General features: G+C 41.4%; 7 protein-coding genes, 3 long non-coding RNA genes and 1 other non-coding gene across 24 annotated transcripts; 3 read left to right on the top strand and 8 right to left on the bottom strand.

The window, feature by feature from the left end:
* The first annotated feature begins 247191 nt into the window (after positions 1 to 247191).
* Positions 247192 to 247562, top strand: LOC108397152 (testis-expressed protein 12). Its single transcript, XM_017660409.3, is given in 2 exon segments — positions 247192 to 247539; positions 247542 to 247562. Coding segments are annotated over 2 exon segments (369 nt in total).
* A 56682-nt stretch (positions 247563 to 304244) lies between these two features.
* KRTAP8-1 (keratin associated protein 8-1) lies at positions 304245 to 304818 on the bottom strand. The gene has a single exon (XM_073230403.1). It carries the CDS (start codon positions 304776 to 304778, stop codon positions 304587 to 304589), a length of 192 nt encoding a protein of 63 aa, XP_073086504.1. The 5' UTR covers positions 304779 to 304818; the 3' UTR covers positions 304245 to 304586.
* Positions 304819 to 315375: 10557 nt separating this feature from the next.
* Positions 315376 to 316088, bottom strand: KRTAP7-1 (keratin associated protein 7-1). Its single transcript, XM_017660411.2, has one exon. The coding sequence runs from the start codon at positions 316021 to 316023 to the stop codon at positions 315778 to 315780; it is 246 nt and encodes an 81-aa protein (XP_017515900.1). The 5' UTR covers positions 316024 to 316088; the 3' UTR covers positions 315376 to 315777.
* A 48406-nt stretch (positions 316089 to 364494) lies between these two features.
* On the bottom strand, positions 364495 to 365402 carry KRTAP11-1 (keratin associated protein 11-1). The gene has a single exon (XM_017641457.3). It carries the CDS (start codon positions 365340 to 365342, stop codon positions 364881 to 364883), a length of 462 nt encoding a protein of 153 aa, XP_017496946.1. The 5' UTR covers positions 365343 to 365402; the 3' UTR covers positions 364495 to 364880.
* Positions 365403 to 418629: 53227 nt separating this feature from the next.
* LOC108392374 (uncharacterized) lies at positions 418630 to 524226 on the bottom strand. Its single transcript, XR_012129160.1, has 16 exons — positions 523797 to 524226; positions 523312 to 523431; positions 522410 to 522495; positions 520690 to 520725; positions 518625 to 518774; positions 516232 to 518000; positions 515202 to 515316; positions 496588 to 496768; positions 485928 to 485976; positions 455161 to 455376; positions 446471 to 446642; positions 441874 to 442073; positions 441526 to 441683; positions 439226 to 439309; positions 421798 to 422121; positions 418630 to 419399 (listed from the first exon to the last, which is right to left on the bottom strand). It is a non-coding gene; the product is annotated as an uncharacterized lncRNA (long non-coding RNA).
* On the top strand, positions 491190 to 491294 carry LOC118971763 (U6 spliceosomal RNA). Its single transcript, XR_005060418.1, has one exon. It is a non-coding gene; the product is annotated as a U6 spliceosomal RNA (small nuclear RNA).
* A 22156-nt stretch (positions 524227 to 546382) lies between the features above and the next one.
* On the bottom strand, positions 546383 to 939695 carry TIAM1 (TIAM Rac1 associated GEF 1). Of its 13 annotated transcripts, XM_073231434.1 has the most exons (29): positions 939558 to 939695; positions 869204 to 869256; positions 687998 to 688175; positions 678839 to 679809; positions 665128 to 665572; positions 659435 to 659607; positions 644751 to 644975; positions 642746 to 642931; positions 637844 to 637990; positions 635449 to 635523; positions 632786 to 632956; positions 626546 to 626650; positions 620735 to 620816; positions 615327 to 615413; positions 610312 to 610536; positions 598660 to 598763; positions 589902 to 590081; positions 588902 to 588970; positions 588472 to 588597; positions 583500 to 583608; positions 580232 to 580411; positions 580024 to 580142; positions 566242 to 566350; positions 562242 to 562300; positions 561622 to 561724; positions 559317 to 559404; positions 557377 to 557549; positions 550242 to 550340; positions 546383 to 546689 (listed from the first exon to the last, which is right to left on the bottom strand). In XM_073231434.1, the coding sequence occupies exons 4-28, from the start codon at positions 679796 to 679798 to the stop codon at positions 550270 to 550272; spliced, it is 4371 nt and encodes a 1456-aa protein (XP_073087535.1). In that variant the 5' UTR covers positions 679799 to 679809; positions 687998 to 688175; positions 869204 to 869256; positions 939558 to 939695; the 3' UTR covers positions 546383 to 546689; positions 550242 to 550269. The 13 variants fall into 13 exon arrangements, with proteins under 13 accessions (XP_073087535.1, XP_073087534.1, XP_073087533.1 ...); XM_073231433.1 differs by lacking the exon at positions 546383 to 546689 and having other exon boundaries at positions 548484 to 550340; XM_073231432.1 differs by lacking the exons at positions 546383 to 546689; positions 550242 to 550340 and adding an exon at positions 551176 to 553615 and having other exon boundaries at positions 869140 to 869256.
* Positions 903404 to 917856, bottom strand: LOC140848382 (uncharacterized). The gene is made up of 3 exons (XR_012129159.1): positions 910371 to 917856; positions 909928 to 910040; positions 903404 to 908646 (listed from the first exon to the last, which is right to left on the bottom strand). It is a non-coding gene; the product is annotated as an uncharacterized lncRNA (long non-coding RNA).
* A 48881-nt stretch (positions 939696 to 988576) lies between the features above and the next one.
* LOC118971726 (uncharacterized) lies at positions 988577 to 1051146 on the bottom strand. Its single transcript, XR_005060323.2, has 4 exons — positions 1051019 to 1051146; positions 1021368 to 1021461; positions 991899 to 991978; positions 988577 to 988678 (listed from the first exon to the last, which is right to left on the bottom strand). It is a non-coding gene; the product is annotated as an uncharacterized lncRNA (long non-coding RNA).
* Positions 1051147 to 1051265: 119 nt separating this feature from the next.
* On the top strand, positions 1051266 to 1058867 carry SOD1 (superoxide dismutase 1). The gene is made up of 5 exons (XM_017662668.3): positions 1051266 to 1051436; positions 1055053 to 1055146; positions 1056459 to 1056528; positions 1057348 to 1057465; positions 1058443 to 1058867. Exons 1-5 carry the CDS (start codon positions 1051365 to 1051367, stop codon positions 1058548 to 1058550), a joined length of 462 nt encoding a protein of 153 aa, XP_017518157.1. The 5' UTR covers positions 1051266 to 1051364; the 3' UTR covers positions 1058551 to 1058867.
* A 1996-nt stretch (positions 1058868 to 1060863) lies between these two features.
* On the bottom strand, positions 1060864 to 1120206 carry SCAF4 (SR-related CTD associated factor 4). 2 transcript variants are annotated; one of them, XM_017662667.3, is made up of 20 exons: positions 1119788 to 1120206; positions 1101531 to 1101614; positions 1100593 to 1100637; positions 1099115 to 1099276; positions 1097814 to 1097949; positions 1097546 to 1097685; positions 1096184 to 1096360; positions 1091940 to 1092118; positions 1091491 to 1091599; positions 1090052 to 1090216; positions 1089446 to 1089531; positions 1088588 to 1088778; positions 1087701 to 1087801; positions 1087159 to 1087272; positions 1086447 to 1086603; positions 1077754 to 1077911; positions 1075717 to 1075882; positions 1075543 to 1075629; positions 1075198 to 1075323; positions 1060864 to 1062135 (listed from the first exon to the last, which is right to left on the bottom strand). In XM_017662667.3, exons 1-20 carry the CDS (start codon positions 1119815 to 1119817, stop codon positions 1061219 to 1061221), a joined length of 3330 nt encoding a protein of 1109 aa, XP_017518156.1. In that variant the 5' UTR covers positions 1119818 to 1120206; the 3' UTR covers positions 1060864 to 1061218. The 2 variants fall into 2 exon arrangements, with proteins under 2 accessions (XP_017518156.1, XP_017518154.1); XM_017662665.3 differs by having other exon boundaries at positions 1075198 to 1075389; positions 1119788 to 1120205.
* Between the last annotated feature and the right edge of the window lie 33227 nt (positions 1120207 to 1153433).

Raw genomic sequence — 1153433 nt, 5'->3', positions numbered from 1 at the left:
CTAATTAAAATTGGCACTCAATTTCTCCTGTATTGGGGTATGGATAATCTCCTCCTGAATTACTCAGGGAGTTTCTTGTACAACTGGGCTTCTGTTCTGAGCAGGGTACCTGATGGGGCATTGAGTTGTGCGGGTCTTGGTCTTTTGGAGGTTATGACAGTGGCCCCAAGGCTGCAAGAAAAACGAGACAGAAAGATTAATAATAAAAATTACTCATCAGACACACACATACCCACAAGGAACTAAAAGCCAATAATTCCATTCTAAGAGATAAAAGAGTTAACAAATATTCATGTAAAGAGTCAATGAGATTCCTGGTTTTTTCATTCTTAGATACAAGGAAATGGGGAACTGGTTAGAAATCAGGGAAGATACTAGATCCCTAAGGTTTAGATTTTGGCATGATGGGGTGGAAGTGTTGCCCTTGAGTTCCTAAGAAAACCATTCTCATACAACTGTTCTACCTGCAGCAGCTTTCCTCAAACATGCCAACTGCTAGCTCTGCTACTTCTCTGGCTTCTGGTCAGCCACCTCCTTAGGAGCCTTTGCTAATCGTCCTGCTTAAAAATGCAACCTAGCCTATCACCCTGCCCATTTCATCCTCCTCTTCCTCCTCTTCCTCCTCCTCCTTCCTCTCGCCTTACCTCTCTTTGTCTTCCTCTCTCTCCATCTCTAAATGTCTTTCTCTCCACATATTATTCAAAAATAAAGTCATTTCAAGAGCACAGTCTATGGAGTCAGGCTCCCCTTAGATCCCTACTCCACCCTAACTATGTGATCTTGGGCAAGTTATACCCCCTTTTCCTGACTCGGTTTCCTTATCTGTAAACTGGAGCTTTCCTACCTCCTTGGGTCACTTTGAGCACTAAATTAGATAATCCACTGAGAGCACCTTAAATATTTCTGGCACATTGCAAGCATTCAATGAATGGTAGCTTTGATCATCATGGTTACTGCTTATTCTGCTTGTACTGCAACCACTACAGTCAGGAGTAAGAGTTTAGGAATTTATATAATAAGAATAATTTAATGAGGAAATAACTGTATTTTTTTTAAAAAGCCAAATATTTACCCAACAATGTTTTATTTATTGCCTTTTATTCGTTTTGTGTTAACTTTCCAGATTTAAAATCAGAATCCTTTTTCTTGAATCATGTTAATGTAAAATTAACCCAAAATAATATAATGACTGAATTTACAAATCTAGGTTTATGCTTACAGGGTTGACACAGATGAGGATACAGACATTTTCAAGTACTATTAGACTTGCTTGGCTAAACTTTTTCCATATGATAGTGGTATCTTTGTCTAAATTTCTTGATTCAAAAAGTTGGAATTATTTGGGCAGCTAAGTCAAAATCAGCTGTTCTTTTTCTTGAGTTATATACATAATTATAAAAATTTTTAATAAACCCTATTTTATTCAGTTTTCTAATTAACATTTATATGGGGCATGTAACATTAAAGTAAGCTTGACAGAAATGGAAAATTCAGCATACAAATATTTGATTCATTAAACTTTATTTTTACTGACACTGCTTAAATATAACCTCAGTTTTAACTGAAATACTTAAAACCATTCAGGATCTGTCAAGAACTGTAAGAATCCTAACCAACTTTTCTAAGTATTAAAATTTAAAAATATTCTACTATTTATCTAATCACTATAAGCTATTTGGACCAATTTTTAATAATCTTGGGAAAATACACATTTTTTTCTAAATCTGTGGCCAGTTTGACTACTGAGGGCATTTATAGTTATTTGCTTTTATGCCATAAGAAAGAAAGAGAAAGAATTCACCCATCTCAGTGACCAACTGAGACCATGTCTAGAAGACTCTCCGAAGTTAAGCAGGGCACCCAGAGTGAGTGAGAGGCCTTATGATGGACTAGCAGGGCACTTAGACAATCTGGATCAAATTCCTGGGGTAGAAGAACTGCCCTATGAGACTGTTGTGTATGATAAACTGAAACCAGGAGTATTTATGTAGGGTAACAAACAATTCTCCTGCATGGGAAAGGGTACTCCTCTGGGAAAGGGAAGAGGGTAAACAGTCTCTTGTTAAAGAACACAGATTTGGGGACATCCTAGACTGGCATTAGGGTCAATGATCCCATTTACTAGCTATGTATGCATCAGAAGGGTTCTTTTTCCCCCCCTTAACCTCTGTAATCTTATTTCCATTTCCCTTAAAAAAAAGGAGGTTATAAACACTGACCTCAGAGGACTGTTGTCATAGCTAATGAAATATTATTTTAGGGCATAGTACAACACCCAACTTACAGTAGATTGTCAATAAACAACAGCATTTCGTTCATGGCAAAATGATTCCTTGTTAATGTTGTTTTGTATCATATTCAATGTAATCTTTAATCTTTACCACCTTTCGAGGTAACAGCCTCCAATTTAAGTTATCTGATTTCATTGTTTTCATTTCCTTGTTTCATGCTTTCATTGGAATTTATGGAGTGCAGGAAAATCATAGCAACCTGAATGCTAGGCATTTCCTTGACCGTGGTGTTAAATATCCAGATACTTGGAGGCATTGATAGAGTGATGAGATTTTAAATTTTAATTGCTAGAAATTATAGTAGGGTTATTTTATTTTTTTGCACCTAAAATAAAATGTAAAGGAATAATATGTATATACATTTTATTTAATAGCAAAAGTATAACATCATCTCACATTACATACATACTACATCATCTCAACTTATAAGCATTATAAAGTGCTTTAGCCTCTTCTGAATTCCACCTGGAAACTTCATAGCTGAGAAAATAATAACTTCGGAATCTCAACTACAAAGCAGAGTATGACCTCCTGGGGAATGCTATGTTGTTATGTTGCTTGAATGATTTTTTTTCTTGTAATTACCATATTCGTCAGGTATTTTGCCATACTATTTTCAAATTAACATCTAACATAATAGTGAACTATCTCTGGGAAAATGGATTCTATAAAAATTAAACAATTTATTATCAGTTGAGATTATGTAACAATGAAAGATCAGAAATATGGTCCTTTAAACCATGACAGTTGATCTTTACTCCCAACATAAAGTAGACAAGGTTCTTGGATTCAATTATAAGTGGAATCAGTTTATAGGTATCTGTCATGCCTGGTCTTTTGTTATTCATATTAGCTAGCAATTATTAAGACAAAATAAAGTGTTGATCTATAGACATACTATCTGTAGGAACCTTCATCCTTCCTTTGGAAACAAACAGCAATGATTTCTTTTTTAAATATAAGCTATAATATTAAACAGCTTACAAATGGTGACAAATTTGCTAGTTTTTCTTTTATATATACTGTGGTTTCAGTTAAACAGCAGTGAAAACACTAATAAACATTGATTTTTGTTGCTGATAAATCATGGCATTGCTCTCCTCAAGTAGGAAGCAGTATTTTCAAATGGGAGTAGAGGCAGACATCAGATAACATAAGGGGATGTTTATTTAAAGCAAAACTTCTGCATTTCCATTAAAGTTTCACAAACTTATTTGTTCTATTTTTATACCAAGAATCTAACTAAAACAAAAACAATGCAAAATATAAATCATTTAGATCATTTTCTATTAAAAAATTAGATCCCACTCTAACAATTTTCTATGAAAATTCTACAAATTTCTTTCCCTATTATATTCTAAGAAACAACACAAAACATAAGTGGGTTAGGTTATCATATGTAACTTAATTTCATAGTATTCATATATTACTATAAGAGACTCTGATCTCTTGGTTATGAATATTTAATAAGGTAATAGGGAAAACATTCTTGGGACCACAGTAAATAGGAAGAATAATGGTAACCAGGATCAGATACTTCTGTTTGCCATTATCTTCATTTTCTCCTTCTACACTCTGTATATTAAAGAGTGCCTACCTCTCTTGTTCTAGAATTATTGCCTAGTCAGATACTTTATCAGAGAAAACATCGCATAGGCAAGCACAGGGACGTACATTCAGGGCTCTGAATTTTTCTCCCTGATACATATCATTGGGGCCCTCTTTTCTGCTTTCCCCTCCATGTAAGTACTACTTCCTAGTACTTTTGGCACACTTTTGACCCATGTCACTTGTTAGGACAGAGTGTGTTTCACGCTCTCCAGGGTTGGGAAGATAGGAGTTATGGCCCTATCTTTGATGAGGGGCAGTAAAGGTCACTCCAAAGTACAAATAGAAAATGACCCTAAACAGAACCAAACCTCAGCCTTTAAGTACACTAAATGTGAATGAAAATCAAACAACCAAAACAGACAAGTCCAATGGACCTTATATTCTTTCTCAGTCCAGGCTGACTTAGTTGTAGGCCATTTTACCCCCCAGAACATTTGAAGATTTGTCACTAGAGGTACAACTACATGGAGGTGCTAATTCCAAAATCCTCATGCTTTCCTAAGAATTAAGCCAATCCACATCAGAAGTGATTGAACAATCTGATGAGAACTTGGCAGAAAAGTGACTTTAAAGGGGTATGAGAATAGGGTTTGAATTCTAACAAAATTTTATATATATGTTAACAAAAATAAATGAATTTCTTAGAAACCTTAAATGTCCTTAAATGTCCTTCCCCCAGGCCACTTTCTTAATAGTCAATTTAGATAAGGAAACTTGAATGCTCTGCCCAAGGCTCATCAGTTCGTTGGTGACAGAGGCCTGAGGAAAAGCCATATTTCTTCATTGCTGGTCAGGTGAGAAATGTCAGCTTCATAAAATTGCAATTAAATTAAATGCTATAAACATACATGGAATGCTATCCCAAGTACTAGGGAAGCAAATATGTATATGACACAGTGATGGTCATCTAGAAAGTGCAGCTGTCAACCTTGAGGAAGTGCTAATGTGGAAATTGTCCTCATGATTTTACAGATGTCCAAGAGACCAAATATAAGTTTGAGGTCAGAGTCACACATTGTAGTAAACTATGTATATACCTGAAAATTTGTCTCTGAATTCTCCCTAGTCAAACTTGTGTGATTGTGGATTCAAGTACATGGGATTCTGACAGTCTCTAACTTTTGTTGTTCTTATTACTGATCTTTAATAATTCTAGTGATTCTCACCAGCTGTAAAATATATACCCTGACTTATTTTCTGGGCATAATTGCAGGTGAGTTATTACCTTCTGTATTTTCTTCCTTTTGTATCTTGTTATATACCCAAGATACAGTTCATGTAAAGGCTGGCTGAGGCCATGAACTCCAGAGGTTTCTACAAGAACCCAATTGAAAGGATAAAGAGAGAAACTGCTTTCTGAAATTTCTCTCCTGTACTCTAATAGGTTTGAATTAGGCTTCCTAACAAGTAAGGTCTGCAGTAAATAGAATTTTAAATTTTATTTTATACGAAGAAAATGTTGAAAACAAATTCTCACTTAATGAGCTAACAGGAAATTCCATCCACAAATTTATTACTGTTTCTCCTCCAAGGGTAACATCGGATCTGTGAATTTCTGTTGTTGGTGATTATTAACCATTGCGCAAGCCTGAGATAGGGTTCTGATATCCACTAGCTAAATTCTCTACTGCAAGTGTGGAGTGCCGAGATCTTTACTGAAGCTCGGAATTCACCATAATTTTTCTGTCTTCTGAGACCTTGCCAACTTCTTGGATGTTACCCTGGAGTGGCACCCAGGTTCCTGATGCCCAAGGTACCCACAGACATCCCTCCTCTTACCTTTCAAGGGCATTAAATGAGACTGCTTTCTGCTTCCCTTTTAGTCTTTTTCCTCCTACTCTGTTTCCTTCAACAATATTAAAACCCTTTAATTGCTCTCAATTTTTAAGACAGATTTTAACAATTAAACAAAGAGTTCTTATTTTTTGCTCTTTCTAAATTTTCTTCTACAGGTCTATCTGTTCTTAGTGAGAGGAAAAGACAACACAGAAAGAATCAGACAAACAAATTTCCAATACCTCTTCCTGCCCCATACCCTTCCTCTGCCACTGCACAGTGTTCCCCTGCCTGGATGTTGTGAGACCTGGGCATGAAGAGCGCTTCTCAAAGTGAGTACCAGTGGGAAGAGCCAGTGATCTGGGCTGTCCGGCTGGAGGGGATCATTTCATGAGAAACTATCCGCTTCTCTAGGTAGGCTCAGCCAGAGGGCGCCACATGTGATGGACTTGACTGGCAATTTCTCAGGTTCTCTGACCATCTTCGAATGTTTGCCCTCAATACATCATGGATCACACCTGAGCCCATGTCACTGACTGCCCATTCTGTCAATTACCCTCTTAAAAAGTAAATTGAGAAGTCATACTTCTGAATGGCAATATTAACTTTTACAGTTGTTTATTCCTCTCCTTTCTTCACCTGGAGAAATCCCCCTCATCATTTTATTTTGTGGTATAAATGTCCCCTATTTTGCCCCTCTCTGCTTCTGCAGTACCCCGTCCACAGGTCTCTTATATCACCTAACCCTTAGTGTTCTTCTCTCCTCTCTTCTCCCTCCTCTCTCTTGCCCTCTTCTGTCCTCCCTCCCCTTCTCCTTCCTTTTCCTTCTCTTACCTATAGTTCATGTCTATTTCTCTTGCAACATAATTCACTTTTTATAAACATAAGGTCAAGAACATGATAATAAATGTTTGTATTTGTTGAATGGGTGAGTGCATAAATGGATGAATGGGCAAAACCAACAACCTTGGCTATTTTGCTGAACTATACTCTCTTTTGTTTCAAAATTCAGGAAAGGAAATACATTGATAAGATTAATAACTAAATTGTTCCATTTTCCTTATGAAATCAATATACAATGAAAAAGCCCTAACATGTCTACCAAAACCTAAGGATTTTTAAAGGTTGGATGATTGTAAGGAAAATTTGGTTCACATTAAACATTCCTTGTCCCTTTCACTTTTGCAATGAAATATCATAATTGCATGAAAATATTATGATTGATTCCCTTCATGTGAAATTAAGGAGATGGAATCACTAGCAGATGAAGGGAGGGTAGCTCTGTGCCCCATTATCATTATTTTCAAATAATATTAATTAAGCTACTTTCTGTGTGGATGGGTGGAATTTAGTGCTTCACAGTAGAAATGAAACAGATGTTGTCCTTGACCCTGTGAATCACAGGAATGAAACATAGGGCATTGTTTCATATATGTCCACAATAAGAAGCAACTAAAAATGTAAAAGAATTCTTACAAATCTGTGTAATTATTCAGTAGAAAAGTGTTCATAACCAGGTATTTACTATGCAAGCAATGCAACAATATATTTCCTCCTACGTATTAATGACATGTGCCTGTAAGATAGAAATTTCCAGCTTTCCCTCCAAACATTTAATGGTCTTTCAAATTCTCACCATCAATGCATGAAGGCACTGATTCTGGGAAGCCTTCTCAAGCACTGGATATTTTCAATTCATTTTAAGTTTCACCAAAAGAGGTGCAGTGGTAACTGCTGAGGTACATCACTATGTTTTCAATATTATGTCATCATCAAAAATAATGAGTTCTATCTCCTTGTACTGATGTAGAAAAGATGTTTAAGTCACATTAAACAAAAGATCGCCAACTGAATAAAAGCAAGCTAATAGACATATGTATGTCACCTTTATGGGTTCTGAACCCATGCAATACAGTATCTAGACTAGTCCAAGAATCATAGTCAAAACAACTGAAGCATAAAATAAATTTAAAAATCTGAACTTTAACTGTTTCTCCCCCAAGCATTAAAGGGTGCCAAATGCATAGCCCACAGCAATAGTCATTAACAAGGCCAGACGCTCTCTCTGTCTACATCCCCTAAGAAATTTCAGCCCCCTACACTGTTTCTCTTCTCTCATCCTTCCAGCTCTTGTTTAAATGAAGTGACTGATTTTTCTGAGTCTTTCCTCTCCACCTATAGTCTCATGTTTCACTCCATCTCTTCCCATACTCTAATTCAGCTTCATAGACTTTCCCTCGCAAGGGAGGTCAACAAAGTAGAAACTTATCAAAGACAACTTTTCATATTGAAAACATTACACGCAAATAATTTTGAGACTATTGCATAATGCCATTCTTGCTTTTTAAGTACATTAAAGTATATATATGTTTTTGTGAGTTTGTATAAATGTAGAAATGATGTAGAAGTGAACACTGATGTGTCAGTACTGGTTATTAAAATGGAAATGTTACAGGAATGGTCCTGCACTTCCCCAGCTGCACCAGGAGTGGAATTGAGGGATCTTGTAAAGTATGCTCAGATTTAACTTCAAAATAATGCAAAATTGTTTTCCAAAGCAGTAGTTTCACTTTATGTTCCAAACTGCATGAAAACAGCAAAAACAGCTTATTTATTGTGGGTTATTGGGGTTTTGGATAAGGTCAGGTCACGCAGATTGATTCACTGGTATGGTTAGTGTTCTAGCTCATAGATAAGGTGAGTAAAATGTTGGTTATTGATACACATTTCTTACTATGCTTAATAAATAACATGTTACAAATATTATTTTATATGTATGAACACCACATGTTAGCTACTTAAAAAATAAAAAATGTGTATTCTTTATGATCCATGAAGAATTTGGGTACTGTGCATATATATTTGAGATTACAGAACTTTCTTTTAAGGAAAAAGTTCTAGTTCCATTTGGAGGTGTAGTAACTGTTCCTTCAGATTAGAACCTTCATCAGTTTCCTGAAGGTTTTCAATTAGATGCTTCCATACCATCTCTTTGGTTTACCTTAATTAGCAATAGGGAACCCATGGAAACTCATGCCCTTTTTTGCTAGACATCAGGAATCTTGAAGAAAAATTTCAGGATACCTCTAATAACTATGTATATCTTATTGTCTGCATACCCATAGTGAAATATTACAGCTCAACATTACCTTTATATTTGCTCTTTTATCTGGTCCAGATTATTTTTATAAATTTCTCCCTCACAGGATTACCATATTTTTTAAATGGTATGAAATCTATGGAAACAGTCATATTAAGCAATTCATAAAAGGTTTTCATCTTCAGACAGGAAATTGCTACAGGGGAAAACAACCATTGCTCTGCCAGAAGGACAAAGATAAGAAGATCATGTAGGTTTACCCATTCTGTCATTGTTCCTGTCTCCAGACATTTTCATGTATGTCAGAAAGTAATTAGAATATTTTTTTTATTCTGTTAGAGTTATCCCAAAATATCCTCATCAGACTCTGCTCTGCTGGAGATAAATATAATTCTGCTCTCATTGTTCTCTTCAGTACAGATGGGCAATCTATGCTAGAACAAGGGAGTGCTGCTTAACAATGCCTCCATGAAGATGAACTTTCATCAGTGTTCGAATGCATACAGCTGTGTTTGTAAAGCATAGCATCTAGTTTTGATGACACTCAAGCTAGTTGAGAAGTGGAAAATAAATCAAACATCTGGAAAATCAGGACAGAAACATATGCACTTTAAGGAGAAAAAAGCCACTTAGCTCTTTTCCCTTAGAAGTACCTTAAAGAGGCAAATCATAAACTCCACAGCAAATGAGTTATTACCTTCTGCTTAGGCACCATTGGAGAATGCATTAGTGGAATGCCTGCTGGGCTATGCTTCAGAAGAGAGTCTTAAACTTCTTGCAGTTAGGTTTTTGCCCCTAGTACCCTTCCAAAACTGCTCCTATAGTGTTCATCTATGATGCCTTCTTCCTAAATCCAAAGTTCTCCATTGTCAACTTACTTGACCTCTTACCTGCGTTTACTAGTTTATTGCTTCCTCTTTGAACACCTTTCTTCCCTTGATTTCCAAGTCTTTATACTGTCTTGCTTCCTCCTGCTTCCTGATCAAGCTCTGTTTCCTTTCTCAGACCTTTGCTTTTCACTGAAATAATACCAGGATTAGGATGCCCTTGTCTCAGTCCTTGGACCCCTTGGCCTCTCCATTCATGTGCTTCTCTATTATATTGAGAGATTATTTGGTTTCATAACTTTTAGTACCATCTATAAAATCTTGAAGACTTAACAAATTTAAATTTATAGCTTCTCTTTTTCTTGATTCATGTAGCCAACTGCGTCTGAAATATCTGCATTATTTCTACAGTCCATTTGTAATATAAGAGCCAAATAGAACTTTTAAAATATAAGTCTGTACCTGTGTCTGGTCAAAATTCTGAGAGTCTCCTTATTTTACTCAGAGTAAAAGTGGAAGTCCTTACCATAGCCTGTAAGGCCCTACATGCTCTGGGCCTTTGTTACCTGGCTAAGCTCTCTCCCTGCTCTTCCCATCTCTTTGTTGCCTCCAGCAGCACTGACCTTGCTGTTTGTCCTGAGAGCATTACCAGAAGGCTCCTCTTTTAAGACTTGGTTCCAGTTTAGAAGTTCTTTCTGTGTGTATCAACGTGCTTTACTCCCTTCTCTCTTTTCCTTTGCTCAATGAAGCTGATGCAAAGAGACTACATTAAATAACTTCTCCTTCTCTAGTCCAACTCTTGGAACCACTGGTCCCTTTACCATATTTTTTCTCTTTTTCTACTTTTTCTCTTCCCATATTACCTAACAGCATGTAGTCTACTATATCACTTGTTTATCACTTTGTAAATTGTCAGCCTCTACTGCTATGGTAGGCTGAATAATGGTAGGAGGCTAAATAATGGCCTCCAAAGGTCTAAGGTCCCCTGTGAATGTTACCTGGTTTGGAGAAAGGGCTTTGTAGGTGTGACTGAATTAAGCTTCTTGAGAAGGGGAGATAAATCCTGGATTACCTGTGTGGTCTCTAAGTGCAATTATGTGTCCTTGAAAGAGAAAACCTGATGGAGATTTGACAGAAGAGAAGGCAATGTGACCACAGAGGCAGAGATTAGAAGGATAAAGGCACAAGCCAATGAGCACCAATAGCCAACCAGAAGCTGGGAAAAGCAAGGGAAGATTCTCCCCAAGAGCAGCTGGAGGGCATAAGCCCTTGCAGACAGACCCTTGACTTCAGTCTGATGGTACTGATTTCAGACTTCCGGCTTAGAACTGTGAGAAAATACATTTCTCTTCTTCTAAGTCACCAAGTTTGTGGTAGCTATAGGAAACTAATACAACTTTTATCGTATAAGCTCCAGGAAGGCATGGATCTCTATATATGATTCACTAACATACCTCAAATGCCTGAAACAATTCTTGGAACATAGTACATGTCCAACAACCACTTGGTAAAAAGAATAATATTATTTTCCTCTTTATATACTTATAGCAATCTTGTCAACTTTTAAGGAATATTTTAAAACTCTGTGAATCTGTGTACTTACTGTACATGTAGCATTCTTTTACATTTTCTATTCAGCAAATTTTAACAAAATATTTTTCACTTATACTTAAGAATATACTTCATGGTTTTTTGAGTTTGTGATATTTGACACCACCATATATTTGGTCTGTAAATTAAAAAATGTATCTTCTTTTCTCTAAAATTATAATACAGTATTCATCAGAAGGATGGTAATTTCTTGATTATAAATAATTAAAATATAAATTAAAAAATAAATATTAGCTATATTTTTTAAAAATCGCATGCAATTTTGAGCAAGAATAAGAAAAAAACTATATAAAGCCAAAGGCTTTTCCTATTAATTTTAAACCATTACTAATTATTGTTTTGCTTACCTTTGTATTACTTTGTCTTAAACTGAATATTTTTCTTAGTATCAGAGCCAGCATTTGTGTGTAGCTTGGAGACCTCTATGAGCTTTGTACATAAAGTCTTCTCAGAAAGCTGCAGTCACTTTTTATCTGTTTAAGAAACTTCTGTCCGCTTACTACAAAGAAAGTTCCATTTGTCCTTTCAAGTTTTCTACTTACACCTCTATTTCCTCCTGTGGACTTATTTCTCATACCTAAGCAGAAGCAAAAATAAATCTTCAACAGTGTGATCTGGAAGAGCCCCCTGATTATCATTTGTAAACAATAGTTTTCCTGAGAGGTGAATACTCCTGTATTTGAGCCCACTTTTAAGTCGCTTTTCCTTTTATTGTGAGTATACTTTCCCCTAGCAACTCCTGCACTCTGGGATTTAAACACTAAACTAATTGTGTCATATACTGACTCAGATATATAGACTTTATTTTGAGTTGCTTCATGTTACCAAACAAAGCTATAGGCTTTATTATATTTTAAGTGCTAAGGGAAAAAATATGGTTTCAATAAAACAATAAACCAATACTCTGCTCACATTATCACAGCACTTTTAATTTTTGTAGTTTCTCTCTTGGTAATTATATAGATAAATAAATTATGCATGCATCATTTATATAATTGTAATAAAATATATATATAACTTTTAAAAATATTGATGGGCTGGAACAGTCTTGATTATATTCCCCTTTTGAACAGTCCTACTACATTTCTTCTGAATTATGCCCTCAGGCTTGACCCTTCACACTGCTCAGCTATCTTTCCTCTTACCTGGTTTTTCTCCGATCTGTCTTCTACATGGTGCCAGAATGATTTTCTCAAAGAATAAAGATTATATCTATCCACTGTTAACTCCTTCATATCTAAGGATATATGCTCAAATCTTTAACTTATTAATAAAGCCCTTAATCACAGGGGCTTGCTATTGTTCTTCCCCATAAGCCATCCATCATTCAGACTTACACACCCTTCTTGCCATCCAGATAGACATACCTGTGCATGTTCTGGAATGCTCCATGCTGCTGAAGATTCCATGCTTCACTTGGAATGGACATCATTACCTTTCTTATCTAGTTAACTGACCCATAAAAAATCTCATTTCAAGCCTCACCTTCTCTAGTTACTCCAGTGTCTGAAGTTTCTCTTGACTTCCAGAACATGCTAAACACTGACACCCAACAGAGCATTCAGTCAGGCTCACTTGTCTGCCTTTCAGTATATGGGTAATTTACATACTTATATTTTCTTCTATGCTGCTATCTTCTTGTAGGCATAGAGCTATGTTTTGATATATTAACATCAAGTACACTATGTATCACATATATAGTAGGTACACAATAAATAATGAATAAGTAGATACATGATTAAAATGTAATGTTTCTTTATGTATAATAAACATTTCCATGCATTGCTTTTTCTATATAAATTCACAAATATATTTATATAAATTTATAAACATATCATTGTATTATAATATGCCTCTCTCTCTCTTTCTCCCTGTCTACATACACACACTTTTCTCTCTGAATAGTCCAGTTTTTAAAAGTTGAGAAATTCATAACACACTTAATTTAAAAATGAGATTTTAGTATTCTTTCTACCTTGCTTCTTTCTACTTCTGTTTGTTTCCTTATTAATCTGATTGCCTTTCTTTTCATGGTTATTTCTGCAATTTCTTCTTTCGATTCTGAATATCTGAATGTACATTAACAAGAGAATGCTAACATTACAGAAAGATAAAAATTTGCTTTCTTTTAGAAACTCTTTTTGGGCATCACATACGTATGTTGATGAAAAAGAAAAAACAAACATACTTATTCACTAAAGTACCTAGATGATCTTTAAATGGACCCCAGTCAAATAAGCCTCCAGCGAGAGAGATCAAGATCACAGAACTGCCCTCATCACTCACAGAGGCTGAGTTCCAGAAAGTTTCTCAACATCTTCTTTTCCTCTGTGATCTTGAAAAGTAATACATCATTCCAGGACTATCGTAGGTATGGCCATAATTCAAATTCAGCTACATGAAAATCTTCTGGGGAGAGATAACCATGCAGACATTTAGAGGTAAGAGCCAGGTTTGGGGAGGCCTAGTGCTTTTACAATTTAGAAGGCACTTTAGGAAAAACAAAATAAAAAAGATTTCATTGTATTAGCCTGTTACACTAGCTGTGTAAAAAATTACACTAAAACTCAGTGTCTTACTTTTTCACACTTTTATTGTATGGGTCAGGCTTTTTGGAGTTCATTAGCTTAGTGATTCTGGCCCTATGGACCTCTCCACAGGGCTACTTGAGAGTACTTACAACATTACTGCTGCCTTTCTCCAGAACAGGCATCCAAGACAGAGCAACACAGAAACCGTAACATCCTTTATGAGCTAACCTCAAAAGCCACATTCCATCATTTTCTCACTGGTCATACAGGTCGGCTCTATTCAGTGTAGGAGGGGACTATACAGGGACAGGAATGCCAGGAGGTGAGCATCACTGGGGTCCATTTTGGAAACTGGATATCACATTCATATTTGAAAATGTTTAAATGAAAAGTTATGAGAACACTGCTAAAGGCCTCTTCCTGGTCTTCGGGATATGCCCATCCAAACAAAGAATGCTGGAGCTTCCTGTTCTTTTCTTCTTGGTCAATGTGCCTTTGCAAACATCACATCCCTGCCTAGACTTTCTTACCCTTATGAAAAACATGGTGAACTCACCACCGCACAGCCTTTGTGCCATTTTGTTTTGCAGCTCAGGACTCCAACTGCAACAAGCATCAGGATTCAGTAGCTGCTATGGTAGTTTAGTAGCAAATTTATCCATACCTAGAAAATTTATCCATACACAAATACTGAGTAGCTAACGTGTGATGTTATCACATTGGTTTGCATTTAAGCAAAATGCAAAGAACTCCATGTGTCTTAAATATTAGAGTTATCTGGCTGTGACTCCTATTATCTCTGAGTATTCAGAGTAGTTTCTTTTGTCTGATTGCCTGGGCAAATATACCACCCATCTATTGTCATAATGATGTTGTGTGACAAGGAACCACAAATAGTGAACAATCCATTCGTATGGCTCACTGTCTGGGGCCATCTGTGTATGGGTCATGGGACTCCACTGACCTGGACTGAGTTTGACCACATGTCTAGGAGTTGGAAGTCTGTTGGCTTACCTAAACTGGCCTTATCTGGAAATGGCTGGATGGCTCGTCCCTGCTCTACATGTCTCTTGACCTCTAATAGAGGAGCATAGATTTGTTCTCTCTGAAATGGTAGAAGCACAAGAAAGCAAGCAGAAAAACACATGAACTCTTGAAGATATGCCTCAGAATTTTCACACTATCCCTCCCATTTTATTGGCTCAAGCAAATAACATGGTTGAGTCCTTAGAATTGGAAGGTGCCAAAAAATTATATGGAGAAAAGTGTAGATACAGGGATGAGAGATCATTCTGCAATCTACTACAGCAACTTCCTCCTTCCTCAGGACTCCAAAAATATACTCTTCAAGCTATGTATTCTATCAAATAATAAACCTCCCATACAAAGATAGACATTTCTTAAGTCAAAGTTATGTGAGTCTTATGTGGGTAGCTACCAATTACACTGGAGCTTGTTCCCCTTGAGTTTTTCCAAAACATGTAGTTTAGTTTTTCTATTCATAGATTAGAAAGTAAGTATATGTAGAAACTTATATGTACAACAAGGATGCTGAGAAGCAGAATTCATGGCAATATGAAAATATAACTTCATTTTTGCCTCTTGTTTCTTCAAGATAAATTTAGAACAGGTAAATTTCTTACGCCCCTAGATGAGAATTCTCAGATAAAATTCCTCACCTGGAAAAATGTAATAGAGTATTGCACAATGTCTTAAATAAATGATTAAATGTTAAACAAGGTATTAATTAAAAGTGGGTCTGAAGTATTAAGAGTGATAAGGCATAGGAAAGAGCATGCTTGAATTCAACTCTCTTCAAACCTCTTCCTACTCATGGACTTGATTTTTCCCAAGAGTAAATTCATGGGCTCAAAGATGGCCCATTCCCCTATTATGGGGAATGTTCTCTTGAAATTCCTTGACCCAGGCAAAACCATTTCCATCATGGTGATTACTAGTGATTCCTCCACAGCCTTCAGAAATCTAAAATTCATCTACAGCTTCTTGTGTGCATTTCCATGTATGACCCAGTTAGATGGATGACCCAATGAAGTCTCTTTCCCATGTGTTCTTTGTCTGGTTTATGTAAAATATATATTCTTTTCCTTCTAACTTTTAAGAAACCATGCGGATACCATAACATCCACCTCCAATCTGCTGCCCCAGATGTTTTAGCTTTCTCGTGTCTGTCAAGTCCGGCTCGCTCTGTCTCCCATTTGCAGCAAACGGTCCTCAGACTTTCCCAGGCATCCTGCTGAGCATCACTCATCAAGTAAGGGAGGAAGAAACCCCCATCCCTTAGTGATTTAGGGGTGATAACTCAGCATGTGAACAGAAATCTCTGGGAAATTTCCCTATAAACGTCTCTTCCTCTCCCTTCTCAACTCATATTCTCAAAGTTTGGGATGGAATCTATGAATTTAGGCCTTAGGTTTCATTGATGATCTTTGAAAAATGTAAATTCTGACATAACGTCTTAATGTCTTTTAGGTCTATTTCATTTTTGTGAATTATTTGGAAAATTCAATTTTTGCATCTTTTTTATATGGAAAAAGGCATAGTTGCAGGGATGAAAGGTGAATTGGAATCATTCTGCAGTCTACTACAGCAACTTGCTTTCCCCTTCCTCAGGACTCCACTTAGGCCTTGAGTGTCTCTCAGATCTTGTTGCCACTTAGACCTAGCCTGTTTCTAGGCAAGGTTGATTGAAATATGGTTCATCTTTCTTCTTCCCACTTCAAGGAGAGAGATATCTGGGGAAGGGATGTACTACTGTGGTTCACCCCAGTAGGAACTCCCAAATAATCATGAATGGGATCTCAAGAAAACAGAGAGGAGAATCAGCAGTTGTGGCTTACTATGTTTCCTATTTTTTTCCTCCAGCATCTTCTCCTTGTCTTATAAACATGAATTTGCCTCTGTATTCCTAGTTCTAGGAAGATAATACACTATTTAAACCTCTGTATAAGATAGAGTCCTGGAAGGATTTGAGAACATTAGCAAATGGAAACTCTTAAATTCCTTTCAATCCCTAAGAAGTAAAAACATGCTCCTGGTGTTAATAACATAATGACCTACCATCCAAGTCCTTTAAAAAAGATGAAAAGTGGGTAATCAAAGTTTTGTCACTGGTAAACAGAAAATATCGGAATTTCAAGCTTATCTCACATAGTATACAGACTTTGCCCTTTCAAACGAGAAATTTTGCATTGAAGAGCAAAGAGGGAATAATCATAGTGTATTCTTTAAAGTGCTTGTTATACCATACTTGAGAGATGACTGCACAATACTGGCCTCTGGGAAGTTCTTTTCTTTTTTTTTTTTAATTGGTTAAGCTGTCCAAAACTGAGCTTCAGTTTCTTATAGGCCCAAGTGGCCTGGAGATGCTGAAGCCATTCTGCAGGAAATCTCTATGCCTCCCATAAAATGAACTGGCTTGCTTCAAACTACATACTTTGTAGTTGAAACCTTTAGCATCCTGCGATTCTAGAACAAATATCCTAGGATACTACAATGGTGGCTCCATTTTATGATCTCACAATTTTGGAGTGAAGTGGCAGAATAGTATTATAAATTGAGGTGAGAGAAAAACTGTCAACCAAACAAATATACTGTCTTTTTAAAAGAAGAATATATTGCAAATGTATTTCTTTTTCATCACTGTATTTATTGTTAGTTGATACTTAACTGGCAACCTTAGTTTTCTTCTGCAGTTATATTTGCTGTGACAAAACTTTATTTTGCATCAGCCACATTTTCCCATGTCAGACATTGTTCCTGTATGAGTCCTCAAGTGAATATGGACATCCAAGACATTGGACTTCTGGAACATTTGTAGGCTCAGATTCTCAGGAAAATTCAGGGTAAGAGGTAAACCTGAATTGAATACTCCAGTAGTTTCCTCTATGGCTCTGTGATCTATCATAATTTAACTACAATAAGAACCTCCCAATTGATCTCATTAGGTTCAATCTTTCGTCTCTTTTATTTCTCCCATGTACACTGTCAAATTAGCATTATTCACAAGTACAATGATCACTGTGTGATTGACCTAATGAATTTTTAGGTCTCCACTGCCCCTTCAGCTTTCATTCTTGCCATCATATATCATCATGTGTTTATATTCCTCTAGTTCTGCACAACAGTTAATCTATTCACAATGTTCTGAATATTTTTTTGACTCAACCTTCTTTCATTTCTTCATATCTTCCTCCAGTATTCCAAATTATCTTTCTTCTTTTGCTAAACAAGAAGTCCAGTTCAGACTCTACTCCTTTGTGAAGTTTTCATCACTCCTTACATTTATTTCTATGGTTGCATATTTATACACTGTAATACAATCTATTGAATAAACTTAGTACTATCCAGTTTGTCATTCAAAGATCCAAATCATGTGAGAAAGCACAAATTCATGCAGTCATTGCTATTTGTACTAACAAAGGGACACAAAACACTTGCAAACACACTTTTAGTAATATTTTATAACTGTAGGTTATCTTTATATAAATGGATATCGATGCCCTTGCTTCCTCTAGACTGATTCCTCTTCCAGGGCATTTTCTACTTACCAAAGTAGATTCTCTCAGATACATCCTCTGTAATTTGTAGAAGACTCTTACAGATGAAGAAAAGTAGGTGTATATGTAATGAACTTGATAGAACTAAGAGAAAAAAATGTGAATTTTGACTAGCCCTAACTAAATAATTCATTTTGGTTTATGACAATTTGGTCTAATTACTTATGCACTCCTTGTTGGCTGCCTGCAGCCCAAAGATGTTTGTTCTCAAGAAGACATGTATTAGCTGTTAAACTAGGCCTCTGCTTCTGCCTGCACAGTTTCCTGAAATACAATTTACTTCTGCCTTCACCACTTGGCATTCACTCATCATTTTAGATTTATACAATAATGTCACTCATAGTTTGATTGCTATTTTACATGCTTCTCAGATGTTATGCTTAGATTGCAAAACCAAACAAGGGAGTGGTAAAAACGCAAGTTGCTGATCACGCTTTCTGTGGCAGGAGTGCTTAGCTCCTTGCAAATGCCATCTGTGAAATGAGGGTGTTAGAATAGAAAGTCTTTAAAGATGCTTATCTAGGTTGGGTATTCAGTGAATCATCACCTCATTCTAATGACTGAAACATAAGCTGGGGAGAACAATATGCTGAGGGCAGACCAAATTTGTTGCCATTCTTATTTGGCGCAAGGTATTTTAGATGGAGTTGTGCAATGGAGAGTTACAGTGTCAGTTTTACTGTGATAAGTGAAATACTGCATGCAGAGCACTTAATTACATGCTTGAAAAATAATTTAGATACTTTTTTTATTGTGATACATCATTTTATTGACTCATTTGGATATGCTGTCAGCAAAAACTTGTAATATTTTTTCTCAAAAACTATATCAATTCCATTTGACATACATTTTTTGTCATTTTTGGGGGACAGTGGAGTGAGGAGGGGGTAAGGATGGGATATGAGTAAAAGTCAGGCATTAATTCTTGCTAGCTTTCTTCTCATTAGATTCAACTTATCTATCCATCCTGTCAAAATATTTTTGAACTTGTGTCATCTAAAATTTTTGCAACCTCTCCAAGTTTGTAAAACCTAAATCTGATGTGCATATTATTCATCTCTGATTGAAATAGCACAGAGTATAAAAAGTAAAGATGCCAGAGTCAGAAATCTCCACATTGACATCCATTTATTAAATAAAATGTTAGGTTTGGAGATAACCATTTGTTGCTAATCAAAATACTCCATCCAGTATCTATCTATCCACAATCTGCTATAAAAATCTCTGTTACATGAGTTATTGAAGTATAGCCACATAATATAAACAACATCCTCTTACCTAGGATTATTTGTTCCTCGTGAAAATATGTTGGATCCAATGATCACATTTTACCTGAGGACTCACAACCCATCACTATACTTAATCTAGGAAAGTCATATACTCATTCTCTCTGCATACACATTTAACTGTAGTCCTGAATATTTATTATTATTGCTTTTTAGGCAAGGGTTATTATTTTAGATGGCATGTACACTTTAAAATTCTTAGACAGGAATTTTGATCCAGAAAATGTACATTGATGGGCACACATTTCATCAGTTTAAGAATACCAATATCATTATACATGGGCAAGCAATTAAGCAGTAAGGTATAGCAATTAAAAGTTAGGGCTCTAAAGTCAGATTTTCTGCATTCCTAATCATATTTGTTTTATAATTGAGAAAAGGTACCTAAGTATTGTGTTCCTTGATTGTGATCATATATCAAGTGGGAATAATAGTATAGACCTTTGATACTTGTGAGCACTGAACACATTAATAAATATGTCTTTTGTAGGATTACTTGCCCTGAAAAAGCACACAATAAATATTATCTATTATTAGTTACTTTAGCATATTCACAATATAGGAAGCTATATATAGCAAAATATATCCATTCTAGTTCTGATGGACATTTGAATAATCACCAATTTAGTACTTTTACAAATCATGCAGCTGTGCGGACGACACCCTGATGCACCTTACACAACTTGCTCTAGGGTATGTATCTGTAAGCACATACATACCCTAGAGGATGTAGGGTTACAGGCTATGAATGTCTTTAATTTTATTAAAAATTATTTTCTAAAGTGGTTGTACTAATATGTGCTCCATCAGCAATATATGAGAGTTTTTACTATTTCACATCCTCTTTTTATTAAGACTTAAATTTTGCCCATCTACTGCACGGATATCTCTTTGGCAGATTTCACCCCTCTGGTTTCTCAGAAAATTTGGCACCTGTTTATAGTGTATTGTCCATTTAGATTTCTTCTTTTGTGAAGTATGTGTTTAAATATTTGCCTGTATTTCTGAGGCTGTTATTTTGTTATTGATTAGTAGGAGTTCTTTAAATATCCTGAATACAGGTCTTTTTGGTTGTATATGTAACAGGTATCTCTCTAGTTTGTCTTACTAGAAGTTGTCTTTTAACGGCAGATTTGCTTATTTTAATCCTTAATAAATTAATTATTTTCCCCTTACTTTTACCATTTTTTATGTCTTGTTAAGGAATCTTTACCTATACTAAGATCAAGAAAATAATTCTTTGATACTGCCCTCAAAACTTTTATTGTTTTGTTTTTCATATTTAGCTTTACCTTATCCAGGAATTGGTGTTTATATATGGTTTAATATAAAGGCCCAGTATATTTTTTCATATAACCAGTTGTTCCAGGATCATTTATTGAAAAGACCAAAGCTAATAAGCTAACTAGAGCTTCATGCAGTAACTTAGATGAGGCTTAAACATGTACTTTCAAGTGAAGCAAACATATATGAGAAACTTTTATAATATAAACTTGTTTGCTTAAACCTTAATTATATACATACATATATTATAAAGTTTTACATTTTTAAATGTGAAGTTGAAAATTTTAAGTTTTAAAGTTTACAAATTATTTTTGTTGGGGAACAAATGATGAGGTATAAACTGGCAATTAAAATCTTTAGTATTTTGAAATTCAAAATATTTTACAAATGAATGTTTTCCAATATGCAGTTTTAAGGAATTTTTTTTCCTGCTCTATTTAAAATTTATTTTAGGTTGCAGGGAAAAATATGTTTGTTTTTATGTACTTTACAGCACCCATGGTTCTAAAAGTTCACATTTCTTGTCTTGGATTTTCTAGGTATATTATTTGCTCATAATGACACTTTTCGTTCCTACTTGTTTAAACCTTGACATTTTTTCATACTTACCTTTAGATTTTCACTGGCCAATTGTCTTTTTTGAGTTCCCATCTTGAAATTATTGTACATATGAAGAATATGAAGAGTAGAAGAATAAGAATTAATTTTTATAAGGCACCTTATATATTTTGATTGACAAATATTGATTAGAAATAATGTATTTTTCAATAAATATTTAAAAAGTTAGCCTAGTCTCATATTCAAATTTTAATTCCTTCATATACTAATATATATTTTATTTAGCTACATTTACACATTTATGGGACATATTTAATACCTATGCTTATATTTTTATGTATGATTGTACAGATCTTTTCACTGAAAATTGTAAAATAATTAAAAGCTAAAAAATACAAATACAAATTATTTATATTTTAGATATAATACAAATATAATCAATTACTATATGGTCTAATTTTCATGAAAGTAAAAATAAATCATATTTTGGCATTTCTGAAATTGAAAATGTTTTACAGATCCTCATATATTTTCAACATTTATTGATAAATGAATAAAATAGTGTGATATTAAGATTACATATGTTTATAAATTAGAAAAATATAATGCTTAAATGAATTTGTTTTGAAATTGCATCTTTATCTTATTTATACATTTGGGATCAAAATTCCTCTTTACAGAGCTACTCTGAGTCATGAGCCTTGAAAATTGTCAGACTTGTCCTCACTGCACTGTCATACGCACTGCTGTAATTGAAAAGTTGCTCCCTGAAATCCTCCCATAACTTGATCCAAGTTTTCCATAAATGCTATCTTTTCAGAAAAGTAATTCTAACAAACATACATAGGATTTTTCTCCACCCTATTTATTATCTTTCAGTTATGCATATATATGTGCGTGTATGTATTTATATGTAAAGTTATTTTTTTTTGAGAGGGCATCTTTCATATTTATTGATCAAATGGTTGTTAACAACAATAAAATTCTGTATAGGGGAATCAATGCACAATCATTAATCAACCCCAAGCCTAATTCTCATCAGTCTACGATCTTCTGAAGCATAACGAACAACTTCTTACATGGTGAACAAATTCTTACATAGTGAATAAGTTCTTACATGGTGAACAGTACAAGGGCATTCATCACAGAAACTTTCGGTTTTGATCACGCATTATGAACTATAAATAATCAGGTCAAATATGAATATTCGTTTGATTTTTATACTTGATTTTTATGTGAATCCCGCATTTCTCCCTTATTATTATTATTTTTTTAAAAAATGCTGAAGTGGTAGGTAGATGCAAGATAAAGGTAGAAAACATAATTTAGTGCTGTAATAAAGCAAATGTAGATGATCAGGTGTGTGCCTGTAGACTAAGTATTAATCCAAGCTAGACAAGGGCAACAAAACATCCACGGATGCAGAAGATTTCTCTCAAAACAGGGGGTGTGAGGTTCTAAGCCTCACCTCTGTTGATCCCCAGTTTCTCACCTGATGGGCCCCCTGCGACTGTGCCTGTCTTAGGTTATTCCTCCCTTGAGGAATCTTACCCGTCTCTGGCTAACCAGTCATCTTCTGGGGCCATACAGGGAAATGTAAAGTTGGTAAGTGAGAGAGAAGCAATATTCTTTGAAAAGGTTAGCTTTTTACTTCTTTGCAGATTTATGCCCTGTGGCTTCTATGCCCAGCATTTGTCTTGAGGTATCTTTACCACTTGGAAGAATTATGATACTCGGTAATTTCAAAATGAGGCACAAATTCTACTAAAGGGTTGTAATTAGGAAGGAAGAAGAGAAGCTATAGAAGTAGCAGACGGAATAAAACATGGGAAGATTGATTATTTCTTTGACATATCTTCTTGTAGAGTAACTTAAGCACGTATAGGTTTTAAAATACAAATTAAATTGCGCACACACATTAACATAATAGGAATACAGTCACATAACCAAAGCAGGCCTACAATTACCAGCAATCTCCAGTGAAACCAAGAAAACCAGTTAGGCACCCTAAGTATTTGTGAAAACTTATCTATGATATGATGGATATTGTCTAACTGAATTTGAATAGATTGAGAAAAATCAGACAAATTAAAACAACACATTCCTGGGAACTGTTCACATCCCGTATGTTCTTTTAACAGTAGATAGTCTGTAGTCTCAAGAGTTTGGAGCGCTGCAACTTGCACTTCTCCTAATTCTTGGTTGAGTTCCAACAGTATAGATACAGTCAAATTTATTGTTTTACTGTATGCACAGGCCAGCCTAGATATCTGCTTAGATATCTCCTTCTTCCAATGGCAATTCCAGGAACCAGTGGGATGAATGCAGCTACAACTGCAACAGCGCCAGGATCTTTGCTGAAGTTTTTTGATGATCATCTTCTGGAATGACTCTTCCAGAGTATGTTGATGTTGTAACTTCTTCTTCATATCGTATCTTAGTTCGTTTTCTGGGTAGCCAAATTAGGCTTTGATCCTCTGTAAAAACACAAACAGACCATTTTCCCACACTTTAATATGCCCTTTATGCCATTGTGAAGAACTTATTGGAGGTCACCTCACAGGAACTGCTTTTTTGTTGTTGTTGTTGTTGTTGTTGTTGTTATCATTAATCTACAATTACATGAAGAATATTATGTTTACTAGGCTCTCCCCTATACCAGATCCCCCCTATAAACCCCTTTACAGTCACTGTCCATCAGCATAGCAAAATGCTGTAGAATCACTACTTGTCTTCTCTGTGTTGTACAGCTCTCCCCTTTCTCTCACCCCCCCATTATGCATGTTGATCTTAATACCCCCTTTCTTCTCCCCACCCCTTATCCCTCCCTACCCACCCATCTTCCCCAGTCCCTTTCCCTTTGGTACCTGTTAGTACATTCTTGGGTTCTGTGATTCTCCTGCTGCTTTGTTCCTTCAGTTTTTCCTTTGTTCTTATACTCCACAGATGAGTGAAATCATTTGATATTTCTCTTTCTCTGCTTGGCTTATTTCACTGAGCATAATACCCTCTAGCTGCATCCATGTTGTTGCAAATGGTAGGATTTGTTTTCTTCTTATGGCTGAGTAATATTACATTGTATATATGTACCACATCTTTATCCAATCATCTACTGATGGACACTTAGGATGCTTCCAATTCTTGGCTACTGTAAATAGTGCTGTGATAAACATAGAGGTGCATCTGTCTTTTTCAAACTGGAGTGCTGCGTTCTTAGGGTAAATTCCTAGGAGTGGAATTCCTGGGTCAAATGGTAAGTCTGTTTTGAGCATTTTGAGGAACCTCCATACTGCTTTCCACAATGGTTGAACTAATTTACATTCCCACCAGCAGTGTAGGAGGGTTCCCCTTTCTCCACAGCCTCGCCAACATTTGTTGTTGTTTGTCTTTTGGATGGTAGCCATCCTTACTGGTGTGAGGTGATACCTCATTGTACTTTTAACTTGCATTTCTCTGATAGTTAGCTATGTGGAGCATCTTTTCATGTGTCTGTTGGCCATCTGAATTTCTTTTTTGGAGAACTGTCTGTTCAGTTCCTCTGCCCATTTTTTAATTGGATTGTTTTTTGTTTGTTGAGGTGGGTGAGCTCTTTATATATTTTAGACATCAAGCCTTTATCAGATCTGTAATTTTCTAATATATTCTCCCATACTGTAGGGTTCCTTTTTGTTCTATTGATGGTATCTTTTGGATGTTGGCCACCCTAACTGGGGTGAGGTGATATCTCATTGTGATTTTAATTTGCATTTCCCTGATGATTAGCAATGTGGAGCATCTTTTCATGTGCCTGTTGCCATCTGAATTTCTTCTTTGGAGAAGTGTCTGTTCAGATCCTTTGCCCATTTTTTAATCAGGTTATTTGCTTTTTGAGTGTCGAGGCATGTGAGTTCTTCATATATTTTGTAAGTTAACCCCTTATCAGATATGTCATTTATGAATATATTCATAATGAAATATTTTTAAATATAACTAGCACTTCCTGAACTATTAATATATACAAGACAGAATGTTAAGTATTTTTCATGTGCCAAGTGGTTGAATTTGAATAATGTGTCATCCTTAGCCACATGGTACAGATGAAGTAAATGAGGGACAAAGAAGTTAGGAATCCAGGAAGGGGTAGTTCTGTGTTTGAACTCAAGTCTTTCTTTAGAAATGGGGCTTATTCCCAATTATTCTAGGGCAATGCAAATTTCACAAACTATTCCAACATAGCCAGATTGAAGTGAAAATTCATATATTAAAATCACTGTTGAAGATAAATATTTGACCAATGCCATGAAAAATATGGCATTTAAACTGAAATAACTTATTCTTTGTTGTCCAACTGAAATTTCTACTCTTGCCATCATGAGTTGTAACTTCCAAGGTATACTATTGCCATGTAACAAATTATCCCCAAGTGTAGCAACCTATAACCACCCAGATTTATGACCTCATTGTGTTTAGGAACATGGCAGGTTGTAGCTGGGTTCTCTGTTTCAAGGCTTCTTATGAGGCTTTATTTACAAGTTGGCTGGGTCTCCAGTCCTGGTGAAGGACCCTCTTCCATCCTCATTCACATGGTTGTAGGAAAAATTCAGTTCCTCAAAGGATGTTGCACTGGAGGCCCAAGTTACTAAATAACTTGTAGCCATAATTCTTTGCCATGTGGCTGTGAAGGTATGCATGGAGAGAGTCAAGGAGGATCAGTCAGAATCAAGAGTCAAAGTCAGCAAGGTGAAAGTCACAGATTTTTGTAACTTAATCTTGGAAGTGATATCACATTCCATTCCATTGCTGTATTCTAGCCATTAGAAGAAAGTCACTAAACTCATCCTGTAATCAAAGGGAGGTGATTTTATATAGGGTGTGGAGGTTATTAGGAGCCATTCTAGAAGACTGCCTGCCACACAAGGACATGCCCAGGGAACAAGGCTATAGCTGTGGCTGTCAACTCTGTTATACCTCTGTTATTGCATGATCGTGGAACCTTTGGTGGCCTGCTTGTGGTAAGGGCTCTAACTATGGTTACTGCAGTATCCAAACTTCTTAACAAAGTAGACAATTATTTTCTGTCTTGTAAATTTTGCAGCCTCTTATACATCTGAACAATGATACACTCTGATATAAAAGCTCCACAATGTAGGTAATATTCCAATATTTCTTATTAGCATCCCCTTCCCTTAGCCTCAGTTTACCCACTCTTAAGGAGCCAGAACCAGAGACATAATCTCACTCCATCATTTAAATGAAACCAACTGACAGAAATATCTATTCTCAAAGAAGTGAGGTTGGTTTTTATAACCTCTGCACCACCCTCCACCCTGCCTGCCACCCACCCTGGTTGTGCTAGTTTGATTATTTGTCTTCTGTTACATTCATGAGGAAGCAAAACTAAATCAGTCTCCTAATAAACTTATCTAACTAAGTGAGTCTGACATTTTTTTTCATTAACACACATCAAGAACTTTATAGTCTATTATGTTTTATTGGGCCCTGTGATTCCCACAGGGATCTGTTTTTGCATGACATAAAGGAACTGCACTGGATGATGAAGTTTTATTGCTCCAGATTACTAACACTTCGTTTATGTAAATATGTGCTCTCAGAATTAGGATAAACCCTGAGTCAGTTGAGTCTTCTTATTCCACCCACAGCCCATGATAGGACCGTTGTCATCATTCAGGTTGTTTTCAGATGAAACCAGGGAAATGAATCATTCATCTTCAATGTCACATGGGATCTGTGTTAGTGTTCATGCCACCCTTTTTGGAAGTGATTTACATTTGGTCAAAATAGTACAAAAGAGCCATCTACATGAAATATCTTGTAAGAAGCTTTAGGTTCTAGTCATTTTATGTTTCTCATTCGCACAGTTGGAAACTTATTCAGGAAAACAGAATGCAGGTATGAGGTGTTCGGCATTGTGCAAGGCACTTTGCAAAAGTTATTTCATGTAAACTTCACAAAAAGTCTATCAGAGAGGTATAACAATGTAATTCATTAATAAATAATATGAGGGAGTAAGTTACAGAGTCAGGATTTCAATCCAAATCTGTTTGACTTTAGGTCCATTGTAATTTTATCAGTACTTAACAGCATACTACTTAAATTCTGACTCCTCCTCCTGGACTCTGTTTCAATTCCAGCTAACTACAGAGAGACTATGGTTAATATCTGACAGTCTTTAACTGTGCTCTGAAAAGGATTATTGAGGTTTTACATTTCTATTTACTTTTATTCAATCTAAGGATTTTAAACTGCTCAACTAACATAAACTAATACCCATCTTTTTCATACTGAAGAAGGATCATGGAAGTATTTTAGTATCACAAAGACACATGCCTTAATGATTGTGTTCGTAAAACTGTCAGTATGAGGACAGATGATGATTCCATGAAGGTTTTCCTTATAAATCTGTTTCTGTCCCTCAAACAACTAAGAATTGCATCATGTATGTGGCTTGTATATCATGATTTTATTTCCTAGCTGCTAACTGCTACTGTAGAAAATCTCAGTACTGCTTGCTGGCATCAGTGACATTTAACATGATCTGCATCTGCAGTGCAGCTGCTGACCTTTGTTATCTCAGTAGAAAGTGTCATGCAGCATGTGTGTTAACAAGAAGCTCATCCCAGATCCCCACTTAGAGGAAAGACCTGTTGCTCTGGCAGAACATCTTAGCTTTCAGCAGCCCCTCCAGGGAAAGTCTCAGCGGCATTCAGCTTTTCTTCAGGTCACACCTTTCAGAGGAGGTCCATATCCCGTGACTGTGGGGCACAAAGGCTCATCCCAACTGGTGATGCCTCTGTGGGCTCCCTGAGCCCCAGGATGGGCTGAGGCTGTGCATCCTACACTGAAGTTTGACCTCTCTCTCTGTCCATCCTGCTTTGTGTTGAGCACAAGGTCATGGCCAATAAACATCCCGAATGCCAAACTATGTCGGAGAGTCTGCTTTCCAGAGAACACAAACCCTGCTGACTCTTTCAAATCTTCACCATACTCTTGAGACTTATATGTCTTCCTGTCTATATCCAACATACCATAGAGTTCATTCTTAGAGTTTGGTCTTCCTTCAAAATTCATAGAAAGGAGGGAAATTTACAGAAGGATAATTAACTCTGCTTCCAAACACTGGGCTTACGGACATAGATGTTCTTTCCTTGCTTCCTCCTTCCTGTCCCCGTGGAGGGATGCTCTTCACCCTTCAGCCAGACTCTGGATCCCAGCTTCTCTTTATTGTAGGAACTTTTATCCCGTAAGAATCCAACACTCCTTCCCTCACCCTTACCCATAGTAATTTTAACAAGCCCAGACTTCAGCCTTACAAAAATAAAAACAAAAATACATGATCCAACTTCCTCTACATTATGTGTTGTCTTTCTCTTTTTAACAACTTCCTTGAATTACTCTTCAACTCAGTAGTCTGCAGAAACTGCTCACTTTATTGTTACCAGTCATGTCTTCATGGCAACATTTAACGGATGCTTATATCACTGACCCTCCCAGCCATTCCGTTAATGGAAATTCCATCCTCCATTCTCTTCCTTAATCCCATTGTCTGACTCTTCTCTTTCTCCTCTTAATCTTTTCAGTAAGCATTACTTTTTCCCATTATTCTGTACTTGGTCCTGTCTGTCACTTTACATTGTCTCTTTGGATAATCTTATCCATGCCCATGGCTTCAAGTAAGACCTGTGTGCTGATGATTCTCAAATCAAAACCTACATCTCAAATGGCTTTCCCTTCTTCCTTTTTCCCTTCCTTCTGTCCTTCCTCCTGCCCCCCAACTCTCTCTCTTTCATCATCAAGTATTACCTCCATATAGATGACTTCAAAATCAATGTGCTCCGAATTGAACACATCTTTTTCTAAAAATGTGACCCTCTTCTTGTGTTTCATATCTCAGTGAAAGGCATTTTCCCCCCTTATGCCTAAATCATAAAATTGCAATAAATCCTTGATTCCTGCCAAGCTCTGTGGTACTTTGCTTAATTAATCCCTTTTAAACCCATCAACTTTTCTCCATCTCCACTTCCACTGTCTGAGTTCATGCCCTAATCTTCTTCAGCATGGATTATTTCCATAGTAACCTTGCTAGTCTCCCAGCCTGTTTCAGGCCCAATGGCTGTTCTCTGTTCTGCAGCTAGAATATCTCAAACAGCTCTCAAAGAAAAGTACAAACTCTTTAGCTTTGTATAACCATTCTGGACCTGGGTTTTAATCTTTCAGTTTCATCTCTCACTTCTCTTTACCATACTCTATTTCATGGTTCCTGGATAAATTATAGTTCCAGGAACACCATGAATTCCCCTACCCCTGGGTCTGTGTACGCCACTTCCTCTGCTGCCATGCTCTTTCTTCCCATTCCCAACTGGCCAGATCCTGCTCATCATTTAAGAGTTAGCTCGTTTGTCATCTTTTTTGGAAAAGCAGCACAGACTCCCACCTCTGGTCTGAATGCCCCTTCTGTGTGCTTTTATGCTGCTGAATACACTGCCAAGATCAGTTTGGATAGACTTGGATCTGCTCTTAGGAACTGTGGTTTTTCCTCTTTAAGCCATTGCAGGTATGAAAGAGGTTTGAAATCATTTGCCATACTCTCCCTGGTGCAGTAGAGAAGATTAAATAGTTCATAAGCTTAGACACATAGGAAGTTGAGTTGTGCACACATATAATGAACATCCATCTGCCCTGTAAAATTTTGTTCCAGTAAATGAGGCATCTTTTTTTTTAATTTTAAGTTATTGGAGTATTTGCTTTTATTCAAGCATAGTGACATACAACAATCTATTCATTTCAGGTATGCAACAATAAGGATTTGACCATTATATACATTACAAAATACTCATAGTTACCATCTATCACCATACAAAGCGGGGCATCTTAATAAGAAACCAGGATACAGATTGTCTGAGGGGATATAGGTCATCTTTGCATGTTATACAAGAGTAATTATTTGAATTTGGGGAAATTTCTATCATCTTTAATAACTTCAATAATCTATTTTCAATTATCGGTGAATATGTCTTCATTATTTTCAGAGATACTTAGTATCCAGTCTATTTCACTGCAATTATACAGACTATAGGTCTTCTTTCTATAATACTGCTGAGGGAAGTTTTACTTTCACATGGGAAAGTACAGCCAGATGAGACAGAAGGTTCTAACATAAAACCTATAAGAAATATTATAATTTGAAAAACACTTAATTTCTGGGTTACTTAAAAACCCCTGTGTGAATTTTGATTAAATAACAATAGAATTTTCCTTGGCTTACCTGTTACTCTGTAGGAATATAAATATAACTTCACTTGATCTTTATTGAGCACTTTTATGTGTCAGCTACTATACTAAGCCCTTTACATACCTACAGTAACCAATTTATTTCTCATGCTATGATGATGCCATACTACCACGATCTTACCAATGCAGAAATGAAAATTTAAAGAAAGCAAGTACTTGCCCCAAATCACATAGATAACTATGTAGCAGAGCTGGGACTTAAGGCCACACCGATCTGATTCCAGGGACTATGCTCTGAAGTAGTTGTCTAAATTCACCTATGCATCCTTCACAGCTTTACAGTCATTTGGTTTTCCTATCAATAGACCGTACCATACTAGCATTTTCACTTTCCCAGACAGGTGTGGTGTGCCGACGTCTTAGTCTGTACTTATTTTTGGCCCATAGAATGAAAGGTCCCTAAACTCTCATAAGGTCAGGTGTAAGAAGAGAGACCTCACTGTTTAGTCCATTGAGGGGTTGAATATTTGAACAAATCCAGAATTTGTTGTGAGTGGAATTATGTCCTCCCAAAAGATATATTAAAGTCCGAGGTTCCAATACCTATAAATGTGACCTTATTTGGAAATAGGGCTTTTGCACATGTAATCAAGTTCAGCTGAGGTCATACTCAGGGTGGACACTAATTCAGTATAACTGGTGTCTTTATAAGAAGAAAGAAACACAGACCCACAGGCAGAGCACATGAGACTGTGGAGGCAGAGAGGGAGTGACGCATCCACACACCAAAGAATGCCAAGGACTGCAGGCAACACCAGGAACTAGGAAAAGGCATGGAAAAAATTCTCCCCTAGAGCCTTTAGAGGCAGCGTATCTCACCAGACACCTTGATTTTGGACTTCTGCTCTCCAGAACTGGTAGAGAAAGATCTGTGTTGTTTAAATCTGCACAGTGTATGGTGCTTTGTTGTGGCAGTTCTAGGAAACTAATACAGGGCTGTCTTTATTAACTCTCTCTGGCTTTTTTAATTCATGTGTCTTCTATGTCTTCTGTGTTTCGAGGTAAGAGTGGGAGGAAAACAGATTTTCTCATGAAAAAGCAAAAGTAAACAAGAAATCTATTTTTGTCCCTCTCCGAGAAGCTACAAGCTGTCAGGTGAATTTTATCACATGTACACTGAGCCATTCCTGGGGCATAAATCACCTGCAGCTGCAGCTAAGAGAAATTAATGTTTGGATTCAAAATGAGGTACCTATACCATAAGGATTCTGCTGAATTGAATAAACTCATATATAGCAAACTATGTTTGCTAGGGTAGATTAAGCAATCTTTATTGAAAAAGTGAAAATGGAAGCATTCTAAGACATAGGATACAGAAGAAATAGTTGATATCAGAGTTAAAAATTAACTTGACAAGGAGCTGCAATTAGTTGTTGACATTTGCAATTCAAGTGCTCGATTGCTTGAACTGCCAGAGGAATCAAATCCATGTGATGGATGGAGGCTGATTCCTGTGTTCCTGGTGGCCAGCAGTGGAGGATTCCCCAGCAGAGAAAAGGGATCACCAGTTCTAAACTGTGGGTGAAAAGAAGATGATTTCTTATCGTTTGAAATGGAGCTGATGAGATTCTAGGTAATCGTTTTAACGTGTCAAGGTTTTCCATAGAAGCTGTAAGACTTGTTTTCTCCCAGCACAGTGGGCAACAGCAGCTATATCAATACACACCCTGACCATATTCACTGACTTGCCAAAGTTCCAACAGTAGCCACACCCTCAGCCTCTGTAGCCACAGCACCCTCCACCATGACCCCCAAAGCGGTTTCCATAATAGCTGCAGCATAGTCTTTGGAGATAAGGATGGGTTAGGAAGCAACTGGTAGGTGTCCAGAATTTGTTACCTTCTGGTAGCTTTCTATACCATTAAGAGCTGCTGAAGAAAATTCCAGAATTCCAATTTCTAATTCCGTAAACTAGTGTCCAAAAAAATAGCTAACGCTGATACATATGAATGAAAAAGTTAAGATGGTGTTTGAAATCTTTGTAGCAAAGTCAGAGTTCCATGGCCAATTAGAAAAGTTAGAGTTTAATAAACCTGTTTAGCCTGTATCAAAGTGAAAAATGCACAGCCTGTACATGAATAGAGATTCATATAAAAACTGAACACATTCCTCCCCAGGGCTGGGGAATGCAGCTAACTACAGGAATATGCCTATTTCCTTTATTTTTGAAGACATATAACCTCTTTACATCAGTAGAAAAATGAGCATTTTCAAATATAGATTTTTTCACACTGCTTCTTAAAACCATCTCATGACATCAAGCTGAAAGCAGTCATCTGGGGATGTATTATAACGTTCTTTAGCTAAGAGTGTTGGATTTCATTTTTGTTGAGATACCATCCCTAAAAATAATGATTTCAGCTTCACACAGTGGAATTCAGGCATTGTACATTTTTGCAATGCACAGAAAAATATGAAGAGAATACAAAATCCATCATTTCTAAGTGGAGATGTAGGGAATACATATTATCTATAAGAAGCTTAAAGCTGAAAGTTTTTTAAAAAAGGGATTTAGCTTAAGATCCATCAGAAATACTCAGGGATAAGGACACATAGAAGCTAGATATGCACACATTTTTTGTGTTTTCTGTAGTCAAAATGCATAGTTGCCAAAAACATTGGTCTGTGAAAAATGATAAGTACCTCTGAGTCTACAAGATGGCAAGATACATCAGAGTTAATGTGTACTTTTCATCATTGCTTACATGGTTCATAGACATGTGGATGCAATACAGTTCTGGATGGAAAATATTTAAGTATGTAGCAAGAAAGTAATATCAAGATTTTATTATTTTTATTTATAAGGAACCAATCAGAAAAATTTAGTGTTAGGGGAAGTATTTTTAAGGATGAATTCCACATGGAAGTAGCCTCTCTCCTGGGGAAAACATCACTGTAAACATCAGAAAGTCTCCATGGCCACTGCAGTGGAGGGAGGGAAGTGTTCGCTTAGGGACCCATAACAGGCAATTTTACAAGGCTTTTCTGAGCAGCGGGATTGCCTTTATATTCTAGCATTGCTCAGAGTCACACATCCAAACTAACAGTAATCAGAGCACAAAGAGCGATGGAAATCTTGTGAATTAATGATGTATGAAAACAAAAAGTGCTTGAGAATGCACATTTCTCCCAGTGTGTCAGAAATGATACAAGGCATTGGCCAATTTAATGAGAAGTGATGTGAATAAGTTTAAAATACAGAACATGGCATTTTGAGGAGGCATGAATAATGATTAAGAGCAGGCAACCAAAGAAGAAATGAGTCCATAAAGAGCCAGTATAGTGACTTGTTACCCTCGCTATAACTAGTCTAGTTGTTCACTGATTTTTCAAAACATAGAGCATGAAATTAACAATAGAGTAACATTGCCATAGATCAAGATACTGTTATATTTATATTATGCTTTTATTTAAATAACTGGTCACTAAGTTGAACATAACTTATTTTATGCTGTGGGTATAAAATGTATATACTGTGTGTTCTTAAATATATATATTTTTTCTTTTTCTGGTATATACTCTTTGTAAAGAGACCCATGTGATAAATGTAATCAGGTGGACTCAGTTGTGGTTAAGATCCCTCTGTCAGGGAGGAGATAAGTCAAAGAACTTTTGAAAAAGGGCTCTTTTGAATGAGACATAGACATTTATGTTGTTACATGCCACACCTCTTACTATGGTGGGCAGGCTGTATCTTCCTAAGAGTACCCCAGAATGTAAGTGACCCCTCACTGTGCTTGCTGAGCTGTGAACTAAGCTTAAGAATACATCAGCCTGGAGGAAGGGCCTTGTAACCTGCACAAAGGTCCAATACTGTGCTCCTTTAGTTTGGTTTTGTTCCACGACACACAGGACCATAGCAGCATAAAGAAAAACAATTCGTCATTTGGATTCATATTTTAACAGCTCATCTTTGCTCCAGGAAGAGTCAGCTGAGGCAGCTCAAAGGCTCCCTGGGAGCTGGAATGCTCTGAGGGAATGATCACTCATAAGTGTGGTGGTTGATGCAAGCTGTCGGCTGAGACTTCTGTGTCAGCAGGAACAGTTACATGGTCTCTCCAAGATACTGCTTAGTCTGCTCCAGCACAGTGGCTGAGCTCCAAAAGAGGAGTATCCCAAGGATCAGGCAAAAGCCACATTGCTTTTTATGACCTATTCTTAGAAGTCCTAAAGTGTCAACTTCTGCCACATTCTGTTAGTTGAGATTGTTGAAAAAGTCGGCCAAGTTTCAAAGGGTAGAGACATAGATTTCAGAGTTGTGTGGTTCTGGAATGTTCTTTGGGTATGGAAGTATTGTTATGGCCATTTTTGAAAAATGCATTCTACCATGGACATGCCATAGGATTATTAATTTTAAAAAACAGTGGAATCATCAAAAATAATTAAAAGCCTTACTATATTACTCAGGAGCCTGGCCAGGAAGACGTGGTGTGCTTTAAAAAGAAATATTTAAAGAAAGTTAGGGGAACTGTTGCCAAAGGTGTGGGTGGAATTAAGGAAACCCACGAGTGGTGATGGGGCATCCAGGACAACAGCAGTGGGAAGCCTTCTGTCCCCTACATCTGCACGAACAAGGGGAGGGGCAGTTTTCCAGAAGCTAGTGAGAACTGTAGATGAAGGAGAGGAGTCACCCCTAAAAAAATTGTCATCTGAGGTAGAGAAATGCTGCTACCAACACAGTGAGCCATTCCACAGAGGGAGCCAGGCAAACAAGAACCCAGACAATCTCTCCTGCTAGTGCTTCAGGAAGCTGAGTATAATGGGAAACAAGAAGGCGAGGGGACTTTGCTGACACAATCTATGGAGGTGACCCTCCAGAAAAACTGAGTAAGGAGAAGAGTAGAGAGTGGATCTGGAGAGATCAAGACACTATATCACCACAATTCCTGTAGAGGGAGAGAAGTGACCCCTTGGTGTTTAATGTATACTCCGATTGCAGACAAAGAATTTAGACCAATTACTCTAAGGAGTATCCCTGTCATTCCCCTCCATGACACTCATTAGTGAATAAATGTTCTAAATTTTGTTTGAAACTGTTGTTTATAATAGAGATTGCCAGGTAAATTCTTTTTCACTAATATGGTTATAGTTTTATCTAGGCTATAGTTTCTCACCCTCAGCACTATTGGTATGGTAAACCAGACAATTCTTTGTTTTGTGAGAGGATATTCTGTGCATTATAGGATATATAACAGCATCTCTAGTCTTTTCTCATCAGATGCCAGTGGCATCCCTCAAGTTGTTAAAACTAAAAACATCTTCAGACACTGTCAAATGTCTCTGAAGGGCAAAATCACCCACTGTTGAATAAGGATATTACCATGAAATGATATGTTATTAACTTTTTATCACCCACTTATTCTTTCAACAATTTTATCTTCTATCCAGATCTTTTCTTGTTTGCCTATCTTGCACATGAAACTGCTATTTAAAATTGATACATATTTTTTACAACATAGAGTTCAACCTTTTACACTGTATAATTCAATAGCCTTTTAATATAGTCTCAGAGCTGTGAAACTATTACTGTTATTTAATTTTTGAATATTTTCATCACCCCATAAAGAAACTTGTACCCATTAGTAGCCACATACCATCCCCCCTTTTCTCTAGCATTAGCAACCAATAATTTATTTTCTATCACTTAGCATTTGCCTATGCTGGACATTTTATATAAATGATATCATAGAAAATGTGACCTTTTATATCTGACTTCGGTAATTTAGTGTAGCATTTTCAACATTCATCCACATTGTAGCATGTATCAGTACTTTATATCTTTTTATAGTCAAGTAATATTCCTTTGTATGGGCACAATGCATTTTTTTTATTCATTGATTGATGGACATTTGGATTGCTTCCATTTTTGGCTATTATTAACAAAGCTGTTATAAACATTCATGTACGAGTTTTGTACGGATGAATGTTTTCAATTTCCTTCTGTATATATCTAAGAATGAATCATGGGTCATACAGAAACTCTACAATTAACTTTTAAGCACCTGACAAATTGCTTTCGAAGTGACTGTACCAATTTACATTTTCACCAACAATGTATGAGGTTTCCAATTTCTCTACCTTCTTGCCAACATTTATCATTGCCTGTCATTTTGATTACAGATGTCCTATTTGATGTGGTCTCTCACTATGGTTTTGATTTGCATTTCTTTGATGTCCAAAAATGTTGAGCATCCTTTCACATGCCTATTAATAATTTGTATTTTTTTGAATACTTGTTTATTGAGATCTTTTGTCCACCTCTTAACTGGGTTATTTTTACTGGTGAGTTGTAAAATTTTCAAAATATTCTGATTACAAGTTGCTTATGGGATATATGAATTCCAAATATATTCTCCCATCTAAGAGTTGGTCTTTTTACACTCTTGATAATTTCTTCAAAGTGAAAAAGCTTTTAATTTTAATGAAATCCAGTTTATTTAGTTTTTATTTTGTGGCTTGTGCTTTTGGTGTCATTATCTAAGGAATGCTCACAAAATCCGGGGTCATGAAGATTTCCACCTGTTTTTTTCTAAGAGATTTATACCTTTTGATCTAACACTTAGCTCTTTGATCCATTTTGAATTAATTATTGATATGGAAGGAGATGTGAAATAGAATCAACTTTCTTTTGTATGTGGATATCTAGCTGTTTAAGTATCACTTGCTGAAAAGCCTATTGCTTCCCATTGAATAGTCTTGACACTCTTGTCCAAAGTCAACTGACCATAAATGTAAGCATCTGCCTTAATGCATCCCAGCACCTATGTCTGAAGCTCAAAATCTTATCTAAATATCATTTAAATCAGATGTGAGTACAATTCATTCTAAGGCAAATTCCAGATGTGAATTTGTGAAACCAATTTATGTGCTTTCAAAATACTATGATGGGGCAGGCATAAGATAGATATTCCCCTTCAAAAGAGAGAAATGGGAAAGAAGAGAAGGGTAATAGGTTCCAAGTCAAAACTTAATAGAGCAACTAACATTAATCCTAAGGTTTGAGAATCATCCTCTTTGGCTCAGCGCTCAGCCATCTGGACTCACTAGGGTAGTGTTCTGTCCTCATGGCTCCATTGGCACAGCCCCTGCTGCTGTTCCCTGTACAGGCCTCTCCTCTGATGCACTGCGTGGGGACGTTCTGGTCCTCCTGAACTGGAGAGGAACTAGTTCTGCCTTCCCACCCCAGGCCCTTGCACTATGGGTCTGTGATAGGACTGCAGCCCTCATCATCACTAAATTGCCTTTGAGTTCATTCTATCACGGTCTTGAAGAACAGTACCAGCTTCTGTTGACATGGGTTAGCCATACTAATCATAAAATGGTTGCTCAGCCACACCCTTAGTATTCTCATTTTTTACAATATGGATAGGCCCAGGACTTTCCAAATCTTTATTTCTGCTTCCTTTTAGTTTAACAGTTCTATCCTTACATCATTTATCTCCTCACATTTACTGTAGCAGTCAGAGGAACCAAGCCACTCCTTCAACATTTTGCTTAGAAATTGCTTCAGTCAAATACCCTATTTTATTGCCCGTGAGTTCTACCTTCCACAAAACCTGAACGTGAGCACAATTCAGATGTTCTTTGATGCTTTATAAGTTCCTCCAGTTTCTACTAATATATTCCTCACTTGTGTCTGAGACCTCATCAGAATGTCCTCTACCGTCCACATCTCTACCATCATTCTCTGTTCATGATTACTTCAGTATTATCTAAGAAGACAGAGCTTTCTCTACAACTCTTCTTTTTACTTTCCAAACTCTCATCAGAATTAGCCATAATGGTGCATTAAGTATGGGCTTTTCTAGCATGCACCTCAAAACCTCTCCAGCCTCTACCCATTACCCAGTTCTAAAGCCACTCCCAACCCACATTTTCAGATATTTGTTACAGCTGCACTTCCATTTTTTATACCAATTTATATCTTAGTTCATTTGGGCTGCTATTCAAAAATGCCATGGACTGGATAGCTTAAACATTTGTTCCTCACAGTTCTGGAGGCTGGAAAGTCCAACATCAAGAACTGGAAAATCTGGTGTCTGGTGACGTCCCACTTCCTTGTTCATAGATAGTCATCTACTTGCCATGTCCTCACATAGTAGAAGGGGTGAGAGCTCTCTGGGGTCTCTTTTACAAGGACATTAACATTCATGAAGGCTCCCTCCTCATAACCTAATCACCTCCCAAAGGCCTCACCATCACTTTATGTATGAATTTAGGGGGAACACAGTCATCCCATAGCATTCTATTTCATACCTTCAGTAGGCTTTTCTCTTTGCCCCAAATGCCTCTTTCTTTTTGCAGATACCTGCATCCACGTGTACTTATCATTTGACTAGTTCCTTGTTCTGGGAAGACATTTCTAACTTCACAGGCTAATTTGAATAACTCTTTCCTATAGATTCCCATGAAGATTTGTGTTTTTCTTTGTCCCCCTAATGTGCTGATAACTCATTTGGCTTATGGGCAGGATGAGTTCACAACACATGTGTCTCAGAACGCTATGCAGTGCATATCCTTCACAGATAGGTTGACACATTTTAATTTATACAAAACATTTATTGTCAACTTAACTGAAAATATCTCTTGATCTAGCCATGTCTATTAGATGAACTATGGTGTTGTCAAAAGTGCTCCAAACACAAAAATAGTGAGTACTAATGGGCTAGAATGTTCTTAATGCCCAGACAGGCCAGGTGACCCTCTGATGATGTTTTAAAAGCCATGTCATGACATCTAAAGCCTAACATGACACCCCAAGAAAGGCTGATCACTTTTTTAATTAGTTCCCACTGTGCATACCACTCTTCTGCCACTAACACACATTTTCAATCATTTGTTTTCTATCTGTACCTAAAGAGTGGAAGGCAGGATCATATTCTATTTGTTTTTCTGACCTATATCCTTGCACTGGGTCAAGCACTGTGTATAGCCAGTAAAAATATATTGAAGCAAGTGAATGAATGAATCAAGTCAATACAATTTTATAATAACCAAAGGAGACAGTAACAGTATATTCACAATACTCTTGAAATCCCAGGAACAGTAAATTATGATTGCCCAAGAAGGGATTTATTATGTTTTTGGCCAATTATATATAAATTAAAATTAATTTTTGTAGTTTATTGTATATTTCTCAATCTTACCTAGATGATATGATGATGGTAGACTATAAAGGAATTGAATTCTACTTGGTGACATAAAGTTTCATTAAATAAAAGTGGAATAAACTGATTCTCAGAGTTTCTGAAACCCAGAGGACTGATATTCCATCTCAGTTCAGCAGGACATTCACATTTCATTGCCTAAAATCAGATTCATTATATATGGCACCAGACCTTGCCATAAACAACTGACCCCATCCCCTTTCCTTCTCATATGTCCAATGGCTTGAATTCTCTCAATTATATATGGCCGTTTTCTATTGGTCATTCCCAAACTCTCCCACATCTGAGTCCTACTAATTTATATTCTCTGTCTTTACATTCTTCATATTCTCACAGCCTCTGTTCCAACAAAACACACTGGGCTCTTTCAGCTACCCTTTAATTATTCTTCAGCTTTGTATTTCTTTATTCCATGATACATTCCACAAACCCATAACCTATATAACTTTCCTAAGGGAATCAAACCAAACCAAACAAAATCAACCAAAAAACGCATTGCTTGTATCATTGTCATCCTAAAAATTTCTATCATGTTTCATCTACCCCCTCTTTACTTTTTTCTCAGTATGATAATCAATAACTAAGGCCTTCAATAATTCCACTGCAGCTTATCTTTCCCAATTTAGCTTATGTGGTCTCTTTCTCAAATCTTCAGCTTCAGTAAAATTTTTATTACTGAGAACAGGCCCTGTACAGTCTCAACCATGAGTTCTTGCTTATTTTGTTTGTCTTATTCATAAAAATTCTCTCTTGCTATGTTTTACCAACTTTTCATTATAAAACATTTAATCATCAAATAGAAGAATATGAACCTTTTCATTCATCACTTGATTTTAGCATTTTGATAGATTTGATCATTTTTGTTGAAATATTTTCAAATAAATCATATATTATGATATTTCATAGTTTAAAATATTTCAATATGGATCTCTAAAAATTAAGGGTATTTTCTTACTTTATCATAATAGCCTTATTACACCTAACAATATTAACAATATATCCTTTATATCAACTAATAAAGTAGGTAAATTTTCCAAATTGTTTAAAAATGGAGTTTTGTTTTCTTTTCTTAAATTAGCAACCAAGTTCCAGACATTGAATTTACTTGTTAGATGTTTCAATTCTCTTTGGATTCAAACGTCCCTTCCTTTTTACAGTATTGACTTGTTGAAAAATCAGATCACTTAACCCATAGAATATCCTAAAATCTGGATTTGTCTATTTCTTTACTCATGATGTTTAACTTTTTTCTCTAAATCATGTATTTTGTAAAATTGTACCATAGATCTTAGATCTTGATTTGATCTAGGTTTAATATTTTGGCAAGAATACTTCATAGGTGATATAGTATATTCAGTGTGCACATATTGCCCAGTTGATCAGAACCTCTTTAATTCTAAATAATTTCATTCCAGTAATTCTGGTCATGGTCCCTCTATGCCTTTGATGAAGCCTCACACTCTGCACTAGAATTCATTGATTTCCCCCACTCATCCAAATACTCATGTGGCATTTATGGTCTATGATATATTACAACATTTCCCACTTAACCTTTATGCTATGCTATATACCATATTGAAGTATATTTTCTATTTTGTGTTTAACTTGTCTGTTCAAATGGGTTGTAGGAGTTAACTCCCACATGTTGTGTTTTCCCCACAGCAATGGAGGTACTATAGGTTTTCACTATATATTTCCATTTTTAATTATCTATGGTTGACACCACAGAGACTTATCCATATCTTTTTCATTTTTTAAAGAAAAATTAAATATATAACTATTCTTTGTTCATACCACCTGCATTATATGGAGGAACCAAAAGTGGCCAGGATGAAGACAACCGACAGCAAAGAGGACGGTACTAAGACTGTACACACAAACCATGCAAGCGCTAAGACTATGCACGTAAACCACACTCGGTGACATTGCCACCACAAATGAAGAAATGCTTGATTTGTTCATACTTGAAAAATAGTGTGTTATCTTATGTCAAGAATGTTTTCTAAACTTAATAAACAAATTACTGCTTATTCAACTAGAAGTTCCTGTAAGTACTTCTCTCTAACATAAAGACATTCTACAAAGAGTTACTTGTCAAGTCCTCTGCAGCTGTGTGCCTAGCGTGTACTTAGATGTACACGCATTTATCAGCAGCTGTTGAGGTGTGCACCTCCTTCCTCTGCCTAGCCAAGGAATACCATGGAAGGATTAAGTTGGCTGAAGATCCCTGGGGGTTTATTTCTCCCACTTGCTTTTCAGAGTGTTTTCCTATATGCATCCTTTTGCTCTATCAGAGTTCATAGGAAAAAAAACAAAGTACATCCTGGTCATTAGGGCTTCAAAATATGGAACTGTTTTAGTCAGTAAATAAAACTGCCATCTCACTGAATAATAATATTGGGCAGCTGCTCGGAGAGCTTCACCAGCATCACTCTGTTTTGGGGTAGCTGAATATAAATTTAAATTACTGTGTTATGTTTCCTAAAATAATTGCAGGCCGCATTACATGCCATTGTGGCATGGTGGAAGTAGGTGCTAATAAAGGCAAGAAATACCTCCTGGGATTAAAAGATAGTATGTTTGTTAGAAATTATGCTTACATTGTCATTACATTTTACATTACTTCATTTTTTTGGATATTATGACCATTATATGTTAAGAGTTATTCCAAGAGCTGGGAACAAATACTGCTTTCTCTTCAAGATATGAAAATGAGGTACACCAAAAATAAATTACTTAAAGGTAGAATACCAACTGCTTATAAACAAACATTAAAATCTTATATAGTAAATACTGACAAATAAATTTCAAGTCAAGTAAAAGTTAAATGAACTCACGCCTTCTAAAATTTCTTTGAATTTTATGGGTCCGTGATTCAGTTTCTATTATCTAAAGCATCCTTTCAGATTTTAGATTTGATAATAACTTTATTCATAAGGTAATATATTGCTTGGAATAATAAGCAATACAAATATGTAATAAAGATAAAAGTTAATTATCTCCCATCCTACTGCCCACACATACTACCCCCTTCAGGTGACCTTCCATTGCTTTCTCCTCCCTCATATGTACATATGCAATGTTGTCTCTACTCATACTTATGTACATATGAGGATTTGGAGTTGGTAGTTTCAAATAAAAAAGAATCATACTGTGTGCATACTGGGGCCCTTGCTTTATACCCTGATATATATTATTGATGTGCTGTAAGTCAATAGATCTAATCTCTATATATATTACATATCACACATGTAAATATAAGTTTATAAATGATATATTCTTCATTCTGGGCTTTTTTTTTTTATATGGTTTCTATCTTTTTTTATTTGCCTTTTGTTTAGCCCTTTACCTTCTCCCATCTCCTCCCACCCACTCAGCATGGCACATCAGTTGCCTACCACCGTCCTAGCCAGATGTCTAGTGCATTTCTCTCTCTTTCTCTTTCAGTATATTCATGTGTATATATATAACTTTCTTCAGTGTTTTACTTAAGTTTTGAGCTATTGTTCTTTTACTGCTACAGATCTGATCTTTTTGTGGTTCCCTTTGGTCCATACAGGAAATTGGAAAAAAAAAAAAAAACTCTGTTCAGGAACCAAATATGATTTAGTTCCACAAATATTTAGGATTTTAAGTGTATTAAAGGGACTGGAGAAAATTCAGTGCTCTAGTTGTCATTACATTGCCTTTCATTCTTGTTAAAGTCTAAATTTTGCCATTGCTTTCAGCCACCAGGCTAGAAATTTTGCTCCACGCAGTCATGTATTATTGTAAATTCCTTCACAGACCTTTTCAACTTGTCATCACTATCACAACTTCAGCAGAAATGTCCACTCTGATACTGGATGGTGCTATATTTTCAAATAGAAAATTTTAAGCTTTCTATCACAATTTCCTCTCATGGCTTATAGATTCTACATGATATCTCAATCATAATGTCATTTTTATCCACTTTCATGCAAAGCAGACCAAGTCAGGATTCAGTAACTTTGAAGAAGAAAATAATGAATTAACATACATAGCATTTGAGGCCAACATGTAGATCTAGAGAGTCATGATGGTTTTTAAGTTCACTTACTTGGCTTTGTTAGGTTGGTGAGTCCATTAGACTTGATGGTGTATCACCTGCTAGGATGGACAGCCTACAAAAGTTAAAGGCGATTTTACATGAACTATTCGTTCCTGTATAGAATATATCAAACTATTCAGCATATTACTTAAGTAGGTGCCTTAGAGTGAACTATAAATTGGCACTCTACAAGGAGTAAAACATACCTGCTCATGGATTCCAAGCATCAGTCCTTACAGCCTCAACAGTAGGAAAAAATTAAATCTGCCATTGTTGGCAAATCCTACAAATTTTTTGGTTCAGCTTGTTTGTGTGGCCAGATCTGGACCCATCAATGTTAAGCAGAGCATGGGAATCATATTTAAGTTGTCTGCTTCTTTGGTAATCTTGTGGTTGGAGTTTGGGGTCCATACCCAGAGCTGGGAGGCTGGAGAGACTCTTCTCTAAGCAATTACCAAAGCCTCTGTTATTTTATTGTAATTGCCTGTTTGGTGTTTTATCACCCCTCCTTGATTGTAATTTCCCTGAAAGCAGAGAACATTCCGATCTCATTAACTGCTTAATTGTCAGCATCTAACTGACTGTCCGTCAGAAGGTATGTCACTTATCTAGAAATACATGGCAAAAGAATGAATGTTTGATGAATGGATGATTGCTGACAATTCCCTCCTCTACAGTGTATGTGTCCTTAATTTCTATGATACTCTTTTCTCCTTCACTTTTTACCTTTTACCTGCTCTTTACTTGCATTGCAATCTCTTTTCCTTATGCTCACTTCTGAATATTGGAATACTGTTATTTCTGAAGTTACTACAACCTTTATACAATTACTTTGAAATCTCAAGCTTGGTTCTCTCAAGTTTTAGGTTTTTATAACAAATTGCCACTAAATAGCTTTCCTTGACCTTCCCACTGATAAGACATTTGTCTGAACACCACTAAACTGTGAGGTCTCCCCACAATTGTCCCCCAAATGCTCCCAGTCACATATCACATCTGCTATTAATTCCACAATCCATCCATTGCTAAAGCTCCAATCTGGAGTTCACTGTGTGCTCTTTGTTATTCCATGTTACCGTTTCCTCCTAGAGCATATAAACAAATCCTTTGTTCTCTCTGATGTATCTGTTTGAGCTCGGCCCTCTTTAGAATCTCCGTTGCTGCTTCCTTACATTAAGACCTCCTGTTAGCTGCTTGAATCACCTCCTGAATGCCTCTTTCGTCTGGGGTTAGAGTCCTCAATCAACTTACGTTCAGTTAGCTGCCATAATGATTTTTATAGAAAAAAACTCTAAGGGAAAATAGCACAACTTTTGAAAACGTTATCTAGAGTGCCCACAGCAAGATAACCATGGCCTTGACGTTCTCGTTTCCCTTAACTGTCCAGGACCTCATTTCTTACGCTTTGCTTTGCTCCCTCACTCTCCAGGGCTAACACTGACAGCTCTGCCATCCAGTACTTCTGTGTCTGTGCACATTCTGTTCCTCCTGCCTGGCAGACACTGTGCCTCTTTAATATGACTCTCCTCCATCAAGAATGGATTCAAATGTAACCTTTACTGAGAACATGTGTGGTCTCTGTCTGTCTTCCAGACTTTGTCTTTCCTGGATGCACACAGGGGCCCTTGCCTCTGTGTTTCCACTTGACTATGACATCACCTGTCACGTTGCAGTAAACATGTTTGTTTACATGCTTGTTTTCCAAGTTAACACATCTTTTCACGTTTGTAGCACTAGACCTAACAGGAAGTCTTATGTTGCAACTACTCAATAAACACTCATTGACCAAGTGAATAAGCATAAAAAAAAAAAAATCAAGCAACAAAAAAAAAAAACTAGTAATCTCTGCCAGGCCAGAGTAAGTTTAATGAAAAAAAAATGAACCGAGTTTCCTACTCATGAAATATGTCCAAATATAATTTACTTGGTATATAAAAAATCATGAAAAAAACACCAAATTGAAAAGGAAAATGTAGTTAGTCTACGATACTGATGTGGGTATATGGTGAATTTAATTATCTGTCCTGGTAGCCCAAGATTGAATTGGATTATTAACAATTCAAATCGAATATAACAGGCGCAAGAAAAAGATGCTATAGAACAAAATCACTAGCTCACGAGGGAATGGGCTAAATAGCAAGTATTTTTCAGTTGATGCCAGGGGATAAATACCCACTATGACAATTTAGTGTCAGCAGCCAAATCCACACCTACCACAGCCACATTTATACCACAGCCCAAGATTCTAAGGGCACCAGAGCCATAGGCATAATCACATCCCAGCCGCCCCTATAGCTCCGGCTTCTGTGGGGACTGCTGCAGTAGTACATGGTGTCAGGATTCAAGCTTTCATCCTAAGAGGAAAGAGCAAGTTTTAGCAAGTAGAAGTGTTAACTCCTAAGAGGCTTTTACGCAGTCTGGGTGTAGGTATCACAAACAGGCACTCCTGACATTTTCACATAGATCAACTTGTCCATAAATTACATTAACTACGTTTCTTAAGGTAAAAAGAGTCCACAAATATATCAAAGTTGAATTGTTTTCTTGGTATGTTAGGATCCTCCCAAACAGTTGATATGCTTTAAATGAAGGGGGGAAAAAAAGCTAAATTCAGTGACCTTGCTCACACTGATGCTGAATTTAACCTTTGTAACCATGCTGCGTGACATCACATGGAGGAGGCAGATGCCTTTTTCCTCTGATGATTTTGCTAATAATACCCTTCATCTTATATGCAGATTTAATCAACACAGCTGTGATGTTATCTATATAAATCTTAGGAGCAAAAAGTATATTTTCTGTGCAAACTACCACCCACTGTAATCACATTTTACTCTGGTTTATGTATATCTGTACTCTCTCAAAAGTAATACCACTTTTTTGCTTAGATAGTTTCTCCCCACTCTTTAAAAAAGTTGTCTAATTGATTATCCCCCATCTGCACCAGGATGTACATTTCTTCACAATAAGAAAAACTTAAAAAATCTTATTTGACTCTAAGGTCATAGGAACATAGAAGAGATCATCTTGAGGCTCAGATTTGACAGAGGGCATGACTGTTAATTTTCCCTTTAGAGATATTGGTCTGTATATATCACATACTTCTACCTAGACTTGAGAGACACATTGATTTGATTATTAATGATTGAAAACAATGGGGAATTTTCCTTCACCACTGTCCTCTAGGGCTGTGTCTGATTTGGGCTATTGTACTGCAGCTTTCCGATTTTATGTGATTCTAGCATATTGGCAGAACCATCCGTAAGCCAGGACTAATTTTTTTTCACCACTGTCCTCTAGGGCTGTAAGCCAGGACTGATTTTTTTCTTCCTTCAGCTGGGAAATCAGCATAACTGCCTGTGTTGAGAAAAAGCATACATTTCAGCAGGGTGGAAGCCATGAAAATCTGATTCACTTGCTACTATAATTTATTTGCCTTCTGGACTTCCTCAAAACACATGCTTTAGTTTTCTGATTGAATTGCAGCCATGTACACTCAAACTTGTGGCCCAGAGAGCTAGACAGTAGTTACTTCATAATGGGCAGTTGAAGTCACATGATAACTCGGTGATCCATGGTCAAAAACTGCATAATGAGACAGAAGCTGTTTCTCCAAGAGATAATACAAGACCACAGAGGACACCATACATTTGCTTCCAAATCCTAAAAGCCTGTGATTCACCTACACAGCTATGTGAAAACCTTCAAACACCATCCTTATCTTCTACAGACACTTCGAGTATCATTGAATCTGCTGCTTTGTACAGGCCAAGTAGGAAAGAAGTCTTATGTATGGTAGCCTGTGGCCATTCTTGAAACATTCTCTTCCTCTTAGTTCACCCAAAGTTGGGAGCCATGTTATTACTTTACCAGTGGATAACAGGGAACACACCCAAAGAATATATTGTCATGAAAATCCACAAAGGTCACTTATTATTGTGTCTCTTGCTTGGTGATAGGAGAGGCCAACATAACAACCTGTCCTTCATTCAGACTCCTAGAAATTTCACTGAGGTGGTAGACCCCTGAATTTTTGTAGGCTGTATTTCCCATCCTCTGTTACTCTGGGTCTTACGAAGATGTTCAGGGTAGTTGCTGGTTCCTGTTCACTGGGCCTGATCCCCATCATATCATCTATGTAGTAGACTAGCATGATGTCCTTTGGAATGTAGAATCAAGGTTTTTCCACATGAATTTGTCTCTGATGGCTGAAGAGCTGCATACTTCTGAAGCAGGGCAGTTAAAGAGCATTACTGGTCCAGCCAGCTGAAGGCAAACTGATTCTGGTATTCTTTTTTAGAGAGAGAAAGTAAAAAAGCTTCTGCCAGATTAAAAGTACATACCAGGTTCCAAAGGATGTGTTTATTTGCTCCAGCAAAGAAACAACATCTGAAACAATAGCTACATTTGAAGTCACCACTAGATTAAGTTCATGATAACCCACTGTCATTCCTCTGAATCCATCTACACTTTGTAGAGGACAAATAGGCGACTTGAATAAAGATGTGAAATCATCACCCCTACAATTTTCAAGACTTTAATGGCAGTAGTATGGTTTGAATTGTGTCTCCCAAAAATATATATTGAAATCCTAGGCCTGAGTATCTGTGAATGTGAACTTATTTGGAAATAGAATCCTTGCAGCTGTACCAAGTTAAAATGAAGTCATACTGAATTAGGGCAGACTCTAAATTCAATCACTGGTTTTCCTATAAAAAAAACATGTGAAGACACCAAGACACAGAGAAGAATATCTTATAACAGCAGAGGCAGAAATTGGAGTGATGTGTCTATAAGACAAGGGAAACCAAGGATTGTCAGCAGCCATCGGACAGTAGGAAGAGGCAAAAAGAATTATCCTCTAGAGCTTTCAGAGAGAGCATGGCCTCACCAAAATTTTGATTTTGAATTTCTGGCCTCCAGAGCTATGAGAGAATAAAATACCTATTGATTTAAGCCCCCAAATGGATGGTGCTTTGTTCCATCAGCCCCAGGAAACTACTATTGGGTAGTATTAATCTCCATAATCTTTTCCAAAATAAACTGTCATTTTTGATTTATTATTTTAAGTAGGGTGAGGTTGGTTGGGAGTCTTTGTTTTTCAGTCTCTCCAGATTTGGAGTCATAGACTGCTTTGCAGTTCTCTAATGGGTCCAAGAAAAGCCACTGGTTTTCAGTTTGTTCAGCTTTTTCTTGTAAGGATGAGAGTGATAATTTCAAAACGCTATATAACTTGAAGGCAAAATGGACAGTTGCACATTCACTTTTCATGTTCTCATATAAGCAGGACAAATTGTTAAAAAGAGCTCAGTCACTTGAAGAATGATATATCATTAAGAATGTATGAAGGATCCTTATATAAAGAAAATGTGTCATGATGAGTAGTTTTATAGGATATGCATACCATGGGTTGTTAAGATTAAAACAAAATTTATTAATATAAGAGGAGAATTTAAACTTATAAAACATTTTTAACTAGAGGTGTTAAAGGTGGAAATAGGTAACTTTGTGGGATCAGTGTCATTGTGTATTAATGTTCCTAGAGGAAGGATGAATGTACTCTATTAATAGATCTAGGAGTTCTGACATACCAGCAATGATGTCACTCTTAGCATGGACCTTTGGAAATCATGTAAGGACATTTGATTGTTCTAGAATGAGGATTTAATGTTCTTATGATCTCAGAAGAATGATTAAGTAGATAATTCAACTTTTCTTATTAAAACGTTGAAGCATGTTTTATGCATAGTCAGGCAAAATATTTCCAGTTTCTTTCTACTGCTGAATTTCTAATTATATATATTTCCAATTCCAAGTGTACTTACTGCCAGCCACATTTGCTGGTCTATGAAAATTAATCAAACAACATATATGTGATTATTGAGGTGTCTTTCAAATACAGCATGTGAAAATTGGCATTTCAAGTTCTTGGTAGTAGATTTGGGGTGAAAGCTAAAATTAGTGGGAAAAATATGTGATTGTCATGTCTTTAAAAGAGAAGTTGGAAATACAAAACTCACCTGCTACTGATAAAGTGTTAGTTAGAATCATACAATATAGAGCCTTTTCAGATTGGCTCATTTCACTTAGTAATATTCATTTAAGTTTCCTCCATGTCTTTCATGGCTTGATAGCTCATTTCTTTTTAATGTTGAATAACATCCCACTGTCCAGAATACCACTTTATCCACTCACCTACAGAGGACATTTTGGTTGCTTCTAAGTTTTGGCAATTATGAATAATGCTTTTATATACATCCTTGTGCAGGTTTTTACATGGACATGTTTTCAACTCCTTTGATAAATATCAAGGAGTATGATTGCTGGATCATACATTAAGAGTATGTTTAATTTTGTAATAAACTACCAAACTGTCTTCCAAGGTGACTGTACCATTTTGCATTCACACCAGCCATGACTGAGAGTTCCTACTGTCCCATATCTTTGCCAGCAAATAATGTCAGTGTTCTGGATTTTGGCCATACTAATAGATGTATTATGGTATCTCATTGTTTGAATTTGCACTTCCATGAGAACATATGATGTTGAACATCTTTTCATGTTTTTTTGCCATCTGTGTATCTTCTTTGGTGTGGTGTCTATTAAGGACTTTGGCCCTTTTTAAAATCAGGTTGTTCATTTTCTTATTGTTCAGTTTTAAAATTCTTTGTGTGTTTGGGATAACAGTCCTTTACCAGAGGTATCTTTTTCAAATATGTTCTCCCAGTCTGTGACTTTCTTCTCATTCTCTTTACATTATCTTTCATAGAGCAGAAGTTTTTCATTTTAATGAAATCCAGCTTATCAACTTTTTTTTCATGGATAATATCTTTAGTATTTTATCTCTAGTCATCCCCAAGTTCATCTAGGTTTTCTCTATGTTATCTTCTAGGAGTTTTATAGTTTCGGATTCTACATTTAACTTTGTGATCCAATTTGACTACATTTTTATGAAGAATGTAGTCTGTGTTTAGATACTTTCTTTTTTTCCATGTGGATGTTCAGTTGTTTCAGCACCACTTGTTAAAAAGACTATCTTTTCTTCACTGTACTGACTTTGCTCTTTTTTTACTACATTTATGTGAATTCTTCTTCTGGGCTCTCTATTCTATTCCATTAATATATTTGTCTATTCTTTCATCAATACTATACTGTCTTAATGACTGCAGCTTCATAGTAAGCTTCCAAATTGGGTAGTGTCAGTCCTCCAGCTTTGTTCTTCTTTAATATTGTGTTGGATATCTGGGACTTTAACCTCTCCAAATAAACTTTACAGTCAGTTTGTCAATATCCACAAAATAACTGAATGTAATTTTGATTGGTATTGCATTGAATCTATAGATGAAGCTCAGAACTGACATCTTGAAAATATTTAGTCTTCCTATCCATGAACATGGAATATCTCTCCATTTTTTTAGTTCTTTTTAATTTTCATTCTCAAAGTTTTATAGCTTTCCTCAAATAGATCCTATACATATTTTATTAGATATATACCTAAGTATCTCATTTATTTTTGGCTGCTAATGTAAATGGTGATATGTTTATAATTTCAAATTTCACTTTTTAATTGCTGATATATAGGAAGGTAACTGATTTTTTTATATTTACCTTGAATCCTGCAACCTTCCTATACTAGCTCTGTAAGTTTTTTTGTCAAAAATATGTCAGATATTTTTGTGTAGATGATCATGGCATCTATGAACACTTTTATTTCTTCCTTCATTATCTGTATAACTTTTATTTGCTTTTCTTGTTTTACTGCATTAACTAGAAGTAGTGGTACAATGTTGAAAAGGAGTGATAAGAGGGGACATTCTTACCTCATACCTAATCTTAGTGGGAAAGCTTTAAGTTTCTCACTGATAAGTAAGATGTTACCTATAGATATTTTGCAGATATGCTTTATTAGTTTTAGGAAATTCTCCTCTATCTCTATCTGACTTACAGTTTTTATCATGAATGGGTGTTGGGTTATGCCAAATACTTTTCTGTAACTATTTATATTATCATGTGATCTTTTTAGCCTATTGATGTAATAGACTATAGTTATTGATTTTTGAATGTTGAACCAGCCTTGCATACCTGAGATAAATCCCACTTTGTTGTGGTTTATAATTCTTTTCATACATTATTGGATTTAAAGGATAATATTTTGTTAAAGAATTACAGATCCTGATCTTGCTAACAGTTTTTATTTAAAAAAATAGAGAATGAGGCTGATCTTTAGCCTGATCAGACAGGACTTGAGGCAAAATCTGCAAATGGGCATAAATACATGGATTTTACAGGTGTTATTAAAAATACCTGGTGGTTAGATCCAGTACTTGCTTGATCCCTAGTCAACAGGGTTTGTGTTTTAAAGAACTCAGGGTCTTGTGTTTTAAAGAACTTCTGACCTTCCCCTGAACATGCTTCTTGCTAGAGAGTGAAGAATACATGGGACCAAAGGAATATCCACAAGGATTTTATGGTCATTACATAAAGAGAGCTCTAGAAGTGCCTCCTCTCAGGTGGACCTGAACTTGCTTGCATGCAAGGTATAGGTATCTTTGCTCATTCTCCCAGGCATGATGTGTTGCTCATTTGTTAACCTGTCTACCCAACTCCTTTTAAACTCAGGTATATCCAGACATGAAAGGAGAATATGGAAGATCATACCCACAGGCCTACACAGACCTAAATTCTGGTGCAGAACTCCAAGTTGTCTTGAGAATTCAAATTAGAAACTTGACGTGTGAATCATTGTGAAGTTAATCAAGGTGAAATAATAGACATATAGATCATATTTAACATGATATTTTGCTGTTTGGAGTGTTTGGTTCATATTGTAGACTGTAAGTTTGACACATTTAGGAATATAATATGTGAGCCACAACTTGTACTCTTGCCCTAATCACTGCAAGTTTTAACACTGAGCCTGGATGGACACTTTTCTTTTTAGGCAAAAACTAAAACTCTTAAGAGTACCAAAGGCAATAGGTTTTTTTTCCTTTTTCTTACCACTATCATCTCTGCCTCTCTTGCTCTCTGCTATTTATTCTCTTCTGTCACACACACACACACACACACATAAAACATACAAACGATAAGAAAACATCGGATGCAATGTGAAATAGAGTTTATCAAAAAATGAACTAAGCTTTTTTTCTTAAACCAGAATTAATGAGAAAGTATGGATAAAATGCAACATCTGAGTGAAAGTATCTTGTTAAAATATAAATTTGGAAGTAGTCCAGGTGATTTTGATCAATAAAGATGCCATGTCAAGTCTGAACTATGTTTTTCCTGAAGCCTAACATGAGCTTTCTCTGCATTAAAGATATAACAAATAGAAATCTGGTGAAAGCAGGATAAGTGCAAAGGACTGAGTAACTCTGGAAGTTTCTTAGTAAAACCCACATGACCAGTATCTACCACAATGTGGGTGGCAGCAGCCATAACCATACCCATCATAGCTACTACCATAGCCACAGTCCAGACAACCGTAATGTTGTCATAGTCTTAGTATTAGTAGTGGAAAGTTCAGTTGAGGAACAGGACATTATTCATTATTGTATGTCATCATCTGCCCAGGGCCTTTTATACACCATCAGAGGTGGGCTTATTTTACTTTTCTGTCACAATTAACTTTGATCAAATTATGTGCTTTAGAGATTCCCCTCCCTCCCTATTTTTATTGCCCCTGCATACTCATATTTATTTACTTGAAATGGTATGTCCCGGTCACTTGTTATAACATAAAGTACATAGTTCTTTCTCCAAGTTTTGGGTTGTTGGCTTGTTTTCTAAAAACAACTACAATTTCTCAAAACACAGTCTAATAATTTAGTTTATATATGTGGATTTGTGAGTGTGTAGAAGGGATAAGATAACTGAGCTGGACAAAAGTTATCATTTCTGGGTTTTAGGGTATATATGTATGTTTAGCATTTTTAGAGGCTGCCATAGGGGTTGTGCCAAATCACATGCCTACCAGTAATATCTGTGAGTTCCCATTGCTGCACATTCTCAAAATAATTTGTATTTTCAGTCTCTTTAATTTTAGCCATGTTGATGGGTATGTGGCCCTATTTAGTTGAGGTTGTAATTTTCATTTTCTTGGTTTAGTGAGGTTAGTCATCTTTTGTATTATCTGGCTATAAAATGTTTATTCAAGTTTTTATTAATATAGGTTGTGTTTTGTATCTGTGTCTAATGATTTGCAAGTATCTTAATTTTTATTCAAATCATTTTTTGCATAAATGAAATGTAATTATCTTTTCCCCATCAGTGTTTTTTTCACTCTTAAAAATAAAAAACTTTAAGTTGGATGAGGTAAAATTTATTAATATTTTCTTTTATAGCCAATGTTCTTTGTAGCCTTTTGAAGAAATCACTGCCTATTTCAAATTAATCAAGATATTCTAACATTTTATTGTGGTACAAGGTATGAATCAGGATTCAATTTCATTTTCTTCTACATTGTTTCAAATTAACATTATTTATGGTGAAGTCAATCCTTTCATCTTCTGCACTGCAGTGGTATTTTAGTAGTATAAATCTGGTTACCCTGTATGTTTGAATCTGTTTATAGAAACTCTTCTTTCCATTGAACCAGTACCACTCTCTTTTCAACATACACAATTATGTCATTTGTTGATAGTGGCAGATCTGTGCTTCCCTTTCAATTCTTTGACACATTTATGTACTTATTTACATGCTGTTACACTGGCTAAGACCTTTGATACAAAGTTGTAGTGAAGTGATATAGGCTTTCATTAAGTGGCTACAGTGGTCATTCTCCTCTTGTTCCTAACCTCAAAAAATTCTTCTATATTTCAGCCTTATGATGTATCAGCTGTTGATTTTACATATATGACATTCATCAAACTGAAGAAATTATTTTTTAATCCTTGTTTACTGAAAGTTTTAAAAATTCATGAATGCACTATTTACAGTAGCCAAGAAATGGAAGCAACCTAAGTGTCCATCAGTAGATGAATGGATAAAGAAGATGTGGTACATATACACAATGGAATATTACTCAACTATAAGAAGAAAACAAATCCTACCATTTGCAACAATATGGATGGAGCTAGAGGGTATTATGCTCAGTGAAATAAGCCAAGCTGAGAAAGACAAATACAAAATGATTTCACTCATATGTGGAGTATAAGAACAAAGAAAAACTGAAGGAACAAAACAGCAGCAGAATCACAGAACCCAAGAATGGACTAACAGTTACCAAAGGGAAAGGGACTAGCAAGAATGGGAGGCAAGGGAGGGATAAGGGTGGGGAAGAAGAAAGGGAGTATTATGATTAGCATGTATAATGTGGTGGGGGGGGAATGGGGAGGGCTGTGCAACACAGAGAAGACAAGTAGTGATTCTACAACATCTTACTATGCTGATGGACAGTGACTGTAATGAGGTTAGTGGGGGGGACTTGGTGAAGGGGGGACCCTAGTAAACATAATATTCTTCATCTAATTGTAGATTAATGATAACAAAATTTTAAAAAATCATAAATGCATACTGAATTTTATATTTTATCTGAATCTATTAAGATATTCGTATACTTTCTTTCTTTGTTAATGTGTTGAAATGTACTGACTGAGTTTTCAATGACTAAGACAATCTAGGATTTTGCCTTCTTGGAATATAGTTCATGGGATTTGATTTTGATAATATATCATTTCAGATTGATGCTGGGGTTCTTATTCATGGAGTCAAAGAATGAACTTCAAGGCAAACACTCAAGGCAGGAGAGCAAGTGAGAAGCTTTTATTTAGAGATAAAGGGAGAGGACAGAGCTTCTGGCTCACACCATGAGGGGATAAGAGAGTCCCAGAGTGGTGCATTGCCTAGCAGTTTTATAGGCAGTTGAGAGACAAAGGTCTAGGAATGCATACCTGCTAAGTGGTCCCAAAATGTTTATTTTGAAGAGACATTAAGTTTCTTATTTGTCTTCCTGGTTATTTACAAGAATTTTACTGCTATGATTTCCTCCTAGAATAGCAGCTTCCTGGTCTGGGAGCATATCACTTAAGACTGCCTGCTTTGCTCCCAAGATGGACTGAGTAATTGTCTGTTTGTTAAAGAGTATGTTAAGAAACTTACTTTTTAACTAATTGGGATTTAAAATGCAATCTTATTTTCAAGATGAAATCCTTACTGTTTTTACTACATTGTTTTGGGCTTGCTTGTTAAATTGCCCAGGTTGCAAATCACTTGATTAGGGCTGGAAGAAGAAAAGCAGCTCCTGGATAAAGTCATAAAAATAAGCTGGGCCCCCCCAGCAGGCCAAAGCATATCCCACAATGGGTTATATCTTGCTTAGATTTTTCCAGAGGCCCTCACCCTACTCTGTCTAAGCCCATGGTCCCTGTCTCAAGATTTTTATAATTATGTTTATAAGAAATCATCCCTTTCTTATAATATTCTTATTGAGTTTTTATTTTGTTAGTGTTGTCCCTTCCTATTCCATAGAAGAGTACTTGTATAACTAATATTTCCCTCTTCTTAAATGGTTTAAATAATTTACCAGTGAAGCCACCTGGGCCTGAACTTTTCTTTACATGAATGTTTTAAAATATAGATTTATTTTCTTTATAGGTGTGAGACTTGGAATTCTCTATTTCTTCTTATCTCTGTTACTTGAATGCTATTTCCTCAGATGAAATTCCTTATGTGAGTTGGGGGTGAAGGAGACTGGAATCAGGAAAAAGCAGGTTGTTGTGACTTCAAAAGAAAAGTTGGAACCATAAATTCAAGAGTGAGTGGCATGAAGGAAAGCTGTGATTCTTGTTGTTGGAGCTGGTGTGTACAGAGTGGGGCAGGGCTTGTTCCTGGAGGACTTTTTGCACAAGATTGTCAGGCAGAGCCACTGAGTCAACAACCATAAGGCCTGGCATATTTTCTGCTCTTTTTCCTTGAACTATAGAGGAGCAATCAGAAGAATGTGATGTGAGAGGAACACATTGCAATCACACAAGAGCACAGTGGCAACAGGAAACTGCCAACAATTATTAGCATTTAAGAAAAGTGCTATTTTTGTAAGCAATGCATCATTTAAAACCTTAATATCTGAGGGTGAGAATTTTACCTGATCAGATGTAGATGACTGGAGTGGTTCAGAGTCCCACTGAGGCATTTTATCTGAGAAGTTTAGACAGAACTGATGATCAGACCTTTGTCTGCGTCTTTTTTTTTATTTTAATGCTTGGTGTAATTAAATGCTGAAACATCTCAAGCAGAAGAGCATAAAGCCAGTAGAAATAATTTTATATCCTTTCACTCAGATTTTTCAATTGTAAACATTCACCATATGTACATCTTTCTCTCTCCCTCTGTTTCACACACACACACACACACACACACACACACACACACACACACACTACTCTCTCTCTATCATCTATCTGTCTGACTTACACTTCCATGTATCACGAGCTTGTAAAATGCCACTGTCCTAGATTGGAGTTCTTCCAAACACAATTTTGCTTCATCCTCTGGGGTCACCTTTTATCTTACAGTTGCCCTGGGCTTGCTGCAGATCTTTTCAGAGAGTAGCAGAGGGCTCATGTAAGGAAGAGAAAAGAATGGCTTATAGAAATGGAGAGAAATGTTTATTAATGGAAAGTCTAAACCAGTATTGAGACAAGACTAGGCTTTAGGACATTTTTAAGGTAGAATGTAACATTTTACATATTTTGTATTGTTCAGCATGAAGTTAGGCAGACGGGACAATAAGTGTTGGTGAGGGAAATGGATGAACTCAATGAACATTGAATTGATGGAATGGAGGGGTATGTAAGGATCATCCTTCAACTAATCTGTTTTATATATGTATATTAGTGAATTATTAGTATTTCTAGTAGGCAGTAAAGAATAATTGTATTCATTAATCTACTTTTAACTGAAGAGGCTGCCAAACAAAGTGATCTATATAAATTACACATGCTTACTCTTTAGAATGATCAAAAGGTTGAATGAGGGACAGAACCTGTGTGAGCCTTATATTTTATACTACTGCTCAACAGCTTGCCTATTCCCTGGCAAGCAAAACTATTTTACATAGCATTATATTTTAATATCCAGACTTCCTAGACATGTGGCTGTATATCTTTAAAGATCCCTGTTTTTCCTATGTGCCCTTACATGAAATATACATCCCCTACACACCCATATACATGGAAAAGAGAATTGCTTATTAATGCAATTTATTCTGTAATGTAATAGAATGTTTATTGAAATATAAACTTAGAAACTTTTTTACATCAAAGCTGTTGAGTTAAAATGACATAAGAAGGAATATAATATCCAATATAACATTTTTATGAATCATGAAGTACCACATGTAACTTTGGTCAATCAACTTGAAGAATGCTGAATTTGTAATATTCAACCTGAAGTTGAAATAATCTTGGATGAAATGTTCACTGTTTGGAAAGAGACATATTCTAGTTGAGCTAGGAGGACATCTTAGAGTGGAGAATAGTGGGGAAGGCTCATCTTGAGGTGTTGCAGTCTAATCTGAGTGTGGAAGGAATTCATTCAGCCCTGCTCAGTGTTAGGAGACTGAACAACATAAGCTGAACATCCGTGTGGACCAGAGACTGCAGTAACTGTTTGGTGTGGGCTGTTGGAGTGCCTATAGGATGAAGAGGGTATCTTCATAGAAGTAGTGCTTGGAGGTTGCCGCAGCAATGGGAATTGGTTACATATTGGACAAATGACCAAATAAATACAAAGGTAATGATAGCCACTATAGTAACTCATTAACAACCTATGGTGGACAGAAAACCAGAACCAACATTGTGATGTTGGACTGGAATGGCAAGTATCAGTCTGATTGCATGGTTTTCAATATATTTATATAGCTGGACATGAAGTAAATACAGATGTGGATGTGTATATGCAAATAAAAATACATACATATATACACTCATATATCTTCCTTAGCTTGGTCCTGAGAGGACCTGGGAATAGTATCCCTCAGTAACAATGAGCATAACGATTGCCCAGATCTTAATTTTTAAGTACTTTTGTCAAACAAAAGAAACCAAAGCTCTTTGGAAAATTGGTTGATACTAGTGTTGAGCCATAAAAGTTAAAAGATGAGATTGTATACCTGAAGCCAATATTGTATATCGATTATACTTCAATAGGAAAAGATGAGATCAAACCATCTTTTTGTGCCAAAAGTTCTCAGAAATGATGAGAACATAAAGGGTATGTCAAAAAAAAACACAGAAGCTATCTCGAAGGATTTCCTATTGGCCAAATCCATAATAGTTTGGACAATAATTAAGTAATAATAGTATTTAATGTAATTATAACCCATTGAATAAATACATTTGTATTTATGGATAAAAATGCAGGCATGTATAAATAAGTGGGGAAGGAGAAAGATTTTCCTTATAGTTAAATGTCAACTGATTAATGTAGATAGGATGGTAGATTTTGAAAAACTGCTATTTAGCAATCATAGTAGTAAACCGTTCAGCCAAAAAACATCAAAAGGTGCTAAAACTAGTGGGCAAAAGCTTGTTGACAAATGGGATAGTTCTAAAAATCATAGCATAAAAATAATTCTGTGCAAAGTATAATTAATCACAACATAGTAAAGAGTGCTTTTACAGTGGATAAATCCAGAAGCCACCTCCAAAATTAAATAATTAAGGTTAACATTTCCAGTAATGGGACAAATCAAAATCATGTACCATCTGATATTATGTAATGGGAAAAATGCAGCAGCACTGTTTCTGGTAATTCCTACCCAAAATGCAAAAACCTAAATCTAGCCATGAGTAAACAGCAGACAAACCCAAATTGAGGGACATTCTTCAAAATAACTGGTCTGCAATTCTCAAAAATGTCCAGGTTAATAGGGACAGCATAAAACATGATAGCCATATTCCAGATGTTTTTTTACTAACAAAAACTTCATTATAAGTTACACATACACTGTGACAACTCAGACTGCATACATAGTGAGTTGGTGGGTACCTGGGAGGAGAAATTATTTGACATCACAAATATGATAAATTCACCTATTCCATCTCCTTAGGGGTAATGTGTTTCCAAGTCCAGGGTTTCTGAGGATTATAATGAACTGACAAAGTACCATTCCACTTTTTAAAGTAAACTTTTATTGAATTTTGAAATACACACAGGAAAGTCCATAAGTCATTATGTATAGATAGATTAATTTTCACAAAACAACCATCAGCATTCAGATCAAGAATTAGAATAATAGCAGGACCCGGATGGGCTCTCACACTTCTTTATCACCCACCGCACCCCAGGCATTGCTCCTCTTATCTTTTGAAATCATGTATCTGTTTTAAGGTCTTTGCATTTTACTTAAGCAGACTCATACAGTATGGTTTCGTTTGCTCAGCATAGTATTTTTGAAATTCACACATTTTGTTTGTGTAGAAATTGTTCATTTTTGTTACTGAATAGTATTCTCTTAGATGATATACCACAAGTTGTTTATTCATTTATTGTTGATAGACAGTTGGATTGTTTGCAGTTTTAACTTTTGCAAATATTGCTTCGTGAATATTCCAGTACATATCTTGTGGTTAGCATATGTATATCTCTGTCCAATTGCCACAATAATATTGTGTAAAAACCAACAGTTTCATGTAATATGAAACATTCACTTCACTTTCACATGTCTACATGTTATCCAAACTAAGCCGGGCTTGGCACAAAGCAGTGAATTAGATCCATGTAACTCTCTTCTAATGTGGAGCATCACCTCATTGATTCATCTCCTCCTCACTGTGCAAAACAGGAGTACAAGTGGTCCAGCCCAGTTGTGGAGGCAGGTTCCAAGCTTCTATTCACATGACATTAATCCCATTGTTGAAAGCAAGTCAAGGAGGGAGAAATATCCTTTATCCCTGTCCACCCTATGAGGTCCCACAAGTTCCATAGCTAACCTAAAAACAGTGGGCAAGGAAACAGAATCCTCTCAGAGAGGTTAGGAAGAAGGGAGTTAATATGTGATGAAAGCAATTTATTCTGCCACAAATACAATTTGTGGGGAGCATAATGAGAATTGGAATTGCAGGGCGTTTTAGGGTATAAAATCATTGTTTTTGTAGATACTCTACCAAATAGTTTTCCAAAGTTGTTGTATCATTTGATAACTCCACAGCTGTTGCTCATTTTCTCATCAACAGGTCTTACTGTCTCTTCTTTCCTGCTGGCTACTTTGGCAAGTGTGGGGTGATGTCACTTTGCATTTCCTTGATAACTAATATAATTGAACACCTTTATATGTATTACTGGCCATATTTAGGCATGCTTTTTTGTGAAATATGGGCTCAACTCTTTGTTTACTGCTGAGCTAAATAAGAAAAATAATGAACAAAACCCTATGCCCTGCTACATCAAAATGTAATCTTATGTTTAACCAACTAGTTTGGCCCTCCTAGTCACCTGATAAGGCTATAAAAGTCAATGATATCACAGCATTGTCCTTAATTATGATGAAAGTTCCCTCTCAGCCCCATTATTAAATTGCATCCATATAGGGAGGAGTTTCATACAATGTGATTTGGACATTTCTGCCCATGACCCAAAGAAAAAAACTGGAACTAGATAGAAGAAACCAGTGACATCAGCCTAGAGATGCAGCCACTTGGTACTGACCAGAAGCAGACAAAAGAGGATGTTCCCAATGGAATCAAGTTGTTAATTGCACTGGGAAAAAAGTAACACAAAACATCAGGCTCAGACTTTGATCTGATAGGATGTGGATGTCATTATATATGATGGCTTCCTGCAGGAGAAAACATGTGCAATGGTTTCTCCTTTTCTTTCTTTCTTCCTTTCTTATTTTCTTCCTTCCTTCCTTTCCCTCTTTCTCTCCTTCTTTCTTTCTTTCCTTCTTTCCTTTCTTTCTCCTTCCTTCATATTCATAACAACATATATGACATACACACATAAGATAAAAAGAAATTAGAATAAATGCAAAACAGCATTATTGACAATAAGATACGGAATTTTTTGAAAAATGACATAAATATAGTAAACAAATGAGTACAATGATAATGTGGTATCAAACATTAAAATTATTATGAATTTGAAATATTCCAAAGGATTTTGGTCAACTAAGTTGAAACATATTGGAGAAAGATTTTGTTTTCCTGTTTTATTTGGTTGTTTTTGTTTGTTTTTGGGTAGCCTAGGATGAGGTTTTCACCTTGGAAGGAGGACTAGAAGATCTCTATTGAAAAAGTCAGAAAACACAGGTGAAGGAGACCAATTGTATGGGTGGCGCTAGGAGTGTTTCAGTAGAATCCATAGGAGTAGAATCTTCTCCAGCAAGGTGGATGCGGCAGCTGTATCTGTACCCGGCAGAGCCGGAGCCAGAGCCTAGGGCACTGGAGTAGTTGCTGTGGTAGTGTATTATGGCAAGAGTGGCAGGTTTCATTGAGAAGCTAAGAACCAGCTTTCTGAGTTCAAAAGTCACCATTTATACATGGACTCTGATATATCTTCAGTAGAAGGTGAGGCAGATCATGGGAAGTTTGAGCATTGTATTTCAGAATAATTTGCATTTAAGATTTCTTGAATCTATTGTTTGTTGGAAAGAGAGCCCTCCTAAATAATAATAGTTTGAGACCATGTCAGGATTCCCACAGTCAAATCAGGTGCCTTTAATAAGCAATTCTGAGTTCGTTTAGAAAGCCCTTATTCATTCTATTTTTGGTGAGAGCCTGTGATTAATTTTCATGGGAAGCTCCTATATCACATTTTAGGGGTATTTATTTTTATTTAACTATGAAAAGTGTAATGTAGAATTAGAAATATCCTCCTGTGTGAGTGTGTATTTGTGGATGGGAAAAATTAATGAAGTCACAAAATGAATAACTATCTTTTCTATTTTTTTAAATTGAATACAAACACTTCTTCTATAACTATACATTTCTAGTGATTATTTATGGTAGATGGACTTTATTCATAAGCCTATTAATACACTGTTCATTCTCATTTAAACTTGTGTCATTTTGTGTTCACATGAGTTCATCCAATTCAACCATGCAATTCACAACTTACTTATGTATTTATATTTTAATAATGTATTGGTTTATTTGCTAGAGGTAGAATTTAAGTTCGTTATGGGAGAAACCTTATAATTTTTTATATTATAATGGGACAAAAGCTTCTGTCTAAAGTCAGCATTCTAAGTAGGACATACATATTGGAACAAGAAATGTTGGTCTAGAAAAAAGAGGAACACATTTCTAATTGAAACCTAGAGTAGTAGATTTTCTGAGAGCAACCCCATATTATTTTCTACTTTTGATATACTTCCATTTATCACAGGCACTGGAAATTAGATTTTTCATAGTCTCTTGCTAGAAGGATTTCAACATAAACTATTCCAATGACAGGCTTTTATCCAAGATTGATCAAGATTGGCTAAAGAAAAGAGAAAACTGCATTAATGGATAACAGCAGTGGGATAATATATGACTTTTGGAATACAGAGGTTTTACATGAATTGCTGACTACTATCCTGAGGACAAACTATGGTTCTTATACATTCTTTAATCATTGAAACTTAGTAAGTCTGAGCAGTAGGGGAGATATTTCTTGACCTTTCTTGTCCAGACATCCTACTTTCTTTGAATTGAATCTGTTCATGCCTTAAATATGCAGGAAGTTTTCTGTTTTTTTTCCAAACCACAGTGGATACATTTAGCAATGTCTTCATATGCACACAATATTATTAATAAGATATAATACATAAAATTAAGTGTAAATTAATGCCTACATTTTTATTGTGCTGCAAAGTAATTTTTTAAGTATTTTAAAAAGAATGACATATTTAGAGTCCCTCATAAAATAACTGCCAGTGAAAATATTTAAAAGAAGAAATAATTATATAGTCAGAGAAACAAGCACTGAGGGAACTTGTCACCAGGAAGCATGTGTTAAGAAAAAAACTACAGGGAGTTCTTTAGGCAGAAAGAAAAGTATTTTAGTTGGAAATGCAAAAATAAGTGAAAGTGAGGAACAAGAAATGAATGAATATTATCTATATAAATCATCATCATCTCTGGGGGGATATAAAATATATAGATGTAAAACCAATATGTTTGAAAACAAAGATGAGAGACAGTATAATTGTAGCTAATTTGTTTTAAGGTTCTAGTAGTGTATAAGTAGAAAAAAATGCTAATTTGTATTAGACTATAATAAGGAAAATGCTTATTTTATTCTATCATGAATCAGTGCAAGAATAATAAGAGTAAATAACATCAAGAAAATAGGGAGAAAATGAAGTATAAAATATTTGATTCATTGAAAGAAGTCAAGAAAACAGGAAACAGAGGTGGAGTCAATGTGGCGGCATGAGTAGGACAGTGGGAATCTCCTCCCAAAAACATATATATTTTTGAAAATACAACAAATACAACTAATCCTAAGAGACCAGAAGACACAGGACAACAGCCTGACTACATCGACACGTGTGAGAGCCCAGCGCGTGGTGAAAGGGGTAAGATACAAGCCCCAGCCAGTGGGACACCAGCACACCTCCCCCCAGCTCCTGGAGGGAGGGAGAGGGAGCCCAGGACTGCTAAACACCCAGCCCCAGCCTCCCGCACCAGAGCGCAGACACAGTGCATGCGTGGAGGGCTGGAAACTAGGGAAATAGGGCAGCAAGACCTCTGAGCGGGTCCTGAAGTGGATGCCCCTGTGACAAACAAAAGCCAGTGCTCTTTGAAAGTCTTAAAGGGACAGGGATATAACAGCTAGATGGAAACAACACAGGTCACAGACCAGTGGCTGGAAATTACAGGGAAAATTGGGCACACTAACCCCCTGGGCAACAGCTCTGAGACCCCTCACAGAGGTAAACAGCCAAACAGTGCCCCCCAGTCCATTACCCCTCCCCGTGCTGTGAAAGTAGAGAAAAACCCTCACAGAAAGGCAGAAAGGAAAATTCCTACACTTCGGCTGGGCAAGACACAAAGACCCAGACTACATGCAATTACCCAACACTAGGGGTCGCAGTTGTCCCAGTAAAAAAAGGCCAGTAGCAAGTGAAAAGTTTGGCCCTCCCAGCTGACAGTCAATAGCACCTGTCAACATGAAAAGGCAAAAAAATATGATCCAGACAAGACTAACCCAGACAGCTTCAGCATCTGCTACATCTTCCCCTGAGAAGGAACCTGGGGAGATAGATTTAGCCAGTCTTCCTGAAAAAGAATTCAAAACAAAAGTCATAACCATGCTGATGGACTTGCAGAGAAATAAGCAAGAACTAAGGAAGGAGAATACAGAAATAAAACAAGCTCTGGAAGGACTTCAAAACAGAATGGATGAAATGCAAGAGACCATTAATGGACTAGAAAACAGAGAACAGGAATGCAGAGAAGCTGATGCAGAGAGAGATGAAAGGATCTCCAGGAATGAAAGAATTCTAAGAGAGCTGAGTGACCAAACAAAAAGGAACAATATACGCATTATAGGAATACCAGAAGAAGAAGAGAGAGAGAAAGGGATAGAAAGTGTATTTGAAGAAAAAAATGCCGAAAACGTCCCCTAACTAGGGGAATAAATGGCCTCTCAGACCACAGAGGTACACAGAACTCCCATGACAAGGGATCCAAGGAGGGCAACACCAAGAAACATAATAATTAAAATGGCAAAGATCAAAGACAAGGACAAAGTATTAAAGGCAGCCAGAGAGAAAAAAAAAAAGGTCACCTACAAAGGAAAACCCATCAGGCTATCATCAGACTTCTCAACAGAAACCCTACAGGCCAGAAGAGAATGGCATGATATACTTAACGCAATGAAACAGAAGGGCTTCGAACCAAGACTACTGTATCCAGCACAAATATCATTTAAATATGAAGAAGGGATTAAACAATTCCCAGACAAGCAAAAGTTGAGGGAATTTGCCTCCCACAAACCACCTCTTCAGGGCATCTTACAGGGACTGCTCTAGATGGGGGCACTCCTAAAAAGAGCACAGAACAAAACACCCAACATATGAAGAAGGGAGGAGGAGGAATAAGAAGGGAGAGAAATAAAGAATCATCAGACCGCGTGTATAATAGCTCAACAAGCGAGTTAAATTAGACAGTAAGATAGTAAAGCGGCAAACTCTGAACCTTACCTGGGTAACCACAAACTTAAAGCCTGCAATGGCAATAAGTTCATACCTCTCAATGATCACCCTAAATGTAAATGGACTGAATGCACCAATCAAAAGACACAGAGTAATAGAATGGATAAAAAAGCAAGATCCATCCATATGCTGCTTACAAGAGACTCACCTCAAACCCAAAGACATGCACAGACTTAAAGTCAAGGGATGGAAAAAAGATATTTCAGGCAAACAACAAAGAAGAAAGCAGGTGTTGCAATTCTGGTATCAGACAAGACAGACTTCAAAATAAAGAAAGTAACAAAAGACAAAGAAGGACATTACATAATGATAAAGGGCTCAGTCCAAAAAGAGGATATACCCATTATAAATATATGTGCACCCAATACAGGAGCACCAACATACCTGAAACAAATATTAACAGAACTAAACGAGGAAATAGAATGCAATGCATTCATTCTAGGAGACTTCAACACACCACTCACTCCAAAGGACAGATCCACCAGACAGAAAATAAGTAAGGACATAGAGGCACTGAACAACACACTAGAACAGATAGACCTAATAGACATCTATAGAACTCTACATCCAAAAGCAACAGGATACACATTCTTCTCAAGTGCACATGGAACATTCTCCAGAATAGACCACATACTAGGCCACAGAAAGAGCCTCAGTAAATTCCAAAAGATTGAAATCCTACCAACCAACTTTTCAGACCACAAAGGCATAAAACTAGAAATAAACTGTACAAAGAAAGCAAAAAGGCTCACAAACACATAGAGGCTTAACAACATGCTCTAAAATAATCAATGGATCAATGACCGAATCAAAATGGAGATCTAGCAATATATGGAAACAAACGACAACAACAACACTAAGCCCCAACTTCTGTGGGACACAGCAAAAGCAGTCTTAAGAGGAAAGTATATAGCAATCCAAGTATATTTTAAAAAGGAAGAACAATCCCAAATGAAAGGTCTAATGTCACAATTATATCGAAATTGGAAAAAGAAGAACAAATGAGGCCTAAGGACAGCACAAGGAGGGACATAATAAAGATCAGAGAAGAAATAAATAAAATTGAGAAGAATAAAACAGTAGCAAAAATCAATGAAACCAAGAGCTGGTTCTTCGAGAAAATAAACAAAATAGACAAGCCTCTAGCCAGACTTATTAAGAGGAAAAGAGAGTCAACACAAATCAGCAGTATCAGAAATGAGAAAGGAAAAATCACGACGGACCCCACAGAAATACAAAGAATTATTAGAGAATACTATGAAAACCTATATGCTAATAAGCTGGGAAACCTAGGAGAAATGGACAACTTTCAAGAAAAATACAACCTTCCAAGACTGACCAAGAAAGAAACAGAAAATCTAAACAGACCAATTACCAGCAACGAAATTGAAGTGGTAATCAAAAAACTACCAAAGAACAAAACCCCAGGGCCAGATGGATTTACGTCAGAATTTTATCAGACATACAGGGAAAACATAATACCCATTCTCCTTAAAGTTTTCCAAAAAATAGAAGAGAAGGGAATACTCCCAAACTCATTCTATGAAGCTAACATCACCCTAATACCAAAACCAGGCAAAGACCCCACCAAAAAAGAAAACTACAGACCAATATCCCTGATAAACGTAGATGCAAAAATACTCAACAAAATATTAGCAAACCGAATTCAAAAATACATCAAAAGGATCATATACCATGACCAAGTGGGATTCATCCCAGGGATGCAAAGATGGCACAACATTCGAAAGTCCATCAACATCATCCACCACATCAACAAAAAGAAAGACAAAAACCACATGATCATCTCCATAGATGCTGAAAAAGTATTTGACAAAGTTCAACATCCATTCATGATAAAAACTCTCAGCAAAATGGGAACAGAGGGCAAGTACCTCAACATAATAAAGGCCATCTATGAAAAACCCACAGCCAACATTATATTGAACAGCAAGAAGCTGAAAGCTTTTCCTCTGAGATCGGGAACTAGACAGGGATGCCCACTCTCCCCACTGTTATTTAACATAGTACTGGAGGTCCTAGCCATGGCAATCAGACAAAACAAAAAAATACAAGGAATCCAGATTGGTAAAGAAGAAGTTAAACTGTCATTATTTGCAGATGACATGATATTGTACATAAAAAACCCTAAAGACTCCACCCCAAAACTACTAGAACTGATATCAGAATACAGCAAAGTTGCAGGATACAAAATTAACACACAGAAATCTGTGCCTTTCCTATACACTAACAATGAACCAACAGAAAGAGAAATCAGGAAAACAACTCCATTCACAATTGCATCAGAAAAAATAAAATACCTAGGAATAAACCTAACCAAAGAAGTGAAAGACCTATACCCTGAAAACTGCAAGTCACTCTTAAGAGAAATTAAAGGGGACACTAACAGATGGAAACGCATCCCATGCTCGTGGCTAGGAAGAATTAATATCGTCAAAATGGCCATCCTGCCCAAAGCAATATACAGATTTGATGCAATCCCTATGATCATTATCAGCAACATTCTTCAATGAACTGGAACAAATAATTCAAAAATTCATATGGAACCACCAAAGACCTCGAATAGCCAAAGCAATCCTGAGAAAGAAGAATAAAGTAGGGGGAATCTCACTCCCCAACTTCAAGCTCTATTATAAAGCCATAGTAATCAAGACAATTTGGTACTAGCACAAGAACAGAGCCACAGACCAATGGAACAGACTAGAGAATCCAGACATTAACCCAAACATATATGGTCAATTAATATTTGATAAAGGAGCCATGGACATACAATGGCAAAATGACAGTCTCTTCAACAGATGGTGCTGGCAAAACTGGACAGCTACATGTAGGAGAATGAAACTGGACCATTGTCTAACCTCATATACAAAAGTAAACTCACAATGGATCAAAGACCTGAATGTAAGTCATGAAACCATTAAACTCTTAGAAAAAAACATAGGCAAAAACCTCTTAGACATAAACATGAGTGATCTCTTCTTGAACATATCTCCCCAGGCAAGGGAAACAACAGCAAAAATGAACAAGTGGGACTATATTAAGCTGAAAAGCTTCTGTACAGCAAAAGACACCATCAATAGAACAAAAAGGAACCCTACAGTATGGGAGAATATATTTGAAAATGACACATCCGATAAAGGCTTGACGTCCAGAATATATAAAGAGCTCACACGCCTCAACAAACAAAAAACAAATAACCCAATTAAAAAATGGGCAGAGGAACTGAACAGACGGTTCTCCAAAAAAGAAATACAGATGGCCAACAGACACATGAAAAGATGCTTCACATCACTAATCATCAGAGAAATGCAAATTAAAACCACAATGAGGTATCACCTCACACCAGTAAGGATGGCTGCCATCCAAAAGACAAACAACAACAAATGTTGGCGAGGCTGTGGAGAAAGGGGAACCATCCTACACTGCTGGTGGGAATGTAAATTAGTTCAACCATTGTGGAAAGCAGTATGGAGGTGCATCAAAATGCTCAAAATAGACTTACCATTTGACCCAGGAATTGCTCTCCTAGGAATTTACCCTAAGAATACAGCAATCAAGTGTGAGAAAAACCAATGCACCCCTATGTTTATCACTGCATTATTTACAATAGCCAAGAATTGGAAGCAACCTAAATGTCCATCGATAGATGAATGGATAAAGATGAGGTACATATACACAATGGAATACTACTCAGCCATAAGAAAAGGGCAAATCCTAAAATTTGCAGCAACATGGATGGAGCTGGAGGGTATTATGCTCAGTGAAACAAGCCAAGTGGAGAAAGAGAAATACCAAATGATTTCACTCATTTGTGGAGTATAAGAACAAAGGAAAAACTGAAGGAACAAAATAGCAGCAGAATCACAGAACTCAAGAATGGACTAACAGGTACCAAAGGGAAAGGGACTGGGGAGGATGGGTGGGTAGGGAGGGATAAGGGAGGGAGAGAAAAAGGGGGGTACTAAGATTAGCATGCATGGGGGGGGAGAAAAGGGAGGGCTGTACAACACAGAGAAGACAAGTAGTGATTCTACAACATTTTGCTGCGCTGATGGACAGTGACTGTAAAGGGGTATATATACGGGGGACCTGGTAAAGGGGAGAGCCTAGTAAACAAAATATTCGTCATGTAAGTGTAGATTAATGATTAAAAAAAAAAGCAGTTCCTGTGTGGTGACCTCCAATGAGTTCTACACAATTATATAAAGGGCATATAAAAGTGTAGGCATAGGGTCTGTTTGTGTTTATACAGAGGATCAAAGCCTAATTTGGCTACCCCGAAAATGAACTAAGATACGATATGAAAAAGAACTTCCAACATCATCACTCTCGGGAAGACTCACGCCAGAAGATGACCATCAAAAAACCCCAACAAAGATCCATGCACTGCTACAGGTGTAGATGCACTCATCCTACCAGTTCCTGGTCTTGCCATGGGAATGAAGAAGGAGATATCTAAGCTGGCCTGTGCATACAGCAAAACAACAAATTTGGCTGGATCTAAACTGTTGGAACTCAACCAAGAATTAGGAGAAGTGCAAATTGTAGCACTCCAAAAATCTTACAACTTCAGACTATTTACTGTTAAAAGAACATATGGGATGTGAACAGTCCCCAGGAATGGGTTATTTTAATTTGTCTGATTTCTCTCAGACTGTTCAAGTTCAGTTGGACAATATTCACCATATTATAGATAAGTTTTCACAAATGCCTAAGGTGCCTAACTGGTTTTCTTGGTTTCACTGGAGATGGCTGGTAATTACAGGTATGCTTTGGTTACGTAAGTGTACTCCTATTATGTTAATGTGTGTGTGCAATTTAATTAGTAGTTTAAAACCTATACATGCTGAAGTTACTCTACAAGAAGGTATGTCAAAGAAATAATCAATCTTCCCATGTTTTCTTCCACCTGCTACTTCTATAGCTTTTCTTCTTCCTTCCTAATTATAACCCTTAAGTAGAATTCGTGCCTCATATCGAATTTACCGAGTATCATAATTCTTTCAAGTGGTAAAGACACCTCAAGACAAATGCTGGGCATAGAAGCCACAGGGCATAAAATATGCAAAGAAGTAAAAAGCTAACCTTTTCAAACAATAAGGCTTCTTTCTCTCTCACCAACTTAACATTTCCCTGTATGGCCCCGGAAGATGACTGGTTAGCCAGAGACGGGTAAGATTCCTCAAGGGATGAACAACCTAAGACAGGCACAGTTGCAGGGGGGCCATCAGGTGAGAAAATGGGGATCAACAGAGGTGAGGCTTAGAACCTCCCCCCCCCCGTTCTGAGAGAAATCTTCTGCATACGTGGATGTTTTATTGCCCTTGTCTAGCTTGGATTAACACATAGCCTACAGGCACACACCTGATCATCTACATTTGCTCTCTTACAAACACTAAACTATGTTTTCTACCTTTATTTTGTATCTACCTACCACTTCAGCATTTTATTAAAAATAATAATAATAAAGAGAGAAATGTGGTATCCACATATAAATCAAGTATAAAAATCAAATGAATATTCATATTTGAACTGTTTATAGTTCATAATGCGTGATCAAAACCAAAAGCCTCTGTGATGACTGCCCTTGTACTGTTCACCATGTAACTTATTCACTATGTAAGAATTTGTTCTCCATGTAAGAACTTGCTCGTTATGCTTCAGAAGATTGGAGACTGATGAAAATTAGGCTTGGGTGGATTAATGATTGTGCATTGAGCATTGACCCCCCTATACAGAATTTTATTGTGATTAACAACCATTTGATCAATAAATATGAGAGATGCCCTCACAAAAAAAGAAAAAAAAGTACACACTTCCAACTGTAAAATAAATAAGTAACCGGGATGTAATATATAGCATAAGGAATATATTCAAAATATTGTAACAACTTGGTATGGTGATAGCTGGTACCTAGAATTATCATGTATATAAATGTTAAATCACTGTGTTGTACACCTGAAACTAATGTAATACTGTGTGTCAACTACCCTTCAATAAAAAAAAAAAGAAAACAGGAAATGAAACATGAATCCAGTAGGAAAAACATAACAAAAAAATTGAAGATGGCAAATTAAAACCCAAATCTATGGGTAATATAAGTAGGGTAAATATTTCAGTGAAAATACAGAGGTTGTAACCCTGGACAAAATATAATACCTAACTACATGCTGCTTAAAATAGATACATCTCTAATATGTTATGGGCTGTTTGAAAATCAAAGGATAGAAAAGACTGTACCTTGCAAACATTAGGGAAAGGAAATCTGGTGTAGCTTTATTAATATCAGACATTAACGCAATAAGAATGTCTAGAAAAAGAGAAGGAAATTTCTTAACTAAGGAGCCAATCCATCAGGAAAACATAGCAACTTTTATTCAATATGACCTAAATAACATAGCTTCAATATTAAGCAAAAACATCTTCCATAATCATAGTGGGATAAAAATAGAACATATGCTTTAATAACTGACAGAACAAGCAAACAAAAATTAAAATACACAAAGATATTGAATACATAAACAACACAATTAGTAACTGTGACCAGTGGATGAAAATAGAGATGAAATACAATATCAGAAAATATAATTCTCAAGTCCACATGGAACATTTATTAAACTGATTACATGCTAAAGCATAAGCAAGCCTCAGAACATGTCAAAAGATTCAAATAGTTTATAGTACATTTTCTGATCACACAAAATTAATTCTAGAAATCAATAACAAAAATGAAACAACAAAAGTCCCAATCATTCACAATTAACTGATGTACTTAACTTCTGGTGGATGAAAGACGAAAGTCCCAGTGAAAATTAGAAAATGCACAAATCTAAATGATACTGAAGATATAGTATATTAAAACTTACGGGATAAAAAGAAAGCAGCAGTTAGAAACAAAGATTTAATAGCATATGTTAGAAAAAAATTTATGGTGCTACTATTTCTCTGTGAGAAAAGGATTGTGTTTACAGTAAATGGTACTGGGTTGATAAGTCATTTGTATGGATAAAATGAATTTGACCTCTATATTGCACCACAAAATGATTTAAAAATAGATTGTGATATGATTATGATGGACAAACTAATAAGATTTCTAGAAAAAATACAAGAGACTATATACATGACCATAGAATAGCCCACAACTTCTTAAACAAGACATGAAAAGCATTTACAATAAAGAGGAAAATGATGAGCTGAACTATATTAAACTAAGAACTTGTCAAATGTCATGACAATAACATGAGAAGATAGCCACAACACATATATGATAATTTTACAGAATTTATAAAGAATTCTATCTAATAAATAAAGATAGACAATCACTTAAAAGTCAGCAAAAGACATGAACAGACATTTCATAAGTGGGAACTCCCAAATAGAGAATAAATACATTAAATGGTATTTATCATCATTATTTTTCAGGGAAATGCAAAGCAAATGCACAGTGAGACAACTCAACCTCAACTAGAATAGTTTAAATGAATAATTTTGAAACTATGTGTTATATAGTATGTGGAAGACCTTAAACTTTCATATGCTACTTTCATTGTTTCTCTTTCTGTCTTACTTTCCTCTGGTTACTCGAACTTTTTTCTTGATTCCATCTTTAATTGTACCATTTCTGAATATATCTGTTTTAATAAATTTCTCAGTGGTTGGTCTAGGCATCATAATATACCTACACAGTTTACTTCAGTCAATTGGTATCAACATCTTACCAGTTCAAGTAAAATGTGGAAATCTTATTTCCATTGAGGTCTGTTTTCCTCACTTGTAAAGTACAGTTGCCTTAAGCATTTCCTCTACTAATCTTGAACACCACAATAGATAGTGTATAAATTTTTGCTTCAGCCATCAAATATGATTTAAAACTAATGACAAGAGGAATCATCTTTTATATTTACCCAAATTTTTACTCACTCTAAAGACTTTCTTTTCTTTCTGTGATCCCCATGTCTATTTAGAGAACTTGGCTTTAGATAATCTTTAAAGGTAGATGTGCTAGCAGCAAATTATCTTAGTTTTCTTTCATCTGTGAATGCCAGAAGTATATTTTGGCCAGACATGAGTTTTACAGTTGATTCTTCTTTTCTTTTAGTACTTGAAAAAATGGTGTGTCACCTCCTCTATCTCTGTGTTTTCAGGTTAGAATTTGCTGTCATTCAAATTGGTTTTCCTCAATAAGTAACAAATTGGGAAATAATGACTTTTTGAACTCTTTTCAGTCCTACTCTCTTTCTCATCTCCTGCTGGGACTCTGATGATACCAGTGTTAGCTTTTCTGTTATTATCCCACAAGGCCAGGAGGCTGGGTTTTGTTTTGTTTTTTGTCTATTTTCTCCCTGTTGTTCAGATTGCATAAATTCTATTGGCCTGCCCTTAAGTTCACTGATTCTATCATCTCTCAGCTCCACTCTCTATTCTTCTTAGTGAGTTTTTAATTTTTATTTTGGTCATTACATTTTTCAGTTCTGTAATTTCCATTTGATTCTTTTTATAAAATCCATTTGCTGTTATTTTCCTACTTTTTCATTTGTTTCAAGATAATTTTTAATTGCTTCTTCAAGCATTTTATGATGGTTGCATTAAAATTCTTCTCAGCTCCATAAAAGAATCCTTATCAGATAATTCCAGTATCTGATTGATCTTGATATTGACATCTGTAGTCTTCTTATCTGAGTTGTGATTTTCTTATTCTTAGTATGATGAGTGACTTTTTTTACTGTGTTCTGAATATTGGGATAGTATGGGACTTGGATCATATTTCATCTCTGCCTATTTTTATAAAAGCAAGCAGTTTTCTTGTGAAGTAGCTAAGGTTTGGTGTGTGTGTGGGTTTCTTTAACTTCCTGTTGGGCCTCCTGAAAACACCCTGGAGAAAGGGAAGTGCTAACACACACTGCCTCCTCACTGTAGATGTGTGGAGTGAGTTTAGTGCCCATGTCTGTCCTGCTCACAGTGGGATGAAAATGTGGTGCTTGATTACATGGCCTCATTTTCCTCCAGCTGGGAATTATAGGTCCTGCTCCCCACAGCGTATCATCAGGCCCTTGAATAACCTGACTTTTGTTTATTACATATGCTCACGGCCATCTCGCTGTTGGTCTGGTGAATCACAGGCTTAGAGGAACATGCAGACCGCTATAAAGAAACCCACAGTCCTCTCAGATACCATATTCTGTAAAAAATGTATAAATTGGCAAAAATACCATAATATAAAAAACCATTGAGATTCTGAATATTGATTAATGGATATAAATAAGCAGATTTAATTTGTGATATGTTTTTAAATGAAAGAGTACAGAAAGAGAATGATAAATTTTCCATAATTGTTAGCCTCATTAATTAATTAATTAAACAATTATTGATAAAGTGACTACATAGTGCTTATTCTTTTCTTTTTTTTGAGAGGGCATCTCTCATATTTATTCATTATATGGTTCTTAACAACAGAAAAATTCTGTATAGGGGACTCAATGCACAATCATTAATCAACCCCAAGCCTAATTCTCAACTGTCTCCGATCATCTGAAGCATAACGAACAAGTTTTTACATGGTGAACAAGTTCTTACATAGCGAATAAGTTCTTACATGGTGAACAGTACAAGGGCGGTCATCACAGAAACTTTCGGTTTTGATCACGCATCATGAACTATAAACAATCAGGTCAATTATGATTATTCATTTGATTTTTATACTTGATTTATATGTGAATCCCACATTTCTCCTTTATTATTATTATTTTTTTTTAATAAGACGCTGAAGTGGTAGGTAGATGCAAGATAAAGGTAGAAAACATAGTTTAGTGCTGTAAGAGGGCAAATGTAGGTCATCAGGTGTGTGACTATAGACTAAGTATTAATCCAAGCTAGACAAGGGCAACAAAACATCCACAGATGCAGAAGATTTCTCTCAATACAGGGGGGGTGAGGTTCTAAGCCTCACCTCTGTTGATCCCCAATTTCTCACCTGATGGCCCCCCTGCGACTGTGCCTGTCTTAGGTTGTTCCTCCCTTGAGGAATCTTACCCGTCTCTGGCTAACCAGTCATCTTCCAGGGCCATACAGGGAAATGTAAAGTTGGTAAGTGAGAGAGAAGCAATATTCTTTGAAAAGGTTAGCTTTTTACTTCTTTGCATATTTATGCCCTGTGGCTTCTATGCCCAGCATTTGTCTTGAGGTATCTTTACCATTTGGAAGAATTATGATACTCAGTAATTTCGATATGAGCCATGAATTCTACTTAGGGGTTGTAATTATGAAGGAAGAAGAGAAGCTATAGAAGTAGCAGAAGGAACAAAACATGGGAAGATTGATTATTTCTTTGACATATCTTCTTGTAGTGTAACATAAGTGTGTATAGGTTTTAAATTACTAATTAAATTGCATGCACACATTAACATAATAGAAATACAGCTACATAACCAAAGGAGACCTACAATTACCAGCCATATTCAGTGAAACCAAGAAAACCAGTTAGGCACCCTAGGCATTTGTGAAAAATTATCAATGATATGATGGATATTGTCTAACTGAATTTGAATATTTTGAGAAAAATCAGACAAATTAAAACAACACATTCCTGGGAACTGTTCACATCCCATATGTTCTTTTAACAGTAGGTACTCTATAGTCGCAAGATTTTGGAGCTCTGCAACTTGCACTTCTCCTAATTCTTGGTTGAGTTTTGACAGTATAGATCCAGTCAAATTTCTTGTTTTACTGTATGCACAGGCCAGCTTAGATATCTCCTTCTTCATTCCAATGGCAAGTCCAGGAACCGGTGGGATGAATGCAGCCACAACTACAACAGGGCCAGGATCTTTGTTGAAGTTTTTAATGATCATCTTCTAGAATGACTCTTCCAGAGGATGTTGATGTTGGAAGTTCTTCTTCATATTGTATCTTAATTCATTTTCTGGGTAGCCAAATTAGACTTTGATCCTCTGTATAAACACAAATAAACACTTTGCCCACACTTTGATATGCCCTTTATACCATTGTGAAGAACTTATTGGAGATCACCACACAGGAACTGCTTTTTTTTTAAGAGAAAGGAATATTATCAGAAAAATGTACTTGCATAGCTGATCATCTGACACACTTTAAATGATCAAAATTAAGGATATTTAAAGCTTGCATTAATCTGTGATTTGCAGTTAGTTTTATCCTATCAGGGAGTAATCCCCCTCTTTCTTTTCTTATTTTGTTATCATTAATCTACAATTACATGAAGAACATTATATTTACTAGGCACTTCCCTATACCAGGTCCCCCCACAAACACCCTTATAGTCACTGTCCATCAGCATAGCAAAATGCTGTAGAATCACTACTTGTCTTCTCTGTGTTGTACAGCTCTCCCCTTTCTCCCAACCCCCCCCATTATGCATGCTAATCTTAATACCCCTTTTCTTCTTCCCCCCCTTATCCCTCCCTACCCACCCATCCTCCCCAGTCCCTTTCCCTTTGGTACCTGTTAGTCCATTCTTGGGTTCTGTGATTCTGCTGCTGCTTTCTTCCTTCAGTTTTTCCTTTGTTCTTATACTCCACAGATGAGTGAAATCATTTGGTATTTCTCTTTCTCCACTTGGCTTATTTCACTGAGCATAATACCCTCTAGCTCCATCCATGTTGTTGCAAATGGCAGGATTTGTTTTTTTCTTATGGCTGAGTAATATTCCATTGTGTATATGTACCACATTTTCTTTATCCATTCATCTACTGATGGACACTTAGGTTGCTTCCACATCTTGGCTATTGTAAATAATGCAGTGATAAACAGAGGGGTGCATCTGTCTTTTTCAAACTGGAGTGCTGTGTTCTTGGGGTAAATTCCTAGCAGTGCAATTCCTGGGTCAAATGGTATTTCCATTTTGAGCATTTTGAGGAATGTCCATACTGCTTTCCACAGTGGTTGAACTAATTTACATTCCCACCAGCAGTGTAGGACGGTTCCCCTTTGTCCACAACCTCACCAACATTTGTTGTTGTTTGTCTTTTGGATGGTAGCCATCCTTACTGGTGTAAGATGATATCTCATTGTGGTTTTAATTTGCATTTCTCTGATGACAAGTGATGTGGAGCATCTTTTTATGTGTCTGTTGGCCATCTGAATTTCTTCTTTAGAGAACCGTCTGTTCAGTTCCTCTGCCCATTTTTTAATTGGATTATTTGCTTTTTGTTTGTTGAGGCATGTGAGCTCTTTGTATACTTTGGATGTCAATCCCTTATTGTATCTGTCATTTATGAATATGTTCTCCCATACTATAGGATACCTTTTTGTTCTATTGATGGTGTCCTTTGCTGTACAGAAGATTTTCAGCTTGATATAGTTCCACCTGTTCATTTTTGCCTTTGTTTCCCTTGCCCGGGGAGATATGTTCATAAAGAAGTCACTCATGTTTATGTCTAAGAGGTTTTGCCTATATTTTTTCTAAGAGTTTTATGGTTTCATGACTAACATTCGGGTCTTTGATCCACTTCGAATTTACTTTTGTGTATGGGGTTAGACAATGGTCCAGTTTCATTCTCCTACATGTAGCTGTCCAGTTTTGCCAGCACAATCTGTTGAAGAGACTGTCATTTTGCCATTGTATGTCCATGGCTCCTTTATCAAATATTAATTGACCATATATGTTTGGGTTAATGTCTAGAGTCTCTAATCTGTTCCACTGGTCTGTGGCTCTGTTCTTGTGCCAGTACCAAATTGTCTTGATTACTATGGCTTTATAATAGAGCTTGAAGTTGGGGAGTGAGATCCCCCTACTTTATTCTTCTTTCTCAGGATTGCTTTGGCTATTCGTGGTCTTTGGTGTTTCCAAATGAATTTTTGAACTATTTGTTCCATTTCGTTGAACAATGTTGCTGGTAATTTGATAGGGATTGCATCAAATCTGTATATTACTTTGGGCAGGATGGCCATTTTGACCATATTAACTCTTCCTAGCCATGAGCATGGGATGAGTTTCCATTTGTTAGTATCCCCTTTAATTTCTCTTAAGAGTGACTTGCAGTTTTCAGGGTATAGGTCTTTCACTTCTTTGGTTAGGTTTATTCCTAGGTATTTTATTCTTTTTGATGCAGTTGTGAATGGAGTTGTTTTCCTGATTTCTCTTTCTATTGGTTCATTGTTAGTGTATAGGAAAGGCACAGATTTCTGTGTGTTAATTTTGTATCCTGCAACTTTGCTCTATTCCAATATCAGTTCTAGTAGTTTTGGGGTGGAGTCTTTAGGGTTTTTTATGTACAATGTCATGTCATCTGCAAATAGTGACAGTTTAACTTCTTCTTTACCAATCTGGATTCCTTGTATTTCTTTGTTTTGTCTGATTGCCGTGGCTTGGACCTCCAGTACTATGTTAAATAACAGTGGGGAGAGTGGGCATCCCTGTCTAGTTCCCGATCTCAGAGGAAAAGCTTTCAGCCTCTTGTTGTTAAGTATGATGTTGGCTGTGGGTTTATCATATATGCCTTTATTATGTTGAGGTACTTGCCCTCTATTCCCATTTTGCTGAGAGTTTTTATCATAAATGGATGTTGAATTTTGTCAAATGCTTTTTCAGCATCTATGGAGATGATCATGTGGTTTTTGTCTTTCTTTTTGTTGATGTGCTGGATGATGTTGATGGATTTTCAAATGTTGTAACATCCTTGCATCCCTGGGATTAATCCCACTTCGTCATGGTGTATGATCCTTTTGATATATTTTTGAATTTGGTTTGCTAACATTTTATTGAGTATTTTTGCATCTGTATTCATCAAGGATATTGGTCTGTAATTTTCTTTTTTGGTGGGGTCTTTGCCTGGTTTTGGTATTAGGTTGATGTTGGCTTCATAGAATGAGTTTGGGAGTATTCCCTCCTCTTCTATTTTTGGAAAAACTTTGAGGAGAATGCGTACTATGTCTTCTCTGTGTGTCTGATAAAATTCCAAGGTAAATCCGTCAGACCCAGGGGCTCTGTTCTTGGGTAGTTTTTTGATTAGCGTTTCAATTTCTTTGCTCGTAATTGGTTTCTTTAACTTTTGTGTTTCATCCTTGGTCAGTCTTGGAAGGTTGTATTTTTCTAGGAAGTTGTCCATTTCTTCTAGGTTTTCCAGCTTGTTGGCATATAGATTTTCATAGTAGTCTTTAATAATTCTTTGTATTTCTGTGGTGTCTGTCATGGTTTTTCCATTCTCATTTCTGATTCTGTTGATTTGTGTTGATTCTCTTTTTCTCTTAATAAGTTTGGCTAGAGGCTTATCTATTTTGTTTATTTTCTCAAAGAAGCAGCTCTTGGTTTCATTGATTTTTGCTATTGTTTTATTCTTCTCAATTTTGTTTATTTCCTCTCTCTTTATTATGTCCCTCCTTCTGCTGACTTTAGGCCTCATTTGTTCTTCAATAATTGTGATGTTAGACTATTCATTTGGGATTGTTCTTCCTTCTCCAAGTGTGCCTGGATCACTATATACTTTCCTCTTAAGACTGCTTTCGCTGCATCCCACAGAAGTTGGGGCTTTTTGTTGTTGTTGTCATTTGTTTCCATATATTCCTTGATCTCTATTTTAATTTGTTCATTGATCCATTGAATATTTAGGAGCATGTTGTTAAGCACCCATGTGTTTGTGACCCTTCTTGTTTTCTTTGTTTATTTCTAGTTTTATACCTTTGTGGTCTGAAAAGTTGGTTGGTAGAATTTCAATATTTTGGAATTTACTGAGGCTCTTTTTGTGAGCTCGTATGTGGTCTATTCTGGAGAATGTTCCATGTGCACTTGAGAAGAATGTATATCCTGTTGCTTTTGGATGTAGAGTTCTATAGATGTCTATTAGGTCCATCTGTTCTAGTGTGTTGTTCAGTGCCTTCGTGTCCTTACTTATTTTCTGCCCAGTGGATCTACCCTTTGGGGTGAGTGGCATGTTGAAGTCTCCTAAAATGAATGCATTGCAGTCTGTTTCCCCCTTTAGTTCTGTTAGTATTCGTTTCACATATGCTGGTGCTCCTGTTTTGGGTGCATATATATTTAGAATGGTTATATCTTCTTGTTGGATGGAGCCCTTTATCATTATGTAATGTCCTTCTTTATCTCTTGTTACTTTCTTTGTTTTGAAGTCTATTTCGTCTGATATTAGTACTGCAACCCCTGCTTTCTTTTCTCTGTTGTTTGCCTGAAATATGTTTTTCCATCCCTTGACTTTTAGTCTATGCATGTCTTTGGGTTTGAGATGAGTTTCTTGTAAGCAGCATATAGATGGTCTTGCTTTTTTATCCATTCTATTACTCTGTGTCGTTTGATTGGTGCATTCAGTCCATTTACATTTAGGGTGGCTATTGAAAGATATGTACTTATTGCCATTGCAGGCTTTAGATTCGTGGTTCCCAAAGGTTCAAGGTTAGCCTCTTTAGTATCTTACTGCCTAACTTAGCTCGCTTACTGAGCTGTTATATACACTGTCTGGAGATTCTTTTCTTCTCTCCCTTCTTATTCCTCCTCCACCATTCTTTATATGTTGGTTCTTTTATTCTGTGCTCTTTTGTGTTTCCTTTAACTCCTTTTAGTGGGTAGTTGATTTTATTTTTTTTTTTTTACCTTTAGTTAGTATTTGCTTGGTCTGCTTTCTTTGCTGTGATTTTATTTTCTCTGGTGACATCTGTTTAGTTTTAGGATTGCTCCCGTCTAGAACAGTCCCTCTAAAATACCCTGTAGAGATGGTTTGTGGAAGGCAAATTCCCTCAACTTTTGCTTGTCTGGGAGTTGTTTAATCCCGCCATCATATTTAAATGATAGTCGTGCTGGATACAGTATCCTTGGTTCAAGGCCCTTCTGTTTCATTGCATTAAATATATCATGCCATTCTCTTCTGGCCTGTAAGGTTTCTGTCGAGAAGTCTGATGATAGCCTGATGGGTTTTCCTTTATAGGTGACCTTTTTCTCTCTAGCTGCCTTTAAAACTCTTTCCTTGTCCTTTATTCTTTACCATTTTAATTATTTGGTGTTTTGGTGTTGTCCTCCTTGGGTCCTTTCTGTTGGGAGTTCTGTGTATTTCTGTGGTCTGTTTGATTATTTCCTCCCTCAGTTTGGGGAATTTTTCAGCAATTATTTCTTCAAAGATGCTTTCTATCCCTTTTTCTCTCTCTTTTTCTTCTGGTACCCCTATAATATGGATATTGTTCCTTTTGGATTGGTCACACAGTTCTCTTAATATTGTTTCATTCCTGGAGATCCTTTTATCTCTCTCTGCATCAGCTTCTATGCGTTCCTGTTCTCTCGTTTCTATTCCATCAATGGCCTCCTGCATCTTATCCATTCTGCTCATAAATCCTTCCAGAGTTTGTTTCACTTCTGTAATCTCTTTCCAGGTGTCTGTAATCTCCCTCCAGACTTCATCCCTTAGCTCTTGTATATTTCTCTACATCTCCATCAGCATGTTTATGATTTTTATTTTGAATTCTTTTTCAGGAAGACTGGTTAGGTCTGTCTCCTTCTCAGGTGTTGACTCTGTGATCTTTGTCTGCATGTAATTTTGCCTTTTCATGGTGATAGAGATAGTTTGCAGAGCTGGTACAAGTGACGGCTGAAGAACTTTCCTTCTTGTTGGTTTGTTGCCTTCCTCTCCTGTGAGAACAGCGACCTCTAGTGGCTTGTGCTGGGCAGCTGTGCACAGACAGGGCTTCTGATTCCTGCCTGGCTGCAATGGAGTTTATCTCAGCTGTTATTGTGGGCTTGGCTTGCCTCAGGCCGCTGCTCTGATATGGTGGAGCTGTGTTGGAGGGGGAGCAGCCAGAACCCTATTTATCTCCGTGAGGGGCCTCCATGCTCCCTGTTGCCCAGGGGGTTAGAGTGCCCAGAGATCCCCAGATTCCCTGCTGCTTTAGACTAAGTGTCCCAGGACACTTCCATCCAGTTCTGGGGTCCCTGTCCCTTTAAGACTTCCAAGAAGCACTCGCAAAAAAAAAAAGAGCTACTCGCTTTTCTTTTCCCGGGGTGCTGGACTCAGGGAACCACTCACAGGTCTTGCTGTCCTGTTTCCCTAGTATCCTGGACCCCATGCATGCACTGTGTCTGTGCTCTGGTGAAGATGGCTGGGGCTGGGTGTTTAGCAGTCTTGGGCTCCCTCTCCCTCCCCGCTCTAACTCCTCTCCTCCCGCCAGGAGCTGCGGTGAGGGGTGCTCGGGTCCCGCTGGGCCGGGGCTTATATCTTACCCCCTTCGCTAGGCGCTGGGTTCTTGCAGGTGTGGATGTGGTCTGGATATTGTCCTGTGTCCTGGATGTTGTCCTGTCCTCTGGTCTCTATTCTAGGAAGAGTTGTCTTTGTTATGTTTTCATAAATATATGTGGTTTTGAGAGGAGATTTCTACTGCTCTACTCTTGCCGCCATCTTGGCTCCACCTCCCCATAGTGCTTATTCTTGGTGACCATTTTTCCAGGTGCTGAACTATATGATTTTCTTTTCTGTATTCTATTGTAATCTTTTTCCATGCTCTTTCCAGAATGATATGACAATTGCAATGGACCATTAGATAAATATACATCTTTGTAAAAGAATAGACTGAAATTATTTTAATATATTCATGGTTTGCATGAAATTTTGAAATATAATTAAAATGAAATGAAAAATAATGAATCCCATTTAGTAAACAAAAAAACAGATGCATTTCACTGAAATCTCATCAAATGCAATTGTTCCTAGTGATTTGATCTTTAGGAAAGAGAGCTGCAGTGGAAAAGTATTGCAATGGTAAAACTAAAATAAGTCCATACCAAAGCACAGCAATAATTGGTACAATCCAAATGTGCAGTATTAGGAAGAGGCTGAAAGCAGAGACACCAGAAAAGAATCATGGAAAATTAGTTTACTGTTGTGGAAATTATTATTAAGTAATTAAGATAATTAGGAGTTACAGTTTTAACTTATGAAGATAAGGTTTCAATGTGATCATGATAGCAGTGGCTGTAGATATAAATAAATGTGCAAATTCACACTGTGTTGCCAGAAAAGAAATGAGTTATATCTTTTTGACACTTCATCACTTTGGAAATGCAAACAGCACAGTATCTTCAATCATAATCACCCAAAACTAATGGAGATGAAAAAAAGGTAAATGAAAATTAAAACAATACTTGAAATGAGGATGTTAGTTTTAAAATAGAGTTAAAATTTTCTGCCCATGAAAGCTGTTGATTAAACTGTACACAGAGGTAAAATAAATTATATCATGTATTTCATCATGTAAATTAAGATACAGTTCTCTTCTATTTAAAGTTTATAAAGATTATATCTGTCACATCTGATTCTCTTACCACAGAGACCAAAATAGTTCTTAATATGGTCAAATACAATTCATTCAACAAATATTTATTGTCTACTGCAATCTAGTAATATTTTAAGGCAGTGGATTCTTGTCTTCTATCATTCATAGGATGACATTGTAGACGTGATGGATTTTTTTTAGCAAGTTCCTACTTAAAGGATTTCAGAGGAAATAGAATATAAATAATGTATACTGAGTTATGATGTATCATAATTTGAAATAGATTTTACTATAGTTATATATGGTATTATACATATTGTGGGCTTCTAAAAATAATTCATAGAATATTGCTTTCAGCTTGGCCACATCTTTGTCTTTTCTAATGCACTTGGAAATGCTGACATTTCAAATATGAATAGACATTTATTTACTTTGTTCAAAGTATTAAAACATTTTTCATATTAAATAAAAAAGAAATCTCCCATTCAAACCAAGACGTGACCAGGTGAATATCTCATCAGAGAAAATGCCATGTCCCATTGCTTATGTTGGGGTGAAGAGAGACTGGTGGAATTTGAAGTGAGTTAGAAATGAATTTTTATGACTTCCAAGGAAAACTTGGATTTAAAAAGTAAAAATTGAATTATATAACAGGATTATAAAATATAAATATATAACTATGTATACAGATTAATAATCCAATGACATAACAGGATTATAAAATATTAATACATATTTAAATATATATATGTAGATATTATAAAATGTGATTTCTTGTGTTAAAGCTTTTTGTGTTGAGATGATATGAATGAACCTCTCCTGGAGGAATGTTCTGTATTAAAGTCTTAGATGTGCTCTTTCAGCTGCCTCTGAATGGTGTCCAGGGGTTAGCTTGTATCAACCCAGGGAGCCTATTCTGCTCATCTCTACACTTAGTGTCATCATTTTGGCAGGTTCATATTAGTCACAGTGGGAGTATTTACACTATATACATCTGAACACCACAAATCCAAGCCTTTTTCCTTCTGAAAGGGTTTAGCAACACACCACACCTAAACATGTTTATTGATAGTTGTGAATGGAATAGTTGGACATTGAGTCAAAGACATTTAAACCTCTAGAGTGTGAAGATAAGAGTCCAGAAATCAGAGGGAGCAGTGACTAAATCACAGGGAACCATAAATTTTGTATGAACTGATGTCATACCTCTGTCTTTTTGGCATCATTGTCACTTCAGGGTGCACCAAAGACAAGCGTTCTCTCTTCATATATTTTTCTTCCCCATCTGTATAAATCCGCATTCACCAGGGAAACAGAACCCAAGGGAAACAGAGATGTATACCTATAGGAATCGGTGCAGGTGACCATGGAGGCTGAAAAGGCCCATGATCTGCCGTCTTCAACTGGGAACCAGGAAAGCCAAGTGTGTAATTCAGTCTGGACCAAAGGCCTGAGAACCAGGAATACTGACGTCCTAGAGAAGATTGATGCCTCAGCCCAAGTGAAGGACAGAATAACTCTTTCTGCACCTATTTGTCCCATTCAGGTCCTCAACAGATTGGGTGATGCTCGCCCACATTATTAAGGGCAATCCTCTATACTTAGGCTGCTGATTCAAATGTAAATCTCTTTTCAGAAACATCCTCACAGACACACCCATAAATAATATTTACCAGCTATCTGGGCATCCCTTAGCCCAGCCAAGTTGACACATGAAATTCACCATCATACCACCCCTTTTGCTAATACACCAAAACACACGCACACACAAGTGATGAAGAAAAATGAATGTAAATGCTATAAATCAATATTTTCACTAAGAAAAATGTTTAGTAAATTAATTTTTTTCTCAATAAAAGTTGTTGACGAAAAATGTAAGGAATTTTAAAGGCAAATACAATATCAAAGGAAAAGCTTTCAAAAAATTGTGAAAAATTCCCAATGATTTCAGTGACTCCAGATGAGGATTGCAGAATGTGGCCTTTTAGTGTATTTTTAGATACTTTAGGATGATGTTGACATTTCAGTTGATAAAATAGAATTATTCATATGAAGAACTATGGAGGCAGATTCAGGAACCTACATGGGAAAGATCAGTGTGGTTGAGTTTCTCTGGAAGTTTCTCAGGAAAACCCATATGACCAGTATCTTCTGTAGCAAGATGGGTGTCAGCAACCATATCCATATCCACCATAGTCACAGCCATAGCCACAACCCAGGTAACCACAGCTATAATCCTGGCCATCACAATAGCTGCCATACTAGCACATGGTTTCAGGAGTGGAGGATTTCTTTGAGAAGCAGGGAATCTCTTTCTCAGTTTAAACATCACCATCTGCACAGGTCCTTTTATATATACCCTCAGTTGTGAGTGGAACACATCATAGGACTTACTGATCCCATATTTCCTCCAGTTTGCACCTCCTGAATCTTTGTTTCATTAGATAATGTGGGGCCTATGTAAGCAAGATGAGTTTGCTGTTGAGTTGACATTCCAACAGTCAAATCATGTGCCTTTCATGTATTTTTTTATTCTTGTTTTAAAACCCTTACTCACCTTTTATTTATTTAGTTTAAACTATTTGACTAGTTTTTATCTAGTTTAATCGTTGACTACAGTCTAAAATGTTGATTTTAAAAATTCTACCATTCCTTCTGCATTTATTATGGGAGGGTCTTCTACACAGTGAAAAATAACTTTCTTAACAATAGAGCTTAAGCTCATTTGGTAGAGTCAGATAACCTTTTCCATGTTTATTATTCACTTCAATAAGTAAATTTCATGCAGGCATAAAATTATAGAGAGTTGTATTCTGAAGCTTCATAAACACATTCTCAGGATTGAATGACTCAGTATTCCACTTTCAGTTCCTTGTCTTCCTATATACATTTTATAGTTATTGTTTTCTCAATATTTTTAAAAAATCCAAGACAAAGTAACATTTTTCTTTTAAGTACTTTAGTGTGTATTTCTATCACACAATAAATTTTTATATATATACGTATCAACAGTACCATTATCATAGGGATGAATGTGTTTTAAAGTTCTTTAACATCCTTTAATACTTAATTCATGTTAAAGTTTCCTGAATTGGTTCACAAATATATTTTTATAGTTAATTTTTTCACATTGAAACTCACATTACACTTAGACATAATGTCTTTCAACTCTTTTTATGGATATGATAGTTTTTTTCCAGTCCTTTTTCCCATGCCTTTTATTTTTAGAAGAAATCTCATTAATGCCCTTCAATTTTGGATGGGCCTTATGTCTTTGATTTTTCTTTTCATATATTCCTCTATCCCTGATAGCATTTGTATCCTGGTAGGTAAATGTAGAAAGTTAATATGATTATTGCCATTCTTATTTTTTGACAGGAAAAATGCTGTATAGGCACTCTGCATACTTTCTTTGGTATAATATTAGGAGGCATATGGTGTTTTCCACAGTAATGTTGGATTGTTAACTAGGCTCATGGTACAATCTCCCCCATTACCTGTTACCTATGCCCATTATTGCTAGAAGTTCTAAAATCTTGATTTTTAAAATTATGTTGTCACATCACAGACCACAATAACTACAATAAACTACAGCCCAGGCCACGACATAGCTGCTGCACACATTGTTAGGAGTGGCAGCTCAGTTGAGGAGAGGGGGATGAGTTTCCTAAGTTTGAATGTCATCATCTGCAAAGGACCTTTTATACAAAGTATTAAGATGCAACAAACCACAGACAATGTTGACCTCATATTTCAGGCTAATTTGCAACAGAGCTCCTCATGAATCTCTATTTCTTTCATTATGTGAAGTGAGTTCCTCAAGCCATCATTATCTATTCATGATACCTGTGTTCTCACAGTCTATTCACTTGCTGTTAGTAGGAGGATTCTACTCTATTCTGAACAGGCTTGTCCATTCTATGTGAGCTACATAAAAACATTTAATATCATGGATCAGGCGCATGTAATTCCATGAGCATACAAGGCCTTAAATTTTTCCTATTTTATTTGAGGAATATTAACTTCCACTACATAATCAGATAGGATGTGGGTGATTGGAAGAGGAAATATAGTTGAAGTCACATGTCTAAAATCTTTATGAATTGTTTTCATTACAACAAAAGATTTTTCATCCCAAGATAATGTTTCTTACTGATTAATGGCATTCAATAATTGAAAAACTACAAGTACATTTCTATCCTATTATAAAGGCATCCCTTCTTTCCTTAAGGTATTTACATTAATTTTTAATGTTTATGTTTGATCGTATTTGTGAAGTTGACCATTTACCCATGTAGTTTGATATTTATTTTAAAATCCTTTCCATTAATGTAGGATGGTCCTACACTCAGAGTTCATTATTTATTTCTTGGTAATAACTGATGGCATTGTGTGCATTCTTCTGTCACAATTATCAAGTCCCATTGACCTAAATGACCTAAATATGGCAACTGAGGAAGGTTTAGTTCAATGGTCCTTGGGGACTGGTGCTTTCTAACATCTTCCTCACCACTGCTGGGTCCACAGGCTTTATTTTGTTCATTGTATTTTTCTGGGGATCTCTGAGAGAAGCACACACAGGTTAACTGCATAGTAAAAGAGGTGACACGTAAGTCATAAGTGTTATTATGTTGGAAATCAACTGGGTGTAGTTATGGCAGAACAATATGTAGTTCATATAGAGAAAAATTCCCTGTTTGTAGAAGACCGTGCTCCAGGTTTTCATTTTCAAATAAACATTTAATTTTCATAACTGAGCTGTTTAAAAATTTTTTTTGACAACATTAGCTAGATCTAAGTATAAGTCTAAGACAGGATATGATATGCATGAAACTGACTGAAATCTACTGAAACAATGGTAGTATGCACAAAGTATCATCACTCAAGAAAGGTATCTGTGAACATAGAGAATTGATGATGTTTTTCCAATTATACATAAAAAATAATTTTGTCTTATTTTATTTGACAATTTTAAGCACACAGTTGTCCAATTATCTCATTAGAATCATAACTTTGATATTATGTATTTGTCTAAGTGATATTCATAGCCATAGTCATGTAAGGTAAAGGACAATGGAGTACAAACCCCTTACTTTCCACTACTACTGAATTCATCCTCCCATCTGAGTTTATTCTGGGAAGGATTTGAACAATACCAATTGGACAAAACAAAATCATTTGACTGAGGCTGTGGAAAGAGATATATGTGTATACATCTAAATAGCCAGGCTTTCTACATGCTATTAATCTTTTTAAAAAGCTCTTGATTTTAAATTATTTTTAAGGTCACATCAAACAGTAAAAGATTTGACAGCCTTATTAATTAATTCATATATTGTCCATCCATTCATTTAAAAAACCCACCACTAATCCTTACTATTGCAAGGTACTGTCCTTGGTGCTGGAAATATGTGCATTCTATCAAGGCATTGTGTTCTTAGTATTATTTGACTTTTCTGTCATAACATAGACTGTGGTATTTTTAGAAGCCATTTGAGAAAATTCCCTCATACTAGAGGGATACTTAGATTAAAATATTTTACTGAGAAAATGAGACACGACTTTTAATACTTTACTGGAAATCACAAACATCCTTCTTTAATCTTATGACCCAGTTTCTAAAATTAATTAATATAACTTTGCAATTCTCAATGAGTTTTCAACAGACTAATATTGTAATTATATTATTCTGATTTTGTTTCTAATAGGGTCTGCAGGAAAATTATATTCAATGTAAAAATGTTTTGAGAGCTTACAAACAGAAATTAGAAATTCAAAACCACTGCTCCACAAAAGCAGTGACCTAATTTCTTATGATTGAAGTGTTGATATGGCAATGGGAGCCACTTCCTAGAAATTCTCAAAGACAAACATGATGTGCTCACCCATTATCAGATATTGGATATGGGGAGTCATTTAAAGAACATGAAGTGGAAAATCCAAGTACAACCATCAAGAAGTACCGTCCAAAATATGCAAATATGGGATATAAGGAAACAGACACAGAGATGCATAGAATATGGTGATGGAAAATAGGAGTATTGTTGGAGATTTTATCCATTAACTAAAAATTTAGCATATGGGTTCATGTTTAAACATGATAGGGACTAGTAATTACAGGTTCACCAAAAGCAAGTTTCATTTTGAAATTACTTATTTTTATACTTCAATATTTTAGCATTCAAGAAAGGCAATGTTTCCATCACAATAATAGTCTCACACATGTGCATGCAATAGATGTAACAAAAGTAATGTAAAAAAAAGCAGTATTATCTATACAAGATATTTTATGGAAAATTGAAATAAATTTTATCTCACATGAAGGATATTGAACTAAATGTATATGCAGAGCAGTAAGTGTGATGCAGTAACAAAAGAAAAAAGTTATCTTATAAAGCAATATATTTCAGATGATTTTATCCAACTGAGATGATGGATGTAGAATTCTAACTATTCTCTCCTTTCAAGCAGCCAAGGATGAAATAATCAGCATTTCATGGAATAACTCAAAAAGTGGAGTCAGGAAACAAGGAAGAGTTGTCCTGGAGTGTCTCTAGAAGTTTCTCAGTAAAATCCATAGGTCCAGTATCTGCCACAGCAAGGTGGGTGACAGCAGCCATAACCATACCTGCCATAGCTATAGCCACAGCTGCAGCCCAAACTGCCATAGCCACAGCCCAGGCCACTGTAGTCATTGCCATAGTAGCACATGTTGTCAGGAGTTAAAGGTTCAGTTGAGAATCAGGAAACCTTTGTTCTCAGTCTGAATGCCACCACCTGCCCAGGGCCTTTTATACACCTTCAGTGGTAGATGGGGCAAATTACATGAAGTACTGAACCATAATTCACACTAATTTACATTAGAGAACTTCCTCAAGCTCATGTTTTTTTAGACAAAGCGATCCTTATAGGGGATTTTTGTTTGTTTCTTTTTACTTTTATTTCAGGATTCTCACAATCAAACCATATGAGTCTAATAATAAATAATTGCTATATTTTCAAATCTTCATTTGAAACTTGCCTTGTTAGTGAATATTCTTTGACTAGGTTTTATGGAATTTCTAAAGAATGCTGACTCCTTGTGGGGTAAATGGAGCTTACTAAACAAGATTCCCATCTGGCCTTAAGAGTGCCCATCATATATGTATATAAGAGCCTATTTGCACATCAGTGTGATGTTTACCTGTGGCAGAGCCTCTGGTGCATCACCAGACTGCCTGTGGGGGTAAGGGGCAGGGAGAAAACAGCCATTCACTCTTCCACTCTGTTCCTGATATGTAACTGGTCAGGTGCCTGCTGTTTACCAGGAACCCACCCACAGAGTTCCTCCAGGAGGAAGGGACAGTGGTAAGTGGAGTGGGCTGTGGGCTGGGGAGAGCAGGCCGCACCAAGGGTTAGAGAGACTGAACTGTGAGAAATAAACCTTTGATCCCCAACCTACCCTTTCCCTTGTCTTCCTTCAGTCTCAGCAGATTCATAGGGAACTTGCCATGGAGGTGGGGGTGGGGGTTGCCGGGAACTCCCTTCCTCCCAGAGCCACACTCCTCCTGTGAGCTTCTAGGATAATGGGCAAATATTTTAATTAAAGTAAGAATTCCATTAAAATGTCTATATATTTTTATATGATTTGTTTCCCCAAGGAAAATATTCTTTCAGTTCTTCATAATTGATAGACTGACACAATGTCTATTCAAATGTCATTATAAACCCATATTTTTATCTATAATTATGTTACTGGTTTATTATCTCTAAATTTTAAAATTCTTTTATAAAATGAAAGATTAACTTAGATATTTGTTTTTCTAATCAGGTTTTAAAAGGGTGTGGAGTAATTGAAATCCTTGTACACTATTGGTGGGAATGCAAAATGGGGTAGCCACTATGGAAAAAAGCAGCAGCAGTTCTTTAAAAACTTAAAAATTGAATGACAATATGATCCAGCAATTTCACTTCTGGGCATGTACCAGGTATATATCCAAAATAACTAAAATCAGGGTTTCAAAGAGATACCTGCACTCCCATGTTCATTGCAGCATTATTCCTAAGAGCCAAGATATGGTACTGAAGGATGAGTAGATTTTTTTTAAAAGTATGGTATATATGTACAATAGAATATTACCAGCCTTGGAAAAAGAAGGAAATTCTGCCATCAGTGACAACATAGGAGAACCTGGAAGATGTTTTGTTAAATGAAAAAAGTCAGTCACTTAAAGACAAATATAGTGCATGCTTTTCTTAAATGAGTCACCTGTAAGAGTCAAACTCATAGAAACAGAGAATAGAATGATGGTAAAGAAGGGCTGGGGAAAGGCTGCAGTTCAAAAATTATGAAGTCTCAGTTGAATAAGAAGAATAAGTTCCAGAGGTCTGCTATAAAACATTATGCCTCTAGTAGACAGTACTCTACCGTGCACTTGAAATTTTGTTAAGAGTGTAGATTACATGTTTAGTGTTCTTCCCTCAATAACAATAAGGGGAAAAAAGGGCAGGAGGAAACTTTTGGAGGTAATGGATATGTTTATTACCTTGACTGTGGAGATGGTTTTCTAGGTGTAATCGTATGTAAAAATTCATCCAAGTGTATACTTTAACTATGTGCAGTTTTTGTGCATCAATTACACCTCAATGAAGCTGTTTAAAAAAAAGATTGATCTTTCTACAGAGTATGGGCAGGCTGGCAGGATATGTTGCTTTTCTGTCATGGTGTGTCAAGTTACTTTGTTGCAACTGGTTCCAAGAGGATTCCTCTTTCATCAGTCCAAGTAAAGATCTGGAGACTTCACCATCCACTCCCTCCACCCCTGAGTTCCTCAGTGTTCATTGATCTTACAGTTGCCCTGGGGGCTGGAACAAGGTATCCTCACTAGGCAGCTGAGTGTCAGTATAGGGAACAGGTAAGTATAAGTTTAAATTCTGTTCTGAAGGCAACTGCGAAAGGGGTACATGTTGCAGACAAGGAAAACTTCTCACTCATGAAAGAGCTCAGATTTGATCTTTGGAGAGGCTGTGAGCCAGGTGAGACTTCAAGATGAACTTTTAAATTCAGTATCTGAAGTGCTTCTTATGACATTGGCTGGAAACTAGATGAAGCAGCAAGAGGTAGGTTTTAAGAAAATTAAAGAATGAAGACAGTGATGTATCTAGTTAACTGAAACCTAGCTACATGATGATATCACATGGAATCTCTTGAAAAATAGCATAGATGAACATAGCTAAATTATTAAATTTGGCCCATTATATATTAAAGTTATTTTATTCTACTTTTAAGAGGTGATTTTAATATACCCAATATATAGTATAGAGTGATCCATAGCTTTCATTTGCCCTCAGCCTCTTCAAACTCATGATATGACTGAGTCAGGAAATGAGAAAGTCCCTTTATCCTCTTGTGATAAAAAGTATGTGCCATTATAAGTACCCAATAGAGAGCACAGAAAGAGATGATCAGTACTCTTTGAGTGAAATAACATTATTTGTACAACAAGACTCTGGAGATAGTTGATTTCCCTACTTTCTCACCTTCTGCTAAAGTTGTATAGGAAATTCCAGGGAGAAATTTTCAACATTCTTTATTGTCATTAGTTTATTGATTTAAAAATGTTTATTAGGCACATACTACATGCCAGCAACTCTTCTAGCTGCAGGTGTATTATCCCTTATCAGTGATATTGTGTGGAATAATGTCTTTTTGATTATTTATTACTTGAGGATGTTTTCTATTACTCAGGGTCTTTGAGAAAAATCCAGCATTCCAGAGGAATAATTGGAGAATTGTTTGAATCATTTGCTGAGAAATTAAATAGGACTCTTGAAAATGTAAACATTGTGACTCTCTTGTGCCCTCCTGCTATAAGTCAGGAGCTCTCTCCTCTCACTTTATCTCTAAATAAAAGCCTCTCACTTGCTCTCCTACCTTGAGTGTTTGCAAAGTTCATTCTTCGACTGTGCAAACAAGAACCCCGGCATCATTTGGGGGGACTCATCCAGAATCACTTCAGAGTTGAGTACTGACATCTGAGCCTGCCTTTTTCTTGCACTCTCCTTATACAAGGAAGCTGTCTATGGCACTCAAAATTGGGTGCTCATCAGCCACTTAAATGGGACTAGCCTGGCTGCTGATCTCAAAGTCTTGAGGCGACAGGTTCCCCTGCATCTCCCTCAGTGGAGCCAGGAAATTCAACTGAGTGGAGGCCAAGATTCTGTTTCAGAGGCATCTCCCTGGATGTGAGGGACTGAGGAAAGCCATGGGCACTTGAGAGAGTCTAGGCTGAGGCCACTCTTCAGGGGCTTCTCAAAGGTCCGCGTGTCTAGAATCAGACCCCGACAGCCTGACTGGGTATCCATGAGGAGTGTGTCTCTCTCTCTCTATCTCTGACTTCCAACCTGCTTCTTCAGGCCACCCTGGCCTCTGCATGAGACCGGGATGCCCTTTACTTTCTTTACATGCTCTGTGTGTGCCTCTAACTTCATCAATTTCATGGAACTTGATGCTCACCACCACAGGGTAGGAGATCTACACTTTGCTCTTTTTGACTAAATGCTATACTTTTTATCTCATAAAATGTGTCTGGGCACCCGTTGGCACTTAAAAGACAATCAGCATCGCTACCAGTCTTAAAGCTTGGGTGAAAGATTTCCTGGTGTCTGCTGCTCCTTAATCCCCTGCCTTCAAGTGGGAATGTTGGGGTGGCTGAGTCAACTTCCTACTTTCCTATCCTAATCTGCAGACTCCAAGGGCACACTGGGCTAGTAGACAGTGGTCCTGGATCTTAGCTCCAGCTGATTGATTTGATGGTGCTGAGTGAACCTCCAGCTAGGCTGTTGCCTATGCAAGAGTCACAGATGACCCCTAGACATCTTGTGTCACAGGTAAGATTTCTTACAGTGGGTGATTAGCAGGACAATTCCCAGGCAGTGACAGAAACTGGTGTTTGAGAGTATAGACACTCCCCCCTTCATAACTGTCCATGGGAGCCTCTGTCTGAATTTTATCTTTGGCCTTGGAAAACATCCCCCTGCTCCTCATTTGAAGCAGTCCTCTTGGGACTGTGCCACTTTCTCCTGTGTAGTGTAAATGAAGTTTGTGAAGTAGTCAAGCTGAAAACTGAGCCGAACATGTAAATGGCTTTATTCTATTGACCTCTTTTCCTTAGAGGCAGTCATCCTGGGGCTATGGCATTTCCCTCCCTGCAGCCCCAGGAAAGTGGAACAAGCTTGTGACTCTTTCACTTGGCCACTACTCTAGCAGTGAGAGGTTGCACAGTCCCTGCACTTATCAGACAGGCAAGGGCCTCTCAAAGAATGATCCCGAGTGTACTATGCTAAAGCCCCTGCAGAAGAAATTAGGGTCTTGATTAGAACTCCCAAAATGCATAAAGTAAGAGCAAACTGGTAAGGCCCTACTACATCCAGAGCTCTGAGGCAGCTCTTGCTCAGTGGGAGGGCAAGAGGGAAATCAAAGCAAGGTACAAGCCATGCTGCTAAGGAGTGGTTAAGTCCAGAAAGCCAGGCAGAGAGGGTGATTGACTGCTGTCACCCAGGTTCCAAGGCGAGGCAATGCCCTCACAGAGAAAAGGCTGGATGGGAGCTTCCTCTTCAGGTTTAAAGCCAGACACCCCTCTGGCATGAAAGGAAGAGCATGCTGGTAAGGTCCCACTAAATCCAGAGCCCTGAGGTGACTCTTAGTGGGAACGCAAGAGGAAAATCAAGGCAAGGTACAGGCCACTCTGGTAAGGAGTGGTTAAGCCCAGTAGGCCTGGCAATGGAGATGATTAACCAATGTCACCCAGGATCCAAGACGAGGGGACACCCTCACAGAGAAAAGGCTGACCGGGTGTCACACACCTGTCTTTCTTTCTTCCAGATGGGAGCATCCTCTTCAAGTTTAAAGCCAGGCATGTCTCTGGCATGCATTCTGAAGAACTGAGAGGAATTTGATCCCCAAACCCTGAAAAAGAAGTATCTTATCTTCTTCTGCACACAAGCCTAGACTCAATATAAATGCTCTGATTAGACTTGGACCCTGAGAGAAGTATAATATAATAAGATTATGCAGCTAAATTTATTTTGCCATAAGGAAGGAAAATGGCCAAAAGTCCTGTGAACTAGCACAATGTAAAACTGGTTTTCTTAATCCTTTTATTGGAAATCTACTGTACTTATTGGTTTCATCATTTCCTCAAAAATTGGGAGGTTTTTAAACTAGACTCCCTGAGACAAGAGAAATTTATCTGTGCAATACAGTTTGGCTTAAGTCTTTCAACAGAAAAAATGCTTAAAGAGAGGCTTGACTTTGTCTTGTTCAGTGAAGGTTTTGTAAATAATCTAGCATGGTTAAGAACGAGTGAACTAAATAACTTTAGTAACTGAACTTCTTAATAATTGTGTGTTACAGAGTATATACCTACATACAGCTTGAAAATCTTTATAGTAACCTAAAACCTTAAAGTTTTGCTAAGTAGACATATTTTGTACTTATTGAAAAAATGTGCTGTAAGGCACATTTCCAGAAATTATAAAACATATTCATAAACTTGTCAACCTAAAGAAGGCTAGTATAACAGTTTACAATAGCTTTTCAGTGTTCACCGAAAGCTAGTTTCTAATGGCTTTAAGTTCTAATTAAAACTACTTAAAATAATAAGAAAAACATCTCTGCATGCTAGAAAAGGTGTGTGCTTTGATAAGAGAAGTTACAAGGAATGGAAATGCATTTTTATTAAGGGTAAAAGAAGGTAACTTTGTTCCAAAGTACAGCTGATTATTTAAAGAGGAAGAATTCTGAATGTAAAAACAGAAAGTTGTAGTGATAAGGAAAATATTCAACACAGCCGTTAAGGTCACCAAACTGCTTTTTTTCCTCTAGTTGGCAAGGTCAGCAGAGCACCCGCAGCTCTCTCCTCCCCTCCTTCTCTGGGTTCCTCTTTTGCCCTGCACATGCCAAAATACCACATATCAAAATAATATAAATTGCTCCCCTTGCTTGTGCTCAGGGACCAGACCTTGGGAAATTACTCCCCTCTGAGCCTACTAGTGTAAAATAAAACCTCAACACTCCAAGACCTGAGTGCCACTTGGTTCTTCCATCAGCAATCCAGTCCAGGGTTTCCAGTTTTTTTCCATAACATTTGGTGCCCTGATCAGAAAACCCAACCACGCTGGCCCTTTGTTGCCACCGGTTTGGGGCAACTGCCGGGCGGGCGGTGCTGGAACGAGTGATCACAAGGGAGAAGACTGACTTTTCGGCAGTCTCCCACCCGGTCGCCCTGGGCTGGCCCCGCTCCACTGTTCCCACCAGACTCAATAGGCTTGGCAGGTGAGGACCTGGTTCCGATGTCGAATCCGGTAAAGCCCTGGGGCCCCTGACCCAGCCAGTCCCACCCATTGGGGTGGAAGGGGAGCCTGATCACCTCCTGGAGACTTCTTAGAAGTCTCACAGGTAGACATTCCCATGTGAAGGACTACCCAATGGGGAGGTTTAAACTCTGGTCTGAGTGTGTGAGTGAGTGTGCAGAGCACCTGAAGCCATTCAGTCTGCACTGAATCTGTGATTCCACAGCCTGTGCTACAGAATCTGAGTGGGTCCTTCACCATATTTGCCATCAGTCACCACAACATAATGGTGACTCAGCTTTGGTTGACCTGGCCTGAGACTTATTGGGGTGCACCTCTGTCATGGCTGACCAAATTCTCCATGAGGAGAGTGAATGGACAAGCAACTGACTGGTCTCCTCTCTAGAGGAGGCACCCCTCCCTTGTCTGTTGTCGTGGCACCATTGCACGGACACATCATGGTGTCAGAGCACAGCAAACCCACAGTTCTTGACACCATGATCAAAAAGTCTCAGGAAGAAATTTTCAGGAAACTACAGAGTAAAATTAGCCTCTGGCAGGTTGAAAACCCTTTGTGAATCCACACAGGCCCCCTTTAGTGTAGGGTGGCCTCCAGAAAGAGCCCTAGATGTCCCAACAATCTGCCAAGTCTGGCAGCTCATCATTAGGGATCCAGGTCATCTTAATCAGTTCCACATTAACTGCTGGTTAGGAGTTGCCCAGACCCTTCCTCTTTGGGTGTAATTCACATGCAATAGGCAGGGACAAGATAGGGTCTTACTCTCCTCAACAAAGCAGCCCACAAAGAATCAACAGAAGCCTGAGCCTCTATAAATTCTTGCTGGTGATTCAGAGGAAGAGCCAATATTGCCCCCACCTTATGCACCCCAAGGCCATCAGCACCCAGCCCCCTGGTCTTGGACACCCTGCCGCTGTCAGCCTCCCCGCCAACTCCAGAACTAGTGTACCTACTCTCCCCCAGACCAGCAGCCAAACTGTGCCCTTGGCTGGGAAGAGGCACCCTTCAGATGCCACTGCAAAAGATGCAGGAGCCTGGAAGGTGTAATAAAGATGGGACCATCCATCCTGGCTGGTCCATGCTTTACTATCAACCCTTCTCCATGACTGACCTCCTCAATTAAAAACACAACATCCTGTCAGAAAAGCCACAGCCCTGATTGATCTCATGAAATCCCTCGTCCAAACCTATTGGCAGATCTAAAAAAACTGCCAACAGCTTCTCCGCACCCTGTTCACAACAGAAGAGAAGAGGTAGCCAGGGTCCTTGATCAGGGTGGATGGGCTGAAATCACTGTCCCTGAGGAGCACCCTGGATGGGATTTCACCACCCCTGAGGGACAGCACCAGATCCACTGATACCAAGGTACCCTCCTCCAGGGGATCAAAGCTGAGTCCAAAAGCCTATGAAAATGACCAATGTATTTTCAGTCACTCAGCAACCAGGAGAGTTTCCTGGGGACTATTATGAAAGACTATGTGAAGCTTATCGCATCTATACCCCCTTCAGTCCTGAGTCACCAGAGACCCAGCAAATAGTCAACACCTCACTCGTAGCTCAAGCCACGCCAGACATCAGACAAAAGTTCCAAGAACTTGAAGGCTTTGCCAGGATAAATATCACTCAACAGATTAAAATTGCCTGCATATCTAAACAAATACCTGCATATCTAAACAGAGAAGTCTCGGCTGACAGAGAAGCTGAAAGAAAAATGAAGAAAAAGCCCAGCCTCCTGGCAGTTGCCCTAAAAAAAGAGATGATCAAAAGGCAGAGAAAAGCCGGCCACCAAGAGGAATACCTAGGATCCCCCCCCTATCCAGGTGTCAGTGCACTTACTGTAAAGAGAAAGGGCATTGGAAGAATGAATGACCCAACTGAGGCAAAGCCCTGAAGCCCAGTTGCTACTGGGAGGAGTCCCACGGGGAAAGGCTCACTGGCCTGGCAGGAACAGACTCAGATTGACAAGGACAGGGCTCTTTCACTCTCGGCCCTGGTCAAAATGAAACTGGGAGGCCAAAACATGACTTTAATGGTTGACACAGTGGCAGGACACTCTGTGATCACCTTCCCTATAGCTCCTTCTGCAACTATTCTCAGAGCCACTGGGGCAAAAGCAGTCCAGCAACACTTTCGCCAAACCCACCAATGTGAACTTGGAGGCCACAAGGTCCAACATGAGTTTCTCTACCTGTTCAAGTGCCCCATTCCCCCCTCAGCCAAGATATACTCTCAAAGCTCAGAGCCCAAATAACTTTTGAACTAACTGAATGGACCAGCCTCAAATTAAACCCAGGCCAAGAAGGGCTAGGGTCCCTCCTACTGGCAATAACCACACCTAAGAAAGAGGAGTGGAGGCTATTCTGTGCCCAGGCCCTCCCAAGTAGCCCACCTAAATTCAAAGCTGCTTTCCCCTCAGTCTGGGCTGTAAACAACCCACTGGACTTCCTCATAGCCAAGCCCCTGTCATTGTAGAATTGACTTCAGAGGCCCAGCCACAAAGAGAGCAGCAGTAACCCCTCTCACAAGAGGCGAGGGCAGGCACCCAGGAACACTTGATCAGACTCAGAGAGGCAGGCATTCTAATCAAGTATCAGTCGCTCTGGAACACCCCTCCTCTATGAGTCAAAAAGCCAGGAGGAGGTTACTGGCCTGTTCAAGACCTGTGAGCCATTAACAAAGTGACTGTTTCTTTACACCCGGTGCTCCCAAATCTGTACACCCTCCTTAGCCAGATCCCGGGGTCTGCCAAATGGTTCACTTGCCTAGACTTAAAAGATGCCTTTTTCTGCTTCCAACTTGCCCCCAAAGCCATTTCTGGTTTGCCTTCAAATGGACTGAGCAGGATATGGGGTGGCAGATGCAGTTAACATGGACACAGATTCCACAAGGGTTTAAGAACTCACCCACTCTCTTTGGAAGGGCATTGGCCACAGAGCTTGCCAACTTTCCAGGGGAAGCCATGCTCTTTGCCCTCCTCCAGTATGTAGATGACCTCATCCTTGCCAACAACACCCAGGTAAATTGTACAAAAGGCACAAAGGCCCTCTTGCAACTCCTGTCAGACTGAAGATACCCAGCCTCATAAGAAAAAAGGGCACAAATCTGCCAGCAACAAGTCCAGTACTTGGGCTTCCTCCTCACCCAGGGACAAAGGACAGTAGGGCCAGAGAGAAAAATGTCATTATCTCCCTACCCCAGCCCCAGATGAGAAAAGGCATATGAAATTCCTGGAGATCACCTGGTTCTGCTGAATCTGGATTCCTAGATTCTTGGCAATGGCAAAACCCCTCTACAGCCTCCTGGGGGGGCCAGACAGAGAGCCTCCTGTCTGGGCAGAAGAGGCAAGAGCCACCTTCCTGACAATAAAGGCTGCTTCAGAACAGGCACCAGCCCTAGTGTGGAAACTCTGCACACCTATAAAGCCCTTTAATCTCTTCGTACATGAAAAAAAAGTAGCCTCCGGAGTTCTCACATAGACTTAGGCCCTGGCAGCGGCCAGTCACATACCTGTCAAAGAGACTGAACCCAATTGTGGCAGGATGGCCACCCTGCCTCAGGATGCTGGCAGCCACAGTTCTATTCACTAAAAAAGCTGATAAACTTACTCTGGGACAAACAAAACTAAATGTCAGGGTCTCCCATGCTGTTGTGTCCCTCATGGACATACAAGGACACTGCTTCCTCTCCAACTCTCAGCTGGCACAATACTAAAACTCCTCAAGGCTGTCTGGCTCCCCCACAAAAAGTAGCAATTCTGTATTTCAAAAATACAAAACACCAAAAGAAAAACAATCCTATAACACATGGGAAACAGCTAGCAGATAAAGCAGTGGCCAATAAAAAAAACAGATAAAGCTCCTTCCCTCACCATGGCCCTAACACCCCCAATGAAGGCCCCTTTACCAAAGTACACTGAAAAAGAGAAGGACTGAGGCATCGCTGAAGGGGCCACCCTAACTGAAAATGGAATGCTGCCTGACAGATGCATCTTTGTTGCAACTGCAACTGGGAGGCATCTAGTCAACAAATACCATCAGCTCACCCACCTAGAGAAAACTACACTGAAAGCCCTCCTCAAAAAACAATACTTCATCAGCCAGTTGCCATCATTTTACCAAGCAATAAGTGAGCAGTGTGTAACTCGCACCAGAAATAATGCTCGATCTGCACTGCGACCCCCTCCAGTGTCCAAAAAAAAAACAGGAGTTGCCCCCTTTAAAGACCTTGAGATAGACTTCACAGATGTCCAGCCAATCAGAGGACTCAGATACCTTCTAGTAATAGAGTGTATATATTCTGGGTGGGTCATAGCCTTCCCAGCCAGGACAAAACAAAGCCAGGAGGTAGCCAAAAGCCTCCTGATAAAAATTGTGCCCCAGTTTGGTCTACCATCTACAATTCACAGTGACAATGGACCTGCCTTTGCAGCAGATGCAGTACAGATTTTAACTAAGTCTCTCAACATTACCTGGAAACTCCACACTGCATACAGGCTGCAAAGTTCAGGGAAGTAGAGCGAACTTTAAATTTCACCCTCAAAGAAACCGTAGCTAAGTTTTACCAAGAAACTGGCCTCCATGGCCAGACCTACTGCCCCTGGCTCTCCTGTGTGCTTGCTGCACATCTGGAACTCAAGGCTTTTCTCTTTTTGAATTAGTATATGAACACCCTCCCATGTCTAAAAAGCCTCCCAGGAAACCTATGCCAAATAAGAAAAAAGGGAGCAAGAGAACAGCTCTAAGCCTTACGAGCCACCCTAAATAAGCTGCAGCAATATACCATAAAAAGAGCCCTGATCTCCTGAAGAACCCTAGTACATTCCTTCCAGGTGGGGGTCTCAGTCTGAGTCAGAGATTGAAAAAGGGACCCCTCAAACCTCAGTGAACTAGCCCCCACATTATTGTTCTAACTACTCCTATTGCCCTTAAAGTTGCAGGCACCACTCCGTGGGTCCATCATTCCAGAGTGAAAAAGGCCCATAATCCAGATAAAGAAATACATCAGTGGAAGGCCCAGCCAGACCTCCAGAATCCTCTGTGCCTCCATATCCAATGGTTACCCTCTGACTAATAAATACCTGCATGCTGTTGATCCTGGCCCTCGCCATAATGGAATTTCTCATCCTGAGCATTAAACCCTCTGCCACTGCCCCCTGTGACTGAACTGTGCCTCAAAAAGTTGTCCTTTCTATTGTCTATTGGGTAATTGTAAATTGTTTTGCTGTGTTTACCTGTCTCTCCTAGCTGAACTCAAATCTCAGCCTGTGCTTCCAAAGTACCTCTCTATAATGTTACCTTTGTCAAATTAACTGTACAAAGTTATAAAGTGCATGGTCATCACCCAAGGGAGCTGCCCTCAGTGGCCTTCCACCCTTAGCACCTGTCCTCTCACCCTCAAATAAGCCAGCCTAAGTATAATGCTCAGCTGCATAAAACTAAATTAGGACTAAAAAAATGGTATTTTTTGTTAAGTGCAGGCTTTTCAAGAGTCTGAAGGATTCATTTCAACTTGTACACACAAGGCTCTTACAGACAAATGCATAAAAATGTAATTGTGTTCTTCACAAAGTACTCAGGACTTGAACAAAAAAAGTCACAAGGAAAAAATGATGCCCCCTAAAATGAAGTGTTTCCCAAAGACCACTGTTCACATATAATAACTTTACAGGCTGAAGATTGGCTTCCCACAGACTGGACAAAACCACCCTGGTATCCATTGGCCAGCCCCAAATGACACTCACTGGCTGTGTGGAACTAATCTCTGGCCATGGCTACCTCCAGGGTGAATAGGGAGGTGCACTCTGGGATTTCCTTGGCTGTAAGGATGTTGGATTAGAAACATCTCACACCCTGCAAATTTCCCAAGCCTCAAACATTGATGGACTAGGAGTATTTTCATTGGTATGATCACCTAACGTCCATTTTTATACTATCTCTTGGTTTAGAAATGTAATTTCACATATCAAATCCTTAACCAATTTTATTCAAAAGGCTTTAAATGATACTATCCAAGGAATAGCTCTCCTAAATACTAAAGTTAAACTAATGCTAAAGTTAAACTAATGCATCAAGCAGTTATACAAAATAGAATGACACTAGACATCTTAACAGCAGCATAGGGTGAGACCTGTGTTATAATTAAAGTTGAGTGTTGTGTGTACGTTCCAAATTATTTACAAAATGTCTCTGATTCACCCCAGGACTTCTGAAAGCAAGTCCAAGCTATGTCAGGCCCAGAAGTCCCTCAGACTTACTACAATATGGAGCTGGTTTTCTAAATCCTTTTGAAGCCATAAAACTGCAAATGGTGATGGAAATGGAACCCAAGATAGAAGTGCCCATCTTCCAAGGCCCTTTCAACTGACCAGTGATGGAGACCTAACTGCATCCCTTACTGCGTCCCCTCTCAGCATGAAGCAGTCAGAGTGGTCATTACCTCCTTTCCCTAGCTGCAGCTAGGCTCTCCATCTATAGGCAGGGACCATAGGCTTAGAGTAGGGTGAAGGCCTACAGAAAAACAAAGTAAGATAATGCATTGTGAAATTTGCTTTGGCCTGCTGTGGAGCCTAGCTTATTTTTCTGACTTTACCCAGGTGCTGCTTTTCTTCCTCCAGCCCTAATCAAGTAATTTGCAACCTGGGCAATTTAACAAGCAAGCCCAAAACAACTAGTAAAAACAAAAGAAGTCCATCTTGAAAATAAGATTGCATTTTAAAACCCAATTAGTTAAAGAGTAAGTTTCTTACCATACCCTTTAACAAACAGACAATAACTCAGCCCACCTTGGGAGCAAAGCAGGCAGTCTTGAGTGATATGCTCCCAGACAGGAAAGCTACTGTCCTAGGAGGAAATCAGAGCAGTAAATTTCTTTTAAATAACCCAGAAGACTAATAAGAAACTTAATGTCTCTTCAAAGATAGACATTTTGGGACCACTTAGCAGGTGTGAATCCCTAGCCCTTTGTCTCTCAACCGCCTATAAATCCCCTAGAAAACGCATCACCTGGGGACTCTCATCCCCTCCTGGAGTGAGCCAAGAGCTATGTCTTCTCACTTTATCTCTAAATAAAAGCCTCTCACTTGCTCTCCTAAAAAAAAAGTAAGCCCATTTCCTACAATATTAATTCCTGCTATCTTCAAATAATAATTAATTTTTGAAATATCTGGAGTGCTTCCCCACATGTGCTCATATCAGAGTATACCGTCTTTATCGTGGATGGGACGTTCAGAGACATCGCTCCTCATTGACATCTTATAAATGGAGATTCTTTTTCCTCACTTATTTGGAGAAGAAGGCTAGAATAATTGAGAAAAGCAGGTTTGTTTTCTTCAAATTAGAAGATAGAAAAACAAGCTTAATATCTCTAATACAAGTGAAAGGTGGTGATCCACTCCAGTTTGCTGAAACCTTGTTTACCAAGAAGGAAGCCAGGTGGCTTTTTCTGGTATACTCATTTCTAAAATTAGACCATACCCATCAAATGTGTAGGTATGTGTTGTATGCTTTTGTTGCTGAACTCAGAGGAATAGCAACAAATATATGAGAAGCAGAATAAAACACTCATGCCTACCCAAAGGCACATAATTGAATGGTGTAATTTAACTATGGGGATGTAGAAAAACAGCTAAAGACAGACACCTCCAGGATATGTTAATAGAAAATGGAGCTATTACTGTGTGAAATGGCATTTAACTTGTTTATGTATGAAGAATAGTGCTGCCTATAGGTATACAGAAAACACAATTTTTATGTAGATGTTTTAAAAGAATCATGGTTATACCCTTCTCGGAAAAAAATCAATTCAGAATAACAACAAAGGCAGTGCCTAAAGGCAGTTCCTCACAGAGACATACAAATTAATGTAAATAAAATAATACTGAATATGAAACAAGTTCACTAAAAGTTAACTTAAATTTTCTCGCATGAAAGATAGTGATCAAAAAAGAAAATAAATATACTTGTGATCCAATATCAAAGATAAATTGACTTTAAAAAGATAATTTTTGACACACTGGGTTATTTTCATCTATTGAGAAGTATATCAGACCTGAATCTTGTGTTTTCCAGTTTACCCCGGGTGAGCTTGTCAAAGTTTGTACAGAGAATAAAATCACTCCTGTAAAAAATCATGGAAGCAGAGTGAGGAAATCACAGGTGAAGGAATCCTGTGGATTGAGCTGCTCTGGGTATTCTTCAGTAGGACTCGCAGGACCTGTATCTGCCACATCAAGCTGGGCAGCAGAAGCCATATCCATACCCAACATAGCTACAGCCAGAGCCTGAGCCCAGCCTGGGTGATTATTGTCATACTGAATGATGTCAGGAGTAGAAGTTTCAGTCATGGAGCAGGGAATTATCTTCTTCAATTTGAATATTACCGTCTGCACAAGGGATTTCCTACACCTTCTGTAGTGAGGCGGTGTGGCCTCATATTTCAGGCAGAGTTGAATAATATGACTCTATGAAGCATTCATTTGATAAGTAAGTAAAGATCCTTATAGGAAACATTATTAGCTATTTTTCTTAGAATCCAGTAATCATATCACATGTCCTTAATTAGATTATTCTTGTAGTTTGGAGTTCTTCATTTTGTGTGTTGTTATTAAAATCTTACTCAAGTTCATTGAAATGTCGATATCCAAGCTCTTCCACACAATTTTTCTTTTTTGTTTCTTTCCAATAATAATTTCCATTGAAGATTCAGATACGCAATCAAGAAACTGAGAGTATATCAATTTGAGTGAGGAAGTGATGAAAGTGAGGAGTTATATCGAGAGTCACAAGCCAAAACTGTTGTTGATTATGATTCTCCAAGGTCTACCCCCAAATACATGTTTTAATGTCAGCTGAAATTAACGTTCTTAGTAGCTCTAACATACCGAATCTGATGTTAAATGCCTCCATTATCATCCTCAAATAAACATCTATTGGTACTCTCATCAGTTTGTTCACATCCTTAAGGTCTTCAAATTGTGAATATCTTCAATTGAAACTTAAATATGTAGGTCTCTTTCAACTTTGATTTGTGTCTCTCTTTTCCTGTAGTGAAAAACTTGTACCTCAACAACATCACAGTATTTACTCTCCCCAACAATGTACACAAAATACTTCCTGAATTACCACACTGAAACATAAAACACAGGTCTGCCTTACTGGCTCATGACATTTGGCAAATTACATAGCCTCTTGGGAATTGGTATTCTGATATAAGAGCTAAGAATAATGATAGAAACAACGTTCCAGGACTGTTACAAGAATGAACTGTGTTAAAATACATAAAACACTTAGAATATGTTTTGTATTTATAAGCATAACTTTGGCTACTACATGCATGATTTATTTTGTGATGCTCTGCATATAAAAGAATAATTTTCTTTCAGATTTGTTCTATACTGCTTATGTAATTCATATGGCAAACTGTGTATTACTCTATATTTAATCTAAATAATAATAGTAAGTAACATTTATTAGCTGTTTACCATGGGCAATCACTTGCCGAGTCCTCCAGGTACATTATCTCACATAAACCCCATAACAACTCTATGATGCATTAAAATTACCCTATTTTACAGCTGAATAGAAGTAAAGAGAAATGAAGTAACTTTCTCACTGGCAGGTTTCATGTGGTAAAGAGATGTCTCATAACCACTTCTTTGTTGCCACTGTGCATATTAGCATAAAATATTGTGGGTTTTTCCTACCCAGGTAATTGTAAAGAGTTTTCTACCCCCTAGTAAATGTAAAAGGTCTCTCTGTATAAGTTTAGTTACTAGTATCATTTATTAGTGACCAATATTAAAATAATACATAATCTGATGATCAAGCTTATTTTTTACACTTCATCTTCCATACGTATTTCCTTCTTTTATTTTCTACCTGTCACTTTATTTTTGAAATTCCAATTTCTTTCCTGTACTACACATCTAGAATCTTTGATGTACATCCCTTATTTTACCTGGCATAATTTTTATCTTTGCATAATTTTGCTCCAAGTTTTAGGAGAGCTTCTTAATCCCTTCCCTCCATCTCACCTTGTACTGAATATTCTATCTCCAATAAAATTCATTACAAATATATTCTTTTCTTTTTAGATTTTTATTTTCTTGTATGCTTGCTTTAGCTTTATCTATGCTATGGCTCTTAAACACTATGAACTTTTGAATTTTTAAAAATGTGTTAAGGAATTCTCTTTTCTTTTGTAGTAACACTATTTTGATAGGTGGCCCCATTCTGAGTCCTTGGATTGATCCTTTGATCTTGATAGCTTGTTCTTTTCATATGGTTTTATCCTTAAAAAGAATGATCTACACACCCAGTAATCAGGCTATAGATTTATTCCAACAGAATCTATGTGCTCACATACAAATATTTCATAGACAGGCAATTGTATAGAAAAAAGTTTAGATTTCTAGTTTTTATTTTGCTCATTTAGCAATATCCATTATTTTCAAGAGAGAACTTAAAGTACAAGCAAGTGGAGGTAGTCATTTCCAACAGTATATAAAACATTTTATGGTTCATGTTTGTTGTGGCTGTCCTGTTTATCTATGCTAGCACGTTAGTGGTGTTCTACTTTGGATTCCTCCTATTTTTTTCCCTAAGCAGGTTTTTCATTCTTATACATAGAATCCTAAGCTATTTATTTTTTCTTTTATCCATTCTTGTCAAAATATCATGAAGAAATACTCTGAAGATTCTTGCAAATGAATGGCAATACTTGCATATATGTGGCATCCTTGATTACTTTTTTACAGTATTACAGATTTTTTAAAACTATTATTATTATCTTCCCTTTTTTTAGACATCTGGACAGTAACTAATGGATTGGCTAGTTGTTCAGGGGTCTGAAGGAATATAATTCAACAAAGAGATCTGGGGAGGAATTCTGTAGATGGACATAAGAGAGTGGGTAATTTGGGTATTTGTATTTGATGTCAATTTCCACCAGACTGCATCCACAACAGAAGAGATACTACACAACCAGGTGAAAAGTGACTCAGCCAGTAAATGTTTACCATCTTCTGTCATCTGCAACCCTAGCTCATGTGCAATGGTTTCAAAGACAAAGTAGACATAGTGACAAAGATGGGTGTCTTTTTATACAGAGCTAATCTAGCTGAATATCCAATCTGAAGGCATCAGAGGACTTCACTGAGTCTTTAATGGGGTACCACATATAGAAGATACTAACCAACTCTTGAGGGTGAATTGATTTTATCAGATGCCTTCCATAAAGTTTGAAGCTGCTGTTTAATGGAAATGATATGTGCTTGGGGTAAGGATTTGCCTTTCTTGGCTGCATTAATATGGCCAGCACCAATATCTGAGATATGTAGTGTCTTATTTATCATCATAAAATCCTGTACAACATTGTTTTGGACTGAGGCTTTCTTTGAGAAGAAGATGAAATAAGGCACCCACTGCCATGGGATCTTTTTGTCTTAGCACATATCACATCAACCAACTGAAATTGTTTCTTAAAATTCAGATAATGAATGAGCTAAGGATTATATTCTATGGGATTTGGATTGTCTTTGGAATGTAGAATATATTTTTAACCAGAGGAACTCTGTCCCTAATGTCTAAAATATATAGATCTGAAAAAAAATGTGTGGAAGCAAAATTGCTCTCCTTCACCAACACTCCCTGAGACCCACTTAGTAAATTGATAATAGTGGACTCCACATGCCAGTAGATCAACAGAAAAAACAATTATTGTATTGGTTATTATGAAGAGATATAAATTCTGCTATATATTGGAAAAACAGATGTATATGTCAGAAGGTCACAGGAGTCTGCTAGGGTATCTTGTTGTTGCTTCCATTCTGAAAGGACTGCAGCCATACAAGGGCACATGAGCTGGTGACTCAGACCTCTCAGGGGTAAAGTTTCAAATTATCCCACCAGGAAGGCTACCTAGACCAGCAGAAGTACTAGCAAAGTATGAGGACAGTGTAGAATGGGTGGAAAAGGACAGCGATGATCAATTACTGCTTAGAAACCTACTTGTAGCTGAAAACGACTTAAGCTTTTCCCACCAATCCTTCTGTTGTTTCTTAATTTTGTTTTGTTTTTGAGCATTAATGACCAGCTCTTGTCTTAAAGAAGCAGTGACAGAGGAAAGTCAACATACATGAGATAAGACTGCATTTAAGTGGTGCAAAGGGTAGATTCTAGGAGATCCTTGTTGCTGTCCTATCAATATACACTCTGCATTCATCATTTCAGTCATGCTGATGGCTTTCTAGTGCAAGCCACTGAGGTTCTCCCAATGAAGTCTTTCTCCCTTCAAGTGCCAATGAATTAATGCCCTGAAACAGACCTTAGCTGATAGAAAAGGAGCCGCTACACAGCTACTCAGCTACATGCGCTTGCACACACACACACACACACACACACACACACACACATGCACACATTCTTACACTCAGAAATGAAGATAAATGACTATTCATTAAAAATTATACAACCTTCTTGCAAATGAACTTACATTTAGTGAAAAATAAGATTAGAATTTTCCCAAAGAAATATTAAGGTTGAATTTATACAAACATTTAAGAATGTAATTTTTCCCTGCAAAATCACCAAATATTCCAGATAATTAATGAACTGTTAATGTTTTGTCATGGGTATCCTGGGATTTAGATACTACTATTAGACTAGAAGACAGTATTACTATAATAAAGACTCCTTATATAGTTATAAGAAATATCCAATGGCTCAGCAATATAGAATATCTCAGTAGAAGCCAGAACACCAGTCTCTTCCAAGCAACATGGGTGGTAGCAGGCATAGCCACCATAGCTATAGCCACAGCCCAGGCCACAATAGCCATAGCCAAGGCCACCATAGTAATTGCCATAGTGACACATGGTATCAGGACTGGGAGTGTTGAGTTGAAGAGCAGAGTCAGTTCCTTGAGTATGAATTTCACAATTTGCACAGGTCCATTTATACAACCTGAGTGGTATGTGGGGAAAACCACAGGCAGGACTGACTCATTTGCAAACTAATTGACATTTTTAAAATTCTCAAGTTCCTTATGCCCAATATATTCAGGAATCTTTGTCTCCTAATTACATAATGTTTCTTACTTGAGAATAATACAGTCTCCATGAGATCTTATGAGCAATGTAAGCTTTACCTCTGACTATTTATTATTATTATTATTTATTTGATGTTTTAAAGATTAGTAATTTCTTTTTTAAAAACTTTATTGAAGAATAATTGATAAATATGATATATATTTAAAGTGTACAACATGGTGATTTGATATACATGTTCATTGTGGAATGATTACCAAGATCAAGGTAAGTAACATTTTTTTTGTAGTAGGAATGCATAAGACCTATTCCTAGCAACTTTGACACAGCCATATTAACTAGCGCCACCATGCTGTACATTAGATCCTCAAAATTCTTCTTCCTATAACTGAAAGTTTATATCCTCTGACTTGCATTATTCCATTTTCCTCTCCTCCCAGCCCCTGACAATCACCACTCTATTCTATTTCTATGAAATTGGCTTTTTTTTTTAGATTTCACATATAAGTGATGTCATAAATCATTTATTTTTCTCTGTCTAGCTTATCTCACATAGTATAATACCCTCCAGGTTGTCTATGTTTTTCAAATGGCAGGATTTCCTGTTTTTTAATGGCTGAGTTTGTGCCATTTATCTTCATGGAATATAGACATGGAAAAGAAATATTTATTCCACTAGAAATAGTTTAGAAAGCTATTCTACTTTGCCGATTTTTTTTCATTTTTTTCATTTATTCTTCATATCTCTATTATGAACCCACTCATGTCAGGAATTCATTTTAAGCATATAAGATGGAAAACTGAAAAGGTAGGAAAGGTTCTTTTTCTCATGGAACTTACATTCTTCGTGGCAGGGGAAGACAATCAGTGAGAGACATACAATAGGCAAGTAAATTCTGCAATACAGTAAATTCTGATAGGAATGAGTACCTGAAAAACAATAGAAACCAATGAGGTGAATAAACTTAATTGTCACTTGGGGGAGTTAACTGTAACTTGGGGGCTCAGAAAGGATATATTTGAGGAGATGGCATTTTAATTGATATCTGAATGAAGGTGAAGGATTCAGCCATTCATGCTGCTATTTTCAGAAAGACAGCTCAGCAGTAGAGAGGCAAAGGCATTCAGGAGGGGGACAATGTGGTCTGTCTGAGATGCTGAAGAGCAACTGTGATTACAGAATGGTAAATGAGAAAAAATGGTAGGAGATGGTGTCAGAGAGATAGGAGAGGTTATTGTAAAATATTCCTTCAAAATGCAATGGGAAGTCGATGTAGTTATGCTCCAGGGGAGGGCTGCAACTTGATTTTTGTTGACCCATCAGCCTGAGATATTGGAAAATAATACATTTAATTTCATGAGGAACCATGGGCTCTGTCTTGTTGACGCTAAATATCTTATGGTTATTAAAGATAAAAGTTGAATTATCAAGTAGACAGTTGAATGTACATCTATAAAAGAGTGAAGTAAAGAATGTAAGGAGGCCAAGAACAGTGCTCTGAGGCTGGGGTCAAATTTGAAGAAGATAGTTTTAGAAATCCTGAGAAGAGGCAAAATGAGAGTACAGTGTATCACATACTGAGAGGGAGAATCAATCAAGAAAGAAGAGCTCCATCGACCTGAATTCATTGTTTCTGAGCTTCAGTAAAATGAAGACAGAGAAATAAATTATATTTGGACTTGGCGATATTTAACAGGAGCACTTCCAGTGGAGTAGTGGGTCCAAATATTTGAGAGAAAAGAAGATGAGACAGTGGAAGCAGTAATCATAGAAATACACTTTTGTCATTTCCTATGAAGAGGAATGTAGAATTAAGGAAGTACCTTGGAAAACTCAAAGGAGTTTTTTGGGAAAATGTTCTATCATGAGAAATAATTAAGCATTAATTATATTTCAGAGCATTAGGGCAGCAACAATTTTTAAAAATGGAGTGCCATGGTATATAAATGGGCAGAGTATGGAGGATTTTTAGCACAATGAAACTATTTTCTGTGATACTAAAATGATGGATACATGTCATAACACATTTGTAAAACCCATAGAATGTCCAGTACCATAAGTGAACCCTAATTTAAATGTAGACTTGGGTGGTCACAAGGTATCAATGTAGATTAATTAGTTGTAATATACATACTACTCTGGTCCCAGAAGTTAATAGTTGGGGAAATAGTATGTGTGTGTAGGGAGAGAGAGTTTATGGGACTTCTCTGTAGTTTTTGCTCAATTTTTCTGTGAACGTACAACTGCTATAAAAATCATGGTATTAGTTAGAAAAGGTAATTCCATGGTATATAAAGCACTTATTGTCTTATTAGAAAAATAAATTTCAGTTCCTTATAGGAGATGAATGATTACTAAAAACAAATTCTAAGAGAATTTGTCTCATAAATTTTACATTGAGGACATTGAGTTACATAACAGATGGTATCTTGCACAATCCTTTTAACTGTTACAAACTATCTGCTGAATTATTATTATGTAATTAATGTAATTTAGTCATACCCCTTTCTGGTCCATGAATTCATACAATGTATAGGAAATAACTCTTAAAATGGCTATCACTGGCATGTGCATACAGTGAGACAACGAATTTGACCGGATCTGTACTGTTGGAACTCAACCAGGAGTTGGGAGGGGTGCAAATTGTAGCACTCCAAAATCTCATAACTATTGACTATCTACGGTTAAAAGAACATATGGGATGTGAACAGATCCCAGAAATGGGCTGCTTTAATTTGTCTGATTTTTCTCAGACTGTTCAAGTACAGTTGGACAATATCCATCATATCATAGATAAATTTTCACAAATGCCTAGGGTGCCTAATGGTTTTCATGGCTTCACTGGAGATGGATGGTAATTATAGATTTGCTTTGTTTATGTCACTGTATTCCTATTATGTTAATATGTGTGTGCAAATTAGTTAGTAGTTTAAAACCTATACATACTTAAGGTACTCTACAAGAAGATATGTCAAAGAAATAATCAATCCTCCCATGTTTCCTTCCATATGCTACATCTATAGCTTTTCTTCTTCCTTCCTAATTACAACCCTTAAATAGAATTCGTGCCTCATATCGAATTTACCGAGTATCATAATTCCTCCAGGTGGTAAAGATACCTCGAGACAAGTGCTGGGCATAGAAGCCACAGGGCATAAATCTGCAAAGAAGTAAAAAGCTAACCTTTGCAAACAATATGGCTTCTCTCTCACTTACCAACTTTACATTTCCCTGTATGACCCCAGAAGATGACTGGTTAGCCAGAGACGGGTAAGATTCCTCAAGGGAGGAACAACCTAAGACAGGCACAGTCACAGGGGGGCCATCAGGTGAGAATTTGGGGATCAACAGAGGTGAGGCTCAGAACCTCACCCCCCCTCCTTTGAGAGAAATCTTCTGCATCCGTGGATGTTTTGCTGCCCTTGTCTAGCCTGGATTAATACTTAGTTCATAGGCACACACCTGATCATCTGATCATCTACATTTGCCCTCTTACAGCACTAAACTATGTTTTCTACCTTTATCTTGCATCTACCTACCACTTCAGCATTTTATTATAAATAAAAATAATAATAATAATAAAGGGAGAAATGTGGGATCCACATATAAATCAAGTACAAAAATCAAACGAATATTCATATTTGACCTGATTGTTTATAGGTCATAATGCGTGATCAAAACCGAAAGTTTCTGTGATGAATCCCCTTGTACTGTTCACCATGTAAGAATTTATTCACTATGTAAGAATTCGTTCACCATGTAAGAACTTGTTCGTTATGCTTCAGAAGATTGGAGACTGACGAGAATTAGGCTTGAGATGGATTAATGATTGTACATTGAGCATTGACCCCCCTATACTGAATTTTATTGTTGTTAACAACCATTTGATCAATAAATATGAGAGATGCCCTCTCAAAAAAAAATGGCTATCACATTATTTCAACTAGTGGTCATCAAAAAAATAATTCTCAGCTGAATGATTGCTGATTAATGGAGTTTAAAGTACAATCACTTAAATTTGAATCCTACCTTTTCTGTAGGAAAAATTTCAAAGTATCTTATATACTTGAGATTTCCTAATGGTTATTATCTCAATGAAGGATGTACTGAAATAATATGTGATCATAATAATGCTCTTAGTTTGCAGAAATACACTTATCTATAAAAATAAGCAGAAAATGCATTTTAAGTGCATAGTAATGGATAAGTAATTGTGGTTGACCTAATTATTAGTAGGAAAATATTGCTCTGTTTTACTAAGAGGCTATTTCTCTTGACTAATTTAAATTACGTAACAAAGCAGATGAATTGACTGAATTACAAAGATGTTGTGTCTTGACTTCCAAAACAGTATTAACTAAAGGGTAGGTGGTGTCCCATCTTGAACCCTTTTCACTCCTTAATGTCCAATCCCACATTCTTTATCTATGCTTGGAGGTTATATGAAGAGAGAAAGAATGAGACAGTCTTTGAACACAGATCACTAGAGTGTCTCCACTCTAGTTATTGATTATGGATATGTGTGAATAATCATCTTCCTTCTTGAATTCTCCCAATCCAGTTGTTTTTGGACAACAAGATTCTATGGGCTTTGCTATACCTCTTAATAGCCTGAATTATCATTGTGAAACAATGAAGCTAAAAAAATTCAATGATTATTTAAGGGAGTTCCATGTGCCTGATTAAAAGTAGATTATTTATTTAACAATGAGTTTCTTTACAAATGAACTTCCCCTTGTCTGATGAGTACAGTTGAAAATGGCAATTGATAGAAATCTCAATAAAATGGAATACATTGCTCTCATTTTTAGTGTAGTAGGTTCTGAACAGAAATTAGAATCTATAGACCAAATGTTTAGTATCCTGAAGATTTAAGCATATAAAAGTGAACCAATAATTTGTTTAAGTAAAAAAACCAGAGATGCAGTTTGCTCAGACTGGTTTGTCAAGAAATTGCAATAACCCAGCTCTTTGTTAATGGTATTAACAGAGATGAATGAGTTTTGGGAATTTCTGCACTGCGTCCCTTCATACGTGGAGAGATAGCTGAAACACTGAAGGAAAATTATTTTGAAACCATGGTAGAGGTAAAACTCACTGGTTAACAGGGAGTGTTATTGGTTTTGGAAAGATAAGGAGAAGAAAATAGATTTTATATTGTGCGAAGAACAAGTCAGAATTGGTTTCCTGCAAGTGCTACTTCTTGAAATGATGCATGTTTATTGAAGTAAAAAGAAGATTTGGCATAATGCAGGGATTTGTATGTATGACTATCTTCTCTCATTCTTGGCACTGAATTGTTTCAGGGGGAATCCTAAATGGCCAAATAAAACAAGCTTCCTTAATACCGATGAGGTTTTTCTTATAGATAGAATAAAACAAACTAATTAGTCGTAAAATTAGCCAAAGGCATGACTTGTGTGGAGGATCCCACACTGAGGTTATATAAAAGGCCTCTGCAGAGGAATTGTCCAGACTGAGGTCATCTACACTCTCTCTCTACCCAAGAACAACACCCCGACACTCAATACCATGTGTGGCTAGAGTGGAAACTCTGATGGCTGCGACTATGGATACTTTAACTACAGAGGCCTGGATTGTGGCTGTAGTTCCTGCTATGGCTGTGGCTCCTGCAGGCTGGACTGAGGCTATGGTTTTGGCTGTGGATCCAGCTCTGGTTTTGGTTACCATTGAGGACACCATGGGAGACTTCCGTCTCTCCCACACATCACGATTCACCAGCCCTGAATCCCATGCCCTGTGTTACTGCCCTTAGTTAGCAAAATTCTGATGTGATACGCTGCTTGCCTGTTGATGATCTTGTCTGTTGGTCCCTGTTTGGATCTAACACTCACAGCTATTTGTTCCCAAACTTTATTTCAATAAAAGTGAGAGAATGCACCCTGTGGATACACTTAGGTCCTTTCACCAGGTTGCAGTCACTGGTCCTACCATGATAGTCTTTATGCACCATTCTGTTTCCCAGTGTTCCCAGTAAACTTGGTTAACCTGAAAGAAAAACCTTAGTTTTCATTTTATTTATTACATATGGTAGAATTTATCTTTTGTGGACTTTCTATTTGCTTGATTCCAATAAAGGTTGCAATTGCCTGTTTTGAATATACATTCTCTTTTTATTTCTGCTTCAATTGCTCTACTAGTGCTAGATTTGTGACCTTTCAAAAGCATTTTAATATTTGTAAATTTCCTCCTTTCCTCTATTGCTGGGAGTTTTCGGACTAAATAAGATATCATTGGTCAATTACTTTATCTTGCTTAGTGCAAGGTTACTATATTCTGCATATTTTTTCCATGCACAAACCATCATCTGCAAAGTTCCATGCCTTCCCACATCTGTTTCTGTTTTATTTTTAAATTATAGACAGAAAAATTCACTCTATTGGTGTATAGTTCTGTGATTTTGAAAAATGCATGGTGTTGTGGTACAACCACCACAATCAAGATTAAAAACAGTGCTATCACTCTCCCCACAAGGCCCCTCAATGCTTTTATTAAATATATCCCTTTGCAGTGAGTCCTTCCCCACATTCACAACCCCTGGCAATAACTGATTTTTCTATATACTTTGGTCTTTTCCAGAAGGTGGTTCCCAAGGCCACCCCCTCTTTTGGAGATTTTCTAGAAGGACTTGGCTCATAATTGTGCTCATGGTTATGATTTATTCTAGCAAAGTTTTCGGGATAGGTAGCTAGATAATAAAGGGGAAAGACTCAGGCAGGTTCTGGAAGTATCCATGTGCAGATACCCTTATGTTCTCTCCCTCCATGAGGGTCACACAGAGCTCACTCCTCCCCCAGCAATAGAAGGAAGCCCATTAGAGACTCAATACCTAATGTTGTAATTAGGGACAGATAAAAAAGGCACTGACAAAATTCCAGGCTCTGAGGAGGAAAACATGTTCAGAAAAAAACACACTGTTTGTACAAACAGTCTAAGGGCAGAGTGAGCCAACATTTTCAGTTAGAGAATTGTGGGAGCACTTCTAAAATCCAATTTCCCAGACTTGATATCAGGGTAATGTTGATTTCATAAAATGAATGAAGAAGTGCTGTCCTCTTTAATTCTTTCTCTTTTCTGGAGAGATACCATTAGAATTGATATTATTGCTTCCTTTCATGTTTGGTGAAACTTACCAGTGAAATTACATGAACTGAGAGTTTTCCTTGTTGGAAGGATTTTAATCACTAAAGAAATATTTTCCTATTAGTTATGTGGCTATTCAGATGATCTATTTCTTCTCAAGCAAGTTTTGGCAATATTCTGCCTTTTAAGGAATAGATCTGTTTATCTAAGTTGTCCAATTAGTGGGCATGATGTTCTTTGTGTTCCCTTACTGTCCTTTTATTGATTGTAGGCTCTGTAGTGATACCCTTCTTTTATTCCTACTATTGATAAAATGTGAATTCTCTCTTTTTTTGTCAGTCTTTCTAAATACTTAATTTAATTGAACTTTTCAAAGAATCAGCTTTTGGTTTCATTTATTTTCCCTATTTTCTGCTTAAACTATATTGATTATAGCCATTAGATATTTTATGTCCTTTTTTTTGTCCTTCTTCACTAATTATTTTGGAGGAAGCTTGAATTACTGATTTCAGATGCACATCCTGCATCTCTCAATTATCTTTTTCCTTGAGAACTGATCGCAATTGCTAGTTCTTTGTATGTCGCAGAACTTTGCATCATATCCTGGACATTCTGAATATTATGCTGTGATTCTTTAGATCTTAAAAATATTGAGAGATTGTTATTTGTTGCTGTTATTATCCTTCAGTGGGAGAAAAGTATGGTAGGATTCATATCATCGCAATTCTTCCTCATATTCATGATTGTATATGCTATGTATATCAAGGCCAAAGAAGAAACCATAAGCCTGAGGTAAGTTTTCATACATTCAGCTATGCTCATATAATATGTTCTCAGGCTGCAATATCTGTTGTCCATAGTGAATCCATAAAAATTAGTGTTCACATAACTCTGAAATAGTGACACTAACCCATATGGGTGGCAGATTCTAAGTCTTTTGAATCAGGCAACTGGGCAATCTATGTTATTTCCCTCTCCACTCCTAAACACAATTTTCTTTCTTTGTCTGAAACGTTGATAGGGACTGCAAGCAACTAGGGCTCTGTTTGGATTTCAGTGGAAAGAATTAATACAGGACTTTCTGCACTGCACATTAAGCAAGCACCTGAAAAAATCAACCCATATATCCTATCTAAGCAGTATAAATGAAAATTCTTGTTAATATCAGCATTTACATATTTCTGGTCACATAGGAGAAAGTCAGCTCAGCCCAACTGTAGATAAAATGAGAGTTCCTGTGGCCAGGATTCTCACCTGGCCCTGGCTAACTAGCTCACTGCACACCTGTGGGCAATACGTGGCTGTTGACTCTATATAAAGAGCTCCACCCACTGCTCTGAGTGCAATGTGGTGCAGAGATGCTACTGTTCAACCTACCGCTGGGAGAACAAGCCTGGTAATAAACCCTCTCACCCCGAAGAATGTTTTGCTATCAATTTCTTTGGTCACACTAAATCCATAGCAAACTTGCCCGGGGCTGAAACCCATTGGCAAGACAACTGGCAAAAGTGGGCAGGGTTCACTGTTGACCAAGGAAAAAGACAAGCTGCCCTGATGGGAGGGTCCTTCAGCAGGCTGCCCCTGTGAATGGGGAGACAGTGGATCGCCCCCAATGGGTATGTGGTCTGAGGTGGCCTATCTCCTAGAGGACTGGGCCCCACCCCAGGGCTGGAGGCAAGTGGAGGTGACACCTGAGGCTGTAGGGGTGGCTCTTGGTATAGTAAGCAGATCCTTTGAGAAGCAGAGTGCACGTGAGGCAGTGGGGACTGTGGGTTGGCTGCTTCTCACAGTGGGAGAGGAGACCCAAGAAATGGCGGCACGAGGATGTGAGCTGCAAACCTCTGTGGATTCCCTGAGGAAGGAGATGTCATTGATGTGAGAGGAGGCAGCAAGAGAGTGCTGGCAGCAAGGTGCCACTGGAGACGAGACGGCAGCGCTGCCAGGTGTTCTGAGGGAAGAAGAGGCCATCAAGGAAAAGACAAACTCCTGAGGGAAGCACAGGTGGAGGTGGCATGAGAACGTTGGCTGTGAAGCATTGAGCTGAAGGTAAGAGACCTTCTGAAGACTGAGCTAGCATTGCTGCGAGGCACATAGAAAAGGTAAAGGTTGTAGCAGAGGAGGCACTCAGGGGAGGGGAGAGAAAGGTGCCATCAGCCCCAGAAATGGAGGAGCTGGGGAAGGATGAAGTGATGGTGCTGGAGGCATCCACACTTCCTGTACTGAAAGCATGCCCAGTGGTTGTAAAAAAAATAAAGATCCAGCAGCTGAAAGTTCCCCAAGGAGAGGAGCAGCCCCCTCCCCAGGTCGTGGAGCACTCTATGGACCGTCCCTATACTCAGGCTGAGCCAGGGGCTGTGGGACTTAGGGGTGGATGGAATTGTTCTGTCGGCATCAGAGATGGGAAAGCTGTCTTCCCTGACAGTGCATCCTGCCCTGAGGCAGCGATTACAGAATGTGAGGTGACATGTACAGTAGCTGAAGCAATGAGAACCCAGAAAGAAATAAAACCTGTTACAGGAGGAATTTGAGGTGCCCCATAGCGTTACCAGGACCCAGATGTGGGTTGATTAGATACGGGAAGGAGTAGATGGAAGGAAATTAGACAAGAAGCCAAATAGGATCTTACTAAAACTTTGGCAACAGCTGAAACCAGAACAGCAGTTCCAGCCATCAAGACCAAAGAGGCAGAGGTCAGAGACAGAGCCAGGAGTCTGGCCTTTGTGTCTTCAAGACTTTTTGCTAGAGAGGCTGGAAAACAGTGTTCAAGCTTCCTTGCACAGGAACCATTGCAGAGGACTAAGGGCACATGAATTGAGAGGAGAGAATCCTAGAGGGGTGGAGTGTGGATAAAATGAGAGTTCCTGTGGCCAGGATTCTCACCTGGCCCTGGTTGACTAGCTCACTGCACACCTGTGGGCAATACATGGCTGTTGACTCTATAAATAAGAGCTCCGCCCAGTGCACTGGGCCCAATGTGGTGGCAGTGATGCTAGTGCTTGACCTACCACTGGGAGAATAAGCCAGATAATAAATCCTTCCACCCCAAAGAATGTTTTGCGGTCAATTTCTTTGGTCACACTGAATCCATAGTGAACTTGCCCAGGGCTAAAACCCATTGGCAAGAGGCCAACATACCGGGTTCCTGTTGAGACTGGAAGCAACCTGAAGCACCAGTAGAAAGACTAAATGTCTATAGAACAAAATATATGAAGAGCAAAAATCATCATAAGAAAAAAATATATTTCCCTCTCTATCAGACAAAAGACTGAGATTTACAAAAACCACAAATTTCTCTAAAGTCACAAGTCTAAGAATTAGTAAAGCAAGAAAGATTTTTTGAAGTCACAAATCTAGGAATTAGTAGAGAAAAAAAAAAGATAAATGCTGAGGAAAATAATTTCCCAAAGAAAAGTTGTTACCCTACTAACGACCAAAAATCAAAGGCAAACTCTCCATAATAAATGAATAGAAATGAAACCAATATTGTTTTCCATACATTTTAGGAAATTCAAAGTTTATAAGGAAAATAAATTTAGCATAGATTTTAGGAAAAGCAAATTGAGCATAAAATTACAAAAATAGAAATTAGGAGCTATGCCAACATTTCCTTGATGAAAAGAGAAACGTGAGTTCACAGGATGAATTTTATATTTTTCCAGATATCAAGTGCCCTTTAGCAAATTATATTGGAAGTTTGTAGTGTGGTGTAGAATAAACATCGCCTGAGGGTGAGGTAGAGAATTTGCAGTGTTCAGAATCAGTCAATCATTAGATGAAGGTTTGGAGGGTGAGAGTCTGTCATGGTGTCCTCAAATAGTAGTAAGTAGGGCAGAGACTTAACCAGGGTCATATCCATAACCACAGACATAGAAAGGGTGGCAGCCATATCCATAACTACAGCCATAGCTGCAGCCCAGCCTGCAGAAGCCACAGCCATAGTAGGTTCCATAATAGCCACATGTGGTGTTGGGTGTTGGGGTTGTTTTAGGTAGATAGGGAGTGCAGGTGACTTCAGTCTGGACAATTTCTCTGCAAGGACCCCTTTATATACCCTCAGTGCAGGTGGAACCCTCCACATTTGTTCATATCATTGGCTCATATGCAGGAGCAATGTGAGTAATTTGTTGACTCCTGGTTTTTGGCACTGCTTCAAAGGCAATGAAGATCAGCTTTGTTTCACCACATCTGAACCAATTTGTGGGCCCTTTAATGAGAATCGATTGTCTCATTCCCAAAGCCTTACTCATCAATTACCCCTTTGTAGTCAATCTTTATGGTAAAAAAAATATAGCTTTTTTATTGACCAGTTCTCTCCTGCTCCAGACAACCCATAATTTTACCTTCATTTTATTGACATTCAACAGATCATAGTATTTACCTTTAACTTGAACTCAAACCCATTATTTTCCTTTAGGGATTCTTTTCATTTTCACATGAGAGTTGGTTTACAACACAAAGCCAAAAAGTTATTGCTTAGCTTCAAGAAGGTTTTGACAAAAAGGCTAATAGTTTGAAATTCTGGAACACAAGCTTGTGAAAACTGGACTTTTCTTTCTGTTTTCTCATTTACACTAATATTTACTATGAAAACTTTCCCTGTTTTCAAATTTATACCCTGAATTCACAGTCAGAAAAAAAGAAAATAATAGGATATCATTTGTTTTATCACATTTTCATGAAATAATTTTTTTAAATTTAGACATCTGTGATTTTCTTTGTGATCTGACTGGAAGTAAGTATGGCATTTCTTTTCTTATTGGAGTATCATTGATAAATAATCTTATATTTGTTTCAAATATATAACACAGTGCTTCACTAGTTACCCATATTATTAAATCCTTATCCCTACTAGGGCAGTTACAGCTGTCAACATAATAAGACATTACAGAATCATTGGCTATATTCTCCATGCTGTACTACTATCTTGTGATCAAACTCACCCCCATAGTAACTGCTAGTCACTTTTCAGTACCTATGAGTCTACTGCTGTTTTTGTTCATTATGTTTTGCTTTGTTTTTATCTTCCACAAATAAGTGAAATCATATGGTATTTCTCTTTCTACAACCAGCTTATTTCACTGAGCATAATACCCTCTAGATTCCTCCATGTTGTAGCAAATGGCATGATTTCTTTTCTTCTTATGATGAATAATATTCCACTATGTATATGTACCACCTCTTCTTTATCCATTCATCTATTTCTGGATGCTTAGGTTGCTCCATACCTTGGCTGTTGTTAATAAGGTCACAATGCACACAGGAGTGCATATCTTTTTAAATCAGGGATTTTTGTTTCCTTTGGGTAAATTCCTAGAGGTGGAATTACTGGGTCAAATGGTATTTCTATTTTTAGTTTTTTGAGGACACTCCATACTACTTTCCACAGTGGTTGTAACAATTTACATGCCCACCAACAATGTAGGAGGGTTACCATTTCCACACATCCTTGCCAACTTATTTTTGGTCTTTTGGATAGGGATCATTCTAACAGGGTAGAGGTGATATCTCATTGTGGTTTTGATTTGCATTTTCCTAATTAGTGTTGTTGGCCATCTGTATTTCTTCTTTGGAGAAATGTCTGTTCAGGTCCTCTGTCCATTTTTTAATCTGATTATTTGTTTTCTTGATGTTGAGTCATATGAGCTCTTTATATATTTTGGATGTTAACATCTTATCAGATAAATTGTTTATGAATATATTCTCCAATACTGTAGGTTGCCTTTTGGTTCTGCTGACAGTATCCTTTGCTGTACAGAAGATTTTTAATTTGATGTAGCCCCACTTGCTTATATTTGTTTGTTTGATTGTTTCCCTTACCGGAGGAGATGTGTCCAGGAAAAAAGTGTTCATACTTGTGTTCAAGAGATTTTTGTGAATTTTTAAAAGAGATTTATGGTTTCATATCTTATATTTAGTTCTTTGATCCATTTCAAGTTTACTTTCGTGTATGGGGTTAGACAGTAATTTAGTTTTATTTTTTTTGCATGTAGCTGTCCAGTTTTCCCAAGACCAGTTATTGAAAGGCTGTCCTTACCCCATTGTATTTCATGGCTCTTTTATCATGTATTAATTGGCCATATATGGGTAGGTTTATATCTGGGCTTTTTATTCTGTTCCATTAGGCTATGGGGTCTGTTCTTATGCTGGTACCATACTGTTTTGATTACTGTAGCTTTGTAGTATAGCTTGAGGCCAGGGAACATAATACCACCAGCTTTGTTCTTTTTTCTCAGGATCGATTTGGCTATTTAGGGTCTCTTGTGGTTCCACATAAATTTTAGAACTATTTCTTCTAGTTCATTGAAAAATGCGATTGGAATTTTTATGTGGATTGCATTGAATCTATAGATCGCTTCAGGCAGGATGGTCCTTTTGGCAATATTAATTCTTTGAACTTTCATTTATCTGGAAACTGTTTAATCCCTGCTTCAAATTTGAATGATAATCTTGCTGGGTAGGGATTCTTGGTTGAAGGTCCTTCTGTTTTAGTACACTGAATATTTCATGCTGTTCCCTTCTGGCTTGTAAAGTTTCTGCTGAGAAGTCTGCTGACACAGCCTGTTGGGGTTTCCTTATAAGTAATCTTTTTTCTCTCTGGCTGCTTTCAGTATTCTCTCCTTATCCTTAATCCTTGTCATTTTAATTATTGTATGTCTTGGTGCTGTCTTCCTGGGGTCCCTTTTGTTAGTGGCTTTCTGTGCTTCCATGACCTTACTGTCTATTTTCATCCCCAGATTGGAGATGTTTTCAACAATTATTTCCTCAAAGAGACTTTCAATCCCTTGTCTCCCTCCTCCTTCTGGTACTCCTATTATGCAAATATTTTTTGTTTGGATTGGTCACACAGCTCTCTTATCCTTCTTTCATTCCTAGAGATCCTTTTTTCTCTCTGTTCCTTAGCTTCATTTTGTTCCTATTCTCTAATTTTCAACTCATTGTCTCCTCTACTTGCAGCAATCTATTATTCATTCCCTCCATTGTATATTTCATTTCAGATACTTTACTCTTCAGCTCTGAGTGGCTCTTTTTCAGGTCTTCTATTTCTTTGTTAAAGTCCTCCCTGAGATCCTTAATACTTTTCTGCAGATCATTCTTCTCTTCTTCCCAAGGTATAGGTAGTCTGTTCTGCAGTCTTCAGGTCATTTTCAGGTTTAGTTGTCTTTGCTGTAGTTGCTTCTTTGGTGGGTTTGTGGGAGGTGATTTTCTGCCTTACTTTCCTACTCTGCCATCCTTTTTTCCATCTTGGCATTTCCTTATTTACAACAATAATGCATATAAAGAGATCTTTGCATGGAACTTACTAGATTTTTTGTAACAAACAAGACCTTGGTAAAATATTCCATACTATGAGAAATATGAGAAACACATTATTATTTTTTTTACTGCAATGAAGCTCTTAGTTGAACTCAATGATTAAGTCAAATAATACTCCAAATTTTTAGGTTCCTAGAAAAATAAACTCCTAAGAGTCAGTAGAGCATAGCAGAGAATAATAAAATATATGTTACTCCATTTGCACATATTCACTTTTGATTTTTCTTTAGGCAAAGTTCTAACTTTAATTTTCATTACATATAAGCTCCTTTGGAAATATATTTTTTTAAAATGTATATTCATTTATCTCTACCATATCTTTCTGTGAAAGTATGCTTATTATGTGTGGGCTATGAGCTTGCATGTATGTGTTTGTGTGTGTACAGCTGCTACTGGTTGATAAACTGGGAAGGAAACCAAATCCTTGCTATTTGCAGGGAGAAAACCCTCTTTCTGAATGCCAGGGCTTTCAATATGAGGCACCAACATGACTGAAATTATTAATGCATAAAAATATGGCTGAGACACCAACAAGTGTATCCTAAAAGAATCTTGAGATTGTTGCCTGCTGACCTATCCAAAAAGGTACAATGAAAGAAAAGTGCAATAGTTTAGGATTCTTTGTATAAGAAAGAAAAAAATGTTCCCTACAGAAAAAAATGGAAGGAATCTTAAGTAGAACATAATAAACATGTACAAAATCTTCTACATGGTATTATGAATGACTACCTCTACCAGTCACACTATTAAGTCTCCCTTGAGAACAATGGATATTCGTATTAGGCAAACTGAAGTTAGAAAATATCTTTAAGTTGCCCGTCTATGAAAGGTTTACATATAAATACACAAAAGTTCTGATAGAATGAATCTCTAATCTCAGTACTGGGTAAATATAGAATAGAACTATATGAAGATAACAAGGTATTCAAAATCAGGAGATCAATCTGAGTGCTATTATAAGAGAAGGGAAACCTCTTTAACACTTTTTTATTTTTAAAGTCTACTAATGTTTAAGAGCTATGTAATTTATAAATATAACAGGCATAAATGAAAATGGCAAAATCTGGAAAAAGGAAATACATATTTGTCATGAAAAAGTTGACTTTCAAATTTCAATATTCATTAAGGGCAGAAAAATATTAACATGAGGTGAGATTTGCAGAGGAATGGATTCAGAAATTCCCCAAAATTTAGAGTAAAAATATAATAAGAAAAATTACATAAAAATGTAAGGGATGTGCAGAACAAAGTCTAGATACCTAACATAGGAGAGTAGGAATTGTATAGATAGAGAATAAAAAAGAAGGGAAATATTTAATGAAAGACATTTTTAGAAGGAAAGGTCCTAAAACAAACTTGATCTTCACATATATTTAGTTTACCTCAGACATTAGTAATGAAAGGATACTAATACTCAAATTACCTGGAAGTTCCTTTGCCTTGTTGGGGTAAAATATTATCTAGGCAGGAAAAAAATACTTTATATTTTTACACACAGAAACAAAAATCATGTACTATGAGAACTGTCCCTTGAGTATATTACTTTCTCTCAACTTTTTACAATTGTAAAATGGGGATAGTTTTGTCATCATAGAGTCATTTTGAGGATTATGTGAGATAATGTATAATTATTTCACATAGTGATTGCCCTATGGTATATAACTAGTAAGTATTATTTAACTATTATTGTTATTAACATAATACTTTTAAATTGTTATACAGAGTTTTGACACAAGAATTCTGTAAACATACCAGACAAGATAAACAGAGAATATTCTTATATATACAAAGAAGCAGAAAAAAAATTATTCATGCAATTTTAAATGAGGACACATACAAAATATTTATTATAGTCCAAGCATGTTCTAAGTGCTTTATGAATTTTAAAGCATATAATTCTCATAAAAACCATAGAATGTTGGTGATAACTTTTTATGAGAATGTAAAGTTCACAGAGGTTACACGATTTGCCCAATGTCATAGGCTGCTAAGTGGCAGAACCTAAATCTTACACTGTGCTGTACTTATATATACTTTGAGGCTCATGAGAGAGACTGGAGGTTGCTACACCTATTATAATGATGATGGGTTATTTATAATAGAAGTCCACTCATTAAGACTCATAGAAATAAGTAAACAATCAAGTTTTTTGGAAAGGAAAGTTCTTTGTAGTAGAATGCCAGTTAATATATTTGAAAAAAAATGATGAAAAACTGAAAAATAAACATGTGAAATCTATCATCATAATAATAATTCAGGCAAGGAAGAAAAATAAACACTAAGAGTAGTGGTAAATGTTGGAATCTAAATGAAATATTTATAAGTCCAAAATATCTCTACCAAAATATGTCGTAATTGCTAAGGAATTAATAAAAGTAACTTTTGAGCAAAGAAATATGGCACTCACCACATTGATCAAGTGATCAAATTTAATATCATCAGTAATGGAACAAGTCAATTGAAGTGCCTACAAACAGAGTACAGTAAAAAGCAAAGTCATCACTTCTTTTATTTGCTCAGCAAAACTCATAACCCATGTTCTAATCATGAGGAAGCATTAGCCAAATTCAAACTAAGGAATATTCTAAGGGGAAAAAATTCCTATATTCTACAAAAATATTCAGGTCATGGAAGAAACTAGAGAGCATGACAACTGGATGCGTTACATGACCCTGGATTAGCATATTTTTCTGTAACTGTATTGCCGGAGCAGGTAATCCTTGGAATTAATGTTGTGAAAAGGAAGAGGAGGAAACAGATTTGGACACAAAAGAAACCTGATTTTGCTGAAGGTTCAATGAGGGACTCAGGAAACTTTATGGGAGATTCTGAAGTTAGGATGCTCCAAAAGAGTTGTTGGGGTTGGGGCAATGAGTTTATTACTGTACCCCATTAAACCCCTGAATTGATCCATCATTGGAGGCTGGATGCAAGACATGGGCACGACTTTGGTCAAAGTGCACTCTGTAGTAGAGGAATTCCTTTAGAGGGCTGACAGCTGAAGGCACTCAAAATGGCTTGAGGCCAGTCAAAATGAATTGGGACATTTCCATTATCTTAACACTGAAACACTACATAATTCATTCATGTCTAAACCAAAAGCTTGAAAACCCAGATCAAGAGAAGATAACTGCCAAATTTAAAGACACATTTATCCCAGAAAGCTAGTGGGAAAGCAAATGATTAAAACTACAACTGTGAAATCACACGAATCACAGGAAATAAAAATCTCAAGTCAAACAAGAGTCTAGAATGCCATCAAATAGCGTTAAACTTAAATATGTAATAAATATTAGAAAAAGTGTCACTTACAAAAAATAAACTATATTTCAAGATATGTAAAAGTTAGGTGGAGATAAATTAGGTTAAAATTTCTCTACCTCTTCTGTTGGGCAACCATGGGAAATAAGAAATGTTTAAATATGCCTAAACAAAGATTAGAATTGGAAAGTTATATGTTAACTTTCATAGTTTCTAAAGGACATCGCACAGATTAAGACTGTGTTATAAAAGCATTTGGACTATAGAGTATTTCCAGGCAATGCTTAGCTAAATGACAAATGTTACTTCCTTTAATCCTAACAAAAAAACAACATATCATCCCTGCTCAACTGGAGTAGAAAAATGAGCTTTATAAAATTGTTACTTCCACAAAGCAAAGATTTGGTAGAGCAACTAAAGTAGAAATATCGAAAACATCCCCCAAATGAGGAAATTATTTCCTTTAATTCAAAGAGGAGAAAAAAAGCCAAGATGACAAATATTTGATTTTAAGTGAAAATGAAACCAATCTTATCATTCCTAATGGAACAGGTTTATTGGGAAAATAAAGAAATGGCTCCTGCATGAAAATTAAAAGGCAGAATCTGGGACAGCACCATTCTAATGAGAGACTGTATAGGAGGACTTAGGATAACTTTCACGCACACCCACTTTTCATGAGTTCAGTGTAGTAAAGGAAAGGCTGTATCAGATCCAGAGCGCATCACAAGGCAAGTTTTCAGCAAGGTTTAGCACAAGTGGAGTTCCGATTTGGTGAATCGCCATGTCCAAGTGTAGAGGGTGAGAGCCTTCAATGGCACCTTCAATAATAGTAACCAAAGGCAGATCCATAATGAGAGGCATATTCACACCACAACCACAGAGAGGGAGGCAGCCATATCCACAGCACAGCCATAGTGAGAGCCAAGCCTGCAAAAGGCAAACCCATAGCAGGAGCCATAGCCATAACATCCATAGCCACAGCCATAATAGTTTCCATAGTACACACATAATGTTTTTGGGTGTTGGGGGTATTTTGGGGATATAGAGGATATGTAGGTGAACTCAGTCTGGACAATGTCAATGCAGAGAGACCCTCCACGTGTCATGTCCTTAGCTTATTTTACAGCTGATTCAGTTCATTTATGGATCCTCAAACATAAGGTACATCATCAGAGGTATTAATGAGTCTTACTATGTTTACACTTGCAGTTTCCAATTAAAGCCTTAAATGACAAAAGAAAGGAACAGACTCATGCACAAACATGAAATGCAATAGAATAACTCTTCATCACCCCTTTACAAAAATAATCCCATGAACCTACAAATAAGGTATGATTCCATATGCATTCTTCATCAGGCAAATCATGACAAGCTTCTAAGACAGACATTTACAGTGAAATACATACTACAACCATCCTAGATGAGAAACATAAATGATGCATATTCAATGATATGGATTAACAGAAGAGCCACAAAAACAAACACATAATTCAGGATGACACAGATTATACTGCATGATCGGGAAATAAGCATTCTCGAAACAGGGGTACAAATTCAAATATTCTCTTTCTTCTCCATTGACACCACCAGTAAACACAGAGGAGAAAAGGACTAGTGGGTTTCTTTCTTCATAGGAGTGGAGGTAATCCTGCTTAGTTGCAATGTACATTTCGGGGTTTAGCAGAAATCACCAATTTAACAATAAATCAGAAAACACATATATATTCCTCTTGATTGGAGCAACCATGAAATGCACATGCACAGTAGGAGAAGCTCAGGAAGATCAGTCCTGCCACTGAAGGTGCAAATTTAACCAGGGGAATGGGAATGGGAATCCCTCATGTGATCACATGACATCAACAAGGAATTTCAAAAAGTGGCACGCTTCAGATGCTCAGAAAGTTCACTCTAAGAAAAACCTCCATTAGCCAAAATTGCTGCGACACAGATTGGCTGATATCGCTAAATTCTCCTATCAGAAAAACCTGCCAGATATCATAACTAAAAAGAACCAGTAAGAAAACAAGTATCTTTTCCAAGTGCTCTTTTCCTAAGCCTTGCATTCTTCTCTGACATCGATGAAGTTCAAACCTCACATTTCTACCTCACCAACAGAGAATTGCTGCGAGAGACACGTCACGCTTCAATACCATTGCCACCGTCCACTTTCTGACACAAGGCTGATGGCTTCTTGAAAACGCCCTCTGCGTTTGCTGCATTATTTGTAGTGCTTTTCCCTTTAGATCTCTGCTCAGGGATCTGTCATGGCAGAAACCATGTCCATTCACTACTTCCCTCAATCACCAGTGCTCATTAGAGTGCCTGGCATATCATTTGCACACCCACAAGGTTGAATCATTAAAGAAGTGGGTGGATTATGTCTGACATTCAAATGTTGCTGTCTGTCTCCTCAGCTAGAAGGTATTCTGGTGTATACCGGCACGGTCTCATTTCACTCCAGCTGAGAAAGGGCCGACTGTTCCTGAGGGGAGTGTTACATCTCAGAAGGAGAAGTTCGCTTAGGCGTTCGCTGGCTAGGATTTCTTGACCGATAAGAAGATGACCTCACTTGCCTTACCCCCAGTGTTCCTGCACAAACACGGACTCCTCCTCTTCTCCCTTGGCAACCCCCACTGGGCTTTCTCGTCGTTCTTTGCAGCTGACAATAGCTCAGCTGTGCCAATGTCATCACGCCTCCTGGGCCTCGCGTCCTGAGCTTGAACACGGACACTCTCGCCCATTTAGCTGCTTTTTTGTTCCCTCGTTGCAATGACTGCCTACCTGTTTGACCTTCTCTCATACCGACTTGTTCTTTGAGCATCAACTACGGCATACAGGCACTTGGAGAGAAGGCAACGCATCCATGGTGCTGTGAGGGGGTCTCCATTCCTGGGCGGTTCTCTTTCCGACATACTGAAAGGCGTTTACCAATTAAATGACTCAAGGCCATTTCCTCAAATGCAATGAAGGCAAACAAATACGTGTGCACTTCCCCCAAATGCACGTGGTATGACGGAAAGTTATCCTTCTTGCTTATCTTGCCGTAGCCTACATTCCTCGTGCTTAACACCCGAGCCTGCCAGCCATTTTCCAGAGACTTGGACACCGTCATTTGCACCCCATTACTCCGCTAAGCCCTCAGGCCGACTCTCCTGAACAGGTGTCCCTCCACATCACCTATCCCCTCATGAGCCACACCGCTAAAGCACACGCCCAAAATACCGTGTGCCTTCTGCTCGCTTGGGCACCAAAGTGCGGTTCTGCACACGACGGGTGTGAGGAACAGGTGACGTACACACTATCTCTTATGCACAGAGAGGGAGAGATGCTTGCACCGCCTCGAGGAATTGACCGATGCTCGAGAGACTTATGTTAAGCCCAATCGTCAAGAGAGTCCGGTACACCTCAGAAACGCCATGATTCACAAGCAAGTACACAGAAGGTGGTTAGAAACTGGGGATGGTTTTTATTGAGAATAAGGCATCCGTTTATTGTCAGGATGACCCACGCAGTCCTGGGGAGAATCACAGGCCGAGGGGTCAAGGCTAACCTTTGGGAAAAGGGTCAGATGATAGCACAGAGCCTCTGGCTACGGAGATGCATTTCTCCCAGTGGGTAAGTGGAGCTGAAAGAGTCTGTCAGCATGGAATTCCTGGGATCATAAAATCGGGGGGCATGGACCTCCAAATCTGCATGGTCTGTCGCAGTGTCATTTCTGAAGCTCCCAGGCCTTGGGCAGGGAAGGTCTACCAGCAAGAAGAATAACAACTCCTAGAGCAAGATGGCCAGCAGCCGTAGCCACTGCCAAAGTAGGGGCTGTATCCGCAGCCATAACGGGAGCCATAGCCCCAGCCACAGGAGGGGCCGTAGCCACATCCCCAGCCAGAGCCGTATCCCCAGCCAGAGCCACAGAGGGTGCCACAGTAGTTGGAGCACATGCTGTCAAGGGATTAGCGTGCGGGTGGGTTGCAGGAGGGTGTCTCTGAAGTGTGTATGTCTTCCCCTTCCCTTGGCCCTTTATATACTGTCAGTAATGGGCACAGCATACCATGCGTTCCCTGACTTATCCAACAAATATGTCAACAACCATTACATGCCAGTCACCATGGACAATCAAAAAACTGCTTTGCTTAATGTGATCTCATCACTCCGGAGACTCTTGTTTTATTCACACAGCACCATGGCTGCATTTTAATTGGCTCTGCTCCACCATCATGTGCCAGCGCGTACACCTGGTACTCACTTCCCGGATGCCTCTCGTTAAATATGTAGCTCTTAACACCAGAATGGGGTGACTGTGGGACCTAGAGGCTCCTCTCTCTCCCTCCTCTTTCCTGAAACACACGCCCTGACCTATGAGCAGGTATGCTCCCATGTCCTTTCCTGATCATGCAACTCTTGCCAAGCTTCTGTGACCCAGAAACCTGCAGCCAGCTACCTACAACGAACATCCTGTGGTGGGATCCAGCATGATGCCCATTCTGTGATTTGGGGAATAGAACAGCCCCAACAGCAAAGAAATGCCGTCCCCAAAACCTCACAGGGCTGAGTTCCGGACAGCGTGGTTTCCGCTCATGCCGATGCAACTGCAAATGAGCTTCCTCTCCACACGGGTCTAAATCTAAACGATCCTTCTCTTCTCACTCTGTAACACCAGCCACCACCCAGGGACGGAGGACCAGTGTGTTTCTCCATGTTCGTCTGAGTGAAGGTGATTCTCTTTAGTCCTCATGTTCTTTCGGGTTTTAACTGAAATCAGCAGCTTCCCAATCAGGCAGAAGGTACACTGAACGTTCTTTTGACTGGAGCAACCACGAAATCCACATGGAGAGCAGTAGGAGCTCGGGAAGGCCAGTCCTGCCACTGAAGGCGCAAATGTCACCACCACAGTGGGAGTGGGGATCCCCTACTTGATCGCATGCCCTCGACTCGCATTTTCACCAAGTGGCCCGCTTCAGTCCCTGAGAACGGTCTCTCTTACACACACGTCCTGCATCCGAAATGGCCGCTACCGGGTATTGGTCGATACTGGTCAACACCCAATCTGAAAACTCTGTCAGGCTTCAGCCCTAACAAGAAGCAGGAGGGAAGCAGGTCTCCCTACTGAGGGCTCTCATCCTTTGGCCTGCATCCCTCTCTGTCATCCCTGAAGTTCAAACCTCACATTTCTACCTCACCAACAGAGAATTGCTGCGAGAGACACGTCACGCTTCAATACCACTGCCACCGTCCACTTTCTGACACAAGGCTGATGGCTTCTTGAAAACGCCCTCTGCGTTTGCTGCATTATTTGTAGTGCTTTTCCCTTTAGGTGTCTGCTCAGGGATCTGTCATGGCAGAAACCATGTCTATTCTCTACTTCCCTCAATCACCAGTGCTCATTAGAGTGCCTGGCATATCATTTGCACACCCACAAGGTTGAATCATTAAAGAAGTGGGTGGATTATGTCTGACATTCAAATGTTGCTGTCTGTCTCCTCAGCTAGAAGGTATTCTGGTGTATACCGGCACGGTCTCATTTCACTCCAGCTGAGAAAGGGCCGACTGTTCCTGAGGGGAGTGTTACATCTCAGTAGGAGAAGTTCGCTTAGGCGTTCGCTGGCTACGATTCCTTGACCGATAAGTAGATGACCTCACTTGCCTTACCCCCAGTGTTCCTGCACAAGCACGGACTCCTCCTCTTCTCCCGTGGCAACCCCCACTGGGCTTTCTCGTCGTTCTTTGCAGCTGGCAATGGCTCAGCTGTGCCAATGTCAACACGCCTTCTGGGCCTCGCGTCCTGAGCTTGAACACGGACTCTCTCGCCCATTTAGCTGCTTTTTTGTTCCCTCGTAGCAATGACTGCCTGCCTGTTTGACCTTCTCTCATACCGACTTGTTCTTTGAGCATCAACTACGGCATGCAGGCACTCGGAGAGAAGGTAACGCATCCATGGTGCTGTGAGGGGCGTCTCCATTCCCGGGGCGCTTCTCTTTCCGACATACTGAGAAGCGTTTACCAATTAAATGACTCAAGGCCATTTCCTCAAATGCAATGAAGGCAAACAAATACGTGTGCACTTCCCCCAAATGCACGTGGTATGACGGAAAGTTATCCTTCTTGCTTATCTTGCCGTAGCCTACATTCCTCGTGCTTAACACCCGAGCCTGCCAGCCATTTTCCAGAGACTTGGACACCGTCATTTGCACCCCATTACTCCGCTAAGCCCTCAGGCCGACTCTCCTGAACAGGTGTCCCTCCACGTCACCTATCCCCTCATGTGCCACACCGCTAGAGCACACGCCCAAAATACCGTGTGCCTTCTGCTCGCTTGGGCACCAAAGTGCGGTTCTGCACACGACGGGTGTGAGGAACAGGTGACGTAGACACTATCTCTTATGCACAGAGAGGGAGAGATGCTTGCACCGCCTCGAGGAGTTGACCGATGCTCGAGAGACTTATGTTAAGCCCAATCGTCAAGAGAGTCCGGTACACCTCAGAAACGCCATGATTCACAAGCAAGTACACAGAAGGTGGTTAGAAACTGGGGGTGGTTTTTATTGAGAATAAGGCATCCGTTTATTGTCAGGATGACCCACGCAGTCCTGGGGAGAATCACAGGCCGAGGGGTCAAGGCTAACCTTTGGGAAAAGGGTCAGATGATAGCACAGAGCCTCTGGCTACGGAGATGCATTTCTCCCAGTGGGTAAGTGGAGCTGAAAGAGTCTGCAGCATGGAATTCCTGGGATCATAAAATCGGGGGGCATGGACCTCCAAATCCGCATGGTCTGTCCTAGTGTCATTTCTGAAGCTCCCAGGCCTTGGGCAGGGAAGGTCTACCAGCAAGAAGAATAACAACTCCTATAGCAAGATGGCCAGCAGCCGTAGCCACTGCCGAAGTAGGGGCTGTATCCGCAGCCATAACGGGAGCCATAGCCCCAGCCACAGGAGGGGCCGTAGCCACATCCCCAGCCAGAGCCGTATCCCCAGCCAGAGCCACAGAGGCTGCCACAGTAGTTGGAGCACATGCTGTCAAGGGATTAGCGTGCGGGTGGGTTGCAGGAGGGTGTCTCTGAAGTGTGTATGTCTTCCCCTTCCCTTGGCCCTTTATATACTGTCAGTAATGGGCACAGCATACCATGCGTTCCCTGACTTATCCAACAAATATGTCAACAACCATTACATGCCAGTCACCGTGGACAATCAAAAAACTGCTTTGCTTAATGTGATCTCATCACTCTGGAGACTCTTGTTTTATTCACACAGCACCATGGCTGCATTTTAATTGGCTCTGCTCCACCATCATGTGCCAGCGCGTACACCTGGTACTCACTTCCCGGATGCCTCTCGTTAAATATGTAGCTCTTAACACCAGAATGGGGTGACTGTGGGACCTAGAGGCTCCTCTCTCTCCCTCCTCTTTCCTGAAACACACGCCCTGACCTATGAGCAGGTATGCTCCCATGTCCTTTCCTGATCATGCAACTCTTGCCAAGCTTCTGTGACCCAGAAACCTGCAGCCAGCTACCTACAACGAACATCCTGTGGTGGGATCCAGCATGATGCCCATTCTGTGATTTGGGGAATAGAACAGCCCCAACAGCAAAGAAATGCCGTCCCCAAAACCTCACAGGGCTGAGTTCCGGACAGCGTGGTTTCCGCTCATGCCGATGCAACTGCAAATGAGCTTCCTCTCCACACGGGTCTAAATCTAAACGATCCTTCTCTTCTCACTCTGTAACACCAGCCACCACCCAGGGACGGAGGACCAGTGTGTTTCTCCATGTTCGTCTGAGTGAAGGTGATTCTCTTTAGTCCTCATGTTCTTTCGGGTTTTAACTGAAATCAGCAGCTTCCCAATCAGGCAGAAGGTACACTGAACGTTCTTTTGACTGGAGCAACCACGAAATCCACATGGAGAGCAGTAGGAGCTCGGGAAGGTCAGTCCTGCCACTGAAGGCGCAAATGTCACCACCACAGTGGGAGTGGGGATCCCCTACTTGATCGCATGCCCTCGACTCGCATTTTCACCAAGTGGCCCGCTTCAGTCCCTGAGAACGGTCTCTCTTACACACACGTCCTGCATCCGAAATGGCCGCTACCGGGTATTGGTCGATACTGGTCAACACCCAATCTGAAAACTCTGTCAGGCTTCAGCCCTAACAAGAAGCAGGAGGGAAGCAGGTCTCCCTACTGAGGGCTCTCATCCTTTGGCCTGCATCCCTCTCTGTCATCCCTGAAGTTCAAACCTCACATTTCTACCTCACCAACAGAGAATTGCTGCGAGAGACACGTCACGCTTCAATACCACTGCCACCGTCCACTTTCTGACACAAGGCTGATGGCTTCTTGAAAACGCCCTCTGCGTTTGCTGCATTATTTGTAGTGCTTTTCCCTTTAGGTGTCTGCTCAGGGATCTGTCATGGCAGAAACCATGTCTATTCTCTACTTCCCTCAATCACCAGTGCTCATTAGAGTGCCTGGCATATCATTTGCACACCCACAAGGTTGAATCATTAAAGAAGTGGGTGGATTATGTCTGACATTCAAATGTTGCTGTCTGTCTCCTCAGCTAGAAGGTATTCTGGTGTATACCGGCACGGTCTCATTTCACTCCAGCTGAGAAAGGGCCGACTGTTCCTGAGGGGAGTGTTACATCTCAGTAGGAGAAGTTCGCTTAGGCGTTCGCTGGCTACGATTCCTTGACCGATAAGTAGATGACCTCACTTGCCTTACCCCCAGTGTTCCTGCACAAGCACGGACTCCTCCTCTTCTCCCGTGGCAACCCCCACTGGGCTTTCTCGTCGTTCTTTGCAGCTGGCAATGGCTCAGCTGTGCCAATGTCAACACGCCTTCTGGGCCTCGCGTCCTGAGCTTGAACACGGACTCTCTCGCCCATTTAGCTGCTTTTTTGTTCCCTCGTAGCAATGACTGCCTGCCTGTTTGACCTTCTCTCATACCGACTTGTTCTTTGAGCATCAACTACGGCATGCAGGCACTCGGAGAGAAGGTAACGCATCCATGGTGCTGGGAGGGGCGTCTCCATTCCCGGGGCGCTTCTCTTTCCGACATACTGAGAAGCGTTTACCAATTAAATGACTCAAGGCCATTTCCTCAAATGCAATGAAGGCAAACAAATACGTGTGCACTTCCCCCAAATGCACGTGGTATGACGGAAAGTTATCCTTCTTGCTTATCTTGCCGTAGCCTACATTCCTCGTGCTTAACACCCGAGCCTGCCAGCCATTTTCCAGAGACTTGGACACCGTCATTTGCACCCCATTACTCCGCTAAGCCCTCAGGCCGACTCTCCTGAACAGGTGTCCCTCCACATCACCTATCCCCTCATGTGCCACACCGCTAGAGCACACGCCCAAAATACCGTGTGCCTTCTGCTCGCTTGGGCACCAAAGTGCGGTTCTGCACACGACGGGTGTGAGGAACAGGTGACGTAGACACTATCTCTTATGCACAGAGAGGGAGAGATGCTTGCACCGCCTCGAGGAGTTGACCGATGCTCGAGAGACTTATGTTAAGCCCAATCGTCAAGAGAGTCCGGTACACCTCAGAAACGCCATGATTCACAAGCAAGTACACAGAAGGTGGTTAGAAACTGGGGGTGGTTTTTATTGAGAATAAGGCATCCGTTTATTGTCAGGATGACCCACGCAGTCCTGGGGAGAATCACAGGCCGAGGGGTCAAGGCTAACCTTTGGGAAAAGGGTCAGATGATAGCACAGAGCCTCTGGCTACGGAGATGCATTTCTCCCAGTGGGTAAGTGGAGCTGAAAGAGTCTGCAGCATGGAATTCCTGGGATCATAAAATCGGGGGGCATGGACCTCCAAATCCGCATGGTCTGTCCTAGTGTCATTTCTGAAGCTCCCAGGCCTTGGGCAGGGAAGGTCTACCAGCAAGAAGAATAACAACTCCTATAGCAAGATGGCCAGCAGCCGTAGCCACTGCCGAAGTAGGGGCTGTATCCGCAGCCATAACGGGAGCCATAGCCCCAGCCACAGGAGGGGCCGTAGCCACATCCCCAGCCAGAGCCGTATCCCCAGCCAGAGCCACAGAGGCTGCCACAGTAGTTGGAGCACATGCTGTCAAGGGATTAGCGTGCGGGTGGGTTGCAGGAGGGTGTCTCTGAAGTGTGTATGTCTTCCCCTTCCCTTGGCCCTTTATATACTGTCAGTAATGGGCACAGCATACCATGCGTTCCCTGACTTATCCAACAAATATGTCAACAACCATTACATGCCAGTCACCGTGGACAATCAAAAAACTGCTTTGCTTAATGTGATCTCATCACTCTGGAGACTCTTGTTTTATTCACACAGCACCATGGCTGCATTTTAATTGGCTCTGCTCCACCATCATGTGCCAGCGCGTACACCTGGTACTCACTTCCCGGATGCCTCTCGTTAAATATGTAGCTCTTAACACCAGAATGGGGTGACTGTGGGACCTAGAGGCTCCTCTCTCTCCCTCCTCTTTCCTGAAACACACGCCCTGACCTATGAGCAGGTATGCTCCCATGTCCTTTCCTGATCATGCAACTCTTGCCAAGCTTCTGTGACCCAGAAACCTGCAGCCAGCTACCTACAACGAACATCCTGTGGTGGGATCCAGCATGATGCCCATTCTGTGATTTGGGGAATAGAACAGCCCCAACAGCAAAGAAATGCCGTCCCCAAAACCTCACAGGGCTGAGTTCCGGACAGCGTGGTTTCCGCTCATGCCGATGCAACTGCAAATGAGCTTCCTCTCCACACGGGTCTAAATCTAAACGATCCTTCTCTTCTCACTCTGTAACACCAGCCACCACCCAGGGACGGAGGACCAGTGTGTTTCTCCATGTTCGTCTGAGTGAAGGTGATTCTCTTTAGTCCTCATGTTCTTTCGGGTTTTAACTGAAATCAGCAGCTTCCCAATCAGGCAGAAGGTACACTGAACGTTCTTTTGACTGGAGCAACCACGAAATCCACATGGAGAGCAGTAGGAGCTCGGGAAGGTCAGTCCTGCCACTGAAGGCGCAAATGTCACCACCACAGTGGGAGTGGGGATCCCCTACTTGATCGCATGCCCTCGACTCGCATTTTCACCAAGTGGCCCGCTTCAGTCCCTGAGAACGGTCTCTCTTACACACACGTCCTGCATCCGAAATGGTCGCTACCGGGTATTGGTCGATACTGGTCAACACCCAATCTGAAAACTCTGTCAGGCTTCAGCCCTAACAAGAAGCAGGAGGGAAGCAGGTCTCCCTACTGAGGGCTCTCATCCTTTGGCCTGCATCCCTCTCTGTCATCCCTGAAGTTCAAACCTCACATTTCTACCTCACCAACAGAGAATTGCTGCGAGAGACACGTCACGCTTCAATACCACTGCCACCGTCCACTTTCTGACACAAGGCTGATGGCTTCTTGAAAACGCCCTCTGCGTTTGCTGCATTATTTGTAGTGCTTTTCCCTTTAGGTGTCTGCTCAGGGATCTGTCATGGCAGAAACCATGTCTATTCTCTACTTCCCTCAATCACCAGTGCTCATTAGAGTGCCTGGCATATCATTTGCACACCCACAAGGTTGAATCATTAAAGAAGTGGGTGGATTATGTCTGACATTCAAATGTTGCTGTCTGTCTCCTCAGCTAGAAGGTATTCTGGTGTATACCGGCACGGTCTCATTTCACTCCAGCTGAGAAAGGGCCGACTGTTCCTGAGGGGAGTGTTACATCTCAGTAGGAGAAGTTCGCTTAGGCGTTCGCTGGCTACGATTCCTTGACCGATAAGTAGATGACCTCACTTGCCTTACCCCCAGTGTTCCTGCACAAGCACGGACTCCTCCTCTTCTCCCGTGGCAACCCCCACTGGGCTTTCTCGTCGTTCTTTGCAGCTGGCAATGGCTCAGCTGTGCCAATGTCAACACGCCTTCTGGGCCTCGCGTCCTGAGCTTGAACACGGACTCTCTCGCCCATTTAGCTGCTTTTTTGTTCCCTCGTAGCAATGACTGCCTGCCTGTTTGACCTTCTCTCATACCGACTTGTTCTTTGAGCATCAACTACGGCATGCAGGCACTCGGAGAGAAGGTAACGCATCCATGGTGCTGTGAGGGGCGTCTCCATTCCCGGGGCGCTTCTCTTTCCGACATACTGAGAAGCGTTTACCAATTAAATGACTCAAGGCCATTTCCTCAAATGCAATGAAGGCAAACAAATACGTGTGCACTTCCCCCAAATGCACGTGGTATGACGGAAAGTTATCCTTCTTGCTTATCTTGCCGTAGCCTACATTCCTCGTGCTTAACACCCGAGCCTGCCAGCCATTTTCCAGAGACTTGGACACCGTCATTTGCACCCCATTACTCCGCTAAGCCCTCAGGCCGACTCTCCTGAACAGGTGTCCCTCCACGTCACCTATCCCCTCATGTGCCACACCGCTAGAGCACACGCCCAAAATACCGTGTGCCTTCTGCTCGCTTGGGCACCAAAGTGCGGTTCTGCACACGACGGGTGTGAGGAACAGGTGACGTAGACACTATCTCTTATGCACAGAGAGGGAGAGATGCTTGCACCGCCTCGAGGAGTTGACCGATGCTCGAGAGACTTATGTTAAGCCCAATCGTCAAGAGAGTCCGGTACACCTCAGAAACGCCATGATTCACAAGCAAGTACACAGAAGGTGGTTAGAAACTGGGGGTGGTTTTTATTGAGAATAAGGCATCCGTTTATTGTCAGGATGACCCACGCAGTCCTGGGGAGAATCACAGGCCGAGGGGTCAAGGCTAACCTTTGGGAAAAGGGTCAGATGATAGCACAGAGCCTCTGGCTACGGAGATGCATTTCTCCCAGTGGGTAAGTGGAGCTGAAAGAGTCTGCAGCATGGAATTCCTGGGATCATAAAATCGGGGGGCATGGACCTCCAAATCCGCATGGTCTGTCCTAGTGTCATTTCTGAAGCTCCCAGGCCTTGGGCAGGGAAGGTCTACCAGCAAGAAGAATAACAACTCCTATAGCAAGATGGCCAGCAGCCGTAGCCACTGCCGAAGTAGGGGCTGTATCCGCAGCCATAACGGGAGCCATAGCCCCAGCCACAGGAGGGGCCGTAGCCACATCCCCAGCCAGAGCCGTATCCCCAGCCAGAGCCACAGAGGCTGCCACAGTAGTTGGAGCACATGCTGTCAAGGGATTAGCGTGCGGGTGGGTTGCAGGAGGGTGTCTCTGAAGTGTGTATGTCTTCCCCTTCCCTTGGCCCTTTATATACTGTCAGTAATGGGCACAGCATACCATGCGTTCCCTGACTTATCCAACAAATATGTCAACAACCATTACATGCCAGTCACCGTGGACAATCAAAAAACTGCTTTGCTTAATGTGATCTCATCACTCTGGAGACTCTTGTTTTATTCACACAGCACCATGGCTGCATTTTAATTGGCTCTGCTCCACCATCATGTGCCAGCGCGTACACCTGGTACTCACTTCCCGGATGCCTCTCGTTAAATATGTAGCTCTTAACACCAGAATGGGGTGACTGTGGGACCTAGAGGCTCCTCTCTCTCCCTCCTCTTTCCTGAAACACACGCCCTGACCTATGAGCAGGTATGCTCCCATGTCCTTTCCTGATCATGCAACTCTTGCCAAGCTTCTGTGACCCAGAAACCTGCAGCCAGCTACCTACAACGAACATCCTGTGGTGGGATCCAGCATGATGCCCATTCTGTGATTTGGGGAATAGAACAGCCCCAACAGCAAAGAAATGCCGTCCCCAAAACCTCACAGGGCTGAGTTCCGGACAGCGTGGTTTCCGCTCATGCCGATGCAACTGCAAATGAGCTTCCTCTCCACACGGGTCTAAATCTAAACGATCCTTCTCTTCTCACTCTGTAACACCAGCCACCACCCAGGGACGGAGGACCAGTGTGTTTCTCCATGTTCGTCTGAGTGAAGGTGATTCTCTTTAGTCCTCATGTTCTTTCGGGTTTTAACTGAAATCAGCAGCTTCCCAATCAGGCAGAAGGTACACTGAACGTTCTTTTGACTGGAGCAACCACGAAATCCACATGGAGAGCAGTAGGAGCTCGGGAAGGTCAGTCCTGCCACTGAAGGCGCAAATGTCACCACCACAGTGGGAGTGGGGATCCCCTACTTGATCGCATGCCCTCGACTCGCATTTTCACCAAGTGGCCCGCTTCAGTCCCTGAGAACGGTCTCTCTTACACACACGTCCTGCATCCGAAATGGTCGCTACCGGGTATTGGTCGATACTGGTCAACACCCAATCTGAAAACTCTGTCAGGCTTCAGCCCTAACAAGAAGCAGGAGGGAAGCAGGTCTCCCTACTGAGGGCTCTCATCCTTTGGCCTGCATCCCTCTCTGTCATCCCTGAAGTTCAAACCTCACATTTCTACCTCACCAACAGAGAATTGCTGCGAGAGACACGTCACGCTTCAATACCACTGCCACCGTCCACTTTCTGACACAAGGCTGATGGCTTCTTGAAAACGCCCTCTGCGTTTGCTGCATTATTTGTAGTGCTTTTCCCTTTAGGTGTCTGCTCAGGGATCTGTCATGGCAGAAACCATGTCTATTCTCTACTTCCCTCAATCACCAGTGCTCATTAGAGTGCCTGGCATATCATTTGCACACCCACAAGGTTGAATCATTAAAGAAGTGGGTGGATTATGTCTGACATTCAAATGTTGCTGTCTGTCTCCTCAGCTAGAAGGTATTCTGGTGTATACCGGCACGGTCTCATTTCACTCCAGCTGAGAAAGGGCCGACTGTTCCTGAGGGGAGTGTTACATCTCAGTAGGAGAAGTTCGCTTAGGCGTTCGCTGGCTACGATTCCTTGACCGATAAGTAGATGACCTCACTTGCCTTACCCCCAGTGTTCCTGCACAAGCACGGACTCCTCCTCTTCTCCCGTGGCAACCCCCACTGGGCTTTCTCGTCGTTCTTTGCAGCTGGCAATGGCTCAGCTGTGCCAATGTCAACACGCCTTCTGGGCCTCGCGTCCTGAGCTTGAACACGGACTCTCTCGCCCATTTAGCTGCTTTTTTGTTCCCTCGTAGCAATGACTGCCTGCCTGTTTGACCTTCTCTCATACCGACTTGTTCTTTGAGCATCAACTACGGCATGCAGGCACTCGGAGAGAAGGTAACGCATCCATGGTGCTGTGAGGGGCGTCTCCATTCCCGGGGCGCTTCTCTTTCCGACATACTGAGAAGCGTTTACCAATTAAATGACTCAAGGCCATTTCCTCAAATGCAATGAAGGCAAACAAATACGTGTGCACTTCCCCCAAATGCACGTGGTATGACGGAAAGTTATCCTTCTTGCTTATCTTGCCGTAGCCTACATTCCTCGTGCTTAACACCCGAGCCTGCCAGCCATTTTCCAGAGACTTGGACACCGTCATTTGCACCCCATTACTCCGCTAAGCCCTCAGGCCGACTCTCCTGAACAGGTGTCCCTCCACGTCACCTATCCCCTCATGTGCCACACCGCTAGAGCACACGCCCAAAATACCGTGTGCCTTCTGCTCGCTTGGGCACCAAAGTGCGGTTCTGCACACGACGGGTGTGAGGAACAGGTGACGTAGACACTATCTCTTATGCACAGAGAGGGAGAGATGCTTGCACCGCCTCGAGGAGTTGACCGATGCTCGAGAGACTTATGTTAAGCCCAATCGTCAAGAGAGTCCGGTACACCTCAGAAACGCCATGATTCACAAGCAAGTACACAGAAGGTGGTTAGAAACTGGGGGTGGTTTTTATTGAGAATAAGGCATCCGTTTATTGTCAGGATGACCCACGCAGTCCTGGGGAGAATCACAGGCCGAGGGGTCAAGGCTAACCTTTGGGAAAAGGGTCAGATGATAGCACAGAGCCTCTGGCTACGGAGATGCATTTCTCCCAGTGGGTAAGTGGAGCTGAAAGAGTCTGCAGCATGGAATTCCTGGGATCATAAAATCGGGGGGCATGGACCTCCAAATCCGCATGGTCTGTCCTAGTGTCATTTCTGAAGCTCCCAGGCCTTGGGCAGGGAAGGTCTACCAGCAAGAAGAATAACAACTCCTATAGCAAGATGGCCAGCAGCCGTAGCCACTGCCGAAGTAGGGGCTGTATCCGCAGCCATAACGGGAGCCATAGCCCCAGCCACAGGAGGGGCCGTAGCCACATCCCCAGCCAGAGCCGTATCCCCAGCCAGAGCCACAGAGGCTGCCACAGTAGTTGGAGCACATGCTGTCAAGGGATTAGCGTGCGGGTGGGTTGCAGGAGGGTGTCTCTGAAGTGTGTATGTCTTCCCCTTCCCTTGGCCCTTTATATACTGTCAGTAATGGGCACAGCATACCATGCGTTCCCTGACTTATCCAACAAATATGTCAACAACCATTACATGCCAGTCACCGTGGACAATCAAAAAACTGCTTTGCTTAATGTGATCTCATCACTCTGGAGACTCTTGTTTTATTCACACAGCACCATGGCTGCATTTTAATTGGCTCTGCTCCACCATCATGTGCCAGCGCGTACACCTGGTACTCACTTCCCGGATGCCTCTCGTTAAATATGTAGCTCTTAACACCAGAATGGGGTGACTGTGGGACCTAGAGGCTCCTCTCTCTCCCTCCTCTTTCCTGAAACACACGCCCTGACCTATGAGCAGGTATGCTCCCATGTCCTTTCCTGATCATGCAACTCTTGCCAAGCTTCTGTGACCCAGAAACCTGCAGCCAGCTACCTACAACGAACATCCTGTGGTGGGATCCAGCATGATGCCCATTCTGTGATTTGGGGAATAGAACAGCCCCAACAGCAAAGAAATGCCGTCCCCAAAACCTCACAGGGCTGAGTTCCGGACAGCGTGGTTTCCGCTCATGCCGATGCAACTGCAAATGAGCTTCCTCTCCACACGGGTCTAAATCTAAACGATCCTTCTCTTCTCACTCTGTAACACCAGCCACCACCCAGGGACGGAGGACCAGTGTGTTTCTCCATGTTCGTCTGAGTGAAGGTGATTCTCTTTAGTCCTCATGTTCTTTCGGGTTTTAACTGAAATCAGCAGCTTCCCAATCAGGCAGAAGGTACACTGAACGTTCTTTTGACTGGAGCAACCACGAAATCCACATGGAGAGCAGTAGGAGCTCGGGAAGGTCAGTCCTGCCACTGAAGGCGCAAATGTCACCACCACAGTGGGAGTGGGGATCCCCTACTTGATCGCATGCCCTCGACTCGCATTTTCACCAAGTGGCCCGCTTCAGTCCCTGAGAACGGTCTCTCTTACACACACGTCCTGCATCCGAAATGGTCGCTACCGGGTATTGGTCGATACTGGTCAACACCCAATCTGAAAACTCTGTCAGGCTTCAGCCCTAACAAGAAGCAGGAGGGAAGCAGGTCTCCCTACTGAGGGCTCTCATCCTTTGGCCTGCATCCCTCTCTGTCATCCCTGAAGTTCAAACCTCACATTTCTACCTCACCAACAGAGAATTGCTGCGAGAGACACGTCACGCTTCAATACCACTGCCACCGTCCACTTTCTGACACAAGGCTGATGGCTTCTTGAAAACGCCCTCTGCGTTTGCTGCATTATTTGTAGTGCTTTTCCCTTTAGGTGTCTGCTCAGGGATCTGTCATGGCAGAAACCATGTCTATTCTCTACTTCCCTCAATCACCAGTGCTCATTAGAGTGCCTGGCATATCATTTGCACACCCACAAGGTTGAATCATTAAAGAAGTGGGTGGATTATGTCTGACATTCAAATGTTGCTGTCTGTCTCCTCAGCTAGAAGGTATTCTGGTGTATACCGGCACGGTCTCATTTCACTCCAGCTGAGAAAGGGCCGACTGTTCCTGAGGGGAGTGTTACATCTCAGTAGGAGAAGTTCGCTTAGGCGTTCGCTGGCTACGATTCCTTGACCGATAAGTAGATGACCTCACTTGCCTTACCCCCAGTGTTCCTGCACAAGCACGGACTCCTCCTCTTCTCCCGTGGCAACCCCCACTGGGCTTTCTCGTCGTTCTTTGCAGCTGGCAATGGCTCAGCTGTGCCAATGTCAACACGCCTTCTGGGCCTCGCGTCCTGAGCTTGAACACGGACTCTCTCGCCCATTTAGCTGCTTTTTTGTTCCCTCGTAGCAATGACTGCCTGCCTGTTTGACCTTCTCTCATACCGACTTGTTCTTTGAGCATCAACTACGGCATGCAGGCACTCGGAGAGAAGGTAACGCATCCATGGTGCTGTGAGGGGCGTCTCCATTCCCGGGGCGCTTCTCTTTCCGACATACTGAGAAGCGTTTACCAATTAAATGACTCAAGGCCATTTCCTCAAATGCAATGAAGGCAAACAAATACGTGTGCACTTCCCCCAAATGCACGTGGTATGACGGAAAGTTATCCTTCTTGCTTATCTTGCCGTAGCCTACATTCCTCGTGCTTAACACCCGAGCCTGCCAGCCATTTTCCAGAGACTTGGACACCGTCATTTGCACCCCATTACTCCGCTAAGCCCTCAGGCCGACTCTCCTGAACAGGTGTCCCTCCACGTCACCTATCCCCTCATGTGCCACACCGCTAGAGCACACGCCCAAAATACCGTGTGCCTTCTGCTCGCTTGGGCACCAAAGTGCGGTTCTGCACACGACGGGTGTGAGGAACAGGTGACGTAGACACTATCTCTTATGCACAGAGAGGGAGAGATGCTTGCACCGCCTCGAGGAGTTGACCGATGCTCGAGAGACTTATGTTAAGCCCAATCGTCAAGAGAGTCCGGTACACCTCAGAAACGCCATGATTCACAAGCAAGTACACAGAAGGTGGTTAGAAACTGGGGGTGGTTTTTATTGAGAATAAGGCATCCGTTTATTGTCAGGATGACCCACGCAGTCCTGGGGAGAATCACAGGCCGAGGGGTCAAGGCTAACCTTTGGGAAAAGGGTCAGATGATAGCACAGAGCCTCTGGCTACGGAGATGCATTTCTCCCAGTGGGTAAGTGGAGCTGAAAGAGTCTGCAGCATGGAATTCCTGGGATCATAAAATCGGGGGGCATGGACCTCCAAATCCGCATGGTCTGTCCTAGTGTCATTTCTGAAGCTCCCAGGCCTTGGGCAGGGAAGGTCTACCAGCAAGAAGAATAACAACTCCTATAGCAAGATGGCCAGCAGCCGTAGCCACTGCCGAAGTAGGGGCTGTATCCGCAGCCATAACGGGAGCCATAGCCCCAGCCACAGGAGGGGCCGTAGCCACATCCCCAGCCAGAGCCGTATCCCCAGCCAGAGCCACAGAGGCTGCCACAGTAGTTGGAGCACATGCTGTCAAGGGATTAGCGTGCGGGTGGGTTGCAGGAGGGTGTCTCTGAAGTGTGTATGTCTTCCCCTTCCCTTGGCCCTTTATATACTGTCAGTAATGGGCACAGCATACCATGCGTTCCCTGACTTATCCAACAAATATGTCAACAACCATTACATGCCAGTCACCGTGGACAATCAAAAAACTGCTTTGCTTAATGTGATCTCATCACTCTGGAGACTCTTGTTTTATTCACACAGCACCATGGCTGCATTTTAATTGGCTCTGCTCCACCATCATGTGCCAGCGCGTACACCTGGTACTCACTTCCCGGATGCCTCTCGTTAAATATGTAGCTCTTAACACCAGAATGGGGTGACTGTGGGACCTAGAGGCTCCTCTCTCTCCCTCCTCTTTCCTGAAACACACGCCCTGACCTATGAGCAGGTATGCTCCCATGTCCTTTCCTGATCATGCAACTCTTGCCAAGCTTCTGTGACCCAGAAACCTGCAGCCAGCTACCTACAACGAACATCCTGTGGTGGGATCCAGCATGATGCCCATTCTGTGATTTGGGGAATAGAACAGCCCCAACAGCAAAGAAATGCCGTCCCCAAAACCTCACAGGGCTGAGTTCCGGACAGCGTGGTTTCCGCTCATGCCGATGCAACTGCAAATGAGCTTCCTCTCCACACGGGTCTAAATCTAAACGATCCTTCTCTTCTCACTCTGTAACACCAGCCACCACCCAGGGACGGAGGACCAGTGTGTTTCTCCATGTTCGTCTGAGTGAAGGTGATTCTCTTTAGTCCTCATGTTCTTTCGGGTTTTAACTGAAATCAGCAGCTTCCCAATCAGGCAGAAGGTACACTGAACGTTCTTTTGACTGGAGCAACCACGAAATCCACATGGAGAGCAGTAGGAGCTCGGGAAGGTCAGTCCTGCCACTGAAGGCGCAAATGTCACCACCACAGTGGGAGTGGGGATCCCCTACTTGATCGCATGCCCTCGACTCGCATTTTCACCAAGTGGCCCGCTTCAGTCCCTGAGAACGGTCTCTCTTACACACACGTCCTGCATCCGAAATGGTCGCTACCGGGTATTGGTCGATACTGGTCAACACCCAATCTGAAAACTCTGTCAGGCTTCAGCCCTAACAAGAAGCAGGAGGGAAGCAGGTCTCCCTACTGAGGGCTCTCATCCTTTGGCCTGCATCCCTCTCTGTCATCCCTGAAGTTCAAACCTCACATTTCTACCTCACCAACAGAGAATTGCTGCGAGAGACACGTCACGCTTCAATACCACTGCCACCGTCCACTTTCTGACACAAGGCTGATGGCTTCTTGAAAACGCCCTCTGCGTTTGCTGCATTATTTGTAGTGCTTTTCCCTTTAGGTGTCTGCTCAGGGATCTGTCATGGCAGAAACCATGTCTATTCTCTACTTCCCTCAATCACCAGTGCTCATTAGAGTGCCTGGCATATCATTTGCACACCCACAAGGTTGAATCATTAAAGAAGTGGGTGGATTATGTCTGACATTCAAATGTTGCTGTCTGTCTCCTCAGCTAGAAGGTATTCTGGTGTATACCGGCACGGTCTCATTTCACTCCAGCTGAGAAAGGGCCGACTGTTCCTGAGGGGAGTGTTACATCTCAGTAGGAGAAGTTCGCTTAGGCGTTCGCTGGCTACGATTCCTTGACCGATAAGTAGATGACCTCACTTGCCTTACCCCCAGTGTTCCTGCACAAGCACGGACTCCTCCTCTTCTCCCGTGGCAACCCCCACTGGGCTTTCTCGTCGTTCTTTGCAGCTGGCAATGGCTCAGCTGTGCCAATGTCAACACGCCTTCTGGGCCTCGCGTCCTGAGCTTGAACACGGACTCTCTCGCCCATTTAGCTGCTTTTTTGTTCCCTCGTAGCAATGACTGCCTGCCTGTTTGACCTTCTCTCATACCGACTTGTTCTTTGAGCATCAACTACGGCATGCAGGCACTCGGAGAGAAGGTAACGCATCCATGGTGCTGTGAGGGGCGTCTCCATTCCCGGGGCGCTTCTCTTTCCGACATACTGAGAAGCGTTTACCAATTAAATGACTCAAGGCCATTTCCTCAAATGCAATGAAGGCAAACAAATACGTGTGCACTTCCCCCAAATGCACGTGGTATGACGGAAAGTTATCCTTCTTGCTTATCTTGCCGTAGCCTACATTCCTCGTGCTTAACACCCGAGCCTGCCAGCCATTTTCCAGAGACTTGGACACCGTCATTTGCACCCCATTACTCCGCTAAGCCCTCAGGCCGACTCTCCTGAACAGGTGTCCCTCCACGTCACCTATCCCCTCATGTGCCACACCGCTAGAGCACACGCCCAAAATACCGTGTGCCTTCTGCTCGCTTGGGCACCAAAGTGCGGTTCTGCACACGACGGGTGTGAGGAACAGGTGACGTAGACACTATCTCTTATGCACAGAGAGGGAGAGATGCTTGCACCGCCTCGAGGAGTTGACCGATGCTCGAGAGACTTATGTTAAGCCCAATCGTCAAGAGAGTCCGGTACACCTCAGAAACGCCATGATTCACAAGCAAGTACACAGAAGGTGGTTAGAAACTGGGGGTGGTTTTTATTGAGAATAAGGCATCCGTTTATTGTCAGGATGACCCACGCAGTCCTGGGGAGAATCACAGGCCGAGGGGTCAAGGCTAACCTTTGGGAAAAGGGTCAGATGATAGCACAGAGCCTCTGGCTACGGAGATGCATTTCTCCCAGTGGGTAAGTGGAGCTGAAAGAGTCTGCAGCATGGAATTCCTGGGATCATAAAATCGGGGGGCATGGACCTCCAAATCCGCATGGTCTGTCCTAGTGTCATTTCTGAAGCTCCCAGGCCTTGGGCAGGGAAGGTCTACCAGCAAGAAGAATAACAACTCCTATAGCAAGATGGCCAGCAGCCGTAGCCACTGCCGAAGTAGGGGCTGTATCCGCAGCCATAACGGGAGCCATAGCCCCAGCCACAGGAGGGGCCGTAGCCACATCCCCAGCCAGAGCCGTATCCCCAGCCAGAGCCACAGAGGCTGCCACAGTAGTTGGAGCACATGCTGTCAAGGGATTAGCGTGCGGGTGGGTTGCAGGAGGGTGTCTCTGAAGTGTGTATGTCTTCCCCTTCCCTTGGCCCTTTATATACTGTCAGTAATGGGCACAGCATACCATGCGTTCCCTGACTTATCCAACAAATATGTCAACAACCATTACATGCCAGTCACCGTGGACAATCAAAAAACTGCTTTGCTTAATGTGATCTCATCACTCTGGAGACTCTTGTTTTATTCACACAGCACCATGGCTGCATTTTAATTGGCTCTGCTCCACCATCATGTGCCAGCGCGTACACCTGGTACTCACTTCCCGGATGCCTCTCGTTAAATATGTAGCTCTTAACACCAGAATGGGGTGACTGTGGGACCTAGAGGCTCCTCTCTCTCCCTCCTCTTTCCTGAAACACACGCCCTGACCTATGAGCAGGTATGCTCCCATGTCCTTTCCTGATCATGCAACTCTTGCCAAGCTTCTGTGACCCAGAAACCTGCAGCCAGCTACCTACAACGAACATCCTGTGGTGGGATCCAGCATGATGCCCATTCTGTGATTTGGGGAATAGAACAGCCCCAACAGCAAAGAAATGCCGTCCCCAAAACCTCACAGGGCTGAGTTCCGGACAGCGTGGTTTCCGCTCATGCCGATGCAACTGCAAATGAGCTTCCTCTCCACACGGGTCTAAATCTAAACGATCCTTCTCTTCTCACTCTGTAACACCAGCCACCACCCAGGGACGGAGGACCAGTGTGTTTCTCCATGTTCGTCTGAGTGAAGGTGATTCTCTTTAGTCCTCATGTTCTTTCGGGTTTTAACTGAAATCAGCAGCTTCCCAATCAGGCAGAAGGTACACTGAACGTTCTTTTGACTGGAGCAACCACGAAATCCACATGGAGAGCAGTAGGAGCTCGGGAAGGTCAGTCCTGCCACTGAAGGCGCAAATGTCACCACCACAGTGGGAGTGGGGATCCCCTACTTGATCGCATGCCCTCGACTCGCATTTTCACCAAGTGGCCCGCTTCAGTCCCTGAGAACGGTCTCTCTTACACACACGTCCTGCATCCGAAATGGTCGCTACCGGGTATTGGTCGATACTGGTCAACACCCAATCTGAAAACTCTGTCAGGCTTCAGCCCTAACAAGAAGCAGGAGGGAAGCAGGTCTCCCTACTGAGGGCTCTCATCCTTTGGCCTGCATCCCTCTCTGTCATCCCTGAAGTTCAAACCTCACATTTCTACCTCACCAACAGAGAATTGCTGCGAGAGACACGTCACGCTTCAATACCACTGCCACCGTCCACTTTCTGACACAAGGCTGATGGCTTCTTGAAAACGCCCTCTGCGTTTGCTGCATTATTTGTAGTGCTTTTCCCTTTAGGTGTCTGCTCAGGGATCTGTCATGGCAGAAACCATGTCTATTCTCTACTTCCCTCAATCACCAGTGCTCATTAGAGTGCCTGGCATATCATTTGCACACCCACAAGGTTGAATCATTAAAGAAGTGGGTGGATTATGTCTGACATTCAAATGTTGCTGTCTGTCTCCTCAGCTAGAAGGTATTCTGGTGTATACCGGCACGGTCTCATTTCACTCCAGCTGAGAAAGGGCCGACTGTTCCTGAGGGGAGTGTTACATCTCAGTAGGAGAAGTTCGCTTAGGCGTTCGCTGGCTACGATTCCTTGACCGATAAGTAGATGACCTCACTTGCCTTACCCCCAGTGTTCCTGCACAAGCACGGACTCCTCCTCTTCTCCCGTGGCAACCCCCACTGGGCTTTCTCGTCGTTCTTTGCAGCTGGCAATGGCTCAGCTGTGCCAATGTCAACACGCCTTCTGGGCCTCGCGTCCTGAGCTTGAACACGGACTCTCTCGCCCATTTAGCTGCTTTTTTGTTCCCTCGTAGCAATGACTGCCTGCCTGTTTGACCTTCTCTCATACCGACTTGTTCTTTGAGCATCAACTACGGCATGCAGGCACTCGGAGAGAAGGTAACGCATCCATGGTGCTGTGAGGGGCGTCTCCATTCCCGGGGCGCTTCTCTTTCCGACATACTGAGAAGCGTTTACCAATTAAATGACTCAAGGCCATTTCCTCAAATGCAATGAAGGCAAACAAATACGTGTGCACTTCCCCCAAATGCACGTGGTATGACGGAAAGTTATCCTTCTTGCTTATCTTGCCGTAGCCTACATTCCTCGTGCTTAACACCCGAGCCTGCCAGCCATTTTCCAGAGACTTGGACACCGTCATTTGCACCCCATTACTCCGCTAAGCCCTCAGGCCGACTCTCCTGAACAGGTGTCCCTCCACATCACCTATCCCCTCATGTGCCACACCGCTAGAGCACACGCCCAAAATACCGTGTGCCTTCTGCTCGCTTGGGCACCAAAGTGCGGTTCTGCACACGACGGGTGTGAGGAACAGGTGACGTAGACACTATCTCTTATGCACAGAGAGGGAGAGATGCTTGCACCGCCTCGAGGAGTTGACCGATGCTCGAGAGACTTATGTTAAGCCCAATCGTCAAGAGAGTCCGGTACACCTCAGAAACGCCATGATTCACAAGCAAGTACACAGAAGGTGGTTAGAAACTGGGGGTGGTTTTTATTGAGAATAAGGCATCCGTTTATTGTCAGGATGACCCACGCAGTCCTGGGGAGAATCACAGGCCGAGGGGTCAAGGCTAACCTTTGGGAAAAGGGTCAGATGATAGCACAGAGCCTCTGGCTACGGAGATGCATTTCTCCCAGTGGGTAAGTGGAGCTGAAAGAGTCTGCAGCATGGAATTCCTGGGATCATAAAATCGGGGGGCATGGACCTCCAAATCCGCATGGTCTGTCCTAGTGTCATTTCTGAAGCTCCCAGGCCTTGGGCAGGGAAGGTCTACCAGCAAGAAGAATAACAACTCCTATAGCAAGATGGCCAGCAGCCGTAGCCACTGCCGAAGTAGGGGCTGTATCCGCAGCCATAACGGGAGCCATAGCCCCAGCCACAGGAGGGGCCGTAGCCACATCCCCAGCCAGAGCCGTATCCCCAGCCAGAGCCACAGAGGCTGCCACAGTAGTTGGAGCACATGCTGTCAAGGGATTAGCGTGCGGGTGGGTTGCAGGAGGGTGTCTCTGAAGTGTGTATGTCTTCCCCTTCCCTTGGCCCTTTATATACTGTCAGTAATGGGCACAGCATACCATGCGTTCCCTGACTTATCCAACAAATATGTCAACAACCATTACATGCCAGTCACCGTGGACAATCAAAAAACTGCTTTGCTTAATGTGATCTCATCACTCTGGAGACTCTTGTTTTATTCACACAGCACCATGGCTGCATTTTAATTGGCTCTGCTCCACCATCATGTGCCAGCGCGTACACCTGGTACTCACTTCCCGGATGCCTCTCGTTAAATATGTAGCTCTTAACACCAGAATGGGGTGACTGTGGGACCTAGAGGCTCCTCTCTCTCCCTCCTCTTTCCTGAAACACACGCCCTGACCTATGAGCAGGTATGCTCCCATGTCCTTTCCTGATCATGCAACTCTTGCCAAGCTTCTGTGACCCAGAAACCTGCAGCCAGCTACCTACAACGAACATCCTGTGGTGGGATCCAGCATGATGCCCATTCTGTGATTTGGGGAATAGAACAGCCCCAACAGCAAAGAAATGCCGTCCCCAAAACCTCACAGGGCTGAGTTCCGGACAGCGTGGTTTCCGCTCATGCCGATGCAACTGCAAATGAGCTTCCTCTCCACACGGGTCTAAATCTAAACGATCCTTCTCTTCTCACTCTGTAACACCAGCCACCACCCAGGGACGGAGGACCAGTGTGTTTCTCCATGTTCGTCTGAGTGAAGGTGATTCTCTTTAGTCCTCATGTTCTTTCGGGTTTTAACTGAAATCAGCAGCTTCCCAATCAGGCAGAAGGTACACTGAACGTTCTTTTGACTGGAGCAACCACGAAATCCACATGGAGAGCAGTAGGAGCTCGGGAAGGTCAGTCCTGCCACTGAAGGCGCAAATGTCACCACCACAGTGGGAGTGGGGATCCCCTACTTGATCGCATGCCCTCGACTCGCATTTTCACCAAGTGGCCCGCTTCAGTCCCTGAGAACGGTCTCTCTTACACACACGTCCTGCATCCGAAATGGTCGCTACCGGGTATTGGTCGATACTGGTCAACACCCAATCTGAAAACTCTGTCAGGCTTCAGCCCTAACAAGAAGCAGGAGGGAAGCAGGTCTCCCTACTGAGGGCTCTCATCCTTTGGCCTGCATCCCTCTCTGTCATCCCTGAAGTTCAAACCTCACATTTCTACCTCACCAACAGAGAATTGCTGCGAGAGACACGTCACGCTTCAATACCACTGCCACCGTCCACTTTCTGACACAAGGCTGATGGCTTCTTGAAAACGCCCTCTGCGTTTGCTGCATTATTTGTAGTGCTTTTCCCTTTAGGTGTCTGCTCAGGGATCTGTCATGGCAGAAACCATGTCTATTCTCTACTTCCCTCAATCACCAGTGCTCATTAGAGTGCCTGGCATATCATTTGCACACCCACAAGGTTGAATCATTAAAGAAGTGGGTGGATTATGTCTGACATTCAAATGTTGCTGTCTGTCTCCTCAGCTAGAAGGTATTCTGGTGTATACCGGCACGGTCTCATTTCACTCCAGCTGAGAAAGGGCCGACTGTTCCTGAGGGGAGTGTTACATCTCAGTAGGAGAAGTTCGCTTAGGCGTTCGCTGGCTACGATTCCTTGACCGATAAGTAGATGACCTCACTTGCCTTACCCCCAGTGTTCCTGCACAAGCACGGACTCCTCCTCTTCTCCCGTGGCAACCCCCACTGGGCTTTCTCGTCGTTCTTTGCAGCTGGCAATGGCTCAGCTGTGCCAATGTCAACACGCCTTCTGGGCCTCGCGTCCTGAGCTTGAACACGGACTCTCTCGCCCATTTAGCTGCTTTTTTGTTCCCTCGTAGCAATGACTGCCTGCCTGTTTGACCTTCTCTCATACCGACTTGTTCTTTGAGCATCAACTACGGCATGCAGGCACTCGGAGAGAAGGTAACGCATCCATGGTGCTGTGAGGGGCGTCTCCATTCCCGGGGCGCTTCTCTTTCCGACATACTGAGAAGCGTTTACCAATTAAATGACTCAAGGCCATTTCCTCAAATGCAATGAAGGCAAACAAATACGTGTGCACTTCCCCCAAATGCACGTGGTATGACGGAAAGTTATCCTTCTTGCTTATCTTGCCGTAGCCTACATTCCTCGTGCTTAACACCCGAGCCTGCCAGCCATTTTCCAGAGACTTGGACACCGTCATTTGCACCCCATTACTCCGCTAAGCCCTCAGGCCGACTCTCCTGAACAGGTGTCCCTCCACATCACCTATCCCCTCATGTGCCACACCGCTAGAGCACACGCCCAAAATACCGTGTGCCTTCTGCTCGCTTGGGCACCAAAGTGCGGTTCTGCACACGACGGGTGTGAGGAACAGGTGACGTAGACACTATCTCTTATGCACAGAGAGGGAGAGATGCTTGCACCGCCTCGAGGAGTTGACCGATGCTCGAGAGACTTATGTTAAGCCCAATCGTCAAGAGAGTCCGGTACACCTCAGAAACGCCATGATTCACAAGCAAGTACACAGAAGGTGGTTAGAAACTGGGGGTGGTTTTTATTGAGAATAAGGCATCCGTTTATTGTCAGGATGACCCACGCAGTCCTGGGGAGAATCACAGGCCGAGGGGTCAAGGCTAACCTTTGGGAAAAGGGTCAGATGATAGCACAGAGCCTCTGGCTACGGAGATGCATTTCTCCCAGTGGGTAAGTGGAGCTGAAAGAGTCTGCAGCATGGAATTCCTGGGATCATAAAATCGGGGGGCATGGACCTCCAAATCCGCATGGTCTGTCCTAGTGTCATTTCTGAAGCTCCCAGGCCTTGGGCAGGGAAGGTCTACCAGCAAGAAGAATAACAACTCCTATAGCAAGATGGCCAGCAGCCGTAGCCACTGCCGAAGTAGGGGCTGTATCCGCAGCCATAACGGGAGCCATAGCCCCAGCCACAGGAGGGGCCGTAGCCACATCCCCAGCCAGAGCCGTATCCCCAGCCAGAGCCACAGAGGCTGCCACAGTAGTTGGAGCACATGCTGTCAAGGGATTAGCGTGCGGGTGGGTTGCAGGAGGGTGTCTCTGAAGTGTGTATGTCTTCCCCTTCCCTTGGCCCTTTATATACTGTCAGTAATGGGCACAGCATACCATGCGTTCCCTGACTTATCCAACAAATATGTCAACAACCATTACATGCCAGTCACCGTGGACAATCAAAAAACTGCTTTGCTTAATGTGATCTCATCACTCTGGAGACTCTTGTTTTATTCACACAGCACCATGGCTGCATTTTAATTGGCTCTGCTCCACCATCATGTGCCAGCGCGTACACCTGGTACTCACTTCCCGGATGCCTCTCGTTAAATATGTAGCTCTTAACACCAGAATGGGGTGACTGTGGGACCTAGAGGCTCCTCTCTCTCCCTCCTCTTTCCTGAAACACACGCCCTGACCTATGAGCAGGTATGCTCCCATGTCCTTTCCTGATCATGCAACTCTTGCCAAGCTTCTGTGACCCAGAAACCTGCAGCCAGCTACCTACAACGAACATCCTGTGGTGGGATCCAGCATGATGCCCATTCTGTGATTTGGGGAATAGAACAGCCCCAACAGCAAAGAAATGCCGTCCCCAAAACCTCACAGGGCTGAGTTCCGGACAGCGTGGTTTCCGCTCATGCCGATGCAACTGCAAATGAGCTTCCTCTCCACACGGGTCTAAATCTAAACGATCCTTCTCTTCTCACTCTGTAACACCAGCCACCACCCAGGGACGGAGGACCAGTGTGTTTCTCCATGTTCGTCTGAGTGAAGGTGATTCTCTTTAGTCCTCATGTTCTTTCGGGTTTTAACTGAAATCAGCAGCTTCCCAATCAGGCAGAAGGTACACTGAACGTTCTTTTGACTGGAGCAACCACGAAATCCACATGGAGAGCAGTAGGAGCTCGGGAAGGTCAGTCCTGCCACTGAAGGCGCAAATGTCACCACCACAGTGGGAGTGGGGATCCCCTACTTGATCGCATGCCCTCGACTCGCATTTTCACCAAGTGGCCCGCTTCAGTCCCTGAGAACGGTCTCTCTTACACACACGTCCTGCATCCGAAATGGTCGCTACCGGGTATTGGTCGATACTGGTCAACACCCAATCTGAAAACTCTGTCAGGCTTCAGCCCTAACAAGAAGCAGGAGGGAAGCAGGTCTCCCTACTGAGGGCTCTCATCCTTTGGCCTGCATCCCTCTCTGTCATCCCTGAAGTTCAAACCTCACATTTCTACCTCACCAACAGAGAATTGCTGCGAGAGACACGTCACGCTTCAATACCACTGCCACCGTCCACTTTCTGACACAAGGCTGATGGCTTCTTGAAAACGCCCTCTGCGTTTGCTGCATTATTTGTAGTGCTTTTCCCTTTAGGTGTCTGCTCAGGGATCTGTCATGGCAGAAACCATGTCTATTCTCTACTTCCCTCAATCACCAGTGCTCATTAGAGTGCCTGGCATATCATTTGCACACCCACAAGGTTGAATCATTAAAGAAGTGGGTGGATTATGTCTGACATTCAAATGTTGCTGTCTGTCTCCTCAGCTAGAAGGTATTCTGGTGTATACCGGCACGGTCTCATTTCACTCCAGCTGAGAAAGGGCCGACTGTTCCTGAGGGGAGTGTTACATCTCAGTAGGAGAAGTTCGCTTAGGCGTTCGCTGGCTACGATTCCTTGACCGATAAGTAGATGACCTCACTTGCCTTACCCCCAGTGTTCCTGCACAAGCACGGACTCCTCCTCTTCTCCCGTGGCAACCCCCACTGGGCTTTCTCGTCGTTCTTTGCAGCTGGCAATGGCTCAGCTGTGCCAATGTCAACACGCCTTCTGGGCCTCGCGTCCTGAGCTTGAACACGGACTCTCTCGCCCATTTAGCTGCTTTTTTGTTCCCTCGTAGCAATGACTGCCTGCCTGTTTGACCTTCTCTCATACCGACTTGTTCTTTGAGCATCAACTACGGCATGCAGGCACTCGGAGAGAAGGTAACGCATCCATGGTGCTGTGAGGGGCGTCTCCATTCCCGGGGCGCTTCTCTTTCCGACATACTGAGAAGCGTTTACCAATTAAATGACTCAAGGCCATTTCCTCAAATGCAATGAAGGCAAACAAATACGTGTGCACTTCCCCCAAATGCACGTGGTATGACGGAAAGTTATCCTTCTTGCTTATCTTGCCGTAGCCTACATTCCTCGTGCTTAACACCCGAGCCTGCCAGCCATTTTCCAGAGACTTGGACACCGTCATTTGCACCCCATTACTCCGCTAAGCCCTCAGGCCGACTCTCCTGAACAGGTGTCCCTCCACATCACCTATCCCCTCATGTGCCACACCGCTAGAGCACACGCCCAAAATACCGTGTGCCTTCTGCTCGCTTGGGCACCAAAGTGCGGTTCTGCACACGACGGGTGTGAGGAACAGGTGACGTAGACACTATCTCTTATGCACAGAGAGGGAGAGATGCTTGCACCGCCTCGAGGAGTTGACCGATGCTCGAGAGACTTCTGTTAAGCCCAATCGTCAAGAGAGTCCGGTACACCTCAGAAACGCCATGATTCACAAGCAAGTACACAGAAGGTGGTTAGAAACTGGGGGTGGTTTTTATTGAGAATAAGGCATCCGTTTATTGTCAGGATGACCCACGCAGTCCTGGGGAGAATCACAGGCCGAGGGGTCAAGGCTAACCTTTGGGAAAAGGGTCAGATGATAGCACAGAGCCTCTGGCTACGGAGATGCATTTCTCCCAGTGGGTAAGTGGAGCTGAAAGAGTCTGCAGCATGGAATTCCTGGGATCATAAAATCGGGGGGCATGGACCTCCAAATCCGCATGGTCTGTCCTAGTGTCATTTCTGAAGCTCCCAGGCCTTGGGCAGGGAAGGTCTACCAGCAAGAAGAATAACAACTCCTATAGCAAGATGGCCAGCAGCCGTAGCCACTGCCGAAGTAGGGGCTGTATCCGCAGCCATAACGGGAGCCATAGCCCCAGCCACAGGAGGGGCCGTAGCCACATCCCCAGCCAGAGCCGTATCCCCAGCCAGAGCCACAGAGGCTGCCACAGTAGTTGGAGCACATGCTGTCAAGGGATTAGCGTGCGGGTGGGTTGCAGGAGGGTGTCTCTGAAGTGTGTATGTCTTCCCCTTCCCTTGGCCCTTTATATACTGTCAGTAATGGGCACAGCATACCATGCGTTCCCTGACTTATCCAACAAATATGTCAACAACCATTACATGCCAGTCACCGTGGACAATCAAAAAACTGCTTTGCTTAATGTGATCTCATCACTCTGGAGACTCTTGTTTCATTCACACAGCACCATGGCTGCATTTTAATTGGCTCTGCTCCACCATCATGTGCCAGCGCGTACACCTGGTACTCACTTCCCGGATGCCTCTCGTTAAATATGTAGCTCTTAACACCAGAATGGGGTGACTGTGGGACCTAGAGGCTCCTCTCTCTCCCTCCTCTTTCCTGAAACACACGCCCTGACCTATGAGCAGGTATGCTCCCATGTCCTTTCCTGATCATGCAACTCTTGCCAAGCTTCTGTGACCCAGAAACCTGCAGCCAGCTACCTACAACGAACATCCTGTGGTGGGATCCAGCATGATGCCCATTCTGTGATTTGGGGAATAGAACAGCCCCAACAGCAAAGAAATGCCGTCCCCAAAACCTCACAGGGCTGAGTTCCGGACAGCGTGGTTTCCGCTCATGCCGATGCAACTGCAAATGAGCTTCCTCTCCACACGGGTCTAAATCTAAACGATCCTTCTCTTCTCACTCTGTAACACCAGCCACCACCCAGGGACGGAGGACCAGTGTGTTTCTCCATGTTCGTCTGAGTGAAGGTGATTCTCTTTAGTCCTCATGTTCTTTCGGGTTTTAACTGAAATCAGCAGCTTCCCAATCAGGCAGAAGGTACACTGAACGTTCTTTTGACTGGAGCAACCACGAAATCCACATGGAGAGCAGTAGGAGCTCGGGAAGGTCAGTCCTGCCACTGAAGGCGCAAATGTCACCACCACAGTGGGAGTGGGGATCCCCTACTTGATCGCATGCCCTCGACTCGCATTTTCACCAAGTGGCCCGCTTCAGTCCCTGAGAACGGTCTCTCTTACACACACGTCCTGCATCCGAAATGGTCGCTACCGGGTATTGGTCGATACTGGTCAACACCCAATCTGAAAACTCTGTCAGGCTTCAGCCCTAACAAGAAGCAGGAGGGAAGCAGGTCTCCCTACTGAGGGCTCTCATCCTTTGGCCTGCATCCCTCTCTGTCATCCCTGAAGTTCAAACCTCACATTTCTACCTCACCAACAGAGAATTGCTGCGAGAGACACGTCACGCTTCAATACCACTGCCACCGTCCACTTTCTGACACAAGGCTGATGGCTTCTTGAAAACGCCCTCTGCGTTTGCTGCATTATTTGTAGTGCTTTTCCCTTTAGGTGTCTGCTCAGGGATCTGTCATGGCAGAAACCATGTCTATTCTCTACTTCCCTCAATCACCAGTGCTCATTAGAGTGCCTGGCATATCATTTGCACACCCACAAGGTTGAATCATTAAAGAAGTGGGTGGATTATGTCTGACATTCAAATGTTGCTGTCTGTCTCCTCAGCTAGAAGGTATTCTGGTGTATACCGGCACGGTCTCATTTCACTCCAGCTGAGAAAGGGCCGACTGTTCCTGAGGGGAGTGTTACATCTCAGTAGGAGAAGTTCGCTTAGGCGTTCGCTGGCTACGATTCCTTGACCGATAAGTAGATGACCTCACTTGCCTTACCCCCAGTGTTCCTGCACAAGCACGGACTCCTCCTCTTCTCCCGTGGCAACCCCCACTGGGCTTTCTCGTCGTTCTTTGCAGCTGGCAATGGCTCAGCTGTGCCAATGTCAACACGCCTTCTGGGCCTCGCGTCCTGAGCTTGAACACGGACTCTCTCGCCCATTTAGCTGCTTTTTTGTTCCCTCGTAGCAATGACTGCCTGCCTGTTTGACCTTCTCTCATACCGACTTGTTCTTTGAGCATCAACTACGGCATGCAGGCACTCGGAGAGAAGGTAACGCATCCATGGTGCTGTGAGGGGCGTCTCCATTCCCGGGGCGCTTCTCTTTCCGACATACTGAGAAGCGTTTACCAATTAAATGACTCAAGGCCATTTCCTCAAATGCAATGAAGGCAAACAAATACGTGTGCACTTCCCCCAAATGCACGTGGTATGACGGAAAGTTATCCTTCTTGCTTATCTTGCCGTAGCCTACATTCCTCGTGCTTAACACCCGAGCCTGCCAGCCATTTTCCAGAGACTTGGACACCGTCATTTGCACCCCATTACTCCGCTAAGCCCTCAGGCCGACTCTCCTGAACAGGTGTCCCTCCACATCACCTATCCCCTCATGTGCCACACCGCTAGAGCACACGCCCAAAATACCGTGTGCCTTCTGCTCGCTTGGGCACCAAAGTGCGGTTCTGCACACGACGGGTGTGAGGAACAGGTGACGTAGACACTATCTCTTATGCACAGAGAGGGAGAGATGCTTGCACCGCCTCGAGGAGTTGACCGATGCTCGAGAGACTTATGTTAAGCCCAATCGTCAAGAGAGTCCGGTACACCTCAGAAACGCCATGATTCACAAGCAAGTACACAGAAGGTGGTTAGAAACTGGGGGTGGTTTTTATTGAGAATAAGGCATCCGTTTATTGTCAGGATGACCCACGCAGTCCTGGGGAGAATCACAGGCCGAGGGGTCAAGGCTAACCTTTGGGAAAAGGGTCAGATGATAGCACAGAGCCTCTGGCTACGGAGATGCATTTCTCCCAGTGGGTAAGTGGAGCTGAAAGAGTCTGCAGCATGGAATTCCTGGGATCATAAAATCGGGGGGCATGGACCTCCAAATCCGCATGGTCTGTCCTAGTGTCATTTCTGAAGCTCCCAGGCCTTGGGCAGGGAAGGTCTACCAGCAAGAAGAATAACAACTCCTATAGCAAGATGGCCAGCAGCCGTAGCCACTGCCGAAGTAGGGGCTGTATCCGCAGCCATAACGGGAGCCATAGCCCCAGCCACAGGAGGGGCCGTAGCCACATCCCCAGCCAGAGCCGTATCCCCAGCCAGAGCCACAGAGGCTGCCACAGTAGTTGGAGCACATGCTGTCAAGGGATTAGCGTGCGGGTGGGTTGCAGGAGGGTGTCTCTGAAGTGTGTATGTCTTCCCCTTCCCTTGGCCCTTTATATACTGTCAGTAATGGGCACAGCATACCATGCGTTCCCTGACTTATCCAACAAATATGTCAACAACCATTACATGCCAGTCACCGTGGACAATCAAAAAACTGCTTTGCTTAATGTGATCTCATCACTCTGGAGACTCTTGTTTCATTCACACAGCACCATGGCTGCATTTTAATTGGCTCTGCTCCACCATCATGTGCCAGCGCGTACACCTGGTACTCACTTCCCGGATGCCTCTCGTTAAATATGTAGCTCTTAACACCAGAATGGGGTGACTGTGGGACCTAGAGGCTCCTCTCTCTCCCTCCTCTTTCCTGAAACACACGCCCTGACCTATGAGCAGGTATGCTCCCATGTCCTTTCCTGATCATGCAACTCTTGCCAAGCTTCTGTGACCCAGAAACCTGCAGCCAGCTACCTACAACGAACATCCTGTGGTGGGATCCAGCATGATGCCCATTCTGTGATTTGGGGAATAGAACAGCCCCAACAGCAAAGAAATGCCGTCCCCAAAACCTCACAGGGCTGAGTTCCGGACAGCGTGGTTTCCGCTCATGCCGATGCAACTGCAAATGAGCTTCCTCTCCACACGGGTCTAAATCTAAACGATCCTTCTCTTCTCACTCTGTAACACCAGCCACCACCCAGGGACGGAGGACCAGTGTGTTTCTCCATGTTCGTCTGAGTGAAGGTGATTCTCTTTAGTCCTCATGTTCTTTCGGGTTTTAACTGAAATCAGCAGCTTCCCAATCAGGCAGAAGGTACACTGAACGTTCTTTTGACTGGAGCAACCACGAAATCCACATGGAGAGCAGTAGGAGCTCGGGAAGGTCAGTCCTGCCACTGAAGGCGCAAATGTCACCACCACAGTGGGAGTGGGGATCCCCTACTTGATCGCATGCCCTCGACTCGCATTTTCACCAAGTGGCCCGCTTCAGTCCCTGAGAACGGTCTCTCTTACACACACGTCCTGCATCCGAAATGGTCGCTACCGGGTATTGGTCGATACTGGTCAACACCCAATCTGAAAACTCTGTCAGGCTTCAGCCCTAACAAGAAGCAGGAGGGAAGCAGGTCTCCCTACTGAGGGCTCTCATCCTTTGGCCTGCATCCCTCTCTGTCATCCCTGAAGTTCAAACCTCACATTTCTACCTCACCAACAGAGAATTGCTGCGAGAGACACGTCACGCTTCAATACCACTGCCACCGTCCACTTTCTGACACAAGGCTGATGGCTTCTTGAAAACGCCCTCTGCGTTTGCTGCATTATTTGTAGTGCTTTTCCCTTTAGGTGTCTGCTCAGGGATCTGTCATGGCAGAAACCATGTCTATTCTCTACTTCCCTCAATCACCAGTGCTCATTAGAGTGCCTGGCATATCATTTGCACACCCACAAGGTTGAATCATTAAAGAAGTGGGTGGATTATGTCTGACATTCAAATGTTGCTGTCTGTCTCCTCAGCTAGAAGGTATTCTGGTGTATACCGGCACGGTCTCATTTCACTCCAGCTGAGAAAGGGCCGACTGTTCCTGAGGGGAGTGTTACATCTCAGTAGGAGAAGTTCGCTTAGGCGTTCGCTGGCTACGATTCCTTGACCGATAAGTAGATGACCTCACTTGCCTTACCCCCAGTGTTCCTGCACAAGCACGGACTCCTCCTCTTCTCCCGTGGCAACCCCCACTGGGCTTTCTCGTCGTTCTTTGCAGCTGGCAATGGCTCAGCTGTGCCAATGTCAACACGCCTTCTGGGCCTCGCGTCCTGAGCTTGAACACGGACTCTCTCGCCCATTTAGCTGCTTTTTTGTTCCCTCGTAGCAATGACTGCCTGCCTGTTTGACCTTCTCTCATACCGACTTGTTCTTTGAGCATCAACTACGGCATGCAGGCACTCGGAGAGAAGGTAACGCATCCATGGTGCTGTGAGGGGCGTCTCCATTCCCGGGGCGCTTCTCTTTCCGACATACTGAGAAGCGTTTACCAATTAAATGACTCAAGGCCATTTCCTCAAATGCAATGAAGGCAAACAAATACGTGTGCACTTCCCCCAAATGCACGTGGTATGACGGAAAGTTATCCTTCTTGCTTATCTTGCCGTAGCCTACATTCCTCGTGCTTAACACCCGAGCCTGCCAGCCATTTTCCAGAGACTTGGACACCGTCATTTGCACCCCATTACTCCGCTAAGCCCTCAGGCCGACTCTCCTGAACAGGTGTCCCTCCACATCACCTATCCCCTCATGTGCCACACCGCTAGAGCACACGCCCAAAATACCGTGTGCCTTCTGCTCGCTTGGGCACCAAAGTGCGGTTCTGCACACGACGGGTGTGAGGAACAGGTGACGTAGACACTATCTCTTATGCACAGAGAGGGAGAGATGCTTGCACCGCCTCGAGGAGTTGACCGATGCTCGAGAGACTTATGTTAAGCCCAATCGTCAAGAGAGTCCGGTACACCTCAGAAACGCCATGATTCACAAGCAAGTACACAGAAGGTGGTTAGAAACTGGGGGTGGTTTTTATTGAGAATAAGGCATCCGTTTATTGTCAGGATGACCCACGCAGTCCTGGGGAGAATCACAGGCCGAGGGGTCAAGGCTAACCTTTGGGAAAAGGGTCAGATGATAGCACAGAGCCTCTGGCTACGGAGATGCATTTCTCCCAGTGGGTAAGTGGAGCTGAAAGAGTCTGCAGCATGGAATTCCTGGGATCATAAAATCGGGGGGCATGGACCTCCAAATCCGCATGGTCTGTCCTAGTGTCATTTCTGAAGCTCCCAGGCCTTGGGCAGGGAAGGTCTACCAGCAAGAAGAATAACAACTCCTATAGCAAGATGGCCAGCAGCCGTAGCCACTGCCGAAGTAGGGGCTGTATCCGCAGCCATAACGGGAGCCATAGCCCCAGCCACAGGAGGGGCCGTAGCCACATCCCCAGCCAGAGCCGTATCCCCAGCCAGAGCCACAGAGGCTGCCACAGTAGTTGGAGCACATGCTGTCAAGGGATTAGCGTGCGGGTGGGTTGCAGGAGGGTGTCTCTGAAGTGTGTATGTCTTCCCCTTCCCTTGGCCCTTTATATACTGTCAGTAATGGGCACAGCATACCATGCGTTCCCTGACTTATCCAACAAATATGTCAACAACCATTACATGCCAGTCACCGTGGACAATCAAAAAACTGCTTTGCTTAATGTGATCTCATCACTCTGGAGACTCTTGTTTCATTCACACAGCACCATGGCTGCATTTTAATTGGCTCTGCTCCACCATCATGTGCCAGCGCGTACACCTGGTACTCACTTCCCGGATGCCTCTCGTTAAATATGTAGCTCTTAACACCAGAATGGGGTGACTGTGGGACCTAGAGGCTCCTCTCTCTCCCTCCTCTTTCCTGAAACACACGCCCTGACCTATGAGCAGGTATGCTCCCATGTCCTTTCCTGATCATGCAACTCTTGCCAAGCTTCTGTGACCCAGAAACCTGCAGCCAGCTACCTACAACGAACATCCTGTGGTGGGATCCAGCATGATGCCCATTCTGTGATTTGGGGAATAGAACAGCCCCAACAGCAAAGAAATGCCGTCCCCAAAACCTCACAGGGCTGAGTTCCGGACAGCGTGGTTTCCGCTCATGCCGATGCAACTGCAAATGAGCTTCCTCTCCACACGGGTCTAAATCTAAACGATCCTTCTCTTCTCACTCTGTAACACCAGCCACCACCCAGGGACGGAGGACCAGTGTGTTTCTCCATGTTCGTCTGAGTGAAGGTGATTCTCTTTAGTCCTCATGTTCTTTCGGGTTTTAACTGAAATCAGCAGCTTCCCAATCAGGCAGAAGGTACACTGAACGTTCTTTTGACTGGAGCAACCACGAAATCCACATGGAGAGCAGTAGGAGCTCGGGAAGGTCAGTCCTGCCACTGAAGGCGCAAATGTCACCACCACAGTGGGAGTGGGGATCCCCTACTTGATCGCATGCCCTCGACTCGCATTTTCACCAAGTGGCCCGCTTCAGTCCCTGAGAACGGTCTCTCTTACACACACGTCCTGCATCCGAAATGGTCGCTACCGGGTATTGGTCGATACTGGTCAACACCCAATCTGAAAACTCTGTCAGGCTTCAGCCCTAACAAGAAGCAGGAGGGAAGCAGGTCTCCCTACTGAGGGCTCTCATCCTTTGGCCTGCATCCCTCTCTGTCATCCCTGAAGTTCAAACCTCACATTTCTACCTCACCAACAGAGAATTGCTGCGAGAGACACGTCACGCTTCAATACCACTGCCACCGTCCACTTTCTGACACAAGGCTGATGGCTTCTTGAAAACGCCCTCTGCGTTTGCTGCATTATTTGTAGTGCTTTTCCCTTTAGGTGTCTGCTCAGGGATCTGTCATGGCAGAAACCATGTCTATTCTCTACTTCCCTCAATCACCAGTGCTCATTAGAGTGCCTGGCATATCATTTGCACACCCACAAGGTTGAATCATTAAAGAAGTGGGTGGATTATGTCTGACATTCAAATGTTGCTGTCTGTCTCCTCAGCTAGAAGGTATTCTGGTGTATACCGGCACGGTCTCATTTCACTCCAGCTGAGAAAGGGCCGACTGTTCCTGAGGGGAGTGTTACATCTCAGTAGGAGAAGTTCGCTTAGGCGTTCGCTGGCTACGATTCCTTGACCGATAAGTAGATGACCTCACTTGCCTTACCCCCAGTGTTCCTGCACAAGCACGGACTCCTCCTCTTCTCCCGTGGCAACCCCCACTGGGCTTTCTCGTCGTTCTTTGCAGCTGGCAATGGCTCAGCTGTGCCAATGTCAACACGCCTTCTGGGCCTCGCGTCCTGAGCTTGAACACGGACTCTCTCGCCCATTTAGCTGCTTTTTTGTTCCCTCGTAGCAATGACTGCCTGCCTGTTTGACCTTCTCTCATACCGACTTGTTCTTTGAGCATCAACTACGGCATGCAGGCACTCGGAGAGAAGGTAACGCATCCATGGTGCTGTGAGGGGCGTCTCCATTCCCGGGGCGCTTCTCTTTCCGACATACTGAGAAGCGTTTACCAATTAAATGACTCAAGGCCATTTCCTCAAATGCAATGAAGGCAAACAAATACGTGTGCACTTCCCCCAAATGCACGTGGTATGACGGAAAGTTATCCTTCTTGCTTATCTTGCCGTAGCCTACATTCCTCGTGCTTAACACCCGAGCCTGCCAGCCATTTTCCAGAGACTTGGACACCGTCATTTGCACCCCATTACTCCGCTAAGCCCTCAGGCCGACTCTCCTGAACAGGTGTCCCTCCACATCACCTATCCCCTCATGTGCCACACCGCTAGAGCACACGCCCAAAATACCGTGTGCCTTCTGCTCGCTTGGGCACCAAAGTGCGGTTCTGCACACGACGGGTGTGAGGAACAGGTGACGTAGACACTATCTCTTATGCACAGAGAGGGAGAGATGCTTGCACCGCCTCGAGGAGTTGACCGATGCTCGAGAGACTTCTGTTAAGCCCAATCGTCAAGAGAGTCCGGTACACCTCAGAAACGCCATGATTCACAAGCAAGTACACAGAAGGTGGTTAGAAACTGGGGGTGGTTTTTATTGAGAATAAGGCATCCGTTTATTGTCAGGATGACCCACGCAGTCCTGGGGAGAATCACAGGCCGAGGGGTCAAGGCTAACCTTTGGGAAAAGGGTCAGATGATAGCACAGAGCCTCTGGCTACGGAGATGCATTTCTCCCAGTGGGTAAGTGGAGCTGAAAGAGTCTGCAGCATGGAATTCCTGGGATCATAAAATCGGGGGGCATGGACCTCCAAATCCGCATGGTCTGTCCTAGTGTCATTTCTGAAGCTCCCAGGCCTTGGGCAGGGAAGGTCTACCAGCAAGAAGAATAACAACTCCTATAGCAAGATGGCCAGCAGCCGTAGCCACTGCCGAAGTAGGGGCTGTATCCGCAGCCATAACGGGAGCCATAGCCCCAGCCACAGGAGGGGCCGTAGCCACATCCCCAGCCAGAGCCGTATCCCCAGCCAGAGCCACAGAGGCTGCCACAGTAGTTGGAGCACATGCTGTCAAGGGATTAGCGTGCGGGTGGGTTGCAGGAGGGTGTCTCTGAAGTGTGTATGTCTTCCCCTTCCCTTGGCCCTTTATATACTGTCAGTAATGGGCACAGCATACCATGCGTTCCCTGACTTATCCAACAAATATGTCAACAACCATTACATGCCAGTCACCGTGGACAATCAAAAAACTGCTTTGCTTAATGTGATCTCATCACTCTGGAGACTCTTGTTTCATTCACACAGCACCATGGCTGCATTTTAATTGGCTCTGCTCCACCATCATGTGCCAGCGCGTACACCTGGTACTCACTTCCCGGATGCCTCTCGTTAAATATGTAGCTCTTAACACCAGAATGGGGTGACTGTGGGACCTAGAGGCTCCTCTCTCTCCCTCCTCTTTCCTGAAACACACGCCCTGACCTATGAGCAGGTATGCTCCCATGTCCTTTCCTGATCATGCAACTCTTGCCAAGCTTCTGTGACCCAGAAACCTGCAGCCAGCTACCTACAACGAACATCCTGTGGTGGGATCCAGCATGATGCCCATTCTGTGATTTGGGGAATAGAACAGCCCCAACAGCAAAGAAATGCCGTCCCCAAAACCTCACAGGGCTGAGTTCCGGACAGCGTGGTTTCCGCTCATGCCGATGCAACTGCAAATGAGCTTCCTCTCCACACGGGTCTAAATCTAAACGATCCTTCTCTTCTCACTCTGTAACACCAGCCACCACCCAGGGACGGAGGACCAGTGTGTTTCTCCATGTTCGTCTGAGTGAAGGTGATTCTCTTTAGTCCTCATGTTCTTTCGGGTTTTAACTGAAATCAGCAGCTTCCCAATCAGGCAGAAGGTACACTGAACGTTCTTTTGACTGGAGCAACCACGAAATCCACATGGAGAGCAGTAGGAGCTCGGGAAGGTCAGTCCTGCCACTGAAGGCGCAAATGTCACCACCACAGTGGGAGTGGGGATCCCCTACTTGATCGCATGCCCTCGACTCGCATTTTCACCAAGTGGCCCGCTTCAGTCCCTGAGAACGGTCTCTCTTACACACACGTCCTGCATCCGAAATGGTCGCTACCGGGTATTGGTCGATACTGGTCAACACCCAATCTGAAAACTCTGTCAGGCTTCAGCCCTAACAAGAAGCAGGAGGGAAGCAGGTCTCCCTACTGAGGGCTCTCATCCTTTGGCCTGCATCCCTCTCGGTCATCCCTGAAGTTCAAACCTCACATTTCTACCTCACCAACAGAGAATTGCTGCGAGAGACACGTCACGCTTCAATACCACTGCCACCGTCCACTTTCTGACACAAGGCTGATGGCTTCTTGAAAACGCCCTCTGCGTTTGCTGCATTATTTGTAGTGCTTTTCCCTTTAGGTGTCTGCTCAGGGATCTGTCATGGCAGAAACCATGTCTATTCTCTACTTCCCTCAATCACCAGTGCTCATTAGAGTGCCTGGCATATCATTTGCACACCCACAAGGTTGAATCATTAAAGAAGTGGGTGGATTATGTCTGACATTCAAATGTTGCTGTCTGTCTCCTCAGCTAGAAGGTATTCTGGTGTATACCGGCACGGTCTCATTTCACTCCAGCTGAGAAAGGGCCGACTGTTCCTGAGGGGAGTGTTACATCTCAGTAGGAGAAGTTCGCTTAGGCGTTCGCTGGCTACGATTCCTTGACCGATAAGTAGATGACCTCACTTGCCTTACCCCCAGTGTTCCTGCACAAGCACGGACTCCTCCTCTTCTCCCGTGGCAACCCCCACTGGGCTTTCTCGTCGTTCTTTGCAGCTGGCAATGGCTCAGCTGTGCCAATGTCAACACGCCTTCTGGGCCTCGCGTCCTGAGCTTGAACACGGACTCTCTCGCCCATTTAGCTGCTTTTTTGTTCCCTCGTAGCAATGACTGCCTGCCTGTTTGACCTTCTCTCATACCGACTTGTTCTTTGAGCATCAACTACGGCATGCAGGCACTCGGAGAGAAGGTAACGCATCCATGGTGCTGTGAGGGGCGTCTCCATTCCCGGGGCGCTTCTCTTTCCGACATACTGAGAAGCGTTTACCAATTAAATGACTCAAGGCCATTTCCTCAAATGCAATGAAGGCAAACAAATACGTGTGCACTTCCCCCAAATGCACGTGGTATGACGGAAAGTTATCCTTCTTGCTTATCTTGCCGTAGCCTACATTCCTCGTGCTTAACACCCGAGCCTGCCAGCCATTTTCCGGAGACTTGGACACCGTCATTTGCACCCCATTACTCCGCTAAGCCCTCAGGCCGACTCTCCTGAACAGGTGTCCCTCCACATCACCTATCCCCTCATGTGCCACACCGCTAGAGCACACGCCCAAAATACCGTGTGCCTTCTGCTCGCTTGGGCACCAAAGTGCGGTTCTGCACACGACGGGTGTGAGGAACAGGTGACGTAGACACTATCTCTTATGCACAGAGAGGGAGAGATGCTTGCACCGCCTCGAGGAGTTGACCGATGCTCGAGAGACTTATGTTAAGCCCAATCGTCAAGAGAGTCCGGTACACCTCAGAAACGCCATGATTCACAAGCAAGTACACAGAAGGTGGTTAGAAACTGGGGGTGGTTTTTATTGAGAATAAGGCATCCGTTTATTGTCAGGATGACCCACGCAGTCCTGGGGAGAATCACAGGCCGAGGGGTCAAGGCTAACCTTTGGGAAAAGGGTCAGATGATAGCACAGAGCCTCTGGCTACGGAGATGCATTTCTCCCAGTGGGTAAGTGGAGCTGAAAGAGTCTGCAGCATGGAATTCCTGGGATCATAAAATCGGGGGGCATGGACCTCCAAATCCGCATGGTCTGTCCTAGTGTCATTTCTGAAGCTCCCAGGCCTTGGGCAGGGAAGGTCTACCAGCAAGAAGAATAACAACTCCTATAGCAAGATGGCCAGCAGCCGTAGCCACTGCCGAAGTAGGGGCTGTATCCGCAGCCATAACGGGAGCCATAGCCCCAGCCACAGGAGGGGCCGTAGCCACATCCCCAGCCAGAGCCGTATCCCCAGCCAGAGCCACAGAGGCTGCCACAGTAGTTGGAGCACATGCTGTCAAGGGATTAGCGTGCGGGTGGGTTGCAGGAGGGTGTCTCTGAAGTGTGTATGTCTTCCCCTTCCCTTGGCCCTTTATATACTGTCAGTAATGGGCACAGCATACCATGCGTTCCCTGACTTATCCAACAAATATGTCAACAACCATTACATGCCAGTCACCGTGGACAATCAAAAAACTGCTTTGCTTAATGTGATCTCATCACTCTGGAGACTCTTGTTTCATTCACACAGCACCATGGCTGCATTTTAATTGGCTCTGCTCCACCATCATGTGCCAGCGCGTACACCTGGTACTCACTTCCCGGATGCCTCTCGTTAAATATGTAGCTCTTAACACCAGAATGGGGTGACTGTGGGACCTAGAGGCTCCTCTCTCTCCCTCCTCTTTCCTGAAACACACGCCCTGACCTATGAGCAGGTATGCTCCCATGTCCTTTCCTGATCATGCAACTCTTGCCAAGCTTCTGTGACCCAGAAACCTGCAGCCAGCTACCTACAACGAACATCCTGTGGTGGGATCCAGCATGATGCCCATTCTGTGATTTGGGGAATAGAACAGCCCCAACAGCAAAGAAATGCCGTCCCCAAAACCTCACAGGGCTGAGTTCCGGACAGCGTGGTTTCCGCTCATGCCGATGCAACTGCAAATGAGCTTCCTCTCCACACGGGTCTAAATCTAAACGATCCTTCTCTTCTCACTCTGTAACACCAGCCACCACCCAGGGACGGAGGACCAGTGTGTTTCTCCATGTTCGTCTGAGTGAAGGTGATTCTCTTTAGTCCTCATGTTCTTTCGGGTTTTAACTGAAATCAGCAGCTTCCCAATCAGGCAGAAGGTACACTGAACGTTCTTTTGACTGGAGCAACCACGAAATCCACATGGAGAGCAGTAGGAGCTCGGGAAGGTCAGTCCTGCCACTGAAGGCGCAAATGTCACCACCACAGTGGGAGTGGGGATCCCCTACTTGATCGCATGCCCTCGACTCGCATTTTCACCAAGTGGCCCGCTTCAGTCCCTGAGAACGGTCTCTCTTACACACACGTCCTGCATCCGAAATGGTCGCTACCGGGTATTGGTCGATACTGGTCAACACCCAATCTGAAAACTCTGTCAGGCTTCAGCCCTAACAAGAAGCAGGAGGGAAGCAGGTCTCCCTACTGAGGGCTCTCATCCTTTGGCCTGCATCCCTCTCTGTCATCCCTGAAGTTCAAACCTCACATTTCTACCTCACCAACAGAGAATTGCTGCGAGAGACACGTCACGCTTCAATACCACTGCCACCGTCCACTTTCTGACACAAGGCTGATGGCTTCTTGAAAACGCCCTCTGCGTTTGCTGCATTATTTGTAGTGCTTTTCCCTTTAGGTGTCTGCTCAGGGATCTGTCATGGCAGAAACCATGTCTATTCTCTACTTCCCTCAATCACCAGTGCTCATTAGAGTGCCTGGCATATCATTTGCACACCCACAAGGTTGAATCATTAAAGAAGTGGGTGGATTATGTCTGACATTCAAATGTTGCTGTCTGTCTCCTCAGCTAGAAGGTATTCTGGTGTATACCGGCACGGTCTCATTTCACTCCAGCTGACAAAGGGCCGACTGTTCCTGAGGGGAGTGTTACATCTCAGTAGGAGAAGTTCGCTTAGGCGTTCGCTGGCTACGATTCCTTGACCGATAAGTAGATGACCTCACTTGCCTTACCCCCAGTGTTCCTGCACAAGCACGGACTCCTCCTCTTCTCCCGTGGCAACCCCCACTGGGCTTTCTCGTCGTTCTTTGCAGCTGGCAATGGCTCAGCTGTGCCAATGTCAACACGCCTTCTGGGCCTCGCGTCCTGAGCTTGAACACGGACTCTCTCGCCCATTTAGCTGCTTTTTTGTTCCCTCGTAGCAATGACTGCCTGCCTGTTTGACCTTCTCTCATACCGACTTGTTCTTTGAGCATCAACTACGGCATGCAGGCACTCGGAGAGAAGGTAACGCATCCATGGTGCTGTGAGGGGCGTCTCCATTCCCGGGGCGCTTCTCTTTCCGACATACTGAGAAGCGTTTACCAATTAAATGACTCAAGGCCATTTCCTCAAATGCAATGAAGGCAAACAAATACGTGTGCACTTCCCCCAAATGCACGTGGTATGACGGAAAGTTATCCTTCTTGCTTATCTTGCCGTAGCCTACATTCCTCGTGCTTAACACCCGAGCCTGCCAGCCATTTTCCGGAGACTTGGACACCGTCATTTGCACCCCATTACTCCGCTAAGCCCTCAGGCCGACTCTCCTGAACAGGTGTCCCTCCACATCACCTATCCCCTCATGTGCCACACCGCTAGAGCACACGCCCAAAATACCGTGTGCCTTCTGCTCGCTTGGGCACCAAAGTGCGGTTCTGCACACGACGGGTGTGAGGAACAGGTGACGTAGACACTATCTCTTATGCACAGAGAGGGAGAGATGCTTGCACCGCCTCGAGGAGTTGACCGATGCTCGAGAGACTTATGTTAAGCCCAATCGTCAAGAGAGTCCGGTACACCTCAGAAACGCCATGATTCACAAGCAAGTACACAGAAGGTGGTTAGAAACTGGGGGTGGTTTTTATTGAGAATAAGGCATCCGTTTATTGTCAGGATGACCCACGCAGTCCTGGGGAGAATCACAGGCCGAGGGGTCAAGGCTAACCTTTGGGAAAAGGGTCAGATGATAGCACAGAGCCTCTGGCTACGGAGATGCATTTCTCCCAGTGGGTAAGTGGAGCTGAAAGAGTCTGCAGCATGGAATTCCTGGGATCATAAAATCGGGGGGCATGGACCTCCAAATCCGCATGGTCTGTCCTAGTGTCATTTCTGAAGCTCCCAGGCCTTGGGCAGGGAAGGTCTACCAGCAAGAAGAATAACAACTCCTATAGCAAGATGGCCAGCAGCCGTAGCCACTGCCGAAGTAGGGGCTGTATCCGCAGCCATAACGGGAGCCATAGCCCCAGCCACAGGAGGGGCCGTAGCCACATCCCCAGCCAGAGCCGTATCCCCAGCCAGAGCCACAGAGGCTGCCACAGTAGTTGGAGCACATGCTGTCAAGGGATTAGCGTGCGGGTGGGTTGCAGGAGGGTGTCTCTGAAGTGTGTATGTCTTCCCCTTCCCTTGGCCCTTTATATACTGTCAGTAATGGGCACAGCATACCATGCGTTCCCTGACTTATCCAACAAATATGTCAACAACCATTACATGCCAGTCACCGTGGACAATCAAAAAACTGCTTTGCTTAATGTGATCTCATCACTCTGGAGACTCTTGTTTTATTCACACAGCACCATGGCTGCATTTTAATTGGCTCTGCTCCACCATCATGTGCCAGCGCGTACACCTGGTACTCACTTCCCGGATGCCTCTCGTTAAATATGTAGCTCTTAACACCAGAATGGGGTGACTGTGGGACCTAGAGGCTCCTCTCTCTCCCTCCTCTTTCCTGAAACACACGCCCTGACCTATGAGCAGGTATGCTCCCATGTCCTTTCCTGATCATGCAACTCTTGCCAAGCTTCTGTGACCCAGAAACCTGCAGCCAGCTACCTACAACGAACATCCTGTGGTGGGATCCAGCATGATGCCCATTCTGTGATTTGGGGAATAGAACAGCCCCAACAGCAAAGAAATGCCGTCCCCAAAACCTCACAGGGCTGAGTTCCGGACAGCGTGGTTTCCGCTCATGCCGATGCAACTGCAAATGAGCTTCCTCTCCACACGGGTCTAAATCTAAACGATCCTTCTCTTCTCACTCTGTAACACCAGCCACCACCCAGGGACGGAGGACCAGTGTGTTTCTCCATGTTCGTCTGAGTGAAGGTGATTCTCTTTAGTCCTCATGTTCTTTCGGGTTTTAACTGAAATCAGCAGCTTCCCAATCAGGCAGAAGGTACACTGAACGTTCTTTTGACTGGAGCAACCACGAAATCCACATGGAGAGCAGTAGGAGCTCGGGAAGGTCAGTCCTGCCACTGAAGGCGCAAATGTCACCACCACAGTGGGAGTGGGGATCCCCTACTTGATCGCATGCCCTCGACTCGCATTTTCACCAAGTGGCCCGCTTCAGTCCCTGAGAACGGTCTCTCTTACACACACGTCCTGCATCCGAAATGGTCGCTACCGGGTATTGGTCGATACTGGTCAACACCCAATCTGAAAACTCTGTCAGGCTTCAGCCCTAACAAGAAGCAGGAGGGAAGCAGGTCTCCCTACTGAGGGCTCTCATCCTTTGGCCTGCATCCCTCTCGGTCATCCCTGAAGTTCAAACCTCACATTTCTACCTCACCAACAGAGAATTGCTGCGAGAGACACGTCACGCTTCAATACCACTGCCACCGTCCACTTTCTGACACAAGGCTGATGGCTTCTTGAAAACGCCCTCTGCGTTTGCTGCATTATTTGTAGTGCTTTTCCCTTTAGGTGTCTGCTCAGGGATCTGTCATGGCAGAAACCATGTCTATTCTCTACTTCCCTCAATCACCAGTGCTCATTAGAGTGCCTGGCATATCATTTGCACACCCACAAGGTTGAATCATTAAAGAAGTGGGTGGATTATGTCTGACATTCAAATGTTGCTGTCTGTCTCCTCAGCTAGAAGGTATTCTGGTGTATACCGGCACGGTCTCATTTCACTCCAGCTGACAAAGGGCCGACTGTTCCTGAGGGGAGTGTTACATCTCAGTAGGAGAAGTTCGCTTAGGCGTTCGCTGGCTACGATTCCTTGACCGATAAGTAGATGACCTCACTTGCCTTACCCCCAGTGTTCCTGCACAAGCACGGACTCCTCCTCTTCTCCCGTGGCAACCCCCACTGGGCTTTCTCGTCGTTCTTTGCAGCTGGCAATGGCTCAGCTGTGCCAATGTCAACACGCCTTCTGGGCCTCGCGTCCTGAGCTTGAACACGGACTCTCTCGCCCATTTAGCTGCTTTTTTGTTCCCTCGTAGCAATGACTGCCTGCCTGTTTGACCTTCTCTCATACCGACTTGTTCTTTGAGCATCAACTACGGCATGCAGGCACTCGGAGAGAAGGTAACGCATCCATGGTGCTGTGAGGGGCGTCTCCATTCCCGGGGCGCTTCTCTTTCCGACATACTGAGAAGCGTTTACCAATTAAATGACTCAAGGCCATTTCCTCAAATGCAATGAAGGCAAACAAATACGTGTGCACTTCCCCCAAATGCACGTGGTATGACGGAAAGTTATCCTTCTTGCTTATCTTGCCGTAGCCTACATTCCTCGTGCTTAACACCCGAGCCTGCCAGCCATTTTCCGGAGACTTGGACACCGTCATTTGCACCCCATTACTCCGCTAAGCCCTCAGGCCGACTCTCCTGAACAGGTGTCCCTCCACATCACCTATCCCCTCATGTGCCACACCGCTAGAGCACACGCCCAAAATACCGTGTGCCTTCTGCTCGCTTGGGCACCAAAGTGCGGTTCTGCACACGACGGGTGTGAGGAACAGGTGACGTAGACACTATCTCTTATGCACAGAGAGGGAGAGATGCTTGCACCGCCTCGAGGAGTTGACCGATGCTCGAGAGACTTATGTTAAGCCCAATCGTCAAGAGAGTCCGGTACACCTCAGAAACGCCATGATTCACAAGCAAGTACACAGAAGGTGGTTAGAAACTGGGGGTGGTTTTTATTGAGAATAAGGCATCCGTTTATTGTCAGGATGACCCACGCAGTCCTGGGGAGAATCACAGGCCGAGGGGTCAAGGCTAACCTTTGGGAAAAGGGTCAGATGATAGCACAGAGCCTCTGGCTACGGAGATGCATTTCTCCCAGTGGGTAAGTGGAGCTGAAAGAGTCTGCAGCATGGAATTCCTGGGATCATAAAATCGGGGGGCATGGACCTCCAAATCCGCATGGTCTGTCCTAGTGTCATTTCTGAAGCTCCCAGGCCTTGGGCAGGGAAGGTCTACCAGCAAGAAGAATAACAACTCCTATAGCAAGATGGCCAGCAGCCGTAGCCACTGCCGAAGTAGGGGCTGTATCCGCAGCCATAACGGGAGCCATAGCCCCAGCCACAGGAGGGGCCGTAGCCACATCCCCAGCCAGAGCCGTATCCCCAGCCAGAGCCACAGAGGCTGCCACAGTAGTTGGAGCACATGCTGTCAAGGGATTAGCGTGCGGGTGGGTTGCAGGAGGGTGTCTCTGAAGTGTGTATGTCTTCCCGTTCCCTTGGCCCTTTATATACTGTCAGTAATGGGCACAGCATACCATGCGTTCCCTGACTTATCCAACAAATATGTCAACAACCATTACATGCCAGTCACCGTGGACAATCAAAAAACTGCTTTGCTTAATGTGATCTCATCACTCTGGAGACTCTTGTTTTATTCACACAGCACCATGGCTGCATTTTAATTGGCTCTGCTCCACCATCATGTGCCAGCGCGTACACCTGGTACTCACTTCCCGGATGCCTCTCGTTAAATATGTAGCTCTTAACACCAGAATGGGGTGACTGTGGGACCTAGAGGCTCCTCTCTCTCCCTCCTCTTTCCTGAAACACACGCCCTGACCTATGAGCAGGTATGCTCCCATGTCCTTTCCTGATCATGCAACTCTTGCCAAGCTTCTGTGACCCAGAAACCTGCAGCCAGCTACCTACAACGAACATCCTGTGGTGGGATCCAGCATGATGCCCATTCTGTGATTTGGGGAATAGAACAGCCCCAACAGCAAAGAAATGCCGTCCCCAAAACCTCACAGGGCTGAGTTCCGGACAGCGTGGTTTCCGCTCATGCCGATGCAACTGCAAATGAGCTTCCTCTCCACACGGGTCTAAATCTAAACGATCCTTCTCTTCTCACTCTGTAACACCAGCCACCACCCAGGGACGGAGGACCAGTGTGTTTCTCCATGTTCGTCTGAGTGAAGGTGATTCTCTTTAGTCCTCATGTTCTTTCGGGTTTTAACTGAAATCAGCAGCTTCCCAATCAGGCAGAAGGTACACTGAACGTTCTTTTGACTGGAGCAACCACGAAATCCACATGGAGAGCAGTAGGAGCTCGGGAAGGTCAGTCCTGCCACTGAAGGCGCAAATGTCACCACCACAGTGGGAGTGGGGATCCCCTACTTGATCGCATGCCCTCGACTCGCATTTTCACCAAGTGGCCCGCTTCAGTCCCTGAGAACGGTCTCTCTTACACACACGTCCTGCATCCGAAATGGTCGCTACCGGGTATTGGTCGATACTGGTCAACACCCAATCTGAAAACTCTGTCAGGCTTCAGCCCTAACAAGAAGCAGGAGGGAAGCAGGTCTCCCTACTGAGGGCTCTCATCCTTTGGCCTGCATCCCTCTCTGTCATCCCTGAAGTTCAAACCTCACATTTCTACCTCACCAACAGAGAATTGCTGCGAGAGACACGTCACGCTTCAATACCACTGCCACCGTCCACTTTCTGACACAAGGCTGATGGCTTCTTGAAAACGCCCTCTGCGTTTGCTGCATTATTTGTAGTGCTTTTCCCTTTAGGTGTCTGCTCAGGGATCTGTCATGGCAGAAACCATGTCTATTCTCTACTTCCCTCAATCACCAGTGCTCATTAGAGTGCCTGGCATATCATTTGCACACCCACAAGGTTGAATCATTAAAGAAGTGGGTGGATTATGTCTGACATTCAAATGTTGCTGTCTGTCTCCTCAGCTAGAAGGTATTCTGGTGTATACCGGCACGGTCTCATTTCACTCCAGCTGACAAAGGGCCGACTGTTCCTGAGGGGAGTGTTACATCTCAGTAGGAGAAGTTCGCTTAGGCGTTCGCTGGCTACGATTCCTTGACCGATAAGTAGATGACCTCACTTGCCTTACCCCCAGTGTTCCTGCACAAGCACGGACTCCTCCTCTTCTCCCGTGGCAACCCCCACTGGGCTTTCTCGTCGTTCTTTGCAGCTGGCAATGGCTCAGCTGTGCCAATGTCAACACGCCTTCTGGGCCTCGCGTCCTGAGCTTGAACACGGACTCTCTCGCCCATTTAGCTGCTTTTTTGTTCCCTCGTAGCAATGACTGCCTGCCTGTTTGACCTTCTCTCATACCGACTTGTTCTTTGAGCATCAACTACGGCATGCAGGCACTCGGAGAGAAGGTAACGCATCCATGGTGCTGTGAGGGGCGTCTCCATTCCCGGGGCGCTTCTCTTTCCGACATACTGAGAAGCGTTTACCAATTAAATGACTCAAGGCCATTTCCTCAAATGCAATGAAGGCAAACAAATACGTGTGCACTTCCCCCAAATGCACGTGGTATGACGGAAAGTTATCCTTCTTGCTTATCTTGCCGTAGCCTACATTCCTCGTGCTTAACACCCGAGCCTGCCAGCCATTTTCCGGAGACTTGGACACCGTCATTTGCACCCCATTACTCCGCTAAGCCCTCAGGCCGACTCTCCTGAACAGGTGTCCCTCCACATCACCTATCCCCTCATGTGCCACACCGCTAGAGCACACGCCCAAAATACCGTGTGCCTTCTGCTCGCTTGGGCACCAAAGTGCGGTTCTGCACACGACGGGTGTGAGGAACAGGTGACGTAGACACTATCTCTTATGCACAGAGAGGGAGAGATGCTTGCACCGCCTCGAGGAGTTGACCGATGCTCGAGAGACTTATGTTAAGCCCAATCGTCAAGAGAGTCCGGTACACCTCAGAAACGCCATGATTCACAAGCAAGTACACAGAAGGTGGTTAGAAACTGGGGGTGGTTTTTATTGAGAATAAGGCATCCGTTTATTGTCAGGATGACCCACGCAGTCCTGGGGAGAATCACAGGCCGAGGGGTCAAGGCTAACCTTTGGGAAAAGGGTCAGATGATAGCACAGAGCCTCTGGCTACGGAGATGCATTTCTCCCAGTGGGTAAGTGGAGCTGAAAGAGTCTGCAGCATGGAATTCCTGGGATCATAAAATCGGGGGGCATGGACCTCCAAATCCGCATGGTCTGTCCTAGTGTCATTTCTGAAGCTCCCAGGCCTTGGGCAGGGAAGGTCTACCAGCAAGAAGAATAACAACTCCTATAGCAAGATGGCCAGCAGCCGTAGCCACTGCCGAAGTAGGGGCTGTATCCGCAGCCATAACGGGAGCCATAGCCCCAGCCACAGGAGGGGCCGTAGCCACATCCCCAGCCAGAGCCGTATCCCCAGCCAGAGCCACAGAGGCTGCCACAGTAGTTGGAGCACATGCTGTCAAGGGATTAGCGTGCGGGTGGGTTGCAGGAGGGTGTCTCTGAAGTGTGTATGTCTTCCCGTTCCCTTGGCCCTTTATATACTGTCAGTAATGGGCACAGCATACCATGCGTTCCCTGACTTATCCAACAAATATGTCAACAACCATTACATGCCAGTCACCGTGGACAATCAAAAAACTGCTTTGCTTAATGTGATCTCATCACTCTGGAGACTCTTGTTTTATTCACACAGCACCATGGCTGCATTTTAATTGGCTCTGCTCCACCATCATGTGCCAGCGCGTACACCTGGTACTCACATCCCGGATGCCTCTCGTTAAATATGTAGCTCTTAACACCAGAATGGGGTGACTGTGGGACCTAGAGGCTCCTCTCTCTCCCTCCTCTTTCCTGAAACACACGCCCTGACCTATGAGCAGGTATGCTCCCATGTCCTTTCCTGATCATGCAACTCTTGCCATGCTTCTGTGACCCAGAAACCTGCAGCCAGCTACCTACAACGAACATCCTGTGGTGGGATCCAGCATGATGTCCATTCTGTGATTTGGGGAATAGAACAGCCCCAACAGCAAAGAAATGCCGTCCCCAAAACCTCACAGGGCTGAGTTCCGGACAGCGTGGTTTCCGCTCATGCCGATGCAACTGCAAATGAGCTTCCTCTCCACACGGGTCTAAATCTAAACGATCCTTCTCTTCTCACTCTGTAACACCAGCCAGCACCCAGGGACGGAGGACCAGTGTGTTTCTCCATGTTCGTCTGAGTGAAGGTGATTCTCTTTAGTCCTCATGTTCTTTCGGGTTTTAACTGAAATCAGCAGCTTCCCAATCAGGCAGAAGGTACACTGAACGTTCTTTTGACTGGAGCAACCACGAAATCCACATGGAGAGCAGTAGGAGCTCGGGAAGGTCAGTCCTGCCACTGAAGGCGCAAATGTCACCACCACAGTGGGAGTGGGGATCACCTACTTGATCGCATGCCCTCGACTCGCATTTTCACCAAGTGGCCCGCTTCAGTCCCTGAGAACGGTCTCTCTTACACACACGTCCTGCATCCGAAATGGTCGCTACCGGGTATTGGTCGATACTGGTCAACACCCAATCTGAAAACTCTGTCAGGCTTCAGCCCTAACAAGAAGCAGGAGGGAAGCAGGTGTCCCTACTGAGGGCTCTCATTCTTTGGCCTGCATCCCTCTCTGTCATCCCTGAAGTTCAAACCTCACATTTCTACCTCACCAACAGAGAATTGCTGCGAGAGACACGTCACGCTTCAATACCACTGCCACCGTCCACTTTCTGACACAAGGCTGATGGCTTCTTGAAAACGCCCTCTGCGTTTGCTGCATTATTTGTAGTGCTTTTCCCTTTAGGTGTCTGCTCAGGGATCTGTCATGGCAGAAACCATGTCTATTCTCTACTTCCCTCAATCACCAGTGCTCATTAGAGTGCCTGGCATATCATTTGCACACCCACAAGGTTGAATCATTAAAGAAGTGGGTGGATTATGTCTGACATTCAAATGTTGCTGTCTGTCTCCTCAGCTAGAAGGTATTCTGGTGTATACCGGCACGGTCTCATTTCACTCCAGCTGACAAAGGGCCGACTGTTCCTGAGGGGAGTGTTACATCTCAGTAGGAGAAGTTCGCTTAGGCGTTCGCTGGCTACGTTTCCTTGACCGATAAGTAGATGACCTCACTTGCCTTACCCCCAGTGTTCCTGCACAAGCACGGACTCCTCCTCTTCTCCCGTGGCAACCCCCACTGGGCTTTCTCGTCGTTCTTTGCAGCTGGCAATGGCTCAGCTGTGCCAATGTCAACACGCCTTCTGGGCCTCGCGTCCTGAGCTTGAACACGGACTCTCTCGCCCATTTAGCTGCTTTTTTGTTCCCTCGTAGCAATGACTGCCTGCCTGTTTGACCTTCTCTCATACCGACTTGTTCTTTGAGCATCAACTACGGCATGCAGGCACTCGGAGAGAAGGTAACGCATCCATGGTGCTGTGAGGGGGGTCTCCATTCCCGGGGCGCTTCTCTTTCCGACATACTGAGAAGCGTTTACCAATTAAATGACTCAAGGCCATTTCCTCAAATGCAATGAAGGCAAACAAATACGTGTGCACTTCCCCCAAATGCACGTGGTATGACGGAAAGTTATCCTTCTTGCTTATCTTGCCGTAGCCTACATTCCTCGTGCTTAACACCCGAGCCTGCCAGCCATTTTCCGGAGACTTGGACACCGTCATTTGCACCCCATTACTCCGCTAAGCCCTCAGGCCGACTCTCCTGAACAGGTGTCCCTCCACATCACCTATCCCCTCATGTGCCACACCGCTAGAGCACACGCCCAAAATACCGTGTGCCTTCTGCTCGCTTGGGCACCAAAGTGCGGTTCTGCACACGACGGGTGTGAGGAACAGGTGACGTAGACACTATCTCTTACGCACAGAGAGGGAGAGATGCTTGCACCGCCTCGAGGAGTTGACCGATGCTCGAGAGACTTATGTTAAGCCCAATCGTCAAGAGAGTCCGGTACACCTCAGAAACGCCATGATTCACAAGCAAGTACACAGAAGGTGGTTAGAAACTGGGGGTGGTTTTTATTGAGAATAAGGCATCCGTTTATTGTCAGGATGACCCACGCAGTCCTGGGGAGAATCACAGGCCGAGGGGTCAAGGCTAACCTTTGGGAAAAGGGTCAGATGATAGCACAGAGCCTCTGGCTACGGAGATGCATTTCTCCCAGTGGGTAAGTGGAGCTGAAAGAGTCTGCAGCATGGAATTCCTGGGATCATAAAATCGGGGGGCATGGACCTCCAAATCCGCATGGTCTGTCCTAGTGTCATTTCTGAAGCTCCCAGGCCTTGGGCAGGGAAGGTCTACCAGCAAGAAGAATAACAACTCCTATAGCAAGATGGCCAGCAGCCGTAGCCACTGCCGAAGTAGGGGCTGTATCCGCAGCCATAACGGGAGCCATAGCCCCAGCCACAGGAGGGGCCGTAGCCACATCCCCAGCCAGAGCCGTATCCCCAGCCAGAGCCACAGAGGCTGCCACAGTAGTTGGAGCACATGCTGTCAAGGGATTAGCGTGCGGGTGGGTTGCAGGAGGGTGTCTCTGAAGTGTGTATGTCTTCCCCTTCCCTTGGCCCTTTATATACTGTCAGTAATGGGCACAGCATACCATGCGTTCCCTGACTTATCCAACAAATATGTCAACAACCATTACATGCCAGTCACCGTGGACAATCAAAAAACTGCTTTGCTTAATGTGATCTCATCACTCTGGAGACTCTTGTTTTATTCACACAGCACCATGGCTGCATTTTAATTGGCTCTGCTCCACCATCATGTGCCAGCGCGTACACCTGGTACTCACTTCCCGGATGCCTCTCGTTAAATATGTAGCTCTTAACACCAGAATGGGGTGACTGTGGGACCTAGAGGCTCCTCTCTCTCCCTCCTCTTTCCTGAAACACACGCCCTGACCTATGAGCAGGTATGCTCCCATGTCCTTTCCTGATCATGCAACTCTTGCCAAGCTTCTGTGACCCAGAAACCTGCAGCCAGCTACCTACAACGAACATCCTGTGGTGGGATCCAGCATGATGCCCATTCTGTGATTTGGGGAATAGAACAGCCCCAACAGCAAAGAAATGCCGTCCCCAAAACCTCACAGGGCTGAGTTCCGGACAGCGTGGTTTCCGCTCATGCCGATGCAACTGCAAATGAGCTTCCTCTCCACACGGGTCTAAATCTAAACGATCCTTCTCTTCTCACTCTGTAACACCAGCCACCACCCAGGGACGGAGGACCAGTGTGTTTCTCCATGTTCGTCTGAGTGAAGGTGATTCTCTTTAGTCCTCATGTTCTTTCGGGTTTTAACTGAAATCAGCAGCTTCCCAATCAGGCAGAAGGTACACTGAACGTTCTTTTGACTGGAGCAACCACGAAATCCACATGGAGAGCAGTAGGAGCTCGGGAAGGTCAGTCCTGCCACTGAAGGCGCAAATGTCACCACCACAGTGGGAGTGGGGATCCCCTACTTGATCGCATGCCCTCGACTCGCATTTTCACCAAGTGGCCCGCTTCAGTCCCTGAGAACGGTCTCTCTTACACACACGTCCTGCATCCGAAATGGTCGCTACCGGGTATTGGTCGATACTGGTCAACACCCAATCTGAAAACTCTGTCAGGCTTCAGCCCTAACAAGAAGCAGGAGGGAAGCAGGTCTCCCTACTGAGGGCTCTCATCCTTTGGCCTGCATCCCTCTCTGTCATCCCTGAAGTTCAAACCTCACATTTCTACCTCACCAACAGAGAATTGCTGCGAGAGACACGTCACGCTTCAATACCACTGCCACCGTCCACTTTCTGACACAAGGCTGATGGCTTCTTGAAAACGCCCTCTGCGTTTGCTGCATTATTTGTAGTGCTTTTCCCTTTAGGTGTCTGCTCAGGGATCTGTCATGGCAGAAACCATGTCTATTCTCTACTTCCCTCAATCACCAGTGCTCATTAGAGTGCCTGGCATATCATTTGCACACCCACAAGGTTGAATCATTAAAGAAGTGGGTGGATTATGTCTGACATTCAAATGTTGCTGTCTGTCTCCTCAGCTAGAAGGTATTCTGGTGTATACCGGCACGGTCTCATTTCACTCCAGCTGAGAAAGGGCCGACTGTTCCTGAGGGGAGTGTTACATCTCAGTAGGAGAAGTTCGCTTAGGCGTTCGCTGGCTACGATTCCTTGACCGATAAGTAGATGACCTCACTTGCCTTACCCCCAGTGTTCCTGCACAAGCACGGACTCCTCCTCTTCTCCCGTGGCAACCCCCACTGGGCTTTCTCGTCGTTCTTTGCAGCTGGCAATGGCTCAGCTGTGCCAATGTCAACACGCCTTCTGGGCCTCGCGTCCTGAGCTTGAACACGGACTCTCTCGCCCATTTAGCTGCTTTTTTGTTCCCTCGTAGCAATGACTGCCTGCCTGTTTGACCTTCTCTCATACCGACTTGTTCTTTGAGCATCAACTACGGCATGCAGGCACTCGGAGAGAAGGTAACGCATCCATGGTGCTGTGAGGGGCGTCTCCATTCCCGGGGCGCTTCTCTTTCCGACATACTGAGAAGCGTTTACCAATTAAATGACTCAAGGCCATTTCCTCAAATGCAATGAAGGCAAACAAATACGTGTGCACTTCCCCCAAATGCACGTGGTATGACGGAAAGTTATCCTTCTTGCTTATCTTGCCGTAGCCTACATTCCTCGTGCTTAACACCCGAGCCTGCCAGCCATTTTCCAGAGACTTGGACACCGTCATTTGCACCCCATTACTCCGCTAAGCCCTCAGGCCGACTCTCCTGAACAGGTGTCCCTCCACGTCACCTATCCCCTCATGTGCCACACCGCTAGAGCACACGCCCAAAATACCGTGTGCCTTCTGCTCGCTTGGGCACCAAAGTGCGGTTCTGCACACGACGGGTGTGAGGAACAGGTGACGTAGACACTATCTCTTATGCACAGAGAGGGAGAGATGCTTGCACCGCCTCGAGGAGTTGACCGATGCTCGAGAGACTTATGTTAAGCCCAATCGTCAAGAGAGTCCGGTACACCTCAGAAACGCCATGATTCACAAGCAAGTACACAGAAGGTGGTTAGAAACTGGGGGTGGTTTTTATTGAGAATAAGGCATCCGTTTATTGTCAGGATGACCCACGCAGTCCTGGGGAGAATCACAGGCCGAGGGGTCAAGGCTAACCTTTGGGAAAAGGGTCAGATGATAGCACAGAGCCTCTGGCTACGGAGATGCATTTCTCCCAGTGGGTAAGTGGAGCTGAAAGAGTCTGCAGCATGGAATTCCTGGGATCATAAAATCGGGGGGCATGGACCTCCAAATCCGCATGGTCTGTCCTAGTGTCATTTCTGAAGCTCCCAGGCCTTGGGCAGGGAAGGTCTACCAGCAAGAAGAATAACAACTCCTATAGCAAGATGGCCAGCAGCCGTAGCCACTGCCGAAGTAGGGGCTGTATCCGCAGCCATAACGGGAGCCATAGCCCCAGCCACAGGAGGGGCCGTAGCCACATCCCCAGCCAGAGCCGTATCCCCAGCCAGAGCCACAGAGGCTGCCACAGTAGTTGGAGCACATGCTGTCAAGGGATTAGCGTGCGGGTGGGTTGCAGGAGGGTGTCTCTGAAGTGTGTATGTCTTCCCCTTCCCTTGGCCCTTTATATACTGTCAGTAATGGGCACAGCATACCATGCGTTCCCTGACTTATCCAACAAATATGTCAACAACCATTACATGCCAGTCACCGTGGACAATCAAAAAACTGCTTTGCTTAATGTGATCTCATCACTCTGGAGACTCTTGTTTTATTCACACAGCACCATGGCTGCATTTTAATTGGCTCTGCTCCACCATCATGTGCCAGCGCGTACACCTGGTACTCACTTCCCGGATGCCTCTCGTTAAATATGTAGCTCTTAACACCAGAATGGGGTGACTGTGGGACCTAGAGGCTCCTCTCTCTCCCTCCTCTTTCCTGAAACACACGCCCTGACCTATGAGCAGGTATGCTCCCATGTCCTTTCCTGATCATGCAACTCTTGCCAAGCTTCTGTGACCCAGAAACCTGCAGCCAGCTACCTACAACGAACATCCTGTGGTGGGATCCAGCATGATGCCCATTCTGTGATTTGGGGAATAGAACAGCCCCAACAGCAAAGAAATGCCGTCCCCAAAACCTCACAGGGCTGAGTTCCGGACAGCGTGGTTTCCGCTCATGCCGATGCAACTGCAAATGAGCTTCCTCTCCACACGGGTCTAAATCTAAACGATCCTTCTCTTCTCACTCTGTAACACCAGCCACCACCCAGGGACGGAGGACCAGTGTGTTTCTCCATGTTCGTCTGAGTGAAGGTGATTCTCTTTAGTCCTCATGTTCTTTCGGGTTTTAACTGAAATCAGCAGCTTCCCAATCAGGCAGAAGGTACACTGAACGTTCTTTTGACTGGAGCAACCACGAAATCCACATGGAGAGCAGTAGGAGCTCGGGAAGGTCAGTCCTGCCACTGAAGGCGCAAATGTCACCACCACAGTGGGAGTGGGGATCCCCTACTTGATCGCATGCCCTCGACTCGCATTTTCACCAAGTGGCCCGCTTCAGTCCCTGAGAACGGTCTCTCTTACACACACGTCCTGCATCCGAAATGGTCGCTACCGGGTATTGGTCGATACTGGTCAACACCCAATCTGAAAACTCTGTCAGGCTTCAGCCCTAACAAGAAGCAGGAGGGAAGCAGGTCTCCCTACTGAGGGCTCTCATCCTTTGGCCTGCATCCCTCTCTGTCATCCCTGAAGTTCAAACCTCACATTTCTACCTCACCAACAGAGAATTGCTGCGAGAGACACGTCACGCTTCAATACCACTGCCACCGTCCACTTTCTGACACAAGGCTGATGGCTTCTTGAAAACGCCCTCTGCGTTTGCTGCATTATTTGTAGTGCTTTTCCCTTTAGGTGTCTGCTCAGGGATCTGTCATGGCAGAAACCATGTCTATTCTCTACTTCCCTCAATCACCAGTGCTCATTAGAGTGCCTGGCATATCATTTGCACACCCACAAGGTTGAATCATTAAAGAAGTGGGTGGATTATGTCTGACATTCAAATGTTGCTGTCTGTCTCCTCAGCTAGAAGGTATTCTGGTGTATACCGGCACGGTCTCATTTCACTCCAGCTGAGAAAGGGCCGACTGTTCCTGAGGGGAGTGTTACATCTCAGTAGGAGAAGTTCGCTTAGGCGTTCGCTGGCTACGATTCCTTGACCGATAAGTAGATGACCTCACTTGCCTTACCCCCAGTGTTCCTGCACAAGCACGGACTCCTCCTCTTCTCCCGTGGCAACCCCCACTGGGCTTTCTCGTCGTTCTTTGCAGCTGGCAATGGCTCAGCTGTGCCAATGTCAACACGCCTTCTGGGCCTCGCGTCCTGAGCTTGAACACGGACTCTCTCGCCCATTTAGCTGCTTTTTTGTTCCCTCGTAGCAATGACTGCCTGCCTGTTTGACCTTCTCTCATACCGACTTGTTCTTTGAGCATCAACTACGGCATGCAGGCACTCGGAGAGAAGGTAACGCATCCATGGTGCTGTGAGGGGCGTCTCCATTCCCGGGGCGCTTCTCTTTCCGACATACTGAGAAGCGTTTACCAATTAAATGACTCAAGGCCATTTCCTCAAATGCAATGAAGGCAAACAAATACGTGTGCACTTCCCCCAAATGCACGTGGTATGACGGAAAGTTATCCTTCTTGCTTATCTTGCCGTAGCCTACATTCCTCGTGCTTAACACCCGAGCCTGCCAGCCATTTTCCAGAGACTTGGACACCGTCATTTGCACCCCATTACTCCGCTAAGCCCTCAGGCCGACTCTCCTGAACAGGTGTCCCTCCACGTCACCTATCCCCTCATGTGCCACACCGCTAGAGCACACGCCCAAAATACCGTGTGCCTTCTGCTCGCTTGGGCACCAAAGTGCGGTTCTGCACACGACGGGTGTGAGGAACAGGTGACGTAGACACTATCTCTTATGCACAGAGAGGGAGAGATGCTTGCACCGCCTCGAGGAGTTGACCGATGCTCGAGAGACTTATGTTAAGCCCAATCGTCAAGAGAGTCCGGTACACCTCAGAAACGCCATGATTCACAAGCAAGTACACAGAAGGTGGTTAGAAACTGGGGGTGGTTTTTATTGAGAATAAGGCATCCGTTTATTGTCAGGATGACCCACGCAGTCCTGGGGAGAATCACAGGCCGAGGGGTCAAGGCTAACCTTTGGGAAAAGGGTCAGATGATAGCACAGAGCCTCTGGCTACGGAGATGCATTTCTCCCAGTGGGTAAGTGGAGCTGAAAGAGTCTGCAGCATGGAATTCCTGGGATCATAAAATCGGGGGGCATGGACCTCCAAATCCGCATGGTCTGTCCTAGTGTCATTTCTGAAGCTCCCAGGCCTTGGGCAGGGAAGGTCTACCAGCAAGAAGAATAACAACTCCTATAGCAAGATGGCCAGCAGCCGTAGCCACTGCCGAAGTAGGGGCTGTATCCGCAGCCATAACGGGAGCCATAGCCCCAGCCACAGGAGGGGCCGTAGCCACATCCCCAGCCAGAGCCGTATCCCCAGCCAGAGCCACAGAGGCTGCCACAGTAGTTGGAGCACATGCTGTCAAGGGATTAGCGTGCGGGTGGGTTGCAGGAGGGTGTCTCTGAAGTGTGTATGTCTTCCCCTTCCCTTGGCCCTTTATATACTGTCAGTAATGGGCACAGCATACCATGCGTTCCCTGACTTATCCAACAAATATGTCAACAACCATTACATGCCAGTCACCGTGGACAATCAAAAAACTGCTTTGCTTAATGTGATCTCATCACTCTGGAGACTCTTGTTTTATTCACACAGCACCATGGCTGCATTTTAATTGGCTCTGCTCCACCATCATGTGCCAGCGCGTACACCTGGTACTCACTTCCCGGATGCCTCTCGTTAAATATGTAGCTCTTAACACCAGAATGGGGTGACTGTGGGACCTAGAGGCTCCTCTCTCTCCCTCCTCTTTCCTGAAACACACGCCCTGACCTATGAGCAGGTATGCTCCCATGTCCTTTCCTGATCATGCAACTCTTGCCAAGCTTCTGTGACCCAGAAACCTGCAGCCAGCTACCTACAACGAACATCCTGTGGTGGGATCCAGCATGATGCCCATTCTGTGATTTGGGGAATAGAACAGCCCCAACAGCAAAGAAATGCCGTCCCCAAAACCTCACAGGGCTGAGTTCCGGACAGCGTGGTTTCCGCTCATGCCGATGCAACTGCAAATGAGCTTCCTCTCCACACGGGTCTAAATCTAAACGATCCTTCTCTTCTCACTCTGTAACACCAGCCACCACCCAGGGACGGAGGACCAGTGTGTTTCTCCATGTTCGTCTGAGTGAAGGTGATTCTCTTTAGTCCTCATGTTCTTTCGGGTTTTAACTGAAATCAGCAGCTTCCCAATCAGGCAGAAGGTACACTGAACGTTCTTTTGACTGGAGCAACCACGAAATCCACATGGAGAGCAGTAGGAGCTCGGGAAGGTCAGTCCTGCCACTGAAGGCGCAAATGTCACCACCACAGTGGGAGTGGGGATCCCCTACTTGATCGCATGCCCTCGACTCGCATTTTCACCAAGTGGCCCGCTTCAGTCCCTGAGAACGGTCTCTCTTACACACACGTCCTGCATCCGAAATGGTCGCTACCGGGTATTGGTCGATACTGGTCAACACCCAATCTGAAAACTCTGTCAGGCTTCAGCCCTAACAAGAAGCAGGAGGGAAGCAGGTCTCCCTACTGAGGGCTCTCATCCTTTGGCCTGCATCCCTCTCTGTCATCCCTGAAGTTCAAACCTCACATTTCTACCTCACCAACAGAGAATTGCTGCGAGAGACACGTCACGCTTCAATACCACTGCCACCGTCCACTTTCTGACACAAGGCTGATGGCTTCTTGAAAACGCCCTCTGCGTTTGCTGCATTATTTGTAGTGCTTTTCCCTTTAGGTGTCTGCTCAGGGATCTGTCATGGCAGAAACCATGTCTATTCTCTACTTCCCTCAATCACCAGTGCTCATTAGAGTGCCTGGCATATCATTTGCACACCCACAAGGTTGAATCATTAAAGAAGTGGGTGGATTATGTCTGACATTCAAATGTTGCTGTCTGTCTCCTCAGCTAGAAGGTATTCTGGTGTATACCGGCACGGTCTCATTTCACTCCAGCTGAGAAAGGGCCGACTGTTCCTGAGGGGAGTGTTACATCTCAGTAGGAGAAGTTCGCTTAGGCGTTCGCTGGCTACGATTCCTTGACCGATAAGTAGATGACCTCACTTGCCTTACCCCCAGTGTTCCTGCACAAGCACGGACTCCTCCTCTTCTCCCGTGGCAACCCCCACTGGGCTTTCTCGTCGTTCTTTGCAGCTGGCAATGGCTCAGCTGTGCCAATGTCAACACGCCTTCTGGGCCTCGCGTCCTGAGCTTGAACACGGACTCTCTCGCCCATTTAGCTGCTTTTTTGTTCCCTCGTAGCAATGACTGCCTGCCTGTTTGACCTTCTCTCATACCGACTTGTTCTTTGAGCATCAACTACGGCATGCAGGCACTCGGAGAGAAGGTAACGCATCCATGGTGCTGTGAGGGGCGTCTCCATTCCCGGGGCGCTTCTCTTTCCGACATACTGAGAAGCGTTTACCAATTAAATGACTCAAGGCCATTTCCTCAAATGCAATGAAGGCAAACAAATACGTGTGCACTTCCCCCAAATGCACGTGGTATGACGGAAAGTTATCCTTCTTGCTTATCTTGCCGTAGCCTACATTCCTCGTGCTTAACACCCGAGCCTGCCAGCCATTTTCCAGAGACTTGGACACCGTCATTTGCACCCCATTACTCCGCTAAGCCCTCAGGCCGACTCTCCTGAACAGGTGTCCCTCCACGTCACCTATCCCCTCATGTGCCACACCGCTAGAGCACACGCCCAAAATACCGTGTGCCTTCTGCTCGCTTGGGCACCAAAGTGCGGTTCTGCACACGACGGGTGTGAGGAACAGGTGACGTAGACACTATCTCTTATGCACAGAGAGGGAGAGATGCTTGCACCGCCTCGAGGAGTTGACCGATGCTCGAGAGACTTATGTTAAGCCCAATCGTCAAGAGAGTCCGGTACACCTCAGAAACGCCATGATTCACAAGCAAGTACACAGAAGGTGGTTAGAAACTGGGGGTGGTTTTTATTGAGAATAAGGCATCCGTTTATTGTCAGGATGACCCACGCAGTCCTGGGGAGAATCACAGGCCGAGGGGTCAAGGCTAACCTTTGGGAAAAGGGTCAGATGATAGCACAGAGCCTCTGGCTACGGAGATGCATTTCTCCCAGTGGGTAAGTGGAGCTGAAAGAGTCTGCAGCATGGAATTCCTGGGATCATAAAATCGGGGGGCATGGACCTCCAAATCCGCATGGTCTGTCCTAGTGTCATTTCTGAAGCTCCCAGGCCTTGGGCAGGGAAGGTCTACCAGCAAGAAGAATAACAACTCCTATAGCAAGATGGCCAGCAGCCGTAGCCACTGCCGAAGTAGGGGCTGTATCCGCAGCCATAACGGGAGCCATAGCCCCAGCCACAGGAGGGGCCGTAGCCACATCCCCAGCCAGAGCCGTATCCCCAGCCAGAGCCACAGAGGCTGCCACAGTAGTTGGAGCACATGCTGTCAAGGGATTAGCGTGCGGGTGGGTTGCAGGAGGGTGTCTCTGAAGTGTGTATGTCTTCCCCTTCCCTTGGCCCTTTATATACTGTCAGTAATGGGCACAGCATACCATGCGTTCCCTGACTTATCCAACAAATATGTCAACAACCATTACATGCCAGTCACCGTGGACAATCAAAAAACTGCTTTGCTTAATGTGATCTCATCACTCTGGAGACTCTTGTTTTATTCACACAGCACCATGGCTGCATTTTAATTGGCTCTGCTCCACCATCATGTGCCAGCGCGTACACCTGGTACTCACTTCCCGGATGCCTCTCGTTAAATATGTAGCTCTTAACACCAGAATGGGGTGACTGTGGGACCTAGAGGCTCCTCTCTCTCCCTCCTCTTTCCTGAAACACACGCCCTGACCTATGAGCAGGTATGCTCCCATGTCCTTTCCTGATCATGCAACTCTTGCCAAGCTTCTGTGACCCAGAAACCTGCAGCCAGCTACCTACAACGAACATCCTGTGGTGGGATCCAGCATGATGCCCATTCTGTGATTTGGGGAATAGAACAGCCCCAACAGCAAAGAAATGCCGTCCCCAAAACCTCACAGGGCTGAGTTCCGGACAGCGTGGTTTCCGCTCATGCCGATGCAACTGCAAATGAGCTTCCTCTCCACACGGGTCTAAATCTAAACGATCCTTCTCTTCTCACTCTGTAACACCAGCCACCACCCAGGGACGGAGGACCAGTGTGTTTCTCCATGTTCGTCTGAGTGAAGGTGATTCTCTTTAGTCCTCATGTTCTTTCGGGTTTTAACTGAAATCAGCAGCTTCCCAATCAGGCAGAAGGTACACTGAACGTTCTTTTGACTGGAGCAACCACGAAATCCACATGGAGAGCAGTAGGAGCTCGGGAAGGTCAGTCCTGCCACTGAAGGCGCAAATGTCACCACCACAGTGGGAGTGGGGATCCCCTACTTGATCGCATGCCCTCGACTCGCATTTTCACCAAGTGGCCCGCTTCAGTCCCTGAGAACGGTCTCTCTTACACACACGTCCTGCATCCGAAATGGTCGCTACCGGGTATTGGTCGATACTGGTCAACACCCAATCTGAAAACTCTGTCAGGCTTCAGCCCTAACAAGAAGCAGGAGGGAAGCAGGTCTCCCTACTGAGGGCTCTCATCCTTTGGCCTGCATCCCTCTCTGTCATCCCTGAAGTTCAAACCTCACATTTCTACCTCACCAACAGAGAATTGCTGCGAGAGACACGTCACGCTTCAATACCACTGCCACCGTCCACTTTCTGACACAAGGCTGATGGCTTCTTGAAAACGCCCTCTGCGTTTGCTGCATTATTTGTAGTGCTTTTCCCTTTAGGTGTCTGCTCAGGGATCTGTCATGGCAGAAACCATGTCTATTCTCTACTTCCCTCAATCACCAGTGCTCATTAGAGTGCCTGGCATATCATTTGCACACCCACAAGGTTGAATCATTAAAGAAGTGGGTGGATTATGTCTGACATTCAAATGTTGCTGTCTGTCTCCTCAGCTAGAAGGTATTCTGGTGTATACCGGCACGGTCTCATTTCACTCCAGCTGAGAAAGGGCCGACTGTTCCTGAGGGGAGTGTTACATCTCAGTAGGAGAAGTTCGCTTAGGCGTTCGCTGGCTACGATTCCTTGACCGATAAGTAGATGACCTCACTTGCCTTACCCCCAGTGTTCCTGCACAAGCACGGACTCCTCCTCTTCTCCCGTGGCAACCCCCACTGGGCTTTCTCGTCGTTCTTTGCAGCTGGCAATGGCTCAGCTGTGCCAATGTCAACACGCCTTCTGGGCCTCGCGTCCTGAGCTTGAACACGGACTCTCTCGCCCATTTAGCTGCTTTTTTGTTCCCTCGTAGCAATGACTGCCTGCCTGTTTGACCTTCTCTCATACCGACTTGTTCTTTGAGCATCAACTACGGCATGCAGGCACTCGGAGAGAAGGTAACGCATCCATGGTGCTGTGAGGGGCGTCTCCATTCCCGGGGCGCTTCTCTTTCCGACATACTGAGAAGCGTTTACCAATTAAATGACTCAAGGCCATTTCCTCAAATGCAATGAAGGCAAACAAATACGTGTGCACTTCCCCCAAATGCACGTGGTATGACGGAAAGTTATCCTTCTTGCTTATCTTGCCGTAGCCTACATTCCTCGTGCTTAACACCCGAGCCTGCCAGCCATTTTCCAGAGACTTGGACACCGTCATTTGCACCCCATTACTCCGCTAAGCCCTCAGGCCGACTCTCCTGAACAGGTGTCCCTCCACATCACCTATCCCCTCATGTGCCACACCGCTAGAGCACACGCCCAAAATACCGTGTGCCTTCTGCTCGCTTGGGCACCAAAGTGCGGTTCTGCACACGACGGGTGTGAGGAACAGGTGACGTAGACACTATCTCTTATGCACAGAGAGGGAGAGATGCTTGCACCGCCTCGAGGAGTTGACCGATGCTCGAGAGACTTATGTTAAGCCCAATCGTCAAGAGAGTCCGGTACACCTCAGAAACGCCATGATTCACAAGCAAGTACACAGAAGGTGGTTAGAAACTGGGGGTGGTTTTTATTGAGAATAAGGCATCCGTTTATTGTCAGGATGACCCACGCAGTCCTGGGGAGAATCACAGGCCGAGGGGTCAAGGCTAACCTTTGGGAAAAGGGTCAGATGATAGCACAGAGCCTCTGGCTACGGAGATGCATTTCTCCCAGTGGGTAAGTGGAGCTGAAAGAGTCTGCAGCATGGAATTCCTGGGATCATAAAATCGGGGGGCATGGACCTCCAAATCCGCATGGTCTGTCCTAGTGTCATTTCTGAAGCTCCCAGGCCTTGGGCAGGGAAGGTCTACCAGCAAGAAGAATAACAACTCCTATAGCAAGATGGCCAGCAGCCGTAGCCACTGCCGAAGTAGGGGCTGTATCCGCAGCCATAACGGGAGCCATAGCCCCAGCCACAGGAGGGGCCGTAGCCACATCCCCAGCCAGAGCCGTATCCCCAGCCAGAGCCACAGAGGCTGCCACAGTAGTTGGAGCACATGCTGTCAAGGGATTAGCGTGCGGGTGGGTTGCAGGAGGGTGTCTCTGAAGTGTGTATGTCTTCCCCTTCCCTTGGCCCTTTATATACTGTCAGTAATGGGCACAGCATACCATGCGTTCCCTGACTTATCCAACAAATATGTCAACAACCATTACATGCCAGTCACCGTGGACAATCAAAAAACTGCTTTGCTTAATGTGATCTCATCACTCTGGAGACTCTTGTTTTATTCACACAGCACCATGGCTGCATTTTAATTGGCTCTGCTCCACCATCATGTGCCAGCGCGTACACCTGGTACTCACTTCCCGGATGCCTCTCGTTAAATATGTAGCTCTTAACACCAGAATGGGGTGACTGTGGGACCTAGAGGCTCCTCTCTCTCCCTCCTCTTTCCTGAAACACACGCCCTGACCTATGAGCAGGTATGCTCCCATGTCCTTTCCTGATCATGCAACTCTTGCCAAGCTTCTGTGACCCAGAAACCTGCAGCCAGCTACCTACAACGAACATCCTGTGGTGGGATCCAGCATGATGCCCATTCTGTGATTTGGGGAATAGAACAGCCCCAACAGCAAAGAAATGCCGTCCCCAAAACCTCACAGGGCTGAGTTCCGGACAGCGTGGTTTCCGCTCATGCCGATGCAACTGCAAATGAGCTTCCTCTCCACACGGGTCTAAATCTAAACGATCCTTCTCTTCTCACTCTGTAACACCAGCCACCACCCAGGGACGGAGGACCAGTGTGTTTCTCCATGTTCGTCTGAGTGAAGGTGATTCTCTTTAGTCCTCATGTTCTTTCGGGTTTTAACTGAAATCAGCAGCTTCCCAATCAGGCAGAAGGTACACTGAACGTTCTTTTGACTGGAGCAACCACGAAATCCACATGGAGAGCAGTAGGAGCTCGGGAAGGTCAGTCCTGCCACTGAAGGCGCAAATGTCACCACCACAGTGGGAGTGGGGATCCCCTACTTGATCGCATGCCCTCGACTCGCATTTTCACCAAGTGGCCCGCTTCAGTCCCTGAGAACGGTCTCTCTTACACACACGTCCTGCATCCGAAATGGTCGCTACCGGGTATTGGTCGATACTGGTCAACACCCAATCTGAAAACTCTGTCAGGCTTCAGCCCTAACAAGAAGCAGGAGGGAAGCAGGTCTCCCTACTGAGGGCTCTCATCCTTTGGCCTGCATCCCTCTCTGTCATCCCTGAAGTTCAAACCTCACATTTCTACCTCACCAACAGAGAATTGCTGCGAGAGACACGTCACGCTTCAATACCACTGCCACCGTCCACTTTCTGACACAAGGCTGATGGCTTCTTGAAAACGCCCTCTGCGTTTGCTGCATTATTTGTAGTGCTTTTCCCTTTAGGTGTCTGCTCAGGGATCTGTCATGGCAGAAACCATGTCTATTCTCTACTTCCCTCAATCACCAGTGCTCATTAGAGTGCCTGGCATATCATTTGCACACCCACAAGGTTGAATCATTAAAGAAGTGGGTGGATTATGTCTGACATTCAAATGTTGCTGTCTGTCTCCTCAGCTAGAAGGTATTCTGGTGTATACCGGCACGGTCTCATTTCACTCCAGCTGAGAAAGGGCCGACTGTTCCTGAGGGGAGTGTTACATCTCAGTAGGAGAAGTTCGCTTAGGCGTTCGCTGGCTACGATTCCTTGACCGATAAGTAGATGACCTCACTTGCCTTACCCCCAGTGTTCCTGCACAAGCACGGACTCCTCCTCTTCTCCCGTGGCAACCCCCACTGGGCTTTCTCGTCGTTCTTTGCAGCTGGCAATGGCTCAGCTGTGCCAATGTCAACACGCCTTCTGGGCCTCGCGTCCTGAGCTTGAACACGGACTCTCTCGCCCATTTAGCTGCTTTTTTGTTCCCTCGTAGCAATGACTGCCTGCCTGTTTGACCTTCTCTCATACCGACTTGTTCTTTGAGCATCAACTACGGCATGCAGGCACTCGGAGAGAAGGTAACGCATCCATGGTGCTGTGAGGGGCGTCTCCATTCCCGGGGCGCTTCTCTTTCCGACATACTGAGAAGCGTTTACCAATTAAATGACTCAAGGCCATTTCCTCAAATGCAATGAAGGCAAACAAATACGTGTGCACTTCCCCCAAATGCACGTGGTATGACGGAAAGTTATCCTTCTTGCTTATCTTGCCGTAGCCTACATTCCTCGTGCTTAACACCCGAGCCTGCCAGCCATTTTCCAGAGACTTGGACACCGTCATTTGCACCCCATTACTCCGCTAAGCCCTCAGGCCGACTCTCCTGAACAGGTGTCCCTCCACGTCACCTATCCCCTCATGTGCCACACCGCTAGAGCACACGCCCAAAATACCGTGTGCCTTCTGCTCGCTTGGGCACCAAAGTGCGGTTCTGCACACGACGGGTGTGAGGAACAGGTGACGTAGACACTATCTCTTATGCACAGAGAGGGAGAGATGCTTGCACCGCCTCGAGGAGTTGACCGATGCTCGAGAGACTTATGTTAAGCCCAATCGTCAAGAGAGTCCGGTACACCTCAGAAACGCCATGATTCACAAGCAAGTACACAGAAGGTGGTTAGAAACTGGGGGTGGTTTTTATTGAGAATAAGGCATCCGTTTATTGTCAGGATGACCCACGCAGTCCTGGGGAGAATCACAGGCCGAGGGGTCAAGGCTAACCTTTGGGAAAAGGGTCAGATGATAGCACAGAGCCTCTGGCTACGGAGATGCATTTCTCCCAGTGGGTAAGTGGAGCTGAAAGAGTCTGCAGCATGGAATTCCTGGGATCATAAAATCGGGGGGCATGGACCTCCAAATCCGCATGGTCTGTCCTAGTGTCATTTCTGAAGCTCCCAGGCCTTGGGCAGGGAAGGTCTACCAGCAAGAAGAATAACAACTCCTATAGCAAGATGGCCAGCAGCCGTAGCCACTGCCGAAGTAGGGGCTGTATCCGCAGCCATAACGGGAGCCATAGCCCCAGCCACAGGAGGGGCCGTAGCCACATCCCCAGCCAGAGCCGTATCCCCAGCCAGAGCCACAGAGGCTGCCACAGTAGTTGGAGCACATGCTGTCAAGGGATTAGCGTGCGGGTGGGTTGCAGGAGGGTGTCTCTGAAGTGTGTATGTCTTCCCCTTCCCTTGGCCCTTTATATACTGTCAGTAATGGGCACAGCATACCATGCGTTCCCTGACTTATCCAACAAATATGTCAACAACCATTACATGCCAGTCACCGTGGACAATCAAAAAACTGCTTTGCTTAATGTGATCTCATCACTCTGGAGACTCTTGTTTTATTCACACAGCACCATGGCTGCATTTTAATTGGCTCTGCTCCACCATCATGTGCCAGCGCGTACACCTGGTACTCACTTCCCGGATGCCTCTCGTTAAATATGTAGCTCTTAACACCAGAATGGGGTGACTGTGGGACCTAGAGGCTCCTCTCTCTCCCTCCTCTTTCCTGAAACACACGCCCTGACCTATGAGCAGGTATGCTCCCATGTCCTTTCCTGATCATGCAACTCTTGCCAAGCTTCTGTGACCCAGAAACCTGCAGCCAGCTACCTACAACGAACATCCTGTGGTGGGATCCAGCATGATGCCCATTCTGTGATTTGGGGAATAGAACAGCCCCAACAGCAAAGAAATGCCGTCCCCAAAACCTCACAGGGCTGAGTTCCGGACAGCGTGGTTTCCGCTCATGCCGATGCAACTGCAAATGAGCTTCCTCTCCACACGGGTCTAAATCTAAACGATCCTTCTCTTCTCACTCTGTAACACCAGCCACCACCCAGGGACGGAGGACCAGTGTGTTTCTCCATGTTCGTCTGAGTGAAGGTGATTCTCTTTAGTCCTCATGTTCTTTCGGGTTTTAACTGAAATCAGCAGCTTCCCAATCAGGCAGAAGGTACACTGAACGTTCTTTTGACTGGAGCAACCACGAAATCCACATGGAGAGCAGTAGGAGCTCGGGAAGGTCAGTCCTGCCACTGAAGGCGCAAATGTCACCACCACAGTGGGAGTGGGGATCCCCTACTTGATCGCATGCCCTCGACTCGCATTTTCACCAAGTGGCCCGCTTCAGTCCCTGAGAACGGTCTCTCTTACACACACGTCCTGCATCCGAAATGGTCGCTACCGGGTATTGGTCGATACTGGTCAACACCCAATCTGAAAACTCTGTCAGGCTTCAGCCCTAACAAGAAGCAGGAGGGAAGCAGGTCTCCCTACTGAGGGCTCTCATCCTTTGGCCTGCATCCCTCTCTGTCATCCCTGAAGTTCAAACCTCACATTTCTACCTCACCAACAGAGAATTGCTGCGAGAGACACGTCACGCTTCAATACCACTGCCACCGTCCACTTTCTGACACAAGGCTGATGGCTTCTTGAAAACGCCCTCTGCGTTTGCTGCATTATTTGTAGTGCTTTTCCCTTTAGGTGTCTGCTCAGGGATCTGTCATGGCAGAAACCATGTCTATTCTCTACTTCCCTCAATCACCAGTGCTCATTAGAGTGCCTGGCATATCATTTGCACACCCACAAGGTTGAATCATTAAAGAAGTGGGTGGATTATGTCTGACATTCAAATGTTGCTGTCTGTCTCCTCAGCTAGAAGGTATTCTGGTGTATACCGGCACGGTCTCATTTCACTCCAGCTGAGAAAGGGCCGACTGTTCCTGAGGGGAGTGTTACATCTCAGTAGGAGAAGTTCGCTTAGGCGTTCGCTGGCTACGATTCCTTGACCGATAAGTAGATGACCTCACTTGCCTTACCCCCAGTGTTCCTGCACAAGCACGGACTCCTCCTCTTCTCCCGTGGCAACCCCCACTGGGCTTTCTCGTCGTTCTTTGCAGCTGGCAATGGCTCAGCTGTGCCAATGTCAACACGCCTTCTGGGCCTCGCGTCCTGAGCTTGAACACGGACTCTCTCGCCCATTTAGCTGCTTTTTTGTTCCCTCGTAGCAATGACTGCCTGCCTGTTTGACCTTCTCTCATACCGACTTGTTCTTTGAGCATCAACTACGGCATGCAGGCACTCGGAGAGAAGGTAACGCATCCATGGTGCTGTGAGGGGCGTCTCCATTCCCGGGGCGCTTCTCTTTCCGACATACTGAGAAGCGTTTACCAATTAAATGACTCAAGGCCATTTCCTCAAATGCAATGAAGGCAAACAAATACGTGTGCACTTCCCCCAAATGCACGTGGTATGACGGAAAGTTATCCTTCTTGCTTATCTTGCCGTAGCCTACATTCCTCGTGCTTAACACCCGAGCCTGCCAGCCATTTTCCAGAGACTTGGACACCGTCATTTGCACCCCATTACTCCGCTAAGCCCTCAGGCCGACTCTCCTGAACAGGTGTCCCTCCACGTCACCTATCCCCTCATGTGCCACACCGCTAGAGCACACGCCCAAAATACCGTGTGCCTTCTGCTCGCTTGGGCACCAAAGTGCGGTTCTGCACACGACGGGTGTGAGGAACAGGTGACGTAGACACTATCTCTTATGCACAGAGAGGGAGAGATGCTTGCACCGCCTCGAGGAGTTGACCGATGCTCGAGAGACTTATGTTAAGCCCAATCGTCAAGAGAGTCCGGTACACCTCAGAAACGCCATGATTCACAAGCAAGTACACAGAAGGTGGTTAGAAACTGGGGGTGGTTTTTATTGAGAATAAGGCATCCGTTTATTGTCAGGATGACCCACGCAGTCCTGGGGAGAATCACAGGCCGAGGGGTCAAGGCTAACCTTTGGGAAAAGGGTCAGATGATAGCACAGAGCCTCTGGCTACGGAGATGCATTTCTCCCAGTGGGTAAGTGGAGCTGAAAGAGTCTGCAGCATGGAATTCCTGGGATCATAAAATCGGGGGGCATGGACCTCCAAATCCGCATGGTCTGTCCTAGTGTCATTTCTGAAGCTCCCAGGCCTTGGGCAGGGAAGGTCTACCAGCAAGAAGAATAACAACTCCTATAGCAAGATGGCCAGCAGCCGTAGCCACTGCCGAAGTAGGGGCTGTATCCGCAGCCATAACGGGAGCCATAGCCCCAGCCACAGGAGGGGCCGTAGCCACATCCCCAGCCAGAGCCGTATCCCCAGCCAGAGCCACAGAGGCTGCCACAGTAGTTGGAGCACATGCTGTCAAGGGATTAGCGTGCGGGTGGGTTGCAGGAGGGTGTCTCTGAAGTGTGTATGTCTTCCCCTTCCCTTGGCCCTTTATATACTGTCAGTAATGGGCACAGCATACCATGCGTTCCCTGACTTATCCAACAAATATGTCAACAACCATTACATGCCAGTCACCGTGGACAATCAAAAAACTGCTTTGCTTAATGTGATCTCATCACTCTGGAGACTCTTGTTTTATTCACACAGCACCATGGCTGCATTTTAATTGGCTCTGCTCCACCATCATGTGCCAGCGCGTACACCTGGTACTCACTTCCCGGATGCCTCTCGTTAAATATGTAGCTCTTAACACCAGAATGGGGTGACTGTGGGACCTAGAGGCTCCTCTCTCTCCCTCCTCTTTCCTGAAACACACGCCCTGACCTATGAGCAGGTATGCTCCCATGTCCTTTCCTGATCATGCAACTCTTGCCAAGCTTCTGTGACCCAGAAACCTGCAGCCAGCTACCTACAACGAACATCCTGTGGTGGGATCCAGCATGATGCCCATTCTGTGATTTGGGGAATAGAACAGCCCCAACAGCAAAGAAATGCCGTCCCCAAAACCTCACAGGGCTGAGTTCCGGACAGCGTGGTTTCCGCTCATGCCGATGCAACTGCAAATGAGCTTCCTCTCCACACGGGTCTAAATCTAAACGATCCTTCTCTTCTCACTCTGTAACACCAGCCACCACCCAGGGACGGAGGACCAGTGTGTTTCTCCATGTTCGTCTGAGTGAAGGTGATTCTCTTTAGTCCTCATGTTCTTTCGGGTTTTAACTGAAATCAGCAGCTTCCCAATCAGGCAGAAGGTACACTGAACGTTCTTTTGACTGGAGCAACCACGAAATCCACATGGAGAGCAGTAGGAGCTCGGGAAGGTCAGTCCTGCCACTGAAGGCGCAAATGTCACCACCACAGTGGGAGTGGGGATCCCCTACTTGATCGCATGCCCTCGACTCGCATTTTCACCAAGTGGCCCGCTTCAGTCCCTGAGAACGGTCTCTCTTACACACACGTCCTGCATCCGAAATGGTCGCTACCGGGTATTGGTCGATACTGGTCAACACCCAATCTGAAAACTCTGTCAGGCTTCAGCCCTAACAAGAAGCAGGAGGGAAGCAGGTCTCCCTACTGAGGGCTCTCATCCTTTGGCCTGCATCCCTCTCTGTCATCCCTGAAGTTCAAACCTCACATTTCTACCTCACCAACAGAGAATTGCTGCGAGAGACACGTCACGCTTCAATACCACTGCCACCGTCCACTTTCTGACACAAGGCTGATGGCTTCTTGAAAACGCCCTCTGCGTTTGCTGCATTATTTGTAGTGCTTTTCCCTTTAGGTGTCTGCTCAGGGATCTGTCATGGCAGAAACCATGTCTATTCTCTACTTCCCTCAATCACCAGTGCTCATTAGAGTGCCTGGCATATCATTTGCACACCCACAAGGTTGAATCATTAAAGAAGTGGGTGGATTATGTCTGACATTCAAATGTTGCTGTCTGTCTCCTCAGCTAGAAGGTATTCTGGTGTATACCGGCACGGTCTCATTTCACTCCAGCTGAGAAAGGGCCGACTGTTCCTGAGGGGAGTGTTACATCTCAGTAGGAGAAGTTCGCTTAGGCGTTCGCTGGCTACGATTCCTTGACCGATAAGTAGATGACCTCACTTGCCTTACCCCCAGTGTTCCTGCACAAGCACGGACTCCTCCTCTTCTCCCGTGGCAACCCCCACTGGGCTTTCTCGTCGTTCTTTGCAGCTGGCAATGGCTCAGCTGTGCCAATGTCAACACGCCTTCTGGGCCTCGCGTCCTGAGCTTGAACACGGACTCTCTCGCCCATTTAGCTGCTTTTTTGTTCCCTCGTAGCAATGACTGCCTGCCTGTTTGACCTTCTCTCATACCGACTTGTTCTTTGAGCATCAACTACGGCATGCAGGCACTCGGAGAGAAGGTAACGCATCCATGGTGCTGTGAGGGGCGTCTCCATTCCCGGGGCGCTTCTCTTTCCGACATACTGAGAAGCGTTTACCAATTAAATGACTCAAGGCCATTTCCTCAAATGCAATGAAGGCAAACAAATACGTGTGCACTTCCCCCAAATGCACGTGGTATGACGGAAAGTTATCCTTCTTGCTTATCTTGCCGTAGCCTACATTCCTCGTGCTTAACACCCGAGCCTGCCAGCCATTTTCCAGAGACTTGGACACCGTCATTTGCACCCCATTACTCCGCTAAGCCCTCAGGCCGACTCTCCTGAACAGGTGTCCCTCCACGTCACCTATCCCCTCATGTGCCACACCGCTAGAGCACACGCCCAAAATACCGTGTGCCTTCTGCTCGCTTGGGCACCAAAGTGCGGTTCTGCACACGACGGGTGTGAGGAACAGGTGACGTAGACACTATCTCTTATGCACAGAGAGGGAGAGATGCTTGCACCGCCTCGAGGAGTTGACCGATGCTCGAGAGACTTATGTTAAGCCCAATCGTCAAGAGAGTCCGGTACACCTCAGAAACGCCATGATTCACAAGCAAGTACACAGAAGGTGGTTAGAAACTGGGGGTGGTTTTTATTGAGAATAAGGCATCCGTTTATTGTCAGGATGACCCACGCAGTCCTGGGGAGAATCACAGGCCGAGGGGTCAAGGCTAACCTTTGGGAAAAGGGTCAGATGATAGCACAGAGCCTCTGGCTACGGAGATGCATTTCTCCCAGTGGGTAAGTGGAGCTGAAAGAGTCTGCAGCATGGAATTCCTGGGATCATAAAATCGGGGGGCATGGACCTCCAAATCCGCATGGTCTGTCCTAGTGTCATTTCTGAAGCTCCCAGGCCTTGGGCAGGGAAGGTCTACCAGCAAGAAGAATAACAACTCCTATAGCAAGATGGCCAGCAGCCGTAGCCACTGCCGAAGTAGGGGCTGTATCCGCAGCCATAACGGGAGCCATAGCCCCAGCCACAGGAGGGGCCGTAGCCACATCCCCAGCCAGAGCCGTATCCCCAGCCAGAGCCACAGAGGCTGCCACAGTAGTTGGAGCACATGCTGTCAAGGGATTAGCGTGCGGGTGGGTTGCAGGAGGGTGTCTCTGAAGTGTGTATGTCTTCCCCTTCCCTTGGCCCTTTATATACTGTCAGTAATGGGCACAGCATACCATGCGTTCCCTGACTTATCCAACAAATATGTCAACAACCATTACATGCCAGTCACCGTGGACAATCAAAAAACTGCTTTGCTTAATGTGATCTCATCACTCTGGAGACTCTTGTTTTATTCACACAGCACCATGGCTGCATTTTAATTGGCTCTGCTCCACCATCATGTGCCAGCGCGTACACCTGGTACTCACTTCCCGGATGCCTCTCGTTAAATATGTAGCTCTTAACACCAGAATGGGGTGACTGTGGGACCTAGAGGCTCCTCTCTCTCCCTCCTCTTTCCTGAAACACACGCCCTGACCTATGAGCAGGTATGCTCCCATGTCCTTTCCTGATCATGCAACTCTTGCCAAGCTTCTGTGACCCAGAAACCTGCAGCCAGCTACCTACAACGAACATCCTGTGGTGGGATCCAGCATGATGCCCATTCTGTGATTTGGGGAATAGAACAGCCCCAACAGCAAAGAAATGCCGTCCCCAAAACCTCACAGGGCTGAGTTCCGGACAGCGTGGTTTCCGCTCATGCCGATGCAACTGCAAATGAGCTTCCTCTCCACACGGGTCTAAATCTAAACGATCCTTCTCTTCTCACTCTGTAACACCAGCCACCACCCAGGGACGGAGGACCAGTGTGTTTCTCCATGTTCGTCTGAGTGAAGGTGATTCTCTTTAGTCCTCATGTTCTTTCGGGTTTTAACTGAAATCAGCAGCTTCCCAATCAGGCAGAAGGTACACTGAACGTTCTTTTGACTGGAGCAACCACGAAATCCACATGGAGAGCAGTAGGAGCTCGGGAAGGTCAGTCCTGCCACTGAAGGCGCAAATGTCACCACCACAGTGGGAGTGGGGATCCCCTACTTGATCGCATGCCCTCGACTCGCATTTTCACCAAGTGGCCCGCTTCAGTCCCTGAGAACGGTCTCTCTTACACACACGTCCTGCATCCGAAATGGTCGCTACCGGGTATTGGTCGATACTGGTCAACACCCAATCTGAAAACTCTGTCAGGCTTCAGCCCTAACAAGAAGCAGGAGGGAAGCAGGTCTCCCTACTGAGGGCTCTCATCCTTTGGCCTGCATCCCTCTCTGTCATCCCTGAAGTTCAAACCTCACATTTCTACCTCACCAACAGAGAATTGCTGCGAGAGACACGTCACGCTTCAATACCACTGCCACCGTCCACTTTCTGACACAAGGCTGATGGCTTCTTGAAAACGCCCTCTGCGTTTGCTGCATTATTTGTAGTGCTTTTCCCTTTAGGTGTCTGCTCAGGGATCTGTCATGGCAGAAACCATGTCTATTCTCTACTTCCCTCAATCACCAGTGCTCATTAGAGTGCCTGGCATATCATTTGCACACCCACAAGGTTGAATCATTAAAGAAGTGGGTGGATTATGTCTGACATTCAAATGTTGCTGTCTGTCTCCTCAGCTAGAAGGTATTCTGGTGTATACCGGCACGGTCTCATTTCACTCCAGCTGAGAAAGGGCCGACTGTTCCTGAGGGGAGTGTTACATCTCAGTAGGAGAAGTTCGCTTAGGCGTTCGCTGGCTACGATTCCTTGACCGATAAGTAGATGACCTCACTTGCCTTACCCCCAGTGTTCCTGCACAAGCACGGACTCCTCCTCTTCTCCCGTGGCAACCCCCACTGGGCTTTCTCGTCGTTCTTTGCAGCTGGCAATGGCTCAGCTGTGCCAATGTCAACACGCCTTCTGGGCCTCGCGTCCTGAGCTTGAACACGGACTCTCTCGCCCATTTAGCTGCTTTTTTGTTCCCTCGTAGCAATGACTGCCTGCCTGTTTGACCTTCTCTCATACCGACTTGTTCTTTGAGCATCAACTACGGCATGCAGGCACTCGGAGAGAAGGTAACGCATCCATGGTGCTGTGAGGGGCGTCTCCATTCCCGGGGCGCTTCTCTTTCCGACATACTGAGAAGCGTTTACCAATTAAATGACTCAAGGCCATTTCCTCAAATGCAATGAAGGCAAACAAATACGTGTGCACTTCCCCCAAATGCACGTGGTATGACGGAAAGTTATCCTTCTTGCTTATCTTGCCGTAGCCTACATTCCTCGTGCTTAACACCCGAGCCTGCCAGCCATTTTCCAGAGACTTGGACACCGTCATTTGCACCCCATTACTCCGCTAAGCCCTCAGGCCGACTCTCCTGAACAGGTGTCCCTCCACATCACCTATCCCCTCATGTGCCACACCGCTAGAGCACACGCCCAAAATACCGTGTGCCTTCTGCTCGCTTGGGCACCAAAGTGCGGTTCTGCACACGACGGGTGTGAGGAACAGGTGACGTAGACACTATCTCTTATGCACAGAGAGGGAGAGATGCTTGCACCGCCTCGAGGAGTTGACCGATGCTCGAGAGACTTATGTTAAGCCCAATCGTCAAGAGAGTCCGGTACACCTCAGAAACGCCATGATTCACAAGCAAGTACACAGAAGGTGGTTAGAAACTGGGGGTGGTTTTTATTGAGAATAAGGCATCCGTTTATTGTCAGGATGACCCACGCAGTCCTGGGGAGAATCACAGGCCGAGGGGTCAAGGCTAACCTTTGGGAAAAGGGTCAGATGATAGCACAGAGCCTCTGGCTACGGAGATGCATTTCTCCCAGTGGGTAAGTGGAGCTGAAAGAGTCTGCAGCATGGAATTCCTGGGATCATAAAATCGGGGGGCATGGACCTCCAAATCCGCATGGTCTGTCCTAGTGTCATTTCTGAAGCTCCCAGGCCTTGGGCAGGGAAGGTCTACCAGCAAGAAGAATAACAACTCCTATAGCAAGATGGCCAGCAGCCGTAGCCACTGCCGAAGTAGGGGCTGTATCCGCAGCCATAACGGGAGCCATAGCCCCAGCCACAGGAGGGGCCGTAGCCACATCCCCAGCCAGAGCCGTATCCCCAGCCAGAGCCACAGAGGCTGCCACAGTAGTTGGAGCACATGCTGTCAAGGGATTAGCGTGCGGGTGGGTTGCAGGAGGGTGTCTCTGAAGTGTGTATGTCTTCCCCTTCCCTTGGCCCTTTATATACTGTCAGTAATGGGCACAGCATACCATGCGTTCCCTGACTTATCCAACAAATATGTCAACAACCATTACATGCCAGTCACCGTGGACAATCAAAAAACTGCTTTGCTTAATGTGATCTCATCACTCTGGAGACTCTTGTTTTATTCACACAGCACCATGGCTGCATTTTAATTGGCTCTGCTCCACCATCATGTGCCAGCGCGTACACCTGGTACTCACTTCCCGGATGCCTCTCGTTAAATATGTAGCTCTTAACACCAGAATGGGGTGACTGTGGGACCTAGAGGCTCCTCTCTCTCCCTCCTCTTTCCTGAAACACACGCCCTGACCTATGAGCAGGTATGCTCCCATGTCCTTTCCTGATCATGCAACTCTTGCCAAGCTTCTGTGACCCAGAAACCTGCAGCCAGCTACCTACAACGAACATCCTGTGGTGGGATCCAGCATGATGCCCATTCTGTGATTTGGGGAATAGAACAGCCCCAACAGCAAAGAAATGCCGTCCCCAAAACCTCACAGGGCTGAGTTCCGGACAGCGTGGTTTCCGCTCATGCCGATGCAACTGCAAATGAGCTTCCTCTCCACACGGGTCTAAATCTAAACGATCCTTCTCTTCTCACTCTGTAACACCAGCCACCACCCAGGGACGGAGGACCAGTGTGTTTCTCCATGTTCGTCTGAGTGAAGGTGATTCTCTTTAGTCCTCATGTTCTTTCGGGTTTTAACTGAAATCAGCAGCTTCCCAATCAGGCAGAAGGTACACTGAACGTTCTTTTGACTGGAGCAACCACGAAATCCACATGGAGAGCAGTAGGAGCTCGGGAAGGTCAGTCCTGCCACTGAAGGCGCAAATGTCACCACCACAGTGGGAGTGGGGATCCCCTACTTGATCGCATGCCCTCGACTCGCATTTTCACCAAGTGGCCCGCTTCAGTCCCTGAGAACGGTCTCTCTTACACACACGTCCTGCATCCGAAATGGTCGCTACCGGGTATTGGTCGATACTGGTCAACACCCAATCTGAAAACTCTGTCAGGCTTCAGCCCTAACAAGAAGCAGGAGGGAAGCAGGTCTCCCTACTGAGGGCTCTCATCCTTTGGCCTGCATCCCTCTCTGTCATCCCTGAAGTTCAAACCTCACATTTCTACCTCACCAACAGAGAATTGCTGCGAGAGACACGTCACGCTTCAATACCACTGCCACCGTCCACTTTCTGACACAAGGCTGATGGCTTCTTGAAAACGCCCTCTGCGTTTGCTGCATTATTTGTAGTGCTTTTCCCTTTAGGTGTCTGCTCAGGGATCTGTCATGGCAGAAACCATGTCTATTCTCTACTTCCCTCAATCACCAGTGCTCATTAGAGTGCCTGGCATATCATTTGCACACCCACAAGGTTGAATCATTAAAGAAGTGGGTGGATTATGTCTGACATTCAAATGTTGCTGTCTGTCTCCTCAGCTAGAAGGTATTCTGGTGTATACCGGCACGGTCTCATTTCACTCCAGCTGAGAAAGGGCCGACTGTTCCTGAGGGGAGTGTTACATCTCAGTAGGAGAAGTTCGCTTAGGCGTTCGCTGGCTACGATTCCTTGACCGATAAGTAGATGACCTCACTTGCCTTACCCCCAGTGTTCCTGCACAAGCACGGACTCCTCCTCTTCTCCCGTGGCAACCCCCACTGGGCTTTCTCGTCGTTCTTTGCAGCTGGCAATGGCTCAGCTGTGCCAATGTCAACACGCCTTCTGGGCCTCGCGTCCTGAGCTTGAACACGGACTCTCTCGCCCATTTAGCTGCTTTTTTGTTCCCTCGTAGCAATGACTGCCTGCCTGTTTGACCTTCTCTCATACCGACTTGTTCTTTGAGCATCAACTACGGCATGCAGGCACTCGGAGAGAAGGTAACGCATCCATGGTGCTGTGAGGGGCGTCTCCATTCCCGGGGCGCTTCTCTTTCCGACATACTGAGAAGCGTTTACCAATTAAATGACTCAAGGCCATTTCCTCAAATGCAATGAAGGCAAACAAATACGTGTGCACTTCCCCCAAATGCACGTGGTATGACGGAAAGTTATCCTTCTTGCTTATCTTGCCGTAGCCTACATTCCTCGTGCTTAACACCCGAGCCTGCCAGCCATTTTCCAGAGACTTGGACACCGTCATTTGCACCCCATTACTCCGCTAAGCCCTCAGGCCGACTCTCCTGAACAGGTGTCCCTCCACGTCACCTATCCCCTCATGTGCCACACCGCTAGAGCACACGCCCAAAATACCGTGTGCCTTCTGCTCGCTTGGGCACCAAAGTGCGGTTCTGCACACGACGGGTGTGAGGAACAGGTGACGTAGACACTATCTCTTATGCACAGAGAGGGAGAGATGCTTGCACCGCCTCGAGGAGTTGACCGATGCTCGAGAGACTTATGTTAAGCCCAATCGTCAAGAGAGTCCGGTACACCTCAGAAACGCCATGATTCACAAGCAAGTACACAGAAGGTGGTTAGAAACTGGGGGTGGTTTTTATTGAGAATAAGGCATCCGTTTATTGTCAGGATGACCCACGCAGTCCTGGGGAGAATCACAGGCCGAGGGGTCAAGGCTAACCTTTGGGAAAAGGGTCAGATGATAGCACAGAGCCTCTGGCTACGGAGATGCATTTCTCCCAGTGGGTAAGTGGAGCTGAAAGAGTCTGCAGCATGGAATTCCTGGGATCATAAAATCGGGGGGCATGGACCTCCAAATCCGCATGGTCTGTCCTAGTGTCATTTCTGAAGCTCCCAGGCCTTGGGCAGGGAAGGTCTACCAGCAAGAAGAATAACAACTCCTATAGCAAGATGGCCAGCAGCCGTAGCCACTGCCGAAGTAGGGGCTGTATCCGCAGCCATAACGGGAGCCATAGCCCCAGCCACAGGAGGGGCCGTAGCCACATCCCCAGCCAGAGCCGTATCCCCAGCCAGAGCCACAGAGGCTGCCACAGTAGTTGGAGCACATGCTGTCAAGGGATTAGCGTGCGGGTGGGTTGCAGGAGGGTGTCTCTGAAGTGTGTATGTCTTCCCCTTCCCTTGGCCCTTTATATACTGTCAGTAATGGGCACAGCATACCATGCGTTCCCTGACTTATCCAACAAATATGTCAACAACCATTACATGCCAGTCACCGTGGACAATCAAAAAACTGCTTTGCTTAATGTGATCTCATCACTCTGGAGACTCTTGTTTTATTCACACAGCACCATGGCTGCATTTTAATTGGCTCTGCTCCACCATCATGTGCCAGCGCGTACACCTGGTACTCACTTCCCGGATGCCTCTCGTTAAATATGTAGCTCTTAACACCAGAATGGGGTGACTGTGGGACCTAGAGGCTCCTCTCTCTCCCTCCTCTTTCCTGAAACACACGCCCTGACCTATGAGCAGGTATGCTCCCATGTCCTTTCCTGATCATGCAACTCTTGCCAAGCTTCTGTGACCCAGAAACCTGCAGCCAGCTACCTACAACGAACATCCTGTGGTGGGATCCAGCATGATGCCCATTCTGTGATTTGGGGAATAGAACAGCCCCAACAGCAAAGAAATGCCGTCCCCAAAACCTCACAGGGCTGAGTTCCGGACAGCGTGGTTTCCGCTCATGCCGATGCAACTGCAAATGAGCTTCCTCTCCACACGGGTCTAAATCTAAACGATCCTTCTCTTCTCACTCTGTAACACCAGCCACCACCCAGGGACGGAGGACCAGTGTGTTTCTCCATGTTCGTCTGAGTGAAGGTGATTCTCTTTAGTCCTCATGTTCTTTCGGGTTTTAACTGAAATCAGCAGCTTCCCAATCAGGCAGAAGGTACACTGAACGTTCTTTTGACTGGAGCAACCACGAAATCCACATGGAGAGCAGTAGGAGCTCGGGAAGGTCAGTCCTGCCACTGAAGGCGCAAATGTCACCACCACAGTGGGAGTGGGGATCCCCTACTTGATCGCATGCCCTCGACTCGCATTTTCACCAAGTGGCCCGCTTCAGTCCCTGAGAACGGTCTCTCTTACACACACGTCCTGCATCCGAAATGGTCGCTACCGGGTATTGGTCGATACTGGTCAACACCCAATCTGAAAACTCTGTCAGGCTTCAGCCCTAACAAGAAGCAGGAGGGAAGCAGGTCTCCCTACTGAGGGCTCTCATCCTTTGGCCTGCATCCCTCTCTGTCATCCCTGAAGTTCAAACCTCACATTTCTACCTCACCAACAGAGAATTGCTGCGAGAGTCACGTCACGCTTCAATCCCACTGCCACCGTCCACTTTCTTACACAAGGCTGATGGCTTCTTGAAAACGTCCTCTGCGTTTGCTGCATTATTTGTAGTGCTTTTCCCTTTAGGTGTCTGCTCAGGGATCTGTCATGGCAGAAACCATGTCTATTCTCTACTTCCCTCAATCACCAGTGCTCATTAGAGTGCCTGGCATATCATTTGCACACCGACAAGGTTGAATCATTAAAGAAGTGGGTGGATTATGTCTGACATTCAAATGTTGCTGTCTGTCTCCTCAGCTAGAAGGTATTCTGGTGTATACCGGCACGGTCTCATTTCACTCCAGCTGAGAAAGGGCCGACTGTTCCTGAGGGGAGTGTTACATCTCAGTAGGAGAAGTTCGCTTAGGGGTTCGCTGGCTACGTTTCCTTGACCGATAAGTAGATGACCTCACTTGCCTTACCCCCAGTGTTCCTGCACAAGCACGGACTCCTCCTCTTCTCCCGTGGCAACCCCCACTGGGCTTTCTCGTCGTTCTTTGCAGCTGGCAATGGCTCAGCTGTGCCAATGTCAACACGCCTTCTGGGCCTCGCGTCCTGAGCTTGAACACGGACTCTCTCGCCCATTTAGCTGCTTTTTTGTTCCCTCGTAGCAATGACTGCCTGCCTGTTTGACCTTCTCTCATACCGACTTGTTCTTTGAGCATCAACTACGGCATGCAGGCACTCGGAGAGAAGGTAACGCATCCATGGTGCTGTGAGGGGCGTCTCCATTCCCGGGGCGATTCTCTTTCCGACATACTGAGAAGCGTTTACCAATTAAATGACTCAAGGCCATTTCCTCAAATGCAATGAAGGCAAACAAATACGTGTGCACTTCCCCCAAATGCACGTGGTATGGCGGAAAGTTATCCTTCTTGCTTATCTTGCCGTAGCCTACATTCCTCGTGCTTAACACCCGAGCCTGCCAGCCATTTTCCAGAGACTTGGACACCGTCATTTGCACCCCATTACTCCGCTAAGCCCTCTGGCCGACTCTCCTGAACAGGTGTCCCTCCACATCACCTATCCCCTCATGTGCCACACCGCTAGAGCACACGCCCAATATACCGTGTGCCTTCTGCTCGCTTGGGCACCAAAGTGCGGTTCTGCACACGACGGGTGTGAGGAACAGGTGACGTAGACACTATCTCTTATGCACAGAGAGGGAGAGATGCTTGCACCGCCTCGAGGAATTGACCGATGCTCGAGAGACTTATGTTAAGCCCAATCGTCAAGAGAGTCCGGTACACCTCAGAAACGCCATGATTCACAAGCAAGTACACAGAAGGTGGTTAGAAACTGGGGGTGGTTTTTATTGAGAATAAGGCATCCGTTTATTGTCAGGATGACCCACGCAGTCCTGGGGAGAATCACAGGCCGAGAGGTCAAGGCTAACCTTTGGGAAAAGGGTCAGATGATAGCACAGAGCCTCTGGCTACGGAGATGCATTTCTCCCAGTGGGTAAGTGGAGCTGAAAGAGTCTGCAGCATGGAATTCCTGGGATCATAAAATCGGGGGGCATGGACCTCCAAATCCGCATGGTCTGTCCTAGTGTCATTTCTGAAGCTCCCAGGCCTTGGGCAGGGAAGGTCTACCAGCAAGAAGAATAACAACTCCTATAGCAAGATGGCCAGCAGCCGTAGCCACTGCCGAAGTAGGGGCTGTATCCGCAGCCATAACGGGAGCCATAGCCCCAGCCACAGGAGGGGCCGTAGCCACATCCCCAGCCAGAGCCGTATCCCCAGCCAGAGCCACAGAGGCTGCCACAGTAGTTGGAGCACATGTTGTCAAGAGAGGAGAATTCGGGTGGGTTGCAGAAGGGTGTTTCTGAAGTGTGTATGTGTTTCCCTTCCTTTGGCTGTTTATATACTGTCAGTAATGGGCACAGCATACCATTCAATCCCTTACAGATACAACAAATGTGTGAACAAGTTAAAAAAAGTAGTTTTTAAACCATGCTGTTCACTTTGGACAATGAAAAAAGTGCTTTTCTTAATGTGAGCTCATCACTCTGGAGACCTGTTTTTTTCATAATGCAACATTTGATTGGCTCTGCTGTGCAATTGTCGCAGTACCATGTTTGCCAGACCAGTATCCTGATATTCATTTATGAAATTCTGATTTTAAAAGTATACCATATAACACAAGATTTGACTAAATGTATGAAAATATTTGCTTTTTTTTCCTCTCCGCCTTCCTAAAATGTACATATCTTCCTCTTAGGGAGGTTCTCTCATGTCATTTCTTTAATCATTGCAACTTTTTGCCATGCTTGTTCCTACCTTCTTGTACTTCCTTTCCTTCCCAGCATCCAACTCTCCTCAATCAGGAGAAACAGATCAGTGTCTGATCATTCAAAAGCATGTTCTTTCATTTTGACACTGACTTTTTATCAGGATGGTGACTGTGTGCTATATATTGTGCTTTTTACATTTTCTCCTCCTACGTACCAGCAAACTGAGTTCCTGATTACAGGCAGCCTCTCTTTTCTCTCCCATTTTCCTTAGCTCTCTTAGTGTTTTCATTAAAAATCTTTTATAGCTTAACAAACTTTATTTCGATGAGTAAGCACAAAGTCTCAGTTAAAACAGAAACAAACTTGTTTTTTTTGCAATGCAGATCTTATCAGAATGTTGCACTATATGATATAAGAGCATTTCTACTATTTAATAAACCATTATTTTCTTCTCTAATCACTGCTATTCCTTGCACATTTAATTTGGAAGCTGATGGAGAATGGATATCTTTAGGCCTCCTATAGCACAAGGAGATTCTTAACTCTGGACACTTTTGTCATATAAAATCGCACTAAAATCAATTTTATCCTGCATTTATATGTATATTTGACTCATTCAGAGTTCTCAACAATACCTATTGAGCAGAAGTTCTTAATCTTATACAAAAATCTTATTCAAAAATATTTGTTGTGATTTTGAAATATAATATGTCTGCTTTTTTCCAAATAATCATATCATTCTAAAGACTTTAACAGAAAATAGGGAAAGTAAGTATCATTTCTTCTGCCATTAATATTTTTCTTGCCACTTTTCCCATTTAAAAACTCTTCTTTATACATCAAAACTTAGATTGGATATGCACAGATATGTCATTGTACTTGTCAAGTATATATATATATGTCAATGTATTATTTGTGTTGCAAAATTCCATGTGCAATGTAATTCAGCACTGCACTAAAAAAATATCCTTCTAATACATTATATGTGAATTGGATAAACAAAAAATCGATAGGAAAAACTTATTTTTCAATGAACTTCGACTTCGCATTTGTATCACTAAAGGATTACAAAATGTATCCACATCCACAACATAGTAAAGACTAATGTTCAACATCATTAATCAGTACTCCTCAGCCTTTTATCATGAATGATATTCCTTGCAATGGTCTAGGTGGGTTAGTTTAGTGGGAAGTGATCATAAAGACACCTGCTCCAAGTTCTTGATATTCTGGAAAAGCCTTAGAACCTAGTAGACAATGAGGTGCTTTTCAGAAATGAGCTTTGCCCTGACTTTTCCCTCTCACCTGGGCTCTTCCTTTGGGTACAACACTGCCAATAACACACTTCATGCAGTAAACTCCTACTGAAATCAAATCAACAGGAAAATTGCTCCCTTTTCACACTTGCATTTATTTCACCATCTTGGAAGGACTTATGCTTAAACTCTATGAACTTTCATTTAAAAGAACATTTATAAACTCTAAAATGACAGGTTATCCAAGCAAAGTTAGAAAGGAAGACCACACACCCTTCCTGTGAGGTGTGGATGGATGCAGAAACAATGTCCCTGGTCTCTGTAATAAATATCCCCTGCCATCTTTCCAGTGTCCCAGGAAGCCTTGTAGCCCTAAAATCTACTCCTGGAATTCTAATACTGCTTTTAATCCAAAGAACAGGATCATAAATCCATTTACCTGCATCCCCTCTTCCATTGAAAATATTTTCAATTTTGTCTCGACTTACCCCAAATTCACCATTTTTCCAACTGAGGTTTTCTCATCTCCACACAGTTTTAAAATGGTAATATGTACATATGCATTTTTGTTGATTGGTTTGCTTTTTTAAGCATTCCTTCAGCAAGTCAGCTGATTCCACAGACACTAAGTACACACCACAGGCAAGGTGCTGTGCTGGGAACTGGAAGTTTGCAAAGACAGATCACATGTGGTTCTCTCCCAGGATAACCATCTGCACTCACAGAGACAATGTTCTTATCAAGGCCACCCTATTTTATAGTCTTTATTTCAGTGCTCAACTTCTTTCCATGCCACAAGAAAATAAAAACAATGAAACTGTTGACATATCTTTATCAGTAGTTCTCCACTGGGAGTGATTCTGCCCTCTTCGTCTCTTGGAGATAGCTGACAGTATCTGGAGACATTGTCAACTATCAAGCTTTGGTGGGTTGGGGTGGGGAGGTTCTCCTGGCATCTAGTGGAAGAAACCAGGATGATGCTCATTCTCCAGGTGCAGAATAGCCCCAAAAAACAAAGAAACATTGGTCCAAATGTCAATAGTGCTGAGATCTGGAAACTCTGGTTTATCACTATGCATCTACAAATAAGCTTCTATCCCTTTAAGTGTATAAATCAAAATATACCCTCGCTTCTCACTCTATGCAAAACATCCAACCTTTCCATCAGCAATTTTCAGTCATGAAAAAGTGGACTTTTCTTCTGTTTGTTTGGGGAAGATTTTTTTTTGTTTACCTTACTTGTCTAGGTTTTACTTAAATCACCATTTTCAGAATCAGGCAAACTTCATAATTAAAATTATTTTTTTGCATGTAACAACTGAAATCCAAGTTGGAAAGGCATACAAAGTCAGGAAGACAATTCCTTCTAGTGAATATGCCAATTTCATTAACAAAGGAAAGAATGGTGATCCACTACTACAATAGGTATTTTCATAAAACTATTGATTGCACTTTCTGAGAACTTTCATTTTTAGACATTTTTTCTTCAGTTGAAAATTCCCCACCTCGTCTTTTTCTGATATTGGTCACTGATTTAATCTGATCTCTCTGTTATGCTTCATCCTTAACAATAAACTTAATGAAAATATATTCCCATTGCTTTCTCCTTTCTTTCAGTTTCTTTCCTTTTTTGTCATCCCTGAAATTCAAAACTAGAAATTCAACTTCACAAATTCCCTGGAACAGACACTTTACTTTTCAGTATCACTGTCAACAACGCTTTTATGCAAAAATACACCTGGATTATGGATAAAGATGTCTATAGATATTGCATTATTTTAAAAACCCATTAAGATCTCTGAATGGCAAAAAAAATCTCTATTCTATGCATCTTTCAATCACCATCTCTGAGTACAGTGTTGCCAGATAATTTGCACTTAATCTCCAATAAAATATTTCTTGAATAAAAAAATTATGGATTAACTCAAGTACTTGTTCAAATGTTGCTGTGCCACTTACAAGCTTTAAAAGATATTTGGGTATATCCTTAAATTCTCTGAAAACCAGATTTTTCTTTCTAAAATCGGGTTTAAGCATTTTACATCATTGTTTTTCATGTTTCATGCCTACTCAGTGCTTTGGGGTGGAAATTATACTCAATAAATATTATACCCTTCATCTCATTTTTCTCACACCATAGTTTTAAATTTTGATCTAATAATAGTTTTTCAAATTTCCATACCTATTGTACTAAAATGCTGAATTTGTCTGTATTTAATATAATAACTTCATGGTATAGTAAGTATATATTGTTCTAATTAAAAACTTTTTATGATGAAAAAGAAGCAAAACCCCTCAGAAAATAAATTACTCCCCTTTTATATCCTGACTTAGCCATTTTGTATACTAATTTGTTATTAAACTACAGTGTCAACATTGTGTCATTAGACATGATGTCATGCATATTTCCAACTTCAACAATTAGAGGATGACTTTAATTTTGAATTTATAAGGCATATGATGGGAACATGTTTAGGTACATATAATTAAAAATTGGTATGTTTTTTTGAAATTCCCAAAGGGTCAAAAGGTCAATTAATAGTAGAAATGTATTTTAGTTTTAGAATTATGCTATTCTGATAGCTGAAGTGTCATCTTATTATAAGAGATTTTATTCAAGATCGAACATTTGTAAAACAATAAATTCTCAATAACCATGTGAAATCAGTTCCAGATACCCATAATTTGAGATATATGTGAATTTTCTCCATATGGTACAGTTTTTTTTCTAGTCTCCAATCCTAAACAATCTTCTCATCTAAACTTTTATTAAACAATGGAAAAATTCCCAGTATACCAATCCATCCACACTGTATCTTGTAAAGTGTCTTTATACACATTATCTCAATTCATTTTCACAACCTTGTGAAATGAATAGAGCAGGTACTTAGCAAACAGATGTTTAGAAAAGAAGCTGAGGCTCAGAGTAATTAAGTCACTAGCTGAAATTACACAGTGGGTGAGTGTCAAAGCCAAGTCTTCTTAGTGTTCTGCTAGTAAGCTCACGGCATACATGCTCTTCCTGGCCCAGCCTTCTCCTGCTCCTGGAAAAAATATACCCTGTTCTCTAGGTCCTCTTAGGACAGGAAGTTCCTCCGGGAAATCCTCTCTAGATCTGGCTAATGATTACAGTTCTCCCAACAGTGATCATAAGTGCACATGAAGAGTCACTCTCCTGCCCTCCTGTCTGACCCCCTGTTTCCTCTTCATGTGTCAACCCAAGGGCCCCCTCTTCTTAGAACTCTTTCCTGACTCGGAACACTAAATAACCCCTCTGTATTTCATAACTCCTATGATATATCACCATAAAAACAATTACCTCATTCTATTTTGAATTTTATTACTTCTATTATGAATTCACTGAGAACTGAGCTCATTTGAATAGATAGGAAGGTAAGTAGGTAGGTAGGTAGGTAGGTAGGTAGGTAGGTAGGTAGGTAGACAGATGGATAGATAGATATAGATAGATGATGATTGATGGATGATAGATAGATAGATAGATAGATAGATAGATAGATAGATAGATAGATAGATAGATAGATAACTGATAGGTAGGTAGATAGATAGATAAAGAGAATCCACAACATCTATCATAATACAACTATTTCATTTTTTTCCTTAGACTCTAAGTTGGATTAACAACTCTTTTCCACACTGCTACGTATCCAGAAGACCTGATTTTATTTGAAGAAAGAATGACTGAAATTCATACCAGCCATAATATTCTTCCTATTTTTCTGCAATACTTTGCAGGTGAAAAGCTGGCTTCTCCCGTTCATCCACACTCTCTACTTCTCCTATAAACACAGGAGACAGCAAATCAGAGGGAGAATGAATACCTCCCTTTACTTTCTTGTCTCTGTGAGTGCTGTCATTTTCTCTGCCAATCAGGCCTGACACTTCCAACTCATTCTGGATGAACAGGTCACAGTATCTCTGGCCAGATGCACATCAGGTCACCACTGATCCAGGAGCTCTCTCTGTGGTGATCTTGATGGCACTGCCTGTGGTCAGACACCTTCTCCACATGAATTACCAAAGAGCAGCCAGTCTGACTTTTTGGCTTTAGCAACTGGAAGAGGTCTTACATGTAGAAGTCATTCTTCCTATAACTATTATCCTTTGGTTTGCATTGTAACCTCTGGGAAGCAAATAAAAGTCTCTTGTCACACAGGACTTTAAATATACACTGATAAACCCTACCACTTCTTTTTCCTAGTCTAGATATTATAAGGATACATTTCCACTAAGTTTCTCTTCCTTGTACATCTCTTCTATCTTGCCCCTCATCAGGTACAGAATTTAGACATTCGACCTCCAAATGGGTTGAGAAGTCTGTCATTTCTTTCCCCTTACTGATGTCAATACTCAATTCGGATCCACATGACATCTTCCCTGAATTCTCCTATTCTCATGTCTCTTCCTCTGCTGATCCACTCTGCAAAATTCACCAGTATCATTTTCAATTAACATAATTCTGATTTCTGCACATATCCATATACAAGTGAGTTTTTTTTTGTTATTTCATATGTGAGTAGTCACTAAACAGCAAATTATTGCAAAAAAGAATGCTTGAGAGATGTTTGGAAAAATGAATGATGTCACAGAGAAACACACACACATACACAAAGACAAGGGGACCATCTGCTGCCACAGCTGGGCTAAGGGCTACTTTTAGCCACTAGGGTGCTTTGTCCAAGCTGGGACCTTAGGCTTGGCCTCCTGCAGGGCACAGCACCCAGTTCCCACATGTCTATGGGAAGGAGTTCTTTGACAAGGCTGACAAACTCCACTTCTTACGCAGCCCTGTTAGGGGTGCCCCATTGCCAAAGGCCCCTGGGCTGGGTTAGTGTTAGCCTCTGGAACCACCTTTTCCTGCACCAGCCTTTACTACTAGGCTCTGACAGGAGACCCGAGCACCCAGACTTTAGCCCCTGTGGAAGGGAGCCTTCTCAGGGTGGCTTGCCTTAGCTTCTTGAGGTTCCTTGTGTCTAATTTCTGGGTATTTTTTTGAGAGATAGAGTCGGGAGAGCATCAAAAGAGAAAGGCCAAAAAAGAGGGGGGAGAGAAGTTGCAAAACTGTGGTCACTGATGATTTAAAGTAAGATTGGTGATACTGACTTGATTCAAAGAAGCATTACATAAGGAAACTGATTTGCCCCAGTGTGGCACACTGGTGCTCATGGCCAAGGCCACAGCATAGAAAAATACCAGGAAATGCAAGAGCAAATTTCAGAAAACAAATTGAAATTTTATCTTCTTTACTCCATTGACATCAAAGCCCATCTATGGCAGAGGAATAAAAGTGGTCAATGATTACTCTTTAAAACAGATTTCCTCTTGTCACTTCAGCAGCAAAGGATGCTCTAGTAGTGGTTTCTAACAGCAAGAGAAATTGCATCTCCTGTGGCAAAATGAATGATAGCCATGCAACTGTAGCCATGGCCAGAGTTTGACTCAAATGTCCACAGCTATAGCCAGATCCATAGCCATACCCAGTTTGGGGAGTTCCTACGTCCAGAGCCAGAGCCACAGCCAGGGCTGTACCCACAGCCACCATAAGAATCTCCATAGAAGTACCAACTCCTGGTGTTTAAGTGACAAATATGTCAGTGAGCTGTAAGATGTGTATGTGTTGTGGTGGGGAGGCTTTGCAAGTCTGAATGTCACCCACAATCTCAGACCTTTCCATGCAGTCAGGGGTTGGGGGGAACGCACTGCGTCTACCTCTTTAGTCACATAACAATTTGCCTCAAGTGAACTCATTTTACCAGGCACTCCAATTCTCTTAGGAAGTCTCTTAAATTAGCTCTGACCCAAAATTTATCTCTAGTTAGTGTTGAGCCTGGAGTGAAATTGCCTTGTTTTTTGTTACCCTAATTCTACGAAAAATATCTCTCTCACATGACTCATGACTTTATACAGGCCAAAATATGTATTTTGTCCTCTAATTAATGTCAGTGGCTTTGAAATTGTGTGTGTGTGTGTGTGTGTGTGTGTGTGTGTGTGTGTGCGTGCGTGCGCGCGTGCACAAGCATGCGCATGTGTGTGTATGTTTATCCTTGTTAGGCAAAACTAGTACTATTATTATTATCATTATTCTCATTTTGTAGAAAACAATACTAAAGAACTGAGATTTAAAACAGTATCGATTTGGCCAGAATCACACAACTGTATAATGATAGAGATATCACTGAGTCATTTGACTCCACATTCTTTATGTTTGGCCTCAAAAGAAAGGCAGAATCCAATAAGTTAGTTTTCATTAAAGACAAAATGCCAATATTTGCAGTTCGTAAATTGTCAACCTTCATGACTTGCTTTGTTATACTAACAGATCATTTCTTACATTTTGTTTTGACGTTCATAGGTTTGTATAAACCAAATGCAAGTTGATAATTTTAACTATGCTTCTGTGAGTCCCAAGTATCTCTTAATGAGTGAAGTACCATTACCACCTGCTCCTTCATTCATATTGCTCCAAGTTTTGTCCCTTGAGTTCAAAATTGCCTACTATTCTTCTTCCTGAAAGAAGAGTTAGATAAAAACAAGTTTAAGAGTGAATCAGTTTGGTTGTTTGCTTTAGTTCTAGATTAAAGCCTGTATAAAAGTATGTTAACTTTAGTCCTGATCAGGCTTAGACTTCCATCATGATTGTGTTCCACTCCTGCCACCTACCCCCTGCAAAAATCCTCAATACACATGCAATTCTTTAAAATTCCATGATTCTACCCACATAGCAAATTCTTACCTGCCCATTCCCCATACAAATTAGAATGATGGTATTTACTTGCACAAGCTTAGTTTGATTCTTCACTAGTCACTAAACAAATCAATTCAATTTATCCATCATGTGCTAAGTGCACACAGTATATAAGGAAAATTTAAGGTCACCTGCACCAGTGTGAAACCAGTTCAGCTGCCCAAGGCCAGTGCTCAGAAGGGGTCCCTCCTTGGTGTTTAATGCCCCACAATCACCATCTTTAAGGTCTTATCCCTCCTTAATATCTTCGAATTTTTAAATGAAGAACAATGGAACACAGGCTGGGGACTCGGAGTGTCATTTCACCACAGTCCCATCTTCCCACCCTCCAAGGAGCGGTCCCCAGTTTGCCTCTGCCCCATGCTTTCCAGCAACTGCTGCCACCTTCTGTCCCTCATGGAAGGAGGGACAGGCATGGGAAGGGTTGAGCTAGCACCTGAGAGGGTCTAAACTCTCTCAACAGGTATCCCGGTGCCCAAGAGCCCAAGATATTAAATAGTAATCAAAAAGCACTATGATATGTCAAAAGAGACAACAGAATAGAGGAACAAGTTTTTGTTCTGCTTTTTAAACAAGGGGGATCACATTTTCAGTTTGTACTGGACACTGCAAATGATGTACCTGGCCCTGGACACAAAGCCAAAGATTAAGAAGATAGAAGTAGGAAAGACACGTGTTCTCAGACCTGCAAGATTCCACCCGTGATGTAGGAATTAGTCCTTGACTCTGCACCTGGTCCAGTGCTCACTAGTTCCATCTACAACTAACTCTTCTCTGAAGGGTAGGCTCTGCCCCCAGTGCAGCCTTCCTCTTACATGTGAATTTCTCAGTTCACTGTAATTTGCATTTCCATCCCCATCATAGCCCTAAACCTACTTTCTGGAAGTCACCAAGGATGGCACTGCCTGGTTGCTAAACAGACCTTAGCATTATTTAACCTTCCTGGAGCATTTAACAACATAAACCTCCATCTCCTTATTGAATTTTAATTCCTTACCTGACAAATTTTCCCTCAAAATACTTAAGTTCCCCCAAAATACAACTGATCTATGTTTGCTGGAAACAACTCTACTGATCTTGCCACAATATAGTCTTATATATTCTTAAGTTGATCTATATGAAAGTCTGGTTATTCTATTATAAATATGTCTGAATTAATATTTTAACAATGAAGCAAATAAGACCACTCAGATAATAAACTAGCCTTAAAAGTTTTACTACACATTGCCTTAAGCATTTTGTACAATAATTTATTACCAAAGATAAACACTAAACAGTATGTTGCTAAGCTTGGCATCGTGGCATCGTTTGGAGCTCATTAACCTTGATACGAATAGGTGTCACCTGCTAAATACTTCCGACCTAGGAACTGAAGGAAAGTACTATACTGATACTAAATATGCTCATTATCCCATAGTAATTCACCAAATATCCTCAATGCTAAGTCAAGAAACTTTGAGTCGTTCTCTTCCACAAAGAATATCATCCAACAGAAATATTTGTATAAACTTAAGTCTTTAAAAATCTTTAAAAAATGTTTTAAATTATTTGATCCCAGAAAAAATGTTATTCAAGAGGTAGCAATTATTTTAATTGCAGTTTTACAGAGAAAATAAAAATGAGTGAAAAAGAAAGGGTTTTCCCAGTCTCCCAGCTCCTAAGTGGCCACACACCGACTTTCAGATCCAGAGCTCCTTCTCCTGATCCACGTCATACAAGGTGACTTCCCAGTCTCTTATTGAAGATGTCATAACAAAGAGATTAACTGGTTCCCAAGAATATCCACTCCATCAAAAATGATTCCAATAAATAGTCCCCAGTGTTTTTAGGGTCCCTGGTGGAAATGTCATTATCTACACTGGGTTCCTCTTGAAGTTACTTTGATGAGTCTTGAGGAATCAACACCCTTGTTCCTAGTTCCCAGGTGACATAGCAGGCCCCACAGACTGCTGCAGCGGAGCTGACAGAACATCTCTGGCCAGCCCTACGAGATTCCTAGACTCTGAAAATGTTTGCAAGAGAAGCCTGAGACTGCCTCTCCTAATCTGGCTCCTCCCATAAAGGCCAGACCTCTGTCAGTTAGAGGATACTTTTCAGTTCTTTCTCCCTTCTTTGACCTATAAATTCATTTCCATAATCATCTGACAGTCTACCTCCCCCATTCATCCTTTAAGAATGGACTTGAGTGTCCTGAGCTTCTCACTCCCCATCATATCTGATTTTGATGCCTCTATTTTGGTTTCTTTCCCAAAACACCACATATGATGATTACTAAAATTACGTGATCTGTACTAGTAAATTGACTCATTGGGGAAAAATTTAAATAAATACTGCCATCTTGGCCAATTTCAAACTACAACATGATATCACTGATGGGGAGTTGGGAGGACACCATTTGGTTCACCCTCACAAGCTGTGCAGACTGGCTCCGGCACACCTTTGCCAGAGTCTCATAATGCGGCGCTTTAGAAACAAGAATCCCAGCTTCCAATTCTGGCTCTGCCACTTACTAGCTCTAGAGCCTTGGGCAAGTCACTTAACTTTTCTGTACTTTAGTTTCCTTGTCTATAAAACAAGTATAATGATAGTATCCAGGTGTTGAAAGAATCTGAGTTATTATATGTAAATCACTTAGAATAACAAGACCAAACACTCAGATAATAATACTAGGCTCTAGTAAGTGCTATTTAAGAATTTTTTTTTACTTTTGATATAAAATGGAATGTGTGATTTTGTTATATCTCCCACACAGCAGAAGGTGAATTCCTTGGAGTCTAGAACTTTATTTTATACCACTAAATCCAGCTCTCCTATGAAAGTCAGCACATCATATTTCACCAGTGTTTGATGAATGTTTATAGTTCAGAATCTAAAAGAGACTGGCCCATAAAAAGAAAATTTTGATCTTTCCTCAAAGGATCTATTCACATACACAGACACACACACTCACATATTATCTGCCCCCTACTTTGTATCTCAGTTTTTTTCAATACTGGAAGAGATCTCTCCACAATGTGATGGCATTTCTAAAACTAATACTATTTTATCTCTCCCTCCATTACAGAAACTCGTACAAAATCATGTTATTTTTTTCTGTTTGTATAACCAGAATCATCATTGTTCCCCAGCCTTTATATTTCAATGCCGCTCTTTGCTTACAGAATCCCAGAGTGTTACATTTAAGAGGACACTTGAAAGGAAAGCTAGTACTGCCTCTCCTAGATGCTAGCATTCCATCCACACAGCCACAATTTGGTGACATGGACAACTTTCATACTTTCAGAGACAGGGGAGCCAGGCAGGCTGCTGATCCACTTTTCAGACAGAACTGATTTTGAGAAATGTCTTATGTCAAGAAGTCTAACCCCATGAATCTTCCATTTATTCATTGATTATGGACTCTTGAGTTGGACAAAGTGAATAAAATACAGTTATTGAATGGTCTTCAAATACACACCACTAAGACAATGTTTCCTGTCCCCTTCCTATCACTTGAAATACTATGAAAACAGGCTTCCTCTTTTTTCTGGTAAGAGCAGTCATCCATGCTTCCATTTTCAAATGTTGATATTCAGAAGGTAAATTATTTCCTTCTATTTTCCATATCTTGTTTTTCTATTAATTTTATCCTTATGGATCTAATCATGGTTTGTTTTGCAAGCAAATCACTGTGACAAGTTCATACACTCACTGTATATCTTTTTTGAGGTGCAGAATAGGGTTACCTCTGCTGTTCTTTTATAATAGCTACTTAAGGTAAAACAGAGAGAGAAAAAGTGAAATCACTCCAGTAGTTTCCTTTCTTCCTCTTGCACTAAAGGGAAGTACAGTACAAAAGATCAAAAATACCCATGCGAAAGACAAAACCTCAAGTTCTCAGCTTTTTGTAGAAATGTTTTATTATTCAATATAATCAGAAATTTTGACAATTTTTATCCATTAAAAAGTGTAGCTGTACTCCCTCCATGCTTCCTGAAACCAAACATCTCTCCGCACTTGTTCCTCACATGTCTTCTCTCTCAAGTAGTTTTATGCCAACATTTTCAATTTTACTTGTTGGCTTAAAAAGCGATAAGCTCTTATGCAACACAGATGGTACCTAAGGTGGCACGTCAGGTCAACCAAACTCCCACGATGACCCTCACGTTTCCTATCCACTGGCATCCATGCTTTTTTGTAATCCCATCACCTTGAATATAGGCAGGACCTGTAATATCCTTGTAACCAGTAGCATATCATAAAAGTGATGGGACATCATTCCAAGCATTATGTTACCTCATACAGCAAAAGGGAGGGATCTTGCTGACATAATTAAGGTGCCCAAACAGTTAGTATTTGTTAATCAAAAGGGAGGTATTTTGCCCCTGGGTGCAAGAACTCAAAGCTGCATTTCCACTCTCTCTGTCTCTGTGTCTCTCTCATTCCATTGCTAGTTTTGAAGAATCAAATGTCACAAATAAATTCTACAGCATGAGGAAATGAAATCCACCCAAACCCTGAGGAAACCTGATATCGATCTTTCTATCTGAGCCTCCAATTGAGAATTTGGCTTGGCCAACAACTTGATGTTAGCCTGTGAGACACTGACCAAAGGTCCAGTTAAGTTGTTTCCAGACTTCTGACCTACTACTGGCAGATAATAAGTATGTACTACTTTAGTTGACTAAATTGGGTAATCTGTTACACAGCAGTAAAAATTAATACACATGCAAAGTTCAGGGGAATTGCAAGGCTGAAGATTATGTATTTTAGTCTTATGTTTCCAATCTGTCTTGAAGTTCTTCCTTTACCCTGTGTCATTAATGACCATTAATCTCCCTTTTTCTTTTGACCATGAAGCTTCTTAAAGCAGTAGCTTATGCTTTTTCTTCATTCACTTCCCAGTTAAGCAAACTTTACTCTCATCACTCTAAAGTATTCAGTATTCTCATTAAGATCTCCATAATCAAACTAAGTGACCTAACCTATGTTATGACATAACTACTATGTTATTTTACAAAGAAGCAGAAAATAAAAAGGGTCAAACCATGGAAAAAATATAATCTCGTTCAGTGGCCTTATTTGCTTGAAATGCTTTATGTAGGAATATATTATTTAAAATATAATGAAAGTAGTCTGGTATTATATGATACCTTGGAGTTTAATAACTAACTAAGGGATGAACAACTTTTATCCTCACAGAAGCCCCTACTTGGAGACATTCCTGTATGTTTGATTGTGAATAGCTGCAATTCTTCCTTGAAATTCTATTACTATCAAATGACTTGGATGACATTTTAATGATAAATTTTTCAAATGTAATAAGCCCTACTCTTAAAGCTAAATATAATCCTCACAATACCTTATGAAACAGGTACTATGTATAAAAGCAAAATTTTTCTGAGGCCCCACATTTCTCCTCCTAGTTACTACCTCAATTATTTTCCCAAAACGGAGAACCAAAAATACAACCAATATCACAACTTTTAATAACATAAGTTAGTTTTATCTGTTTTTAAATTTTAGTTAAACAGAATCATACCCATCCATTACATTGTGCCTGCCTTTTGTTCATCATGTTTGAGCAATTCTTCCCTGTTTTGTATATGTCAAAGTGATGTATTTTTCATTTCTTCACAGTATGTAACTATGAAAAGATCACATTTCACTTAGGCATTTTGCTGTTGATGAACACTGGAGTTGTTTTAGGTTTTGACTATTAAAAATAATGCTGCTAGGAATATGCTTGTGTCCTTTGGTAAACATACGATGCACTTCTTTGCAGAATAGTCTTAAGAGCAGAATTACTTGATCATAGGAGATAATTAAACTCATTCTGAAAGATACTGCCAAGCAATTACCAAAATTATTATTCCCTCTGACAGGAAGTGAAGGGACCATTTATCCATATCTTCAATAACCTTTGATATTGTCTGTATTTTATGCTTTTGCCATTCTGGTTAACATGTAGTAATATCATTTATAGTTTCAATATGCATATCTCTAATAACTGGTGAAAATAAACACCTTTTAAAATGTTTGCTGACTATGTGAATATCACCTTTGGTTAAGTGTCCAAACCTTAAGTCCCTTCCTCTACTGTATTGTCTCTTTTTTCCTGACAAATTAATAATTCTTTATATATTTTGGATACAAGTCCTTCATCAAATATAAATAGATATAGTAAATATGTTATTCCAACCTATGCCTTACCTTTCACTTTCTTAAAGGGTGTTTTTTTATTAAACAAATATTATTAATTTTAATATTGTGCCATATGTTCATTTTTCCTTGATGTTTTACACTTCTTGTATCTTTAAGAAATCTTTGCCTACTCCAGAATTCTGAAGATGATCTCCTATGTTGCCAAAAACCTATGTTATTTCACATTTAGATCTGTGCTTCTGTTCAGCAGACATTTGTGTATGGTTTAAGGTAGGGGGTGATTTTTCTTTAAAATGTGGATATTCAATGACCAGTACTATTTATTGGAAAAAATAGTCTTTAAGCTACTGCATGCAGGAGTCATTTTTGCCATAAAACAGAAATCCATATGTGTAAGGGCCTATTTTTAATTCTATTTTCTTCCATTTGTCTATTTCTTTAGATTTGAGCCAGTTTTGCAGTCAGATATAATATAGTAACTGGAGTTGTTATTCCCTTATGATAGGTTATGTAGTAAGTCTTCATTATCTCTGAGGGTGCCAAGTCCTTAGGTTTTCTTGCTATTCTTGTTCAAAATTGCTCTAGATCCTGAAAGCATTTGCATATCCCCTTGCAATCCTGCTGTACATCCCAATATATCCCTTAAGGTAGGAGAAATTTGTTGTTCTAAGTTCAAACCACATATCCTCTCTCAGATTATTCACCAAACTTCTGGTCTCTCCTTAATGTCCATTCTACACTTCATTTTCAAACTAAGTTTCCCTGTTTGTATACAAGTATGATGGTATAGAATACAAAAAAGAACCAACCACAAATTACTGAGAATAAATATATACAAATAAGTATTTGAATTGAGCAAGTTAGAAACAGAATTCACCCATCTTCTGCTACCCATTATTGCAAGAAGCTCGGAAAGACACAAGATAGTAATGATTCAGACAAAAAGTATGCACAAACTGATTAGGTCCAAAGAAATTTATTTAGGGGGGCAAGTGGTGATTTTTTCCAACAAGAGAGAGTTCATAATACAGAATCAGAAAATACAAAGAGGTTATAGTTTCTTTTGAGAAATAATCCAACTCAAACTTCAGTCATTAGTTGATTATGGAACAACTGGTCACTAGGACTTATGGGAACAACTACTTAAACCTAAATGGTTTCAAGTAGGTGATAAGCACAAAAAAGAGATGAAGACTTTGAAGTAGACTTGACCTTAGAAGAATTGGGGGAAATGTTATGCTTGTTCTAGTAGCAAAAGAAATGACATTTTCTGTAGCAAAATGGACCATAGCCATAGCCAGCACCACAGCCACAGCCGTATCTGGAACCATAGTCAGCGTTCAGTCCTCTGAAGCTCTTGGATCCACAGCCAGCTGTAGCCAAGGCCATACCCACAGATGTCACTGGGTGCACAGCCACAGCCTCCGCAGGAGTTTCCATAGTAGTAGCCCATGGTTTCAGGAGTAGTGAGAAGTTTCTAAAGTCTGAATGTCACCCACACACCTGAGAATCTCTAGACTGTGAGGAATGGGTGGGGCTTACTTCAGTAGGACCCTGCTTCTTGTCATCACAGTAATTTGCATAAAATGAACTCCTTATTTTGGTGGTTCCAAATTTCTCATAAAGTTGCTGTGTAATTTGCTGACTGTTAGTACTGAATCAAGCCAATCACCAAACTTGGAAGAAATTGATATTAAAACATGTTCAGTTGCCTTAGTTTTAAATGGCAACATTCCCTCTTTGCTAACTTCTTTCCATAATATTTTCAGTAATACTCTTTCCCATATGCCTCAAATGCCTAGTATATATTCCCACTAAAGTAATGTGTAGCAAAATCCAGATCATCAACTGAGACGCAACACAGAAATCACCTTCTCCAGGAGGCCCTCCCTTGTTCCCACAATCAGGTTCACATACTCCTTCTCTGAGGTCATTGGTTTGACCATCTGTCATGACCCCAACACACTATCCTATCATTTTCTCTGATTATCTATCTTCTAATTTAATTTATTTGCTTGTATTTTGCTTATTTATCCCTAAGACCTAGCCCAAAGTCTGATTCAGAGAAGACACTGGGCAAATAGTGGTTTAATATATGAAAGAATGAATGAGGGAGAAAATTTATTAATTGACTAATGAAAGACAATGAGTCATTAGATTTGATAATATTTAAGATCCTTCCAATCCCATATCCTATTTTTATTATTTTGATATAAAGATAAAAACACAAACTTCAACAATTATAGTTAAAATAACCACAAATATTGACAATTACATCTGATTATAAAACACTCCTAACACATAGTCACATAAACACATATTCTCAAAAGAGCCCTGTGAGAAATATTTTACAATTTGTTCTTATTTTATAAAAGATTAGAGATTAAGTTACAATCACACAGCTCTTCAGCATCAAAACTTAAGTCAGCCCTTTGGAATGTCCCAGCTATGGCTTTTCCCTTAATGTCCCAAAACAAGAGAAAGATAAATAAAATACTTTACATCTGAGGTGAGTTTTTTTGGTATAATTAATCTACAGTTACATGAAACATTATGTTTACTAGAGTCCCCCCATCACCAAGTCCCCCCAAAAAACCCCATTATAGTCACTGTCCATCAGCATAGTAAGATGCTGTAGAATCACTAATTATCTTCTCTGTGTTGCACAGCCCTACACGTGCCCCCCCTACATTATACAAGCTGATCAAAATGCCCCATTTCTTTCCCACCCCCTTATCCCTCCCTTCCCACCTGTCCTCCCCAGTCCCTTTCCCTTTGGTAACTGTTCATCCATTCTTGGGTTCTGTGATTCTGCTGCTGTTTTGCTCCCTCAGTTTTTTCTTTGTTCTTATACTCCACATATGAGTGAAATCATTTGGTATTTGTCTTTCTCTGCCTGGCTTATTTCACTGAGTATAATACATCCATGTTGTTGCAAATGGTAGGATTTGTTTTCTTCTTATGGCTGAATAATATTCCATTGTGTATATGTACCACATTTTCTTTATCCATCCATCTACTGATGGACACTTAGGTTGTTCCCATTTCTTGGCTATTGTAAATAGTGCTGCGATAAACATAGGGGGACATATATCTTTTTCAAACTGAGCTGCTGCATTTGTAGGGTAAATTCCTAGGAGTGGATTTCCTGGGTCAAATGGTATTTCTATTTTGAGCTTTTTGAGGACCCTCCATACTGTTTTCCACAATGGTTGAACTAGTTTACATTCCCACCAGCAGTGTAGGAGAGTTACTCTTTCTCCACAACCTCACCAACATTTGTTGTTGTCTTTTGGATGGTGGCGATCCTTACGGGTGTGAGGTGTTATCTCATTGTGGTTTTAATTTGCATTTCTCTGATGACTAGCGATGTGGAGCATCTTTTCATGTGTCTGTTGGCCATCTGAATTTCATCTTTGGAGAAGTGCTTGTTCAGCTCCTCTGCCCATTTTTTAATTGGACTTTTTGCTTTTGTTTGTTGAGGTGCATGAGCTCTTTATATATTTTGGATGTCAACCCTTTATCAGATCTATCATTTATGAATATATTCTCCCATACTGTAGGATGCCTTTTGTTCTATTGGTGGTGTCCTTTGCTGTACAGAAGCTTTTCGGCTTGATATAGTCCCACTTGTTCATTTTGCTTTTGTTTTCCTTAGCCAGGGAGATATGTTCATAAGAAGTCACTCATGTTTATGTCCAAGTGATTTTTGTCTATATTTTTCTCTAAAAGTTTTATGGTTTCATGACTTACATGCAGGTCTTTGATCCATTTCTAATTTAGTTTTGTGTATGGGGTTAGACAATGATCCAGTTTCATTCTTTTACATGTAGCTGTCCAGTTTTGCCAACACCAGCTGTTGAAGAGACTGTCATTTCCCCATTGTATGTCCATGGCTCCTTTATCATATATTAATTGGCAGTATATGTTTAATATCTGGATTCTCTATTCTGTTCCACAGGTCTGTGGGTCTGTTCTTGTGCCAGTACCAAATTGTCTTGATTACTGTGGCTTTGTAGTAGAGCTTGAAGTTGGGAAGTGCGATGCCCCCTGCTGCTTTATTCTTCCTTCTCAGGATTACTTTGGCTATTCAGGGTCTTCTTCAGTTTCACATGAATTTTAAAACTATTTGTTCCAGTTCATTGAAGAATGTTGTTGGTATTTTGATAGGCATTGCAATGAATCTGTAGATTGCTTTAGGCAGGATGGCCATTTTAGCAATATTAATTCTTCCTAGTCAAGAGCATAGAATGAGTTTCCATTTGTTAGTGTCCTCTTTAATTTCTCTTAGGAGTGTCTTGTAGTTTTCAGGGTATAGGTCTTTCACTTCCTTGGTTAGGTTTATTCCTAGGTATTTTATTCTTTTTTGATGCAGTTGTGAATGGAATTGTTTTCCTGATTTTTCTTTCTGTTAATTCATCATTAGTGTATAGGAAAGCTACAGATTTCTGTGTCTTAATTTTGTATCCTGCAACTTTGCTGAACTCAGATATTAGTTCTAGTAGTTTTGGAATGGAGTGTTTAGGGTTTTTTATGTACAATATCATGTCATCTGCAAATAGTGACAGTTTGACTTATTCTTTATCAATCTGGATGTCTTGTATTTCTTTGTTTTGTCTGATTCCTGTGGCTAGGACCTCCAGTACTATATTGAATAACAGTGGGGAGAGTGGGGATCCTGTCTTGTTCCCAATCTAAGGGGAAAAGCTTTCAGCTTCTCACTGTTAAGTATGATGTTGGCTGTGGGTTTGTCATATATGGTCTTTATTATGTTGAGGTACTTGCCCTGTATACCTATTTTGTTGAGAGTTTTTATCATGAATGGATGTTGAATTTTATCGAATGCTTTTTCAGCATCTATGGAAATGATCGTGTGGATTCTGTCCTTTTTGTTGATGTGGTGGATGATGTTAATGGATTTTTGAATGTTGTACCATCCTTGCATCACTGAGATGAATCCCACTTGATCATGGTGTATGATCCTCTTGATGTATTTTGGAATTTGGTTTGCTAATATTGTGTTGAGTATTTTTGCATCTATGTTCATCAGGGATCTTGGTCTGAAATTTTCTTTTTTGGTGGGGTCCTTGCCTGGTTTTGGTATTAGAGTGATGCTAGCTTCCTAGAATGAGTTTGGAAGTATTCCCTCCTCTTCTATTTTTTGGAAAACTTTAAGGAGAATGGGTATTATGTCTTCTCTATATGTCTGATAAAATTCAGTGGTGAATCCATCTGGCCCAGGGGTTTTGTTCCTGGATAGCTTTTTGATTATTGATTCAATTTCTTTGCTGGTAATTGGTCTGTTTAGATTTTCTGTTTCTTCCTTGGTCAGTCTTGGAAGGTTGTATTTTTCAAGGAAATTGTCCATTTCTTCTGGGTTTTCCAGGTATTAGCATATAGATTTTCAAAGTACTCTCTAATAATTTTTTGTATTTCTGTGGGGCCCATCATGGTTTTTCCTTTCTCATTTCTGATTCTGTTGATGTGCGTAGATTCTCTTTTTTTCTTAGTAAGTCTGGCTACGGGCTTATCTATTTTGTTTATTTTTTCAAAGAACCAGCTCTTGGTTTCATTGATTTTTTTCTATTATTTTGTTGTTCTCAATTTTATTTATTTCTTCTCTGATCTTTATTATGTCCCTCCTTCTGCTGACTTTGGGCCTCATTTATTCTTCCTTTTTCCAGTTTCAATAATTGTGACTTTAGAATATTCACTTGGGAATGTTCTTCCCTTCCTTCTTTAGATAGGCCTGTATTGCTATATACCTTTCTCTTAGAACTGCCTTCGCTGCATCCCACAGAAGTTGGGGCTTTATGCTGTTGGTATCATTTGTCTCCATATATTGCTTGATCTCTTTTTTAAATTTGGTCATTGATCCATTGATTACTTAGAAACATGTTCTTAAGCCTCCATGTGTTTGTGAGCCTTTTTGTTTTCTTTGTACAATTTATTTCTAGTTTAATGCCTTTGTGGTCTGAGAAGTTTGTTGCTAGAATTTCAATCTTTTTGAATTTACTGTGGCTCTTTTTGTGGCCTAGTATGTGGTCTATTCTGGAGAATGTTCCATGTGCACTTGAGAGGAATGTGTATCCTGCTGCTTTTGGGTGTAGAGTTCTGTAGATGTCTGTTAAGTCCATCTGTCCTAGTGTGTTGTTCAGTGCCTGTGTGTCCTTACTTATTTTCTGTCTGGTGGATCTGTCCTTTGGAGTGAGTGGTATGTTGAAGTCTCCTAGAATGAATGCCTTGCATTCTATTTCCTCCTTTAATTCTGTTAGTATTTGTTTCACATATGTTGGTGCTCCTGTATTGGGTGCATATATATTTATAATAGTTATATCCTCTTGTTGGGCTGACCCCTTTATCATTATATAATGCCCTTCTTTATCTTTTGTTACTTTCTTTGTTTTGAAGTCTGTGTTGTCTGATACCAGTACTGCTACACCTCCTTTTTTCTCCCTATTGTTTTCATGAAATATCTTTTTCCATCCCTTGACTTTTAGTCTGTGTATGTCTTTGAGTTTGAGGAGAGTCTCTTGTAAGCAGCATAGAGATGGGTCTTGCTTTTTTATCCATTCTATTACTCTGTGTCTTTTGATTGGTACATTCAGTCCATTTACATTTAGGGTGATTATTGAGAGATATGTACTTATTGCCATTGCAGGCTTTAGATTTGTGGTTACCAAAGGTTCAAGGTTAACCTCTTTACTGTCTAATTGTCTAACTTAACTCACTTATTAAGCTATTATAAGCACAGTCTGGTGATTCTTTATTTCTCTCCCTTCTTAGTCCTCCTCCTCTATTCTTTATATGTTAGGTGTATTATTCTGTGTTCTTTTGTGTTTCCTTTGACTGCTTTTGTGAGTAGTTGATTTTATTTTTTGCCTTTAGTTAGTATTTGGTTGGTCTGCTTTCTTTGCTATGATTTTATTTTCTCTGGTGACATTTATTTAGCCTTAGGGGTAGTTCCATCTAGAGCAGTCCCTCTAAAATACCCTGTAGAGGTGGTTTGTGGGAGGCAAATTCCCTCATCTTTCGCTTGTCTGGGAATTGTTTAATCTCTCCTTCATATTTAAATGATAGTCGTACTGGATACAGTATTCTTGGTTTAAGGCCCTTCTGTTTCATTGCATTAAATATATCAGGACATTCTCTTATGGCCTGTAAGGTTTCTGTTGAGATGTCTGATGAGAGCCTAATGGGTTTTCCTTTGTATGTGACCTTTTTTCTCTCTCTGGCTGCCTTTAATACTCTGTCCTTGTCTTTGATCCTTGCCATTTTAATTTTTATATGTCTTAGTGTTGTCCTCCTTGGGTCCTTTGTGTTGGGAGTTCTGTTGGCCTCCATCATCTGAGAGACTATTTCCTCCCCCAGTTTGGGGAAGTTGTCAGCAATTATTTCTTCAAAGACACTTTCTATCCCTTTATCTCTCTCTTCTTCTTCTGGTACCCCTGTAATGCAAATATTGCTCCATTTGGATTTGTCACACAGTTCTCTTAATATTCTTTCATTCCTAGAGATCCTTTTATCTCTCTCTGAATCAGCTTCTCTGTATTCCTGTTCTCTGATTTCTATTCCATTAACAGCCTCTTGCACCTCATCCAGTCTGCTCTTAAGTCCTTCCAGAGATTGTTTTATTTCTGTATTCTCCTTCCCAACTTTATCCTTTAACTCTTGCATATTTCTCTCCAGATCCATCAGCATGGTTATGACCTTTATTTTGAATTCTTTTTTTGGGAGATTGGTTAAGTCTATCTCCTCAGGCCCTCTCTCAGGGATTGTCTGGGTAATTCTGGACTGGACCATATTCTTCTGCCTTTTCATGGTGATAGAGGTAGCTGTAGGCAGGTAGCATGTGTGTCAGCTGGGAGAACAAAGTCCTTTCCTGCTTGCTGGTCACCTTGCCCTTCTCCACTGCCTGTGTCAGTTACCCACACTCCTGGAGCAGCCTCTGGATTAATCCCCTAAGCTGCTGTGAATAGGGACTCTGTCAGGGTAGGGCAGAGCCCTGTGAGGAGTGGCAGGTGCACCAGGTATGCTCTCCTGTGAGAGCGGTGCCCCCGCTGGGCAGCTGTGCACTGGCAGCACCCTTTGGGTCTGGCCCAGGTGGCTGTGTGACAGGAGGAGATTCTGGGCAGCTGCTGGGGGCGCAGCTGCTCCTGCGCCACTCCACCACCACTGGCTCATGTGGGCCACTCCCAGGCCCCTCTGGCACCACCACTGCCAATGCACACGGGCCTTTCCCAAGACCCTCTGGTGCCACCACCACTGGTGCATGTGGCCTCTCCCCACTGCAGACATGCACGGCCACTCTACTGCTACTGGGCCAGTGTGTCAGGGTCCCCACCAGCTGGGGGAATGACTGGAAGGCTGCTTATCACCATGAGGGGCTTCAGAGCTGCAGAGCTGTGCTGCCACCCAGGGGGTTAGGTTGCCTAGAGTTCCCCAGGACTCCCAGCTGCTGGGCTGATGTGTGGAGATGATTTCATTCAGCTGTGAGGTCCCTGTCCTTTTAAGACTTCCAAAAGCACTTGCTTTTTTTTGTCCCAGGAGAGCCGGTTGCAGGGACCAGCTCACAGGTTTTGCTTTTCCATTTCTTTAATATCCAGCACACTGTGCACCGTATGTCTGCGCTCCCAGTGTGGATTACTAGAGCTGGTTGTTTAGCAGTTCTGGGCGTTCCCTCCCTCCCTGCTCTGACTCTTTTCCTCCCACTGGGGAACTGGGGTTGGGAGAGCTCTCGGGTCCTGCTGGGCCGTGGCTTGTATCTTACCCCCTTCATGTGATGCTGAGTTCTCACAGATGTAGATGTAGTCTGACTGTTGGTCTCTGTTTTAGGAATAGTTGTATTTGTTGTATTTTGAAAAATATATATGTTTTTGGGAGGAGATTTCTGCTGAACTGCCCACGCCACCATCTTGGCTCTTCCTCTATCTGAGGTTTTTAAATGAAACTTATAGTCAATACATCTTCTAAGTAATGAACAGGTATGACTCTTTTCTTCTATAGCCCAAATCTTTTTTTCATTTTCTTTTTTACCTCCACTAGTGTAATTTAACTATTAACACTTCTTAAGTAAACCACATTAATTAGCTCTTACATTTGCCTTTTCAAACTCAAGGTATTGTGCTGGGGTAGCACAATGTTATTCTCTGGTTTTGGAGAAAGGGGCCCTATTATTCTTATGATAAGGAGTTATAACACAAGGAATTAGGGAGAAAAAACAATAACTTTTCCAGCAGCTTTAATTTTGAATCTCATGAAATAAAGTGTCATAAATCCACAACCTCCACTTACAAGCATGCCTTTTATTCAAACCTTCCTCAGCCTTATTTAATTGTGGGTGCTATGATTACCCTTTCCTCTAATAATCTTCTGAAATATCAGTGCTCCCAGACTCCAGAAATTGTTATAAATGCATTTTTTCACTACCATTGCCAAAAAGTAGATTTTATTGCAATAATCTTTATTTCCATTAATTTTTTTGTTTCTTTTTCTATGGTCATCTGACAACTTGTGAGCATTCTTTAAGCATGTACAATGTAAAAGGCATTAGGAAACAATTTTAAAAATACATGTCCCTTTCTTCTAGCTCTACATTTGTTTTCAGGGGATCCTCTTTGACCCTGCAGGCCAGCTCTTTGTGACCCAAGGGCACTTCTTTTTCATGTTATCAGGCTCCACTTCATCATGACTGCATTCCAACCCCACCAGCCACTGCAACTGCTCTTGGTCAGAGCAGTAACAATGACCCATGTTCCAATGTTCAGGAGCCTGCTTTCTAGCAGAGTAACTATGCATTTTTCTTGAAAATTTGCAATCCTTAGTTTACTGATAACAGGCTGTACTTCCAATCCTACTTCTCTGAGAAATTCTTATTTTTCACTGGCTCCTCTTAATGCACCCTCTGCCTATCCTTTTCATTATTAGGGTTGCCTTAATTCTGTCTTCACCATTTATTTCTCATTCTCTACATGCTTAACCAGTTATCTCTGCCATTCCCATTGTTTGAACTACCTGTGATTCCAAGTACATGAATTCAGATTGGTAAAAAAGACAATTTCTCATGAATGTCACTCAGATGTCACAAATTCCACGTCTTCTTTTACACCATTGTATTTCCTAGGACCTTAAGTAGTGTCCTGGACTTTGTCAGAGCCAATAAGTATTTTTTATATGGATGAATGAGTAAACATATACTATTCATCCTTAAATATTCTCTTCCTCCGATGTTTCTACTCTCAATGATAGGTACCACCCAATCACGCAAGCTACAAACCTGGAAGTCATGCCTCACAATAACACCAATATCCAAGTAGTCATCAGGTCCTGCTTCTACCTGTGATATATACATCAGGAATCTACACCATATCCTGAGGCCATGCTGCATTCATTTATCGTCATCTTTCCTGCATTATTGATACAAATTATTTGATCTTTCTAGCATCAATACATCCTGTAAGCCACCACCATAATTTTTCTAAGCTACAGTCTGATCATGTGTCTTCATTAATTCCATACTTCCTGTCACCATGACAGTGAAATACGAATGCTGAACTTAACATGACATACTATGTATGTTCTTAAGTTTGCCAAACTACTCGCAGTACAGTGATGTGAATCCTAGACTGCACGACATTTTTAAAAAACAGCTTTTGAATGAGGCTGGCAGGAAGACTCCCGGGTTTTTCACACTTTCCTATCTTTTCACATGCTCCTTTGCCTGCCTGAAATGTCTCTATCAGATGGCTGTCCAACAAACCCAGCCATTCACCTTTCTTTTGTGACATTTTTAGGACTTCCTTTTACACTAGGCAGTGTCCAGCACAGTATTTCATTAAGGGCTTTACAGATGAGTAAAGTAAACACATAAGAAGAGGAATTACTTTCATCTTTTGTTTTATTGTTTATTTTGAATCTTATAGATTCAAAGATTCATAGATGAGTCTTAGTTAAAAACAACTGCATAGCATTGATACATAACTTCGTTACAATCTTCATCTTACTGTTTTTTCTTTCTAGGAATCCCTTGGATGCAATGATTTTTTTTCCTAGTTTATCTTTTACTCTCCCATTGCCTATCATATGCAGCAAGTATGTGTTCTCATTATTTGCTACATGGATGGAATGGAATGGAATTGGGTTGGATACCAAAAGTTAATTCTTGCTGTAATGTCTAACATGAATTGGAGAAAAGAAAAACTAAAATCATAGGGAACCTTTATAAGGTCATCACCTAGATAAAAGGCAAGGAATTTCTGGCCTTCCTCAGTTGAAATGACACTCCAAAGAACAAGTTATAAGAAATACAAACAGAATTTGGCAAGGGTCTGGTAGTAAAGGAAAAGGAGAACTGGATGATGATAACTTTCCAAACATTTGATACCTTGGCAATAGTAACATTATTTTAGTATATGTTATTTTACTTCTTTTTACAGTTAAGATGATTTTGACTCTCTATGGGTCAACTTTATAGGATAAAGGAAAGATTCCCACAGAACACAATTAGAAATGGCCCAGTTTATGTTACTTGGCAATAACAGTGATTAAAATGAGTAACAAAAGCTCTGACATTCATCTCTGTTGGGTATTCCACACCCAGAAAATGCTCATAAATGAAATAATCTAGTTATTAATTTTACACCTTTGCCTACTGTTGTAACCACCACAGTCCCTTACTATAAACACAGTTTGAAGTTATTATATCATTTATTTTATCATCCTGGTATAACAGCAAGTGGGGTAACCATAACAAAGTATAATGTTGGCCCAAGTGTTTCTATTAGCAATGACCCTCCCAACTTTACATCAATTTCTTTCTCAGAACCTCTGGATCACCAACAAGCTATAATTGGGTAAATGTCTGGGAGAACATAAATTCCAATGGTAACTCATCATTACTTCTTTAAAATTATAATAGTCCAGGGAAGCCAGTGTTGGGCTGCCCTCCTACATTGCACAGAGCAGAAACCCAAGGGAGGACATTTCTTGTAGCCTGAGTTATGCTGACACTATTAGAAAAGCATGAAATGCTTCTTTCATATGTACTAAGATTGTGTTTGCAACCAACAACTCTACAAAATAGAACTGAAAAGCAAACCATGTGTGAGATTTTATAGCCAGGATTTATCTTGTGCCAACTGAATAATTTTCCTAGCTTTCTGAGAGAAAATCATAGCAATACATTGCATGTAATGTTGAAAGGGAAAAATATTATCTCAAAAGAGATATGACTGTACCCATACAATCCAACCCTATGAAATGTTGCATATGCAGCTGGAAATTGAAATCTGTGAAAAGACCCTTGAAAACCTAGACTTTGAAACAGGAAGTAAGAATGTCCATGATGGTGCTCACCACACTGTGGTGCTTAGTAAGCTAAACCAGCATTTCACTTAACAGAAGGTTATTGCTGTGGATTGAATTGTGTGGTCACCTGCCTATCCTCCCACCTCCCCTTCCTCACCCTGGGCCCCAATCCATAGGTTGAAGCCCTGAACCCTCCAGTGTGATGATATTTGGAGGTGGGACTTTGGGAAGGTAATTAAGTTTGGATTAGGTCATGAGGGTGTGACCCTCATGAAAGAAGGAAGAGAGACAGATTGAGATTACTGCTTAGCTTTTTTGAATTTATTTGGAAGGAAAATAGTAAAAATATTGTCAGAAATGGAAACAAAATGGTTTTCGGGTGGTCGGTTCTCTTTAACAATGGATAACTAGAGGAACCAAAGAGTAGACTCAACGTTGTTCAAAGCATTAGAAAAATATGTAGCTAGCAAATTAAATGAGTATACATGTTAAAGAAAATATGAATTTTATCAGGAAACGAACCTATGGATATAATATCATAGGCAATAATTTTCACTTCTGTTGAGTTCTGTACTCTTAACACTCAATGTGAAATAAGTAGGTAACAATATTCTGGATTTTTTACCTTCTATTTTCATCTGCCTCTGCCTGAAATAGCTCTACTATTAGTAAATTGATACAATTTGGCACATGAATTATTTTTAATACCAGTAAGTATTTGTATTTTTTTCCCTATGCACTAGCAAGATTTTATATTCCTGTCTAGGTTTAAAGTTTTGAACTATTACTTCTGGTAATAATATCACAAAATAGGTGCTTGATTAAATATAAAATAGATTGAAATAAATACAAAAATAGACCCCTTATTGACACCTAATATAATTTAACTTACAGAAAGGTCTTGATTTTTCACCAATTTAACTATAAAAATACTCGACCTTGTCTTCACATGATCAAACATGTTACGTGAAACTTAAAAAAAAGAAAAGAAAATCAGACAGTATTCTACCTATTTCAAATATCTGAATGTTGTGTCTACATTTGCCAGAATTTCTAATTTTCAAATATTTGTCATAGTCAAAAAAATCATCAGAGTATGTGATGGAGCAGCCATAATACTCCATTTATGAGGAGCCCCTCAGGCCACTGGGAATGCAATCAATTGAGTACCAGACCATCACATCTGATTAAGCACTCCCTGATTTTATTAGCAATTTAGGAACTTCAGTTTAATGCTGAGGAAGGAATCAGAAAGTATTAAATCTCATGTATACTTTTCTTTTATAGGAGGGAAAACTTCATTTGGTATTCAGTCCATGGTCAGTAAAGAGGCCATCTAGGGAGAAAAACATACTGAAACACAGGTATGTATACAATGAATAAATAGAGGGAAAATATTCACAAAAACATAGAGTTTTAACAATAGCCATACTTTTGAGTTAACCGTTCTTTCCAGTAAACTTTTTTAGAACTCAAATGGAAATGCCAGCAATAACTAATGAAATGAGGCCCCTGCTCTTTGCAGTCCTCGGAACCACTATATTATTTAATAATCTTTCCAGATTTTTCTCTGTATTTCTTATGGATGAGAAACAACTTCTGTAAGAAATTTCCAGAAACCTAAGCAACACCTGAAAATACACAAAAGAAAAGAGGGAAATACGCAAAAGAAAAGCTGAATGTGGATTCAGCTTGTATTAACATATTTTATAAGGACGCTATAACATTTTACTGTATTTTATAATTGTAATTAATTCATTCTCTCTTATATTTATTCATAAAATCAATGTAGATTTTATGAAGAGGACTAAAGGTAAAATACACAATTTTCTAAGATTAAAATGTGGGGGGGAATCAGCATGAAGAATTATTAATTTAATATTTTTTTAATTAGACAATGTCTTTGAATTCCATCAAAATTAATCATATAGTGAAATGAGAATGGATTTTGAAATCAGAAAGTCACACTGAATCTCCAGCCACATTTATGTGATATCAAATGTCATTTGAACTCACTGAGATGCAGTTTCTTCATTTCTAAAATAAGTGAAGGGAACGGGACCACAGTGTGTGGGGAATTTAAAAAATGAGATGTTAAGGCCATCCTTATCCATTTCATTAGGTTATTATAAGGATACAATGAAATGTTTTTTGCAGAAGTGTTTTGTATTAAAAACTGAAAGCAATACAATTTACATCATTATAAAAGAAAATTCATACATGAACTTATTTCACAAAAATGTGTGAGTCCATATATGCCAGACACTGTTCTGGGCTGGAGATACAGAGGTGAATCAGAAGTAAAACACAATCTCTGCTGGCTTATTTCATTTAGCCTAATATCCGCTAGGCCGCTCCACATTATCACAAATGGCAGGACTTCTTTCCTTTTATGACTAAATAATATTCCATTGTATATATGTACCACCTCTTTATCCATTCATCTATTGACAGAATCTAAAAAACAAAACAGCAATAGACTCAGACACTGAGAAGTGACTGGTGGTTACCATGGAGGAAGAGTTGGGGTGGGAAACAGGTAAAGGGGATAAAGATGCACAAAAACTCAATCATAATATAAATTAGTGACAAGGATGAAAGTACACCATAGAGAATATAGTGAACGGTTCTATAACACCTTTCTATACTGACAGAGAGTAACTGCATTAGTTGGAGTAAGCATTTAATAATGTAGATTGTTGAATTGCTATGTTGTATACTTGAAGCCAATATAATATTGTATATCAACTATAGTTCAAAATAATCTAAATGAATAAACTAAGTTCCATGAAAAATATTTTTTTTATGTATGAATTTTCTATTGTGATGAAGTAAGTTGTACTGCTTTCAGTTTTTTAATACAAAATTTCAATACACAGACTCTGAGATTACAGAACTTCCAGTTAGAAGAGCTTTCAGGTGATTGATGATTACAAATTTAGACCTTGTGCCCTTTTATTTTTCAAATTTATATATAATAATTACCCCAAAATCTGAGGACAGAATAAGACAGTGAACCAAGTGGTAGTTTTTTGAAAATTTTAAAACACCTGCCCCAGTGCTTGGCAACATACATTTAAACTTTTGGTTATTGAGTGAACTTATGCAGTAAAGTTCACTATTTATTGGAACATATTTTTGAATGCCCTAAGGAAACCTCTTACATTTTACTTTTAAAATGACACATTCTTCTTTCATACACAGAATCTCCCATGTTATTTTTCTCCAGGATCTGAACTTACTTGCCCAAAGTTTCCTAACGTCACAGACATATAAACTATATTTCAAGCATGAACATTGTATGTGAGCCACAAAAGAGATAAAAATAGACTAAAATATAAGGAAGGCCTCTACAGTTTATTTTATAAAGGACATACCCACAGCCCAGACTGGTCAATAAACAGTGTTTAAGATAAGTCAGTTGATGGCAATTGATAAACATAGTAATATTTTCATGTGCTACAGGAGTAAAAGAGTCTATGGTTTTCATAAACACTGTGGGAAGAAAAAAATAGTAAGTTCCACATTATAACAAAGACTAAGGAGGTTTCCTAGGTAATATTGTTTTGTAACACTTGAAACTTAGAAATTGGGCATCTCTGACATAAAAGACTGGAAGCAGAGCCCAAAACCATGACAAGCTCATTCATCTAATCCTTATTCACTTCTGTATTCAGCTCTCTGCACAGACCAATTCTTGGGGACTATTACAACTCAAAAGTGGCCTGGTTTGTAAATAGTAAAAAGAATCAGTCTTTGACAAACACAAACGGAAAAATATCCTGTGAGGTGAATCTGAATTCATCTATTTAGCAACTGTGCTCTAATGCATAAACTTAATAGAGAGGTAGGAATGCAATAGTTTGACAGTATAAGAGCAACTGCTTAAATGGGGATTGCATCAAAATGTTGGAAACTGCCCCAGAGGCTGAAGAGTAAACTGCAGTGTCCTGCTGCTGGCCACTGGTCACTGAAAAAAAAAGATAAATGTAAAGAAGATCAACACAGGCTTCTTCAAATTCATCATAGATACTAGTGAGAGGAACACAAATTCTAGAGAGTCAAAAATCAGCAGGAAGGTGACCAGCATCTTTGGGAATATGGTTACTAGGGAGACTAACCACTGCCAGGGCTTTATCCACAGCCACAGCTTGACCCACAGCCACTGCCATATCCAGAACCTCACCTCCAGCCTGGTCCGAGGTCACTCCCACATCCACATCATAGCTCACAGCCACAGCCAAGGCCTCAGCCACAGTCCCCCTCCCCCCACCGCAAAAGTTCCTGTCATAATTGGAAAGCACGATGTCAGTGGTGAAGTTTCAGTTGCTTGTAAAGGAAAATTGATGTCATTCATTGCCAAGACCTATATATTAACTGCTGGGAACAGGTGGAGCATGTCTCATACATACCCTGCCTCCTCACTTCTTGCACCGGTTTTTGTAGCAGCCTCTCATTATTTTGTGGTGTCCTCTTAAAAAAGGTTTGGTCACAGCAGTTCAGGAAGTCTGTGGATCACCTCCTGCTACCCTGGGTTTCCCCCAAATAAGTCCTCAGTTTAAAATAAGAATTATGTTTTTATGAAACATACTTCTCAGATGTTCTCATACTTAACTAGCAGCGCGACACCTGTTAATTAATGAAAAGTTCCCATGGGAGCACCTATCCACATGAGACCTATGACAAACCCTTTTGCCTCTTCCATCATCCTGTTATTTTACCTAAAACTATAAACTCAGCTTGTTCCTCCTTGCAATTTAGCACATCATACTGGCCAGTACTTTCATTAATGCATAAAGCTACAGAGGTAGACTTATGTCTGTGTCAACCTGCTTTCAAAATAACATACAGCGCTGATTATGGTAAATGTGCTATCAAATCTATAGAGCTAATTAATGAGGAAACTTATCAACACATGTATCAAAAATTATGCTGTAAAAGCACACAGGTTTTCACACACGGCCTCTTCATTCCCATGTTTTCATTGATGGGAAGCTCTTGCCTCCAGAGTGTGATGGTAGGTCACCTTGTTAAACCTGATAATAGAAATTGCAAGAGACCAAGAGAGTTGGAGCCTCAAATGCCAGATAGTCCACAACTGTCCTCTCTGGGGAAATCAGATTCCTTATTCTCTGAAAGCTTTGGACTGTTTTATGAAGATGAAGCCCTGGAGAAGGATTTGAATGATATGAGCAAAGAAATTCGTCTAATCTTGTCTATATATGCAAAGATCTTAAATGAAAGAGCAGCAGAAGATGCATCTGACATTGACGAGACAGATGAACTCGTCAAAGAAGCCAATGCTACTGAGCACTTTCTAATACAAAAAAGAGAGCTCCTGAGACAGAGGTTTACAGTGATTTTGCAAACACACTGCACAAGTAAAATTGTATACTGAAAATAAGCTGAGAATTTTAAGTCCATTGTAATGAAATAATGTCATGCTTTGAAATCTCTCTAATTGTTAAAAAATGTGTACCTTAAATATAGAAGAGGGAACTCCTTGAATTTCTAGATTTAAAAGGGACTTTAAACTAGACATTAATGTGATATAACTTTTCTTCTGAGGGTCAAATATTTGGCATATTTTATAAAAGTGCAAATTATTTAAATTATATATGGATTATTTTCTTTCTTTTTTTTCTTAAATTTCCTATCCTTTCTTAAACTTCTAAAAGAGGACTCAGTGATTTAATTTGATAATGTTTAACAATGTCTCACTTTCTCTTTTAGAATATTTTGTTCCAGTAGAAGAGAGATGGCTCTGGAGATAGTTCAAAGATGTTTTCCATGGTCAGCATTATAAAAAAAATTAAAATCTAAAGGTAATTTGTCCAGTTTCTCAATATGTAATAAGATATAACTGCTATTGCTATTTAATATTACCACTGGATTATTTTCATTATGTTTTATTACACATGGTTAGCAAAAATTGTTGGTTTTACAACTATTTCTAAAAAAAAAGAGAGAAAAAGCATACAATTTTTTTCCCTTTGTAATATCACATCTGCCTAACTTGTTGGCTGTTAATAATATTTTGATAACTTATCCAACCTTCATGTAATTGTATATGTTATTATTCAGAATTTATTCCTACAGTCAATCTAGTAAAAAATGCTCCATACTTCAACATGTTCTCCGAATTACTGCTCTTCCTTCTATTTCTCTTTTCTCATGGCCAAACTTCAACATCTTTTGACAACTGACCCAATTATAGTTATACCCAAATGAAGAAATAACATGATCATAAGTATAATGCCCTTTAAGTGTATTGTTTTACTGAGAGACATAGTAATAACAGTGCAGTCACAAAGAAAAGCTAAGGGGACCGTGCACCTAATTAGTTGCTGTAATTTTTTATATTGCCCCCCTTTAATCTCAAGGGTATTCTGGTTTGGATAATAGATTATGTCAATGCCCTCTGGTCACTGGTTTGAGGGCCAGTCTGCCTAGGTTCAAATCCCAGCTTTGTCTTTGGCCATTTGTGTAAATTTGGACAAGTGCAACCTCTCTCTCAGTGGGTTCATCTGTTATTGAGGATAGTAACAGTAAGTGTTAAGGATTAAATGAGTTAACATATGGAGAAGCATGGAGAAGAGCATCTAGAATAGCTAATTATATTTACATTATTAAATGTTAGCTATGATTATTATTTCATATACTAAAATCAACTGTACATTCAGAGAGAGAGAGAAGAGCAACATCCGCTTATGGCGTATAGAGCTTCAGAAGTGAATCAAATATGAGATAGAAAACAAACTAAACAGTATTATTTGATTATACACAGCATTTAGGACAGAGAATGTTAAGAGGGATCTTTGGGATTGCGCAACTTTTAGAAGGAAATTGTTGTCAGCTTTGAGGTATTTTACCTGAGGCAAAATGTATGCTAATATTCCATAGAAATGTTAACAGTTGGGTTTGAATATTAGTTTTAATTTAATCATCACGGAATACAGATAGGACGCTTTGAGAAAATTCTGGAGATGAAAGAGATATACATAAGTTGCTGTTAATATGAATAAGGTAGTTTTTAATTAAATGTGTTAAGTATTATTTTATTTTTTAAAGATAAAAGTAGAATACATAAAAAGACTTTCCCCTAGAATAATAAACACTGTGGAAAATGAGTTTCCCACAGAAGTTTTCACTTAAAGAATGGCTTGGTATGTTACCTATTAATGTTCCTAAAAATCTGGGAATTTAAAACATTTTTTTGGAAGGCATGTGGTATGTTTTGAATAGCCTTATCTAGTTTGATCAGCATTTACATAATTTTTCCTTTTTTTATAAGTATGACAGAAAATATTCATCTGGTAGAACATGTAGTTGATTAACTATTTCTAAAAGCAACAGTGGATTTGAAATGATTAATCCTATTGTTTCTCTTTAGAAATGGCAACATGGAGATCAAAGGTGATTAACCTGGACTGGAAGCCAAGCCATGGTGATAGAATATATAAACACTCAACTCCACCAAATAAGAATCACTCTCATGACCTTCAGATTATCGAGAGATCCACAGACAAGATTCACTAACTGGACTAGATACTCTCTTACTGCCAGTGTCTCTCAAAGTTCTGAGCTTTCCCCAAGAGAATTCAGTTGTGCGAGGAAGCAAAGTCAAAACAGTCACAATCAGTACATTGAAACGTTCAGAAAATTCCAAAGGCTTCAAAGTTGATTTGCATGTAAAGAAAGAACTACAAGAATAAACTTCTACTTCCAGTCAGCATACAGAAGATAAGAAAAATCTTCCCTCCCATAACCAGAAAAGCCCAGACAGAAGAAAATCATACTTCTCCTAACAAAATGGAGCTAACAGAGAGCAATAGATGCAGAGTCCTTGATGAACTGAATTCAAGAGACAAGCGAACCTCACAGAGGAGCAGGAAGCCCTGGGAGCTCCCATTCCTGAAGGCAGGTGCCTGCTCTAGGTGCAGGCAGAGCAGACACAGAGGAAGAATTTTTTAAAAACCCTTATATAGTTCAAATATGAAAGAGAAGCCAGTTCCCTGATTTTACCTCCACACTATGAAGCAGTTCTGATTTCCAGCAGGGGATCGAAGGCGAAAACCAGCTTAACACCTCAAAAAGTGTACCGGTGAGCCACAAGGGAAGAAAACATGTTCTAACTTAAGCGTCCAACTCATGAGTGTCACCATGTCTTTTATTCAAAGCCAGTACTACCTTCTTTTAACCTACATCTGACATCACTCTGATAGCTTGCTCTGGAGGCTGTAAGTGACAACATATAAAATGTAATAGCAGTCAGCTAGTGCATTTAAGTCCCTGAAATGAAAGGAGATTTGCTATTATAGAAACTGAACTCATCAGCTTTAAGTGGCGTGTTGGAACACAGCACACTAAATCTAAACAGACCTTATCTTAACATGCAACAGCTAGGGCAAAAACATTCATAAAGGCTGTCTTTTCAAATAATAACAGCTTAAATTTTATAATGTTTAACAGTTTACAAAATGTTTTTAAAGTTGAGTATGGTGATTAAAAATAATAAATTCCATTTTACAGAAAAGAAAACCAAGGTTTAGAGACATTAAAACTACTTTTAGATGACCAACCAAATAGTGAATAAAAGGGTAATTTGCAGCTAAACTCTCTTTGTTCTAAATATAGGGCTCTTTCTATAGTAACACGAAACCACACTCTTTCAAACAGGTAATATTGAAATAACATGCAGGATCATGTCATCACGTAGATGAAAAGCAAGGGGTTTGCTTGCCTTGGCAATCTGACACAGTGTTATACCAAAGCCATCACACTGTCACTGGCTTAAGCTTCTCTTCCTATCTAATAGAACCTAAGGGAAAGGCCTCTCTTCAACTCTCAACCTGAACATGTGTTGCTGGTATTGATGCATTTTCAATGAAGCAATCTCCCAAACTGAACTTAAGGTGACGCTCTCAGAATATTTTCGGAGATGGACTCATAATTTTCATCATCACTTTTACATTAAATTAATTCCTGATATCCTTGCTGTTTTAAAATATAGGTCTTATTATTTAGGTTCAGTTCAGTGAGGCAAACAAATCAGATGACCAGACTGATCTTGAAAAAATAGTTTGCTATACAGATCCCAAGAAGAGGGGCCGCCGCACCACAGGAGGACGCATGGAGAAGAGTTAGTATCAGTCAGGAGACCAAGGGAGAGGGAGAACGTGGCAAGAGCTTTTATTGTGTTTTCCGTGGGAAGGAATGGTGAGGCAGGGTAAAAAGGTTTAGGATTGGCTAGTTTGAAGAATTGTAGCAGGTTCTAGGGCATAGGATCTAACCCAGTTGTCTGCTACTTGGCTTTGGGGTGATTTGAGCACTTAGATAGTGAGTCTGATGAAGGAGGTGTTTGGGGATCTGGATAGGTTGGTTTGCATTTGAAAGGTAGACTCATGCTGATTTGTTTGCTATCTCAAGAAACTGGGAAACCAGTCCCTCTAGGGTCAGCAGGTCCCCAAATATAAAGGCATCAAAATACAGAAAATAAAAGACACAAGTAATACACGTGCACAATACTTGCTTCTTCATTCAATAACTTGAGAAAAATGTATCCAGCATTGGATGGTAATGGACCAGTGCTATTAATTTTCAAGATAAACTATTTATGAACTATCAGTACCTCAGATATCACTGCATGCACACAAAGCTTAGCATCTCTACTAGAATAGAATGACAGGAAAGAGATATGACAGAAGAACTACATGCATGAGTTTGGTTATGTTACAGGCTGAGTTTGTTCTCGGTTCTTGTCCCCACCACACCAAGGAATTGAAAGGCAGAGAGACATGGTAGTGAAGCAGAGTGAAAGTTTTATTTGAATACACTTCAAGGGAAGAGTGGGCCAGAGTCAAGGTAGACAAAGGCCCCAAACTTTTAGGGGAGGGTCTATTTATCATGACTTAGCCAGTCATGATAGCACTTCTCTGATAGACAGGGTGATGTCATTTGACAGTTCTAGTTATACACTCATTCCTCTTGGTGCTCATGTCTTTTCCCAAAATGCACCCAGAAAAGCCCATGGAGGGGAAATAAAACCACAATTTTATTTTAATGAGACTATGAGGAGGTGTAGTTTGGGTGATTCTTAGTTTTGTTCCCTCGTCTAAGTTGGGACCTGTTTGGGATCAGTTTGGCCAGTCCCAATAGGCAAGAAGTTAATCTCCCTGCAAAGCTGAGATAGGGAAGCAGCAGGAAATTACCCCTGCCCAGTTAGAGCACAGTGTGGGCCCTGGAAAAGTACAAAGTCTTACTGAGGCTTCAGGAATGTAAAGGAAAAACAGGGTACTGAAGATTTTTCAAGAAGGTGGAAACAATGTAATAATGTGCCCCACCACCACCACCACCACCACCAGGACCCAGTGATATGGAACAGCTTCCTGACCATAGCCAGGTAGGCACATTAGTTTACAATAGGGTAACCAGGTAACTTTTAATGAGACAGGTTAAAACATAAGTAGCATTCTGGTTGAACCTACAAGAAACAGCTCCCACTGCAACAGGCATAAAACCCTAGACACCAAGACCCCAAGTGGCAGCCTTGCCCCTTCTGCACCTATGGAATGTTCCATACTTTCTCTTACTCTGAATAAAATTTCTCTGTAAATCTCCTACCTTGCTAGTTCATGAAGTTCACTCTTCAACTTCATGAACAAGAACCCCAGCATCAAAGCCCTTGTCTTCACATGGGACCGCCTACCTGGGCAGAGTTTGGGCAGTTTTTTTTCCTTAAACCTTATCTTCCCCTTCACTAGATGTTCATTTCTATCTTTCTTCCTAACAGTTATTTTGGCAGCAGATTCCAGAAAGCAGATTGTCAATCTACAAGCAATCAGATATCCTGCTATATTGGTATTATCTGTCAAGTGCAATATTAATGTTTTTTTCAAGCACCATTTAATGTGATAAATGCTATTCCATTTGGTTTGGAACATCTCATACAAGCAAATAACAAAGACATTCCAAAATTTTCTTTATGTCATGTAGTTTGGCCTTGACTAAAGAATATGATTTAATTAGCTCACTATCTTAATGATTATGGATAATTTTAGTTCTGTTTCTCTACTGTGTGCTGTAATTATGCCCTGAACATAAAACTGAAGGATGAGAACAAAAATCATAATGTCCATAATTACTAAATCACTCATAGCCTTCACCATGTTTTTACCATTGTCGCTGGCAATTGTAATCACTTTTCTTTACTGATTTTCCTTTGTACAAATACATTTTTCCACCAGATTCACAATATTGTTCACTGTGTGAGTTTGAGATCTCTCAGCAAAAGAGTAAGGTAGAATTATGGTGGGTTTCATCACTAAAGCAACATATTATCAACTTTAAAAGAAAAAAGTTTTTTTCCGTTGTTTCCACATGTCCAAATGTTTAATATATAAGATACAGAACTAGCATATTTAATTATATCATTAATCATTTGGGGAACAGAAGAACATAATTAAGGGGAAAAAATTAAGTTTAATTTAAATATTTTCTAGAAGAAAATTTGTACTTTAGGATCATACCTTGGGAAATTACAAAAATATTTGTTTTACACAAATATTCAATCAGAGAGTCTGGAGCTCTAATTTCAACATGTATTTTTCACAGGCTTTATAAATTATAAAATTTATAAATTTATAAATTTATAAAATTATAAAGCAATGTCTTCCTTAAGTATTTTTCTAAAGTTTGTTGTTTTGAATCTTTTAAAGTGAAAACCAGATGCCTTTGGGGTATCTTCTTTTTCTCTAAATCATTTTTCTGGTACTGAATTTTAGTGTTCTATTTTTAGTTCATTCTTAAAAGATTTATTAAAATCTCATATAGAATATTTCCTGAAATACATATATGTGGGTAAAATTGCAGTATTTCCAGAATCTCTCCCCTGGCTTTTGTGCATCTCCATATTAATAGGTAATTACAGGGAGCAAGGGTTTATCCGGACCAGAAAGGTTGGGTGGAGCTCTCTTCTGCTGAGAAAGAGATGGGACGACTGCTTTTAAGAAATAAATGGGTTTCTTAAATTTTATTTCTCCCTCTGACTGATTTCGGTTTCAAAGGTATTTTGCTCCAGGATTTTCCCCCCAGAGTAAGAGTTGCAGTGTATCTCACTGAAATTAATAATTAAAAGGGGTTCAGTTTAATACTGTATAGGCTACAAAATAAATTCTACAAAGATTAGAATTAGCATATAAACTGTTAAAAAACAAAATTCAATCAAGTAAGTTTGAAGATCTAATTGATTTTATTAAGCAATTCATGAATCAGGCAGCATGCCATCTAGCATGCCGTTTTAGAGAAATGCTCCAGAGTTGTTTTTTTTTAATGGTTCCTATAGACAGGAGGGTGGGGCAAAAAATTATTATCAAAAGAGATCAGGGACTTATTAGAGATGAAGTCATTCTCTCTTGGGCAGGGGCTTTTGTGCAGATTACCTCACTCAGAAGTTCCAAATTGATTATTTTAAAATCCACTCCTGGGAGAGGCTGAAACTGCAATTAAACTGAGCATTAAGCCCTAGTTTGGTGACTTGGACTAAAAGTGACCCTGTGTTGGGCCTGCTTTTTCCTTTTTAACAAAATCAAACTTTCTCCTACCTTATGCCAATATTTAAACTTTTAATAATACTTTTGGCTCAAAAGGCATACTGTGTTCTTGCTAAAGAAATCTAGATTTGTAGCACTGCAGGTGCAAACCTCAGAACAGGAGCATCAGCATCTCCTGGGAGCTAACTAAAGAAGGAATGAGAAGCCCCAACCCAGACCCACTGGAATGGAATCTGATTTCTAACAAAAACTTCAAATGATTTGGGGTTCTGCACCAACTTCAGTATGTGGAGGGTAGCAGGGGCATTCCCCCAACACCACCTACCAATTTTTGGGACACCAGCTGGTATCCCAATTTAACTGAATCTAACATTGTCTACCTGGGCATAGATTCATATCCTACAGGTTAAGGACTCATTCCTACAAGATTCACCCCCCACAGGTCACTTCAGATGTATCCCAAACCTAGGTTTTTTACCTGTACTTCTGACCAACTGGTTATAAATTAGAACCCAATGACTCCTTTATTGGGTTCATTTAATTTACTCAGGTGGCCCACAGAACTCTGAGAAACAAATTACTTACTAAATTACCGGTTTATTATAGAAGGATGTAACCCAGGAAGAGCCAGACAGATGAGATGCAATAAGGCAAAGTGTGGAGCTCCTGTTCCTTTGAGACAGGGACCATGGGCTTAGACAGAGTAAGGTGAGGCCCTCTGAATAAAGCAAGGAAAGATATTTACAAAGCAATGTAACAATGTAAAGTCCCTGTCAAAACTCTGCCTTCAGCATTATGCAAAGTCAAGGTCACACTAATTCTGTAGGGTAAAGATACTAGACTGGGAATATAGACATCTTCAGTGAGATCAGTTAAAGGTCAAAAGGCCAGGAGGAACTTGGCCTGGAACATTTGAGTGTCTGTAACGGTATCTCAGCATAACCCATGACTTCACTGTAAACAGCCCAAGCAAACAGACAACAACCCAGCCCACCTTGAGGGCAGGGCAGGTGGTACAAGCCCACACCCTAAACCCTCAATTCCCAAAAATCCTCAACTGCCTATAAATCCCCTAGACAACGCACGACGCTGGGCTCTCTTGTCCCCTCCTGGCATGAGTCAGGAGCTCTTTCCTCTCACTTTATCTCTAAATAAAAGCCTCTCCTACCTTGAGTGTTTGCTAAGTTCATTCTTCGACTCCGCAAACAAGAACCCCAGCATCATCCTCTTCAGGTGCATCACTCTTCCCTGCATCTCCACACATTCAGGAACCTGGAAGCTCTCGAAATGCCCTGCCTTTTGGGGGTTTTTATGGAGGCTGCCTTACATAAGCAGATTGATTAAATCAGTGGCCATTGGTGACTGATTTGACCTCCAGCCCCTCTTGCCTCCCCAGAATCTTAGAGGGTAGGACTGAAAATTCCCACCTTCTAATCCTGTTCTTGGCTCCCCAGGCAATCAGCCCCATCCTAAAGTGGAGTCCCTAAATCACTTCATCAACATAACAAAAGATACCTTTGTTGCTCTCATCACTTAGGAAATTCCAAGGATTGGGGGAACTCTGTGCCAGAGATGGGGATGAAGACCAAATATGTATTTCTTGTTATAAAACAAAATTTAACTGAGTAAGTTTAAAGATCTAACTGGCTTTCCTAAATGATTCATGAATTGGACACCATCTGTTAGCAAGTAGAAAGGACCTCCTAGGAGCTGTACAAAATGTAAGATTTTTATAGGCAGAAAAGGGGTGGGACAAAATGGTTTTTAGCAAAAGAAAAAGGATTATTTCAAACAAGGCTACCTTCACTTAGGGGAAGGCAGGGGGTCTTGCCAAGCAGATTACCTCACTAGTGCTGACCAGGAAATTCCTGACTGATTTAAAATTCCACTTCTGGAAAAGGTTGAAACTCTAATTAAGACTTGGTTTGCCATCCTGGAAACAAGTGGCTGTTATAGTCAGTAGATAGCCACACGTAGGCAGAGAAGGGGAAGGGGGACTTTGGCCAGTGTTTACATCCAGCTGGGTAAGTTGTTCTCAAGGGATGTGGTCTGAGAATATAAATAAGACAGGTAAAAACTGACTAGTTCCAGCATGGAGAAGTTGACCCTGAATTCACCTCCAAATACATCAACACACTCACCAACAATAAAAATCTTACCTCCCCAGCCATGACAGTTCTGATGGGGACCAAATAGTCAAAAATCCCTCTACCTGAATAAGGTTGGAGCAGATAGGCACTTTCACTCAGATTTCCAGAAACAGAAACCAAGACAAATGTTGAATTTATCCTATATGTACATTTTCTTCCTTATTCTGTTACTTGTTTTCTTGAAACAGAATATCTGCTTATATGTAAGTACAGGACAACATGTTCATAACATACAATGTGGAACATATTGCTTCTTTCAAACAGGAAGAATACCACCCTCTCACCCACTCTCATCTACAAAATAACCCATATCAACATCTTGACAAACTAAATATGATAACATAAAAGATTGTTGTGTGTATTGTGCTTTTCTCAAGAAGACTAATTAGTATCACAATGAATACCATAAATTTATAAATAAATTTCAGGGTTGTCCCCATACCCCCCAAAACTAGCAAGAATGACCAAAAGGTCTTGGTATTGCTATAAAACAAAATTCATTCAAGTAAAGTTAAAGAACTAACTGACTTTATTAAGCAATTCATGAATTGGGCAGCATCCATCTAGCAACTAGAGAGAAGCTCCAAACAGTTTTACAAAACAGAAAGTTTTTATAGACAGGAAGGTGGAGGGAACGTTATTTGGCCGTGGGAAAAATTGTAATATTTCCAGAATCTCTTGCCTGGCTTAGTGCATCTGCATATCAATAGTTATTTCAATGCGTGGAGAGAAGTGGCCCATCTACATATCAATAGGTAATTATAAGGAAGTGCAAGGGCTTATCTGAACCAGAGAGGTTGGGTGGAGCTCTTCTTCTTCTGCAGTCCAGTCAAGAGAGAGTGCTGGGATTGGGAGGGGGGCGAGAGGTGATTGGGCTTCAGGTGGCGCTGGCGGGAACTGAGGACCCCGAAGAGAAGCCGGAAGTTTGTCATCTTACTGGTGGGGGCCCTTCATTCCCCCCTTTCTCCTCTATGGGGTTGTGGACGTTGCTTTCTCTCTGACTGCTTCCTGCTGAATGGGGGTGGAGAAGGGAGTGAGGGCTTGAGGATCGGGAGGAAAGGGTTGATAGGACTCCCCACAGTAAGGACGAGTAGATGTGGACTTCTTCAGGTTGGAAATCAATGAAGGTTCCCTGTAACTATAGGTTGAGGACCTGTTGATTCCAATGGTGCTAAGAGGATATGGGTGTCAGGAGCCAGGCGTCTGCCGCCATTGTTTCCAGAAACAGTTTCCAGCGGGGGAGAGGGGTCCATCTCAGCGTGTGGTGAGGAGGTTATGTGAGGGTGAGGGATCTTCTGTGGCCATAAGCTGGTAGTTCCTGAGTAAAAGTTGGCTGAAAGCTTGATTAGAGATTTTTCCAACTTGGGATTTGATGAACTTTATTATACAGGGTAAGAAGAGACAGGCGAGAAGAATGATTATTATGGGGCCTGCAATGGGCCAGACCCAGGTAAGGAGGGGGTTTGTTAGTATTGAAGAGAATGGGTTGGAATTGGAAGCAGAGTGGAGGCTGGAGGCAAGGTCGGTGAGTTTGGTAATGTCAGTTTCTACAATGCTAGATTCATTGATGTAATAGCAGCACTCTTCCCGGAGGAAGACGCAGGTGCCGCCCTTCTCGGCTGTTAGCAGATCTAAGGCCCGCCGGTTTTGAAGGGTGACCTTAGCTAGCGAAGTGACCTGTCTTTGGAGAGAGGCTAGGGAATCAGCAGTGGATGTCAGGGCTCCCTCAAGCTTGGGGTTGAGATCTCTAACTGCCCATAGAGAGTGACCCAAGGCTCCTCCTGAAAACCCTGCCCCAATGGCTGAGGTGATCAAAGAGATACCGACCATGATGGTAAGGAAAGCAGCCCTTTTTGTGCGTGAGGGCAAGGGAGGTTGGAGCTCAAGAAATTCTGCCATGCTGTAAAGTGTAAACTGTGGGATTAGGGTGATGAGAATGCAGGGTGTATCGGAGTTGAGAGGCAGTGAGTTGAAAAGACTGCCATGACACCAAAAGAAGTGTCCCGGCTGTGTAAAAGTCTTAGAGCCGGAGGTAGGGATGTAGATAGAGAGGCAGTGACGTGTGCTGGAGGGGTGTGGAGTTGGGCCTACACAGTGGTGGATGGTGAGATTATCTGCATATTCTGGTTCCCATAGGGGTATGTCTGCCAGGGGGCGGAGGGGTTGTCCTTCTGCATGGAAGGGGTAGTTGTAAATATTAAGGGGCATGGCGGCCAGCAGTGGGTGCTGTAGTGATGAGCACAAGAAACAATTGGCAGTGTTGAAGGTGTGGTTGAGAAAGATGGTGGTGTCCTGAATGAGCTGTAATGAAGAGTAGGAGGAATAAGAAGATGAAGAGGCGCCGTCAAGAGTTTGGATAATGACTTTTTCGGAATGTCTGATATCTGATGCAACTTGAGAGATCTGGGAGTGAGAGGGAACATACTCTCGAGAGATATGAAGGGTACCGTGGGGGGTCAAGGATCCTCTGTAGTAAACTGAGGCTGTGACTCCGGCAGCCCATCGAGAGTCCCAGGGATCTGGGATTGATGAGGAGAATGAGCTGTTGGGATATTTCATGAAACGGTTGGAGGAGTAATACTGTGGGTACTGGAAGTTACCCATGTAGTGAATGGCGCAAGACCAGTAGGGACATCTCCTGTAGGTATCTGGCCATCGCCTGCAATAGGCTTGTTTTTGGTCATAGAGGAAGCAGAGGTAGGGAGAATAAGGGTAGCTGCTAGTGAACACTTCAGTGGAGGGAGGAAAGTGGAGGTATAAAGGCTCAGAGCAGCTTTTCAGAGGGCAGTCTGATGTGGCAATGAGGGCAGTAACTTTTGTTTGATGCTGTGTGTAAGTCTGTCTGACTTTGAATCGCCATACAAAGGAGGCTGGGGTGGTGGGGAAAACAATAGGAATGAGGAAAAAAGCGAGAGAGCAGTAAAGGAGGAAAAAGTCATGATTCGGGTATGGATGGCAAAGGGGGTGAACGGGATTTTGGAGGAAAGAGGACAGTAAGGTCAGGAGTCTAGAGGGAGGAAAAGTCTGTAAACTTTTGTAGGTTAAGAGATCTTTTAGGTGATGTGGGGACAGAATGGTAAGGGGCGCCCTGAATGTCAGTTTATGAGCTTACTTCTGCAAGAGCTGTCTAGCAGCTAATGCTCGTAGGCAGGGGGTTCATCCCTGAACTGTGGGGTCTAATTGCTTGGAGAGATAAGCTACTGGGGCAAAGGATGGGTCATAATATTGGCCTAGGACTCCTAGAGCTTGACTGGACCTCTCATGAATGTATAATGAGAAGGGCTTCGACAAATCAGGAAGATGGAGAGCTGGGGCTTCCACAAGGGCTTGACGGAGCTTAATGAAGGTGTGTCTGGGTGAGGAGGATAATGGTCCTTCGGGGGGGCCCTTGCTGAGGTCGTATAGGGGTCTTGCTAACAGGGAGAGGTTAGGGATCCACTCTCTAAAATACCCAGCCAGGCCTAGAAAGGAAAGGATTTCTGTCTTGGTTTTGGGAACAGGCAGGTCAGAGAGGAGTCATTTTCTGTCTAAGGTAATGGACTTTTTTTGTTGAGACAGAAGGAATCTGAGGTAAGTGACAGAAGGGGAAGAGATTTGAGCTTTGATGGGGGATACCCGGTAACCTCTGGAAGCTAGAAAGTTAAGTAGGGAGGCAGTGTCAAGTTGAGACTGTTCCCACGAGGGACTGCAGAGTAGAAGATCATCCACATATTGTAATAAGGTGGACTTGGAGTGATCATGATTAAACTGTTTGAGGTCCTGAGCTAGGACCTGTCCAAAAATATGGGGACTATCTCAGAAACCTTGTGGCAAAACTGTCCAAGTGAGTTGTTCAGAATGTCTTGTGTATGGGTCCGTCCAGGTGAAGGTGAAAAAATCTTGGGAGGAGGGGTCCAGAGGGATAGAAAAATGGGCCCTTGAGATCTAGGACTGAGAAGTGGGATGCCGAGGCAGGGATTTGCGATAAAAGGGTGTATGGATTTGGAACTAAGGGATGGATAGGGACAACGGCCATGTTAATGAGGCAAAGGTCTTGGACAAGGCAGAAAGATCCGTTGGTTTTTTTTTTTTAACAGCTAATATGGGGGTATTAAATGGGGAGTGAGTGGGTCTGAGGTAATTTTTGTTTAAGAGATCTTGAATGATGGGTTGGAGGCCTATGAGGGCTGAAGTGGTTAGGGGGTAATGGGCCTGACAGATATACTGAGAGGGGTCACGTAATTTGATAGAGGCAGGAGGACATAGAGCCATGGAGGGGCTTGTAATGTCCCAAACTTTGGGATTTATGGGGTGTATGAGGGCGGAACCGGAGCTTTCATTGGATAGAGGGTGGTCATCAGCTATGAGGGCCATCAGAAAGGGAGTACTGGGGGCTATGGGAATGGATATAGTTATGGAAACATGGAGGAGAGAAAGGATGTCCTGTCCTAGTAAAGGGATGGGACACTGGGGCATAACCAGGAAGGAGTGGGAGAAAGGTATGGGACTGTCTTGGATTGTGCATAAAAGGGGGGAGGGTTTAATGGGAAAATCTGTTTACCTCCTACCCCGACTATAGGAGTAATGGCTGGCGTGGTAGGGCCCCGGTATTCTCGCAAGACTGAGAAGGTGGCTCCTGTATCTAGGAGGAAGGAGATGGGGCGACCATCTACTATTAAAGTAACCCTGGGCTCCTGTTTGGTGATGGAAATTATCGGACGAGAAGTGCCCAGGCCCCATCAATCTTCCTCTGCCAGCCCCACCACGGTGGGCTTAGGATGGGGGTTGTTCATCCAGCCTCCCCTTCAGGTGGTTGGGCAATCAGACCCCCAGTGGCCCTTTTTGTCGCATCTGGGACATGGGGTGGTAGGAGATCTGGGGGAGGGGCACACCCTTGACTAATGTCCCTCTTTTCCGCACTTGAAACAAGCTCCTGGGGGGGCTTGTTTGTAGAGGGGCACCAGGTTATGCTTTTATCAGCTGGGCCAACATTTGGAAATTGGCCTGATCAGCCTTTTGTTTACGGCGCTCTTTCTCCTCCTCCTGGTTATGGAAGACTTTAAAGGCCACTGTTAGGATCTCAGTCTGTGGGGTAGCGGGGCTCTGTTCTAACTTTTTGAGTTTAGCTTTAATGTCGGGGTAGCTTTGAGCTAGGAAGTATGTCATAAGGACATGTCTTCTGTCAGGCGTTTCTGGGTCAAGGCTGGTATACTGTAATAGGGCTTGAGTGAGTCTGTCTAAGCTACGTCCTGGAGGGGGGGGCAATAATTTTGGGAGGCCCTCAGGATCGAGTCTGAGGGGGACTGAAAGGTTCTGGCTCAGTCTGTGGGGGAGTGACACGGTCTAGCCGCGCCTAGTCAAGCAGGTCTTGACGTGCGGAAGGGGGGCAAAGAAAATAAAGAAAGATAGAATCGGACTCACGTGTCGCCAGCCAGCAGCCTAGCTGCTTCCCTCTGCCGCTCTAGTTGGGCTTGAACTCATGACTCTGAGGTTAAGAGTCCCATGCTCTACTAACTGAGCTACAGCAGGGCTCCAGTTAATTGCCTATGGAATGTGTAAACAGAATGTTCTTTGTTCTCCATTCCTGCCATATCGGCAAGTGGGGGAAGGGCATAGCTAGAAGCAGGGGCAGTGTTTCTACACATCTTCAAGGTCTGCCTATTTTCAGAGTGAGGAGTCTTGGCTCATCAAGATATGTTTTTGTGGACAGGTAACTTCTAAGGACTGCACCAGTTGTTCTCTAGCTTGTGCTTTCCCATGCCGCATTCAGACATGGGGGAAGGTGCTTTCCCATTCTCCCTACAAACATGTGAGAAGACAAAGGTGGTCTCTAACAGGGGAGAAACAGGTGATGAGAGCAAAGACGGAGGAGGCCCCCAGGACCTAGTTAAAGGACGGCTGAAAGGCTCAGGCTTAATCCGCGGGGGACGAAGGCACGAAGGCAGAGGAGGTGAGATGGGGGAGGAGATGGTGGGGGAGGAAGGGAGAAGGGCTGTTGTAGGAGAAGAAGGGGAAGGGAGTGAACGGGAGGCTTCTGCGGGGGCTGGAGCTTGCAGGCTAGGAGAACTTGGGGGGGCAGGGGGAGAGGAGGAGGTGGAAAGCTTCCATGTAGGGAATCTCCTTCCATTTTTTCAGGCGCTGGCAGTAGTTAAAAAGATCACAAGTGATGTTAGGATCAAGAGTTCCCCCTGCGGGCCATTGGTTGTTATTGTCTAGGGGGTATGTCGGCCAATCTTGGGAGCAATATTTACGGAGAAGTTTTGGTTTTATATCAGGCATCAGGGAGAGGGTAGCCAGATGCTTAAGCAGGCATTCAAGAGGTGAACTTTCAGGGAGGGAAGAGGAGGCTCCCATGGCTAAAGGACAGAGAAGGAGACAAACAGGGGAAGAGGAACGGAGATCCTCAGACTGGAAGCAGACCGCAAGGAGACAAAGTGCGTCCCCGATGATCCTTGGTGGTCTGCGGAAACTGGTATACGAGTCGGAATTTCTTAGGAAGTGTGGGTCATCACCCAGACTTCCCTAAGAAGGCAGAGTGCCGGAGTCACGAGGTACCTAGCGCTAGGAATTTTCAGCAGACAGAACAGATTTTGGCGGATGGAACAGAAGGAGGGGGGGGGGAGGGAGTGTTCTCATACGCAAAGGAGTCACCTCATTTATGGCTGTTGGAGGGGGGCCTGAGGGTCTGCCGCAGCCATGAAGGCCTGAGGTGGGGATTTATGGCTGTCGGAGGAGGGGCCTGAGGGTCTGCCGCAGCTGTGAAGGCCTGAGGTGGGGATTTATGGCTGTCGGAGGAGGGGCCTGAGGGTCTGCCGCAGCCGTGAAGGCCTGAGGCGGGGAGAATTCCCTCCTCGTCCCCGAGCGTCAGGGCCTTGCTGGACGATCACGGTCAATGGCACTGTGATAGCTCGGGGGAGAGTGGCCCACTCTGGGGGGAAAACTTACCTAAAGGCCAGAGAGGAGTGGTGAGTGTGAGGAGCCAGCGCCGGAAAAAGAGGACAAGGGCAAGCTGCTGCTGGTGTCAGGGGGAAGACCGGGCCCAGTTGGGGTGTCCCGTCTCCCGGGTTTCGGCACCAATGAAAGGAAGGAGCGACACACAGTAGCAATTCACCTGAGAATTCCGCTTTATTAGGGAATGGTGCTGGGTTATATAGGAAGGGGCATGGGTGATTGTGGTGTTACTTCTACGGGGCTGATGGCTGTTGGCTAGGTGCTGGGATTGGGAGGGGGGTGAGAGGTGATTGGGCTTCAGGTGGTGCCGGCAGGAACCGAGGACCCCGAAGAGAAGCGGAAGTTTGTCATCTTACTGATGGGGGCCCTTCAGTAAGTATGAATTATTCATTCATTCTTGTAGGTATTCAATACTTAAGACAAATTTAAAAACCAGGAGGCTAGTAATTAAGGTCTTTAATCTTTTAGCATTGATATTAACCGATAAAGGAATATTCTTGTATAGAGACCAAATACACTCAGTCCTCTGAAGAATTTCATAGGTAACATTTAAGCTATGAATCCAAAGGAAAATATATTATTTCAGAACACAGGAATGCTCCTTTGCAGACATTTTTGGTACCATATAAGTCAAAACACTTTAATGTTTCAACAGTGATCAACTGGAGGGGACCTAGGTCCTAAAAGAAAGTATAAAATTTAGGTAAAGATCTGAAGAGCTTTTCAGAACAGCAAAAATAAATAAATTCCACCCAAACATGAACTTCTAAAAATTCAAAATCATGTCAGACAGAGGACAAATTCAGGAAAGAAGTAAGCAAAACTAACAATTAAACTATTCTGGGATCCAGCACACAGACATAAACCCAGTATCCAAACTGAATGCAGAATGAAAACAATACATAACAACAACAATACAACAAAATAGACCCAAAAAATCAGAGAGGAGTCAGATTTGCTACTCCAGGAAAAGAGTACTTTGAAAAATGAGCATAGAAAAACGACCCTAACTTGAACTAAAGTGAACTATGACTCCTTCACCTGATCATAACATTGCATTAAGAGGAAAATGGACCTTTAAATGGAGAGTACCTGAGAAACTTCAATAAAATTTATTTCAGTCAATCCACTTTGAAGCAAAAGTCAGTTCCATACTTGCATTTGGATTCCCAAGAACAACAAAAACAGGGAAATTAACATTAAAAACTAATGTTAGAACTGGTGCCTAGGTGTGAGGTAAGCAGGCAGATGCAATGACCCCAATGACAGGCAGATGCAAGGTGTGTAAGTCCCCAGTCAAAAGGTGGTAGCGTCCAGATGACCAGTATCTTATGACACAGCAAGTTGGCTTCTATAGCCCAGCCAACAATATCCACAGCTATATCCAAGTCATTAGAAACTAGAGCCAGAGCCTCATGTGTAACCCAGTCTCCAAAGAGAGACTATATTCAGAGTCACAAAGCCAGAAAAGCCTGGGTCAGGAGAGAAACTGGGGGCGGGGAGTTGATAACCAGCCAGAATACTACTTGTTGTAATACATCATACCAGAACTGTTAATCTTAGAAATAACAGTTATTTTACCAGCAAAAACAAGCTTATTTAGGAATAGCAGAGAATTGCAATTTCCAACAAGACAGGTAAGGCAAAACCATAGGCAAGGCCAGAGAACTTGAGGAGACCTTTGTAACTGTTTCTGAGCAAAAAGTCCATTGCAGGAAACTCGGGGGTTGGGGGAGGGGGTCCCATGTATTGTGGCTTCTCATTGGCTGGTTTGTGACAGTCTCTCATTGGCTGAGCTGGGCTTGGCTGAAGGGCCAAAACCTTCCTTCCCCTGCTGGGGAGTAAAGTAGCTAAAAGCAGCAGGGACTTGTAAGGTGTTCTCTTCCAGTGGGGTCTGTGATTTTGAGGAGTTTTGGGCAGGAGCACTCCCCTTGCTGGTCTCCTTATGCCATGTCAATAAGGTTTTCCTTTCTTAATTTTCACAGAACTACAGGCACCCTGCAATATCCAGGAGCAAGTAATTAGTCTACCCCAGGATTTATAGTCCACCATTCCATTTCTGTCTACCTCACAGCGGGTCAGATGCTGCAAGTAAAGTCCCTAAATCATTCTATTAACTGTTTAAAGAAAATAAAAAACATCATTAATCTTTATCCTCTTACATAAGGAGTGACCTTGTACTCCTTAAATGTGATTGGACGTTAAGTTGTAATTCCTCTGTACCTATATCAATCTATAAACTATACTAAGAAGTAAAAGTCTTTAATTGTTCACCCCAGCACTACAGCTCTGAAACTTCACTGTGCTCCATTCTACTCAAGCATACTGAAATTTCTTTATCCTCTAGTAAGATCTCATTCCTCTCAAAAACCTTTGACAGGGTGAACCTTTCCTAGAAACTGGGAGCTTCTGAACAAACCTCACTTGGTGAGGATGTTGCTTTCCCATCACAGGGTTTTGGGTGCTGATACACACCTGCACTCCCACCGGGAAGATGAATGACTGACAGGACGTGTCCAAATGTAGCAACTGCCCACAAATATTACCCCAAGATATTGACAGACTCCAGTCAAAGTAATGGCCAACATTAACTAACGCCATGGACCTGAAGCCACATGTGAGTAAAATTGTAACATTTCCAGAATATATCGCTTGGCTTTGGTGCATATCCTCAGGGGTGGAGAGAAGTCCATCTCAATGTCAATGGGTAACTGGGCAACTGAGGGCATGTCTGAACCTGAGAGGTTAAGGGGAGGGGCTTGCTTGCTTGCTTGCTTTTTCTGGAGCAGTTTGTAAACAATAAACGGGTTTTCAACTTTATTTCTCCCTTTGACTGATTTCAGTTTTTAGAGGTATTTTGCTTCAGAATTTCCTTTCCCTGGACTTACACCACAGCATACTGTTTCTCTTAAAAAGCATCCAGATGACAAACGACTTCACTTGCTTTTTGCAGTGTGAAGTTGCTTTAATATATACCTCTCCTCAATGAGGATCGTATTAAACTTAATAGTTGCTCATCCCTGAATTGAAGGAAAGCTCAAGTAGACATACCAAGGCTCTGCTCAGGAAGCAGATTTGAGAATGAAGAAGTCTATTCTACACTTTGATTTGTCACCATAACAGGAAAGCAACACAAACAAATCTTATCTATTCAACAGATCTCTGGACAGTACTTTGAAATCTACAGAAATTCCATCCTGGCACCAGAGTCCTCCTTTTTTATTTGTTTTAATGGTATGTTGAGAGCCACTGTAACTTGAGGGGGTTGGGATATGTTCCCAGCCTGGGGCAAATTACCTTTGAAACCAAACTCAGTTAAAGGGAGAAATAAAGTGGAAGAAACCCATTTATGGCTTATCAGCAGTCATCCACTTCTGTTCGCCCATGCCTCTCATATGCTGGCTACAAAAGTGGACCTCATCCAACCTCTCCAGTCTATATATGCCCTCACTCCTGCTTATAATCACCTATTGATATGGAGATGAACTACTTCTCTCCACTGATTGGAAACACCTATTAATATGAAGACGCATAAGGCCAGGTGAGAGATTCTGGAAGTGTTGCAATTTTACCCACGCTGTCATTTGACTTTCATTAGCGAACATCATGCAAAGCATTATCCCTGGCTTTAATTTTGTCTTGAAAGTACAATGGCTTTCCTTCTTACTGATGTATGTTTACTAATTTCTATTTACTTTCTATCATTTTACTTGTGATAGCTAGATTACCTTGTTTCCAAAGCAATTCAGAGGACTTTTCTGATTATACCAGCATTTGGACGATTCTCTATGAATATATCAGTATTTTATGGTTGTGGGTAGATGGTAGAGGAGATGTTGTGGGCGGATGAGGGGGTGGGGCTGAGGGCAAAACTGTTGCCGAGGCAACCTCCCGAGGTACCAGCCTCTCCGGTATTAAAGACCTGCTGAGTTGTAATTAAGAAAGTAAAAACACATCAACCGTGGGCTCCTCAAGGGGAAGAATAGCCCCCAGCCCAGGTTGTGGAGCACTCCATGCTCTGTCCCTATACCCAGGATGAGCTTGTAGACATGATCATCTGGTTTCTACAAAAGCCATCAGAACCTCTGCCTACATGGCTTTCAAATCTTTAGAATATGGGGGTGGAAAACATTGTCATGTCAGGTTCTGAAATGGGTAAACTGATGCCTCACCCTCCCCTCTGGCAGCAGTTGCAAAGTGTCCATGACACAGGGAATCAGGCACAGCTTGGCTGACAGGAGCCATCAGGGCAGTTTGGCCTAATCAAGGTGATTTGCCATACTTACCCACTAGCTGGAAAATGTATTTGGAGCTGCAGCAGGTGTTACAGGAGCTGGGCATGAAAAATATCATCTATAATATGGACCCCCAGAGCCCTGATGAACACTTGTTCACCATAGGAATGAGACATCTGGTGCTGCATACAGCTCCCCTATTTCTCTTTGGGTCCCTAGTGACTATTCTTGACCCCCACATAGGGCATCCCATAAGTGAGGTTACTAGTGCTTTAGCCAATTGGGAGAGGTTGAAATAATAAGAGCATGGAAAGATGTATGGGCTATGACTGAAAGAGGTACAAAAGGCCCCGTGAAGGTCTCAAGGACGCAGATGTGGGTTGATTTGATAAAGGCCAGGGTAATGAAAGAAAAACTTGATGGGCAGCCCAATAGGATCTTGTTAGAACTGTGTCACAAATTAAAGCCAGAGCAGCAGTTCCACCCTTTGAGGTCCAAGACACAGAAGCTGGAGGCAAAGCCCCATGTTTGTCAGATAAAACTAAAATTATCTCAGAAGCAGTTATAAACAAGGTCCAGGCTTTTCCTACACCTAACACTGAGGAAGTATTACCAGAGTTTTTGGGTCTTTTGGGCTAATGGAGAGTGTTTATCCCACCCTTGACACAAATTCTGAAGCCCTTATTCTAGTTTGTATGAAAGGACATCAAGTGAGACTGGGATAAAACATGTGCAGCTGCTTTTACTGTCAAGGCCATAGAGCTCTCTAGTATAATGGATTCATCAAGGCCCTGTGAGCTAGATGTGCATGTAACCAAAGAAGATTATGGGTGAGGCTTCTTGCAGCATTTTGAATGGATGCACCAATCTATTGGATTCTGGTCACAACTATGGAATGGAGCAGAGGTCTGGTACACCTGGATAGAGAAGCAACTGACTGCTGTGTACTACACCTTGCTGGCTGTGGAGATCATCATTAGAACAGCTCTGACCAAGGTAATAATCATCTATCCCATTGCTGGGTTAGTGCAAGACTGGACCCAAAGGTCACAGAGTGGCATGGCATAGATGCCTATACTGGCCAAATGTGGTATGTATTTACAGTAATATAACACCCTCTCCAATAGCCCCTTAAGTAGAGAACTCCGACACTTATTAGGGTGAGTGACATACACCATGGAAAGCAGGAAGAACTTGCTTTTGAGTCATTGGTAGGTAAGAGTCCTTATCAGGAAGGAAAAGCCCCTATACCTGAAGATGCTTGGTATACAGACAGTCCCAGTTGTGGGCAGCCCCCGAAGCGGAGGGCTGTGGCTCTCAATCCTAAAACTGAGACAATATGGATGGAGGATGGAGATGGGAAGAGCAGTCAATGGGCTGAGTTGCCAGCAATATGGCTTGTGATCACCCAGGAGCCCTCTCTATAGTTGTGTGCATTGGCAGCTTGGCCGTCTATCAGGGCTTGATCCTTTGGCTACTGACATGATGCCATGCCAACTAGATGGTTGGTCACTGACCCCTTTGGGGCCAAGAGTTGTGGCAACTTTTGATCAGACTAAGACAGTTACCATATATCATGTGACTGACCATTTGCCTCTGTCATCCCCAGGGAATGATGAAACAGACACATTGGCCCAGGTGCATTGGCTAGAAGGAAACCCTGCCTCTGATGTGGCCCAATGGTTACATCAGCATTTGTTGCACACCGGGAAAAAGACAATGTGGGCTGTAGACCATCAGTGGGGCTTGCCATTGACCTTTGAAGAAATCAGCAGAGCCAGAAAGGAGTGCTTTGTGTGCTCCAAGAGGGACTTACACCAAATCCTGCAGCAACATGAAACATAGAATAGGGGCTGATACCCCTTGTCAGGTGGCAGATAGACTGTCTTGGGCCTCTGCCCATATCAGAATGATATCAATATGCCATCACCTGTGTGGACACAGCTGCTGGACTGTTGGTTGCTTTTCTTGCATGTCATGCAGATCAGCAAATGACAGAAAGGGGCCTAAGGTGACTCTCTGCAGCCTATGGCTGGCCTCAGGTGATTGAGGACCATCAAGGCACCCACTTTACTGGGCATAGTTATAAGCATGGGTGTAAAAATTGGAATAAAGTGGAAATTTCATGTGCCATATCATCCTACCAGGGCAGGCATGATAGAAAGGTACAATGGTTTGTTGAAATCTGGCCTGTAGTCAGACACCAATAGTCTACAGGTCTGGTCAGTTTGCTTATGGACAGTGCTATGACATTTGAATGAGAAGCCCTGAAAAGGAGACTTGAACCCTGTGGACATGCTAACACACATTGCTGCCTTTCCTAAATAACCATATGTGCAAACCAAAGAGAAGTTATTGAAGCCTGGATAAAGCCAGAAGAGCAACATCCTGCTGCCTCCCCTACTGCATTAAACCTGAACCTGGACACTCTGTTAAGTGGTCATGGCCCTGGACATTCCAACACATGGAAGAGTGATGTATGGCCCTTCTGGCACCTTGGGAAAAAGGCCTGGAAGCTGGCCTCCTGTGTGTTCCTTGAGTAATACTAGGGTGGCCCCCAAAGATCATGTTAGAGTACCCAAAACATCTGGGGGTAAGAGCATCTTAAGGGGAAGCTTTGTTTTATCTTTATGGCTGGTGAATGTACCTCCTATTGCTCTATATGTTGACCCATCTGTAACTCCCAGAGGTAGGTGGGTGAAAGTTGGTATACTAGGCCAGGACAAGATCCCATTCCTGCCACTGTCCTATGGCAGGACCCTCTCTTGCATGCATCCTACCTGAGAGACAAGATTTGCCTATGCTGGTGTCATTAAAGCATGTATCTTATCACCCTTAAGGTTACTTTCTTTTATAGTCCCTGTGGCCCAGATCCCAACCCCTGCTGCAGCTTCCACTTTATGATTGCTCTGAACTCTCTGCCTAATCAGCTACTGACCATCTGTGTAACAGGCAAGCTATGAGCTTAATCTGCATAGGATTTTGAACCTAGCTGAATTCTCCAGTTTGAGGGTTATCATGATTTTATTGCTGTTGTTGTTGTATGTTATTAGTCTGGTTACAGTGCTCCAGTTTTCTCACACAGGGGCCACTGCGGAAGATGGGGAGTAGATTGGAAGGCAAGATTTCTGGAGGGGTGGGCTGTGGATAAAATTGCAGCATTTCCATAATCTCTCACCTGGCCTTAGTGCATATCCACATCAATAGGTGTTTCCAAGGGGTGGAGAGAAGTAGTCCATCTCCATATCAATAGGTGATTAAAAGTGGGAGCCAGGGCATATCTGGACAGGAGACATTGGGTAGGGTCCCTTTTTGCACCCAGGTCATGAGAGGCACAGGTGAGCAAAAGTGTATGACTGCTTGTAAGCAATAAATGGGTTTCTCCCACTTTATTTCTTCCTTTGACTGATTTCGGTTTCAAAGGTAATTTACCCTGGGCTGGGAACATATTTTCTCCCCAGGGTTACAGATGGAAACTGTGGCACATGACAGGGTAGTGGTTGCCAAAAGAAAAGTTAGAATTACCTTTGAAGGTTGAAGGACAGCTAGGATTAGGTAAACCTTAAAGACAGGATTTATCCAGCATATCTGAATACAAGATTCTGAGAAACAACATTCTGTCAAGAGTCTGAATGTGATCTTCCTTGGCAGTTCTCTAATACTTCTTTGCTTTCTTCCCCAATCCTGCCTCTTGTCAACAGTCAGGAAAAATACTTACAGCTGCTCCCTGCCCACGGCATAGTGTTTAACCTGTATGTCCTGCCTCCCTGAGCGCTGGCCTCACGAGGTCAGTCACTGACAAAGCAATGCTTTACTCGATCAACGAGTCAATTTACAGGTAAGATCACTTGCCGTTTTGTCATCTTCTCTTCTCACGCTGTTGGTAATTATACCATTTTTAACTCCTTTAGCTGAACTGGGGTATGGGTCATGAGTAGTGACAAGAATCTTCTCAGAGAAACAGAACTTTCTTAAAATAGATTATCAAAGTACAGCTTTTAAAAGAGAACGCAAATATATTCATAAATGTTATATTCTAGAAGAAAAAAACACAAGAATCTGTCCTTCATGATCTATCTTAAAAATTCTTTACAAGCCAGTACCTATATGGGAAGAGAATCCTAAAAGCCTTCACAGAGCAAAGGAAAAAAAAAACATGCATACAAAGAACTATAGATCAGAATGGTATTAGGTTTCTCAAAATAAAAATTGAAAGTCAGAAGAAGATGAAGCAACATTTTCAGCAAAATGAAAGAAAATTATTTCTAACCTAGAAAGCAAGACAATCTATAAACTTTCAGGGTAAAATAAACATATTTTCAGACACAACAGGTCTCAGAAAGTTTACCTAAAGAACCACTACCTCAGAAAACTGCTGAAGGATGTTTTTTGCCAGAAACCCAGAAATCCAAATGAAAATCCAAGCAATAAGTGGTGTTAAAGAGGAAGAGATAAGAGCTATGCAGCTCACCTAGAGGGCAACAGTCCAAACTCCAGAGGCAGCAGGGCAGAGAGAGCTCTGAGAGGAATATTTTTAGGGGAAAATGGATGTGCAAACCTATTGTGAGGAATTTTCCAGTCTGCCAAAGGGGTTGGAGAGAGATTCTTTGTGGTAAATTTAGGCAGTTATTAATTCCTAGAAAGGAAATGCCATTCCAACACACTATGGATTTAGGGTAAATATTGTTTAAGTAGTCATGCTAGTGTAAATACTACTGTGATATAACCATATGGGAAGGTTTGGAGTGGGGAAGGGTGTGTCTTGGATGAAGTACATACAAAAATGAACCCAAGGGGAGGGTGGGCTGCACAACACAGAGAGGACAAGTAGTGACTCTACCACATTTTGCTAAGCTGATGGACAGTAACCGTAATGTGGTTGTTAGGGGGGACCTGATATAGGGGAGAGCATAGTAAACATAGTATTCTTCAGGTAAGTGTAGATTAAAAATTTAAAAAAAAAAAAGAAAGAAAGAAAGAAAAGGGGGATTACTCCTTAACAGGATAAAACTATTGGTAAATCAAAGATCAACGCATGCTTTAAATATCCTTAATGTTGATCACTTAAAGGGTGTCAGATGATCAGCTATGGAGGTACTCTTTTCTGATAATATTCCTTTCTCTTAATTAAAAAAAAAAAAAAGCAGTTACTGTGTGCTGACCTCCAATGAGTTCTGCACAGTGGTATAGAGGGCATGTCAAAGTGTGGGCAAAGGGTCTGTTTGTTTCTACGCAGAAGATCAAGGCCTAGCTTGGATACCCAGAAAATGAACTAAGATACGATATGAGGAGGAGCTTCCGGCATCAGCACTCTCTGGAGGACTCGTGCCGGGGGATGATCATCAAAAAGCCTCCACAGGGATCCGGACGATGCTGCGGTTGTGGCTGCATCCAGCCCACCGTCTCCTGGACTTGCCATAAGAAGGAGGAGGGAGATGTCTAGGCTGGCATGTGCATACAGTGAGACAACGAATTTGACTGGATCTGTACTGTTGGAACTCAACCAGGAGTTGGGAGGGGTGCAAGTTGTAGCACCCCAAAATCTCATGACTATAGACTATCTATGGTTAAAAGAACATATGGGATGTGAACAGATCCCAGAAATGGGCTGCTTTAATTTGTCTGATGGTTCAAGTACAGTTGGAAAATATCCATCATATCATAGATAAATTTTCACAAATGCCTAGGGTGCCTAAATGGTTTTCTTGGCTTCACTGGAGATGGCTGGTAATTATAGATTTGATTTGTTTATGTCACCGTATTCCTATTATGTTAATATGTGTGTGCAAATTAGTTAGTAGTTTAAAACCTATACATACTTAAGGTACTATACAAGAAGATATGTCAAAGAAATAATCAATCCTCCCAAGTTTCCTTCATATGCTACATCTATAGCTTTTCTTCTTCCTTCCTAATTACAAACCTTAAACAGAATTCGTGCCTCATATCGAATTTACCGAGTATCATAATTCCTCCAGGTGGTAAAGATACCTCGAGACAAGTGCTGGGCATAGAAGCCACAGGGCATAAATCTGCAAAGAAGTAAAAAGCTAACCTTTGCAAACAATATGGCTTCTCTCTCACTTACCAACTTTACATTTCCCTGTATGGCCCCGGAAGATGACTGGTTAGCCAGAGACGGGTAAGATTCCTCAAGGGAGGAACAACCTAAGACAGGCACAGTCGCAGGGGGGCCATCAGGTGAGAATTTGGGGATCAACAGAGGTGAGGCTCAGAAACTCACCCCCCCTGCTTTGAGAGAAATCTTCTGCATCCGTGGATGTCTTGCTGCCCTTGTCTAGCCTGGATTAATACTTAGTCCATAGGCACACACCTGATCATCTGATCATCTACATTTGCCTTCTTACAGCACTAAACTATGTTTTCTACCTTTATCTTGCATCTACCTACCACTTCAGCATTTTATTAAAAATAAAAATAATAATAATAGGAGAAATGTGGGATCAACATATAAATCAAGTACAAAAATCAAATGAATATTCATATTTGACCTGATGGTTTATAGGTCATATTGCATGATCAAAACCGAAAGTTTCTGTGATGACTGCCCTTGTACTGTTCACCATGTAAGAATTTATTCACTATGTAAGAATTCGTTCACCATGTAAGAACTTGTTCGTTATGCTTCAGAAGATTGGAGACTGACGAGAATTAGGCTTGAGATGGATTAATGATTGTACATTGAGCATTGACCCCCCTATACTGAATTTTATTGTTGTTAACAACCATTTGATCAATAAATATGAGAGATGCCCTCTCAAAAAATAAAAAAAATAAAAATAAAAAAATAAAAAAAAAAATATGCCCTCAAACTGCCATTGTATTCGTGTGTGGCTCATAGGTAGATTTTACTAATAATGCACCTTCACAGTAGCTTCCTATTTTAAAGAGTTATTCTTACTAAATATATAGTCTGCTCTCTTGTTTCCCTGCTGCCAAAGCAGTGTGTATGAACAAATCAATAAACATATGAACATAGTTATGCAATTAAAGAAATCATTTAAAAAAAAAAAAAAAAAAAAAAATGAACCCTCATCTTGTGTAATAAGAAGCCAATAAATCTTATGTAAAATTGAAAAATAAACAATGCAGAATAAAATTATTATGTGGACATGAGTTAGTGTGAAAAAGAAGTCGGAAGTACTTGACAATAGTTGACACTGGGTAGAAGAAATGCAAGATAAGAAGGGATAGGTCATGAGGTTATATTTTTGGCTGCTTTTTTTTTTGTAGAAGTTTCTTTTGAAACATCCATTTAATCCTTGATCATTTTTATAGTTAACCATTAATTATGTAAGATAAATTTAACTACTGGTAAGTGCTATAAACAGAGTAATTGAAGAAGGTGCTTCAGGAAACTTTCTTCCAGGATCCTAGAGGACACAGGAAGAACTAAGAAATAAGCTCAGTTTCTTTCCCTGTTTTGATTCTAGTGCTTTTCTCTAGGATCTTATTCAATTTCCTACATTCTTAATAAACTTCAGATGATTAAACAGAATCAGTATTCTAATAAGGGACTAGACACTGCCATATAGCAGAAGGATCACCTCTGACGTGTCATACTTCTTTTAACTCACACTATAGGTTCTTCTTTAATTACACATTGCAATGGCCTGAAATTGGAGGACAACAGGTGTCCTGAACCCTGAAAATATTTCTAACCTTTGATTTAGTATCTTTGCTCTACTTGGAGTCTAACAGAAGGAAATAATCAAAAAGTATTTAATGATGTATATTGAAACATTTTTTCGAGGGATGAGTGCTTGTAAACACCCTAAATACGAAAAATTGAAATTAAATAAATAAAACATGCTGTATTTATGTAGAGAAATATGATACAGTCATTTGAAAACTATGTTTTCATGGTATTAAGCAACTCAAAAGAAAATTGAAAGCCAGAAGAAAATGAAGCAACATTTTCTATGTTGAAAATTATGTTTCCAAATAATGTTTAAATAAGAGACTCTTCAAAATAAACACACTATAAAAATATTTTAAAATTATTTACTATTAACCACTAAGGAGATAATGTTTGTTAATTTTTGATTAATGGATAATATCTGTTTTTTCTTTCTTTGTTTTCTTTACTATTGGCAACATACAATGTTCATAGAAAAAGTTACGTTTTTTGTTTTTCTACAAAAGTATATCACAACCCATATTCTTCTAATCTTTTCCTATGCGGCTCAATTTCTTTCCCTGTTTTGATTCTAGTGCTTTTCTCGAGGCTTTTATTCAATTTCCTACATTCTTAATAAACTTCAGATAATTAAACAGAATCAGTATTCTAATAAGAGTCTAGACACTGCCATATAGCAGAAGGATCACCTCCGACGTGTCATACTTCTTTTAACTCACACTTGTATAGGTTCTTCTTTAATTACACATTGCATTGTTGAGTCATTCCCAGTGTATGACCTGTTTGGTTTATGCAATAATTTCCTGAGCCAAGATTTCTCTGTCCTTTTCCTGATGCTGCATTGTGCATGTCTCTCCCTCTCCCACTTTGATTTTTATCGGTCACTTTGTTTAGGTTGCCTTTGAAATCTACACCTAACCATCAAGGTTTGGGAATACAGCTCAACTGAGCAATACACTGGAGCAATATGGTGAACATCTCTATTTCTTTATCCAGGTCAGTGTTTCTTAAAAGGTGATTCCAACACCATCTGCTTCATAATCATTTATGTGCTGATTAAAAATACAGATAAATGGCTGTGTCCCAAGGCTACAGAACCAGAATCTATGGAGGCAGAGCCCTGAAGTGTGCATCCTTCAACAGCCTGGCTAGAGTTTTTATGCATGCTCATATTTCAAAATAAGGGAATCTAGGTAATTGTAAAATATATTACACATATTTTATATATCTGACAATGTTGATAAGACACTTTCAGAAACTGCAAGTTTCTCTATCCTCACATTTCTTTTCTTTCAAAGGCTAGATCAATCAACCTGGAAGTTCAGGCCTACCTGAAATTCTGGAAGGAATTCTGCTCTTCACCTAGTCATAGTCCAAGCCCCGTTCAAGAAGCTTAACAGACACCATATAAAACATACCTAAAGAAGTCTGTTTCAAAAGGTTATATGCTATATAATTTCATTTAGTAACCTTGTCAAAAAGATAAAGTACGTGGATGGAGAGCAGGTAGATGGTTGTCAAAACTTAGGGAAAGAGGATGACTAAAATAAGGAAAGCATGAGAGAGTATTTTGGGATGATAGAACTGTTTTATATCCTGATTATTCTGATAAATACATAGATATATTCATATTTTAAAACATATACACAATTTTACTGTATATTGACTTAAAAAAACTTAAAATCTAGCTTGATAGATTTTTAAAGGTATAAAAATCCTCCATTCATTTACATAGCCCAGATTATATCCTTGGAATTACATTTTCCAGAGAGCTTTATATCTACATTGTTTTACTACATATACAGATGCCATGTACTATATTTTGCTTTGATGTTGCCACATAGGCTTACATTGAAGGAGATTATAAGAAATAGACATTAGAAATTGATTATAGGTTAATTCTTGAAGTGCTCTTAAAGTGATAGTTAATAATGATGATGATAATTTTTTTTAAAGATTCCCTAGCATCAACAGCTAATCTAATGCAAGAACATGAGCTCCAAGAAGGATGTGATTACTATTCTGGGGACTGTAGTTTTTGCTGAGTTTTGATCCCTAAAGCAGCTAATTCTTCTGCCGTTTGTCTCCCATGTCCATTTTTAAGATGTCAAGTTTGGTGATTCAGGAATAAACCAGAGTGTGAAATACAAGTAGCTGTAGCAAAATTCACCTATTTTGACCTTTTATATCTAAAGGATTTTAAAATGCATTCCTCATCTTCCTTCATGAAGTCAATTAGATTTTTCAAAAGAATAATCTTAGCCTACTGAGTGAGGTAAATGCCACCCTAACATCATTGGGATGTGTTTTAATTCATAATTTTTTCCTTTGGTAGTAACAGTTTAGCCATTAAATTCATACACCAGATGAAAGACATTAGCCACATAAACAAAAAAAACAAGCTGAAAACAGTATGTGATGGACATAGAAGAATTATTTATACATTTTAAGATAGCTTCTATACACTTACATTGTAAACACTGAGCCAGAATAAAGACAAGAGCAAACTAGAAAGTATTCTTTAAAAGTTAAAACTCTGTATTGAGGTACATAATAAGCTGGAAATTGGATAGGATAAGAACAACTTTGATTCCAAGATTTCTTACACAAGAGTGTAATATGATAAGAAAAATGAAAGATGAGCCCATGCAAACTCACCATGGACTGTTTACTTTTACCTTAAACCAATGTCCCTTTAGGAGAGAGAATGCTTAGAATAACCAAGTATTATCTCCAATGCAAAATGCAGTAGGAAAATACATCCACAAAGAATGAGTCAAGAAAAAAGAACAGGATTGTATAAATCACATTTATTATATAGGCTAAGCATATTTATTAGAATAAAGAAGTCAATGAAAAAACACTGAACCATAATTTAAGGGGAAACATGAAAATCAAATATCCTGGGTGAGTTTAAAATAAGGTACAGCATTCTATCAAGAAAAAATTAAGACTTCAATTAAAGTTCATGATCACTCTACTTTTCAAAGCTCAATGCACAGCGAATCTGAAGTCCACATTTTATTCTCTGGGAAGCTATCAATAAAACATTGCTTTAAGTTTGGTTCCTGAGGACACAGATTATGACACAGTTCACATGGTCCTAAGTTGATTAATAGATGTCAAATGTCCAATATCTTCTGTAGTCAAGTGGCCTAAAGCCACCATATGCATATCTAAAGCCAGAGCCCACTGGGGAGCAGGTGCTGCCATATCCACAGCCAACACTATACCTCAGGGGTTAGCCACAGTTGCCCCAGTAGGATCCTGAGTAGATGCCCTCATTAAAGAAGACAAAGGACATTTTGTTAGGAGTTGACCATTTAGTAGCAAAGACCACATTTCCTGAGAACAACTTGCTCCATCTACCCCAAGTCTTCTATACACCCTCACTAGAGGGTGTGGTGACAAATACCTGCTTTGTTCCTTGGAGTCTTCATTGTTCCTTAGAATTGTTTAACATTGACTGTCTGCCTAGGGTCCCCTTAATGAGTTTAGTCTCTATATTGTGGAAGGTACTGAGGCGTCATCAGTCCTTAGTAAAAGGAAGTTCCCAATTTAACCATCAAGTATCAGACTTCCAAACAACCAGAAATATTCTTAGTATATTATCTAACACTGCTTGTGAGATTACAGATATTTTCTGACCACACAAAAGCAACTACTAATACTGTCTTACCTGTGAGGTTAAAACTATCCAAGATTCTTCTCACAAGAAATTTTTGATACATGATTGAGCTGTTTTAGATGTAGATGCTTTCAAAACTAATATAAATCTTCTGTTAATCATATCTCATGAGACCCAGAGTGCTTACTTCTCATTAAGAATTTATTCCACAATTAAATTGCAATTATTTTGTCTTCAGTGGTTGCTTGATATTTATCAATTATGAGGGAATATATTTTTATATTTATGAGTAATCACTTTTTGAGGATGGCCACTACCTTAACTAACTTTTTCATGAATTTTCACCTTCTTCACTGTTTCTCCTTTGTCATGGAATTATGAACCATGTTTAGGTTCTGAGTTAATTAAATAGCATTAATGCTATCCAAGACCTACCAGGCATGAGAAAATAAGTAATTAGAAGAATGGAGTATCTTACAGGGTCAACCATGGGAGATAAAAGACAGTGTAGTTTCCCTCAAGAATCTACCCTCAAGAAACATGACTTTTTGTATATAATACTGCACTCAGAATGAGAAAAACACATCAAAAATACATTAGTCTTTCAACAGAAACCAAAATAATATTTTGAACAAATATATGTCTACATCTTATATATACTTAAATTATTAAGCCAGCAGGCTTTTACCTGTTTAACTATTTCCTAGGATATGATAAATATTACTAAGAAAAGACCCAGTGAATGACTGAAACAGGAAAAAAACTAGATTATAGCATTAACGTTCAAATGTAATAAAACAAAAATAATTCTTCCAATTTTACTTAATTCCTTAAAATACCCCATTGCTTAGAAAAGTATAAAAGAAGATGCTGTGGAACTTGGTATATATTTTGGAAAGGTAAATGAAAAGAATGTATTCAAATTTCTACTTAGCCCTGGATTGATTAGGTTTAAATCCACTATTCTATATGCATTCAAATCATGTGAAGAATCCTACTGGAGCTTATGATGGGGTAAATGAAAATTTGCACCCAGAATTTCCCATCCTATTTTCATATCAATAGGCGACTGCTGGGTCAAGGGGTAGAGAGAAAACCACCATCCTCCCCTCCCCTCCATTCCTGGTATGTAATTGGTCTGGTGCCTGCCAGTCACCAGGGACCTGCCCATGGAGTTCCTCCCGGAAGAAGTGGGTGGGGGGAGGGAATGTGAGCCATGGCCATAGGGACAGATGGAGCAGGGGCTGGCTGGTGAACCCAAGCAAGCTGTGAGCAATAAAAACCCTTCCTCCCAACCTGCTCTTCCCCTTGTTCTCCTTCAGTTTCATCAGATCCTTAGGGAACTTTCCCTAGGCAGGGAACTCCCTTACTCCTGGAGATACATTGTGAGAGTCAGAAGGGTCCAGTGAATCCAAAATCTGGCTTCGTAGGTGTGATGCTTCTGCAGGCTGCCTCTACAGATGGTGGGGTAATACCCTTGGACCCCCATATGGGTGGTGGGGATTCACCCAGTGATCCCCCCAGTGGGGATTTGGTCTGGTGTGAGGTGCCTCCTAGAGGAGTGGGCCCCTCCCCGGAATTGGGGAAGGTGGGAATGCCAGAGGCAGTGGAGTTGGCCCTCCTCAAAATAGGAGACTCCTTAGAGGAACTGAGTGACCATGAGGTGGAAAGAAAAGTGGGGTGGTTGTTTCTTGTGGCATTAGAAAGGGTTACTAAGAACAGAGATGCCCTTTGGTGACAAGTGACAGAACAGGAAAATGAGTGATGGGATGCTCTGTAAAAGAAACAAAAGCTATTGGGAACTGAGATCACACTGCTGAAAGACATGCTAGTGGCACAACAGGGGGCAGCAGAAAAATGCAGGCTGCAAGAGGCCATAGGGAAGGTGAAGGAAAGAGTGGTGCCTTCAGCTCCAGAACTGGTAGACAAGACATCAGGGGAGGAGGAGCCGGTGACAGATGATGGGGTGGGGTCAAGGACAGAGCTGTTGCTGAGACCACTGCCTGAGGCACCAACTGTATTGAAATCTTGCCTGGTGGTAGTTAAGAAAATAAATACACAACAATCATGGGTTCTTCAGGGAGAGGAGCAGCCTCTTCCCCAGGTTGTGGAGCATCATGCTCCATGCCTATACCCAAACCAAGCTGGTGGATTTGAGCACCCTGCTTCAGCAGAAGCCCTTGGAGCCTCTGCCCATGTGGCTCTGTGTCTTTGGTGTTTAGGAGTAGGTGGCATTGTTCCGTCTGGTCAGAATGGGTAAAGTGACTTCCCTGATGATTCATTCCTCTCTCCAGCAGAGGTTACAAAATGCCCACCAGTCCCCAGGGAATCTTGTGCTTATGGATTGGTTGATTATGGCCCTCCCCATGGTATGGCCTAATCAGAGTGATTTACCATACTTCCCCACTAGTGGGCAGAATATGCAGAACTCCAGCAGGTTTTACAGGAGTTGGGCGCAATAAATATCACCTACAATATGGACTCTCAGGGACTGATGAGTTGTTCACCATGGGGATGAGAAACCTGTTGCTCCATACAGTTCCCCCATCTCTCTTTAGGTCAATACTGACTATCCCTGACCCCCACTTAGGGAAACCCATAAGTGAGGTTATACTATACCAGATCTGGGGGAGGTTGAAACAATAAGAGAATGGAAGGAGAGATGACCTGCTACAGAGGGAAAATATTCGAAGGGTCCGTGAAGGTCTTGAGGACTGAGATGTGAGTTAATTTGATAAAGGCCATGACAGTGAAAGAAAAACTTGATGGATGGCCCAATAGAATCTTGCTAGAACTGTGGCAACAATTAAAGCTGGAGCAGTGGTTCCAGCCACTGAGGTCCAAGACACAAGCTGGAAGCAAAAACCTCATGTCTGGTCCATGTGTCTGCAGAACTTCCTGGGGGAGTACTCAGATCCCACCTGGGGCCCCTGCCCCACAAGAAGGTGATTGGACATTGTGGTTTGACTGAGGAGGGATCAAAGCCCCCACCTTGGAGGACATGGTGGGGACTGGAGGCCACATGTAGAATTAGCAGTTCATTGGTCCCCAGTGAATGTACAATGTGTCCTGGTGCTGGTGGACACAGGAGCTGAGTGCTGTGATTCATGGCAACCCCGAGTAGTTTCCTGGGACCCCTGCTGTGATAGATGGCTATGAAGTTAAGGAAATTCGAGTGAAGAAGCCCAAATCCCATTGGGAATAGGGCATCTACCTCCAAAGAAATATACTGTGTATATTTCTCCCATCCCTGCGTATATTTTGGGAGTGGATATCCTGCTGAGCCTGTGGTTACAGATCACTTCAGGTGATGAGGATATGTGTGGTAAAGGCAGTTCCGAGGGGACATGCTAAGCAACTGCCTGAGCTTTCCCTGTACTTTAGTGGGTGGCATATACTAAGCAATGTAAATTGCCTGAGGGACATAAAGAAATTGGAGAAACTCTACAGGAGCTGGAGAAGGTGGGCATCACAAAGCACACTCATAGTGCTTTTCATTCACCAAATGTGACCATTGAAAAAGCTGGACAGCTCCTGGCATATGACTGTGGATAATAGAGAATTGAAAACATCACAGCCTCTTTGCATCCTGCTGTCTCTTCTTTAGCAGCCCTTATGGACATCCTCAGTCTTGAACTAGGGATATATCATTATGTTGTAGACCTTGCTAATGATTTCTTCTCTATTGATTTAGCACAGGAAACTCAGGAACAGTTTGCTTCACATGGGAAGGCTGGCAGTGGACATTCACTGTCCTTCCACAGATATACTTCCACAGTCCCACCATTTGTCATGGACTTGTAGCCTAGGACTTTGCTGCATGGAAGAAACTGCAAATGGTCTGTCTGTATCACTACATTGATGATATTATGCTCACGTCTGATTCTCTTGCAGATTTAGAAGGGACAGTTCCTAGACATCTACAGGAGAAAGAATGGTCTGTGAAGAGCACCAAACTTCAGGAACCTGGTTTGTCAGTAAAGTTCCTGGGGGTTGCCTGGTTGGGCAAGACTAAAGTTATCCTGGAAGCATTCATAGGTAAAGTCTCAGATTTCCCTACCCTTACCACTGAGGCAGTATTACAAGAGTTTTTTAGTCTATTGGGCTACTGGAGGGTGTTTATCCTGCACGTGGCACAAATTCTCAAGCCCTTATACCAATCGGTATGAAAGGGAATCAGGTGGGATTGGGGTAAAACGTGCAGCAGCTTTTACTGCTGCTAAGTAATCCCTCAAGAACGTATAGACCTTCAGGGCAATGGACCCATAAAGGCCCTGTGAGCTAGATGTTCATGTAACCAAAGATGGTTATGGGTGGGGCATGTGGCCATGGCTTGAAAATACCCACCAACCTATTGGATCCTGGTCACAACTCTGGAAAGGAGCAGAGGTCCAATACACCTTTATAGAGAAGCAACTGGCCTCTGTGTACCACACCTTGCTGGCTATGGAACCCATCACTGGAACAGCTCCAACCAAGGTAATAACCACCTACCTATCACATCACAGGATGGGTGCAAGACTGAACCCAAAGGCCACAGAATAGCATGGCACAGATGCCTACACTGGCCAAATGGGGCACATATTTACAGCAGCATAGCACCCTCCCCACTAGTCCCTTAAGTGGAGAACTCCAGTGCTCTTTGGGCCAGTGGCATATACCAGTGGAAAGCAGGAAGAACTTGCTTTTGATGTTTGGTATACAGACACTTCCAGTAATGGGCAACCCCCAAAGTGGAGGGCTATGGGTTTCCACCCTAAGGCTGAGAAAATATGAATAGAGGATGAGGAGGTGAAGAGCCATCAGTAGGCAGAGTTGTAGGCAGTGTGGCTTATGATCACCCAGGAGGCTTCCCCAATAGCTGTCTGCCCAGACAGCTAGGCTGTCTATCAGGGCTTAACCCTGTGGCTATCAACATGGTACCATGCCAACTGGATGATTGGTCACCAGCCCCCAAAGGGGCTCTGGTCAGACTAAAACAGTTATTTATTATATACCATGTGATTGGCTATTTGCCTTTGGCATCCCCGGGGAGTGATGAAGCAGACACACTGGCCCAGGTGCACTGACTAGAAGGAAAGCCTGCCTCTGACATGGCTCCATGGTTACATCAGCATTTGTTGCACACAGGGCAAAAGACAATGTGGGCTGTAGACCATCAGTGGGGTTTGACGTTGACCTTTAAAGAAATCAGCAGAGCCAGAAAGGGGTGCCTTGTGTGCTCTAAGAGGGACTTACACCAAGTCCTGCAGCAACATGGGGCAATAATTACAGGGCCAATATCCCTTGTCAGGTGGCAGATAGACTATATTAGGCCTCTGCCCATATCAGAAGGAAATCAGTATTCCATGACTTGTGTAGACACATCTACTGGCATGTTGTGCAGATCAACAAATGACCAGAAAGGGCCTAGAGTCTTTATGCAGCCTACGGCTGACCACAGGTGATTGATAGCAATCAAGTCACCCACTTTACAGGACATGCGTTATAGGAATGGGTGCAATAGTTAGGGATAAAGTGGAAGTTTCATGTGCCATATAACCCTATCAAGGCAGGCATGATAGAGAGGTATAATGGTCTGTTAAAATCTGGCCTGATGTTAGACACCAATAGTCAGACACCAATAGTCTACAGGGATGGTCAATCCACTTGTGCAGAGTGCTACAGTGTTTGAATGAGAAGCCCAGGAAGGGGGCATTGAGTCCTACGAACATACTAACACACATGCTCCATCTCCTATACAACTGCACATGCAAACCAAGGAGGAATTATTGAAGCCAGGATTTGTCCAATAGAGCAACATCTTACTGCCTGCACCAACCACGCAAAAACCCTGGAGACTACATTAAATGGATGTGGCCCTGGACATTTTGACACATGGATCAGTGATGGCTGGCCCTTCTGATGCCTTGAGGACAAGGACTGGAAGTTGGCCTTCTGTGTGTTCCTGGAGTAACAGCAGAGTTGCCCGCAAAGATCACAGTAGTGTACCCAATGCAGCTGTAAGGTAAGAGCATCTTACAGGGAGTTTTGTTTTGTCATTATGGCCAGTGCATATGCCTCCTATAGCCCTACTTATTGACCCATCTGTAGCTCTCACAGGATGTTGGGTGAAGATCGGGTTTTCTAGACCAGTATGGGACCCCATTCCTGCCACTATCCTATCACAGGACCACTCTTTTGCATGCATCCTACCTGACGGACAGGATTTGCTCATATTGGTGTTATTAATACATGTATCTTATTGCCCTTGAAGTTATTCTTTTCTGTGGTCTTTGTGGATTGGGCATGCCCACTAGCCACAGATACTGCTTGCTGAGTATGCCCAGAGCCCCCTGGCAGTTCAGCTGCTGACCTTGTGTGGAATGTGCAAGCTATGGATTTAATCTGAGTGGGACTTTGAACTCAGGCCTAAGGATTGTCATGATTTTATTGCTACCTGTGTCATAATTGCTGTTATTGTTGTATGTTATTAGTCTGGTTGCTTCTCTGGCTTTCTCACACAGGGGCCATTGTGGAAGATTGGGGGCACATAGATTGTAGGGTGAGAATTCTGGAGTGGTGGATCCTGGAGTAAATGGAATTTTTCACCCAGAATTTCCTGCCCTATTTTCATATCAATGGGCTATAGCAGGGGTGAAGATAAAGCTGCCATTCTTCCCTCCCCTCCAGTCCTCCTACATAACTGGTCTGGTGCCTTCCAGTCACCAGGAACCTGCCCATGGAGTTCCTCCGGAAAGAGGCTGGAGGGGGAAGGTAGCACATGCCATACCTGTATGGGACAGATGCAGCAGGGGGCTGGCTAGCAAACACAGGCCAGCTGTGAGCAATAACAACCCTTTCTCTCAGGTTGCCTTTCCCCTCATCCTCCTTAGGTTTCATCAGACTCATAGGGAACTTGCCCCAGGTGGGAAACTCCTTTACTACCGGAGCTAATTTAATATTAGGTGGAAGAACAAAGTGTTTGCCTTGAAGTTAAGAATTCACTAATGTATTCTCTATTTCCTTCAATAGAGTGTATAATATGTCCAAGAATATGCTAAACCTTGCATAGGCTTACTTACAGTTCTGCTTTTTTCATTTATTAGAGTGTAACTTGGTCAATAGGTAATATAATGAAAGGACCACAATAGTAGAATTAGAAGATTTGAATTCTGGCCTGAGAGGTACTTATATTTGTGTGAACTTTGATAGCAGCACCACATTCCACACCTCAGTTTCAAAGAAGTAAAGAAGAACTAACTTCCTTTCCTAATTGATGAGGTTTTGTGATGCTCTAATAAGATAATGTAGATGAATATACAGCAAAATCATATGGTACTATGTATATATATGTTAAGATTATTGTTTTCTTTTGTTCATTCTAAATCTAACTCTTAAAAGTGGTTAACTAAAACTATTTTATGTGAATTTGGTGAGCCATTGCATTTAATGTTCTTGAGCAACATTCCACAGATGGAGTGTGCCTCAGGAATCTAATAGATGGCTTGTTAAAACACATATTGCTGACTCTTTGAGGAAGGAAGCAGAAGGCTTGAGAATTTGTCTTTCTAAGATGTTCTAGAAGATGCTGATGCCTCTGGTCCAGAAACCACACATGGAGAAACATGGTTCTGGAGATGATATAAAATTAAAGAGAATAGTAGTATAGAGAAATGTATGTCCGTATCCCCTGTTAATAGCCAATTAATTTTTAGCTGAATTTCAAATCAAGCCATTATGTGATGTATTCTTCGATATAAACAGTTATTCTGTGATATTTGGGATCCAAAATAAATAGGTTTGACTTTATTACTGGACTTTGTATATTTATATGTAAATTAAATTAACCTGGACATCACCAACTCCCCATTTGAGTTGGCCCAGCTATTAGGGCTAACATCTTCTGGTCCCATATAAAGGTCAATCTTCATTTTACTGGATTTAAATTATTGTTTTTGTTGTACAGTGTAACTGAAAATATGACCACCATAAACATATTTAAACAAAAAATAAGATGTTCAAACCACATGTCTTTTGTCAACTCAGGTAAGTTTTTGAGGAGAAAACAGAAGTGCTCTCAAGATGAAAAATCACCAAAAAATGTGTTAGAGCAAAATGTATTTCAGATAAGAATCAGAAGTCTAAATGATGAACTTCTGGAAAAGTTCAAAGACTTACAGGCTGAAGGTGATAAGTCTGGATGTGAACTTGGTCAAGTATATGCAAAAGCTATATTTGGTCAAGCAGCATCATGGGACACAAATAAAGGTAGAATCAGATTGGAAACAAAGGAGTAAAATGTCCCAGAAGTGCCATGGTCTCAGATATGTAAATCAAACAGTAGGCTACCATTGCCCAGTATCTTGTAGAGCCAAGTGAACAACTTCTATGCCATAGACCACAGGTAAGAAGGTGCTACCATACACACAGTCAGTACTGTGACTGAGGGAATACCCATAACTTCCCCAGTAGCCATTTGGGTCAAAGTTGTCAGGGAGGATACATCGTCAAGGAAATGAGGATTTGATCAGGCAGCAAGGTTGATGGCTACTGCATATAATGGGATCCTGATTCCTAGGTGGTTCATATAACCTCAATGGAGGGCTGTGATGAAGAAATGTACCTCCTTCATTCTTTAAATCAAAATAACTGAAATTCTCACTAATATCCTAAATCTCATTGAAAAAAGAAGAGATCCTCAATATCCTTGAAAGATGTTTAAGCTTAATTAACTGCTAAAGTCAAAGGATTCTTCTTTATGGGTTTTGTCCCTATAAAGAAGTTACTGCCATGTCTTCAAAGTCTTGGATTAAACAAGACTCCAAATATAATCCTCCAATTATCAGACTTCTCAACAGAAAAAACTATATGGGTTGCAACACCAAGTCATGTTTTTAGCCCACAGGAATTTGCTGAATATCCTCATGCTTCATGAGGATTTGAGGTATAGTTTATACCAGGATTTGAGGTATAGTTATTAAAGAGCTTGCAGATCTAACAAACCTTTCAAACCAGAAACAAAGGCAAAACAAAGAAGCCTACAATCAACATAAATGTATGTAGCTAATTGCCATAATTACAAAATGTTGAGTAGACACAATGGGGCAGGAATTAAAGTAGGAGTTCATGTAAATGTAAAATGGTACAGATGAATTAAACTTTAAGGTTGGAAGAGCATAGCACTCAGGTGATAAAGGAAAGTTTATCTTGATATCACAAACTACAGAAACAAGTTTGAAAGCAAATATGTGCTTTAAAAAAGTTGATGACACTTGTTAAAGATGGCAAGGCCACTTTTATTCAAGGGGAGTTACTGCAATGTAGTAGGATGGGTTTTTTAATAGTGGATAGAGATTGGGCTCAATTCCTAGTAAAAGGAAAAGTGGGAATTTATAGCCAAGAAAAAGGGTGGGAGTCAGTGGATAGAAAATTAATAAGAGAAAATTTCAAGAGTAAGGGGAATCAGGATTGGTTTAAGGCTACACCAGCCTAACAGGACTCTTGCTGAAGGCAAGCCAGAGTCATCAGCCATCATCATCTGGGAGAGCGCAGAGGATGAGGAGCTTGATCAGATATTGAGGGGAACAGATATTGAGAGTGAGGGGTTCTGGTTTAACTGACTAGGCAGGTTTCTTGCTAAAATTGGACAACTCAGAGGCAGACAAAACCAAAAATCAAAGCCCAGGTTAGAGGAGAGTTCAGTGGAGCCTGCCTGGACTTTGGTCAAGGAGAAAATCTTTGTCTGATGCACAAGGCTCTTTCCCTTCCCTTTACCTCCTTCTTCACTGGCCTCCTATTTCCAGACTGTGTAACTTTGGATAGTTCATTCATCTCATCAGTCTAAAGCAGAACATCAAATAATTCTTGACATTTATGAAGAATTGTGCTGAAAAATGCTCTATATTTTATTTCTCTAAAATTCTAAGGGACACAGTTGAATGACACTGAGAGAGCTGGGGGAAGAGAAATTGCTGCAGGATGTTATTGCTTCAGTCTCTCAGTAGATCTTACCAAATGGCATCTGCAGCCTGCTTGTCCATCTTGGGAGGATGTTGTGGGGCCCAGAGTCCACACATTTATGAAAACTCTCTTGGGTGTCACCAGAAAGAAAGAACAAGGTCCCTTCATGGAACACACAGTTCTATAGGATGCAATCAGAGTTGACTCTGGTTGGTAAGAGGAAGGCAAGAGGGCTTCAGCATCAAACACACCCAGTTAGGAACCCTGCTCTGCCATTTTCCAGCTTTGAGACCAGGAACATATCATTTGAACTTATGAATTTCAACTTCCTCTTACATAAAATGAGGGTAATAGAACTTGGAATAAAACCAACCTCATAGGGCTATGGAAAGGAGTAATGACCAACTACAAGCCCAGGAATATATTCAAAACTAGTTCTTCTTGCCTACTTATTTTTATCATTGAAATGACTGAAAAAATCATACTAGATAACACACTCAAACTAATGGCCTCATGTAAAATCTCAAATGCACTCACTTCAGAAAGTTTTCAGTGTCTAAGAGATCAATGGAATGAAAACGTGGTTACGAACTTTCAGCTCGAAAGTAATTATATATTCTAGAGATGTACACAAGGTTGGATGGTTGATTTTAAGTATGACTCTATTTGCACATTTGCCATCAGAAAGCCATGAGTTCACCATGTCCACTGGCAGCAACTGTCACACTTTAGATGGCTCTGCGGATGCTGCCCTCTGGCTGAAGGAGAACAGGGAAATCAAAAATCACACCCACGGAAGTAGGAAGCACTTCCGGTTTCTGCTTTGCTTTCTATGTCTGAAAATTTGACAAAAGAGCAAACACCTTTTTTGGATGAAAAAAATGTTTTACTTTGTATAAAATTTATCAAGTGCCAGTGTCATTGATTTATTCTTCAGTGTTTTATGTTTATACTCCCATTGTATCTTCAGTAAATGGAGAGAATTCTGACTTGCAGGGTATTTGATAATCTTCCTTAGATACTCATTGTAGCTGAAGACTTTTGGTAGGGGATGGGTCTGGAAGGCAGGGCCAGTGTGAATCTTTGAAAATAGTGGCTTACTGGGGCTAAGATTTCTCTGTCCTGGAAAGGTCTTCTCTTGATCTCTCTTCTTGCTGAGAAACTGCTCATAGATTACTTAGGTATTGACGCTGCCTTAGTAAGATTTATGGGAATAGAAGAGAATCCTGTGGTCTTCTAAAAGGCACGAACTTTGAGGACAAAGAAGAAAAGGCGAAAAAGAAGAAAATACAGGCAAAGGAGAATGGGAGAAAGGGAAAATCATTTGGCAAAAAGAAAAAAAATGATGTAAGATCCTACATATCATAGACTCACTATGAGCCTGTCATCTTCACCTTCTTGTCATAATTTCATGGCCAGGACCTCTATTGATGGTGTAATCAAGCACTCTGGACATATAGGGAATAATATTTGAAAAACATTTCTCCACCAACCTTGCAACAGAGGACAGGTATTAGCTGCCTTTAAAGTAACTTTTAGAGAATATTTGGGATTTTTCACCTTATCTCACTATTTTATTTTATTGAAGTATAGTTGATACATAGTCTTATATTGGTTTCAAGTATACAACATAGTGGTTCCACACTTACCTGCATTATTAAATTCTTACCCCAACTAGTACAGTTAGTCAACATAGGAAGAGTTTACAGAATCATTGACTGTATTCTCCAACCTGTACTATTATCCCCATGACCAACTTATAATGATTGAGAATTTTGGTGCCCCTTTATCACCCCCTCCCCACCCACCTATCCTAATCCCTCCCTCATGGTAATCCAGGTCACTTCTCACTGTTTATGAATCTAGTGTTATTTTGTTCATTTTTTTTTCCGTGAAAAATAGGATTTATTTTGAGTGTACCTGTTTTTTTTTTTAGATTCCACACGTAAGTGAAATCATATGGTATTTGTCTTTCCTCACCTGGCTTATATAACAACCTGGCTTATTAGTATAGTAATCTGTAGGTCCATCTGTATTGCTGCAAATGGCAGGATTTCTTTCTTTTTTGTGGCTGAATAGTATTCCATTGTGTATATTACCACATCTTCATTTTTTTTTTTGACTTTATTTGTTTATCTAGAAAAATAAATCCACAACTCCGGTACTATATTTGCCTTGAAAATTATATCTGCCAAAAAGCAAAATGAAACAAAGAAAGAAGAAAAGAAAGAGAGGTTAAATATACTCATGTGCCCAGTATTGTAAATATAACTTGGAAATTAATTTATGACATTCATATAAAGCTAGTTGATTTAGATGGTTTGGTTTTCTGGCCTTTGTGTACTTTGTCAGTTCCATAACATTACAGATTTATACAACCAAGCTTTTTTCACAGCATTGTATCCCATTCCATCTTGCCTGAGCCTGAGCTTGACTTCTGATACTTTCTGAGAGCTGAGTATTTCTCCTAAGTGATCCTAAAGGGCCTGGTGACAAAAAGGCCTCAAGTTTCAAACCAATTAGCAGAAATCTTGGTACTTGACAGGGTCTGGGTATATCCCTCTAAGGAAAAAAAAAAGCCCACTAGTAATGATTCTGTTTCCAAATTTACATTGTATTTCTCCTTTAAGAAGTCAGCTCATTGGACTTTATCCTAACTATCCCTTGCATAAACATCTTAGATTTAAATAGCGTTTCTCAGAATTGTAAAGCACTTTTACATCCATTCTCTTACTTCACTGCATCTTCAAACAACCCTGTGGGGCAGATATGGCATATGAGGTATAGTTATTTAACAGATTGGTTTCTAACATTAATTTAACAGATGTTCATTGAACAACTACTGTTTGCCAGGCACTGTTTTAGATAATGGCCATTCGGTGGCAAATAAAACACACCAAAACCCTGCTAAAATCACTTCAGTGACTTGCCCAAGAACATAAAAAGTTAATCAAAAATATTTTGACTGGTGTGTGTACCATTATTCCTATCTTAAATCAGACAAATGAAGAATAGAAAACTTACTTTTCTTGACTCTGTCTTCTAGAATATTGATGGCACTTCTTGTATAGACTTGTTCAACCACATCTGCTCACCATCATTTGCACCCATATATTCTGGCTTCAGTCTTTCTTTAGATGAACTATTTTATATTTCTACTTAAATACAGTTCCTTCACATACAAAGCCCTTTTCTCTTACTTAAGGACATGGATCCAGACAACTCTCTCCCACCTACATCAATTCCACTGTATCAGCACTATTGTAAAAAAGTATGTAATTTTTTCCACCTATAAAACAAACTTCTCTAGATCCCATTTTCTCTAGCCACTCACCCATTACCCACTACCATTCCATTTTTCTGTTCTTTTGCAATGAAACTCCTCCCTTTTAAATCTCTAATGTTAAAGTCAATTATTTTTTGAATAAATGCAGAGTAAATGAACTAGGAATTATTTCACATAAAGATAAGTAAGTTCAAATATTCAAAGGACTTGTCACATAAAAATTGAAAAGCCCAAACTGGTTCTATTTTTCTCCAAAAGGCAGAGCTACAACTAGTGGTTAGAAACATCCAAAATGATATTTATACAAATAGTTTCAATTTCTCCAATATAACAGATGCTATACCTTTTCAAAATAAGAAAGGAGATATGTCTTTTCTAGTATATAGTGCTCTTGGACCTCTCAAGGAAGCTGAATTTTCATGTCACATCCTCCAGGGCAGCAATTATATCAGAAATAAATCCCAAGTCAACTAACTGTTCTGTTAAGAAAATGGTCTTTTGTTCCTCACTGTATTTAACTTCTACATTAGGTAGAGCATCTTCTTCATCAATTCACCTATTGATGGACAATTTGGTTGCTTTCAAATATTGGCTATTGTAAATACTGCAGCAATAAACACAGGAATGCTAATATCTTTTCAAATCAAGGATTTTGTTTTCTTCAGGTAAATTCCTAGAAGCAGAATTTCTGGGTCATATGGTGTTTCTACATTCAGTTTTTGAGGAGCCTCCATAACTGCTTTCCACAGTGGCTGCACCAATTTACATTCCCACAAATAATGTAGGAGGGTTCCCTTTATTCCACATCCTCACCAACAATTGTTATTTTCTGTCTTTTGCATAGAGACCATTCTAACTGGTGTGAGGTGATATCTTATTGTGGTTTTGATTTGCATTTCCCTGATGATTAGAGATATGGGGCATCTTCTCCTTCACCTGTCAGCCATTTGTATTTCTTCTTTAAAAAAATGTATGTTTCAGGTTCTCCACCCATTTTTAATCAGATTATTTGTCTTTTTGATGTTGGGTCATATGAGCTCTTTATATATTTTGAATATTAAACCCTTAATGGATAAATCATTTACAAATATATTCTCCCATACTGTAGGCTGCCTTTTTGTTCTATTAATGGTGTCCTTTGCTTTACAGAAGCTTTTTAGTTTGATGTAATTCCACTTGCTCATTTTTTAAATTGAAGTATTGCTGTTATACTATCTTATGTTGGTTTCAAATACACAACACAGTGAGTTGTTCAACAGTTACCCATATTATTAAATCCTCACCCCCTCTAGTGAGGTTACTATCTATCAGTGTAGAAAGATGTCACAAAATCATTGACTATATTCTCCATGCTGTAATACCATCCCTGTGACCAACTTATATTGTGATTGTGAATTACTGTGCCCCTTTATCCCCCTCTCCCTCTGCACCCACCTACTCCAATCCCTCCATCTTGATAACCATAGTAATTTCTGAGTGCCTCTGAGTCTGCTGCTGTTTTGTTCCTTCTGTTTTGCTTTGTTTTAATATTCCACAAATAAGTAAAATCATATGGTATTTGTCTTTCTTCACCTGGCTTACCTCACTAAGCATAATACTCTATAGATCCATCCATGTCACTGCAAATGGCAGAATTTATTTTGTTTTAATAGTTGAATAGTATTCCATGTGTATATGTACCACTTCTTCTTTATCCATTCATCTACTTATGAACACTAAGGTTGCTTCTGCATCTTGGCTATTGCAAATAGTGCAGTTATAAATAGGGGATCATATGTCTTTTTGAACCAGGGATTTTGTTTTCTTTGGGTAAATTTCTAGGAGTGGAATTACTGGATCAAATGGTATTTCTATTTTTAGTTTTTTGAAAACCTCCGTATTGCTTTCCATAGCAGCTGCACCAATTTACATTCCCACCAGCAGTGTAGGAGGGTTCCCATTTCCCCACATCCTCGCCAACACTTGTTATTTCTTGTGTTTTGTATAGTGGCCATCCTAACTGGTGTGAGGTGATATCTCATTATGGTTTTAATTTGCATTTCCCTGAATATCAGTGATGTGGAGTGTCTTTTCATGTGCCTGTTGGCAATTTGTATTTCTTCCTTGGAGAAGTATCTGTTTCAGGTCCTCCACCCATTTTTTAATTGGGTTATTTGTTTTTTGTGTGTTGAGGTGTATGAGTTCTTTATACATTTTGGTTGTTAGCCCCTTTCAGGAGTCATTTATGAATACATCCCCCCATGCCACTGCTGATGGTGTCCTTTGTTGTATCGAAGCTTTTTAGTTTGATGTAGTCTCACTTGTTCATTTTTTATCTTGTTACATTTGCCTGAAGAGATGTGTCCAGGAAAAACTGTTCATGCTTATACTCAGGAAATTTTTGCCTATGTTTTCTTCTAAGAGGTGTATGGTTTCATGTCTTACATTTAGGTCTTTGATCCATCTTGAGTTTACGTTTATGTATGGAGTCAGAGAGTAATCCAGTTTCATTCTCTTGCATGTAGCTGTCCAGTTTTCCCCACACCAGTTATTGAAGAGACTGTCTTCTCCCCCACTGTATATTCGTGGTTCCTTTATCATATTTTAATTGACCATATATGTATTGGTTTATATCTGGGTTCCCTATTCTGTTTCATTGATCTATAAGTCTGTTCTTGTGCCAATACAAATACTGTTTTGATTACTGTAGCTTTGTTTGAATAGCTTGAAAGTCAGGGTGCATAATACCCCCAGTTTTGTTCTTCTTTCTTAAGATTGCTTTGACTCTTTGGGGTCATTTGTGGACCCATATGAATTTTAGAATTATTTGTCCTAGTTTGTTGAAAAATGCCATTGGTACTTTGATAGGAATTGCACTGAATTTGTAAATTGTTTTACACAGGATGGCCATTTTGACAATATTAATTTTTCCTATCCATGATCATGGGATGGATTTCTATTTATTTGTGTCTTCTTTAATTCCTCCCATCAGTGTCTTATAGTTTTCAGAGGGCAGTTCTTTCACCTCCTTGGTTAGGTTTATTTGTAGGTATTTTATTCTTTTTGATGCAATTGTGAATGAAATTATTTTCCTGATTTCTCTTTGCTAGTTCATTTTTAGTATATAGGAACTCAACAGGTTTCTGTGTATTTTGTATCCTGCAACTTTGCTGACTCCAGCTATTAGTTCTAATAGCTTTTTTTGGTGGAGTCTTTAGAGTTTTCTATGTTTACTATCATGTCATCTGAAAATAGCGATGGTTTCACTTCCTCCTTACCGATTTGGATGCCTTTTATCTCTTTTTCTTGTCTGATTGCCATGACTAGAACTTCCACTACCATGTAGAATAAAAGTGGTGACAGTGGACATGCATGTCTTCCTGATCTTAGAGGAAAAGCTTTCAGCATTTCACCATTCAGTATGATATTAACTGTAGGTTTATTGACTATGGCTTTCATTATGTTGATGTATGGCCCTCTATACCCATTTTGTTGAGTTTTTATCATGAATGGATGTTGAAATTTGTCAAATGCTTTTTCAGCATCTTTGGAGATGATCATATAGTTTTTATCTTTCTTTTTGTTAATATGGTATATGATATTGATTGACTTATGAATATTATACTATCCTTGCATCCCTGGAATAAATTTGACATGGTTATTATGATGGATGATCCTTTTGATGTATTTTGGAATTCAGTTTGCTAATATTTTGTTGAGGATTTTTGTATCTATGTTCAGAGAGGATATTAAGCTATAATTTTCTTTTTTGTAGTGTCTGGTTTTGGTATTAGAGTGATAATGGCCCTGTAGAATGGGTTTGGAAGTATTCCCTCCTCTTCTATTTTTTGGAATACTTTAAGAAGAGTAGGTATTATATCTTCTTTAAATGTTTGGTAGAATTATCTATGAGGCCATCTAGTCCTAGATTTTCATTTATTGGGAGTTTTTTGATTACCAGTTCAATTTAATTACTAGTAATCAATCTGTTCAGATTTTCTCTTTCTTGCTGGGTCAGTCTTGGAAGATTGTACATTTCTAGGAATTCATCCATTTCTTCTATGTTGTCTAATCTATTGACATCTAAGTTTTCATAGAATTCTCTTACACTTCTTTGAATTTCTGTGGGGTCAGTTGTAACTTCTTCTTTTTCATTTCTGATTTTGTTTATTTGTGTATCCTCTTTCTTTGCAAGTCTGGCTAGGGGGTTACAATTTTGATAACAAGCTCTTGGTTTCATTGATTTTTTTTCTATTGTTTTCTTAGCCTCTATTTTATTTATTTCCTCTCTGATCTTTATTATGTCCCTCCTTCTACTAATTTTGAGCTTTGTTCTTCTTTTTCTACCTCCTTTGTTTGTAGGGTTAGACTGTTTATTTCAGATTGTTCTTGTTTCTTGAGATAGACCCCTTAGAACTACTACTTTCCTCTTAGAACTGCTTTTGCTGCATCCCACATATTTTGAACCATGTGTTTCTTTTTTCATTTGTCTCCAGTGTTGTTTGATTTCCTTTTTTTATCTGTTTCTTGATCCATTGATTATTTAAAGGCATGTTGTTTAGCCTCCACATGTTTGTGTTTCTTCCAGTTTTTTTTCTTGTAATTGATTTCTAGTTTCATACTGTTGTGGTCTGAAAAGATGGTTGATACAATTTCAATGTTCTGAAATTTTTTGAGACTTGTTTTTGTGTCCTAATATGTGATCTACTTTGGAGAATATTCCATGTCCACTTGGAGAAAAAATGTGTATCCTGTTGCGTTTGGGTAGAATGTTCTGTAAATATCTGTTAGGTTCATCTGGTCTAATGTGTCATACAACACCTCAATTTCCTTTTTTATATTCTTCCTAGATGATCTATACATTGAGGTAAGTGGGGTGTTAAAGTCTCCTACTATTATTGTGCTGCTTTCAATTTCTCTCCTAAGGTCTGTAAGTATTTGGTTTATATATTAGGTACTCTTATGTTGGGTTCATAGATACTTCTTGTTGCTGTGTTCTTTTGTTGGATGGATCCCTTTATCATTATGTAATGTCATTCCTTTTTTGTTGTTGTTACTTGTTTGTTTTGAAGTCTGTTTTGTCTAAGTATTGCAGCTCCAACTTCTTTTTCATCCCTGTTCACAGGGATATGTTTTTCTACCCCTTCAGTTTCAGTTTGTGAGTGTCTTCAGGTCTGATGTGAATTTCTTGTGGGAAAAAAGTAGGTGGGTCTTTTTTTTATTCATTCAGTCACTCTGTGTCTTTTGATTGGAGCATTTAGGCTATTTACATTTAAAGTAACTATTGATATGTAAGTACTTATTGCCATTTTGTTTAATGGCTAGTTGTTGTTCAATGTTCCCTTATTGTTTTTCTTGTTCTTCTCTGAACCTTTCTTCCTCGCTTGCTCTCTTCTCTTGTGTTCTGTGACTCTCTTTAGTGTTATGGTTGGGTTACCTTCTCTTTCATTTTTGTCTATCATAAGTTTTTGATTTGTGGTTACCATAGTACTCTCCTATGACATACTATGAATATAACAATCTGTAATAAGCTGGTGGTCACTTAAGTTCAAGCATATTCCAACAGCTCTACATTTATTAATTCCCCTCCTCCCTGTATTATATATATAATACCTTATTTTACATCTTCGTATTATGTGATTTCCTTAACTAACTTTTAGATGTACTTGCTTTTGTTACTTTTGTCTTTTTGAGCTTCATAGTAGTTTTCAAGTAATTGATCTTACTACCTCTGCTGTATGTTTTGCTTTACCAGTGGAAATTTTTCCCTTTCTTGTATTTCTTGCTCCTGTTTAGGGTTTTTTCTCTTCCTTTTAAAGAAGTCCTAACATTTCTTGTAAGGCTGCTTTAGTAGTGGTGAACTCTTTTAACTTATGTTGATCTGTAAAGCTTTTTATCTCTCCTTCAATTCTGAATGATAACTTTGCTGGGTAGAGCATTCTTGGTTGGAGGGTTTTTTTCCTTTCAGCACTTTGACTATATTATGCCTCTCTCTTCTGGCCTATAGAGTTTCTGAAGAAAAAAATCAGCTGATAACCTTTTGGGGTTTCCCTTATATATAATGCAATGCTTTTCTCTTGTTGCTTTTAAGATTCTCTGTCTTTCATCTTTGACATTTTGATTAGGATGTGTTTTGGTGTGGACCTCCTTAGGTTCATTTTTTTTAATTTTTTTTGGCACTTTCTGTGCTTCCTGGATCTAGTAGACCATTTCCTTCTTCAGATTAAGGAAGTTTCAACTGTTATAGTTTCAAATAAACTTTCTGTTCCCTTCTCTCTCTCTTCTCCTGGTACTCCTAGATGAGGATGTTAGGACATTTGATGCTGTCTCAGAGCTCTCTTATCCTACTCTCATTTCTTTTAATTATTTCTTCCTTCTGCTGTTCAGCTTGAGTGCTTTCCATTACTTAATCTTCCAAGTTGCTGATCCCATCTTCTGCATCCTCTAGTCTGCTATTCGTTCCCTCCTGTGTATTTTTTTATTTCATCTGTTGAATTCTTTATCTCTGATTAGTTCTTTTAGACTTTCTGTCTCTTTGCTAAGGTCTGCCTTGAGTTCTGCTATTATTTTCTCAGTCCAGTGAGTACCTTTATAACCATTGCTTTAAACTCTTTATCAGATAGATTGGTTAACACCATTTCATTTTGGTTTTTTTCTGGAGTTTTTTTCTTGTTCTGTCATTTGAAGCATATTCCTGTCTCCTCATTTTGTATGACTTTCTGTGCTTAGTTTTATGAATTAGTTGAAAGGGCTCACTCTCCTAGTCTTGAGGATTGACCTTGCATAGGAGAGTCCCCTGTGTAGACGGCATGTGCAGCATGGTTTTGGCAAGCTTGAGGTGGAGTGTGAAATGAGATTTTCCTGGTACTGAGGCACCCAGGATGTGGTCCTGGGAACACAGCCTTGGTGGCCCTTGGAGGGGCTTCTGGGTCGATGCCTGTGGATTCTGCAATGGCAGACGGATGGTGGTGGGCCAGCAGAAGGTCAGAGGCACATACCAGGTAACTCCCAGATTGCCACCAGCTGTGTCTCCCTTGCCTCCTCACCCATATGCCCTTGCATGCTACAGGCCACTTGGAACTGCCCCAGGGACCTACTACATTGGACATCCACCAGATCCTGCTGTTGGTTTGGTGCAAGACTCAGTGCACATTCCCCCTTGCCCCTATATTCTCTGAGATGCTCCCAGAAATTCCCAAGTAGGTACCTGCCAGTCCTTCTCATGGCTGGTATCAGGCACTGTGCATGCATGCATTCCCCTGCAGCCCCTGCACACTCTGGGCTGCTTTGGGGAATTCCTTCGCCTGTGCCCACTGGGTCCAACTCATGGCCTGGGGTCAGGCCCACACACAACTTCCCCACTTTGCTCTGGGGAGTTGCCTCAGTGGCACCAGCCCAAAGATTAGTGCATGCTGTCTGTGAGCTGGGGAGATTTCTAGTCCTGCTGATAGGGGCTAGGCTGGTGGATAACAGCAGGCAACAAGGCAGTACTGCTGGATCACCCCCAGATCCTGCTCTCAGCCACACTAAAATGGGAGGAAGGAGGCAAAAAATAGTTCTGGCCAGCTCCCCTATCCCAGATTGCCTCCAGTGGTTTCCTTGCCAAGTGGCAGATGTTTAGTTCTTAAACTTAGGTACTCTTGCTTATGGTCTAATTGCACTTTAAACCACTGACTTCTTTCCTATCCCTCAAGGAAGGAAGTCCATACCTGACTCTCCCAGCAATATGTCTTCCCCTCCCCTCTGTCAGTGACAGTGCTGGGGGTAGGGTTCCTATGTGTCTATCTCTCCTGCTCTTTTGAGGGTTTTTTTATTTACTCTTTCTGTCTCTCATTGTACAGAAGGTGTTCACTTTGGTCTCCATTCTTCTTTAGGGTGAAATACTCTGTGTGTAGTGTAGATGTGGTGTGTAGATGGAAGGTGGATTCAGGCTCTCTCTACTTCACCATCTCCCCTGTGGAATCCTCCATATTTTCTATCAAAGTTAGGTTGGAAAAGTCTTTGGAATTTTAAACCTCTTCTGTGTATCAGATGTTTAGGTATAAATTAGCACTCTTATACTCAGCTACAACTAATGAATCATTCCTTGTAAGCAATCAAGAAATTGGAGAGCCTGGCAACTACAACAGAGGGTTAGGAGAGTGAACAGAAAGCCTGAAACCAGGTTACAGATGTTAGTGAAAGACACAAGAGTATTTTTTATACATAAAACGTGCAAATGTTGAAAACAAATCTTTAAAGTCACTTGTAATGTGCAAAATCCCTCCCTTATGGAGATAAATTGGTTATGGAAACAAGTCATTAAGAAAACAGTAAGCAAAGTAGAAATAACACTGCACTCTAGATTCAAGTGAAGGTTATGCAATGTGATCCTGTCAGTGCAACACTTACTCACAGACTCATAACTCAAGAAAATACTTCATGGCATTCTCTAGCTGTGTCTTCCTTCCAAGAATTACTCTGAACCACTCTATAATGTAGGAAGGAAATTTCTCTCTCTTTCTCAAAGATTCTCCTGTAGATACTATGTCCTTAATACTCAAATCACCTTTCTCAGTCTACAGGCTCTATTCACTACAGGCTCTATTTCTCACAGGCTCAAATACATGTAGCTTAGTTTTTCAGATAATTAAGATAATTAATTATTTAAGTAGGAAAATAGGAAATAAAAACAGTACTTCTCTTCATGTTGTGACCCACTGAAATGAATCCAAGTCATGAAATGCACAGACATCAGGCTTCTAACACACAAATGACTATAAATTATAGTTACAATAAGTTAGCAAATCGTTGTTTAACATCATTTTCATGTTTATTGCAGAAATTTGTCAGGCAATCCAGTCATGTCCATTGAGTCTCTACTATGTGCAAAATACTACAATACGGCTCAGCTCAATACCATACCTGATCTATGATTAGAAATCATTGCCTGACAATTCTCCACAGACCACAGCTGAACCTGAGTGTTGCATCAAATGTTTTCTTCTACTCTTCTTTCACTTTATTCATAAAATGTTATTTATTATGTTTTCATTTTTATGAATCATATATAAATATGGATGAAACATCCTAGCTCCTAGGTTCAAAATACATGGAGGAAGCTGAAAAGGATGTGAAATGAAAATGAAAAAAAAGAGTCCTGTAATTGTTCCAAATTGGTGGCACAAAGGTAAATTATGGAGGTTTTTTTTTTAAAAAAAAATACAGCTTCCCAGACCCCTGTAAAATCTTCCCATCAGAATTTCAAAGGGTGGGATCTGAGAATAGGTATTTTTAAAAAACCGTAGTTAATGGAAGTGAGTTACAGATAAAAATCACTGAATGACACCAAGTAATGTAGAACATTTTCATATTACATAGAAAAATATGAGTTCATAAAGTCATTCAGTAATATGTGTTTTCATTTAAACAGAGCATGGCTTCAGAGCCTTCATCCCCAGTGCTGTAGTTGAAAGGTGCCAGGTACAGATCCTGTACTTCAATGTAATTTTGGGGACATAAAGGACTCCTTCCTCTACCCTTATCTTGTTGAGATGGAATCAGTTTTCCTTTATCAGGACTCAGTTGCCTGGGCACAAATTAATTAACCAATTAATGTGTGTGTGCATCTGTGTGTCTGCGTGTAATGGCCTAAAAGAGTCCTGCTTAAAGTCTGGACCTCAGATCACCTGAACTAGAATACTGGGAGTGCTTCTAAAAACCTTATATTTCTGGCTCATCCATGCTGTTGCTAATGACAGGATTCCCCCCTTTTAGAGGCTGAATAGTATTTCATTGTACATATGCCTTTTTTTTTTTCTATTCATCTCTCCACAGACACTTAGGTTGTTTCATATCTTAGCTACTGTGAATAATGCTGCAGTGAACATGGGGGTGCAGGTATCTCTTCAAGATAATGATTTCATTTCACTTGGGTGCATACCCAAAAGAGAGATTGCTGGATCATAAGGTAATTCTATTTTTTAACTTTTTGAGAAACTCGATGCTGTGTTTCATAGCAGCTGAACCAATTTATACTCCCATCAGGTTCCCATAGGGTTCCTTCTTCACCACATCTTCACCAGCAGTTGTTATCTCTTATCTTCTTGATTACAGCCATTCTAACAGGTGTGAGGTGAAATGTCCTGTGGTTTTGATTTGTATTTCCCTGATGATTAGTGATGTTGAGCACCTTTTCATATACTTGAGAAAAAAGCTAACTATATGAGGTAAATTATATGTTAATAAGCTTGACTATGAGAATCATTTCACAATGTATACACATATCAAAACATCCTGTTGTACTCCTTAAATAAATACGATTTTTATTTGTCAATTACACCTCAATTAAGCTGGGAAAAAATTCAGATTTCTGTACCTTACCTCAGAGTTACCAAGTCAGAATTCCTAGGAGTGAAATATAAGAATTTACACTTTGAGCCAGCCACACAAATGATTCTCCTACATATCAAAATTTCAGAAACAGTGGATTCGATTCTCTGAGGTCTCTTCAAGGCCAAATTGTATATAACACAATCATCATTCTAGAGCAGTGAAATAGACATCTTGTAATTTCAATATGATCATCTAATCTTGAAAAACCCCTCTTTTCTTTCCCTGTTTTGTTATAACCTGCTTGTTTGAGTAAATTAAAATTCTCAGCATGAATTAACATGCAGCCTCCAGAAAGTGTCAAACTGGATATTTTATTGGCTATAACAATAGCCTACTGGAAAAGAATCTACTAAGTAAATACCCTTGAACAAAATGTTTTTAGAATTTTTTAGAAGATATCTCTTGAGTGAAAAATAGTGGAGAAAATACTCTCTTCTAAAATGATCTCTCCAAATAGCCTTTACATTTTTAGCTACAAGGTAAATCATTTGCAATAAAGCAATGTACAGATATCCAATACAACAGCAAGCTTAAGCCAAATCCTGCTGTTACCAAGAAATACATGTACTATACATAAAATGCTTTCAACATGAGGACTGAGACATCTTTGACCTGGCTAGTAAAAGGAATATTGCTTTCTTCTCTAAAGGAACAGAGAAAGGCTGATATATCTTGAGATATACTTCCTCGTCTAGGAAAAATATTTCCTTTTTTCCTCAGGTCTATGAAAAAGTGCTCATATCTTTTAAGAGTAAAACTGACTATCTGGTATTGATTCTACAAAGATTAAGAAGCTTTCTACAGTTTTTTCAAACCTAGTGCTTCTAAGCTGTAAAGTAGACATGTTAGATGGTTTGATGTAGGTGATTTATCCCATTCCCTAAAAGACTTTCAGAATCCCAAATACACCTGTAATTCTATTTTTTTGATACCCCAGAATTTTTAAATAGGGAACATGATATTTTATTCTATGATCATTAGTTCCTGGAAAAGGGAATACAGTGGGTTTCATTTGCACTAATAAGGAAATAACTGATGTCTCCCAATGTTGGGTTTTCTTGAAGAATGACAGGAATGGTGAGATGAGACACCAAGCAATGAATGGTGTGCTCCTGGCCCAAGGTTTGCAGGTGGGTATCATATAGTTAAGGGAAGGTTAAGATAGATTTTTTTCATGACAAGCAGACCCGTCTTGCCTGCTTATCCCCCAAGATTAAGGATTATTTGCTTTCTCACAGCTTCTAACACCCATGTGAGAAAAATTAACCCACTTCCCTCCCCACTCAATGCAACAGAAAACATACGCACACCAAAAAGGGAAACCACTCCAGTGAGAGGATTATGCTGGTTGAGACAAGTTTATTGAGAATTTGACACACACATCCACAACTTTGTCATGAGAAGAGTCTGAGCAGAGTGAAACCTTCAGAAGACATGCATGGTTGGGTGTCAAGCCCCTGAAAATGTCCCAACAAAGGTCATCCAGGGAAGGTGGCTGGAGGCAGCATCTGGTTTTTCATTTTCTTCTCTCGGGACTCTGATGCTAGGTCTGAAAAGCAGCAGTGAGGAGGTTGATGAACAAGTGAAGACTAAAGATGTAAATAATGGAGGGACCTAGAAGGGTGCCTTTCATCCTTGGGAGAGAAGATTCTATGCCTCAGGAATTCCAGCAAATCAGTAGAGAGCAAATGGCCAGTATCTTCTGTAGCCATAAGCCCCACAGCCGTTGTAGCCATAGCCAAGTCCATAGCCCACTGGGGAGTAGGTGCTGCCGTAACCACAGCCAACACTATACCCCAGTGGGTAGCCGTAGCTACCCCAGTAGCATCCTGGGAAGGCAGCACCGGAGAAGTCGTTGCAGTACATGGTGTCAGGAGTGGAGGGCTTCAGTAGCAGGATGATGTGTTTCCTCTGAATGATGGACTCCCTAGTCCCAGGACTTACTTTATATACCCTGGCTGTGGGGTGTGGTGAGAGACACAAGGCCCTCATTTTCATTCCTGACACCAATTTGCATCACAAAAAGCTCATTAATTTGTTTTCCTTTTGCTGAAGATATCTTTACAGTTGCTTAGGAAAGCTCTCATGTGACAGAACATGGGATTCCTTCAAATAAAGTGTGCCCCTTCATAAAAATGTATTGCAGTGACTTCAAAGCACTAGGTCTTAGAGACCTTAAACATAGTTCTCTGCAAATGGGCTTTATAAAACCAAGTAATATTCTTAGGTTGGTACCTGTTAATCAGTCCTCTTTCTTTCTGAATTTCTATAACACATGGTTGGAGTTCAACAAATAAGTGTTCAGCAAGTTAATAAATGAAATAGTAAATGCATAGTGAGTCCATCTAAAAATTGAAATGTTTTTAGTATTTACTTGACTAAAGAATAATCTTCTTGGTAGTATGCAAGACAAATGCCACCAGGCACATGACAATGACCCCTATTTTTCTCCATCTATAGCTACCCTGTTTAGAAGATTGGTTAAAATTTTAAACTTAATTATAATTCCCACCTGGACTATACCTAATATCACATTTCTAGACAACTGCCAGAACTAATAATCTTACAAATGTAAATATATAAATAAATGGAGTTTGTGGATTAGTTCTAGGAATGAATTGTGAACCAAATATGATTTGTTGGTCTGACACATGTTTTAAAATAAATGTTGAAAATAGTAACAAGTTAACAAATACAAAAATCAATGGGAAATTTTATTCTAAAATGTATGATTTTTTTCCACTAGATCTAGTAAAACCAGTTTATCCAACAAATGTGATGATCTCGTGAAGGTGACAATATTATATCAACATTTTACTTCCTATAGCCCAGGATAGGGAAGGAAAGTCATTCCTCTCTAAGTAGAAATTTAGTTCCCAAATACAAATTGATCAAAACTCTATTGGGTCATGCAAAACCTAGTAAATTATTCTCTGAGACCTGCGTTGAGATTCTCCAGAATGGCACTGAGTAGAAAACTCACAGAAAATACAGCAGAGGAGGCCACATGGTGCAGAACTAGAAAGGCACAAAGCTGAAAGGAATCATTCTTAGAAAGCCATAGGATGAATATGTATTACATATTAGCTCCCAAATTTTTACTTTGAATTCCAAAGGAAACTTTTCTCTCTGTTACCAGAAGCTAAGACGTAAATCCCTGGGAGCACATGGAAGTCACAGGTTGAATCCAAGGTCAAGATGACATACTTGGAAATATACAAAACTGTGTCAGTGTTCTAACCACTAATTGATTACTTATGGAAGAGGCTTTTTCTGAACATATGCAGTGCTGTCTCACCAACCTCCTTCATGAATAATGCTCTATGACCACCTAATGATTCAGCATTCAAAACTCAAACACTTCATGTGACTTCTAGCTAAATAAGGCCAGGGAATTAAAATTAGCCTTGCTCCCCAAATATAAAGATAGCAACACAGATCCTTCCCTAAAACTCATAGAATGATTCACATTATAGTTCTACCATCATCACATTGCTCTGCTCCATAAAGAAAAGCTAGTAACATTTGGAAAAATGAAAAGTTAAACAAAAAATAGCATGGTACAATGGGAAAAAAAAAGATTTGAATTAATTCCAAAGTTCAGTTATGATGGTCTCTGTAAACAGTTGCTCTCCCAGTGCCTACCCAATCTGAATGAAATGCTAGTTTTGTACACGAAGACGCAATATCCAACTCTGTATCTGAGTAGTAATGGTGAATAAAAATTAAAATATATCCTCATTTAAAATTAAGCCCTTTGTTCAGAGAACATCCTGAATTTTCTCTAGCAATTCTACTGGAGACCCTAAAACAATAAAAGTTTAGGGAAATACACTGTTTGTTAACAAGCCATTTAAAATCAAAAGGGGTAACTAGTTTAATCCTACATTGGGCCTAGGAAAGCTTTATTCTGACATACGTTTATCTAAGGGGCATCTAGGTTTAATAGAGCCTAAAGTTTATACAATGTTAAGAACTCTCCTTATGAAAAAGAATACAAAATACAAATACTAAATAATACAAAAAAAAGCATTTGTTAAAATGGTAAAGGAACTCACAAAAAATTAAACACTAACAAAAATTATGCAGGCTACAAAATCCTGGAAAAAAAATTTATTACTTAACCACCTGACACACATCCATGATACTTTTTCCACTGATGCTCTGGCTCCATCCTTTCAAAATGTTTTCTCCATCACTACTCATCCCCCATTGGATGCTATGGACAAATTCACACCAAGATGTGAACTCTAGTCCTGCAAACTTCACGTCACCGATTCCAGGTGAACTGGGAGAGTAGGTGGTAGAGAATTCCCGGGAGCCATCACCACTCGAGGATGGCTGGAAATAGCCTAATTAGACCCAGAAGTGACTGCAAACCACATCACTGTATTGTCCATATCCAAATAAAATGTATCTCCTACTCAACTTCTCATTAGCCAGATCCCAGAAAGGTCTGTGGCCTCTCCAGTGTCTCCCAACATGAGGGGACGTGTGCTCACAGGGCCCCCAGGTGGAAATCAGCAGCAGTCGAAACCAATTGCAGTTAAAATGTCTTACTTTTGTGAGTTTCTCAAAAAAAAAAAAAAGTCATGTGAGACGGAGATTAGAAAAAGAGAAAAGTATTACGGTCTCACATACAAACTGACATAATATTGGACTAACCATGGCTGGATATTTATGGGCTTAAGTAAGGTTCATGACTCTTTAATTTTAGTAACAATCTTAAGATGTTATCTAATAGATTTGATTTCTCCTTTAATAATTCCTTGACTTCAAATAAGGTCTGACATGAATAACTATAGGGAAAAAACTTGTTCATTGGTTTGCTACAAAGGAGCAAGAAATGTATTGTGTACAGATCTTAGAAATAGAGTCAATTCCAGCTGCACAATAAAGCCATTCTTATCAGCTTCAAATATGAAATTTTCAGCTTTCAATATATAGGAAATGAAAGAGAAATGATAAGCCCATACTTTAGATGAGTTTTAGAATATATATCAGTCACAACTTTGAAATACAAAAGTTATCTGCCATTCATCTTCTCAAAAATTTTATTCTTACAGACATTTATTGAGCATCTACTATGTTCCAAACATGCTGTTAGGTGCTAGAAATCTAAAGATGAAGGAGAAATGAAAATTAAATGGAAAATGATAAATAAATGAAAATAAAATGTTATACATGCTCTACCCTCAGGATCCACACAGCCCTCTGTAGGCTTTAGGGGTGAAGGAGAGAGTGGACAGTTCTACCAGAAGTAGGGGGGTAGTTTAAAATGAGTGTAAAATGCTGAAGAAAAAGGGGACACCTTATAGCCAGCCTTAATAACCAGAGTTGATGTGATGTGACTTATGATCATGGGCAACTTTGCTTCCCAGGGGACATTTGACATGTCTGTCATGACTGGGGGTATGCTGCTCAGCTTCTAATGGGTAGGAGCACAGGTCCGCACCACACAACCACCACGCCAGCAACCTCTCACCCCAAAGACCCATCCAGCCCAAAGTGTCAATAAGGCCTAGGGCCAGAAACACCACTTTAAATACAAGGTCATGTGCAGTCACGTATGGTTGCCAGACCCCAGAGTGTCACATGTTAGGGCCAGAACTTGCTGACCAAGTCTTGGGGCCAACTTAAAACACAACTTCAATACCTGGTTACTCAGAGCTTTGGGGGCTAAACCACATTTGTGAGGCTCCTTGGTTATTTGTCAGAGCAAGCACCTAATTAACAAAGCTTGCTATTTGATGTAGAACTCATGTGGTTTCCTTAAGAAACAACGTGACACCACAGCAGCGCCTGGGTGTGTAATAGGCCCACTGAATCTTGTCAGAAACACCTCATGTGTGTTTCACAACTGACATGAAAGAGTCCTTCCAAAGAAGGCATGTTTTTGCTGTAAGCTTTTACTCACCAATGGGATAGGAAAGTCATTTTTAACACCTACCCTCTAGTTTTTAGTAATGCTAACAGAGGAGCTGAGGTCTACTTCTTATGTCACAAACAGAGAGTTAGAGCCAGAAGTGGAAATGTGTACAAATTTAAAGCACAGCACCCACCTGCAAGCTGAGTTAGTTGAAGGTTAAAGGATAAAAATCATGGTCTGCTGTGCTACCTCTGTGCTAATACAGACTCACCGATGAGAGGAAGCATGGCACTTCAACTGATTTACTCACTGCTTTGCCCTTTGAAAGGCCTGAAGTCATGTCCTTCTGATGACCTTGAAAATAATGGTTCACAGTACTGCCAAATAACAAATAATGGCAAGCTCAATCTACTGAAAACACCATTTCTTCAAAGACTTTGCTGACCAAAAACTAAGTATAAAAATAAATACATTTAATTTCTAAAGATTAGGACCCATATCCCAAAGACATCATCTTTAAATTTAAGGTTGTTCATTAGGAAAGGTTTGTAAATTCTGAAACTGCAGACGAGTGCATTCAACATGGACATTTCAAAATGGGAATAATGAGGCACATTTGTAAAGCAGATTACCAGCAGGGGAGAATGATCAGAAAGGGAAGAAAAAACAGCAGGACGCTGTAGTGCATACACCACTGTCAGAGACAATGTCATAAGACTCAGAGGCAAGTCCCTGGAAAGGAATTGGTGTCTGAGGAACAGACAACTATATGCAACACATTCAGGAGTCTTACAGAATATCCTAAGAGGCCTCTGCCCAGTAGGCTTTAGAAGCAAGAAATTTTCCGATTTATCTAATAGAAAGCTCTCCCAATACAATTTTAAATGCTTTTCCTCTTTCCTCAATAGAAATGAAAAACATAAACTGGTTTTCCCGTAACAATAAAAATAGAGCAAAAGCAGAGGGAAAATAATTTTTAACAAAACCTGACTTTTTTGCTGGAAATTTCAGCCACCCTTTATAAATCAAAAATAAGGTGGACCTCCCCCTCTACTTCCTTTGGGATAAGGATCAACAGGACTGGACCGGAGTTCAAACTTTATGTGCACACAAATCGCTTGAGAAGCTTGTAAAAGCGCAGATATAATTTGATGAAAGGAGGAGTCTAAGATTCTGTATTTTGAATAAGATCCCAGATGATGTTGGTGTTTCTTGTCTGCTGACCATATGTTAGGCAGCAAGGGGATTAGACTTTTTCTCTAAGGTTTTAAATCATTACATTAACTCCACAAATATTTACCAAGTGCCTAAGATACAATGCTGGTGATATACCATAGAAAAGATACGGTGCTTGTCCTCAAGGAGCTTATCACATACACGCTATTGTGAGGGACTCAGACCTGTCAATCAGTGAGGGCAACAAAGATAAACAGCAGCCCAGACAGCACTAATGGCAAGCCAGAACATTCGCTACATCCATATATAACACCGGAACTTCAAATCGGATGAAATCCATCTGGCAGATTCCTGGGGTGGAGAAGACCTTTTGAAGGATTTGTGCGTTCACTGGATGAAGAAGAGAACAGAAGGAGCAAAGAACTAAGGACGGTCCCCCTGAAGGAGAAGGAAGCATTTTAAGGACAGAACGGAAATGAACTAGAGAAGTCACTAGTCTTGTGAGCTATTAATTGATCTTTTCCTGAAGAAACAAAAAAAAAAATCAAAGAACTTGTGAAAGAAAGTCATTATCAGAGTTGAATTTTGAGAGAATCATATGTCTGCTGTATGGAAGATGGTTTGGAGATTGGCTGGCAGACTGGACAGTAATGCAAGCAAGAAATGATAAAGGTACAAACTGAAGCAGAAATATTAGGAATGAAGACCTGACACTATGTCTTAGAGATAATGAGAAGGGAAAAGCTGAGGACTTTGTATCAAGATAAATAATGGTATCAAGATAAAGAAATTATTTAGCAAGCTTGTGAAAATACTGGAGAGTCTTGATGACATCAATTAGGGTTAAATCAGCAAACACATAGTTAATGTTCCACCTCCTTTATCAGTGGTATGAGAGGAATCAGAAGACCTCAGCTCAATACCTTGGCTCGAGTCTCAGTTTTCCCACTGGGTGAATATTTACCCACTTGGGAAAATTGCTTAATTTTCACCAATTTCCTCATGATACCTATCTCCCAAGATACTTGTTAGAATTAAACAAAATTCAGTGCTGACAAACATGTGGATGAAAGGGAACAACCTGCGCACTGCTGGTGAGAATGTAAATTGGTACGGCCACTATGGAAAACAGTATGGAGGTTCCTCAAAAAATGAAAAATGGAACTATCTTGTGATCTAGCAATTCCACTTCTGGATATATATCTAAAGGAAATAAAGAACACAAACAGGAAAAGATATCAGCACCCCTGTGTTCACTGCAGCATTATTTACAGTAGCAAAGACATAGAGGCAACTTAAGTACCCATGGATGAATAAGGGAAATGTGACACACACACCCTGGAATATTATTCATCCATAAAAAATTAAAAAGTCTTGTCATTTGCAGTAACATGGATGGAACATTATGCTGAGTGAAATAAGTGAAATAAGACAGAAAAAGACAAATACCATATGATCTCACTTACATGTGGAATCTGGAAAAAACAAAACAAAACAAAAAACAAACTGAACTCATAGGTGCAGAGAATAGACTGGTGGTTGCCAGTGGAGGGCTGCAGGGTGAGCAAAATGGGTGGAGGTGGTCAAAAGGTAACAAATTTCCAGTTATAAATAAGTTCTGGGGATGTAATGTACAACATGGTGGCTATAGTTAATAATACTCTATTGTATATTTGAAAGTTGCTAGGAGAGTAAATCTTAAAAGTTCTCATCACAAGAAAAAAATTATAGCTATGTACAGTGATTGACATTCACACTTAACTGTGGTGATTATTTTGCCATATATATAAATGGATCATTTTGTGTGCCTGAAACTAATAATGCTATTTGTCAAATTTATCTCATTGAGAAAAGAATTAAATAGAATTCTATGGAAATATCTTGTAAACTGTAAATGACTATGTATATATAAGGTATAATTATTAATGGCATAAGAGGAATATTGAGCAGGAATGTTTCTGGGAAAGAGTTGTATGACTTTAAAAGTGCTACATAACTAGGTTAGCATAGAGAGATGGACTTAGAGCCAGACCCTCCTAGATGGCTATATCTTGGTATTTTTCTTTACAAATAAATGATATTGCTCAAATTATTGTACTTTTTGATATTGATTTCCTTTTCAGTAATATGGTAGAAAATGAAGCCTGCCTCAAAAAGCTGTTATGCAAATGAATAGTGAAATTTTCTCTTGTGGTATCTGCCCCATAGTTACTGCAAGAGAGAGAAAAGTTATTGTACTTACTGCCTTCTTGCCCCTCTTTAAATTGTTTATATTTTTTAGGTTCAAAATGGCAGACAGACCTATCAGACCTATACAGATTTTCTCTTCCCTTTCCCCACAACCCATTAAACTGTAGTAAATGGTGGAAGCCAAAATGACAGAGAGAATTACAAGGATAATATTGATTGAGGAGAGATTGACTGAATTTCTGGATGGTGGAAAGGAGATTGAGGGAAAATAGAAAAGAGGAAGCCGCCACAGGAACTCTGAGAGCAGGCGGCTCACAAGCCAATCTTCCCTTCAGATTCCCAGAGAGACTTGGGACTCATGACATTAAGGAAAATACCAAGAATCTAGAGCTCCTGGGAAATTACTGATTCTCTGATTGGAACATAAAAGTTCAAGATGAGCCTGGAACATCTTGTTGAGCCAGAAAGTAAGAAATTGATCAAATAGTGATGGGGGTGATTTTTAAAGGACATGGGAGTCTGCATGAAGGCATTTCTACTGTCCAAATCTGGGATAATTTAAGCATCAAAACTAATACTTATATTAATGGATTATAACATATTGAGTAAGAATCCACAAGTCCATGTTGATGTAAATATTAACGCAAATAAATAAGCACACAAAAATAAATGGAGATGTTTCTTTCTTACAGTGGAATGCCAACCAACAAACATAAAAGGATTTATAAAATAAGAAAAATAGTAAATGGATCCTAAAGTTAGTGGGTGAAAGCTTGATAAGGAATAGGATATTTACACGGTGCCAGAGTATCAACACATATTAATTAAGGACAAAAGGGGAAATAGCAACTTTACACTGAAGAAGCCTAAAGGACAAGTAATCAAATTTAATACCAACCAAATTTGCATAAACTGAAAAATATGCCCCTTGATATGATGTGCTGATAATACAGTATCACTTCTATGGCATCTCTACCAAAAATTCTTAATATAAATCTAATCATGAGGATAAAAAGACTAACCCAACTCAAGGGACATTCTATAAAATATTTGGTCTGCATCCTTCAAATTGGTTGAGATCAAGAAGGACAGAGAAAAGCTTAGGAACTGATCCAGATTAAAGAAGACTAAAAAAGACATATGAGATACTGGATAGGGTCCTGGACCAGGGAGAGAAATGACCACCAAGGACATTACTGGGACCACTAATTAAATTTGAATTTGCACTGTGGGTTAGGTAATAGTATTATACCAACACTAAATTTCCTAATTTTCACAGTTATACTGTCCTTGATCTTAGGATAATGTGAATGATGTCTGAAACTTACTCTGAAGTAGATTTGACACTAGGTAAATATTATATATATTACATATATTATATATATATATACACACACACATATGTATACACATACACATATGCACATAGTATTACATGTATATAGTGATAAAGTGGGTCAAAATATAAACATTGAATAAGTCATGGCATGTAGGACTTTGCACTATTATGGCAACTTTTCTGTAAATCTGAAATTATCAAAATTTAAAAATTGTACATTTGGCAAAGCACAACATAATTATGTCTTTAGAATAGAAAGCATACATTAGCCGTGATGATAGAATCTAAACTCTTTCAGTTGGTAGAGATCCTAAGTTACCCTTTCAGTACTTGATGCCCTGGAATGTCCCTGCCAGAGGCCATCCTCTCAGTGTGCTGGAGCTTTGCCAATGACAGCCCACTTCACCCTCTCATAGCCCTATTCTTTTTCCCTTTTGCACAGCCGTATTTGTCTTGATATATAACTCTTACTCACCCCTCTCCTGGTCATGTTTATATACTCAAACTTCACATCTGTGCAAGCCTACAACACTGTTTATAGTATTATGTATAGACTAGGAGGAAAAATAACCACAAGAGACAACTGACAAAATTATTGGGACAACTGACAAAATTTGAGTGTGCACTGCAGTAATAGTATGATAGATAATAGTATACATCAATACTAAATTTCCTCATTTTAATGAGGAAAAATGTGCTTGTTAAGGTAAATGGTTATCGATCTTATCACAGGCTATCTCCTACTTGGAGTCCTTGGAAGGAAATAAGTAATGAGTAAGGAATATCTGTCTATCTTGGATATTCATTTATAGCACACTAAAATAGGAGACTATTAAATGCCCTTTAAATATTACATGAAGTGTATTTAACATACCAGGACATATTTTTGTGTCTTACTTATTTCTGTGTCTCCAAAACTTAGGACAATGGTTGGTATTGTATCTACTTGGTGAGAATCTGTGGAATAACCATCTCTTGAAAATAGCTTCTCAAGCCAGAGTCTCTGTCTTAGGTGTTTTTACAGCCTCAAAATTGTGAACACAGTGGCCAGAGCCCACTAATACTTCATGCACACATGAATGCATTTTACCTTGGGCTATATAATAGTTTGAATGCACAAAACAGATTCAACACGTTGATGAAAAATTATTGAGTATGTTCTCTGAGACAGACAGGGGTACAATAAATATTTGGTATGTGAATGAATGAGCTTTAATTCAAACACAGTATTTTGCTTCAATAAAACAGAGATTTCTCAGTAAGATAAGAATATAAACCACATATCAAGTACTTTTGATGGTGACTATCATTCCAAAGAATAAATGCTTTATTTTTAGTACACCTATATGTATAATCAGAGGTGAAGAAGGTGGAAAAATGAAACCTATAAAAAAGAGAAAAAATTACTATGTGATTTGAACTGTTAGCTTCCCTTTATTGATGAAATCTTAGAAACTTCTAAAAACAGCATTCATAACTAAGTCCATGTCATCGAGATTCTTCCAGTGTTCTGTGGGGTTCAAATACCTCTAGAACTGAGTTTTATAAACTGTAGGAAGAGGGAGAAGAACCAAAATCGAATTGTGTCCTTAATAAAAAAGATGAATTTTTTTTTTTTAGCATTCAAGAGCTGAAAACTGTTCCTGCTTATAATCAGCAAACAGAAACAATAAACCAGTGAGGTATAATTGGATTTAATTTAGGACATTTTTAGGGACTTTTTAAAAATTGAAATCTCAACATGAAGGGAAAAAATGGTAGTCATCATCTTATCCTGGCACACAGTCTGAAATCAGATTATGATTTGTTTAAATCAACCATTATAGGTTGAAACTGGCTGATGAATTCAAAATAAAAACACAGTAAAATAAACAACCAAAACAAAAGTATTTGTGCTGAATGAAATAGATTTATTAAGAGACTAACAGCAAAACCCCTTCCTACCCACGTCCAATTGTAATACGTTGATGTTGATGTAGAATTTAATAATACATGAGCAAAGCAACTACAAGACACAAACTACTTGCTTCATTGCTAAAATTCAGGGATGTCAGAGAAATACATCATGCTTTCTTTGTCTGTAGATGAGCATCAGTTTAGCATTTGACACCTAGATGGTTTGTTCAGCGTCATCAGAGATGAGGACCTTGGGAAGAAAGACATCACCAAGAAGATGGAAGATGTTTCACCTAAGCACATCTGGAGGCAGGAAGACAGTCATTGTTCTTCAAATGGTTCTGTGCACAGAGAATTGATTGAGAGTCTTGCAGTTGCCTGGAGTCATTGATCCATCAGTAAGTGCTGTAGCCGAAGCCAGAGCCGGAGCCCCAAGGCCTCAGAAAGCTGCTGCCATAGCAGCACCCCAGTCCATTGATGTTGCCCAGGGAGCTATAGCCACTGCATCCGTAACCATAGTTCAGGGGAGAGCCCAGGGGCACGACGCAGTTCAAGGGGGTGTCTCTGAAGGTCCCGTGGAAGTTGGTTCCATAGCAAGGATAACCTGGGAAGTAGTTTCCGCAGCAGAAGTAACGAGTCATGGTGGCAGGAGTGGAGAAGGAGTTGAGTAGATTTTGAGGAGCAAGTTACCCAAGTGGCGAATGATGGTCTCCTCCTACACAGGGCTTTTTATACCTCCAGCTGGTGGCCTTGTCCGGATGTCTTCCCACCAATTTGCATAAATAACTCTGTTACTTGCTAATTAAATGCACATAAAGGAAGCCGCAGACTCAGTGCCCATGTTTTTGTTGGCTTTTCTGTTTTCAAAGGAATGTGTCTACCTTCAAAGCCAGAGGTCATCCCTGAAACACAGCTGAATTCTTTACATTAGTGACCATAGTTTAATTACTCTTGGCATGGTGTGAGACTCTTTAAGTCCTCTGATTATAAACTGCTCCCCACTGACATAGCCACCCTAAAAAAGTTTTGGCAACAATGTAAACACTCCTATAGGTTCTTGAAATTCTCTCCATATAGCATTCAAAAACAATGGCATACCAACTGCTTCATAGGTATGGAGTTTCTTTTGGAGTGAAGAAAATTATTTGGAACTAGAGGTGGTGACTGCAAAACACCATGAATGTAGTACATAACACTGAATTGTTGGCTTTAAAATGGTTCATTCATGTTATATGAGTCTCACCTTCTGAATTTTTTTTTAATTTTTAAAGCATTGTTGCACTATCCATTAGAGCATGTCTTTTGACAGAAGCCGCAAGAATATCAAATTAACAGGTAGCTGTGTATAGCCTACCTGTAATTTTCATATATTTCATTACCTACCTGTAATTTTCATGCATTTCATTTATGAGCATCCTCCTTGTTAATACATGTAATTTTTTTTTCCATGGAAAACACACAGTCCTTGTAAATCATTTTGAACATTGCCAAGCTGTCTTCTTGTGGAGTTGCCACACTGGGGCTGAGTGGCACGATGCCTACTTTCAGAGTCATGTTATACCATGCTTGGTTCTTACTGACTCCTAGTAAAACAAGCCTAGGATGTCGTGCTCCATTATGAAATACCAGTTATATTCAAGAACGCAACACTTACTTCTGCTCCTACTCTGCCCTGTATGGCTATTTCCTGTTTGGTGAAGGTAAACCAGAATGAATTTAAGCTCAGCAAAACTAAGTCTATTCTAATTCACATGTTTAGGAAATGATCTTTTTTAATAGGTGAAAAATGTCTTGATCCTCCGAAACTAGAAAAAGAAAACTTCATGGATACCAATTCCTTTTGCTTATTCTCCCCTTAAGGGACAATCATAGACCCCAACAGACAAAAGTAGTTATTTGTCAGAAATCTCTCTCTATTAAGATTCTGCCTCTCTCAGTTCTCTGACAGAAGGACTTCCTACAGATCATTTTACATAAGTGGATATGGTTTCCTTTATTCTACAAACTGATTACATATTGCAAGAGTTTATAGTTGAAATCAAAAGATAAGGTCTATTTTCAAATTCAGTTTTTAACAAAGAAATGAATTAAAATGATAAGCGACTATGTCCTCAAGTGTCCAAATTATGTAAACTCTACCTCAGCGAATCTGGAAAACTCAAAAATATGTCTGTGAAAGAGAACAGAGGTGACTGCTCTCATTTCATCGTAACTGTTGGGTGGTTGGTTAGTTGAAAACTTTTAACCTCTGATTCTACCAGACGTTTGAATCTGTAATTTGTATCTGCTGCCACCTTGTGGCGGTGGTGTTTCAGTTACTCCGTCTGAACCACGGGACTGGAATCCAATGTAAGCAGGCAGAAGACCGCCCTGAAGAACTTGTTGGAAGTGTAGGTATCCCGAGTTCTCCTCTCCCACTACCGCCATAAGATTCTGGAAATCTATATTTTTAATGGGTATCTCAGGTCATTCTCATGAATAAATCATCCAGATAAATTCCAGGCCAGTCTTTCATGAGATTTCAAGGAATTTTTCTACACTTAGCCTTGTTGAAATTGCCCTGAGCGGCTTCTCTCTCATTGACAGGTGTGGTCAGTCACAGGTAGCCTGTACCCTTTTACTCTGGGTGATAGAAATAATTAAAGAAAAAAAAATCTTAAGTTGTCTTTTCTATTCCCCTGTGCTTGCTCTTTCTCACATACACCTAAACAGAAAGGGAAGTAACAGCAGTGTGGCCCGCATCTCCACAGACGTAGAGCCACCTGAGCGCACCTATGAATTTTTCACCTGTCTTTTGCTTGTTCTTTTTCCTATTTCCTATTAGGCTTTCCCAGAGAAAATTCTCAGCCAAATATTTGATTGTTATTCAGTATTTGTTTTTATTTTAAATACCAGTAATAATAAATATTCGTGGAAGGCTTACCCTGTGCTAGCTCTGTTCTAAACACATTATATTTACTATTTATATATGTTACCTATATATATAGTGAAAGGACTTCCTATGCATTTTTCCAAGCACTTAACAAATACTTATGATCATATGATGTGGGTGTTTTGATTATTTAGAAGAAAAACTGAGGCCAGAGAGTTTAAGTGAATTGCTCAATGTCACATGGTCAATAATTAGCAGAAATGAGCTCCAAATCCATGCCATCTACCTTCAAAGCCATGCTCTTAACAACTTTGCTGTAACGCCTTTGATATGTCATTAATGTTTTAAAAGGTTTCAGCTTGCGAAGTGTCATAAATCACTTTGTTATTCTCTTGAAGAACTTATCAATAAAATAAGGCTAATTTGGTTGCTAAAATAAACCCCCCAAAATTTCTATGCTTGGAAGGATGTATTTTATACTCCCACTCTGCATCCCTCTCAGGTTGGTTGGTATCTTGGATGGGCGTCATTCTCATCCAAAGCGTTAGGCTGACAGTTGTCATTATACCTCATTGACACATACTGTGTCACAGCACATGTTTGCTCCCAACGACTTCCACCAAACATCATGCATCACTTCAGAACTCTTCTCATTCTCTAAAGCAAGTTCCACACCCACTCCTAACTTCAGGGCTCAATAAGTGCAATGCTGCTATGTACCTGGAAGCAGGAAATCCACACTGTTGTAGAACAGCATGAATGACTTACAAAGAGTGTTTCTAGTCCTTACACAGACTAAGAGAGCTTGCAAAACATTTTAATTATTTTTTAAACACACTTTCCAATATTTAGATAATACGATGATAACAGAAATAAAAGGGTTTATTTTTATGGCTAACATAATTTTACTTGAGTATAGCTAAAACAGTATGGTTTACTATTTTATTAAAATTATAAGAAAGTATAATTTAAAATAGTTCTGATCCAGGACAATTTTAATATATAGCTTTCTATGTAATTCATTCACTATCAATCTATACGTGATTATAGATTACTTGATAGTTTCATTTTTTTCTTTCTCTTCTTTCCTCCACACCTGCCTAGTCACTATGTAATCTAATTGAGGGAAAGGTTGCCATAAATTTTAATTTTCAAAGAAAGTTCCTCAATGATAATTGATTTAAGAAAAAAGAAATCAGTTCTAACAGCAAATTTTGACTTATTTGTGCATTTTTTTTAAATGAATCAACACTATAGTGTCTATGAGGAATAAATAAGAAAGAGGCCTGCTTGGCATATTCACTTAGAGATTTAATGGGCATCTTATAGACAGGGCTTATGCTCTACTGTGTGGCCTTTCAGCTCCTGCAGGAATCATCTCTATAGGTTCCAAGCCATGTCAAGCCAGTATGAAATAATGGTGCTTCCCTCATTCCCTCAGCAGACATCTCTTACCTCCCTACCAAGGATTTCAACTTTACCACCGGAAAAGACCCTGGAATGCCTATGTGGCGCGCATGCATATATAATCCGGGAGTATAGGGAGTCAATGCCTGTCTTTGACCCAGAGAGAAGGGCGTGGATATATTCTTCCCACCTGCTCTGCAGACAGACTGTCCTGGATACTTAGATACCTGCTTGGGGAAGGGCCCCTGGAGTCAAGCACACACACAAGTACTATTGAGGCTGATTCTACAAGGCATCCTGATTTGAGCTCTGCCCTCTTCCCTGCTTCACTCCCCCTACCCTTTACTCCCACTTCCTAAGAAAGAAGTGATGTATAAGCCCTTCATCTGCAGTTGCAGATGGACGTTCTGTCTGTGTGACTTGCCTGTTCTGGACATTGCCGCTAAATTCAATCATCCATGCGGCCTTTCGCATCTGGCTTCTCTCTCTCAGTGTAAGGTTTTCAAGGTTCCATATTGTAACCTGAATCAGCATATTTCACTCCTTTTTATTTTCAAGAGCATGCCACTGTATGGATATACTACATTTTGTTTATTCATTTATCGGTTGATAGACACTCAGTTTGCTTCCAGTATTTGATTATTACGAATAATGCTGCCTTGAGCAATTCATGTGCAATTTTTAACATGGCAAAACTTGAGCTCCTATTTTTTTCTCACACACCTGTTCTTTCCCTAGCCTTTCTCATCTTACTAAATAACACTGCTATCTAATTGCTGAGAACAAAACCTTAATTCCTTTTGTCATTATAATTCCTTCATCCACTCTGTCACCAAGTCCAGTCAGCCCTGCCTTCAAAATACAGCTCAAATTCATTCGCATTTTCAGTTCCCCCCACTGTCACCTTGTCAAACCATCACCTTTTCTACTCAGGACTACTGCTGGTTTCCCTTCTCCCACTTTTACTCTTCCTCCACAGAATTTTTCCTAACAGCTAATGTGATCTTTTCAAAATAAAGTGGGCTTTACCATAGTTAAAAAGCATTCAGTGACTTCCAATTGCTCTTAGGAAAATGAAAATCCAAATTTCTTACATGGTCTGGCTGTTGCCCAACTTTTCTACCTCGTTTCATATAACTCTTCCTCCCTTCCTATGGTCCAGCCACAGGGGTGTCCTTCCTCACTGTGTCTTCCTGACTGGGATGCCCTGATGCCAGCCACCCATCTCTCTTGTTTGTGCCTGACTAATCCATTGTTGGACTCGGTAAATATATCTTAATCTCTTAAATGAGTGGATGGATGAATGAATGAATGAGTTGGTTGTTGGAGTGTGCCATGAAAGATGAGTATGATTTCAACAGGTGGAGAAAAAAAGGTATTAGGGGGAAGGAATGCCTTCTAGGCAAAGACAGAACAGAAGCGTATGGGTTTATTTCGGGATTGGTGAGCTGATCCATTTAGACAGAGGATTGCACATATGTAAGGGAGTTACGGGGAAATATCTAGCAAATGGGTGTCAGAGTTAGAGAACGGCTGGCCTTACATGCAGGACAGGTATGGGTATAGAAAAAGAGCAGTTACTAAAGGATTTGATTGAGGAAATTATGTGATTGGAACTGACTGTAAGGGAGAGCTGTAGAGGGAGGGGTACCTATTAGTATCCTATTAGAATCCTCAGTTCGAGAAATAATCAAGAATCTGAGTTAGGCTGGTGGTAATAAATTGAGAACAAGAAGATAGATTTGAGTAACATTGTGGAGGAAAGATGTGCAGTACTTACTTAGCAATGAATAAGATGTCAGCTGCAAAGGAAAGAAAGGGATGCAAAGAATTACTCCTGGTACAGGGTAAATGGCTCCTGGCAATGGCAATAGGAAAGCCAGGAGAAGGATTTTTATTTTGAGGCATCACTTGTGACAAGGAGTTTTTAGATCAACATTTGGAAGTGAAGAAAAACAGCCTGGAAGAAAAAAATGCAAAATATAACAGTGGGGCCTTCATCTTCCTTAAGGGAGTACTTCAAACAATGTGGGTGGACAAGATCCACCAGATGAAAGAAAGACTGAGAAAAACACTGGGGATGCCTATTTTGAGAGGAATGAGGAATGAGAGATGTCAGAGATGCCAGTTAACAAGACTTAGAGAGTAGCAGGGAGTCAAGGCAAAGCTAACAGACACTGTAACAAGTGGGAACTTTCAGGGTCAGAGAAGCCAACAGTACCTAATGCTGCAAGAGAGTCAAGGAGGATGAGGATTGAGATTGTTTCACTGAATTTGGCAAAAATAGATGTCCTGATGACCTGTGAGGAAAGCATTCAGTGAATGAGAGAGGAGAATCTGTAGAGTAAGTGATTAAGAATTGTGCCATTGTCTAAGAAAAGAGCTAATAAATGGTATATTATCCTTCACAGATGATTATCAAAGAAGGGGAGAAAATGATGAGAAAAGACAGCTCAAAAGGATCAAGCAGTAGTTTCTGCTATTTGTTATCTTTTTATGTATATAATCTAAGAAATCTGCATGTTAGAGCTAGAGGAAACATTGGCCTTCATTTTATACATGAGGAAAGTGAGATTCTGGAAAAGAAAATGAAATATCCAGTATTGCATTGTCAGTGTTGATGTGATCTTAAAATCAAGAAGTCTTTAGTGCTTGCCCATTACAGACAGACTTAAATCCAACCAATTGCTCAGGAAAAAAAAAAATGAATTCCTTTTCTGCACCTTAGCTCCTGTGGTGAACAGGCCTAAGATGGCTGCATGGCTCCTGCATCTTGCTCTTCAGACCTTTTTCTGCTGCACATGGAGCCTGCAACTTGCTTCTAATGAACGGAATGTGAAGACAGTGACAGGATGCAACTTTGGCAAGTACATGGATAAGACTATAACATCTCTCTTACTAAGACTCCCTCCCTTGCCCATTCTGATGTTATGAAGACCCCCATGGCAGAAGCTACAGGCAGAATCCAGCCAGTAGCCAGCAAAAGAAACTGAGGCCCTCAGTCCAATTGGCCATACAGTACTGAATTCACCAACAAGCATGTGACCTTGGAAAGGGTTCCTTCCCCAGCTGAGCCTTGGGGTGAGAATGCAGCCCCAACAGACAGTCTGGTTGCATCTTTCAAATGAGACCATGAAGCAGAACCAGCAAAGCAATGCCCAGAATCCTCACCCAGAGAAACTGGGATAATCAATGTGTGCTGTTTTAAGCCCAAGTTTTGTGGTGATGTGTTACACAGTGAAAGAAAACTAATACAGTCCCCCTGTATGACACATGTACACACTCTGTCATTGATCTAATAGGATCCAAAATTATCTAAAATCTCCATCTCCACTGTCACCAGCCACCAAGAGATATCATCTCTTTGTTCTCTACTCACTTCAGGTGAATTACTCTTTTGCACATTGTTTGACACAAGGCATGAGAGATATAGGCCAGCCCACCCATTTGCTTAAATAACTGTCCTCCTCACCTTTGCGCCAGACTGTCAAATTGCTTCCACCTGTTTCAGCAGTCCTGCATGTGACCCATTCTCTCTGCTTTCTGTCTTTAAGGACTTCCATATTTCTGCTCTTCTCTGGTGGCAGTCTTTTAATTCTTCCAGGATTATGATCTGTTCTTTTTTTAAAAAGGAAACTGTCTTTTCTATAATTTCTAGGGATCTACAAAAGAAGTAGGAGGTACCTGCATTTAGTCTGTAATTTGATACAATATCTTTTCCAGAGTAATTTTCAGTATATTATGCTGCCTCCCCAAATATCCATTTATAAATGTATTTCCTGGAACTAAATTCTGACAGGGACATTTTATAATGGTTCTTGTAAGTACTATGTATCCACTGCAAATTATGTTTATGAAGAATATTTAATGGTATTGCCAAATGCTCACACTGTAATGATAAGTAATAAGACAGTATAAAACCTATATATTAAGTCTTTGTCCTGCTTGAGACAAAATTGTAAGCCATACTAAAGAATAATATTGACAGGAAAATAGAAAAGGGATATGAGAACAGACCTTAGAAAATCCCCAAGAGCCTGAGAGAGACAGAGAAGTAGAGAGAGGGAAAACTAGAGAGAGAGACAGGCACTAAAGAAGATTGTGGAAATCCTGGCAGTTTTCCTGGAGTAGGACACAAGGGAGCTGATTCTTAAAGAAGTTAAGGGAGCCTGAGTCAAAGGGAGCCAAGAGAAGTAAGCAAAGAGATAACAGACCAAGGAATCTATGGAGGAAAGGGAAGGAGATGAGAAAAGCATGGCAAATTTTATGTTTTAAGACACTGGTATCACAGAACCAGGCACAAAGAGCATTTTAAAAAATACATTAATAAACCAGTGCTAATTGATTAATTGGTAAAGTGAAAAAAAAAGTTCTAGATAAAATCTGTATTGTAACATTTTTATAGCAGCCCAACAGGCAATGTCAACTCTGAACTCTCTCAGGAGCCTTGCCCTCAAGTCTGCTGCCCTTGGCAGAGTGAACATGAACAGGGCAGCCACAGCACTGGGCAGCCTCCCATTAGTATGTCGCACACATGAGTCATCTATCTTTGAGCCAACCCCACTGTCTTTGTCCCAGTTATCTTCAAAGGTATCATTTAGACTAGGGCAACAGAATAGCACCAGGAAGTGTTTGCTCCCAAAAAGCAATCCATAAATCCCTATTAAATACCTATAAATCAGCTATTTATGATTCCCTCTTCTCCTGTCAGAGCACAGATTGCCCTACAACAATTATCCTGGTATTGCCTTTTCTATCCCTTCTTCCTGGATTTCTCCATTCCTCAGTTTTATCAGTTAGATGCATGACATGGGTTTTAAACAGTAACTGAGAGATGCCTGTTGGCTCAGTTAATCCAAGAATATCTGTTTCCTGGTTTTCCAAGCAGAAAAATAAACTAAGATTATCAGAGTTTCTAAATATTGTAAAACAGTGGGTCCTAGACCACCTCCAGTGATTGGTTGAGTTTCTATTATCCTGTTGTATACAAATCAACAGAACACTCTAGTCAGTGCACACAACTATACAAAACATTCTAAAGAGTTTTCCCTCCAGGCTTGATGTGGTCTATAAAACTGAAGTTTGAGTGTCCGAAAAATTTGGACATAACTTCAAAACCAGTAGTGAATAAGTAAAGACCTTCTCTAGAGAATCATTAAAAGATAAAAAGAAGGTTTTGGTCCTATGATTAAGGAGAAAAATTATTAAATGTATTTATTCATGCAGTCAACAAACATTCATTCAGTATCCTTTAAGTATAAAGTTCTCTTCTAGTCACTGCTGAGAATATCAAGATTAAAATATAGAGTCACAATTTTCCATAAAAATGGCATGGCAGAAAGAAGGAAATATAAATTATGGTAAAATCTTAGAACACCTAGTACCATTAGAAAGTAAATTCATTGGACTGGGTTGAGAGTATGGTAGATAGGAGTCAGAGTAGAGACTTGAGATTCATGAGAATAGTTTGGAGAAGCAGTGGTGAAGGATGCCATAATAAAATTTAAAATAAAATAAAATATTACTTCTGTAAGGTAGAGAAGCACAAATTGCAAGTCTAGTCATAAGCACTAAATAACTTTAAGTTTGAATAACACTAGTAGTTGGATTAATGAACCCACAGAGGAGCAAAGTACTAATATTAAGCCTAGAAAACCAAACTGCCTTCCCAGGTCTAACAGAGAACTAAGACATAGCCTCACCAATAAAATCATACTTATTTTTAACCAGTCCCGGGCAAGTTGCCCAAGTGTTTTTCAGATATAGACTATTTTCATTTTTTCTTTTTTCAGCACTCTTTTACAGCATGCATAGAATATATAACTTTGCCTTTACAAAGAGTCTGAGCACTAGATTAATATCTTAAAACCCTTCGAGACATCCTCTAACAACCTATAAAATTCAGATTATTCCCTTAAGCAAGAAAGTGGGGACTCTTAATATCACTATTTCATTGGCTAGAAAAAAAAGTAGATAGAAGTAAGAAAAAAAAAGCTAAAATTGTGACCATCAGTCAAGATTAAGACCTGGGTTTTCTAGCTTCTAGAAATTATACTCTTCCTCTAAACACAAATTATTCCACTGAATTTGGAAAATCAGTAGAGTTCCCATAGACCCAAAAAGGACTATTCTGGCAGTCTGGAAATTACTAATATTATAATTAGGACCAATAGCAATAACAACAGAAATTATTATTGATTGAGTACTTCCTATGCCTGGCACTCCTCTAAGTACACAACATGCACTATTTCTTCTAATCTTCATAAAGTCCCTATGAGCTAATTAGTACTATTATTTCCACATAGTAGTTGAGGACACTGAGAAACAGAGGTGAAGTATTTTGCCCAAGGTCCCATATCTCTTAAGTGTCAGAGCCAGAACCCAGTGGTCTTGGTGAATGATAAGAGTGGATGATGGAATAAATAAGGGCCTAACAAAATAATACTTAAGGACAAAATCAAGGTTAAAGTTTGAGTTATATCACATGAATCTGTATTTTGTAATTATGATTTTATTGTACTTTTTAGTAGTAAATAGGGGCCAAAAAAGAAGAAATGGAAGGTAAGGAATGGTGGGTTCTTAGAGACAAAGAAAAGAGTTAAGGATCACAGGAGATGCTGAGAAATCTGAAAAAGCCAAGTTAAATTGGGTACAAGTGGTATCTAGACAAAGCTGAATTGGCAGGCAAGCATGTAGGGAAGAGGAAAATGGCTTTCTCTTATTGTGCAATTTCCACAGTAAAAATACTTGTTTTATACTGTGAATTACTAATAATGTCACCATCAGGAAAGTAAAATAGCACAACACCCATGAAGGACAATTTGGCACTATTAGGCAAAAGTTCATATGCATTTACTTTCTGACTCAGAGATTTCCTTCTAGCTATCTCAATGATGCGATGACAAAATTAGAAATGACATGTGCAGAAAAGTATTCATTGCATCATAATTTTCAAAAGTAACAATTGGAAACAACCCCTTATATCTACCAGTAGTAGAGTGGTTGAATACTTTGTATGCCACATCCATGCAATGTGGTAGTAGGTAACTCTAAAGTGAATGCATAAGGATCTCTGTGCCTCAGAAGGAGTTATATCCAGAAATTACTAAGCAAAAAAGCACAGCGCAGAGTATTTGCATTATGCTACATTTTGAGTAAGAAAGGGAGATATACAAGTATTTATCCATATTTATAATTTTTAAATGAAGCAGTAGAAGTGTAAACCAAAGAGTCATAAAAATAGTTACTAATAGGGGCACGGAGAGCAGATGGGGAGACAGGATATACCTCATTTTACAGTTTTGCCTTTGGAATCATTAACTATTTTAATAAATTTTAAAGATTAAATGGAAAGGAAAGAAGCATCTGAAAATCGATGTGAAGCAAATGAATCTAACCAAATGTCAGGTTGGGGGCATAACACCTCAAAGAATTATTATTGCAAGTGACTCTAACACACAGAATTTCGGCTGTGCATCCCTAGGGGTGTAATACTCTTAGACAAAAAGAAATATAAAGAAACCTTAAATTACATTCAGTAATTTTGTTAGTAGTAATATTTTGTTTGTTATATTGAAACTATTATAGGTATATTATAAGATAATGTAAATAAAAAACTAAGATTTTTCATCTTAAGAGAGGGAAAAAGAAATTTAAAAATCAAAGTAGTTAACTAAAACCCCTTAAATATGAGTTACAAATATCAGGAAACAATACATCATTTATTTTTCTCTTTAAAAGATTACAGATTTCCTGACTCTGTCTGCTAAAAACGTCTACAATGACAACTCCATAGTAATGAGGACCTATAGCATCAGATTGTGTGCCCTTAGCATCATTTTGTATCAAAAGGGAAACACTCCCTAGAGAAGTTACTGACTCCAGGTCTGGAGCAGGAAATGTACAAAACAAGCCTGAGACATCTGTGCCACAAGGAAGGGGTGGGGAGGATGGAAAGGAAGGGAAAAGAAGAAAAGGAAAAGCCTGAATCTAACCAAGCTTCTAGAACAGGGTTTCTCAGACTGGGCAATGTTGACATTTGGGGTCCATTGTGTGGAGGTTGTCTTGCATTGTAGGGTGTTTATTTAGCAGCATCCCTGGCCCATACCTACTAGATCCCAGTAGCACATCCCTCTTCAAGTTGTGATGATTAAAATTGTCTCCAGACATGGCCTAATGTCCCATTGTGGTCAAAACCATCCCAGTTTAAAACCGTTTAGCTCTAACTACCATTTCACAGTAAATATACAATGCAGAGGAAGAAATCAAATGAAGTGCAAGGGAGCCATCAGCCAAATCCAGAATGGGTTATCACCATACCACAATCATTAGTAAAGCCCTTTTGCCATCTGACTGGTTAGTGACCCCGAATCCCAACTTGAGAATCTGCTTTCTAGGACTATTTCCTGACCCACATGTGTTAGTGTCACTCTAAAAGCAGTAAATGAGATAAAATTTGTAAGTGAGATAAAGTTTGTAAATAAGGCAGTAAATGAGGTAAATAAAACAAGCAGTTTACTTGGGACATGCAGGTAATATTGATAGGGAAGTGGGGAAGGAATACAGAGAAGGGAAGGAAATCAGTACATGGAATACTGTCCAGTCACCTGGGAAACAGTGTTATACACAAACCTAAGCATAAAGTCTCTGGGAACCGAGGAAGCTGGGCCTTCCTTTTCGCACACCAACTTCCTCCTAACACTGATTGTGGACTGTGCCTGCCTTGTTGCTTCGTTGGCACTTCCAGCCTGCTCCGTACAAGAGCTTAACAGCTCCCACAGTTCAAGGGGGAAGCACACAGGCAAAGAGATTATTGACCCTTGCAACATGATGGAGAGATATGGGAATATCTGCTACATAAAGTAAAATGATACTTGAGATTTGTTTCAAAATTCTTAAACAAAGAAACAAGCGAGGGAAGATAAGCCAAATAAAACAGGCAAGTGTTGACCGTTATTGAAGCTGCGATGAGTGCAAGAGTGTTTATTAGTATCTCCAGCTTTCTGTACATTTGATTTTTCATAAAAAATTTAATGAAATTTATAGCACTACCTACCATTATATTATATTGATTATTACAAGAACCTATTAACTTCTGAGAGTTCCATCTCTTCTGTTTCATTTGCCTGGTGTATTGAGGCTTCACAAATATCTATTAGCTTATTCTCCTCACCATCAACAAAATAACAAATGAAAATTACATAATTCTACATTTTTATGCTACACACAGGATTTGAATCTTATTGAATAAGTACTTTTGTTCTGACTCAAACTGAATACTAATTCATATTAAAATATCTAAGCTAAAATAAATAGAAGTGAGAGAGGGTACTCAAAAAAAAAGAAGAGCTAGAGAGAAGTGAATTTATGTTTTAATATAGGAGAGGAAAATAACAAAACATTTCAAAGGAAACTTTGATTATTAGGCACCAAAAGGAGAGCTCTTTAATTCATTAATAATTTTTAATATCCATAGCTTCTCTTTGAAAGATTAAGACAAGATGGTATACTACACTATGAGAGAGAACAGTTAAACCCCTGTGTGAAAGAACAGGCATCCATTCAGTAGGATATCTTGTATGGAGTGTGAGAAATTCAAATCAGTAATTTACTATTAAATGAAATATTATACTCCTTAAAATATATTCACTTCTAACAACGAATAATGACCCCATAGGAAATTTTTAAGAGTTTAACCAGGTATATTTCAAAAAAGCTTTATTTCACAAAAAGGTAATCGAATGAGCAGCCCTCTAGACTAACCATAGCCCCAAGCAGTAGAAACATGCCTTACAAATTAAAATTGTCACTGCTCTTAGTGAAAAGTTCAGCAGGAAGTTACAAAGGCATAATAGTGTGACATGGTAGGTCGTAACATTTAAATAAAGAGAAAGGGTTTTTCATTTACTTTTTTAATATTCCCAGAAACACTCTTCTAGATATTATCTCTTAATAGAAAAGCTGATTAAGCACTTGACAATAAGGCAATAGGTTATACTTTTTATATATTTGGAATGTGCTCTTTAAGTCATTCATTCCCTTTCAAAATACTATTGTAAAGGATCACGGGAAGATGGTGGCGTGAGTAGTTCAGAGGAAATCTCCTCCCCAAAACATATATATTTATGAAAATACAATAAATACAACTATTCCTAAAAGAGACACCAGTGGATGCAGTACAAGAGCCAGGATACAACTACATCTGCGAGAACTCAGCATCACACAAAGGGGGTAAGACAAGCCATGGCCAGGCAGGACCCAAACGCTCCCCCACCCCAAAATGCAGCGGGAAGAAAGGAGTAAGAACGGGGAGGGAGTGAAAGCCCAGGACTGTTAAACAACCAGCTCTAGAAATCTGCACCCAGAACATAGACACAAGGTGCACGGGGTGCTGGATATTAGAGAAACAGAAAAGCAAAACCTGTTGGCAGGTCTCCACAACCGGCACCCCTGAGACAAAAGAAAAGTGAGTGCTTTCTGCAAGTCTTAAAGAGACAGGGACCCCATAGCTGGACGAAGTTGTCCCGGCAGCTGGGAATACCGGGGAAACTTAGGCGCCCTAAACGGAGGTAGTGCAGCTCTGAAGTCCCTCACAGGACTAGGCAGCCTGCCAGTCGTTCCTCCAACTGGCGCAGACCCCGACACACAGGCCCAGTAGCATGAGAGTGGGAGCACACGCTGGGGCAGAAGCGCTAGAAGGAACCAAGAGCAGATCCATGCGCCGCAGGGCTAGCCCGTAGCGGCGTGACTGAACAGCCCGGTGCAGCTCGCATGCACCAGTGGCAGTGAAGCCAGAGCCTGGTAGAAGCCTGCGCAGAAAAGCCCCACGTGCACTGGCAGCAGAGCCAGAGGGAGCTGGCATGCTCCCAGGAGCCAACTGGAATCCCAATCCAATGCACAGCCACCTGGGCCAGACTCAAAGGCCGCTGCTGCCACACAGCTGCCTGGCAGGGGTGCCACTAGCACAGAGGAGCGCACGTGGCATGCCTGCCACTCCCTGGAGGGCTCTGTGCTGCTCTGATGGACACCCCGCCCACAGCAGCTTAGGAGATTAACCCGGTGGCTGCTCCAGGAGTGCAGGTAGCAGTCACAGGCAGCAGAGAAGGGCAAGGCATCCAGCAAGCAGGAAAGGACTTTCTTCTCCCAGATGACACACCCACAACCTGCCTACAGCCACTGCAATCACCATGGAAAGGCAAAAATTTTGGTTCAGACCAAGATAGTTACACCTGAGAAAGGATCTGCAGAGGAAGACCTAACCGGTCTCCCGGAAAAAAATTCAAAATAAAAATCATAAACATGCTGACAGAGCTGCAGAGAAATATGGAAGAGCTAAGGGATGAAGTCTGGAGGGAGATTACAGATGTCCAGACGGAGATCACACATGTCCGGAGGGAGATTACAGAAGTGAAACAAACTCTGGAAGGATTTATAAGCAGAATGGATAAGATGCAAGAGGCCATTGATGGAATAGAAACCAGAGAACAAGAACACATAGAAGCTGATAAAGAGAGAGATAAAAGGATCTCCAGGAATGAAACAATATTAAGAGAACTGTGTGACCAATCCAAAAGGAACAATAGCCACATTATAGGGGTACCAGAGAAAGAAGAGAGATAAAAAGGGATAGAAAGTGTCTTTGAAGAAATAATTGCTAGGAACTTCCCCAAACTGGGGGAGGAAATAGTTGCTCAGACTACAGAGGCACACAGAACTCCCGAGAGACGGGATCCAAAAAGGTCAACACTAAGACACATAATAATTAAAATGGCAAAGATCAAGGTCAGGGACAGAGTATTAAAGGCAGCCAGAGACAGCAAAAAGGTCATCTACAAAGGAAAACCCATCAGGCTATCATCAGATTTCTCAACAGAAACATTACAGACCAGAAAAGAATGGCATGATATATTTAATGCAATGAAACAGAAGGGCCTTGAACCAAGAATACTGTATCCAGCACGATTATCATGTAAATATGAAGGAGGGATTAAACAATTCCCAGACAAGCAAAAGTTGAGGGAATTTGCCTCCCACAAACCACCTCTACAGGGTATTTTAGACGGACTGCTCTAGATGGGAGCACTCCTAAAAAGAGCACAGAACAAAACACCCAACATATGAAGAATGGAGGAGGAGGAAAAATAAGGGAAATAAATAATCATCAGACTGTGTTTATAATAGCTCAATAAGCTAGTGAGGTCAGACAGTAAGGTAGTAAACAAGCTAACCTTGAACCTTTGGTAACCACAAATCTAAAGCCTGCAATGGCAATAAGTACATATCTTTCAATAATCAACCTAAATGTAAATGGACTGAATGCACCAATCAAAAGACACAGAGTAATAGAATGGATAAAAAAGCAAGACCCATCTATATGTTGCTTACAAGAGACTCACATCAAACCCAAAGACATGCACAGATTAAAAGTCAAGGGTTGGAGAAAGATATTTCATGCAAACAACAAAGAGAAAAAAGCAGGTGCTGCAATACTAGTATCAGACAAAATAGACCTCAAAATAAAGAAAGTAACAAGAGATAAAGAAGGACATTACATAATGATAAAGCGCTCAGTCCAACAAGAGGATATAACCATTATAAACATATATGCACCCAATACAGGAGCACCAATATATGTGACACAAATACTAACAGAAATAAAGGAGAAAATAGAAGGCAATGCATTCATTTTGGGAGACTTTAACACACCACTCACCCCAAAGGACAGATCCACCAGACAGAAAATAAGTAAGGACACAGAGGCACTGAACAACACACTAGAACAGATGGACCTAATAGACATCTATAGAGCTCTACATCCAAAAGCAACAGGAAACACATTCTTCTCAAGTGCACATGGAACACTCTCCAGAATAGACCACATACTAGGCCACAAAAAGAGCCTCAGTAAATTCCAAAAGATTGAAATCCTACCAAACAACTTTTCAGACCACAAAGGTATAAAACTAGAAATTTGTACAAAGAAGGCAAAAAGGCTCACAAACACATGGAGGCTTAACAATATGCTCCTAAATAATCAATGGATTAATAACCAAATTAAAATGGAGATCCAGCAATATATGGAAACAAATGAAAACAATAACACAAAGCCCCAACTTCTGTGGGACGCAGCAAAAGCAGTCTTAAGAGGAAAGTATATAGCAATCCAGGCATATTTAAAGAAGGAAGAACAATCCCAAATGAATAGTCTATGTCACAATTATTGAAATTGGAAAAAGAAGAACAAATGAGGCCTAAGGTCACCAGACAGAGGGACATACTAAAGATCAGAGAAGAAATAAATAAAATTGAGAAGAATAAAACAATAGCAAAAATCAATGAAACCAAGAGCTGGTTCTTTGAGAAAATAAACAAAATAGATAAGCCTCTAGCCAGACTTATTAACAGAAAAAGAGAGAAAACACACATCAACAGAATTAGAAATGAGAAAGGAAAAATCACGACGAACCCCACAAAAATACGAAGATTTATTAGAGAATACTATGAAAACCTAAATGCTAACAAGCTGGAAAACCTAGGAGAAATGGACAACTTCTTAGAAAAATACAACCTTTCAAGACTGACACAGAAATTAACAGAAAATCTAAACAGACCAATTACCAGCAACGAAATTGAAGCAGTAATCAAAAAGCTACCAAAGAACATAACCCCCAGGCCAGATGGATTTACCTTGGAATTTTATCAAACATACAGAGAAGACATAACACCCATTCTCCTTAAAGTTTTCCAAAAAATAGAAGAGGAGGGAATACTCCCAAACTCATTCTATGAAGCCAACATCACCCTAATACCAAAACCAGGCAAAGACCCCACCAAAAAGAAAACTACAGACCAATATCCCTGATGAACGTAAATGCAAAAATACTCAACAAAATATTAGCAAACCGAATTCAAAAATACATCAAAAGGATCATACCCCATGACCAAGTGGGATTCATCCCAGGGATGCAAGGATGGTACAACATTCGAAAATCCATCAACATCATTCACCACATCAATGAAAAGGGCAAAAACCACATGATCATCTCCATAGATGCTGAAAAAGCATTCGACAAAATTCAACATCCATTCATGATAAAAACTCTTAACAAAATGGGTATAGAGGGCAAGTACCTCAACATAATAAAGGCCATGTATGACAAACCCACAGCTAACATCATACTGAACAACAGCGAGAGGCTGAAAGCTTTTCCTCTGAGATCGGGAACAAGACAGGGATGCCCACTATCCCCACTGTTATTCAACGTGGTAGTGGAGGTCCTAGCCATGGCAATCAGACAAAACAAAAAAATACAAGGAATCCAGATTGGTAAAGAAGAAGTTAAACTGTCACTATTTGCAGATGACATGATATTGTACATAAAAAAACCCTAAAGACTCCACTGCAAAACTACTAGAACTAATATCAGTATTCAGCAAAGTTGCAGGATACAAAATTAACACACAGAAATCTGTAGCTTTCCTATACACTAACAATGAACTAATAGAAAGAGAAATCAGGAAAATAATTCCATTCACAATAGCATCAAAAATAATAAAATACCTAGGAATAAACCTAATCAAGGAAGTGAAAGACCTATAGCCTGAAAACTACAAGACACTCTGAAGAGAAATTAAAGAGGACACTAATAAATGGAAACTCATCCCATGCTCCTGGCTAGGAAGAATTAATATCATCAAAATGGCCATCCTGCCCAAAGCAATATACAGATTCGATGCAATCCCTATCAAATTACCAACAGCATTCTTCAATGAACTGGAACAAATAGTTCAAAAATTCATATGGGACCGTCTAAGACCCCAAATAGCCAACGCAATCCTGAGAAGGAAGAATAAAGTGGGGGGGATCTTGCTCCCCAACTTCAAACTCTACTACAAAGCCACAGTATTCAAGACAATTTGGTACTGGCACAAGAACAGAGCCACAGACCAGTGAAACAGAATAGAGACTCCAGACATTAACCCAAACATATATGGTCAATTAATATATGATAAAGGAGCCATGGACATACAATGGGGAAATGACAGCCTCTTCAACAGTTGGTGTTGGCAAAACTGGACAGCTACATGTAAGAGAATGAAACTGGATCACTGTCTAACCCCATACACAAAACTAAACTCCAAATGGATCGAAGACCTGAATGTGAGTCATGAAACCATAAAAGTCTTAGAGAAAAACATAGGCAAAAATCTCTTGGACATAAACATGAGAGACTTCTTCATGAACATATCTCCCTGGGCAAGGGAAACAAAAGCAAAAATGAACAAGTGGGACTATATCAAGCTGAAAAGCTTCTGTACAGCAAAGGACACCACCAATAGAACAAAAGGCATCCTACAGTATGGGAGAATATATTCATAAATGACAGATACGATAAAGAGTTGACATCCAAAATATGTAAAGAGCTCAGCAGCTCAACAAACAAAAAGCAAATAATCCAATTAAAAAATGGGCAGAGGAGCTGAACACACAGTTCTCCAAAGAAGAAATTCAGATGGCAAACAGACACATGAAAAGATGTTCCACATTGCTAGTCATCAGAGAAATGCAAATTAAAACTACAATGAGATATCACCTCGCACCAGTAAGGATTGCCACCACCCAAAAGACAAACAATGGCAAATGTTGGTGAGGTTGTGCAGAAATGGGAACCCTCCTACACTGCTGGTGGGAATGTAAACTAGTTCAACCATTGTTGAAAGCAGTAGGAGGTTACTCAAAAAGCTCAAAATAGAAATACCATTTGACCCAGGAATTCAGCTCCTAGGAATTTACCCTAAGAATGCAGCAACCCAGTTTGAAAAGACAGATGCACCCTTATGTTTATTGCAGCACTATTTACAATAGCCAAGAAAAAGAAGTAACCTAAGTGTCCATCAGTAGATGAATGGATAAAGAAGATATGGTACATATACACAATGGAATATTATTCAGCCATAAGAAGAAAACAAATCCTACCATTTGCAACAACATGGATGTATTATGCTCAGTGAAATAAGCCAGGCAGAGAAAGATAAATACCAAATGATTTCATTCATATGTGGAGTATAAGAACAAAGAAATAACTGAGGGAACAAAACAACGGCAGAATCACAGAACCCAAGAATGGACTAACAGTTACCAAAGGGAAAGGGACTGGGGAGGATGGGTGGGAAGGGAGGGATAAGGTGGGGGGAAAGAAATGGGGCATTACGATTATCATGTATAATGTAGGGGGGGCATGGGGAGGGCTGTGCAACACAGAGAAGACAAGTAGTGATTCTACAGCATCTTACTATGCTGATGGACAGTGACTGTGATGGGGTATGTGGGTGGGACTTGGTGATGGGGGGAGTCTAGTAAACATAATGTTCCTCATGTAATTGTAGATTAATGATACCAAAATAAAAATAATAATAATAATGAGTCTTGAAATTTCATATTAAGGATTTTAGAAAATGAGGTAGGGCATAACCTCAAGTGTCATCTGTGATAAATTTTCATCATATTAAATTAGATATAAATTATCCAAGTTCAGAATTCTAAACTTTATAATCATAGAAATCCATTAAAGTTTGATCAATGTGTAAAATGTTAATATAATAATAATTAATAAAATATTTATAATACAAGTGGCAAAAAGTCAAAATAAATGAAGGTTTTTATTTAGTTAGCTAGACTTTAATAAAAAGAGTTTACAATATGAAGAGAGTTCAAATGGAAATGTTCTTTAAAGGTCTTGTTGTTTCTCTCTCTTAGGTTTTGTTAGCAGTATCACAATGCACAAAATTATACTATGTTCTTGCCAGACAATAGCTGTGGCACTATGGTGAGTTCTTGGAATTACACTTTAAAAGGAAAATTAATAAATGTTAATGGGATGCAGATAAACAGAGGGCTTGGAAGCACATCACATGCTTAGTAACTTAAGGGACTTGGGCTACTAAGTTTAGGTTTTAAAAGCAAGGGAGAAATAACAGTTACCTCCAAATATCTGAATAGTCATTGTAATTACTCCCAAACAGTATAATTAGAAATAACTGCAGGCAGCTACAGGCAAATATATATCATCTGTTTTCAAAGTGGTGAATGACATTGAGTAGTGGTTGGACAACGACTGGAATGCAGTTGAACGGATTTAAATATTAAATGAAGTGGGAAGGATGAAGTTATGCTCCATCACATCCAAGGTCCCTCAAGGTTCATATTTTGTGATTCTGTAACTTTAGTTTCTTTTATAGCTCAGTGTAAAACAAATACAATATATTCAGCTGAAATATGGCAACAATTTTACATGGTCCTTGTCTGCTTTTTTTTATTACTGTAGCTCTACAACTTAGAGATGAAATTACACTTTGGAGCTAGGAGGAAAAACATTTGCTCAAAGAAAAAAGAATTTCCTCTCACAAACTTAAAATGTGAAAGGAAATCATTAAGTTCACACACATTCACATGTGCATGCACACACACACACACTCCTTCCATGAGTGATACAAAAAGGATCTTTGCAGGCTTTCCCTGCTACAGAGTGTCATTCAACATCTCCACTGCTAATTAAAAATAAATGATAAGACAAGGGAAGCCAATTAGTCCCTAATATTCCTGTTTCCTTAAAAATAATAATATTTTCACTTCTTGGGAAAGACAGGTATAAGAATAACACTTCTGGCCCCATTCATTCCGTTTGATTATCTTACTGATGAAACTGGGAGAAAAACTGATGTGGGGCTTAATCAATTCCTTCTGAGTCTGTCTTTGAAACATACATACATTCTCCTTTGCCATGTGAACTTCCACATGCCCCAGTGCCGTGACTTGGAGTTGTCCAGCCCTTGCCTACAACCATGCCAGAAGCATTATTTGGGGGTGGCTGGAGAGAAGCATTAGAGTCCAGACGTGGGTAGGCTGCATTTTCTAATTCAGTTTGTAAGTAATAAAGCTGATATGTTTGAATCACAATCTGCTGGCAACTTATGTTTATTTTCTGAAATTGGCTCTATGTAATGTGTTGAGGGAAAGAGATGTGATTAATCATTTGCTTCTAAAACCTGCATAAGTTTTGACCAAATTATAGGAATACATCATGTTATATGCAAACATGGTGTGGCATTATTGGAGTAATCATATTTATTTGGGAAACAAAACCATGCACAAAACTCAGAAAAGAAGGAAAGAGGAAATAGATGGATGCATGGTGCGTGCTAGATTTTAAAAGAAAAAGCAACCTTTATTCAACATACAGTGCATTTGGTTCTTTACATAAATAAAATTTGGATTATAAAAAGCTATATGTGGTAACTGTGCCTAAACTTAGGGCAAAAAGTATATTAAAACTTACTATAAATAGATGGACAAAACACAGATGGTCTTGGAAATTTGCTGAAATCTCACCACAAAATAAAATTATTTTTACTGCCTGTGAAGGAATTCTGCAACAAATGAGAAAAAAATATTGCACTCAAGAAGAGAAAGCAAAACATTTTTCAGTTTATTGTAGAAAAGATAATTTTAAAGAATGCAAATGTGACCTCCATTGGAGTGGTAGAATTTATATCTTTATCATATTGACTAAAGAGCAGAATTAACAGTAAAGCAAGCCTCTGTAATGAAAGATAAGCCTGAGAAGTCTTCTTGAGGTTTAAAAAAAAAAAAAGATGAAAAAAAATAATAATAGTTGGTCTATATTTATGCCTGGAAATGAATGGACCACAGCAGAGCAAAAAAGAATGGAAAGAAAACACACTGAATTCTAAAATTCCACCTTCAATATTTTTAAAAATAAATATGCTTGCTTTTTGTACTAAAATGTCCAAAGCAGTTGTGGTAAACTCAAATGCCCACAAGAGTTATGCAAGAATATAAATAACTGGTTCATGATGGTTGAAAGAAGACAATCAAGGCTTTGGGGACTGTGGCAAATAAGAACACATGTTCTATCTAAATGCTTTCAAAAGTCAAAATATAAAACAAATGTGAAATGAAAAAGTATGCTTATTAGTTGCATTGGGCCCACTGTCTGCCAGTTGTTAACCTCAGGCTAAAAACTTAGTTTCTCTTGTTTTAAATCCCTTTATCTTTCTTTTTGCTTATTTATATATGCATATAATATTGATCTTATATATGACGATTCCTACTTCTAAAATGGTGTGAGTTAATGAATTAATTGTAAAGAAATGTACACATATGTAATAAGGCCCCTATGATAGAGTTTGAAAAGAAGCATCACATAATGCAGTAGGGGGATGGCTGCTGCTTGAAACCCAATTAATTGATAACACTTGGTCACAAAATTGAGCTCCTGGCAGGCTCTGTTTAACTTCACTTTAGATTTGGAATCATAGAGACAAAGTCTGAAAAGATGTGTGTGATTTGATCAGACAGGACTGTACATCTATCGGTTATGATTCATCCAAAAGGAAATATGAAAAGAATTCAGAGCGAGTTTGACTCTAAACAAATTAGCTGTGCCCAATCAAGTGGTATAACAAACAGGTGGAGCTTACACACCAAAACAAACAAACAAACAAACAAACAAAATTTAATAAGTGAATAATACTGAATGTAATGTTGGTTTCAAAACCAGCTCCACCTCCAGTGAACAGACTTGAAATTCCCAATGTCACAAAGACTGTTGAAAGGGTTCGGTGACCCCAGTCCTAAAGGAGTAAGTGGTTAGTTGACCTCTCACACTCAGCCCCACTAACCATAAAATTTGTAATTCAGATTTTGGCAAGAACAGAATAGAAACTTTCTACAGCAAAATCGCTAGTAATCATGACATGTAAGACAATGAAGTTGTTAACTGAAAGGGAAACCATTTATCTGAGGTGTCTTTTTTGGGGAATGTCAACCTCAGCATTTTGATATGAAAACTTAGGTCTTGCTAATAACCTGTCCCATAAGGAAAAATAAGTCAGGGCTTGTGGGAAAAGTGGCCAAGAACATGGTGTCTGTCAGGCTCCCTAACACAGGATATCCGGAGAGGCATGATTCAGAATTACGTTATCTTGCTTGCACTGCACATGACGGTAAGCATGCTCGGCGGCGCTCTGTTGGCGTTGTTCCAGAGCCCCACAGGAAGGGCCATGTTCACAGTCCCTTCTGTGCCTCTGCTGTACTTCAGCCTGTCCAAATCACACTTCAACCTCCCAGGTGCAAATCACCCGTGCTTACAGGGCTCCTTTTGACTTTCCTGAGCCTCCAATAGAACTCAGTTATTTCAACTCCTCACCATGACAGTTTGGGGCTGGACCAGCTCTTCTGCCACCTCACCGCATGCCTAATCAGGCCATGGCAAGAGCCTGGAGCTCACACATCTGCTCTGAAATGTCTGAAATGTCACAGACAGCCTGAGCAAGTGCCATGGTCAGGAAGCCCTCCTCCACGGTGCTAATCAGCAGCTCCTCCAATATGTCAGACTTGTACATGGAAAATACAAAATCTGTTCAATGAAACTAACTACAGGAAGATAGTGATTCTCTTTTTTGAGTATGATGGTCAGTATAATCTTTAAAAAGTAGAGTAGAAATAAATAAGGTGATGTGTTCCAATTTCCTTCTAGAAAAGTGACCTCATCAATCACAACAGAGCTCAGTCATGAATAAATAAAATCTGAAATTTTGATGGCCACAGATGGTAACTATTGCATTAGAGAGACCAAGACAACAATTTGTCGTAAAGTAAGAATGACTAGTGAAGCTTGGAGAACATAAAACAATAGTATAAATCTGTGTATATCTGTAATCCCTGGTATCCGAAGTGTGGGGCTTGGTAGATGTCACTGGTTCAAATTCAATTGAATCTTCAATTTTCAGTAACTGTCAATCTTCAACCACAGCCAAAGCTCCTTGACATAGCCCTGCCATTATTTCGACATTTTTCTGGAACCATAGTTCACTGAGCCAAGTCCACAGACATAGGAGTTAATGCTGCCAAAACCCAAACAATAACCCAAAGAAGAACAGTTAAAAACCTGCAGAGCTGACATGGCCAGGACCATACACATCACCACAGAGAAACACCCAAGATGGAAGAACCAAAGGGTAACAATGGCATCAAAGCTAGAGTAGAATCCCCTGGAATATGAGGTGTCAAGAGCTGGGACTGAAGTTTGCTGAGCCAGGCAGTTGCCAGAGCTCTCCTCTCATGCACTGAAGGGTGTGATTTTCTTCACCTGAGCCCCTTCTTTCTCAATAATCCATGTCTATTTATTTGGAATATTTGTCTGTTTAAAGAGGCAAATATAGATGTACAAAAAGGTACAAAACGAACAAAAATTGTACAATGCATGACATAGAATTTCAGCTATTGACAGAATAAATAAGGAACGTCCCTTCAAAAATTCAAGAAAAGCAATGTGAAGTGCCTGAAAAGGACATAGGGATCGTTTGGTGGCTGGTCATGTGGTTTCTTAACCTAGGCACAGATTACATAAGGGTGTTCACTTTGTGAAAACTGATTATGTTGCTATACTTATGTGCACTTTCTTGCTTTCATGTTATGTTTCAATGAAATTTACATTTAAAAAATCAATGGACAGGTATAAACTCGCAATTCACTCCTCAGTGAAGTAATTTTGGAGGATTAGGCACATCTTAGTCACTAGCCTCTATTAGCAGTTATTCAATGTGTTTGGCATATACCTCCCTATACTTAAATCTTCCCTTATCAGTTTTAAATTAGCAACATGTAGTTAAAATGTTTCTTGATTGCATGTATTTCCCATCTATAAAGGCCAGACTACCAAATAGCATTGAACAAAGAATAAGTACTGTATCAAGGTGACTGAGAGTTCTACCATCCTCATAAGATAGATTCTACATGGGGCTCAAAGGCAGCTCTCCTAGCTTTTGCCACATCTCAGCAAACAAGACACTTTCCAGAGGAACACACAGCCAACTCTTTCAAAAATTAGGGCCAGAGGGCACATCTCTTCTATTGGTCAGTATTTAGTCACAGGGTCACATTTAGTTACAAGGGAGGCTGGAAAATGGAGGCTTTAGCTGGCCACATGTCAGCTCAAACTAATGTTACAGAAAAAGTGGAGAGAGGATATTGATCACCAACTGGAAGTTCCAGCCCAGTGCTGTGCTTTATTCTGTTTACAGAAGATCCAAGATAACAGATGTACCATGTAAATTTATATCCTTCCCCTTCTGAGAGTCCACTAAAACTGCAGTAAAGAATGAAACAGCAATTGATCCACAATAATGGATTGCAATAATGGATCTGCAATAATGCAGAACACATTCTTTGGGGCCATGACAGAACAAAATGTTTCAACAAATTTCTGGAAGATGGTATAACTGATGGCATAGAGTGGAGCAATGTTAAGTTCATGAGAAGAATAAAATCAAGGAGGATGCTATTCTCTGCCTTATAGAACATTAAGAAGGCTGATTTTTAAATTGGAAATATTCTGAATAGCATCCCAAGTGTCAGAAACTTGAGCTGGCAAGCTTTCAGATGATGAATGAAGACCCACACCTAGTGGCTCAATTATCTATTGTGGCAACACAAGCCACACAAATGTCAGTGGCATAAAACCAGAGCCACTTTTTCATGCTCATGGTTTTGTGGGTCAGGAATTCAAATTGAGCACAAGGGAAAAGGCTTGACTCTGCTACACTAGGTATGGAGCCTCAGCTGGGAAGACTTGAATAGCTAGGAGTCCCACACAGCTGAAGGATGGAATCATCTGAAGGCTTCTCCACTCATGTGTCTGGCTCTTGGGCTGGGATGACTTAAAGACTGTTCTCAGCTCAGGCTATCAGAAGATCACCTACATATGACTTCTCCACATGGTCCTGGCTTTTCACACCAAGACAGCTAGGTTCTGAGAAGGAGAATCCCAAGACAGACTTTCTGGGAAGCAAGAATTCCAAGAGAACCAGGATGAAAGGATGGAGTCTTTTATAACTGCGCCTCAGTGGTCACCCGGTGTCACTTCTGCAGGCTGTTTGTCCTGGCAGTCACAAGACTATCTAGACTCAGACTTATTGCATCATGGGACAGGGACCCATGATGCAATAAGAAAAATGTCAAGAATTTGGGAGCCATGTTTTAAACTGGAACTTTTACATACATCACTATGAAATTTCAAAATGCCAAGGCTAAAGGGAAGATCTAAATGCTTCCAGAGAAAACCTTCTTTAAACGACTTTATACTTTGTAAGTACAAAGGAAAGAGAATCATTCTGACAAAAGATATTGCATGAAGAACACAAGCAGCTAAAGACAGTAAAAGAAAAACGTCTATGTTGTAATAGAAAATTATTTTCAACCTAGAATTCAATACCTAATCTATTATTCAAACATGAGATACAATAAAACATTTTCAGATTCATCCAATAGTTCAGAGAAATTGGTCCTCTAAACACCCTTAGAGACTGCCTGGGGAATGAACTCCAGCAAAACAAAGTATTTGACTAAAGAGCAGGAGATTGGGGATTAATTAGTCAGACTGTAGATAAAACTCCATCTATAATAGAAAAGTGGAATCCTATGATGACAGCCAAGCATCAGAAAGGAAAGCCATTTAGTCAGAGAAGAAAGACAGAAAACAAAATAGGGAATTCACTAGAAGGAAAAAACAAAAATCAGGTCTCAACAAAAATTAAATTCAGAAATGAAGCTTCTAAGAAAAAGAAATGCTAAAATAATTGAGATGTTATAAAGGCAAACAGTGCCAGAAAAAAAAAATGAAATTATTAGAAAACACAAGAAAAATAGGAAGTTATTTAAGGAAGGCAACGTAATCATAGTGTGCTACTTGGCTCTGCTACATATCTGCATAGTCTTAATGACATAAAAGTGGCTATTGATTCACCAAATAACAGACAGCAAAATAGGTAGAACATGTTGATAGGGAGTTATCAGGGAGTGGCTTGCGCCAAAGAACTAAATCTTCATCCTTCATTGTCGAAAGTCGATAAGTAATCTTACATTTGAAAAATAAAAACTAGCAGCATAGAGGAGGGAAAAAGGATGGCAGCATGAGAAGTGAGGCAGAAATCTCCTCCCAAAACCACATATAATACGAAAATACAGCAAATACAACTATTCCTAAAAGAGTGACCTGAAGTAAGATTGCACCAGCCAATCTACATCTGGGAAAAGAGAATAGAAAATCTACATCATGGAAAAGGGTAAAGTAACAAAGCTGAGACCTGGTGGGACCTGAGCATTCCCCCCACCCCAGCTCACTGGCAGCAGGAAGAGAAACAGAGTCTGGAGACAAGTAGAAGCCCAGGGCTGCTAAATAACCAGCCCTAGAAATCTACTCTGGGAGCAGAGACTTATACTGCATGGTGCTCTGGAGATCAGAGGAGTTGAAAAGAAAAGTCAGAGACAGATTCCAGCCACTTGTGAAGAACAACTGACCACTATGGGGCAAAATAAAGGTGGGCACTTTGAAAGACATCCCAACAGTGAGAGGGCTGCTAAAGGGGCAAGAATTACATAGACCTTGCTGCTCAGGAGAAGGAAAAGGTGGACAAAATCATCCCGGCACACTCATCCCAGCTGGTTGGGCACTTTCAGGGCTTTAGGCACTCCAACCCCCTGGCTGGCAATGCAGCTCTGAGGACCCCAACCGTGATAAAGAGCCTGCTGCTCCTTCCTCCCCACTGGCACCTGTGGGCAAACCTATAGCCCCCACCATTGTGCCAGGCCAGCCTGAAGGCAGCCCCACCTATGGCAACCACACAGGGTTAATACAAAGGCTGCTCCATGAACATGCACCTAACTGGCCCTGACAGTGGAGGCAGGTCCTGTGGCCTGGAAGCAGGAAAAGGCTCTGTCCTCCCAGCAGGCACCAGCGTGCTCACCACCAACCCTTGCCATTGCTGAGGACCAGCCACAGGGCAGCCCCACCTATGGCAGCTTAGGGCCTTAATGCAGAGGCTTCTCCTTGCACACAGGGCTCACTGGCCCTGACAGTGGAGTCTAGCTCTGCATCCGAGAAGAAGGAAAGAGCTTGCTCTTTAAGGTAGACACCAGCACCGTTCGCAGGCAACCACTACCATCACTCCAGGTGCTGGGCAGCTCTGAAGAGCAGAGCTTCTGGACACTAGAGGGCGCCACCTACACAAACCTAATATTTCTCATTAGCAAATAGGATTATGAAAAGGCAGAAGAACCTTGTTCAATCCAAAATCCCTCAAACACAAGAAAAAAGACCCAGAGAAAGTGAAATCACTGATTTTCCTGAAAAGGAATTCAAAATAAAAGTCATAAGCATGTTAATGGAGCTACAGAAAAATATTTAAGAGCTAAGGAACAAATTCAGGAGGGAGATAGACACCTTGAAAAATACAGTAGCTGAAAAAAAACATACAATGGAGAGATTTAAAAGCAGATTCGATGAGGCAGAGGAGATGGTAAATGGAATAGAAATTAGAGAACAGGAATACAAAGAAGCTGAGGCAGAGAGAAAAAGGATCTCTAGGAATGAAAGAATATTAAGAGAACTGTGTGACCAATCCAAATGGAACAATATTCTCATTATAGGGGTACCAGAAGAAGAAGAGAGAAAAAGGGATAGAAAGTGTCTTTGAATAAATAATTGCTGAAAACTTCCCCAATCTGGGGAAGGAAATAGTCTTGAGACATGAAAGTACACAGATCTCCCAACACAAGGGACACAGGGAGGACAATAATAATTAAAATGGAAAATATCAAGGACAAGAACAGAGTATTAAAAGCAGCCAAAGAGAAAAAAGATCACCTACAAAAGAAAACCCATTAGGCTGTCATCAAACATCTCAGCAGAAATCTTACAGGCCAGAAGGGAATGGCATGATATATTCAGTGCAATGAAACAGAAGGGCCTAGAACCATGAATACTTTATCTGGAAAGATTATCATTTAAATTTGAAGGAGGGATTAAACAATTTCAAGATAAGCAAAAGTTGAGGGAATTTACCTCACACAAACCATCTCTACAGTGTATTTTAAAGGCAGTCCTCTAGATGGAAATGCTCCTAAGGCTAAATAGCTGTCACCAGAGAAAATAAAACCACAGCAAAGGAAGTAGACCAATTAATTAATAACCAAATGCAAAATTAAATGAGCTACTCACAAAGTCAGTCAAGGGATACACAAAAAGTACAGAATATGACACCTCATATGTAAAGAATGCAGGAGGAAGAAAAGAAAAGAGGAAAAAAAAGAATCTTTAGATTATGTTTATAATATCATAATAAGCAAGTTAAATTAGACTGTTAGATAGCAAAGAAGCTCCCCTTGAACCTTTGGTAACCACAAATCCAAAGCCTGCAATGGCAATAAGTACATATCGATAATCATCTTAAATGTAAATGGTCTGAATGCACCAATCAAAAGGCATAGAGATTCAAAATGGATAAAAAAGCAAGACCCATCTATATGCTGCCTACAAGAGACTCACATCAAACCCAAAGACATACACAGACTAAAAGTGAAGGGATGAAAAAAAATATTTTATGAAAAAATAGGGAGAAAATAGCAGGAGTTCCAATATTTGTATCAGATAAAATAGACTTCAAAATGAAGAAAATAACAAGAGACAAAGAAGGGCATTACATAATGATAGAGTGTCTGTCCAACAAAAGGACATAATCCTTATAAATATCTATGCTCCCAACATAGGAGTACCTACATATGTGAAACAAATACTAACAGAATTAAAGGGGGAAATAGAATGCAATGCATTCATTTTAGAAGACTTCAACACTCCACTCACTCCAAAGGACAGATCAATCAAATGGAATAAGTAAGGACACAGAAGCACTGAACAACACATTAGAACAGATGGACTTAACAGACATCTACACAACACTACACCCAAAACAGCAGGATACACATTCTTCTCAAGTGCACATGGAACATTAACCAGAACAGATCATATAATAGGTTACAAAGAGCCTCACTAAATTAAAAAAGATTGAAATTGTACCAACCAACTTCTCAGATCGCAAAGGTATGAGCTATAAATAAATTGTGCAAAGAAAACAAAAAGGCTCACAAACACATGGGGGCTTAAAAATATGCTCCTAAATAATCAATGAGTCAATAACCAAATAAAAACAGAGATCAAGCAATATGTGGAGACAAATGAAAATAATGCCTCAATGCACAATTTCTATGGGACACAGTGAAGGCAGTTCTAAGATAAAACTACGTAGCAATTCAGGCCTATTTAAAGAAAGAAGAACAATCCCAAATGCACAGTCTAAATTCACAATTAATGAAACTGGAAAAAGAAGAACAAATGAGGCCCAAAGTCAGTAGAAAGAAGGACATAATGAAGATCAGAAAATAAATAAAATTGAGAAGAATAAAACAAGAGAAAGAATAAATGAAAACAAGAGCAGGTTCTTTGAGAAAAATAAACAAAATAGATAAACCCCTAGCCAGGTTTATCAAGAAAAAAAAAAGGAAAGTCTATACACATAAACAGAATCAGAAATGAGAAAGGAAAAATCATTACAGGCACCACCAAAATACAAAGAATTATTGGAAAATACTATGAAAAATTATATGCTAACAAATTGGATAATCAAGAAGAAATGAACACCTTTCTAAAAAAATACAACCTTCCAAGACTGATCCACAAAGAAAGAGAAAATCTGACCAGACCAATAACCAGCAAAGAAATTGAATCAGTAATCAAAAAACTACCTAAGAACAAAAGCCCCGGACCAGATGGCTTCACTGCTGAATTTTATCAGACATTTAGAGAATACCTAATACTCATCCTCCTTAAAGTTTTTCAAAAAGTAGAAGAGGAGGGAATACTCCCAAACTCATTCTATGAGGCCAGCATCACTCTAGTACCAAAACCAGCAAAAGACAACACACAAAAAAATTACAGACCAATATCTCTGATAAACATAGATGCAAAAATACTCAACAAAATATTAGCAAACCAAATACAAAAATACATCAGAAAGATCATACATCACAATCAAGTGGGATTTATTCCAGGGATGGAAGAATGGTGCAATATTTGAAAATCCATCAACATAATCCACTAAATCAACAAAAAGAAGGAAAAAAACCACATGATCATCTCCATAAATGCTGAAAAAGCATTCCACAAAATTCAACATCCATTCATGATAAAAACTCTCAACAAAATGGGTATAGCTGGCAAACAGCTCAACATAATAAAGGCCATATGTGACAAACCCACAGCCAACATTATACTTAACAGTGAAAGTCTGAAAGCTTTTCCTCTAAGATAGGGAAAAATACAAGGATGCCCACTCTCCCTGCTTTTATTCAACATAGTACTGGAAGTCCTAGCCATGGCAATCAGACAACACAAAGAAATAAAAGGCATCCAGATCAGCAAGAAACAAATTTAACTGTCAGTGTCTGCACATGACATGATATTGTACATAAAAACCCTAAAGAATCCACTCCAAAACTACTAGAACTAATATCTGAATTCAGCAAAGTTGCAGGATACAAAATTAATACACAGAAATCTGTTGCATTCCTATATACTAATGATGAACTAGCAGAAAGATAAATCAGGAAAACAATTCCATTCACAATTGCATCAAAAAGAATAAAATACCTAGGAATAAACCTAACCAAGGAAGTGAAAGACCAAAAGACCTATACCCTGAAAACTACAAGACGCTCTTAAAAGAAATCAAAGAAGACACCAATAAATGGAAATACATCCCATGCTCATGGGTAGGAAGAATTAATATTGTCAAAATGGCCATCCTGCCTAAAGAAATCTACAGATTCAATGCAATCCCTGTCAAAATACCAACAACATTCTTCAATGAACTAGAACAAATAGTTCTAAAATTCATATGGAACCACAAAAGACCCCAAATAGCAAAAGCAATCCTGATAAGGAAGAATAAAGCTGGAGGGATTACACTCCCCAACTTTAAGCTCTACTACAAAGCCACAATAATCAAGACAATTTGGTAGTGGTGCAAGAACAGACCCATAGATCAATGAAACAGAACAGAGAGCCCAGACATAAACCCAAGCATATATGGTTAATTAATATATGATACATGAGACATGGACATACAATGGAGAAAGGACAGCCTCTTCAACAACTGGTTTTGGCAAAACTGGACAGCTATATGTAAGAGAATGAAACTGGATTACTGTCTAACTCCATACACAAAAGTAAACTTGAAATGGATCAAAGACCTGAATGTAATTCAGGAAACCATAAACTCTTAAAAGAAAACATAGGTAAAACTCTCCTGAACATAAACATGAGCAGCTCTTTCATGAATGTATCTCCTCGGACAAGGGAAACAAAAACAAAAATGAACAAGTGGGACTATGTCAAAAGCTTCTGTACAGCAAAGGACACCATCAGTAGATCAAAAAGGCATCTTACAGTATGGGAGAATATATTCATAAGTGATATATCCAATAAGGGGTTAACTTCCAAAATATATAAAGAACTCACATGCCTCAACACCCAAAAAGCAAATAACCCAATTAAAAAATGGGCAGAGGATCTGAACAAACATTTCTCCAAAGAAGAAATTCAGATGGCCAACAGGCATATCTGAAAAGATGCTCCACATCAATAATCATCAGGGAAATTCAAATTAAAACCACAATGAGATATCACCTCACATTACTTAGGATGGCCAACATCCAAAAGACAAGCAACAATAAATGCTGATGAGGATGCAGAGAAAGGGGAATCCTCCTACACTGTTGGTGGGAATGTAAATTAGTTCAGCCATTGTGGAAAGCAATACGAAAGGTCCTCAAAAAACTAAAAATAGAAATACCTTTTGACCTGGGAATTTTAGGAATTTACCTGAAGAAAACAAGATCACAGATTTAAAAAGACATATGCACCCCAATGTTAGATGCAGCACTATTTACAATAGCCAAGACACAGAAGCAACCTAAGTGTCCATCAGTAGATAAATGGATAAAGAAGATGTGATATACACAATGGAATATTATTCAGCCATAAAAAGAAAACAAATCCTACCATTTGCAACAACATGGATGGAGCTAGAGGGTATTATGCCCAGTGAAATAAGCCAGGTGTAGAAAGACAAGTACCAAATGATTTCACTCATCTGTGGAGTATAACAACAAAGGAAAACTGAAAGAACAGAACAACAGCAGACTCACAGAACCCAAGAATGAACTAGAGGTTACCAAAGGGAAATGGGGTTGGGGAGGGTGGGTGGGAAAGTAGGGATTAAGGAGTATTTTTTTAGCACACATAATATAGGGGGGCCCTGGGAAGACAGTATAGCACAGAGAAGACAAGTAGTGACCCTATAGCAAGTTACTATACCGATGGACAGTGACTGCAGTGGGGTGTGTTGGGGGGACTTGATAATATGGGTGAATGTAGTAAGCACAATGTTGCTCATGAGAAACCTGAGCTTAAGATTATATATCAATTATACCTTAATAATAAAAAAAAATAGCAGCAAACTACACCGATTGAGGACATAGCAACAGCTACTGAAGAAACAATCTAAACTAATGTAAGGTGGCTGCTTCTGGGGAATAAGACTGGGGAGGAGTAGAGAATAGAATTTTTGCTTTAGATTAAAAGTGAACCTCTACTATTTGTTTAATTTGCATGTTTAATTAAATTTAGATTTTTAATGTTTTTAAAAATGCTGATTATCATATTTTAATGCTAGTTAAATATCAAGAAAAGGTAGAAAAGATTAAAACTTTATTGATAATTGTGAGCCTTTAAACACAAAGTTTTAAAATATAAAAAATTTTAATATATGACAAATGTATAATCAGAAATCAATAAGACAAGGAGAATATAACTCAAATAATGGTGCTGAAACTACTAGTTAACATTTGAAATGGGGGGAAACACTTTATGCCATAAACCATATTAAATTATAAATCAATTTGAAGTGTAAAAAAAGTCAAGCTATCAAATAATAAAAAACAATATGGAGAATAACTTTGAAAACACATTTTATATATAAAATCAATTGAAAAATATCAAGAGAAAAGTTGGACTTTATTTTTAAAATTTTAACCTCTACACATGAAAAACAACATGTAAAATGCAAAACACAAAGTAGATTAAATACTTATAATATGTATAAGAAACATTTACTATTTAGATATCATTTTTAAAGTTCTTAAATATCAAAAGAAAAAAATCAAATATTCCATTAGGAAAGCCTGAGCAAGAGGCAGGATATGATACATCAAAAACTAAAACGTTGGCATTATCATTGAACTAATATATAAACTACTTCTTGGGAACCTTGAACAAGATACTGCCCAGAAATGGTGAGGATTCCTTTAACTTCTTGAGGAGATCACAACAGATCTGGCATTGGCCATCATATTATTCGTGAGTATTATTTGTGCAGAAAAGGGACATGCCATTACTTTAGGATTGCCACTTTTGAATACCTAGCAATTATTTTCTTTGAAAATAAATTGTTAGACAGTAAGTAAAGAACTAAATGATGGGTCTGGAAAGAATGTGGCATTTCCAGTGGGCACAGCTTCCCCGCCCCATGCAGCAACCACTACAATGAATGACTGCCCTGCAACTTTGATTCCAAAAGACGTAAACATGTTACCTTTCTTTTATAAAATTAAATTCATAACATATGAAGGAAGAGAGAGTTGTTGTTGTTGTTTTCTTTTCCTCCCCCCCCCTTGCATGCAATACCATACTTTTGTGGAAAGAGGAAGTTTACCAGAAAGAGCTTCCCACGACATTTTGGCCAGATGGATAGTCCCGCTGGTGAAATGGTCAAATGGCAACAGTAGGAAGGATGAAGAGAAGTGTGCCCAGCATCCTCAAAGACATCTGCTTTGGACAATTAGAGATACTGTTTTTATCTTCAGCTTGTCCTATTATTTGTGCCAACAGATTCCACAATTGGCTTTATGAAAAATATCTTCTTCAAAGTCATAAAGTGCTTTTTGAACTTAAACAAACTTTTTAATATTTCAAATGCTTACTCTTATTTCTATTATTTGAGGATTCTATGAAGAAATTGAGATTGTTTCCTGGTCTTTGCTCCTTAAGTGCTTGTAGTCTTTGCTGGTATCTCCTGCTAACCTTCATCTTTCCAAAGAGAAGATCTATAATGCTTTATCTGGCCCTTCCCCAGGAGTTATTTTTTCCAATCCATTGGCTAATTTATATGCACTTTATTTTGCACTCCTGTTACATCTTAAAACACAATATTATATGTAAATAAATGTTCAAAAATTAGAAACTCAAACCAACCTAATGTTTTATTCTTGAGGCATGTGAGTAAGACCTGTATGCTTTACTCCAGTTAGGGATTCAACATAGCTTTATTGTGGCATCACAGAAGATGACACACCTCGGCCATGTCCTGTCCACCCCCTACTTATCTAGTCACTCACTCCCCACTAGGAACACGATAATACTTGAAATATCATTATGAGGGCCATCATCATGAATGACCAGACACCATCCTTCACCTCTCCACCTCTGGTCAATACCTCACTATGTTTCAGCACAGAAAAGAGATGAAATAGAACTATTAGTAATGGACAGAAGGGAAATTTATTTAATTAGAGTGAGTAAAGCAATCTGGCATGTTTAATTAGAGGATTTGTAAAGTAAAAAGTTATATGTGCATGCATACTTGGAAAAGCTCTTGGAAGTATATTGGAAGAAATATGTTAGATGAGTAAATCCAGAAGATTCTCCATCATTTAGTAAGACTTAGGGAAAGACACAAGATGAAGAAGGTGCTGTGTGTTTTCATTCTTGTGAGTGAAGAAAATATTAACTTCTGATGAAGTGCAGTGAAAGCGACATCCCATATTAAGGTTATTTTAATAGGAAAAACTACACAGAGCTCTAAAGCCACGTTGTCTCACTAGCTTTACTTTGGGAAGATGGCTGAAAAAGATGTTGGAGACAGGTTTGTGAAGTAACAACGGGTGAGGTCATGAATCTGGATTGTAAACAAAAAGTATTGCACTGAAGCAGTGAGTTCTAGAATTTTGGAATAGTCCATGTATATAAAATAATCATGAATATGTATTGCCCCTTTTCCACCTGGTATCATCTTTGCTAGAAAAATCCAGACCCACTTTGTAAAATGGCTTGAGCTTTGAATAATTTGGTGGCTTATTGCCATAATTGTACTTTGTGGATTTTAATGTTACCAAGAGAAACAAGCCCACCAGGAGGATGGGGACAGACAGGAGAGGTTCTAACCAGTGTTTGAGCTCACATGGCTATCACATGAATCCTCAGAGGGCTGAGCTAATGCAGTCTTTTGCTACCCCAATCACAGTTCAAGGTCAAGTTTTGGCTTTTCATCTATACCCAGCTGAGAGATAATTTTGAGAGATAATTACAGCATTATTTTTTCTAATAAGTTGCCAAGCCATATGCTCTTAAATATTTTTTTACAATTAAATACGGTTCCATTTTACCAATTACGTGTTAGAAAATGAGAAAAAAAATTTCCCCAGCTTTTAAAGTTGTAAAAAGCAGTTACATAATTCAACTTTTTGGCAGCAAGTGAAATAGTGCTACTTCTCTAATGTGGGATGTAGTTATGACTGAAAAACAATTAAATTAGAAGAACCAAATGCTAAGATCCTTATCAATGGTCTTTGCGATTTGCCCATTTAATTGGTTTATTGTCAGCTTTTTCCTCTCAGCTATTTCAAGATTGCGTATTAGGTATAACCTTAGGTGTATTGCTGGCTGAACAAATCAAATTGGAATGGCCAAGGAGGGTGTAGTGGTTTGAAGAGTGGCCCCAAAATGATATGTCCAAGTCCTGATCCCTGGTACCCACAAATGTGGCCTTATTTGGAAAGAGTCTTTGCAGATGTAATTAAGAATTTTGAGATGAGATCATCCTGGATTTAAGGTGGGCCTACATCCAAAGAGAAATATCTTTATAAGCAGCAGAAAAGGACATACAGAGACTCAGGAGAAGCCCATGTGAAGATGGAGGCAAAGACTGGAGGGATGCAGCCCCTAGCCCAGGAGCACCAGGACCCACCAGAGCTGGAAGGGAGAAGGATGGATTCTTCCCTAGAGCCTTCTGAGGAGGCGTGGTCATGCTGACCCCTTGATGTTAGACTTCTGACCTCCACAACTGTAAGAGAATAAATTTCTGTTGTTTTAAGCCATCCAGTGTGCAGTAATTTGTTACAACAGCTCTAGAAAACTAATACAGATGATATAATATCTCAATGCCACTTGATGCCAAGGACATTCAGCAGGAAAAGGAAAAGAAACTAACAAAAATATTTAGCTTTCAAAGCCCCAGATACTCATAGATAGCTTTCTATTTGGAATGAAGTGTCCTGTTCATACAAGCAAGTGGTCAATAAGACAGGAAAGGTAATCGTGGTCTGGTAGTGTTGACTGCCAGCCTGAAAAAGTCTGTACTTAGAGGAATGAAAATAGCCTTTCACATTTGTGTTTTGTTTTCAAAGTTTACAAAGACTCTTCACATATTTAAATTGCCCAGTGAATTTATGAATAAAGCAACAGGGGTATTATCATACAAATTGTACAGGTGGAAATAGTTTTACCTCTAGATGTTAACTAACCTGTTTAAGGTTCCACAGCTCAGGAAGAGCTCTTAAAAATGTGATTTTTCCACTCCAAATCCAATGCCTGCCCATTACACTGCAATGATGTCAATAAATTACTAGGAACTAATAAAGTTTGATTATGAGATCACAATGGTTCAATAAGAATATTAATTTGAATAAGAGGTTATAATCAGGGGACCTATTTACCAGCTATTATAACAACTAGGTATGAGATAATAAGGGCCTGCATTTAGCGGTTATCAATGCAGATACACAAGAGCACCTGAGGGAAATACTGAGAAACAGCTAACCTATTTTAAACAGTGGGCACCGTGGCTTCCCAAATCTTGTCATATTTTCTGAAATCCTCCCCCATCTAGGATTTTATGTAAATATTAACTGTATCCATGTCTACTGAAATATATTATGCTTCTTTTTTATTAAGGTATCATTGATATACAATCTTCTAAAGGTTTCACATGAGCAACGTTGTTGTTACTACATTCACCCATATTATCAAGTCCCCCCACACACACCCCACTGCAATCACTGTCCACCAGCATAGTAAGATGCTATACAGTCACTACTTGTCTTCTCTGCTATACTGCCTTAAGCATAATTTTCTAGAGAATTTGGTGTACCATTTTTACCCCAAAAGGACTGACAATAACTTCTCACCTTACCTTTGCATCAGGTAGGATTTAATCTATATTAAATCTGACATAAAGATCCTAGGATTAATGTTGTTTGGATACACACATACACACACACACACATTCCTGGATCAATCACCTAAACATATTGTATTTATATGAGAAAAAATATCATGATGACACATACTACATATATTGAAAGAGACTATAAGAAACTGTTATCGGTCCAGTAAAGTGAAAAGGACGGTAGACTAAGACTGAACCCTGAAATTTGAAAAGCCCACTTTTTTATACTGTTAACTATTCAAAATTTTGAGATTGGATACATCTGAAAGCTAAAAATAAAAATTAGGTAGCTCACTTAGAGAGCCATGTTTTAACAGAAGTTGGGAATGTATACCCTAGAGCATAGGTATAGAGGGTGTGCTTAACAGAACTCTAGTCCTTCAAGATATTTTGGGGCAGAAAATGTTTGGATGAATTCAAAGTTATAGTCTACTCTTAGAGATTCATAATGCATGTTAGCATATTAAAAGTTTAGATAAAATCTACAGTAAAGAAACCAGCTTTAACTTTCATTCACCCAGCATTTTTCAAATGTATTTCAGTTTATATTTGTTTCCCTGTTATGGCACATATCTCATATTAGTTGGTTGTTTATATTTCCACTTCCCCACTGTATGTGACTCCTCATAAGAGAGAGAGACTGTCAAATTACTATCATATAGTCAATAAATATTACCCAGATTGAATGACTAACTGAACAATTGGTTTAAATCATAAAGTCATTCTAGTGTCCCTTGAGTTTAAATGTGTCAATGACACTTCAGAGTTACTGGAAACTCCCTGTCTCCTGAGGCCCTCTTATATCTCAGGGATATATGCAAAGTTAGGAGGTAAAATGAGAAAAATAAAGCCATCAAATAAGAACGAAAAGAAGGAAAAGAGTAGGAGGAGAATCTAATCATAATTCTAAGCTATCAGTTTTTCCCCATGACCTTGAAGAGACCAGAAAATTGCTTGACAAATTCTACACAGCAATAAGGTCTCTGAAGAAAAAAAAACCAGAAAACTATTCTAAAATGCCAAAGGTTTGGAGTTGTTTGCATTGGGTTTATTTGGCATTCGAATGTCGCTTCTCACTTTGAAAGGCCCAAACTGCCCATCAAAATTTTACACTGCTCAGTCAGCACTATTTGCTCATAAATATAGTCTGCCTTTTCAATTATCGCTGCACCAGAGATATGGACAGCTTCAAACTATTTCATTGAGAGCCACATATAAAACATGGCCTAGACATGTTAATTTAGCAGTACATATGGAACACTGGAAGTTGGCAGCCTTACCTTTGAATCAGAGAAGAATTGGATCAGCCAGCTTGTCTGACCGTTCATATTACAGAATATAGAAGACGAAACATTTTAATGATCTATCAGAATTATGCTGTACTGGTTCATGTGCAAGTCAGGTGGGTATTTCTGTATCTCCTCTTAAGGTTCATTAAGTGTCTTTGTCTTCTCACCCTTAGCTTACATTAGAGAAAGAGTGAAACCCATTCGCAGGCTGCTTTCCCTGTGCCATCAGCACTGCTCTTAGTCAGGGTTTGCCAGAGTACTCCTCACAGAATGACAGTCCCACTCGATGCTCTGAGAAAAGAAGGATTCATAGTAAAAAAAAAAAAGATAATAGCTAAGATAAATATATGAATACTAAGTCTCTCTAGCAGTGATTCACGGTATATATTAGCAATATTAAAAGTATAAGAAAGGAAACAAACATGTAAAATTAATTGGATCTGAACTTCTCAAACATTTGCCTTAGAGAACTCCTTTTTTTCCATTCCAAAATTAATGTAAGACCAAGACTTCTGCAGAATTTTACAGCTAAAATACAGAATCCCAGTTACATTTGAATTTCAGATAAGCAACAAAGTTTTAGTATAAGTATGTCCCAAATACTTGTCCCAAAGGGGACATACCTATACTAAAAATAATATTTGAAAAGACCAAGGCTAGCAGTAGTGAGAATTAGACACAGCAGATGGTGAGAGTAGTAGAGATGTCCTTAAGTGATAAAGAGAACAAGCAACTGATTATGTAGGAGAAAGCAGAATCCTCTCCTAGCACAGCCTACCGATTTGCAGGTGGTCTGTTTTATACCAGCTTAGCCTACTGCACCACTGTATGCCCTGGAGGGCTGCGGAGGCTCATGTCAACAGGACAGGACAGACATCAGGAGGCAGTCAGACCTCTGTGGTTAGATAGCTGGCTAAGTCCTCTAAAGAGAACCTCCATAAGTACATCCTGCATAGGGTCACCAGATAAGGCAAAAATGACAATAATAATAATACTAAATATATTTTTATTTCTACAAAGATATAAAAGATAGAAAGAGGGAGAAGGAGAGAGGGATTATGTAAGGAATTGGCTCATATAATGACGGAGACTGGCAAATTCCAAATCCGCAGGGTGGCCCATCAAGCTGAAGACCCAGAGAAATGATGATGCTGCGGTTCAAGACTGAAGGCTTTCTGCTGGCAGAGTTCCTCTTGCCTGGGGGAGGTCAGGCTTATGATCTGTGCAGGACTTCAACTGATTATATGAGACCCACCTACTTTAGGGAGAGCAATCTCCTTTATTCAAAGTTCACCAATGTAAGTGTCAATCTCATCCAACACATTCTCACAGAAACATCCAAAATAATGTCAGACCAAATATCTGTAAACTGTGGCCCTGCCAACTTGACGTAATTAGCCATCATATGAACTGTAAAATCTATTATAAAAAATAGATGTGGGTATAAAATCTAAAGAAAGAAAATAGTGTTTTTTAAAAGGTTGTGATTTTCTCATAGAATTGTTGTAACCAAACTCTTCTGGGATTATTGTAAAAGTAGGTAATGAAACATATTACATTTTATGGATTTGGGGAGCTTAAGTAGGTTAATCACAAGTAAAAATCATAACTCTATTTTCCCAGAATCTCTCTGTTGCAGAAAACAGGCTTAGTAAAAAGGTTTAGTCATGGCCTATGGTCCTGTATCTTTTTACTAATAAGATTCATGCAAACTATACATTTATAAAAAGATACAAGGTTGCTGAAAAAAACAGAAAATATGTCCAGAAATAATATATTCAATAATCTGTTCATCCCTCTTTTTCCATGGTAAGTGATGAAATATGGAAATAAAACTCACTTGCAAATGAAGTGACTTTACCATAAAATTTACTCCTGAATGAAAGTTACAATTATAAATCCTGGGATTAAGGGTTACATTCTTTTTCAAATTGGTTTGATGAAATGGAGGAAAGAACTCCACCTCTCTGGTAGCTATTACTAAAATATTTTGTTGAATCTTTTCTTTCTCTGCATATGATTATTCTTGGAAGAGTTGGGAAAATGGTTCTTTTCAAAGGAAAGCCTGCAAATGGTCTGAAAAAAAAAGCATATGTAATGTTCTTCTGGAAATCAGAAATTTTGGAAGAGAAGCAGCATTATTTTGAAAAGATCAAAGGACTTGAAATTAGGTCTGGTGCTGAGCTCAGTTCTACCACACTGACAGTATGTTAAGTTGTTTGAGCCCTCAGAACCTCTGCTCCCTCGTGGGTATTGTAACACTAACTTCGAGTATCAACTAAGGTGATGTTATTGCTGTAAAAGATAAAACTGCCAAGTCGCAAAAACTTAACACAATAGGAGTTTATTTCCTACTCATATCAGGTCTTGAATGGGTGTTCCTGAGTGGTGGGTAGATCTCCAAGAGATAATTTGGAGACATAGGCACTTTCTGTCTTGCATATTTTTTAGCTTCAACATATAACTTCCAATGTGGCTGCAGAAGGGCAACTAGTGTGGGGGATTAACTGTGAAAAGTTTTTATGAGCCAGCTTGGAAGTGGCACACATCACTTCCTTTTGGTTTTGTTCTTCTGCAGAACCATGACTAATAAATAGCCCCAGTTAGACTTTTTTTTTTAGAGGGCATCTCTTATATTTATTGATCAAATGGTTGTTAACAACAATAAAATTCTGTATAGGGGACTCAATGCTCAATGCACAATCATTAATCCATCTCAAGCCTAATTCTCATCAGTCTCCAATCTTCTGAAGCATAACGAACAAGTTCTTACATGGGGAACAAATTCTTACATAGTGAATAAGTTCTTACATGGTGAGCAGTACAAGGGCAGTCATCACAGAAACTTTCGGTTTTGATCACGCATTATGAACTATAAACAATCAGGTCAAATATGAATATTCCTTTGATTTTTATACTTGATTTATATGTGGATCCCACATTTCTCCCTTTATTGTTATTATTATTTTTATTTTTAATAAAATGCTGAAGTGGTACGTAGATGCAAGTAAAGGTAGAAAACATAGTTTAGGGTTGTAAGAGAGCAAATATAGATGATCAGGTGTGTGCCTGTAGACTATGTGTTAATCCAAGCTAGACAAGGGCATTAAAACATCCACGGATGCAGAAGATTTCTCTCAAAACAGGGGGGGTGAGGTTCTAAGCCTCACTACTGTTGGTCCCCAATTTCTCACCTGATGGCCCCCCTGTGACTGTGCCTGTCTTAGGTTGTTCCTCCCTTGAGGAATCTTACCCGTCTCTGGCTAACCAGTCATCTTCTGGGGCCATACAGGGAGATGTAAAGTTGGTAAGAGAGAGAGAAGCCATATTGTTTGAAAAGGTTAGCTTTTTACTTCTTTGCAGATTTATGCCCTTTGGCTTCTATGCCCAGCATTTGTCTTGAGGTATCTTTACCACTTGGAGGAATTATGATACTCAGTAAATTCGATATGAGGCACGAATTCTATTTAAGGGTTGTAATTAGGAAGGAAGAAGAAAAGCTATAGAGGTAGCAGACAGAAGAAAACATGGGAAGATTGATTATTTCTTTGACATATCTTCTTGTAGAGTAACCTAAGCATGTATAGGTTTTAAACTACTAATTAAATTGCGCACACACATTAACCTAATAGGAATACAGTTACATAACCAAAGCAGATCTATAATTACCAGCCATCTCCAGTGAAGCCAAGAAAACCAGTTAGGCACCCTAGGCATTTGTGAAAATTTGTCTATGATATGATGGATATTGTCCAACTGTACTTGAACAGTCTGAGAGAAATCAGACAAATTAAAACAACCCATTCCTGGGAACTGTTCACATCCCATATGTTCTTTTAACAGTAGATAGTCTGTAGTCGTAACATTTTGGAGCACTACAGCTTGCACTTCTCCTAATTCTTGGTTGAGTTCCAATACTATAGATCCAGTCAAATTTGTTGTTTTACTGAAAGCACAGGCCAGCTTAGATATCTCCTTCTTCATTCCAATGGCAAGTCCAGGAACTTGTGGGGTGGATGCAGCTACAACTGCAGCATCGTCTGGATCTTTGTTGAGGTTTTTTGATGATCATCTTCTGGTATGACTCTTCCAGAGAGTGCTGATGTTGGAAGTTCTTCTTCATATCGTATCTTACTTCATTTTCTGGGTAGCCAAATTAGGCTTTGATCCTCTGTATAAACACAAACTGACCCTTTGCCCTCACTTTAATATGGCCTTTACACCATTGTGTAGAACTCATTGGAGGTCACCACACAGGAACTGCTTTTTTTTTTTTTTAAAGAAAGGAATATTATCAGAAAAGTGTACCTCCATAGCCGATCATCTGACACCCTTTAAGTGATCAAAATTAAGGATATTTAAAGCATGCATTAATCATTGATTTACAGTTAGTTTTATCCTATCAAAGAGTAATCCCCCTTTTCTTTCTTTCTTTTTTTTTATCTTTAATCTACACTTACATGAAGAATATTATGTTTACTAGGCTCTCCCCTATATTACCTGGTCCCCCCTATAAACCACTTAACAGTCACTGTCCATCAGCATAGCAAAATGTTGTAGAATCACTCCTTGTCTTCTCTGTGTTGTACAGCCCAGTTAGACTTTTAATTATAGAAATAAATAAGAACCTAAAAGCTCAAAAATTATATTCTTTTGGTTATTGAACATTTATTAATTACCCTGCCGGGAATTATGACTACCAGGCCACCAAACCTGAATAGCATTCATCAGTCAAATGAGCATGTTTTAACATTTTTGAATGGAAAAGTGACACTATCAGAGGTGGGCCTTAAGATCGTGTTATGGGTTGGGTTGTGCCTCCCAGCAATTCATATGTTGAAGTCCTAACCTGCAGCACTTCAAAATGTGACCTTGTTTGGAAATAGGGTCATTACATATATAATTAATTAAGATGACATCAACTAGAGTTAGGTAGGCCCCTGGTTCAATTCGACCATTGATTTATGGGTGCCATCCTTATAAAAGGGCAAATTTAGACACAGACACATACACACAGGGAGAATGCCAGATGAAAAAGAAGGCAGAGATCAGGGTGCTTCAAAAAGCCGAGGGATGCCAAAGATTGCCCGCAAACCACCAGAAGTTTGTGTAGAAGGATGGAACAGATTCTTCCTAACAGTCCTTGGAAGGAATACACCCTGCTGACACCTTGATTTCAGACTTCTAGTTTCCAGAACTGTGAGTCGATCCATTTCTGCTGCTTAAGCCCCCAGCCTGTGGTGCTTTGCATGGCAGTCCCAGCAGAATAGCACCGGCAGATCTGATAGTGCTCCAGAAAGGACACAGAACCACTGAGCCCACTTAGGAGCTTGCTGTGGAACTGTTGTTTCAGGCAACAATAGTCCACAGTAGGTAGAGATACAGGAAATGACTTTTTTAAAGCAAAAGAATTGTTCTTTGCTAAGGAATTAAATGTGCGATATAAGGGGAAAGAGGAGAAAAAAAATGATGACAGAATTTCAACCCTTGGGCCCTTGGAGGATGGTGGCAGCATTAACCAAGGGGCACAAATCAATATGATGAGAAGTTTCAGCCAAAGAATTTTTCATTTTTGTGAAACAGGCTCCCCAGCCATTATGGAATTGATGAGTTTCTAAGAGAACTTGTATTAAAATCTCCAATGGAGGGAAAACTTTAGGGACTTGACTTTCAAGGCCAGAATGATAAAGTCACTTTGTGTGAGGCAATCTCAATAGTACACTGTTTTATGGTAGTTGGTCTAAGTCTATGAGGCCTACACATCTACAAACAAATCCCTGCCCTTGACCACCCAGTTCTTGCCCAGGCATAATCACCCGACTCTCTGGCAGGTCCTAGCACTATCATCAGCACAATTCTCACCCTATCTGTCACATTGATCATGTTTTCATACTGAAACACAGAACGACTTACACAAAGTAACTGTGTTTGCTGAAAATAGCTTTTTGCCTGAGCTCCTGATAGCTGGTTCCTGATTACAATGATTGATACTCTGAAGTGGACAACACAAATCATATCCCTAGCTAAGCAATCACATTTTGATCACTTTGAGTTGTTTAAATGTCTTTGCAGGTCAGTGAGTATATTTATGACTCTTACTTTGAAATCTGTATCAAGAAGATTGGTGATCTCTGTCTCATTTAGCCTTCTTTCTGGAGCCTTATCCTATAGTTTTGTTCAGAACCTCTTCCTCTGCCTCCTCCCTCCCCCAACCTCTCCACTCAGATTCCCCAGAGATGGTCAGAGCAGCCAGGATTTCCACCAAAGAGGGAAAGAAGACGGAGAGAGCCTATTTCATTTTAATATCAAATGACAGGAAGCCTCAGCTGACACTTGAGATGCACACATACTATCTCAGTTTATTCCTGGAAGCAAAGGCCTAAGATACTAGCACTATCTTCATTTCTCAGATGAGCTAAGGTTTAGGAATCTTAACAAACCTGCAACCAAGTGGCAGAACCAGATTTGAACCAAAGGTCCTCAAACTGCTTCTCCACAGCTACAAAATATTACATACCAGACACGTTTCTAGGCCTTAGCCCAAGAAGAGAAAGAAATCATCACTGCCCTGCCTCTTAAAAGACAGTCCTTAGACAAACTTTGAAACTTTACAATTTATTATGAAATAAAAAAAGAATGGGGACAACCTTCAAAGTTCAAGTACAAATAGAACAGCTCTAATAGCAAAATAGATGATTCCCCAAACAGAAATAAAGGCAAGGAAATAGCTTGGCAAGATAGCTACACCATCCTTGAATGTTCACACCATCACAGTAAATAGCCCAAACCAAAGTTTATTCAGATCAGCCCATAAAACCTATGTTATCCTATATTACTAGTACATAGATCTTAAATATTACAGATGACAGAGATGATTAGCCATCTAAATAAAAAGAAAGATAAGGCATCTCTCTCCTTATACTTTTTTATTGAAACCTAGAATTCAAAACAAACAAAAAAACACGAAAAAGAATAATTTGTCAACCTCTAAAACACTTCAGATCTCCAAATCATATGTGAAGTGATCGAAATAAACAGTAAGTGAGAGTCATGTAAACAGCAGCTTTGACAGGGCCATTCCCCTATGAGTTACATTTATATTTTAATATAAAACTTTGATCTATATTTTAGAATAAACCAAACCATTTCTGGAAGCAGGAGCATTAAATTTGAAAGCAAGGGACATAGAACTAACACATAATAAAAGCCATGTCTTGCTCTAATGAGACACTCTCAGGGTCATACATACTAACATCTCTTTGATTAAAGGGATCCTTTAAGAGTAGATTAGAGCAGGCAACAGGGAAAACTGAAAATATTTCATCTATCCAGAAATCCTCTAGACATTTTGTCCCTCTGAAAAACCATTAATGAAGTTAGAAAACAGTTTTGTGTTGAGAACAGAGATCGAAGTCAGATTTCCTCAGTTTTAAGGAAAGCCACCATCGCTCACAGCGCACACACTTCCCATGTCTTCATTTATGTAAAAATCTTCCTCTTCTGTTTCTCCTTTCTGAAATGTATACATACAGAAGTGTTTTTAGGCATAACAGCAGCAAGGAAAAAAGCAAACCAATTGGTGGCCAGTTCTCAGAAGCAAAACAAAAGGCCAAGGGACTTACCATGCGGACCATCAACCCAGACCGTTTGTTTCATCAGTGCGTGTATTTCAGTGGAGAGGAAGCACAGAATGAGACTCTAAGTTTTAAATTAACCAACATGTTTTTGAAGCTCCTATCCTGATTTACTAAAACCTAGGGCTTTAATTAACTCAGATCATGTTTGGGGGTCTACCACTCTGCTGCAGCAAGTGAGGGGAACATAAATCTGGAGTTTCTGATGTCATGAATCTCAGGGTCTGGAAAACAACTGACTTATCTCTCCTCCTCCTCCCTCCATCCTGTCCAGCCACGGAGGGATCTTTTGCAACCATCTCCACTCCAGTCCTCCCTTAAAGTAAGGCTCAATCTCTAACGGACTCGGCTGCCCCCTTCACTGTACAATTCCCCCAAACTACCTGGTTTCCCAGGTAACTTCTTATTCCTATATGGAAATTATTCTGTGAGCGCATAAAACTTGAAGGAAATAAAGAGAACAAGTTAGTCTACTTCACACATCCAAAGACTCTCCAGCCAAGTAAAGTATAAGATAATCCCTCTTGCTTGTCATGAAACACAATGACTGAGCCCATACTCTATGCTCAGAAAAGAAAATCAAACCCGATCTGTAAACGATGATTCATAGACAGTAAACACCCTTGCAAATAAAAAACTCTATTGAGACATATATTTGCAATGCCAAGTAATGCAGGTTTATTCAGAAATACAGAGCAAGACAAGTTCTCCTTTTTCAGAGGCACAAAAGCAGAAGCCAGGAGACACAGCAGCAAGACCAAAACATGTCCAAATCACCAGAGACTGGGGTGTAGGAAGTAAAATTTCTGGAAGCATCTGGAAGCATATACACCACCAGTGATCAACCCTTAAAATAAGCTTTTTTTGGTGCTGGCCAGAAAAATCATAGATTGCCAAAGGCTGCTCATTCAGAGCCAGCAGCCAGCCACCAGGCATTCAAAAGAGGGGCCAGCAATGAAGAGGACAGACAGCATGCTGGAAGATCCTGGAAACAGCTGGCAGGTCACGGAGTCTTGATTCACTCACTGGATCCTACACACTTAGCAAATTCTTCGGCAGCTGGACACACAGGATCGCTGGTATGTTCTGGAAACAGCGCAGGCTGGTTGACACACAGTGGAGACTCCTCCCACTGGCTGGCACACAGCAGAGATGCCTCCCAGGGGCTGACAGCCACCAGAGACAAAGGTGAGTGGCCGGCTGCAGGGAGTTGAACAGGGATTAGAGACACAGGTGGTTTGTCGAGAGCAGGTCACCTGTGCAGGGCTGGAGACACAAGAAGTTTGCTGGTAACAGCTGGGCTTGCAAACAGGGGGCTGGCAGCAGGTCTGCTGACAGTGGTCCAGGAGCCAGGAGCCAGTTTGGAAGGAACTGGGCAAAGAAATGCCACTCAGGCAGTCGACAGCCTGAGTAGCAGCTGCGGCAACCGGGGCCACTGGCACAGCGCAGGGTCCTCCGATCAGCCCAGAGGAGCAGGCCCTTGTGGAGCAGTTGTAGGACATGGTGCTGGAGAGAGAGCTGTGGGTAACTCGCTGGATCTAGCTCCTGAATTGTGACTGCCACTCCAGACTCCTGAGCTTTTATATCTCCTTGCTGGTGGGTGGGGTTCCCACCCAGGTTCCCACCCTGGTCGTCCTGGCTTCTGTGGCTCAGGCCAGTTTGCCTTAGAACATCTTGTGAATCTCCAAGTTAATTGTCTCTTGAGAAGCCTTCTTCCTCATAAAGAAAGTTTAGTAGTTTGGTAACTAAATCATAAGGCTTCTGTACTGTCCTTAGTCCCTGGATTAAGATGTTGGGTTGACAGCTTCAAAGCTATTGGTCATCTCAGCCCACACTTCCTCCCTCATTCATCTTGCTTGGACACAGTGAGTGTCGACCTGACAGAAACACCAGACATATGACTGTTCTACCACAACACGCTCTCTCTTCTGCCTGGGACTAATTACCAGCCCACACGCTGTTTGGTTTGCTGTTGGCAAGTAACATGGTTTAGCATGACTTGATCAGTCCCTCTTCATGGGTAACGGGGCTTCTAATGGACAGCCTCCTTGAATATGCTCATAATGACAATGACAACACCTGTCAGGAAAAAGAACACAGAGACTTACATCCAGAGTACGAGCTGGTTCACAAAACTGACCAGGTGACCAGAGCCAGATGCTCATAAGGTTAGAGGGCGGTGGGACTCACCCTTTATGTTCGAGCAGCAAAGCAAATTAAAAGCTAATTAATTGGGACCACATTTGTAGTCAAATCCTGTTCTAAATAAACTGGATGAGCTTTATTCCCCAAATTTTTAATCTAATAACAATGGGTAGAAGTAACTCCTAAGAGTCATTTATATGCCAGGGGAACAAGCTTAGTGAATTTTTTAAATTATTAAAATGTTAATTTAAAAGAGTGTCTTGCCCCCAAGAGGTTCAATATATTCAAAAGATTATTCTCACACAAATTCTTTGGATGCATTTTTATCATGGACAAACCAAAGGCTCTTCAAGCTCACTTTCTCCATGATGGAGAAGGGGAGGGGAGGATGGGAGAAAGCAGCACTGGACCCACGTTTGGTGATAAGTGAATGTGTGAACAGTGAGCTATAATACTTAGTTACTCTTTTTATTTGGGGGAAAACCATGTAAGGATATCATTCTCCTTCATTTCACTGCACTACAATACAGTCAGCACTAAACACCAAATGGCTGATCTTTTTGGTCCAACTGTACCCAGCTATGTCAGCTCACAAAATAGGTCACTTCAACGTAGCTTACATGGTCAGTGATATTTCTACATCAAAACAGCTGTGAGATCTGACTCATTTCGTAAAGTGGCTTACATGGTGTAAAGCGAGGGACAATAGTGAATTTACATATATTTGAGGGTTAGAGTTTGACTACAATTTTTTAAAAGGAAACAGCTTTACGTTAGAACTCATGGGACGTCCCTCCACAAAGTGCTTCCATTCATCTCTCCTCACTCCACCGAAGCCAGCCTGGGAGCTCCCCGGGTTTCTAATTGAGCCTGATGATGACACATTCAATAAGACAGGGCTGTGCTGTGCAATGCGGGCTGTGTTATAATTTCCAGGGATCAGACCATCTCTCCCTTGGTGACTCGCAGCGAGTTCTCAGTAGAGGGAGAAATTAACGAGATGACTACTTTCCACAGTGTTGTAACTACACTATGTCCACCTTGCGCAATGTCCCATTTGGTGTTTGAAGGACAGAGTCCCTGTCTCAAGGGCTGGCTTGCTCATTTAAAATGGATGAGTAGTTTACAGGCTTCCACCAGCCATGGATTCATAAGCTGCTGTGGAAAAGTACTTACTCATGTAAATTAATCGAGTGACTAAAGCGGAAAAAATGAAGTGGTATTAAAGTTACAAAGGAGAGGAGTTCAGTACCCATTGTCACTCTTCTGGAAAGGCAGAGATTTCTGTAAATCATTACCCCATGTGTGGATTCTTCTTTTCCACTGAAGTTGGAAATTACAGATTAAAAGATGCTAAAAAATATCTTCCATCAGCTTCAGAAAAAAAGGAAATGAACATATTTTTTTTTAGCACATCTTCCAGGTATTGAGTTAAAGTCTTCACATACACCATAGCATTGAGTGCTCCCAGCAGCCCTACGGAGTCGGCATCTTGTCACCTGAAGGAGCTGGAAGTTCAGAGAGGTCAAAGAACTTGCCAAGGTCACACAGTTTATGTTTGACTGAGTTGAGATTTAAACAAAACAGATCCATGAGCTGTCATATTCAAACACAATGAGATGCCATCATTAAAGTTCAAGAAAACTTTATAAAAAAGAATCAACCAATCAGATTCCATTAATGAAACTACACCTAGATATAATCTTCATTTTTCTTTTAGTTTCATCAACAGCAAAATAAATAACATTTGAAAATAAGTTACAATTACTGTTGTTCTTATACTTCATGTTTTCTCTCATTCTATATACCTTTGACAGTTTTTACTTTAATAGGATGAAATGCAAAATCAAGATCAGAGCAAAGCAGGAAGAGAGACAGAGCTGTCAATAGCTTCATGCTACAATTTGAAATTATAATTATTTATAAAGGAAAGCTACTTAATACTCTGGAGCATTCTATTTTTGGATGCAACTATTTAGACTCTTCATTTGGATTCACTGTAAGCTGCAGAAGTGAAGAAACCTCACTGGCAAACACATGAAGCTTGAAGAAACTACACAATTCTAATTCTACAATTTTGTTAAATGAAATCAATAAATCATCCTTTCATTGGAATGTAAAAAAAATATTCATATGGCCAGCAGCTCTCACTACGTAGTTACGTGCAACATAAAACCCCAACTCAATGGAAAGGTTTATGAAGATGATCCTGTGTCTGCAGAGCGTGAAGTGAGGGGTGGGTGTGATGAGGGCACATGAGGAAAGACCTGAGAACTGCCTCCCATTGCCTTTATTACTGATGGAGAATTTGCTCTCGTTTGTATAGAACGATCTAAGTCTTACATGATAATGGTCACAGACCAGAAATGAGCAATTCTTTCCCTCCAAACTGAATCACAGCAATCACTTACATGGCCAAGCACTTAAGAGAGAAATGAATTAGACTTGCATGGGAGGCTGTATGTCAGGAAGGCTGTATTTCATCACAAAGTTGGTAGTAATGTTGACCAATGACAGTTCTAAAAAACCACTTAGTCTCATCAAATGGAGGAATAATGAACTTGCTGAAAAATTAATAAATATAAAATGAGATTCTGTCATTCTGCACTTTTTCAGGATGCTCACACTCTCAAATGGAAGCTATTCATTATCTCTTAGAAATATAAAAAGGAAATTCAGAAGTTTAAGCAAAGAACATAATGGTTGTTTTAAAAAATAAATACTTCTTTGGCTTAATTGTTCTTTTTCTTTCAGCTTCACAGAGAACTCTGAGTTGAAGTTCAATCTCAGGGATTCTTATTAGCCAAGATGTTATAAACCCTCAAAGGCAAAGTGATTTACACCACAAAACTGAACCAAAATTCACTTTCCAAACTTTGTTCAAAAAGCATTAATCTTAGGGTTTGGATCTTGGGGGCTGGAGGGAACTATCGCTAGGGCAGAAAGCAGAAAATGAAAACAGTGAGCAAAGACCCGCAAAACATTTACTGCTGTTAGAACTGGAAAATAGCAATTCCCAACTAGACGACTTGTAAAAATAAGCCCTCAGAGGATAGTACCGAGGTTATGAAATACTAAATCAAACTACTACTTTTTTCTCTTGATTGCTGTTTTCAAATGCATGTAATTTTTCAGGGGTGCCTTCATTGGGGATCAAAATCAGAGTGTTGTCAACAAAGGGGATATAATCCCAAGTCTGGGGGCTGCAATAAACTCTCATATGGGAAAGCCCATGTATAGTCAGCATGTGCTCCAGTCCAGTCCTTCAAGTAACAAGAGGTGAGTCCAGTTGTGACCAGGCGTGGGTGATGCTTATGTATGAGAAAGAGGGATCACTCAAGATGTATTTTACTTCCCTGATGCATAATCATTCCGGGCCTCCAGCAGGGGAAGGGTGTAGAGCTCTCCTGGAGGCAGAGAAAAGTAAGATGCACCTGGGCTTAGCATCACCCAACTGAGCTGTGCCTTCAGCAGTCTTTCTCGGTCTGATCTGCCTGTCCAGGGGATTCAGAGTATAGAATTGAGCCAGAACTCTCTCGGGTTAGCAATTAGACTATCAGAACTGGATTTTAAAATGCTTTTAAAAAGAGAGTCCAATTCTCTCATCTGACTGATGAGAAGCTAAGTCCCAGAGAAGGAGTATCTTTATCAAGTATATCAGACACTGTGTGCGCTAGGTCAAAATTGTTTCATTGTTACCAAAAACCAGTCCTTGTCACCAAAGTCAAATCAAAAAACACAGTGAGAAGGTTTTGAGGAAAGGAAAGGAATCGTTTATTAATTTGCCAGCAAATGAGGTAGTGGCAGGCTCATGCCTTAAAGAACCACTGTCTTTCCCAAGCCCAAGCACTTAGGGCTTTTAAAGGGGAAATTGTAGGGGAAGAGGCTGTGCTGTTTACAGACACATAAAGTAGCAACTTGCAAAGATCTAAGCAGACATTCTTGCATGGGTTTCAGTTTGATTTTGTTTCTGTTATTGTTTCCTCAGGACTCTGGAACAGGATGATATGGGTTCTGCAAAATCAGCTTTCTGTGGTATCTCTGACCCTGAGACTCAGAAAACAGGGAGAACAAAGAAAGTGCCATCTGTTAGTGGTCACAAAGTTTTGGGGGCTACTTGGGTTCCTTTTCAAATTAATGTTAGTGTTAAATTTTAAATCCCAGAGATTGCTTTCAGTTTTCCTCTGTTACATCATTCCATTTCTTACCTCCTCCTCATTGCACAGGCTTGAGCCAGCTTTGGTTGGTACACCAGACACTGCTTCCTTCACACTGGAGCCACTCACCTACTTCTTGCTTCCTGTGTTAAGTCTCCTCTGATGCCATGGCAAAGGAAGTGTGTGCTAGTTTCTCCACGTGCTGCATGTACCACTCTGAAGTGGGGCCAGGTTGAGCAATGGGGAGTGCAAACCAATGGACAGGCGCTTCCACCTTTCATCCTCCAGGGAGACAGTTCTCACATTGTCGCAGAAAGCCCCACAGAATTGTGTGGGAGGTGTGTGTGATCGTGGCCACTTGATGACACTTCGTTGTGGTGGCTCTCTCCCCTCCTCTACTTCACTCCCCCTGTGCTGCAGTCCCTGGAATAAAATTCCCAGCAAACTGTGGCAAACTCTGTTTTTAGGGGAACTTAGATTCAGACACCAGGTTTCAAACACTCTCAATTAAAAGCGTTTAAAAAAAAAGGACTTAATTAGAGTTAATTAGAAGCCAGCCAGTCCTTGTAATGCCTACCTCATAGCCTCTAAAGGTATATATGCGTCTCTGTACGTGCAATCCTAGGAAAAGTCACGCACACAAACTGAGCATCAAACAAGTAACATTTGGGTCTTTAGAGCCATTTCTATGATGACCAAATAAGAAACTGCAAAAGTCCTTAGACACAGCTAGATTGTAGGCAGACTTTTTAAAATTTCTTCCAAGTAATGCCATATGTTATTTCCTTAACATAAGCTAGTCCCTAGGGGTGTCACAAACACCAAAGGGTTGGAAGACTTTATCATTGTCGGTCTGATGTCACAGTTGTTTACCAAATGAAGGACACTTTTTTCCAAAGTGAGATATGCACTAATTGACAAATGAGAGATAATTTGAGGTGATAAATGGACAAATACATTTTAGTTTAAATCATTATATGGTTATTGTAAAATGTATTAATAAAATTTGGCTAGATTACCCAAGCCATAATTCTGTAGATATAATTACATAAGATGAGGCTTAAGCAGAGTTATTTGTTTAAAGAGTGAGCTATTATACATAAAAATAATAGTTGAATAATGATTAGCTTGATGTGAAAATATGGCAAAAAGTGTCAAGACAAAAATCATGGCAGTGGTTTAATAAATATTTATGGTTTAGTGGTTTAGTGAGATGGTTTAATAGATATCTAAATAATAAATAGATTAAATGGTTTAGCAAATATTTTCTAAAATTCAACTCATTTTAATTCTGAGTGTGACCACTTAACACCTACTCATACATATATATATACACTTCGAAAGCCCTGCTCTCTCTTCTACTTATCACTTCGTAACAAATTGCTCCAAAATTTAGTGGGGGGAACAACCATGCATTACGCCCAGGGACTTTGTGGCCCAGGAATTGGGACAGAGCTCAGCAAGGAGGGTGTGTCTGTGCTGCCTAACGCATGGAGGAGCTGGGGAAGCTGAAAGCTCATTGGTTCATGTCTGACAGTCAATGCATGCTGTCAGCTGGGACACCTGTGCACAGCCTCTTCCTGGAGCTGGTACTTCTCCAACATGGCGGCTGGTTCCAACAGCGACAATCCCAAAAGAGAGAGTAGGCAGATGCTGTATCGCTCTCAGACCTGGGCTCCAGATCTCTGCAGCACTTTCTCCACACTCGTGTCTCTGGGTGTCACAAAGGCCCACATCCAAGAAAGTGAAATAGACTCCACTTCTTGGTGGGGGAGTGGCAAAATTCTGGATGAGATAAGGGACTGAAAATGTTGTTTTGATCATGAAATTGAGGTTATTGTATTTGCTAAGTTAGATACCAAACCTGTAAATCACTGTGATGGTCTTAGTTTTCTCTCAGAAAATCTGAATTTCATGCTCTATATTATCAGAATGTTCAAAGTAGACAGGCAGCTCATTACCTCCTGGGAATACCCTCTGGTGCAGATTTTTATGAGAATTAGTACCAATGCAATGATGTCAAGGGCTCCCTCTAACTCTCCAATCTAAGTCTTGACTTGGGATACCAGCCACTTAACCTGCAGGCCTTTGCCCCAAGTGCCATGAATCTAGTTGTAGATAATTCTCAGTACTTTCAAGTACTTTCAGCCAGTCAATAGTAATCTTTTCTTCTGGTTTTATTTCTCATTAAACACTATGAAACTCATAATCTGTGTGTTCAGGCTTCTACAACAGATGAAATAGTGAGACAGAGGGGAGCCCCAGGAGTTACTTGAATCTATGGGAACTTTACCAATCTCGATCAGCTCTTTGGACACAATGCAGCTTTGTATTTCAGATGGAATTGTTGCCCAATGTGTTGTGGACTGAAAATTATGAAGGTGGAATTAATATCAGAAGAATATCCAAAACCGGTAGTAATGCTCATAAGTTAGAATTGTTCCCAACTGCTAGACTGCCTTCTATTTTCTGCCTCAATTTTATATTCCAAGAGTTGACTTCCTTGAGATGTCTCTTACCATTATTGAATTCCCATTATTTAGAGCAAGGTTGAAATTGAACATAAACATCTTTGTGTCTTAAGATAATGTGAGGCGGAGCCAGGATGGCGGCATGAGTAGGACAGTGGGAATCTCCTCCCAAAAACATATATATTTTTGAAAATACAACAAATACAACTAATCCTAAAAGAGAGACCAGAAGACACAGGACAACAGCCAGACTACATCCACACATGCCAGAGCCCAGTGCCTGGTGAAAGGGGTAAGATAAAAGCCCTGGCCTGGCAGGACCCAAGAGCCCCTCCCCCCAGCTCCTGGCGGGAGGAGAGGAGTTGGAGCGGGGAGGGAGAGGGAATCCAGGACTGCTAAACACCCAGCCCTAGCCATCAGCACCAGAGCGCAGACACAGTGCATGCGTGGAGGGCTGAAAACTAGGGAAACAGGGCAGCAAGACCTCTGAGCAGGTCCCAAAGCTGATGCCCCTGTGACAAAGAAAAGTGAGTGCTTTTTGAAAGTCTTAAAGGGACAGGGATGCAACAGCTGGATGGAAACAACCCAGGTCAAAGTCCAGCAGCTGGAAATTCAAAGGAAACCCGGGCACACTAACCCCCTGGGCAACAGCTCTGAGACCCCTCATGGAGGGAAACAGCCAAACAGCCCCCCGTCCATTACCCCTCCAGGGCGCAGCCATAGCAGAGAAGCAGCCTGAGACTGGCCACGCCCTCAGAAAGGGAGTTTCCTCCATACCAGCCGGGCAAGACACAAAGACCCAGTCTACACGCAATTGCCCAACACAAGCCACTAGGGGTCGCAGTTGCCCCAGTAAGACCAGTAGCAAATGGAAAGTTTGGCTCTCTCAGTTGACAGTCAATAGCACATATCAACATGAAAAGGCAAAAAAATTTGATCCAGACAAGACTAACCCAGACAGCTTCGGCATCTGCTACATCTTCCCCTGAGAAGGAATCTGGGGAGATAGATTTAATCAGTCTTTCTGAAAAAGAATTCAAAACAAAAGTCATAACCATGCTGATGGACTTGCAGAGAAATATGCAAGAACTAAGGAAGGAGAATACAGAAATAAAACAAACTCTGGAAGGACTTCAAAACAGAATGGACAAGATGCAAGAGACCATTAATGGACTAGAAAACAGAAAAGAGGGATGCAGAGAAGCTGATGCAGAGAGAGATAAAAGGATCTCCAGGAATGAAAGAATTCTAAGAGAGCTGAGTGACCAACGCAGTGGAACAATATCCACATCATAGGGGTACCAGAAGAAGAAGAGAGAGAAAAAGGGATAGAAAGTGTCTTTGAAGAACCAATTGCTGAAAACTTCCCCAAACTAGGGGAGGATATGGTCTCTCAGACCACAGAGGTACACAGAACTCCCATGACAAGGGATCCAAGGAGGACAACACCAAGACACATAATAATTAAAATGGCAAAGTTCAAAGACAAGGACAAAGTATTAAAGGCAGCCAGAGAGAAAAAAAAGGTCACCTACAAAGGAAAACCCATCAAGCTATCATCAGACTTCTCAACAGAAACCCTACAGGCCAGAAGAGAATGGCATGATATACTTAATGCAATGAAACAGAAGGGCCTCAAACCAAGACTACTGTATCCAGCACGATTATCATTTAAATATGAAGGAGGGATTAAACAATTCCCAGACAAGCAAAAGTTGAGGGAATTTGCCTCCCACAAACCACCTCTACAGGGCATCATACAGGGACTGCTCTAGATGGGAGCACTCATAGAAAGAGCACAGAACAAAACACCAAACATATGAAGAAGGGAGGAGGAGGAATAAGAAGGGAGAGAAATAAAGAATCATCAGACCATGTTTATAATAGCTCAACAAGCGAGTACAGTAAGATAGTAAAGAAGCTAAACCTGGACCTTTGGTGACCACAAACTTAAAGCTTGCAATGGCAATAAGTACATACCATTCGATAATCACCCTAAATGTAAATGGACTGAATGCACCAATCAAAAGACACAGAGTAATAGAATGGATAGAAGGCAAGATCCATCCATATGCTGCTTACAAGAGACTCACCTCAAACCCAAATACATGCACAGACTTAAAGTCAAGGGATGGAAAAAGATATTTCATGCAAACAACAGAGAGAAAAAAGCAGGTGTTGCAATACTAGTATCAGACAAAACAGACTTCAAAATAAAGAAAGTAACAAAAGATAAAGAAGGACATTACATAATGATAAAGGACTCAGTCCAACAAGAGGATATAACCATTATAAATATATATGCACCCAATACAGGAGCACCAACATATCTGAAACAAATACTAACAGAACTAAAGGAGGAAATAGAATGCAATGTATTCATTCTGGGAGATTTCAACACACCACTCACTCCAAAGGACAGATCCATGAGACAGAAAATAAGCAAGGACACAGAGGCACTAAACAACACACTAGAACAGATGGACCTAATAGACATCTACAGAACTCTACATCCAAAAGCAACAGGATATACATTCTTCTCAAGTGCACATGGAACATTCTCCAGAATAGACCGCATACTAGGCCACAAAAAGAGCCTCAGTAAATTCCAAAAGATTGAAATCCTACCAACCAACTTTTCAGACCACAAAGTCATAAAACTAGAAATAAACTGTACAAAGAAAGCAAAAAGGCTCACAAACACATGGAGGCTTAACAACACGCTCCTAAATAATCAATGGATCAATGACCAAATCAAAATGGAGATCCAGCAATCTATAGAAACAAATGACAACAACAACACAAAGCCCCAACTATTGTGGGATACAGCAAAAGCGGTCTTAAGAGGAAAGTATATAGCAATCCAGGCATATTTAAAGAAGGAAGAACAATCTCAAATGAATGGTCTAATGTCACAATTATTGAAATTGGAAAAAGAAGAACAAATGAGGCCTAAGGTCAGCAGACAGAGGGACATAATAAAGATCAGAGAAGAAATAAATAAAATTGAGAAGAATAAAACAATAGCAAAAATCAATGAAATCAAGAGCTGGTTCTTCAAGAAAATAAACAAAGTAGATAAGCCTCTAGCCAGACTTATTAAGAGGAAAAGAGAGTCAACACAAATCAACAGAATCAGAAAGGAGAAAGGAGAAATCACGACGAACACCACAGAAATACAAAGAATTATTAGAGAGTACTATGAAAACCTATATGCTAAGAAGCTGGAAAACCTAGGAGAAATGGACAACTTCCTAGAAAAATACAACCTTACAAGACTGACCCGGAAAGAAACAGAAAATCTAAACAGACCAATTACCAGCAACGAAATTGAAGCAGTAATCAAAAAACTACCCAAGAACAAAACCCCTTGGCCAGATGGATTTACCTCGGAATTTTATCAGACATACAGGGAAGACATAATACCCATTCTCCTTAAAGCTTTCCAAAAAATAGAAGAGGAGAAGATACTCCCAAACTCATTCTATGAAGCCAACATCACCCTAATACCAAAACCAGGCAAAGACCCCACCAAAAAAGAAAACTACAGACCAATATCCCTGATGAATGTAGATGCAAAAATACTCAACAAAATATTAGCAAACCAAATTCAAAAATACATCAAAAGGATTGTACACCATGACCAAGTGGGATTCATCCCAGGGATGCAAGGATGGTACAACATTCGAAAATCCATCATCATCATCTACCACATCAACAAAAAGAAAGACAAAAACCATATGATCATCTCCATAGATGCTGAAAAAGCATTTGACAAAGTTCAACATCCATTCATGATAAAAACTCTCAGCAAAATGGGAATAGAGGGCAAGTACCTCAACATAATAAAGGCCATATATCATAAACCCACAGCCAGCATTATACTGAACAGCGAGAAGCTGAAAGCATTTCCTCTGAGATCGGGAACAAGACAGGGATGCCCACTCTCCCCACTGTTATTTAACATAGTACTGGAGGTTCTAGCCATGGCAATCAGACAAAACACTGAAATACAAGGAATCCAGATTGGTAAAGAAGAAGTTAAACTGTCACTATTTGCAGATGATATGATATTGTACATAAAAAATCCTAAAGACTCCACCCCAAAACTACTAGAACTGATATCGGAATACAGCAAAGTTGCAGGATACAAAATTAACACACAGAAATCTGTAGCTTTCCTATACACTAACAATGAACCAATAGAAAGAGAAATCAGGAAAACAATTCCATTCACAACTGCATCAAAAAGAATAAAATACCTAGGAATAAACCTAACCAAAGAAGTGAAAGACCTATACCCTGAAAACTGCAAGTCACTCTTAAGAGAAATTAAAGGGAACACTAACAAATGGAAACTCATCCCATGCTCGTGGCTAGGAAGAATTAATATCGTCAAAATGGCCATCCTGCCCAAAGCAATATACAGATTTGATGCAATCCCTATCAAATTACCAGCAACATTCTTCAATGAACTGGAACAAATAATTCAAAAATTCATATGGAAACACCAAAGACTCCGAATAGCCAAAGCAATCCTGAAAAAGAAGAATAAAGTAGGGGGGATCTCACTCCCCAACTTCAAGCTCTACTACAAAGCCATAGTAATCAAGACAATTTGGTACTGGCACAAGAACAGAGCCACAGACCAGTGGAACAGATTAGAGACTCCAGAAATTAACCCAAACATATATGGTCAATTAATATTTGATAAAGGAGCCATGTACATACAATGGCAAAATGACAGTCTCTTCAACAGATGGTGCTAGCAAAACTGGACAGCTACATGTAGGAGAATGAAACTGGACCATTGTCTAACCCCATATACAAAAGTAAACTCAAAATGGATCAAAGACCTGAATGTAAGTCATGAAACCATTAAACTCGTGGAAAAAAACATAGGCAAAAACCTCTTAGACATAAACATGAGTGACCTCTTCTTGAACATATCTCCCCGGGCAAGGAAAACAAAAGCAAAAATGAACAAGTGGGACTATATTAAGCTGAAAAGCTTCTGTACAGCAAAAGACACCATCAATAGAACAAAAAGGAACCCTACAGTATGAGAGAATATATTTGTAAATGACAGATCCTATAAAGGCTTGACATCCAAAATATATAAAGAGCTCACATGCCTCAACAAACAAAAAACAAATACTCCAATTAAAAAATGGGCAGAGGAACTGAACAGACAGTTCTCCAAAAAAGAAATACAGATGGCCAACAGACACATGAAAAGATGCTCCACATCGCTAATTATCAGAGAAATGCAAATTAAAACTACAATGAGGTATCACCTCACACCAGTAAGAATGGCTACCATCCAAAAGACAAACAACAACAAATGTTGGCAAGTCTGTGGAGAAAGGGGAACCCTCCTACACTGCTGGTGGGAATGTAAATTAGTTCAACCATTGTGGAAAGCAGTATGGAGGTTCTTCAAAATGCTCAAAATAGACTTACCATTTGACCCAGGAATTCCACTCCTAGGAATTTACCCTAAGAATGCAGCAATCAAGTTTGAAAAAGACAGACGCACCCCTATGTTTATCGCAGCACTATTTACAATAGCCAAGAATTGGAAGCAACCTAAATGTCCATCAGTAGATGAACGGATAAAGAAGATGTGGTACATATACACAATGGAATATTACTCAGCCATAAGAAGAGGGCAAATCCTACCATTTGCAGCAACATGGATGGAGCTGGAGGGTATTATGCTCAGTGAAATAAGCCAAGCAGAGAAAGAGAAATACCAAATGATTTCACTCATCTGTGGAGTATAAGAACAAAGGAATAACTGAAGGAACAAAACAGCAGCAGAATCACAGAACCAAGAATGGACTAATAGGTACCAAAGGGAAAGGGACTGGGGAGGATGGGTGGGTAGGGAGGCATAAGTGGGGGAGAAGAAGGGTGGTATTAAGATTAGCATGCATAATGGGGGATGTGGGAGAAAGGAGAGGGCTGTACAGCACAGAGAGGACAAGTGGTGATTCTGCAGCATTTTGCTATGCTGATGGACGGTGACTGTAGGGGAGTATGTGGGGGGGACCTGGTATAGGGGAAAGCCTAGTAGACATAGTGTTCTTCATGTAAGTGTAGATTAATGTTAAAAAAAAAGAAAGAAAGAAAAGGGGGATTACTCCTTGATAGGATAAAACTAACTGTAAATCAACAATTCATGCTTTAAATATCCTTAATTTTGATCACTTAAAGGGTGTCAGATGATCAGCTATGGAGGTACATTTTTCTGATAATATTCCTTTCTCTTAACAAAAAAGAAAAAGCAGTTTCTGTGAGGTGACCCCCAATGAGTTCTACACAATGGTATAAAGGGCATATCAAAGTGTGGGCAAAGGGTCTGTTTGTGTTTATACAGAGGATCAAAGCCTAATTTGGCTACCCAGAAAATGAACTAAGATATGATATGAAGAAGAACTTCCAACATCAGCACTCTCTGGAAGACTCATACCAGAAGATGATCATCAAAAAACCTCCACAAAGATCCAGGCGATGCTGCAGCTGTAGCTGCATCCATCCCACCGGTTCCTGGACTTGCCATGGGTATGAAGAAGGAGTTATCTAAGCTGGCCTGTGCATACAGTAAAACAACAAATTTGACTGGATCTATACTGTTGGAACTCAATCAAGAACTGGGAGAAGTGCAAGTTGTAGCACTCCAAAATCTTACAACTACAGACTATCTACTGTTAAAAGAACATATGGGACCTGAACAGTTCCCAGGAATGGATTGTTTTAATTTGTCTAATTTCTCTCAGACTGTTCAAGTACAGTTGGGCAATATCCATCATATCATAGATAAATTTTCACAAATGCCTAGGATGCCTAACTGGTTTTCTTGGTTTCACCGGAGATGCCTGGTAATTATAGGTCTGCTTTGGTTATGTAACTGTATTCCTATTAGGTTAATGTGTGTGCACAATTTAATTAGTAGTTTAAAACCTATACATGCTTAAGTTACTCTACAAGAAGATATGTCAAAGAAATAATCAATCTTCCCATGTTTTCTTCTGTCTGCTACCTCTATAGCTTTTCTTCTTCCTTCCTAATTACAACCCTTAAATAGAATTCGTGCCTCATATCGAATTTACTGAGTATCATAATTCCTCCAAGTGTTAAAGATACCTCAAGACAAATGCTGGGCATAGAAGCCAAAGGGCATAAATCTGCAAAGAAGTAAAAAGCTAACCTTTTCAAACAATATTGCTTCTCTCTCACTTACCAACTTTACATCTCCCTGTATGGCCCCAGAAGATGACTGGTTAGCCAGAGAAGGGTAAGATTCCTCAAGGGAGGAACAACCTAAGACAGGCACAGTCACAGGGGGGCCATCAGGTGAGAAATTGGGGATCAACAGAGGTGAGGCTTAGAACCTCACCCCCCCTATTTTGAGAGAAATCTTCTGCATCTGTGGATGTTTTATTGCCCTTGTCTAGCTTGGATTAACACTTAGTCTACAGGCACACACCTGATCATCTACATTTGCTCTGTTACAACACTAAACTATGTTTTCTACCTTTATCTTGTATCTACCTACCACTTCAGCATTTTATTAAAAATAATAATAATAATAATAAGGGAGAAATGTGGGATTCACATATAACTCAAGTATAAAAATCAAACGAATATTCATATTTGACCTGATTGTTGCGTGATCAAAACTGAAAGTTTCTGTGATGACTGCCCTTGTACTGTTCACCATGTAAGAACTTATTCACTACGTAAGAATTTGTTCTCCATGTAAGAACTTGTTCGCTATGCTTCAGAAGATGGGAGACTGACGAGAATTAGGCTTGAGGTGGATTAATGATTATGCATTGAGCACTGAGTCCCCTATACAGAATTTTAGTGTTGTTAACAACCATTTGATCAATAAGTATGAGAGATGCCCTCTCAAAAATAAAAAATAAAAAAGATAATGTGTCTTTCCCTGCATGCAATCTAGCCACAGGTCAAGAAGGTCACAGCCCAAGGTAAAGGGCCAGTCTTTTTAGACAAATCATAGAATGTTGCTCAGCCCTTGATTTTCTGACCACAGCTATCTTTGATATTGAACTATGACATGAACCTAAAGCCAGCCATTTCTTTTGCTAAATAACAAAGAACTATAAGTTGATTAAAAGACCCTGAAGGGAAAGAACCAACTGCACCCGATCCCAGTTATTCTTCACTTCATGCCTTAGCCTCATGTCTCTTTTCCTCCATTGGCATCAACACAACCACCAGGTTTTCTTTCTTTGCCCAGAAACCTACTGTGAATTTCACTGTAAAAATGACTTCATTCTGGAGCTTTCAGATTTGGATATTATTCTAAGATAGGTAAAAAAATAGCTAGTGTGTTGAGGAAAAAAATGGGCACAAGAAAAAAACTAAAAAAATAAGAACTAAAAGGAATGATTAATTCACAATAAGAGGGATTGAATTATGTATTATTACATTCAATTGGAGAATAATGGTGATCCTAAATTTAGTGCTGTCCCAGAGTCTGGACTGTAATTCAGAAGATGAACATAGTAATAGAAGTTACTAAGAATCAATCTAAAATTAAAGAGATAAAATGAACAAAACATGGGAACATCTTCAGAAATAATGTACATCACAAATTCATAGCCACAAAAGATTACCTTAGCAGTAGTACTACCACCTCCCCATTTTTATACAAGCTTAAATGCTAACTTCAAATGTCAGTTTACCAAAAATATTATATGCTGTGAGCTGTCAGGAAAAAATATACTGCAATTTAGATTCATTTAAGCTAAGACACAATTTAAATAATTCATCAGAACAATTATTGCTCACTGCAAAACAGTTCCTCCAATGAATCTCCATTTATCTTGCTCATTTATTCATTCTTCACTGTTCTTAAAGCATCAAATTGAAGGCACCCTGAATTTGACAAATTCATCTTTAAAGGTCCACAGGGTTTTTTTCCCCTGACTTTCCCACCATGACTCATGGCTTCACCTTAGGCTGTTCACTGAAATTCCCTGGGCCTGTTTCATGATCATCTATAAACCAGTGTTAATGGGATCTGCCTCCCCGGGGAGCTACAAGATCTGAGCTATGGTTTACGAAATGCTTCTGATTCATACATAAAAGGCACTACAAGAAAGCAAACTGTCATTGAGCATTACAAACAGTTTTCATCCCCATTATGTTAAAGTAAGGAGAGATCTAAAGTAAAGTTTCCAAAAGATACTGAGTACTACAATATTTCAGAGAATTTTCAGAACTAAGGTGGGCAATTGTTAATTGGAGTTTTTTTTTTCTAGGATTGGAAATGTCATTCACAGATGAGTACAGAGAGAGGCAAAACTAAAGGAGACGTAAAGCAAATTCTTGACTCTCAGATCTGGCAACAAGGGAGTTTGCCATTTCCGAATTACCCACTGGAATCCAACCCAAGAGAATTACAGATGAAAAATCCTTCTCGTCTTGTTCACCGACCCAAATTTGATGTTGACTTTACACTTCCTAAGGTAGGAGAAATGATTTTCACATTTTAGGCATATGTAAATTAAGAGTTAACCCTATTAGGGGTGTCCTTATACTAGAGGACATTAAAACTGAAAAACAAAATCCTAAATTGTACAAAGTGATGGTGAGGCATCTATGCCATACTTTAAGTTTCCTACAAACATCTTAGTAAAGGTTCTGGGAAAAGACATTATTCATAGCTTGTAAAGTTATGATGTTTGACACCAACTAATAATTCCACTTGGCTATACTGTACTTATTTTCACCTTTAAATTATAACTGAACTGGGAAGAGTACATTTTTTCCTATTATCATTTATTATCCTTAAAGAGCCTCCTGGGCACTCTTGGCACTAAAAATATCATAATAATAATTAAAATGATTAACATTCACCCTCTTCCAATTAAGAGTGCCTTAATCGCAGTGATCCAGTGGGAATGTCAACATCTTGGCTATGATAGACATAGTGGGATCTGAATTTAGCAACAAGTAAAGAATGAAAACATGAAGAAAAAAGTTTTCAAAAAAAACCACTAAAATGATTTTTTAAAATGATTTAAAGCAAAAGTAGCCAATAACTCAGGATGACAAAGGGACTTCTGGAGAAATGCTGAAGATTCCAGTTTCTCATCAGCCTTGTTGGGTTTCCACTGCAGAAAACCCTATTATCCAGGTAATTTGTGTAATTTAGATTAAGCAAGCAAAAACCATTGTCTGTCTAGACAAATCCCCCCGGGGTGATGGTATGATGAAAATGTCAAGGAGTATCTGTTTTCCAATTAGAAAATGCCCAAGTTGTTGCTATATACAAAGTCCTCTATGTACTTCTTCTTCCCTCTTGATATCTATCAATGCTTCATATCCTGTCTGTGTTTGGGCAGGGCAAGGGTGTTTGTGTTTGTGTGTTAAAAAGGGCCTGATTCTCACATTTGGTCAGCTCAGTGTTGACAACATTAGCATGTGTCAGATAGGTTCCCAAAACAATTCCTGGAAATAAGAACCCATGGTTAGGAGTGATGTGAGAATATAAACCCTGCAAATACATCAGGAGCTCCTGAACAACTTTGGACTTACACAGGTCAAAGTGAACTGATCATTGCTTGATACCATACACCTGTTTGAATTTCTGATACTTCCATTACTAGAGAAGCTGAGTTGTTTGTTTATTGGTAATGTTCTTTTTTTTGTGAATCATCTGCTTGCACCTATGCCCAATTTTCTGTAAATCTTTTTAAAAATTTAGATGTAATATTCCTTTACATATTAAGCATATGAACCCTTTGACAGAGCTTTGTAATTTTTTTCTCCTTTTTGGCTGACCTATTTTAATTTGGATCATTGTTTTGTTGATAGATATTCAACATATAGTTTCTACCTTTGTTGTTATGTTGAAACAGAACTTCTCCATATCAAAACGTTCATCAATATTTTCAACCAGTTTTGTAATACATTTTTTTAACATGTAACTCTATAATTTTTTGGAATTGGACTTGCTATAAATTTATTTAGAATGTTGAGATTATATTTATAAATGAGAATGATTTTTGGCTTTCTTCAGTGTATTTTCATAATCAAATTTTCTATCATACTAGTTTATAAAATAATGTCAGCTGTTTGTGTGTCATAATAGAGTTCATAGAGGACAACACTCTTCTATGCTCTTACCTGTCCATAACAGAGTAACACTTACCAGTTTAGGGCTCTGGGCCCAAAGCACTTCCAGAAAGTAATTTCTGACAAACATTTTCAATATCTAGCTTGATAATTTTTTCATATGCTCAGACTTTTCATTTTTTTCTTAGTATTGAATCCCTTTTTATAATTCATAATCTCTCCTATTCATTCTATTTTTGAGATTTTAAAATCACTTAGGGTACAGTTATAAATAATACTTGTTTATAATTTTAATCTCTCATCTGACCTTCCCTTTTTTAGTTAGACACCAATTATTTAATTTGTGTGTTCTCTAACTTTACTAATTTTTCCTCCCTGCATAATTTCTCCATACTCTTTTGTAAATTATATTTGTTATTATTTACCTGATTTTTAGTTATATACTAAGCATCTTTTATTTCCATCCACTGCTGCAGAAAAAAATAGCTCAGTGTATATCTAATAAATCATCTGAGTTTATTATATGAATCAGATATGTCAGGCATTTGTTTCCTACTTTATCTGTCAAATACTGAGAAAAGCATATAAAAGTCTTCTATTATATTTTTAAAATGTTCTTGAATTTCTATTTGTTTTTTATATAATTTGGTGGGTTTTTTTGTTGGAAGCAAAGTTTTATTACACTTTTAAAAAATCATGGACCTTCTTTGTCCTAGTTAATGATTTCACAGTGAATCCTCATTATTTAATATTGTTCTTATAACTCTAGTTGTTTTGTTTGCTTTCTGTTTATGTACTTTCCTACTCTTTCACTGTTAACCTTTCTGAATTGTTTCATTTAATGAATACCCATGATTAGAGGCTTTCACTCAGATATGGTTTTGATCCAATCCTTGTCTTTACATATTTGAAAAAGGGAACAACATATTCCCAGTTAATCCATATGTTTGGACTAACTTTTTTCATCCCATTTTATAGCTCCTGTTTCAACCTGGGAATCCACTCTGGGGATCCACTCTGCCAAGGATCCACTTTTGGTCTTTTCTTCTCTTGGTTCATCCATCATGCCAGGTTTGTGGAAAGCCTCACCCAGTCTGCTTTCCCAGCCCTCTGCTCACCACATCACAAAGAAACCATCTAGTGTCTAGAAGAAATCTTGCCTCACTGGAAGCTCTGCTTGACATGAATCTTGTACAAACTGTAAAATCTCCTAACACAGTGCTTTTGTCCACTGTGGGTCCACATCTGTGACGAGGCATCGAGTGGACATACGTGACTCTAAGCTCCACCGTGGCCCATAGGGCTCACCCTCCACATGAGTTATTAGTGGAACATTTCTGAAAGTATCAACCCTGTATCTTCCTTGCTTTGCTTCATTTTGGGAAAGTCTGCATTAAGTACAAAGGAAATTATGGTCTAGTGGTGATGTCTCATTCCTGGTATTTTTATATTTCTTCGGTTATCTCTAAGGAGATTTAAGATACAAGTAGTGTATTGTACAAATGATCACAGTCATCATTACCTGAAAGTCTTAATATAAATATTTCTAAACCAACTAATGAGCTAGAAATTCCAAATCTTTCCAAGTGCGTCTGCCTTGAAAACAGGAAAGCAGTGAGAGAAAGTTCAGGAGAACATTTGGAAGAGTTTCCCTTTCGGGAAGTCTCAAATATCACATCTGTCATTTTGGTGAGCCATTTTATTCAGCCTGCTTTTAGCTCAATTTTCAGGTGAGTCACCTCAAAACTTCAAGTTGCAAATAGCCCGGTTGCATCGTGGAGCAATGAAACTTTGCAGAATCTTGTGAAATACGGTGATTTGTTAGCAGAATCACTCAAACAATTCTTCTCAGGATTACTTTAAGCTTTTGCTTTTCCTTTCTCCTTGATAACTTTAACTCAGATGAGTACATGGAGCCTTATAGGATTTATAAGACTAATCCAGAAAAAAAGAATAATACAAATATTAGCAGTAGTGGTACGTAAGAATCCATTTATAGAAATATATTTGTACTGTGTTCATATTATCCTGTAAAACATCAAAATGGAATTAAGTCTTTCTTAAAGTGTAAAATCTTAACATGTATGTGTTCTGAGGTTCCCCGTAATTCCCTAAACACGTTGAACAATTATACAGCAACTAGAAAGGATGATATACACATTTCAAATGCTTCTTAGGTTGTGAAAGATTTCCTGGTGTTTTCCTCTTCCAGTTAAGTGAGGACATATCTGACTGGTCAATGAGGAGCAGAGTGTGTGGAACACAAAGGAAGAACCATCACATTCCACTTCTACCTGACCCTGGTCTTCAGCAGATAAAGGGAGCCACAGCATTGATGAGCAGTCCCTCTGCACCTATTCTACACTGACTGTCCCCAAACCAGGACTTGGGTGCAGTTGAGAAGGGGACTGTACTTCCAAGTGATTAGGTTCAAATGATTCAAGGTCTCTACTCACCAGCTCTGACCATCAAATAATCAAAATGAATGAGTTAGGGAAGTGCTACTTCCCCAAAGTAGCCAAAAATCTAGTTGACAATACCACCTCCTATCAGTTCTCTATAATAATGGTATGTAACAACCCATTCAAACCCAGTGGCTTAAAAGAATAAGCATTTGTTTTTCTTGGGAGTGTGTGGTCATTCGGGCTGAGCAGTTCTGGCCTCGGCTGGGTTTGCTGTCAAGCCTGGGGGCAACTGGTTGGTGGTGGATCTCAGATGGCCCCATTGGGATGTCTGGAACAACTCAGCTCTGCTCCACATGTCTTATCTTACATCTTATAGCAGGCCAGCCAGGCATCCTCACACAGCAGTCACAGAGGAGCAAGAGAATGAGCAAAACTAGATACAAGCACTTATTCAGACTTCTACTTGAGGTGGTCACATTCACTAATATGCCACTTTCCAAAGCAAGTCACAGGCTGAGCCCAGAGTCAAGGGATGGGTTAGAACAACCAACCCAGAGGGGACTGCAGAGGTACAAAACAAAGGGAATGGGTACAGGGAGGGATGCAGGATGGGGGCCATCAATGCAGTCAGTCTACTGCACACCATGAATGCCAGTTTGTCTGCACTGCTTGAGCCAAGGCAATCCCTTAGGCTAGTCATTTTATGAAGATCCTAATCCCTGATTGAGGGCTCCCAAATCTAGCATGACTCACTCAAATGAGAGTAAGTTATCAATTAACCCTGAAACACTTGAAATAGGAGTCACTGAATAATTATGATTGTAAATAGATGAAATTGAAGTACTAATAAGTAAGCAAAATTTGCTAATGCCCCAGTAATACATGAGACTGGTAAATCCATCTTTGCTCTAATGTGATGCAATGTATTTTTCACTAACAAAACAGCAAGTCCTGGAGGTTACAGTAAAATCATGATTTTGCCTTAAAGCAAACATGTACAAGTAAGATGTAAACAACAAAAAGGTTCCCTGAAATGATAATATAAAATCAGCCCTTCAAAGTCCAGTGCAAAAGTCTCAGTATTCTAAATAACAATATGCAAAAACAAATGGGAAATCAAAGATAGACTTTCTTAAAACAGTGATTAGAATGTATCACCCATTCATTTAAGATACGTGAATTAAAAATTCTCATTGTTAAATCTGTACTGAGTGCTTTTGAAGCAATTCCATCCCTACTTCAGGATGCTTGGTGTTTGAAGCGGAACATTTAGCTATAGGAGCTTAGTTGTGGCCTGGGTTTGTTTGAGATCAGACTTTGGCTCTGCAAAGCTGACTATGCCTCAAATATCTCAGGTTAAATGAATTTTTTGAGTTACAATTTATACTGAATTTCTTACTTCCATCTGCTGAGATATGAACCCTAGGTTGCTCAAAATGCTACCTGTTTCCTTAGTAGAGAATGATGGAATAAACCAAATTCTTAGTGATGTTCTTGTCATAAATTCAGTAACAACTTTTCTTAATCACTGGCACAATTGTTCATCTTAACCACCTGATCTGAATGTTCAGATTAAATCTGGCTGGTAGTGCCACAACTCATACAGATAGTTAAGACAAAATTGATTGGGTTTTACATATCTCCTAACATTTCCTGACTCTTCAAAATGGTAAAAAGTCATGGTAATAATTGTTACTTCCAACCAAAAAGACTTGGAAGAACACAGTTCTTCTATCAGTGCAGAGGAATTACATCCCATTCCTAGCCCAATTGTCTTCTGGCTGGTTATCTGTGAAGTTTCTCTTCTCCTTCTTGACCCACTTTGTTTTTATCTCCAAGCAGGGATAGAAGTTTTCCTTTAAGAAATGGCTGCACTACCAATTTTAACTCTCACTTACTTTTTACTTTTTTGAGACTTGAATGTGGAAACAGACCACACAATATAATGGAATAAGAGTTGAAACAGTAACAGGCACCTTTTTATCCAATTTCCCTTGTTATCAGCACAAGGGTTGTTTTGGACAGCCAGTTCAAGGGCCGTAGGATATAGCAAAGCCTTCTCATCCAGCCTGAGCAATATTGGTCTTTTAACCATCCTCAAAGGGAAAATGAAAAAATTCAACCAAGGGTCTTTCTTTTGTACAGCTGAGACATCCCTTGCCTTCTCTCAATTCCCAGCCCTAGCTGCCATGTAGAATGAGCAAAATTACAAAAGTAGCTCTTTATAAGAGAAAGTCTATTCTTTCAAAATTTAATGTCACTGCAATTTGAATAGACATTCAAATAAATAAAAGGTAGAGAACCAACACCATTAAAGTTTTATGGAAAAGTGTCAGGAAACAAAGGAACAGATTTATTTCTTCCCACTCCTGAACAACAACAAAAAAAGATTTGCCTGATAGCAAACATGTACCATAATAATGAAAATAGCAAATTTTATTTTCTGTCCTTTGCTTCCACTGCCAAACACCAATGAAAAGAGATCTATTGACTGTTGTTTCTTTTATGCCTCCTGCCTAGCCTTGCCCTACATTAACCTGTCTCAATAACATTGCTGAAATTGTTCTCTTGAAAATTACCAATGACTGCTTTATATTTTTTTTTCCTTATTTTATTGTGAAGTGTGACACACAAACAGAAAATTGCATCACACAAAAATAAACATCAATAATTTATCACAAAGAAAACATCTGTGTACCAAGCCAGGAAAGAGAACATTGTCAATATTCTAAAAGCATTCTCTCAGGGTCCTCTCAATCACTAAGCTCTCCCTCTCCTCCCCAAAGGTGACCTCTATCCTTATGCCTAACACTGGAATTTAGTTTTCCTTGCTTTTCAGCTTTTGTGAATGGATTAGTGTGTCTGTCTTATTATGGAATTGTGCCTGGCTTATATCTCTCAACTTTCTGATGGCGAGACTCAGCCATGCCATTGCATACAGCAGTTCAGTAATTCATTTTATTGTTGTACAGAGATTTGCACTGTATGATTGACTAGTCCACAGTTTTATTTACCCATATTGACACTGATGTACATTTAGGTTGTTTCCAGTTTTAACTCTAATAAATAATGCTGCTATGAACATTCTTAGGCAGTCTCTTCATGCACATGTGCACACATGTCTTTGGGGTAACTAGGAGTAAAATTTCAAGACCATTGAGTATACAGATTTTAACACTAATAGGTAATTAGCAATTATACTAATTTCTACTTCCGCTAGCAGTATACTGTTGAAAGTTTGTGTCATTTGAAGGACACTCCAACATTCCACAATGTCAGTCTATGTTATAGCTTTAGCCATTTTAAGATGCACATTGTACCTCAATGTGCCTTAAATTTACAATTTCCTGCTAAATAACAAAACAAAGCACTTTTCTCTATGTTTATTAACTGTCTAATTTTGCAAAACTTCTGTTCAACCCTCTTGAATATTTTTCTATTAATTTATCTTTTCCTTATTGATTTGTGGTATTTCTTTATATCATCTGGATTCAAGCCCTTTGTCAGTTACTTGTCATGCATGTCTTCTGCCACTCTTGTTTTTAATTTCTTAATGAAATATCTTAATTTTGATATCACTGTAGTCTTGCCTTTCTTAGAGTTTCAACTAAATGAAATAACAGATTGAGTAATCAGTTGTGAATGACTTTTCATGTAACATGCTTTTGAGATCTATCCATTGCATGTATTAATATTTTACAACTTTTTACTTCTGAATAGTATTCCATAATATGGAAATAACACATTTTGTTTACTATTTACCCATTCAACATTTGATGGTCTTTTGTGTTGTTTCCACTTTTTGATATCTATGAATAATACCACTGTGTAGATACTTTATCACATTTTTTATTGAAGTATGGTAGATATACAATCTTATATTAGTTTCAAGTATACAGCACAGTGGTTCATCAGTTACCTACATTATTAAATCATCACCCCAACTAGTGTAATTACTCTCTGTCAACATAAGAAGATGTTACATAACCACTGGCTATATTCTCCATGCTACACTACCAACCCCAAGACCAACTTACATTAGGAGTGAGAATTTTTGTGCCCTTTTATCCCCCTCACCCTCCCCACCCACCCAAACCAACCCCTTCCCTATGGTAATCACCAGTCACTTCTCAGTATCTATGTATCTACTGCTATTTTGTTTATTTCGTTTTGTTTTGATTTTGGATTCCACAGGTAAATGAAATCATGTGATATTTGCCTTTCTCTGCCTGGCTTATTTCACTTAGCATAATACCCTCTAGGTCCATCCATGCTGCTGCAAATGGCAGGATTTCTTTTTTTCTATGGCTGAATAATATTCCATCGTGATATATGTACCACTTCTTTATCCATTCATCTATTAATAGACACTTTGGTTCCTTCCATATCTTGGCTATTATAAATAATGTGGCAATAAACATAGGGGTGCATATATCTTTTCAAATCAGGGATGTTTTTGTCTTTGGGTAAATTTCTAGAAGTAGAACTACTAGGTCATATGGTATTTCTACTTTTCGTTTTTTGAGGAACCTCTATACTGCTTTCCACAGTGGCTGCACCAGTTTACATTCCTACCAACAGTGTAGGAGGGTTCCCTTTTCTCCACATCCTTGCCAGCATTTGTTATTTCTTGTCTTTTGAATAGTGGTCATTCTGATAGGGATGAGATGATATCTCAGTGTGGTTTTGATTTGTATTTCCCTGATAATTAGCAGTGTGGAGCATCTTTTCATGCACCTATTGGCCATCTGTATTTCTCCTGTGGAGAAATGTGTGTTCAGGTCCTCCACCCATTTTTTAATCAGGTTTTCTTTCTTTCTTTTTTGGTATTGAGTCATATGAGCTCTTTATATATTTTGGGTGTTAACCTCTTATCAGATAAGTCATTTATGAATACATTCTCCCATACCGTAGGTTGCCTTTTTGTTCTGCTGATGGTGTCCTTTGCTGTACAGAAGTTTGTAGTTTGATGTAGTCCCACTTGTTCATCTTTTATTTTGTTTCCCTTACCCAGGGAGATGTGTTCAGAAAAAATTGGTCATGTTTATGTTCAAGATATTTTTGCCAATGTTTTCTTCTACGAGTTTTATGGTTTCATATCTTACATTTAGGTCTTTAATCTATCTTAAGTTTAGTTTTGTGTATGGAGTTAGATAGTAATCCAGTTTCATTCTCTTGCATGTAGCTGTCCAGTTCTTCCAACACCAGTTATTGAAAAGACTATCTTTTCCCCATTTATATTCATGCATCCTTTATCGTATATTAATTGGCCATATATGCATGGGTTTATATCTGGCCTCTCTAGTCTGTTACATTTATCTACGTATATGAGATCTTTATATATTTTTGTATGTTAACCCTTTATCAGGTAAGTCATTTACGAATCTATTCTCCCATTCTTGTGCCAGTACCATACTGTTTTGATTACTGTAGCTTTGTAGTATAGCTTGAAGTCAGAGAGCACAATACTTCCAGCTTTCTTCTTCTTTCTTAGGATTGCTTTGGCTCTTTGGGGTCTTTTGTTGTTTCATATGAATTTTAGGATTATTTGCTGTAGTTCATTGAATAATGCCCTTGTTGCCTTGATAGGGGTTGCATTGAATCTGTAAATTACTTCTAGCAGGACGGCCATTTTGACAATATTAATTCTTCCTATCCATGAGCATGGGATAGATTTCCATTTATTTGTCTCTTCTTTACTTTCTCTCATCAGTGTCTTATCATCAGAGTATAGGTCTTTCACCTCCTTGGTTATGTTTATTCCTAGATATTTTATTCTTTTTAATGCAATTGTAAATGAAAAGTTGTTTTCTAATTATTGCAGGGTAAGAATTCACTATGCATTATAGATGCAAGCCCTTTGATTAATACATGTTTTGCAAATATTTACCTATGTCACTGACTTTTAGACTTTCTTTTTATCTAATATGTGTATTTAAGGAGGCTCTAAATTATTCTTTAAACACAGCTTTAACTGCATCCCATAAATTTTGAAAAGTAGTATTTTACTTTTTACTATCATTCATTTCTGAAAATTGACTATCTTCCCTTATGACATCTTCTCTGACCCATCGGTCACTTGGAGTGTATTCATTTCCAAAAGTCGATATATTCTAGTTAAGGTTTTATTACTGATTTTCATAGTTTAATTGCTCTGTATTCAGTGAAATTTTCCGTATGATTTCAATCCTTTGAAATTTGTTGAAACTTTCTTTATGGCCTTACATATGATCAATTTATGTAAATATTCCATGCGTGCTTGAAAATAATATATACTGCATAGTTGATTATAGTTTCTACATCTCTAGGTAGTAGATGTACTACCTAGTTTTTCAAATCTATTATTTCTTTACTAGTTATTTGTTTGATGGAACATATTTTGAGAGAGTCATTTAAAATTCTCCATTATTATTTGGAATTTCTACCTTTACTAATTTTTGCTTTATATCTCTATGTTCTCAGGTATACACAAAAATGAATTTTTCTATCTTCTGGATGAACTGAATATTATTTTGAACATTTCACCTCTATTTTGTTTATGTTTTTGTCCCAAAATGTATACTGCCTTGTGTGTAAATATATACATGTTTTCTTTTGCTTAGAGTCTACATGATCTATCTTATCTTTTTTTTACTTGTAATTTTGTACTTTTGATGCATCTCTTGTAAACTATATATAATTACCTTTTTATCACATTTGACAGATTTTGTGATCTAATTGAAGAATTATTTCATTTACAATTAGTGATGTATTTGGGTTTATATTTACTGTTATACTTAGTCCCTTCTATTTGTCCCACCTATTCTTTGTTGCTTTTCTCTCCTTTCTTCTTTTGGATAAAGTATTTTCATGATTCCATTTTTTTCTCACTATTGTCTTAGTAGTAATATCTGCCCTTACAATTCTTTTGGCGGTTTCCCTAAAAATGACAATATTCATCCTTGAGTTACTAAAATCTAATGGTAGTTGGTACTTTTTCTCTCTTCCAGACCAATACAAAGAACCTGGAAAATGTTAATTTTATTCATTTCCCTTCCACTTATGCAATATTGTCGTGTTTTCTCATAAGGCTTTACTATTATTTTCAACATAGTCACTAGTCATTTAAATCCATTCATCTATTCTCATTTTCATTGTACTTTACTACTTCCAGTATCTCAAATTTTGAGACTGAATAATGTTCCTTCTGTCCTTAGATTAAAGTAATAAAGTCTCCCAGTTTTTCCTGATCTGAAAATGCTATTTATTTTTGGAAGGAATTTTCACTGGGTACAGAATTCTCAGCAGCAGTCATTTACTATGAATGCTTTAAAGATAACATTTCATTACCTTAGAGCTTCAGTTGTTTCTATTCTGAAGTCAGCTTGCCATTCTGATAGTTGTTTCCTTGAAAGTAGTTTGGCTTTTTCTAGCCTCTGGATGCTTTTATTGTTTTTTGCTTTGTTTTTTTGTTTTCAGATGTTACATTATAATGAGCCTAGGTTTCTTTGTTTGTTAGTTATTCTTCTCCTTGGGGTCTGCAAAAATGATTGAATATGTGACAATATAAATTTTTTTTAAGTTTAGAAAATTCTCAGATTCAATCCTAGCACATATTGCTTCTGGCGCATTATCTGTCTTCAGTGCTCCAGGCACTCCAACTCACTCGTTCCACAGTGTTGTTTATATTCTCTTCTGTTTCTTAATTTTAACTCTCCATACTCCACTTTGTATTTTTCAGTTGTAGGCTTTCTGTGTGGTTAATTTCCATATGGAATTGTCTTTAATTTAATTTTAGGGATTTACATAGTTCAAAGCGTGACTTCAGTTTTCTTCAAAGGGCTGGTCTGCTTCCTATTGACCTTGACCATCACGGTGTAATCATTTAGGTTCTCAACCCAAAAAGGAAAATTTGACCACATCATACCACAAAATCCTGGAGTTTAATTTTCTTGTCCCTGGCCAAAAATGGTTTTAAAAATTTCTTCCCAAAGTCTCGTCTTCTCAGTTATCTCTTCCAGGCTTAGGAGATACCTCTAAGTAAAAAACAACAGCCCTAAATGTCAGGCTCACCTTTCCGAGTGAATCAACCCAGTTGCTTCTCTAACTGACCTTAAACAGATAAACTTTTTTTTTTTTTTTAGTTAACATTTTGTCCAGATATCCTAGTTGTTCTTAGTGTGAGGCTTAATCCAAATCACCATGTTTATTGTTGTTGTTCTAAAATCCAATATTCTTTCCTGAATCATCACTCTCCTCTAATTCTCTGAAGCCTTAACCCTGTTGCTTTATTTCTTACTGGATATTTTATTTTCACTTGCACCCAACTGTGAATTTCTAATTTATTTTTTCCCTCTCTTATTGTTCCATATCATCTATATTCCTTCCTCATTTATCTTCTAGGACTTTGCCCTTTCTACACATACTTTTGTATAGGTGTCTGTCAGCACCAATATCCCCGCCATACACACCAAATGATTGTTTGCAAGTAAAAATACAAAAATCAAGTGTTTCCTCATAAACCAAAAATAAACCACTAGAAAATATCCATAAAAGGCATATTAACACATTTAACGTGAAATGTAAGGGGCCTGTATAACTTACAAAGCTTGGCTTAGTGTCATTCATTTTATACTTGTGCATAAAAAAATTAGTAAGACAAAAAACAGCAAAGGTATTAATTCTCTCCCAACTGACTAGTGAGTGCAATGCAATCCTAATCAACTTTGAACTTAAAAATAAGAGCAACAAAAACAGTTTGACATAAAAATATGCAATCAGAACAATAGAAGATAAGAGACTCCAGTAACAGATGCCAGGATGTATAAAAATATAGAAAATGATTAAAGGGGCAATTCAAATAGTAGAGAAAGGATGGACTATTCCAAAAAATGATGTTGGCTTAACTGAAAAGCAATTTGAAACAAGAAGGTTGGTATCTCACATTTTCTTAATATCAAAATAAATCCAGATGGCTCAAAATTTAAATGTTTATGAAAAAGAAAACGAATTGCACTTACAATATGAAGCTTAACATTCAATCCTAGAAGTGCCTGGCAATGGAAGCCTCTTAATAAATGATTACTGAATGAACAAAAATGAAACTTAGGGGTTATATTCCATCCCTATAAAAGCCAGAAAATGAGTGCTTAATAAAGAAACAGTGAGTTTATATTCTAGTTTGGAAAAATTGAGTGTAAGGTGCATGTTTTACCCTTTTTCATTTCCCTAATGGCACCTGGTACACAGTGTTAAGATCTACATATTAAATTTCCAGTAAATATAGTATTGATTGATTCATCATAAATATTATGTTTCCTCCTACAAGGAAATTCACTTGTGAGCTTCCATTGAAAAGATTTGTGCTATTCATCAGAATTTTCATCCTGTTGTATGTTCCAACATTGTTTTATTTCAAACTAGGCTTAGTGTAGCAAAGCATATGAATTTTACATTAGAAAGCATAAGAACAATATAAAAGTTTGTTTTCTGTATTCTGTGGAAAATGCCTATTTTGAAGGCCTTTTGTGCATATGAACTGTTAGAATTCATTATCATTTAAACCATTTTCCATGAAGGTGAGGATCAGTATCAGTAAGATTTACAGTATCATTTACATTACAAATGTTCTATACATACTCAGAATAGATTTCTCTCGTTTAAAGAAAAGCTAAAAGTAAGTAAATTACTAGATATTGATTTAGCAATATGTGTCTCAGAAGTCTTGACTCCCAGCTTGCCCTCAGGGTCATTTTAGGTTTACAATCCCAAAATCTAATAAAATGGGTTATTAAATTTAGTAATTCCATTTTTAGATTCTAAAATACCACTTTAAGAGGAGTCTTTTCACCTTCTAAATTTCGGTACCATTATTTTGTCCTATTTGAAGTTGAATAAACAGAGGTTCTAGAAATAGCCAAGGATGTCTGGATGGACTACTCACTTGAAATATCTCCCTTATACATGTTAATAACTAGAGACTCATTTGAGTTGACATTCTTTTCTTATAAAATGCATCTGTGTCATGGGAGGGACAGTCATAACAACATGTCAGATAACAACCTAACAATGGATCTGCAAAGTTTGGAGCATAGAACACTATGAGAGAAGACTGGTCTGCATGGGAGGGGGAGTGGCAGAAGTGGTATTCCAAGGAGAAACCATGGATGGGAGGGCTCTGGGCAGAGAAGTTTCTGGGGAGCAGGAGATGGTAGAAGAACAAGAGCTGAAAAAATTACAGAAGACAAACTATGGCTGTTCAAAGACTCACTGGTTTGTAGCAGCAAAGTTGTTTGAGGGATTGAAATCCGCTTCCAAAGTGGTTCTAAGAATTGCCAACCAGTTGTTCTCAAAATGTGGAGCAATGCCCATAATATTAGCATCACCAGAAAATAATGAGAAATGCAAATTATTATCTGGCCCCTGCCCAGACTTACTGTATCAGAGACTCTAAGAGTGGAGTCAGCAAACTGATCCAGTAAGCCTTGCAGGCAATTCCCATGGTCTCTCAAACGTGAGAAACAATGGTTTACACCAACTGTGGCAATCCAATCCCTTTAGACTGTGAAACAACCTAAACAAACAGCATGAAGCATTCTCCCAGAAATAATTTTGGGCCAGGAGTGAATACCTGGTCTAAGCCGACCTTGCCCAAATGAAGAGATTTCTCCTCATACATTCCACAAAGAAATGAGCAGTTCAGCATTTAGCCCCAACTGGCTCATCAAGAGAGGAAATACAGCTTAGAAAAATTCAGTTCTTCAAATGGCAGTGAGGACAGCCTGAGGGAACCCTGGATTCAGGGACATTGTTGAACACAGGATTATCTAACCTAAGCCTTCCCTACCCATGAACTCCTCATAACCAAGTAAACTTCCTTATTATGTAAGCCCGTGTAAGTCAGATCTTTCTGGAATATTTCCTACCTGATAGTGTAAACTTTTGAACTTCACTACTTTACAAGTATTACTACTTTTGCTAAGGAGTCTGGTGTTGGCAACTTTCTGCCAAATGCTTGGGTGTTCAGGGGAAAAGTCAGTAGAGTCATAGGCAAAACTACAAGTGTGAAAATTAGAGACATTCTGTCTTGCCAGTGGATTTCAGCCCTGGACATGTTCACTACAGAGTCATTGAGACTGAAAAAAATGACAATGGAAAGTTCTTGGGATGAAAGGGTTATACCCAACTTTATTCCCATGGTGGCAGGTAAGTCACTAGAATCCCATCCACTCAGAGCGAGTCTGCATGCAGCAAGCCGGTCTCTGCCTCTGCCTCTCTGCCCTCACAGCTTTTCAGTCTCTGCCCTCAGTGCTGCCACTACTCCAGTCTCAGCTCTCCTGCAGCCTTACAGCCATGTCACCAGGTCGCCCAGAGCATAGGACGGAGCTCTTTGTATAGAGTCAACAGTAACACATTGCCCACACGTGTAGTGAGCTAGCCGACCAGGGCCAGGTGAAAATCCTAGCCATAGGAATCTTCACTTTCTCCACACTCCACCCCTCCAGGATTCTTGCCTCTCAGTCTATGCACCCTCAATCGTCTGCAATGGTTCCTGTGTGAGAAAGCTGGAACACTGTAATCAAATTCCACAATAACAACAGAGGCTACAACAATATACAATTAACAGAAATTATAATGACCCTCAAGCCTGAGGAGATCCATTGCCACCAAGTGGTCATCCTGGCTGTATTCAAACCAGTTCTACTCAAATGAGTTAACCCAAAGGACCATGGGTGGACCTTACAATACCCACCTTCTCCAGCCTCTCCAGCAAAATGTCTTGCAGACACACAGGCCGGTCTTGTTGCTTTGTCTCTGGCTTCTGCTTCGTCCTCAGTGGCCGGAACCGCTGCTCCTGTTTTTATTGTTGCCACAGCTCCAGTAAGAGTCTATATGACTTTCCATCCAATTTCTCTCTGTCAGCTACTGCCTTTATCAAATTAACCCATATCTGGGTTCTCATGACCTTCACAGGGCCCTTTAAATTCTTCCTCTGAGTAGCAGACTATTTCCTTCTGTGCTTTCATTGCTTGAGACTGAGGACAGGAGCAGGGCCTAGAGTGCTCCGCCGCCTGGGGAGGGGGCGGCACCTCTCCTGGAGGAGCCCGCGGTTGCCAAGTCTTTATTTTCTTTCAGGCTTTCCACCAACTTTCAACTGGGTGGGGGTTCAACCAAGGAGGGGCTGATGCCTTCAGCACTGGCAGGGCCTTCCCCTCCACCTAATCATCAGACCTCCACTCCTCCTCCATTTCTGGGGCTGACGGTTCCCCTACATCCTTCACCTGCCCCACGGCACCTGGCAGCCTGTGCTCTCGCGCTGCTGCTTCTCAGGGCACTGCTTCTCGTGCTAATGACATCCTTTACCATCTCCACAGCACCTCGTAGTGACACCTTCAGTCATCAACACATTTTTTGCCTCCTCTACAGCACCTCACAGCTCACGCTCTCATGCTGCCTCTTCTTGTGCTTCCTGCAGGAGAGAACAAAACACCCTACAGTTCCTGCAGCCTCACGGGCACTCTGTTCCTTTAAGGAATTCCCTATTTTGCTGAGGGCCCACCTTTCTGCCTCAGGTGTCACCTACACCTCTTCCCAGTCTTGGAGTGGAGCCCAGTCCTCTAGGAGGCAAGCCACTCCTGACCACACATCCACTGGGGGACATGTGAATGTCTCCCCATCCACAGGCTCAGCCCGCTGAAACACTCCTTCCATGAGGGCAGCCTGTTCCATTCTTCCATCTACAACAAATCCTGCCGATGTGGCCAATTGTCTTGCCCATGGGTTTCAGCCCCGGACAAATTCACTATGGACTCAATGAGACTGAAAAAATGACAACAGAACATTTTGGGGGTGAATGGGTTTATACCCAACTTTATTCCTGTGGTGGCAGGTCAGTCACTAGAATCCCGTCCACTCAGAGCGAGTCTGCAGGCAGCAAGCTGATTTCTGCCTCTGGGCCCCTCTACCCCGACAGCCTCTCAGTCTCCGTCCTCAGCACTGCCACCAGCCTCTGCTCTCCAGCAGCCTTGCAGCCATGCAGCCATGTTGCCTTGTCACCCGGAGCACTGGGAGGAGCTCTTCATAGAGGCAGTAACAACGTTTTGCCCATCGTGTGCAGTGTGCAAGCTGACCAGGGCCAGGTGAGAATCCTGGCCATAGGAACCTTCACTTTCTCCACACATTCCCAACTATCTAAATATATATATATATATATATATATATATATATATATATATATATATATAAACGTATTTCCCTCACAGAGTAGAAAACCCAGAATAAATCTATCCAGGGAACATTGTAAAGGCAGCTTTCTACATTGCCCCCCAATCACTTCTGTAAAATGAAAATAGGCTGACTGGCCTCTCTGGTAAGGGGACCAATCATCCTGGCTCCCTTGGGACTGAGGGGTTTCCCAGATGTGTGACTTCTGCTGGCAGCATAACGGCAGGCACACTAGGAAGGCTGGTACTTTACTCTTGGGATATGTTTTAGTCCAGAATCTAAGTACATTTGAAATTTACTCTTCACTCTGTTGAAGGAAAGCAGGGGACCATTTCCTTTAGGAATCATATCATATCCCTTTGGCAGCCAGTCACATCCTTCTCCATGTTGAGTACTGACACCACTTTCATGGCTGTATCTAAATTAGATTCCTTGGAAGATTCGCCAGGTGTAGCCTCTCAGGTTGCTCTCAGCTGGAAAACGGAGGGTACTTCCCATTTCCTTCAACCCATTTTTTTGTAATAATTTGAAATTCCATTCCCTCCTGGGCCATTAGAGTAAGTACCATTCTTATAAGAACTCTCGGAAAAGGCTTTTATTAAAAGCCTACCCACCCACAGGCTTCCCCCAAAGACCATACAATTGCAAACTGAAACGCACTTCTGAAAGAAAAAGTAAAAAGCGTCCATGAAAAAGACGGCAGACTGGATATATGTCCTATTTCTCTTCCCTGGTGTTCTCCCTCTCAACAGCACATACGATGTATAGAATCACTACACTTTGAATGTTCTCCTTGGGTCATATAATGATGCACAAAATAGCATAAAAACGTATTTATTATATAAGTGTTATCACTTAACCAGAGGCAGTATTGGAAAAGATGGGGAAAATTAAAAAGAATGGTATGTAAAAACAAAATGCAGAAGACTAGATTCATTTTATATGCCTTGAAATTACAGTAAACACCAAAAGCAACATACCACTTAATTTCATCAGCATTAATAGAACAAGTCCGTTTAAAAATGCTAATGTGAGGAAAAGAGGATTTTCGTGTTATTTGTACATAGAGAGCCAAATATTTGTTTTCGTGGTTCTTAGTCTTTTAACCTTCTCACCTGATGGTGGATACATAATGCCCTGAAATTTGCTTCTGGTGTTGCTAGAGAACATCTGTTGTATAGAATTGTAAACAGTGCTGCTGGTTTTGACATTTAAGGAGCAGGTGGTATGATTTGAAATGCTCCAGCTTTCTAAAACCTGGTAGAATGGGTCCCATCCCTGAACAAAGAGGGAAGAGGGCAGGTTAAATTTCTTGACCTCGGAAGTTTTCCAAAGGGCAGACTTAATTAACCGCATCCCCAGTTGGTCCCAGCAGGTGGGAAAAGGGGACTGAGAAGTTCCACAAAGGATCAAGGAGGTAATGCCAAGGTGGTGGCTGCTCACAGGGCAGCATGTTGGCCAAAGCAGGATGAAGAGTAATTGCCCCAGAGAGCTAGGTGCTGCAAGGCTGCTAGAACTGGACTGACAAATAACATTTCAACCGTCTCAGAAGTAAGCTCCTACATTTGCAGACTTTCCTCTTTCAGGAGAATCCAGGTTATAAAAACAAAGCAATGCATTTGATTAATATAACGGGACTCTTTTTTAATGCTTTTTTGCTACTCAGAACAAGAATTTTTAAGTACTCCAAACTAAACATACTTCCTGAAGCACACAGTCACATAATTTAACTTAAAAACTGGAGTTTCAAAACCTGAGGACATTCTTGTACAACAGAGAAAAGACTGTTTATTATGATAGAGCCAATGACCATTCTTCCAGGGACCAGTTGCATGTATGTCATTATCCCTTGTAATTTAATAGTTAATATTCATTTGCTTACTAGGTGCCAAGCACTGCTTTGATTCATTCAACTTTGGAACAACTAAGTGAGGTATGGGTGCTGTAGTTATTATCATTTAACACATACAAAATCAAAAGGTGCACAGATATAAGTAAGTTGTCCAAAGTTAGCTCTCCACAGTGAGCAGCAGAACTGGATTCAGACACGATCAATCCAGTTCTATGCTCCATACTCTTAAACCACCATAACATACTGTTTTCCTGTTGACAGAAATTTCAGTCTTACCCAAAGCTGATCACAAACACACGCAGCTTTCAGAATATGATACAAATTTTTTCTTACTCTTCCCAACTGGTTGCCTTTCAGTCAGAGAAAAGGTAACCCTAGTGGACACTGGGAAGCCCTTGTGCCCAGTCAAGATTTCCTCCTCTTTTTCTACTCCACTGCCCCACTAGTAGCATCCTCCCACTGCCCTTGGAGATCAGGAAAGCTTGTACCTTATTCCAAGTCCAGGAGTACTGAATTCCCCACATGCCCCTAGCATGGAAAGCAACCCACTCATCAGAGTGGAGCATCGCAAGACAAATAAACCTCTATTTTTTCTCCTGTTAATTTCCCCTTATGGCATGATTTTGAGATATTATCATGTGAAGACACACTTCCTACCAGATGCCAAAGAAGAGGAAGGAAATGGAGTTAAAGAACTAAAGAACCTGTATTAATCAGGGTTCTCCAGAGAAACCAAACCAATAGGAGCCATATAGATACATAGAAAAAGATTTATTATGAGGAATTAGCTCATGCAATTGTAAGCTGAGAACCCACCATCTGCCCTTTCTGTCCTATTTAGAGCCTGCATGGATTGAATGAATCCCACCACATTGGTGAGGGTGATCTTTCCTCAGTCTGCAGATTCAAAGGCTGACCTCTTCCAGACACTCCCTCACAGACACAGAAATGTTCTGCCAGCTGTCTGGGCACCCTTTAGCCCAGTGGAGTTGACACATAAATTTAACCTTACGGAGTCCCAACCTGCAAAACACACGGCCCCGTCCATCTGGTTTCAGCACGCTGTGGACTCTTGTCTGCAGCAGGGTATGAACCCCTTGCTCCAGGGCAATGCTGAGGATCTAGTTGCAATGCTCTAGGGAAATTTTTTCATTTTTTTTTTAATGAAAGAATACATTTGCTTATTCTTTAGAAGAAATCAGGGTTTGGTGACAGCTGGGGGGTTGGGATAAGGCAGCACATTAACTTGTTCAACTGTATTTCAAAAGTAGTCTCTATGAGAAGACATGTGGGTCCAGAACCAATGAAGGAGAAATGGAGTATGTCCTTTTGTAAATGTCATACAAAATGTCAAATGGATCCCTTAAGAAACCATCCATCTCTCTGCATGATCTGAATCAGCCTAGTGCAAGAGAGAAAACATTGGCCCAAGTGTCTACGTGTAGTTGCTAGGTCCTGTTTTCCAGTAAGTAGCTCTGGTATCTTGATTGGTCGGTTTCCTTCTGTAAATGTCAGTTTTCTCATTGGTAGAATAAGGGGTTCAGCTCAATGATCCTTCAGGTACCTTAAAACTCTACAACCATTTACTGTTGGATCTGATAGAGAACCAATGAGATGAACTGGGAAGACTCCTAGAGAGGCCTTCCTCATGGTCCCAAGACAGGTGATCCTTATACTAGGTCTCACCCTGCAGGAGAAACAAGCCCCTGACAAACAGGAAATGCCACTATACTATCACCAGCTTTTGTTTGCACTCCCTTAAACGCATCAGGAGAGAAGACAAAGGCACTGTTAGGACAAAGCTTGAAAACGGGGTGAGGGACTGTCCCCACTTGTCCTCAAACCCTTACTTACCCTGACTACAGTCAAAAAGCAAGCTAAGCTTTGTTGGGCTCTGAGAAGAACCAGGAATTAAGCAAATGCCAGGCCCTGGCACAACACTGAAGGTGCTCAGGTCCCAGGGACTTGGCATCCCTGTGACACTTTTAGGCTCACCCAGGAATTGCCTTCCTTGTCTGCAAAAATAAACAAGCAGTGGGCAATATTTTTGGAGGGAAATGGACTAGTTTATATCACATAGTGCCAGGGCCTGGACCAGGATGAGACAAGCAGGTGATTAAGGCCAGAAGTGTAAGGAGGTGCCGTCAGGCTAGTATTCACCCTGCACTTGCAAGAGCCCCAAAAGTGAGAGCCTTCTTCAAACCTATGCCCCTAGCTCTCTGGTTCAGGCCCACGTTGAGTCAGCACTAGCAGGACCTTGCCACCCTAAATGTCATGCCCAGTCAACTGCTTGTCTCATCCTGGCCCTGGTGCTGTGGATGTGACCCAGTCCACTTACTTCTCAGGACACCACCAATTGTTTATTTTTGCTGTAAGGAAGGAAGACAGAACTGAGTGCACCTGGCTGAGTCTAGGATGGTGGCAAGGAAGCCATGTCCCTGGAAGCTGAGCCCTTCAGTGTGGTGCTAAGGCCTGGCATCTGCTCCCTGCCTGGCTCTTCTTGGCACTGAAAGCCAAACAAAACTTACCCAGCCCCGGCCTGCAGTTTGTATTTACTTAGTGGGGATTTGTAGACTTGAACTTCCTCACTCCTCTTCACCGTTTAATCCCTCTTGATCATTTTAATCAGCTGCTCAAGTGGATTTAAAAAACAAATGGAGCTCAACTCAAATTCATTTTTCCAAACTCTAAAATGGTGATTCTTTAATTTTAGTGTGCATAAAAATCATTTGCGTATGATCCTAAAAATGCATGTTCCACCTACAATACTTTGCGAGGGCTGCCATAACACAGTACAGACTAGGTGGCTGAAACAATAGAAATTTACTTCTCACAGTTCTGGAGGCTGGAAGTCCAAGAGCAAGGTGTCTGCAGGGTTAGTTTCCTCAGGGGCCTTGCTGCTCGGCCTGCAGGCGGCCGTCTTCTCACTGTGCCTTCACGTGGTCTTCCTTCTATGCACAGCAAGCACCCTTAGTGTCTCTATGTGATCAAATTTCCACCTTTTATAAGGACACAAGTCAGACTGGATTAGGGCCTACCCTAATGGCTTCATTTTAACTTAATAACCTCTTCAAAGACTCTATCTCCAAATACGATCTGATTGTGAGGTCCTAGGGATCAGGACTTCAACGTTAATTTGGGGAGGATAAAATTCAGTCCATAACACCATCCCCACTTAAACCCCCAGCCAACATTTTGATCCAGTGAATCTGGAACCAAAGACCTTTTGTGGGTTTCTGTTTCTGTTTGTTTGTTTGTTTGAATGAGCACCCCTGTGATTCTAATTCCATGAACACAGTTTGGAAGGGACACTACTTTTCCTCATTCACCCAAACTCCCTTGGAGAACTCTCCCCACTTCCCTCCCTGCTTCCTCTCAGGAATCTCCCGTACTTCGCTTCTCCCCCAATTTGTATGTTACATCCTCTTCCTTATAGTTTCCATCTCTATCCAGTGTCTTTGAATGTTTTTTCAAAGTACACAGGAGCTAATGAAACCAAATTTCACCAAAACAGAAAACATACTTGGCCTTTGAGTCTGCATCTCAGTGGCTGAGAAGAGGAATCAAAGACAAACACCAGCAAGAAACTAGAAGCCAAGTTCCCAACCCATCCTCAGAACCAGCCTCCCCTCTCTCAGTGAGGAGATGCTGTGGGTCCTTTGAAGAAAAGTTGGCAGCAAGGTTCCCGAAAGAACAGAAATCTCCATGGCATTGAGCTCAGTCCCTGGCCTCGGCGGCCTCCAAGCAATGCAGTGCCACCTCCTCAGAGGCCCCACGTGAACCCCTAAGGAGCACGTAAGTCCTTGCTCCGGGATAACTGGGCACTAGCCATCAATGAAACACACACCAGTTCCAGCCAGGTGTGTCTGTCCCTGTCTCAGCTTCAACTGCACACTCACTACTGGGAATTCCGGGACAACACTTCCCTGGGACAACACTCCCCCCAGGACATGCCACAGATCCTGTTCTTCCAGTTTGGCTGCAAACTGCTGGAGCATTTTCTCCAGCTGGCAGTAACCCAAACTAGGAAGCAAAACAGCCAACCCAGACCCCAGCACCCCATTGAAATTTTTGAACAGAAGCCTATGAATTAATCAGAATCTTAAAGACACAGTTCAGTTTGTTTTTAAATAAAGTGTTAGAATCTGGAGACCTAACATTTCCTTCCCTCCCAGGCAGGTTTATCTCCTCAGCCCATCGTATTCTGCCTACAGCACAGTTTACACCAATGAAAGCTTTTTGTCTGAAATTCCAAAAACATAATAACAAGAATCATTTATGATTTCAGACTTAGTCTGTTATGATTAGATTAAAAGAAAAAATGTTGGTATTTTGATCAGGAAAATCAGAGGCAAAACCAAACACAAGCCAAAGACTATATGTGTCTGATTTAAAAACATGAGTTATTAAGATGTGGCATATGATAAAATTTAGTCTATGTATCAAGAGGTTTTCTCAAAGAGGTTTTATTTTTCCAATTCAATCAACGTCTGTTCAAGATAAGGACAGAAGCAGCATTTTAAGGATCTCCTCAAGGCTATATTGAAAAGATCTAAAGACTCCAACTTATGGGAAGCCATGGACAGGGTCAGCTCACTGGGAGAAGTAATTTAGTTCAAGAATATCAATGTTTTATAAATCCAAGACAGATCACATAGTTGATCTATGTGACCATAGATCAACTAATAACCCAGGGTTACCATTTCTGCCAAGGAAAATGTGTCCAACATGTGACAATTTGCCACTTCCAGATGGTTTGTCAGTCATGTCCAATCACACAGGTATACAGGGAACTAGTCAGAAAAATGTTTATGGGCTTTCCTCCCTTCCCTTCCCACCTTTGAAGGCTGTGTGGGGATGTGATGACCGGCACAGCAGCCACTGTGAAACCGCCACAGAAACCGCAGGAAATGAAAAGGTACCACATGAGCCTGATGAATGCAAAGCACAGGAAGGAGCTGGGCCCCTGGTGCGTTGCTGAACTGATAACCGAACTCAGAACTGCTTAGACGAGGAACGTCATGTGGTTTAAGCCAGCGGTTCTGAAAGTCAGGCTCCTGGACCAGCATCAGCAGCATGTTATCAGAGGGCAAATCCCTGAACACCACCCCAGGCCTACTGAATGAGAGACTCTGAGGGTGGGGCTCCCAACCTGTGCTTTAACAAGGCCTCCAGCTAATTCTGAAGCAAGTAAAGCTTGAGCCCCCTGTTTAAGCCATTATTAGTGTTTTCTGTTATTTTTAGCTGAAAGCATTCCTGATTAAGACAAGCAATTGTGTCAAATTTTAATAAGTGTTACTGATCTATTGTTTATTATGTAGAATTTATCTTCTGAAGATCCCTATTGCACTGTTACAGGGTCACAGTTTACTCACACAGCACATAAATCTTCGGAGAAAAATGCATTGTATTTATTTCTTTACTAAAGGCTCTGAATTCCTTACTAGCCAATCAACATTTTGGTCTTTTCTGGCTGGAATAAGTCTCTTTTTAGTGCAGTCTGTTCGAGGTCAAATCCCTCTCAAAGTTGGGTTAAATAGCATCTTTGGATTTATCAGCCTCTTAAGCAGCAGTGCTCAGTCTTGGCATTCCTCTCCTGAAGGTGGGTGGCTCATGTGACTTTTGGCAATGGGGTGAAAGTGTCTCTAGCTCCTATGGTCCCTGGGACAGTGTCCCTGGCCCTCCTGCTGGCATCTGTGGACAGATGGCTGGCATGACCCACACAAGGTCTTGCTCCTCTTGGTCTGGAGCAAGGCATGGGCTTAATGGTCCTTGACTCTCTGAGACCTCAGAGTCTCTGCCACGCTCTCTTCACAGCGTCTGGTCCCAGCCATAGTGTGGCGTTGCCCTGCCCTGCCAGACTGACTGGCTTTTCCTCCCCCGTGGGGGCATACGAGAGATCCTGAGTCCTGTTCATGCCATGAGTGCCTCAGGAAAGCTAAATTCCATATGGAGCTTGGTCTGTGCCATGGAGTCCACTTTGCCCATCTATCCTGAGGTTGGTGAAAGGAAACCTTTAAAGGGATCTCATTTTAGAGTTTTTAGAATCCTTCACTTATCTAATAGGCCAAAGACCCTACATCACTGGCTCCCAACTGAGGGTGACATTGCTGCCCAGAGAATATTTGTCAATGTCTGGAAATATTTTTGGTTGTCATAACTTGGGGGCATGGGGAGGAAGGGCTGCTACTACCATCTAAGAAGCAGAAGCTAGAGATGCTGCTAAGCATTCAATAATGCTGTGGCAGGTCACTCCCCAGATTGCATAATCCCCTCCCCTTGAATATGGGCAAACCTGTGAATATGATGAGACACTGCTCCTATGATTGTTACTTTATATGGCAAAAGAAACTTGGCAGATGTAATTAAGATCCCTAACCAATTGGCCTTGCATTAAACAAAAGGGGGAGTATCCTGTGTGGGCCTCACCTAATCAGGTGAGCCATGAAAACGAGAAGCAGCAACAGACATGCTTCTACTGGTCTGGAAGAAGAAAATAGCTAGGTTAAGAACTGCCTATGGAGGGGCCCATGTGACAGAATCTGTAGGTGGCCTCTAGCTGCTGAGAGAACACCCACCTAACAGAAGGAAATAGAGGCCTCCATCCTACCACCATTAGAAAAAGGACCCTGAGCTTCAGATGGCAGTCGTCCCAAGCAACACCTTGATTCCAGTCTTGTGAGGACCTGAGCACCCAGCTATGTGGACTTATGATTCATGGAAACAGATAATAAATGTGTGTGGTTTTAAGCCACTAGGTTTGTGGTAATTTGTTATGCAGCAATAGAAAAATAACACAAATACACAGGACATCCTCTACAAAAAAGAATTATCCAGTCCAAAATGTCAACAGTGCCACTGTGGGGAAACCGTGCCCTATAGGAAAAGTGCATTCTCCATGCCTCCTTTTCCCTCAAATTCCAAAGGAATGCAATGAGAAAACTTCCAGGTATTTCACTTTCTTGGGTTGTACCCCACATTTATTTTATTCCAGGCCCCTAACCTATATGGCCAATTACGTGGATGTGGGGAAGGGAGCATATAGCAGATTTCCAGGCTTCAGGAAAGACTGGGATCTCCTAAGGAGGGATGTTCAAAGAGAGGGGGCCACTGTGAGATTTTGGAGGTCAGGGACGTCCGGTGAGAGTCAGTGTTATGTTTTGCTGGGTGGGGTGCAATGAAAGCCTGTCTTCTTAACTCCCGTCGGCAAAACCTTTGCTCCTTGCTAACACTGCGGGACTTCCACTTCGCTGTCGGGTGTGCAACAAAGCACGGAAAACAAGAGAGTCCTGTTCTGCTGTGAGAACAAGGGGAGACCAGAGAGTTCCCTGGCCACAGCTCATGGAAATCCCCAAAGACTCTGTTAGAGTTATCATTTTCTGGATGAGGAAACGGAGGCTAACAGCTATTGGGCAATTTCCCAAAGTAAGTCAGCCAATAACCAGCTGAATAAAGATTTAGACTCCAGGATGGTTTAACACTGCCTTCTCTGTGCTGGAGTTCTCCGGATTCTCAATGCTCCATTACCATGTGTCCTTTACTTCCATAAAGATGCCTATATAGGAGGAATGCTCCACCCTGGTTCCAGGGATCTTTTAACACAACCCTGACGCTCCTGCTCTTCATCCTGCTCTCCCATCCCTACACCCCTGACTCCAAAGAATCTAATTTCATTGCACTGGATGTGGCCCCAGGACTGGCATTTTGTACAAGCTCCTAAATGTTCCTAACATGCACCCAAGGTTAAGAACCGTTACTCTAAAAACATAATTCTCTTTATTCCTGCATAATTAGAACTGCCTGAGCCTGTTTGTTCTTTGCAGATATTTTCAAATGGTTTCTCCTTTTAGCTGAGATATCAGTGTTGCATATTCATATCCATCATTCTAAAGGTCAGGTTTGCTTGTCTGTTTTTTTTTCACAGGAAAAACATACAACAGCAAATCAGTTAGCAAAGGCCGAGAGTGAGAGGCACTTTCATTGGCAGGCCGACCCTCTCCAAATATCACCCGTGGCATTTACTATTTAATCTTGGTCACAAGGTGATGTACAAAGAACATTGAAAAACCAGTCTTCAACCCTCCAGCTGTGACTGGAATATATGAAGACTCTGTTTTATCTCGCATCTCTATGTATCCAAATATTAAGAACAATCATAGGAATTTATTCTTAATGTGTATTTGCTATCTTTCTTCTATCAGAAACTTTATCGTATTTTTTCCTTTATTTGAAGGGGACAGGGGAAAGATTGATGGAGATAAAGATGCTCAGGTAAAATTAAAATCAACCAATCCCCTTCATACTTATAAGGCATGTGAGGTATCTGGTTTTTTTTCATTTATCGTAACAATCTCATTTAAACACATGAACAAGTTATAGCATCCTTTGTAATCTCACAGATCAAAAGCAAGGCAAAAACAATGTTTGTCCCAAAAAAATACAAGAGACATCTCTCATGGAAGCATACTTAAAACTGAGCAAACTGGCTTCCCAAAGGTAAGTGCTGGGACCTGGAGCCCACACCGCACTGAGCCAGGAATCTGGACATTGTCTCTTCCTGGGTACTGTGTGTGGGCAGCACAGACCCAGGAAAGAACCTGCCTACCCCCAACCTGGCCCAGAGGGAAGGCACCCAGACCACTGGTATTGAACCTTAAAATACTACCTGTACCTCGTTACATACAACCCAACTCTTACTTGTTACTTGTGGGTGAGGTTGTAGATGGATTATGTGTGTCTGGAATTTTTACGAGACATAAGGAAGCAAGGGAGGTGAGCGTGATCACAGCGATAACAGCTGATGTTCACAAAACCCTAACAACGTGCCAGACTCTGCACTTGGCTCTTCACGCAGCTGTGCCAACAGCCCTGTGAGGTGCATGTTGAGGAAACTGAGGCCAGGAGAGGATGACAACATTCCCACAGTGACAGAGTCTGTGAGTAGCAGTGCTGGAATTTCACTTCAGATTATCTGGTTCCTAGTCCCTTATGTCAGCTTCCTTCTTCTCCCCCTAATCAGGAAGTCAGACAGATGTTCTCCAGAAAATTGCTGGTGGAGCTGAGGACTTAGGGTTAAGCAAACCTCACTTAATCAAAAAGGTTATCTGGGTAGGATGGGCAAGTCATTTGGGTAGAGCCTAGAAACATGGACATAACTGAGAGGCGAGAGGGAGACACAAAGCGTGAGGCCAGGCATGTGAATGCGGGAGAATTTGCGGGACACAGATGGCCACGTAGATGTGACTCCTAATGGGCTAAGCTTTCCAAACTGTGTGCTGAGGTGCCCTGGGGTGTCCTGTGGTGACCTCACACACGGGTGTCAGGGGATGTTAGCAATTTTTGAGGAAAACAGTAACATCTGTTGGACACCATGTGAATTACCACTCTTAAATTATTTGTACCTAATTACTTAATAAATAGTAATTCTATTATTACTTAATACAAAGAACTAGGTATTCTTTTTGGCCTACAGGTACTGGGGAAAATTTCTGAGACACAAAGTCACTGTGAGAGGAGAAATTTAGGAACCTGTCCTAAGTGGGGTGTGAAGCCACAGACATATCCTAAAGATGGTGATGATCTGATGTTCATATGGAAGAGGTGACTCCAGTAACAAGGAGGGAAGAATGGGAGGTGGTGGGCAGAGTAGATGTGGAAGCACAGGAGACAATAGGGAAGGAGAAAGTATGAGGCTAGCATGGAAACCAGGTGGAGGGTACCCACTGCTCCTCTTCAGGGGCCAACGCAAGTCCTCATCATTATTGTCCCACACAGAACATGTGTTTCCACTGATTAGCCTAATTGCCCTTTTTCTGAAATGGAAAACTTTTTCATGAACATTTTTTCCCCCAGATATAATCTAAAGTTAGGTCTAATTGCTTTTTAGAAGCACTGATTGAGCTGACTGAGCTGGTGCACGTTTCTACACCTTAGCCCATTAGGAGTCACATCTATACCAGCAGAAGGTAGTATCATCTCACTTTTACGAAAGAGGAAATATGGGCTCAAAAAAATAAAAAAGATGAACCTGGAAACAGTAGCCATTTGTAGTAAATTGAAGTATTGTTCAAAACTATCTACACTCTCCTTTATTTCCTGTCTTGACTTTAGTTAAAACCTTATGACCTTCTATGCCAAGACAGAACTGATGCTCTTCTGGTTCCAGGCATTGAAGGGCAGTGTATATTCTAGTTGTTCTCTTGCCCCTCTACCATTTCCATGAAAAAAGCATGTCCAGGTCAGTCCACTGGCCAGACTGGAGGACGAAGAATAAGCACTATAGAACCACATTAGCTGGACCCAGTATGCGTGGCCAACCCTGAGCCAGCCCACAGACACACAGGTAAGCCCAGCAGAGATCAACAGTCAACAGGCCAAGCCCAGCTTCACTTAGTCAGTATAGATATATAAGCCAAATAAATTTTTTGTTATGTCCTGAAATGTTTATGGTTGTTTGATATGCAGCAACAACTAAGCAATTATCTGTCTTGAAAGAATGAAAGAGTAAAGGAATGAATCACTTGACTAAGATCAGACAGCTAATAACTCGCACATAGGAGGTTTTTAAATCCCATCTCTCACTTGTTCTACTCCAGCTGGAGAAGAAAAAGAAGATTTCAAGGGAATACGGAAGAATTCAAAAGTGAGAAAATAGAGATGATGGACAAAAAATATAGTAAAGGAAACAAAACCAGTTATCTAGAAAAAAGCAGTAATAAGCCTGGCCAGGCTCCAGTATGCAAATGATGCCTAAATATATGAGTTATTTGAGTCCCTGAGACAAAATGGGTTTAGTATGAGCAGGAAGAACTTGGGTTAGATCTGAAAAAGAACCCCCAAACGGTAGGAGTTTTAATTCTGAAATCATGTCACCAAAGGCATCTGAGAAATTTATTAACACCATTTGCTCCAGATTTTTCAAAAGTAATGTATATACACATCTTTCCAGAAAGTTTTAGGCTAATGGCTGGCAAATATAGACACGCAGATGAGGGCTAGGCCAACTCTCCAGACTCTAAAACAATACAGATGACTGGACCCAACTGCTCAAGATTCAAACTCAGTAAATAGGGGTAAAGTCCAGAAAGCCATATTTTTAAAAGCTCCCCCAGGGTTCTGCTGTGCAGCCAGGTTTGAGAACCGCTGGTGTAGGTGGGAGGAGCGTGACCATGTGACCTTTAGCAGTGTCTTACATGTAGTTTCCTACTTGTCTCAAGGTACCATGTGAAGACTAGTGTCTGTGAAGCGGCCTGTGGTGGATGGAAGGAAGAGTTCAGAGGAAAAAAGCAATGAAACAATTTTGTTCAAATGTTTTATAAATTTAAAATGTAACTTCATTTATGGTTTCCATAGACATCCCAATAACTTCTTAACTGTCCTTACTTTCTCAAAGGTTGCATGCATACTATAAGGACTAGGTTGCCACCTTGCATCAGATTAGATTTAGCTAACAGGATGCGATTTATCTTAGCTATGGAGTTCCTATTCTTGTGTTTTACTTTTGGGTAAATTTTCTTTTTTATTGTTACCATTAGGTTGCATTTTTCTCCCAATTCATGAGCATGAATCATTGACTCAAAGTAGGGTCCTTTAAGTAGGAAAGTAGATATTTTAAAAACATATGAATGGTAGAATTCAAAAATAATGTAAATGTAAATGGAGAATGGGACCTTAATATTGATATGGATTCTACACACATATGTATTAAGATAAGTGAATCTGTGAATATGATTATTTTATGTAAAAGCAAAAAAGAAAAGGATGAATATAATGTCAATAAGGAATATCTGATCATTGGATTTTGTTGGACTGGCAATCTGTTACCTAGTGAATAGTCTACTATGAAATTTTGTTAAATAAAAGTCTAGAGAAATCAAAACTTCTACATAATTTTTAAAGCAAGTCCCATGAAGTATCTTTGTTAAAGTGATTTTACCTACACCCTAATCAATACATAGCTTCTAACCTATTATGAACTAAACTGTTACAGATTATCCCCTCCAATTCACATCATAAATGAAACACAGGAAAGTTAAATGACTTAAGTAAAAAGAATCAATGATTGCTATGGCCAGAACTAAACCTCATATCTCCTTATCTGGGAGGTGGGGGGGTGCATGTGTGCTATGTAAAATATTCCCAAGTCCATCTTTTCATATTACATAACACATTCTCACATCATTTCCACTCATGATGTCATCATATATCTCACATCCCTACCCAAATGAATTAAGAGGCATCTTCTTGTAAAAACAGTGATTGGCAAACACAGGCCTATCGAGGACAAGAGCCAGCCTCCATTGAGAACTCTCTGGCCACCCCAGCCTGCCTTCCACCTCAGCTCTAAAGGATAGGTCCTGGCTTCTCATGGAAAAGCTTTCCTTTTGCCATTAGCCATCTGAGACCCCCTAGCATCTTATCTTCAGGTTTACATTTGGCAGTCTGTGCCCTATATTCAGTCAAGTCTGCTTCAAAAATACCACCCTAGGGTTTTTGCATGCAAGTTCGAAATCATGTATAATGACTTGTATGTTTGTACCTCCCCTTCTGCACTGCTGGTATAATCACCTAGGAACTGGAAGCCAACTCCTAAGACTTGCTATTCAGCAGTTAGCATTAGCAGCCATGCCTGATAATATATTACATTCCAAATAGATAAGATAGAGGCCTATGTGTCAGGGAGCCCTACATGAAATGACTATTCAACAACACGTTAAAGCCGGTGGCAGTTTATACGTCAAGGGAGGGAGCTGTGCCAGAGTGCCGCCAAGCAGATCATTCCTTTTCCTCAAACCCATAAATTCTAGAGCTTCCTTTCTTCCTAACCTCTCCTGAACTCATACCACTTCACCCAGACATAAAAAAGGTATTTCCTCTCACTCAAAAATCTCAATGGACTTTTTTTGTTACCAGGGACACACCACAACTGAAACCCTCTCATTATTTTTAGACTTTTTTAATTTAGTAAAGTAACAAGAACGTCATCCAAGACATCCAAATTTTGTTAAAAACAATAACCTGAAAAAACAAATAAATAAATAACCTGATCTAGATAATTCTATTTAATAAAACTGGCGTAGTTTTCTCCTGCAGGGTACTTACTCCGCACCTACTTTTCCTCAAATGCCAAGTATATCACACTCAGTTACCTGGCTTCCCTTTTACAGCTGATTAGAAGGATGAGAAAAATGGGAGTTGAGGAGATAAAAGTTGAACGAAGCAGGCACACTCGAAGCAATGAACAATCTGACTTTAAGGGAGAATTGAAAAAGGAGATTATGAGAATCAAAAGCATAACTCGTGTACCTTTTAGTGTAATGCCAAGGAACCCAATATTCTTCAGTGGCCCTGAAGGTGCCGGATTTTATATAACTCCAAATAATTTATGTGCTTAATAACAGCTTGTATAAAGCTGCTCACCATGGCAGCACCCATAAAAAGAAAAAAAATAGTCAAAACAGCTTTACCATACAGCAATGGAAAAACTATTAAGTAAATTATAAATTTCCATGCAATTGAATATTATATAATCATTTAAGTGGCATGGACAAAAAAGTGTTTAAAATATAGTCATAAAAGCATTCTGAAAAAAGGTAAAAACCACATCTTATATATTTTAGTCAACAGGGCTGATAAATATAGATTTCAGAAAGATACTGTTCATGAAGGTTAAAATTAAAAGGGACGATACATTTTTTCCAATGCATTTCAGACTTTCTCCCAGGTTCAAGTCCCTAAGTACTGAGAGTAATAAGTGCGGTGGAGGGGGCTGTCAGGGCAGCAGGGGTGAAGTGAATATATCACATTGCTAATATAGGTTTCCCTTAATCCAAAGACTGAGGTCCATCCCCAGGTTTTTGTTAACAATCTCAACATCTCCTAAGACTGCTAAAATGCACTGAAGGGTTTGGACCCCACTAAATCCTTTGGCACTTGGCTCCCTTCTCCATGACTAGCATCAGCACAGGAGTCAGACACCCAGAATTATGAAATGTTGCATATATCTGGGGGAAATAGTGAAACGTTAAGAGACAAAAACAGATAGTTGCTTTACAAGAGTGACCCTGCTTATGAAAGTCTGTTTATTAACTTAAAGCAGAGAGAGGGTCATACTGTGAGCTCAAATTCCGGGGAAGCCAGTTATAGCCATGATACCTACGCACCAATTTGCTGATTCCAATGTAACTTTTTTTACATTGTGTTTAATTATACAGAAGGTTGATCCCAAGATTTTATCGGGCATATGTGATTTATAAACATTCAGATTATTTTCTTTCTATCTGAATATTGGAAATACAATAAAATAAGATCAAAGAAGAAATTGCTTCCACCGAACAACTGCTTCTTTTCATTTTATTTGTAATTCTTTTATTGAAGCATAGACATTAAAATGCACAAATCTCAGTGTACAAGTTGATGACTTTTGATGATTCCAAGATAGTTTTGAGTTTTCCTATCACTCAATTTTTATCTCTAGACTCAAATTTAATTGCATAGTCCAAAACAGGCCTCCCAGACCTGACTGAAGTCCCCCCATGCCCCTAGCCTCAAAAACATCAATAGGGATTAATTTCAGAATATTCTCTCTAAAAAGAATATTAAGCCCATAGAGGAGCCAAAACATGAGGCCTCTATAGACCAAATCCTGCCACATGTGTGTTGTGAGGTATGGGATGGAGGAACAGAGTTTAATTTCCAGTTCCACTCGGCCTTTTACACGCGGCAGGTGCCCTCCAGAGCCCTGCAGGGCCTACTTCTCCAAACTGCCCTACACCGGCCCATCTCATCGGTCACAGTCCTGTCTGCCTCGGAAGACAGTTCATACCATACATTAAAGGAGCATCCCCATGTGCCAACCTGCTGGTGTCCAATGCAGTTTTAAGACTTCCTATCACTAAACTTAGTTTTCTGGATAACAAATTACAGAAACCATAGTAACAATAAAAAAAAACTATGTATTTTCACGAATTTCATGTAAATTTCTCATTGCCTTGTTCTTTGTTTTCTATTGCTCTGAAGTGACTTCTTACATGCCTATATGCCTTTGCACGTAATTTTAACTTTTCCTACAATGACTTTCTCCGACCCTACTCCCATGCAGCCTTCCTGCCATCTTTGACTGATTTTCAAGTCACAGCTCAAAACATTACTTCCCTAGGGAATGTTTCCTGCTGTCCCATAACAGCCTTAAATGCTTCCTTCACTACAAGTCCTACATGCCTCCATGTCAGCCTTTCTCACTGTTTGCATTTAAATTCCTCAAGATTACAGACCTTATCTTTTTACATCTGGTTCTCTTATACCTAACATGGTACACAGCCCATAGTAGGTTCTCAATATTTGTTCAGTGAATTAATGAATAAATGAAGGAAAGTGATTTAGTTGAATCACAGGGCTCCCGAGACTAAAGCTGCAATTCAACATTCATATGGACAAATACATTCAATTTTCCTTAACAGCAGCTTCTGCACCCTTGACCGGTCAAATGCCCTCATAACTTCTATGAGACAAGTCAGATTTCATGTGGAATGACACTCTGTCATTCCTTCACCACTACTCAGAAAAGACATGGCTCCTAGGGATTGATGGACGCATTATCTCTGAGTTTAAATGACAGCATATTTTCTTGGAGTTGAAACATCCATTATCCCAGGTTCGCTGTGGCTGTCTAAACATTTACATTCAATTGCTGGTGTGTGCTCACCCATTTCCTATTGCATTCTATAACAGAAGGAACAGAATGTCACTTTAAAAAAAATCTATTTCCTTTCTGGAACGTCTCTGTCATAGATTACATAATGGCGCGAACTCAAAGTGAGATTTTTCAGATTTTCATTCTATGAGTTCAATAAAATTCACACAGTATTTTATCTTGCAGAACTCAATCTCAAACTTTCTACAAAAAAAGGAGGTTGTTTTCCAGAATAGCAATTGGTTCAAAGTTTGGTGACCTGTCCCAAAAACCAACCTGGTAGAGGGAAATCAAGGTGTATGGAGTGTAGCCTCTAATGGCTGGAACTATGGCCTGCGGACCAGCAGCAGGGATATCTCCTGGGATCACACAAGAAATGCAGAATCTGTGGTCCGTGCCCAGAGCTCTTCAACCAGATCTGTACAAGATCCCCAGGTGATGTGGATACATAGTAAATTTTTGAAAATATTTCTCTGGAATCTCCATTCTAAAGTGCAAGCTTCCTCCTCAAACTTCTAATCAGTGTCCATTAAGCTCACATAGAAGCAGTTGCCATGTTCCTTCCCACCCAGACCATGAGTCAATTGGTTCTTTTTTCGTGGTATGTATCATTAGGAAGTAAACACAAACAAGGACACAGGCATGTACACACACGCGTGCGCGCGCGCACACACACACATACACACACAAGCTCAAAGCGACTTAAGAGGATTTGTTATCTCCTATGACAGGTCCCAAGATGAGGGGATTTTGTAGGCTTAGTCAGTTAGGCAGCCTCATTAGTTTGCCAAGGACCTAGGTTTCTTCTCTTTCCTCTCTGCCACCCTTAGTATGGCCTCCTCAGGTTAATTCCCTTTATTATCCCAAGATGACTGTCACAGTTCCAAGCATCACATGCAGAAACAAAAATGTCAGCAGCAGAAAAGAACTGCTTCCTCTGACCATGTATTTTTTGAGACTGAAGAATCCCCTCTGCGGACTTCCTCTTGTATTGCACTGGTCAGAGTGATATCACATGACCTTGCCTGGACCAATCTTTGGCAAGGAGCACAGATCCTTCTTCATTGGCTTTGACCAATCCTTTTTTCTTCCTTGTGATTGATTCTAAGGCTTGCTCTCCTAAAGCACATAAAAAGCAAAACCTTGTGCAAAGTAGTATTTTGTAGCAGGAGAGAAGGTAGGCAAGAGGTGGGGGGTGATTTGAAGTAGAAGTGGTAGCAGGACTTTTAAAAGAAAAAATGATAATCCCAAGCATAAGTCACATACCCAAAAGGCAATCTCGTTTGCCTAGACAGACACTGCTTACGAGGGGCACACACAGGATTCAGAATTGGATCTCAGTCTCCAAACAACTACCAGAGTCTCCCTGAGACTCCTTCTGCTCTGTGGCTCAGTCATCAAAGTCTGACCCCCGCCTTCTGTGAGGAGCGCATCCAAGGAACAGACTCGGAAGCCAGTGCTCTGAGCTGTGCTGCTCTATAACAAAACCCAGCAAACCCAGCAGGCCTTCAGAACAGTCTGTAATTGCTCCTCCTATCCCTAGTGAACAAAGAGGATGTGGATATGTTCTGGGCTGGACTCTGACAACAAAATAAGTCTGCCATTGATCCTTGCCACAGCAACATTGGTTGGTGTTTCCAAAGGACGTAGTAGATAACAGGGAAATAAAGGGAGAGGGAAGGAATAAATACATCAACCAAAGAGTAAGGCAGTCAAGGACAATGATACTCAAATATTAATATGCTTAATTTTCATTTGCTTTCATTTGTTTACCTGGATGAACACAATTATTTCCATAAAGGATGAAGGAACAAGAGCTGTTTCCATTTCTGCCTTATCTGAATCTTTAGTAAGCATCCCAGTTTGATTCCCATACAAGTGATCTTTTACATCATTCTTGAAGAGTATTAATCTGGAGGAAGAAAGTATCCCTTGTCTGTATCTTTTAATGTAAAGTTGTCCTGATATCTTTCTGGATTAAGAATAAAGATCATTTCCCTGTTACAACATGTTATCTTTACTAGGGCAAGTTGTACATTCCAGTCCAGGCATTTAAACAACAAATGCAAAGGTAAATAGGGGTGTGTGTGTGTGTGTGTGTGTGTGCATGTGTCACATAAGTGCTAAGCCTTTGACACAGACTTGTCAATTGCCACAGTAGCATGGTGTAGTGGAAAAAGCACTGGGTTCTACCTTGTCTCACAGAACCATTTGAGGACTCATAAGAAAATCATATATGTCACTTGTAAACCAGGTAACACAATAAAAATGTATTGTTTTCCAACATTGATTTATAAAATTGTTTTCCCAAATGTTGAAGCATTTTTTTAATTTTATATTTTTGCTGTGTGCGACATCTTGAACTTGGTAATTTTGCAAGGGCTGTCCATTCCATTCCACTGGCCTTCATATACCTGGCATTAAACAGGGCCTTATCTTCACTCACTCACCCATGGCTATCCCACTGAGCATCAGCTGGCAGTGTCTGGTCTGGAGTCTTTGGTTTGCACTTTGACAGACCTGCAAATGCAAAAGCAATGTACTTTTAACTGGTGCAACCAAGGAAATACTGAAAACAAGAACTGTTTCCATTTCTGTCTTATTAACTTCTATGCACACACATACACAAATACTGTTTTAAACAATACTATTTTAAGAATTTGAAAAAGACTTTTTTCAACTGAGAGATGAACATAATTATTTCCATAAAGTGTGAGGATTGAAGCATCAGAAACAATCATAGAAAGAGGCAGCAACTTTTTACTGAATCAAAAATTGATCACAATGAGAAATATATAACTTGCTCCTTCTTATAAATTGTTCTATTCTCTTTGACAAAACTCAACTGCTTTTCATACTAATACATTTTATAAAATTGCTTTTTCTTCTTATTTGTGATTTGCACTACTGATTTCAACTGGGACAGAAATAAATGGAATATGTGTACCAGGATCACTCCCAGAGATTCCACACCAACTGTGTGGTTCTGCTGATCAATACAATTAAAATTCTGAATATATATACTTGATGCTCACTTACAAGGAAACTGAACTCAGAAAAGATTTTTGCCCTTTTTTTTAGATGTGCACACTGCCTGGCTCCCAGTAAGTCTAATACAAGGGTCTCCTACCCTAATAGTACCAGGAGCTATAAAATAAAAACTCTTCCGGTGGCATGAAGTGATTTGAAGGGGTCACAGTGTCCAAGGGCCACATAGTGGTGTTACCCAAAGACACAATGTAGGCACAATAAACCAATAAGAAATCCTTTCTTTCCAGGCTGGATGCAGCAGGATTTAGTTACCAGGTTGTGTTACAATAATGTCCATGAGTCCTTGCATTACCCAAATTTTCATTTTCTAGGCACAAAAACTATAAGAGGACCCACTTTTATGACATGGATTCTGGTAGGCCAAGTAACGGCAACCCAAAGACACTGGGTCCTAATCCCTGGAACCTAGGGATCTTCAGAGGTGTGATTAAAATGATCTTTGCAGGTGTGATTAAATCAAGGATCTTGACATAGGGATATTCTGGATTATCCAGGTGGGGTCTGAATGTAATCCCACATGTCTTTGTAAGGGGGAGGAAGAAGGGTCTTAGACACACAGAGAGGAGAAGGGGATGTGAAGATGGACACAGAGATGGGAGTGATCCAGGTACAAGCCAAAGAGTTCTGGCAGCCACCAAAAGCTGAAAGAGACAAGGAACAGATTCTCTCCTAGAGTCTCCAGAGAGAACACGGCCCTACAACACCTTGATTTTGGCCTGGTGAAACTGAGATTGAGCTTCTGGCTTCTAAGATTATGAAAAAATTAACTTCTATTATTTTGACCCACTCAGGCTATGGTAAATTATTACAGCAGCCACAGGAAACTATACGTGAACCCAAGTACTCGTTCTTTTCGACTCCTCCTCAAGTTCCCTGAATGCAGCTAAAGTGAATTCCCTGTCCCAGTCTCCGCCCCCATATCTGTGTCTCATGCTTTCTTGCTAGAACATTCTGTCCTAGTTCTCTAATATAGCCCTATGCCGTCCTCCAGTAATAATTCAAATGCTACATTCTACACATTTTGGGTCTGAATTTCAATCCAAATGAAGGGTTGTTTTTTTAAATGTTCATCTTAATGGATAAATTTACACAACAGCCAAGAAGAGAGACAGATTCAGTGCTATTTTTTTGTGGAATTAACCTTTAATTACAAGTGTAGTATTTCCACTACTCCCCCAGTTCATAGGGAAATTTCCAGTTGGGACACTCCTGGAGGCCCATCCTCACACAGATTGGCCAAGTCCTTCCCCCTCTATTCCCTGGAGCCTTTCGAGGGTCTGAGCTGTTGGCTAGTGACCCCCAGTGAGGGGTCCACACTCTGGGATGGCTTGGTGCCAAATCACATCCAAGCCTCTTCCTGCTGTTGTGAGTGAAGTTCCTTCTTCCCCATCCACTTTGAGGGCTGTCCACTCTTCCACCCATTCTGAGAAACAATTTCAATGTCTCCTCCCCTCGTTTTCCAGCACTGATCTTAACCTAGAGTCGTGGAGCAGACACACATGTCTCACACAGAGGCCAGGAGCACATTTTTGTTCTGCGTCTTAATTTCTTTATTCTTTTTTTTAAATATTTTATTATATAAGTAACCATCTACATTAAGAAATAATTTTAAACAGAAGAGTATAAAATGAAATGCAAAGTTTTCCATTTCATTTCTCTTCCCTCTGAGTTGACTCTCTCTTAAATATTTCTAAATATTTTCTATATTACCAGGTATGTGGTCTGTATTACAATTGGTTCTTCAGTTATATTTTATCTTTCATTATGAAATATAGCAGGCAAATAACTGTAAGAAAAAATTGGTACAGTGTAAATACTCATTTCTATGAACTCACCAACCAGATCAAGAAAGAGAGCATTAACATACCTCAGAAGCCCTCATATGTCCCTCCCAGATTGCATTTCCCTTCTAGCCTCTCAAAGGTATCCTGATTTTCATGTAAATCATCCCTTTGGTAGTATTTACATTTGTTGATAATTCTTCTGTCTCTCTCCTTCTGGCTGCTTGGTATAGAAATGCACTTGCCCAACAGCTGAAGTTCCATTTGGCATGCCACTTTTTTGGCAGGTGCAATGTGATCGGAAGTGACTGAGCAGAAGTCTTAAAAGTTAGTATATGCTTTGCCACATTCTCTTTTTCTGTCTGCCTCTGGCAATGTTTTGGATGGTGGCTGCTTCATCAGCCTGGATCCTAAAATGAAGACAACATTTATTTTGAGAGAAATAAAACTGTTCCTTCAAACCACTGAAGATGTGGGGCTATTGATGACTGCAGCAGTACATAGGCTGTCCTGAGTGATTCAATCTCCATGTTTCTCATCACAGCTTTATCATCACTAAGTACAACTTCAAATAAAATGTAGTTCTATTCGCCTGTCTGCTGTCTTTGCCTAAAAGCAAGCATGATGAATCTTGAACATAAGCATGAGCAATATTTTGTTCCTGAACATATCTCCTTGGGTAAGGGAAAAGAAAATAAAAAATGAACAAGTGAGACTATATCAAACTAAAAGCTTCTGTACAGCAAATGACACAGTCAACAGAACAAATAGGAATCCTACAGTGTGGGAGAATATACTCATAAATGACTTACCTGATAAGGGGTTAATATTTAAAATACATAGAGAACTCATACATATGCCTCAACACCAAAAATCAAATAAGCCAATTAAAAAATGAGTGGAAGACCTGAACAGAAATGTCTCCACAGAAGAAATACAGATGGCCAACAGGCACATGAAATGATGTGCCACGTCACTAATCATCAAGAACTGCAAATCAAAACAATGAGATATCATCTTACACAAGTCAGAATGGCTTCTATCCAAAAGACAAGAAATAACAAATGTTGTCAAGGATGTGGAGAAAAGGGAATTCTCCTACACTGTTGGTGGGAATGTAAACTGGTGTAACCACTATAGAAAGCAGTACAGAGGTTTTCCAAAAAACTAAAAATAGAAATACCATATGACCCAGTAATTCCACTTCTAGGAATTTACCTGAAGAAAACAAAATTCCTAATTTGAAAAGATATATGCACCTCTATGTTTATCACTGCCTTATTTACAATAGCCAAGATATGGAAGCAACATTAAGTGTCCATCAACAGATGAATGGATAAAGAAGAGGTGGTACATATACACAATGGAATATTATTCAGCCATTAAAAAAAGAAATCTTGCTGTTTTCAACACCATGGAAGGACCTAGAGGGTATTATGCTCAGTGAAATAAGTCAGATGAAGAAAGATAAATACCATACGATTTCACTTATTTGTGGAATATAAAAACAAAGCAAAACAAAATGAACAAAACAGCAGTAGACTCATAGACACTGAGAAGTGACTGGTGGCTACCATGGGGGGAGGGCTGGGGTGGGTGGATAAGGAGGAGAAGGGTGATAAAGGGGTACAAAAATCTTCAATCATAATAAAAGTTGGTCACAGAGATAGTGGTACAGCATGAAGAATATAGTGAATGATTTTGTGTCATCTTCGTATGTTAACAGATAGTAACTGCAGTAATGGGGATAGGGATTTGACAATGTGGGTGACTACTGAACCATTGTGTTGTGTACTTGAAACCAACATAAGATTGTAAATCAACAATACTTCAATTTTTTAAAAAGCAATCATGGTGAATATACTCTACTGTGATTTTTCAAAATTATATTTTGAAAGTCAGCCATGTTGTATGTAACATTTGTAACTATATAGCATTCCACTGCTTGAATATATAGTAATTTATCCATTATGCCATTGATGGACATGTAAGTAGTCCATGGACATTTGGGAACATTCATAGGTGTGCATCTTTTCTACAACCATTTCTCTAGATGCATACTTAGTTATAGAATTTCACCTGAATTCCAAGCTCACTTCATTCGCACCTCTTCTTAGTTATACATATAGGAAGTAATTGAAGGCTGGGATATTTGACCGACGTGTTGTTCTCATTTAAAATTCCCTGTGCTTGGGGCAGTTCTACATCAATCAATGCAGTCAATGACAAATAGCACCATGATTAAGAGGGGACATCTCTGCACCCTTAAACATTTCACAAATAGAGTTTCTCTTAAATCTTAATTTTTCAAAAAGAAAAGCAACTCCCCTTCAAACATTTAATTTTTTAGCCTCCTGTTAATACAATTTGAGGCATTTACTTTTATCTAGACAAGTATATTATATTAGACCTGATTTAATACTGCAACTATTTATTTAGCAACTATTATGAATACAGAATAGGCTCACCATTGTGAAGGATATCAACACAGAAAATAGATTCCTGGATCCCATATAGCAGCCACCTTCCTCACTGAGAAATATTTATGCCCTTCTTCCATTCATATGAAACAACAGGAAATGTTACAATTCCACCTCATGCCTCCAAAATGCAGAAACCTAACCACTTTGACTATTTAGGACTTAGCCAAGAAGCAAGCTCATTGAAAAACAGATGCCACAAAATGCATGTGCAACACACAAGGGAGTCTCTTGGTGCTTACTAATAGCCTAGTAATGCTTTTTATGTGGCCACAATGTTATTACTAGTTAACCATCTGGTTTACAAACCTCCCATAAGTCAAGACTCAGAAGTAAAAAGAAGCAAGCAGGGTAGCAAAGACAAATGGCAATAAACTTGTAACAGCAAGGGAGAAAAACAGAGTATAAAAAGCAGATAAGCACATGGACACCATAAGTGATGTACACAAGGACAAACTGGCCTTCATAAATCAATAGGTCCCAAGGCATTCTGCATTTCATCAGAGCCTAGGAGCAGCTGTGCTTATTAAGAGCCTTTGTGCATTGAGATAGATAAAATAAACTCAGTCTATTCTAGGTAAAGAGGAAAGTGAATATGCAATAAATTTTTAAGGACTCCCATACAAACAGTTACACTTTTAAAAAGCTTTGATGCTTAAATCAACAATATCAGGAACCTCCTGATAATAAATAGGAACCTCCACTAATAAATAGAAATTCATCCCATGATCTTGGATAGGAAGAATTAATATTGCCAAAATGGCCATCCTGCCTAAAGCAAAATACAGATTCAATTCAATTCCTATCAAAATACCAACAGCATTCTCCAACAAACTGGAACAAATATTCAAAAATTCATATGGAAACACCAAAGACCCCCAAAAGCCAAATCAATTCTGAAAAGGAAGAATAAAGCAGGGGGGATCTCACTTCCCAACTTCAAGCTCTACTGCAAAGCCACAGTAATCAAGAGAATTTGGTACTGGCACAAGAACAGACCCATAGACCCGTGGAACAGAATAGAGAGTCCAGATATTAACCCAAGCACATATGGTCAATTAATATATGATAAAGGAGCCATGGATATACAATGGGGAAATGAAAACCTCTTCAATAGCTGGTATTGGCAAAACTGGACAGTTACATGTAAGGGAATGAAACTGGATCACTGTCTAACTCCATACACAAAAGTAAACTCAAAATGGATCAAAGACCTGAATGTAAGTCATGAAACCATAAAACTCTTAGAAGAAAACATAGGCAAAAATCTCTTGAATATAAACATGAACAACTTCTTCATGAACACATCTCCATGGGCAGGAGAAACAAAAGTAAAAATTAACAAGTGGGACTATATCAAACTAAAAAGCTTCTGTACAGCAAAGGACACCATCAATAGAACAAAAAGACATCCTACAGTATGGGAGAATATACTCATAAATGACAGATCCAATAAGGGTTGACATCCAAAATATACAAAGAGCTCATGCACCTCAACAAACAAAAAGCAAATAATCCAATTACAAAATGGGCAGAGGAGCTGAACAGACAGTTCTCCGAAGAAGAAATCCAGATGGCCAACAGGCACATGAAAAGATGCTCCATATCACTAATCATCAGAGAAATGCAAATTAAAACCACAATGAGATATCACCTCACACCAGTTAGGATGGCCACCATCCAAAAGACAAACAACAAATGTTGGCGAAGATGTGGAGAAAGGGGAACCCTCCTACACTGCTGGTGGAAATGTAAATTAGTTCAACCATTGTAGAAAGCAGTATGGAGGTTCCTCAAAAAACTGAAAATACAAATACCATTTGACCCAGGAATTCCACTTCTAGGAATTTACCCTAACAATGTAGGAGCCCAGTTTGAAAAAGACATAAGCACCCCTATGTTTTTCACAGCACTGTTTACAATAGGCAAGAAATGGAAGCAACCTAAGTGTCCATCAGTAGATGAATGGATAAAGAAGATGTGGTACATATACACAATGGAGTATTATTCAGCCATAAGAAGAAAACAAGTTCTACCATTTTCAACAACATGGATGGAGCTAGAAGGTATTATGCACAGTGAAATAAGCCAGACAGAGAAAGACAAGTACCAAATGATTTCCCTAATCTGTGGAGCCTAAGAACAAAGCAAAAACTGAAGGAACAAAACAGCAGCAGACTTACAGAACCCAAGAATAGACTAGCAGCTGCCAAAGGGAAAGGGACTGTGGAGAATGGGTGGGAAGGGAGGGAGAAGGGGAATAAAGGGCACTATGATTAGCACACATAACGTAGGGGGTGTGGCATGGGGAAGGCAGTATATCACAGAGAAGATAAGTAGTGACTTTATTGCATCTTACTACACTGATGGACAGTGACTGTAATACGGTATGTGGTGGGGACTTGATAATGGAGGGAATCTAGTAACCAAAATGTTGCTCATGTGATTGTATATTAATGATACCAAAATAAAAAAAAATTTTTAATCTAAAAAAAACTCAGGAACCTCATAACTATCATTTCTTAAGTCCCATTATATGCCATGAGCTAGGACATATTCCTCTCCCTCAAAGAGAAAGGCCATTATCCTAACTAAATTGAGATTGAGAAAAGTTAAGAAATGTTCTCCAAGTCACACATCTGGTGTCTAATAGATCCAAGATGCAAACTGTTGTCTTCTAACTCCAAAATTCATGTGTGTCACTCTATCACATGACTATAGTTATCCAAGAGTCACCTTTCTAAGGGCTACTAAAATGATCAAGTCTTTCTCTACATACATTTCATAAAATTAATAATAAATGGTATAAGTATGTAACCCAGAGTTATCAGCATGCTTGATTTACATATTTGCCTCTGGGAATAATTAGATATCCAGGTTGCTACTGTGCTTAATTTGTATCTACCCTATGCCCTTGTGCCCTGTGGAGGGATATATGGAAAAGTCTTTCAGATGACTTCTGAGTTCTCCAGATTCCTGAGTTCAGACACCAGAAGATCTGGAGGTGTCAGGCTTGCAGTGAATGAAGGAGGATGCCCTGTTAACCTCAACACAGAAATGGAGGCCACATCACATGGACATATTTACCTGTCATATGAAAAGTCCTCAGAGCTTTATTTTAGAAAATCTGGTTAGAAAAAGAGCTGGGATAGAAAGAAAGGTTTTGGGTACATCCAGGGGCATCCTCTGGAAAACTGAACAAGATCAGATCCCTGGAGGCCACTATATACCCTGACATACATTTATGAAGAGCAGAACCGGAACCAAGGGGAAGCCAAAATCTCAGGAGTCAAAATAAGTAACAGTTAAATGCAAGATTTAAAAAATAAAAATTGACACAGAAAGTTCATGATAAACAAAATATCATAGGGTTACAGAAACACAGGATTAGTGTTACTGCTATTTCCTTTTGCTTTAGGATCCAATATGGCTTTACACAACAGCCAAGAGAGAGTTAACATAAATGTTTAATAAAAAAAATTTAAAAGTGGGAGGTGAATACATGGCTGTAGAAAGATGGTGATTTGGGAGATTATTTTTAAATTACAAGTTTTACTAGATGGAGCAAACAATAATTATCTTCCTGGAGTCTTGTCAAGTCTGGGAGGGAGTTGTAACATGAAATAGTAATTTTCAGTTGTAACTCTGCTCAAAATATCCCCAGCAAGAATCATGGTCAAGGAACGTACCTTAAAAGTATGATCGGATTGCAGAGCCCATTGATGTTGGGTTTGGCCATATGACTTACTCTGGTCGTTAGAACATGGGTAAAAGTGAAAGTGTGACAGTACTGATCATAGGCTTAAGAGACATCACATGTCTCTGAACTAAATTTCCTTGCAATTTTGTTGTTGTCATGCAAAGAATATGCCCTGGGTAGCCTGCTGGTAGCCAAAGAATGAGAGTCCCATGAACCCAAGATAAATTAAACACATGGCCTGAAACCAAGCCAAGTCGACCATGTTCAAATCATCAAAGTCTGTCCCCTCAGCATCAGAATGCATAAGTAGACAATGTTTAATGTTGTGGGATTTTTGGGGTCAGTTGTTACACAGCAGTAGCTGACTGACACATTGTCAATAAGAGAAAACATTCAGTAGCTTTTTAGCCTTTGCATAGATCAGTGATTGTTAACCCTGAATACACAATAAAATTTCCTGGGATAGTTTTTTCAAAATACCAATGCCTAAGCCCCCATGTGCGACCAGTTGTTTCAAAATCTCTAGTGGTGTTTTCTGGGCATTACATATTTTTTTTAAAGTTGCCCAGGTCAATAACATTGATGTAGATAAAGATACAAAAATCTGATGACCCCCAGGAATAAGTATGTACTCCCATTTGCTCTAGCTGGGCCATCCTTCCTCACTATTGGAGAGATTTTATAGAAGGCAGGCATGTTGGGATCTAAATAGTGTCTAAGATGGTCTAAGATGGTTAACCTAAAATTTATGTGCTATGAAAATATTGTGGGGATAGCAAGTCTAAACACATTCATTACTAAAACAAACTAGAGAATGGAAGTTAAAGAAAAGAGCAAACTCTCTAGCAAAACAGAGGGTTGATGAAACAGAAAGCAAGAAGTAGGAATGGAAAAGCAAAAACTAGTAAGAAGTTTGCTCTGGATTTCAACAGCACTGGAAACTTCTACAAAATGTGGAATCCCAGGTCCCAGCCCAGATCTCCTTAATTAGAATCTGAATTTAAATGAAATTTCCAGGTGATCTGTATACAGATGCAGGCTAGAGATGAACTAGCTTAGAGGGATCCAGGAAATGAAGTACATGTACCTTCAGATTATTTTTATATTCTGCTACGTATGATTGTGTGGCCAGCCAAGGTATGCTGAAAGGGAATGAGATGGAAGGTGTACATACATCCTGTAATCCAATAGCTATTCCAATTATTTAAATTTCACATTGTAAAACATAAGGGTTAAGACACCAGAGATTCTGATTTAGTCTGGGGGGAGGCTCAAGCAAACGTAAGTTTTAAAAGTTATCAAGACGATTTTTTTTTCTAATGAGAAGCCAACACTGAGAATCACCACTTTCTGCCCTTTAAAGATAAAATCTGACCTGCTAAAAGACTGTCTCTATTGACTATGATTCTAGAAGTCATATTAATATATATGCTTTTAAAGTTCAGGTACCTGAGTACCAACTGTGGTTCAGCCCCTTACTAGCTGTATAACTTGGGGCAAGCCACTTAATCTGTGTGTCTCAGTGTCCTTAACCATAAAATGGGGGTAATTATGGTGACTTCCTAAAGTTGTCATGGCGAGTATTTGAAAAAAACATCTGGTATAGAGGTAGCATTCTGTAAATACAGGCAAAAATCATGTTGATAAGGCAATTTGGAATCAGAGACACTTCTTTTTTGTGAACCGTTATGGGCTGAATGAATATGTTCTTCTTCCTCCCACCCCCATCCAAAATTCTTACATCAAAGCCCTGACCCCCAGTGTGATAGTATTTTACAAAGGTGGGGCCTTTGGGAAGTAATTAGGTTTATATGAGGTCATGAGGTGAGACCTTCTTAGTGCCCTATCAGTAGAGGAAGAAGGAGAAATCTCTCTTCTCATGCATGCAGAGGACAGGGCATGTGAGCTCACTGAGGTCTGCAAACCAGGGAACAGTTCTCGCCAGACACCACATCTGCCAGCACCTGGATCTTGCACTTCCAGCCTCTAGAATTGCAAGAAACAAATGTCTGGTGTGTAAGCTCCCCAGTCTATGATACTTTGTGATAGCAACCCAAGCTAAGGCATTTAGTGAACTACATTTTTGTATATATAGTCTGAGAGGATAATGTCAGAGGTTTACATATTAGGATAAATTAGTTGGCAAGAATTGAGATCCACCATTCTAGATAGGATCTAACTGAATTCTGTTCATGGCAAGAGATTTTCTCCCAAAGTCCTGTCCAGTTCCCTATGATGGATCTGATATTTTTCAGTGGATGGGAAAACTGCCCCTGCTGAGGAGAAGTCTAAGATCTCTAAAAGGGAAAGAGGTGGGATCTGGTGTTGGAAGGGCTCAGGTCCTTTCCCAGGTCTCCTACTGCTTGCTCAGAGCCCTGCCGGACTTTGCTTAGCTTCTAACCTCACTAAACCATTTGTTCATCTACCCAAAAGAGATCATAGCAAAGCTGAACACAGATACAATTAAACTAGATGGTGTAAAAGAAAAATATCTTGAAAGTATCATGTGAATGTTAATTGGAATCATTAGCAGGAAAAGAAATTTTTAATGATTTTTTTTAAAAGAAGGGACCCCACACATTCATTTTGTGGAGCAGTGCTGAACCTTCTTTAAATTTCAACAAAATTACTAAAAAAAAAAAAATTGGAGCTCTTATCTTCATCTCAGTCTCTCTGTTCCCATAATTTCCAGTTCCTGTTAGATTATTGGTCAGACTTCAAGATAGCAAGTTTGAAGGGGAAATAATCATTTTCAATGACTCTTAGTTAATTACCTAGCACAGAGGTCAGTAAATAATGACTTGTTATTTAAATAATCAGTAAATCTAAACCTTGACCAAAAATGTGCATGCTTTTTCCCCCAGCCATGTCCCACAGTTCTGATCAGCATTTATCTTTACTCAAGGTTGCCACGTATGGTTGCGCAGGCCAGGCGCTGCATACACAGGGGGTGCCGTCACTCACACAGACTGATGCCCTCCAGAGCTATGCAGAGCAGACCCACCCAGCTCTACATGGCAGTCTGCTTTGGACAGATACTTTCCTTTCTCGTGCAGGGAGCTGTCTTCTGAAAAATGGCCCATGGATACACAGTCTTCACCTTCCAGATTACCTATTACTAAACTTTGGAAATGCTAATCCCAGCCTTCAGGTCTCTCCTGTAATCACTGCCGACTAATAAATGCTATGCAGGGCTGGTTTCATGGGCCTGCAACCTAAAAAGTCACACCAGGTACCGTACTTGCTTTCATTTTCTTCTGTCTCCATCTTGAATTTTTAATGATTTTTTTTTAAAGAAGGGACCCCACACATTCATTTTGTAGTGGACCTTGCAAATTATGTAGCCAGTTCTGATACTTAGAGTAAATAAAATTCAGAACTCCCTAAACTGTATCCAGATATTGGAAGGCTTATAAACAGATTGCTAGCAAGGATTCATCTATATTAAGCATGTGACCACCATACACCTCCACAAGTGGCGTACTTCAGCATCATCTGGGCGAGTTTGTAAAATATGCAGATTCCTGGGCCCCACTGACTGGAGATTCTAGTTCAGTAGTTCTGGGTCTCAGGTGCATTCTGTTTTTTTTTTTTTAATGTCACAAGTATGTTTTGATATAAAGCCAGGTCAGGAAGTTATTGCTTTGGGACATGGCAGACTAAAACCTGTAATTAAAAGGTCGGAGACTCTGGTGTTTCTTTTCCCTCTTCCTGTCTCTAGTGGATCTTTAGTCACTGAAGAGTGTGTTCCAAACACCTGGGAGGGTTTGCAGCTTCAGCAGCTTCAGCAGAGAGGATATGTGGAAGGGAAGTGAGGCGCATTGGTGCATGAATGTGACTCTGGAGAGTTGAGTTCCACGCATGGAAGACTGTTCAGGTGGGCATTTCAAACAATCACTGAGAGCAGGGTCAGCGTGCGATTTGTAATAAACTCTCCTTAGCTGAGGTTTCAAATGAAGACCTGACCCTTACATATATGCCAGTCTTTCTGGGTGGTTCCCAGCTCCCCCAGGACGGCGGCTGGCCCTTCTCTGCCGCTCCCAGGACTGAGAGGCTTCCTTCACAGCACGTGCAGCACTGCATGCTCACAGCACATCACATGCGTCTCTTTTCAAGCCTCTCTTTTTCTGTGCTTGTTTCTTTGTTTTGTTTGTGTGTTTGTGACTTTGTTTATGACAGTTTTCTATATGTTGTCTAGATAAATAAACTAATAAGTGAACCACCACTTGATCCTACAGATCCACTTGGAAAGAATCATTGTTGAGGAGGAAAGAGTTCCTCTATGTCAGGAAACATTTTGAAATCTTTCTGAATAGGAATTAGATTCATCCAATCAAGTTTATTCAGTGTCTACTGATATCTGGAGAACTGTGACAGAACATCTACAAGTCCATATAGGGGCTTATTCAGAAGTAGGGGTGGAGGAGCAGGAACAAAATTATCTCCCTGGCAGGTTAAATCCCCTCCCCGTGCAGCTGTCAACTCCCTGCGGAAGTGGTTCAGACCCCCTGTCTAATCTGAGAGTCAAATTTATGAAAGAATGACTTCCTCCCACTTTGCAGTGCATGACATAGGTTAAGAGGAGACTGGCCCAAGGTCAGAACTGATGCACGGTGGACCCCAAAGCTTCCACGGCACAGATTTCCTATACCGAGGCAAATCTCCTTCACCTGGGAATGCTCTGAAGCGACTTGCTGCTAGCTTAAGGGAGCGCTCTGGCTTTCAATGTAACGGTTGCCAAGGGCAGCAGTCTTAGCAGTGTGGTCCTCAGCTCTCCAGGGAGGCTTCTTCAGAGTTCAAAGGGACCCGGAGGAACTCTCCAAAATGCTGAAAGGGACCATACTGGGCTCACAAACCAAAGGGAAAAAAGATATCCAGAATCCCCTCTGGGAACCTGTGATCTAGGCTGTCCCATAAATATCTGTGGTCCATTAAAATAATTCAAAGGTGAACAAATACAATATTAGTAAAAGGAAATAAAATACATATTCCAATAGAGTTTTAAAAGCACTAAGCCCACCGAAGTAGCTAGAGATAGCATCTTAGGAGCCCAAGAGACCACGACCTAGATGCAGAGTGAACAGGAGTGAGAAGTGGGCTGAAAACAAGGGATTCTTGAATAGTCTATACTCAGAACAGCACCCCGTGGCACCCATACTGTGGTCACCCACCCCTGCTCAAGGCAGGAGACATGGGCCCAGAGAGAAAGGAATGTGCTCTAGCCCCTGCGTGGTTCAGGAATAGCACCTGCCCACAGCCCTGACACTCCAGGCAGCAGTGTTCTTCCCACATCCACGTCCAGACAACAGCAGGACATTCAATGATGTTTGCAAAAGCACATTAATGTTAAAGACCCTGGCAATGGTAAAAGAAGGGGAGGAAACAAGTTGGGGGAAGTCAGGGGTATTAAGATATAGAAATAGAGAGGGGAATGGTGATAAAATTTATGGGGAGAAAAATGAGGTACTACATAATTATTTAAAGCTACAGGGATGATCAGTGGAGGTCAAGTAATAATAAACACAGAAAAACAATGAAGAGGAGAAGGAGGGGATCACAATATGTGAATCAGCAAAATCGTATCAGCATGGGAATAAATAAATCAATAAACTGAAATGAATTTTTGTTTTAAATCAAGTAATTATTTTGAGTTGTGGAGTTAGGAAACAGAAATAAAAAAATGATTATAAGGCTTTTCTCTGGGGCATGGAACCCTTGGTTAGAGAGAGGTAGAGGAGAGACTATAGCTTTTTATAAAATCTTTATTTAGTATTATCTGGTTGTTTCCAGGCATATGTAAGAGGTGATGAGGTACAGGAACTGGAGGCCTTACCATCTGTGTGATTTTAAGCAACTTCATCTACCTTCTCCGTGCCTCAGTGTCCTCACTTATAAGGCAGGATTAATAATACTGCTTATCCCATATTGTTGGAAGAATTAACTGGGATGATTAAATTAAAGTAAAGCATTTAGCATGATGCCCAACCAAGAATAACTTCTCAATTGGCTATAATTATTGTTATTATTATCACTTGGTAACTTGCTTTTATTCACTTCATACATCATGAACAGCTCTACAAATTAAGACACATAGTCTAACCCACTTTTAGTAGCTGTGTTATAGTCCACAGTATGGACTACACAATTTTTCAGCCTTTTAACTGCTAAGGTTCAAACATACTCCTTACGGAAACCAAGTTTTCTCATCCTTAGCCCTATTGGCATTTGGGGTCAGGTCATTCTTGTTGTGGGGGACTGTCCTCTGTGCTTTGGGGTGTTGAGCAGCATCCCTGGCCTCTGCTCACTGGATACACCCCAGCCCCACACTGAGGTCTAGCAAACAAAAATGTCACTAGACATTGCCAAACATCCCTTGGTTGCAAGGAAGGAGAGGGACAAAATTGCCCACAATTAATAACCATGGATTAAATCCATCCCAAAGACCAGCCACTGCCCATCTGGAGCCAAGTTTCTCCTCACAGGAAACCTTAGTTACAGGCAGACATAAAACAGTGCAAGTCCCTTTTGGGTCTCACTCATCTGAAATTTAGACTCGAAGAGATGGCCACATTCGGTCTGTGCTCCAAGATGCGCTTTACAAGACCTTGCAAAAGAATAAGGAATATTATTCAAGGGGTAAAGCTACCCCTCTAATCAAGCTGACAATGATGAAATCATGCTCTTGGCTCTTATAAACACAATCATGATTTTGTTAAATGAGGTTAACAATTTCTGTAAAACCAGTAAACAGTTAATTTGGCATAAATAAGCTTGTTCTACCACAAATTGTTTTCGTAAACAGGGCCAACAGCCTTGCCATTTGTGTGCCAAGAAATTCAGAGAAACCAGGCGAAAGCGAGCAATTCCATGGAGCCCAGCCCCGTAACTAGACGAGGACAAAACACGAAATCCTCATCTAAATAACACTGGCTCAGAGTTTACCTTTGTATATTGAGGGTAGCAAATAAATACAAGTAGAATCCCATGATTATACAGCATTTGAATTTAGAGTTCTGTTTAGCAAAACTGTATCCATGTCTTTGGGGATGGCTCATCATAATAGCATTTTACTGATGTGGTTTCAGAAAATCCTATTAAATGAAAAATCGTGTAGAACAGATGTGTTCACAACTCCCTGTCCACATAGCAGCCAATCTGCTTAATGAAAACATTGCTATGGTTACAAATTAGGGCTTCCTACTGTTACGGTATTGTTTTATTAGGGTCTCAGAGGAATAAAGAAGGTTGGAAAGGAATGAGGGTAAAGAAATTGCCAGGACTAGGGGTCAGGGATAGAATATCCACAAGGAAAGTACCTCAATATGGTGCAGAGGAAGGGAGATGAAAAAGAAGGTGCTATTTTAATACAGAGAGAAATAGCAAAAGGAGACATACAATGTCTGCTTTATTTTGATAAACTAAATCAAGGAAATAACACCGCCTCTGCATTGTTTAACAGGTTCCATTGGAATAAAAGTGGAATGTAACAAAACTACTTCCATCTCCCTCAAATTATGAGATTTTACCAGTATTCATGCACTATTCCCTATCCAGATTCATCCTGGTACCAGGGGAGTCCTACTTCCACCACAAAGGCCATGGATGAAACTGTATTTGGTTTCTCTACACCAGTTCAATTTGTAGCTGCTGGCTTTAGAGTACTGAGTTGTTTGCTTTGTCTCCCAAGCAAGCAGGAACAACCCCACTTAAGGATCTGCTGCAGAGAAGCTGCCTGCACAGTGCTAAAGACAAATTATAACCTCCGAAAATTCATATGCTGAGCTCTAATCCGCAAAGTGATGGTATTGGGAGGTGGGGTCTTCGGTAAGTAATTAGGTCATGAGGGTAGAGCTCCCAAAAATCGAATTCCTGCTGTTATAAGAAAAGACCAGAGAGCTTTCTGTCTGCCCCCCTCTCTCCCTGCCTCTGTTTTTCCATCCCTGTCCCCCACCTCTCTATGCCATGTGAGGACACAATGAGAAGGCAGCTATCTACAAGCCTCCAAGAGAGGAAATCAGCCAGCAGCTTGATGTTACACTTTGAAGCCTCCAGAACTGTAACAAATAAATGTCTTTTGTTTAAACCATCCGATCTATGGTATTCTGTTATGGCAGTCTGAGCTGAGACATACAGGGGTGTAACTCATTTCTCTTTCTTCTCCACGTATATTTACATGTAACAGAAATCACCCAGAAATCACCTTGCCCTCAAAGAGCTGCACTTTAATTAATACATGGCCCAAATCCCACATATACCCAATTCATTTTGAAACCACAGGAAGGCAAATTCTATCCTGTTAAAAATAATTTTTTTTAAAGCCAGCAATTTAATTTTGGATGGTGACACAGTGGGCTAGTCAACATAAAGGTTAACCTTGGGAAGAATAATGCTGGCAGTTTTAAAAGACACAAACAGAAGCATAAAACATCAATTTATTCTTGAACATTAACCCTGGCTAAGAGCTACTGAAAGTGTTGCGATTTTTGTCATATAACATGATTCTCCCCAAGAGGCCACCAAACATTTTTAACTTGAACAGTTGAGTTTTCTTTTAAAAAGTAAAAAGTTTAGATTAAAACTAGGAATTGCCTCTCATTAAAAGACATGTACAACAAATATTTTTGTAAACCCTGTCCCCTAAGACATTTCCGAAGTGACACCAACTGTATTTTTACAGATCTCTAAAACCACCTGCAATAGTATTAGTTTCCTTCCAGCTCTTGTCAAAAGAATAAATTAATAACAACTGTCATCTGCATTTGCTGATGCAATAAGTCAGTGAGTTTGGTAATATTATCATCCCCATTTTTCAGAGAAATCAGTGGATGCTAGAGAGGAAAAGAAATTTGCCAAATGTTAATCAACTCAAAAATGGTATGGCTAGCTCACTGGAGATGGCTGGTAATTATAGATCTGCTTTGGTTATGTAACTGTATTCCTATTAGGGTAATGTGTGTGCGCAATTTAATTAGTAGTTTAAAACCTATACATGCTTAAGTTACTCTACAAGAAGATATGTCAAAGAAATAATCAATCCTCCCATGTTTTCTTCCGTCTGCTACCTCTATAGCTTTTCTTCTTCCTTCCTAATTACAACCCTTAAATAGAATTCGTGCCTCATATCGAATTTACTGAGTATCATAATTCCTCCAAGTGGTAAAGATACCTCAAGACAAATGCTGGGCATAGAAGCCACAGGGCATAAATCTGCAAAGAAATAACAAGCTAACCTTTTCAAACAATATGGCTTCTCTCTCACTTACCAACTTTACATTTCCCTGTATGGCCCTGGAAGATGACTGGTTAGCCAGAGACGGGTAAGATTCCTCAAGGGAGAAACAACCTAAGACAGGCACAGTCGCAGGGGGGCCATCAGGTGAGAAATTGGGGAACAACAGAGGTGAGGCTTAGAACCTCACCCCCCTGTTTTGAGAGAAATCTGCATCCGTGGATGTTTTAAGGCCCTTGTCTAGCTTGGATTAACACATAGTCTACAGGCACACACCTGATCATCTACATTTGCTCTCTTACAACACCAAACTATGTTTTCTACCTTTATCTTGCATCTACCTACCACTTCAGCATTTTATTAAAAATAAAAATAATAATAATAATAAAGGGAGAAATGTGGGATCCACATATAAATCAAGTATAAAAATCAAACGAATATTCATATTTGACCTGATTGTTTATAGTTCATAATGCGTGATCAAAACCGAAAGTTTCTGTGATGAATGCCCTTGTACTGTTCACCATGTAAGAACTTATTCACTATGTAAGAATTCGTTCACCATGTAAGAACTTGTTCGTTATGCTTCAGAAGATTGGACACTGATGAGAATTAGGCTTGAGATGGATTAATGATTGTGCATCAAGCATTGACTCCCCTATACAGAATTTTATTGTTGTTAACAACCATTTGATCAATAAATATGAGAGATGCCCTCTCAAAAAAAAAAATGGTACAGCTAGGATTCAGCAGAACCAATAGGCTTTTATAGGGCCCACCTTGTCCTCCCCACATAAATGAATGACGGCCTTTGGCCTTCCCCACCAAACACTCACACACATACAAGACAGCTTGTTTCAGAGACAGATTACAACCCACCATGTATTTAAGAAAACTGTCACAAACCTGGGGTCTTTGACAACCAATTTTCTCCTTATGGTCTCCAGTTCTTGTTTTGATTACTTAACGACTCTTAAGTTAGACTGAAAGTAAAACATTCAGCTGGTTGGGGGCCTGTTGGGTTCCCCAAGGACACCCAGACCCACCAAGTCTCCAGGAGATGCTGCTTCAACAGCACGTACTATTATCAATTCAAATAATCCACATAGAAAGCCATGAAGCCTGTCCTATCTGCCTTAGTAATTAATTAATCAATCAAATAAAGCTTTCCTTCTTTGTTTTCATTTTTGTTTTTTGGAAGCCTTCCTATGATGATTCATTTGCCTGCTAAAACTATGCTATTCTAGAATTGTTTACAAACATGCATTGACTTGAAATAAAGGTTGCTTAGCATTTTCCTATCCCTCTGACTTCAGAGACCACCGTGAACACAGGTTGTAAATGAAAACATTGTGCTAAATTGCCTGGACCTTGCATAGAATACTCAAAGCAGAAAAACACGTGGCAGGCTTCCCGGCTAGTGACTAAAATAAGTGAGAGACTAACATAGTAGTTCAGTGCACCCTTGCTGAGATGAGATCGGCTTGAGTTGCCATTTTGGCCTAACTGTTTTCACTAATACTGAGAATTTGGGCAAATTATTTAAACTTTCTGTGCCTCAGTTTCCTTATCTGTAAAATGGGCCTGATAATAACAGAACTCACCTCTTTGCCTTATTGGGAGAATTAAGTGAGTAAATAGAGGCAAAGTGTTTCAAAAACCACCAAGCACATAGAAAGTGCTATGGATGTATTAACCATTTATTCCTATCATAGCAATGTAAAAAAAAAAAAAACTCCCCCTTGATACTTCAGGGACAGAAAATAATTTTTAAAGTAGTTCCAGGATGAAAACACACCTACATTTTCTCCCCTTCCTGTTTCCAAGTCAGAGCCCCTGGGCCAGATCTAGCCTCCTCCCTGTTTTTGCACAACCAGCAAGCTAAGAATGGCTTTTACATTTTCCAACGGTTGAAAGAAAAAAATCAGAAGAAGAATGCACCTGGAAATTTTGTGAAATGTAAGTTTTAGCACCCATAAAGTGTTAACTGGCGCCCAGCAACACTCCCTCATTTATGCCATGTCTGTGGCTGCTTTTACACTACAGAGGAGAGCTGAACAGTTGTGACAGACCTACCAGCCCACAAAGCCTAAAGCATTTATTACCTGCCTCGCAGAAGATGTTTGCCAGCCCATATTACAGGGGCTTGGGGGATGCAGCCTGATCCTGCAAACTGAAGGAGACAGGGCCTGAAAGGAAAAAATTGTTTTCAGGAAAAATCACATGATAAAACTTCACTGCTTAGTATTATTCCTTCTGAAGAGTCCAAAAAAAGGTATAGCAAAGAAATCCATTGAAACTGTATGCTAAATTTTAATGACAAACTAAATTTTGCATATTCTGTGAGACTGGATTATTCATAATAAAAAGTGGTCTGAGCTCACATTATAGACATTCCATTTTTTATACAAAAATTTTGTACAGCAGCTAAAAGTGTATAGGCCACACTATTTTGATCACCCTGCATCACCTGCTTTAGTGCTTTCTTTTCCTCATTTCAACACATTGCATTTTTTTCCCCCTTTTAAAAGTTAAATGCTGAATCTGAAAAACCAAAGATTAACCATGGGTAGGTTTACCTCACCTCCCACTTTCTCATTTGTCTCTTCTCATCCCCGGGGAAGAATACACACATTGCATTTTTTTCCCCCTTTTAAAAGTTAAATGCTGAATCTGAAAAACCAAAGATTAACCATGGGTAGGTTTACCTCACCTCCCACTTTCTCATTTGTCTCTTCTCATCCCCGGGGAAGAATTTGTTCTTTCTTTTCTCAATAGCCACAACCCTGTCCTTAGTCTTCTATGCTTTTTTTCACTCTATTTCTAAAATATTCATGTTTAGACTGTTCTCATCAAGATGTCCTCACCGGAAGCCATCCTGCTACCTCAACTTCCCTTGTCACCCAGAAAATTTTTACACTTTGGTGAGGCAAAGTTAAAGAAAAATAAAATAGAAAGTCCTGTTCATGTTCATAGTTTTTATTACTTATTTTAAGTATTTTCATTATGGAATCACTTTTTTCCTAAACATTGTTTTCTCACCAGGTCATGCTATGACAGCTTTGGGTGTGATGCAGTTGGGAGAGAGTTCAGATCCTGGAGTTCATTTAAGGTGAAGGGAGAAAGGGCCCCTGCCCTCACCTTCCTGGCCGTGGCTTCTAACTCCTCCATGATGGGTGCAAAGGACAGGAGAGGGAAGGAGACAGGGAAGAAACCACTTGACTGGCACCCATGTCCTCAAGCTTGAGTTCTGGCTGAAAAAAGCCCATTCTGATGTGGGATGCTCTGGGGGGTCTTTGGACAGCATCTGAAGTTGCCTTGAGGAGGGGAAATGAATCTTCTTGCTGAGAGTTTAGGATTCCTCCTCCAGCCCTGGCATCTAGTGGCATATCTTCAACCCCTCTCTGCTGATGTCTCCTTGGTTCTTCCAGGAGGATCTCAAACAGTTCCACACTGGTGCTCTCCTACGTGGCCTTCACCTGGGCCCCAGGTGGCAGGACCGTGTGACCCACCTCCACACAGAGCCAAGTCCCCAGCTGCCAGAGGCAGTGCAGCCAGCCTCACACCTGTGGGAGCTTTTTTGTGGGCATATGCTCAAAACTATAGGGTTCCCTCTCAAGCTTTGCAAACAAGCCCCATAAAGCCCTCTCTTTAAAGAGGAATTTAAGAAGAACCCCATTAATGTTGGAAGGTGAGAGCACAGGCCAGAAAATATGAACCCTGGATGAAAGGTGAAACTCAAAGCCCACCTTTTCCCTAACAAATCCTCGCTCCAAACTCCTGGTTTTTCTCCTGGACTCCAGGGCCCCTTTCATAACCTAGGATAGGGGCCACCTAAGGGTCATAACACAGGATTTAGAAGTCCCAATTAGGAGGCCCAGTTTCTCACTTTGGAATATGGAAGTAGTTGAGACTTATTATCCTGGCATCTCAACTAAAAGGGAGACAGGCAAGAGTCCTAGGAAAGGATAAACTCTTCATCTCACAGATTTAAATTTACCCTTGAATTTCTTTTTTATCTCAGAAGGGATAAAGAAAAAGATACATTTTCTCAAAATGTCTTTTTCAGCTTTCAAAATCCTCAACCTGGGAAATAAAATATGCAACAACCCACTTAAGCATGTTCTTAAAACAAGCCAACAGATCAAACACCTTTGATGCATGGCTAAAATCTGAGGCCATGACAAAAATCTTAATCTCATTTTTCTTTTCAGTCTCTCAGCTTCTGTCTTTTACTTTGATCCACCCTGCATAAAGCTATTGGCAAACATATCCCTGATTTTGATCTTATGTTCTATACCTAAATTCACACACCTTTACATTTGCCTTATAATAGAGACAGCAACCTATAAATGATGACACAGCAGTGACTCAGAAGTTTGAAGCCCTCCAACAACTACCTCACCTCTTTATATGGGGCTTCATCCAAAATTCTCCGCTGGGAAGCTTCCTTGATGATTTAGGGGCCACCAGACAAACAGGCAACTGCCTTCCTCGAGTGCTAGCAGACATCACCCAAGGAGACTCAAATATGAGGACAAAGGAAAATAATCACTTTGTTTTCTGGAAGGCAATAATCAACATTTGCTTTATTATCATTGTGTAAGTATTATTCAGTATGGAAAAGGTGCTACACCAAAATGACATTTTCTTCTTCATGGGTCCACTTTTTTTTTTATATCATTAATCTACACTTACATGAGCAACATTATGTTTACCAGACTCCCCCCCTCATCAAGTCCCCCCCACATACCCCATTACAGTCACTGTCCATCAGCGTGGTTCGGGTCCACGTTTTAACTGTTCAGCCACCTAACAGAGAATGGCCCTTTCCCTGAATTTCATCAGCTGTTCAAAATCAAGCCACATTTTAGTTTGCTTCTTATCTGGACTGTGGCTTTCCTGTGACTTTTTTTTTTCCCGACAAATTCCAATTGGCTTTCTTTTTCTGTACTGAAAAAGAGAAATATGTGCCTTCTAAGAAAACAATCTCTTTGAATGAAGAAATAAACATGCGGCACAGGTTTGGATACCAGAAACCTAGGATAACAGAATGAGGATAGAAGGGAGAGGTTGACAATTGACATAAAGAGGCAGACAAATGACAGGCCACGCTGAGCAGTTTTTTTATTTTCTGGGCCACCATCTGATCATCTCTAAATGTAAGGACGTGAAGAAAGTGATTCCTAAAATTCCAGGATCTTAATGAGCATTGAGACGATTATGTCTCCCTTATGTTGATTTTCTTTGAGCACCAATTTTAACTAGATTCATCAGGATACAAATAAGGAACATTCCATAACAATTCCCTACAACAGGGATAGGCAGATTATGGGCCGCTAGTGACATCCAGACTGCCTCCTGTTTTGTACAACTTGCAAGCCAAGATTTTTTTTTTAATGGTTGAGAAGAACCAAAAGAAAAACATCTTATGATGTGTGAAAATCATATGAAATTTAAGCTTCAGTTTCCTTAAAATAGTTTCATCAGAACGGGGCCAGGCTCATTTGTTTACATGTGGTCCATGGCCACTTTCACACCTAGGTGACCAGGTAGAGGAGGTGCCACAGAGGATGACGAGCAGCACAAAACCTGGAATATTTCTTCTGTCCTTTCACAGGGACTTTGTCAGCATGGCTCTACAATCAATCATTAAAAAGGCCACGAACGAGGAGGCTGCATCTGCAGAAAGAGGCGATCTCTGTTCCAGTTCACTCCCTAAATCCAAGGCAAACATCCTCAAATTAGCATTGGCATCTCCACCTTCTATGCAAAATAAAAACACTCCCAGGGGGTCTTTCTGAGCATCCCAGAAGAATGAAATGGGGTGAGGAGCGGAGATGGAAGGGACTTGCTTTAGCCATTTCTCACAGAAGCGGAGATGGAAGGGACTTGCTTTAGCCATTTCTCACGTACAAATGATCTAAAAATTGACCGTCTTTGCACTACTGGTAAACCAAAGGGATTGAGCCAGATAATCTCTACTTTATTCTAACCAGACTAAACAGCTCCGATTTCCTCTATTTTTATTCTCTTTTAGGTCTCAGCTTTTCAAAACTGTACTGTTGTCCCATTTAGAGTCATTATGAAAATAGATTAGAAGTCATCCTTAGAATATTAGCTTAGAGATACTGGGGACTTTCATACTAGACTCCTGAAACCTATAAAAGGTAGTACCTTACCGTCTCCTAATGCCTCCTTCCCAAGATACGTTGGGAACGTGTAAGCCGACAGGGAGCTCATACTTGCAGGTCGACTAACAATCGATAATTAGCAGTAGAGTATAAGCTCCTCAGTGAAACCGCAAATACCCTCAATTAAATAGATAATCCCTCACAGGTGGAATGCCTATCAGCTTCTGTTCACCGCCAAGAGACGCAGTACCCAGCAAAATGCTATTATAGACTGTAGTTGACTAAATGTTTTATTTTTACTTTTTTCATTTCATATTGCAATTGAGTGTTAATTCATAATTTAATTCTGGATATTTTGATATGTTTTAATACAGTTATATTGATTTAAATAAGCATGCACATCACTGTGCAATATATAAGGAATTCTACACACACACATGAAATACAATACATGCACTGCCTGTCCCTAAAGACCACTGCAGAGATGTGATGTAACACAGACCAAAATAATATCCATTCACTAGGGGAGAATCTATCATGTGAAGTGAGCACTGTGAAAACAGTTTCCCAAAATGACAAGTAAATACAACCCATTTGTAAATATGCATGAAGCCAACAGCAAATTCCTAGGGAAGCAACACCGATAGCTTTTAACTGTTGAATCTGGGTGAACATTTGGGAATAAGACAAACCAACAAACACATCTCCTAAGTAATGGTGAAGATATTCTTTGGACAAACCTCCACTAGAAGTTATTATTTTTCCTACTAAAGCCAAGGATATTTATAGAATTTTTCTCATCACAGCATGAATTCCCAGGCACTTGCAGAGGCTTATCTACAAAAGGCATTAGCAGAGCCAATCACAATGAGAATTTGAAGGAAGTCTGCATCATCAGCATTTGTATGGATTAGGCAGTTCACTACATAGAGCATAAGGTATTAAAATAATAGAAACACAGTGGCTAAAAGTCTCTGTACTTTGGAGATTTAACACAGAATATACATTAACTGACCCAGAGTCTCACTCCTGAGTTCAAAGAAAACTTTCTCTTACTGTTAAAAAAGTACCACACGCACCAACTTCTACTAGCCTTTGTAGTCTATGCCCTGGACCCCCCAAAAAAGGGAACTTGCAGGGTTCTTGTCTCTATGTAATGAAAACTAACTCTGATTACTTGAAGGCAAAAGGCAATTTATCTGAAAGATGTGGGGTAGGTCCCAGGATTAAGGTAAAAGCTAGCCAATCAAGCACAGAAAGGGAGCAAAATAGGGAGACAAGAAACACAGCCAGAATCATGACAATGGAAGAATCTGCACAGGGCCCCATGTGGCCCCATTACACCAGCACCATGGCTGGCCCTGGACAGGGAATGCTGCCTGCCTTGGCATCACTGCCACTAGGTCCTGGAAGACACAGCCATGCCTCTAAGACAAATTCTAGAATGCCCTCTCCTTCTTTGCACCACTGTATCAGAGCCAGAGTGCAAGGGAAGACTAGGCTTCCTGAGAGAAGAGTATCTGGAAACAGACTTCCATAGTGGGAATTGGGGTCCTCCTTCCACTGATCTTAAGCTTTCCCCAAACTAGGGGTGGTTTTCAGATGCAAGACCAACATCCTTTCTGCATGTGCCTTCCCTCCCTCAAGGGATAATAAATGAACACAAGCATCACCATTACACAAGAAAGAAAACAAATTACAATGCATAATGACATGTAATTCTAGGGACTCCCTACACTAACTGCTCCACATCATATAGAGAAATAACAACACCATTATGTTAGGTCAACTCACTGACTTTTGCCTTGGGACATCTTGGGAAGGAGGCATTTGGAGACGTTAAGGTACTACCTTTTATAGGCTTCAGGAGTCTAGTATGAAAGTCCCCAGTATCTCTAAGCTAATATTCTAAGGATGACTATGGAAGTTGAGGTCAGCATCAGCTCCTCTCATCCCTTCCACAGCTCTGGGAATTAGGCTCTCCGGTCACACCGAACATGACCGTTTGGGTAGTTGAGGAAGACAGTGGAGGACAGACGGTGAGAGAGTAGGTCCCAGGGAAAGCAGGAAAAGCCTAAATGTCTGTGTTCACCCCAACAATGAAAAGCATGAATTTCGGCTTTCAGTCCACAGCAACAGGGAAGAGATCAGGACTGGAGCATCCGCAACTAACACGGAGACAATTACAGATGTTCACAGCAGCAAGAGTCTCTGGTCAGCTCCTGGCCAGTCCAGCTATGGAAGGCTAATCAACACCGTTATGTGAGGTCAACTCACTGACTTTTGCCTTGGGCCACAAAGCCCCTGACTCACTCAAGCCCCTCACATAAGGGACCCTCAGTCCTGGGGCGCATCAAAATTGAGAGCCATTGAGTTTCTAATTGTTTCTGTTTCATAATTGAAAAGAAACTCAGACCTCTTTTCTAAACTTCTTTAGACAGGAATGTTCTGTTTACTCAATTGCCCAGCTGGGTTGTAAAGTGCTGACACCTAATGCTGAGAGATAACAAGACAGGCCGAAGGAATGGTTTTTGTTTGGGGAAGAAAAAATGGCCCCATTTTAAAAAGACACACATTTGTTGACCCCATGTACATTGCGATATGGTAAGTACCTCTTCTATACTATTAAAAAATACTCTTCAAACTATCCATATGCCTTTGATAGGAGAATTCTTTCTTACTGACTGTAACCACAAACATTTGTCAGACCCAAGAGAAGAAGGTGGTGCCTGCTGAGAAAAGTAGTAAGTGCCCAATCTTCATGCAGAAGTTGGAACCTGGTGCCAAAGGGCTCGGTACAGCCTAGGATCAAGTCAAGTTTTTCCTGCTTCTCTCTCCAGCCTCCCATCATGAGGCCGCAGATATGTAAGGGTCTGGTGGCATTCTGGGCTGGTGAACTAACACAGGATGAGACCACTTTCATTCAGCCCAGTAGTGGGAAGGGGCTGAGCAGCCGTGCCACAAGCCGGACATATCCACACAACCCTCCTAAGGTTGGGCTAAGGTGTCCTGTAATGAGGCATTAACATCTAATAAATAATAAGTAAATATCATCATAAAGCACTTTGCAAATGGAGACTATATGAGTACCCGTCCTTAATAATAACAGTGCTCTAGGTATCCCCAACATTCAGGAAGCAATTTAGACATAGGCAGCCCCAGCAGGGAAACCACTAATGTACAAACAGCTGACACAAAGTGTTTCTGAATACTTACTCTGGCTGGAAGGCTGCCCAGGAAAGAAGCAAGCCTACTGAGCTCTTGAAGTGTCTCTGAGAGTTCCCCCGAAGATGCAAACATTGCCAGGGAAAATCATTCCACTTCCTTAAGGAGTATTTGGAGCAGCAATCTCCTTTGTAGATATACAAAAGTGGCCCCCTTCCGAGTCCTTGGAAGAAACAGAAATTTAAATGGCACCAAAGGCTCAGCCACGTTCAGAATCACAATTAAGATGAATAAGAAGACTTCAAGGAGAAAGTCAAATAGCAGATGTCCACTAACACAATTTCAAAAGGAACTCCAATTCCCTTATATTCTGATTTTTTGAATGAATTATTTTCCTTGAATTATTCTGCAGATGTATATTTTTTGCAGATGTATATATTCTGCAGATGTAATTTTGTATATATTTCATCATAGTATTTATGAAAACTTGGCAGCCTTCACTCATTTCTCCATTCTCTGAAGGTTTCAGTGCACTAAAAGTGGGTACTCCACAGACAGATTATATTTTGTCTCATAACATTCTTTAATTTTTCTGTGTACTTACACTTTTCTCTGCATCTCCATGTTACACCCCTAGAGCATAAGGACAATGTCTCGGGCACTGCTTTTCGGTAACACTCATCAGTAGATTTGTTGGATGATGAAACAGATGTAATAGGGATCTTCTCACTGGACATTTCCAATCTCAATATTCAGAACACTTCAAGCAATTTTTTAGGTATAATTAAGGTGGCCATTCAGTGAACTGTGCCTTAGCCTGAAGTTCACCTACTTCATAATGCAAGTTAATCATTTCAGCAACATCTCAGGGGAGAACATTCAGGACTTGAGGACAAACCCAATGTGCTCCAAACTTGCTAAGTTCTTGTTTGCTTCACAACTGACAGGCAAACCCGGTTCAATTAAAGAGGAGGGAAAAGCTTAGTAGTTTTTCTAACAAAGCATTTTGGAACACTTTGAGGCCTCTGTCTTTTGAGTGCTTTTTAAAAGCTATACCTTATAGAGTTTTCCATTTATCTACAAAAGGAGGGTAGAGTCAGTGCCCCCCAAGCAAACAGCACAGAGATATTGAAGGAAAAACCAAACTCATTCCCAACTGGTTCCAACATTTGGAAGTATTCTTTCATGCTTTTTTTGATACTCAAATATATCAAGACATGTTTATTCACATGTAGTTTTGCTTTTTGTTTGGAGGGATTTATCTATTTACTTGATTACTTATTTATTTGCAAAACCGAGAACAATACTATGCACATTACTTCATAACTTGCTTCCTTGTTACTTGACAATGTGTAAGGGACACTCTTCCAGGTCACCCCACCCGTCGTTCTCCTTCTTATTAATACTCGTGTTATATTCCCTTATATAGATGCACTATCTTCTTTCTTTTTTCAACTTTTCCTATTGTTGAACATGCAGGTTTTTCCCAACAGCTCATTTCATGTGTCTGGACCTCTGTGTGCACTCCAAGCTTCTGGTCCATCCTAAAATTTGGAATCATCTAAAATAAAATCCAGTCCTTAGGAAAAAAACAACTATTTTCTGGGTCAAATTAATAAATATTTACTTAATTGAATTTCTGAAGTTACTGTGGTTTTGAACTTTAAAACATTTACTAGCCCTGAGGAGTGCCAGAATGTACTAGAGTCACATCCTTTATAACAGGGAATGTTCACATTTCTACAATTCCTTTAAAGTAATTAAAATAAGGGGTTGAGAGTTCTGGCACATGTCTATTACTATATCCCAGGAATTCAGTTGTTGATATATATATTTACACAAACATTTTCTACTAGGTGTTCTGCAGAACACTGTCCGGGGAGATGTTAATAGTGGTCAAATAAGTTTAGGCAAATGCTGTTTTAAGTTAAACAAACAACTTTTTTAGTTCTGATTTTCTTGTGAAAGTGATCGCTTCCCAATCTCTTCTGCTCACTTGGCCTTCAAGCCATGAGAACATCTAGTCTGATCACTGCAATAATGAGAGAACTTAATACCACCAGCCCCCAGTACCATGCAGGCAGAGTCACTGGGCATTAAATATATACAGTACCTCCAACAATCTGCCTGCCCCTCTCCACACTCCCCGTTATCCCATTCACATTGCTCCTTGCTGAAATATTAAGCAATCAGTCAAGACAGAAGTAAAAAATCATCTTCCTCACTTATTCTGTGCCCTCAATCTTTTTTATTCTTGAAACTGAAATGAAAATGACATTTGGATTCGCCTTTTAAAGTTTATCATTCAAAGAAACTACCTGAAAATACAGGACAAAGTGGCTTAGTTTAACTTAGAAATCAGAATGCACCTTAACCACAGGTTTATGGCTATTCAATCCTCACCTCGAGCAGTAGAGGGAAATGAGGCCTGGCCTTCATGCGCTTGCATCCGGGAAAGCGGAGGCACACCCGAGGAATTCAAAATGGCCTGAGTCCTTTTCACAAAGCCCAGCCGGGCCCTGCCACCCACCCCCACTTACAGTTCGACTCTTTTATTTACATCAAAGTCACAGGAATTAATAATTAACAGGAGTTATTTTTTCTAACTGTGAAATACAAAATATTTGACCTGAGCTTCTACTCCTTGGGAATAACTGTGCTAGAGCCTGAGACTAAAAGAAACTCTTTCTGAGAGACTAGCTCTAACTGGAACAATAGGCCAAACGCATGAAGATAAGGACCACAGGATGGGAAGCGGGAAGAGCCAAACAGGATTGCCACTGTTCTTGGAAGAGAGAAGTCCTGCATTTTCCAGAACAAGATTTTTCAGGCAGACATGAGGACCAACTGAATCAAAGTACCCTGGGCTTGCTTTAAAAAAAATCTGAACCAGACCAGAGCCACCCCATCAGACCACAAAGGTGGGTGCCCTGCAATCTATCCTTTTACCTAGTACCTCAGGGGATTCTGATGACACATAAACTTTAAAACCAGAGGACAGTGGTTCTCTACCTGTGGTTCGCAGGCCAGCAGCATCCAAAGTGCCTGGATTTGGAAGAGAGGCAGGTTTTCTTCCCCACCACAGACCTACTGAATCAGAAATTCTGGCAGGGGGCTCAGCCATACCTATTCAACAAGCCAGCCGGGTGACTCCGGTGCGTGCCAGAGTTCGAGAACCACTGCTACAGCATGCTTCTGCAGAGCTCAGTTTGGAAAATATTGCAATGGCCTGTGAGAACACCACAAATTAAAGAAGGGAGCTATCACTTAAAGCCGGGACAACATACAGGCCCTTAAAAGAGGAGCTCATGTTTAGGGCAGGGCATCTAGATTATGGATTACTTGGTGGAAAGAAGACAAGACATTTGAGACAGAGGGAAAAATGTGAGAAAATTACAATGGGCAGAAATATGCATCTTCCCAGGGCCAATATCAGTTCAGTGAGTGTGAACACTTCATGCCATTTTTGAGTTGTGGGAATTCCAGCTGGACAGGCATGCAAAGCTTGGAATGTGGGAGAACATAAAAGTAACAATAGAGAGTGTGGACTTTCTTGTTCAGGTGTTAAGGATGCATTGAAGGATAATGAGCTGAGACGTAACAAGATACAAGATGGAATCTAGGAAATACAATCATGCATTAGTGCACGTAGGGCAACAGAGCAGAGAGTCTAAAAGTGGGTCACTACATTAAAAGTCTTGCAATATTCCAGAAATAAAGCAATAAGGGTCTGAATTCAGGTGACAGCTATAAGAAGCGATCCGGGAGACTTAACCAAGTAAAAAGGAGGCTGTGCTGGGTGTGCGGAGATGCGGGAGCACGAAGGAGGAGTAGAAATAGGAGAGCAAGAGGGAAGGAAAGTGGCCCAGATGACCACCCAGCTTCAGGGTAACAAACCAGGGGCATTTACCAACACAAGACATTCTGAAGCAGGTACAGGTTTGGGGGAACAAGTGGGCCTTTCACATTCTCTCTCACCTCTATCTCCATGCCTTGCATCACTTGCACTTCTCAGAACAAATTGGCCTGTAGTGTAGGAGAAATAGATAATAATTCGATAAGACAGATACAAGCCAGATGCCAAGGGCCCTCCAGTTTATGAAGAGAGTAAGTCTAAAATTAAGAAGAGTTTTTGTTTCTTCATATCACATGTGGAGAGCAACTACCACCATAAGCTAGCTAAAGATACCCCGATTAGCTCGTATGCATGCCTGACCTAAAGCAGCTGACACTTTGAATTCGCCAACAGGAAACTTGTTGTAACCTTTGCCTTCTCGTGCAGACATATCAACTTGGAAACCATCTGAAAGCAAGTTGTTTCTTCTGCCTCCTCTCATTAATGCTATGAAAGTATATTACAAAAGCACATAAAAAATTTTGGGGTGTAGGAAAACCTGCACAGTGCCAGCATTCTTGCACATTCTTTCCACTGCTGGCAAGCCTTCTAGAAAGCAGCACTTCAACTCCTGAGTGCACTGATGGGTGCCAGAAAGATTAAAAAGCAATAAAGCATTAAAGGTCACTTTCTGGTTTTAAGATTTGGAGATGGCCTGGCTCCAGGCACAACTGACTCAGAGGCTCTACCAAGCAGAGTCAGGCCGTGGTCCACAGAGGTGGTACTCAGAGGACAGGCAACACACCCAGGACGGGAGGCAGGAGTGCCTGACGGAAACTACCACTACCAACTGAAAGGGCTCCCAATGGCCAGAGCTAGAACAATTTGAGCAATAAAATAAATGACATAGTACTGCATTAGCTGTATAAGCTGATACATAAAAATAACATAGCATTGGATTATATATAACAAACCCATATATAAAAAATAAATTAATAGCCATAGGCCATCCTGATTGTATTAGTTCCCAGTGGCTGCTATATCAAATGGCCACAAATTGGGTGCCTTACAACAATGGGAATTTCTTATCTCACAGTTTTAAAGGCTAGAATTCTGAAATCATGCTCCATATGAAGATCTATGGGAAAATCTCTTCTTTGCCTCTTTCCATTTCTGGTGACTCCAGATGGTCCCGGACTTGTGTCTGCGTTGCTCTAACCTCTGCCTCCGTCTTCACAATGCCTTCTCCTCTGTGTCTGTGTCTTCAGTTCTTTCTCTTCTAAGAACACTGGTCATTGCATCTAGGGCTCACCCTGCTAACCTGAGATGCTCTCATCTCAAAATCCTTATTTAATTACATTCACAAACACCCTTTTTCCAAATGAAGTCACACTCAGGTTGCAAGGGTAAGGATGTGGACATATCTTTGGGGGTCACCATTCAATCCACTGCACTGATATTAACAAATGATTAAATACATAGGTAGGTAAGTGGGGAAAACAGACAAATCTCCAGTGCTTAAAATTCCAAATAATACATGTGCAGATTCCCCCAATAAGGAGGTGGAGCATAACTCTCCTCTCCTTAAGGGTGGCTACACATATCAGATTCCTTCCAAAGAGGACCACATGGAACTGGGTGGAGAAATAGTGACTTTACTATAGAGAAACGAACAAACACTAGCCCTGCCAGGTGATCAAGGTTAACATCAACCATAAGTCATGTTAATATCATGTTCCTCTGATATGATTTGATGAAAACAACATTTTACGTGTGTGGTCTCCCTTCCAAAAGCCCACAATCCCAGTTTAGCCATAAGAAAAGCACAAGACAAACCTCATTTCTAAGACATTCCACAAGATGTCTGACCAGTACTCTCTAAGCTGTCAAGACCTTCACAACAGAAAAGACTGAAAAACCGACACATGACAACTAAATGTAACATGGGATTCTGGAACAAAAAAGAGGTATTAGTAAAAACTAAGGAAATTGGAATAAAGTATGGGCATTCGTTAATCATAATGAATCCATATATCGGTTCACTAGTTGTGACACATGCACTATACTAATATAAGATACTGATACTGGGTGTAGGGCTTATGAGAACTCTTTATACTGCATTCACAACTTTTCTGTTAATATAAATTAACTGAAAATAAAATATAATAGCCTATTCTAAAATAAAAGGGCTATTTTAAAATATATATAATGCTACATTCCTGTGATAAAGGGATGAGGGCCTACACCAGGGTTGCTCAGCCTGAGCTCCACTGACATTTTGCTGAGGGGACTATCCTGTCCTTGTATGATATCGAACAGCATTGCTGGCCTCAACCCACTAGATCCTAGTAGAAACCTCTCTACTCCACTGGGGACACCCAAATATACCTCCTGACATTGTCAAATATTCATTGCTATTACAATTTATTATAATATTTATTTTATTGTTTTGTAATTCTTTAGTAATGATTTTATGATTCTACTCCTCACTCTTAAGATTAATAATGTCCTACAAGCAAATGTAAGGAGCCCTCAAATTCAAACTCAGCCCCTCAAACCCTTAGCAGCAGATGCATCTCAGAAAAGCAACATGATGCGTGTTGACAGCTTGTTCCGAATGTCTTCACCTGTGACCCAAGCTGAGTAACCAGCTTATTGAACAGCTAAATTTGATGAGATTCAACCAGGAACAGGCTTTGTTTTTCTCCAGTTACTTCCAATGTGCCTCATCTGAGATCTGTTCCCACTTCTTGCTGGCATCTCAGAAAGATAACAGAGCTTTTGAGTCAGTTTCAGAGGTAAGAAGAGCCTTCTTAGAAATGCTTCCAGCAGACCTGACTCACTGATCTAACACAAGCTTCAGTCTCCCACCCATTTCACAGCGCAAGCCTGCCCTCAAGAGGGGCCACGTGGCGTCCACACTGCCCCTCCCCATCCTGCTGCCTGCGCCTCCAGATGTGGGCAGGCAGGAGCAGGATCAGAGAAACAGTTAATATCATGTCTCTCATCCAGGATCCAGGGTGCTAGTGAGCCCCCACTGGGTGGAGGTCTGCATGGGGACCCCCCCTTGGGGCCCAGGGTAGGGTTCTCAGAAGCCCATGGGGAGCTCTGCCCTGGAAAACGATGTTGGCTACACCCACAGGCCCCCTCCTGCCCTGGGCTCATCCACACAACTCCTACTGCTGCCATCCTCTGACCATCAAAATCTCTCGGGCATCATGCCTTTGAGACATTTTCTCCCAGGTTACCACTCGTGATTTCATTTGGACCATAGAAACGCCCTGTACTGCAGGAACCAAAGGGGGGCTGCCCCAAACTGTGCCGCTTGGCATATTGATTCTTCGACTCAGAACAATGGGGAAACAGCAGAAGCACTGCAGATTCTCTCACCTGTCTCTGTCCCCCTTCCTAGAAACTGGAAAGTAAATCTGCACTGGAAGGTACCCTCCCTGCACCAGGAGGTAGAGAGATGGCCTTACCATGAGAGACAGGAAATACAAGCCCAAAGAAGCCTAGACGAGCAAACCCATGACTGTCATTTACTAATTTACTAATTTACTACCCCAGCCCAAAGGCTGGTTAAAACTCCTGACTAAGTGAAGTTCCCAAACCTAAGTGTTCTTTGTCCTGTCAATTCCTCACCCATTTAGGTCTCTGTGTCTAAAGTGTATAAAAGCTGCACATGCTGGTCATTTCTTTGGGTCTCAATTTCATTATTGGGCCTCCATAGGTATGCAATTAAACTTTGAGCTTTGTCTCCTGCTAATCTTCAACACCAGGTGAGAGATTTGATGCTGGTCCCGATTTGATTCCGGTCTCAGAACCTTGAAGGGTGGAGGAAAATTCTTCCTCCCCAGCAGTACCGTATGAGAAGGTGTGAGTGCAGCATCCCCAGCTGCCTTCCCTAGTCTTCCAGACACCGCCGACCATCCCATCAGCCTTCTCCCTCACAGTGACAAAGGCAAGAGGTATCAAGTAGTACATTCATGCGTAGGCCTTAAAGCCCAAACAGACACTGTCCGCCTGTCTCCGAATGCACTCACCACCCTTCACAGCACTAGGACGGACCTCTGGATTCCCTCAGCTAAGTGAGCCTTCAGCTGGTGACACAGCCGTCCTTCTGGGGAGCATCCCATCCTCAGACTCTGGGAGGTTACCTCCGAGTCCTCACTTGGCACATGGGTGGCAACACTGCCTCCCTCCTGAGTCTTTCTACAATAAATATCCTGCTCCTTCTATGAAATCCCCTTCTGTAACTTTCCCCGGAATAAGCTCTCCTTAAATTTCTAGTCTTTACATAGAGTGTGGGAGTTACAGATCAATCCATTATCTTTCAGTCGAGTTCTGGAAGGAGTATTAGCCACTTTCTAGCATTCTCTTTAAAATATGGAAGTACTTACTGCCTTTAGAGGCCTTCAGCTGAAAGCCCTGGCCATAGGAAATGTCCCCTTCACACCCCGTTAATCTGTGTATAGCCATATTATAAATGGTATCATGTAAATCCTTGGAGGTCAATGGTGTTGGCCAGGTAGAGGGCATATCCCACCACATACGATAAGAGCAAGACCTTGCTGCAGGCATAGTTGCCCAGCTGGCCAGGCACTGTGCAAGACAATTCAAAACAAACACGGGAAACAGAGCATGATGGCAGGAAGATAACATAAGGAAGAAATAAGCCCATCACATGCAAACATCAGGAAGACATTACCAGGTCCCCGTGGCCCTCTGGGGTGCTGCAGTCACACAGGGAAGCACAGAACAATCATGCTCACAGCAATGGGGAAAGTAAAGTCACAAAATCCCTCCAAGTAGTTGGGGGGAAACCAAAACTGGTATAGCTCTGAAGTGGGCAACTTGAGCCAGGCTCAGATCAGAAGGAGGAGAAAAAGAGAAACCCTTGTCCCACCTCAGCATCCCCAAACCGTCTCTGATTTAGCCCTCCTCCACCACCACGACAACCAGGAGGAGTCAAGCAGGCCCAGATCTGGAGATGTGTGTGCTGGGGGCCTCCTGTCTTCTCTCTGGGCCTCCAGGGATCCTGTGTGCTTGCCTCTACACCTTGGCATCAGATTCTTCTTGTTCAGCATCGATGGATCAGAAAACATTCCAAATTACATAGATCCTACATATTAAAAGAAGGAAAAGTATTTCAAAATATAAGGAAGAGCAGATTATTGTGATATATTATTTAATAGATAGGAATGAATGGATGATGGAGGGTTGTGACATCACCCAACCAGTAGATAATTCGGAAGAAAATATTCTCAGAGCAGCCTTGACTCCAGATAGTCCCCGTTCCTTGAGCAGAGAGGGTTAAAGGGGATTAGAGCAGCTCCTGAACTTCCCAAATATGATTCCTGGATTTGCTCAACTCTAAGATACCATTTGCTCAATTCTAAGAGACCACTGATCATGAGACATCACCACAATATAGGAGTAGAATAAAGAAACATCAAAATTTTAAACATCTGCATAAATAGCAAGGTGCTTCCTGATTTTAGAAATATTAAAATGTGAGGGGAAGAAAAATAATCACAAAAACAGACTAATTAAATGGCTCCTAGACTAGAAAAATGCCTTGAGAAGTCCTGTTAGCTGACCCCATTCTTGCAGGCAGGCCCCTACCCTCCCACCCAAATCAGAGAAAGTCTGGCTAATTTTAAAGATTAAGAGCTCTTCATCTTCAATGGCATTCCCTCAGCGGCAGTGAATATAATTTGCCACTGGTATAAATAAGAAAAAGAAAAAGTGCATACAATTTGCATACTAAAAGTAGAATACTAATGAAGACAAATCACTCTTTTCAGTAGAATGGTCTGCTACTTAGATCCTTTCACTCTGCTTTTAACTTGACTTAGAGAAAAAAAGTTTTTAAAAACTGGGTGGAGGAGAATTTCATAGGAAGTGCCCTATCCTTGTGCATTTTAGGCATGAATTGAAGTAGATGCATTTTATCTTTTTAAATATATTGTGCAAGCACATACTAAGTTTTTTATGCTTCAAACTAGCTCTTACAAGACATTTTTTTATGTCTGCCCAATTACAGAGAAAAGTCTGATCTGGGATTTAATAAATCACATGCTGAAAACTCTTGTACAAGACAGTGTGGGGTAATGGTGAAGCTATCTTTGGCGTCCACAGAAGTCAGGAATTAGAACTCCCTAACTGAATTGGGTATAGCATCTCTACTCTTGAATTTCAATTTGGTTTATAAAATTGTGCAAATAATTCTCATATATTAAATTCAGGATTAAAAGAGATAATGTGTGTAAAAACACTTTACACAGTATCCTACATCAACTGAGGAGTATGGTTTTAATCTATTCTGTCCTTCCCGCCCCATAAAAAAAACTAGAGTCTCAAGGTGAATGTTAAAGTGAATTAAGCTGGTTTAGATCTCAACAGGAAGAACTGTTTCTATTTAACAAACAAATGGTGCCTACTTTATGCCAGGCACCATATGGGGTATAAGAATGAGTACAGAGAAGACCATGGCCCGGTTCTTGTTCATGAGAGATTTACCACCTAGTGGCAGACAGAGGAGCAGCGCAAAGTGTTGCCATCTAGGGTAGACCTAATAAATATATAGCACAAGGGGCAGCTGAGCATGGCAGGTGCCCTCAGAGCAGTGGCTGACCACCCAGAAGCATTGAAGGAGGCCCCATAGAGATGGAGAGCCCAGAGCAAAGTGGGTGGTTGGCAAGGCATGGCTGGAGCCTGCAAGAGTCGGGTGCCATATTCTTTGGAAGGAAGGGAATCTGCTGTCACCAAGCCCACCAGCTAAGAGACCCTGGGAGCAGAGCACATGTTCTATCTGCATAGCTGCTGGAGAGTCAGACGTTTCTGGGCCCTGTGAAATTTGTTCACCCAGGAATCTCGTGCAAGTCTTCACATCAACGTCTTGCCCTGCTCAGGCTCCTTCCTTCTGTCTCAGCATTCCATGCCCGGGGCCCTCAGCTTTTCCTGTGTTCCATGACTCTCCTTTATATTGAGGTCTGATTCCTGATGCCTCTTCCCAAGACCCACCCTTCCCAGAAAAAGCTTGGAAATTTCTATGGGATCTAAGTTCTAGAAAAGTAATTTTTTTCCTGGAGGATCCCCAGAGGGTCACACTAGACCAGTGACTTATGTTTGGGACTTGATGTTTCTGCAGAGCCACCAATGACTTCCTAATGCCACTGCAAAAGAAAATCTAGGATCAAATTCAGGGTCCAATGCAGAAAGAATGTGGGTATTAAGAGGGAAGGGGCCTGGATGTGCAGTCACCAAATCACCCTGGAAAAAAACATACATCTGGATATGCTGAGGAGATGATGCTGTTGGCCTAGGAAAGAAGGACAGGAGCTCTAGAAGTTAACACACCAGAAAGAACATTTGAAAACGTCCTCAGAATATCTAGGAACCCCTGACCTCCCTCCTAGCTGCCTTGTTCCTGCTCTGACATTTCTCTGCCTACTTTGATTTTTGTTTTCAAGTTATAGATTCATACTTGGCACAGCAATGAGCAGACTCGGTGGCCTGTCACATTTTTCCACCTGAAGCTCACCCCTAATGGAAACTGATTAATGTATAAATTGTTGGAGCAGAACAGGTGACACCTTGTGACTTGGCTGTCCTTCATCGTCAACAGGAGCCCCAAGCATTTCTTTCTAGCCTTCCTGGTGACTCTGCACCTGTGATTCACAGTGCCTGCTTGCTTACCTTGACTTGCTGGCAGAGGCTGAGGCTGCAGATGGTTAGTATTCAGCTCCCCATGGAGGCACCTCACAGAGCTTATCTCCAAGATGCAGAAGGAGGAAGGGAAGACACCAGCACCTCCATCATCACATCTGATGGAAACAGTCACCAGGTGTTGGCTCAGGCAGTGCCCTTGCTGGGGGACTTCTGCTGCAGGACCATGCCCAAGCTGTTACCACCTTTGGATTTCATCTGGCAAATATTCTAAGCTCAAATGACTTTGGAATAAACTCTTGCCCAAGGTTGGGTCAGTAGCTCTGACTGGATGCTCCCAGATGAGATAATTGAGAGAGAGAGAGGAGGAATTTTCAAGTCTCAGACCTCCAGGAAAATAATTTGAGACTAAATAATTGAACTTAAATACAAGGCAAAACACATCTCTTCTGACTGCAAGTATTAGAAAAATTGAATTAAAAAAAAAACAGTCCATCAAGCCCTCATTGGAAAGTGTTTGGCTTTCCTCTTGATTTTTGCAGGAACTATAAATTGTCTGAAACACATTTCAAAGACTTTACCCAATAGCACAAGCCAAAGTGCTAACATATCACAGTCTTGATGTGCCCGGCCGGCCCTCACTGACACATTCATTCTCATGACATGAATAATATGTTATCTCTAGTGCAAATATGATGAAAAGCTTCTCCTCTTAAGAGTCTAAAAATAAGACCGTGAGAGGCTCTTATGAATTGACTCAGTTGCTTTTTTGGTTCTTAAAATACATGAAAAGGAGAGTATGCAAGGTGAAGAGAATATCCCTGTAATCTTCCTATTCTAACCTAATTATTTTATTTCATTCTCTGCAGCCTACCAAATCGCAGGTATCAGATATAAGAGCTAGCACATACCTGATAGTTACAATGTGCAGGTAACTGTTCTAACTCATTTAATTTCCGAAACTATCTTAGGATAGGCATTATGATCATCATCCCTATTTTAAAAATGATGAAACAAGAGCACAGACAGGTTAAGTGGCTTGTCCAAGATCACACAGTATGTTTCATAAAAGGCTTAACCTGGATTCACACCCAGACATTTTAGGTTTAGTGTCTGTGCTCTTATCCATTATACTGGGAAGTCTCTTTTAAAAGGTCACATAGGTGAAAAAGTTAAGCTTTTTCAACATAGTTGGAAAATATTTTTGTTTGTTTTGCTACTTTGGGGCATGTTCAGAGAGTTTTCAAGCAATATTAGAGAATCATTTGATTACTTGTGTTGGAAAGGACTTTAGAGACCATCTAATCCAACCTCTTCCTTTTTTAAAAAAAACAATGGAGACTGAGACTCAGGGTGATAAAGAGATTTCCTTGAGAACTAGGATTTGGGTCTTTTCTTCCCAGTCATTATGATGACAGTACCAGGAAACAGGTGTCTGGATTTAGGTACTGAATACCATTAATTAACCTTGGGTTAATCCTAAGCAATTCTCCTAGTTCTAAAATGAAAGGCTTAAAATATATGTGTTCTAGGGTTTCTTTAGGAACTCTAAATTGAATGACTTGTCCAGGGTTAAAGTTTTATAAACAAAGGGAAAAGGCGGGTGAGGAGTGGGTAAATCAAGCCTAACTTCTAAGAGGAATCTGGAGGAGGGGGGCTGCATGATCCCTTAAGTGGCAGCGCAGTTCTTCATACTTCTTCATACTTCAGAGACTGGTCTGAGACTGTGGTAGGAAGCCAAGTAGATAATTTCTGTTGAGGCTTCAAGAATGTAGAGAAACCACAAGGTGCTTGGGTGTTTGAGACTAAAACAATGTAACAGCTTGTTGATTATAGTCATGGAGGCTGTAAATCCAGGGAGAGGAAATCCTGGGGCAAAATACATCTAAAAACCAAAATCAGTCAAAGGGAGAAATAAAGTTTAAAACCCGTTTATTGCTTACAAACTGCAGTCCAGGGCCGTCTCTCTACTCTGCCCCTGAAGAAGCAAGCCAGCCCCTCTAAACTCTCAGGTTCAGACACACCCTCGGTTGCCCAGGTAATTACCCATTGACATGGAGATGAAGTTCTCTCCACCCCTGAGGATATGCAAATGCACTAAAGCCAGGAGAGATTCTCTAGAAATGTTACAATTTTACCCACAGAGGCCCATTAGTTTGTAATAGGGTATCCGGGTGACCTTTACAGAGAGGTTAAAATATAACTAGCATCCTGAATACACCTATAGTGATCGAATAGCTCCCACTGCAATGGTTCCTGGATGCTGACTCCCCCGTAACCTCGTTGTGAATATGTAAAAGGCATGCCTCCGCTGCACTCGGGGCTCAGCCCTTGGATAGGAATCTGCTGAGCCCCGGCCGGCACTAGTAAGTGCTGCTTCTCGCCAAACATCTCAGTGTCTCAACTCCTTGTTGGTAGTTCCCACAGCTCCGGCAACAAGATCAAGGAGGGAATAAGTCAGAACATCAAAACCTTCATCTAATCTTTCCGTGCGAGTTGAAGCAGGACCTGGAGGAGATGGCCCACTGCAGGGTGGAGCTCAGAAATGAGTCCCAAATCATGCAAGGGGAGGTCTGGAGCCCAAGTGGAACTGAAATACTGAGTCACCGTGCACCATCTAGTACAGGAGGATTGGATTTTGCTGGGGAGCCTAAGGGTTGAGGGCCTGTAGAACTACAGAAGCAAGCTGTGGAGAAGCAGCAAGATGGCCAAGCATCACTGTGGGTAAAACTGTGCAGTATTTCCAGAATCTCTCGCCTGGCCTTGGTGTATCTGCATATCAATAAGTAATTACATGGGCGAGTGAGGGCTTATCTGGACCAGAGAGGTTGGGTGGAGCTCTCTCTTCTTCTGAGGCCGGGTCAAGAGAGATACGGGACGACTGCTTATACGAAATAAACGGGTTTCTCCTACTTTATTTCTCCCTTTGACTGATTTCAGTTTCAAAGGTATTTTGCCCAGCTATTTTTCCCCCCCCAAAATTATAATCACATAAGGATGACTAAAGAAATTTTAATAGACCATTGCCTGTTCTTTTGTAACCATAAAAATTAAATACCCTCCTCCAAGATATATTTCTCCTGCCCCCACCCTCAAGAAAAGACTTGGCAGAGTCTGTTGCACTAATGGCTTACTTAAGAATAGAAGGCAGGGAGGTCGAGTTCCACATCTGGTTTGGAGGGGAGCAGAGGGAATAGCAGGAGGGTGGCAGATGAGATTAGATGAGATTAGAACCTGAGTTTACTAGGAGCAGAAGGCCTTGCCTGAGTGACCTTGAGAACATGGGATCCTAGACATAATCAACACTCTTGAAGAGGACATTGGACCTCCCTCTTAATATTGGCTTGACCCCACTATAGTATTACCTAAACTCTGCAAGCCCAGAGGGAATCTTGGGTGACATCCAGTGTGGGTAAAATTGTAATATTTCAGAATCTCTCACCTGGCTTTAGTGCATCTGCATATCAATAGGTGTTTCAAGGGGTGGAGATAGGTGGTCCATCTACATATCTGTAGGTGATTACAGGTGTGTGTGAGGGTTCATCTGGACCAGAGAGGTTAGGTGGAGCTCTCTTCTGCCGCAGCCTGGTCAAGAAAGAGATGGGATGACTGCTTGTAAGAAAAAAACGGGTTTCTTAACTTTATTTCTCCCTTTGACTGATTTCGGCTTTAGAGGTAAAATTTTCCCCCGGAGTTACATCAGATTACAGTTAGAACAGTTACATAGAAGCATGAGGACTCCCCAGTCTAGAACCATGTGGAAAAATAATGATTTCTCACCCTCAGCATTACTGACCTTTGAGCTGGGTCACACCTTGTGGGCAGCCATCCTGTGCCCTGTAGGAGTAAGTACTCCTGGCATCCATCTACTGGATGCCCATAGCCTTCCCCACCCAAGTAATAACAAACAAAAATGTCTCCAGATATTCCAAATCTCGAGGGACAAAACTACCTCCAGGTGAGAACCACTGGAGAAGACTGAGGCAGTTAGAAAGCCCTCTAAGCTCAAGAGGAGAAGCTCTGAAACTCAAAAAAAAAAAAAAAACAAATAAATAAATATAGATAGTTTTCTCTTAAAATCAATACAATGATTTAAATCAATAAAAATTAATCATTAAAATCAATAAAAATCAAAACCAATACCACATCTATCACTTTATGGCACTTTATTCATGTTAAGCAAGCTAAAAAAAATTTTGGAGGTGATTTGAGATTCAAAGCTTTATCACTAATTATTTTAACAAGTATTTTAACAAGTACCCTCCAGATTCCCATTGTTTTTTTCAAGTTTATTTTTTTAAAATACCCATCATTTCTCCTTCATAGAGCTGTCAGCTTTCTTCTCCAGTTAAATTTAGCAGAAGAGTTATTATTTCCCTTTTTTCCCCCTCTATGCTTGTCAAAGTTTAATCAGCTTGATTACCGGATAGAAAATGAATAGCTGTAAAATACTAGTTTCTAAAAACAGATCATTCAACACAATTGTGCACATCTGATAAAGGGTTCCAGTGGCAGGTTCCTTGTTCCAGAAAACTGCAGCCTTAAAGACAGTTCCACTGCATAATAGATTAACCCTCCTATTACCAGAAAAGTCTGTTACTAATGCCTCCCGCCCTGAGTGCATCATAATAGCTAATTAAGAAGTGCTGTATCACAGATTCTTAACTCTCATTGGTAAGGTGCTAGGAGGTTAGAAGATGTGTATCTGGGAATATCAAGTTAATAGAAGTGTTATAGTTTTCATTATGTACCCTCCCCCAAATTCATATGTTGAAGTCCTGACCCCCAGTAACCTAAACAAGTGACCTGACTTGGGAAAAGGTCATTGCAGATACAATTAGTTGAGATGAAGTCATATACTGGTGTAGGGTGGCCCCTAATCCAACATGACTCATGAATTTATAAAAAAAAAGGTAAGTTTGGCAGAATCCTGGACACAGGGATAACACCATGTGAAGAGGAAGGTAGAGATCAGGGTGATGTATCTATCTAGAAGCCAAAGAACACCAAAGATTGTCAGGAAACCACCAAAGAGGTGGCAAGAGGCTGGAAACAGTTTATCCTCCTCAAAAGGAACCAACCTTGCCAACACCAATCTCAGACTTCTAGCCTCCAGGACTGTGAGATAATTAATTTATGTGGTGCTTTCTTAAAGCAGCCCCAGCAAACACATTAAAGACGCCTCTAAATTACCCCTTTCCTACTGTGTCCAGGACATGTGGCAAAATAATCTTCTATCAGAATGACATGGCAATATTAATATCTCCCACTAGACTCAAGCAAATGGCATCAGCACAAATTGCCTCTAAAGAGTACAGTTCTACTACTCTTTCATCTACACAGTCAGTCACGTCAGAACCCAGAGGCCTTAGGAACTCTAACACTTCCCAGAGGACTTCCAGGTTTCAGCCAAGATTGTGTATGTAGCTAAGCTCCACACCATTGGCCTCACAGCTGTAAAACTGGCCTTCCTTTACTATTACCTGTGTTAGGGTTCCCCAGAGAAACAGACAGGAGGAGATACATCTGTATTTCTATGCCATATAGACATGTCTCCTTCATTGATATCTATATCTCTCCTCTACACATATCCATAAATACATCTATAGGCCCTTGGTCTGCAGGAAGAGTCACTCCTGCCCTTTGACCAGGAGATTCTTGTCCTTCCTTCTAGATGTCTCTGAGCTACAAACCCGGGGAAGGCATGGCTTCTAATTTATACCAACCTGTTTCACTTACAACAGAAAAGTAGCAGGGTCCTTGCACACAGACAGGGCTTACATGGGGGCTAAGGATCATTATTTTAACAGATAACGAAAATGAAGCCAAATCAAATGAAAAAAAAGAACATATATATATATAGTTTAATTATAATTAATAATAATATATATATTATACATATATAAACTACATATATTTAGATATAGATATAGGGGCATATAGATATCCATTATAGATAGAACTTTATATGTTAAAGACAGATAGGTAAATAGAGATTTATTATAAGGAATTGGCCCATGCAATTCTGGGGGTTGAGAAATCTTACAGTCTGCTGTCTGTGAACAGAGACCCAGAAGAGCCTTGGTGTAATTCACTCCAACTCTGAAGGACTGAGAAGCAGGGGAGCCTGTGGTACAAATCCCAGTGGAAGGGCAGGAGAAGATGAGATGAAATGTTCCAATTCAAGCAGTGGGGAAGAAAAAAAGATGAATTCCTCCTTCCTCTGCCTTTTGTTCGGTGCAGGCCCTCATCAGATCATGCCCACCCTCATTAGGGAGGGCCATCTGCTTTACTGAGTCCCCTGATTCAATGTAAGCCACCCAGAAACATCCTCATAGACATACCCAGGTTTAAATTTATTCTGGGCACCTGACAACTCATCAAGTTGACACAGAATTAACCATCATACTATCAGAACATATTTTCTGTTTCTTTGTGTAGGCTTCAGAAGTTTGTATGAAACAGCCTTAACAAATGTAGTTTTCTTGTTATATCACGTATATAGCTGCAACTAAAGGCACAATCCTCTCAAATGCCTTATTTAAGTGGTTATAAGAAAAATTACTTTAGAAAATGCACAATTTTCTCCAAAGTGGCAACATCCCTTTCCCAAATCTTTAATTGTCAGAATTAATAGGTTTAACAAAGGCAATCCACACCTTTCAAGGACTATGTCCTGTAGAATATTTATAAACTGGCTATATTATGAAGCATTTTCCTGTAGTAATAATATTGTGAATGAAAGTCAGAATGCGAGGCAATTAAAAAAAACTATTAAATCCATAATGTCATTGAATTGCCACTCGCAAAAGAGTAGGCTGAGTTTGAGGTCCTGGGAATGAGAGCAAATGTACTTAAAAGGGGAAAACAATAAAAACTATATTTTATGACTCATTTTTTGTTTTTGTGCCAGAAGTACATGTTTTCATATTAACTGCAACAAAATGTTAGAATGGAGCTTTTCCTACCTCGGTATTGTCTTGGGATGCATTGAATAATGCTAGTGTATTTCCACACACACACACAAAAAAAATGACAATGAGAATTGAAGACCTGTTCCAAGACTCTTGAATGCCCTCACCAATTTCAAGAATAGAAAAGGTTCAATACAGGGGCAATTTAGAAGGAAGATTTCTTTGGCAAGAGCTGTTGCCTTGCTTTAGGTAGTATTTCCCAACCAAGAGCACAGGGTTACACCTGGTGACAGGGCTCCTATATATGCTCAGAGCGCTTTAAAATGTGTTTTCTTCAGTTGGTTGAGTCCAAGGACAGGTCCCTACTCACTTCAAAAAAGGCTAAATAAAAGTGTGAAATTCCAACTGCTAGCTAGGATGGCATAGGTCATATTGAACCAATTTCCTCTTGGATTAACTATAAAAGCCAAGTGTTTGTTTAAAGTAGCTGTTTGAGATCATGAGACATGAAGCAAGGCAGTCAAGACTTAAGGGGTCAAGATATAGAGAGAAAGGAAATGCACTAAAGTGATCATAATATTCTCTGCCACATTTCTGCTCCAGGTGTTTGCCAATTTTATATTTGCACAGAAAATACGCTGAAGAGCCAGAGATAAACTGAGAGCTAAGAGTCTAAAAAGCTGCACAGAGCTTTGTTAGTCTCAAGGTGTTAGGAAGACAAAATTTGGAGTTAAAAGCTGCAAGATTCTGGAAAGGCCACATCCTAGGGGTAAAAGCAACTAGAATAAGGCCATCCAAAGACTGATCGAATAAAGATGATATGTTTACAGTGTACCCACCTACTGGAAGAAAGGTAAATTATATCTGGGAAAAGGTAACATTATCCAAATCCTCCATAATTTTTTATATATAACATCTGACATTGAATCAAAAAATTCCAGGGGTGGAGCCAAGAATGCGGCATGAGTAGTTCAGTGGAAATCTCCTCCCAAAAACATATATATTTATGAAAATACAATAAATACAACTATTCCTAAAAGAGACACCAGTGGATGCAGTACAATAGTCAGGCTACATATATCTGTGAGAACTCAACATCACATGAAGGGGGGAAGATACAAGCCACAGCCAGGTGGGACCCGAACACCACCCCCACCCCAGAAACCAATGGGAAGAAAGGAGTCAGAATGGGGAGGGAGTGAAAGCCCAGGACTGCTAAACAACCAGCACTAGAAATCCGCACCCGGAGCACAGACACAAGGTGCATGGGGTGCTGGATATTAGAGAAACAGAAAAGCAAAACCTGCGGGCAGGTTCCTGCAACCAGCACCCCTGACAAAAAACAAAAGCGGGTGCTTTTTGCAAGTCTGAAAGAGACAGGGACTGCACAGCCTGATGAAGTCATCCTGGCACACTTAGCCAGCAGCTGGGAATTCCTGGGAACTTTAGGTGCCCTAACCCCCTGGGTGGCAGAACAGTTCTGAAGCCCCTCATACCACTAAGCAACCTGCCAGTCATTCCCCCAAGGCACGGACCCCGACACACCGGCACAGTAGTGGGAAAGTGGCAGCATGCGTCAGGGGTGGCGGTGCCAGGGGGAGAGGGAGCGGCCCACATGCACCAGCAGCGCCAGAGGGGACCAGGAGCAGCCCGTGCAAACCTGCTGCAGTGGCGACTGAGCAGCCAGGGAGCGGCCCACGTGCACCGGTGGCAGCGGTGCCAGAGGGGCCTAGGAGAGGTCCACGCGAGCCCACGGCAGCAGTGACTGAGCGGCGTGGGAGAGGCCTGTGTGTGCTGGCAACGGCGGCACCAGAGGGAGAGGCCCACACGAGCCTGCAGCAGCAGCGACCAAGTGGCCTGAGAGCAGCCCATGGCAGCGGCAGCACCAGAGGGGCACGGGAGAGGTCAGTGAACACCTGCAGCAGTGCCAGAGGGAGCAGCCACACTCCCATCAACTGACCAGAATCCCAGCCTGACGCACAGCCGCCCAGGCCACACCCAAAGGCCGCTGCTGGCACACAGCTGCTCTGCAGGGGCACCACTATAACAGAGGAGCATACCTGTCATGCCTGCCACTCCCTGCAGGGCTCTGCACTGCTCTGATGGAGACCCCACCCACAGCAGCTTAGGGGATTAACCTGGTGGCTTCCCCAGGAGTGCGGGTAACCAACACAGGCAGCGGAGAAGGGCAAGGCATCCAGCAAGCAGGAAAGGACTTTCTTCTCCCAGCTGACACACCTGCAACCTGCCTACAGCTACTGCTATCACCAAGAAAAGGCAGAAAAATTTAGTTCAGTCCAAAATAGTCCAGACAACCCCTGAGAGAGGATCTGCAGAGACAGACCTAACCAGTCTCCCTGAAAAAGAATTCAAAATAAAAATCATAGGCATGCTGATGGATCTGCAGAGAAATATGCAAGAGCTAAAGGAGCAAGTACAGAGGGAGATAACAGAAATAAAACAATGTCTGGAAGGGCTTAAAAGCAGAACGGATGGGATGCAAGAGGCCATTGATGGACTAGAAACCAGAGAACAGGAATGCATAGAAGCTGATGCAGAGAGAGATAAAAGGATCTCCAGAAATGAAACAATATTAAGAGAAATGTGGAACCAATCCAAAAGGAACATTATCCAGATTATAGGGGTACCAGAAGAAGAAGAGAGAGAAAAAGGGATAGAAAGTGTCTTTGAAGAAATAATTGCTGAGAACTTCCCCAAACTGGGGGAGGAAATAGTTGCTCAGACCACGGAAGCACACAGAACTCCCAACAGAAGGGACCCAAAGAGGACAACACCAAGACACATAATAATTAAAATGGCAAAGATCAAGGACAAGGACAGAGTATTAAAGGCACCCAGAGAGAGATAAAAGGTCACCTACAAAGGAAAACCCATCAGGCTATCATCAGACTTCTCAACAGAAACCCTACAGGCCAGAAGAGAATGGCATGATATACTTAATGCAATGAAACAGAAGGGCCTCAAACCAAGACTACTGTATCCAGCACGATTATCATTTAAATATGAAGGAGGGATTAAACAATTCCCAGACAAGCAAAAGTTGAGAGAATTTGCCTCCCACAAACCACCTCTACAAGGTATTTTAGAGGGACTGCTCTAGATGGGAGCACTCCTAAAAAGAGCACAGAACAAAACACCCAGCATATGAAGAATAAAGGAGGAGGAATAAGAAGGGGGAGGAATAAAGAATCATCCGAATGTGTTTATAATAGCTCAATAAGCAAGTTAAGTTAGACAGTAAGGTAGTAAAGAAGTTAGCCTTGAACGTTTGGTAACCACAAACTTAAACCCTACAATGGCAATAAGTACATATCTTTCAATAATCAACCTAAATGTAAATGAACTGAATGCACCAATCAAAGACACAGAGTAATAGAATGGATAAAAAAGAAAGACCCATCTATATGCTGCTTACAAGAGACTCACCTCAAACCCAAAGACATGCACAGATTAAAAGTTAAGGGATGGAAAAAGATATTTCATGCAAACAACAGGGAAAAAAAAAGCAGGTGATGCAGTACTAGTATCAGACAAAATAGACTTCAAAACAAAGAAAGTAATAAGATATAAAGAAGGACATTACATAATGATAAAGGGCTCAGTCCAACAACCATTATAAACATATATGCACCCAATACAGGAGCACCAACCTATCTGAAACAAATACGAACAGAATTAAAGGAGGAAATAGAATGCAGTGCATTCATTCTGGGAGACTTCAACACACCACTCACTCCAAAGGACAGATCCACCAGGCAGAAAATAAGTAAGGACACAGAGGCACTGAACAACACACTAGAACAGATGAACCTAATAGACATCTATAGAACTCTACACCCAAAAGCCACAGGATACACATTCTTCTCAAGTGCACATGGAACACTCTCCAGAATAGACCACATACTAGGCCACAAAAAGAGACTCAGTAAATTCGAAAAGATTGAAATACTACCAACCAACTTTTCAGACCACAAAGGTACAAAACTAGAAGTAAATTGTACAAAGAAAGCAAAAAGGCTCACAAACACATGGAGGCTTAACAACACGCTCCTAAATAATCAATGGATCAATGACCAAATTAAAATGGAGATCCAGCAATATGGAAACAAATGACAACAACACAAAGCCCCAACTTCTGTGGGACGCAGCAAATGCAGTCTTAAGAGGAAAGTATATAGCAATCCAGGCATATTTAAAGAAGGAAGAACAATCCCAAATGAATAGTCTAATGTCACAATTATCGAAATGGGAAAAAGAAGAACAAATGAGGCCTAAGGTCAGCAGACAGAGGGACATAATAAAGATCAGAGAAGAAATAAATAAAATTGAGGAGAATAAAACAATGGAAAAAAATCAATGAAACCAAGATCTGGTTCTTCAAGAAAATAAACAAAATAGATAAGCCTCTAGCCAGACTTATTAAGAGGAAAAGAGAGTCAACACAAATCAACAGAATCAGAAACAAGAAAGGAGAAATCACGACGAACCCCACAGAAATACAAAGAATTATTAGAGAGTACTATGAAAACCTATATGCTAAGAAGCTGGAAAACCTAGGAGAAATGAACAACTTCCTAGAAAAATACAACCTACCAAGACTGACCCAGAAAGAAACAGAAAATCTAAACAGACCAATTACCAGCAACGAAACTGAAGCAGTAATAAAAAAACTACCAAAGAACAAAACCCCCAGGCCAGATGGATTTACCTCAGAATTTTATCAGACATACAGGGAAGACATGACACCCATTCTCCTTAAATTTTTCCAAAAAATAGAAGAGGAGGGAATACTCCCAAACTCATTTTATGAAGCCAACATCACCCTAATACCAAAACCAGGCAAAGACCCCACCAAAAAAGAAAACTACAGACCAATATCCCTGATGAACGTTGATGCAAAAACACTCAACAAAATATTAGCAAAATGAATTCAAAAATACATCAAAAGGATCATACACCATGACCAAGTGGGATTCATCCCAGGGATGCAAGGATGGTACAACATTCGAAAATCCATCACCATCATCCACCACATCAACAATAAGAAGGACAAAAATGACATGATCATCTCCATAGATGCTGAAAAAGCATTCCACAAAATTCAACATCCATTCATGATAAAAACTCTCAACAAAACGGGCATAGAGGTCAAGTACCTCAACATAATAAAGGCCATATATGATAAAACCACAGCTAACATCACACTGAACAGCGAGAGGCTGAAAGCTTTTCCTCTGATATCAGGAACAAGACAGGGATGCCTACTCTCCCCACTGTTATTCAACATAGTACTGGAGGTCCTAGCCACAGCAATCAGACAAAACAAAGGAATACAAGGAATCCAGATTGGTAAAGAATAAGTCAAACTGTCACTATTTGCAGATGACATGATATTGTACATAAAAAACCCTAAAGACTCCACTCCAAAACTACTAGAACTGATATCAGAATACAGCAAAGCTGCAGGACACAAAATTAACACACAGAAATCTGTGGCTTTCCTATACACTAAGAATGAACTAATAGAAAGAGAAATCAGGAAAACAATTCCATTCACAATAGCATCAAAAAGAATAAAATACCTAGGAATAAACCTAACCAAGGAAGTGAAAGACCTATACCCTGAAAACTATAAGACACTCTTAAGAAAAATTAAAGAAGACACCAACAAATGGAAACTCATCCCATGCTCCTGGCTAGGAAGAATTAATATCATCAAAATGGCCATCCTGCCCAAAGCAATATACAGATTCGATGCAATCCCTATCAAATTACCAACAGCATTCTTCAATGAACTGGAACAAATAGTTCAAAAATTCATATGGAACCACCAAAGACCCTGAACAGCCAAAGCAATCCTGAGAAAGAAGAATAAAGTGGCAGGGATCTCACTCCCCAACTTCAAGCTCTACTACAAAGCCACAGTAATCAAGACAATTTGGTACTGGCACAAGAACAGAGCCACAGACCAGTGGAACAGAATAGAGACTCCAAACATTAACCCAAACATATATGTCAATTAATTTACAATAAAGGAGCCATGGACATACAGTGGGGAAATGACAGTCTCTTCAACAGATGGTGCTGGCTAAACTGGACAGGTACATGTAACTGTACAATGAAACTGGATCACTGTCTAACCCCATACACAAAAGTAAATTCAAAATGGATCAAAGACCTGAATGTAAGTCATGAAACCATAAAACTCCTGGAAAAAAACATAGGCAAAAATCTCTTGGACATAAACATGAGTGACTTCTTCATGAACATATCTCCCCGGGCAAGGGAAACAAAAACAAATATGAACAGGTGGGACTATATCAAGCTGAAAAGCTTCTGTACAGCAAAGGACACCATCAATAGAACAAAAAGGTATCCTACATTATGGGAGAATATATTCATAAATGACAGATCCAATAAAGAGTTGACATCCAAAATATCTAAAGAGCTCACACACTTCAACAAATGAAAAACAAATAATCCAATTAAAAAATGGGCAGAGGAGCTGAATAGACAGTTCTCTAAAGAAGAAATTCAGATGGCCAACAGACACATAAAAGATGCTCCACAATGCTTGTCATCTGGGAAATGCAAATTAAAACCACAATGAGATATCACCTCACACCAGTAAGGACCGCCACCATCCAAAAGACAAACAACAACAAATGTTGGCGAAGTTGTGGAGAAAGGGGAACCCTCCTACACTGTTGTTGAAAATGTAAATTATTTCAACCACAGTGGAAAGCAGTATGGAGGTTCCTCAAAATGCTCAAAGTAGAAATACCATTTGACCCAGGAATTCCACTTCTAGGAATTTACCCTAAGAATGCAGCAGCCCAGTTTGAAAAAGACAGATGCACCCCTATGTTTATCGCAGCACTATTTACAATAGCCAAGAATTGGAAGCAACCTAAATGTCCATCAGTAGATGAATGGATAAAGAAGATGTGGTACATATACACAATGAAATATTATTCAGCCATAAGAAGAAAACAAATCCTACCATTTGCAACAACATGGATGGAGCTAGAGGATATTATGCTCAGTGAAATAAGCCATGTGAAGAAAGACAAGTACCAAATGATTTCACTCATATGTGGTGTATAAGAGCAAAGAAAAACTGAAGGAACAAAACAGCAGCAGAATCACAGAACCCAAGAATGGACTAACAGTTACCAAAGGGAAAGGGACTGGGGAGGATGGGTGGGAAGGGAGGGATAAGGGCAGGAAAAAGAAAGGGGGCATTACGATTAGCATGTATAATGTGGGGGGGGGGATACGGGGCAGGATCTACAACACAGAGAAGACAAGTAGTGATTTTACAGCAACTTACTATGCTGATGGACAGTGACTGTGAAGGGGTATGTGGGGGGGACTTGGTGAAGGGGGGAGCCTAGTAAACATAATGTTCTTCATGTAATTGTAGATTAATGATACCAAAAAAAAAATTCCAGGCGTGCCAACAAATAGAATCAAGTAATTATAAAAGAGAGAGAACAGATAATAGAAATATTGACATAGCTCATTATGTCTTTAAAATAAATGTGATTGCTATATTCAAGAATATAGATGGCAAGATGGAGAATTCCAACAGAAAACTAGAACTTTTTTGGAAAAAATGAAACAAATGAAAATTTTAGAAATAAAAAATGCATTAGTCAAAATTAATAAGTAAAGAAATAGGGTTAACTCCAGATTAGATAAATAGAAGAAAGGAACTAATGAACTGAAAAATATTTCTCAGTAGAGAAACAGCCATGAGAGAAAAAAAGGAAAATGCTGAAGAATGGAGGAGCTCTATGGGACAAAGTAAAAATGCCTAAAACATGCACAAGTGTAGTTCCAGAAGGAAAGAAGAGAGAATAAGCAGCAGACATATTTGAAGAGATAATGAATTTCATCTAACACTGATAAAAAACAATAAGCCATAGGTTCAAGAAACTCCGTACATAAGACAAGCACAACGAAGACTACACTCAAGCACATTCTGGCAAAAACTACTAAAAACCAGAGATGAGGAAGGGGAAAAAACTCCTAGATAGAAGTATGGGATTTCCAAAACACTCTTCCTCTGAAGTTTGGTTTCTATGTAGAGATGTATATTGACTCTCCTGTCTTTTTTTTTTATATACCCAGCCCCAACTCTCCTGTCTTGATCCCCAATCACTCGATCTAATGGACAATAAGGTAGCCAGGTAAGAATTCTTCTCTTTAGCAACTCAGTCATGCTGCTTGCTTCTTGTTTTGGAAGATGCACTCTTAAAGTATTGGCATTCATCTATGGCAGATGCTGGCTGTCTTCTCAGTTACTATTCTCTTCTTTACTAAACAGAACCCAATAAGCCTAGCTAAAAACAAACAAACAAACAAACAAACAAACCCTCCATTTCCCAGCATTTAGTGTAGATAGAAATAGCTGTGCACCAGAATTCCAGCCAATAACAAGTAGAAGTGGAATTTTCAGTAAACACCTAAAATGGGGTAGAATCTGTTGGCAAGCAGGGTCATTCCTCTTTCTTACTACCTGAAAAGCAGCTATGATAGCTGGGACTGCAACAGTTGTATTTCAACTGATAATGAGAGAAAATCCAAAGAATGAGAGAAGTTGATCCTGACATCCTTGAGCTGCTCCACCAATTATGGATTACCTATGAAGACCTCTTGTTATTTGAGAAGGTAATAAAACACCTATCTAATATAAGCCCCTATGATTTGGGTTGTTTTGATATGTTCATCTAATCCCAATCCCTGTTAGTGTCTCCCTCTCCTTGTGGCTTGAAACAATTTTATAAGAAATTCTTCCATTGTGTTCAGCTTGTTACTACTTTGAGATGAAGGGGAGCCTCAAAATATGTAAGCTAAGAGGAAACCAATCAACAGCTTATTCTCACATGGTAGCCTTTCAACATAAGGAAAAGACAATTTACTACAGGATATGTATTCTGTATTCAAATCTGAGCCATCACAGGGGTGGTGAAATAAGTAAGAAGACCAGTTAAGTGGTCACTTGCCGGAGACCAAAAGGGCCCACACCCATAAGATGGCGGATTTCCTGCTTCTTTTCCGGGTTTACTATTCCCGCCAGTACCCACCAAGACCCAATCACCCTTGTACACATTCCTGCTAGCACCACTTGGTGACCAATCATCTTCTGACCCTCCCCTTCCTTGCTGACTTGTATAAATTAAGCCTGCTGCAAATAAACTGCGCCAGCTTGATCAGACACCCTGTCTTGCTGGTCGTTCTTTGTGTCCCTTGCTTGTTCATTTCTGCAGGCGTCTCCGGCTACACTCCACGTTAATCCCGCGGGTCGGGACAACTGGCGCCCAACGTGGGGCCCCCCGGGACTCCTGCTGAAACGTCTGCTCGGAAGCCCTGGCCAGGCATTCATTTGAGTCACCGCACGGGTATTGACCTGATGTCGACTCTGCATGGAGAAGGATCACTGCGGCTCACCCGTCCGTAATACAGATCCTTGAGAGGTGAGTAGACGAATCCCCCAAGCAAGATTCCAAACAACCTCTTGGGTGTTCAGCAGTCCATTTGATCTTATCACTTCCCTCCAGTTTGCTACCGCGATTTATTCCTTGTTTTGTTCACTAGTTGTTCCTCTCTGAAAACCTTGTGTTTACTTTGGGCTAACGGTCGTTCACCTCGAAGGCATACCCAGGGGACTCCGACTCCAGAGTCCCTGCCCTAGAGGGTCCGAGCAGGCGGATTGTACCTGCCGACTGTCCTACGTAAACAAGGGCTCGTCAGAGCTGACGAGAGTGGCTCCAGTGTTTCAGGACATTGATGTAGTTGCGGCTACATTGGAGGAAAAGATTCAAATTTATACAGTGCAAGGGTTGCGGCCACAGTGATGGGCAACTCTCTGAACTCCCATGAGGTTTTCCTTACTGGACTCAAGGAGTCCCTCAGGACACGAGGAATTAGGGTTAAAAGAAAAGACCTTAGGTATTTTTTTACTTTTATCCATGAGACTTGTCCCTGGTTTCCCCTAGAGGGCACTATTGATCACAAACAGTGGAAAAGAGTTGGTGATGCCCTTCAAGATTTTTATCGGACCTTTGGCCCTGAAAAGGTTCCCGTCTCAGCATTTTCATATTGGAACCTTATTCATGACGTCCTTGAAGTTCATTCACAAGATCCCGACATTAAAACTATAATCAAAACAGGAGAAAAAGCTCTCAGAGAGGACTCCCGACCGCCCTCTGCCTGCCCTTCAGTAGCCGTAGATATTCTTGACGAACCCATAATTCCTACTAACAAATCCCCTGAATTTCAACCAGACACAGAATCCCCAAATACCCATGATAAAATTGATACCCAGGACATAGCTGATCCCCCTAAGATTCCAAATATTTATCCCGCACTTACGTCCTTTAAATGGCAAACAACCAGGACATTTTGCTCGCCAGTGCCAGGCAGAGACTCAGCCTCACCCGCCTCGCACTTCCCTGCCTCATACACCCCTGACTCATACTCCCCCCCAAAACCCTATGCCCTCGGTGTCGGCGTGGTTTCCATTGGGCTAATGAATGCCGTTCTAAAACGAATATTGAAGGTACCCCCCTTCCACCACTCCAGGGAAACTCCCAGAGGGGCCAGCCCCTGGCCCCACCACTGAATACGAACCAAGGGGCTATCAGGTTCATTCCCCAAGCTCAACAACAGCAAATCCTCCCTGCGCAAGCATCAGCTCCCTCTCCCGTGCCACCCCAGGAAGCGCAGGCTTGGACCTCTGTTCCGCCACCGACACAATATTAGTACCCGATCAAGGTATTCAGTTGCTCCCCACAGAAACCTATGGACCGTTACCCTCCAGTACCTTTGGTCTAATATTAGGACGGGGGAGCTCTACATTAGCTGGCCTTCATATTGTACCAGGAGTTATTGATAATGATTATACAGGACAAATTACCCTCCTAGCTTCTGCTCCGACAGGCCCAATATCTATTTACAAAGGAAAAAGAATAGCTCAACTCCTATTGCTCCCGTTAGACTTAACAAACAAAAGTTACAATAAAAATTTCAGATTGAATGCTGCCTTTGGTTCCTCTGATGCTTATTGGGTGCAACAAATTACCACTGAACGGCCTTTGTTAACCCTACAATTAGATGGCAAGTCCTTCGAAGGTTTAGTTGATACAGGAGCAGATGCTACAGTAATATCAGCCCAACAGTGGCCTCCCAGTTGGCCCTGCAGTACGTCCATAACCCATCTCAAAGGCATTGGTCAATCTACTAACCCAAAGCAAAGTTCTAAAATCTTAATTTGGAAGGATAAGGAGGGAAATTCAGGACAAGTCCAACCTTACATAGTCGCTGGATTGCCCATTAATCTATGGGGCCGTGACATTCTATCCCAATTGAAGCTCGTCATGGCCAGCCCAAATGACATAATTGCCTGACAAATGCTTAATCAAGGCTATCTGCCTGGCCAAGGTTTAGGAAAATACAGTCAAGGCATAAAAGAACCCCTTACTGTTATACCCAAGAATGACCGTTTCACATATTCTGTTACAACCGATGCAGTTACCAAAGCTAGCCAATATCATGCTCTTCACCATGTGAATGCTCATACTCTTCGGCTTTTATTTAAACTTACTAGAGAACAAGCTAGGCAGATTGTTAAAGACTGTTCAGGGTGTGTTACCTCACTGCCCCTCCCCCATTTAGGAGTCAACCCGAGAGGTTTACTCCCTAATGAGATCTGGCAAATGGATGTTACCCATATTCCTGAATTTGGAGCTCTTAAATATACCCATGTAACTATTGATACTTACAGTGGTTTTATATTTGCCACCCTTCACAGTGGAGAGGCCACTAAGAATGTCATAGCCCATGTTCTTCAATGCATTACTGTTATTGGTAAGCCTCAGACTATTAAGACAGACAATGGACCTGGATACACTTCGCAAGCATTCCAAAATTTTTGTCATCAATTTCAAATTAAGCATATCACCGGTATCCCGTACAACCCCCAAGGACAAGGAATAGTCGAGCGGGCCCATCAGACAATAAAGAGTACAATTAACAAACTTAAAACCAACACAGCGTACCCTATAAAAGGCTCTCCAAAAAACCTCCTTAATCATGCTTTATTTACACTCAATTTCTTACAATTAGATAGCCACAATAAGTCAGCCGCCGACAGGTTGTGGCACCAAGAAACAAAAACCCAATTTGCAGAAGTCCTATGGAAAGATCCTTTAACTTTTAAATGGCATGGTCCGGACCCAGTCCTTATCTGGGGTAGAGGTCACGCCTGTGTATATGATACGCAAGGAAACGGACCTCGATGGTTACCCGAACGCCTTGTTAAGCCCATCAATACTTCTTCAAAACAAAATTGTAATAACTTAATACATTCCAGGGAGGAGAATCCACCCTGAGAACAGTTTTTCCTTGCCTTTCAGGAAGAAGATAAGTGTTCATCATCACTGGACAAGGTAAGCCCACCTGACCTTTGTTAGCACAGTTGTAAGCCCACTACCAGTAATCTTGCCTATTTTCATTAAACCCTAAAACATCATCATGTCCGCTATCCATTCCCTTATCGTTACTGTAATAGTCACTACTGTCTTAGGAGGATTTGGGCCCCCTCCAACTAAAGAAGAACTCTACATTCAGTTGTTTGGAAGCCCTTGTGATTGTAAGGGAGGAGTAATGGATTTAGACCCTAGTCTGGGAGGACATAAACAAATAACATCTCAAGGGGAAAAACTAATAGCTGGACCTCAGCTTACCACCAGAGGACCTATAGACTGCCAAGATAAAATAGCATACCTCACAGCAGATATCTCTGCAGGCGGATTTTCATCCGGAAGAGGTTGGCAGCCCCAGTCCTGGAAATGTGTAAAAAAGCCCAAAATTATACCTACAATTAATGGCAAACCAGGGCCTTGTCCCGACCCCTGCCAAAAAGCCACTGAATTACACTCTACCTGTTATCGCACTGTCCAACTGTGCACTGGTGCCGATGGCAAAAAATATCTAACAGCCATCTTACAAAATGGTTATACTGGTTCCTTTGGAGGCGAGTATGATTATAGCAATCCCCGAGGACATTCTAAATATGCACAAGCCTCCTGCCATGGCCAAATTGGCAAGGCGATTTGCTGGCCACCGTAAGCTCCGATTCACATATCTGATGGCGGTGGACCAACAGACAAAGTAAGAGAAACCCAAGTTCAAAAGAAAATTGAAGAAATTATCAAGGAAATATACCCTCCCCTAGAGTATCACCCTCTAGCCTTGCCCAAGTCTCGTGGCATAGATCTTGACACCCAGACTGCTGATATTCTAAAAGCCACCCATAGCGCACTAAACGCTACTAATCCCAGCCTTGCTGAAAATTGCTGGCTATGCATGACCCTTGGTACACCTATGCCCCTCGCAATTCCCACTAACGCTACCACTACACTGCCAGAACAGAATTGTACTCTTAACTCACCCTTTAGAGTACAGCCTGTAGGATTTAACACATCCCTATGCATACAAAAGCAGCCCCAGAATAATAGTGATGACGTGAATGTAGGATTTGCCGCTTTCACAAATTGCTCCCAAGTTTCCAATTATTCCTCTGCTCTCTGCCCCGCTATTGGACAAGTTTTTGTTTGTGGAGGAAACCTAGCCTTCACTGCCTTACCCTCAAATTGGACTGGGTTATGTGTGCAAGCCAGTATTCTCCCAGATATTGATATTATCCCAGGAGAAAAACCTATCCCCATACCCAGCTTTGAGTATATGGCAGGGCATTCACGCTCTAAAAGAGCCATCCAGCTTATCCCAATCCTAGTAGGCCTCGGGATTACTACCGCAATGGCCACAGGAACAGCAGGGGCAGGAATAGCCATACATTCCTACCATAAGTTATCCCATCAATTAATTAATGATGTTCAAACACTCTCAGGAACAATCAATGATCTCCAGGACCAAATTGACTCACTTGCAGAGGTAGTTTTGCAAAATCGTCAAGGTTTAGATCTCCTCACAGCAGAACAGGGAGGTATCTGTTTAGCTTTGCAGGAAAAATGCTGCTTCTACGCCAACAAGTCAGGCATTGTTCGGGATAAGATAAAGATTCTCCAAGAAGATCTCGAGAGAAGAAGGAAAGAACTCCAGAAGAACCCTCTTTGGACAGGATTGAATGGACTCCTCCCGTACCTCCTTCCTATATTAGGCCCTCTTTTAGGATTACTACTAGTACTTTCTTTCGGCCCCTGGGCTTTTCAAAAACTTACAATGTTAATCAAACAGCAAATTGACTCCCTCGTAGCAAAACCCATACAAGTTCATTATCACCGCCTTGCTTTAGCTGACCAAGGTGTGAATCTTTACATAGAGCCCTAAGCTGGCAATAAAATAAACCAGGAACGAGCTATGTCAAGGTTTCTTGTCCTGTCCCTTGACAACATCTCTGGGCAATTAAGGCGGGTAGTCAATGACGGGTAATTAAGAGGTTGTACCTGTAGAAATACAGGACAGACACAAGACCTCTGATAAAAATAACAGGGGCCGATCTAATACTGGGGCAAGCTCCTATTTATGTAGGCCGATCCAGTATTAGGGCAAGCTCCCCTGAAGACACCAGGCCGACTCCAAAAAGAGGCAAGCTCCTGGAAAACAGAGGCCAGGTACTAAACCTCTAGACCTAAGACAGGCACCGTCTACCCAGTGGATAAATAGCTCCAAGTTCCTGTCCCAACCCCTCCTAAAAGAATAGAAAAGGAGGAGATGCCGGAGACCAAAAGGGCCCACACCCATAAGATGGCGGATTTCCTGCTTCTTTTCCGGGTTTACTATTCCCGCCAGTACCCACCAAGACCCAATCACCCTTGTACACATTCCTGCTAGCACCACTTGGTGACCAATCATCTTCTGACCCTCCCCTTCCTTGCTGACTTGTATAAATTAAGCCTGCTGCAAATAAACTGCGCCAGCTTGATCAGACATCCTGTCTTGCTGGTCGTTCTTTGTGTCCCTTGCTTGTTCATTTCTGCAGGCGTCTCCGGCTACACTCCACGTTAATCCCGCGGGTCGGGACAGTCACTACAATGGTCTAGACTAAATTAGTAACTCATGGCAGTAAGTCTAGCCAAGAGGAGACTGATTTGAGACTCATTTAAGAGGCAGAAACATAGGATTCATTTAGTTAACTAATTGAATGCCTTTCCAGTTCTCTGTTTCTTCATTTAGGAAATGGGGAGACATAATACCTAAGTCATAAGGTTGCTGAGAGCTTTAAGGGGCTCAATGTAAAAGCACCTATCATGGAGCCTTGTACAAAATAGATTTTCTACAAATACTGGTTTTCTTCCCCACTTCTTTTTCTTCTCCTCAGGCCACACTGCAGAAGCATTTTTTTTTTTTTTTTGGATTAAGGAAACTTATAATTGAATTATGAGTGTCTTAGAGACACTCATGCTGGACACTAAAAACAGCTTGAGTTTGAGGCTTTGGGGCCAGCTTGCCTTCCCATAATACATCTCTAGTTTTCTTGATAAAGCTACTTCTAGGCTTGGTGGATGGAGGCTCACATAGCAATTCTTGTGTTCTTAAACTCTCTGAGGAAATAACACAGAGTTTCTGGCAATGGTCTAGAAGCTCCCAGATGAGATCTAACATATGGACCATGTTCTTTGGGCCTCAACTTTCAATTTACATTATCCTCACCCAAAAACAAGCAAACAAACTGGGCCATTGCTCAATGAAAATCTGAGTAGGGAAGATGCAAATCGATCTCCCTTTGATTTCTGGGGCCCACATCAGTTCAGCGATCACAGAATTTAATCATCTGTCTCAGATTCAAAACATGGTGGGCAAGTAAGGAAACTAGTTTCCTTCCAAACCTGAGCCTATGGTGAAGGACCAGGTTGTTTTTCCAACCCATCACAGAGTGAGACTTTTGTAAAATACAGTAAAAATGAATTGGTAGAGAAATGAAATTTTTAAGAAGCATACAGAATACTAATCTCAACAATGTATGATTCAATTCAAGAGATGTAAGGTAAATCTCTCAAACTACTTTTTCTGAAGTTTCTTAAGTCTTACTCTCCATTTCAGTGCTTATCTGACCGTGGTCTGTTAACAAAAGCTTCCTAGACTGACTCTGGTCCACAGACTATTCTTTGGATAGAACAGCTCTGGACCATCTTCGTCTGCTAGATAATTGTATAAAATGCCACAGATTGAGTGGCTCAAACAGAAATTTATTTTCTCACTGTTCTGGAAGCTAGAAATCCAAGATTAAGGTGTCCCCTGAGGACTCTCTCCTTGGTCTTAGATGGCTGTGTCCTCGCTGTGTCCCCCCATGGCCTTTCTTCTCTATCATACACGTCCCTGGTGACTGTCTCTCTTCTGATAAGGACTCCAGTCCTGCTGGATCAGGGCCCCACCCTATGACCTCATCTAACTTGACCTACCTCCCTATCTCCAAACACAGTCACACTTGGGGTTAGGACTTGACATATGAATTTGGGAGAGGAGGAGACATTTAGTCCATAACAAGAGTACAGCTCATTCTAGTTTCTGCAGTTCTTGACCTTAGCTTTGTAATAGTCTGAAGAAAAAGGCCTGTGGACCTTTCTCATCTCTCATCTTGGAAGGGATTAAAAAGTGCCAAAAAAAAAAAGTCACTTAAACAGCATTCTTTTATCCACAGTTGATCTCCAATCAATGAAGATCATTTTAACAACCAAGCTTAAAATTCTCTCCATCTTGATTCTCCTGCTCCACCTGCTCTGTTTATCTTTAAACAGACTTTCAACAAAATTTCCTCACTATAAAATTAGACTCACTATCTTTTCAGTTTTTTTTTTTCTGTTTACATTTACTCAGGTTTCTTGGGAATTAATTTTGATGTGTGAGTTCTAGCATGTGTTTCCTTAGTAGAATGACAGGGATGCAGCTAATAGAGGACAAAATTATAAATTAAATGGTTTTATAGAACATTTATAAAACTGCTGGAATATTTACATGCTAGACTCTGTCTATCCCTTGCCAGCTGTGCCCCATCCTGTGTGTACAGGGGCAGATCAAATATTTTGTCAGAAAGCTCATGAACCGTAACAGTATTGACTTTGTCTTTGAATAGAGATTTTTCTTTCTCCTTTCTCTGCAACAGCATAAATTTATACTGTCAGATTACACAGTTTGTTCCTAAAGATGTGTTCACCTCTTTTTCTGTTTCCATAGCAATCTGCTGATTTAACTCATGTGTCTTTAGGAAATGACTACTCAAGAAACCTGACACATTCAACCTAATATTTGTAATCAGTTCTACTTTGGGTACAATGTCTGGTTCAGGAAGTCTATGCTTGTTTAATAATATTTCTCCCCAAAAAAATGATGATTGTCAGACTACCTAAAATTGTGTTTGTAACCAACAAACAAATGTTTGAAAGCTTAGCTGCACATCATCTACACTTAAAAGTCCTTCAAAGAAAATATAGGCACTCAGAAAGTGCTTTCTTAAGTATTTACAATTCTTTGTTTAAAATAAGAGATGAATTTGAATTTTTAAGTAGAACAAAAAAGTATAGACTGCAAAAATACATCTTAAGTCACTAATATCCTCACTGCCATATTTCATCATGCAAATTTTTGGATTTTATTCAATCCACAGATAAATATTAGAAAACCTTTTTTTGTGGCACCCACACCCACCTATAACCTTTGTGAATAGTCATATGGTAAACACCTGGTTATATTTTATACTGAGTTTTGAATTTTTATGTGAAAGCATTTGCATTATTAAGATTTGCTTATAATAGCAAATATAAAAGCCTTCGTTTCTTGATCTGCAAAAATTTGGAGAGTCAGACTAAAAGTTTGGAGGCACTTTAACTCCTTTTTCCTTTTTTACTGACCTACATACTTCTCATCTTGTGATCTAATTGTTGTTGTTCTTGTTTGAAATTATATTACAACTCTTCAAATGGAATGTAAGTTCCCAGGAGCAGAAGTCACATCATGTCTGCTTTATATCCCCTACAGCCACGCTACTCAAATTACAGGTCCTGAAATTATTTGTTATCAATCCTTGATAAGGTCAGGAACCTCCTTCCACCAAAATGTAATTCAACCACATGGTACATCAACTATGTCACTAAGAACACTGTCTATTTCAATCAACATATTTTCCTAGCAAGACTTTTGGAGTAAAGAAAGCTATTTGTGGACTTATCCCCCGGTACAAACTCTTTATCTCACCACAGCAAATGGTTCCAGGAAGAGTACTAGTCTGGGGGCCATACTTTAAACAGTACTGGTCTACAACAGCTTACAAAAGATTCTAAATAAGTATCTACTGTGTGACGTGTGACAAGTGGCTCATCTAGTCATTTAATAAATATTGGTCGAGCATCCATGATGGAGCAGAGCACTGCGGGTGCTCTGGTGGGGAGCACAGACACCTGCAGGTGCTCACAGTCTACTAAACAAGATGACATCTTTTTAAATAATCAAGTAGAAAACAGAATCATAAATTTACAAGCAAGGCACAAATAAGATACCATGGGAGTTCAAAAGATGGAAAGAATCTGCTTAACAATGCGCTGGGAAAGGGTAACCTGGGACCTCTTTCCCTGAAGGAGGGACAGGATGTTGAATGATGTACTTGGACTTGGGAGCCGATCACCAGCAGCAAAGCAAGCATGCAGGGAAGGTTTAGGCAAGTTCAGGAAGCTGCCTGAGTATGAACATTGCCTTTCTCATTGTTTGACATTGGACAAGCATTTAACCTCTGCACATTTCCTTTTCCCTATCTTTAAAAGGAGACTAATAGGAGAACATACCATCTCATAGGATGAAGAACAAATGGCTTAAGTCAAGGAAAGTGCTTAGAGCAGCGGTAGGTGCTCAGTTGTCAACTCTTACTGTTATTACTATCATTCATTACATTACTATTAACTTTGCAGTAGCTCTTTGAGGCTTTAGTGCTTTTGGTTTGACACTGTGGGTAATAAAAAGCTACTGGAGGCTTCAGACCACCATTGGAGAGAGAGAAGAGAAAAACGATTGAGGCCAGAAATGTGGTAATTGCCTACAGTTAAGGAACAAAAGGAGAAAGGAAAAATCAGCAAAGGACACCAAGACACCATCTTGAAGGGAGGAAGAGAACCAGGTAAGCACGGGCACAAGGATTTGAGCTAGGAAAAAGTGTTTTGGCAGAATGAGGCAGGCCATTAACAGAGTCAGCTACTATAGAAAGCTAAAGAAGGGTGGTAACTAAAAAAAAGAAAAGAAGCAGTTGAAACTGAGAATTATAAGATCATTCACAGTGACCTTTAAGAGAATTTCTTTAAGTGATCCAAGCAGAAGCTAGACTGCAAAAAAAGAGAGAAGAGTAAATGGTGAGGAAGTGGAAGCAGTACAGGTAAAATACTTCTATTCCTTTCTGAGTATTTACTTTCTGTAATTAAATGTGCTGCGTATAGGCCACTTAAATGACAGCCAGTAACTATGAGCAGCCTATCTCTCTTAAAGATGGGTCCTAGCTGTCTATCATTTTGCCTGTCCCACCCCAGCCACCACCCTTTCTATAAATGATTTCTACTCCCCACATCAAACTTTGGAGCTGATATGAGGAATGTATAGACTTTTAGATGTGGTACTGGAGAGAAAGCATGAGTCAGTCTTCTCTCCACATAGAAATTTTCACCTGAAAAACTTGGGCACTGTCAGCAGTCCTATTTCTCCCTTGCTGGAGTGAGCCAATCAAACTGCAAAGAAAGATACTGATTCCAGTTTTCCAAGAGAAGTACACTTAAGCAAATGGAAAGAAAGAATCCTAAAGGCACCTAGACCCCAGTTCCAATTATTCCTGAGACACAGTTACATTGCTGCCCCATTCATGGTTTACCCATTCAGCATTTCCTCAGACTCCATGAGTCGACACAGTCACCTTCCTGTCTTAGGTACCGAGTTAGACATTCGTCCCTTGAGATTTCAAATCACCTAATACAAGAAGGGGTATGTGCATGTTGTAGCAAAGGTTTGGTAGGTGTTGGGAAAACAGTGGTTGAGGAGGACAGTATGGTATTCTTGGAGTGAAAATGGAATAGAAGGCAATAAAACATTTCTTCCTATTAACGTGAAAGTGGTTAAGGACATAGACAAGGTGCTCCGCATCTCAGTCTTTAACTTGAGTGTGTGGTAAATACCAATTGTCTTTTCCTGTAGCTCAACCTAATTTGTAATAAAAGCCCTCATCCCACTGGGATGGTGGAAATTTTATCCAGCTAATCCTGACTCCTCCCTTCCTAGAAGTTCTGTGCAGGTTCCTGGGCACCACAGAGTACTACAACATACGTGGGCAGGCGGAAGAGCACGTCTGGACTTTGAGCTGTGACGGTTTCCACTAAGACATGCCTGTTTCTGCTCATGGTTTCTTGAGGTCTGGTGGCTCTTTCTGCTGTTTCCGTGTTATGCCAGTACAGGGACTCTGGCTGCTGTCTTTGTGCCTCGCTGAGGGTGCGGTAATCCCTGCGACACTAAGAACCACCTGTTTGCACACCATGACTCCATTTTCTCTCTGCAGTTCCGTGGGGCAAGAGGCAGTGGGTTCCCAGGACTGGCCGGGACTCCGAGTCTCTATTCTTACCACAATCCCAGAGGAACCTGCTAGTTCAGAGAAGGATCGGAGTGGAGTGGGAACAAGAAGCCTTCTCCTTTCCTATTTCATGCAAACATTGTGTCAATTCTCTGTTCTCCTCCTTCTCCTAAAAGTTCAGATTCTTTGCACCCAAAGCCAGTAAGGCCTCCCTGTTCTTCCCTGGGCTGAGACCAAGAACATGGAGCACATTCACTGCTTGTATGTATGGGAAGAAAAAAAGAAGAAATGCTGGAAGAAAACAAGTTGACAGGTTAATATCTCAAAAATATCATCCCAGCGCTTAGAAATGAAATAAGGGAAAATGAGAGGGATTCCTGTTAGATAGATTTGATCATCTGAGCAAAATAGCAGTGGAGAGTTTTGTGGGGGAGAGAGCTGAAAATGACAGCTGATTCAGAGGACTGCTGAGCAGAAGGATCTGGGGATCCACATTCTTGAACTTACCTGCAATGCTTCAACACATTTCTCAATTTCCTCTATCAGTTCTTGGCACCTGGGAATGACATGAGAAAGGGTTTCTGTCAAGGCGTGGATGTGAAATGTGGGGACAGCAAGAAGCTAAAAGGGATGAGGGATGCTAAGGGGCTGATGAGGAACTTATGTGATCTGGGCCACGGGGTGTAGCTTGGAGAGAGAAAGAAAGGAGGCAGGATGGAGCAAGAGACTTCAGCAATAGCGAGGAATCTCGGGAGCAGATGTTCCAAGGAGGATGAGGAGCCCATCCATCAGGAGTGAGAGTATGAGGTGTTATGGAAGGAGAAGGTCCAGAATGCCAGGTCTGACAATGTCCTGGGAGATGGTAAAGAATCTCACATGAAGGCTCACGTGCCCTGCCTCTGCTGAGAGCCAGATCTGATATTAAACCTATAGACACCCACTCTGTGCCAACATCCACCCCAGGACCTGAACTCTGTGGGCTTCCATAGACTTTCTACAAATAAATAGGGCCCAGAATCCCCCAAGGGACCCCAAAGTGCCCCTGCCAAATATATGCTTAATTCAGGGTTTCCAAGTCTTATGAAAACCAAGACTAAGACCATTCATAAACATGTAAGGCAAATGCTGAGAAATTAGCCACTTAAAAGAGTTGTATAAAGGACTCCTCATAGCCTAAAATCTACTGCATGGGCACCCGTGAATATTTCCAGAAAGAGGGCATGAGGTTTTTAATCTTCATTTTGCAAATGATTTTTTCTCCTCTTAAGGCAAGGTAAAACTCATGACTGGCTTTCATGTCTTAAGTTTTCCTATTTACTGAGAATAACACATTCCACTGAGAGACATTGTTCCAGAGGATAAAGTCCATAATGTATTTTTAAAGCTTGTGCATTGGCAGTCATAATTATTTTGCTATCTCCAATAAAGAGCTTTATTTTGCATTTCTATAGAAATTTGAAGCTTCTAAGTGTTTCAGTATCATTAGCTAGCTGATGCTTGTGGCCCTCTTATACAATGAGGTGACCCATTCTACTTTTCAAATAAGAAATGGAAACAGCAGGCATTATTTTTAACAGAGCTGGCATTTGAACACAAGAATTTCCAGCTTCCTTTTATTCAGGTAACTCCATTTCTAATCCTGCCTTATAAACTCACACATTTCTCTTTCCTCCCTGTTGATAGTATATTTCAACTGTGTCTGCTTGCTGAGGTCCTCAAAGCACAAATGTAATCATCTTCTCTATGCCTTGTTTATATCTGCTTCTTGAGAACTACAGTAATCTTACAGAAAGCTTCACCACCTTCTATTTAAAAATCTGAGACAGTAGACAGTTACTAACCATTTATGCACCAGGCATGCAAGGAAATAAACAGGTCTTTCAGGCAGGATCCTGGGCCAGTCGAGAAAGCATTTTTTTTTAACTGGATTGGCAAACAGTACAATCAAGATCTCTGTAGGACTTTGTCCCAGACATAAAGAAAAACAGTTTTGTGGAAACTGTTTTGAGGAAACCTGAAATGCTTAAGGGCATAAAGGGAAATTTCCCAAATCTTACTTCAATAGAAATGGACAAGAACCCACAAATTCTGCACTGTGATAATTCAATTATGAACTGCAACAGACTGGACCAGCAACTCAACCGTGAGTTACAGGATTGCAAGATTCTCTGGATCACTTCCATGCAGAGCCAAAGCTCTAAGTTTAGGAATGTCATATGGAGCTCATGCTTACTATGTAAGCTTTAAACTAAAATAAAGAGGACTGAATTTATTTCACTGTTGGTGGTATGTTGTTTCCATTTCAGTTTATGCTTCACTGAGGTCTCTGCTTCTTTTCCCAAGTAGTCATGAATCATTCTTACACATTGTGTTTTAAATCCCTTTTCATGTCTGCTTTCTAACTCATTCTCAATAGATAGATGAGAGTGCTGCAGTCCACATTTCACAGATGAAACACGAGAGGTTAAGGGTATCATAGCAGAATCCACACCCAGGGCTAAGTGTGAGAGGGAGGAAGGTGAACCCTAACCTCTGACCTACATACAGGCAGTTGTGTCAGTTACACAGCCTTTCTCATCTGGGTCATGAGACTGCCTGGGGTCCAGTCACTCTTAGACAATTATGTACAGCCTTGAGAAGTACCCACCGGAAGGGGGACACTTGTTTATCACAGCACTGTATTAACTGTGTGACGCGCTGACATCCCGGGGCCTCCCAGGGCTGGCCAATTCTGCCCCCACACTTCCCCGCCCCCCATACGGTAAAGGACAACCTGCAAGCCTGCCTTTCACATGCAAACCAACCAATCTGATGCCGGTAACCACCTCCTTTACCAGGCTCGTACATTCTAGGGCCACTATTCCCCTGCCCTAATCTCAGCAGGACCAGGTACCAGACAAGGAAGGACAGCTCCTATGCCCCAGAACCCACTGCAGTTATTCACCCTGGCCAATCCTAAATCCACTTACCCTGCCTCACCCATTGCTTCCTGCTGAAACCACAGCAAAGACTCTTGCCCACGTCTTCCTCTTGCCCCTTCTGCCTCCTGAGTGACCCTGGCTGCTTCCCCGTGTGGCCCTGTGTGGCATGGCATGCCTGCCCCCTCCTCTAGGGAACTATGAGTAACAAACTGTCTTTTCAATGACAGTCGTCGCCTAATCTATTGGTGTCATCATACCTAAATAATAATAAAACCTACATTTTAAAATAAGCACATTTGAAAATTTAAAATTTAAAAATTTAAACTGGGGCCAGGCAGATGAAAGATGGAGGAGGGAAAGGCAGAACAATCTCCTTTTAAGGGGAGACGCAGAGCCAGAAGGAAATAAGCCCATTTCCCTCCACCACGCAAGCACTCCAGCAATCTCCGGTGGTGCTAATCTAGCCCTCCTGACCCTCCGTAAAGTCATCCCATTCGCAATCAACGTGATTCCTGAATGGGAAGATTATCTGCTCGCTTTGACTCATCCCTCCAAACTGAAAAAAGCAACAAAAAGCAGAAAAGAAATGCGTGGCTGATGAGAAATGTCTAAATCAAGAACTCAAGCGGTCCTCCTCTAACACATCCCACGCACGCTCCTATCATAAGGCGGTACCACCAGTGCAGGGCTTGCCCCATGAAGGGGTGGGTCGGAAGGTGGCTTAAATTCCAGTGCAACACGTCTGCCTGCAGTGGGTACACAGGGCACCTACCCTCATTCTTTAAGGCATGTATTATGTATTTGAGGATAATTTCTGAACTGGAACAAGGTTTTGAGATTTTTTCTGAGGTTGGGGCTGGGAGACAGGGATTGAGACCAGTCTTTTTTGTTTGTTTGTTTCTCTATTTGTTCTTTTCTCAAGGCACTTATACACAAGACTGCCAGAGAGAAGAAAAGTTACCATACAGTTGAAATGCAATCTGCCTGTTATTGGTTTTAAAGTATTATATTCCTTTTTATTTGAAAGAGCAGATGAAAATGGAAAACTGTTAGCTATTCTAAGAATCATATCATCATAATTATCAATTTGAATTCCTATTGCGAATAGTTGCAACCACAGTAAAGTGATTTATCATCAAACTCATCTCAGGGTTTTAATTGTGTGCACTTGAATGTATTTGCATATTCTCAGCACACTTCATCATTTTCATTCCTGATAAAGCACTTCAAAAGAAGCTATGCTGTGTCAGTTCAAAATGTATTGTTCTTGCATACTCCAAAAATTATGGGTAATTGCCATCAGATTATGAATATGTTCAGGACTAAAAGTACCTGGATTTTATAAAATGGTGCTATGAAGCTACGATTTCAAAAATGCTGGTCTGGGTGTCCAGTGTTTAACATTAATTAAGAACCAGACTCTCTGTAATGTTATGTAATGATTTCTTGGGTGGCGGTTGAATTGGGCCAGCAGTATTTCCCTTGAAAGTAAAACTTTGTAAAAGCCCATCTCTTTCTGTCTCCTCAAGGGGCCAAGAGGCTACAAACAAGGAAAATGCTGAGAGGCCCCTCCAGACTGATAAGAAGTTAACCAACTGGGTTCTTTTTTTTGTCTTCTTTCCTCATCATCCCTCTGTCACTGACTCATGTTCCCCAGCATCAGGTTTTAGCTTTCAGGAGACAAAACAGACTCACAGAGTTATGTACAGGTTAATGCATCCCATACAGGAAGAAATGACATTAAACCTATTTAATGAATCCAACAAACAGAGTAGAAACCCAGCTTCCCCACCACCACCAAAAAAATGAAACTAATAATTGCACAAATCCTGCTGGAATTACACTCCACTTTTCTAATGTTTTCTTTTATTTGTACACCTAAAATGTATATTGATATAAATTCCAAGACAGCGGGAAGATCTTTGGCAGGGCTGAGGAGAGTTCACTGAAAATTAACCCTAATCTAGCCAAAAGTATTAACTCAATTCTCTTAGGCATCAAAAGTCAAAAAAAAAGTGTTAGAATACAATAGGACACTAAGTAACAGCCTCAAATATTTAAAGCAAAATTGGAAATGGACAGAAATACAGGGAAAATATGCAATTCCACCATTATAATGCAACATTTTAACATGCTTTCCCAATAATAGATCAAACACAAAATAAATTCGTAAGGTTATAGATTTCAGCAATACACAAAATGTTATGTAATGGATATATATTGAATACAATGTCCTCAAAAAACACATTCATTTTAAGTACATGAAAAATACTTATTTAAATTACTAAAATTTTTTATTTATAAAAATATTCTACTAGAGTTAACACATCTTTAAAAAGGTCAAAGAATTATGTAATTATTACTTATAATTACAAAAATATAGGTGAAAAATCTCCAAATATTTGGAAATTAAAAGCACAAAGTTAACAAGTCATAGGTCAAAGAAGAAATGACAAGGGAAATTGTAAAATATTTAGAATTGGAAGAATAACAGAATAGTACATTTACCATAAATTATGTGAAAGAAAATATTTATACAAAGTAATATTTATACTGAAATATATAGTGTAATGTCATTGTAATAGAAAAGTTAAAAAGATGGAAATTTAACTAAGTATCCAAATAATGTTAAAGGGTAAAAAATAAAGATAAGGACATAAAATAATAGAAACTAAACTTACAATAGAGAGGAAAGGTAGTGTGAACATTAGGTTATTTGAAAGAATAATAAAACTGACATCTCTGACAAGTCTGCTCAAGAAAAAAAGATAGAATAAATAATATTGCAATAAAAGTGGAACAAAAATTACAGATGCTACAAATATTAAAAAGCTAAAAGCAACATTAGGTGCTTGCTTCGGCAGCACATATACTAAAATTGGAATTATACAGAGAAGATTAGCATGGCCTGAGCAAGGATGACATGCAAATTCATGAAGCATTCCCAAAAAAAAAAAGCAACATTAGGCCAATAAATGTGAAAACTTGGATGACATGAACAGATAGATCCTTGGAAAAAGCAATGTACAAGTTGTCTAAAGAGGAAATAAAAAGCAAAGAATATGCTTATTAACAGTTAAACAATTTAAATCAGTCAAAAACTCTTCCAAAATAAAGAAGAGAGACTTCCCAACTAATTTTATAAAACTAGCATAACTTTGTATCAAAAACTTATAAGGGCACTATAATAATGGAAAATTACAGGTCCATCTTACTAATGAATAGCAATATAAGAGATTTTATATTCATTTAAAATTTGGTTCATCTAGAAATGAAGGAAAATGAAATGGCAAGCCATTAAAGAACAAAGAATTTATAATAAATGTAACTAACAGAAACATATATTCACGATTTAATAAAAAATTTAAGTGTTATTAACCAATAAGAAAAAAGAAAGACTACCCAATTAAAGGAGGTGAAGAAGCAGGAAAAAGAGATCTGATCTAGTCTTCTCAAAAGAGGATATTCAAATAATTTTAATCACAGCCAAATGTGTGCATGTGCATGTATGTGTTCCTAGCAATATATTTAACAAAAAACACGTAAGACCTTTATAGGTGTATCAGTTTTTTAAATACTTCAAAGAAGTTCTAATTAAATGGAGAGATATGCAAAATACACCATGTTCATGGATTGAAAGAGGCAATACCAAAATAAATCAATTTCCACAAGTTGACCTAGAGATTAAATGTATCTTTGATCAAAATTGCAGTCAGTTTGTGTGCATGTGTAGCTTGTCAAAAGAAAATTCCAAAATATATATGGAAAAACCTAGGGCCAAGAATAACCAAGACATTCTAAAAGAACAAAAGTGAGTGAAGTTTGCTTTATCAGATACCAAGAATTCTTATAAAGCTTTGACAACAATGACATTATCATATTACAGAGAAGAAAGACAAATAATAAATAAATGAAACAATTTTAAGTTATTTCAACATAAATGTCAAAATTTCAAACTGAAATTGCATTTCATTGGATAAAAAAACAGGTCAGAATTTCTTTTCAGTAATGTTGACTGTGGTTTGTCCTGAAAAAATATCATAAAACTATAACCATAGAGATATTATTACTATGTTAATGTTAATTTAATCTTTTAAATGGTGGTTAGTTAGAATTTTTAAGTATTATTGGAAAAAATGTACAGTTTTCTCCAAGTTTTCTCTGACAATGTTGTACTTTTTACCAATTATAAGCAACTTCATCAAGCAACATACTTCTTTTACGCTTTAAAAGACATTGACTTATTGTCTGAATAAAGGTTGCACTTAATTTTTGTTTGCTTAGATTCCTCATATAAGTGAAACTGTACCAGTATTTGCCTTTCTCCATCTGACTTATCTCAGTTAGTCCTTCAAGGTGCGTCCATGTTGTTGAAATTGGCAATATTTCATTATTGTCTATGGTTGAATAACATTCCGTTATACACACACACACACACACATACACACACATATACCTTCTTTATCCTTTCATCCATCGTGAACTTTTAGGTTGCTTCCATGCCTTGGCTACTGTAAATAATGTCACAATGAACATGAGAGTGTATATATCTTTTCAAGGTACTGTTTCTATTTTATTTAGATAAATACCAATAAGTGTAATTCCTGGATTATATACTACATCTACTTCTAACTTTTTGAGGAATCTCCATGCCATTTTCCATAGTGGCTGCACCAATTTACATTCTTGCCAACAGCACATGTGAGGTCCCTTTTCTCCACAACTCTGCCAATATTTGTTACTGTTTGTCTTTTTTTAATAGCCATTCTAACAGGTGCAAAGTGATATCTTCTTGTCATTTTGATTTGCATTTCCCTAATAATTAGTAAGAGGCATTTTTGTTTGATGTAAACCCACTTGATTATTTTTGCTTTTGTTGCCTTTGTTTTTGGAGTCAAATCCAAAAAATCAACCCCAAGATCAACATCAAGGAGTTTATCACCTATGTTTTCTTCTAGAGTTTCTATGGTTTCAGGTCTTACATTCAAGCTGTTAATCCATTTTGAGTTAATTTTTGTGAATGGTGTATGATAGTGGTCCAGTTTCATTCTTTTGCAAGTGGCTGTCCAGTTTTTCCAGCACCATTTATTGAAGAGACTGTCTTTTCCCCACTTTATATTCTTGCCTCCTTTGTTGTAAGTTAATTGACCATATATGTATGGATTTACATCTGGGCTCTCTATTCTGTTCCATTCATCTAAGTGTCTCTTTTTAGATTAAAATTATAATATTTTCATTATATAGCTTTCTACCATGGGAGACGTTATGGTGGTTCCTCAGAAAATTAAAAATAGAAATGCCACATGACCCAGTAGTTCCACTTCTATTTACCCAAAGAAAACAAAACACTCATTCAAAAAGATATATGCACCCCTGTGTTTATTGCAGTGTTATTTATAATAGCCAAAATACAGAAGCAACTTAATCCTGTTGAATGGATAAAGAAGGTGTGTGTGTGTGTGTGTGTGTGTGTGTGTGTGTGTGTGTGTGTGTGTGTGTGTATGTATTCTATTGCACGTATATGTGTATATATACATGCAATAGATTACTATTCAGCCATAAAAAATGAAATTTTACCATTTGCTACAACATGGATGAACCTTTAGGACATTATGCTAAGTGAAATAAGTCGGACAGAGAAAGACTAATACTGTGTGATCTCACTTACATGTGGAATCTAAAAACAAACAAACAAACAAAACAAAATAGCAGAGCCAAGCTCATACATACCGAGAACAGATTGGCAGTTGCTGGGTCAAGGGGTGGCAGGTGGGGGAAATGAGTTAGAGTATTTATTAATTTTTTAAAATGCTTATAAAGCTTTGACATTTATAACACTATCATATTATCATAAGGAAGGGCAAATAGATCAATGAAACAGATTAGAAAGTCCAAAACAGACTTGAAGCTTGAGTTATGTCAAAGCAGGCATTACACATAACGGGGGAAAAGATAGACTTTAAGTAAACATGACTGGAACAATTGTTACTGGTGTGGAAAAAATGAAATCAAAGCCTGAAAGGTGTCCCTCATGCACAAAAACCAATCCCACTTGGACTAAAGACTTGAATATGAAAGGCAAAACCATAAAATATTTAGGGCATAACACAGGACAAAGTCTTTGGGACATTAGGGATAAGGAAAAATTCCTTAAACAACATGCAAAAAAATGTAAATCATAAAGGCAGATATGGGTAAATTTACTAAATTAAAAATAAGAACTTTTGGTCACTGAAAGATATCGAAAAGTAAATAAAAATGCAAGCCACAACTTCCCCTTTGGCTGTCTCATCGTCCAGTCCTCTTACATGCTTACATTAGTTATCCTGTTCTTAAATTTTTATGTTCAGACATACGGAAAAAAGCCAGTGAAGAAAGATAAGGAAGAGCCACCTGCGTGGAAAGAAGTTAATGGTTTTTCCAAAGCCCACTTCACTGCAACTAATGGAGTGATAAACAAGAAAGCACAGAAAACATGGAGTAACCGACACGCATAAGTAATAGCCTAAAAGATTACTTGTTTTAAAGCAAAGACTGAATTCAAAGTTACATATGTTTTAGCATAAACTCATTTCTTTTGAGTTTATAAATCATTTGTACCTGAAATGTATCAATACGTTGCTGTTAGGTCACCTGTTAACTGAATGCTTCTGTCAGCACCGCGGGGCACCGGCGCGACCCGCCCGGCCTTCCTGCAGGCAGACTGGACCCCTCACCAGAAACTGTCTTTTTAACGCCTTACACACAAACAAAGCCAGGAAACCTGGAACCTTACTTTTCTCAGCAAGTCTTCAAATAAAACGTTAAGGGTTTTGTTCAGATTAAAATGTTTAAAAAAAAATGCAAGCCACAAACTGGTAGAACATGTTTGCCATGCGTATTATTGACAAAGGAAGAGTATCTAGAGATCATAAAGAATTTTGAATCATTAAAAAAAAAAGCAAGTGACCAATAAAAAAAGTGAAACGAAAGATTTGACTAGGTGTTCAGAGAAGAATAAATTCAAATAGCCAAATGTAAGCAAGGTTCTCATCCTTATTAATCAAGAAAAAATGAAAACTCAAACCACAATGAGATGCCACATTATGGCAAAAGTTTAAGTCTGGCAAAATCTTAAGTTGGCAAGGATCTGGAGTTACTTTTCTGATGGGATTGTAAATTAAGACAAACATCTTTGAAACTTTCACCCAACAAGTACTTCCAGAAGACAAATGCATATTTCATAACAGCACTTTTTGTAATTAAATGAAAATAATAACAACCCAAATGTTCATCAAATGTAGAAGAGATAAACTGCATGATAGTCGTAGGATGAAAACTGTATTCTTGTGAAAATTAATAAATTACAGCTATATGTAAAAACGTGAATGAACCTCAGGAACATAATGGTAAACTAAAAAAGTAAGCAGCATAAAACAGACACTCTAATTTTATTTGTATTAAGTTCAAAAACACAGAATATTGAACAATCTTTGATGCAGAGAAATACCATCTGGGTAAACTGAAGAGAGAGAGAGAATGACAAAAGTAAGTTTCACAGAGTACTTTCCTCTTTGTAGACTGGAAGGGGGTGGGACAAGGACTTCAAAGGTAACTATTTTTGGTGGTCTGGTAACTGGTTGAATACTTCAGTATTTTTATGTTGTTAGTCATTATGTTTTGTGCATATTGTGCAAGAATCTTTTTATCTCAATATTTAATGTAAAAATTTTAAAGAATGATCTTTAAGAGTTAGCACTCAAGTGTTGCATGAACAAAGCTGGAACCTGTATATTGGGGCTAGAACACGACAGGAGAATCAAAAGAGTCAGCTGGAGTCCCTCATTCTTGGAGGTGGTGGTACACCAAACAACCAGACACTCAGATGTATAAAAATATCCTGTTACTAGAAGGAGGTTATAGGAAAGAGGTGGCTCACTAAGAACTAAGCCAGAGCCCAACCAGGGCTCAACATTCCAAGTGAACCAGCAACAAAACTGAGTGATTTGAGTTATTGTCCTAGGCTCCCTGCTCCCAGGAGAAGGCATGGATCACAGAGTGGTACGCAGGGCTGACTGTAAGGGAGAAGCTTAGGAGAAGCCAGCTGCAAGAGGAAGGCTACAAAGATGGGAGGCCAAGCAGGTGTTTACATCATCTTCAATAAAAGAGGGTTTTCTTCTCATTTCACAGGTAGAGACCCTGAAGAAGTTAAAATGACTTCTCTAAAGTCGTTTTATCATCAGTTTGGAACCAAAAATAGAACCCACCAGTCTTAACTCCGTTGCCGGACGCCATCTCTGACCTATGCTCCTTCATTCATAAGTGGCTGGGTGGCTCTTTGCAGGCTCCGGGGGAGACAGGCCCTGATTCCCAGGCCAGGATGTTTCAGGCAAGGTTTCATTTTCTTGTTTTCACAATTCCTATCTTTTTTATGCTCTGAAATAGCAGCTGTGCCAGACAGTAGTCAAGAGAAAAAGAAAAGAACTCATTTAAAAAGCAGAGAACAAAAATAGTTTGCCCAGCATTTATACTGTGCTCTTTGAGGCTCAGAGTCAAAGAGTTCACTTTGAGTTTTCTTTAGTAACTAAGTTTAGTTACTAAAGCTTTTTTTTTCTGCATCAAAATGATTTTCAGTGTCTATTCATATAACAATGGAGGTGAGGTTCTATCAAATGCCAACCAGTTGGATTGCTACTGAAATGGAAACGGCATGATTTTAAAAAAATCAAGAGCATATAATTGAGGTCACTAAAGGACATTTTGCTGGAAAAACTGAGAAATATGAAATATGTCTAAATGATATGCTCTAAAATAATAATGAAATGTGTTTAAAAATGAGAGTATAAAAGCAAAGTATAAAATATTTCCCTATGTAAATGTTTCAACTGCATCAGACATTAGGTCCACCTTCAGAGGTAATTTTGCCTCAAAGAGTAAGATTTAGGAATCTTGCTTCCTAAAGGAAAGAAGATTTTTAAAAATAAATAAAAACATATTTAAACAATCCAGATCTACCATAAATTTTCCACTATGCAAGTCTCATGGCCTCTGAACTTCTGTTTCCTGGGCTCAGGGATACCTGCCATCCTCGGTACCCCAAAGAGAGATATGTATGCAGTTGGGGTCCATGGAGTTTTCTCATGCTAACTTTAGGAAAATGTGAAGAACTTCAGTTAGAAGATAGGACAGCTCTTTTGATTTACAACTGACTGATCGAATTACCCAAAGAAGGTGAACTAGTGGGATTTTTATAATCTGAAAGGATGCATTAATTTTCTATTTCTGTGTAACAAATTACCCCAAACTTAACAGTTTAAACAACACATTTTAATATTGCACAATTCTGTAGGTCAGACATCAGTGAGCCTGATTAGGTTCTCTACTTAAACTTTCACAAGGTTAAATGCAAGGTGTCGTCCAGGCTGGGCTATTACCTACAGGCTCTGAGATTCATCTAATTCCAACTTATTCAGGCTGTGGCTATAGGTCTGAGATGCCCGTCTCCTTGCTGGCTGTTGGCTAGGAGCTGTTCCTGCTCCTAGAGGGCACCCACATTGCCACACATGCAGCCCCCTCCATCTTCAAAGCCAGCAACAGTGTATTCAATCTCCCTCATGCTTTGAATCTCAGACTTCCACTGCCTTTCCAGCTACCAGTTAAGGAAGCTCTCTGCTATTGAGGAGTCATGTCATTAGTAGCCCCACCCAAATAATTAGAAGGTCAACTGTGCCACATAATGCGCCATGATCACTGAAGTGATATTTCATCACACTCACAGCTTCCAGGAATTAGGGAAGGATGTTTCTGTGGAGGCCATTGTAGAAATTCGGCCTACCACAGAGGAAGTAGGGGATAAAAGTATTTTGAGAACATGGGTTTTGGTGAAGACTGACTTGGTTTCAAATGCCAGCTCTATATTTTCACTGTATCTCTGTTTAAATTCAGATAAGTTGCTACCCTTCTCTAAGTTTTACTTTCTTTAGACTGCTATCTACTCAGGAGCAGAGAGTACTAAAAATCACTTCCCTTATGTTTTATCCATTGTCTGGAACACATCAGTGTTTGACAATATTTAAAAGGATGAATGAGTGAATGATAGCTAACATTGGAAGTTATCCCCTAAAATATACCTTAAAGCCACAGTAGGACCTGTTTTGCTAATGTTTTTTTCATTGACTTGAGTCAGTGAATTGGCCCAGATTGATCTGGGTCAATGAATGAGGTCATACAAGGAAAGAACATTAAAAGAAATCAGTGAAACAAAGGCGGGCCAAACATTGAATGATAGAGCCTAAATCAAGAAGAGTTGAAAATGAAAAAACAAACTTAATCAAATCAAGTCAGATGAAAATTAGTGAGTTTCCTTAATGACTTCATCAGCTAGGAAGCTTGGAGCTAGGTTTTTTAACTCAATCACATAGTTTTTTTCAATCTGGGCTAACTTTTATAGTTGCCCCTCTTCATTATAAATGTTTTGTCCTTTGTCTCTAATGCTTCATAGTTTTATGGTGACTGGCTTTTACTGTATGTCACCTAAAAGTTTGTTAAATAGACAAGATAAAACAATGTTTCACAAGATGAAGAAAATTAATTTGCCAAAATTCCAGGGGCCCCAAGAATAAGCAGATTTTCCTTGGGCAGTAAAGAGCAGGGAGGGACTGTTCTCTGTGACACCCACTGGAGTGAGATACAGGCAACTACTTTTTCAGAGATCCACATGATGGAACTGGTCACATATGGAGAATATGAAGTTGGGCAGGGCTAGATTGTGTGGATGATGGAGCTATTTGCCTCACCTCGTTTGATGAGTTCTTCCCGCCTCCCCTCTGCCCTGAAAACTTCAGTTAAGGTCTTTATCTGTCACAATGCTATCATGTACGGGGATTTTTTTGGTGCAGATAATAAAGACCATGTGGAGAAAGATGATTATACAGATCTGGTTGAGTAAACAGAGATGGAAATAAGGAAAAAAGACACTTTGAACTATTGTAATACCAAGAATGTTTTTTTATCAAAATTGCTGAAATGCAAGAAGACCCCAAGCGAGGTCCACACTGAAAAATAAATTAATAATTATTAGACAATCTTAGCTCCTACCTTTAAGTTCCTAAAACCACTTGGCAAAGTTACTGTTGAAGATATCCAATCATTCAATGAGGGGTTGGGTGCTATCTCTCTAAGTTCTCTTTAAAAATATTATAAGATTTTGAAAATATAAATATCTTTTTGTTTATGCTTGTAAGATAAAAAGAAATAAGACATAGATATAATGTCTGTAACATATATCTACCTACAGATAGGTAGGCTACAGATAGGTAGTAGACATAGGTAGACTACAGATAGGTAGTAGACATATTTGAGTCTTGGAATGCCAAGAAGACCATCATTTGTACCATTTTAAAGTTACAAGAAAGTGTGTCAGCATAGAAAAAAATTCTTACATCAAGTGAAGAAAGTTCAGCCCTGATTTTTCCATTTGTCCATCATATTTGCATTTGGGTTAAATTGAAAAACTTGAAAAAAGAAATGAAGCAAAGTGCCCCTAAGATGTGCAAAACAAGCCAGTCCTTGTTGAGAAAAGCAGCATTGCAGAGACCACAGATTTTCTCTTTCTTGGGCACACAGAGACATATGACTGAGTGTCACCAGTGAGAAAACTATCAGAGCGGATGTGTTATCCCCCCAACCAGAGCTGTTAAGAGCTGGTATGATTTCTCCATGTTCCTTCCCCCTGCCTTCATCATGGCTGCAGCAAAGAGACAGAGGACCTGTAAGACAGAAGCAGCTCACTCAGGTCCCTGAACCACAGCTTTCCCCAGGGAGAGCTGACCTGAATAAGACTGACACCAGAGTCATAAACAAACCTTCCTGGGTTAAGTCACAGAGATGTGAGGTCATATTTGTTACTGCGGCATAGTCTAGCTATCCGGACTAACACAGAAACACTAATCCAAGTCATAAATACAAATATTCCTTGATCTGAAGTCAACTGGGATTCCACTGTTTTACCACAAATTAGACATTAGAAAGGACCTAGCAAAAGCTTACTTCTTTATTTATTGGTATTTGTTATTTATAGTCCAATTATAATAGATTAAAAAATAACCAATAAACCAGGGGCATTTACAAAATACATAGAGGACTTTTTGCCTTTTAACTACATCTAAGCATAGGAGTCCCCCAGAGTTTAATGAAAACTTCTAATTCTCAAGCTATGCTGAACAATTATTCCTAACAGATGGTCTGAAACTTACTATATCCCAGCTGATTAATGCTAATTTGGGTTTCAGGCACAAAAGGGCATTTTTAAAGCCTCAGTCTCAGCATCTTGGGTGGTGGCCTGGTATGCTATCCCTTCCTGGGGCATCAGATTGATCCTTGAAGCCTTCCTTTCAAGTATGAAATGAACTTGACATATTATTTAGCTAGTGGGTTGAAAATGAACGTACAGTTTTTCCTAAGCCTTGAAAGTGTAATCCATCTTATGTGAGATAAATCTCACTGAACATTCAGGGAAAGTTGAATTTAGTGAGAAGTTCATATGTAGTATATTATTTCTGTCAAGTAGAAGATACTAGTCAGCAGTATGGTCATTAAAGATACTGCCTGGACAAGTTGTGCCAATCTCTATGTTCAACAGCCCTGATGAGTAGCTTCTGGTCACCATATTATTGTTTTTCCATAAGCATTTTTCAGACATATTCAATAGTATAAGGAATGCTTAGTATCCTCCTTAATTTTCTTAAAGCTCTGATTTGGTTATTTCAAACCTATCAGGCACACTATTGAAATACTGAAGGCTTTGTATGAAAATCATTAATACTGCTACCTAACTGAAATATCTTTTAGTAACACAAAGGACATCAATTTTATATCTTGGCTTTTCCAAACTTCTTTATTAGAGTAAATAAATAAATTCAAGGAATGCCAAACACCATTTTCTTCAACATATTTGAATCCTTCATGTCAGTACAATTTTTCTTGCATATCCCAAAGAATAATTTACCTACTAAGTAATTTTCAAAAATCATTCTAGAACAAATTTTAGGCATTAAAATTTCCATTGAAGTTCTATTAATGTTTAGGAAGATATTTTTCTCTGCTAATAATACCCGTCTCCTACTTATCACCAGCAGAATACTGATACATGCCTTTATATAGCAAATATACTCAATATCCATTGAGCAGGACATACTTGCTATAAAAACTAACAAGAGAAACCAACAGGTAAGCAAATTTCTTAATTCAGGTGCTTTACTTGATTTTCTTTGTGATTACTGTTTAACTCTCTGTGTTACTTTTATTCTATGATTAGTTCTGTGACTGAAGTAAAGATACTAATGATGTGTAGACATCCTAAAGTTGGAGCATGGTGCATTAGGAGAAACTTCTCTAATTCTCTCTTAGATTTTCAAGCAGGAATTCATCACTCCCTTCCCATGCCCTCCACCCCGCCACATATGTCTCTATTATAGATTGCTAGAATTTGAATTTGAGTTTCTTAAACACAAAAAGCAGTGTATTTATTCATTTGAAACCCCCCTACGTCCTATCCTGTAAGGAACACACAGTAGGTACTCAAAATATTGTTTGGTAAATAATTTGAATTGTCTGTCCTTAGCTGACACTTTTTAATTCACAGAGTGTTATCAGATTTTAACTCTTCTAATTGTAATATAACAAATGCAGAAAAACACACAAAAAATAGGTAAGCAACTCAGCGACTTATCACAGAAAGAGCATTTGACCCCCAGTTTAAAAAAATGTAAAATCACCAGCACCTCAGGAGCCCCTCTGCACATTCTCAGGCTTTCTCCCAAGTATTAGTTTCCCAAAGGTAACCACTATCCTGACTTCTAACTCCATAGATTTTTCCTATCTAGGAACTTAAGTAAATAGTTTCATAGTGTATTCCGCTATGGGCGGGTTCTGACACCCACCAGGACTGTGAGCTTTATCCAGGGCATTGCATGTAGCTCCAGTTGGGTCATGATTGTGTCTGTGTAGGGTTCTATTGTAAGAAAAAATTGCAATTCCTCTTTGCATCCTACTATTGATAGTCATTTGGGTTGTTTCTAGTGGTACCAGTGAGCACACAGTTGCCAGTTATACATGTTCCAAGTATCTTCTTCCACCCTGTGGCTTGCCTTGACAGAAAATGATTTGCAACTTATTTTTCTTGACAAATTGCAATAAATCCTGCCTGGCTCTGTAAGGGTGTGCATGTAGAGCACTAGTCAACTATGGGACTGTTGAGGTATTTCTCAAGTCCTGTAACAAACAGCAGTTGTACCCAGAAGGAGAGATGTTCAGCCACAGTGGTGTGTGTGTGTAGGGGAAGCAGGCTGAGTGGAAAAACACCACGAATCCAAAGTTAGGATGAGGTTTCAGATAATTACTCGGTGAATTAAAATAATCGCTCTATATTATAAAAACCATGAACAAGTTTCTTAACCCACAAACATTCTTTGCCTTTTATTTGCCAAGTATTTTCATGAACACAGCATACCGCGATGAATAAGCAATCATACTCCCTGCCCCAGGGTGCCTGGGTCTAGCTCTGTGAATTAAATCAATAGAAGTGAAACTATGTTCGCTCTGCTATTGAAATTAGTTTATTGAAATATGGGAATTGGTAACATAATAGCATATGAAAAGGGAAGAGGGAGGTGAACAGCTTGAAAGACGAGATTCCAAGTTATTTGATGGGAAGGGCTTGTTCTTTCTGCTGTTGCTGGATCTGGTGTTTGCTGCCAGAAGAGTCTTGCTTTTGAATAACTCACAGAGCAGCCCCTTCTGGTTAATTTGGTTTATCAAGAAAGTGGCTATGGAATTGACATAGGCAGATAAAAGGTCCTGAAAGCACAACTAACTCCGGACCATGCGAGGATTCCCACGGTTCAAAGAATGAGTTCACCCTTCAGTAGAAGCAAGACAACCCATCTGCTCAATCACACAATGGGTGGCAGCAGCCATATGTGAAGCTTCCATAGCCACAGCGGTAGCCCAGGCCTCCAGAGTAGCTGCCGTAGTAGCTCATGGTGTCAGGGACTGAAGTCTTAGTTTGCTAATGAAGGTGGGTTTCCTGAGTATGACCATCATCAACTTCCCTGAGACTTTATATCCCATCAGTGATGGGTGGGGCAAGCCATGCGCTTGTACAATTCTTACTGCATACAGTAATTTGCATGAAAAATATCTCTTCCCTTCCTAACATCTCTGGATCTTTATGTAATAATTTATTTATTTCACAGATATTTAGTGCCCACCTAATGCAACACAGGCACTATTCTGGGATTATAAATAAAGATGCAATTGTAAATAAGGGCTGCCCTTTCCCATCCCATGAGTTTATGCCCTTCATCTTTGCTAGTCAAAGAAATGGTCACATTTGCTGTAAAGCCCAGCAAAACATAATTGACAGCACCACAGGGCCAAATTTAATTTTTTTTTAAAGAGAGAAAGACAGAATGCCAAATGGCAGAGATTTATTCCCTAATATTACTTACTACCTTTTGTTCCATGTTTATGAAACTTTTGATGCCTCCAAGCTTTTATGGCAAAATTTTTTTTCCATTGTTAAATCTTTACATAAGAAATGAAACCAGGGCAAAGGGTGGGGGAGTTTTTTTGCAAAGCAATACTGTAATCTTACCATCTTCATCTTCTTTTGCATGAAAAGCTCTACAAAAGGGATTAACACTTAGGCATCAGCTCCACCCAGCTGACTGCACAGCTGCTTGTAAAAGCAGGCAACCCTCTCTGCCTTACTAAATTCCTAATACAATCAGCAGAGATTAAAAAAAAGTTGTTTTCCAATTTCTGGAGTTCCATCAGTTTTCTGATCTCTAAGGAAACTTAGATTACACGTTCTTTATAGAAATATGAAGTTGCAATATAAAAAGTAATTAGATATTGTGGGTAAAATTGTAATATTTCTATAATATCTCACATTGCTTTAGTGCATCTGCATATCAACAGGTGTTCCTCAGGGATGGATAAACGTAGCCATCTCCATATCAATGGGTAATTACCTGAGCAATTGAGGGCTTATCTGAATCTGAGAGGTTAGGAGGAGGCTGGTTTTGCTTCTGCCAGAAAGAGAGATGGCTTCAGATAGAATCTTATTATATTGGAACTGGCTTAACTCTTGTTCTACAGATGATAAAGCAGACTCAGAGAAGATTGGCTCCAAATGCCCAGTAAGTGGCAAAGCCCAGACTAGAGCCAAGTCTTTCTATCTCCATCTCTTTCATTTTTTATTGTGCCACACTCTCTTCATGTTTCACAGGTGTTGTACAAGGTGGGTGAAAGTGAGAGATATTTCATTATCACAATGGAAGACTGACATTGTGAATTGCTTTCTCTGTGGGTGAGCTTCCTAATTTTGATTTTTGATCTATATGCTGATTGGTATTTCCTTTCCTCTTGGCTGGAATTCAAAAGGCTAAAATTAGCAAGTGAAAACTAGAAGCCACATCCACCTATTTTCAATGAGATTACAATCAGGATGCTTGTTGCATTGATTGTTTAAGAGATGTAAGACCCAGAAGGAAGAGCAAACCTAAGTCCAAAAGTTTTAAAGTGGAAAATTGAGGAACTCCAGACCAAGAAGGTGACATAGGGGGCTCCTGAATTTCCCTCCTTTCATGGGTGCACTGAATATATAGCTACTCAAGTTGCAATTTCCTCTGAGAAAAACCCAGAAATTGGCTGACTCATATGGCTGACTCATACACACCAGATGAATGAGAAAATACCCACATTGAAAAGGGTAGGAGAGGCTGAGACACGCTCTCATCATAAACCCAACCCCACGGGACAGTGCCATACAGTCAGGAGGAAACCCCCAACTCCCAGCTTCTCCCTGAGGAATGAACTTTGAATCACATCTAGCACCCCAACTTTTAAGATTCCCATCCCAGGGATGGGCCCCCAAGTCACCTAGCTCTGAAAACCAACAGGGCCTGTGTTCACAAATCCCATGGGACTATCAGCAAACAAAGAAGCAGTTCTTAATGGGAGCAAGAGCACTTGCTGCAGAGATCCACCCCGACTCAGCATAGAGGGAGCAGATGAAACCCCCATCTCCCAGTCTTCCCAGTCTTCCCTTAGAAGGGGTTTGACTGCATGCGTTGTAAGCTGACGGCTGAGAGTCCAGCTTCTAATGAGCACACAGCAGGTTCCGACTGCAATCCTCACAGGGATCCTGAAAGAACTGGAGGCACTTCCCCCACCTTCCCTTCAGGCTCACTCCAAAAATAAAACCAAGCCACTGATATCTCCCTAGAAGGAGCTTATCCACACATCTAGAGCCCCAATTTTTATGGCTGTCACCCAAGGGACGGGCCTACAAGTAACCTAGCACTGATAGCTAATGGGGTTGCATTCACAAGTCCTCCAAGACTATAACAAATGTGAGTAAAATTGCAGTATTTCCAGAATCTCTTGCCTGGCTTTAGTGCATCCCCACACAATAGGTGTTTCCAAGGGGTGGAGAGAAGTAGTCCAACTCCACATCAGTAGGTAATTACACGGTGAGAGCGAGCGCTTAGCTGGACTGGAGAGTTTGGGTGGGGGGGCCTCTTCTTCTGCACCCAGATCATTAGAGAAACGGGAGAGCAGATGCGGACTGCTTCTAAGAAATACTTGTGTTACTCCCACTTTATTTCTTCCTTTGAATGATTTTGGTTTCAAAGGTATTTTGCCCTGGGATTTCCCCCCCACCGGAGATACACCAAGAAAAGAAGTAGGGTTTTTTTAAATTGAGGTGTAATTCCCACAAAGCAGCATATTAGTTTCACATATACAATATAATGATTCAATATTGTATATATTGCAAAATGATCACCACAATAAGTCTAGTTTACATCCATCGCTACACATAGTTACAAATGTTCTTTTTCTTGTGATGAGAATTTATAAGATCTATTCTTTTAGCAACTTTCAAATACATAATAGAGTATTGCTAACTATCATCACCATGCTGTACATTACATCCTTTGGACTTATTTATTTAATAATTGGAAGTTTATACCTTGTGATCCCCTTTATCCATTTCACCCAACCCACACCTCAGCCTGCAGCAACCACCAATCTGTTCTCTGCATCTATGAGTTCAGTTTTATTGTTTTTGGTTTTTTGTTCTTTTTAATACCACATATAAGTGAGATGATAAGGGTGTCTTTTTCTGACTTATTTTACTTAGCATAATACCCTCAAGGTCCATCCATGTTGACTCAAATGACAGAATTTCTTTCTTCACTGAGTGTGTGTGTGTGTGTGTGTGTGTGTGTGTGTGTGTGTGTATACACCATATTTTCTTCATCAATTTACCCATTAATGGACACTTAGGCTGATTTCACGTCTTGGCTACTGTAAAATAATGCTGTAGCGAACATGGGAGTGCAGATATATTTTCCAGTTAGTGTGTTTGTTTTCTTAAGATAAATACCCAGAAGTGGAATTGCTGGATCATAAGGTAGGTCTCTTTTTAATCTCGGGGGGTACCCAAAATTCGCTGCACCAATTTATACTCCCACCAATAGTGTACAAGTGTTCCCTTTTCTCCACACCCCTGCCAACACTTGTTATTTCTTATCTTTTTGATAATAGCCATTCTAACAAATGTGAGGTGACCTCTCATTGCAGGTTTGACTTGCATTTTCCTGATGATTAGGGATGTTGAACACTTTTTCATGTATCTGTTGGCCTATATGTCTTTGGAAAAATGTCTATTCAGAGTCTCTGCCTATTTTTAATCAATTTTGTCTTGGGTTCTGTTTTGTTTGAGGCTTTTTTGTATTGCATTGTATGAGTTCTTTATGCATTTTGGATATTAATCCCTTATTAGGTACATGATTTGCAAATTTTTTATCCCATTCCCTTGGCTGCCATTTCATTTGTTGATGCTTTTCTTTGCTTTTCAGAAAGCTTTTAGTTTGATGTAGTCTCACTTGTTTATTTTTCCTTTAATTGTCTCTGCTTTTGGTGCTAAATCCAAGAATATCATTGGCAAGATCAATGTCAAGAAGCTTACCACGTATGTTTCTTCTAGGAATTTTGTGGTTTTGGGTCTTATGTTCAAATCTCTATTCAATTTGGGTATATGGTGTAAGATAGTGGTCCAGTTTCATTTTTCTGAAAATCCAGCTGTCCAGTTTTCCCAATATCATTTATTGAAGAGTCTGTCCTTTCCCCATTTTATATTCTTGACTCCTTTGTTGAAAATTAATTGACCATACATGCATGTGTTTATCTGTGGGCTCTCCATTTTGTTCCAACCATTTATGTGTCTGTTTTTATTCAATACCAGACTGTTTTAATTACTGTAGCTTTGTAATACAGTTTGAAATCAGGGAGCATCATGTCTCCAGCTTTGTTTCTCTTGCTCAAAATTGCTTTGGTTCTTCAGGGTCTTTTATGGTTCTACACAAATTTTAGGATTGTTTGTTTTATTTCTGTGAAAAATGACATTGGAATTTTCATAGAGATTGTGCTGAATTTTTATCTTTTTTGTGGGGTGTATAGACATTTTAACAATATCAGTTCTTCCTATCCAGGAGGACAGCGTATCTTTCCACTTTTTGTGTCTTCTTCATCTTCTTTCATCAATGTCTTCAAGTTTTCAATGTACAGCTTTTTCACCTCCTTGATTAAATTTATTCCTAAGCATTCTATTCCTTTTGATGTAGTCTCAGGCAAATATTTCTATTAGGCAGCAGCCAACTTTTGGCAGATATTGCCGAGAAATAAGTATTTCTTAGAAATCAGCTGATGAATATTGAGTGGCTAGAACTGTCTTTAAAGACAGAGAAATGAGGTGCCAGAAGCAAGAAAAAGATCCCAGTGTAAGAACTATGTGGGACACAGAGAAGACATCCCAAACTGGAAGGCAATTTTCTCTAGGAAAAAGAGAGATAATCATTTATTTAAAATAACTATTGCCCTTAAAAAGACCCACTACTGTGCTCTGTGGAGAAACCAGGATGTGTAGATCCCCTAAGCAGAGATCATCATCTTAGGCTATCAAGCCAATGTGCTTCCATTCTTGGGAATTGCTGCTTCCACATTAAAGTAGATGGGGTTGCCTGGGAAGCCGACTTGGAAAAGGGGTTCTGAATGCAGTATATTTTTTAAGGAGAGTCCTGGGATCAACCCTGAGGGAAGGGGCAGCAGGAAGCAGAGGTGGTCAGAGAAGCAGAGCCACAAGCTATCACAACACAGCCAGAGCTGACCCCTGGGTCCTCTGCAGCTAGAATGGCCCTTCAGCACTGGGCCACATAGGGCTGAAATGGCCCAGCCTCCATACTCTCATGAATCAGTCATTGGATGTGAGCATGACCTGGGGTGCTATTCCACCACTGAGCCAGTCCTTAAGGGGATGACAGCTGAAGACTATGTGCACACCATACTCCTAGCGGCTGGCATTCAAGACCAGCACTGAAGGGGATCTGGGCTGTGCATCCTGGTGTCCTTCCACATGCTGGCCCAGGTTCCTACTGTAAATGCTGCCGTGCCCTGCCTTTACTGCTCAGACCTCCAACGTGGGAAGTCCTTCCCCAGAGAAAATCGACATCTCTATGCCTGCCAGCTTCTTGCTGAGCCTCCTCAGTATATAAGGAAAGGGTAGAGGAAGAGGTTGGAGCTACAGCCCTTGCCCTCCCTTCTCAAGATGGAAGTCTCTAGTGTGAGGGCACATTCAGGCAGGTACTGTTGGGAAAACATGACTAAAAGCAAAATCTCTCCTTCCCAGAAAACCTCTCCACAAGAGTCAAAGAGAAATAAAACAATTTTATTATTGCATAAGCATTAAGCCAGAGTGTAGTGTGTATCACAGGCAACCCATGAAGAGATTGAAAAATTGGAAAGAAGTCTCACCATTTCAGAGAATCAAGCAGACATGACCCATCACATGCATGTTCTCAAGATGAACACTAAGCACTCCTCTGCAAAAGGCAACTGACAGCACCGTTTGTCACACATAGACCTTTCTGGATTCATGTGATCACTAAGGTAGCCATCTGCACTTGCTAATTAGATTTCTCCAAAGAAACATAAACTCACATCTTTATGACAGGTGGTAGTTTTGGAATGAGGTACCTGTCAAAGATAGGCTGCTCCCTCTCACAAAATTGGGAGATGGGACTTGAGAAAGACATTGCTGGGTCATAAAGCTGACAAGAGACTTATTTCACTTTTAAAAAGATTTACATATACATCAAAGAGACAGAAAATTGCATGTTTTCTAAAGTAAATGCTCTAAGTGAGGTCTCTTCTCTTATTTTCAACAGAGAAACTTAAGCATCTTATTTTTATTTGTATTTGCCCTTACAATACCAGGGAACCTCAACATTTGAGGGGCCTTCCTAGCAGGGCACAGTCATAGGTTTTTCCTGGTGATTCTCTTGGGAACACGGAGGAGAATTGCGGGACGAGAACAGAGAATACCAGGAATTAGATCAAGCTGCCCCTTGTCAACAGTGGTAGGAAGTTGGCTTTTACTGTGAGTGACATGAAAGCTCACTAGAGGGCTTTGATCAGAGGACCGACGTGGCCTGACATATTTCAGAGTTGCTTGTTATAAAATTGATAACTACCTGTTGAGCAGGACTGTATTCTCGGGACTCTTACAGGTGCCAAGAGCACCAGAACAAAGCTTTGTCTTGAGATTGTTTACTCTGCTGATGGGGCAATAACAGGCAAAAACAGTCATTACTAACATGAGGTCATGAGGGTTTATCTGCCCAAATGACAGCAGGTAGTGTACCGGACAGGCTCGAAGGAAATGCAGAGAAACGGGAAGACGGTGAAGACAGGCAGAGTCCCAGAACACACCCGGGAGAAGATGGATTTGAGCTGTGCACTGCAGGATGGCTGGATGCAGCTGGGTGGTGGAGAGGCAAACACTACCAGTTCAGGGTCAGGGGTCATTCTCCAACAGGAATGAAGCCTGTTTGGAGTAGGTGGAGAAAAATTACAAACTAAGGTCTCAGAGGCCTGATGCTGTGGAGGCCCAGGGCCACTGGTCAGGAAGCAGCGTGAACAGACCGGCCCTGGAGGCACTGAAGGGAGGAAGGCGCCCTGCTCTGCCCTGCGACCGCCTGGTGGAACAGACAGCCATGCCTTTGCATAGTGACCACCTTCTTGTCAATTGTTACCAATTGGTTGGGTTTAACACAAAGCAATTACAAGAATAGATTTTAACTACATATGCCATTCCTGCCTTACCCCATCTATCCTTACCCTCTCTTACCCTCTCTTATCCTTACCCTGCCTTACCCTCTCTATCCATTAGATAAAAATTCACCCCCATTGGGGGGTATATAATTTAAATAACTCAGGACATTTGAATAAAATCCCATTTTATTGGCCGAATGAGGGAGGGGACTTTAAAAGAGACAAGAATGGAAATTGTGATGGTTACCTGTGTGAGCTAATTCCTTTTAATACATTTCTTAATATATACATGGTGGGAAGAATATATACACAGACTGTGTATAACATCCTGTTGGTCTGTTTCTCTGGAAATCATTCAGGAAAACAGAAAGGCCACTGAAACTGATCCTCACCCTGCCTTTATGATGTTGATCAACAAGAGAGTTGAGGCAGTGAAAGCAGGGAAGGCAGAAAAGATCTTAAAACACCAGCACTTATGAAGCCTTCTGGGGCTTCCCTCTGGCACAAACTAGGTTGTCACTTATTTGCGTGGGGTGGCAAATGTCAGGGGGTCCATAAAGGCTCCAAGATTCTTCTAGGTAAGAATCTCTGTCACCCTGGAGGCTAAGGGACTGGGGCTGGAGGGGGACACTCTAGACTATAACAGCTGGGAGCCGCTGGAGAAGCCCACAGGCTGTGGCAGAACTTTCTGGGTGGAGGGATGGACGCCCCTGAACGCAAGCTGAGGCAGCTGGCAGAAGCCTTGCACATTTTCCTGTAATAGGCACAAAATGAACACAACTTCCCTTGAATACTTACTCACTATGTTACGCTCAACATGAGACTGTGCCAAGGTCTTTCTGTCTTTGTCTCATATGTTCCTCACAACAACTTTAGAGGTAAAAATCACTGCCCCCATTGTTCAGATAAGAAAACAGAGATTTAATGGGGTTAAGTGGGAAGTTATGAATACAGAGATTAAGGGCCTGAGGCTCTGAGAATGTCTTGTAAGGAATAAATGAATAATTCTAGGAAATGTGTAGAGCTCAGTGCCCAGCACCTAGTAAGAGCTCAATAAATGGAAATGACTGTATTCACATTGTCATTATCACCATTATCACTAGATCCTTCTTTCATCACAAATACTTGAGTATCTGAATTCCTCTGGTTCAAAGGCTAGAATACTAAAGAGATCACTCAGTATATGGCTTCAAATCCAAAGCTCCCTGGGAAGTGTCTTTCTTAAAATGTTCTCTGCCACAGGTCTGAGGGATTTGAGAGCCTTCCTTAGCTCAAAAAGGAAACAAAGATCACTCTCCAGCCAGAACCCTGGTTCAGAACTTCTCGCCGTTTCTCCCCATCCCCCACAGCTCCTGTCTGTTTCCTATTTTCAAAAATCTCCTGATGGCAATAGCTAACTAAGCTCAAGGGCGTCCATTTGCTACCTCAACAGGGTTTTGCCTTCAGCCTCTTTATAGAGGCTAATTTAGAGGCTAGTGAGGGCACGTAGTACCAAATACTTCCTTGCTTAATGCAAATGATTTCCTCTTCCACCTCCTCCCTCCCTGCATTAAAGAGAATAACTTAGAGTTGAACGCGTAGCTCTAAAAGACCACCCTGAAAGACTGCCTACATTGTTTTAATGTGCTTTATCTTTGATACCTAATCAGAAGAAATAGAGAAATGCCCTTTAAATTAATTCTGACCTGTGTGTCATGGGCAACTTGATCTCATGGGAATCATCTTCTCGTCCACTGCCATTGATAATTTTTCCTTTCTTGATGGTCACCACAGTCCTGTAGGGGTTTGTCCTCTCCGGATGGTGGAGTTGTACTGACACATTTAAAGTTGTCACACCTCCATCTTGCAGGTTGCTTATCCCTGTTGCCACTTAGTCCTGATTAAATTCTACATGAACTTCGGCCTTGGATGAAAAGAGGCTAATTTAGCAGTGCTCCTTATTTATGAGGCAGCTACATGATCTGTTGTGACTGGACAACGGGTCTGCCACATAAAGGAAGAAGCCCGTGTGGCCTTTTTCCCTGACACTGGCAATCACAAGGGGACTCACAGCCAGGACTCGGCCTGACTTCCTCTGAAGAGGCCGCATAATGATCCTTGGGACCTGGAGGTCGTGCTAATGTGGCATCCACTCTTGGAGGGCTGATAAGGGAAGAGGAGATTGGTCTACATTGCTTGTCATCTATTCCCAGTCTAGTCTCAATACTAAACACTGAAGAATTGACCTCATTTGATAACAGGAGTCAGAAACATTGAGCAGGTTTTATCAAACCTGTTTTACAGATTAAAGAAGCTGAGGCTCAGGGAAGCTCAATAACATGGCCGAGACCACACAGCTGTGAATAAAGAGGAGGAGTGGGGTTTTGAACCCAGGACTGTGATTCCAAAACGTGGGTCATTTCTCTGCACATAGCCAAGAAGCCGATGGAAGAGAAATGTGTTAAACAATTAAGTAAAATTTGGAAAAAGGAAAGTGGTGCACCTGGCGAAGACATATCAGCAGTGAGGGGATCTCATGGCCAGTCAGCATGGTTACCAGCTTTTCTCACTACGTCTTAGAAACCACAGTCAGGATGGAGCAAACAGAAGACCCAGCTGCCCAGAATGCGAGGTCTGCGTGGTGGGTGTGGCCGAAGTTCCTGAGACAGGAACGAGGGCGTGACATGTGCACAATGAGTCCCGCTGTCTGCAGAGCTAAATCATGGCATAAGGGGTTGGGGATAGACTGGGACAGTGGGGACGGGTCTGCAGTCTGAAGGAAGTTGACTAGGTGGGAGTAGGGAGACAGAGAAAAAAAACAGAAATACTTGAGGAGAAGAAGAGATGATGTCGTTAGAGAGGCACCTACCCTAGTTGGATACAGTGCGAACAGAGCCCGGAGCGTATCTCATCCTCCAGCCGTCCGACTGCTGACAGGTCTAATAAGACCCACTGCTAGGGTTACCTGCATTTAACAGGAGTCTCCTCCTGGGCAAAGCAAAGGTACTTTAAAGGGAAGGGATTCTCGAATGATAGAACAGCAGGTTCTACAAGCAGATGGCAAGGGCGGGGAGGCTGGATTTCTGCGGGAGGATACCCCTCAGTACTTTCTTCACATCTTACTGCACAAGCAAGGTCTAATCCGCCTTAGAAAGTGCCAGCTCTGCCTGAAGCCCGTCTCTCAAATGGGTGTCATACAAGGGGTATAATCCCTAACTTGAGAGCCTCTTGCCACAGCCAATAGTAAGCTTCTCTTACCCAGCCAAGAGTCTGGGCACTCTCTCCTGCTTTTCTCTCCAATCTGGTCGAGCCATCCTGATCTCTTCTTGGTTTCTGGAACATTCTTTTGTGGATGCAAGACTTTGCCCTTGCACAGAGGTTTCCTCTGTCTGGAAAGCTCTTCCATTAACTTTTCATGAGCAGCTCCTTCTTACTGTTCAGGTTTCTGCCTAAATGTTACCACCTTAAGAAGCCATACCCAACTGCCCAACCTCCAAGACATGCTGCATCCGCCCATTTACAGGGCTTTTCCTAGAGTGAATTATTATGTGCACTACCTTCTGCCTTTCTCACAGGAAGGTAAGCTCCATGCAAGCAGGGAGCAAAGCTGGTGTATCCTCAACACCTAGCACAATGCCTCACGCAGAGTAGGGAACCTGAGAAGTGATGTTTGAATGAACAAACAAATGAACCATCAATAAGTAAGCATCTCAGGAAGGCAGTGAAGGGACGGAGGGAAGGAGGAAGTGGTTGCATTAGTTCCTCCTTCATCACTCCTCTCACAATGAACCTTTTAATCCTTCCTCTCAATTTTAAACAAATTTCCAGTGTGAAAAACTTGTATAGAAGAGGACAGAAAGAATTTATGATTTTCTTTGAGCTCCACTGTGCCCTGAGGATGGCCCTGGGTTCTACACAGCCTACAGCCCAACTCTGGCAGTACAAACATGGCTACAGGCTTTACTGTGTCCCCCCAAATCCCTATGTTGAAGTCCCAACTCCTCATACCTCAGAATGTGACTTATTTGGATCTAAAGGAGGTAATCAAATTCAGTAAGTTGTTAAACTGACTAGGGTCCTTATAAGAACAAATTTGGACACACAGAGACATCAGGGATGCACACACAGAAGAAAGACTATGTGAGGCCGCAGCAAGAGCGGCCACCAGAAGCCAAGGGGCCAGGCCCCAGGAGAAACCAGACCTGCCGACACCTTGATCTCGGACTCCCAGCCTCCAGGACTGTGAGAAAACAAATGTCTGCCTTTTTAAGCCTCTAAGTTGTGGTGTTTTGTTACAGCAGCCCAAGAAAACTGATACAAACATTCAAATAATAGTTTTATCACTTCGTGGATAACTCTAATAGGCTACAGCAAGTTGGACTGGCCTGACCTCACCATCCAGGGAAACAGTGTGGAGGGCAGAAAGTGCACGGGCTGTGTGATCACATCCCAGCTCTACTACCTCTCACCTTGCCTAACCTCTCTGTGAATCCATGGAAGGATTACATGAGATGAGTTTATAAAAGTACTTGTCATAGAACTTGAAGGTCATTGCTCAACAAAGATTAATTCCTCTTCCTGACCAACTTGGTCCTAAGGCTTCTGTTCTAAGATAATTACAACACTCAAAACAGATCAGTTAAAATTGTTAAGTGCAATAAATACGTATGTCCGAGTGTGTGTGTGCATGTGTGAGGGAGATTCCCTCGGGAACGGCACCTACCCCCAGCTGGGCACATGGTCATGGCTGTCGCCCATCTGATGATGGGGTTTCTGCTGCAACAGGAGTTCAATAGTCTGAGTAACACTCCAGGCCTCAGGTGACCATGGTGGCAGGACTGTTTGGCAGAGAAAGCCAGAATTTAATTGGAGTGTGTTCACCCGTTTCCCAATTGCTTAATAGAACTAAAATCAGACTACTGACCAGGTGAGGGGTCCACGTGAAGTACTGAGGACAAGGGTGACTGGGAGCTCCCTGGAATTAACCAGGTCCCTAGGAGACCTCTGCCTAAAGATGCTCAGGTTATTCCATGCAGATAACCCCTTAATGGTTACTTCTGAAGAAATGTGAACTTCTGAAGGAAAAGAGATTTCAGGAGTCCCTTGGTTTGTGTCGAATTGCCAGGCGTTGAGATGGTCAGTCAAGACACCGAGCCGAACTCAAAGTGATAACCACGCCTTTGCCCACTCCCTGCGACAGTAAAGGCACGAGGCATGGAGAAGGGAAGGTGCTGGCTTCCCGCTGCTCAGCGTCTCCCTCAGGGGAGGGAGAAGAGAAGGAATAGGAATTGAAAAGTAGTAAGTGAGAGTAGAGAAGTCTTTCAGTCAAGGGCCCCCAGTGAGGAACTTCTTGGTAGGGGGCCTAAAAACTGTCCCAGTCGTGACCCCTGATTAGGAGGCTTCCGAATGCAGATACGCGGGTGAGCTTGGGGGGTAGAGGGGAGAGGCCTGAGCCGTGGCTGCTCTGCTCTCCAGAGACCCCAGCGCAGGGGCTGGGCCCCAAGCCAGGTGCGGGGAGGGCCGCTTCCCCGGGAGACCTGCCAGGAAAAGCTCTGTAACGCCTGTGCTCAGACCAGAAGTACCACACGTAGGACCTAGGCCTGGAGCCAGGCTCCTACGAATTCACAGGGTCTCGCCTGAACAGTGTCTGAAGCCGGGGGTCTTAAGCTTCTGATGTGGCTACAAGGTACGAAAAGATTGTGATAGTCTCAGGATAATACCAGAGGGGAAGAGAGCTGGTGTGCATTGCTTACTGCAGGCCAGGCGATTTCCGCTTCATAATGCTCCCAAACTCCAAAAGGTAAACAAGGACTGTAACAAGGACAATGATGAGAACAATGAAAATCAGAGGCAAAACTGGAATTCCAGTTCTATTCTGTTTAACGATGAAGCCCTGTTATGGGTGTCTGGGTCTGGGTACCCTGAGTCACTCTCCCCCTTGGGCTGGGGCCGGCAGGGGAATTTTGTTTACTATATTCTCCAGGATGACTTTTCCCTCTTACCTGTTCCAAGAATATTTCCATCTTCTCCTCCCTCTCAATGCCTCCCTAAAACAGCCTCTTGTTTATTTCCAATTCCTACTTGCAGCCTCATTAAAAATTAGGAAGACTCACTCCATCGAGTCATTTCAATATGAGGAATAGGTTGAGCAAAGTAAAAGAAATATGTGAGAATACTTAAATTGCAATGAATGACATACTACTATCATTCATTGCAATTAAGGTGTTCTGGGACATTTCCTTAACTTTCCTCAACCAAGCACTCATAACGAGATGAATTTATTTCTCACTGTGATTCAGATCCCCGGAGGATTTCCTTTTGCCTTTAAACTATAGTGGACTACTGCTGTATGAGATGTTTAAGACAAGCAGGTAAATAAATTGCCTCATCTACAATTAAGGAAAAGAGGATTGTGTCTTTGTAATATGGGCCTTAGAAGAGACAGATTTGTGTGCTATTTGTTCTAGTTACTAATATTAGCTCCAAATTAGAAAAATAAAATTGAAGGGAAGAAAATTGGTTTTCAACTCATTACAGAGAAAGAAAAATTACATTCGTACATATGATTCATATAAAAGAGAAATGTGTACACAAACACACAGTAGGAGAGAAGGAAGCTAGTATTTACTAAGGGCTTAATATGCACCATAAGCTTCACATACCTTATAGCAACTCTATGAGATCAATATTATTTCCATATTATACAGGAAAGAATTGGAAGAAAAAAAAGCCTCAACTATAGGGGCCCTTCCAATTCAAAAGTGTAGGCAATTTCTACCATATTACATTCCTACTGTGTACAACATTATGTACGTTTCTTTTAGAAACTCAGAACTAGTTGTATGAGATATCACTCACCTTTTTATGCCTCAGAATGAAAATTAAGTCATGAATCTCAAAGGGAGACTTCAGAGACATTGCAACCTCTACCCATTGTCTCTCTCCTCTAGTGTTTATTACCCAGTTCCCAAACACCCTTATGCTTAAGCCTTGACCAATTTTTATGGAAACCCTGAAATTTATGGTAAAAGTGAACAGAAAAAAACTGTTCCCCATTCTGAAACCACCAGAGCACTTCAAGCTGTCTGGAGGTGACATCTATTGCTGTTGGTCACTCAAAACTCACCTCCTTGGTTTTGAAAACAACTACTTGCGTTTCCTGTGTAGAACCCATCCCGCTCCTGGCTGATGGCTTTGACAGAGCTGTCTGTCCTTCAAAACGCCATCCCCTGCCCTGATCAAGGGGAGGTAAAGCAATCCAGATGCTCCTCACCCCCACCCAAGATTCAGATTTTGTGCAGAGGGATTCAAAGAGAGAAAACAATTGGAATAAATTATTCCCAAAGATGCCCCACGACAATGCCCATTATTTCTCCAGCTCTGCCCAGGTTCTAGTCCTTCTTATTTCAAGTACTCATCTTTTGCTTCAATTCCGTGGGCTATTACCATCCTTCCAATATGTTTCTTGATTTCTTCTCCCCTTTATTAGTCAGAGTCATTTCTGATGCCATCAACCAAGTACCTGAAATGACAAACCATCCATGCCTTGACAGATCATATGACAGTCATACACTCTGACGTCACTGCCCTTGCAGAATTGTCACATTGTGCCCAGGGGTCCTTCTCTCTTAGATGCCAGTCACTCCTTTCACACATGATTGCAGGATGAACCCTTCCCTCATCGATGTGCCATTATCAGCAAATCCCATCTAAAATGGCATGGCTGATAACAGCTCAGATTGTGTCATCTACCAAAAGAGGTTTTAATTCAGCAAGAAACCCAAGACAGCTAGAAAATGTTGCAGACACACAAGAGTGAGACCTTGATAGTGGGGTCACACACACCTTAAGTAAAATAAAGCACAAATAAAATATCTATAGTAGATTGTCCTAGAACAATCTATTCCAGAACACAGTCACAATTACTGTTCCATTGCCTGAACAGATTGCCCCAGAAAATCTCCCTAACATATGGAATTGCACACCTAGGGAATCTCTCTGTATAGATTCTTAATTAACCAGTTATTGAGTGTTGTGCCTAAGACCATGACAATTTAGACTTGGTCACTTCCACGCTCAGCTTGGTTGGGATTTAATTCCAAATTTTTTAAAGAAAAATCTACTAAAATGTCTTTTTAACACCTACCCTTTCACTACTAGAAGCAAGTTTTCCTGCGACTCCTCAGATAGTGAATTCCTGGGACTGAGGGCCGCCTGCATTACCTCATGCTGCTGGCTTTTGTCTTGCACTCCTGCCATCTTGCAGACGTTTCATTATGCTTCTCTCTGAAATAGGCTTTTTAACCAAGGACAAGAGAAATTATCAATTAATATCTGTCCCAATATACAGGTGAGTAAAGGGTTGGAGACAGCTGTTTCCTCAGGGGCTTCCAATTAAAAAGGATTACAAGCATATCCATGACCTAAACTTCCCCAGTCACTTAGTGTAATCACATTTACTCCATCTAAGAATTTCAGCTGCGGCACTCTTCTATAAATACCAGTCATATTTTGGGAAAGACTCAAATCAGATAACCAGAATTGCATTTTCAGTCAGGCCAAAATGGTTTCAGCTCTGTGCCCTAAACACTACGGAGTCCTACTTTTCCGTCTTGTTCACTGCAGGCCCCTGCCTGGAGCACACTCCCTCCTCTCTGCTCAATGAAATCATCCCTGTCCTTTGAGGCACAGATTGTCCTCCACAAAAGGTTCTGTGACCCACTTACCTCCTAATGCATTCCTTTCCTGGGGTCCATTCATCCCCAGAACACAGCTGGCTGTGCACTCTGACCTCTATGGAAAGGCCAGTTCCTCTCCTCCCACTTAGACACTGGCAGGGTGCAAGGATGTATTAAAGGACTGAATCGTGATCTGGCAACAGAGCTGACAGTGCACAGGAGGGGGGTGTTTATCTTGGGGTGAATGGTCTGCTTGTAAAAGGATTTCTTCTCTTCTGGGGAGTGGAGGCCATAAATAAAAATATTAGGTCAACATCTTACTATGCTGATGGACAGTGACTGTAATGGGATTTGTCAGGGGGACTTGGTGATGGGGGAGTCTAGTAAATATAACGTTCCTCATGTAATTATAGATTAATGATACCAAAATAAAAAAACAAACAACAAAAACAAAAACAAAAAAATATATATTAGGTCAAGATTAGCATTTGGTACAACACTGACCTGCTTCTAGTCTAAGTCACAGGGAGCTCGTGAAGCCAGGTATGGTTCACACTAGCAAGCAGGTTGGGCGCTGCAGAGAAACTGGGTCCACGGCTGATAAGGGGTTCCTCTCTGCATGGCACACATGGTATCAATCCAGTACAGAGCTTGGCACACTAGAGGGAGGACCAGGGAGTCCTAAATTCTGCTTGCAATTCAAATCTCATTCTATCAAAAACCATACACCACATTGTATATTTTGGACTCTTTCCAATTTTACAGATAGATTGGAAATCCCTTGAAAAGAATCGTTAACTCCCTAGTGTTCACTTACTGTGCCTTCTACATGGTAAATGTGAAATATTTGATAGTTTAAATTAGAAATCACTTCTTGATGAAAAATAAGAGAAGCATCCCAGCTGACAAACACAACATGCTCTTCCAGGCAACAGTCCTCAGTGGTGGGCCAGCCTCCTCACAGCCTCTTGCACTAGGATTTCAGCTGCACAATGCACTGCCAATTTAAAATGTATTAATTGATTCATTATTTATATGGGATAAAAGCTTATGTGAAACCCTTTTGCAAAGAAAATAATCACTCTCCCAATTATCTTTTGGGTAAACATGAGTTTTCATATAAGGAATTACTTAAAATTGGAGGCCCCCACATTTATTTTCTGAAGCTCAGTGTCCTGAAGGCCACTCAGAAAGCTGACTGCCATGTGATTCCATAGGGTATTAGCTCCCAAGATGAAGAAATGTGGGGAATCCTCTCAAGAAAAACTACTCTCTATGATCGTGCTTGTAACTAAACAGAGGATAGAGGAGAGACCAGGAGAGGCAAGAAGAAATATAGCAGATCACAATTTTCTTGGCAGGATTCCCTTGGAAACGTAAGCAAAGCTTTCATCCCATTTCCTTGGATAGTGCCATGTATCGGAAGCCAGAGTGAGGGACAAAGGATAGCAGAGCAGGAAATACAGCAAAGAGAAGGTGCACGACAAGCCAGCTGGCCAGAACTTCAGCATAAAGTACATTCTGCCTGCTTACCTGGATCATATCCAAATGCTGCATGGAAACTGGAATCTGAGAACCATACAGGGGAGGAAAAGAGTAAGTATGTATCTACAGGCTTGTTCCTGTCTCCTGCCCTCACTGGTCCAGATTCACCCAAGTTGTGTTGCCTGGCCCTCTGGGAAGCCCCAGGGGATCCAGATCTCACAACCTGAGGGTGGCCCTTTATCTCAGTTCTGAGGTGGCAGAAGGAGCAGAGTGCTGTGAGCCTCGGCCAGTTCCAACTCCAAACCCAAATGACCCCCCTCCTGGTGGGGGCTTGGGGCCTCAAACCTTCCTGGCCTAACTCTTTGGTGACTGCATTCAGGACCTCAACAAACTATTTAAGACAACTCATCCCCAGGGAAACTGGGCCATGCTACCATCTTGTCCCTTCTTGGCTACAGGGCCAACACACTGCATTCCTTGAGCACAAGACATGCTGTGGCTCTTGCTTCCATGAGCACAATTGTGGTCACAATAGCCGCACTACATTGCATGGCCCCGTTCCTTGACATGGAGGAGGTGAACCAGGGGCCACTGGGCCAGCGGGCAGGCATCCAGAGAGCCCTCGCCACAGAAGAGGCTGTGGTTCAAGACGTATTAAAAAGAAAAAAAAATGGTTTTCTGGGAATCTGAAGCTTAGCAAATCAGAAAGGCACATAAAATTGGACTTGATACAAAGCGAATGGGATTTCAGTAGAAGGAAAAACCCCCCTTGGCTGAGGACAGGGACAGCATCAGAAAAGAAATGGCTCTCAGGCTACGCCGTGATGGAGAGATCACAGTGATAGCCACTGCCACTCATGATCGCATACATGCTTCAGACCCTCTCCATGAAATAGCTCCGTTTCATCTACTACTATGCCTGGGGGAGGTTAGTGTTCTTAATCCTTCATACAAGCAAGAAGCTGACACCCAGTTTAGAGAAGTTAATTCAAAATAGCAGAAAGAGCCTAAACATGTGGAAGACTTCATTAAGGAGGAAAGAAAGATATTTTTAAGAGGTAGGCCACTCCCAGGCCCAGGAAGATCTTCAGAGCCAGGCTGTTGAGTTGGGCCATTAATTGGTGGCATTGAGGCCAGCAGGGAAGGGTTGTTTGCTGAGGAACAATCTGTGTGCATGTTTTAAGAAGATCATCCCATCAGCTATAAAGAAGGAAGGCAGAGGCCAATAGACATAGACGATCAGACTTGTGGAGCTCACATAGAAGAAACAGAGGCACTGGCAGTTTTGATGACTTTAAAGTGGACAAGATGGCAGGAAGGGTGAATGATGATCTGGAGATTCTTCTGGAAGAACATCCCAGAAAGACCAGTGCACCTGAGGGAAACCTCCTCCTCCACTCACCTTGCTGAGCTGATTGTGCACACACACAACCATGCAACAGTTCTTAGCATGGGACCTCACCCACCCAAATGCTCCAGACAAGCATGACACTTTCAATTCACTGTGACTACGGGGGCCAAGTCCCAAAGATGGAGGGTGCCTGAGGGGTCAAGATCAGCCCTGCCTTATTTTCCACCTCTCCTTTCTGGTCACAGAGTAATACACATGGCACTTCGATTTTCAAGGAGCTCCTAACACTTACCATGTGCTCTTGCTAGTTACTACAGACCCCTGGGGACTATGGAAGCAGCCACAGCGATTACAGCCACAATCAGAGCACCCTTGAGCCCAGTGCGGGCAAGTGACTTAAAATAGAATGCAGGCTACCTGCTCCTCAGCAATGCAGCATTCCATCCCCATGTGAACATCCGTCATCCACTGATGCTGGCAACTCCCAGAAAATGGTGGGCCGCCTGGGATGGGGGAAAATAAAAGTTATTGTAAATGAAACATGCAATTCTACATGCAAATGCTTATAGGACGAGCAGGTTTATGAGCTTTGCATTATTATAGGGAGCTAGGTTTCCCTGGAGGCCCTGATGAGGTTATCACAGATGGTTCCCTACAGTCAGTCAGTCTGTTGGTGAGACAGGGTGATAGGGAGCGGTCTAAGGCAGTACCTAAAGCAATTGTCTGTCTCTTGATGCAATGAGTGACTAGATGAGGCTGCTGGAAGCTGTTCGAAGCCACAGAGGAACATCAGGCTGAGACAAACCAGTGCCAAAAAGAGCAGAGCTGAAACATCCTTGGGGCTCCAGAATCTAGCTTATTCACTCCTGAGCTTTTCAGTTAAATGAGGTAAACATTATCCTTTTTTTCATTAATTTCACTTAATTCACTTTCTTTCCCTGACAACTGACAAATTCTGGATTCAAAATACCACAGGTCCCCAGAACATAAATGATAACTGGGCTTTTCTGTGAGAATAGCTTAAAAGCCAATGTTCATATGAGTAATGATTCCTGTCATTTGTGGTTTTAAAATTACATATACAACTATGTGTGTGTTACATATATGTGTGTGTGTGTATGATATTATTCAGCCATAAAAAAAACAAGGAAATCCTACCATTTGCAACAATGTGTGTGTATCCTAAGGGTATGATACTAAGTAAAATAACTCAGAGAAAGACAGAACAAACAAACCACTGCTTGTTACCCCACTTACATGTGGAATTTAAAAGAAAAACAAACAAAACTCATAGAAAAGGAGATCAGACTTGTGGTCACCTGAGGAGGGTCTCAGGCAAGCGGGGAATCAGAGGAAGGCGGTCAAAGGCACAAACTTGCAGTCGTGAAGTAAGTTAGGTGGTAGGGATGTCGCGTACCCCACGGTGACTGCAGCTGACTCTGCCGTATGACAGATGGGAAAGTAAAGGAGTGAATCCTAAGCGTTCTCATCATGAGGAGAAATTGTTTTTGCTTTATTCGTATTTTCTTTCTTTCCTTTGTATTGTATGTATAAGAGAAGATGGATGTCAGTTGAAATGAACCTAGAGTGGTGATCATTTCACAATGTGTAGGCATTCACACTGCATGCCTTAAGCTTTTACAGTGACGTGTGTCAATTACTTCCAGTAAAACTGGAAAAATAAAAAGTAATAGCTTTGTTGACATGAAAAAGAAGAACAGCATGTACCGAACGTCAGGTTAACTAGGGAAGGACATTGCCCCATGTCCTGCTCGGAACAATGGTCAGTTCACATTCCTCTTACCGGGAGGCAGCATCTGTCCAGGCAGTAGGCAAATTATGAATGATGTTTGAGATTTGCACAGCACTTTCTAGAATGCTTTCTCTTCTCCTTCTTCATGTACTCTTCCCAATAGCAGGCCAGCACAGAGCAATCCCTTGCCTGTGACAGATGAGGAAAGTGAGGCTCAAGAAAGTCAAGTGACCGGTCCTAGACCAACAAGCTAGTGGCTCCAAAGACAGGCCCCGCTCCGTGGCGACACACGGGTGAGGCTGGGAATCGTTTCCTTTGCCTCAGTCGGATAACAGTGAAGCTTGGCATACGCTCAGCTGTCTCCCAAGCCGCTAAAAAGTGGTCTGGGTAGACTTCCTTTCTGGCGCGGTTGCCAACAGGTGTAGATGAAGAGGGAGGGACACGTGGCATGATTCCAGAGCTGGGACAGCCCTCCCGACTGCTCCCCACCCCGGCTCCCATCATGCCAGGGACTGGAGCAAGAGAGCCTTGACTGCATAATTCAAGATGAACTTTATAAAACACTGGAAATGGTAACGTCAATGAGTAACCCGCCGTGGCCGTGAAAGACCCTCCCGCAGCACGGCGCTTCGCTCCCCTATTACCTCTGCCCACCACTCCCAGATCAAAACCTTCCCAGCAGACATGGGTGTGAGGGAGGAAGGCAATGAATACCGCTGGGCTCTGGGAATCCAGAGTGGCTCTGCCCACCGGGGAGGACTGGGGAAAAGGAGAGAGCAAGCCAGGTGCCCCGTACTGCAGGAGCTGCCGCACATCCACTCTCTAATTAATCTGACCGAAGTCCGTAATGGAAGGCATCGCCTCCTTCACTTTGTGACTCAGGAAACCGAAGCTCTGGGAGGTGAAATAAACCACCCAAGGTCACACAACCAAGCTCAAAAATAGGTCTCAGTGTAGCTCCTGTTTGGTCTGCTGGACCACGTCACTCAAACACACACGAACACACACACGGCTGAGAGGTCGGGAGAGCTCCCAGATACACGTCAGTCCCTCAGATTGGCCACCTGCAGTCAGAGACTCTGCAACTGACTTGTATCCATTTCAAATCACCCAAACGTGAGACTCCCTGAATCATAAGAGGTCACGAAATGAGCTCCGGTTGGTCCTTCTGTCTGGTTGGGAGCCCTGCTATGTCTAACGCAATTCAAAGGAAAGGGCAGACAGAGTCAACCACACACTGGAAAGCAAGATGGAAAGGATTATCTCTGGAAGAAATCAGTATTTTCAAGCAACATCTTAGAGCTATCAATGTGCTTCGTCAGATGTAACTACCATTTTAACGGAAGCTTCACACCTTTGAGTGAAGCCATAAATCCTACCTAGGTCAAGTCCACCAGTTGGCGGTCAGTCCATGGGCACTGCAGAGGCTCCTAGGTGAGATGCCAAGGACAAACGCCATTGCTTTCAGGACAGGTTTGCAAGCCTGGCCGAAGAGGAGAGGCTAGCGCTTCTGGCTAATGAAGAATGTTGTGATAACCAACGCTGTGGAGCCATCTATCACGATGTCCCAAGTTCAAACACAGGGCCATCTGATAACTGGTGTCTCTGAGCAGCACGGGGGAGAGAGAGAGACGTGCTTAGGAATTCAAGAGCTGTGAACTGGCATCCCAGCCTCGTCCTCCTGGTGAGCCCAGCAGAAGGAAAGGGGCTGTGACCGGAGGGGCAGGTGGAGCCAGTGGAAGGTGGAGCCTGTTTCCTCAACAGCTCTGGGTGAGGGGCTAAAAACAAGAATGAACTCAGCATTGCAACAGTCAAATGCCCACAGACCAGGGAAAACTGACCCTCAGCTCATACTGTTACACTGACTTTTAATTTTCATTATAAAAATATTCCCATCATTCAGAAATAGAAAGAATGAAGCACTGAACCACCACCAGGTGGATCAAATCCTAACCATCTTCCATGCTTGCTCCCCAACTTTTTAAAGAAGCAAGTGGTTGGGCTGAAGGTCTCTCACCTTTCTCCTCTCTTTTCTCCTTCTCCAGAAATGACCAATATTCTGAATGTTCCTGGTCATTCCCAGGCATGCTTTCCACTATTATTACATGTAAACATAGTATTGTTTTACTTCCCAACTTTAGAGAGCATCTTACCACACATATCCTCTGCTGTTTGCCTCAGTTTTAAGTTTCTAAGATTCATCCACTTGATATATATGGTTCTAGTTCATCCCTTTTCACTGCTGCATATTATTTTATTAGACCAAAATGTATTTATTCACTCTTGTTTCTGGACAACTAGACTGCTTTAAGTTACTACCTTTTTTCTCCCTCTGCATAGCTGATGTATGAAGTTTCTAGGGAATATTCCAGAAGCAGGGCTAATATTCAGCATATTTTCAGCAATTCACATGCACCTATGGGGTACAGGAAGTCCCCATTCTGATTGGAGGTATGAATTCTAATTGGAGGGTGGCTTGCCCTAAAGGATATTAAATATATTGACTATCATCACCCCTGCCAAGAAGTGGAATTACTGGGTTCAAGAGCATGGAGGAGCTTTTACTTTGCCTACCTAGTGACAAATTTTTCTCTAAGGTTACTATACGGACACAATCCTGCCCATGGTGACTGATAATTCCCATTTCTCCAGATCCTTGTCAACACTTGGTGTCTTGCCAGTGGGTTTCAGCCCTGGGCAAGCTCACTATGGATTCAATGAGACTGGAAAATGACCGTGGAATGTGCTTGGGGTAAAAAGGTTTATGCCCAACTTTATCCCCACGGTGGCAGGTCAGTCACTAGAATTCCATCCACTCAGAGCGAGTCTGCATGCAGCAAGCCAGTCTCTGCCTCTGGGCTTCTCTGCCCTCATTGCCATCTCAGTCTCTGTCCTCGGCACTGCCACCACACCAGTCTCTGCTCTCCTGCAGTGGTGCAGCTGTGCCACCATGTCACCCAGAGCACTGGGCGGAGCTCTTTATATAGAGTCAATAACAACGTATTGCCCACACGTGTGTAGTGAGCAAGCCGACCAGGGCCAGGTGAGAATCCTGGCCACAGGAACCTTCACTTTATCCACACTTGATGTTATCAGTCTTTATTTTTTGCTCAGTTGATGGGGTAAAATACCTCACTGTGGCATTAATCTGTTTATCCCTAATTCCTGGCAAGGCTGAATACCCCTTCATATTGATTACACTCTTAACTTTCATCTGTGTGAATTACCCATTTGAAATTTTGACCATTTTTTTGATTTGAGTTTTTCCTCTTATTGATTTATAAAGCACCCATAATAATCCTTTATCAGATATATATAATATGTATTGCCTATTATGATGTGTGCATTATAATTAGATATAACATATATGTGCATGTTATAATTATCTTTTCCTATCTTGTGTGGTTTTCAGCCTTTAATACCAGATATGTTGGTTTTCCCCAGCTCTTCACACCAACACGACTGTTCTGGCTTTCTGAAAGAGTGTCAGCCAAACAGTCATCACCAAGGGGGACCCAAAGAGGTAACCTGTGACCTTTGTGCCACCTTCCTTCAGACTATTCATTTAGATTTTACTAATATGTTGGGCTTACCTTTCAACTTGATGGTAAATATTATAAGAGCAGGAACCTGGGCCCAGAACAGTGTTTTTCACAAAAATCAATGCCTCTCACATTTGTTGAGGGTCGCAAATAAAAAAGGAAAGAAGCCTATCTCCTAAAAGCTTAGTTAAAAATAGGCAGGAATAACAATTACTATGGAGATAGCTGTTGTTTATGAAACACAAACATTTACATTTAAATAATTTATGCTTCTTAACCAACCCACAATGCGGGTGCTATTTTTATCCCACTTTTTGACATGAGACAAATGGCAGCAAAAAGAATTTTAAAGACTTGCCCACTTAGATCCCCAGTGGCAGAATTGGTATTTAAACCCCAGAAGTTGGGCCCCAAAGGCTGTGTTCTTCATTCATTCTATTGATTCACCTTCCTTTTTCCCATTCCTGTCCAAGTCAAGTCTTGGAGTAGTATCAAAAGGTTTCCTGGAACCAGGAGAAAAACAGATGCAAATATATAATTACTGATGATTATCTCACCTTTACTGTAATGTGAGACAGTTGCTTGGTATGATGATTAATTTTATGTGTCAGTTTGACTCAGCTAAGGGAGGCCCAGAAGCAGCTGGTAAAATACTATTTCTGGGTGTGTCTGAAGGTGCTTCTAGAAGAGAATTGGTGAACCGAGTAAAGCAGATGGCCCCCCTCAATGCTGGTGGGCGTCATCCAGCCCTCTGAGCACCTGAATAGAACAAAAAGGCAGAGGAAGGGAAAATTTGCTCTCTGCTGAGCTGGGACATCCCTCTTATCCTGCCCTAGGACATTGGAGCTCCTGGACCTCAGCCCTTTGGAGTCAGACCAGATCACACCACCAGCATTCCTGGATCTGGAGCTTGCAAACAGCAGATCATAGAACTTCTCAGCTTGCATAATCATGTGAGCCACTTCCTTATAATACATCTCTTCAGATATATATTGATAGGTAGCTACAGGTCTGTATCTCCTATTAGTTCTGTTTCTCTGGAAAACCCTAATACAATTGAAATAGTCAAATCAGAATTGGATCATGGTACCTCAAAGAATAAAAGCAGAAAGAATCCTAAAGTGGCATTTGAAAACCTCAGCAGGTAACATAATTCCACATCTTCTTTGGTCACTGGGACAGAGTAAGAAAGAGGCTGGCTCAAGGTCACAAACACAACAGAAAATTCAGTTGAAACCAATTTTGTGGGAGAGTGCCTACTGCCTTCCGCTTGCTTGTTTGAACAGCCTGCATGAGAAGGAGAAACAGGGCTAGTATCATTTAGAACAAGGAAGGCTGTCTCCCTCCTAAACCCCAAGGACAGTTCAAGTCCTTAAAAACTGTGGAGTCTAAAACACACATACCAAGTCCATTGAAGGTCTCACTAAACAATTACGAGCTAAGGCACTTCTGCAGACAGGTAACATTATTTCAGAGTTCCAAACCACCTCACACTTAAAGCAAATAATTAGTTCTGTCTACACCAAGGTAATTTAAAATAGAAAGCATCTGTATTTGCAATACTCCTTTCCCAACTTGCAATACACCACACCCTGGTTCCCTTGTCTCTCAGGCTACAACGTTTTTTTTTGTTTTCTTTTTTAAATACTTGATCAATCTTTTCTAGTTGATTGATAAAATATGATTTTGTTTATTCTCTGAGTTAAAAGCCTTGTGTGGATACTTCTCTTGAATAACACAGGTAGAGATACGGGAAAGAGAAGATAGAAACCTGGGTGAAAACACTAACAATAAATATTTTTTTCTAAAAGGATTAATCAGTGATTGGCTAAAAAAATAATGAAATCTAAATTTCCTGTCAGTTGCTTAATAAAAGAATTTCTGGAAAGCTATAGTGTCTTCGCAGAAAATGAGTTTCAACAATCAAATGTCAAAATCTCAAAGCTTCTCAGATTTGACAGTGGATTTTTCTAAACAATTCCCACATTCACCTCTCTGGGGCCAGGACTAACTCTGGCTAAACGCTGAAAATGAATAGTTGGTGAAAGGAACCCTAAATTCAGCTATGTGTCCGTTCAACTCTTTATCTACACACAAATTGGGAAGGCCATTTCCATCTTTGAAAGCTAGTAGAAGGGGAGGTTACACATCTTTGCCATTTGGTGTGTTTACCTGGAGTGGGGTGGGGGCTTTTCACGGGGAATCCTGATGAGCCCTCAAGAGGTGAATGAATGTTCAGAGAATGTGGTGAGTGAAAACATCACTCTCCTGTTTCCACATCTTATGCTGCCTGAGTGACATCGTAAGGGGAGGTCAATAAAAAAAAAGGTGAGTAGAGAGGCAGATGGAGGAAAAAAAGATGAGTAAGAGGATTTTTAATCAGACACAGTCATGAGTTTGCGGTGCACCCTAAAAACATTCGTAGTGAAAGAGCGACCTCTTCTGGTCATTTGGAGGAAATTCAGGAACTTCTTTTTCTCACCGAAGTCAGTTACCTGCGAAGACGGAAGAACTGCATTCAAAGTTCAATAAATCTGCCACTGTTCACTAAAACGAACCCGGTAAACCAGCAAAGTCAGTTCAAAGTCATAGCCCTGAGGGTAACAAGTTCCAGCCAATCCAGTGAGAAATTACATGTGTGTATGATCTTGTTCACAATCTAGAGGCAGGATGCTTGAGGTCCCCGTGCGTCGCCGTGGTCCCCTTGGGCTCCATCTTTGGAACCAGGTAGACTTTTACATTTCAAAGCTGGGTTTATATAAATGGGTGACTTTGGACCAAGGCTTAACCATCCGCTTTCCCAACTATAAAATGGTCACAGTAACAGCTACTCTCAGGGTTTCCTGAGGACTCCACGAGAGCCAGTGACGCCCAGGCAGGTAGGAAAAACCTGGCACCGCTGGGCTCCTCCTGTGCAGGATGGCTGTCGCTGAGGGAAATACGGCTTACGGGGCATGAAATTGTACATCCAGCATCTGCGTTAGTAGCTCTTCTGCCTCTACACTTACTCTGGAAAACCTGAAGATAATAATTTCTTACACATTTTTAGTTGTGGTGAAATACGTGTAGCATATAAACCATTTTAACCATTTTTAATTGGCATTCATTACACTCCCGATTTTGTGCATCTGTCGCCACTACCTATTCCCAAAACTTTTTCATCACCCAAACAGAAATTGTACCCATTAAACAGTAACCACACACACACACACACACACACCCTTCGCAACTCCTTTGGAATCCACTTTCTGTCTATGGATTTGCCTATTCTAGATGTTTCATATAAGTGGACTCATACAATATTTGTCCTTTTGTCTCTAGTTTTTTTCACTTACCATACTGTTTTCAAGATTCATCCATGTTGTAGCATGTATCAAAACTGTTTCTTTTTATGGCTGAATAATATTTCATTGTATACCCACACATTTTGCTTATCCATTCATCAGTTGATGGACACATGGGTTGTTTCCACCTATTGGTTATTATGAATAATACTGCTATGAATATTGTTGTATAAGTATCTGAGTCCCTGTTTTCAATTCTTTTGGGTGCATACCTAGGAGAGGAATTGCTGAGTCATATGACAATTCTATCTTTGGCTTTATGAGAAACTGCCAAACTATTCTTCATAGCATCTGTACCATTTTACATCCTCCCTTCAACGAACAGATGGTCTGATTTATCTACATGCTTGCCAACAACTGTTATTTTTTGTTTTTTGATTCTCGCCATTTCAGCAGGTGTAAAGTAGTATCTCATTGTTTTTGATTTGCACTTCCCTAGTTATGAACGATGTTGAGGATATTTTCATGTGCTAATTTGCCATTCATATATCTTTTTTGGAAAAATGTTTTTTTCAAGTCCTTTGCCCATTTTTTAATTGGGTTCATCTTTTTGTTAGTTTTTTATATTCTGGATATTAAACACTTATCAAATACATGATTTGCAAATATTTTCTCCCATCTGTAGGTTGTCTTTTCACTTTCTTGATAAGTGAGTCACTTCCTTTGATGCATGAACATTTTTAATTTTGATGAAGTCCAACTTATCTATTTGTCCTTTTGTTGCTTGTGCTTACAGCATTATATTTAATAATCCATTGTTCAAATTGGCAACACCTTGTTTGGGGGTGAAGAAAATAATCATGCTGCCTACTTAGTTACCACTTTCTGCATCAGCTTCATTGTCGCATGTGAGGCCTTCCTTCCAGCTAGAATCTGACCCTCACCAGGCCTTCAGCACCTACACTCCTGAACTCCTTTGCCAGCCTCACCAGCTCAACAGTCCTACTTGGAGTCTTCACTTGTTCTAAGCAAAGCAGCTGTTTGTAAATCAGTGTATGAAAACCTGAGAATGTAATACCATATATTACATCGAGGTCACCCTGGGTCATCGCCCAAAATTTAAGCCCCCACAATCGTCTAACATCTCTCACTTCATGTTCCTTCTGTGGCTCCAGCCCTGGCTTCCTCCCAGATCATCCCATTGTGCCCTCTAGGATATGCAACCCCTGATAAACAGCTCCATCTTCAGCCACCATCACTTGCTTGCTTTCATATCGAAGCTTCCTGGGTTTGCATCAGACAGGTAAGACCGCAGGGCAAGGTGCCATCTCCATTCAAGCAGTGTGTTCAAAGGACGCTGAGCAACCCAGACTGACAGATGTCCACCACCAAGGCTTTTACAGTCATAAGGTAAGAGGAAGTGCTGGCAGTGGAGAAAGATTCAAGAGGACTTGACGATGGATTGGATGTAGATGACAAAGAGAGATGAAGAGCTGTCCAGCTTGATTAACCCAATAGAAGGTGATGCTATTTACTGAGATGAAATGGAAAATCAATAAAGGGAAGCCTCACTAAATTGGAGTCAGAGGCCAGAAGCGGGAGTCACACCACTCAAGGTCAATTACAGGAAGAATTATCAGTTACAGACCCCAACAGAAGAGCAATAGGAAAAAAATCATCAGTTACAAGCCTCAACAAGATATATATTGCATCTCCTACAAGAAACTGACCACCGCTGCAACTCAGACTGCGAGGAGCCATCATCACCTGAAACCCCCTTCCCTCCAATAGACTTTTTTTCAGAATGATCCCTCCCTACTTCCTCCTTCTTTCCATAAAATAACCATTCCTTGAACTTGCCTAGGGTTTTAGTAGGTTTCATGTCCCAAATTGCAATTGTCTGCTATTACCAAATAAACCTTTTTTTTTTTTTTTGTCTAGAAAAATAAGTGACTATTTTATTTTTAAGGTTAACAAAACAATGTAGGAAGATAAAGTGAGGATGGAAAAGACCGAGTTCACTTTTGGAAATGGCGTGAGGTGCTTGTAGGCCTGTATCTCAAAGAAGTTTCTAGAGTCTGCAGCTCAGCTAGCACGATCAACAATTGCCTGGGGACCTTGTGTGTGGCACCAGGCAACTATTCAAACTGCCCACACCAGCTGATTGTCACCTCCAAGCCTTTCTTTGCTCACGCTGAGCAAAGACCAGAGTTGCCATCTTCTACCCCTGAATACTGCTCTCCAGCTAAACCCCACTTAACCTGGTTACTACGTGTATGGGCCTGGGAAATTCACTTCATCGCTCATGGCCTCAGTTCCTTATCTGTAAAACGAGAGATGGTTAGGAAAGATGACCTCCAAGTGTCCTTCATGTCCACTGAGCTCTGATTCTAAATAAGATGCGGCACTTCTTCGATCCACCACTAGAGGACGCCAGAGAGGCGTACTCACCAGAGGCTGCGAGGAACCTACATAGACCCCAATTTTAAGTATCTTTCCGCATCCTCCTTACTCAGGCATATCCTTAGATCTGAAAAAATCATTTCAAAGCACCACCATGAGCCAGCTTCCTATTATCTTTACTCTCTGTCATTTTATTAAGATAACAAGCATTGTCCAGCTCTTCACTACCAGAGATGGAGTCCGTGAGAGGAATGAATTTTCAAGGTAAATTACACCCAATCATTTCCGGTCCAATTTTAAAACAGACAAGGAAAACCGATTATGCTTTTGCCTATGACTGATCGAGACCAGTAGTTCTTGGCTCTGCTGACTCATTAAAATCACCTGGACGCTTTGAAACATACTGATCACAACACAGAGCAAAGAGACATGCCGCAGCTCTCCTTTCAGCTAAAAAAACCAGCGTGGGGCAGATTCCGGCGAATCACAGCCTTTTTTGCTCATTTCAACTCATCTCCTCTTGTCCTGAAATAGAAAATCTTGGGACCATCCCACAGAAGTCCAGCAGGGGACAGTGGTGTACACGTCGTACGTGCAAACTGCTTCGGCAAAAAGCTTTTACTGTGTTAACGCAGAGCCCGTTCTGTTTGTAATCCTTACTGAGAGGATAAATCCATAAAGGACTCACCATCGGAGACTTTTGGAGGCTAGAACATTCCGTTTGTTCTTTATCAAAGAACGAGGGACAGCGTCTTGATCCTTGTAATTCTGACATTCTGTTACTGTAGTCAATGGATGAATTTTCTGGCTGGAAATAGAATTGGCCAGCCTCTCAGTGGGGCATCTGGTCATTAACATAACAAAAAAATCTGCTGCTGTGCAAGTCACAATTCTTTGAGCCTCCCTTTCTGACCTCCAGTATGGAGATAAGGGTATCTGCCGAAATCATCTCACAGGACTTTGTGAGGTCAGACAGAATAATGTAGAAAAAGGTGCTTTGAGACTTATAAAAAGGATGCACATGCAAAGTAAAATTATGTTAGAGGTGAGGGTCACTTAACATGTTTTATTTGCAATTAGCCAAAAACATAAATGGTCCAAATATCTAAAATTATCAAATTATAGTTGAGACCTTCATTTTTTCAGCAAGTGGTTGAGGGCCTGTGGTGTGTCCATTCAAAAGAAATCTCTGCAACACTTAAAAACTATATAAGAAGGATGCCTCATGACACAGGGAACTATTCATGATGGATGGGAAGTGAAATAAAGCAGACTACAGTACAATAAGGTACAATATGACTCCATTTACATATGCATATATATATGCGCATTCGTTAAATATGCAATACATACAAAAATACGGGGAAAATGGAATGCAGTACCCAAAATGGAAGCAACTGTTTATCCCGGCAAACTAGATCCAGTACATGTGGCTGCCTTCCTGTGTCATTTTTCAAACTAAAGAATGAGAGAGAAATAGGCTAATGGAACAACGAGATGGGTTTCTCTTCATTTTAACTTACTATTAATTTATATTCATATCAATAAACTGCATACATTTGAACTTACATTAATTTATAATTTTAAAAATAAAGTCAAGCGAATGCACTTCAATAAGTGCAAAGAATCTTAGATCTTACATCCTTGAATATCCTTAGATTGCATTTTGCTTCCCTATTCCATTTCAAATATTGATCTATTTCTCAGGAAGTGCTTGGGAAAGAGAAAATAGCTTTCGGTGACTAGAAGTGCTGTATGACTTGTATATCAGGGGCATTTCATGCATTCATTTTGCCAGACTGTGAGCTTCCTGCATTGGGAATTATGCTTATCCACATTCTGTCACTAATGTCTTATATATAATAGGTGCTCAATAAATGTCAGTTAGATATACAGATTTTCAAATTACCAAGGTAAATTAGATGCAATAATTTTCAATGCAGTTACAAGACGGAGAGCTAGAAAAGGGTCAAGGTCCTTGCATGCAGTTGATAGTCTTGCAGTTCATGGCTCCACTGGCACCTTAGAGTCACCTGGATACTTGTAAATACAACGAGGTCAGTGCACGTGGCTCTACAATATTCTTTCCAACTGCTGGTGAAATTCTGTAGCATGGATAATTTCTTTGACTTTTCCATTCCTCTCTCAATCTCCCTCTACTCTTTATTTATTGCTATTATAAATCCCACGCACCTCTTTGCTTAACATTTAATTTCTAAACAAAAGTTTATGTAAAAAACAAATGATAAATAGATTCAATATTATTACCTAAAGAATTAGTCTGTAGTAGGATTACAATAGTTAATATTTGGCTCACTTTTTATTTTTCCAACTGGTTGTGGGATTTAAGCTTTAGATAGTAGTGGTTTAGAAAGAGATACTTACAATTCTCCTTGCCTAAAGGCATCCCACCTGGCTTCAACGTCATTCGGTCTGGTGTGGAGGGTCTTCCAGTTCTGTGTGTCTCCTCTGCAATTTGGTTTTTGGGAAATTCTCCCTGTGATTGCAGGTGAGCCATCCTTTGTCTGGTAAACACAGAAACAGAATCACAACAGCCAGATCTTGTGCTCCCCTATTTACTCATCTGTTCCATCACACCATGGAGTTCACATGACGGAACTGCGTGGTTCCAAACTTCTCTGTCACCAATACCCTATGCTTTTTAATGGCTGGTAAATTGTTTTTATATTTTTCCTAACTATGGATAACCTCAGAATTTAAAAGATTTCCTTTGGCCACCCATTAGCATTTATTAATCCATACATTTGATTTTATAAATGTTTATCACAGATACAGGAATATATAATTACCCTGCCCAGTATGACTGCACAAGTGTGGTTTCCCTGAGCTACCATGACCCCAGTTCAAAGTGAGGAAGTGTAATAGTTGAGTCCATTTAGGACCCCTTTGGAAAGTTGATGCATCACTTATTTTATTAGGCTATTCAAAAGATTGAAAAAAACTCTGGGTCTCTCTACTCCTCATATAAAGTGAGGAAAAGCTGGGCCTTCACATAGCCTAGCATCAAAAATACAATATACCAATGCACGGATCCCAACCCTGAGGCTGTGATTCTCTTGGTTTGAGGTGGGTTCTGGCATCAGAACCTATTTTGAAAACTGCTTGGGGTAGAGTACTACTGATGCGTAAGATTTCCTAACTACATTTCTCCTTGATCCCTCCAGAAGATGCCTGTGGGCACATTACACTATCATGTGCTTCCCTCAGAACCACAGGAAGCCTCGAGTGAAAATGTGGCACAGAGCATGCCAGGGTGAGGCCGTCCACTTGCTGGGCACCCGTCACTGTCCGCATCGCCGCTGGCTCCTGCTGCAAGACCCGGGGATTCTCCCCCTGGGTGCTCTTCATGGCTGCCGCAGCCCGGGGGCAGCTAGCAGGTCCTAGAGGGGATTCTGAGTAAATATCTGTGGAGCTACTCCTCACTTTAATATTTTCCCAGAAAATAAGCGCGAATGAGTTTTATTTATTTATATTTATTTAAGTTGAACTTTCTCTAAGGAAACAGGAAATACAAATAACAAATATGGGAGGTTTGAAAAAAAGTCATGAAACCTCAATTTTAAACCCCTTTGTTTTCTTTAGACGTTTTCATAGATCCTAACCTTTCTCTTAGCCCTTCTGCGGTTTCACCTGAAACAAAAAATCCAGGAAATTCTCTCCAGTTCCTGTCCTGGGAAACTAACTTCGTGTGCACTCTGAACAAGCCAGATTTTCAGCCTTTAGCCAACTGCCAGGGCTGACAGAAGCTCCAGCCCCCTTTAGGGAAGGGCCACTACGTTCAGTCTGCACTAGAAAGGATGGTGAGGAAACGTCTTCAGAGTGTGTTCCCCTGGTGGCTGAAGGTTCTCTCTCTTGACCTTGGAAAGGTCACTCTCAACCCGCACAGAAGTCCCCACTGATCCACGAGTATCAGCCTTCCCTGTGAAGAGCTCCCTAGTCTCTATTTTGTCACTTAGACTGGCCTGGCATACATGAGCATACAGGTACATCAGTGTCTGTGCCCATCCCTTCCCAGTATAACGTCAGCTTCATGAGGATGAAGATTCTGTCATGGGTTTCCCTGAGTCCTCCAGCACACAGAACGGTGTTGGGTGCTTCACACACAGTGGGTGCTCAATACTTGCACTGGATAAATGAATAAATGGTCCTAGGCAAGCAGCAGAGTCTGGTCTCATTAGTCACTTTGTAGCCATGATAGTGAGACCCATCCCTTCACTAGGGCAGCCTGTTTTACATCCATAAGAGATTAATACTCAAATATATAAAGAATTCTTGCAAGTCAACATAAAAAATAATAATAATCTAATTTTAAAAATGGGCAGAGGAGTTGAATAGACATTTTTCCAGAGAAGACCTTCAGATGGCCACAGGCACATAAAAAGATGCTCCACATTGCTAACCATCAGGGAAATGCAAATCAAAACCATGAGATGTCACCTCTCACACCAGTCAGAATGGCCACTATCCAAATGACAAATAAGAAGTGCTGGCGAGGATGTGAAGAAAAGGGAACCCTCCTACACTGTTGGTGGGAATGTAAATTGGTGCAGCCACTGTGGAAAGCAGTACAGAGGTTCCTCAAAAAACTAAAAATAAAAATACCATATGACCCAGTAATTCCACTTCTGGGTATTTACCTGGGTATTTGAGTATTTACAATAGTCAAAATATGGAGGCAACTGAAATGTCCATCAATAGATGAATGGATAAAGAAGATGTGATATATACATATATGTACATACACACACACAGTGGAACATTACTCAGCCATAAAAGGAATGAAATCTTGCCATTTGTGACAACATGGATGGACCTAGAGGGTATTATGTTAAGCAAAATAAAACAGATAAAGGCAAATACCATATGACTTCACTTATATGTGGGGTATCTATAAAAACTAAAACAATCAAAGAAAGAAAGCAGAAATAGGCTTACCAATAGAGAACAAACTATTGATTGCCATGGGAAAAATAGGTGAAAGGGATAAAGAGATACAAAGTTCTAACTGCAAAATAAATAAACCACAGGGATGAAAAATACAGCAAAGGGAATATAGTTAGCAATATTGTTATAATTTTACAATACAACTACACTTGGTGACAGATGACAACTACACGTACTGTGGTGAGCATTTCATAATTATGTCATTGTCAAATCACTACGTTGTACACCTGAAACCAATGTAATGATTATATATTAACTATACTTGAATAAAAAATAAAGACCCATCACCCAATGGATAGACCAAGTTGGGGTTATTCATTTTCATGTTTATTGAAAGAAATAATAAAATAAATCCAGCAACAACAAAAAAATGTACTACTAAGACACACAAATGAATCTCACAGATTCAGGATGAGTGAAATAAAGCCACAAAGGAGTCCATGTTATCTGATCCCATTTAGGTGAAGTTCAAAAGCAGGCAGAAATAATGACAATCGTCTTATTCTTTGCTGCTGTAACAAAGTATCAGAGTGGGCAGAAGAACAATACTAAAACTTTGTTTTTACATTTTTTAGTGAATGGAAAAAATTAAGAAGAGAATGATATTTCCTGGCACATTAAAATTTTATCAAATTGTTTTTTTCCCAATTCTATTAAGATATAATTGGAATATAACATTGTGTTAGTTTAAGGTGCTCAACATAACGATTAGCTCTCCACATATATTGACATAACCACAATAAGTTTAATTAACATCCATCCCCTCAGTTACACATTTTTTTTCTTGTGATGGGAACTTTTAAGATCTACTCTCTTACTGTCTTTCAAATATACAATACAGTTTGTTAACTGTAGTCACTATGAAAATGATAGAAATTTGTTTCTCTCAGTTCTGGAGGGTAGGAAGGCCAAGGTGAAGGTGCCAGCAGATTTGGTGTCTGGGGAGGGCTCTTTTCCTGGTTTACAGATGACCACCTTCTTGCTGTGTCTTCACACAGTGGGAGGAAGAAATCATGTCTCTTGGGTCTCATAATCCCAATCATGAGGGCTCCACCCTCATGACCTAATCACATGCCAAAAGCCCCACATCTTAATACCATCACAGTGGGGATTACGGTCAGGGGGACACCAACATTCAGTGCACAGTCATGATGGAAGTTACAATTGGGGTGCCCTGGGGAAGTGGGTGGTACCGACTGGCAGAGACACTTCATGGGGTGCAGGAAATGTCCAATACCCTCCTCTGAGTGACAGCTGCACGTCTGTATGCAAGAAAAAAATCATCAAGGTGTTCACATATGCAATGTACTTTGTGGCATATATGTTTTACCTCAATTTTAAAGTGAATTTTAAAAATTATCTCCTCTCCTCTGAAACTCCCCTAATTCCTTGTCTCTCCTCTAGTTTTCAGTTAATAAAGCAGAACTGTTCTGTCCTTCCAGATCCCTAACAAATGGCTGGTTGGGCTTTTCCAGCCTGACATGCAGCCTTCTTCCCACCTCCCCAAAGGAACTTTATTTTTGTAATGTTAAGACTTCTTGCATGTAATGCCCACCAAGGTACAGTGGGGATGTTCCCTTGAAGAAGGCCAATGCCTTCTTATGAAAACAAGATCCACAGCAGAGAAGGATCCCCCTCATCACGTACCACCCTCTCCCCCAGCACCACCACATGGCGCCGGCGCCTGGCTGACCCCACTCCTAGGATCAGTGATGTTGCTTGAAGGTGTAGATCTGAAACTTGAGAAATTCTCTTGGACCAATTGTCTTGCTCTTCATATATAAAACAGCTCTGCATATATAAAAAGCACACCAATTTTTCAAAGAAAAATGTTCAAAGAAAAATGAGCACAAGAGAATAAGTCAACTGCAATTTTAAAAACTTAAATACCACTTAAAAATAATTTCAAGAACTATCTACTTCTTTAAAAAAAAAAGACAGGGAGAGAGAAGATTAAAGATGGCAGCGTAAGAGAAGAGACAGAGGCTTCCTCCTAAAAATGGATACAATTAGAAAATTTAATTGGCGCAACTAATCCTGAGAGAGCAACAGGAAAGAGGACGGCATCAGACTGCACACACCTGGAGAAAAGAGCAGACCTCAGCGAACGGGGTAACGTACCAGAGCTGTGGCTCTGCGGGACCCGAGCCCCTCCCCCACCCCAGCTCACCAGCAGGAGGAAGAGAAACGGAGCAGGGAGGGAGTGGAGGCCTGGGACTGCTGAATACCTAGCTCAGGAGATCTGCTCTGGGAGCACAAACCTACATTTCATGGTGCTTTCATGACACTCTATGACTACCGGGTTGGAAATTTAATACAGGCAGAGTTCCTGGAGAGACTGGGATTCCGGCTGCTTGTGGAGAGCAGGGATCCATATCTGGCTGCTCTGGGACAAAACTTATACCTGTGTGACCAGCCCACTGCCTCAGGCAGTGGAAAAAGGCACAGGAGCCAGGAGGCAGGGAACAGCTCTTTCCTACCCCCAGTACTGCTCCCCTGCGACCCCTGACATTGCTTCAGGGGCTCAGCAGCTCCAGACACTACAGCTTCTGGACACTAGAGGGTGCCATATACAAACATGAACCACCAAAGGAACCTTGTCCAGAGTAAAATTGTTAATACAACTCCCGAGAAAGATTTAAATGATATGGACCTCGTGACTCTCCCTGAGAGGGAGTTCAAAATAAAAATCACCAACATCCTAATGGAGGTAAGGAAAGACATCCAAGAACTCAGGAATGAATTCAGGTCAGAGATACAATCATTAAAGAACATGATGGAGGGTATTAAAAGCAGGTTGGATATGGTGGAGGAGACAATAAATGAAACAGAAACTAGGGAAGAGGAATACAAAGAAGCTGAGGCACAGAGAGAAAAAAGGATCTCTAAAAATGAAAGAATATTGAGAGAACTGTGTGACCAATTCAAGCAGAACAATATTCACATTATAGGGATACCAGAAGAAGAAGAGAGAGAAAAAGGGATAGAAAGTGTCTTTGAGGAGGTATTTGCTGAAAACTTCCCCAATCTGGGGAAAGAGACAGTCTCTCAGGCCATGGAGATCCACAGATCCCCCTACACAAGGGCCCCAAGGAAGACAACACCAAGACACATAGTAATTAAGATGGAAAAGATAAGGGTAAGGACAGACTGTTAAAAGCAGCCAGAGGCAGAAATAAGATCACATACAAAGGAAAGCCCATCAGACTAACAACAGACTTCTCAGCAGAAACCTTACAGGCCAGAAGGGAGTGGCATGATGTATTTAATGCCATGAAGCAGAAGGGCCTGGAACCAAGACTACTTTTTCTGGTGAGATTATCATTTAAATTTGAAGGAAGGATTAAACAATTTCCAGATAAGCAATAGCTAAGAGAGTTTACCTCCCACAAACCATCTCTGCAGTCTATTTTGGAGGGACTGCTATAGATGGAAGTGTTCCTAGAGTTGGATAGCTGTCACCAGAGGTAGTAAAATCATGGTAAGGAAGGTGGAGCAGCTGATTGCAAGGCAAATGCAAAATTAAATTGACTATCCCAAAGCCAATCAAAGGATAGAGAAAAAGTATAGAATTTGATACCTAATATATAAAGAATGAAGGAGGAAGAAAAAGGAGGAGAAATAGAAAAGAACCTTTGTAACAGCATACTAAGTGAGTTAAGTTAGACTCTTAGATAGTAAGGAAAGTAATCTGGAACCTTTGGTAACCATGAATCCAAAGCCTGAAATGGCAATAAGTACATACCTATCAATAATCACCCTAAATGTAAACGGACTGATGCACCAATCAAAAGACATAGAGTCACGGAATGGATAAAAAAACAAGACCCATCTATATGCTGCTTATGAGAGACTCACCTCAAACCCAAAGACATGCACAGACTAAAAGTCAAGGGATGGAAAAAGATATTTCATGCAAACAATAGGGAGAAAAAAGCAGGAGTTGCAGTACTAGTATCAGACAAAATAGACTTCAAAACAAAGAAAGTAACAAGAGATAAAGAAGGACATTACAAAATGATAAAGGGCTCAGTCTAACAAGAGGATATAACCATTATAAATATATATGCACCCAACACAGGAGCACCAGCATATGTGAAACAGATACTAACAGAACTAAAGGAGGAAATAGACTGCAATGCATTCATTTTAGGAGACTTCAACACACCATTCACTCCAAAGGACAGATCCACCAGACAGAAAATAAGTAGGGACACAAAGGCACTGAACAACTCACTAGAACAGATGGACCTAATAGACAGCTATAGAACTCTTCACCCAAAAGCAATAGGCTACACATTCTGCTCAAGTGCACATGGAACGTTCTCCAGAATAGACCACATACTAGGCCACAAAAAGAGCCTCAGTAAATTCCAAAAGACTGAAATCCTACCAACCAACTTTTCAGACCACAAAGGTATAAAACTAGAAATAAATTGTACCAAGAAAGCAAAAAGGCTCACAAACACATGGAGGCTTAACAACACCCTTCTAAATAGTCAATGGATCAATGACCAAATTAAAACGGAGATCCAGCAATATATGGAAATAAATGACAACAACAACACAAAGCAACAACTTCTGTGGGACGCAGCGAAAGCAGTCTTAAGAGGAAAGTATATAGCAATCCAGGCGTATTTAAAGAAGGAAGAACAAACACAAATGTATAGTCTAACGTCACAGTTATCAAAATTGGAAAAAGAAGAACAAATGAGGCCTAAAGTCAGCAGAAAGAGGGACATAATAAAGATCAGAGAAGAAATAAAATTGAGAAGAATAAAACAAAAGAAAAAATCAATGAAACCAAAACCTGGTTCTTTGAGAAAATAAACAAAATAGATAAGCCTCTAGCCAGACATATTAAGAGAAAAAGAAAATCAATGCACATCAACAGAATCAGAAATGAGAAAGGAAACATCATGACGGACCCAACAGAAATACAAAGAATTCTTAGAGACTACTATGAAAACCTATATGCTAAGAAGCTGGAAAACCTAGAAGAAATGGACAACTTCCTAGAAAAATACAACCTTCCAAGACTGACCAAGGAAGAAACACAAAATTTAAACAAACCAATTACCAGCAAAGAAATTGAAGCAGTAATCAAAAAACTACCCAAGAAAAAAACCCCTGGGCCAGATGTATTTACCTCGGAATTTTATCAGACATACAGAAAAGATATAACGCCCATTCTCCTTAAAGTTTTCCAATAAATAGAAGAGGAGGGAATACTCCCAAACTCATTCTATGAAGCCAACATCACCCTAATACCAAAACCAGGCAAAGACCCCACCAAAAAAGAAAATTACAGACCAATATCCCTGATGAACGTAGATGCAAAAATATGCAATAAAATATTAGCAAACTGAATTCAAAAATATATCAAAAGGATCATACACCATGACCAAGTGGGATTCACCCCAGGGATGCAAGGATGGTACAACATTCGAAAATCCATCAACATCATCCACCACATCAACAAAAAGAAAGACAAAAACCATATGATCACCTCCATAGAGGCTTAAAAAGCATTCGATAAAATTCAACATCCATTCATGATAAAAACTCTCAGCAAAATGGGTATAGAAGGCAAGTACCTCAACATAATAAAGGCCATATATGATAAACCCACAGCCAACATCATACTTAACAGCGAGAAGCTGAAAACTTTTCCTCTGAGATCAGGAATAAGAAAGGGATGCCCACGCACCCCACTGTTATTTAACATAGTACTGGAGGTCCCAGCTATGGCAATTAGACAAAACAAAGAAATATAAGGAATCCAGAGTGGTAAAGAAGAAGTTAAACTGTCACTATTTGCAGATGACATGATATTGTACATAAAAAAACCCTAAAGACTCCACTCCAAAACTACTAGAACTGATATCAGAATACAGCAAAGCTGCAGGACACAAAATTAACACACAAAAATCTGTGGCTTTCCTATACACTAACAATGAACCAATAGAAACAGAAATCAGGAAAACAATTCCATTCACAATTGCATCAAAAGAATAAAATACCTAGGAATAAACCTAACCAAAGAAGTGAAAGACCTATACCCTGAAAACTATAAGACACTCTTAAGAGAAATTAAAGAGGTCATAACAAATGGAAACTCATCCCATGCTCTTGGCTAAGAAGAATTAATATAATCAAAATGGCCATCCTGCCCAAAGCAATATACAGATTTGATGCAATCCCTATCAAATTACCAACAACATTCTTCAACGAACTGGAACAAATAGTTCAAAAATTCATATGGAAACACCAAAGACCCCGAATAGCCAAAGCAATCCTGAGAGAGAAGAATAAAGTGGCAGGGATCTCACTCCCCAACTTCAAGCTCTACTAGAAAGCTACAGTAATCAAGACAATTTGGTACTGGCACAAGAACAGAGCCACAGACCAGTGGAACAGAATAGAGACTCCAGACATTAACCCAAACATATATGGTCAATTAATATTTGATAAAGGTACCATGGACATACAATGGGGAAATGACAGTCTCTTCAACAAACGGTGCTGGCAAAACTGGACAGCTACATGTAAGAGAATGAAACTGGATCACTGTCTAACCCCATACACAAAAGTAAATTCGAAATGGATCAAAGACCTGAATGCAAGTCATGAAACCATAAAACTCTTATAAAAAAACATAGGCAAAAATCTCTTGGACATAAACATTAGCGACTTCTTCATGAGCACATATCCCCAGGCAAGGAAAACAAAAGCAAAAATGAACAAATGGGACTATATCAAGTTGAAAAGCTTCTGTACAGCAAAGGACACCATCAATAGAACAAAAAGGTACCCTATGGTATGGGAGAATATTTTTGTAAATGACAGATCCGATAAAGGCTTGATATCCAAAATATACAAAGAGCTCACGCTCCTCAACAAACAAAAAGCAAATAATCAAATTAAAAAAATGGGCAGAGGAGCTGAATAGACAGTTCTCCAAAGAAGAAATTCAGATGGCCAACAGACACATGAAAAGATGCTCCACATCGCTAGTTATCAGAGAAATGCAAATTAAAACCACAATGAGATATCACCTCACACCAGTAAGGATGGCCACCATCCAAAAGACAAACAACAACAAATGTTGGCAAGGTTGCAGAGAAAGGGGAACCCTCCTACACTGCTGGTGGGAATGTAAATTAGTTCAACCATTGTGGAAAGCAATATGGAGGTTCCTCAAAATGCTCAAAATAGAAATACCATTTGACCCAGGAATTCCACTTCTAGGAATTTACCCTAAGAATGCAGCAGCCCAGTTTGAAAAAGACAGATGCACACCTATATTTATCGCAGCACTATTTACAATAGCCAAGAAATGGAAGCAACCTAAGTGTCCATCAGTAGATGAATGGATAAAGAAGATGTGGTACATATACACAATGGAATATTATTCAGCCATAAGAAGAAAACAAATCCTACCATTTGCAACAACATGGATGGAGCTAGAGGGTATTATGCTCAGTGAAATAAGCCAGGCGGAGAAAAACAAATACCAAATGATTTCACTTATCTGTGGAATATAAGAACAAAAGAAAAACTGAAGGAACAAAACAGCAGCAGAATCATAGAACCCAAGAATGGACTAACAGTTACCAAAGAGAAAGAGACTGGGGAGAATGGGAGGGTAGGGAGGGATAAGTGGGGGGAGAAGAAAGGGGGTATTATGATTAGCATGTATAATGTGGGGGGTGGGGAAAGGGGAGGGCTTTGCAACACAGAGAAGACAAGTAGTGATTTTACAACATCTTACTATGCTGATGGACAGTGACTGTAATGAGGTTTGTTGGGGGGACTTGGGGTGGGGGAAAGCCTAGTAAACATAAATAAAAATAAATAAATTAAAAAAAATCATAATCAACATAAAAAAAAAGACAGAGAAGGGAAGGATTAAATTTATGGAAGAATTCTCAGGTGTGGTCCTTATAAAACTTGAGCCAATAATGTAATTTTAATTAAGAGAAATTGCCTGTGCTTTGGATAAGATTTAATAAGGAAAAGAAGGAAAAAATGAAAAACAGTTGGTGGAATGCTATACATTTTTTGTGTCTGTAGATTTATATGAATAATACACAATTGAAACAGAAAAAAAGATTTAACAAGTTTTTCCTATTTTAGCTAAGACATGGATTATGCAATAGGTTTTAATTCTTTTATAATTCCAAAATTGCGGTGCACCAGACTCAGCCATCTGAACATGAACTATTGTAATATGGTAGGTGACATAGAACATATTTATAAATTGCTTTTTATCAAAGCTTCAATATTTGTTTCAAAAATCAAGCACATAATATTAAATGTACTTTCAAGGTAACTTTTCCATTTTTTAGAAAAATTCTATGTAAAATCTTTTTATCACTGTTAAGCTTAGATTTACTTTCTTTTATATATTTAACAGGATGATAAATAACTACAAGTGAATACAAATCCCTAGTTACTAGAACAAAGCATTTTCCAGTTTCTTCTCTACACAAACCAATTTTCACTTGATTGGTCTAAACCAGAGCCAGAAGTTCCTAACGCAAACTTGGTCCCATGTCATCATCTCAGCACACTGATAAACTGAGATGCCTCTGGAGTTGAGGCCCTGCTGCCTCCCGGTCCTGGGTGGCAGGTGCCAGGGAGCAGGAAGTTACCATTAATTGAGTCATATGTGAAGTAGGTATTATCCCCACTCTGAGATGAGTTGATGCTCAGAAGGATCTGGTGCCTTGCCCAGGATCACACAGCTGGAACACAAAAATGTCAGAGTTCAAGGACATGCAGGTCCCATAACCAAGACCCTGGACTGTCCTTTAAAATAATCCATTCTCAGGCAATATTTTCTAATTTTTTCTCAAATAACCTAAATAATTTTTTCAAAACTATGAGTCCTCACTGACATCAAAATGCATTTTTGTCATAAATTTGTCATTTCAAAGGATGCCATTTTTGGCTCTGGTGGATCGTTGCAGGAATGGTTTGTAGCGAATGGCAGCTCCTGGGATCCATGCCCTTGGGCAGCACCTTCCCAACCTGCTTGTTTGGCCACATGATCTGCTTTAGCCAATCGAACATTAACAAACTTGAGGCGGGCTGTGGCTTGAGAACTGTATGTGCATTGGGGCTTGGCCCCTGATGCTCTTTGCAACCCTGAGGCCATCGTGTATTATGGACTGAATGTCTAACCCCATAAGATTCATATGTTGAAATCCCAACCCCATTGTGATGGTACTAGGAGATGGGGCCTTTGAGAACTAATTAGGTTTAGATTAGTTCTTGAGGGTGGGACCCTCATAACGGGATTAGTGCCTTTTGAAGAGGAAGAGAATCTTCCTCTAGCCACAGGAACCAAGGAGAGGCCATTTGAGGACCCAGTGAGAAGGCAGCTGTTCACAAGCCAGGAAGTGGGCTCTCACCATGAATTCAATCTGTCAGCAACCTGATAGGACTTTCCAGCCTCCAGAACTCCAACAAATGAATGTGTCGTTTTAGCTCCCCAGTCTATGGTGTTTTGTTATAGCTGACCAAACTGACACCATATAAAGAAGCCCATGCTAGTGTACTGGGGGAACGACAGACTGGTGGAAGCAGGAGGCCATCGGATATGAGTGACCATCCAGCCCCAGCTGAGCTCAGCTAACCCCAGAGATTGGCCAGCCCAGCCAAGTCCAGAACTGCCAGCTGACCCACAGAATCACAAGCATCATAAATGTATGAAGCCACTGAGCTTTACAGTGGCTTGTTATATAGCAACTGATATACTCACATATTATAAAATGTTATTTTAAAATAAACATGTTATTTTTAATGTACCTAACATAACCTAATTACCACAGCAATTGGATGCCCACTACCCATTTAAAAAGTATATTTAAAACCTTGAAAATTTCACATATCATTTTGCTTTGAACTCATTTTTTCCATCCCCTATCACCCTAACATATTGCTTTACAATAAAAATATCTATATAAATTTATTTAAGTTTTGGCATTTTCTATGACCATAAAGTTCCAACTCTGAGACCACTTTTGGATTGAGTTATGATTAAAATTATTGTTGGTACACATAGATCAATATGAAAGTATACATAGATTTTAAAAAGTATTAACTGTAAATGGCAAAATTTCACTGGCAATGATCTGTTAATGACATGGGTGGGTCTGGTTTTTTTTTTCCTCAATTAGTTCATGGGTCCATGAATGGATTTTGCTTTAACTAGAGATAGACCTCAGCATTAGTTGTATTTCTACCTTTCATTTTCATAGACTCAGGCACAGAGAAATTTTGTTTGAAGAATATGTGGGAGCTAAAGGACTTTTATTATGGCAATGTCACTCAATTCACTTGTCCCTGTCCCTTTCTCTGTTCTTCCACAAAAACCTTTTTCTCCATAATGGCTTTTAATAAAAGACATCAAGATTTGTTTTCAATGAACAGAATCTTCATTCCCAACTCCCCATCTCTATCTTGATATTCTGATTTTTTTTTTGGCAAAAAAAAAAAAAAATCTGAATGTTTCCCACCCACACCCTCCCCTCAAGGTCATTTTCTTCATTAGGGATAAGAGGATGTTGGGAAAAAGAACAGAGTACCCAAGCATGTCTGGGATATAAAATTGATGTTATCACTACCATAAAAGCTCTGCCTTCATTTAGATCTGGAGGCAAAACAAGCAGCAGCCTGTATGGGGTAGGAAATAGCTAGAATTCCTGGAGCCTTAGAAGGGAGAGTATGCACTGATGTTCAGATTAAATACTCCAAATCCTGTTGACTAATGGCCAAAAAATTGAGTAAACCTGAGTGTGGCCTGGTGGAAGGAGGATAGGACAGGGAGAGTCCCACACACTAAGCATATGCAGCCCAATGACCTAAACACAAACTCAAGTGGAAAAGCCAGTTTCCTATGGCAAAACTGCAGGCATTGCCATGACACAGTGAAGATACTAGACAGGAAACGAGATCTTAACCACTCAGCAAAATCAAACAGAATAGGAGTATGGCACCTACAACTCAGAAATGTTCATCAGAATCTTTAAAGTGCATATTAATGTATCCAAAGCTATTTTCTATGACTGCACTCTAAAGAAGCAATTGGACCTGTGCACAAAGAATAAGCAACATAGATGTTCACAGTATTTTTCTTATAATAATAAAAACTAGAATCCTGAATGTCCATCAGGAAGGAACTGAATATATAAATTATGGTAAATCAGTCCATCCATGAAAATGGATTACTATGTAGCCACGAGGTAGAGTGATGTAGACCTATTATAATGTCATAGGAAAATATCTACCATTTTATCATTAAGTGTAAAAATCAGGTTAATAAAACAGCATAAATCTCCTTTGTTAAGTGTGTGTGTGTGTGTTTGCACACACGAGCATATCCATGCACATATTCAAGGAACCAGTCAGGAAGGATGTGAGCCAAAATTTTAATACCTTGATTGAAAGTGAAAGGATTAGATCAACCAGCCATTCATGTTTGAAGTGCAAGGCAACGGCACCAGTCAGGAGACACAGCACAGAGCTGAACACAATAGACAACAGGATGTTTTGTGTAAGATGGAGACACTGAACTGAGAAAATAAGGAGCTCTTGGAACAGCCCAGGAAGTCCCAAGTGGCTTTCAGGAAAAAGGGCTAAATCCTGAAGCCAAAGAGGACAGAGATGGGGCTCAGAAAGATGACAGCATCTGTTAGGGGCCCACTGGCTGAAAAGGCCAACTTCAGTTTGACCTGGGTGTGCGGCATACTGAAACAATATGGAAAATAAAAACCTTTCCTAATGAATTACATTTTATAGTGGTTTCTGATTTTAAAATATTAAAGACCCTGGACTTCAGCTTTTAATAAAACAGTATTGTGTCTCCCTGACCTGAGAAGAATTGACAGTACAGGCAATGTTAAGTGTTTATGTGGATAATAATCCCATCACCAGACAGCAGCACGGGGTCTGTACCCATATGTTAGAAACCACCTGCCCATACTAGTTCTGCTGTTAAGAGTAGTGACGTGATTCATTATTTTACATGAAGCACGTGGTTGAGGTGGTGGACATGGGTGACGGTGGACAATGCTTTACTGAAACAGGATAACTTAATGGCTAAAAGTGGTCTCTTGTCATGCTGTAGAAGGGATGGAATGGACCAGAATAAACTATTTTAAATGAATGAGGCATTCTGTTGTACTGGGAGGACAGGAAGTTCATGGCAGGGCAGACAATGTTAACAATGTGATCCCAGGGACATTTGGGAGGGTTTCTACCACTGCTTTAGCCAACCAAAGATACTAACTTACCACCAGCATGCATACTGTTTACAGAACGCTACACATTCACGATCTGCGCTTTGAATGGTCCTTGTCCTTTCTTCAGACATTGACATCTTCTAAAGAGGCCTGTGAAGAATGTGATGTTACACGTTTTATAAATAAGTGGCTGACTTTTTGACAATTTGTTATTATTTTTCTCCCTCTATTTCCATTTCTCCCTCTTTCCTACCTGCCCAATACCCCTCTTCTAAGAAGGGACTGTCTCCAGGACTCCCTAATCCAGGATACATTTTTGGCAAGATGAAAAGCAGAAACTGCTTTTAAAACTTCAAACTTCAAACTCTACCAACAGAAAAGGATAAATACCATACAAATTCACTATGTGTGGAATAAAAAAACAGAACAAACAAAAATAACAAAACCAAGCTCATAGATAAGACAGCAGAATGAGGACTGCCTGAGGTGGGTGGCGGGAGGTAGGCGAGAGGTGTAAAGGGGATCAGAAAGGTACAAATCCCCAGTTCTCAAATGAGTAAGTAATGGGGATGTAATGTACAGCATGGTGACTATCGTTAAAAAATACTGTATTGTGTATTTGAAAGTACCCAGGAGAGTGGGTCCTGAAGATTCTCATCACAAGAAAAAAAATATTACATTTATGGTGATGGTTGTTAGCTTGACTATGGTGGTGATCACTTTGCAATATGTGCAAATAATGAGTTACTATGTTGCATACCTGAAACTAATATAATGTGTCATTTACACCTCAACAAAAGAAATAAAAAAAAAAAACAAAGAAGAAAACAAACTGCAAGCTCTACCACACATCAGCTTTCCCTTATGATCACAGTAATTATTTAGAAGGAAAAACCAAAAAAAGAGCACATGGGAGTCTTTTCCCATGTGCTCTTTCCCACCAACAGTTCATACCCATCCTCCCATCCAGAAAGGCACAGGACTGTCCACTTTTCAGTATTTTTATTGTTTGACAGGCATTTACAACATTCCATTCAGAGACCTAAAAACATAAAAATAGACCTTCTTTCAGCTTATAAAAGAAATATATAAGAACTTTTGACATAGACACATCATGACCTTATGTACAAGAGACAATGGCACCCTCTCCAAGCACCAGACTTTCCAGCATTTTCAGACGGACCCGTTGCACTGGGACTAGTAAATCAGACTATCAGAAGCCTCTGCTTCAGTTTTCCATCCATTACACAATCAAACTGGAGATGTATGGAACAATGCAGTGACACAAAGGGTATAGAAACCATTCTAAAGCTTTTTTAAGAAAATCAGAAGATATAGCAAAAATTTAATAGAATAAAACTTTCAAAAGATCAAGCTCAAAGCCCTGGAAACCCGAAAGGTAGGGATACAGGGTGGGCAAGCAAGTAAAGCGAGCAGGGGTCACAGAGCATGATGTTCTGAATTCTCTATTGTCTGGAAATATAAAGTCCTAACTGATTTTTATAAAATATAATTCCTAAAGCTACTATAAAATTCAGGTCTTTAAAGTACCTACTGATGTGTCAAACACCAAATAGATATTTTTCCCAAAAAAAGAAAGTTTTCATATTATTTAAACCCTTCTTAGGAAGTGGACATTGTGAAATGGAGGGGAAAAAAAAAAGCTATAAACCGTTTCTAAACAAAAATTGAAAGTGCTTTATTTTTGTTCTTCCTATTTGGAAATCTGTTTAGAATGCTGGATTATTAGCACGTTTACCCTGTTTCATTGGCATGAAGAAAGTGTTAACACACAGGACATGTTTTTGAAGAGGTTGTTTTGGTAAGAGGTTTGGTTATGGTCTGTCAGGGAAGGGATAGGTCACCTATGGATGAAGATGTGACTTAGATGGGAAACCCAGTGATCACCACAGCAAGCCCATGAGAAGGAGCCTCCTCTCCCCCACCATGTGCAACAGACACACATGCTGCCCATTCGGGTGTCATGTTTAATCCAACAAAGCTCCCACCTCAAATAGATCCAAACGTTAAAAAAAAAAATCTGCTTCTTGGAAAAAACAGTTTCTCTTAAGCATCTTGTTGACCTTTCATATATAAATATAAAATCACCATGCCTCACTCTCTCTGGAAAAGGTAAAATCCTCATTTTTTTTAGACTTGGAGTTAACATGAACACTGTAAAATTCTCATCTGTTTGTGCACCTGCATCTCAGGTAAAATACAAAAAATAGTGTTTTTTTTTCCTTCAAGTGATAAATTTGGATCTCTTTTCAAAGAGTTTGGCATCTTTATAATTCTATGCAAAACTAGAACTTCCAAACACCAACACTGAGGCCCAGCCGTAGACCAAAACAGAAGAGAAAAAACAGAGGCTCATCGAGACATAAATATTCACCCTCTCCTCACACATTCTTAAAATACACAGATATTCTCAGACATTTAAGAGGGAAAGGAGTGAGAACACTGCGAGCTGTACAGTTGCTTTGTTTGTGTTTGAAGGTGGTTTCCCCAACTAGTAGATGGCTCCTGGATTGATTTCGGATAGAGTGATCTTTATTTTTTATTATTTTTTTTTTGCGCTATCCTTTAAACTAATTTGTCATACATACTTAAACTCCTGGGGTAATTTGCTTTCCAGTGCTATAGAAGCTCTTTTATTTTTGTTTTTCTAATTCTTCAGGCCCTGATGAGTTGAGAATAAATAAAAGCCCTTAGCAACAATATACAGATGATAGGACTCGAGCTTATTTGGGATTCTGAACAATTCTTTCTGATGTTAGAAATGATGAAGTTGGGTGGCTACATGGCTTCGTAACAAAGTCAGCTGCCAAAACCGTGTGTGCAAGAGTGCGACCTAAGGGACCCTTCTCCTCCTCAAGGGCACGGGAGGGGGCAGAGTGAGGGCAGGGCCGGGAGAGGAATCTATACACGCTCTCTGCAGGGAAAGGGACACAGTCAGATCTCAGTGTTCAGTTTCCTGGAGGGGGCAAAGTCTTCACGCCTAACCCAAATGACTTCCTCGCTTGTGGTCTCCAGGCCTCCATTGATGCCCGACAAGGCAGCTTGCTTCTTGAGCTGCGTCATGCGGGATGCGTGACTATCCAGGCTATTCCGGCCTCTCTCCCGCTGACTGATGGAGGCAGCCTGAAGCCGCTCCTGCAGGTCTCTGTCCACTGCGGCGCCCTTCACGGACTCACAGAACTCATCATCGTCACTGAGGATGTCTGTCTCCTTGATGTCATCTTGCTCCTCATACTGAGCAAGATCAAATTGTTCCTCCACCCACCGGTCAGTGTCCCCACCACCGGGGGGCTGCTGGGACTCTTTCTCCGGGCTGCTGGCGGAGATGGCATCAGAATCAATGGTAAACCTGTTTCGAGCCAGTCGCCGCCTCCTTCTCCCAAGAGACTTGCTTGGGGCGGACACTGCACACACACACAAAAATATAAAAATAAAACCCCCACACGCTTTACATGAGATGAACATCCGGAAAGCAAAGCAAAGTAAGAAACCCTGAATGGTTCGCATTTACTGCCTCGACGTCATTCAGTGTTCAGAGTCGGGATTCACCAGTCCGTCTGGGAGTCTTTACCTCACACAGATATCTGGATTTAGAGGATGTCATAGCATCTGCCTAAAGGGCAAGGGGGTACACAGGGCCACAGGGGGTTACACAGGGAGTTGCAGGTTATGGGAAAAGGGAACTTGACTCCCTCTGAAATAATCCACTTCTCTATTTTACGTACCCGGGGACAGGCCATGCGGATTTCTGCTGTTCTCATGTAGACCACTTATCTTAGGATTGGTTAGTGCCCTCTCCCTGACAGTGTTTGACACAATGCTCTGAGGGTCCCCCAGAGCTGTGCTAGCATCATTTAGCTGGAATAGGTCTTTAATAAGGGTGGATGATGTCTCTGGAGTTTTGCCGGCTTTGTAGAAATCACTGTGATGTATCAAGGAGATGGAAGCAGTGGTCTAAGTTAGACTGCTTTCTGGGAAATTAAATGTAACATTTTTTGAGGATCTGCAGATAGACCGAGTGCACAGCATCCCTCACAGAACCTCAGGAAGAGCGGCCCTCAGAGATACCAAGTCTCCACTTATTTCCCTCTACTCTTTCCCACAAAGCCCCGTATGAACTGTGAGACTAAGCAAGTGTGAGCCTGAGGCCCTCCTGACTATGCTTTGTTTATCACCAATTTCTCTTCTACAAAGCAATTAAAATATCAGCGCCTGAGAGGAATGAGAAATAAATATGACACCCAAGCAGGTGATCCACAAAGGGCTCTATGAAGGGACTCCCAGTCCAGAAAAACAGGTCTCTGCATTCATTCTTTCCCCTTACTGCCCTCTCTAGGAGCCCTAATCATTGAAACCAAACCAACAGAAGACCTGTCAGGAGGACCAACAATCCCATCACTCACTCACTCACTCACTCACTCACTCACTCACTCACTCACTCACTCACTCACTCACACACACACGCATTGCACGCACGCACGCGCGCACACGCACGGAAGACGGCTCACGTGAAAATGCAGTGCTGCTCCCTCATTGGGGAAGCAGCTGCCGCTAAGAGGGTGAAATGCAGCACGGGCTTCCCAGGGGATATAAAAGCCGAAACACCGATTAGGAGGAGCTTTCCTGCCACCTCGGCCTTAAAAACCACGAAATTGCTTCCGTGCTGCTAGATGTAAGATGACTATTCTCAATTATTGCCAAATGTGGCCTTGACTTCAAACACAGAAGGTACAGGGTCAAGGAAGTGGACAACACGGCCTTCGTCGACTCCCATTCCAGCCATCCTCTGCACCAGACTCCTGTGCTCCCATCATTGTTCCTGAATGTGCTACCATCTTAAAAAATGGAACAAAGGGACATTAGTCTCAGTCAAGATGGGGAATGAAAACCATTTCCAGGAAAAATGGAAAGAAGAGAGCAAAGAACAACTGCTTCTCCACTGTTGGGAAGAAACAAAATTTCCTGTTCGGTTTTATCCCGACACCACCGTAGCGGAGCCTTGCTCTCTCCAATCACTATAGGAGAACTACCTCAATTCAAAATTGAGCTATTGGAAATATTTGTCAATGATCTGCATGTTCTAGTATTTAGGGCTAAAGTGTGTTAATGTCTGTATTTTTGAAATGTGTCAAAAATAGGATGAGTTGATGGATGATAAATGGATAGTTATGATACTGGAAATATAGAAAAATACTAATTCTAGAATACAAATGGTTAAGTATGAATGTGTATAATTCTTTCAGGTCTTCTGTTAGGTCTGAAATTTTTCATAGAAAATGTTGGAACAAAAAAATATTTTAATTGGGTTATTGGCAAACACACAGTACTTTTAGACTAAGTATTGGGGTGGGGTATTTGGCTTTACTGTCCAGTTCAAACAGAAATAAACTATCTGGGTACTCATAGCAATGCACACTGAAGCATGAGTATCTATCCTTTATGAAAAGGATACTTAATAACCCAGCCAGTTCAGGGAGACAATCACTGATTTGAATATTTTCCAGAGTTCATTGTTAAAAATGACCAGCTAGTGGCTGCACTAACCCCCTCAAGCACCATTTTTACATCATCCAACGTGAAGCCCCTGATGCTACTGAGGAGCTCCAAATGCAGAATGACAAAGACTTTCTTCAGCCAAGAATGAGCCATTAGGTGAAAGTCTTCCGATTAGCCAAGGCCAAGAGGCTCTGACATCAAGGCTTTCTCTTGGCATTCATGATGATGGTATAGATTGTGGGTTGGTTTTATTTTCTCTCTAAAGGGATCTCAGCAGGAAAACTTTTGAGTGTCCTACAGACTAAAATTGCTTAGTTTCAAAGTAAATGCAGCTCTGAATTTAGGGTCACTGATGAACAACTGAAATCTGTGGCCAATGAAAAGCAGGGTTTCCTGAAGTTGGGATACATATTCCCAATTCTAATGATGAAACATTCCCTGGCAAAGAAAGGAGCAGGGGAGACAATTCCAAGGTGAAATTTTCTACTGTGAGCTACAAAGAGATCAGTATAGTTTTCTTCCAAGAGAACTTCATGAGAAAGTGTAGATCTGGAGGTATGCAAGACTCGGGATACTTTGGAGAACCCAGTAGGGCTCTGGGTGTTCACTGCCTTAGGTAAGAAACACTTTTCAGTAAATACTTATCAGCTGATTGGAGCACAGATTCAAGATAACTATTAGTTAAATTTAAGATGCATAAAGAATATACTATCCTATATGAAGCTATGTAGGTTATGTCTATGAAAACCCTCATTCACAGTTCTATCCATGCCTCTTCAGCACAATGAGGTGGAAAGGGAATCAGGACAGAGGTCAGAACCCTTTTTGGCAAATGCAAAGGAAGCCTCTTTAGTTAGAATCTTCCCTGCAACATTCTGGGCTGCTTCTTAAGAGAGAGAGATAAAAATGTTAATATCTGATGTCATTAATACCTCAGTGTTATGAAAATATCTTTCTTTCTAGATATATTTTACTGCTATAGATAGGTGGTATTACAAATCTACTCCCTCACTGCTCCAAGAAGATGACATCAGTCCTAAAATAATATGTACTCTGGGACCATTTAAACTCTAGATTCCTTTTTCCATTAGCAGTTCAAGGCTTCCCCAAATTAACACTGAAGCTAAAAATAAAGTTGCAGGCACAAGGCAAGGGTAAAGACCTGACGCGTCATCTGGTCTACCCAACATGGACCCCTTACTGAGGACAGGCAGAGCCATGTTTCCAGATTACAAAGCCAGCACGTTCTCAGAATGGCGGGCTGTGACCTTGCTGAGACACGACACCCTGCTTTTTGCTAGACAAAGCTGGCTGTCATGCAAAGCAGCGACTCTCATTCCACAAGCAGGTGAAGACAGCCCCTCCAGAAAGGGGGTGTGCTCACTTCTTGGCTTGGCGAATGGGAGAGGAACTCACCAGCCAGAGGAGGAGGGCAGCAGAGGGAAAGCCTGAAAGGGCAGGAGGAGTAAACAAAGGGCAGATCCCCAGGGAGCCGCTGGGAAGCCAAGGATAAGGACCTCAGGCCGGAGGTGGGGGGGAAGAACGCACCCCACAGACAGCCCTCAGGAGGCCACGCTTAAGTCTTGCTCAACGTGGACGTCAAGCTCGCTTGAGTTCTACAGTGGAGTGGGGGTGACAGGGATCTTGAAGGTCTGAATTCCCACAGTACCTGCCCTGCTCATGGCTGGCCTGGCCCCTTTCAGCGCACATAATCTTTTTCCTCCAAAAGGGACATACTGCTGGGACGAGGGCAGGCTTTCGGTTTTGAGGAGCTGCCTCCGGTGCTTATCACGCAGGATGGAATGCACAGCCTTCAGGAAATCCTTTCGGCTCTCCGGGGAGCTATGAAAACAAGATTTATATGTGTTAGGGGAAAGTACTTAACACACAAGGAACTTCTACTGCTATCAGGGGCAGCCAAAAAACACCCCTGAGGACGTGGGACTAAGGTTAAAGACTTAGGCTGTGACTCCCACTTCTATGCTGCGCCCCACACTTTCATCACTGGGAGATGAGAGAAGATTCACGCTTGGTGATTCATCTCCTGCAGCCAGTTTCAGGCAGAGCAGCTCATTAATGAACAGACTGATAGACTTTGCACCAAAAGTTCCCAAATTCTGTTCTTGTACTTACGGCAGAACCTCTCATTCTAAAATGTTTTTAAGACAAATGAACCACAAGATTCCTGCAGCTTGGCAGAGCACCCGCAAGCTGACGTCCCAGTGTCCTCTGTCGCCTCTAGAGCTGGCCCTCTGTTACATATCAACTCCTCTCATGACACATTTTAACATGTAAATATCAAAGCTACATTGTTAAGAACTGAAAAATTTTCCCTAGTCTTAATTCCCAATAGAAGTACTTCCTAGGTAACAGTTACTTCTCTTATTAGGGTCTCAGTGTTGTTACCCAGGTAAGTTTCACCTGGCATTCCTTGTTAACAATGAACATGGCAACTCAAGGGGCAGGCTCACCAGACCCCAGGGACTTCACCTACAGAATCACAAATGGATCAGCCTAAACAGATGGTAAGATGACACACAAACCACTTGTGGATTATGGGGGAAAAAATTTCAGTTTTACTATTGACAGGTTCCGGGCATCTGCCCTTTGTGACCCACATCACCCAACACAGGGCGGCAATGCAGAAACACAACACGTGGGCTTGAAGTCAAACCCGTTCAAGTTTGCATGCAGTGTTCCTTTGCCGTAACGCTTTGGGCAAAGCGCCCTCTGTGAGCCCTGGCTCCCCATTTGCAAAGTAGAGTGACCGTGCCTCTGTCTGACTGAATCCAGCAACACAGGTAAGGTGCTTAGCATGGCTTATGCTTGGTGAATATGCCATCTTACTTTACTAGCAGTAACATTATGACATATAACCATAATAATCAGATTCTCTTCCATTTTTATTTTGTGGGCAATACATAGCACACCCCACGGTTGGGGTACTGGCTAAGTGTTGACTAAATTATTAAATACCTAGGATTAGACTCAAGATCATAATTAAAGCCAAATACATTGGCATGCTGGCTTTTGGGACCACCCAGCTTGACATTTTTAGGCAAAAAATGAGAGAATTGAGAAAGGCCTCAGATTCTAATGGAGGAGGGGGAAGAAGAAGAAGTAAGTAGAAGCCCACATGATAAGCTCAGATTCAAGATCAGCAGGTGACCTGCATGACCTGCGGCCACCTCTCTCTGTTGAAGTTTCCTTCCAGGAAGAGGAGCCCCAACCCCCCCACGCACACCTCACTCGTCCCATCCACCCTGCATGTGCTAGAGCATAAACCACATAGCCAACCACGGAAGTAAAATCTTATAGATCGGCTGCCTCCCTCTCATCTATTAAATGTAAATACGAGAAGAACATTTAATATTCATGAGAATTCCTATTGTCTTTTAGAAAGGTATTAACCAGGTTACTGTCTACATTCCAATACAATTAACTTGTCCAATTACTATTATTCAGTAAGTGTTAAATAATTTCTCCAACGTGTAAGAAAGAGCGAGAAGTACATAGGGATGCTCCAGCCTTGTCTGCAGGACCCAGTGTGAGGCGGGGACCACCAAGCTCGGCCACATCCCGTCCTGGGCAGCACAGCTCCAAGCTCACCTACAGCACAGGTGGAAAACCCTCTCCGGCCTCCCTTCAGACTCCGATTTGATGTGGACAATTTCACACATGGCATTTGCTTCTGCATCTAGATAAATTCAAATAAGGATGAACTAGAGTTGTTTCAAAGACAGTTATTCGCATTTTTACAAAAGCATTTCTCCTGCTTCAGTGTAAGATTAAGTAGTGCAGAGCCACATAAGTCCAAAGGGACCAACTGCAGGGGATCTTAGAGACAGAGTAACTGAAAGCTTAATGGGTGCTAAGAAAAAGAACAGTCAGAAAATTTCCAGTTGCTAAAATCTCCTAGAGGCTCTAAAAGGACAGTCAATCATACTGATGAAAGAACTGACCCCTTTGGCTGCACAGTCGGTTTGGCTGAACTATTTCAATCAAGTGATTAGTTGTTTTGGCAAAAGCTGGACTAGACGGAGTCCAAGACCCCAGTGCCAATTTCATCAAGCTGGTGACAGGGAGGCAGGCCCCGCTCTGAGTGAGGGGAACCTTCCCCGGGAGCCACCAGGCCTGGTGCCCTGGACAAGCGGGGCTCCTTGATCTCAGCCCTCCATGGGGCCCAATCTGAGGGAGGCAGAAATGGCACGCCGAAAAGATGAGCAACAGTTATATTTGAAGGTAACTGCTAGACATTTATTTATTATATGAAAGGAACGATGGACTCAGACTGTGCTCATGAACCTTCACTGTGTCCTCATGATTTAACCCCAGTCATTGGTATAAAATTGTGTCACATGTTTTCTCAAAAAAGATAAAAAAACTTAAAAATTCCACATTCTGATTCTCATCTTATAATGAGGGACATTTGGCTAGTCTTCATAACTCTATGAAAATAAGCTTTTATCTTCATGGTTTTAAACTTGATTTGAATGAAAAATAAGAGGGTGAGAATGGAATGCCATATCACAAAGATGGCTTTCCTTTCAAAATTTAAATTTATGCATTTAGTCCTCAATGAAGGCAAAATTCCTGGCAGTTTGCTATAAACATAAGCTTGCCCATTTATAAACCAGGCACAAGGAAACATGTGAACTATATAATTCATAACCTCCAAACTTCAAAAGACAGCACTATAGTATTTAAGTGCCCAACCCTCAAAATGCTGTTTGTAGTCCCACAATTTATAGGTTCGTGCACAAATCAATTCTGCAAATCAAATCGTAAGTAAAAAGGCACAAGGGTAAATCTCTGTGCTGGAAGGTTAGGGAGAAGCCCTCTTTATTAAAACAAATTATCATCCTAAATACATGTGTCCAACGTGCTTTTTCCACTTGAGTTTTTCTACTCCGAGGCCCTAATAACTGTGAAGGAAGCTGCACCTAGTTTAATATGGTGAGTAGCTGGAAGCTTGCCTAATATTGTGAGGTATTTTTCCTCATGACATTGGACTATGGGGAGTTGGTTTAATTAGAATCAGAGACAATTTTTTGCTCATCAAGGTGGCAGTGGAAATAAGGAGAGGATGAGCAACACCAATCTGACACTAAGAACTTCAGGTTCACATCAGACGTGGGAAGCACATACAGAAATACAGATCCACTGTGCATGCACCGAGGTCCACTTCCACTTGACCCCCAAACACACTGCTTCCAGGACGTGCTCAGCGGAGCCACTGCTGATAGCTCCTCCCTAGAAAGACTTCAAATTAAAGCCTGGATAGGGCTTCTGAGTCACAAAAACACTGCTTTTCTTAATCAATACCCTGCTGATATTCACTTCTCTCCTCATGTGCATAATGCATCATCCAATTACACTATCAAGTATATCCCTTTCTTGTCAACAACTTGCTTCAATGCTGTATGGATCACAGCAAAAGAGAACTGACATTTCAAAGGTCTTCACACTAATTGAAAGATAAAGATTTATGATGCGTCAGGAAAGAAGAACAGGTGTGCAGTGGCTTTTTTTGTGCTCTTGGTGATCTTTTGGGTCTCCTGGTTAAAAAGCAACTGAGCTAATTACCTGGGCTTTCACTGCTTATGGTCTGAGGAACTCTTCCCAGAAATACAAGACTCACTGCTATGGGGATGTTAGTCACAGTAATACTACTAGCATATATAACTAGAATTCCTTGGAACAATATGGAAGGCATTATACCCATTCACTCAGTTTGTTCATTCATTCATTCATTCAAATGTCTAATAAATAGCTGGGTAAATGGAGAGATTAAGGGAAAAGAGAGTCAAGCATAGAAGAAAAAAGATGATAGGGTGATCAGACCAAGAGTGTGGATTCAGACAAGTGATTCATATATGGCAGAACAATGCACCCAGCACGTCTTAGCGTTTACCTGCACTTGCCAAAGCTCGAACCTGCAGCGCTTCGGTAGGGATCATGTGCCGAAATCGGAAGGGATCCCAGTCCTCATAAATTGACAGCCTATGAGATCCTACCTGCAGGAAGAGAGGGAGGCAGGTGCATGAGAACAATCTGCTCTATCCAAGACAAGACCCCCACATTTTCTAAACCAGTGATGCTGGAACCCCTGCGCCCGTCAGGACGAACTTCACCCCATGTGTGTTTTTGCTCATCTAGCAGAAAGGGAGAGACCACACAGCAAACACGCTGAGGGTGTAAGGATGAGTCTGCTAACCACACCCAGGTGAAAGAGAGACCCAGGAAAGAGGAGAAAGGAGATCCCGAAACAAGAACAGAGAAAGGGGATAACAGTGTCAGGAAGGCTCAGGCCAGGGCAGACCCAAGGGCTTATTGCTGTCATGCTCTAAATGGGAGCCTGCCTGAAAAATGGCCGGACGGGCAGTGTGCTCAAGTCCTTAGTCACAGTCAGAAAATACAAAAGAAATCATAAATGACTCATGCCTGACAAAGGGGTGGAATTACAATTATGCAGATATAACTGAGAAGCAGAAAGGGGGGTGCTTTCAAACTATGGGGTGAAATAAGTCTTACAAGTTTCTTCTTCTGTTTGGAGCCATCTTTATACACAAGGACCACAGCAGTTTTGAAGACTGGGAAAAAAGAAAATAAAGGCAGTTATGGTACAGAAGGGATGGGGCTTTACCCTCAACTTTGACAATGTGTGGTGATAAACACTGCAGCTATGAAGGACACCCACAGTCAGGCAGGCCCGCTCCACCACGCCCTTGTTCACATCTATGGAACTAAAAAGCCTATGGACACGAAACTTTGCAGGTTCCAAATTAACAGATCCATTAGTTCCAAATCCATTTCTAAATAAATGGAAATAAAGCCTCCTGTCCCCCTGGAAAGTTTTAGGTAAAATATAGTATTTTAACTATGGTACCATTTCTCAGTTGATACATTTTTAACAAAATGTACTAGTTTGACAGCTGGAGGAACAAGGAAACATTTTTAATAATAATGTTGCTTAAGGTGATTTACATTCATGCAAATTAAGCTAATATTACAGACACACACAAAGTGTCCATAATTCAGGAAATATTAATTCATCTTTTTTGACTGGAAGAAATGAAGATTAGTTTATATGGTAGAATGCAACCTCACTTCTTCCAAATAAGCTGAATCCCAGGGAGCTATTTGGAAACAGGGTATGTGTAGTTTTATTATATTCTTTGACAGGTGCAGACACAACAATGGCCCTATGCACAGCCTTGCACAGAATTCCTTAAACGGTGCCAAGCGTGTCTAACACCCAGTGATTTTTACTCTTCCTAAAGGGGATGAAGAATTGGCACTAGGAACAGAAGGGTGACTCCAGCCCTGCCCTGGCTCTCCGTATCAGGGTCTCCATCTCCCTCCTCACTCTGACCCCAGTGCAGAGCCGGGGTGTCATGTAGCAGCTGGAGGGGGCACAAGGGGCATACGAGACACAGAGTTAACAAAGGGGATGAATGTTCAGAGAATTCTCAGGGAGAGGCCCCCAGGGTCCCAGGCCCTCTGGAGACCAAGCAAAGCGTTGGGTTCATTTTCTATCCTACTTAGTTAGGGTGGGTCAGTTTCCCCTTTGTGTGGGATCGCTCTGTTTTCCCCTGCAAGAAAATAGCCTTAAAATGCCAAGAAACCAACTCCAGCCACTGGGTCTGCACCAGCCCTAGCCCTTCACACCTCCCAGCAGCCGACCCCTCCGAATCCCAGGCAACAGACTGGGAAGTTCCCTCACAGGTTCCCACTGACCGCAGAGGGCCTCACCAGCTCTGCCCCAAGGCTGAGCACCAACACCTGAGGGGTCCCTACATCTCCACCATGAACCCTTCACAGGTCACAGTGGCCGGAACAGCAGGGCCCTTTAGGACTGAGAGCTGTCCAACCTAGGTCAGGGTGCCCGGTGACCTGGGGCTACAAGACCCACTGTGCCTTTGTGACTCCAGCTCGGTAGGGAGGTTACCGTGGCTTCAAGAAGGCCACTAGCCTGCCTCAGTCTACCTCAGCCTCCACCTTGGATCCCAGGGCCAGAGTGAGCCTTGGCCTGGGCCTCATCCTCAGGGCTATTCACATTCAACTGACTCCAGGTGATGCCTGTTCCCTTTAGACCTGGCCCTCACTCCAAACTCTCTCTATACTCCAAAAGGTAAGCACCCAATATCCTTCAAACAGAAGCCTGCACACACTGTCCCGTTGTCCTTCAAAGGTGACAGTCACCAACGTTAGCACATATCAGCTGTCCTGTGACTAAACACCGCAGTGCTGGCCTGGTGGCAGGTCCACTTCAGTTTCAGAAGAAAGGGGCACTGCTTCCTGACAGGTTCAAACCAGAACAAAAGAAAACCATGTTTTAGCCCCTAACTGCCCGTTCAGTGGCAATTAACCTGCTTCCCTCGCAGCAAATCTTCCTTACTTCAAAGAGCATTTCTAAGGCTGTTCATTCTGCCTGCTTCTTGAAATCACAGCAGAACTGCCAGACCCATCACCTTTTAAGGCCTGGGAACCCATGGTCAGCTCGTTATGAGACGACAGCCTGCCTTTACTCCGACCCCTGACTTTGCTCCTTCCCCCTCCTCTTCACCACGACTCAGACTCCGGAGATAATTCGGAGTGACACCCAGCCTGCCTCCCACCAGAGAGCCTTGGGCAATTCCCCCCCTGCGACCATGGCCCCTGTGGAGTTTGCAGGAGGTGGGGTCCCAGGGGTGGGGTGTGTAGCTGCCACTCACACCCAGGACATGTGTGGACTCCCCTCCAGTCAACAATCCAGGGGGCAGGGAACAGAGTGAAACACAGCCTGTCCCCCATCCGAGCCTGTGCAGCAAGTGGCACCTACGGCCCAGACCCTCAAGGATGGCATTTTCCTGAACCCTTTACCCCACAGGTTGGCAAACTGAGGCCCACCTCCCGTTAGTTTAGACCCACTAATACGGGTGCTCATTCGTTGACACACTGTCTACGATGTTTCTTGGCCCTTGAAGCCTAAAATACCTACTGTCGGGCTTTTGCACAGAAAAAGCCTGCCAACCTCTACTTTCTCCCACTCAAATTATTTTCTTATTTTAAACCTGTTTATTTCTAACTACAGGAAATCTGTAAAATTCAGGAGGTAAAATCCCAATGTTGAATTTTGGAATAGTTCGTCTGAAGCCCAGCATAGGAAACAGGCAGATAGATATGGTCTGGGTCATTTACTTCAGACTCCTACATCCCCTAAACGACCTACCAAGAGGCATCACAAAGCGCCCAGACCTCATCAAGAAGAAATCATAATCTAAGAACCGCAACTGGTAATGCTGAAAGGAAACATATATTGTCCCCCCTCCACAAAATAACCACCCACCCCTAACAAAAACTCGGCCCATGCCGCCACGCCGTAGGGCTCCTTTGTATGTTACAGTTGACATTCTTCCTGCACACTTCTAGGAGGCTCTGTCATTTTTAATGCCATGGCAGCTCCAGCTACAGTGGCTCTTTGAGAATGTTAGGAAGATCAGGACATTTCCCAAGGAAGGCCAAGTGATCTGAGTATAAAGACCCACCAACCTTTGTACTCAACACTCGGATTTTAATATCACTAGGATGTTCCATTTGGGAACACATGGTTCAAATGACAGAGGGAAAAAAAGAGTTCAGGTAAGGAAGCAGTAAGAACACACTCCCCTCCACAACACCAGGAAGATAAGGTAAGGTAAGAGACTAGAAGTACTCGATTTCCTTTATCTTTATCCCCATGAATCTTCTAGGGAGAAGCTAGGAAAAAACACATGAAAACAAAAGCTTGAACTGTTCGTCATTTTATATTCAGCAACAACACTGAGTGCCATGCAAGCATTCCTCCTGCAACAGCGTGCCGTATTTCCTGAACTGTGAATGATTCCCAGGGTGCTAACTCATAGTTTTCCCTCTCAAAAAGCATACTGCAATATGGCCACATGAGATTTCTAATTGCAGCAATTGCATTCAGCTGAACCAGTTTATTAAAAAATGTATCATTCATCAACAGCTCTACTTTTGCTAGTGTTAGTCATGCTGTGATTTACAAGCACTGAGCGACACACCCAGTGGTCCCACAACAGGTCAGCTGAGAACAGATGTCCTGAATCCTCGCATCAAACACAGCAACACAATCTGAGAGAAGGAAAAGGTCTTGGCTTTGGGGTCTCAGAAACAGTTTTGTCTTGATTTCTCACTTCATTTTTTTCCTTGGTTTATTCTTAACCCATTATTGGGAAAAGATATTCAGAGAAGCAGCAGGAGAAGAAAAATCTTTTCCTGCCTGTATGTTTACACCTGGGGTGGGCTTGGGCACAGCCATTCCCTCGCTCCCACACAGCTGGGTGGTCACATTGGCCATATTCAACAGGAAGGTTTAGTTTAGTGTTTGTGACATGCTGGTGGCCACAGCAGGAAAACCAGTTCAGATAACTGTAAATAACTATTTTAATAAGTTGTGTGTTGGAAAAGAAATATTCTCATTTTGGAAAATAAGCCAGCCTCCTTCTCTGAGCTCCCCCACTCCCACCAATCCTCCTCTGATACATACCAAAGGCTGCCAATTCGGGTTCCTTTTTCCACTTTCCCAGAGAGGCCGGTGGGTTTGGCCATATGACTGTGGTGTGCAAAAGCAGGTCCCCCATGCTCAGATCTGCAACCTGAAAACCAGGGACAGGACAAATCGTACTGAGTGGTGATATAAACACTCAAATGAATTTTATTTTCATAGCATTTTAAACTTTGGCAGACTGGTGTCAATCCTACTTCATGAAAATACTGTCTCTAAAAACATCTGATCATTTTTTTTTGTTTGTCTACCAGAATTTTTAGGATAAGGTGGCAAAAAGGTACAAATGGGGGATTGAAATTCATGTGCAATAAATCCACCAGAACTGATCTACAAAATTGGTGACACTCTGTATTCAAATAGAAAGCTTCTCCAGGTAAGACAAATGGCTGTCCTGGACCAAGATCAATCCCAGGAGACTGCAGGCATTTCCACCTGTGAGTTCAAACCCCCTTGGAGGCAGGGCCTTCTGGGAAGCAGTGGAATCAATTATTTCTTCTTCCAGCCCCAAGATCTCTCTCACTTTGAGAGAGAAGCCAACTGAGGAGTTTCAAAGTGCCCATTAAGCATGTGCAGCATGAACCCCTGGCTCTAGGATCCTCAGAAGCCATGAGACCTCATCATACGCCCCTAAAGGTCAAGCACTAAACCAGGTCAGACAGACGAGTGCCTCTTCCTGTTAGAGAGCCATCCAGACATGATGATCGGAGATTCTGACCACCAGTGTTTGTTTATACCTCACCATAGTCATGTCTGCTTTTCTCTCTGGAGACCTTGGCCCACATTCAAGCCCATCAAATTCCCATCCTCATACCCACTCAGCAGCCTCCTCTGAGGTGGGAGGTCACCTAGTCTCTTGGTCTGCTCTCTATGTGAACATGCCAGAGGATAAGACTTTGCAACAATCAGGGTCTAAGGTCCACCCCAATGATAAACACCACAAACTGTTACTAGGTCCTTCTGCAGATATGCCCTCCCAAGCACCCTCCCATTGGCCTCCTGTTTCTCCTCTATGTCCACAGAAATCAAGCCCGAGTCCATGCTTGGCTTCCTCAGGACAGCACTTTGAATATCTAGAAACTTGATGTTGAGTTTCTCAAGGGCAAACGGCCCTGGCCTATTTTGCTGCTTATGATCTGATGGGGTTTCTAGACACAGCAGATGCAAGCGACCTCTGCCAAACATGGTGCCACTTGGCACTGCCCTTCTCAAGCCACTCAGTCAGGGCAGAGTACTTACAGGACACAGCGGTACTGATGCCACTAGAGAGACTGGATCGTTACAGTAATAATTACTCTAGTTATTACTGAGCTGCATTATTATCACTATAGCCAAGGGTAAAAAAATAAATAAACAAACAATTGCATTATTCTGCTTGTATGAGCAACTAGCCAACAACCTCGTGGGTATCAGCTAAGGGAACTATATAGTCTCACCATCCATGCCCCAAACACCTACCCAGGAGAGGAGTGGTTACACATGAGTCAAATGCCCACGTACCATTCTGGGCGACAGCCTTGGGGATATGGCTTTAAAGGATGATGGGGTAGATCAGCACCCAAACTCTACCTCCTCCCTCTATCAGAATTAAATATCTGCACCTTCCACTCTGATTTTTTTAGCACCTTCTCCTAGCTGAGGCCAAGCCCTGCTTGGACTTGGCCATGTGCCTTCGGCCGTGGACTTGGCATACAAGTTTCTACCAGCCCTGTTGAGCTTCTTCCTTCCAGCATGGAGAGGACACGCCCAAGACAGCCACTGCTTCTCCAGCTGGGATCCCAGAAGGGAGTAACGTGGAGCACACCTGAGCCCTGGGCTCTGAGCTCACCAAGAGAAACCAAAGCGCAGCTGACACACACACCCGTGTGTGAAATAAATGTTTGTTGCAGTGAACGCTAAGATTTTGTAGTCTTTATTACACAGTAAAAGCAGGCTGACAAAAAATAAGGGTGAGAGCTGTTCCCTCTGGCAAACAGCCTCTCCCCTGGCCTTCCATTGGTCCCCTTTGGAGTCTTCCATCCAACCGCCAAGACTGAGTTCCAGGGATAGACTTCTACCCTAACAAGGATGGACTCCTGCTGAGCCAGGTTTTCTGGCCCTTCCTCCAAGAGGAAATGCTCTCTTTGGCCTTTTCTTCCTCCTATGCAAGCCAGCCTAACTCCCTAGAGTTTAACATGGGGGAGGAAGTCAAAGGCCCAGCTCCACCGTAAGATGTTTCTTTGCCAGCTTTGTTCTCTGTGAACATACCTGCCTTCAGCAAGACCTCCTGAGGAAAGTGGGTTGATGACAGGATCAGGTGCCCCATGTCCCTGGAATGTCACCATTTCAATATAGTCCTACCATTCCCAGCAAATACTGAGAAATGTTACTATACCTAACTATTTACAAACTGTTCATAAATCCACTATAGGTTTATACTGGATATTGTCATTAAAAGGGAACTCCGGGGCAGAGCCAGGATGGCGGCGTTGAGTAGAGCAGTGGAAATCTCCTCCCAAAAACACATAGAGCTATGAAAATATAACAAAGAAAACTCTTCCTAGAATAGAGACCAGAGGACACAGGACAACATCCAGACCACATCCACACCTGCAAGAATCCAGAGCCTTGCAAAAGGGGTAAGATACAAGCCCCGGCGGCGGCGGCACCCGAGGGCCCCTCCCCCCCCACCCCCCACCCCCACCCCCCGGCTCCCGGCGGGTGGAAAGAAACCGGAGCGGTTTTTTTTGTTTGTTTGTTTGTTTGTTTTGGCGAGTGCTTTTTGGAAGCCTTAAACAGACAGGGATCCCGTTGCTAGGGAGGCAGGGCGGCGGGACCGGTGAGCGGGTGCCTGGGACCGGCGCCTGAGGACAAACGTTATTGGGCGTTTTTCCCCATGGGACCTGTGGGCGGGTGCCTGAGACGGGCGCCTGAGGACGGAGGAAATCGCGCGATTTCCCCCCTTTTTTTTTCTCTCTTATTGGCGAGTGCTTTTTGGAAGCCTTAAAGGGACAGGGATCCCATTGCTAGGGAGGCAGGGCGGCGGGACCAGTGAGCGGGTGCCTGGGACCGGCACCTGAGGACAAAGATTATTGCGCGTTTTTCCCTACGGGACCTGTGGGCGGGTGCCTGCGACCGGCACCTGAGGACGGAGGAAATCGCGCGTTTTTCCCCTTTTTTTTCCCTCTTTTTGGCGAGTGCTTTGTGGAAGCCTTAAAGGGACAGGGACCCTGGTGCTAGGGAGGCAGAGCAGCAAGACCGGTGAGAGGGTGCCTGGGAGCAGCGCCTGAGGACAAAGAATATCGCGCGTTTTTCTCTGCGGGACCGGTGGGCGGGTGCCTGAGACTGGCACCTGAGGACGGAGGAAATCGCACGTTTTTCCCCCTTTTTTTTTCTCTTTTTGGTGAGTGCTTTTTGGAAGCCTTAAAGGGACAGGGACCCTGGTGCTAGGGAGGGAGAGCAGCAGGACCGGTGAGCGGGTGCCTGGGACCGGCGCCTGAAGACAAGGAATATAACACGTTTTTGCCTGCAGGACTGCTGGGTGGGTGCTTTTTGGAAGCCTTGAAGGGACAGGGAGCCCGGTGCTAGGGAGGCAGGGCAGCAGGACCAGTGAGCGGGTGCCTGGGACTGGCGCTGGAGGAAAGGAAAAAAAAAAAAATCGCGTGTTTTTTCCTTTTTTTTTCTGTTCCCTCTCTCATTGTTGCTGTTGTTGTTTTGGTTTGGAGAGTGCTTTTTGGAAGTCTTAAAGGGACAGGACAGGACACTTAGACCAGAGGCAGGGAATCTGGGGATCTCTGGGCACTCTAACCCCCTGGGCAACAGGGAGCACAGAGGCCCCTTACTGAGATAAATATCGTCCTGGCCGATCCCCCTCCAACAGGGCTCCACCACTTTGGAGGAGCGGCCACAGCCAGGCCACGCCCACAGCTCCAGCGGAGATAAACTCCATAGCAAATGGGCAGGTAGCAGAAGCCCTGTCTGCGCACAGCTGCCCAGCACAAGCCACTAGAGGTCGCTATTCTCCCAGGAGAGGAAGGCCACAAACCAACAAGAAGGGAAGCTCTTCCAGCAGTCACTTGTACCAGCTCTGCAAACTATCTCTATCACCATGAAAAGGCAAAACTACAGGCAGACAAAGATCACAGAGACAACACCTGAGGAGACAGACCTAAACAGTCCTCCTGAAAAAGAATTCAAAACAAAAATCATGAACATGCTGACAGAGATGCAGAGAAAAATGCAAGAGCAATGGGCTGAGATGCAGAGAAAAATGCAAGAGCAATGGGATGAAGTCCGGAGGGAGATCACAGATGTCAGGAAGGAGATCACAGAAGTGAAACAATCCCTGGAAGGATTTATAAGCAGAATGGATAAGATGCAAGAGGCCATTGAAGGAATAGAAGCCAGACAGCAGGAACGTATAGAAGCTGACATAGAGAGAGAAAAAAGGATCTCCAGGAATGAAACAACACTAAGAGAACTATGTGACCAACCCAAAAAGAATAATATTCATATAATAGGGGTACCAGAAGAAGAAGAAAGAGGAAAAGGGATAGAAAGTCTCTTTGAAGAAATAATTGCTGAAAACTTCCCCAAACTGGGGGAGGAAATAATCGAACAGACCATGGAATTACACAGAACCCCCAACAGAAAGGATCCAAGGAGGACAACACCAAGACACATAGTAATTAAAATGGCAAGGATCAAGGACAAGGAAAGAGTTTTAAAGGCAGCTAGAGAGAAAAAGGTCACCTATAAAGAAAAACCCATCAAGCTAACACCAGACTTCTCGACAGAAACCCTACAGGCCAGAAGAGAATGGCATGATATACTTAATGCAATGAAACAGAAGGGCCTTGAACCAAGGATACTGTATCCAGCACGACTATCATTTAAATATGATGGTGGGATTAAACAATTCCCAGACAAGCGAAAGCTGAGGGATTTTGATTCCCACAAACCACCTCTACAGGGCATCTTACAGGGACTGCTCTAGATGGGAGCACCCCTAAAAAGAGCACAGAACAAAACACACAATATATGAAGAAGGGAGGAGGAGGAATAAGAAGGGAGAGAAGAAAAGAATCTCCAGACAGTGTATATAACAGCTCAATAAGCAAGCTAAGTTAGGCAGTAAGATACTAAAGAAGCTAACCTTGAACCTTTGGTAACCACGAATCTAAAGCCTGCAATGGCAATAAGTACATATCTCTCAATAGTCACCCTAAATGTAAATGGACTTAATGCACCAATCAAAAGACACAGAGTAATAGAATGGATAAAAAAGCAAGACCCATCTATATGCTGCTTACAAGACACTCACCTTAAACCCTAAACCCAAAGACAAGCACAGACTAAAAGTCAAGGGATGGAAAAACATTTCAGGCAAACAACAGTGAGAAGAAAGCACGGGTTGCAGTACTAATATCAGACAAAATAGACTTCAAAACAAAGAAAGTAACAAGAGATTAAGAAGGACACTACATAATGATAAAGGGCTCAGTCCAACAAGAGGATATAACCATTCTAAATATATATGCACCCAACACAGGAGCACCAGCATATGTGAAACAAATACTAACAGAACTAAAGAGGGAAATAGACTGCAATGCATTCATTTTAGGAGACTTCAACACACCACTCACCCCAAAGGATAGATCCACCGGGCAGAAAATAAGTAAGGACACACAAGCACTGAACAACACACTACAACAGATGGACCTAATAGACATCTACAGAACTCAACATCTAAAAGCAACAGGATATACATTCTTCTCAAGTGCACATGGAACATTCTCCAGAATAGACCACATACTAGCTCACAAAAAGAGCCTCAGTAAATTCCAAAATATTGAAATTCTACCAACCAATTTTTCAGACCACAAACGTATAAAAGTAGAAATAAATTCTACAAAGAAAACAAAAAGGCTCACAAGCACATGGAGGCTTAACAACATGCTACTAATAATCAATGGATCAATGAACAAATCAAAATAGAGATCAAGAAATATATAGAAACAAATGACAACAACAACACTAAGCCCCAACTTCTGTGGGACGCAGCAAAAGCAGTCTTAAGAGGAAAGTATATAGCAATCCAGGCACACTTGAAGAAGGAAGAACAATCCCAAATGAATAGTCTAACATCAGAATTATCGAAACTGGAAAAAGAAGAACAAATGAGGCCTAAAGTCAGCAGAAGGAGGGACATAATAAAGATCAGAGAAGAAATAAACAAAATTGAGAAGAATAAAACAATAGCAAAAATCAACGAAACCAAGAGCTGGTTCTTTGAGAAAATAAACAAAATAGATAAGCCTCTAGCCAGACTTATTAAGATAAAAAGAGTATCAACACAAATCAACATAATCAGAAATGAGAATGGAAAAATCACGACAGACTCCACAGAAATACAAAGAATTAGTAAAGACTACTATGAAAACCTATATGCCAACAAGCTGGAAAACCTAGAAGAAATGGACAACTTCCTAGAAAAATACAACCTCCCAAGACTGACCAAGGAAGAAACACAAAAGTTAAACCAATTACGAGCAAAGAAATTGAAACAGTAATCAAAAAACTACCCAAGAACAAAACCCCGGGGCCGGACGGATTTACCTCAGAATTTTATCAGACACACAGAGAAGACATAATACCCATTCTCCTTAAAGTGTTCCAAAAAATAGAAGAAGAGGGAATACTCCCAAACTCATTCTATGAAGCCAACATCACCCTAATACCAAAACCAGGCAAAGACCCCACCAAGAAAGAAAATTACAGACCAATATCCCTGATGAATGTAGATGCAAAAATACTCAATAAAATATTAGCAAACAGAATTCAACAGTATATCAAAAGGATCATACACCATGACCAAGTGGGATTCATCCCAGGGATGCAAGGATGGTACAACATTCGAAAATCCATCAACATCATCCACCACATCAACAAAAAGAAAGACAAAAACCACATGATCTTCTCCATAGATGCTGAAAAAGCATTTGACAAAATTCAACATCCATTCATGATAAAAACTCTCAGCAAAATGGGAATAGAGGGCAAGTACCTCAACATAATAAAGCCCATATATGATAAACCCACAGCCAGCATTATACTGAACAGCGAGAAGCTGAAAGCATTTCCTCTGAGATCGGGAACAAGACAGGGATGCCCACTCTCCCCATTGTTATTCAACATAGTACTGGAGGTCCTAGCCACGGCAATCAGACAAAACAAAGAAATACAAGGAATCCAGATTGGTAAAGAAGAAGTTAAACTGTCACTATTTGCAGATGACATGATATTGTACATAAAAAACCCTAAAGACTCCACTCCAAAACTACTAGAACTGATATCGGAATACAGCAAAGTTGCAGGATACAAAATTAACACACAGAAATCTGTAGCTTTCCTATACACTAACAATGAATCAATAGAAAGAGAAATCAGGAAAACAATTCCATTCACCATTGCATCAAAAAGAATAAAATACCTAGGAATAAACCTAACCAAAGAAGTGAAAGACTTATACTCTGAAAACTACAAGTCACTCTTAAGAGAAATTAAAGGGGACGCTAATAAATGGAAACTCATCCCATGCTCATGGCTAGGAAGAATTAATATCGTCAAAATGGCCATCCTGCCCAAAGCAATATACAGATTTGATGCAATCCCTCTCAAATTACCAGCAACATTCTTCAATGAATTGGAACAAATAATTCAAAAATTCATATGGAAACACCAAAGACCCCGAATAGCCAAAGCAATCCTGAAAAAGAAGAATAAAGTAGGGGGGATCTCACTCCCCAACTTCAAGCTCTACTACAAAGCCATAGTAATCAAGACAATTTGGTACTGGCACAAGAACAGAGCCACAGACCAGTGAAACAGATTAGAGACTCCAGAAATTAACCCAAACAAATATGGTCAATTAATATTTGATAAAGGAGCCATGGACATACGATGGGGAAATGACAGTCTCTTCAACAGATGGTGTTGGCAAAACTGGACAGCTATGTGTAGGAGAATGAAACTGGACCATTGTCTAACCCCATATACAAAGGTAAACTCAAAATGGATCAAAGACCTGAATGTAAGTCATGAAACCATTAAACTCTTGGAAAAAAACATAGGCAAAAACCTCTTAGACATAAACATGAGTGACCTCTTCTTGAACATATCTCCCCGGGCAAGGAAAACAACAGCAAAAATGAGCACGTGGGACTGACTACATTAAGCTGAAAAGCTTCTGTACAGCGAGAGACACCATCAATAGAACAAAAAGGAACCCTACAGTATGGGAGAATATATTTGAAAATGACAGATCCGATAAAGGCTTGACGTCCAGAATATATAAAGAGCTCACACACCTCAACAAACAAAAAACAAATAACCCAATTAAAAAATGGGCAGAGGATCTGAACAGACAGTTCTCTAAAAAAGAAATACAGATGGCCAACAGACACATGAAAAGATGCTCCACATCGCTAATTATCAGAGAAATGCAAATTAAAACTACAATGAGGTATCACCTCACACCAGTAAGGATAGCTGCCATCCAAAAGACAAACAACAACAAATGTTGGCGAGGCTGTGGAGAAAGGGGAACCCTCCTACACTGCTGGTGGGAATGTAAATTAGTTCAACCATTGTGGAAAGCAGTATGGAGGTTCATCAAAATGCTCAAAACAGACCTACCATTTGACCCAGGAATTCCACTCCTAGGAATTTACCCTAATAACGCAGCAATCAAGTTTGAGAAAGACAGATGCACCCCTATGTTTATCGCAGCACTATTTATAATAGCCAAGAATTGGAAGCAACCTAAATGTCCATCGGTAGATGAATGGATAAAGAAGATGTGGTACATATACACAATGGAATACTATTCAGCCATAAGAAGTGGAAAAATCCAACCATTTGCAGCAACATGGATGGAGCTGGAGAGTATTATGCTCAGTGAAATAAGCCAAGCAGAGAAAGAGAAATACCAAATGATTTCACTCATCTGAGGAGTGTAAGAACAAAGGAAAAACTGAAGGAACAAAACAGCAGCAGAATTACAGAACCCAAAAATGGACTAACAGGTACCAAAGGGAAAGGAACTGGGGAGGATGGGTGGGCAGGGAGGGATAAGGGTGGGGGAGAAGAAGGGGGTATTAAGATTAGCATGCATGGGGGGGAGGGAGAAAGGGGAGGGTGGGCTGCACACCACAGAGAGGACAACATTTTGCTAAGCTGATGGACAGTAACCGTAATGTGGTTGTTAGGGGGGACCTGATATAGGGGAGAGCATAGTAAACATAGTACTCTTCATGTAAGTGTAGATAAAAGATTAAAAAAAAAAAGGGAAGAAAGAAAGAAAAGGGGGATTATTCCTTGATAGGATAAAACTATTGGTAAACCAAAGATCAACGCATGCTTTAAATATCCTTAATGTTGATCATTTAAAGGGTGTCAGATGATAAGCTATGGAGGTACTCTTTTCTGATAATACTCCTTTCTCTTAATAAAAAGAAAAAACAAAAGGCAGTCCCTGTGTGCTGACCTCCAATGAGTTCTGCACAGTGGTATAGAGGGCATGTCAAAGTGTGGGCAAAGGGTCTGTTTGTTTCTATGCAGAAGATCAAGGCCTAGCTTGGATACCCAGAAAATGAACTAAGATACGATATGAGGAGGAGCTTCCGGCATCAGCACTCTCTGGAGGACTCGTGCCGGGGGATGATCATCAAAAAGCCTCCACAGGGATCCGGGCAATGCTGCGGTTGTGGCTGCGTCCACCCCACCGTTTCCTGGACTTGCCATTGGAATGTCTAGGCTGGCATGTGCATACAGTGAGACAACGAATTTGACCAGATCTGTACTGTTGGATCTCAACCAGGAGTTGGGAGGGGTGCAAGTTGTAGCACTCCAAAATCTTATGACTATAGACTATCTACGGTTAAAAGAACATATGGGATGTTAACAGATCCCAGAAATGGGCTGCTTTAATTTGTCTGATTTTTCTCAGACTGTTCAAGTACAGTAGGACAATATCCATCATATCATAGACAAATTTTCACGAATGCCTAGGGTGCCTAAATGGTTTTGTTGGCTTCTCTGGAGATGGATGGTAATTATAGATTTGCTTTGTTTATGTCACCGTATTCCTATTATGTTAATATGTGTGTGCAAATTAGTTAGTAGTTTAAAACCTATACATACTTAAGGTACTCTACAAGAAGATATGTCAAAGAAATAATCAATCCTCCCATGTTTTCTTCCATATGCTACCTCTATAGCTTTTCTTCTTCCTTCCTAATTACAACCCTTAAATAGAATTCGTACCTCATATCAAATTTACCAAGTATCATAATTTCTCCAGGTGGTAAAGATACCTCGAGACAAGTGCTGGGCATAGAAGCCACAGGGCATAAATCTGCAAAGAAGTAAAAAGCTAACCTTTTCAAACAATATGGCTTCTCTCTCACTTACCAACTTTACATTTCCCTGTATGGCCCCAGAAGATGACTGGTTAGCCAGAGACGGGTAAGATTCCTCAAGGGAGGAACAACCTAAGACAGGCACAGTCGCAGGGGGGCCATCAGGTGAGAAATTGGGGATCAACAGAGGTAAGGCTCAGAACCTCACCCCCCCCTGCTTTGAGAGAAATCTTCTGCATCCATGGATGTTTTGCTGCCCTTGTCTAGCCTGGATTAATACTTAGTCCATAGGCACACACCTGATCATCTGATCATCTACATTTGCCCTCTTACAGCACTAAACTATGTTTTCTACCTTTATCTTGCATCTACCTACCACTTCAGCATTTTATTAAAAATAAAAATAATAATAATAATAAAGGGAGAAATGTGGGATCCACATATAAATCAAGTATAAAAATCAAACAAATATTCATATTTGACCTGATTGTTTATAGTTCATAATGCGTGATCAAAACCGAATGTTTCTGTGATGACTGCCCTTGTACTGTTCACCATGTAAGAACTTGTTCGTTGCTTCAGAAGATTGGAGACTGTCGAGAATTAGGCTTGAGATGGATTAATGATTGTGCATTGAGCATTGACTCCCCTATACAGAATTTTATTGTTGTTAACAACCATTTGATCAATAAATATGAGAGATGCCCTCTCAAAAAAAAGAAAGAAAAAATGTTAACTGAAAAAAAAAACAGGATAAAAGAATACATAATTCCATTAATTAAAATTCAAAAAGAGAAAAAAAATAAAAATACAAAAAATAAAAGGGAACTCCGATGATCAGGAATCACATTTGTGACAATCAGGACAACTTGTATACCCCCAACTGCCTGCCTCTCTAAGTCCCTGCAGTTGTTCCCGTATACGCTGCAGGCAGTGTTATGGATTTGTAACTGGTCTTGGCACAGAGCATACCATTTCCCCAGCACCCACTCTCCCCAGGGTTTTGTGTTTGTGGAATCAAGACCATTCCATCCTTTCCAGTTTGAAGGCCATTCTCCTCAACAGAAGAAAAAGAGATGCAATAGAATGTGACTCCTTTCCCTTGAGTGATCAATTGTCTTTGGCTGTTATACCTCTGGCCCCTTTTCGGGCCTGTTTCTTTCCTATTCTTTTAGTGCTAAAACATAATCTTTTCTGGCTTTCTTTGGCATCTTTTCCAAACCTCTATTATGGGCTTCGGACATCCTAATACTGACATAGGATTTTCCTACTTCTTAATGCTGGTATACAGTCAAATACCCCTCTTATCTTTCATATATATATATATATATATATATATATGTATATATATATATATATATTTTTTTTTTTACAAAGTCTCAGCTCATAAAAGACTACTTTGTATAGCACTGTATCTCTTTATTCCTCGCCGGGAAGATTTCTTACTTGATTGCCAGTTTCATTTTAGAGGACAGGCAGTTTCACCAAAGTCATATTCCCTTCTATAGTCTCTGACTTTTGAATCATATTCATCTTTTTTTCGAAATTCTTTGCAATTCACAGTCCACATCACCTTCTAGTCTTTAGCATAATGGTCCTGTGCTCCCAAGATTATTAAAATCCAAAAATTAATTTAACATACAATGAAAAGTATAATGAAATATAATGAAAATGTTCATTTCCATGACCTGAGAAAACTCACTCCTGTCAAAATGAAATAAACTAAAATACAGGGATGGAGGTAAAGTCTTAAAATCCAAATGTTTGCAGTACTTATTAGCCACAGTACTCAATAAATGAAGCCAAAAGAATTGCCCAATGATAGGAATTAACTAAAAAAAAGTGTCATACTACACAATAATTTAAGTGATTCTTTTGAGTATTTTAAAATAACAGGAAGATGCTTTGCTTAATATTTAAAAAACAAGATATAAAATTAATTCAAAATATAATTTTGAGCATATACATATAATTTTTTAAAAATAAAAATAAACATCCAGACACTAAGAACATTTAAGCTCTGTGTTTTGAGATAGGAGATAGTTTTTCTTCTTGTCTTATTCTGTATTTAATAAGCATGTTTTTCTTATTATAAAAGTTTTATAAGAAAACAAGGACTAAATCCAGAGTTATCTCTTTTCTACATGTGGACTGATTAAATTATCTGCAGAGTAAACTGAAAATATTCTGCTTTGCTGGTAATGTCACGTAGAAAAAGTAAATTGTGTTTCAGTGAGAACTATGCATCCTCTAGAGCATACCCGCCTGGACTATCAGATGCCAACAGCGTGCAGCTCTTTATAAGATCTAGGGAATGGATAAACATGGAAATGCTGGCAGTCTGCTCGTGACCTAACTGTCTTCCTCCCACTATGGAAAACCCAGTTTGTCTCCACTTAGAAATCATCTTCACATTTCTTCCCTTCCTACGTACACCTGTGCTGTTTTGAATTTACCACTGAATTGTTACCACATCTGCCTGGTTCCCTCAGATCATATGAGTAAATTAAGTTCCTTCATATGTGGTCGTTTTTACATCATCAAACTTGTTTCCCTGAGGACATAAAAATGAACCTGTATACCAACCCTTTATACCTGTCAAGATAAGGCTGTTTCCTCTGTCTAGACTAAGCAGCCGGGCTCTGCCCCACCCCAGCCTCTTGCCTTTTTAACCCTCCTTCCAATCTTAATGTTCCCCCTCAGCTTTCTTGGTTTATCTTTTTTGAAGCAGAACGCAAAGCCAAGGACAACATTCCAGGTGGGTATATAGAGGCATCGATGAATATTATTACTAACATACCCTTCTGATCTCAGTATTCTTGGCGCTTTTATTCCCATACACTCTTATTGACTCAGGCATGTACAGTTCAGCCTGTTTTTCTCAGTTCCTGTCACTGGTTTGTCCCAGTAGGCTTTCAGGTAGGATTAGGAAACAGATTCAGAGTCATCTGCAGCTTCCATTCATTCAGCAAGCATTTACTGAGCACCTACCACACCCCAGGATTGTTCTGATCTCTGGGGCTACAGCCTAGGCCTTCAGCGGTGCTTATGGAAACAGTACCAATACGGCAAGTTACTCTCACACTTAGAGACCGAAACCAGAGGTCCTGAGAGTGAAGGGGTGGGAATCAGGAACCACATATTTTTAAGTACTAAAGAAATAATATTAAGAATTAAAGAAATGCATTAAGAAATAATTCAGCTGAGGAAGAAAATTCACATCGTAGCCTTGGATTAAAGAGTAAAAAAGATCCACCAACTAGACCCATATATTTGTAGCGGTTTTACTTACAAATAACACCTTAAAAAAATAATCACACCAACCCAGTTTCACTGACAGGTGTCTTGACGAGAGGGTCCTTACCTCTTTCTTCTCACCAGTCTGTTCAGCGATTAGCTGGTCGAACACGGCCCCAAATTCTTCATGAATTTTCTGCATCTCGTTGATATGACTTGCCACCTTGTTCATGGTCTTGATGGCCACTAGAAGAAAACAGGTGGTGCGATGCAAACCCTAGACGGCTGCGGAGACACGAGCAAGGGGCAGGGTGCTTCAGGGGCCCGGGGCTCACCGTCCAGATGGTAGTGCTCCTCGCTCTCCGCGTCCGTCAGAGCAAACAGCTCCTTCAGCAGAAGCGGGTACTTGAGGATCCTCTGGATGGGCTTGATGAGGTAAGACTCGAGAGTGGACGAGTGCTGCCGTCGCGGGTTCTGGGCGTCCAGGAACGCCTTGAAGGCTGGGTCCGTCCTGGCTGGGAGAGTTTGAACACCGCTGTCAGAGGGGAGGTCCGGGAGACCCCTTCTCACCGCCCCGCCCACTTACTCCAGGGCGCTTTCCCACGGGGCTCAGCGGAGCACGGGGTGCGGGAGGAAGGAGGGCGGGGCAGCACCCAGGGACAACTGAAGGGCCTGTCAGTTAGGCTCGTGTGTCTGTTTATTCGGGGGAGTAACAGGGTTTGAGTTGAGGGACCATGGGGTATAAGTCCTACACACTTGGATTTTCAGGGGCCGCTGCTTGTCCTCCTTGCATGAAGAATGCCTCCTTATTCTGGTATTCTGACATCTGGGGCCTTTCAGACCGTGGGGGGCCTGCCCCCGCCCTGGCAAACCAGTTCCTGCGGAGAGTACTGACCCGAGAGAACGCGTTTCACACGGAAACCAACCCCGCAGGGCCCCTCACACCCCTACCCCCTCTGTGGGGCTCTCACACTCTGGGCCCCAAGTCCCTGGCACTAACAGCCTCAGGGCCAGGACCGGAGAACCCGGGACAGCCCCTACACCCCAGAGCCTGCTCAGATTATTCTCGGCAGCCAGTCCGAGGCCGGCTTACCCTGCGTTGCCCATTCCTTCTCACAGAAACCACAGTAAAGGCTCCTGCCCATGTCTTCCCCTCACTCCCTCTGCCCCTGACCGGCCCTGGTGTGGAGGCGCTTCCTCGTGGGGCCCCTGCCCCATGTGGCGGCCCCTCCTCCTGGGGTCCACGGGTGACAAACTGTGTTTTCCATTGCAGTCATCCCCCGATGTATTGGCCTCACCGTGTCTGAATAACACAAAAGCCTTATATCTTAAACACTCCTTATCCTGGTTTTCCTAATGTTTCAAGCATTTCGTTGCTGGCAGAATCTCTTGAGAAAAGGCAGGAGGAAAACACCAGCAGCACCCTGCAGCTGTCATAAGTGGAGCAGGGCTGGTTCTCCCGCAGTGGAAGCCTTATAAGATCTGTTTTATGTTAATTCAGGCCTACCAGCTATTAGAGTCCCAGGGCAGGCCCTGCTGCCCAGGCCCGTGGCTCCCTCCGAAGGGAACATACATCCGACCTCACATAACCTAGAAGTACTCTCCTCCCCAGCCGGGCTCCCGCCTGCATCCTGGCTGGGCTGAGAAGCACCTCTGGGGAGCTGGGGTCCCCAGACAAGCAGAGTTACCTGCTGCTGGGCAGTTAGAAGACAAGATTAATGTCTTCTAGGTGCAAAGACATAGTGGCCAGGGAGTCTGAACAGAAGGCAGAAAATGTAAAGAAAGGACAACATATCAAGCTAACCTCACTGAGGACACACATTTTTTTTTTTAAACTTCTGGAAACAGTGTACTTCCATCTCTAGCACTTAGGAATGTATGCTAAGACCCAGAAGATGCTTAAGAGGGCATCACGAAATTTTTAAATATTCTTTATCATTATTGGATTCGACCACCATTTCTTTCTTCCAAAGAACAAATCCGAGGAGACCAAGGACACTGGCATGAGTGGCCTGTGTGCAGGGGGAAGCAAGGCCCGCCGAGCGCCAATGCACAAGGAAGCTGTGGCTTCCACGGGACAGCACAAGCCTCAGTTGTGTCTTGAACGGGCCTAGGAATCTCCCCCAAATCCTCAAGTCCAAAAATATGGCCATGGGGATTTCATGTCAGGACAAAAGAGGGCACAGTTCTCGATCTTTGTGATCCACCAGAGTGCCCCTCCCAACCACCCCAGCTGTGAGTCTGTTAAGATTCATCAATGGGCACTTTATGTTCTCCAAGAGTTCTCTTCACCCTCTTGGCACATTTGGCCATCAGGAAAATGTAGGTCATACCTACTGTTTTAGCAGATAGTTTTGAAAGACAGGGTAATATTTTTCAGGTACAAAAATGTTACTGAATTAAGAAAAATCCTCAGTGGCAGAATTTCATCTATTTGAATGAGTAAAAACAAATTGCTCTAAGGACTATAAGGACTACAATGACTAAATAATTTAACAGTAGAGTAAAGCACTCTAGAATTGTTACATTAACAATCTCATAACAATTGGCATTGTTAAAGTTTAAACACACACACACACACACACACACACAGAACTATAGGACCAATACAGCACATATGAAAACACAGTCTAGGTGAGAATATAGCATAGGTCAGATAGCATGACAAAAGAAATTCCCAGGTTCACATTAAATCTTTGTGCTGAGCGAGAACTCTACTGCATTGACTATCTCTACCATTAAGTATGTCATTATCTGGGGCAGGCTCTTTTTTATCTAGAGACCTGCATGCACTAATATTTTACATAATAGGTTTTAAATGAAGTCAAGTCATTCTCTTTTGGCAGCAAAGTATTAACTTGAGTGAATTATTTACATATTCAGGGACCAGATGGGCAGCTGTTTATCTAACTGCTACAGTGAAGGATTAAGGAAAAGCAGCCTGATTTCCAGAGATTCCTTGAAATCAAACTTTCTGTTGGTTACACTGTTTACCAAGAAACTTTTCCTTAATCCTGTTACCTATCACCAACAACCACGTGCTGAACTATGGAAATAAAAATGACTTTCTAGAGACTCTCAGAATGGTCCAGCATCTTCCCAGAACACTTAACAAAAAGGAGCTGGCCATAAAAATTCCACTGTGCTCTGTGCAAAATATAATTGCAACTCGAGCAACTTTCATGAATAATCGAAACATCTTTAGTAATGATGGTGGCTATCATCATACAGCTAGAAACAAAACAGGTAAGAGAAAGATGAAACTCTACAAAACAGGTGTATATGAAATGTGGTAGGTTATAATTAAGTTAATGAAAGAGGAATAAAACAAGGAATCCCTAAACCCCCTGTGTTTTGCATAATTGCAAAATGACCCATCAATTCTGGCCCCAAATAGCTGAGTCAAAACTTTAATTCACCGAACTGTTCACTGAAGCTACTTAATGCATTTTATTACTCAGTACCCATATTTGTGGCTTGTTGGAACATCTGCTTGGCACATCAATGACTCTAGATTTCTGACCAAAGTCCCCAACTACACACACACACATAAATGTGAATCAGTAATTGACATGCCCACCTGCCAGTCCTCATGGGCCTTACCTTTCACCAGGACCTTGGGGACCTTCGTGTGGCTGGCGCAGAAGGCACTGTAGAGCTTGAAGCGGTCAGCATAATACAGAAAGGATCCCCCCAGAGAAAACAGCACTTTCTGGGTTTGATCAGAAAAACACAGTTAGTTCCTTTTCCTCCTCACCTGGAAACATCAGCAAGATGCAGCAGGGAGCACATGGACCATCCTCCCCACAAATCAGCATCAGTCACAGCCTTTCTCTGCTTGTGGTCAGCCAGAAACTGCCCATCAGAAAGTAGACAGGCTTACAGATCTGTGTAACAGATGCTGCATTTGGCCTTCTCCATAACTACAGTGGTGATGTCACTGGTTTTCCAGGCCTGTGTCTTTAAATGACCTATCTGGAATGTTTGAATGTTAACAAGCAAATGTGCATGGCATTCTGGAAAAAGTAGAAATCTCCTGAAATCTGAGTCTCATTAGTACCTGCTGGAAGGCAGAAAATGTATGCATCCCTAAAAATAGAAAACACATTCCCCTGATCACTAACTCCACCCCCTCTATCACCATTCTCTCTACTTGTAGGGAGCAGACAAGAACGTAAGAATTACACTTAGTAGAAAAAAACCAGCTCAACTATGGGAATTAGGTGTCATCTTCCCAGCCCATACCCTCTGCCCCAAGGAGATCAAAACTCGGTAGAAGCCTTCTCTATAAGGCATTTAATACACCTGAAGAGGGAAACTTCTTATCCTACACATTTTATATAACTATACATATACACATATATATGAAACAAGTCTCAGAAAAATATCTCCTAAGTTTCACCTTGATCTAGTCTTGTTCAGAGAGAGAGGTATTCCTTATTCAGCCTTAGAATTAAAAGTTAAGTTCCAAGCAAAAATGAGTTTTGGATTTGAATGATAAATTGAGTTCCCAACGTACAATTTATCTAATAAACAAAACAGAGAATTCAGATAGACTGTCTACTAATGACAAGTTTATTTTGAACCACACCTATTGGTAATTAGAGGCCTAAATGTGTTTCCTACATGTTCTACTTCTCCTCTCTTACTTTTCAAGCCCCAAGCCCCCAAGGCTCACTGTCTTGACTCAGAGGGTACCCAGTACATCTGACTCTATACGTATAGCTATCCTTTGTGCCAGAGTTAATAAATGACCAAGAAAAGTTGTGGAAGAAAAAGATCTAAATTAACCCCTCACTTTCACCCAGTTGTGTCATTCACTTGCTTAACTTAGCATTTATTTAGCACTTAACATATAGCAACCACAGATAGAACAGTAAGGTATTAATTTATTCTTCTGGCCTTAAAAAATGATCTCAGGGCACAAAGTGTGCACAAGTATGAGTGGTTCCTACATTAAGACTGCATTTCCCCCAAGTTTCTCTTCTGTAGGACTTCATAGAGCCTCCTCTTTGGCTAATGGACATTGTAAAATTCCAAGAGGAAATTTTATCAAAAGTTATTTGACCTCAGAACTAATTTTTTTTTCCCTAATATACTGCCTTAAGAATAGTGTTCTATGATACACAGTTTGAATGTCTTAACAAGTTTTCATATTTTTGGCCAAATACACAATCAGGACTTAAACAGAGCAGCAATGGTGGAAACCGAGAGCAATAAGGTTTGGGAGGGAACACTGACTATCCAGGAGCCAACTCAGAGGAACTGAAGAGAAGCCCCAGGGCCATGAATATTCAATGTGCACCTGTTGTCTTGCCTTGTCAGATTTCGTAATAAACCAGTAAAGTGCAAGTCAGGGAAGAGGGTCCCAGTGACTGCTTAGAGTAAACTTGGTAAAAGAATCAAACACCAATCCCTCCCTAGACCAACTGCTCATAGCGCAGCCATGTTCACATCAGTGCTGTGAACCACATTCTCTTTAAGTGGTTAACTGGACTGAAACTCAAGAAGTGGCCCCACAGCAAGAGCCTGGTGAATGAGTATAATTGAGGTGAGATAGTTTAGATTAAAACCAAGTGTTTTCAAGTATGTCCATATTCATTTTCATTATACTCCTGCATTAAGCAACTCTTTTGATTAGCTACAGACTCTTGGCCCTTATCATGGGTTTTGATTGTCCTCCTAAGTAATTCACTAATTTAGAAAAAAATATATATCATTACAAACAGAAACCAATAAACGGAAGTATTTTTCAAATGGAGAACCACCCCAAAGGGGAAGAAAATGAACTAACCCCAGCAATATTTGAACACAAAAAAGTAAACTATCTGCAGTATTTAGGGCTAAAGGGATATTTATGCCTATAATTTACTCTTAAATGGTTGAGGGAAAATAATTATATCCTACACAGACATAGACACATGCATACATACAGGCAGGAGACAGGAAGGGAGGGGCAGGGTAAAGCAATATGCTCAAGTGCTCAGGGTGTCCAGGAATTCTTTCTACTGTTCTTGCAACTTTCTGTAAATTTAAAGTTATATCTAAAAACACACAGTTGATTCTTGAACAACACAGGTTGGAACTGTGCAGATCCACTTATACACCAATTTTCAAAAATAAATATATTGGAACTTTTTTTTGGAAATTTGCGACTATTTGAAAACATTTTCTTTTTTCTAGCTTATTTTATTGTAAGAAAAAGAATACTTTATTATAAGAAAGTAATACAAAAAAGTAAGCTAGAGAACATTACGTGTTACAATGTATACGTGTATAATGTTACAATACACAACAGTAAAATAAGTGTTAATCAACTGTTCATGCAATTGGTAAGGCTTCCAGTCAACAGTTGGCTATTAGTTGATCAGTTCTGGGGGAGTCAAAAGGTATACATGGAGTTTTGACTGTGTAGGACAGCACCCTTAACCCCAATGTTGTTCAAGTATCAATTGTATATAATAACATATAATTATATAATCATGTATTTAACTGGATCTGTATGTGTGTATTTATTCTAAATAGTTTCTCTCGCAGAAGCACTGTAAAGCGATGGTATAAAAAACCCACATTGAGGTAGAAGGGGTAGTCTTCATCTCAATTCTTAAACTTGTATACTAATACTACAGAGCCAGATTTCTGCAAGTATCAGAAATGAGTCAAAGTGTACAGTGGCCCACACATACATGGACAACTGAACCCAAGTTCACCATAACTGCAAAATTAGTTCAGTGGAAAAGGATAAAAGGATAGTTTATTTCGATGAATAGTGCTAGAAAATTTAGACATTTATATGCAAAAAATATACCTCACACCATAACAAATTTAATTCAAAATGACCAGAGACCTAACCATAAATGCAAACTACAAAACTTCTGGGAGAAATCAGGAGAGAATCTTTATGACCCTGGTTTAGGCAAAGCTTTCACAAACATGACACCAAAAGTATAGCTCAAAAAAGGAAAAACTTGAAAAATGACACTTCAGCAAAATTTAAAACTTCAGATCTTTGAGAGACACTGTATGACAAGAAAAAATACTTAACAAATCATAGATCTGGAAAAGGACTCATTCAAAATATATAAAGAACTCTAGACACTCATTAGTAAGAAACACATAACCCAATAAAACTAATGGGCAAATGATTTGAATAGATACTGCACCAAAGAAGATATATTGAAGCCAATTAACACATAAAAATATGCTCAGTGTCATGTCATCAGGGAAATTAAAATTAAAGCCACAAAGAGGTGCTAATACATACCTGTTAGGATGGCTAAATTAAAAAGTGTGACCATGGCCTCCCCATCAGAGTGAGGAAAAACTGCTGGTGGGAATGTCCACTGGCACAACCACTTAGGAAACAGCTTGGCAGTGTCTTAAAAGTTAAACATACATATACTACATGATCCAACCAGGCCACATCCAGGTGTTCACCCAAGAGAAAGGAAAGCATGTGTGCAAACTAGAACTTGGACATAACTGTTCACAGTGGCTTTATTTATAATCGCCCCAACCTGGAAACAACCCAAATGCCCAAGAAAGGTGAGAGGATAACAAATCATGGATGTCCCGTGATGGAATTCTACTCAGCGATAAAAAAGGACGAGTGAGCAATATATGCAGCAACATGGATGGAGCTCAGTGAAATTATACTGAGTCGAGGATGCATAAAAAAGGTTATATGCTTATGAGTCCACTCATATCAAATTTCAGAATGCAAACTATCTACAGTAACAGAAAGCATGGTTGCCTGTAGCTGAGAGGCAGTGAGGGGCACGAGAGAGGAATCACATTAAGAGCAGGAAAAAACATTCAGGGCTGATGATATGTTCACTCTTTCAATTGCAGAGATGGTTTGACAGGTATATACATAGGTCAAAACTCACCAATTGTACACTTTATATATGTGTGGTGTACTGTATGTCAATTACACCTTAAGCTATTTTTTAAAAGTGTATGAGGGTGACATGTAAGCCAACACCACTGTGCATGAATCAATGAGCTTTGTTGACTGGAAGTGCTGCATAAGAAATCTCTGGAATAAAGAAAAGCTAACCAAGGAGGAGGAAATTAGTATAAACATCCTCAGTAAGGTACTAGTCATAAATCTTCATTAGGGCTACAAGGACAGTATGTGCTGGAAGATTGTCTTCCTTCTGGATAATGATAAGCAGTTCCATTAAGCAAAATTTCCCAGAACAGGATGAATTAATGTGTTTACTGGAAAACCAAAGGTGCTAATCTAATTTGTTAATAAGTGTTACAGGCCATCACATAAACAGAACAGAAGGTCACAGTGTGTACATCCTGAATAGTGGAAGCTAGCTGAACCAGTTTGATACAGGTTGATGGTACTGGTTTTACCTTAGCCAGACAAGCACGGCACAGTTCCCCCTCGGACTCTCTGTAGGAACTGACCCCACTGGTGGTCCAAGGAAGACAATACCATGATCACAACAACTTGATCAGAATGCCTCCTACCATGTGTTATCAGGAGAGTCAACTTGACCTACAGCGTAACCCACCCAAGGCATTAGCAGGCAGCCTGACACCACTTGCACATGAGAGTTACCTTAAATTGATCCACTTTCTCAAGCTTTTCCAAATCAGGTATCAGTCTCACTCCATCTTCTAGAGTTTTAAGGAATTCTACTTGAAACTCTACCATTTCCGTTAAATTTCCAAAGAGTACATCGAGCTGGAAAATGAAAAAGAATTAAACCACCTCATATTTCATTAGTGTTCAGAAACTTTATTTAAGTCTGATTTCAGTGTTTTACTATTAATACTTCTTAAGATAATGCTCCCACCACCAGAGGGTGGGGACAGTTCCCTACTTTCCCAAAGCATGCCAAAAGCTTAACAAGCCATAATTTGACCATATTTACTATAATGAAATGGATTCAAAATGCTTCCGGTATTGTGTGTGTCCCCACTCCTTCCTCATCACCAAGTCCAACTGCAGTGTGACCCTCACAGAGTTAAGACAATTTCCACCATACCTCATCCTGAGTGAGAAAAGTTTCTTTTTGAAGAGGTTTTAGGTATCTCTCCATGAGACAGTTTAAGTCCTAAGGATTGAAAGGATACCTTATTAGCACATCTAAAGAGATGTTTATAAAGAATCTAAAAGAAAAAAACAGATTATGTCCCAAATGCTATAGTCACAGTCTTAAGGTCATTAAGGTCCCTTAAAGCAGGAGCGGACCAACCTTTTCTGTAACTACTCCAGCCTTGGCAGGCCATACAGTCTCTGTCACAACTACTAAACTGCTGCTGTAATAGAAAAGCATCATAGACAACACAAAAATGAATGAGTGTGGCTGTGTTCCAATAAAACTTTATTTGTAAAAACAATCAGAGGATCGGATTTGGCCTGAGAGGGTCATAATTTGCTGACTCCTATTTAAAGATGAAAATAGATCATTAAAAATAGATCACACTGTTGTAACATATAACTAAGTATGTATTATAGGAATATATAATTATTATAGTTACAGGAATGTATTATAAATAATAATTCTATATCATACAAATAATTATGAATTATGCAGGAATAAATTACATAGTTATAGGAATGTAACTAAATATCAAAACAAGTGATAATACAATGAAAATGGAGCTGACAGCCTTCTGCCTACACTTAGGATTTGAAGATAATGTCCTTACACTTTTCAAAAACTAAATTCACTTCTAGAATTAGCTCAACAACATATTTAGAAAGGTCAAAACAATCACTTAATATTCACCATCACCTCCTTTCTCAGTCAATTGATCAATGATACATATTAAGGACTTGTGTAAGAATTGGCGTGCTTCCTTAAAGTGCAAAAGATCCAAACATTCAGGATAAAGGCCAAATGCCACAGGAGACCCAGATGTTCCTCATTACCATGATTTGGCTTTGTTGTTAGTGACAAACAGGATAAACACACAGCATCCCTCCCTTTAGCAGGAGGGAGGCAGGCCCTGCAGGAAGGGGGGCAGGAGAACAAGACGTACTTTCACGTAGGTGCGCTCCGTCTCCAGGAGCTCGCAGATCACCTTGCGCAGCTTGTCCGCATCCGTGAGCTGTCTCATGGCGGCCAGCTGAGGCCCGGAGGGGTCCTGAGGAGATGCGCTCGGATCACAGGGGTTCATCTCATGTAGACTGCGGCAAAATGCGGCCACCTGTTCCGTACTCTTCAGAGCACAGTTGAAAAGCCAAGGCAGACAAAGTTATCCTCAGGAAAGAGACCCATCTCACATCTGTTCCACATAAAAGTGTTCTTACCTGGTTAATGAAGTGCCACACATGAATGACATCTCTCTTTCCCCCAAACTGCTCCATACAAAGGCGAGCTCACTGAAAGCTCAAAATAACCAGTACAAGAGACAGCATATACGGGGTACCCACCACAGACCAGGTACTGGTCTGATGTATTTAATCCCCCCACATGGTAAGTAAGGGCTATTATCAATCCTATGTAACTGTTGAGACAACAGAGGTCCAGAGAGGTTAAGTAACTCAGCCAAGATTGCACAGCTCAAAAGTGGCAGAGCTAGGATTTGACCCAGACAGTACAGCTCAAAGCCTGTGTTCCCCACCACTTTGCAAGAAGCTTACAAAGGAAAAGATGGAGATACAGAGAAATTAAGTGCCTTTCACACAAAATACAATGCTAATTAATTATCAGACCCCAGTTAAGTGTACTATATATACACTTTACAATGCTGGAAGATAAATTTATAAGCTCTTCCTGGCTCTGCTAAAAGTCAACACTGAGGCAACTTTCTAGATAATAATAGATACCCATATTAAAAAAAAAAGTTTCAATAAGAGAGTCCAGTCTCCACCTAACCTCTGTCTGGGATGATTCAGGGGGAATGTTAGCATTCTAAGATTCTGAAATAAACCTCCCAATGCCCAGGGCACCAGCCAGAATCTCCAGGACAGGAATGCACAAGTGTTTTGTTTAGAGTTCTCCGTGGAATGAGTTCAGAGCCTATTTTGTTGCACAAAATCTAGTTTATTAGTGTTTGTTCAAATGTACCACACTACAAATGTCTGACGGCTATCTCCTTGAAGGTAGTGGCTGCCTCCTCCTACTTCTCTTCCCAGCTTCAACGGTCAAATTCATCCCCAGGCACAAGATTTCCAACAAAAGATGTGTGCAAACAAAGAATTACTTCTTTCATCACCCACGTACCCACAGGCACGTGAGAATAGCCTACCAAAAAAACACAGCTGGTGCCCAGAGCCAAAAGTCAGTGTTGGCATATTGTGCAGGGCAGAGGAACTAAAATCAAGTGTATTCTATGGGGGCAATCTTATAAACACAGAGGAAGGTAGCTAACATTAGCATGCCATCCCCTCACAAGCACATCCCAAAGAGAAGGAGGCCTGCAATAAAGAGGAGGCCTGCGATAAAGACGGCACAAGGGCATAAGCAATTAGAACCTAACGAGGATGCATGAACAACAATGCCAAGATAAGAAAGAATAGAGTCAGGACCCAAATCCACATAACAATTATTTCAATTCTTTCACAATCCCTGGCTTATTTGCTGCTAGCACTAACCCTAGTCTTAGATGCCGGAAAGGATTAGTCACCTATCAGTGGCACTGGTCAACATTCTCCAAGGAATCAGGGCTGCAGGTGCTGAATATCCCCACAAAGAATTCTCCCCTCAGTGACTGACAAAAAACACACCCAAACGGGCTGAACTGTATGGGAATTGTGTCTCAATAAGGCTGTTAAAAAAAAAAGACTCCTTGTTTTTAATGAAAGCTTGTTGCAGTAGAAATATATTAAACAGTTTTATTTAGTAACGTTAGGGTTTTACTAACTCAAAGTCATCCTTAATATACATTTGAAGACAAATGGGTTTGTTTTAAAAACTAAGGAGGAACAAACAGATCCATTTCAACAAAAATGTTCATACATCTTTTAAATGATCCAATGATAACTATAATACATAATTGCATCGTAACAGAGACATGATGGGAGGAAAAAGAAAATAAAACCTTACTGTGATGAAAATCCCATGGACAGATAGTGCTAACAGTTGCAACCGCCCTGCCCTCCAGCTTCTCCCAAACTCCCCTTAAATGCTTTGAGTTGGCATTCTGCAAAGGAGCGTAACACAACAAATGTATAACTGGCACCTTCCTTATGCAATGTTTTTCTAAATGTCCCTACAATAACCACAGTCCTCTGTCACCAACATGCAGAGGGGTATCCAAACTACTCCTCATGATAAATAAACCCATCACTGCATTCCCATCGGACACATAATACACTTTTCTGAAGTTTTATCATTTACACAAGTTGCCATGTGAAATCCAGTGTCTTCATATATTACACCAAGGATGTCCCACACTGTAAGAAAGGGCAAAAGAAAGCACCCTGGGACTCTGACACATATCAAAGGCAGGAAATTCCAAAAGACTTCCTTTTGTGCTCCCAAGTCACATTACAAAGACTTGTTGCTGTTCTCACCTATGTCTGGATATATTAACGGAAGGTATGGGATGGAGTTTTCAGGTTTTCGTTCCCTGTTTCACCATAAATATTTTGAGATTTCCATCTTGAAGAGTGTGAGTGGGCTTCCTGACTTTAAGGCCTGTGTGAATTTCACCAGCTCTAAGGGCTGACGACCTTAGCTTTAGCAGGCCGATGGGGAAAGCCAGGTGGGCTCAGGTTTTAGTGCTCTAGGCCTACCCATCTCTTCCCCAGCAACCCCAAACAGCCAGGTTTGCCCATCTTCCCTTCTGAGCCAAGTTCTGGATTACTTTAGGAAATACCTTTAGCATCTCAAGGGACATCTAAAAATTCCCTTGCATGCTCTTCTATGACTTTAGAGCCTTAGTTCTCTATTAGACACTTTCTTAAGTTTAGGATGTATTTCACCAGGCCATCTCTGCAGCTGGGGAGGGAGCCAAGCAGCTTCTCCACTGGCAACCCTGTTCTCTGAGTAAAGGTATAAACTCAGGTTTATCACAAGGAACTGAGTCAAAATGAATGTAATCTTCTTACTGCCAATTACATGTTATTCAAATTATACAATTTTTTAAAATGTAGAGTTAATATAATGCCTATGTTGTCACAGGGTATTTCACAAAGCTCTGAATGAAACTTTTTGCTGGGAAACAATTAAAAGGATGTCACCAAGTTTGAAAATTGTGTTTTACTAAAATATTACCCAAAAAATTTCCTTGGAAGGAAGTATGAAATGCAGGTCTTCCCTAGAATAGCTCTAATCTAGAGACCTTATATGTTGCTGTGGCCCAGCTCTTAAAGCTCCCTGTGTCACACTGTGGCCAAAGCTTTTTACATCAAGCTGCATCAGGACCTCTCTGCACAGCTTAGCCATGATGTAGGCTGTTGGAGTTGGGCATAGAGCTTTCCCTGCTCCATCTCTGAGTGTCACATGGCTTCTTGCTTATACTACACCGAGCACTGTAGGCAGAAGTACCCAGGAAGGTAGCTGCGAGGTGGGCAGAGAGGGGCGTTGTTCTCAATACACTCCTGAAAGCTGAATCTTCCAGTACTGGAACAAGTGGCGAAGGATTGCTGAGAAGGTGAAGACAGTCAACATGTCTCCAATGGGAAAAGTACAAGTCTCTCCCCACTTGGGGACAGCAACCAGTCACCCTGGAAACGGGAAAGCACTTATGGGCATTTCAGAGCTATCAGTTTAATACTGGTAAACAGTAGCAGAGCTATTCCAATGTCAGGACTGAGAGTCACCCAAACAATATACAGAGAAGAATAGGACAATTACAGGAAGAAATGGCCCACTTTACTGAGGCCAGCATGAAGCTCAGTGTTTATAATATCGCTTTCTTCCTGCAAAAGATGAAAAGAAGGGATGAAAAGAGGGGGTAGGCTTTTAAGTACATGCTATTGACTCAAGCTACCCAGCTGTTTAAGCTCTTCCTGTTATGCAACCACTAAAGGCAATTGCTATCCCTGGATGAATTCAGAGTTCCCAAAATGTCCTTTGAGGCTGACCGACTTGACACATCCCGCAGATTTAAAAGGGGCCGGAGTGGCCTAAAATCTTAAACCTTTACTTAAGCTTTTTTCTGGAGACAAATACCAAAGTAATTTACTCCATAATTTCAAAGACCATTATATACAAGAGTAATCCCTATAGTTTTCTATCACTGTTTCAGTCTCCTTTTGAAAAGACTTTGAAGAAGAAACATCCAAGAAGATGAAGCCCAACCTGGGTTAACTCTTCAAAGTTCAAGTTTCATTACACAACACACAGTCGAATGGTCAACAGGCCCTGATTTAATACTACGCTATTAAAAGGCTTCCTTTGATTGTGTTAAATTATTCCTTGTCATTAACCCACTAAATTTGCTTATTAGGGAGTGTTTACTATAGGAACTGACACGCACAGTGTTGTATGACATTAAACCATTAACACATCCCCTAAGCCAACACTTCTATATCCATCTTGTTCTCAAGTAAGCAGAAATAAAGTCAAAAACACTTAAAACATAGAGGACAAGCTGAGCATCCTCCTTCCAGAAATGCCTGCTGAGGGCTCAGACTGCCCACTTTGAGGTGGGGGTAGTCAGAGACACCTGCCATACAGAGAACGCAAACCACTCATAATCATCTTAACAACCCAGAGAAAGGGGAAGAAATTCAAAGGACACTTAGTTTAAAAACTACGTAATACATCTTTCTTCCTTTTAAGAATGAAAACAGAATTACATGTAAAGATTCTAGGCAAATTCAATTTCATACCAATTCCTGATGCCCACCCACACATTAAAATATATATTCTTTATCAACAAGGGGATCTAGAGGGCAAAAGGATGCAATGTTGGGAAAATGGGACAAGCATAATCACCATCATTTGGCCTGGGCAATAATTCAGCTGGAAAGTGGTAACATAAGCAAGGCTAGCAAGGAAGAATTCAGACATGCTCACCAGATGAAGTGTCCGATATATAGAATCACTGGACTTGTCATTGCTTTTAATCCTGGGCTTGCGCTTTATTTTCCACATTGCAGACATCATCAGAAATATATTCTCATGGTAATTCTACCACCTGACGTGTTCAGCACAGAAACAGAAGTTTCTTAAAATACTCGGAGAGCGCCAAACGCCTTCCAGTTCCCAAGAGAGCATCCCTGAGCACAACAGCCCATGCCGGCTCTCCTGTGGCAGGCTGCTGCATCTCCACACAGGGGGACCCTCCACAGGGCAACTTCCGGAGCAGCGGGGCCCCTGCGAGGGTGTCAAAGGCTAAACCAGGGGCCAGACTGCAAGCTTTGATTTCACCTGGCTAAATAACAAAAGTTCCAGGACGGGAGAACCAAAAGAGGCCAGAACACAAAGCAGAAAAACGCCTCCTCAGGATGAGAGCGTCTCTACTCTGCAGATCAGCTGATTGGCCAGTGTTGTGAACGGCGCAAGAATATTAAACCCGCCCAGCTCAAACAACTTTGAAGACACCCCTCACTGAGTCGGGAGCAGACACCAAAAACAAAGTGTTTTGTTCTGCTTTGTTTTAACAGTTTATGTTTTCACATTTCCCGCTAATGCTGTTACAAAAGGCAGACGTTTCCGAGACCATCGCAATTTGGATTAAGAAGAAAAAAGAAAGCTTTCAGAAAGGAAATGCTCTGAAAATTATTCTAATACACTTGCTAAATGGAAAACAAAATCACAGCTGCCAGGGAGCCTGGAATGCATGACACCACTGCCCAGAGCTAATTAGCATGCATTCCCAGAGAGGAGAGCTTTCCATTAGACGCAGGGAAACAAGTAGCCAGAGGTAAAGAGGCCCTTTGAGGTTGTCACCCAGTCACAGGAGGAAGGAGGTAGCTAACAAACAGAAAGGCTGCTAGACTGCCCCTGCAGTGTGACAGTCCCACCCGCGACCCTGAGGATGTGCCACTCCCATGCCATCCCTGCTCAGCGAGCTCGCAATTACCCACTTGCTCAACCCCAAAAGGCCATGTGTAGCAAAAACTGTTTAAAAAAATCGAAAAGCACATACCCCAACATGCATTCTCTTGATACTGCCCAATATTTCATAAAACAACTCATTTAGGAAAAACAAAAATATCAAAGCAAACAACAAAAATCAATAGCCCTCACATATTCAAGCAGGAACAAAGAAAATGAGCTTGCTTCATTTCATTTATTGGTTATCTGTTTGTTTGTTTTTACATTCTACACCCAGCCTGGTGTATACAAATCAAAACTAAATCATCCTTCCATGTTTAGGCAGCTTATGCTTAAAAATTAACATTTGGTTTATCCTCAAGAGAAATAACACACTGATATAGGAGATGCATCAATACTTAACCTCAATCAAGAAATGTATATGCTTGCTCTTACTTTTAAATTATGGAAAAGGACATCCAGAAAGCTTTAAGCTTAGGAAAATACTTAAGTGGCTAATGATTGTATATCAAATTGGCTTATAGCACCACTAATTAATTCCACCTATTTTTGAAACCTGATATTTAACACAAGGCCTTAACAATCTGGCCAGAAGGTAGTTTTAGCATAGCTGTAACAATACAAGGCCTAGCTTTGCCCTCTCAGAACTGTGTGAGTCACTTAGCCTCTCTGTTCTAGTATCATCATCTATAAAATAGAGGGAATAATAGTATTTCTCTATTAGACGTATTGCAAGGAAGAAATGAGTCACCACGTAACAGTGTCCAACATACACAAAACACTAAATAAGTATTAACTCTCATTTACTAGTAATAATACACAGGATAACCCAGTCTCCAAGAAAAATTTGCTCAATTTAAGATTTTTGCTTCCCAACATCCAAAATGAGAAATTGAATTCATTAAAGCTATTCTAGTTAAGTGCCTTGCACAATAAAATGGTTCAAATAAAGAAGATAAAACCTGAATCAAACCAAAATTAGGGGATAGTATGGGGTACAGAATCACACAATGCTCCCCAAAAAGAACTATGGTTTCAATGTAGTCTACTGTATGATCTTTAAAAATACTCTTAGCATTCCCAAATTTCAATTTTTTTGAAGAAATTCTCTTGTATGAGAGCCCACCACTCATTACTACAGTGAAATCCAGGAACAGCAATGCCTGTTTCTCCATGTGGCTGTGTCTGTTCCAGGTGAGTTTTAGGGCCTTGTTGTCTGGAGAAAGAACCACGAAGTCAGAGAGGCCCCCAGGGTCAGTCAGCAAAACGCTGGCCCCCTTCCCTCCTCACCATCAGCAGAACATAGCATGGAGGACCCTGTTCAGCACTGCACGGCTCACTGTATTTAATAAGAAAACAGTCTAAACCCACCAGAGGCTATTACAGAGAGGTACAAATAATCCAAGGTTAAAAGTATTCAAGAAATGAATGTTTTAGATGCAGGACAAATAGCTGTGTTCCATTTTAAATTAAATTAAAACACAAGAATGAATATTTTTAGGATCAATAACAGAACAACTTAATAAATACGCTTCCAAATATCTCAGGATGGAAATATCTGATTCTCGTGACGATGACTGACCCTTCCCACCTTCCCCCACAAAAAAGTATGAAAAAGTAAGGTAAGGGCCACAAAAAGAAAAAGTTAACTTTGAGCAAGCTTTTGTTTTTTTGGCTTGAAACACGTATATTGCCTTCATCTGCATTTTAATTAATAGCTACCAAACATCAAGCCTTTTGGCCTATAAGTATTAAGTTTATAAATGTTAATTACTTTGAAATGTTGAATTTTATACTGTGCTCAACTTAAAAAGGACCCTGAGAATGATAGTCTTGTGATGGTAAAAGAGAAATACATTTGGGTAAAAAAACATGCGGAAGATAGTCTAGTCAAACCCAAGCACTCATGGAAGTCCTTACAGAGATACATAAAGAGAGACAGAAATGAAAAGGACATACAAAGAATGTAGCTTTTTAAAATAACGGTTCCTAGTGGAGAAGTACAGTCCCACTGCCAAGACGCTCTCCCACAACTACACTATGTGACCCACCCCATCATCCAATCACCAGGCAGAGGTAAGAATCACGCTGCTATTGCAGAAGGGAAAACAAAGGTGCCCCTTAAAGTATAGGATGTGCTCAGGTTAAGTAACTGCTAAGTGTCAAACAAAGCAATGAGATAGGTAGAAGGATCACCAACGTAAGTAAGTCAACAACATTATTTTTAAAAGATAGATAAATACAGAAACATATTCACACACAATAGCTTTTGCTGGGGAGGAGTCTTTGGATAAACGTAATACAGAACTTTTACACTGTTGTACATTGGGTCTGAAATGAGTAGAGTTACTGGCCCAAAGAACTCTTTATGAAGGGGGATAAAAGCATGAAAACAAATTGAGGGTGTTGCACCCCAGAGTCAGAACAGGAACTTCCTGGCAGTGCTCAAGCGACCCATCCATTTGGGTTAATAAAAACACTGTTGCTTTCCCTTTAATTTAAAAGATGCTCTTTACAGAAACCAGGAATAGCACGAGAGTTCAAGTGACCCACTCACACACACCTTGAATGCTGTTGCCCTCTACACGAGTGGAGATGGAAGGGATAAATGGGATGAAGTTAGACTTCAACCCATTAAGAGGGATTTCTGCCCTGTATTCTCACAGACAGGTTTGTTATCAGGCTGCAATTTGGATTCCATCTCCTATTTAGCAACATCTCAGAAGTAAAAACACTTGGTCCCGTGGAGAGGCTTTCCAACCATATCCAGCTGCAAAGGTGACATGTCAGCTGTGATTCTTGGGTGGTTCAAGACATGGGATGTGAAAATGAAAATCTCTCACCTTGCTGCTGTGGTCAGTCTCATCTGAGGATTCCAGGTCCGGCCCCTCGGTCTCCTCGGGAGCTGCCTCGGCACTACCACCCTGCTCGCTGCAGAGGCTGTGCCCTGTAAGGTGAAATCAGAAGAAAATGTACAGTAATTGCTAAAAGCCACGCCTCTGCAAGGGGGGCACAGGGACAAGTTCAGACACGGACATATACTGCGAAGACTCTCCAAGGATGAGCTCCATGATCCCAGCTCAGTAAGTGTTCGTTTTTGTTATTTTCATTGTTACCACTAATTTTTTATATTATAGTATATTTTTTATTATTTGTATTTTATATATTATTTTATATTATTATAATCTATAACATAAGTAATATATATTTTTATATATAACATATATAATAATATGCATTATTTATTTATAATTGTTTTGGGGTTCCTCCATACGTGTTATGTTGAAGCCATAAATCCCAATGTGATGGTATTTGGAGGTGGACCCAGGGACATAAACATTCAGCCCATAACACCTGTGATGGTGTTCTGCAAGTCAAACTACAAATGTGACGCCATATTTGTGTAATTCCCACCATCCTCCATGCAAAAGGGAAGGATGAGAACATCACAGTCACTTTCCTCTGGAGGGCTTCTTAAATTTAAAGAACATCTGAATCCCTGGGGGACCACTATGCAGATCAGATTCAAGAGATCTGGGGTTGGACCTAGAAGTCTGCACTTCTTACAAGTTCCAAAATGATCAGTCAATACAGCACGTCCACGGACCACACTTGGAGTAGCAAGGCTTTAGGCCACTTAGAAACCTTTAGCTAATCTGATAAGACAGTGGTAACCAACCCAGTCTGGCACTGGACCGAGACTTACGGCACTATCAGAACCAGACAAGAGAGAGAGGAGAGGAGAGCGGAAGGCTGCTTTCTGACTGGACAAAAGCCTGTCTGCAAAGAGGCTGCCTTACTTCAATGACACTATCACAGTCAGAAGCCACTTGGCATCACTTTCTGTTCAAATTCTAAGTTGGCCAGGGAACTAAGCGGAGGAGGCCAACCTCTGAGCAAACACTGCTCAAAGGCTGCATCTGCCATCCCCACCCCTGCTCTGGAAGCACCCGTGGAGTGAGCACACCTTCGGTGGAGGTTGTTTTCCCCCTCCTGCTCTGCTTTAGGATCTTGTTGCATTTCATTACTTGTTTACTCTAAATATGGTGGTAGCAGTCCAAGAAAACAGCTCAGTTAATTCGCTGGGTATCAACTATGTCACATCGTCACCTCCACTGCAAAAACAAGTGATTGAATACTTTATATGCAGGCAATGACCCAGATGCTGGGGCCATAAAGAAAGGGAAGAGCTGATTCCCAGTGGGGAGGAGCTGACAGGCTCATTTAGGGACACTTGGCTAACAAGGCTCATCTCTGAGAGCACGGGAACCATGATGCACGCAGCACTCACCAGAGCAGCCAGGCTGCCCAGCACACAGGGCACCGTGCACACCATCGTCTGCAGAACGGCAACCCCCAGATGGCCCAGCCAAACACTGCGAACCTGTGTATCTCCACTGAGAAACATGATGCCTGGAGTATAATTGCTGCTCAAGACACAGTGGGGAAATGAATGAGAGGATACTATGACTTATTCTAAAAAGCAAGCAAAAAAAGCCTTACCTCCATATAATACTTAGAAATGCTGAATAAAATATAATAAAGTCCTTTTTAAATGTAGAGTTGAGCTCCAAGAAAAGCCCAAAATCCCAAATGAAGAAGATAAAGAACCTCCTCTTGGTTGGGCAAGGACAGAGTTCAGATCTCTTCCTCTTCTTATAAGGACACTTCCCAGTATGGGAGTTCCACCCTCATATCTTCATCTCAACCTAATCACCTCCCAAAGTCCTCCACTCCCAGAAACATAAATTGGTGGTTAGGGTTTCACCATATGAATTTGGCAGGACATAAATACTCAATCCATGACACTCAGGATGAAATATTACCTAACTTGCTCTGGATTTGTATTCCAAGGGCATCTGGCAAAAGGAAAATTAAATACAAATATACTCTGGAAGGATTCACCCTTCACAATGGTATCATATAACGCCCACAGATAAAGCTTGGCCGAACATACATTATTATAAAACAGGAAAAGCCCAGTCCTCCACGAGTGAGAAGCAGAAAACACCATAGCAGCAGAATCAGATTCCCACAGAACAGTACTGCAGTTGCAGGAGGTCAAATAAGTACTTGATCTTTTTTTTTAAAGGAGCACGGAAAAGATACCTTCAAAAAAGACCAGGTAAACTAACAGACTTTCAAAAATGAAAATTGTAACCACTAATTTAAAGCACTCAATAGATAAGAATAGAAGTTGAAGAAAGTAGGAATAATCTATCTGATACAGAATTATATTTCCTCCTAAAATATTATTCAAGAAGAAGAATATAATAAAAAAAACATTTGGGAAACAAAGAGTGAGAAAGATGGCTACAAGGAGAAACTCACTAAAAATTTCTCTACAGGCTGTACTTCAGGTGGGGAAATACACATACACACCCAAATATAACCTGATAACAATGAAATGAAATATTAAAGACTTTTTACACTACAGGCAAGGCTTAGTTTATAGAATAACACCCCACACATTCCCCAGAAAAAGGCACTTGGGTGCTATGAAAATACAAGATGCAACTAAAACAATGGTGGGGCGATTATATTTAAAGCATTTCATGGTCTTTTTATGCCTCAGGAGGAAAGTAGAAAGACTAACTCTGGTCTCAGTTATATTACAAATCATGTTAAATTTTAAGGGCACCCTCAAAAGAAGAGAATTTGATTATACAAGTTGATAGGGGAAAGTGGAATTTAGAGACTCAATCCAAAAGAGAGCAAGAAAGAAAAGGATAAAGAAGACAAAGCCAGGAAAATAAGGTGATAGAAACAGGTCAGAATACATGGATCCTCTAAGTAAATGTAAGATAACACTCACCTTGATACTTAAACTTCATGTTTAGGTAAAAACCAAAACAATGTAAAACAAAGCCCTAACTTAATGCACTATGCAAGAAACAGATCTAAACAAAAAGACACAGAAGATGAAAAGTAAAGGGATGGAAAAATATTTTGAAAAAAAGAAAGAAAGCTCAGCACTGTCAAACAGAAAAGATTTAGTCATGATACCAAAGATGCAATATCAATAATTATTAAACTTGATCCATGAATGTATTTCAAAACCTATTCCAAAGATTTTGTGAATGTACATTTTCCCCAAGAATTAGCAATTTATGCAAACAGGCCACGTATTAGGCCAAAACATAACTCTCAACAAATATCAAAGGTCTGTATTCAGACAGACCACACCAGCAGCATTTTGGGGGGAACTCAATTTTGTTATGGAAGAAAGAGCAAAAGGCCATTAACACCAAAGACAACTTTAGAAAAGAAAAATAAGATTAGGACATCTTCCCTACCAGATGCCAGAATGTACTATAGAGTTGCAGTAAGATAAAGCAGTGCAGAATCAGTGGGGAGCCCGGCTATCCTAACAGCCCAGAAACAGCCCCACCATGTATGGAAGGAAGCATGAAACACAGATGTGCCACTGTGGATACTGGGGAAAGGGATGGCACATCTGATAAATGTTGCTAGGACAGCAGATTATCCAGTGAAAAAAATGGACCTTAACTCACACCATTCACAAAAGTCAGGAGCAAGGAGGTATAAAGCAGAATGTGAACAGCCCAAACTACAAAATCCCTTAGGGCAAAATAAAGAAGACAATGTTTGTTACCACAAGGGAAAGATTTTCTTAAACACAATATAAAAAGCACAAACCGTACGAAATAGAAAATGAGATCTTACTAAAATTAAAAACTTCTCTTCGTCAAAAGACACCCAAATGCAACAAGACACATTATAGGCTGAGAAAAATTATCTTCAACATGTATAACTCGTGAAAATATTAATATTTAGAATATAAAAACTCCTGAGTCAATAACTGAAGGTTATCTGATTCTAGGGTGTATATTCTTTCCCCATCATGCCATGTTTGTGCCCTTAGCTAAAGACAACAATTAACAGAACAGGAGACAAAGGGCAGTGGGCCTGTGGGAGTTGGCACAGCGATGATCCCACCCATCCCTTTCAAGCACAGATCTTTGTATCTATTTCTCCACCCCATGAGTTTGAGCTGGCCTTGTGACTTGCTTCAACCAACAGAATGTGACATAATGTGATAAGTGAATTCCAAGCCAAGGCCTCAGTTGTCCTTGCAGTTTCTGGCTTTGCCCCCCAGGAACTCTGAGGCTACCATGTAAAGAAACCCTAAGCTAGCCTCTTTAGGATGAGACCGTAAAGAGAGGTGGGGTCTGGCCAACCAGTCACCAAACGTGCATGAGGCCATTTTAAACCAGCCCCAGTCAGGTCACCAGATGACACAGCCTCATGATCACTCCAGGCAAGAAAGCAGAACCACCACCCTGCTCAGTGCAGCCCAAATTGCTCAACACAGAAAAATGAGCAGATAACATGGCCATTTGGGGTTGTGGGTTGCACAGCAGTAAATAAGCAATCAATGGTTGGGGGGAATTTAGTAATCAAAGAAAGCCAAAGAGGCACGAATCAACAGTGGTGCACTTCAAGAAAAGGAAGACACCATCCTGGCAGGAACAGGGACTTCAAACAGGAGAAGTCACATTCTTACTCCTGAACACCCCCCAGCTTAAGAGGCTTATGCAGTAACGCTGTCTGTCGAGCTTTCCTGGCAACTCCAATACAACAGTGTTTCAGCTTCCCACTCCAGCTTCCCTGCCTCTCAGGAGGTTTTGCTCTAACAGGACACTGAAGGAACTCTCCGCTTTGTCTTGGGGTAGCTGCCCTCATTTACTTAGCAGCACCCAGAGACGGCTCGCTGACTGTCAGATGCCAAAGCCAAAGACAAGGTGAAGGTGGTGAAGAAGAGGTCAGAGCAAGGAAATGCCACCTCTCCTCCACTCCAGCCCTAGCATTCAGCACACCACCTGTGGACGAGGTGGCTGGCAGCACAGAGTGGGAACAGGGCCCCCAAAAAGAGATAAAGGAGGAACGGGGACCAGGACTTGTAGGTTATCTCAATAGTCACTATAAATTATATTCATTGTTGGGAGCAGGCATGGCCATTCCTTTACTTCTTAAGATCATTTTCACATCATAATAATGTTCTTGTGACTGAGCAAACCTTTGCAGCTAGCGCATCCCACTCACCATCAGCAGGACAGACAGCGAGACTGGACCACCCCAACACACTTGCGCAAGCTGACGTTTGGATTTATCTTTGATTTACTTGGTTGAGACATACTCATTCTGACTCCACTCAAGTGGGACTTAAAGGAAGGACAAAAAAATCCTTGCCTTACGAAGATACATGAACAATGTGTTAAATAAACAAACTCTCTAAACATTTCCAAGGAGGAGCCAATTATAACTTTTAAGTTTTTACAGGTCCTCATTAACACCTGAGGTAAAATTCTTGCAAGAAAATAAAAATCATTGAGGATAAGGGGGCAAGAAAAGTTAGACTCTGCTGATCAGATCATTTAGCAGGAATCCAATCTATAGGCTATGATTTTGTTTTGGTTTTTAATCATTTTACTATCATGTGAGTCTAAGAATTACACAGACACATTCCTAATATGTAAGATCAGCATAAACCCCCCCACCCTCATAACAAAGCTAAATAACAAAATTACAATTATAGAGAAAAAAAAGAAAAGGAAAATAGTAATTGGGGAGAACAAAATACATAGAATAAAAATAAAAGGAAAACCCTCTAACTTTAACTTGAAATAACAATTTCTTTCCAGCCGTTTTTCAAAAAATCTCCTTATAAAGAGAAATTTTTAAATCCACAAAAAACTATCAATCCAGGCATTACTGATTCTGTCGGTTGGCTGTAAAAATCAAATAATGTAAGGTCCATAAATGTTTTTTAAAAATAGAAAACGAAGGCTCTTATTCTCTGAAACATTTTTTTTCCCTAGACATAGGATTTGACAGTGTCATTAATCAAATCCAGCTGGAAATCAACACTAGGCGTTGGTCTCTCGCCAGACCATGTGCTGTGTGACAATAAGCATGGAGCACGGTTTATAAAACGCTCATGGCTCTGAGTTTTATCAACAAACAAATAGAAGAGAATGTGCTGTTGGTGTCTGTCTCCTCTGAGAGTCTGAGGAACTGGACCATATTTGTTTGTAGGAAGATAAATCTGTGTAGTTCCTCTTTCTTGCGGCCCCTCCCGGCTGCCTGATTGTCTTCTGTTTTCAGCCTGCAGCTCCAGGCCATCTGCTTGGAACGGACCCGAAAAAGACCCCCACAGTTCATGGGCACTGCAGGGAGGCGAGCTCCGCCCGCAAAGCAAACCACGCCCCCGCCGGGCACTCGCCGACTCAACGCTCTCACCAACGTGCCTTGACTGTCCTGGCCATTGCAGAAGACAGAAACCTTTCCTGTTATACAAACGCCGCCGCTTAACCGACTTCCTGCTGGAGATAAATTTGCAGTCTTCCCCTGGGCATCAGACAGATGTGCCTGAGGTACATCAAGGGGCTGACTTTCCAGACCGACCATTGGCCCCAACTGGCCTTAACTCCTAAGGGACAAGGTTAGCCACTGGCAGCTCTCCCAGCTCAACTACTGGAATGACTGCTCTTCAAATAAGAAGCAACTTTAGTTTGCTGAGCTCTGGTGGTTTTAATTTAAATGGGGCACCCCCGCTAGTCAGGTGGAATTCTAGGAAGATAAAGCAGTGCCGCGCTCACGACAGAAGGAAAATCAATGTGAGCCTCCAGGGCCCATTTTAAACTAAGACACACACGTTTGGAAACCTTGCAAAGACACCACTGATGCCCCCTGAACTGAGATTCTTACAACCAGCATAAAATGTGGGGGTCTGCATAATTACCGACTGAAATATCTTTGTTTCAAGGGTTAACTTTAGTGATACATACCTCACACCAGAACAGTGTTACTCACTTTGGGGGGTGGGGGGTTGGGGGGAGTGGAGTTAGTGGGGGAAGGAAGCCAACATTCAGAATAACCATTTACTTATTCTTTGCTCTTCCCTTGTCTCAACAAGTAAAAAAAAAAAAAAAAAAAAAAGCCAGAAAAGGATATTTGTTTTGGAATTCTTTTACTAAATATTCTATAAAACTTATTTTTTTAATGTATTTTAGATCTCAATTTGCTCATCTTTATTGATGCTCACTGTAACATGTCCCTAACTAGTAATGTAGGTATACCTTCTAACAGACCAGGCCAGTGGTCCTCCAATGGACATTGCTGCTTGGGGGATATCTGGCAATGCCTAAAGAAACTGTGACTGGCACAACCTGGTGTGGAGACTACTACCAGTTTACAGTGGTTTGCAGAAATACCACTAACCATCCATGCACAGGAGAGCCCCTGCAACCAAGAATTTTTCGGCCCAAAACGTTAGCATCAGATGAGATCAGTAGTCAAAATACATCACTCAGGACAATGAGGTAGGTTCTCAGAACCCTCACACGGTTCTGCAACTTCCTGCTCCCACTTACTCCAAGATTCTTCCTATACCAACAGCCACTGATGGGACTGTCTTCTTGTCTCGACATCCTTTCCCCATTTTCTTACCAATGTACAGGTAAACAAATATTTAAACTACAACAAAAAAACGAAAGTAATATTTCAACAAGGACTCATGGGTGGCAAATGACCAAGAAAGGGAAACTGAGCCCTAGAATACTTAAGAGAGAATCTTCTTATCTAGACCCTAGTATTCTAAAATAACAAGGCAACTCAGACCTATTTATCATACCCTTCTTATCTTCCTATCAAAGGATAAGAGGATGGAGGGCACACTCCAGATCACCTAACAGATATTCATAACAAAAATATCAGACTACAATTTGCTCTCAACAAATACCATGGCAGAATGGTTTGCATGTGACAGTATCATTCCAATCATCTTATTATTCCACAAAGACAAAAAAAAAGATCAACAACCAAGAACAGCTGACCTAAGGTAGTGGATCCCAATGCCAGCTGCCCATTACAATCATCTGGGGTTTTAAGCATCTACCACAAAGGCACACCCAGGCCCCACCCCAGACCAAGTGAATCAGGAGTTCTGGAAAGGGGCCGCCGTGTCTCAGCATGTGGACTACAGAATTCATTTCTTCCCACCTGGGAAAGGAATATACTCCAAGTAAGGTACTCATAAACCTAGTTATCAGACAATTCACCTGCTGCAGGCTGAGGTGGAGTGGAGCCCAGTGATGAAGTCAGCCAGAAAATCTTCATGTCCTTCTGAGAGAGATGGTGCTTTGGGTATGTAACATCACTGAGCACTCCCCGGGACCTCTTCCCTACACTTTTCTTGAAAACTCAAACCTCACAACAATCCAGTGAGATGGTAGTGTGGTATTACCCCCATTTTACACACGAAGACACTGGGACACAGAAATTAAGCATAACCTGTCCACAGTCATGAAGCTAATAAACCTAGAAGTAGGCCTCAGCCCCCAGGAATGTGGCTCCAGAGTCCAATCCCAGCCACTAGGCTGTGGCACTCCCGCACAGCAGAGACAAACCTCTGTATGAGGCAGAGGCTCAGAAATCACCCAGCCCTGAAGGCTAGTCACATATTGCCATCAGGACCATCCGGGTAGGCTCGGGCCAAGCCTGCACAGTTAGACTTGTCAGATAGGGTGAGCAGCTGGACCGGCATCCTGGAGATGGGCACCAGCCAGGGCTCAAGGGGACCCCCAGGTCCCTGAGTCACAGCAAGGCCTTTCATCAAGGCTGCCAGACATCCACTATGACCACTTTAAGATGGTCCCTGGATCAAACCTCAAGCCTATCACTCAAGATGCTTCTTATTTCTAGTTACTTCAAAGGTTACAGGGAGGCTGTAATGGTGCCTGCCCATTGTACAAATTTTCCCTGTTGTTTAACTGCAGCTTTCTGTAGACACTGCTTTATCTCTGCCTCATTATGAAGCAATCTCACAGGTCACTGTATCCTGTTTACTTGCTTCTTTCATTTCTCACTGTTAAATGAGGACTAGGAAGTGGTGGCAACGAGAAAGCAAACAGGCTGAGACCTGGGCACGGAGCTGACGCTTGCTCCCCTCCAGCCAGTCCACTAGGGCTGCTAGTGCCCAGAGCACTTGAATTCATTAATGCTGAATTTATTTATTTTGAAGCCAATTAGAAATTTTACAAGGAAACCAACACTCTGACTTTACTTTCATGCTTTACTCTTGGTCCAGTTTGATAACCAAACCTGACCAAGCAGGCTTTATTCTGGAGGACTTTTTGATCACTGCACAACACTAAAAGGTGAAACAATTAGAACACAAAGAACTACACTAAAACGTATGTGTGAGGACAGAATCATGACACTGTCATCATTATAACTTCGAGCACCCAGCTCCATGCCTGGCATACAGTAAATGCTGAACAAATGTCAGCTCCAACTTATGATCACATAGTTTGGAAAAAAAGGAATATATCTTCTAGGGATGATTCCAAAATGGAAGTTTAATGTGTTTTAAACAATGGTAGGTTCAGTAAATTTGGCACACAGGCTTCTGAGAAGACTAGCCAGAAGGAGATAATACATAGGCATATGTAAAGGTAGTTGTTAAGTTTAATACCCCATCACATGAAAGATGGAACAACGACTGTATACACAGATTATACTCAAGTATTTCTAAAGCAGATATCTATGCACAAATTAATTTAAATTTTTTAAATAATAATTTTCAAAATGTACACACACAGAATTTCTTTTTAAAGAAAGAAATACATCAAAGCAGTGACTTCCTTTAAAGGAACAAATTGTTAGCAATTTCAGTCACACTTTATATCAGGGGTTGGCAAATTTTACCTGTGAAGGGCCAGATTGTAATTTCAGCTTTGCAGACCTTGAATTCCTGCCACAACTACTCAACTCTGCCATTGCAATGGGAGAGTAGACAAAGACGAGACATAAACGAATGGGCATGACTGTGCTCCAATAAAACTTTATTTACAAAAACAAGCCATGGGCTGGATTTGGCCAGTGGGTCATAGCTCGCCAGGCCCTGCTCTGGGAGTATACCCATACTCCATAGGAAGAGCTCAAAAGGGCAAAAAAAACCAAGTTGTGCATATACTGTTGTTCATAGTATGTATATCCAGATCTTATAAAATCCTTTAACTAACCCAATTTAACACAGTATGCCTCACTCAAAGTCACATTACAGAAACAACTGTGTGTATGAAGTGAGTTTTATGGGCTCAAGCCTGCCATCTCATGGTCACACACAGGAAGAGCCTCCATGGTCTCCCGTCCCTATTAAATAACAGTGCACAGCTCCCAGGAATCATCTCCTAAAAACCTGATCGGGGTGCAGTTACTGCAATGACATAATGAGCAGAGGAAGTCACAGTGATAAATGCGATTGCTTTTCTGCAGCCTCAACATGTCCAATTCTTGAAGAGAGCCACAGAACAAAAGGCATTTTGCTGACAGGCTTGTGCTCAGACTCAAGATGAGAAGAGCCCAAGAGAAGCAGGCCAGACGGGAATTCAGAGCATATTTCAACTCCGGCCATCTCTCCTACAAGGCATCAGCTTGTGATCCATTCTTATCAAGCCAAGCTTCACAAGCTCATTTGAGAAACCCAGCAGGCCAAGAACCCCTAATGCACCTAACTCAGATTTTGAAATGGGAGACTTTTTTTAACCCAAGTTTTAAAAAGAAAATGTATCCAAAACCCCAAATGACTACATCAACCCCAAGCCCAGGTCATGGAGAAACAAGTGAGAGCAACGTGCTGTTCACTGGCGTGCTTGCTCACTCACTCACTGCGGCTTACCGAGAATGCGATGCCTGTTACAGATGGGGACATAAGCCCAGGCTGGGAGAAAGCACAGGACAAAGACAGGCGGGTATGAATAGTATAATATGACCAGGGCCCGTGTGAACCATGCCTTGCAGGGTCCTAGAGACCCAGAGCAGGGAGCTAACTCTGTGGGGTCCCAGGAAGGGAGCTGCTTCTTGTAGAGGGAGCACAAGGTTGCCTGAGTGCCAGGGAGGAGAGGTGTAAGCAGGAAGAGCAGCAGATGGGGCAGGGCACAGGCACCGCTGACAGGTTCGTGCTCAGACTCAAGATGGGAAGAGCCCAAGAGAAGCAGAGCAGATGGGAACTTGGAGCATATTTCAACTCCGGCCATCTCAACTCAGGTCCTTCTCTCACACAGAAGAGAGAGCAGGGCTGGGTGGCTTAACAGATGGGGACGTGGAAGGCAGGGAAGACTCACAGCCCCCATGCCTTATGTAATTCCGGGCACCTCTGTTTCTCCATATGCCTGTGCATAGAGATGGCAGCCTCTACCCATGCATCTTTCTCCAAAATGACAAACAGCAGCAACATGGAGAGGCTTCCCATGTGGGACAGGTAAATGTGCAGCAAACCACTCCACAAGAACAAGTTCCCTGCCCCTTTGAAATTTCAACAGGATACACACACTCAGTAAGTAATCAGCTCATCTCACACATTTTACGCTCTCTGCCAGACCCAGTCCACCAGAATGTGCAAGCCAGTCAGCATCTAGGTCCCTGGTGACCTGGGCTCAGACAATGCCCAGCACTGTGCACAGCCATACCTGGGTTGCTGGTGAGAAAGGCCAGAGGGCTCTCGCTGGGGTCCGAGGGGCCGTCCACTCGGTGGGGCGGGCTCTCCAGAAGCTCTGCTCCTCCCTCTAGCTCAGGGTAGGTCCTCACCAGGAGGCCCAGGGAGAGCTGAGTGAGAAAATCTTTGAGCACAGAGGAGTTCAGTGAGCCAGCAGCACGATTATTGATCTCGAGAATCTCATCTCCTGCTTTCAGGCCTGCCAACGCAAGATGGAAAATGTTTAATTTCACACACAAAAAAAAGAAGCCAGCATCAAATCAGATCACAGCACCTTAGAAGTTCTGTTGTAAAGGGCATGCTGAGCTTCCTTGCCATAGATGCCACAGCCCCAAGTGTGGGTGCAAACAGACTGTAGTGGTCAGAAGTGATCAGCAGATGATCACGGGGGCCTCAGTTTTGGAAGGGCACATGCCTGTCCTGTCCTGCACGCACTTTTACTCTTTCTTGAATCTGTGGGCTCTAGGCATCTGCCAATTTCTCCTTGTAAATACTAACTCTATTGTCCTACAGTTTTGGAGGGAAAGAGTAGAAATGCTCTCTGATTAATGCCTGAGATCATTATGTTTTGTACATGCTCAGGCCGCAGTGTACACGCTCATGCTGAGGTGCACCTGCACCCATGTGGCACAGCCAGCTAACATCCCTTGATCATTTCCATGAAACCAAAATGCAATGAGTCACCTCTGGCTGTAACTGGAGAAGGCTGCATCCCAAACACATATAGAGATGACAGTTTGCAGGACCAAATGTAACCATTTTCTGCCACCCTCCAACCCCATCTTAATTACATCAGGACCTTGGGTCTAAATATCTTTTGGAAGGTCCCCAAAAAAGCAGCCGTGAACAAACCCAACCTAGAGGTAGAAAAAGTTGTGACTGACCCCAGGACAGTCCAACTCGGCATTAAAAGAACATTCTAGCAGTTTTAGAGGTTAGGGAAGAACATGAAAGCAAATAAAGTATCCTTTCAACTAGAAGAAGAGAGTCCAATTTTTATTTTATAGACTGATAAGGAAAAACGTCCTTAAAAAAGGAAGTGAGTGACAGGCGAAGGCAAATGATAAATTGTAGAAATGAGAATTTTTTGGCCCCATAGGCAACCATAGATCTCATCCTTGATTCTGCACAAAAAATAACTACAGAGAAGTTCTCAGTTCTCAACTTCACTAAGTCACACCCTTGGCCATCTTTATGTAGGTTTCCAAAATACAACTTTCTATCATAAAATACCCTAAGAAACAAACATTAAGGGTAGAAAGACAATGGGATAGAAATAAGAATACTTTCTCCATATAAGAGGCGAAATTCTGGTAAGCTACCGCTTCCATTTTTAGGTAAAGGATTTTGCCCTCAGGGCATCTGAATTGCAAGTACAAAATTTCTACATGTGAAAAGTAGCTTGGTTTTACTTTTCAAGTCTTCTCTTGGAGACAACCCTTTTGGTTCGCTATTAGATGAACTAATATAAGGAGAAACAGAAAAAAAGACTTAAAAGCTGAAACACCTATGAGGCATTTTTTTTTTTAAAGTTCCGGGTTTACTATGGTGAAACCAGAGTGCACAGCAGGTTGAACGGTGGTTCCCAAGAAGGTACGTCCACGTTCCAGAACCTGAGAATGGGACCTTTTGTGGAAATAGGGTCTTTGCAGCTGGAATAGGCAAAGATCTTGGGATAAGATCATGCCGGATTATCTGATGAGTCCTAAACCCAGTGACACGGGTTCTTGCAAGGGGCAAAGAAGAGAGACACAGAAAGAAGAGGAGAAGGCCATGGGCAGAGACAGGAATTAGGCTACCATAACCCAAATTATAACAGGAGCCAGCAGACGCTGGAAGAGGCAAGAGAGGCTTTCCGAGAGCCTGTGGAGGTAGAATGGCCTCGCCCACACCTGGATTTAAATTTCTTGGCCTCCAGATCTGTGAGAGAATAAACTTCTGTTTTACGCCACTCAGTCTGTGGAACTTTGTTGACAACCCTAGCTAACTAATACAGAGGGCCACCTAAGCGAGCCGTTGTCAGGGTGGTGTGTGCGAGGAGGCAGCCCAGCGCGGTGAGCAGGAAGCGCCTCACTGGGGTCCTTCTGTCACCTCCTCACCACGCGACAGATCTGTGACCATGGGCATGGTATTCACTCTCTCCCAGCCTCAGTTTCCTCATATGTAAGAAGGACGATGGGCTAAATGAGCTTAAATGAAATAGTCCATGTAAAACTCTGAGCACAGCACAAGGCATGCTGAAGATACTCAACAGACACTCACTCTCATTACTGATGTTTGGCACAACGGAAAGGAATGCTTTTCTTTCTAACAGAAAGCCATTACCTGCTCAGAAATGACCCACAGTATTAACCATGTTTAGGTTGGGAAGCTTCCAAGCTGTCTGCAGAAACATGGTACACGTGGCTTTCTCAACTGGACTCTGTCCTGTGTAACTATCAGAAAAGCACTTAGATGACAGCAAAGAAGATGCCAGATCCCAACCTCCCTTGATTCCCAGAGCAGACTGGTGGGCCAAAACAAACATGCCCAAGTTGAACAGAGATAAGTGTAAAATAACACACTTGGTTCATAAAGTTAATTCTACAAGTGCAGCCAATGCGACAGCCAACTGACATCAGAGGCAAGGGGGAGGGGGGAGAACAGGGACATTAGCCATCAGCTCATTACAAGTCAAAGCCCAGGATGGCTAACAAAAATAGATAATTAAAAACCAATCAAAGGCTGAATTAACACACACAGAATATGCAGACCTAATTAGGCTGCCTCCCACCAGACATCCCTGGTCGCACCACATTCTGAGCATAGAAAGAGGAACCTGGGCACCTGGACTGTGTCCACAGGGCAATGAGCAGAGGTGTATGCTGCACTCTAATGTGTGGTAGAAGGATCTGGAAGTGTTGAATATGGAAAAGACTTAGTAGTTACAACATGATGGATATCAAAGGCTGGCTATAAAGAACAGTGGGAGCTGAAGGAGGAGGATGTTTTAAAATCAGAGCTGTTCACAAGGAGGCTGCATGGTCCACAGCAAGCTCTCCCTTATCAGGAGGTCTTCACATACAGGCTAGATTCAAAATAAAATACCCCAAATATCTTCCCTGACACTGCCCTCTACTGGCTGGGTGTTGGGGTAGTAGTGGTGGCCCAGCCGGACACATGGACATCACTCCTGCATCTGTAGAGAACAGGGCTAAACGGGGCAAGCAGGCTGGAGCAGACAACCATTGTTTTTATCTAACACTAACTAGGGTTCTTGGATTCAAAGAACTAAAACAGGATGTGACTGAAAGCAGGGCAGCCTATTTCCCCACCCCATCCCACGCCAGCCGGCACACTCATTTTGCTGAAAGAGATAAAAATCAGTCTCGGGGTTTGAAGGGGAACAAACTCTGTCAGCTGTGTTCTTGCTGAGATACAGCTTAGTGAATGTGCCCAACTCTGGCCTCCAGCTGCCTTCGGCCTAGAACATATGGAAGGAAAATCCTCCAACATGAGCAGTGGATAAATGACTTTGACTTTATTTCCTGTTTGCCACACCTTTGCCTCTTCTGTGCACAGTTAAGTCTATGGGTTGTGCATCTCCAGTGCTTATAGCACAGGGTGAAGGAAACTGCAAGGGCAGCTTAAGAGCCAGGGAACAGCCAGAATGAAGCTGTACCAAATCAGGGAAGGAAGTGGGAGAAGCAGGCATCCCATCGTTTTCCCGGCTGCTCCGTTCAGCAGTCCTCTACCAGAACAGACACAAGGCAATACATCTATGCACAGCTGACCAGACAAGTTTGTCTTTTATATTCACTGAGGATTATTTTGCCACAGCTTACAGGAAGCTAAAATTATCAATAGAAGGAAAAATGAAAGGAAAACCCCCCAACCTGCCCAATTTGTTTCTGGTGAGTACGGTGCGCTGCACAGTGTGCCCCCAAATTCACGTCTACCTAGGGCAACAGAATGTATCCTTATTTGCCAATAGGGTCTTTGCAGATATAGTTGAGATGACATCACACTGGATTAGGGTGCGCCCTAAATCCAATGACTGGTGTTCTTATAAGAAGGGCACTTAAAACACACAAGGAGAGAAACACACAGGAAGGAAGGCCATGTGACAACAGAGGGAGAAACTGGAGAGACACAGCTACAAGCCAAGCACTGCTAAGGACTGCCAAGAGCTGCCGGCTGCCCCTGGAAGCTAGCAAGAAGCATGGCACAGATTCTTCTCTCAGAGGCCCCAGAGGGAAACACCTCTGCCAACACCCTGACTGTGGACTTCTGGCTTCCTGAACTGTACAGGAATAAATTTCTGTTGCTCTTAGTTCCTCAGTTTGTGATGAGTTGTCCTGGTAGCCCTAGGAAACTAACACAGGAAGCAAAAAAATCTAGGTTGAAAAGATTCTCTCCAAATAGGAAGCGGACAGACAGTGGGGGTTTCACAAGAAGTCCAGGCTGCACTCTGAGCCCCTGTGGGGCTGTAGGCAGGAGCGACAGAGAATAGCTCTCTAGGGGGCAGGAAGGCTGGATCCTGAACCCCTGGGTTCTCAACTTCTGCAGACTCCTCCACGAATGGGAGCCACAAAACATCTACTTTTAAGGAGTTTTATAGGCTCAAGTGCAGGCCGATGGCGGTTCTGACCAGCATGGACCAAAGCACAGAGGCGTCTTCCCACATGTTCTGCTCCAGGAAGACCCCTAGGACCTCCGTACCATCCCAGATGGGGGAAAAGACAACCACTCAAGATTAGAATGGAATTTCCCACTAGGCCCATGGAAACGGGCTCAGAATCAAATTTAAAATCCAAGACTGTGACATGTCTTACACACCTGAGCTTACAGAATAGCATCCATGTTCCCTGGAAGGGTTTTTTCAATGAGACAACATTCAGATACTCCTTACAGATGAACTATTTGGGCACATTGTTCTCATCCACCAACTAGAGAAACCCAAAAGGGGAATTTAAGAGACACAGACAGACATGACACTCGGCAACTTACCTTTCTTGGAAGCTAAACCAGTTTCCTTTACACTATTCACGTAGAGCCTTCGAACACCATCTTCCTCCACAGAAGAAAGTGAAAACCCTAGGAAACAGGACAGATGGCAGGGCTCACACCTTCTGAGTGTTTAGCAAACATCAGGAAGTACCTGCTGTGAACTAGGTATATTCAATGTTTTTGGTTAGAGTTTGCAGCAATTGCTTTTCCTTGTTCATATTGTTTGACAAAGCAGAAAAATGTATTTTTAGATTATTTTCTAAAAGAAGTCACTACTTATAAAAATTAGTATTACCATTACATCTCTCTACAGAGTACCTAACCCATTAACTCAAAAGAAAGAAAATTATTTTGTTTTACCTTACTTGCTAATAAATACCATAGTTTTGCCTTTTTTTATAGCATCTACAGCACAAAACAGAAAGATTAGCCTCTCTCATCTGGGTCTCTCTGTTTTTTTCTTTCAGCAAATCCACATCCTAGGATGTTACAACTGAACACCTATATGGTGCATGTCAATCCATAGTGGACACTGTTTAAATTTAATAAAATTCTGCAAACAGGGATAACTAGTAACTCACTTCGTGAACCCCAATTCATACTGAAACTGAATGATTTCACATTTTACTAGTATCTGATCGCAACATTATCTTATACTTGTCTGTCCAGGCTTCTAGAGCTCAAAGATCATTAGCTAATTAATCCTGGACTTTGCTTCATCCTTCAGAAAGAAAGGCACAGCAAGGTTCTAAGTGGTCTGGAGAAATCTGGGTGCTCCCAATCCTATGTCTCCACAAGGCCCAGTCACCTCTGTTTCTAGACAGTCTCGTGTAAAACTCTTCCCTGATAAATCAATGCAGTGTGCACAACCAATACCGACTTTCCCTCAAGATAAAATACTTTGGCAAATACTCCTAAAAGGGCAATGGAAATGAATGTAATTGTAAAGATCTGACATAATCCTATAATACAGATAGATATCTGTCTGAAGGCTGAAGGCAGAGGTAAAAACAGTGGTCTTAAAAAACAAGCAAATAACAGTAAAACAGAATAATTAATTACAAAACTGGGGCTCAGGGAATCAATTGAGGCATTTCAGGCTGTATCATAATGAATGTTTCTTTTTGCTCACAGGATCAGGAAACAGATACCCACATGTGGGAGAAACTGCCAACTGCCATCGCCCACAATGGTACCATAACCCCTCAGGCGGCGAACACAAGGCCACGCCCAGAGGACTTTCCAAAGTCTTTGTTTTACTGTCTTATTTTGAACTCTGTTCTTACAGCAACTTGCAACTTTCAGATTACATTCAGGAAGCCCCACTCAAATAAAAATAATTTTATACATGAGCCACTTAAGTGACATTAGCCTTTACACAGGTCTATCTTCATTTCAGTGGAGAACTTTCTTTCATCTGTTAGAATAGATATGGAATCAAAGGTTGTGTCCAGGGAAAGATGAAAATAATTTTTTTAAATACAGGCATTTTCTTTCTAAAGTGCTACCATTCCATAAAGCTTTGAGACCAAATTTCTTTTTCTATTAACACTAAAATGAGCATACTAAGGCAGAGCCAGGGGGCCAGCCTGAGTGAATAGAGGACACCAGGAAGGGTGGTGCACTGAGAGCCTGCTGCAAATTGCCTTAAGCCAAAGTCAGTGGAGACGGCTGAGCTGTCCCTTTGCTTCCCTCCCTCTTTCCATGGCCTTCCTTTTGAAAAATCCAAAGGTAACAATGATGATGGCAGTTGAGTATGAAATCTGCACAGGGCAACTGGGTACCAAGTACGGGTCTGAGAAACAGATCAAACTTCTCAAGTTGGTAGGAAATCTGTCATGGGAAAGAGGTCTGAAGAAAGAATGGGCAGTAAGCTCCTTTTGAAAGCTCACTCAGAGAGAAGCCAATAGTTCACAAATGTATATAGCATGTTAGCTCTGCACTGGAATTCACACCAGAGGACACCCACTTGGAGCCAGGCTAACCGCGCTCAGAAAAACAGCTCTCCCACACTCAGCTGCACAGCAGACACTACCACAGGGACTCAGAGTCCCGGGGGGAAGCCTCCATTCAAGAGGCTGATAATCTGCACACTAGGGGTGGGGGGAATTAAGCCATCTCCTAAATTAACAAATATACAGAAAATATTAAATATCTTATTTTGAGGTCAATGAAGAACACATGATTTGAACAGTCAATCAGCAAAGTCAGATTTTTTTATTTCTTTTAAATAAGATGGCAATGATCTAATTCCCAGAAAACAAAGGTCATACAGCCCACGATGATCACCAACAGAGGGCACAGGGAGTTTCTCAGTGTAAAGCCTATGTAGCCATCCCGTGAGAAGGTTAACATTGCAAAGACAAGGAGGCACCATCTAGTGGCAACTGGAATAATGCTCTTGAGAATGAAAGAGGTGATCAAAACGAAGAGAAGAAACCAAGAAGACAAACTCATACGATGAACAACTGGAAATTCTCTCATACTGAAAATCATGACCTAAGAAGAATCATGACAACACAGCAAACAACAGAAGTTCTCAAAAACAGATTCCAGGACAGGGTGAAATTCAGAAAATGAGACAAGTGTATTGACCTATGACATTAACAGTACACATGATCACAACTCTAACAGTGTCCTAAGTCCCCGGAGAAAACAGGAATGCTCCGTTGCTGCAATGATGCACCCTTCCACCTCCAGGCTTAGTCTGTCACCTATCTGCACTAACTTCGACAATAAGGTGTGAGAGCCACCTACAGGCTGGGGTGGAGGGAAGGTGCAGGAGAGAGAAAGTAATCAAATGTTGTCTTTCCATTTGTTCAGTCAGTTGGATAATTAAGTCATATTTTCCTCCCTAAAATATTCTAAAATAGAAGGTAGCAGGTCATACGAAATTTGTTTGGGTTGATGTGTGGTAGTAACTCTGGCATGTACTGAACTTGATATACAGCAGGAAGCCACACTTTAGTAGGTGCTGATGTTAGGTATAAATTGGGCAGTATTCAGAATCCTTGGTAGCTTCTGAGGTCAGAGGCTCTGACTTCTCAACCAGCACTCCGTTGGAATAACTTAGGCCAGCTGGGCATGAGAATACGTGGCATAGCTGAGGGATCTGCCATGCATGCACCCAGGATTTCCAAAGGCAAGTCCAGGAACTGGTACCAACAGTTTGCTACTATCAGCCATGCACAGACAGCAACTGAGACTAACCAGTGGGACTAGCTATTTGACACCGCTACATCTCCAAGCATGGGATTTTGTAGAAGCAGTGGTGGCCTACGACATACTGGAAATTAAAACAAAACAAAAAAATCCTGCTGCTTCTTATCAGGTAGTTTGAGAAGCACCACTGACAGCGCTTTCTAGGTTGATGCCTGATGCTCCCTAACACTTTCACTGGGGAAATGTCAGTGGATTTTGTGAGATTCTCAGTCACCCTCAATAAAAAATATAGAAAAGTACAGCAGGTTTATCCCTGGTTTCTATTTCTAAGAACAAAAATCAGTCAGTCCTAGAATTGGATTCCCAGAGCCTTGAAATTCAGCGCTCTCTTGCTTCTTGCTACAGTTCACCCGTACTCAACAGAAATTTAGGGAACTAAAGAGACAAGAGTGACTGTCACGCCACATCTTACTGTGAAGAACCAGACACTTATTTATAGCCCTGCTACCAATTATGGCTTTAATGACCAAGGTCACACCTCTGCTGCATAATAAGCTCTTCGTCAACATTTATCCTTCGCTATCGAAAACATCCTCTGGCCTAATGATGACTTTAGTTTTGAGGCCAAGAAATAAACAGCATGAAGATGTAATCCAAGTGGTCAGATTTCAAAGTTAGGTTCTCTTCATTAGGCTAAACACTCTAATGAGCTGTCTGAGACAGACTGGTTGTAGGAGAAGGTGCAGAAGGCATCTAGTAACCTGCTGCTCAGTAAAGGACTCGAAGATTCTCAAATGCTAAAAAGCTTAGTAATTTAATCCAAGATAAATCATAAAGGAGTGTATACGGCTTCGTGGCTCTTCCTTCCAGCACACAGTAGGACCATGCTTCTCTGCACCCTTGTAGGAAAGTGGGACCGTGGGACTTTCTCAGACAAATGAACTGTGCGTGAGCCAGCACGTAATTCACCCCTTTGCCCCTTCTCCTTCTCTGCCAAGAACCAGATAATGTCCCAGGTGGCAGCTGCTGCAGGCTGGGCCCTGGAGTGAGAACAACATAAAGCAAGAGTCCCAGACAGCCACAAAGGACGCGGGGTGAACATGTGAAATATGTTCCACTGTTGGGAGCCATTAAGCCTTGGTGACTGTCATCATGCCAGCGAAGCTCACGCTTCCACAGTGAAACAGCACAGGATGGATTTCCTCACATAGTTTACTCCAGTACTGACTCTATTACTATTCAAGTCAGGAAGTGTAATGCTAAGAAAATAAAACCAGTCTTAAACATACAAAGGGGTTATATATGGATCTGTGCTGGAGGTAGGCAACTATACAGAAGAGTGTTAACACAGCGGGCCTGACTGCTGTTCTGTGAAAGCTCACAAGTTTGGCCCCTGGCTGGCATCTGGGAACTTGGATTTTGGGAGGGTTCCCAACACCCTCATGGGGCTCACTGTGGCTAAAATTTGTACAATGCAGTTTATGCTGGACACCTGCTTTCCTCCTGGGAGTTTGGGGTTTTGGTATATGCTAGGCAGAGGGTGCCTATATGACCAGCCTCCCAATAAAAAACTCTGGGCACTGAATCCCTAAAAAACTTCCTACCAGACAATAGTTCATATGCATGGGCACTGCTGTGGCTGGGGGAGTTTAGGACATCCTGTGAGGGCGGGGAGGGCTTCTGCCAGCTTGCGCCTGGTTTCCTTGTTCACCGCATGTGCCTTTTCCTGTACTGATGCTCCTTTGTAAAGTTTCCCTGTAATAAATCATCATCATGAACAGGACTATATGCTAAGTCCTGTGGGTCTTCTTAGTGAATGAACAAACCTAAGGATGGTCTTGGGAACCCCCAATCTAACATCAAAGTAAGTTCCTTTAATGCTATTTGTGGGGGAAGGGGAAATAATACACATATTTAGAGCGGAGGGTGTGAAAGGATAATTTTTTCATTCCTAGGTAGGGTATATCAGAATATAAAACAATCTACTCCCAATACATCCATTTCCTTTTTATGAGAGTAGAGTCCCAATGATTAAAGTTAGAACATTTAAAGCCAAAGTCTTCGCCATCCCCAGGTAAACATCTCTTTTTTCCTAGTGTGCCTGCTCTACACAACACAGAGGCCAGATTTGCTATCTGTTTTAAACAGGCCCCAAAGACATTTTATTCAATTGTAAATAAATGCACGTTTACACAGGAATTGCTTTAACTTGAAAAACACCAAAGATCAAAGAAAAATAAACATACCATAATTATCACCGGCTGTATCTGACTTCTCAATCTGGATGTTCTGAGTGACTTTTGGACAAATTTCAATTTCTTTGTAAAGCTGAAAAGTACAAAGAAGAGTTCTAAATAGAATTTCATTATAAATAACTTATTAGGAAAAGTCATCATTTTGTATATCTGTTTTTTCATGATTGATACTTAAAAGCAAATTCTAAGTATATCCTAGTCTGCTTATTGAACTGAGTCCATTAAGAGTCAAAATAGAAACTTGTAATTCATATTCCCAAACTTAACTATAGTTCCAGTTTCTATATAATTCCTCAACATTAATCTGTATATCTTTTCTCACTTTACATCTCCTGGAGACCTGAAAAATAATGCTAAAGTAATAAGAAATCTCCAGGAAAAGAAAATTATTAGAATCAGGAAGAGGTTATAAAGACCTTGACATGGGATTCATGGAAACAGGAGAAATCTCCCCTTCCATTCCCTTCTGTTCACATATCATCCTTGCCCAGAAAGTTCACAGGAGTACAAATAGGTAGAGACAAATTAAGCATTAACACAAACAATAAATTAAAGAGGCTATTTCCTTTTAGCCACTGGATTATACCAAATTAGCTGGAAAAGTCAAGCACATAATTAACCAACTCTCTAGAAACCCATGGTCAGCAGAGATAAGAGAACCTTGTAGCTCACATGGCAAAACTTTATTTCAATTAATTTAATTTCCTTGCTATTTCACTTTCCTATGTCTGGACTGACTGTCATGGATAATAACTTTACCATGTGTCCTTGCTTCTCATATTCACAGAGACAACTGTGATCCTATTTTACAAATGAAAGGAATAAGGACTGAGAGCACCTTCTTAAAGTCATAAGGCCAGAAGAATATGGGAAGCGCAGGAATTTGAACCCAGGCCTCACTGGCTTCAGAGCTGAAGTTCACTCCACTACACTGTGCCTCCCACAGCACCACCTGGTGGAACTTAGGGGTACCAAAGTAAAGGGGTGCCAAAAATCACTTCTTGGGTAAGCCAAAGGCTGTTGTTTCCAAAATTCATGATAAAATTTCCAAAACAAAGGACGTGTCAAAGTTCATATGGAATTTAAAAACTATCATTCAATTTTGCAAGGAAAATCTATTTCAAGCCAAGGCCAGTAACAGAAAGATATTCCTTAGCATTAAAGAGAAGTCTTGGTGGCTATCTAAGCTTGCTCCTGTCTTTGACCACACAGTCCTTCATCCAGAAATAATGTAATTCAGGCAGGTAGAACAGAATTCCAGTTTCCTTCTGTTCACTTTGTTAGGTAGTTGACAGGTGGGAGAGGTGAGTACAAAGCTTAGGATTCAGAAGCCTGGAAAACAGGCTGCTGTAAGAGAAAGCCAAGGGGCCGGGGGGAACTTGGGGACAGCGCCCTTCCTCTAGAACACACTAATTTAATGCAAATGCATTACGTTAAGAGCTTAACTTAATGTGGTTTTCTTTTTATACTCCAGAATGTGTTTCACACAAATTCTGAAATTAGAAATCAGTTATAATACTGACCTTTAGTTCTGAATATAGTCACCAAAGTTATAACAATAAAATTAATGACATATTTTTTAACACCACAGATGCTCAATAAAATGGTATGAAATGTGTTCAACTAATTTTGAGCCTTACTTTTTCAAATTTCCTTGAGAACCAAACTCTTCCCCTAGGTGGCAGTATATCACTGTTTGTTCCAATCATCTCCGGAAAGTTCCAAATGGTTCTCCACAGATCCAGGGGGAATATAGCCTGGTGAATATTTCCCATTTGTTCACAGTATTACCTCCTACTTTTTTTGTACTTGGTGGGAAAGTCTTCATTACTTTACCAGTCTTAGACAATAACTTAAGTCTGATACAGACAAGGGCCTTTGGCCACAGTCCTTTCTTAGGCTGGTTAGACTAAAATGGGGTTTAAAGAAGAGCAGTAATAAAATATATAAAATATCAAAAAGGGTCTGCACTTTCAAATATATTTTCAATGTAACTACAATATCTGAAACTAGAAATTTTGAAATTTCATAGTTTCATACATAAATCTTCAACAATAAAGTGGTACACCTTCCCTTTATGTTATTTAATCAAAGATGTGGCATGTTTTCTGTCCTTAAAAACCAGATGAAAGATTATCAGACTTTATGAAACAATTTGATTGCCAGGCACTTGAGGTATGATGAAATCACAATGATTTCTTACTGTGTCTCTTGGGTGCCCTGGTCTAAGCCACCCCTGCCCATCGACTGCCTTAACTCCAGCTCTCAAGCCCCCTGCCTGCTCTCCCAGAACCTTCCCTCAGGACCCAAGGGCCACTGGCCACATATCAGCCACAGTGTGCCTATTAAAGCAAAAGTCAGATAGCACCCTTCCTCCCCCGGGAGTCCCCCTCTCTCCTGGGCCCTCCACGGCCTGTCCTGCCACCCTGCTCCCTCATTTCCTGCATCTCCCTGGCCCCAAGCCCCCTTGCTTACCCTGCCCCCTAACCCTCCCACTCACAGTAACACCTCCACCACAGCCACCCTTGCCCTGCCAGGCCTTACTCAGCGTTGTCCCTCAGCCTAGAACACTGCCTTCCAAAATACCTCTAGGACTCCTTCATTCACCTCCCTGTTCAAACACGCTATCTAAAGGAGCACACAATCCACTTCTGCACGCCCCGTCTCCAGCTGTTCACCCTTTTTCTTCCAAGCTCTTAACATTCCTGAGATACTGCTCATTTACCTATCTGTCTCCACAAACCTGAATGTAGGTTCCACAAGGAGTAGGGATTTTTCCGTGTGTATCCCAGAGCCTAGAACAGCTACAGTGGTGCCAGGCACACAGTATTTGCTGGGTGAATGAATGAATCAGTTGATCTGTGTTTCTGCAAACTCTTTATGCACACCTGTCATTTTAAGTAAAAGGCACTTAATATGGGTTTTTTCAAACGCCAGTGCCTCCATATTCATTATTATTCCATGGATTGGGCCCAACAACCAACTGACCCTGAACAAGTAGCCAAACAGGAATCAACTATATTAGAACATAACCAGCAAAGCAGATGAGTAGATGTTTGACTACTGGTGGCCATTCACAATCCAGAAAATCCCCTGCCCCACCAAATAAACAAACTAAACCTCCAAAAAAATCTTTAACATCTAGTACACACTTTTCCTAATGACTATCAACCTTACACTAAAGACGGTTTGACAAAACAATGGAGAATGAAATATTTGGGGACAGTCATCTATGAGTCATTTGTAAGGAAACAGCTTTGAACATCTGGGAGTTTCCCTAGTCCCTCAAAAATAAAATCAGAGGTGGGCTCTGGAAACCAGTTAACTGTGGATGGGCTGATGTTTCTCCAGAGACAATAAATTGAAATCTGCAAACTCAGAAAGCATCCAGGAGCACCTTGTGTTCAGAAACTCCCTGCCTTGGATGACATTATATTCAGCTTCATGGCCTAAAGCAGGGATTGGAAACCAGGGACCCATGGATAGAATTCAAGAGGCCTGTAAACTTAGATGCTGGAAAAAGAAAAATCCCCAAAAAATAAAAGCAGACTTCTTTATATTCATTCATCTTTAATTGAAACTTAACATTTTCTGTGATCATAAATAAATGTAGGCAAATAACACAGCAATGTCAGCAGTGCCTATGACCTCGCTACAGATAGAAGTCTGCTATTTTCACATTACAATCTAGTTGGTACCTCTATCTCTAAGTATTATTTATGTTCATCACTACTTTCAAATAGTGGTAGCTATTACATGTACTGCTAGGTTTTGTTATTTAATAAGCCAATAAACAAGCACAAATCTTTTAATTTTTTTAATGTTTTCTTGTCTTTAAGTTATTATTTTAAAAATTTTTTTGATACCTACTTCAACATAATTAGGCCCTACGTAATCCTATATATTTTATTTTATGCAACTAAAAACATTATTCTGAGAAGAGATCTAGAGGTTTCACCAGGTTACCAAAGGTATCTTCAGAATAAAAAAGTTAAGAATCTTGCTAAAAATAGAGATGATAGTGAGTAATACTCATCTGCAATCTGAGCAATAAAATGAGCGAGACTATGTATGGGATTTGCTTCCTTAGGGATCTCTGAGCTGGAGACATTTTGCAGTGGGCAAGAAAGAATATCATGGTCTCTTTGTATGTTAGATTCTTTTTTTTAAAAAGTTGTAATTATAATATGCATACAGCATTGTAGATACAAACAGACTAGGTTTGACACACCTTAGTCTCTTCTACTGGACAAGACCACACAATGGCCAAGACTTAAAGGTAATAACTGAGTTGATGAAATTTCGAAAGATGTGTCTCAAGCACCTACTATGTGTAAGATTTCTGAGGAACATGGAAGTTGGTTAGGTGTGGTCCCTATCATTTAGGATATGAAAAGGTCATTAAACCCAAGATGGAAAATATATGATAAAGGATCTAACAGCTATTAATTACAGCATAATCGGCAATGCACTTTCCTTTTTTAAGTAAAGAAAAGGGTTTTCTTTTCTCTACTCAGACCATCAGGTCAGGGCTTTTCCCCAGCTTAGAGAAAAAAATAAATCAGCCACTCTGTTAAAAGTCCCCTCTTGCATTAAACTTACTGATTTAGGTGGTGGCTGAAAACGGACTCCTCATTCTGATCTTCTATTCCACAGCACGGTAACGGTGCCACAGAAGCACACCCTCTCTTATATTTCATTAAAAACTTTTACAAGAGCATGAGGGAACTTTTCAGAATGACAGAAATGTTCTAAATTATGATTGTTGTTGGGGGGACACAACAGTCTTTGTCTCCATTTGCCAAAACTCAATTGAACTATGTGCTTACGATTGGTGAGTTTTGTTGTATACAATAGCAAAAAAGTTGATTAGAAACAAAATTCCCTATTAAATTTTAAATCACATTTCCTCTTTTTAAAAAGAGACTCCTTGGGCTTAGATTTTCAGTTCTGCTTTCTGTGGTGACACCATCTGAAGTCACACTGTTACATTCACATTATCCATGGTCCCCAGAGGAATGACTAAGTGCAGAGCAAAGAACAAATTCCAAGATAGAGGCGCCTTGCTCCCAAAATATTTATTTCCTGGAACTGAAAGATGCACCACTTGGCTAATGAAAAGGGAACTTGTCACTATTTTATTACCATAGCAACCATTTAGAGAACATATACCATATGAACCTTATCTCTATTCTTTGCAAAACCCTAGAAATTAAGTATTATCACCTCATTTTTTTTTTGCCAATACTGCACAATTAATACACAGTAGAGACATAAAATCCCAGACCTAATTTAGAACCCAAGTCCCATGATGAAACTTAAACATATATGAAAGTCCCCAGAAATCTATATAAACACAATTACAGAAGGCTTGGACATAAAACATAGATGGCAGCTTTTTTCACCCAACAGGATTCAAACCATCGATTTCAACATGCCGGCAGAAGTCGCACAAAACCAGAGTTAGTGCTATTTTTTCTGACAAGAGCCAGCAATTTAAAACAAAAGACTGTCAGAGCCTCAAGGAAGGCTAGGAATAATAACGAAAATGCCATCTGAGAGTCAGCTCTGGATTTCAATTTTTTATGATGGCACAGCGCTGCTCCTTGCATAAGCAAGGTGGCACTTCCACTCTGGACGGACCATGGTAAGTAAGGCCGCCCCACGAACTTGAGAGCCCTGAACGAGGCTCATTTGTTTCAGAACTCGTTCCACTTCACCAACCACAATTAGCACAAGCACACATACAACTGATGAATAATCTCCTACAGAATGTACTTGGACAACAGTCGTGAACATTACCAGCTCGTAAATGTCCTCTTCGGGCTTTGGGATGTAGTGCTGCATTTTGTTCTCTACTAGAAATTTCAGGCGCAGGTAATGAGCAGAATGATCCAGTTGATGTGTCTGTGACAAAACAAAGACAAAGAAAAGAAAACACCTGTTCAATGGTAACAAGGAGTCATGAGCTCTTACTGATATTATCACGTATTCCCAAGAATTAATAGCAATCTGTTTACCAGAGGGGGTGTGTAGGGTTCCTCTACTCCTTAAAAGACTTACATCTAAAAACCCAAACTTGAAAATAATTTTCATTGAAATTGTAATAATGATATTCCATGGCTATCTTATGATTCTTTGGAAACAACTGAATCATATCCTCACTTCTGCTTATCTGATTCATTAGGTTCTTTCACACTGGTTTTGCCACAAAACCCACACGACTGAAGGGGCCCTTGAATGTAATTCCAAACATACGTTAGGTGATGAGAGAAGAAAAGTGACACGAAAAGCCAGGAAATATTCACAGTGATAGAAAAAAACTGTGCCCAGGCAAATATGTTTGTTTAATCGCATGGGACACAGGGACAGTTGTTAACAGTTCATTTGCAAGCGAGTCAGTGTGAAGACAAGGCATCTGGATTTCAGTCTTATTTACATACACCCCAAGGGAGACTCCCTGGGCAGTGCAGACAGGCAAGTGGCCAACTTGGGAAACGCTCTGAATGACTTGCCCAAAGAAAACAAGTCTAAAATCGTTAAGGATTGAAATTTCCAGGCCTTCCCCTTTGGTCCAGAGTGGGTCGACTGTTTTTTGGTTTTGTTTTTGTTTTCTATCTAGAAAGTGATCCTTGAATTCATGTTGAGTTGAACGCCAACAGTGGCAACATGGTTTTATAAATAAACCTCAATAAACATCAAGGAGATGGAGGGGAAGAAGGAAGAAAATTCTCTTCAAAAGTTATGTGGTAACATAAAAATGTATTGCTAGAGAGAAAATGTTTAAGTCAGGTCAGTTTTTTAAAGCATCCTTATCTTTTAGAAATTCATCCTAAAGTACTAATAGATAAAAATACGATTCCTGGATTTGCTTCTAAGATCATCCAGTGAAAGGGATGGGAGTGAGTTAATAAAGGGATGAAACATAATGTGATAATTATAGACTTGGTGATGGGTATACAGGAGTTTATTACATTATTCTCTCTCTTATTTAAGTTGGACATTTTTCATAAAGTACATATAAAAGCTCTTCACATCAAAAACTCTACTGATGAGAATTATTTCAATATAACTGAAATGCATTTTTCACTGGCTTAATACTCTACTTACCCTGTCCCCTGTCGCCCAAGTTTTAAGGCCAAACTAAGAACATTCCAATGACTATTCTAATAATAATCACTCAATTACACCTAACAGACTCTTAAGTATGCCAGACACTGCACTGTATGAAGCATCACAAATATGAAAATTAATACAACTTAAATGTAGTCTTCAGGAGTGTTTGTGGCTATGGGGAAGGGGTGTGCAGAAAATGGGAGGTGGAACAACGGTGGTTTTGCTTTTTAAATAACTATATAAGTAAGTCAGACATCTTGCATTATTACAAAAGCACACTTCCAGAAAGTGAAAATGGGTTTGTCCTGAATACCTGGCAGAAGTTTTCTACCAGTGATGCTTGGGTACCCCCACCCTATATTCTCCCCTAAGTCACCTGAGAGTTTGAAGCCCTGGTGGCCACAGCACCACTGAGCTAACACATTCCTGGGCATCCAGCTTTCTGCTTTCACTGTCTGTACCAGAGACCAATGCTCAGTGTCTGACTGTTGATGTCAAAGGCACTAAGGGTAGATGGGCGAGCCAGAGAAACAAAACAGGGAAGTTTTAATGTATGCTACCTACGGCTTGTCAGAGAGCCTCTGGGACAAACAAGGAAATAATATTTTGGGTGATACAATAAGCAAGATGTTTCCCCCAGAGACAGAAGCCGCAAACGCTTCCCACCTACCTAGGTCCTCAATGAGATCTTTAATTAGAAGCAAAAATTTTTGGTTCACCATCTGTTTCCGACTGAGGTGGGAGGGAAGGAGAAATGAAACTTCCTGGGGTCGCGGTTAACAGGAACGAATCCACTTGGAAACCTATTCATAACCATTAATAAGCACTTTGTGGACACTCCCAGTGAGGCTGCCACTTGAACAGACCCAAACAGCAACCTCACAAGAAGCTTCTGGTTCCTGAAAGCTCAGTGTGAGAGAGACACAGCCCTCCGTTGGGCACCAAAGATCTTAAAGCGGTCCTGATGATGACTGTAGAGATTCTTATCATACCTTAAAAGCTATGTACTGAAAACACATAGATACAAATACAGATGTACAGGGAATGACAGTCAACTCCATTGTCGAGGAACCACATTTAAAGTGTTTAACACAGCAAAGAGGACAAAAGACAATATAACAATGGTTATATGATTCTTGCCACCCCCCGCTTCACCACCAGATTTTTCAGGCTCCTTTAAATTACAGTAATATCTTAATAATTGTGAAAAGCAAAAATGAGCACATGCAACATTAAAATTTTAATGTCTTATAACCTATGAGCCCATAGTTTGATCAGTAAACAGTTACTCTAAAAATGGGACACTGGATCAATAAACCAGAGTGCCCAACATTTTGGCATGTTTCTCAATTCCAAGCCCACATTACTCATGGCTTGTCTAATGTAAAGGCGAAAATCCTAATGAATTAACTGCATCAGATCCTCCAAACCCTCAAGAAGGATTTTATGCTCCTCAAATACCTGCAAGTCAGTATCAAAGCAGGTAGAGCAACTTACCATGCTCACAATTCATCTTTGCGCAAAAAGAATTTCAAATACCAATGAATATTTAATGCAGTAATTCTAAATATTTGGCCCACTTTAGACATGTAAAACCGTCAAGAGAAAACTTCCTAACTCAAGACAGATTCAGTTAGGAAAAGATTTCAGCGGTAAAAACTTGTTTTCCAATGTGCATTTACTTGAGTTGAGAGCATCTGATTCATTTTGAGGCAATGCAGCCGCAATTATGCCATAAGACAAACATTATCATAGAACAATTTTTACTTCAGTTGGCTTATTTTGTCATAATTTTCAGCTACTTCAAAGGATGAAATAGCAAAACACAATATAGATCTTTTCACTATAGTCTGGGCCTATTAAAATAGATCATGACATAATCTTCCAATACGTCATGCTTTGCTCTTCCATTTCTCCTATTTTTCCATTTTAGTCAAACTTTTCAATATAAAAGCATGCATTACTACATAGAGAAATCTACGCGCGCACACACACACACACACACACACACACACACACACACACACAGTGCTACTGTGAAATTTCCAAAGGTATTTAATCCTCCCCTCCAAGATGACCTTTTATTTTTTTAAGTGCCAATGGTGATTAGAATATTCATAACCATAGGTCAACATGGTGAAGGTATGAACTAAAACTGAGCCCATGGTCACACGAGAATAATACCAGTGAGTATGGATGAATGCGTTTTTTTGCAATTATTTTGGTAATTGCAATGAACAGAATATATCCAAAACCCACAGGCCAACATGGTTACCTGTATATTTAGCAACAATAATTTTTGTAACATCCATTACATGAATTGCACATGAAATGTAGATTTTGAAACATTTACTATACCAGAACTTGACTGGTGCTCGGATGGCAGATGACAAACTGATGTGAAATGATGTGGAGCAGAGAGAATAGGAAAGAGAATGAGCTGAATGCAAGAGACAGAAGAGATTGATTATTAGGTATTAGAGGGAGCATCCATCACTAGTGTCGAGAACGACAATAAAGAAATAAAAGACACACTCTGACAATCACCTTTGTTTTCAGCCCCTCCTCCAAAACAGAAAAAAGCATTCACCATTAATTAGATCATTAATAACATGTGGAACTGTTTTCCTCATTATCTCTTTCCCTCTTAAGAATAAAATTGGCTCCACTAATTACAATAAAGTGTTTTCCAAAGAAGAAGCAAGCTTTGAAGGCACCTGGCTCTGAGCACACTATGTAATTTATCCTACAAAGGGTGCTTTTCCAAAGAACATCAATTTCTTAAAGTGCACACAAAAGTTTTCCATTTATAAACTCATGAAACATAAGCTTGTTCCACACCATATTTTTTTTTTGGGAAAAAGAGCTGAGAAGCCAAGGAAAATTGGGCAGGATGACCTTTCATTGTTAGAGAAGGGGATCTGTGCCCTGATAATGACATCAAAAACCCCTCAAGGGATAGAAATAAACACTTCATAGGGGAACAGGCCCAACTCATTACCTAAAGATGGTCTCTAAAAGGCTGAGACAATATTATTCCTCATTCCCTTCGTGTCTATCAAAGCAAAAGCTTGAAAAGTACCTAAAATTGGGTCAATCACTATTTTTCCCACTCACTGTTCAATCTGCCACCAATCAATGGTTACTGGAAAAATCGGACCTACCCTGATTGCTGATTGAGTCACCAGGCCCAGGTAAACAGGAGGCTCTGAAGCTACACTCCACCCTGAGAGGACCCTCTGGAGTTTGCCTGATTTAAAAAAAAAAAAGGCCAGAGTCCTACTTTTGACACCTTCAGCTGCGCTTCTGAGAATAACTCCGAAAGCACTGCAGAATATTAATGGGTCTCTAAAGAATCATGCTAATCTATAAATAAAAAAATGCAGAAATCCTCAATAGACCAATTTTGCTAAGTAATTAAAATGAAAAATGTGAGCAGAAATACCATTATCTTCACAAAGCTGGAACTCACTCACATAAAGGATGCAAAGCATGTAACTGTGTATTGTTTATTTTTAACACCTGTATGGGGGCTGATCTCAGCTTTGTCCTAAAACAAATGGCCTTTCTACTTTTTCTCCACATAAAGACTATCCAAAAGGCTTATTTAAGTCAAAAGTTCCATTCCTCCAACTCATACAAAGAGCCATGTTTTTTTTCTTTAAAAAGGTCCTAATTTTTTTTTTAATACAAAAAGTGCTGGTTGTAGAATTATAGAACTGAGGTACTTGCTGAAGTAGCCAAAGCAAATCGGTATTCATAAACCTTTGCCTTTAATGATAGGCCCATAAAAGGTCATTATATCCATCTGACCTCTTCTAGGATAAAATGATAGAAAAGGTTTCCATTTGCCCTTAAGTTGCCCCAGGGAAGATCATTTCACTCTCCTAAGAATACATGTGAGACTTCTCCCACCGGTTAGGACTACCCTTCCCCATGAGTGGCCTAGGTTCTGACAGTCACTGTGACCCCCCACCTGGCCCTGGGTTTGGAGCAGCCAGGTGGGTGTGGGTTCCGCCCACATAGGCCATGAGTGCTGACGTAAGCTCAGGCAAGTAACTGAGACTCCCTGAGCCTCACCTTCTCCACCTGTACCATGGGCTTTTGTCAGTTCTTCCTCAGACTTAATATGACTACTAAATAAGACTTTTACTGCTATTCAACATGTAAAAGTATAAACAGGGGAAAAAGAAAAGTTTTTCTCTCTCTCTTCTTTCCCTCCCTTCACTCAAGGGAATTCATCTGGCAGCCCTTCAGGGAGGAAAAGAAACCAGGTCTACTGTGAAAAATACCAACAAGTTTCTACAGTGTAAGGTGAAAGCAGAAAAAGTGAGCTCAATTATTATTTGTCACCAAAAAAAAAAGTTTAATTATGTATTCATAGGAGAAATTTCCCATCATGGAAGTCAGACATTTATTTTAGTTTTTCCCTACCCTAAAGATGCCCGTGGTGTATCAGTTACTGCCAAAGCAGGTTACCAACAATATGTAGAAAATGATGCCATTCAATACATGTGTGTGCAGGTAGCAAACAGGCTGGACGGACAACCACCAAAACTTTACAGATGAAGTTATCTTTGGACCTTATGGGTAAGTAAGGGTGGCCTTAATTTTCTGTTTTGTTCTTTGCCTAAATTTTCAAACATTTTTGTAATGACTGTGTAATATACTTATTACAAATCTATCAAATACACTGAAAGAAGCTACTTAAAAGAATGTCTCCCCTCATGAAGCTGAAGAACTCAGTGACATTTATTGTGCATAATTTCACAAAGGAATCCAGGGCTGCTCTTCAGTGGAATGGAGGTGTGCTTTACTGAGAGCACCCCCCTCTCCCACGTGCCTCGGAGTGTCCATGTGTGCCCCAGAGGATTCCTCCACCCAACTCTGCTTCTCTCAGGAAAGCAACCCCAAGGGGTCTCATACCTTGCAGATCAGCTCCAGGGTGTCCCGGGCAGTGTCCCCAGGCCGGACGACTGTCAGGGCTGGCTGGTTGTTCGGCAGACAGAACCAGGATGGAGTGAAATACTCATGGACCCAAATGCCGCAGTCAGGACTGTGCTGGTGGACGCTGGGCAAGACCATTTCCTTCTCCCTCTGCAAAGAGGACATCGAGTGAGCAGAGCAGGGCAACAGCTGTCAGGCTCTCACAATCTGAGATGCCCAGACTGCACACGGGGAGTGTCTCTTCCGATGAAATGGGCCCAGGGCAAAAGTGGTGGCACTGGTGGGGGACAGATAGCAACTAGGAGAAACTACTGAGAGGAGTTTTACTGAGGTTGGGCGAGATTTCTCCGGCAAGGGGCAGACCTCACACCTTGTCCGCGGCATCCACAGGGTGGGTATGGCGTGAGTGAATGGGTACCAACATTTGGAAGAAAGAAAGCAATGGGTCATCCATTCAGCTCAGCTTTATTGGTATTATTTCTCCCACAAATCCATTTCAAATTTAAAGCAGAGAATCCCTTTAACAAGAATAAACTGCCATGTGAGCTCTATGTTTCAAAGGTAACAGCGAGGCTCTGAGGACATCTTTAAAGAGAAGATGATGTTCTAACACTCCATATTTATAAGGAGCATCATTTCTGTGCTCACATTCAACCTTCAGCACAACTGTGGGAGAGAGACAGCTCCATTTCCCAGATGATGTTCAGAGAACTTGAGGAATGAGCTTTATGGCCTTCCTGGGCTGCTGCCATGGCTCCATCCTCAACATTACTCTGCCAGAGCATCAGCAAGTAACACCAAGTTTGTAAGGATGGGGGAACACTTGTCTTATGTGTGCAGTCAGCAGCTGGGTTATATCTAAGAAGCTTAACAGCAAAAGCAGAAGACACTGAATAGACCGATGAAATATTAGAAGCCCAATGTCTTGAAATAAACCAAAGAAAGCATTACATTAGATTTTGGCAATGTAAAAATAATAATGATGCATAATATATGCTAAGTAATAAGCCTTGATTATTGGCTTACAACTAGGACACTAATTGGTAAATACATATCCATAGATCACATAGAACAAGGCTGATATCAGCAAATGACAAGAAACAAACAAGTTTCCAAAGGAAGGCTGACAGGTGGTGATGTAACAACTTCCATACCTAATAAGAATGGATCTCAGAATAGGGCCAGTATTTTTGTAAGGCTACTAAACTAAATTCAATTGAGAAGACAGTTTCAGCTCTGCGTTCGATTGGTATTGCTTCACAGATAAACTGAATCCCAGGGAAGGAATTATCAAAAAAGCAATAAACTTGCCTAGATCCCATTAACTATCATTGGAGTCTTCCCACTCTGTCCCCAAGTGCCATGTTAGATAAGTGCCCCTTAGCGTTGGATCACCCCAAGTTTTGCATCTGAACTGCTCTTTGAGAATAAGGCACTCTAGCCAAGAAGTGGGATAAAGAAATACCTCAGAAAAACACAGAAAGCCAATGGGAAAATGTAGTTTCCAGGATCCGTGCCCTTGGAGAGGCTATCCCAGCAGTAAAAGTATAGAAACAGTGAATGCAAGATGAATAATCCAACTTCAGAAATGGCTGCGTTCATGTCAAAAACCATGCTTGGATGGCACACAGTGCCAGCAATTTAATTTCATCAAATTTCATCTGAGACAGAGATAGCTCAAAGAAAGTGCCCTGCATGGCTCTTCCCAAGGAGAGCTGCCTTTCTGTCTACGATGACATAATCCAGTAGTTTGGGTATGAAAGGGAGAAAAGGTCTCCCACGGGCATTCATCTCGCCTCCCACTTCCAAAAGCCAGAACTCCCCACTGTACCCTGGTGTCAGAGCTTCAGCTCCATCTAGAATGTGGGTCTGAGCCACTGCTGACCACCACTGCTTGGTTGCATGGCAACCATGAGCTGAACTCCATCATATTGATTCTGAGTCTGAGAACCAGAGGATCATACCAAGGTCATGTTATCAGCATCAAACCCCCTGAACAAAGAGGCTACTGGTATCATTATCAAGAGCCTTAATACTTAGGATGTCTATTTATTTACAGGCTGAAAAAAGTGGCCTAGGCAAAAAAAAAAATCAATATTCTTTCCGGGCATTCAATCAGAGCCATTTGACAGTCCCTTTTTAAATCCAAGCACAAGGCTGAACCAAGTCTATGAATCTTTAATTGAAGACTTGGGAGGCAAATGCTTTTTTTCTAAAGAACATACTATCAGAACAGTTCTTTGAAATTAATAGGAACAAACAGCATGTGTGGGCAGAGAGGGAGAGCAATAAGAACTCACCTTTTAGAAATGGAAGTTGTATATAAAAGGAATTGGCAATGGCATAAAATATTCAGCTAACTGGAACCCAAATTTCCTCTTAAATTCTGGATGGAAGTTTATGTATCCAAATGATAAGTACGGAAAATGGTATGTCAGCAGGAGAATGTTCTTACTGTTGCCAAGTTTTAAACATAAAATGGTTTTGTGTTGCTTATAAACCTGTTACTTAACTTTAAAAATGGATTATTTCAGTTTTTAATACTGTGTCCGCTTAATTTTAGGATCTCAAGAAACTACTGCATTGTGTAATGTTGATGCATTCGTAGTACTTTTAGAAAAGGAACATGTGTTTATTTTTACCTTGCCATCTGGAACAGTGTCATCAAATATTCCCTCTAAAGATTTCTTCACTGCATCAGTTCCCTCACCGAACACCTGCATATACAGAAGTAGCATCTTAAAAAGAAATCTGGGCAACAGGACAAATGAATCATGGGAAGAGGAAAATGGGCATGGCTATTAAAAAAAATACAGAAGCTTTCAGATACTCCTACATCAAATCCTAAAGCAGGTAAAAGAACTAACGGTAACAGTCCATGAAAAACATGTTCCTCTCTCTAGATCACTTTCCACATCTTTGAAAATTAAAAAAAAAAAAGTCAGTTTTTATATCTGGGTAATTCCTCTAAAGTTAGAAACTAAGCTTGTGAAAGCAATGAACTAGATTTGCTCACAATGAAGAATTTTTGCCATAGTCTCATGTACCCAATCAGATATTTATCAATAATAGTTTACTTTCAAATACCCGGTTGAGTAGAACTGAGAACCTGCCATTTATAATTATTTTCCATAGTACCACAGGTAAGTTTTTTTACTTAAATAAAAATTAGTCTATTTTTTGAAATTTAATGAATTCTGCTAACTTTATGATCTAACTAAAATCATAACAGGGTACCAATGCCAGGAGGTAGTCAAAATCTAAATGTGTAGATATGAGAAATTTTAAATATTGGCTCTAAACCAAGTATGTACTGTCAGGATAATATACATGATTAAGAAAAAGGCTTTCCCCAAATGCAACTGATAGAAACATACAATTTTTGTCCATTACAAAGTACTGAATTAACAAGTAAATTTCTATTGGTGTTATGCTTATGGGGAAGCAAGAAGATTTTTAAACCCTTAATTTAAGGGAGTTACAAGAATTGCTCATAAGACATGACATTGTCCTTTGATTTAAAATAAAAATGCTAAAACATTCTCTTGGATTCATTCAAATTCAATCATGTATTTCAGCAGCAATGGACTATAACATAACCTGGTGCCAGTAAAGTAGAACCACATGAACTAATAGGCTTTTGGTAGAACAGAAGTTCAAAAACTGAGTTGCCCACTGCGACATCCTGACATATTTACAGCTGTGGTCCGAGTCACTGGCAGTAACGGAGATCCATATAAAAGGACACACCCGAAACAACAGCATAAATGTCACTGCTAATACCCTCCTTTTGTGGGTTTAATCAAGCGCCACTGAGTCTCTTGTGTGATTTTTCTGACAAAATATTGACCTTCCTCCCAACAGTTTCTCCTTCAGGTTTACACAGAAGCAAATCCCATGGTAGCAAACTTGATGTTCAGCTCTCTCCAAAGAGCACAGAATCAACTGCATGACTACTCAGTCCCAGGCTTTTGCCGTTTGCTCATCCGGCCATCAAGGATACACACACCCTGTGTTTAAATGGTGAGCATGGCAGTCAGCTAAGGACTTGGTACATCAGCTTTCAGGCTTAATGTACCTTACATTTCAGTTCTTAAAATTAAACAGTTGGAATTGTCAGAACAAATCATGAAGGATCCTTTTATCAAGTCAGTCAAAGTGAGACTTCTCACTTTGTATCAGGGCAAGGAGGGAACAGGTCAGATGGGCAATCCTGGCCATGACCTCCAACACACTGCATGTGTCACTTTCCAGCCATGGTATCCGTGCACTGGATATTCTCCTTCTCCTGAAAAGACCAATATCCATGTTGAGTCCCCAGAATCTGGAGAAGCAGTGCTGGAGCCACTTGTTTCTCAAAGACAAGGATGACAATGACAATAGGAAGAGCATTTCCCAAAAGTAGCTCCAGCAGGGAAACAGCACTAGCAGTAAAGGGGAAAAGTAACAAGACCACTGCACATGGCTATCAGAGGCCCAACACCGCACCACCCAGGCGGCACCATTCAGGGTGTACTGAGACCCCCTTTCGAGCCCTGGTACCCAGTAAAAGGGAGTCATGGTGGTGAGTGAGCCCTCTCCAATTCCTGGTTCCTCATGCCAGTAAGTGGGGAACTGCCCAAAAAAGTCCAGGGCAAAAAACAATCAGATTTCCCTGGAGGCTGCCTTTGATCCAGGGCCAGAGGCAGCTTAAAAAACTCTGTGCTCAGGTGCCCACTTGGCTTCATCATCAAGCCCTGATTTTTTCTGAAGACTCAGGATGCATTGTGCACTTTCAATAGGTCTATAATTAACCAGCGTTTGGAAAGGATGCAGGTGGGAGCCTGGAGTGTGGTGATAGACTAATAGCAGAGTTCAATGTTATGGGTATACTTTCTCTATTAAAAGGGTCTAGCACAACTAACTTGGTGTCATCTAGCTGATCTGAAACAACACTCGGTGTCAGTAAAGTAGCACACACACATGCACACATATCCCCCAGTGAGGGGGCCATGGAGGCAACCTGGGCTTGCTGTTTTCGTCTATGCTGGAACCTACCTGATTGATGCTTGGGCGTCCCTGCTTCTTCTTGGAGGTGGTGTCCAGACCCCAAAGAGAAGAAAACCTGCTCCTTCGCTTGCTTGCGGATCTGGACATGGCCTGAGTACGTCTTCTCACTCCAGTTTCACCAGTGCGCGCTGCCACCTGAGGGCGGCAAGAAGGAACATCAGCAAGAGAGATGTGTCAGGACCACTAACCTATTCCCCACTACGTCTCACCCTTCAAAAACCACTCGTCCATTCAAAACCACTCACCCTTCAAAAACCAAAAAGCCAGCCAACACTGACTCCACCACCCAAAGCATTTTATCTACGACTCACTCATATTAGGACTTTGGGGGTCCTTTATGGATTCAAAATATAATCGAAAGGTTGGCAAACTCAATCAGTAAAAATAGATAAAACTGTAACAGAATGTGTTATATGACTGGATTCTAGCATTAAGTTAAACTAACCATACTATCTTAAGATTCTCCCCCAATTCTGCATTCTAATGAAAAATTGTGCCTGAGTATCAGCAAAAATAATGAAAACAGCATATTTTGGTTCCTGTGATTGTATGTTAAATGTAAACTTACCAATCTTTTCTATTTAGTTTTCTCAGAATTACATAAAAATCATTTTCCTTATTAGGGAAGTGATAGTTGTCCCCAATACCATCCTCCTGCCTGCCTCAGAGAAGCCCCACATGTAGCTGAATACACGGCTACCCAAAGTGAACTTATTTTCCTTATGGCAGGTCATGCATGGGCTTGTGACTAAGTTCCAGTCAATGGGAAGTAAGTAGAGCTATTTGCAATTTCCAAGTATCATCCTCAAGAGGCAGGGGCTTTCCACTACCTTTCTCTTTGTACCTGATGACAGGAAGGCCCATATGTTAGCTAGCCTAAAACATTTGGACAGAAGCTTTTTCTGGGATGCCAGAAGAAATGGAAGGGACCTGGGTCCATGAATATGCTGAACCCGCCCTACTAGTCTTACTATGTCCTGTGTTTAGGTAAAAGGGGGATAAAAGGTGCATTTTTGTTTTTCTTTAAAAGAAGCTAAACTCTGGTGAGACATTTCCAAGATGCCAGCAACCCAGACAAGTATGTCAGAGGAGAACACCACAAATTTAAATCTGCTACTGTGGTACCACTCAAGGAGAGGCTGAATCTCTGTGAGGACTCTATAAGTCCCAGGCAAGCATTCAGGCTTGAATTTTATCCTACAGGTTGTAAGCAAAGTCCCAAGAACTGAAGGGAACATCTGCCAGCAGGTTTCCACAGGCCACCCACAGGCTCGCCTTTCAGAAAAGGGAGTGCCACAAAGTACAGCAAGTCTGACTTGAAATGAAGCCTCCCCACCCACTATTCACCCGCACTTCAGTGCTGGAGGTGAATGTCCCAGAGCCTACCCATCACAGATTCCCACACGGGCAACTCCCAGTGGGATGGTTTCCAACTGGCAGCAATTTAGGGGGTGACATACTGTTGGGTAACATGAGGGGCCTCCCCGGCAGTCAGCACATTGCTTAGGTGGCACACCTCTCCAGGGCCTTCAGCATTGACAGGGTAAACACCCTGGAAGCCCCATGAGCAGTCGACCAGAGACATTAAAAACAGAAATAAAAACAGCTTCTCTGCAGGGGTGTTAGAGGTAAGGTTTTGGTCCCAAATGAAAACAGGAAGATGAGGGAACTGAGAGGTCTTGTATTTTCTCAGCTTAGCACAGAAGAAAACTCAGATCAGGGCACGTAAAATGTAGTATTTGAGACAATGGAGGGAAAGCTTTCATCTGTTACTATATTCAAGGTGGTATGGGGAAGACAACCACAAAAAGAGAGATATATGTTTATGTTAAGTATATTAACATTTTCTTTTTATAAAAGGAATAAAATATAATCTGCTGACATACATGCATGCTTATACGATTATGTCAATATCAGTTAGGCCTATCATCACAAAATGAGGCGAAGAACCATTAAACAAACATTGTTAAAGTTAAAAATCCTAGAGGAAAACAATTCACATTTGGTCTCATATTTATATAGCTATTCATAAACAGATAAATCTATCCATAGATATATACACATATACAGCTATATATATGTATGTAATATTACCCTGTTTTATATATGCACACATACATATGTATCTCAGTTTGTATTACCTTACTTCCTTCATAGCATAGTCAATATCTGACTTACTGTGTTTATTTAATTGCTTATTTATTATCCATCCTGCTCACAGAACATAAACTCCATTTGGAAAGCAACTCTGGATTATTGGCTGCTCTAACCTAATCACCAGGGTGCCACTGACATATGCCAGGCACTCTTATATATTTGTTGATTGAATGAATAAATAAACAAACATCAAAAAGCAAAAGCAGAGATCCTACAGAACAGGGTTACAACAATGAAACAGTGGCTCTTTAGTTTGCAACTTGAGGAAAACAGAGTCAGGGAGAGAAACTCTTACAACCGTCAGTACTCTCAGTTCCTAGCTGACCAGTTAGTTTAATCTGCTTAACAAATGGGCACTTTATTTAAGATTGTTATAGTAACTATGCTAACTGTTCAGGGCCTTGTAAACTGCAAAAGTAACTACTACTCCAAAACAACAGTGACTCAAAATGAGCAAAGGGTTTTGGAAAAAAAGGCTGGCAAGGAAACTAGTAGACAAGAGCTCAAAGTTTCTCAATGATCTTCGCCTAGACAATGCCTCCCTTTGTGGACGCAACCTGATTACTCTATCATTCTGCTCATCTGTGCAAACAAGAACAATGATAACCTTTTTTCAAAGAGCACAGAAGGGACCCTTCAGTTAATTACCACAAATCACTGAGCATTATGGGAAGCCCTCCCGGAGAATGGCACTCAAATTGTGTCTCAAATGTCTTCCCCCAGCTCCGCTGCCCTCACACCTCCTCCTTCCATGCCCCCCCCACTTAAAAGGAGGGAAAAAAATGTCTGGACAAAGGCTAAATTGAAGAATATTTCAACCCGAAGGGAAAAAAAATTTCTCTGGGGTCAAATGACAAGGCGAGGAGGAAAAAATAAGTCTCCAGTAAATCAGACTGTAAAATGCCCTGCCCGGATCTCTGACAGGAGCCGGAGCAACAGACAGGAACAGAAACCCAACAGGCTTGCCTAACTTGTTCTGTCTGAAATGAAACCCCTCCTGGAAAAGAGAAGTTTGTAAAGACACAGACACCCAGATTCGCAGCTGATGTTGCCAGCAAAAAAAGAACACAGGAGCAGAGAGTTCCACATATGGAATATTCTTCTTTACCATCACTGATTAAACCACCTAAGGAGCTGCCAACCCCCCCCACCCCCATCTTCAGCAGGACATATTGTAATAGCCAGCCCACCAAAAGGAAAGTACACACCAATCACAGATACTGAGATAGAGGATATTAGGGGAGGACTGAAGGGTAATTCATCGGCTTTTACGTCCCCAACTCAGAGAGGGTAGCTCCAGGGTCTTTGAAGAAAATAATTAAGGCACCGAAGTTTTAGGTAGACAGCAAAATTATTTTCTACAAAATCTATCAAGCCCAGTAAAAGGAAAGCCATTTAGATGATGGGGCTTAGTATTTATACTGATGGTGCATCAAGGGCAGCATTAACTCCCTTAATAAAAATGCCTCCTCAACTTATATTATTCTTAGAACGCAGCAAACAAGAATTATTTTAACAATTTTTTTTGCAGACCAGGCAAACGGAGGGAGAAGTGGCTAAGTTACACACAGGCATCCATGTCTCAGAGAAACAGTCCTAGAGCCACAAGCTGAAAACTGCTGGCAAGATTTATTCATCACAGCACTATTACCCATCACTACTGAAAAAATGGGTCTTAATAGCTATATAGAGAGGTGGTAGCCAGGGAGACCAAGAGCCGAGCTGTAATTAGCAGAACAAATCAGGATGCCAGTTTTAATAACTCCAGAAATTGGTTTAAGACTTCTTTAAAAATGTAAATCTACCCCTAATTATCTGAATGATGACGTGAATCTATTTATAAAGAAGACAAATGCCTCTGGCTGAATTACAGCTCTGAATTCAACTGAAGGGTACAGCTGACATGGCAAGCGAGGGCAGTGCAGTGAGTGTTTTCCAAAGCAGTTTCTGGAACCTGAGACTTAACATTTAATTCCACAGCAAATGTGCTAAGGTGCAGTACATTTAAGTGGGTGTCAACTTGGATAGGCTAAAACTGCGTTACTCGCATAGCAATTTTGAGAAGAAAGGAGCCGAAAGTACATAAAGATTTAGCAAGTACATGAAATTACAGATGGCGGACACACAATACAACTGTACAATCTGCTGCTCTGGAGGTCAGATGAAAATTTGCTTTCACAAGCAAATACACATGTTGGGCTGCAGAACCATGGATGATCTTTGTCTTCCTCTAATGCCTCAGCTATTTATGAGTTATAATATTTAAAAATAAAGTGAAAAGGGAGACCTCCAAAGAGATCTGTGTTCGATAGATGGTGTATGTAGTGTGTACAAGTGACAGAAAGAGGAAAAAACCACTGATACATGAGTGAGCTCTCCAGGTACCATTTCCATAGGTTAATATAAAAATATCTTCATGTGAGTTAAATACATCACACAGCCTAAACATGACATGAGTTATCAACAAATGTTATATGCAGAAATCTCTTAAGACACTATCTTTCATATTTTTCTTTGCACAGTAATTTAGATCCCATCAAGAGAGGCTAAAATAATAAATTTTAGAACAGATGCAAATGAAGATTTGCATCCCCTGCAAAAGGAGGACATCTCAGAAATCTAGTTTACATAGCAGTAAACTAGAAAAACACTTCAGATACTCTCACCAAGTCCTACTCAGGAAAAGCAGTCAAGACAAATATTTATTTCAAAAATACATCAGCTTCTACTCACCAGGGCATGAAATGATGACACAGAAAAGATTCCAAGGCGGCCCATGGCCACTTTTGTGGGTCGGCTTGCAAAAGCAAGCAGCCTTTTGGGGTTCGGCAACTCCCCACCTTGGAGGCTGGCTAAATAACAGCGGTAGCGGAATAGGTCCATCTGGAACTGTTCAAGATTTTGCTCCCAAACAAAGATCTACAATGGTGAAAAGACAGGGGAAAAAAACGTGAGAAAAAAGGAAAACAACTGTTAACTTTATCCTCTGTGGAAGTTACACACTGGTATGCTGTAAAGGCACTGATTACAATCCTAAGGAGCAAACAGGTACCCTACATTTCTCAGGTAATAGCAGGTCCAGTATTACTGTTTTCATAGTTTACGCATTTTTCTACAAAGACCTATATCCGTAGATTCAGTATGGTCAATAGAAAGTGTATCATTAGCTGCTCTGTGTCGGCCCATCATAGATTTCATGTCTGTGGGTATTATAGCCCATGGGTCCAAGCTCTGGGCCACAAAGCCTAGGCACAAGACGTAAAATATGTAGGATTTCCACCACTGGAAGATTATGTGACTTACTAGAGGTTGCTTTTCATAGGAAGACAAAGAGAAAAAGAAGAGTGAGGTGAATTGAAAATCAAAGACAAACAGACCAGCAGCTTTTGGGAAGAGGTTAGGTTGTGGAGAATTCAGGGTGGGGAGTGGAAAATACTAGGTGGTAAAAACCCAGACTCTGTAGTTCCAACCACAGGGTAAGTCCAAGATATTTCCTCATTTTTCAAAGTAGCAAAATAATATCTATCGCCTATGGCTGATGCAATATTTCCATAAGATAATGCAAGAATAAGAGTTGGTTACAGGCTCTGACAGTGAAGGCTCAGTGATGTTAACAATGATATGGATAATGATTAATGGTTGATATCTACTTTTTCACCTTGACTTAAAATATAGTGTTAGTGGACATGTATGTCCACTGCACTGTTCACAACTGCCAAAGGGCAGAACCAGCCCAAATGTCCTCGATAAACACACTTCAGTGTACACATATGATGGAGTAACAGTTGTATAAAAGGAATGAAATACTGACACGTGCCACGTGGATCAAGCTCCAAAACATGCTAAGTGAAAACAGTCAAACACAAAAGGTCATATAGTATACAATTCCATTTATAAGAAACAGAACTGAAATCTACAGTCATTCTGGGGAAGAGAAAAGCAACTGCTTAGCAGGTACGGGGTTTCCTTTGGGGTGATGACAATGTTTTGGAATCAGGCAGAGGTTGTGGTTGCTCAACACTGTGAATGTAACAAATGCCACTGAACTGTACACTTCAAAATGGTTAATGTTATGTGAATTTTGCCTCAATTAAAAAAAATACAGTGTCAGGTAACAGAGGGAGAGAATAGGGAGAGAGAAATACGGAAAACCACATACTGGCCCATTCACCAATTGTTCAACTGTTTAAGAGCATTTATTCACGTAATTATTTGCTAAACATTAGGACTAAGTTTCAAAGGATTATTAGATGGCTATCACTGACTTTAACAAAACAGGTAAATATAAGTCAAAAATGTCCTCTGTTATTTCACTAAATCTTCCCTTCTTAGCATGAAATATACTTATGTTCATATACAGCAATTACATACACATGTTTTAAAACAAGTTCTATTTTTTCTCAATTTAGAATTCCAAATTTATTGAGGGGTCAGAACTGAACCATAGCTGAGCCCCATGACAACCTGATAACGTGGGGAATGAAATCGCATCAGCGAGAGCTGGAAGGTGCCTTGATAAAATTTCTGTCTTTCATTCAATGTAATATTGTTCCCTTTTGCTCATAACAATCCACTGTGAACAATGAGAGAGGAGAACTGCCAGTCACAATACAGAATTTACCAGCCTGGATGACAGGCTGACAGCCAGATAACTGATGATGTGCCGTGATTCCAAGGAGCTGAAAAACTTTTAAGACCTAATGATTTTGCCCAAGTGTAAACACAGGAGAACGATTACCTGATCTAATATAGTTTTCTTCTTCTTTGAATCAGTGACTGAAGACAGCTGCATTTCACCCATTTTCTTCATCTTCTCATCCATATCAATCTTTTGTTCCAGTTTTTTTATCTCCGACTTCAGGAGCCGGAGGGTGTCTTCTTTGTGATGGTGTCTTGCGACGGCAGCTGCACAAGCAGAATGGATGGCGGTGATCCAGTTTTCCAGCTCCGTCTGGCTGGTGGTCTGGAAGAGGGGACACAGGGGCCAACCAAGAGCAAAAAGTCACCTCGTAGGTTATCAGCAGTGAACTAGTACCTTTCCAGAGAAGCAATGGCTGGGAGGCCAGGTGGCAGATCAGATACCCCATGGGTAAGACTAACTTTTGACCTCCTCCTCCAGAGAACCCATAAAATAAGTCAGTGTCGGGTCAGACATCACACCTACCCCCAACCCCTGAGGGCTGTCCAGAATAAAGCTGCCATGTCTGCTCTACCCAATATACTTAATGCACTCACTTGTTACAAGGGACTGAATGTTTGTGTTCCCCCCCACCCCACCCTCCAAATTCAAATGTTGAAATCCTAACTCTCAATATGATGGAGGTAGAACCTTGAAAAGTAATTAGGTCATGAGAGGGGGGCCTTTATGAAGGGTATTAGTGCCCTTACAAAAAAGAGGCCAGAGATGAGGACACAGTGAAAAGACACCATCTGTCAATCAAGAAGAAGGGAACCCAGTCACGCTGCCACCCTAATCTTGGACTTCTGGCCTCCAGAATGTGAAAAACAAATTTCTGTCATTTATAACTCACTCAGTCTCTGGCAGTTTGTTATAATAGCCCAACTAAGGTACTTTGTCTATGTGATAATTCTAGGCAGAGAGCTTCATTTCTAGTAGAGGGTTGCTATGAAGCAAAAGTTGGTTTCCAGGGCACTGGTCAGTTCCAAGGTGAGAATGAGGCCAAGGGAAATTACTAGCCAAGGAAGACAAGAGCCCTGCTCGGGGAGAACTGCTGTGACCCAAATCCTAAGTTGTCATGCCAGAGTTAAGCATGGCACATCTAAGGTTGGCAACTGGTTCAAGTCACCCAAAAGCAATACTGTCTTGGGGACACATGGAAGTATCTATGAACAGTGGCCACCCAGCAGTGCTCCAGTCACTAAAATGGCTGGATCAAAGAGAGACTTAAAGAAAAAGTTGGGTGACCCTGCCAATGGCTAGACAACCTCAAAGTGGGCCTGCTGTGACTCATGCAAAAGTCAGAGAATATTTTGGGACAGTTCACATGCAACAACGAGCTATTATTAACAATTTAGGAACTCACTCAGTGAGTTAGGAGGTATAGACTTTTCCAGGTATCCCCTTAAGCTCAGAGAAGTGTAATAAACATCCAGAAGTTAGCTCAGTGAAAGAAGGAAGGTCTGTTCATCCACTTCAGTTACTCAAATAGCTGCTAACACCACTTTTCATGCACCATACATGGACTTTTGCTTTCACGCATCTTCTTAGGTTTCTAACTCATTTGAGTGATGGTTTGCAAACAACATTCTATTAACAGGACCCTGCCCACACATTACACAGGCACTGAAAGTGAAGTCAAGGTACCATATGAGGATCTATGTTTTTTCTGAATCTCATCAGTGTTGTATTCCAGACAACAAATTCGCATCAAATATTACAAATGGAGTTAGACACCAAAAAACCTAGACAATCCAGCAGTTGTTACGTTTATAACAAAATATTTGCCTGTGTCTAAAGACTTCAATAAGTTAGACCTTCTCATAAAGAAACAGCAAAAGGGTCACCTGATAAAGCCAAAGGAATCATTTTGTGAGGGCTGAGAGGAAGGGGAAGAGGAGATAGACACTGGAAGGAGATGAAGACTCTAGAAGTCAAAGGTAAACACTTACAGGTAGAGAAATTTGGGGAAAAATTGCATGTCTATATGTAAGATGCTTCAACTTTTTAACTTTGCTTCAAATTTTAAGTATTTATCACCCCTTAAAAAGGCATTATCTTTACCTATCACTTTAAAGTTACTCAAGAAAAAGAGAGGGCTTAGGAACCTCCCACATATAATAAAACTACCATGTCTGCTCCTGCTTAGAACAATGAACAAGGTTTAATCTTGGAATTTCTCCGTGCCTCAGCGTAAGTGGGTACTTTGCTATGTGGCTATTTATCCCCTTTGTTATTTATTAGGGAAGGAATCAGCTTAGATGGAAAAATAATCTAGGAGAGATTCTTTTCTAATAGAAAGACTTCCAGAAAGAAAAACTTCCAAGTGATGGGAGAAGATCTGGAGCAACCAGAATTCCTATGTGGTCCGGGCTAGAGAAGACAGTGGCATAATTGATTTGGAAAACCGTTCGGCACTACCTACTGAAGTTTAAGATATGTATGCCTTGTGACCCCCCCAAAATGTACTCTTGGGTATATACTCAACATAAATGCTTTCATACACTCACCAAAATGTTCACATGACATAGTTTCTAATGAGCAAAACTGGAAACTCTCCAACACCTCTCAACAGTGGAATGGATGAATAGTGTGCTGTATAATCACACAATGAAATACTATATAGCTATGAGGATGAAAGCCCAGTAACTACATTCTGCAGTCTGGAGAAATCTCACACACAGAACATTAAGGAAAAGAAGCCAGACACACAAGAGTATAGACTGCAGGATTCTATTTCTAGAAAGCCCAAACATAGGCAAAACTAATGGACACTGTAGAAGTCAGAAGAGCAGTTCTTTGGTGGGAATGGTGGGGAGGGATAGCAACTGGAAGGAACCACAAGGGGGGGCTGGGCTTCTGGGGGTGCTGGCCATCTTCTGCTTCTTGGTCTGGCTGCTGGTTACATGAGAGTATGGCATGGGTGTGACAGCTTGGGAAACTCCATCAAAATGTATACTTTCCTGCATGTATACTCTCATAGGAAGTTTAATAAAAAATCTGTCCAAGGTATATTACCCTAAACTTACATATAATTCTTGTCTAACTGTCCTAAAAATTTTATATTTCGGATTCCATTTTTCACTAAAAATGGCCACTATATGATTGTAATGGAAGTTCCAAACCACATGACCCTCTCCGTGTCCCTTCTCTGACCTCCACAGTGCCTGGCAGTATCTGATAAAGAGCTGGTTCCTTGAGCAGAAACATGCTTTCCCCTTTGTATGCACAGCTAAGTGGAAACAGGAGCTTTTTAGACTTAAGGGGAGCTAGTGTTTTCACCCATTTTAAAAGTACGTGGTGAGGGCATTTCAGCTGTAATCCATGCAGAGGCAGTATGTGCCACTAAGGAGGAGAAGCTAAGTGTCCTGTAAAAAACCTGGCTCACGAGTGCGCCCTGGGAGGCCGGAATCCATTCCCCCAGAAACTGCCCGTGCATCCTGCAGTCATACTCCCCCACTCCCAAGCCCTTCCCACCCAACTCATGGAGTAAGGAAAGGCAGTACAACCTGACATAGTATCTGAGGACTACATGAAAAGCTCTTGAACTCCTAATACAAATTCTGCTAAATACAAGTTATGAACTTAAAATTTTAAAATATTCACCGCGGTTACCAAAGGGAAAGGGTTGGGGGGAGAGAAGGAGATTAGGGGGCATTATGATTGGCACGGAGAAGACAAGTAATGACTCTACAACATCTTACTACACTGATGGACAGTGACTGCAATGGGGTGGCGGTGGGTGGGGGGGAGCGGACTTGATAATATGCATGACTACTGAAACCACAATGTCGCGCATCTGAAACCTTCATAAGATTGTGTATAAATGATACCTTAATTTTTTAAAAAAAGTATTCACCTAGAAGGGACCAAGGTGACCATTTACAAGTGGAGAAAATAAAGCTCAGAGCAAACAGGGCTACACAGTGATTCATTATAAACTCCAATCTCCACCAATACTGTCCTTCACAAATTTTTAAAAATATGTGACATGGCTCCTGAACCCCCGCTGCACACCAACTGCTCTAAAACCCTAGCTCTCCCTAGGGACACAGGAAAATGGAACTTTCCTGCTCCCTCTGAAGTTAGATGTGGCCACGTGACTTGGCTTTCGCCAATGAATTTGAGACGCAACATGTGTCACTACTAAAGAAAAGTCTGATTCACCTCCATTCTCGTCCCTTTGCTGACAGTCATGGAAGCACAGTAGCTTCTCTCAGCCTGTGTCCCCTAAGTGTCCAGGATAAGTACAGATTCACAGCCAGTGGGCCAGCAGACGTACAGCAGGAATGAACAAGTTTGTTAAGCCATGGAGAGTTAGGGTTGCTCCCGACCCACCCTGACTGATACACTAGCTAGGTAGACTTCCTTCAAAGAAAGCAATGCTTTTAAAAGAGTCTGTACGGTTCACTTTCACCCTCCAAGAAGGGCCATAATCTAACAGGTTCTGTAGAACAAGAGCATCTTGTTCTCTTTAGTGAATGAAAGGGAAGCCCTGTCTTCCGCCCACCTGTGAGGATCTCCATGAACTTGCCAAGGGCAACACCCCATTCTGGTGTCACTGCGTTTATGTTAGCCTCCCAGTTAGGAAGCAGAAATGAAGGAAGCTGATACCCATCGGTGGACCTAAACATCCTTTGAAAGGTATATTCAATTTTGGCAAAGCAGATATGCTGGAATTTATTTATTTAAAAGAAAGGAAGATGGTGGTTACCAGGGGCAGGGAGAAGGGGAGAATGGGGAGCTAGTGTTCGACAGCAACAGCATTTCAGATGTGCAAGAGGAAGAGATCTGGCGACGGACGGTGGGGATAGTGGCACAACAATGTGAAGGTGCTTAATGCCACTGATTTGTGCACTTAAAAAAAGTTAAAATATATCTTGTCACAATTTAAACTTCTAAAAAAGAAAAATAAACATACCAAGTCCTAGAATCTAGAGAAAAATATATAGAAAAGTGTGATCACAGCGTTGTGAAAAATTTAACCATCAGCTTTAGCCATTAAGTTTGCCTCAAGCCTTCAAACTCTTTTAAAACCAGTCAGTGGCTGAAGGCAGTTCCATTAGAGAGAATTTTTGCTCCTGCTGTCCTGTCTAAATAACACAGCAGTCTCTGCCATTCTCTATCATTAAGCCCAATCAGTTCTAAGAAGCACAATTCACTAAGTGAGCTTTTCACCAGTTGGTCTTTTTTCAGTGGCACACACGGAACTATGTGTGGATGAGAGGGTGGGCAAAGTCTATGCTGACCCCCGTCAACAGTGACTTAAGTCGAAAAAACTCATGGAACAATTCATGGCAGTTTATAGGCTTAACAATTCAGAGCTGATCACAGCAGACCACTAACTTGATACAATGTTTTTCCATATGGACTCTCCAGGATTTAAATTCTGCCCTGTTGGAAACTACGTTTCAGAGCCCCTAACTCTGCATCATGTTCTTGAACCAGTCGTTTAATTAGAGCCACCAGGTCTACCAAAGGGTCCTTCCTCAGAACCGAGAGGTCAAGACGACAGCAAGACGAGACCCTTCCGCCTTCCTCTACCTGATCACCTTCCATTAAACAAACAGCGGCAGACAGGCCGACAGAATGAATTCTGTGATTCCTCCTTTGCTTTCTGGGGATGCTATAAATACTGTATCAGGTTCAGTGAGGGGAATAAACGAAGTTCTTGCCAACACAGGAATATAATCAGCAAAAAATGCATTTTGCATAAGAGCCCCTTTGAGTGCAGAATTAAGGCAAAGCTCGGGGCTTCATTATGTATTTAAATAGACCTGAATGGAGGATATTCAGTGATTTCAGATAATCAATGGTTTACGTGAGTGGCAGGAAAAGGGAAGTTCATTTTAAATGAGAAATACTAGAGAATACATGCCAGATCTAGGAAACTAAAATTTCAGATAATTTGAGTTTACAGAAGCACAAGCATAATTGCAAAGTAAGTTGAACTTCTTTTTCCCATTGTAAAAAAACAAAAAAGGCAAAGGAATAAAGTTATGTATTTTTTCTGAGGTGAGTTGGGAATGAAGTTCCTATGTGAATTCTTGAAAGTCTTTTTTTTTTCACTGGCTCTCAGTTTAATATATTTTAGAGTTTTATCTATACAGGGCTTAATTAAGCTATCACTTATAATATCTGCAAAAAGAACTTTATGTGGGGTCCCTTCATCCACTGGAGAAAGTCATATAATTGGCACCCCTCTCAACCTCCCCTCCGCAGCCCCTCAGCCACCCAAGGTGAATTCTTTGGAGAAGAGAGGCACCAGACTCCAGGAAGTCGGGCACAAAAGGAGGAGAAACTGTTTGCTACAAACAGGGGAATAAATGGGAGCCTGCTTGGTAAATGGCAATGGCAGATTCGTCTCTGGCAAAGCTGAGCAGCCTCACAGAAAAGGTCAACAAATATTATCCATCAGATTCCCTCAACAAAAGGGCCTTATTTATAGCTCACGCTCTAAAAGAAGCCCCCAGTATCCAGGAAGTTTTCTGGTATTTCACACTTAAATATGATCAGACATTCAAGGGTCACCAAGACCTTTGATGAAAGCCACCAGCATAGAAGGCAGAGACCAAAGCACACAGAAGAAAATGTATCAGGAGAAAAGAGAAACAATGCCTGAAACCATGAAAACTTCCAGAAAATCTGTAATATAATATCCTCATAGACACAGGAGAAGGTAAAGCTGTAAACAAACAAATGCACAGATTGTAATGAAAAGGGATCAGTGATGTAGGGAACAGGGAGGAAGGAAAAGGGAGAGAAAAAGAGGGAAATGAGGAAAGGAGAGATAAGAGGGAAGGGAGATGAGAGACAGAGAGGGACAGGGAGAGGTAGGGCAGGCTTTTACGAATTAAAATATATAATCAAAATCTTTAAAAAGGCAAATTACTATGAAGAATCAAAAAGCTAACGATAAGGAAATAATTCTAAAGCCTCAAAAGAGAAAATAGAGCACAGAGGATAATCAGAAATGAGAATGGCATCAGAAAAATATGTGAACAAAGGGGAAAAATTTCCAAACCAAAATTCCAAATGATTCAAAGAGAATTCAAGTAAGAAACAGAATGAAAACATTGTCAGATATGAACCATTTTGAAGGACACTTTTAACAGGGTTTTGGGGTTTTGTTTGTTTGTTTTAATGAAAATGTGTAAGTTAATGAAGAAAAAAAGACCTGTAATCCAGGAATCTAAGGTGGTGAAGGGAAATTCCGGAGGGACTGTTATGTACGAGGCCTAGAAAACAATCAGATCGGAGCAGAAGGGTGATGGGCCATGGCAGTCAGGCTCCAGGGGAAAAAAATAGTACTGGTCAACTACCCAACAAATTGGAAATTTAGAAAATATTGCTAAGTAATCAGAAAAATCAGCAAATTGAACGGGAAAAAGAAAACGAGTCAGTCATTAAGTACAGGGGGAAAAAAAAGTTCAAGAAAGGAAATAAAATGACAGTGTCCTATTTGGCTCAGCAGCTAATACTATTTATATGGTCATATAACATGGTGACAGCCTAACAGGGATTACTGATTTAACCCAAAATTTTCATATAATTATACAGGAAGAGGAAGAAAGGAGAATTTGTATATAATACAGCTAAATATTCATCTACCATAACAGAAAGTCAATAGTTCATGTCCAAGGCATATTAAGAAATAGTATACGCATGTTGGTGAGGAATGAGGGTTAATGCAAGAAAAAGCAAAACAAAACATCCAATTCAAACAGCGGAGGATACTTGCTTCAGAGAAGTGAGGTTGGGAGGAGAGGGTAAAGAAGGATGAGAAGAGAATGTCACTTCATTCTTTTAAGGTTCATTGAATTCCTTAAAACTATGTTTCCATATTGACTAAATACAATTTGTAAAAATGTACGAAGGAAGATGAACACTGTAACACATTATTTAGATGATACATAATAGTATACAAATTAAAATCTAGCTCAGTCAGAATTAAATCTCCCCCTGTACTTTTAACATATGTGGGGAAACCTCTGAACACACTAATAGTAGGGCAGGACTGCAAATGATCACCACCCTATCTATTCATTACATACCTTGACATCCATACTCTCCATCAATACTCTCTTAAGAGCTAGACAAATAGGGCCCCATGCTTTGAAAAGCCCTTCTCTGGTGCCTGGAAAGGGCAGAGTCCACAAAGGACCCCTATATACTTTGTCCCCTTCAGGGAACTCTCTGACCCTGTCTCCCACATGTGGCAGCAGTAAGATGCCCTAAGAAGCTCTTGGACATGAGTCTGTGGCTAGTGGGTCATTCCCACTAGCACATCTGGTATTTCTTTCACTAGATTACATAAGATTGAGCCACCAGAAAGGTACTGACAAGCTCTGGGTTGAGTCAAATTCTTTTAACAGATTAAAAAAATTCTGCCCAGGGCTTCACACATTCTAGAGTTGGCCCTTCTTCACAACTAATCCATGCCAAAACCGAAGTTAAATATTTCTAAAGTGGCTGGCTAGAGGCAGGCATGTGATCTGTGGTGATGGAAAAACAGGACTTAGCTATAGACTAAGTCAACACTTAAACCAACAAAGAGAACAAAGACCAAACATTCAATTTGCCACACTTGCAGATAACATGAAGTTAAGAGGGCTATAAAAACCAAAGATCAAATCAGAATTCCAAAATGATTTCAATAAGTTCATTAGAAGGACAAAAACCGCACAGAAAATTTCAAAGAGATAAATTTCAGTTCTGCATTTGGAGTTTTTGAAATATCTTATTAAAATAAGATGAGAAAAGGCCTTGTTGGGTAAGAGTTGATGCCAAGGGTTTGATACACCACAAGCTTGGTATGAGTCAACGGCTTATTGTGGTTTCTAATAAATTAAGGAATTGACACAGTATTGTGGAAGAAATGAGAGGAGCAGGAACCACCATGCAGGCTGCACAGGGTGGACCCCACAGAGGACTGGGTCTTGGGTTCCGAAACCCAGTTACCAGGAAGAACATCAAGAAGAGAACTCGATCATGGAGAGGATGGCTTGGCAATCTCAGGAAAGGATGCTTGCTGAAGCAGAAGACAGGGGACAAGGCAAATGAGAGCTGTTTTCAAGCATGGTTTAAAAGGTTATAAGAAAGAATAAGCAGACTTGCTTTTGACTCTAGGGGAGAATATGGAAACAAAGGGAAATGGCAGGATCATCAGAAAGAATGTATGATTTCAATACGATGAAGAACTTTCTAGAACTTGCAGCTAGTTAACAAAGCAGATGGTTGAAGAGCTGGGAGCTTCCCAGGAGTGGAAGCGGTCATCCAGTGGGCAGGCCAATCAGTTGTCAGAGGCCTTGCAGAGACGGCACATGCCTTGAGCAGGAGGCTAGACTTTGCTCAAGTCCAAGTTACTAAACTTTGCTCTAATGTCTCTTCTACCAAGCCCACTTGGCATTCCCTTGTGAAAGATGATTTACAGACTTTTCCCTAGCCTGGCTGCTCTCATCCAGGGCATGTGCCAGTGACTTTCGTCAAGTGTGAGTCTGATACACAGAACCAGACATGGCACTTCAACATAACTCTCCAGAGCCTGATAAAACTCAAAGTCTTAGACTTCACAGGGAAGCCACACTTAACTTGAGAAAGATACTCATTTAAGAGAAGGACAGGGAACTAGATTCTTTTATAATGAAAGTGATAACTATAATATTTAATGGGCACTTACTATCAAACTACTATCACATCCAAGCCCCAATTCAACATAAATGGTGTAAACACTATCCTTTTTCTAATTAGCTTGTTTTTAATAAACATGCTATACTCTCATACAAGTGACTTTCTAAATCATAAGAAACTTCCTATGGAAAGGCAATGACCCCTCATAAAGAATATTTTCTATTTCTACACTTCTTTAGATATATAATTGCATGTGGTTTTCTACACAATCAGGTATCATTCTTACTCTGCCTGCTAACTATGTTCCCAAGGCATTTAATAAAGGAATTAAACTATTATTGGGTTATGTTACCACAAAAGTCACTGAGCTTTTTGATGGTATGGGACACCCTCCAGTAATGGATGAAGGAACACCTGAGAGGAAATGGTACTTTGTAGGTGGTAGGCACTGTTCCTGGCTTCCAGCTGGAGGGAAGAACTCTAATTAAAATAGTTGAATGCAGGAGCTATAGCTTCCCTCTGCAGACAGCACAGCACTTCCTCTATATAAGCTGCTCTAACATTCATGCCCATTCCCACCCCCATCCTGCACACAAAACCCCTTTTCTACTTGTGCTGGTAACATGAGTCTCCTTTCCATGAGCAAATCTGAGTAACAGCATCAGATCAGCAGCACACAGGCTCTGTAAACTGTGTGCACAGAATTGAGCCCTGGGGCTGGAATAACCTACAAATTATTTCCATAATCATGGCTGATCTTGCTTTACCCTCACTCCCTATACACACAGGTTTCTTTCAGATTTGGCCCCTCGATAGTCATGTGGATTACAATAAGTAGATGGTAGAAAATGCCCTCATGGATCCCAAACAGCAGTAATTTCCTCTGAAAAGGTTCATTTTGTTGTCTATCCCACATAAGCAGCATAAAAATTTCACCAGACAAGAGAACACAGAGGTTTTCATGAATAAGGTTCTATGTTGCCACAGAAGAATTTTATTCCACGTGACCTATTGGGTATGTAGATTCTACTAGTAATTTTACAGCCATGAAGGTCCTTCCAAGTGAAATTCACATCAGCAATGTGTAAGTAAAAAGAACATCCTGAAATCAGACTATCATTTAATCTGTGTAGTAAAGCAGGAATGGCCAAAATTGAGTTACAATTTTGAGATATTCACACATACAGTGGCTTAATTCTAAGGAAGAGAAAAGGTTCTTTTTACTATGGTCAATGATTTTTGCCTATAGAAATAGTATGGGATAAATATTATATTGAGACAGTGAGAGGCTTTGGAGAAAGAGTAGCTTGGTCTGAATCCAGTCCCAATACTTAGTAACTATCATGTGATTGGCAAACAATTATTAGACTTTGTAAGCCTCAGTGTCACCAAATGGGGTACACAGTCCCCATCAATTGATTAAAATATGGATACACAATCCAACTCACTGATTGCTTTAAGAATTAAATGTATCTGACCTTGTAAAACACTTTCAATATGGTGACATACCATAAAGGTTCAGTAAAAGATAGCCGCTGATACCACAGTGTTATTACTGTTGTTATTGTTAGAGTTATTAGGCATTTCCTCATTTCCAAGTTATCCAATTAATAAAAAGCCATACCAGATACAGAAAAATAATGGTTTACAAATTTTTAAAAAATAGGATACACAAAACACTACCTATGAAGGAAGACTTGAGCAATAAAACCACATTAAAATTAAAAAACTTTCAGTATAATAAAGGATATCTTTAGCCAAGTAAAAAGCAAGCTACAGAGTGGAAAAAGCTATTTGTAACGCATATAACCAATGAGATGATATTAAAAATATGTAGAGCACGGTCATGAATCATCAAGAGAAGAGAGACAACCCAATGGAAAAACTGGCAGAAGATCGATGTAAGCACTTCAGAAAGATTATACTGAAATGGTCATCAAACCCATGAAAATGTGCTCAAATTTACACTAATAGCTTAAGAAAGAAAAAAAATGGTCTGACAATACCAAGTATGGCCAAGGATGAGGAACAACTGGAATTATTCTAGGCTGCTGACGGGAGGATAAATTATTTTAATTATTAAAATTAATTGAATTTTAATTTGGAAACTTGTTGGCAGTATCTAGTAAACCCAAATGTGTGCATATAGCCAGGACACAGTGATGCCAGTCCCAGGTGTGTGCCAATAGAAATGTGGACACACATATCCTGAACACAGATACAAGAGTATTCATAGCAACACTGCTCATGCTCCCCCAAAACCATGATCAACCCAAATGTACCTAAGGAAAGGCTGCCATACATCCCAGGTGGCCTGGGGCTGTTGCAATTTATGCCTGTTTTCTTGGCATAATTGTTAATAGTGCTGCTATAACTCTCAAAAATTGTCTAGTCTCTAAAATGTCCTGGTGAATCCATCAGTGGCAATGGGAGAGTAAGGACTTCAAAAAGTTGCTCCTCTGTAAAACCAGTAAGAACACTGGCAAAAATTGTTAGATTCAACTTCTTCAGCACTCTGGAAATTAATTTGGTCTCCCAACAATCTGAGGTGCACGTGTTGGGGGAAAATGGCTTAATCTCAGTAAGGATAGCAAGTCTGAAGCATTTCAGCTTGCCTTATTCCCAATATCATATGAAAACCAGCAGTCTAGCAACCACTAAAGGGGGCAGAATTTGTTAGAATTTTCCAAAAATTGTTAGAATTTCTCAGAGAATTGTCATGATCTGACCATTTGGCAATTTACACGAAACCTCCATTCAGAGAGCTTGTTGCTATTTGACCTAACTCAGAACTCAATTACACAAATAGCCTTTACTCCTTGGAAAGCTGGTGGAAAACAATCAGTGTCAACTATTTAATATCACAGCTGCCTGATGTAGCAATGACTGGAGGGGGGAGGCAGGGGAACTGACTAGAAACTTTGGGAAAAGCTGGGGAATAAAATATCTATAAGATACACTTAGTCCTGGAAATCTAGAAGGTCACATACATATACAGAACTGTGCACATGCCTAAAAATCCCCAAGAAGGCCCTACACTCACCCTTTCACTGACCTTGAGACTCTGTGCAAGCAGAGGTGCACCAAGGGTGCCTGAGTGTTGAAGGCAGACACACAAGGGTCCTCTGGAAAAACTGGAAGACTAATTGCATCCAGGGACTTAGGGAAATCTCACCAATCATTAGCTGACCACCAAACTAACTGAGCAGAGACTTCAACGGCCACACATGGCAAAGAATAAAGATTTTACAGATTTCAGGAAAGTCACTGACAAGCAACAACAGTAATCAATACCACCAAACCACTGGGGTGAGGCTGGGAGTATCCGATTTCAAGAGCACCACATTATATTATTTAAAATGCAGTTTTCAACCAAACATGTATGAGATACATAAAGAAACAAGAAAGTATGGCACACACAAGGAAAGAAGCAGTCAATAGAAACTTTCCCTGAGGAAGTTCAGATGGTAGACTGCTTAAACAAGACATTAAATCAACTATTTTAAATATTTTAGAAGAACTACAGGAAACATGTCAAAAAAAGTAAAGTATGAGAATGATATTTCACCACATACAGAATATCAATAGAGAAATTTAAAAAAATACAAATTCTGGAGTTGAAATGCAGAATAATTGAAGTGAAAAATTCACTAGAGGGGCTCAAGAGCAGATCTGAGCCAACAACAATAAAAAAAGAATCAATGAACTTGAAGTAGGTCAACTAGGATTATCCAGTCTAAGAAACAGAACAAAAAAAGAATGAAGAGGAGCAGAGTCTCAGAGACCTGTGGGGCACCATCAAGCATACTGAAGTAAACATAAGGGGAGTCCCAGAAGGAGGAGAGAGAAATGGGCAGGAAGATTATTTGAAGAAATAATAGGTGAAAACTTTCCAAATGTGATATAAACACACACACATCTATACACCTAAGAACCTCAATGAATTCCAGGTACAATAAACTGAAAGAAATTAATACCTAGACATAATCATAATCAAATTGTTTAACGACAAAGAAAAAGTCCACACAGCAGCAAGAGAGAAGCAGCTAATCTATACAAGGGGTCCACCTAAGATTAACAGCTGGTTTCACATCAGAATCCATGGAGGCCAGGTGGCAGTACCATGATATTTTCAAAGTACTGCAATAGGACTGTCCATCACGAATTCTATAGCCAGCAAAACTATCCTTTCAAAAATGAAGGAGAGTTCTGGTGTGGTGTATCACAAGTGACCACACTCAAAAGATTCCCTATAAAAGCTAATGGTACCTCTGAAGTGATTAGCAGGTTAGCATTTTTTAATAAGTGAACAGTCAAACCTTAGAACTTTAGGTACAAAGCTATAATAAGATGAGGAAGAGGGACCAGGTACAGCTAGTCACTTCTGGGATGTCATTATTTAACTTATGAGTAATACTGCAAGAGAATATATTATGATAAAAAATTTTGACAGCTCAAATCATGTCTAAATTAAGGAATTCATGATCCCTTTCTAAAGCTGTACACAAAAGGTATTGAGATTGCTCTGAAAAATCTTCCAACCCACAGCAAACAGAACAAGTTTCTCAAATTCAACTCACACCAAACCTTCACTTCAGAACCCTCTGGGTGAGTTCTCTTCATTTCTACATTCAATATACAGTTGACCCTTGAACAACACGGGTTTGAACTGAGTGGGTCCACATATATGTGGATTCTTTTCAATGAATACAATACCATAAATGTATTTCCTCTTCCTTAAGATTTTCTTAATAACATTTTCTTTTCAGTAGCTTACTTTATTGTACGAATACAGTATATGATACACAGAACATACAAAATATGTGTTAATCAACTGTTTATGTTCTCAGTAAGGCTTCTGGTCAACCATAGTTAAGTTTTCAGGGGAGTAAAAAGTTATATGCAGATTTTTAACTGCACAGGGGTTGGTGTCCCTAAAGCCCAGGTTGTTCAAGGGTCAACTACAGTTGATTTATCATTCAACCTTTTGTTTCTAGAATATACAAAAGATAAAACCCATCATGAAAAGGAAAACACAGTGGAGAATGTAGGCAAGAGAGGAAGATATGTGGTACAGATGTCTGAAATGCCTGTGAAGGAAGTGCCCCACAGACCTGAAAGAGGAAGGCATCGCCTAGGGAGTTGCTGAGGCAGAAGACGAAGTCCTTCTTGGGGTGCTCAGGCACAGCCTGCACAATGCTGTTCTCCACCCAGACGGCGTGCTTGGGGATGCTGTTGTGGTCTATGCCGGACCGGCCATCACTCTCATAGAAAAAGAGCGTGCACCCTGGGAAACAAAACACAGGTCTGCATGAATATCCGGGGCTTGTGCAACACAGAGTCTGCAGTAGGAACTGCGGCTTGTCCTGCACAGGAAAGGGTTGGAAATGAAAGTAGATGAAACCTAGAGAGTAAGACAGTGGGGCTGTGCTTGCACTGAAGTCCTGCATGGGATCAGAGCAAGGCAAAGACACTTAACTCACAGTTGAGATTCTTAAATATCAACCTACCTGCGACTCTTTCATGCATACCCTCAAGTTCAAGAACCTTACTTTCTGTGTTACAATGTTTCATGACAGGCATATGGGGCATAGGTATATGGGGGCCTTGTGGCTCCACTGGCCACTGGTGACTGGAAACACAGTTTTACATATCAGAACTGCATCTACTGCTGTGTGAGGGCTGGTCCCCAGTATGTCTCACATGATATGCAATCAGGAAACTCAATTTATTGGGTTTCTTGATTATGCCCTTGAAGAAAACAATTTATAATAGTGGCTTGAGGTGTTTTGAGGATAAGGAAAGAAATGATAGATTTTTTTTTTAAATCTCAGATCCTTTCTACAAAATGTTCTTCTAGAAATAAACTGTGTCCTTGTTCCTACTGAATGAAGAAATGGCACGGCACACCTATGAAGGCCTGGGGGAAGCCAGAGGCCTGGTCCACACTTAATTACACTGTGAAACTAGTAAGACAGAAGCAATAAAAACCTTTCCTAGATTTGTGGTAAGGTGGCTCCAGTAGCTACCCTCCATTGTCACCTAAACATGAGGCTTGCTTGAATGGTAATTACTAGCTGAACACTTACCCTCAACTCATTGAAACCAGTTTCAGGAGAAGCTTGGGCCCCACTTTGAGACTCTTAACTTCAGCATAAGCCACTCAGTCAATTTTCAACATCTTACAAGAAGCAAAGGCCACACTTCATGTGAATTGCAAAGCCCTGCAAATACAGTCTGTTCAGCTACAAGGAGAGTTTCCATAAAGCAAATGGGCTTATATGTCATCTGTAATGTAGGATGATGGGATCCACGCAGAAGTCGCAATAGTTCATAGGCCATTTTCCCTAGCCCATAATATTTCACATTTGCATATAATAGCTGCTGAATAAAAAGTCCCCAGCATTCTGGTACAAAACACCCACTCATCTCACAGTTTTTCCCTTGGTGTAGTTTAACCAAAAGCGTTGCTTAAAATTCCTATTGTATGGTGCTCCTGAGCTTTACGATTTCGTGTGTTGTTTGTGTCTCCATAACTCAGGAGTTTCAATTATTCCTTCTACCCACTGAAGTTATCCCTTTTTTGTAAAGGTAAAGCCCCATGTTTTCTTTGGTACTTACTGTTAGAAAGATGTTAACTAGATGAGTATTTTCAGCAGGATGTTTTGTGTTTTTCTTTTTTTTAGTTTTGGGTTAAAAAGTCATATTAAGATTTAATTACATTACCAATCAAGTAGTCTGCCCCAACCTTATTTTTCCCATAATCCCTTTATTTTGAAGATCTCAAGTCTTTTCAGGAACACATACATCATACAGCAGAATCATTTGTACCTCCTGCTTCCACTTCTTAAACTAGCATGGACTGAGAGATAAATACAAGAGGAAAATAAAAACAAAAGGAGACCCTATATTCCTCCAAATCAGAGGTTCTTGAGGTGGGACAATTTTGCCCCATATGGGGCATCTGTCAATGTGTGGAGACATTTTTGGCTGTCCCAGATTGGAGGTGTAAGGTGGGGGAAGATCCTACAAAACCCAGAAGAGCCCCCACAGCAAAGTTTTATCTGGAATATAACAATAGTGCCCCTCTTGATAAACCCTGCTCCAAATAATCTTTAGGACTAATACTATAGTAATGGCCAGCAGATTCTTAACAGAAAAAGAGCAAAACAGCTTAACCCCAGGCTGAGAATGGAGAATGAAGGCTGTGGCTAATGAATATGGGGACATCCACAAATTCCAGCACGACACACATTGGACATTTTATGATCTTCTCAAATTGCTGTTTTAAAAATTTTTCAACTTTAGTTTACAATCACCCATGACAGTAGGTGGTTAAAATCAGCTTTTATTCTAATTATCTACTTGCTTCAATTTTAAGACTAACATGAAGCAGCAAATCCAGGAACCACGTGTTCCCTGAAAACAGTCCATTTACCTTCATCTTCACTTGAACATAATGTGTACCCTCTTCAGTTGTCAACACAGACATTCCAGTGACTAATTCTAAATGAAATATTTAAAAAAAAAAGAATTATTCTATCTAAAGTGAAAGAATCTTTGGAGAAATCTCTGCCCCATAGTCCCCAGGTGCTCTGTTTCTTTATTTCTCAAATTCCAAGGGCTATTAAGAAAAAGTCAGCAGCAAGTCCTGCCTTTGAGTGGCAAGGATAAGACCCGAGTGTGTCAGTATATAATGGGGATCTGTCAGGATTAAGAAGTGAAGGACTCTGTGCCTCTGTGTTCTGGGCCCGGATCCTGACAGACCGTGTCACTCAGCTCTGGGTCACTGGGGAAGCGAAGGCTCCCTCCTCTAATGGGCTCATGCGCTGTGCTCCACCGACTGCACTCCGGCTTCCTGTGTCATTTAGTCTCTAAGGGAATGGCAGCAACAAAACAGCACCCTCTTCCATGTCCCAAGGAAAAAAATAGCCTAATTAATGTTATTCTATGACACTAACACCACTATTCTTGAATTCAGTATAAAAATCACCTGGGAAATTTCACAAATTCAGTTCCTGTCAATCTCTTGGGCTGGAATAATCTCCTAAAATTCCTGTGTTGAAGTCCTACCCCAGTGCCTTGGAATGCGTGGGCCCTAACTGAGTAAGGCTGCTGTCCTGATAAGAAGGGGGATTTGGACGGGTACAGAGGGGAAGCCCACGTGAAGATCCTGAAAGAAGACAGCCACCTATAAGCCAAGGAGGCCTCAGAAAACACCAACCCTACTGACATCCTGACCTCACTCGCCCAAGCCCCTGAACTGTGAGAAATACATTTCTGTTGTTTAAGCCACCCAGTCTGTGGTACTTTGTTACACAGCCCTAGTACAGGGACAAATACAGGGCCTCACCTCCGATCTTTGAGACTTGCTGAGCACGGGTGCACGCCTCAGGTGACCATGATGTAAAGGGGCTGCTGGTCAGGTTAACAGCTCAGCCTTCGTTAATAAAATAAACACAGCAGGGAAGAGAGGTGGCCATGCCCAGGGAGGTAGGCACTTAGGGGAGGAGCCAGATGTGGAAGACAGGAGGCCTTGCCTCTGCACCTCTTCCCACCCAACCCGCCACAGCAGAGTGGCTGGCATGACCCAGGCCCCTCAGGCATGGCCCTACAGTGACTCCAAATGATGCCAAGGCAGATACAACTAGAGCAGTTCTTCAACATGCTCACGGAGGACCGATCTGTGTCTCACAAGCAGGACCACTGGATCAAATAAGTCTGTTTCGGTCTCCAGTGGAAAACAAATATCAAAGTGTGTATGTATGTATGTATGTGTGTGAATTGACAGGACTGTCTCAAATGTAACATTCTTATTTCATATCAATGTTCAAAATTTAGTATATAATTTACATATACTCTGATATTTGATTTAGCATGAAAATTTTTAATTTAGTATCAATACTTCACATGGTTTTCCACAGAAAAAACTATGATGGACAGAATTCTGCCATTTTTTTTTCCAAATTTTGAAAACAGTAAGGCAGACTTTCAAATGAGAAAAGGACATGGGGAAGAGCCTGACCCTTCGCAGGGCCTTCCTGGCAGAGGAGCAGGGGAATGTAAGGACACAGCAAGGTTTTCATTTATGTGGAATGTGATTCTGAAAACTGGACATGAGAGGAAGATGGCATCCCACCTTAAAAATGCGGCAACATTAAGATACACAGGCCACGTGGCCGAAGGAGAGGCTGCCATGCTCTAGCCCACATGAGAAGAGGGTCCTCCGTGGGACCATTGGCTGCTCCCCAAGGGGACAAGCCTGCCTTCCTCCTACAGCAATCAGATGCCCAGTGCTCAGCAGGGCCCACAGTCACCTGGGAGGAAAGCAGCCCTTCCTGCCTCTCCTGCAGCTATGGACAACTCGTGTTGGCCCTTGGATGCCAGCATAAGTGATGCAGGCTACTTCCAGGTGGTGCCCTCAGGGCAGACGGATACACCCGCCACTTCTGCATTCTCCCACTGGAATGTGGACCGTGGGGTGAGCTCTCTTGACCATGAGAATTAAGATAAGGCTCTGAGAATTGTCTGAGCAAGAAGACAGAGGAGCCCGGGTCCCTGGATGACTTCGTAGGGCAGAGTCACCACACAACCTTAGACAGTCTACCTCTGGCAAGTGGGAAGGAAATAAAGTTCCACCTGTTTCAGGCACTGTCACTGTCAAGCTCTATGACGTGAGCAAAACATATCACCCAGTCAACATGCTCCCTTCCTGTTTCCCCAGAAATGAAATAACAGCAGGCACCACTATGTGGAGTCCACCAAAACCCTGTCGTCCCTAGGGGTTGGTCTACGCATCCCGTGCAGAGTTCTGGACTATTCCGTGCCTCTAGGATTGGATGTTCCCACGCCAACCACACTGGGTGAAATCCAGTATCAAATGGTCTGGTGAGTGCACCATACCTGCTAAGCCCAGACTTCTTTCTGCTGCGTTTGCCCTTCATACTTTTTACCCCATCTAACCTGTCCTGCCACATACTAACCCTGCTTCAAATCTAACTTGTGACAAAACCTAAGTGGGCTTCCAGTGCTCCTTTTTTTTAAGACACAGAGCTCACAAATGTGTTATAAATCCTATACCAAGACACATGCAGACATGCACAAGAACAAACAAACATACTTTAAAAATGTTATGTCAAGTGACAACAAACACCAACATACAAAAAGTACTCTAATTAGTGACACATTTTAAAATGTGTCTGTAAAACACTGACTTTTTCAGAAACATCATGGCTAACACCTTCTATTAAGCATCAGATTGAACCTATGAAATCAGCAATATTCTGTCATTTTCTTACCTAAGAAACTGTAATTGCACAGGATTCAAGTTAATGACTTTCCCTCAAAAACCATCACTTTGGGAGGCACTTTAGTAACTTAAATGATTCCAAAAAAATTTTTTTTGGAACACATCCCTTTGAACTGTCATCCGAACCAGCTGTATATATGAGAAAACTAGACGTGTGATGCCCCTCTAGCTTAACTGTGAAAGAGTCAAGAAAATAAAACAACAGTGGTAGGAGGCAGAAGTGGGTAGTTACTAGCCAAGGGACACAGAGCTTCAGTTCGGTAAGATGATTAAATTCTAGAGATCTGCTCTGTAACAGTGTGCCTATGATCACCGATACTGTAATGTCACCTGAAAATTTTTTAAGAGGATAGATTGCATGTTAAGCATCCTCCCCACAATAAAATAAACATTTTTAAAGTTAGCATAAAATAAAAATTCTATGCAGTTAAGAAACATCACTTGCACAGGTCACCACGGGGCTCAGGGTGTACAGGCACTGGGCGCCCTGTCGCCTACCTTTCAAGGACACCCAGTAGTGCTTCCATTTCCTCCGGGTGGCCGACTCCACCTTCTTGTTCTTCTTGTGCACCAGGAAGTTCTTGACCGCCAGGGCACCGGCCTTGCGCACCGTGCCCTGTGCGGCTGTGAGCAGGATGTCCGACTGGCCCGGGGAGCTCAGGGTGCCGCTGCTCTGCTCGTCACTATGCGCGGAGCCGGCCTCCTCCAGGCTCTCACTGTTGGTGCTCATCTCCAGCTCCCGTCGGAAATTCTCATACACCCCCTGGCGGGCCGCATCCCCGGTGGAACTGCTGCCACTGTCGCTGCCCACGAAGGCACGGCTGGGGGGGGGCGAGTAGCTGGAGTTGGTGGCATTGGATCGCCTGGACAGGAGGTCCGTGTCGGTGGTGGCCCCTTCAATCCCACTATCTGCAAACTCACTGCCCTCACCTGTGTTAACATCCTTGGGAGCCGAAAGGGAGAAAACAGAAGACATGCATCACGCAGAGAAGCAACCCAGGAGCTCTGGGGGGCAGCCAGGGGCTGCGCAGCTGCAGGAGACACACAGGGTATGGCTGCTCCCAGTCTCTCCTGGACCAATTACTCCTCAACGCCCAGACCCACACAAACCCAAGTTGCTTGCACAGCAGCCCAGGTAAACCATTAAGTCACCCCAGCATGAATTAGAACAATTTGGAATGTTCAAGACATTTTTAAAAATTAAAATTATAAAAAAAAGAAAACAAGGAGCTCAAGGAGCCTATCATTTATCTAGCTTTGATGATTAACTAATTGGCAAATCAGCTGTTAAGTTTCTCCCACCACCATGCTGAGCGCTCACTGCCTCACCCTCAGCAGGTTGCCTGGATCTCCAGGAAATTCTGCAGGTTGATTAGTTAGCTGTTCCAAAGGTAGGGGGTAACAGTGGATAACAAGGTCTTTAGAGCTGATAGCTTTTTTTAAATAAAGGGCCTGGTTAAGAGTCTATTTTATAATGTGGTGAATAAAACAGTAAATCATGCACCACCTCACCCACTCACCCAGCAAGGACCCACATCCCAGGAGCAGGTAAGAGTCCTCATGCTCTGATGAGCCTCCCTTCTTGAAAACAAGGTAGCTCTCACTTCACATTGAACTAAGTCAGTCTGTGGGGCCCACAGCTACAAGGCAGGCTCTCCAATTACCTTGCCCTTTCAAAGCCGGGACGCTAGGAGCCCCAAACAGGCTACTCGGAGCCCCTGGGCCAAGTGACAACTTGGGGCAACTGCCAAGACTCTGGGGGTATCAATTCCCAGTTTAAAAACACTTGGAATTTCCAAAACACTGCCCTAGCTCTCAAGTTGAACATTTCCAGGACACAGACAGGTCTGTTCTTAAAGCAGAATCTTAATCGCTCTGAAGTGCTACAGGTATTTCCATAAACAATAATTAAATAATGGTAGTAATCAAGGGACGATAATGACAGCAATATTAGATCAGACAGCTTAATAGTCTTAAGGATAAGAAATTAGTCTGGTTTTTCTCAAAGGAAGAGAATGGGAACATAGAAGAGAAGGCAAAGGAATACACAGTTTGAGGGTTTAAACACTTTTTAAGCCTTTAGCCTCATAAATAGCTAATTATGGTTTGAAAATGTAAAAACTAACAGGCTATTCTGAATTGCCACAAAAATGAATGCTTTGTGCATAAATCTTTGCTGAGAGGCAATGGGCCAGGATGAGCAGAGCTGCAAACTAGTATTGTCCTGCATGAGGCCTGGGCAGGTGCTGGGCCCCTATCACTAAGCTTGTCACTTAGTCAATTCTGTTAGGGCCTCGAAGTTCACCTTCATAGTGAAAAGACTGTAAGTGAACAATTAAAAGATGGACATAAGCAGATGGGAACAATCAAGAGGCAACACAGAAAGGCGAATACTGCATGATTCAGTAAAATGCAGTATCTAAAAATGTCGAACACATTGAAACAGGGTAGAACAGTAGTCGCCAGCAGCTGCAGGGTAGGGAGGAAAATGGGGAAATGCTGGTCGAAGAGTACACACTTTCAGTTATAAGAGGAGTAAGCTCTGGACATCTAATGTACAGCATGGTGTCTATAGTTAATAATACTGTATTATATACTTGAAATTTGCTAGAGAATAGATCTTAAGTTTTCTCACCACAAAAAAAAAAGGTAATTATGTGAGTTGATGGAATGTGTTAATTGACTCGACTGTGGTAATCACTTCACAATATTTATGTATATTAAATCATCACATTGTACACCTTCAGAAAAGAAGAAAAGAAAAAAAAAAGGAAAAAAAAAACAGAGATCAGTATGCAAAGAAAAAGAGTAACTTTACGGTGGAGAAACATGGCAAATACTACCCCAGCCAGGTGCTCAAGGCTAAGTGGGTGTGGAATACATGGGAACCCTCTCCACTATCTAAAACTGTCCCTTCCCTCCAGAAAACAGAAGCAGGAGGTAAGAGGGAAGACAGTAGCAGGAAGTAGTTAGAAAGCTTTTAAGGAGACCAACTACCTTTCCAGTGGAGTTTAGGCGCCTGGGATTTAGGGTCTAGGGGAGCTAGAGAAGCTACAGATGCAGCTCAGAGGCAGACCCCTGAACCTGCTGATCCCTTCACCTTGCTATGAACTATCCTGCCTATTAATGCCAATGATGGTTAAGAAGGACCCAGATCCAGTGGGTAAAAATTCTCTATACAAACAGGAGAACACTGTCGTCAACTCACATTTCTCCCTGGCAGCAACACTTACCATGTGTTTCCCTTTTGATATAAGACAGTAAGCAAATCTGACCATCACTGATTATTCAAGATAAACATGAGCAGTGGGAAATGAGGAGTTTGTGAATTTCCCAGACTACTGGATTAATTTACATGTGTCTTAGTTTCTCCAGAAGAAGTGACAGAATCAGCTGTATAAACTCTCCTCTAACATGCAAATAGATAATTCTCTGTAAGACCGGAAAAGATAAGCTACACAGGTAACCTCTTAGTCTGTAAGAGAAAGACTTCAGAACACAGGTAAGAATCAACTCCAGGCATCTTGTAACTCCCAAGGCTCTGGAACAGAGTCTTGCAAAGCCATCCCTGTGATCAACGGATGAGGATGCTGAGGGCTCAGAAAGTCATAGTCCTGGCTGGTGGCAGATTGAGGTCAGAACCCATGCTCCCAACTACCCTATCCACAATTACATAGCAGCCCATCGCTCAGGTTCAGGCAGTATCTGACCAGATTCTGTCTAGTCAACTCCATGCCTTCCCTTTGTTTGCCAACAATATCCCTTGTAGGTTTTCCCAGCAAAACCTGAGAGACTGTTCGTCTATTTGCCCTCACTTGCCAGGCAAAGAGCTCAAACCAGAAAATGGAAAAAGGGAAAGGAGATGACAACAGAGGATGAGGGAAACAGAGGCAGAGACCAGACAGGCCAAACTCTCAAGAGCACGTCTCTTAACAGTCCACTACATTCCCAGAGACCATTCACCCCTTTATGGGATGCCCTGAGGTCTCTACTGAAGGCCTTGATCGACTCACCTCTCTGTCAGACCTGAATATCTGCTCATGCCAACTGACATGGTAACCTTGCCGTGGCCTAGGCTCTGTGTGTTCAACTCTGGGATGGCCACTAAACTGAGCAAAGAAGTGGTTACTCCAGACTAAGAGCTTGCTGCCCCTTGCTGAGCTTGTGGACTTTAGAAGCCCACAATCTGGTGTAACCTCGGGGGAAGGCTGCCGATCATTATCACGCTGACTCCACCTAGTCTCCACAAGTGGTCAGGCAGGTTCAGTGGTACACACGCCCCACTGACACGTGATCCAGCCTGTTAGGAAACTGATTCTGGCTGCCCAGCCCCAGCCCCCCTCTGGTCATAAAGCTTGGGATGTCCTGAACAGAGCCAGGCTCTAGATCATGGGAAATGATGACTACCTAGCCAGGAGCACTACTCGCCTGCATGGTCAAGGAGGGTACCACGTCCCACACAGCAGCCACCTCCAACATCAGGGTGGGAAAGAACCACCCGCAGTAGAACTGTCCTATCCAGATGCTTCGGCCCCACATGAGAAATACACACTGCTAGGTCTCAGCATCGCCATTACAAACCACAGCTAGATACTCTGACATAGAGGCTCTAGGTTCATGCTCTGAAAGACACTAGCCATCCCTCTGAGGCTGCATCCCAAATACCCAGTGGGCTCAGCTGCCAGGATGAATACCACTGTGATGTGGTTTCCAACAGCTCAGAAGAAAGGCAGCACCATTGTGATGCAAATACACCTAGTGGTCACCCTTCCAAAGGTTTTCTGCCCTGCACACCTCAGTCTCGAGGACACTTCACACTGAAAAAATAGATTCTTTCCACACCTCTAAGCCCCTGAGAACTCCCCTCCCCCGACTCTTCCCAGCATTAAGGAATCCAGAAGACCATCCCCAGCGAAGAGTCCCACAGAAGCCTCGACAGTCTCTGTAGCAAATGCAAGGCATGTTCCTGCCTAATGAGGTCGGACAGCTAAACATCTGCTTGGTCCTAGGATACTGAACCAAGAATTTTAATCCAAAAGTCAGGAGAGATCCAGGGAAATGTAAGACCCTACCCACCCAGAGAGATAACTCCCAACATGGGGCATGATTTGGTGACAGATTTCCTGAAAAGAGCTCAAAATACACTCTCCATGTTAGAAACACTCCATTGAAGAGGCTTCTGATTATAAACAACAGTCATGAAGTATAGAGGCTTTTATTAAATCCTGCTCTCCCTGAATAAATCCTCCTGGGCCAGATTTTTAGAGCACTCACCAGTTTCCCTTCCCTTGGCAATTTCCCAGCATAAATGTATCCACTTTCCTATTGGATGCACCAGTGGCCAGCTGTAGCCCCAGTCAACAGCTGCTAGGTAAGAGTTTCCTTAGTCATTGTAAGTGGGCAAAAAATGCTTGAGTAAGCTCCGGTACTAAAACGGAGGAGGCCAGCAGCAAATTCAAAGCTTGTTTGCATGGCCTTGAAACCTGGAGGGTCACACATGAATGTGAGCAAATGACATTCTGTGGCAGGCTCAAGTTGTTTCCACCAGGGATGTATAAATACTCTGAGGGACAGGCTTTCTGTGTGAATGATGGGTGAACACAATTTTGACAAGTAATCAGCCGCAGAGTTCAAGAGTCCTGGACAATTCAGGGACCAGTCGGATCAAAGGACCACTTGTAGTTATAAGCCCACTGCCATCTGAAACTGTTTATTGATCACTTTAATTTCCCTGATGAATCCAGCTTTGCTTTAATATACCTGTATACGAGAAGCTGAATATAGTGGAACAGAAAGTTCACTGAATTTCAGTGGGATGAGGAAAACAGTGGGGTGAGGACATTTCAACCTGCAGAAGCCTTGAATTAGGATGATTTCTGCCTTGTTAAATTCTAAAATATTCCCCTTCTGGTTTACCGTCATCTTGTTATTCCCAAAATGTAAGTACCTCACCCTGCCCCCACCACACACACACATGTGAACACTCTCTTTGGATCCCATTCTCTGTGGATCCCATTGGTCCCTCCTTAGTATATTTTCCCTTGGTGATCTCAGTAGAGCAAATATCAATGAGACAAGTTACTGTGAACCATCGTGTGCCTCAGTCTCCTCATCTGTATAATGGGGAAAGCAACCATTTCTACTTTTGAAAACACTTTGTAAGATGCTGTGAGACTGAGTTAACCAACCAGAAGTTTCTAGAACTATGTGCGTGAAGCACACAGTACAGGCTCACAAGTGTTAACTACAAGTGCTGTCATTTCTGTCTTCAGCCTTACTTACATCTCAGCCCAAGAGGAGGCACCGCCTGATCTCACATACCAGCTTCCTGTACTAACTGGAGGGTGTTGCTGAGGAGCTTGGAAAAAACACCTCATGGGAAAAACAGGCAGGTAGACCAAGGCTGGTGCAAGCCTTTGAAATTTCTTTTTATCATTTTCACAGTCACAAAACACCATAATAAACTAAAAAAATGGTGATGTTTTCTAGACTGTAAATTAATAACTACTGGGCCCTGTTACTAATAATTGCCATGCCTATTTGTTAGAAATATTGTCTTGTTGGTTTTCCATCACTGAAAGGCCTCTACCCAAATATCCAGTGCCTTTTTGAATTTTTAATTCTTAAATGTGTAAACTTGACCACCTGGGCCTCCCACTGATGCACTTCTAGAAACTGCTTCCCACTGTCTCCCTCTTCTTTCTTTCCCAAAGCAAAATCCCCACGCTTCTTAACGTTTCCAACACCGTTCCCTTCTTCTATAATGATTTCCGGCAGGGGTGACTCATAGTTTCTCTCAGTTACAACCACAGGAACCGAATTTCTTACTGTTGCTAAAAAGGGACTCAGAAGTAAGTTGGCAAATGCTTGAAATATTGCTTCAGGTAACTCTAGATTGGAGAGTGCTTTATGTCTAAGTTAATGAATCATCTTCTCTCTTTTCATCTAGTTTCCTATGCAGGTGCCTCCAACCTTGTAGGCACCCTTTCCCGTCTCACTGCCTCATGATGCAGCACATTCCCAGGCCCTTGCCTTCCTTTTCTGACACATTCCCAGTTCAGCAACACGCCCTCTCGTCTGATTGGCTTCCTGCCATCAATCCATCCTGTATACCATTACTGGTAAGCCTCCAGGAACAACGTGGAGGGTTCTGCAGACGGCCATTCAAAGCCGTCCACATGTCCATCCTTAGCACTAGAGGTTTGGATGTGCCCACCAATCAGGGAAATTGAAGAACTCATTTCAGCACACACTCCCAAGCTTTTTTGCTTCCAGGAATACTTATTCTTCAAGGCTCAGCTCTCAGCCCTCCTTCCTGCTGCTGGAAGGCTTCTTATTCCCTCCTCCACCAGCCATGCCGGCTTCTCTAGAACCACACTGGGCTCCAGCCATGCAGGCCAGCCTCCTTGCTCTTGCACACGCAGGGCACACCCCTGCCTTACCATTCAATGGTCAACTCCCCTCCTTCAAGTCCCTACCCAAATCTGCCCTTTCAGGGGGCCTGGCCATGACCACGTCATCTGAAATTGCCACCTGCATCCCCCCACGACTTGATCTTTCTTGCCTTGCTCTATCTTTTGGCCATAGCATGTCATGTACTTATATGCAAACTGTTTTTTGCATACACCCTACTATTTCTCCCCAGTAACTCTCCGCACTAAGGGGTATTTTCTCATTGACACACCCCAAGTACCAAGAATAGTGCCCGGCACGTGGTATACACTTAAAAACACTACTGAATGAATTAAGAAAAACAGTTTCTCATGGAATTACATTTTAGTTTGATTTAAAGGTTGAGTCATTTCCAGGTTCAGCTCATAGTCAAATGAAGTTGAGGTGACCAATTAGTCTTCAACTGTCAGGCTTAACTTTGCAAGCTTCAAGCAAACCAGTTTTATTATGTCCTTTATAGATACACGCAGAGTTCATTTCAATTTCTTTCTTTACCTTTTTTTAAAGTAGAGAAATACGTATGAGCTGGTTTTAGATACTCTCCCGATACTCTCCCCACGGGTCGGCCAAAGCAAGCCAGGCCCTAATGACAAAGTGAGAAACCGTTGGGTATTCCCTCGGTTCTGGCCTGGGCTCCATGGAGACCCTCTCAGGCCTTCACAACAGGCTAATACTCCAGCCTTCCCCACCACCAGCTATGCTAGGAAACCAGGGTTACACACTGTGCAACACAATTGTCATCAAGGGACAAAGACTTTCTCTGCCTTGTGTACTAAACTAAGAATGTGATTTTTCAAAGGCCTGAACTTCCCCAACCTTTATGAGCATAAAGGAGCAGCTCTCCAAGTGTGGACCAGGGGTCCTTAGATAATTTCAGGGGGTCCCTAAGGCCCTCTTCTCCAACTATCTGGGCAAGGTCAGGTTTTCCTCCCATCGCCAACCAAAATAATATCACAAGAGGGTGAATGTGGAAGCCCACACGGGACTCTCCTGTCCCCGGGAAAGCCAGAAATTGTAGAGACTTGCAAAAATATAAAAAGATACCTCTCTTCTCACTCACTTTTTTAGTTTTAGAAAATAAACCTTTGTAAGTAAAAAGCTTTTTACCTGACTATGTAAAGGATTTGTTGCTATTTTTAAATGAATTAACAAGTCTTGTTACAGTTATGTTTCAATGTCTAAGATGACAGAATATTTAGATAGAGCCCATGTCACCAGAAGCCCTCTGGAGCCTGCAATACTTTTTAAGACTGTAAGAGGGTCTGAGGTCAGAGAACTGTGGACATAAGCCATCTCTCAAATACCTACTTACCCTTCCACTCCCCAAAAGATCTTCCTGATGAAAACGGATGGGCTCATTTTCAAAATAAATATCTCACTGCTTAACTTGGATGCCAGAAAAAAGGAAGATCAAGAGGAAAAGCAAAAACAAAGCATCAGACAGGAGACAAGAGAAGAAAGGAAGGGACTTTTTTTTTTTAATGAATGCTATATGAAAATATTTTGTTTCATGAAGAATTCACTGGAGGCTTTTATCCAGAAGCTTCTAGATGGGATTTTGCGGGACCCACTGAACCCCTGAAAGTATATGCAGAAGGGTGGTCCATGTGTTTACCTAAGAAAAAGTTCCAAATTGTTCATCCTATCCTCAAAGGAGTCTGTGAAAGAAGTTAAGAATGTCTTAGATATTGATGTCAGTTTTCAGCTTGGGAAACATGCTTATTCCCGAGCCATTTAAGCAAAAAGAAAACAAAATCTTAAACATCAACACCATTTTTCTCAAAGTTCAAGATCATCCTCTGATAACTCTGTGCCCTTAATCTTGCTGAAATTACCCCAACTCTATTACTTGCTCTTTCCAAGCAAGACAGCACCCGGGGCTGGCTCCCGCTCAAGCTGTCTTGGTCCTCTCGGGAGCCCTGCTGTCTGGGGCTACAGTAGTGAGCAGCTACTGTGTTCGTTCCAGCCAACAGCCCTTCCGTGCTTCTGTACCACACTGAGGGTTTTGGTCTTAAAATCTGAGAACACATGAGTTGAAACCTGTTTGGGCAGGGGGACCTAAGGGGGTGGGAGACACTCCTGAAGCAAGAATGCACCCTAGTCTGTGGGTCAGAAGACCTGGATTTTAATTCAACTGTGAGACCTTGTTACCTCATCTCACTAGAGCCACTTCCTCCTCTGAAAAGCAATGGAGTTGCACAGAGATGATCCATGAGTTGGAACTTCAAATTAGGCTGAAATAAATTCCTGTAAGTGGCCCACAAGGGCTGGCAGCTCTGTGGAGAGCTCTGCCTTACCTCATCTCCACTTGGTACTGCAGTGTGTGAAGAATTTCTGGCAATGCTGAGGGGGGTCAGAAACTGGGCAAATACACAAACTGAATCAACAGCATCGCATCTCTGCAGGGGGCTCAGAGAAGGGGCCCCCTTGCTGCTCTCCCAAGGCTGTGGCTACTTGAGACACTGTCAGGACAGCCACTCACATTCTTTCATCTCCTGAGTGGATGACTGAAGATCTCCTCGCAAGATATGCACAATGGCTCCAAGCCAAAGCTTCCCTTTGAAACACAGGACCTGGCTAAAAGACACTCCATCAAGATGGTCCTTTCCTCTGTCCAGCTCAGCTGCTGAAAGTCTGGAAGAATATTAAGCCAAACTTTGCCATCGCTACTAATAACCATTATTTACTGAGCTTCTATTATGCACAAAGCACTCTGCCTGAGTTTTATGTCCATTCCCCTGGGGAACTCACATTAGCCTCATTAAAGATGCCCCGAGAGCCATCAAGGTTACATAAGCAGCTCAAACTTGCAAGCTCAGATCTGCTGGGCCTCAGATCCTCTCTTTTGCATGACACCAGGCTCCCCCAATTCTGTCTGTTAACCTTGGGCATATCAAGAGAGCAAAGGCCAGGTCAAAAGACCAATGAGGTATCATTTCAGTGAAGGGGCAATCTACTCTGTATTTCTACAGAAGTCAATCCCAGTACTTTACGTAGCGTGGGTTAACACTCCCAACAAATGAACACCAGACTGACTCACAACACAAACTTTTATGCAGGGTGCATACACACACTCAAATATATTGAATTAAACAAATAATCCCTCAGCACTTAGTGTGTGGCAGGCATGTAAGTGTTGCTTTTTAAAATCTAAAATGTGAGCACCAATGCCTCCATGCTTGACACATCCAGCTACTGAATTCATTCAAAAAGAGGAAGAATGGTCAAAAACTCTTTTTTAATCATTTTCAAATCAAACAAAGTTGTTCACATTGTTTCAGATAAAATCCATTTCCTCCCAGGCTTAGAGGCCAAGCTCTTGGGTCAAATGTGTGCCAGAAACTTTTGCTGGGGTTTCTGAGGAGTAACACTGCTGGCAGGACAGTTACTGACTCAACTACATCACCAGGGCAGATGAGGAGACACGAACAGCTATGATCCAAGCTTGCTGAAGAAATCCCCTGGGTCAGAAACTTTTACCAACAGAAAAAAAACAGAAGAAGAATTCTTTTCAGGGAAACTTCCACACCCACTGCCTCTTAAAATACACTGTTTGGAACATAGTGGGTTCTCAAGAAATCGTGTTGGACGAGCACGCCAAACTTAGACTAGGAAGCGTGGGTGGGTGGATGGATAGTGTTGTGCCTAATTCTGGGGTTTGTTTCAATTCATTAAAGATTCTCACTCAACATATAAAGTCAATATGAAAATAATACTAACGTTCGTTTTATAGACTCTGCAAAAGGCGTCCATGCACGGTATCCCATTCAGCTCTCCTAACAGCCCTCTCAGAAGCTGATGTCATTTCACCCTGGCGGGAGAGGGAGCCCACAGTGCACACAAGATGAAGGGACCCGCCCAAGGTCATGGGTCAGGAAGGAGCAAGCCAGGATGTAAATGTACCTCTTAGGATTTGTAGTCTGTTGCAATTTGCATTATATGAAGCTGCCTAAGCTGGGACTTTATGAGACACCACACTTAGATGATCTCACTTACATATATTAACAATTTTAGAAGGTGACAAGCCAAAGAATGGAAATTTCATCTAAAAATTAGATGCGAGAGCTCTGTAGTGGCTCTGAAGGAGAGAACTGCTCTGCCCCTCTCCTGGGTGGGGTCAGCCAGACTCAAACGCTCCCACCCCCACCAGTGGGGCGGGGGGTGAAGGAGAGTCCCAGCTGTCCCCAGTGCTGGACACATGGAGATATGGAGCCCAAAGACAGCCAGGCACCACTCTTACAGAGACTACGTGCTACCTAAGCATCGTTCCAGGGGAGAGGGACAGTGGCAGGTGATGCTCCTTTATCAGCAGCCTGTCTCAATGCACTCATCTCTCAATTCCAAAGGCCAGCAGACCATCTCTTGGACTCAGTCCTGATGATGTCTTCAAAACAGAGCCTTCAGTGCCCTTCAGGTGGCCCTTTAATAGGTGACCTATCTGACCTGTGTCCCAACCTATCAAAACGACAGGACAGGAGCAGCCTTCACAGGGTAGGCAGAGGGACCATGGGGGGTTATTCCGCCATTTCCATCATTACAACCTTGCTTCAGAACAGAGATGGCTAAAAATTCAGGTAAGTGCATCTAGATGCAAGCTTTGGACCACAGAGTGAAACAACTTTGTTTTTAAGACACAAGATTTTGATATAAACACCAAACTACCCTGGATTCTCAACTCAAAGAACCCTAATAATAAGGAACCTGACAACAACTAACCAATTCCCCCTTACTGGCTGCTTCCAAAGTCCCCAGCCCTGCACTTCACATGCCACTTCATTCCATTTTCTCAAAAGGCCTTATTATTATCCCCACTTGACAGGTGAAGAAATTAAGGCATTGAGAAAACTGACAATTTTGCCCAAAGTCATCCAGATAAAAAGATCTGGAGCCAGGATGCCTGGCTTGGACACCATCAGCAAAACTTGCTCTCCAACAGATGAATGGATAAAAAAGAAACTGTGGTACACACGTATGTGAAATAGTATTCAGCCTGAAAGAAGATGGACATTCTGACACCTGCTACAATGGGAATGAACCTTGAGGATATTATTCTAGTGCAAATAAGCCAGGCACAAAAAAGACAAATACAATATGATTCCCCTTATAGGTGGTACTTAGAGTATTCAGCTTCACAGAGGCAGAAAACAGAATGGTGGTGGCCAGGGGCTGGGGGGAACAAGTTGTTTAACAGGGACAGAGTTTCAGTTTTGCAAGAGGAAAGCATTGTGGAGATAGATGATGGTGATGGTTGCCTAACAATGTGAATGTACTTAATGCCACTGAACTGTACTATATTTATGTGTATTTTTACAATTAAACATTAAAAAAATTTTTTTATAACTAACATTGTTAAGAAAAGGTTGGGTGGGGGATCAAACAGACTCCTTTAACCTATATATACCTAGAAGAATATATAGAAAATGTTGACTATTCTAATACAGAAATCTAGAGTGCTTAAAAAAAAATGACTATCCCCAGATGACTCACACATGAGACTTTAAAATTACAAAATAAAATTAGAAACCTGAGACTTGAAAATTTAAAAAAAAAAAAAAAATCTGCTCTCCAGCAAGAACAGTCTAATGGCAATTTTCTTTGACCCCTCCCGCCCATTCGCCCATTGTATTTAGAGGCCCTTTCTGAGAGAACTTAATCTAAAAATGCCTAACTTGTAGCAGAGCAAGGCCAGAAGGTCTGGCACCATCCCCCCACTGCTCAGGTCAGAGTGCACCCGCTGACCGCAGTGTTGTTCACCTGGTCCCCCTGGTGGCTGAGATGCCTTTCAAGGCAAATGGGCTCCCATCAGGTTTCTGAGCTAAAGTACCATCCCACAGACCACCAACCAACCCATGCTCAACACAAGCCAGGACTCCCGGAACTCCACTACAGGGAGCAGCGGGACCAGTAAAGGGACAAGGCACACAGGATTGCTTGACAGGTTCCTCCCCTTCTGGTAATTATCATTATCAATTAAGGCAACATGTCATCCTTTTTAAATCTTAGAGAAATGTTTTCAAACCCATGCTTTCATACCCCAGACCCTAAGGGAGACAAGTTGAGTATCTTTACTCCCAATTTTCAGAGGTACAACTAGAAGTCAGGGTTTGCCCAAGGTCAAATAACTAGTTGGCTGTCAAGTAGGAACTGGAACCCACCCATGTTATTTCTTCTGCTACACCTCCCCCCAGAGACGGCACTGGCCAGCATCGCAAGGAACAGGAAATTGAAATGGCTCCTGGTAAGGCAGTAAGCCTGCCAACCTCCCAGAGAGGCTGACAAATGACCAGTGCCTGCCCTGAACTGAGAATGCCTCCTCTAACAGGCTCCCAACTAACCTCTTCCCACCCGCGGCACTGAAGAAATAAGCTCCAAAAGTCCACAACCCACGATGCCCATCTGTCCGTGGAAAGGACCACATTACACAGGAAGCTGAGAATAAGCAAGATGCTGTGGCGGACCTGAGATGGACTGGCAGTTTCCCAGCACAAACCTACCAGCTTTATTCCCACTCCTCTCACATTGCTCAGTCACACACACACACTTTCCTTAATCCCACCCCTTAAGCACAGAACTATAAGAGGGGTGAAGCAGAAAAATCCTCAGGGAAAGCAGTGCCAGCTGCCGCAGCCACCAGGAACACAGGGTAAGAGCCGACTAAGAGGTGGGAATCTTGTAAGAGCAAAAAATAATCATGCACTTAAAGTCATGCACTACTTCCAAAACACTGAAACAGACTTATTTCAGCCAACCACTTTACCTGAGTTGTTTTTGCTCTTCTGCCTTGCATGCTGTTGCTATGGCTAATCTGTGGGTTGGTGGCACCTTCCGAAAGACAGTGAGATTTCCTACAGGGAAGTGTGTTGTAATTACTGTACGGAAGAGACTCTTCAGCAGCAGCTGGTGGCATCTTATGGTTTGCAAGATCAGGAATATCAGACACCAGATTCCGACAATAGCCTGTAAATTTGCTCCGCGGCCCCCCGTTTGCTGTCACCCCAGAGTTTTTCTGAGCATACAAGTCACCCAAGGAATTGGCACGCTGACAGGTGCTGAGCTGCCGCGGACTCGCTCGGGTTTCCATTCCCCGAGCCTCCTCGCAGTCTTTCTCTTCGGAACCCAAGATTTCTTCGTTGCTTGTTAAATGTTCTTGGCTCAGATCAGAGAGTGAGAATTCCAGGCTGTCCTCGCGCCAGATGTCTGCAGATTTGGAGCGTTTCTTCTTAAAGCTCGCCGTCTCCATGAAAGCGGGCCCATTGGATGTATAGGGATGCTGCCTCCTGCTTCCCTCAGCCAAGTATGTAGCGTCATCCCCGTAAAGCCTGCTCTCCTCCGAGTCTGGCATGCTCTGCACAGAGGCGGCTGTGAGGACGATGCTGCTGTCCACGCTGGGAGTGACGGAAGAATCGGTGTAAGACACAGGTCTCAGGCCCATGTCCACTCGGTCCACCCAGATGGGGCTCCCGAAGTCCTCGAGAGTGCCTTCCTGGGAGAAGGGCTCCAGGCCATTTTCGGCCAGGGACTGGGGGATGCTGGGCGTGCTGCTGGACCGGGTGCTCACCTCGGAGTTCCTGTGGATCACCTTCCCCGAGGACGCGTGCCTCGTGCGCCGCGCCTTGTGCGACAGGCGCAGCGAGCGCGAGGTGTGCTTGCGCCCCAGGCTGGCATGCTTTTCTCCGTAAAACTCATGCTCTACATTTTGACTTTCTGCGTTTCCCATGGTTTTATGGTCTGTAGCAAAGGGGGAAAGAAAAGGAGGGGATAATTGAGTCACCGATGGGCACTGGCAGTGTAACAGAAAGAGCTCAGCGTGGGGGAGGGCAGGCAGCTCGGCTGGTAACAGGGCTGGCAGGTACTTAACTCCACCTCTTACACAGCAGCAGGTGAGAACGAACATCATCTACTGAGACTACCATCCTGAGACGTGAAATAAGAGCCTAAATAATATATTTAGAGAATTAGACTTGTCTTTGCCCCAAGGGTAGCTGCCCACCATGCAAGCTGCCGTGTTACTTTCTTAGGGCTGCCAAACCTTGTCTTTCTTACTGAACTCAATACTTACACATTTAAAGTTCCACTCCTATCCATATAAACTGAAAACTCTAAAAGAACAAACCAAAGTGTCAGCCAAATGAACAACTTTCTATTTGAAATTATATGTGTTTCAAAAAAACAAAGTGAAAGGCACAGGTGCATTTGGTAACCTCCCTCCCTCCCCATGGCCTCTCTGCCTCATTGGATTCCATCTACAAAATCAAAGATGGAAAATCTCAAGGTGTAAGTCCAATCAACAATGCCTACTAAATCAAAGTCAAAAAGAAAAAGAGCTTTTACCATTAATTCCATAGCATCTGAAAATCTTAATTTTTGTATTTTTGGGAGGTAGTGGAAGTGGTGGGTGGGGGGGAGGTACATGGGCAAAATAAAATAGAAAACCCCCTCTCTGCTTAGCAGCAGACTAATGGGTTTATTTCTGGGAGTAAATCCAACCTGAGAACATTAATCTGGTACAGAGTGCCCTACAAACAGAAATTCATATTATGATACTACTAAATGTGCTTCAGCTTCTAGGGCCTACCCAAGTTAATTCAAGTCCCTCCTTAAAAAAATTAACATTGTTCCAGTGTCTCTCACTGACCTGATGACCTAAGAAAATAGAGAAAAATAGAGGTTAACAATTGTGACTCTACTTAGCCTATTCTTCTTCTGCAACAAGGTTTTTCTATACCATTCAAACTGTATACATTTAAGATATACATATGAAGGCAGCCAGAAAGGAAAGAAGAGAAATAGAGTAGCTGGGCATGTGCCAGAGTTAATTCTTTCAACCACCTACAGTCACTCATTCAAAAACTATATACTGAGTACCTACCATGTTCTAGAAGCCAGAGTGAATGAAAGAAGCAGTGAATGAAAGAGACATATTCCCCGCTCTCAAGTACACTGATATTCTAGTCAGGGAAGGTACACAATAAACAAAAAAAGTGAAAGGCACCAGAGGGAAACATGGCATGAATTTACTGTTGTTACCAACACAAGGAGTTTATAATGTCCTAGACTGTAATACACCTATCACATTGATCCAGGAATTATTCTATAATCCCACTATTCAACATAAAACATTGCTTAAACTCTCTCACAAGCATATTTTTACTGACATGAAATTTGTGGCAACAGGAAGGGAAAACTCCATTTCATGTTACAGTGAGTTCAGAGGTAACTCATTCAGACACCAGATGTTAAGCTGTTCCCATACCGGAATATTCCCTACCAGGTAACACATGTGATTCTCAGAGGGAACTTCCCAGGGAAGAGAATCTCCCTGTTTACTGGCAGCAAGTATATTTCAAAGCAATAAGTTTACGTCTGTCTGGCTTTAAGAACCAGAGTAAAAGATAAAAACAACTCAGCAGACAGAAAAGGGAGGAATCAACTGTCCATGCTGACCATTTATGCTATCTATATTCCTAAGACTATCATGCACTACATTTTTTAAAAAGTGAAATAAACAAATAGGCATTTCAGTAACACTAAGGCCAAAAGCCATGAGCAATTTCTTCAAGTTCTTGTTTTTAAGTATACATTAAGATACCTGCATATGTCAGGGTGTCTCTATGTTTTGCCAATAAATAACAAAAGGCTTAGAACAAGTGTTAGCTACAGTCTCATTTCAAGAATCACATAGATTTTACATTAAAAAAAAGAGAGTTATGGTAAAAGAAATTGAGTGGAAGAAAAGCAAAACTGTCACCTCAAATATGCTAGGATGTAGCCTCTTCTGCCACATACACCAAAAGTTTGTAAATATAAATTGCCAGACATATATTCTCAACAACAAATTTCTGATTAGGCCTGAAATTTCTTCTGCCAACAGAAAACTAATCAAGTTAAAAGCCTCAGAAGAGGTTTCCTAAAGGAAACAGCCCCAACCTCCAAGAATTACAGCACTCCACACATTACACTGACGGGTCTGTTATATTAATAGCATTTTTAGTAGCAAGATTCTTTTTAGCTAGCCAAGGTAGGAAAGAAGCCATTTTTATCTTTAGAACTAGAATTTAGAGATGAATGCCAAATCTCCTAAATCCTACCAAGAGAAAATCTCAGGGGATGACCTAAGCAGGGTCAGCAAGAAGTTTGAAGCAACTGAAGCTAAGAAAAATATGTTTCTAGGGACTGTTGAAATATCCTTTAATTTGAAAGCTTTTCCTGAAAGGTTGGTGAGACCCATGAGAGCCCACGTGGGGTCTGTGAAAGCCCACGTGGGGACTCTGAAATACACAAGTATGAACAATTAAAATTGCCTGTTGCATACAACAGACACAACCCCCCCTTTCAGGGACAACCCCAGCCCCACAGGCAACACCCAGAACATTGGTGAATTGTTAAGTTCTAATCCTTTTCATGCACAATGTAAAATTCCAGCTCCCTCCATCATTTTCGTTTCTCTCTGTTCTCTCCTACTTAATAACCCTTATCATGTATTTTTATTTCAAATTGAAAAACCCAGTAAAGATTTCACCCAGGTTTTGTCTGTTCCTGTGAAGTCTGGAAACAACTTTGGGGCAGAAAGTAGCTTTCACATTTTTCGTAGTCTCTACAGAGACTAAAAGTGTTCTACACCTAATAAGGAGTCAATAAGTATTTATGTGTTTTAGTAACAAAAGCAAAAGCTGAAGGATCAATACTAACATAATCATCACACCACTCACTAAGTAAAAGGGGACAGGTTAAGGGAGAGGAAAGGACAGGCTGAAATGCAAAAAACTTGGGAAGAAATTGAAAAGAAAAGCCTCAGAATAAAGGTAGTTAGTCTCAAGCTGTACAGTGTTACCAGTTCTAAACTCATTAAACTATAACTTACTTATGCGGAATGTTTCTAGTTCCAGATAACCTATACTGTCAAGGGTTAGTTAATGAGAAGGGTATTGAAGAGGTAGTAGTAGGCAAGATTTCAGCCTAAAAACAACTCTAAGGATTTCAACCTCAAGTCTGGCTTCTCATTCTTTCCTGTCAAAGATCTAAGTTCTGGCCTCCCAGCCCTGCCCCAAGGCCTTTGCACATGTTCTTCCATCTGCCTGCACACCTTCCTCCATCTTGGCCCACTCTCTTCAGTTCATTCAGATCTTGACTCAAATGTTGCCTTCTCAGAGGCCTTTCTTGGCATCTCTATCCAAAATGATAACCCCTCCCATAGAGCTCAACATTTCTTGTCCCTCCTTTTTCTTTCCTCCTTAGCATTTATCACAAATCTAGTGAACGTTGTATTTCATTTACCGATCTTTATTCTCTATCCTTTCCTCACTAGACTCTAAGCTTCTGGAGGACTGACAGTTCCACTTGTCTTGCTTACTGCTATATCCTCGGGGCCTAGAACACTGCCTGAAAGGTAGTAGGTACTCAGAAGAAAAATACTGAGTGAATGAATGAGTGAATGAATGAATGAATGAATGAAGATGAACCTTAATCTAGAATTCAGAAATTCATACTACAATAAAATGTAGGTGTGAACTTTACCACGGTGTGAATTTAAGAACATGAGCACAAGGTGGTAATGAGAAAACACGCCATCACTCTTAAATATGCTAGCCTCTCCTAACACAGTGCCTACAGGACGCACTGGTTTTCAATATGCCCACAGCTCTGTGGGTCCTCTACACCTGCAGACCTGTGCAGATCTCTCATTCCAGACCACCGGTTTGGGATCACCCTGATCCATGAACTTGAGTTCAGAGGCCCAGCTTGCCCTGGTCTGCTGTGCTCCCCAACCCCCAATTACCTGAGCAAAGAGTTAAGGCCTTGCCCTGTCTCATTCCACTCAATTCTTGCTATCAGTTCCTATCTTCCTCCTCTTTTTGGAGCTCTCCCTGCAGAGGGTCAGGAAAGGGGTTTGGAGTTGAGAGGAGACCTCTCCCCCATTGTCAGGGTGGACAGTGTAGAACTGCTCAACCGAAGATGATCCAGAGAAAATGGGGACAAAGGAGACACAGTGGCATGACGGGCAGGGGGTCATCTGAAAGTAGCATGGAGTCAGAAAAATAAAGAGATTTTCAGGGCCAGAGATCAAGGACCCTAGAGGGAGGGGGACTTTTCCATTCTTCCCAACACCATGACCTCTCTTTTAAAGTGATGAGTTAAACTTTTCAAGTAATCATAGTAACTTCCTTTCAACCCATCAAATTAAATACACAGTGAGAGAGTTAAAAGGCATCTCGGGGAACTTTATCAATAAATACACATAGTCATTAGGGTGTTACATATATATATCAGGTAGGGGGGTCATTTTCTCAGGGACTGCTTTTAACAGATTAGCCTATTAAACCATGTATGTGATAAAATGATGAAAAACTATACACACACATTGGAAAAATACCAAATTCCTGGCTTTGGTAGTTTATCGTAATTATGTAAGAGGCAACCATTAGGGGAAACTTGGTGAAGGGTAGACTTCTTGGGTATAGATTCAAAATTTCCATGAATCTATTGTTATTTCAAAATTAAAAGTTAAAATAAACAAAGCTTAACTGGAATATTCTAGTTAAAGGAAATTTTTGTTTAAAAGTGAGGGTTCTGCAAAATGAAATGTTTTTGAATCCCTTTTTATAGCTCCAGACCATCTAAAACAATTTCAAATTAGGCAATAAAAGGTAAGCAAATATTGACCATCATTGAGCATCATATTGTCAGACATACAAAGCAAACACAGACCAATGGTCCAAAGTGAGGTTAAATAGACAGGTTGAGTTGACGAACTGGGAATAGAGCTTCTGTCTTAATGAACAAAACTGAATTGCTAACATCTGGTACCAGGCAAGATGGAGAATGGCACTATGGCTGATCTTACCCCATTGATAAAAACTAAAAACCCCGGAGCAAAGGAAAAAGCAACTGTCTGAGGATTCTGAAGATAAGCAAAAGCAGGCAGATTGGGGAAGGAAGTCAAAACCTGCAAAAGCCACTCACACAAGAGTAAGTTTGCCTTTTAAGTTCTTATCACTCTACTTTCTCTCGCAGCTTTGCACAGAGGGTGAACATCCAGGGTGCCTACAGCACAAGCAGCAAAAACTCCCAAGACTCGTCCTGCCATTCTGGCCAAACAAACCAAGGGTGGTCCCTGAGAGCCAGAGTGAAGGGGTTTCAGAAAAAAGCGCTGGAGAAGCAAATCCTCTAATGCTGGGCAATCTACACAAATCTCAGGCGTACCCCTCAGATGCACTTGCCTGGCCTGACCCAAAGCAAGACAGCAAAGGCTTTGAGAACTGCATTATGATATGAAACACAGCCCACTGCCCAGACTAACTCCCAAGGGGCACATATGTGTGATAAACCTAAAGCAGCATAGCAAAGCCTTTGAAGGGATATTGGAGCTACCACCTACTGATAGGTAAACAGAACCTGCAGTCTGAACCTAGCTGGTTGATTGCCTGCCAAAACAGCAAAAAAGAAAATTCAACACTGTCCAGATGATTTTAACAGGACCTGGACTCTACCAACATAATACTCAAACTGTCCACAATGCATTCCAAAGAATCAGGAAAATATAACCAGTTCTCAAAGGAAAAGACTATCAATAGATGTCAAACCTAAAGTGACCCAGGTATTGGAAATATCAAAGACTCTGAAAGCAGCTATGATAACTGTGCTCCCGAGTAAAGGCAAACACTCTTGAAATAAGTGATAAACCTAACTGCTTACACTATCTAAGCAAGATCATTAGGAAAGTCAATTGTTATCCATGAGTAGAGAAAAAGAAACAAAGAAAGGTAAAACCAGTATGATCCAAGATAAAACATGTAACTACATTTTTTAAATCACACTGGTGTTTTCTCTGTACTACATGAGAAAATATTCCAGTTAATAGAAACCACCCCATGGTCAAGGTCTCTGCCCAGAGAGAAGAAAAATACTACTATAACTTCAGACTGTTCAGAGGAAAAGAACAAGAAGAGATGAGGGAGACTAGAAATAACTTCATCACCTTGAGGACTAAGGAGGTTATAATAATGTTTCCATGGTTCAGGATGTCTAATTGCCTAGATGAGACCAGAAGTTCAAGCAGTAATGCCAAATAGACAGCAGAATGCCCCACCCTTTAGCTGAAAAACAGGAAAGTCCCATACGATCAAAGCTCAGCCTTGAGGGTCAGCCTGCCAGGGCTTGCCCTGCTCAGGAGCAGATAGTAAAAAAGATAATTCTACTATTAGGGTCAGAGAGCTGTGAAGGAAAATTCTTCTTATTCTCAGGAAATAAAAACTTACATTTGAGATGTATATCCAAGGTAGGGCTTAGAGCATGTTAAATTTTTCTCTAAGAATATTAATAATATTCTACCTTTTGCAGAAACACACACACAAGACCTGCATGAAAATTTTAAAAGCAACTATTCTGGATAGAGTAGTTATGAGTAATTTTCATTTTTAACAATTACAATTTTTGTTTGAATTTGCTTAAGTTTCTACACTAAACCTGTAATTCATCTTAAGGAAAGAAAAATAAATAAAACATGTTAACATGTTTTAAGTCCCTGGGTTTTGTGGATAATTGAAGAGAGTAAGGATGTGGGCACACTGCTGACAGCTAAAACAGAACACCACCAAACCCAAACTCAAAACAGATGGCCCGGGAAAATTACCTAAGAAAAGGAAAAAACTGAATTGGATCACTCTTTCTCTAAGTTCCAAATGCACTCTGACCTCTCACATGGTGTCTGGGGCATGGTTATTTGCACACTGACACACTTGTCTCGCTTTGTATGCACCCCCTTCCCACTTTATTATGATCTCCCGTGGCAGGGACCGTGCCTTACTCATCATTCTCTTGGTCACCTAAATATACTAACATCTTAACACAGCTGCTCTCAACAGGAATGCTCATATCACCCAGACTGCCTTATACTAAGAGTACTTCAAATATATAAATTGTTAGAGCTCTTCAGTGGGCCCAAGATGACCCAATTCATATTATCTTCAACTCAAAAGTTGACTATTAAAGCAAGATTTCTCTGTCACTGGTAAGGACACTGTGAAATCCAAGCAGGAGGCATTTAATGATGTATGAAAATTATAATTATTAATAATGTAATTTTTTCACTTCCCTGAGGTATTTAAAAACTTATTAAAATAAACATAATGATTACCCTTCTATGATTTGAAAACAGACCTCCAAAGCTGCAGGAGAAAGGATGAAATGTATTTATTTCTAAGTTAAATTTGAAGCAAAAATCACAAGACAACAGATTGCAAATTTAAAATTAGACTCTAGTGGGAGGTCTTGATTTCAAGCCTGTTTTTTCCCTACTGGAAGCTGAGCTTGAAGACAGGGTTTGGGGGGAGGTTGAGAGCTATGATTAAACTGAGACAAAGTTCTGAAAGTTTTGGTTAAGTCTTTACAAACCCATGAAAAGTGTTTTGCCAAGTCACTGGCAAATACCCCAACATAAGATTAAATAGGAAAGTTTTGCAACAAATACAGGATGATCTTTGATTAGAGAGATTATTATTTTACTGCATTTAGTTTGCTTTTTAAAGATTATCCAAAGCAGAAACAAAATACATCATTGTTTTCAAGTAAGATTTTGAAGCGAGGTTTGCCTTTTTCAAACGTAATCCAATATAAAGATGGTGAAGCTCAGGACTAAATTTAAAAGATCCTGCAGGCAGTTCACAGGTGGAGCAAAGATTTCATAAGTACTGGCTTTTTCTTTCTTTTTTTTTTTTTTTACTTTAATGCTAATGCTTTTGAATTGCTGGATGGGTGTAACCCTCATCTAAAAAAGTGATTCCAAATTCTTTTTCTCATGAGTTACATACAATGCAGCAATTCCAATTATACTAAAATGTGTCTGTCCCCACCAGCTCTGAAACGTTTCCATTCAATCGTGTAGACGTATGCAGGCTTAAATACACAAAGACAGACCTACCTTACAAGGCAACACTGGTTCCCAGCCCAACTTGCCGCAGGAGCGCTGTGGCATTTAGATATCGAGATTGCAAGTGATGTCAGGATAAAGAGTGACTGGGACTTGGGAAATATATCAGCACCTGTGCCTCAGGGAGGCCATCACCGACTCATCTGAGTCTCTGAGAATTGCCAAAACCCTGGGGAAGAAGGAAAAAGAGAAACTGTCAGCCAGAACTCAGGAAAGCGGCCTTTTCTGCCGAGCTCATTCTCATCAATTCTCCAGCATTTATTTTGTGTGAAACACCATCCCACATCAGTGCAACATTTAGCTACAGGTACACGCATAATCAGCTAAATAAATAAACATAAGCATATTTATAATTATGATAACAGATAGCCTTACAAACTCTTGTATCATTTTAACCTGTCTCTGTAGATTAAGGTATCAGATCATAGAAAGAGGTTCCTGCAGAATCATTTCCATGGTTCTGTTCTCTCTTAATTTTCAAAAGGCCTCAACAAACAGAGATAAATGAAGCAAGGGGATCTTGGTTATTCCCAAAGTAGAGCTATACTTATAACAGAAGTTGAAGAAATTGTTAGAAGACAATAAAAAAGGCCAAAATAAACACACAGACCTTCTCGTCATATATGTGTTTTCTTAATCTGGCAAACATCAAATTCAGAGGAAACTCATGGAGAACACTCACAGGAAAGAATGTAGGCAAAATACCCAAACTATTATTTAACACAGAAGGTTAACTGACCAAGAGAGCTACAAGAACAAGCAGTCTTAATGGTGTTTGTTGTGGGGGTTTTGTTTTTTGTTTTTTGTTTTTAAGGACCAACAGCAGGAACAAAAAGCCAGTCCTCTTGAGGTGGGAGCGCAAATACTAGGAAGGGAGAAAGGCCTGAGGATTCCTCGGGGTGGCTGTACCTTCCTGCTCTCCTACTGTCCATTCCTCTGTGTGCGGGCCACAGCCCCCACCCACTGCTGGCAGTTCAGCAAGGTGGAACGTGACATGACAAACACTTGAGCAGGAACATGGAGAAAGTTGCCTATTTTGTGGAAGGTGACCACACAGAGGCGGTAAAGAAAGAAATGTATACATCCACAGAGAACAGAAAAAGCAGAGTTATGGTTCTTCCTTATCTTGGAAAACGTGCCATTTAACCGTAAAGTTGGTGACTCATGCTTGCAAAGAAGCACGAGTTCTCAGCAATACCCCATTATTACCCTACAATGCGTGCCCTTTCCATAATTCCCCCATTGCTATCATGTTCGCTCTCCTTTCCTTAAGCTGCTCTCTGCAAATTTTCACATTTTCAAAGCGGTTCCTGAATTGCTTAGGAACTGGCAGAAATTAATAAGCAACATCCCATTTATATTGAAATGGACTCATTACACGCCAGCTGCCAATAATTTGCAAGGCTGGATTCTTGCTGGCAAACAGGCCTGCAGGCGGCTGTCCTTCCACCTGCACAAGAGTGGCTATTAATGGTTTTTTTAAACACTTTTTTTTAAGAAGTACATATTCCATCTACCAAAACTAAAATTTGTCTCTATATTCTTCTAATCACCCAACAGAAAAAACTATTATGGAGAAGAGGTGAAAGTTACAAGGCACTATTTACAAAACACGTGGGAAAACAAAACTAAGTTGTATTTGGTAAAAATTTTTTTTTTACAGTGGTGGAAGAAAAGGTTGACCTTTGACCTTAGCTGTGGAGCTAATGAAGAACCCCACATTTGTTTGTTTACAATCAGCAAATATGCTAAGGTTGCAATGTGCTCAGAAGTACTTATTTTGTCGATAGTTGGTTAACTGACCTTGACCTTGTGACTATGCCTTGGCAACTTGGGAATTACTGTTACTCCAGGTTTTCTTCAAGAGCTGCAAAGAATTCAATTTCAAAGGGAGGCAATTATGCACCAAGCTTAGTGTTGGGAGTTGGACCATAGCAGCCTACTGCATGCATCATGTCAAATCTTGGCTTCGCCACTTACCTGTGTGGTTTGAGCCAAACTATTGGTTTACCCCTCTACAAATGGGATAGTAAGTCCCTAAACTATTGGGTTGTTATGAGGATTAAATGGGATCATCTATGTCACATCACTGGCTTAGTGCCCACCCCTTGGTCAGTTCTCAAAAACTGTTAGCTATTATTATTATTTAACATTTGCAAACCATAAGGAATATGCTTTAGAAGGGTTGCTACTATGTGGGCTTCCTTAAAACATGACACCTAACTCACTGAAACTGGGTCTATGCAATAAACTGGATGACACAGTCACCTTAAATTTGTTGTGGGACAATAAGGGAATTAATTAATCCAGCTAGAAGATGTGATCTACTCAATTTGACATGGTTCACATACACATACAAACCATGCTGATGAATCTGGCAGTACCAGTTGGCCTGCTTACATTATAATATGATCCCTAGTCAGGTGAATGCTGAATGTACCCAATTTTTCAGTCTCATTCTGATTCACCCACAACTCAGTCAATTTCTGCATCAAATGTCAAACAACCAGTTTTCACTGGGAAATGTGTATACCGGTGGCAGGGAAGGAATTACCAAAACTAATCTTAGGCTTCAAATACCTGCAAACAAAATAGACACTGCTGAGAAGTCCCACCACTTCATCATTACAGTCTGATGGAAGGTGAAAATATGACAACTGTCAGAAATATTGTGTCCATGGCAGATAATCCATTGGCTTTTCCTCAGAAGTCTGCCAGACCAGAACTTCTTTTCACCTTCAAAAAACACTCCTAAGGGGCATCCTATCATTTTGAAGTCCTTCCAAGTTCTAGGAATCAAAGTACATAGAGAATAGAGTATTTTATGTGCCTTCAGAATACCCAACCAAGCTCATGCCAGGCTCTTTTACTTACTAATTTATGTGGTCTTGGGCAAGTAAATTATCCATTCAGAAACTCAACAGGAAAAATAAGGATAGAGTATTATCTACCTTACTTGACATCTATTTGAAAAGGTTGTTAAAAGACAGAAGTAAGAGAATCAACCTGAAACACAATGAATTATAAAATGACACATGAGAATGTTAACTCTTATTCTGTCCATCATGATTTAGTGCCCCCAAATGTTTCATAATTAGTGAATTATTGAGAACCAGGAAGTTTCGCCTTACTTTGAACCTTAAAGGGGGTGTTGTGTGGAGAGGTCTTGGATCAAAATTCTGAACAAGTCATAATGCTGAATATTTATTTTCTATGTAATAATCACCAAGGGATTTAGTTTTTAGTATTCACATTTAGTCCAAAAATCAGTACAGGGTGGACGGATGGACAGACGGATGGATCTGAAGCAGTGGAAAATTTTAAATGGTTTAGAAATTAAGGTTAAAGAAAATTCATGGATCATTTTCTTCCCTTATTTTCTTAACCACTATTTTATTTGATAAAGTATTCAATAGTGACTTCATAAAGATGCATAATTTAAACTAGAATAGAAGAAATTACTATTGGAAAAGTAAAAGAAACCCAAAGGTTAAGACAAAGGGAAAGAATACAGGTTACCCTTCTGAGCCACCCAACTGGCTCAGTTTAACAGTAAGCTTTGTAACAGCCAAAGCAAATTGCAAAAATATGCAGCTGTAAAATTCACAATGCCCTAATCAATTGCTCAGAAGGAGGACAAATGTTCTTGGTATTAAGATCAGACAGGAATTTCCAGTGATGGTCCTTTGAGGCCACTCTGATACAATAAGCACATTCTGGACCATATCCTTCCCCATGGACTTGGTAACAAATTTCATATGGGTGTTTCTTCCTGATAAATGGTAAAAAAAAAAAAAAAAATCACAACTCAGCAACAAATGTTCTGAAGACGTATGATACTACTAAAGTAGAGAGGCTGCACACCTTCCAGGAAATTCTCCTTGATCACTATTTGCTCTCCACCAAGTGCCGGACCACAGCTGAGGGGCAGAAAGCTTCAGATATGGCTTGGTGGCCCACTGTGCCCAAGTATAGCTGGGCCATCTATCAGATGGCCACACCCATCTGACAGAAAGGAGGGTTCCACAAGAGTGAGCCTGTCTGCCTTGTGTAAAAACTGAGACTCCTGCACAAAAAAGAAGTGCTCCACCTCCCTCCCAGGTGAACTTCAGGACCACTGAGGGCCCCAGCACAGGACCAGAATTCTCACTGCAGCCCAGATAAATGAGCTATGATACGGTCTCCAAATGCTAGCTCATAAAGCATGGATGACACTGTTTTAGCACAACCATGTTTTTAAGGCAAGCAAAACAGTCACCCAAATTAGCCAAACAAAATCCCTAAAAGGGGCCATATCCAAAGACCACCCTAGTTTTGAGCAATTACTTCCCAGTAGACCCAAATGTATCCCGAGATACTAAGTGAGGAAACACTTCATCGAATCACTGTTTATAAGCCAGCTCTAAATCGAGAAATTCCTACTAAAATAACTTTAATTTTAGAACAGTGAGTCTTCGGCAATACCAATAACCATCGGGTTCAACTAGGACAAACATTACCAAATTTCTTAAGAGTAAACTCGGTGTATTTCAAAGTGAAGTAGCATGTTCTACCTCAGCAGAGGGAGATCTACCATTTATGGAATGCTTGCTATCCATCTGGTACTATGTTAGTGGCTTTAGGCCAAAACACTCTTCTAAGTTTCCCTCGGTTCTTGGTGTTTATTGTCTTGCAACTACAGCCAGACCATAGCAACTGCCAATGTATACAACCCCAACATCAGAGCCCTCACCACGAAGCCAAGGGCCCTCCCAGCTCCGTCCATGGGTGTCTGTAAATTGCCAGTCCTATAGGTCTGTTACACAGCTGGCCATCAGATCTCCCAAATATCCCCACAGCCTGGCCCAGCAAGGGCTCAAGGGGGGCCCTGGCTTACTGAAATGGACTTAGTAACTTTTTCAGGACAGACCACAAGGATCATGCAATTTCTCAAAAATCTAAGCAGCATCAGTCCCACTAAGAAGCTACTGAACCCTTGGGAATCCCCCCAACATTCCAAGAATAGTGACCAAGTGATGCATGAGCTCAGCTCTGGGCTCCCGGCTACTAAATTCTCAATTTCGAGTCCCATCAAAAAGGCACACCCTGTGTCACTGTCAGAGAATGCAAGTTTGGTTCCCCAAGAAAATGGAAATGGAGCTGGCTACAGTTTACTTCCAATGCTGAAATCCGTCCTTCAGTATTTCACCACATTGTGGCTTAACAGCAAGGTCTCTTCTGGTTGCCCACATGATCCAAAAGTATGAAGATACAACTGGGAATTTCTGTGACAGCCTCCAACCCCTACAGCCTGGCCTCGCCCTTCACCTGCTCTCTTGCCGTGCATCCCCCGAGTAAGTCCTTCAGCCCAAAATAGAGTCAGGATGTCAAGGGGTTCCCCTTTGTCCATCCAGAAGCAGAGTGGGATGTGGTCATCCTGGCTACTTCATTCCCTTTGCCTACGTGTAAGGCGCGGTTCCCTGCCTGGAGTGGCCTTTCCTACACAGAGGGGAGGGCCGCCTGTGCATCAGGGAGGGAGAAGCTCCCCAGGCTGCGGCTGGTGTGGCAACCATGCCTGCCAGCAATGAGGGCTGGGACTGCCTTTGTCACACAGGACAGAGAAAATCTCACAAGCCCTCTGGCGAGGTCACTGGGCTGGACAGTCCAAGCCCATTCTGCTGGTCCCTCACGCTCTGACCGTCAGGTGCGTAACAGAAGGAAACACTCCCCCCAGGACCTGCTACTGCCTCCTTGGCTCCATGCCTGCCACTGGGGTACCTGTGTTGGCATAAGGCATATATGAGACAGCTAAATTCTCTCAGAGAAAATGATTAAAGACAGAGTTTGGTACTCCAGATCCAAGATGAAGGAAGAGAAGCTAGAAATACCAAGTATGTACATGTATGTGAATATTTGATTAGCAACTTCATTCATTAACCAAAAGTCCATGAGCAAGTGTGATAGTTGGAAAACATAGTTGCCCTACACAATAAGTAAAGCTGTAGTGGGTCCTGAATAATACAGGGTATTAGGAATATCGATCTTCTGTTTAGGTGGTAACATGGGATTATAATCAAAGACTAAGTAAAATATTTCAGTGCAGCAAAGAATCTTCCACTCTGAAATCAAATAAAATGATTTGTTAAATTTTTTTAAGGACTTCCTCCCAAGTATTTTCAAAATAGGGTGGATTCTTTACCTGTAAGTCCCCATCTTTTGAAAAAGACACTATGGCTCACTCGTAGGAGAGGATGACAGAACACAGACCTACTGTCCCAAGTCACTCCCTGGGTACTCAGTCCCAAATGTTTCTTTACTCTCTCCTCATTTTAAAATGAAAAAAAAAAAACCTTTAATAATGACCTCAATTTCCTATTTGCAAGCCACTTCAAACCGTTTTGTAGTTGTACAAGGAAGACTACAAGCTCTAGGAGGTCAACAGTCCTTTACCTCACTGATTTGAAGAAACCCATTTTTCACTTTGCACATCCCTGAAATTGAATATATCTTACAATCACAATAATGCAGTATGGTTTAACTGGCACCACTGTCTTTCTTTGTTAGTGGTATATAAAATAGTAGTATGCCTTATACCTGATAGCATCTTATGAAATAGGCATACAAGAACAAATTTTTAAATACAGTTGACCTTTGAACAACATGCAGGTTAGGGGCACTGACCCACACACACACACACACTGTAAAAAACCTTCATATAACTTTTGACTCCCCAAAAACTTAACTACTAATAGCCTACCACTAACCAGAAACCTTACCAATAATTTAACAGCTGATTAACACATACCTTACATGTTTATTTGTATTGTACACCATAGCTTATAATAAAGCTAGAGAAAGAATATTTTTTTTAATTGTCAAAATCTCCAAAAAATTTTCCAATATATTCATTCAAAAGAACCCACATATAAGTGGACCTGTGAAGTTCAAACCTGTATTAGACTATCTAAAACTGCTTGGGAATTGTTTGGGTAAAAGAGCATCTACAGAAGAATTTTACTGTTACCAGTTGAGTTCAACTCAACCAATATTTATTGAGTACCTACTGTATGTTTGGGATGAGGAAAGAGACCATTTCCTGATGATGCCCATAATCCAAGAAAAGGGTGGACACTTTCACACTCTGAGACAGGGCTGTGCAGGCAAATCCAGCTCTGTTAGGAGTGAGAAGGGAAGAAAACAGACTAATTCTGCCAGGCGACGCTATCAGCTGAAGCTGGTCCTGTATAGGATCTGGATTAGCTTGAGAGGATGGGAGAAAATGAACAGTGATTGGGGGAGTTTGCAAAAAAAAAGGGGTGGGGGGTGCAGAACATTCCAAGAAAAGAGCAAAGGCTTTGAAGAATGAAACTGTTGGGGGAAGGCGTGTGTACGCGCACAGAAAGAGGGGCTGGAGGTGATGACGCTCAAGATGGGCTGGGGCTGAGCATACAAGAAGTAAATGGACTTCACTGTGTGTCACCGAGGATGTGATGGGATTTTATTAGCAGAGTTATGGGATCAAACGTCCTCTTCCCACCCCAGCTGGGTAGCTGGGACAGAGGGGCAGGTTTGTTGAAAACAACCTATCAGGCAGTAGGAGAGAAGGTGGCCTAAACTGGGGCAGTTAAAGCCTTGGAGTGGTCAGAAAGGCAGGTGGAGTCACCAGGACTTGGTGGCCACAGAGTTACCTGTGAGAAATGAGGAGGGAAGGAGAAAATGAAGGAAGAGATGCCTCTAAAGTTTGGTAGCTGACCAGAACAGAAGATGACAGTAACACTTTCCACCGTGAGGTCAGAGGGAGCATGCCATTCAACAGTCTTCCTGGAGAGGAGGGAATTCATTCGCAGGGACCCTACTGGAAATTTGGTGTCTCTTCCACACAAGGCCTCAGCATAAAGGAGCCAGGCATGGAACACACTAGCATAGCAACAAAGGAAAGAAAGGTTCCCCTCCAAAAAGCTTAGATCAGGAAGGATACCAAAGTGGAGACACAAACACTGGCTAATTCCATTGTATAATCAAAGAACTTGGGGGTGGGGAAAAAAGCCACACACACAAAACCTCAGATGACCTGTAAGAGACCAGTTTAAAACATTATTTTAACTCTATCTTCTACTGATTAAGCCAATACCTGTAATAATAATGGATTAAATTGCATTGATAATCTAACACAAAAATAAAAATATGATGCCTCAGGTTTGATGCCATAAACTTAAAATGTAAGTCAGATATGAGTCTAGCCCCCGCCAAAGTTTGTAGGTCCACAGGACACCCCCCTCTGCTCCTCCCTCATTTGGATTGGGTTTGTCACTTAAATAAGATCAGCTACACAGTTGATGTTACAAAGCTGTAAAATCATAGTGAAATGCATCTGGAATGTGTAAATATGTGCACCTGAGCGCCACTTCAAACAAATGTAGCACGTGAAGTCAAGCATATCACCTTTCCGAGAGTGAATGAAGTGAGAAGTAGGTAGCTGTGGACACCAAGCACATCTCAGGCTTTACTCTGGTTACGTGACTGCGGCAGGGAAGCTGGCAGTGGGGCATGTGGCCATGCAGACAGTCATGGACTAACTAGGGGCCATAAGTAACTCAATCCAACCTCCCTGACCATACATTCTCTCTAAAATTACAAGGATGGTCTGGAAGTTTCTATGTTCTCTATACTTGAAAAGAAATCCAGGTTTCTTGAACTTGGCTTAAGTCAAAACCTGTAACTATCTTAAAGGGAACCCCCATGAGATTCCCTCTGCTGGACATTCTTTTTCCAGCAAATATGCATGAATGAATTAAGGCAAAAAAGTGCCACTGACCTGGGCCCCAGAAATGCAAGAATCTTACTTTAACACTGGTACAAGATCTCTTTGGCTGACTAATGACCAACATTCATCCTGGATGAGTTACAAATTGAGAGGAAAATAAAAAGTACATGAAGTCGATACAGACTGGATTTTCAGAAGTAGAGGGAGAAAAAAAAAAGCATACAGGCCCCTCCCTGAAGTCATAAGAGGATAATCAGCCTCTTTCAGCATAAAGTCAGTTCCTGGGAAGCCATGGGAATGATTCTGAAACAGTGATACATCAAAGTTCCCATGTAGAAAAACCGATACATAAAATCACAAAGCAAATCTGTTTCTTGTATGACAGCAACTAGCTTAAAAATCTTGACATTCCCTGCCAAGGAGTATCTATGAGACCACACACAAAGCAAGTGAAACAGCCCGGGGCCTGCCTTCTATGAGTTAATGAGCACACTCCTGTCCAGGGTACTAGTGCACAAACGGTTTTATGGGCATCTCCATTCAATGAAACAGTGCTGAGCATGCCCACCCACAACAGCACAGGTATGTGTCATCACTTAATTAATGTATAAATTACATACATGGGCTGTAGTTCAAATTATGCACATTTAAAATTGCTGTGTATGTTTCTAATGTGTATAATGCATTTGAACTGAACAGAAATATACAGAAATTTAAACATGCAAGATAGAAAGGAGTACAAATGCTGAAATTTTCTTTCCACACCCTAATGAAATTATCTCGTACATCCATCTGACATGGATGCCCACTGCTTTAGGACATAGAAAGCTGATCTGGAAAGTAAGAAAAAAAAAGGGAAGACAGCCTGGTGGAATATTCAGAGTGTCTCCTCTGGCCACATGGCCCCAGCTTGAACAAAACCACTACTTACTCCTTCTTCTTTCCCCTACTATCTGTACTGTGCCACTCCATCCTTCCTAAGATAGGCTTACTCTGTCTTCCACGGACAGGGTTGACAAGAGCGGTCTGCAAGCTGCAAGAGATCTCTCCACCCAGCAGCAGAGATAAAGATCATGCATGGGAAAAAAAAAAAAAGAGAGAAAAAGAAGAAAAAAATCTATCCCAATTCCATTGTTAATGTTTGTTTTAGAGCCTACTTGACAAATTCCTCAGTTTCCTCATCCATAGAATCTAAATTTTACCTACATCTCAGCCTTACTGTGCAGCAATATCAATACAGTGTTGCCCAGAATCTTCAGCAATATCACCATTTAGGAGATCAGGTCTGTAGACACAGGCTGAAAACATTAGGCTGCTCTGAAATTATCTGCTGATAGCACTAACTCTCCCTAGGGGCCACAACAGTGTTCTTGCAATCAAGATAGTAATCAATATCCCTTCACGAACTGTTAACAAAACAATGCCATATGTAGAAAATGATATGAGAGGGAAAGACTCAGTTGTGCAACCTCCTCATCCCACCCACCGCAAGACAGTACAATGACTGGCCAAGATGCAATAAGTAAAAACACGTTTCCAACCATTGCATTCTTCAGTGTGGGTAATCTCAGACCCAGCCAGGATAAATAGCCAAGAAAGATCAGCTATGCAGTCTGGAAGAATAAAGGCTAATAACAACACATGGAGAAAAACCACTGAAAAAATATTTTTGAACAAAACTTTGGTCCTCATAGATGGGCAGAAAAGGTTTCAACTTCTGGAAGAAATCCTCTCTCTCTGGCCAGCTTCTAATCCAGAAAGCCATGGGTGACAAAGGAGCTTAGGAGTTTACATGGCCGTAGCTTCGTGTGAGCACCTGAAATCCGACGGGCCCCCTTCCAAAAGCGGTTCCTCTCCTAACACTCCTCAGACGTCCCTCTCTCCCCTATGGAAGAGTCTGCCCCCAGCCTTCTCCCTAAGTCTCCGTGTGGAGCACTCTCCTGTTTCACAAGCTTCTTCACTTCCTTCCACACTCTCATCTACTGAAATCAGGTACAAATCTCCCTCTAACCTCCTTCTGGACATCTCCAGAGGGCTAGCCCCTTAAGAGTTCAAATCTGACACACCATTGAGGGTAGAAACCCTCCACAGTGATGACTCCTTCCACAAGACAGCACGATTTGTACATGTAACACAGACTTTGAGTTCAGTCAGATCTAGCCTTCATCTGCCACCTAATGCCCCTGTGACCTTGAGCCAGACACCTGCCATCCCCATGGACCACTTCCTCCACCTGCATAGAGACAATCTGCCTTGCAGGTTTGTACTGGGGGTTAAGTGAGCCAATGGATGTGAAAACACTCTTCCTTGGGATTTAGTTGGGACTTCATGCACGTCAGTTTCCTTTTTTCCCACCTTCTCCTCCTTCCTGTTTTCTTCCTCCAAGGTCCCTGAAGAACCTTCTCTATCTACCCTGTCTGTTCTTTTCCTATACTTCTAAATGAGATCTCTCTGCCTTTAGTCGCCATTGTTAATACCTCCCTCCTGCCCAACCAATCGATGCATTCATCACCGCAAAACCAAACCAATGCACAGTGGAGATGTATTAAATGTCCTTGAAGAATGCCCCCACTTCCATCCCTGCTCTGGGCACTGACGGGCCAACACCCCAACACAGCCAGAAGGCAGAAGAGCCATAGGAGTGAAGAGCCAGTTTGCTGAAGAGTCGGTTTGACTCAAAGGTTTACTATTGAGCTTAGAACAGGGGAGTTGGGAAAGACTGAAAATGGAATACAATTTTAAATGTGTATGATTTTCTAAGATGAAATACTCATCTTTCTCCAAAAATAAAATAGCACATGGCTTGAAGTTACTTCTCTTTTTATGTTGGAGTGTTTAACTGGAAAAGTTGGCAAAGCTCTGATCTTCCAAGATTTTTTCAACACCCTTCTCCTCTGCATCCCCATAGTTATCAGCTCTTTGAATACTTGTCGTAATTCATCTCCTCTTGCAGGATCACAAATTCCATGAGGGAAGGGATCACAGCTTACTACTTTATGACGTAGCATCCCATGGCACATGCCCCCTGTATTAGTTGGGGTTCTCCAGAGAGAGAGAACCAAAAGGGTGCATGGATGGGTGGATGGATAAACGAATGGATGGGTGGGTATTTTAAAGAACTAGCTCATGCGATGGCAGAGCTAGCACGTCTGTAATCTGCAGGGCAGACTGTGAGGCTAGAGACCCAGAGAGACAGGGTGCTGCTTTCCTGAAGCCAAGGGCATCAGGAGGCAGAACCCTTCCTCTTAGAGGACCTCGGTCTGTACTCCTGTAAGGCCTTCAAACAACTGCATGATGACCATCCACATTATGGAGGATCATTGGCTTTACTCAATGTCTAATGATTTAAGCATTAATCACATCTAAAAAACACCTCATGGCCACATCTAGACCGGTGTTTGACCCAACAACTGGGCACCGTGGCTTAGCCAAGTGAACAGATAAATTAACCATCACATGCCACAGACTTTTTCTCCAGTACCTAGTAATGGCCTCGCTATCAGCCAAAGGAGCAAAAAGATTTCCTCCCCCACAGAATCCCCAGCAAGGGGATCCTGACCACCAACCCACAAGTCCACTTGGCTTAAGGTCTGAAAAAAGGTCTACATTGGGTGTTCCCAGAACCCCAGGCTCCAGGGCATGAAGAGGACAGTGGCCTAACTTCCACAGTGTCACCTTTGCCAGGTATTTCTAGGTAACCGCGTCCCACTAAGCTCATGTCTCCTGGTAGCCAGCATCATCCAAAGAGTCATGGCTCTCTTTTACCTCAGTTTGGAAACCAGTATCAAAAGTGTATGTGCTGATTGGAAAACACAAATATACAAGCCCCCACCCTCAATCCTCCCCCACCCCGCATACACACAGACAAATGATGGAGGTCCTGGGTACAAAGGCTTCCCCGGGGGCGACATTTCTGCTGCAGCCTTGGATCTGAAATAACCACCCTTCCCCACCTCTGAGCCAAGACTTCAAGCACACAGCAGGGTGGGGGTGGGGGGTGTCCCCGGCAAGTCCTCAGTTCCAGTGCAGCTGGGCTTGAAGTTGAGCTTTCTGAAAGCCCAGGGCCGAGGAGGAGGGTCAGAATGATCGCTCAGCACCCTCCTACACCCTGCTCATGACTAATGCCTCCCGCCGGGAAAGCAAGTCCTCCCAGCTCATTGGAACTGACAAGTTCACATTTAAACCAAACCAAACTCTGGAAGGCTCTGCAGTCACCACAGCCCTCCAAAGCCCCCAAGCATGCCCCTTTCTGGAAATGTTCACCAGGAGAGAAAACAAGCCGAGAGATTTGGCTTATCCTGCTTCTCCACAGAGCAGGGAGCCTGCATTTCCAAGAAGGGAACCAAACAACATGAACAGTGGAGAAGCAATGGGCATTCCTCTTTGAGCACCAGAGCAGCTTGTTGACTTAGGGCAAATCACTTAGTTTCTCTATGGCCTCAGATTCTTTCTCAGTAAAATTCAGCACCTAGTAAGTGCTTTCAAAAGGTCAGGCTTCACAGAAAAGCTCAGTTGGGTATGGTACGTGATGGGGGAAGAAGGTACTGTGTATATAATCCATGTTGTGATTTTCCATTCGAAATAGCACCATGAGAACAAGGAGGAGGATTAATCAAGTGTATTCACTAAATAGAGCTGGATGATCTAAATAACAGCAGCCTGCTGGTTCCGCGGATGCCTCACTCACACAAGCGCTGGGAAGCGGGGTCTGTGTGCGGCCTGAACCAATGTTGGCACCAGGGAGCCAGCCCTGGAGCCACCTGCTTTGTTCTGCTTCTCTCACTCCGTCCCCACACTCACAGGAACAGGCTGCCATCTGCGCTGTACCAGCTCGGCTTGGTTTTCCATAAAGGTAAATGGGATACTGACGTTATTCCTCTAAAAAAAAATTCCTTCAGTTATTGCTTTTAGATATCAGCTCAACCCAATTCCATTTCAATGTGCGCTGAGCACCTTCTCTGGGGATGGCTCGGCTCAACATGCCACGGGAATGCTAAACAGGGAGAGCTTAAGGCACCTTAAAGTGTCTTTGGGATCTTTCATGGGGGAGAACGAGACAAGGACAAGAAAGTACAATATAAGACCCAAGAGCAAGATGCCTACGATGAGGCAGAGTGCTATGAAGCATGAGGGGTGTGCTTAAATATATGTTCTTAACAGGGCAAAAGTAAAAAATACACTTAGAGCATGAGACTATATACAATAGGACAAGATGACAGTTTAATCTGACCTATTTGCTTTAAGCTGAATTTTATGATCACTCAGGGGAAAAATAGGATGATCGTTTTGTCATCTTATTTAATACATAATCAGAATACTGCTGAAATCCTTAGAAAAGGAAACATTTCTAATTATGGGGGTTATAATGGGTATTTGGAAATAATTTCCTACAAAATCATGGAATAGAGAAGAATATTCATTCAAATAAAACACATTCAAAAGGCCTTATTTAAATACACAAGAACAGGTCATTTCAAATCTTGGACTATTTAATTTTGAAATAGGTGATGATTTTCATCCTAAAAGTTAGAGGATTTCCCCAAAAGGGCCTCATAACAAGAGGCACCATTTTAAGAGGTAAAAAAATGAAATATGAAATTTTAAAGATTCTGCCTACGTATAAACCATGTACATGAGAAAGAGATAATACTTAGATGTTGAAACTCATGACTCTTCTATTTCTGGTTTAAGAAGAAACACTGGTTTAAGGAGAAACAACACATGTCAGGGAGAGTCCCAGGTCACTTGAGCTCTAAGGTGAGGATGGATTAGATTCCGGCGATGGGCCCTTCTTACAGGCACATCCTCAACAGCCCCTCCCAGAACTGCATGCTGCCCAATCAGGGCTATTCTAGCAGGACAGCTAGGTGTATGTGGGCTCTTCTGTCATTATGCTGTGTGTTAAAAGAACACCACCAGGGGCAAGGGAATTAAGAAAATGAATTAAATTAAATTGAAATCTCACAGCATAAAAAAGATATGCTTGAAGATACTATGTGACGTGAAATAAGCCAGACACCAAAGAACAAATATCATATGATTGCACTTATATGAGGGACGCAGCATGGCCCCTGAGATAGAAAGTAGAATGGTGGTTGTGGAGGCTGGAGGGAAGGGAGGATGGGAGCTACTGCTGAATGGGGACATTTTCAGTTTGGGAAGGTGAAAGGGTACTGGAGATGGATGGTGATGATGGTTGCAAAACAATAGGAATGTAACTTAATGCCACTGAATTCTACATTTAAAAATGGTTAAAATGGTAAATTTTATGTATATTATACCATAATAAATAAGTTAGAGGGTATAGTAATACCTCATATCTGCAGGCTGCTTCAAAACATTTCTATATACAGTATATCACTTCAACAATCACGGTAACATGGAGACAGGGCATGTGCTTTGCCCTTACGCCTGTCTCCACAAGACATGTCTATTGTCTAGCGGATGGGAGAGCAGCTTGGCCGTCACCAAAGTCCCCGTCTCCATCCCTCCAAACATGATGTGCTCATTCGTCAACTCCACAATGTCTTCCAATCTGTGCACACATAAATACAGGAGATGTTTATAGGTGTGCCAGGAAATACGCAACCTGTGGTCAAAGTTGGGAACGCTAACTCTTGTGGTGAAGACAAGGGTTTCATTCTAGTTGACCCAGCATTTCCCAAACTTTCTTAATCATGGAACCTTTTTTCATGGGATTGCCTATTAACAACCTGTGGGAAAGTGTTCTGGGGGTCACTAGAGTGGGAGCTCACCTAAGGAAGTGTGCCCATTTATATTACCAGGGGTTCAAAACAGAGCCAGCGTCCTCAAGGTGTTGGTTTCCTCATCAACTCCCAGCATCCATGCCATCACCAGCACAGCCCTCAGGGGCCATCTTCCCTCTCCATTCTCTACTTCCCTCATCCAGATCATTCCATCAACCATCAAAGCATGACACAGACCATAAGAAAGATAATAACGACTAACTGACATCCTCTGGGGCTCTTAGACTTCTTACTTACTGGACATGATCAGATCTATCCATTCCAGGTTCATGTGTGTATGTGGAGGTCGAGGTGGGGATAATGCACACGTGTCTGTGTGTGTAATCATTGAAATGTGCTTTCAAAAGAATTAAAAGAAGGATAATTCTGTATGTGCTCCACACACCAAACCCTTTCTACAAGGCCTGATATAAATGAGTCAGAGAAAAAAACGAATGTATTACCCTGTGTTAAATAAATCTGTCGGAGGAGCAAGGAGCAGGTGAACAGGAATACAGGTTTTGCAGGTGATTTTATACAGTAACAATACTTAGATTTGGAGTTTAATACATCTCATTAGCAATCTCTTTCCACTAACTAAAACAAAAGCAACTATGAACCAAAATTTCTAGTCACTTGTTTGTTGTTTTGTTTTTAACACATGTAGCAGTGGGTTGCTCAAAAGTAATTTGTAATACACCATGCATATTTATTTAATTCTCAAGAAGACCTTAACATTTCCCTCTGGGATTCAATCAAAAATAAATCTTCTCCATGCCTTTCAGAATGAGGGAAAACACAGTCTATTTTCAAGGAGTAAACTAACCCGGCCATGTATCCACACCACCGCCTCCCCCGCATCCATGACATTTCTGAGAATGCAGTTAACATTGGCCCAGGCTTCAGTGGAGCAAATACTAAACCTAACCACTGTTATTTCTTGTTGGGGCTTGCTCTGCTTGTTTGTTACGTAGGCTCAGTTTATAATGGGAGTTTGTCAGCTTCTTTTGTTTGAACTTGACACAATGGGAAAAGCCCTTCAAGGTTAATTATTAATCTCAAAATGAAATCTGAAGCAGATAATGAACAGATCTTGAGCAACTGTGAAAGACACCCAACAGCATCAGTCAAAATAAGGACTGTTCCCAGATAAGGGTAGTCTCAAGCACAGCCAGATTCCAATCAGCCATGAGTGGCAGGGACTGAGATTTGTACTCAGAGAATAGACTTCAGCACCAAGCAGAACTGGGCAGGAAGTTTGCTTCTGCTACTTAATGCCTACATGACTGTGCAAAGTTACTTCACATCATTAAGACTCAGTCTCTGAATTTGTGAAATGGGAGCAATAAGAGTAAATGGAACGATCCACTGGAAATCATAGTGTCCACTGTCTGAGTTACACAAGTGACCAAGAAATGGTAAATTAATGGAACAAAGGTGGAATCTTTCAATACATTTAGATATTGATGAGTAGTCATAATTGTTAGGCTCCTGCACCATTATTAGAGGTTTCAAAAACTAAGAAAGGATGAAAAGTGCTCTGTGAAATTCATGCCTGGATCCATGAAATCTTATTTCTTTACTGATTACAATGAAAATGCATGAAGCCTTCCCATGAAATAGGAGAGCACAGCAAATGAGAACTGTCATGAGGGGTATCTGGTCTCCCTCTTCAGTGACAAATTACAAGGATGAGAAGTGACAGCTCAAAAGACCATTACCTTGTCAAATAACTCCCCAACTCTCTAGCTCTCTTACATCTTTGCAAGCTTTTTGAAAAGATTACTGTTACCCAGAATTAAAGGCACAGAAAAATTCACCTTCTAAATACAAGTAACTATGGCTGACTAAAGGTAATTAGACACAAAAATTTAAGTATCTTAGAGAGAATATTGACAATGACAAAATGTTATTTGTCATCCCAGAACTTGTCAGGAATGCACAAAATACACCAAATTTACTACATATAAACACACTGAAGTATAGATATACTAAAATACTAATTCTATAATATTGAGATTTAAAAGGCTACAGTTTTAAGGTATAAAACCCAAATTCCTGGTAGGAGGTGTGCATAACAAAATGTGTTTGCTACCAAACTGACTCAGAAAAGCCAGCTCCAAAAATATGAGCCACAGCAGATAACCCCCAGGTATGTATGGAAGTGACAGGTTCACTCTGAGTGGTGAATTTTAGAGCACAGTTCATCTAGAGTGAGATCACATGACGTGATCACTTTCTGTTAACAAGCCTAAACAACAGCTATTATGAATGAGACACTAGGTGCCCTGTGCTTAGGACTGGGAAGGGGGTGGGGTGTTCTATTATGTCAAGGACACAGGTATAATTATCCTCATTGGTCAGCTGGTGAGGACAGAGACCATAAGGCCATGCCTGGAAATCAGTGGCCTATTCCTACAGGGCCCAGTTTATCAGAGCTGGATTAATACAGTGGAATTTAAAACTACAATAAAAGCCCTAGGTTCAATTTTTTTCTTCTCCTCTACATTCTCTTACTATGCAAATCGTAACTATGGATACAGACAAGGGCATTAAATAAGGATACCCTTGGGACTGAGAAGCATAAAAAGCCTCAGATAGGAATTATACCCTAGGTAGAATAATCAAAGTATACTAGACAAATGTAGTTGGCCTGTCCGTGTTATCCAGCCAGGATATTAGGCTCAGAGAATAAAAACATTATTATTCAACATATAGTTGAGGTGTCAAATAGCCTGCAAAACTGTCCTGCAATGCTAAGCACAGTCAACTCTAAGTAACTTCTAGTCTTTGATCTTCTGGATCACAGAGTGGAACTGTCTTCACAATCATTAGCATCAAAATGATTTATAATTGTTAAAACAAAACAGAAGACCTTGAAGAAAACACTCTTTGGGGGGGGGGGGAAATGACTAAGATAAAGCTGAAAGCAAATGTTTTAGTGAATCCATATGAAATTCTACCCCATGCTCCTCACCAAAAGCAATAAAATGGAAGACATTTGCTTGGTGGGGCTCCTGAAAGTTATGGTCTCTATTTGGCTGTGAAAGCTAGAGATTTGTTCTATACTCTATTTACTCCTAAAGCAAAGAAAAAGCCCTTTTTCAATTTTCTCAGAAACTCTAGACTGACTTAAAGGTTTCCTACCTAAGTTAGGACTAGACGTTGATAAATGGTAACAGCAGCCATGGAAACAGGTACTTGGAGGGAAGGAAAACAGAAAAGAAAGAAAACTCTGGAAGCTTAGGGTCCGAAAGGAATCAGGATACATCAATTAAAGCCCAGTCTGAAGTTTTCAAGTGCTCTTTATCTCTGGAAATCCACTGGGTTTACGCAGAATCTATGTTTAAGAGATCTATCCTACCAGCCTCAAAACTGGGGGTCCAGTTCAATTCAGCCAAACAACTACCATGCTCCAAACATAAGAAGGACATGCCAAAATGAGAATGTGGTAAAGATTTTTTTAAATGTGGGTGTCGTTACTCAAAATTCAAGAGGACAAAAAGAACTTTTCCAGTTCTGGTAAATTATGATAACAGACTGGAATAGTCTATCATTGACATGTTTTAAATTTCTAAATTTACCCAACTTCTGCCTCAGATAATTAACTTTCATCACACTGGTCTGTGTATGTGTGGCAAAAAGAGGAAGAGAGAAAGGGAGAATACACATATATAAAATAAATGGTAAAAATTTTAAATACTTTGCTTATAAGGTTGTACAACTAGAATTGTCCATGATGATCATCATGTTTCTAAAATATTGCCTTTTCAAAAATATCTATAAGCAATTTTTAAAAATTCAATTTGGAGCTGAGAATTTTCATTGATTATTTTTAGAATGGCAAATTATAATAAACCATATAGAAAAGTGGTAATGAATGAGTGTCTGGTTCCACAGCTGAGCCAAAGGCAGCCTCCAAGGATCAGTGAGGCCAGCATGGATGAAGATGGGCACAGAAGGATTAGGAAGAGGACAGAGGAGCACCCACAGAAAAAAAGATTCTTGGCTGTTTTTCCTTCCTCCCAGAACCACGGATAACAGTTGAGAAATAGCTCTGCAGGTTCCTGTGACGGCCGCCCAGCCCACGGGGGCGCCCTCCTCATCCTGCCCATGGCTCTCCTGGAAAAGCTGCCCTTCTATCACCTTAAAAATCTTATCAACACCCCATCATGGCAAGAAAAAGTGATGACAACATTTTTAAACTTGGGTTTTAACATGACTGAACTTCTCCTAAGTCTTTGAATAGTTTGTATAAGAATGTGCCTGGAGATGCAGATGCTACCCTTTCAAGCCAATTTACAAATTCTAAACAGGCTTCGTTGTTTTTTTAATTTAAGAATAGAACCAATTCTCCCCTAAAACCTATATAGAAATATCTATGGTACAGTGACCCCAAGATAACCATGAAATCTACTTCTAAAAAAAAACTGCTGACTAAAGTAAGGAGTGTATCCACCCAAAGGAGTGGGCGGCAGAGGGTAGCAGAGCCTGGGTGGGGGATGCCCTCAGAGGGGAACAGCTGGGGTGTGTCAGAGTCCAGGCAGACTGAGGAACAGAGGAACACAGCAGGCAGAGGAGCCTGCTTGAGGGGATCCCCACAGAGCGGATCAGGGACAACTTCAGTGTCAAAATGAATATTATTCATAACAGATCACAATCCATTGACTAAAACAGGAAACCACGTGTCTACACAGATATAAATAAATAAACTGAAAGGGATCTACATCATTTCAAAGGTATCTCTCTATAAAACACTCACTACAAAGGGGACAAGAGTAACTTCCCAGAGGAGAAGGCCAGCAGACACCATTTTAACCAGGAAACAAAGGTGAGTGAACATTATCAGAAATGGAAAGGGTCCAAATTGGGAGTTCCCGGAGAAGACACAGTGAGGACACACCAGCACCACTTAAGGTCTATCAGCCAACGATGCAGAGCGTGGATCTGATCTAGAGAAAACATCAAGTCAAGTCAAACTGAGGGGCAGGCAACAAAGTAACCAGCATGAGTTCTTCACAAGTGGCAGGGTTACAAGAATTAAGACTGAGAGATTCTAACCTAAAGACACAGGACAATGCAACGCAACACGTGATTCTAACTGGAAACACTTGCTATTCAAGAAGACTCAGTCTTTACAGCACTTGGGACAAAAGACAAAACGCCAGTGGGGCGTGAGGAGCGACTGGTAGTCCTATATTAAGTTCATTTTGCGGTTTTGAGCCCTGAAGGGTGGTTGTGTGGAAAAGCAGGTCTTCTTTATAGGAAAAAAACCCTCATGTCTGGGGTAACAGCAACTTACTCTCAAAAACAATTTAGAGAATGTAAGATTCTTTATACCGTATTACCAACTTTTCTCAAAGTTTGTGACCATTTTAAAATGAAAACAAAATTCTAAGCATGATAGTTTATTCTAGGTTATACATACAGTGTGGGGTAAATGGCAGAATTTCCAGACTCTCCCACCTAGCCTTAGCCGTTTACATATCAATGGATGTTTCAGAGCCTCTGGTGATCTCCGACAAGGAAAACTGCCATTCTCTCCTCCCTCTGGTTCCTGGTACCTAATTGGTCTGGTGCTCACCAGTCACCAAGGACTCACCCATGGATTTCCTCCAGGAAGAGGCAGGCAGGCAGGGAAGGAGAGCATGCACCACTGCCAAAGGAGATGGTTGGAGCAGGGCCTGGCTAGTGAACCCAAGAAAGCCATAAGAAACAGGAGCCTTTCTCCCAACCTGTCCTTTCCCTTGACTTAACTTCAGTTTCATCTGATTCATAAGGGACTCACCCAGGGCTGGGAACACCCTTCTCCCTAGAGCTACACAGAGGTACAGGGCAATGATGGATAATTTGTAAAATGGAACAATGATAATTTAGCAAGTGATTTACTACATTAAATATGAGAAGTAATGAATGAATGGATAGAATTTGCTAGTTTCATCTTAGGAAAAAATAGAAAAACCCCTGGGCAACATGTGTTCATCTCCCATTCTGTCCTCACCAGAATATCTGAACCCTCTCAGTTGGCAGATTTGTATAAATTCAGGGCCTTGCTCTGTCTTTCATGCCAACCCACTCCTGACTGTTGTCAACACTCCGAGTATACCTCAAGGACACCCAATGGCTCAGGAACACCTCTGACATCTGAGAGCCCTCAGTGGGCCATAGAGAAAACTGCCAAGAATTGAGGAACAAAACCAAAATCACCACTGCATGTTCTAAAAGTCAGTCCATGCTGTTAACACTCTGAAAAAAAAAGCCTCATCACACAGGGTGGATAGTCCCAGATGTACCCTGGAGCGCTCTGTGATGGAAGCTCATTGGGACTCAGTTTTGTCATATGGAAAATGCGATGTCAGGCAGCATATGCTCTGATGCTGATCAATTCCACCAGCATTTCCTCCCAGCCTTTACTCAAGCACGTCATGTCCTCAAGACACTTAAGTCTAGCAGAGGGAGAGAGGCTTGCAAACAGACAAAATGAGTAATGATCTCAGTTGTGAGCACAGACTGGGTCATGTTAAGGGAGAACAGTGTATGAGATGAGGTAAATTTACAGGAAGATGTAGAGACCCACCTAAATAAGGATAGAAATTAGGGTAGATTCTCCCCAAGTGTAATAGAAGGACGGGGAAGGGAATTCAGCAGATGACAGTCAAATTACATCTGTAGTGAGTACCCCTACACAATGGTTAGCTCTGGCGCCCCCTAGCTGTGTGACCTTAGACATGTTATGTCACCTCTACACCTCTTTGTAAAAGGGAGAGAGGATTCACAGGGAAAAGACGGTAGAGTACCAACAGCAACGCGAAACCTCCTGTGACACCGAGGAAGCAACCACACCAAATACAACTGTCAATGACCTGAGGACCGACTGCTCCTGGTTAAGAAGAGAGGGCCACACTGAGAAGCAGATCAATAAACCAAGAAAATTTTGTTCTTTCGCCAGATGAAAAAAATTACACTTTTACATAAGTACACCATTGAGGTTAAAGCTAATTTTTTAAAACTTTTATAAATTTATTCAATTTTAGCCACCTTGACTGACTGCACAATGTAAGATTTTCTCCCTCTTCCTGTCACCCTCTCTCCCAACGTTCTATATCCATTTAGTTTGTCCTTTATTTTCCCCTTACACTTTCTGAAGGAACCAGTTATTCTCCTTTCAGGGAAAATTACTCCTTTACCCTTCAAAGTATGCATGTACATTCTTTATACCTTTCCTACCAAATCACATCTTGCTTTTCTTGCAGCCAGAGTTGTTTCACTTTTTGCAGGAGTTTCCGTTATAATAGTAACATTATTCTTTATCTTCAGAAATTCATTTATAATGTCTTAATTTCTAGAAAATGAAAAAGTAAGCACTTATGAACTGCTGTACCAACATTCTGTGGATTGGCAATGTTTTTAATCCATGTCATACTTTGAGAAGCATTCACATCTTCAGAGTACAATCTTCCAATGTGGCACAAGACAGGTTACCAACAGACCCATATATCTTTATTTCCACTGTAATAAGAAGCCAAATGTAAACTCATGTTTAGTAACTGATATTTCAGTGTTTTCTCTCATCTGGAAATGATCAAGATATTCAATAAATTTCCACCATGTAAAATAAATAAATACATAAATACATAAATAAAAGGGAGATGATAATTACCAGCTCATCCTTGGAAAGGTTAAATGCTTTAATGTAGTCCACACGCCTATATATTTAGTATCTACTCATACTCACTAAGTTATTTGTATATATACTATACATTAGTAACGTAATAATAAAATACTGGTTAATTATAATATTTAATAATTCAATCTACATTTAAAAGATGTATTATTGGTCCCTGGAAGGGTTGAACGCTTTAATATATTCTACTAGAGAGCCTGACACACAGTAAGTACACAGTGTTTGCTGATATTTATTATGACTATAAGGATTATGAGGATGATAACTTGGTGTGGTTCTAGAAGAGGGCACGGCGTGTGTCTGATGGGGTAGGGGTGGCGGCAACTTGTGTAACCAGCTTGGGCCAGATAAGCAGGCTGCCAAAGACTGCAGGCGCCAGGATGAGGAGTTTGAACTTGATTCTGTCGATAAAGGGAGTCACTCTGCTGTAGTCTCGCTTAGGCCTATTGATTCTCAATTTAGCGAGCTTGGTTATCTGGTTTGACAGCCTACAGCACATAAAGGCGGGGAGAGTTAGAGGGACTAGTGCTGGGGGGAAGGAGGAAGGGACACAAAACCACAGCACATATGATGGGGGGATGAAGCAACTATGAGAAAGCAGCCTCAGTGAGGTACGAAGCTCCTCATTCGGGGCCTCATCATAAACACAGTCGCCTCTACTTCACTCAATCTCAGCACCAGATAATGAGTGAGTCTGTGGGATGAGGGGACTCAAGATTAATATATGTTTCACATTATTCTGTTGAATATGACTGGTAAAGTATGAAATGTTATAAGTGCTCCCAAAATTATTATTACTAAGATGAACAGCTTTGTAATTTATAGGGGGAAAAATCTTTTATCAGGAAAAAAATCACATAACTGGAATTCCACATTCCTGGACACAAAGGGCTAGCTGGTGTCCTCCTGAAAAGTCAAAAGAACTGTTGCTTCTCAAATGAGAAACATGAAGATGTGGCCTTCTAACTCTGAAAAGTCATGGTCAGTGATAAACTCGGGGCAAAATGAGGTACAAACACGAATGTTAGGGAATCTCTGAAGTTACACAGATCCCCATAGGAACCATCTGAAAAAGACAAGTTTGATTATAACTCGAATACATCATGCGTGACCAGACATTTATTCTGGATCTTTGAGCAGGTTATAAACACATCACCAGGCAAAGAAGAAAAGTCCCCCAGTAAAGAACTTTAAAAATAAAAAATAAATGTCAAAAAAAAAATGCTTTTCCTCATTTGTGGGAACACCTAGGGTAAAAATAAATCCAGAATTCAGATCAAATACCCACTAGCTACCAACTTAAATAAATTCCCCTGTCAAGATCTTCCTAATAAAAACACTTCACCGTCAGAAACCCTTAAGATTAATAAGTTTAAATACTCAACTATGGGAGACATTAAATTGATTTCCCTCCTTAAATCCCTTGGGATTTAAGGAGATGTGACCTCCCAGCCCAGACAGCATTACATGCAGGCCATAGGCCTGCACCACAGTGAATGGAACACAGGCCCAAATAACATTGGCTACTTTCAGAATTGACTTCAATGCCTCCCCAGTGATCCTCAAGGCACTTTCTCTTCTATTCCCTGATTTCTTCTCTTGGAAGAAAACTCCAAGAGCCAAGGGCCAACCAGATGGAGCAAGTGTGGGTCCCTGAATGACCTTCTGATGGTGGGGGAGAAAGAAAGAAACTACCACCCTCCTCTGCCACCAACCCACAGTAGACGATGACAAGAGCAGTAAGTAAACCTGAAGCATATGAAGCCACTCCAAGTTGGGTTGTATATTAAAGGAGTCAGCCTATCTAGATGCAGAACTGACTTGAGTTAATGAACTTTTGTGAGAAGCTTCTGGATGGTCAAAAGTTACCAGCCCTCAAGAAATCTTAGAATTACCATCTTGGAAGTTAATTTTACAGATTTACAACCTGGACACCCTTGACTCCTAAAAACCCAGAATTACCAGTTACCTTTCAGAATTAGAGTTAACCACTCCCAAATGGAAACCCCTAGCTTCTGCCTTCTTTTCTACCAATTTAGTAACCCCAAAATGACAAAGCAGACTAAGGTGCTTTCATTACTGTAGCCGATAATCCTGAAGGTTGGTTTACCCAACAATGCTGGACACAAAAAGAGGAGGGCACTGACTATTCTTTGAGGAAAACTATATAATGCAGTCAGTCAAAACGCTTGCTTCTAAAGCAAATGATTTGCCTTTTATAGATTTCCATTTAGCTTGATGACTAGCGCAATGCGATCCTCTGACAAAGGACCACATTCCGACTTTTCTTAAGAGAATGTAGATAGTCAACTTGTCTTAACAAGTCAGCAACACCTGGCCTGGCAGGACTACCTTCCCAACACGTAAATAATGAATGCCAATACACTCATTCCGGAAGCACGGAGGAAAACCTTGATTCCTTGTCTGATGTCTTCACTGTCAGGAAATGTTTTGTGACACTTCTTTGTCAACGTAATAAGAGGAATATGGTCAAAAATTGCTAACTCAGAGGAATTAACACTCTCCAAAGTAGAAGAGGAGGGCCTGAATTAAGCTGACAATTTCCTAAAAAGGGGATGGCCCCCACGTTGGGAACAGTTCATATTATTAAGAAATTGTTTTCTCTTTATGACATCATCCAGTGAAAGACCAAAGCCTTAAACAATGAAGTGAAATCACTCCAAATTGCCCACTAAGATTCACAGGGGATTTGGGCATAGATTCTGGCCCAGAAAACAATGAGAGGTGATTTACTATCACCCTGGCCCCAATTTCTTGACTCATCCTCTCACACCTGGGTCTAAGCAAACATTTCAGAACACCTCCGTTTCCCTATGTTGGATTCTATCAGTGCAGGAAGAGCAGCCCATGAATAGGGTCAGTCTGTGGGTCTCTACCTTCCTCTTCACAGAGCAGTAGAGATTGAGCCATGATTGAGAAGTTAGGCTCCGGGTCCCGAAAGACCATTGAGTGAGTTTCTTAACATCACTAAACTTCAATTTTGAGAAATCAGTTCTAATGATTCTTCCTAATAATCCCTCACCACCACCACCCTAATCCCCAAGTGAGCTATGAAAGTTAAGTGCAATAAAATGAAAAAACACCTCATACCAGGATTGGAACACAAAAGAAGGTCAGTAAATGTTGGTTATTATTAGTATGTATGATGTACCATGTAATGTCAGACATCTGGTCAACAGCAGGAAAACTTAGAAATAATGAAATTTCAGGGGTTCTAAAAAGACCTTCCTTGCTCACAAAATACATTACCCACTGAATAATAACCAAAAAATCCACCATTAGATATTTATTTTTAGTTATTTTTCTTCTTAAAAAACCTGTACCTTTTAGAGAAGCAAACTTGGGCCTTATCAATATGAAGTGTTCATTGAATCCATAGGTAATAAAAGGCCCGTTTTACAAATGAGCAAAGTGAAGCTTGGAGAGGTCAACAAACTCACCCAAGTTCTTGGAAGTAGCTGAATTAAAATTCCAACCTAGGTCCATCTGGCCCCACATATACTCCCCTTTCCTATAGAATTCTGCCAGATACTAGTAACTGCTTCCCTTGCTAAAGGAAAAGTTTCTATAGCCAGAGAATAAAAGAAAGAAAAGAGGATATGAAAACATTATGTACATTGGGAGGAATGGAAGAAGGGCATGACGCAGAGAGGAGTGTCAGGAGGCACAATTTTAACGAAGATTGGCAGCCCTATGGGAGACAGCTCTGCAATCTTCTCAAACCCACATTGCACCCAACCCTTAAATTACAGTAGCTACTCACTAGCCTGGTACAAAAAGATGTCTATATGCACAGAGTACGTCCTATATATTACTTTATAAGATACACCAAGCTCAAGCCTAAATCTTCTTGCAATACTCTTAAGAGTAGGGGAGAAGCAAGGTTTGCATACATAAATTACCTTTTTCAAGAATTTGAATACATTTACTTGGGGCAGACATTTGTTTCTGAGTATGTTTGATAATCTTGGAAATGCAATAAACTTATTTCCTTAAAGATTAACACAATGCCTACAAACAGTGCTTCTGGAGGGAAAAAAACACCAGGAGAATTACTTAGCTGAGTGTGTGTTTTAACCCCATTTACTTTAACAACAGATCCTGACAACTGAATCTCAATGGTATTCTGAGTCTTCGAGGAGACTTCCATCTGGGTTCCAAATAATCAACATTTGCACCGTTTGCAAGTGAACAGAATGTTGATTCATCATATAGAGAAAAGACAGACATTGTTCTTTTAATGTCATTTATGACATGTGGGGACAAAATAATTAACACAAAAGTATCAGGAGTTAAGCAGAGTACATTAAAAAAAAGAAGAAGAAAGAAAGATTAAACAGATGCTTTTAAAACAAGGGCATTACTACGCCCAGAGTGCTCATCTGCTAGGCTAACGCTACCAGCATGGATGACTCAACAGGGCCTGAGAACTTGTAAAGGAAGTCTAAAGTGTGATTCCCACGTGGTGTACAAACAGTTCAACCACTAATAAGAATACCAATTAATGTGCATTTCATATACATAAGCTCATGTAATCTTCCCAACAATCCTTGGGGAAGGATATTATCATGATCAGGACCATTTTACAGATGAAAAAACTGAGGCTAGGGAACACTGAGTCTCTTGCTTAAGGTGGTTAAGTTGGTGGCACAGTGGGGACCACACTGATCCTCAGTTGGAGGGGGGAAAATGAGTTTGAATATTGAGAGAAATTAGGAGAGCCTTCAACATTAGGATTTAAGCTTACTGATGTTAGAGGCAGCCTCAAATCCGCTATGGTGAAATGATGACCTGGGGTAGGATGTTAAGATATAATAATGTCAGTGGGACCACTGGACTCCTGGACCTTTTTTTAAGGAAGGAAAGGGGCCAACACATTTAAAGCATATCATTAAAAGAAAGCATGCATTTCTTTAAGTTGCTCCCTCTGACCTAAATATATTGCAAAATGAGCAGACATCGGTTTTCTCAAACTGGGACCAATATTTTTCATCTCTACCCAGTGTACAGACATGCAACCATACAGCACTTTCTATTCAGTTCCATTACACTGTTTCGGTAATCTTGGCCCCAAACCATATAAAATTTATGTTATAAACCCCAAAGGGTCTCAACCCTCAGTTAAAAACCGCTACCCAGATGGAAATTACAAATTTCCACATGGAGCTATATGTATTTTTTTAAACATTCATGCTTTTAAAGGGGAGGGATCACACAGACTTACTAACTTCAGCAATTTTGCAGAGGCCCTGGGAATCAGAGAACCCAGAACAAAGGTTCTTAGCATAGGCTCCTTGGAGAACTTTGAAAGGCGTTCAACCCTGATGGAATTGGATGCCAAACTGGTCCTCTCTGCATTGGATAAGGAGTGGTTCCAGGGCTTTTACCAGCTTTTCAAAGGACTAGGACCTTCAAAAGTTTTATATATAAATGTATTTATTTTGTGAGCACAAAAACAATATAAAACTTCTCCTACGTATAAATTAAACTGACACGCCACAAGAGATCATCCCAACCAAGACAGCAATGAAGCCGGGTCACAGAACAAAAAGCAGCGATGCAGCATAATATATGTGACATTCATTCATCTATTCTACAAACCTGAGTGCCTACCAGGGGTGATTAACAAGAGAGTCCCGGGTATCCTTAGCAGTGCTCTCATGCCACGACACTAAGATTCTGAAATCTGCACGACTGAAGACTTGTCACTGACCTATACTTCCTCCCTCCCACTTACAGATGACAAAATGTCAAGAAAATCACATCTTAAAAAACCCTTGCTTCATCATTGCTTGTTCTTAAGTATCAGCCAGAATATTTCAAGAAAAGGTTTGCACTGATGTGGACAACTGTGAAATGTAGCCACCCTTACATAAGAAGGTGTGTCTACTTTTCATTAAAAAAAACAAACATTTTTTTTTTAACTGCAGGATTCTTTTCCCTGCCCTCTCACTGAGCAGTTCACTTTTTATCAGATCAAAAGTGATAAAATAATTATGTTTCAGAACTAAGATAGCATTCAGCTTAATGGAACATGTGTGCCATGTCCCTGGGACTCAGGTTTCCTTCCACGGGAAATGTCCTCAAGAAAAGTTCCTGGCTCTCTGACCCCTCGGACTGAGCTGGGTGGTGGCAGAATCACTCACCTAGTTTGGGGGAATGACCCACACATGCCTATCACAAGCCACTCTTCTGGGGATCTTTCAGGCCCATGGCAAACCCAAGGTCTGCCCTCCTCTACATCATGCACCATGTACTTGAGAGGGCCCACCTCCTAGAAGAAGTCCCCTGTTGTCCAGTGCTGGTTCTGCAAGTGTGGGCAAGCCCACCTAACTCTATTCCGGAATCTTACCATTGCTCTACCCGAAGCCACAACCTCCAATCTACCTCTATCAATACTAAAGCTGACCTTTTGATCTCCGTCTGCTGACTCCTCTGTGTCTGCCATTGGTCCAGAACCTGCACAGGGATAAGAGCTTCTCAAATCCCAGCAGCTCAGTCCTCTCCATATTCTAGATTTCAAGTGGGTTGACAGCACTTCAAATACTATGTGTAACTCTGCTGTTACTTCCCAATTTCAGGACAGATTACATGTGCCTACTTGATCAGACAACTATACTACATATCCCCCTTCTTATGCAGCTCCCACCCCGAAAAGAATTCCTGGAACTAATGGTAGGGTTTCAGGGTGGAGTTAGGCTGGAATTTGGGAGGCTACAGCTCCCAGGACTTTGCTGAGAGAGTATTTCATTCCATTGTTCCAAGTGCATTTCAGAATAACAAATTTTCAAGGGTGAGGATTTGACACACTCCCCTACAGGGTGAATTATCAGTGATTTAGTAAGTGGTCAAGAGACTCCAGTCTGCAGAGACAGAATATCTCAAAACCAATGTTCTGGTTCCTACTTACATTTCCTATTCTCAACTCCGCTTAGCAAAACCTGCCAATTTTGTCACTGTACATCCAGCAAAATATAATACTTGGGAAATAAATGTGTTAGGCTCTGAGGCTGGGAGAAAAGAGTTAGGGTTTCTTGACATTACCTTGCCACTACCTTGACAATGTTATTAGGAAAAAAAAAAACTGACTAAGCCTGGTCTCTTATTAGGAATGTTTGCTCTGTGTCTTGACATCACAAGATGGCTTCCAAGATTTGAACCAAAATTTTTGTTTCCTTACTCCTATAGCCTTGAATCATTACACCAGCATAAATGTGAAGGTGTTTTTTTCTGGAGCTCTAATTTCTTCTGCTCTACACACTAAATGCCCAAATGGCAACACACATAAATCTTCCTTGGGAAGGATGAATTGATAGTAATAATACACACTCAAAAGTAGCTCAGTTGGTGTACAGTACCTGTTGCAGTCCCTGCTTGCAATTCTCCTGGGCATATACCTGGGAGTGGAATTGCTGGATTGTATGGTAATTTCATGTTTACTATTTTGAGGAACCACCACACTGTTTTCCATAGCAGCTGTAACACCTCACATTCCCGGAAGCAATGTACAGGATTCTAATTTCTTCACATTTTCTCTCACCAACACTTGTTATTTTACTCTCTTATCATTATTATAGTTCTTCTACTAGATATGAAGTGGTATCTCATTGTGGTTTTGATTTGCATTTCCCTAACAATATGAAGTATTTTTTGTGCATTTCTTGGCTATCTGTATCTCTTCTTTGAGGAATGTCTGTTTGCCCATTTTTTTAATGTGTTGAACTGTATGACCAGTGTTCCTAGCAGCACTAGTCACAACAGCCAAAAGTTAAAAACATAAATGTCCATTAACAGATGAATGAATTAAAAAAAAAAAGTAGTGTGTTTATATAACAAAATATTAGTAAAAAAAAAATGAATTTCTGATACATGCTACAGCATGAATGAACCTTGAGGACTCTATGCTAAGTGAAATAAGCTAGTTGTAAAAGGACAAATACTACTGTATGATTCCACCTACATGAGAAATTACCTATGTAGAATAAGCAAATTTGTGGAGATAGAATGTAGGATAGAATTTATGGGGGCAAGGGGTGTGAGGACAGGCAGGTACTGTCACTGCTTAATGGGCACAGAGTTTCTTTCTGTTTGGGATGATGAAGTTCTGGAAACAGATAGTGGAGATGGTTGTACAACTGCATAAATATACTTAATTCCACTTAATTAAACCTAAAAATGTTTAAAATGTAAAATTTAATGGGATTTTCCCATGCAGGAAGAGTGCAATTGGCCAGAATTTCCTGGAGGGAAGGCCCCACACATAGCTGGCAAGTGGATTACACTGGACCACTGGACCCCTGGGGGCTATAAATGGGTCCTAACTGGAATAGACACTTATTCTGGACTGGGCTTTACGTACCCAATAGTAGAAGCAAATGCTCAAAATACCATTAAAGGATTGGAACAGAAGATACTGCACCAATTTGGACCACCAAGTTATTACATCCTTCTGTCCAAGGAACACACTTTACAGCCCAAATTTTATGTTATTTATTATTTTACCACCAAAAAAAAAAAAGGGTAGCTCAGTTTAATTCAGTTCATATCATTTCAAATACAGTTAGTCAAGAAAAATATCCATTAAGAAACAATGGCTTTGGGCAAGGAAGTTTGGTTGAGTCAGGAGACCAGAGGCAGATGTGAACAAAAAGCACTGCCCCGCATGAGATAGTGGGCAAACCCTTCAACCTCTTAGAGCCTCTGTAGTTACGGGGTTGGAAAGGGGGGAGAATGACCTTAAGATGGTTCCTGCAGGGGTGCATGAAGTTACCTACCTCAAATGCCCACTGCAGGGCAGGGCCAAAGGAAAAACAGAAAGTGCAGCCAGTCTGCACCCCCATTTAGACGGCAGGCTTCTCCACAGGACTTCAGCTCAGTCTAGACTCTCCCCTCTTAGCGTGTTTTTCACCACGCTGCTCTGTTTTTTAAATATTTCATGACAGAATTTTAAAAGCAAGTTACATAACACTTAAGAAACCGTACTGGTAGAATTAAGTGTGAGAAGACATTCACTTTCCCTGACTTCCTTCAGAAAGCAACTCAGCAGAGGAGGAAAACAGAAGTCTAGGGGGAAATGGGCTAAAAGTTAGCAGTGGATACACCTCTGGATGCGGCCCAAGGGGTAGTCTGAATGTCCTCTTTTTTGCCTCTCTGTGGATTCTAATTGCTCTATGATGAATCTGATTCATTCTAAAATGAATGCACGGCTCATTTTTAAAAGAGTTCACGATTATTTTTAAATAGTAAATACAAAAAAGAAAAGCCTAGCTTGGAGTTCCACTCCTCTTCCACCCTCCCTGCCCCTTCCTCCTCTCCACACCCCCGAGTCCATCAGCTGCTCTGTGTAACCGTCTGTCTCATGGAATTCTGAGGATGACTCTAGCTCACGCTTACTAAAGGGGTGCTCGCGCTGGGCACTCCCCTAAGTCCTCCCACACGTTACTCCATCACCCCCAGCCTTACTGGGGAAGGAGCAGAAGCCCAAAGATGGACAGAAATTTGCCCACGGCACTCCAATATCCATGACAGAGCTGAACTCACATCCGCGCCATAGGGCTCCTGAACCCACTCTCTTAGCGCCACATACTGCTCAATCCTCAATGTGTTTCTATCACTGTCACTGCATTTCTCTTTGTCCCCATGCAGTGACTTTCCTGTCACCTCCTGTCACAGGGGGAGACAGGCACTGTATCCCAACACCTCTGCCTGGAATATCCATCCCATGCTAGGTTCTCTAGAACATCCACTGAGGTGAATTACCCCTCAATGTAAGGTCCCAGACCCAACAAATTTTTTTAGATCATTTGTGCATACAACATGGACATCTGTATTTCTATTTCCAAAGGTAATAAGCAGCCACTGACAATTGAAGCTAAGTGGGTCCCTCTGCATGGCTCTCCCACACAGCTCAGGTCTGATGCTGGGCCATGAAGCAGTTAGCCAACTTTCCCTTCTGGGAATTGGGGTTCGCTGGTGAAGTTCGCAGTAGAGTACAAGGTGCACTTCTGGCCAGCACAGCCAAGGTGAAGAGGGATGAGAAGAATTCATACGGAAGCCATTAGAAAGTGGTGCCACAGACACATGCAGTGAGGATGCAGAAAAGAGGCCCAAGAATGATTTCAAACCTCATGATGTCCATGAGACTCCCAGCTCCACATGCAGGAAACGGAAGGGACTGGCTTTAGAAATGGTTAAATACTACAACAGTTTAGGAGAAGAGACACAAATCTTTAAAAAACTCCCCACAGGAACTCCTGCCTACGGGCAGAGAAATGATGCCTACAGTGCTGATGACATCAGAAGTTGACAGTTTGTGGGGACCTACCATAATTCAGACACTAGAAATCAGAATAATCATAACAGTTCTAGAAGGGAAAATACTTATCCCTAAGTTAGAAATGAAGAACGTGACGCACAGGGAGTTTAAGTGACTTAGAGGCTCACACAGCTAGTCAAGGGCAGAATGATGATTCTTCTGGGGCAGAATAATTCTTTTCATTTAATTACTTAATTTCATTTCAATTAAATGAAAGTACAGTTCAATACTCCTGGATAAAAATCCTGGCAGAATACATTCTCATAGGGTGTGCTTTTACAGTTTACTCAGAAGGCCTTCTTTATCTACGATAAAATAAACATTTATCTTATTATCTGTGGGTATATGGGTATCTTTCTACTTTTTATGTCTTAAAGATGGAAAGAAACCAGGAATCGGTGGGTTCAGGTGTCACAGGGAAGGGATAGTCAAAGACTCCATAACGCTCAACATTTTTCCATTATATTGCTTACTTCCACATGAATTCTAAATAAAGGCACTATTATATTGTAAAATCTGTAACATAGTTTACACTGGCTTTGGGGAATGTTTTAAAATAGAGCAAAGGACTCTATTTCAAAGCAGAGAAGCCCATGTTTTCACAAACCAGCTGTGCATCTCCTGCCCGGCCAAGACCTCCTTTCCCAACTTGTCACACAGCCTTCCCCTGAAGAATGGCCCCAATTCTCACTGCAGGACTATGCCTGAGCATATAACACTGGTATCGGCAAGAGCCGGATCCTTAACTCCTCGCCCACAGGTCAGCAGGTGACATGAACACAACAGTTTGTCATTTGGTTTTTTTGTCCCATTCCATTTTTTTAGGCAATGCCGTCATTTACCAGGATTGGACTCATGCAGCTTCTTCTGGAGAAAGACATGGCTCTCCCTGCCTTTCTGTTGCCCCCATTCACTTGGGAGACTTCCTGAGGCGACAGAGTAAAGGAGACACACCTAAGTGACAATCACCCATTACCAGCGTGGAAGGCAGCTGATTTGGAGAAAACCCCTGCCTACCTGTCTGCATGCCAAACCAAAAGATGGAAAGCGAACCCAACGGCCTTACCAGTCAGCTGCACCACCCTTCAGTCCAGACCATGAGACTCCAAATAATCTCTAAGAATCCATGAGCTAGAAAGAAAGAAGTCCTTGAAATGATAACACTGAGAAGCTAGGGCAAGTCTCTGTATCCCAGGATAGACCCCACTCCCTGCAGATGATGATGCACTTGCCACTGGGGAGTATTTACCAGGCGTTTAAGAACCTAGATGAAAGATACTGGTGAGATGCAAAATGCCTGTTAGCGTGCTGGGCCCAGAGGCTGTCCCTCTAAGTTCTTGGCAGTGGTGATTAAAGCAATCTTGCCTTCCACCCCTTCCCTACCTTCCAGTGATGGGAGGTTTAATGAATGTGTATTGGGGTTTTAAGATCCCTAGATGAAAAGGGGACCAGACGTGAAAGTTGTTATTATTTTGTTCAAAGTACACTGGGAAACTAATATCTATGGACAAGTTAACCATGTGCTACTTAAACAGGCTAACAAGGATCAAACACTGAAACATTCAGGTTTGGCTTTCTGAACAGCTCAGAGACCCGTCAGCTGGATTGGGGCCATGATTTAGGTGGCACCCCTTTAGGGGGGTAGGTAACACCCGTGACAAATGGCTCACTTTTTTCAGAACTCAGACTCCAGGTGAGCAGCTTAAACCAAAAGGGGGCATGTAAATGGAGAGTCAAATCTGATCACAGGCAAGAAAGGGGTTCTAAGAAGTAAAATAGAGTAAATGTAAGGAGGAAGGGTTTTCTATTTTGAAGGTAAATGCAACACCAGGCTGCAGAGAACCCTAAATTATCTTTGAGCATTTTGGGGGCACTCCTGAACTCATTACAGGACTCACCAGCTAACAACACTTACATGATTCAAGACCTTTCTCTCACTCATGGTAAAGAAAGAGATTTGAGCCCAGAGAAGTGGAAAAAAATGTATGAATAAAGCCCCAACAGCATCTGTGGGACTGGAGCAGTGTGAACAGTGACAATGACTGCCTACTGCTCAGACTCAGGATTCCTGGCCGCATGGGTCAAACTGAGACAGCTGCCTAGCCTATCACAATGCCACAGTCAGAGAGATCCTATTACAACCTAAATCAGATCCTGTCTCCCACGCACAATATCCCACTGGCTCTCTGCCCCCACCGACCACCACCACACTCATATCCTCACCGCCTCACCTATCCCCACTTTCTACCCAAGCCCCAGTGGCGACCCCTTGTCATCTTTGCTCCAAATCACCCCTGCAGTGGGACCCTTCCTGACTCCCTTATTCAAAAGTTCCAAGTCCCAAGACTCCTAGTTTCCTCCCCTGCTTCTTAGTTCTCCATTGCAGATCACCTGCCAACACACTCCATGTTTTAACTACTTGCTTGTTGCCTATCTTCCGCCTCCAGAACATCAGTTACACATGTGCAGACATTCTGGGGTCCTGTTCACTACTCCACCAGCAGTACCTGCATGCGGGCGCAGCACAAAGTCAAGTGCTTTATCAAGTGCACAAAGGGAGGTGCTCGTGAAGGCATGGACAAAACTTCAGCAAAGTAAAAGAAACACTGATGTAAACTTCTAGAAAAATCTTTATAACGGCTCAGTTCCATGGTAATATGCCCCGTGCACACAGCTCCTGCACCCTCAACTACCCATGACAGAGATAAGAGCCTCAAGGCAGGATTTGACCTTTCCTGCTCCCCCAGCCCCAGTACTTCCATATACGAGCACAGCCAAAGGCCTCCCTAAGCAGGTCTGGTAACACGGAACCTACCAAAGGAATCAGTTCAACACAACCTGCATCCTTAGTATCACACCCCTGGCACGATACAATCAGAAGAAAACAGGGACTGGAAATCAGTGCTTTCACAGCCACAAAGCAGCCAGGAAAAATCCCCCTTTTCATCATATCCCAGTTCTCTGAGAGCCTGAGGAGGCATTCCTCATGCTCCCACAAATGCTGCCCAAGCAAAGTGGCTGCAGAAGACCTTGAGAAGTAACGTAGGTCAAGAGACATTTTACTGGATTCTGTGAAAAGGATTCACAGCTATTTCCTCAACTTTGGCTTGTATGTTCTTGTTGTTTGCATAGAGTATTTATATACTCTATAGAGTAGTTTAAGCTTCACAGCAAAATTCAGCAGAAAACAGGGTTCCTGTGTCCCCCTGCCCCCTGCCCATACAGCCTCTCCCATTTTCAACTTCCCCCAGAGAGCAGTACATTTTTTCAACAAATGAACCTACAATGACACAGAATCACCCCAAATCCATAGTTTACAACACCCAGTGTTGTGCATTCTGTGGGCTTTAACAAATGTATTATGACATATACTCACCATTAAAATGATCATACAGAATAGTTTCACTGCCCTTAAAATCCTGTTCTCTGCCTATTCATCCCTGCCTCCCTCCCCCCAGCTCCTGGCAACCAGTAGTCCTTTCACTGTCTCCACTATTTTGCCTTTACCAGAATGTCAAATAGTTGAAACCATACAGCATGTGGCCTTTTCAGATTGGCTTCTATCACTTAGTAAAATGCATGTACGTTTCCACCATGTCTTTCGTGGCTTGATAGCTCATTCCTTTTTTAGTACTGAGCAATATTCTATTGTATGGATGGCCCTAGTTTATTTATCCATTCACTTACATAAGTACATTTTGGTTGCTTCCAAGTTCAGGCAATTTTGAATAAAGCTGCTATGGACATCAGTATACAGGGTTTTGTATAGATGTTTGTGTTTTTAACAGCATCTTCGGGAGTAAGAAAAAAATCTAAAACACGACCTTAATGAGCTGAAGACAAAATAGCCTTCATACTCTCCAGGAAAGTTCCTCTTTCTAAGAACAGTTTTGAGAAATTAAATTAGTCAAAGAAGTCTGGTTTTAGTTTTATGCACACATGCTTCCATTCCCAACACTATGTGTTTTTCAAGCACTTCAAATGGATTTATAGACTGAAACGTAAAATATGTTCTGAATATTTTCTTTTGTTCCTCTTAATAAAACCTGACTGCGGACCTTTGCTGTCAGTTCCATTACACTTAGCCCATTTTTCCCAGCTGGGACCACCAGCCCATGAGAGTTCTGTTGTGGGATCTACCCTACCTGCCATAATCATGCCTGAATTCCAGGAGCCTCTCATGGAGCATAGCATATAGCAGGTGCTTAACAAATTGCTACCTGGTTGGTATATATGCATTTTGAACATTCAACCAAACATTCAGTCAATATTGTGACAAATTTTAAAACAAAAATTCACAGAAGTCCCTGGACACTGGTACAGAAGTGAGTTCAGAAAATAAGTATCCATTTAACCAATGATGTCAAAATACACATATTACTTAAAAAACAAAACAAAGTTAAAACAAAACCAAGAAACATGGGCATCTTGAGTCAGCTAGATCCATCTCTTGGAAGGGGGAGCTCACCACATTCAAACACGGAGTGCAGACCCAAACTGCTCAGAGGGCAACTGGCCAGTCTCTCTCAGGGGAAATGTGAGAGATGATGTCCAAAAATCCAAATGTGTTTGATGAATATTACACCAGAGGAAACCATTTCTCAATGATTGCTAAAATTGAAATTCACTCCTGGTTTGAAAGACCCCACACACCATAATTCTCGGGACTGGGAATCCCCAACTGCACCACACCAGCTCTAAAAACTCAATCGAACCACTGCAAGGCATTTTAGAAGGCCTTCCGCTTTTACATTTATAAATGTAGACATTTACAAAATGTCTACTCAAGGCTGACATTTGGGAGATGAATTTCCCACATCCTGTATTTACCACATTCAAAGTATCCCTGGGCATCCCCACCCGCTCCCACTTGTAAGTGAAAAAGGGGACACAGGAGGCCAGGTGGATAATAGCCAGGGGTCACCTGCACTAAGGTTCTCACTCATGGAATGTCAATCTGTTCAAATTATAGAAAAACGAGGCAGGCAATCGAGTTTAAATGCTTTAGGTGACACTTGAGATGCTTTCCATAAGAGAATATTTAACCTCCAGGTCTACTTTTTGCTTTCTTTTAACGGTAAAGTTCCAAAGAAAAAGTAATCTGTCTATAATGTACCTAATTACTGAGAAAAGACAGGTATGTACTCCTATGTTCCCTTTTCCAGGTAGCAACGAAATGGTGTGTTTTCCCACTTTGCTTAATTTCTCTACTGCTGAAAATTACTTCCAGATCCCAGATCTTCTTTAGTTTCCATTTTCATCCTCCATGAAACCCCCTACTCCTGGAAAAAGGAAAGACAGAAAAGAAAACACAAGAAGATAACACATAGTTTACATATAACACCAGAAATATAAAATCCAGCCACAACATCTGGTTCTAAAACATGTTTAAATAAATAATGCAGTAATATGAAGTTCAAAGTTGAGTCTTAATACATAGTACTTGCCTTCCCAATGGGTTTCAGCCCTGAACAAGTTCAAAGTGATTTGATGTGACCAAAGAAATGACAGTAGAACGTTCTTGGGGTGAAAGGGTTTATACCCAACCTTATTCAATCACTAGAATCCCGTCCACTCAGAACAAGTCTGCATGCCGCAAGCTGGTCTCTGCCTCTGGGCCTCTCTGCCTGCACAGCCGTCTCAGTCTCTGCCCTTGGCACTGCCACCACTCCAGCCTCGGCTCTGCTCTCCTGCAGCCGTGCCACCGTGTCACCCAGAGCACTGGGCAGGGCTCTCCATATATAGTCAATAACAACGTATTGCCCACACATGTGTAGTGAGCTAGCCAACCAGGCCAGGTGAGAATCCTGGCCCCAGGAACCTTTGCTTTATCCACAGTACTCTTACGACAGGCCAGGACTACCAAAGAGAGAGGAACTTCTGTACTTCACAAGGATCCTTAGGGTGTAATTTTCTGCCCCAAGCAACTGGCTAACCTAACATCAAAGAGCTCAAGTCAAGAAAACTTAGGTCTCTTGACTGCTGGAGCCGGGTGCTCCTCTCCTTCATATTTTATTAAACAAACACTAACTGAAAAATAATATAATCATTTTGTTTCAAAACAAATAACGGACTTTACTTACCTCCCTCACCTAATTAATAATAATAATAAAAAAAAGACATTCACCAAAGAGAAAAAGCTCTTACTGGTGGCAGAAACACTAACACCGGAAAACCCCTAGAGAAAATCTTCAAACCGCCACCAAGGAACTGAGTAATAAAACTCCCACACCGTCTTAACGCTATTTGCATGATAATTAAAATCCCCCTCCAAGGACATAAAAGAAGTCAGCTGGTTAGACCTTTTCATGACTGAAAGGTCCATCAGGCAGCTGCGCTCTCAACAGGGTAAAGAGTGAGGCAGAAATGCTAAGCGTCCTGGTTGGCTGGCTGCCTCTGACTCTTGCAGAGAAATAAACACTGCGGTGTTCTGAGAGCATGGGAGAATCAGAAATGGGAAGAGGCACAGGGGTCTGGGGTAGTGACCAGTGCCAACTGCCGGGCGTCTACTGCACTTGCTGCGTCATCTTTGTTTCTCTCTGCCCCAGTTTCCTCAGCTGTAAAACTGGGATGATGTAGCTCATTGGGATAGTGGGAAAATTAAATGATTAAATGTGTTAAGCATTTAAAATTGTGCCAGGCTGAGAGTAAACCATTGATAAGCAACAAAAATCAGTGATAATATTATCATTGATAATGAATGACTTATGTCCTAATCCTTCAAAAGTACCAAACTTCTAGATGATACCTCCCATCTGGCCCCGTTAATGTTCCTACAGTGTTATCTTTTCTTTCCTTCTACACTGTAAGCCCCCTAGAGGGACCTCACAGAATCCTTCGAGGACACATCCAAGGACGATACACATCGCTCCCCAATGAATGACTTGTTGAACAAAATGAATAAATGAACCAACCCCACTCCCACCTCCCAATCAATATGAAGATGTCAGTCTGTTAACTTGAATACATTACGTTAATTTGATTTACTGGGACTTCCGTAAATGCATTAGAAAAACAAATAGCAACAGTTATTACCCAGAGGCTAGAACAGGAAAAGCTTTCAGTCAATCCTTGTGGCTTTCAGCTTTTCCACTTTGAACTCCATGCGTGGCTTGCATGGAGGCAACTGTAATTACCTCCAGTGTTCCCCCCAAAGCAAAAACCATAAAAAGCAAAAAACCATTTGATTGTCACGTACTGTCAATTCTTGGTTTTTCTTTCCAGCATGACTCTGAAGCCTCACGGCCTCCCTGTCTGGGTGTTCTTCATCGCCGCGCTTCCTATTTCCACCAAAGCCTTCCGTCTGCTCTGGACAGACTGGCACTGCCTGCCCAGCGGTGAATCCCACTGGAAAGGTCTCCCACTGCTCTATCTTGACTCTCCTGAGATTTCAGGTACTTCTGTCTAAGCCGGCAGCAAGACTAAGCCAGGTCCCTGGATGAACTTTTTTCTAGTGCTGGAAGTATTATCTGCAATGCCATCCCCTCTCTTCACCTCCCACCTGCCACTACAGTCCATTCATATTCTCATAATAAAATCAACTCCGAAGAGTATCAATTAGGAGCAAGGGGAAAGGCTGAGCTTGGAGCCAACTGGCTTCTCTCCAAGCCAAACACACTTTTGTAAACCTGACTGCATTACTGCCCCAGCCTGCATACGTACCAGGGCGTCCAGCTTTTCCAGAGTTAAGTTTTGTTTACCCACTGTCAAGTGGTTATTTCCCAGTCAGCCTCTCCTCCCGCTGAGACTGGCTGCAACCACCTCTCCCCCACTCCCCAGGCAACCAAATGTGACATCAAAGGAGCCTCTGAGTGGCCATCTGTCCCTTATACAATGTGGGTAGCAGAGAGGCAGGACTGTGAAAGGATCCAGGGTGTCCTGCTGCCTCGGACCCAGGCACCAACATCCAGGGCTGTGTGTGCTACAGAGCAAGACAGTGGCGAGAAGTCCTCAGTCCAGCTGGCGAGGCTCCTGCTTCTTATCAGGAAGGGCAGAAAGACTTAACTTTCCTGAGGTTGTTCAAAGAACAGGCTTGATGTGTTTCACCTGTCATTGGACATCTAAAAATACAGTCAGATCCCCAATTTTGCAATTTTTCAAACATTACACACCACACCACCAAAGAATCCTGCTAGACATGCAATCCTAACAAATTCATGAACAGTGACATGCCAGAAGGAACTGGCTAAAGAAGTTAAAGCTCAGAAACGATCCCAGGAGTCTCAGAATTAAACAGTTAATATGACCAGTGGAATCATCATCTAAACACCTGTTTACATCTGGAACATAAGGTCAAGACACCTGGAGAGAGTCATGGGTTTAAAAGTCAGATAAAACACAGTTCAAATCCAGAGTCACCACAATGGTGTGACTGTAGTAAAGTCACATGGGTTCCACCAACCAGGCATGGAGAGAACAGCACATCTCAGGGTGGCTGCCAGGTTCAGACCCGTACTCTGCTAGAGAGCCAGGCACACAGTAGGTGCTCAATGTACTCTGCATCTTCAGTTTCAGCCTAGCCCTCTTTCCAGGACCATCTGGTGGGGGGCACACCCAGGAGGCAGAAAGTGTCAGCCAAAGAGGAAAGGTCCCTGCAGCTGTTTGCCAGCTGTGAGCTAAAATTCCATACTTCCCTGGCTTGGGGGGGGGCATCTTTATCTTTCAAATGTGGAGGAAAAATACACTGGACATGTTACACCTCCCATTTGCATGAAGTGAGTCAATCTGCATCCCAAGTACTGGAAGATAATCCAGATTATTCATCACATAAATCTGCTGAAATTCCCCTGGGGGGAAGATGGCTAGGCACTGTGCTTGAAAACCAGGAGATGATACATCCACGCTATGATTCAACGTGAACAGCTGCAGCATGAAGACACACACACAGACTCACACAAATATGGGCTAACAATTTTTAGATGTGTCCCTCCTTTTTTTCCTTCCAATTTTGTCCTTTGACCTCATTATTTCCCTTCATTCATAGAACCTGGAAATGACCTTGGCATTTCTTTGGTCTGCTCAACAAGGTGTTGCTTCATTCCAAAAGAATCAAATCAGCAAACACATACTATGTGGCTCAGGGCACACAGTCACAGCTCTCCAGGATTTTTAGTCACATTGGGGACACGTCCATCAGTTCCCCTTATCCGTGGGCGACATGTTCCAAGACCCCCAGTGGATGTCCCAAACTGCTGATAGTATTGAATCCTTTACAGACTATGTTTTTTCCTGTACACACACACCTTTGATGTTTAATTTATAAGTTAGGTATACACTAAGAGATTAACAATAACTCATAATAAAGCAGAAAAATGGTAACAATAGACTGTAATAAAAGTTATGTGAATGTGGCTTCTCTCTTTCTCAAAATTTATATTGTACTATGCTCAGCCTTCTTTCTGTGATGACGTGAGATGATAAAATGCCTACGTGATGGGGTGAAGTGAGGTGAGTAACATAGGCATTGTGATAGTGTTAGGTTACTGCTGACCTTCAGATGGTATGTCCAGAGAAGGACCATCTGCGTCTGGTTGACCACAATACCTGAAGCCACAGGAAAGGGCGGGACTTGTGTAAAAGGCAACATCTGACAAGTAATACTGGTTCTGAGGAGAAAGACGACAGTGGATTAGGGCAGACTGGAAAGGTAGTAAGGAAGAGGTGGGCTTGCATCGACTCTGAAGGAGAGCTGGTGGGAGGTCCTTCTGGGGAAGATAAGTGGATGGAAGCCCAGAGACAGGACTCAGTAAAGATGCTGAGGGGTACAGGGCTGAGGTCAGCCGGCTGCTCAGCCACTCACTGAGCAAGAGGTTACGAAACACCCCACAGCAGTCACTTTAACCCACACTGAGGCAAATGTCCGGGAAGGATGAGCAGCTGTGCCTTGGAGAAACACATGGGAGCATTCTGCTTAAGAGCACAGAACCTGGAGTCAGGCGGCCAGGGTTCAAATACTAACTCCCCACTTTCTAAGTCTGTTGCCGTGAACAAGTCACTTAAGCCAAAGATGAGAACTCATGCTTTAAGTTATTTAATAGGAAGCATTTCCTGAGAAAATGAATTGGGGATGGGGGAAGGGGGCCACGAGGGCTCTCCAGAGACAGGACAGAGGGAACCTCACAGTTGTCCTGAAGCACACATGCCTCCCAATGGTTAGCCCTGGCTAAGGACTGCCCTCAGCTACAGGGATTCCCTGGTCAAAGGAGGACCAGAGACAGAGGGCAGCCCTCTAATACAAAGACAGCACTGTGGGCTGCATGGGAGAGAAAGCACATGGGGGGAGCTAATATATGTAAAAGGTAAAGTGACTCCCAGGGGATGGGGCAGAGCTCAGACAGCAAGTACAACAATGGGTTAATTGTTGCTGTTTTTATTATTTTTATATTATTATCACTTGTATTATTTTTTACCCCTTAAAAAAAGCAAATAACACAATTATGATAACATAATGTGATGTATACTGGCAGAAGTCTCCAGGCTGCTGCATCACACAGAGAAAGGAGTGGCTAAGGCAGTCAGTGGAGACTGAAGCCTTGAGGAGCAACAAGTAAGACTGGAGACACAAGTTACAGCAAGACCCACAAAGAAGGGCCTGGAATGCTGGGTGGGAAACTGAAAGTGATGGGGATCAGAATACCAAACTGTGCAGCCACTACGGAAAATAGTATGGAGGATCCTCAGAACACTAAAAATAGAGCTGCCATATGATAGCTACCAATACTCCCACTTCTGAGTATTTTTCATCTGAAAGAAATGAAAGCATATCTCAAAAAGATAAATGCACTCCCGTGTTCACAGCAGCACTCACAACGGTCAAATATGGAAAACACCAAAATGTCCAGTGACAGATGAATGGGAGGAAGAATGAAATGTGTGAGTGTGTGTGTGTGTGTAGACATATGCAAAGGAATATTATTCAGCCTTTAAAAAGAAGGAAATCCTGTGTGAAATAACCCAGTCACAGAAAAACAAATGCTGCATGAGTCCATTTATACGGACTTTAAATAGTCAAACACATGGATGCAAAGAACAGAATGGTGGTTGCCAGAGGCCGGAGAGAGGAAGAAATGGGGAGTTGCTAATTAACGGGCTTAATATTACACTTATGCCAGCTGAATGAGCTCTAGAGAGCGGCTATAAAATATTGTACCTATACTGAACAGTACTACCTTGTACATTTAGACATCTGTCAAGAGGATGACTTTTAATTTAACTATTCTCACAATAAAATTAAAAACAAAAACAAAACAATTAATTGAAAAATTGCAGGGACCACGCCTCAGGAAGCATCTGCGATTCTGCCCCTCCACCAAGTCAGGAGTCACCTATTTTGTTCAAATTCTAGACCAATCATCACACTACCGAAACCCAATAAATGTTAAAAATGCTGCATTAATGTACCTACTCACAAGACTTGGGTGGGCTTGTTCATGGGAGGAAAGCAACTTTGTGTAGTTATAAAGCCCCTTTGGTCTAAATCATTCTTCCCCTATTAAGGAAATGGGAATTGCTCGGGGCACATGTCACTGTCCCCACTTGGAGGAAGGGGAGGTGAAATGCACACAGCCCTTTGTGCTGGACTCCCCTAGAAGACACAGGAGGTAGGGAAGGAGCCTTGGCAGCATCCTTCTCTCGGCGTGCCTGTAATGTTGCACATCTACACTAGGTCCTTTTGGTGGGAAGCTCCCTGCCTATCATGCCATGAAGACATTCAGTCTGAGCACAGCAGTGAGGCCCACATGGAATGCTCTGCTTGAATCAAACCCAACTCAAAGTTTATATGAAGTCTCACCCTCTCTGTAAAAAGTAATAATCGCATGTCCAAAAGCCCCACAAAGAGTCCATTTTGACTCCAAGTGTTCCCTTCGACAGCCCAAATCAATTGCTTCTCTTTTCATGGTATCATGAGGGCAGGCAAAAGAGAAGCCCAGAGACAAAGGCAGGAAGGTTACCCTGTAAAGTCTCTAAAACAACATAACCGAGAATCAATAGGAATCTTCTTCCTCATGATTCAAGGTGTAAGGAACCGATGGAACCACTGGTGGTTCACAGTGGGCAGACCCAGCTCTCAGGGTCCCTGACACCACCACACCCCCTTCACCAAGCCCAAAAGATTGGCTTGCCCATGGGAATAGCCCAACATGAACGGGACACTAAGTAGCAGAAGGTTCCCAGGAAATCAATCTCAAAGCCTCAGATTGTGAATTGGAAGAATCAGCAACCCCTCTTCCCACCAAAACAATAGTCACAAATGCCCAAACATGAGGATTTAGGCAAGATCCTAAGACAATTTAATAAAGGCTTGAGTCCTCATTTCCCAGCCTTCTGCGAATGCCCCACTTACCCCATCCCAAACAGAAGAGACTTCTCAAGATCTCCAAACGTGTCATCTGCAGGGGCTGCTCACAGCCTAGGTGACAGACTAAGATTTCAGAGCATCACCCCCAAAGTACCAACCCTCCTCCTCTTCCTGGCTTTCAGGTCTAGAAAGGTGGGCCTCAGTCCACAGTGGTTCTACCTACAAAAGCAGACATAAGAAAATAATGGGCTTTGTGCTCATTTTTTATATATCTCTAGAGGTTGCCAGACCATCCTCTGAAATACTGAGACAACATAGGAAAAGTACTTTGTATTCGACACTCAATAAATTAGTATTTAGTATCAGTATGTTAATAAGCAATTAGTATCTTAATACCAAAGAAGCATTTACCAGGCCCTTGTTCAACTATAGTTTTGTAGAAAGCACTTTGGACATAGCTATTCTTGTCCACCAAAATCTCAGAATTTATGGAAGTCAGAATTCTCAAACACTGGAGCATGTGATTCCAAGATACTGCATGAGGCTCTAGGATTCAGCACAAGATCCCACAAATGCATCCCTAACCATTGAACAAATAAAACTGCAAAAGCGATCATCTCTTCCCCCAGAAGTTTTACAATGAATGCCATGCTAACACCTGTTTTCAAGTAACAAAATCTAAACAAACTGGACAAGTCGTGTTGCAAAACGCATATGAAGACTATATGCCTCCTTGTTCTCTGGTCTCATTAAAACACCGACTAGAACAAAGAGCAGCAACAGGGCTGTTACTCAGCATAACGGGTCACAACAGACAGGACAGATCCAGGGCAGCGAGTTCATCTGTTGTTTTCCTAAAAAACTTCACAGCTGAGGCAGATTTACTACACAAAATGTAAACTAAGACTGAGGCAGGGCAGCGAATGATGTTGGGCACAGCACCATAAAGCCTTTTCCCAGCTCACAATCCCTTCCCATCCCCAGTTCAGCCCCTTGCAATAGCAGATGCCCAAATCAGTATTAGCTAGTTATGCCACATATTCCCCAGAACCTTTTCAACTGACGAATCCCAGGGAGAATAAATGGATTAAGGGTAGCAACATCAGGAAAGCCACATTCCTTGGTGGAGGGATACTGACCAACCAGTTTACCTCCCCCATACTGCACTGCATTTCTCTTCTTGGTTGTAAGGTCAGCCACAGCACTGAACAATCCACACTTCCCCCCAGAGTACCAAGAAAACTCCCAGCTCTGGAAAAGCTTTCTCAGAAAATGCAATAACAAGACAAAAATCAGCATGGTAATCATCAGCACCAGCCAGCTCCCAGTTACACTTCCACGAACAGTCCAGGAGGGTTTCTTTTTCACCACACCCTCTCCAATACTTGTTATTTCTTGTCTTTTTGGTAATAGCCATTCTGACAGGTGTGAGATGGTCTCTCAGGGTGGTTTTGATTTGTATCTCCCTGGTGATTAGCGATGTTGAGCATCTTTTCTAGAGAACTGGAGTTCTGGAGTAAGTAAACTGAACCAACTTTGCCCTCATAGAAACAGCCCTACCCACTCACATCCCAGTTTCTGCCGAGTTTTGAGCTTTGTACTCACTCCATTTCTACCCTAAAGAAGGAAGGGAGGGAGGAAGAGGGAATAAGAAAAGAGCAGGGGGACCCTCAAGGAAGTGATATGAACTTAGGAAAAATAATCATCTTTATCCAAGGAAGGTAAGATAAAAACTGGACGGTAAAAATATACTGCTAGTGTACCACCAGTCAACTAGGACAGGAAGATGAGATTATGGAAAATATAGAGGGTGACCCTGGCAAGCCTTCTGCCCTTAATGAAAAGGGAGATTCAGTTTTGTTTCAATCTGTGGCAATAACCTTGCCCATTTCTGGAAGGAAGGTGCTGAGGGAAGTTGTCAGGTCAGGTTGGAAGTATGACAAGAAAGAGCAGGTGGGGAAAACACTCAGTGTACTACAATTTATTAAGTGCCTACTTTGTGCCAACACGGACTATGTACCTTACGTGCACACTCACACAGAAATCTCCAAACAGCACCCCCAAAGCAGTTTTCATTATTCCCATCGGGCAGTAGCGGAAATATACGCTAAGAGAGGTTAGGCAATTTTCCCGAGGCCACGGAAATAAAAGGGGCAGAGCGGGAATTCAAACCCAGCCCTTTCTGACTCCAAAAGTTTTGTTCATAAACTGTCACAACCTCAAAAAGGTTTTTCTGGGAAAACTTTAAAATGCCAAGACTCGTGCATTAAATATGAACCGAAGTGAAACATGCTTCCTCGGTCATTACAGCAAATTTGCTCTGCTCTGGTACAAAGTAAATCTGTATTGTCAAGTGGGTTGAAAGCACCTGCAATTCGCAGGAAATTACCAGTAAGTCTTATGTAAATTCTAGTTAATGTTTCCAAAACAATTTCACAGTGTGTGCCTCAGAGAATATACAAACCCACCTTAGGACAGTTTGCTCCAATGCAATTGATACCTAAGAACACAAGGTATGTTTTAATAAAACTGGAAAACATTAAGTCAAAGACACAGGAAGATAAATGTAATGTCTTCCTCCTTACAGCTAGGTGACTCAGTTAGTTAGTTTTAAAAACTCTTAAAATCTTTTTTGACAGAATTCCGCCAGGCAGAATTTTTTTTAAATACACAGAAACTTTAGAAAGGAGGCATACTTTGTATACGCTTCATTTAAAATGCAAACAAAGACTGAAGGTGGTTCTTTCAAAAGACCAGTGAAATTGGTAATACATTAGGAAGACTTACCTAGAAAAGGCACAAATAACCAATGCCAGGAATTAAAAAGAAGTCTACAGATGCTACAGTCTTTTAAAATATATGAAAGGATCTTATGTGCAACTTTACAACAATAAACTTAAAAATTTACATGATGGGAAAATTCCTATAAAAACCTGCTTACTTAAAACAAGATCATCTTGATGGTCCTATTTCTATTCAACAAATTGCATCTGTAATTTGAAAAAATAATAACACAAATAGAGCCAAACCAGGTTACTTATAGGAAGGTAAGGAGACCATACCGAAAAATTGATACAGAAATAGTAACTTTCTCTCATGCCTACACAGATATACAGCAGAATTAACCCAATTTCAAAAGTCTACATAATGACGTCCTCTGATAGGTTCATGTGACAATATATAAAACACTTTATGAATAATATATTCCCCTTCCTCAAGCTAAGGATTATTGTCCTATAAAACTCCATGAACAAGGGTCTATCAGTCAGTTTCACCAATACTATCATGAGATCTAACATGGTTGGTTGTCTTCCCTGCTGAGTGAGTTGCTAAAGGTCCCTTGAGGGTGGGCCACACACCTCATGTCAGCATCAAGTTCACATCTACCTGCCTGTTCCTTCCTGAGTCCACAACCAGCTGGAAGGCAGGGCTCTAGCTGCTGAGACAGCCTGGGCCACGCAACCTGCTATTCTTCCCGGGTTCTGTCTGGTTTGGTTTAAAAGTCATTTCATTTTAACCTCTGTTTCATTAACTTCAGGGAAGATGGAGGGTGAAAGCAAACTAAGTAAAACTGGCCACAGCGACTGTTCCCTGGCCCATACAGGTGGAAGGTGTGCTGAGAAAGCCAGGCTGTCCCATGCCCATATTGCTGCTAACATCCCTGTCATCACACCCCAGAGCTGGAAGAAACACTTGATACAACGAAATTTGGGTCCTCTGCAAACATAGTGAGAGCCACACATTTCTTCACCTTCATAAAGATGCCCTGAAAGTAAGGCAATTATCTGAAAATTCTTTAAGAAAGATTAGCGTACCCCCACCCCGCCCCACACACACACCTCCTTGCTCTGTACTAACCTGTTGTTAATCAGATATGAAATAGGAGAAAAAGGTTATAGTTAACCCAAAAGCATCCATCTGACCCCCAGGCAGTGAGCAACTACTGCACATGTCAAATGAAAGCTCACAGGGGCTCGAAGTTCGTCCCGAAGAATGTTTGCAAATTACTTCACCTTTGGCCAAGTCTGGTTCGCTGGGACATACAAGTGTCGCTTGCAATGATTCCAGCCCCAGCGCCGCCCTCCACCCAAACTTCCTCTCCCTACTCCACCCGAAGCTGACTTAAGCAATCGATCTGAAAATAACCCAGCTGCCATAGAAAAAGCTAACATTTTCCAAAAAAGTTCCATACACAAATAACACCTCAGTAGCCAGGAAGCCCTGAGCTGAACTTAAGCAGACACAAAACTAAAGAGAACCTGAGACTCCCTATGCCTCCCCATAGAACTCCCCGTACTGACCCAGGAGCCTGTCAGGCGCCAGAACTAGAGTTTTTTCTCACTTGATTCTCCAGCCTGTCAATGGGGTTGGTTTTCAACGACACTGACCTGTAATGAGCAAATGCGCAGGACCGCGGGGACAGGACGCATCTTGGTTGGGTACCCAACAGGAGCTCGCGGTCTGCCCCAACCCTTTATCCGACACGATCCGCGGCTGCAGAGGCAAAGGGGGAAGGAAGGTGGCGCGCTTTCAAAGACCCCGGCCCTTTACCTTGGAGCCAGAGCCCCCAGGGCGGGCGGCCGCCCGGGCGGCCCGGGCGCAGCGTGGGGACGCGGCTCGCTGCCTCCAGGCGCGGGGCCCCGGGCGCACAGGTCCCCGCCGCAGCTGCCGAGCTCCGGACGCTCCTCCGGGCCCTCGGTGGCCACAGCCCCCCTAGGCTGCTTCCCTCACCAGCCAGCACAAAGAAATTCTTCGGTGGAAAGAAGGGGTTTTTAATTAGAGCTCACCACTGCTCGGCGAGGCGCGCGTGCCTCTCCCGTTTCGCTTCACATCTCTCAAACTTCCAGAAAGAGAAATGAGGAAGCAGCAGCCTTCCCCGGCTTCTGGCGGAGGCAGTGGGCGTAACTTGTGAAGGTTCGCGCTACGAGGAATCTGGTCACTGGGGTGTGTTGGGGAGGGTTTGTCGCTCCTCCCCACCCACCGTCCCCTCCCTCCCCTCCCTCAGCCTCCTTCTCCACGTTAGTTCTCCCCTTAGCGTTCGCGGTGCCAAGAACTCAGGCCGGCGGTCATTCAGTCCCAGCGCTCCGCTCCTCTCATCCTTAGGGGAAATTTATTGCAAACAGGTCTCAACCATTTTACTTATGAACCTGGCCGCCTAGCAGAAAATATAAGCTCCAGTCAATTTCTTTTAAGAAAGCACACGGCAAAAGGCAGTGCCTCTTACAGTTTGAAAGGTTAGAAATCTTAACTGACTGTGTGGTGCCCCTCTTCTCTGGCAGGAATGTGGGTGGTTTAGCAAGTGGAAACCTAATTCCTAAATCTATTTTAAAAGAGTGCAAGGCTGAAAAGCAAAAACAAACTTCCAACAGTTTAACTTTAAAACTTAGTACCAAATATTTCAGACATACATAGATAGATTTTAAAATAATACAGTGAACCCCCAAGTACTCACCATGCAACATAAAAAATTAAATTTACCAACTATTAAAATACAGGGAACCCCCAAGTACTCACCATGCAACATAAAAAATTAAATTTACTAACATAGTTGAAACCATCTGCCAACTTCTCCCTGAATTACATCCCCCTTTCTCTCCTCCTAGAAAAATAGCCACCATAAATGTGATTTTCCATGAGCAATTTTTATATCACAGTTTCTGGGAACTGTAAAAGACACATGCAAACTTAAAGTCTGCCCAAAGAGCAATCCAATGAGCAACTTCTGGGCTCGACCTTGGTTCCCAAAAAGAAGTTTCATTAAATAAAGCTAAAAATGACCACACATTCAATGAAGCCTCAGGTGGCTGGTTAAAGAGAATGAAAGAAATCACAATGTAAGAATATTAGGAAATCTGGAATGACAAGCAGAGGCCATATCTGAAACAGTTGAAGCATTCACGGATGAAATTGATAAGAATAATAAAGCATTATCATTTAACAAGGTTAACAGCTGCATCAAAGCCAAGGCTACTGACCCACATTGCCAGGGGCTTTCCTCTAAGACACAGGCTACAGAAATAGATACAAAGCATTCATTAAAGAAGTCCTAATTACTCAAATGCCTGCAAGAGTTATACGCTGGGGCGCAATACTCCGAAAAGGGAACTTTCAAGATAATAATGATAAAAATCAAAACGGTAGAAACCATGACATATTAAAAAATGACTCATATATATGCATGTGTATATGCACACACACACACACACACACACATACGAGCATGAAGTAGTAGATGCCTAGCTTACCTTCATATTCATACACTGCACAGAGGCTGGCATAAGTAGAAATTCAGTAACTATCAGTAAATGAATGAAGCAAATGAACAGAAGAATGCCTGTGCAGACTGCCAAAGGAGCAGAATGACGAGGAAGTGTTTAGATACACAGTGGTCCTTAACAAGAGGTGACTTTGCAGGTCCTTAACAGGAGGTGGCAATATCTGGAGTTTTTGGTTGTCAAAACTTGGGGGTCCTACAAGCATCTAGGCAGGGAGAAGTCAGGATGCTGCACAGTATCCTGAAACACCCGGGAAAGCCCCCCACCGCAGAGAATTATCCAGCCCAAATGCCGAGCTGCTGTAAAAATTCCACTATCAGTGGTCACATGATTGACGCATTCTATATGAGGTCATCAATATTATAAAGAGACCCTCCAGGAACATATAAAACTATAGAATAGCATTTCTCATTCAATGCCACTGTGCAGCATTTGAAGGCTGAGACCATCTGCATGGGCTCAGAGGAAAGTGGGTGCTGGGATCACAGCAGTAAAGCACTCAGTGGTTTGAGATAGGCTTATGTGCCCACTAAGCCAAGGGCTTGGGTCAAATTTGGATGGAAGTAATCAAGAAGGGGTTGAGAGGAAGATGATGCAAAGCCCGGGTATCAGCTTTAGAATCACAGAGCACATAGTGGGAGAAGGAGGCAGCGTGTGTGAAGTCAAAAGATGTGAAAGACACACAAAGGAGTCTTATCGTGGCCACATCAGTGATTTCTCCATTGACAATCATTAGCTGGAGCTCCACTGCAAACAGGAAGCACTGTAATCTCATTACAGCCTATCGAACATAAAGTTACAAATCACTTACAGGAAAAAGAGAGCAAGCATCACCAAATCTACCAGTAGGGGAAAGGGACTTAAAAGTGAAGACATCTTTTCTACAGGTTTTCTGATCTCCTCATTACCTAAGAAATGTTCAACTCTGGAATGCCACATATGTATTTTTTTCTTCTTTCTGATATTAGTTCACTTCTGGCTGGAGGGGGAGAAGAGTTCTGTTGTTGCTCAGCGTTTCTTGAAGGCGGGGCAGAGGACAATAGGCTTGCTCACCTTGCATCCCCTTGAAGCCAAACAGACAGCGGGTACGTGATAAACACACGTTGGATTGAACAGAATCAGTCCCCATTTTCACTGTCCATCTCTCAAGGCCTGAAAAGAACGACTCCTGTGTAGTCACATCCGGAGGAATCTGCAGGGCACCTTGAGTCAAAAGTCTGCGCGCACAGATAAAACCTATTGGTTTCATTCGGTGGCTGACAGATACAGACTTGACACAGGTGAAAGCCCACCAAGCTCAGAACCCAAAAGGTCCCCAGCCAGTGGCCAGCAGCCTCACAGGGGACTTCCCTTCCCACCTTCAGGAAGGAAGAACACCAAGCTGTGGGTCCCCTACATGCCCCACTAAGCAAACAGACAGTATGGAAGACACCCTATCACATGTTAAGGTGCCAGCTTCTTAACCTGTGGTTTTGAATGCCACTAGCTTTGCTTTTAAAAAGCCATATGATTTTCACAAAAGGTGACTACAGTTATGAACCCCACCAAAAGCAATGAAATTTTGCATAAATGTACAGCATTTCAGTTCCAAACGAATGCAGCCAGCAGAGGGAGCACAGCTGAGTTTTGTTTTAAGAAATTTACCCAAATCGGGATAAATTTAAGGATGATGTTAAATGGTATGAGTTAAAAGAATAATCACACACTACCACAAATCAAAAGATTTAAGTAAAAACATTTTGGAAAACTATAAGCCATAACACCCTTATAAGGTGTTTGTACTGTTAATGGATATTAACACAAAAGCTAGCTAAATAGACCTAAGAAAACTAGGTAACAATAAATGACTACATGTTGGAAAATACTTGGCAGTAGGGAAAAAAGTCACAAAAGGTTAAATTTCTCCCCTTCCCTTTGTCATTTGAATTTAAGAAACAAAAAAAATTGGGGGGAGCTCATGTTCCCCCCAAATTTTAACTCAGTCTTTATCTTGCTGTTTTATTTATTAGATCTACCATAGCTGACTTTGAAAGTTGCTTTTAAATTGTGTTCTCAATGACACAAATGCTTTCATTCAGAAGAAACCTATGGATTTCTGTTCAGGTGTCTTCAGAACCAACTTGACCAGGAATCAAGGCAGCTTTACCAGAAAGCGTTGCAATCAGCTGAGCTGACAAGGTCTGAAAATTTGATGCCAGCACCTGCAATGGTCTTACTTCCCCACCTTTGCCAGCTCACAGAGGGAGCTAAGATGCATTCCCAGGAACAAGATAAGAAATGATGACACCAACCTACTATCACCTCTGTCACCTAGCAACCGCAAGTCAGAAGCAATGCTGGGGAGAAAGCACATTCTCCCCAAGTTAGGGGAAGCCCAACAGGGCTGTTAATTAACACAAATCATCTGAATCCAAATAAAAAGGCAATTCCCCAGCATAACTGTAGACCCACATATAGGTCCCATTAATCCTACAGTGTTGCTATGGAAATTCAGAAGCTTTCTGTATGAATACATTTTGCTGTTGACTACCAACTGGTTGCCAAAATCAATTTTTTATATTGGAAACTAAATAAAAGTCTAAATATGGATCCACCCCACCCACTTCTGTGCTCGGTGACCTGGGAATCTGCTCAGGGATATAGACATGTTTGAAAACCCTTGGACAAGGCCTGGACGTCAGCCCTGGACGAGGCCTTCCTTCTGCCTGACAGGAAAATTGAGGCTCATCTTCCCAGATGATGTCTTGAAGTGCGGCCCTCATTAAATTTGATTTGATATTAGAACATTTTATGACTTAAAATTAAACCTGTGCCAAACAACCTTAGAGACTCTTAACATAGTATTCTCCATCTGAAAACTGACTACCTGACAAACAAGCAGAAATATTTCTGAAAAAATACAAATTCTGTTGAAAACAGGCCAAGGAAACTCTGAGAGCCCATAACTGTCACCCGCAGAACACACTGCAGCAATTGGGTGTTCGCCATGTTCCTTAAAAGCCGAGATTTCAACTTCCTTGGCCATTAAATGATAACGTTCAAAGTAATATTCTCCAGCTTCCTAGCTCTATCTTCCAATGACGCATCCATGGTTTTAAAACTCCCATAGCTTTCACTGCCCCAAATGACATTTCTGTACAGAACAACTTTTATCTAACATACCAGAGTCAAGTGTTTCAGGACTCATTGGTGGCCCGGTAACTGAAGCCAGGCTTGGAACTAGAAGTAGGGAGGAAGTGCAATCAGAGGATAAAGGTAACGAAGAAGGCAGAGAACAAGTCCATGAACCCTTAGCACCACTAGCAATAAACCATATGGGGCCAGATGCTATGCTGCCCACACACACGGGGAGGCTGCTGGTGGGCGCCTTGCACAAGAGGTACATGTGGTTCGTGGGGGTGAGAGCATCTGGGCTCCCCTTGGTGTGGGATCTTTTAAACACCATTCTGCTCGGCAGCAATAAACAATAATAATTATTATTGGCACTAAAAGTAGATTGTGGTGAATAACTAATGTGAGAAGATAAGACATCAAGTTCTAATTTCAGTCCTGCCTTCTCTCCGAAGAATGTGTGGCCAGGATGGCCTGACAATCCTCAGCAGAGCCTCCAGGGAGTGTTCCCACTGGGGGTCGGAGGGCAGTCCCACTGGGGAGGCCTTGTTTGGTCATGGGAGAAGTAAGGCCATGCAGTAAGAAGAGCTCGTTCAAGTCCAGGCTCCACCAACCAGATGAGTGACTTAGAGCAAGCCATCTGAATTCCCTTGCAATAAAAGGGAAAATTGAAATCAGTTTCGACAATGGAGGACTTTGTGTGAGGCACATGCTCAATTCTTTCCCTAAATGGTTCAGAGGCACTAAATGCACAGAGACAATTTTTAATCAGGAAATAAGCCAAGCCTGTATCTCAAATTTCGTAAGTGTTTAGAACATTCTCAGTGTTTTCATATTGATATTCTTAGTTTGGTCATGGATGAAGTGAGAATTGGACACTAGTTGTGTTGCTAGATGAGAGAGTGAGGGCCCTCCCAAGACCTCTGGAGCCCTCCTTATCGAGTCCCTTTTGGAGGAAACAGCAAGCCATTACATGAGTGTCATCACAGTGAGCCACACACATCCCTGGAACTCACCAAGGATAAAAGGTATAACAGTATTTGGTTCTGTAATTCATGGGTGAGAATAGTTTTGATTTTTTATATTAAAATACGTTATTAATTGTCATTTCATATTTTCTGGACCAAAACACGTTGGAGGGAGGGCAGGCAGGAATGATGTGAAGCAGATAGTAAGGACACACCTAGTAGTTTGGTGCAAGGTGAAATGAAGAGGACCACACCTGCAGGTGTGCTCACACCTGGCATCTCTCAGGGTTCTCCGCTAGTGACAGCCACAGAATCAGTTACAACTAGGTGACTTCCAATGTCAGGGAGAACGTGCAAATGAGAATCCACTTGTCTTGCTTTCCCTTCCAAGAATGTAGATATTAGATTTTCGATCTCTAGGAGCCCTTGGTGCCTTGTCCCTAATGTAAACAAAACTCCAACGTGTAAAGATTATTTTCAATCAGGAGGTACAACAAGCTTGTATTCCAAAATATTAAATGACCTAAGATAGAGTAATAGACAAATGAAGAGTCACAGACCCACAGACATAAGAATAGGAAGGGAGGCTGAGCAATAACCCTCTCATCTGAGGTCACAAGAGTTAAGTGACTCGCTCAGGCTTGCATAATAAAATAATGGCAGATTCAGCCTAGAACCCAGATCTAGTGAAACAAATCTGCTGTGTATCCCACCAACTCAATTATTACCCCCTAAAAAAATTCCAGTAAAATAATTATTCAATGCAGTATATACATATATAATTTTGGGCCCCGACACTACAAACGGCATACATATATTTAAAAATGATGTAAATTGAGCCCATCTAAAACTAATAAGCAAACCACAATAATTGGGCGCATGAGAAATTTTTTGGCTCAGCCCCAGGCAAGCAAACAAGAGGCTCCAAGACCTGGGATGGAAGGATGCAGTCAAGCTGGATGGCTGAAGGCGGTGTGATTCAACAGTAGCCAGCATCCTCCCAAATTACAGTGGTAGAGTTGGCAAGACAGTGGGAAAAGCCTGGTGGAGACGTGGGGCAAATTCACACATGCCCAGCAGTCATGCGGGCACCCTAATCAAAGACAAGTACTCCCACAACTAGGAAAGCCCTACTCCTAGAGTCCCAGGAAATTAAAGTACGTCTCTGTAGATGCTATAATATAGCATCATTTTCACATGTACGTGAGTGCTCACCGCAGCACTGTTCACAATAGGCAAAGGGGGAAAACAGCCCAAGTGCCCATCAACAGATGACTGCATGCACAAAATGCAGCCCAGCCACAGTGGAGTACTACTCAGCCATCAAAAGGAATGAAGTTCTGAGACCCACAACATGGACGAACCTGGAAAACAGTACGCCGGGTAATGAAAGCAGGCACAAAAGGGGTAACTACTGTCTGACACCACGACTCCACTTACATAAAGTATCTCATACTGGCAAATTCAGAGACAGACCAGAGGTTACCAAATGCTGAGGGACAGAGGAGTGGGGAATTACAGCTTAATGGTTAGCAGTGTTTCTGTTTAGGGTGACGAAGTTTAGGAAAGAGATAGCAGTGATGGTTGTACAACTTGGTGGGTGTAATTTAATGCCACCAAATTTTTTTTTTTTTTTTTGAGAGGGCATCTCTCATATTTATTGATCAAATGGTTGTTAACAACAATAAAATTCAGTATAGGGGGGGGTCAATGCTCAATGTACAATCATTAATCCATCTCAAGCCTAATTCTCGTCAGTCTCCAATCTTCTGAAGCATAACGAACAAGTTCTTACATGGTGAACAAATTCTTACAGAGTGAATAAATTCTTACATGGTGAACAGTACAAGGGCATTCATCACAGAAACTTTCGGTTTTGATAATGCAATATGACCTATAAACCATCAGGTCAAATATGAATATTCATTTGATTTTTGTACTTGATTTATATGTTGATCCCACATTTCTCCTATTATTATTATTATTTTTATTTTTAATAAAATGCTGAAGTGGTAGGTAGATGCAAGATAAAGGTAGAAAACATAGTTTAGTGCTGTAAGAAGGCAAATGTAGAAGATCAGATGATCAATTGCCACCAAATTTTATACTTAAAAATATAGTCAAAATGCAAATCTTACATTACAGGTGTTTCACCACAATTTGTTTCAAAGATTCTAAACAAATACATCATTCAACCTATTAGCACAAGCACATATAGTTTTTCAAAATACTGCCACTAAAAACAAAGTAATCTAAACTTTCATCTCAGCACATTCACTGAGCTTTAAAATATGCCTGTTGTCCCTGTCACATCACCATAATCTTCATCACACACCTAAAAGAGCTATTTTCTCCAATTGTTAACAGATAATATGGGACTGTCCAACCTATCAAATTAAATCTTTTGCAACTGTGAGGATAGAACAAAGCACACCTTTTGACATTACTAGCCTTCACAGCATGCCAGGTGTCACAACTGTCTGGAATATCTCTCACCGTGGATCTGCTTCCACCAACTTGTCCCAATTCCAAATTTCAAAGCAGATCAAGAAACCAGGAAGGGCTGGCTCTGAGTCCAGAATATACAAGGGGGGAAATCAATCAAACCCAAATTACTAGTTGAAAAAAAAACCAACACACATTTTAACAGACATCTTACATAGGTAACACACTTAACAGACCTGGACTGGCCAGCAATTCCTTTTCTAGTCACAAGCCTATTACCTAATCACTGTAAAGCCTCAGTCCCTCACCTGTAAAATGGGTTTTGATAGTATTTTGCTTGTGAGGCTAACTGAGGATGACATTTCCTGAGTACTTACTCTGTGAAAACCACAGGGCTGGGGGCTGCTCATCCATTTTTGTACCTGGTCCTCAGATACACCCATTTTACAGATAAAGAAACTGAGGCACAGAAAGGTTAAATGAATTGCCCAAAGCCATATAACAAGCAGGAGTTGGAATGAAATTCTAACCTGATCTCCCTGAAGCTTGCACCCCAGCTCTCCCCCACCCCAATGCTACATCTGGCCATTAGTCTTGGAATCATCATCAGTCCAGGCATCCTACATTTGTTGTATTTGTTTTCATGATCATCACCTTGAGTTTGCACAGGTCCTGGCCTCACGAAGTCAGACTGCCGAGTCTGATTCCTAAAGCCTGCACTTACAGGGTACCTCACCCCCCTCTCAAGGCCAAATGTACAGACTGCATATTTTAGGGTTTGTCATGAAGCCCCTGGAAGGTAGAAATCATCACTCTGAGAAAGATGACTGAACAAGGGAAGTAAGTGGGCAAATCAAATTGGGCAATAGACAAAAAAATATGCAAAATGCATATGTAGGAAATTCATAAATGCATTCACTAGGCTCTTTTGCGGGCCTCACGTTTCCTACAAGAGGCAAGTTCTGAGATAATTAACCACTGGGTGGGTATTTTACACTAACCTACTTACAGTGCTGGTTCACAGTCAAAAGAAATACACAATGAACAGAATCTTGCTCAAGCTCAGCCAGCTGGTGCCCTCCTAGACTTCCAGTAAAACACACTGGGCGACTCACAGGATGACACACTGCTCTTGGCATAGGTACACATGCCTACCGGTCAATGCAGAGTAGGTTCACACGAGCAGGCTGACAAATACTTTACCAGATCACCTGAAACACCAAAGCCCAGCTTTCCACTCCCAGCTGTCCGGTTTCTGGGAAAAAATGTTTCTCAGCATTGGATCACAGTTGGGCAGCCCACTGAACAGAATCCTTGCTGAGGGCTGGCTGTGACCATGATAAGCCATCTCTGACTTTTACTTTTCTGAGCTTCAACAAATTCACACACCTTGTTTTGGTGAGAGACTATGTCTCATACTTCTCACTCCTCCCAAAGCCCTTTGTTCTTTTATCTGGCCACAGGTGAATTCAGCCCACTAACAACAGCTGTAATTCCTCAGACACATAACTTTCCATTGGCAAAAATCGCTCAGGTCGGCTGGGTCTGAGGTCAGCAGCCTCCAGGGGGCCTGCCCAACAGACAGGCCACTTACCCCAAATACAGATATCCATGGTCTGCCCATTTCCACAGTCTCACAGACACCTATTGACTCATTCCACTGCAGTAACCAAAAACAATATTCTTGGCTTTGTAACGATCCACAGGCTTTGTTTTCATGAGGACTGGGTGCTAACTCGGGCTACTTGCTCCCTTGGGACTTGTCTTTATTGTGAGTACACGTGCCACCTTAGACTCAGGTGTCTATCCAAAGTCACCTTCCCAGTGAGGTCCCCAGCCACTCCCCCTACCCCTCTCACCACCATGCCTCTCCTCTGACACATTTTCTTTCTCACTTTCCTGCTTTATTTTTTTCTCCTTTTTACTCACACTAAATATTTACTTATTTGACTATTTCTCTTTGTCTGCCCCACTAGGATGGAAGCCCCTCAAGGGCAGGAACTTAAATCCATTTTGCTCCCAGCTCTTCCTCCAGTGCCTAGAACAGTGCTTGGCACATCTCAGACCCCTCGACAAATATTTGTTGACTTAAAGTGAATTCATCCTAGTGATGATAACCAAGACCAGAAGCATGATCAAAACCACTGAGGCCGGAGATCTCTCCTTGAACTAGAGAAGCAAAGTCCTCTGCCACTTCTTTTTGGACCCAAATAAGAAGAGATATAGAGAACAAGAGGGAAAATATACATGGATTCCAATAATACACAAATATTTGGGCTTTTCAACTTACACGATAACACTCAGAATTTCAAGACACTGCATGTTAAAAATCTGAAATACACAGCGTTGTTAACAGAAAAGGGGGTGCCACCAATTACTCTCCTTCCAGTCAGCATCACAGAGCTGCCTTGGCCCGCCACCTCCCATCGCTCTCAGACCCAGCCCAAAAATCCGTCCACCTTCCGCTGGCCCCCAACAGCCTGCTGCCCCGTAGTCCTCTTTGGACTGTCACTGAATTCCCTCCTTTAACTCCTTGCTTTCCATTACTCTGTCACATCTATTCAGCAAAAATACCTCGTTAAATCTAACAAACTGCCTAGTTTGCACCTGCCAACTCAGACAGTTGACTGTGGCTAGAAAAAATAAATAAATAAAAACAACCCACTGGTCTTTCTTTAAACCCATGACCACAAACATCAAGTGTGCCCTTAAATGAAATCAGTGATCTCACCCCATAGCTCCCAGTCCATTCACTCCCTGACTCATGAAGTTCACCTCTACTCTCCTCTTCCCATATGGCCACTAATCCTCCCCATCGTTTTTCTCAGCTGATGATCTTTTGTCCTCCTTCTCTGAGAAAACTGAAGCAATCAGATAGGCCACCCCAACCTCTGGGGCTGTAGATATTCACCAATAAGCATCGATCTGCACCGTGTGGTCGGCCTTCCCGCCAGTGACAACAGAACCAACCCACATCATACCGAAAACCGTTCCCTCCACCTGGGATTAGACCCTACACACCTGTCCACCTCCCACTCAAGGACAATGTTCCAGCAATTTCCCTCTCTCCCCTCTATGTCACCAAACTCCCTTGTGGTGCTGGAGCACTCCCAGCAGTATGAAAAAAATGCTTTTTTCCCCTCTGAATCTACATCAACATCTAAATCACTTGTCAACACCTTCACTTCTTCACTGTACTCTGCGCCATCTTCTCTCAACTGGACTACAGCAAAGCTTCCTGCCATGTCTCCCTGAATCTGCACTTGCCCCACTACAGTCCATTCTCAAGCCAGGGGACAGAAGAATCCTTTTAATGTGCCAGTCAGATCACATCACTGCTCTGCTCAATCCAGGGGTAACTTGTTGGGCCTACAAAGCCTGACATCTCCTGCCTCCTCATGACCTCTCTGACCTGGTCCTGATCTTCTCCTCTTGCCCATGCCACTTTAGCCACATGATGTGATGTTCTCTGAACTTTCCAGGTATACACTCCCTCTTTCTGGAACATTCCAGGTGGGCAATTAGCCGATTCCTTTACAGTCTTTAAGTCTTCATTCAAATGGTAACTTCTCATCAATATACCCTATCTGGCCCAATTTTTCCCCAAAAAAACTGTCCCCTCCCCAAGTAGCTCTAATTTTCTTTTTTTTTTTTTTCAATAGTACGTACCACCTTCTAACACATATCATTAAATTAAATTAGGCTGATTACTTAAAATGAAGAAATATTAATAGTGATGAATTAACAAACTGTTTATTATTTAATGATAATTTACAAAGACAGATCTTACTCTCTTTTGTTCACTGAAGTATCCCAATTACCTAGGACCATGCCTAGCACATAGTAGGACCAAAAAGGCCTTTTTTTGAGTGAATAAGGAGTATTTCCTTTTCTCTCTAGTTGGCAGAATGAAGTATGGAGGGAAAAAAAATATGAAAAATAGAGAAAGAGACATAGAGAATATAATGAAAAGGTCTAATATGCAGGAAAAAAGAACTGGGGGGAAAAGATACAGGCCAGAATTTCCCCAAATGCACAAAAGATACTGATCCAGCAAACCGAATTCAAAAATACATCAAGACAATCATACATCATGATCAAGTGGGATTCATCCCAGGAATGCAAGGATAGTACAAGATTCAAAAATCCATCAATATCATCCACTTTATCAATAAAAAGAGGGACAAAAATCACATGATCATCTCCATAGATGCTCAAAAAGCATTTGCCAAAAATTAAACACCCATTCATGATAAAAACTCCCAGCAAATGGGTATAGAGGGCAAGTACCTCAACATAATGAAGGCCATATATGACAAACCCACAGCCAACATTATACTTAACAGTGAAAAGCTGAAAGCTTTTCCTCTAAGATCAGGAACAAGACAAGGTTGCCCACTCTCCCCACTTTTATTCAACATAGTACTGAAGGTCCTAGACACGGCAATCAGACAACACAAAGAAATAAAAGGTATCCAGATTGGTAAGGAAGAAGTCAAACTCAGTGTTTGCAGATGACATGATATTATACTTAAAAAACCCTAAAGAATCCACTGTAAAACTACTAGAACTAATATCTGAATTCAGCAAAGTTGCAGGATACAAAATTAATACAGAAATCTGTTGCTTTCCTATACACTAATGATGAACTAGAAGAAAGAGAAATCAGGAAAACAATTCCATTCACAATTGCATCAAAAAGAATAAAATACCTAGGAATAAACCTAACCAAGGAAGTGAAAACTACAAGACACTTTTAAGAGAAATTAAAGAGGACACTACTAAATGGAAATTCTTCCCATGCTCTTGGGTAGGAAGAATTAATATTGTCAAGATGGCCATCTTGCCCAAAGCAATCTACAGATTCAATGTAATCCCTATCAAAATACCAACAGCATTCTTCAACAAACTGGAACAAATAGTTCTAAAATTCATATGGAACCAGAAAAGACACTGAATAGCCAAAGCAATCCTGAGAAGGAAGAATAAAGCAGGGGGGATCTCACTTCCCAACTTCAAGCTCTACTACAAAGTCACAGTAATCAAGACAATTTGGTACGGGCACAAGAACAGACCCATAGGCCAGTGGAACAGAAGAGAGAGTCCAGATATTAACCCAAGTATATATGGTAAATTAATATATGATAAAGGAGCCATGGATATACAATGCGGAAATGACAGCCTCTTCAACAGCTGGTGTTGGCAAAACTGGACAGCAACATGTAAGAGAATGAAACTTGATTACTGTTGAACTCCACACAGAAAAGTAAACTCAAAATGGATCAAAGACCTGAATGTAAGTCATGAAACCATAAAACTCTTAGCAAAAAACATAGACAAACGACTCTTGAATATAAACATGAACAACTTCTTCATGAACATATCTTCACGGGCAAGGAAAACAAAAGCAAAAATGAACAAGTGGGACTATAACAAACTAAAAAGCTTCTGGACAGCAAAGGACACCATCAGTAGAACAAAAAGGCATCCTATGGGAGAATATATTCATAAGTAATCCAATAAGGGGTTGACATCCAAAATATACAAGGAGCTGATGCACCTCAACAAACAAAAAGCAAATAATCCAATTAAAAAATGGGCAGAGGATCTGAACAGACACTTCTCTATGGAAAAATTTCAGATGGCCAAAAGGCACATGAAAAGATGCTCCACATCACTAATTATCAGAGAAATGCAAATTAAAACCACAATGAGATATCACCCCACACCAGTTAGGATGGCCAACATCGAAAAGACAACACCACCAAATGCTGGCAAGGATGTGGAGAAAGGGGAACCCTCCTACACTGCTGGTGGGAATGTAAATTACTTCAACCACTGTGAAAAGCAGTATGGAGTGGAGGTCCCTCAAAAAACTAAAAATAGAAATACCATTTGACCCAGGAATTCCACTCCTAGGAATTTACCCTAAGAATGCAGGAGCCCAGATTCAAAAAGACATATGCACCCCTATATTTATTGCAGCACTATTTACAATAGCCAAGATTTAGAAGCAACCTAAGTGTCCATCAGTAGATGAATGAATGGATAAAGAAGATGTGGTACATATACACAATGGAATGTTACTCAGCCATACCATTTCAACAAACAACATGGATGGAGCTAGAGGGTATTATGCTCAGTGAAATAAGCCAGCAGAGAAAGACAAGTACCAAATTAGTTCACTCATCTGTGGAGCATAAGAATAAAACAAAAACTGAAGGAACAAAACAGCAGCAGACTCACAGAACCCAAGAATGGACAAACAGTTGCCAAAGGGAAAGGGACTGGGAAGAGTGGATGAGAAGGGAGGAGAAGGGGAATAAGGGGCATTACAATTAAAACAAATAATGTGGAGTGGGGGGCATGGTAGGAAGTATAGCACAGAAAAGACAAGTAGTGACTCTGTAGCATCTTACTACACTGATGGACAGCAACTGTAATGGGGTGTGTCGGGGGGACTTGATAATGGGGGGAATCTTGTAACCACAATGTTGCTCATGTGATAGTATATTAATGACACCATAATTAATTAATTAATTAAAAAGATACCAATCCACAGAGTGAAGAAGTCCTGCAAACCTCAAACAGAAGAAATAAAAGATATTTATCCTAGACATGTCATAGTGGAACTGGAAAAGCCAAAGATCAAGAGAAAAGTCATAGACACAGCAAAAGGGAGGCTGACGGCCCATAAAGCGTCATCGAGTAGGCAGCCCGACTTCTCGGCAGAAACCACAGAAACCGGATGACAAAGAACTACTACCCTCTAAGCGGCCACTAAAACAACACCAGCTGAGAATTCTGTATTAAAGGTTTAAAGTATTATAAAAGAAAAAAATTACCATAATAATTTCCTATAAACCCACTGGGGGCAAAAGGATTTAAAAAAAACCCTAGTGTCCCAGCATTATCTGGGAAGGAAAAAGTACCAGTTCATGTAAGACTTCATTATCTAAGGTAACTAGGAGTAATCCCAAGTCAAAAGACTTATTCAAGTACAACAGACATAAAAGGCAAGTAACTAATAATTCTGAATACATTCAGGCTAAAAACATATTTATTTATTTAAAAATAAATAGGAGCATGAAAACGACAAGCCACGTTGGGAGACAATATCTGTAACTCATACAACCAATAGAGGGATATTCCAGAATATGTTAAGCTACTCACAAGAGGAATGAATCTTATAAAAAAAAGAACTTTTTTCTAAAGTGAGGACATGAAACCAGACCTTAGAACACTAAATAAAGAATGATTACACTCAAATAAGGTTCCAAAGCAAGCTAAACTAAACTAGTGTTTGGAGATACAAACTTGAGTATTAAAACTGTGAAAAAAAACAAATACAATTCCATAACAGCCAAGCCCAGTTTCCTTAGGAGCTTGGAGGAACTTGTGCCCGAGGATGGACAGGAGTCTCTGGGGGCTCGGTAGAGCTCCATTTCTTCAGCTGGTGATGGCCATACCACCCACTAGGCTGTGCATTCAAGTTTTGTGGACTCTTCTGGATGTGGGGCACGTTTCACAATTCAAGAAGGGTTAATGGAATCCACATGAAAGTTAGCTATCTTGGAGAAAAATATTTCCTACCAAATATTAACCCCATCCCCAAGTAAGAAAGCCTCCTGATTTTAGGCTGTAGATATAAACCTATAGAAATAGCACTACTTCATAAAATCTCTGAAAAGTTCAATGAGTAAGGCAGTTAATGACACATAAGATAATGTACTTGTTCTAAAGGAGATACGCAGTTAATGAAGGCATATCCTCCAACCCTTAAACTAATAGTAGGTCACACGGTTATAGATTCGCATGACTCTTCTTTAAGGTAAACTGTCTGGAAGATGATTGATTAGATAGATAGATAGATAGATAGATAGATAGATAGATAGATAGATAGATAGATAGATAGATAGATGATGGATGGACGGACAGATAGATAGATAGATAGATAGATAGATAGATAGATAGATAGATAGATAGATCTATACCCCTTGCTGTGACTTTATTTAAAATGGAAAAAACATTTAAGTGTGGGGTCAGTGCACCCATCCTCCTTGCCACCCCTTCTGGATGTCACAGGACTGTGTAAGTCATGGGCCAGAGGCCTGCCACTCAGAGGCACCAGAGAGGAAGAGGGACAGGTGTGGTAGTTGAGCCTAAGGACTGAAGACATATACCCTACCTTACCTTTCTCCTCACAATGGCTCATGGAGCCATTACTCATGAATATGCTACATTCAATCTTTAAGGAAATCCCCACCTATCACCGCCTGGGGTAAGGAGCACTCTGTCTTTTTTATCTTCACTGTGAGGCAGTTAACTACTTTATTTTCTGATTAGTATCCAACCCACAGAACAGGAGCATCAAATTCTCTGTCTTTTTTGCCTAGGATTGGCGGTGGGGGCCATTCTTTTCCACCTGTATTAGTTATGATTTCTCTATGCACAGCACCTCCATGCTTTCTTCTTCCACAATATCCAGTCACAAAGCTGGGCACATGATCCAGGCCGGGACAAGGACTGAACCTTAAACCCCTGGGCACAGTGATTGGTCCAGCAGTGGGTTAGAGATCTTTACTAGCCATTCAGAGAACTTCCTTGGGAATAAACATTTTGAACAGATGTCAGCTTAGAGCTTCTAGCAGCCATGTCTCTGCTAGGTTCAAGCTAGACTAGAAAAACTGAACTGATACAGGTGAAAACAGGGATGAAAGACAGAGAGGCTGCATGTGCAGGCTTTCCTGGGTCCAGCTGTCCCCTACATCTAGCTGTATCGTGTTCCTTACAGGGTCAACACGTTTCCTTTGCCATTAAATCAACTTGGGTTTCTAATGCTTGCAACACAAAGTTCTAACTAATAGGGTTGGGATTTTGTTTTTCTGGGGATTTTTTTAGTCTTACTGTTGATGTTGCTATTGTGCTGAGGTAAGAAGTGAAGACCAACCCCTGTGATCCACAGCATACCTTCATACCACATGTTTGTGAAAAATATTTTGTGAGTCCCTCAGTTTTCTCTATTTCTTTTAGAATTGTACTTCATGTGCCTAATTCCATATGTACTTCTTTACCTAATCCTTGCTTTCCCTTTTCCAAATGTTAAATGACCACATGGCAAATCTCTTCAATTTTTCTCTTCTTTGAGAAAGGTGGTCACCCCCAAATTAAGCACTGAAGATGGAGCGATGGCTGGACGTGCTTTGGCAGTATCCAGATCACAATCTTAGAGCTCTTCCTAAAGAAGTTCTCTGGTTTGGAAGAAACTCCACGCTTGGGGCAACCAGAGGAAGTGCCTCTGAAACCACACAACACGAAACGGAACCACAAAAAGAAAGAAAAAGCCTCTTCCTGTATCTTTTCTGAAACATTCTACTTTGAGAGATCAGTGGGGTTCAGTTTCAAGAAAGAAACACCATGAAAAGTGGATGCAAACCAGCTCCATGACAACATGGGCAAACATTCACGGCTGCAGGAGTCATCTGCACTGACTTCACACGTCTCTCCACCCTCTTGATGATAAAGCACATCATTTCCACATTTTATAGGAAGGTAAAAATGCATTCCTAGTTGTACCAGCCAATTTCTTTCTTTAGTAACTCCGTAGTGAACTTCACGTTACCCCCCCCATTCCTACAGTTAGAGGTCAGAGGTCCCTGCACTGTGTTGTTTTACATTTCTACGGGCCACAAAAATTAAAAATATCCCAGGTGGAGTAAATTTGTTCAGCAAAGGGCGATTTACAAATAAAACTGACTGTAGAAAGCTCTCTCCCAGCTTAATGAATGGGGTTCCATTTCTCAATCTAAAGTTGTGACCAAATGAGAAGCCCTTCCAATGTTTCTGCTGAATATCCACTCGGTGGACCTTGTAACCAGCAACCAGGGTGAGTGCTGGGGAGTAGAGGGGGCTGTGTCTGAGAGTATAATAGCAGAACTGAGAAAATACTGGAACATCAGCCCTGGATGGAGAGTAAAGTACAGCTCAACCTCTAAGAATCATTGGTAAGAGTTCCATATTCTCTATAACCAAATCCTGGAGCAGTTGATGCCATGATGGCCAAACATCATGGATGCTGGATGGATGAATGGACAGAAGCACTGAAAGAGAATGGTGACAGGTTTAACTAGCGTATTGATAGGGGGGAGAGGAAAGAGGATGCACAGACCGCACCATAGCTATTAATGGCATAGTCTAGAGAGGGCACATTTTTCCCTATTTAGAGCCAAATAGCAAATACTTGAGGCTTTGTTGGTGTCATGAGCTGAACTGGATCCCCCCATATTAGTATGTTGAAGACCTATCCCCTAGTACCTCATGGTGCGACTGTATTTGGAGACAGGGCCTTTAAAGAGGCGAGTAAGTTCAAATGAGCTCATATGGGTGGGCCCTAATCCTTCGTGACGGGTGTCCTTAGAAGAGAAGATTAGGACGCACACAGTTACAGATGGAAGGCCATGTGAAGTCACAGGGAGAAGACAGCCATCTACAGGCCAAGGCAAGAGGCCTCAGAAGGAATCCACCCTGCCGACATCTCCATCACACACTTCTGCGTTCCAGAATTGTGAGAGAATCCATTTAAGCCACCCTATCGTCAGTACTCTCTTATGGCAATGAAGCCAACTAACACAGAAAGCAATGCAGTCTCTATGGTGACTACTCCACTCGGCCTTTGTAATGTAAAAGCAACCAGACAAAAGGGAAACAAAGAATATAGCTTTGTTCCAATAAAGCTTTATTCTTGGACCTTGAAATTTCATAGAATTTTCACCCGTTATGATTTCTTCTTCTCTTGATTTGTTCCCCAACCTTTAAAAATGTAAAATATAAGAAGCTTAACAGAAACAGGAAGCAAGCTGAATTTGATTCTCAGACCATAGTTTGAGGCTTCCAGATCCCATCTCCAAACACTCAGGAGAGTGAGCGGGAAAGATGATCGATCGATTGCCCCAGATCTCGGCACAGCAGACATTTCGCTACCCTGCACTCTTTATACACTTCTGCCTTTATCACACACAATGTCCTCCATGGAAGTGACTATGCCCCAGGCTGTATGTACTTTCGGGCAGGGTCTGTGTCTCACACTTTCCTTTATCTCCCCCATGTGTCATACTTCTGAAACAAAACAAGTGCTTGATACATATTTGCTGAATTGATAGCAAACATCCCCCTCCACTAGCAGGGTATGAAAAACATGTTGCCCTTGACTCCTGAGTTTGGAGATCAGTGAGCAGTGAACATACTACAGCCACCATGTTCCTTCCTCTCTCATCTCTACATCCAGGTGTCCATCATTATGTTCCCAGGAGGACAAGAGATGATGCTTAGGGACTATTTTGAATCGTTTATTGGAAATCTTAACTAGGAGTAAGCTAGGGATCAAATCTGTGTCCAGGAGGAAGACAGAGAACGACAAGAGAAGCTGTATGGAAATGATTCATGAGTATTCAGAGGGGACAGGTCCTCAAATATGACTCTGGAGATAGAACTGTAATCCAGGTAGGAAGGCAAGTGCACAGGTGAACAATAAACAATATAAGGAAGGAAGGGAAGAAGAGAAAGGGGAAAAGGAGGCAGGAGGAGGAAGGGAGGAGGCCAGAAGTACGACCAGGCTGGTTTGGCCCTCGTCCTCACCCCACCTACCCAGGCCCTTCTAAAGGGACTCGGGAGTTGTAAGTACTATGAACAGGGAATGGGGCACAGAGTTGAGAGATGGCTGACATTGCTTTTCTACTTCTGCATCTGTCAGTAACTGCTAGATCCGCAATCAAGATGTACTGAGACTTGGTATCCTAGTCGACAGAATGGAACTGGGAGTACCAGACAGACATATCAAAATAACATAACACATTTTTAAATCACTAGCTATCCATTTTAACAGTATTTGTATTCTTTTTCTTTGTGAAGAAATCTCCATAGCAACTAAACCTGAGCACCTGGGTATTCAATCCAAGCTTAGCCACCCAAATGAATTTGGCAAGAATGGTTTCTTCTTACTAAAGGCACAGGGAGTGTGTTAAGAGCAGCCAGAAAACCTGACGGGCTGTGCATTCTTCCTGGGACCAGGGACTAGGCAGCCAAGAGACATCCACTTGTTCCTCAACAAAGGTGGTAACATCCCGTTTCTTCACAGTTTGAATGACTCCATCATTTATCACATTGCAGCCATAAATCAGCTCATTGAGTTATTTACACATTTGTCCTCATGTGTTGGTATTTTCTGCATCCTCATGGGCCACTAAATTATAATATTTTACTTCAAGTGACATCTTTCTGGGAAACATACTATCAATATAACTTCATTGGATATTTGTCTTCTCTAAACTGCTTCCTGTACCACAGTGAAGGCCTAAAAAACAAAACTGGATGATCAGTTTCAATGAATCGGCGTGCTGAGACCACAACACAGCCCACCTATAAATCTCAGTTTTATCTGACACTTTACACAAAGATTCATATTCAAAGAATTAATTTTGAAGCAAGTCTTTTGAATTCAAATGTAGTTATTTACATTATGTTAAAGGGACTTGAACCAACCTGATGGTAAACTGACAAAAGAAATTCACCAATTATTTTAATGTCATGAAAGATTTTAAGAAAACACATTTAAGAATGATAATAATAACTTCCTTAGCTCATTTCATAGGCTCCATTCTTACAAGACCTTTAATATATTTCAAAACAATTGATCTTAAGCCTTCCAAAATAACCTTTTGTAAAATTCAAGGTGAGTTGTTTCTGCAATTTGTTACTGTTTGTAGCTCAAGAGATTGTTCATTTGAGCTGAGCCATACACACATATCATCTTTAATGAGCATGCCACAGTGTGCCCTGATTTCAAATCCAAAATATTCCAGTCCAAAATGAATCTGTAGGCTTCCTCTTCCAGGAGTTTGAAAAGCTAGAAATAGCAACCAAGTTTTCATATCACAAGGTAACACACAGCATTTCAGCAAAGCATACAGGCTTCAGACAGATTCATGAACAGATCCCAAAAGCCTTGTCTAAGGCTGACAAGACCTTAGATCTGATTCCCACTGCACTTCTACTTGTAAAGCCAAAAGCACATTAGGCACATATTTAATATCATATTACCAGGAGAAAAGGAGAAAAACCCTGTAAAACTGGGTTTGTAAACTATGCAGCAGCAGAACAAAAATCCAACAAAATGGCTAAAATCAAGTGTCTAGATCTAGACTCTACTGTAAATCTAAAGATATTAAATTAGTATATACATTCTTTAACAAATCCATAGGGATTCAATCACCAAGGTCCCAGAACATGGGAAACTTTAAAGGTCAAAGACTAAAGTCTCTTCAACAAATAAACTAAAAGGAAGAAAAGAAAAAAAAAAAGAGAAGGTAGCGAGGAACCTATTGATAATACGATACTTACAATACGTACCTGTCTATCAGTTGCAACATATGGGCAGTAACATGATTCAAAGATAAACTGTTAACAAAATTATGAAAGAACAAGGTGAATTTGAAAACTGCTTATACTTGACAGCCTTAAGGAGTTATACTCAATGTGGTTTTTATGTTCTTATCTTTTTGACACATACAGATATATTCACAGATGAGATAATAGTGTCTGGAACTTGCATTAAACCAATCCAAGGGTGTGTGTGTGTGTGTGTGTGTGTGTGTGTGTGTGTAGACAAAAGCAGTTGGCCATGGGTTGGTAATCCTTGAAGCTGGAGAGTGGGTACACAAGAGTTTGTATGGGGGTTCATTATACTATTCTCTCATAAATTGAAAATGTTTGAAATTTCCCATAAGAAGAAATTTTTTAAATGGTATGTATGAGAAATATCATGGTCTGTACAACCAGAAAATGCCTCCCAGTGGCCTGAGGCGTGTGTGGCCTGCAGACATATTTTGTTTGGATTGTGGGGCTGTTTTAAAAAAATGTTTTCTCCTTATTGAGCCAACACTTAAAAATAAAAAGACTTCATATAAAAATAAGAATGTCTAACCTCTCTTGAAAAATAGATCTGGCAATGCTGGGCCATAGCAGCAAGCCCTTGGAGTACAGCCTACCGCCACCCTAAGACTCGTTGACTGATATAACCTCCCTGGTCTCTGATCATTTGAGTCTGGTCCCCAGTGTACAAGGCTCTTCAGAGCAGTAACACTGTGCCAACACAATGGCCAGAGCCTCTAAAATTAATGTGTTGCACTATCAGCCCAAAGCACTAGAGTTTTGTTTTCTGAGCAGTAACCAAAATTTCCTAACAACTTCAATACAAGTGCTTGAGAAGGTTAGTTTATGTTACACAAAAAAGTGATTGGAAACATATGGATAATCAAGACACTGCAAAAGAAAATCCTAGAGTTCTTGTAGATGATTTGGCTTGGGACCTCTGGCCAGCTCTGCCAACTTTCCTTATCATACAGGCAACAGGACTGGCTCCTGTCTTGTTCCACAGACTCCCAGAATGCAAAGACAGGACGGAGGCAGAGAGCTCATTCAGTCCCTGAATGTCCTCCTCATTTTACAGCTGAGGGTCAGGCCAACGGAGATTGAGTAATTCACCCAACTATTTTCCAAGGCGTCATCAGAGGAAGGGATGGGGATAAAAATGTAATGTGAGACACACTCCAGAGTAACTGGATGACAATTTGTTCCTTCAAGTTTTTAGTCCTTTCAAAATATTTTTCCAGCATGACAATGGAGAAACGGCAATGTTTCTCTAGGAAAAGTTAGGCTGTGAACCTTAAATAGAACCAAAAGTTGAAACACATGGGTTCAGATATTGCTGTTTAACCGACCATTCTATGTGGAATGATTGTTACCATCTCCTCGTTCTTGACCAACATCCCTCAGTTGTACAGTTAAGTTGCCTTCTCATCAAGCAACAAAACAAATATGGCAAGTCCTTCTAACTCCTCAGGTTCTCTGAAGACTCAGATCCTAGGTTCTCTGTAACAGCTCTCAGGATTCATTCATTTCTTGACACAGCTTCACGAAGCTAAGCCAAACGAAGTTCTCAGAGTCATACAGTGACTCTATTGCCATATTTTCAGATCCAGACTTCTTATGACCTTGGGGTCTTCTTGAAGTGAGCTTGCCCAGTTAATGACCATTCTTGAAATTTAATCAATTCAACTGTAGACAAGTCAAAAGAAGAAAATCAAAACAACATAGGGCAACACAACATACAACTGGGGCACACAGGTAATACTGCCAGCTCTCCAATGGGAAGCTCTCATCCTCCTCAGATGACCCCTCATGTGCTGGCATCCCTTCTTCACTTTCTCATACTTCCAGGGCACCTAAAGTTAGCAATGCTTTCCTTCCATTAAAAATGCAGGAAAACAGAAATCAAGGGGAGACTGGCTTTAAGATGGCATAAGAGGTGAGACAGAAACCTCCTCCCAGCACCACATATAATATGAAAATATAACAAATACAACTAATCCTGAAAGAGCAATAGGAAAGAAGGCTGAGACAGACTGCCTACATCTGGGAAAAAGAGCAGACCTCACAGCAAAAGGTAAAGTACCAAACCTGCGATCCAGTGGGACACAAGCCCTTTCCCAGCCACAGCTCACAGACAGGAGGAAGAGACATGGAGCAGGGAAGAGGTGGAGGCCTAGGTCTGCTGAACACCCAGCTTTGGAGATGTGCTCTGGAGCATAAACCTACATTACATGGTGCTCTGCAGATTCGTGGGGCTGAAAAGCTAAGACAGGTGGAATACTTGGAGAGACTAAGATTCCACTTATGGAGAACAGGTAACAACAACCAGCAGCTCTGGGACAAAAGAAATGCAGGCACTCTGAGAGACCTTCCAACAATGAAAGGGCTGCTAAAAGGGCAAGGATTGCACAGAGCTTGCTGCTCAGGAGAAAGGACAGGTTAACAAAATTGTCGCAGCACACTCAGCCCAGCAGGTTGGGAACTTTCAGGAGCTTCAGGTGCTCCATCCCCCTGGCTAGCAACGCAGCTCTGAGGCCCCCACCATGATATGCAGCCTGTCACTCCTTCCTCCAAGCCAGCACAAACTCACAAACATGCTACCCCCACCACTGAATCAGGCCAGCCAAAGGGCAACCCTGCCTACAGCAGCTACAAGGACATAACATACAGACTCCTCTGGCCATGGCAATGGAGGCAGGCACTGAAGCTGGAAAGCAGGAAGGAGCTCTATTCTCCCAGCAGACACCAGCAGCACTCACCTGCAACCCCCACCATTGCTCCAGGGAATGAGCAGCTCCAGAGAGTAGAGATTCTGAGCACTAAAGGGCACTATTTACACCAAGTGTTTACAAATATGAACTGTCAAAAGAACCTGGTACAACTCAAAATCCCATGAACACCAGCAAGAGGGACAAGTGAAACTGAACTCACCAATATTCCTGAAAAAGAGGTCAAAATAAAAATCATAGTTTCCCGGGAGCCAGGATGGCGGCGTGAGTAGAGCAGTGGAAATCTCCTCCCAAAAACACATAGAGCTATGAAAATATAACAAAGAAAAATCTTCCAAAAATAGAGACCACAGGACACAGGACAACATCCAGACCACATCCACACCTGCAAGAACCCAGCGCCTTGCGAAGGGGGTAAGACACAAGCCCCGGCCCGGCGGGACGCGAGCGCCCCTCCCCCCGGCTCCTGGCCGGTGGAAAGAAACAGGAGCTGTTTTTTTTTTGGCGAGCGCTTTTTGGAAGCCTTAAAGGGACGGGCCCCCGTTGCTAGGGAGGCAGGGTGGCGGGACCGGTGAGCAGGTGCCTGGGACCAGCGCCTGAGGACAAAGAATATCCCGCATTTCTCCCTGCAGGACCGGTGGGCGGGTGCCTGAGACTGGTGCCTGAGGACAGAGGAAATCGCGCATTTTTCCCCTTTTTTTTTTTTTCTCTTTTTGGCAAGCGCTTTTTGGAAGCCTTAAAGAGACAGGGACCCCAGTGCTAGGGAGGCAGGGTGGCGGGACTGGTGAGCGGGTGCCTGGGACCGGCGCCTGAGGACAAAGAATATCTCACGTTTTTCCCTGCGGGACCGGTGGGCGGGTGCCTGAGATCGGCACTTGAGGACAGAGGAAATCGCACGTTTTTCCCCTTTTTTTTTTTCTCTTTTCTGCGAGTGCTTTTTGGAAGCCTAAAAGGGACAGGGACCCCGGTGCTAGGGAGGCAGGGCGGCGGGACTGGTGAGCGGGTGCCTGGGACCAGTGCCTGAGGACAAAGAATATCGAGCGTTCCTTCCCTGTGGGACCGGTGGGTGGGTGCTATTTGGAAGCCTTGAAAGGACAGGGACCCTGGAGCTAGGGAGACAGGGCAGCAGGACCAGTGAGCGGGTGCCTGGGATCAGCACCTGAGGACAAAAAAAAAAGAAAAAAAAAATCGCTTGTTTTTTCCTTTTTTTTTTTTCTTTCTTTCTGTTCCCTCTCTCGTTGCTGTTGTTGTTTTGGTTTGGAGAGTGCTTTTTGGAAGTCTTAAAGGGGCAGGATAGGTCACTTAGACCAGAGGCAGGGAATCTGGGGATCTCTGGGCACTCTAACCCCCAGAGCAGCAGGGAGCACAGAGACCCCTTAGGGAGATAAATAGCCTCCTGGCCGCTCCCCCTCCAACGGGGCTCCACCATTTTGGAGGAACAGCCCCAGCCAGGCCAAGCCCACAGCAACAGCGGAGATAAACCCCAAAGCAACTGGGCAGGAAGCAGAAGCCCTGTCTGCGCACAGCTGCCCAGCACAAGCAACTAGAGGTCGCCATTCTCCCAGGAAAAGGCTACAAACAAACAAGAAGGGAAGCTCTTCCAGCGGTCACTTGTACCAGCTCTGCAAACTATCTCTATCACCATGAAAAGGCAAAACTACAGGCAGACAAAGATCACAGAGACAACACCTGAGGAGACAGAACTAACTAGTCCTCCTGAAAAAGAATTCAAAATAAAAATCATGAACATGCTGACAGAGATGCAGAGAAAAATGCAAGAGCAATGGGATGAGATGCACAGAAAAATGCAAGAGCAGTGGCATGAGATGCAGAGAAAAATGCAAGAGCAGTGGGATGAAGTCCGGAAGGAGATCACAGATGTCAGGAAAGAGATCACAGAAGTGAAACAATCCCTGGAAGGATATATAAGCAGAATGGATAAGATGCAAGAGGCCATTGAAGGAATAGAAGCCAGAGAACAGGAACGTATAGAAGCTGACATAGAGAGAGATAAAAGGATCTCCAGGAATGAAACAACACTAAGAGAACTATGTGACCAATACAACAGGAATAACATTCGTATTATAGGGTTACCAGAAGAGGAAGAAAGAGGAAAAGGGATAGAAAGTGTCTTTGAAGAAATAATTGCTGAAAACTTCCCCAAACTGGGGGAGGAAATAATCGAACAGACCATGGAATTACACAGAACCCCCAACAGAAAGGATCCAAGGAGGACAACACCAAGACACATAGTAATTAAAATGGCAAGGATCAAGGACAAGGAAAGAGTTTTAAAGGCAGCTAGAGAGAAAAAGGTCACCTATAAAGGAAAACCAATCAGGCTAACATCAGACTTCTCAACAGAAACCCTACAGGCCAGAAGAGAATGGCATGATATACTTAATGCAATGAAACAGAAGGGCCTTGAACCAAGGATACTGTATCCAGCACGACTATCATTTAAATATGATGGTGGCATTAAACAATTCCCAGACAAGCAAAAGCTGAGGGAATTTGCTTCCCACAAACCACCTCTACAGGGCATCCTACAGGGACTGCTCTAGATGGGAGCACCCCTAAAAAGAGCACAGAACAAAACACACAACATATGAAGAATGGAAGAGGAGGAATAAGAAGGGAGAGAAGAAAAGAATCTCCAGACAGTGTATATAACAGCTCAATAAGCGAGCTAAGTTAGGCAGTAAGATAATAAAGAAGATAACCTTGAACCTTTGGTAACCACGAATCTAAAGCCTACAATGGAAATAAGTACATATCTCTCAATAGTCACCCTAAATGTAAATGGACGTAATGCACCAATCAAAAGACATAGAGTAATAGAATGGATAAAAAAGCAAGACCCATCTATATGCTGCTTATAAGAAACTCACCTTAAACCCAAAGATAAGCATAGACTAAAAGTCAAGGGATGGAAAAACATATTTCAGGCAAACAACAGTGAGAAGAAAGCAGGGGTTCCAGTACTAATATCAGACAAAATAGACTTCAAAACAAAGACAGTAACAAGAGATAAAGAAAGCCACTACATAATGATAAAGGGCTCAGTCCAACAAGAGGATATAACCATTCTAAATATATATGCACCCAATACAGGAGCACCAGCATATGTGAAGCAAATACTAACAGAACTAAAGAGGGAAATAGACTGCAATGCATTCATTGTAGGAGACTTCAACACACCACTCACCCCAAAGGATAGATCCACTGGGCAGAAAATAAGTAAGGACACACAGGCACTGAACAACACACTACAACAGATGGACCTAATAGACATCTATAGAACTCTACATCCAAAAGCAACAGGATATACATTCTTCTCAAGTGCACATGGAACATTCTCCAGAATAGACCACATACTAGCTCACAAAAAGAGCCTCAGTAAATTCCAAAATATTGAAATTCTACCAACCAATTTTTCAGACCACAAAGGTCTGAAAGTAGAAATAAATTCTACAAAGAAAACAAAAAGGCTCACAAACACATGGAGGCTTAACAACATGCTACTAAATAATCAATGGATCAATGAACAAATCAAAATAGAGATCAAGGAATATATAGAAACAAATGACAACAACAACACTAAGCCCCAACTTCTGTGGGATGCAGCGAAAGCAGTCTTAAGAGGAAAGTATATAGCAATCCAGGCACACTTGAAGAAGGAAGAACAATCCCAAATGAATAGTCTAACATCACAATTATTAAAACTGGAAAAAGAAGAACAAAGGAGGCCTAAAGTCAGCAGAAAGAGGGACATAATAAAGATCAGAGAAGAAATAAACAAAATTGAGAAGAATAAAACAATAGCAAAAATCAATGAAACCAAGAGCTGGTTCTTTGAGAAAATAAACAAAATAGATAAGCCTATAGCCCAACTTATTAAGAGAAAAAGAGAGTCAACACAAATCAACATAATCAGAAATGAGAATGGAAAAATCACGACAGACTCCACAGAAATACAAAGAATTATTAAAGACTACTATGAAAACCTATATGCCAACAAGCTGGAAAACCTAGAAGAAATGGACAACTTCCTAGAAAAATACAACCTCCCAAGACTGACCAAGGAAGAAACACAAAAGTTAAACAAACCAATTACAAGCAAAGAAATTGAAACAGTAATCAAAAAACTACCCAAGAACAAAACCCTGGGGCCGGACGGATTTACCTCGGAATTTTATCAGACACACAGAGAAGACATAATACCCATTCTCCTTAAAGTGTTCCACAAAATAGAAGAAGAGGGAATACTCCCAAACTCATTCTATGAGGCCAACATCACCCTAATACCAAAACCAGGCAAAGACCCCACCAAAAAAGAAAATTACAGACCAATATCCCTGATGAATGTAGATGCAAAAATACTCAATAAAATATTAGCAAACAGAATTCAACAGTATATCAAAAGGATCATACACCATGACCAAGTGGGGTTCATCCCAGGGATGCAAGGATGGTACAACATTCGAAAATCCATCAACATCATCCACCACATCAACAAAAAGAAAGACAAAAACCACATGATCATCTCCATAGATGCTGAAAAAGCATTTGACAAAATTCAACATCCATTCATGATAAAAACTCTCAGCAAAATGGGAATAGAGGGCAAGTACCTCAACATAATAAAGGCCATATATGATAAACCCACAGCCAGCATTATACTGAACAGCGAGAAGCTGAAAGCATTTCCACTGAGATCGGGAACCAGACAGGGATGCCCACTCTCCCCACTGTTATTTAACATAGTACTGGAGGTCCTAGCCACGGCAATCAGACAAAACAAAGAAATACAAGGAATCCAGACTGGTAAAGAAGAAGTTAAACTGTCACTATTTGCAGATGATATGATACTGTACATAAAAAACCCTAAAGACTCCACTCCAAAACTACTAGAACTGATATCGGAATACAGCAAAGTTGCAGGATACAAAATTAACACAGAGAAATCTGTAGCTTTCCTATACACTAACAACGAATCAATAGAAAGAGAAATCAGGAAAACAATTCCATTCACCATTGCATCAAAAAGAATAAAATACCTAGGAATAAACCTAACCAAAGAAGTGAAAGACTTATACTCTGAAAACTACAAGTCACTCTTAAGAGAAATTAAAGGGGACACTAATAAATGGAAACTCATCCCATGCTCATGGCTAGGAAGAATTAATATCGTCAAAATGGCCATCCTGCCCAAAGCAATATACAGATTTGATGCAATCCCTCTCAAATTACCAGCAACATTCTTCAATGAATTGGAACAAATAATTCAAAAATTCATATGGAAACACCAAAGACCCCGAATAGCCAAAGCAATCCTGAAAAAGAAGAATAAAGTAGGGGGGATCTCACTCCCCAACTTCAAGTTCTACTACAAAGCCATAGTAATCAAGACAATTTGGTACTGGCACAAGAACAGAGCCACAGACCAGTGGAACAGATTAGAGACCCCAGAAATTAACCCAAACATATATGGTCAATTAATATTTGATAAAGGAGCCATGGACATACAATGGCAAAATGACAGTCTCTTCAACAGATGGTGCTGGCAAAACTGGACAGCTACATGTAGGAGAATGAAACTGGACCATTGTCTAACCCCATATACAAAGGTAAACTCAAAATGGATCAAAGACCTGAATGTAAGTCATGAAACCATTAAACTCTTGGAAAAAAACATAGGCAAAAACCTCTTAGACATAAACATGAGTGACCTCTTCTTGAACATATCTCCCCGGGCAAGGAAAACAACAGCAAAAATGAGCAAGTGGGACTACATTAAGCTGAAAAGCTTCTGTAGAGCGAAAGACACCATCAATAGAACAAAAAGGAAGCCTACAGTATGGGAGAATATATTTGAAAATGACAGATCCGATAAAGGCTTGACGTCCAGAATATATAAAGAGCTCACATGCCTCAACAAACAAAAAACAAATAACCCAATTAAAAAATGGGCAGAGGAACTGAACAGACAGTTCTCCAAAAAAGAAATACAGATGGCCAACAGACACATGAACAGATGCTCCACATCGCTAATTATCAGAGAAATGCAAATTAAAACTACAATGAGGTATCACCTCACACCAGTAAGGATAGTTGCCATCCAAAAGACAAACAACAACAAATGTTGGCGAGGCTGTGGAGAAAGGGGAACCCTCCTACACTGCTGGTGGGAATGTAAATTAGTTCAACCATTGTGGAAAGCAGTATGGAGGTGCATCAAAATGCTCAAAACAAACCTACCATTTGACCCAGGAATTCCACTCCTAGGAATTTACCCTAAGAACGCAGCAATCAAGTTTGAGAAAGACAGATGCACTCCTATGTTTATCGCAGCACTATTTACAATAGCCAAGAATTGGAAGCAACCTAAATGTCCATCGGTAGATGAATGGATAAAGAAGATGTGGTACATATACACAATGGAATACTACTCAGCCATAAGAAGTGGAAAAATCCAACCATTTGCAGCAACATGGATGGAGCTGGAGAGTATTATGCTCAGTGAAATAAGCCAAGCGGAGAAAGAGAAATACCAAATGATTTCACTCATCTGAGGAGTATAGGAACAAAGGAAAAACTGAAGGAACAAAACAGCAGCAGAATTACAGAACCCAAAAATGGACTAACAGGTACCAAAGGGAAAGGAACTGGGGAGGATGGGTCGGCAGGGAGGGATAAGGGGGGGAAGAAGAAGGGGGGTATTAAGATTAGCATGCATGGGGGGAGGGAGAAAGGGGAGGGTGGGCTGCACAACACAGAGAGGACAAGTAGTGACTCTACAACATTTTGCTAAGCTGATGGACAGTAACCATAATGTGGTTGTTAGGGGGGACCTGATATAGGGGAGAGCATAGTAAACATAGTATTCTTCATGTAAGTGTAGATTAAAAATTAAAAAGAAAAAAAAAAAGAAAGAAAGAAAGAAAAGGGGGATTACTCCTTAACAGGATAAAACTATTGGTAAATCAAAGATCAACGCATGCTTTAAATATCCTTAATGTTGATCACTTAAAGGGTGTCAGATGATCAGCTATGGAGGTACTCTTTTCTGATAATATTCCTTTCTCTTAATTAAAAAGAAAAAGCAGTTAGTGTGTGCTGACCTCCAATGAGTTCTGCACAGTGGTATAGAGGGCATGTCAAAGTGTGGGCAAAGGGTGTGTTTGTTTCTACACAGAAGATCAAGGCCTACCTTGGATACCCAGAAAATGAACTAAGATACGATATGAGGAGGAGCTTCCGGCATCAGCACTCTCTGGAGGACTTGTGCCGGGGGATGATCATCAAAAAGCCTCCACAGGGATCCGGACGATGCTGCGGTTGTGGTTGCATCCAGCCCACTGTCTCCTGGACTTGCCATAGGAATGAGGAGGGAGATGTCTAGGCTGGCATGTGCATACAGTGAGACAACGAATTTGACCGGATCTGTACTGTTGGAACTCAACCAGGAGTTGGGAGGGGTGCATGTTGTAGCACTCCAAAATCTCATGACTATAGACTATCTATGGTTAAAAGAACATATGGGATGTGAACAGATCCCAGAAATGGGCTGCTTTAATTTGTCTGATGGTTCAAGTACAGTTGGACAATATCCATCATATCATAGATAAATTTTCACAAATGCCTAGGGTGCCTAAATGGTTTTCTTGGCTTCACTGGAGATGGATGGTAATTTTAGATTTGCTTTGTTTACGTCACCGTATTCCTATTATGTTAATATGTGTGTGCAAATTAGTTAGTAGTTTAAAACCTATACATACTTAAGGTACTATACAAGAAGATATGTCAAAGAAATAATCAATCCTCCCATGTTTCCTTCATATGCTACATCTATAGCTTTTCTTCTTCCTTCCTAATTACAACCCTTAAATAGAATTCGTGCCTCATATTGAATTTACCGAGTATCATAATTCCTCCAGGTGGTAAAGATACCTCGAGACAAGTGCTGGGCATAGAAGCCACAGGGCATAAATCTGCAAAGAAGTAAAAAGCTAACCTTTGCAAACAATATGGCTTCTCTCTCACTTACCAACTTTACATTTCCCTGTATGGCCCCGGAAGATGACTGGTTAGCCAGAGACGGGTAAGATTCCTCAAGGGAGGAACAACCTAAGACAGGCACAGTCGCAGGGGGGCCATCAGGTGAGAAATTGGGGATCAACAGAGGTGATGAGGCTCAGAACCTCACCCCCCCTGCTTTGAGAGAAATCTTCTGCATCTGTGGATGTCTTGCTGCCCTTGTCTAGCCTGGATTAATACTTAGTCCATAGGCACACACCTGATCATCTGATCATCTACATTTGCCTTCTTACAGCACTAAACTATGTTTTCTACCTTTATCTTGCATCTACCTACCACTTCAGCATTTTATTAAAAATAAAAATAATAATAATAATAGGAGAAATGTGGGATCAACATATAAATCAAGTACAAAAATCAAACGAATATTCATATTTGACCTGATTGTTTATAGGTCATATTGCATGATCAAAACCGAAAGTTTCTGTGATGAATGCCCTTGTACTGTTCACCATGTAAGAATTTATTCACTATGTAAGAATTCGTTCACCATGTAAGAACTTGTTCGTTATGCTTCAGAAGATTGGAGACTGACGAGAATTAGGCTTGAGATGGATTAATGATTGTACATTGAGCGTTGACCCCCCTATACTGAATTTTATTGTTGTTAACAACCATTTGATCAATAAATATGAGAGATGCCCTCTCAAAAAAAAATAATAATAAAAATCATAAACATGCTCACAGAGCTACATAAAAATATTCTAGACCTCAGAGAGGAATTCAAGAAAGAGACAGAAACTTTGAAAAAATACAGTACGTGAAATGAAACATACAATGGAGGGATTTAAAAGCAGATTAGATGAAGTAGAGGAAACAGTAAATGAAATAGAAATTAGGAAAGAGGAATACAAAGAAGCTGAGGAACAGAGAGAATAAAAGAATCTCTAGGAATGAAAGAATATTAAGAGAACTGTGTGACCAATCCAAATGGAACAATATTTGCATTATAGGGGTACCTGAAGAAGAAGAGACAGAAAAAGGGCCAGAAAGTGTCTTTGAGGAGGTAATTGTTGAAAACATCCCCAATCTGGGGAAAGTGATAGTCTCTCAGGCCCTGGAGGTACCCAGATCTCCCAAAACAAGGGACCCAAGGAAGACAACACCAAGACATATAATTAAAATGGCAAAGATCAAGGATAAGGACAGAGTATTAAAAGCAGACAGAGAGAGACAAAAGATTACATACAAAGGAAAACCCATGAGGCTATCATCAGACTTCTCAGCAGAAAACTTACAGGCCAGAAGGGAGTGGCATGATGTATTTAATACAATGAAACTGAAGGGCCTCGAACCAAGAATACTCTACCCAGAAAGATTATCATTTAAATTTGAAGGAGGGATTAAACAATTTCCAGATAAGCAAACGTTGAGAGAATTTACCTCCAACAAACAGTCTCTACAGTGGATTTTGGAGGGACTGTTACAGATGGAAGTGTTCCTAAGGCTAAATAGCTATCACCAGAAAAAATAAAACCACAGTAAAGGAAATAGACCAATTAATTACTAAGCAAATACAAAATTATATCAACTACCCCCAAAGTCAGTCAAGAGATAAACAAAGAGTGTAGAATATGATACCTAATATATAAAGAATGGAAGAGGAAGAAAAAGGAGGGGGAAAAAGAAGGAACCTTTAGATTATAATAGCATATTAAGTGAGTTAAGTTAAAATGTTAAATAGTAGAGAAGCTACCCTTGAACCTTTGGTAACCACTAATCTAAAGCCTGAAAATAGCAATAAGTACATATCTAACAATAATCACCCTAAATGTAATTGGTCTGAATGGACCAATCAAAAAACATAGGCTCACTGCATGTATAAAAAAGCAAGACCCATCTATATGCCGCCTACAAGAGACTCATTCAAACCCAAAACCCAAAGACATACACAAACTAAAAGTGAAGGGATGGTAAAAGATATTTCATGCAAACAATAGGGAGAAAAAAGTAGGTGTTGCAGTATTTGTATCAGACAAAATAGACTTGAAAACAAAGAAAGTCACAAAAGACAAAGAAGGACATTACATAATAATAAAGGGGTCAGTCCAACAAGAGTATATAACCACTATAAATATCTATGCATGCAACACAGGATCACCTACATATGTGAAACAAATATTAACAGAATTGTGCAAATACAATGCAATGTATTCATTTTAGTAGACTTAACACACCACTCACTCCAAAGGACAGAACAACCAGAGAGAAAATAAGTAAGGAGAAAAAGACACTGAACAACACATTAGAACAGATGGACGTAACAGACATCTATAGACTACTCCACCCAAATGCAACAGGATATACATTCTTCTCAAGTGCACATGGAACATTTTCAAGAATAGATCACATACTAGGCCACAAAAAGAGCCTCAGTAAATTCAGAAGGATTGAAACTGTACCAACCAGCTTCTCAGACCACAAAGGTATGAAACTAGAAATAAATTGTGCAAAGAAAGCAAAAAAGTCCACAAACACATGGAGGCTTAATAACATACTCCAGAATAATCAATGGATCAATGACCAAATTAAAACAGAGATCAAGCAGTATATGGAGACAAATGAAAACAATAACTCAACACCACAAATTCTGTGGCACACAGCGAAGGCTGTGCTAAGAGGGAAGCATATTGCAATACAGGCTGACCTCAGGAAAAAAGAACAATCCCATATGAATGATGTAAACTCACAATTAATGAAACTGGATAGAAAAGAACAAATGAGGCCCAAAGTCAGTAGAAAGAGGGACATAAGAAAGATCAGAGAAAGAAAGAAAGAAAACCAAGAAGAAAAAAAAACAATAGAAAGAATCAATGAAAGCAGGAGCTGGTTCTTTGAGAAAATTAACAAAATAGATAAAACCCCTAGCCAGACTTATCAAGAAAAAAAAAAGAGTCTACACACATAAACAGAATCAGAACTGAGAAAAGAAAAATCACTATGGATACCACAGAAATACAAAGAATTATTAGAGAATACTATTAAAAATTATATGATTACAAATTGAGAAACCTAGACGAGATGGACAAGTTCCTAGAAAAATTCTACCTCCCAAGACTGACCCAGGAAGAGACAGAAAATTTAGACAATTACCAGCAAGGAAACTGAATTGGTAATCAAAAAAATACGTAGGAACAACATTCCTGCACCAAATGGCTTCATCACTGAATTTTATAAAATATTTAATGAAGACCTAATACCCATACTCCTTTAAGTTTTCCAAAAAGTAGAAGAAGAGTGAATACTTCCAAACTCATTCTATGAGGCCAGCATCACTCTAATACCAAAACCAGGCAAAGACACCACAAAAAAGAAAATTACAAACCAGTATCCCTGATGAACACAGATGTAAAAATACTCAGCAAAATATCAGCAAACCAAATTCAAAAATACAACAAAAAGATCATCCATCATGATGAAGTAGGATTTATTCCAGGGATGCAATATTTCATACAATATTCGAAAATCCATCAACTTCATACACCACATCAACAAAAAGGACAAAAATCACATGATCATCTCCATAGATGCTGAAAAAGCATTCCACAAAATTCAACATCCATTCATGATAAAAGCTCTAAACAAAATGGGTAGAGAGAGCAAGTACCTCAACATAATAAAGGCCAAATATGACAAACCCACAGCCAACATCATACTGAACAGCTAAACACTGAAAGTTCTTCCTTTAAAATCAGGAAGAACACACAGATGCCCACTCTCCCCACTTCTATCCAACATAGTGCTGGAGGTTCTAGCTCCGGCAATCAGACAACACAAATAAATAAAAGGCATCCAGATTGGTAAGGGAGAAGTTAAACTGTCAGTGTTTCCAGATGACATGATCTTATACAATAAAAATCCCTAAAGAATCCACTCCAAAACTACTAGAACTAATAACCGAATTCAGCAAAGTTACATCATTCAAAATCAATACACAGAACTCTTGCATTCCTATATACTAACAATGAACTAGCAGAAAGAGAAATCCGGAAAACAGTTCCATTCATAATTACATCAAAAAGAATAAAATGCCTAGGAATAAACCTAACCAAGGAAGTGGAAGATCTATACCCTGAAAAGTACAAGATACTCATGAGAGAAATTAAACACCAATAAATGGAAATACACCCCATGCTCATGGCTAAAAAGAATATTGTCAAAATGGCCATCCTGCCTAAAGCAATCTACAGATTCAATGCAACCCCTATCAAAATACCAATGGCATTCTTCAATGAACTAGAACAAATATTTCTACAATTCATATGGAACCACAAAAGACCCCGAATAGCCAAAGCAATCCTGAGAAGGAAGAATAAAGTTGAGGGGATTATGCTCCCCGACTTTAAGCTCTACTACAAAGCCACAGCAATCAAGACAATTTGGTACTGGCACAAGAACAGACCCACAGACCAGTGGAACAGACTAGAGAGCCCAGATATAAACCCAAGCATATATGGTCAATTCATATATGATAAATGAGCCATGGATATACAGTGGGGAAAAGAGAGGCTATTTAACAACTGGTGTTGGCAAAACTGGACAGCTACATCTAAGAGAATGAAACTGGATTATTGTCTAACTCCATACACAAAAGTAAACTCAAAATGGATCAAAAACCTGAATGTAAGTCATGAAACCATAAAACTCACAGAAGAAAACATAGGCAAAAATCTCTTGAACATGAGCAACTTTTTCCTGAATACATCTGCTTGGGCAAGGGAAACAAAAGGAAAAATGAACAGATGGGACTACATCAAATTAAAAAACTTCTGTGCAGCAAAGGACACCATCAGTAGAACAAAGAGGCATCCTACATTACGGGAGAATATATTCATAAACAACATATCCAACAAGGGATTAACATCCAAAATATATAAAGAACTCACATGCCTCAACACCCAAAAAGCAAATAACTCTATTAAAAAATGGGTGGAGGATATGAACAGACAATTCTCCAAAGAAAGAAATTTAGATGGCCAACAGGCACATGAAAAAAATGTTCCAATAGCTAATTATCAGGGAAATGCAAATTAAAACCACAATGAGGTATCACCTCACACCAGTAAGGATGGCCAGCATCGAAAAGACTAAGAACAACAAATGCTGGTGGGGATGTGGAGAAAGGGGAACCCTCCTACACTGGTGATGGGAATGTAAATTAGTTCAACCATTGTGGAAAGCAGTATGAAGGTTCCTCAAAAAACTAAAAATAGAAATACCTTTTGACCCAAGGATTCCACTCCTAGGAATTTACCCAAAGAAAACAAGATCCCAGTTAAAAAAGACATATGCACCCCTATGTCTATTGCAGTGCTATTTACAATAGCCAAGATATGGAAATATCTTGAAATAAGCCAGGTGGAGAAAGACAAGTACCAAATGATTTCTGTCATTTGTGGAGTATAACAAAAAGAAAAACTGAAGGAATAAAACAGCAGCAAACTCACAGACTCCAAGAAGGGACTAGCGGTTACCAAAGGTGAGGGGTGGGGGAGGATGGGTGGGGAGGGAGGGAGAAGGGGATTGAAGAGTATTATGACTGGCATACATGATAGGAAAGGGGGGTTATGAGTAGACAGTGTAGCACAGAGAAGACAAGCAGTGACTCTGTGGCTACTTACTATACTGATGGACAGTGACTGCAGTGGGGTGGGGGAGGGGGACTTGATAATATGGGTGAAGGTAATAACCACAATATTTTTCACATGAAATCTTCATAAGATTTTATATATCAATGATACCTTAATAAAAAAAAATGTAGGAAAGCATAATCTGGTTTTGCCATCCAAGGTCTAAAGTCACCACAGCAATAACCGGCTGGGGATTCCATAGCTTCCTTGGCATCTGGACTTGAAGAAATCCATCAGTGGTCATGTTACATTTGTCTGATAAACACATGCGTCATGACTCATCATTTGCTGGCCACCACTGAAAGTTGAGAAGATTTGAACTGAATCCCCAGTATGAAACATGGAGGCTTAGGGGACTCGGGGAACTTAACAAAGCACTTATTATGCGCAAGCCCTGTCCATCCAGAACTTGAGAACCATGCAGACCTATGAGAAAAGAGCCATGGAAATCGGTCTTGCAGGAGAGAACCAGAGTCTAAACTGACAGTAGCCACAGAGATAAAGAGAAGGGATGAAGGGAAGAGAAGGAAAGAAAAGGGGAGAGAAGGGGCTTGAGAAACTGGGTAGCTAAAGATGCCATGAACCAAGATGACATAAAGACATCAGCCAGCTTTTATTTTATTCATATAAGAAATTATCTCCTGAGTACTTGACATGTGACAGGTACTGTGCAAAACACTGAAGATACAAGAGGGAGCAGAATAGAATAAGAAGGAAACATAGAGAAGCAGGATAGTATCAGCATTTTTTCTTTTTTTTGGTAAGGGAAAAGAGGCAGAGATGGGAAGAGCAAGCTTGCTTGGAGAGATGCTGAGTTTGAGTTGATGTCTAATGGGCAGAGGAAATTGGGATAATTCAAGAAAATGTTTGGATCTACATAAATATGCCTACTCCTCCCCTATCTTTAAAAATTAAAAACTCCTCCTTTGGTCCACCTCCTGCCCCTTGAAAGCAAGAGTCATAAAAGCAACAGCTCCCTCTGGATGCTTTTCCCCTTCTCACTTCTTACTGAAGTGTCGCTGATATACAATCTTATGATGGTTTCACATGAACAACGTTGTGGCTTCAACATTCACCCATATTATCAAGTCCTCACTCCCCCACCCCCCACTGCAGTCACTGTCCTTCAGCACAGTGAGATGCTATAGAGTCATTAACTTGTCTTCTCGGTGCTATACTGCCTTCCCTGGGACCTGCCTATATTGTCTCCCTCATGATTAATCCCAGCCCAGTTCACCAGACACCCCCTCCAACGGTCACTCTGAAAGACCTTTGCTCTCCTGGATATCCGTACGGCACCTGACCCAACAGCCAGGCCCTTCTTTCAGGAAAGCCTCTTCATTTAAATTCTGTAGCAAATACAGAAAATTCTGTGTGAGCTTCAGGCCCTGTTTCATCAGTTCTTGGCACTGTGAAGAGCACCAACACTGTGTGGAGAATCAATTCCTCCCAAATTGCATAGCTAGTAAGCAGTGGGTACGGCTGGCTCCCACAAATCGCACCATGGATGTTGGTAAGCAGAAGATGGGAAAGGATGCCGAGTAGACAATCAAAATGTCCACTTCAGAGTCTAAGTTTTCTGTCCTGGAGCTGTGGCAATTTCTTCTCAAATCCCCTAGCTCCCTTTGTTTACGCCATTTCGTACACCTATGTCTACAGAATATTCTCTATGCCTACAACCAAATGTCCACTGGAGCCTCTTTCTTTTGCCACAATGATACCATGTGGGGAACTTTTGTAACCTCACACATACACTGCATACCTCAGAACCAAAGAATCTAACACACGCCCTCAGTCGATCTGCACTCAGGGTGAGAAGAAGAGATGGGCAAAACTGGCAGGCTTGTGTATCTTGAGGCTCCCTAGGACATCCGGGTACAGGCTCTACACGCCCCTCCCATCACGCTGCCCTTGTTAAGAAGCCCATCCTGTCAAAGCACCACTGGGCAAGGAGGGAAACGTCAAGCTCTCAGCAGGGAGAGATTGTTTCCCTAAGTAACGTGGAACAAGATTTGATTTCCAGAATTTATTTATTTAACTTCTAGGACCCATGCTACAACCAGCCAACTGATAATTCTGGAATATATTTAGAAAAGAAAAACAAATATTCATTACTCCTCTGACCATTAAATGATTTTAGAAATATTTATGCTCCCACCTCCCCTCCAAGTTAAAACTAGCACTATTTTCAACTGTTAAACATGAAGTTTCCTCCTCAGTTTAAATGGTAAGGGGAAGCAGGGAGAAATGTAACAGGAAATGCCAGAAAAAAAAAGGTAAAATTTCTGGTCTCTAGAAAACCATGGCCTATAATTTATAACCAGTGTGACAGATGCTCTAGTTTTTTACCTTGAACCAGAATTCTGTGTTTTCTACACAAAAAGAGAAATGTGCCCACTTTTGAACTTTTAATTTTGGCTCTTTATTCTTTATATGCTTTACTAATAATATTCTAAGAAGCATCCAGTCTGACGTTGAATTTAACCAACATTTCAGATAAAATATCTGAAAGTCAATGTTTAATAGAAAAAGTGACTTTGAATCACCACCAAAATACTAAAAATCACTAACACAGCATAATGCATCCAGGTAAGTGATGTATGTGTGCAACAAAATGCATATATAGTGTATATATATGTACATATCTCCATATATTATACATTTGTGTGTTCACATAATGAAGAAGAATAAAGAATGGGAAAAATACCACAATTATGAGTGTAACTTTAACTTGTGGGTAGGTAAACAAGCAATTATCCCCTTTTCCATATTTTCTGCTTTTTCAAACTTTTCCCCACAATCACTCATACATGTAAAAGGAAAAAATACATAATTTTATTTTTTATCACATATATGAAGATTTGTTTTCTAACATGCATTTATTTCCTTATGTAAAAAAAAAACAGACATTAAATATCTCAAGTTTTACACATAGCGACAAAATAACCCATACAGTAAAAAGAAGAAAAACTCAGCTTTATTTCTAAGATAAATCTGTTTACTAGGAGTGAAAAGAAAAGAAAGTCCTTTTCTGTCAATACTGCTATTTATATCCCTCAAGAGTCTTTCAACTGAATTTCATTGAGTGTAATCATGGGTCTCATAAATTGCAATGCCACATCCTTCCTTTTGTTTTCTTTTTTTAGCTCTCTTGTTCTCTATTCCCTTAACTGTGCTTCCCTCATAGAGTTAAAACACGCAGTACGCACGGATGCGCACACTCACACCTGCCTGCAGACACACACACCACACCTGCTCGCTCGCACACCACTCCTGATCTAGGCAGCTAAGTCTCTGACTATAAAGGCATCAGCAAGAAAATGCCTCTCCCCAAACCACCGACACTCTCTCGGGCGGGGCCGGGGTGGGGGAGGGCGCCAGCTTCCTTTCCTAACGTCCTCTGCATGTAGCATAACGAGCCTCCTGCAGCGCCCTCTCTAGTTCACTTTTTCATGGGAAAGGCCGTACAGTGTTGAAAGCACACTCCTGACCACGCTCACTAATGGAGGCAAATGCTTGAGCAGATGCATGTTTGCCACACGATTTCCCTAATTGCATTTCACTTAGGCTACCATCAAAATCAGTCAGTGTTCCCCCGAATACACATGGAGCAGGAGGACACAACTGGTAGGATTTCTGGCCAATAGCGAGGCCGGCTAAAATGTAAAATCACCTCAAATAACACAGAAAGAACATTTTCCATAAATACAATGAATGACAAGAGAGTCATCTGTGCAAAAAATAATATATGCCCCAGTGTGTGCACATACATCTCTTACACAGCTACCATCTACTTTACTAAAAATAGATGTGGCCTGATTATAATGCCTAAATGCTGATTAACACCATTATCAAACAGTATTGAAAGTACAGAAAAAAACTAGAACATCTTCTATAATATCCTGGGTGAACTATCATAAGTAACACAGCCCCAGTGAGGAAGCACAAAATTACAGGCGATGCCTTACTCTGCTTCTAAGAGTTAGAAACTATATTCTTAGGTGGGTTTAAAAGCTTCTTCTCTGTCACTCCCATCTGCTGGAGAAACCCAGAGGAAATTTCTATCCTTTCTGTATGCTAACATACAGAAGAACAGAAGTGGTCAGGTCTCTATTGTTTCCACCACTAAGTTAAGCTGCTACCCAAGCAGGATTGGGTGTTAACACCTGGCTCTGTTCCTCTGACTGCTCCGCTTTTTCAAAGTCCTCCTTGCAATGTGGGGCAGGGATACGGACACGTGCAGGGCTGACCACGACTCACTGCTTCCCTTCCTCATAAATGGGTTCACTCATTTCTAGTCGCCACTTCATGCTCTCTGACATGCACTGATCTGAGTCCTACCCTCCCTGTTCTGTATGTGTCCAACACTCCCCTAGACTTTCTTGTTTCCTCTGAACTTTGTGCAGGACATGACAGGTTTCTGCCTGCCATCCTCGGCTCCTGAGGTTTGTACTGAACATCCTACAGGTACCCCATTCAGATGTGACATTCAAGTTCAGAAACATTTGGCTTTGTTCAGAAACAAAGCCACGCTTCTGGCTTTATCGATTCAGGAACAAGAGAAAAATATTTAAAGGTTGTATAGGGGAGAGAAGAAGACATAGATGAGCAAAGACGTGGCGAACCAAGCAGGACAGGGAGTTGAGAATACTGGTGGCCTTCTCAACAGGCACAATCTCTAGACAGAGACAGACCTGCTAATGGTGTCTAGGAGGTATTCTGCATCTTTATAAAAAACTTCCACCAACTTCCTTAAAAAACAAAAGCCAACAGAAAAAATTTATGCAAGCTTGAGTTGGTTTCCATTATTGGCATTCATGAAGTCCCAAATAACAGAGAAACCATATTATTATACAAAAACTGAGTGTCCCATGTTAAGTTACCATGCCAGTTATTCACCAGGTATTGAGCAATTCATTGTATAGACTGTAGACATGCTCCCAGTTTGGTGCTGATTCATTAACATCCTTTCATATGTTCCAACCAGCTTCAAACACAGCCCATATATGCCTCGTGCTCTCCCCAGGACATTTTAACCTTTCAGCCCTCAACTTTTTAACTGCTTTTCAGTGATCTTCAGGTGACTTCCCCATCCCTGAAGCTAGTCCTTCTCCCATGCATGTTTTCGGCCATGTAATTAGGCCAATACACTGACATTAATGAAGAAGTGAATAATTTCTGCTTCTCAAACACTGTCTTGTGCCCATCCAAGGCTGGACTTCAGGCAACTTACATGCAACGCTAGGCTCAACTCCAAAGTGACGTTAATGAAGGAGATGAGAAAAATGTCAGTACCAGCACAGATGTGACTTACCTCAGACAAAAATCTGTATTTAAAAGCCAGTTACCCATGAAAAGATGCACGTTCAACTGTATTAGTCATTGAGGAAGCAAAAATTAAAACCCAACAAGATACCACTTCACACCCACTAGAAGGTGTATAATCAAAAAGAGAGTTAAAAACAAGTGTAAGCAAGGATGTAAAGAAATCAAAACCCTCATATGTCACTGGTGGAAATGTCAAATGTGTAGTTGCTTCGGAAAACTGTCTGGTAGTTCCTAAAAACAGTAAACCTAGAGTTACCACATGACCCAAGGCGATTTCATTCCTAGGTAAATGATAACATATGTCCACATGAAAGGATGTATGTGAATGTGTCACAGCAGCATTATTTGTAATAGCCAAAGAGTGGAAATAACCCAAATGTCCATCAACTGAGGAACTGACAAATAAAATACAGCATATCCATACAATGTAATATTATTCGGCAATAAAAAGAAATGAAGAGCAGCAGGGATGAAACTTGAAAACATTATGCTAAGTGAAAGAAGCAAGGCACAAAAGACCATATAGTGTAGGACTCCCTTTATATGAAATGTCCAGAGCAGTCAAATCTGGAGACAAATTAGGTTACTGGTTGCCTGGGGCAGGGGACAGGGTGAGGACAGCTGGGTGGAAATGAGGAGTGACTGGGCACGGATACAGAGTCTCTTTTGTTCTAAAAATGATTATGGGGATGGTTGTAAAACTCTGTGAATATACTAAACACTATTGAAGTGTATACTTCAAATGCATGAATTGCATGGTATCTGAATTATAGCTTACTACAGTTGTTTAAAAGGAAAAGCCCATTAGGAGATACTCAATCCCATTACCAGTCACGGTATAAAGAAAAGGAATGTACTTGGTACCCTAGTTTTTCTAGCTCACTAAAATGTCTGTCAAAATATTAAATTTAACATATACACAGCTGTCACAAAGTAGTCAATACACTTAATTCAATACAACTTGCATTGCATTATACTGGACTGGTTAGGAAAAGAAGCTTTGGAATCAGCACTAGGTTTGAAACCGAAATGCACCTCACAAACTGAATGATCTTGGATGCCCCACTTGACTTCTCTAAGCCTCTGTCTCCCTCTGTCTAAACCAGGAAAATAATAATGCCTTTCCCACTGGGTTGTGAAAAATAAATGAATTAACTCATATAAACTGCTAAGCAAGTATCTGGCATGGAGCAGCACTCCAATACTACCTTTGTAAATACACACATAAATTAAACTAACAACAAAACCAACAAGCACTTATGTGCAGTGTACCAAGACTTTTGAATTGACACAGAAAATGCTGACCCCTTCTTCCATTATACCAAGCCTACCAATAAAATACTGCGGGATTTCTATTAACCTGGGTCAAGTGGAAATTCTTGAATTAGAGATTAAAAAGGGGGAAGGAATGAAACAAAATGATAAGCACCTCTCACATGCAAAATACCAGGGACTCATGAGGCTAGGGTCTCAGCACTCAACAGGGTGTTGTGTATCTACGTAAAGGACCACAAGGGAACATGAAACCACTTCCTAAAATCACAGCTGACACAAAGTGAAACTATGGAGACTAACACCCTGTTTGGTGCCAACCTAAATGCAGAAGGGAAGAACAGCAGAGAGATTAAACTGTATATCTTGGCAAAGTCACAATAGCAAATCAAACACATAAAATCTCCTATCTCAACATTTCTAACTACTTGCTATCAGCCTCCTCTCTCTCTCATTAAAAACATAACAGAATAAATTATCACAGAACCTGACAACTCTTTGCTTTTTCCCCAAAGACAGAACTAACTCCTACAACACTGTTCTCTGAAAGGTATCCAGTATGAGGAATGTAGCACACTGAATGAGACTGGGTTGAAGTATCTATGCTTTTTCATTTTATGTCCTATAAAACAAATTTAAAAATACATATTATCAGTCATTTGGTGATGTTTAGAATGAGATAATAAAAGTCAAGGTCTTTCCAAATGGCTTCACTGGTGAATTCTACTGAACAGTTAAAGGATTAATGCCATCCTATCCCAAATGCCTCCAAAAAATTGAAATGGAGTTAATTTCAAATACATTTTATGAGACCAGAATTACCCTGACACCAAAGCTAGATAAGGACACTACAAAAAAGAAAATTACAGGTCAATATCACTGATGAAATAGATGTAAATGAAATACTAGATAACAAAATTCAATACCACATTAAAAGGACCATAAAACATGATCAAGTAGGATTTAACCCCTGATGTGTACAGACAGTTCAACATATGTAAATCAATAAATGTGATAGCCCACAGTAATAGAACAAAGGAAAAAAAACATGATCATGTCAATAGGTGCATAAAAAGCATTTGACAAATTCAACATCATTTCATGATAAAAACTCTCAAAAATTTAGTTATAGCATATATGACAAGCCCATAGCTAACAAGATTCTCAGTGGTCAGTGGTGAAAACCTGAAAACTTTTCCTCTATGGTCAGGAACCAGACAAGGATGCTCACTCTCACTTCTACTCAACATATTACTGGAAGTCCTAGCCAGAGTAATTATGTAAGAAAAAGACATGAAAGTTTTCAAATCAGAAAGGAAGAAGTTAAATTGTCTCTGTTTGCAGATGACACATTCTTCTATATAGAAATCTCTAAAGACTCTACCAAAAGAAGAAAAGAAAGTTAGAAATATGAAGAGCAGTAAAGTTACAGGATACAAAATCACCATACTCAGTTGTATTTCTATACACTAACAACAAACTATCCAAAAACGAATTAAGAAAACAATCCCATTTACAATTAACTCCAAAAAGAACAAAATACTTAGGAATAAATTTAGCCAAGGAGGTGAAAGACCTGTATGCTTAAAACTATAAAAACACTGATGAAAGACATTGACAAAGACATAAATAAATGGAAAGATATTCCATGTTCATAGATTGGTAGAATTAACATTATTTAAATGTTCCACACTACTCAAAGTGATCTTCAGAATCAATGCAATCCCTTTCAAAATTCCACTGGCATTTTTCACAGAAAAAAATGGAACCTAAAATTCATATGGAACCACAAAGGACCCCAAATAGCCAAAGCAATATTTAGCAAGAAGAGCAAAACTAGAGGTATCACTTTCACACTTAAAAATATATTACAAAGCTACAATAGTCAAAACATTATGGTATGGGCATAAAAACAAACAGACAAACCCATACATATATGGTTAATTAATTTATAATAAAGGAGTCAAGAATATACAACAGGGAAAGGAAAATATCTTCAATAAATAGTGTTGGGAAAATTGGTTATCCACACGCAGAAATAGAAACTGGACCCTTATCAAACAGCATATATAAAAATCAACTCAGCATGGATTAAAGACTTAAACATAAGACCTGAAACTGAAAAGTAATAGAAGAAAACATAGGCAAACAGTCTTGATATTTGTACAGGCAATGATTTTTTGGATCTGATACAAGCAACAAGAGAAAAAATAAACAAGTGGGACTACATCAAACTAAAAAGCTTCTGCATGGCAAAATAAACCATCAACAGAGTGAAGAGACAACCAATGAAATGGGTGAGAGTATTTGTAAACCATCCATCTGACAAGGGACTAATATCTGAAATATGTAAAGAACTCGAAGAATGCAATAGCAAAAAACCAGGTACCCCAATTTAAAAATGGGCAAAGGACCTGAATAGATATTTCTCCAAAGAAGACATACAGATGGCCAACAGTATATGAAAAGGTGCTCAACATTACTAATCATCACAGAAATGCAAATCAAAGTCACAATGAGATATCACCTCACACCTGTTAGAAAGGTTATTTTCAAAATGACAAAAGGCAACAAGTATTGGTTAGGATGTGGAGAAAAGGGAACCCTCTACACTTTTGGTAAGAATTGGTACAGCCATTATGGAAAACAGTGTGGAGGTTCCTCAACAAATCAGAAATAGAACTATCACATGACCCAGCAATTCCACGTCTAGGTGTCTCTCCAAAGGAAATGAAATCTGGATCTGCACTCCCAGGCTCACCACAGCACTATTCAAACAGCCAAGATAAAGAACAACCTAAGCATCCATTGGCAGATGAGTGGATAAAGAAAAGGTGCGATAGGTACATAAAATACACACATACACACACACATAGAGACAGATAGATAGGTAGATTGATGAATATTATTCAGCCTTGAAAAAGGAAATCCTGTCATTTGCAACATGAATGAACATGGAGGACATCATATGCTAAATGAAATAAGCCAAACACAGAAAGACAAATACGCATGATTTCACTTATATGGAATCTAAAAAAGTTGAGCTCATAAAAGCAGAAAGTAGAATGATGGTTGTGAGGAAAATGGGAAGCTGTTGGTCAAAGAGTAAAAAGTTTCAGTTATTTAATATGAATAAGAGCTAGAGATCTAATATAGAGCATGGTGACTATAGGTAATAATACTGTAATGTATACTTGAAATTTGCTGAGAGCAGATCTTATAGTAATCTCACCACCAAAAAATATATATATATATCTGTGTGAGGTGATTGATATGTTAATTAGCTTGATGTGGTAATCATTTCACAGTGTATATGTATATCAAAAACTTTACATTGTATACCTTAAATATATACCATTCTTATCTTTCAATTATACTTCAGTGAAGCTGGGGGGAAATAAAATAAAAAGTCTTTGATACAAAAAACATAGCAAATAAACTAAAATATTAATATAAGTATATGTACTCAAAATAATGTCAAATAGCTGCCCAGGCAACATTTTTGGTTTAAGAAGCATGCTTCTAAACAATATAATATTGTATATCAACTATTCAATTTAAAAAGAAAAAGTAACAATAAGAGAATTATGCTTCTATGTTTTCAATACGGAATATTCATCATTTTCACTTTGGTGAACTATTACAATGTACCATATGTTTAAACCATATTTCTCCATCTTTTCAAAACATAATCACCATTTTTTATAGTTAGAATACTTAAGAGAATAAAATGTTTTAATCCTAGTGCTCCCAATCTAAATATACAGTGATTCCTTAAGTGCCATGGGTCACTGAGCACTACAAAGACTGGACAGAATGTTTAGTAAACACCTATTACGTACTTATCTCTGAGCTATATGTAACTCACCAGAAACTCAAAGCCTGGTAGGAGGAATCCTGTCCTCTTCACACATCTGCAGATTTCTCTCACTGCCTTACAAACAAGCTTCAAATGTGCTTTCACAGATTCCCCAAACTGATCCTGACCTTGTCCATACTGTAGTTCTATTTAAGTGAGGTGGTCTTTTCCACTGTCCCATCCAGGCAATGTGTAGGGAAACAGCAGTTCTTGAATCTACATCAGATAGTATGTTTCATACTGAATGTATGTATCTACCTACATAGTATCTACATCATAAAATTACACACCAACAAATTGAGTTCATGCAATCAAGGAAGGCATGAGAAACATAAAAGCAGAGCTCATTACCATTTGCGGCATTTGATTTTGTTAAGACCAGCTTAATTTGACGGTATTTTCCACTTTCCAGAATGAAAATCTGGAATGGAAAATGATACATTTCCAAGGTTATGCCTCCAGTCCTTAGAAAAATATGAGCCAATGGATAGGTTTCCTGATCTGACAGCTGCTCCTCTATCTACTGGGACCTGCTGTTTCAAATTTATCATATGTGGTTGAACACCTAAGGAGTAAGGCAAATTGTTAAAATCTAAGTAGAGTGTGTGAAGACATCTGCTGGGAAATGACCATATTCTCGTAAGTCACTCTGGGTCATGTATCTTATGTTCACAGATGTCTTCACAGAGCTGAGCACACGCAAGTCAGAGTTGAATGAATGAACCAAACATTCAGGATACTCAAGAAATGCATAATATCCAAAGGGCCTTTGGAAATAAAAATATACACACACATCTTCAAATGAAAAAGTATCAAAGATCAAGAGGGAAGGTGCCTATTTTTTTTTTAATTTTCCACCTTATTTGAGTTATTCTGGGTTTTATTTTGTACTTCAGCACTATACAGTTTGAATTTGTTTCAAATTTAAAAGTCAGAGTCAACAAAAAACAAATCAACAAAAGTCCATCTCAGCCGCTGACTTGTATAGTTGCCTATGTTTCCTATGCCTCAGTTCCTTTATATGTGAACTGGAGATGATAATTGTGTCTACATCACAGTTATTATGAGTAAATAAATTGAAAAATTAGAAAATAGCACTGTACAAGTATCACCTATCATTACAGGTAAACATCCACTCATTCATATATTAGAAAATATAAGGGAAGGAAAGGGCAGGCCCAGGCTGCCAGAGGCATCTAGCTCTAGTTCCACTAAGCCATGATCCAGCAAACATTTTCTGCAAGGGACAGACAGCAAATATTTTAGGCTTTCTGGGCCACATGGTCTCTACTGCACCTACTCAACTCTGCCACTATAGTGTGAATGCAGCCACTGGCAGCACATGAATGAAGGGCATGGCTGCATTCGAAGAAAACTTTATTCATGGACGTTGAAACTTGAATTTCCTATAGTTTTGTCATGTCAGGTATTGTTGTTCTTCTTACAACTTTTTTCAACTATTTGAAAATATAAATTCCACTCTTAGCTTAAGGGACAAAGAAAACAGGCAGCAGACTGGATTGGTCCTTGGCCCTAGGTGGCTTACCTGTGTGCTAAGCATGAGGCATATACACCTTGGCCAACTACACTTTATATTCATGTCAACTGACTGGTCAGCTGGACTATCAAAGTCCCCTGCCTTGGACACTGGCATTTAATCTCTTACTTCAATCTTCAGAGAGAGCGATTTTAACCAATATTTGATGAACTGTCCAAACTACTTAGTGAGAACAAGCTTCCATTTATCTATTTTAGCACTGGTATTCTTCTTTTTTTAAGTCAATTCCTAAAGTACATATTTATAACTATAAATGTCAGGCCTCCACTCTGAGTTTTGAACTCTTTCTGCACTCTACCGTGCTTTACATCCAACATGACAAATCTATTTCATTACATTCAGTAATCAGGAATATTTCCAGCAGTGGGAAAGAACCCTGGAGCAGAACCATTTCCTGCATGAGCTTCCTCACCTTAAGCAGACATGTATTTAAACCTTATTAGAAAAAAAAATTTTAAGGTGCACAAAAACATTCAGAGCAAGAGTGAAAGTGTGAGTGGGCACTCTGAATTTGGGGTGGGGTGGGGGACAAAGTCGCACACTTACTCATGGATATAGAATCCACCTCTCTGGATATAGAATCAATGGACACGTTTTCAGCCTTGATTAAATAATTAACAATGGAAAAACAAAGCAGTACTTTAAAGACTCTTGAATCACCAGGAGAAGGAACCTCAAAACTCCAACTTCATTCATGTTCCACAACTCCCTAAAGCCTTTTGAGAGCCTTGCTAATACAGTTTGTAACAGTTTGTAAAACCTTTATATTATTATTACCAAAAATGACAAGTGATTCATCAGTATTTATAAGAACTACACTATTCCACCCTTTAAGAACACCCCTTTCAACTGAAACCTGATCCTGATTTTGACTTTTCCTGTGTATTGAAATTAGCTTCTCTCATGAGAAACCCCTCCAAAGGAATAATTAAGAACATGGGAACATCTACACAATTGCAGATGTTGTGAGCATTCAGAATGCCATCAGGGAAGATTCTAGTTGGTGTTTCACTGCATCAGCTCCAAAGGAAATCCTGATCCCTGGGACCAAGGACTGAGAGTCAGTTACTAGGCAAGACTTCATTATGGCTCTCAAAAAGTGAGAAGACAAAAAAAAACTTTGTATAAATGTATTACACATTTTACTATTTGATCAAGCCTAGAGCTTTCTAAATGAACCTATGCTAGAATACAAAATATTCGACAATTAAAAAAAACAACTTTTGAACTGCATGCTGCTGGACCCCAACATATTTACAAGTGAGATGCTTCTCATTCTACATTTTTTTAAGTTAAAGCAATGGCTAACTTTTCCAAGACCAAAGCAAAGCTCAAAGATTCCTAGTACCAAAGGATGCTGGATCCCTTTTTCCAGAATCATCCTTAATTGCATTCTGTGTGCGCCTATCAGAGGACCTTCTCTGGTCCCCCACCAGCCACGCCCTTCATGGAAGACAGGCAGACGTCCACACACAGGCCTGCCCCACCGCTGTCCAAACCACACAGGTACACTGACCCTAGTGCCCACATCCAAGCCCATCTCTAAGACTTACTTAGTTCTTCTTTCCAAGGCAGGGGGAGACACACACTCTTACACACAAGGGCAGCCATTTGCGGGGTCTGTGGAAGGAGATTGTTTGTATACGTTGTAGTGTCCATGAGGCCTCTCGTAGTCCAAGACAGAGGCAGGGGTGGGAGGCTAAAGAGGAGTCTTGGGTTGGGGCTGGCTACCCCTCACCTCTATGACCCCTTGTGGTATTTCAAGGAGACTAACCATTCTAAATCTGAATCCAATTTTCCAGGTTATTATTAAAGTTTATTTGTCAAGGCAGGAGAATAAAACCTATTTTATTTTACAGCTTGCTAGCTTCATTTACAACTCTTTATATACATTTAGACATAGGTTATATGGACCTTTATTTGTACCTTTGCCCCAGACCTGCTTTCTTCTACCACAAAAAAGACAATGAATAATTAAAACTTTTAAAAGTTGCTGGGCATATATTCCCATTCACAGAAATCATGAAAAGGTATTTTTAAGTTGAGAATTGGGTTTTGTTTGCCTTGTTAGAAATGGACAGTGAACAGCACAGGATGCCTGGGTCAATTTATGTCCCTCTCTGGGGTTGCTTCCAAGGCATCAATGAACCATTAGCCCCCACCTCCTCAGCAAGACCCTCTACCTCTCCATCCAGAAGATGCTGAGAGAGAGGCACACTCCTGGAACCCAGAGCAGTCCCTTCAGGCATTAGAAAATATACACGCATCTGAACCACTGGATTCCATATAAATAAATGACAGCAGTTAGGTCCAGTCCAACATAAGGTCCAGTGCTATTTTGGGATCCTTTTAGGTTAAATTTCAGTACCTCCAGGGGAGGTCAGTTATACAAGATATTTCTAAGTTAGCTATTTTGTAAAGCTGACAGCGTTTGTTTGAATGTTGATTATCATAAAAAGTCACTTAAGAAGCAATTTTCATGGAAACAGAGCCAGCATTTGGAATGCCCTAAATCTTTCCTGTCTTTACCACTAACTGGTATAGTATACAATAACCATATGTCCTGCATTTTCCAGGACAGCTCCAATTTCATGTGTTTTATTACATTAAATGAATTCATAGACTCAGATTGAATTTTTACATCTTTCTTCTTTTTTATATTTTCCAAATGTTACACAACTGAGCATGTGTTTTTTCATGAGAAAAAACTTCATTATAGATAATATATACATTATACACATATATACATATATACACATATTATATCCACATAAAAATCTGCACATGAATGTTTGTAACAGTTTTATTCATAATTGCCAAAGCAGCCAAGGCATCCTGCAGTAGGAGAATGGTTAAATAAACTATATGCTACAACCGGACAATGGAATATTATTCAGTGCTAAAAAGAAATGAGCTATTAAGCCATGAAAAAACATGGAAGAAATGTAAATGCATGTTACTAAGTGAAAGAAGCGAATCTGAAAAGGCTACATACTGTATGATTCCGATTACATGATGTTCTAGAAAAGACCAAACCACAGAGACAGTAAAAAGATCAGTGGTTTTCAGGGGTTGGGGGGCAGGGATGGAGGAATAGGTGGAGCATGGATAATTTTTAGGGCAGGGAAACTATTCTGTATGATACCATAATGGTGGATGCATATCATTACACATTTGTCAAACTCATACACGAAGAATAACCCTAATGTAAACCACAGATTCTAGTGATAACGATGTGTAATTGTAGGTTCAGGGAGTCTAATAAACGTACTGCTGTGGGAAGGGGTGAGGGGTGGCTGATGGTGGAAGAGACTGGGGATTGGGGGTTTGGGGGCCAAGGAGTATGTGGGAATTCCTTGTGCTTTCTGCTCAGTTGTTCTCTGAACCTAAACCTCTGAAAAATAGTCTGTTCAATTACACACACACACACACACACTTGCCAGAACACACAAGAGGATTCAGGGTTCCTATTTATGATGACTTGGCTGCCAACACTGGACAGCCATTCCCTCCACGGCCTTGCCTGCCCATCTTGGTTTCATCATCTATGCTATCGGGTGATTCTACTTCCTACCCACAAGCGGCAGGCATTACTTCAAAACTAATAAGACTAAACTGTCTGGAGATGGCCTTGCTTCTCAAGGGGCTACAGTGAAGTAACAGCTGCACAGAGGTCACCACTTGCCTCCAGAGAGAAAGCGTCCCCTGGGGACAGGGAACACGAGCCTCTGCACGGATGTATGACAGGAAGGAAGGCTTTCACCACGAGAGCAGCAGAGAAAACTGGACAAGAGGAACCCTCAAAAGCTGAGGTTATCTAAACACAGCAAGTCACCTGATATGCCAAAGAAGGAAAAAGGAGGGCCATCCCTGTGTTTTCAGTGACAGGAGAATTTACTGTTTAACCCAACTGAGAAAACAGATGCGGCCACATCTTTACATAAAGGAACTTACACAGAGGACAGCAGGGTAGTAAAAGGTGCTAGACATGAGGATAAATATTGACTAAAGCACCTATCTTGGCGGGGAGCACATGTGTTCCCTTGGCTGTCAGCTGAAATTTGTTATACGAATTTGAGAGGTTACCAGAAAGACCTGAGATGCGCGGAATTCATTAACAACTATCTGCGGAAGTCATCCTAATTACAAAAACAACGTGCAACATGCCTGAATCAGCAGCCCAAGGAGAGGGCCTGAGCACAGGGGGTGGGAGGTGCAGGGGGAGAGCCTTATGAACTGAAAGAAAATAAGAAGGATCATTCTCCCACTAGATTTAAAATTCAAGAGGAATACATCTTCCCCCTTAATGGCTGTGAAATGGATTGGGATATAGGCTAATAGAGGTCCCCAGAGTGGTAAACTAAATTAGAGGAAGTCCTATAATTACAGTTAGCAGTTAATTATTATATGATGGGAATCGTAATCAAAGTAACAGATACATTATTATTTTCCATCTTCTCTGCAAAACATGTTTAATAAAGTCTCTTAAGAGTAGTAGAGCGGCTAGTTTTGTGGTTCAACTTAAGTCAGCATCCAATCACATGCAAATAAGATGCAAATGAGAACCTCAGGAGGGTGCTCTGGCCTGTGACCTCGCACCTCATTCTTTCCTGCCTTTTCCACGTTAAGTTTCTTGCAGCTCTTCGGCACATTCCTAGGTTCCTCTACTTGGAATATTCTTTCCCAGGATTTCACAAGGCTAGCTCTCTCCCTCTGTTCAGACTCAAGAGGAAAGCTCCTCAGGGAAGTGTTCCCAGTCCACCCTATATTCCTGGACACCTAGCCTCTTACCCCACCTCACACTTGTTTGTTAGTGTCTGTTACCCCTGGAACGTCAGCTCCACGGGAGCAGTAATTTGGTTTGTCTTGTCCTCACTGTATCTTTTAGCACCTGGAACATGGCCTGGCTCTGAGTTTGTCCTCAATAAATACAGTGGACTATAAAAATATATTTGTAAAACTGTAAAAATGGGGTTGAACTTCAAGGGTCCACCTATATGTGGCTTTTCAACTGCATGAAGGCCAATGTCCCAACCACCATCCCACCCCTGCATTATTCAAGTATCCACTGGATGTAAAGGGAAAAAAATAATCTTCTCTGTCCTACAGCCTTTAAACAGTAGAAACAAAAAGCAAAGGAAGGGATCCTTCGATCGTTGTGGTATCACTGTATGTCAGTGAACAGCAGGTTAGCTAGACTGATGCAAAGACCAGGTGGACAAGGGTCTGCATTCCAAATTCAGCTGAAAATCTAAGATGCCACATCAAAAAAGATAACGCAAAAAAACTAAGATCGGTGAGTTGTCTCGTACATACCAGGCACTGTGTTTGGCTCTTAAAGAGATGCAGTCTCTTAACAAAGAACCACCTCCACATTTGTAAATGTCATCTCATAAATGACAACAACTGAGGCAGAGAACTTGGTTTGGCCAAAGCCAGACATCCAGTACCAAATTCCTACACAGGGTTTTTCCACCAAAAAGCACTATCTGTGTCCATGCTTCAACGTGCTGGCTTCGTTTCTCCCTCACTTCCCTTTGCCTCCCACTATTTTTCCTTTCTTTCAAAGAAAAAAAATTAGAAAAGTAGAAATCAACATGCAAACATCTTTATACCTGCAACCCAAGGGAACATGTTACATTTTAGGAGATTTGCTTCAGATCACCTTTTTTTTTCAAGTAGAAAATCAAAGACTGCCAAGAAAGCTCATTCTCATTTTCTTAAAATGAACCAGAATTCAATATCACCTGTTCTCTTTCTTAAAGTTTAGACAAAGAAAATGTTGGCAAGGCATCTTGCCACTTGGAAAACTACAGTCATGTATAAATGAAAAGCACTCCTTAGCATCACTTTGGAATCAATATTCCTACTCTTTAGAGCATTTTGTTAACTGCCTGAATACCTTACTTCATTCTGTGGGTTTTCAAAGTGGTGGCTCGCCAGTATTACAACCACACAGCCCAGTGCAGCTCTGGGTTTCACAGAATTCCCAATATTCCCTGCCACAGATAAGATGACAGGACAAAGACGTGAGGAAACCTTGTTCGTATTACAATTTATGGCTGTCCTCTCTGGCTTGGTGCCAACACTTTACATTCTAAATCTGTTGTGGGGAACGTCTTACCCGTCAAAGGCGGCTCTGTGTAAAACAAACCTCGCTGTACAGAAAGAAACCCTTTCATTCCATTCCAGGAGTCAGAATGTGAAGATGCTGGGGCTGCTTTCTGGCAGGGAAAAGAAAGGGCAGAGGAAAAAGGATGGGAGAGGAGGAAGAAGGCAGAGGGGTGAGGGCCACAGGTTTCACATGGACCATTTCCTGAGGACAAAGGGACAGTAGACTTTTTTCACTAGCTCACAGAATTGTTGCACCATAAAGACCTGATAAATATCTAAGCAAGCTTCAGCCTGCCTCCATGCAGATGTGCCCAGATTCCGCACACCTCATGCTGCAATGGAAGGATATGCACCAATGTGCTGCCGTCCCTCTGACCTCCCAACTGCACCGGCAGAAAAGGACCCTAGGTCACAGGAAGTGCCTAATCTCAGCAAGCAAATGTCAATCTTCAGGGCAAAGAAAACGCCTTTGTTCTTTAGAACCCAGGGTTTAAATTGGGTTGAAATGACCACATAAATTCACTAACTTACACTCACAAAGGAAGCACCTGTTTTCAGAATAGCGTGGAAAATGTTTAAACAATCTTACTTTTTATGCTGTCCTTCTGAATGAATAACTATGGATGAGAAGGGCCTGAGGGGGACCTGGCCAGTTTCCCACACAAGCGTAATGGTTTACGTTACTGATGGAAATGTACAGATTTTTTAAATAAACCACCACATAATTTTAATCCACTAAAAATGAAAACTAATATAACCCTTGGAAATAGCCCACATGTTTTCTATTTTATATCACATTCAAACACCTAAGCATATGGCTGGACACTTGGGTAAGTGGTGCAATGTTGTCATTGCTAAATTCCTGTTGCAGGTGGCGCTTTACCATCCTCACAGCAACGCTCATTGGTCCCGGGTCTGAAGATCACTTTGGGTTCCCTCAGTGAAGGAGAGAAATGATGACCAGTTAGAACAAAGGCACTGGCCATTTTGGGGGATGACTTAGTATGATATGAAAATATGGAGTTGATCACTTGTCCTGCGTAATTGATGAAGAAGGAAGAGAAATGTAAACAATCTCTTGTCACCAAGCTCTGTCTCTTCTCAATTAAAGACACTCTTTGCCAAAAACCAAAAAAGAAGCCCAAGTTAATTCCACGAGATAGAAATGGTTGCTTTACTCTTTAATACTGTGCAGGATAGAATGTAGTAACTTTCTCTTAGGATAGATCTTCCTTTAACATTTTAGATATGACAATGATAACCCCACAGATACATATACAGTTTGTTCCATAAGGCAATGAAGTTATTTTTTATACTACCTTGGATAAGCTCAGTCTTGAAAATTTCAACCAACTCTTTCTTAAATTCTTTGCACCATTTCAAACTACAATCATTTGGACTTAGGGTATATAATGTAACAACCTCTAAATGCTAACACAGAATAAAGTTTAGGTCAGAAAAGCTAAAGAAGTGTATATATTATTGCTTCAAATCCCAAGGCAAAGAAAGGAAATTGCTTCCTTTGGCTGGTACAATGACACGTTTGGATCCACTGGGAGAAAAAATATTTCCTCCCATCTAAAAGAGCCTGCTCCCAAAAGTTTCTATTTCTCTTAGCAAAGGTTACAAGATGTGAAATTTTTTTAAATGGAGGATTTTATGCCTTGAGGCATATGTTATACCCCAAGAGATGAGTAAACCATAGAAACTATGAAGAGGTGATATCTGAAATTGTCAAAACTTAAATTCAATATGACATTTAGGGTGATTAAAACCCATTAAGATTTTTAACTTCGATTTCATAAAAGCAAAATGAGTCACCCCCTGCACAGGGAGGAATGTCTTTCCCTCGGTCATCAAAGCCAAGATATCAGCTCATAAACGTCTCTCAGAAGTTTTACTTACTCCCTTAACTCAAATAAAGTTCATTTAATGTTTGCCTTGAAAAACAGACCTTTTTCAAAGAATGTTGACATTTTCATTGATTTTGAATGGCTCTTGATTGTGTACTTGCACACGCACACTCACATGCCCTAATATTCACAAGACAAGTAAGCCCACCTGTGTGCTACATGGTCCCAAGCTTAAAAAAAACAAAAAAGACCGAAATTGTTATAGAATTGGAAGGAAATGGAAGGATACCACTCTTCCTGATTTAGAAATAGAGGGATGCCAGCCCATACTGAATATAAGATCCAGGAGGGCAAGATCTTTGTGTACGTTGTTAACACATATATTCCAAGTGTCTAAAAAGTGCCTTTGACTATTATCTCACTGAATCCTCTCAACAATATCACAGAATAGATACTTTTTTCTTAGCCCATTTTACAGATATGGAAAGTGAGCTTCAAAGAACTTTGTTACCAAGAGGACACAGCTAGGTAGTGGGAAATGAGACCTTAGGTCTTCCCCACCCTTCTTCTTGCACTCTGTCCCTGTCCCCATCATCTAATGACCTTGACACAAAACAGAAGTTCTTAGCTGTAAAACTGCAATCTCTGCACAATGACTACGCATTTTTTAAGTCAAAGGCAAAAATTCAAAAAGTAAACAAGTGCATATAGAAAGATAAGTTCAAATGCATTAGTTAAAATATTTTTTTAATTAAACACTGACTGGTGGTGTCATGTACCCAACCATCCCTGTTTTTAATTAGTGTTAGTAATCAACTCTTTCTTACCAACAGATTATAGCAGTTTACCTCTTCCTCATTCTACTGCCTAGACCTGAAATTCCAACTGGGAAAAGTTGGAGGCTAAGCCAGGGTCAAAAAGGAATGTGTTCTACTTTCCTAATGCAACCTAGAGCCAACTATAAACAACGGTGAATTGTTCCTTGATTGGGATATGGTAGCCATGCCAATCACTGCCTCCCACCAACTCCACCTTCTTGAGAGCCTGCCTAGGCGAGTCTGGGACCACCCAACGCACATACATATGAGCCCTTCATCCCAGAAACAGCTGGTAGACCAGGGTAAAACATGACTCAGTATGGGGCCAAACAGACTCCCACTTAAAAATCTGGAATTCAGCTGCTGGGAGACTAAGATGGTTATCTGAAGGAAACACGGGGTAGTGCTGGGCTAGAACACTTGATACCAAGGTCAAAGCCATTTGGCAAGCAGTGAAAATGAGGATCTGAGAAGCCAGAGCTCACACAAGGAAGCAGACTGCAGGTAGGGGCAAGAGAACGGCAAGGCCTCACAGAGAATGCAAAAATTACAAATTATGTGGGCCTCTGAAAAATGGGAGAATAACGTCCCTTCCCGATTCTCCTGCTCCCGTCCCCACATGGCCTGCATCTCCTCGGCTACCCACAGCATTTCCCTGTATGGCTTCAGCAGCACCATGTTTATGGAAGTTTATTGGAGAACTTCTTGCCATTGCATTATATAATCAAATGATCCCAGAGACAGAGTATTGCCCGTTCCCATTACGGCCCTACCAGAAAAAGTGACCAAAAAAACTTCTCTTCCTGGAGGCCTCACGGAATAAAAGGCCCCCCGGCACCCCTGACAATTGGGAGAGGTCATAATCATAGACCATTGCCAACAACTCTCAAAGCCCAACCCTGAAAGGCAGCCATGAGTCAGAAGAATTTCAAATAATTATCCCAGGTGTTAACAGTTAAGTAAAAAAGATGATATACAGTATAAAAGAATTCTATACTACAGGGAAACAAACAAAAACTTTCCACTGCTTTTTTAAAGAAGAAAATCTACCAAGCTCTCAGGCTGTTTGAATGCTCTTACAGTAAAACTGTAGAACAAGGCCAGCCCGACTCATAATAGCCCCAAATTCCACAATAATCTATCATGAATTAAGCTTTGTTGACTTAAAACACACATAACCTGCAAAGAGACTCCCAGTTAAATACATAAAGAAGTGGAAATTGCTGGAGGCAGAGGAACAGAGATCTCGTAGGCTCTAAGCATCTTGCTTCCTACTGGAAGAGAGGAAGGAGAAAAGTCAAAAAATGAATTAGATGGTTCCTGCCCTCAAAGAATTCCTAGTCTAGCTGAGAAGACAGGCACCTCCATGAATAGTTCAACTCCAGGGCAGACAGTGACAGAGGCTAATTGGAAGTCTCAGCAAAGCGTGATGGGATCGAAGAATCAGAAGCAATTAATCACAGTGAGCCAGGCAGCTGACATGTAGCCCCAAATCATACAGGGCTGTCGTTTTCAACGTAAATCCACTGTAAAAGTTACCAGACATGGCATCCATGATCTCTGAAACCCACCAGTCCATACCTTTTATCTGATTTATCAAAATCCCTCCCTTTTCCAGGGATAACATCTGTTTATCATTTGCTCCAACAGCTCTGAATATGACACAAGGACCCTGAATTATCCTTTATCTCTAGAAAATATCCTCCTTCTGAAGGGGCAACAAAAATGAATACCCCCAAAGAGTTCCAGACCATAAATGAAAATAACCAAATGGTTTGTTTTCTCTTCCAAAACTCAGCTGCTGCACTTCAAATGCCACTCAACTGTTTGCCATGTTAAAAACACTCAGGCAAACAGCATTAAACTAAAAATCATGTGTCTGTAAAATACTTACTACAGCCTTGGTCAGAGGTTCTACTGCCCATCAAGAAACACTGGTCAAACTATGTACACTAAGTACTATGAAAAAAAAAAAACAGTCAATGAACAAACTGGTGAAATCTCTCTATGATCCCTAGTTTTGTTGAATGCACTGTGCCAATGTCAATTTCCTAGTTTTGATATGCACTATATTTAAGCAAGATGTCACCACTGGTTGATGGGTACATGGGACCTCTCTATGTTATTTCTCAACTACTTGTGAGTCTGTAATTACTTAGGTCCAAAGGAAAGACCACATAGCGCATTTACAGCTAGCTTTGCAGGGCTTTGCCCACATGCAACAGTTCCCTTTTCCTCCTCGATTCTAGTACTTTGATTCTGAGCCTCAAAACTTGCAGGTACAATTCTGCACACACAGTCCTGAGAGGGACAGCCAGCAAGTAGGCATGTCCACCAGAATTCACACTCTCTTCAAGGAGCCCAAGCAAGTTAATTTCCTCAGCCTAATCCCACTGTGGGCCAAGTCCCTGCTGAACACCTTGCTTTGCCCTGCCACTGACTTCCCCCTCCCCAGACCCCTTCCCACAACACACACACAACACAGATAAGGAACATTTAAAGAAGACATGAGGAAAAACCAGCAGAATCTCTCATCCATAAAACTTACCTCTACCTTCCCAAGATTTAACTCGAATGAACCTCAGCCAGTTAGCTATAAAAGTCTAAAGAACTGGACTCCAAGGGAATTCAAAACACAAGAAGTACTCAAAGAGATGGTCATGCTAAACTCTTCAGGAAGATACACAAGCATGCAAGCCCCTTATCACCGCCTTAGCAGTTATTTATATAGTTCATTCTTTACCTCCATCCCACTTCAAAGTGTCAGGTAACACAAATTGAGGTCCATGATTTAAGAGTTATAATCTTTGAAGCAAATTTTATCACGCCTAATGTTGGCATTCTTGAGAAATTTCCAAGATAAAATCCAGGCATCTTTATAATCTATTACATTTGTGACAACTTTAGTACTGGGTCTATAGTACAATGATGACGTATACTGGGGGATCAAATCCCTCTACTCATCTACCTGGATACATATCCTGCCATTTACTACTGGGATTACCTTGGGCAAGTCACTTGGCACAGTTTCCATCTGTAAAATGGAGATAATAATGGGATTAGGACCCTGTCACACAAGATTCTCATAAGGATTAAATAAATTAATACCTGCCAAGGGTTCAGAATGGTGCCTGCCATGCAACAAACATCCTTAAACTACTGTCTTATGCAATAAACTTATCTTATTAATACGAGTGCAACAAACTCCTATTATTTTATTATTATAATTAATGTAATCAACTTTTATGGAGCACTTTGCTCCCAAACTCTATGAATCCAAGATAAAAGAAGGCACAGCTATTATTCTGGAAGAATCCACATTTACCAAATATGGGGACAAAAAGACCAGACCAGTGCTGTTGTCTCCAGGCCAAAGAAACACTTTTTCAGCTTCTAGACTGAGTGTTGAACATAAAACCTGTGAGTCACAGATAGTGAAGCTGTAAGACTAAGAAATCTAAAGATCTGGACTAAACCCCAACAGGGCAGACAGGTGAAAGCCACAGAGGTATGTATCATCCTGCCCCTCCCTTGTCTCATTCACCTTTCACCTTAAAAATCAACAAATTCCCCAAAACAGTATACTGTCTCTCTGACACAGCCTGTGCCATCAGACAAGTTTTTCAAGTTCTGCAGATAATTCTATTAAAACAGCAGCCTCCCCCAGTAATACCGAAACTACTAGCCACGCCATTCTTTCCCCAGCTTGTCCCTCTTCTGCAGAGGACATGTTCGAGTTCCAGGAAAGAACGCCTTATGGGAAGGCAGAGCTCTCACGCATATTGACAGGATTTGCTCAAAACAACTCAGAAGCAAGGATCCTGTCATTTCTGAAATATTGCCAAATTGCACAAGAGAAGCCTCACACATGATTTTCAAGCTGATTTTATAAAAAACGATACCAAATCCCTAATTGTGTGTGGCCAAAATTGTAAATATTGTTAAAATTTGGAGTTAATTAATATTATTTATTATGATTCCTCTTGGCACCCCAAAAGTCTCTCATCCTGGGCTCACAGAGCACTTCATTAATTTAAACACCATCAATGGGGTTCACAGATGGTGGGAAGCAAGCATGGAGAAGTCGGACAGCATTGGCCAAAATCCCAACATAATGGGATGGGTACATGGGACCTCTAAATAAATGGAGCTCTAAAGGACCTAGCCATGGCAGTCAGACAACACAAAGAAATAAAAGGCATCCAGATTCGGCAAGGAAGAAGTCAAACTGTTCCTGTTTGCAGATGACATGATATTGTACATAAAAAAACCCTGAAGACTCCACTCCAAAACTACTAGATCTAATATCTGAATTTAGCAAAATTGCAGGATACAAAATTAATACACAGAAATCTGCTGCATTCCTATAAACTAACGATGAACTAGCAGAAAGAGAAATCAGGAAAACAATTCCATTCACAATTCCATCAAAAAGAATAAAATACCTAGGAATAAACCTAACCAAAGATGTGAAAGACCTATACCCTGAAAACTACAGGACACTCTTAAGAGAAATTAAAGAGGACACTAACGAATGGAAATGCATCCCATGCTCTTGGCTAGGAAGAATTAATATTGTCAAAACGACCATCCTGCCTAAAGCAATCTACAGATTCAATGCAATCCCTATAAAAATACCTACAGCACTCGAACTAGAGCAAATAGCTCTAAAATTCATATGGAACCACAAAAGACCCCAAAGAGTCAAAGTAATCCTGAGAAGGACAAATGAAGCAGGGGGGATCTCGCTCCCCAACTTCAAGCTCCACTACAAAGCCACAGTAATCAAGACAATTTGGTAATGGCACAAGAACAGACCCATAGACCAGTGGAAGAGAATAGAGAGTCCAGATATAAACCTAAGCATATACGGTCAATTAATATACAATAAAGGAGCCATTGATATATAATGGGGAAATGACAGCCCTTCAACAGCTGGTGTTGGCAAAACCTGACAGCTACATGTAAGAGAATGAAACTGGATTATTGTCTAACCCTGTACCCAAAAGTAAACTCAAAATGGATCAAAGACCTAAGTGTTAATCATTCAACCATAAAACTCTTAGAAAAAAATACAGGCAAAAATTTACTGAACATAAACATGAGCAACTTCTTCATGAACATATCTCCCCAGGCAAGGTAAACAAAAGCAAAAATGAACAAGTGTTACAATATCAAAGTAAAAAGCTTCTGTACAGCAAAGGATACCATCAGTAGAACAAAAAGATATCCTACAGTATGGGAGAATATATTCATAAAAGACATATCTGATAAGGGGTTGACATCCAAATTATAAAGAGCTCACGCACCTCAACAAATAAAAAGCAAATAAGCCAATTAAAAAATGGGCAGAGGAGCTGAACAGACACTTCTCCAAAGAAGAAATTCAGATTGCCAACAGGCACATGAAAAGATGCTCCACATCGCTAGTCATCAGAGAAATGCAAATTAAAACCACAATGAGATATCACCTCACACCAGTAAGGATTGCCACCATCCAAAAGACAAACAACAAATGTTGGCAAGGTTGTGGAGAAAGGGGAACCCTCCTACACTGCTGGTGGGAATGTAAACTAGTTCAACCACTGTGGGAAGCAGTATGGAGGTTCCTCAAAAAACTAAAAATAGAAATACCATTTGACCCAGGAATTCCACTCCTAGGAATTCACCCTAAGAATGCAGCAGCCCAGTTTGAAAAAGACATATGCACCCCTATGTTTGTCACAGCACTATTTACAATAGCCAAGATTTAGAAGCAACCTAAGTGTCCATGAATAGATGAATGGATAAAGAAGATATGGTACATATACACAATGGAATATTATTCAGCTATAAGAAGAAAACAAATCCTACCATTTGCAACAACATGGATGGAGCTAGAGGGCATTATGCTCAGTGAAATAAGCCAGGCAGAGAAAGACAAGTACCAAATGATTTCACTCATCTGTGGAGTATAAGAACAAAGAAAAAACTGAAGGAACAAAACAGCAGCAGACTCATAGAACCCAAGAATGGACTAACAGTTACCAAAGGGAAAGGGACTGGGGAGGATGGGGGGGAAAGGAGGGATAAGGGGGATAACGGGGCATTACGATTAGCACACATAATGTAGCGGGCGTGGGGGGGACACGGGAAAGGCAGTATATACAAAGAAGACAAGTAATGATTCTATAGGATCTTACTATGCTGATGGACAGTGACTGTAATGGGGTATGTGGGGAGGACTTGATAATAGGGGGAATCTTGTAACCATAATGTTGTTCAAGTAATTGTACATTAACAATATAAATTTTTAAAAAACAGAAAAAAAAAAAGAGTGTTATTCAGCCCCAAACCCCATTGCTGTCACTGGTGCTGGGGCAGACTGAACGGACACTCTGCATGAAACTTAAGTCCACGGTTCCAGTCACTGCGAGCAGGCTCCAACACCAAGGTCAAAGTTTTCAATACTGTCCTCTTCAAATGAGTCACCTGTGCGCATTTTTAAGTACTAAATAAATGACTGACCTGCCTCAAGTGAGCAGAAAAGTAACAAAGAGCTTTTCTGAAATTTGCACATTTGTACTTTAAAAGGCTTCTGGTGGTATTAGTGAATCTCACCCTTAGAGAAGTAAATCCTACCATAGGGCACAGACTTTAAGTCTGCTAAAGACCTAGAGTTTACTCCACATCATTCCAATGAATTCAGGATGTTTTTGAAGCATACAGTTGTACTGATTACCATGTGTCTGTCTCACATTCTTTTGTTTATATTTCATTTATTTTTACATTTGTAGCCAAAATCCTAATATTAAGTATTTGGTACAATCAGAAAAATAAAGAGAAGAAATGAGAGCTTGCAGTGGAAAATTTACACCCACTGACATCAAAGGGTCATCTCGATATTAGGAGGACAAGCCCAGACAGTGAGAGAAGGGAGACACACAGACCCTTGAATTATCTTCCTTGATAAATAAAAGTTCAAATGAGGGACTGTCTTTACTGAGTCAGCTAAAAGGATTCAAAATTACAAAGAGCCAAGATTCAGTTTTGGAACATTCTTCCTGTTTATAGTGAATAAATTCCCAAAATGCAGAGGAATTACATTTTAATGAAAGTCTCTACTATCATGTTATTGCTCAATAGCGTTTTGGCTAAACGACTTTAAGCCTTTCTCAGACTCTGAAATTATGACACAGGGATCAAATAATGGGGAACAAATTATTGTTCTAAATATACAATCAGCTTCATTTTCTATCTTACAATCATTTCCGAGTTCAGGTTCATTTTGTGGACACTGAGAGACTCCACTGTTTCATGCCAGACCAGTGTTTGGTGTTCACGTGTGGTGCCCACAACTGTAGCATCTGCATCACCTGGGGACTTGTCAGAAGTGCAAATTCTAGAGCCCCACTGAAGACCTACTGCAGCAGCAGCCTTAGGGGCAGGCAATTCTCGTGCGTCATCGTGTATGAGCACCACTGCTCTGGGCCATGGAAACCCCATCATCTGTGGCACTCCAGTGTCCCCTAGGCTTCACTAGAGTGGTGGCCCTCTGGATGCCTTAAACGTGTGGCTCCCTCCACCCCGTCCATGTCCATATCCATCACCCCACCACCACCACCACCACAAGAGCAGGAACTCAGGCTCTCCTTTCCTGGGTCTCTCCGAAAGTCTCAGATTCAGGGTGTCTTCCCAATGGCTGTTGCCTCTGCCCCAGATCTTTCTAGGCTGATGGAGGTTCCAAGGGCCCCTGTCACTCCACACCAACTTCATGCTACTCAGACGCTGAGCACATTGACCCTCCACTCTTACCTGCCCCCATGGGCCATAGCCACACACACACCCTGAGCCTCACTGCCTCTGGGACCACTGCTCCCCCCTCCCTCCTGCAGCCACCCCGCCTCCAACCCCTCTCTCTGGCTCTCATCAGGGCCTTGCTGCTGCTTCTGGGCTACAGGAAACATTTCTTCCCACCAAGCCTCCCTCTTTGGTGGGAAGCCCAGCTGGCTTCCTTTGGCTAAAAGCTATAACCCAAGTCCCAGAAGCACTGAGGGCCAGGGGAGGGGGTGCGCAGCTAAGGAGAGGTTTGTTTCTTTGTTTTTTAAGCAGAATTTACAAAGGCTGGTGGTTCCTATGAGAGAAAAGGAGATCCAAGTTTTCTCCAGAACTGCACAAGACAGCCAGAGAAATAAAAGGTACATCCTGTCCTGGGAATTGATTGAAGCAGAGTCATTATATAGAGAGAAGGCAGCCCTGAGAGCGTAGGAGTGAGTGAGTGAGTGAGTGAGTGAGTGAGTGAGTGAGTGAGTGAGTGTGTGTGTGTGTGAGAGAGAGAGAGAGAGAGAGAGAGAACGAAGAAAGAGAGGTCACAGTGAGTTCTTCATGTCACTGGCAGGAAGATGAGTTACCTGACGGTTTCCTGTGTCAGATAACAGTTATAATAAGGTACACAGCAGCGTGAAAGCATCTGGACTGTGCAGCAGTAAGGACCATCTCATCACTGGGAGATGTTACAAAGATCCCCTGAAAACTGCTGAATTAAGGACAAAAACAATAACCAGGTAAGTGGTTGTCCAAGGGCGTGCTCTTGACATTTTAGGGTGGGTCTCTCCTGCAGCCCCGGGAATACTGGGAACCTCTCTCCACCCCCACAAAACCAGTGGCAGCTCCCAATCATTAAAAGCCTCCCACCCCATGCGTCCAAATGTCCTCCAGGGGGAAACACCACCCCACGAAAATGAAGCTCCTGAAAAAATCCAAGAGCTGAGGGGAGAGAACAAGCAGGAGCCGTGGGTTGAATTTACAAAGCAACACATTTTCAAAACTAGAGATCTTCAAATAAAGGGAATGTCCTAGATTTTACTGTCTGGATAAAGGTGGGGAAAGAGCAGAAGTCAGCAAACTTTCTGTGAGAAGCTAGAAAGGAAATATTTCAAGCTTTGGGACTCATTCATTGTGTCCACTCTGCCATTTAAAGCCCTAAAGCAGCCATTGAGAAAACTGAACGGGTATGGCCGTGCCCCAATAAAGTCTCTTTACAAAACAGATGACAGGCCACATCTGGCCTGGGGGCTGCGGTTTGCACACCCCTGGGTATCGAGGATAAGTGTGTATGTAACGCAGGATAGGGTAGTGATTTTCAAGAAACAAGATGAAAATCAACACAATAATACTCCTTCCTCAGACACTCCTGTGTCCAGATCGGAAGGTGCTCCCCTCATATGCTAATCTGTCTTCCTTACTCGTCTCACTGTAGACTATGCCATTTCCCCTCAACCAAGCCCCGTCTGTGTGCCCCTGAGAAAGAGACACTATGAAATGGACTATCATCCTGCTTCTTCAGAAGAAGCAGATGAAACATACCACCCAGAGCTGGCTGGTCCCTCATCACATGCACTTACACACTACAGGTTCAGACCTCAGATCTAAGGGAGGCCCAGGCAAAAACCATGCCAGACAAGCCAGGTACCATCTTCCCCCACGGGGTTCCTGCCTCCAAAAGTCTTGAGATGGAGATCCAATCCCAAAGTCGCAAGCGTGACTCAGCCAGCCCCAGCACACCACCAGCTGGGGTTACGTCACCTGTACAAATTCAACATCTGGAAATCCACAGAATGACCCTGGTGGATTGGATGGAAGCAGTGCTCAGGCAGCACTTTTCCAGTTCACAGCGACTATATGCATGACACTGGCCAGGCGGCAAAGGCCTAGCAGAAGAGTTATAGTTTGGCTGCTCAACTCTATATTTCATCCCCATGTCAGTGGATCTCTCCAGAGCAAGGATCCCAGGAACCCACGATTGGCCACTCTGAAAGCAAGAGAGAAAAATTCCAGAGTTGCAGAGAAAACAGTTCACAAGCCTCAAACATGGTTAGAATTCATTTCCTCTGTGGCATTATGACACACAACCTAAGAACCCCAATGTAAAGGTTCCCCTTCCTCGCATGGATTTCCTTAACAGCCAGGGGAGTAGCTGAGTGCCCAGAAGAAGAGCATTCATCTACGGCATGTGCACACATGTCTTGGTCAGATGGTTTTCATCAGACTTAAAAGAGAAGCTGTCCTTTTTCTTCTTAAATCTAAGAGGGAAGAAGAATCCCAAAGGACATGAAAAGCTCTCAGAATGAATCAACCACAAACAGGAAACACTTGCTCACAGGGCCAGTCCTGGGTGGAGGTGGGGAAACAGCTCTTCCTATGTGTCCAGCGGACACTCAATAAAAGCAGCCCAGGTCAGCTGAGGACCCGGCACCACCGCCTCCTTGCCTCCCGCCCAACTTGATGACTTCCAGAACGAGGGTGCAAAGAAGTGTGTGCATCAGGAAGTGACACAACCAGAACCACAAGAGCCTCTGAAGGACAGGTGTCTGCGCGGTTGGACCTGGACCACAGGGAAGAGAAATTCTCTCTTCTTTTGCCACCAGTGCAGATGGACGGGATCCGAGGATCATTTCCTCAGCAGGCAAAGACCCAGGGAAGAGGAACTGGGAAAGGTCACGTCCAAACAAATCTATCAACCAAACTAAGAGTCTCAGAACATGCAGGCGGACACACGCCGCCCACAGGTGGCAGAGAAAGCAACCGCGGAGTGGAAGAGCCCAGTACTCTGAGAAGCCACCTTGCTGTGGCCCCTGAGGGAGCCCTGCGTGGTCAGGTGGTCAGACGGGTCCACAAAGAAAAGGTGTTCCCCTGAGAGATGGGGGATATTCTGTATGACTCTCCCAACAGTGAGGGTCTCCTACCTGCAAAACTAAAACTAACACAAAATTAGAACTCAATACAAAACAAATGGGGGAGCCTTGGTTTTAGAACATCTTCTTCCCCTTCAGACCCCAAAGAGAGAGAGAAACCTGTTCCACATAAGACACATTTATAAAGTGCTCGGTGCAAGGCTGGGAATTTTTAATATAGTCAGCTAGAACTGATGATAATATTATCTTATTACAACACCAGTAACGGTATCCATGGCTGTCCCCAAGGTATGTGTTCCTTCTAGGGACGAAAATGAAGTTGCCATCTAAGCAGACCCATGGAGTTAGTTAACAAATCACTGTCTAGAAACCATAACTGTTCAAAACCTTCTCTCAAAGTCCAGTACACCCATGTAGAAAAACTTGACGTATGTGTCTTTTCGTCCCTTCCCATTTCTAACCCAGGAATCAGGGACATGGTGATCAATAACTGAAGCAAGAAACCAACATCCCAGTGCATAAAATACAGCACACTGCCTTCTCAGCCACCAAGACTTCTCTCCTCTCCTTTACTCCTCCACCACACGGTGAGATGACAGGATTGCTATCACCTCTTCAGCTCTCTCCTTTTCTGCACAGCGCTTTCCTTTCCAGGGCCCTGTGACCCCATTTTACTGGCTAGGGGAGGGAATCTGTTCTTTAAGCTCCTGAGTGATTTGGGAGAAAACTAACCTCTGTTTGTGGCCATGACCCAAAGGAAGGCCTTCTTCACACTGCCTCTTCCACCCTTCTCTTCCAGGACTGTTTCTCCACCCCTGACCAGGTCAAGTTCATCTCTATACTAGTTATGGAAGCAAGCTCCTACCAGGCCTCCCCGTCATCTGGACCTCCACCATCCAACCCACCTTCCTATGCTACCCAAGGGATTTCTCTTACACAGAATGTAGATATCATTTACCCCAACTCAAAGCTTTCAGTAGTTTTTCATTTTCTGCCAGTAAAATTCAAGCCCATTAATGCTACCTTTAAAAAGGTCTCCACACAAATACCCCAGCTGTATTTTCGCTTTCCCCCAACAAAGCCCCCCACCAATCCCAGCCCAAGCCCATGGCCAAACTCCTCTGCCGTTGTGCACTGCCCTCCACCACTCCTCTCATGCTGCTCACCCAGCTCTGCACGCCTCCCCCACCCCAGGTGTTCCTCTTTGGCCCCCCACCCCGCCCCCCGAATTCTTGCTAAATATCTGCTTATGCTTCAGGACCCACTTCAAGTGCTATGTATCCTCTAGAGGGGTCTTTAATCCCTGAACAAAAGTGACTGTCATGCTCAGGGCTTCCACCCCCACTTTGCTTATATTTTGAAACTTACATTGTATGTACTGATGATAATTCTACCTTCTCCAGCAAAGTCTAAGTTTCTTAAAGTGATCACCCCCAAAGCCCCAGCACCAACTCCTTCTCACTCCAACAGCTTCTCACACAGCAAACAATCAGTAGATACATACCGAAATCAGAAATAAGGAAATTCAATTAAAACACTAGGAAAGAGTGGGGAGTCCCAGCTGACCCTCCTCTCCACCTTGGAACCTGATCAGACCCAACTGCAAACAGCTGCGTGGAGCACAGTAAGGACTTTCATAGCTGTCAACCTGCCCCCAGGCTTCAGAAGAGCTGCTCATTCTCCCTGAATGAACCAAGGAATACTACTCTTCTGTTGGTTTGTGGGACCTAAATATTGTTCAAAAAGCCAAGATAAACGTAGGAATTTATTTAGTACACCACAACCCATTACCAATTAAAGAGTTAAATTCTATAAACAGACTTAGCAGCCTGAGAGGGCCTCACAGCTGGAGCTGCACGGATGGTTCAAGGCTATTGCAATTTAGAAAACTATTTTGGGAGACCCTGTCGTGGCCCCTAAATGAATCAAATTAACGTTTAATACGACCCAAGCAAAATCCTAGTCTGAAGCTGAATCACCACAAGTCACAGAAATTGAAGTATAGTCTCTATTTGGGGTTCTAGCCTAATAGGCAAGACGAAAGCTCTTGCCATTAAGCAGGGAACAGACACATACATTCCAGAACACCTATTAGTTAGTTCACACCTACGGTCCCTGCAGATGTGCCAGACACCAGAACTACAGTCTGCCTACAGGGTCTGGGATGCTGTGGCCACATGCATGATGGTTTTCAATAGGAGGACCTGGGATAGTCTCACTGAAAACAGACACGATAGAACTCACCACACCTGAAGAAGTGGAGGGGCACACCACGCAGCTACCTGGGGAAGATAGGACAGCCAGGACGGGACTTTAAGGCAGCCTTTTGCCTCAAATGTCTGAGCAAGAGCCGGAGTGGAGTAGGCAAGGTGGGGAAGAGCAGAAGGGAAGGGGCAGCTCCTGTGGGCCCCAGAAACCACTGTAAGGACTTTGGGTTTTACCCTACGGGGTCTAAAAAGCACAGGAAGGTACAGGCAGAGTGGCCCTGTCTCTCTGGCTACTGTTTTGAGACAGAAGGTGGGAGGGCAAAACAAAAGCAGACGGTCCATTCAGAGGCTGGTGCAATAACGCAGGGAGGAGGCTCTGTGGATGCAAACACAGACTCAACATTGCTGTCTTGAATTAGGTTTATGTACCAGCTACCAACATGTCCATCTCTCCCGACCCAGCAGCTCCAGACAGAAGCACCGCAGCAGGCCCTGGCAAGGGACAGCACACGACTCAAGTTGAAAGGAGGGCCCTCTGCAGCTTTTCAGAACAACTCCACAGAAGCTATCATCATAAAGTTTAGCAATGAGTTTAGCTCAGCTTTAAACACAGGGAGTTAGAGAGGTCACCCCAAATGAAAAGGAAACTGCGAAGCAACCTTCTCTTGGAGCTCCCCTGTAAACACAGAGGAAAACACACACTGGCAGAGAAGAAAGGAAGCCAGCCAACACCAACGGCTCTGGACTCTGCACAGCACTCAGCCTCAAAGAGCAGCCCTTCGGAGCCAGCTGGGAGGCGAGGCCTCTTTGAACTCTCCCTTCTTTTGCTGCAGCTGAAGGAAAGAAAGGAAGGTCAAGGTTACAGGCTCAGGTGGCTTTGAAGCCAGCTGTGTCCCAGGCCCCTCAGTCCCCTGCTAAATGACCCATCCTGGTAATCACAGGCTGCAGGTACTCCTCCCTCAGTGTCCCCAGACATGGCTGGCACAGCCACACTGGCCAGGGTCCTATGGCATCCAGGGCAGGAGCTCCCACTCTGGACCAGCTCAGCCCAAACCATGTCGGAGACCCTGGGCAAGTAACAGGAAGCCCCTAGCCTCTGCATTCCTCCTCTGTACAATGGGGATTAAATTTGTACAGGAAAGTACTAGAGCTAAAACAGCATTATCAGGAGAGCATGTTAAGGATACACATTAGTTTACAACTCCATTTCAGGCTGGGTGTCAGGTGTGGAGATGGCTATGAGGAAAAACTGAAAGATGAAAATAATTTTAAGGTTTTATGAACAGCTTGTTTCTCAGAACAGTGATTCCTAAGCATCAGTATACATAAGCCTTTCCTGGCAAGAGCATTAGAATGCAGATTCCCAGGACCACCACCACCCCAACCCCAAAACCTGATGCAACAAGTACCCTCACATTCTGACAAAGCTGGTGGCTTCCTGATCACTTAGGACTCTACGGGAAGTGCAACAAATGCACAGAGCAGAAACATCCCTTCTACCTACCTCTCCAGCCTGGTTTCTGCTCATGTCCCTCCCTAGCAGCCCAAAAGCACATGACGCCTCCATGCCTGAGCTCACACCATCCGTGACTGCAGCCAGGAGTGTCCTGCACCTCCAGCAGCACCCACCCTGGTCTGGCTACTACTGCACTTATTAGCCCAGGCCTTATCACCTCAAGGAAATCTCCCTGATCACCCACTGATCACTCACTCATTCATACACCTCTCTTGAGAACCTGCTAAGAAAGAATGTTGCTGGTAGTAAGAAAGATGAGCTCCAGAGAGTTGAGATTCTTGTAGATAAAGCCCTAATAAATATACACAGGGTGGCTAGGAGCTAGACTCTGGAGCCAGACTGGCTGGCCCCGAATCCAGAGACAAGACGCTGGTTCCCTCATGAGACAGTTGTCAGGATTCACTGAGTCAGTACGTGTAAGAGTACAATAAGAGATCATCGTTACTTAATAAGAAGGTGATTTCAGACTCTATCCCTTAGTATGAAGAAAATAAGCAGGGTGCCAGAGTCACTTGGTCTTCTCTCAAAGGTGCATGGGATGGAGGGATTATTTAGAGGACACCCTGAAGGAGCTGTGTCCATAGGCTCAGCCAGTGTCAGGGATCCAACACTGTCACTTCAGTTCCCAGATAAAAAAAATTTCAAGCGGCAGAGAACCATTCTCCAACACTTCTGCATGCAACTTGCCCCTTGGCATGGACTTGGATATTCTCATGCAAGGTAAAGATTCAAGCAAGACAGTCCTTGGAGCAGCTCCTCAAGCCTGGGGCTGCTGACATAGGGAAGCAAACCAAGAAAGGAAAGACAAGTGAGATGCTCCTGGGGTGGGGCTGGACCAGCCGTGACCAGCCTCAGCTACACGTGATGCCAGCCTTTGAGAATCTATAGAAATCTTAAGGGACATGCTCCAGGTGAAAACAAGGTCCACAGGCCCAGAGCAAGCACAGGGACCTCCATTACTGATGCCAATGTGACGACACTGAATCCCCACACCAGTGAGGCCTGCTGACACTTACACTCCAAACCTACAACCCTGTGCTACTTCTCTGATTATACTGTGAGTTACTTGAGGGTGGGAAAGCATCTATTTTTCAAGGCACAAATGTAATGTTGGATGAATAAAGGAATGAATCCAGAAATGGTCCTAGCTACTAACACATCAAAACACTGATGATGGTCAGATTGTCTTGAAATGGGAATGGCTGGACTTGGACTTGCATGCCAAGACATTTTTTATTGTCTTATCGAATCTGATCTACCAACATGGGTGACATGTGATGAAATAGGACCAAAGCTGTGAGGCTCTTGTCCACCATCTCACATCTAACAGGCAATTAGCATGACAGGAACCACCCGTAATGGCAGTTCAGAACACCACTCTCCACCTATAAGCCTGGGCCAGGAGAACTTCCTACCTCAAGCTGCAACGCCATTCAACTCCTTTCTGCCTATCTCCCAACATTTTATGTTTCTGTGACCCAGTCAGTCTATAGGAACTGCCTGATCACTTACTGCTTAAAAAGCTCTAATGCCTTCAACATTGACAAGGAGACAGATCCCTCGAGAAGATTCTGGTGCCCTCTAGAAGGGCCTCTAGGGGACAGGTCACCTCATGGTGAGTCATGGTCAGGTAGGAAACACACTGATTGCTTCAAATGGGGGCACAGGTACTGAGAATTAAAGTGGAAAATCTGGGGTCTGTGGGACAAAGCTTCTAACCTTTGCTTTTAAGATAGTTCACAATCCAGAAGCAACCTGCCCTTCCAGCCTCCTTCTGGGCTGTACATCCTCCCCCATGAACACACTGAGTATCTTCACACTTTTGCTTCAGACCTCCACTCAGAAGTTCCTCCCCCCCACCCCAGGAACATATTGGCTGCCTAAGGAAATTTTACTCATCTTTCAAAAGCCCACTCAAGCATCATCACTACTCCCTAAGATTCCCTTGAATGGCTTCAGGGAGACCCACCCAAGCTCCAACATCACCCCAGACCAGATTTCAGCACAGATGGCTGGCTGCCTCGTGATAGGGCCAGCTCCTCCAGGCACAGATTGAGTCTCACACATTACTGTTCCATCATCACCTAACAGAGACACTTAATAAACACTGATTGAAGGGATTTCCTGGCATGAGATGCACGGACAGCACTATCTTGAAGATGTGAACATCAAGTCAGAGCAGCCTGCCCTCACCTTCCCATTTTACACTTTCAGAGTACCCAAGGTTTCTCCATTCCAAAATTAGCACTTTATGATTAATATCTGTGTAATAATTCACTAATGCCTGTCTTCCCCACAGGATTGAGAGCTCTTTACAGCCAGGGTATGTGTATGGTATTTACTGCTGTATCTCAAAGCCCCAGTTCTACATCTGGCTCGTGGCATTATGAACATCCAGATGGTGATAAATGAATCTCTCACATGTGAGATCAGTTGATATTCTAGAAAGTCATACACGAACTTTGCAAACATTATGCTGGGTGAAAGAAGCTAGTCACAGAAGACCACATAGTTTATGATCCTATTAATGCAAAATGCCCAGAAAAGGCAAGTCCATAGAGACAGAAAGTAAATTAGTGACTATGTGGGTGGAGGGGGATGGGAGATGGCTGGAAGGACATGAGGAGTGACCCCTGATAGATATAGGATTTCTTTTAGGGGGTGACTAAAATGTCCTGAAATTGATCACAGTGATAACTGCACAACCCTGAGAATATACTAAAAATCTCTGGCTTGTATACTTTAAATGGTGAATTGCATAGTATATGAATTATATCTCAATAAAGCTGCTCCAAAAAGTTGTAGTTCTGCTATCGTGGATATTTAAAGATTAAGTCTGCTCAAAAAAGGTAAATAGTATCATTAGGAGAAACCATGAAAATCTTTAGAAAATATACAGTTTGCTTTTTTTATAACAGATATACACTTTATTTAGTATCCTATAACTAGTTTAAAAGAATGCTTGAAAGCATCAGGTCTGAGTTTCTTATTTTTAAAGTACTGGAAACTGAAATGCAGAAGATCAGGGATTTGTCAGGTCTTACACCCAGCCTGTGGCAGCTCAAGATCCAAACTCAATCACAGCAGCACTATTCCCAGTAGCCAAGCGATGGAGGCAATGCAAGTGCAATGGGCAGATGACTGGATAAACACAGGCAGGAAATCCACACAATGGAATATCAGTCAGCCTTAAAAAGGAAAGAAATCCTGTCCCATGCTACAACATGATGAACGCAAGGACGCAATGCTCAGTGAAATAGACCAGACACACAGGACATATACTGGATGATCCCAATATATGAGGGACCTACTGTAGTCAATCCACAGAGAGAAAGTAGGATGGTGGTGGCCAGGGTCAGGGGGAGGGGAGAACATGGCGTTACTGTTTAATGGGGACAGAATTTCAGTTTTGCAAAATGACAAGTTAGGCAGATTAGTTGCACAACGTGAATGTACTTAGCACCAAGGACCTTATACCCTTAGAAAGGGTTAAGATGGTGAATTTTATGTTATGTGTATTTTACCACAATTAAAAAAAAATTTTTTTTTTTAAAAGAACCAACCTCATGTCTCCAAACTCCTGTCCTAGCCACACCCTTCAGCATGGCCCTTCCAGGCCCAGCGCAGATCAGACCCAGCCCAGATAAGGAGGCCGCCTCTGCTGGTCAGCCTCACTAACAGAGAAATCACTGGGACTGAAGCCACGGCTTCCAAGGAAATTCAAGCATTCTGACAAATCTTGGCAGGACAAATCAGAATGCAGATCAGTAAAATGGAGGCTACTCCATAGGTCTGGGTCTTCCCAGAACAAAGCCCTACCAGGAGGTATGTGCGTAGCTGCCAAAGGTAGCCTGGCAATGAGTACAGAGAAGGGCAGGCAGCTTTCTCCAGGACAGAGGCTCTCAGACTGAACACAGGAATCAAGCAGGTGCTGGGTCACCTGGACGAGGCCTGTGAGTCTGCATTTCTAACAGGCTTTTAGGTGATAAAGGTGCAAGGCTGGTTCCACGGCCGCTCTGACTCTTTGAGTAGGCAGGGCAGAGATGAAACTCCACACCACTGCCCTGTCCCCAAATGCACAGGCTTGGGGCTCCATGGAATCATTCCATTTTCAGTAGAACTAAATAAGCACACAATCATAAGCCAATAAATCTCAGATCCTTTTAGCTTGAGTTAGAAAACATACACATTCTAATTTTATCGCTTATGAAAATGTGAGACTGATTTTTGTTAAAACTTGGTCAGTGCGTTGGCTGCTTGACCATGGCAGGGAGGGAGCAAGAAACCAACTGCAGCCCATTCCTTAAAGGGAATATTAAATATGACTTTGACTCAGACGTGGGCAGAACTTGGTCTGATTCACGAACTTGTTTACATCCCTTGATAAAAGCCATTGTGGCAAAAGAACAACGTAGAGACAGCCCAAACATTTGGCTTTATGTACAATTATAGATAAGATGGCTTTTTTGACCTTGGTTTTTATCAAGTTTTGGTTTTCATGCCAGTTCGTACTGAAAATTAACTAGGAAGAAAAGTCATCTGAAGAGTTTAAAAGGGCCAGAGCCTGCCATCAACAGCGCAGAGGTCACAGAGGAGAAGACAAGCACCAAGAGAAATGAAAATGACAGATTGTTTTTAGGATCAGAAGTCACCAGTTAAAGTTAAAAGTATTCTTATAGGAAGAAAAAACAAACTTTTCAAAGAAAGAAAGCAAATCATCAGCTCCTTGCAATCAAAAACTATCCCAAAATACAGAAACTGTGTGGCTACGGAGAACTTCTCAACTTTGCACCAAATCAGTTTCTGACCTTCACTGTGATGGTCAATACTCATTCCTATAGCTGTGAAAACTCGACAGCCCCCGTCATTTTATTGCCATTACAGTAAGTCCCCAGGACAGGAGAGGGCAGCTTATCTCTTACTCACAATATCTACGGAGTGATTCTCTCAAGAGTCAAAGCACACACCTTCCACCACTCTGTTTCTGTTGCAAAGTCAATTGAATTTTTCTAAAAAACAGAAAACCTTCACCTTAGTGGACAGGAATAAAGAATTCAAATGGAAACCTCAAGCTGTCGGAAGAGACAGAATCCTGTCCTGAGTACTCGCCAGGGCACAGCAGGATCAGACGTCCTGCTCTCTCTTGGCACATCACTGTGATCTTTCTGTGTAAATGGGTAACACATAAGGACTCAAAACGCTTAGGCTCTTTGACCCACTAACTCCTCTTCTGTGGATCTACCGTAAGGAAATGAACCAAATTTAGAAAAAAACAAAATTTAGGAAAAGTGCCTTATGGAAACAAAGACATCCATTGCAGTATTTCATAACAATTGAGTAAGAATTAGCGACAAGCACTGGGGGTTTTGGACTGGGTCAAAGTAGTTAAGTGGGAACTACATTTCCCAGAATCCCCTCTCCCAGATGGTTCTGGGTTAGGATCAACGCACACAGTTTGATCAAGATCTGAAAGCACAAGCAGGGAAACAGGTCAGGGTCAGGGTGTGAGCTCATATGGGGCCGCAGTGGGGCCACAGCCCCTCCACTCCTGAGCCAGGAACATGCGCAGCTCCAAGGGCAAGGGCATGGGGTCTTCTCCAAGTGCCCCGAGTCCCAGAGGAAGAGGGCTTCAGTGTCTTGGCTCTCCTGCCTCCACCTGCAGCTTTTCTTCCTGACTCATGTCCAGACCGAGGCAGACACAACAGCCTTCCACAGAAATCTCTCAGCTCTCACAGTGCACAGGGCCAAATTCCCACAATAAATCCTTTTACACCCCGCACCATGATGGTTACTTTTATGTGTCAACATGCCTGGGCTAATAGATGCCTAGACAGCTGGTAGAACATTATTTCTGAGTGTATCTGTGGGAGTGTTTCTGGAAGAGATTAGTATTTGAATCAGTAGACTGAGTAAAGGTCATCCTCACCAGTGTGGGTGGGCATCAGCCAATCTGTTGAGGGTCTGGATAGAACAAAATGGAAGAGGAAGGACAAATTTTCTCTTTGTGAGTGAGACATCCGTCTTATCCTGCCTTCAGACACTGGTGCTCTTGGTTCCAGACCTGGGCCCACTTACACCACCAGCTTCACTGGTTCTCCAGCTTGCAGAGCGTCAGCAGATAACAGGACTCCCCGGCCTTCAGGATGTGCATGATCATAGGTACATATTCCACCTGTTCTGTTTCCCTGGAGTACCTGACTCACAAACCCTGATGCATAACCACACACAAAAATGAGAGTTAAATCAACACCAGTACAGTACACCATGAGGAGTTAAATACTTGTGAAAGTAGATGTTTATAAACATTTAAGGATACTTGCAACACATTTTTCCCATTAAATAGGGGGAAATAAGCTAGAATTTAAACTTGGTTGTTTATTATATATGCAATATATAATAAATGATATAATACAGTAATATATATAATAAAGGCCAAAGAGAAAAAGACTATGTCAAAGCACATCTGAAAAGTAAACAAGAGTTCAATCTAGGTTGCACTAGGAATTAACTTTTGTTTCTTTCTTCTAGCACTTTCTAATTTTTTAATTTTCTACATATTTTATGCATTTCTTTTTTTTTTTTTTCTGCATTTATTTTTTATTTTTTATTTTTTTTGAGAGGGCATCTCTCATATTTATTGATCAAATGGTTGTTAACAACAATAAAATTCAGTATAGGGGGGTCAATGCTCAATGTACAATCATTAATCCATCTCAAGCCTAATTCTCGTCAGTCTCCAATCTTCTGAAGCATAACGAACAAGTTCTTACATGGTGAACGAATTCTTACAGAGTGAATAAATTCTTACATGGTGAGCAGTACAAGGGCATTCATCACAGAAACTTTTGGTTTTGATCATGCAATATGACCTATAAACCATCAGGTCAAATATGAATATTCATTTGATTTTTGTACTTGATTTATATGTTGATCCCACATTTCTCCTATTATTATTATTATTTTTATTTTTAATAAAATGCTGAAGTGGTAGGTAGATGCAAGATAAAGGTAGAAAACATAGTTTAGTGCTGTAAGAAGGCAAATATAGATGATCAGATGATCAGGTGTGTGCCTATGGACTAAGTATTAATCCAGGCTAGACAAGGGCAGCAAGACATCCACGGATGCAGAAGATTTCTCTCAAAGCAGGGGGGGTGAGGTTCTGAGCCTCACCTCTGTTGATCCCCAAATTCTCACCTGATGGCCCCCCTGCGACTGTGCCTGTCTTAGGTTGTTCCTCCCTTGAGGAATCTTACCCGTCTCTGGCTAACCAGTCATCTTCCGGGGCCATACAGGGAAATGTAAAGTTGGTAAATGAGAGAGAAGCCATATTGTTTGCAAAGGTTAGCTTTTTACTTCTTTGCAGATTTATGCCCTGTGGCTTCTATGCCCAGCACTTGTCTCGAGGTATCTTTACCACCTGGAGGAATTATGATACTCGGTAAATTCGATATGAGGCACGAATTCTATTTAAGGTTTGTAATTAGGAAGGAAGAAGAAAAGCTATAGATGTAGCATATGAAGGAAACTTGGGAGGATTGATTATTTCTTTGACATATCTTCTTGTATAGTACCTTAAGTATGTATAGGTTTTAAACTACTAACTAATTTGCACACACATATTAACATAATAGGAATACGGTGACATAAACAAAGCAAATCTATAATTACCAGCCATCTCCAGTGAAGCCAAGAAAACCATTTAGGCACCCTAGGCATTTGTGAAAATTTATCTATGATATGATGGATATTGTCCAACTGTACTTGAACCATCAGACAAATTAAAGCAGCCCATTTCTGGGATCTGTTCACATCCCATATGTTCTTTTAACCATAGATAGTCTATAGTCATGAGATTTTGGGGTGCTACAACTTGCACCCCTCCCAACTCCTGGTTGAGTTCCAACAGTACAGATCCAGTCAAATTCGTTGTCTCACTGTATGCACATGCCAGCCTAGACATCTCCCTCCTCCTTCTTATGGCAAGTCCAGGAGACGGTGGGCTGGATGCAGCCACAACCGCAGCATCGTCCGGATCCCTGTGGAGGCTTTTTGATGATCATCCCCCGGCACGAGTCCTCCAGAGAGTGCTGATGCCGGAAGCTCCTCCTCATATCGTATCTTAGTTCATTTTCTGGGTATCCAAGCTAGGCCTTGATCTTCTGCGTAGAAACAAACAGACCCTTTGCCCACACTTTGACATGCCCTCTATACCACTGTGCAGAACTCATTGGAGGTCAGCACACAGTAACTGCTTTTTTTTTTTTTTTTAATTAAGAGAAAGGAATATTATCAGAAAAGAGTACCTCCATAGCTGATCATCTGACACCCTTTAAGTGATCAACATTAAGGATATTTAAAGAATGCGTTGATCTTTGATTTACCAATAGTTTTATCCTGTTAAGGAGTAATCCCCCTTTTCTTTCTTTCTTTCTTTTTTTTTTTAAATTTTTAATCTACACTTACCTGAAGAATACTATGTTTACTATGCTCTCCCCTATATCAGGTCCCCCCTAACAACCACATTACGGTTACTGTCCATCAGCTTAGCAAAATGTGGTAGAGTCACTACTTGTCCTCTCTGTGTTGTGCAGCCCACCCTCCCCTTTCTCCCTCCCCCCCATGCATGCTAATCTTAATACCCCCCTTCTTCTTCACCCCCCTTATCCCTCCCTGCCCACCCATCCTCCCCAGTTCCTTTCCCTTTGGTACCTGTTAGTCCATTTTTGGGTTCTGTAATTCTGCTGCTGTTTTGTTCCTTCAGTTTTTCCTTTGTTCCTATACTCCTCAGATGAGTGAAATCATTTGGTATTTCTCTTTCTCCGCTTGGCTTATTTCACTGAGCATAATACTCTCCAGCTCCATCCATGTTGCTGCAAATGGTTGGATTTTTCCACTTCTTATGGCTGAGTAGTATTCCATTGTGTATATGTACCACATCTTCTTTATCCATTCATCTACAGATGGACATTTAGGTTGCTTCCAATTCTTGGCTATTGTAAATAGTGCTGCGATAAACATAGGAGTGCATCTGTCTTTCTCAAACTTGATTGCTGCGTTCTTAGGGTAAATTCCTAGGAGTGGAATTCCTGGGTCAAATGGTAGGTCTGTTTTGAGCATTTTGATGCACCTCCATACTGCTTTCCACAATGGTTGAACTAATTTACATTCCCACCAGCAGTGTAGGAGGGTTCCCCTTTCTCCACAGCCTCGCCAACATTTGTTGTTGTTTGTCTTTTGGATGGCAGCTATCCTTACTGGTGTGAGGTGATACCTCATTGTAGTTTTAATTTGCATTTCTCTGATAATTAGCGATGTGGAGCATCTTTTCATGTGTCTCTTGGCCATCTGTATTTCTTTTTTGGAGAACTGTCTGTTCAGTTCCTCTGCCCATTTTTTAATTGGGTTATTTGTTTTTTGTTTGTTGAGGCGTGTGAGCTCTTTATATATTCTGGACGTCAAGCCTTTATCAGATCTGTCATTTTCAAATATATTCTCCCATACTGTAGGGTTCCTTTTTGTTCTATTGATGGTGTCTTTCGCTGTACAGAAGCTTTTCAGCTTAATGTAGTCCCACTTGCTCATTTTTGCTGTTGTTTTCCTTGCCCGGGGAGATATGTTCAAGAAGAGATCACTCATGTTTATATCTAAGAGGTTTTTGCCTATGTTTTTTTCCAAGAGTTTAATGGTTTCGTGACTTACATTCAGGTCTTTGATCCATTTTGAGTTTACCTTTGTATATGGGGTTAGACAATGGTCCAGTTTCATTCTCCTACATGTAGCTGTCCAGTTTTGCCAGCACCATCTGTTGAAGAGACTGTCATTTTGCCATTGTATGTCCATGGCTCCTTTATCAAATATTAATTGACCATATATGTTTGGGTTAATTTCTGGGGTCTCTAATCTGTTCCACTGGTCTGTGGCTCTGTTCTTGTGCCAGTACCAAATTGTCTTGATTACTATGGCTTTGTAGTAGAGCTTGAAGTTGGGGAGTGAGATCCCCCCTACTTTATTCTTCTTTTTCAGGATTGCTTTGGCTATTCGGGGTCTTTGGGGTTTCCATATGAATTTTTGAATTATTTGTTCCAATTCATTGAAGAATGTTGCTGGTAATTTGAGAGGGATTGCATCAAATTTGTATATTGCTTTCGGCAGGATGGCCATTTTGACGATATTAATTCTTCCTAGCCATGAGCATGGGATGAGTTTCCATTTATTAGTGTCCCCTTTAATTTCTCTGAAGAGTGACTTGTAGTTTTCAGAGTATAAGTCTTTCACTTCCTTGGTTAGGTTTATTCCTAGGTATTTTATTCTTTTTGATGCAATGGTGAATGGAATTGTTTTCCTGATTTCTCTTTCTATTGATTCGTTGTTAGTGTATAGGAAAGCTACAGATTTCTGTGTGTTGATTTTGTATCCTGCAACTTTGCTGTATTCCGATATCAGTTCTAGTAGTTTTGGAGTGGAGTCTTTAGGGTTTTTTATGTACAGTATCATATCATCTGCAAATAGTGACAGTTTAACTTCTTCTTTACCAATCTGGATTCCTTGTATTTCTTTGTTTTGTCTGATTGCCGTGGCTAGGACCTCCAGTACTATGTTAAATAACAGTGGGGAGAGTGGGCATCCCTGTCTGGTTCCCGATCTCAGTGGAAATGCTTTCAGCTTCTCGCTGTTCAGTATAATGCTGGCTGTGGGTTTATCATATATGGCCTTTATTATGTTGAGGTACTTGCCCTCTATTCCCATTTTGCTGAGAGTTTTTATCATGAATGGATGTTGAATTTTGTCAAATGCTTTTTCAGCATCTATGGAGATGATCATGTGGTTTTTGTCTTTCTTTTTGTTGATGTGGTGGATGATGTTGATGGATTTTCGAATGTTGTACCATCCTTGCATCCCTGGGATGAACCCCACTTGGTCATGGTGTATGATCCTTTTGATATACTGTTGAATTCTGTTTGCTAATATTTTATTGAGTATTTTTGCATCTACATTCATCAGGGATATTGGTCTGTAATTTTCTTTTTTGGTGGGGTCTTTGCCTGGTTTTGGTATTAGGGTGATGTTGGCTTCATAGAATGAGTTTGGGAGTATTCCCTCTTCTTCTATTTTGTGGAACACTTTAAGGAGAATGGGTATTATGTCTTCTCTGTGTGTCTGATAAAATTCCGAGGTAAATCCGTCCGGCCCCGGGGTTTTGTTCTTGGGTAGTTTTTTGATTACTGTTTCAATTTCTTTGCTTGTAATTGGTTTGTTTAACTTTTGTGTTTCTTCCTTGGTCAGTCTTGGGAGGTTGTATTTTTCTAGGAAGTTGTCCATTTCTTCTAGGTTTTCCAGCTTGTTGGCATATAGGTTTTCATAGTAGTCTTTAATAATTCTTTGTATTTCTGTGGAGTCTGTCGTGATTTTTCCATTCTCATTTCTGATTATGTTGATTTGTGTTGACTCTCTTTTTCTCTTAATAAGTTGGGCTAGAGGCTTATCTATTTTGTTTATTTTCTCAAAGAACCAGCTCTTGGTTTCGTTGATTTTTGCTATTGTTTTATTCTTCTCAATTTTGTTTATTTCTTCTCTGATCTTTATTATGTCCCTCCTTCTGCTGACTTTAGGCCTCATTTGTTCTTCTTTTTCCAGTTTTAATAGTTGTGATGTTAGACTATTCATTTGGGATTGTTCTTCCTTCTTCAAGTGTGCCTGGATTGCTATATACTTTCCTCTTAAGACTGCTTTCGCTGCATCCCACAGAAGTTGGGGCTTAGTGTTGTTGTTGTCATTTGTTTCTATATATTCCTTGATCTCTATTTTGATTTGTTCATTGATCCATTGATTATTTAGTAGCATGTTGTTAAGCCTCCATGTGTTTGTGAGCCTTTTTGTTTTCTTTGTAGAATTTATTTCTACTTTCATACCTTTGTGGTCTGAAAAATTGGTTGGTAGAATTTCAATATTGTGGAATTTACTGAGGCTCTTTTTGTGAGCTAGTATGTGGTCTATTCTGGAGAATGTTCCATGTGCACTTGAGAAGAATGTATATCCTGTTGCTTTTGGATGTAAAGTTCTATAGATGTCTATTAGGTCCATCTGTTCTAGTGTGTTGTTCAGTGCCTGTGTGTCTTTACTTATTTTCTGCCCGGTGGATCTATCCTTTGGGGTGAGTGGTGTGTTGAAGTCTCCTACAATGAATGCATTGCAGTCTATTTCCCTCTTTAGTTCTGTTAGTATTTGCTTCACATATGCTGGTGCTCCTGTATTGGGTGCATATATATTTAGAATGGTTATATCCTCTTGTTGGACTAAGCCCTTTATCATTGTGTAGTGGCCTTCTTTATCTCTTGTTACTTTCTTTGTTTTGAAGTCTATTTTGTCTGATATTAGTACTGCAACCCCTGCTTTCTTCTCACTGTTGTTTGCCTGAAATATGTTTTTCCACCCCTTGACTTTTAGTCTATGCTTATCTTTGGGTTTAAGGTGAGTTTCTTGTAAGCAGCATATAGATGGGTCTTGCTTTTTTATCCATTCTATTACTCTATGTCTTTTGATTGGTGCATTAAGTCCATTTACATTTAGGGTGACTATTGAAAGATATGTACTTATTGCCATTGCAGGCTTTAGATTCGTGGTTACCAAAGGTTCAAGGTTAGCTTCTTTAGTATCTTACTGCCTAACTTAGCTCGCTTATTGAGCTGTTATATACACTGTCTGGAGATTCTTTTCTTCTCTCCCTTCTTATTCCTCCTCCTCCATTCTTCATATGTTGTGTGTTTTGTTCTGTGCTCTTTTTAGGGGTGCTCCCATCTAGAGCAGTCCCTGTAGGATGCCCTGTAGAGGTGGTTTGTGGGAAGCAAATTCCCTCAGCTTTTGCTTGTCTGGGAATTGTTTGATCCCACCATCATATTTAAATGATAGTCGTGCTGGATACAGTATCCTTGGTTCAAGGCCCTTCTGTTTCATTGCATTAAGTATATCATGCCATTCTCTTCTGGCCTGTAGGGTTTCTGTTGAGAAGTCTGATGTTAGCCTGATTGGTTTTCCTTTATAGGTGACCTTTTTCTCTCTAGCTGCCTTTAAAACTCTTTCCTTGTCCTTGATCCTTGCCATTTTAATTATTATGTGTCTTGGTGTTGTCCTCCTTGGATCCTTTCTGTTGGGGGTTCTGTATAATTCCATGGTCTGTTCGATTATTTCCTCCCCCAGTTTGGGGAAGTTTTCAGCAATTATTTCTTCAAAGACACTTTCTATCCCTTTTCCTCTTTCTTCCTCTTCTGGTATCCCTATAATACGAATGTTTTTCCTTTTGTATTGGTCACATATTTCTCTTAGTGTTGTTTCATTCCTGGAGATCCTTTTATCTCTCTCTATGTCAGCTTCTATACGTTCCTGTTCTCTGGCTTCTATTCCTTCAATGGCCTCTTGCATCTTATCCATTCTGCTTATAAATCCTTCCAGGGATTGTTTCACTTCTGTGATCTCTTTCCTGACATCTGTGATCTCCTTCCGGACTTCATCCCACTGCTCTTGCATTTTTCTCTGCATCTCATCCCATTGCTCTTGCATTTTTTTCTGCATCTCTGTCAGCATCTTCATGATTTTTATTTTGAATTCTTTTTCAGGAAGACTAGTTAGGTCTGTCTCCTTCTCAGGTGTTGTCTCTGTGATCTTTGTCTGCCTGTAGTTTTGCCTTTTCATGGTGATAGAGATAGTTTGCAGAGCTGGTACAAGTGACCGCTGGAAGAGCTTCCCTTCTTGTTGGTTTGTAGCCTTTTCCTGGGAGAATAGCGACCTCTAGTGGCTTGTGCTGGGCAGCTGTGTGCAGACAGGGCTTCTGCTTCCTGCCCAGTTGCTTTGGGGTTTATCTCCGCTGTTGCTGTGGGCTTGGCCTGGCTGGGGCTGTTCCTCCAAAATGGTGGAGCCCCGTTGGAGGGGGAGCAGCCAGGAGACTATTTATCTCCGTAAGGGGCCTCTGTGCTCCCTGCTGCCCAGGGGGTTAGAGTGGCCAGAGATCCCCAGATTCCCTGCTTCTGGTCTAAGTGACCTGTCCTGCCCCTTTAAGATTTCCAAAAAGCACTCTCCAAACCAAAACAACAGCAGCAACAATGAGAGAGGGAACAGAAACAAAGAGAAAAAAAAAAGGAAAAAAAAGGAAAAAACAAGCGGTTTTTTTTTTTTTTTTTTTTTTTTGTCCTCAGGTGCCGGTCCCAGGCACCCGCTCACTGGTCCTGCTGCCCTGTCTCCCTAGCACCAGGGTCCCTGTCCTTTCAAGGCTTCCAAAAAGCACCCACCCACCGGTCCCGCAGGGAAGGAACGCTCAATATTCTTTGTCCTCAGGCACTGGTCCCACGCACCCGCTCACCAGTCCCGCCGCCCTGGCTCCCTAGCACCGGGGTCCCTGTCCCTTCAAGGCTTCCAAAAAGCACTCGGCAAAAAGAGAGAAAAAAAAGGGGAAAAACGCGCGATTTCTTCCGTCCTCAGGTGCTGGTCTCAGGCACCCACCCACCGGTCCCACAGGGAAAAATGCGGGATATTCTTTGTCCTCTGGTGCCGGTCCCAGGCACCCGCTCACCAGTCCCGCCGCCCTGCCTCCCTAGCACCGGGGTCCCTGTCCCTTTTAGGCTTCCAAAAAGCACTCGCAGAAAAGAGAAAAAAAAAAGGGGAGAAACGCGCGATTTCCTCTGTCCTCAAGTGCCGGTCTCAGGCACCCGCCCACCGGTCCCGCAGGGAAAAACGGGGGATATTCTTTGTCCTCAGGCGCCGGTCCCAGCCACCCGCTCACCAGTCCCGCCACCGTGCCTCCCTAGCACTGGGGTCCCCGTCCCTTCAAGGCTTCCAAAAAGCGCTCGCCAAAAAGAGAAAAAAAAAAAGGGGAAAAACGCGCGACCTCCTCCGTCCTCAGGCACCGGTCTCAGGCACTCGCCCCCAGGTCTCGCAGGGAGAAACGCGGGATATTCTTTGTCCTCCGGCGCCGTTCCCAGGCACCTCCTCACCGGTCCCGCCACCCTGCCTCCCCAGCAACGGGGGCCCGTCCCTCTAAGGCTTCCAAAAAGCGCTCGCCAAAAAAAAAAAAAAAAAAAAAAAACCGCTCCGGTTTCTCTCCACCCGCCGGGAGCCGGGGGGAGGGGTGCTCGGGTCCCGCCGGGCTGGGGCTTGTATCTTACCCCCTTCACAAGGCGCTGGGTTCTTGCAGGTGTGGATGTGGTCTGGATGTTGTCCTGTGTCCTGTGGTCTCTATTTTAGGAAGATTTTTCTTTGTTATATTTTCATAGCTCTATGTGTTTTTGGGAGGAGATTTCCACTGCTCTACTCACGCCGCCATCTTGCATTTCTTTTTTAAAATTAAAATTCTTTAAGATTGTATGGAGACGCAAAAGACCCCCAACAGCAAAACTAATACTGAAGGAGAGGGAAAAGGTGGAGAACTGACACTACCCAACTTCAAGACTTTCTATAAATTACAGTAATCAAGACAGTGTGGTGAAAGAATAGACAGGTAGATGAACAAACAGAGCCCAGAAGCTGATTTGCATAAATACAGTGAAATGATCTTGGACATAGGAGCAAAGGTAATACAATGAGGAAAATACACTCTTCAACAGGTGTTGAACTTGACATCCACATACAAAAAGAAGAATCTAAACACAGACCTTACATCCTTCACAAAAACTAACTCAAAGTGAATCATAGACCTAAATGTAAAATGCAAAACTGTATTACAAAACTGAAATTTACCATAGGAGAAAACATAGATGACTCTGAGTAAGGCAATAACTTTTTAGATACAACACCAGAAGCATGATCCAGGAAAGAAAGAACTGATAAGCTGGACTTCATTAAAATTAAAAACTTCTGCTCTGCAAAAAACAATCTCAGGGGAAAGAATGGTAGAAGACATTTGCAAAAGATACATCTGATAGTGACTTGTTATACAAGGAAATCTTAAATATGCAAAGAAATCTTAAAACTCAATAGTAAGAAAACAAACAACCTAACTTAGAAATGGACCAAATAATTTAATGGCTACCTCACCAAAGAATAAATACAGATGATAAATAAGCATACAAATACATGTTCCATATCATGTCATCAGAGAAATGCAAATTAAAATAACAATGAGAACCACTAACATCTATTTGAATGGCCAAAATCTGGAACACTGACACCACCAAATGCTGGCATGGGAAGTAGAGGAACAGGAACTCTCATTCATTGCTGGTGGGAATGCAAAATGGTGCAACAACTTTGCAAGATGCTTTGGTAATTTTTTTATAAAAGTAAACATACTCTTACCATATGATCCAACAATCACACATGCTAATATTTACCCAGAGGAGTTGAAAACTTATGCCCACACAGAAGTCTACACACAGGTGTTTATGGCAGTTTTATTAATAACTGCAAAAACTTGGAAGCAAGCAGAATGCCCTTTAGTGGGTGAACAGATAAACTGTGGTACATCCAAACAATGGAATATTATTCAGTGCTAAAAAGAAATGAGCTACAAAACCACAAAAAAGACATAAAGGGACTTAAATGCTTATTACTAAATGAAAAAATACAATCTGAAAAGACTGCACACTGTATGATCCCAATTCTAGAGCAAGCAAAACCATGGAAATAGTAAAAAGATCAGTGGCTGTCAGGGGAATGGGGGAGGGAGGCAGGGATGAATAGGCAGAGCACAGGATTTTAAGGGCAGGGAAACTATTAAGTATGACAATTTTAATGGTGGATAGATGTCATTATACATTTGTCCAAACCCATAAAATGTGCAAGACCAAAGATAACCTCTAAAGTATGGACTTTAGATGATAATGATGTGTCAGTGTAGGTTCATCAATTATAAAAAACATACCTCTGGTTATGAATGTTGAAAGTGGAGGAGGCTATGTAGGTGTGTGTAGGGGCAGGGGCATATGGGAACTCTCTGTACTTCCTGCTCAACATTGCTGAGAACCTAAAACTGTTGTAAAAAAAACAATGTATTAAAAATTTTGTTTAACTCTTTAAGAATTATTCTAAATAGCAGCTAATTCTAAATTCTTTATTTTTTCTTCGATTAACTAGGTTTTAAATATATCATAAAAACTTTTTTCTAATTTACAAAAGGCCCTGTTTTTTTTGTTCATATCCAACAGAATTGCAAATCTGATATTACTTCAACTTCACTGCTAAAATACCATTCAGTTATTTTGCAGAGAAAAACCAAACTTCTCTGCACGATGTGGCCACTGATCTTGCCAGCTTGCTCACCTATGACCCTGATATAACAGTAATGATAACAACATAATGACAATAACTGTGATCTCTAGAGGTGAACAAGGCCTGTGAGTACTCTGTACTTCTGTATGTGGTTCTCTTTGGCCTAAAAATGCTCTTTTCACCCTTATTCATCTGAAGAACAACCACTCAGCAATTAAGACTAAATCTGAATTTCATTCACCCGAGGACCTACCTGATTCTCCACTGGTGTCAACCTCATCTCCCCAGTTACTCCTGGATACACCGGACATGCATTTACCACTCTGACCAGACTGCACTGAATGAGGCTATCCCAGCTGGGGGGCTTCTTAGAGGTCACATTGTTAGGTCCCATCACCCTGAGTTTCTGATTCAGTAAGTCTTGGGTGGACCCAAAACCGAGCATGTCTAACAAGTTCGCAGGTGCTGCTGATGCCTCTGGTCTGGGGACCCCACCGCGAGAATGGCTGAGCTAGGACTCTGAGACCCTTAAAGATACGGACTATTTGTTATTCATCACAGCATCCCAAAGGCTTGAGAATAGTGTCTGGCAGTTAGGCATTGAGGATTAGTTAGAGATATTTTTATTTATTTTACTCTTTTAAGTAACTAAAATCCTTTCCCATACATAATGGCAAACAACATCAGAAGGCAATATAACACAATGTGCACTCTTACATGGAATCTTACAACTATTTTCTTATTCATACCTTTGTGAAATAAGGGAACCTTAATAAATATAAAGTGAAAAGGTCAAAAATCCAAGATCCCTTTTACCATACACAGTCTTTGTGAAAAGCTCTGCACGTTTTACGTACCCACTGTACTTTTCTCTGTGGCTCCAGGCAACAGGGAATAAAACCAGAAATAGGAGGAGGTGGACAGAGAACACCCGGCTATTCTCTTGCTCCCAACTTCTCAAGCATGAAAGCCCACACCGTTTTTCCAAATGCCTTTCTAGATCCTCTATCCTGCCCATCCCCTTCCACCTGCACAATTATATGGACTGGCAGTGCTAGCCCTGAGTAGTACCTACATAATCTGATGTAGGCTTATAAATTACCTTCCTGCTGGCAGGGACCATCACCTTCCCAGACACGCCGTCAAGCCAGTTTGTGAGAAGTTCTAGGAATCTAGACAAGAAACAATCCCACTTGTAAAGGCAGGGAAGATGTCCCAACATGCATGGGTTGAGAGGGGAAGGCACAGGGAGAATGAATTTCCAGGAAAACCATGGAAGCAAACAGAGAGGATAAAATGGCATATTCCAGCAACATCAAGATGTTTGCCCTATATATATAGCAAAATGTAATGTGCACTGGAGACAGGACTAGAAGATTCTATGTGGGATCAGATGTGGAAGGGCTCAAATACCATGTCCCAAAGATCAGACTGTAAGCTGTATGCAGTAACTCCTGTCAAAGCAGAATGACAATGACCAGACCTGCAAGCTGGTAAAACAACTCTGGTGGCTGAATCAATGATAAGGAGGCGTCAGGGAAAAATGCTCTGCTTTACTGATAATCGAAGAAATGCCAAATGGAACTGCAAAGGAAACACAAAACAAACAAAAATGTATAGATCTGTTTTATCCAATACTGAAGTAAAAGCCTATTTTCTCTCTTCACTCCATCTCACCACATTACAAAAACAACTTTAGGTAGGTAAATAAGTAATTGAAGCAAAGTAGTAGAGAAATTGAAAGCCAGCCCTCGTCAGAGCAAGGGATGCAGGCAGGTCTTCCAAGATTTGACTGTGGCCTTTAAAAGATAAGAAAGCCTTTGCTGGACGAGTGGTGCCATTTATAGATATTGGTTTCATCGGGCCTTTGCAGAACAGTTAAATTTACCTTGCTCTTTAAAAGCCAAAATCTCCAGAAATGCACCTTAATCCCAAAGTAACAACATTCAAGTGATTTGATTGAGCAAACCAGGTATAAAGAGAATAAAAGCAAACACATCAGTTATGCCTTTCGTGACTTCAACCTCTGAAAACAGATGGTAACTTGATTTATACTTGAGCTGCAATTATGTTTGACAGTCCAAACTTTTAATCCACAGAGAGGGCAATGCCTCCAAAACTTGGCAAACCCAAGCCTTATTTTAGAACAACTTCTCAAAACATATGAAGAAGAGGCAGCAAATTAAAAACAGGAAATGATCCCCTGATGGTTGAGGAGAGAGGTTTTACTTACACTCTGAGATGAGCATGCCAACTGCCACCCACTGGGAGCCCTTAACTCCAAACTCATCCACAGGAACACCCCAATCGTCAGAGATGGTCAGGGAACACGCCATTCCACACACGGGAATTTCTTTGTGTACCTGAAGCTTAATGTTTGTAAATGTCCAAATGTTTTTAAAATTTTCTTGAAATCTATTTTGAAAGGGGAAGAACGCATTGTTAAATATATTACTGAACTTCCACACCCAGCCAGGATAAAATCACAGGGGCCAGACATATACATCCCCCTGAAATCATTTTCTAACATGGAAAAAAATATATGAAACATGGTTCTCAGACACTGGATGACAGGAACCTAGGACGATCAACCCTAACAGACTGGGAACAAATGAGGTGAGCTGTACAACTGCCCAGGAGAGGGAACCCGGGCAGGGCCCCCAAGGTCACCCAGAGTGGAGACATAAACAGAAATAGGTTACATGCCTGTGGATGAAGTGAAGGTTCCTGTGGCCGGGATTCTCACCTGGACCTGCTCGGCTAGCTCACTACACACATGTGGGCAATACGTTGCTACTGATTCTATGTAAAGAGCTCCACCCAATGCTCTGGATGACATGGTGGCATGGCCGCAGGGCAGCTGCATGGCTGCAGGAGAGCAGAGCACAGGCTGGAGTGGTGGCAGCGCCAAGGACAGAGACTGAGACGGCTGTGGGGCTAGAAAGGCCCAGAGGCAGAGACCAGCTTGCTGCACAAAGACTCGCTCTGAGTGGATGGGATTCTAGTGATTGACCTGCCACCGTAGGAATAAAGTGGGGTACAAACTCTTTCACCTCAAGAACGCTCTATTGTCCTTTTTTGTGGCTCAATGAATCCATAGTGAACTTGCCCGGGGCTGAAACCCACTGGCAAGACAATGCCACCTTGCCATCTGAAAAGGGTGTATCAGACAGTTTTCTGTGCACAGAGTCATTTGTTTCTTGATGACAATGGTCACCTGTTACTATGTTATGCTCTAATATTATGAAGACCATGGTTACAAGCTACAAAGCTTTCTTCTCAACTCTACTAAACTCTTTAAATTCAGGCATGCTCTGATAATGACCTGATTTCCTCTCTTCCTAGCAGGTTGTCACCACCCCAAACATCAGCCCTCAGATGATGTACTTTCACCGCAGTTAGAGTTCACTGCATTTTCTGATCCCCAAACTCCAAGGCACCGGGAGCGGCAGGAGGCAGGCTTTGTACAAGACCTGCAGTGACTCTCCGGCGTGAAGCCAAGAGCACTGGTATAAGACTGTTGTGGCGTCTGTATTAACAGCTTGGCCTTTGCAGTTCTCTGCATTGTTCTGGGGACCAGAGTTTGCCAGGCAAGTGACTTCTGGCCCAGCACACAGTAGGCACGCAATGAGTAATTACTGAATTAATTTGTCAATTAGTGAATGAATAAAGCATCATGGTTAAAAGTCTCAGGTAGCATATCTTCCTTTCTAAATTTGTAATCTGTTCATGTTGAGATCAACCTAAACAGATCAGTGAGACACCTGCAGCGCTGAGCAGAATGCCTCTTCACTTACTCCCTAAGAACGATCCCCAAGGCCACACCAAGAAATGCAGGGCCACAGTCCACACCGCCCCCCTACCTGTGTGCAACCTGCTGATAGAAGGACAACAGAATACATGACCCACAATGGCGATTTCAGACTTCTGTCTCAAAAACCAACATCCAACTTCATTCAACTTAGCCTTTGAAAGGCTCGTACTCCTACAGTCTAAACCAACAAGGTAACACAGCAGGGTAAGAAGGGTTTCTTTCTTTTTTTGTTTTTTAATTTAAGTATCATTAATATACAATATTTGAAGGTTTCATATGAACAATATAGTGGTTTCAACTTTCACCAATATTATCAAGTCCTCACCCGCCCCCACTGCAGTCCCTATCAGCGTAGTAAGATGCTATGAAGTCATTACTTGTCTTCTCCGTGCTGTACTGCCTTCGCTGTGACCCACCTACATCATGTGTGCTAATTATAATGCCCCTTAATCCCCTTCTCCCTCCCTCCCCAGCCACCCTCCCTAATTCCTTCCCTTTGGTAACCACTAGTCCTAAGAAGGGTTTCTTTTATGGACCCAGGAATGTGAGGTTACTCTAAAGATATGTGCCTTATAAGGCCACAAAATAACTTGTCAATGCAGACAAAACTAATTAATTTGGAGAAAATGATCAATCTAACTGTCATATAAAGAGGACACACTTCTTCTGCCTTACACATCATTACTAATAACAACTTTCACTCACAGAGCAATTTACAGACAATGGGACAGAACTGACCAGGCAGCTCCCATTCGCTGTTATGAAGCAATTAAAAAGATGGCCTGATGATTCTCCGCCCTCCTTTACCTCATCAACTCCTAGCCTGCCATCAAGATCCTTCTCACTGCCACTGCCTCGGGGAAGCCTTCCTCCATAATCTGCAAAGACACCTGGCTACTCTGCCCTCTGTTGACCCACAGAACTTTATTCCCATCCCTATACCAGCACTTACTCCACCACGGCAGGATGGACCCCTTCATTTGTCAGACTCTGGTGTGTCTAGCTCTGCAGCTGGCACAAAACAGCTACTTGATAAATAAATGACCTTCATCCCCAAATGATAAATTCACTTATTTTAAATTTGGAAACTTCATCACTGTAGCTACGTCTAAAATATTTACACTTTTTCTCATCTCAAAAGTAACCAGTCTTCATTAAAGAAAATTTGAAAAATACATCAAAGCATAGAAAAAAACTGTCCTTTGCTGTTAAAACTGCCAGCCTTCCACTCTAGTTACAAATATAGCAAGTTAAGATTGTATTAATAATAATAAACACAGTTCTTTATGTCACATATCCTAAAAATGTTCCCATGACATTAGAAAACTATTTAAATTATGTTACATGGATATCCCATCATTTACTTAACCATTTCTTGATTCTGGACTGTCAGATTACTTCCAATAGCTTGGAATGGACATTATATTATTAGATCTTTGTCCAACATTATTAATAAAAGATCAACTTTTCATTTATAAGCAGGAGCTTATAAATGTAGCAACTACCTTCATCACTGACTCTATGAATCCCCTTAAGTGTCAGACAACAAAAGTGTCCAAGACAAAACTGTTTGCTGAGCCACACATATGTATGTGTGCTCTTCTCCATGAGCTGAACTCTATGCTGTGTTTCTCGAATGGACACGTGCACAGAACTACCCTAAGCTAACGCGTTAAACTGTAAACCCTTCCTCTCCTTTTCTTCTAGATATCCTGCTCTCTCCCAAGTCCTCTTGTGTATCCTACTTCTTACTTTTCACTAACTGTTCAGAAACGCTCCAAAGATCAAATCAGCGTTTGATAACCTCAGCAACTATTGGCATTTTGAGCTTGATAATTCTCTGTCATGGGCACAGAGGGATGATGAGTGAGGGCTTCAGTGCATACTGGATATTTAACAGCATCCCTGGCTTCCACCCACTAGATGCCAGCAGGAAACCCCCAAGTTGTGCCAAGCAAAAGTAACTCCAGGCGTTGTCAAATGTCTGGGGCAACTGCATCTCCAGCTGAGAACCACTTCTCTAAATCAGTCATTTAAGTTATCTGATGATGAAGGCAGGGATGTGGTCGACCAGAGGTGGGATATGCTGACTATGACTGACTGACAGTGTTCCCCTCATCTCATGTCCAGGGGACAGTGTTACAGTTGATGGGTGATGCCTGCCCTGGGTTGGGAATGATACCAAAAGCTGCTGGACAGGAAGGTGGCAGGGGTGGGGGAGGGGGAGGGGGGACATAGTATATACAACTTGCTTACAAAGAGACCCAGTACCATCTTCCCTTGAATCTGTGACAATAACAGAAACCTTAAAAGCATTCTATTCTTTCAAATGCATTTGACTAGCATCATCTTATGAAATGATCCCTAAAAGAAACTGTAACTGACTAGTCACTACTATTTGTGAACTTCCTATAGTGAGTATACAGCATACCATCAAAGGCTGTTAAGAAATAGCGATGACTTCATCCACAGCCTCAAAGAGCAGGCAGCACTGAATACTAACCCAGAAACCATGATTTTCAGGAAAGGAAATGGAACCACTTTCTTCTGCACCATGTAATCCATGTGTAAAGAGAGAGAGAAAGAGAGAAAAGGCTCTCTCCAAAAGACACTGGTTATCCAAGAAATGCAGAACAAATCAGACTGAGAAGAAAGAAAACTATGACTATGAATTACTTATGCTTCTAATTGTCATCAGGGTCCTGATCCTCCACAATGTAATCTTGCATAATTACTTACCCTCTCTGTGCCTCAGCCTCAGTTTCCCTCAACAGGTAAAACAGGGATATAATAGTATTAACACCTTCTAGTGTTGTTAGGATAATAACAAATGCCATATATAGTTAAGCAGTCTATCGATGTTAGATAATACTGTTTAATGTCAGCACCATATTCAATCTAGAAAGCATCTGCTAGCCCGTGTCATATCTACCAGCTTAGCAACTGATGGTGCTGAGAAACTACATACCAAATAAAGCCCCATTCAAAGCCTCTGGATTCACAAAGCCTCTGCATCAACAACCTAGTTTTCCCTTACACCTGCTATTTGCTCAAACCATTATCTCACACAGAACCATTCCTTCTTACTCCACTAACTTTCCTTGGGGGAGTTAAGGAACACTGATCACTACACTTTCCCTCTTCACCCCATGGTCTGTTTTTAGCCTAATTCCAGACACGAAATAAACTCACATCCTTGGCCTTTTTAAAAACACAACACAAATGACCAACACAAATGACCAAATCAATAGCAGATAGAGCTGGAGTTTTCATGGTCCCAGATCAGTGCTTCTGAAAGGAAGAGGTTAGGAAAACCCTTATGTCTTCAATGGGTTTACAGAGACAAACGAAAGGGAGAAGCCATCCACTGTAGTTAGTTGCTAAGGGAAAGAACTGCACCTCCTGTGCTCCCCATTTTGGCCCGCAGCACCCCACTATGTGCAGTACCATAAGGCAATATTGTGGTGTGTTCCCAAAGCAGAAGAGCCACAGCAAGATCATCACGGGGCACTGGGAAGGAGAGATGGTGCCCTTGGGCATTTCATCAGCTGGTCTGAACAGGTCAACATGCTCTCCCAAACATAGAATATGAGCAGAAAAATCTGTTGTGATTTTGCTTCTCCTTTCACTTTGGAAGGACTTGTTTGCATTTTCCCATGTGACAAGTCCCAGCATGACAGGACCCACAGCACACGGGACTGGAGGACACGCAGCCATCACGACACACAGCACTTCTCAAAGTGTGTCCAGCACTCCCCACATCAGAATTCCATGTGAGCCCTGTTTAAAACTCAGATTCATGGGTTGATGGTCAACAAACTCATTCCCTCTTCCTCTGGACTACATTTCCCAGTCTCCTTCAAAGATACATGTGACCATGTAACTTGATTCTATGACACCAGTTAGGATGGCCAACATCCAACAGATAAGAAACAACAAATCCTGGTGAGGATGTGGAGAAAGGGGAACCCTCCTACACTATTGGTGGGAATGTAAATTAGTTCAACCATGGTGGAAAGCAATACAGAGGTTCCTCAAAAAACTAAAAATAAAAATACCATTTGACCAAGTAACTCCACTTTTAGGAATTTACCTGAATAAAACAAGATCCCTTATTCAAAAAGACGTAAGCAGCCCTACGTTTATCACAGCACTATTTAAAATAGCCAAGATATGGAAGCAACCTAAGTGTTCATTAATAGATAAATGGATAAAGGAGATGTGGTACATATGCACAATGGAAAATTATTCAGCCATAATTTGCAACAACATGGATGGATCTAGAGGATATTAAGCTCAGTGAAATAAGCCAGGCAGAGGAAGACAAATACCTTATGATTTCACTTATTTGTGGAATATAAAGACAAAGCAAAAGAGAATGAACAAAACTGCATCAGACTCATAGACACTGAGAAGTGACTAGTGGTTGCTATGGGGGAGGGCCTGGGGCAGGTTGGCAGGGGAGGGAAGGTGAGGAGGATAAAGGGGCACAATAATTCACAATCACAATGTAAGTTGGTCACGGGGATAGTAGTACAGCATGGAGAATGAAGTCAATGATTTTGTAGCATCTTTCTACATTGGTAGATAGAACCACACTAGAGGAGGTGAGGATTGGATAATGTGGTAACTGTTCAACCACTGTGCTGTACATTTGAAACCAACATAAGATTACATATCAATGATATTTTAATTAAAACAGAAACAATTGTTCTGAACTTGTTACAATGCTATGGAAGACTTTATAAAGGACTACCAATAAAGGCATTGTAATAGGGGAGAGGCATCAAGCTCCAGCAGGGATTTATAGCCAAGGAGGAGCATGGCAGGGTCAGTGGATGGAAAATTACTAAGAGGAGACATCAAGGGGAGGGGGATTCTTGCTAAAGGCAAATCAAGGGTACAGACACCAAAGGTGGGGATGAGGAACCTCACCCAATACCAAGGGTGGGGGGAACTTAGGATGCTCTGCTAAGGCCAGCTTGGCAGGCCAAAGGGAGAACCAGGGGCCAAGGTCAAGGCCTAGTCCAAAAAGGTGTTAAAGGATCCTGAGTACTGGCCAAGGAGAGAGGCTTTGTCAAGGCAAAGCCCTGGAATTCTGCACTTAAACAGCCTTGTTAAGAGTTTGGAAGGGAAATAAGCCAAAGGAGAAGTACCCTGCCACCCCCGGCCATACAGGCAAACCCTGAAAGAGCCAGGACTCAAAGTCCGCAGTGATCAGTCTGGTCTGACCCAGTGTATTAGTGAACTAATACATAAATACCAAATCCGACTGTGTCTCTAGGTGTATGTCCAGAATGGAAAGCAACTTTTAACTACCTCGAGGAACAGTTGAAGCAGAACGTATCCCTGCCTAAAAAGTAGAACACTTGGGCTTCTTATCTTTCATTTCACAGCTTTAACTGTGAAAAACAAAGGAAGGAAAGGAATGGGTCACAAAGGAACCCAGTGTGGGGCACAGCCGGGCCATCAGACACCCCAACTGCTTGCAGACACTGGGAATGATTAGACCCTCCAGTGATGGATAAGAGATAAAGAACAGACATTCAGGGCCAGCTTCCTAGACATATAAAACAATGGGAAGTGGGGGAGGCAACCTTTCCTCACAAGACCTTCACCTTAGAGAGCCACCGATGCCTCCAGAGCCCAAAACACTTTTTAGAATTGGTTCGGTCTATTGGCCGTTCTGCTCTATATCCTTGCAAGTTTAAATCTGCGCTTTGACGAAGGATTATGCAAAGTTAGGCATTTGTATTCCTTCAGTGCTCTCTGTTTCTAGCCTCTCTTACCCTGCCTTGCAAACCTGCCTGCTGAAATCCTACCTGACCAGTTTAAATGCCATCCTGTAAAAAATCTCACATGACCTACCACCACCACCACCACCACTGAAATAAAATCCCCAGATCTCAGACTCCTGTGGCCCAAATTATTGATCTCTTTCATTTTTCCAAATATAACTTCTGATACGCTATTTGGGACCAAAAAAAATCATATTTTATAGTCATGGTTTCTATAATGAGCCATGAATTATTATTGTGTCCCAAGTTTTCATTCTCAAATTCACTAACAGTATTCCTACTACTCTTGTTTAAAAAATAAAACTGGGATGTAGGATTCACTGCAGGCAACATAAACCCAGTCGGTTATGTAAGACAGAACGTCAGAAAGAGCTGGCTACCATGCAAGTCGTTGAGAACCTATTTCATAAAAGTATTTTATGGAGTATTTCATGGAGTACAACCTCCCCCAAAGCGACAGAGAAGCCACAGTCTATAAACTGTTCATCCTTGGACCCTCCTCGTTCTCAAATTAAAATATCCAGGAGGATAAACACTGATGAGATTTCATTAAGTGGAAAGTTTCATGGACATCAATTCTAACCTCTCTAGCTCCCAGCAGCAGGAGCTGTGTTTATACAGTGTTAAAGGTAAGTTATCCCATGGAAATTACAACACCTGTTATCAAACAACTTTCACACACTCTCTTAAGTAGAGGCATTACAACTTAGAATGTGTGCTGGCTTTCTTCCTGTTGTTGGAAAGTGGAGTGTTGAGACAACCTGCATCAGCAGAGAAAAAACAGCTACTGAGGACTACAACCCCCTAATTTAAAAACAGTAGGTCAATAAAGGCAGGTTTCGACTAAATTATTGCATTAAATTTCACAAGAGTGAAATACCTACAGTGTCGCAATGGTTTTAAAGCATAGGGAGTCTGGACTAATGAATTTCATGCTTATACTCTGGGAATTTACAAGGAAAAAATTCAGGATAGATGACTAATTGCTACAATATTAATTTCACATTTACATTCCCCATTAGCATTGAAGTGAAATTTGTTAGCTTGAGGATAATGAGACTGGACTACTTATCAGGACCCCAGAAAAATAATGACAAGTAAATACCCAAATTCACTGGAGTCTGCCACTATGAAACAATAAAAAAAAGATATGTCAGCAACCCTTTCTAAGAATCAGAGAATGCAAACACAACCACTGCTTTTGCTACAGACAATTTTATGATCCTAACAAGTAGGTAACGTTTCTGTGGGAAATGTCACTTTATACTTGGAATGCAAACATTCAGTGTCACAGGCAATGTGAGAAACAGTCTATGGTGATAAGGGACCTTAACTTTGAGCAAAACACTTAAACTGTAGGTCCTCAGTTTCTTAAGCTGTAAAATAAAGAATCTGAATTCATTTTGTCACTAGTCCCTGCTGGCTTTAACATTCTATACTGCCATGACAAACTTACTCTGGTACGTACAGTCTCTTCTAGAATGTTCTTTAACCACCATACTTTTATATTACGTTTTGGTTTTGCTGAAGAAGGGGGCAATGCTCACTCCAAAAGTGTAAGGTGTCAATTTTGTGGAAGATAAACTGGTAGATAAAGAAAATGTTAAGTTTCCAAATGCCATTCTGGATGTTGTCCATAATTCTCAGTAAAAACGGTTCAGACCTTGGCAACTACAGAGAATTCTGATTGTTGTCACAAATGTTGCCCCACCACAGCCTACCTGGCAGAGATCTCAGACACTCAAACTCCTGTCAACAGCCAAAAGCCTGTTCTCTTCAGAGGAGACCTGGGATATTTAAAATCTTTGTGAAATCTAAGACGTAATTTAAGACTACATCCTTCACTTCCTGAGTTGGAATGTATCCACTGAATTTCTTTCTGTTAGCCCCACCAGACCCAGGGAAATGAACGCAATCAGGGGAAAGAGAGAAACGAAGGGGAGATTAGGGTTTTGCTGGTTGTATTTCTGGTTTGGGTTTTGGGGAGGGTGGTTTCAGAGGTTTTGTTGCTGTTTTGTTTTTTTAAACTAACTCTGCGTTTCGCTGGAATTTCTGCAGCTAAAAATTTTATAAGCAACCCGTTGCTGCTATCTACGGCTACCAGGTATGTAAATTCTGGCTACATCATGCCTCGTGACCCAAACACCCACGCCAGGGTCAGAGGTGGCACACACAATTCCATCTGTCCCTAAGATCCACTGGTGCTCACTTTCAGCGAGCTCATGGGCCTCCATGGAAGCTGACACACTGGCTTCATGGTGGACTAGCACTGCGTAGTTAAGTGCAAGTTCATAGGTATTACTGAGCAAAGACCAGAAAATGATGCAGTGCAAATGAGAAAGATGCAGAGAAAGCAAAGGAAACAGAAAAGAAATATGGAGTCTCCCCAACACAGCAATGGGAGGTGCTCCTTTGCCATAACTGGGGTGGGACAAGAAAGGCCTTCCATTAAATGACGGGCCCCATGCTGGCCACTGGCGCTCAGGCAGCCACTAAAGCATTTTCCATATAAAATGTTAACAGGTGTGCTGCACATCTTCAATGAAAGCAAATGTTAAGATTGAAAAGTTGCACATATTGCAGTAAAATTAAAACAAAGCAGTAAAGTTCAAAACGAAATACTTTATTCATTATAAAAGCTGTTGCTTAAAAAAGCAGATTCAATTAGAAGAAAACAGGGTGGCTAGAGACTTTCCTGGAAATTCTGGAGAGGGCCTGGGAGACTGGCAGCCTTGTTTATTATTAAGAATTTCATGGAAAGACTAATGACAGCAATACTACCCTGAACCTTCTAAACCACAATTATTATGGAATTTTTGGACCCTCAATAGGGTAATAAGAAAGAAAAGCAAGGGGGAAGAGAAAATGATTGAAAAAAAGCAGAGAAGATGGAGAAAGTAGAGAAAGAAGGAAGAAATGTTCTTAAAGTCATAGAAAAATTATTGGAAAGAGAGGAAGAATGTGAGGATGAGCCATCTGCCTCCAAAATTAAGCTGTATGTTCACAGGAAGGAGGAAACCAAATGGGAGTGAAGAGCTGGGCTCAGATGCTTCTGGAGATCCACAAGAACAGTAATCGGATGACTGCTGGCTTGAGAAATAAGGAGATGGGCAGTGACCTGGGATGAGCACTTGTATTAGCCAGGGTTCACCAGAGACATGGAAAAAAATATAGACAAATAGATACCCAAGAGACAAATTTATTATAAGGAATTGATCCACACAATTATGAAGCTGACAAATCCAAAGTCTGCTTTGCTAAGTCAAGATGCAAGACAGCTGAGGGTATAGTTCCAGTTCAAGAATAAGGTCAAAGGCAGGAAAAGGACTGAAGTTCCAGCTCAAGGTAGACAGGCAGGAAGAATTCTCTGTCTTATTTGGGAGAGGCTCAGCTTTTTCTTCATTCAGGCCTTTAACTGATTGGGGAAGGCTCACCCACATTAGGTAGAGCAATCTGCTTTATTCAGTCAATCGATTCAAAACTGCTCTCACAGGAACACTCAGAAAAATGTTTGGACCAAATATCTGGGCACTGGGCAGACCAGTGAAGTTGACACATAAAATTAATCATCACACCACTCAAAGCACACCAGGACCCAAACATAAACACATTAGAAATACTGAACAGGGGGTAGAGCCAGGATGGCGGCGTGAGTAGAGCAGTGGAAATCTCCTCCCAAAAACACATAGATCTATGAAAATATAACAAAGAAAACTCTTCCTAAAATAGAGACCAGAGGACACAGGACAACATCCAGACCACATCCACACCTGCAAGAACCCAGCGCCTTGCGAAGGGGATAAGATACAAGCCGCGGCCCGGCAGGACCCGAGCGCCCGTCCCCCCAGCTCCCAGCGGGTGGAAAGAAACGGAGCGGTTTTTTTTTTGGCGAGTGCTTTTTGGAAACCTTAAAGGGACAGGGACCCCGGTGGTAGGGAGGCAGGGCAGCAGGACCGGTGGGCAGGTGCCTGGGACGAGCACCTGAGGACAAAAAAAATCACGTGTTTTTTCCCTTTTTTTTTTTTTTTTCTGTTTCCTCTTTCATTGTTGCTGTTGTTGTTTTGGTTTGGAGAGTGCTTTTTGGAAGTCTTAAAGGGGCAGGACAGGACACTTAGATCAGAGGAAGGGAATCTGGGGATCTCTGGGCACTCTAAACCCCTGGGCAACAGGGAGCACAAAGGCCCATTACGGAGATAAATAGCCTCCCAGCCGCTCCCCCTCCAACGGGGCTCCACCATTTTAGAGGAGCAGCCACAGCCAGGCCACACCCACAGCAACAGCAGAGATAAACTACATAGCAAACGGGCAGGTAGCAGAAGCCCTGTCTGCGCACAGCTGACAAGCATAAGCCACTAGAGGTCGATATTCTCCCAGGAGAGGAAGGCCACAAACCAACAAGAAGGGAAGCTCTTCCAGCGGTCACTCGTACCAGCTCTGCAAACTATCTCTATCACCATGAAAAGGCAAAACTACAGGCAGACAAAGATCACAGAGACAACACCTGAGAAGGAGACAGACCTAACCAGTCGTGCTGGAAAAGAATTCAAAATAAAAATCATGAACATGCTGACAGAGATGCAGAGAAAAATGCAAGAGCAATGGGATGAGATGCAGAGAAAAATGCAAGAGCAATGGGATGAAGTCCGGAGGGAGATCACAGATGTCAGGAAGGAGATCACAGAAGTGAAACAATCCCTGGAAGGATTTATAAGCAGAATGGATAAGATGCAAGAGGCCATTAAAGGAATAGAAGCCAGAAAATAGGAACATATAGAAGCTGACATAGAGAGAGATAAAAGGATCTCCAGGAATGAAACAACACTAAGAGAACTATGTGACCAACTCAGAAGGAATAATATTCGTATTATAGGGGTATCAGAAGAAGAAGAAAGAGGAAAAGGGATAGAAAGTCTCTTTGAAGAAATAATTTCTGAACACTTCCCCAAACTGGGGGAGGAAATAATCGAACAGACCATGGAATTACACAGAACCCCCAAGAGAAAGGATCCAAGGAGGCCAAAACCAAGACACATAATAATTAAAACGACACAGATCAAGGACAAGGAGAGAGTTTTAAAGGCAGCTAGAGAGAAAAACATCACCTATAAAGGAAAACACATCACGCTAACACCAGACTCTCGACAGAAACCCTACAGGCCAGAAGAGAATGGAATGATATATTTAATGCAATGAAACAGAAGGGCCTTGAACCAAGGATACTGTATCCAGCACAACTATCATTTAAATATGATGGCGAGATTAAACAATTCCCAGACAAGCAAAAGCTGAGGGAATTTGCTTCCCACAAACCACCTCTACAGGGCATCCTACAGGGACTGCTCTAGATGGGAGCACCCCTAAAAAGAGCACAGAACAAAACACACAACATATGAAGAATGGAGGAGGAGGAATAAGAAGGGAGAGAAGAAAAGAATCTCCAGACAGTGTATATAACAGCTCAATAAGCGAGCTAAGTTAGGCAGTAAGATACTAAAGAAGCTAACCTTGAACCTTTGGTAACCACGAATCTAAAGCCTGCAATGGCAATAAGTACATATCTTTCAATAGTCACCCTAAATGTAAATGGACTTAATGCACCAATCAAAAGACGTAGAGTAATAGAATGGATAAAAAAGCAAGACCCATCTATATGCTGCTTACAAGAAACTCACCTTAAACCCAAAGACAAGCACAGACTAAAAGTCAAGGGATGGAAAAACATTTCAGGCAAACAACAGTGAGAAGAAAGCAGGGGTTGCAGTACTAATATCAGACAAAATAGACTTCAAAACAAAGAAAGTAACAAGAGATTAAGAAGGACACTACATAATGATAAAGGGCTCAGTCCAACAGAGGATACAACCATTCTAAATATATATACACCCAATACAGGAGCACCAGCATATGTGAAGCAAATACTAACACAACTAAAGAGGGAAATAGACTGCAATGCATTCATTGTAGGAGACTTCAACACACCACTCACCCCAAAGGATAGATCCACCGGGCAGAAAATAAGTAAGGACACACAGGCACTGAACAACACACTACAACAGATGGACCTAATAGACATCTATAGAACTCTACATCCAAAAGCAACAGGATATACATTCTTCTCAAGTGCACATGGAACATTCTCCAGAATAGACCACATACTAGCTCACAAAAAGAGCCTCAGTAAATTCCAAAATATTGAAATTCTACCAACCAATTTTTCAGACCACAAAGGTATAAAAGTAGAAATAAATTCTACAAAGAAAACAAAAAGGCTCACAAACACATGGAGGCTTAACAACATGCTACTAAATAATCAATGGATCAATGAACAAATCAAAATAGAGATCAAGAAATATATAGAAACAAAAGACAACAACAACACTAAGCCCCAACTTCTGTGGGACGCAGCGAAAGCAGTCTTAAGAGGAAAGTATATAGCAATCCAGGCACACTTGAAGAAGGGAGAACAATCCCAAATGAATAGTCTAACATCACAATTATCAAAACTGGAAAAAGAAGAACAAATGAGGCTTAAAGTCAGCAGAAGGAATGACATAATAAAGATCAGAGAAGAAATAAACAAAATTGAGAAGAATAAAACAATAGCAAAAATCAACGAAACCAAGAGCTGGTTCTTTGAGAAAATAAACAAAATACATAAGCCTCTAGCCAAACTTAAGAGAAAAAGAGAATCAACACAAACCAACATAATCAGAAATGAGAATGGAAAAATCACGACAGACTCCAGAGAAATACAAAGAATTATTAAAGACTACTATGAAAACCTATATGCCAACAAGCTGGAAAACCTAGAAGAAATGGACAACTTCCTAGAAAAATACAACCACCCAAGACTGACCAAGGAAGAAACACAAAAGTTAAACAAACCAATTACGAGCAAAGAAATTGAAACAGTAATCAAACAACTACCCAAGAACAAAACCCCAGGGCCGGACGGATTTACCTCAGAATTTTATCAGACACACAGAGAAGACATAATACCCATTCTCCTTAAAGTGTTCCAAAAAATAGAAGAAGAGGGAATACTCCCAAACTCATTCTATGAAGCCAACATCACCCTAACACCAAAACCAGGCAAAGACCCCACCAAAAAAGAAAATTACAGACCAATATCCCTGATGAATGTAGATGCAAAAATACTCAATAAAATATTAGCAAACAGAATTCAACAGTATATCAAAAGGATCATACACCATGACCAAGTGGGGTTCATCCCAGGGATGCAAGGATGATACAACATTCGAAAATCCATCAACATCATCCAGCACATCAACAAAAAGAAAGACAAAAACCACATGATCATCTCCATAGATGCTGAAAAAGCATTTGACAAAATTCAACATCCATTCATGATAAAAACTCTCAGCAAAATGGGAATAGAGGGCAAGTACCTCAACATAATAAAGCCCATATATGATAAACCCACAGCCAGCATTATACTGAACAGCGAGAACCTGAAAGCATTTCCTCTGAGATCGGGAACTAGACAGGGATGCCCACTCTCCCCACTGTTATTTAACATAGTACTGGAGGTCCTAGCCACGGCAATCAGACAAAACAAAGAAATACAAGGAATCCAGATTGGCAAAGAAGAAGTTAAACTGTCACTATTTGCAGATGACATGTTAGTGTACATAAAAAACCCTAAAGACTACACTCCAAACCTACTAGAACTGATATCAGAATACAGCAAAGTTGCAAGATACAAAATTAACACACAGAAATCTGTAGCTTTCCTATACACTAACAATGAATCAATAGAAAGAGAAATCAGGAAGACAATTCCATTCACCATTGCATCAAAAAGAATAAAATACCTAGGAATAAACCTAACCAAAGAAGTGAAAGACTTATACTCTGAAAACTACAAGTCACTCTTAAGAGAAATTAAAAGGGACGCTAATAAATGGAAACTCATCCCATGCTCATGGCTAGGAAGAATTAATATCGTCAAAATGGCCATCCTGCCCAAAGCAATATACAGATTTGATGAAATCCCTCTCAAATTACCAGCAACATTCTTCAATGAATTGGAACAAATAATTCAAAAACTCATATGGAAACACCAAAGACTCCGAATAGCCAAAGCAATCCTGAAAAAGAAGAATAAAGTAGGGGGGATCTCACTCCCCAACTTCAAGCTCTACTACAAAGCCATAGTAATCAAGACAATTTGGTACTGGCACAAGAACAGAGACACAGACCAGTGGAACAAATTAGTGACTCCAGAAATTAACCCAAATATATATGGTCAATTAATATTTGATAAAGTAGCCATGGACATACAATGGCAAAATGACAGTCTCTTCAACAGATGGTGGTGGCAAAATTGGACAGCTACATGTAGGAGAATGAAACTGGACCATTGTTTAACCTCATATACAAAGGTAAACTCAAAATGGATCAAAGACCTGAATGTAAGTCATGAAACCATTAAACTCTTGGAAAAAAACATAGGCAAACACCTCTTAGACATAAACATGAGTGACCTCTTCTTGAACATATCTCCCCAGGCAAGGAAAACAACAGCAAAAATGAGCAAGTGGGACTACATTAAGCTGAAAAGCTTCTGTACAGCGAAAGACACCATCAATAGAACAAAAAGGAACCCTACAGTATGGGAGAATATATTTGAAAATGACAGATCCGATAAAGGCTTGACGTCCAGAATATATAAAGAGCTCACACGCCTCAACAAACAAAAAACAAATAACCCAATTAAAAAATGGGCAGAGGAACTGAACAGACAGTTCTCTAAAAAAGAAATACAGATGGCCAACAGACACATGAAAAGATGCTCCACATCGCTAATTATCAGAGAAATGCAAATTAAAACCACAATGAGGTATCACCTCACACCAGTAAGGATAGCTGCCATCCAAAAGACAAACAACAACAAATGTTGGCGAGGCTGTGGAGAAAGGGGAACCCTCCTACACTGCTGGTGGGAATGTAAATTAGTTCAACCATTGTGGAAAGCAGTATGGAGGTGCATCAAAATGCTCAAAACAGACCTACCATTTGACCCAGGAATTCCACTCCTAGGAACTTACCCTAAGAATGCAGCAATCAAGTTTGAGAAAGACAGATGCACCCCTATGTTTATTGCAGCACTATTTACAATAGCCAAGAATTGGAAGCAACCTAAATGTCCATCGGTAGATGAATGGATAAAGAAGATGTGGTACATATACACAATGGAATACTACTCAGCCATAAGAAGTGGAAAAATCCAACCATTTGCAGCAACATGGATGGAGCTGGAGAGTATTATGCTCAGTGAAATAAGCCAAGTGGAGAAAGAGAAATACCAAATGATTTCACTCATCTGAGGAGTATAAGAACAAAGGAAAAACTGAAGGAACAAAACAGCAGCGGAATTACAGAACACAACAATGGACTAACAGGTACCAAAGGGAAAGGAACTGGGGAGGATGGGTGGGCAGGGAGGGATAAGGGGGCGGAAGAAGAAGGGGGTATTAAGATTAGCATGCATGGGGTGGGAGGGAGAACGGGGAGGGTGGGCTGTACAACACAGAGAGGACAAGTAGTGACCCTACAACATTTTGCTAAGGTGATGGACAGTAACCGTAATGTGGTTGTTAGGGGGGACCTGATAAAGGGGAGGGCATAGTAAACACAGTATTCTTCATGTAAGTGTAGATTAAAGATTAAAAAAAAAAAGAAAGAAAGAAAGAAAAGGGGGATTACTCCTTGATAGGATAAAAGTATTGGTAAATCAAAGATTAACGCATGCTTTAAATATCCTTAATGTTGATCACTTAAAGGGTGTCAGATGATAAGCTATGGAGGTACTCTTTTCTGATAATATTCCTTTCTCTTAATAAAAAAAAAAAAAAGCAGTTCCTGTGTGCTGACCTCCAATGAGTTCTGCACAGTGGTATAGAGGGCATGTCAAAGTGTGGGCAAAGGGTCTGCTTGTTTCTATGCAGAAGATCAAGGCCTAGCTTGGCTACCCAGAAAATGAACTAAGATACGATATGAGGAGAAGCTTCTGGCATCAGCACTCTCTGGAGGACTTGTGCCGGGGGATGATCATCAAAAATCCTCCACAGGGATCCGGACGATGCTGTGGTTGTGGCTGCATCCACTCCACCATTTCCTGGACTTGCCATGGGAATGAGGAGGGAGATGTCTAGGCTGGCATGTGCATACAGTGAGACAACGAATTTGACCGCATCTGTACTGTTGGAACTCAACCAGGAGTTGGGAGGGGTGCAAGTTGTAGCACTCCAAAATCTTACAACTATAGACTATCTACGGTTAAAAGAACATATGGGATGTGAACAGATCCCAGAAATGGGTTGCTTTAATTTGTCTGATCTCTCTCAGACTGTTCAAGTACAGTTGGCCAATATCCATCATATCATAGACAAATTTTCACAAATGCCTAGGGTGCCTAAATGGTTTTCTTGGCTTCACTGGAGATGGATGGTAATTATAGATTTGCTTTGTTTATGTCATCGTATTCCTATTATGTTAATATGTGTGTGCAAATTAGTTAGTAGTTTAAAACCTATACATACTTAAGGTACTCTACAAGAAGATATGTCAAAGAAATAATCAATCCTCCCATGTTTTCTTCCATATGCTACCTCTATAGCTTTTCTTCTTCCTTCCTAATTACAACCCTTAAAAAGAATTCGTGCCTCATATCGAATTTACTGAGTATCATAATTCCTCCAGGTGGTAAAGATACCTCAAGACAAGTGCTGGGCATAGAAGCCACAGGGCATAAATCTGCAAAGAAGTAAAAAGCTAACTTTTTCAAACAATATGGCTTCTCTCTCACTAACCTACTTTACATTTCCCTGTATGGTCCTGGAAGATGACTGGTTAGCCAGAGACGGGTAAGATTCCTCAAGGGAGGAACAACCTAAGACAGGCACAGTTGCAGGGGGGCCATCAGGTGAGAAATTGGGGATCAACAGAGGTGAGGCTCAGAACCTCAGCCCCCCTGTTTTGAGAGAAATCTTCTGCATCCGTGGATGTTTTGCTGCCCTTGTCTAGCTTGGATTAATACTTAGTCCATAGGCACACACCTGATCATCTACATTTGCCCTCTTACAGCACTAAACTGTTTTCTACCTTTATCTTGCATCTACCTACCACTTCAGCATTTTATTAAAAATAAAAATAATAATAATAATAAAGGGAGAAATGTGGGATCCACATATAAATCAAGTATAAAAATCAAACGAATATTCATATTTGACCTCATTGTTTATAGTTCATAATGCGTGATCAAAACCGAAAGTTTCTGTGATGAATGCCCTTGTACTGTTCACCATGTAAGAATTTATTCACTATGTAAGAATTCGTTCACCATGTAAGAACTTGTTCATTATGCTTCAGAAGATTGGAGACTGACAAGAATTAGGCTTGAGATGGATTAATGATTGTACATTGAGCACTGACCCCCCTATACAGAATTTTATTGTTGTTAACAACCATTTGATCAATAAATATGAGATGCCCTCTCAAAAAAATAATAATAATAATAATAATAAAATCTTTCTGTGGAAAAAAAAAAAAAAAGAAATACTGATCACTCCTGAAACATCTATACTGGCCAATATGACAGGCCAGAATCTAAGTTAGAAGTGCCAGGCTGTGAAGCAAAAGCATGGGGCCGACTCATTTTACAAATGTTTATTCCCAACTCTGCTTCGGACCTCGGTCTACAACTTCCCTATTGCTCAGGACTCCCTTTGTAGCACCGTGGAAGCTTGCAGAAGGCAAAACAACCTCTACAAACAGGCTGCCTTATCCCCAAATTCCAGGCATGAGTTTCTTAGGACAGAGAGTCCAGCTCTATCCAGATGAATCCCCTGGCCTCACTCCTGAAGATCCCTGTGACCAAGGAACGTGGCTGAACCCAGCCTCAGTTTCCCCATTTGCCACAACAAATGGGCTAACAGCATCTACGGACTCAAATTGTTAAATCAATGAAGCCATGGATGTTAAGGACTTAGTCTAATGTCACACACATAACAGGGGCTCAAAAAAACGAAATAAGGGGAAGGAGCCAAGATGATGGTGTGAGTAGGGCAGTGGAAATCTCCTTCCAAAACCATATATATTTTTGAAAATGCAACAAATACAACTATCCCAAAAAGAGAGACCAGAGTATACAGCACAACAGCCAGGCTACATCTAATTTGCGAGAATTCAGCATCTCACAAAAGGGGTAAGTAAGACACAAGCCGCGGCACGGAGGAACCCAAGTGCTCCTCCCACCCCAGCTCACCAGCGGGAGGAAAGGAGTCGGAGCAGGGAGGGAATGGAAGCCCAGGACTGCTAAATAACCAGCCCTAGTAAATCTGCACCAGGAGCACAGACACACATTGCATTCTGGGCTGTATATTAAGGAAACGAAAAAGTAAAATCTTCAAGCAGGCACCCACAGCCAGCTCCCCTGGGACAAAAGAAAAGTGAGTGCTTTTTGAAAGTCTTAAAGGGACAGGGGCCTCACAGCTGGATGGAATCGTCCTGGCACACTCCGCCCATCATGCAGGGAATCCTCAGGACCTACGGGCACCCAAGCCCCCGGGGTGGCAATGCAGCCCTGAAGACCCTCACGGTGATAAGCACACTGCCATTCGTTCCCCCTGGCCAGCGCGGCTCGGCCAAAGCAGCTGAGCACCAGAAAGCAGCCCTGCCTGCAGCAACTGCCCAGAGTCTCTTCCCAGGGTGCAGCTACCCAGGCCAGACCCAGAGGCCACTGCCAGCGCACAACTGCCAGGCGCAGGCAGAGGAAGCTAGGGCAAGGTGTGAAGGGGCACCGTTCTCACAGAACACACCCAGCATGCGTGCCACTCCCCGCAGGGCTCTGGACTGCCCCAAGAGCTACCCCACCCACGGCAGCTCAGGGAATTAACCCAGACGCTGCTCCCGGTGTGCAGGTAATTGATACAGACAGTGGAGAACGGCAAGGCGACAAGCAAGCAGAAAGGGACATTGTTCTCCCAGCTGATACATGTGCCATCTGCCTGCAACTACCACTTTCACCATGAAAAGACAGAAGAATTTGGTCCACTCTAGAATTACCCAGACAACCCCAGAGAGAGGGCCCGGGGAGATAGATATAACCAATCTTCCTGAAAAAGAATTCAAAATAAAGGTCATAACCATGCTGATGGAGCTGCAGAGAAACATGCAAGAGGTAAGTGATCAAGTCAGGAGGGAGAATAGAGAAATAAAACAATCTCTGGAAGGACTTAAGAGCAGACTGGATGAGGTGCAAGAGACCATTAATGGAATAGAAATCAGACAACAGGAATACAGAGAAGCTGAGGCAGAGAGAAATAAAAGGATCTCCAGGAATGAAAGAATATTAAGAGAACTGTGTGACCATTACAAATGGAACAATATTCACATTATAGGGGTACCAGAAGAAGAGAGAAAAAGGGATAGAAAATATCTTTGAAGAAATAATTGCTGAAAACTTCCCCAAACTAGGGGAGGAAACAGTCTCTCAGACCATGGAAGCCCACAGATCTCCCAACACAAGGGACCCAAAGAGGACAACACCAAGACATATAACAATTAAAATTGCAAAGATCAAAGACAAGGACAGAGTATTAAAGGCAGTCACAGAGAGAAAAAAGGTGACCTACAAAGGAAAACCCATCAGGCTCTCATCAGACATCTCAACAGAAACCTTACAGGCCAGAAGAGAATGGCATGACATATTTAATGCAATGAAAAAGAAGGGCCTTGAATCAAGAATACTGTATCCAGCATGATTATCATTTAAGTATGAAGGAGCGATTAAACAACTCCCAGACAAGCAAAAGTTAAGGGAATTTGCCTCCCACAAACCACCTCTACAGGATATTTTAAAGGGACTGCTCTAGATGGAAGCACTCTTAAAGATAAATAGATGTCAACAGAGAAAATAAAATCACACCAAAGAAAGCAGACCAACCAGATACTAACTAAAGGCAAAAAATAAAATCAACTATTCAGAAAAGCAGTCAAAAGAAACACAAAAGAGTACAGAATAAAACACCTAACATATAATATAAAGAATGGAAGAGGAGGAATAAGAAGGGAGAGAAATAAAGAATCATCAGACTGTGTTTATAACAGCTTAATAAGCGAGCTAAGTTAGATAGTTAGATAGTAAAGAAGCTACCCTTGAACCTTTGGTAACCACAAATCTAAAGCTTGCAATGGCAGTAAGTACATATCTTTCAATAATCATCCTAAATGTAAATGGACTGAATGCACCAATCAAAAGACACAGAGTAATAGAATGGATAAAAAAGCAAGACCCATCTATATCCTGCTTATAAGAGACTCACCTCAAACCCAAAGACATACACAGACTAAAAGACAACGGATGGAAAAAGATATTTCATGCAACTAACAGAGAGAAAAAAGTAGGAGTTGCAGTGCTTGTATCAGACAAAATAGACTTAAAAACAAAGAAAGTAACAAGAGATAAAGAAGGACATTACATAATGATAAAGGGGTCAGTCCAACAAGAGGATATAACCATTATAAATATATATGCACCCAACACAGGAGCACCAACATATGTGAAACAAATACTAACAGAATTAAAGGAGGAAATAGAATGCAATACATTCATTGTAGGAGACTTCAACACTCCACTCACTCCAAAGGACAGATCCACCAGACAGAAAATGAGTAAGGACACAGAGGCACTCAACAACACACTACAACAGATGGACCTAACAGACATCTACAGAACTACCCAAAAGCAGCAGGATACACATTCCTCTCAAGTGTACATGGAACATTTTACAGAAGAGACCACATACTAGGCCACAAAAAGAGCCTCAGTAAATTCAAAAAGATTGAAATTCTACCAACCAACTTCTCAGACCCCAAAGATATAAAACTAGAAATAAATTGTACAAAGTAAACAAAAAGGCTCACAAACACATGGAGGCTTAAAAACATGCTCCTAAGTAATCAGTGGATCAATGACCAAATTAAAATAGAGATCAAGCAATATATGGAGACAAATGACAACAACAGCACAAAACCCCAACTTCTGTGAGACGCAGTGAAGGCAGTTCTAAGAGGAAAGTATATAGCAATCCAGGCATACTTAAAGAAGGAAGAACAATCCCAAATGAATAGTCTAAAGTCACCATAATTAAAACTGGAAAAAGAAGAACAAATAAGGCCCAAAGTCAGCAGAAGAAGGGACATAATAAAGATCAGAGAAGAAATAAACAAAATTGAGAAGAATAAAACAATTTTAAAAAACCAATGAAACCAAGAGCTGGTTCTTTGAGAAAATAAACAAAATAGAGAAGCCCCTAGCCAGACTTATTAAGAGAAGAGAATCTACACACATCAACATAATCAGAAATGGGAAAGGAAAAACCATGACAGACCCCACAGAAATACAAAGAATTCTTACAGAATACTGAGAATCTATATGCTAACAAGCTGGAAAACCTAGGAGAAATGGACAACTTCCCAGAAAAATGCAATCTTCCAAGACTCACCAAGGAAGAAACACAAAATCTAAACAGCCCAATTACCAGCAATGAAATTGAAGCAATAATCAAAAAAATAAACAAAGAACAAAACCCCCGGACGAGAGGGATTTACCGTGGAATTTTATCAGACATTTAGAGAAGACATAATACCCATTCTCCTTAAAGTTTTCCAACAAATAGAAGAGGAGGGAATACTTCCAAACTCATTCTATGAAGCCAGCATCACTCTACTACCAAAACCAGGCAAAGACCCCACCAAAAGAGAAAACTACAGACCAATATCCCTGATGAACATAGATGCAAAAATACTCAACAAAATATTAGCAAACCGAATTCAAAAATACATCAAGAGGATCATACACCATGATCAAGTGGAATTCATCCCAGGGATGAAGGATGGTACAACATTCGAAACTTCATCAACATCATCCACCACATCAACAAAAAGAAGGACAAAACCACATGGTGATCTCCATAGATGCTGAAAAAGCATTTGACAAAATTCAACATCCATTCATGATAAAAACTCTCAGCAAAATGGGAACAGAGGGCAAGTACCTCAACATAATAAAGGCCATATCTGATAAACCCACACAGCCAACATCATACTTAACAATGAGAAGCTGAAAGCTTTTCCCCTAAGATCGGGAACAAGAGAGGAATGCCCACTCTCCCCCCTGTTATTCAACAAAGTACTGGAGGTCCTAGCCACAACAATCAAACACAAAAAAATAAAAGGAATCCAGATTGGTAAAGAAGTCAAACTGTCACTATTTGCAGATGACATGATATTGTACATAAAAAACCCTGAAGACTCCACTCCAAAACTACGAGAACCAATATCGGAATTCAGCAAAGTTGCAGGATACAAATTTAATACACAGAAATCTGTTGCATTCATTTACACTAACAATGAACTAGCAGAAAGAGATATCAGGAAAACAACTGCATTCACAACTGCATCAAAAAGAATAAAATACCTAGGATTAAACCTAACCAAGAAGGTAAAAGACCTATACCCTAAAAACTGCAAGACATTCTTAAGAGAAATTAAAGAGAACACTAACAAATGGAAATTCATCCCATGCTCTTGGCTAGGAAGAATTAATATTGTCAAAGTGGCCATCCTGCCTAAAGCAGTCTACAGATTCAATGCACTCCCTATCAAAATATCAACAGCATTCTTCAACAAACTGGAACAAACAGTTTTAAAATTCATATGGAACCACAAAAGACCCCGAATAGCCAAAGCAATTCTGAGAAGGAAAAAGAAAGCAGGGGGGATCTCACTTCCCACGTTTAAGCTCTACTACAAAGCCACAGTAATGAAGACAATTTGATTGTCTGGCACAAGAACAGACCCACAGACCAGTGGAACGGAAGAGAGAGTCCAGATATTAACCCAAACATATATGGTCAATTAATATACAATAAAGGAGCCATGGACATACAATGGGGAAATGAGAGCCTCTTCAACAGCTGGTGTTGGCAAAACTGGACAGCTACATATAAGAGAATGAAACTGGATCACTGTCTAACCCCATACACAAAAGTAGATTTGAAATGGATCAAAGACCTGAATGTAAGTCATGAAACCATAAAACTCTTAGAAAAAAATATAGGCAAAAATCTCTTCAACATAAACATGAGCAACTTCTTCATGAACATATCTCCCTGGGCAAGGGAAACAAAAGCAAAAATGAACAAGTGGGACTATATTAAGCTGAAAAGCTTCTGTACAGCAAAGGACACCACCAACAGAACAAAAAGGCACCCTACAGTATGGGAGAATATATTCATAAACAACAGATCCAATAAAGGGTTGACATCCAAAATATATAAACAGCTCATGCACCTCAACAAACAAAAAGCAAATAATCCAATTAAAAAATGGGCAGAGGAGCTGAATTGACAGTTCTCCAAAGAAGAAATTCAGATGGTCAACAGACACATGAAAAGATGTTCCACAACGCTAGTCATCAGAGAAATGCAAATTAAAACCACAATGAGATATCACCTCACACCAGTAAGGATTGCCACCATTCAAAAGACAAACAACAACAAATGTTGGCAAGGTTATGGAGAAAGGGGAACCCTCCTACACTGCTGGTGGGAATGTAAACTAGTTCAACCACTGGGAAGCAGTATGGAGGTTCCTCAAAAAACTAAAAATAGAAATACCATTTGACCCAGGAATTCCACTCCTAGGAATTTACCCTAAGAATGCAGCAGCCCAGTTTGAAAAAGACATATACACCCCTATGTTTATTGCAGCACTGTTTACAGTTGCCAAGAAATAGAAGCAACCTAAGTTTCCATGAGTAGATGAATGGATAAAGATGCGGTACATATACACAATGGAATATTATTCAGCCATAAGAAGAAAACAATTCCTACCATTTGCAAGAACATGGATGGAACTAGAGGGTATTATGCTCAGTGAAATAAGCCAGGCAGAGAAAGACAAGTATCAAATGATTTCACTCATCTGTGGAGTATAAGAACAAAGAAAAAACTGAAGAAGCAAAACAACAGCAGACTACAGAACCCAAGAATGGACTAACAGTTACCAAAGGGAAAGGGACTGGGGAGGATGGGTGGGAAGGGAGGGATAAGGTGGGGGGGAAAAGAAAGGGGCATTATGATTAACATGTATAATGTTGCGGGGAGGGGGCACAGGGAGGGCTGTACAACACAGAGAAGACAAATAGTGATTCTACAGCATCTTATTATGCTGATGGACAGTGACTGTAATGGGGTATGTGGAGGGGACTTGGTGATGGGGGGAGTCTAGTAAACATAATGTTCCTCATGTAATTGTAGATTAATGATACCAAAATAAAAATAATAAAATAAATAAATTAAAATAGTAGCTGTTGTTTTGTTTTTCAATTAACTACTAGTTTACTCGACCAAGTTCCATTCAGAAAAATACCAGCTACTTCCACAGAGAAACCTTCCCGGTAATTGTCACAACTCCTTTTTCTTTTTTGGGAAGGACTGGGTTTGGCATCAGAGGAATCTACCACATAAAATATCAGGGAAGCTCCCTGCAAACTGATCAAGACTAAGCCAAAATGCTCACACCCAGGTATAATTGGATAATTGGATAAGGCAGAAAAGCAAATGTCTGGCAGGCTGTGAAAGAGAAGGAAGGTGCATGGGATCCTGAGGACTTCCTTTGGGCAACCAGTCTGCTATCAGGCAGCAACCATATTCCCAGCCTTGCCTCTTTCCCACCACAGAATCTAAGGAATGGTAGGAGGTATTGCTCCTGTAGCTGTAAAAAACAGCACTCCCTGGCCGCTGGGGAGCACCACCACCCTTTCCCCAATGCTTGTTATTCGACAGAGGGAGGACTCAATTCCCTCCTTCCCAGCATTCAACTCCACATTAAAGCAGTATAGCCGTTCCTGAAAAACCTTAAAATAGAAATACCATTTGATGCAGTAATTCCACTTCTAGGAATTTACCCAAAGAAAACAAAATCCCTGATTCAAAAAGATATATGCATCCCTATGTTTACTGCTGCACTATTTGCAATAGCTGAGATAGGGAAGCAACCTAAATGCCCATCAATAGATGAATGGATAAAGGAGATGTGATACATATACACAATGGAATATTATTCAGCCATAAGAAGAAACGAAATCCTGTCATTTACAACAACATGGAAGGACCAAGAGGGTATTATGCTCAGTGAAATAAACCAGGCAGAGAGAGACAAATACCATACGATTTCACTTATTTGTGGAATATAAAATCAAAACAAAACAGAAGGAGCTGAATAGCAGTAGGTTCATAGACACTGAGAAGTAACTAGTGGTTACCATGAAGGAGAAGTTGGGGCAAGTTGCAGGGGAAGGGTGAAGGGGGTAAAGGGACACAATAATTTGCAATCACAATGTAAGTTGGTCACAGGGACCATATAACATGGACAATACAGTCAATGATTCTGTAACATCTTTCCATGTTGATAAGCAATAACCACACTAGAGGGGGTGAGGATTTAATAATATGGGTAACTGTTGAAGGACTGTGTTGTATATTTGAAACCAACATAAGATTGCATATCAACAATACTTCAATAAAAAAAAAGACAACTCTACATCAAAGGAATTGAAATCCCTCAAATCATTTCCATTCAAAGGGCTCCCTCCCAACTTCCCTGTCATAAACAACAGGGCCTTCCTCCTATTCCAGAGAAGCAAGTCCAAGACGCTTCCAGTTTCCTTGACTTTCTGCAGAAACAGGTCCTGCATAGCCATGGCAGTTTTCCTGTAACTCTGCTGCTAGGAAGCTCTGGTCTTTCTCCTGGGTGCCCTTTTCCCACCCAGGGGTGACCTCCCTCAAGGCAGAACCAGCATTTTCTCTCTGTATCTTGCTTCCCTGAATTTCAGAAAGTGCAGGGCACAGCAGACACCCAAAAGACCCCTACAAAGAGCAGCAGTGACCCACAGAGGGGGCTGGACACCCAGTGGCTTGTCCCTCCTACACAGTCCATCAAAACAGTCCTGTGGGCTTCAGACATCCTGAAATAGCACCTAATCCATTCAGAAGCCAATTAAACTAAGAAGCCCAACAGAATTCAAGAGGAAAAGGTTTGCCTGAGATGGGTAAGGCTGAAGCCCCACATGCTAGGGCAGGCCTCGTCTTCTGTATTAAACCACAGACTGGTTTGTAACTCTGAGGTGAGCATAAATCAGGCCTCAGGCAGCAGGCTCAGCCAGTCAACTAGGCCAAAGGTGCTCTGCTGCCAGCCGCCAATCCTGCCAGCCGCCAATCCTGCCTGCTGAGACCTGGGATGCCCAGCTGCAGGAGGGCCGGCCGAGGGGAGAGGTGCACGGGGTCACTCCGATTGCCAAACAGCATGCTTGATTTAATATATCATATTTTTCTCTTGAATTATTTAATTCAGATAATTCATCCAATGTTATCTTAATAATAATTTAAAAAATACTGTGTTTAGGGTGGTTAGCCAAGTCTATACATGGGTGAGTAAGCCAATCCAAGTGACCTTGATGATTCCTACCTGAAGCCAGAATGAAAAGCACCAGGCATAAGCAGAGTTCACAGAAAGGAGCATCAAGGAGGCCTGGGAGAGGTAGGGGGAACATGCAGGGGAATAATGGGGGGGTGGGGTTGCCAAGGACATTCCTGGAGGGACAGACAAGCCCTGGGTCAAAAGGGCAGAAATGCAGGAGTGAAGCAACTTGCTCTTTGGGAAAGGCTGGATCATTAGGCTAACAGCAGACTCTAGGGAAACTAAATATGTGTGTGTGTGTGTGTGTGTGTGTGTGTGTGTGTGTGTGTGTGTGTGTGTGTCTATGTCAACGCTAATATTTGGGCTAAAACTCTGGTAGCTGAAGACTAGTGACAGTGCTAACAGATATCAGGATGTTGCAAGAGGGAAGATGGCACATTCGGGTTTCAGGCTGAATTTCCCGGATCAGTGAGCCATCATATGGAGGGCACATCCTTTAGATCTTCGCTCTATACAACACCCTCCCCTCAACTGCAGACAGGCCCTGTAACTCGACTTTAACCAATGGAATGCCTTAAAGGTGATGGCATGTCATTTCATTATATACAACTCTATCCTGGCAGACAAGACCTTTAAAAAGCAAACTGCCTGGTTGTGAACTGCCTCTGGCAGGCCAGGTGGTAGGAGGTGTGGGTAGGTAGCCTCCAGCTAACAGCCAGTAAGAATCCGGGGCCCTCAGTCTCACAACTGCAAGGAAATTAATTCTGCCAACCAGAAAGAATGCAGCCTGGCCAACCCCTGCATCATAGCCGTAAGACCGACTAAACTGTGTCAGACTCCTGACTCATGGAACTGTGAGGTCATAAATGGGTACTGTTTTAAGACTCTAAGTTGGGGGCTATTTGTTGCATACCCCTTAGAAACTGGAGTGACTGGGCTGCAGCTCAGAGAAAGGTCAGGTATGGACATATGTCCATCCCATAATGCATGAGGGCCCCCGTGCTGGGAGCAAACAGCCTGGGTTGAGCCCCAGCACTCCCTAGCTATGTGAACATGGACAAGTTACATATTCTCTCCATACCTCAGTTTCCTTACACTGATAAATTGGAAAAAACAATAGTACCTAGTGCCCAAAGTTGCTATTAGTGATTAAATTATAAGTAACTGTTTAGCGCGTAGAACAATATATGCTGCAGAGCCAACACTACTGAGGAGAGGGGCTGGGTTAAGTTCTCAAATGCAGAAAGTGCTTAGAAAAGAGAAGAAAAAGTTGAAGCCATCAGGAGCAAAGAAGATGGGCCAGGGCAAATTAAAAGTGTCAGAATGTGGCCAGGAGGAAAACACTATCACAGTCCAAAATCTCACCCATCAAGATAAGAGAGAACTTCAATGGGAGGATGTCAAGAGATACCAGGAAAATGTGGGGCTTAGGGAAAGTCATCAGATGAAAGAGCAGCAATAGAGGGAAGGAATTTCCATGGGTTAAAATGGAAATAGTCCAAAAGAGTAACTGGCCTACAAAGACCAAATGACCTGGCCCACCTTACCCCACTGAGCCCTTCTCTTCTGGCCCCTAAGTCACCCTGGCCTCCTTGCTCAAACACACTAGGTTGCTCCCTCCTCAAAGGCTGAGCACTGGCTCTTATTATCTCTTCCCAGGGCTCTTTCTTTCTTAATATCCACACTTATTTCCAGTGTTTGCTCAAAAGCCCCTTCTTCTCAGGCCAGTCTTGACCAACATATTTAAAATTACACTCTTAAACTACCTTGTGCCATATAATACATAATAGAATTTAGCCCCTTCTACCATTCTACAAGATTTAGTATTTGTTATTTATTTCTGTCTCCCCTGCTAGAATGCTAGCTCCACAAAGAAAGATCTGTATCTATATTTTTGCCAATAAATGCCAAGGGTTTAGAACAAGGTATAGTTCATTATAGGTGCTCAGGGACATGACAACTAAATGCAATATATAATCTGGAACTAGACCTGTCTGTTTATTAAGGACATTGCAGGAACAACAGGAGAAATTTGATTGGGGTCTGAGGATTAGAAGGTAGTAATATGTCAATGTGAATTTCCTGATGTCAATGACTATGTTGTGATGATAGAGCAGAATGTCGTGGCTGCAGGAAAACATGAACTAAGAATTCCAGGGTATAGAGCACCAGCCAGTAACTTACTCTTAGGTAGTCCAAGGAGGGGAGGGGATTTGGGGATGGGAGAAGAAAGTTTCCCCAGCTGCAGTTCCAACTCTTTAGACTGCTGAAAAAAAATGTTTTGGACTATGCTCCCAACTTTCTGTGACAGCTTAAAAAATATATTTTGCATTATTAAAAAGAAAAATACTCTGACATGGTGGTAATAATAAAAAAAAGACCCAAAAAGATACTCATCACTTTATTATAAATGGCTATTTCTGAAAAGAGCAATGAAATTGATGGGAAGGCAGAGAAGGAGAGAAACTTTCATTTTTACCCTGCATGGCTTTTACAAACTGTGTATTAGATGATATCAAAAGTAATAAAATATCTGGGGGGGGCGGGGCAGCAGCAGAGTTGGTCCACAGATCATTGCTGGGAGGATGCAGAAAGAGACAGAGGGATATTGGGGAGGAAGGTCCTCATGTTTCTGTCTCAGGAGCACTACTACTCCCAGGGCCCCCATGCAGGTCAGAGTGGGCGAGACCAGGTGGAAGGGCAGCTGCAGCCATAGCCACATGAACACAGAGGCAGCCTCCCTGCCCACCTGGTGAGGACAGGCTTGCTCCAGCTCCTGTTCCCACATCTGCTGCTTGCCCAGGGCAAAGGGACTTTGCCAGGAAAACGGGGCAGTTGGGGCAGCACCTGCTGGGGTTGGAAGATTTTCTGTAAGAAAATGGAGATTTTCTTAAAGATAATTTTCCTTAAGATAGAAAAATTGACAAATTTCCCATACCTTATTTATACATGTTTTTTAATTGCAAAAAAAGTTTACAATTTACTGAAGTTGATTAGCTTTCCTTTTTAAACTTTTTACTATGGAAATTTTTATTACATAATCCCCAGGTACCCATAATCCAACCTCACCTATTCAATCGTGTTTCACTATAGCCCTCCCACACTGGATTATTGTTTTGAAGATCTCAAGCATCATATTATGCCATCTATACTTTAATGTGCATTGTTGAAAAAGAAGGACCTTCTTTTTAAACATAATCACAATACTATTTTACAGAACCCCATCAAAATTCCTCTACATTTAGTTTATAAACGTCTCTGATATTCTCTCTCTCGGACACACACACACGCACACATGCACACACGCATGCAGAGTTCGTTTGTTGAAATCAAGGTCTAAACAACACCCCCACGTTGCATGCTGCATGTGGTTGACTGGGTCCTTTGGTCCCTCTCTCTGGAGTCCCTCCTTCCTCCTCTCTGCATTTCCTTCGCACTGTTTTCCACCCTTAAATGTCTGCTGTTGAAAGTACTCCTTGGTCTCTCCCTTTTCCAACTCGTCTAATTTCCTTCCTGGTCATCTTTTTAAAAACCTTTTGTCAGCAAATCCTTGGTGAGCTTAGGACAGTTCATGTTCAGGCTCCAGCCGTGCTCTCGTGGGGAGGTGAGTGTCCCCCAAGAGCTCTGCTTATCACAGCATCAGTCCCCACGGGAAACACAAGTGCAAGGAAATTCCCAGAAACACCCAGACAGTCATCACTCTGCTTTTAACCAGAACTTCGGAGAATACGGCCCTTCGCTGGGCCTTCTTTCCTTATCTTCAGAACAATGGGGATGAATAAGATGGTGATGATGATGCTGACACTGGACATTTAGGGACCAAAGATCTTTCAAGATTTCCTTCCAGACAAGACTGATCTTAACCATCAAACTCACATGATGCATTAGCAAAGAACAGCCACCTCTTTTGAGGGGGTAAATATTTCATAAATGACAAAGGGAAAACTCGAAACAGTGATGACAGAAAAACCAGACCACAATCGTGGATTACAAAATGAAAACTTCTGTCATCAACATAACCCAAATTTGAATAACATGCAATTGTTTCAAAGCACTCTCTTGTATGCTCACAAATTTGATCCACACCAACAGATAAGTGATGATGTTATAAAAGGTTAATGATAGAATCTTGGGTATGCCGGTTTTTCTAGACCAGTGGTTTTCTACAGGGGCAATTTTACTCCTCTCTCCCCAGGGACATCTGGCAATGTCTGGAGACACTGGTTGTCATAATTGGGGCAGTATTCTGGCATCTAAAGGGCAGAGGCCTAGGATGCTATCACACATACTACTGTGCACAGGACAGCCTACACCACAAAGAATGATTCAGCCCAAAGTGTCAGCAGTTCTGAGGATCTAGGCAAATCTCCTTGTTACCCAAGTGAAACTGTACAGTTGATCCTGAAACAATGTGGGTTTGACCTGCGTAGGTTCACTTCTATGTAGACTTTTCTTCAATAAATATACTGGACAAATTTTGAGAGATTTGCAACAATTTGAAAAACCATTTTCTTTAGCTGACTTTATCATAATAATACAATATAAATACACATAGCATACAAAATATTTGTTAATTGGCTGTTTATGTTATCAGCAAGGCTTCTGGTCAACAGGAGGCTATTAGTAGATGGTTCGTAGGAAGTCAAAGCTTTATGCAGATTTGTGACTGGGCAGGGGTTGCCACGAACCCCTCGTTGTTCAAGGGTCTACTGTGCTGTGCCAGGGGCTGCAGCAGAAGGCTGCCGAGGTCTAAACCCACGGATACACACCCTGTGTTATAAGCCTCCACCCTGCAGGCCATTCCCACACCAGAGGTTTGCTAAAGAAACTGGTTTGGTTTGGTTCGGTTCGGTTTGATTATCAAGATAGATCAGACACTTACTTCTGAATCTGAAATATTCCCTCAGTGTAGTCACCCTGGGAAACGGTTATGAGCACGGTCCAGCTGAAGAGCTTACCCTGCAGCAGACTTGTCTCTGAACGAGCACCCCAGCACACCTCTGACTGAGGCAACAGGCCACTGGTGACCTTGAGATTTTCACTGCAAGGGAGAGGCAGGCAATGAACACAGAGTTAGTAAGAAGAGTTGGATGGCCCAGCACTGTGCTGAGACTTCAGCAGTAAAACGGGAGGTGAGGAGGGGGCTGGGGAGTGTGTGTGTGTGTGTGTGGAGGGGCCACTACTTCACACCGATTCTCAGGGAGGCCTGTATGGGGAGGCGACATCTGACCAGGGCCCTGCAGGATGACAGGGTGGCCATGCAGGGCTGGAGGAAGAGGATTCTCGTCATGCAGGAGGAAGGCCTGAAGCTGGCTGTGTTCCAGTTACAGAAGAAATGAGATGAGGCAGGAAGGGGTGGGGTGCAAATCACTGGAGGCCTTGCAGCCACGCAAAAAGTCTGCTTTCTAAATTCAAGATAGCAGGAAGCCACTGAAAGATGCAAGCAGAGGAGTAAAATGAGACTTGATTGCTATTTCGATCCCGCTGACCACTCTGCGGAGAATGGACATCATTCAGACAAGAATGGAAGTAGAAAACCAAATGAGGCAACTGCATTAAAAATTTTACTAAAAATCAAAACCACCCAAAAGAGAAAGATTTGCCATTGATGAAGATATTCCAAACACTATGCCCCAGACTCTAGAAGCTATTTCCAAAGAAGAGGCTCCAAATTTTCAAGCAGCAGTCAGCTCTTTCAAACAAGTGGCCTGAGCAGTACTGCCTCTCCACCCGCACACGACTTTCAAACACAAGCTCTGGTGTGGCTGACCGTCAGCCTCTTTACAGTCACACAGGGTTAACTTCCTCCACCAGGGGGCGGGAAGAGCGCCCACTAGCACCTCTCGGAGGAGCCTGGACATGGTGCCTCACGGACAAGACCTCTTGAACCAAAGGAATCTCTAACTAAAGCTCCCATCGGCCTGGAATGTTCTTTCCCAGTCCTTTGCGTTTTTCTGTGTTCTGGCCTCCCAATCCTCAAGGAGCCAGTTGGAGCCAGGGTATGCCACAGGGAAACTGAGACTCGGGTTCTAAGCCCGAGAATCCATTCCCTTCCCCTCTTTTTCCTGGTGGTGCTTTTCCTGGGGCTCAACATTCCTGGCTCTCTCAGCAGGAAGATCCATGGGGCCAGGTTAGGCACAGGGGCGAGGAATGAGTGAAGGAGGCTTGTCAACCTATCTGGAGCATAAGCCCCAGGCCCGCCTGACACCTGGACGATAAAGGTCCTCCACCTGGTCTACTCCAGCAAATATCCTGGCAGTCTAGCAAAATCCACAGTCCAAACTCAGCCATCTGCCCTCTTCTCTCTTCCCTGACCTACCTGGAGCAGTAGTGGGTGGCTGGTCAAACATTGATTACCATCTTTCTCTGCCACAGGAACAAAACTGGCAAGGCAGGTACCAAGACCCTGCAATCTACAGGTTCAGAAGTGCTGCCATAGGGACTAATTCAGACATCACCGCGTCCTAAGAGGTCCCCTGTCTGCCCAAACTTAAGCTTCACACTGCAAACAAATAATGTTAATGACACATTTTAATACCAATTATATCTGAATACATTATGAAACAGGATCTTTGCTGAGCAATTTTATCGTTTTAATTCTTTTCTTCTATCATTTTTAATAATTATATTCTGGCTTTTATTACATTAAGGTGCAATTAAGAAAAAAAAGCCCTTTATATTTTAAATCTATTTCAATTTTTTTTTCATGAAGAATTCCACAGCCAACCATAATAATGTAGCACATGATATAGCCAAAAGACAAAAGAATAACTTAGAGGAAATTAGCTGAGTCCCATTTAGGGGAAAAAAATGCAAGTTTATATTATTTTGAAAATCCTTAACGTGAGACATTCACTGAAAGGATAGAGAGAATTGTTGTTCACACAAAGGCAAAACAAACCACCTACTATGTACCCTCTCACAGAAGAGAAAGCTTAATGCTATCTAAGGAAGACCGTATAGCAAATAAGGACTCAAATGCTGAACTTTGGGATTTCTGGTATTCAACTATCTGCCTAGTAAAAAAATCTTCCCTCAGTGTGAACCGACCCATGCTGAATTATATTTCCTTGCAGTTGTAAGAGTAATGTCATCTAAGATGTACAAGACTGAATGAAGAAAAATAAAATTATTTTAATAATTTTAAGCCACAGAATTTCACTCACACATACTAAAGCTGAGCAGCACTTCAGTGACTGACAAGAAATACTCTGTGTGGTCCACCTGCTGATAGCTTTCTTCGCCCTCTGCTTATCTTCCAGCCCAAAGGTCGGCAAGCTTTCTCTTTGTAAAGGCCCAAATAGTAAAAATTTCAGGTTTTGTTCAGGCAGTTACTCAACCCTACATCCCTTCTGCAGCACGAAAGCCATCATAGACAACAGTAATGAATAGGCATGGCTGTGTTCCAAGACAAAGTTATGTAGAAAAACCGGCCCACTGGCTGTAATTTGCCTGACTGTTCTAGTCCTCAGGGTGCTAGGAGAGGTGAAGCAGAGCATACTTAAGACGCTCCTGTACAAGAAAATGACAGAAATGGGCAACGACACATGGCTGATCTGAAACTACCGACCAAGACACAAGCCAGAGCCCATCAATCCAAGAGTATTCATCCAAGTCCAGATACACAAGGTAGTGACACTCAGTCCTCAACAAATTTTGTTCCCACACACAAGTATTTCCTTCTCACAGAAGCCATTTCTTACTCTACCATGGGGCTTATCTTCTGAACTGAGCGTCCATTTGAGGTTCAGCAGTGACTTCCAAACCCTGGCCATTTTGTGGCCAGCAGTAGGCCAAGGCTAGGGATGCGGGCTGTGGGGTCACCAGGGGGAAAGAGGTGACCGCTCCTGCAGGGCATGAACCCGTCCAGCAACTCAGAAACCACTCAAGAATGAAGAACTTGGTAGACAAACTTTCCCACACTACCAGCCTTCAACTCCTCCTACCTGCTGAGTGGCCAGGAAGGGCCCAGGGAGCCTGGAGCAGCCCAGGTCCACCACCGTCACGGCTCACCCCCAACGCATGGGGCGCCCCCTCTCCTGCACACCTTCTCCTCTCTCATACCTCACACCACATCCACCAACAAATGCTCTCAGCTCTACCTTCAAAAGCATCAAGAATGTGGCTGCTTCGCTCCAGTTCCACCACCAGCACACTAGCCAGAGTTCCCTCCTGATTGGTCTCACTGAATCTGCCCTTGACACCCCTCCACACTTAACAGTATATTCTCATGGTAGAAAATAAGTGAGGTCATGTCCATCCAATGGCCCCAAAGTCCTTACGATGGCCTGCAAGGCTTCCCTTTGCACAGCACGTCCCTAGTCACGTCTTAGTCCTCTCCTGCTCGTGTGCACCGCAACAGCTACAACCACCGCCCTGCTGCTCCTCAGACGTGCTGGACACATCTGGAAACATCTGAAACTGAGGGCCTCTGCACTTCTCTTCCCTCAGCCTGGAACATTCTCTCCCAGAAGGGCACCTGACTTGCTCCCTCACCTCCTTCCCGTCTTTGCTCAAATGCCTCCCCAAGGAAATCCTCCCTGATCATCCTATGGAAATCACAGTCTTACCCTGCACCCCACCCCTTGATGGTCTCCTGCCCTTTCTTGATTTGCATCTCCCCAGAGCACGGATGGCCACCTGACATGCTGTGCCCTTTACATGGTCCCTCATTCACTGCAGTAGGCCCCATGAGGGCAGGAATGTCATCCTCAGTGCCTGGAACCAAGACAGGCATGAAGTGGTCAAGAGCATTTGGTGAATAAATTAATTCTCTCCAATTATCTGCCCTGGAATATCTTAGGTGGTTCCTTTTTTTTGTCTTCCGTCTCTTATTTTTAGCATCTTTATTTTTGTCCTACTTCCAACTGCACTCAGTTAAGCTCATAGATTTCTGGTCTCTCCCTTTTTCACTCCAGATCTTCTCTCCCTCCTTTCTTTTATCATCTAGAAGCATTTATTAAGCATAATTTAGACATCTAAAAAAGGCAAGTTTTTATTACCATTTCTACTAAATCCTTACCCCAATGTCAAACGTGTTAAGAATCCAAGAGTTTGTAATATCCTTTTTTAAAAACTCACTGATCATCTTTGAAAGCAAATACAGAACCAATTCATTATTCTGGTAAATGAAGTAAAGATCAAGACATTATTCTGCCTTTTATATACAAACTATACCTCAAGGTAAAAAAAAAGGTTGAAATAAAAAGTTCTTCTTCACAGAAATTTTCCAGCTAGTAAATGCAGAAAAAAAAAAATGACAGAATGAGAATATATCACCTTTTTGTAACCCCTAAGTAGAGAATGGATCTAGGCATCCATTACGGATCATCAATGGCTGATCAAGTCAGGAGGACAAAGGCTGATGGTGACGCTAACGATGGATGACCAGGTTAATAGAGCTCCTGTCAATATTAACATTTCAAAAAGATAGGGAATATGTCACTTGATGGTGGGGGGGTTACACTATCATGTATGAAATACTCTTGTCTAAAAATATGAACCTGAATCTGATCAAGCCTTTAGTTTATTGGGGATAGTGAAACATGTTAGAGGATATCTCAGGGATGGTGGCAGCAAATTCTACATTGTGGAGAACCCACAGGACAAAAGACCAACTTCTTGACCAAATATACTGCAAAAAAGAATACCAGGAGATGTGTACATTAAAAGCCTTAAGAGGTCCATCAACCAGATGTGATGCATGGACATTAAATCCTTTGATGACTGATGTATTTTTAACTAACTATGAAAAGAATATTTATGCAACATACACAATCAGAGAAATCTAAACATGAATGTTCAGTAATATTAAGAAATGAATTATCATTCATTCTTTATGCGTAATAGTACTGTGTTGATGTTTAACAAAAGAGAATCCTTATCCTTTCATAGAGTCATGTTGAAAAATTTATAAATAAATGTGGTTCTCTTTTTAATATCCTCATCCCAAAATTCTTTAAGCAAATAACTTTGGTTGTTTTGATCCTGTAAAGTTGCTGCTTTTCAAATATACCCATGAGTCAGGTGATGCAGGAAGAACAAGGGGTGGGAATCAACAAACATCAGGCACAGATATAGCTATATGATAAAAAAAAAAATCAATGAAAAAGTAAATGTATTTTTATACCTCTGATACACCTAGAAAGCCCTTCACAGCAAACAGGCCATACATGAGAATGTAAACTGCTCACCAGGTAGTGGTCAGGCTTCTGATAATGTTAACATCTGGAACACAGCCATCAACCTGGAAATCAAAAAAAAAAAAAAAAAAAGACTGCTGAGGAACAAATAGCTTTCACAAAACCCATGCACTTTATGCCATGAAAGTAAAGGAAGTACATCATTTATAAAACTGTATCAAGCAAGGCATCTGTAAGAGCTAACAGCAGAGAAAAGAAACAAAGGACTCAGAATTAGAAGCAGAGGAGCAGAGAGATCCAGGAGTTGACTGGATAAAGACAGAGACCACACAGCATCAACCTCAAGGACATCACCTTAACACAGCCTTCTAAAGTCACAGCATCCCAGAGTCAGCAACACGGGTTCAACCAGGCTCAGAATGCTGCTAAAGAAAGCAAGAAGGGCAATGCAGACACCACTTAAAATTATTTACATTAAGATAGTTAAAATTTAAGAAGCGAATTTATTCACTTAAAAAGGGAGGGTGGTGGAAACTTGATAACGGGGGGAGTCCAGTAACCACAATGTTGCTCATGTAATGGTACATTAATGATACCAAAATAAAATAAATAAAAATAAGGGAGGGAACAAATTTCAAGGAAAGGCAGAACTGAGATGAGTGAGTAAAAGCAAAGGGAGATTTCAAGCTGGACACTGAAGCAGGGCTTCTTAGCAATGTGACCATCCCGTAAGTGGGGGAGTGGGCTCCTCACAGCAAGTCCCACTTGGCTCTCAACATCGGGTGGGCTGGACTGGAGGTCCTTCAAGACTCCAAACAATTCCAAGTTCTATGGTGGAGAATGTTCAAGAAAAAATTATTTTGATTCTTGTTAAAATGGTTAAGATTTTATTCAGGGCTACATTGCAATAGAAGAGAAAGATGGTGCTAACTCCAGACACACCAAAGTTCACCTGGGGATTTATAACCAATAAGCAGAATAGATGGAAAATCATTAAGGGGAGACACGTAGGGCAGGGGCATTCTTATTAAACCAACAAACAACAGGGTTCTTGCCGAAAGCAGCCCAAGGTGAACAGATATTGAGGGTGATCACAAATCAAGAGTCAGGGATTCTCTCTAAACTGGCTTAGCAGGATTCTTGCTAAAACTGGACTAGGCAAGCCAAAGGCACGGCAGGACCAAGGTCCAGGTTCAGGAGACCAAACTTAAGGAGAGAGTTTTGGTCAGTGAAGTTGACTCCACCGCATAAACAGAGAGGCTGATACCTGGACACGGTGTCCGGCGTCACAGAGCAAGCACAGGCGGGAGCCAGGAGCGAATCCCAGGCCCTCCAGACCCAAGCCTGATGGTACCACTTACAGCCATTGCCTCATAATACCTTACACGGCATTAACATTTTTTAATTTCTCAATTGGTTTCCCACATGATTTCTGTTTTGCAAAATCATACATGAAGGTATCATATGATAAGGGAGAGTCACCCTTGAACATAGCACCATCTAAATATACACAATTCCTCGTGACACTGAGGCGGACTTTCGCCATCATGAGGTGTAATAAAGCCTTTCAAAGCAGCCCTGTAATAACAGGCATACAAATAAAATAGAAAAAAAGCTAAAAGATGGAATTAAAAGCATCTGGAAAAAAAAGCAACCCAGAAGCTTCCAATCACTACCAGGATTACAAAGCCTCCACAGCACAAACTAAAATTTCCCACAAGGCCTGATCCCCAGGGAGAGCGTTTCAGGGTGACAAAGCTGCTCATCTGCAGTCTGGGAAGTGCCATCTACTGGATAAAAGCTATTTAAGAATCTGAAGGGTGACGCGCTAAACGCTCTCTGGTTGCCCTTCAGATTCATTCCCATCCTTTTCCACTGGGCTCTGTGTCCCGGCAGGCTGACCCCTACGGCCTGCATCGACCAGGCTCCCCTGCCCTCTGGCTCTTTGGGAGGCACCAGTTGAAGCCAGGAAAGTAGGAGGAGGGCAGAGAAGGAAGGGACACGTCTCCCCGTGCCCAGTCCCTGCAGGATCAGCTGAAGGTCTCTCCACCACAGGTCACAGCTCATGGGCAAACCTCTCCCTCTACACAGTTCCAGAGGTTTTTGGGTGCCATAGACTGAACATGTGCCTCCAAATTCATATGCTGAAACCAAACCCCAGTGTGATGGCATTACAAGTGGGCCTTTGGGAGTGATCAGGTCATGAGGGAGGGGCCCTCATGAACGGGATCAGCATGCTTACAGGAGATCCCCGAAGAGCCCCTCACCATTGCTGCCATGTGACAGACACAGGAGGAGACGGTCGGTCATGAACCAGGAAGCGGATCAGGCACCAGATCTGCTGGCACCTTGATCCTGGCCTTCCCCGCCTCCAGAACTGTGAGGAATAAATGCCTGTTGTTTGTAAGTCACCCCATCTGTGGACTGAGACGGGGTGGGCTTCCTCCTGTTGCCCTGTGCACCTCACTCCCCCTGCTCTGCTTTGCACCCCCGTGACACACCTTCGTTACACTTTCTGTCACCTCTGTGACTGTGCCACATTTTCCTGTCAGGCCTCTGACAACAATGGAAAGAGAAAGATCGCAGAGAATCAAAATTCTAATTTTCTATACTTGCCCTCAATCGAGAGGTGGGGGGAAAAAAAACCAAATTTTAAGCTAGAGCTCATGGTGTGTATATGGGGCAGGATATAGCCAAGGAGGCTCTGAGTGTAAAGGTTCCAGTGGAAATCCTGAATTTATATATAGGATCATGTATACATGTGCATTTTTCTGAAAAGAGAAATCCAAAATGAAAAAGGTCAAACATTTAACGGGGTTCTCAAAAGATGACCACAAACTACAGAGCCAATGCTAGAACAGAAACAGCACAGAAACGGCCACTGTCCACCCAGAAGAGAAGTGACCGGCCAGCCAAGGGGTACCTGTGCCAGCTGCGCCAGCAGGAACAGAGCCCTCCCACTCCGCGGGGCTGGGCAGCAGAGACCCTCACCCCGCCACCCACGGCCACCCGCCTCGGGAGGCAGCTGGGAGTGTGTGTGCCTGGAATCACGCACAGCCCCCTCCTGACAGGCAAGTGACATTTCAAAAGCTCATCATCTCAGCAGGTGCTCGATGCACAAGCAGGAACAAAAACAGTTCTGGGGCTGAGGAACTCTCATCCTGTTGTTCTGAAAAGCTGGGGGCACCGAGACAGAGGGAAGGCAGTAGAGCAGGAGACTGGCAGAACTGATCCTCTAGGAAGTGGCCAGCCACACAGGGTCAAGCAAGCCCCCACCGTGGAGTCAGCCCTTAGCTTACAGACAGGTGGCCTGGGCCCCGCTCTGCCCCTCACCCGCTGTGTGACCAAGGATAGTGACTCACCCTCCCTGGACACATTTCCTGCTTTGTAACAAGGAGATTACCATTCAGTACAAATCTCACAGGACTGTTGCAGGGGTCAATGAGAAAAAGTGCCTCAAAGACCAGTAAGTGCCTTCCTAGAGACATTTATGAATCGTGTCAGAGCTCTTCTTCATTTCCTACTGAGATGGCCAAAGCTACAAACAGAAGCCAACAAAAGACTGATAAAACCTCCAATCCCACACCAGGGGGACCCCAGAAGGGAGTGACAAGCCACGGGGGTGAGGGCACCTCAGAGGGGGCAGAGGCTCTCACCCACACAGAGCCCTACAACTGTGTCTGTCCCCTATGCCACTGTCTCCCAGCTGTGCCAGGGGTCTTAGCTCAGAGGCAGAGGCCACTGTGATTAAGAGCCCAATGGCCTCAGGTGACACCTGGCCACATACTGACTGGGTGGACTTAGGCAACTTACATTACTGCTCTTGCTTTTCTCATCTATAAATCAGACAGAATCACAATCATAGCACCTACCTTTTTGTGAGAGTTTAAAAATTCATGCCAAGTTCTTTGAATAGTGTCTGACATAGAGTAGTAACTTAATAAATGCTGGCAGTAGTATTGCCCAGCATATATCAACTGGCTTCCAAGGCCCATCTAATAAGGAGGCATGCGTGCTCCAAAGAGCGGCCAAATACTGGAACCACCAGTCCACAAACCAAGTACCATATGTCCTTGATTCTAAGATATTCTATGTTAATGTTCCTAAAACTGCAACATACATGCATATTTAACACAATAGATTTTGTCATCTGTACAATGGGGATAATAACAGCATCCATCTAATGGCTGATTAATGATTAATATATGCAAAGTGTTTTGAACAGAGCTAGGCATCAGAAATTGTTCTCAGCAAGTATGAGCATTATGTTTTTAATTACACACAGCAATAATACAACTCCATGAGGTTCCTAGTCCCAATTCCAACACAGGCATATGTTGGGGAGGGGCTCTTCCCACGCACACCACCAAGCAATTCTCGAACGCGATGTCCAAGAATTCGACTCAATTCTGATGCTATAGCTGACGCTATCTCCCCAGAGACAGCACCAGGTTCCCCAGGTTAAGGGCTCCATCCTACAACACTATCCTCCACTCCCCCAACTCCAGACGCTGCCAGTCACAAGCCCTAAGCTGTTACCTGTGCTTCTGACTGGACGTTCCAATAACCTCCCCCTTAGGTTCGATTAATTTGCTAGAGCGGCTCACAGAACTCAGGAAAACACATGTTTCCCAGTTTAATAAAGGATACCGTAAGGACACAAGTGAACAGCCAGATGAAGAGACAGACAGGGCAAGGTCCCAAATAAAGGAGCTTCTGTCCTCATGGGGCTCAGGGCCTGGCTCGGTGTCACACGGGGGGTCTGGTCCCCCAAGTGTAGACACTCTCTCCCCCAGAGAAGCAGGATCCAAGTGAGCCTAGTGCTCTTCTCAGGGATGCTGTGAGGGTTTCACTGCACAGTCATGACTGACTAAATCATTGGCCATGGCTGACTGGACCTCCAGGCCCCACCCTTGGGTGCATCCAAAAGTCTCTAACATGACAAGACACCCATCTCACCTTTAAGGCTCTGCAGTGTTTGCCTGACCTGTGGATAAAGATCTGTGTGGATGAATAACTATGGATTTGAGTGCCCAAATATGTATTTCTTGGAACTCATACCACAAGCATCATCATCCTATTAACTGCTCTGGCCAGCTGCAGGCCTTCCCAGACCAACCAAATGTGAAAACTGTTCCTCATTCCATCTTTAGCTGGGGATCACTCGATCCCTGGTACTCCAAGGTGCTGCGGCTGGAGGGTGCTGAGGGACAGCCGAGGCCACCAGGGCAGAGCTTCAGACAGTGGTGGATTTTTACAACACTTCTCTGGCTTCCTTGAATTGCTTACTTACAGGACATTGTTCAGAAGTTTTCGAATTTCATCATATTGGCTCCAGGGTTAAGTTTTTCCCATAGAGTAACTACAGGTCACTCTGTTGGTGTCCTGGTGGCCCCTGGAACAGCTGGCCCCCCGTCAATCGGAGGGGGCCCCGTGGAAGACGCACCTTCAGCAGAGGTACTAGAAGCCAGTGCAAAATAGAAGAAAGGGAGCAAGAAGGGGGAGCCAGTGCACTCAGCATCAGTGACTGAGCCAAGATTCAAGGCAACAGTGAACCAATGGCCTCCACTGTCCATAACAAAGTCCAGAGCAAGTCCCATAAAACGACACTATTTCCCTCCATCTTTCACCTCAGCCGCCTCCTCCTGCTTTGGAGGCGTGCAGACAGCTGAACAAACAAGGGGACAGTCAATGAAAAGTCAGTCCCCTAAGAGCATGGGCACCGGGGCAGATCCTGATGTCCCCAACTATTAGCCACATGACCCTAGCCAGTCCCTCAACCACTCTGCGCCTCAGTTTCCTCTTCCATAAGATGAAGGTGGCAGAGGCTAATGGGCAGGTGAGGATTAAATCAATTACTACATGTGAATCAGTCACAAACCACAGCCACCATCATGCTACAGGAGCCCTGCAGGGGACACGTGAGCACCTGCGTCAGTGATGAGGGGTTGGGACAGGGGTCATCTTTTCCAGCTTCCAGCAGCCAGTGCAGTGGGGACTGGAGACAGATGGAACAGGATTCCAGTTGCAAGCCCCCTCCCCCCACCCACATACAAGCTGTTACTGACATTCTGGATTTTCTCACCAGGTATGTGGGGTTTGGCTAATTCACAGGTTGTTGGGAGAAATGAGAACACATCATGCAGGCATTAAATAAGCGTGACTTCTTGTCTTCCCTGCCCCTTTCCATGAGTGCAAAGGAGACAGTAAAGACAAAAACTGGATTCTTGCAACTCTCAAAGTCATCATGAGCCCAGACCAAAGCCCCCAGGTACTATAAGGCCCCACAGTCAGCCATGGCTGGTGAGGTTTTCCTACCAAAAAGCAAGACCAAAAACCTTCCCGACAGAAAGGTTTTCCTGCTTCCCCAGGGCAATCTCACCCAGCCTGTCTTCCAGCACCAAAGGCCCAGGGTGCAAGGGTCAGGGTCAGTAAAACCCAAGAGAAAAGTGGAAAGGCCCAGGTTTTCGAAGTCCTCTCAGCAAACACTGACTCTAAGCAAAGGCTAAAGGGACTATTTACAGCTACTTCAGGAGATGGAGCCCAAATCATTAGCAAGAAGGACTAGGGAAGGTCATTTTTATATAAATGTCTAAGGGATCAACAGTGTAGATAAATATCACAAACACTGCCTAAAACGGCTGCGTACTGCTTGCTGATATAGCTTTTTCCTTCTTCAGACAAATAATAAAACATTCACACTTCTGAATATAAATTATCCTCAATTAAGACATTTCTGCGGGAAAGCACTTTTGGCAGGACAAACGAAGTATCTGCCACTGTTCAACTTGGAGCATTCAAGGTTGGCAGGGCGATTTATTTTTGTTGATTAAACAAAATACAAATGGAAAGGGCCTAAAAATTGATTAGCCAATTACACTCAATGATTCTCACAATGAAATGTGCGTTACTAGCTTTGCCCAAGTTATAAAAATACCTCTTAGCTTTAATGCTGTTTTCAGGATTTACACCATTGATAGCTATGCTGACAGAAAGATTAAGTAAGGGCTGGAATTATGCAAAATCTGTCTTCTCTTTTGCTGGAAGGGAAGGAAGAGAAATAATTAAGGGCTGGGCCACTGCTGGAAGAATGTTTGCACAGCATCCATAATTCTGGAAATAACGATTTGGGTTGAGCGAGGGAGCCGATGTCACTCGTTCTGTGTGTACTTATTCTTTGGAAAAGTACAAAATCACTACTAGGGGCCAACTTGTTGAAATGACAACCATAAATATCCAAATCTTCCTTTTCTCTTTTCACTTTCCAAAGGAATGGGTACCTTGAGAAGCAGCCAACCACATCATGGGTCTCAGATGCTTCCTCAAAATGGATCAATGCATGGAGGGGTACCATCCACCTATTTCAGTCCAGAGCAAGTTTTTCTGAATTGCAACCATGAGATCCAGCCCACAACTGCTGTTTAATAAATTCACATCCAACAGCCATGAACGCGGGCCAGCAGGATGTTGATGTTTTCTGGTGGTCAGAGCATGGATGCTGCAGGTTGCTATGCATTTTTAAACTTGATTGTCCATAATTGTTAATCACTGACCCATTCTCCAACCCTTCTGGCTGGAACATGTTGCTAGGCAACTGATTTTGCTCTAGATACTTTCTCAAAGCTACTGAGGCAACCACCAAGGGTCAACTAAGTGAATACAAACCATTAGAGACAGCTTCAAATAAAAAAAGGATGCCGGTTTCCTTTAAAGCACATCCACCTCATGTCCTTCCCTAATGTAGACACACCTTTCCCAGGTCTTACAGCTCAGCAAATAAGCTGTCTAAGGTTGAAATGGATGAAATTGCCCTTCTGGTAGCTCAGTTCGGCAATTCACATGGTTCAATCTAATAGCTTCAAAGGGATTCCCACAGACTCTGAAATAGAGGAACTCTTTTCCTCCACTATCATAATTACAACTGTGCTTTGTATTAATAACATACCATTTACCTAGTCCACACATTTCTGGAAATTCTTTTTATATGAGACAGTTGGGAGAGGCCAGCATTTTGCAAAAGCAAAATGTGAATAAGAAGTCACATTTATTTTACCATTTCAGGCTATGACAAACTAATCTATTTCATGTGCAATAATCACAAATCCCACCTTTTCAAATGCTTGTAGCCACAGGGAATGAAACTAAATTTATTTTTCCTTATTTGATATCAGGAACACCAGAGGACATCTTAAGATGAGGACAAAACTGCCAAGTACACAAAAGAAGTTCCTTTAAGGGGAAAGAGGAGACAAAGCAGGATGGTATCATGAACACAGTGCTATTCCCCGGAAGCCAGTGAAATCTAATGAGTCTCTATATCCAAGACATCTGAGCGCTCCAGTCAAAGAGCACTGGAAAAACCTAATGGCCCTGTGTCACTTCACAGGGTATCTCCAGGAGGTTTTTAGAATCTCTGTTGGAAGTCCTGAATAATGACCAACTTAGGCAGTGCATACACATAGATGATTAACCTCATTAAGAAAGAACTGGTAAAAATTATTAGGTGAAGGGGGAATGCACAGCAAAGTTTAAATTCCTGGCCTTACTGAGCAGGTTTGAATACCTATGTAATTACAGCTTTCTAGCAACCAAAATTAATTGTATCTAAAAGACTAAGTCACAATTTATAAACTAGACACATGTAAGTTTTACATCGGGCAAATGGTAAATCATCTTAAGACAACAGAAGTTTGTATCACCCATGCCCAGACGAGTCCTATTCAAATACAACCAGGCTCTCTGTTTAGCCTGAATTCGCTTGATTACATGCTTATAATTGAAAAGAAAAAAATTTAACAATACAGAAAGATACATAAAAGGTGAAAGTTTTCTCTCCAACTCATCACTACCCTCATTTGCAGCCCCCAGAGGCAACCACCATGTGTTGGCTCCCTTTTTACAAGAGTGGCATTCAAATGCATATCCTAGCAACTTGCTTTTTCACTCAACATTACAACATAGAAGCGAGTTTTAAATGGAGTCCCCTGGAATCCTCCGGAATGTCTGAGTCACCAGCCAATTTGCCCAGAGTTTCAAAATAAAGCTTCTCAGATAGTAAGAGTTACCCTTCCTCTCTCAGAGTTTATAATAATTTAAAGACCATCAAACAGAGAATCAATCATTCATCTCCCAAAAGCTCCAAAGCACACTGCTAGAAACTCAGGAAGGAGGAAAGAAAATTCCAACTCTGCAGGTATGTCCAAGAAAATGATGCCCAACACAAATGGCGCTCCCCAGAAGCAGCTGGTTAGCACTGCTAAGGATGGCTTGATTTGGAGTCCCAAAAGAGAGATGTGTCTTTCACCACAAGAGGGTGGGAGAGAAATGAAATCCAGAAACACCAAAGATTCAATAAATGTCAAGAGCCAATTGCTAAATTACACTGCTCTGAACTGGTAGAAGAATATTATTTCAACGGGGACATTTTGAACCCCCTCAAAGGAAAATGTGAGCCTGCTGGGAACCAGCAGCTACTGAGACAAGGAGCAACACAAACATTTTTGTGGGCATTAGGACTGTCACAGAAAAGCAGGAGCTGAGAGAACTCGGGGTGCACAGCATGGATTCCACATTGCTCCAACTCAGGAATTACCAAGCCATAGTTGAGGCTATGTTTCTTCACTTCAGTGAAGAGGCTGCAGATTTAAATTATGAAGGCCAGGGGACTCTCTGTTCCCTCCTGGCGTAAGCCAGGGGCTCTGTCCTCTCACTTTATCCTTAAATAAAAGCCTTTTACTTGCTCTCCTAAAAAAAAAATTCTGAAGGCCATACTCCTAATCTCAAGTCTACATACAGACTTTAAGAAAGTCACTTATTCAGCAGATATTAGTTTTCTTGTCTATAAAATGAGAGGGCTTGACAAAAGGATCTCTAAATCCATAACATGATTTATCCTATGATTCTGCTTGGTTAAAACTGTGCGTAGATGAATGGATGGATGAATGGATAGATGATGGACAGAAGATCTATGGATGGATAATGGATGGATGACCAGATGATGGACAGATGGATGGATAGGAGACAGTGGTCTATTGAGTGAAATTATATAGGCTTGTGACCAACTGTTACAGTTGAGCACCAATGGTATCATGTTAGCAGCTTGGAATTAGACATGATAGGAATATTTACACCATGAAAATCAGCAAACACTACAAATCAGGCCTTTTTATTCACCCTGTAGAATCAGTTTAACAAAACACCACTGATGGAAGAGGAGGAAAGAAAAGAAGGGGGAATAAGCAACAAAGGGGCAATACCTGTGTGGACACAGTCCTCCATGCGGCTCTCCCGCCATATCTCTGTGTTGATTACACCTAGTATGCTCTCTGCCATAAACACCATAACTCACTTTGCCTGAATGAATAACCAGATCTCTTTGCCCAAACTCAGCCCAAGCATCACCTCTTTCAGGAAAGCCATTCCTGACGCCCGCCTCTCTCAGCTGCTCCCAGGGCACGCTACACTCACCTCCCTCTTCCCTCTCAGGTGACACCACAGCATAGTGTGGCCACTGTCCGTTCAGCCAGCCCCACTAAATCAGCAGCTAATTCGGGACAACTATGTATTTTAGCTCTTGGTGCTTAACGCGTAGCCCCCAAATCAGGCACACAGCCACCATCCAATAAACACAGTTTGGATTAAAGCAATGGTTTTAACTGCAAGGCAGAGCAAAAGCATTTGCTGATAAAAGGTTTAGCCTCCAAGAGCTGCACTTACGTTCTCCTAATCACAATTGGGGAGCTGGAGATTTTTCAAGGGCTTAAGCATTCAAGTCCACTTTCCCTTAGATTGTGGGTTTCCATTAAATCAGTTAACCTACATTTATCACAAAAACAGTGCAGTGTGTCACTGACCCACTTTGTTTCACTTCTTTGCTGCTCAATGACATCCACATGTCACTGTGAATTGCATTTTTAAATGAGGAATTAAATATATTTGTCCTGGATTTACCCAAGCGAGCTCTGAAAGCACTGGGATTCACCCTCTGGTTCCATTGCCTAATCTACTAAAGTGCTTTGAACAAACTGATTCAGCTTTCTTATCCAATGCATTAAATGAAGACAGAGACTGGAAATAACACAGGCAAGAAGCCACCGCCCTGCCCCTGGTAGAGTAAAGCAGGCTCCCCAGCCCTGACCTCAGCCACAGCCAAGTTCCTGCATACAGTGTTGCACGTGGCTGTCACCTTGGCAAGGAAGGAAAATGTCTTAGTGGTAGGGCTACCGTGACAAAACACCACAGACTAGGGGGTTTAAACATCAGACATTTATTTTCTCACAGTCAGCAGCTGGGAAGTCCAAGACCAAGGTGTCATCAGAACTGGCTTCTGGGGAGACCTTTCTTGTTTGGTGTGTGAGGGTCACCTTCTCCCTGTGCCTCTCATGGCCTCTCCTCTGGGGTGTCTCTTCCTCTTCTCACAGGGATACTAACCCTATAGCATTAGGGCCCTACACTTGTGACCTCAACCTTATCTGTCTCCTTAAAGGCCCTATTTCCAAACACAGCCACCTGGGAGGTTAGAGCTACAACATATGAATTTGGGGGACACAATCCAAATATTCTTTCAATAAAAATCACTGTTCTGATTTATGATAGCAGCTCAAGTATTCAACAAGAAGAAGGGGGGAAAGGCACATGTCTTTGATAAAGATCTTAGGTGGGATGGAAGAGTTAATACATAATACAACACAAGAACAGGCTGGGAAGACAGGTACAAATGTGATTCCGCACTACTGGCTGACTGAAAGCTGGGAGACAACAGAATCACATGGTTGCAGAAGAAAAATGGGAAGCGTACATGCTACGGAAGCCAAGAATGGACATAGAAAAAGGGAAGTGAATGCCTGCAGCACTGCCTGAGGGAACGACACCCATTCCAAGGGGGGCTTTGGCAATCCAGAGAACAACCCCAAAAAGGAAGCAGCAAGAGTCCTGTGTGAGCTAACAACAAAGCCAGAAGAATGAGAGCTGTAAGAAATGGCATTTACCCGGAAGGAGCGGTACAGAGAAGACACAGCAATCACCCTCAGACACCTGAGGGCTTTAAGACAATTGGTGAAGTCACTGGGAAATGGATCTCAGCTCAGTGTAAGTTACATTCAGAGATGCCCCCAAAAAACAGAAAGGGGCTTCCTGGTCTCCACTAGTAGACAGGGGTGTCGACAGAGGTCCACAGGACAGGTATGTTTTAAAAGGGGTTCCTGGCTTAAGAAGGAAGTGATTTTGGGTGACCATCAGTGTCCTTCTGAGCTTGACAAAAACATCCAACCTAGACCCCAAAGGCATGGTCACAATCTCCACCTTGAGCCACAGCACCTTTTGGGAGGACTTGTTGCTAATCACATATCTTGACTGGAAATTCGGGCTTGCACACAAACATGAAGCTCTGACCTTGTAGGTACCTGGCATGTACCTGGCACAGGGAAGTCAAGAAAGGGCTGATTTTTCAGACCCGTGGCTGTGCCAGTTTGTCTTGTTTCTCTCTGGCGATGACTTTTGCTGGGCAGTGGGAGGTGTGGTGCAGGGTGGGAGCCCACAGCACAACAGAAGGGAGACGCCATGTGCAAGCTGACACTCAGAGACACACCCACCTGCCAGCCCATTGCATCTGGTGAAGTTAATTTTAAGTCTGCCAGCCCTTAACTAACCCAGACGTGTCCCCAGTCAAGGCTACCCTACTGCTGAGAGCACTGTGGGGACCTTGGCAGTGACCCAGAGCAAAGTAAGGACTGGACAAACTGTTATAATAATGGATGCAATTTATACAGTTGCTCCCATATCAGGCACTGGGCATCTATAACCATCATTGTTGAACTGTCAAGAAAGATGTCATGCCAACTTGACAACGCAGGTGCAGCTCAGCAACTAGATGACCCACCCAGGGCCAGGCAGTTGGTTAGTGCAGAAGGGGAGGAACCCAGGAGTATCTGGCTCAAAGGCCATGAACCCAGCATTACATCAGGCCCTGTGGCTCCTGCCATCAAGTCCTTAGACTTATGTCTATAAAGAAGGAGGCGTTTTGTAAACATAAGTGAACCTAAGAGTCCAAATCCAATGGTTCTGAAGCAAATGGTGTGGCAGACCCCAGCACCCTGGGGGCAAGCAGCGTCCTTCTCCTTTGTTTTATGAAGTTTGAGCTGCTGAAAAGACACACACGCGACTACACCACATGCTCCAACCCAAGAGTCAATGTGTAAATGGCAGAGTGGGTCTTGTGCCAAGACGCTGGGACTGCCTTATTTTAGTTTCAGTGTTAAGGCAGCCAGCACCAGGTTGAGGCTGAGAAATGCTCCTTCTAATTAAAACTTTATTTTCAAACACATGTCACAGTTTCAACATGGTGAGACTCACTTATTGCTTTGTGGATGTCTAAGAGTAGAAGCAGCTGCTCTGTGACAGCCTCTTCCCTTCATTCTGGAATCCCCAAGGGCAGCGTTTTGTTGCTGTCCCCAGAGCAGCAGCACCGTGAGTCCTGCGAGCATTCCAGAGGACTGCAAGATCAGGATCAAGGCAAGACCGTGCAGATTTGGCTGCTACTGCGAGAGTCTGCACATCCAGTCAGACAAATCCATGCAGAGGACCAGAAACAATGCCCCCGTCCCCATCAGGTGGGAAAGCAGAGCCCAGCAGGAGCCCTCCCAAGCAGAACTGAGGCAGCCTCGGGAAAAGGGGGTGAACTGGGGTATTACAGATCCCTGGCCATTGCTGAAAATGGAGTCAGAAAACCCGCCAAGCTCAATGTCCCCCTACCACCTGCCACACTTCACCTCTCTCGTGGTCTACACCAGGGGCTGCCAGGACGGGGGCTGTGTTTGCTTTGTTTCCCACTCTGTCTGAGGACACATGCCCAACAGGTATGAGCTCGGGACATCAAAACTTCAACAGCTGCTTGCCAAATTAACTGGAGCCAGCACTGTGGCTGGCCTCCAAACCCAGCTGCCTCCTGAGCAACGACCTTACCTACCATTTGACCACCACTTTCTACCTAGGTCAACCTGCTCAAAGCGCAGCTGTCATCTCAGCCACCAAAGCTCTGTGTGTCCTGAAATCGCAGATTCCCTGGAGGGGGACCCTATGAGCCACGGAGGATCCTGACCCCAGCCATGCCATCTTCATGGTCCAAGGCCTCCCCAGGTATGGCCACGTAATGAGCTAGGAGGGGATATTTCATTCTTTTGCTATTTGTGGCACAGGAATAGAGCCTGCAGGTCATACTGCTTCTACAAGACAGAGGAGGGGACCACAAATGGTGAGGCCGACTGTGCGTGCCACCAAGACCACCCTTGGGATAATAATTCCACAGAGGAACAAAGAGTTAAGAGCAAGTCTAGGGCACCCAGCCACCTTCACTCCTCCCCGCATGGCCCACACCCATTCCACCTGGTCCCAGGAAAGCAGCCCCAGGTGTTTCTCAGACACAGGCCATTATCACCGTCATATTCTTGCAGCAGAGAACCCGCAATGCTCCAGATACCAAGAGGCTGCCCTGCTGGCTGAGTATTTTATAACTCACTGAGGTTTTCTCTATGAAATTCAGATGGTAACCCAGAGGCAAAGAAGTGGAAACATTTAATGTTGCTATTGCCTGACAGTATGGAGAGGGAAGGCAGAGCGAAGGCAAAAGACTAACTCTGGAATTACAAATCAAAAGTTAGACCTGGAACTGCAAATCCTGATGACCGTATTCCTCTCTAGGAACTCCAGTAGCCACCATTACATCAGGAACCTCAATACAGCTCCCACATCCCCAAAGACATCCTGCTCCCCAGACAGTGTACTCCCCGTGGGACAGAGGTTGGACATTTCGGGTCCCGAGGAATAGCACAGAGCCAATAATTCCAAAAGTTATTGAGGGCTAACCATGGGCCAGATGCTGGTCTAAGCACATTCAATCCTCAGAGCACTCCTGAAGGGTAGATGCTACTCTCATCCCCATTTTGCAGATGAGGAAATGGTGGCACAAAGAGGGCAAGTTCCCCATGTGAGGCCACCCCACAGCCTGTTCTCTTAGCTCTGCGCTGCCGCTGGACCACAGGTAGATTCAAGATGCTCTAACTGGCTGATTCCCAGAGACTGGCCTCATAAGCATCATCTAGTCCTAGGTGGGTTCAGGAATCAGCTGTTCAAATCAGCAGCACACCCAGCCCTCCACCTCTTGATGATTCACCATTCAGAAACCACTGCCGTGCACAGTAATACCTGCACTGTGTGCGGACCTGGTAACCCGGCATGCCTTCAAAAGGCCTGGGAGCCTCTCCGCCAGCCTGACTGGAACAAGGACCATTTTTCCCTCTGGATCCTTCTGAGAAAGAACAAAAACGCTTGCCCTCTGATAGCTGGTCAGCGGCCTCAGAAAACCCACCACTGCCCCCTGGACATCAGCTGTGCCACCACTGTCCCGCCACTGAGTCCTCAGAGAACCACAGGCAGGAGAAGTGACTGTCCCACTGCACCAGGCCGAAGCCAGGGTCAGGACAAGAAGGGCCACAGGAGCACCAGCGGCTCAGCGGCCTGCAGAAGTGAGATCTATTAACACTTTATTTGACAAACAGAATTCTGTGTCCTCAGGGGCCGCCCTGGTCAGCGGTGCCACCACATGTGGCTGCTCCTGATGACTGAGCTCAGCAGTCTGCGGGCGGAGGGCTCCTGCTAACACTCTCAGCCAAGAAGGGGCTGCGCTGGGCCACCCTTCCTCACGCGGGGCCCGAGGACCGGCAGATCCCAGGGGTCTTTGATTTAGCCTTCGTGTGCAGCTGCCTTGCCCACAGCCTGAGACTAAAGGCGAGTCACGTCACGGCTAGGACACCATCCTGCTGTGCGACCCCTTCACTGACAGCTCACTGGGGCCACCGGCGTCCCAACCTACCATCAAAAAAGGACAGGCAATGGCCCTGCTGCAATGTGGTGACACAGCCACGGGCAGGTCTTTCCTTGGATTCTAGGGCAGCTGAATTCTACAGCTTCAAATCTTCAAATAAAATGCACAACAGATACTCAGACACCAAGAAAGAGGGCTGTCAGAGCCCACATCTGACCCTCACGAGTGCCCATGCTGGCTGCCCATTAGTGGGCAGCCCCAGGTGCTAAGTCCTGAGTGGTCTAGCCCCAGTGGTTCTCAACGGAAGGCCTCTCTGACAAGGCACAGCTGGGGGAGGCTGCCACTGGCCTCCAGTGGGTACAGCCCCACAGTGCAGGAGACAGTCGCTCATGAGAGAGCCCTGGGTCCAAAAGGTTGGTAATGTCCAGGTTGAGAAACCCTAGGCTAAGCTACCAGGACATCCTGTTTTCCTCTCCCAGAAACTAGGGTTTTCAGCCCCAGGTTACAGCATGGGGATGGAGTGGACAGCAGGGAGACATGTGCTAGTGTGGTCACTGAGATGTAAGAGAACACCTGCCAGGAGACATTAATGCTGGCACTGGACTGCATGCTCCACAGAGGTCTTTATGGTCAGTCTTCACACAATCTCTATCCCCTTTCACAGATTAGGAAACTGAGGCACAAAGAGATCACACACTGCTCAGAAGATCTGAATTGATCAATCTGACCCCAGACAGTATGTGAACTGGAAGAAACAGAAAATTCTATCTGTATTCTGTGTGGTCCTCATTATGTGCTGACAGGAAGGAAAGAAAGGGAGAAGGACAGGAAGGAAGGAGCAAGGACATGGATATGCATGAGGGAAAAGGCTGGGAAGAGAGCGAGATCTGAGCAGAGGCTCTTTATAAGTGGTGCAATGTGGACAACTTCTGTCTTCTTCTCTATACCTTCCTGTATTTCTTCATTCTCTCCAAAGAAAATGCCTTTTATGGACATAAAAGAAACAATTAGTAAAACAAAATAACTGCCAAGCACACATCTCAAGACCTTCCCCAGCACCAGGCATCTGGAAGGTATAAGAACTGTGCTCAGGAAAGAGTGCAGATCTCTGCTAGCAGAGGTGAGGGGACACCCGGGTCACCCATCACAGCCCCGATGAAAGCCAGTGTCAGGAAGCCATCCCCACAAGTCCCTGCACACAGCACCCCCGAAGGGACCCACTCCTGGGTGAGGACTCCGCCCTGAGTCTGAGACAGCAGGTCAGCTCCGCATCCACTGCACAGCAGGAAGCACCCAGCAAGGGACAGCCACGGAGACCAGAGGTCAGAACCCCTGCCATGCCTGATCGGTTTCCATGCTCAAAATGTGCAAAGACAACGTCCACAAAAATCAGGTTTCCAGATCATTAAAACTCCCTTTCAACACTTTTATTAACTGGTAGGAGTGAGAGAAAAAGAGGAATTTTTTATGCAGGGCCTAATGTCAAAGTTGTTTTAGGAAAAAAAGAGAACACAAGGATACCCTGAAAAGTTGGCTTTTCTGATTTCTTCCCATGGAATCTGCATTTGCACTATTTTAAATTTACTTTCTGCCATAAAAACCTGGACTACATAGAGGTGACCATTATTCATTGTACTCCTTTGTTATGATTACTGTTAACTAAAACACAGGTTATTTAACCCCTCACCATGATTTAGGGTCATTGAGAGACCCTAACACCACCTTGTGGAAAATAATTAAGTAGTTTCACAGGCATAAGAAATTTTTGCAGACACCCTAAAGTTTCAGGCAGTATCTCTAAAGTTTAAGATATCACACCCAAAAATACAGATTCAAAATGCCAAATGCCATCATTGTGTAAGGCAAGAAATAAAATGATTTCTTTTTCAGCCTAGAAGCTATCTTTACAAATTAATAACAGTAAATGCCAAGTTGCCTTAATGAGAACCAAGGCTGGGTGCTGCCCTCCTTTCCAACAGGACAGTGATTGTTCAAGCTTACATTTTCAGAACACAGTGGACTGGGGAACAGCCCCCATATACAGAATTAGGCCTGACACAAACCAATCAGGAGCATCCCACTCCTCCAGCCACATGGCCCAGCCCTGGCCAACACAACAAGAGGAGGTGCCAGCTGGGCAGTTCTGGGGAGTTTTCACTGCAGATGAAAAACCAAAGCAAGCTGGAGGAAACACCTGTCTTTTGGGGCCAAGTATTGTTGTGCCTTCTTGCAGTGTCGCAACTCCAGCTGCCATCCTTGCTACTGCGCAGAATAAGCCCAAGGTCAAGCAAACACCATGAGGATAGTGGAGCAAAAAAACGGACAGAACTCAATTCTGATGCCATCCCTGCATTTTTTAATTAACCTTGTAACCCTCATGAGAGACAGTAAACCCCAGTGTTTAAGATACCTTTAGTTGGGTCTTCTGTTCATAGCATCAAAACTATCCCAACAGATAGAACCCTATACCAAGGCTCACTTCTAAGATTCTGGGATCTTACTGATACCTTAATGCCGAAAGAGAATGTTTCAGACCTTTGGGATGAGATCCCCAGCCAGCAGTGAGAGGACAGGTGACTAGAACCTGCATAATGTCTTTCTGTCGGTTACCAATCTCCTTCTCAGCTCTGCCTACTGCATACCCTGACTGTAGCACCCTCCAAAGGAAGGTTAAGCAACTGATATTCTTTAAGATATATTTTAGAGGTAGAAATGGGAGCTCTGTGACACCCCCACCGAGAGATGAAAGCCAGAATTCAACAGATCTCACTCGTTTCTCTCTTCTGCTTTAGCAACTCATAGACCACAAACTGCTAAAAGTCCTCCACAAATTCAGACTTTAAATACTGACTTTAAATAAACAGACTCATGACTTGGTAAGACTTGGGAAAGGAAGACTTTCAAAACAATTTTTTCTGGAAAGGAGGTTGGAAAGAGGCACAAGTGAAAGATAATAATTAGCACATAAATCATCTTGTTAAAAATATAAATTCCATGTACAGCACACTATCCTCAGAAAACAGACATATAACAAATGATAATACCATCTGAGTAGATAGAAAATCTCTCTTCTATTTGCCTGCAAACTCATGCTTCAAGAAGGTTTCCTGAGACCACCTAAGCGTTAAAAATACTTTAATATGTATTTATGTGTGTCTGTGTGTGTGTGTGTGTGTGTGTGTGTGTGTATATATGAAAGGTTAACTGAAAAAAACTCATGTATCTCATATTACATATATACTTGATTCCAAAGAAGAGTGCATATGTGCCCAATGGAAAAAAAAGAGGTAAATCTGGATAAAGATCCTTAGTGTGTTTTAATGAAATTGCCTTTTTAATGAAGTTAAATTCATAGGTAATACATGTTCACTTTTAATGAAGTTGTTTGTTAATGAATATATGAACATTCTCAGACATCTCCAGTACTTGAAACTGTATATTTACCAAAACCACTTAGTAACCTTCTTGCTTTCATTAGCTCAATCCTGCAAATACCTGAGGGCCAACTACATGCCAGGTTCAATGCAGGTCTGAAGACTCAGGTCTACGTTTCAAACACAGCTCTGGCAGCTATGGATTTTTTTCTAGAATGCAGGAAGTGAGGTGGAGTGGGATGGTGGTTGAATTTAACCTTCTGAGAATGTATAATCTAATTAGAAGAAGACAGGGATGTGAGGGAGTAAATACATCTATAATATAAAGCATATAATCAGTGATTAAAAACAGTAGGAAATGGAAGAGGGCTTTAAAAGAAGAAGAGATCTTAGTAAGTTGAGAATTACAGGAAAGGCTTGAGAGAGGTGATATTAGAAATAGACCCTTAAGGACAGAGAATTAGGTGGAGTGGCATTTTCAGAGAGCTGGAATAGTTTAAGCAAAGGAAAGAAATGGAAAACTCCAAAAGTTCTGGGAACAGAGCTTAGTACCAAGTTGAGCTGGAATGCAGGGTATATACAGGAAAATCATGAGCATCAAAAAAAAGTGAGACCTGGCAGGACTTCAGGCTAGCCTGAGGCACTTGCCCAGAGGGAGGCATTCTGGGTCCAATAGGCCACAGAGGATGAGGTGATGGGCACTGTGTCTGCACCATGGAAAACGGGATCCAGTAGGCCAGGAGCTGGAGACGGGGGAGTGGGCTCTCTGCACTAACCGCACCACACTCTAACTAAGGACAGAGCGTAGGCCTGGGGCTGGCACACAGCTGACTGGAGTAGGCAGCTCCACAATTCTTTGTGAAACTCGGTTAGATTTATTGAGGTAAGAGGTTGGGTCTAGTTTTTTCTGTAGTTCTGACAAATTCCTACTGCACGTGAGGCACTACGTAGCAATGCAGAGGGTCTTCAGTGCTCTTCCTGCCTCTGTCTCTCTCCACAGGTCCAGTCCAAGGAGCAGGAGTGGCACACCAAGGACCAAGAACCCTCCCCAAAAGAAAAAGAAGAAGAACCCTCCCTCTTCCCACTCCCAATGAAGAATGCTCTTTCTCCTCGAACAAATGAGGAAACACAGGAGCTCAACAAACCCTACAGGGAAGGCCAGGGAGGAAGGGCTGCAGATCCAAGAAAGAACCCCTATCAGCTTGGTATGAACAAGATGCTTTTCCCCTCATCTCCTACAGAAGAAAAGTCATGGTAGATTGGTCCCGAAATTAACAAGAACATGTACCGACAGACTTGTTTATACACAGCATAAAATAAGACTTGCAGAAAAGTGCAATTAAAGAACAAATGTATTAAAGGCTCTCTGAGTATGTGAGAGGTTGTCCTTGTTCTCAACGACAAGAACTTCTGTGGCAAAGGGACATACATATGTTTCCAACATACTCTCAAACAGATCAGAAAAAAAAAGGTGAGTGAGTGTAAATGTGCACAAGTGTAAATGTGTGTGGTTATATATTTATATACACGGGGAGAGAATTACACAGTAAACGGTACAAAATGCAAACAATTGACGAATTTGAATAAAGGGTATATGAAAGTATTTTATACTATTACTGCAACTTTTCTGAAAGTTTGAAATACATTTACCCTAGAACAACACAGGGGGTTAGGGGTGCCAACCTCCCATGTGGCCAAAAATCTGCTTATAACTCCGACTCTCCCAAAAATGTAATTACTAATAGCTTACTATTGACCAGAAGCCTTAGTGATGACATTTTCAATTAACATGTATTTTGTATGTGTATTACATACTGTATTGTTACAATAGGTAAACTAGAGAAAAGAAAATGTTTTTCCAAATCATCACAAATCTCAAAAAAATTTTCCAGTATATTTATTGAAAAAATCCACATATAAGTGGACCTTTGCAGTTCAAACCAATGTGATTCAAGGATCAACCATAATATCAAAACAAATAGTTCTTTAGAAAAATGAGGAAGCCATTTATACACTGATAAGATCTTTAAATTCCACTGCTAAGTAAAAAAAAAAAATGTACAAGGGGATACATGGCATGTTATCATTTCTATAAGAGGTGACAAAGAAAAGGGGGAAAAATATGTATGTATGTGTGTATATAGATGTAGGTACACGAATATAGTCATTTATGTATAATGTATCTGTAATGACGCCTAAGAAACTGGAAACATTAGTAGCTTCTCTATAGGAAGGAATAGAGTAGCTGGGGATGGGGTCCAAGGGATGGTTTTCATTATAAACTTTCTATATATGTTGAATTTTGAATCATGTAAATATATTGTCTATTCAAATATGTAAATAAAATAAAATCACCTTGAAAAAAAATGTTAAAGGAAAGTAACAGTGCAAACATGTGGTTTGGGGTGATTTAGACCAGAGAAACACAGCAAATGGGATTAAAGCCACTTGGCAGGGCACTGCCCAGATGTGACCCCGTGGGTCACTGTGCTTGGAAAGCTGCCTGTTTAGAAAGAGCCCATTCCAGACAAGTAGAGCTGGGGGCTTGGAAAAGCATGTTCTATCAAGTTTCAGCCTAAATTGGATAGAAATTTCCCCTAAAATAAACTATGTGATTTACTTACAACAGATGACTCCCCACAGCCCTGTTCTCCAAGCTGACATCCTCATTCTAAGATTTAGTCACCTGGCACACGTACGTCTGTCCTGCATCTGTAAGTCCTGGTGAACAGCTCTGGGAGCTGGGAAACCCGTTCCTCAACAGGGCAGGCCCGAATATAAATAGCACCCAACTGCCTTCACAGGCAGCCACCCTCCCATGGAGGTAACAACCAGCAAGTCATTCAGTGGTTGGGACACTCTCGGATCTATGCAATATTTTTCAGTTTCCAAGGTATCATAAATGGATGTCAGTGCCGGGCAATTCAGAATGGGGAAACGGACCTTCTTTCTAGTCTCAATGCATCCTCTGTTAAATCTCATGGCGACTGGGCAAGTTCTCAGACAACAGCAGAAAGATAAACATAAACCTTCCAAGGAAGGCAGACTGAGAGGGTGTGGAGCTCATGCGGCTTTCTGGTTGTCAGAACACCAGGCACGGGACCCCACGCTCCCTCCCTCTCCCTTGAACAAACCCCTGCCTTTCTCAGGGCCAAGATCAGCTCCATTGTTCAGTTTTTAGGGCTCTGGGGGAGTGTTTGGCTGCATCCTCTGTGCCTGAAACTGCCCCACGAGAACTGTAGTCATTGATATTTGTATTTGTATGGGGGTAGGAGGATGATAGGAAAGCAGGACATGGGCTGATAAAAGAGAGACCTTCTCCCCCAGAAATGTAAGAGAATGGACTGAGGACAGAAATGGTAATTACAAGTAACACAAGGATGGACTCATCCCACCTGCCCACCGTGCCACACCAGTGCTGCCCACACTCGTGGGTGACAAACTTGAACAAACAGGGCCCGCAACAGAGAAGGAAGGGCCCCCAGCCTCTTCCACCATGGGAGGACACAGCAAAAACTTGGCAGTGTGCAATGCAGGGGAGCCCTGCACAGGAACTGACCGCGCTGGCCCCTCAGCGCTGACTTTGAGCCTCCCAAACTGTGAGAAATAAATTCTTGTTGTTTCCAGCCACCCAGTCTGTGGTATTCTGTTACAGCAGCCCAGAAAGACTTAGAAAAACTGCTACTCCATCAACACAAAACCAGCTTTCTCACTGAAATCCATAAAATCCATGAAGTGGTTTTCACTAGTAACAAAGAAGCCATTTGTTTGGCTGTGTGGGGGTCTGACAGGCCACTCACCCAGTTACCAGCCATCTGAAAACTTCAACTGGAGTAAGATTCACTAAGAATGGGCACCGAGTGAGGCTTCAACGTGGTTTATATCCTGCCCTCCTCCCCATCTCACCAGATTTTCCAGCTTTCGCCTAGCTTTCGAGGCCTCAGGGAAATTTCCAGCATCAAGGAATGCAACTGCAGAATTAAATAGAGCCGGTTCCAATAAGGCCACCAAACCAGTCCACCGGTGACATATCTCCGAAAACAGCAAAGGGAGGAACTGCAGAGAGGACACTGTAGGACCCACAACGCCTGCTAGGAAGCAAGCGATTTAAAAACTAGAAAGGTCTTACCCCCCACCCCACATGCAGGGCAGCACCAAGCCCCAGGAAGGAAGACAAACTGGGGTAGGATTTCAGCTAGAGAAAAGAGGAAACCATGCCACTGAGATCATGAGTCAGGTGAGAGGAATTTCTGCTCCATTCAGGAAGCTGCCTTCAGATGTTTTTTCCCACATCATCTGTCTTCAGCTCCCTGGCTCATCCTGCAGTGCACCCTCTAAAGCATCTCAGTTTCCCTTCACACTCAGATCCTAATTATTCAAGGATTGCTAATCCAGGTGGCAGGCCTCTCTGACTGGCTGCCTGCCATTTCTCTGCTTAGGAGCATCTCCATGTGAGGGAGGGCAAAGGAAGTTTAAGAAAGGGCAATCAGCCAAGAAAGGGATGCTCACATCCAAACCTCTTAGTCGAGTTGGGAAGATGAACCTGCCTTGGCAGGAGCCAATTCAAAAATGGGGGGAACACTCTAAAAGAAAAGGAAAAGGAAGATCTCGGAGAGGAAAGTCCAGGATTCTTAGATCACCTTGCTGGAGATCACTCGGTTTCTCTACTATTTCATAGATGAGAACACTGGGCACTGAGAATGGCCCAAAATCACAAAAACGGTTCCTGTGAGTGTACGGATCAGCCTCCAGTCCCAGCAGGGCACGCCTCAGACTGCTCCCCCCAGGACGATGAACACGCTGTCACGTGAGGCAGGAGGCCTGCCCACAGCTCAGCTCCAAATGCATGCAAGGTGAGCCCTCAAAGGACAAACTCAACAGTGCAAGAGACCTTGCTCACTCTGGTCCACTCTGAATACAAGGGTCAGGTCCTGAGTACACGCATCAGGGAGGAGAGCAATGAAATCAGTTACACTGAAAGGCCCAACACTTCACTTTGAAAGAGGGGACAGACCCAATGCCCAACCCCCCTGCCCCCAGAGAGATGCCCCGTTCAGATGTCACCTGGGAGGCCCCCCTCAGGCCCACGGACTGCAAAACATCTGCTCTACTGAGTTTGGTTAGTGAGAACACACCCTCTGAAGAAGCAACTCCATGCATTGCCCCTAGAACAGATCCCAGGCTCGGTGCAAGAAACCAAGACCCACGGAGCATGAAGCCAATGTGAAGGTGTCCCAGGGTCCCTGTGTGAGGCCTTCCAGCTTACTACTTGCCATGTTATCTGAATCTTCCGTATATGCCTCCTCCCTCTCCCCTACCCCAAGTTGCTGGAAGTCGATCTTTCCATCTCAGTAGCCTCAGGGCTGAGGACACTGCCAGTACAGAAGGGAAGTACCTCTAGCATAGATGGCTTACAACTCTGGGGACAGTATATAGGTAGAGCTTCCCCAAGTCATCACCACTCCGGGGAAAAGAATGCTCTGGGCCCAGGTGCAAGGGAGACAATGTTTCCTCAGCTATCACATGTGAGAGCCAAACAGTGGCCCCTTCCAACACCAAAACTCTAAGATGACTCAATATGCCAAATACACCAGGTATTCCAGTGGAAGACTTGGGATCAGCCCACCCACTTTCCCAGAGCAGATCTCTAATGTTTATCAGGTATCACTTGCAAATGGAAAAAAGATTCTCTGTGTCTCCTCTCAATCCAACAGCAACCGAGAGCCCAGACCTTCCAAGGGAACCATGACCTCTTTCCAGGCTGATGACTGGCCTGTCATCCGTCCTGACTTGCTGGCAGAATTACAGGTTCCTGCTTGCCCACAAATGCATTACGGAGCAGCCCAGAACTACAGTGAGAAAAAAGTCCCTGTTCAAGAAATTCATCAGCCTGAGATTAGATGCATTTGCAGGCAGAAGAGAGGCCTGGTTTAACCCTCACAGAGATGAGGGACGCACACCCAGGAGGCGGGCATGTCAGCTGAGAGCCAAGGATCCAATCCTTTGGGGTAACTCCTTCTCCTTATACTCTCTAGGGATCAGGTGCCACTGTTGTCAAAAACAAGGTGGCTCTGATGGGGACAAGCTCCCTATCTGGCCACTTCTGAAGCAGTCTGAGATTAATGCTCCACCCCTCCAAATTCAAAACTGCCAGTTTAAAATATGGAGGCAATGTGGTGCGGGGGGTCGGAGGTGGGGCGGGGGGTGCGGTGAGAAGGGCTGGGATCTAGGCCCCGCCTCTGTTTGACTGTAACATAGAAACTTCCACAGCTGGGAAACCTACTTCCTAGTTGGCTCAAGCCAGTGGACCTAAGACTGGTTCTCCTATGAATGTCACGGGTGCAGACGGGGCTGAGGAGTTTGCAGTGGGGAGGAAAACACAGGAACCCAGTCTGGAGTTTGGATGTTCGGATCCTGAGTCTTCCTGTCTTCCTCAGATGCTAAAGTGGTACCCACTATGTTGCCTTTTTCACAGAATCCCATACTTGCTAATTACTGCTCTTTAGTCCAGAAAGGAAACATTTAGGAAACCTAAGTTTTCTCCCCGGGGGCCAAGAACTTCACTGCTGTGCTCTGCTCAGCACAACAGATACTGTTTGCCCAACATTGCGAGACAGGGCTGATTCCTCTTAAAGAACTTAACAAGCTATCTTTGAGAAACGTTTTATTAATCTCTCACAGGCCTGTCCTAGAGATCTCAAAGTATCAAAAATAAAAAGATACAGTCCCTGCCATTCTAGGATTTAGGATACAAAAGGAACAAGGACTGCATGAGCCTGGGCAGTAACCCAACAGGAGAAGCTAAGAACAAATCAGGTTTAATCATGACTCAGCCACTCACCAGCTGGGGGACCTCCAGGCCAGCAAGCTAGTTAATCACCTAGTTTCCATGTCTATAAAACAAAGATTATGAATCCGCCTCAGAAGTGACATAAGGATTCAAAGATATAATTCATGCAAAAAGTTTGGCTATAGACAGATACTATCAGCACATGAATTACTGGAATACAAGACGAAGGAGTATAAATGGTAAAAAGATAAAGGGTTGAGGACATTTTAAAGCTAGAAGAACTGGCAAATGGATAAGAGCAAAGAAACAAGAAATAAAATTGAATGTATTCTTCTAAAGCCAAACCTACTGGTGTCATTAAAAATACCAGGAATTCTTAACCAAAAAATGATTGCTTCAAACAGACACTCTCTGGAGCCAGCAGCCTCAGGAGAGCACCCACTGAGGGTAGATATTGTAGAGAATTGTGAAAATACATCAGTGAATCAGCATTACCTTGTTAGATGCTGAAAACCCATGAAGTTTTTTGAGCTGGAAAGATCTTCAGAAGTTACTATCCAGCTCTTTTTAAAAGCCGATCCCCACAATAGGAAACCATTGATTTGCTCAAGATCCCACAGCTAGCTGGAAACATAGCTCTGATTATAACCCCAGGCACTGATAACTACCCTGATGCTTTTCCTTCCAGTCCAACTACTCTTCCTGGCAGGCACTGTCAACTCCTCTGGCTGCCTCTCTGCTCATATTTCCATTCCTTTCCTCTATGGAACTCTCTCCAAACCTACCCACTCTCTAACACACACATACACACACACACACACACCTTTTTTTTCTTGCACCCCCTTCTGTATCTTTTATATATATATATATATATACACACACAGGACATAAAATTTATCATCTTAACTTTCTGAATGTACAGATCAGTGGCATTAAGTACATTCATACTGCTGTGCAACCATCGCCACCATCCATCTCCAGAACTCTTCCCATCTTGCAAAACTGAACCTGTGTCCACATTAAACACTAATTCTCCTCATTCTTGCCTTCTCTCAGGCCCTGGCCATCCCCTTTCTACTTCTGTGTCCATGAATTTGACTACTCTAGGTAACTCATATAAGTGAGATCATACAGTATTTCTCTTTTTGTGGTTGACTTATTTCACTTAGCATGAAGTCCTCAAGTCTCATCCATATTGTAGCAGGTGTCAGAATGTCCTTCCTTTTGAAAACTGAGTAGTATTCCATTGCACATACATACATTTTATTTATCCACTCACCTGTCAATAGACTCATGAGTTATTTCCACCTTTTGGCTATTGTGAATGATGCTGCTATGAACACAACTGTACAAATACCTCTTTAAGCCCCTGCTTTCAATTTTCTTGTATGTATATCCAGAGGTAGAATTGCTGAATCATATGGTAATTCTGTTTTTGGGTTTTTTTTGGAGACACACATATCCATTTAAAATTATATCCCACTTCTCCCTAACTATACTTAATAGAAAAGCAATTTTTCAACCAATATTTAAGAACACCAGCTACACGTTAGCCTTGGGCCAGGTACCAGGAGAACAATCAATGATGAGCTAAAGTCACCGTCCCTCATCTTGGGGTTTACAGACTAGTGAGGCAGACAGGAATCTGGGGACATGCAAATACTGTTTTCACTCCACAGTGAGTACCATGCAGGGTCTTAGGAGGGTGCCCACCTCCCATACAGAGGCACAAACAGAAATGTCCACATAAAAGTGTGTTGTCATGAGGAACTTGATGAAGCAAAGAAAATGACTAGAAGATTTAGAGAGAAATGGGGAGCACTTAATCAAAAGAATGACTCTAAGCTCAAACAAAGAAGGGAAGAAACAAATGAAAATAATAAAATTAATGCAGGGATCAGTGCCTCCAAAATCAATCATATTATGGGAATGCATTTTGGAGAGGCAACGTGGAGGCTGCAGTGGGGAGAGAGGCGCTATGGGTTCAACTGTGTCCCCCAAAAAGACATCGTGAAGCCCTAACCTGGAATACCTGTGAATATGACCTTACTCGGACATAGTGTCTTTGAAGATAAAATCACGTTAAGATGCAGTCTCACTGGATTAGGGTAGCCCCTATTCCAATGGCTGGTGTCTTCATAAAAAGAGGAAAACTTAGAGACAGAGACAGAGTCAGGGGAAGATCGTTTGAAGATGGAGACTGAAATGACGCAGCTACAAGCAGAAGAATGCTAAAAATTACTGGGAGCCACCAGATGCTGGAAAAAAGTGATGGATTCTTTCCTTGAACCTTCAGAGGGAGCTGGATTCTGCCAACACCTTGATTTCTGGCCTCCCAACCTGTGCTGTTTTAAACCACCCAGCTTGTGGTTGCCACAGCCCAGAGGAAACTAACCCAGGGTAGAATGTGGGGAACGCTTGACTGGGATTCTTGTGCACTCTCCTAGGAGTGGGGAGGGGAGAGAGACAGAGAAACAGAGAACTACTCTTGCATCTCGAAGTTTCTAACCAAATCACTTCTGACCCAAGCACACTGACCTGACCCCAGTTTCCAAATCTGTTGAATAAGGAGTACCTTAGAAAACATCAGTGACCCGCCGATGAAGGGACCTGGGTTTCAAAAGCCCCGGAGGTGGGGGGTTCAACTACCCAAGCAGAGGTAGTTCCAGGTTTTCCCTATAGGAGTGCAAGGGGGACACTACTGACATTTTGGGACACATTACAGGACATTTAGGAAACTGGGCTAAATGCTAGTCCACCTCCATCCCCCATAATGAACGCCTACTTCTAGTGGGGCCAGCGCTGAGCTGAGACACTGACACCATTCCCTTCCTCACCCCCACCCCCACCCCCACCCCCACCCCGGGATTCAGAATATACTCCTAACACACTAGGAGTATATATTCCATGGAGATTATGGGGGACGGAGACTCCGCACAAGGATTCTTCAGTACAGCCACTAAACCTCACTGAGGTGGAGGTCACCCCAGAGAGAATCACCCCCATAGGGAGCCACCATCACAACTCATGGGTGTGTTGGGGGTGACAGGCAGCACCCTCTGCGTGTGGCAAGGAGGACAGAATGGGACTCCCAGCACAGAGGGGCAAATTCAGTTCTCCCAGAGTCTTGCAAAGCCTCTCAGGGGCCACGTGAGAGCCAAGTCACCTGCCTGGCACAGGCGCCACCTCCCACCCGCTTCACGGGCACCCAAGTGTTCCAAGCACCCGTCACCATGCGTCCCCCACTGCTGTCAACACAAACACCCACATGCAGGCAGGAAGCAAAAATAACCAGGCGTCTCACAGAAATGCCTCATGCCTTCCCAGGGGAACGGGGCCTCTTCCATTCCCATGAGGAACCGAAAGTAGGGAAAGCAGAGAGAACACGGAGGGAAGCGGGGAGTGAGGGGAGAGGTGGGGGGTGGGGGGGAACAGAAAGGGAGATGGTGAGGGAGGGGCGGGGCTTGGGGGAAGGATGGGATTTGGGGAGGGCAGGGGAGGGGCGAGAGGCAAGCCAGACCTGTCCCCAGGGCTAGGTCGGGACTATCAGAGGAAAACCATCTTTAAAAGGGGTAGAAGTCAAGAGGTTCCTATGCACAAGGTACCAGTTTAAGCTCTTCACAAATATTAATGCATTTATATGCCCATTTTGCAGATGAGGAAATTAAGACCCTGAGAAGCCACCTGCCCAAAGTTAAGAGCCAGGAGTCAACCTCAGGCAAGTGAGCTCTATGTTCTTACCCATGAGACTATGCTGCTTCAATCAATCTCTCAGTCAATTTTCTATCTCAGATGCCCATGTTCATTATTAAGCAGACTTCCTTTTGAGTTTCAATGTTACCATCATGCAAAATGCAAAATTTTTTAATTAATGAATTTTTAAATTGAGATATAAATGTCAGATAACACTATTCATTTCAGGTGTGTAACATAATGATTTGATATATACATATGTTGCAAAATGATCACCACAATAAACTCTTAATTACTACACCATGGCCACCCCAAGAGGGTAACCTACAAGCTCTCACTCTCTCTGTACTATTCCCTCCTTCCATTTTCTTTAGCAGTGGAATCAGATTGTGCAAATAAGCTCCTGAGAAACCAGAACACACCCTTCTAGGAAGAGTAAAACTCTGAATTTATTTTAAAGTAGGCTTTTGTACAAGAATCAAACCTGTTGGTTGCTTTCCTGACATCAAACCAGACCTGCTAACAAAAACAAGGTTCCAGCACATTCTCCCCAAAAGATTACAACAAAAGGACATTCCTGGGGGGAAAAAATCCCCTTGTTTCTCAAAAAGCTGTTCTGACCCCTATACTCCTCCCACCCATCCCCAATTCCTTCTACCTCATGATCTGAGATCCAAATTATGAACAGACTCACCAACTATAGAATCAAAAATGTTGGCCCCAAAATGTAATGTAACCCACAACTAAAGAAAGTAAAAACTGTTTTCAACTGAAAAGGCAATTATCCAACCAAACTGGTAGAACAAGAGAACTTGCAAATTCTAGGTGATTGTTTCTAGGGTTCTGAAGGTGAGCCCCAACTGCTCAGGGCCAGGGATGCAGCTGTTGAAAATTTGAAGTTACAAGGTAGAAATAAGGTAAAAACTCATTTGGATTTCCATTTTGATAGAACCACAGTCCTCAAATCCTGCTGGACTGGAACTGCAGAGCCAATTGCCTGTATGTCTGCATGTGGTCACTGCCCTCTGCCAGGAACAGGCCTCCTGGAGCCTGAAGCTGGGTGGGACCCCAGGACAAAGCTGACTTTGTTCAAGAGGAAAGCCTGTGTTAGAAGTTGAGAAAGATGGACAGAGAGATAGAGCCACATTATTTCTTGCTTGCAACTCTCATTATTTCTATCACACATGTACGCACGCAGCGCCAAACCTTCTGTGAGGTTCCAACCCAGAATCGGGCGGAGGCCCTCGCCTAGTCTGCCAGCTTTGCCAAGGGGCACTCTGAGCTTTCCAGAGCTGTGACTTTACTTTTACGGAAACCCAAGATTCCTCTGCCCCAGACCAAAAACGCTCCTACACTTTGTTCTCTATCTTTCCCCCTTTCTTCACTATGTAGCCACAGGCCACCCCGCAAAATCATGACCCACCATTCCACTCCCTACCCTGCCACACATACCCCATTTGCCAAAAATGCCCCGTCTTCTTGTGTTCATCTAGGAAAATCCAATCCGTCCTAAGCTCAGCTGGAAAACCCCCACCTTGGGGAAGCCCTCCTGACCTCTAGGTGGGGTTAGAAACTCTGTCCTCCATGACCCCACTGCACAGCGGTTCTCAAAGCATGTCCCTGGACCAGCTGCATCAATATTAAACACTTGGTACTGCACCCTAGACCCGCTCTGCATCAGAAACTCTGGGCCAACAATGTGTGTGCTCCACCAAGGTTCCGGAGCCTGCTCAAGCTTGGTGCCCACTGCTGCGGCCATAAGCAATACTTTACCTCCTCCTCCCACTTCGCCTAGAAGCTCCATCTTTGTAAGCGCCTCCGAGCATGGCACAAGCCAGGAGCTCAAGAAACACGTGCTTGTTGCCAACGAACCTCTTCTGGAATCAGAGAGGGTAGTGTGAAATCAGCAACTTTCCAGGCTACCAAACCTCCACTTCCACATTCAGGCAGCAAAACTCAGGTATCTTGTAGAATAAAACTGGAGTTGGTCAAAATTTCCTTGGAACAAGTGACTTAAGAAAAATGAATGCAAGACCCCCCAGTCATGGCTACTGTGCCCACACAGTAATTTTTTTTTTAAATAAGAATAAAGAGGAGCAGGAGGAGAAGAACAAGAACAAGAAAAAAGAAAAAGGGACATTAGATATTAGAATAAAACTGAATGGGAGTTGGGGTGGCATAGCAGAAAATTTCTCAGACATGTAAGTATGTGCTGGGCTTCTGTCACGTGCCAGGTACTCTGCTGGGGCTTAAATACTTACATGTGGGAGTTATAGCCATAACTGTTCCCTGCCCCACCATGTGATCTCAGATGATTTGTATTAAAAATTTTAAGACAACCCCATCAAAAAAAACATTGATGATGAACACTATTACTATTTTTTTCCTCATTGTGGAAGGCTAAAAAATGTTCCCCGAAGATATCCCCAGGCCCTAATCCCCACACCCAGAACTTGTATTATCTTACATGATAAAAGATATGATTAAGTGAAGGATCTTAACCCAAATGCAGTCACATGTATCCTAATAAACATGAAGGCAGAGGGAGACTTCACAGATACAGAGGAGACACACAGAGAAGAGAAGGAATGTGACCACAAAGGAGACGGCACTGATGCAGCCACAGGCCAAGGAGTGCTGGCGGCCACCAGCGCTGCAAGCGGCAAGGGACAGATGTTCCCCTGGAGCCTTGGCGGGAGTACGGCCCTGCCAACAATCTTGATTTTGAGCCACTGATACTGACTTTGGACTTCTGGCCTGCAGACCTGGAGAGGAATAAGTTAGCGTTGTTTTCAGCCACCAAGTTTATGGCTTAGGAAACTAATACACTCATTAATCACTTTACTTCTTTTTCTCAGTAACAATGATCACTAGTCAGTATTATCCCCACCCTGTGGATGAGAAGATCTGGACTCAGCAGGACAGGGTGGCATGCTCACAGCACAGTCACAGGGACAGGGAGAAACCAGGTACAAACTCCATCAATCAGATCTTCCCAACATGACGTCGTGCTGGCTCCACTGAATCGACATGTGGGTTCCCTGGCCTCTAGGGGTAACCTGAGAAACAGTCACCACGGAAACATGTTCCTATGAAAAACGTTCTCTGGATTCTAAAAGACAAAAAGTAAGTTTAGAACGCCACCAGGGGAGAAGGATGTGCTCATCCCACAAACACCGTTTTTCCACTTACAAATTGAAGCAATGCAATTAACCCACTCAATGAAGGATGTGAATTACACAGTCATAAATAGCACAGTCTGTCCCTACCCCCAGGCATCAGCACCTAAAGAAAAGTTGTAACTGGCCCTAACTAAGACTCCCTTCACTCCATAAAAAACCCTAACACCTACGTGAAATCCACAGCATTCACAACATGCATGGCCCTGCAGTATTCCCAATAGACGGCTGCTAAAACCCATGATTGCGGGTTTCCTAAGGAGAATTTGGAGGGGGGGGGGCGTAATTACACTAAATACACCATCAATCAGGTGACTTTGAAATATACCTTCACAATTTGCTGCCTACCAGACCTGTTAATGACAATGACTGTGTAAAATAGGGAACAGACTGACCACAGTTTTGTGTAAACCATGATTATATTCATGAAATAAAAACAGATGCTAAAGAAACCACTGGAAGGATATACTAGTGTATGAAATACTAACAAGCCCATGAAAAGCTGCTCCATGTCACTAATCATTAGGGAAATGCAAATCAAAACCACAATGGCCATTAAGATGGCCATTATCAAAACACAGAAAATAATAAGTAATATGTAGAAACTGGAACCCTTGTGCACTGCTGGTGGGAATGTAAATTGGTGCAGCCACTGTGGAAAACAGTATAGCAATTCCTCACAAAATTAAACAGAATTGCCATGATTCAGCAATTCCATTCCTGGGTACATACTCAAAAGAGATGAATGCAGGGACTCAAACAGATATTTGTACATCTATGCTTATAGCAGCATTATTCACAATAGCTAAAACATGGAAACAACCCAATGTCCCTCATTGGGTGAATGGATAAACCAAATGTGGAACAGACATACAATAGAATATTATTCAGCCTCAACAAGAATGGAAATTCTGACACCTGCTACAACATGGACAAACCCTGAGGACACTATGGTTAAGTGAAAGAAGCCAGTCCCTAAAGAACAAATACTGTATGATTCTACTTATATGTGGGACCTACAGTGGTCAGACTCACAGACACACAAAGCAGAATGGGGGATGAAGAAATGGTAAGTTAGCCTTAAATGGGAATGGAGTTTCAGTTTGGGAAGATGAAAAAGTTCTGGAGATGGACGGTGTTCATGGCTGCACAACCATGAGAGTGTACTTAATGCCACTGAACTGGACACTTAAAAATGACTTAAATGGTACATTTTATGTTACATATATTTTACCACATTAAAAAAAAAGAAACACTAACAATAGTTGTTTAAGATCTATGATCTTATGGGTGCGGATTTATTTCCCCTTCCTCTTGAGTTCTAAATTTGCATTCATGAAATTCCTCTTTTAAAAAAAGCATTTGTAATATTAAATACCAAAAGGGCGGGGAGGGGGGGATGTGACTGTCCTAGGCCGGCCAACTCATTTCAGACCCACTGCTTCAGGGATTAATGGAATTCCGTGGTAATGACCTTTCCCACTTCTGTAATATGAATTATCACAAAGTAAAAATCCAATTCCCTCTCCGTGTTTATGAAAGCCATTCCTTGCAGACAGCTGAAGCAACAAAGCCAGCCGAAAGCACTTCCCAGCCATCCAACTGGAGATTTATATTGCATATAAACATAAAGAAACATTATGTAACATAAGCTGTGGGGCAGGAGAAAGAAGTCAGTCTTGGAATCAAAAGCTAAATTCAATATTTGCTTCACCCACTGACTATCGGCACTGGACCAATTAAAAACTCCCCAGGTTTCTGCCTCCTTTTCCAAAGGCGAAGGAACACCTGCTTCAAAAGGTAACAATAAATCCTGAAAAGGACCCATGTGTCCAAATGTCAGGTGTTTATACACAGCATGAGTGAAAGAACACAGCCTGCCACAGAGCAGGTGCTCAAGAAATGATCCGTACTTACTTCCTTTCGTTCTATAAGGATGTGAACTCACACATCAAGTGGCTTTGTAGATTGTTAGATTTACTCTTAATTACTTCAAATCTGCCACCTTTTCTAAAAAGTACCCTCATACTAAAGTTCTTAATGAGGTTGGCTTTCTATTTTATGATCAGATAACTGGAAAAGACTGAGAGTTGGCAAAATATCAAGCCAGAAGTCATCATTTAAATTAGAAAACAGTTGCTAGTTTTTCTTAAAGATCATATTCTAGAATTCCAGAAAACTTAAGGCTCCAGCACTCACTAACTGGGTGACCTTAGGCAAATTACTTAAACTCTCTGAGCTTTGATTTTCACATCATAAATGATATGAAACACATAGACAAAATAGAGCCTCTTCAGACGGGTAAGATTCCTCAAGGGAGGAACAACCTAAGACAGGCACAATCGCAGGGGGGCCATCAGGTGAGAAACTGGGGATCAACAGAGGTGAGGCCTAGAGCCCCACCCCCCGTTTTGAGAGAAATCTTCTGCATCCGTGGATGTTTTGTTGCCCTTGTCTAGCTTGGATTAATACTTAGTCCATAGGCACACACCTCATCATCTACATTTGCTCTCTTACAGCACTAAACTATGTTTTCTACCTTTATCTTGCGTCTACCTACCACTTCAGCATTTTATTAAAAATAATAATAATAATAATAATAATAAGGGAGAAATATGGTATTCACATATAAATCAAGTATAAAAATGAAACAAATATTCATATTTGACCTGATTGTTTATAGTTCATAATGCGTGATCAAAACCGAAAGTTTCTGTGATGACTGCCCTTGCACTGTTCACCATGTAAGAACTTATTCACTATGTAAGAATTTGTTCAACATGTAAGAACTTATTCACTATGTAAGAATTTGTTCACCATGTAAGAACTTGTTCGTTATGCTTCAGAAGATTGGAGACTGTCGAGAATTAGGCTTGGGGTTGATTAATGATTGTGCATTGAGTTCCCTATACAAAATTTAATTGTTGTTAACAACCATTTGATCAATAAATGAGAGATGCCATCTCAAAAAAAAAAAATAGAGCCTCTTTAAGAAGTAAAGGTGAGCGAGGACTCTCATTGGTAAGAAATTATTAATCATATCCCTACCGTGAAATCATTAGACATACATACTTGTTCATGTTCTAGGGGAACCCTTGTTTCTGGGACACAGGTTCCCCATGAGTAGTGAGTGAACTGGACCACTAGTCCTCCAAAAGGATGCTTCCAGCACAAATATTCTGTAATATTTGAAAGACCCATTCTTTCAACAGAAGCATTTTTGCAAATGGTTTTATCGACATGGGCTCATTGGCAATAACATATCAAAAGCTGAAGGTAGTGATGACTAGGAATTTTTATTTGCCCAATTTAAATATCAAGTTAAATTTTTGTTTCCCCATTCTGATAGAAAATACTACCCAGTCTCTTAAAGTGACAAGTTTTTAACAACCACAATATCTAACATTTAAATTTAGAAGCAATTGCTATAATTTACTGTCCATCTGTAAAACGAATCTTAGCACATTTTTAATCATTTTCAAATGGACCAACATCACTCAGGGCTTTGAACAGCTTTGTCATGGCCCCACCACCACATTTCACTCCTTTGCAAAAGAAGATTTCTCTTTTTAACTTTTCACACCCTACCAAAGGTACTTGCAAAGAGAAGTAAATCAAACAGAACATCTAAGTTATGTTTATTTTCTCTTTACAAATATTATCAAAGAATAGAGCTACAGCACCAAGATATTAAAAAGAGCACCATGAAACTTTATTAGGTGCAATTTTCACTAAATATAGCTTAATGAACTGAGTAAACAGTTAAATGCTTTTAGAGGAAAAGTGCAAGTAAGAGAGGTCTAAAAAACCGAATATGTTTATATAGGCAGAAGGAAGTTCTAGACTGAGGACAAGTCATGAATCACCATCACCATTAAGACTATTTTAAAGAAGATACCTGGACTTCGAAAGTAAGAAAACAAGATCCTTACTTCAGAGCAACACCGTGATGAAAACACAGGACTCCTGGACAATCCTGGACAGTCTGAAAAGCTTCTAGGCTTCAGTTGGCTCTTCACTGACTGTGTCAACTGTGAGCAAATCTCTGAATCTCAGTCTGCTCACCAATGAAGTGGAGATAATAACACACACCTGCTTACCCTCCAGGCCCCATACTTCCCATTGCTGAGAAGAACACAAGCTAAGACTCAACATCAAATTCCACAACTAATAAGCCAGAACAAGGACTTAAAAAGCAACTCTAACTCCCAATCCAAGGCTCTTCTTGCTAGATGGCAACGAGCACCAAGATTTCCCTTCATTTGCTGGTAAAGGTTTTGATCCTGTGAGCTTTGAAACAGGAAAATGCAAAAACAACTAAAGAGTCCTGAGCCCATACTATGACCAAGCGTGTGTTTTCACGTCATCATGTGATACCCCTTAGGTGGTTCATTAAACCAAACACTTACATGGAACTTAATGTCCACCTTGCTCTTCCCTAAGCTTTTATCATATATGAGCTGTTTACTCAGGTAAACATCTCTATTGTACAGATGATCCAGCTGAAGCAGTCAGACCTGCCCACAGTCACACAGCCTGCAGTGGTGGGGCCAGTATTCAAACCCAGACAGTTTGGTACCAGAGTCCATGCATGTAACCTCTACACCAGAGACTCTTACTACTCCCTTCTTCCACATGAAGAAAGAAATGAATGAAGGGGGGTGAGATGTTAAATATCTCACCCAGGAGAACACATTTGCTTGGAACCTGGCTTATCTGGCCTCATCCCTGCTAACACTGAACCTGGTCAGCCTGACCTCATGCCCTGGGCACTTACCACCCTGCTATGCTTTTAGGTCTGGCTGGCAGTAGTGCCACCCACAGAGTACCACTGGGACCCAGAAGGCCGAGTACCCAAGCAGGGTCCGCTCCGGGTCCTGTCGGCAGGGCACAGCAGCAGACTGAGGAGGGAAGGACAAGCAAACAGGACCAAGGAGAGCAGACAGCACAACTAAATGAGGTCAAACGCCCAATCACCTGTTTCTTCTACTGGCTCTGCTAAGGGAACACTGCGGCGTGGAGATTTCTGGTCCAGCTTATATGGAGCCATTTTATCTGTGGGCAGGGGTGCTAGGAGCTGAATTCATTTGGCAAATTAATGACCTTCTAAGCCTTTTAAATTAATCTGAACAGAAAAGAATTTCTCAACAGATCACTTGGAGAAGCCCCACGGGAAGGTCCCATGACTCCCCTCCCCTCTAACACAATGCATGTTTCCCAGCCATCTCACAGACCTCCAATACCCCATGAGGAATCCTCCAGTGAGGCTAAGGTCCCATTGGTCATCATGTGCCATATCTGTGGGAGTCTCAAAAGCTGGGGGTCACTGTGTTTCTTGATCTTGTCAGGTTTCTAAGAGCTTCCAAAGATGCCCGACCACCCACTCAAGACAGACACACCTGAGAAGTGAGCTCCAGCACAAAGAACCAATTTATCACACTCACTCAAATGCAGCCACCCAGACAACAGCTGGAGCTAGGCGCTCTGTGCACTAGTGCAGAGCCCCCCCCCAACTCCTCATACCCCACATCTGTTGACCCGCAGCCGGGGCTTCCGTGCCTCAACTTGAATTGAAACTCCTCCCCATTCCCACTGGAACTTATTCATGCTGACGCATCGGCATTTCCAGAAAGCAAGTTTTGGTAGAGGACAGCAGAAGCCCAGATTATCAGACTCTTTAGGAAGGTCCAACAACTAAAGGACATTACCTGCCTGCCACCTTTGCAGGAAGCCTCTGCCATGGTTATAACACCTAGAAGAAAGTTCTAAAAATAAAGTCTTAATGACTCCAGGGAGAGGCGATTGAAACTGCAAACAATTATTTAAATAACAAACCTCCTGAGTATCTACAAGGATGGAGACAAAGATGAGTAAGACATTCAAAGAACATGCGGAAATAGTAGGCAAAACAGGCATTTTCCCACGCACCCTGATGGATCACTGAATGGGGAGCTGTCTCTCCCAACTTCAACAATTTTCTCCTGGTCAGGTGTTGAGACACTCCCAGAGGGAGGAATTGGGCTAAAATCACCCACCACACGACACCCAGCCACTTACCATAAGACCTTAAGATAACAGAAAGGATCTTAGAGGTCACCAAGTGGAACCCAATATCCAACACTAGAATCTCCTCCACATCCCCCACCTCGCAGTGCCCACCTTCCTAAGCCACCTCTGGTCAACAGTCTCAGCAGTCTCCCGGGGTCAAGTCCCTGTTGTTGATACACACGTTATAGTGTTAATATATCTGAGATGGGAAGCCCCAGACAGTGATCTAAGCTTCTCAGCGCCACACAAGGAGGTGGATGAGCCTTCAATATTTAAACCCAACAGTCATTCATCCACAGGAACAGATAACCAGAGAGTAGGGACTTAAATGGGGGTGGAGAAGGGGACAATCAAGATGATATTTCTTCCACAGTAGGCAGGATACCAATGTAACTGAGCATAAGACCTTCATTTAAAATATTTCTCAAGATAAAAATTCAGTTACATTCATCTTTCAGGAAACAGAAGAAATGTAAATTATAGGAATGAAATCCCTCTTTAATCCTTCAGCCAGTTATTTATGGAGTCTGATCTTGGTAGAAAGTGGAGAGAGATACCACGTCTGTCTTCAAGGGGTCCTCCATCCCACTGGACTGGGGAGAAAAAACAAATGCAGATGAAACAATTAGAAAACAATAACCAGTGTTAATCATGGTCTGGTTTGAATTCCAAGGATAAGATTTCAGAAAAGGGAGGCATATGGTCTCCTCACCAGCTCTTTAATGCTCTGACAGCCCAGAGTCAGGCAGAGGAGGAAACTGTAAACAAAACATTCTCTTCTTTATCTCTAAGTGTATCTTCTCTATCAGCAAAGGGATTTCCTTTCAGGCACTTTAAGACCTTGTGGGTAAAGGCTCTCTGCCCAGTTCAGGCCAGAAGGAAACAAAGGAAAAATAAGGTCACCCAACCAGTGTTGATTGTCTCCCCAAAATAGTTCCTTCTCAAATGCAGAGGGACAGTCATTGCAAAGCACCTGTACAGACGTGTGTTTATAAACTTAAAAGTCTGTACCTCCAACCTGGCTATCTTTCCTCTCTCAACTCCAAGGAAAGTTTCTCTCATGCCCCTTCCTTCTCAGGGGACTGGCCACACAAGGCACAATGCAAGATGCTCTCACAGGGACGAGGCAACCTTCCTGTGACCCATCAGTTTCACTCGCCTCCATCGTGGACATAGTATCATTTACTGGTCACCATCTTTGTGCGAGCAAGGACCTACCACTGCTCCTGTAAACTCCTGCAGACGTTTACTTACTCTACCATGACGGAAGGCAAAAAGATGACTTGGCATTCAAACAACCATCTCGGAAACTCAAATGTGAACGTGATGTCCTTTCTTAGATCCTCAGGGCCTGGTGGCGTCATGATCCTCCTGGCTCTTGTCTAGTGTCAATGCCATCTCCTCTGGTAGGCTCATCTGGTAGGGTCTCCCCTGAGCTCATATTGAAAAGGTCTTGAATATTATCTACAGTTATTTCAAAGATAGCTAACATTTATCCAGCTGAAGTGCACTTTCCAACACAGTTCTGTCATCTATAACATCTCCAACCTTATTGTTCCCATTTTACAGAATAAGGAAATGGAGGCTGAGATATTAAGCAGCTTAGCCCAAGACTGCCCAGAGACTTGATCGGAAATCTAACTCTAAAAAGCCCTGCTCTTCACCCTCGAGGCAATCCTGTCTATCACAAGAATGTAGTTTTTCAAACTGGAAGCCAGCTCAGAGCACTAAAGCGTATCTGTGTGATTATGCAGCTCCTAGGGACAAGCAGGGCCGTGGAAGCTGATGGAAATCGACAAATCTATAAACTGAGGGGCACCCCAGAGCCAACTGGACCAGCCCTCCTGGTGGACACACACCCAAAAGCAAGGTACCTTCTGATCCACACGGATCTTGCAGCTGCCTCCACCAGCTGGTCAGCCACACTTCCAGTTCCCAGAACCAGTCTCCAAGATCCTGGCCCCCTGCTGACCCTAGGGGTCCAGAGCTAAAGGAAACGTAAGCAGACAGGCAAATGATTTTGCAGAAACACACGCCTTTCTCATCCGGTCACCTTTAAGGCCAAGCCTTATAAACACAAGACTACAGTAGGACTGCTGGCTTTATTCCTGAGTAAAAAAAAATGAAGGGGTTAAAAAAATAAACGATTACTACTAACTATCAAGAACAAAAAACAGGACTTAACAGTTCTGGCTCCAAGTCAATCACAGCGCCACTGACTTCCACCCCACAGAGCACGTTACCATGGCTAATTTCTCTCCAGATGGCGGCTTGTACTTTTCCAGGCAGAATCTCATCTCTGCAAGCCTTGCCTCACCTTTCTACGGCTCCTTGTGTGATCCCAACGTCCTCTCTGTGTGCAGAGGGCTCTGCAACACCTCCAAATTTACTGCCACCTACAGATTTAATTAGCAGACTGTTTACTGCCCCCTTCACTGTTTGGAATATCTTAAGTAAAACCAGGCCTCCATTGAGCCCATGGGTACTCCACCCTGGGCCTCCTTCCAATCAGTTCCCCAGTTGAAGTGTTTGCCCAGCTCCAACCCTGGCTCTGGCCCTTGTCCAAGGCAAGTCAGTGCTGTGAGCCAGCCACTGGGACCACGAGGGCCTTTCACCTCGGGGGCTGCCTTAGTGAGAACAGACTGTGCAGAAGGAAGGGCAGAAACAGTCAAATTAAAAAATTAAGTGATACTTTGTTAAAGCAAGGCTTTCTTGATCAAAAAGAAAGGGTATAGGCAGGCCAGATGAACACAACGTTTTTGATACCTTCTCCATGTGCCCCATACCTTAGAAGAAAACAAAAAAAAGTAGGATAAAACTAGAGAGAGCATGAAAGAAATGGTAAAAGTAAGGCCAGAAGTGGAAGATGGGAGAGAAGGAAAGAGAAGGATCTGCTTTTTTTATTAACTACTAACCGTATCAATTAGCAGACACAAACTGAATATGCATTGTTATGTTCAACAGTACACAGGTTAAAAAATAAATAAAACAAGATCTCTCCTCGCAAGGATTTTGGTATCTACACTGGGGGAAACAAATCAGCAACAATAAGGGAAACAATTAAGAAACCAAGAGCAAGAAATGCAAACGGGCATCTCGTTCCTTCTGTAGAGCCACGTCAGGAGGCAAAGACTTACAAATTATTCTGGCTACAGAGCCAGAGTGGAGATTACACAGAAACCTCGCTCTGGACCAGCTAAAACCAGGCACAGCTCTGGATGCCCATACCCAAAGAGCCCAGCGCCGATGCATCACTACAGATATGACAGACCGACGTATGAAACCTCACCCTCCCGTGCTGCATCTCCCCTCTTTGCTAAGTTACTGCTTTTATGCTCTTGGTTAATTTCTCACATGCTATTTTAGGGATTTATGACTATTCCCACTTCTTTATTCTTAAGCTTTAAAGGAGAGTCAAACTATTAAATATGCAGTGTTATTATTATTCATAATAGGTACTGATATCATGTCTACCTGACTGTCTAAATTTGCTTAAATTAATTCTACTGCAGAGAAAATTCCTGTCTCTCCAGTGAGCTCATTATGAAATGCATTCTTTGGAAGTCACTCACCCTGCCACCTGTCATGCTCCCCATACTCTGGCTTCAAAGATGCTTGGGGTGGGGAACCCATTAGAATTAAGAGATTCCTGAAATAAGACAATTTGCCCATTCTGAGCAGGTTCTCCCAGGATAAAAAATGGGCAGTCATTTTCTAGACCAGGGCTGTCCAATAAAACCATAACTTTAAATGTTCTAATAGCTACACGAAAAAATGTTAAAACATTAAAATTAAAGTTGACCTATTTTATTCAATCCAGAATATCACAGATATTGTTTCAACATATAATCAGTATTAAAATTACTAAGATACTGTATATTCTCTTTCTTACTAAGTCTTTGAAGTCCAGCCTGTAGTTTATGTTCACAGCACATCCTAATTCAGACTAGCCACATTTCAAGGGCTCAGTTAGCCAGCCACATTACAAGGCTAGTGGTCACCACACTGGGCAGTACAGCTGCAGACCCTCTGACTGTAATGTGTGATCAGGAGGAAATTAGATTAGATAAAGAGTTTCTGAAGCAGGAGGGACTCCTGATTCCGCAAAAGCCCAATTTTAGGATGTGCTGAGCTTTCCTTTTACATGGAAAGGAAAAGACCCTTTCAAGGACCTCAAAATCCCTTCAAGGGACAAATATGCCTTTTGGTCTATTGGAAATAGCTTCCTGGAATCAGGAGAACCTCTCCAGGGTGCTGAGTTTCAGATCCAAAAAGCTAACACTCAATATAATAGAAAACACAAACTACTGAGTACATAAAACCAGGCTAGGAGCTGAAACAACACAAGTCCAAACTCACTGTTAACATACAAGCCCCCAACATGCTTGTTGGGGGAGTGTTTTTGGCCAGGGATGGATCCCCATGACTTACTAAAAAATCTTCAAATCTCAGTGCCTGCCTTGGGAGAGCAAGGGTCCTTAACTCCGGGAAACTGAGCCTCCTGAATGAGTGGCCTGTCCTGTCCTAAGTTCCAGAACAAACCAAATAATTCCAAAATGAGCACTTAAGAATCATAATTTCTGCCTGCCCATCACCAGGTGCTCACGCCTCTGAGGACCCTAAAAGAACAATCACTGTTCAGAAAGTTCTTGTTAACCCAATTTTTTTCTCATATCACATTAAAATGAAAGCATATTTAAATTAGCTCTCATAAAAATTCATGAAAGGCATGGACACCAAGCTTAGCAGAGGTCAGAGGCAAGATGACCCTCTCTAGCAGATCCCAGGGGAGTGCTGGGACAGCAGCAAGCCCAGGGCTGTTGAGTGAGCCTGAAGGCTGGTTCTCCGCCAGGGCCTTTTCCTCCTCCCCATTGCCCCGATCTCTCACGGAGCTCAGACTCTCCACACTTCCCATGGGAACAGAAACGCCCCAGACAAGTGTTTTTCAGCTGACATGAGAGTTTGAGGTCCAGCCCTGGCACATCCTGACACTAAGGAAGATGCTCAGCTCACCGTCCATTCTTTTCCTGAGCAAGCACCAAGCTGAAGGACTGTGGGGTGCCAGCCCCCATGCCAGGAATGGGGATGATTGGCATCTTGAAGGGCCTGCCTGCGAGACTTTCAGGACCTTGACAGAGAGAGTCACATAGATTAAAAGAAGACAACAGGTTATTATGCCCACCCACAGAGAAGGTCCTGGAAAGCTTACTAAAGAAGATGGTGCCTGCCTTGAGCCTTAAAAAGTCTTTACATTTTTACTTTAAATGTCATTCTTTAAGAGACCAGAAGGGGAGAAAATGAAGCTCAGCACAGAGGTTTTAGGCTGACATTTCTTGAGGTCTTACTAGGTACCAGGCCCGCTGGAAACCTTTAAAAGAATTAATTCATTGATTCCTCTCAACAGCCCTACTAGGTAGAACTATTATCAACCCCACTTGACAGATGAGAAGACAAGGCCTGCAGCAAGGTCATTCCATTAGAAGCGACTGAACCAGCAATACAAACCATGCAGTCCCACTCCAGGTTTATTACTGCCCTTAGCCTACCCAACCAAGCCTGTGCGTTCCAGAGCATGCTGTATCTGTGAATTTGTGAGCAAAGTTTGCAGCCTGGACCACCTTAGAGGCCAGGGGTGGCATTAATGCAAGACTCTTTGAATAAAGGGAGTCGATAGGACAGGGTCGGACCACTGAAGCCCAGAAGAGCCACTGACATGCACCGAGTTCAATGCCATACCTGGTGCATTCCAATCCAAGTATGGCTGCCCTGTTGGCAGCTGCCAATCTATATCCACCTCCGGGTTGAGTGGGCAAGGCTAGGGTGAGCATGAGAAGAGGTGGAAGGGGCAGAGCAGAGGAAGGGGCAAAGGCCGAGAGCTTGGCCTGCACTCAATAAACAATGGGAAGACTCTAACAGGCTCTAAACCAGGAGTGACATGATCAGGTATGTTTTAGCAGGATGGCTGACCTCCTTGGGGAGGACGCACGGACAGTAAAAATGAACTGGCAGGGAGGAGGAAGTAGTGTGAGTCCAGGAGAGCACAGCAGTCAGCTAGGGCTGCCCTAACAAAGTACCACAAACTGGGTCACTTAGAACAATGGAAATTCACTGTCTCAGTTCCGTAGGCCATAGGCTGTAAGTCCACAATGAAGGAATAAGCAGGGTGCAGCTGCACTCCCTCTTGAGGCTGGGGGAAGAATCCTGCCTCGTCTCATCCAGCTTCTGGTGGCTCCCCACAACCCACAGCTTATAGGCATGTCTCTCCCCTTTCAGCCTCCATCCTCAGGGCCTTCTCCCACGGTGGCTGTGTCTCCAAATCAGAATTGTTGTACTGAGGGCCCGGCCTACTCCCAGATGACCTCCTCTTAACAAACTGCATCTGCAAAGACCCCATTCCGTTCCAAATAAGGTCACATTCTGAAGTCCCAGATGACATGAGTGCTGGAGGGACACCACTCAACCCACTACATAGGGCCTGAACAACGGCAGGGGCAGGACTAAGCAGGGAGACCATGGGACGTTGGGACGTATACAGCAAGGTGGAGAACAGTGAGGATGGGATGCTATCTTTTGAAAAAGTGTGAAAATTAAAATATACATCTTTATTTCCATAAAGCAATATTGCAAGGATTCATAAGGAACCAAGTAACTACCTGGTGGCGTAGAAAGAATGTGGTAACAGGGTAGGGTGAGAAGACTTATTCATATCTACTTTATTTTATACAGTTAATCCTGGAACAATGCAAGGGTTAGGGGCATCATCCCCCTGCACAGTCAAAAATTGATGCATAACTCTTGACTCCCCCAAACTTTAACTACTAATAGCCTACTGTTGACCAGAAAGCCTTATCAATAGCATAAATAGTTGATGAACAGGTATTTTGTATGGTATATGTATCATATACTATCTTCTTACAATAAAGTAAGCTACCGAAAAGAGAACATCAAGAAAATCATAACAAAAAGAGAATACATTTACAATACTGCATTGTATTTATCAATACTGTAAGTTTACATTGTTTGCAAGATGAATCATCTGTCAGTACACTGTAGATGTCCTACATGTTACTAACACTAGACATTAAAAATGAAAAGGCAATGTGAAAATGAAATTCCTATTATTTACAGGTATGTTTCTTACATGGATAATGAAGCAGAAGCAATATGACTGCCTTATGGTAGCCTACTGTAATCAATCCAACTGCTACACAGGAGCCTAGCCCATACACTAATGCCTGAGTCATTATAAAATTTCATAGCATACAGTATTATAGTTACACTCATAATACAGTACTGGACATACCTAACTTTTCCTTTTTTCCCCCATTTCTAGGCTACGTGGTTCAATTTCAAATTTTTTCAAATTGTCACAAATTTAAAAAAAAAAGAAAAAATTCCAATATGTTTATCAAAAAAAAAATCCACATTATAAGTGGACATGCACAGTCCAAACCCATGTGGTTCAAGGGTCAACTGTAGTTTTATCTTGAAACACTGTAAAGGCAAAAAAGCAAAGCTTATCCAAAAATATTGAAGAAAAATAATTCCATTATTATGAAGTACAAAACTTCAATCTGTGGTATCAGAAATCAGGACTGGAGTTGCCTTTAGGGCATTGCTGACAAGAAGGGGGCACAGGAAGGTTTCAAGGTCCCAGCACATTCTTCTTGAGTGCTGGCTACCTGAGTGTGTTGTTTATAAGTATTCAACAAACTATACAATTAAAATAATGTACACTTTCCTGTATGCACACTGTATTTCAATTTCAGTATTTTTTAAATAAGCACCTATATACACAAATGTTGGCAAATAGCTTCCTATATGCAAAACAGGGGTGCTATCTCCCTGTCTACGCTAAAGCCTGATGATGTCGGTAATTCTAAGGGAGATGACACAGAACACCACCGCCATGCAAATTTAATGTCATGGAGCTTCACGGAACAAAGTCCATTTAACATGCTTTAAAAGATCATCTTTTTTTCCCAAGAGAAATGTGGATACAACAATCAAATGTTTTGATTAGTGCTATCTCTGTTTCAAAAGAGATTTGGCCCCCATTGTTGAAGGCTGAAATTTTAGCTGCCAGCAGGAAAGGGGGGAGGGTCCCAGAAGATATTTTTATGCTTTTCTCGCTGAAACTAAACACCAAAAATGGATTTTCCACAAGAAGTGGCAGGAGGAGGAGCAGCTCGTCTTAGTGCGCAGCCTGTACGCACCATGGGCCTGTTGCAGCCACCAACCCTGCCTCCCCGTGATGGAAACACCAGATTTAAACAGGTGTCATAACAGTAAAAGGGCCCCATAAATGGGAAACCCAGAAGGCCTCACGGAGCTGGACAGCTGGTGTGAGAGTCAGGATTACAGACCCAAGTGGTCCCCAGACTTCCGGAGTCTGCTGTACTTCAGCTCACACACACTTAAATACCCATTTGCCTTCACGAACGTACACACACCACATATATAAAACCTCTCAACAGGAAATTTCTTCCATTCTTAAATGGTCTTGCCTAAATAAAATACCTTTGACACAAAATCCTCTGAGTTGTTGGATTGCATTCAATGAGAGAAAAGAGAACGGGTTTTTACTCCACAATAAACAGTCTGCTTAGTTGAGCAGGGCCCCACGGGCACACGGGACAGGAGGGACATGAAATGAGAAGGCAGGTGGAGAATGCAGCAGCTTTGAAAGAGGCAGAATCGCGGGGGTGGGAATTAGCCCATCCCTGTCCCCACAACCACCCCGCTGCTGTCACCAGGCAGCCGTCATCAGCTGACAAGCATCATGTCCTTGCTCAGGCCATCTACTCACTCTACGTCCCCACTTTCTCATCTGTAAAATGGATTGAGAATACCCACCCTACAAGCATTTTTTTAATGATAAAGTCTAAAAGTAACCAAATGCCCAGCACAAAGGAGAGGACCTACAAGAGGTAGCCAGTACAAAGGCCATCATCCTAAACAACATTTACAAAAGTATCGATTATTTATCTGTAATACCATGAACTCCTGATTCTTTGTCCAGAAGAAAATATAAAATGAAGGACAGCATTTGATCTCCAAGGCTCATTAATTTCCCCAAAAATTCCTTAAGAGAAGTGTAGAGGGGGCTACAATAAGATGCTGAATGTGAAAGCGGTGGGACCGTGGGGTGGCCTCCTGGGGCTGCCGTAAGCAACGCCACACACTGGCTTCAATGACCTAAGTTTACTTCTTCCCAGCTCCGGAAGCACAAGTCCAAGACCACGGTGTCAGCGGGGCTGGTTCCTCCTGAAGCCTGTCCTTGGCCTGCAGACAGCAGCCCTCACATGGCCTTTCCTCTGCGCTCAAGGGTCTATGTGTCCAGATTTCTCAAGGACACCAGTCAAACTGGATTAGGACCCACCCTTTTGACCTCATTCTAACTTAATCACCTCTTCAAAGGCCCTCTCTCCCAATCCAGTCACATTCTGAAGCCCTGGGGGTTGACCTCAACATATGAATCTTGAGGCATGCAATCAAGCCTATAACACTTCCCTACAGGAATATTTGAAATGTTGAATTGGGTCTTCACAGAACTAAAGAATCCATGTGCTACAAAGGACAGAAGGAGTAGAGAAAGAGTTTTTCTTTTTGACTTACTGAAAACAGTCACTGGACTGAAGTGGGGGGCATACCCGCCAATAGCTGTGGTTATAGGGCTGTGGCTCTATGTCCCCACAGGGCAGAGGGGGCATAGGTGGAAGTTTCAGGGAGGCAGACCTCCAGTCCCCGCAAGGAACAACTTTCTAAATATTCACTTGCTCAACCAAAGGCAAGACTGCCCAGCATCGGGCCAGCAGTCAGGCTTTCCTACCTTCCCCTGGTTGAACCAAAGCCAGCCCCATGCACCCACGTCACCCTACACTGGGAGCAGACCCTGCTCTACTGTCACTGCACACAGGCACCAGGGAGGGTCAGCCTCAGAAAGGGTAGTGGCTTCACAAAGGCCACCAGCTAATCTGGGGGCTCCATGGTGGGAACCAGGTGACATTCCTCAGCCTGGTGTCACCGAGAAGATTCCTGGGTTGTGAGGCACTTACCCATCCTTCCCTCTAAAATCCCAATGTAGAAGCACCCAGAGGAGAAGGGGAGGGAAAGGTGAAGGAAGACTGCTGAGGAAGGACTCAGGGGTGACATCAGCATCTCCAAAACCAGTCACAATCCAACTACATGACATTCTGGAAAAGGCAGGACTAGGGAGACAACAAAAATCCAGTGGTTCAGGGGTTGAGGGGGAGGAGAAATGACAAGGCAGAGCACTTTTAGGGCAGCAGTTTCACTACTATGTGTATGATACTATGGAGAGGATACACGTCGTTATCCCTGTGTCCAAACCCACAGGATGTGCTTCGCCAGGTGGAACTCTGATGTAAACTACGGACTCTGGGCAGCAGTGTAGGGTCACAGAGGTGCTGCAATTGCAACAAATGCTCTGGTGGGGAATGTGACATCGGGGGAGGCTGGGGCGGAGTGGTGATGGGACAGGGGGTATATGAGGACTCTTTGTACCTTATGTTCAATTTCTTTGTGAACCTAAAACTCTTAAAAAATTAAGTTATTACACACATCAACAGAATCAGAAACGAGGAAGGAAAAATCACAACAGACCCAACAGAAATACAAAGAATTATTAGAGAATACTATGAAAACCTATATGCTAACAAGCTGGAAAACCTAGAAGAACTGGACAACTTCCTAGAAAAATACAACCTTCCAAGACTAACCAAGGAAGAAACAGAAAATCTAAACAACCCAATTACCAGCAAAGACATTGAAGCGGTAATCAAAAAACTTCCCAAGAACAAAACCTCCGGGCCAGATGGATTTACTGCAGAATTTTATTAGATATACAGAGAAGAAATAATACCCATTCTCCTTAAAGTTTTCCAAAAAATAGAAGAGGAGGGAATACTCCCAAACTCACTCTATGAAGCCAATATCATCCTAATACCAAAACCAGGCAAAGACTCCACAAAAAAAGAAAATTATAGATCAATATCCCTGATGAACATAGATGCAAAAATACTCAACAAAATATTCGCAAACCGAATTCAAAAATACATCAAAAGAATCATACACCACGACCAAGTGGGATTCATCCCAGGGATACAAGGATGGTACAACATTCGAAAATCCATCAACATCATCCACCACATCAACAAAAAGAAGGACAAAAACCACATGATCATCTCCATAGATGCCGAAAAAGCATTCGACAAAATTCAACATCCATTCATGATAAAAACTCTCAACAAAATGGGTATAGAGGGCAAGTACCTCAATATAATAATTAAGGCCATATATGATAAACCCACAGCCAACATTATACTGAACAGCGAGAACCTGAAAGCTTTTCCTCTGGGATCAGGAATAAGACAGGGATGCCCACTCTCCCCACTGTTATACAACATAGTACTGAAGATCCTAGCCACGGCAATTAGACAAAACAAAGAAATACAAGGAATCCAGAGTGGTAAAGAAGAAGTCAAACTGTCACTATTTGCAGGTGACATGATATTGTACATAAAAAACCCTAAAGACTCCACTCCAAAATTACTAGAACTAATATGAGAATTCAGCAAAGTTGCAGGATATAAAATTAATACACATAAATCTGTAGCTTTCCTATATACTAACAATGAACCAACAGAAAGAGAAATCAGGAAAACAATTCCATTCACAATTGCATCAAAAAGAATAAAATACCTAGGAATAAACCTAACCAAGGAAGTGAAAGATCTATACCCTGAAAACTATAAGACACTCTAAAGAGAAATTAAAGAGGACACTAACAAAATGAAAACTCATCCCATGCTCTTGGCTATGAAGAATTAATATCGTTATAATGGCTATCCTGCCCAAAGCAATCTACAGATTCAATGCAATCCCTATCAAATTACCAACAGCATTCTTCAACAACTGGAATAAATAGTTCAAAAATTCAAATGGAACTACCAAAGACCCTAAACAGCCAAAGCAATCCTGAGAAGGAAGAATACAGTGGGGGGGATCTTGCTCCCCAACTTTAAGCTCTACTACAAAGCCACAGTAATCAAGACAATTTGGTACTGGCACAAGAACAGACCCACAGACCAGTGGAACAGAATAGAGACTCCAGACATTAACCCAAACATATATGGTCAATTAATATATGATAAAGGAGCCATGGACATACAATGGGGAAATGACAGCCCCTTCAACAGCTGGTGTTGGCAAAACTGGATAGCTACATGTAAGAGAATGAAACTGGATCACTGTCTAACCCCATACACAAAAGTAAATTCGAAATGGATCAAAGACCTGAATGTAAGTCATGAAACCATAAAACTCTTAGAGAAAAACATAGGCAAAAATCTCTTGGACATAAACATGAGCGACTTCTTCATGAACATATCTCCCTGGGCAAGGGAAACAACAGTAAAAATGAACAAGTAGGACTATATCAAGCTGAAAAGCTTCTGTACAGCAAAGGACACCATCAATAGAACAAAAAGATATACTACAGTATGAGAGAATATATTCATAAATGACAGATCCGATAAAGGGTTGACATCCAAAATATACAAACAGCTCATGCACCTCAACAAACAGAAAGCAAATAATCCAATTAAAAAATGGGCAGAGGAGCTGAACAGTCAGTTCTCCAAAGAAGAAATTCAATTGGCCAACAGACACATGAAAAGATGCTCCACATCACTAGTCATCAGAGAAATGCAAATTAAAACCACAATAAGATATCACCTCACCCCAGTAAGGATCACCACCATCCAAAAGACAAACAACAACAAATGTTGGCAAGGTTGTGGAGAAAGGGGAACCCTCCTACACTGCTGGTGGGAATGTAAATTAGTTCAACCATTGTGGAAAGCAGTATGGAGGTTCCTCAAAATGCTCAAAATAGAAATACCATTTGACCCAGGAATTCCACTTCTAGGAATTTACCCTAAGAATACAGCAACCCAGTTTGAAAAAGACAGATGCACCCCTATGCTTATCGCAGCACTATTTACAATAGCCAAGAAATGGAAGCAACCTAAGTGTCCATCAGTAGATGAATGGATAAAGAAGATGTGGTACATATACATAATGGAATATTATTCAGCCATAAGAAGAAAATAAATCCTACCATTTGCAACAACATGGATGGAGCTAGAGGGTATTATGCTCAGTGAAATAAGCCAGGCGGAGAAAGACAAGTACCAAATGATTTCACTCATATATGAAGTATAAGAACAAAGAAAAACTGAAGGAACAAAACAGCAGCAGAATCACAGAACCCAAGAATGGACTAACAGTTACCAAAGTGAAAGGGACTGGGGAGGATGGGTTGGGAAGGGAGGGATAAGGGGGGGAAAAAGAAAGGGGGCATTACGATTAGCATGTATAATGTGGGGGGGGCACGGGGAGGGCTGCTGTGCAACACAGAGAAGACAAGTAGTGACTCTACAGCATCTTACTATGCTGATGGACAGTGACTGTAATGGGGTTTGTGGTGGGGTAAAGGGGGGAGCCTAGTAAGCATAATGTTCTTCATGTAATTGTAGATGAATGATACCAAAATAAAAATAATAAAATAAAAAAGTAATTAATTAATTAATTGATTAAGTTATTAACAGAACCCAAAAAAACAGCCTCAACGGGCCACCTACAACCATCTCACCAGCCTATATCAAAATGCTTAATGTCACATCCCATTCACCTTTTATACTTCTGGTTCATAAAACCAGACACAGGGCATTAGAAACTAGAAAGTCCTCGGTAACAATTTGTTTCAACCCATGTCTCACGGACAAGAAATCCAAAGGAAGTTGTTCTTTGTTTTGTTTCACTCCAGAGTATATTAAGGATTTAAGAGACAAGCCAATGACAGTATTTTTTAAAAGCTTAAAACAATGTTCAAAATAATAAACACAAAAAGGTCAGTCAGCCCAGAAAGCCAAGAGAGAGACATTCAATTAGCAGTAACAAAATAAAACTGAATGATTAAAATCTGGTGCTGGTTAGGCTGTGGTGAGTATATTCATACATATGAGCTGTTCAAGACTTTTGGAAGACAGTTTGGCAATTCAAATTAACAGCTTTTTTTTAATGTCATATTTAATAGATGTATCCTGAGAAATGTATCCTGAGAAAAATAAGTTTAAAAAAGAAAGAAAGAAAAGCAATATAGACATAAAGAACTTCAAAAAATTTTTAAAGCATGATTTTTTTTTTTAAAAAGGCACAATATAAATATTCAATTACAGAGGAGTAATTAAATAAATGGTCAGCTCCCTGGAATGTGTAAATGACAGGCATGGGAACAACCTTGGCTAAATTACACATGTTGTTGATGCAATGTTGCATGAAAAGAAACAAAATGCAAAGGTGTAACTATGCAAGAGTTACAAATATGTAAAGAGGAGCTGAAAAATATGGATAAGAAAGAATAGAGAAAACCAAAAGGAAACAAGATGTTCTTACAGTAGGAGCATAGAATGTCTCCTAAATGCACTTGATTGTTCATACAATAATCATGGAGCAAATAAAACACATTGCAAAGAATAGGCTGATCCATTTTGTGGCACAAAGTCACCACATGCTTTAGGAGCCACATGTTTGTCCAACTCTACCTGCCTCCCCTGCCCAGCAAAATCTGAGAATGCCAATGCAGAGGCCTGGATCCTTATCAGCTCCCTATCAGCAATTTGCTCACTTTCCTGAAACCAGTCACCTTCCTCCCTCCATGTGGTCATGTGCAGTGAATGCTATGCCCTCAACCCCACACCGACCACATGATACAAGGCATCCCCTGAGGCACCCCCTCCAGGAAGACCCCGCTCACCATCCTTGGGCTTACTCTCTGCTTGTAAAGCAGGATAGTCTTACCTCCCAGGCACCCTGCATTCCGCTGAGATCACAGAACTCAGCCTCTATTTCTACCTGCCCCCATCCACCTCTACCACCCTCAGGACCTTTCCATGACTTTGTACCAGAGACTCTCAGCATCCAGGCACAAGTTCTTCCCATCCGTTGGGAGGCTAGATCCTGCGCTGCTTAGCCACAAGCCCCTGTGACGTTTTTTTTCCCCTAGCCCCCAGGAAACTCTTAACAAAACCAAGGTGTGGAAGAGTTCACCTCAAAATCAAAGGCAGATCAGTGTGATACTCTTGAATTTTCTTTGCTTCCTGGTTTCTGTGTATCTGCTGGTTCCAAACTGCTTGTCTGTCTGCCTGCTCACTGCCACGGTCTGAATGTTCGTGTCCTCTGAAAATTCGTGTGGTGAAGTCCTAATCCCAGTGGGATGGTTTCTGGAGGCTGGATCCTTGGGAGGTGATTCGGTCAAGACAAGCCCATGGTGGTTGAGCTCCCATGACAGAATTAATGCCCTATTAAAAAGAAGAGGAAGCACGAAAGCCCTCTCTATGTGCATGCACCAAGGGCAGGCCACGTACGGGCCTTTGTGACCGGGAGAAGAGCCCTCACCAAGAACCTAACCACGCTAGCATCCTGATCGAGGGACTGCCAGCCTCCAAACCATGAGAAAAAAAAGTCTGCTGTTGGATGCGCCCAGTGTATGACATTTTGTTACAGTAGCCTCAGCTGACTAAGGCACCCATTCACCAACTTCCCACTCTGAGCTCATGCTGCCTAATTTTGGCTCGGCTCCTGCTATGCGCCAGATTGATCCTGGCTGAAATTTGCTCACCAGTAACTAAGAAACATCTTCCTCTTGCCAGTGGGTCCTTCGGGAATTTACCTGTCTCTAGTCTGTCCTGAAGACAAACCTTTTGTGTTGGGCTTGTGTCTTAGCTGCCACCCTCCACAGCCCACTGCCTGGGCAATGGCTTGTGCACCATTCATCTATACTGACAGCTGATGTTGTAAGTTGGGGACAAATTCATCCAAACATCTATCAAGATCCTCCCCATGTTGCCACAGGGAAGGCCAAGGTAAATGTGGCTTAGACCCTGCCCTCAAAGAGTTTGCAGTCTAGGAAGAGATCACTGAGACACAGGTAGTTTATGATGACACACCTGGGACAGCCACATTAGGACACCAAGGAAACTGCACAAAGACAGCTAATTTCAACCAGACGTGGAGGGAGAGGTAGATTTAACAAGCAAAAATGGAAACAGTGAAGATCTAAAAACAGCATAAAAAGGAAGGAAGAAAGGAAGGAGGAAGGGTGGAAGGGAGCAATGAGGATATATCCCAGAGCAAAAGGGACTCCTGTTTCACTAGCTCAAAGTATCAGAGAAAGGGATTCTGTGAGATGAAATGAAAAGCAGGGCTGGGACTAAAGGACTAGATAGGGCCTTTGAAAGTTTAAGACCTATGTTGACCTATCAGAGCTAAGCCTTAGGAAATCTAATGTCTTAGCAGTACGTACACATCCATATTCTATGTCCTTTACTTATTTAAGCATGCAGTCTAATGGACTGGTTGGACACTCCTGTGGATTGCACTGTGTCCCCCAAAAGATGTATAAGCCCTAACCCCTAGTACCTATGACAATGACTTTATTTGGAAACTGGGTTTTTGCAGATATGATCAAGTTAAGATGAGGTCCTATGGGATTAGGATGAGCCCTAAACAGCTGGTGCGTTTACAAGAGAGTGGAGGAGATTTAGGAACAGACACACAGAGCCACAAAAGAAGACTGCCATGTGAACACGCATGCTGAGGCCAGAGTGACACTGTCGCGAGCCCGGGAACACCTGGGGGCAACACAGATGGGAGGGGCAAGAAATGACTCTTCCTTAGAGACCTCAGAGGGAGCACAGCCGAGCCAACACCTTGATTGTGGACTTAGTGCATCCAGAACAATGAGAGAATAAATTGCTATTGTCTTAGGGCATCCAGTTTGTGGTAAGTTTTATGGCAACCCAAGAAAACTAACACAAGCATGAATGATGCTTGACTTGAATACCATCAATGCTTTAGGACCTTCAGAGAAAAATGGGATAGTTCATGAACAAGGGGACCATCCTCAAGAAAAGCTGAGGCCATGAGGCATAATCATGACTGGGAACTGTGGATATAAGACCACTGTCTAAGAGGGAAGGAGTTTCAAGAAAACCTCCAAAGTCAACGACTTTCCGATGACTGGGGGTCTTCATTCAGTCCTGGCCTGAAGGATCCATCACCAGTGTGGGGCTAATCCTTCCATTGATATTTAATCACCGGGCTTCTTGGCTGCCCCCATGGGCTTTCTCATCTTTGTTCATTCCAGCCAGAATCCACATATTCTGAATCTTCCCATGGTCCTTGTTGTTGAGAGGAGCACTTTGCTATTAATCTCCATGTGTAAGTGGATTACAAAACAAAAAATGACTTGGGAGATTGAGTTTCGACGAGTCACCACTACCCAAAGATGAATGTGTATTTAATTAATGCAATTTTTCTGATTATAAAACTAACCACTACTCACTGTAAACCTTTCAAAGTTAAAAAAAATATGCATGAGAAAAAAAGAATCATCCCTAATCTCGACACTAAAAGATATTTATTGTTGGTATTTTGGCTATATTTACTATTGGCACCTGATGTAATTAGGAGAAATATTTTATAATTAAAAAGACTTTGATGATGAAACAGTGGGGAAGAATCATCCAGACAGACAAGGAAAATGGAGGGAAAAAGCTCACAGAATGTCTGAGAAAAATGGAGAAAGGCGGGCCCAGGTAATCAAAAGACCTCAACCACTTGAACCTGACAGAGGTCAGAGCGGTTTTTCGAAATTAAAGGAGGAAATTCAAAGATATGAATCACACAGCATCTTTAAGTCAGTTGCAATATTCAAGATATTAAACTATCAAACTAGATTCATGTCCTAATTAAGCTCTCCATTTCAGAATATCACAAAATAACTTTTCCATGATGGAAAAACTGTACCTTAATACTTCCTTGAGAGATTTCCATTTTTCCCCAAATTATGCATGGTTTCTCAGCAACCATAACAGCGATCAAGCCCACATCTTATGCCCTTGAAACCAGTCTCCCCAAGCCCCTATAAACTCTCTGCTGTTTTGGCTGTGGGCTGGGTCCCAGAATGTCAGGGGCCCTGGCTCCATGTTCTATAATAAAGATAAAGTCCTGGCACGCCACAGGGCCAGTCGTTAGCTGCTAGGAGGCCCATAAATTCACTTTTCTTGGATGGAATTCAGAACTGCTGTATCACAGCCTGCAGAGACATGGATTACTGCAATTAAAATTCAGAGGCTGTCCATAGGGAATAATTTTATCCCTTTCTCACTCTACTAAGCTATGTTAACTAGTCCCAGTTTAAAGAAAGAATGGGCCATTAATTGGCAAGGAGATTCCACATTCCAAATACTAACCTGTAACTTTTATAAATAACGTCTATCTAGTTTTAATCTCATTTCCTCAGAGAAAGAGGCGGCCATTTGGGTGTTCTCACTCAAAATGAACTGAAATCATGCAACCACAGGTTCCCACAAACCTTTTCCTTTAAGGTCATTTGAATGGTTTGCTACAATTGATGAGGGATCACAGGACCAAGGTTGCAAGCTGGTTCAATCCCCAATTTAAGGCAATTAACTGTTGGACTCCGGCGGGAACCACAGGGTGAATTTTTTAATCTGTTTTAAAATAATTCAATTGTTAAATTATTGAGCAAAATGAAAACCAGTTATGGGATTTGAATTTTTCAAGTTACAAAAAAATGTTACAGTTCAATTGATAATTACAGATTGAAATGATAATTTCTAATCACAGAGATTTTAAGCTAATTATTCTATCATTAATTAAACTGTTCTGAAAGGTCACAGTAGATCTTGCACCACACTTTTTTTCTGGAAATATTTTTAGTGCCTCATAAACTGCTGAAAGGAGTAGCATTATAATGATCAGTCTGTAAATATTTTTCCATCCATGTTAACCACACCAGAGTTAAAAGCTAAAAATGAGCCTTTCACAATAGTTATCAGCAGTATCCTGAAGTGATTAAGTGGATCAACTTGCTCAAGCATTAACATGCTCAAAAGCACCTGAAAGCATTGTCTGATTTCTTTAATTTCTATCCTAAAAATAGAAGATACTTTATTATTTTAATTCCAGCTAAAATAATCAAAAATTTTTAAATATCCAAAATAACCCAATGCCTCAGATTGTTGATTCTTAATCTGATAGCTCACTTCCAAATATATAAACACTTTTTCCTTTCCCAAGTAAGGAAATTTAAACATGTGATCTCTAATAATAGATGTGTCTTTTGAATGCAGGATTTCTCAATGTCAGCACAACTGATGAGGGACCAGATAATACTTTGTTCTTGGGAACTGTCCTGTGCATTGCAGGATGTCAGCAACATCCCTGGCCTCTACCAAAAGGTTATTTACCAACAATGCCAGATAGCTCCTTATATTTAGATAGATGCCAATATTATTTCCCCAGTGTGACAATATATAGCTCCAGACATTGCCAAATGTCCACTACCAAGCAAAAGTGCCCACTCTGCCCTAATATATCACAACAAAAAAAATCACCCAGCAGAAATGTAATACCCACAAGCTGATACCCAAAGACAGTCCATTTTCAAATTACTTTGCAAATATTTCTTTCACATAGCTTTAGTAAATAACTTAATAAATTATACATAATAAAATAACTGAGTAATTCACACGGAGTTTTTTAATAAAGTAAGTACTGCTTTTTTACATGTGAAACCAAGACAGCCAAGAAAACTCAGTAGAGAAAAGACAAGTCTCTTCAATAAAAAGTGCTGGGAAAATTGGATATTCATGTGCAAAAGAATGAAACTTGACCCCTATCTTACACCACTCCCAAAAATTAGCTTGAAATGGGTTAAAGATTTCAATGTAAGACCTGAAACCAAGAAACTCCTAGAAGAAAACATAGGAACAAAAAGCTTCCTGACATGGGTCTGGGTAATGATTTTTTGGAAATTACAACTAAAAAGCACAAGCAACAAAATAAGTAAGTAAAGATAAACAAGTGAGAACAAATCACACTAAAATGCTTCTGCACAGTAAAAGAAACTATCAACAAAATGAAATGACAACCTATGAAATGGGAAGAAATGCTTGTAAATCACTTATCTGATAAAGGGTCAATATCTAAAACATGAAAAACTCCTACAACTCAATTGCAAAAAAACCCTCAAATAATCCAATTTAAAATTGGGACCTGAACAGACATTTTTCCAAAAAAGATATACAGATGGCCAACAGATACATGAAAAGGAGCTCAACATCACTAATCATCAGGGAAATGCAAATCAAAGCCACAGTGAGATGTCACCTCACGCCAAGCAGGATGGCTATCATCAAAAAGCCACTCTGCAAAACAGTGTGGAGAGTCCACCAAAAAATTTGAAATAAAACTACCATATGATCCAGCAATTCCACTTCCAGGAATATACCCAAAGTAAACAAAAACACTAATTGGAAGATAACTGCACCCCCTTGTTCATAACAGCATTATTTACAATTGCCAAGACATGGAAACAACCTAAGAGTCCATTAATAGATGAATGGATAGAGGTTATGGTATGTATGCATACATTTAATATATATATATGATAATTATATATATAATGTGTATGTTCTGGATATACTGTATGTATATATACATATTTGTGTGTATATGCATATATCTGTACATATATGTATACTGGATTATTCAATCATAAAAAAGAAATCTTACCATTTGCAACCATATGGGTGGACCTTGAAGGTAGTATGCTAAGTGAATAAGTCAAACTGAGAAAAATAAACACATTACGATCTTACTTAGAGTGGAATCTAAACAAAACAGAACAAAACAAACCCTAAACTCACAGAAAAAGAGATCAGACTTGTGGTTACCAGGGGTGGGAGAGAACTGGAGGAAGGCAGCCAAAGAGTACAAAATTACAGCTATAAGTAAACAAGTACTAGGGATGTAACGTACAACCTGATGACTATAGTTACCACTGCTGCATGATATATAGGAAAGTTGTTAAGAGAGTAAATCCTAAGAGTTCCCATCACAAAGAGTTTTTTTTCTTTTTATTGTATGTAGATGATGGATGTTAGCTAAATCTATTATGTCACTTCACAATATGTAAATCAAACCATCATGTTGCAGACCTTAAACTTACACAGTGATTATGTCAAGTATTTCTCAATAAAACTGGGAAAGAAAGGAAAATATAACAAAAAAGGATCATATGTTTTTTAAAACGTAAAACCAGAGCTTTAAAAAAAATGTTTCCAGTGCTCCTTTTCTCAGTCTATAACTTGTCATGCCAGTAGAACTATAAAAAAAAAATGCAAAACTAGTACACCACCTAGCTATGCAATGAAAAGTACTGGAGTCATAACTAAGTAAACATTCTTTATAATTTTCAGCTTTTAAAAGCAAATGAATTAAGAGAAATTAAAGACGACATTAACAAATGGAAACTCATCCCATGCTCATGGCTAGGAAGAATTAATTTTGTCAAAATGGCCATCTGCCCAAAGCAATCTACAGATTCAATGCAATCCCTATCAAATTACCAACAGCATTCTTCAATGAACTGGAACAAATAGTTCAAAAATTCATATGGAACCACAAAAGACCCGGAATAGCCAAAGCAATCCTGAGAAGAAAGAATAAAGTGGGAGGGAGGTCTTGTTCCCCAACTTCAAGCTCTACTGCAAAGGCACAGTAATCAAGACAATGTGGTACTGGCACAAGAACAGACCCACAGACCAGTGGAACATTAACCCAAACATATATGGTCAATTAATATATGATAAAGGAGCCATGGACATACAACAGGGAAATGACAACCTCTTCAACAGTTGGTGTTGGCAAAACTGGACAGCTACATGTAAGAGAATGAAACTGGATCATTGTCTAACCCCATACACAAAAGCAAATTCGAAATGGATCAAAGACCTGAATGTAAGTCATGAAACCATAAAACTCTTAGAAAAAAAACATAGGCAAAAATCTCTTGGACATAAACATGAGCGACTTCTTCATGAACATATCTCCCTGGGCAAGGGAAATAAAGTAAAAATGAACAAGTGGGACTATATCAAGCTGAAACGCTTCTGTACAGCAAAGGACACCATCAATAGAACAAAAAGGCATCCTACAGTATGGGAGAATATATTCATAAATGACAGATCTGATAAAGGGTTGACATACAAAATATATAAAGAGCTCACGCACCTCAACAAACAAAAAGCAAATAATCCAATTAAAAAATGGGCAGAGGAGCTGAACAGTCAGTTCTACAAAGAAGAAATTCAATTGGCCAACAGACACATGAAAAAATGCTCCACATCACTAGTCATCAGAGAAATGCAAATTAAAACCACATGAGATATCACCTCACACCAGTAAGGATCACCACCATCCAAAAGACAAACAACAACAAATGTTGGCAAGGTTGTGAAGAAAGGGGAACCCTCCTACACTGCTGGTGGGAATGTAAATTAGTTCAACCATTGTGGAAAGCAGTATGGAGGTTCCTCAAAATGCTCAAAATAGAAATACCATTTGACCCAGGAATTCCACTTCTAGGAATTTACCCTAAGAATGCAGCAGCCCAGTTTGAAAAAGACAGATGCACCCCTATGTTTATTGCAGCACTATTTACAATAGCCAAGAAATGGAAGCAACCTAAGTGTCCATCAGTAGATGAATGGATAAAGATGTGGTACATATATACAATGGAATATTATTCAGCTATAAGAACAAATCCTACCATTTGCAACAACACGGATGGAGCTAGAGGGTATTATGCTCTGTGAAATAAGCCAGGTGGAGAAAGACAAGTACCAAATGATTCCACTCATATGTGGAGTATAAAAACAAAGAAAAAAACGAAGGAACAAAACAGCAGCCAAATCACAGAACCCAAGAGTGGAAGAAAGGGGGCATTACAATTAGCATGTATAATGTGGGTGAGGCATGGGGAGGGCTCTGTAACACAGAGAAGACAAGCAGTGATTCTACAGCATCTTACTACACTTATGGACAGTGACTGTAATGGGGGTTGTGGGGGGACCTGGTGAAGGGGGGAACCTAGTAAACATAATGTTCTTCATGTAATTGTAGATTAATGATACCAAAATAAAAAAAAAATTTTTTTAAAGCAAATGAAATGCAAAGGACACCATCAGGAAAGTGAAATGATAAATTAAAGACTGGAGAAACTGTTTGCAAATCATATATGTGACATGGTACTTGTGTCCAGATTACAAAAAGAATTCTTACAATTTAATAAAAAGACAAAAAGCCCAGTTAAAAATGGGCAAAGGGTCTAAATAGACATTTCCCCAAAGAAATAAGCCAATGAGCACATGAATAGATGATCAGCATCATTATTTATCAGAGAACTGCAAATCAGAACTACAAGGAGAGACTACCTCTGATCCACTAGGACAGTTATAATCAAAAAGGTAACAAATATTGGCAAAGATATGGGGAAACTGAAATCTTCATGCACTGCTGGCAGAAATGTAAAATGGTACAGCCATTTTGGAAAAGAATCTGGCTGTTCCTCAGAAAGTTAAACATAGAATTACCATATAACCTAGCAATTCCACTCCTAGGTATATACCAAAAGGAATTTACAGCAAGTATTCAAAAAAATATTTGTATACTAATGTTCATAGCAATAACTATTCACAAGAACCAAAATGTCCCAACATCTCAAATGTCCATCAAGTGATCAATGAATAAATGAGATGTGGTATATCCATACAATGAAATATTATTCAGCAATAAAAAGGAATGGAGCACTGACATGCTACAATGTGGATGATCCTTGAAAGCACTATGCTAAATTAAGAACACAGTCACAAAAGAACACGTATTTATATGATTCCATTTATATGTAATGTCGAGAATAGGCAAACCTATAGAGACAGAAAGTAAACAGATTAGTCTTTACCAGAGGCTGGGGGTAGGGGGAGAGGGAGGGAGGGAGGGAGGGTGGGAGGTGAGTGATAAAGGGTACAGGGTTTCTTTTGGAGGTGACGAAAATGTTCTAAAACTCATAATGGTGATGGTTGCACAGCTCAGTAAATATGCCAAAACCACTGGATTGTATGGTACATAAATTATACCTTTAAAAAGCTGTTATAAAAATGAAACAACCCATAGAAGACTTAATTAGAAGTCTTAATCGTACTTATAGAATACAATCTTACCAACCTTGATGGCCGACAGAAGCTAGGGGATTAAAAAGGGAGGAAAGTTGAGAGAAAAGATATATCAGACACTGATATTCTCATTTTACAAAGGAGGGTTAAAAAGTCACTGTCATCGGTTAATGGAACAAAATCAGAGGTCCACATAAGTGACATAAAGATAGAAGAATAATCAATATAAGAACTACAAATATAATCATCAAAAATGCAGAGAAAGAAGGCAGTGAGAATAAGCTAAATTGTCATTTACCATGGAAGTGGGATAAGCATAGTATTTAGAGGTATGGAGACAACCACTAGAAGAACTACAACCCAAAATGAATGAGTTTGTTAATAAAATATGGAATTATGCCTTTGCACATTGTTTTGTTTCTTTTTTTTTTTGAGAGGACATCTCTCATATTTATTGATCAAATGGTTGTTAACAATAAAATTCAGTATAGGGGGGTCAACGCTCAATGTACAATCATTAATCCATCTCAAGCTTAATTCTCGTCAGTCTCCAATCTTCTGAAGCATAACGAACAAGTTCTTACATGGTGAACGAATTCTTACATAGTGAATAAATTCTTACATGGTGAACAGTACAAGGGCATTCATCACAGAAACTTTCGGTTTTGATCATGCATTATGACCTATAAACAATCAGGTCAAATATGAATATTCGTTTGATTTTTGTACTTGATTTATATGTTGATCCCACATTTCTCCTATTATTATTATTATTTTTATTTTTAATAAAATGCTGCAGTGGTAGGTAGATGCAAGATAAAGGTAGAAAACATAGTTTAGTGCTGTAAGAAGGCAAATGTAGATGATCAGATGATCAGGTGTGTGCCTATGGACTAAGTATTAATCCAGGCTAGACAAGGGCAGCAAGACATCCACGGATGCAGAAGATTTCTCTCAAAGCAGGGGGGGTGAGGTTCTGAGCCTCACCTCTGTTGATCCCCAAATTCTCACCTGATGGCCCCCCTGCGACTGTGCCTGTCTTAGGTTGTTCCTCCCTTGAGGAATCTTACCCGTCTCTGGCTAACCAGTCATCTTCCGGGGCCATACAGGGAAATGTAAGGTTGGTAAGTGAGAGAGAAGCCATATTGTTTGCAAAGGTTAGCTTTTTACTTCTTTGCAGATTTATGCCCTGCCTTTGCACATTGTTTTTAGAATCCGGTCAAACTTGGCATTACCTGAGTTGAAGAATCTGCATGAAATAAGAATATACTTTATGTAAAAAAATATTTTAACTGGATCATCGTGACTGAGTAAAATCATGATTTAAATGTATTTGAGCAAAACTGACTCAAGCTTTACAGCCGGAGACTGCATCCCTATTAGAGCAACTTGGAAATGTTATGTCAGAGACTTGAGACCAAGACACATGGACAAAGCCCCTACCCTCTGTACAGCAGACAGTAAGAATCATCATAAAGCCAAAGCTTCACCAGGGCAACAATATTCAAACGTCTTAATAACTTTGGGATCCAAAGGACATTTTAGTGCATATGGCATTCTGCCCACACAATGGACCCCAGTTTATACACACACCAAAACCAAAAGGAGAGACACTGTTCCCCACCAGAACACAGAGGAATTCACCATCAGCAAAGTAAAATACATAGTTATTTTAAACCTCATTAAGGTTACAACAACCCCAGGAGGCCAAACTGGGGCACTGTGAGAATATCAGGTGGTAGAACTAATAATTACACCAGACAACAGGTACAACCAGAATGTCCTAGGGGATCCCAGAGAGCTCAGGACCTTACAGGTGTAGACAGGGGCCCCCAGGTTATGAGAACCCAGAGGGCCTAGAGCACAACTGCCATATTCTCACTTTCCAGGGATACCCTTCTGCCTTGTGAGGAGATGGCAATGCACATTTTGCAAAAAAGACAAAAACTAACATACTACCTCTGTTGGTTAGGCCGGGCTCCTTTTAAGTCCAAAAAAACCAAAACTCACATTAAGGTCACAGTGAAAATAACCCCACAGTTCTGAGCCTACACAACACTGCCCAAAACACAAATGGGAACTGGTTAATGAGTTCCCAACAACCCTAGACTTCCCTGCTGCAAATCATTTGCCCAGAATGCAAGCAAATGCTCCCCACCCAGCCCAAGTGATGCAGTCGGATCAAAAGAGATACTGTCGCCAGGATCTGAAGAAGCCCTGGATGGCAGGGCTGTGGCTGGAATCTCTTCCTCCAAAGACCCAGGGGCCCTCCTGGGTGACTGGGAGAAAGAGGAGGCACAGCAGACCCCTCCTCAGGGCCCCTCTGACTCAATATGCAGGCATAAAGCCACCAACAGCCCCTCTTCTGAAGAGTGATGGGTGGCAAAAAACCCTCCACTTGGTCGCTGTGGTCCTGGCAATCTCACAGGGAGGATTCCTAGACCCATAACTCACTCTAACCTCTCAGGCCCACCAGGGCTGACCTGGTGGCTTACCAGGCTCATTATCACCTCCGCAGAGGGAAGAGGAACCAGCAACTAGAAGTGATGTATGTTTACAAGGTGAGCAGCTCTTGGCCAAGGAGGAGGGAGGGCAGGAGAGCCACTGGCTGGAGGCCATTGCAAAGGCAGGCGCTTTCTGCAGGACAGCCTGTTTCCCTGCCTCCTCCATGGCCCCAGAGAACAGTGTTTGGATTTTTAAGGAAAAGCAACTGAATTTCCACAGCCTGATCTCCACCCATACCCCCACTCCTTCCAAGCCAAGTTTGGGCACCCCAGACACATATTTTTGCACACATTTGCATCCTAATCCTTTGGTCTTGAATAATCATTGGTCTATGGGGGCAGAAGCTGCAGTTAATAATACGGGTGTGTTTCTTAAAAAAGAAACTTCCCCATCCCTTTTATTTCTGCTCCTTCATGAATTCAAAGTGGCCCTAGCCAGAAAAGCATGTAGTAGCTTCCCTACTAGACTTTGGATTTGCTAGGTTCCCCTTCCCCCCAGGGAACACTGAAGACTCCCTTTATGGAAAGAAACTTTGTGACAGCACCAAAACTCAAAGGGCCTGGGCCTATCTAAGGATGCGCTCAGCTGAAAGAACCTAACTCCCACAGAGCTCCCTGCTGAATCATCACTCTTTGTTTAACATACTTTAAATGCACACAATCAACAGGCTTTTATATGGTGACAGTATTGCACCCCACCCCTACTTTTGCTACCATTTCAATGAACTGAGACCCCACTGGCAGCAGAATGCAAGTCTCTGAGTTCTGCCTCTGTCCAACTAGGGAAGAACCTCACGCAGCAAAAGAGCCCAAGGTATTCTAGAAGAATCTCACACAAGCACGGGAGGCATCTCTCCATATCCACAGTCTAGGCCTTTATGAATGTCTTAATGAGGTCCCGGGAGACCACAGGAACAGTAAGTGTCTTATGTTAGAGGGGTGTGGAAGGTGCAGGAAGCTGGGAAGAGGACGAAAAGGAAAAACCCACCCAACTATTAAGATCTTGTACCTTGTACACTAGAGTATTGTTTTATTTTCCAAACACTGTTCCTGGCTGAGTACTGCTTTATTTTTGAGTGCCTCCTTACCCAATTAAAAATAAAAATAAACTTTGAAAATAAGTGATCTGGCCTACAATGATGAGAGAGAATTTTTCAAACACAGGAGTTATTACTTATGTAAAACTGAATATTTAGAGATGAACTGAGCTAGTTTGGAATTACAGAAAACAGAAAAATTCTGCTGAGGCCTTGCAAATCTGTTTATTCTGCCCCTATACTGAGAAAAATACAAACAAAAAGAGACACACTCAGAAACATATGCGCTACTTATTTCCTTAATTTAGAAAGGAAAATTGTATATGTACATATGCATGTTTGTATATATATATACACACATATGGGCGGGTGCGCAGACACATGCACACACACACAACCCCAGTGAAATGGTGTTTTAGATAAACGAGTCCAAATGACTGGAGACAATGAAAACAAGGATCTTTCTCAACAGCAAGCCTGAACCTTGGGGTTTGGGAATCCCATAGGAATCTGTACCTGGCCCACAGGACCCAAGATCTTATTCTGCCTTCTTCCCCCACCCCTACTGCACTCAGACAGCTGCTCAGCCCAGCCATCACTGACTCTAGGTGAGGTTTGCAGGGGATTCCCACGCCCTCAGCTGCATTTCTCGGATGGGAAAGCACAGGCTTGAACTCCTCATCTATTAAAGTGCTGTCTCACAAAATGTTTCTCCTTCAGATGAGGAAGCTCCTTGAGTAAAAGAAAGGGCCAAGTGTTACTGGGCAAACCTATTAGGACCTCAGCAAAGCTTTTGGGGAGGATTCCTACCCAGGTGCTCCAGAATACCCTGGGTGCAGTCAGCTCACCAGAACGTCAGGATGAGGTGGGGAGAGGTGGCGGGGGTACTGCACCAGGGCTGCTTTCCTTTCAGGTTTAGAGCGACAGGAGAGGGGAGCTGGGAGAGCGTATTGGAGGAGGAACGAAGAGGACGCCTTTGTCCTAACTCTTTGGAGGAGCATTACAGTGCAGTTAAATTGTCAGCTAATGAGATTTCTTAACCACGTGCTCCCTTTCAAGTCTATGCCCCCATCTGATTTGATCCCCAGACAGCAGCAGGGAGCAAAGCCGCCTCCAGCATCCCTAAAGACCAGAGAATTCCCAGAACTAGTGCAGGAAGGATGGGAATCATTTCCGGGAGGAGAATTTAAATGGATGATCACATATTAATTGATATCTTGAGATAATGCCACTGGTACACTGTTTGGGGGAATCAACCTCCACTTGGCGGGAGGGGGGCAGGCCCTAGGGGGCCAAACGGTGTAGGGAGCTTTTCCTGAGGGTATCTGGCCCCACCAGGCTGACTGCAGTCCCTTCTCGTTTTTTGTTTGTTTGCTAGTTTGGGCCAGTAAAGGCCCCTGGGGTCTACATTCAAAGTATGTGTTACTGGACCCAGCTCAGTAATTTACCCCAACAGGCAAAAGGGTGTTGAAGCAGGAAGCATCTTTTTTCAATATTATCTTATTCAGTAGCCAAACCTGAGACTGTCTTTTTCAAACTATTTATCTGATTATGGGTTGTTCAGGAGTTTTTCCTGTATGAAACTGGCTTCTCTCCTTGCCAAAAGAAAATTAGCAACGCTTAGCTGGTGGAGAAGAGGAAAAACAAGTCAAAACACATTGCCAGCATTTTGAAGATACTCAGTGAAATCGGTTCTTTTCTTTACCTTCCCTAGTTAGTTAGTCAACAGTCTTCTCCTAGGTTTCTTTCTCCTCTATTCAGATAATTACTTAGCAACTTAGGTGTTTACCACTCAAAGACAACCTCCCTGGAGGAGCTCTTTACTGTGGGGTATAAAAGAGTATATTCTAGAAACCAGCACTTTCCCAAACTTCTGCTACAAGACTAAGCTCAAATTTCACTTCTACCAGGAAGTGTTCCCTCCCCGCCTCCAGGTATCTCTTTGTTCAAACCTCCCTCCAATTGGGCTGATAATCACTCTGCAAGGTGGCCACTGATTCACAGGCCATCGCTTCCCACCTGGACTAGTCTTCCTCCTCCAAACCCAGGCCTGGGCCTCAGCATAACCTTAAGGAAGAAGGAAGGAAGACGGAACTAAACCCTAATGGAAATTCAAACATATAAAAAAAGGAACTGTTTATTGATTAGATAAGTATAATTAAATTTAAGGCCAAATAAAACAAGCCCTGTTTGAAGCTGAACACAGCAGTCCTTGAAGCTTTCTAAAATAATATAGGAGCTGCAAGAGTGAAGACCTGCAGGAAAGGGATGAGACCCTGGACCATCCTCTATAACAGACTCCCTCTAACAGGGAAACATTACTCCAGTGTTTAGTATGTGGCAGTCACTGTGCTAAGCAGTTGATTTATAATGTCATTTAAAACCACCCATAAATGAGGATACTCATTATCCTCACTTTACAGACGCTGAAACTGAGACGCAGGGAGATTAAATAGCTCAGCCTAGATCACCCGGCAAGGGAATGACACTGAGCAGGTACTGGAACCCGAGTTTGTTTGACCTCAGCGCCCAGGTGCTCAACCTCTGCTCCAGCTTAAAGTGTGCGCCAAGTCAGCACACGGGGGTAGCCCGATCGCGACCACTCGGACTCAAGGATGACCCCAGCTGCTCTGAGGGAACGCGTGGGCACCACAGAAGCGGGCACGAATTGGCCAGCGTCCCCAAGGGCTCAACTGCGTCCTTCAAGACTTGCCAGCACGCAGGAAAAGGCAGAACTCGAAATCAACCGGGCTTATCCTGGGGCAAGGCTGGAGGATGCTACAGGAGAGGTGAGAGTGGCTCGGGCAAAGCCCCGACGGCAGCCAGTCTGAGAGAGCTCCTGGTCCAGACTCCGCGCTTCTGGGTGCGGAAGGTCCCGGGCGCCGAGCGCAGCGGGAATGGGCGCGAAGGCGCCGCCTAGGTGTCTTTTCCCTGCAGCATCTCACCAGGGAGCCAGGGGAGGGGGCGTCACCTGACAGCATGCACCAACTTCTCCCTGCACTGAGACGACGCGCGGTGGCGGCCGGGGCCGGGCAGGGCAACGCGCAGCTCTCGCCCAATGGCTAGGTCTGTAAACAAAAGCGGGCCCCACGCTATTCTCCGCCGGGCGGTGAGCGGCGCGGCAGAGCAGCCAAGCCTGCGAGAGGGCGAGGCAGGGTCTGGATCAGGCACGGGAACCCAACGCGCAGCCCCCGGGACGTCGCGCCTATACCAGTCATTGTCTGCGCGCGCGCGCAGAATGCTGCTTTAAATGTCCCCTCCCTGGTGAGCCACGGTTTTCCGACCCTGTGTGCCCACCCACCGGCCTCTCCGCCCCGTATGTCCGGCACCGAGGGCGGCACGGATCGCCAAGGTGAGCGCCAGGAGAACGTCGCCAAAAACCAGGCCTGGAGGTGTCCAGGTCAGAGACGGAGACACACACCCAGATACACGCACGCACACGCACGCCCTCCCCAAAGTTGATAAAAATCAGCCGACAAATACAAAGTGCCGCCTCAGCGCTGACCTCCTGCTGCCGCGAAGACTGAATACCACCGCCTGGACACTGTCACTCCCATTCGGCGCCGGCACCTGGGCGCCTCTGGCGAGTCTCCCTCCTGACTGCTCCCTCGCGCAAGGATGTCTCCGCTAGCCTCTCTTGCCAGCTCGCCACCTCCCAAGTGTGTGAACACCGAAACAATACGAGTAAAGCCCGTGGCGGGGAGCTAGGACCCGCCGGGAGCCCAGTGTGCGGGAGACCGGGGTCAGGAGGTGCCCGTCACGGGCAGAGAGGTTCCAGGCATCCTCACCGCGGTCCCTTGGGGCAGCTCCGACTGGCCGGCCCGGCGGTACTCACCCTCGACGCTCGCCCCGGAATTCCGCGACAGGGCCGGGGACAATGCGGGACTGCCGGGCTCTTACGGGATGCGGGAGCCAAGGCGATCGCGGCGGTGCAGAGCTGCGCGCCCGACGGCGGCGGCGCTGCTGGGCGCCGCTGCTCTCAGGCCCGCTTGCCGTCTGCCAATGGGAGCTGTCAGGACGCCTGGGCTGGCGGCCCCGGAGGCGGGGCCGCGGGCGCCCGTGGGAAACCGAGCTCCGATTGGGCCGCCTGACAATCGCTCCGCCTCCAGCCGGCCAATCGAAAACGGCGGATACAGAAGCGGGGCGTTCGGACCTGAGCTGGAGCGCCACCGCGGGAGCACGCTGGGTTCCCGGGCTGCATCCCCGCCTGGGGCGCGCGGCTGGAAGGAGCGCGGACCTCGTGCACTCCCGGGCTGCCTTCCCGCAAAGCTCCGGTGGCGCGGCCTGCGGAGAACGGGGAAGGCAGCGGAGGCGCGGCGTACCGAGTAACAGCCAGGGAGCCCCTAACAAAGCAGCTTTGGGAGGGCCGAGCGGCCTCCGCCTCCTCCCGCAATAGGTTTGCGAAGCTGCCTGTCACCCTCCAAAGGTGGAGGTGGCCAATGACGCACAGAGAAGCAGCTCGAGTTGGCGCGCGCGCGCGACTCGGCATCAGTGGGATTGGTCAGAGGCAAAGGATTTTCCTGCCACCTAAGGCAGAGAGGAAAGGGGAACGGAACGGGGGAGGGGAAGAGCCAAAAAACGTTGTACCTACGACACGTGGACAGCCGGGAGGAGGCGTGTGCCTGGCTCTAGCCGGAGACAGGAACTTTTTTACGAGTGAAAGAAACCCGAACGTCATCCTTCCCTGCGGATGCAGGGCGATGTTAGAGCCAACCAGACTCCAGGTAGAGCTCGGTGTCCCGACCGGATCCTGGGGAGTCCAGGACTCGCTGGGGTGACTCACCTTGCCCGGAGAGTGAACTTGAAATTAGAGCGTGGGGCTCGTGCCTCATAGTCACCTACTGGGCACAGTACGTGTTTCGGGCAAGGTCCACGCACACCCCCTGCTTTCTTCTGTAAAATCCGGAAACGATGTTTGCCGTTTACCTTTCGGAAGGTACTGAGGGACATGGAAACTGGGCGCTAACAGTAGGAACTGCCGAAAGCTCTTGCTCTCCCCCGGTCAGTGTTTCCGCCTCACCTGAGGAGCTTTGGACTTCATTAAGAACAAAGGATGAGGTGAATATTCTGTACAACCTGATTCGGGGTTCACGTTCGCCCCGAGGTGGTGGGAAGGCTTCTGCTCCCAGGGTTTTTTAGTGGAAAACAAAAGGAACCGCAGAAGCAATTGCCTGTCACGTAATAAGTAAACTGGAAAACTAAAAGTCATCCTCCGCTTCTCCTCCTCTTCCTCCCGTCTATTTTTGCCTACCTCCCAAGTCCTTGCCCTCCTCCCGATCCCCCCTCACCTGACCACCCCATCAACGGCCTCAGGTCTTGCCTCCTGAAATCTGTTCTCCACTTTGCAGAATCATCCTTCTAAACAGAAAAAAAATCTCATATTGCCCGCTCACTTCTGGGTCTCTTCCCTTTGCCCAGAACATCCCACCCGCCTCATGACTTTACCTTTGCTTGACTCATACCTACGCATTCTTAGGAACCCAGCTTCTCAGGCAATGCATGCGTGCAGGAGATATTTGCTGAACTCCCAACTATGCAGTCAGTCACAGCCTCCTAGACACTGGGAAGCTACTGTATCCTGTCAAGATTAGATAGCCACGTCCCCGACCCCCAGTGCTCCCAGGTCCCTTGTATCACAGCAGGCTGAAATTGCCAGTTAAGTATGTCCTTCCCAAAGAGCACACCTGTTCCCTTCAGTACAGAATCTTAATCTTATTCTCTGCTATATCCCAGTCCCAGTATTTAGCACATTTGGGGCACTCAAATTGAATCAGTGAATTATGGAGCAGCTATAATTAGAGGTAAGAACTTTGAAAAGTTGAAGTGCTTCTAAAACATCAGTTTGAGAAGAATGATTAGGATAGTAGATCTCGGAGTGGTACATCCACCAGGTCCATGATAGTGTTAAGGGAGGTTTTTGAGTAAAGTTTGATTTTCCAAAAGACACCCTTTCAAAAAACTACCTTCATCTCAACCAATACCTTGCCCAAGCTTCTCAGTGGAGAATCATGCCTTTTGTGAAGCTTTTCATCCAGGAGAAAGTAATTATTTAATCTGTTACAAGCCACCATCTTAGAAGGGAATACACACACACACACACATATGAAAATGAGTAGAGGGCTTTTCCCCAAGGATGTTCAGAGTGCATTTGGCAATGCTCTAGAGCCAGGCTGCCTAGTTTCAAATCATAGCCCTATCATTTTCTAGCTTGTGACCAAGTTACTTCAGACCTTTGTACTTCAATTTCCCCATCTGTGTAATTGACATGGTAACTGCCCACCACAAAGGGTTGGTGTGAACATAAAGGAGTTAATATTAGTAATGTGTTTACAAGAGTGCCTTGCATATAGTATCAAATAATGTTTATTAAATAAGCATCTTCTGTGTGGAGACACATGGTGGGACCTGCTGTGTCCTCTATGTTCATGGCAAGTTACTAAAGGCTTTTCTGCAAGTGAGCAGTGGGATCTGTCTCCTCTGCCTCACTCCCAGTGATGCCATCACGACCCTCCTGTTGAGGAGGTAACATTTTTGCAAAGTGAGCTTCCCATGGTGAATCCTCATAGTGGCCATGTGAATGATTGCCTTCACCGTGGCTCCTTCCACTCCTCATCAAACTGAAAACCAGTTAACAGACAGATCCTGGAGTTAGACGGGCTGGCTTGAATCCCAACTCCACTTTCCAGCTCTGGAGCCTTGAGCAGGCTACTCCATCTTCTGTAACCCTCACTTTCTCATTCCACAAAATAGGAGTAAAACCACCTATGCCATGAGGGTATTAAACAAAAAGAAGCCATGCACTGCATATCGTATGCAGTCATAAAAATTAGCTCTTAAGTTTAGCTCAGCTACCTCAACTCTCTGAACCACCGTTTCCTCATCTTTACAATGTGGTAATAGCATTTCGTTTAGTGGCTGAAAAACCTAACTGAGACAGTGTAAGAGAAATGCTTTAGCCCTGCACATAAAGGGGATATGGATAAGTAGGAAAGCACCCCTCGGGCTCTTCCCAGCATTCACCCTTGCCCTGAGCTCCATCTACATCGACGCATCAGGACTTTGCCTCTCAGAATCTCTCAGGGCTGAGCAAGGGGGCCTCTGGTCCCACAATCATGGTGCTACCACTAAGGTTAAGGGAACTAAGCTGATTCGGTCTTTGGGAAACATTACGTGACCTCAAAAACCTGAAATGCTCCTGCTGTTTCTTATCTGCTCCATGCAGCAGCTTGCTGCTTCACACCATGGCAGAGAGAACAAGGCGTTTTTGATTAAAACACAGACAAATGCCATCTGGCAGAATATTCTGGTGTCCCATCTCCTGAGGGTACTCTTGACATCTGAAGAGAAGATGGCATTGGCATTCAAGAAAAAAAAGGAGCGATCAAAGGCAGCATGAAGCGTTCAGAACAGGAGAACCAGCAGAAATTACATTTCTAGTACATGACCTTAACTCCAACTACCACGCACCATTTTCTTCCTCCCTAGTATCGAAAGCCTCACAAAATAACAGTCACAGCTCAGTCACAACAAATGACCCTCCCTCCTAAGGCTGCAGCACAGATGTGAGCCCACACAGTCCCCTGCTCGTGACCTGGTATTCCATTCCAAGAGGTGCTCCCTGGGGGATCTGTTCAGGTCACTGCCATAACCTGGTGGTTAGAACAGAGCCTGGCACATAGTAAGCGCTCAGTATTTACGGGATGAATGAAGTTTAGCCTTTTACATTCCCTACCACAAGGAGTTTGGCACATACTTTATTGTTGTCATTTATTTGTGCATGCCTTCTTAAGAAAAAATGGGAGGCTGCTTATGAAAACGTATCTCCAGCAGGGTTTCACTCACGGTAGAGTCAGCAGTAGTACAGTTTTATCTCCAACTAAATTCAAGCCCCCTGAGGGTATGCTTTACTCCCCTGGAGCTCACACACATATGTGATCAGTATATATTTGCTACAAGAGCACTTACTGATTAAGTTATAATTACTTGGAACCCACTAGGAAAGAGAGGAGAATTTGGTTTTCCAGAGCATCTGATGATGAGTTTACTCTAATTCACTTCAATGTCTTGCCAAGACCCCCACACTCCATTAATGCCCCCAGGGACTAGTAGACAGTCCCCTTTAGACAGGGCTAAAATCTAGAATCAGAAAATTCTAGTTAATCCTATCTTACTGGCAAGGAGCACTTTTTTTTTACCTTTCTGAGCTTTTCTCTAACCAGCTGGCCTGGTCATGAATACCAAGGCCCTAACAGTAGGTTCAGAAAAGGTGGAATACACACCTTCTGGATGAGGTAGGCCATATCCAGGATGGTTTTCTTCTGAGGTGTACTCCTCTAGAGCTTTGCTATCTACTCTGAGAAACAGGGGGCAGATGCCTTTAAAACCAGACCTGGACTGGGTGTTTCCAAAAGCTTTTCCCCCGCTTGGCCTTTCTCCCTTTGGTCTGCAGCATCCCACCCCCCCACCCGCAGAGCAGACAGACTTAAGTAGATAGGACCCTTACTCTAGCCGCTGCTGCAAAGGCATTTAAAAGTGACACAAACAGGTTTAATTTATACATATCTAGAATGACAAATATAATGGATGATGAATACATTATTTCATTGAAAAGTGATATGGTTTTTAAAACTACCTTGTGGGAAGGAAGGAAGGGAGGGAGGGAAAAGAACAAAAGAAATGAAAGAGAGAAAGAACAGGAGGAAAGAAGGGAGGGAGGGAGCAAAGAAGAAAATAAAGAGAGGCACAAATTAATCACCCTGGCCTACCCACAGGGACCTTCGAATCTGCCTGGCTCCGGGGCTGACTCCCCCTAGCACCACTTCGTGGATGTATGATCTGTAGTCCCACAGGGTCCTACACTCAGAGGGGCCCCACATCTGGATCAGTGCTCTGCTCTTGCTGCCTTGAAAATCCTCTAATTTTTTAACAAGGAGCCCTACATTTTTATTTTGCTCTGGACCCACAAATTCTGTAGCCTGTCCTTCCCATACCACTTCCACTCCAGGGCACGTCATCCTTGGTCCTCCTTGACCCCCACTTTGTACCTTTCACACAGGGCTTTCAGTAATATGTATTAAGGGGTTCAGTATAAATGTTATGTATCCTTTATATGACAGAATTGGTGGGGCAAAGCCCCACTGTTCTATAGAGAGATGCACTTGAGAGCTTGGAGACCCAGGGCTCTCCAACAGTCAGCTCACCAGGCAACACACTCGGATCTTCTTGCTAGAAAGTTCCAAGAAAGCTAAGAGCAACCCGGGGATCATGAAGACCCCAAGGGAGGATATACTGTCTCCTCCTGTGATGGCTCCTTTTACGAGTCCACTTGGCTGGGCCACAGAGTGCCCAGACATTTATCAAACATTACTCTGGGTATGTCTGTGAGGGTGTTTTGGATGAGATTAACATTTGAATCAGTAGACTGAGTAAAACAGATTGCTCTTCCTAATGTGAGTGGGCCTCATCTAATCAGTTGAATGCTTGAATAGAACCAAAAACTTCTATGAGAGTTTTTTCCTGACTTGAGACTCAAACTGAAATGTCAATTCTTCCTGGGTCTGAGTCTGTTGGCCTTCAGACTAAAATATATACCATCAGGTCTTCTGGGTCTCCAGCTTGCTGATGACAGATCTTGGGACTTGTCAGCCTCTATAATCAGGAGTCAATTCCTTATAATCTATGACCTAGACATAAGCCTCCTATTGATTTGATACCTTGGAGAACCCTGGCTAATACACCTTACAGTAGTATTCCCCACAGTCGTCCCAACCAGTTAGTGATCCTCTGCAGCCTGGCTGCTCCACGTGTGGTCTGCTGATCGGGGGCAGTGTCAACTGGCGTCAGAGGTGCATGGTTCCAGGCTCCATCCCAGACACACTGCATCCAAATCTGTGTCTTAAAATCCTCAGGTGACTCGTCTGCACAGCAAGCTTGGGAGACATGTCAGCCCTCTTTGGAACCACCTGGGAGGAATGACAATATTAAAAACAGCTTCCTGGTAAAACACTTAGTTTCACCAAGGCTTTCTTTGCCGGGGGAAAGGTGTTGGGAGTGGGGTAAAAGACCGTCTGGAAAAGGACCTAGGAAGCCAGGACATTTTCCCAGCCTGAGAAACCTTCAGTTACGGAGAAAACAAGGAAGCCTCAATATACAAATGAAGATGCCCAGTCAATACAAAGAAACTCAAGGTCAGAGAAGCAGGGCCAGACAAATCAGGCCACATCACCATCAGGGAACTTAGCACCTCTCTGTAATATGCTTGGGTGCATTTTATTTTCTCTGTTTTCACGGAAATGGCAGTTTGTGGAGAAACTCTCCCACTTGGCTGTGAACAGGCTCTGAGCAACAGCAACACTTCTACAGAATTGGCAGGGACAGCATTGTGGAATATTTCAGAACCTTAAAGGCAAGGGGACAAACAAACAGCCAAAATATACATATATACCCTTCAAAATGTGTTTTAAGGGGAAAGAGCTGAGACTCAGAAACCCTTACCAGGAATGCATCCAGGGGTCTCCAAAAGAAAACCAGTTTGATAAATTTTTTTCTGCCTCTGCCTGTACCAGTCTGATTATTCGTTGATCTACAAGGGAAAGAATAAAAGTGCTCTTAAAACCAGCTGTAACTACTGCATGGTGGTGAGTCTGGTGATTTACCAGATCTTAGCTTAACAGACTTTGCACACCACATACAGTGTGCCCGTTCCTGCCAGCCCAGGGCAGGGAGAGCAGGGCAGAGCTGCCTCCTTTTGCTCCTCCAGCACCTGGCCAGAACATGCCAGAGCACATGCTTGAGCTCCACCTGCCTCCTACCATACATTTGTTTGTTCCCTGCTCTATGGAAGCGTCACCCTCCCCTCATCTAACAGAACGGTGAGGTCAAGTCTGGAATGTCGCCACGCTGCTTCAGCAAAACGACCACCAGGCTTGGAAAAACTGCTGGTGCACTGCAGCCACAGAAGTCAACCTCTCTTCTTGGAATAAGGAGACAGCCCCATTTTCTCTCTGTTCACATGGAAATATTGCCCCTACACACACACACACACACGCACACACATGTGCATGCACATGTACCATCTAAGGAAGCAGTAGCTAAAGGCAAAGAGGTTAGTGGTTAAAAGCAAAGACTGCACTAAACCAGGCCTTGCCTCTGTTCCTTCCCTGCTATGTGACGTTGCGGCAATTACTTAACATTATGTGCTTAATTGTTCTATCAGTCACCTCATAGCAGAGTACTACAGAGTGGGTGGCTTGAACATTTAATTTAAAAGAAAGAAACTCATTTTCTTACAGTTCTGGAGACTAGAAGTTCAAGATCAAGTTGATTTCTGGTGAGGACTCCTTTCATGGCTTACAGACAGCTGCCATCTCTCTGTGACCTCACATGGCCTTTACTCTGGGCACACAGATCTCTGGTGTCTCCTCCTCTTCTTATAAGGACACCAGCCCTATTGGATTAGGCCCCTACCCTTATGACTTCATTTAACCTTAATTACCTCCTAAGTGCCCTGCACCCAAACACCTCACATCAGAGGGGTTAGGGCGTCACCCTATGACCTGGGGTCGGGCAGCACCATCCAGTCTCCTCTCTAAAATGGTATTTGTGCATCTCACTGGGATGTTAGGAGGACTGGAGGGATGGATACAGTAGAGAACTTAGAATAGGACTTGGCCCATGTTAGAGACACTCTGCATCCCTGACTCATCTACAGAAAGCTAGACTCCTTTCTGGAAAGCTCACTGGGCACCTCTCCCCAGATACCCAAAGAGCCTCAGGAACTTACCGTGTCCATTATCTCATCAGATCTACTCTACCACCTTCCCCAAACAACAAACAAACCCTACCAGCCTTCTCTTTGTTTCCCAGGGAGCTTCCTGGCCTGGTCATCTGGAGGGACAGGTTGGGCTGGGAAAGGGGAGGCAGCTTGGATTTTGGTGTGTGGCAGTGACCAGACTGTGGTGTGGACTGCTCTTAAATCAGAATGGTAGTGTCTTCGAGGGGGTGTTACAGCTGCCACTTTAAGGACTGGATTAGATTGCTGAGACTGCCATCACAAAGCACCACAAACTGACAGCTTAAACAACAAACTTATTTTCTCACAGTTCTAGAGGCTGACGTCCAAGGTCAAGGTGTCAGCAGGCCTGGTTTCCCAGAGGCCTCTCTCCTTAGCCGGTAGGTGGCCACCTTCTCACTCGTCTTCATGTGGCCTTTCCTCTGCCCAAGCTCCCTGGTGTCTCCCTCTCTGTCCTAGCCTCTTTTTCTAAGGACAACCAGTCATATTCGATTAGGGTCCACACTAAGGACCCCACTTTAATATAATCACCTCTTTGAAGGCTCTATCACCGTGCATATTCACAGCTTGAGGTATTGGGGGTTAGGACTTCAACACAGAAATTCCAGGGCCCTGGGTGGGGGCCACAATTCATCCCGTAACAAGCAACACTGCCCTACCATGTCTTCTACACTGTAAAAAATAAACACAACGGCTGAGCATTTGGAATCAGCATTAGAGACCCTTTTCCCATGGTGTTTGGGTCAGTTTTCTTAGCTGAGTAGCTGTTTATTGAATTGAATTGAATTCTTTGGTTAGTTAGCAAAGGGTCACTGAAAAGTGTCCTCTCTCCTCAGAAGCGTTTCTTCTCTTTCTTTTGAAAAGAAGGAAAAAAATACATTTTGAGATTTTTCTAAGTATTTCTTTTAAAGCCTGTGAGTGAAGAAAAATAATGGCCATGGAGCTCTAGTATCAAAAAGAGAGGAGCCCCAGGGAGTATGTAGGGAGCACTGTGCCCAGGGATGGAGGCAGAGACAGCCTCGGCTCGGGAAAGGAGCCCTTTCTCACAGGGGTCTGCATAATCCACGTTATTCCATGTCTGGGACTCAGCTCCCATCTATAGGTGACTTTCAATAGCTGCTTTATTTCCTCCTTTTAGCTTTTAACTTTTTTTCTTTTTTTTCCTCCTTAAACAGTGTTGCATTTATCATCTCAAAACTTGTGGTATGTAAGAGGCAACCTGCCAGGCCCTTGGAGTCCCTGCTATTGCAAATGCTTTTCTTTGATTGGTCAAACTCCAGTTTCCTAACACATCCATTGGTAAGAGAAACATTGCACACTGCAGGCCAGGCATTTTCCCCACACATTTACTCATCACTCCTTTCTCCGGCCAGCTCATTCTGTTCCCCATTCGCCACCCCAGGATCATTCCTGATTAGCAATAAAGAGCTTGGTATTATTGTAAGTTATTTGCAATAGCCAGCTAATAAAGAACAAAGTAATCCCTCCTGCTAAGAAAAAAGCATCTTAAAGAGTAAACGTGTACAGAACAGGACTAACCGGTGCTTCAAAGAAGTGAGTCACATGGAATGAAGTATGTGAGCAAGGAACAGTCCTACCATACTTGCTTTGTGGCAAATAGTGAATGAAAATAAGGTGTATTTCAAGAGCGCTGTGTGTGTGTGTGGTTTATTTATCTGTCTAGTTATTTATCTATTTAGAATTAGATTTTCTTTTTCCCTATTACTCTTAAAACTCACCCTCCCCAAGTAACAGGCCAGATTTCTGAAATAATTGCCCAGTGCTGTAACCCTTTGTGAAAAGAGACAGAGTTTAGCAAGTATCGTAATTCCAAGATGTCCCCACCCCAAAACTCTGAATCCTTTAAGAATAGTATCTTCTTAGGCCTTAACTAGAATCAAACAATCTGGACACATGTTACATAATCGCAAGAGTATATACCATTTCTTTCCTCCTCTTGCTAAATGTACTTCCCTCTTTTTCCCCCAAAATATCATCCTTTCCAAGAAACCTGCCTACCAGTTCTAATTGTTGGCTCAGAATAAGGGCTCCCTATTCAAGAAACAATGTAATATATTTGTTCATGGCTAATTCTTCTCAGCCATGGATAGATTACATTTGCTTTACACCTGACTTAGCTTGGCTCTCACCAGTGCTTCCTATTGACAAGTCAAACCACATCTTTAAAACTCGGTACAATTTCTGTTATGACTTGGAGAGGACAGAGGACTGGAAAGAGATGGTTTGTTTTGTTGCAGGAGATTCTGCAAAGGGCAGGTATTGATTTTGAAGTCACTAAGTAGAAAAACAGCAAATATTTCTTGTTCTGATCAGGAAGACACCAGAAAATTCTGGTCATGCAGTTTTAATATATTACAAATTTTGTTTTACATACATTCAGAATTCAATCTATTTTCCCTGAGTTTAGGTTCACAGTGCAGTAGAGATACTTTAAAGAAGAGGTAATAAGGAGGGGGGAGGAGGAAACAATGCCTATAAATAGCAGTACCTGGGAAGGTATGTGGCCTCTGACATCCTGATCTCAGCTGACATCTTTCCTGCTTGAACTTGCAAATGGAATACAGTGAGGTAATCATTTTCTTTTCATTCTTATCTGCTTGGATCATCTCTCCTTTTACATCCACCTCAGTATTATTACCACTAGTCATAGATGAATAGTCCTTCCAAAGATGGGCTATAAAATAAACCCTTCAAAGTAGGGTTGTTTAGATACAGAAGAGAAAGGCCCGGCTGAGTAGCTTTGATTTCTGCAATCCTCAGGTAAACTGGCAAAAACAGCCACCACCCACAGCCATGTCTTTTCTCACTGGTCCTGGTTTATTTAAATCATTCCTATCAACTCTTGAATTGACGCTGAGGACTGGGCTCTCTGGAATCCTGACATTCAACACAGGTAGTGACACTGAGTCCTGGTCTTGGTCCCCAGGCTTATGACGGGCTGGTGCAATGTTGGTTCATCAGGGGCTCATCACAGGCTAGATAACTGATGGAAGAGGCAGTTGGTTTGTGGAACAGGGTTGCAGAAGGCTCCTCTGCAGGTCTTGCACACATTCTTTGCAAGGCCGTGTGTTTTTAATAGGTGTGTGTGAAAGGGGGCTTTTTTCAAATTGCATCTCTTGAAGAAAATCTTCCATTTGATGAGGAAAATGTTGCATTCAAAGACTGCTACTATCTTAGGTTGGCCTGGCTCATTCAGATACACTTACTAGGGACAAAGAAAGGAGACGGAGAGAGGAGCCCAGTGTCGCAGGTTGTGTTCCAAGAGATGCAGGAGCTGAGTTGAAGATAAACTGGGAGAGGGTGACCTTAGGGTCAATAGCATGTGGGGAAAGGGAGAGCTGGATTGGACATGGGACAGAGGGTGATCTCAGCCAGCCCCATGGGGAGCTCCATGCTGAGCTGGTCCTTCGGGACAAGAGGGATTCATAGAGGGCCTGCTGCCCTGAGAAGGGGTGTGTCTTTGGGTGCAGCAACTTTCTTGAGTGAAACCAGTTTCCAAAGAAGGCTGATGGCAAAGCTATCAGTGAACAACCTTCTGAGCAGCTGGGGAAGAAAATTTTTCAGTCCTGAAGGGGAAGTCAGGATCTACATGACCTTCTGCTCACTTGGGCGAGGCACTTACCCCTGGTGGGGGGAGCACCTGCCTGGTTTGGAGGGGGGCCCCAGGAAATATGTGTCCTCTGGACCTGCTTCCTGCCCAGGCTTCCATGACCCCACCTCCCAAATGAGGATGTCTTAGCAAGGTTGAAAAGTGATACCCATCTCACTGAATCAGACCCATAAATATAATTTGGTTTGGCCCTTGCTGTTTCAAAATTTTGAGACTGCGTTGCCAATATTTAAAAAATTGGGAGACTTCCTCCAAAACTTCAGATTTCTGTTTTTCTTGAAAAAGCAGATTTGGCCACTTTCAGTCTGAATCCCTTCCAGGCCACAGTTGCTAGACATGTCACCAGCCCACCAGTGTGCTAAAGAACCCCAGTAGGCCTCCAGTCCCTGTAAGCATCCTCTTGGGTGACTGCTAGACTTTGAGTAATATTCAATTATTTGAACATGGCTTCTAAGTTAACTTTCTTGTTTTTAATGCCTATATATCCGATAACCATTTATTAAACAAAGTAAACAAGTCTCTCAATTACAATACTTTGATATGTAGTGAAGATGAATTTGAAAATAAGTAGAAAGGAAATCAAGTCCAATGCAGCATAATCCATCTAATCACTGAGCAATTGGTGTTGGTGGATATGAGTAATGCTTTCATTCTTAAAGAAATCAGCGTCAGCAACATTTGTGACATGTTACTGTAATTGTGTTACTGCGACACTGTGACATGTGACATGTGATTGCACATTTCTTATGGATCAAGGTCCTAACCTCAGCCAAGCAAAACAAATGCCATTTAAGAATAATCGTCCTTTTTCTAAAGAACACTGTATCTGCAAATCAAAGCTATTCTAGGCAAGTGGCAAGTAGTTTCCATGCATTCCGTGGTGACTTGTGCTGAAAGGTAGCTTATTCCAAATCTGAGAGTTATTTTGATGTGGGTACATGAACCACCACCAGTGCAAAGCCTTTAGCATTGTTTGTCTCCATCTGAGGAGGCTTACTGTTAAAATGTTTGCCTAGTGGAAGATACTCTTGGTGGCCTTCATTTTTTCCTCACTAATGGAACACAGATTTTGCCCAAATGGAATGTGTCCAGCCCTGGCATATCCCCCGGAGATGGACCATGAGTGAGCTAAGCACAGCAAGGAGTTCCCATTCCATTTTGGTGGATATTTACCTTTCCAGCTTCCCTTGCAGCTACACTGGCCAAGTATCCTGGTCTCTTTACTGACACTTTGGGAAATCTGTTGGGGAATTCTGAAAAAGATGATTTGTTTCCTGGTAAAAAGGGATAGATGCAAGAAAAGAATATGGTGGTGCCACTCCTCCCCTTTCTCCTGGAGCTGTGGCAACCACCTGGGAACCACGAGGTAACACGCAAGTGAATGAAAAACCAGCCACTAAGGGTAAAATGAAAAACAGAGTCTGGATCCTGGATGATAACTGATCACCTGAGCCATGCCTGGAAATGCCCACTTCCAGACTTTCTGCTGAGATAGTTGTGTATTATCTAAACTGATTTTAGTTAGATTTTTCTATTGCGAGCAGCTAAGAACATTCCTAACTGATGGAGAATTTTGGAGAGCAAAATGCATTCCATACAATGAGAAAGAATTTCCCCATAATTTAGAAAAGGCCTTGCATGTATTAACAATAATCTCTTCAATAGAGCTGTCTGCTTATTTGGAACTTTATTAAATGTGCTTTTTCAACCCAAATTCCGTTCAGGACACACTTTCTAGTTTCTCTGAAGTATATACCAGTGTCTCAGGGCTTAATGTTTATCTAGGTAGCAAGCTAAGGACTTCTTCCACTCATTCTAGCTTAACTGTTGGACAGCGTACTGCTTCAGAACCCCTACAACATAGCAGAGCCGAAAGCACAGAGCACAGGCTGAAACTCACCATTCGTTGTTTCTGATCATCCATTTCTCCCTTCTATTCTGCTTCTTTCCATCCTTTCTCCACCTCCCCCACAAACCCCTCATCTTTTTCCAGCACCCCCTAAACTTGCTTCTGGGAAGCCCACCAAGACCATCCTAGTCAAATCCAAGGGTTTTACTCAGTTTCCCTCCACAATGGTGCCTACATCCAATGCTTACCGTGAGTTCCCCGAAGCCCAACCTCTTTCCGGCTCCTTCCCCACAGCCTTGCTCCCTCAGGGAGAACTAATCCAGGCTTATGGCTTGGGGCACCCCTCTTCATGACAAGTGGTGACAGTGCAGTGCTCAGATCCCTGGTCTGAGGCCATCCTTCACTCACAGCTGAGGGGCCTTGCATGAGAGATCTAAGGCCTTCTCTTGTCTTCAACTAACTCGTGAGACAGCTGCTCTGCGTAGCCATAAGAGCCATGTTCTGGGGGGGCCTGCCTAGCGTGCATGCCCTCTTCTGAGCCCTGTGCCCACCTGCAACCATGAATGTGCCCCATGACCCCGACAAACAGGTTATGGGGCCAGTAGGAGATGCCCAGTGAGCCAATATGTTGGCTGGTCAGTGACCAAAGGTATTTTTCCAAAACCTGGACAAAGAGACCCAGAGAATGTAGTCTTATGGTGGGCACAGGGGATGATACCAGGCAATCATGTTTCCCACAGGACACAGCTGAGCCATCAGACAGCAGAGGCCTGCTGAGGGAAGCTGGCCTGGCGTGCAGACGGGAGGCGCTGCATCTCCCCAGGGCGCTGGAGGGGCTGTCTCATCCCAGGGCCTGATGCCTCATCCCAGGGCCTGACGGCGTGCAGACTCCCCTGAGGCTTGGTTGTTCACCTCTCTGACATGTCCTCAGCTCCTTTCCACCCACCCACTTTCATTTACTAACTCAGTTTTCTACCTGATCCTTTCAGCTAAAAAGCCTTGACCAGAATAGAGTCACACAAGAAGGATGAAAATAGGTAGCCAGAACTACCTAATTTCACTTCAACGAAAGATCTGCCCCCTTGTGAAACCACTTTCATCAGCCCCTGAGAGTCCCTAATGTGCTCTCTGAGCATTCATAGTGGGTTCATCTTTGAAGGCCTGGTTGGATTGGGGAAATGGAGGCAGTGGGGTGATTGGAGCCAGACAGGGGCCCCGAGGCAGGTGTAAGCCAAGTACAGGAAGAGGGGGGCGGTCCAGGAGCAAAGTGAGGAGGCACGGCCACTGGAGTTGCCTTTTTTCTTGTCTGCTTGTCACATACTCCCGCTCCCTCCAGCACTAGGAACCCCTTTTCCAGGAGAACCTGTGCTGTGAGACTGCAGCTCATCCTCCTTTCCAGCGCCACCAGCATCGCCACGGGGTGGGCACGGGACCCTCACCAGGCCCCTCCCAGGGCATGCCACTCTCTAGGCCACTGTGATTAGCAAAGGGGTGGGCTTATCAGCTATGACTCAGACAGAATCTCTCTCTCTGGTTTTGTTTTAGAACACTTAGGGGAATGACATTTTCTCTAGATCACCAGCCATGAAGAGAATGTAAGCTGAGGGCTGCTGTGGGCAGTCCGGGTCTCCATGTGCAGATATCTGAACAGAGAGTATGTCCCAAAGGAAAGCAGGATCACAGAGAAGGAGGGGTAGGAAAGGAATCCAGACAGTGTCATCTGGGCTCCTGAATCCAGCTATACCTGAAACCATCTCTCCCTCACAAATTTGTTGCTTAGTTATAAGGAACCAATACATCTCGTTTTCCTTACAGTGGTCAGAACTGAGTTTATATTACTTGCAATAAAGGAGGCTTGACAACAATGGAAGGTAAGGGAGAAAGATGGAAACAGGGTTGGCTGGGACAAGTGGCCTTTGAGGCTCTGAAAGCCTGGCTGGGAAGCTGGCCTTGCTAGGGTACATCAGTCCCCTCTGGTGGCTAGTGGCAAAAGCTGTGCTCCAGCTTCAGTTCTGATCCTCCCCCTGATTTGCTGAGGGGCACTGCACCGGCCCTCCCCTGAAGAGGCTAACAGCAACATTTTGCCTCAAAACACTGGTAGAACAAGTTTAGACAAAAGAGGCTGTTAGTCTCAGAAAATGCTGCTCTGATGATCATTGCAGCATGTTTTCTTTCTGCTTTCCACTGTGTTCTGTGCTCGCCTCCCTGCACACCCAGATACAAGCTGGACAATGCAGCGGTACTTGGGGCAGAGCTGTGACATGCAGCCTTCCAATAACATGGTTCACTGGGATGGACCATCCTCCAAACTGTGACCACTTGCTAAAGTATGCAGCGCTTTCCATAATTAAAAACACAACAGGCACTAGGGAAGCAGAGAACATTGTTCCGGTGATTTATAAAAGGGGCTGGAGAAAAGATCCTATACCCAAGAAGAGAAAGTGCAAAAAGGAAGGGAGGAGGAAGAGAACAGAAGATTCAGAAAGAAGGGAAGCAGTAGAATATAAGGGAGGAGAGGAGAGCCAGCAGGGGGAAGAGGAAGGAAAGAAGGTTAGGGAGAAGAAAAGGAGGAATGAACAGGGAAATGTCTAGCCCAAGACCCAGCTTCTCTCTGGGCCTCCCATTTCCTCCTCTGGGGCATCTGTAAGCACGACCAGCTACATAATTTGTGGGGCCCAACACAAAACCAAAATACAGAGCCCCTTGGTCAACACTAAGAATTTCAAGATGACGACAGCAGAGCATCGAACCAAATAGGGGGCATGTGTGATCATGCAGGTCACATGCCATGAGGCTGGCCCTGTCTATATGGGGAAGATGTACAAGATGCAGATTTTCAAAGGGTGTTCTGTAAGCCTATGTGGTTCCAGACCAAAAAGTTCCTTACTAAGTAGTCCTAACTGGGAAGCAGGACAGAAACCCCCTTCTTAAAGATGCACCCGGCCCATGAACACCTCCAAGAAGCCCTGCTGAAATGAACCTTGTATAACTCCATTCAAACCAGTGTTTCTTAAATTTGCCTGACCACAGAAGTATTTTTTTCCCTAATTCTCCTTATTCCCATCCCACAGAACCCAGCTTGTGAAATGCTTGAGGTAGTACGTGATGCGGAATGTTCTGGAGCTGGAAGGGCTCTAGCAGCCGGCCGCAGCAGTGCTCCTCCTCCCTGAGACTTCATGCTGAAGAATCTGCTCTGCTTGGCCAGGCTGCGGACAACTTCTTTGTGTCAAATTTGAGGGTGGGAAGAGGTGGTGGGGTAAGGGCCAGGAGTAGCCCCCGGAGTTCACTGCAGAACCTGCGGGAGGTTCTCCAAGATGAAACGTCAAATCCCTTCAACTCCCCTCTGCTCCAGCACAGAAAAGCCTTTATTTAAATGTACTCAAAACGTTACCTCCTCACTTATGCCTAACTTCCCCAGGAATTTTTCAAAAGGGGCTTTGATACCACATGTAGGACAAGGACTTCTAGGCTATTGTAAATAAATGGAATGTTTGTAGAAATCTGGCAAATACAGATAATTGTATCTAAAGTGTATCATTGTATGTGAGGAGAATTTATGTCCAGAACTCTGTGTATTCCAGCACCTTTTATCCAGAACCCAGGATTTCCTAAAATTTAAACCATTATCCCTGATAAAAATAACTTTCCATCTTGTTGAGAAAAACAATGTTTAATGCAGAAGAGAACCCAAGCTCAGTCTTCTTGCTTCGCCCCAGGCAGTAGGGTAAAGACTGAGGGATCTGGAGTAGAAGCTCAAGATTGGATCTCATTCTGCCCCTCACTGTCTTTGTTGCACTGGACGAGACACTAAATTCTCCTCTCTGTGCCTTTGTATTCTCATCTGTAAATTGGGAATAATATTTGTAAAGATTCTTCCAGTAATAAGAATGCATGAGAAAGCACTCTAAAAATCAGACCACAGCAAGCTTTGCTAAAGCACTTCTAACTTTCCAATCACAAATGTAAAGGGCCAGATTTCCACAGTGAAGCCTGAACAGATCATTTTACAACCAGTAAGAAAAAAAATAAAGAACAGGTTATAAAGATAAGTAGCGAGAATTCCCTTCATTGGTCATGTTGCTTGGGTGTTCTAACCAATAACCAAATACTATGGAATATGCTTGCTTTGGAGATTGTTAAAGTTCTTTTACATGAATCCTTTTAAAATAAATCAACTAGTGTCTTTATGGAGGAATCAGTCTGGGAGATACTCTCAGAGTGAGTTGGTGACACCTGCTGGCTTGGAGTGGTATGACAAGTGTACTCTGCACAAAGAGCAGTGATCTGGAGCTCCTAAATGGGGAAACTGGGAAACCAAGGCTAGAAAGAAATCCTCTGACCAGAAGTCCCGATGCTCAAAGGGTGATCCTCCAAACAGCACTGCCACCACTGGGAGCTTCTTGGAACTGTAGAATCAGACGGCTTGCTAATGAGAGCCTCCAGGTAATTTACGAAATAGAGTTCAAGAAACATGTTCTATAAGATTTACTCTAGTGACTAAGGGACAAAGGGAATTCTAGAAGTAGGAAGTTACTTTAAAGAAATTTGTTTTTTAAGACGCACACAGGGACAGCAACTCACAGAGAGCTTAGCACTTCTGTCTCTAGCTGAAGCTCTTTATCACACCAATGAGCAAACTGAGGTGTTTCCCCCCACAACTCCGTTTTTCATAACTTGGTTTTTTATCATATTCCCTATTTGTTCTCTCGAAGGCATTTTTTCCTTCCACAGGATCATTACCACAATTTTATAATGAAATGACTCAGGAAAACAGGATTCCCATTACAGAAAATTTCTTTTAATAACACATTTTCTGAATTACTGTCTTGGAGTGTCTTGGGTGTAAGCAATAGAAATGAATTCTGGGAAATGTAAGCACTAGATAAACACATAAATAAATAAATAAATTCAATTTATTGGGTGGATATGGTGGTAGCTTATAGCATCAAAGGAAAAGCTGAACAATGAGGTCTTAGAAAGGACGGACAGCAGGGCACACCAGGAAGCCGGTGTTTCCAGGTGTATCACCTTTGGGGCACACCTGTGCCAACTGTTTTCAGCTCAGCCCATGTTGCTGATCAGTGTAGAAATTCTTGAGGGAAAGAGCCTGCTTGGCTTAGCTTGATTCATGCCTGGCCCTTGGAGGAGGAAGAGCAGGGCATCCTGACTTGAGGACCCAGGGAAAGAGTATCTGATGAGGAAGCCTGGGTTCAGTGGTCTACAGTCAGTATCCATTCTCACTGGTTGGGTGTGATAACAACCATGTCATTCACTTACACATATTGACTATCACCCCTGGAGAGGGGTGGGTCCCCAAAGGAAAACTGAGATATTTTAGCTGAAACAGAAGGGACAAACCCTCTCCTCTACACACATCTCTATTGTGAAACAGACATGCACGACAGTGAAGAGAATATTGATAAGATATTTACTCTAAAGCCCATTTATCTATTATTCCAAAAGGAAGAATATTTTAAACTATTTGTACACACGAGAGCATTTCATGAAATCTTGATGAACTCTGGTTCTTCAAGGCAAATCTACTTTCTACCTCATCATCAGATTAAAATAGAAATTAAACAGTCAACAGGGTGCCTACCCGACCAAGATTTTGGCATCCACCCCTATCCCCGAACCTTCTAATGTATTCACTAAAATGTTATACAAATGGTGGGGGGGCTTCTTTTTCTTTTTTCTTAAATAAGAGAGAATAAGAAAGGTTGTGTAGCTATGAAAAGTACCCTGTCACCAGAGCCTCATCACAGTTCTTCCAGAAAACATTACAGGGAATAAATAGCTGCAGTCTCATGGCAACGTTCAGCTGAACAATGCACAGAGCTGGAAGATGTTCTTTGGTTAGAAATTCGTGCCTAGAAAAGGATACAATCCAGACTTATTCACCGTTAATTATGGAGAATACAGTCAGTCCGCAGCCAGGGCAAATGAAACTCAATCGGGTAGTCTTTTTGCTTCCTTATATTTTTGTGAGGAGTGACTGATGTCCTCCTAAAGCTAAAATGAATGAACCTGTGTGTCAGACCGAGGACTCAGTGGCATGCCAGTAACCTTCCAAGGTTTCTTACCTGGAATCTAGCATTTTCTCAGACGTTCTGTGCATTGGTCACACTCTACAAGCAGATGAGGGAAATAATGATGGTAGCCCCCCGACATCCTTCCCATAGACAAATCTACAAGCAGTGCTCTTAAGTCATTGAGTCTATTTGAAGTCATATTTCTCTGCTTTAAAAGATGAAGTAAAAGAACTTTGTATTGTTGGGGGATCTGGCATCCATGGTCCAAGTAAATAGCAGATGCACATTTCTTTGAATCCTCCTGTTTCTTTAAAATCCAAATGATTTCTGCATTCTATGCCATAACCTATCCTATATTTTAGTAAGAAATTACTGTTTTCCCCCAAATTCTGAATGCACATCGTTCTCTGGAAGTGGTAGCAAGCATGCGGCCACAGTCGCCTGACTGAGGCGGCTCGGTGTGGGACAGAGGGGCTGTGGCTCCTATTCTGGCTCTGTCGCCCTGTCCCACAGTGGACCAGGCCGGGAACCTCACTTCACTTTCCCCCAGCAAAGTCTATTTGAGCAATTAAGTGGCTCATTTCTGTACACTCTCTAATGCAGTTTGAAAAGCCTACCAGTCTGGTCATCTTTGCTGTGGACCTCAGGGGTAGAAAAGTAACAAAAGAAAGTGATCAGAAAGCCATCTCTTCTCTGATTAATATATCTGGGCCCTCACAGAAACTTACATTTGAAAATTCCCTTTACAACTCCCATCTCTGGTGCACAGACGCTGGGGAGCAGGTCTAGAAAATGAGGCTTAAACTGGAAGCCAGGCGTATAAGAAAAAAAGATCCAAGTGTTTATCCATTAAATACCAAATCCCCGATTGGGCCCCTTTCCACCATCTGTTCTTTCTTTATCTGAGCAGAGCAGCCTCGGTCAGCACCGAAGCGCCATCGCAGCCCTTGTCCACTTCTGACCAGCACTGACCCCACTGAATGCTGAAGGGGCGGCTTGGAGGGATCAACGCTATCCTGCATGATTGAATTAAGATTGGAAAATATCTTGACAGCCCGGAATAATGGATAAAATGTAACATTTGAAATTTAATCAGGATGAATGTAAAGACTTGGCCCACAGGTTCAGAATACCAAGTGCAGGAAAATAGTTGATCTTGTGAAAAAGGCCTAGAATGTTCAGTTGACTACAATCTCAATCAGCACCCACAGGCTCAACAGGATGACTTGGCCCTGCCTCCTTCAGCCCACTCCCAACCAAAGCTAGCGCGGTGTGGACTTTGCTGAGTAAAGCTGATCAAAGCAAGAAAAGAAATTCTGCACTAGCATCCAGTCAGGCCAGAGCTGTCTTGTTAATGTGACAAGCAGGAAAGCAGACAAGGCTCCAGTCAGGTGAGCTGTGGCCTTGCAGAGCAGGGAGGCCATAAAGAGAAGCCAGAATTTAGCTGGGGCCTGAAAAGATAAGGCCGGCAGCAACCTTAATGCAGAATCCCAATCACCAAAGTCAGGAGGTAAAATTTTAAAAGGTTGAGAAACAATCACATAAGAATATGAAGAGCTGATGGAATGGGAATGACAGATGGCAAGACATTAAGATATCTTGAGCTAAAAGAAAGGCAACCAAGCAGAGAAAGGAGTTCCATGTAGCATGAGTGGAGGTTTTGGGTCAAATGAGGGGGAGTGGGGGGAACTGGGCAGTGGAATGACCAACCAACCAGGAGTGAGTGATGTGATCCCATTACATCAAGGGGATGATCTTGGGGCCTCCTCTTATGATGGCAATAAAAAGAATTCAGGAAATTCTCCAGAAGTTCAAGAAGACATGTGAAAAATGCATGCAGTTCAGATTACTGCCTCAGCAAAAATCTATGCCTGATGGGCAGTATTACTGCCCTTGAGTGGGTGACCCCATTTCCTTGGGATGGTGAAACTACTCCCTTCAGCCTGATTAAAAAGACAACGGCAAAGATGGCGGTGTGAGTAGGGCAGTGGGAATCTCCTCCCAAAAACATATATATTTTTGAAAATACAACAAATACAACTATTCCTAAAAGAGAGACCAGAAGACACAGGACAACAGCCAGACTACATCTACACCCGTGAGTACCCAGCGCCTGGTGAAGGGGGTAAGATATAAGCCGCAGCCCGGCAGGGCCCGAGTGCCCCTTCCCCCAGCTCCTGGCAGGAGGAGAGGAGTTGGAGCCGGGAGGGAGAGGGAGCCCAGGACTGCTAAACACCCAGCCCTAGCCATTCGCACCAGAGCACAGACACACAGTGTGAGGAGCATGGGAAACTAGTGGAATGGGACAGTAAAAACCTGCGAGCAGGTCCCTGCAGCTGGCACCCCTGAGACAAAGAAAAGCGAGTGCTTTTTGAAAGTCTTAAAGCGACAGGCACCCCACAAATGGACAGAAGTGTCCCGGGACACTTAGCCCAGCGGCTGGGAATCCCAGGGAACTCCGGGCGTACTAACCCCCTGGGCAGCAGCTCTGAGACCCCTCACGGTGATAAACGGCCCCCGTCCATTCCCCATCTGGCGCGGCCCTGCCATAGCAGAGAAGCAGCCTGAGGCTGGTCACGCCCATAGCACTTCCTCAATAGCCACCAGGCAAGAAACAGAGACCCAGTCTAAGCGCAACTGCCCAACACAAGCCACTAGGGGTTGCCATTGTCCCAGTAAAGGAAGGCCAGGGGCAAGTAGAAAGGGTCTTGGTTCTCCCAGCTGACAAGATGCGTCAATAGCATACCACTGCATCTATCAACATGAAAAGGCAAAAAAACTTGATCCAGACCAGACTAACCCAGACATCCTCCCCTGAGAAGGAATCTGGGGAGACAGATTTAAACAATCTTCCTGAAAAAGAATTCAAAACAAAAGTCATAACCATGCTGATGGGCTTGCAGAGAAATATGCAAGAACTAAGGAGGGAGAATACAGAAATAAAACAATCTCTGGAAGGACTTCAAAGCAGAATGGACTAGATGCAAGAGACCATTAATGGACTAGAAATCAGAGAACAGGAATGCAGAGAAGCTGATGCAGAGAGAGATAAAAGGATCTCCAAGAATGAAAGAATATGAAGAGAACTATGTGACCAATCAAAATGAAACAATATTCGCATCATAGGAGTACCAGAAGAAGAAGAGAGAGAAAAAGGGATATAAAGTGCCTTTGAAGAAATAGTTGCTGAAAACTTCCCCAAACTAAGGGAGGAAATGGCCTCTCAGACCACAGAAGCACACAGAACTCCCATGACAAGGGACCCAAGGAGAGCAACACCAAGACACATAATAATTAAAACGGCAAAGATCAAAGACAAGGACAGAGTATTAAAGGAATCCAGAGAGAAAAAAAAAGGTCAACTACAAAGGAAAACCCATCAGGCTATCATCAGACTTCTCAACAGAAACCTTACAGGCCAGAAGAGAATGGCATGATATATTTAATGCACTGAAACAGAAGGGCCTTGAACCAAGATAATCCAGCATGATTATCATTTAAATATGAAGGAGGGATTAAACAATTCCCAGAAAAGCAAAAGCTGAGGGAATTTTCCTCCCACAAACCACCTCTACAGGGTATCTTAGAGGGACTGCTCTAGATGGGAACACTCCTAAAAAGAGCACAGAACAAAACACCCAACATATGAAGAATGGGGGAAGAGGAATAAGAAGGGAGAGAAATAAAGAATCATCAGTGTTTATAATAGCTCAATAAGTGAGTTAAGTTAGACAGTAAGAGAGTAAAGAAGCTAACCTTGAACCTTTGGTAACCACTAACTTAAAGCCTGCAATGGCAATAAGTGCATATCTTTCAATAATCAATCACCCTAAATGTAAATGGACTGAACGCACCAATCAAAATACACAGAGTAATAGAAAGGATGAAAAAGCAAGACCCATCTGTATACGCTTACAAGAGACTCACCTCAAACCCAAAGACATACACAGATTAAAAGTCAAGGGATGGAAAAAGATGTTTCATGCAAACAACAGCGAGAAAAAAAGCAGGTGTTGCAATACTAGTATCAGACAAAATAGAATTCAAAACAAAGAAAGTAACAAGAGATAAAGAACAACATTATATAATGATAAAGGGCTCAGTCCAACAAGAGGATATAACCATTATAAACATATATGCACCCAACACAGGAGCACCAGCATATGTGAAACAAATACTAACAGAACTAAAGGGGTAAATAGACTGCAATGCATTCATTTTGGGAGACTTCAACACACAACTCACTCGAAAGGACAGATCCAACAGACAGAAAATAAGTAAGGACACAGAGGCACTGAACAACACACTAGAACAGATAGACCTAATAGACATCTACAGAACTCTACATCCAAAAGCAGCAGGATACACATTCTTCTCAACTGCACATGGAATATTCTCCAGAATAGACCACATACTAGGCCACAAAAAGAGCCTCAGTAAGTTCGAAAAGATTGAAATCCTACCAACCAACTTTTCAGACCACAAAGGTATAAAATTAGAAATAAATTGTACAAAGAAAGCAAAAAGGCTCACAAACACATGGAGGCTTAACAACACGCTCCTAAATAATCAATGGATCACTGATCAAATTAAAATGGAGATCCAGCAATATATGGAAACAAATGACAACAACACAAAGCCCCAACTACTGTGAGACGCAGTGAAAGCAGTCTTAAGAGGAAAGTATATAGCAATCCAGGCATATTTAAAGAAGGAAGAGCAATCCCAAATGAATAGTCTAATGTCACAATTATCAAAACTGGAAAAAGAAGAACAAATGAGGCCTAAGGTCAGCAGAAGGAGGGACATAATAAAGACAAGAGAAAAAATAAATAAAATTGAGAAGAATAAAACAATAGAAAAAAATCAATGAAACCAAGAGCTGGTTCTTCGAGAGAATAAACAAAATAGATAAGCCTCTAGCCAGAGTTATTAAGAGAAAAAGAGAATCAACACACACCAACAGAAACAGAAACGAGAAAGGAAAAATCCTGACAGACCCCACAGAAGTACAAACAATTATTAGAGAATACTATGAAAACCTGTATGCTAACAAGCTGGAAAACCTAGAAGAAATGGACAACTTCCTAGAAAAATACCACCTTCCAAGACTGACCCAGAAAGAAACAGAAAATCTAAACAGACCAATTACCAGCAACGAAATTGAAGCGGTAATCAAAAAACTACCCAAGAACAAAACCCCCGGGCCAGATGGATTTACCTCAGAATTTTATCAGACATACAGAGAACACATCACCCATTCTCCTTAAAGTTTTCCAAACAATAGAAGAGGAGGGAATACTCCCAAACTCATTCTATGAAGCCAACATCACCCTAATACCAAAACCAGGCAAAGACCCCACCAAGAAAGAAAATTACAGACCAATATCCCTAATGAATGTAGATGCAAAAATACTCAATAAAATATTAGCAAACCAAATTCAAAAATATATCAAAAGGATCATACACCACGAACAAGTGGGATTCATCCCAGGGATGCAAGGATGGTACAATATTCGAAAATCCATCAAAATCATCCACCACATAAACAAAAAGAAAGACAAAAACCACATGATCATCACCATAGATGCTGAAAAAGCATTCGACAAAATTCAACATCCATTCATGATGAAAACTTTCAGCAAAATGGCTATAGAGGGCAAGTACCTCAACATAATAAAGGCCATATATCATAAACCCACAGCCAACATCATACTGAACAGCGAGAAGCTGAAAGCTTTTCCTCTGAGATCAGGAACAAGACAGGGATGCCCACTCTCCCCACTGTTATTTAACATAGTACTGGAGGTCCTGGCCACAGCAATTAGACGAAACAAAGAAATACAAGGAATCCAGATTGGTAAAGAAGAAGTAGAACTGTCACTATTTGCAGATGACATGATATTGTACATAAAAAACCCTAAAGACTCCACTCCAAAATTACTAGAACTGATATCGGAATGTAGCAAATTTGGAGGATACAAAATTAACACACAGAAATCTGTGGCTTTCCTATACACTAACAATGAACCAACAGAAAGAGAAATCAGGAGAACAATCCCATTCACAATTGCATCAAAAAGAATAAATACCTAGGAATAAACCTAACCAAAGAAGTGAAAGACCTATACCCTGAAAACTACAAGACACTCTTAAGAGAAATCAAAGAGGTCACTTACAAATGGAAACTCATCCCATGCTCTTGGCTAGGAAGAATTAATATAATCAAAATGGCCATCCTGCCCAAAACCATATACAGATTCGATGCAATCCCTATCAAATTACCAGCAACATTCTTCAACGAACTGGAACAAATAGTTCAAAAATTCATATGGAAACACCAAACACCCCGAATAGCCAAAGCAATCCTGAGAAAGAAAAATAAAGTGGCGGGGATCTCACTCCCCAACTTCAAGCTCTACTACAAAGCCATAGTAATTAAGACAATTTGGTACTGGCACAAGAACAGAGCCACAGACCAGTGGAACAGACTAGAGACTCCAGACATTAACCCAAACATATATGGTCAATTAATATTCAATAAAGGAGCCATGGACATACAATGGGGAAATGACAGTCTCTTCAACAGATGGTGCTGGCAAAACTGGACAGCTACATGTAGGAGAATGAAACTGGATCACACTCTAACTCCATACACAAAAGTAAATATGAAATGGATCAAAGACCTGAATGTAAGTCATGAAACCATAAAACTCTTAGAAAAAAACATAGGCAAAAATCTCTTAGACATAAACATGAGTGACCTCTTATTGAACGTATCTCCCTGGGCAAGGGAAACAAAAGCAAAAATCAACAGGTGGGACTATATCAAGCTGAAAAGCTTCTGTACAGCAAAGGACACCATCAATAGAACAAAAAGGTATCCTACAGTATGGAAGAATATATTCATAAATGACAGATCCGATAAAGCGTTGACATCCAAAATATATAAAGAGCTCACGCACCTCAACAAACAAAAAGCAAATAACCCAATTAAAAAATGGGCAGAGGAGCTGAATAGACAGTTCTCTAAAGAAGAAATTCAGATGGCCAACAGACACATGAAAAGATGCTCCACATTGCTTGACATCAGAGAAATGCAAATTAAAACCACAATGAGATATCACCTCACACCAGTAAGGATGGCTACCATATAAAAGACAAACAACACATGTTGGCGAGGTTGTGGAGAAAGGGGAACCCTCCTACACTGCTGGTGGGAATGTAAATTAGTTCAACCATTGTGGAAAGCAGTATGGAGGTTCATCAAAATGCTCAAAATAGAAATACCATTTGACCCAGGAATTCCACTTCTAGGAATTTACCCTAAGAATGCAGCACTCCAATTTGAAAAAGACATATGCACCCCTATGTTTATTGCTGCCTATTTACAATAGCCAAGATATGGAAGCAACCTAAATGTTCATCAGTAGATGAATGGATAAAGAAGATGTGGTACATATACACAATGGAATATTACTCAGCCATAAGAAAAAAGCAGATCCTGCCATTTGCAACATGGATGGAGCTAGAGGGTATTATGCTCAGTGAAATAAGCCAGGCGGAGAGACATGTACCAAATGATGTCAATCATACATGGAGTACAAGAATAAAGGAAAACTGAAGGAACAAAAGAGCAGAATCACAGAACCCAAGAATGGACTAACAGTTACCAAAGGGAAAGGGACTGGGGAGGATGGGTGGGAAGGGAGGGATAAGGGCAGGGAAAAAGAAAGGGAGCATTAGGAGTAGCATGTATAGTGTGTAGGGGGCACGGGGAGGGCTGTGCAACACAGAGCAGACAAGTAGTGATTTTACAGCATCTTACTACGCTGATGGACAGTGACTGTTAAGGGGTATGTGGAGGGGACTTGGTGAAGGGGGGAGCCTAGTAAAATAATGTCCTTCATGTAATTGTAGATTAATGGTACCAAAATAGCATAAAAAAAGACAACCGCACATTGTTTATTAAAGTATAACGAATATGCAGTAATGTGCAACATCTGATTTGAGGGCTTGCAGAATTTTCACAAACTGAGCACACTGACAGAATCAGAACCAACACCGAGAGAACAGAAGCCTCCACGTGCTCCTCACTCCCCCTGCCTGAGGGTAACTTCTTTCCTAACTTCCGCTGATGCAGATGCTCTTGCACTTGATGTAAGTGGAGCCACGTGGCAGGTGCTCTTGTGGGAGCCCCCACACTGCATGTGGCTATAGGTCATCCCCTCATTACCACATTAGGATCCCACTAGGTGAATACACCATACATTCTGTATTCTGTATCCATTTTTGATGGGCATTTGTGTAGTTTCCAGTTGGGGGCTATTATGAATAGTGCTGGTCTGAAGTTCCAGTTCATGCCTTTTGGTGGACAAAAGCATGCATTACTGTTACATTTATATTATAACAGGGGTGGAATGACTGGGCCATAGGCATACCCTAGAGCCAGGAATTCCACTCCTAGAGAAATTTCAAATTAAATAGAGAGGTGACATAAAGTGAATCAAAAATAATCACACATTTTTATTATTAAGGTCAGGGAAAGTAGGGTTTTGTATTCATTGAGATGATAGCTATATATTAAGCACTTAAAGGTTTGTGATATTCAAGGGCATTTGCATATTAGAGTATAATAGTGTAGCCTTGTGGTTCCAGTTAAGGATGTATAATTTGGTAATTGTGATTTTACATTTATGATTTTAAGTGGAAAGTTATCACAGAACAGGATTAAGTTGGCAAACAATGTTAGTCTCTAAGAGAATTCACTATTAGAAGGTGGACTTACTAGATTTCTGAGTTGTTTAAATACCTGAGGAGGTTGTTCTTCTTCAAAAACCAAGTGTAATAACTATATGTAAATTCAGTTTAACTGCGTAAGGGAATTTAACTAACATTTTATAAACAGGGCTATTGTTTAAGATATTTACATTTGCTCAGTTGGAGTGGATAAAAACTTGCTCAGGGGCCCCTTTGAAAGTGGTTATTAAAATTTACTAGATTTACAAATGAAAGTAATATTTGGAACATGAACTGAAAGGCTTATGGAAGACTACCTTTATTATTATTATTATTTGGAAGACTACCTTTTAAAAACTTTCCAACTTCAATAAATGGAACATTGATCTGAACACCCAAATGATGTCTCCTTTGTGCCTAAGAACCTGTGTCAAGGACATCTGGAAACTTCCATTGTCACTCTGGAGGAGCGTGTTCAGAGCTGGGCAGGATATTTATGGAATAAACATTCTGAGTGGTTTATCTAAAGAGTGTTCTGCAGGTGACACTCCTGGTGAGGCCATGATAACCGTGTCCCAGGAGGTAATGGGCATGTTGAGCAGGAGACGCGGAGACGGCAGGACTCGGGGAAGCTCTTTTCAGATGTGTGAAGAAGGGTTGTTAACATCAGGACTTCTGATTACACACGGTAGACTGAATATATGCATTTCTTTTTCTCAGAGACCCTTTTGAAATGGGAGTAAAGTGAGACAGAGAGAAAGGAGAGATGGATTAAGCTGATAACCAATATTGGCCTCTTTTAAAAAGTTCACTATTAGAAGTTTGATTTATTATTAGATTTCTGAGTTACTTATTCCTGGAGAAGTTTTTTTTTTTTTTTTTTTTTTTTTTTTTTTTTTTTTTTTTTTGAGAGGGCATCTCTCATATTTATTGATCAAATGGTTGTTAACAACAATAAAATTCAGTATAGGGGGGTCAATGCTCAATGTACAATCATTAATCCATCTCAAGCCTAATTCTCGTCAGTCTCCAATCTTCTGAAGCATAACGAACAAGTTCTTACATGGTGAACGAATTCTTACAGAGTGAATAAATTCTTACATGGTGAACAGTACAAGGGCAGTCATCACAGAAACTTTCGGTTTTGATCATGCAATATGACCTATAAACCATCAGGTCAAATATGAATATTCATTTGATTTTTGTACTTGATTTATATGTTGATCCCACATTTCTCCTATTATTATTATTATTTTTATTTTTAATAAAATGCTGAAGTGGTAGGTAGATGCAAGATAAAGGTAGAAAACATAGTTTAGTGCTGTAAGAAGGCAAATGTAGATGATCAGATGATCAGGTGTGTGCCTATGGACTAAGTATTAATCCAGGCTAGACAAGGGCAGCAAGACATCCACGGATGCAGAAGATTTCTCTCAAAGCAGGGGGGGTGAGGTTCTGAGCCTCACCTCTGTTGATCCCCAAATTCTCACCTGATGGCCCCCCTGCGACTGTGCCTGTCTTAGGTTGTTCCTCCCTTGAGGAATCTTACCCGTCTCTGGCTAACCAGTCATCTTCCGGGGCCATACAGGGAAATGTAAAGTTGGTAAGTGAGAGAGAAGCCATATTGTTTGCAAAGGTTAGCTTTTTACTTCTTTGCAGATTTATGCCCTGTGGCTTCTATGCCCAGCACTTGTCTCGAGGTATCTTTACCACCTGGAGGAATTATGATACTCGGTAAATTCGATATGAGGCACGAATTCTATTTAAAGTTTGTAATTAGGAAGGAAGAAGAAAAGCTATAGATGTAGCATATGAAGGAAACTTGGGAGGATTGATTATTTCTTTGACATATCTTCTTGTATAGTACCTTAAGTATGTATAGGTTTTAAACTACTAACTAATTTGCACACACATATTGACATAATAGGAATACGGTGACATAAACAAAGCAAATCTATAATTACCAGCCATCTCCAGTGAAGCCAAGAAAACCATTTAGGCACCCTAGGCATTTGTGAAAATTTATCTATGATATGATGGATATTTTCCAACTGTACTTGAACCATCAGACAAATTAAAGCAGCCCATTTCTGGGATCTGTTCACATCCCATATGTTCTTTTAACCATAGATAGTCTATAGTCATGAGATTTTGGGGTGCTACAACTTGCACCCCTCCCAACTCCTGGTTGAGTTCCAACAGTACAGATCCAGTCAAATTCGTTGTCTCACTGTATGCACATGCCAGCCTAGACATCTCCCTCCTCCTTCTTATGGCAAGTCCAGGAGATGGTGGGCTGGATGCAGCCACAACCGCAGCATCGTCCGGATCCCTGTGGAGGCTTTTTGATGATCATCCCCCGGCACGAGTCCTCCAGAGAGTGCTGATGCCGGAAGCTCCTCCTCATATCGTATCTTAGTTCATTTTCTGGGTATCCAAGCTAGGCCTTGATCTTCTGCGTAGAAACAAACAGACCCTTTGCCCACACTTTGACATGCCCTCTATACCACTGTGCAGAACTCATTGGAGGTCAGCACACAGTAACTGCTTTTTTTTTTTTTTCTTAATTAAGAGAAAGGAATATTATCAGAAAAGAGTACCTCCATAGCTGATCATCTGACACCCTTTAAGTGATCAACATTAAGGATATTTAAAGCATGCGTTGATCTTTGATTTACCAATAGTTTTATCCTGTTAAGGAGTAATCCCCCTTTTCTTTCTTTCTTTCTTTTTTTTTTTTTTAAATTTTTAATCTACACTTACCTGAAGAATACTATGTTTACTATGCTCTCCCCTATATCAGGTCCCCCCTAACAACCACATTACGGTTACTGTCCATCAGCTTAGCAAAATGTTGTAGAGTCACTACTTGTCCTCTCTGTGTTGTGCAGCCCACCCTCCCCTTTCTCCGTCCCCCCCATGCATGCTAATCTTAATACCCCCTTTCTTCTTCCCCCCCCTTATCCCTCCCTGCCCACCCATCCTCCCCAGTTCCTTTCCCTTTGGTACCTGTTAGTCCATTTTTGGGTTCTGTAATTCTGCTGCTGTTTTGTTCCTTCAGTTTTTCCTTTGTTCCTATACTCCTCAGATGAGTGAAATCATTTGGTATTTCTCTTTCTCCGCTTGGCTTATTTCACTGAGCATAATACTCTCCAGCTCCATCCATGTTGCTGCAAATGGTTGGATTTTTCCACTTCTTATGGCTGAGTAGTATTCCATTGTGTATATGTACCACATCTTCTTTATCCATTCATCTACAGATGGACATTTAGGTTGCTTCCAATTCTTGGCTATTGTAAATAGTGCTGCGATAAACATAGGAGTGCATCTGTCTTTCTCAAACTTGATTGCTGCGTTCTTAGGGTAAATTCCTAGGAGTGGAATTCCTGGGTCAAATGGTAGGTCTGTTTTGAGCATTTTGATGCACCTCCATACTGCTTTCCACAATGGTTGAACTAATTTACATTCCCACCAGCAGTGTAGGAGGGTTCCCCTTTCTCCACAGCCTCGCCAACATTTGCTGTTGTTTGTCTTTTGGATGGCAGCTATCCTTACTGGTGTGAGGTGATACCTCATTGTAGTTTTAATTTGCATTTCTCTGATAATTAGCGATGTGGAGCATCTTTTCATGTGTCTCTTGGCCATCTGTATTTCTTTTTTGGAGAACTGTCTGTTCAGTTCCTCTGCCCATTTTTTAATTGGGTTATTTGTTTTTTGTTTGTTGAGGCGTGTGAGCTCTTTATATATTCTGGACGTCAAGCCTTTATCAGATCTGTCATTTTCAAATATATTCTCCCATACTGTAGGGTTCCTTTTTGTTCTATTGATGGTGTCTTTCGCTGTACAGAAGCTTTTCAGCTTAATGTAGTCCCACTTGCTCATTTTTGCTGTTGTTTTCCTTGCCCGGGGAGATATGTTCAAGAAGAGATCACTCATGTTTATGTCTAAGAGGTTTTTGCCTATGTTTTTTTCCAAGAGTTTAATGGTTTCATGACTTACATTCAGGTCTTTGATCCATTTTGAGTTTACCTTTGTATATGGGGTTAGACAATGGTCCAGTTTCATTCTCCTACATGTAGCTGTCCAGTTTTGCCAGCACCATCTGTTGAAGAGACTGTCATTTTGCCATTGTATGTCCATGGCTCCTTTATCAAATATTAATTGACCATATATGTTTGGGTTAATTTCTGGGGTCTCTAATCTGTTCCACTGGTCTGTGGCTCTGTTCTTGTGCCAGTACCAAATTGTCTTGATTACTATGGCTTTGTAGTAGAGCTTGAAGTTGGGGAGTGAGATCCCCCCTACTTTATTCTTCTTTTTCAGGATTGCTTTGGCTATTCGGGGTCTTTGGTGTTTCCATATGAATTTTTGAATTATTTGTTCCAATTCATTGAAGAATGTTGCTGGTAATTTGAGAGGGATTGCATCAAATTTGTATATTGCTTTCGGCAGGATGGCCATTTTGACGATATTAATTCTTCCTAGCCATGAGCATGGGATGAGTTTCCATTTATTAGTGTCCCCTTTAATTTCTCTTAAGAGTGACTTGTAGTTTTCAGAGTATAAGTCTTTCACTTCCTTGGTTAGGTTTATTCCTAGGTATTTTATTCTTTTTGATGCAATGGTGAATGGAATTGTTTTCCTGATTTCTCTTTCTATTGATTCGTTGTTAGTGTATAGGAAAGCTACAGATTTCTGTGTGTTGATTTTGTATCCTGCAACTTTGCTGTATTCCGATATCAGTTCTAGTAGTTTTGGAGTGGAGTCTTTAGGGTTTTTTATGTACAGTATCATATCATCTGCAAATAGTGACAGTTTAACTTCTTCTTTACCAATCTGGATTCCTTGTATTTCTTTGTTTTGTCTGATTGCCGTGGCTAGGACCTCCAGTACTATGTTAAATAACAGTGGGGAGAGTGGGCATCCCTGTCTGGTTCCCGATCTCAGTGGAAATGCTTTCAGCTTCTCGCTGTTCAGTATAATGCTGGCTGTGGGTTTATCATATATGGCCTTTATTATGTTGAGGTACTTGCCCTCTATTCCCATTTTGCTGAGAGTTTTTATCATGAATGGATGTTGAATTTTGTCAAATGCTTTTTCAGCATCTATGGAGATGATCATGTGGTTTTTGTCTTTCTTTTTGTTGATGTGGTGGATGATGTTGATGGATTTTCGAATGTTGTACCATCCTTGCATCCCTGGGATGAACCCCACTTGGTCATGGTGTATGATCCTTTTGATATACTGTTGAATTCTGTTTGCTAATATTTTATTGAGTATTTTTGCATCTACGTTCATCAGGGATATTGGTCTGTAATTTTCTTTTTTGGTGGGGTCTGTTTTGTTTTTTTTAAGTTAGCTTCTTAAAATCAAGCCTAATGATTTTATAATGGACATGGTACAAAGGTTAACAGCAAGTATATAACAAAATATTTGAAAATGGTGTGTAGATGAAGAAGCCGTAGGAACAGAGGGGGTGCCAAGTAGAAACAAACCACTTTAGTCCCCAGAATCTAGAGAAGTTTCAGAAGGTCAGACACAGGAGCAAAGAAGGTGGGAGTGAGATGTGGAAGGACAGGAAGACGGGGAGAGCAGATCACTGAAAGAGGGCAGAAGGAGCAGAGAGACCCCCACATCCCAGGCCACGTTTCACGTTCCTGGGTGGCCCCCAATCCTGCCTGAGAAGACGGGAAACCCTAGCAAAACTGCATGAGAAAAGTCCTGACAGAGACACAGGGCCCAGTGTGTGTGGGGGACACCATATTTAAAGTCACTCAGTGTACTGGACAGTGGGAGCCCTAGTTAGCCTCCGCCTACTCACCCTCAGGGCAAGAGCATGAAGCGTTTTGTTTTTTTTAAAAAAACCAAAATGCCCCCAAGAAAAGACCTATAAATACTAACATTTGGTGTTCTCAAGAAATAAACAAACAAAATGACAGGTTCCTTGGCTATTATTGGTTAAGATATAATTGCCTGCAAGTAAAAGAATCCAACCAACAGCACCTTAAATAAATATAAGCTTATTTTTCTAATATAACAAGAAAACTGGAAGTAGAGGGAGGCAGCATTAGCTCAGCCGTCCAGCCAAGGCAGCGAGTGGGTTTCCTGTTTTCACCTTTGTGGTTCTCAATCACTTTGGTCGCTGGAGCCCTTTAGGCACTTATGATGAGTGATTGAGGGCCCTAAAGAGCTCTTGTTCATGTGAGTTATACCTGTTGCTATTTGTCATATTGGAAATTTAGACTGAGAAAATCTGAAAACCTGAGAACACACAAGCACATATTTGTTGGCAATCAGAATGAGAATGTCATCACACGTCAGCCAGCCTCTGGAAAACTCCATGGTACACGCTTGACAGAACGAGGTCCAGGGAAATAGTATCTTTGTAGTATTATTAAAATAGTTTTGTATTCCGTAGATTCCCAATGCCCACATTTTGAGAACTACTTCTGGCATCAGACATCACATTTAAAGTCAAAGCAGGAAGACGGAGGAAGAGCTGGGCCAGCCACACCGCCCTCTCTTCCAGGCAGGAGAAGATTTCCCAGCAGGTCTTAGCTGAAGTCCTTTTTTGTCACGTGACCACAACTAGCTATTGTCAAGTATGAAAACAAAGACCAGAGGCAAACAGAAAAAAACAGAGACAATCCGGTGAAGAGAATTAAAAATGTTTAAGCTCATAGTTAATTTCTTCAGAGATATAAGAGGACAATATTGTATTTCTGGAACAAGAACATTATAATATGAAAATATTTTATGGCTGAAATAAAATCCAACCAATGGGTTGGAAAATAAAACTGAGGAAATCTCCCAGAAAAAAAAAATAACAGATAAGGCAAATAAAATAGAAGAGATAAGAGTAAAGAAATTAAGAGGATAATACACCAGGTGCAACCATCTAAAATATATAAATTGCAGAAGGAAAGTTCGAACACAGAGAGAGAATATTACCATGGAAATAATTCAAGAAGGTGCTCCAGAATTGAGAGACATGAATTTCCTGATCATAAGAGTCTACTCCGTGCCCAGCAGGAAGAGGAGAAAAACCATGGCATGGCAGGATGGCATTTTAGAATGGTAGAAAGTGTGCTCCCAAAGGCAGGGAGAGACAGGGAGACAGAGATGGTTTTGAGAGACATCAGTCATATACGAAAAAAAAAAATTGAGCATCATTTGTACAGGTTGACCATGGATAGACTGCTGTGTTGAAAATAATTTTCCCTCAGAATTGTAAAGATATTGCTTCATTGTCTTCTAGCTTCTGGGATTATATCCTGATTCTCCATTTTTTAGTATGTGACTTCACTCTCTCAAAATTCTCTCTCTGTCTCTGTCTCTCTCTATTATATATGATGATATATATTGTAATTTTATTATCTAAAATATAACAATTATATATTGTATGTAAAAATATGTGTTTCATTTATGACAAAGAAGGAGGGGAAAATGGGATTGGACGCTGGGGGTCTATGAGCAAAGAGGAACAGCTTATGACCTTCAGAAAGAGCGGAAAGCTGTAAAGAAAGGAAATGTAGCCACGGTATACCACTTGGCTTATCAAAGATTGATATTTTATATAAATAAACTGAAAGTTGGTTTAGCCAAAAGCCATCATGTAAATACTGGGAGACTGAGAGGAAGAAAATGAGGGGCAGCGGATGGCGTCAAGGTGCTGAACGGTCTTCGGGTGTGTTGGGAGCCAGCTACACACGGAATGGTTGGGTCCCCCTAAATGCATATGTTGAAATCCTATTCTCCAATGTGGTGGCCTTAAGAGGTGGGGTCGTTGGGAGGTGATTAGGTCATGAGGCACAGCCCTCATAAATAGGTAAGTGCCCCTATAAAAGAGACCCCCGAGAGCTCACCTGCCCCTTCTTCCTTGGGAGGTTACAGTCAGCCATCTGTGAACCAGGAAGCACGGTCTCACCAGACACTGAAGCTGCTGATGCCAAGATATTGGACTTCCCAGCTTCTAGCACCATGAGTAATACATTTCTGTTTAGAACCCACCCACCCAGTCTGTGGTATTTTGTTGGCAGCCCTAATGGGCCAAAAGACAATGTCCAAAGTGCTGAATAAAGAAGTAGCTGTATTTGAGACATTTCTAGCTGAAATGATATGTCTTGGCTCTAGCGGTAGGAGACGGGAGGGAGGGGGCATGGTAGTCCAGGTGAGACAAGACCGGCTATGAGTCGATCATGACTGAAACCGGATGACGGCGTACATGTGGTTTGTTATAATCTTCCCCGTACTCTTGTGTATTTTTGACATTTTCCACAATAAAATGGTACATGAAAACAAACAAAAAAATAGCAGTATTAGTTATCTACCAGAAGATAGAACTAAAAGGTTAGAAAGAGATGCTCAGGGGTGGGAAGGAGTGTGACAGGGAAATGCTGTTTCATTACGTTGTTTCCACTGTTGTCAACAAAATGAGTAGCTTTAAAAATTGTTATTAAAGCAGAAAGATAGGACATTTTTCAAGACTCAAAGACCACCGGGTAGAAAATACAGAAATCAGACTTTCCTTCACTCTAACAAAGCACTTTCTAATAATGAAAACTGTCCCAAATTAAACGGGCTGGCTTGTAGGATGAATGATTTAAGAAAGGCTGTGATCACATGTCAATCATGTTGTCAGAGGTATTACTGAAATGGTTGGAAGTTAGGGGAGATAATTTCTAAATAGGGTGGCCAGATTTAGCAAATAAAAATACACGACACCAGTCACATCTGAATTTCAGATAAATAAAAAAATTAGTTTTTAGTTTAAGTATGTCCCATGGTGAGGACCTTATACATTGGGACATACTTATACTAAAAAATTATTTGTTGTTTACCTGCCACTCAAATTTCACTGGTTGTCTTGTATTTTGTCTGGCAACCCCATTTCTAACTGCTCTAAATATCTTATTTTTAAATGTGAGGGAAGGCCTATCTATCCATGTTCAAATGTACATATTCAAAAGAAATTTTAGCATCCTTCTCTTGCTAAAACTGATAGTTAGTGATTAAGGGAAGAGTGGGTAAAATGGTAGCTTGAAATACATATTCTGTGTTCTTTCCTCAAAACACAAAGTGAAACTGAGGTTAGGTATTCAGACATTTGTCACTGAGTATATACTACATTAAGCCTGTAATCATTTATTTATCCATTTTCTTTCTTCTGTTTACTACGAAGGTAATGCAGAGCTGAGATTGGAATTCACAGGAGCATTAACGTGGGCAGGTGTTGTGCTAGGAAGTGGGTACGTGAGGAAGGAGGCCCTGTCCTGGCCCAGACTCAGCTTCTGCCTGACCACACTTAGCACCGGAGTGAATTGTATTCAAGTTATGTTCTTAGGAGCCCTGATTCAACTGGAATGAGTCAGACAGGACTCCCTGGAGGAGGCAGCATCACAGTTGTCTGTAGCAGAGTTTTCCACATGAAGAGGGAGGGAGTGCATTCCACAAAGACAAGGTAGCTGGAGGAAAGGCATAGAATCACAAAGTGGGTGTTACTGAGACCTTGAGAAGATGTCATGACTATAGCACAGGGAGGGAATATGGAGAAATGGAGCTTGAGTTTTGGAGAGATGTGGGTTTATTCCTGTAGACACTGGGCTGGTGTTTGTGAAGAGGTTCGTGAAGAAGATGCTATCTATCAATCCTTTCTCTCTTTAGCTGTTTTCCCAAGGGTGACCATTTAATCGCAAAGAGAATCAGAGTGTGCTAGAGCTTGAAGAATCTCTCAGAATCCAAATCACCTGTTCAATCACCCCTCATTGAGGAACTGGTCTCAGATAGAAGTCCCAAAAATAGTTAATGGGGCAACTGGGTTCAGAACAAGGGCTCTTGAGTCGTTTTCCAAATTGCCTCCTCAAATAGGGATGCTAGGTTGTACAACTTGGGGTGGGGGGCTGTGGGGAAAGTGAAGGTTCCTGTGGCCAGGATCCTCACCTGGCCCTGGTCGGCTTGCTCACTGCACACGTGTGGGCAATACAGTTGTTATTGACTCTAGGTAAAGAGCTCCGCCCAGTGCTCTGGGTGACACAGTGGCAGGGCTGCAAGGCTGCAGGAGAGCAGAGCAGAGGCTGGAGTGGTGGCAGTGCCAAGGACAGAGACTGAGATAGCTGCGGGGGCAGAGAGGCCCAGAGGCAGAGACTGGCTTGCTGCCTGCAGACTCGCTCCAAGTGGATGGGATTCTAGTGACTGACCTGCCACCGTGGGAATAAAGATGGATATAAACCCTTTCACCCTAACATTCCACTGTCATTTTTCCAGTCTCACTGAATCCATAGTGAACTTGTCCGGGGCTGAAACCCATTGGCAAGATGGGCACCTTCCTCATTGTATCCCATGAAGATACACAGTTTAGGGGGCACCAATCTCTGTAGACTACAATGCAGATGGCGCCCCCTGCAGTATGTGATGGCCCTGTGCCCAAATATGCTAAACGCAGTTGCCTGCAAGGCATAATTGTAAGAGCTGCTTTGCCTGTGACTATGGAAACATTGTTTCTCCATATGCAGCCAAGTGACTCAGGTGCTCAACCCCCAGATCCTGGCCGCATTAACTCTGCTGTCAGGACTTTGTTCCACTAATGAAGGCTCTGAGGAGTCACATCCCCCTTAGGGTGTCAGTGGCCAACAATACTGGCAAGTTTGCCAAACTAATGTCTTGTCTCCCTGTGGCCCTCTGCCATTTTTCATGCTGTGGCCAACTGCTTTTTCGTGATTCTCAGCTCCCCATCATAGGAACTGAATGCATCCATCACTATTGGGCCCTTTACTGTTGCCAAGGGTTACATGAATTCAAAACTAAGGATGAAACCAAAACCAGCCCTTAAATATTAGCCTGCAGCGGGAAGCTCAAAGAAATGATCCAAAACCTTAAAAGAAATCCGGCAGTGCCATGACAAGGGACACGTCCAGGATAGGGCTGCAGCCACAGGCGGGGTGGTGGCTGCCTGGGGCTGCAATTTGGTAACAGCTGCTAACATATTCTCTCTCTGGGGTGATCCGAAGTCCTGGCAAACACCCAGAGAAATGAGAGTGAATGCCTGAACTTCAATCCCGTGCTACCCAATATGGTAGCCACTGGCCAAGTGTGGCTGCTGAGTGCTTGAAATGTGGCTAGTTTGAATGAAGATGTACTGTAAGGAGAATGGTTATGATGGGTGGGTTGGGGAATAAGTGTTGATACCTCACCTCCTATATCAAAATGAAATCCTAAAGGATTAAAAAGTTAAAAGCAAAAGCAAATACAGAAAAACCAGGTGACTTATGGATGTCTCCAGAGTGTCTAAGAATGTGGACAACAGAAGAAATCACAAAGAAAATGATAGATCTGACTACAAAAAATTAAAAACTTTACTTTTTGAGGGGACAAATACTAATTTTAAAAAAGAAAAGAAATTTAAAAAGGAAAAATCATCATTCTAGGTACTTTTGCACACATTCTCTCTTTTTATAAAATTAATTTGTATGGAGATATAACTGATCTGTATAACATTGTGTAAATCCAAGGTGTACACCTGTTGATTTGATACATTTATTATATTGCACTATGATTACTAGCATGGCATTAGCTAACACCTCTATAACATCACATAAATTTCATTTCTTTTTTGCGGTGGGAATGACTGAGATCTAGTCTCTTGGCAACTACAAAGTTTGTAATACAATATGTCCTATCTTCCCTATGCTGTGGCTTAGAGCTCCAGAACTTACTCATCTACTAGTTGCCAGTATGTAAAAAGCTTTACCTTCTATAAAATTATAGATATAAAAAACATTTAAGACCACATAAAAATGAGAAATTATTTCCCAGAAAGATTACATATAAAGTACACAAAAATTGCTATTATTGTAATACTCGATAATAAATGAACAATTCCCAGAAGAAATACAGATGGCTAATAAACACTGAAGTGTTCACTAGTAATCAAAGGAAAGAAAATTAAAACCACCATTAGAAATTCAAAAAATTAAATTAAGGCAAATTTAAAAGCTGTTTATTACGATTCAAGTCAACAAGTTCTGTTTTTGATGGAAGTCATACATAGCTCGTGGGAATGTAAACAGGGAAAAACATTCTGGAAAGCAATGTGCAAAAAGTCTAAAAATGTTCTACTCTTTGACCTAGAAATTCCACTTCTAAGAAAATTAATAAACTGATTTATGTGCAAGGATGTCCATACGTTCACTATTCTTAATGGCAAAATTATGGAAGCAGCTTAAAATATGCAAATAAACAATGGTAAAATGTTGGGGTGGGGAGAAAAAGATGAGCTGTAAGCATAAAATACACACTGGATTTCAAAGTCTTAGTATGCAAAGGCATGTATGATATATTAATATTTTAGGTTGATTTGGTAGTCATCAATATATTGGGTTAAACATTGAGTTACATGAAATATATCTCTATATAGTTGGTTACAAACTGGGTTAAAGAAAATGTATATTAGAATTAATTTTACCTGTTTCTTTTTGCCTTTTTAATGCAGTTACTAGAAAAGTCAAAATTACAAATGTGGCTAGCTTTTTGGCTTACATTTGTGGATTGTGTTATATTTCTATTGGACGGCACTGCCTTAGGACTGTGGGTAAATCCTTCCAGAGACTTGTCCCAACCCCTCCTCTAACCCAATTTTTTCTCAGACTCCAATCTTTCCCTTTCCCTTTCCTTCTCTACCATTTATACACTTTCAACCGGGTATCAGTTCTCTTCTGCCAATATGTAGGAAGAATAATAGCTAACATTTTCAAAAAGGCTCATAAGTGCCAAGCACTTTACCTACTTTGTGTCATATAATCCCCCCCAACCATCCTATAAGGTAGGAATCATTATTCGCACAGAGAGGTTAAGCAACGTGCCCAAGGTCATACAGCTAGTAAGCAGAGAAACAGGATTCCAACCCAGGAAGCCTGGCTCCCAAGCCCTTTGGCTCTATACTGCATAAGAGAACTGGGAAAGGGGAAATTATAATAGGAGCCTTATTGGACAATCTGATTGTGTTTTCTGCATTTGCACTGCTAGTTAGCCCTGGAGAATATCATGCTGAAGCTTAAAAGCTAGTGGCAGGCTCCTGACATGCGTCCATCAGTGCTGTGCCCCACCCTCCAGGAGTTCATCTGGTGAAGCTCTAATCCTCAGTGTGATGTACTTGGAGGTGCGGCCTTTGGGAGGGAATTAGGCGTAGATGAGGTCATGAGGGTGGAGCCCCCATAATGGGATTACCGTCCTTTTAAGAGACAAGAGATAACTTTCCCTCCCTCCCTCCCCCTCCCTCCCTCTCCCTCCCTCCCTGTCTCTCTCTGCCTCTCTGCCACATGAGGACAGAGTGATAAGGCAACTACCCACCAGCTAGGAAGAGGACCCTCACCAAGGACCCAGACTTCCAGCCTTCAGAACTGTGACAAAATAAATTTCTGTTGTTGAAGCCGCTCGGACTATGGTATTTTGCTACCGCAGCCCAAATAGACTAAGACAGCTAGACTCCTGCTGTGGGTCACTGAGGCTGAGACAGCATGTCTCTGAGAAGGAGACATTAGGAGCCCATTGAGGAGGTGCAACTCCGGGGAAAACCCCGGGGCAAAATGTCTTTGAAACTGAAATCAGTCAGAGGGAAAAATTACCTGGGAGAAACCTGTTTATTTCTTAGAAGCAGTTGTCCCGCATTTTTCCAGACCAGATTGCAGCAGAAGGGAGAGCTCCACCCAACCTCTCGGGCCCAGATAAGCCCTCGCTCGCCCACGTAATTGCCTATTGATACTAAAATTGGACTACTTTCTTCACCCCTTGGGAACACCTATTGATATGAAGATGCACTAAAGCCAAGTGAGAAATTCTGGAAATACTGCAATTTTACCCACTGGAGGTTCTTAGCCTTGGAAGATGTGAACAAACAGGGAAGAATCAATAAAAAAGGATGCAGAGATTTCAAGTGGCAGAGGACAAAAGGAATGACCCATCTGGGAGGGGACAGGAATGCCAGGCTGAAAATTGGCAAACAGAAGAATGTTACAGTCATGTCGTCTTGCCAGTGAGTTTCAGCACCGGGCAAGTTCGCTATGGATTCAACATGACCAAAGAAAATTACAGCAAACATTCTTTGGGGTGAAAGGGTTTATTACCCGGCTTGTTCTCCCAGCAGTAGGTTGGGCACTAGCATCTCTGCCTCCACGAAGAGCACTGGGCCGAGCTCTCTATACAGAGCAATAGTAGCTCATTGCCTAAGGTGTGGAAGCAGCAGCCCAGCAACAGGCCTGTTACATCATCAGGTGGTTTAACTTTGGTGAGGATCCTGGTCATAGGAACCCCAACTTCCCCACACACATTATATATGGCAAAATATCCTTGGGTTTTTAAGGAGGAAAACAAGATGTGTGAATGATGAAACAACCAATATAGGGATGGTTGCAAGTGGGATTTATAGAAAAAAAAATGTGCCTGTTGACCTGGTGTCTTAAGCTGAGGACTCAGACCAGGGTGTCTCCCCAAGGGCAAAATTGGCTGCTTGTTGATTATTAGGAAAAATATTTAAGTACCCACTGTGGCAAAGGATTCACGTTTTATGTATATTAAGGTGGATTGCAGTGTTATCCCAATAATAAGTCCCCTCTCCCCACCTGTGTTCTCAAGTGCTTAGAGAGTGGACAGAAAAGGCACCACGGCATGTTCCCAGAACCCCCTCATCTGTGCCACAGCCTGTGACCTGGGCGGGAGAAGAAGACGCCATTCAGGACAACCGGAAAGGATCAGGGGTGTTGCCATCACGAGGTGGGTAGGGATGGCCCTGAAGCCAGGTGCACTGGGCTTAGATCAGAGCAGCCCTTAGCAGCTTACAACCCATGGGAGTCTGTATATTTTTCCACATCAACAATCAATTAGCTGACAACAAACAACTGGGTACCAACAATTCAGGTCAGTGTGAGGCTCTGCCTGGGGCTCAAGGGCTGACATTTTTCCCCACGAGTTACAGGGCTCAGTCCCACAAGACTGCCCCACTTCAGATTCCAGCTGCTAATGGGCAGCCCAGGCTACCCACACTTTTGCCCGATTGGTTACAAATCTGGGGTCCCACAAGCCCCCCTCAGGTTTGGTAACTTGCTAGATCAACTTACGGAACTCAGGAAAACACATAATTTACATTTACTGGTGTATTATAAAGGATACAAACAAACAGTTATATGAAGCACACAGGGTAAGATAGTTCCAGAAGGGTCTGAGGGCAGCAGCCTCTGCCTCTGTGGAACTGGAGTGCCTCCCTCCTGGCATGTGGATGCATTCAGTAACCAGGAAGCTTCCAAACTTTGTTTAAGAGTTTGCATACAAGTCAACCTTCAGGCCTTCTTCACTCCCAGTAGGTTGGCAGTGGGCTGGGGGTGCCTAACCCTCTAATCTCTTTGTTTTCCGGATAACCAGCCCCATCCTGAGCCCCACCTTAAGCTGCCTTAACATAAACTCAGATGTAATTGAAAGTGGCTCATTATAAATAACAAAAGCTACTCCTATCTCAGGAAATTCTAAGGGATTTAGGAGCTCTTTGCTAAGAACTTGGGAAAAAGGCCAAATACATGTATTAGTAAACCGAAGAGTCACTGCTGCCTTTGAGTCTAAACTGCCTTCTATTTGAGTAAGCTTGGTAGCAGGCGGATTTTCCAAAAACGACCTCAGCAACATCTCCATTCCACATGCTCTTCATACAATGAGACTTAAACCCTCTTCTCATCAAAAGGTGAACCTGCATCTCAGTTAAGGGCAGAAGGGACAGAATGTGACTTCCATGTCTGTAGAAGGCAGTAGTGTCCACCTGGCGCCCTCTCCTGGGACATTCGCCCTTGGAATTTGTCATGCTGTGAGTAAGCCCAGGCCACACTAGGCTCACGGAAGTGTCCCACCGACAGCTGACTGAGGCCCCCCAGAAAGCCAGCACCAGCCTCCAGGTGTGAGAGTGATGGGTCTCAGACAGCTCTGGCCCCTGCTGTTGAGTCTCCCAGCACTTTGAGTCTCCTTAGCTCTGATGTAGTAGTAAGTGGCATATCTGGTCTTTGTCCTAATTCCTGGCACAGAGCTTCAATAACCCTTGGAATTACCTGGGCAATAGGAGTGTCTTGGTGATGCTAATAAGGTGACTCATCACAGGCTCCTAAGTAGCTTGGAGGTGGGGGCTGGTCACCAGGAAGGCCAATCACGTGATTGGGGGGATCCTTTAGCTGCCAGACCTCCAGGGAGTCACAGGGCCACTGACTTCATCGATCATGCCTACATAATGAAACCCAGATAAAAACTCTGGATGCTGAGGCTTGGGGAAGTTCCTAGGTCTGTGGACACACTGATGTCCCGGGAGGGTGGCACACCCTGACTCCACAGGGACAGGTTCCTATGCCTGGGACTCTGCCAGACTTTGCCCTGTGTACCTCTACATCTGGCTGTTCATCTGTATCTTTTATAATAAAATGGCAATTATAAATATAACACTATCCTCAGTTGTGTAAGTCATTTTAGTAAATTGAACCTCAGTGGGTTGTGGGAAGCCCAGAATTTGTAGCTGGCTTAATGGAAGTGCAGGTGGCTTGGGGATCCAGGTAGTCCACGTTGAGAGTTGTAAGGGCCAGAGACAACATATGAAAATCACCTAATCTGGGGCTTGACATACAGCAAGTGTCAGCAGTGGTAGCTCTTACCTTATTAAAAATGAGAGGATCATAGCCTGCTAGCTGTATCTGTCCCACCAGTATCCTTTGCCCCAGTGTCCCCACGCTGTCCCCCACACTGCCAGGACATCTCAGAGTCAACCCAGGGTAGCAAAGACCCTCTGCCACAAGCTGTAAGCACTTTGTTCCACTCAGAGGCAATAAGGTCAGAATAGGGTCTGAAGCCAGCTATATGTTCAGTCGAGCCCTTCTGCCTGCCTGTCTTTATTCTCTTGCCTTTTGGAAGCCAGGATCCACTTAGATATGGAGCTAACCCTAAAACTTTCCTGCAGGCGCTGTCAACCCAGGCCCATCAGAGTCCTGCACAGTTGGGGAGGCCCGGGGCAGAACCAGCACCGCCTCTGCTGGGAACGGGATGAGCTCTCCTTGCAAGCCCTCCTCCCCTCGGTCTTCCAGAGCCCGTGGCTCCTGTGGCAGAATCCTGTCATTCCTGTGTTCTGACATGCCTAGGATGCAGGAACAAAGGTCCTCCACCTCTGTGGGGCTTTTACGCAGACAAGCCCCCACCCACTGGCTCTACGGTGTGTCTCCTGCCAAACAGCACTCCCTCCCTCTGAAGTGTTTCTTTCTCCAAAAGTTGTGAAATAAATACATTAACAAAGACCTGGAGTCTAAGATCAAACAAACCAAAGCAAAGCTTGTAATAGTAGAAATGAACTATTGCATTAGATGATCACAGCATTCAGAAGAATAAAGCCTAGGAGCTTCCTCTCACGCTCATTCCGATGGCCACCGTGGGAAAGTTATCAGATGCGTGTTATGGCTGGGCAGGTATGTTATGGCTGGATTTGGCAAAGGAAAATCCAGGCACTGCCCCACATTCTATGACCCACTGAAAGGCAAGTACATTTCTGGAGAGGGGACATTGTCAACGCACTTCCATGAGTGCCCAACAGTAGTTAGCACTTATTAAGCACTTGTCATGAGCCAAGCATTGTGCTGAACATTTCTGCACTGAATAATTTTATCCTCATAACAACCATGTGGGGTAAATACACAATGGTTCCCATTGCATGGATGAGCAAACAGACGGTCAGAGGGTTAATCCAAAACAAGAAAAGCTAGGATTTGAACCCAATTTGTCCAAAATGAAAGTCTAGCCTCCCAAGTACCAGCCTGTAGCATATCCTCTATTGTAAATGCCAGGCACTGGCCCTGCTGCTGGGGGTACACAGAAATGAAGACCCTTAAGCTCCATGGACCTTTCTGAGACCTTGTTCCATATGATGCACTGTGTCAGGTGCTGTGGAGAATAAAAAATGACTAGGACCCAGGAAGACAGATCATCATGTAGCAAAGAAAGGAACATCACATCTTTCTTAAGACTATCATATAAAATATTATGAAAAATTCCCATTCCACCATCACAGAGCTTTGCTGACAGTCAACTACACCCTTTCAGGGCATTGCCTTAGCATGAGAGAGCACCCCAAAGGAGGGCTGAACTGGGTCCCACGAAAGGATATGCTGAATGCTAACATGCATGGTGGGAAGATGATGTGATGAGACAGGGAGAAGACAGCCATCTACAAACCAAGGAGAAAGGCCTGGAAGAAACCCTTCCTTCATGGCCCTCAGGAGGGGCCAACCCTGCTGAGATCTTGATCCTGGAACTTCCAGCCTCTGGGTGTTGGAGTGCATTTCTGCTGTTTACACCAAACAATTTCTGATACTTTGTTACAGAGGCTGTAGCAAACCAACACAGATTTTGGGCACTGGCACCTGTGAAGGTGAACTTATTTGGGAATATGGCCTTTGCATATATAATTAAGATGTAAATTAAGATGAATTCAAACTAGAGGGGGGTTGATCCTTGATATAACATGGCTGATGTCCTTATAAGAAAAGAGACAATGAGGCAGAAATACACAGAGGGAAGACAGCATGTGAGAGTGGAAGCTGGAATCCTGTAGCTTCAAGCCGAGAAGGGCCAAGGATTTCTGGCAACCATCAGATGTCAGCACAGGGGCAGGGAACAAGTTCGCCTCAGAGCCCCCCAAGAAGGAACCAACTCTGCCAACTGACACCTTCAGTTTGAACTTCTGACCTCAGAGAGTAAATTTTGTTTGAAGCCACCCAGTTTGTGGTAGTTTGTTTGGCAGCCTCAGGAAATGATTACACCCACTTTCCATTTCACCGTAGTTCCTGTTTTGGGGGAGGACAGTGATCTTTCCTTAACCTTGTGATCTGTATTCTTCCTGTGTCTCTTCAAGGACCTCCTAATCTCTCACCCAAGATTTTGTCCAGCTTTGAAAATCTCTCCTCGGCCTTGTCTGCTAGAATTCTCTCCCACTCGGGCTGCATCGCCTCTGTGCCGTGCACACACACTGCTGCCTCCTCAAACTGCCGACGTGCACATTTGGCCCTTGGTTCTCTCTGCATCCTTCTTGATTGATTACCCTCAGCGAAAGGATTGGCTCTGCCCAAGGGATGGATGGAGGTGCAGCTGGTGATGGAGGATGAGACCAGACACAGCAGGGAGAAAATCCTGTGTGATCTGCTGAGAAGTCTCGGTTTCACCAGTGGGTGGAGAGCTGCTAAGCTTTGAAGCAGGAGAGCTCATTGTTTACACATACTCACTGAGTACCTGCTGTATGCTAGGTGTACCGGGTGGGAATGCTTTCAGCTGCAAATGACAGGACGTCTGACTAAGCTTAAACCACAAGGACATCTACTGCTCACTTAACAAGCAGCTGTGAGGGGGATGGGACACTGATGCCTCCAAGGACCCAGGTCTCTGACTCTTCTACTCTACTGTCCTCAACATGTCGACTTTGAGTCTCGTGCTTATTGCCCCATGGTCCTGAATTGTGATGAGACTGGCAAAAATGGACATTGCAGGCCGAATGGTATCCCCCAACATTCCTGTGTTGACATCCTAACTCCTAGCACCTCAGAATGCGGCTGTATTTGGAGATGGGGCCTTTAAAGAGGTGAATAAGTAAGATGAGTTCACATGGGTGGGCCCTGATCCAATATGACTGATTTCCTCATAAGAGCAGGATATATATTAGGACCCAGAAATGCACAGAGACATCCAGGATGCACACGTGCACAGGAAAGGCCCTGTGAGGACATGGAGAAGGCAGCCATCTACAAGCCAAGGAGGGAGGCCTCAGAAGAAAGCAGCCCTGCTAGCACCTTGATCTTGCACTTTCAGCCTCCAGACTATGAGGAAAAGCACTTCTGTAGTTTAAGCCACCCAATCTCTGGCATTTTGTTATGGGAGCTCTAGAAAATGAATGTAAGAGGGAATACCGGGTGTAGAACAGGCTGGGGGTGGGTGGGAGGGACAGGGAGCCAGCCTCTGAACGCTGGTCCACGGGGTGCTCCCCCCACCCCGCCGCCCCACTCAGGGTCATGCCCCTAGGTCACACTGGAGCTCTCTGAGAGACCTCAGCTCCCCTGGGACTCGTGATTCAGGGCGGAAGGATCCCCCACCCCCACACAGTGGTGAACTGCTTATTGTTTTGAATCCAGTTGTTTTGAAGGGAGACAGATTTGTTGTTCTTTCTTCTACTAGGAATTACTTCATGGGTGGCAGTCATCTCATTCTCCACACACCTGCACACCTCGCCTCCTTCAGAATAGGGCCTATGAAGGTCTGTGAGATGTAACAGAGTTAAAAGAAAGTGACTGTGGTTGGAGAACCTAGTGAAGTGCAGACGGGTTGTATATTCCCCAAAGTCTTCACGATATAGTAGAGGCTCTGTCTCTGTGGTAATCCTGAGAGTGCGGGGTGGCCCTCATCCCTCCAGTCCCTGTGCAGCATAGGTGCCAGAATGGGTGACAGGTCTGTGTGTGTGTGAGTGTATATGAGTGTGACTGAGTGTGTGCCCATGTGTGTCTAACAGGGCTGGGAGCAGGGATGGACAGATGGCGGCCTAGGTTGGGAGGCTGATTTCTCTCCCTGTCCTTCTGGGCCCTTGCAAATTTCCAGGTATGAGACTGGCTAAAATAGTCTGAGAAACATTGGGATAAAAAAAGAAGAAAGACTTGATCAATTGTGAAAAAAAAAAGATACTCAGAATAGTTTTCTCTTCAGCACGTGCCCTTTAATTAAATTCAATCAAAAACGAAAAAAAAAAAAAGAAGAAAGACAGAGAATTTAAAGAGTGGGCTTTGAGTCATCTGAACAAGAAAAATCGGGATTTCAATGGCAAGAAGAGAACCAGAGATCAGCAAACGCCAAGGATGCTACTGGATTTCAGAGGCTGTCAAACAAAAAAATTATTTTGACACTTGTTAGTGATCAGGAAGACTTCATCCCAGATTATCAAAATAGGGGGAGAGATCAGGCTTAACACTGAATACAATAAGGACAGGTGGGGTTTTACTGCCAAGGAGCAGGGTGAGGGGGCCAGAGGGCGGAGAAGTACTAAGAGGAGATATGACAGTGGGGGGATTCTTGCTAAACTGACCTGGCAGGATGCTTACTAGGCAGGCCACGGACTCATACATCAAAGGTGGCGGATGAGGAACCTGATCCAAATCAAGGATGAAAGTTCTCTTTAAAGTGACATAACAGGACTCTTGCTAAAACCGGGGATGGGGGAGGCCCAAGGTCAATGCCTGGAAGATGGCTCAGAGGAACCTGACCGAAGTGTGGTCAAGAAGAGAGGGATCAAGGCAGCCCCACTGGGGAGCACATAAAGCACAGGACAGTCACTGGAGGACTTAAATATGGGCTAGAATGTAAATACAAACTATGTTGTATAATAGTATGTGATATAAACTATGTATAAGATTTTATACCTGGGTCATAATGTTTTCTATGTAACATAAAAAAAATTAATATTTTTATTATTTTTTCTTTTATCAAAGTAGATTTGGTAGATGTTTAAGAAACCCTTGACCCAGCTCAACAGCAAAAAATACATTTACATTTTCAATCTTCTACTTCCTGAGAAGTTCACATTTTGATGAATACTGATGAAATGTCATGATACCACATCAAAGATTTAGGAGGCTTTGGCCTAAAATTGCCTGAAAGATTTTACAACTATGATGGTGCAATCCATCTTGTTACTCTTAGAGAAATTATGGAGACTGAAGCACTAAAAGTTCAGAGTTGGGCATTTTGTCCCGCTATAAATACAGTCTGGTTCCATTCATAGACTGTTCAATAGTTCAACGATGTAATTCAGGAATGCACAGAAAACTGCTGGAACTACGAAGAAAAGCATGTGGTGAATGCCACTAACGTCAGGAATGTGGGGGGAAAGAAGGGGGTTCCTCTTGGGAGACACACATCTGGGCTTCTGGGGCTCTCCCAAACTTCAACTTACTCATTCTGAGTAGTTCCAGGGATGTTTGATTCATAGTTATTTGTCCATTAGTACATACTTATGTTTTGTATACCTTTCTGGATGTGCATTATATTATACAATTTAAGAAACAGTTTGTCCTAATTCAAACAAAAGAAGGCTCCTGGAAATTATAAACCAAATAATCCTTAAAAGAAATTCTACAAGTTATTAAACTGATAGTTTGAGCACTTGGAAAAGAAAGTGGTGGTGCTAGCAGCCACCATGGGTTTATTTAGAACAAGTTGAGTGAAAAGCACCTGAATACTGTTTTTGCACAGAGTTACTAGACCAGAGGGTCACGGATTGCAAGATGACCCCCACGGATTCAACAAGATGTCTCAAGAGGTCCTTGTGGACCAAATAGAGTTGTGGGCTGGACCAGAGAAAGTTTATCTAGAGGATACTAAGGTTGGTTTGTATGGATGCAAACACATGGCTGCAAATGTTTTGACGCTCTTCCCAAAGAGGGGTGAGGTCTGTGCAGTGCTGTGCTGCTGAATGGTTAACAGCAGGCTCTCTGAAGGAAAAAGCCCTGATGTATAGTGTTTGCCAGTTTCTGTGGTGTAAATATTCCCACCCTGACTGATTTCAAGGATGGCTGTGTTTACTGACTGACTTGCAAAATGTTTGAAACTTTTGCTGGCTCCACTACCCTACTGGGTCTGCTTCCTCTTTTGGATCTAAGCAGCTTTGTAACAGCTTTGACCAAGAGTCCAGTGGATGTGACCCTCTGTGATTCCAAAAGCCAGTCATAAAGGCTATGCAACTTCTGCTCTGAAGCTGGAGCACTCCCTCTGGAAACTCCCTCTGGGAGCCCCAAGCTGCGGTGTAAGAAGTCTGACTCCCTGAGAGCTCATAGGCTGCAAAGGCCACATGCAGTCTCCCTGTGCAACTCAGCCCTCAACCGTCCCCACCAAAGCGCTGCATGTGTGAATGAAGCTGTTCTGGATTCTGCACAGACTCAGCTACCAAGTGACTCCTAGTAATCAGTGTTCCCAAAAAGGAACAAAAATAATCACCCAGCTGAGCCCTATCCGAATGCCTGACTTCCAAAGTCCTGAGATGTAATAAAATGCTTGTTTTAAGCCACTCTGTGTTGGGGCAGTCTGTTCTGCAGTAATAGATCACAGAAATGGCTTCCCACACCCATTTCACCCTTTCATCTTTCTCTGGTCCAGGGACTAGAAAGCAGGACGCTCTCATTCGAAGTCTCCCTTGGAGCCAGGTGTAGCCATATGACACAGTTTCGGCCAATGAGGTGTAAGCAGAAATCATTTCCGGAATTAAATGCTTAAGAGAAGTGTTCTGCTCTTTGTACTCTGTCATGCCTCCTTTTCCCACCTGGAATGTGGATATTATGGTTTGAGCTTCAGTAGCTATCCTGTGTCAGGAAGAAAAAGTGAAATGCACAGAGTGGGAAAGGAAGTGAAAAGGGTAGGAGTCCTGGATTACCTGCATCTGGATCTCTTATTAAGAAGAAAAAGTAAAATCTTCCTTTCTGCAGCCATTGTTGGGCTTTGTTATTCACAGCTGGAAGCAATTCCAACCACAAGCTTTAGACAAGCCAATCTGTAGCAAGCTGACTGAAACCAAAAATCCTAAATGGAATTTGTAAATAGGCTGCATCATCAAAGTTGGCCACTTCACATTTGTATTAAAGTCACAGAAGGAGGACACAAGAGAAATTACCAAATGTGTTAAGAGCACACAATTTGATAAATTGTCAAATTTATCCCGACAGATTTCATATTTTAAAAAGAAATCAAAATAGTGATGAAGGCCGAAGCAAGACGATGGCATTTAACAAGAGGTAAGTGAGAAGTCCTGTACTCGGAATTCTTTTTTAAGCACGTGAAGTCAGAGCCATACAAGAGGAAGGAACCCTGCTGCAGGGCCAGGGGACCAGGATTTACCACTGCCGCTATTGTGTGTCTCAGGTCAGGGACCTGTCTTTGCATGATGATCTCTTCATCTGCATGGTAAGAGGCTTAGCTGGTTAATTAGCTGGGTAATACGGGATCAGTGTAATGAGCCTAAGTGAGCTGATGAGTGGGCTTGGAAATATTTGTGCCACATGGTGATATTTGGTAATCGTATTTCATCTGGGAAGGAGCCATGTACCTACCTCCTCAAAGCCTGGAGCTCGTGTGGTACCAGCTGAGCAGGGACGAACTGGTACCCACTGACCGTGCCCAGTCTTTCTAACTGCAAAGATACACACATGTATATATTTATATAGTAAATATAAATATTATTTGTGTATATAATGGTTATAAATGAAAATTTCATATATAATATTTATGAATCATTTGATTTTCCTCATTTTATTAAAGTCATCCAGAATAGACCACTTTATCCAATAAAGGGTTGTACATAATAGAAATTGATGTGATATTTTATTAACATTTCCAAAAACATATCAGTTGGTTACTGAAGAGTAAAACAATAAAACAGAATCTAGGTGCTGCAGGCCTGTACTATTGTTATCAAACAGAACTTCCCTCTCTTTTTATAAGGGTTAAATGAGGCGATCCAGGCAAAGTGCTCAGTGCACAGGTAACATTCTGTACGTGATGTATTCATTCTTCGCCTACTCATGGACAAAACTACCAGCTAAAATCCTCTCTGGTACCAAAGAAGGAAACCAAATCAATTAGAGCTAGATACTGAAGCTTTGAGGAGAAAAACACGAGTGAGTCGGAGAGTCAGAAAGGGCTACAAACCTCGTTTCCCTTTCACCTTAATCTATAGCTGCCTACAAAATGGGAATTTCCCAAAACCTGAGTCAGCAACTATGAGGTGGTGGCGCCATCTGCTGGTCACAAGGCAACAATTCTGTGATAATTGAAGCTGGATTTCTTGTGGAAGTGAGAAAATTAAATGTTTTCCTTGTAATTTTGTACAACTTATATTTCCCAGTAGTGGTGTGCTTAGCAGGTAGTAGTAACGTTATTTGCAATGGTAACAGGCAATTTCTGATGCGCACAAAGCGTAATTTTGCATTTCCCTGTAATAACAAGGGGAAACAAACTTGTTTGCACAGGACAGTGTGGTTGAAAGAAAATGGATTTTGGAGTAAGTTCCTTGAGTCCTAGTCCCAGCTCAGGCCCTTGCTGGTGGTTCTGGGTGAACTGCCTGGGTGCTCTTAGCTTTTTTCCTCTGCTGTGAAAGCAGAGCTACCACCAGGGCCTTGAGCGGGTTCTGCGTGAGGGAGGTGTCTCTCGGCATCTTCCCAAAGGGAGAAACAGCTTCCAAACTCCACTTTCACCTGCCCTCCTTCCCAAACAGATCTGCCCAGCCACCGCTGTGTGTGAAGTGTCAGGCTGGGTCTCAGGCTCCCTCCCCCTGTGAAGCCACTCTTCTTCCCCACCACCTACCCTCAGTCTCACTAAAGTGCACTGTGCCCCAGGGGGTGGGGACCCCTGGACACCAAACACAGAGACAAATGGAAATATCTGTGGCTGCAGTGAGAATGTGAATGCCTAATGACTGGGTAACAGCCATTATAAACAGTCCTGACAAATCAGGTCGTTTCCCATGCATTGTTTTCAGCAAAATTAGAGGAGGACCTAATTGAATTGCCCATTAATAGATCATTAAAATTCATTTTGATGAAAGGTCACTCAATGATTTCTGACATACTATGCTGAAGGAATTAAAAGAATGAATGACATCCCTGTGATAAAGCTTTTTCAGACCACCTACTGATTTATGTGAAGCTGGTGTCCCAGAAGATACATCTTTTTTTTATTATTATAATTACATAATTATGGATTCACAGGAAGTTTCAAAGGTAATACAGAGACAGCCAATGTACCCTTCACCCAGTGTGCTCCAATGATTAATCTTACGTAGTCACAGCACAGTATCAAAACCAGGAAACTGACACTGGTGGGATGTTTGTGTATTTCTTGGCTATCTTGTCTCATATTGTATTTCCATAACCACCACCACAATCAGGGCACAGAACCATTCCCTCCCTAGGACGCTCTCCCTTGCGCTACCGCTTTATTGTCAGCACCCTCCCCACCCTCTGCCGCCCATAGCTCACCCCTGGCAATCACTAATTTGTTCTCCATCTCTATAATTTTGTCATCTGGAGATTATGAGGTAGTGCAGGGACATGGGACAAGCATCATGATTAATATTACCGTCTCTGGTTAAAAATGCTGAGATATAAACAGTATAGTAAGAACAGGAGGGACTCCATCATAAGTCGAAGATTCCACTTTAAAAACCAGGGAGTTAGGAAGTGAGATTCCTAACATATTCTTTGGTAATCAGCCAACAACCTATCTTAAGGCAGGGCCAGCAGTCCTAACTGATATGTTTCTACTGCTTGAGGGTAACCACTGTCTTGGAGAGGAAGAGGATCAAGAAATTCCTAGTGTGAAGTTTACCTTACAGAATATCTAGAGGACTGACTGTGGTCGGTGACATTATGTTTCTCACCAGAGAGAGACATCATGAGACCGCATGTCAAGCCTATGTAACCTCCTCCACCCTTTGGCCCATTCTTGAAATCCTTAAAAGACAAAGCCTAAGCCCTTTAGTGAGCCTCCTCTCTGAGGTTGCCCACACTCCCCTTTCTTCAAATGTGTACTTTTTTGCCTTAAATAAAGACTTCTCACTGCTTAACTTACTACGTCCTGTCTCTGTGCTTCCAGCGGTAAGCGTCTTTGTTACTTTGTTATTTCATTCTATTTTCTAGACTTACGCACAAATCTTCACTCTCTCTGTCCTACTTCAGACAAGTAGGGAAGGGCTACTGAGATGTCTGATTTGAGTTGAGTTGCAAGTTCCTGTCGCCTGGGTGACCCAGACAGGACTGTGGCTGTACAATCATGCCCTTTAGTAGCCTTTGCCCTTGGGAAGTTCTCAGAACACAGTCTCACTCCATCCAGTGCTCTGTGGCTCCCCCAAATCCTGGGGTGGTAGGAGCTTAGTTCCCACGCTGTGCAGATCCAAGCAGACACTGGGTGCCAGGGGACCCTGGCTTCAGGAGTTGGCAGGGGATTTGCCCTGTGCTGAGCAGGAAGTTAGTGAGCTTCTTTCCTTCCTCTGCTCTTCTGTGCTCTCTGCTGCCTGCGACGCAGCTGCCATTCACTACTACTTCCACTTTAATGAATTCCTTCCTTTCCTACGCTCATCCATTCAAGAATTTTCTCAGTCAGAGTCAAGAACCCTCCCCCATCCAGGCTGAAGTTTCACCTCATGTGTGCTTGGGGAAAGACCTCTCCAGACGCAGCTGCCTGACAACAGTTATTTAAATGGAATTATACAGTATCTGACTTTTTCAGATTGCCCTGTCTTAGTCATCATAATTCCCTTGAGGTCCATCCAAGTTGTTGCATGAGTCAATATACTTTTTTAATTGCTGAGTAGTTTTCCACAGGGCATACATCTCTCTACATGAATAATGGGGATAGATTTGATGCCAAAGCCTGATTCATTCTGGCAGTAAGCAATTTTTATTACAAACAAGATACGCTCATTGCCACCAAAAATTCAACCACCTCACTATGTATTTTTTTAAGTATTATTTATATATAATTTTATGAAGGTTTCACATGAACATTGTGGTTTCAACATCCACCCATATTTAATTTAAGATAGGTATTTCTAATAACACTACTTTTTATGTTTAATAGTTAATATTTTTGTTCCTTTAATCAATTTATACTACTTATCACTGCAATTGTAGATTACCCCAAATTAAAGAAAATTTAAACCTTATAACCTTATGATCAAAGGAAATTAAAATATTTAAATTTGTATGACTTCATTGGAGAGGAATGATGGGCGATCACCATAAGATCTTCAAGAACATATTATATCAGGGTAGAATTCTGCAGAGGATATGGAATAGAAATACCAGTTGAAGGAGAAAACGTATGATGCAGATTTCTGACTGTTGAAGAGTCTGTTCACTGTTTGGTATATGGACAATGAGGGGTATTAAAATCACTGGGATATTTCGGTTCCACCAGACACATTTAAAAGTAATGTGAGAGGCTTGTTTATTTGGGGGATAAGAAGGCTTATCATGAGATCTACCCTCTTAACAAATTTTTATGTCCACAATACAGAACTGTTAAGTATAAGTGCAATGCTGTGTGGCTGATCTCTAGAACTTACCCATCTTCTATAGGTGAAACTTTATATCTGAAAACATGATCTAAAAGTTTTATTTGAAATGTCAGTATCTCTAATGTGGGAGAAATTACATCCTTTGCAATAACTTAAATCTAGCCTGAGAAATGGTTTCTTAAATGTTAAAACTTTAAGAATCATCAGGGGGGAACACAGTTTTTTCAAAATTCTTCTTGGATGTACGTGAACAAAAATGTTCAGTCACCAATGTTATCAAGTACTTTTGGCAAAGTGGTTTTGAAAATCTACAAGCTAACGAATGTGCCATGGATAGAGGCCTGTTATGTAATAGTAGTCCCATAAGTGTTCATTAGCATCCTGTTAAGAAATTGATCTATAATAGGATGATTTCAGCATGAGTAACCAAAATCTGACTCACATTGGATTAAGCAGAAAAGGTAATTATTGGCCTAAAAACTAAATGGCTGGGATGGCTGGACGGCTGGATCCCTATGCTTAATTGGCAACTTCAGGAATCCATTTCTCTCCAGCTGCTGGGCTCTTTCCCGCCTGATGGTTTAACCCAGGGGCAGGCTGTCCCAGTGGCTGCAACAAGGTTGCGGACAGCCCTGGGCTCTCATCCTGGTGAGTTATCAACCTTGGTGGGAAGAAAACTCTCTCCCAGTAGGTGCGGTAGAATTACAGGAATTGGGTTTTGTTGGCCTGGCTTGGATCTGGTGCCCATCCCTGAGCCAGTGACTGTGGCCACAGAAATGGAAGGTCCTGATTGGGTAGGCCTGGGTCATGTGTCCACCCCAAACCTAGGAAATGGGTCAACTCCACTCAAACCTCAAACCAAACCCCAGGAAGTGAAGGTAAAGGAGTCGATGCCACCAGAAGAGAGAATGGATATAACAGATGAACCAAAGGGATAGAAGGCTTCAATGCCACGTCAGAATTACATGGGGTTGGAGTGGTTAGAAAGATTCAGAAGTCATGGATCTTGTTCATTAATGTATGGGTTCTGAATGAATTCATATCAGTAACCTGCTTAGAATAGTGCCTAATATGAAACAAGTACATGCTACCTAGGGTTTTCAGTCAGGTTCCCCAGAGTAGGTGTGGAAGGGATTCTTCTAGGGCTGTAACTGAGGAGTGGCTCTCAGGGAAAGGGGGTGAGGGAAGCCGGTTGGTTGGCAGGGATAGAGTTAACTAAGCAAGTGTGGTTTCAGCTGGACTCTAACAAAACCTCAGGTTGATCCCACAGGGAGCTCTGGGCGTGAACTGCACCCCAGAGCCGCCTCCACTTAGGGCAGGGGTCAGCCTTTTGTCGGCCTTGGTCGGGTGGTCACCAGCCCTGGGCTGCTGGGGCCTCAGCCAGGGTAGCGTCACCTCCTGGGCCCTGGGCCCCTGTCCCTGGAGGGCAGGGTAGCTGTGAGCTGTGGCCCACACTCTCAGTACAACTGATGCAGGCAAGGAAATTGGCGCTGGGTACCGACTGCATCTGCTACAGCTCCTGCCATCATTTTTATTGAGGGAAACAAAGATACATAAAGAAGAGTCCCTGTGTTCCACATAAGAATTCCATTTTCACTTTGGTAAAATGAAAGTGGTATAGGATCTCCAATGGAGGGCTCCCGATCCTCAAGGCAGAGAGGCCTCAGAGAGGAGAGAGCTCAGCAGGGGGGCTTGGAGAAGGTTCTGGGAAAAAGGAACTGGGGATGGCACTGCAAGGGTTGGGGAAGCTCACAGTGATGGGAAGGCAGAGGAGGTAAGGCGGGGTGATGGAGTCCGTGGCGTCCAGCAGCTTATACTTCATTGGTGGACCTCTGGCAGGAGGTGGGTAGAGGGCGGGGGTCCATGCATACAAGAGACTGCAGAGTAGGAGGAGGATTCCGATGGGCAGAGAGAAGCATGTGACCGGCACCATCAACTTCCTGCCAATGATCCTGAGTGACACATTTGCCATCATTGCATCACAGATGAGACTACCGAGGCACAGAGAGGTTAAACTATTGCTGAAAGTTGCACAGCTGGGAAGTAGTAGACATGGTATGGCCCAGGCCATCTGGCTCCAGACTGGCACTCTGATCCCCCACACTGCACTGCCACCTCTTTGATGAAGGCAGGGGCCCTGGAAGAGCAGTGTGACGCAGGGTTGGTGGCCACTGAGTCTGGGGCAGAGGGTCAGGGTGGGCTGGAAAGTAGCTGAGCTGAGGCCAAGCAGGCCCTGATGCACAGGGCTCACACCACCAGGCAGGGCAGGGGCCCGGTCAAACCTCCAGGTAAGCCTTCTGCAGGCCTGCATCAGCCTGAGGGACGAAAAGCTGATTGGGCAATGGGGTTGGCAGAGTGGGGATCTGAGCGGAGGAGGAGAGGAGCCTGGGAGGGCAGAGCTTGGGAGGAGGAAGGAAAAGCCTGGGGCAGGAAAGCAGGAGCGTGAAGGGCTTCCGACCCTGGTGACCAGATGGCTTCCCAGTGTGTTGAGTAGAGGGGTGACACTGCAGGAAACCACAGAGGGAAGCTAAGTTCGGTGCTTGGGTCCAGAGGCCCCACGTGGGAGTGGGGCTGCTGGAGCGAGGCGGGCTCACTGGGGGGCAGTCCCTGCTCCAAACACACAGTCCTGGCTGCACATCCACTTCAGAAGCAGCTGGGGTTAATATTTCTTTTATTGTGGTAAAATATACATAATATAAATTTACTATTTTAACTATTTTTAAGCATATGATCCAGTGGCATTAAATATATTCACCTTGTGCAGCCATCACCGCATCCATCTCTGGGTCTTTTCATCATCCCAAACCAAAACTGTAGACCCATAAACAATAACTGGCTGGCCTCTGGTCCCCCAGCCTCTGGTAGTCTTTATTCTGCTCTCTGTCTCTGAATCCGCCCACCCCAGGTCCCTCACACAGGCGGCAGCGTACAGCATTTGTCCTTTGTGGCGGGCTTAGTTCACTCAGCATGATGTGTAGGGTGAATACCTGACCTCAACCTGTTGATTGCTGAGGCGTCACTTTAAAGGCTATCTGTTTTGAGTAAGCATGTCACCAGGTGTGTGACACAGCTACTAGAAAAACAACCAGAAGAGGAGTTCAGTCTCCCCTTCCACTGAGTCCCCCTTTTAAAGACCCTGGACTAGCCGGGAAACCGGCTGTGTGAGCAGTCCCCTCTGCCCTCCTGGGCTCTACCACCCCCTCCCATGCTTCAGCTTAGGCCGTAATGGGTGACCCACAAACCCTAGACACCCACACTCAGACACTAATAAAGGTAGAGCTCTAGGTCCAAGCTTGCTCTCTCTGTCCCCGTGGCCACACGGTCAGGGTGCGGCATGCTGCCTACCCTCCAACCGGTTACAAGCGCGAGGAGCTGGCGAGGAGCTGGCGAGGACCTGAGGGCACTCCTAGCTGACAGCACTGCTGTCAGTAGGCTGGGACAGACACGACGGCATGGATTCGGACTTCCTTCCTTTTTTTTAATTAAGGTATCACTGATATACGATCTTATGAAGGTTTCACATGAGCAACACTGTGGTTACTACATTCACCCATGTTATCAAGTCCCCCCACATATCCCGTTGCAGTCACTGTCCATCAGCATAGTAAGATGCTATGGAGTCACTGCTTGTCTTCTCGGTGCTACACTGCCTTGGACTTCATTCCTTTTTAAGGATGAACAGTATTCCACTGCATGCATTTCTCATTTATCACTTGTCCATTCAGCTGTTGATGGACATTTGGGTTGTTTCCACCTTTAGTGAATAATGCTGCTATGAACACTGGTGTGCAAGTATCTGTCTGAGTCCCTGCATGCAATTCTTTTGGGTACACGCCAGCAGCAGAATGGCCAGATCCTATGGTAATTCCGTGTTCAACTGCCTCCCGCAGCCGCTGCCCCATTTTACATTCCCACCAGCAATGCACTGGTTTCTCCACATCCTCCTCAACACTTGTTCATTTCCGTGGGGAGGTTTCTGAGCTGTCCCTACCAGCCCGCACTTTGAGGGGATGGAATCAGAGCTAGCAGTGGTGAAAACCTCACTTAATTGGCTCTCTCCACTTCCCTATCTGATTCCCTCAGTCTCCTTCTCCTCAGAGCCTCCCCTTGCCAAGCCTGCATGAGTGACTGTGGAGAGGAGGCAGGAAGAGGCAGCACCATCACGGCTCTTAGTGACATAGCGCTGCACCCTGCAGCCCCTCCCTTTAAGGACACTGCCATTGGGAAATTAACACCAGCTTAGGTATTGGCATTTCTAGGTTAACAAGTATAGTGAAAACCTGCTTGGAGCAGAATTTCTTGGGGGTGCTGTATACATCTTATTGGTTCTGTTTCTCTGACGAACCCTGACTGATATAGCCATTCTGCAGGATAAAAAGAGCAGAGTCTGCTTTTTTAGGAACTTGGTTTCAAAAAATATATAAAAAGCTGGAATTTTGTATTGTCAGAATTACCCTCAAGAATCTTAAGTTCCCAATAAGGGACTGTCTTTATGTGTAGATGAGTGACATACCACCTGTCCAAACAGTCCTTTGCCCTGACCTCAGAGATGAGCAGACTGCTGTCTCTGTCTGTTTGTTTTCAACTGAACCTCAGTTGAAGAAATTGCTTGTGTATACAGGGCCTTGTTATATCAAAAACATGTACTTAAACTATAGCAAACTGAAGAGCTTCTATACAGCAAAGGAAACCATAAACAAAATGAAAAGGTAACCTACTGAATGGAAGAAAATACTTATAAATCATATTTCTGATTAGGGGTGAATATCCAAAAAATATGAAGAACTCTTACAACTCAATATCAAAACAACTAATACTCTGACTAAAAAATGGGCAAAAGATCTGAATAGACATTTTCCCAAAGAAGACATACAGATGGCCAATAGTTCCAAGATGCTCAACATTGCTGACCATCAGGGAAATGCAAATCAAGACCACAATAAGCTTTCGCCTCACACTCATTAGAATGGCTAGTACCAACAAGACAAGAAGCAAGTGCTGGTGAGGATGTGAAGCAAAGGGAAACCTTGTGCATTGTTAGTAGGAATGCAAATTGGTGCAGTCACTGTAGAAAATAGCACGGAGATTCCTCAAAAGTTAAAAACAGAAATACCATATGGAGAGACTGGATTAAAGATGGCGGCGTGAGAGGTGAGACAGAGACTTCCTCCTAAAACCACGTATAATACGAAAATATAATTAATATAACTAATCCTGAAAAAACAATAGGAAAGAAGGCTGCACCAGACTGCATACACCTGGAGAAAAGACCAGACCTCACAGAACAGGGTGATGTATCAAAGCTGTGACCTGGAAGGACCCAGCCCTTCCCCAACCCCAACTCACCGGCGGGAGGAAGAGAAATAGAGCGGGGAGGGAGTGGAGGCCTGGGACTGCTGAACACCTAGTCCTGGAGATCTGCTCTGGGAGCATGAACGTACATTGCATGGTGCTCTGGTGATTAGTGGGGTTGGAAAGCTAAGACAGGTGGAATGCCTGGAGAGATGGAGATTCCAGCTGCTTGTGGAAAACAGGGATTCATATCTGGCTGATCTGGGTGGTAGTCTGAGAGACTTCCTAACAGTGAGAGGGCAGCTAAAGGGGCAAGGAATGCACAGAGCTTACTGCTCAGGAGAAAGGACAAGTAGACAAAAATATCCATGTGCACTCTGCCTAGCAGGTTGGGAACTTAAATGATTTTCAGCCGCTCCATCCCCTTGGCTGGCTATGCAACTCCAAGGCCCCTCACCATAATATGCAACCTGCTGTGTCTTCCTCCTGGTTAGCCTGCACCTGGCTTGCAAACTAGCAGCCCCTGCCAGGCCAGCCAGAGGGAAGCCCCGCCTATGGCAGCTACAAACACAAAGCATAGAGGCTTACACCTGTGTGTTCATCCCACTGGTTCTGGCAGTGGAGAAAGGCATAGCAGCTGGGAAGTAGAAAACAGCTCTTTTCTCCTCACAGGCACCAGCACCACTCCCCTGACACCCCCGACATCACTCCAGGGGCTAAGCAGCTCTGGAGAGTAGAGCTTCTGGGCACTAGAGGGGGCCACATACAAATATGAAACATCAAAGGAACCTGGTTCAAAGCAAAATCTCAACACCAGAGAAAGGACCAAGTGAGACTGAATTGAAAAATCTTCCTGAAAGAGATTTCAAAATAAAAATCATAAACATCCTCCTGGAGGTACAGAAAAAAATATAAGAACTCAGGAATGAATTTAGGATGGAGACTCAATCATTGAAGAGCACATGGAGGGTACTAAAAGCAGATTAGATAGGGTGGAGGAGACGATAAATGAAACAGAAACTAGGGAAGAGGAATACAAAGAAGCTGAGGCACAGAGAGAAAAAAGGATCTCTAGGAATGAAGAATACTGAGGGAATTGTGTGACCACTCCAAATGGAATGATATTCGTATTACAGGGACACCAGAAGAAGAAGAGAGAGAGAAAGGGATAGAAAGAGTCTTTGAGGAAGCAATTGCTAAAAACTTCCCCAATCTGGGCAGGAGATAGTCCCTCAAGCCATGGAGGTGCACAGATCTCCCAACACAAGGGACCCAAGGAGGACAACACCAAGACATATAATAATTAAAATAGCAAAGATCAAGGATAAAGACAGACTATTAAAAGCAGCCAGAAAGAGAAATAAGATCAAACACAAAGGAAAACCCATCAGGCTATCACCAGACTTCTCTGAAGAAACCTTACAGGCCAGAAGGGAGTGGCATGATATATTGAATGGAATGAAGCAGAAGGGCCTCAAACCAAGAATACTTTATCTGCCAAGATTATCATTTAAATTTGAAGGAGGGATTAAAGATTTTCCAGATAAGCAAAAGCTGAGGGAATTTAGCTCCCACAAACCATCTCTACAGTGTATTTTGAATGGACAGCTATAGATGGAAGTGTTCCTAAGGTTAAATAGCTGTCACCAGAAGTAACAGAAAGGGATAACAAAGAGTACAGAATATGATACCTAATATACAAAGAAAGGAAGAGGAAAAAAAGGAGGGGAGTGAAAAAAGAGAACCTTTAGATTGTGTTTTTAATAGCATACTAAGTGAGTTAAGTTAGACTCTTAGATAGTAAGGAAATTATCCTTGAACCTTTGGTAACCATGAATCTAAAGCCTGCAATGGCAATAAGTACATACCTATTGATAATCACCCTAAATGTAAATGGTCTGAATGTACCAATCAAACGACACAGAGTCACTGAGTGGACAAAAAAACAAGACCCAACTATATGCTGCCTACAAGAGACTCACTTCAAACCCAAAGAAACACACAGACTAAAACTGAAGGGATGGAAAAAGATATTTCATGCAACTAATAGGGAGAAAACAATCAGGTGTTGCCGTACTTGAATCAGACAAAATAGACTTCAAAACAAAGAAAGTCAGAAGAGATAGAGATGGGCATTACATAATGATAAAGGGGTCAATCCAACAAGAGGATACAACCATTATGAACACCTATGCACCCAAAACAGGAACACCTACATATGTGAAACAAATACTAACAGAATTAAAAGGGGAAATAGAATGCAATGCATTCATTTTAGGAGACTTCAACACTCCACTTACTCCAAAGGACAGATCAACCAGACAGAAAATAAGTAAGGAGACAGAGGCACTGAACAACACATTAGGACAGATGGACCTAACAGACATCTATAGAACTCTACACCCAAAAGCAGCAGGATACACATTCTTCTCAAGTGCACATGGAACATTTTCAAGAATAGATCGTATAATAGGACACAAAAAGAGCCTCAGTAAACTTAAAAAGATTGAAATTGTACCAACCAGTTTCTCAGATCACAAGGGTATGAAACTAGAAATGAATTACACAAAGAAAATGAAAAAGCCTAAAAACACATAGAGGCTTAACAACATGCTCCTAAATAACCAATGGATCAATGAGCAAATAAAAACAGAGATCAAGCAATATATAGAGACAAATGAGAACAATAATTCAACAATGCAAAACCTGTGGGACATTGCGAAGGTGGTGCTAAGAGGGAACTATATTGCAACACAGGCCTACCTCAGGAAAGAAGAACAATCCCATATGAACAGTCTAAACTCAAAATTAATGAAACTAGAAAAGGAAGAACAAATGAGGCCCAAAGTCAGTAGGAGGGACATAATAAAAATTAAAGCAGAAATAAATAAAATTGAGAAGAATAAAACAATAAAACAATCAATGAAAGCAGGAGCTGATTCTTTGAGAAAATAAACTAAAAAGATAAACCCCTAGCCAAACTTATCAAGAAAAAAAGAGAGACTACACACATAAAAAGAATCAGAAATCAGAAAGGAAAAATCACTATAGACACCACAGAAATACAAAGAATTATTAGAGAACACTATTAAAAATTATATGCTAACAAACTGGATAACCTAGAAGAAATGGATAACTTTCTAGAAAAATACAACCTTCCAAGGCTGACCCAGAAAGAAAGAGAAAATCTGAACAGACCAATTACTAGGAATGAAATTGAACTGGTAATCAAAAAACTACCTAAGAACAAAATCCCTGGACCAGATGGCTTCACTGCTGAATTTTATCAAACATTTAGTGAAGATCTAATACCCATCCTCCTTAAAGTTTTCCAAAAAGTACAAGAGGAAGGAGTACTTCCAAACTCATTCTATGAGGCCAGCATCACCCTAATACCAAAACCAGGCAAAGACACCACAAAAAAAGAAAACTTCAGGCCAATATCACTGATTAACATAGATGAAAAAATACTCAGCAAAACATTAGCAAACTGAATTCAAAAATACATCAAAAAGATCATCCATCATGATCAAGGACTTATTCCAGGGATGCAAGGATGGTACAATATTAGAAAATCCATCAACATCATCCACCACATCAACAAAAAGAAGGACAAAAACAACATGATGATCTCCATAGATGCTGAAAAAGCATTTGACAAAATTCGACATCCATTCATGATAAAAACTCTCAACAAAATGGGTATAGAGGGCAAGTACCTCAACACAATAAAGGCCATATATGACAAACCCACAGCCAACATCATACTTACAGCAAGAAGCTGAAAACCTTTCCTTTAAGATTAGGAAAAAGACAAGGATGCCCACTCTCTTCACTTTTATTCAAAATAGTCCTGGAGGTCCTTGCCACAGTAATCAGACAACACAAAGAAATAAAAGGCATCCAGATTGGTAAAGAAATTTAACTGTCCCTGTTTGCAGATGACATGATATTGTACATAAAAACCCTAAAGAATCCATTCCAAAACTACTAGATCTAATGTCTGAATTCAGCAATGTTGCAGGATACAAAATTAATACACAGAAATCTGTTGTGCTCCTATACACTAATGATGAACTAACAAAAAGAGAGAGAAGGAAAACAATTCCATTCAAAATTACATCAAAAAGAATAAATACCTAGGAATAAACCTAACCAAGGACGTGAAAGACCTACACCCTGAAAACTACAAGACACTCATAAAAGAAATTAAAGATGATATCAATAAATGGAAACACATCCCGTGCTCATGGATAGGAAGAATTAATATTGTCAAAATAGCCACCCTGCCTAAATCAATCTACAGATTCAATTCAATCCCTATCAAAATACCAACAGCATTCTTCAACAACCTAGAGAAATAATTCTAAAATTCATATGGAACTACAAAAGACCCTGAATAGCCAAAGGAATCCTGAGAAGGAAGAATAAAGCTGGGGAGATTATGCTCCCTGACTTCAAGCTCTACTACAAAGCCACAGTAATCAAGACAATTTGATACTGGCACAAGAACAGACCCACAGACCAATGGAACAGACTAGAAAGCCCAGATATAAACCCAAGTATATTGTCAATTAATATACTATAAGGGAGCCATGGACATACAATGGGGAAATGACAGCCTCTTCAACAGCTGGTGTTGGCAAAACTGGACAGCTACATGCAAGAGAGTGAAACTGGATTATAGTCTATCCCCATACACAAAAGTAAACTCGAAATGGATCAAAGACCTGAATGTAAGTCATGAAACCATAAAACCATTACAAGATAACATAGGCAAAAACCTCCTGAATATAAACATAAGCAACTTTTTTCTGAATACATCTCCTTGAGCAAGGGAAACAAAAGCAAAAATGGACACATGGGACTACATCAAACTTAAAAGCTTCTGTACAGCAAAGGACACCAACAACAGAACAAAAAGGCATCCTACAGTATGGGAGAATATATTTGTAAATGACATATCCAACAAGGGGTTAACATCCAAAATATATAAAGAACTCACATGCCTCAACACCGAAAAAGCAAATAACCAGATTAACAAATGGGCAGAGGATATGAAGAGACAATTCTCCAAAGAAGAAATTCAGATGGCCAACAGGCACATAAAAAGATGCTCCACATCACTAATTATCAGGGAAATGCAAATAAAAACCAGAATGAGATATCACCTCACAACAGTTAGGATGGCCAGTATCGAAAAGACTAAGAACAACAAATGCTGGCAAGGATGTGGACAAAGGGGAACCCTCCTACACTGCTGGTGGGAATGTAAGCTAGGTCAACCATTGTGGAAAGCAATATGGAGGTTCCTTTTAGAAATACCATTTGACCCAGAATTCCACTCCTAGGAATTTATCCAAAGAATATAATCTCTCAGATTCAAAAAGACATATGCACCCCTATGTTTAGCAGTACTATTTACAATAGCTAAGAAATGGAAGCAACCTATGAAGGTCCATCAGTAGAAGAGTGGATAAAGAAGATGTGGTACATATACCCAATGGAATACTACTCAGCCATAATAAAAGAACAAATTCTGCAATTTGCATCAATACAGATGGAGCTGGAGGATATTATGCTCAGTGAAATAAGCCAAGTGAAGAAAGATAAGTAGCAAATGATCTCCCTCACTTGTGGAGTATAACAACGAAGCAAAACTGAAGGAACAAAACAGCAACAGACTAACAGACTTCAAGAAGGGATTAGTGGTTACCAAAGGGGAGGGGGAGGGCAAGTGGGAAGGGAGAAAGGGATTGAGGGTATTATGATTGGCACACATGGTGTGGGAGGGATCATGGGGAAGACAGTGTAGCACAGAGAATGCAAACAGTGACTGTGGCATCTTACTACACTGATGGGCAGTGACTGCAACGGGGTATGGGGGGACACGATAATGGGTGAATGTAGTAACCACACTGTCCTTTCATGTGAAACCTTCATAAGAGTGTATATAAATAATACCTTAATAAAACCAAACAAACAAATAAATAAATAAAATAAAAATACCATATGATCCAGCAATTCCACTTCTGGGTATTTATTCAGAGAAAACAAAAATACTAATTTGAAAAGGTATATGCACTGCCATGAGCACTGCAGCACTATTTACAACAGCCAACATATGGAAACATGGAAACAACCTAATTGTCCATTAATGGATGAATGGGTAAAGAAACTATTTTACACACTCACACGATGGAATACCATTTCAAAATAAAAAGAATGAAATCTTACCATTTGTGACAACAGGGATGGATCATGAGGGCATTATGCTAAATGAAATAAGTCAGAAGAAGAAAGACAGCTACCATATGATTTCATGTATGTGGAATCTAAAAACCAAAACCGGTAAATAAGCAAAAACCAAGCTCTTAGAGAATGGTGGTTGCCCGGGGTGGGGGTAGAGGGAGGGCAAAATGGGTTAAAAGTGTCAAAAGGTACAAACTTCCAGTTATAAAATAAAGTCCTGAGGATGTAATGTACAGCATGGTGTCTATAATTAATAATACTGTATTGATATTTGAAAGTTGCTAAGAGAGTATATCTTAAAAGTCCTCATCACAAGGAAAAATTTTTTTTTAAATTATGTTTGGTGATGGATGTTGACTGGATTTATTGTGGTTATCATTTCACAATGTACACAAATATCAAATCATTTATGTTGTATACCTGAAACTAATTTATATGTCAATTATACCTCAATTAAAAAAAATGCACTTAAATAGTAGCTTCACATTCACAGGGTGAGATGTTCACACCATAAGAGGTACCTAGGAACAGAGCATTTGGAGGAATATTCGATTCAAATCTCCAATGTTCATCCTACTCCAGGGCATAAACTTGTTGATGGTAAGAGCGGGCAAAAACTTCCTTAATGATGTAAACCCAGTCCCTCTGTTTCTGTCTCTCTTTCCCTCTCTCTTGTTCCTGAACATGACATGCATATAAAATTGATCTCATATAAATAATATGTAAATATATGTTGGAAGTATGTCTACTGTGTACTGTTGGGAGGAAAAATTGTCCTCTATCCTTCAAGGCTCTTCTAACTAGTCTAAGAATTAAATTGACAGGCAACAGATTCACAGGAGAAAAATCAAATTTAATTTTGTACATTTGGGAGCCCCACATACACGAGAGGTTCCAAGACAGGAAGGTAAGATGTGGTACACACGCCATCCTGAGCTTAGGAATGGGGGAGAAGCCTGGGGCCTCAAAGGGGCAGTGGGTGATGCTTGGGGCAATAAAAAGCACGTGTTTGGTACTTAGACGTTTCCCTTGCCACACAGATGGGCCACTCAGATAAAATTTATCTCTAGTAAAAATCCTTTGGGGAAAGATTCCATTTTAGATTTTTTCTAGGTAGTTAAGGTAGGGGCAAAATTTTCCCTTGAGCCCACAGGGTCTTGCCTGTTTTCAGCTCTAAATAGTCCACATGCCAAAGCGGCACTTTCTGGGGAGGCCTGTGCTGAATCCCTTCACCATTAATAGCTATGGCCTGTCAGATTTGAGTAAACTCACTTCCTGAGACTAGGGTGTGTTATTAAAGTGGCCTGATTTTGTATTATGATGCCTCTCAATTGTTCCCAGAGGAGTCAACAATCATTTGAGTTGGGTAGGAATGTGAGAGACTGCTCTGATACAAAAAGTGCCAATGTATGGCAGACCCATGGGAAGTCTGTCCTACAAATTGAAAATGGGACTTTTCAACCATTGGTCTAAGTCCAAATACTTCCAAAGAATAAAGAAAATGAAACAGTTGATGATCCAGTGAATAGAGACACTATAACTTCATATACTACTGAAAAATCACAAATGCAATGAACTTGCAGCATATAAAAGTTCTAGAGGTGAAAAGGTAATTATGCTTACACTAAAAAATAATATCCTTAATGTTTCTCTTTATAACACTGGCAAAAAGACTTATAAATTGAGTTTAGTTATGATTCTTAATAGTCAGCTGGTTTTTGTGGTAGGTACATCACACATGAGACAATAAATATACATATGACAAAATACAGTATTCACTGGGAAGAGGTGGCCTCAATCTTCTTAGCTTCTCTGATTTCTGAGCCTAAAAAAAATTTCAAATGCAGTTTTGTACACACCAAAAGAGAATGGGAAAATTCTGAAAAATACCAGTTATTTTTCTTCTCAAACCTGTTAGTATTAAGCTAAATTTTATTACCATTTTTAAGTAGTTATGGAGTTATCAAGAGAGGTCCGGTTTAACTCCGGTAATGTTTGCATATGAATATGGAACTGTGGTAGACGGCCCCTAATGATCCTTGCCTCTGGTTGTCCACACCCTTGTGAGGCCCTGTCCTACCCTGAAACTGAGCCAACCTGTGTGACCAGTACTGTGAAAGTGGTGGTGTGTGGCTCCCAAGGCCAGGTCATAAAAGCCACTGCTGTTCTCCTGGGTCACTCACGCTGAAGGAGGCCAGCTGCTAAGTTGTGAGGGCACCCAAGCAGCCCTGTGGAGAGGGCTCTCACGGAGAGGAAACGAGGCCTCCTGCCAACAGCGAGCACCAATGTGCAGCCCAGTGAGGGAGCCACTGATGCACATCTCCCAGCCCCGGTCAAGCCTTCAGATAACAGCAGCCTCAGCCAATGTCTATCCTCTACCTAGGAGAGGCCATTAGCCAGAACTGCCCACACAAGCCATTCTTTAGAGCCACAGAAATCATGAGAGATAATAAATGAGTATTGCTATCTTAAGCCACCACACACAAGATGATTTTTTTTCACAGCAACACATAATATAGAAACATTATTGATGGAGATTTTATTTTAAAAATCAGGTATTTAGTGACAAAATGACAAAACTTCAATCCATGATATCCATCCCTGTCATTTATAATTTCTATACTTCTTTCACCTCTATTCTTTACTAGTCTTCCTGCCTAGATACATTTCCAGATATTAAAAACTGAGTTTAATTATAAAAATACCTTTCAATTCATAATTTGAATTTGGAAATTATAAATATTTATAGTCTTAATGTGTTCAATGTATGATCAAGAGTGAAGAAATTTTTAAAACCGAAAGGAATAAAGACTGATTACATACCTGCTATGGGTATAGTACTGTGCTATCAAACAAAGGTGAATAAGATATGGTTGCTTTCTTCAAGGAATAGAGTCTAATAGGGAAGAGAAGATGTGCAGTACACAAACACACATTTTGGTACCTAAATGCCATTCCCATCTAAGAGGAACCCAGGCTTTTTTGAGAAAGACCAAACTCCAGGTCTTCAGCAGAGAATCTAAGAGATGAGTGACATTTCTGCAACATTTCTGCTACAGAGAGCAAGATGAGAGACCAGTGATAGCCTGTCATAAAAACTCAGGACCAGTTTGAAGGGGTTCCCACCAGTCCAAGTTGAGAAAATTTGAGCATCAAAAGCAGTAATTAATGACATAAATGTCCATGGACAGATGAATAGACAAACTGTCGTATGTACACACAGTAGAATACTACTCAGCCTTAAGGAAGAAAATTTTGACATATGCTACAACTTGGATGAACCACATGCTAAGTGAAATAAGCCAGCTATAAAAGGACAAACATTATGCAAAATGATCCCATTTGTATGAGATACTTATGGAAGTTAAATTCAGAGACAGAAAGTAGAATAGTAGCTGTCAGGGGCTGAAGGAGAGGGTAACGGGGAGTTCTGTTGAATGGGTACAGAGCCTCAGTTGGGTATGATGAGAAAGTACGAGAGATGGATGATGGTGATGGTAACACAACAATGTGAATGCATTTAATTAACTGTATGCTTAAAAATGGTAAATTTTATGTTAATATATTTTGCCTTAAATGATTATATCCAGTAAAGATGTTTTCCTAATAAATACACTGGAAGGGGGGAGAAGAAGGAATAATGACTAAAATTGACTGAAACAAATGGATTACATAAAAACCATGAGCAGCAGGAAAATATGAGCGAGTGAAAGTTACATGAATTTATGCGCATTTCCACCAGAGGCAAAGAGAAGGGATGAAGACCCAATGTGTGTTTTTTCTAACACCACACCAAGCAATTAACTCAATTTTGACACTATCTACATGCTGAACAGTTACAGATTCCATAGATTAAGGGTTCAGTCCCACACCATCTCCTTCCCCGCCACCCTCAGATGCCACCTGGAGTCCAGGTTGTCACCTATGCTTTTGGCTGACTGGCTAGAAACGGGAGGGCCCCACAACGCACTTCTCAGGCTGGATTAATTTGCTAGAGTGGCTCACAGAGCTCACAGAAACAATTTTAATTCCTAGATTACTGGTTTATTACAAAAGGATATAAGTCAGGAACAGCAGACAGGAGAGAAACACAGGGCAAGGTGTGTCCGCGAGGCCACTCTTCCCAAATCTCTGTGCTCACCACCCCGGGAGCTCTCGAGTTCCATCCTTCTGGGTTCTTATGGAGGCTTCATTACATAAGGCAGGATTGACTAACTCACTGCCAGTTGATCCAGCCTCTAGGTCAGGGGTTTGGGACTGAAAGTTCCAACCCTCTAGGCACACGGCTAGTTCCCCTGGCATCAGCCTCCATCCTTACATTCTTTCGGAAAGTCACCTTGCTAACATAAACTCAGCGTGGTTGAAAGGAGTTTGTTATGAATATCAAGACATGTTACTGCTCTTATCATTTAGGAAATCCCAAGGGTCTCAGGAGCTCTGTGCAGGAATGGGGATAAATACCAAATATGTATTTCTTAATACAAATCACAATATCACAAAATCTTCAAGATGTTGTGGAGTGAGTGCCTCTGTGTGGCAGGAGCTGCCCAGGCAGAACAAATGGCAGAGAAAGGGCCCGAGGTGGGAGAGGGATGGCTGGGCAGCAAAGCAGCACAAAGCCCACTTGGTTGGGGCAGGGGGATGGGCAGAGAGCTGCCAGTGGGAAGGGAGGAGGTGGACTACACAGTCCCTATGGGACCTTTGGTAACTGTGGGGTTACTACTAAGTGAGGCATGAAGCCATCAAGACTGTACAGCAGAAAAGAGATGTTAGAAATGGCAAAAAATGCAAATAAAGTGCCAGTGAGGATGTGGGGAATCACAGACTCACGCACAACTGTGGTATAACTAAATTCATCTGTGTGGAGAGAAGTGCCTCAGAACACAGAGAAATTAAGTGTGGGTATGCTCTATCATGTAGCAAGTTCACTTTTGTACAGGGACTTGAAATATGTATGAAAAGATGGAAGCAGAAGCAATAGGATGTGTGTGTGGTGTGTGTGTGTGGTGTGTGTGTGTGTGTGTGTGTGTGTGTGTGTGTGTGTGTGTGTGTGTGTGTGTGTGTTATAAAGAATTAGCTCATGTGATTATGGAAGCTGAGAAGTCCTAAGATCTGCAGCTGGCAAGCTGGAGACCCAGGGCAACCAGTGTAAGTTGCAGTCCAAGAGAAGGAGATGGAGGTCCCAGCTCGAACAGTCAGGCAGGAGTTCCCTCTCACTCACTCTTTGTTTTATTCAGGTGTTCAACTGACTGGATGACGACCATCTACTCTAAGGAGGAAATCCTGCTTTTTACTCAGTCTAGTGATTCAAATGTTATTCTCATCCAAAAACATTCTTAGAGACACACTCGAAATAAAGTTTGACTAAATGTCTGGGTACCTCATGGCCCAGCTGAGTTGACACATAAAATTAACCAACACAGAGTATTGGTAGCAACAATATGTGCCCAACCCAAGGGGATTTGTAAGTAAAGCATAGTAGATAGAAAGCATAAAGTGTACTGCTAACTAGTTGAAAGTAAAGAAATTGTTTCAATTCATCTGATAAGGGGTTAACATACAAAATATATAAAGAACTCATATGCCCAACACCCAAAAAAACAAATAACCCAATTAACAAATGGGCAGAGGACCTGAACAGACACTTCTCCAAAGAACTGTAAATGGCCAACAGGCACATGAAAAGATGCTCCACATCACTAATCATCACAGAAATGCAAATCAAAACCACAATGAGGTATCACCTCACACCAGTTAGAATGGCTACTATCCAAAAGACAAGAAATAACAAATGTTGGCGAAGATGCAGAGAAATGGGAGTCCTACATTGCTGGTGGGAATGTCAATTGGTGTAACCGCTGTGGAAAACAGTATGGATGTTCCTCAAAAAACTAAAAATAGAAATACTATTTGACCCAGGAATTCCACTTCTAGGAATTCACCCTAAGAATGCAGGAGCCCAGTTTGAAAAAGACATATGCACCCCTATGTTTATCACAGCACTATTTGTAACAGCCAAGATATAGACCAAGATAGCAACCTAAGTATTCATCAATAGATGAATGGATAAAGAAGATGTGGTACATATACACAATGGAATATTAGTCAACCATAAAAAGAAAAGAAATCCTGCCATTTGCAACAACATGGATGGAGCTAGAGGGCATTATGCTCAGTGAAATAAGCCAGGCAGAGAAAGACAAATACCATATGATTTCACTTATTTGTGGAATAGAAAAACAAAGCAAAACAGAATGAACCAAACAGTAGTAGACTCATGGACCCTGAGAAATGACTAGTGGTACCAAGGGGGAGGGGCTGGGGTGGAAGGGAGGGTGAGAGGGATAATGGGGTGCAGTAATTTGCAACCACAGTATCAGTTAGTCACAGGGATGGTAGTACAGCATGGAGAATATAGTCAATGATTTTGTGACATCTTTCTACACTGACAGCAACTGCACTAAAGGAGGTGAAGGGTTGGTAACTGTGGAACCACACTGTTGTACATTTGAAAACAACATAAGGTCGTATAACAACGATATTTTAATTTAAAAAAATTGTTTCATGTCACAACATGGAAAAAACAGAAACCTATGAGTTAACATGGTAAACAAAACCCCACAAAAATAAAGCTATTTTACTTGAGACTCTAGAATGAGACCTAAAAAAGTACCCCCGCTGCCTGCAAAAAGCCCAAACCAGGTGCTCAAGATGGTCAACAAAACGAGGAAGTTCCTCCCCTCAAAATAATGCCTTTTTCACCACTGGGGGTAGCTATTGCTCCAACTCCTTACTCGGAAAATTGGTCATTGAAGGGAAATACTCAAATATTTGTCTTGCTTTTCCTGTGGGAACTGTATTTCCGGGTGACCAAGTAGGCTTGAGCAGTGAGCAAAACCTTGGCTTTACACAAGGATGCTGGCTAGTAAATGCAGGAAACCATATGACTAAATCACCATTTTTCAAACTCTAATGAAATAACTGATTCAGGCAACATTCATCGATTGTGAGAAACCCTTTAGGTGAAAGACTGATGGTGAAGAGGGTACCAAGTGTCGTGCTAGAGACAACTTGCTGGTTGAGAGAGGCAGACACGATTCTACCAGGTGGCATCCGGCTGTCATTGCTGGCACTCACCAAATCTTAGCCTCATTAGTAATGGAGCAGGCAGATTTTTGAGCAACCATGATATTTTGAAATACAAAGCACAAGATGTCCCCTTTGAAATATTCTTACCAAAAATGCTTAATATATTTGTTAAACCTAAGCAGGATTTTAGATCTAAATTGCAGGTGACAGGAAGTAGAAGGGACAAGTTAAATGACCACATGAAGTTTAACCCAGTCAAATCCAGAATGGTGGACATTCTGCAGAAGAACTGATGTGCTTTTCTCAGTAAGACAATGGTACTAAACAAAGGGAAAGCAGGCAATTGTTCTACACTCACTCAAATAAACCAATTGTAATACACTTTTTTAGGACAACTGGAGAAACTGGAAGATGAGCTGTGTGTAGGATGATATTAAGGAATCAATTTTCTTATGTGTGATAAAGGAATTATGGTTCAGAAAGACGCTGTCCTTTGTTTAGGGTTGAGATGGTATGATGTTTGTCTTATTTTAATTTAAAATGCATCAAGAAATTATATAAAACAAAACAAGCAGAAAATAGTAAAATGGTAATGTTGAATGTAGGTGATGGGGTTCACTAAAAATCATTCTCTGGACTTTCCTGAATATTTGAAATTTTTCATATGTTAAAGTTAAAAGGAGTCTGAGTCTGTGGATCTCCTGGGAAGAAGAAATTCAGGGGTTTTAGGAATCATTTCGTGTTCAAATGTCACATCCGAACAGAAATTGATGGATATGAATTCTTACTGTCATATTTATATTTGCATTAAGCCTGTCTTGGAAAGATTGAGTTATGTACTCTTCCTGAATTGAGTAGACAAAATTGTTTGAGAGAAGTTCTGGGTTGTAAAATGGTGGGTCTGGCCAACCCCTTGGTGCTCAGTGGTGGCCCAGGGACCACAGGACAGGGACCAAGCCTTGGGTTCCAACCTGGGGCTGCCAACTGTTACTTCTTTTCCTGTGAACTTGAGTGTTCTTACTCTGCACTGGAGATCTGCATCTATTCAAGCCCATAAACCTAACTTAGGACCTGTGCAGTGCTCCAGCACTGGGCTGGAGCTGCTAGAATGAAGAATGTCCCCAAGGAGCTTCCCATCCAGGAGGAAAGACAGACAGGTGGAGCCCAAAGGCCTGCACCAGCCAGGTGCTGATCAAGGGTATGAAGGCAAAGTAACAAAGCGCCACGAAAGCAAAAAGAGAAGGATCAATGATGATTGGCCATGTAGGGATCATCTCAAGAAAGACCAGGCCTTGAAGGCAGTAAGTTTTCTTTTTAAGCAGAAGAGAAGGAAGTGCGGCAGTCCACATCATGAGCAACAGAACGAAAGGGCAGGTGAGGCCAGAGTAGCTACTCAGCTGGGAGTGGCAGATGAGAAACTTGGGGTCACACTGTGCCAACCTCCAAGCAGCTTCTTCATTCACGCTGGTGCCCAAAGCAGCAAATGTTTGAGAGCCAAAGAAGAGAACCAGGAGGGCTGTTGTTTTCAAAGGGTGGTTCTGGAGAATTTAGGAGGTCCAGCTGGAGAAGACAGAGGACAGAGGCAGAGGGTGTTCACTTTGTTTGTGCCATGGACTCCTCAGGGTAACACTTCTAAGTGCCACTATGGTCTGAGTATGTGTGTCCCCCCCACATTCATATGTTGAAATTCTAATGCCCAGTGTGTGACATTAGGAGGTGGGACCTCTGTCCTGAGGGTGGAGCCATCATCAATGGGACTGATGCTCCTATAAGAGACCCCCTCAGAGCTCCCCGCCCCTCCTCCATGAGAGGACACAGTGAGAGGTCAGCAGTCTACAACCTGGAAAAAGGTTTCCACCAGAAGCCGACCATGCTGGCACCCTGATCTCAGACTGCCAGCCTCCAAAACTGTGAGAAATACATTGCTGTTGTTTATAAGCTACACAGCCTCTGGTATTTTGTTATAGCAGCCCAAAGAGACTAACACAGATGCATAAAATAAAACACATAGGCATACAAAAGAAATATTGTTGAATGCACTGCTACCAAAATGTATTTAAAATTTGTGATACGTAATATATGCGCTTTTTAGAATTAATGCATCAACTAACAAGATCTGGTGGTGCGTCTAATAGCTGCTATGATTTCAAAGGAGTGATAAGTGTAAATAATATTCTGCCTTGGCTATAATGTGATATAAGGGCATCTGGAATTTCCAGGGGTGACATAGCCATTGGTGCTGCTATGGTTTGTTGTCTCATTCATAACTGAAGGGAGTGCTTTATTTTAGTTAGAGGTTACTGAAAATAATGACTAAGTGCGTTCCCAGATGAGTTTAAGATCCTCTGAACCCTATCTAAGGACCCTTGGGAACACCAGTTAAGAACTCCTGAGTGTGAGGCTGTCCTGTTTACCCTGAAAATGGGTACAGCATTGATGCATGAATTTCGAGGATCTTGCCAAGGTCAGGGAGATTCACTTTTCTTTAAAAGGTCCTAGGTCATTAATTGATTCTTTTAGATAAGAGAGTTTGCAGCAGGATATTAACCTAGGCTCTCAGTATCTCCCCACAGTGAGCTGGTAATTATACTGAGGAAAAAGTACCTTTATGGTGGGGAAGTATCCCAGACATCATAATGCTAATGGCCAGAGCACGTGTCCAGTGTTCAAAACCCTACTAATGAGACAACAGAGAAACCGTGTCATTCCAGAACCAAAATGTGCAAGAGTCATCTCAAGGAAGCAATCAGATAAACCCAAATTGAGGAGCTCTCTATAAAACTATGCACCTGTTCTCTTAAAAAATGTCCATATCATGACAAAGTATGGCTGAAGAACTGTTCCAGATTACAGAAGATTAAAGAGATTTGACAATTAAGTGTCTTGCTTAATCCAAGATTGGAGCCACTTTGAAAGCAAAGGTTTATAAAAGATATTATTAGGACAATTGGCAAAATATGAACACAGAAAATATATTAGACAATAGTATTGTATAACTATTAATTTCTTGAATTTGACAACTTTCCGGAAATTACATAACAAGAGTCTTTGTTCTTAGGATTTACACTCTGAATTACTTAGGTGTGAAGGATACATATCAGTCTTAATGGCTCAACAAAAATAAGTTTCTCTCTCTCTGTATTAGATATAAAGATATATATACATATATATATATACACACATATATACAGATAAATACATATATGGAGTGTTTGTGAGTAAATGTGATAAAAATGTTAACAATTGTGAATCTAGATGAAAGGTATAAAGATCATTGTCCCATTGTTACGACCTTTCTGTAGATTTGATTTTTTTCCATAAAACCTTGCAATATAGAATTTAAAATTTTTTAATGTTTTTTAATTTAAAAAGCTGAGATTTTTTTCCCCACCTTGTTCCTCCTTTTTATTATTATTACTATTTTGCAGTTTTATTGAGGTATACTTGACATATAAAGTGCACCCATTTTTAGTGAAGGGTTAAATGAATTTTGTAAATGTACACAGTCCTGCATTCACTGTACTAGTTTACAATCCTTCCATTTCCTCCGGAGGTTCCCTCCTGCCTCTTTGCTGCCATCACTGTCCCCATCCGGACCACAGGACATCACCGACCTGCTTTCTGTCCCTACAGCTTTGCCTTCTCAGTTTCCTCTGAATGTATTCATTCAGGATGTAGTCTTTTGTGTCTGGTTTCTTCTAGTCAGCATCATGTTTTTTAGCTTCATCTGTGTTGTGCGTTGTGGTTTGGATTTGCATTTCCCTAATGATTCCTGAGGGATGATGAACATCTCTTCATGTGCTTATAGGCCATCTCTTTATCTTCTTCAGAGAAATGTCTATTCAAGTCCTTTGCTCACTTTTTAATCATGTTGTTTTTGGTGGTGGTGTTGAGCTGTAGTTCTTTACATATTCTGCATATTAGCCCTAAGTAAATTGCAAATATTTTCTCCCACTCCTTAGGCTGCCTTTTTATTCTGTTGATCATATCCTTTGGTGCACAAAAATATTTTATTTTGATGTGGTCTTTAGTCTTTTAAAATCTGAAACAGTTCCTTAGCCTTTCTTTGCCTTTCATGACATTGACATTTTTGGAGAGTACAGGCCATTATTGTGTAGATGAGTGTCAGTTTGAGTTTATATAGTTGTTTCTTTATGAGTTAGCTCAAGTTGCGTATTTTGGGGCAGGAACACTAAATTTTCGAATGTGATCTTTCAGTGCATCCGTCAGGAGGCATGTCACCAGTTTGCCGACTATTACAGATGTGAATTTTATCTCTTAGCTCAAGTAGTGTCATCTTTGTAACTGGTGAGTCTGTAACTGAAAGTGATCTGGAGGAGCTGCCTTAAGATTATGTAAATATTGTAAATTTCCTTTTCCCCAACCAACTCCAACCCAGTAAGTTTAGCATCCATTATGATTCTAGCCTAAAAGGGTGATTCATGATGGATGCAAAATAGAGATTTGATTTTCTACCTGTATTAGGCCCTCTGTACTTATTAGTTGGCATTGTATTTTCCTTTATAATTAAAGAAGAGCTTTCTTTACTCTTCCTATTCATTTGTTCTTTGACATCATTCCAATTCATGGATTCAGTTTTACTCAATGTGTTAGTATACCTCTAATCACTCTGGTGAACTTTACGGTTGTTTTTTCTCATAATAATATGCCTGGGTGTCCTGTGGATCAATTCATAAAGTTCTTCCTTGTTGGTTCGTATAGCAGCATGGTACTCCACTGTGTGGGCATGCTATCATTTATTAAAATAATTTCTTACAGATGGACATTTAGGTTGTTTTTAATATTTTGCAATGACAATGATGCTGCAAAAAATAACTGTATATACACATTTGTATAGTTAGAGGTAATTCAGGAGAGTAGCCAGAAGTGATATTTCGAGGTTGAAGGGTAAATGCTATGTAATTTTGTTAGATATTGCCCAATTCCATTCAACGGAAGATGTTCCATTTTGAATTCCCAGCAGTCACATTATGTGAGTGCCCACTTCCTCAAAGCCTCGCCACAGAGTGGTTTGTCAAGATTTTGAGGTTTCTGCCTTCTGATGATGGGTGCATTGTAACAAATCTGTGTCTTGTGTGCATAGAGTGTGCACTGTTCCAGCATGTAAGTGGCTCCTAAGAACTTACTTCAGAAAAATGGCTTCTACTCAGGCTCCAAGTGCTTATTCTTCAGCCCCAGCCCCTCTTTCCTTCCTGTCTAGACAGATGAGGTTAGGTAGATGGTAGGAATGGTATCCTCATTATCAGTGTCAAATGTGTCTGGATGTGAGAGGTCACTCAGAACACTTGTGCCAAGTGCCGCCTGTGCGTGGAGCTGGACAACTTACCCAGCCACTCCACTTCCATCTCAGTCCCCACAGCAAGCTCCTTGGGAGGGCACACAGACAACCCCCTCCCCCTTGAGCAGTGAGCAAAAGGAGGCTCAGGGAGATGGAGCGGCTCACCCAGCCAGTATGTGGAGACTCTTGGATCAGAGATCACATGTTTAGATTCCTAGTCCATGCCTGTAAAGTTAGGGAGCTGTTCCCAACACGACCCTCATTTCTGACACCAATGGCAAATTCAGGGGTCTCCACAGCCACCCTCAAGTTCAACAATTCAGTAGAAGGACTTTTCAAACTGTCTGAAACTATTATAATCACTGTTACGGTTTATTACAACAAAAGGATACAGAGTAAAATTAGCTAAGGGAAGAGGAACACAGGGGGGAGTCCAGAAGAGTTGTCCCGTCCCAGTGAGGCCACGGACAGTGTCAGCTCCTTCTGGACACAGTGTGTGACAATACACACGGAGAGTAGCCAACCAAGGACACTTACTTAAGCTTTGCTGTCCAGAATTTCACCTGGGACTTGGTTTTGTGGACACAGTGGGCTGTCCCCATGGCTGACTTCAGTCTCCAGTCTATCTTGGGGGGGAGCTGATACTATGTGACCTGAGCCCTAATCACAAGTCATGTTGTTAGGCCATCGGGCAAGGCATCCTGGTAAACAGAGGCACTCTTACCAGGCAGGACATCCTAAGGGCTTAGAGATCACCTCCTGGGCACCAAGGGCAAAGATCAGATCTCTGTTTGGGCAAGGGTAATTCTTTATTGCACAAAGCCCTTTTCTTTAAATACATGAAGATAAGTGGGGTGCCTGCCTACCACACAGAAGAGCTTCGCCTCTCCGCCCACGTCACTGCAATGGAAAGCAAAAGGTAATCCCACCGGGCTAATGGGCCTGGGCCATGGGAACCGAGCACTTCAGAAGGAGGAGGGGCTCAGGGGAGCATGTACACGAATTTAATAACTGCCATCAGCAAGACGTATAATTGACCCTGGCTACAGAGAATTCGCTTCCAATACTTTTCTCTGCTAATCAAATTCAGAAAAATGCTAGTTTGAGCCCATGTGTCTCTTGAGTCAGGCCTACTAGGCCTTGATAACATTCTCTGATCGATTGCACCAATAAAAGAACCCCTAGGTGGCACCAATTTTCAGTTTGGTCAGGTCAGTAAATAATTTAAAAAAAAAAAGAAAGGACTCTGAAAAATTAACCATCTCTTCTATCAAATCATTTCCTGGTGGGAAAATGTTACAGTGAAAATTGACTTGCAATTTGTGCAAAAGGTGTAAGTTCACCTCTGTTTGCGTTTTTATCTTAGCTGTGAGAATGTTGTTGATAGTTGGAAAAATATTCCATCCCCAAATAGGACAAAATTCAATAGAAATGAGGCCAAGCCACACTACTTAGGAGGGAGGAGAAGAAAAGGAAGTTACGTCGGGCCTGAGGCCAATGGGGGAAGAGGGGAGGGGTGGGGACTCCGTGGTGGGTGCAGGGAGAAGACCTGCAAGTGAGGAGTTCTTTTACCTCCCTTCACGGTGCTTTCTCTGCACACACTGGGCTGTCCTGAAGGCAGATGAGAGCTGTATCTGTTCCAAGTTCCCCAGGACACGGACAAAAGCTAAAAAAGACCCAAACCAAACACCTGGGTTACCAAAGCCTTCACAGGGGCTTGTGTGAACCCCAGAGTGAAATAATGAGAAGCCTGGACATTTTGCTCCTTTCTCCCCCACCTTCCCCAATTTCATTCCCACAAAGGAACCTGGAGGTTCCTCCCAGGGATACTTACACTATTACTGAAGAAATATTTACTGAGTTTCTATTAATGGGCAAGCATTGTGAGAGTGATGACGGGAAAACACAGACAATAAAAACAAAGCAGAAAAGTATCAGATGCTGACCACTGACCACTGTAAACCTTGGCTTATGGAGGAGGAGGAGAGTATTTGATAGAGAATGCCTGGCGGGGTGTTGGGGAGGAATTTGGTTCGGACATGCAGGAAAGTCAGAGTACAAGGTGAGGAAGGAATTCATTAAAGCGAGAGTAGCGAGGAATGGCAGCAGCCATGCAGGCAGAGAGAGTAAGGAAGAACGGAGAGACGAGTTCACTGAATCCCTGCTCAGCATACGGCAAATCCCTTGTCAATTTCTAAAGTCAGAGTCACCTGGCATCCAGTGTCCGCTTAGATATGCACAGCATGGGAACTAAGTCCCTACCACACCAGGACTTGGGGGAGCCACGGAGCACTGGGTGGGATGAGATTATGTTCTAAGAACTTCCCAAAGCAAAGAAAGGAGATTTGCAGGCAGGCTACTGAAGAGCACCATCAAGAGCTGTGGTTCTGTCCAGGTTACAGGCAACAGCAACTTGCAAGCCCAAGTCAGAGATCTCAATAGCCTCTCCCTATTTATCTGAAGAGACAGAGTGAAGACTTGTATTTAAGCCTACAGACTAGACTGAAATAGCAAAGTAAAATAAAGATGCTTACCACTGGAAAAGAACAGAGACAAAAACCTAGTAAGTTGAGCAGTGAGAAGTTTATTTAAAGCAAAAGAGGTACATGCTTGATGAAAGTGGAGTGTGGGCAACCCCAGCGAAGAGGCCCACTTAAAAGATGGGATTCTCTTTTAAGGATTTTCAAGAATGGGATTAAAGGTAAAGGGTCGGGGGGGTGTAGACTTGTCATAAGGTCTCATGACGTCTATCTCCAGTGAGAGACAATATGTCATTATGTATAGTCAGTTCTCCAGATAATTCTGTAGGATAAACTTTTTGTTCTTCTCCAAAATAATGACTACCCCCAAGTACTCGGAACATTTCAGTTAAGAATGTTTGCCTGGCCTTAAGATAAGTTGTTGGCTGATTATACCAAAGAATATGTTAGAATATGTCCACCATGGAAACAGCCAGCATAACAGGCAATGCAGGGGGCTCTCCACCTTCTCCCCAACTCACTGCTTTTAAAATGGAATCTTAGCCTTAAGGTAAGTCTCTCCTATTCTTACTTTGCTATTCATATCTTGGCATTTTTTTAGGAAAATTAATCATGATGCTTGTCCCATGTCTCTGCCCTCTCTCACCTGCATTATTAGCTAGAGCAAGTCTCAAGGTCAGCCCAGATTCAGAGCGCGTGGAATGAACTCACACTGCAAAGGGCATTAACTCTGCGAGTCCCCTCTGGCTCTCTGGTTTTATCTGGCTAACTCTTTGGGTCCCATTTAGTGGGCTTTACTGTCCTTATTCTCCCTCCACCCTCATGTTTATTTTTCTGCCTAACAGGCTGGTTTTCCTTTAGTCAGGAATGGCCTCTTTAAGAAGGTGACACTGAAATAAAGGCTTGAAAGACAAGAACAAGTCAGTGATGTTAAGAGCTTCTGTGGAGAAAGTAAAGGGAAAAAAACCTTGACTTGATCAGAAGTCCTGACCTGACCCCCAAAATGTGGAATCAAGTAAGATGAACCAAACTGGCTAAGATGTAGTTTCTATACCTCATGGAATGAGTGTTCAAAATATAAATTAAGTTTAGTTATAGAGAAATTAAGAAAGCTACAGTCCTCACCAGGAGAGGGGAAGGCTGGGAAAAGAAGGGGCCTTGGCTGCTCTACAGAAACTCACCACAAAAAGGTTCCAGGGGTCCTCCTCTAAGACTGGCCCCTTTGGGGACCCCCATCATTTTCAGCAAGTCCAGCAGTGACAAGCAGGGACTCTGGCATCAGAGGGACAAAGCTTTGAATTCTAGGTCTGTGATCTTGGGCAAATACTTAAAGAGTTGACATCTCGGTGTCCTTTATAAAAGGGGTATAATGAACCATCCCCCTCAGGAGGTCTGTAGGACTGGATGTGATTATTCAGCACAGAGGACCCCAGACTGTGGAGCAGAGCCACACACTCAGGTTCCTTGGGGTGGCCAGAGGTGGCTCAGGGGGAAGTGGGGTTCCCTTTGGTGGTCCCAGGTCTCAGAAAGGGGGAAGGAGTGCCTATGCCATCTGGAGGACTCCTTTCCAGAAAACTGCTGGCAAAGGACAAAGGGCATTATGTCACCATGCTGTTATATAACTGGTTACATAACTGCTAAAGGGAAGCAGAACTCAATTGAAGGCTGAGATTTAACAGAACCAGCTGTAATTGTTTTAAAATGAGCCACTTCCCCACACGACCACGGAAGTAGCCAGCGTAACAGGCAATGCAGGTGGCTTTCCACCTTTGATGGGGCTCTAACTTCCAGTGGTGGTCAACATAAACTTAAGGAAAAGGGCAAGAGTAAGCTCATTTTGTTTTGGGAGGCAGATCAGAATTCAAGTCCTGGTTAGGAAACCTCGAGCAAGTCACCTATTCAAGGTGTGGCCCGTGGGAGAGCAGTACCTGCATCACCTGTGAGCTTGCTGGAAATGCAGAATTTCAGGCCACACCCCAGATTTAGTGAATCAAAGCCTGTATTGTTAACTGGATTTCCAGGTGATTTTATGCAATTTATACGTTAGGTTCGGAGAAGTACTGACTTAACATCTCTGAGCTTTTCTCTCCTAAACAAGGGGCCAAAGTGGCTTTTCAACAATAGAACATAGCCAGCTTTTTAAAAATAAAGACTAATGCATTTTCTTTAGAACAGAGAGTACAAAGTGAAAAGCAAAGTCCTCTCCATCCTACAACTCCTCTCCATGCCACAACACCCCACAGCTCCTGCCCCCCACTAGCTACTCTCTGAACCTCCTTGAGCTTGGCCTGATGTTGGGTCTTCCTCTCTTCGAGGCAGGCATTCCCCTGCTCCTGCCTCACCCAGAAGACAGGCTTCTCTTGAAGCCCTGTTACTTGCCTTGAGTTTGGGGGGTTAGAGTGGAAAACCACCCTTTCCCCCCAAGCCAACCATGCTCTTCAGAAAAATACCCTCTCTCATCTGGCTGATAGATTCCTCCCTTTCTCCTATAAAGCCCACTGGAGAGGATGATTTTAGGTCAAGGAACTGTTCCAGACACCTCTTAGCAATTTATGAGGGGATGTCCTTACACGTCTCTTTGGAATGTCAGGGACTTGTCACTTGGTTTTGGGCCTCAGCTAACATTCCCAGACAGGGGTCTGTTATAGTCTCCCAAATCCGGAGGGCTATGGATTGACCCCAGAGACCTGATCTGTCTCAATGGTCATTTCATGGTCAGCTCCTTCACTGACTCTTTAATTGTGAATGTGACAAGATCAAAATAGGGCTTCCCTTCATGTGGGCCTGTGGATAAAATGAGAGTTCCTGTGGCCAGGATTCTCACCTGGCCATGGTTGACTAGCTCACTGCACACCTGTAGGCAATACATGGCTGTTGACTCTATAAAAAGAGCTCCGCCCAGTGCTCTGGGCGTGACATGGTGACAGGGCTGCAAGGCTGCAGGAGAGCAGAGCAGAGGCTGGAGTAGTGGCAGTGCCGAGGACAGAGGCCCAGAGGACGGCTGTGCGGGATGACTGTGCAGGACAACTGTGCAGTCAGAGAAGCCCAGAGGACAGCTGTGAGGACAGAGGGGCCAAGAGGCAGACACTGACTTGCTGCATACAGACTTGCTCTGAGTGAATGGGATTCCCGTGACTGACCTGCCACCTGGAAATAATGTTCGGTATAACCCTTTCACCCCAAGAACGTTTTGCTGTCATTTTATTTGGTCACACTGAATCCATAGCAAACTTGCCTGGGGCTGAAACCCACTGGCAAGACAACTGGCATAGTCAGCAGGGTTCACTGTTGACCAAGGAGAAAGACAGGCTGCCCTTATGGGAGGGGTGCTTCAGTGGGCTGCCCCTGTGAATGGGGAGACAGTGGATCATTCCCCAGTGGGTATGTGGTCTGAGGTGGTTTGCCTCCTAGAGGACTGGGCCCCACCCCAGGACTGGAGGTTAGTGGAGGTGACACCTGAGGCTGTAGGGGTGGCCCTTGGTATAATAAGTAGATCCTTTGAGAAGCAGAGTGCCTGTGAGGCAGCGGGGACTGTGGGTTGGCTGCTTCTCATAGTGTTAAAAAAGTCTACAGAGGAGACCCAAGAAATGGCGGAACGAGAACATGAGCTGCAAACCTCTGTGGATTCCCTGAGGAAGGAGATGGCCTTGATGTGGGAGGAGGCAGCATGAGAGCGCTGGCAGCAAGGTGCCATTGGAGATGAGATGGTAATGCTGCCAGGTGTTTTGAAGGAGGAAGAGGCCATCAAGGAAAAGGACGAACTCCTGAGGGAAGTACAGGTGGAGGTGGCACGAGAACATCGGCTGTGAAGCATTGAGCTGAAGGTAAGAGACCTTCTGAAGACTGAGCTGGCATTGTTGTGAGGCATTGTAGCAGAAGAGGAAATCGGAGTGGAGAGAAAGGTGCCATCAGTCCCGAAATTGAGGAGCTGGGGAAGGATGAAGGGGTGGTGCCGGAGGCTCTGGCCCCTCCTGTATTAAAAGCACACCCAGTGGTTGTAAAGAAAATAAAGACCCAGCAGCTGAAAGTTCCCCAAGGAGAAGAGCAGCCCCCTCCCCAGGTCGTGGAGCACTCTATGGACCGTCCCTATACTCAGGCTGAGCTGGGGGCTGTGGGACTTAGGGGTGGATGGAATTGTTCTATCGGGATCAGAGATGGGAGAGCTGTCTTCCCTGACAGTGCAGCCTGCCTTAAGGCAGCAATTACAAAATGTGAGGTGACATGTACAGTAGCTGAAGCAACGAGAACCCGTAAAGAAATAAGACCTGTTACTCACAGGAGGAATTTGAGGTATCCCATAAGGGTTACCAGGACCCAGATGTGGGTTGATTTGATATGGGCAGGAGCAGATGGAAGGAAATTAGACGGGAAGCCAAATAGGATCTTACTAGAGCTATGGCAACAGCTGAAACCAGAGCAGCAGTTCCAGCCATCAAGCTCAAAGAGGCAGAGGTCAGAGACAGAGCCATGAGTCCAGCCTGTGTGTCTGCAAAACTTTTTGCTGGAGAGGCTGGAGAACAATGTTCAAGCTTCCTTGCACAGGGACCACTGCAGAGGACTAAGGGCACATAGATTGAGAGGAGAATCCTGAAGGGGTGAAGTGTGGATAAAATGAGAGTTCCTGTGTCCAGGATTCTCACTTGGCCATGGTTGACTAGCCCACTGCACACCTGTGGGCAATACATGGCAGTTAACTCTATAAAATAGAGCTCCGCCCAATGCTCTGGGCACAAAACCGTGGCAGGGCTGCAAGGCTGCAGGAGAGCAGAGCAGAGCAGAGCAGAGGCCCAGAGGATGGCTGTGTGGGACGACTGTGTGCAACTGTGCAGGCAGAGAACTCCAGAGGATGGCTGTGAGGATAGAGGGGCCCAGAGGCAGAGACTGACTTCTGCATACAGACTCGCTCTGAGTGAATGGGATTCTAGTGACTGACCTGCCACCTGGAAATAACGTTGGGTATAACCCTTTCACCCCAAGAACGTTTTCCTGTCAGTTTCTTTGGTCATACTGAATGAATAGCGAACTTGCCTGGGGCTGAAACCCAATGGCAAGACAGGGCCATTCTGGCTGCTTGTAAAGAGAATCTGCCAGCATCGTGGGCTTCCATGGCTACCCAGTTAGTTACTTTCCATCCATCTCCAGTTTTAAGAGTCTGGGTATCTTGGCTCAGCCTAAAATCTGAGGTTCTTACCTATCACCTCAATTAATGACAATAAATATTCTATACTCTGCTGATTTGTATGTAAAATGATTTCTTCATCAAATATTTATTAAGTGTTTATTCTGTGCCCAGCCCCATGCTAGCACTAGAGGCTTAATGAGGAACAAGACAGGCAAGATCAAAGTTGAAGGCACCCTATGGGAGGGCTTTCTGTTATTTTTAATTCTGGAGGAAAAAGCTGAGAACTGAAAGCTTTGTGTCAGTCTTGCTAAAAGATAAACTGAGGCATAGTAAAATTTTTTTAGTTTATTTGAGCAAAAATCGATTGGCATCAGGCAATATCCAATCTCACAGATGGGAGCTCTGAGGAACTGTACAAAATGAGAGACTTTTATAGTCAGAAGGAAGTGGGAATAAGGAAGTTATATGAGGCAAAAAAGCAGGTTAGTTATTGCAGTTACTCTCCCTTAGGGGGTGACAGGGTCTGTCAGTAGGATCACTTAACTAGTGCTGATCAGGCAATTCCTGATTGATTGGTTTAAGATTCCATTTCTGAGAGAGCCAAAACTTTAAGTCTCAGTTTGGTGATGTAGGCTTAGCATAAGTGACTCCATTTTGGGCTTGTTTTGTTTTTAACAGTTTCAGACAGAGGTGAGTCTTTTATATTATAAAATTCGGCTTATGGTATTTTTAATAGTTAAGCATTAAAAAAAATTATAATAAAATATTTTTGCAAAAGTTAACACACTACATGAACATGGTAAATTCAAATGGCCCAAAAGGGTATCCAGGCAAAAGTCAGCCCCGCCCTTCCCTCCCAACCCCATCTCCAGCTCCCTCTCCCAGGGTTGGTAGGTGAAGTTTAGGCTTAAGGCCCAGGAGGGGGCTCCTTCCCCCTCAGGTCTTCTGACCAGAGGGCTTGCTGGACAGAAGGGGCAGGGGTGAGAATAAGACCCCAATTCCCAAGAAAGGCCTTGAGTTCAATCACCAGCCATGTGGTACAGATGGAAGTCATTCATTCTCTAATGCTTATTGATTACTAGACACTGAGTTGGACATTTGGGATACATCAGCAAATAAAACTGACAAAAGCCTCTGCAAAGGGTGTTCACATGCTAACATAAGACAGTGAAACATAAACACAATAAGGAAATTAAAGCAATTAGAAATTGTTCCCTCATGGACATGTAGAGAAGGGAAGTGGGGGTGCTGATAAGTACCTGCTGTGAGAACCAGGCAAAGAACAGCCCTGCTCCTTACTATTCTGCAAATGCAGCAATCACGTGTTAGGCACCAGAAATCCCTTCTTCCTTAACCATCTCCAATGCAAGGGATTTATGGCTCCTGTTGAAGTTTCATATGAACAAAGGATCACTAAAGGATGTAATACTATGCTTTCCTTTAAGAACAACAACTACAAGAAAAGACCTCACAGCACAGGAATTTAGTGAACCAAGTTTTCATCTTCAAGCAGTACTCCACACTGGCAATTCTAGACAGGACGGTATTTCTGATTTCCAGTGAGACTTGCTGTGGCCAGTGGGAGGAAATGAAGGGAGAGAGCACAAGAGTTATGGGCCCACTCCTGGGGATGCCCCTCTGTTGGAAATTGCCTGGTATGAAACAGGCAAAACTGCCCCTCCTCTCCTTCCTTCCTTCCTTCCTCCCTCCCTCCCTTCCTCCCTTCTTTCCTGAAGGAAGGAAGTTCTGGAGGAGGTGGAAAAAAGAAGATAGAGTGGGAAAGCAAGGCAGAAACCTCCTCCCTCCACACACACCAAGGAAACAACTACAGCAAATACAACCAAATCTGAATATAACCTGAAGACTGCAGAACAGACCACCTTCACCTGGTGAAGAAGAGAAGACCACACAGAAAAGGGTAAAGTGACAGAGCCATAACCAACCATGATCCCAGCCCTTCTCCCATCCTGGCCCATGGGTAGGTGGAGGAGGACTGGATCATGCAGGGGATAGGTATTCTGGAACTCTGTGCACCTGGCCCTGGAAATCTACTTTGGGAACATAAGTCCACATTGCAATGGGTTCTGGTTATTCACAGGGGTTGACAGGGACAGTTGGAGCATTCTGGGAAGCTGAGACTCCAGCCACTTGTGGAAGACAGGCATGTTTCACCAGTCCTGCTGAGACTCAACACAGAGGCAGCAGCTTGAAAGATATGCCAGCAGTGGGAGGGGTGCCAGAGAGGCAAGGGTTGGATGGAGCTCTCTCAGTGGGGGAAAGGGCAGGTGGACAACACCTCCCCAGCTCTCCCTTGGTCCAACAGCTCAGGCACTCTCAGGACCCTCTCTGGTAGCTCAGCCCCAAGGTACTTCCCTGCTTAGCTTGCCAGCCCACTTGACACAGCAACATAAGATTTTGTTGTGTGGCAGGCAGAGGAAGGCTTTCCCAGTTTTCTCAGCCCTGTCTCAGCCCATTTAGAGAAGCACCTTGAAGGAGGCAGCTCCAAGTGCTCCTTCATCCCTGCATGCAGCCAAGCACAGTGCTGCACACCCTGCCACTGCCAGGAGGCATTGGTGTGACTACCTGCACCAGAGCCATGGGACCACCCCAGAGCTGTGTGACCAGCCCACCCACTTGGTTAACCCAACAGCCCCACCATTGCTGCAGGGCAGGCAGAAGGTGACAGGCCCACAAGGATCCCAGAAGCCATTGCTCTGATCACAAGGGGCAGCTGAGGTAAACTGCTGGCTGCAGCAAACTGAGATAAACCACTGCAGGCAGACAGACAGGCAGCCCTGTGCACTGCCCACCAACAGCAACTGCAGCTCTATGCAAAGGACAGCCAGGCACTGGAGAGGCAAGAGTCTGGAGCTTCTGGGCACCATGGAATGCCTTCTTTGTAAAGCCATTACTCCCTAGACCAGGAAGCACAGCAGATCCATATAATACAAAGGAAGAAAAACAGAAACCCTGACAAAATGAGGGGGCAGGGAAGTATGTTCCAAACAAAAATACAGGATAAGACACGAGAAAGAGAACTAAATGAAATGGAGACCATCAATCTTCTTGTTGAAGATTTCAAAATAACAGTCATAAATATGCTCAATGATCTGCAGAAAAGTATTGAAGATCTCAGGGAGGACTTCAACAAAGAGACAGAAGAGCTGAAGAAGAGCCAATCAAAGCTGAAAAATACAGTAACCAAAATAAAATATACAATGGAGGGAATAAAAGATTGCTGCAAGTAGAGGAGACAGTCAATGAGATGGAAATTAGAGAACATGAAAACAATGAAGCTGAGGAACAGAGAGAAAAAAGAATGCTCAGAGAGAGAGTTGTATAACTACTCCAAATGAAATAATATTCACATAATAGGGGGAACCACAAAGAGAAGAGAGAGACAAAGGAATAGAAAGTCTCTTTGAGGAAATAATAGTTGAAAACTTCCCCAATCTGGGGGAGGAAATAGACACTTAGGTCATGGAAGCACAGAGAGCCCCTAACAAAAGGAACCCCAGGAAGACAACACCAAGACATATAATCATTAAAATAACAAAGATTAAGGATAAGGAGAGAGTATTGAAAGCAGCCAGAGAGATAAAAGATTACTTATAAGGGAAACAGAATCAGGCTATCAGTGACTTCTCAGCAGAAACCTTACAGGCCAGAAGGGAGTAGCAGAAAATACTTAATGTATAGAAACATAAGGACCTTCAATCAAGAATCCTCTACCAAGCAAGATTATAATTAAATTTGAAGGAGAGATTAAATGTTTCCCAGATAAACGAAGGCTGAAGGAATTTATAACCACTAAAATTGCATTACAGGATATGTTGAAGGGAATTCTGTAGATGGAAATGTTCCTATGGCTAAATAGATTTCACTGGTGAAAATAAACCCACAGTAAAGGTAGTAGACCAATTTCTTACCAAGCAAGTACAAAATAAAACAAAACTAAACTAAAGTACTAAAACCAACTGTACACAAAATCAGTTAATGGACACACAAAAATGAAGATTATGGCACCTAATACATAAAGTGTGGAGGAGAAGGAAGAAAAAGAAAGAAGTATTCTTAGATTACATTTGAAATAGAATAATTATCAACTTAATACAGACTGTTATAGGGTTAGGAAGCTATCCTTGAACCTTATGGTAATCACAAACCTAAAGCCTATAGTAGATAACACAAAAGTTTAAAAAAGAGAAATCCAATCACAACACTGAAGAAAAACATCAAATAACAAGAGAAGAGTTTAAGAGAGGAAAAAAGGAACAGAGAGGAACTATAAAAACAACTAGAAAACAATTAACAAAATGGTACATACTTATCAATAATTACCTTAAATGTAAATGGACTGAATGTACCAATTAAAAGACATAGAGTGTCAGAATAAATAAGGAAACAAAACCCATCTATACACTGCCTACAAGAGACTCATTTCAGACCCAAAACTATACACAGACTAAAGTGAAGATATGGAAAAACATATTTCATGCAAATAATAGCAAGAAAAAAAGCAGGGTAGCAGTACTTATATCAGACAAAATAGATTCCAAAACAAAGAAAGTAACAAGAGACAAGAAATGACATTACTTAATGATAAAGGGATCAGTCTAACAAGAGGATATAACCATTATTAATATCCATCACCCAACATAAGGAGCACATAAATATGTAAAACAAATGCTAACAGAATTAAATAGGGAAATAAACTGCAACTCATTCATATTAGGGGACTTGAACATACCACTCACATCAATAGACAGATCAACCAGACAGAAAATAAATAAGGAAACAGAGGCACTGAATAACACATTAGATCAGATGGACTTAACAGGTATCTACAGAACATTCCACCCAAAAGCAGCAGGTGACATATTTTTCTCAAGTGTAGATGGAGCATTCTCCAGAACAGATAATACACTAAGCCACAAAAAGAGCCTCAATACATTAAAAAAAGATTGAAATTGTATCAAGCAACTTCTCAGACCACAAGGGTATGAAACTAGAAAGAAATCACACAAAGAAAACAAAATAGCCTATCTAAACAACAGGCTTCTATATTATCAATGGATCAATGAACAAGTTAAAACAAATCAAACAATACATGGAGGCAAATGAAAACAAAAATACAAGTCTAAAATTTGTAGGATGCTGCAAAAGCAGTACTAAGGAAAGTACATAGCAATATAGGCCTATTTTAGGAAACAAGAACAATCCCAAATAAACAGTCTAAACTCACAATTAAAGAAACTAGAAGAAGAAGAACAAATGAAACCCAAATTTAGTAGAAGGAGGGAAATAATAAAGATCAAAGGAGAAATAAACAAAATGGAGAAGAATAAAATAATAGAAAAAAATCAACAAAACTAAGAGGTTGTTCTTTGAGAAAATAAATGAAATAGACAAATCCTTAGTCAGACTTATCAAGGAAAAAAAGAGAGTACAGAAATAACAAAATCATAAATGAAAAAGGAATAGTCACAAGGGAGACCACAGAAATACAAAGAATTATTAAAGAAAACTATGAAAAATTATATGCCAATAAATTGAAGAAATGCACTAACTCCTAGAAAAATACAACCTTCCCAGATTAACTCAGGAAGAAACAGAAAATTTGAACAATTACCAGTAATGAAATTTAATTGGTAATCAAAAAACTGCCAACAAACAAACGTGCAGGACCAGATGGCTTCACAGCTGACATCCACCAAACATTTCAAGAAGAGTTAATACCCATCCTTCTTAAAGTTTTCCAAAATGTAGAAGAGGAGGGAATACCTCCAAACACATTCTACAAGGCCAGCATTAGTCTAATGCCAAAACCGGAAAAAGACACTACAAAAAAGAAAATTATAGACCAATATCCCTGATGAACATAAATGGAAAAATCCTCAAAATATTATCAAATCAAATTAAAAAATACATCCAAAGAATCATCTACCACAACCTGGGATTTATTCTAGGGATGCAAGGATGGTACGATATTCGTAAATCAGTCAACATAATACACATTAACAAAAAGAAAGATAAAAACCGTGTGATCATTTCAATAGATTCTGAAAAAGTATTTGACAAAATCCAACATCCATTCATGAAAAAAACTCTCAATAAAATGGGTATAGAGGGTATATGCCTCAATATAATAAAGGCCATATACAACACACCCACAGCTAACCCTGGGCTCAATGGTGAAAAGCCAAAAGCTTTTCCTCCAAGATCAAGGACATCAAGGATGTCCACTCTCAGCATTTTTTTTGATATCGTTAATATACAATTACTTGAACAATATTATGGTTACTAGACTTCCCCTATTATCAAGTCCCCCTACACACCCCATTACAGTCACTGTCCATCAGTGTAGTAAGATGCTATAGAATCATTACTTGTCTTCTCTGTGTATACTGCTTTCCCCATGTCCCGACCCCCCTACATTATGTGTGCTAATCATAATGCCCTGTTTTCCCCCTTATCCCTCCCTTCCCACCCATCCTTGCCTGTCCCTTTCTTTTGGTAACTGTTAGTCCATTCTTGGGTTCTGTGAGTCTGCTGCTGTTTTGTTCCTTCAGTTTTTTCTTTGTTGTTATACTCCACAGATGAGTGAAATCATTTGATACTTGTCTTTCTGTGCCTGGCTTATTTCACTGAGCATAATACCCTCTAGCTCCATCCATGTTGTTGCAAACACTCTCAGCACTTTTATTTAATGTAGTACTCGAGGTCCTAGCCATGGCAATCAGACAAGATAAAGAGATAAAAGGCATCCAAATTGGTAAGGAAGAAAGTAAAACTGTTACTATTTGCAGATGACATGATATTATGTATAGAAACCCTAAAAACTCCACCAAAAAACTATTAGAATAACTGGATTCAGCAAAGTTGCAGGATACAAAATTAATACACAGAAATCTGTTGTGTTCTTCCTATATATACTAACAATGAACTAGCAGAAAGAGAAATCAGGAAAACAATTCCATTTATAATTGCATCAAAAAGAATAAAATACCTAGGAATAAACCTAACCAAGAAAGTGAAAGACCTGTACTCTGAAAACTATTAGATACTTATGAGAGAAATTAAAGACACAAATAAATGGAAGTCTATCCCATGCTTGTGGATATGAAGAATTAATATTGTTAAAATGGCCATCCTGCCTAAAGCAATTTACAGATTCAATGCATTCCTATCAAAACACCAATAACATTCTCAATGAACTGGAGCAAATAATCCTAAAATTCGTATGGAACCACAAAAGATCCCGAATAGCCAAAGCAGTCCTGAGAAGGAAGAACAAGCTGGGGGTATTACACTCCCTGACTTCAAGCTCTACTACAAAGCCACAGTAATCAAAACAATTTGATACTGGTATAAGAACAGACCCATAAATTAATGGAACAGAATAGAGCAGCCAGATATAAACCCATACATATATGGTCAAATAATATAGAATAAAGGTGTCATGAATATACAATGGGGAAAAGACAACCTCTTCAATAACTGGTGTTGGGAAAACAGGACAGATACATGCAAGAGCATGAAACTGGATTTCTGTCTAACTCCATACACAAAAGTAAACCTTAAATGAACCAAAGACCTGAATGTAAGACATGAAACCATAAAACCCTTACAAGAAAACATAGGCAAAAATCTCTTGAACATCAGCATGAGCATTTTTTTCCTGGACACATCTCACTGGGCAAGGGAAACAAAATCAAGAATGAACACATGGGAGTACTTCAAACTAAAAATCTTTGGTACAGCAAAGGAAAGAACAAAACACAGTACATCAGCAGTACAAAAAGGCAACCTACAGTATGAAAGAATATATATGTAAACAATTTATCTGATAAGGGGTTAACATCCAAAATATAGAAAGAACTCATATGCCTCAACACCAAAAAAACAAATAACCCAACTAAAAAATGGGCAGAGGACCTGAACAGACATTTCTCCAAAGAAGAAATTCAGATGGCCAACAGGAACATGAAAAGATGCTCCATATTGCTAATCATCAGGAAAATGGAAATCAAAACCATAATAAGAAATCACTTCACACCAGTTAGAATGGCCACCATCCAAAAGACGAGAAATAACGAGTGTTGGCAAGGATAAGGAGAAAAGGGAACCCTCCTACACTGTTGGTGGGAAGGTAAATTGGTTCAGTCACTGTGGAAATCAGTACGGAGTTTCCTCAAAAAACTAAAAATAGAAATACATTAGACCCAGTAATTCCACTTCTAGGAATCTACCTGCAGAAAACAAAATCTCTGATTTGAAAAGATATATGCACCCCTATGTTTATCATCACATTATTTACAATAGCCAAGATACAGAAGCAACCTAAGTGTCCATCAATAGATGAATGGATAAAGATGTGGTACATATACACAATGGAGTATTATTCAGCCACAGAGAAAAAAGAAATCCTGCTATTTGCAACAACATGGATGGATCTAGAGCTTATTATGCTCAGTGAAATAAACCAGGTGGAGAAAGACAAATACCATATGGCTTCACTTATTTGTGGGATATAAACACAAAGCAAAACAGAATGAACAAAACAGCAGTAGACTCATAGATGCTGAGAAGTGACTGGTGGTTACCCTGAGGGAGGGGTTGGAGTAGGTGGGTGGGGATTGTGAGGACAATAAAGGGGCACAAAAATTCTCAATCATAGTATAAACTGGTCACAGGGATAGAAGTACAGCATGGAGAATATAGCTAATGATATTGTAACATCTTCCTATGTTGACAGATAGTAACTGTACTAGTAGAGGTGAGGATTTAATAATATGGGTAACTGTTGAACCACTGTGTTGCATATTTGAAATGAATATGAGATTGTATATCAACAATGCTTCAATAAAATAATTTAATTTAAAAAAACTACTGAAATTTGGTACTGTTACAAGAACAGACGCATAGACCAATGGAACAAACTAGAGAGCCCACATATAAACCCAAGCATAATAGTCAATTAATATACCATAAAGGAGCCATGGATATACAATGGGGAAATGACAGCCTCTTCAACAACTGGTGTTGGCAAAACTGGACAGCTACATGTAAGAGAATGAAACTGGATTATTGTCTAACCCTATACACAAAAGTAAACTCAAAATGGATCAAAGACCTGAATGTAAGTCATGAAACCATAAAACTCTTACAAGAAAACATAGGCAAAACTCTCTCGAATATAAACATGAACAACTTCTTCATGAACATATTTCCACAGGCAAGGGAAACAAAAGCAAAAATGAACAGGTGTAACTATATCAAACTAGAAAGCTTCTGTACAGCAAAGGACACCATCAGTAGAACAAAAGGCATCCTACAGTATGGGAGAATATTTTCATAAATGACATATCCGATAAGGGGTTGACATCCAAAATATACAAAGAGCTCACGTACCTCAACAAACAAAAAGCAAATAATCCAATTAAAAAATGGGCAGAGGATCTGAAAAGACACTTCTCCAAAGAAGAAACTCAGATGGCCAACAGGTACATGAAAAGATACTACACATTGCTAATCATCAGAGAAATGCAAATTAAAACCACAATGAGATATCACCTCACACCAGTTAGGATGGCCACCATCCAAAAGACAAACAACAACAAATGTTGGTGAGGATGTGGAGAAAGGGAAACCCTCCTACACTGCTGGTGGGAATGTAAATTAGTTCAACCATTGTGGAAAGCAGTATGGAGGTTCCTCAAAAAACTCAAAATAGAAATACCATTTGACCCAGGAATTCCACTTCTAGGAATTTACCCAAAGAATATAATCTCTCAGATTCAAAAAGACATATGCACCCCTATGTTTATCACAGCACTATTTACAATAGCCAAGAAATGGAAGCAACCTAAGTGTCCATCAGCAGATGAATGGATAAAGAAGATGTGGCACATATACACAATGGAATATTATTCAGCCATAAGAAGAAAACAAATCCTACCATTTGCAACAACATGGATGGAGCTAGAGGGTATTATGCTCAGTGAAATAAGTCAGTTGGAGAAAGACAAGTACCAAATGATTGCACTCATCTGTGGAGTATAAGAATGAAGCAAAAATTGAAGGAACAAAACAGCAGCAGACTCACAAGACCCAAGAATGGACTAACAGTTGCCAAAGGGAAAGGGACTGGGGAGGGTGGGTGGGAAGAGAGGAAGAAGGGGATTAAGGTGTATTACAATTAGCACACATAACATAGTGGGGAGAGCATGGGGAAGGCAGTATAGCACAGAGAAGACAAGTAAGTAGTGATTCTACAGCATCTTACTATGCTGACGGACAGTGACTGTAATGGGATATGTGGTGGGGAACTGATAATGGGGGGGGTGTCTAGTAACCACAATGTTGCTCATGTGATTGTACATTAATGATACCAAAAAAAAAAAAAAACTAATGAAGCTCCATACCCAGTATACAGTAACTCCCCATTTCTTCCTCCTCCCAGTCCTGTCAACTACCGTTCTACTTTGTGTCTTTGAACTTGACTACTCTAAGTCTGTCATATAAGTAGAATCATGCAGTGTTTTGTCCTTCTGTGCCTGGCTCATTTTACTTGCATAATTTCCTCAAGGTTCACATGTGTAGCATGTGTCAGAATTTCTTTTTTAAGGCTCAGTAATATTCCATCATAGGTATATACCACATTTTGTTTATCCATCCATGGGCACTTAGGTTGCTTCCACCATTTAGCAACTTACTTTTCTTAACTATGAACTAAATGATTCTTCAGTTGGGAAGCAAAAGTCAGGAAGGACAGGCAGCCTGTTGGATATTTATCACTAGTTCAATAATCTAACTGAAGCCCTTTCATTTAAAAAGAGAGAAAAGGGTCTTTTACCTTCCCACAGATTCATATAAAGTCCCACTCACTGACATATTTCAAACATACCTCATTTCTGATGTAACTGTTTAACCCTTTTTGTGCATGTGTGTGTGTGTGGGGGGGGGGCTGTGTGTGTCTGTCAGAAATTGTACCCACCATAGACACCATAATCTCTTTAGATGTTATCCATATATCACAACTGCATCAGAGAATTTCAACACTGAGAAGTTAATACCCCTTCATTGTAGATATATATTTTCACACAATCTCTTGGCTTAAGTTTGTGTAAAAGATCATGTTCCATTTAAGTGAGAGAACAAAGCAAAGAAGGTGACTTAAAAAATAAGTGCTTCAAGCTTCTGAAAAGGATTAAGTAAAAAATAGACCAGCAGTTCAAAAGGGAAGAGAAACAACTAGCAATTCACAGATTTACAGAGTTAAAAAACATGTAAAAGTGTGCGATTGCATGAATAAGCAAAGAAATGGGAACTAAAAATGAAATTAAAATTTCAACTCTCAGATTGGTAGGTAAAGACACTGGTATTACAAAGTTTGGTGAGGCTGTAAGAAAACAAACACTGAGGTAGGCGTGGAAATAAGTGCAAACTTTTTGAAGCTCAATTTGGCAGAAACCTATGATGCAGTGCCTACACTTTTAGGAATTTGTATTTCAAAGGCATTTCACAGTCCAATAAGAATACACCACTTCATAAAAAAATATGCAGCATCTGTTCTAATAGCAAATCACTGAAAACATCCATATGTCCATCCACAGGTGTAGTGGGCTGAATTATGTCTCTCCTAAAAGGTAAGTTCAAGTCCTAACTCTTAGTGCCCGTGAATGTGACTTTGTTTGGAAGCAGGGTCTTTGCAGACAGTTAAGATGAGGTCATACTGGGCTAGGGTGGGCCCTAAACCCAATGACTGGTGTCCCTCTGAGAGGACACACAGACATACACACAGGGAAGAAGGCCATGTGACTACAGAGACAGAGACTGGAGGGATGCAGTCACTACCCAAGAAAGGCCTGGAGCCACACGAAGATAGGAGAGTCAAGGAAGGTGTGATATAATGAGCTATAAGAAATACATATTTGGTCATTCAGATGACCAAGTATTCCCCAGGTGTATTTGGTCTTCATCCACAGTTCCTGAAAACACTGCAGAGTCTTAAAGGTGAAATGGGTGTCTTGTCATGTTAATGGGATACTTTCAGGCCCCACCCAAGGGCAGGGCTGGAGGCCGAATCAGCCAATGGCCAATAACTTAATCATGACTGTGCAATGAAGCCCTCACAAAAACCCCTGGGAAGAGCTTATGCTCCCTTGGATCCTGCTTCTGATTGGAGAGAGACCTTCCATGCTTGGGGAACAAGAAAGTGTCCACGTGCCACTGAGCCAGTCCCCAAGCTCCATGAGGATAGAAGCCCCTTTATTTGGGACCTTTTCCTATGGATCTCCTCATCTGGCTGTTAACTTGTATCCTTCACGGTATCCTTTATTAACTGGTAAACGTTAAGTGTTTTCCTGAGTTCTGTGAGCTGCTCTAGCAAATTAACTGAACCCAAGGGGGAGGCTGTGGGAGCCTCCAATCTGTAGCCGGTTGGTCAGAGGCACAGGTAACTGCCTGGGACTTGCGACCAGTGTCTGGAGTGGGAGGTGGGGGGGAGTCTTATAGGATGGAGCCCTGAACCTGGGGAATCTGGTGCTGTCTCCTGGCAGAATGTGTCAGAACTGAGTTCTCAGACGCCCTGCTGGTGTTGGAGAATTGCTTGGTGTTGTGTGTGGGAAGACCCCCCCAACACACACACACTGGAATTAGGCTCCGGGAATCGAAAAGGACTTACAATACTGTTATACTGCTGTATAGTATTACTGCTGTGTATAATACTATTACTGTTGTTGTAATGAAAAAAAAAAAACCACCCACAGAAGGAGTCTCCTCTAGAGCCTTGGAGAGATCACAACTCTACTGACATCTTGATTTTAGACATTTAGATATCATTATCAATATCAGTCCATTATACCACCAAACACTCGTCCCAATTTGGACAATAAACTATAGATTTACACCCTCCTTAAAAGATAATGGTTTGAAAACCTTCTGTTGAGAAAAAAGGATTTTCTAAGTTACCTTAGCATCCATTAATAAATCCAAAGTCAAGCCTTATAAAAAGATTATAGAATTTTACTATAAATCATGGGTGCCAAGAAATCAGGGTGGAAGGTAGACCAATGGTTCTTGAAGTGTGGTGAGAAGAACAGCAGCGGCATCTCCTGGGAACCTGTTTGAAATCCACATTCTCAGACCTGCTGGATCAGAAACTCTAGGAATGGGGCTGATGCAGGTTTGAGGTCCCCTGAGTTCGAGAAAGTTAGACACTGTTTCTTCAGTATTGTGGGAAGAGATGGAAAAGGAGAGAGCTGTAAGGAAGCAAGTGGTACAAGCCATGTGGGTCCTCACTTCCTTTTCCCGGTGAGTTCTGAAGGCTGAGAAAGAAACATCTAGATAGGAACAGAAGATCTTGAGAACTTTAGGAGTGCTAGAGTTCTTTATGCAATAGTGGCAGAGGAGGATCAAAGTCTAGGAGAGGGTCCATGTGGTGACACTTCCACATAGCGCTGAGACAGGGCAGTTGGGTGTGGAGGGAGATGTCAGGATATGGATGTCCAAGAACATCACGTGGCCTGTGCCTACTACTCAGGGTCCCCTGAACTTCCTGTGGACCCCAGTGTTGGTATAGGAAAGAGCCGAGTTGACTGGCTGACCAGCAGAAGCCTGGGGACAATGCAAATGTGACAAAAGGCAAGTGGCCAGAACTGCAGATGAAAGTGGTAGGACCAGTCACACCACAGCTGTCACCACTCCAGAGCTAGAGTGGACCAGTGCTCTAGAGCAGAAGCCAGCAAGAACCCAGATGACACCACATGGATAGCAAGTGCCCTCTTCCACTGCTGCCTGACCTCTGCCAACTAGTTGTCCAGGGTCCACACTGGAGCCCAGAAGCAAGAATGGGAGCATACTCAGCATTTACCAGTGAGACTGAAAATTATCATCTGAGGGAGGCGGTCTGGAGAAGACCTCTGGGTCTTGGGATATTAACAACTTCCCCTGGAAAGTGTCTAGCCCTTATGGTAAAATAATGGAGCAATTCTCTCATGGACTTTGATGAAATTATGAGTCCCAGTGGGCACTTTACCTGCACTGTCTTGTTATGAATCACCGGAATTGCTGACCATCAGGCTGTTGCTGAACAGATAATATTTCACTTGACAGGCCTTTCTTAAACCCAATGTTAACAACATCTAGTCGCCTTTACTTCCATCAGAAGTTTCTATCATAAAGAAATCTCGTAACTGCCTTTATTTGATGCCTTATTCCCAAGCAGCAAGTAAAATAAAAATTTTTTAATAAAATTTAATGTATGCTCATAAGGAATCATATCTGAGAAAACTGTTTTATCATCTAAAAGAGACTGAGTTAACGTAAAGCAGAGTTTTCGCAATGTGGTCCTTGGGCCAGCAGCACTGCTACTACCTGAGAACCCCTCAGAAGGTAAATTCTCCAGCCACACCCTGGGTCTAATGAATCAGAACCACACGGGGAGGAAGCAGTCTTCTGGCTATGGCCAAGTGTGAAAAGATCAGCAAATCCTCTCCCCAGGAAGCAACTACGGAGCTAGACAACAATGAAGAAAACAACTATTTCAGCTCAGGAAATTGACCAAAGGCATATGACAATCTGGGAAGTGTTCATGCTTGAAAAACTGCTGAACTCTGAGCAGGGACAGTGGCTGTCTGAAGCATTCTCCTCTAGGACTGCTTCCATCTCCTTCGGCCCCGTGGCTGTGGGCATTCTGCCAGGGTGGGACAGGCCATGAAGACTGGCAGCTGTGCTGCTGAGGCCGAGGGGGACTCACCTGATTGCCACAGTGGGGAATGCCACACCCCGTGGCACGGACAGTGGAAGTGATGACAGCCCTGCCTTTCAAGAAGTAATACAGAAATTTCTTAAGACTGAAAGGAAGTGACATCAGATGGCAATTTGAATGCAGAGGAAGAAATGAAAAGTACTGGGAGTAGCAAATATGTGAGCTAATATAAAAGACTCCGTAAATATATTTTCCTCATTTCTTCACCTCTTTAAAACACATAAGATTGTGTAAAGCGATAATAATAATACTGTATTGTGGGGCTTATACCACTTATAGATATAATACATATAATAATAATAATACAAAGAAGAGGGGAGAGAATTAAGCTATAACTGGAGTGAAGTTTCTATATTTTACCACAGTTGAATTAGTATTAATCTTGACTAGATTTTCATAAAATGTTGTAATTTGTAGAGTGTAAACATATTAGAATCAAGATGATGTTACATATGTCAGACTTTAAAAAAGGGAGTTGGGCAGCCTCTGTTGAGACAGAGCCAAACATGTCCTCACTCCAGTATGAACTTGAACTTTATACTGTATTAAACCACGTCTAAAGGATTGGAGTGACTGAGTTCTGCTGACTGTGACCTTGTAGTTTTTCAAAATACCAGCTGAAAACTGTAACTTTGTAATTCTAAGATTTCCCCCTCCCAATCCTCACTTAATAAGCACCCTTACCTCTTGCCAGCACCAGTCAGTTCTTGACAAAGAATTCATGTAATTTTCCTTAACTTGGCAGTTTCTGCTTTTATGAACCTCCTCCATCTTATAGTCTGGCAGAACACAATCTAAGCATCTTGAATCTGTGTCTCCTGGACTGTAGTCCTAACACACCCTGAACAAGACTTGGTCTGTTTAACCCAATCAGGATCTTTGTTTTATTTGTTGGTCAAAAAGAGCAACTACTAAGAAAATAAAAATTTAAATAGTAAATTCTCAATACATTTAAAAGGAATGTGATCATACAAAGTATGTTCTTTTAATTCATCATGGAATTAAATTAGGGATCAATAACAGGAGGAAATTTGAGAAATCACCAAATATTTGGAAGTATTTAAAGTAACTCACGAGTCAAAAAAAGAAATCACTAGAGAAATTAAAGAGTATTTTGAACGGAATCAAAACAAAAATACAATATATCATGTTATAGGTACAGCTAGAGCAATGCTTAAAGGGGAATTTATAGTTTTAAACACCACAGTTAAGAAACTAGACAAAAGGAAAGTAAAATAAACCTAAGGTAGGAAGAAGGAAAGACATAATAAAGATTAGACTGGAAATCAATGAGATAGAGAACAGAAGAATAATAGAGAAAATCAATGAAACTAAGAGTTGGTTCTTTGAAAAAAATTACCAAAATTGGCAGTACTTAGGCTGACCAAGAAAATGACAGCAATGCACAAATTACAAAATCAGGAATGCAAGAGGCTATGATCAAAAAGACAGTACCAAGCATTAAAGAGAAGCTGGAGAAAGTGGAATCTTTGTATGTTGCTGATGAGAACGTAAAATGATGCAGACACTTTGAAAAACCATTTGGCTGTTGTTAAAACAGATGAAAGTTAAAAAAGTACACGTAAGAGAAATGAAACTGTATGTCCACACAGACAGGCATGTTTATGTTCTTATTGGGAATATTAAAAAACTTGAAATAATCCTGTACTAGTTTGCTAGGGCTGCTGTAACAAAGTACCACAAACTGGGTGGCTTAAATAACGGAAATGGACTGTCTCACAGACCTGGAGGCCAGAAGCACCAGACCAAGGAGTCCATGGGGTCGGCTCCAGTGAGCGCTGTAAGCACCATCTGCCCCATGCCTCTCTCCCAGCTTCCTGGCATCTGCTAGCAGTCTTGGGCGCTCCTGGCTTGTGGAAATATCACCCTGATCTCTCCCTTCATCTTCACATGGTGTTCTCTCTGGGTGCCTGTCTGTGTCAAATTTCCTCTTTTTATAAGGACTAGTAATACTGAATTAGGGGATCCATCTACTCCAGTATGATTTTAAGTAATTACATCTACAAAAGCCTATTTCCAAACAAGGTCACATTCCAAAGTACTGGGGATTAGGACTTCAACAGAGGAGGTTTGGAAGGGACACAATTTAACCTATGACACATCCAAATGTCCATCAGCTTGTGACTGGAAAAACAATTTGTGCTCTATCCAAGCAATGAAATACTATTTAGACATAAAAAAACCCCACCAAACTGCCCATATGGGCTGCAACATAGATTAAACTCCAAAACATTATGCTAAGTCAAAGAAGCCAGATGCAAAAGACTACATATTGTATGATGCCATTTATAAGAAATGTCCAGAAAAGGCAAATCTATCTATAGAGAAAAAGGCAGATCAGTAGTTGCCTAGGGCTTGGGGTGGACAAGGGATTAAGCAAAAGCCAGCATGAGGAAACCTGTTGGGCTGATGGAAATGTTCCAGAACTGCATTATGTAATTAATGGTGGCCAACTACATAAATTTACTAAAAAAGAAAAAAATCACTTAAGTGTATACTTACAATGGGTTAATTTTTTATAGTATATAAACTATATATTAATAAAGCCGGTTTTTTTTTTTAAGAAAAACCTCTGGGGGGTGGAGTCCAGCAATGTTTTAACAAGTCTTCTGGCTAATTCTAATGTATGCTAAAGTTTGCAAATCACTATTCTCAAGAGATTTTTGAAAACAGATGGACTTGATAACATCATTGATAACACTGAGCATCTAAGTCTTACCCAATTCCTACCCACCCAGACTGAGAGAAGATCATGAAAACTATATCGCGTAGAGGGAACACATAAGTAAGTTTTCTTTACAAGTCTAAATAGCATGTGTGCTAAGTTTGATATAGACTCCAGACTTAGAAGCGACCCTGTGGTTCAGACCATGTCCAAGTGGACATTTCCAGCTCGGCACTTCAAGGTTCCTTTGGCACCCCAGATGTACCCCATCCTGAAGATGCTGTCCCTCAACTTGCTTTCCTTTGTAAACAGCACCACCATCCACCCACTCACCCAGGCCCCAAACCTGGGAGCTACTTTTGCCTTCCCTCTCCCTCACTCTGCACTTGAGTTTGTCTGAGGCTTGAGGTTCTATTTCCATTACTGTCCCCCATTTTTTTTTTTTCCAGTAATGGCTTTAGACCAGGACCTTATCACATCTCCCAAATGGCCTTTGGTCTCACACCCTTTTTTTATTGAAGTATCATTGATATACAATCTTATATTGGTTTCAAATGTACAACAGTGGTTCAACAGTGACTCATATTATTAAATCCTCACCCCAACTAGTACAGTTACTATGTTAATAAAGATATTACAGAATCATTGACTATATTTTCCACACTGCACTTCTATCCCTGTGACCAACTTATACTGTGATTGCAAATTCTTGTGCCCCTTTATTCCCCTGACCCTCCCCACCCACCCACTGCAACCCCTCCCCCATGGTAACCACCAGTCACTTCTCTCTGTCTATGAGTCTACTGCTGTTTTGTTCATTCTGTTTTACTATCTTTATATTCCACAAATCAGTGAAATCATACGGTATTTGTCTTTTTCCTCCTGGGTTATTTCACTGAGCATAATATGCTCTAGATCCAGCCATGTTGTTGTAAGTGGCAGGATTTCATTTTTTTTAATGGCTGAATAATATTCCATTGTGTATATGTACCACATCTTTAATCATTCATCTACTGATTGACACTTAGGTTGCTTCCATATCTTGGCTATTGTAAATAATGCAACAATAAACATAGATGTGCATATATCTTTCAAATCAGGGATTTTGTTTTTCTCAGGTAAATTCCTAGAAGTGGATTACCTCTTTTAATCTACCTATTCAGATATCTTAGGAGTAATTCTCACATATGAACATAACCATGCTGCCCCCTGCTAAAACTTTTTGGGTGGCTTCTCATCTCTAAGTTAGAAAATGCTTTTGACCACACGTAAAAGAAACCTGGTTATGCCTGTTTGACAAAATATTTTTTTCTTCATGTTGAGATAGAGCAGAGAAATGGGACAAGGGTCATGCCATCATAAAATCTACTTAAGCCTGTGAAAAAGGCCCAGTTTATTCTTTAACTTAATTGATATGCTGTTCTTCCTTTTCTTCCAGCCCCTTATCAGTTCAGTAACATTGTAACCAGGATGAGAGATAGACCTCCTGAGTGTAAATGAACCTATGTGGGTAAAGAATGCCAAGATCCAGATTAACATAGTGATCTTAACTATTTTTAAGAGAAAATTCAAAGTAATTATTAATCATCTGTATACATCATGCCTTATACCAACCCCTACCCAAGAGGCCCTATAAAACCCCAAACCCTAAACCCTTAAGTGCAGCTCCTCTTTGAGGTCACCCACACTCCTGAGTGTGTACAGTCTTACCAAATAAAGTTGCTTGCTGCACTTCATCTCTGAACTATTTTTCACACTAAAGAACTCACCAACGTCCACCTCCGGTTGGTAAGTGTCTGTGCCTCTTTGCTATTTCATTCCACCTTCTAATCTTAAGCACAATCCTTTTTTTCTCCCTATTCAGACCAGTAGGGAAGTGGCAGTGGGAACCTCTGTGTAGGGAGAGGTATGCACGTTCAGTTGACCAGGTCACCCAGGACGGAACTGCGGTCATTGGATCACAGTCCTTAGGCAGGCTGCCAGAAAGTCTTCTCTCTTTGCTTTGGGAAGTTCTCAGAACACAAACTCACTCCATCCAGTGCTCCATTGCTCCCCTAAATTCTGAGGTCGCAGGGATATGATTCCCACACCACACACAAGTGGATACTGGACACCAGGTGACCCTGGCTTAAGGAGTTGGCAAGGGATGTGCCTTATGCCAAGCAGGAGTTCGGTGAACTTTCCCATTCTCCCTTCCTCCTTGCTCTCTCCACTGCCTGCATGGCTGCTGACATTCCTACTACTTTTTCTTTCCTGTTGGCACTTGTTCAACCTGATCACAAATTCTTTCCCAGTCAGAGTCAAGAGCTCTCCCCAGATGCAGCTGCCCAGCAACAATGTGATGATGACAAGTGCCAAGGTAAGCGGCCCATTTCCAGGGAAATTCACTGTTAGTTTTTTATGTTTTACAGCAATGTAATGTGCACTTAGAGTTTAAATATATATAATTTGAATATAATTAAGCCCAAGCACGGTATTTTCAAAAAGGTTCCCAGATGGTTCTAATGTGCAGCATGGGCTGACAAACACTGTACCCAGCCCAGGTGCCTCTGATTTACAGCTGAGGTCAAGAGAGAATATCCAAGAAGATACAGTAGGCCAGAGTGAGCCAGAGCCCAGGCAGGATCTATTAAACACAGCATACAACATGTGTTGCCATGATTAAATACACAGCTAACTCTCAGTTATAGTTTGCAAACTTCTAATCTCAGACTATTCACTCCTGTTTACTAACAACCTAAATTAATTTTTACATTTCTCCACTTCCAACTTTCAAAACTGCCTCAGATACTTCATGAGTCTGTGATATAATCTTATCATGCTTATGGGTAATAGCATTCAGTTTTAGGGACTTACTAAGGTTGAATATTTGCAGGTAGGCCTAGCTAATTAATACCACTTTTGTTTCTCATTTGCTTTCTAGTTATTAGTGCATTTGTTTCTTAGTATTAAAAAAACATCTCTTTCTCTTTGTACTTTAAAATTTTCCCTAGTTCTGCCATTGCCCTACAATTCATATAAACATAGGTTTTTCATAAGCAAAGGCCTAGGTGGTAATCGTGACGTGATGTGAAGGAGATGAATAGAAAGCCACATATTTACGGAGAATTACTGCAGGTGTAGTGGGGAAATTGCCTTGAGTCACAGAAGAAAAAAAATGATTTAGGAAAAGAGAAAGATGAGATGAAGGAAGAAATAGAAGAACGAATCCTAAGAATGGAAGAGGAGGTAAGATGACAAGAGTGGAAATGCAAGACTGGGCTTCTGGTCCCTCATGCTCACCTCTTAACTACAGAGGTCCCCCAAACACCGATTTTCATCTCAGGAATGCCAGACTGACACACTGCACTGTAAGCTGCTTAGTCATCTGCACAGGCTGCAGTATGACCTGAGGCACCTATTGCCCTTCATCAGTTCCTACAGAATCAGAATCTCTCTGGATCACCCATGCCCCATTCTGTCAGATTAGCCACATTCCATTGCTCGAGACAACCCAAGCTACTGTAGGATTCTCTTGATGTCTTGAAGATAATGACTCTCAATGGGATGGGCCTGAAACAACAGTGAACTTTTCAAAATTACCTGGCTGAGTCCTCTGGCCACATGCCAGTTTGAAACACATGAACTCGGTGACCAGATTATGGGGTAGGAGCACCCCAAAGTCATTTGATCAGGGAATCTCAAGGTCGAAAGGAACAGATCTGCCCTAATACAAGACTGGGGGAAGAGCACAAATGGAGGCCCTCATCCTGTGTACTACATATGTAAATGTTATAAATCAAGATAATAGCTAAATAAAACATATCCTATCCTTCTGCCTTAACAAATATATATTCATAAAGACCTGGAAGGCAGTTTCAATTTGGAATTCTTGGACTTCCTTGAGTTCTGTGTAGGAAGGTGAGAGCTAGCGCCTATCCCTGGTCTTTCACCTTCTTTCCCCAGCCCTGGAAACAGGCCCAGGACAATGTGGACAGGAAATCCACAAGCCCTGGCTATTCAATGAGTTCTAGAATAGCGGTTCTCAACTGGGGGCAACTTTGCCCCTCAGGAAACGTTTGGCAATGTCTGGAGACACTCTGTTAGTTACAGTCTGGGGAGAGGCACTATGAGCCATCTAGTGGATAGAGGCCAGAGATGCCACTAAACCTGCAATGCACAGAATGGGCCCCCACAGTGCGTTATCCAGCCCGAAATGTCACTAGTGCCGAGGCTGAGGCATCCTGCTTTAGAGCACAAAACAGTTCAAGATCATACTTAAATTCCCATACCCTGTCTTAGAAGGAAGGGTAAGGATCTGGGTGGGAGCTTCTTGGTTCCACAGACTCTGCTCCTCCACAAGAGATGTGGCCTGAGGAGGGGGGAATGGGGCCCTCTAAAGTGTGGGAGCCCAGGCCCAGGGGCTCCCTTGCTCAGTGTGAGGGCAGCACTAGGAACAGACCTCACGGTTCCTCTAATCCTGCAGGACACAAAGCCTTTCTACTGCCCAGGCTTTGTCTGATATCTGAAAAAAGGCCCAATCCCCTGTCCCAGGGTTACTCTTTCTATCCCTGGCTGCCTCACTGCAAGTTCTTACCTTTAGAACTGAAATTTGACTCTAGTATCCTGGAACCCGAAGAAACTTAGGCCTTGGGGCAAAGGCCCTTTGGCCTCCATTTGCACAATTATGCAACTGTCTAGCCTGACCCAGTTATCTAGAGAATACTAGTAAGTACACACAGCAAAATTACAAATATGTGCATTTTCTATAGAATATAAAACATGAACTGTCTATCTCTGGTAGAGGATGCCTTTGAGTCCAAGGGTGGAAATATGTAAATAAAGTATAACCCAGATGTACCTGAGTTGGTACCTGTCCTGCTTTGACTGTACCCTTTAATTACACCTCAGGATTTTGTCATCCTCACAGCTGGGTACTCCCTACTGAGCATCAGAGGAAAATGCAGATTGTCAGAAGAGATGGGAGGATTTTAAAATCCCACAAAGTAACAGGAACAGAAATACCCAGCAGGGAGAGCTCCTCCCTCTTAGATCAGTCCCTTCTTGGCCCCTGCCTGGGACTCCTAGCCTACACATTTCCTTTTAGAACATTCTCCCCATCACCTCTTTTGAGTTAAGGAGCTCCAGCTCCTGACCCCAGCTTGCATGCTTCACTGGGCATGAAAAACACCCATCAGTCAGAGGCTTTCAAAGTGAGGTCCCAGACCAGCAACAGCGCCACCTGAGAATAAGTTAGGAATGCAATTTCTGGATTCCCCTCCCAGACTGGGTGAGAAAACACAGCAACCTGCAGTTCTAACAAGACTTCTAGGTGAGTCTAAATCTCATCTCTTCCTCCTAAAACAGTTTAGTCACCTTTGTTGTTACTCAGACACACCCTCTGGGGACGGCAGATGAAGACGTTTCTCCCTTCCATCCTCCTGCCCCCAACCTGGTTTATCAAACTATTCTCCCAACAGAAGTGGGTGTCTTGTGGGCTCAGATTCTCATTCTAAGCCATATTGTTGCAGATGAATTCATGCTTGGTGTAAAAAAAAAATTCTGAGGAACATTAAGAAAGTTTAATTCTCACTCCCCAAATACCCATAGTCTCCTGTACATCTTTCTAGACATTTCTGAGCACAAATAAACATTTATCCTTAAAAAACACATCCACAAAAGCGGTTTGTACAGTTTGCTCATTTCATAGTATGTTTTCAAGTATCTTCCTTGGATGATGAAAAACATTCTGGAGTGTGTATCATTAATTATACTCATTCTACCCTCCTTCACTATTGTGGCAGCAGAGCCACAGAAAACATGAGAGATGTGTAGAAGTCAATCAGTTGACATTTGGGTATTTTTATGGTTGTAACCTTGTCAAATAGGAAAAATTTGAAAAGAATATAGAATTCTGCTAAACACACTAGTAACCCTATGTGCCAAGGACTAAAAAAAAATGCAGGGAAGAAAAGGTGAAGCCAGGGATTGAGATAGACCGATTTTACAGACCCTCAGAAATCCAAAAAATAGGACCATTAAAAAATGAAACCTATAAAAATCACCCAGCTTGATGGGTTCCAATTTATAAGCAACAAACCAGACAACGTGACCAAAGTCTGTTACAATTAATGACATTTTCAGCCCAAGTGACTTCAGATAGTCAAGGCGTGCCACGTATACCTCATTTTTCCTGTTTCGCGTACTGCAATTTACGGGTGGACACAGAAAGGCTGATTTTTCCGCATTTCCAGGTTTCCAGGCGTTTTACAGCTGTGAGCTGAGCGCGCCCGCGGCGCGGTGGGGAAGATCCCCACGCGACCCCTTGACCCCGCCCCCGGTCACTCTTAGCCAGTGGCGTCCCGAGCCAGTGGCCGAGCGCGCGGGAGGCTATTGGTTCCGGGACAGGGTGGGCGGGGCGCGAGTTCCGGATATAAAAGGCCCACCGCGCCGTTCTCCGCGTCTTCTGCGTTGTGTCTTGCTACGGTGGAGTTCGTGTGTCCTGCACCGGAGCACGGCTCCGCCAGTCATGGAGAAGAAGGCCGTGTGCGTGCTGAAGGGCCAAGGCGATGTGGAGGGCGTCATCCACTTCGTGCAGAAGGCAAGGGCTGGGGCGGAGGCCGGCGGCCGGGCGGCGCTCGCGCACCTGTGCCCCGCAGCGTGCGGCCCGCCGAGCCTCGGCCGCACCCTCCACGCCCCTGCCTCACCGCCCGGCAGGTTCGCGCCGCCCGAGGCCTGGGCCGTGCGGCGTCTGCCTGCGCGCCCAGCCGCGAAGTGCTGAGTCACCGGGCGGGTTCGGCGCAGGCGGCGGTGCGTGGCGAGGCCTGGAGCGGGTGCTACGCGGGAGCATCGGCGGGCCCGGCGGGAAAAGAGCGAGCGAGGAAGTCGCCCCCCTCAGGCCTTCCCGCCGCCAGGGCGTGTAGGCCCGGGCGAGACCTGACGCTTTTGGAGAGGCTACGGTGGCCCTTCTTGCGGGTCATTTCTGGTCCTGAGGCTCTGGTCCTCAGAGTTGCGCAGCGCGGCCTGCCTTTGGGATCCGTGGGTGGCGAGGGCGGCGGGTCGAGTATCGTCGATTCCGTTAAAACCCTGGGGCGCTGTTTCTCTGCGTCTGGGGTCTGCAGACTGCCGCAGTGAGGCAAATGCACCCGAGCCGTTTTCGGTACAGCCCTGGGCTAAGGGATTTTTATATGCTTGAAGGGTCCTGAAAAACAAAAATTACACATCTGTCAAAAGTCAGAAATATTAGAACCAGTGAATCACCAAGTATTAATTAGTAGAAGTTTACTGTGTACATACCAGAGGACACTTTGCACACCTTTACTGGGATCCCTGAAACCAAAACGTGGATTGAGGATCAGGTATATGGTGTAACAAAGCAGCTTATATAGTGACGCCGCAGTGACTCTTCATTTACAGTTGATTAGCTAGAATATTACAAATTTCTTATTTAAACTGTGATGAATTGGTTAATGGTCACCGAATACCAGCCTTGGGAATAGTTTTAAGTTTTGCTTATGCTTTCCAGAGGCATAAACAAGAAATGACCCAGGTTGAGTTAGTCTTGCAAAATAAGGTAAATTAAGCTTTGCTTTTAAGGCCAAGCTGGTTTTGTCAGAGAATTTTCAAGGCTGTTCTCTTCGTTGTTGCTTTTTACATAACATACCTTTAAGTGGTCCTTTTAAATAGGGAGACTTTGCTGACTCATGCTGTAGGTCATGGTCAGGCTGTGAGGGCAAAGCAGATAGTCCACTGAGCTCCAAAAAAGCCGAGGTCAGAGGGTTTTCCAGGGCAGTTGTCTTTAACCCCTAGTGCACAGTAGACTCATGTGGGAGCTTATAAGAAATACGTATACTAGGGCCCAACTCCAAACCAATTACATAAAAATTTCTGGGTACACAGTCTGATGTGCGCCTAAGATTGAGAACTGTGTTGGTAGCGGGTAATGGATGGGGTTTGGGAGTGGGATGGTAGAGCTAGAGTTTGCATTGCTTGGAATTGTCACTTACCTCTCCTCTTGGGGCATTCCTTTAACCACGTTTTCTGTAAAGCGACTTTGAAATTGCTCTCCTGATAGGGCCCAACACTGACATGGTCAACGTTCTGAACAATTCTTGTAAAATAAAGTATATAGAAATACTCATTGTTAATATTGCAAAGCACATGTGTTGCAAGGAAGGTCGTTGTGGTAAGACTATCCCCTGAAACCTTAGTAAGGTTACAAGTTGATGAAAGATTGTTTATGTTGTACTTGGCTTAATAACTGTAAGAGAGTGTTTAACATAAGAATGAACTATAATCTTTAAAGTGGTGTACAGAAATGTGAGAGGGCAGGAAAAATAATCTAGGTGGTGTCCCATTTGTGAAGTTTATGTGAGGGAATTTTCCTGTAAGTGGTTTCCAAATTGTCTTGACAGGGCTCTGGCATTTGACTGAATTTTCTTGTTTTCATTGGTCGGACTTTGTTTTTTCCTCCTTTCCTGTAGCTATTGAGAATTGGGTCCATGGGCCCATTCCAGGGCCACGTTGTTCACCTTACCTGAACAACTTTTAAGGTGCCACTCCCTCTTAAGTTCCAAACTTCATTATGGTGGTGCTGTTTATACCTGATAAAAGACTCTTGGATAGTTACATTGTAGCTCTGCAGATATGCAGATGTATTAAATTGGCAGTAAACTGTGTTTGGCCTATTAAGTGTTTCTAATTTTGGATTCCTTTCTCATCTTCAAAAAATTGGAAAATTTACCTTTAAGTCCAATTAAGTTCAAATTCCTAGCTTCTATTGAGAAATAGTAGGTCTGCCCATACCGAGCTCTTTGTTAGTAAGGGCAGCAAGAGGCTGGACCAGTCATACTCTTTGTTTCCCTCACCTGTTTTACTTAACATTAACAGCTTGGCCCCTGGAGGATTCGTTGTACCCAGGCAGATAATTACGTTGACTGTACTATACGTTACCTGCTGAAAGGAGGCCTGGAAAAACCTACCCTCTTGGTCTCTCTGTGCTCTTGAAAGACAAGCAGCGTGTTTTGGAAGATAAAATTCACATTTAAGGTTTTCCAAAGTATTGTGCTTTACAAATACACAAAATACCTATTCTCAAGAAAAGCAGAGAAAGGCAATGGTTGCCACACTGCTTCCTTCAAGCAGTGGTATTTATCCAGTGGAGAGTCTTCAAGGCTAACACCGTTTTTAACTGTTGGCTCTACTTAAAAAAAAAATAAAGCTAAAACAAACACACCATCATGTGTGTGATTGTGGAGTGGAGGTGCAGGTATTTTATTTTAGTTCCTAAGGTCTCTAGCTGTATGAGTAATTTCCTGCTTTGTGTAGGTAGCCCTGCGGTATTACTACCCATCACCATGACCTGAATGGCAGTACTTCAGTGGTTTTTTTCACCTGTTTTACTGTTTTTATGGTCCTTTGTATTTTGGTCTCAGTAGTTGAGAGTGGAAAGGTTACCCAGGTTTCAATGCCTGAAAAGACTTCAGAAAACAGTACCTTTGGTCAAACTAAGATCAGTCTCTCAGGGGCAGTGGAATAGGATATTTTCTGGCTATTAATAAAAAATATCTATGCTGGAAATTGATAAACACCTCCCTTACCCCCACTAGTGGAGAGTGGAGAACAGGGATCCTAGAGTAGTCAGATGGGCATTTCCAGAGTACCTTATTTTTCTTTTAAAAAGCAAATCTGTTTGCTCTGTGGAAGAGTGTCTGCATGAAGAAAATGAGGTGCTAAAAAGTGTATGATGTACTAACAATTGGATTAAGAAGTTTTTTTTTATATACACAGTATGCAAAGATAACCTGTTAAAAGTATGTACAAAGTGAATGAGAACTTAACTCATGTTACATACTCATTCTAAGGCAGGCAAACCCTACAAAGTACAAATCCACATTCAAGAGCGCACTGCCAGCCCCTCTGCGGGGCACTTTCTCTGTGCTTTCCATTTGGTTGTGATGCTGTGCTGCAGAGCTGCTGGCCTGTGAGTGTTAGAACAAGGTCACCATCTCCCTTGCATTGGGACACAGGCCTGGAGCAGTTAAGCCTCTTGCTGGAATTCACCACTAGAAGTGGTGGGCCTGGGATGTGCACACAGATATTTTGGTTCCTAAGCCCCTGTTCTTTCCACTTCACTGAGTGGTGAAGGTAATTCAACTCTTTTCTGTGTTCAGAAACATTTGCTTTCTCAAACGTCTTGCACTTTTCTTTGAATAAAGGGAGATGGGCCAGTCATGGTATCAGGAACCATTAAAGGATTGACTGAGGGCGATCATGGATTCCACGTCCATCAATTTGGAGATAATACACAAGGTGGGTTGCGTGGGTCTAGTGACTCATACTTGTTTCACTTAGTAGGATCAGTAGGACTGAGTAGAGTTAACCCTAAACGTTAAAACCCTCAACATTTAAAACAAAAAAAGAAGTTAATGTGACTACTAGGGTCATTGTTAGGGAGTTGAGCCACGGAATGATTTTTGACACCTAAGTGTTGAAGGGGAGGAAGTTGATGTTTATCACATTTATACTTTGCTTACATAAGATCTCCTGTGTTTTTTTTGTTTTTTTTTTAAGAAAACAATAGAAAACAAAAAGTTTAGCCGCTTTCTTACTCCCCATAGTGATCCCACTTGTTTGTGAGCTGGGGTTGTGCATGGGTGCTTCAAACAGAGTCTGCATTTATTTGCATTGCCCTGTCAGGAGAGCTTCACACCTGAAACAAGATCCTCAGTGGGACAGGGAGTAAGATACGAACTGAAGATAGGTGAACTGTTGGTGCTTCGGATTGAGCTTCATTTATTCAATGTGGGATTAGAAGCAAGTTAATAAAAGTTGATGGATTAAATTACATCTAGTGATCTTTTGCCGTATTTGTGTAATCTGAATTTAGGTATTAACACTTTTTATGAGAACTTGATTCATTTTGCTGGAATTTGGTTTTAGTGGCCCATAATTTGATTCCTATAGTGACTTAATGACCAGCTTAGATCCATTTCAATAATTACTAAGATACCACAAGTTGCTCTTGGTCGACTGCCTTCGCTTTGGGAGGCCACTGCTTGGTGGCTTTGACTTACTCCCATAACCTGTGTGTCTTCTCCCTTGTTGGGGTTCTGGGGATGGCTGGGAAGAAGCTGTAAACAATGGAAACTTTACATCAGCTGCTGAAGGAAGAAAAGAAACAAGCCTGCATCCTTCTGGTTGTGTTCTGGGAAAGTGCTTTCCCTCGAGCACAGGAAGGCCATTTTTACAGCATATATTCTGCATGCATCAAGCAAAGGACACAAATGGGACACATGATTGGTGTGTAGTTGGGAAGGTAGTGTTTTGTAGTTAAGATGTGCTACCTTACCAACTGGCTTCATTGTAATGGGATTTTCACAATACAAGAGCTATTGAAAGTCAAGCTTTGGCCCTCTTAATTTATAGGGCAGTGAAGAACCCAAAGCCCATCCCTGCCTATTTTGTTTATCATAAGGTGCTGCTTCCTGTTTTTATTAACCTAGAGTCATGATATAGTTCAGTACCTTCTCCATTTAAGGTTTCAGCAATGACCAGTTTCTTCTTAGAATTTATTTTGGAATTTCGATTCATGATTTAGCTTTTTTTTTTTTTTTGCAAATAGGCTGTACCAGTGCAGGTCCTCATTTTAATCCTCTGTCCAAAAAACATGGTGGGCCAAAGGATCAAGAGAGGTGAGTGACAAAATGCTTGTCTTACTGAAATAATGGTGATGACTTTCTGTGGCTGTAAGGGTATGCTGTTTGCAAATTGCATGCTGAGATAATTGAATGGTCTCCCCCACCTCTGCTTTGAATTTACCACCCTGCAACCCCAACCCTGTGTAAACCTCCTGCCCCAAGTGCTGGAGTGGCTTACTCCCTGAGCTGAGGAGCCGGTGATAAATGGGGACACTTAAAACAATTTGGTTTTGTAGCATTTATTGAATATAGAGCTAATACAAGTGCCAAAGGGAACTAATACAGGAAATGTCATGATAACAGTACTGTCAGCTGCCAGCAAAATAAACCATCATGGTGAAACATAGCAAGCTTCATAGGTAAAAATTTGATATTGAAAATTGGGTGGGTCTCTTTGTATGTGTGTGTTTTCTGAGAGCCTTGAAGGAAAAAAGTACTACATTTAAGGGTAAGAACTAATTAATTTTTGTAACAGAGACCTGTGGGCATAGCTTTCTTAGGCCAAAACTTAATAGGCATAACTCAGTAACTGAGTTTTCCCTTTGGTACTTTGCCTCTGAAATTCAAGATTTGTCCCCATCACACGATTCTTCCCAGAGCGTTACTTTGTAGACCTGAAGCTTGTTTGAAAAGCAATGTGTCTAGGGTGTCTAATTATTTTTAAATTTGTATGTTTCCAAAATTTTGGTAAAGGGGGCCTATTTGATATATGCTGTATCTACCCCTTAGCTTTTGTATGTCAGTCAGTTTTTAATTTAGCTGATGTTAAGTAGCAACCAATCCTAATTCCTCTGATGCTTTTTCAATGTTAAGGCATGTTGGAGACCTGGGCAATGTGACTGCTGGCAAAGATGGTGTGGCTGTTGTGTCTATGGAAGATCCTATGATTGCCCTGTCAGGAGAACATTCCGTCATTGGCCGCACAATGGTGGTAAGTTTTCATGTAATACAAATGTGCATAAAAGTTCTCCCAACATTTATTTTTTATCTATTACAGAATTATTAATCCTGGTTTTTGAGAATCCACATAAATTGTACCTTTAGTTCAGATTGGAAAAACACTTATTTTCCTGGAATACAGTGAAGATAAATTAGTGATCTAGGGCAGTTCAGAACACTTCTGCTAAGATGCAGTAGTAATAAAGCAGATTGTATTCGCTCATATTAGCTCTGCATTGTGGAAACAAAAGTAGTCTTTATTTAGCTAAGTCTGAAATCTGGGATGGACCCCAGTATTCATTCATATCTGTAGGGTATCACTTGCTTAATGTGATGGAAGCAGTTGCCCCAGGTTACTCATGGGAGTGGCTTCTAGTTCATGCAAAACACCATGTAGTATAGGCTTACGCCTACCCCAGAGGACAGTTAACATTCAGTGGTCGCTTACTCTCAGCTAACCTTTTATCCTTAGCATAGTTGTGAAGCAGAAAAATCTTTGATCAGTGTTTCTTGAGCAAAATCTAAAATACTGTTTGAATATATTTTTAGGATTACCTCTTATTTATAGGTTTATAAAGTTCATTAGACATAATTCTGACAGTTTTTGGTTCACTTTGATGTGTGCATTGTAAAGACCACTGCTATAACCGAGGTTACTGAAATTCCTCATGGAGGATTAAGACCAGTAGCAGTGTGGTAGCCTCTAACATAGCTATTTGGGTTTTTAGTTTTATTTAGCAATAGCAACACTCACATAGGGTTTATAAGTCATGTCTTTGCATCTTCAAGAAAAAGCTTTCAGTAGTGGTTTCTATTTTTACTACTAGATTAAATATTAAGAATATTTCCCTACTAGTGTTATTTTGACATGTTATTTTCTAATATTAAATGGTTCTTAAGTGTTTTGGGTATTAAAGAGGTGGTAATTACAGATAGTGCTAAGTTAAATGTTCTTAAAATTTTTTAAAGGTCCATGAAAAGCAAGATGACTTGGGCAGAGGTGGAAATGAAGAGAGTACAAAAACGGGAAACGCTGGAAGTCGTTTGGCTTGTGGTGTAATTGGGATCGCCATGTAAACATTACCTAGGCTGTGATCTGAATCCTACTTACTCATGTTATTTTGCTAGTTGTAGAAATTTAACTTGATAAACATTGAACATTGTAATCTTAAAAGTGTAATTTGCTTGACTTTTTAAATATTGCTTTAAGTACCTGTAATGAGAACTGGTTTATCATTTGGAAGATTTGTATAATTTTATAAAAACTCATTCAGTTAAAATGTGTTTAAGTGATCTCTGTAGTTTGCCACTTAATTCACGTATGGGTATTAAACTTAATTGTCTGAACCTCTTTGTTCTTATTCAAGCCTGCAATAAATACACCTTATATGGCACTATATTTTGAGCCTGTTAATAAGCCTGTTAAGAGTATCCAAATTGAAATTCTAAATGAGTTCTGATACTTGTATAGAGAGCTTGAATGGAAGTGTTGGTAATACATTGATGGGTATTAACTATTTTATAGAGCTCTCTTTGAAAGTGTGATGAGATAATCAAAATAATTTTCAGCAGCTCGTTTTTTTAGCTACAGCTAACCTTAACTTTAATCCTGGGCAAGATAATGTTTTGTAAGCTTTAGGGAAATTAAGGTGGTTTCTCTGCTTAGCCACTTACCATTTGATGTAAAAATTACTTATTTTTAAAAGTAGGTATTACAGCTCAAGAGAACCTTCTGATAACTTTCAGTGAATTGTGAATAGCAAATTATAGTCTCATTTAACTAATAATAAGAGTTACCTGCTTGCCAAAATGGTGCATACTCCACTTTTGTAGACTTGTGAACATTTATAATGAAAAAGGAGAGGTTGGCACAATCTGCTTTCAGATTAGCCCTTTAAAGAAATATACTGTAGCATTATAAGGTAGGACCGAGGAAATACTTAAATGTGGTTCTGGCTAAATATATACACCCAATTGTCTGTTTTCTCTTATTGTAAATACTTAACATACCTATAAGAGAATGCTTCTAAGTATGTTCATCTAACTCAGGGCTGACCATGTGGGTTAGTTGCTTACTGATGGAAAATAGTAAACATTTATTTCTGATAGAGAAACTAGAAATAAGCTATAATTCTGAGTGATCATAAATATGTGGTGTACTTTACCAAATGTAGATGACTTAGGAGAGAAAGCCAATGTGGAATAAAACAATTGTGTGTTCAGTTTTAAAATTGGTGATAATGAACAATATGCTCATAGTAAGTGGTTAAAACCACTGTCAGGTAGAAACATTAAGAACAGTATTTTAACATTTCTCTTATGCACACAATCTGTTAACAATTGTGGGATAAAACTCAAAATACATGGACTTGCTTTTGACCTTCATAGCCCAATCCTACCACTTACTATTGGGTTTTCTGTCACGCACAAATAGGGTGGACTCAATACTTGCAATTGGAAATATTGCAAGGAACACAACATTGCCCTGGAAACACTATCCCTGTCAAGAGACTTTTAAAAATAAAACTGACAGAGTAGCTTTCTTTGGAGAATGAGGGCAAATAAAAAGGTAACTGCTCAGCACACTGAAACCAGAACAGTTGAAAAAATGTAATTTAAGGAAAGCTTCAACAAGCCAGTAAATACTCAGGTTGTATGACAGGTTTTCCTCAGCACACTGGGTAAAACGGTTTTATGTAACGCTTTTCTGATGTCAGAAACAGGTCTGATTTGATTTTGGATGTCTCCGTGTAACAGTTCTTGGATAACCTACAACTATTTTTCCTAGTTAACCCAACAATTTTAAGTAAAAGATAAAATATATGTGGCAAGAAGTTTAGTCTACCTCTGCCCAGCAATGGTAAAAAATGGTAAAGGTAACAGATAAGGCTGATTGGGAACAACAGGCCACGTTTCAGACCTTAAACATATAAAGTAAGACAGACTTTAGGCTGCAAATGTTACTAGCCTTGATTTCTTTCACCCTTTTGAAAAATTTAATGTGATTGGTAAGAAAACAACCTACCAAACAAGTAATGCCTCAGCAATCAGATAAGTTTATACTACAACAGGTAACGCTGGGATCCAATTTTTCCCTTAGCAAAATCTCTACCAATTAATCGGCAATATTTACCACAAAACCAATGGCAAAAAGGAAAACCTTGAATTGCAAAACAAGCTTTTCAATTAACATTAAAACCACTGACCTTTTACCTTATGATTGAAATGCTAAAAATCAAGAGTACTCCAAATGGAAGTATTTGATTACATCTTATTTCCATCAAGTAAACAAGTCTAATTTAGACTCCAGTACAGTATTAACAGCTCAAACTTTGATGAACAATCCTTCTCTACCTTAATGCAGTGTAGGAAGAATAGCACACATTAAAGTTTGTTATGAAAATAGAGTTTATTAAAAACATCCCTATTGTTTTGAGGAGCTTTCACCGTTACCTTGTCTTAAATTAAAAAAAAAAATAGCACTTCTAATTACGACTTGTAAACTTTTTAAAGTCAAAACTTTTAAAAAGTTACAGCAAAAAGGGTAATATTTATTCATATTTCAGTATTTTTTGTTATTTTGTGGCTATTTTTAAATAGAAGGGAAGCAATCAAATTGCTTACAATTCCCCACCAACTACTGTGGGGCAGTGAAATAATAGGAGCGAATATAATACAGCATCTGTACACCTCAAGCTCTGCACTCCGGAAGTGTCCCTGTCACATTTTGACAAGTTCCAGTCTCTTAACGAGGAGCCTCTGCTGCTGAGCCAGAATCCTTCTCGGGTTCAACGGATGAGGTAGCCTCAGCAGGTAACTCTTCAGGTTTTACAACTGCGGACTCAGACTCCCCCTTATCAAGTTCTGAGGCGGTGTCTACGTTCCCCACTTGGCTAACGGGAGGTTCAGTGGTTTTGTTACCACCTGCCCTGTCTGTCACCTCAGGCTTTTCCTTTCCTCGGTTTTCTTCCTTCTCTCTACGAGACTCTCTATCTCTCGAATCTCTCTCTCTGTCTCGATGCCCACTAGAGCGTCTACTTCTCTCTTCCAAGTCTCTGTGCCGGTCGGGGCTCCTCCTTCCCCACTCTCTCCTTTCACGGTTACTATTCTCTCTCTCATCATTCCGGTTCCCATACCGTTCCCGGTCATTCTCCACCCTATTTCCGAAAGATCTTCTTCCAAACCTTTCCTGGTCTCTCCCTGAACTGAACTGCTGCCTGTTATCGTTTCTAAACGGCTGCGGCTGCTGCTGAGCTGGAGGTGGCTGCTGAGCTGGAGGCGGCTGCTGAGGCTGCTGTGGTGCCGGCGGCTGCTGCTGTGCTGGCGGCTGCCTTCCGTCTCTGTCCTCGGAACCCCCGGGGCCTGGCCCCGGGCCCCCGAGCCCTGGCATTCCACCAGGCCTAACGAAGGGGCCATGAGGTGGAAAGGGACCTTTCATTCCATGAGGTGGAGGCATTCCAAAACCCCCTGGGCCTGGTGGTGGGCCTCTGTGCATCATATGAGGTGGCATGGGACGGGGTGGCATCAAAGGAAATCGCTGTAAGTGAGGTGGAGGCATTCCCGGCGGGCGCTGGAGTGGGATCAGGCCAGGTCGGGCACCAAGGAGGCCAGTGGATGGTGCTTGGAGCCCAATTACAGGACCAGGTGCGACTCCTTGAGAACCTAAAAGGCAGTAAAAATAAAAATGTAAATAAAGTGACACAGAAGGTGGGATTCTATTTTCAAATGTTTCTTGTGGAGCTTGAAGCAAAATGAAATTCAACTCAGAATATTCAAATTTTGTATTTGCCAGTTCACCTGTCTGAATCCCACCCAGCATGAGGGCCTTGTAACAATCTATGACATGCAATATTAAAGGTACATACTATATATGTATTATATAAAAGTATGTATTATTATACATACTAGTATCTAATAGGTAGAGGTCAAATTTTAATCTGGAAAAGGAAATTTGGGAAGAGTGTAGTGTGTCAAAATCTCTACAGCCTTCATGAGTATAGTTCTTTTACCACTCAAAAATACTTGAAACATTTGAGAAACGATGCACTCGGTCCAAATGAGATAAGGGACAGAACCAGGTGAACCAACTGAAGGTTATTTCAGGTGTACTCTTGAAAATTTTAGGTCGTAATTCTACTTAGTGCTAGAAAACAATGGGGTCACTGACAGAAAAACAAGTGCAGAGGGACGTCTGATTCCATGGCATTAAAGTGACTCCTATAATTATTATGTAATTAGCATCACTTACCCACCAATACTCATAAAGGTCCACAAACAACTAGAGCTTATTTTTACAGGTCCCCTTCCAAAGCTCAGCATACAGTGGAACCTGCCAGGCCGAAAGGACTGCTGAATGCAGCTGCACATTCAGCCATTTACCTTAGTCTATTCATTTCTTCTAAGTTGTCAAGATGGGTAAGGTTGGTGCTGTTGAAAGTGACAAGGACTTACTGGTTTTATTTCCCATTTACACGAGGGTTTGCTCATGTATTGCTGCAAGAGCCATACAAATTCAACAAACAATCATTTATTATAATAATGTGGGATAGTAGTAAGGATTTCTGATTTGGCTCACCTCTTAAGAAAAGGCAGCATCATTCTCTCAATTGATTTCTTTGCAAATATATACATCACAAAGCAAATACTATGACCAACAGGAGTTTAAGCAAGTTATGGGTTAAAACTATCTACAGGCAATGGTAAGAGGAGTGCTTATGTGACACTGATAAAAAAATGACCCAAGAGCAAACCCAATACTTTAATACTATTTCCATCTTTTCCCCCAACATTTTGTGTTTACAGCTTGAATCACTTTCTCCCACTTGCTTTAGCAAACATTTAACAAGTCCTGTTTGCTCCTAGATTTTTGATATAAACAATACTAAATGAGAACAAGAATTTCTACTTCAGTTTTTGCTCCTTACAACATGTAGTTTGTACCAGTTTATAACTTTTAACATCAAGACTCACCAACTTTGGCATTTACTTAAACAAAATACCTTATTTTAAATGCTTAGAAAGAAGCATATTTGGTGAATTTTACATAGGAATAACCTTGGACACAAACCTCAGAAACAGGTATAATACCTGCCTCTCCTTGAGAGTAAGTGGGATAAAACACTTACACACAATAAGTGCTGCAATGATTATTCCACAGATCTATTTTGACAAGTGATAAACACCCTAACATTAAATATTTGACTTTGCAATAACAAAATCATTGTTCATTTCTAATCAAGATCTTATTAATCCCTCCTGTTCCCCTGATACCTACCATAGCTTAAAGTCAAGCACTTTGGTAGTTGGGAAAAATGTGGATACACTGAGCTTCCACGTGGCAGGTGTAAAGTTGTAAAATACTAATTATCACAGTGAAAAGTCAAATTATGAAATGGATGAATGAGACAAGGACCCTATCCCTTCACAACTCTTCAGACACTTTAAAACAGCAGACAATGAACATATACAGAACCCCCACCAATACCATATTCTCAGACTGAAACAAAACTCTATGGCAAACTGAAACATTCTTCGTATCACTTAGTGGTCAACTGAGTATACACCATAGAGCGAGCGGGACAACAGAAGCATCTAAGTAAGTCCTTGGTCTCGTTTTTTTAAAGGAATTGTGCTTGTAAAATTTAACTCAAAACAAGCTACATAAAATGTATGTACCCACGTACAGCCTCTAAAGGTATCATAAAATAGAAGCACTTTAGTTGAACTTTACTTTCCCACCAGCTTTGTTCAAGAACTCAAATGACCAATGTCCATTCTGTTACAGAGGTCAGCGCTGGCACCTCGAGTACTCCATCGATAGGCTGAAGGGGTCAATGGCAAATTTTTAATAACTGGCAAACTGCAGAAGGGGTTTCAAGAGTCTTACAACAAAAGAATTCAGGTAACAGTTAAGAGGAAATAGTGACTATTGCAGGACAGCAGACAGGGCCTATTTTCCTGATTTCCTCATGATTATTGGTTTCCTTAACTTACCAATCTGACAATGGCCAAGGGATGCAAGGCCATCTCACCCTTGTACAAGAGATAAAATAGGCAATGATTCTTTATAAAAATATAAACCCATTTCTAGGAACACATCTCCTAAGTCTTTTATAACATATTTGAGGGTGATTAAAGATTGATTTGTCAGGGTTAACATTTATATTTTGTAATCATGTTGAAATCACAGTATTTTTTATAAAGAAAAAATATTCCTATTCATATACACACACACACACATATATATGGATACTCATATTTCCTTAAAATATTTTACACTCAAATCCCTTCCCTCATTTGTAAGTGGATTTCCTTTTAACCCTTCATGGGCCAACAAAATTTAGATTCCCCTACTAGAATATTCCCCAGTCTCAAATGTTGGCCTTCAGCCTCTGAAAGTGGTAGAATTGTGGATTTTTTTTTTTCTTATCTGGATCTTATTTTCTGCAGTGACATTGTGCTGCTTTTCTAATGAAAGTTTTATTTAATTAAAAAAAGTATTAGGTGGCATAAATCCTTAGTAGGCTTGCTAGCTGGAAAGCTGACATTATGTATACATCAGTGGAATATAAGAGTTACCAAGGCCTAAAGAGCATTCAAAACAATTTTACCTGAAAGTATGATGTGCAACACCACTGATAAATTTTCTAGTTATAAACTAAAAAAGAAATCAACTCATACAATATTGACCATCCGAGCTTTACTTACATCAACTCATTTAGTCTGCTGGGATGTAAGGATAAATAAAACAGTCCTTTCCTTTAAATAGGACATAACCTAGTAGAAAGACAAATCAACTGCTTAGAAGATGGCACAAGCCAGTGTGGTGACCAGTGAACTGACGAAGCTGGTGTGCGTGGACTCCCAAGGATGTCTGAACTGGGTCTCAAAAGGGAAGAACATTCAAGGCCAACAAAGGACCTTAATGGTCAAGAGAGCAGCAGCTTTTGAAAGGGCTTAAGAGTGAAAGAGCAAACAAAATGTGCTGTTCTGAGAACTCCAATAGAATGTTTTTTGATGAAAACTAAGGAGAAGCGAAGCTACAGTTGAGGTTTATTACTGAAGCAGCAATAAAGAATTTGTGTGAATTTAGTATTAATTAAAAGAAAAAAAGGTTTATGGGGCTGAACAGGCAGGCCAGGGCAATTCAGACATCTTACAATGCCATGAGAAACCACTTGGACTTTTACCTGAAGTGATGCGCAACTATCAAGGAATTGCGAAAAGGAACGGTCCTATTATTTGTGAAAGATCTTTCTAGCAGATGGTGTATATGAAAGCAAGGAGGGAAGAACAGTGGGGAGTAGGGGGTTCTTATTCCAAGAATCTGGGCACAGAGATGAGACTGAACTGAAACAGGTGTTGGAGGATACAATTTAAGACATGTCGATGGCAGAACTGACAGATTTTAAAACATGGAGGGACACAGCTCTGCTCTGAGTGACCAGAGACATCAATATAATGCAGGAATTTAGGTATAGAAGTCAGTTTTTTGGAAGCATGACAAATTTCACATGGTAATACTTAGAGTTGGGGGCAGGGCTGAGTTAGTAATGGAGGATTTGCTGAAGAAATTGATTATATGTATACCTAGACCTCAGAAGAGTCATGGTGTTACCCAGACTATAAGTGGAACAAGGAAGGGAAGAGTGCAGACCTAGGTAAATGATTAGATAGGAGACGCAAAAACTTTCTAATACAGCAAGACTGTATTAGGCAGACCAAAAAAGTGATAGCCACAAATGTCTGCACTCCAATTTAGGCAGTGTAAGAAATACACTTGGAGTTTAACTAAAAAATACTAGTACTTAAGTGCAGGTATTTCCTATGATGAGCCAAAAAATGGTTATTTCACACACAAAAAAGTCAAGATCAAGGGGAGGTGCCATTCTTAATCTATAGCAAAGATCTGCAGAATTATATGAAAGTTGTATTAAAGGGCCCAACAATGGTGAGAGGTATGGTTGTTATAGCTGGAGTCCAATATGGGCTTTGAAATCTCAGAAGAATGTAAAGGGGAAAAGGGGATGCACAGAACATAAACAAGCAGGCAGCTTTCTGCCAAGGACCACAGTGTGTGTATAGTCAGGGAGACATACATATGAAGTTAATAATGATTTGAATTCAATTCCACAGGAGTGACCGACTTCATCAGGTGAATACTTTCAAAGAAGATGTAAAGTTAAATGGGAGCTTTTTCACTTATTAATTCCTTGCTTTGCTTCAAAGAGGAAGGGCACAGGCAATGTTGATAAAGGCTAGTAGAAAATGCAAGGTAGTTCTACCTCTTCACCTGTTATCTTGCCTTCCAGTCTACCACAGCCACCATCTCCACGAAGTCCTGGACCTGTTAGTACAAGTAACTTTATCTCCTCTGGATTCTCATCTTCAAGTACCCCACTCTGACCTCATTCCCAGAACAGATTTGATCTCATTAGGGTCATGCCCCCCCCCCCCCAATGCCCTTCATGTCTTCACTTTCCTCCTTACCTGCTGCAGAGTCCATGGTTCCCTCTCACCATAGTTGTCTGGAAAAACCTCAACATCGATTTTAAATGCAATTCTTCCACCTAATCTGTACCTCAACATGGCTAGAGATGCCCACCCCCAACGTGCTGACTGGTCTCATTTTTTATTTGTAGCTACAAGTCCAGGTGCTCCTTAATTCCAGCCAGCAATTTTCCCTTGTCAAATCATATTCTCACGTCCCTAGGTACCTATTTTACATGTTCATGTTTCTCCTTAATCCCGTCTACTCTTAGAGGGGTAACAAGTTTGGCGAGATAAAATTCACATACTACAATTTACTCATGTAAAATAGTTTTTACATGAGATTACTATATTAGCATATTCAGAGTTGGGCAACCATCACTATCAACTTTATAACATTTTTATCACCTCAAAAAGAGACTCTACCCCACCTCTAGGCAACCATACACTCTATTTTCTTTATGGACTTGCTTATTTGGGACATTTCATATAAATGGAATCATACAATATGTGATTCTCTGCAACTGGCTTCTTTTATTTAGCCTATCATTTCATCCATGTAGTATATGCAAGTACTTAATTTCTTATTACCAAGTAATAATCCCACTTATGGATATAGTTATCCCATATTATCATTAAAAAAACAAAGGTCTTTAAAAGACTTTTCATCTACCTACCACCCAATCTACCAATCTGCCTGCACCTGTAACTATATTGCTCCTTCTGTCTGAGAACACCTTAATTTAAACCCTGAATCCATTCCCTATTAGCTACATAAGGTATGAACCTAGCAAGTTATCTCCTTTCTTGCATCAAAAATTTTCCTTCTACTGGTTTTTCCAATAATAAAGATGCTATAGTTTTGCCCATCTTTTAGAAATAAAAAGTCCCTTCCTTGGACCTCCTTTCAGTTATCACCCCATTTTACTGTTCCCCTATATATCAAATTTCAAAGAAATGTTCAAAATCATTGCATTCATTTCTTCAACTCATTCTCTCCCAACCCTGTATACTTGGGCTTTTGAACTCATCAATGAAACCACATTTCTCAAGGTCACCCAGAAGACTTCATTTTGCTAAATTCAGTTGGTAAGTCTCAGAGCTCTTCACTGACCCATCAATGGCCTGATAAGTTAATCTCTCTCTTCTCCATCTCTCTTCTCCTACGAACTGTCTTCATACTGTTTCCAGATTACCTTTCTACTTTTGCTGCCTAGCCCACTGGCTTTGCCTTCTCAGTATCCTTTACTGGACAGCAGCACAATATAGGAAAGTGGGTAAAGGCCCTAGTGTTAGAGGAAGGCTACTTGGAATTCTGGCTCTGCCTCTTGTAGCTGTGACTTGGGCCGGTTACTGCATCTCTTTATGCTTCCGTTACTTCATCTACAAAATGAGGCTAACTGTATCTATCTCATAGGGATGTACGGCTTATACGATTATATATGAACTCCTCATTGGAGTCCCAGGAAATGAGTTGTCTTTGTTCTCTGTGTTGTGCTCTCATCTGCTAAGTGCTGAAGTATTCCAGGGCTCACACCTTTCACTACGCTGCAGTAGGTAACCTCAGGCTCTCATGGCTCTGCTGACACCAGAATTTGTCTCTAGACTTTACCAGCTGTTTTACTTAATCTCTGCACCTGAATATCAAAGTTAAAAAGATTTACTCATTCTTGACTCTCTTCTCCCATATCCCATATTTTAGTAAGGCAATTCTGAAGGCTCTATCTTCAAAATAAACTCAAAATCCAACCACTTAATACCTGAGGTACCACCCCAATGCAAGCTATCACATCTCATCTCATCCAAACTAATCTCCTCTTTCTACTCTGACCAACTCCTATAGTCTAGTTTTCTATATAATAACCGTAATTCTTTAAAAAATGTAAATCCATTAACATGGTTCAAAATCCCACTTTCCACTGCAATCATAACCTGGCCCTTAACAGCCCTCTCAACTGCCTGCTTGCTACTACTCTCTTCCCTTCCACCTGCTGCAGCCATATCAACCTGCTGTAGTCCCTCAAACAAACCAAGTTCCTTCTCAACCCAGGCTTCCCTTTGTTCTTTCCATCTGAAATGTCTTTCCTCTATTATTCTCTCTGTATTACCTCCTTAAACGCCCTCCCTGGCTGTCCTATCTTAAAAAACAAAACAAAACAAAAACAAAACCCTAGCATACCCACGAGACATTCCTCCAATTCACTGTTTTTTTTTTGTCTTCACTGGAATATCTCCATACAAATTTACTAGTTTATTTTTATCTAAGTCTCCATTAGAATGTAAAGTCCAGCAAGACAGGCCTTGTCTTTTCATACAGGCATCTCTCATATCCAGAAGGGTGACTGTCACACAGTACTTAATACATGTTGAATGTATGAATCAAATGGTGGTGGCAGAGGTGATAACTAAAGTCATCAAGGGGCAGGTAACTTTCAAGGGGCAAGAGCAGAGGCTGCAAGGTGCAGGTCTCTTCCCAAGGATGGTGAGTCTTTCCATTGTAAACCTGTGAAGATCTAAAATTTACTGTGAGAAAGGCTGCCATTTTCTTTCACAACTTCCCTTTGTGTTCCTAGTTACAGTTCTGCCTTTTTTTTTTATGTGCTCCAACAGAATGAATGTCACTACAGCATTTGCATGAACTTAAAATGAAGCTTTCCCATAAGAAAAAAAGCCTATCAATTACTTTTCTCTCTCCCACCAATGTCCTGAGATTCTTAGATATATAATCAGCAAAAGTGTTTTAATTCCAGATATCCAGAAAATTGAAATAGCAATATAACCCATACATGTATTTCCTTTGCTTAGGTTCAACAATTAATAACACTTAGGGCATAATTATTTTGAAAAGACTCCCAGGCAATTTTTACAAAAGGTACTGTGTTCGGAGCTGGGGAAAAACGAGTAAGAAGCTAGTTTTCAAAGAATGAGAGCATATTTTAGACTGTATTATACAGTATTAAGATTATACAAGAAACCACACTTAGAATGCTACTGAGAGATCTTTGAGACATTTTGAGTTTTCAGTAATATATAACGTAGGTACACTGAGACAGGTGTACATTATGTTTTCATCAAATCTAATACATGAAAACCAGAATGTCAAATGAAAAGAAATAGCTCTTTAAAATGAATCCTTTTTTCTTTTGCAAAATAATGTACAATAGGTTTTGTTGGGTCAATTTCCCCATAGTTCAGTTATAGTTGCTTTAAAATTTTTCAACTGGAATACTAATTGCTATTTTACTATTACTGGCAACATACAACAGCTATGACTTAGAGCTCAGAGTTGCGCTATTAGAATCAAGAAGTTTGGAATATACAGTTAACATACCACTGAATAAGATTATCTGTAGGAAATTTTATTTCTCAGTGAGCATTTCATAATGTACATCAATGTTGAGTCACTGTTGTCAATTATACTTCAATAAAAATTAAACAGACTCTTTACGCTGCAGTTCTGCAGCCTAGGAAGCACAAGGGGAGATGGAGACAATGTGATAAACAGCTTTTGCATTTTTGAGTAAGACCTTCCCCATGTTTTGTCTGAAGTGCTTCACCTTCTAAAAATTGTGTGTATTCGTGTAAAAGTTCACATTCAAGGCAAACATTAACGGCTATTAATTATTAATTATCCACTGTATCTACTGAACCGTTATATATACTACGTTGAAGGCACTGTAGTAAGTATTTGGGAACCATTTCTAATAACATTAACACCAGAGTAACATGATGCAATATTTAGAGTAGCGATTCAAGTATTTTAAAGCTCTCAAAGAACACTTTCATAGGATAAATAAAATGAATAGGCTTTTTTTGGTACCAAGTCAAACTGGCAGACCCCTGTAGCTTATAATATAACCAAACATTATGACAAAGTTCACAGTAAGGACAAAAAAACATTAAAATGCAGAAATTGTATAAAAAATAGATGTTATTATTATAATAAAACTACTTTCTAGAATTTTCATCATGTTTCCTTGGAATGTTATTCACACTAGATAGGTGCTCTAATGTTCTAATTTAAATGTTGTTAATAATTACTAACTAAAAAACCCCAGAAGTTTTGGGCACAGAAAACCAAAGCTAAGTGAAATCACGAATCAAATACCAATATTAAATTAATTACTGAACTTGATGGTAAAATTATTCATCTTTTGTAGGCAGTTTTAAGAATCTTAACTATTGCATATAAATGCAAACACACCCTTTTAATGATTCACAAACCAGTTCTGTCCACATAACTCCTTGAAGTATCCAGATCTGGGAACATCAACTCAAATGTCAAATTGTGGTCATGCAGGCACACGTGGAAATCAAGCTTTAAGTATATCATACCAATGCCTAGCAAAAGTCAGCCTGCAGGCCACCTATTTGTGACTTCTGCTTTAAAGCTTCGGTAAGAAAAATCAGTAAGTAGGAAGCAACCGTACAAACACTTATTTATAAATTTCACCATCAGCTATAGCAGTGTGACAAAAATCAGGTAGAACCTCTGCATATTAATAATGAATGAATAAATGTAATTGTTAAGAGAGACTTTAATTTTTCACGTAAGAGATGAGTCCAATTAGCATAATTTTTCCCTGAAAGACATTTTGGATATATCGGTAACACAATAGAGATATGTAACACAAACAAACATTTTTTAATGTATTTTTTTTATTGTTTGGAACATCGAAGTAACCCAAACTGCACATTTACAATGAATTTTTTAATAAAAATATGCTGTACATTATATTAAAGATACATGTTATACAGAAGTTTTTGAAAAATAAACATATACACTTCCACAGTGAAGAGAATGAATTGCATTGCTGTCATCTTTAATATTCTTCTCTCCTAAATGGTCAACAACTGTATACTGTTACCAAAAGCTTTTTTAATGCAACCAACACTCTTTTACTAGCTATTTTGGAGTGTGAGGTACTAAGAAGAGATTTCTTTAAAATCAAGTGATAATTACTGTGTACCATATAATTTTATATTTTCAGATTGTTAGTTACTAAAATAATCAGAATCTCTACAGGGTGAAAGTTTAGTTCTCTACAAATTTGGTAGTGTGCGCTACCTCAGCCCAAATTCAGAGGCAGATAGTCATTACTCCCAAAATAATACCCAAACTTAAGTTTGGTCATTCAGAAAATTTTTAAAACCAAACCATCCTTAAAGCACCCAATTGCCTCCTCTCTGTATACTCAGGCCTCATTACAGAATTTTGAGAGATGTGTTGAATATTTGTTTGTCCCAATACTTTAAAAATATTACTGCCACAGTTCAGAAATTGGGAGCCAAGAACTCAGTTGTCTCAATGATACATTCACCTTTCACTGTAAGAAAACTATTTGATTATCATCAATTGGAAGAATACAGGTATCATGTGCTATTTATATGAAATACCACAATGACTAACATGTGTTTTCTCAGTTAAGCCAACTGATGGAACTTTAATATGTGTGAACTTATGTTCTGGTCTAACCTACCATGAAAATATCTGAAGCAACTATGTCAAGATATGTTTGTTTCCTAAGAAGCTTGTTTCCTCTGCCTGCCAACAAACAGAACAGTTTAAAATATGATAGCTGAAGTAATACAATTTTAGAATTGCTAAGTATAAATATTCTTCTCTACAGATATTCTACATATTGCCTGTGACTCCCCTTACCTTTAATAAGCACTGAATGCCTACCCTGTGGCAGGCCTTGGGTCAGCTGTCTTACATGTTACCCCACTGAATCATCACAACACCCCGATGTGTTATTTTTATTCCTTTTCACAGATGAAGAAACTGAAGTTTTTATCACCTTCTAGGCTTAAGGTCTTCTGGCACAACATAACATTTATTTTTATCATAAGAGGAAACATTAGAGCACCAAGAGGAAACTTGAAAGCAGCTTAGCTCTTTCTATACTAGATGTCCTATAACATCAACAATGTCCCAACCTGATTACTTATCCTTTTGTGCTGCAACAGTGCATGTGATTCCTACGTTCCTTCATCAAAATGGTGGAATGGTGATCAGTCTTTTGGATGAATTATCCTTTATTTGCTCACACTTTTAAAAAGTCTCATTTCTCTAGTCTAAACTCTTGGGGTATTCTTTTCAAGATTCCTAACTGAAGGAACATGGAAAGCTTCTTTCTCATGATTGGAACTATTGCATTTTAGTTAAAAGTGCTTATTTTTAACAAGAGTTTTCATTTCCCTGTTATGTTGAACTTTATAAACTTTCCAGATTTGGAAGTTTTTCATTTCTAGATTTTGTTTTAAAAACTATAGACAAAGATCACAAAGATCATCATCAGTGGTGAAGTACTGACAGTCCTGAATTGAAACCACCTGTTCATCCACTTACTCAAGCAACACATGTCCTCCTCACGGAGCCTCCATTCTGGGGGGTGGGGTAGGAGAGAAGTGAGGAGAGGAAGATGTATATACAAACAGGGATGTCAGGGAATGATAAATGCTAAGAAATTAACTGTTTTTCCAGCAGTGCTTAGCTTACTAAGTTTGTTTTTCAACCTCACCAATTTCTAATGTTTTGTTTCATATGTTGGATGCAGAATTTAAGTTACACATATTTCAGCAGTGGCGAGAAATAAATGGCAGAGTCTTCAAAAACTTAAGAGTTAAACCAGAAGCAGGCTACATTTGCTTCATCGTTTGAAAAGTAGTGCTTAGTAAACTCTTAGAGATGATTACATCTTTTCACCCATTAGATGAACTTAAGACCAGAAATGAGCACAAATGCACACAAGTTTGTAAACAGACTAAGGGGCCTAATACCCATGGATGCTACTCTAGGATTCAAAGAGAATTCAAAGTCAGGTGTATGGGTGTGGGGTGGAGGAAAGAGGATGATCAGAAAACTCTAACTCAGACTGTGTGATTCTCACACAACCATGTTATTACAAAAATGAAAAAAAAATGCATGACAAAACTGAGATACAAAGATTTTAAGGTTTCCCAGTTTCTAGTCCAATGTTCTTTCTACAGTGATGTCCATTAAGATGTAGGCTCTTAAGTAACTTCCTCATTAAACAAATCATTTTCCATCCTTATGATAACCACTGCTATATTACCTTTGACAAACTTTAATCTCAAATCCTCTTTCACCATTACCCAGTCTGTATATTAAGGAAAATTTTAAAAGCCAAGTTAATTATTAGCCTAAGCTCAGTCTTGTAGCAGGCAGAAAACAGTATGCCATTTAAATAAAAACAAACTGACTTTTATTATACATGTAGTTTAGACACAAAGTAAAAATTTCCAGCAGCACTGAAAGTAGGTGGAAGAAAGTAAAAGACCTGAATGACAAACAGTATTTCACAGTCCCACATCTCAGAGGCTCTACTGGGCTTCCCTAAAAAGAAACCCTAAGATTCGGAAAGCAAACGTGCACTCGCAGGTATCTCTGAAAAATACAACAGGCTGGCAAGACTAGAATGTTATAATAGTAAGGATAAATTAACTACCCATTAGAACAATCAAGTATTAAACTTGGCAATACCACTTCAAAATACAATTAATTTAAAAGGTTGTCACTATAACAATTTATCGTATATTCATTTATAATTCACGAAAGCAAGGGTAAAGCCTCTTAAAGATGGAAACAATCTAAATCATGCAGCCCTTGATCAGAGTAGAAAAGTTGTGGGTAAAGAGTACAACAGATAAACTCTAGCAGGAGAAAATGGAGGGGGCAAGTGGGAAAGCATTACCGCAGGCTATGTAACTATCACTCAGATAACAAAGCTATTTTATTGCAACGTATCAAAGATAATTTCTTTGCTAGCCCACAGAGAATGCTACCACAGTCTAGGGGTTTCAGATATATAAAGACTGGTCCAGACAGGAAAAAAACCTATGTTGTCAAAGAAATGCTATCTCTTATAAAGCTGAGATGTCTGGAGTTATGTCAATCACAGACTTTTGTACCAATTCTTTTCCACAGGAATTAATCTCTTTTCTATACCAAATTAAGAAGTGCAAATCCAAACTTTTATTCAAGACAAGCAAACATGATTTGATCCTTGAGGTTGTCTCTTGGGGTACTCTTAGTAAAGGCCAATTGCACATAACTGATTTATGAGGAAGAGATCTTCCTCAAAGAAAAATATCAGCTTCCAGAGAACATTTGACCAAAATTAGTGTTGTTTTTAAAAAACTGAATTCGGGTGGTGGTGGTGGTGGGGGGGGGGGGGGCGGGAAAAACTAATGATAAAAAAATTAACTTACCAAGAAGTGAAACAGGCTGGGTTACAGGAGGGGTGGGTAGATTCGTGGGTGCAGCAGGTGGCACAGCAGAGCCATACATTTTCACACTGTCACCAGACTCGGCATTTCCTCTAGCCCCAGACACCACTGTTGGAATGGGATTTCCAATAGATAAGTCTTTTGTAGTGTCTTCATTTATACCAGCGATAGTAGCTAAGGAATATAATTACATCAACATGTGAAGCTGAATAATTATTTCCCCAGTCAACAATCTTTTGCCATACTATAGACCCTACTACTGGTCCATTCTCCCTCCTACTCCCAACTCCAAGAGAACAAGTGAGCACAAAGGAAAAACATGCTTACAGTTTGGGATGCTTATTGGTGGAGTGTGAGGAGGAGGAATGGATACTGGTGGAGTTATAGGAGGTGGGGGTCCAGGAGGAAGAAAACCTAGAGAAAGAAAAATAACGTTAACTTAAGTTTTATTGTTTACTTCAGGCCCTAAAAAGAATGTCTTCTCAAACAAATTTATTGTACCTGGTGGTAAATGCATCGGGTTGAATCCTGGGCGTAAAAATGGTGGAGGAGGAGGAGGTGGAGGAACACCAGGACCAAAACCCGGAGGGGGAATTCCCAAAGGAGGTGTGAAAGTGGGCGGCTGGAGAGCGCCAACCACAGGGGGACCCGGCTGATGTGGTGGGACCTAGAACGAAAGAAGAAAAATGAAGCCACACATTTAGCCACCCCCCAATCCATATAGTAAGTGAAGATGCAAAAAATACCTTGTTGAAAAGTAGGTATTCCTAAATTTGTGCTTACTATGTGAATAATTTTACCAGGTAATAGATGGTAATCTGTACCCATCCCAAAAGATAGAAATCAAATTTTTGTTCTCTACTTTATGACAGCAAATTCATTTTGTCTTTCACCAGGCCCTAGTGATATTCTGCTAGAATATATGTTAAAAAAAAAAGTTCCATGGTCAAGTTAATAAGTTTGAGAAATACAACCCTAAAAAAAGCTATGTGGCAATCTACACAGTGACAAAAGTCTTAACAGTCAAATGCCTGGTTTTCCTTTAAATCAACTTTGTGACCTTAAGCAGGCTGCTTACATTCTCGAGATCTCAGTTTACTCATCTCTAAAATGGAAAAGTGCCAGCCTCACATAATCCCCATAATTATGGGAATTAAAGAGTTACTATACATTAAGAGCTACCACTTGGCACTTTTTAACACCCCAGAAATGTTAGCTACTGCTAAGCAGTATGATCAGTTTTAACAGATCAGTTAGGTTTCCTTAAATGAGTACTGAACCTGCTTTGAATGGGCATATCCATCTGAAGAGTACGCCAACTTGAGGAGTCCATCTATATAACATATCACAGCTAAGTATGTATCAAAAGCATGTAATTTTCACCTTACACTGAGAAAATCAAGAGGCTAGGCAATCCATTCTTGTCATAGCTCTGGTATTATCTGATTCAGATTTAATGTGAGAAACCAAAGAAGTAAGGTATTGAAAGATAAGAAAAATCTGGTAGATCACACATAAAACTGTGGGTCAAGTTAAAAGGTTTTTCATTAATAGACCTCATATTTTATAACAAGAAACATGTTGAGTATTTAACATAACATACATTCTTTCATTTAACCCTCAGAACTCTGACCTAGGAAGAACAGCGAGCCGAAGCCAGGAAAGGGAATTTGCACATTTATAGGAAATTAAACCTTAGAAGTTCAGCAACTTGCTCAAAGTCACAATGCTGAGTATAAACAATGGAGTTAGGATTCAAACTCTGTTCTGCCAGAAGCCAGATCCTCACTCCTGAAGTAATACATTGGCTAACCAGACAACAAAGGTGTAAGAAGGTGTAAGAATATATCTTCATACAGGGACAGTAGCACAGTATGGAGAATACAGTCAATGATTCTGTAACACCTAAATATATTGATAGACAGTAACCCCACTACAGGGGTGAGGATTTAGTAATATGGGTAACTGTTGAACCACTGTATTGTGTATTTGAAACCAACGTTAAGATTGTATAAGAACATAAGATTGTAAAAAAAAAAAAAAAAAAGAATATATTGTCATGTTGAATGGTACTCAATTTACTAAACAGCTCTCAATCATTCATTTAAAAAAAAGGTCCTGACAGTAGCACCAAAACTGAAGATTTATATGAAAATGAAAGCTCTTTCCCTCAAAATACCTACTTGATGGGTATAAATCCATGTTCCCTCTGAACACAGTCACTGAATAAAGATCCAATAACAAAATAAGAATAGGAAACCTTAATATGTTTGCATCTCAAGTCTGAAACACTGCAAGGTAAGTCAGTTAATGATGTAGACATAAGTAAGGCAGTATCAATTTATCATAGTTTCATTAAAATTGATGAAAAAAATCTGATTTTATAAATAGGTCTGACATACCAAAATATAAAAAGTTAATATGCACATTTACATATTCCTGTCTTTGACTATGAATCTAGACATACATCTACAATAAGACTTAGAAAGGTATCTTTCAGATACTTCCAAGTTTAAATAATGCCCCAAATATTCTTACCTGCGGAGGTGGCACTGTGATAGGTGCGGGAACAGGAATTGGAGGGACAGGCACAGGGAGAGGTTTAGGTATGGGTGATACTGGTTCTGTGTGTGAGGTTTCTGCCCCTCCATTTTGAGCAACTTCATTGTCATGCTTTTTGGGAATTCCTTTCCAGTCTATGAGTTAAAGAAATTTAACAGTAAAACTTTATCCTATTTTCAGTTTTCAACTTTGAATCTACAAATGGATTTTATTTATTTTTTTACTTTGGTATCATTAATCTACAATTACATGAGGAACCTTATGTTTACTAGGCTCTCCCCTTCACCAAGTCCCCCCCACAAACCCCATTACAGTCATTGTCCATCAGTATAGTAAGATGCTGAAGAATCACTACTTGTCTTCTCTTTATTGCACAGCCCTCCCCATGCCCCAGCCCCAACATTATACATGCTAATCGTAATGCCCCCTTTCTTTTTCCCCGCTCTTATCCCTCCCTTCCCACCCATCCTCCTCAGTCCCTTTCCCTTTGGTAACTGTTAGTCCATTATTCGGTTCTGTGATTCTGCTGCTGTTTTGTCCCTTCAGTTTTTTTCTTTGTTCTTATACTCCACATATGAGTGAAATCATTTGGTACTTGTCTTTCCCTGCCTCGCTTATTTCACTGAGCATAATAACTTCTAGCTTCATCCATGGTGTTGCAAATGGTAGGATTTGTTTTCTTCTTATGACTGAATAATACTCCATTGTGTATATGTGCTACATCTTCTTTATCCATTCATCTACTGACGGACACTTAGGTTGCTTCCATTTCTTGGCTACTGTAAACAGTGCTGTGATAAACATAGGGGTGCATCTGTCTTTTTTAAACTGGGCTGCTGCATTCTTAGGGTAAATTCCAAGAAGTGGAATTCCTGGGTCAAATAGTATTTCTATTTTGAGCTCCTTGAGGAACCTCCATATTGCTTTCCACAATGGTTGAACTGATTTGCATTCCCACCAGCAGTGTAGGGGGGTTCCCCTTTCTCCACATCCTCGCCAACATTTGTTGTTGTTTCTCTTTTGGATAGTGGCGATCCTTACTGGTGTGAGGTGATATCACATTGTGGTTTTAATTTGCATTTCTCTGATGATTAGCAATGTGGAGCATCTTTTCATGTGTCTGTTGGCCATCTGAATTTCTTCTTTAGAGAAATGTCTGTTCAGCTCCTCTGCCCATTTTTTAATTGGATTGTTTGCTTTCTGTTTGTTGAGGTGCGTGAGCTCTTTATATATTTTGGATGTCAACCCTTTATCAATCTGTCATTTATGATTATATTCTCCCATACTGTAGGATGCCTTTTTGTTCTATTGATGGTGTCCTTTGTTGTACAGAAACTTTTCAGCTTAATATAGTCCCACTTGTTCATTTTTGCTTTTGTTTCCCTTGCCTGGGGAGATATGTTCATGAAGAAGTCACTCATGTTTATGTCCAAGAGATTTATGCCTATGTTTTTTTCTAAGAGTTTTATGGTTTCATGACTTACATTCAGGTCTTTCATCCATTTCAAATTCACTTTTGTGTATGGGGTTAGACAATGATCCAGTTTCATTCTCTTTCATGTAGCTGTCCAGTTTTGCCAGCACCAACTGTTGAAGAGACTGTCGTTTCCCCATTGTATGTCCATGGCTCCTTTATCATATATTAACTGACCATATATATTTGAGTTAATGTCTAGAGTCTCTATTCTGTTCCACTGGTCTGTGGCTCTGTTCTTGTGCGAGTACCAAATTGTCTTGACTACTGTGGCTTTGTAGTAGAGGTTGAAGTTAGGGAGTGAGATCCCCCCTCACTTTATTCTTCCTTCTCAGGGTTGCATTGGCTATTTGGGGCCTTTTGTGTTTCCATATGAATTTTTCAACTATTTGAGTTCGTTGAAGAATGCTATTGTTAAACTGATAGGGATTCCATCGAATCTGTAGATTGCTTGGGGCAGGAGGGGCATTTTGACAATATTAATTCTTCCTAGCCAAGAGCATGGGATGAGTTCCCATTTGTTAGTGTCCTCTTTAATTTCTCTTAAGAGTGTCCTGTAGTTTTCAGGGTATAGGTCTTTCACTTCCTTGGATAGGTTGAATCCTAGGTATTTTATACTTCTTGATGCAATTGTGAACAGAATTGTTTTCCTGATTTCTCTTTCTATTTGTTCAACATTAGTGTATAGGAGTGCAACAGATTTCTGTGTATTAATTTTGTATCCTGCAACATTGCTGAATTCACATATTAGATCTAGTAGTTTTGGAATGGATTCTTTAGGGTTTTTATGTACAATATCATGTCATCTGCAAACAGGGACAGTTAAACTTCTTTACCAATCTGCATGCCTTTTATTTCTTTGTGTTGTCTGACTACTGTGGCAAGGACCTCCAGGACTATTTTGAATAAAAGTGGAGAGAGTGGGCATCCTTGTCTTGTTCCTAATCTTAAAGGAACGGTTTTCAGCTTCTCGCTGTTAAATATGATGTTGGCTGTGGGTTTGTCATATATGGCCTTTATTATGTTGAGGTACTTGCCCTCTATACCCATTTTGTTGACATTTTTTTATCATGAATGGATGTTGAATTTTGTCAAATGCTTTTTCAGCGTCTATGGAGATGATCATGTGGTTTTTGTCCTTCTTTTTGTTTATGTGGTAGATGATGTTGATGGATTTTCAAATGTTGTACCATCCTTGCATCCCTGGGATGAATCCCACTTGGTCATGGTGTATGATCCTCTTGATGTATTTTTGAATTAGGTTTGCTAATATTATGTTGAGTATTTTCGGACCTATGTTCATCAGGGATATTGGTCTGTAATTTTCTTTTTGGTAGGGTCTTTGCCTGGTTTTGGTATTAGGGTGATGCTGGCTTCATAGGATGAGTTTGGGAGTATTCCCTCCTCTTCTATTTTTTGGAAGACTTTAAGGAAAATGGGTATTATGTCTTTTCAGCATGTCTGCTAAAATTCCGTGGTAAATCCATCTGGCCAGGGGGTTTAACTCTTGGGTAGTGTTTTGATAATCCCTTCAATTTCGTTGCTGGTAATTGGTCTGTTTCTGTTTCTTCCTTGGTCAGTCTTGGAAGGTTGTATTGTTCTAGAAAGTTGTCCATTTCTTCTAGGTTTTCCAGCTTGTTAGCATATAGGTTTTCATAGTATTCTCTAATAATCCTTTGTATTTCTGTGGGGTCTGTCGTGATTTTTCCTTTCTCGTTTCTGATTCTGTTGATGTGTGTTGATTCTCTTAATAAGTCTGGCTAGAGGCTCATCTATTTTGTTTATTTTCTCAAAGAACCAGCTCTTGGTTTCATTGATTTTTTCTATTGTTTTATTCTTCTCAATTTTATTTATTTCTTCTCTGATCTTTATTATGTCCCTCCGTCTGCTGACTTTTGGCATCATTTGTTCTTCTTTTTCCAGTTTCGATAATTGTGATGTTAGACTATTCATTTGGGATTGTTCTTCCTTCTTTAAATATGCCTGGAGTGCTATATACTTTCCTCTTAGAACTGCTTTGGGTGCATCCCACAGAAGTTGGGGCTTTGTGTTGTTTTTATTTGTTTCCATATATTGCTTGCTCCCTATTTTAATTTGTTCGTTGATCCATTGATAATTTAGGAGCATGTTGTTAAGCCTTCATTTGTTTGTGAGCCTTTTTGCTTTCTTTGTACAATTTATTTCTAGTTTTATGCCTTTGTGGTCTGAGAAGTTGTTTGGAAGAATTTCAATCTTTTTGAATTTACTGAGGCTCTTTTTGTGCCCCAGTATGTGGTCTATTCTGGAGAATGTTCCATGTGCACTTGAAAAGGATGTGTATCCTGCTGCTTCTGGGTGTAGAGTTCTGTAGATGTCTATTAGGTCCATCTGCTCTAGTGTGTTGTCCAGTGCCTCTGTGTCCTTACTTATTTTCTGTCTGGTGGATCTGTCCTTTGGAGTGAGTGAATGGTGTGTTGAGGTCTCCTAAAATGAATGCATTGCATTCTATTTCCTTCTTTAATTCTGTTAGTATTTATTTCACATATGTTGGTGCTCCTGTGTTGGGTGCATAGATATTTAAAATGGTTATATCCTCTTGTTGTACTGACCCCTTTATCATTATGTAATGTCCTCCTTTATCTCTTGTTACTTCTTTGCTTTTAAGTCTATTTTGTCTGAAAGAAGTACTGCAACACCTGCTTTTTTCTCCCTATTGTTTGCATGAAATATCTTTTTCCATCCCTTGACTTTTAGTCTGTGCATGTCTTTGTTTGAGGTGAGTCTCTTGTAAGCAGCCTATAGATGGTTCTCGTTTTTTTTTTTTTGAGGGCATCTCTCATATTTATTGATCAAATGGTTGTTAACAACAATAAAATTCTGTATAGGGGACTCAATGCACAGTCATTAATCAACCCCAAGCTTGTATCTCAACAGTCTCCAATCTTCTGAAGCATAACAAACAAGTTCTTACATGGTGAACAAGTTCTTACATAGTGAATAAATTCTTACATGGTGAACAGTGCACGGGCAGTCATATCACAGAAACTTTTGGTTTTGATCATGAATCATGAACTATAAACAATCAAGTCAGATATGATTATTCATTTGATTTTAATACTTGATTTATATGTGAATCCCACATTTCTCCCTTATTTATTTTTTTAATAAAATGCTGAAGTGGTAGGTAGATGCAAGATAAAGGTAGAAAACATAGTTTAGTGCTGTAAGAGGGCAAATGTAGATGATCAGGTGTGTGCCTATGGACTAAGTATTAATCCAAGCTAGACAAAGACAACAAAACATCCACGGATGCAGAAGATTTCTCTCAAAGCAGGGGGGGTGAGGTTCTAAGCCTCCCCTCAGTTGGTCCCCAATTTCTCACCTGATGGCCCCCCTGCGACTGTGCCTGTCTTAGGTTGTTCCTCCCTTGAGGAATCTTACCCATCTCTGGCTAACCAGTTATCTTCCAGGACCATACAGGGAAATGTAAAGTTGGTAAGTGAGAGAGAAATAAGATTCTTTGCAAACGTTAGCTTTTTACTTCTTTGCAGATTTATGCCCTGTGGCTTCTATGCCCAGCATTTGTCTTGAGGTATCTTTACCACTTGGAGGAATTATGATACTCAGTAAATTCGATATGAGGCACGAATTCTATTTAAGGGTTGTAATTAGGAAGGAAGAAGAAAAGCTATAGAAGTAGCAGACGGAAGAAAACATGGGAAGATTGATTATTTCTTTGACACATCTTCTTGTAGAGTACCTTAAGCATGTATAGGTTTTAAACTACTAATTAAATTGCGCACACACATTAACCTAATAGGAATACAGTTATATAAGCAAAGCAGACCTATAATTACCAGCCATCTCCAGTGAAACCAAGAAAACCAGTTAGGCACCCTAGGCATCTGTGAAAATTTATCTATGATATGATGGATATTGCCCAACTGAACTTGAACAGTCTGAGAGAAATCAGACAAATTAAAACAACCCATTCCCGGGAACTGTTCACATCCCATATATTCTTTTAACAGTAGATAGTCTGTAGTTGTAAGATTTTGGAGCTCTACAACTTGCACTTCTCCTAATTCTTGGTTGAGTTCCAACAGTGTAGATCCAGTCAAATTTGTTGTTTTACTGTATGCACAGGTCAGCTTAGATATCTCCTTCTTCATTCCAATGGCAAGTCCAGGAACCGGTGGGATGACTGCAGCTACAACTGCAGCAGTGCCAGGATCTTTGTTGAAGTTTTTTGATGTTCATCTTCTGGAATGACTCTTCCAGAGGATGTTTATGTTGGAAGTTCTTCAGATCGTATCTTAATTCATTTTCTGTGTAGCCAAATTAGGTTTTGATCCTCTGTATAAACACAAACAAACCCTTTGCCCACACTTTGATATGACCTTTATACCATTGTGAAGAACCTACTGGAGATCACCACACAGGAACTGCTTGTTTTTGTTTTTTTTTTAAAAGAAGGGAATATTATCAGAAAAATGTAGTTCCATAGCTTATCATCTGACACCCTTTGAAAGATCCATTAATTGTTGATTTTCAGTTAGTTTTATCCTATCAGGGAGTAATACCCCTTTTCTTTCTCTTTTTTTTTATCATTAATCTACAATTACATGAAGAATATTATGTTTACTAGGCTCTCCCCTCTACCAAGTCCCCCCAACAAACCCCATTACAGTCACTGTCCATCAGCATAGCAAAATGTTGTGTTATCACTACTTGTCTTCTGTGTTGCCCAGCCCTCCCCTTTCTCCCACCCCCCACATTATGCATGCTAATCATAATACCCCCTTTCTTCTCCCCCCCTTATCCCTCCCTACCCACCGATGGGTCTTGCTTTTTTATCCATTCTATCACTTTGTGTGTTTTGATTGGTGCATTCACTTCATTTACATTTAGGGTGATTATTGAAAGATATGTACTTACTGCCATTGCAGGCTTTAGATTCATGGTTACCAAAGGTTCAAGGTTAGCTTCTTTACTATCTTAGCATCTCACTTAGCTTGCTTATTGAGCTATTATAAACACAGTCTGATGATTGTTTATTTCTCTCCCTTCTTATTCCTCCTCCTCCATTCTTTATATGTTAGGTGTTTCATTTTCTGCTCTTTTGTGTTTCCTTTGACTGCTTTTGTGGGTAGTTGATTTTATTTTTTGTCTTTAGTTAGTATTTGGTTGGTGTGCTTTCTTTGCTGTGATTTTATTTTCTCTGGTGACATCTATTTAGCCTTAGGAGTGCTTCCATCTAAAGCAGTTTCTCTAGAATACCCTATGGAGGTGGTTTGTGGAAGACAAATTCCCTCAACTTTTGCTTGTCTGGGAATTGTATAATCCCTCCTTCATATTTAAATGATAATCGTGCTGGATACAGTATTCTTGGTTCAAGACCCTTCTGTTTCATTGCATTAAATATATCATGCCATTCTCTTCTGGCCTGTAAGGTTTCTGTTGAGAAGTTTGATGCTAGTGTGATGGGTTTTCCTTTGTTGGTGACCTCTGTCCTTGTCCTTGATCTTTGCCATTTTAATTACTAAGTGTCGTGTTGTTGTCCTCCTTGGGTCCTGTCTGTTGGGAGTTCTGTGTGCTTCCGTGATCTGAGTGACTATTTCCTCCCCCAGTTTGGGGACGTTTTCAGCAATTATTTCTTCAAATACACTTTCTATCCCTTTTTCTCTCTCTTCTTCTTCTGGTACCCCTATAATGCGGATATTGTTCCGTTTGGATTGGTCACACAGTTCTTTTAATATTCTTTCATTCCTGGAGATACTTTTATCTCTCTCTGCGTCAGCTTCTCTGTGTTCCTGTTCTCTGATTTCTATTTCATTAATGGCCTCTTGCATCTCGCCCATTCTCCTTTTAAGTCCTTCCAGAGATTGTTTTATTTCTGTATTCTCCCTCCCAACTTTTTCTGTTAGCTCTTGCATTTTTCTCTGCAGCTCCATCAGCATGGTTATGACCTTTATTTTGAATTCTTTTTCAGGAAAATTGGTTAAATCTATCTCCCCAGGTTCCCTCTCAGGGGATGTCTGGGTTATTTTTGTCTGTATCAAATTCTTCTGCCTTTTCATGGTGATAGAGGTAGTCATGCACAGTTGGCGGGTTTGTTAGCTGGTAGAAGAAAGTCCCTTCCTGCTTGCTCATCTCCTTCCTCTTACGTGGAAAATGGCGACCCCTAGCGGCTTGTGCTCGGCAGCTGCGCCCTAGCGGGGTCTCTGAGTCTGGCGCAGGCCACTGTGGGGTAGGCTGTGTACGGCTGCTGTGGGTGTGGCCTGTCTCAGGCTGCTGCTCCACTATGGTGGGGCTGCGCTGTGAGAGGGAACGGACAGGAGGCTGTTCATCGCCGTGAGGGATCTCAGAGCTGCGCTTCCACCCAGGGGATTAGGGTGCCTGGAATTCCCCAGGATTCCCAGCTGCTGGGCTGAGTGTGTTGGGATGCTTCTGTCCAGTTGTGAGGCTCCTGTCCCTTTAAGACTTTCAAAAGGCACTCGATTTTCTTTCGTCCGAAAGGCACCGGCTGTGGGGACTCGCTCGCAGGTTTTACTGTTCCATTTCCCTAGTATCCAGCACACCACACACTGTGTGTCTATGCTCCCGGTGCGGATGACTAGGGCTGGGTATTTAGCAGTCCTGGGCTCCCACTCCCTCCCCGCTCTACTTTGCTTGCCATCCTGTGCTCCTTCTTTTTCCGCTATCTATAAATGTCCAGGTCATACCCATACACACTGCCATTTTTTCCCACTATCAATCTGATATTTTTAATATTCATGCCCACAAGTAACTGTACTACTCATTGTGTAAACATTTATTTTTGATTGCCTGTCTGAATATTCATTTTCAAAGAAATCACTATAGAGCACCAGATTATAACAAATATTAACAATGCTCGGTTTAAGGCTCATCTGACCTGTTGGGCTTCCACAACAAAAAACTGTACTTAGGATCTACTCAATACTGTATTAATAATTGGCCTCACAATCAGCAATTGTATCACTTGTGTCTGAAATCTATCTCACTAAATGTTTTGCTTAGGACAAAGACCACATATGTTTTATTCACCATTGGTTACTTAGTTGATAATGGAGATGGCCTGTAGTGGGTGCTTGAAAAATCTACACACTCACTTCCTACTGCAAAAAATAAATATTTTTCATATGCACTATCAAGCAAATAGATGAATTTTAAAAGAAATTAAATACTGCTTTACCTGGATTAAGTGTATCACTGTCCAACATTCCTCCTTCACAAAAACTCTCCAGTTCTTCGGGCTTGACTTTGTCCCACGGAATATAAGTAACACCCAGTTCCACATCCCAATACTGCTTATAATCTGCCTTTATTCCTTTGTTCAGGGCCCAGGCAATCTATTTCACCATTAGTTAAAATACAAAAAGAAAGGAAGGGAAAAGAGTATCACAAATTTTGAGAGTTAATTGTTCCCTACCATTCTAATCCACTCAGACTTGGGCACCAAGAGAGTCACCTGGCCTAGCTATCCCTGGATCTCACACAAAGCTTTATTTGGCAGTAGGAAATGGGTTGACCTTTTATTCCACTCTATCCTAGTTAACACTGACTCTGGTTCTTTAAGGAAGAATAACTATGTACCTCTCTTTGGTATAAGATGATATGGCAATCTTTGAAAATGAAACGTGTAAAATTCAAAACAAAATATTTTACATGACAAATTTATAAAACACAATTAAATACCTTGTTGAATCTATCTACATTTAAACAAAACAGAAACAAACTCTATCATGAACCTAACATTTAAAATTATGTATTAACTTTGGGGAGATAACCTCTTTAAAAAAGGTGCCTATGAAATACCCCAGTGTCCAAAATTAGTTTTTAAAAAGTCATGTAATATTACTTATTATATTTTTTAAATAAATGAATTATAAGGTATAAAACTGTACCTTTATGGATTTCTGGTTCACTTTATAGTTTCCTCGGCTCAGTTTCTGCAGGGCACGATAAGCATCTTGCCTATGAACCATAACAATATAGGCACAACCTCTGGGAGGAATCATCTGCTCCAAAACATTTTAATATTATCAAATATGATGACAATAAAATCAAAGAGCAGAAAGAACTAATACTAAGAAACTAGTTCCAACAATCCCAACCAGCAGCCTGTGTTGTACAATCTGAGGTTAAAGTGACTTGTTGCAAAAACTGTCAATTCCAGGTTGATCTCAACTCAATTATTAATGAACCTACAAATTTCCAAGCTTTGTTATGCAGAGACTTTTCTAGAAAAAGGTTTAAATTAAACCTGGTTATCCAAGAAATGTGGTTAAATGCAGAAAATGCTAAATACAGAATCAGAGCACCTAAATTCTAGCCACATCTTCTATAAAGCTGGGCAAATCTTAACTCAGATTTTAAGCACTTAATTTCATAAAATCACATTAATCACACCTGTCCACTGTCATTAAGTAATTCAATAAACACTCACATTGATTGATTCAATTGGACCAAACTCTTCTAAGAGACTGGCAACATCCTGTTGAGTTGTCCTTTTGTCCAGCTGTCCCACCCAGAGTGTAGTGCTACAAACTTAAAAATACACACATTTGATAATGAGGAGCAAATATGCATGAATTACATTATGATAACACAAATTTAAGGAGCAAATTCCACATACACTTAAACAATTCTAGAAAAAAATTTAAGTACTTCCAGAAATGGAACCAGAATAGTGAATACACATAGGAACTAGAAAAAAACTGGCCTTTTTGTGGATAGACCTAAAGATTTCTTCTATGAAAACTGGGGTCAGAGTAGTAGTAACTTGCCCAAGTTATGCTTTGCTGAATGAACAGAAGACTTGATCCCAACTTTCTTGATCTAGAATCAATTCAGTGCTTTTGTTCACTATATGTTGCTGTCCCCTTCCAATTGTTATGTATTTATAGTTTTTCTTTTATGTGGTGTCCTAGGTAATAATCTTTACAGAGTCAGAAGTTTTACATATGCCTTATAGATTAAAATTTCAGTAATAACCATGGACATATCAAGAACATCTCTTTAAAAGTAAGGAGGGTTATTAGTTATTTTTTTGGAAAAAAACCTTTCCACTGTATATAGGAGCACTAATTAATGACCTAATATTTCATATGTTAGATTCAATACATGTTATTACTTTATTACTCATCAATTTTTGGTTCATTCCTTATTGCTGCTTTATAGCTAGCTTACCTTACAAAAGCAATCCAAGGGTATATACATCAAAGCACAAACAAGTAACACATAAGGAAGAATTTTGCTAACAGCAATAAAACATTTTAAACCCATGACATGAAAAAAATAATGAAGGAAGCTTGAATGCAAAGGTTAATTTACCACTTGCAGTTTCTGGTTTGATCTGAGGAAGGCCTTTTTGTCGGCGTTCTCTTTCTTTTTCTCGATCCCGTCTTTCTTGGGATCGAGATCTAGGAGAATGTCGGCGCCTATCTCTGGACCGAGATCGAGAACGTCGATGACGAGATCTTCGAGATCTAGAACCAGATCGAGATCGCCTCCTTTTTGGTGACCTAACATTTTCATGAGGAGGGAGTTTGGATGGCATATGGAGAAAAAATAGAAAATGTAAGTATGTGTTAGCTTGAAAACGAAAAAAATAGAACTAGGTAATTTAACATTTGGATATGTAAAAATTTAATAGCTAGGAATGGATTTTAAAGATTTTTAATATGTTACAGGTTAGAAAGCATGCATATATTTTAAATGAAGCAAGCAAGGTTGCTAGCTTAGGAAACTATCTCCTCTGTGATACTTCTGGTACTATACTAAATTACATCCTTGTAGTGTTAAGAAACGAATTGTCATCCCTGAGATATACTGCTCTACTGTTATCTATCTTCTCAAAGTCTTCTTTCCTATAGCAATTAAAAATCATAATCTCATGATAGTATTTATTACCTTTCCACTTTTATTGGCTGACAAACTTGTAAAGGAACTTGAATACATAATTCCATGTATATATGTAGGCATTAGAGTAACTCAAAGGTAAAACAATGTAGGTAAAATGACTGACCTTAGTTTTTTTTAAATTAATACTTCTCTTGCCCTACTTTGACATACAGACATGCAAATATATCGTGTTAATTAACATTGAGTATCTGAAAACAATCCAACCTGATTTTAATCTCTTTGTCTCCTAAAACATATAGAATTAGGAAAACATTTTCTATAAGTTACCTGGATGCAGACCTAGATCTTGACTTCCTGTTATCAGACATATGCCGTTTAACCTCTGGAATACAGGGCTGTTCTACCTCCATTTCCTTTAAAAAATTAAAAACAATGAATTGTTAAATGAGAAAAATGGAAATTATAAGGAAAGGTAAGAGGACAAAAATCTAAAACAGATTAAATTACCATCTCTTGCCCTAAAATAGTTTTCTTCTGGTTACTTGAGACCAAATTACTAGGTTCAATAATGACTGACAATCTGTGGGGAAAATTTTTTATATGGTTTATAAGATTAGAAGAAATACTTCTCTATACCTAGAAATTACTTTTGTATAAAGTTACATACTGTTTCAATAAATTATCAGCTAAAGGGATAAAGCACGGTGTGACTAAGCATTCTATACGTCATTTCAATCTTCAAAGAACTCTATGGAAACTGGTAGTATTATAATTTCTGTTTTTTAGATGAAACAGGGCACAGAGAGGGTTAATGTGTCCAAAATTATAGTCTTCATTCATATTAAAAAATGAAGATAACAAGCCAATAGGCAGGAAATCTGCATTCAAGTCAAGGCAACCAAGATAACCAACAATTTGAGGATGGAGTTTTACCTGATGTGCCTTCTGTGTAAGTGGTTCACTCTGTGCCTGAAAAGAAGCTTGGAAAGGCTGCTGCACAGGTGGAACTGGAGGAATCACAGACTGAGCCATGGGAGGAAATGCAGGTGTAGGAAGAAGGCCAAATCCTGGCATCTGTCCATTAGGAGGCAGTGGGACCTTTCATTTTTAAAGAAAGTATATGAGACTTTAATGGCTATCAAAAATTAGAAAAGCTCTTACTTACCTTACATAACTAAGTCATCTTCCATAAATTTTGACCAAGGAAAAACTACAAGAACATGTAACAGTTAAGTAACAATTTCCACAGGTAAAATCTTTACCCTAAGAACTGTTAGCTAGATATATAGGTTAAAAATCCTATTAACTCACTTTAAAATTATGAATACACAGGTTTGGTTAACTACATTTGTATGAGGAACAATGTTAAAGACTGAAATTAAAGTCACAAGAACTCTACTGCAAATTCAACTTCAAAGGCACTTAAGCTTTTTGGGAGGAAGAGTGACTACAAGCATTAACTTTTAGGTTCACTGTTTAAAAATTTAAAAAACTCTAGGGGAGCTTCAAGTAACATGCCTGCTTTTAAGGTTTCAGGTATCATAAAATAATGAGAATAAACCACATCATAACATCTCCCTCCATGTGCCATTCGAATGTCAATACAATTAGAAGTGTAATTTTAACATCACAAATAATTATTCTTTCTAAGTTATGAACGTTCAGCAACTATTAAACATATGGAAACAAATTGACTGGTTTTCTTCATTAACAGGCTTATACTTTTCAAAGTTCATTCATCAACAAGTCATTAGAATCACAATATCAATTTCAAGTGGTTGTGTAGAATCACCGCACAATTGAAAGCAACAGATTCTCTAGCCTGACTGTAGCATTGGATCCCTGCCCCCACTAATTTAGATGTGTACTCAAAGTGAGGAAACTCTTGTAATAAGAGGATCTGCTAAAATAAAGCCAATGAAAAAAATAACTATCTAACCTTCTGCAATTCTCCAATGTGCTTTTCTCCATTTGCAGATTTCGAACTATGTATTCCTGAATATTGAGAGATGAAAGCCCTCTAATGCATCTTATCACATAACATTTACCATTAACAAAAAAGACAGAAAAGGAAAAAGGCACGCTTTTTGAAAGAGCTGTATAGCTAAATAGAACAGAACCATAATCTCTCTCTAAACTATTGAACAAAAATACCTGTTAATAAATTATAAGTATGTCATATTTAACATGCTTGTTTTATTTACAGTGAAAAGCAACTCAAATCAGTTACACGATCAACAGCTTTTATTGCAGCTGTAGGACTGCTTAGCCAATCATACAGTTAATAATAGCAGTCTGTGCACTGAAACCCATGTTCTGTTGAAGAGATCTTTATAGTTATTAAAATTCTACTGCAAGAAAAATTCCTGTACCTGATGGTGCACTGGATCCTGCTGTACTGCCATCATTCGAGGTTGAAACTGATCCATGCTTTGATGTTGAGTATATGCTGGTTGCTGCATGCCATCTCCAAGAAATCCACTAAAAAAACATAAGTAATATCCATTCAAAAACACCTAAGATTCTTAGCCACATTTACACTACAGAAACATCAAGAATATTGTTCCGAAGTCATTAATAATCAACATTTTACTGAGTCATGTATTTGACTATCTTAATTTATACGTTCAGCATTTCTCCCAACATAAAGGCCATTTTTTATTGTAAATCTGATAGTTTCTCCTCTCCACTCAGGAGAAATCCCCAAACATCCCAGTTTAAGAAAACAATGACTAGGAAAAATGATTGTTACTGAAGTCACTTATACTACCCCTTACAATGAGTAGCAACTACATCCACTAAGGAAGCGAAAGAAACTTACAAGGGTGTCTGTGGAGGAGACGCAGATGGAGGAGCGGCGGGCGGGGCAGCAGCTGTGGGCGCAGGGGGCACAGCAGCCACAGTGGCCACAGCAGGAGCTGAGGAGGCAGCAGCATCTTCTTTCTTTGATTCCTCTACAGCTTCTGGCTCATCATCATAATCAAATCTATCAAGTAGCTTCTAGAATAGGTAAGCCAACATCCCATTTTAAGATTTAGACTGTGATTCACTGTAGAAAAAACTTCCTAAGAACAGCAGACGTCTCCCATCATTTACTATCCCACCTGCTGTCATGTACAATCTCGTTTTCCCACATACCCCTCAGGATTTAGAGTCACAGACAAATGATTTTCACACAAATGTCATTTGGAAAAGACAATTTTTTATTCTGCTTTTCTTTCCCAATTGTGTGGAGTGTTTTCTTTCTGGCTATATGCTTCTTTTAGAGCTAATATAGTAATAAAAATATTTCACTTTTCCTAGACTTTATAAAGGCTTTTAGAATTCTGCATAAATGAAAATGGGAGTACATTTCCACTCAACTATAAAATATACAGAAAGAAAAGATTGCCTTATCTAATCACTGTAAATGCTTATAGAAAAATGTCCATATGCTTCTTGCTCAAGACTGTATCACTATGAAAAAAGAAAAAAGAGAGGAAAGGCATAGTCAGGGCCATTAAGAACTCTACTTGTGCACTAGTTTCTTTCTTAAAACTTCACAGCTCACCTCAGATTACCAGAAACTTGTCATTTAAAAAAGTGAAGAATATAGGGAATTCTCAGATCTCATGTTTAGAAGAGCCACTTAGAAATAAGATTACATTTGTTCAGAAAGGAAGCAAGGAAGGTAACACAGTGAACACTTACTACTGTTTTGGTAGACTACGTATGATACTTCATCATCACAAGAAGCCTACAAAGTAGATGGTTTCTTCTTTTCACAGACTAGGAAACTAAGGCTCAGATGATTAAGAAACATAACCAAGGTTGTACAGGCAGTGAATGGTGGACCTCAGTCTTTTTGACTTCCAAGCAATCAGTCTTGGCATTCAACAAGCCATCTTTTCTCTCAAGTTGTATCCATTCAGCTCATGGATTTCCACCCTCAAATTCCTAAACTTGTTGTTCTGTGATAGTTCAGCCTAGAAATTCTGGTTCTACTTAATAATGTGACTACAGACTTCTAAATTAGGAGGGCAAGTCCCCTTCATGGACAACATTTGTGTTTCTTTCTTTGTAATTGTAGGCCACGTGATTCGAAGTTCTTATTGTAACTGAGCGACCTAATATGACCTAGGCATCTTGCTGCTTTACACACATTAGCTTATTTAACCCTCATAGCAACAATAAAATACAGATACTAACATCACTATTTCACAGTGGTACGCTGTGAATAACTGAATATCTGTATAAATTCAACATCAAGATAAGAGTCAGTGACAGGAGCCAAAATTAAAATTCAGGACTTAATTATCTTAAAAAATAAAACTTGTGATAAAAAATCAAAACCTATGCAGTTTATCACACAGAGATATGTTTGTCAAAGTTTTGAGATTTATACTACTGCTTTGGGAAAAGATTTTAATCAAAAAATTAAGTTGAGATCTAGCAGACATTTTTGTTGCTTTTTAGGACAGAGGATTTATGATGCAGCTAAAAAAAGCAAACTGCTCTCAATCAAGCTGTTTTTTTACTAGCTTAAAATAGACCTTTCAGTCAAAGGAAAAACACAGAATTCCTTTTCTAAACTTGATATAACTGACAAACACTGACGAACCCACTTAAGATAAACAATTGAGGAATTACGGTTTAAATGAACAAAAAAAGGTTGCCACTACTATTGGTCTTATTCAACATTTTCTGGTAGTCCTAGCCACCAGTACAGCAAGAAAAGAAAAAGAAACAGGCATCGATGTTGAAGAGGATGAAAGATTTATTAGGCAGTAGTACTACCTAGAAACCTGAGAGAATCAATTAGAAGACTAAGCCTTTCATACCATGACCATTTAGAAGATAAAAATCAATAGCTTTTTCTATGTCATAATCAAATGAAAAGTATTATGAAACATTAAACATGAAAAATAACTAAATAGTTCAGAATAAATAAAATAAGAAATGTACAAGGCTTGTATGAAGAGAGATTTTAATAAACGGAGATACTGTATAAGAAGCTGTGAGTACTAAACCTCTAAGTTCTAAAATTTAGGCTGAAGTTCATTTGGAAAAGCACACCGTGATGGTTAATTTTGAATATGTCAATTTGGATAGCTTATGGTACCTAGTTTTGGTTAAATATTAATCTATGTGTTGCTGTGAAGGTATTTTAAAAATGTGATTAACACTTAAAATAGCAGACTTTGAATTAAGAAATACCCTCCATCACATAAATGTACCTCAACAAAACAGTTGAAGGCCTTAAGAATAAGCACCTAGGTTTCCCAAAGAAGGAATTCTCAAGACAGCAACACAGAAACCTTGTCCTGAAGAATTCAGACTCATAAAACTGCAACATTAACTCATATCTGAATTCCCAGCCTGCCAGTCTGCCCTACAAATTTCAAATTTGCCAGCCTCTACAACTGTGTGAGCCATCCCTTAAAAATCAATAAATCTTTCCCTCCTTCCCCTTTCCGTGTGCTGAGTGTGTAGAATTAGTTCTGTCTTTTTTCTCTGTAGAACCCTGACTGATATGTATGGCCCAAGAATAGCCAAAGGAATTCTGAACAACTGGGTGGGGAGGAAAGAAATATGCTTAGAAAAGAAAAACAGTATGTAAGATGCAAGTATTTAAATTGTTATGATGCAGAAATAAGCAAATACATTAATGGGACAGAATCGTGTTCCAGAAAAGGAAATAAAAACAAATGACAATTTGATGTATGACAAAAAGAGGGACAATTGACTATTTCCAAAGACAAAGATTTAACTATCTTGAATCACATATTCTAAAATAGGTTCCTGATGAAGAGACAACATAATGAACAAAAATACAAAATGTCTAAAAGAAAATATAAAATTAAAAAAAAATACAGGTGCGGAGAGTTTCCCTTATCATGAAACAAAACAGAAGACTAATAAACAAAACTACAGTAAATATATGTTCACATGTGCATGGAAACAGGTCTGAAAGAACATACACAAACCTGTTCAAAGCAGAAAACTGCTTCTTTTTTTTACTTCAGAACCTTCTGTATTATCTGTGTTTTTTTCCTATAAGCATGTGCTTGCTCCCTTTGTATTCAGAATTTCATCCAACCTTATGTTTATCAGTGGCCATTCAAAAGTCACTAAGATATAATGACAACCAGTATTTCCTATATGGATTCTTAACTTGGTCTATAAGCAATAAAGTTACTCTATCTTAGAATTGCTGGAAAGACTTAGAAATTTTAAGAGATGATTATAAAATAAAAGGTATCACTTAGTTCTACGATTTTCAAATTTTTCTGGGCTTTTTTGCAGTGAAAAAATGAAATGAAATTCTAATAGCCATAAACTCAGTAAATGGACAGGACATGAAACAGGTAAGAGTGGAATTGTTTGGGTTAACATTTCAACAGGAAGCTGTGACCCCTGCACCTGTAATTTGAGTAAGAGCCCCTTAAAGATGCCTAAAGCCCAAATGAGCAGTTCAAAAACATAGAAACACCACCAACCCTCATATTATACATATGGTAGCTAGGGTTTTTCAACAGCAAAAAAACAGAAAGCAACTTAAAATAGAGGAATTAAAATTAGTTAATTAGCAGGGAATGGCTAAACTGTGATGAGTCCAATAATGCAATACTCCTATAGCATTTGGTAAAAATGCAGCTCTAAATCTATTAACCTTAACAACAACAAAGATACATTAACCTTAACAACAAAGATGATTAAGATCAAAACAAGCAAGTTAAAAACTGTGTTTATATACATTATGATCAAATAAAAGCCTTCATCTACAGGAAATTAACTGAGAAGTTATACAGCAAAATATTACAGTAGTTATCTCCAAGTATGGGGTTAATGGAATGTTCTCCTGTTTACTTTCCCTTATTGTTCCTTTTTACCAAAAATTTTTACAATGAGTATACATTACATTTAAAACCAGGAAAAACAATCAATGTTTTGATGTAAAGGGGGAAAATCCCTTAAATCAAATCACAAAATGAACACTCCAAAGAGCAACTAGAGAAGGGATAAATTGCACATTCCAGGTTGAGTGATACAAGCAGTGAGGTGGGTTATGTGAGAGAAGAATACCTTGTCAAATGCAGTTTTTTGTTCAGGTGGGGGGAAAGCAGCTTTTTGTTCAGATGGTTGTGTAGGAGCTGTCTTTAACTGAGCTGTGATAGCCTGAACCTGAGCCATCATAGCGCTGTCAATGGCAGGAGACTGTGGTTTTGGAGGCTGCTGAAAAGTCTGAAGGATCTGCTGAAGCTTAAAGAATGGGAAAACTGATAAATCACATAACAAAGTATAATCATAGTATCAAAAGTTAATTTACTGAACAAATGAACAAAAAACCTTAAAGATGACTCAAAACAGCATAGGCACACAGTAAAGTGGAAAAATAATCCACCTTTTAGTAATGGCTTTGTTTTTTGTGAAGGAATATCCCTGGGATACAGTATGTGCTGCTTAAGGTTAAAAATGTATGCTAAGCCCAGTTTGAAATGGAAGCAACCTAAGTATCCATGAGTAGATGAATAGATAAAGAGGATGTGGTACATGTACACAATGGAATATTATTCAGCCATAAAAAGAAAACAAATCCTACCATTTGCAACAACATGGATGGAGCTAGAGGGTATTATGCTCAATGAAATAAGCAAGGCGGGGAAAGACAAGTACCAAATGATTTCACTCATATGTGGAGTATAAGAACAAAGGAAAAACTGAAGGAACAAAACAGCAGCAGAATCACAGAACCGAATAATGGACTAACAGTTACCAAAAGGGAAAGGGACTGGGGAGGATGGGTGGGAAGGGAGGGATAAGGGGGAGGAAAAAGAAAGAGGGCATTACGATTAGCATGTATGATGTGGGGGGAGGCACGGGGAGGGCTGTGCACCACAGAGAAGACAAGTAGTGACTCTACAGCATCTTACTACGCTGACAGACAGTGACTGTAATGGGGTTTGTGGAGGGGACTTGGTGAAGGGGGGAGCTTAGTAAACATAAGGTTCCTCATGTAATTGTAGATTAATGATACCAAAATTTTTTTTAAAAATGTATGCTGATGACCCCAATGGTAGAAAATGATGGTCTAAAAGAAAATACACTAAACTGTGAATGGTAAATATATGTTTTCTAGAAAAATGTAAAAATCATCTCCAATCCAAATAATTTTGAAATAATTTCAAAATGCTAGAATTGTGAGCCACACCAGCCACTCAGCAGTTCTGAAGTTCTCCATGTTGCTGTTTCTCAGTGGGTTGTTCCTTGCTGTTCACTTTTTCCATATTTTCTCTATTATTCTAATGCCACTACCTTCCTAGTGAAAACTTTTCTTACTGAAAAGTATATTTCTTCCCTTTGAATATGCTCATTCATTAGGAAAGGAAAGTAAGAACTGTCAATAGTACCTCACTGCAAAAATTTCATCTTTGGAAGATAATTTACCTGTTGACTTTGAGTTGTGTGAAACAGTTGGGCCACAGCAGCAAAAGTATCAGTGCTAGGCAACTGTGATAGAGTTGGTACGGAATTTGTAGTGGCCTGTGGAGGTTCAGAAGAAACTTTAACTGGAGGTGGAGGTGAACCTAAAAAAGAAAGTCATAAAGTCCAAAGAAAATTTTAACCTATAAATTTTCCTTTTTAAACCCATTAAACTTCTTTACTAAAATTAACATTTTATTCAGTTTAACATATAGCCCACAGAGAACCATACCTTCGTTATTAGTAACACTTTCTGCTACGGGGGCAGCATTACTGGTTCCTGCTGCCATGTCCAAAAGAGGTTGAATAATTTCAATCTTGAATACTCCATTTTTTTGCCAAAGGTTAAGCACTCGAACTATTTTACTCTGTTATAAGTGACAAAAAAAATGAATAACAATAGTGTTACAAACAAGAGAAAAAAAAACCCTGGGATAGTATTTCTATACTAAGTCTATTTCATTAACAGAAAAAAATCTATCAGAATTAAAATCTGGCTAAAACTACTCTAAATCAGCCTTTCTTCAGTAGTGTAATCTCCAGTAAGAAACAGAAGGAAAAAAAAAAAAAACAGAAAAGGAAAAGGAATATACCCTAGAGAATCAAAAGAAACATAGTAATAAAAAATGTAGATCAAGCTTTAATTTTATTTTACTTATGGTTCCAAAGAAACCCCATCACTTACAAAAACAGTTAGTTACCTTAGAGAAGTAAATGAAAAACAGACTTTCTTCAGAATGACTGCAACAGTTAAGTATTAAGAAACTGGCCTGTAATTCATAAATTGTTTTGTGGAGTAATGAAGGAGTAAATATGAAGGAGATCTATGGAAGACGTGTTACTATTCATGGGTATAATTCTTATCTCCTATTCAAGCAACGATCTTCTTTCCTTTTGCATGGTTTTCCCACCAGAGCATTCTTCCAAGAATATAAATACAGAATTCACAGCACTCATATTTACATGCTGTTTATTGCAAATGTCTCCATTCTTCATTATTCTGAGAGTTACTAGTGTATTTCTGCCACCTATTGGAGTCCAGTTATTATGCCTATAATGTTTTTCTACTTTTTATAGTATGTAGTGAAACTAGCTATAAAAATGGAAAATTAAATACTGTCATCTCACTGCTAATGAATACCATTTATGCTCTAGCATCTCCACATGCTAGGGAAAGCTGTCAATTATCGGTCTCTTCCCTCTGGAATAAACAACAGTCTGAGATGATCACTGCTCTTCTCCACTACAGAATTTGTCACTTAACAACAAGCAAAACTTTCCAATAATGTCTTCTTTAAAGCAAGATGGTGCTCCTTTCATATTTCAACAGTGTGACATTCCTGAAGGACTTCACAAGAAAGGTAATAAATATGAGATGGTTACTATAGAAAAAAATGGGTTTGTTTAAAGTTCAGAGATCACTATATGATCATCTTTCTAATAATATAGCAGACTTCAAATATCTAATATACAATAATTTTAAATAAAAATAAAAGTAAAAACAAGTCTTAATTTAAAAATTATTAACTATACCTTATCTTCAGATGGACAAAGATACAAATATTGGAATGTGGCTGTTATGTTTTTAGAGAATCTTGGCCCAAAAACATCTTTATCAGTTCCAAACTGATGACGAGACTGTCGAACAATTGAGTCGATTACATATAATCCTGGAACCTTGTATTCTGGTTTACACTACAAAGATAAAGATGTAAAGTCAACACAAGAACAGCAAAATCAAAATTTGACACCAATTAATCTCACCTTTATGAACTTTGTATCTATAGTGATTGTTTCTATTCAGAATTACTTAAATGTTTAGCTCTTTTACTGGCTAGCTTGTCATTTCCCACAAGCCTATAAAGAACTACACCATCCTTTTGAGACTTCAGTCCCCCAGTATTTTTTCTGATCCCTCTACCTTCCCACAAATAATTTCCCCGAATGAAGATCACTTTACCAGTCCCTAAGCACGTCCATATATGAGAGCACAATTATTAGGACAGTCTCTATTCAATTCATCCTGCTCAAAAAAATGATCTTTACTTTTTAAAATTACCAAAAAGATCATTTTAACAGATACCTACAAACATTTCTAGTGGTGCAACCTTTATGGGAGGTGATTTAGCAATAGAAGCAAAGACTTATATGATCCAACAATTCTGTACCTAGAAACTTATCCTAAAGAAAACAATGTTTTTCATAAGGTCAGCCACTACAGTGAAATGTCCAACAACAGGGAACTGGCTGAATAAATTGTGGAAACAACCATTTGATGGAATACCTTTTTGCAAATATTTATGATCAACTCAGTGGGAAAAGCAGGTTATCAATCAGCAGGTCTCCATTTTTCCTTTCATCAATGTGATACACATAATAAAAAATTAGCAGATTCAAATATAAATATTTATAATCTGGGGTGAGGGCATGCAGGTAATTTTAATTTTTTTCCATTTTACTTTTTGTATGCTGGGGCTCTAACGCCTATCTCTCAGGCAGTATTCAAAGGCTATGGATCAGATACTTTCATACACATTTATTAGTATGTACTACACAGCAGGGTGCCAGTTTGGGAGAGAAGACAAAGATGCCTAAGTTTCCATTCTCAGTCCTCTCCTGAGACAGACATGTGCTAATCACACAGTTATAAAACAACATACAACTGCAGAACTGAAAAATGGTTTAATTTCGGTGGGAGCAGGGAAAAGTTGGAAAAACTTCACAACGTGGTTTCATTTGAAATACTTTAGGAGAGTTAAATGTCAACAGGGCAGACAGGGCAGAGGAGGCACATCAGGCTCGGTGAAAAGTCATGCCCAGTAGACAAGAAACTCTGTTTAAGTGATCAATCAGTAGTATTGTTATAAATTTGTTTTGAAACAAACTCTAGCAATTAAAAGGAACCTCTAGTGACAACTTTTTCGTAGAGTGGCTTTAGAAGTAGGATACAAAAAATAATTTACAAAGTATATTATGCTGATCATAACTAAAATGAAATAATGGATAGTTACCTTTTTGATGAACTTTTCTACTATTTGAACTACATGCTTATAAAGCTGAAAAGAAGTAAAAGAAAATTATTGTACAGTTAACATATTTCCTGTAATGTAATTAGAAAATACTCAGAACCTTGAAATATGCACAATTTGAGTAATCCCCAATTCTAAATGAACCATGAGAAACATCTGAAAAAAACAACTGAAAAAAAATCTTAAATCAGAAGAATTAACTAAAACAGAAAATAACAAAAATCCCCCCAATCAGTAGTTCTTTTCTCCTCAGGTTTTTTTTAAATGAATAATCCTTAATAAGACAGTATATCAGGGAACTTTACGAGAGGGATAAGAACAACAGAACTGAAATTAAATAATGGAATTTCTAAAGTGAGTCAGCTATGTGTGATCTTGGGAAAGACAATTTTATAGTGCTTTTTTTTTGTTTTCATTTTTTTAAATAAATAATGAAGCTACTGCTTGGCTTATTTATGACAAAAATGAAATGAAATTAAATGAAGAAAAAACCTGCCATTCTACTTTTATTTGTTCAATTTTTTTAACACCCTCCTCCCCCACCCACACACGGTAACTCTGAGGTGATGGATGTGTTAATTAGCTTGCCTGGTAATCATTTCACAATGTGTATTTGTATCAAGTCACCACGTTCTTTGTATTATTAAATATATGCAATTTTTGTTTGTCAATTATACCTCAATAAAACTGGAAAAAATATAAAGGGGAAATGCTAACCACCAACACAAAAAAAAAGGAAAACAAGAAAGAAGGGGATAAAAACAGGTTTTAAAATATGATACAATGCAAACACACCATATTGTGTTATCATATACCTTCAGCACAAACTGGTCAGTGCTCTTTGATTCAGGTCTGACAAGGTAAGTCCTCACATTTAATGGTTAACGTTTTCAAATTAAGTATATTTATTTTACTTTTACCTTAATAGCTTTAATAGCAGCTTTAGTAATGAGAATCATCTTGGCTCGAGAGATAGGAGGTTTCATATCCATAAGTGAAAAGAGCTTAAAAAAAAAAAAGAAAAAACTTAAAAATTAAAAGGTAAAATTACAGATTGACTTTCAACTCTACAAAAGTATTTGCAATCTACTAACTAAAAGAATAACAAACTTTTGGAACTCAGTTTAACAATTTGACTAGTAAAGAAAAAACTAAGACCTTTCCTACATACCTGTACCACCACTTAGAAATACAATGGGAAAGGTCATATGATAAAATTAGCAAAAAAAAAGCAAAATCATTAAGAAATTTACTAAACCAGTAAAACCACTGAAGAACTAAAAAATTATCTGAATGGGAACACACCATGTTCCTGGACTGAAAGTGGCAAAAGTTACGACTCAACATTTAACATAATTTCAATTCAGACTTCACTGAGATTTTGGAGAACTTCAAATAATTCTAAGGGTCATTTGGGAAAAAAACGTATTATATCAGGCAAGGAATTAAAAATTCCATTATAAAGCTGGAATTCAGAATTTCTTAATTTAGTCATGAATAAAAATGATATTATAGTGAACACATCTTCTAACAGCAAATCCAACCACCAGGTGCTGCTGTGAGATTTAGCCACACAGACACACATGCCCTAACCTCCAAAGCTTAACCTAAGACACAATGAGAGCCCAGGGTTATAAAGACAGAATCCTGATATGAAGCAGCTTGTATCTAGGTTCTTAAATTCTTGTTTTTGTTTTGTTTTGTTTAATCATAGGCATTATACTCACCTAGGACTTCTGAAAAGGTATGCTGAAATTAAGTTTCAGGGCTTCCTAAGCTTTATCAACCTTATATGAATCATATTTCCATTTACTTCCAATTAATATTGCTATTTCAAACATGGAATCCCAAAGCCCTAGACATTTACTAGACCACTACTAAAAGACTACCCTAAAGAACAAAAGTTCTTTTCCCAGAGTAAACAGCTATACTTGGCAAAATATCCTAAAAATTCAGAGAATTTTCATAGCTTGTCATAACAGTAAGACACAATGCGAGTATAGATAACAGTAATTTTGGAAAAGGTATGGAATGCCAGATATAATCAATATAAGAACCAGATGCTCTTTTTAAGCAGAGAAAGGTAGAATTTTCCCAAAAATACTATTAAGATACAGAAAATGGGAGAAACACAGATATTAACACAGGAACTCATTTTAAAAGAAGGGATTCCACAAATATATAGTCTTGATTCTTTATTATTTTATTTATCAATAAAAATTAACCTTAAGAATAAATGCTGACAATTAGAAGAGAGTAATCTCTAGAATGAATAAACCAATGAAAAACTAAGAAACAATTAAAATATTTCAACTTAAATACAAATTCTAAAAATAACAACATTGCATAAAATATATAGTATACACTTTTAAGGATATATTTTGACTGTTATAAAATCTATTAAGACAGTTGTTTATTACTGTTTTGTTTCCTTTTCTCCATCTAAAGCAGGGAAAGGGAATGCAAAGAAGTTTACAGATCTTAAGAATAAACAGTGAGAACTATTTCTCTGGACATTAAAAACTTAGTCATATTTTAATATTCATTTTTAATTAATACCAATATTTAATCAACACTTACATTCATTTAATATCCCAAATAGCATTTCTTGATCATTTCAGCAGTAAGCAATTGTTGTGTTAAAGAAAACAGTCAACTGAGCACACTGACAGACCAGTGTACATTCTGGTGATTTAAAAAATTAAAATACAGACTATACCATATAGCAATTAAAATATAAACTATATCATAATAGCAATGTAACCATCATTCAGGCAAATATCAGCAAAAAAGAGCCTTTAAGTGCTATCATCTAAGAGACAGAGGAAGGGTGTTATTACAGTTCATGCAGAAAGGACAACTTGGGAAGAGAAGAGGGAACCAACATCTAAGTGCCTACTATGTATAAAGAAGAATTAAGTTTGGTGGTATGTTATTTTACTGAATCCTATTAACAATTAATAGATTCTGTTACATATGTTTTGAAGTAATAATATTCAAAAGGGTTATATCTGTTTTGGATGATGCCCAGGGAATGGGTCTGAAAATTTACTGATTGTAAAGCTCACAGTCCCTAATTGTATACTTAGACCCTCATAAAATACTGCTTATTGACAACATACAAGCAGATACCCTTAACTATGATGGGGAATACAGACAAAAGATCAAGCAGGCATCAGTGCATGAATATATATTGTACTGATTCAGGGAACATACTGAATTTAATTTGGGATGCCTACGGAATATCCAGGCAGAGACTGGAATAGGGATCTTCAACATGAAGAGTGGTCCAGGCTAGAAATGCAAAAGACATAGAATCAAAGCCATGAAGATGGGTGAGAAGGAACTTGTATTAAGAAGGGGGCACACAACATACATATACTTAGCTAGGGTGGACCAGAAAATCCAATGTAGTATAGAGAAAGGTACTGCACAAATGAACACCTGGATAAATGCCAGGATTTCAAGGCATTTGGCACAAATTCTACAAGATGTTAATTAAGATACAAACCAAACCTTGTTCACTAGGTTTGACAGTTAGGTGGCTGAAGTGACATCAGTTTTTGAAAATGATTCCAAAGTTCAACTGGTTAAGGAGTAAGAGGCAGATGAGGAAGCAGAAATGCAGTTTTGGATAATTTATTTGTTCAACAAATATCTGAGAACTCATTAAGTGGCAAGCTCATTGTCTGGCACATAGAGACAGAGTCATGTTCCCAAGCTTTACAGATGACCATCCTTAAAATAACTCTCAGTTGTTAGCATTATAAGGCTTCCATCAAATTTCTTTTTGGGTCCCCTTTATTTTCCTTTAGCAATTCCTTTCTTAAATCTTAAAGCTGTAAACTGTATTTGATACAATTTATGAAGAAAATCTCTACAGGCAGATACAGAAGTTTCAAAACGAGGTTTAAAAATTATAAAAGCTCAATGAATGTTACTAATATTTCATTAATTTTTTCAAAGCACAAATCCAACAGTCTCTACCTTTTGTAAGACAAAAATATTCCAATATCTAGATCAATACCTTCATCAAATAGATAAGAGACCCAGAAATTATGCTGAAACTGACATACTTTTCAGTTACTATGTACATGGACCTATCTATGGATAGAAATACTAAGTCTTCATGGTGAGTTAGATATTATAATTCTATTTTACAGGTGAGACACAACACTGAGGCACAGAAGTCCAAGAATCAGCTCAAAGTCATAAAGCTAATTAAGTGGTAAATTCAACCTGGTCTACTATTTCCCAATCTTATTCTTTGGTGTAAGGAAATTATTTAGTTAATACTGTAATACATTAGCACAGAGAATTGGTGCACAGATACTAAAGGTGATTAAGACTACACAGCTAATTAAAATAAATATATATGCATACAGACCCAAATGAGGATATTAACATGTAATAGTTATAAGGGGTTGGGCCCAAAGATTTTAGTAAAAAAAAATAAGTGGCACAGAGGTAGAGTGGGTATGTGCAGCCAAGCAACAAGTTAGTGACAATGTACTGAGTCCCTACCTGAGTTTAGGGCAAAGCTACAATTCAATAATCTTGAACAAAAAAAAGTTAATTCTTATGTTGGTTTAGAATGCCTCAGCCTCAGAAGTGTACAAGCTTATGATGACCTAAGATTTAGATTATAGTTGCTGAATTTGTGAAAACATTTCTGTTAAGAGTACAATCAGAACACAGGCTCAATAATCATCTGCCTGGGAAATCCTGGCTCTACCACTTGTTAGCTATTAGAAGTTGTTTCCTCACATAAAATGAGTAAATAGTCCCTCCTTATTTAGCTAAGTTTAATAATTAATACAAACAATATATATAAAAGCACTTAGTGCAGCACCTACACAAGAGTAAGCACATAATAGATGTTACCTATTATAAGTACCACACCTAATTGTTGGAAAAAAAAAATAATCCTGGGGATAATCCATAGTTGTGTTTTTCAAACTGTGGTTTGAAATACATTAATAGAATAAAAAAATGAACTGACTGGTTGTGACCAAACTTCTTTAGTGAAATAAAGCAAAAAAATAAAACAAACAACACTGTACACAGCAGGGGCAAGCACTAGTTGGTGAAACTTCTGTCTTGTGTGTGCACAAGCACCTGAATGGCAACATAAAATTCTAATTCTTACTTTTAGGGGGGTGGATCATGGCTAAAAAATATGAAAGGCAATAACTCAGAGAAAAATTCTTTTGTTTCGAAATGAGGAAAATAAAACCTAAACTAACTGCTGGTCACCCTTCAATCATGTATAGATTCCTTAAACCATTAATACATTTCTTATGGACAAATTGTGGGGAGGAAAAGAGCAGGATTGCCACGTCAGAAAAAAAGTCATAGTTTTCAATCAAGTTTAGAATACACGTAGTAGTATATACAAAGTACAACGAAGGTTAAAGGAAATTCAGGCTCTAGTTATTTCTGACCAAAATGCAATCTTAGCCAATAAACATTAAGGAAAAAAAAAACCTATTCACATTATATATATAGCCTGAAAACTATACAATTTAATATAATTCCACCAAACTCTACTAGTGAAAAACAAAACAAGACATTGTAAAATTCTGAAGAGAGTCAGAGGACCTGGTTTTGAATCTGGATCCAGCTACATAGATGATTCTGGGCAAAATGCTTAATCTCTGTAAGCCACAGCAGTGTCCTCATATGTAAAAAGGATTATACTATTATCTACTTCACAGGTTTCAATGAAAATTAAGTTAGTTTTTGTATATGCAATGACAACGGGGCAATGCTCAGTAAACATCATTAGGTACAGCACTCTCCCTATCAGAGCCTGTCTTCACAATTAATGTTATCTGTCAATGAAAACAAAAGTATCAAAGCAGCTAGACAAAAATCAAGCAATTCTCACAGAATAGCAGCAGCAGTAGGTCCCAAAGGGACAAGACTCCCTTAGAAAGCATGCACAGTAGAACACACATACTTGCCAGCAACAGACATGAATTTGACTTTTTGCTCTGTCACTAGCTGAATGACTGTGAGAAAGTCCAAGTATGAATACTGCCTAGCTGCATGACACACAGAAACCTAATATACAAAATATCTAAAATAATGAAGAATCATTTATCATGATTCATTTGTCAACAGTTTCAGGAGAAGATAAAGAATGCGACTGGCCTGTGACACCTGTATAATTCATAGCGTTTGGGGGGTTAGTCAAAGGTACATGATACTCTACTTAGTAATGATATAAATTTTGACAAGAGGAGTTAAACTTTCTAAACCTCAAGGATTTTTTAGAGTACTCACTTCACTTTGTAAGGTTCTTAGGATTAAATGAGGCAGTGTATATAAATATCTTAGACTGGTGTCTGACATATAAGTAGCTCAGTAAATAGAGCCTACACAATGCCCTGACAATCTTTACACACACACACCAAGTTTTTTTGTTATGACTTACCATAACATATTCTTTTATGATTTATTTAAAAGTTATACTGCATTTAGAAAAATCTTCATAGTGAAAATACAGTAGTATCAAAAACTTGTAAATACCACCTTAATATCTGATCTGGTACTCATTAAATTCAGAACCACTTTTACAATTTATATTGTACATTCCATCTAATAACAGGCTTAGTAACTCGTAACTAATCAGCTCCAATGGTTACAGCAGCTTTCTTTATCCTAACCCCAAATCTCCCTTTTGCTACCTTTCCTTTAGTTCATGGCCTCTTCCTCCATCTTAAACCAACAGTGCAGCAGTCTTCCCTCCTTCCTGACCTTTGCTTCCATAGTCACATGATTTTGCCATACTCTTCTGCCTCTCTCTTACAAAGACCCTTGGGTTTACATTTGGCTCATCCTGATATGCAGAGTACTTAGCCCATTTCAAGATCCTTAATCCTATCTTCAGGGTCTTTTTTGCCATATTAGGTCATATGCATAAGGTCTAGAATTCAGAAGGTGGACAAAGGCACAAGTGTGTGGGATGGCGAGGTGGGGCAGTGGGGGAAATGGGATGAGCACATGACAGCATCCTTTATTAAAGAAAATATATATGTAATTCATTGTTAACTCACATTAATCATCACCTGAAACCCTCAAACTTTTTTCACTGGAATTTACCAAACTAGATCTTCATGTTGACTTTATGCTGGTTTCTCATAGTCCTTTCAATATACTCAGGTGGTCTAGAAATCATTTTATGCTGTTACATATAGCAGCTATCTAACTGACTTCTAAATTCATGTCCCTGCTTTATATGCCTTCTGCAACTCAATGTTTTTTTAAAAAATTAAAAAGAACAGAACCTACTTACATGATGGTCGTCTTATCTGATATTCCTTGGATGCTGCCAGTCAGCTAAAATTCACTTAATAATACTCTTATCTTGCCTATATTTTTCTAATTTTATTCATGATAAAATTGTTAGTAAATCTGTTCTCATTCCTAATGACTTGAAATTTCTACTAATTCATGTACGAACTAACACAATCTGGCAGAGATAGAAGTTATTGCATCAAGCTTAGTTTCTGGGGTATGCCTTTTCCTATTTTTTGAAACTGAGCCGTCAATGAAAAGATTACATACTAGTTGTCTAAGTAATTTTTTTAACCTTAAATCCCTCAATGTCTCCTTTTACAATCTCTTTCAATGGGATTCTTTACCCTATGCCTTTTCTTCCCTAACTTTAAAAATTTTGCTTTCCTTAAATTTATTTTATAGTGCATGTCATTGATTATATCCATCATTCCTTCCTTTGCTATTATGACCTCCAAGATGACAAGTTTTGCCTGAAGCTTTTATTAATATTTAATTATCAAGTTTAACTTAAAGAAAAAATATGAATGCTTCCAAAAAGAAATATGTAAACACAGTGACAGGCTGGCACTCAAATCTCCCTCCTGACAGATGCAGGTATCAAAGTTTAATTCTACAGTCTTTTTTCCTCTTTCTGTTCATTTGATAATGTATCAGACACACTGGCTTCAACCAAATCAAGAGTTAAATACAACACAACTTCAATGTTTATTAGTAACATATAATGATTTATAAACACTTTATAAAATACTGATAAAACAATTAGGTAAGGGATAGTTCACAGCCCCTTCTTACTTGGCATTTCATTTTATGCCTATACATATACTTCACCAATTCATTGTTCATGCTAATACTTTCTTAATACTAAGCGATTTAATGTGATGGGGGTGGGGGTGTACTGGGGGCCACAAGCCAATCACATGTTAAACAAGTACCACAAGTACCACAAAAGCAGAATATTGGGTATGAGTTAATCAGTAAAATGCACAAATTAAGAGATACAGTGAAAAAAGTACATAAGAGAATAACTCAATTAACAATGCAAACCCCCAATAGCTAATTAAAAAACATGGAAAAAAATGTTCAATCTTACCCAGTATCAAAGAAGTACAAATTAAAACAATCAGGTACAATTCTTTAATTATTCATGTGGCAAGAATGTAGATTAGTATAAAGCAAACAAAGAGGGCACTGAGCTGACAAGACCTAAATGGGGAGTTCTGACTTCAGAGGGCAAGTTAAAACTATCTATCAAGAACTAAAAAAATGTCTGTACCTTTTAAACCAACAATTCCAGTTCTAGAAATTTACCTAAAACAATAACCATGTTCTCAAATTTTCCATGATGATTATTTTTAAATTACAAAATAATTCTGTTATTAAAAAGATCTGGTAGCCATATAAAAATTTCCAAACCACAACTTGGATGGGGGGAGTGGGGAGACTATAATATTCTAAAATGTAAATGGTATTTGGAGGAATATTTTTATACTCTAAATTGTGTAACTTGCATTAATTTTAAATTAAAATTAAAATTCATGTATTTAAAAATGAAAGATTTTGTCTGAGCCACAGAAATGCCTTTCTCCAGCTTTTCATTATAAATATATGGAATCATCACCAGATACAACTTGTCCATAAAGTAAAAACTGTTTAAATCAATAGCTTGTAATCTTTACTGAAACTTCAAAATTATTAAAACAAATTTTTAAAAGTAAACCTAAATTTTTGCCCCGTTATATCTTTATAGTAACGTAAACCCTTGTGAATATAAAACCCAAATACAACAAAGCACTGTCTTAAATATATTTTTTGTTGACATCTGTGCAAGAAAGCATCCCTCTACTGATATATAATTTACTGCCAAGTCAATTCTATTTACTTTTTAGAGAGTCATATCTTTTGAAAACCAAATGTTTAACCAATTTTCCACTTGCTAAGAGGAAGGTATGGAGATAAGACAGGTCTGGCATTAATATGAAATATTCCTAAAGGGAGCAAATTTACAAGGCTTTTTAAAAGTTTGGGGGAGGGGTAACTTAATTGTCTTCCTGCTCCTGCTGAGCAGCCTTTAGTTTGACTTAGCACTACAAAATAGCTCTTTATTTCTCCATGAAACGCATTTTTTAGATTTCTAGAGATTTCAAATCAGACATTTTTACAAGCAACAAAGCTGCACATATTCTCAAATTCAAAGGGTTAAAAAAATATTTATACTTGCTTCTTCCTATACAGCTTTACCTTACTATATTCTCCCACAAACTCCTTGACTTTTCTCCTAGTTCAATTCAGAGAATTGCTTTACAAAATAAACACATAAAAGTGCAAATAAACACTGTTCATATTCAACATAAAACCACTTTTTTACATTTTTATATATTTTTTATATTTCTATGCACATTAAGAAAATTTTATAAAATTTGTAGTAATATAGCAAACCTAAGTTTAAATTTCAACTGCATTACTTCCCACTTTTTAATTATATCACCAAGCCTGAATTGTTACCATTTGCTGCAAGCAAAATTTCTTGAGTAAATTTCTCAAGACTTACTCTATAAAGTATGCCCTAATTTATTCTTCATTTAGACTAACGCCCCTACAATTTCCAATGGTCTACCCCACTTCAAACTTTTCACTTTAGAACCAAGGCTGCCACCCTCAATGGGGTTTTAACCTGTTCAGTTCCAGCTTACCACAATAGGTCATTTCTATTACTTACCTCCATTTTGGTTCACTGAACTGCAATCAATCCTCATTTGCTCAAGAAATAGGCCAGGAGATGATTTTAGGAAATGCCTATTTTCCATGCCACTGCTCTTCTTGAGCACTACAGATGCCAGATTTCAAAATTGCTTTCACTGTGCCTCACTAGTGAACTTTGTGTCCTCCAAAAGTTGGCTATCAAACATTTTTTTGGCTTAAGTATTTCCTCCTAGACATCAATGGAATAAAAATTGGTTCCAGGATATAAAATAATTTGTTTAGAAGAAGAAAATAAAAATTACCCATATTTTATGTATTTTCTTTATACTCAGTTATTTCCACAAAGCTGTATGATGTATCTATGCACAAGCTTGGGATTAAAGTTGAAAATGTTAGCATTTATAAAATCCCTAATCAATTAAAAATTTTAATTGTGAATATAAATTAGTAAGAGAAATAGAAATGCCTAAAAGCACTTAAGTTTTAAACATTGGTTACATCTATTGTATTACTATGGATAACTTATCAGAAGTTCGTTATTCTTAAACTTTGATACATCCTTCCAAAACTATGCATACATTATAGTACACTTCAATGTGTACATGCTTCAAACACACTAAAGTTTTTCAGTAAGTGCTCTCCCTTCATAAGCAATCCAATAGACAAACATCGACTGGCTCAAAAATTTCAGAGCAGCCACACAGGCTGCCAACTAGGCTCATAAAGGCTCTTAAAGTGCTCGGTCAAATCTCAGAATTGCCATTTCTATACTGTGTGACCTTGGACAATTCACACCACCTGTCCAGTTTCCTTACCTTTTAAACAGAAAGACCACAAAGACACACATATACATATCTATGTATATATAGTTGCGTGCATGTGTGCACACATGCACATGTATGTAAAAAAACATCTAACCCATTAGCTGGCATCTGGTTGGTATTTAGTAAGCAAATGCAGGGTTCCTTTCTTGTCCTTAACTGTCCCCACTGGGTTACTTCTTCAAATAGCATGAAAAAACTTAAGATATGCTTTTAATAAAATCAGGATTTATGGTCAACAAAATTTACAGAACCACTTGGGAGCTACTAGATTGTTTTCAACATGAGGGAAAATCAGCTTAAGCAACAAAATAATGAAGATAGTGTGTTAAAGCCTAACATTTCTTTAAAGAGCTTTGAGATATAATTCGTAACTCAGTTGTTTAAAGCACACAACTCAGTGGTTTTCATTACTTTCAGAGTTGTGTAACCATCAACACTATTTATTACAATATTTTCACCCTCCCAAAGAAATTTCATACGCATTAGCAGTCACTCTCCATTCCTCCCCTCAACCCCCCTCCTGCCCCAGCCAATAATAATCCATTTTCTGTCTCTCTTGATTTGCCTATTTTAGACATTAAACAATGGTAAACACCTTTACAAAGATTTTAACATCTAACTGAACCCCAAACTTGCCTGTCTTTTCTAAAATGATTTATTTATTATTCAGTATCTCTTAATTTGGGTGAGCTAGGTGATATATTGCCATTACAGTTTGAAGAATATTTTGTTTCCTCAAGGCTTAAAAGGATATTACCATAAATTTCCATATTATAGGCTTCCTTTAAGCAACGTATAATTCTACTTCATCTAAAACTCAGCTCTGACAAAAAGGCGGAAATAAAGTGGAATATTCATGATAAAGAGCATGAAGATAACATCGGGATACTGCTGAGGGAGATTTACAGAATATAGGATCGATCAACTATTGCTCTTTAAGGTAACAGCATACCTAGAGTGGGACAATAGGAGAAATCCACCCAGGGGTAGGCAATAAGTGGGTGTATTGTCTCTAAAGACTCCAAATACAGCATTAAAACTGACTGAAAATTATTATCACCAAACATGGGCAATTCTAAATATCAGGGATAAAATATTCCTTCCTCTAAAGTACTTTGTTGGCTGACACTCTCAAGTTTTAAACTACTGCTGTGGTTACTGTTGAGTTTTAACATTATGTAAGTGTCAAGTCTGTACATTTTTATTACATATCTTGTAATAAGCAATCTACTCTAAGTGGAAGTTCATTAGGAAACCCTCTAGTTATGTGACCAGTAGCCTAAACATACAAATTTTTTACACCTGTTCTTTCAGAGCGTCACTACAGAGAGATTCAGGATAGCCTGAACTCTCCTCGGACTCAGTTTGTGTCTTTAACTCTGTGGTTCCCCCATACCCCATAGATTAGACAGACACACAGACACACACGTATATATATATACACATATATACGTGTGTGTGTGTGTGTATAGGGGTGTGTGTGTGTGTATACGTCCTTGTGTTTAAAACAGTACATTGAAAAAAAATTTCTACTTTCCTTAAGTTTTTTTTTCCTGATATTTTAAATCAGCCTTGAACAAAGGTATAGTGGAACACAAAGCCTTCTTGAAGATCCATGAGCAAAAATTAAGGAGAATGCCATTATTATGCAACAAAATGTAAGGAATGGACATTTACTCATAATTTTAAGGATGTTTACAAAGTGTAATATACAAAATTACACTGAAGTTTTGGGTGAAAACATTTTAGTGAAATTTTTTTGACTGAGATAACATTTGAAATTCACTAGTATCAATGCTGAAAAAAACATGGATAGTATTGTGATATCTAGAATTTATTGTGAAGTTGTCTTTTTTCCCCTAAATTTCTGCCAAAAGTAACCTTCTGTTTAAGACTTCCCAACTAGCGTATGTCTGTTGTTTCATGTACATTTTGTAATTAAAATTAATATAAAATGTTCTTCAATCAAGGGTGAAGGTAAGGTTGATAAATCTGGTTGTAACTGTCAACTGAACACAAATACACAAAGATCAACTTTGACAGTTATTGACAAGTATGCAGAAGTTAAAGCTTGAAAAGAAACGATTATTATTCATTATTCTGATAGCTTGGCATGTAGAGAAGTTTTTCTTTTTCCAAAAAAGTATAAATGCAATTTAAAATATTTTAATCAACTATTTTTTTGTTGGAATAGTTACTGTAACTAGCATGAAGTTCAAATTTATTCCCAGACCAATTTCATGATTATTTATGAAAACAACTTTGTTGTAGAAGAGGGGTGCGTTAAAAGAAAAAAATATTTCCGGATGTCAAATATGCCAGGCCTACTAGTGTTCCATGTCTCTTCTAACTGGGATTATTGACTCACATGGATTTACACCAAAAAAAAAAAAAAATCACCAATTTTCCGAACAAATTTTAACTTTCAAGAAATATGTGCATGTCCCTCTTCTTTTCACTGAGTCCTGCTGTCTTGTCTTTTCTCCCCCACTCCCCCAAGTCAAAACCTTGGCTTCTAATTCTAACTCCACTCCAGAGTTACATGGGTTTCTTGCTCAGTTCACCACTAATCCCTATAATGCTTCACTGGAATTTCAAGGATTCTATACTCTTATCTATGTCTTCAACAAGCACCAATAAAGAGCTCTAACTATAAAGCAATGAAATGAATTAAATACTATGCAAATACTCAACAGTGTGAAGGTGACCGGAGTATAATATTGTTTGTGAACTCTACTAGTTCTCAAAAACCAATTATGACAGTACACTGTTAATTACACTTAATATTAACACAGAAATGGAGACATGTCTCTTCTAGTCTAAGCTTTCAACTGATCTTTTTAAGGCCTAATCTTAATGCCAATTTAAACTATTACCTTTTTAATGCTCCACAAGAACAGCATAGTAATCAACCAGTATCACCAAAATTTAAACTAACAGGTAAACTGTTTATTCTATATGCCCAATAACATAGCGTAACTAGTTTTTAGCTAATCATTAAAGTTGTATGTTGCTCTGGAGTAGGCTTAAAAAAAAGAAAAGATTTTAACATATTATCTCAATAAACATTACAAATAATACTAAAGGTTTATTATTTATGTGACAACTCTTTTCCCATGTCACCAAGGTATGTTTAATATGAGATTTGAATGTGTGCAGCTATGTACAGAAAAGCTGCCTGAATGCTGAAGTAAAGTATATTATTCACCTGTGTTCCATGCAGAGAACAAAGTACAGTTTGTATTTAGTAAATAAAAAAACATAGAAAATCCCCACAAAAACAGAGACACACAAAAAACAACTACCATTCTGTCAACTTCCTATTAGGTAGCTTTATCACCTGAATTCAGTTTCACAAGATTCATAAGCCAACTTTTCCATTTTTCCAATTTTTCTCTAAATCAGCTCCTTATCATGTGTCCATGTAAATTTTTCTCAAACAAAATACTAAAAAAATGGTAAGATGAGGGAAGGGATATTTTCAACAAGATCATCAGTGAGAAATGCTGCTATAGAAAGCTCTAGAGCCAGCTTTATTCCACCATAAAGCCAGCACCTCAGTACTGTAGTTTTCAAAAAGCAATTTGAGGATCCCTGGGTGTGTCTGAATTTCTTTTGGTGGTCTGTGAGGCAAAAAACAGTTCTCATATTAATACTAAGACATTTCTTGCCCCTTTTATTTATCACAAGTATACAGCAGTTTACCAGAGGCCACCTAATATGTGTAATTGCAAGAGAATGAATAAAGAGAATCCAGGTTTTATTAAACCAAAATTTAAATGAGAACTGCAAAAATATAAGACAAAGTCACTCTTCTTTTTTTGTTTGTTTTGGAAATGTTATTTTTCATTAAAAATGTTATTTGTGTTAACTTGTAATGGGCTTGTTATTTTTCATGAATGCATTTGTCAGTTTAAATTTCTAATACGGTAAATATTAATAGATAAAACCCACAGGCACAAAAAAAACCTCAGTGGTCCATAACTTTTAAAAGCTTAAAGGTGTCAAAATCCAAAAAGTTTGAGAACAGCTATCCTGAGAGACTCTTACAGGTTTAAGTGAGTTCACTGCAGTGTTTGTCAGCAGAAAATGACAAACAACTTCACCCCCAGTTCAACTGGGGAACCAGATAAATAAAACATGGTTTATTCAAATGATAGCATATTACACAGCAGTTAGAACTAAATATAAATATATTATTAATTGTTTGAACAACAAAAAAACATTGCAGAATATGTATACCACTCATGCATATCAAAACACAGATTATGTATTGTTTATGGACAACAGATTTATACTGAATTATTTGATTGCCTCTGTGGGAGGAAAGGACTTTATATTTTATTTTTAAACTAAAAACACTTAAAATAGTAACTGTCCATTCCTATTATAGCCCTCTGCACTTTTTTGTACTTTAATCAAACAACTTAAAATCATGGAGGCTGCAAAAAAAACCTGTGTGTTGGTGGGGATATACTGCAGTTAGACAAGACTGATTAAAAGCTATAAATGTAATCAATGAATTTTAAAATCCAATCTTAAAATCTTTACTCATTTAACAAATCTATGAAATACCAAACTCCACTTTCAGGGGTGTATGATCACAGCAGAACACAATTAAGAATTGGTCATAACGGATCACTGACTTTTTTCCCCATCCATCTTTCCAGCTTTTACATTACTTAACAGTGCCTGGCCATAGAAGTCCTCTGTTAGATGGGTGCCTTTAATAACTTCACCTTTAAATCTTCCTTTCTGTATGGGCGATATTGACCTCTCTTACATATGCTTCTGATCTATCCTCTTCCTCTTATCTACTATTTTGCTCTAAATTAACCAACCCCTTTCATTGTTTTAAACAATTATTTACTGTATTTATTTTCCTTTCCCCAAGTACAAGGTTCTACTCCCATCTAATAAGGAACAGAGTTTGAAACCACTTACTAACCCTAAGACCATGTATATGCTACAGACATAAGAAAGGCCTACCACAAGTGCCCAGTACACACTGTTTATTTCCCTTCTCTTCTTCATCTTCAAAACTTTTCCTTTGAATCCCTCACAATCAAACTGCCAAAAATACTCCATTTGCCACCTCTTACTTCCTTCTCTTCCCCACCACTATTTAATCATAAACATTAGATCCGTAATACTTAAAAAAATTTAGTGGCCTTTTTTTTTAAAAGTCTGAACCTATGACCACTCCCTTAGTATTATACAACGTATTATCTTCAGGCAGCAATTAAGATGGGGAGATCTGCATTCAAATTCAGCCCTGCCATTAGCTAACAGTATGACCTTAGGCAAATCATTATTTAACTTCTTTGAAAATCAGGTTGCTTATCTATTAAATGGATGTCTATGTAAGGCTGTGGGAATATTAAATCAGATATGTATATACAAAATGCCCAATATGCCATAAGATGCTTATTAAATATTAATTCCTTTTCTCTCCCCATGTCAATTTTCTCTATAGAGCACATCTGAGAGTAACCCCCAAATGTCTCCCTCTACCTACTGGTTGTTTCCAAATTTGAGTCCTACATGCCCAAATGCTTGCCCCAAATTTCCCCATTAGTGTTCCATTCAAACTCAACCTGTTCAAAAATCAAACGTTATCTTCCCCTCTACTAAATATGCTTTTGATGACTGCTTGACTTGTGTTTATGGCATCATCACTCTCATCACTCTCCCAGCACTTGGAATGTGGGGGCAAAAGGTGATTTTAAGCCATCACGTGCCAGGATTTCTCTGACCCCTATCCTTCCCCTTCTCTCTATTCCCACTACAGACATGTCAAATTCTACTTGCTTCTCCTACATCAGTCCCCAACTGCCAATCTTCCCCAAATCTCTGTCTTCCACAATATATACTACAAATCAAGAGGTGTTTCAATTATATCACCCCACTATTTAAAAGCTTCAGTTTATCCACAGCCTAAAAATGGAATTCAAACACATTAGATGGACACAAAACTTATCCACCCCAAACTACTTAACCATCCCTCCTTTCCACTAGCCTCAAGTCAAACTAATGTCCACTTATTTCTCAGCGCTATTGCCCTTTAATCACCCTTTCCTACACCTTCTGAAATCCTAAAATGGATACCTACTCTTCCCAAGTCGTCACTGATCCCCCATGACCATCCCCACAGTACTTTAAAAGGGCACCAAAGGACAATGTTCTATTACATATTAAAATTATTTGCCTAAATCTTGTGTCTTGTATTAGATCACGCTAATCTAGGGGAGAGATCCTCAGTAGAACCACAGTATTCGGGATACAGCTTTTAGCTAAGCAGACTCCCATAAATTTTAAAATTAAAAAGATCTGGGAGATTTGCATGAATGGGGAGAAATAACTGAGAAGCACTACAAATGAAGCAGGGACAAAATGATAGGTTTTAAAGTCAGACTAACTCCTCCAGATGAAAGTTTCTTCAGAATAAAATTGGAATTGGGAACATACACCTAACATAATGCAATTTGCAGTTCATAAAGGCTAGTAATGGAAATGAAAATTATTTGAGGAAGAAAATGAGCAATGGTAAGAAAATTCTCATTTTGTACATTTTAAAAGGTTAAAATAACATTTCCCCTTTTCAAAGCATCAATATCATACTTAATTTTGGTTTTTCAAAGTAATAAAACTACTGATCACACCTTCCCAGAACATAAAATACTTGGCTTAACGTGCTTAATGTCAACTTCCATATGATGCCTTCTGATCTTACACTCCTGATCTTAGGAATACAGTAATAACCCTTCTCTTCCTTCATTAAAAATATTCACTAAGTTTTTATCTTGATAAGGAAATGTACAATAACCTTTTAAAAATTGTACTATTTGAATAAATTCTCATTCATTCAACAAGTATTTGCACCTGCTATGAGGAGGGGTGGAGGAGGGAAAGGAGAACTCCCTGCCCTCCTGGAGCCAACATTCCAATGAGTTTTGCCTGTAGGAAACAAAAGTCAACTTGTAATCCTGAACTCTTTGGAGCATTATCACAAATTCTCTTGTTATCAAAAATTATTTTGAAAATCATCACTACTGAACTTCGCAAGACACTGTACAACAAAAATGCAACTACTGCAGTTCATACATTTTATGTAACCATTGGTTGAAGACAAACCATTGCTAGGATAATTTGCAAGGCAATAAACAGCAGCCTTACTGGAGGGTCCCACACTATTGCACTACAAATCGAAAGGTGAGTTATTGCACCATAATTCTCTTGCAAGTGAAACTACAAAATCTCACTGTAAGACGCATAAAGTTTTTAACGCCATGTCAAGATATCTAGAACTACACCATCTGATTTCTTCAATGGTGGGTTTATTTCTACTATAAGGAAAAGGAAGACAATCCAACTCAACACATGACAACAATTTCCATTTTGTAACTGCATTTGAAATCATCGAAGGTCAAGTCCCCTTTCCCCAAATCGATTCTGATAAATAAGATGTGCGGACTCCACGCTCCCAAAACAGCACCTGGGATGACTTGAGATAAAACTGGAGAGCTTTAAGGCGGCAGGCAGCTTTGTACCCTGTTTTGGGAGGTTTTCACATGTAAATGTTCCCGTAGAAGGAAGCCGAGGATTAACCACCGAGGGAGGGGTGCAAGGGTGGGGAACAGGAGGCCAGAACCAGCTTTCTATCAGACTAAGGTGGAACAAATACTCCCTTCCCATTCGACTTTTTAGGTTGGGGCCACAGAGCCCATTAAGAGGGTTGTGTTCACGACTCGAACTGATAAGGAGGCAACCCCTCTCCGTTTATTAACTCCATTTCCCGAGACTGTGAATCCCGTAGGAGGGGGTTGAACACCCGCTCCAACTCCTCCCCGACCCGGGATCAGAGTCCAGCAGCGGCCTGAGCAACAGGAGAGCCCAGACTGTCGCTCCGCTGGCCCGACGACGGGCAGATGCTCCCGCTCCCCCGCCCCCAAGCCCGCCCGCGCTTCTTTCTTAGCCTCTTGCGGGCTCCCGGCACCGCGAAGCCAATAACGGGGCTGGGAGCAGAAAGCGAGAGCGCCCGAACCCGAAAGGGGGCGAAGTTAAGACGCACCGGCGCCGACGCGGGCTCGGGGGGCCGGAAGGGGTTGAGGGGGGCAGCCCGAGGTCGCCGCCCGGGGTGGGCGACGGGGGAGGGGTGTGGGGGTCGGTTCCCGTGGCCGCCGCGACCTCTCCGGAGCCACAGGCCGCTCAGCGCAGGCCCTGCCGCCCCGGAACCAGAGCAGGAAGTGTCTCCACCCCAACCAAAGCTTTAAACCTCCGGGGGCGGGAGAAACGGCGCCCGGCTCCCGCGGCAAGCCCGGCACCCCCTTGCCCCGAGCACCCCTCACCTCCTGGTTGAAGGCGTTGACGGCGTCCATGTTCGCGCTGCGGCGGCGGCTGCTCCAGGCCTGCCGGTCACATAGACCTCGCGCAGCGGCGGAGCGGGGCCGGAGAACCAGTCAGGCCTGAGGGGCAGAGGGAGGTGACGAGCAACGGAGCCAGAGGCCGGGCAGGAAGAGGCTGCGGCCGAGGCGACGGGGCGGGCGGCGGAGACACAGGCGGAGGGGTGGCGGGCCCCCCTCTCAGTCCCGTTCTGAGGGTGAGGAAAAGGAGGCGGCGGCGGCACTGGGCTCCAACATGTCCGTTTGGTAGTGGCGGCTGCGCTCTGCGTCTCGCTGACACGGCCCCCCGCGCCCTAACGCACCGGCCACACTGGCCCGACCGGCGAGCGGGCGGGCCTCTCGCTCCCTCACGCCAGCGGGATGGCGGCAGCGGCCCGAGTCCACGCCGCGCGGGGCACCCTGGGACGGCTCGGGCCTCCCAGCGCTTCCTGTGCCCGGCTCCCGCTCCTCCCCGGCCCGCCTCACCCGCGCTGGCCCCGCCTCCGCCCGGCCTCGCTCCGCCTCACCCCGCGCGCCGAGCGCTGGGCGGCTGGCTGGTGGCGCCGGGAAGCTGGGCGCTTTCCCGCCCGCGGGCCCTAGATGCTGCCAGGCACCGATGCTGGCCCCGGGAGGGGCGCCGGAGAGCGCGGGATCCCATAGCCGGGAGGCTGGCACAGAGAGGGCCCATGCACACGCGTGTCCCTACTCCCCCGGTGCGTTTTTGTGTGCCATTCTGTCCAAGCAGGCCCTGCGCCCGGCCGGGGCAGGCGGGGATGGAGTCACTCGCTCTCCGCTGCCTGGAACAAAGGGCGCAGGATTTAACCTCAACGTGCTGAGCGTGCATTTACCGGCTCCCGTGCGGCCTCTGCGGGTGCAGCCCTGTGATTGCTCTAATTGTGTGGGTTAATTCGGTGCTAGCTGAAGCACGGAGCAGAACGTGCCGATACTGGATATCAACGCAGGCCTAAAGGAACCCCTGCTTCAGCCTTGTTCCGCGGGGAGGAGTCGATTGCCCAAATCCTGGTTTTTCGGTTGTTTTGTTTTTGTGTTCGGTGGAAACACTGCCCTGATTCACTTCCCTTGAGTACCAACCATCTGCTGGGCACTACTATGCAGGGTTCTGGGGATGTGGAAATAAATGATAGTTTTTCTGCCTGCAGACAACTCCATATACTGGGGAGGACAGGAAAATGAGAAGAAAATAATTATAGCATGATTCGTGTTAGGGCGGAGATCCTGGGGAACAAAGAAGAAACTATTCATGCGGCTAGAAATCCAGGAAGGCTGCTCCGAGGAAATGGCACCCGAGCTACATCTGGAAGGAGAAGAAGCAATTGGAGCAAACCCTCCACCCTGACTGAACTTGAGGAGTACTTTGGCATCACATCCCCCTCTGAAGGAGCACCAGCTGGAGCTTTAGGGAGGGAGGTGAACTGAGAGGGAGTGCCTTGAGACCAGGAATCTCTGTGCCCTTCCAGAGAGTTTGGATTTTCTCCCCAAGGCAGTGTGGAGACACTGAAAGATTAAAAGGGGAGGATGGTGTCCTCCAATGTGATATTTCAGAAGGAAGGTGTAGAATATCAAGAGCAGAGTCAGGGTAAGAATGGCGCTAGTCCCAGCTGAGGGCATAAGGCAAAGGAGTGGAGAAGGAATCAGACATTTAAGAGGAATGGAGAGGTTGGGACAGAATGACTGTGAGGTTAGGGAAAAGGGAGGTGTTGAGGATGCTCAAATGGGTGGTAGGTTCGTAAGTCAATTTAGGGATTATATGGGGAGGCAAGAATGGATTTGAGAGAAGGTAGAATAATGGCAAATACTTGTAGATTGTTTACTATGTGCCGGAGTCTATCCAACATTCTATTCTGCATTACATAATTTCTATAACAAGATTCTATATGAAGTAGTTACTAGTAATGCCACTTTCACAGTTGAGGAAGTGAGGCTCAATTCAATTAACTAATATGCCCAAAGCCAAATGATTTCCTTCTGGGGCCTCTGGAGTTTGAGTTGCCCCTGGGGCAAATAAGTGAAGATGTCTAGGAGGCAGTTGGGTAAACAAGTGGAGTCAGGAGAGATGGCTGAGAGGAGGTAGAGATCTGGGAGTCAGTGTGCAGCTTGTGGGAGGAGCTGAAATAGGGAAACAAGGCTAGGAACACACGTGTAAGGGGAAACAAGTTGGAATAAGAGGCCTAAAAAGCCTAGAAGAAGTCAGACCCGTCAGGTGTTGAAGATAGAATTTAGCTAGATAAGGATTGGAAAGTACCTGATAGCCTCTAGGATCTCTGCAGGAAAGTTGGCAGGAGGGGCAAGGGCTGAAGCCAAACTGAAGTGTACTCAAGAGAGAAAGTAGCAGGAGATATTTTACAAAAATCTGGCTGTGAGGGCACCAGGAAAGAGCTGCAGGATGAAGGGAGAGTCTGCTTGTTTCTTTTAAGATGAGAGAAACATACTTTTAATTATCTGTTGGAGGAACAAGCAAAATACATCCCAAATATTCTTTTCAAACCCACCAGTCATCTTCATATCACTACTTTTTTCTCTCTCAGCTGAACCACAATTAGTTCTTTTAAACCCATTTTGCTTCTAAGAGTTGTCATCCCTAAGACCACCAACATTGCATTAGAAAATGCAGTTCTTAGTCGATATATTGACTTTTCAGGATATCCATTGTCTACCAACTACTGACCAAGATCCCACACCATGTTTGCAGCCTACGTCCGGGGGACAAACAAGGTTTGTCATTTCCTGGACATGTCTGGGAAATAACAGCTCAACCTTTGTTTTCATGTAAAATCCCTCTCTGCTCTTCCCTGATGTAGGCAGGCCCTTAGCATTTAGCTGATGTTTAGACATATCCTTTCAATCATTGATCACTCACCAAGCACCTACTTCGTGCCAGGCACTGTGCTGAAAAGCTTCCCCACTCTCCTCCCAGCCAGACTCAACATCTTGCACAATATGCTTTCATGACCTTATGAGCAAAACTGACACTTATCATCTTGTGCTGCTTTTATTTGGGGGGAGGGGAAAGCTGCACCACTTACACATACTGTACCTCCACTCTGCTTCTACCTCCTAGGAACAGTGGCAGAATGTAAATATGGGTCACAAAGCAAATGGGATTCCGCCTCCCCCAATTCATAGAAACACTCTTCTTCCTCCTGTGTCAGGGCAATGTATTCAGCTAAGGAAGGCTGAAGGCTTGGAGGAAGTGATGAGTTCACCTTTGTATGTGTTGTGTTTGGGATTCAAAGTGTTGTAGCAGTTGGGCCCTGTAATGGCTGTTGAATTGAGGGCCTGAAGGAGAACATTTTCTATGTATCAACCTACTGAGATTTGCATGCATAAGGAACAAGATGTGGCTTCCAAGCTTCTTGTGTTTGAGGTAGATACCTTAGATTTAGGAGATTCTTTTCTGGATAGGGTTGTTCGGTTTTTATGCTGGCAGTGTTTAGATGGTCTTTTAAACAAGTTTGGGTAATATATGTTACCAGCTAGATTTTCAGTGCCTTGCTAGCATTTTCTTCCATTTTTCTGTTCTGAAGATGGCAACGCCTCTAACTGCTCTGGGACATGTGACAGCCATTTGGACAGCTACCTCTTGGCTTCTCTGTTTCTCCAGGCAGACAAGTCAGATCTTCCAATAGGAAATTTTGGGCAAATGACAAAAAGTCATGAGGGCTGTCCTTTGTGGGCAGACATTGAAGTAGTAGGAATGAAGCCTGTTGAAAAGATGGCCAGCAAGACATCAAAAAATTAGCAAGACATTTTATCCATTTGCAAACTTGCCTTCTCTCAAAGAGCACAGATTTAAACTGATTCATGTGTTCATAATGTGAATGTGAAAATAGTTCTGAAAAGGTATTGTAAACAAACTTGTGTTTTTAAAGAGTAGATGAAATCAGTATTCAGAGGAAAGAAAAGGTAGCATTCAGGAAGTAGTATTCTGGTTAATTCTGTGCACTTTGCATGTCAACTCATTCTCTTGAAAGGAATGCTGGTTACAGTCCACAGGTATACAGAACACAGAGAGAAAGCATCTCACTCCTGAAGAGCCCAGGAAAACATTTATAGATAAGAATGCAAGAGAAAATATGTTCTTTCTAATGCTTTATCCCATTTGCTTTCTGGAGCAAATATAAACTAATTGTATTGTCCAAGACTTACCTTTCTCCTTGGTTTGCTTTCCTTCTTTGAACAGCCTCCTCCTCTTCCTGAGATTTCACCTGGCACCTCTGTGATCCCTCTCCCTCCCCACTTAGGAACCTGAAATCTCTCCTGGTTTATATCTACATTTCCAACTGCCCACTGGAAAATTCCACATAGAAGTCCCCCTCTGTTCCCAAGGACCCACTTGATTCCTTTTTGTGTTGACCTCTATCTTCATGCCCTTTATGCTGTTGGTGCCAAAATAGTGGAACAGACATTGAGGAGAAAGGAAGAAGGAAGAGCTGGAAGAAAGAGCTCAGTGGCAGTGTGGGCAATGGAATTTTAGGGAATTTTCATTTTCTTCTTAAATTTCAGCACTTTGGAGACTCCCTGTACTACTTTTGTAAGCAGAAAGAGTAAGCTCCTTAAAAAAAGAAATCATACAGATAGGTGCAGCAAACCTGAAACATTTTGGATTGATAATCTTAGCTGTGGTAGCATGTGAGCATGTGAGTGATGCATTAGGGCTCTCCAGAGAAATAAATATATAAATATATGTGCATGTATATATGTGTATATATTTAGTGTGCTCCTTATATATTTTTATATATACATAGAATCTGCCATCTGCAAACTGTAGAATCAAGAAAGCTGGTAGTCAGTCTTAGGCCAAAAGCCTGAAAACCAGGGAAGCTGATAGTGTAAATCTCAGTTTGAGGGCAGGAGAAGATGAGATGCCCCAGCTCAACAGTAAAACAGGCAAAAATGAGTTAATTCCCCCTTTTTCCACCTTCTATTATATTCAGGCCCTCAACAAATTAGAGGGTACCCCCGTACATTGGAGAAGGCAATATACTTTGCTGATTCCATCAGTTTAAATGCTCATCTCAACCAGAAACACCCTCACAGACACACCCAGAAATATTGTTTAAAATAGGCATTCTATGGTCCAGTCAAGATGATACATAAAACTGACCATCACGCATCACTAATAAGGAAAACGGTTCTCTTGGCCACTTCTTATTTGACTTAGGAATAGAGATCTAAGATTCTTTTTCCAAAGTTCAAAGTATTATAGTCAACTTTCCACTGAAGTGAAATGATGTCACCTTCTAGGACTGAAACACCCTAGTCTAACATTTTCCCTTTGATTCATTCACTCATTCATTCACAAAATAAATATAACATTACTATGGACAGGCACTGTACTGGGTTTTCAGGTATCATGGTAAGCAAAAGCAGGTACATTCCTTTCTCATAGAAGTACACCTCCAGAGTTCAACACCTGGCCCTGATGTTGACCATTTTTTTCATGTGCATATTGGCTATTTGTGCATGATCATGTCCTGTGAGAATATAGACAGTTTAGTTTTTTTCTAGCCACCATGCGGCCTTTTATGTATTTTTCTTATCTGCATTGACTAGTCTAGTACAATGTTGAATAAAAGCAGGAGAGCAGACGTCTTTATATTGTAGCTTATCTCAGGGGCAAACATTCTTTCTCATTCCTTAGGTTGTTAGCTCTAGGTTTTAAATAGATGCCCTATAACAGGTTGAGGGACTCACCACCTATTAGTTTCTTGAGAGTTTTTAAAAATTCTTCTGAATCATGGATAGGTGTTGAATTTTGTCAGATGCATTTTCTTGTCAACTGGGATGCTCATATGGTTTTTCTATTTTATTGTTAGTATGAATTATATTTACTGGTTTTTGAATGTTAAGCCCACCTGGATTTCCTGAATAAACCTCACTGGTCATGGAGTATTATTACCCTTTGTATATATTTCAGAATTCAATTTGAAAAGAGTCTGTGAAAAATATTTCCTGCTATGTTTGTGAGTGATACTGGTCTATAGTTTTCTTTCTTGTAATGGTTTTGGTGTCTGACAGCCTGTCCTCATCAAATGAGTTGAGAAGCATTTCCTTCCTTTTCTATTTTCTGAAAGAGTTTGTGTAGTATTGGCTTTATTTCTTAAAGAATTCACCAGTGGAGCCATCTAGGCCTAAAGCTTTCTTAATAAGGTTTATGATTAGTAAATCAATTTAAAAAATTGATTAGCTCTTCAGATGTCCTATTTCTTGAGTCAGTTTTGATAATTTGTGTAATTTGAGAAATGTATTTAAAGGTTGACAATTTATTGGCATAAAACTTTTCATAATATTCTCTTACAATCCTCTCATGGTCTATGGTGATATCTCCTCTTTCATTCCTGGTGTTGGTCATTGCATGTTCTTTACAAAATGTTCATGTTCAGAGTAGTTAGAGGTTCACCTGTTTTGTTGATCTTTTTAAAGAAGCAGCTTTTGATTTCATTGATCAGCTCTATTTCTGGTTCATTGATTTTCTTTCTTATTTTTATTATGTCGTTTTTTCTTCTTTGTATTTAGTTTGCTCTTAAATGAAAGTGGAAGCTTAGATCACTGATTTGAGGCATTTTTTTCCTTTGTAATACAAGCATTTAAAACTTTAAATTTCCCTCTCCCACTTTTGATGTGTTGCATTTTCATTTCCATTTTAGTTCAAAGTATTTTGTAATTTCCCTTGTGATTTCTTCTCTTATCCATGAATTATTTAGAAGTATATTGTTTAAATTGCAAATATTTGATAATTTCTAAAATAGCTTTCTGTTACTGATTTATAATTCATTGTGGTCAGAGATCATACTCTGTATGATTTCAATCTTTTTAGTTTTGTTGAGACTTGTATTACAGCTCAGCCTAAAGTCTATCTGGATGATTGCTCCATGTGCACTTGAAAATAATGTCTGTTCTGCTGTTGTTAGGGGACTGTTCTATTAATGCCAGTTAGGTCAGGTTGGCTGACAGTGTTGTTTGTCTTCTCTGTCTCTGCCTCATTTTCCATCTACTTAATTCTATCAATAACTCAGAGAGGAGGTTTGACATCTGCTGTGATTTGTTGGTTTCTCTTTTCAGTCCTGTCATAGTTGCCTCACATATTTTGAATCTTTGTTATTAGATGCTTAAAATTTTAGGATTATTATTTCTCCCTGATGAATTGACCCATTTTCATTAGGAGAATTTCCTCTTTATCTCTGGTAATAGTCCTTGTCTTGAAATCTATTTTGCCTGATACTGATATAGCCACTCTGGCTTTCTTATGATTAGAATTTGTATGATCTATTTGTGCCATATTTTTACGTTTAACCCATTTGTGTCCTCTCCAATCCTTATGCTTATTGTTGTGCTGTGTTTTACTTCTACATGTGTTTTATATGTTTTGTTATAGTGTTCTTTTGCTTTAGACAGTCATTTTTCTTTTCAAGACATTTAAAGACAAGATAATGCTTTTTGTATTCTCCCATATATTTAACATTTCCAATACTCTTCATTCCTTTGTATAGATTCAGGTTTTCATCTGGTATTAATTTCCTTCACCCTAGAGAAGTTCCTTTAGTATCTCTCTTAATGAATTTCTGCTGTCAGCAAACTCTCTCTGCTTTGTTTATCTGAAAAAGTCTATATTTCACCTTTTCTTTCTGAAAGATACTTTCAGTGGGTATAGAATACTACATTTACAGGGTTCCCCCCCACCACCACCGCTTTGAATGTGTTATTCCACTTAAAACTTTAAATGTGCTAATCCATTTTAAACATTTCTGGTTTGTATAGTTTCTCATGAGAAGCCTGACAATTCTTATATTTATTCCTGTCAGTAATTTGCCTTATGTCCAATGTCTGAAAATTGGCATTTCCTTTATGTTTTCCATTTTTCTAGTTTTTTTTTTAATGGTGGAAGTGTAATTCTGGACCTCTATACTACCTCATGACTAGAAGTAGAAGTTTCCTGAAATTTTTACTTATTATGGAGTAAAGTTTATTAATTTTTCTTTTATAGTCACAGCCTTTTTGTATTCTAAGAAATTTTTGCCTTCCCTGAGGTCATGCAGATATCCTCCATGTTTATGGTTTTAGTTCTTATACTAGATCTATGGTCCATCTCAAATTAGTTTTTGTATATATGTGAGATACGGTTCAAGTTTCATTTTTTTAAAAGTTGCTCTTTCCCCACTTACTTAAAAGCTTTCTTTCCCCCATTGAGTTGCATTGGCATCTTAGTCAAAAATGAAATGGTTGCATATGTACAAGTATATTTCTGAATTCATTATTTTATGTTCCTTTAATCACTAATACCACACTTGACTGCTTGATTACTATAACCATAGTTAAAATTTTGAAAGTAAGAAGTATAAGTCCTCCAACCTTGTTCTTCTTCAAGATTATCTTGCCTATTCTAGTTCCTTTGCCCTTCTATATGTATATTAGCTTATACTTGTCAATTTTGGAGGGAAAAAAACTCAATTGGTATTTGAGATACCTGATTCTCAGTTAATATTCATGACCATGAATCTCAAGTGGGCCCACTGTGAAAATCAGCAGGCATACCACATTTCCTTGTTAAAAAGGAAACTATTCCAGAAACTTCACACAGTTCTTACCTCTTATTGACCAGAACTGAGCCACATGCTCATCCCCAAACAAAGAAAAAGAAGAATGGAATTCCCTATTGAGAGCCAATCAGGGTTCATTCACTAGAGTGTGGGTGACTTTCCTTCAGACCAATAGATCTTTGCTGACATCTGAAGAAATAAATTCTGTTAGCAAGGAAGAAGGGGGAGGAAGGGTGCTAAAGTAAGGCTGCAGAGCGGGCAAAAAGGATTGACTGCCGTGTAATCCAAAGATGCTTTGTGTGTGTAAGTGTGTTGTATGATTGTATAAGCATGCAGAAAATATGGAAGATATGTCTCCAGTTGTTGACACATGCTATATCACAGTGGGAAAGGGGGCTGTAACATGGGTCAAGGCAGGAGGGGAAGCAAGCAGAAATGGAGAAAAAAAAGTGCCCTAAAAATCCACAGATCACATGCATGTGTTTATATAAAATTCTATACATATGTGAATACATAATTCAATTAGAAGATTAAAAGGGGGAATCCAATCCTATCCAAAACAAAAGTTCTTTTTTGGGCAGTATGGCTTGGCACCTGCATTCAAGCACAAGGCAAATAAATGAATGGGTGACTGAATAAGTCTAAGCATATATAAGTCTATAAGCAGCTATAATAGATGTTCCATCTAAATAAACAAAAAAATAAAAACAAGTGTTTAAGCAGCCAAAATCAATGTCTCATTGTCCACATGTAAAGATCATTGTGCCACCCACTAGACAGTTGCTCATCACTCACTCTTGGTATAATTATCTAACAATTTCAACATCTTGATTTTTAGGTCCAACCACATTAAAAGTAGCAAAATAGGGAAGGAGGCTGTTGGAGATAGTCAAACAGAGATAGTCAGCAATAAGAAGTAGCTGCTGACAGACTGACAGTGAGGCAGGAGATGGAACAATCTAGAGAAAGCAGACACAAGAACTCACAAAGGCAGAGCTGTCAGGGCCATTTGGTTTAAAGGAAACTAGTTCTAGGCACTTCCATCACCCCAGGTGGCATCTGTTTTATAGCAAGTCACAACAGGGCTGCTGTAAGGTCAGACCCCAGCCAACAAAGAAATTGAGGGTTGTGCCACATGTTTTGGATAAGAAAGAAAGTCAACATTTGGTGGAATGGAGGACAGAGGTTATGCCTTTTTTGAGGAAGGAGATATGCCCAGTCATCCTCATGACTTACAACACATACCTCTTAGCTCTCTACTGGATGCACCAGCTGGAGCCTGCAGCCACCTCCAGGTCAAAACATTTGGAATTCTTCCTGCCTCATTTTCAATTAAAGTGCCAATATGTTATCAGTTACAAAAGTGTTGTGAGGCAAATCTATGTATGAAGATTTTCAAGTGATATGTCTGATAAAGTGTTTCACAACTCTTAAACACCCTTCCCCACTTTCAGATAATAAAAATGGTCAAAGTACAAACAGAGGAATTGGTGTAAGGACATTGGTAATGGGCAAGTGGTTGCCCATCTCAGGCTTCCATCCCTCCCCTACCTGGGGAGTGAAATGAGAGGTGGAGAAGTGCTGTTTCTTATACCCGTTGGCAAACTTTTGGCCTGCAGGTCAAATCTGGTCACTGCCTGTTTTTAGGAAGAGTTGTCTTTATTGTATTTTCAAAAATATATGTGGTTTTGGGAGGAGATTTCCACTGCTCTACTCATGCCGCCATCTGCCTGTTTTTATAAATAAAGTTTTAATTGAGACCCAGCCATGCTGATTGGTTTTTATATTGTCTAGGGCTGCTCTCAAGCTACAATGCAGAGTTGAGTAGTTACAACAGAGACTTAGAGCCCATAAAGCCTAAAATATTTACTACATGGTTTTCTTCAGAAAGAGTTTGCTAACACTTACTCTAACCTCATGCCTCATAAGGAAAACTTCAGGGGTTACCAGAATAGTTTTGAAATGTGTTCTCTCTGTAGGTGGGAGACAAAGGACTGGGGTCTAAACCATGTCTAAGGTAGTTAAGGCAGCCCACAGACTAGGGTCTGACCCCTCCTGAAATCCAGAGGGTAAGCAAAGAGCTGCATACCTTTCTTGGTGGCAGGTGCAGTGACATTGGGGTCCAAAGTAAGCAGAGAAAGTGACTCAGTGTTTCTTGAGGTCCTTTCAGGATTGAGTGGGAGACAGAGAGCAGTAATGTCTTATTGGGTCTTATTGGATAGGCCACCTGGAGATATCAGCAGAAAGAAACTGGAATTGACCAGGATTGTATGTCCAGGGTTTATGTAAGAAATTGTGAGAACACACAGAATAGGTGCATCCTTTGTGGTCAAAGGAAGTGGGGCAGAAAAGGACCTAGAAAAGAACTTCTGGAGACCACCAAAGCATCCTTGAGAGAGAGAGAGAGAGACAGCCCTAACCATCTGCCAGCCCCAAGACTCAGCATGAAACCACCAGGCAAGTTTTAGCTAGTCATCTTCCCCTTCCCCACTCATGCTTCACCCCGGTGCAACTGCATCAACAACTGGCAAGTTAGGGAGGACATGAGCAGGGGTAGAGGAGGGTCATCACTTCTTCCTACAGCAAAAAAACTCAGGGAAGGGGAAAGTTTTACCACTGTCAAGTTCAGCATTCTGACATTTCAACTACTAAATCAAAACCATTTGTGATGTAAGGTAAGTCATTCATTGCCTAGAAATGAGTAGACAATCTATGGGTCCTGCTGGAGTTTCATGAAGTCTTATGGGAAGATTACCTCCCCAACAGAGAGCTTAAAGAGTGAGAGGAGGCACACAGAACTAAGGTTTTTGTTTGGTACACGGCCCTTGATTGTTCAACATACTGGCTACAATAACTCATATTTATTGAGCTCTCCTGTGCCAGGCACCATGCCAAGTACTTCTCATGTGTTAGCACATTTAATCCTCCCATCAAGTCTCTAGTATTAAGTCAGTTTTACAGATGGGAGAATCAAAGCAAAGGAAAGATAATGTATGGTCCCTAACCTCACAGCTAGTGAGTGGCAGAAATGAGATTCATAGTCAGGGTGCCCAGAGCTACCCCGAGCTCTCAGTCACTATGTCAGGCTGCCTCAACACAGCAACCCAATAGCTGAATCTCTAAAGGTTTAATTGCTGAAGGTTCTTCACTTTCCCTAGGAACCATAGGGTTATCTATTTTGGTTCTCTTATCAGGGCCTGCCACAGACTCTGTGGCATCCCAGTTGGCCAGAAACACTTCAGGTCTCACTGGATCAGCTGGCCCACAAGCACGAAGTGGTAGGAATGTTTGCATTGCAGACTGGACCAGCTCTTTACCTTCTCATCCTTAAAGCCAGAGTCAGTTGATTCACCCATGGAGTCAGATGGCACACCCAATGTATTATATATAGGTCTAAAATCTTGTATAGGCCCACACATTGGACTTGATTCCTAGTGATAGGGCATGCAAGGTACAGCAACCAATTATTCATTCTGGAGAGAGATACCTTTCCCCACCTTTGCCCCAAAGCCACTGCCCCAAATCTGCTGCAGCATTTTGAGATTTATCTCCCACCCTTTGAGTGAACTACATTACCTAGGCATCCTGAGTGTCTGCTACTTCAGCTCGATATCCTGTGAGATAATTGAGGTTCCTGCAGAGCAAACTGGCACAGTACCAGGGAGGTAATAAAATACTGAGATAAGATTGAAGTTGTACTGTTATCTTTGCCAGGTAAAACAAAAAAAAACCCAGAAACTTGCTTTTGGTGTTTGTGTATTGGGATAAAGGAAACACACCTGTGGCAAATCCACAGATGCATATCAAGTGTCAGAGTGTCATATATACACTCTTGTCAAATGAAACCAGCTGGAACAGCAGATGTAACCGATTAAGTTTACGATAATCCATTGCCATTCCCCAAGACCCATCTGGTTTTCTGCATTGGCCAAACCAGAGAGTTAAAAATGGGAATGTGATAGCAATCATCATCTTTGGATCTTTCAAGTCTTTTAATCTCAGAAATTCTGCTAGGGATGTGATCAGTTGTGAGGTACTGCTTTATGTAGAGAGATACATGAGTTTACACTTGGACATTCCTATTGTAATGACCTTTACTTCATGGAGTAGAGAGACAATGTGAGGAATTGCTTTTTGTTGTGTGTATCTGTTCCATTTATATCTTCATGAGCTGAGGAAATAAACAAAGATATGGGGGCTCTTCAAGCCTAGTGAAGACAAACTTTAGTCAAAACTCAATTTATTACCTTAATTCCCATATATCTCCTTTCTGACTGGCAGACAACAGTGGCATTCTGGGTCCACAGGAGTTAGTATTAGTAATGCACTCAGTTTCCAACAGTCCTGCAAAGATCTAGGTATTTCTTTTTCTCTAGGACACATTTATCCTGATTAATCATGGTACCTGTTTTGGAGGAAGATTGGGATGAAGATTTGCAATATATAGTTGTGATCTTATTGTAGTGTTCTTCATTAACAGGTCCTGGCCTTTCCTTCATTCAAGAGGCTCTGGGTCTATGAACTAATTCAGGTATAGGATTTTGAGAATCTCTGTTGCAGTAGCTCAGATTGTGCCTCTGTTTATCAGATCTTAGTGGTATTCTTATGATCTTGGCTCTAGAAATTCCATGGTCAATTAGTCATGGTGGAAGATCTCTGCCAGGCAGACCATTCTGATTCTCTCCTGGTCCTGCTTCTTTGGGTCACTTGCTGCTGATTCATTATCTGCAGGTGACTTTGACTGGTGGAGAGGTGTTCAGACGGTCAAATCAGAGTCACATGCCCACACCCTAGCTCCAAAAGAAGCTGGGAGTTGCAAATCTGTTTTTCAGTTTTAGTTGTAGAAAGTAAAGTCTGCCTTCCACCAGGATTTATAATCTGGGGAAATAAATCCAGATTTTTATCCCGAGTCTAAAAAGGATGTTCAGAGTTTGTTCAGCCACCAATAACAACAAATGCTTTCCCTCATCCATTTCTCCCCTTTATGGTTTAACAATTATGAGGTTTAGAAGATTAACCTTAGCTCCACATGTTGCCCATGCTTTATCCAAGCCAAGTTTAATAATGTAATCCTCCTTGCTAGTGATTTTTTCAGAAATCCAGACCTAAACCAGTCAGCAGAGGGCATTCCTCTGACCTCAAAGGTTGGTTCAGGAATAGGGATCTGAGACATTTTGGTCTGAGATGCAAGATGACATGTTCTAGGAGATTCTAGGGAAAAGTTTCTCATGTTCATGAGAGCTAAAGAAAGAAAGACAATAGTATCTTCTTTTATGGGATTCCTGCAACCATCCTGATACCAGCCTGAGGACGAAGCTACCATAAGATGGTGAACAGAACCAAGAGAATCCTAGAGAAACTGAACTGGATCTGCTGGATTAAACCAATCGTGAAGCTTGATCTTCTGAACTTGGAGTCATGAAAGCCAATACATTTTCTTACTATCTAAGCCAATTTGAGTTGGGTTTTCTGTTATTGGTGAATAAAAATATCCTAATTGATTCATATAGAATCTTCTGTGTTGATAGCTTCTAATGGCAGCCTCCAGAATTAGCATTCCTTTATAATAATCACTACTGTCCTGCAAGATGGGAGTGGCTGGAATCTGGACTAGATGGCAATATAACAAATGTCATGAAAGGGAGTATATATAGATTGATTTAAAGAATGATTGAAATGTATAGTTTTTATAGAAAAAGATGTTCTTTAGTTACCAAAAATTTTAAGTTTTTCAACTGAATTGAACTCAAAGCAGTTGAATTCCAAGTAACATAAATCAATAAGGCACTATTAGGCACTTAGAAAATACTTATACAAGTAAAACAATAAACCTACTTATATCTCACCATACCTTCTCCCTCCAATTGAGCTGCTTTATTATTAGGAGGCCTTGGAAATAGTCCAAGAAACTGGCTTATAATATGACTTTAGCTAGGTGAATTTGCTTTTCTGAATCTTAGATGTCTAGTCTATACAAGTCTCACTAGCATCAAATTAATTTAAAAAATTAGAGTTCAGGGCAGAGAAGAGGCAGGTTTTATGTTTGAGTTCTGGAGGGCTGATATGACACTGATCATTCATGAATTTTAGTTCTAGTACAAATACTTCATTTCCTATTTTGGTGACTGTTTTCATATTTGAAAAAAACAACAAATCTATTGATGTGTATTTTATATCCCAATGATTTGAATTTGGTATTCTACATGTATTTTTGTTAGATAACCAAATATTGATAATAACTAACATTTTGTGTCAGTGAACTGAAGTACTTTCAAATGCATGATCATGTTTCAGAGATGCAGGAGCTCTGTGAAATCAGGAGGGCAGTGTTATGTTCACAACCTTCTAAGGAGAAAACTGGTATTAGAGCAGTGTGCACACCAATTTGTTTGGCTAGTTAATGATGGAAGGAGAATTTTAATTCTGTCTTCTGATAATATTTCTGTGAGAGTCTCTCTTAATTTGACATTCTTGTCTTCTCCTGATTACTAGCTTTGTGGCCTTGGGCCAGTAACTTAGCCTCTTCATGCCTTAGTTTCCTTATCTGTAAGACAGGGATAGTAATTGTGGTTTATGATTGGATTGTTTTGGGAATTTAATGAGACAATGTTTATAAAGTGTTTGGAGCACAGCCTAGACTGTACTATGTAGTAAGTACTATGTAAGTGTTTGTTAGATCATAAATAAGTATGTTCCTTTTCTTCCCCTGTTGCTATCACCAACACCTTGGTTAATTTTCACTTTTAAGTATTTCTCCTCAAATACTAGTGTCATTTTGATCTGCTTTGTCTTTGCCTTTTCTGTGAAAATGCATTCTTTGTTACTTTTTGTACAATGTATTAGATCAGGGGTTGTCAAACTATGGGACAAATCTGGCCCACCATCTGTTTTTATAAAGTTTTATTGGAACACAGCCATACTCATTCATTTGCATATCACCTATGGCTACTTTCATGCTATAATAGCAGTTGTGTAGTTACAGCAGTGAATGTATGGTCCATGAAGCCTAAAATATTTATTATCTGGCCCTTTACACAAATGTTTGCTGACCCCTATTTTAGATACATATTTTTTGGAAACATACTTGGAACTTTAAAGTCTTCAGGAGAGAAGAAATCTCACACTTTTTCAATTAAAAAAATGTTCTTCTTGTTCCTGTTAGGTTACAAATAGAAATTATTCCTACAAAAGTGTTCACCCACCTTTCCTACATCACAGATAACGCAATTATTTTTATTATTACTGTTAAAAACCAAAATCCAACCAAGTAAATTTGAAGATCTAATTGATTTTATTAAGTGATGCATGAATTGGGCAGCATCCCCTCTACCCAGAAGAGAAGTGCTCAGAGGGGTTGTACAAAATGGAAGGTTTTTATAGAAACTTTTATAGGAGCAAGGGCAAAAGATATTAGCAAAAGAAAAGATTAGGGATTGGAATTGTTTCAGATGAAGTCACCTTTCCTTGGGAGGAAGAACAGGGGGTCTTACACATGTTACCTCACTAGCGATTAGGAAATTCCAGCCTGATTGCTTAGGTAACCAAGCATTGATAACTAACATTTTGTGAGCCACTCCTAGGAGAGGCTGAAGCTGCGATTAGGTAAGGCATTAAGCCCAAGTTTGGCGGCTTGGTGCAGCCAAGTAGTGACCCCATGTTGGGCCTGTGTTTTTCTTTTTTAACATTATTAATAATCTGTTACTACTACATCAAATGCAGATAGTCATTACCTAGCCCATACCTGCCAAGAAGCTTGTGGCTTTGGCTCTTCTGTGTTTGAGGAGGCTCACTTCCCTTCTCAAGTATGTCTTATGTTCAGAGGCACTCCCTTGAGATCAAAGGAGTGATTCCTCTCTCCTTGAGATCAGATCTGAGCTGGTGTGGAGGCCTAGGTCTTATGCTGTCCCTGTCCACCACCTCCCAGATACTTCCTGGAGTAGAGCAGTTCCTAAATTTAATCCTGAGTTACCCCAGTGAGCTTTCTGCTCATTCACAATTGCATGTTAGTCCCTTAATCTTGGATATTCTCTTCTAAATCTGTGCTTGTAAGAGATTCAGAGAAAAGAATTGGGATGGATCAAGTCTAATCCATTCTGATTTCGCCCCTGGGAAAATAGTTTAGGGCACATGACACGTATTGCCTGTGTAAAAAGATCCAGTTTAAGCGCCTGATGTGTGCTTTATCATTGTGTATTTTTAATGTTCAAAAGTTTTATGCTTTAAAATTATCTATTAGGCAGTGGCTGCATAAGAGTTATCTAACAATCTAATTCTTTCAGTGGAATTGCTTTTCATGGATCATTTTTGGCAATTTGTCTTCAAATTTTCTTAAAATTAGCCTAGTATTCTCCTGCAATACCTGCCACTCAAAGAATCTATCTTTCCTAGACATAATTCCTGTCATTCTATAGTGCAATGACATTGCTTCATCAATCTTTAATGTATGTTACCATTCAGATTGACAGATTTTGTTCTTAGTGTCTATGACAATTTCATTGACTTCTTTTGCAAAGTGACATTATTGCCATCCCAACCTGGGTAAAATTTAATACTTGATCTTTCCTTCATCCATTTATCAGAATTGTTCATAAGTGCCTCATTTTTTCCTCCTACACAAAGTATTAATTCAAAGATTTTTCTTTTTAACCTATTTCCTTGGATATTTTCCTCTAATCATTACTTTGGTAAAGAAATATTATTACCTAAGGGATACCAGCTGTTACAATCTTTATCTGCCTTCTGATTTATGGAGATAGTTTATGGGCTTTTTATGCCAAGCTCTAAAAGAAGTGTCCAAATATATTGCTAATGATAAAGGATCATTGCTTTACTATTTCCCTATAAACATTATTTAAAATGTCCATATTATAAATATTATATATTGTTTCTAAGGTGCCTCTATCTAGAGTTTAACATTTATGTGAATTTAAAGCTTTAAAGCCTATTTATGAAAAAGACTATAATATGTTTTTGATATCTTTGAAAACATTGATCTTCAATTTTCATCACAAAACGTTGTACTTGAAATACTAATTTATTTCTTAATCCAAAGTCAGTGGAGACATGGATCTAAATCAGGCAGAGTCCCTGCATTCATGGAGCTTGCAATTTCAGGTGAGAGTCTGACAAGTTAAAAAAAAAAAAAAAAAAACCAATGTGGGAGGTGTTAAGGGAGCTACTGTTCTGGGCGAGTTCTACGGGTTCTTCTGGAGCATATGTGAGGACATCATCAGGGAGGGCTCCCTGGAAGAGGTGAACTAGGTCTTAAAGGAAGTGTAGGATGTTGCTGGGTTAGGAAATGTATTTCAGGTTGAAGGAACGGGTTTCACCAAGTCAAGTCATTCTGCTCAGGTTAATCTCCAGCAGGGCCACATGAACATGGAGTTGAGATGATCTAATTCTACATTCATAAATGTATGTACTTATGGAAAAGCTAGACTAAACCAAAGTGTTAACAGGCCTCTTTGGGAAATGCAGCAAGATTTAAAAGCAGGTCGGGGGGACAGGAAAGAGATTAAGGGCCTCTGATGTAAGAAATGAGTGTAGCTGCAGATAAAATTTGGAGCAACGAGTTATAATTCTTTACAATAACACTTCTTAATAGTTCCAATTGTGGTTTTTAACTGGGCAATCATAATTTCTTCTGATTTTCTTTTATGGTTCTTTTAAGCAAGACCCTTAGTGTACAGGGCTGCAGACTGAAGGAGACAAGCCAAGAACACAGCTTCCTTTCCTTCTGTGGGTTAAGTCTAATTTTAGGAAGCAGTAAAACAGATACTTAATAAAAATGGGTGTTTCTAAGCACATTGTGTATATATGTTAGAACCTTTTCCCTCCTCCTGGGCTCATGTAATATCAAAAAAAATTGAGTGAGTAAATTGATGCTTTAAGAAAAAAGTGTCAATGGATTTTATATCTGAAACACACAGATGGCAGGCAGGTTTGTTTCTGCTCTCACCCTCGGAACCAGGATATTGGCTTAAAAACACTACAGTGTAATGACTAGAAGCCAAGACTTAGGAGCCAGATTGCCTGGGGTTAAACCTAGGTACTACCATACTAACTCTGCAAACTGCAGTGTGCTATTCAGCTCTCTCACCTGTAGAATGGGGCTAATAATAATAGTACCAACCTCATGAGAGCTTTTTTGAGGATTAAATTAGTTGGCATAGACAGATGCTTAAAAGAATACCTGGCAAGTTGCATGCACAACTTGAGAGCTGACCAGCCTCATCATTCAACAGCATCTGGGGATACCTGTCCTGGCACCAGGAACCTGGGTCTGCTCTCTTTCTTATTCACTGTCCAGTACCCCATCCTCACCACAGTTAGCTCATGAGGTTCCAGCTTGTTCAGAAAGACAGTAGCCTGGCCCGTGTCATTCACTGGTAGCAATGAGGTGTATTGTGTTTTAAGTGAGGCTACCTGCTTACTAGCTATGTATCTTTAGGAGAAATCTAAAATTCTATGACTCTCAGGTTCCTTATTCTCAAAGTTGAAATGGCAATACTTGTACTGATTCCACCTGGTTATTGTGAGAAGCTAGTGCTTCTGGAACATTTTTGTAAGCTGTAAAGTGCAGATATATAGGATTGTTTTCACTAACCCAAAGAAAAAAACTTTTTGATGACTAGTATTAGCTTTTCCTAGTCTTAATATGTTATCTAATCCCTGCATTCCAGTGCTGATTAAGAATTCTATCTCATCTCTAACTTGTATGGGGGAGATTTATGGTATTTGACCAATAAAATAGTGCTCATTTAGGTTACTAACACACATTATCAGATTTAAGACCTGTCTTTTGCTGGTTTGCTACATGAATGGATGTTGAATTTTAGCAAATGCCTCTAAAACATCGGTTCATACAACCACATTTTTGTCTAATTTCATCTCTTTAATAGATTCTTAATATTGACACATCTTTACACTCCTAGAATGTAAACTCCTAGAATGACCCTTTTGTTTTATTCTTTTAATACACTGCTGGATATGGAATTTTGCATCTTTGTTTTTAAGTGATGTGTGTGTGTGTGTGTGTGTGTGTGTATAGATAGATAGAAATATCAGGTATCAGTGTCATACTGAACCTATAAAATGAATTAGGTAGGCTTCCTGTATTTTTCTAGTCTCAGAGACAGTTTATATAGAATTATCTCTTCTCTAAAGATTCTGGAGAATCTACCTGAGAAGCATTCTGGACTTGGTGCCTATTTTAGGGATATACCTTTGAGTATCTCTCCAATTTCTTTTATGTTTAAGATTCTATTCAAGTTTCCTATCTTTCCTTGAATAAATTTTATAATGAATATTTTCCTAGGATATTAGTCATCTCATCTAGAGATTTGCAAAATGCTTGCCATAAAGGTAAGCATTCTTACAATTTTTGACTTGATTCTGTCTTTTTCTTTCTTTGACAGATATGCCAAAGGTTTGTCTTTTCATTAGTTCTTTGAAAGAACCAGCTGTCATTCTATTGTCTTTTTGCTTTTATTAATTTCTTCAATTATCTTCCTTAATTCCTCCCTCAAACTTCCTGCAGATCTATTTTCTTTCCCTCTCATCCCATTTCCCCCAGCTTCTTGAGCTTTCAAAGAGCCAGGGACCAGAGGTATCTCATTGCTCTGTCTGAATGATTGTGTCCCTATAATATCCATATGTTGAAATCCTAACCCTCAAGGTGATGGTATTAGAAAGTAGGGCCTTTGGGAGGTGATTAATTCATGGAATTAGTGCCCTTATAAAAAAAGCCCCAGTGAGATCCCTCACTGCCATGTAAGGACACAGTGAAAAGATGCCATCTATAAACTAGGAAGCAGGCATTTCCAGACCCTGAATCTGCCAGCACCTTGATCTTGGACCTCCTAGCCTCTAGAAGTATGAGAAATACATTTCTGTTGTTCATAAGCCACCCAGTTTATAGTAGTTTGTCATAGCAGCCTGAACGGATTGTGGCAATCACTCTGCTGATGTAAATGACTTCCTTGCTGTCTGTTTCTCTGTAACTGTTAAGTCCTTGAGGCCCAGTGCTGTCCCTACTTGGCTCACCATGGTCTCCCCAAAGCTCAGCTTATGGTAGACACTTCATAAATATTTATTGCATGAATGAATGAGGTGCTGGCCACCTTCTCCTTCACATTTACTTTCTGGTGAGTCCACTGACTGATTCTTTTGATAAGTGAAGCTCTGCCTAAACTAGGCCAATATCTTTCTTGATAAGAAACCAGGTCAATGATCAAGGGAGTGAGACCATAGGAAAAGAAGTCTCCCCTCCGTGTCTTTAAGTCATGTGTTGTATAGTGAGTACCTAGAAAGCCTGCAAAATGAGACTAATAAAAAGAAGCTGTATATATATATTAATGACAACAAGGACTTATTTTGCATCAGTCATTGGTTTGGGTGCTCTTCATACATTTGCTCATTTAATCCTCACAATCTCTGCCACATAGGTTTTATTTTTCCTGTTTCACAGATGTCAACCAAGGCTCTCTGTGGCAAGTATGGGGTAAAGTAAAAATTCAAATGCTGGCTTCCCAACTTCAAGCTTGGGTTTCCTTCTACTCTGCCTTATAAAAAGAATTCATCAGCCCAAGGTTCAAGGCTCAGCTGCTTGATTTTAGGAAATTGTTCCTTCCTCTGAGCCATGGTCTCCTCCTTTGTAGAATGGGGAAAATGATGACCCCTATTTTCAGCTCCTCTCAGGGTTCTTGTGAAGACCAAATGTGAGGATGCTTATGATGACAGTGTTCTGCAAACTATTGAGCTCTGAAGATACTGTTTTTTGACAGTATATTGGAGAAGTTTACATCAGACTTCAAAATTTCTAAGTTTGAGCATAAGGCTTCACAGGCAGCCTCTCAGTTATTCAGAGCAGAAAAAATGCTCTCAGTCACATGAGGTCATTTTCTTTTTCTATTTTCTTCTATTTTAAATACTCAACTTTCTCTTCAGCCTTGTTTAGGGGTAGGCAGACCTCAACCAAGTTTCTGTTCCTCAAATCAGTTTTGTGATTTGCATTAGGGGGAAGTGTTGCATATCTGATTATTGTCCAGCCTTCCATAAATCTTTGCTGAGAAACAACATGGGGTTGTTGAAAGAGGCCTGGATTGGTGGTCATGAGCCCAGGAAGGAGCCAAGACTTGTCACTTAGCAGCTGTATGACCTTGGGTGAGTGATTTCACCTCCCTGCTTTGCAAGCTCCCCATTGTAAAGCAATGCATGGGGCTCTTCCCCTAAGAACCTCCTTGATGTATGGCTTAAAAGTGATTGTAGAGTCTTTAGCAAAACTGAACACTTGCTGTAAATGTCTATACCTCAGCAACATAGCCTGCAGTGGAATCTATATTTAGTTTAGTCTGGATAATTTTCCCTCCTCTTTTTGCTTTAGAGCTTCCTTCCACCAATTATTTGTTTTTACAGCTATCTCTCCTTCGCCCCTTTTTGCTCTACTGATGCGGGTGAGATGCAAATACACTTTTTGAGATTTTGCTGTTTCCTGGGCTTGAAATTGACAGCTAGAAGACATAACAGTAGTAGAAGTACAACTTGGCACTGGCAGGCTTTGGGGACAGGAAGGATGGGGCAACACATGAGAAAAATGGGGTAAACAGCTGGAAGAGTGGGGAAGATTTGAATCTAAGAAGAGGTCTGAGAGATGGGCTGATTTCAGAGGTTTCTGGCTGTGGGACTCAAAAGAGGGCCCAGGTGAGCTGACTGTGGCCAGGTTAGCAGTACAATTTAAAAGAAAAATCCAGTTATGTCATTCTCCAGCTTAGAACTCTTAAATGGATTATCATCTCACTTGAAAATAAAAGAATCTGCAAGACCTTACTATGGCTGACAATGGCTCCATGGTCTAAGCTTTGCTGTTTCTTCTCATTTTCTGCCAGTCTTCTTTGTTCCCTGTAGGCCAGGAACACTGGTTTCTCAGTGTTTCCTGGCAGGTCCTGCCTCTGGGCCTTTGCACTTGCTTTTGCTCTGCGTGGAACACTCTTTCCCTTTATTCAAGTGGCCCTGTTACCTTTTCTGAGGCCTTCCCTGACCTCATAAACTGAAGGAGCCAGCCTCACTCCAGGCTTCATTTGAATCCTGGTTCACATTAATTTTTTTCTGTAGGACTTATCATGACCACTTGACCTTATGTACAGCAGAAATGAGGCTGTTTGATGTCAGTTTCCTCCACTGGTATGTGAGTGCCTCCAGGACTAGGGGCTTTGTGATATTCTTCATAGTGTCCCAGAACATACTATAGTGACTCACATATTTGTAGAATGAATGAATGAACGACTGAATGAAGAGATGGATGGCTAAGGGGATGCCAGGCTTACCAGAACTATAGGCATTGGGACCTGCTTCTGGTTCTTTAGACATCCTTCTGTCATCTTTGCCCTTGGCTTCTTTTTTCTTTTTTGGTATCATCAATGTGCAATTACATGAGCAACATTATGGTTACTAGACTCCCCCCATTATCAACTCCCCACCACATAGTCCATTACAGTCACTGTCCATCAGCGTAGTAAGATGCTATAGAATCACTGCTTGTCTTCTCTGTGTTGTACTGCCTTTCTTGTGCCCCCCACTACATTATGTCTGCTAATCATAATGCCCCTTTTTCCCCTTCTCCTTCCCTTCCCACCCATCCTCCGCAGTCCCTTTCCCTTTGGTAGCTATTAGTCCATTCCTGGGTTCTGTGATTCTGCTGCTGTTTTGTTCCTTCAGTTTTTCTTTGTTCTTATACTCCACATATGAGTGAAATCATTGGATACTTGTCTTTCTCTGCCTGGCTTATTTCACTGAGCATAATACCTTCTAGCTCCATCCATGTTGTTGCAAATGGTAGGATTTGTTTTCTTCTTATGGCTGAATAATATTCCATTGTATATATGTACCACATCTTCTTTACCCATTCATCTACTGATGGACACTTAGGTTGCTTCAATTTCTTGGCTATTGTAAATAGTGCTGCGATAAACATAGGGGTGCATCTGTCTTTTTCAAACTGGGCTGCTGCATTCTTAGGGTAAATTCTTAGAAGTGGAATTCCTGGGTCAAATGGTATTTCTATTTTAAGGAACTTCCACACTGCTTTCCACAATGGTTGTACTAATTTACATTCCCACCAGTAGTGTAGGAGGGTTCCCCTTTCTCCACATCCTCACCAACACTTGTTGTATGTCTTTTGGATGGTGGCCATCCAAACTGGTGTGAGGTGATATCTCATTGTGGTTTCAATTTGCATTTCTCTGATGATTACCAATGTGGAGTATCTTTTCATGTACCTGTTGGGCATCTGAATTTCTTCTTTGGAGAAGATTCTGTTCAGCTTCTCTGTCCAATTTTTAATTGGCTTATTTGCTTTTTGTTTGTTGAGGTGCATGAGGTCTTTATATATTTTGGAAGTCAACCCTTTATCAGATCTGTCATTTATGAATATATTCTCCCATACTGTAGGATGCCTTTTGTTCTATTGATGGTGTCCTTTGCTGTACAGAGCTTTCCAGCTTGATATGGTCCCACTTGTTCATTTTTGCTTTTGTTTCCCTTGCCCAGGAGATATGTTCATGAAGAAGTTGCTCATGTTTATGTCCAAGAGATTTTTGCCTATGTTTTTTCTAAGAGTTTTATGGTTTCATGACTTACCTTCAGGACTTTGAACCATTTCAAATTTACTTTTGTGTATGGGGTTAGACAATGATCCAGTTTCATTCTCTTACACGTAGCTGTCCAGTTTGGCCAACACCAGCTGTTGAAGAGGCTGTCATTTCCCCATTGTATGTTCATGGTTCCTTTATCATACATTAATTGACTGTATATGTTTGGGTTAATATCTGGACTCTCTATTCTGTTCCACTGGTCTGTGGGTCTGTTCTTGTGCCAGTACCAAATTGTCTTGATTACTGTGCCTTTGTAGCAGAGCTTGAAGTTGGAAAGTGAGATCCCCCCTGCTTTATTCTTCCTTCTCAGGATTGCTTTGGCTATTTGGGTTCCTTTGTGGTTCTATATGAATTTTAGAACTATTTGTTCCAGTTCCTTGAAGAATGCTGTTGGTATTTTGATAGGGATTGCATTGAATCTGTAGATTGCTTTAGGCAGGATAGCCATTTTGACAATATTAATTCTTCCTAGCCGAGAGCATGGGATGAGGTTCCATTTGTTAGTGTCCTCTTTAATTTCTCTTAAAAGAGTGTCTTGTAGTTTTCAGGGTATAGGTCTTTCACTTCTTGGTTAAGTTTATTTCTAGGTATTTTATTCTTTTTGATGGAATTGTGAATGGAATTGTTTTCCTGATTTCTCTTTCTGCTAGCTCATCATTAGTGTATAGGAATGGAACAGATTTCTGTGTATTAATTTTATATCCTGCTACTTTGCTGAAGTCAGATATTAGTTCTAGTAGTTTTGGAGTGGATTCTTTTGGGATTTTTATGTACAATATCATGTCATCTGCAAGTAATTTGACTTCTTCCTTACCAATCTGGATGCCTTTTATTTCTTTGGTTAGTCTGATTGCCATGGCTAGGACCACGAGTACTATGTTGACTAAAAGTGGGGAGAGTGGGCATCCCTGTCCTGTTCCCAATTTTAGGTGAAAAACTTTCAGCTTCTAGCTGTTAAGTATGATGTTGGCTGCAGGTTTGTCATATATGGCCTTTATTATGTTGAGGTACGTGCCCTCTATACCCATTTTGTTGAGAGTTTTTATCATGAGTGGATGTTGAATTTTGTCATATGCTTTTTCAGCATCTATGGAGATGATCATGTGGTTTTTGTCCTTTTTGTTGATGTGGTGGATGATGTTGATGGATTTTTGAATGGTGTGTTATCCTTGCATCCCTGAGATGAATCCCACTTGATCATGATCTATGATCCTCTTGATGTATTTTGGAATTTGGTTTGCTAATATTTTGTTGAGTATTTTTGCATCTATGTTCATCAGGGATATTGGTCTGTAATTTTCTTTTTTTGTGAGATCTTTGCCTGGTTTTGCTATTAGAGTGATGCTGGCTTCATAGAATGAGTTTGGAAGTATTCCCACCTCTTCTATTTTCTGGAAAACTTTAAGGAGAATGGGTAATATGTCTTCTCTAAATGTCTGATAAAATTCAGTGGTGAATCCATCTGGCCTGGAGGTTTTGTTCTTGGGTAGTTTTTTGATTACCGATTCAATTTTGTCATTGGTATTGTCTGTTTAGATTTTCTGTTTCTTCCTTTGTCAATCTTGGAAGGTTGTATTTTTGTAGAAAGTTATCCCTTTCTTCTAGGTTATTCAGCTTGTTAGCATATAGATTTTCATAGTACTCTCTAATAATTCTTTGTATTTCTGTGGGGTTCATCCTGATTTTTCCTTTTTCATTTCTGATTCTGTTTATGTGTGTAGATTCCCTTTTTCTCTTAATAAGTCTGGCTAGGGGTTTATCTATTTTGTTTATTTTCTCAAAGAACCAGCTCTTGGTTTCATTGATTTCTTCTATTGTTTCATTCTTCTCAATTTTATTTATTTCTTCTCTGATCTTTATTATGTCCCTCCTTCTGCTGACTTTGGGCTTCATTTGCTCTTCTTTTTCCAGTTTCAATAATTGTGACTTTAGACTATTCTTTTGGGAATGTTCTTCCTTCCTTAAATAGGCCTGGATTGCAATATACTTTCCTCTTAGAACTGCCTTCGCTGCATCCCACAGAAGTTGTGGCATTGTGCTGTTGTCATTTGTGTCCATATATTGCTTGATCTCTATTTTAATTTGGTCATTGATCCATCAATTATTTAGGAGCATGTTGTTAAGCCTCCATGTGTTTGTGAGTATTTTTGTTTTCTTCGTACAATTTATTTCTAGTTTTATACCTTTGTGGTCTGAGAAGTTGGTTGGTAGAATTTCTATCTTTTTTAATGTACTGAGGCTCTTTTTGTGGCCTAGTATGTGGTCTATTCTGGAAAATGTTCCATGTGCACTTGAGAAGAATGTGTATCCTCCTGCTGTAAATGTCTGTTAGGTCCATCTGTTCTAATGTGTTGTTCAGTGCCTCTGTGTCTTTACTTATTTTCTGTCTGGTTGATCTGTCCTTTGGGGTGAGTGGTGTGTTGAAGTCTCCTAAAATGAATGCATTGCATTCTATTTCCTCCTTTAATTCTGTTAGTATTTGTTTCACATATGTCAGTGCTCCTGTGTTGGGTGCATAGATATTTACAATGATTATATCCTCTTGTTGTACGACCCCTTTATCATTATGTAATGTCGTTCTTTATCTCTTGTTACTTTCTTTGATTTTAAGTCTATTTTGTCTGAAAGAGGTACTGCAACACCTGCTTTTTTCTCCCTATTGCTAGCATGAAATATCTTTTTCCATTCCCTTCACTTTTAGTCTGTATATATCTTTGGGTTTGAGGTGTGTCTCTTGTAAGCAGCATACAGATGGGTCTTGCTTTTACATCCATTCTCTTACTCTGTGCCTTTTGATTGGTGCATTCAGTCCATTTACATTTAGGTTGATTATCAGTAGATATGTACTTATTGCCATTGCAGGCTTTGGATTTGTGGTTACGAAAGGTTCAAGAGTAGCTTCTTTACTATCTAACAATCTAACTTTAATTCACTTATTACGCTATTATAAACACAGTCTGATGATTCTTTATTTCTCTACCTTTTTCTTCTTCCTCCTCCACTCTTTACATGTTAGGTATTTTATTCTGTACTCTTTTGTGTTTCCCTTGACTGCTTTTGTGGATACCTGATTTTATTTTTTGGCTTTAGTTAGTATTCAGTTGGTTTGCTTTCTTTGCTCTGATTTTATTTTCTCTGGCAACATCTATTTAGCCTTAGGAGTACTTCCATCTAGAACAGTCCCATTAAAATACCCTGTAGAGGTGGTTTGTGGGAGGCAAATACCCTCAACTTTTGCTTATTTGGAAATTGTTTAATCCCTCCTTCAAATGTAAATGATAATCATGTTGGAGACAGTATTCTTGGTTCAAGGCCCTTCTGTTTCATTGCATTAAATATATCATGCCATTCTCTTCTGGCCTGTAAGGTTTCTGTTGACAAGTCTCATGATAGCCTGATGGGTTTTCTTTTGTAGATGATCTTTTTTCTCTCTCTGGATGCCTTTAATTCCCTGTCCTTGTCTTTGATCTTTGCCATTTTAATTATTATGTGTCTTGGTGTTGTCCTCCTTGGGTCCCTTGTGTTTGGAGGTCTGTGGGCTTCCATGGTTTGAGAGTATATTTCCTTCCTTAGATTGGGGAAGTTTTCAGCAATTATTTCTTCAAGGCACTTTCTATTCCTTTTCCTCTGTCTTCTTCTCCTGGCACACCTATAATGTGAATACTGTTCCATTTGGATTGGTCACACAGTTCTCTTAAAATTGTTTCATTCCTAGAGATCCTTTTATCTCTCTCTGCCTCAGCTTCTCTGTATTCCTGTTCTCTGATTTCTATTCCATTAACAGTCCCTTCCAGCTCATCCAGTCTGCTCTTAAGTCCTTCTATTGATTGTTTAATTTCTGTTATCTCCCTCCAAATTTCATCCTGTAACTCTTGCATATTTCTCTCCAGGTCCATCAGCATGGTTATGACTTTTATTTTGAATTCTTTTTCAGGAAGATTGGTTATATCTATCTCGCCAGGCCCTCTCTCTGGCATTGTTTGAGTGATTTTGGACTGGATCAGGTTCTTCTGCCTTTTCATGGTGATAGAAGTGATCGCCGGCAAGTGTGCATGTGTCAGCTGGGAGAACAAAGTCCCTTCCTGCTTGTTGGTTGCCTTGCCCTTCTCTGCTGCCTGTGCCATTTAACTGCACATAGCGAGCAGTCTCTGGGTTAATCCCCTGAGCTGCCGTGGGCAGGGCAGCTCTCGGGATGGCCTAGGGTACTGCCAGAGTTCGCAGGCATGTGGTGCGTGTTCTCCTGTGAGAACAGTGCCCCTTCATGCCTTCTGGACTTTGCTCCGGCTTCCTCTGCCTGTGCTGTGCAGCTGCATGCTGGTGACAGCCTCTGGGTCTGGCCCGGTTAGCTGCATGCTGGGAGAAGACTCTGTGTGGTTGCTGTGGGCATGGCTGCTCTCTGGCTGGTCTGCAGCAATGGCAGGTCAGCTGGTTTGCTTGCAGTGCTGGTGGGGGGCAGTGAATGGCAGGCTGCTTATTGCTGTGAGGGGCTTCGGAGCTGCATTGCAATCCATGGGGTTAGGGCGCCTGAATTTCCTTAGATTCCCAGACTGCTGGGCTGAGTGTGCTGGGACCATTTTGTCCACCTGTTAAACCCTTGTCCTTTTAAGACTTTTAAAGCACCCACCTTTCTTTTTTCCCAGGGGAGTCAGCTGTGGGGACCTGCTCACAGTCTCCATCTAGGATTTTACTTTTCCGTTTCTCTAATATCCAGTACACCATGTAGTGTGTGTTTGTGCTCTCAGTGCAGAATCCTAGGGCTGGTTATTTAGTAGTCCTGTGCTTCCACTCCCTCCCCACTCTGATTCTTTTCCTCCCGCCGGTGAGCTGAGGTGGGGGGAGTGCTCGGGTCCCGCCATGTCACAGCTTTGTGTCTTACCCTTTTCGTGAGATGCTGAGTTCTCACAGATGTAGATGAGCTTGGCTGTTGTACTGTATCTTCTGGTCTCTCTTTTAGGAATAGTTGTATTTGCTGTATTTTCAAAATATATATGGTTTTGGGAGATTTCTGCCGCCCTACTCACACCACCATCTTGAGTGCCTCTCCCTTGGATTCTTATTTCCATGCATTTCCAACATCAACTCTTCTGGTTTTGTTCTTACCCACAGTCTCAGTGAGAAATTTCCCTGCGCCATCCTGGTTCAATGGACCCTTGCCAGACAGGCAGAGACCTTGAGATGGAAGTAGAGCAGTGTAAGAGCAGGTAGAGGCTCAGGACCCAGGATTTTCTGCAGCAGAGTGGCTTCCATAGCTGAGTGCACTCCTGGGGGAGAGCCCCCACTTCTTGAGGGTGCTGCAGAGGTCTTGCTGGCATAGTTCTGCACATCAGGGGCTGAGCATTTAGTTATAACCAGGTGGGGTCTCATGCATTGTGGCATGGGTGCCTAAGGAATAGTGGCCATGGTGCCAGAGCTTAGGGACCCTCATTTGATGCCATAGAGCTTATAAAGATATGGCCCTCATGGATCAGCTGCAATACACGGTTGCCTTCAAAACAAGATAATCCAAATAGCCAAAAATAATTTCAAAGTAACTCAGATTTGTTTCATCTATTTCTTGAGCACCTGGAAATGTATAATCACTCAATAGTAGCTCTTCAAATCCCCCTTTCCCTCTCCATTCACTGCAAACACCCACAACAGGTGGTGTTCTCAAGATGTGGCACCCAAAATACTCCCTGTGCTGCCCCCTCCCCACTCACCTCCTTTCCTTTCCCTCTCTCCACGTCCTGCTGATCCTCTATCTCAAAATACCCTCCTTGGAGGGAGGAGGAAGGAAAGAGATGGAACTTTTCCCAGGTGATTACAGGCAGTAATCACTCTGGGGCAGAGTCAAAGCCCACAGTTTCCTCACCTGCCAAAGAGGAATAATAGCAAAATCCTTTGCCTAGGAGTGTTGGAGGGGATGGACAGAGAGCAGGGATATCAGAGCCCAGACAGGTGGTTTTCTGTATATGGTCCTTGTGCTATGCTGAGGCTGCCCCCAGGTCACACAGGAGCAGAAACAGGCTCATGGGTGCCACTGACCTAGATGAGAGAAAGAGCTGAGTCAGACTCTGTGCTCCTAACCAGGTAATAACCCAGGGGCTGGGAAGGAGTGGGAAGCAAGAGACGGTGGGGGTAGAGGTCTCACGGGATGAGAGGGGAAGGTGTGGAGGGAGCAAAGTTCCTAGACCACATGGGATGGTGGTGGATTCACTGTGGATCCCCACTGTCCATCAACGCTGGACAGCCCTGAGAGACTCGGGCTCCTAGTGCCCATGAGGTGGGTGGGGCAGGAGGGGAAAACCAGCCCTGACCAGGGTGAAGCTGAACAGAGGGCATTTCCCCTGAGCTGGAGTGACTGGACACAATCACAGTGACCCTCATGTGTGATACAAGGGCTATATGGTTTGCCCTTGACCTGATAATCAATGTTTGTGGTTTTTCTTTTCAATTGGTAAACTTCAGCTTTATCATTTCCCTGCTTCCAGGAAAGGGGCACGTCTTGGCCTTCAAAACCCTTCTGTGACTTTCCTGAGCTGTTTCCCTGGGACTGATATCACAGGTGTCCCTGATCCAAGATTGTCATCTGTGGCCTTGAGGAGGGAGATGAGCACAGCAAGGCTTCAGCTGGGTGGAAAAATCTTCCCTAGCCTCTGCGGGAAAGGGCAGGAGCTGTGCTAAGCATTCCTCATGGACACAGGATACAGGGAATCAGAGAGAAGGAGGGAACAGGTTCATCTTCTCAGGTGGTGGGGAGGTAGGAAGGGCTCCACCTGGATTGGTCCTGTGCCCTGTCAACCAAATAAAAGTGATCGGCTCCTTCTTGTCTCTTTCTCCTACCATCCTCTCTGGTCATCAGGCTGGACAGAGGTTGATCATAACATATTTTCTTGTCCTTTTTTTCCCTTGAAATACAGGAATAAAACATTGCAGACAGAATGGAAGCCCCACTGGTCCTTCCCCAGGCCCTACATCCTAACCTTTTTCTAAGACAGTCTCAGCTATAAATTTGGTGAGTATCCTTTTAGCCAATAAAAATGTATTAAATATATTTTAAGAATATATATGTTAAATATATTTAATTGCCAGTTGAGGTGAGAGCAGAGGACATCAACAGACACATCCCTGCAGAGTCCTGTGGACCAGGCAAGAGCAGGCTTCTTATTTGGACAGAACCCCTGTAGTCTCTCTTTTGTGTATGAGTTGGTATCCACCAATAAGTTCATGACCCTTAGAATGGACCTAGCAGTCTGTGTGGCTAGGTATATATATATACAATTAAATATATACAAACATATTAAACATATAACAATAAATATATTAAATATATGATATACCTTTAAATATATTTTTATGAATAAAATATAACATTATTTTATATGTTATGTAAGTATTATGTGTTACAGATGTGTATCATCTATACTTAGATGATACTATACTTAATGTTTATTTAGAGACTTACTTTTTCCATTCCATATATTTTAGAGAGCTAACCACACACACGCAAACACACACGCACACAGGTGTAGTTAAATGTCTTTCTATCGCTGTATTGAATTCTATGTTATGGATACATTACATTTTATATATCTATTCCTCTCCTGACGTTTTGATGTTTAGATTGTTCCTGGGTATTTTTGGATATACAAATGCTGCTGCCGTGAGCCTCCTGTCCAGCTCTCCTTGTGCATGTGGGTCAGGGAACCCTGCAATCACATCTCTTGGAGCTCTTTTTGGCTCTGCAGTTTTGTTTACAAACTAGAGAATCTCAGTTGCTCCCAGCATCCCAATTAGGCTGTCAGGACACCCACCTGCATTGGCCGCCTGTACTTGGACCCCCAACAACTTTTAAGGGTTGCTCTTGAACACTTTCATCTCATAATTAGAGGGGGGCATTGCACTTCCCTGAGTTGCCTATTGCTGGATTCTCAACACTTCTATACACACAGTTGACCCAGCCACAAGGCAGGAAGCAGCCAGACAGGTAAGTTTTGGTCTTGTCGATTTTTGGTCAAGCAAGATATGATGGCTGATGATGATGAGGCCATGACCTTTGTGTGGCGGGCTGGCCAACCCTGTGCGTAGAGGTGTGATCTCTCGAGAAACATGCCTCCATGCCCAGGGGCTGTCCTATTTCATTGTGCAGGTGGTGAAGCAAGCCAATGATTTTGGAAACAAAACTAACTCGTTTAAAATGTAGTGAGATTGAAGCAATGGCAGGGAAGCACCATTTGAGCCAGTCATATTCAGTCCTGCTTCCATCCTATAGTGTGCATAACCAGTTCTTACTTAAGAGCACTTCTAAGCATTTATAGCTGGTTTTCTAGGTGCCACGTGCCCTTTGCTATTAACTTGTTGTTATGTTACATAATGGGTAGATAATGATGCCCAATCTAGAGACTAGGAGACTAAGGTCTGAAGATGCAAAATAACTTGCCTGGGGCCAGATTCTTTTAACAAAGCCTGGGACACTTATTATAATTCCTAGCTTCTAACTATTTGTTTTTCTGTAAGCCAAGCAGACTGCCAGGTTCATTCTAAGGACCTGTGATGAACTTATTAGTAGATACTAACTCATACACAAGAGAAACTATGGGGGGGTGGTGTTCTGCCCCAGAATAAGCCTGCTCTTTCCTAGGTCTGCAGGTCTCTTCAGGGATGTGTCTCTTGATAACGTCTGCTGTCATCTTACCTGGTGAGGGCCTTCTCCCCCACCCCCACCCTGCCACTGTCAAACAGATCTTCCTTAGCACAGCTATTGTCTGCTCAGTGCTTTGCTAAAAAGTTTCCAGGGTAAGTGACAGGAAGAAAGGAATTTGTATGTACAGTTGGGGAGACAGTGGATCCATTTGATCCTTTCAGAAAACAATTTGGGAGAACCCAGAAAAGCAGGAGGCTTATTGCCATCCAGAATCTCTTGCACAGGTGCAATATGTCCTTAATACCCTTGCAGCATTTCTGTTAGAGAAAAAGAAATGGGGATCAATCCAAACATTTACAGCCAGAGACTGGATAGAAAAGCACGGGACATGTTCATTTGAGAGAACGTGATACTAATAAGTGAGGACGGATGCCAGTGCATCACCGTGGGTGACCGTCTGGAACATAGAGTTGAACAAAACAGAAAGTCACAGAAAAATAAGTACAGTAGGACTGCATTTATGCAGTGTTTAGAAATCAGCAAAAACTAAACAGTATGTGTAGGGGGACCTACAAATGTAGTTAAAACTACTGAGATAAATGAGGGCATGATAAATGTCCCAGCCAGTCTGCTAGCTCCCTTTGATGGGGAGGGAAGGAAAGACTGGGGAGGGATCTTTGAGTGTTTCTACTGCAGTGTGATGTTCAAGTTCTTAAGCTGAATAATGGGTCCATAAGGATTGTTTTATTAGTTTTCCTTAAATCTTGCGTCTACTCTACCCC

The sequence above is a fragment of the Manis javanica genome, chromosome 3 (assembly GCF_040802235.1).
Source record: "Manis javanica isolate MJ-LG chromosome 3, MJ_LKY, whole genome shotgun sequence".
NCBI classification, from domain to species: Eukaryota; Metazoa; Chordata; class Mammalia; order Pholidota; family Manidae; genus Manis; species Manis javanica.
Note: the sequence above shows the minus strand (reverse complement) of the source record. Positions and strands in the feature narration are given on the sequence as shown.

Excerpts from the sequence above, each read along its gene's own strand:
- KRTAP8-1 (XM_073230403.1), bottom strand. The coding sequence starts at position 304,778 with ATGTACTGCAACGACTTCTCCGGTGCTGCCTTCCCAGGATGCTACTGG.
- KRTAP7-1 (XM_017660411.2), bottom strand. The coding sequence starts at position 316,023 with ATGACTCGTTACTTCTGCTGCGGAAACTACTTCCCAGGTTATCCTTGC.
- KRTAP11-1 (XM_017641457.3), bottom strand. The coding sequence starts at position 365,342 with ATGTCCTACAACTGCTCCACAAGGGCCTGCTCCTCTGGGCTGATCGGA.
- TIAM1 (XM_073231432.1), bottom strand. The coding sequence starts at position 679,798 with ATGGGAAACGCAGAAAGTCAAAATGTAGAGCATGAGTTTTACGGAGAA. Across the intron at positions 632,957-635,448 it reads ACACTGTTCCAGATGGCAAG|AGGGAGAAGGAAATGGTCTT; the intron begins GTAAAAATAAAC and ends TCCTCTTTGCAG. Across the intron at positions 553,616-557,376 it reads GCCAGCCATGAGCAGGGCAG|TGTCCGCCCCAAGCAAGTCT; the intron begins GTACTGTGGGAA and ends GTGTGTGTGCAG.
- SOD1 (XM_017662668.3), top strand. The coding sequence starts at position 1,051,365 with ATGGAGAAGAAGGCCGTGTGCGTGCTGAAGGGCCAAGGCGATGTGGAG. Across the intron at positions 1,055,147-1,056,458 it reads ATTTGGAGATAATACACAAG|GCTGTACCAGTGCAGGTCCT; the intron begins GTGGGTTGCGTG and ends TTTTGCAAATAG. Across the intron at positions 1,056,529-1,057,347 it reads GGGCCAAAGGATCAAGAGAG|GCATGTTGGAGACCTGGGCA; the intron begins GTGAGTGACAAA and ends TTCAATGTTAAG.
- SCAF4 (XM_017662665.3), bottom strand. The coding sequence starts at position 1,119,817 with ATGGACGCCGTCAACGCCTTCAACCAGGAG. Across the intron at positions 1,091,600-1,091,939 it reads TCTCCTCCACAGACACCCTT|TGGATTTCTTGGAGATGGCA; the intron begins GTAAGTTTCTTT and ends ATGTTTTTTTAG. Across the intron at positions 1,088,779-1,089,445 it reads AGATCTAGGTCTGCATCCAG|GTCACCAAAAAGGAGGCGAT; the intron begins GTAACTTATAGA and ends TGAAAATGTTAG.